This window comes from Typopeltis vanoorti, chromosome 15 (assembly GCF_054136105.1).
Source record: "Typopeltis vanoorti isolate ZY-2024b chromosome 15, IOZ_Tvanoo_1.0, whole genome shotgun sequence".
NCBI classification, from domain to species: Eukaryota; Metazoa; Arthropoda; class Arachnida; order Uropygi; family Thelyphonidae; genus Typopeltis; species Typopeltis vanoorti.
Genome location: NC_143563.1, coordinates 53,313,051 through 54,177,424, shown reverse-complemented (window position 1 = coordinate 54,177,424; position 864,374 = coordinate 53,313,051). Strand labels below are relative to the sequence as shown.

General features: G+C 35.3%; 2 protein-coding genes, 1 long non-coding RNA gene and 1 pseudogene across 19 annotated transcripts; 2 read left to right on the top strand and 2 right to left on the bottom strand.

Annotated features, from left to right (window-relative positions):
• Positions 1-36,335: 36,335 nt before the first annotated feature.
• Positions 36,336-55,454, bottom strand: LOC150098766 (ras-related protein Rab-7a pseudogene; annotated as a pseudogene).
• On the top strand, positions 37,625-546,289 carry LOC150098765 (lysine-specific histone demethylase 1B-like). Of its 6 annotated transcripts, none has more exons than XM_090404995.1 (22): positions 37,625-37,745; positions 57,121-57,320; positions 78,895-79,119; positions 128,201-128,290; positions 144,980-145,199; positions 170,844-170,879; positions 195,715-195,865; positions 223,763-223,858; positions 230,160-230,280; positions 276,669-276,732; positions 317,564-317,737; positions 331,460-331,534; positions 356,121-356,255; positions 372,624-372,789; positions 384,574-384,632; positions 415,685-415,885; positions 442,071-442,142; positions 474,081-474,197; positions 499,659-499,793; positions 503,955-504,077; positions 517,560-517,718; positions 545,893-546,289. In XM_090404995.1, the coding sequence occupies exons 2-22, from the start codon at positions 57,130-57,132 to the stop codon at positions 545,998-546,000; spliced, it is 2,718 nt and encodes a 905-aa protein (XP_090261121.1). In that variant the 5' UTR covers positions 37,625-37,745; positions 57,121-57,129; the 3' UTR covers positions 546,001-546,289. The 6 variants fall into 6 exon arrangements, with proteins under 6 accessions (XP_090261121.1, XP_090261125.1, XP_090261120.1 ...); XM_090404999.1 differs by lacking the exon at positions 37,625-37,745 and adding an exon at positions 37,805-37,940 and having other exon boundaries at positions 517,560-517,713; XM_090404994.1 differs by lacking the exon at positions 37,625-37,745 and adding an exon at positions 37,805-37,940.
• A 17,413-nt stretch (positions 546,290-563,702) lies between these two features.
• LOC150098764 (uncharacterized) lies at positions 563,703-584,358 on the bottom strand. The gene is made up of 7 exons (XR_016549542.1): positions 582,814-584,358; positions 577,270-577,303; positions 575,249-575,285; positions 574,590-574,624; positions 574,241-574,353; positions 573,364-573,421; positions 563,703-563,853 (listed from the first exon to the last, which is right to left on the bottom strand). It is a non-coding gene; the product is annotated as an uncharacterized LOC150098764 (long non-coding RNA).
• A 21,637-nt stretch (positions 584,359-605,995) lies between these two features.
• capt (adenylyl cyclase-associated protein 1) lies at positions 605,996-863,899 on the top strand. Of its 12 annotated transcripts, none has more exons than XM_090404789.1 (14): positions 605,996-606,104; positions 693,354-693,467; positions 728,500-728,600; positions 742,583-742,660; positions 755,151-755,204; positions 780,901-780,990; positions 796,665-796,750; positions 804,274-804,379; positions 816,208-816,379; positions 818,628-818,815; positions 833,217-833,340; positions 841,954-842,036; positions 857,569-857,712; positions 862,516-863,899. In XM_090404789.1, the coding sequence occupies exons 2-14, from the start codon at positions 693,356-693,358 to the stop codon at positions 862,594-862,596; spliced, it is 1,419 nt and encodes a 472-aa protein (XP_090260915.1). In that variant the 5' UTR covers positions 605,996-606,104; positions 693,354-693,355; the 3' UTR covers positions 862,597-863,899. The 12 variants fall into 12 exon arrangements, with proteins under 12 accessions (XP_090260915.1, XP_090260910.1, XP_090260914.1 ...); XM_090404784.1 differs by having other exon boundaries at positions 728,497-728,600; XM_090404788.1 differs by lacking the exon at positions 605,996-606,104 and adding an exon at positions 633,515-633,678.
• Positions 863,900-864,374: the final 475 nt, after the last annotated feature.

Here is an 864,374-nt window from a genome sequence, read left to right as displayed (position 1 = left end):
CAAACATGGAAAAAGAAACATTATAAGTAACTACCGACCCTTCGCGACATTGGCAGAAATTGATCAAATCATGTAGGGTGTTGTGTACCGCAAACTTTCCATATTCATAGAAAAATGCCAAAATCATTTAAAAAACACAGTAAAAAAATCAGCTAACGCCTTTTATTCCCTAATAGGGAGTAGGCGAGGCCTTTATACTCTATCTAGCATTTGGAGACTGAGTGGACAGGTCAATTTCCATCGGTAGCCAATCAGAGATAACTGGCCCATGTCTATCACTAATTATAGCAGCCACAGATGAAGGGGCTGGCAAACAAAAACACAGTATGGTTTTCAAAAAAATAAAGGAATAGCAACACTCCTGGAAGATTTCACAGATCTAATAAATACTGCATTTGATAAAAACAAAATAGTAGTAGTTGTTTACTTAAATATAAAGAGCCAATGGGCTATTATAGTTTATATTATTATTATTATTTGACACCTCCAGGGAGTCCAAAGACCCATCGACGGAAAGTGTGCCAACAGCATCGAACGATTGGTCCCATTCCAAATACTAGCCGCGCTCAAACTTACTTAACTGAGCCGTTAGTAGCAGAGGCTCTACCAATTGACCAACCTTTGCCGGCATATTATAGTTTATTATACTATATTCGGCATGAAACTCTCTGATTCCAATCTTTGAGTTTCTTATTCGGTTTTAAAACAATGTGGAATTTAATATCCCCTTAATTTAAATAGTAGTAGTTTTTTTTTTTTTTATAGTCCTAACAAAAGCGTTGTGTATCTCAGTGGATGTGGGGTTTGTTTGGTTTTCGAATCTAGTCGGCGACTAGAAGAAATTTTTGTAATCTTTTTACGACCGGTTCCCGAGTTAGTAGATCTCTGGCATGAGCAAGTGCGTTTTTTTCTCGGATACTCAAGTTTTTCATCCCTAAACTCAAGAAAATCGACCGTAGAACCCACACTATTTCATACATTGAATATATTGTGTTAGGGTTAGGGGGAACACGAGATGGCGGCACTTGTTAAGCCGTCTCATCACTACATGCCATTTAATTATTGATTGCCTTGGGCCAGCTACCTTTGATTGGGTACCAGTGGTGAATGAACTGCCCACTCAGTCTTCAAAAGCTAGATAGGGCTAAAACGGCCTCGACTACTCCCTATACGGAAATAAAAGGCGTTAGCCGATGTTTTTAAACAAAAGCATTTGACACACCTAAACACACAAAACTTTGTAGAACAAACAAAAACATATTGGAATCGGAGGACGCTTTCTCCAGTGGTTCAAACCATATACAGAAAAAAGGAAAACACGTCACACATACTCGTATAGGATCAGTGCACAACCAAGAACTGCCAGTAACTTGTACAGTATATCACAAGGAGCTGATCTTTCTCTATTCTGTTTAACCTATACACACACACACACAATATTAGCCATCTTCTCCTGAAAAGTAATATCTTCAATACGCAGACGACACGACCATAGTATCAATCTACAACAAGGAAGGCGTAGCTAGGGAAGGGAGAGAGCTCCGCCCAAGGCGGCACTTTGAAATTTTTTGAACTTTTTGTAGTTAATTCTAAAATAACTGCGAGGATTGAGGGAAAACTGAGGCTTTTTCCCACAACCACTCCCCTCTCTAAAAATCTGTTGCTGTTTTTCAACCCCTTTCACCCATTCCCACCCTATATAAAAAAACGCTCCGTCCATCCCTAATAATTATATATATATAATTATTAGGGATGGACGGAGGAATATATATATATATATATATATATATATATATATATATATATATATATATATTTGTACAATAAAAAAAAAAAAAAAACAGCTAACGCCTTTTTATTCCCGTATATACGGGAGTAGGCGAGGCCATTTAGCCCTATCTAACTTTTTGGAGACTGAGTGGGCAGTTCAATCTCCACTGGTACCCAATCAGAGACAGATGGCCCAAGGCTATCACTAATTAAGCGGTACGCAGTGAAGAGAGACGGCTCAAATGTGCCGCCATCTCGTGGTCTCTAACCCTAACACAATATATTTAATGTCTGAAATAATGTGGGTTCTACGGTCGATTTTCTTGAGTTTACAGGACGAAAAACCCGAGTTTCCGGGAGGAAAAACCTGCTTGCCCGTGCCAGAGATCGACTAACTCGGGAACCGGTCGAAAAAAGGCTTAGAAAAATTTCCTCTTGTCGCCGACTAGACTCGAAACCAAGACTTCCTTCGTGCGGCCTAGCGCGGTGGTGTGCAAACGCCACATCCACTGAGCTACACAGGCTCTGCTTATATTTGTACAATATATATATATATATATATTGTACAAAAAAACCTGTTTTTTTTTCCATTTTCTTTGCAGAAAGAAGAAAAGCCACAACACCCAGAAAAAGGTATGTGTAAATTTTTATTACTTTATGCTACATATATTTATTGGTAAATATACATCTACAATGCCTTAAGAATCCGTGAGTAAAAAGCCAATGACATTTAAACAGGGGCACTCCTAAACAGAAGCAGGCAAAATAGCCGTAAATATAATAGTGTTTTAATTTATTTCCCTATATGTCGATTTGTCTTTTTTGTAGTATTTTTGGTATGTATTGAAAGGGGTGGAAAACTTAGTGACCACCCAAGCCGCAAAAGCTCTAGCTACACCACTGACAAAAACGCAAACTCTCCTGAATCTAGGTATGCAGTCTGCCATTACTTCCCTCAAGCACTCCATTACCACTTCCAATACAATATCAACATCCAGCCCTTGCCATTTCAAATGCCATAGCAGTGATCCAAGAAATCTCGTAAGCTCGTCATACTTACCAGCCCTGTAATTTCACATATACCTCCCCCCCCCCCGATCTTAACCCAAAAGTCCACAGATTTAGCTATATTGCTGGTCAAGATCATACGATCACACGCACAAATTGGTAGCAACGTGCTTGTAATGGTTATAAACAAATTCTTAGATGCAATTGCTAGATCTAGGACTCTCAAACTCTAGTGTATTCCATCACACCCTGTCTCAGGTAATTATTCCTTAGTAATCGCATAAATTCCATTTCCTTCCTCCCACTCTATGCCTCATAGTTAAATTTCCGCAGAATAATTAGCCTGATTTTATTTCAATGAGCTTATTTACTATGCATACTGCCCGATAAACTTTTCTATCCCCTTGTCCATGGAAGCATCAACTGCATATTTTCTTCTGCTTTCCTCTATCTCACACCAGATCGCCTCAAATGTTTCAATATCACTGGCCTGCAGTTGAACTTCTACTCTCGTTGGTTGCAGTTCATCTACTATCATCAATAAAATTTCCCATTCTTTTCTCTTTATCCTACCTGAACACAGATAGTGGAACACATTCTGTTCCACTAACTGTATCATCATCCATCAGTCATATCTCACTAAGCTGATAACCTTTGTCTAGGATGAACTAACTAATAGCAAAAACTCCTCCCCTCCCCTTGTTACGAATGCTACTGGCATTAGTGTACATATGAAGTGCAAACGTCCCATAGGTGCACCTGTATCATGATGCGTTATACTAACTATGCAATTCTGGCTTGTTACCAGGGTAATAACTTAGGATTTTATGCATATTCTTACACTCAATTGCCTGAATGATATCTATATATCCATTAACAAATACCCCCCCTAAAAGCTCTCGTTTCCCTGATTTTGTGCATCGACTTTTATTTCATTCAACAACAGTTTTTCCAGACTCTGAAAAGCAAACCATTCAGATGCAAACCACCCTTCTTGTATAATTCTTTTCAGCCGTCCAACTCACTTAGTTACTATTATATTTATATTTATTTAGTTACTATTATACAGCTGGTCATAATTAAAGAGAAGGTGTTCAGATCCCTGTAGCGAATTTGAAAAAATTCAACCAAACGTTGTGTAAGCACACTCAGAAACATTTTGTTCTTATTTACAGAATATAACAAATTGAAAAAAATTCTTCCACCAGGGGACATTTTGTTCTTGAATAGCGTGATATTTGCTAAAGTGCAACAGTCCCACCAACTCGATCTACGGACGAATTGGTGAATATAAGGAAGACCGTTTCAGTCTACCTTATATTCACCATTCATTATATCGCGTCAATATGTAAAGACTGAAGTGCTATGAATTTCACCTTACCACAATATGCGTTGCTAGTCAGGTTATCAACAACGCTGTAACGCTAATATAGCGCTTCGAGAATTCCGTCGTTTTAAGGAGAGAAGAGGTCAAATGATAATAAAAATAAATCTTAGGAAAATGACTTGGCGATTTGAAAATAGCGGACCTTAATGGTGAGGCCAGAACGATGGCGCAAACGAATTATTCCTCAACAAGTTCACGAAATCGCAACAGCTGTCGTGGGACACGGGATGAATAACTTACAAAATTGTGCAGTAGTGCTCGAGCAATACCAAGGCTGGGTATGCCATACTCAACAGTGTGGAAAATCCTGCGTTAAATGCTGTTTTTCCACCACAACATCTCCTATACTAAAACTTTCCTTCTGCACCACCATACGGAAACTCGAGTGCGGTTTGTCCTGACGTTCTTGGTTCAACTGTTGGCGGATAATGCATAGGCGTGGAAGATCTTGTGGAGTGACCAGGCACATTTTTATCTGAGCGGTAGTATTATCTCACACAGTTGCCACATTTGGGCTGCAAATAACCCTCCTGTATTTCATCAGACCTCTTTACACTCACAAGAAGGCTCAGTGTGGTTTCATTGTATCATTCTTTATTGGTCCATACGTTTTCAAAGAACCTCGCCAGAGAGGTTCTTTGAAATATACGGGGCCAGTGACTCGTACCGTCTCTGCTGCTAGGTATCGAGAGATGCCGAGCAACTTTGTTTTTCCGGGAGGAAAAACCCGCTTGCCCGTGCCAGAGATCGACTAACTCGGAAACCGGTCGAGAAAAAAAAAGGCTTTGAAAATTTTCCTCTAGTCGCCGACTAGAATCGAAAGCAAGTCTTCCTTTGTGCGGTTAAGTGCCATGGTGTGCAAACGCCGCAGTTATTATTATTATTATCATTATTATTATTATTATTATTATTATGTAACACCTCCAGGGACTCCAAAGACTCATCGAGGGAGGAAGCATACCAACAGCATCGACCGATTGTTCTCCTTCCAATTACTAACCACGCTCAAACTTGCTTAACTTTTTTTTGCGTGAGCCATTATTAGTAGAGGCTATACCAGTCGACCAACCTTTGCTGGCTAATATACGAACAAGAAAATTGATTTGTTTTGTCTCTTCTAGCCATTACTGTTTACTTAATCCAAAAGACGCCTTCATAGCATCAAATGTCCCTGGTGGCAGACTTCTCTACTATTTCTATCTTCTGTAAATAAAAATCTCATGTTTCAGACTGTAATTACACTGAGTTTGGTCCAATACATTTTTCGCTACGTGGCTCTGAACACCTCCTCTTTAATTATGGCCACCCTGTATATATATCAACATCAAACCATCATGAATGAAACTACTCATCATGACAAACTCGCCATTAGAACACATGCTGTGTTCAGACAAAATATACTGTGTGTTGGTGGTGATGATAGGAGGTAGCTTGGGTTGTAGGCAGAAGTGTTCAGGAGTTCACCGTCTGGCCCTCAATACACTCTCAAACAATAAATTCCAGTCACCCACCATTCCCAATACAAAATGTCCTACTATCAATCCTCTGCTCACACCTTACTATGAACAGCTTTCAAGGATTTCTTCTTGTTTTCTCCAAATATCTACCGTATCATACAGAAACTGCTTCATATGAGGGGGGAAGTAATCTGATAATAAGCCTTTAATTTTGTAATAACCTTTAACCAATATACACGTGTCAATCATAATCAATTCCCCTTCTATCCACTTTGCTTCAATATTATGTTGTCAATTTAACATGCTCAGTATTTAAGAAAGAAGAAACATCTTTGTCAACCATCTCTGGACACTTTCCAATACCTAACCATCAGTTTGAAAGCAATATCAAAACATATTTTTATAGTAATCCATATGGGGACCTGATAAAGGCATTATGCAATTGAGATATAATCTTTATTTTCTGAATCGGTGTCATCCATTTTCATAATTCATTGCCATTTTCATAATACTGCCATAATTCATTGTGCAGTCCTCATAATTTTAGAAATGTATCCGCAAAATTTTAGCTCCTTATCAACAATCACTCTCCTCGCATCTCTCCTCCAAATCTAGCAGCAAAGTTCTTCACCAAGATAAACAATCATCCAAACTCACTGATCAAGCAAGCTTCAGACTACAATGAAACAGAATTCTACAAAAACCAAAGACGCTTATTTCCTCCACAAACTGTATATTCTGCATCCCAACTATGCATATTGTTGCAAAGCCACAGCATTTTCTCTAATCCTCATGCAAAGTCACAAGTGCAATAGTCCCAGCAGTGCTTTTCAACTTTAATTATTATTATTAGTAGTAGTATTATTACATCACACCTCCAGGGAGTCCAAAGACTCATTGAGGTAGAGCACCTGCTCTACAGCTCTCTGTCTCCACCACTTCACATCTCGAAACTACCTTCATCACCAGCGCCATCTACCGTTGACCACCAATCACAAACATCATTCCCATGGAGGGATTTGAACCTGCAGCCTTTTGGCTGGAGAGCGGATACGCTAACGACTCGGCCAACCAGGCCGGCAAGCCTGGTTTGCCATATCACCGTTCAAACCTTTCCAATTAATACAAATATTCAAATTTGAATACAAATGTTCAAAAACTGCAGAGGATATAGAATAGATGGCTGAGAATGATTCTGGATGCCCCATGGTTTATCAGAAACTCCCAGATTCACAGAAAAGTCAACATTCCCTACATCGCATCTCTCCTCCAAGATCTAGCAGCAAAGTTCTTCACCAAGATAAACAATCATCCAAAATCACTGATCAAGCAGGCTTCAGACTACAATGAAACAGAATTCTACAAAAACCAAAGACCCAAGTCAATTTTATGCTCAGCTGACTATAGCTTCACCCATCAAGTCAGCAACGTTCTACGTTCTACAAATATTAATAACATCTCTAAGAAAATAGCAGCAACCCCCCAAAAAAACAGATTCTACGTCATCCCTCGCTATCATACTATCATACTCTTTTTACCTCGCTTAAGCTCAATCTCTTGAATCATTATTATTATTATTCGTGACACCTCCAAGGAGTCCGAAGACTCATCGCTGGGGTACACCTACTATACAACTGTCCGTCTCCATCACTATACCGAACCTCTACTACCAATCATCCACATCAAAGCCATCTACCGCTCACCATCACAACAACTTGTATTTTTTGTCTGTAAATTGCGTGTATTCTGAAGGGCCGATTTGTCTGTATCATCAATCATCAGTTCTGCTTTCACGTCAACAATTGCATTCTTGGTGCCTCACTCATTGACTAGCAAGCATTCTACCTATCTCATTGCCATTAATTCCCTCTTTTTTTAGTTGTACACTTTTTGCGTATACACCAGACGCAATTGGTTTCGTAACTAAAACTGAAGATTTCTCCTTGCTTTTAGCCGATACAGATCACATGTGAAGAAGCCTCATAGTTAATAAGTTGTTACACTTTCTGCATAACCATACTAGCTCATTTCTTTTATGGGATTAGAGGAGGGGAATGAGACAAACAGGAGAGCCCAGAAGAGAGGGGATGAGAGAATCAAGAAGATTAAAGGTTACTTAGCGGTTTTGGATTGGTTTTGGATCTCCAGCAACTAAGGCAACTAAGATGTTTATAAACAATATGTCAAAAATGTTCTATTTTGTCACTTGATTTTTCTAGAAGATATTCAGCTTTTTTTTTTTAATTAGACTATGCGTTTGATTCTTCTCTTTTGAAGTATGTAGGAGTAATGCAGGAAAGGAGAAGCAACCAGAGGAGAGTTATGGACTTTAAAATACCAGCGAACGTTCTTACTGTTAATTCGAGTCGCTACATACGATTCTCTTTCCAAGAGAAAACTATATGGTGAGTTCAGCTTCATATTGAAGAGCAATACCCTGTCACTGAGAAGAATCCAGCAAGCCAAGGATTCCCTACTACCGTCAAAGCGTCACAACTCAAACTTATACTGTGAACTTCTTTTGGAAGATATCTTTAACTTGGTTTTCATTCAGATGCTATCAGTATGCAAAGGATCAGGCGTGCAATGAAGGTAACAATGATTAATTTCGTGGTTTAGATTCCTGTTACAGAAGTTTATAGCTACTTTTCTGTGGGAATCGTGTTCATTTAGATAGAAAGCAGACAGACGATAAATTTTCAGGGTTAGGAAATACTCCCATGTTTTGCCATATTTCTGCAGTGAGCTCAGATCTTTGCTCAGTATTCCTAGCCGAGTTGAAAGACATTGTCATCGGTGACTACTGCTATGTCCTCAGCTTAGATTAACCTCTACGGGCTGTTCAAATTATGCTAATACTATCCTAGATAAAGAGTCCTGGAGCTATGTAAGCTCCTTCTGGTCATGCATATGCTAGGATAAATGTTCTGCTTTTATGGAAATTCAAATAACACCTTTGTATTCCTATTGGAGACCATTTTTTCTAGTAGATTTAGATTGTTTATAGCCGTCTACCATTTTGGCTCCGTTGTATTTAATCCTTTCTTCCATACAGCATCATGGGCTGGTGTTAGATCTATTAAAGCAATACCTTCTTTCATACATGATTTAAATTTGCTCTCAGCAACTTTTGCAGAGTCTGCGCCAGACTGCTCATATGGTGAGATAGGTACTATTTTTGAAGAAAGCTAACAGAGAATAATATTTTCAAAAAGACTGAAAAAGAATACTTGAGCGGAAATTACGCTTTAATCCTCTTCACCAGGCCACCCCAAGAATAGACTTCATTTCAAGTCTAGTTGCAAACTGAAGGAAACTTTTCTAAGTTTGAACCTCGACCAGTTCCCGAGTTAGTCATTCTCTGGGAGATGGGTTCTTTCTCCCCAAAAGTAGGGTTTTTTCGTTCCATAAACCCCAAAAAATCGACCGTAGAACCCATATTACTTCAGACAGTAACATATCCAGTTAGGGTTAGGTACTAAGAGATGTCAGCACTTGTTTTCCGTTCTTCATCGGTTGCCGCTTATAATTAATGATAGTCCTAGGTCAGCTATCTCTGACTGGCTGCCAGTGGAGATTGCACTGCCTACCCAGTCTCCAAAAGCTAGACAGGATTAAGAGGCCTATCCTACTCCCTGTAAGGGAATAAAAGTGATTAACTTATTTATTTATTTTATTTTCAGAGCGTTAAAATCGCACCTTAGTTATTGGGGTATCCAGTACCCTGTTCGTATTTTGCAAGGCTGTTAAGTTTCATTCATTCCAACGTATTTGGACTAATTCATCATTAATGAGAAGCAATTAGATAGCAAAGTTTTTCTCTCGTGCCATGGGGAATAAGGAAATCACGAATGGTGACATCAATACCAGGAGTTTTACCTGTATTCATTAGATTAATTATTGCATTAATTTATGTAAATGTAAGAGATGAAATAATAACCTTAGCATAATGATGTTTGAGCTCTATTTTGGTATCTCTGAACATTGTGGGTTTAGTTGTTGACGTCTACTTGTTTTTTTTTTTTTTTTGGAAGCGCAAGGGACCCCATCTAATCGAGCTGTAACCAAGCTATTTAACTTGATTTGATATAATTGAATCTGTTGATTTCTTCTTGCTGGTGAGCTCGTCTGCCTTCATCCAAGTGACTTGAGAGGACAGAAACAGTATCTCAAAGGTTCTCTTGTTCATATTCTGTAGAAGTACACTACTCTCAGGTAATCAGCAGGATGCGTTGGTCATTATAAATCTACTGAAATTGTTTCATTTGCCAGACACTATGAGGAATTAGTTATGTGTATCGTTCATTGATAAAAACTGTCAACTTTTTTTAATGTTTTCAATAAATTCAGAGAGAGTTAAAGAGGTTGTTTACCTATAATTTCATCTTTTATGAGGAAGCTGTTTATTCTTGGGATCATAAATTCAATAGTATTTAGGGTATGGACTGAGGAGGTGTGGAGAAAAGAAGGCGCTATCAGTTTTTTTTTGAGGGGGGGGGGGGGTTGGAGTAAGAGAAGTAAGGCCTGTGTAGCTCAATGGAAGTGACACTTGCGTCCTCTGCCCTTGATCGCTCGAAGTTAGACTTTAGTTCAAGTCTAGTCGCCGACTGGAGGAATTTTTTTCTAAGCCTTTCTTCGACCAGTCCCGAGTTAGTCGATCTCTGGCACGGGCAAACGCGTTTTTCCGACCAGAAACTAGGGTTTTTTCATCCCATAAACTCACAAAAATCGACGTAGTATCCACATTGTTTCAGACAGTAGCATATCTTGTTTAATGGTTAGGTACCAAGAGATGGCAGCACTTGTTTTCCAGCCTCATCATTGGTGGCTGCTATAATTAGTGATAGACATCGGTCAGCTATCTCTGATTGGCTACCGGTGGCGATTGAACTTCCCACTCAGTCTCCAAAAGCTAGACAGGGTATAAAGGCCTCGTCAACTCCCTATAAGGGAATAAAAAGCGTTAGCTGAATTATTTTATTTTTTTACAGTGAGAGCAGTTCCTTACAAAGCAGTATAGAAAAACTAGATGACAGGGTTGTCACTGGCTTCCATCTTTAATATTTGCAGGAACAGGGATATCTGCCATTACAGTCAAAGAAGAAGTTGCCTGTTAACATCCTAACTGTTAGCAATTGTCATTTATGTTACATCGCTATATTGCACTTTGCGCATTAAATACCAAAGGTTGATGACAGAATGAGAAGTGCAAGGCTGGGTCACTCAAATAAAGAAAGAAAGAAAGAAAGAGAAGCTTATATACAATGCAGATTGAGCTGTCCCAAAGACGAAAACGTATTAAAAGTCACTATGAGAAGGTCAAAAGTTCAGAGATTCTTTGAAAGTTTCATTTTATATAAATCGCGAGGCGATGTCATTCTATCGATTTATCAGTGAGATGAATGTTGCAATACAATAATTCTTGTGAGATCTTGCAGACATATTGTAGAGAAAAACTATCTACGAAGTTCGTTTTAAGGTTGTTCACTGGAGGATACTAGAAAATCTGAGGCTTAGATGAAATAACCTCGTCATAGGCACTGCCAGTTCAATGACACATTCTTGTCGCACACGAGCTGACGTATTGTCCCGGCCTACTACTGTATTCACATTGATATTTTTCAATACCAAAGTATTTTTCTCAATTCTCATAACAGTTTTTGCCATGTAAAAAAATGGAAAGTCAATCTGGATTATAAAACAGTATTGCAAAGTGATCATTAGTAACTAAACTATTTCTTTTACTTCTGCTTTATATTACTACTCATCCGCTTATTCCCTACTCGGTTTTCCTAATGACTTTATATATGTAATCTGAGAGTTCCTCGTTCAGAGAATCCCTGACCGCTTCCCATGCACTAACATTCATTCCATGTAGTTCCTTATGCCATGACACTGATCCAAGTTTATCATAACTAGCTTTATAGTTCCACATATACTCTTTCTTGACTGAAAATTCCACAACCTCACAACCTCCCTGGACAAGACTGCTTAGTTATATTTGCCGGTTAGAGGTAGAGCTGCCACTTCAGTTATACACAATTATTGATGATGTTAGTAGATCCAACATTTTCACAACCTGGTGTCCTCTAGGTTGTGATAACGTCCTGTTTTAGGTATTAATCCCTTAGTAACACTGTGGAAATTCCATTTCAATTTTGTCATCTGCTTTTTCCTCATTCAAATCAACACTATGTTGATAAAAGTGTTTGGACACTTTATATGCCATTTAAATTTCAAATCCTAGTACATGCAAATATTAAGGGAATGTCTGCAACAGTGTGGCAATTCAAGGTGGGATATGCTGTATGTTTTTCACTGTTCTCGATGTTATCATGCCATGGTGAGCTGAGCTGAGAGGCGTCCATCGTGGGATGGCAGCTGGGTGTCACACCAATGGTTTTCTGTCCGTTAAACCAGTCTCAATATACCAAAATGCAATGTTGTTTATGTCAATCGAAGCTGCAAATTCGATGATGTAGCACAGCAGAAAAACTCCATGGGAGGCCACTGACATTAACATGCCGAGATCTATGAGCTCTATTTCAGAATGCTCGAGCATCCCGCACGTCATAATCTGTGGACATCACAGCCAACCTGGACAATGTTGTAATGACATCATCACTAGAATTGCCAACAGAGAGAAAGAGAGATGCACGGCTTAGTTTATCATAGTAGTGTTACTGCAAACAAGACACACATTACACCCCTCTGTGACAAACGATGCTTAGACTGGTGTCATTCACACCAATTTTGGATCAGAGAAGATTAGAATAGGTTTCTCGGGAGCGAAAAATCACATTTCCAAATGATTCCGTCTGATGGTTTTGTTTAGATCTGGAGAATATCTCAGAATGGTTCCTGCAGGACTCCATCAGTCCAACCGTCACATTTTATGGATCATAGAAAATAGCGTGGAGATATTTCAGTCGAAAGTGACTTATTCCATTCGTGAAGGTGCCTAAAACCATGAAATCCGATAGCTATCTGAACATACTGGACAATTTCACGTATATATATTTCAAGATTCCCATGAGTCTACAATTACTCTAATAGATACCACCTGCTTATTCCGATTCGTCATCTGGGGAAAACTGTATATAGTTCTTCACAATCACGCCTACACTCATACTGATGTATCAAACGGCTGGCTATTTCCTCAGAGTCATTCGTGCACTTAAACACATATGTCTCAGGAGTGGTTAGATGCATGGTTGATTGCTTCTTCATCCCAATCCATAACCTGCTACACCATCTTCTCATTGACTCATTGCCAATCATGACCATTCTTCTCAATTCTCTCCAATTATACAAAGCAGCAGACATGCAATCTTTACTTCCTTACAATTGATTTTGATTGTTCCAACAATTATTCATTTCATATCTCTCATTGCATATTCTAAACTTTCAAATTATTTGTGCTTCCTGAAAAGTTCATCTCATTAACCAAGTTCTACTTACATTTTCACTTACGTAATATAACTTCGCACCCATAAACATGCTTCTGTCACTTTCTCATTAAGAATAACCTCTTATCATCGAATCCCCTACATACGAGTACTTTCTCATTTTTCCCAATTTGTCCAAATTATATTTCTCCTCTAATTTTTTCTTACTTTCTTCCACGTGGCGTTCTACACATCAATTGTTTTTCTAGTCGCTGGAGCTGAAGTCAAGGAATCCGGTAGTGTGCAATTTTTTCCACACTGGCATTTCATCATCCACATTATTATCTACATTTACTGCTTCCGCTGCATAATCTAGAACACTTTCACTATCTCGTGCTATACCGTTAATATTAGTCACTTTATTCTTCCACTCCCGATTCGAACGCATTTTATAATTCAAGCACAAACATGCTCTCCGATCTTGCAGTACAAACCATTCAGTCTAGGCAATGAATACAATAAACAAACGGAATATGGCACTATATCTTTCATATTAATATCATTCATCATCGATGTTTTGGCCGTCATTTTTTAGTAAGCACAGGTGTCATAATGAGGAATGCTTTCATAATAACATAGAGTGATAATTGTCACCTTTAAATAACGTAATCAAATAATAGAAATTATATTTAACAATATTGCCAATATTTACTAAATGTGAGGACTTTTCTGATCAACATATGCCCTGCAGGAAAATGCTAGCGACCCTCCAAAGTTCACGATCAGTCTCATAAAGGAATACAACTTCAAAACAAAATCGTTCATCCAAGTATCGGAAATAATAATAATAATAATAATAATAATAATAATAATAATAATAATAATAATAATAATAATAATAATAATAATAATAATAATAATAATAATAATAATAATAATAATAATAATAATAATTTATTATTATTATTATTATTATTATTATTATTATTATTATTATTATTATTATTATTATTATTATTATTATTATTATTATTACGGGCAACTCCAAGGAGTCCTTAGACTCATCGAGGGAAGCCCTAAACATCATGTCAAGAACAATTATTTGGCATTCAACAGTATCTATCATACTTTGCTTTGAACTCATTTACAGTTATGGCACCCACAACAAACTCAGGCAGCTTATTCCACTCATTCACCACTCTTCAAGTAAAAAACCTAGTTCTAACACCCTCGTTAACTACACTCATGCTCAGTTTCCATGAATGGCCCCTAGATCTATCACTATCAGACATGTTCTGAAAAATATCTTCCGAATTAATCTTGTAAAAATGCTTCAGTAATTTGAATGTCGCAATTTCACCCCTTTTCCGCCTATCAACCAATTTCTGAAACCCATAGATCTTCAACATGTTCTCGTAAGTCTCATTCCATATACCAGCTATCATCTTGATCACTAGCCTCTGGATCCTCTCTACTTCCTCCCCATCTGATCCTCTGATCCTCTCTACCTCCTCCTCCCTGGGCACAGTAGTCAAGTTGGGGTCTCATCAAAGCTCGATAAACAGGAAAATAATCTACTTGTCTCAGCTCGTCAAAGTATTCTTCAGTAACGAACTGATCTGATGAGCTGATTTAACTACTTTTGCTATGTGAACACAAAACATCAAATCCCTATCCACCAACACACTAAAATCTCTGGCTTTGTGAACCTCCTGGAGTGGTTGTTCCACCAATGTGGTATACTGCTGCTAATCTTATCACCACAAAATGCATAACATTACACTTTGCTATATTAAACTGACATCAATTCTCCTGAGCCCATTCTTCCAATCTATACAAATCATCCTGCAAAATTTCGACATCATGTGCATTCACTATTGCTCTACCCAACTTTTCATTATCAGCAAATAAATGAACAGTTCCTCTCGGATCATTTCCTATATCGTTAATGAACAAATTAAATAGCAGTGGTCCAAGAACAGAACCCTGCAGCACACCACTAGTCACAGGCCTTCTTTTGGACTCTATCCCTGAATAAATTATTCTCTGATATCACACCATCAACCGCCCTCTCACCAACCCTATATCCATCCCCATATGCTGCAGTTTACTGATTATGATATCCTGTCAAAAGCCTTAACAAAGCCCAGTAGTATCATTATAAACCCATTACCCTTATCCAGTTCAGCCGTCACTGTGAGCAAGTTAGTGATCCATAATCTACTCTTCACAAAACCATGCGGTCCCCCAGAGAGTATCCCATTTTCATCTATCCATTCGTGTATTTTGCTGTTGATTACTTCTTCCAGAACTTTGACAATGACTGCTGATATGCTGATAGGTCGGTAATTTGCAACGGCAGTCTTGGAGCCTCCTTTATGCAATGGAACTATTTTCCACTCTTTAACATCTACGTGTATGACTTACTACATACCATCTCAAGCAAGTATATGTAGTATGCCAATGACCTAGGAATCCTTTATAAATCTACCTCCTTTGCCAACCCGGAATCAAACTTGTACACAGATCTGAACATGCTGGAAGAGTACTTGACGCCAAATCCAACAAAAACTGTGTCCACAGTATTTCACCTGAACAATGCAGAGGCAAATCGACACCTCAACCTTTCTCTCTATGGAAAAATAGTAAAACACGAGCCTCACCCAATATACCTTGGTGTGAGCCTGGACAGAAGCCTAACCTATAAACGGCACATCACCAACCTGACAAACAAAATTAAAAGGAGAAACAACATCAAGCTTGCTGGAACAAACTGTGGTTGTGGTGCAAAAGTCATAAACTCGTCTGTGCTAGCCCTCGCATTCTCTGCAGCAGAATACTGTGCCCATGTCTAGGAAAGAAGTGCACATGCTAACATTATAGACACCCAGCTAAATTCTACCATGTGCACAATTAGTGGGATAGTGAGAAGCACCCCTCTCTCCTGGCTGTATCTATTATATTTAACATTGCTCAACCCAACATACGGGAAGACAAGCATCGATTAAAGAATTTAATAAAGGGATGAGCGACTCACTCCTGCTCCTGCACCAGACCCTCATAAACCCACCTAGTCTTTGCCTAAAATCTAGAAAGCCTTTCTCGTCCATGGACGAACTCTCGTCAGCTGCCCTACCATAAACACCTGAGATGTAGAGAGAATACTGGTCTAACAATCTTCCAACAAACTACTTCATGGTAGAAGATTCCTGTGGACTGCGGCATGGTTTAACACTTCCTAGAAAGTTTTGGTCATCTATCAACAGGATCAGAACTAACCAGAGAAGATGTGGCTACCTACTACATAAATGGAGGCTGTTAGACCACCCTTATTGTGATTGTTCTCCCGTGTCCTAGACGAGTACTCATATTGTGAACGACTGCCAAAGAAGCCAATTTCATGGTGGTGGCCTTCAGGACATCCACAAAGTGGCTGAAGAGGCCCTGGATTGGCTTTCCAGATTGGGCATTGACTTGTAAATGTTTTGTATTCCTTTTGCCATAAGAATAAATAAATAAATAACAGCAGTCTTGGAGCCTCATTTATGCAATCGAACTATTATCCCCTCTTTCCCCCCCCCCTAGGGACTAACCCAAACCTGAGACTCAAATTAAACAAAATGGTCAAGGACACTAACAATTCTTTAGCCACTTCACGTAAGAGCAGTGCTGGTATACCATTCAATCCCACACATGTATTCACATTAAGATTCTGTAATATACTACTCACCTTCATTTCATTCACCACAATTCCTGTATAAGCCATCGGTTCCCTCATTCCTGCAATATCATCGCTTGAATGATATACTCATGCAAAGTGCTTGCTTAGTAATTCTACTATTTCAACTGATTCAGTTACCTCCCTACCATCGGCATTCCTTAAAATCATTCTGCTGTATACATTTTTTCTTTTACTTGCAGCATATCGAAAGAACTGTTTCGGATTCTCTTTAGCTTGAGTTGCTAATTTCCTTTCATTATCTGCTTTTGCTTTTCTTACCACACTAGTTACCCTTCTGGCCTGTGCTCTATACTGTTCGTGTGCCTGCAGGTCACCTTTCTCCTTAAATTCCCTCCATAATTGTTTCTTTTTTTGCAGATCAGCCTTAGTAGTGTTATTAATCCATTTCACCCCCCAATTGATTTACTCTCCAGACTCTAGGTATGCAGTCAGCCATTGCTTCCTTCAGACGCTACTTTACAACTTCCCATGCACTATCAACATCCAGCCCTTGCAGTTTTACATGTCTTTATCGAAAATCACACATATTTAGCCACCATTCTGGTCAAGACATTATGATCACTCTCACCAATTGGTGGCAAAGTGGTCATATTCATTACAGTCGAATTCTCAGATGCAATTACTAGGTCGAGCACTCTCGACACCCTAGTATTTTCCATTATATGTTGTTTCAGGTAGTTATCCCTTAGTAACTGCATAAAATCCATTTCCTTTCCCCCATGTGTCCTCTGCTCCTTCCAATCAATGTCACAACAATAGGTGAAATCTCTCCCATAATAATTACCTGTCCTCCACTCATTGAGTCTATTTGCCTATGCAGTCATCATTGCCTTCATATTTGCATATGCAGTCATGCATTCAGCCATCATCAATAACACTCCTCTCACCATTTGTTTCTCTCTGTGTTTCCTGAACACAGAGAGAAATGATATAGTTAGTGGGATAGAATGTGAAGAGTATATCATTTACTCTTAGCCATGTCTCGCCAATTCCTCAAATAACCTGTGGCCAGGAAGAGCCAATCAAGGCCAAAAATTCCTCCTTGTTCGTAATTCTCCTGGTATTAGTATACATAAAGTGCAGAAGCCCGTCAGCCCAATGCCTATCTTGGCGCCTTATACTAACTATCGAATTCTGGTTCGTTCTCCTTCGTACTAACTCAGGTATATTATACACATTCTTACACTCAACTGCCTCATTGATGTCTACATATCCACTAAACAGCTTCCTCACCTCCCCAAATAGCTCTGGTTTCCCTGATTCTGCACTTCCACTTTCATTTGATTCAGCAACACTTTTAAAAATTCATTTAGATGGAAACCGTTCTTCTTGTATAAGTCCTTTCGCCCGTCATTCACTCTACACATCCACAAATTCCACACCACTCCTCCTGCATAACCTACGTATAGAGTCTTTCGCAATTATGGCGCTTCTGAACTCTACTCTAGTAATTCCTTCAAGTCGTCTCTCATTCTATCACTACTGTCATTTCTTTCACCTTATGCTTTTGTGTTCTAATAGTCTCATTTATATCATTATTTTTTTGCCAGGAAAACACGATTTTTTCAACCTCATCTATTACGGAATCACTGTACAACACTCACTCCTTAAATCTTTCTTTCACTCCCGATCATGTTCTCATTTTTCTTATCACGTTTTTGCTTCATTTTGTTAGCTGATCTACTCGGTAGACATTTTTGTAATGCTCCAGCTGTCTCTACACCCTATGCATCACTCCGCGCAATCGAGCCATCTCCCTCATTGCAGGTAACACAATCACCTCACTCCAAAAGGCAACAATAATCACGAAATAGACCTCATACTTGCACAACGTGTAGGCGCAAACTTGACTTACATGTCTATCTTGATATATATATATATATATATATATATATATATATATATATATATATATATATGTACTGTATTAATCCAATATGTATCATATGATATAGTGCCAAAAATGTATATATACTTGTATATATGAAAGCAAACAATGTATATATGTAAATAGTAACTTCTCCCTAAGATATGTTAACAATATTGTAATAAAATAAAGAACTTTTATTATTAAAAGACCAGAAGATAAATGATAAAATATACAAAGAGCCAACAAGTTCACTAGCCGCTGTCTAGCATTTTCAAGGTCGAACTGGTGACACTTTAGTAACTGTTAGGCCATTACATTTTATCATTCGTGTTTGATGGCATGCATGTGTTCGAATGCTTGTCAGAATCCGGTACATGACCACGTGTTGTGTAGTTTTTTGCATATTGTAGTTCTGTTGAACTGAGAGAGATGATGAGATTTTTCCATATGTCTTTAAGAATAATACCTTGATTTCTATTTAATTTATTGCCTGTGCGTAGTATACCACAGCTGCTTCTTTTAAAGTTCTGTGTCTCTAGTCATTCTCGATGTAAGGCATAGAACTGTTTTTCTAATATATAACGTGATTTGATGTTGAGAAATGATGAGATAAACCAGATGTGATGATTCTATTATGATTGACATCCCCCACATGTTCCTTCTGTCTTATTTCAAAACTTCTAGAAGTCTGACCAATGTAAGAAAGGCCACACGTGCATGGAATTTCATATACTCCAGGACATTTGAAGAAAGTTACCTCATCTTTGGGTGATCTTAAGATTTGTCTGATCATGGTAGTCGGTTTAAAAACCACTCTGATGTTATGAGCTTTTAACATTCCCGCCTATTTTGTGGAAACTGAATTAATATATGGTATGACAGCTGTGGGCACATATTGCGGCACCATAACATGTTGTTGTTGGTTGTCTTTAAATAGCCATTTGTTTAAAATGTTAGAAGGGTATCCATCAAGAGATAGAGTGTTAGCTATTAGTGACAGTTCTCTCTGTACATCTGCTTCTTTTGAAATAGACCTTAAGGATCTATTACGGAGAATGTGAATGATGTTGTGTTTTTGTGATCTATGATGGTTGGACGAATAATGTAGATATCTACCTGTATCTGTGGGTTTCTTGTAAATGGACAGTTGGATATTGTTATCTTCTCTCCTCGCTAGGATGTCAAGAAAAGGAAGTTCTTTGTTCTTCTCTAGTTCTATAGTGAATTTGATCTTATTGTGTAGTGAGTTCATTTTGTTCAGAAACACGAGAAAGTTTTCCATAGTATCCTTCCAGATGATGAACACGTCATCGACATATCTCCACCAAATTGACGGTTTTGTTAAAATGGTGGAAAGAATATCCTTTTCAAGTTTTTCCATAAAAAGGTCTGCACATGATGGTGACAGGGGGCTACCCATGGCTAGACCTTCCGATTGTTTGTATACAGTGTTGTCAAATTTGAAGAAATTTGATTTCAGGCAATTGAAATGAAATAACTGTGTGATGTCTTGAGGGAAAGGATCTTTCAGAATGTTGACTACCTCTACGATCGGTACATTAGTGAATAAGGACACTACAACAAGACTAGCCATAAAGTCCGTTTCTGATATTTTAATACTCTTGATTTTTTCTACAAATTGTTGAGAGTTTTTAATATAGGTCTCTGTGTGTCTAATCGTTCCTTTCAGTAACTCAATGCATTTGTTTTCACACCAGTTCAGCCTTGAAAATGCTAGACAGTGGCTAGTGAAACTTGTTGGCTCTTTGTATATTTTATCATTTAGCTTCTGGTCTTTTAATAAAAAAAGTTCTTTATTTTAATACATCAAACCAAATATGTACAATTTAAGTTCACAAATGAAACATAAGGTTCGGTGCTTTGAGAAGAAAAAATGCAAAAAAGCCAAGTTACTAAACCACCTTACATTTCTGAAGAGATGTGGAGATTTCGCTATTATCCCGAAGTTCTTAGTAGTAAAAGGGCATATCCAATCTGCAAGAGCAAAAAGAATATACCACAAGACTTCGTTAGCGCTAATAAGAGAAAGGATACAACATACCAGGTATGAGCTTAACATTATTGACGCGAAGTGTAGAGATCAGTTTGATGACATATCTAACAGTTTGGACTACACGACTTGGAATAATATAGAGCACGTATTACATCGTAGCTACGAAAAAACTTTCACAACGAGTAAAATCAGACAAATTAAAAAATTCGAAGTTCTGTATAATAAAAAATTTCAGTTGCACCACAGTCTGCCTAACAACAAAGTGATTTTTAACTTTTCAGATTACAAGCTTTCTAATCATGAATCAGAAATCCTAAAAAAGGGTTTCAATGTTGCCATCTCCCCTAATTTTATCCCTAAAATGGATTTCACATGTGGGATAGAAAAAAGTCTTATTCCTCTTCCGGAGGCTACAGCAAATGCTAACAGGTTCAATAGTACGATTATTCTTGCTTCAGCAAAACCACCAATATCTAATATTACTCCTTATAATAAGAAAGCTATCTGCAACTTACGTAACAACAAAGACATTATAATAACAAAAGCCGTTATAATAAAAAATGGATTTCACATGTGGGATAGAAAAAAGTCTTTTTCCTCTTCCAGAGGCTACAGCAAATGCTATTAGGTTCAATAGTACGATTATTCTTGCTTCAGCAAAACCACCAAAACCTAATATTACTCATTATGATAAGAAAGCTATCTGCAACTTATGTAACAACAAATACTTTATAATAATAAAAGCAGGTAAAAGAAAATTCAATGGTCATTCTCAACTCGAAAGATTACTTTGATAAGATTAACTTGTTACTAGCAGACAGTGCCACTTACCAAGTAGATAAAAATCCCATCATGAGTAATCATCTGGAGACTAACGCTCTTATCCGCAATATGACCGGTTGGTCGGATGAACTTAAAAAAGAACTTAAATCATTACATCCTATTACTCCACGCCTTTATGGAGTTTCCAAGATTCATAAAGAAAACGTACCTCTTCGTCCAATAGTTGATGGATGATCATCACCTACATACCTACTAGCAAAGCATCTCGCAAAATTAATGAAAAGAACAATTAGACACACAGAGACCGACATTAAAAACTCTCAACAATTTGTAGAAAAAATCAAGAGTATTAAAATATCAGAAACGGACTTTATGGCTAGTCTTCATGTAGTGTCCTTATTCACTAATATACCGATTGTAGAGGTAGTCAACATTCTGAAAGATCTTTTCCCTCAAGACATCACCAGTTGTTTCATCATTGCCTGAAATCAAATTTCTTCAAATTTAACAACACTGTATACATACAATCGGAAGGTCTAGCCATGGGTAGACCCCTGTCACCACCATGTGCAGACCTTTTATGGAAAAACTTGAAAAGGATATTCTTTCCATCATTTTAGCAAACCGTCAATTTGGTGGAGATATGTCAATGACGTGTTCATCATATATAAGGATACCATGGAAAACCTTCTCGTGTTTCTGAACAAAATGAACTCACTACACAATAAGATCAAATTCACTATAGAACTAGAGAAGAACAAAGAACTTCCTTTTCTTGACATCCTAGTGAGGAGAGAAGATAACAATATCCAACTGTCCATTTACAAGAAACCCACAGATACAGGTAGATATCTACATTATTCGTCCAATCATCATAGATCACAAAAACACAACATCATTCACATGCTCCGTAATAGAGCCTTAAAGTCTATTTCAAAAGAAGCAGATGTACAGAGAGAACTGTCACTAATAGCTAACACTCTATCTCTTGATGGATACCCTTCTAACATTTTAAACAAATGGCTATTTAAAGACAACCACCAACAACATGTTATGGTGCCGCAATATATGTCCACAGCTGTCATACCATATATTAATTCAGTTTCCATGTTAAAAGCTCATAACATCAGAGTGGTTTTTAAACCAACTACCATGATCAGACAAATCTTAAGATCACTCAAAAATGAGGTATCTTTCTTCAAATGTCCTGAATGGCTAAATGGCCTCGTCTACTCCCCGTATACGGGAATAAAAAGGCGTTAGCTCATTTTTTTTTTATGTACATATTGTATGTATCTGTAAATAGGTACCCGAATGTGCATAGATACTATCACGAAAATAAAATATCTCAGTGGATGTGGCGTTCGCACACCACTGCGCTTGAACGCACGAAGGAAGAGTTGCTTTCAAATCTACTCGGCGACCAGAGGAAATTTTTCTAAGCCTTTTTTTCTACCGATTCCCGAGTTAGTCGACCTCTGGCACGGGCAAGCGGTTTTTATTCCTCCTGGTTTCATCTCTTAAACTCAAGAAAACCGACCGTAGAACTCACATTATTTCAGGCAGCAACATATCCTATTAGGGACAGCTACGAAGGGATGGCAGCACTTGTTTACTCGTCTCTTCATTGGTGTGCCTATAATAATAATAATAATTATTATTATCTGAGACCTCTAGGGAGTCAAGGACATATTGAGGGAAGCTAAAAATTACCCAACCCAGCTATCATACCTTCTCTTAAATTCATTTAAAATAGATGCACTCACTACCCCTATAGGCAAATTATCTCACTCACTCACTGATCTCTGGGAGAAAAACCTACCTCCTACTCCTTTCTTGAATGAGAACAACCTTAACTTCCGTGGATGCTGCTGTGTTCTTTCCCCGCCTTCCATATAACGAAAAATTTCATCATTTGACTCTAAGTAAAGGAATACCGTGAGTAGACATATAAATACAAAAATTAATAACGGAAAATCTCACGTAAAAAGATTTTTTTAATAGTATAATTTTCGCCTGTGTCACAGGCATCTTCAATACATTGCTATTATTACTATTACTATTATTACGGGCAACTCCAGGGAGTCATTAGACTCATCGAGGGAGGACCCAAATCATATTCATCACAAATATTTGACATTCATGCAGTATCTATCATACCTCGCCTTAAACTCATTCACTGTCACAGCATCCACTACAGACTCAGGGAGCGCATTCCACTCATTCACTACTCTAAAAGTAAAGAACCAAGCTCTAACACCTTTACTAACCACACTTTTTCCCAGTTTCCATGGATGTCCCCTAGTCCTCCCACAACCAGCCCTGTTCTCAAAAATATCTCCTGAATTAATTTTATAGAAACCCTTCAGTAATTTGAATGTCTCAATCATATCTCCCCTCCTCCGCCTATCAACCAATTTTTACAACCCACAAATCCTCAACCTGTTCTCATACGGTTCATTCCACAGACCTGCTATCATCTTGGTCACTCGCCTCTGGATCCTCTCCACATCCTCCCCATCAAGAAGAAACCTAGATGACCAAATCTGAGCACAGTAGTCTAGATGGGGTCTTATCAAGGCTCGATAGAGAGGAACAATAACCTGCTTGTCTCTGCTTGTCAACGTATTCTTCAGCAACCAAGTGATTTGATGAGCTGTTTTGGTCACTTTTGCAATGTGTCCCCTAAATTTCAATTCCTTATCCACCAACACTCCTAAATCTCGTGCCTCATCAATTTCCTGGAGCAGGGTTCCACCAATGCAGTAAACTGCTGCCAATCTTTCCACCCCAAAATGCGTAACCTTACATTTTGCCACATTAAACTGACATCCATTCTCCTTAGCTCAGACCTCCAATCTATCCAAATCATCCTGCACAATTTTGACGTCATCTGTATTCACTATTGCCCTACCCAACTTCGCATCATCCGCAAACAAATGAACTGTTCCTCTCAGATCATTTCCTATATCCTTTATGAACAAATTAAACAGCAGTGGTCCAAGAACAGATCCTTGTGGCACACCACTAGTCACAGGCCGTCTTGTGGACTCTACTCCCGAGTAAACCACTCTCTGATATCTCTCCGTCAACCACCCTCCTATCCATCTCACCAACCCTATGTCCATTCCCATATGCTGCAATTTAATGACTAGAATTCCATGTGGAATCCTGTCAAAGGCCTTGGCAAGGTCCAGTAGAATCACCGTAAACCCATTACCCTTATCCAGTTCAGCCGTCACTGTGTTATAATACGTGAGCAAGTTACTGAGGCATGACCTACCCTTCAGAAAACCATGCTGTCCCCGATACAGTATCCCATTTTCTTCAATCCAATCTTGTATTTTCCTTTTGACTATTTTCTCTAAGACCTTGACAATGATTCCTGATATGCTAATCGGTCGGTAATTTACAACAGCAGTCTTGGAACCACCTTTATGCAGTGGAACTATTTTCCCCTCTTTCCACCCGCTCGGGACTAACCCAGACCCGAGACTCAAATTAAACAAAATGGTCAAGGGTACTGACAATTCTTTAGCTGCTTCTCGTACAACACGAGCTGGTATACCATCCAATCCCACAGATGTATGGACATTGAGGTTATGCAATAGACTACTCACCTCCACTTCATTAACCACAATTCCCGTATAATCTACTGGTTTATTCGTTTCTGCAATGTCACCACCTGGATGATATACTTTTGCAAAGTGCTCACTCAGTAACTCAACTATCTCAACTGATTCAGTTACCTCCCTACCATCGGCATTCTTTAAAATCAATCTGCCATGTACATTTTTCCTTTTACTTGCTACATATCTAAAAAATTGTTTAGGGTTCTCTTTAGCCTGCTCGGCCAATGTTCTTTCGTAATCTTTTTTGCTTTTCTTACCACACTCGTCACCCTTCTGGCCTGCGCTTTATACCGTTCATGTGCCTGCCGGTCACCCTTCTCCTTAAATTCCCTCCATAGTTGTTTCTTTTTTTGCAACTCAAGCTTAATGGTGTTATTCATCCATTTAACCCCTACTTGATTTATTATTCGGACTCTAGGTATAGAGTCAGCCATTGCTTCATGCAAGCACTTCTTAACTACCTCCCATGCAATATCAACTTCTAGTCCTTGCAGTTGTACATGCCATGGCACTGAACCAATCAAACTCCTAAGCTTGTCATACTTTCCCGCCCGATAATTCCACATGTACCCTGTCTTAATTGAAAATTCTACACCTTTAGCCACCTCCCAAGTTAAGACCCTATGATCACTCTCACCGATTGGTGGCAATGTGGTCATATTTGTTACAGCCAAATCCTCAGATGTAATTACTAGGTCAAGCACTCTCTGACCCCTAGTATTTTCCATTACATGCTGTCGCAGATAGTTATCCCTTAATAACCGCATAAAATCCAGTTCCTTCCTTCCGTGTGTCCTCTCCTCACTCCAATCAATGCGACCATAGTTGAAATCTCCCATAATAATCACCCTCCTTCCACCCATTTCTTCTATTTGCTTGTGCATACTGTCACCACCATCTTTTCCATCACCTGGTCTATAGCAGCACCCAATTGTATATTTAGTTCTACTAGCCACAATCTCACACCAAATGGCCTCAAATGTGCTCTTTTCTCTATTCTGCAATTCAACTTCTATTCTCCTTGGCTGGATCTCATCAGCTATCATCAACAATACTCCTTCCCCCCATTTTATTCTCTCTGTCATTCCTGAACACACTATACCCATCACATTCAATCACACTAGTTATATCATCTACAGTCAGCCATGTTTCACTAATACCTATAACCTGTAGTCTGGAAGTGCCAACCATGGCCAAAAACTCTTCCTTCTTGTTCCTAATACTCCTAGTATTAGGGTACATGAATTTAAGACCCCCATTAGCCCCAACCCTACCATACATGAACAATAGCCGACAATTCCAAAAAGCGCCACATACGTAGCTAGTGAAATATAACTAAAAAGGTCAACAAATTTCCTAAAAAAAAAAAAAAAAACTTATATATATACAATAAAAAGTTAAGCTGATTAGCTGATTTGTTAATCAGCTAATTAACAAATTAGCTGATTAATTTGTTAATTAGTTAACAAATTAACAAATCAGTTAATTTGTTAACTAATTAACATAATAATAATAATGTTTGTATATTATTATTATACAAATAATTCTTTCAATTCTTTCACCCGCTGCTTTTGCATTCTAATTGACTCGCTGACATCATTATCGTTCGCACCAGGTTGGTACGATTTTGTTAAAGTCTCAACTAACACACCTCTTACTAAGGAATCTGCATACAACACTCGCTCTTTCATTTTGTTTACACTCACTATCACACTCTTATTTTTTCAATCATTCTTTTGCCGTTTATCAGTCGCTATGCTCTGTAAACATTTTTGCCAACGCTCCAGCTTTCGATTTGCCCTGTATCGCTCCGCGTAACAACCGAGCAATCTCATTCATTGCATCAGTCTCATCATTTTTATTCTCCGATAATTCATTTATTCGTTCTGTATGTTTACCTTCATTATCACTTTCAACGCCACTCCCACAGCTATCTGGTACTACCTCGCAAATATCGCTATTTTCTCGATTTTCACTTTCAACAACGATATCACTCTCAAGACCTGATACACTCTTTAAATCCTTACATTCTTTACATTTTATGTACATATTCACTTCACTATCGTTCTTTAACCAGACTCCAACCGCTCTCCTGAATGCATACATTTCGCAAACGGTACACTGAATCAAATCCTTTAAATTAAAATTTTTAGAAAAATATGGCGATCTGGACGCCATCTTTCTTGTATTCCTCTTTATGGGGGCCATGCGCACGAAAATGGTATCTATCAATTTTCTATTTAAAATACTCAGAAAACACCCAAAAATCACTCAGGCACGCTAAAATACGAAAAGGAAACAATACTATGTAAATACTAAGCAAATTCACGAATTATTACTCAAAATGACACTTATCTGTTCAGGAGTTCTCCACAAACACTGCACACCATGAAACCTTCCAGTGCCTATACTCAAAGCTCTTTTGATGAAGGAATTCTTGCATCCATTAGATAGAAAGGAAGAAGAAATATATTGCAGTTCTTTCTGTAAGAGATCGTCTGAAGAACAAAAGAAACGAAAGAGAAAAGAAAGAATCGCAATATATTACTTCTTCTTTTCTATCTAACGGATAACTTAGAAGAATTCCTTCATCAAAAGAGCTTTGAGTAGTTTTAATATGTCTTCCTCTTCAAATACAGAAGAAATAACACACATTCCTATCCTTTATGTACACGGCATTAGTGAACGTATAGCAAAAGTTTTAAAAGCAGTGAATATTTTTGTTGCCTTTCGACAGGTCAGGAAAATCTCCACCTTTCGTTCTTCTCCTAAGGCCATTTTCCACATCTTAATTTTCCAGGTGTCTACTAGATTCCTTGCTCTTGTGGATTATCTTATTTCGGGCAAACAGGAAGATCTGCCTGTATTTGACTAGAAGAACACCAGTCTTATATTCAGTACCTTAAACCTGAACAGTCTGCACTTGCAGAACATGGCATCCTAACCAGACATAGAGTCCATTGGAAAAGGACAAGAGTCCTTCACAAAAGTCGGTTCCTCATAGAATGGCTTTATAATGAAACATGAAACTTTACTCCACTCTCCTAAGTTACACAGATCTGGTGGTTTACTCCTATCCCCTTTATGGAAGACAGTACTTTAGAAATCAGCTAATCTTTCCTAACTGTTTATTGTAGATACTTATGGGGGATCCTCCCCCCCCTTGACGCCTATGGCGTCTAATCCCCCCCTCGAGTTTTCCGGACTGGTAAACCGGTTCTCCTTGAATTCTGATGACTCGAATTTTGAAAACTCGAAAGGGGGCGGTTCCTCCCCGTGGCACGTACTGCGACCAATCCCCCGAGTTCCGGACTGGTAGGCCAGTTCTCCTTGAATTCTGATGACTCGAATTTTGAAGACTCGAAACGGGGTTTCCGCGCATATGGCGCCCTACCCCCTGAGTTCCGGACTGGTAGGCCTGTTTTCCTTGAATTGTGATGACTCGAATTTTGAAGACTCGACACTCAGGGTAGCCCTGAGTTTCGAAACGTTGCAAATAACGTGACAAAAACCGTGACTCAAATAACTTGGCAAAAAAAGTGACACAAAAACGTTACAAAAAAGGCTTATCATTTTATATTATAGAGTAGATATATAGTTTTTTTTTTGTTGTTAGAAAATTTTATTGACCTTTTTAGTTATCTTACACTAGCTGCTTAGGTGGCGCTTTTTGGAATTGTCAGTTATTGTTTAATTTCAGCTTAACATGTAATGAAGATGCCTGTGACACAGGCGAAAATTATACCATTAAAAAATCCTTTTGCGTGAGATTTTTCGTCATTAATTTTTGTATTTTTCATCATTTGAAATGCCATAACACCCATTCAAGAGTTTATAGGCCTCAATCATATCACCCCTTTTTCTCCTGTTAACTAGAGTCTGCAATTCACATACTTACTCGCAATCTGTTCTCATAATCTAAATTCCATAATGGGTTCTTTACTTTTAGAGTAGTGAATGAGTGGAATGCGCTCCCTGAGTCTGTGGTGGATGCTGTGACAGTGAATGAGTTTAAGTCGAGGTATGATAGATACTGTATGAATGTCAAATAGTTGTGATGAATATGATTTGGGGCCTCCCTCGATGAGTCTAATGACTCCCCGGAGTTGCCCGTATTAATAGTAATAATAATAATAATAATAATTTGAATACAATCTTTGTAACTCTTCTTTGTACCGTCTCCACAGCTTCTTTATCCCCTTGGAACCCAGGACATCAAATCTGCATACAATAATCCAGGTGTGGTCGTATCAAAGCCTTATAAACTGGCAAAATTATTTCCTTATCCTTACATGTCAAGGTTAGCTTCAACATAGCAATTATCCTCTGAGTTTTATTTGCAACTTTTGTTATGTGACATTTAAACTTTAAATTCTTATCCACCAATACACCAGAATCCCTTGCCTCTTCAGTTTCTTGTAGCATAACCCCTCTAATATGTCGCTGGAACTCTAATCACGGGAAAGTGCATAACTTTACACTTACTAACATTAAACTGACAGACATTTTCGTTTGGCCAGATTTCCCGTCTATCCAAATCATTTTGTAATTGCTGAATATCAGCAGCATCCCTGATTGCCCTCCTTATCTTCGCATCATCATCAGCAAACAATTGTATATCTGAAGATACACCCTTCTTGATGTCATTAATGTATAGAATGAACACTAATAGCCCATGTACTGAACCCTAAGGTACACCACTGGTTACCTTAAATCTGGTAGGTTCACACCCACTGTATACCACTTTTTGATATCTGTCTATCAACCATCCCCGTTATCCAAGTCAATAGATTATATTCCAATCCCATATTCTCCTGTTTATGCAACAGCCTATCGTGCGGTATCCTATCAAATGCCTTAGAAAAATCCAACATTATCATAATGTACCAATTCCCTTTATCCATCTCGGCCGTAACATTGTTATAAAATATGAGCAAATTGCTAAAACATGACCTACCTTTAGTAAACCTATGCTGTTTTGCAGAGTATAGAATGCTCGTGTACCCATTTCTGTATACGAGTTCTTTTCAATTTCTCTAAATTCTTCACTACACCTCCAGAGATACTAATAGGTAGGTAGTTAGACACATCAGTTTTTGCACGACCCTTGTCCAACCTCGTACATTCCTTCCATTCCTGTGGTATCATTCCTGAGCTGAGACTCAAGTTATACAAATCTGTGAAAGGCCTAACCAATTCAACTGAACATTCCTTTAGCAAATGGGTGATACTCCATTTGTCCCTATTGACAAATTCTTATCCAGGTTATGCAAGAGCTCTTCAACCTCTTAACTGTTCATCCAATGTAGCAGTAGCACTGTGCAGCATGCTATGTACACCTGGTTGATATATCTTAGCAAAGTGAGCACTCATTAACTAAAAAATCTGCTTAGCTTCTGACACTCGTGTACCATCTGCATTCAATAAAGTTATTCTTCCACATTCTTTCTTTCGTTTGCTTGAGCATAACGATAAAATTCTTTTTGATTGCCTTTAGCTTGCATGGCCAACTTCTATTCATACTCCGTATTAGCTTTTCACACAATAATATATACTTTTCTGGCCTGAGCTTTATATATTTCATAACTCTTCACACTCTTATTCTCACGACATTCTTTCCACATCATCCTCTCGTGAATCTCTTGTTTAATAAGGCTGCACATCTATTTCGCTTCCAACCAATTGATTATTCAAACAGGGATACATTGAGATACCACCTTATTTAAGCACTTTTTCAACGATTCCAATTCATTGCTGACATTCTTTCCATTCTGTAACTGATACCATGGGACCAGATAGTATTCTTCTAAGTCGATCATAATTTCCACCTTTGTAGTTCAGCATGTAGCCTGTTTTAATCGGAACTTCAATTGAAGTAGATACTTTCCTAGAAAGAACAGCATGGTCACTGTCACCAATTGGTCTCAGTCTCCAAAAGCTAGATAGGGTTTAAAGGCCTCGTCTACTCCCTATACGGGAATAAAAAGAGTAGCTTATTTATATATTTTAACATCCGACCTCCATCGAGTCAGAGACTCATCATCGGAGGTACACACTAGTGCACAGAATGCTCTTCCAACTATGCCTTAAGCTGATTCAATGTTTACATTCACAACACATTCAGGCAATTCATTCCACTTATCAACCACTCTCCATGCATAGAAAATGTCCCTCACGCCTCTGCTCACACCCTCCTTATAAAATTTCCAGAGATGTCGTCTTGTTCTACATCCCTCTCCTATTCTAGAAAGAATCTTCTCTGTCAACCTGAGTAGCTTATATGTATATTAATCATAGCCCCATCCTCCTCCTTTTCACGGAGCGTCGCAAATTACAGTTTCTCAATCTCTCATCTCAATGAATAATGTCTTACTGCGCATTACAAAATTACTGACCAACCTTTTCAATCTTGTATGGTTTCTATCTGACATATACTAATCACCATGAAAACCCGGATTATTGTGACCAGACAAAATATGTGCAAAATAATCCATAAGAGGCCTGATCAAGTCCTTATACAATGGCATCATAATTTCCATGTTTCTGCATTCAGGGTCTTCTGCATCATTGTCATTATCCGATGTGTAGTCTTCAAAATTTGTGCAATGTGGACCCTGAATTTCAAATCATTGCCCAGACCACACCGAAATCTCTAATCTCCTCTACCTCCTTCAGAGTTCCCCCCTAAGTGAATACTTTGCATCCCATCGCTACTCACCAAATTTCAAACCCTTAAACTTTGTAACATTGCATTGTTCCACTTACCTGCCCATTAATGCAATCTATTCCAGTCCTAATGTAAGGCCATAACATCTGTTTGAGTCTACATTGCTCATCCTAATTTTGTATTATCTGCAAACAGCTATATATCAATAATGTCTTACTCACTAGCTAAACCCTTCCCAAAATCATTAACATACACATGAATAACAATGGTCTTGAAACTGGCCCATGCGGCATACCACTAGTGACCTACCTCTTTCGGAATACTGCACCACCATATACAACTTTCTAATACCTATCTGACAGCCAGTCTCTGATCCAGCTCAGATGTCTGTAATTCAATCTGATCTGTTTCAAGTTATTTAACAGTTTGTCGTGTGGCAGTCTGTCAAAAGCTTGTGGAAAATTTAAGTACACCACTGTATATGCATCTCCTGTCCAAGGTATTTGTCACCTTGTTATAGTACACAAGTAAGTTAGTAAAACACGATTTCGTTTTAACGAACCCATGTTAAAGGGAGATCATGCCGATAAGCACAGAAAATACTGCCGTTGTCAACCTATCTCTGTATCCTACTTCTCCCCAATCTCTCTAGTACCCTCACCACAACTCCAGATATAAAGTTTGGCCTATACTTAGTAGCCACAGCCAGAGGTGGACCAAGATAATTACGTGCCCCGGGCAGACTCCGTGTGTGATGCCCTTTTTTTTGAAGAAGTTTTTTTTTTTTTAATACTAAATACTTTCTAATTGTAAGCATAAGTAAAAAAAAAAAAAAAAAATCAGCTAACACCTTTTTATTCCCGTATATACGGGAGTAGGCGAGGCCATTTAGCCCTATTTAACTTTTGGAGACTGAGTGGGCAGTTCAATCTCCACTGGTACCCAATCAGAGACAGATGGCCCAAGGCTATCACTAATTAAGCGGTACGCAGTGAAGAGAGACGGCTCAAATGTGCCGCCATCTCGTGGTCTCTAACCCTAACACAATATATTTAATGTCTGAAATAATGTGGGTTCTACGGTCGATTTTCTTGAGTTTACAGGACGAAAAACCCGAGTTTCCGGGAGGAAAAACCTGCTTGCCCGTGCCAGAGATCGACTAACTCGGGAACCGGTCGAAAAAAGGCTTAGAAAAATTTCCTCTAGTCGCCGACTAGACTCGAAACCAAGACTTCCTTCGTGCGGCCTAGCGCGGTGGTGTACAAACGCCACATCCACTGAGCTACACAGGCTCTGTAAGCATAAGTATTTTTTTCAAATTATTAATAATTTCGTAACTTTATTATTTCTGCTTATCATTTTTATTAACTCAGAATACATCAAAAAGAAACAAATAAAAATCATTACAAACAAAAATTATCAATTTTACACTGTAATTTTAATTGAATCAATTATAATTTGGATATATTTTTTCTTGATTTTAAATCTGCGAAAGCTTTTATTCTTTCACTAATGTCTACTTTCTGAGCAACAGCATTTTCAATAGAAAACAAGGCTAAAGAATTTAATTTCAAATATGTTTTGATAAGTTTTAATTTGCTAAAACTTCTTTCAGCTGTTGCTACCGTGATAGGAATTGTCAGCAAAATTCTCAATGCGACCCACGTATTTGCAACTATATTCTGCATGTTGCTTGCTTTTAAAAATTGTAAAGTTTCTAATGGCGAATTGATGTTTTCTGGAAGTAAACTGTTTAGAGATTTAATTTCCTCATAGAGTTCGTTCCCGTCAATGCCACTACTGTTTTAGATAGACCCATTGGCCTTTGACAAAAACGAAGTATTTTGTCAAAGGCCAATGAGTCTATCTAAAATTGGTTTAGAATTGGTTTAGTTTAGATAACTAAAGAATGTTATATTTAATTGTTTTTATTTATATTTATTAGAAGCAGAGAATTGTTAAATTGTTAATAGTTGTTATTTATTTCCTTTTTCCTTATTTATACTTTTGTGGAATAATGTACAGTGTTTGATTTTTACACTTTATCCTATTTTTGCTTTATTATTGCTAATACATTCGCAACAGGTTACACTAGTACATATATAAAGAAAAGTCCGCGCGGTTAGCCTAGTGGCTTTGCGCTTCGCAACCATATGCCTGGGGAAGGAGTGTCCTAGCTTCGATTCCCGTCGGAGACGTGAGGAGCTTAAGGATCTTCCTCAGCCATAGCCAAGTTAGCCGGTCTTGGGCGCGGGAAGCAGGGTTTTTTCCGCCAGTTTATCTGGTGTTTTTCATCCCGCAAGCAGGCAAACTGGCCCCTTGAACACACAGGGATACAGCCAAGAATACCTTGAGGCATAGGAGTGACCATTCTATCCTCGTATTTCGGTTACGAAATCCAAGCATGCTTGGAAGGTTGTGGGCCTTAAAGGCCTGTTAAAGCCATTGGGATAGATATATAAAGAAAAAGTATATATAGACACGCATTCTTAAATATGTGACTGTTTGTTACTTGCTACGTAGACATTTCTATCAATAGAAGATAATGAATTATTGTTCTTTCAATATTTGCATCTTCTGGGAGCTGAAGAAAGTATAGCAATGCTTCAATTGCTAAGTAATTATTTTTGGAAGGAGCGCATGCACTAAGGCCCTAGTGACAGGCTTAGTTTAGGCTTCCCCTAAATTTGGCGCCCGGCAGGTGCCCAGACAGCCTACCCCTTAATTTGGCACCGGCCTTATCACCATCTTTATGCAGTGGAACAAATTTACCTTCTTTCTAAACCCTTGGAACCTGTGCTGTTGTAAGACATTATTAAACAGGCATGTCATTGCTACTGCCAATTCCCTGGAACATTCCCTCAAGGCCCATAGTGACATGTCTTCAATTCCAATCGGCTTATTGACATTAAAGTTATTTATTTTCTCAAATATCTCCTGCTAATCCACAATTAAACAATATTCTCCTATGTCCTCTACACTTAAGTAATCCTTATGAGGATGAAACAACCTTATAAATTGATCACTGAATACCTTAGCAATGTCTTCTGCAGCAGTTACCAGTTTATCATTCTTATCCATTATCGAGCCTGTTTAGATCAGTGATAGTGGTGTTCGCATTAATTCGATTGAAGAGAACTTAATTTCAAGCATATTCGCCGACTAGAGGAACTTTTTCTAAGCCTTTTTTGTTAATTGATATCTGACAAGGGCGAGTGGGTTTTTTCTCCTGGAAACTCAGATTTTCATTCCGTAAACTCTAGATAATCGACCGTCGAACCTTTAGTATTTCAGATATTAAAATATTCCACTAGAGTTTACGAGATGGGCCAGTTATTAGCCGTGTCTTCACTGTTTGGCGATTAAATTAGTGATAGCCTTGGGATTGCTTTTTCTGATTGGCTACCAGTGGAGATTGAGCTTCCCTCAGTCTCCAAAAGTTAGACAGGAAGAAAACAGCCTCGGCTATTCCCTATACAGGGATGAAAAACGTTAGCTGATTTTGAACATAATCTTACCATAATTATTCTTCCTTCTACTTGCCACACATCTCTCTCTCTCTCTCTCTCTCTCTCTAGGGTTTTTCTTCACCCGATATGCCAATTTCTGCTCAAACTCCAACTTTTGTTCTCCTTTCTCACTTATTCACTCTCATGGCTTGTTCTTTATACCTTAGTGTAACTGACTATTACCACTATTCTTCTTGTGCTACCTCCAAAGTACCTTCTTCCTCCAGGTTTCATGATTAATCCCCTCATCCATCCATTTTACACCTGCCTTATTCTGATTGGCTACCAGTGGAGATTGAGCTTCCCTCAATCTCCACTGGTAGGGAACTCAATTCTGAGTTGAGTTCCCTACCAGTGGAGATTTTCCTTTTTTTCACTAATCCAACTTGTTTGTGCATTTGTTCAACACCACTCTCACATTCCCTGTCCTATTGGACATCCAGCTAAACCATTGCCTTTTACCATTGCCTCATTATGATTGGCACTATTTTCCCCTTTGATGTCTACCTTATTTGGACATAATTCCCCTGCTATCAACAGCATCATTTCTCCTCTCTTCTTATCCTTTCTAACCCCGCGATAAATACTGTATCTTTCCGTTTCTCTTCCCTTTGAGATATTCATTCAACCTTGTGTCACTTATTCCAATGATTTTGGGGTGAATAAATTCAATCAGCGAACCATTTCATCTCATTTTTTTCTGATACTTCTGGTATTTGAAAACAAACACAATAGTTTATTTTTTGTGTATAACCAGTCTTATCCAAGCGTGACGTGATTTCCTTACTACACCTGCCTTTTGTCCAATCACTTTTTCACTTTTATCCCTGCTTACGATACACACACACACACACACACACACACACACACACACACACACACACACACACACACACACACACACACACACACACACACACACACATGTGTGTGTGTGTGTGTGTTCAGTCTCAACTCCCTCACCAACATTGCAACATACTTCATCTCCAAAAGCACATTCACTGTTGCTTTCAACATTCGCTCTCTCTCTATGCCATGTCTTCTTGTCCCGTTTCCCTCTTCCTCTTGCATTCCCGTTCTCTCTTCATCTCTCAAGATTAAACTTTTCTCACGCTATTACTCTTTCCACTGCGAGGCACTTCTGCCTCTTCAATCCCACTCTCCTGATCTTTCACTTCATCTCTTTCTCATGATCTGTTGCTTGTGTCACACACTGCACTTCCACTAGCAACACTTTCTCCAGATCACTAACTCGATAGCCATTTAAATGTAACCTATCACGCCTGTATAATTCCATTCTTCCCTCAAACACATGCCATACATCCACAAACTGGTCTTCCTTTTCCTCACACAGTTCCGCAATTATACCATTCATGATTTCAGCTCTCTGTCTCAACTCATCACTGTCATACCAGGGCAACGCACTGACATCCTGTCCCACTACACTGTTATCTTTCACTCTTCTCAGTAACCTCCTGATATTCGCCCTCACATGCTCCTTATGTCCACTTAGATAATTTGTGCCCACAACCGCCATTAATTCCCTTGCTCGTTTTTTCTTTATGAAATTACATTTTTCTAATTGTTGGCAGTATGTGTGTGTGTGTGTGTGTGTGTGTGTGTGTGTGTGTGTGTGTGTGTGTGTGTGTGTGTGTGTGTGTGTGTGTGTGTGTGTGTGTGTGTGTGTGTGTGTGTGTGTGTGAGTGAGAGAGAGAGAGAGAGAGAATTTAATGATGCAGCTAAAATTTCGGCAGAAGTCAAAGTACTCCAACCAGCCGTTAGCTTCTCGGGTGAATCCATTACTATTTTTTAGATAGTAAAGGATAGTATTTTGGTATTTCTTTAACACATATGTAGACCGAGATTGTATTCATTACTTATTCTTGATCCGTATAATTGAGGTAAGCTATCAAACAATACTCTTTGGAATCCTCATCTTCATGAATGAAACGGTAAAAAAGAAATGTGTTTCAGCTTGTCCATCAACTATCTAATAAATTCTTTCACCATATTGAATTTGGCTGGTAATGACACGATCCCTTTTCACCCATTCATCACTGATCATTCAATTCATTTTTGCTGAGGAATTTGCTACACTTATTTCCTATACTCACAATGTTGTGCCTTCTAAACCTTAATAAGTCGGTGTACAGTATTGGTTCAATAGGAACTGATTCTTGTTACCACATGCTTATTTTTTTGGGGGAAAAAAGATCAGAATGCTAGGTTTGTGCTAATAATTTGGTGAGGGGTCGTAATTTTTTGATCAGCGTGTATACAGAAAATTAATCATGTAGTATGTTCTTATCTTGCAAGAAATACATTGTAAATTGCTTTCGTGACTGATCGTGTGTATTTAAGTCATTATCAAGATTAAACGTGTCTTCTTTCTTCCCCCCCCCCCCTTCTTTTCTTGAAGAATTTATAGCTGCCAACCCAAATGAGGACCGGATTACGACACAGTTAGTTGTCCTTCTTATCGCAATGAAATAACGGCGTAGAAACACATTAAACCAAGGTATTAACCTTTAATAGTACCGAACCATCATATAAAGATGTAACATACATTAGGAAGTCGAACAACCTTTGTGATATTTCTAGTTCTTATCCACTCATCAGTTTTTTTTTCCCCTCAATTTAATTTTGTGTATGAAATAAAAATTAATGTATAGTACAGTAGCAGATTCTGAACTAGATTTGTTTAATTTTGTTGGTATGTTCTCAGCATATTCGTATACAATAAATGCATAAGATAATTTTAAAATAATTTAATTTATTAGAGCTTGCTTTTGTTAGTGATGCTAACTAATGGTTCACTTAGCCTTCACCATTGTTTATATTTAACTCACTACTTTCAGTATATATCTTTCATTAGATAATATCATTAACAAAGGAAGTACGGTTATCACATTTTTCGAGTTGTTCCTAAATTCGCATTAATTAGTTTTAATTCTTTCTGGTTAGAATAAGCTAGTTATTGTTTTCGAGATGTGTTTGTATTGCATATTTAAAAATAAATAAGTAAATAAATATGAGAAAAATAGGATAAAATAAAAATAAGTAACATTGATTTTTTTCTCCTCGTAATTTGGACGGAGTGATTGAAATAATATCAAGTTAAATATTAGTTTATGTGGAAGGCCTAGTTAAATTTTAAATGCTATATTTTATTTCCCAGTTTCTAACATGGTATTTCCATGTGTCATCCTTGAAGTTTTTCAATGTACATCGGGTTACCAAAGTGTTGGAGGCTGATCATTTTATAGCGCCCAGGTTGTCTTTATTTGTGAAGGATATTAGAGCATTTATAATTATTTATGATACCTTTTGTCTATTAAATAAACAAATTTTTTCTTTTTTCTTCACATGCCTAATGTTATTTAAAATGATAAATTGAAAATAAAGTAATAAATAAATTTCAATATCTCATAAAAAATCGTTAATTTTTTAAACTTTAATCGGTAACATTAAAAGTGATTGTTTTGTTAATGAAGTCATCCTTGACATAAAAAGCTAATACACCAATAATATTATTACCCTTATCCCCCCCCCCCTTTCCAAGGAGCATAGCATTTTTTATTATATGTTTTGCTGTGAAAATGAGTAGTAATAGGACCAGAGTAGGATAGGTATTCTGCCTCAGATGACATGCAGCAAATATTGCAATAAGCTATATAATGGATAACAAATAAACAGGCAAGGAACTCATTTCAGAGTAAAGTTAAAAATTAAATAAAAGCCCTAATTTATGAGGTATACTACTCTAGATGAGTTTCTGTGATGATCTTTGTGATTCCATATAAATCTGTGATGACAAAGTCCAGCAATAGCCCAACAGGAATCACTAGCTTTTACTGGTGTTCCTGAGTTAGTGACTTCTGTATTACAACTGTACTTTAAGGTATGCAATCTGGAAGAAGAGGGTATTATGGAAGAAACACAAAATGAGTATTTATAACAACCAGAAGCAGGCAGGGAAGGTGACTAGCTTGATAAGGATAGCAAAAATGCAGTATGAGCAGCAGTTAGTTAAAGCGGCCCAAAAAATCCTAAGGAGTTTTCTTGATATGTGGTCAGTAGAAGATAGAATGATTATGGTAGGATAGGATTGATTGATGAAAACAGAGGATATAGTTGAGATATTTAGTGAGCAATTTATAAAGGTATTTCATTCTTGTGAATGTGACATCATGCAGAACTTGAAAGCAGTGGGAAAGAAGGAGGAGGAACTGTTAGTAAGTGAACAGGAGATATATGAGGAATTCAATAGACTTGATGTAATAAATATTTCACCATGTGTTTTGAGGGAATGTGTCAAAGAGTTAATAACAGCTTTTGCATATCTTTTCAACATGAGTCTCTCAGTGGGGCAAGTTCCAAAAGAGTGGAAAGAGGGCAAAATTGATCCAATTCATAAGGGAGGTGATAAGAGTAAAGCTTTGAATTATAGACCAGTCTGTGTGTCTGGAATTGTGGTTAAGATATTAGAGAGGTTAGTTAGGACTAAGATTCAGAATTGGGTTGACAACAGAAAAATACTCTTTGGCGGCCAGCATGGATTTACTAAAGGAAGATCGTGCTTTAGCAATCTGCTTACTTTTTATAATAGTTTAGTGACAAATGCGTTGGATAAGGGTATTGCGTATAGAGAGTGGTATATTTAGATTTTGCAAATGCGTTTGATAAATTGCCACATGACCAGCTGGTAATTAAATTGGAACGGATGGGACTGAACAGTAGATTAGTTCGCTGAATAGCCGCCGTAGCGAAATTGGAAGAATAGCTAACATTGCACCCTTCGATTGAAAAAGACCTAGGTTTGATTCTTCTCATGATGAGGGGGATCTTTTTATGGGATTTTTCTGCTGGCCCGTTTGGTCGAGTGGTTAGTGTATCCCCTCTCCTTCCAAAAGGCTGCAGGTTCGAATCCTGCCATGGACGTTTGTGATTGTCTGTGGAAATACTAGTGGTTGTGGTGGGCAGTAGATGGCATTGGTAAAAGTTGATGGAGACAGTTGTAGAGTAGGTGGCCTCCCTTGATGAGTATTTGGACTCCCTGGAGGTGTCACGTAATAATAATAATATGGTCGGATTGGAGATTGGCTGTCTGATAGGTATCAGCAAGTTGTATATAGAGGAGCGATATCGCAGAAGAGGAAAGTTACTAGTGGTGTACCTCAAGGGTCTGTTTTGGGTTCATTGCTGTTTCATTTCTATGTAAATGATATTTGGAGAGGTCTGAATGGTGATATGGAGTTGTTTGCAGATTATGCAAAGTTGGGGAGATCTATCAGGAGTGGAGCAGATGCTGTAGCTTTGCAAGAGGAGTTGAATACACTGGCTGAATGGGTAATTAAGTGGGGATGTCAATTCAATGTTTCAAAGTGTAAGGTTTTGAAAGTTGGGAAGCAGAGATGGGATGTAAAGTACACAATCGGTGGAAATATCTTGGAAGTGGTAGAGGAGATGAGAGATCTGGGAGTGATTATAGACAAGGACCTAAAATTTTGGGGACATGTTACTAAAATTGTGAAGACAACACAACGGATAATGGGAATGATGCAGAGGATATTGACATGTAGAAGGCTTTGATCAGGCTACATATGGATTACTGTGCACAGATCTGGTCACCTGATTTTCAAAATGATGAAGATGCATTGGAAAAAGTTCAGAGGCAATTGACTAAGGTGGTTTCTGATCTCTGGAATGTAGAGTATGAAGACAGATTGACAAAATGCAATTTGCAGAAATTGGTGGATAGAAGGAGGAGGAGGGGAGGGGATATGATCGAGACATATAAGCTGTTGAGAGGTTATTACCAGATTAATGTTGGGGAGGTTTTGCACAGAATGGGTGAAGATAGCAGGAGAAAAGAGGTCATCCCTGGAAGCTGTATAAGGAGGGTGTGAGCAAGGGAGTGAGGAGCAGGTTTTTTCCATGGAGAGTGGTGAGTGATTGGAATGCATTACCTGAGAGTGTGGTGAGCACAGAGACAGTGAATATGTTTAAGCCGCGTTATGATAAACTGTGTGTATAACAGTGGATCTGATGGAGGTTTGACTCCATGGAGGTTTTTATAATAATAATAATAATAAACAGAATTGCACTGTTTTTAGCTAGAGCTGAAAATGGTGATACCCGAAGTACTATTTTGTCCATTTCTGAAAATCAGTAAATACTGGAAAGTAATCCAGATAGATATACTTTCAGCTAGCATAGCAAACAACATGCTGCACCCAGTGTGTAATCATTTTCTGAGTCCCTTGAAAAGACCTCAGGTGGCTTATTGTTTCAGCTTGTGGACAGTTATTTGAGTTATTATTCCCAGGGCATATATTTATAGTTGTTGATATGATTCAGAATATTAAGAAGGAGCTTTTACCATTGTTTGAGTACACACGCACATGAACATAAAAGATACTCATCATAGGTGAGATAAAATAAAAACGCACTTCTTCTACAAGTATTTATTCTTCATGTAGTTGAACAAAGAAAATAATTAAATATTTAGAAATCCTATCCTATCCTTCTCATAGGTTGAGCCCTCCTAATGAGGAGCTTATGACGAATTAATGCAGCTAGTTCGTCACTCCCCAGCTGCATCTCCTAAGGGATTCATGACTGTAATCTGTGTGTGTGTGTGTTCACGTGGCCAGTTTGCCTGTTCTGGGGGACAAAAAACCCAACTTTCCAGGTGAAAATAAAAACCCTACCTCTGTATGATACTGGCTAACTCATCTTCCATTGAGAGAGACCAGATAAAGGTTCCTCACATCACTGACATGAATTGAATCCAAATCTTTCCAACCAAGGGCTTCATATATTTCGACTGAGCTATTGAGGCTCTTTATTTAGAAATATTTAAAGAAAATATTTAGTTCTCTCTTAGTATATAAGTGTGACAAGAAGTTAGAAAATAACACATTTTGTAACAGTTCAGTATCCAAAAAGTGAGAGTATACAAGAAATTTTCATAATCCATCCTATCTTTCCAAAACTATAGGCAACCTTTGACATAAGACATAACAAGCATTATTGACTGTTAAACATTCAACTTTTTTTAACTTTTTACCTGAAGAAAGATTTGAAGGAAAACATGAAATGGCTCTACACTGAGCAAAAGCCTCTGTCAAATAAATATCCACAGCAGGGTCAGGGTTCAAAAAACAATGCCCATAATATCTTAGGTCAAAAGATAGGGAGATGAAATTTTACAATCTGTTTGCTTGAGCCCACTGTTCATCAGTGCAATAATTTCTATTCATTAGAAAGCTAAAGGATGTGATTGAAAAGTGATACTTGAACAGTGTGTTGCTGGTTGGGTGAGACACTCTGCAATGTCTGTTGACTCCATGGAGATTTATTTATAATAATAATAATTATTATTTTCATAACAAACTTCCATAGAGTCAACAGTAGGTGATCTCACTCAACCAACAGTATATCTGCCATGTTGAACTTTAAAAATCATTCAGAACAATCATGACATGTTCTGGCAGTATACTCCATCACTCCTCTTCCACTAACCATTCCCCCAAGTCCTGATGTATTAATTCAGTTCCTAATCTTTGGATCCTGTCCAGAATTTCCACATCACATCGCAAAAAATGAACATTATTTTTGGTCTGACACCAGCCTTGAGCTCTTAGTATAAACTGATCTGTTTGACAAGTCCACTTTGTTACCGATAACAACAAATGGGAAGTTTTCTGGATCTTTTCGTGAAGCCTGAATAAGAAATTCATCTCGCCAAGAATCTGGAGATTTAAAGTTGTTAGGAACTGTAATATTAAATAGTAATACACAGCAGTCTGCTCCTCTGTAGAATGCAATGCCAAGAGATTGAAATCTTTCTTGTCCAGCAGTAGTATTCCAAATCTGCACTGTGACTAATCTGTCATCCACCATCACTTCTTTTGTAAGAAAATCAGCTCCTACTGTAGCTTTATATTGATTACTAAACTTTTTGTTCACATACTGATTCATCAAGGATGTCTTTCCTACTCCACTATTACTAAGAATTATAACTTTTAGCAGCACCTTTTTTCTGGGGGGATCATCATTTGATTCAACAAATGTAGGTATTTTGAATTTCTTATCAGGATTTATTATTATTCTTAGAACAAACAACAATTACATAAACAATAGTACTTGAAATCAGTACACACAAAAAATATATAAAATGTATTGGAAAAATCGCAAAAGCTAGAATAAGCAATTGCAAATCGTATTACTGACTACATCAGTAATACGACATTTTGTAGCATTAAAATTTACTACACCACTTGAGATTTTTTAGGTGATCAGTGTTTATGGTATTGGCCATAGAAGATCTTGAGTCATCGAGTACTACAAGGTTTTGTGAATGATATGGTATTCAAGCTGTTAAGGATTCTTAAGATATCTTTCTGGGGAAGCAGCAAAGTGCATGAAGAGGGTTGTTATTGGTACACTGATAATTGGCTTGCATGCTTTGCCTTATGGATACCTAGAGCAGTTTGTAATGAAGTCAATTGTTTTCATTATGCATGCAGTTAGCTATTATGATATTTGTCACAGACTTTTGTTTGCATATGATAATATAAAGAATGGATGAAATGAAGAATGCAATTTCATGTCTTAAGTATTATATACAAGGGCCATTTCCAAAGTTTAACACATTCTCCTTTTGTTAAACCAAATATTTATTTAAAAATGCTTACAGGCCTTCAGTATAATCCCATTCTGCTGTCTAATATTTGAGTAAGTCTTCTTGTCAGCAGACAACCTTTTTTTGTTGATGTGTTTGCTAAGTTGGGTCACTTCATCAGAAACCTTGTTGGTGATAGAGAAGTATTCCTCATGGAGTGGTCCTTTTAACTTAGAGAACAGATTGAAGTCTATAGGATTTATGTAGGCAATCACCTTGCCCCTAGAGACTATCTAGGGGCAAGATGATTGGTCATCATTCTATAATGTTGCCTAGCATGGTTATACAAACTGAGAATATCTGACCTCATTCAGCTTCTTTTGTTTTTACTCAGAATCTGATGTATAGCTGTGAAGGTGGAAAAGTATTAAAACATCCTGCTGGCCACACGCACACACGTGCGTGCATGTGTGTGTGTGTGTGTGTGTGTGGTATGCAAAACTTTTGAAATGATACCTTGCTATCCAACCTAGTAAAAAAAAAACTTGCCATAACTCAGAAATATGGTAATACACTATTATTCTGCTTATATGAGAAATGACTTTTCCTATTAAGTTAGCTTCCAATGGTCAGTTTAATTCTCCAGTGATAAATGGTAATAAAGATTGAAACTTGTCTGTGGAGTGATTCCATTACGTTAGGTAATATAAATATCTGGGGATCTGTGCTTTGTATGATATGCAATTTGTCAAGTAGTTGGTTGAAAGATACTACAAGCACATACTTTTATTGCTTATACTTGGTAAAATATGAATAAAAACAAGAGTATAATTTCTTGTGAAGTATAGTGTATTATCCAATGCATCTTATAGTTTCTTTTTTTCTTTTTTTTTTTTTGAAAGGAAATCAGTAACTGGTATCGCACAGTATTAACTTTAGGACTTTATTGAGCCGATGGGCTCACTGGAGGAGGCCTCTCCATTCTGTATACAATGCTATCATACTTCACATTAAATTAATCTCCATACACCTACACTATTCAGGGGAAAAAAAAAAAGCTGTGCAGAACTGTTTAAGCCTCCATGGATGACCTTGTGTTCACCTTTCCTCATCCAAAATTTCCATATCATATATTTGATAACTTCCTCTCTTTAACTTAGGTTTTAGTCATATCGCATACAATTTTTTTTTATATGATTTTCAACTGAAGGTACGTTAGTTCATCTCTTGTAGAGTAACAGGGTTTGCCTTCCTATTAAATTAATCCTATAACATGTTTTTCATCCTGCATATAGACAATACACAAAATAATCAACATGCAAATACTATTAGTGGGCAGTAGGTGGAGTAGGATGGATGCTGGACTGTGTAAAGTGCTCTCCCATGATCCTTGGATTCCATTGAAGTTGTACATAATGAGAATGATAAAGATACAACTACTTTCTTAACTCAGCCTGTCATCTTCAGTATGGCATCAAACTTATAAGTAGTCTTTACAACTGTTATGTGCTCCCTAAATTTAAGCATCCTATCTGCCATCATTCCACAAACCCATGCTTTGTTCACCTCCTCAAATATATTTTTGCCATTATAGTAGAATGCACTTCATGCCTTCTGGCTGAATTTTACATTTGGTAATACTCAAATGGTATCCCCACACTTTTGCCCATATCACCAGCCTTTTGAAATCCTAAAGGAATCTCGCATCCAAATTGTTGGCTATTGCCTGTCTTGATTTGCATTATTATCCTAAAACTCCATGGAGTCAAATACTCATCTAGTGGGTCCCTTTGCCAAACATACAGCTCCTCATATTGTGCCTTAAACATATACAAATTCTTTGTAATACTGCACTCTCAAGCCAAAAAGACCTGCTTCTCACTCTCTTGCTCACACCCTCCTTATCCAGCTTCCAGGGATAACCTCTTGTTCTCCCCCGATCTCCCACCAGTTTACAAAAAATCTTCAATATTAATCCTATAACAATCCCTTACCAACTATGCTCTTTCTCCTATCCACTAGACACTGCAAATTATATCTGTTCAACCTTTCTTCATATTCACCATTCCAGAAACCAGAACCACCTTAATCATTTGCCTCTGGACCTTTTCCAGTAGTTTATCCTTTTGAAAACCAGGTTAATCAAATATGTGCACAGTAATCCTTACATTGTTCTGTTACATAGAATAGCAATCACAACCAGACATTCAATAGAATATAGAAAATTCAGACAACATAGAATAGCACCTGACATGAATAGACAACATAGATTAGCATTGATGAATAGACAACATAGAATAGCACCTGACAACCATACAAGAGGAGAGAATTCACTTTGGTGAATTCTCTCCTCTTGTATGGTTGTCAGGTCTGGACTTTATTGAGGGAAGATGAGAGGAGACTCCTGTCTTTTGAAATGAAAACTTCAGAAGACTTTTGAGAATTCCTTATACCGCTCACGAAACCAATGAAGATGTCCGAAACTGATTGATTCAGTAGAAGGGAAAATATCCTGACAGTCATCAGAAGAAGAAAGATGAAATGGTTCAGACATTTGGAGAGGGCTAATTGCATTCCAAAACAAGCACTAGAAGGAATTGTTCTGGGATCAAGGGTTAGGGGCCGACCTCAATTAAAATGGACAGATAACATCAAAAAATGGACAAATTCCTTCCTTTCTCAACTGACATCAAGAACAAGAGACCGAGATGATTGGAGGAGGCTAACAAAGAATATCACCACCTACCAGCCATGAGTGACCATGGCTGGTAGGCGATAGGACCATTTAGGACTATGGGAGAGAAGAAAAAGAATCCTTACATGCCCTATCCAAGGCCTTATATGTTGGCACCAGAATTTCCTTACTTCTACAAGTCAGTGTATAATGTCTCAACTTTGCATTACCTGCAAACAACTGTGTGAGGGGTGGGGGCTGAAAAGTTCTGATAAACACCTAGAACAAAAATTATATTAAAGAACAGATATATCCACAAGAAAGAACATATCTTAAAACCCTTTAACCCCCATGTTTCATCAAATTGTAATAATTTGTTATTTTTTTCTTTTAGTATATATAAGAAGACATCACAGGTTTTGAAGAAATCTGAAGACAGGAGTGTGGGCTGTCATCAAGATTTTTGTGCTGCAAGAAAAGTTCACAAGTGAGATTCACCAAACTTTGTGTGAGACTTTAGAGGACTGTGCACCAGCATATCTAGCAGTTGCCAGATGGGTTGCCAAGTTTAAAACTGTGTATCATGAGACAACAGATGCCCACCAGGTCAGGAAGATCTTCCACAGGGAACAAACCTGAAAACATTGATGCAGTGCAGTGCATGCTATGATCCTTGATGATAGATAAATATCAGCCAAAAACATTGCAGTGACTTGGGGAATATCACCTTCATGTCCAGATGTTGATGAATAATGGGTCATTATTCATTAACATCTGGACATGAAGGTGGATAATGACCCCAGTGACGGTCTCCAAATGTTTGAATGCTGACCAAAAGAGAGTATTGTGTTGTCATTTCAAGATTTTGGGTCATTTTGAGCAATCAGGTGCAAATTTTTTGGCTCTTATCATGACTGTTGATGAAACATGGCTTCATCACAATTACCCAGAGACTAAACAACAGTCAGTGGAGTGGAGACACAAAAATGTTCTCCATGGCCAGAGAAGTTTATTCAACAACTCTGAAGGGAATTGAAGGAGGTACTGAAGGAAAAATGCCATGGGGAAACAGCACAGCCGTGTTACTTTTGCAGGACAACATGCCTGCTCACAATGCTCAAGAAACCCAACAAACAATACACAACTCAGACTTTCAATATCTGTCTCACCCACCCTATTCAACAGACCTGTCTCCATCTAACTATTTCCTATTCCCAAATTTAAAGAAACACTTGAAAAAAAAAAAAAATTACAGATGATGAAGTCATATCTGCAGCTAAGGACTGGTTTGTGCAACAAGGGAAAAATTTTTTTTCTCAGAGCATTGCAAATGATGCAGCAGCATTGTAACAAGTGTATAATACTTGTGAGAAATATGTAGAATAATGTGTAAGTTACGTGGTTCTACCTCAATTCCTTGCTTCCTTCCTTCCTTCCTTCATGGTGATTATCTCAACTTTTCATCCATTCAAATCTTCCTCAATATCATTAACATACAGGTTAAACAGCAATGGCCTTAAAACAGACCCCTAAGTCACACTGCTAGTGACTTTCCTCTTCTGGGATATACACAATACACAACTTGCTGACATCTGTCAGATAGCCAATCTCCAATCCAATGCACTATTCTAATAATCAACCCCATCTGCTCTAATTTGACACACTTATCATGCAGTAATCTTTCAAAAGTGATTGCAAAATCTAGGTATAATACTTGTCCATTTTAGACAAATTATGGACTCTACAACCATGTTATAAATAATAATTTTTAATTTTCTGACATTTCGACCTTCATATTAAGGTCATCATCTGGAGTATGCACACACACACACACACACACACACACACACATATATATATATATATATATATATATATATATACACAGAGACAAGCAATATTACATTTCACACAGTATGCTAAAGAGACAATGATTTGATCAACAGTTATTCTATTGGCCTTACCTTTAGTGAAAATAAAATGAAAATAAATAAATGAAATGAAATAAAATAACTACATCAAAGCTATATTCTATTTAAGACAACATCAGAGAAATATTCTTTCATATAGATAGTTTTATTTCGGTAAAAATGATGTCCTAATTTAACATGACAATTGTTATATTAGATTTAAATCCTGGATTATCTATGGTCCTATTTATAATTAACTCTTAGGGAGGAAATATGTGCCTTTCATATTCTTGGAATTTTTAGACCCTCATTATTGTTAAGATTAGGGTGGTTGATAAGAATCTCACAGGTCTCCTTAAAATTACATTCATGCCATGATTTTGTGTGATGTAAACAACAGGTGCTTTTATTTCATTTCATTTATTTATTTTAATTTTATTTTCACTTTTATACCATATTCATTGTACCTGTAATTTGCCCTATATAGGGGAAACAATTCCTATCAGAAGAAAGGCACATAAACAACACATTAAATAAAATAACTATGGTCAAGCTGGCCTTTCTATATAAAGTGTTCAGGGCATGATCGGAAAGGCCAGCTTGACCATAGTTATTATATTTAATGTGTTGTTTATGCTCTTTTCTTCTGATAGGAATTGTGCATCCTGTTTCCCCTATATAGGGTAAATTACAGGTGCAATGAGTACGGTATACTCCAGGGTGGGCCAGCAGAGGGAGTAAATCCCTGGATGAGTTGAGTAAATTCTTTAATTTTGCTGGGGGTTTAAAGGTGGCTTTAAGGTTGTATTTCTGTAGTATTCTGCTTATCTGATATCCCTTTAATGTATGGAATGGTTGCAGTTTTATTGTCTAGTTTATTTTTGTTTTTAAGTGAGGTCTTATACAGAATTTTGTTGATAGTATTTTTGCTGTAACCATTTTTTACTAAGTTATTATTGATTACTTTAAATTCAGCTTTTATTCTAATTTTATTTTCACTAGCGGTCAGGTCAGTAGAATAACCGTTGATCAAATCATTGTCTCTTTAGCATACTGTGTGTAATTTAGCTTGTGTCTGTATATATATATGTGTATACTCCAGATGATGATCTTAATATGAAGGTTGAAACGATGAGAAATTAAAAATTATTATTTATAACACGGTTGTAGAGTCCATAATTTATTTAAAATGAATGCTGATCACCGTGTAACACTAAAGGAAAGGATAATACTGTGTCCATCTCCCTCATCCAATGCAGCTGTCACCTTATTGTAATAAGTAAATTACTAAACATGATCTCCCTTTAGAAAATCCATGCTGTCCATCACAGTTAATGACACTTTTGTCAACCCAGTTCTGGATCCTGGTTCTCACCAGCCTCTCCAACACTTTAACCACAACATCTAACAGTTGGCCTATAATTTGATGCTTAAGTTCTATCATCTCCCTTGTGAAGCAGCACAATCTTGCCTTCCTTTCATCCACTCCTTTGGAACTTCACCTAATGTAAGACTCATATTAAACAAATGTGTCAAGATAGATGTCAACTACTTGGCACATTCCTTCCAAATATGCAGTGATATATCATCAAGTCCTGCAGCCTTATTAATACCTCTTCTTCACTCACAGTCAGTCCATCCTGCTCATCGTCTACTGCTCTCAAATTCTCCATGATGTCATATTCATAAGGATGTAAGATCTTTATGAACTGCTTATTAAATATCTGAATAATATCCTCCTCCTCAGCCTTATACCATTCCCCTTATAAAATGACCTTATACCATTTTCTCCAATCAATGTCATCCTACAAACATCATTCTTTATTATTTAAATCAAGGGGATATTAAATCCCACATTGTTTTAAAACCATGTTGTCCGGTATTGTACTATGTACTAGGGTCACTTGCATTAGCTCACGCTAGTGGTCGCCGATACTTTATAGTTTACTATATTCAGCAAGAAACTCTCTGATTCCAATCTTTGAGTTTCTTTTTCAGTTTTAAAACATTGTGGGATTTAATATCCCCTTAATTTAAATAATGTTTATATCGCCGAAATGAAGCTTATTAGCTCTTTATATTTAAGTATCATTCTTTATTATTTTTTCTTTCTTTTTTTTTTTTTTTTTTTTTTTTGCTGGATACATATAGAAAGAACTCCCCAGGTTTTTTTTTGCTTCATTAGTTAACCGCTGCTCACTTTTTCTGCCCTTACCAATTAAGTTGCCATCTTTGCCCGTTCTTTGTACTCCTCATGGAATCGACTATTACCATTCTCTTATATTACCTTCATAATGCCTTCTTTCTCTGTATTGTATTCTTAATTTCTTCATTCATCCATTTTACACCTTTTTAACCATCTATGATCCTTGGAATACATTTAGATATTGCTTCTACTATAGTTTTTGATTCTCACCGAAGCAGTATTGATCTCTTTCCACTCTACTCCTCATTTCTGTAGTATTCTGCAATAAAAGGTAAAAAAAAGTTTGCATGTGAAGTAAAGGTGATACCCTTTTTGCTACTTGTATAAGGTATAGTATCTTATATCATAAGGTATGTTATACCTTATATCATTTTTATATCTTTTTACCTTATATTATAAGGTAAAAAGGTATTTCACTCCACATCCACCTCATTATTTATTAACAACTGGATATTTCGCTTCAAATATTGGATTGTATTATCATATTCATCAGTTTCCTGATATGTACCCTTAAGAGATGTTCAGGCTACTAAGACAGCATGATCAATTTTATATTATTATTAATCTCCTATCAATAATTTCCTCCATATTGGTCTATTACTTGTTAGCATGCCAATATTATTGTATCTAACAATTCATTCTGCTAAGACACTTGTTACTGAATCAAAGCACCTAGACCTCAGTCTTCCTCTAATCCCTTCTCTAATTCTGCCATTGATGCCATCTCTTCATTCCTCTAATTTTTTTTCAGAACTATCATATCTGTGGTCTACAAGTGCTTTATTTCTAAATGAACTCTCAGATCAATAACTTAAAACTGGTTTGAACACTGTCTTGTATACTGCTAGTTTGATGTTTCAGTTATTTTGTTTTGTTTCTTATTCATATAAATATATTCAACTGGCTTCCTACCATACCAGCTTTGCTTATTCTGTTATGTATTATTATTATTACCCCAAGATCTCGTGGAGTGAAAGACTCATCTGGGAGGTCCTTTTATCACACACACAGCTCATCATACTGTGTGCCTTGAACACATTCAAACTCCTTGAAGACACCACACTCTCAGGCAAGGCATTCCAATCATTTACAACTCTGCACGAAAAAAACCTGCCACTCACACCCTCTTTATACAGTTTCAAGGGATGACCTCTGGTTCTCACCCGATTTCTCACCCGATCTTCCACTATTTTCTGTAGACCTTCTCCAGCATTGATCCTATAACAACCCCTTACCAACTTGGTCCACCAGACTCTACAAATTACATCTTTTCAATCTTTCCTCATACTCGACATTCCAGAGGTCAGAAACTACCTTAGGCAATCGCCTTTGGACCCTTTCCAACATCTCTTCATCCTTCTGAAAACCCGGTGACCAAATCTGGGCACAATAGTCCATGTGTGGCCTAATCAAAGCCTTATACAATGGAACTAGAATTTCCCTACTTCTACACGTCAGTGTCCTCCGCATCATTCCCAGAAGTCGTTGTGTTGTCTTCACAATTTTGGCGATGTGTCCCCTAAATTTTAGATCCTTATCCATTATCACCCCCAGATTTCTTATTTCCTCTACCTCCAACAATATATTCTCACCAAGCATAAATTCTGCATCCCATCTTTGTTTTACAAATTTTAAAACCTTACATTTTGCAACATTGAACTCACATCCCCATTTGCTTGCCCAATTACTCAATTTATTCACGTCTTCTTGCAAGGCCACAACATCTTCACTGCTCATCATGGTTCGTCCCAACTTTGCATCATCTGCAAACAACTGAATATCTCCATCCAAATCTTCGCCAATATCATTAATATACAAGTTAAATAGTAATGGCCATAAAACAGACCTCCGAGGCACTCCACTAGTGACTTTCCTTTTCCTGGATATCACACACCCCCATACACAACTTGTTGATACCTATCAGATAGCTAGTCTCCAATCCAAAGCACTAATCTAATATCCAACCCCATCTGCTCTAGTTTGACTGTCAACTTATCATGAGGTACTCCATCAAAAGCCTTTGCAAAATCCAAATATATTACTGTGTATCCTTCTCCTCTGTCTAAGGAAGCAGTCACTTTATTGTAATAAGTAAGTAGATTACTAAAACATGACCTCCCTTTAGCAAATCCATGCTGTCCATCAAAGATTATACCATTTGTGTCAACGCAACTCTGGAGTTGTTGGAGTTCTCACAAGCTTCTCCAACAACTTAACCACAACACCTGACACACAGATAGGCCTATAGTTTGATGCTTGAGTTTGATCACCTCCTTTATGAAGTGGCACAAACTTGCCCTCCTTCCACTCCTTAGGGACTTGACTGAGTGCAATACTCGTATTAAAAAAAATATGACCAGTGTCAACTCCCTGGCACATTCCTTCAGAATACGTGGTGATATATTATCAAGTCCCACAGCCTTATTAACATCTAGTTTACTCAACTCCCCATACACCTCTTGCTCACTTACAGTCTGTCTCTCCTCCCCATCATCATCTACTGCTCTCAATCTCTCCATGAAGTCACATTCACAAGATTGAAAGACCTTTATGAATGCTCATTAAGTATCTCCACCACACATTCTGCAACAGCTGTCTTTATATCATTTTCTCCTATCAATGTCATCCTTCCATAATCATTCTTTCTTTCTTTTGCTGGCTACATATCGAAAGAACTCCTTAGGATTCTTTTTGGCTTCATTAGCTAACTGCTGTTCATACCTCTCTTTAGCTACCCTCACCAACCAAGTCACCCTCCTTGCCTGGTCTTTGTAGACCTCATGGAATTGGTTATTTCCACTTCTCTTATGCTGCCTCCACAATGCCCTCTTTCTCTGTATCGCATGCTTAATCTCTTTATTCATCCATCTCACACCTACCTTATTTAACCTTCTCACTCTTGGAATACACTTAGACATTGCATCTACTAGATAGTTTTTGAAAATCCCCCAAGCTGCATTGATCTCTTTTCCAGCTAACTCCTCATTCCATGCTACTCCTGCTAGCTGTCTCCTGAGCTCTTCATAATCCCCCCCCCCCCTTGTAGTTCCACATATACCCTTTTCTCACAGAGGTCCTCACACTGCTGGCAACCACCTAGGTAATCACCTCATATGAGGTCACTCTCACCAATTGGTGGATGATTTGACACCTCATTTATAATTACATCCTCTGATGAGATGACCAAATCCAATACCCTCAATCCTCACGTGCCCTCTGTTACATACAGTCTGAGGTAGTTATCCCTCAAAAACTCAAGAAACTAATTTTCTTTACTTCCAGTTGCTATCTCATCATTCCAATCTATATTGTCATAATTAAAATTGCCCATAATGATCACCCCTTTTCTTATTTGCTTGACTAATTTGATTATACATTTCATTATCACTACCATCCACATTACCTGGTCTATAACAACAACATCCAACCAAGTATTTGATTCCATTCACCTCTATCTTACACCATACTGCCTCAAATTTTCTCTATTTCTCTCTTGCATCTCTACTTTGTATGAACATAACTCTTTCTCTATCATCAATAGCACTCCCCCCCCTCCCTTTTTACCCCTTCTATCCTCATGAAACACATCATACCCTTCCATCTCTATTCCTGTCAGGATGTCGTCCTCTTCCAACTATGTCTCACTTATTCCAACAATCTTTGAGTGAACAGACGCAATTAATGCAACCATTTGATCTGCCTTGTTTCTTATACTTCTAGCATTTGTATCCAAAGACAACAGCTCATTTCTGGATCTACAGCTAGTTCCACTGATGCCACTCACTCGATGTGATCTCTAGATGCTTGACTGGGGCCATTTCCCTTTCTGTTTATTTATTTTAAAACCCTTTTCAATTCCAACTGTTTCCTCTTGATCCCAGGTCATCCCATTTCTTTCCTGTCTACACATGCTCTCACCCCCTCTCGGAGCATCCACCTTTCTCACGCTGTGTACCCCTGTCCACCATGAGCCTCCCCGTTTCCCTGCTCCTCTTGCACACCCATTCTCTCATTTTCTATACTCATACCACTCACTTCCTCATTCATAACCACTACTTCAATCTCTCTTCTACTCTTCCACATCACTTCCCGCTTGATCTGATTCATTCTCTCTCACTCTACTCACTTCTCTACCTTCCAGCAGCAGCAGTCTCTCCAAGCGACTCACACCATGACCACTCAAATGCAGTCCATTGCTCTTATACAGTTCACTTCTTCCTTCAAAATCATTCCACACATTAGTAAACTGTACTCCTGTCTCCTCACACATTTCAGCCAGTATATCATTCACCTTGCTCACCATCTCATCTCACCACAGTCATACCTAGGTGACATGCTGACTGCACTTCCTGTCACACTATTCTCTTTTATCCTTCTAAGCAGCCTCCTGATATCCATTCTAACTTACTCTTTGTACTCTGTCAAATCATTCGTGCCGATTAAAACCATCAACTTTGCTCGTTCCCTCCTCATATCCAATGCCTCAATCACTCTACTCATTTTACTGCCTGGAAAAACATACCTTGTGCATCCTATCATTCAGCACATCTTTAATAATGGAGTTGCCAAGTATTTCTGAATTTAATTTGCCATCTTTACTGAAACTGTGCCTAAACAGTTATTAGAATATAAATTAGATAACAGCACCTCAGAATCTATTAGTTAACCTCTCCTACCCTTGGAACACTGCTCTCTCATATGCAATATGCAGATATAAATCAGTCAACTATCCCTATATCCAAACCACTAACCTGTACTTACCTATTCTCATCAGTTTCTCTATAATGTGATAGTTTCACTAGTTTCATGTGGTAGTTTCAGTTTCACTATCATATGGTATTCCATCAGAAGCCTTTGAAAAATCTGGAAGTGTGTGTGTATATGCATCTCTTCTGTTTGATGTGGTTGTCATGTTATTATAAAGTATCCTGATTATTGAAATAAGATCATCCACTACTTTTATATAATTCAGGAAGTTTATTCACTTGGTAACACATTAAATTAACCTTGCCAAGAAATTGTATTCTTGTTTAATCCTTTATCCAAGTGTGAGCAAAGAAAGTGTGCACGTGAAGTAAAGGTTACTTGTATAAAGTATGATATAAGGTATAATATCAAGTTTATACCTTATATCATAAGATAAATGATATAAGGTATAAACTTTATATCATGAGATAAATGATATAAGGTAAAAATCTTATATCACAGGATACTTTGCAGTGGAGGTTTTTGATTTTGTCCTGGAATGTTGCACATTGCCCTGCAAGTACAAATGCAGTTTCATTAGCTGCTTCATAAGCTGTTCAACTCTGTAATGGTCATTTAGTTTGTTATTGGTTCTTCAGCAGTGCCTCTTTGGTCGCCCCCCACCCCCATCTGTGCAGTCTTTATGTTATGTGGTATTTTCCTAATTACTTAGCTTTGGCCTTCATACAGTTTTATTCAACTTTAATTAACAGTAATTACTAATTATTGCTAAGCATTTATTTGAATTTGCATATTATATATAAGTTTATTGCAAATTTTTTCACTTAGTTGTACTATAAATTAAAGATGCCAAGAAATTATATTCTTGGTCTCATCCTTTATTGAAATGTAAGCAAACAAAGTTTGCACATGAAGTAACCTCACAACTGGGCTACTTGTATACAGGGTGGTTCAAAATTCCACATACAAACTTGGAGGGGAGGTAGAGAACATCAAAATCAACTATATTTATATAGGAAAGCATGACCGGAAACGGCACCAGAAGGTACTAACAGGGACACAAAGATACAGAAATAACACAGGCAGTAAGTAGTGTAAAAAACTTTATTAGGTGTAACTGAACAGTTCAATAGTAGTTGGATACATAATGCAGTAAACGAGGTGCATGTCTGCCATCTCAGCGTTCGTAAAATGACGCATGTTCTTCATACGATGTCGAAAGCTTGAATGAGGAAGTCCCATTTGCTCACCTGGAGCGCTGGTGAACAGCGCCACCTATCACTTTCGGGTGGTGTTTCCGGTCATGCTTTCCTATGTGAATATGGTTGATTTTGATGTTCTCTACCTGTCCTCAAAGTGTATATGTGGAACTTTGAACCACCCTGTATAGAGGTTAATGACTTCACATCATTTGCTTCAATATTCCATAATGCAAATCACATATCCTTATGTGCATGTATAATACTATTCATTATGGAAAGGGCCCAACCTAGACATATGGGATACTGAGCAATCGATGTGAAGTCAGTAGCCTCGATATACAAATAGCCCAGTCATGAAGTTACTTTACATGCAAATATATCCAAGTGTAAACAAGTTTACACTTGGATAAAGGATAAAATCAAGAAAATAATTTCTTGTTTTATCCATCTTTAATTTATATATATAAGTTTCATTTCTTATAAAAAAAGGCATTTTTGCTGTCATCAAAAGAGAAAGCTACTGTAAACACAACTATCTTTTTCATTATTGTTTATTTTTGTTTAGATATCAAAAATGATTAAAAAAAGTAAGCATAAAGACAAAGTTTGCAATCCTGCAAATCTAACTAATGGAAGTAAAACTGATATGCAAAACAGGAGTACTGCAAAAAGACAGAAGTGTAATGAAACTCTTTTAAAAGGTCAGCCTGTTATTGAAGAGAGCATGACTAATTCAGCTCTTCCCATTTGTTATTCTGCAGAAACGTGAGTATGGTTTATTTTATTTTATTTTATTTTATTTTTTGAATACTATGCTTAAAATATTTTCACTTTTTAAAGACAAATATTTCTCTCTGGTATAGCAAATCTTCATTTAAATTTTGCTATTGAGACCAAAATATAAATGAAGATTGTTTTCTAAACATAAAACATAAATTGTTTAGAAACATGATCTCAATACCAGAAATAAAATGAAGATTTACTAAACCACAGAAATTTTTCTATTCATCCAGAAGCTCATGGTGAATGCTAATGGTCTAAAATTAAAAAGGTAGAGAAATTACACAAAGCAGGGTTTTTCTCTCGGAAACTCGGGTTTTTTTATCCTGCATACAACAAATCGGCCCTTCAGAACACACGCAATTTACAGACAAAAAATAGTAGTTGTGGGCAGTAGATGCCATTGATACAGATGATTGTAGTGGTGGAGATAGGGAGTTGTACAGTGGGTGTCCTCCCCCGATGAGTCTATGGATTCCTTGGAGGTGTCATGAATAATAATAATAATTATTATTATGTAACACCTCCAGGGAGTCCAAAGATTCATCGAGGGAAAGTGTGCCAACAGCGTCCCCTTCCAACTACTAACCATGCTCAAACTTGCTTAACTTTTTGCGAGACATTAGTAGCAGAGGCTCTTACCAATTGACCAACCTTTGCTGCCGTTTTTATTATTATTATAATTTTATTTTATAATAATAATAATAATAAACAAAAGAAGTCCATCAACAGATTAACATTTCTTCTGCAGTGTAGGTACTGCTGTATTATATTACAATGAAATTTGTCAGACTTGACCATACATTCCATTCAGCCAAAGCAAACTGGATCTACAGGAAAACAGAATTTGTAGTTTTAAAAGAAAGGATTTCAGCCACTATATTAAAGCTTTCAAAAATTGATCACAATGTGTTTGTCATACACACACTGAACTAGCAACATTACTACTGGCCGAACTGTGAGACATTGTAGATAGACTTACATTAACAAAGATTTATCTGTTTTCAATAGAAATAAATGTAATTTAAATAAAAAAATTTAATTGGTTTCAGCCAGAAAAACAAAAGACATCTGACCACTTGAAAGTCAAAATTGATCTGTCTTCTAAAATTTTATCTTGCACTGAAAAGAATCTTTTAGCAAGGAGGTTTTAATTTTGAATTATCTCCAGAGAATATCCCAAAAGTGGATATTATAACAAACATTGAAAAGAGAATACATCATCTTCCAGGACACTGCAGACCTTATTTGTATTAAAACTTCAGCTATATTACTCAAAATTAATTACTACCTAGAAATATCCATAAATTAGAAATAAGAGTTCTCAAAGAATTATGACACAATAAGAACATTGGCATAGTTAAGCAGACAAAGGAAATATAATAGCGGTGGTGAACAAAGACAAATATATAAGATAAATGAATACCTTACTAGAAGATTGCAACACGTATGCAGCCTTAGGCTAGGATCCCACATGACACACACATAATAAAATTAATGACTTTATCAAAAAATCACTTAATTGGCCAGAAGAATAAAAAAAATCTCTAAAATCAAAACATTCTTTAGTCCAAAGAATTTATGCAGCACCAAAAATCCAGAAACGGGATATTAAGTTTTTTTTTGTTCTAGATGAGATAGATTTTTCCAACCTAAAACTTGGCAAAGTATCTGTCAAAGTTGGTAGCTCCACACCTAGGAAAGATGGAATCATATGTGAAGAATAGCTGACATTTTGTTGAAAGGGGACATCATCATCAAATTCCTGATATCTTCCCTCAGGGGGGGGGTGTGTGTGCAGGATAATTATGAGAGTACTAAAAGACACAATTAGTACTAAGCTTTTGCTTAATTTAAATTAAAGATATGAAGAAATTATATACGTGGTTTAATTTTTATCCAAGTGTAAGCAAACAAGGTTTGCAACCAAAGTATTTTCAGGACTGGGGCAACTCGTATAAGGAGGCTAAAACTTCATGTCACTTGCCTTTTTGCTATAATTTAACTTTTAGTACTATACGATAGTGCTAAAAGTTACAACATTACTAACTTCCAATCAACAATTTTCCTTCAAATTAATCTGTTATTAATTAATCAAGATCCCAATATTATCTGATCTTATATTTCTGTCTTCTAAGCCACTTTTTACTATATACATCTTAGTCTTCCTCTGAGTCTTTTCCCTGCCAACTTGGCAAAGATCACTTGTTTTGCTAATCTTTCCTCTCCCATTCTGTTTAAGTGACCATACCATCTGAGATTAGCTCTGTTAACGCATTCCTGGATGCTGACAATGTCAAGTTCTTTCCTAATATCCTCATTTTTTAATGATATTGCCATCTGTTCGTGCCCTAATCTTTCTCAGGACTCTCATATCTGCGGTCTCTAGTCTTTGGTCAAGTGTTTTACTTCTGACCCAGCTCTCAAATCCATAGGTTAAAAGTGGTTTGAACACTGTCTTCTTTACAGCTAATTTAATGTTCTGACTAATTTCTCTCTTATTCCATATGAATTTATTAAACTGATATCCTACCATACCAGCTTTGTTGATTCTGTTGTCTATTTCCATATTTAATTTAACATTTTCTCTAAAAATCGTACCTAAGTAACTGATGCTCCTAATCTTTCTCAGGACTCTCATATCTATGGTCTCTAGTCTTTGGTCAAGTGTTTTATTTCTAACCCAGCTTACAGATCCATAAGTTAAAATTGGTTTTTAAACAGAGACTTGTATTGCAGCTAATTTAGTGTTTTGACTAATTTCTTTCTTATTCCATGTAAATTTATTCAGCTGACTTCCTACCATACCAGCTTTACTAATTCTTTTGTCTGTTTCTATATTTAATTTACCATCAACAAATTCCTGACATGTACCCTCAAGGGGTGTACAGGATATTATGATAGTACTGCATGAATAACTTACATCATTACTAACTTCTTATGAACAATTTTCCTCCAAATCAATGTGTTATATGTCACAACTCCAACAGTATCAGATCTTATATTTCTGTCTTCTAAGGAACTTTTTACTCTGTCACTCCACCTATATCTTGGTCTTTTTCTTGCCAACCTAGCAGAAAACACTTGTGTTGCTAATCTTTGCTCTCCCATTCTGTTTAGGTCACCATATCATCTGAAATTAACTCTGCTAACACATTCCTGGTAGCTAACAATGTCGAGTTCTTTCCTAGTCCTCATTTTTATTATGGTATTGCCGTTGATGCCATCTTTTCACCTCTAATCTTTCTCAGGACTATCATATCTGTGGTCTCTAGTCTTTGAGCCATAAGTTAAAATTGGTTTGAACACTGTCTTGTATACAGCTAATTTAGTGTTTTGACTATTTTTCTCTCTTATTCCATATAAATTTATTCAATCGACTTCCTACCATACAATTTTGTTGATTCTGTTGTCTATTTTCATATGTAATTTATCATTTTCACTAAAAATCGTGCCTAAGTAGCTGAAATGTTTTATTTGTTCTATAGGTTCTCCATTGACAATGCAGATGATATTTTCAATGCTTCTGCCTATTTTCATTGTCTTTGTCTTGTTATTGCTGACCTTCATACCATATCTATTACAACAGTTATTCAGTTTAGTCAGGGAATCTTGCAGACTTGTAGCAGATTTATTTAGAAGTATAACATCATCTGCATAAAGCAGAGAGCTGACATTAACATCTCCAATTTTGATATCAGGTTTAACACAACTTTCCTTCACAACGTGATCCATATAGATAATGAATAACAGAGGGGATAATGTACATCCTTGCCCGACACCAGATTTAACATTAAACCATCTTCCTGTACTTCCTTCAATTCTAATTGCTGACTTACAACTCAAATAAAGACTATATATTGCTTGATATAATGCCCCACTGACACCATACAACTATAGCATTTTGAATAGCTTCTCTCTTGGCACCTTGTCATAAGCCTTTTGTAGGTCTACAAAACTTAAATACAGATCTTTATTATATTTCCATTATTTCTCAATTATTTGTCGTAAAGTGAAAATCTAATCCTGACAGCATCTATTTGGCCTGAATCCAGTTTGTTCTTCACCAAGCTTCTCTTCCACAATCCTTCTCAACCATTTCTCTAGTATACTTGCATAAATCTTACTAGGAGCACACAGTAGAAAAACACCTCTGTAATTCTCACATTCAGTTTTATTTCCTTTGCATATGGGTACTATGAGAGTTTTACTGCAATCATCTGGAATTTGTTCCTCTGTCTAGGCCTTCTGAACTATGCACTGCTGCCACTGCAAGACTTTTATACCTCCATACTTGAGCATTTCTGGTTGAATATCATATACTTCCACTGCCTTTCCACATTTCAGACTTTTGATGGCTTTTTCTACGTTTCCAAGGATGGATGTGTATTCTTAATTACATGCCTGTTAATTGTTTTTTAGCACTGTGCTGTTACTGCTTGTTTCATTTAGCAATTTTTCGAAGTAATTAGTCCAATACATCAAGGATATCTTTTTCTCCTGTTTTCATTTCACCTTTATCATCTCTTATTCTTTTTGCAGTACTTTTTCCTCCAGTTCTGAGCTTTTTCAACAACCTCCAGAATATTTTGCTACCGTCTTGATATTTTTATTTATTTTTATTTATTTATTTTCTATGTTCTTACCAAAGTCTTCCAATGCTTTTGTTTAGCTAGTTTTACACAGTATTTTGCTTTCTTACATTTGTCTCTGTATTCTCTAAGAGCATAAGCTGACTTATTCACCAGAAAATTTTGATATTCTTTCTTCATTTCCTTCACTGTCTCTTTAACTTTCTATGTCCACCATTGGGTTATGATTTTTCTATCCTTGCAGACAACCTCACCACATACATCTCTGGCTGAATCAGTCAATGTTTTCTTCAGGGCTTTCCACCGAATCTCCAAGGTTTGGTTCCTGTTATCAAATTCTTTCATTTTCTTTTCAATAATATTTCTGTATTTTAGTCTACAGTTTACATCTGAGAGCTGCTCAACTTTTATTCGCTTTAAAACTTTGTTAGATATTCTTCTTTTCAATATGAAATTCAATTTTATCCAGCTGAAGAGTAAATTGTGATCACTTCCAATTTCAAATCCTCTGTATACCTAGTGGCCTGCACCAGTGAGAAAATATCACTATCTGCAATAACATAGTCAATGAGACTTTTCTTATCCATTGCCTCTTCTTTACATGTGAATTTATGCACATTTTTATGTTGGAACATTATGTTAGTAATAACCAGTCTATGTTCTGAGCAGAAATCCAGCAGGTATTTGCCATTATTTTACCATCATTTAATTTACCTCTCTTCTTCTTCTTGGCTTTCTGAATTAAGCAATTGTTTGCCTGTAATGTTTTCAAGGAGTTTAAAAAGTCTTCTGCCCATCTCCTCCTGGGTCTTCCTCTTGATCGGTGTCTGTTTTGTTGATATTTCCAAGCAATATTTGGCCATCACGCCTCATTCATTCTTTCTGTGTGGTTTTTCCAGAAAATGGTTTTTCTTTGTATAGTCTGTGATGTCTTCTGTTTATGTTAATTATGGATAACTGTTTTCTTATTTCTTCCTTTCTTATCTTATCTATTCTTTTATAGGCAGAGAGGAGTCTTAGGAACTTCATTTCTGCAGCTTACACTTGTTTTTTATCTCGTTCTCCCAAGTCGACTGCCATATTTCAGAATTGGTTTGGCTGTTATTTTATATAGTTTTATTTGGGTTGTTCTAGATATCTGTTTACTGAAATGTCTATTCAAAGTTCCAATGATTGCTAGGAATTTTTGCTTTTTTTATATGCAATGTCTATTTCTCCATTGGGGCTTATGTAATTTCCTAGATATTTAAATTTGTTCCCTTGTTGTATTACTTTGTTGTAAATGACTAGTTTGCATCTTTTAATTTCTTTACCTTGAAATGCTATTGATTTCGTTTTATTTATTGAGATTTCATGTCATACTGTTCTATTGTTTTGTTCAATACGTGTAGAATTTTCTGTAATTGTTTTTCATTTTCAGCAAAAATAACTTGATCATCAGCATACAAAAGCTGAAATGTTTTACTTGTTCCATATTTCTATAATGCATAGCATTATACATGTCCATAAGGATATGTGCTTTGCATTATGGGATACTAAGGTAAGTGATGTGAAGTCATCAGCTTCTATATACGAGTTGCCTAGTGGTGAAGTTACTTCACGTGCAAATTTTGTTCGCTTATATTTGGATAAAGGATTAAACCAAGAATATAATTTCTTGGCAACTTTAATTTACTTGTTCTATAGGTTCACTATTCAGGATACAGTTGATGTTTTCAATTTTTTTACCTGTTTTCATTGTGTTTGTATTTTTATTGCCGATTTTCATACCAAATTTATTACACCAGTTATTTAATTTAGTCAGGGAATCTTGCAGACTTGTTCTAGATTTATTCAGAAGAAGTATAACATCATCTGCATAAAGTAAAGAACTAAGATTAACATCACCAATTTTAATATCATATTCAGTATACTTTTCTTCATAATGTGATCGATATAGGTAATGAATAACAGTGGAGGTAGTGTGCACCCTTATTGCACAGCTGATTTTACTTTAAACCATCTTCCTTTATTATCTACAATTCTAACTGCTGACCTACAGCTTAAACAGAGACTGTATTAAGCCATTTTAAGTAATTTTACTGATTGTCTGACTATTCTCTAAGATTATGATCATTATGGGTCAGAGACAATTATTATATTTATGAATTTAAGTTAATCCATTTATCAGAGGAGGGGGATGGTGAACTAAAAGGTTTAAGTTTTTCAGTAATTTTAGTAGATCATATTGTAACCTTTTTTGAGCAATTCTTTTAATGTTTTAACAGTAGAACAGTCTCTGATCAAAGCATTCATTTTCTGTTTATATTCACTTTTAAGAGAGACTTCACACCTGATTATGTTGGCATTTGTTGAAGTTGAATCTTATATTGTTAGCACTATCTAGGACAAAGCTGTGGACACCATGTTCTATGTGAAACATAATTCTTTCGCTTGGTTGAACAGTGGGAAGGAGTGATGACAAGAGGCCATCCCTGGAAGTTATGAAAGGAAATTGTGAGCAAGAAGGTGAGGAGTTTTTTCTTTGCATGGAGGGTGGTTGAACCATGGAATGCATTGCCTGATGGAGTGGTGAGAGCGAGAACGGTCAATGAGTTCAAGGAGTGGTATGATAGACTTTGTTTCTTAGGAAGGACCTCCCACAATGAGTCTTTTTACTTCATGGAGGCCTGAATAATAATAATAAGGTCTAAAATGAGTACTTTTTGAGACACCATAGCAAAGTTGTGTGGCACAATTTAAGGATATTGACAGCTACTTCATTTAACCATTTTAAAGAAAGGTTGATGACAACACAGAGAGGCTGAATTCATTATTGGGATCTTGAAATTAGAAAGAATGTTTTTGACAGACTTTTTTTAGAATCTCTTTATGTGCAGAAGCATTAGAAGTGTTCAAAGGAATGGACCAAAACTTCAGGTTGAGGATTATTGAAAGCTCTGTAATTAGTTAATTGGATTCATTATTTGCAAGGCATCAGAACTCATATAAGTAGTGTCAATCTGTTTTCATAATAAATCAAAGCTGGTGCCTTGTAGATGTAGAGTTTTTTAAATAACAAGATTTAATTTTAAACTTATTGCAATTTGGTAACACAGTTGTATTTCTACATCTTCTAAATAAGGCTAGATTTAATTGTTTGTATAGTTGAAGCTTTCATTTTAACTTATTGTTTTGCTTTCTATACTGTGCTCTGACTTGTGAATAATCAAAAATTGTATATTTAGTAAGTACTGGTTAGAAAAAGAAAGCTGGTTGAGCAACGGGAGGGAGTGATGACGGGAGGCCATTCTTGGAGGTTGCGAGGGGAGACTGTGAGCAAGAGGGTGAGGAGTGGTTTCTTTGCATGGAGGGTGGTTGAACTGTGGAGTGCATTGCCTGATGGAGTGGTGACAGCGGGAGCGGTCAGTGAGTTTAGGGAGTGGTGTGACGGACTTTGTGTTTCTTAGGGGGGGGGAGGACCTCCCCTTGATGAGTCTTGACAGACTTTATGTTCTTAGGAAGGACTTCCCACGATGAGTCTTTTGACTCCATGGAGGCCTGAATAATAATAAGGAAATTTCTGTGAAATTTTCTTTTTTAAACTTTTTTTCTTTTCCATTTCTAAAGAGATTGTCTCTGTTCTATAAAGAAGATTTTTACTCTGAGTGTTTAGTATTTACACAAGGGTTCAATTTAGTATTTACACAACGGTTTAACTCACAAAATCTTGTTTTAGTTTTATTAAATGTGTATATTTTTTGTATTTGGTCTTGAGTCAGTGATTTTCCAGATTCTAAAAGAAACAGTTAAAAGTCATTGCACCAATCAGAATTGAATCCTTGTGTAAATACTAAACATTCTGAGTATAAAAACAATTGTTATAGAGACAATTTCTTAACAAATTCATATAAGATGTTTATTAGTATGAAAACATCCCTAGGGATGAATTAAACAATAGTTAAATGCTTCTAGTGTTTTGTCTTTATCATGGAGACATTTTCAGAGATGTAATATAATTGTACCCTCTCCCCTCTATATATAATTGTACCCACAACTGACACACAGATTATGTAAAATTCTCAAACCTGATATCCTTTCCTAACTCATAGTAGATGCTTCTGATTCCCTCCATTGGCCATACTTTTTCTTAAATGAAAACTTCTACCCATCTCTTCTGTTGAAAATTTACTTCTGAGCAATTCTGTTATGGATAATTTTGACATTACCTCTCTGTCTTCGCCAGCTTCTTCTGAACACCTTAACACTTATATAAAAAAAAATACTCTCACTCTCCCTCACTCAGTCACCAAAGATCTGTATCATCTACACAGAGTACTTTTCTTGCCAAACAAAATTTATAAATAGATAAAGAGCAATGCTATGGGTTCTTCCCCCCTTATCCTTCCTGGCCAATTTCATTGGAGAATTTTGAAAAGCATGATCTTTATATGCCCCTTCCTTAAGTTTCATATCTGTTTAAGGTATAGTGATGGCATGTTCTCAATTTTGCCTCTTGGTCCAGTCATATTAAACACCTTTCTTCTCCACCTCAACACCCAGGAATCCATCTCTCTATTTAAAAAGATATTAACCATACAATAACCTCTCTACATACCCTTTAGTAATGCATTTTCTAAAGGCCAACTTTTCTTTTATAACATATAGGAAACCTACTCACATATATATTCACATATTGGCTAGCTATATCGGCTCTCCAAAAGACCATCTCCATCCTCTTACAGTTCCAGATGTATATAAAATTCCTTGTTCCTACAAGTTAGCCTGTTATGGTCTAACTGGAAGATGGGACAACATCTGTTGGGAGAACTTAAAAAAAAACATCCACAACTATGATGAAGCAATTGTTAGAGAAGGAGGATGATAATAGCTAATGAATCAATATGCAGGTTGTGCAGAAGGAAAGAGAAATATGTAGAGTTTGTGGACCTATGGCCTGAGTTTCATGGATGTAAAGATTTGTAGTGCTGATGGACTGCACTTAAATGGATTCTGAGTTAAATGTGTAGAGAGGGCTTTGTTCACTGAGATTGTGGAAGTGCAAAGTCAGGAAAAACTAAAGAAATTAGGACAGATGCAGATGAGTATGAGTGAAGGCACCTATGAAGCAAAGCAGTGTGAGAATGACCAACAAATGCAGAATCTGATTTCTCAAGCAAAAATATTGAAAGGGTAGTCAGTTCAGGAAGTTGAGATGGTTGGGGCCTAAAGCGATGCTGCAGTTTCTGTATGCTAATGCTAGAAGTATCAGGAAGAAGAGAGAGGAGTTTTGGTAGGGATAGATTGTGAAGGGTTTAGTATTTTCAGGGAGGATAGAACAGACAGGACAGGCAGTGGTGTACTGCTTGGTGATAACAGATGAATTGAAGCCAACAAGAGTAGGAGGCAATCTCAAAGGAACTGCAGATGATAGTTCTTTTTAGTCAACGTAGTGTGAGATTGAGGCTAATAGGACAAAATATAAAATTGGTTGTTGCTATAGGCCAGGGGGTGCCAGTGATGATATGGAAGATATGCATCAGCAGATTAGTATAATGAGTGCAAGTTAAGTAATTATATTATAATGGCAGGAAGGAAATGGAATTTATACATTTACTGTGAGATAATTATTTGAAACAGAATGTGATGGAGGGGACTCAGGGTAAAAGAGTATTGGATCTTGTTATAGGATCAGAAGACCTATCCTTAACTCAGGTGGCTATATTGCCTTGACTTAGGGAAACCGATCATGTGGTCTTGACTTGGAAGGTACAGAAATGTATAAATTCCAGTTGTGGAGTATATGCGAAACTACAAGGCAGGTGATTATGATACACTTTGGAGGCAGCTTGACGCAGTACCATGGCATAAAGATTTGCAAGGGAAATGTGTTCACAATGCATGGGGATAGTCAAGGGATATCTGGAGGAAGCAATATCACACTGTATACCCAAGGTATCAGGAGGCTAAATTGGATAGGAGTTAAATGGACGAGTACTATCACTAAGCATGAGCTGCAAACAAAGAAAATGTTGAAGGGTATTTAAAGAGAGAGCCAACCAGTTACAGTAGTGAACAAATTAATTTGAACAAACCGAATTTTTGTGAAGCTTTTGGTTTTTGTATCAGTTTCGTAACAGATAAGCTTAGGTGTTGAAAGTTATCATGACTTATTTTTCACAGTATTAACAATGCCAAATGAACTATTTTATAAAAAAGATGTTTATTAACTTGTTTAACTAGTGGTTAACTAGTAAGTATTCCTTTTTTGCCTACATTTTCCTTTTCTGTCAGGAGAAAAGGTATCTTTTCTTTTACCTTTTTTTTTTTATCTTTATGTCAGGAGAAAAGATACCTTTAAAATCACATTACCCAAACCAACACCACACTCATTGGCAATTTGTCTTTGAGTCATGGATGTGTGCTGAGAAAGAGTACATATTTTTGAATGCTTTCTTGGAGATGTATTCATTTTATAGCTACACAGAATGAATAAACACTATAAATGTCAACTTGTTTACACTATTAAAAACTCACAACATTATTAATAAGAATCGTAGAGACACTCAAAACAGTTAAAACATGCAGCACTCAACCAAAATAGTGAACTAAAATGAAAACTATTGTGAACCGAAACCAAAACTATAACTTATTTTTAAATGGTATTAATAACACCAAACGAACGATTTTATAAAAAAAAAGTTGTTCATTAACTTACTCATAATTTCACTGAATTTCAAATCAGCATCATCAGAGCACAACACAGCACGTACACGTGACAGTAAGTGAAACAATACAAATTGTAATGGACAAATTGTAAAAATCTAAGGTCCTAATTTGGCACCCTCTGATGTGAAACCAAAAAAAAAAATTGCAGCTATGTGGGAGTTGCTCTTAAGATAACACTCTCTGGTGAATAATCCAACCATATCTGTTCAGGTTAGGAGAATTCTTCATGGCCATTGCTGACTCAGAAAATAATCTTTCTGATCTCAAATCAGCGGCTGAGAAGACTTCACCTGCCCACCTTCAACAAGCTCCTAAACACCCAGCTAAAAAGATGTTCTGGAGTTGCTTTCATCATGACAGTATGATGAAAAGTTACCATACATACAAATCTATTGGAGAAAAGAGTGATCCCACAGATCTTCCAACAGGATTTTGCTCCATGCCACACTTCAAAAAAAAAAAGTAAAAGAGTTCTTCAAAAATTACATCATCCAATTGCTTCAGTGACCAGATAACTCTCCTAACATTAACTCAATAGAAAATTTGTGGGCCATAGTGAAAAAGAGACTTGGAAAATGAAATTGTGATACAAAGGATAACTTAATGGGGGTGCTTAAAGGTCAAAACTGTATAATTTGAGAGGAGACCTCCACATAGCCTTTAAAGGAATGCGGAGAACAGACCAGGGCTTCTGAACTAATACCCAATCTTCACCTTCTCGTGGTGCACCCTGTTAGGTATCTACCTGGATAATGAACGAACGAGGATGGTAATAACGATGGTACAACATGACAGAATTTCATGCCGGCTGGGGCGTCGCCCGATTAAACAAAGCCCCGTTGTTTTCACCAGGGAACCAGGGCAAACAGCGAGAAGTCTGCTACTGGAACAAATCTGAAAATACACCCCCAACTCAACATCACCAGAGTTAAAGATCGGTACTGTCAATATAAGAAGCCTGAATGGCAAAGAAATGGAGCCAGCTGAGGAATTAGATAAGTACTAGATTGACATAATAGGGGTGACTGAAACAAAAAAGACAAAAACTGGTGAGATCTTTCTGAGCAATAAATACAAAATGTTATATTCAGGCAATGACAATCAAGGAAAAGAAGGAGTAGCCATAGTATTCAACACTAAATACAAGGCTAACCTTCTTGAATGTCAGGTCTCAAGTAGATTGATGTGGGCGAATATCAGAATAGGGAACTGGAAAATGAGACTTATTTGAGCCTATGGGCCCCACAGAAGGTTCTACTAAGGTAGAAGTGGAGGAATTTTTTGAGGCTTTAGAGAAAGCAACTGACACAATGAAAAAAGTTGGTCCTTGTTTGGGAATACAAAAATATTTTGGGAAAATTTGGAGAAAAGAGCAAAACTAATAATAATGGTAAATACCTTTTAGACTGTAGTCTAAAATACACAAAGATTATTGAAGAAAAAATGAAGGACTTTAAGAACAGCAACCAAACCTTGGAGATTCAGTGGCAAGCCTTGAAGAAAATTCTGATTGATTTTGCCAGAGAGGCATGTGGTGAGGTTGTCTACAATGATAGAAAAATCAGAACTGCATGGTGGACACAGGAAGTCAAAGAGGCAGTGAAGGAAAAGAAGAAAGTATATCAAAAGTTCTTGTCAAATAAGTCAGCTTGTGCTCTTAGAGAATACAGACACAAATGTAAGAAAGGTAAATACTGTGTAAAACTAGCTAAACAAAAGTCATGGAAAGACTTTGGTAAGAACATTGAAAATAAATATCAAGAAGGTGGCAAGATATTCTGAAGGTTGTTGAAGAAGCTCACAAATGGAGGAAAGAGTGCTGTAAAAAGAATCAGATGATAAAGGTGACATGAAAACTGGAGAAAAAGATATCCTTGAAGTATTGAGTAATTACTTCAAAAGATTGCAAAATGAAACAAGCAGTGATAGCACAGCGGTAAAAAACACTCAACAGGCATACAGTCAGGAATATATATCCATACTTGAAGTAGAAAAAGCCATCAAAGACTTGAAATATGGAAAGGCAGCAAGAGTAGATTATATTTGACCAGAAATGCTGAAGTATGGAGGTATAAAAGTCTTACAGTGGCTGCACTGCATAGTTCAGAAGGCTTGGACAGAGGGATGAATTCCCGATGATTGGAGTAGAGCTCTTATAGTACCCATATATAAAAAGGGAAATAAAACTGAATGTGAGACTTACAGAGGTATTTCCCTACTGAGTGTTCCTGGTAAGATTTATACAAGTATACTTGAGAAACAGTTGAGAAGAATTGTGGAAGAAAAGCTTGGTGATAAGCTGGATTCAGGCCAAATAGAGGCTGTCAGGATCAGATCTTTACTTTACGACAAATAGTTGAGAAATCATGGGAATATAACAAAGATCTATTTAAGTTTTGTAGATCTGGAAAAGGCATATGACAAGATGCTGAGAGAGAAGCTATTCAGAATGCTACAGTTATATGGTGTCAATGGGACAATATATCAAACAATACTTAGTCTTTATTTGAGCTGTAAGTCAGCAGTTAGAATTGAAGGACATACAGGAAGATGGTTTAATGTTAAATCTGCTGTCAGATATGGATTCATTATCCCCTCTGTTACTCATTATCTATATGGATCACATTATGAAGGAAAGTGGTATTAAACCGGATATCAAAATTGGAGATGTTAATCTTTGCTTTATGCGGACAATGTTATACTTGTAAATAAATCCACTACAAGTCTGCAAGATTCCCTGACTAAATTGAATAACTGTTGTAATAACCAGACAAAGACAATGAAAATAGGCAGAATCATTGAAAATGTCAACTGCATTGTGAATGGAGAACCTCTGGAACAAGTAAAACATTTCAGTTACTTAGGCACGATTTTTAGTGAAAATGGTGAATTACATATGGAAATAGACAACAGAATAAATCAACAAAGCTGGTATGGTAGGATGTCAGTTGAATAAATTTATATGAAATAAGAGAGAAATTAGTCAAAACACTAAATTAGCTGTATACAAGACAGTGTTCAAACTAGTTTTAACTTATGGAACTGAGAGCTGGGTCAGAAGTAAAATACTTGACTAAAGACTAGAGACTGCAGATATGAGAGTTATGAGAAAGATTAGGGGCATGAACAGATGGTATCAATGGCAATATCATATTAAAAATGAGGATATTAGGAAAGAACTTGACATTGTCTGCATCCAGGAATGCATTAGCAGAGCTAATCTCAGGTGGTATGGTCACTTAAACAGAATGGGAGAGGAAAGATTAGCTAAACAAGTGTTCTCTGAAAACGACCCAGAGGAAGAGACCAAGATATAGATGGATTGATACGGTAAAAAGTGCCTTAGACGATAGGAATATAAGATTGGTAATGTTAGGGTCTTGATAAGTAACAGACTGATTTGAAGGAAAATTGTATATATGAAGTTAGTAATGATGTAAATTTTTCATGTAGTATCATCATATCCTGTACACCCCTTGAGGGTACATGGCAGGAATTTGATGATGATAACTTAATATAATCCATTATAAAAGTATGGTTTGAGATGCAGAAATAATTAAAATGTGTTCTGTTTTGGTATAGTCCATGCCTAAATGAATTAATGAAGTTATTAGGCACAGAGGAACACATAAATTATTAGGTAAAGTTGGAGTTTAATTTTTGTACTTATTTTCTCATGAAATTAAAATTTTTCTTTAAAATTGAATGTTTGGATTAATTTGTTTGCTACTGTAACTCATGAACTTTACAAGGTTCAGGAAAGAAATGTAACTAGATAATAAGGAAGACAAAATCAGATTATGAGAAGAAATTAGCTGAACAGGCAAAAGGAAATCCCAGAGTCTTTTCGCTGTGTTGCAAGTAGGAATAAGAATGACTATGAAAGGATAACTATGACGAGTGCAGATGGTAGAGTGGTGACTGAGGTATACAAAATTGTTGAAATACTGAGTGATCATTTTGCAAGGGTATATGATCCAAGTGAAGATATTGTTATGACAGAATTGACAGGGACTGATGTGAGAACAAAGGTTGAAGAATTGGAGGTACTGTATACATACTTAGGAAGTAGTCACAGAATCTGAATACAAATACTGCTATTGGATTGGATGGGATATTGGCTTGCATTTTACGAGAAGGTGTAGGGAAACTTGTGATGTGTTTTACTAGGTGTCTGTTTAATTTTAGTCTCAGCTCTGGCAAAAGTTCCAACAGAATGGAAGGAGGGCAAAATAATTCCTTTGCATAAAGGAGAATCTTAGTCTGTGGTTACAAATTATAGACCTATCAGTATTTCAGTTGTGATGTAAAAATACTAGAAAAGTTGGTCAAAAAGAGAATTCAGGAATTGGTGAATAAGAATATGATGCTCTTTGAAGGGCAGCATGGCTCTGTGAAAGGTCGGTCATGCTTCAGTAAGCTGCTAACTTTTTATAATAGAGTGACAACTGAATTTGATAAAGGGAATGGCTACACAATGATACTGCTGGATTTTGCAAGGGTATTTGACAAGACACCAATATGGAACTCTGTTATGCAAACCTCAACAAATGGGGATGGATATGAAACTGGTGATATGGATAAAAGGATGGTTGATGTGCAGATACCAAAAAAGTAATATATGGAGGAGCAGAATCCAGGAGAAAAATCAGGTGATTAGTAGTGTACTGTAGGGGTCTGTGTTTGATGACTGCTGTTTAATTTGTACATAAATGATCAAAGGAAATGATTTGAAGGGAGATATTCAGTTGTTTGCTGATGATGCAAAGTTGGCTAGAGTAATAATTAATCAAGGTGATGTATAGTGCTTGCAGGATGATTTAAATAGGCTGAGACAGTATGGTAATAACATAATGGATGTCAATTTAATGAGGAAAAGTTATGCATTTTGGGATACAAAGATTACAAGCTCTTGTATCACATCGAGGGAACTCTACTCCAGGAAATTCAAGCCAGGAATTTGGAGATAGTAGTAGTAGTAGATGGAGTGTTGAAGTTTAGCTCACAGGATTACTTGGTTATTGACGAACATACTAACAAGCAGAGATCGGGGAGTTATCATTCCTCTTTGTAAAGCCTTGCCCATCTAGATTACTGTGTTCAAGTTGTTCACCTGGTTTTTTATCCAGAGGCTCCCTATTGAGGATAGTTTGAGGATTTGTGGATTGCAAAAGTTAGTTGATATGCAAAAAAGGGGAAGGGATATGATAGAAACATTTAAGCTGCTTAAAGGCTTTTATAGGATTCATGCAGAGGAAATGTTTCAGAACTTGGCTAAAAGGTGCAGAACAAGATGTCACTCCTGGAAGATGGGTAAGAGTGTGGTAAGCAAGGGCATGAGGATTCAAGAAGTATGATAGATGCTGTGTTGATAGTTGTCTCTCTGACGATGAGTCTTAGGACTCCATGGAGGTGTCTGTGCAATAATACTAATAATAACTACAGCTATGGATGGTGAAGTATAGCAAACTGTGCATTGGATACTATCCACAGAATCAAATGGGGGAACAAAAAAATCACTGTGGTTTCATTTGAGCAAGTTTACATGTGAAAGGCACTTTTTAAGAATCTTTTTAAGCTTTTCTACAGTTTTGAGCCTCTCCAAGATATGGGAATCTAATTCTTAAGCATCCTGTGTTGCAACCATTGTTTCCTATCAGTGCTTGTACAGGGCTTTACTTCTAGCTAAGATTACAGTTTAATCCTATTAAGTTTCACTTTTCTTTGCATCACTTGTGTGTTTGTTACAATTTATATTATATTCCTGAAGATGTTTCTGGATAGGGACAAAATACTGGAAGCATTAAGCTATTGCTTAATTATTCATTTATTCAAAAGACAAACTGTCACCTCTTATCTTTAGCTGGTGTTTACCAGATTCCTAGCAAATGCACTTTGACATACTTTGAGCAGACAGGTTGTTCTGTGGAAGAAAGAATTAATGAACATCGGTATTACATTGAATATGTGAAACCTGAAAAGTTTGGTTTGAAACAGCATAGTATTGACACTAAACACAGTATTCTGTGGGATGGTCAACTTCTTATCCACACATGTTTAACTGCAACACATGCTCTGTTTTGCTTTGCCTGAATTTTTTGAATTATAATAATTTTGAATTATTATAATAATCTTTGAATTATAATAAGAAGAATTATATGAATGATATTCTTATTTATTTATATAGGATGTTTCAGAATTTGAAATCTGGAGGATAAATAAGTACAGTCATCCCTCGACTTACGTCCGGGTTCCGTTCCATCCAGCAGGACGTAAGTCAAATTGGACGTAAGTCGATACATTAAATCAACAGAGTTATAGGGGTTAGGGACTTAACAGTAATAAGTATACTGTCATTTTAATTTTTTAAACCTTATTATAAAACTGTACTGTGTGTTACCGCTACTATAAAACAGGAGAATAATCACCCAGATCTTCCTCCACAATCACATCTTTATTACCTTCCCTGTGTGAACGATAAGGCTGTAGTTCTTCAGGTGTAACCTTTGTTTTTTTTTATGAAAATGTCCGATGTGCTTTGCTTATTCCTCTTCTTCTTTTCATCATAAATTTGTCCATAGCAAGCAAACGCATCATGTACTTTCGTTTCTATTATTAAGTAGCATTCATGTCTTGAGCCATTTTGAGAACATCACTAACTGCAAAGAACATTTCTGCAAGATCTCTCACTGTAAATTGTTTAATTACCTCTCCTGTTTCTCTTTTCCCTCTTCCTTTTCTCGTTTTTACTTTCTTCTGCAACACTTGTTCCTCCAGTTCGACCAATTCTTCGTTGGTCAACTCTTCAGGGAAACTTTCTATGAGTTGAATTATGTCGTCATCATTTACTTTGAGATTCAGATTGTTTGCTAGGCCCACTATTACAAACTTCCAAAATCATGCACAAACCTTTTTTAATGTCTTTTTCCATATGCCACCCATATGCCATTGAGAGGTCACTTCGTCCCAAGCCACAGCAATATTTTCAATAGCATGATAAATATTTAATATTTTCCAGAATTGCATGAGAGTCTGGTAATTTCCATCAGTAGCAGAAATGGCTTGTGAAAAAAGTTCTCCTTAGATAATAAGCCTTAAACACTGCAAGAACTCCCTGATTCATTGGTTGGTTCAGTGAAGTAGTGTTTGGTGGGAGAAACATGACCTTGAACTTGGTGAAGATCACCGGTATAAGATGGATGACCTGGAGCATTATCTAGAATTAATAAAATTTTAAATTCTACATTTTCTTTCACACAATAGCACACAAATTTTTATTTCGCTCTCATAACAGTTGACTAAGGCATCCTCAAACAATTTGAGTCATCCACGACTTCTTATTGTTCCAATAATGAACTGAGACTATGCTTCCTAATGTTTTTGAAGATTCGTGGATTCTCGCTCTGCCATATCACAAATGGTTTCAGTTTATATCCAGCCACATACCCGTAACAGAATCGTAACAAAGGCATTAAGAGTTTTGAAACTAGGTATAGATTTTAGCTTTTTTGTGGATGAATGTCCGCCCGAACATTTTTTTCCGAAACAAGGACGTCTCATCCATATTAAATGTTTGCAGTGGCAAATAATTTTCCTCCATAATAATTTTATCCAATTTTTTCACAAACTCCTTGGCAGCCTTCTCAGCACTTGCAGATTCCCATACATTTTCACATTATGCAGTGCAAAACGCTGCTTGAATCTCATGAACCAAATGGAAGAAGTGCTGAATTCGTAGTCATGATCGGGTTTTGCTTTTTCCTTCATCATGTTGAAGAGATTTAGTGTCTTAGCGGTTATGGTCACAGTACTAAGGGGGTATGCGCTTTTGGTTCAAGTTCTCTATCCATGATGCAAGTAGCTTTTCCATATCACCGATAGGACCTTGTCGTTGCTTCATCACTGTCATCGATTTAATGGGAGCAGATCCTTTCACAGACTCTACGATTTTATCCTTATTTTTCAAAATGGTCATCACTGTAGAATGAGACCATCCGAAGTCATGTGCAATCACATTGACGGGCTTACCGGCTTTATGTTGCTTTATAACTTGCAACTTCGTTTCAAGATCAATTGCTCACTTCTTTTTCTGTGATTCTTCACTAGGTTTTTTGATTGTGTGTGTAGGGGCCATGTTGCACAAAACATCATGAAATATTTAGCGCTAAATACACAAATAACCTATTATAATTACAGCTATTTTGCCTGCTTCAGTTTAGGAGTACCCCTGTTTAAATGTCATTGGCTATTTACTCATGGATTCTTAGGGCATTATGAGTGTAGATGTATTAAAAAGTATATGTAGCCTAAGGAATAGAAAATTGCACATACCTTTTTCTGGGTGTTGTGGCTTTTCCTCAGTCTGCGATGTCGAAAACTGCAGAGTGTGTGTGGGAGGGGGGGGGGTAGGCAGCTTGGTAGAATAAGTTAGAAAAACCCGGGTTTTTCTAACTTATTCTACCAAGCTGCCTACCCCCCCCCTCCCACACACACTCTGCAGTTTTCGACATCGCAGACTGAGGAAAAGCCACAACACCCAGAAAAAGGTATGTGCAATTTTCTATTCCTTAGGCTACATATACTTTTTAATACATCTACACTCATAATGCCCTAAGAATCCATGAGTAAATAGCCAATGACATTTAAACAGGGGTACTCCTAAACTGAAGCAGGCAAAATAGCTGTAATTATAATAGTTTATAAAGAGGAGTAACATGGGAGTTTTCCCAGAAATAATATACAAATAACCTATTTCTCAAATGCAAAATCAACAGAGGAACTGTTGAAGACACGTGCTGACTGCCAAGGGAGGTTGCCGCTGAAAGCGCTGTTGCCACAGTGCATGCTTTACCTTACGCTCGCTTGCATCTTGTTCGAAAGTATAGCCGAAAATGTTATTTATTCCCTTATTATGGGATCACGGATGTATCTTCGAAAGGTCGTAACTCGAACGGATGTAAGTCGAGGGATGACTGTACTCATAAATATTAAGTCTCCTAATGAATGATGGGAGTTTTTAACTGACAGTTCTGTCAGTTAAAACCTAATCTGTTACCTTCATATAACTTACCAATTGTATTCCCTGAAGATGCCGATAGCAAAAATCGGTGAAACATGTAGGACGATAAATTAAAATCCACTTGACTAACATTCAGAAAAAGTGTTTTAGTTCTTATACAAGTAGTCAAGGAAGAAAATCACTATTTTATGTAAAGTGTTTTTTGCATTGTAAATATCAGGTCTATCTACACAAACTTTTTCTTTGTTGTTTCATTTAATTCTACTAGTTTCACAAACTAGTAGAATTAAATGAAAGCAGACTTTTAATCCTGAAGCAGACCACAAGTCTGCTTCAGGATTAAATTCACACACACAAAAAAGAGACAAAAATTTCTCATTTACCAAGTGATTTTTACATTACTCAATAGAATAGAGCAGAAATTTAAAATATAAAATTTAAACATGCCAAGAAATTATATTCTTGTTGAATCCTTTATCCAAGTGTAAGCAAACAAAGCAAAGTATAAACTTTGTTTGCTACTCGAAAGGATTAGCAAGAATATAATTTTTCTTGGCATCTTGAATTTAATTTATAATGAAGTGAAAAAAAAAAAACTTTCTGCAACCATAAAATTTTATTTTCATATATCCTCTCAGAAGAGAAATTTTAAAATTACACATTCAGTTTATTTTCATATTTACAAGGCTTGTTGAGAGAGGAGTATGTTATTATTATATAATTGTCAATATACTATAATTTATATTACCTCTTCATTTACTTTGAAGTCATTCTTTTAGTAGTTAAGTTTTATTAGGTTTAATGTTAGCATGTATGCCCTTTTGTGAATAATTAATTAATATCATGGTGCTTTTACAAAATTATTCCTTTCTGAATGAGAAATATTTGGAATCTCTGCATTGAAGTATTGCTGTTTTTCACGATACTAGTCAATGCGAAGCATCAGTTAGTAGCACTGTTATTTTTACATTCTTTTTTAATTTTCTTTGATATATTATTTAGAAGTTTGATAATTTTTGATATACCAAGGAATCCTAAAAGGAGTATCCTCTTTTTATTATACTTTCATATATTTTTAGCTTATTAATTTCCTTTATGATACATTGCTTAGAATTATGATAATTTTTGAACCAAGAAACCTAACAGCTCCCTGCCAACTGTTCTTAAGTAGTAAGTGTATTATTAATGTCATTATTGTTTCTTTAATTATTTTTCATTGTTTATTAATAATCTTCTATAGGCCACAAAATAAAATGATGCTTCGAGTAAAACAAAATGTTGATATTCAGAATGGTAAAGCTGAAAATTCTGTAAATGAAATTACAAAACGGACTTCCAGCCGTAGGACTGTGAAAAGAAAGTCTTTTGATGAAGAAAATAATTCTACATCAAAAAACCAGCGTAGTTGTGAAAAAGCAGGATGCGATTCTACCATTCCTATATGCTTTGCTAATTCAGCTGAGAGGTAAGTTTTGTTATTTTATTTGTGGAAGCAAATTCAAATATATGAAAGTTTTTTTTGTTGTATAAATAGGTCAGTATTAAGTAATTTTTTTATAAACAGTATATAAGTCAGAAAATGATTTGATATAGTATTCTTTATATATACTGATATTTTCAAATTATTTCATTTTGTTTTCGTGAATAATATTTGTGCATTTGAGTCTACAGCTCACTTCTGAAAGCTGCTCAACTTTGATTCTTTTTAAAACTTTTTTATACACTTTTCATTTTAGTATGATACTCAATTTTATCCTACTCAAAACTAAATGGTGATCACTTTCTGTTTCAAATCCTCTATCCTCTTGTGTTCTGAACCAGTGTGTGAAGCTGTTGCTATCAACATTAACATAGCCAGTGAAACTTTTATTTCTCATATCTTTTCTCCATGTGAATTTATGCACATTTTTAATGTTAGAACATGGAACATGGTATTGTTAACAACTAGTTCATGTCCTGAAAACTAGCAAGTGGTTACCTTATTAATAGCCTGCTCTTTTCTCCAAAATTTTCCAAAATATATGCTTAGGAATTGTAAATAATCTCACATAATTGTTTTACTTATTATGTTTGTTTTTTATAGTATTATATATACTGAGTGAAAATTTCATAAATAAGTAATATGTTTTCATTATAACATAAAGTAATTAAAATACACACACACACACACACATTTGCATTTAGTAATGCAGTTGTATGCATTAATATTGCTAGACTGTCGTGTTTATGCAGTGGATAGATGCATGTAAGCAGTCAATTTGCTCTATATGTTATAACCATTAGGGATTTACATAGAAATAATGTTGCATGTATATTATTGTATGTTTGTTTATAGTAGTGTTCCCATGCCATATGATATTACAATATGCATGCACTGTAGTTATGGCAATATGTTGTCACTAGAGTTTTGCTTTGAATCTCAGTAATGGACATGCTCATTAGTATTGAGTTTTTTAGAACAGCTGTCGCTGGATAACAGAAATGCTAGCAAGTAAGGAGAATTGGAGAGGAGGAATCAACTACATTACCTAGTTAAGTTTTTGTTGATCTCAGAAAAAAAAAAAAAAATATATATATATATATATATATATATATATATCTTTATCTACTCTCCAAGGAGGAACTGTGAAGTTAATAGCAGAAGGACAGTATAATGTATCAAGCCTTCAAATATACTGAAAATCTTGTGCTTAATGAAAAGCAAGTGATATATGTTCCATGGAGGAAGATGGAATCTGCAGTAAAGTTCTTTTTATTGGAACTGCTCAATTAAACATGTTTCTGTTGTCTGAGCAATTATTCTTCATGCCTGCTTCAGCAAAATGAAGGAAAGATGCTTTAAAGAAACTTGCTTACTAGAGAGAAACAAGTAGGTATAATAATCAAGTGAGATCCTTAACTTCTTTTATTATGATTAAAGAATTTGAAAAGATAAGTTTAAATGAATGAGTAAAAATACTGAATAAAATAAAATAAAGAAGGATAAAGAAGTGACTGATGGAATAATTGTTGCATAAAATGTTTCTATATAGTCAAGAGAAACTACAGAACTTTTAACTGAATGCTGTTCATTTTTCATGCTGTCTGATGTTATCCTTCAGAATTGAATTTATTTAGCTGAGAGAGTTGCAGGGTGAGAGAATTTTCTTTGAGCTCATAGTATGAAATTCTGGAATGACCGTATAGCTGTCTTTAATGTTTTGAAAAATTTCTTCACTGCTTCCTTAGTAGAGCCTTTTGTGAGACTATAGGCAAAAATAAGTCTCATTGTTTAATTTCCCATTCTGATATTTGCTCACATTACATTACTCTACTTTATAGTGACCAGATTATCCAAGGACCAATGCTGAACATGTTCCACTGGTTGCGTAACTTTTGTTTCCTGCTTTGCAGGTTTGCCTTCCCTCCAGGCATATATTCTAAAATTGCTGTATTTCTTCTTATCCCAACAGAAACATAATCATACCTTTTCAATAAAATATTCTGCTCTTATTCTTGTTATTATTACTAATTAATAATATTGTTACTGCTAACTATCGAGAAATTTTTATTTAAATTCTCAATAAAGGATGAAAAATTAAATATCCCCAAAAAACTTATTTATTTTATTTATATAATGAATAGATATTTATTAAACGCAACTTTTATTTAAATTCTTAATAATATATGCAAAAGTAAATATCACACAAAACTTATTTATCTTATTCTTGTAGACAGGCTTATACGTTGGTTATGCATTACTAAATCACTAAAGGAATTGAACAACGTAGATACAAATATAAATTAAATTATACATTAATAAATATTTCCGATATTTCGGCAATGTCACGTTGCCATCTTCAAAAGGAACTTACAAAAAAGGCACATGCACGTAGGCACTACAAAACAGTAACTGAGAATGAAGTGATGAAGCTATTGTTCTCCTAAAAGTCCTGATAGAAAATCTTACACTCCAACATACTGACATAATGGTCAGCTTTGACGTCCTTATTCACAAATGTCCCACTGAAGGAAACTTAAGAGCTCATCCAAGCTAAATTTTCTCCCAGTATCTCAGTCCTATTTCTGTTCACAATGAACTCAGGCTATTTCATTTGTCAGGGAAAGTTCTACAAACAAATAGAGGGGACAGCCATGGGTTCACCACTCTCCTCACCCTTGGCCAATTTCTTTATGGAGACCTTTGAAGAAAAAGCCCTAGCCTCTGCCCCACAAAAACCAACCATATGGCTTCGCTATGTTGATGATGTGTTCGCTATTTGGCCACATGGTTCTGAAACACTTCTCTCCTTCTTAACACACTTAAACAACCAACACCCCAGAATCAAATTCACTCTAGAAAAAGAGGAAAACAACAGCCTCCCTTTCCTAGACACACTAGTCACCCGCCAGCCTGATGGAACCTTGGTTTTCTCAGTTTATAGAAAACCCACACATACAGGCAGGTACATTCACCAACAATTTCCCCCCTCCCAACAATATGGAGTGGTGAAAACATTATACAACAGGGCTAAACTAATCTGTTCTAATGACATGGCCCTAAACACTGAACTAAATCACATCCTCAAAAAAAAATCCAAAAAATATTAAAACATACAACCCACAACCCCCCCCCCCTCCACAACAAGGATTACTCTAAATCCATCACCATTCCCTACATCCAAGGCACCTCGGGAAAAAATTGCCAAAATCTTAAAAAAACATGACTTGACCTCCTTTACAGACCATACAGAAAATTGGCATCCCTTATCCGCTCTACCAAAGACCAACCACTTCCTCTAAACCTGCCTGGTGTATACCAGGTCCCTTGCAGCTGTAAACTGTCTTACTTTGTCCAAACAGGCAGGACAGCGAATATCAGGATTTCTAAACACAAGGACTACATCCGTTTTCATAAGTACAGCCATTCTGGTCTTGCAGACCATGCTCTGGATACACACCACAAAATACGGTGGAACAAAGCTACAGTAATACACCGTAGCAAATACAAATTCGAAAGACTATTTATGGAATCAGCCTCAGCCCTAAGAAACTCTCCAACCCTCAACAAATTTGGTTGTATCCGACTGCCCCAAATTTGGGAAGCTTACATCAGCAGATCTTCAGCCCAATGGCCAAGAACACCTACTTAGCCCGCTAGAGGGCACCATCAGGACTTTTAGGAGAACAATAGCTTCATCACTTCATTCTCAGTTACTGTTTTGTAGTGCCTATGTGCATGTGCCTTTTTTGTAAGTTACTTTTGAAGATGGCAACGTGACATTGCCGAAATATTGGAAATATTTATTAAAGTATAATTTAATTTATATTCGTATCTACTTTATTTATCATATACAATGAATATCTATTAAAACTCTCCAAATGAACAATTTAAACATATTTTTTGGAAGAATGAATTCTTTTTAATAATTCATCATCCTGTGATATTTCACTCATAAAATTTTCACAGGAATCAACCATATTATATTTCAAAATAAGAATGGGCTTTATTGTCTCAAGTTTTAATTGTGTTTTCTCTGCAGTCCATAATTTATTCACAACTGAAAATACCCTTTCTGTAACAGCATTTGTCCCAGGTAAGCAAAGGGCAAATTCCACTGTTTTTTTTATATTACTATAAGACACTTTTTGTTTCTCAAAAAACGCAAATATCTCAACCCATCTATCTCCTGTAGGAGTTTTTTTTCTCCTTCCATTCTTCAATTTTTGAATCAATTATATACTTCTTTAAACAAGAAACATCATCAAAAAGGTTATTTTCATATATTCCGTGATTTTTTCCAAAATTAGAATCTATATACTCCAACAATGCCTCAAGATCATGCCATGATATCCTACTTTTAAGGTTCACCCATTTAAATGTCTTAATTTCCAGGAACTGGGATGACCACATATCCAAATATTCCAAACAGTTACTGTAAAACGTTTTAACATGAGAAATAAACAATTTTTTTATGCTTCCCTCATTTTCTAAAATTCTTAAATCTCTTCTTGTGCCAATAGGAATGTCGTTTGATTCGAGACATTCTCTGTATTTTGCTTTTAACATATCAAGTTCCTCTGAGACTTCCGTTATTGTACAATCATTTCCTTCAATGTTTCTGACTACTGCCTCAAACACTGATGCCTGACTATGAAGAAATGTTAACCACAACTGAGAGGTATTATCATTGAAAAAGAGTTCAATTATTCTTGGACACTTATCAAGGGATAAGAAATATGACTTCAATTGGACTGTATAATTTCAGAATCCTCTCAATCACAGGCATTAAAGCTAGCCACTAGTTTTACTGTAGCCTAGTATTTTGTGATATTCAACTTCTGCTTTTCACAGAGTTCTTTCAAAGATTCTACTCTGACAGTGTAAATGTAAAAATGGCTATAAATTTTTGTTATAATAGACTCTATGTCTAGTGGTAAAAGATCAGCAGCAGTTTGAATGGCATTGTGAACTATATGAGCTGCACAACCTACTCCAATAATATATTGCTCAAAACTTCTGCTCAATATAGTGTTTATATTAAAGGGTATTATATTAATACCCTTTCTAGCTACACCACCAAAATTGGTATTTGCATTATCAGCACAATATGCAACAACCTTCTTAGATAAATTGTTTTTTTCATGAACAGTTAAGCTAGAATTGCTGATAAGTTCTGCAGTTTCCCCAAGTGGGGACACAAAATCAATAATCTTATTCTTCACAACACTTTTTGAATCAAAATAACGAATGATAGTAGGGAAAAGTTTTACATCTTTATGATTTGATGCATCAGAAAACACAGATTATTATTATTATTTGACACCTCCAGGGAGTCCAAAGACTCATCGAGGGAGTGTGCCAACAGCATCGAACGATTGTCCCCTTCCAACTACTAACTGCACTCAAACTTACTTAACTGAGCCATTAGTAGCAGAGGCTCTACCAATCGACCAATTTTTTTAATTCCTTACCAAGCTCTTTCAGTGCATGTGGTGATAATACATTCTTGACGATAGCTTCTGCTTCTGTTCTTGCACATGTGAATTTGCTGTCGAATAATTTGCAGATCAATTTGGATGTACAGTCCATACTCTAAATGTTTGATTGTGATATATGGTATGGAAAGAAAACAGCCTCTGCAATCGCTAATTCTTCTCTTTCTTTCATCCCGAATTCAGTTTGACAGAGAAAATTGGTCATCTTTACAGATGAAGAAGCTGCCTGTAGAGTTTTCTTATGCTTATCAGAAGCTAAATGCCTTGTGATATCGCGCTTTCCTCCAGAGGTCACAGAAAATTTTCCCAAACAGATTGTACATTAAACATATTCCTCCTGTTCATACTCCTTAATTACTATTATTACTATTATTACGGGCAACTCCAGGGAGTCATTAGACTCATCGAGGGAGGCCCCAAATCATATTCATCACAACTATTTGACATTCATACAGTATCTATCATACCTCGCCTTAAACTCATTCACTGTCACAGCATCCACCACAGACTCAGGGAGCGCATTCCACTCATTCACTACTCTAAAAGTAAAGAACCCAGCTCTAACACCTTTACTAACCACACTTTTGCCCAGTTTCCATGGATGTCCCCTAGTCCTCCCACAACCAGCCCTGTTCTCAAAAATATCTTCTGAATTAATTTTATAGAAACCCTTCAGTAATTTGAATGTCTCAATCATATCTCCCCTTCTCTGCCTATCAACCAATTTTTGCAACCCACAAATCCTCAACCTGTTCTCATACGGTTCATTCCACAGACCTGCTATCATCTTGGTCACTCGCCTCTGGATCCTCTCCACCTCCTCCACATCAAGAAGAAACCTAGGTGACCAAATCTGAGCACAGTAGTCTAGATGGGGTCTTATCAAGGCTCGATACAGAGGAACAATAACCTGCTTGTCTCTGCTTGTCAACGTATTCTTCAGCAACCAAGTGATTTGATGAGCTGTTTTGGTCACTTTTGCAATGTGTCCCCTAAATTTCAATTCCTTATCTACCAACACTCCCAAATCTCGTGCCTCATCAATTTCCTGGAGCACGGTTCCACCAATGCAGCAAACTGCCGCCAATCTTTTCACCCCAAAATGCATAACCTTACATTTTGCCACATTAAACTGACATCCATTCTCCTTAGCCCAGACCTCCAATCTATCCAAATCATCCTGCAAAATTTTGACGTCATCTGCATTCACTATTGCCCTACCCAACTTCGCATCATCCGCAAACAAATGAACTGTTCCTCTCAGATCATTTTCTATATCATTTATGAACAAATTAAACAGCAGTGGTCCAAGAACAGATCCTTGTGGCACACCACTAGTCACAGGCCGTCTTGTGGACTCTACTCCCGAGTAAACCACTCTCTGATATCTCTCCATCAACCACCCTCCTATCCATCTCACCAACCCTATGTCCATTCCCATATGCTGCAATTTACTGATTAGAATTCCATGTGGAATCCTGTCAAAGGCCTTGGCAAGGTCCAGTAGAATCACCGTAAACCCATTACCCTTATCCATTTCAGCCGTCACTGTGTTATAATACGTGAGCAAGTTACTGAGGCATGACCTACCCTTCACAAAACCATGCTGTCCCCGATACAGTATCCCATTTTCTTCTATCCAATCTTGTATTTTCCTCTTGACTATTTTCTCTAAGACCTTGACAATGATTCCTGATATGCTAATCGGTCGGTAATTTACAACAGCAGTCTTGGAACCACCTTTATGCAGTGGAACTATTTTCCCCTCTTTCCACCCGCTCGGGACTAACCCAGATCCATTAATAAATGGATACTCTTTTTTCAAATTATCTGTCAGTTTACAATCCCTTCATTTTCTTTTTACTGACATGGTTTAAACTGATTATTAAAAAATAATTAAATATTTTAAAATAATTATAAACTTTCCAATTTTTAAACATATAAAAAAAGATATAGCAAAGTATCACTAATGCGAATATCTGGGATCTATGATATCAAAAACAACAATTGTAATGCTATGTCTATAGGTAAAACTTTGATTTCGAAACATACAACAAAATATCATGCTTTAAATTACCATTACTATAACTATGGTCAATATATCGTTTCATGGTTTCCTTTGCTCCACAATCGATTTCGTGTCGACATAAGTGAAGTGCTGAAAGACCTCAAACTAACAATAACTTAATTACCTTTATTATTAAAAAAAGGGAAAATACAACTTTTGCTGTCATACGTAATTGTTTATTTTATGAATGAAATTTAAAAGCAACAGATATATCTAAACTTTGTTTTATGATAATAATAATAATAATAATAATAATGTTTATTATGGGCATTATACCGGTTACAATTTGTTGCAGATGGTTGTGAATTGCACAGTAAAAATAGGTAATAGTTTTACAAAACAGAATACAAATTACATGCATTAAACATACACTATGTAAATTATTAGTAGTAAAAACAAAACATAAAACGTTGGTATTACATAAATTTAGATTACATTGATTGATGATAATTTTGTCTAACTTTAAAAGTTTGACATATAATCAAAAAATAATTTTATATGAAAAAGTTCCTCAGAATAAACAACTAATGTATGTTCATAGTTTACTCTTTCTGTTAAGGTGAATAAAATATTTCAAATGCTGTATCGTTTTGCTGCACAGGACCGGTAAATGCCGTACAATACAGCATAATGCTGTACGTCTGGTCACATAACTCTACTTGATATTTTCTGCTATTCAAGAAGATTATCCTCATATTTAGTGTTGGATAATACAGTTACTCCTTTTCCCCGATCATTACTACCTGAACATGACATCTTGTATTTGTTGCTTTGTAACCATGTTTTTATCTTCTTTGTTTCATTAACACAAATTATATGAATCTGGTTGTTATCCAATACTTCTACTAGTTTCTTTTCTGTTGATCATTTTTATGTTGATGGTGTCAGTCTTGAACTCTGCTTGTGTTGAGTGGTATATTGATGTTGAGTAGCTACCATTTTACGTTTGTCCGTGTTCTCTGATGAATATGTTCGCAAAAGTCATATTTAACTGGGCACCTTCCCAGCCCACATGAAATTCCTTCATGTTTTATGTTATTTTGGTTTAAGCCAATAAGAATACAGTTTGGTAGGCTAAATCTCAAATTGTGAGCCCATCCTTGTTCAGTATCTAAGTAGATATCCCCTAATAGAGTGCACTACAAGTTGAGGATTGGGTGTTAAGTTTGAATCTCCAGTCAGTTCTCCACATTTGTTATTTGGATCAAAAATTATCATGTTCTTTATCACATTTTCACTTTAGTAATTTTTCTTAACGTTCCAGGTTGCTTGAATGTATCATTCCTGAAACATTCAGTAAGGAAATTATTCTGTAATTCTCATATTCACTTTATTTTCCTATTTATAAATTTATGTGATGTGAACTATATTTTAATCATTTGCAATTGCCTTTGTAACCAAGTATTCTGGAGTATGCAGTGTAGGTATTAAAAAATTCCTTACCACTAATCATCGGCATCAAATTTTTACTTTGTACGCTCTATTATTACTAATTCTTATCAACAATTTTTCTCCAAATTAATCTGTTATTTACAAACATCTTTAAGTGAAAAGCTGATTCTAACAATTCCTGTTTTCCTGAATCCAGCTTTTCTTCACCAAGTTTCTCTTTCACTATTTTGCTTAGTCTCTTCTCAACATAAGCTTGCATAAGCCTTACTTGGAACACTCATTAGGAAAGATCCTTTGTAATTCTCACATTGTTTTTATTGTTTTCAGAGCTCTGCTTCAGTCATCTGGAGTTTAACTATGTGACCAGTCTTTCTGAATTATTGAGTGTTGCCACAGTAAACAGTTATACCTTCATATTTGAACATTTCTGGGCAGGTATCATCTACTCCAGTTGTTTTTTGTTTTCCTCATTTCAGTTTCATGTGTATTCTTGATTATCTTCTTTCACTGTCCTTTAATAGTCTTTCAAATATCTTCCAGATGTATTAAATATATTCTTCTAGAATATCTTTAGTTTCAGTTCATGTCACATTTGTCATCCCAGATTCCTTTTACTGTTCTCTTTCCTCAATTTGTTATCCGTTTCAAAGCTCCAGGACATTTTGCCACCTTCTATAATTCTATGTTCTGTACTCCTATCAAATTTTTCCCATGACCTATCTTTAGCTACTTTTACATGCAATATTGCTTTCTTACATTTTTCTCTGTACTTTCTTTTCCAAACTGTTTCTTTAACTTCTTGAGTTAAAGAAACAGTTATTCATTATTTCTATGATCACATAATAAATAAAGTAACACTGTACCTAGTATAAAAATTGGATATTTTTAACTGTGTTCTTTACTTCATTCTGTAATAAATTTGGTATGAAAGTCACAAATAAAAAAAACAATATACTAAAATAAGCAAGAACATGGATAACATCAACTGTATTCTCAATGGAGAATGTATAGTACATTGCTAGCCTGGTTAACTGAGTGGTTAGTGTGTTCGCTCTCTTACCAACAGTCTGTGTGTTCAAATCCCACCAAGGATATGACTGTTTGTAATTGTCTTTAAGTGGGAGATGAATTTCATCGCCCAGTGTAAGACCATTGCTCCACTTATTGGAGGCCTGAAGTGGCTTCAAAATGTTCTATGCTTGGTCTCTTGAGTAGGGTTTCCAGTCCAGTTGAAAAAGAAAAAAAAAGAATAAAAAATACAAAAAAAAAAAATTAACAAAAAAAAAAAATAGAAAAATCCATAGCAACACTTTTGTGGATGGGAACCACATAATCAAAAATTTCATGCTGAAATCAAATGACAAGCACAACAGTTAGCAGAACATATGAAGTAGACCATTTTGCAACTTCTTATGCGGGTTGAAATTTATGTGTCGGATTCCCCTCCTCTTCTCCTGACCTTTCATAATAGATTGTCATGTCAAACAAATATGAAAAAAATAAGCATGTAATGCAGAAATATTAAATAGTAAACAAAAATGATAAACATCCTGTATTAAATACATAAAAGATCCTCAAGGGCTCACTTTAGTGAGTACGGGCATGGCAAACCCGAGGTACCTGATGCTGGACCATGCCTTACTTCATGTAATATATATCTGTTATATTATTCTGTAGACTGGTCCCTCCTCTTCTTTCTTTGCTTCTTCCTCCTCTCCTTGCTCCTTCCCCCGATGCTATTAGAGTATTCGAGGGCTAGGGATGAGTCTTTCCTATCTTGCTAAGTCATTTCGTCTTATGCAGCCACCGAAGGAGGCAAGCTAGCCTCAATAGGTGCCGGTCCCAAGCCCGGATAAATGCGAGGGTTGATGTCAGGAAGGCATCCGGTCGGAAAACTTCAGTGCCAACTCAAACTATGATTATGAGTCAAAGAGAAAATGATATAAGGGCTAGGGCGTACCCCTTAAGTGACGCGCAGCCACATCGCCCTACAGCTGCGAGAAGTGGACGAGGGCTATCAAGGGCGGGTGCGGTTAAAGAAGCAAGCCCAGCAGGTGGAGAAGATGTTGCGAGTGGGAACTCTGAATGTTGGAAGCATGACTGGAAGGGGAAGAGAGGTGGCAGACATGATGAAGAAGAGGAAGTTGGACATTTGATGTGTGCAGGAGACAAGGTGGAAAGAGGCAAAGTAACTGGGAGATGGATATAAATTGTTCTACTCTGGAGCGAATAACGAGGGAAGAAATGGTGTAGGAATTGTGGTGTGTTGCAGAACGAAGGGTGAAGTACTGGACATGGGTAAAAGGAATGACAGGATCATGCGAATGAAATTGGGTCTTGGAGAAGAGCGGGTGGTCGTATTATGTATATATGCCCCGCAAGTTGGTTGTACAGCAGAGGAAAAAGATGAGTTCTGGAACGTGTTAGATGAAGAAATGAGGGAATTGGAAGAAAATGAGATGGTGATTGTCGGAGGAGACTTGAACGGGCACATAGGAAGACAGAATAGGGACTGTGAAAGGGTGCATGGTGGCCACGGAGTGGGAATGATGAACCAGGAAGGAGAGAGGGTTGTGGACTTTGCTGTAGCGTTTGATCTGGCAATTGTGAACTCTTTTTTCTTCAAGAGGGAAGAACATTTGATAACATTTAGAAGTGGTAACAACAGCTCACAAATTGACTACATTTTGACTAGAAGAAAACATCTTAAGGTTGTGACAAATTGTAAAGTAATTCCAACAGATCAAGTAGCACAACAACACCGACTGCTGTGCGCAGACTTTAAAATAAGATCGAAGATAAGAACTTCTGGTTGCCATGGGATGAAGACAATTAAGTGGTTTCGCTTAAAAGAGGAGAGTGTGAGGAATCGTTTTAGGGAGAGAGTGTTAGAGAGGATTTCGGATGGACTGGATAGTGTACAGGATTGGTGGAAACATAATTCAAAAGTAATCCTGAGCTATGCAATCGAAGTGCTTGGTGAGACATCTGGAAAGTTTAGAGAGCAGAAGGAGGGTTGGTGGTGGAATAATGATGTACAAGTGGCAGTGACAGCTAAGAGGAAGGCAAAGCAGAAGTGGGATGAGTCAAGAGTGGAAGTGGACAGAGAGGTGTACAAAGAGAGAAAGCAAGAAGCCAAGAGAGTTGTGGCACAGGCGAAGGCCATGGCATATCAAGATCTGTATGATCAATTAGAAACAAAGGAAGGACAGAGAAAAATTTACCAACTAGCGAAATGTAGAAATAAAGCAGCAAAGGACATCTTACATGTGAGGCAGATCAAAGATGCTGAAGGAAGAGTATTATGGAGGGATGTGGACATAAGAAACAGATGGAAAATATACTTTGAGGGACTTTTGAATGAGGAAAATGCAAGGACTCACAGAGGAGATGGGCAGCCTTTTGAGGGGATGGTGCAGAACATCAGTAGAATGGAAGTGACGGAGGCCATGAAGAGGATGAGGAATGGAAAAGTGGTGGGCCCCGACAGAATTCCAGTGGAGGCATGGAAGGCACTGGGGGAAGAGGGAATTGACCTGCTGTGGGTCCTGTTCATGAAAGTTTGCCAACAGGAAAATATACCCGAAGAATGGAGGGAGAGTACTCTTGTTCCCATCTACAAGGGTAAAGGGGATGCACAAGACTAAAAATTACAGAGGAATAAAGTTGATGTCCCACACAATGAAGATCCTAGAAAGGGTTCTTGATGGTAGATTGAGGAAGGAGGTGGAGATTGCAAAGGAACAATTTGGCTTCATGCCTGGTAGATCAACAACAGATGCTATCTTTGGGTTACGACAGATGATGGAAAAATATCGAGAGAAACAAAGGGAACTACATCTGGTATTTATTGATCTTGAGAAAGCATACGATAGAGTGCCAAGGCAAGAAGTCTGGAGGTGTCTGAGGGAGAAGAAGGTGCCGGAGAAATATGTCAGGTTGGTGCGGGAAATGTACAGAAATGTGAAGACAAGTGTTCGGACCTGTTTGGGAAGTCTGGAAACTGTTACTTGAACTGTTACTTGAAAACAGAAAGTTTTCAAGTAACAGTTGGCTTGCATCAAGAGTCAGCATTAAGTCCGTTTCTGTTTAATATTGTGATGGAGGTGGTAACAGAGGAGGTGAGAGAAGATGCACCTTGGACAATGTTGTATGCAGATGACATCTTGCTGTGTGTAGATTCAAGAGAAGAAGCGGAAACTAAAGTGGAAAGATGGAGAAAAGTACTGGAAGAGAGAGGTATGAGACTGAGCAGAAGTAAGACAGAGTATATGTGTTGCGCAGTGGGCGGTGGCCAGGAGACAGATCTGGAGCTGGAAGGAAATGTCATCAGGAAGGAGAGACTTTAGATACTTAGGTTCAACAGTGGAAGAAGATGGAGGAGCTGAGAAGGAAGTGGGATGCAGGATACAAGTTGGTTGGAGGAACTGGAGGGAGATGGCTGGAGTGTTATGCGATAAGAGGGTGCCGATCAATCTGAAAGGCAAAATTTATAGGACAGTAGTGAGGCCAGCTATAACATATGCCAAAGAAACTGTGGCCCTGAGGAAAAATAACATCAGCAGGATGGAAGTAGCAGAGATGAGAATGCTTATGTGGATGTGCGGTGTGACCAGAAAGGATCATCTGAGAAATGACTGTCAGGGGAACAGTGAAAGTTACAAACTTAGGAGCGAAAATACAGGAGGCAAGGTTGAGATGGTTTGGTCATGTGATGAGGAGGGATGACGAATATGTGGGAAGAAGGGTGATGCCGATGGATGTGCAAGGAAGGCGGAAGTGTGGGCGGCCAAAGAAGAGATGGAGGGAGCTGGTAGAAGAGGACTTGAAGATGAAGAACTTGGATGTGGTGACAGCCCAAGACAGGAAGGTGTGGAGGAGACTCATTACAAACAGTGACCCCGCTTAAGTGGGAGAAGCTGCAGAAGAAGAAGAAGAAGATTAAATACATAAAAGATGCATATTTTACACCATATCCAGTTGGACAAATTTTAAAAACTTTAGTGCTGGCAACACAATATATTAGCAGGAAATCGTTACTGCAAATTATCTTTTAACCAGTGGCTTTCAATAATCGAAATTCATTCTATGGATAAAGGAAGCAAATCCAGAATAATCAACTAAAAATTAGAGTCCAAAATGTTCCACCAGCATTAAAATTACATTTAATTTAAAAAAATGGTACATATTATAATGAAGGTTTATTTTCTTGATCCTGAGAATTAGTAATAATATTTTTGGTTTACAGATCAAGTGTTGATCAATTTTATGAACTTAACCAACTAGTTTTGCCAAACTTTAACTGTTGGCGTCTTCAGGGCACTTACATATAGGCTGAAACAATCTCACAATTATGTGTAATTATAAAACTGACAAGAATAACTGTAAAAACTTGACTAGAATAATTACAAATAAAATAGTATCGAACGTGTGTGAAACACATATCGCGTGTACAAGATTAGCTAGCTGTTGCTAAGGAACTTTCTGTAGTTGGTATTAAAGTTCATTTCTTTTGTTTTTAAAAATTTGATTAGGTTTTCCATATCTCTGGGAGTATTAGGCCTTGATTTCTGTTAAGGTTGACAGTAAAACAGGCGACTGTGGCTGATTCTTGAATGGTAATCTTCCTCTAAGTAAGGAGAACAACTTTTGCCCCACTCGATGACATGGTTAGTTGTAGAGAAATGAGACGATAGGCCAGAAATGTCCTGTCTGTTGTTTTTGACATAGCCAATGTGCTCTTTTTGCCTGATTTCAAGGCTTCTCGAAGTCTGTCCGATGTAACTAGAGCCACACGAGCATGGGATATTATAAACTCCTGCATATTTATAGAAAGGGTGGTTGTCTTTTGGAGATCTTAGTAGTTTATGAATAAATTCTATTGGTTTAAATGTTACTCTTATTTTGTGTTGTTTTAGGAAGCTGGTGAGCTTGTAGGAGATATCACTTACAAACGGAATTGCAATAGTTTTTATATATTGAATATCTTGTTCTTTTTGTGGTGGTTCAGAGAAAAGGACTTTATTGACTAAGTCTTCTTAGATAGCCGTTCAAGTACAGATTGTTGGAAATTAATGTTAACTCATCTTGAAGGGTCTCGTTGTCTGTTGTGATGCGAATCGCTCTCTTCTTTAACATGTGTACAATGCTGAGTTTATGTGAGATGTGGTGAGAGGAGCTGAAATGTAGGTAGCAACCTGTATTGGTCGGTTTTCTGTACACTGATAGATTTATACTGCCATCAATTTGTTTTTTGATTAAGATGTCTAAAAACGGTAGTTGTTTTTCTCTTTCAAGTTCCAGAGCAAATTTAATAGAATGATGGAAGAAGTTGATCTTTTTGAGAAAATCATATAGGTCATCTTATATCTGAACCAAATTCTCCTACAAGCTCGCCAGCCTCCTCTCGCCATACCAATCATTGTGAACAACAGTATTTAGGAAAAACACCAAAAAAACATGAAAAGAAGTACACCATATACTTATTTGGTAATTATTTGCATGGTAAGAGACATGCAGGATCTGGGATGATGCAGCATGTGGAGCTGAGCACTGACTTGCACATACTATTTGCATGTAAGTGCTATTCATATTGTGTATCTCAGGAATTTCTTAATAAGTAGAAATTTACGTCTCGAATTTATGTATCTTCGGGGTCTGTTTGTGCATTCATGGGATTCACTCATAGATTTATTGTAATAATAAAGTTCTGCATGTTTTGCTGTTAATTGCTTCACTAAGAAGATAAATGTACCAGAGAATATACCAAAAAAATGTACGCCACTTTTGAAATGTAACATTAATAATAACATAGATTATTCATTTGAGGCTCTAGTTCCTGTTTCAGGTCCCATGCAATCATCTTAGATTGCATGGGACCTGAAGCATTGAGGCAAAAGAACAATCAAGTTCATGATGATGTTTGTAGAAAATGTGTTCAGTGGGATTACTTTTATCTTTCCTTTTATATATAACATCGCCCAGTGTTCTTATCTTTAAACTTCCTCCACTCTGTCTGACGTAAACTTGGCCACAAGTAATCTTGTAGTGTTTTTTAAAAGAAAGGGTTTCTTTTGGCAAATGTAAAAAATTGTGTAGAATGTGAACAGGTATAAAAGTACTGTATATGTCGGTGTATAAGACGACTCTCAAATACTACAGAAAACCCTTCGAAATCACGGGTCATCTTATACGGCGAGCATAAAAAGGAAAGCTTAATTTCTTAGATTAACATTTAGGTAGTTAATCATTATATAAGAAAATAGGTAGTATTTAAAACCAAATCAGATTAATTTTTAGTTACATAAATTTATTTAAAATATTACAATAGATGTAAGTCTTAAAAAACAAATAATAATTATTAACCCCAATTTTCATGTTAATTTTCTTCATCATCTGTTGAAAATAGTTCCTCAGATTCATTGTTTAAATCAGGGTTTCTCAAACTTTTTCTACGATGGAACACTTCACAAATTCTGAAATGTTCATGGAACACCTTGGTTATTTTATAATGTATTAATTAATAATTAATTGGTAATTTAGCTTATTCTATTGTTAATTAATAATTGATAATTATTTATAATTGATAATTATTGGTTGATTATTAATTAATAATTAATTAAACCATCATTAAATTAATTTGTGCTGATTTTCATTGACATATCCCATTCTGATCACCAAAAATTTATAATATTATTATAAGTACTTACGAGTGAATGTAGACTTTTTCTCCTGTGTGCTGGTTTTGTAGGTTAGGTAAATATAAATAAAATAAATGAGTAAATCTAAGCATTAAGAAAAAACAATCATTATTGTCAAATGTTAATTAGTAAAAACAAAACACATAAAAATAGTAAAACGTATATTGCAAATTAAGTTCTTAATGACTCCGATGTTTTTGTGTCTTTGAATTACAAATTCTTTTGATATCAAGCACAATATTAGAAAGTTGAATTCGCATATTTGGTGTAGCATCAAATCTGTTCCTGGACTTTGATTTGCTTGCAGCATAATATGAAAATCCTGCCTCGCATAAATATGTCGTTGTAAAAGGAAGTAAAACAAAAATAGCTAGTTTTGACACGCTTTTCCAGAAATCATTTATTGGCAGTTCCTTGTATTTTTGTTTTATATCAGAGTCACTAATTAAGTCAATTAGATTTTCATAGTCACTTGTGCTGAAGCCTGCCAGCTTAGTGTCACTGTAAATGGATTCAGAACCCAGGAATTGTCCTCACTGGATTTTGGAAAATATTGCAAAAGGGCTGATTGCAAGTCATTCAAATGTTCTAAAATTACATTAGATACTTCTTCATTTACTTTAGAATTTATTTCAGTCAAAAATTCATGCAAGGTGGGAAAACAATCAAAATTATTCTGTTCAACTGGAGAAATCCAGAATTGCAACTTCCTATCAAAAGATGCAATTTTATCTTTTGTATTAAAAATTGTAATATTCTTTCCTTGTAATGATAAGTTAATTTCATTGCACTTTGTAAAAATATCTGCCAGATACGCAAGACTCATCAACCATGAAGAATTTCTTAATAATTCAATAAAATTTTCTCCTAAATTATGTGACATCAAGAAGACCATTAACTCACTACGAAGTTCAAAAAGCCCCGCTAATGCATTTCCTCTGGATAGCCATCTCACTTCAGTATGTAATAAAAGTGTGTTATGTGCACTACCCGTTTCATCGCACAAAATTTTAAATAATCTGGATTGAATTGGTCGAGATTTTACATAGTTGATCATTATTTCAGCTTCATCCAAAATAGTTTTTAAATATGTATGAATGCTTTTTGTTACTAGTGCTTGTCTATGCAAAACACAATGACATTTGGTGGCTCTTGCAGGATACGTATTACAACTTCCTTCATCTTTCCTACCATTGCTTGAGCACCATCTGTACAAATATTAATACAGTTGAATATATCTTCTCCGGTAGTTTTTTCTTGTAGATATTCGCACATGAGTAAATCTTCTTCAATACTTTTATCAAATATTTAATGAACAAACACTAGTAATACAGTGAGTCCTGCGACATCTGTAGATTCATCCATTTGCAATGAATATTCACTGCAGTCTAAGTCGATGAATTAGCTCTTTTTCTATGTCAGCAGAAAGATCTTTAATGCGGCATGAAACAGTATCATTTGATAATTGTACTGCATCTATTTTTTTTAACCTGTTCGTTTAACATGCATGATACAATGTCTTTCACACAAGGCTTAATGAGCGTTTCACCAATTGTATGAGCTTCACCATGAAGTGCAATGCAGTAACTCACGCGAAAAGACGCCTCTGTTGCATTTTCAGTTATGGTAATTGCAGCCATTTGAAGTTTAGATTTTTCTAGCGAGTCACGTCGTCTCTTAAAAAAAATGTATATCTTTTCTTTTGTAATCGGTGTGTTTTGTTTTGAAGTGCCTATGAAATTTAGCTGGAGCCAAAGAACTGTTTACTAGTATTTTATTACATAAAACATCAGGAGCATGTGTATTGCCAATACACGTAAATCCATAATTTAAATAACTTTCACGGTACTTCCGTTTTGGTCTGTTCTTAGATGACTCTTGTTCTTTAATATTAGCTTTTGAAGAAACCACAGTTTGCAATTCCATAACTTCTCCAATCATACGAGTAGATGTGTCAGCAGAAGTAGTACTTGCGCCTCCTTGTGTTAAAGTTCCTGTCTTTAAACAAGAATCCATGGGTATTTTTTCAATAATATTCAACTTCCAATATTTGTCAGTGCCATAATAAAAACAAATAGAATTTTGTTGTAAAGGTAATTTTAGTATGAAAAACAATAAGATTATAAATAAGAAATGTCGAATAATATAAAAGTAAATGAATAATGCAAAATAGTAAAAAAAGACTGCAACACACAAAAGTAAATATGAATTGTAACAATACTTGTAAAAAAAAGTACTAAACCATATCAAATAATGTAAAAGCAGTTGTAATAAGAATGATTTGATAAAATGTTCAGTAACAAAAATTAAACAGTTCGAAATAAATCAGATATTAATTATAAAATGAGTTAAAAGAGTAAGAATTCTTTTTTTAAAAGTCGCTTCGCCTACTCCCTATGTACGGGAATAAAAAGGCGTTAGCTGATTTTTTTTTTTTTTCCCGAGGGCTCAGTCCCAACAAATTTACTCGTAAATACCTTTCCAAATTTTTTTAAAGTTCATACATTAACATAAGTATTAATAATTAATTATGGCATAATCATAAAGAGTATTAGTACACTTATGTATACAGTGTGGCATGTTGATAAATATAAATTACATTTAAATTAGTTATCAATCACTGGACTAATGAAATGTTGTAGCATGTCATAGTTTATTCAGGTAAACATCATTAAATTAATTTGTGCTGATTTTCATTTACATATCCCATTCTGATCACGAAATATATTTATAATATTATAAGTACTTACGAGTGAATGCAGACTTTTTCTCCTGTGTGCTGGTAGTTTTCCCATCCTTGTGCACATCCTGGAGATCTTTGTAGGCTTCAGGTGGATGACTCACTATCTGTTCCGTCACAAACACCTTCAATAAGAGATTTCTTAATACCAAAATTAAACAAAGTGCCTTGTCTCTTATTCATATCAGATTTTAACTCTGTATTCCTATTACTTTTAAAAAAAATCATGGCACTCTGGTTTCAGAACAAGCACTTACACGCTGCAATACGAACTTGCGAAGAAAGTATTCAGTAGTAATTGATTTGAGAACCGGATACAGACTACCTTGATCTTCAATTTCAGTGGAAAAATTTTCTTTATACTTCCTTGCTGATTGATCACTGACATTTGCAACGCAGATGTTATTTCATTCAGTTTTGAGAACATGCTGCCCATTCTTGTAATCGGCTTGCAGGCAATTTTTATGATCGGTCATAAACGGTGGTATTCTCTTTCCCGATTGTTGAAATTTCAATGTGTGAAAATTAACGATAATTCATGAATACTTCCATGTTTAAAAATATGCTGCTTGGTCACTGACATTTGCTACACAGATGTCATTTCCTTCAGTTTTGAGAACAGAAGATATGACACCAATTGTTGTAATGGGCTTACAGGCAATTTTTATGACCTGTCATAAACAGAAGTATTCCCTTTCCCAAATGTTGAAAGGTTTCGATGTGTGAAAATTAAGGATACACAGATGTTATTAGGTGTTCTGGGTCTGAGCTTTTCGACATATTCACGAATATTATTCTCCTCAATAATTTTACTATAAAATATTTATTCATGAAAAATGCTTAGAAAACTAAAATGACAAATTTCAGAACTTCTTGCAGAACACCTATTCACCTTCCACAGAACACAGTTTGAGAAACCCTGGTTTAAATGATTGTCATATGGATCCCAGTTCGAATCCGGTGAATTGATTTTGTTTTTATTGTCATCAGTGTCCCACAACAGATCATCTTCTGTAGAGATACCACACTTTTTAAATGATTTCATTACATCCCTACTTTTACTTTATTCCATGCTTTGATCACAAAATTGCACAACATATCAAGTGAACAGCGTACATAGATCCATCATTTGTAAATGATTTTTCACCAGTCAACATCCAGTTATTCTACTCCTCTCACATGTGATCTTTAAATGGTTTGTTCAAGCAGATGTCTAGTGGTTGCAATATAGAAGTTAAATCACTTGGTATAACAGTAATTTTTGTGTTATTTTTTTCTAGAAGACTTTTAGTATTCTCAGTTAAATGACTACGAAATATATCCCATACTAATAAACTGCGTTTCTTCATTATACCACCTGGTAGTATGTTCCGCACATTATTTATCCATAATTTCACACCATTTTCATCCATCCATCTTTTTTGTGAAAATGTACAAAAACACCTGAAGGAAATTTTATCTTAGGTTTAGTTTTACATTTGAAGATGATCATTGGTTTTAACTTGGTTCCATCAGTCAAACATGACAACACAACCATAAACCTTGTTTTTTCATGACCTGTACTTCAAACTAGCACACTCTTACTACCTTTAGACTCCACTGTTTTATTGCTTATCATATCAAAGCTCATAGGAGTTTCATCCATATTTCCAATATTTGACAATAGAAATTTATGTTCTTGTCTCAACTGAATAATAAATTTATGGAAACTGGTAAGTTTGTGGTCAAGATCTGCTTGTAGTTTTTGAGCAATTTTCGATTTTTGTCATATTACCAGATTTTGTCTGTTCATAAAATGATTTCATCATCCTGAAGTAGCTTGAAATTTTATACTTTCATCCAGATTCAATCTTGACCATTTTAGTGCATATGCTCTAATCATATTTCTTGTAACAAGATAACCATTCTGCCTTTGTTCAAATACCCATTCTGCAACGTGATTTTCCAGTTGCGGCCATCGGGTGATCCCCGTTCTCATTGCACATCTTTTCTTGGGCAATTTTTTTAAAAATATCTTCTTCCTCCATTCTCTTACCATCTTCTCGGTTATGTCAAACTTTCTTGCAGTAGCACAGTTGTTAGTTTGCTTTGCCATTTCAATTACTCTTATTTTAAATCAAGTTTCATACTTTCTTCGTTTTGCTGCTGGTTCCATGGTTTTAAATGATAACAATTTTAATAATCCTAAAATTTAAAAAAATTTCCAGATTAATAATTAATTAAAATTGGGGATAATCACTTTTAATTAGGGTAATTTGCTTAAATACTAAATCTATGCTATGCAAAAAAAATAACGGATATGCATAGATATAAAAATAATGGATATAAAAACAATACCTAAAGTTGCATTAATACAAGAAAGAAGAAACTGGGGGATTGTCTTATACAACCAACATAAGTTTAAAATCTAAAAATAGCCTAACATTTAGGCCTCGTCTTATGCGCTGGTCATCCTGTATGCCGATATATATATATATATATATATATATGGTAGTTCTAATGACTTATTTTAGAAATTGCAGTATATATCTTGAAACTCTGCCAGCATAAAGAAATTGTGCCTTTTATAATATATATTTTTTTATAATCATCTTTTTTTTTGTTTTGTTTGTTTCAACTTTAATTATTCTTTTAGTAAAGTTTTTTAATGTTGTGATAATTCCTCGCTTGTATTGATGATTATGAAAGGAGCTGGTGTGGAGATTTCTTTCCATGTGAGTTAGTTTCATCTAGAGTTCTAGCAATATTTCTCCACCTTCCATTTTTAGACATTCTAAAACAAAACAACAACAAAAAAAATGGATATCTTAACAGCAGTGTTGTCTTGTGTCCTGAATGATCAAAATTTGGATAAAAGATTAATTCATTCAGGATCTAACAATTCTTAAATTGAAGGTAGAGAAACTTGTACTTTGGCAAGGACATAAAAATGTATATTGTAACTTTAAAGCAGAACTGAAGAAATGTTTAATTTAGCAATATCAAACTTAACCTATTTTGCACAGAGTCAAAAGGGAAATTTATGTAAAATTATAGTTAAATTAGAGTATCCCATTCTATGTAGTATATGAGAGTAAGTTGAATGTAGGCTGAGGTTCAAAGGTCACGCTTTAGCCGTCCAGTATAACTTATGGCCTAAGGGAAGGAGAATTTATATGGAAAGCGAAGCTCGAACGCATTCTCGGAAGAACGCTACACACGATAGATGAGTGCTGTGCGGTAAAAACGTAGCGAGAAAGGGTGCCAAAGGAAGTGGTATAAAAGGGTTTTGTCCCCTCTCTCGAGGTCTTTTGGTTCCTGTTTCCTGCGCTCTTGGATGTTGGCTCTCCCTCCACCATCGGGGTGATTCCCAATCGGCCGTAGAAGTCATGAGTCGTCTACTGTAGCTTGCGAGTCAAGGCTAGCTAACTCTTCATAGCAGAGTAGCTAAGCAGTATTGAGTGATCGATAATACAGATGAATGCCAGTGGTACCAGAGAGAGAGACCAGAGCGGCACATTGCCTTATCGACTCGGGGAGACCAGGCTGTGCAGTCATCGCAAAAGTGACCTCATGGACGATAGCCTGCAAAATTGTTTTGATGTCTAGACAAGGCTGCTGATAGAACAGAAAGTCATTCCATGGGATGGTAATGTAGAATGTTTAAGTCTTATTTCCAGTTAGAGATATGAATGGATTCTATATGTTAATTTATGTGTGGGCATTTGATAGAGATTTTAGAGATTACCACATTTGGCAGTGACCTATCCCTATTTAAAGAAAGTTCCCAGGAAGGGATCTGTGTGTGAATTAACTGTAATATATTGTGAGATATGATCAATGACTTGAGAGTGATTGAAAATCTAGTGATTTAAGCCAGTAATTTGTACATTTAATGGATAACTCCACGGAACAAATTATTCATGTCCTATTGTGTTAGTAATGATATCTAAATTTTGCTAGGATAGTGATTAAGTTAACCATGTGTTTGATTTATTTCTCATGTATAACTCTTAGACCTCAATAAATATGTCTTATTTCATTTGCCTGAAATCAGCCTGTCATATGAATTTGAATTGCCTCTCATAAAAAGATTACAGAACCTAGCGGGAGGGACACAGGATTATAATTGGAATTTATGGGCCATGACTGCATGCAAAAGCAAAGTGAAGTAGGTGAATTGAATTAGTGTTAGAACATCCATTACTGTGTATTATTCTGAGAGAGCCACCTTGGATAAGAGTCTCATCTATCCTCTGTATTGGCTGGCGCAGCATAATATAAATTCGTCAATATTTAACAGGGAGTCTGTCTCAGAAGGTAAAATTAAGGGCCTTGTCCCAAATTTAGACAAAGCCTCTAATGAATGAAAGAAATACACGTGACTAAACTTAGGAACGGCCCGAATGTTAGCTTGTTTAAGGAAAAGAGAGTGATAGCTGAATTACTGATTTTGAGTGACAAAATATTATAGAAGCCAGAAGGGAAATAACTGTATGATTGAGTGTAGAATCAATTAAATTAATGAGGGAAAGTAACGATATAACAATGGTGCAGCCAACAGGATTTAATTAAGGCCCAAAATTTTAACTGAATAAATACTTAATCATCATAAGTGAACTCGAATCAGGTAATCAGACAAGTGTTAGAATTGAAAGATTTTGGAAAAGGGTTAAATTTGATAAATTGTAAGCTGATAGCAGGTATGTCTCACCCAACCAGTTCTAAAATGGATGATTCGGAATTCTTCCGAATGATAAATCCCCAGCAAGTAATTCCACAGTTCTCAGGGGAAGAGAGAGATGATGTAGTAATGTTTCTAGACTTTGTAGAAGAACTAAGAAGAATGGGCAGATGGTCTGACTTCCATCTTCTTGTGCTGTTATGCAGCAAGTTGGTAGGGAATGTCAAGACTTACTTCCAGTCATCACCAATCCTAAAAGAAACTCGTGACTATGGGAAATTTAAAGAGATATTAATCTCACAATTTTCCAGATTGAAAAACGTAGGGCCAAATCTTTGGAAGATGCAAAAGGTGGAGACAAGGGGATAGAGAGAAGGTATCTGAATTTTACAATAGACTACTCACTCTCTCAAATACCTTTGACGTCCCCAGTGAAGACAAATGCCACTTAGACTGGGCAGTCTTCCAACACTTCCGAATAGTCCTGAGACAAGAGTTGAGAGAAACAGCCTTTGGAAAAGGCATATCCAATTTAGCTGAATGCTATAAGGCCGTAACAGAACGAGAACAGTTGCTAGGAAACATTAGTCCCGCAACTGCTTCTGTGCATGTCAGGGTAATTAAGGAAGAAAAAGATAATGGTGGAGACATAAGCACTACAAAGGGAGATAAGGAAAAGGGTGAGAAACAGAAAGCACAAAAAACGGAGTGAGGAGAGTAGAACTAAGTCAGTTTGTGAGATCTCAACAGGAATCCCCGATCAAAGCGAAATCTATTCCATGATTAAGCAGGCGGTTGAGAGAATGCAACAGCCAGTAATGGAACGCCTTGATATGGTCCTTAACTGACTACAGTCAGGCTCCATGAACAACACAGAAAGCTCCCACTCCCAGGATGAAAGGACCACCATCCTGATTAAAAAGGAATTTGAAAAGATGCAAGAACCACTGCTTAAAAGAATGGACTCTATAATGGAAAGACTGTCGGAATTATCCACCAAGTGCAACAGCAAACCTTCTATGTCCTCGGACGGAGAGAATGCTAGAGGTTATCTTTTCTTTGTGAACCCCCAAGATGTTACAAATGCAGTAAACTGGGGCACATTGCCAGAAACTGTTTCAGCAGGCAAGGAATGAATAATGGAAACTTTGCTGAAGCTGAATCTCATGTTTGCAGTAAGCAAGGGGGGGGAGAAAGAAGGAGTCATAAACAACCTTGAAATGACGGTTGAAGGAAGAGTATGTGGAAGAAAACTTAGAGCACTAATTGATACCGGCTCACAGGCTCCAATCATTTCAGGAACTTAGAACCTTATATGGAACGGAGGATAAAAATTTTAAAGAAACCCATCAAACTACTGGGAATATCCTCCTCAGTCACTCGAGCTACGAGGTCTGTGAGACTAAAGATCAATTTACCAGCATTTGGCATGTGTGTCTGGCATAACTTTCTAATCTTGCTAAAATGTTCTTCCCTACACTTAGGATTAATCCTTGGAAATGACTTCCTGTCTAAATACAGTTTTTCCTGTAATTATGCTAGTAGGGAGGCTTGTTTCAGGATCTAATGCTTTTCAAAGGGAGAAGAAAGACTATAGAGGTTGAAAAGGGACCGATAGCACAGAAAAGGGAGGATGACAACTTGCATGGAAAACACCTGAGAGGGAGAAAGCACGGAACAACCAAAGGAAATAGTGTACATAGAGAGTTTTCAAATGCAGAACAGAGCAATGCCTTTTCTTCAACATTGGTTCTAGAAAACCCTGACAAATTAGACCATGCAGAAGAAAAGGGACACCCAGATGAAGATATTGTAGACAGAGATGTAAATGTAACAAGTGAGAGTATACTGCTTATTAATTATGTTCACATCAAGCAGAATGGAAAGGTCAAATCTCAGAGAACCGAGGAAAGCGAAGAAAATGAAAGGGGGACATCTGTTAGAAAAAAATTTTCTTAATAAAAAAAATTTTTTTTCATTAAAGAGGGGACCTTTGTTAGATACTGAATGGAGAACTTCTTGACAAGTTATTCATTCTGGATCTAACATGTAAGCTTTACAAAATTACAAAGAAATTTGCATAATACCTGCTTACCAGCAGGTGAAAAACACCTAAGTTGTTGTATATGAAAGTATGTATCAGTATGAGTAATATATTGGAATTTATTTATTGTAAAACGGAAAGCTAAAAATCAAGAATAATGTCAGATTAGCATTTCATGTAAAGGAATGATGGCTTAATTTATGTATTATCAAACTATCATAAAATCGTAAGTCGCTAGGTAAGAAATGGCTAATAGGATCAACAGTCACGTCTAAGCCGCAAGTACCTGTTGTAACGCCGAAGGCTGTAGCTTACAGGGAAGGCTGACGTAAGCGCTTTTCCTCGAAAACAACACCTAATAGTAAGGAGGGAAAGCAAGGGGATCAACCTAAGGGCGATGTAAGCTATGGATCGTGCAAAAAACAATACAGAAAAGAGCGTGCTGAGAAAAAGTATTTAAGGCAATACGTGCCAAGCTCGATGCTTTTTTCCTGTTTTCTTCGGGGATTTTGGAGATCGAGGACTCTCGACGAGTGATCGGAAATAGGACAAGCCAAGGGTGCTATGTCGACGACAGCCGGCCATATTCATGACCTGTGCTGAGAGGTATTCTGCGGAGATCCCTACGAGAATCAACAGCTCATGCAGAATGGTGCCAAACGCTGAACGACCCACCCGAGCGAGCAGAGAAAGCTCGTAGCAACAGCCATTTCTTGATTTGTGTCCGATAGCAGAGAACAGAACAACTCAGTCGCAAGACGAAGGATGACCCGAGCAACACGTGGCAGCTAATAAACCTTCGGAGGGACTTGGTAAAGTAAAGATTCTTTTGTTTTATATTATTATTATTATTATGTGATGCCTCCAGGGAGTCCAAAGACTCATCGAGGGAGAATGTGCCAGCACCATCGAATGATTGGGACCCTTCTAGCTACTAACCATGCTCAAACCTGCTTAACTTTTTGCGAGCCATTAGTAGCAGAGGCTCTACCAATCGACCAACCTTCGCTGGTCGATTGGTATTTACATATACTTGGCTTTATATATTGAGATTGTTTGAAGGTAGAATTTGTGTCTTGATAAAGCAAGACTGAGGACATTTTAGAGAACTTTGATAGGATAGAGTAATTAATACAGCTAATTCTATTAGATGAAGAATTGTATATCATAAATCTCTAACGTGTATATGATTGAAATAGTGAAAACCCTTTGTTAATTGAGTAAACTTAACTAAGAGAGAAATAATTGGAGAAATATCTATTTAAAGAAAATGTGAATGAAGGAACTTGACTTGAGTGTAACATTGTTTAAATTATCCATTGTATTACATGATTTTGCATGTCAGTTTATGTGGGAAAGTCAGATTAGTATTGAATAGTTTGTATAGATAAGCATAAGACATTAACTTAGCTAGAAATTCAGAAGTTTTGATTACTTGATACAAGATTTAATGTACCTGTCTTTTAGTATTAATAAACATGTTTTGTTATTTGAATCTGAGTCGTTCCTGAATTCGAGGTGTCAACCTACCACTTATAAAATTCGAACCAAATAGCAGGAAAGAGTTTAGAAAATTATATAATAGAGATTAGATCTTAGGTCACGACTGCAAGGAACTGAGATCTATATACTCGCGTGTGAATTTAGATTAACGTATATGCCTAAAACCTAATAATATTTCCCTGAGCCTGAATTATATTCTTGTTATAGGAAGCTGGCTGGCACAGTTAAAATATAAATTTGCCAGTTTCTGAAGAGGAAATATCCCTAGGGGTCAACCCGGGTTATATATTAAGGAGAAAGATATAAAATTTAGGTAGAAGGATATAGAGAAGACTGGATAAATTTGGATCATACTTAAATACATACTCTAATAAGGAAACGAAAATACAGAGACGTAACAGCAGCATATGAAATGAATTCCACCAGACAGATAGGAACATTTTTAGGAAAACTGGGAGAAAAGGGCAAAACAATAATAATGGTAAGTATCTGCTGGATTTCTGCTCAGGATATGGACTAGTTATTAATAATGCTATGTTCCAACATAAAGATGTGCATAAGTTCATGTGGAGAAAATTTGCAAGAAATAAGAAAAATCATATCGACTATGTATTGTTGATAGTGATATTTTCATGCTGGTTAGGATACAAGAGTATACAGAGAATTTGAAATTGAAAGTGACCATCATTAGTTTTAAGTAGGATAAAACTGAATAGCACATTGAAAAGAACAGTAGTATGTAAAAAAGTTTTAAAAAGAATTAAAGTTGAGCAGCTTTTACAGGTAAACTACACTCAGCTATACAAACATTACTGATGAAAAAAATGATAGTTTGAGATCATGAACAAACATTAATCTCAGTGGTAAACCCTGAAGAAAACATTAATTGATTTGGCTAGGGGGGTATGTGACAAAGTTGTCTTCAAGGATAGAAAAATAAGAACTATAGTGGACACGAGTAAAAAGCAATCCTGAACGAGAAGAAAGCATACCAAAAATTCTTAGTAAATCAGTCGGCAAATGCCTTAAAAATACAGAGAAAATTGTAAGAACTAAGCTATGTTTTAAAAGTACAATTATGAGAAGACTTCAGTAAGAATATGGAAAATAAACATAAAGCAGGTGACAAAATGTTCTGACAAAATCTATTGAAAAAACTTAGAAATGGAGGAAAGAGTTCTGTAAAAGCAATCATGGATGATAAAATACATGAAAATTGAAGATAAGAATATTCTAGATGTCTGGAGTTATTATTATTACATGACATCTCCAAGGAGTCCAAGGACTCATTGCAGAAGGGCACTCTACTTCATTAAATACATCTTGCCCTCTCCACTACTACTTATTTCTCCTACTATGACAATACTGCCATCTACTGTCCATCATCACTAACAACAGTATTTTTTGTCTGTAAATTGCGTGTTCTGAAGGCTAATTTGTTTGTACATGGGATGAAAAACCTGAGTTTCCAGGAGAAAAAACCTGCTACCTCCATTTGAGATCGGCTAATTAACCTTCAATTGAAAAATCCCATATAAGGATTCCCCTCATCATGACGAGAATCGAACCCAGGTCTTTTCCAATCGAAGGGTGCAATGTTCCGCTGTTCTTCTAATTGCACTACAGAAGTACAGGTAACCCTCGTATAACGCAGATGCTAAATTCCACAGAAATTCTGCGTTATATAAATCGCATTATGCGAGACTCAGATCGCATAGAAAAAGTAGAGTTATGTATCGAAATCGTTTTTTTTTTTTAATTATATAAACAACGACATATCCAACGAAAAATTTTTTTTATTTAATTCAGGTAATTCATGTAAGTTAAGAAAATATATAAACTATGAAACAAATACATTTTATTTTATTATACAATGAAACCTGTGGAGAATTCATGACTAAACAAACACATGTAATACAACAGTAATAAGTTTTAATAAGTAAATATTTCATTCTAAGTATCTTAGGACATTGTCAGTACAGTTAATTCAAACAATACTAGGAATAACATATAGTTAAGGCGCATGATTACAATGGATTCCCAATATGCAATAGCGTGTTATAGAATTAAATTAAAATATAACTGAAAAAAAAAAAAAAATTAAAATAAGATAACATATAAAAAAGTGCAGACGCGATAAACTCATTCCAACGTTTGCTAAACTAAAGAAAGTTATCAAATCACCAGGTGCTCATAAAATTATCAGAAAGCAAGCCATTCCTTTCTGCTTAATCAGCTACGAGTTTCTAAACATGAATTGGCAACAAATAATTTAAAAATTACAGAATTAGAAGTAGAATTGTCAAATACGTTAAATCAAGAATTTCTACAAGTGATTATTAGTGTCTCAAAAAATTCGGGGATCAAATCATTTGATAAAAGTAATATTAATCTACATAAAAAATATTATTAAAACACTTAAGGAATTGAACAACGTAGTTAAGGATATAAATTAAATTAAACTTTAATAAATATTTTCCGATATTTCGGCAACGTCACGTTGCCATCTTCTAAAGGAACTTACAAAAAAAGTTACGTGCACGTAGGCACTACAACACAGAAACTGGGAATGAAGAGATGAAGCTATTGTTCTCCTAACAGTCCTGATGGTGCCCTCTAGTGGGCTAAGTAGGTGTTCTTGGCCGTTGGGCTGAAGGTCTGCTGATGTAGGCCTCCCAGATTTGGGGCAGTCGCATACAACCAAATTTGTTGAGGTTTGGAGAATTTCTTAGGGCTGAGGCTGATTCCATAAAGAGTTTCAAATTTGTATTTGCTAATTCTGATATTCGAATTCTGAAATTCTGATATTTGCTGTCCTGCCTGTTTGGCCAAACAGGCAGGACAGCAAATATCAGAATTTCGGAACACAAGGACTACATCCGTTTTCACAAATACAGTCATTCTGGGCTTGCGGACCATGCTCTGGATACACGCCACAGAATACGGTGGAAGAAAGCTACAGTGATACACCTTAGCAAATACAAATTTGAAAGACTTTATGGAATCAGCCTCAGCCCTAAGAAACTCTCCAAACCTCAACAAATTTGGTTGTATGCGACTGCCCCAAATCTGGGAGGCCTACATCAGCAGACCTTCAGCCCAACGGCCAAGAACACCTACTTAGCCCGCTAGAGGGCACCATCAGGACTGTTAGGAGAACAATAGCTTCATCTCTTCATTCCCAGTTTCTGTGTTGTAGTGCCTATGCGCACGTAACTTTTTTTGTAAGTTCCTTTAGAAGATGGCAACGTGACGCCGAAATATCGGAAAATATTTATTAAAGTTTAATTTAATTTATATCCTTAACTACGTTGTTCAGTTCCTTAAGTGTTTTAATAATGCATAACCAACGTATAAGCCTGTCTACGAAAATCTACATAAAAAATACCTTAATTTATTAAATCAATCTAAGAAAAATACCAACAAATTACCGACCGAAAAATGGGTTGTCAACTTATGTAACCGTCCACTAACAGAAGATGAATTAAATGTTCTAGCAAGAGGTCATAAGTTGCCATTTCACCTAAATGCTTTCCATATTTGGATTTTATACTCAACATTGAAAGAAACATCGGCCATCTTTCCAGTATCGAAGTCCACACACTTCGTTTCTAAATAGCCAAAATAATCTACAATGCCAAACCTTCGGACTTAAATATCCTGCCATCAGAATTGAAAGCTCTTACCTCCTTAAAACATAATAAAAACATAGTCATCATCAGAGCTGACAAGGGAAATACCACTGTGGTTCTGGATACCAATTCATATGACCGAAAAATGAATTTACTACTCCGAGATCGAAATACTTACGCCAAACTTGATTATGATCCTACAAAAAGACAGCTCAAGAAACTGAACAAGTTACTTGATGAAACCACTTCCTTAGATGAAGAAATAATAAAAAAACTCAGGACATATCATGCCAGACCTCCTAGAATATATGGCTTACCTAAGCTTCATAAGAATAGCGTTCCACTCAGATTCTATTAGCAGCCCGACATATAAGTTATCAAGATTTTTATCTAACCTTCTCCATCCTCACATAGGCCACTCAGCCTCATCAATTAAAAATTCCACAGAGTTTCACGCAAAAATAAAAGACATTAAACTATTGGAAACTGACATGCTAATCAGCTTCGACATTGTCTCCCTCTTCACTAACATTCCCCATAAGGAAACGGTAGACTTGTTAATTCAAAAATTTCCGTCTGATATTGTTGAATTAATCAAATTTGTTATTATGTCCGGTTACTTTGCTTGGAAAGAAAAAAAAATTACAAGCAAGAGGAAGGGACAGCAATGGTGTCTCCCTTATCAGCAAGCGTAGCAAACCTGTTTCTAGAATACCTTGAAGAAAACATTTTCACGTTTAAACCCAAACCAAAAATTTGGCTACAATATGTTGATGACATCTTTGCTGTCTGGGGTCATTCTGAACAAGAATTACGCCTGTTTCTAGACAAAATAAACCTTCAACCTCGCATCAAATTTACGCTAGAAAAAGAATCTCCACAGGGTATCTCCTTTTTGGATTTACACATCCAAAGAAAAGAAGATGGTTCCATCTCCACTTCTGTCTATTGCAAGCCGGTATTTTCAGGTCACTGTATTTACAATTCTTCTGCTCATCATCCATCTCAAAAATTTGGCATCATTAAATCATTAGTGACCAGAGCACACGGATTCTGCTCCTCTGAAGAATCTCTAAACCAAGAATTGGAAATAATCAAAAATACAGCCATACTAAATGGATATAATCTTAAAACAATTCAAAAAATCATCAGTCACTTCCCCACACATCAACGTAGACAAGAACAAGCCCATAGGATTCCCATACCTTATGTCAAAGGCATCTCCGAACGTCTTTCAAAAATTATGAAGAAATACAAACTTGCTACTACCTACAAACCCTTCAACCAGATCCTAACTTGTTACCTTCTCCTAAAGACAAACTCTCACCTCTGATGCTACTCGGCATGTACGAGGTTCCATGCTCCTGTAAATTTTCTTATTATTGACAGACAGGTAGATCTGTTCAGAAATGTATTTTGGAACATCAAGACCATATCCGTCTTATCAAACCGCTGAAATCTGGCATTGCTCATTGAAAACCTAAACCACAGGATCCATTGGGAAAAGAACCAAACTTTTATATAGATCTTTATATAAACATGAGCATTTATATAAAGAAAGTGCTGAAGCCCTACTTCACAGACCAAATCTAAACCGTAATGACATTCTTGCTATTCCTAAAGTATGGGAAATTGTCATACAAAATTTGTTAAATAATTTCTTTATATATGTTATCATATTTTAATGTAATTTTTTTTCAGTTATATTTTAATTTAATTCTATAACACGTTACTGCACGCATATTGGGATTCCATTGTAATCATGTGCCCTAACTGTATGTTATTCCTAGTATTGTTTGAATTAATTGTACTGATAATGTCCTAAGATACTTAGGATGAAATATTTACTTATTAAAACTTATTACTGTTGTTATTATGTGTGTTTGTTCAGTCATAAATACATAGTATAAGCTTATAAAAATACAAATTGTACTTAAACTTCATTGCACATAATGCATAAATGTTTTAGCCAAAATAAAATAAAATGCATATCTTAATCGTCGTCATTGTCTTTAAAAATAATATATCGTAGATGGTCTTTATTTACTAGTGGCCAGATGTCATCATCACTTGAATCTCTTGTATATGACTTGTATAATTCTCATTGCATACTTCGGCTGGTTTAGTTATCAAAAAGTCAGTAATAAGACCTTGCTTACCACTATGCTGCAGTATTTTTTATTAAGTTCATAATATAGAGCTGAACAAATATCCAATTGTCTCGTGAATTTTCTGGAGCACTCCATGCAGGGATCATTATTGGGAAAATAACTTCCTAACTTTCTTCCTAAGTCCTATCCTTCTGCTAATTTCTTTAAACTGAATTCTTTAACAGATTCATCATAATAAGAATCTTCGGCAGAACTTTCCCTGCCATTTGGTTCGATGTCATCTATTAATTGTACCAGTTTCTCCTCACTTGAATCTATTTCCCATCAATTAATTCACTATTTTTGCTTTCGACCGTGTCGCAAAAGCCCTCTTTTGCGATATGGTTGAAAGTGACCATTACTATAATAATAAAATTTTTACATAAGAAAGCATATTGTATGTAATTCACCAGAAAATAAAGTGCTCAGCTTGAGATTAACACACTTATGATTTTTAATGTGCTTTCCTGGCCGAAAATGAAGACAATTTTCAACAATAAACACTTTATACGGTAAACAATTGACGTACATGCATGCTAAAGTGTATTTCCCCTAATATAAATTCGCTACTTATAACTACATGCGCGATACGGGCAAATTTAACGAAGATAAAATTTGATTATTTAAATTAAAGGGATAATTGTTTTAAAACTGACTAAGAAACTCAAAGATCGGAATCCATGAGTTTCATGCCGAATATAATTTGATTTGAACTTTAAATAAAATTTGATTTTTAAGTCACGTGGTGAAAAAATATATGAAAAGATAAAGGGTTACTAGAGTTTGTAGAATTTGGTATATCGAAACCGCGTTTTATAAGTATAGTTCGCCCACCATTTGTAGATCTCTGCTTGGCATTTTGCCAAAAATAGTCGATTCATGCTGAAGGGGAGAAAGAAATGAAGGATGTACGAATTGGTCGCCAACATGCAAAATCACGTGCTTTCTTGTCTGTCGCTGTACTAACTTGATTTTTGTTGTCGTATTTTTGCATTTTTTTTTATTATTAATTTGTTATGATGGATCCAGTACAGTCAACAAGTTCTGTTGTTGTTTAACAACAGAACTTGTTGACTGTAGTTTCAGTAGCTCTTGCAAAAGAATATTGAAAAATGTGCTGACCTTCTGCGAAAAAGAATCGTCTCCTTGTTCCCCTTTCTCAAGTCATAAAATGTGCAAGTGCAATTGCAGGCATATCGGAGTCGACTGTTAAAAGAATTCGTAGGGAATCAAAAGGTGAAGGTAAGCCAAAATTTCAATATCCTAAAAAAGCGCCAGAGTAAAGAAAACCATCGAAACCGTAGCTTTGAATGATTTTGATTTGACGTTATAAGAACTATTCACGAATTTTATGTGGTCGAGAAAAGGGTGCCAACGGTTCCGAAATTGATTCCTGTGCTTAAATAAAAAATTAATTTTCCTTGGAAAAGAGAAACTTTAAGGAAAATACTTTATGAAATCGGATTTTGTTTCAAAAAGTCCCAGAATAAAAGGAAACTTATCATGGAGCAAAGTGACATTGTTTTATCTAGAACGCAGTATTTGAGAGCAATAATATGTTTCAGGGAGGAAAAACCGATTGTGTATCTAGATGAAACTAGGATTGATAGTTATTTAACTTATGTCAAATGTTGGCAGTCTAAAGAAGAATGTGGAGTGCTACAAACTGGAAATGCCTCGCGGCGCATAATAATTTTGTGTGTGGGTGGAGAAATGGGTTTTTTTATCGAATTCAAACTTACTATACAAAGCCAATTACCATAGGCAAATGAATTCTACGGACTTCGAAAAGTGGGCAGAAGAAAAACTGATTCCAGACCTTCCTAAAAATGCTGTTATAATTGATAACACTTCATATCACTCTATTCGATTAAACAAAGTTCCAAATTGGTCAAATAAGAAGCAAGTTCTTATGGATTGGCTATCTGCAAATAACGTTTCTCATTTCCCAGATATGCAAAAAATTGAATTGCTTAATTTGGTAAAAAGAAACTCGCCCACTAAACTATTTAAATTTTAAACTCAAAGAGCATGGATTTCTAGCTTTGAGGCTACCACCATATTGCGATATTAATGCTATTGAGTATGTTTGGACAGAAGTGAAAAGTTTCATTTGCCATCGCAACGTAACTGGAGATATTGACATGTCGAAACTTTTTAAGCTTTCAGAACAGGTGACTGAAAGTATTCCAGTTCAAAACTGGGGAAAATATCTTTCATGTCACCTCATTGGAAAATATGTATTGGGACAGAGACGTGTGATCAGTTTAAGTGAAAGTGATGGCGATTCGGACACCGATTCAGATGACTATGAAGATTAAAAGGATTTGATAATGGTATTTTTTCCCAACCTTTTTTTTTTGCATGGGTTGTTAAAAGAATCGCAACAAGTCATAAATAATTAATCGGTTTAGGACATTAAAGTGTCTCAGTTCTCTTAACTGTAAGTTTAGAATATCTAAGTTCATTTGAAAAAAGTTCTGTTTTTCTGTATGATTATTTTTATTTTATAGAAAACTTTCTTAAAAATAAACTTAGTTAAATTTTTGTTTTATGCTATACCTTTTTTTAATTTTGTTAATACTCTATTGATCTGTTATACAAGCAAAATAGTTACACTTTAAAAACTACAATGTTCGTAAAAGAAAAGCTAAATTTTCTGACCTGTAATAATAAACAAACACATCCCAGAAGACAGATTGATTACTCTATTATTGGAATGGATTCTCCTTTTTCTGACATGCGCAGAAGTGTCGAAGGACCTCTAATCGGTGGGCGAACTATACCATGTTGAACAAGGGTTACTACAATTTGTAGACTGCATTTTATCGAAACTGCATTGTATAAGTACCCCCATTATACGAAGGTTATTACCTGTACTTAATTACTTTGAAAAACTACTATATGAAATAAGCAGTGACAGAACAATAGTAGAAAATATTCAAGAGGAGTACATATCAATTCTTGAGGTAGAAAAATTCATAAAAAACTTGAAATAGGGAAAGAAGCGTTTATATTTGACCAGAAATGCTTAAATATGGAGATATAAAAATTTTGCAGAGGACTGGTCAGAAGGTCAGAGCCTCCATAGCTCATGTTGGAGGTTTAATGGAATATTATCAGCACTGAGAACTAATTTTAATATTTCCAATATTTCGTCTCCATCACAGAGACATCTTCAGGGATTACAAAAAACTTTTTGTAACAACACACACACACACACACACACACACACACACACACACACACACACACACACACACACACACACACACACACACACACAAATATAATACAATAGTGAGTGAAACTAAAGTCCTATCTAGGTGGTGCACCGTCTATGGGCATTTGCAGGGTGGCCTAGGATGTAAAGAGTGATCTCTGATAATTAATGTTTCCCAAATTTTGGGAAGTTTAATGCAACCGTATTTGTTTAAATTCGGTTGCATTAAACCGAATTTAAACAAATTAAAAGGAGCATGGTGGTTTTTTAGCTGGAGATCCTGTGGGTTGTATCCAAAACATGGTCTGCAAGACCAGATTGATCATAATCGTGATTACAGATGTACACTTGTGTTCTTCTAACCGGATGGTTACTGATCTGCCTCTCTGTCCGAAGTAAACCAGTTTACAGGCACAAGGTACTCTATATACTCCAGGCACTGAGGGAGTAGGGAGCTGGTCTTTGGTGGAATGGATAAGGATAGCAAGTTTACAGTGGGACTTAAAAGCTGTATGGAGGTTGTACTTTTTTAATGATCTGGCTATTTTTTCTGATGTACCATGGATGTAAGGTATGGTGATGGCATTTCTGAAGTCCTTCTGAAGAAATGGTTGGGGAATGGGGAAGGACTTGATTATTTTTTTAAATTCTGTAGTCACTGTAGCCATTGGAAAGGAAGGTGTTCTGTATGTGTTTGAGTTCGGTTGAAAGGGCAGTTTCACTGGAAACAAAGATTATTATTATTATTACGGGTATTTCCATGGAGTCAGTAGACTCATTGTGGGAGACCCAAACTATTAAAACAATATCTATCATATCTCTTCTTGAATTCATTTACAGACGAAGAACTCGCAACTGAGTCAGGCAATGCATTCCACTCATTCACCACCCTCCAGGCAAAATAAACCTCGTTCTCACACCCTTGTTAACCACACTTTTCCTTAATTTCTAGGGATGACCTCTTGTTCTTCCATCACTATCACACAGCTGAAACATTTCCCAGGCATCAATCTTATAAAAACCTTTTAGTAATTTAAATGTTTCTATCATATCCCCTCTTCTCTGCCTATCAACCAACCTCTTCAATTCAGATGCTCTCAATCTATCAATGTAGGGAGCAATTTTTACATCACTCACCAACTTAGTCACTCTCCTCTGAACCTTTTCCACAACCTCCTCATCTCCATGGAATCCAGGTGACCAGACCTGAGCACAGTAATCCAAATGTGGAAGTATCAATGCTTTATAAAGGAGAATAATAATCTCTTTATCTCTGGTTGTTAGTGTGTTCCTCAATAACCAAGTAATCATATGTGCAATCTTGGACACCTTAGCAATGTGTCCCCTGAACTTCATCTCCCTATCCACCAACCCCTAAGTCCCTAGCCTCATCAATCTCTTGGAGTACCGTTCCTTCAATGTAGTACACAGCTGGTAATCTTTTAATCCCAAAATGCACAACTTTACACTTTTCCGCGTTGCCCATTTTTATTGCGTTACCCAACTTTGCATCATCAGCAAACAACTGAATATCTCCCTTGAAGCCATTTCCTATATCATGTACAAATTAAACAAAATGGCCCAAGATTGTGGGCTCTATTGGTAAAAGTTTTAATAATGCCATATTGCTGAGAGGAGTGGTAGTGGGAGAGTTTTGTGAGCGTTTGGTATAGACGAAGCCATTTGGTTGGAAAAACCTGGGTTCGATTCCCATCAGTGACGTGAGGAGCCCTTATCTGGTCTCTTTTGATGAAAGGTGAGTCAGCTGGTCTCATAAGGAGGTGGGGGGGAGTTCATCCCCCAGAACAGGCATACCAGCCCATGAACACATGCCAGACATAAGGCACACCAGGAGACACTGGGCTAACAACCTTATCCTCGAGTTATGGTTGCAGAGCCCAAGAATACTTAAAAAGGTCGTGGACACTTAAGTGCCTGTTAGGATCACTGATAGGATAGATCAGAAGGTCAAATTCTAGATGATTGGAGCAGACCTCTCATAGTGCCCATCTGAAAAAAAAAAAAAAAAAGGGAGTCAAGTTGAATCTGTGAATTACAAGGTCATTTCTCTACTAAACGTTTGAAGTAAGATTTATGTAAGTGTACTTGAAAAGAGGCTGAAAAAAATTGTGGAAGAGAAACTTGGAGAACAATTCAGGCCAACTAGAGATTGTCATGATCTGATTTTTACTTTACAACTGTTTGTTGTAAAGTAAAAATCACGTCCTGATTTTTACTTTACTTGTTCTATTCCCATGATTTCTCAATCATGGGAATATAACAAGCATCTGTACTTAAGTTTTTGTAGTTATTAATTTATTCAGCTGACATCCTACCATACCAGCTTTGTTGATTCTGTTGCCTATTTCCATATTTAATTTACCATCTTCAGTAAAAATCATGCCTATGTAGCTGAAATGTTTTACTTGTTTCACAGATTTCCCGTTCACAACACAGTTGACATTTTCAGTGCTTCTGCCTACTTTCATTGTCTTTGTCTTGTTATTGCTGACCTTCATACCATATCTATTACAACGATTTATTCAATTTAGTCAGGGAATCTTGTAGACTTGTAGTGGATTTATTTAGAAGTATAACATCATCTGCATAAAGCAAAGAACTGACATTAACATCTCCAATTTTGATATCAGGTTTAATACCACTTTCCTTCATAATGTGATCCATATAGATAATGAATAACAGAGGGGATAATGTGCATCCTTGTCTGACACCAGATTTAACATTAAACCACCTTCCTGTACTTCCTTCAATTCTAACTGCTGACTCATCAAATAAAGACTAAGTATTGCTTGATATTAAGTATTACTAAATATTGCTTGTCAATGTCCCATTCACACCATATAACTGTAGCGTTTTGAATAGCTTCTCTCTTGGCACCTTGTCATGTGCCTTTTCCAAATCTACAAAACTTAAATACTGATCTTTGTTATGTTCCCATGATTTCTCAACTATTTGTCGTAAAGTGAAGATCTGATCCTGACAGCCTCTATTTGGCCTGAATCCAGCTTGTTCTTCACCAAGCTTTTCTTCCACAATTCTTCTCAACCGTTTCTCAAGTATAGTGGCATAAATCTTACCAGAAACACTCAGTAGGGAAATACCTCTGTAATTTTCACATTCAGTTTTATTTCCCTTTTTATATATGGATACTATGAGAGCTCTACTCCAATCAACAGGAATTTGTCCCTCTTTTCAGGCCTTTTGAACTGTGCAGTGCAGCCACTGTAAGACTTTTGTACCTCCATACTTCAGCATTTCTGGTCGAATATCATCTACTCCTGCTGCCTTTCCAGATTTCAAGCCTTTGATGACTTTTTCTACTTCATGTATGGATATGTATTCCTGACTCTAGGCCTGTTGAGTGTTTTTTACCACTGTGCTATCACTACTTGTTTCATTTAGCAAATTTTCAGAGTAAATACTTCATACTTCGAGGATATCTTTTTCTCTAGTTTTCATGTCGCCTTTATCATTTCTAATTTCTTTTACAGCACTCTTTCCTCCATTTCTGAGCTTCTTCAACAGCCTCCTTGATATTTATTTTCTTTGTTCTTACCAAATTCTTCTCATGACTTTTGTTTAGCTAGTGTTACACGGTATTTAGCTTTCTTACATTTGTCTCTGTATTCTCTAAGAGCACAAGCTGACTTATTTGCCAGGAACTTTTGATATGCTTTCTTCTTTTCCTTCACTGCCTCGTTAACTTCCTATGTCAACCAAGGAGTTCTGATTTTTCTATCCTTGCAGACAGCCTCACCACATGCCCCATGTTGGATTAAGAGGTGGGCTGACCGGGCAACTGCCCGTGGTGCCAAATGTAGGGGGTGCCAAAACTACGGCCAAGCAATAGAACCTTATATCTATGCAACTTTGAAAAAGCGAAGTAGGGTCTTATTTCTTATTAAAAGTTCATAGGGAGACTTGGAGAGTGAAGAATATATTGATAGCAACAATAAATAGTAACAGTAAAATAAACCGCCACTAGATAGTTGGGACTTCAATTTATAACAGTCATCATCACTATTCATTATGCATGTTTTTTTTTTTTTTTAAATATTTAAGATGGGATGGATATCAAAAAAATTAAATTAAAAATACCATATACTATAAAGTTGTTTTAATTGAAGCTTGAATTATAAAAGTTTAGTAAACAAATCAAAAATATACATAATATTCAGTTGGTGAGTGAGGTGGAAGCGTGCACAAAAGGTTGAATATTAGTATGACACGACGCATTGGCTAAACCAATTAACTGATTTAAAACTCTCCCAGAAAAGTTGTCAAACAAAGGCTTTCTCCATATTGATTCTAATTTTAGGTGTTAGTTCATTAAATTGGAATTATGCAAAATCGTCTTTGTCCGTTCTGTGTTTTTGTATGTGTTATGTATTTTGGAATTATTAAGTATCTCTTTTTGTTTTATTTTGCCTATCCTTGAAATTTATAATAATACTGGTGATTTAGTGGTAAGTTTTACATTTTATTATTTTTACTATTAAATCCCCTTTTATTGTTAATTCAATTTTTTTTTTTTTTTAATCATAGAAATTTGGAATTTCTAACCCTTCAAAATGTCTTCTAAAAAATTATCCAGAACAGATAACCGTAAAAGAAATGTTTCTTAAAGTGCAAAATATTTAACTACCTAAAATCAACAAATTCATCTTCAACTGATTCTACTTCTTTTAACATATCAATAAAAGAAGATGTATCACGTGATGAAAATTCTAGAGAATTAAACTCTGATCATATAAGTCTAAATGAAAAAGATCAAAAATATAAAAATAATGATTTGCAAATTTCAAATTCATAAGTGACAAATTTCAAAGAAAACCTGGAGAATATTTCTGAAAATACTTTTCAGCATAACAATCCTGCTACATGGCCTTTCCCATTAAACTCTGCAGTTCGCGATTATATTTTATCTTCAGATTTATTAGAATGTACCAGAGATGAAAGCACTGATTTTGTTTATTCCAGAGACACAGAAAATCGATGTTTCTCAATATCAGTGTATTATAGAATAACTGCAAATGGTGAAAAATATTTACGAAAATGGCTTATTTATTCAATGAGTTCCAACAAAGTATTTTGTATTTGCTGCAAATTATTTTACTCTAATAAAGTAACTTCAGCCTTAGGATCAATTGGTCATTGTAAGTGGAAACATATAAATGATTACTTAAAGAGTCATGAATATCCACCAAAACATGTAAAAAATTATTTCAAACGGGTTGAAACAATACAAGATTTCAAAAAAAGTAAAACAATAGATGAAGAAATGCAGTCAGTCTTTGTTAAAGAACGAGAGCATTGGAAAAATGTATTGAAAAGGCTATGTGATATTATAGTATTTTTATCAACCCATAATTTGGCTTTCTGCGATTCATCAGATTGATTGTATACTCCAAATAATGGCAATTTTTTGAGTTTGATAGAATTATTGAGTAAATATGATGTCATTATGCATGAACATATACATCGCATTTTGTCGAAGGAAACCCATGTAACATATTGCAGCAAAACTATTCAAAACGAAATAATTTCTCTTTTGGCATCAGCTGTTTGTGATGATATTATTAACCATGCCAAAGAAGCAAAATACTTTTCAATTATTTTAGATCGCACCCCCAGATATTAGTCACAAAGAACAACTTTCTTTTACTTTACAATTCGTAGATTTAACAGAGACTATTTTAGTTATTCAAGAACATTTTGTTTCATTCTACGAAATCAATGAATCTACAGTCCGCGCAGTTAGCCTAGTGGCTGTGCACTTCGCAACCATATGACTGAGGAAGGAGTGTCCCAAGTTTGATTCCCGTCGAAGACATGAAGAATTTGAGGACCTTCCTCAGTCATAGCCAAGTTAGCCGGTCTTGGGCGCGGGCAGTAGGGTTTTCCCCCTCCAGTTTATCTGGTGTTTTTCATCCCTCAAGCAGGCAAACTGGCCACGTGAACACACACGGATCTACAGCCATAAATACTTAATCCCCCATGAGGGGGCTCAACTCGCCCCCAATAGGGACGGGGGAGAAAAAGGGAGGAAACTCCATAGTAATAAATAAATGAATCTACCGGAGAATCATTATATGATAAGATCATTAAGTTGCTTTTAGATTTAAAATTAAATATCAATGATATTAGAGGACAGGGCTATGACAATGGGTCCAATATGCGAGGGAAAAATAAAGGTACTCAAGCTCATTTATGGCAAGTAAATCCCCGAGCATTTTACATACCTTGTGGCTGCCCTTCTTTAAATTTGGTTATAGGAGATGTAGCAATGTCTTGCCCACAATCTGTTTCATTTTTTGGTGTTATTCAGTGGCTTTATACATTATTTTCAGCATCCGTTGCTAGATGGAAAATTTTAACTGATAATGTACCAAATTTCACTGTTAAAGCACTATATGAAACTCGTTGTGAGAGTCGTATTGAATGCATAAAGTCAGTTAGGCATCAGATTGTCAAAATTCATGATGCATTGATAATACTTAGTGAAAATTCAGCCGATGCAGCTACCAAATCTGAATCTTTAACACTAGCAGAAAAACTTTGAGATTATTCCTTTTTAGTTATGTTAGCGACATGGTATGACATACTTCATCAGATTAACATAGTTAGCAAATCAATGCAAACAAAAAGTAGGGATTTAAAAATGGTCATAAATTTATTAAAATCATGTACGGAATTTATTAGACAATATTGTACACTAGAATTGAAAATGCTTTGACTGAAGCTGAGGAATTAGCAAGGCTTTTAGGAATGGAGCCAATATTTACTAAAAAAGAATAATTTGTAGGAAGAATTATTTAGTTATGAATCTGAAGACAGTCTTGTTACTGTTGATAAGAGAACAAAGTTTAGAATAACGATATTCAACATCATTTTGGACATGATATTAACATCTCTTGAAGAAAGATTTGAACAAATAAAAATGTACGAGTGAATTTGGGGTTTTCTTTTTAATATAACTAAAATTGACTATTTAAATGAATTAAAAAAAGCAATGTGTGGATTTGCATTCAATTCTTCATCATGAAAATAATAGTGACATTGACGAGAACGAACTGTTTGAAGAAATTAAATCTCTAACCAGTTTACTTCTGGAAAACATCAGTTTGCCATTGGAAACTACAATTTTTAAAAGCAAATAATTTGCAGAATATAATTCCAAATACGTGGGTTGCATTGAGAATTCTGCTGACGATTCCTATTACAGTAGCAACAGCTGAGAGAAGTTTCAGCAAATTGAAACTTATCAAAACATATTTGCGATCAACAATGGCAAGTGAGAGATTAAATTCTTTATCCTTAATATCTATTTAAAATGCAGTAGTTCAGAAAATAGAATAAAGAATAAAAACTTTCCCAGATTTAAAATCAAGAAAAATATATATGTAAATTATAATTGATAAAATCAAAAGTGTAAAACCCATAATATTTTTAATAACCAATAATTTAGTAATTTTTTTTTGTATGTACTATTTTATTTTTTTGTTAGTGAATGGAAATGATAAGTAGAAATCTTGAAGTTATGAAATTATTAATCATTTGAGAAAACCTATACATACTTACAATCAGGAAGTATTAAATATTAAAAAAAAAAAAAAAAAAAAAAACCTTGGGGCACCAAAGAAGGACTTTACCCAGGGTGCAAAATTATCTTAGTCTGGCCATGCACATGCCTCTCTGGCTGAATCAATCAGGGTTTTCTTCAAGGCTTGCCACTGGATCTCCAATGTTTGGTTCCTGTTCTCAAACTCTTTTATTTTTTCTTCAAAAACCTTTGTGTATTTTAGTCTGCAGTTCACATATGAGAGCTGCTCAACTTTTTTTCCCTTTAAAACTTTCTTACATGTTTTTCTTTTCAAAATGAAATTCAATTTTAACCTGCTCAAGACTAAATAGTGATGACTCCCAATTTCAAATCCTCTGTACACTCTGATGTCCTGCACCATGGAGAAAACATCACTATCGACAATAATACTCAATGAGACTTTTCTTATTCCTTGCCTCTTCTCTCCATGTGAATTTGTGCACATTTTTATGTTGGAACATGGTGTTAGTAATAACCAGTCCATGTCCTGAGCAGAAATCCAACAAGTATTTGCCATTATTATTAGCTATACTCTTTTCTCCAAATTTTCCCAAAATATTTTTGTATGTCTGACAATCATTTCCTACTCTACTATTTAGATCCCCAACAAGGACCAGCTTTTCCTTTTTAATTGTGTCAGTTGCTTTCTCTAAAGCATCAAAAAATTCCTCCACTTCTACCTTATTAGAACCTTCTGTGGGACCATAGGCACAAAGTCTCATTGTCCAGTTCTCCATTCTGATATTTGTCCACATCAATCTACTTGAGACTGCCAGCCATTCAAGAAGATTAGCCTCATATTTAATGTTGAATACTATGGCTACTACTTCTTTTCCTTGATTGTGATTTCCTGAGTATAACATTTTGTATTTATTGCTCAGAAAGATCTCACCAGTTTTTTGTCTTTTTTGTTTCAGTCACCCCTGCCTATACAAAATAATTTTTAAAAAATTATTTTGTATAGGCAGCACCCCCACTTAAAACTTCACGGGCTGCCACTAGTTGATACATTCCAAGAGATACATTTTGTTTAAAAATTGTTTTAACTTTTTTTAGTTATTGAAAAATTAATTATAGAATAGCCTTGCACTTATCTGAGACATTGCAGCAGCAAAAATATAAAAGTATTTTATATTTTTCATGAAATATTTTATATAGGCTTCAGCCATCGGCTAAGAAAGATGTTGCGAAAGTCTTTGAGCTCAGTTTCAAGATCTGTGTGTCATTTGAACAAATAGCCTTGGTTCAGTGAGTAAATGTTTTGAGGATGGCATGCTGTTGGGACGAGTGTAGTGTGATTGTTTATGTAAATATTTCTCTCTCTATGAAGGGATTTTCTGTAAAATGGAGAAGAATAATGAGCCATTAGGAAGTTGTGTCACTAATCCACCTAAAAAAGATAAGACAGTTATTATTTTTAAAGTTAGATTTTCTATTAATGTTTTAAAGTGCGGAGAGTTTTTAATAGATTAGGGAGAGTTGCCTGTATGAGAGTAAGTGATTTGGATAAATGTTTGGCCAGTTTGTAGGTGGACTGTTTATGATGTCTACTATAGAATGAAGGGAGGTATTAGGTTTGTGAATTTTAGTGGCTCTATATATCTGGGATACATTCTTGCTCAGTTTCAGTGGATGTTCCCCCCCCCTTAGTTCTCAGTAATTTGAATGTCTCAATCATATCACCTCTCTTCCACCTATCAACCAATTTCTGTAACCCACAAATCTACAGCCTCTTCTCGTAAGGTTCACTCCATAGACCAGCTACCATCTCTGTCACTTGCCTCTGAATCCTCTCTACCTCCTCCTCATCACCAAGAAACCCTGGTGCCCAGATCTGTGCACAGTAGTCAAGATAGGGTATATGATATAATTGAGATTTATAAATTGTTAAGAAGAGCTTATTAGATTGATACTTGGGATATTTTTTAAAGGCTCAAAGAAAGAAAAAGAATAGGGATGAGATATTCTTGGAAATTGTATTAAGGTGTGTTGCTTAGCAGAGTGCAGCATGACTTTTTCATGCAGGGTGTTTGGCAAATGTAATGTATTGCCTAATGAAATAGTTAATGCACAGACATTGAATGAGTTTAAGGTGTACTATGATAATATTATTCCAGATGGATTGCTTCATACTGTTACCTCCTTCAATGAATCTTGATTGTTAATAATATTAATAGTAACATGCTCTCAATTTATATCATACAAATTCTATATGCCAATATCAACTTAAACATTTAAACTTAAAACTACTTAGAAAAAAGAAGAGAATTGAATTTGGAAACTCATCTTTTGTTTATAGATTATGAAAAAGCATTTGACAAAGTAAAAAGATATATACTGTTTGATATATTACAAAGAATAAATATACCTAATATTTTACTACATGCAATATTGAATATATATAAAGATAATGAAATAAAAATAAATGAAAAGTTGTCTGAAAAACAATCTATAAACCAAGGAGTAAGACAGAGATGCCCTCTGTCCCCAACACTTTTCAATATTTACATTAATGAAATATTAATACAGTGGAACACCTTAAACAATCAAGGTATAGAAATTTTCCAGAATAACAAAATAAATACGCTATTATTTGCAGATAAGGAAGACAATTTGCAAAGAGCAATTTATTATTTAAACATTATAGTTTGGAACAGTTTGGAATGAAAATTTCCATAGATAAAATTAAAACAATGGCATTTTGTGGACAAACTTCAGTTAGAATCAAAATAGTTATTAATAAAATAATAGAACAGATAAATACTTTCAGTTATCTTGGATGTGAAATATCATATGAAGGAGTAAAAAGACATAAAATTAAAAACCTCGATATTTTTACAGATTACAGGCCTGATAAATAGAACACTCAACCCAAATATAATACAAAAAGAAACACGCTTGAAAATATACAATACTTTAGCAGTGCCCACATTATTATATGGCAGTGAAATTTGGGCAATAAACAAACAAGCTAAACAAAGAATAAAAACAAGTGAAATTAGATTTATGAGAAGAACTGCAAAATACACATTATTAGATCAAAAAAGGAATGAAGACATTTTAAAAGAACTAAAAACATAATCAATAGAAGAAAAACGAAAAAATTATAAACAAAAATGGATTGAACATGTAAACCGAATGGCCAACACCCTACATCGTAAACAAATACTAAAATATAAGCCAATTGGAAAGAATAGGCATGGTAGACCTCAAAAAAGAATATTGGATGAATAATGAGATCGGAACAAGACCATATTGGTCTGTTCCAGTCTCATTATCCATAAATTCTCAGAAGAGAATTTAATTTGGAAACTCATCTTTTGTTTATAGATTATGAAAAAGCATTTGACAAAGTAAAAAGATATATACTGTTTGATATATTACAAAGAATAAATATACATTTTAAAAGAACTAAAAACAAAATCAATAGAAGAAAAAGTAAACAACTATAAACAAAAATGAATTGAACATGTAAACCGAATGGCCAACTCCCGACATCCTAAACAAATACTAAAATATAAGCCTTTTTTCACCAGTTTTCATGTCACCTTTATCATCTCTAATTCCTTTTACATCACTCTTTCCTCCATTTCTGAGCTTTTTCAACAGCCTCCTTGATATTTATTTTCTTTGTTCTTACCAAAGTCTACTCATGACTTTTGTTTAGCTAGTTTCACACATTGTTTAGCTTTCTTACATTTGTCTCTGTATTCTCTAAGAGCACAAGCTGACTTATTTGCCAAGAACTTTTGATTTGCTTTCTTCTTTTCTTTCACTGCCTCTTTAACTTCCTGTATCCACCATTGGGTTCTGATTTTTCTATTCTTGCAGACAACCTCACCACATGCTCTCTCTCTATCAGAATCAATCAATGTTTTCTTCAGGATTTGCCACTGACTCTCCAAGGTTTTGTTCCTGTTCTCAAACTGTTTTTCATTTTTTCTTGAATAATGTTTGTGTATTTTAGTCTACAGTTTACATCTGAGAGCTGCTCAACTTTGATTTGCTTTAAAACATTTCAGTTTTTGCCAACTTTCAAGCACTGTTTTAAATATTGTTTGTCTTTATTAATAAAATGTGGATGAGGTAAGAAAGATTGATCAGGTGTGAATAGACCTTTATATCAGATCCTCTGTAACTCAGTTGAGTTTGATAGTTTGATGGGGGTGTCAAAGGGCACCATCAAACCCAACTGAGGTTGGAAAGACCTGGGTTCGAATCCTGTCTAGGACATAAAGAACCTTTATTAGGATTTTTCAACTAAAGGTAAGTTAGCTGGTCTCATACAGAGGTGGCAGGGTTTTTCTTCTTGGAAATGCCAGTTTTTCATCCTTTAAGGCTTTTAAAACTTCCAGGAGAATACACATATAATTGATAGCCTTAATACACTATACAGATAGGATTACCCACCTTATGAGATCATCAGTTAGATTAAAATAAGTCAAATTACTTATCCACGACAGACTGTCAGACCTAACATACAAGGGAAGATGAGATGTAATGAGATACTGAATATCAGTAATCACATTATATTATTTTATTTTATTTAGTTATTTATTTTTATTATTATTAAAGTAAACTAGTTCACTAACAGTGTAAAGGAAAAGAAAGAAATGGTCAAATATATAATGCAAATCAGTATATTATTCATTTGTTATATCGTGGGGATGGAAAATTAATGCCAAGTACTTTTGGAGAAATTAAATTTTCTCTTTGTATATTTTAGTAAAAGTGATAATTCGTTATAGCAGCATGGTTGATACTGATCTCTTAATAATACTGTCTAATGAAATACTTTTATTATTTTTATTTTATTTTATTTTTTGCAGGTGTGCTGGTAATGGATACACTTCTCGTTGGTATCATATGTCACCTGGAGAGCATTACTGTAATGAATGTTTTGAATTTTTTTATCGCAGGTATAAATCCTCTTGTCTGTTTCGTTTATAAAATGTGAAATAATTTTCATTATTTCATTGTAAATTTTCAAATGACACTGAAAAATGTAATTTAAATTGTAAAATTACAAAATTTGAATTACATTGTGAAATGTAATTTCCATGTTGTTTCAGTAATTTCCATTGTAAATACTCATTATGATGAATGTTTATTTTAAAGGTCTCTAAAGCAGTTTTACTCAGTTAAAATGGATGCAAATTCCTTGTTCTTCCACATCACTCATATTAAAAACCACAGAACACAGTGAAACATTGAAAAATTAAACAGCATAAAACATTAAACACTGCAAGCAATACTAGTGACTCCAAATGATTATTGCAAATTATTACTGTTAAGCTTAATGACAGTTATTGTAAAAGATAAGTTGATGATTAAATATGCAGCCTGTTGTTATTTTTCTTAATTGTTAGTAATTGGTATAATTATATTGTTGATTGTTGAAATTTTTCATCAAGTTAGTGATTGTCAAGAGAATAGCTGAAATGATTGATTAATAGGTAATTAGAATTGATGAACATTTTGGTATCATTCTTGAATAGGTATAATCTCCATAATAACCACCATATATGTAAAAAATAAAAAAAAAATTGAGGAAAGTTTTTTTTTTTATCATTGTATGTGGTATGTTTAGTTTTTACAGAATCGCAAATAAAAATCTATGTATGCATTATGCTTGAATTTGTAAATTTGGTCTAAATTTAAGTTTTTTTTTCTTCAAGTTAGAATATATCTTTTTTTTTATATTTATTTATTCACATTTCCCAGTTTGATTATTTCTGTTATTAAACTTACCATATGCACTGATGAGATCTTGGTGTAAATTAAAATTATAATATTGTAATAACTAAAATTTGGCTTGATGATATAAACCTATAACAACTGTTCAGAAATGCTGAAACCATAAATTAATCTTACTGGTAGCTTTCTGTAGACCATCATTAGTTCACTGCATTTGCTATGAACTTTTGTAGTGCTTGAGTGTAAGTGGCCTTGAAATTTCTGTTGTCATATTTATTTCATCTCTCCAGTTAGCTTGTGTACAAGTCTTTTACATGTTAAAATGTGTAAAACATTATGCAGTAATCAAATTTTGACACGAACATGTGAGTGCTATTGAAATTCATCACCAATTATTAGAAAGTTTTCATGGTGAAGCAATTTTAGATATGTGCTGTTGTTAGGCATGAACAATAAGAAAGAGATAATGGAGTTGACATTTAATGACCAGTCATGAAGTTGAAAGGCAAAACAACTGTAAAAGATGATTTCCATTATCAAAAGGCCAAACTGTTAATCAGATGAAATTGTCAAATAAGGAAGTGATCACTAGTGCTGATATTCAACATAGTATAAAGCAAGTGAACCAGATCATTATAGAATTGAGCTACATGGGCTTGTCATAAATACTGTTACATCTTTTGCACACAGAATTGTGCAAGCCCAGTTCCATTAGTGACACTGTGCATGGCCAAAATTTTCATGTTTTCCTGTTAATTGCTGATAAATAGTTTTATTCCATAGGAAAAAGTTAGATGATAAACAATGATGAAATAAAGAAGTGATGTCTTTTGGCAAATCACAGTTGGCAAACTAGTTGGTATAATTTAGTTTTAAAATAAATTTGACCAAAAAAAACCCAAATAGTAGTCATTCATTCTCCTATAGTTCTTGTGGTCAAAAATAACCATTTTATCATAATTTTTAATGGCTTTTTACTTGGTTCCAGTATTTGGATTTCTTGTATTTCAGTTCCTTCTGCTACTATATCTATCTCAACAACTTTATATGACAAGTTTCAGATTAGTGTCAGAAGCCCTCCTCCAGTTTGGTCAGTAGGCCTATCTTGTCGTATGATATCATAGTTTTTAATGTTTAGTCTGCTGGTTTGTCGAAGTTTGGTTTCCTGGATGCAGATAATATTAGCATCATGTTTGTCAGCTAGTAGTAATAGTTCATTTAGGTTACTTAAGTATAAAGAGCTAATAAGCTTCATTTCGGCAATGAAAACATTACTTAAATTAAGGGGATATTAAATCCCGCATAGTTTTAAAACCGAATAAGAAACTCAAAGATCGGAATCGGAGAGTTTCTTGCCGAATATAGTAAACTATAAAGTATCGGCGACACTAGCGTTAGCCAATGCAAGTGATCCTAGTACGTAGTACAATACCGGGCAACTCGTTGCAAAGGTGGAGGAAGTTCAGATCGCTATTCTTAGGTATTTTCATTTAGGTTTTCTTTACTTGCTGGAGTAACCATACCATTTAAATTACACTGGATGATATTAATATTTTTGTAATGGGTGGAATGATTTGCTCATTTCTCAACTCTGACATCATTTCCAAATCAAGAGTCGCTTCGGCAGCCCCATACACAGTAGCATAGGTATAATCACTGAAATTTGCCTCCATGATGGGGAAAAAAGAAATGCATCTCTCATTGAATCATCTAGCGGGCACTACAAGGAGGTGACAATTTCAGAAAGGAGGTGACAGTCAGACCTTCTCCTCCTCTATATTAATATATATATATACTAAAAATGTACAGTGAATGACTCAGTGGGAGTTATCTACTAGCCTGTCTGTGATAGGATCTGAGGCAATTTTCTTCTGATATTCCTTTGCAGATCATTGGAACTGAAGAGTCATATATACTTTAAGCGCTTCTGTAGTGCAATTGGAAGAACGACGATACATTGCACCATTCGATTGGAAAAGGCCTAAGTTCAATTCTCGTCACGATGGGAGGAATCTTTATATATGAACTTTTTCAATCGAAGGTGGGTTAGCCAATCACATACAGAGGGAGCAGGGTTTTTTCTTCCGAAACTCTGGTTTTTCATCCCGCATACAGACAAATCGGCCCTTCAGAACACATGCAATTTACAGACAAAAAATACTAGCTGTGGTGGTGGGCAGTAGATGGCACTGATGTAGATGATTGGTAGTAGAGGATCGGTGTAGTGGTGGAGGGAAAGACTGTACAGTGGGTGCCCTCTGCAGTGAGTCTTCGGACTCCTTGGAGATGTCATGAATAATAATAATACTTATTTATATAGGGATCAAATCTCGTGTATAGTGGCTGATTGAAGATTAAGCCATATGCCCCTAATCTTCTTCATTATGTTTCATTACAATCATTTGCATTTCAGAAAACTTGTGCAAACTACATTGGAGATATGGTTTATATCTTGGTCTTCCTCTGGGTCGTTTTACTGCCATCCTGGCAGAGAACACTTGTTTTGCTAAATCTTTCCTTGCCCATTCTGTTTAAGTGACCATACCACCTGAGATTAGCTCTGCTAACGCATTCCTGGATGCTGCCAATATCAAGTTCTTTCTTAATATCCTCATTTTTAATATGATATTGCCATTGATGCCATCTGTTCATGCCTCTGATCTTTCTCAGGACTCTCATATCTGCTGTCTCTAGTCTTTGATCAAGTGTTTTACTTCTGATCCAGCTCTCAAATCCATAAGTTAAAATTGGTTTGAATACTGTCTTGTATACAGCTAATTTAGTGTACTGACTAATTTCTCTCTTATTCCATATGAATTTATTAATTTGACTTCCTACCATACCAGCTTTGTTGATTCTGTTGTCTATTTCCATATTTAATTTACCATCTTCACTAGAAATCATGCCTAAGTAGCTGAAATGTTTTACTTGTTCCACAGGTTCTCCGTTCACAATGCAGTTGACATTTTCAACGATTCTGCCTATTTTCATTGTCTTTATCTTTTAATTGCTGACCTTCATACCATATCTACTACAACAGTTATTCAATTTAGTCAGGGAATCTTGCAGACTTGTAGCGCATTTATTTAGAAGTATAACATTGTCTGCATAAAGCAAAGAGCTGACATTAACATCTCCAATTTTGATATCATGTTTAATACCACTTTCCTTCATAATGTGATCCTTACAGATAATGAATAACAGAGGGGACAATGTGCATCCTTGTCTCACACCAGATTTAACATTAAACCATCTTCCTGTACTTCCTTCAATTATAACTGCTGACTTACAACTCAAATAAAGACTAAGTATTGCTTGATAGAATGCCCCATTGACACAATATAACTGTAACATATTGAATAGCTTCTCTCTTGGCACCTTGTCATATGCCTTTTCCAGATCGACAAAACTTAAATACAGATCTTTGTTATATTCCCATGATTTCTCCACTATTTGTTGTAAAGTGAAGATCTGATCCTGAATGCCTGTATTTGGCCTGAATCCAGCTTGTTCTTCACCTAGCTTTTCTTCCACCATTCTTCTCAACCATTTCTCAAGTATACTTGCATAAATCTTACAAGGTAACACTCAGTAGGGAAATACCTCTGTAATTCTCACATTCAGTTTTATTTCCTTTTTATATATGGATACTATTAGAGCTCTACTCCAATCATCAGGAATTCGTTCCTCTATCCAGGCCTTCTGAACTATGCAGTGCAGCCGCTGTAAGACTTTTATACCACCATACTTCAGCATTTCTGGTCGAATATCATCTACTCCTGCTGCCTTTCCACATTTCAAGCCTTTGACGGCTTTTTCTACTTCAAGTATTTAAATTCGGTCAATGTAAAAAAGACCGAATTTAAATCGAAATGATTGCCTCTCTCTCTCTTGAAGATCTGGGAGACTTTTATTTTATGTAATCATTAAAAAACTAATTATCTTAAATATTAATTATTTATTAATTTCTTTCATTTCCTAGCTCACGACAACATTGTATTTTAATAGGTGATCCACCGAATATTCATTACTTGTATTCTATTCCTATCTATTTGTAACACTGAAGATGTACTATTATTTTTAGTACGAAATATCTACCTTATTTATTAATTAAAGTTATTACTGTGGACTTACGTGTTGTTTTTAATATAATTATACTATGCCACCACAGGTCCCTCTAAAAATAAATATTAGATCTAAAACTTCACACATTTCTTGTTTTTCGGCTAAACTTTTTGCCGAATTGCGAAGCAAATTGAAAAAATCATTTCAGTACTGTTCAATTTCATTTTTTAGAGCTCTTATCATTTTCACAGCATTTTCGACTGTGGTTTTTTTTTCTTATAAAAGTAAATTTACTTTATTTATCTTTCCTAATATTGTATCCCAAAATATTAATAGTGCAAGAAAATTAAATTTTATTAATAATTTTAGCAACATTCGAGCATTTGTTACAGAGTCTACTGTAATTTGTCTTTGTCCATCACACATTTCATTAAGAAGTTGTATTATTAAAGGCATTTGATTTCATAAGGCTTTTACCGCATTAGCTTTCACAGCCCACCTCATGTCACTTAAACCTTTAAGGCGAACAGATAATTTTTCCTTTAAAAGATTCCATCTACTAGTAGAATTTACAAAAGTTAAACAATTGTTGAATTGTTCCAAAACATGATTTCATTTGAACAGATGTTTGTGCAGCATGAATGCCTATTAAATTAAGGCTGTGAGCAGTGCATATAACAAACCTCGCCATATTGTTTAAACGTAATATCCTAGCTTGTACCCCCTTGTATTTACCTGCCATACTCATTCCGTTATCATATGATTGTCCTCTTATGTTTCTAATATTTCAATGCTACATTTATTCGTGTTAGGATCAATGTTAAATGAAACAAGCACAGATAGCACAGTGGTAAAAAACACTCAACAGGCATACAGTCAGGAATACATATCCATACTTGAAGTAGAAAAAGCCATCAAAGGCTTGAAATGTGATGCAGGAGTAGATGATGTTCGACCAGAAATGCTGAAGTATGGTGGTATAAAAGTCTTACAGTGGCTGCACTGCATAGTTCAGAAAGCCTGGACAGAGGGATGAATTCCCAATGATTGGAATAGCGCTCTCCTATGAGAGCGCTACTCCAATCATTGGGAATTCGTCCCATATATAAATTATATATATGGGACGAATATATTTACCCATATATAAAAAGTGAAATAAAACTGAATGTGAGAATTACAGAGGTATTTCCCTACTGACTGTTCCAGGCAAGATTTATGCCAGTATACTTGAGAAACGGTTGAGAAGAATAGAGGAAGAAAAGCTTAGTGAAGAACAAGCGCTGGATTCAGGCCATATAGAGGCTGTCAGGATCAGATCTTCAAACAAAAATAGTTGAGAAATCATGGGAATATAACAAACATCTGTATTTAAGTTTTGTCTATCTGGAAAAGGCATATCACAAGGTGCCAAGAGAGAGAAGCTATTCAATATGCCACAGTTATATGGTGTCAATGGGGCATTATATCAAACAATACTTAGTCTTTATTTGAGTTGCAATTCAGCAATTAAAATTGAAGGAAGTCCAGGAAGATGGTTTAATGTTGAATCAGGTGTGAGACAAGGATGTACATTCTGATTTTTAGTGGAACCTGTGACATAGTAATTAAATAATAAAGTAACACGTAAAAACCACAGTGAAAACTTTAATTAGTAAAAAGACAAATATTTCGTACTGAAATTAATAGTACATCTTCAGTGTCTGTAACAGTAATAGGAATGAAATGCAGCCAAACGTTCGGTGGATCACCTATTAAAATACAATTGTTACCGTGTGCTAGGAACTAATAGAAATAACAAATTTAATCTATTACGATAAATGGTTTTTTACATAAGATAAAAGTCTCCCAGATCTTTGAGAGAGACATACAGTCATTTCTATTTAAATTCGGCCGGTGTAAGTTAGTTTCACAACTTTCTTTGAATATGCTTTCATATTTGAATCTCATCTATGGAAGAGAACTGCTTTATCCCACTGGACACTATGAGTAGAGTCAATACTGTGCTGCACCAGAACAGACTTCAGAGGTTTGTTATAATCAATATAATATTGATATTCTTTTTTCCAAAGAACGGCCAGTTTGTCCAAAATAAGAGACATCACATTCGCAAGGTATTTGGTAAACGCCAGCCAAAGATAGAGAAGACAGTTTATCCTTTGTAGAAGGTAATAAAGAAGAAAATTTGTTGATAGAAATATATGTTGGAATCAGTTGATACTTTTTCAGAATTTTACCTATAGGTTCTGAGATTCCTGGAATGTACGGAATAGGAACTCTGCGGGCTGTTGAAGAAGCTGTAGGTATTGGAACATAAGAGTCAAGTATCTGTTGCATTTGATTGGAGTTATAATCGTTTGATTCCATTAACTTTTTAATGATGGAAAGATCTTGTAAGATTATTGGGGAAGAGCAAACTTTGTGTGCTCTATGAATTAGAGATTTAAGAATGCCAAATTTTTGAGACATGTGGTGTGCAGTTTTGTGAATGTATCTGCCATTACAAGTGGGTTTTTGAAAGACGCTTGTAGATAAAGTACCAGAAGACATTCTGGTAAGGAAGAAGTCCTAAACTGGTAAAATACCAGAGTTTTCTTTTTCCATAGTGAATTGGATGCTTGGGTGAAGGTTATTTATCCATTGTAGAAAAGTGAAAAGTTCATCTTCAGTGTGTGGCCAAACAGCAAAAACATCATCGACGTAACGGTACCAAAGAGATGGTTGAGGATGAATGAAAGAGAACATAGTATCTTTGAATTGTTTCAAATAGTAGTTTGCCAAAGGTGGAGACAGATGGCTACCCATGGCAGTACCTTCAATCTGGTGCAGCACAGTAATGACTCTACTCATAGTGTCCAGTGGGATAAAGCAGTTCTCCTCCATAGATGCAGATTCAAATACGAATGCTTATTCAAAGAAAGTTGTGAAACTATCTTACACCGACTGAATTTAAATAGAAATGTGACTGTATGTCTCTCTCAAAGATCTGAGAAACTTTTATCTTATGTAAAAAACCATTTATCTTAATAGATTAAATTTGTTATTTCTATTATTTCCTAGCATGCGGTAACAATTGTATTTTAATAGGTGATCCACGGAACGTTTGCCTGTATTCCATTCCTATTACTGTTACAGACACTGAAGATGTACTATTAATTTCAGTACGAAATGTCTTTTTACTAATTAAAGATTTCACTGTGGTTTTTACGTGTTACTTTATTATTTAAGGATGTATATTATCCCTTTTGTTATTCATTATCTATATGGATCACATTATGAAGGAAAGTGGTATTAAACATGATATCATAATTGGAGATGTTAATGTCAGCTCTTTGCTTTATGTGGACGATGTTATACTTCTAAATAAATCTGCTACAAGTCTGCAAGATTCCCTGACTAAATTGAATAACTGTTGTAATAGATATGGTATGAAGGTCAACAATAAAAAGCCAAAGACAATGAAAATAGGCAGAATCATTGAAAATGTCAACTGTGTTGTAAATGGAGAACCTGTGGAACAAGTAAAACATTTCAGCTACTTAGGCATGATTTCTAGTGAAGATGGTAAATTAAATATGGAAATAGACAACAGAATCAACAAAGCTGGTATGGTAGGAAGTCAAATGAATAAATTCATATGGAATAAGAGAGAAATTAGTCAGAACAGTAAATTTGCTGTGTACAAGACAGTGTTCAAACCGTTTTAACTTATGGATCTGAGAGCTGGGTCAGAAGTAAAATACTTGACCAAAGACTAGAGACTGCAGATGTGAGAGTCCTGAGAAAGATATAGGCATGAACAGATGGCATCAATGGCAATATCATATTAAAAACGAGGATATTAGGAAAGAACTAGACATTGTCAGCATCCAGGAATGCTTTAGTAGAGCTAATCTCAGGTGGTATGGTCACTTAAACAGAATGGACAAGGAAAGATTAGCAAAACAAGTGTTCTCTGCCAGATTGGCAGTAAAATGACCCAGAGGAAGACCAAGATATAGGTGGATTGATATGGTACAAAGTGCCTTAGACGATAGAAATATAAGATCTGATAATGTTGGAGTCTTTACAAGTAACAGACTGATTTGGAGGAAAATTGTAGATAGGAAGTTATCCTGTACACCCCTTGAGGGTACATGTCAGGAATTTGATGATGATGATGGATTGATGTTAACATAGTGCAAAATTTGGGTTATCTATTCCTGGTGAGAAGTGTCAGGTGTGCTATCTAATAAAATAGAAAAATATTTTGCTTTTTGAATATTTGAAATAATATGCTGTCTAATTTTAGAAGAATAATTAACTTGATTTTTCTTATGCCTTTCAATCTGTTGCGCAGTAATGGGATCGTAATTACTAATTAATTCTATCATGTTCAAAAATTTTCCACATTCGGGATGACCAATTTTTTAACAAGTTCCTCCCCAAGTGTCATTATTTTTTACGCAGTGCAGAATGGCATCCAAAATAACTTTTAAAATATGCCTCCACTGTTTCTTTTAAAATTGCTTCTTGTAATTGATCGTCTATAAAACCACCTTTCTTAATTTTGGATTCGAAAGTTTTCCATTCAACGTAATTTTTTTTATGATATAATGAATTTTCATGATGTGGTAACATTAGGATTCAAATGCTGCCAGTCTCGAAACTCTGCAGTGGTCCATACATTCTGAATTTTTCCAAAAAGAATACATGGAAAACAACAGTGCATCTTTTCGCTTGCAATATATCAACTAATTTCTGAGTACTTGTTCTCCGTTTAACATGGTTTTTACAAACCTTTTTTTTATCAAAATGCTGATTTTCTATATCAATATAAACACTTATATTATCGCACAACTCGGGTCCATGTTTTGGTATCATTAAAATTATTATTTTTGCATTATCAATATTTTCTAATTTAACATCCACCATATAATTATCATTATTACATTGCTTCTAGATTTCCTGGTTTTGATGTTCAATTGTACTTTTCCCTTCTGTTTCAATTTCACATGAAACATGACTACTTGTAGAAGGCAGATTTAATTCAGTTGTTAAGCTTGAATGAACTAGAAGTGGATCATCTGTTCATAATTCCTGTTTGTCACTATCATCGTTTACCTCATCATTTTTGGAATCACCGCAAATGGTTACATCAGCATCAATGGCTGATGCAGGGGAATCATTGATATTGGTGGATGAGGATGTAGAAGCTGCTCCAATGGCTGGTGCTGAAATTTTTAAAACTTTTGGTGCTGGTTCTGTTGAAAACTTGTTCTCTTTGGTGTCTTTCATTAAAATTCCAAATCTCTTTATATCGCTTGTTGCTTTCTTTACTTGCTCTTCCTTTTCTCTTTTCCTTTTGAGAAAAGCAGCTCCCGATAACTTTTTCTCTTTCAAATTACTGATCTAAATGACAATAAATTTCATATTGATAAATTATCCGTTTTCTATTAATTAATTTTGAATTCATTTATTATTTTTAAGAGTTTTAAAACAATAAAATCTTATTTTAAAAAAATCGATTTAAAACAGTTGCCTTCTACGGATTTTTACTATAAATAATTAATTTATACAATAATTTGAAAATTTGATAATTAAAGGTAAATTATAATTATTGAGAGCAATGTAAGATATAAAGTATGCTGTGCAATGAATGATTTTGGCATTTTAGCAAAATGCGCCTCTGATTAATATGTTTATAATTTATAAACTACTTATCTTTAAAATTTTATTTGTCTATCAAAAATCCAAAAATAAGTGCACAATTAAAATCAAAGTCAAAAATTGTCCAAAGTCACTTAAACACAGAATACACAATACACTCAATATGTTTCACATTCAACATTGAAATGACGCTGAAAAAAATGTAAGGAGTGCATATCACGCTGTTTCATCTATCCATATTCGAAGCGAATTTAAGAAAACGAACAGAGTAATATACACCTATGTTTCAGACTAAATATTTGGATAGATCAGTGTTTCTGAAACTTCAGATATCCATGTACGCATTCTTTAATTTTCATTATTACCAAGTACCTTATCAAAGTACCCTTATCAAAATAATAATAATAAATAAATAAAAATATATTTCTTTGTAAATGTCTGTTTAATTTGAATTTAGATGTACATTTAAACAAAAAAAATTTATTTTTAATACGACAAAATTTATAAAGATGCTATACACTATTTACTTAATATAAATAATTTTATCAATGAGAGGATGAAATTGCTTACTTCTGTATCTGCTATATAGCTCTCTTTTGTGCGGTTTATAAATCCAGTCTTTAACCTGTATCTATACTTAAGAATTTGAAAGCTAAAAAAATTACCATATTTACTCGAATATAACTCGCACTTTTTTCCCAAAATGAAAGCTAAAAAATTGTGGTGCAAGATATATGCAGGGATTTTCGGAAATTAAAGTTTTCAGAAAAAAAAAACTGAAAATGGGTATGACTTACCAAGAAGCTTCTATTCTCCATCACTTCTTCTGTCCTCGAGAGCGGTTTCCTTGTGTGCAATCAAAGTTATCTACCCAAATAGAGTCATCTTCTTTTCCATTATATCAAGCAAAAATTACCAGTAATTTAAGACTTGAGATATGTAATGAACAATCCTTGAGAAATTACTAATGAGAAGTGAAAGATGTGCGCACGATTGTAGGCCAGTAGAGAAAGAGCAACTATTAGAAAGTGCATATGATTGGTGCAGTATTAACAAAAGATCGTGCGACCCAAACAATACAAGCTGACAATTGAATTGAAATGCTAATTCTCTTAAACCGATTTCCATAATATCTGAAATACATTCACTATATATTTCTTAGTTTTAACACATTCATGACTGGGTATTGTCAAACAAAACTATATGTTGCACCTGCAACATGTGGTTTGCTTGAGTCTATGCAGCAGTTTCTGCTGTGATTCATTAGTTAGTGTTTATATTACAAGTTGTCTCTAATTGCACTATTTGTTGATTATTTATTATTCAGTGACATGATAAAACTAATTGTTTTTCGTGTTTCTGCAGTATATTTGCTGTTGTGGAGGGTGTATTCTTTACTGCAGGGAACTAGTTATTGCTCCGTCGGGGCAATAGTGACTCGCAATTTGAGTAGGAGAATTCATGCATAATATAATTTAATATATATATATATTGACTATAAAAGTTTATGAAATTCACATCGTATGATACTTTATGGGTTGTTTCCTTAAGTATCTAATAAGTGGGCTCTAAAATGTTTAGTTTTAGTACGTATGACTATAATTTTTTTATTAATAAAATATAATAAGCACATATATAACTGTCAATGGAAAATGGTACCTTTTTTATTTGGTAAATTAAACGCTGTATTTTTGTAAAATATCTTGTTGCCATAATACTGCAGAACGAGCGCCCTTATTAAGTAGCTCTGTGAGGCAGGCTGCCTCTATGCTACACCCTGTCGATGGTACTGATTACGACACAGCAACAACACAACTGATCTTATGAATGACAACAAGACTAATAATAATTACATGATTTTTGAAATTCTCTTATCTACAAAAAATAGAGACGAATGGAAATATTGAGGGTGGGAAGATTGTGATTTTCATTGGATCCTGGATTTGATGGGTGTAAAAAGGGCTGGCGAATAATTTTTGTGGGTGGGTCATGAAACGAGGGATTCAGGTAGATGGAATGACATCAAAGGTCATAAAGAGATTAAAATTATAATATGGAAGGTAATAAACTTGGGATGGGCAAATAGATACATTAGGAGGATAACAGAAGAATGTATTAGATTATCTATGCAAATGCTTAGGATTAGACGGGAATTTGGAGATGCAAAATTCTACAAAATCAGAAAATGCAAAAATACATTCATTAATAGTTAATGGTGAGACAGAACAATTTACTTGAGACAAAAACGAGAACAATTGCAAAGAAATGTTATGTTCAAGTCGTGATATTAGGCTCTGTTGTTGCCATCTAGCTCGAGACTAATTGGAACTCGCCGGTGTTGCCAAATATAGTGGAATTCCACTGTGTTGCAGAATTTGTGTCTCTAAAGCGGCATATTGCCAAAATTTAAAAATACAATAGAAAATAGCAGACTTTTATATCTATTTATTTATTTTTATTTTTTATGTTTTGTGCCCCCAAACCTAGTTGCGCCCATGGCTGACGCCGCTTTCGCCACGCCCTCGTTACGGCACTGCTTTTTTCATCATCATGCATATCAAGGATTTAGACCTAGCGTGGCCTGTTCCAGCCTTAGAAGTCATCGTTGAATCTTTTAAGAGGACATCATGGTTTTCTTTTTCCTAATGGCTTGCACTTCTAAGGCTTGTTTTGGTAATCTTTCTATTTTCATTCTTTGAACGTGTTCCATCCATTTATGTTTATATTTTTTAATTTTTGCTATTACTGATTCTTGGTTTAATTCTTTCATAATTTCTTCGTTTCTTTTGTGATCAAGTAGAGTATACTTTGCAGTCTTTCTCATAAACTTGATTTCTGCTGTTATCAATCTTCGTTTTTCTTTTTGTTTTATTGTCCAGATTTCACTTCCATACAATAAGACTGGTAGGGCTAATGTATTGTATCCTTTTAGTCTGGTTTGTTTTTGAACTAGGTTTGATTTAAATATAGAGTTAATTACACCTGTTATTTTTAAATATTTTACAATTTTTAGGTTTATATCTTTTTCAATTTCATATGTGATTATACATCCTAGGTAGTTAAATGAATTCACCTGTGCTAAGATCTTGTTATCTATTACTATTTTAGTTCTTACTGGATCTTGCCCTTTAAAGGCCATAGTTTTTGATTTTTCTGTTGATATTATCATACCATAATCTTTGGCTATCTCATTTAGATCTAAAATAGCTTTCTGTAAGTTATCTTCAGAATTTGTAATTATTATTTGGTCATCGGCAAAAAAGGAGAATGTTTAAGTTCACAGTAGGAGAAAGTTTAATACCTTGATGGAAATTTTTATTCCATTTTATTATTATTTCATTTAGGTAAATATTAAAGAGAGTTGCTGAGAGGGGACCCTTAGTTTATCTCTCTTGTATATGATAGCTCATGATTTAATCTTATTTATATTTGATTATTTTCATATATACTTATGATAGCTTTTAGGATATTTGGTATTTGTCTTTCTTTTAATATGTTAAATAAAATGCTTCTTTTAACTTTGTCAAATGCTTTTCAAAGTCAATAAGTACTTTTGTAAATCTGGCAATCTTTCCTAACTTTATTTTGTGTGTGTGTGTGTTCTTTTTTATTTTATTTTAATAAGTTTGGAAATTATTGACCTTATTTAGTTATCTTTCATTACAATACCTACTTAGAATTGTCTTTTATTGTTTAATTGACTTTCTGCAATCCTGTACTGATAATGCTTAGGCAAAAATTATATGTTAATAATTTTTTTTTACATGAGTCTTCCTTCATTTTTATATTTCTTTTGAATATTTTTACTTCAACTATCCATACAACAGCTGTTCATATTATGGTAGCTTTCTGTATGCAGTTGAAAGTAACTGAGATATAACTTAATTTCTTTTTTTGCAGTAAGTTAATTAGTTTTATTTTTATTAATCCATCTCACTAAATAATCTTGTCAGTAAGTCTTAACACAATTCTAGTTTATAAAATTATCCATCTTGTAATTTTGATTTGTAAATGTAATATTGCTTTTCTAGTTTTTATGGTATTTAAAGTGAATAATTATAGGAAATTAAGTGTTTTTTAGTAATCAATCTCTGAGCAATATATTTTAATTCAAAAAATCAAATAAGTAATTCTTACATGTGCAAAACTAAATGTTAAAAATTAAATATTTAATAGATTGTTTCAAAAAATAAAGTTATAAGTAGATTTGTTGATATTTAAAAATCATCATTAAAACTAATTTGAATCCAGTGCTTCAAAATTATTTTTTAAAAACAATTTAAAAAAGAATTTGGAAATAATCAGTTGCAGAAATTATTGTATATTATTAGTCAGCCAAGATTCAAATACGGTTATTATACATATCATAAAATCTAAAATATCTAATGTTTTGAGTTAATTTAGATGTATATCTAGATTATAACAAAGTAAATAAATTATTTTTTTATTATTGTTAATATAACAGCCCTCTATGAAGTCAACAGACCTGTTGTAGGAGGTCTCACTCATTGAATGACATATCTATTCCTCATATCCCTCACCATACCTTTACTCAGTTTCCAAGGGTGGCTTCTCATTCTTAAACATCTCTATCATATCACTTCTTTTTATCTATATGGTGGCTTCTCATTCTTAAATATCTCTATCATATCACTTCTTCCTGTCTGTATGCCAAACTGTGCAATTTACATTCTGTCATTATCTCCTGATAACCAACATCCTGGTATTGCCTTAGTCACTCATCTTGGAGCTCATTTCTGTTTCAAATGTGATCATTTATTTTCGTTGTTGAGTTTCAATACCATATTGGAAACTTATTTTTTAAAAAATCAAGATGTAAGAAGAAGAATGCATCATAAAATATTATTACCAGAATCACTTGCATTTAATTTAAATGTCTTTATTTGTAAAATGTTCGGCTAAGTTTCATAACCATTGTCAATACAATTATAGAAAAACACAAAAAAGAACAATAATTCAGTTGAAAGTGTGTGATATTATGTACATTATGCACTGCAGGAGAATAGCTCCATCTGTGTTAATAGATATCCAAAATAAATTACAGTAAAGCATTTTACTTAATAAATTATTTTTAAACATAAACAAAATTAATTATTAATTAAGAAACACATGAATGGTGAGTATTAGTCAGTATAACTTCCCAAAATTGAGAGAGTTTTAGTTTAGGCAATCGTTTTTGTTCAAATTTGGGTTCTGAATGTGTGCCTCAGAGCTTTCCTTGTACATTCATTCCAGAATAAAATAACTTTTGTTATTTTATTCTGGAATATTGTAGATAACCCAACAAATCCAGTTTAGCAAGCCACACATTATCCATAAAACACAGGATTTGTTGGAACAAAACCAAAGTGTTACACAAAAGTGAATTACTTATGCAAAGATTGTACAAGGAAAGCTGTGAAGCACACATCCATATCTGCATCACTCCTGATAACTCTCCCATTTGTGTATCATCAGCAAACAAATGATGCTCCTTCCTCAATTTCCCGAAATGCCATTAACAAAAGTCATGAATTAGGCTCAAGAATAGAACCCTCTGACACACCACTAGTTACTTTTCTTTTCTGGGACACTCAACAATTTGCAAATATCATTCAGAGAGTTGATCTCCACTCTGTTTCAAAATAGGTGAATTAGCTGTCATGTTTGTAGAAATTAAATACAGAAACTAAAATTTACATGAAATAATTTTAATAGATGTAGAATTTTTTCTTTAGTAGCTAAAGCATCTTAGGAATTAATTAGGAATTTGTTGACTATCTGCTGTCTTATGTATGCTGTAGTAACACTTTTTAAAAATACTTCTGTTATCTGCATTTTAATCATGTTCCATTATCAACATACTTGAAGGGGCCTTAGATACTAAGGAGAATTCTACATATTTAGAGTGATAACAAGTAAGTTTTTGTTTCCATATTCAATTTCTACAGCTCCACTCATTTAGGTTATTATCTCAAATCCATCAGTATTATTTCTCATTGTTCTGCAGTATATTGATGGACTAGAAGTTATATCCTGAATGAGTGGAGATTAATTGTAGAAATTAAATATGGAAACTAAGAATTAATTGAATTAATTAATATTCACTTTTTCTTATCTTAACTTTTTTGATTTTGCAGTTAAACTATTTTGTTCTTTGACTTCTAATTGCATAATTTTTTTCCTTCTTCTTTTTTTAGTAGCAAAAATGGTTATAGTAAATTTACACATTGGAAAAAACAGTGGACATCCAATAGTAAATCAGAACCTTCTCTTAAATTATTCATGGCTGATCAGTTAATGCCATATTGGGTGCAGTGTACCCAGCCCTCATGTGGTAAATGGAGACAGTTACCCAAGGATACAGAACTAGACAAACATTTCATTTCAACATTCCAGTGCAGTGTCATAAGTCAAAAGGTAAAGTAATTCTAAAAATAGTATTAGCAGCCCTTTTATAATTGATAAATAATAAAATTGCATGATTTTTTTCAGAAGTGCCTAAAAAGTAACAAATACAGGGTGTTCGGGATAAATTTGACAGTTTCGTAAGGAAAAAGAAAATCTTCTTTGTATCTATTAAATTTAATGAATTGACAAAAAAACATTACAGGCAGAGTTAATTACAACACTATCAACAAGATTTACTCAAAATAACCACCATTAGCATCGATCACAGCTTCAATTCTGCTTCGGAACCTCGAACAAGCTGATGCTACAGTCTCCCTGGGAAGGGCCGCAAAAACTGTTTTAATTTTATCCATTAACTGGGCTTTTGTATTACTGGAAGTGCGATTGGTGTCTTTTTCAACTGCGCCCCATACAAAATAATCCATGGGGTTAAGGTCTGGGGAGTTTGGAGGCCAAACATTTGGACTGGTGAAGTCGTAGAAATTTTCAGACAACCATTTTTGACTTTTCCCAGAGGTGTGGCAAGGGGCCGAATCCTGCTGCCATACATACGGCCTACCATTGGCTACCCTTGTTATCCAGGGCTTGACTACAGTTAGCAACTCCACGAACAAAGCCCGAATTCCAATGCCAGGGTTCTTCAACACCTGTTCCTGCAGATTTGTGAGGAATTCTGCTGTACGAACGCAATCAGATCGTCTGCTAGGGATCTTTCTTCTTGCTACATCCTCGTAGTCACCATTGCAAGTCTCTAGTTCATGCCTGATTGTTTTTACTGTATTCAGGGAGCATTGGGCAGCAGTCGTAATATCCTTATTTTGATGGCGGGCACGAATCATCATGATACAAGTTATTCTCTTCCATGATTCAGGTGGGTTCCAGCTATCCATCCTTTCTGACATCTTGTATATGAATGAAGAAGGGTCCAAACTTTTAAATGAAGAGAAGTGTGTGTTAATACATGTAACTTACGGAAAAATATAATTAATTATAAATATGTCAAATTTATCCCGAACACCCTGTATGTCACTTGATCCGTTTTAAGTATCTTGTAATTTTTGTTTATTTTTAATAAGATGTTCCTGATTTTTAAATTTTTATTTTTATTTTGAAATTTCCAAATTTCTGTCCTTATTTTTTTGTAATTTAATTAATTTCTTGTATAATGAGACCTGTGGAGTATCTATAACTATAGAATTACATGTACCATAGCAAAAATTAATTTATTATACAGATATTTTGGTTTCTGTCTTGTAAGACATTATCAGTATGAACAGTGAGCAACAATAAAGAATTTGAATAAGGAAACAGCAGAGCACATGCATTACATTGGAATCCCCTTTGTGTATACAGTTGTGTGTTCATAGGTTAAAAACTGTTGGGCTGAAAATCAAAATTAAAATTAAATTACTTAAATTTATAATCTCAATGTTCTTTTTTTATTATTATTTAATTCAGTTGAGGATGACAGTTTCTCACACTTAAGGAATAGTAAGGCATCATTACTTTTTGCTTCATTACATTCTTTGTGCTTGTCAGCTGGATTTTGTTAAATGGAGGTTGTGTTTTACCAACTTACTTATATATTATAACAAGGTAATGAATGTATTGGACAAGGGAGATGCATGTACAGTGGTATACTTAGATTTTTCAAAGGCTTTGATAGATTGCCACACCACAAGTTAGTAACTTAACTGTAGCACATGGGATTGGATGATAAAAGATTAGTGAGTTGGATAGGCAACCAGCTCTCAGATAGTTGTCAGCAAGTTGTGTATGGTGGTGCAGTATCCCCCAGAACAACAACAAGAAAGTAAATAGTGATGTGCCACTGGTGGGGGGGGGGGGGCTGTTTTGGGACCATTGTTGTTTAATTTGTATATTAATGATATTGGGATGGGTTTGTTTAATTTGTATATTAATGATATTTGGATGGGTTTAGCTGGTGATATTGTGACTTTACACGAAGACTTGAATAGATTGTGTGAGTGGACAACAGTATGGAACTGTCAGTTCAATGTTGAAAAGTGTAAGGTTCTGAAATTTGGTAGGAAATAGTAGGATGCAAAGGTATGTACTCTTGATGGGGAAATTTTGGAGGAAGTTGAGGACACCAACTTGTTTTACAAGATTTTGGAGTGGTAGTGGACAAGGATCTGAAATTCAGAGGTCACATATGCACAAGTTGTGAAGGCATCACATCAGATTATGGCAGTGATGTGGAAGACCTTAACATGCAGAAATGAAGATTCTGGTGCCATTGTATAAGGCCTTGATCAGGACTCATATATGAATTATTTTGCACAGATTTGGTTCACTGGTTTCCATAGTAATGAGGATATATTAGAAAGGATCCAGAGAAGACTGACTAAGGTGGTAAGTTGGGCTACTAAATGCTGTTGATGTGCAATATATAGCCTCTCACAGTCAAATCATCCCCACCTTCCAGCGGTATAGCCTGTTTCCACAAACAGGACTCTGGTGAGTATTGCGGCTGCAAAGGCATATCTTCCCTAGTTGGAGGAAATGGCAATTTAACCTCTAGGTGGTAAATGTCTTTCATCACCTGGCGAAATACCTCCACCTTGCTTATTAGAGACCTGAAGTGGCTGCAGCATGTTTGGTCACTAGAGCAAAAGTTCTGGTTTCTGTCCTGTTCACTCTTCCCACATGCAGTGAAAGTGATACCCCTCAAAGATAAACCAATTTCACTCTAGGGGTCCCTTACCATTCCTCATTCAAGGGTACAGCAGTAAAATGGTTCTGCATGCTGGCCACTGGTTAGTACACGGGACTGAACCACGTAGTAATGAACCTGCAAGCTTCTTGATCAGCTAGCAAAAAATCCTACAGCCACATATTTTGGCAGACTGGAGGGAGACCAAATACTCTGGCTGTAGGGGGAACTGTCGAGGCCACGTATGGACAGGAGACTGACTCTCCTCTGTGGACAGTATGTTTGCAAGTTTGTCACCTCTCACTGTATGTCCCCACTTCCTTTTTTATCTCTTCCTCACCAAACACAATTAACCACAACCGAAAGAAATGCATTTTTTACTGCATATCTCAAAAATCCTCCCACACAAAATAGTTAAAAAAACCCACAAAAAAAATCATAAAAGGTCACAGAAATCCAACCAAACAAACCCACCAACACTAAATCTTACCCCCCCCCCCAAAAAAAAAGTTTCCACATCCACTTCACCAACATTTGTGCCTAAAGCAGCAATATAAACGACGTGCATCACCACCACCTACAGACATCTAAATCAGAACTACTATTCTTTTCAGAACCTCAACTAGCAAACTAAACAGCTAACGTACACCTCAACTGTTCAAACTACACATTACACAGCTCTTTCTGACACAAGAGTGACACTTGTGCATTTGTGAGAACCCACATACCATGCCAGAGACTGCAAATCCTTGAATCCACACTATTTGATCTGCTACGCTCAAAATTTCTTTACCAAATCAACCTGCCTATTTCATATTCTCCCTCTATCTCTCTCCAAACTCCATCAACAATCTGACCTCTTCAACTTTCTCGCTCTCTAAAACTCGACTTTCTGCAGTCTAAGTGCTCCAATAGTGAGCTCATCCTTATTGAGGACTTTAATGTCCACAACTCATATTGTGGCTCCCTTCTCCAGTTTCACTGATCAAGCATGCAGAGATGCTGAGGTGTTTGCCATCAGCAAGGACCTATCTCATATCATCAATCTTCCTACCAGAATACCCTCCAATCTGCCAACATACTTCACTTCTTCCTAACAATTGTAAAAGATTCATCACCAAGTCCAAAGGGACAAATACTGCAAACTTGCCTCCTGCTCAAATGGCAATCACTCCTTCTGGTCCCTTGCCAAGGTGATTGGGTGCAACTTCTGCCCACCCAGGTTTCCACCCACTTTCACATCCAAATGGTACTATAGTCACCTCTCCAAAGGACAAGGCCAACTTACGTGATGACCTGGGCTAAGTTCACTCCACTCCACAAAGAATGGCTTCCATCATGTCTCCCATAGTCTTCCAACAAAAAGAAATCTAAAGCATCCTTAACAACCTAACACAAACAAGGCACACAAACACAATCTGGTCCTGATGGTATCCCACCTATTATGTTAAAAACATTGTGCTCCAGAACTATCACCTGTCCTGTATTGCCTCTTCTATCTGTCCTATTAAACTGCATCTACCCGACAATATGGAAACAGGTCCACATCCAGCCCATCCAAAAGAAAGGTGATAAAAGTAAAAAAAATGAACTACCATCCAGTTACTCTTAGTTCTGTTCTCTCAAAAATTATGGAGAAGGTCATCAACAACCAACTCTTGAACCATCTAGAGACATACCAAGTAATAGTGAACATTAGTATGAATTCTCCCACTACAGCTGATCTACAGCTGATTTTCCCACCTATGGACTCAACCATGGAGAAATTCATTGTTGCCATCAACATTTCAAAGGCATTTGATTGAGTTTGGCACAGGAGCCTACTCACCAAACTGCATCCTGTGGTCTGCCTTCCCCACTCTACAACTGAATTGCCAACTTTCTCACTAGTTGCTCACTACATGCCATGGTGGATGGCTTGCTCTCCTCAGATTTCCCCACCAATGCCAGAGTATCCCAGGGTTCGTTCTTTCACCCATTCTCTTCCTCTTGTATATAAATGACTTGCTCTCACACACTTCCATTCCTATCCATAGCTTTGCTGATGACAGTACTCTCCATTCCTTCTTTTCATTCGACAAACCTGTTAGTATTAGGAGCCACAAGATCTACCATGACTAGGGACCTAAACTCAGATCTTCTAGCTGTATCCCTGTTGGGCAAGGACAACCCTGTAAATTTCAATGCCACCAAAACATCCCATCTCTCGAACAGAAGGGATGAAAGAAAGAGCTTGCATCCCCCCCCCCTTACCTACAGTAATACTGAAATATCCAAATACAATCAGATTTCTCTTCTTGGACTGACTTGTACCTCTGATCTTTCATGGCACAACCATGTTTGAGCTATAGCTTCTACAGCCACCAAAAAACTTGATGTACTTTTTTACACAAGACACTACTTCACACCTTCACAGCTGCTAATTCTATACAAATCCCAAATCTATCCAGCCATGGAATATTGCTCCCATATTTGGGGTGGTGGTGGTGCACCAAACTCCTCTCTAAAATAGTTCGATTCTATCCAGAAGAGGGCAATCCAACTAATTAATGATCCTCCTCTTACAGACCCACTTTGACCCCTCTCTCATAGACATTCGGTTTCTGCCTTGTGCCTCTTCTACAGATACTTTCATTTACAGTGCCCTGCTGAATTGGCCACTATTATTACTCCATTCTTCTCCAAAAATCATTAAAACAAGAGCCACTGTGCTAACCATCACCCTTTTACATTCCATCTTGAAACTCACTGAACCAACTTCACTGCCTCTTTTATTCGATCTACAGGTAAATCTCATATAACGCAGTACTTATACAACGCAGTTTCGATATAACATGGTCTACAAATTGTAGTATCCCTTGTTCAATGTGGTGTCGATATAACGTGGTCTACAGTTTCTAGTAACCCTTTATTTTATTTTTATTTTTTTTCATATTTTTCAATGTGGGATTTAAAAATCAAATTTTATCTTCGTTAAATTTGTGTCCGCCCATATCGCGCAAGTAGTTATAAGTATCGAATTTAATTCTATTGTATCACTGAATAAGGTACTGTACAGAGGCTTTTGCAGTCTGTGTCATTCTCTACAAATAGTGCAATTAGAGACAGGTGGAATAAAAACGGTGGTAACTAATAAATCACATGTCCCCCTCTCAGAGAGACTATGCTGTATAGACTTAAGCAAAACCATATGTAGCACCAAAACACAGTATCTAATTAAAAACTATTGTCCAATTTTTCAATTATGAAATAAGTGTTTGTTTTATTGCATTTGAAATTCTCGATGTCATTATGTCAGATCACAAAGGCTAACTTAAAATAAAAGACTACCAAGAATTGAAACATGCCATATAATGAATGTGTGAGTTCGCCTGCCAAGAAGCCATAAAATTCAACCAAGGGTTGAAACGTTTGTTTGAGTTGAGCCAGTCAGTAATGAGAAGTTCCATCAGAACGATAAATGACACCCTGTTGTGAATGTGTTAAAACTAATAGTGAATGTTGTTATGACAGTTTCAGATGTTATGGAATTCGATTGAAGAGAATTAGCATTTCAACTCAACACTTGTCAGTTGCTTTTGTCTTTGGATCGTGCGATCTTTTGTTAATACCGCACCAATCACATGCACGTCTTTATAGCTGCTGTCTTGGATAAAACAAAATTCAGCTTGTACGTATTGTAACAATTAAAAAAAAAAAAAAAACTTTAATAATTTATAAGCGTATAAAAGGATATCACCTGTAAATCATTGACATGCCAGCAAAATTCTCAGATGTGCCTCCTCTGGCGCATCTGGCACATTTGTCTTCGTTTTCTGCCAGGAAAGTGCATTTAAAATCATAAGTGTGTTATTCTCAAGCTAAGCAGTTTATTTTTTGGTGAGTTACATACATATATAATGCTTTTTTTTATGTAAAAGTTTGTTTTTATTGTAATGGGCACTAAAACTGCAACGAAAGGGGAAAAAAGCCAACATTGAAGAGGAAATTCATTGCTCTCGAAGAAAAAATTAAAATCTTGGATCAGTTGAAAATATGGAAAAACCAGGAGTTGTTGCAAGGACTCTGAATTTAAATGAATCAACAATTCGAACAATCAAACAAAATGAACATAAAATCCGAGAAAGTGTTATTGCTGGGTCAATGGTAAGTGCAAAGCGCGTTGCTCATATTTTCAATATTCTAATAGAAAAAATGGAGAAATCTCTAATGATTTGTATAGAAGATTGCACTCAAACGAAAATTCCTTGATGGACACCTTATTAAGCAAAAAGCTCTCAAAGTTTATAAACATTTAAAAGAACTCGATCAAGATTCTTCAGAAGAAATCTCTCAGTATGGATTTTGTGCCAGTAAGGGTTGGTTTGAAAACTTTAAAAAGCGGGTTTTCTTTGTATAATCTTAAAATCCAGGGAGAATCAGCAGATGTTGAAGCTGCCCGAAAATACAAAGCAGAACTTTTAAAAATCATTAAAAAAGGTGGTTACAGTGCAGACCAGGTGTTCAATGCAGATGAATCTGGGTTATATTGGAAAAAAAATGCCAAAATGCACCTATATTTCGAAAAATGAAAGATCAGCTCCTAGATTCAAAGTTTCCAAAGATAGAATTACTCTACTATTTTGTAGTAATGCATCAGGTGATTACATGACAAAACCAATGTTTATTAACCGATCCGCAAATCCTCATGCAATGAAAGGGCTCGACAAGTCCACCCTACCTGTTTATTGGCAGGTAAACAAAAAGGCATGGGTTACAGCTATCATGTTTGAAAATTGGTTTTTCAAGTGTTTCATACCTGACGTAGAAAGTTACACAAAGAAAAAGAATATGGACTTCAAAATTCTACTAATTTTAGATAGCGCACCTGGCCACCCAACAAATTTAAGCCATCGGATATTAAAATGACTTTTTTGCCGCCTAACACTACTTCACTTATTCAACCACTCGACCAAGGAATAATATAAACATTTAAATCATGTTATATTCGGCGAACATTTCAATTAATTTTAGAAAAAATGGAATCTAATTCAAACATGACACTGCCTCAAGCGTGGAAAGAGTTTTCAATATTTAATTGTGTAAAAATTATTTCTCTGTCCATTAAGGAATTACAACCCTCTATGCTGAATGCTTGTGGAAAAAAATATGGCCTGAAGCCATTCTGGAACAAAATTTCGTACCTCCAGTGGATGCCGAGCTATGTCGTATAATAAACTTCGCACAGATTTTTGGTGGAGAGGGCTTTTGAGATATGGTTGAAAACGAAATTAGTGAATTAATTGATGGAGAAACAGATTTAAATGAGGAGGAACTGGTACAATTAATAGATGGCGTTGAACCAGATGGCGGGGGAAAGTTCTGCCGAAGATTCTGATTGTGATGAATACGTTAAAGAATTCAGTTTAAAGAAATTAGCAGAAGGATTGGACTTGGCAAGAAAGTCAGGAAGTTATTTTACGGATAATGATATGTAAATGGAGTGCTCGGAAAAATTCGCAAGACAATTGGATATTTGTTTAGCGCCATATTATGAACTTAATAAAAAAATTGCAGCATAGTGGAAAGCAAAGTCTTATTACTCAGTACTTGATGACTAAATCAGTCGAAGTATGCAATAAGAATTTTACAAATGATGTCCAAGAGATTTCAAGTGGTGACGACCTCCGGCCACTTGAAGAACATCTACGAAATGTTATTTCGGAAGATTGTGATGACGATTAAAATATGCGCTTTATTTTATTGTGTCTAAAACATTTATGCATTATGTGCAATGAAATTTATGTACAATTTGTAATTTTTATAATTTTATATTACGTATTTGTCTCATAGTTTATATTTTCTTAACTTACATGAATAATCTGAATTAAATACAAATATTGTTTTTGTTGGATATGTCATTGTTGTTTATATAATTTAAAAAAAAAAAAACGATTTTGGAGCCTAACCCTACTTTTTCTATGTGATCTAAGTCTCGTATAACGTGATTTATATAACGCAGCATTTCTATGGAACCTAACGTCCGCGTTATACGAGGGTTACCTGTACTTGTGTCCTTTGGAACAGCCTCTCCCACTCTGCTTTCCCCAAAGATTACAACCCTCAGCTGTTCAAGTAAAATGTGAACGGACTCCTCCTCCTTTCTTCTATTCCTCTTGCCCACACATGACACCATTGTGCTATAGGTCTTGTGGTCTTTTGTGTATGGATCAAATATTAAAAAAAATAAAAAATCCTGTGTTTCAGATGTGGGATATGAAGACAGTTGTTTTCTCTCCTGTTGTTCCAGACTCAATTTGTGATATTTCACAAGTTGGATGTGGTCTTGATGTTCAGAGATATGTTTATTGACTGATCTTTCTGTTTGTCTGTAGTTAAACAAGTTGTTGAATATGGTACTTTATATATGCCAGGTAGCATCAATGATGAGTTTGTCTTTTGGTGAAGGTTATGAATTTGGTTAATGGGTTTATAGGTAGTGATGAGTTCATATTTTTTCAGAATTTTTTCCACCCATTCTGAGATACCTTTAATTATATGGTATAGGAATCCACTAGACTTGTTCTTGTCTTGGTTGCTGTATAGAAGAGTTGTTAATTCTTTTCTAAGTTATTCTGGGATTATAACCATTTAGTATGGCTGTTTGTTTGATAGTTTCCAGTTATTGTGTAAGAGATTCTTCAGAGGAACAAATCTTATTTATGCTAGGCACTAGGGATTTTATGATGCCATATAAGTTGTGCAGATGGAATGATGTAGGATTTGGGGACCTATGATTTTGACAGAAAGGATTTGTATAATACTGATGGACTGATCTAAATGGTTTTAGTGTTAGCTGTCTAGGAGAGAGCTTTTGCTCACTGAGCATGCTAAAGTGCAAATTCAAGAAAATTTAAGCAATTTGGGTGAATGCAAGTGAGAGAGCTGGGAGGCACCCAAGAGGCGAGTGAGTGTGAGACTCTACGGACTAGAGACTAGATTCTGCACTTAATGGTGCAGAATCTAGTCTCTAGTCTATAGCAAAAACTATTGAATAGAGTAGTCAATTAAGGAATTAAAAGTGGGTGAGGGCCTAAAGAAATACTGCAGTTGTATACTTATGCCAAAAGTATCAGGGAAAAGAGAGAGGAGTTTTTGGCATTAGTGAGACTTAGCTAACAGCAGATGATGTAGTTACAGGGATAGAATGTGAAAGGTTTAGTATTTTCAGAGAAAATAGTATAGGGTAGGGGTATTTGCTAATGATAGCAGATGAATTGCAGCCAAAAAAGAATAGGAGGGAGGCGAGGGGGGGGTGTTCATTGGAAGCAGTCTGGTATGAGATCAAATCAATAAGACAAAATATACAGTTGGTTGCTGCTATAGGCCATGGGGGGGGGTCTAGGGATGATCTGGAAGACATGCATCAGCAAATTAGTACAATGAATGCAAGTCGTGATTATTACGAGGGACTTCGACTGTGGAGATATAGATTGGAAGGAAGAAAGATCACATGGCAGTATGGAAATGGAATTTATATACCAGTATATTTATACAACAGTAGGTTACTGAGAGATAATTACTTAGGCAACTTGTGATGAGGAGGACTCAGAGTGTGAGGGTATTGGACATAGTCAGAGGATCAGAAGAGCTATCCCTAAGTTGGCCACGTTGCCTCCAATTGTGAAAAGTAACCATGAGGTCTTGACTTGGGTGATTGCAAAGCATCAGGAATATTCTGTCAAGAAGAGATATATGTGGAACTACAAATCAGGTGATTATGACAAATTTAGGAGGAAGCATGAAGCTGTGCCATGGCATGAAACCCTGCAAGTGGTTGTTAGTAGTGCATGGAAGATAGTTAAGGGGCATATAGAGGAAGTGATATTAAATTGTATACCTAAGATAAGGAGGGTAAATCAGGTAGGAGTTATATGGATGAGTGGTATTATTAAGCATGAGCTGCAAAAAAAGAAATTGTTGTGGAGAGTATATAAGAAGTAAGGTGACTAGATGGTAAGGAAGGCAAAATCAGATTATGAGAAGTAACTAGCCGAGCAGGCCAGAAGAAATCCCAGAGTTCTTTCATTACTTGTCAAGTAATAGGAAGAATGACTATGGAAGAATTTCTTTAATGAATGATAATGGTAATGAGTAGACTGAAGCAAATCAAATAGTTGAATTACTGAGTATCACTTTGCAAGTATATCATCCAAGTGAAGTAAGACTGTGACACTGAGACTGATGTGGGAACAGAGATAGATGAATTGTAGATTCTTAGGATATTGCAGAATCTCAATGAAAAATACACCTGTAGGGTTAGATTTGATATCAGCTTGGGTTTTGTTAGAATGTGCATGGGAACTGTAAGTGCCTTTCACTAGGCTCTTTAGGTCTCAGTTCTGGTAGAATTCCAAGGGAGTGGAAAGAGGACAAAATAATTCCTTTGCATGGTTTTGTAAAGGGTAGTACATGGCTTAGTAATTTACTAACTTTTCATAATATGTTAACAGCTGAGTTAGATAAAGGAAATGACTACACAATAATTCTGCTAATCTTCGTGAATGGCAGTCAGTCTCAAGTAGAGTAATGTGGGCAAATATGAGAATGAGGAACTGGACAATGAGACTTATTTGTGCCTATGGTCCCACAGAAGGTTCTACTAAGGTAGAAGTGGAGGAATTTTTTGAGGCTTTAGAAAAATCAACTGACACAATGAAAAATGAAAAGTTGGTCCTTGTTGGGGATCTAAATAGCAGAGTAGGAAATGATTGTGAGACATACAAAAATATTTTGGGAAAATTTGGAGAAAAGAGCAAAACTAATAATAATGGCAAATATCTGTTGGATTTCTGCTCAGGACATGGACTGGTTATTACTAACACCATGTTCCAACATAAAAATGTGCACAAATTCACATGGAGAGAAGAGGCTAGGAATAAGAAAAGTGTCATTGACTATGTTATTGTTGATAGTGATGTTTTCTCCCTGGTGCAGGACACCAGAGTACAGAGGATTTGAAATTGGAAGTGATCACTATTTAGTCTTGAGCAGGATAAAATTGAATTTCATATTGAAAAGAATAACATGTAAGAAAGTTTTAAAGCGAATAAAAGTTGAGCAGCTCTCAGATGTGAACTGTAGGCTAAAATACACAAAGATTATTGAAGAAAAAATGAAAGAGTTTGAGAACAGGAATCAAATCTTGGAGATTCAGTGGCAAACTCTGAAGAAAACATTGATTGATTCTGCCAGAGAGGCATGTGGTGAGGTTATCTGTAAGGATAAAAAAATCAGAACTCCCTGGTGGACACAGGAAGTTAAAGAGGCAGTGAAGGAAAAGACGAAAGCATACCAAAAGTTCCTGTCAAATAAGTCAGCTTGTGCTCTTAGAGAATATAGAGACAAATGCAAGAATGCTAAACACTGTGTAAAACTAGTTAAACAAAAGTCATGGGAGGACTTTGGCAAGAATATAGAAAATAAATATCAAGAAGGTGGCAAAATATTCTGGAGGTTATTGAAGAAGCTTAAGAATGGAGGAAAGAGTGCTGTAAAAGGAATTAGAGATGATAAAGGTGACATGAAAACGGGAGAAAAAGATATCCTTGAAGTATGGAGTAATTACTTTGAAAAACTGCTAAATGAAACAAGCAGTGATGACAGCACAGTGGTAAAGAACACTGACCAGGCATGCAGTCAGGAATACATATCCATACTTGAAGTAGAAAAAGCCATCCAAGGCTTGAAATGCGGAAAGGCAGCAAGCGTAGATGATCTTCGACCAGAAATGCTCCAGTATGGAGGTATAAAAGTCTTACAGTGGCTGCACTGCATAGTTCAGAAAGCCTGGCCAGAGGGATGAATTCCCGATGATTGGAGTAAAGCTCTCATAGTACCCATATATAAAAAGGGAAATAAAACTGAATGTGAGAATTACAGAGGTATTTCCCTGCTGAGGGTTCCTGGCAAGATCTATGTGAGTATAATTGAGAAACGGTTGAGAAGAATTGTAGAAGAAAAGCTTGGTGAAGAACAAGCTGGATTCAGGCCAAATAGAGGCTGTCAGAATCAGATCTTCACTTTACGACAAATAGTCGAGAAAGCATGGGAATATAACAAAGATCTGTATTTAAGTTTTGTCGATCTGGAAAAAGCATATGACAAGGTGCCAAGAGAGAAGCTATTCAATACGCTGCAGTTATATGGTGTCAATGGGGCATCATATCAAGCAATACTTAGTCTTTATTTGAGTTGAAGCAGTTAGAATTGAAGGAAGCACAGGAAGATGGTTTAATGTTAAATCTGGTGTGAGACAAGGATGTACATTATCCCCTCTGTTATTCATTATCTATATGGATCACATTATGAAGGAAAGTGGTATTAAACATGATATCAAAATTGGAGATGTTAATGTCGGCTCTTGGCTTTATGCAGATGATGTTATACTTCTAAATAAATCTGCTACAAGTCTGCAAGATTCTCTGACTAAATTGAATAGCTGTTGTAATAGATATGGTATGAAGGTCAGCAATAAAAAGACAAAGACAATGAAAATAGGCAGAATCATTGAAAATGTCAACTGTGTTGTGAATGGAGAACCTGTGGAACAAGTAAAACATTTCAGCTATTTAGGCACGATTTTTACTGAAGATGGTAAATTAAATATAGAAATAGACAACAGAATCAGCAAAGCTGGTATGGTGGGAAGTCAATTGAATAAATTCATATGGAATAAGAGTGAAATTAGTCAGAACACTAAATTAGCTGTATACAAGACAGTGTTCAAACCAGTTTTAACTTATGGATCTGAGAGCTGGGGCAGAAGTAAAACACTTGACCAAAGACTAGAGACCACAAATATGAGAGTCCTGAGAAAGATTATAGGCATGAACAGATGGCATCAATGGCAATATCATATTAAAAACGAGGATATTAGGAAAAAACTTGACATTGTCAGCATCCAGGAATGCGTTAGCAGAGCTAATCTCAGGTGGTATGGTCACTTAAACAGAATGGGCAAGGAAAGATTAGCAAAACAAGTGTTCTCTGCCAGGTTGGCAGCAAAACAACCCAGAGGAAGACCAAGATATAGGTGGATTGATACGGTACAAAGTGCTTTAGATGATAGAAATATAAGATCCGATAATGTTGGAGTCTTGACAAGTTACAGACTGATTTGGAGGAAAATTGTAGATAGGAAATTAATAATGATGTAATTTTTTTCATGTAGTACTATCATATCTTGTACACCCCTTGAGGGTACGTGGCAGGAATTTGATGATGATGATAACCAGAAAGAAAATATTCAGTTGTTTGCTGATGTTTAGAAATTAGGTAGAGTAATAGTTAATCAAGGTAATGATTAACTATTATGGGAAGCCTGCAGGACAATTTAAATAAAATATCAGCATGGGCAAAAGGGTGTCTGTTCAATGTGGAGGAATGTAAAGTTATGCATTTTAGGATAAATAGATTATAACTGTGTATCACATTGATGAAACTGTGCTCCAGGAAATGGACAAAGTTAGGATTTAGGGGTATAGACAGAGTTGAAGTTTAGAGGGCATATTGCTAAGGTAGCTCATAAGAGTACTTGGCTATTGAAGAACACACAAGTAGAGATAAGTAAACTGTTATTCTTCTTTATATGTCCTTGATATGTTTGCATCTGGTTTACTATGCTCAGGTCTTCTCCAGGAGTTTCTTGGATATGAGGAAGTGGTAGAGAATATTCAGAGGCAAGCCACCTAGATGAGTTGTCTGTGGAATGTTCCCTGTGAGGATAGATTGAGGATATGTGAGTTGCAGAAGTTGGTTGTTAGGTGAAAAAGAGGGGATATGATAGAAACATTTAACTTACTTAAAGGGTTTTTATAGGATTAATGCAGGGGAAATGTTTCAGCAGGCTAGAAGCTGCAAAACGAGAGGTCATCCCTGGAAGTTGAGTAAAGGTTTGTTTGGTTGGAGCTGTGTGAACTATATTTTTTGCTTGAAGAGTTGTGAGTGGATGGAATGGGTTGCCCGTGTCGGTTGTGAGCACTTTGTCTGTTAATAGGTTCAAGGAGCGATGTGATAGATTATGTAGATTGTTTGGGTCTCCTGCAGTAAGTTTTTGGACTTCATGGAATTGCCTGTACAATAATAATAATAATATTTTGAGATCCATGGTGGGTCAATGAACTGTGGATATAGCAACCTGTGAAAGTTGGTCATTAGTAGACAAATGGAAATGAATCCATTTTGTTTGTTGATATGTACGTCTAGAAAGGAAATTCCTTTTCTAGTGTCAAATTAATACAAGAATGTAAGATGTTGAATTTTTTGTAGAAATGAATGAAGTTCTGGTTTTGTGCGACTCCAAACTGCAAAGACATTACATATTGCTTCCACATTGTTGGATTTTGGTTGAGAAAGAAGATTCTTTCTTTCTTCCAAGTGTTCATGATTAAAAGTCAGCTAAGTTGCTGTTCCTTCCTTGTTTGTATATCTTATTTTTCACATGAAGTAACCATATGTAATTGTATCTAAAAGCTAGCCATTTTCTGGTGTTTAATTATGTATGAGTTTCAAAAACTCAGTTTGTGTTAATTATTATTATTAAGAGAGACTTCCAGGGAGTCAGGAATGAGACCATATTATTTGCACTAGCTGCCATACTTGTTCTTGCACACATACAACATGTTGTGTGTCTACATGCACACACACAACGTGTGTGTGCAAGTAGCATGTCCATATGGAATGCATGTCCAGTGGCCATACATTCCAGTCACACACTGCTCTGAGAGAAAAATCTAACCCTAACCTACCATCTTGATGGCATTCTCAATTTCCATTTATGCCCTCATGTCCTTTCCCCACCCTCCATAAAATGAAAAATTCCATCTATCAAATTCTGTATAATCCTTTCAGAAGTTTGTAAGTCTCAATCATATCATGCCTCTTTCTCCTGTTTGCTAGTGTCTGCAGCCTACAAATGCTTAATATGTCTTCATTATCAATATTCCACATCCTAATATCATTTTTACACTTTCCTTTGCGCTCTCCCTCCACTGTATCAGAATCGCCACAGAAACCATACCAGACCTGTACCCAATAGTTCAAGTGAGTTCTTATCAAGGTCTTGTAAATAGGCAAAATGGTTTCCTTTTCTTTGCATATTAAGGTTCATTTCTGCATTTCCATTGTTCTCTGAGTTATATTTACAATTTTCGCTATATGACCCTTAAACTTCAATTTCTCTTCTACTAAAACTCCAAGATCCCTAATCTCATCAGTTTCTTCAAGCATAATCCCACCAATATAATATGACATTTAATATCTAATCACACCAAAGTGCATAACCTTGCATTTATTAACATTGAAATGACAACTATTTTTACATTCTCACAATTCCAGCCTATTCAAATCATTCTGCAAGTGCTGCAGCTATCAGCAACACTCTTTATTACCCTACCTATCTTTGCATCATCAGCAAATAGGCTGTATGTTATATGTCAAATCATTCCTAATGTCATTAATGTACAGACTGAATAACAGTGGACAAGGACTGATCCTTGAGGCACACCACTTGTTACCTTGAATCGTGCAGATTTACACTCCCATATACCTTTTTTTTTTTATCTGTCAGTCAGCCATCCTCTTATCCATGCTAATATTCTATAATCCAAACTCATATTCTCCAATTTATGCAACAGTCTGACATGCTGTATTTTGTCAAAAGTCTTAGCAAAATCCAAAAGTATCATGGTGTATCCGTTCCCCTCATCTTGTTCAATGGTAACATTGTTATAGAACGTAAGCAAGTTGCTAAAACATGATCTTCCCTTAGTTAAATCCATGCTGTTCATTGCAAAAAGTAGAGATTCTCTGTCAACCCATTTCTGAATGCGACTCCTTACCAACTTTTCCAAAATCTTGACCACCACTCTTTGAGATACTAATTGGTCGATAGTTGGATATATCGATCTTTGCACCACATTTGTGCAACGAGATTACCATACTTCTTTCCACTCCTATGGAATCTTCCCTGTTAACTTACTTGTTCTGAGACTCATATTATATATAACCAGGTCAAAGGAATAGCCAGTTCAGCTGAACACTTTTAGCATCCATGTTGATATCTTCTTAGTTCTTATTGCAGAATTCTTATTGTTTGTGCAACAGCTCCAGTACTTTATCTTCATCCACTTGAGTTTCCTCATACAGTGAAGAGGTAGCAGTGAGTTCAGTGTTGCATATTCCAGGTTGATAGCTTCTAGCAAAATGGTTGCTCATTAGCTGAACAATCATTTCTGCATTAGTCACCCACATACCATCTGCATTCAGTAGTTATTATTTCAGATTCATCCTTTCTTTGACTTGCAGCATAACTATAGAATTTTTTGGTTTGTCTTTAACTTGTAGAGCCATTTTCTTTTCATAATCTGACTCAGCTTTCCGTTCAGCACTTGTGACTCTTCTGGTCTGCTGCTTATAATTATCATAACTGACATCATCCTTATTCACATGATATTTCTTCCACATCATCTTTTTCTTACGAATCTCTTGCTAAATTAGATTACACATCCATTTCATTCCTATTCTGTTTATTCTTTGAACTCTAGGGACACATTCTGATATCGCATCATTTAAGTCTTTTTTAAACACTTCCCATGCATTATCAATATCCTTCCCATCCAGTAATTGATACTATGCCACAGAACCCAGCATATTCCTCAGTGGTCATAATCTCCTACTTTGCAGTTCAACATATAACCTTTTCTGAATTAAACATTCATAAACTTAGCCACTTCCCAAGTGAGTACTGTATGATCTGTCATCAACCAGAGGCAGAATAGCTTCATCTTTAAGTGAAATCTTCTCTGACACTTGAATCAGATCTGACAGTCTTTGACTACGAATTCCTTCTATCACAACCTGCTCAAGGAAGTTGTCTCGCAACAGCTCAATAAATTTGGTTTCATTCTTCTCATGCAATTTCATAGCTACCATCACCATTTGAATAATTAAAGTCCCCTGTTACGATTACTCTTTTCGCATCCATCATATTTATTTGGTGATGCCTTTCTTTGTCACTAGCAGTGGATCCTCCAGGTCTGTAACAACACCCCACTATGTATTTAATCTTGTTAGACTCCACCTCACACCATATGGCTTCAACCTCACTGCTACTAGTATTGCAGTCATAGGTCCCAGCTCTAACTGTATTCGAGTCATCTGATATCATTAGTAGCACATCCCCTCCTCTCCTATTGTGTCTATCCAACCTAAAAATACTTTACCCTTTGCACTCGATACCAGTTAGGTAGTACTTCTGTTAGACAGGTCTCACTAATGCCTACAATATGAGGTCTCAATATATTAACCAAGACAACAAACTCTACTCCTTTGTTTCGGATACATATAGTATTCATGTACAAACAAACATATAAATTACCTGCATGCTCTTTGTGTACACTTGTCTGTGGTCTGCATGACACAGTTCGACAACTTGCAGATCTCTATTCTTTCTAGTTCCTTACTTATGCAGACATCGTTACGCATGCTTGATAGGTCCGAACTGGATGAACACAGAATCGTTCTCTCTTCATAATCATTTCCATAATAATAACCATTCCCATCATTAACGTAGTTACCTAACATTGCTACTCCTACACACAGATTTCTTACAATTCCTCTCATCAGAATGTAGTTTCCCTGACTTTTTGTGTTAGGTCTTGTATCAGTTAATAATTTTTCAAGACTCCTGATGCCAAATGCATTCAGTTGTAGGCTGTCCCTCTTATACAAATCCAATCTTCCCTCAAACTCACTCTGCACATCCACACCCAAAAACTTGCATCCATTCCTTCTACACAGCCTACTCATTGAATTGTTTGCTATCATAGCCCTTCATAATTCATTTTCATCATATCCAGGTAATATGCTAGCGATTTTTATTTTCTCACTCTTCACTCTTGCTTCTTCCAACAGCCTTTTCATGTTCTCTCTCATACTGAATTTACTGGTAGTTAAGTTATTGGTACCTACCAGAGTTATGACCTCTTTTGCTTTGCTTTTCTGTTTTTCAATTGCTTGCATTATATTTATAATTTTTGCTCTGGAAAACTCGACATTATAACCCGCTCATCAATGGTATGTTTTTTGATAGAGTAACCATACCAAATAACATCTTTCTTTAATAATCAACTTTACTTACCAGATTTTTGTTATTACACACTAACTTACCTGATTCTGTACTTTATTTCTATTTTGCTGCTGAACTTTTTTATTCTTCCCGTGTTCCTCTAAATGCCACTTGACTTTCTGTAGCTCCCTCGTCATCTAATAATCTGCTTTAACCTAGCAATCTCGGAGGTTAAATTATTTTCAATATCATCTTTAGTGGACAAAACCTTTGTTGTTTACTACTTCGCTGTTCTTATTAGTATTCCATTTCTTCTGCATTTTTGGTGCCATTTTACAGCTGTATTTAATATTGCAGTATCAATAAAAATATCTTATAAGACACTAAATACTCTAAATACACTAAATACTCTAGAAACATGAAAATCTATTACTTAAATTAAGGGGATATTAAATCCCACATAGTTTTAAAACCGAATAAGAAACTCAAAGATTGGAATCAGAGAGTTTCTTGTGTCGCCGATACTTTATAGTTTACTATATTCAGCAAGAAACTCTCTGATTCCAATCTTTGAGTTTCTTATTCAGTTTTAAAACTATGTGGGATTTAATATCCCCTTAATTTGAGTAATGTTTTCATTGCCGAAATGAAGCTTATTAGCTCTTTATATTTATGTAACTTAATGGTTGCACCTGTTTGGATAACTCGTTCGCAGAGTATATAAGTTCTTTTCGCTATATACTTTGGTATTAGGTCTAGCTACTCACTGATGAAGCCTCAAAAAAGGCTGAAACCGGTCTGGGTAGTGACCTCCCTCCATAATGTAATAACAGCATGCATTTCCTAGGAAATGTGTTTTTACATTATGGAAAACACCTAAGAATAGTGATCTGAACTTCCCCCACCTTTGCAACGAGTCGTCCGGTATTGTACTACGTACTAGGATCACTTGCATTTGCTAACGCTAGTGTCGCCGATACTTTATATTTTACTATATTCGGCAAGAAACTCTCTGATTCCAATCTTTGAGTTTCTTATTCGGTTTTAAAACTATGTGGGATTTAATATCCCCTTAATTTAAGTAATGTTTTCATTGCCGAAATGAAGCTTATTAGCTCTTTATATTTAAGTAAAAATGAAAATCTATTCTAATCTACCCCCTATATATAAAATAATAAGCCTTTTTATGTCACGTTTTTTGAAACGTTTTGAAACTCAGGGGCTACCCTGAGTGTCGAGTCATCAAAATTCAAGGAGAACTGGCCTACCAGTCTGGAACTCAGGAGGGGGGGGTGCTGTAGGCGTCAGGGGGGCAGAACTTCCCCCCTTTCGATTGGAGTCATCAGAATTCAAGGAGAACCGGCCTACCAGTCCAGAACATGGGGGGTTTGGGCGCCATAGGTTCTGGGGGGGGGGGTTTGACCCCCTAGTATAGTATAAAACACTCATTTTCTAATGGAAAAACAATAAAACAGAAATCACCAAATATCATATCAATATCAAAGTTGGAAGCTGATCTCTCAAATACTTTACATCCTGACTTACTCAATATTGCCATTAATATATCAGAAAATGGTTGTACTCAAGTCCTTTAGAAAAGTATCACAAACCTCTGTATGAAATAGTCAACATTACTGGAATGATTGTGGAAAAATACAACCAAATTATCTATGGGCAAATGAGTTAACTTATTTAGTTGTTCCCTAACAGAAGATGAACCAAATGTACTACGATGTGGCCACAAACTCAGATTTTTTCACCCAGAAGAATTCCCTATTTAGATTTCATGCACAATGTTAGAAAAGAACATCAGTCATCTATCTAGTAATAAAGCTAACAAACTGCATTTTGAAGTAACCAAGGTGATCTATGATGCACAACAATTGGAACTGCACATTCCACTGTCAGAATTAGAAGCCCTGAAGTCCTTAAAATGCAATAATAACATGGTTTCATTTCATGTTATAAACGAAACTCTCTAAGCTGACAAAGCAATCACCACTGTAGTCTTTGATTCCAAATGTTATGATCATAAAATGAAATTACTTCTTTGCGATCAGAATGCATACTCCCAGCTTAATACAGATCTTTCCAAAAGGCAACTCAGTAAACTGGTTTTTACTGAATTGCCTGTGAAACTCAGTAAACTGGTCATAGACTTTGGCTGTGCTGGGCTGAGGTTCATCATATTGTTCCCTTGAAAAGCCAAATGATTCATGAGTCCCAGTCAAGAGCAGTAAGAGAGTGACCTTTTAGATCAGCAGTCGCCAATCTTTTCGACCTCACAGACCACTAAACTCACAATTTTGAATCCTGCGGACCATTAACATGAATTTTTTTAAAAAGGTACAAACATACATAAAATAATGAACATAAAAGTTGCATTTTATTAATATGAAATGCACTTGTTTAATTATAACAAAACTATTAGTGTGATATATGTTGCTGCTCGTTTGAAATAAGTTTATGGATTCTTGGTTCCAATGACGTCACTGCAACACAGAGAGCCATTTCTATTTCAAGCTGATAGCGGTACTTGTTTTTAATTGGCGTAACAGATGAGAATGTCTTTTCACACAAATAGGTTGTTGCAAATGGAATCAAAATTTTGATGGCTTTTTCACTCAGCACTGGGTATTCACTTTTTACGGAGAGCCAAAAACGATGTCTTGATGAGGATGAGTGGAATTTAGCTTTGAGACTGTCATCGAATGATAGATCGATTAGGCTTTCTTCTTCTTTCATGCTCAAATTGCTGTCTTCAATTTTTGCCGAAAATGGATCCATTATCCACATATTGCTATGTCTGGGGTCCTCTTCCTTAGGGTAATAACGGCCAAAAGATTCTGTGAGCGACCGTAAGTGCTGCAAATAATGGTTATTACCTGTCGGTTGACATCCTCTTCTTTCATATACTCATCAAGATTTGAGAACATTTGTAGATCTTCTTCAACCAACCTCATTTGCCACAGCAATATTTTCTTTTGAAATGCATCCATTTTAGTTCGCAGTGTGAACATGTCCATAAGCTGTCCTTGCAAAGATGTGTTTAGCTCGTTTAACAGTGAAAATATATCTGTCAGGTATACAAGCATGGCTAGCCAATCATCGTCGGACAAGAGATCTCGGATTTCGATTTATTTTGTTGCTGGAAAAATAATTTGACTTCTTAGCACAAGTCGAACAATCGGGTTAGTATTTTGCCTCTCGACAGCCATCTCACCTCAGTGTGAAGAAGGAGATGAATATATTGAAAGCCCATTTCTTCACAAAGTGCCTTAAATATTCGAGAATTGAGCACTTTGTGCTGAATTTCATTTACAATTTTAATTACATCAGAAAGTACTTTGTGCAGTTCTGGAGACATTCTTTTCACTTCAAATTGCTCACGATGTAAAATACAATGAGTAAACAAGATGTCTGGGTGTCCAACATCTTTCACTTTTGTAACAACCCTGAAAGATGCCCGGTCATGCTTGCGGCACCATCTGTGCATATACCAACACATTTCTTCCATTCAATACCGTGTCTCAGTAAATAACCATTAAGTGCATCGAAAATCTCGGAGCTGTTTGTTCTACCTGGCAAATTGAGCGAACAGAGGAGTTCTTCCTTTAGCTCTCCTTGACACTCGAACCTCACAAAACAAAGGAAAACTGCCTTTTTAGTTATGTCTGTTGATTCGTTGAGTTGAATTGAATAAAACATTGAATTTTTCACCATTTCTATCACTTGATTTTCAGTATCTTCGGCCATGTCTTCAATTCTGTGCTTCACAGTGTTAGCGGACATAGGAATTACTTTCAGTCTCTGGACAGCCTGTGTCCCCAAAACCTTGTCATAGGCTTGTAACAAGCAAGGCTTAATTAATTCTTCTCCAATCGTATACAGCTTTTTACTTTTCACAATTTGAAGTGCTATCAAATAAGAAGCCTTTACTAGGGACTTATCTTCAACAGTCATTTTTGCTAATGAACTTATTTGCTTTTACATACTTTCACGCATTGTTTAAAAATATTCAATGGCTTCTTAGCTAAATCTGAGTTTTGAAGGTTTCATGGCATCATTGCATAAACTCTTAGAGCACACGACACAAAACGGCTGTGGATCCAGCTCACTTCCAGGTTTTTGAATAAATCCAAACTTCAAGTAGTCCCAATCATATTTTCTTGAAACCTTGAACTTTTTCTTCTCTCTGCCTCCAGTTGTAATGTCCTTCCTGATGGTGCCTGGCAGGGGCTGTGGAGGCTCTGATTCATTGATCAACTCATGGTTACGCGAAATATTACCAAAGAAATGCAAAATGCACGGTTGCTTTTTCTCACTTATTGTGGGTTTATTTTATTCAAATCTTAAACCAAACAAGAATGACAGTTATCAAACTCAAGCTCTTCGATGCCATTAAACATTACACTGTGCACAGTTAAAATAAAAACATCACTGGTTGCTTACCTAAGAAGAGTATCGTGAAGAATAAACACTAGTATAATGTTGACAGATGACAATTCGCTTCACCAAAATAAAACAATCGGACGAGAATCGGTATTCACGGGGGGGTGGGGGTTGATTGTTGTGATGGTACCCATGCGCCACTGAAGCCTGCCTCATGCTTACTAGCATTCACAAGCTGCAGCGTCAGTGGTGGCCCGACAACAAAAGCGCCCTTAGATGAGAATTGTCAGTGATCCTGTGTTGGTGTCCAAATTTCTCTGCAGACCACAGATTGGTGACCTCTGTTTTAGATCACTCACTAGTTTTGATGTGCCAATCAATTTGAACTAATTTGTTTCTGCCTGGTATTACCTTATGATAACCAACAGTTGGAAACAGCTATCATGCCAGTGATTAAAACCACTAACAAAAGGTGAACTTATGGGCCCCTGGGCACAGGAGTCCATATCTTTTGAGGCTTAAAGGATTAAAACCAAGTTTATAAAATTTCTTGGTATCTTTTACATATAGTACACCCAAGGTAAAAAACTTTCTACATCTTTCTCTCATCCTGAGATTTTTATTTAATAAGGTCAAAGCATGTTGTGGCAACTCGTATAGGTAAATATAAGTTCTGCATTACTTCAACCTTGGTATCAGCAGCTCTGGGTCTGGCTCCCACTGACTAGACCTCAATAAAGGTTGAAACCAGTCTGGGTAGTGACCCTTCCCATAATACATACCATTATACATGTCTGTAAAGATATGTGCTTTGTATTATGGGAAACTTAGATAAGTGATCAGAGCTTATGCAACCTTTACCATGAGTTGCCTCAGACCTGAAAATGCTTCAGGCGCAAACTTGGCTTACTTGCTTGTTTGCTTACTTGGGAAAAAAAGATTAAAACCAAGTTTATAAAATTTCTTGGTGGTATCTTCAACGTATAGTACACCCAAGGTAAAAAACTTTCTACATATGTATTTATATATATAACTCTTGGGCAGAGTCCATGTGTTTAAGTAGAGCAAACTGAGGCAGTTTTGATACCAGAGGTTATATTCTCATGAACTCTCTGGAATTTTGAATTCCAGAAATCTTTTGAAATCTTTCTAGTTTCATTTCTGTCTGGTATAAAAATGATAAATTAATTATATCCTTCATATTGATGACTTGCAGATGACCTGTCACATGTGCCAGGCTCAATATTCTAATACTATATATATCTTAATTTTGTGAATAAAATCATGCCATGTCACATTTTTATCATTTCTAGTCACATTAATATGCTAAATCGCTGTGTGTGTTTGTGTGTGTGAATACACACACACACGCACGCACAGTAAACCCTCGATTTAACAGACTAATAGAGGCTAAGGGATGCCCATTAAATCTCGAATTTTTTAAAATCAAAATATCTGTAACATTATACTGCAATTTTATCAATATTAGCACTGTAATAACAAAAAAATTGTTTTACTCACAATTTTCACACTTTTAGATAAGTTAATGTTCAATGTTGAGGTGCGTGGTTTAGGTAATCCTGCTTTGAAAAAACTATCAATGTTTTTGAACTTTTGAATTCTGCTGTTTTTTTATAATTAACTCCCTAAAATTACAAAAATGTGTGTAATAAAACTGCCACAGAAAGTCACGCTATGCGACAAAAGAACCAATTATAGTGCGATTGGTGTGATCACGTCCTAATCATTTGCCAAACATGTCTTATGAGTGGTGACTCATTTATGTTAGCTAAATTACTACAGTGTTTTTCTAACATATGACGGCTTATTTGCCAAAATTTGTTAAAAAATAACAGGAAATTAATAACAAAAAGTAACCTGTTAATTTAATTATAAGCAAATCTTGGTTAAAAGCATTTTAAAATTAACAGGGTGTTAATTTTCACGTGACATACGGATCGGAAATTTTGTCTGTTAAATCGAGGGTTTACAGTATATATATATAATGTATAATAATATCTTTATAGATGAAATAATATAAATTGTGTAAACACCTTCCAGAGTGCAGTTGAAAGAACAATATAGGTTCTTTATCTGGAAATGTCTAGATTTGAATCCCATATAACGAACAAGGAAATGTGCATAAAGATATTCCTCATATGGCTTCTGTTTGAAAATTGAGACTTGTTGTTCCAGGCACTTGTTTTCTTCTTACAAAACAAACACACCAACTAGAGAAATCTTGTGCATTTGACAAATATATTGGACTCTGGAAATAAAATTTCAGGTTTGGAAACCCAAGTTATTAGATTTTAGCCTAATATACGAATAAAACATGAGATTTATATTATTTCATATATATTACCTAGCAGTAATTTCACAAGAAAAGTTTATTGATATATATTCTAGTTATTTTAAAAATATATGAATTGCATGTGTTTTTTTATATAGCATTCGAATGCTTTATACATTTCAGATCTCTGTTAGTTCTTGTTCTGTTCCTGAAGATGAAGTGAGTATTTTTATCATATGCATGCTAATTTTCAGAAATAAAATTAAGAAAATTATTTCATAATGAGTATCTTATTCTTACTTTACTTAGATTGTCATATTTTTGACTGCACAAACACTTGTTTCATCTATAAAATAAAAACTATTTCGAGTCTTAAATTGTAAAGAAAAGAACTTACTGATATACTTGACTTTAAGCTTACAGTTTCTTCCTCTTATACACATGGATTTTAAGTATTCAAAGAAAGCTCAAAATTACTGGTAAACTGTCCAGTAATTTTTGATCATTGAAAATCTTACTTGTTATTTATTAATAGCAAGTATTGTATCCACCATCCAATCATGTACATCTTAACACTTATCCATGGATCACAAACAGGCCAAACAATGGAAGCATGAAAGCTGGAAGGGTAAATAACATAAATAACACAAAAAATTTCATTACTGGTGATATAAAAATGAACACTGATATTAAATTTTAATTGAGCAGTGAGTTCATGGGTTAAAAAAAAAAATCAAAAGCCAAATGAAATTATATAAAATAAAGTAAGAAATATATAATTAAAACTAAATATACACAATACTTCCAGTTGAGTGCTCTTATATAACTTTGAATCTGTTGCAATGCCAAAATCCGTTCTTAACTCTTTGCCTGTTCTCTTTTGATGTAATTAAAGATAAGCTGTAATGCTGTAGACTGAACATGCATTAATGTTATTGGGATATCATCTGTTGCTCTGTACTTGGATACAAATAAACTTTGCACTACCATCCTCTTCTTGCTTTAGGAACATTCTTCATAGTAGGGGAACTTATGAGAGATAGCTTGTTTATACTTAAAATGTTAGAACTGATTCTATACATTGAACTAACCGTTTTGATTGTATCATGTACAATCAAAACATGATAAAACATCATGCTAAAAATTCACATAACCAATAGCTTAAATGAATAAATTGATTAATTAACTGCTAAATCAAGGAAATTATCAAATTGCATCAATAATAATCTTCATTCTTAGTAGCTTCTCTATAATAGAACTCTATTATAACATATGTGTTACTTGAAACACTGTGGGAATCTGAATATATATGTCCATCTTATTGCAAACTGTTTCCATTTTTTTATACTAGAAACAGGGGTGCTTAAGGGCTGTATAACTGAGTATAACTTAAGCTGTATAACTGAGAGGAGACCTCCACATAGCCTTTAAAGGAATGCAGAGAACCGACCAGCGCTTCTGACCTAATGTCCAGTCCTCACCTTCTCGTGGTGCACCCTGTTAGGTATCTACTTGGATACTGAACGAACGAGGATGGGCTGGCAATTTGGGATTTAGCCGACCAAATTGTATTCTTATTGGTTAAACCAAAATAAAAAAAATGATGGTACAACATGACAAAATTTCATGCTTGTTGGGGCATCGCCAGGTTAAACAAGGCCCCCGTTGTTTTCACCTGAGAACTAGGGTGAACAGCGAAAAGTCAGCTACTGGAACAAATCTGAAAACATACCCCAACTCAACATCACCAGAGTTAAAGATAGGTACTATCAACATAAGAAGCCTGAATAGCAAAGAAATGGAGCTAGCTGAGGAATTAGATAAGTACAAGATTGACATAATAGGGGTGACTGAAACAAAAAAGACAAAAACTGGTAAGATCTTTCTGAACAATAAATACAAAATGTTATATTCAGGCAATGACAATCAAGGAAAAGAAGGAGTAGCCATAGTATTCAACACAAAATATGAGGCTAATCTTCTTGAGTGGGCAAATATGAGAATGGGGAACTGGACAATGAGACTTCCCACAGAAGGTTCTACTAAGGTAGAAGTGGAGGAATTTTTTGAGGCTTTAGAAAAAGCAACTGACACAATGAAAAAGGAAAAGTTGGTCCTTGTTGGGGATCTAAATATCAGAGTAGGAAATGATTGTGAGACATACAAAAATATTTTGGGAAAATTTGGAGAAAAGAGCAAAACTAATAATAATGGCAAATATCTGTTGGATTTCTGCTCAGGACATGGACTGGTTATTACTAACACCATGTTCCAACATAAAAATGTGCACAAATTCACATGGAGAGAAGAGGCTAGGAATAAGAAAAGTGTCATTGACTATGTTATTGTTGATAGTGATGTTTTCTCCCTGGTGCAGGACACCAGAGTGTACAGAGGATTTGAAATTGGAAGTGATCACTATTTAGTCTTGAGCAGGATAAAATTGAATTTCATATTGAAAAGAATAACATGTAAGAAAGTTTTAAAGCGAATAAAAGTTGAGCAGCGCTCAGAAGTGAACCGTAGACTAAAATACACAAAGATTATTGAAGAAAAAATGAAAGCGTTTGAGAACAGGAATCAAACCTTGGAGATTCAGTGGCAAGCCTTGGAAAAAAAGCTCTCATTGATTCAGCTAGAGAGGCATGTGGTGAAGTTATCTGCAAGGATAGAAAAATTAGAACCCCATGGTGGACACAGGAAGTTAAAGAGGCAGTGAAGGAAAAGAAGAAAGCATATCAAAAGTTCCTGGCAAATAAGTCAGCTTTTACTCTTACAGAATACAGAGACAAATGTAAGAAAGTTAAACAGTGTGTAAAACTAGCTAAACAAAAGTCATGGGAGGACTTTGGCAAGAATATAGAAAATAAATATCAAGAAGGTGGCAAAATATTCTGGAGGTTGTTGAAGAAGCTAAGGAATGGAGGAAAGAGTGCTGTAAAAGGAGTTAGAGATGATAAAGGTGACATGAAAACAGGAGAAAAAGATATCCTTGAAGTATGGAGTAATTACTTTGAAAAACTGTTAAATGAAACAAGCAGTGATGACAGCACAATGGTAAAAAACACTGACCAGGCATGCAGTCAGGAATACATATCCATACTTGAAGTAGAAAAAGCCATCCAAGGCTTGTAATGTGGAAAGGCAGCAAGCGTAGATGATCTTCGACCAGAAATGCTCCAGTATGGAGGTATAAAAGTGGTGATCCATGGTGATCCAGTCCATATTGGGAGAGTGGACAATCACAAACATCCATGCCTACACACGATTCAAAATTGCAGCCTCTTGGCTGGAGAGCAGATATGCTAACCACTCGGCCATCTAGGCTGGTGTATACACACACATATATATATATAGAGAGAGAGATAAATAGATGAGTGAAATACATAATTAATTACTTCTCTTGTGAAGCGTTCAAAAATAAACTATAATCAGAAATATCGTGTCATTAACAACCGACTAGATGGCGTACCCTCTCCCACCAATGTGGATTTGAAACTCGCAATGGGCATGGATATTTGTAATTGTTTTTAGGTAAGAGATGAATTTCATTATCTGATGTGAGACCACAGCACTGCTTATTTGGAGGCGTGGCTTGAGTGGTTTCTATCTTTGGGCATGGAATTTGAGCAGGATTTCCGAACTACATTAAAATGAATAACAATTACGACAAAATGAAATTAGGAAACTCACCGATCAATAAATATATTACTTTCATTGTATAAGAATAAAAATATTATGAAAATCTAATTAAAATCTAAACAAATAATACATAAAAAAAAAACAATATTTTGTGAAATTTATCTTGCATGTGTTTACTTTTTATATTATCATCATCATATGCATATCAAGGATTTTGGCCTAGCATGGCCTGTTCTGGCCCTAGAAGTCATCGTTGAATCTTTTAAGAGGTTGTCCTGGTTTTCTTTTTCCTAATGGCTGTACTTTGTAAATGCTTTTGACAGGATACCACATGGAATTATAATCAGCAAATTACAGCATAGGGATGGATATAAAGTTGGTGAAGTGGATTTTCTAGCGAATAACGTTTTCAGCAAATTTTTTGCCCCCAGAGAATAGTTCCCGTGATGAATTTTCCCCATGATGAATTGTATGTTAACCTTGTTATTGCACCTGCAATGTGGATAAGCAGTGGCATAATGAAAGGGAACTTAAATGTATAAATAGTTAACTTGCTTACTATATTGTATTTCTTAAGTATTTACATAGAAATAACATTGCATTTGTATATATCATTGTATGTTTGTTTAGAGTAGTGTTCCTGTTCTATACACTATTACAGTGTGCAAGTGCTGTAGTAATGGCAGCCATTTTGTCTCTAGTTTTGCTTTGAATCTCAATAGTGTATAGAACAGGAACACTACTCTAAACAGACATACAATGATACAATGGAACAGCAGTCGCTGGGTAACAAGAACACTATCAAGAGTAGGCAATCAAGGACGCAGACCTGGAAAGGCAGAATACTCCCCCCCCCCCCCAGTTGAGTTCTGTGATCTTGTTAGAATTTTTATATGTATCTTTATCTACTCTCTAATGAGGATGAAGTTAATACTGAAGGACAGTATAATGCATCAAGCCTTTTTTATATTAGTGAGAATGTTTTTTGTGCTTAATGAAAAGCAAGTTTTCCATAGAGTAAGATGGAATCTACAGCAAATTTCTTTTTATTGGAAGTACATTTAAAACTGCTAAGTTAAATATAGCTTTATTGCCAGACCAATTGTTTTTTATGCCTACTTCAGCAAAATGAGGGAGGGATGCATTAAGGAAACCTGCTTATTAGAAAGCATATACAAGTATACTAGATAAGTAAATTCTTAAACTTTTATTGTATTTGAAAGGTAAGATAGGCTGAATGGAAGAGTAAACAGAAACAAAAAAAAAAAAATGAAGGAAGATAAAGAGCCCAGTGATAAAATAAATGCTTTGAAGGTCGAGTGAAATTACTGAACTTTTAGCTTAATAATATGTTCATTTTGTATGGTATTTGGTGTTATATGACAATTGAATTTAAACGTGAGAGTCAGAGAATGAAAGAATTTTCTTGAGTTCATATTATGTAAGTTTAGAATGGCCATATACTTATGTTTTGTATTTAATCAAAATTCAAAAATTAGATATACAGAATATTTGAATTTACTAATTGTAATTCCGTAGAAAATATCATTATTATTATTATTATTACGGGTATCTCCATGGAGTCAGTAGACTCATCGCGGAAGACCCAAACTATCAAAACAATATCTATCATATCTCTTCTTGAATTCATTTACAGACGAAGAACTCGCAACTGAGTCAGGCAATGCATTCCACTCATTCATCCAGGCGAAAACCTCATTCTCACACCCTTGTTAACCACAATTTTCCTTAATGTCCAGAGATGACCTCTTGTTCTTCCATCACTATCACAAAGTTGAAATATTTCCCCTGCATCAATCTTATAAAAACCTTTAAGTAATTTAAATGTCTCTATCATATCCCCTCTTCTCTGCCTATCAGCCAACCTCTGCAATTCACAAGCTCTCAATCTACCAATGTAGGGAGTATTTTATACATCACTCACCAACTTAGTCACTCTCCTCTGAACCCTCTCCACAACCTCCTCATCTCCAAGGAATCCAGGTGACCAGACTTGAGCACAGTAATCCAAATGTGGAAGTATCAACACCTTATAAAGGGGAATAATAACCTCTTTATCTCTGGATGTTAGTGTGTTCTTCAATAACCAAGTAATTCTATATGCAATCTTGGATACCTTAGCAATGTGCCCCTCCCTATCCACCAACACTCCCAAGTCCCTAGCCTCATCAATCTCTTGGAGTACCGTTCCATCAATGTAGTACACAGCTGGTAATATTTTAATCCCCAAATGTATAACTTTCCACTTTTCCACATTGAACTCACATCCATTACCTTTTGCGCACTTTGCCAGCTTATTTAAATCATCCTGCAAACTCTCAACATCAGCTTGATTTTTTATTGTGCTACCCAACTTTGCATCATCAGCAAACAATTGAATATCTTCCTTTATGCCCATTTCCTATATCATTTATGTACAAATTAAACAATAATGGCCCAAGCACAGAGCCCTGAGGCACACCACTGGTCACCTGCCTCATCCTGGACTCTGCTCCTCCATACACCACTTTCTGGTATCTCAGGGAGAGATATGCCTTATCCATATCACCAGTTTAGTATCCATCCCCATCTGCTCCAATTTGCACGACAGTATTCCATGGGGTATATCCTGTCAAAAGCCTTAGCAAAATCCAGAAGTATCACTGTGTAGCCATTTCCTTTGTCCAACTTGGATGTCATTCTATTATAAAAAGTTAATAAATTGCTAAGGCAGGATCGACCTTTAACAAAACCCTGTCGGCCCCTATAGAGTATCATATTCTGATCCACCCATTCTTGAATTCTGTCTTTAACCAACTTTTCCAATACTTTTACCACCACTCCCGAGATGGTGATTAGTCTGTAATTAATTACCGCAGTTTTAGAGCCACCTTTATGTAAAGGAACTACTTTGCCTTCCTTCCACTCCCTAGGGACCATACCAGAGTTCAAACGTAAGTTAAATAACCAAGTAAGAGGCGTTGACAATTCCTTTGCACATTCACGCAACACCTTAGCTGATATTCCATCTAAACCTATATCATTTATGTACAAATGATATAGGTTTAGTGTTTGCATTTAAATTCTGCAATATACTGAGTACTTCTGATTTCTTAACTTCAATTCTCACATTAGTTATTGCTACAGGTACAGAGATGTCCTCACTTGGGTGATAGACTTTTGAAAAGTGATCACTCAGTAACTCTACTATTACATCTGAATTGGTCACCTCAATACCATCAGCACCCACTAAAGTTATCTTTCCGAAGTCATTCTTCCTTTTACTTGTCACATAGCAGAAGAACTCTTTGGGGTTATTCTTGATCTCCTTGGATAAGGTCTTCTCATAATCTGATTTAGCTTTTCTTACTATGCTGGTAACCTTGCTAGCTTGAGCCTTGTACTGCTTATGGGTGTGCTAATTGCCTTTCTCCTTGTAAATTCTCCATAACATTTTCTTCTTTTTTTTTTTTTTTTTCAGATCAAGCTTGATGCTACTACTCATCCATCTAACGCCTACCTTGTTTGTCTTCCTGACCATGGGAATACATTCTGATATTGCCTTCCTCAGATACCCGCTGATTTTATCCCATTCGCTACTAACATCTTTCCTGTGAAATATGTTCTGCCATGAGACGACTTTAAGCTCACTCTGAAGCTTGTTATAATCACCTAACCTGTAGTTCTGTATATACCCCTTCTTAAGAGAGAAATCCACAAATTTTGCAACCTCCCAAGTCAATACCACATGATCGTTCTCACTAATTGGAGGTAACAAGGACACCTTACTTATGTCCTCTGAACCAATGACCAGGTCCAACACTTTCACACCAAAAGTCCCTTCCGTTATGTGCTGTTTCAAGTAATTATCTCTTAGAAGATGTATGAATTCCATTTCCATTCTGCCGTGTGATATTTCCTCCTTCCAGTCGAGATCACCATAATTAAAATCCCCCATAATAATCACTAACCCTGCACTCATTGCACTAATTTGCTGATGCATGAATTCTATATCACCCACTGTCCTATAGCAGCAACCAACTGTATATTTAGTTGCATTGGTCACTATTTCACACCAGACTGCCTCGAATGAATTATCATTCAGATGTCTATCCTCTTGATATACTACTTTCTTTGGCTGCAACTCATCAGCTATCATCAACAGTACTCCTCTCCCTTTTCTATCTTCTCTATCCTCCCTGAAAATACTGTACCCATCACATTCAATTCCAGTAACCACATCTTCTGCTGACAGCCAAGTTTCACTAATGCCTACAACTTTTGGTGTGATTGCACTGACTAATGCCAAAAATTCTTCTCTCTTATTTCGAATGCTTCTTGCATTAGTATACAAAACTTGCAGATTCTGTTTAGTTCTTGTACCAGCTTTAGAACTGATATACGTGTCACTAATTTCAGTAATCCCATGCTGATTTTTATTCGCTTTATTCTGCAATTTATTCTGTGAATAAGGATCAACAAATATACTATCACTGCATAAGTTTCTTCCTCTTACACTTAACCTTTTCAATTTTAGTTTCCCTTCCCAATTACTTCAACTTGTTCAGAAAACAGTAACTTTTCAATCGTTTATGACCTTCCATGTTCAGATGCAACCCATCTCTTGTATACAACTCTCTTTTGCCTTCAAACTCACTCCAGACATCAACAAATTCCAGACCTTTTTTTGCACATTCTTGCAATCATATCATTCATTATCATCACTTGTCTTCTTAACTTATAATTGGGAAAACAAGGTAGCACGCACACACACACACATAATCCTCCCTTTGACACTTTTCTTCTTCACGATATCTAACAATGTTCTTAAATCTTTTGCTACCCGATTAATACTATCACTCAGGTCATTTGTACCCACCATAACTATCATCTTTTCTGCATCATGCCCTCTCTTTATTACTAAAGTCACTCTCTCTATTGTTCCACCAGGCAAGCACTCCTCAGGCATACCGCTCTCCATACTCTTAATCATAGAATCACCATATATTGTACCACTCATAACTTCATTCAAATCCAAACAAGCATAACTCATGGCCTCATTTTCTACGTTATTCAGCATGACCCTCCCAGTTTCATTACTTTCCCTCAACGCTCTTATACTTACTCCCTCACTTTCACGACATCTCATTTCTTCTAGACCTCTTGTGCTTTCATTCTGTTGACCCCCAATTACTCCCATAGTATTTATTACTTCATCATTCACCAAAGACTCTCCCTTACTTAATCCTGTTCTAATTACTTCAGCTAAAGTAATCTCCATAGTATTAATTTCTCTATTCAACAAATTTTTAATTTCCAGACCCTCCTTACTGAGCACTTCCAATTCCTCTTGCAGAAGATGGTCACTTTTCATTTTGAAGAACTCCTGCCAAAGCTCTTCCACTATGGTCCTAACGTCTGTTTCCATTCCTAATCGATCCAGTCTATCCTGACACTTGCTCACATACGTCGACGTTTTCATTCTTCTCATTTAGCCATACAGTCCATAAATCATTCACATTCTTCGGCACATACATATAGCAGTTTTCGCAATGCATCCACTGCGAAAAATTCAAGGAAGAGCCAGACTTTTGTATAGAAGTCCTCTGAGCCGCTGACGTACATCTCTTGTTGGACACCATCTTTAGACACTGAAGTGAATATGAATGTCTAATATCTTGAGAGAGAGAGATGTCTGTATTTATGTCTCTATTTAGAGAGAAAATTACTTGATATATAGAATTTCTGTTGTATAGCTTTATATGTTTACAGTAAGTAGCTTAATTTTATATATAATTTGAGCTTCATTCTTTGGATAAACACAACGTGCTGATTTTGAAGTCAGTGTACCATCATGCATATGAATCACTCACTACTCCTAAATGCAAACTATTCCACTCACTCATTGCTCTGTGAGAGAAAAACCTAGCTCTTATGCCTTTCTTGACTGCAAACAATTTAACTTCCAGGGATACCCCCATGTTCTGTCCCCATCTTCTATATAATGAAAAATTTCATCAGACAATATCCTATAACACTCATTCAGATGTTTATATACCTCTATCATATCACCCCTCTTTTTCCTGTTAAGCAGAGTCTGTAATCCACATACATGTAATCTGTCCTCATAATCTAAATCCCATAATCCGGATATAATCTTCATCCCCTTGGAACCAGGGAGACCAAATCTGCACACAATAATCCAGGCATGGTCTTATCAAAGCCTTATAAAGAGGCAAAATAACTTCCTTATCCATACATGTCAAGGTTTGCTTCAACATTGCAATTATCCTCTGAGTTGTATTTGCAACTTTTGCTATGTGACCACTGAACTTCAAATTCCTATCCACCATTACGTCAAGATCCCTAGACTCATCATTTTCTTAGCATAACCCTGCTAATAGAATATGCCACTGGAAATTTCATCATGCCAAAGTGCATAACTTTACAGTTACTAATATTAAACTGATAGCCATTTTTTGCTTGCCTAAATTTCCAGCATATTCAAATCATTTTGTAAGTGCTTGATATCAGTAGCATCTCTGATTGCCATTCCTATCTTTGCATCATCAGCAAGCAATTGCACATCTACTGTTAGATCCTTCCTAATGTCATTAATGTACAGATTGAACAACAATGGCCCAAGGACTGAACCCTGAGGTGCACCAATGGTTACCTTAAATCTGGCAGAATCACACCCACTGTATACCACTTTTTGATATCTGTCTGTCAACTATCCCCTTATCGAAGTCAAGAGATTATATTCCAATTCCATATTCTCCAGTTTATTCAACAGCCTTTCGTGTGGTATCATATCAAATGCCTTAGCAAAATCCAGCATTATCATAGTGTATGCATTCCCTTTATCCAACTCGGCCACAACATTGTTATAAAATATGAGCAAATTGCTAAGACAGGACTTTCCTTTAGTAAACCCATACCGCTCCTTGCAGAGTATAGCTTGTTTGTCTACCCATGTCTATATGCAAGTTATTACCAACTTCTCTAAAATCTTCACTATTACACCCGACATACTGAGAGGTCGGTATTTAGAAACATCAGTTTTTGCAAGACCCTTGTACAATAGAACGTTCAGCCAATTTGGCTGAACATTCCTTTAGCAAAAATGCTGATATTCCATCTGTCCATATTGACAAATTCTTATCCAGGTTATACATCATCTCTTCAGTCTCATTTTCATGCACCTCTTACTCTTCATCCAATGTGGCAGTAGCACTGTGCAATATGTTATACACCTGGTTGGTATATCTTAGCAAAGTAAGTACTCATTACTTGAACAATCTCATTAGCTTCTGATACTAGAGTACCATCTGCAGTAAAGTTATTCCAAATTTATTCCTTGCGGCATAATGATAAAATTCTTTTGAATTGCCTTTAGCCTACATAGCCAATTTCTTTTCATATTCCGATTTAGCTTTCTTCACAATACTTGTTACTTTTCTGGCCTATGCTTTATATATTTCATAACTCCTCTCACTCTTTTTCTCATGATATTTCACATCTTCTTGTGGATCTCTTGCTTAATAAGGTTTCATACCCATTTCACTCCCAACGTATTTATTCTTCGAACACTAGGGATACTTTCAGTTACTGCTTCGTTTAAGCACTTTTTCAAAGATTCCCATGCATTGTTGACATTTTTCCCATTCAGTAACTGATGCAATGGGACCAAAGATAGTATTCTCCTAAGTTGATCATAATTTCCAGCTTTGTAGTTCAGCATGTAACTGTTCTAATGGGAGCATCAGTCATGTATTATCACTGTCACCAGCTGGTGGTAAAATAGTCATATTCTTAGCAGAGACATCTTCTGCCTGTGAACAAATCTAACATTCTTTGACCTCAAGTTCCTTCTTTCACATTTTGCTTGAGAAAGTTGTCTCGCAACAGTTGTCTCGCCGAGGGTTCCTCTTTATTCTTATCATAGGATTTCTCTTCTATCCATTCACTGTTTGGATAATTAAAGTCACCAATAATGATCACTCATTGGTACCCATAAAGCTATATGTGCAAACTTTGTTTGTTTGCACTTGGATAAAGGATGAAATCAAGAATATAATTTCTAGGCATCTTTAATTTATAGCATAACCAAGTGAAAAAACTTCCATCTATCTCTAATCCAGAGTAATTTAGTAATAAGTTTTACAAGTTTTGACTACTTGTTTATGGAAATATGAGTTCTGCATTATTTCAACCTTGGTACCTGGTAGTACTTCTGGGTCTGGCTCCCACTGATGCAGTTTTTTTTTTACTGTGGATGTGGAAAGTCTGCTGAAGTAGTATTCTGGCCACTTTGGTGAATGCTTTTCCCTGAAATATGAGTGGCTCTGCTCAGTGGCAGGGTGGTCCTGCTTCTAGTGGAGCCACTGCTGAGGGTTCTGCTCAGTGATAGCATGAGCTTTCTCTGAGTATAACTGCTGCTCAATATCGAGCTAAATGATCCTTCGAATCACTCATGGTTGGGTGATCTCAGGGATCACACTAGTTTTTGGGGAAGTATCCCTGCACATGGACATATCTCACTGAAGGTCGAAACTGGGTAGTGGCCTTTCCTGTAATGCATAGCATTATAAATGTCCCTAAGGATGTGTGCATTGCATTATGGGATACTAAGGCAATTGATGTGAAATCATTAGCATCTATATACAAGTAGCCTAGTTGTGAAGTTACTTCATGTGCAAACCTTGTTTGCTTACACTTGGATAAAGGACGAAACCAAGAATATAATTTCTTGGCATCTTTAATTTATAGTATACCAAGTGAAAAAACTTCCACGATGCATTTCTTCGTCCCCTGCAACTGAACCGCCAGGTCTGTAGCAACATCCCATCATATACAGTATAGTGCAAAAAAAAAAAAATTACTCTTGAATAACTACAATGATATATGTTATGAAGCAAAGTTCAGTACTGTTTTTTTTTTTGCACCATACCCTATTACAGTCTGTTAGCCTCGACTTCACACCAGATAGCCTCAGACTCCCTGCAACACGGGATATTGTTTTCTTGTGTTTCTTCCCTAACTGGACTTAAGTTGTCTGATATCATTAGTAGTACTTCCATCCCTCCTCTCTTATCTCTTCTGTTATTCCTAAAAATAGCATACTAATGATCTACAACAAAGTCAAATAGATTGCATATCTAATTCTGATAACCACTAATGCCAACAATCTTAAGCTGCATCATATTCAACAAAGCAACAAACTTAACTGCTTTTTTTCTGATGCTCCTGGCATTTCTGTATAGACATAACAAATTACCACCTACCCTCTTCTTATAATTAGATATGCAATCTATTTGACTTTGTTGTAGAACTTTCTTTTTTTCCTCTTAGACAAATTCAACAGGTCTGAACCCAAAGTGTATATTTCTACCCCTTTGCCAGATGCATAACCACATTTGAAGCTATTCATATCTTTGTCATATTTGTATACCATAGCTGAACTTTCACATGCATTTTTCCTGTTCTTCCCTTGATGATATAGTTTCTCTGACTCTCTGCATTAGGTCTCATCCCAATAAGTAATTTTTCCAGGCGGCTCCTGATATCAAATGAATTCAATTGCAGGCCATCCCTCTTATACAAGTCTTTTCTGCCTTTAAATATATTCTACACATCTAAAAACTTGCATCCATTTCTTCTACACGGCCTGCACATGGAATCATTTGCTATCATTGCCCTCCTTAACTTGATACTGTCATATATGGGTAGCAAACCTACAATTTTTACTCTCTCATATTTCTTTCTCATAGTGAAGAATTTATAGAGACACAGTTGGAGTAATTACTTATAATTAAGAAAGTAACCCTCAGCATTTCGACCTCTGTATTGAAGTCATCATCAGAAAAACATATATATGTACAGAACATAAGCTACATTACACTACACAAAAGTAAGATAAATCTAAATGCTTTGTTAATCATTTACGATGACCTGACCTCTGGTGGAAAAAAATTATAATTAAAAATAATAATAATAGATAAAATATATACAAAAATATAAATGAACAAAATAAAATAATTTTTTATACATATCTGTATACTAATATACAGATAATAAAAACATGCTCTTACATTAGGGTTTTCTTGTTGAGGTCATGTTCTGGATGCTATGTAGATTGCAGATGGGTCCTCCAGATTCTTGGAATGATTAATTCATTTTTATTAAGATTTGGATGATGTTTCAGAATCTCACAGGCTTTTTTGAACTTTCTTTCAAACCAGGTTTTGGTGTGATGTAAGGACTTGGTGCCTTTTCCAGTGGATTCTGTGACATGTTTGAGGTGTGTGGTCAAAGGCCTGTTTCACCATAGTGGAGGAATTTAATGCCATTTGTTCATCTTTTCTTATTGGGATGGTGTGCCCTGTTTCCCCTATGTAAGCTAGGTTGCAGCTGCACTGAATTTTGTAAACCCGTGTGGGCAAGGTAGGGAAGGGGATCTTTGTATGTGCTGAGTAGTCCATTCAGGGGTGAGCAAGGTACTCATTGAAAATAAATATCAGTAAAGTGACAAAATATTTCTGAGAGCTATTGAAAAAAAAGCTTAGAAATGGAGGAAAGAGTACTGTAAAATGAATCAGAAATGGTAAAGTTGATATGAAAAACTTAAGATATTCTTTGTCTGGAGTAATTACTTTTTAAGATTGTAGATGAAACAAGAAATGGTGATAGAAAATATTCAAGAAGAATTCAATCAGAATAATAATAATAATATTCTGATTTTAAGAGGAACCTGTGGTATAGTAAATTAATTAATAAAGAAACACATAAAAAACCACAGTTTGGTACCATTACGTCAATGATGTTTTTGCTGTTTGGCCACACACACACTGAAGATGAACTTTACACTTTTCTACAGCGGATAAATAACCTTCACCCACGCATCCAATTCACTATGGAAAAAGAAAACTCTGGTACTGTACCAGTTTTGGACATCCTCCTTACTAGAACGTCTTCTGGTACGTTATCTACAAGCGTCTTTCAAAAACCCACATTTACTGCAGATACATTCACAAAAAGTCTGCGCACCACACATCTCAAAAATTTGGCATTCTTAAATCTCTAATTCATAGAGCACATAAAGTTTGCTCTTCCCCAATAATCTTACAACAAGAACTTTTCATCATTAAAAAGTTAATGGGAGCAAATGATTACAACTCCAATCAAATCCAACAGATACTTGACTCTTATGTTCCAATACCTACAGTTTCTTCAACAGTCTGCAGAGTTCCTATTCCGTACATTCCAGGAATCTCAGAACCTATCGGTAGAATTCTAAAAAAGTTATCAATTGATTCCAACATATATTCCTATCAACAAAATTTCTTCTTTATTATCTTCTACAAAGGATAAACTGTCTTCTCTATCTTTGGCTGGAGTTTACCAAATACCTTGCGAATGCAATGTCTCTTATTTTGGACAAACTGGCCGTTCATTGGAAAAAAGAATAAAAGAACATCAATATTATATTGATTATAACAAACCTCTGAAGTCTGTTCTGGTGCAGCACAGTATTGACTCTACTCATAGTGTCCAGTGGGATAAAGCAGTTCTCCTCCATAGATGCAGATTCAAATATGAACACTTATTTAAAGAAAGTTGTGAAACTATCTTACACCGACCGAATTTAAATAGAAATGACTGTATGTCTCTCTCAAAGATCTGGGAGACTTTTATCTTATGTAAAAAATTTATCTCAATAGATTAAATTTGTTATTTCTATTATTTCCTAGCACGCGGTAACAATTGTATTTTAATAGGTGATCCACAGAACGTTTTGCCTGTATTCCATTCCTATTACTGTTACAGACACTGAAGATGTACCATTAATTTTAGTACGAAATATTTGTCCTTTTACTAATTAAAGATATCACTGTGGTTTTTTACGTGTTTCTTTATTAATTAATAATAATATGTAGAAAAAAGTCTCAATAAACCTGAAGTGTGTGGAAAGCAGCTGGAATAGGTGATATTTGACCAGAAATGCTCAAATATGGAACTTGAAAAATTTTACAGTGGCTGTACCACATAATTATGATGACATAGTCAGAAAGTCATATTTCAGATAATCAGAGTAACTCTCACAATACCCATATCCAATTAGAGGAATAAAACTGAATGTTAGAATTACATAGGAATTTTGCTATTATAGTATTGGGTAAGATTTATGTAAGATCTTGGTGGATTGATCAAGTGAGAAGGCCTTAAAACAAAATATAAAATCTGATAATATTGGAGCCCAAAGAATTTTCTCCAAATCTGACATTTTGAATGAAATTGTCAAATTTGGAAGTTAGTACTAATTAACTTTTCATGTAGTACTATAATTCTATTCTGCATCCCTTGATAGCTTGTACCAGACCTCTCTTACCTAAAAGTCAAAAGTACAGTAAAATCTTACTGTACTTTTTGCAGTACTTACTGTAAAAAGTACATTACATTAAAGTACTTTCAAAATTAAAATTTTGAAAGTACTTTTATTTTAATTCTTGTAGAGAAGCTTATATGTTGGTTAGACATACTTCTGATTTTTTAGGAAATGACAACATGAACTATAAAAACTTGAATCAATAACTACCTATATTTTGGCGATGTTATAATGCCATCTTCAGGGATCACAAAACAATGATATGTGCATGCAGGCAGGCAGGCAGGCACTCACACTAAGCAAAGAAGCTGAAGAAAGTTAAGTTTTTGGGGAGGTATCCCTGCACATGGACATACCTCACTAAAGGTCAAAACTGGATAGTGGCCCTTCCTATAATGCATAGCATTATAAATGTCCCTAAGGATGTGTGCACTGCATTATGGGATACTAAGGCAATTGATGTGAAGTCAGTCCTGGAGTCCTAAAAGGTACCTCCCTCCCCACCCCATAGCAGGCTAATTTAGGTTGTCTGGCTGTTGGACTGATGATCTTTGAATGTAAGCTTCCCAAATTCAGGGCAGTCTCATGTACCTAAATTTGTTGAGGTTTGGGAAGTTTTTCAGAGCTGAGACTGATTCAAGGAATAATCTTTTGTATTTGTACATAAAGTGGCCTTCTTCTTCCTGGTTGAACTGGATGAACTCCTTGTGTTCGGATATCCTGATATTGGCTATGCTGGCTGTTTGGCTGTAGTAGGACAGTTTACAACTGCAAAGGACCTGGTATACTCCAGGTAGGTCTAGGGGAAATGGCTGGTCTTTGGCAGAGCAGATAAGAGATGTCAATTTCTTATATAATCTTTGTACGTGAGTTTTTTCCGTTATTAATTTTGTATCGATATTTCTTATGTGGTTTGTAACTAGTTGTGAGGTCATATTTTCTTAGGATTTTTGTTAGTTTTTTGGATGTACTTCGTATATGTGGAATGGTGATAGACATGTTTGAAGATTTGGAATACAAAACTGCTGCAAGAGAAGAATGTTTGTAATGAGATAACTCCTTTTAGATCTTGCTTTGGTTAATGTAAATACTTTAAAATCGTTCCCCCCCTCCCCCACACACACAGTTTCACAAGAAATTGGGAAGATGGGGTATATTCTGAGCTGTAAACAACTGAGAGTCAATTTTGGTATAATTACCAAGCAACTATTTCCAGGAAATATTTTCATTATTCAATGCTGGTACTTTTCTTTAAGTTTCTGACAAGAAGTTGGATTTCCTCCATTCTAGAGCTATCTCAACACACATGCAGCTATTTTATTTTTAACCAGTTTGGTGTTTGGTTCATATTTTATATTCCTAAAATGCCTTGCACTTGATTGCTAGACAATTAAATAATAATTTTAAATTACTTTAACTGAAGTAAGTGCAGCTCAGATATCTTAAAAAGCATATTCTTTTGAGCCTGTCTTCTGAGTTTCTATTGCAGCTATTATGTTACTACTGTGGCAGGTGGCTCATTGATCAATTACAGCTCCACACCATGCTTTTTACTTATTATATGGTAGGGTGGAGTCTAGGAGAATGATGGTGATTAGTGGAGTATCACAGGGTTCGGTAATAGGGCCAATACTCTTTAATCTGTATATCAGTGACACGGAAAAATTTAAGAGGGGATATTCAGTTATTTGCTGATAATGCAAAGCTGGGAAGAGCAATAGTTGATAAAGGTGATATAGATGTTCTGCAGGATGATTTAAATAAATTTGGCATTGTTGGCAAAGGATAATGATTGTCAATTCAATGTTGCAAAATGTAGTGTAAGGTTATGCACTTTGGGTTGTAATGGTTGTATGGTGTATCATATTGATGGTATTAGTTTGCAGGAAATTAATGAGGCTAGGGACTTGTGGATAACGGTGGACAAAGAGTAAAAGTTCAGAGAACATATTGCAAATGTTGGTAAAATGGCTCAATGAATTACTTGGATGTTGAAAAACACATCAACAAGTAAAGATAAGGAAGTAAAGATAAGCACTAGACACCCTCTCACGTGGCCACAACTTCGCCATTGCACCCAGAAGAAAACCTGCAGAGGATATTATGATACAAGTTGAACGTGGGATACGACACCTTCCTAACCACGTCGCCGATGATATCAGACTGGATGTGGCTTGTGTTCTGACCAACGCACAACCACCTAAAAGCCAACATGCCCATTAAAGAAATTAAATCTCTACTGGAATTAAAGAAAAACAAGGAAATAATCACTAAAGCGGATAAAGGGAATGCCACAATATTGCTTAACCAAAAGGATTATACAGGTAAGCTAAAAGCTCTATTGTTAGATCGGGCTACTTACCTCCCTATCGAGTACAATCCCACCAACTCACAAATTAGAAAACTCCACAGGCTCCTTAAGAAGGTCAATTCTTGGCCTGTGGAAGTTACTAACAAATTAAAACCATTTAACTCCATACCCTCCCCCCGTATTTATGGACTCCCAAAAATACATAAGGAAAATGTGCCATTACGTCCCATAGTGGATGGCATTGATCCCCCCACATACAAACTAGCTAAACATTTGGCCAAAGCTCTCACACACTATACTGGCAACACACCTTCATACATAAAAAACTCAGCCCACTTCAAAGCCAGCATAGAAAACCTTACACTCAAACACACTGACGTAATGGTCAGCTTTGATGTCTCCTCCTTATTCACTCAAATCCCACTCAAAGAATCCTTAGAGCTAATCCAAGCTAAATTTCCTCCCGATATCACAGCCCTATTTCAGTTCACAATGAACTTGGGCTATTTTGTTTGGCAAGGAAAATTCTACAAACAAATAGAGGGGACAGCCATGGGTTCTCCACTCTCCCCACCCTTGGCCAACTTTTATATGGAGACTTTTGAAGAGAAAGCCTTAAACTCTGCCCCACAAATACCTACCATTTGGCTTCGATATGTTTGCTATTTGGCCACATGGCTCCGATGCACTCCTCTCCTTCCTAACACACTTAAACAACCAACACCCCAGAATCAAATTCACCTTGGAAGAAGAAAAAAAACAACTGCCTTCCTTTCTTAGACACACTAGTCACCCGCCAGCCTGATGGAACCTTGGTTTTCTCAGTCTATAGAAAACTCACCCATACAGGCAGATACATTCATCAACCATCCCACCACCCTTCCTCACAACAATATGGTGTCATTAAGACACTACACAACAGGGCTAAACTAATCTGTTCAAATGACGATGCCCTAACCACAGAACTAAACCACATTCTCAACACTTTCTCAGCCAATGGCTACCCTCCCAAAACAATCCAAAAATATTGAAACCAATAAACCACAACCCCCCCCCCCCCTTCACAACAAGGATTACTCTAAATCCATTACTATACCCTATATCAGAGGCACCTCTGAAAAAATTACAAAAATCCTTAAAAAAAACACGGCTTAACTTCTTGTTACTGACCATATAAGAAATTGGCATCCCTTATCCACTCCACTAAAGACCAACCTCCCCCCCCCTAGACCTACCTAGTGTATACCAGGTCCTTTGCAGCTGTAAGTTGTCCTACTTTGGTCAAACAGGCAGGACAACCAATATCAGAATTACAGAACACAAGGACTACATCCGGTTCCACCAATACAGCCACTCTGGTCTTGCAGACCATGCTCTGGATACCCACCATAGAATATGGTGGAAGAAAGCCACGATCATTCACCGTAGTAAATACAAGTACGAAAGGCTTTTCATGGAATCAGCCTCAGCCCTAAGAAACAATCCAAACCTCAACAAATTTGGCTGCATGAGACTGCCTCAAATTTGGGAAACCTACATCAGAAGACCTCAGCCCAGTAGCCCAAGAATACCAACATTGCCCGCTAGGGGGCACCAATAGGACTTTAGGAGAAAGAATAGCTTTTTGCTTCGTCCTCATTTACTGTTTGCTGTGCCTGCATGCACATGTCTTGCTCACAAGTTCCTGTTGAAAATGGCAACGTGACGTTGCCAAAGTATTGGATTTATATTAAAAAGTTATTTAATTGTATATCCTAGTCTACGTTGTTATTTCCCTAAACTATTTAGTAATAATGCATAACTAACGTCTAAGCCTTTCCACTAGAATTAAAGATAAGGAAGTTATTTTCCCTCTTTATAAGGCCTTGTTTCAGCCATATGTTGACTACTGTTCCAGATTTGGTTACCTGGGTTTCTTGAGAGCCAGGAGGTGATCGAAAAGAATCAGAGATGAGTGACCAAGTTGTGACATGTCTATGGAATACTCATTCCAAATATAGGTTGAAGGTTTGTGGGTTACACAGTTTAGTTGATAGGCAGAGAAGAGGGGACATGGTAGAAACTTTTAAAATATTAAAGGGATTTCATAAAATTGATGCAAGCGAAATTTTTCAATATATGACTAATAGTTAGAGAACTAGGGACCATCCATGGAAGTTGTATAAGAGTGTGGTTGGTAGGAGTGTGTGGGCCAGATTTTTTGTGTGGAGAGTGGTGAATAAGTGGAGTGAAATGGAATGGATTGCCAGAATTGGTTGTGAGTTCCCTGAAGGTGAATGGATTCAAGGAAAGGTATGATAGGATTTATGTGTATGATGGTTGATTTGGGTCTCCTGCAAAGAGTCTCTGAACTCCATGGAGATGCCATTAATAATAATAATTTTAATTTTCCTCGCTCTCAGAAATTCTATAGAATTTTTCTTCTTTGGTTATTTTTAAGGATATGTTCATGGAAGAAATTTCATTTGCTTTTATTGTGTATGTATCAATGGTACAACTGGATGAGTACGTGAAGCATTCTTCTGTTATGCATACCAAAATTTTTCACCTAAGATATTCCTTTATTTTCATTAAAAAAAAGAAATGAGAGTTATTGTATGATTATCAACAAAGAACAATGTGAAAATTTTTATTTTGGATAAAGAATTAACTTTCCATACACAAAATGAGTTACTTACCCACACAAACTTAATAACTATTAATTAAACTTTGAATTAAAGAAATACTGTATATTATATATTCCTTTAATCATCATCATCTTCAAATTCCTGACATGTACCCTCAAGAGGTATACAGAATCATTACTTACTTCCTATCTACAATTTTCCTCCAAATCAATCTGTTACCTGTCAAGACTCCAACATTATCAGATCTTATATTTCTATCTTCTAAGGTATTTTTTACTGTATCAATCCACCTGTATATTGGTCTTCCTCTGGGTTTTTAACTGCCAACCTGGCAGAGAACACTTGTTTTGTTAATCTTTCCTCTCCCATTCTGTTTAAGTGACCATATCACCTGAGATTAGCTCTCCTAACACATTCTTGGATGCTGACAATGTCAAGTTTTTTCCTAATATCCTCGTTTTTAATAAGATATTGCCATTGATGCCATCTGTTCATGCCCCTAATCTTTCTCAGGATTCTCATATCTGCAGTCTCTAGTCTTTGGTCAAGTGTTTTACTTCTGACCCAGCTCTCAGATCCATAAATTAAAATTAGTTTGAATGCTGTCTTGTATGCAGCTAATTTAGTGTTTTAACTGATTTCTCTCTTATTCCATATAAATTTATTCAGTTGACTTCTTACCATACCAGCTTTGTTGATGTCTGTTGTCTATTTCCATATTTAATTTTTCATCTTCACTAAAAATCGTGCCTAAGTAGCTGAAATGTTTTACTTGTTCTATAGGTCCTGTTCACAATGCAGCTGATATTTTCATTGCTTTTGCTTATTTTCATTGTCTTTGTCTTGTTATTGCTGACCCTCATACCATATCTGTTACAACAATTATTCACTTTAGTCAGGGAATCTTGCAGACTTGTAAGAGATTTGTTTAGAAATATAACATCATCCACATAAAGCAAAGAGCTGACATTAACATCTCCAATTTAATATCAGGTTTAATACCACTTTCATTTATAATGTGATCAATATACATAATGAATAACAGAGGAGATAATGTACTTCCTTGTCTGACACCAGATTTAACATAAAACCATCTTCCTGTAATTCCTTCAACTCTAACTACTGACTTACAACTCAAATGAAGACTAAGTATTGCTTGATATAATGCACCATGAACACCATATTAGTGTCTTGAATATGGTGTTCATATAACAAAAAAAAAAGGCATATGACATCTTGTCATATGCCTTTTTTTTGTCATATTCTCACTGTTTCTCAACTATTTGTCGTCAAGTGAAAATCTGATCCTGACAGCCTCTATTTGGCCCGAATCCAGCTTGTTCTTCACCAAGCTTCCCTTCTACAAGCCTTGTTAATTGTTTCTCAAGTATACCTGTGTAAATCTTACCAGGAACATTTATTAGGGAAATACATCTGTAATTCTCACATTCAGTTTTATTTCCCCTTTTATATACGGGAGTACTATGAGAGCTCTACTCCAGTCATCGGGAATTTATCCCTCTGTCCAAGCCTTCTGAACTATGCAGTGCAGCCACTGTAAGACTTTTATACCTCCATACTTGAGCATTTCTGGTCGAATATCATCTACTCTAGCTGCCTTTCACATTTCAAGCTCTTTCTACTTAACGTATGGATATGTATTCCTGACTGTATGCCTGTTGAGGTGTTTTTTTACCACTATGCTATCACTTCTTGTTTCATTTAGCAATTTTTCAAAAGTAATTACTCCATACTTCAAGGATATCTTTTTCTCCAGTTTTCATGTCACCTTTATCATCTCTAATTCCTTTTATAGCACTCTTTCCTCCATTTCTGAGCTTCTTCAACAACCTTCAGAATATCTTGCCACCTTCTTGATATTTATTTTCTATGTTCTTACTAAAGTCTTCCCATGACTTTTGATTTACTAGTTTTACACAGTGTTTAGCTTTCTTTTGTGTCTGTATTCTCTAAGAGCACAAGCTGACTTATTTGCTAGGAACTTTTGATGTGCTTTCTTCTTTTCCTTCACTGCCTTTTGACTTCCTGTGTCCACCATGGAGTTCTGATTTTTCTATTCTTGCAGACAACCTCACCGCATTCTTCTCTGGCTGAATTAATCAATGTTTTCTTCAGGGTTTGCCACTGAATCTCCAAGGTTATTTCAAGGATATTTCTTTAATTTACAGTTTTAAGAGAACAGTATCAACTTATGGAGCCCCCTATAGCTCAGCCAGTATATGATGCCCTTCTGTTGGAAACACGTAGGTTTGAGTCCCATTTAGGATGAAAAAAAAAGATGAAAAGTTAACTAGTTTTATATGGAGGTGACAAAATTTTACTCCTGGGAAACTCAGGGTTTTTATTAGTATTACTATGTGAATTTCCACTGTCCACATAACTTAATCTTCCATCTACACATATCCTCAGTGTACACCATAATGCACAATCTATCACCTGCAACACCTTCTGGTGCTACTAATAGTATATACACTCAATGAACAAAACATTAGAGATACCTACCTAATAGGATGTTGGTCCTCTTTTAGCGTGAATAACAGCCTGGTCTCTGAGGCATTGACTATGCTGAAATAATTCCGGACATGCCTGTTGCAGCATTGTCTGCAACTGCACCTTAAACCTCAGTAACAGTTACATGGATCTGATGTCTTGCTCTGCGGCATCCCAGTGAGATTCAATTGTATTTAAATCCAGGGACCTTGGGTGCCACTGGATGGTATCAAACTCAGGTGAGTGTTCTTGAGCCATGCCTGGGTGGTTGTGACCCAGTGGGGAAGTGCATTGTCCTGCTGAAATGGACCATCAGCTGCAGGATGCATGAAGGCCTTGAATGTGTAGGTGATCAGCAGCACATTCTAGTAGCTTGCATTTAAGGACCTCTCCAGACACACTAAGGGACTTAATCTGTCACATGAGAAGGCTCCCCAAACCATCACAGAGCCACCACATCCTTGAATAGAGCTGACCTGGCATGACAGGGCCATGGTCTTATGCTGTTGACACCACACCTGCACCCTCCTGTCAGCTTGGTACAACTGATAATGGGATTCATCAGACCTCATGATTCTAGTCCACTCTACAGAGGTTCAATTTTGATGGTCCCGACACCATGTGAGGCACAATGCCTGATGACGAGTTGTCAACAGTAGTACACAATTAGGGTGTCAGCTCCAGTAGCCCATGGTATGCAGGGTATGCCACACTGTTTGATCACTGATGCTTTTTGGATCCCAACATTGAAACTGGATGAGATTTGTGCTGCCGTTGTCCTTCAGTTGGTCTGTATAAGGACTGGTCATCAATGGTGTGTGTGTGTGTGTGTGTGTGTGTGTGGTTGGCCACTACTTGCTTGCTGGGTGCTGATATGTCCGTTGATGGTATACTTGCGGTAGACCTTGATACGGTTGCCCTTGAGAACCCTGATTCTTACCACTTGGGTGATAGAATGACTCATCTGTCTCATGCTGATAATATGTCCACAATCAAAGTTGCTAAGATATCCATGTTTGTTGATTGTGATACACTGTTTAGAAGTCCAATGTCTGCATATTTTCTGTCTGTGTTCAGTTTAGGTATGTTTCACTCTGTGCGAGGAATGCCAGTATCAATTTCTCTAATGTTTTGTCCATTGAGTGTATATTGTTTGCAAATTGCTTGTGTACTAGGACTGATTTATCTGTATTCTCATCCTGAAAGAAACACACTGGCCAGAAGAACATAGGGAATTTACAGACATGGCAGGAAATGCAGATAGGATTAACTGCCCTGTAATAAGCAGGTTTCTAAGAAACCAAGTTACTTCGCCATGACAGGCCATTAAGCTGACATGAAAGGGAAGACTGGATGAGATGGGAGTATCAAATGGGAGATGGGATCTGCAAACCATGAAAGCTCAAACACCTTCATGGTGTTGAGTTTTCATGCTTTGCAGCTGTGTGCTTAAAATAGCACTGGTTTCTATGGGACTTAAGCCAGTATTTTTCTGTAGTTTTTTAGAATGCATAATTTCATTGTAGTAGTTGGCTGTATTGCGTGTCTATGGTGATGGAATTTTTATTTTTCTAGAGAGTTGTGGCAGTAAAAGATCCATACTGGATTGCCTTTCTTACTCAGCCTTCTCTCCTTAAAAACTCTCCTGCTGCTCAGTTTTTAAGAGAGTACTATCCAGATGGTGTAGGTCTTAGTCCAACTTGTAGGAGCTGTACAGTGAATCAACGTAAGTATAGAGTGATTATATTATTACAGCAGTTATAAATTATTATAAACTTTTATTGTATTATATAATATAGTATATTATATTATTATATTTTATCTATTATATTATATGTTGAAAAATGTGCATTTGCTCAGAAAAAAAATTTATATATATATATATTTATAAAATTAATATTTAACTGACTAGAACCTGAGAAAGTATAACACAAACTTTAATAAATCACAAATAGTTTCTTCAGGTGAGTAAGAAATAACACAAAACTTATAAAACTAACAAGGTAAAAAACATGGACTTTCCAGCTTAATAAAAAGAAGAAGAATAGTAACAATCATATTTGAATAGGTGACCGCGTGCTATTGTTAGCATGAGTTGAATGTGTGTGACAGCTAATTTTAGAGCACCAGTACTGGATTACTGCACTATGGGAATCAGGCAAATTGTAGCTGAGATTGTTGTTCATGTGTGAAGGGTCCAGAACTATTTCTTTGGATTTTATCATTTGTCTTTCAAATTCATTCTTGCATATATATAAATTGGTTGTGTGGTCTCGATCAACTTGGTGTTGACGTTCTTCAAGGTTAGAGTTGGCGTAGAAAAGAACATGACTGGAAAGGGCGCTCACTCGTAGTGAGCGCCCTTTCCAGTCTTTCCAGAAGTGACATCTACTGTAGGAGATGTCACTTCTATGTTCCTCAAGATGTAATGAAATAGATTTATCTGTCTGACCAAAATAAGGTCGACCACAGTTGCACATAACTTTATAAACACCAGGAAAAGATAAATATATTCCACTACGTCTTGAGGAACATAGACGTGACATCTCCTACAGTAGAACACGAGCGAGTGCCCTTTCCAGTCATGTTCTTTTCTCTGCCAACTCTAACCTCAAAGAACGTCAACACCAAGTTGATTGGGACTGCACAACCAATTTATATATATGCAAGGATGAATTTGAAAGACAAATTATAGAATCCAAAGAAATAGTTCTGGATCCTTCACATGTGAACAACAATCTCAGCTACAATTTGCCTGATTCCCATAGTGCAGTAATCCAGTACTGGTGCTCTAAAATTAGCTGTCACACACATTCAACTCATGCTAACAATAGCACGCGGTCACCTATTCAAATATGATTGTTACTATTCTTCTTCTTTTTATTAAGCCGGAAAGTCCATGTTTTTTACCTGGTTAGTTTTATAAGTTTTGTGTTATTTCTTACTCACCTGAAGAAGTCGGGACACCGATGAAACTAGTTGTGATTTATTAAAGTTTGTGTTATACTTTCTCGGGTTCAGTCAGTTAAATATTAATTTTATAAATGCATACATCCCGAATCAATCCTAATAACAATATCTACCTATCTATCTATCTATCTATCTATCTCTCTCTCTCTCTATATATATATATATATATATAATATTTTCATTTGTATTCATGTACCCTAAGTTCATTTTTGTTTTGAGAGCTGATTACTGACAACTGTTTGTTGTCCAAGAATCCATGGGCTACAAACAGCTGTATTCAAATTCTGCCATGGATATTTGTGAATGTATTTAGTTGGTAGAACACTTTCATTACCCAATATGGGATCAGCTTTTGAAGGTCTGAATTAGCTTGAAAAAAAAAGCTCCATGTTTGGTCTCTGGTGAAGAATTTCTGGATTATGTAACACTTAACCCATCCATAATACTGACTTACTAAATATTATCCATATACACTATCTACCAATAATTGTCTGGACACTTTAAGCAATATACAATTTATACCAGCAGGCAAATCCTAATAATACCTTCTGCACCCTTTGAGGGAGACTTTCTGACAATATGTGGCAGACTGTGGCAGAATTTGTCTCCATTCCTCCATCAGAGCAGCATCAAGTTCAGTGACAGATTGAGGATGTGCTGCTCTGGACCTCAGTTGCTGCTCCAATTTGTCCGTTCGACAAATTGGAGTGGCGTTTGATGGGGATTGAGGTCAGGACTCTGCACTGGCCAGGGCAGCCATTTAACACCCATCTTCTCATACCATTCCTTAACAGCCACAGCTTTGTAGCATGAGGCATTGTTGTCTTGATAGTAACACAGGTCTGTTCCATAAAAACTTCACAGTGTAGGCAGCACCTTATTATCCAGAATATCAAGGTACTGAGCTGCCTTCATGGAACCACAGACAATGAGCAGTGGTCCCACTCTAAACTAGTTGAATACATCTTACACCATTTACTCCTCTACCACTAAACTTCACTGTGGGTAAAACACAGTGGTAACAAGCATTCACCAGACTGCCTCCACACTCACACCCTGCCATCAGATTGGAAACAGATGAGCCTTGATTCATTGCTCCAGAGTACCGTTTACCACTGGTCGATTGTCCAGTTCACTGCTCTTTGCACCAGGCTAGACGAGCCACCTTGTTCATTGTTGTGATGGCTTGCATGCTGCTGCTGCTCTTCCATGGAAACCCAGTAAATGGCATTCTTTCAAACAATATTAGTGCTCACACCATGGTGTTACTGGTGCTCTGGAACTCATCATGGATGGTCTGTGCCGATTGTAGTCAGTTTTTGCATGCCACTCATTTTAGCATCCTCCTGTCTCTGTCAGTCATTTTTGGCAGCTGCACTGAGTGTTTTCCTGCACTAGTGATGCCAGAACATCTCCTTTGTTGATCACATTGCCATCCGTTGATTTTGAATGCTGCAGTTGAGCAGCAGTGGTACGTATGGACATGCCACTAATGTGACAGCCCACGATAACACCTCTCTCAAAGTCACTGAGTTCACATCGTGTTGCCATACCACCTGCATTCAACTGATGTGATGAAATACTGATTCCTACTATCTGCACACTGGTTTTTATGTTATTAACCAACCTGGAATGTTCCATAACTTCAAATAAGACAGTTATTGGTAGATAAATGTATAACGCAGTTTTGTTAATTGAGTTGACTCACTATAGAAAACACCACTATTGCAGGGTAACTTATTACAACAACAAGCTACTAAAAAGTCCAAACCAAACCTCATAGGAGGAATGCTATATAATAAATGCACTATAACAAACTATTCTGAAAAATTTGTTTTTTCAAGCTAATTCAGACCTCCAATAGCTGGTCCCATATATGTTTAATAGCAAATAAGGCTCCTGATGACTAGAACTGCTGTGTTTCTGTGGTAAATGTGATAGCTTTTTCAGATTAGAGTTAAATATCAAATACCATATTTCAGCGATTTAGTAAACTGGATAAGGAGAGGTGGGATCACATGGCTGTGTGCATTGAAATCAAAGTGATTTTTTGTTTGAACGAATGCTTTATTCATTAAAGGGAAGCACTATTCTTGGACAATGAATCCTTTTCATACGATTGTTAAATTACAAGATATTATGGAAACTTTCAATTAGTTTCAGCAATTCGGAAAAAAAAACAAGTAGTAAATAATATTTTTGGTATAAAGGCTTTCTCACAAGCAAACAGAAGAAGGTAGTAATTTGAAGATTTTGAAGCAAGGTGAAAGAGTTAATCACAACAAACTCTGAACAAAAATGGTGGTTTTACTTGCTATATTCTTCACTTGGTCTTGCTATATTCTTCACTTCAGTCCTTGGCCCTCTGTTATTCAGTCTGTACATTAATGACATTGGGAAAGATTTAACAGGCAGCATACAGCTATTTGCCGATGATGCAAAGATAGGTAGGGGTAATCAGAAATGTGTGGCTGATATGCAATACTTACTGAATGATTTGAATAGGCTAGAATTGTGGGCATGGGAAAATGGATGTAAGTTCATTGTCAGTAAATGTAAAGTCAGGCACTTTTGCATGATTAGATATCCAATGTCGTATTATATTGGTGGGATTATGCTAGAAGAAACTGACCAGGCTAGGGATCTTGGAGTGTTAGTAGACAGGAAGTTGAAGTTCAGGGATCATGTAGCAAAGATTGTAAATTCAACTCAAAAGATAATTGCAATGCTGAAAAGAACTTTAACTTGTGAAGATAGGAATGTCGTTTTGCCTCTTTACAAGACCTTGATAAAACTTCACTTGGACTATTGTGTACAGATCTGGTCTCCTGGTTTTCGTTGATTTTGATACAGTGGAGTGAGTGCAAAGAGTGTTAAAAATGATATCAGGATTGTGGAATACTGATTAAGAAGACAGATTGAGAATTTGTAGACTGCAGACACTAGCAATCAGGAGAAAGAGTGGTGATATACAGTATTTCAGTTGATGAAATTTTTCATTTTATGGAGGATAGGGAAATGACAAGATAGCATTCTTGGAAGCTGAGAATGAATGCTGCTAAGAAAGAGGTGAGATCTAGATTTTTCTCACATAGATGGTGCACGACTGGAATGGATTGCCATTGGATGTGTGTGCAAGCAGTGTGAATGAATTTAAGAACAAGTGTGATAGCTGGTGCATGTAGTATGTGGCCTCTCTTGATGAGTCCCTGACTCTCTGGAGGTCTGCCTTAATAATAATAATATTTAGTTTGTTTCTAAGTCTGTTTAATGTTTCAATCTAATGGTGAATTGTAACTCCTCTCCCATCAAAAAAAAAAAAAAAAAAATTCTTGCTTTCTTTGTACTGCTCCAGAAGAAAAATACTGTAAGCAGATAATGACCTCCAATCTGCTATGAAAATTTTGCTAAACTCATCTGCTAGCTTCTAAAAAAAAAATAAAAAATAAAAAAACTAATAACTTTAAATGATGAAAGTACAATGACGAAAAAAATTATGATCAGTGAATTGCAGGAGTATTCTCAAGTTAAATAACTACCCAGCATCTGGTTCTTTATTTTTATGGGTTTTTCCCTCTGTCACATCAAGAAGTTATTTAACATTTTCTCCTCCTCCTCCAAGTTTGCCGTATAAACATGTTTTTATTTGTTGAGCATTCTGCTTTGATAAAAGCATGATGTCACATAAAATGGAAAAACCAAACTTCCTTCAAACTTGTTACTTATTTCATGTTACTTGTTTCATTGTAATGATGCATTCATCATACTGACTTAAAGCAGTGTTCTTTGCTGATTTCTTTAAGTGCCATTTTTACAATAATAATAATATTATTAATCTACAGTGCACAGTTTAACTGTATGTGTGCGTGCGTCCGTGCCTGCGCACGCTAAACTAAGTAACTGCAAACAAAAGTTACTTTGCACATAAATCCATGTTTATCCTTGTTAATAAAATATTTTGTTAACGTGTGTTATATCTCCTGTCATTATGATTTTGTTAAGTTCTTCAGTTGAGTTGATTTCACATTTATTTCTAATTGTTTGTACAATTTTGTACAATAAAATTGAGAGAAAGTATGTGAGAGTGATTAATTTTTGATTCTTGATATAAGGAATCGCCCTTATATGTTATGTATATGATAACCTGTAAGTAATATTTGATTTATTAAATGCTTTTTTTTTAATTACATTTGGAGTAATAACTGACTGCAGCTATAATAGACAATAATTAAGTTTTCTTTGAACTGAGTTAATATTCGACACCTGTACAGTCTGTAATACTGCATACTATTAAAAAGAAAAAATGCCACTACAGTTTTAAGTACCTTTAATTCTCTAGGTGACTGCTTAGCAGTGCTGAGTAGCACCAAGTAAACACAACCTTGCTGAATCTAGTAACCCATGGAGGAATGCACAAAACACATCTCGACTTCTATCTCCCCCCCCCATATACCCACTGTGTTGCCCTATGAGATTGTGCTGCATGCTTTGATTCATGATTTTATGTGTTTTTCTTGATAACTATTTAAATACAGCATCCCAAACACCAATAAGTATCCTGGTTATAAGAATCCAAGTAGTAAGATAGAGAGAAAACATATGATACTGCAAGAGCAACAGATGTAAAGGAATCCACATTGCACATCACTACTGGAGGAAATGCTGTGAAAATAAAAAAAAAAAAACTTTTAGCAGGAATTACCACAAGTGCCACAAAGTCTATTAGAACAAAGCCTAAAGAAATATAATATTCACTGTAGTACTAAGATTCACTGTAGTACTGTATTTATTTATTTATTTATTAGGAATTAAAGGTACTTAAAACTGTAGTGGCATTTTTTTCTTTTTTAATAGTATAGTGTATTACAGACTGTACAGGTGTCGAATATTAACTCAGTTCAAAGAAAACTTAATTATTGTCTATTATAGCAGCAGTCAGTTAATATTTTGCTAATATTTGTTAAAAATTTGATGACTAGCTTTTTTTTAAGACTATTGATTTGATGGTGATTAAAAAATAACTTTTGTACAGAAATTATTACAATGTACGAAATCATCTTCCCAAATTAATATTCATATTGGTTTGATTAAAATGCCAAAAGAACATTCTGTTGTTATCATTAATTTCTGGCAACTTTTTTTTTAACTGGATAATAATAAATAGAACCAATTTTTTACATTCTGTCTTTGAGATCTATTTGATCGGAAGTTCTTCAGTCCATCAGACAACTTAGTCACAGTATAGGCTGCTTTACATCCTGGAAATAATTGCACAAATTTTCAGTAATGCATGAGCATTATACTAGGATGTACAATAATACACCATTGATAATCACTAGTCATCAGCAAGTAGCTGCTTTCTGCCTCTTACTTTCTAGCAAGTGCTTTGATTTCTGAAAGTCTGAACTCTTGTCTAATAATGGTATTGCTTATAGTCCAATGTTTTCACTGCACTGTACACTACGAGTGTATAGTGGCTCTGCTCTAAACACACAGTGGATTTGAATTCCATGGATGTTCGAAAAAGTCTTTAGGTTGTTGAAGAATTTCCTCATCTGATGTGGAATTGGACTCCTGAGTCTCATATTTTTTAAAATTTTGATTATATTTTTATAAAGTCAAAGTACGCAATCACTCTTGCCTTTATTATTATTTTTTTCTTATTTTAAACTTTGTTCACTATGCTTGTGTTTAAAGCATATAAATAGCTGCATATTGTGAAATTGGAGCTCATTAACAACAAAATTATTTCTTGTTTATGAAAAAAAAAAGGCAACAGATAAAGATAAAGCACTGTTAATGTTTTATCATTTTATAAATTTCAAAATTTAATAATTTCATAAACTAAAAGGAAAAAAAGAATGCATATGCCAATTGTGTATATTATATTCTGTGTGAAACATCTCTGTAGTATTTGTGAAATAAAGAAAATAATTATTTTTTTAAATATAAGTTATTGTCTTTCAGTTTGTGGAATACGAGATATGATTGATTTATTATTATTATTATTATTATTATTCCTGATACCTCCAAGGAGTCCGAAGACTCATCGCAGGAGGACATCTTCAACTATCTCTACACCTTACCTCTACTACGAATCAACGCCATCTACCGCCCACCTCCAACACCACAACTCCAACATTTGTGGGAACTAAAATATGACACAAACCTGCGAAAATTATGGAATCTTTGTTGGAAAATGGAATCTGTACAAGTAATGCCTCGTGTTGTGTTTGTTGCTATAATAGGGTGTGTTTATAGTGAGGTCCAACTTCTCTTTTAGGAACTTGACAAGGACCTGCAAACTAAGATCAGATCTTAAATCAATGTTGAGGTGACTATTTAGAATCACTGATATTTGATAATTATCAAATACCAATGTACTAGTGTACTGTTGAAGAAGAAGAAAAATTATAATTTTTTTTCGACAGTACAGCACCATATAATGGTATAATGCAGTAGAACAAAATGAATGAAATCTATATCTTCAGCTGATTGACTTGAAGAATTTTATATGACCATGTTGGGAATAGTTTGTTTGTTAGGCAAAAGACATTCATCAGCACAAATATCTCCCACTGGCCTGATGCCTATAAACATTCCCATCATTTGTCAGTACATAATGTCAAGATGGGGAGTAATAATGTGTGCATTAATTGTTTTTGTTTTGGTGTACTGCAACTCCACCAAGCTGCTAACAGTCTCACTTCATTTGCATGACATTATTGAAGTTAAGCATGCTAACGTGCTTGTTGTTATTCAGCCAAGTTTCAAAGGGCATTAATATTCAGTAGTCCTGAGTGATTTTGTATGTGAGACCATTGGAATGAGCTGGAAAATTTTGACAATTAAAAGAAAGAGCTGATAAGTCTTTTCTGTAACAAACTCAAGTAAAGATTTGTACAGTTCTCAATGGGTTACTTGCTACCTTTCAAACTTCTTTTGGAGAGGCACCTTCAGTTGCACATTTCTCAGTTTGTGGTGAAAGATCTTGTCACCAGTAGGAGAAACAATGTAGAGTCCATTTATATCAGTTACTCTGGACAAGGCAGTGTAAACTACTGGCGGCTTGAGGTTTCTTTTCATATTCATACACAACCAAATCGAAAGTTCATCCTTGATTAATGGTTATGGCATAAGCCAGAATTAGGGGGAAGTGATTCTGTTTAGCTGACATTGTTTTATCATTATTCAAAAACATACTGGCTGTGCAGCAATCACCGATGTTATGCTGTTGGGCAACTGGGTACCTTGTTTCTTGGTTAGGGTCCCAACTTGTGGAGCATTTGGAAATTTGCTTCAAAGTCATTTTATGTTCAATGTGTTCTTCAAATTCAATTCTTGCCGTTTGACCCAAAACTCCATTCACTAATCCATCAGAAACATCTGCATTTGTAGTAATGAAATATAGTTTGCCAACAACCAAGGAAGGTTCATTGAAGGTTCATGCTCTGCATTTTTGCATCCAGTTAATGTCTGGAACAAATGAAACAGGGGTTGAATGGTTTTAAACCAAAATAAAATGTTCCTCTTGGAGTAATTCAGAAGGAACTTTTTTTTATCTAATCATGTGAATTAATAATCTCAGATGGAAAATTTTTTGTTATTGTGAATTTTTTATCTATCCAGATTAGAACAGTTTATTTGTTTCTCTGAAGATATATTTTTCCAGGTTGGATCAGAAAATAATGCTCCATCTAAAAAAAACACATGCATGCCTATATATATATACTGTGTGTATCAGTGGCATCATGTGCCCATTTAAGTTGGATGTGCTGTCATGTGGCTTATTCAACCATCACTACAAAATTCACGTCAATTTGACCATATGATTGCATTGTTATTGATGTATGAAAGTTTTAGAGTGCATAGTTCATCAACGCTTAATAATCTTAATCAGTGAATATAATTTTAAATATGGAAAGCATAAAGAACAAATGAACAATATCTATGCTTCATGCACGCTGTTTATGTGAGAAGCACAAAGGGTTTACGCTTTGTAGTGAAATTAGATTTTCATTGACAAATACTAGAGTGAGACAGGGATAATTTGAATTCTGATACGATTTTTGAATACAGCTATATAATATGCACAGAAATCAGAAAAAGTAATTATTTGGGAAATTATTATTTTTCCATATTGAACCAAAGATAGGCTGAAATAACTTGTTTACTTACTTATTTATACACAAGTTCCAACCTCCTTTGACTATTATCATACAATCCATGAAAGTTCTGGCAGAAAAAGGGACATTCTATAGATCACCAACACTGCTCACCATTGTAAATATGGGCAAAAAAGTTATAAATTATTTATAGAAAATTACTTGTCTATATTGGTGTCCTAAATACATCAATTCACACTTCACACATGCAAAACAGATGAAACTCAGAAAACAAAAACAGCAACTCATGACAAATGACAATGTTCAGTTGGATTGGTTGACAAAATAAGCATTCACAGCCAGTGATTTCTAAGTGCTGTTGTCTCAGCTCTCACCCTGCTTCACCTTCTGAGTGGTTTTAAACAACTACTGGAACGCTAAGAATTTGACCCCCTGTACCATCTATACATCTGGTCAAAGGGCTACTAACATGAATGTGATGCAATGTTTACACATCTTAAAGTGTCCTCTTCATGAAGCATTAGTATATTATGTTTAATTTTAGGAATCACGTCAAGCTAGAAACAATTAGGGGAATCTTTAACAGAATAAATGCAAAAATATAATATTGATGATATTGCTATTCCCTGGCTGTGCACTGCACACCACACCTAGCACACCCTGAGTATTTGTCCCCTGATATATATATATGTTTGTGTGTGTGTATGTGTTTGTGCGCACGTGTTTTTCAGATAGAGCAAGTGAAATTTCTTGCTCTGACCTGGAAATATATCTTCAGAAATAAATAAATACACACACACAACTTATATGCACACGTGTGTGTTTTTCAGATGGAGCATTATTTTCTGAGTGAAATTGTTTGCTCCAAACTGGAACGATTTACCCGAGCAGGGGAAAAAAAATCGCTCTTCTGGATTAAATCCTCAAAGATAGATATCCTAGATATTTTAAATGAGAACATTTAAAATGCAAGAGCATGTGATAATATATGCCACTAACTGCAGGAGGATAACTCCATCTACAACTATTAGAATTCAGTGAAATCAATTGAAATAAATACTAATTCATGAGACACAGGGATGAGGAGTGATATTTAGGATGACTTCCTGAAATTGAGAGCCTAAGACTGTTATTCTTATTGAAGTTTGGTCTGTATATGTGGACTTGACAACTTTCTTTATAAAATCTCTTAGTAAAAAATAACTTGTGTAACAAGACCTCAGTTTTATTCCAGTGAATTTGTAGGCCTTGTGAGTAAGGTGCGGCTGGCTAAACCAGGGAAAAGTTCCAGAAATATTAACTGTTTCTTCTGGAATCTTTTGGCTTGGATAAAATGGGAATATAACTTTTGTAGTCTTTGACTTTGAGGACTAAAGATGTATTTCTTACAAAAGCTATGAATTTTTCAAAATAGTTTTGTGTTGTTTCCCAGTCTTCTGCATCAGACATTGCTATTGGTGGCCAAATTCAACTCCAGGCATTGTTTAGTTTGGAGGCTGTTATTCTCTCTCATGAGCTAACTGTTACCTATATTGCCACTTTTAATATTTTAAGGTGGCAATTATTTAATATTTGGCATGAAATTCCTGGAGTATCCCTTCAAAATCAACAAGATTTCTTAAATAATTATTTTTATACAAATTTTTCAAGCTTCTGATTATTTCTTGACCCATTTGTTGAATAAAGTTACTACAATTGGGTAACAGAGAGAAATATTTCTGCTAGCAAGAGTTTGTTTCTGGATGTGCTTGACTATTGTCAGGTCACTGAGTAGCTACTGGAAATCCAAGTCTTTTGTTATGTCTGATTAGGGGAGAGATCCTTCTGCAAATGTTCATGGATAAGAGTTTTTTGAAATCACAAGGAGTTTACATTTGTGGGTTCAAGCAGCATTGGCACAATACAAAATAGTAACCCAATCTTTGCTTTGTTTATATCCAGCTGTTGAATCTTGTTTGCTGCCATGTGTCATAGTTGATATGGGCAACATTTGTCAAAAACAAGCTGGTCTCATCTGCATTATACACTTGTTCTGCAAATAATTTGTTATCATGAACAATTTCTTAGAAAGTGTTTATGTGCTTGATTTCGTAAAGCTACTTAAACCTGTAAACTGTCCATCACTGTCTTCAGTTTAAATGTATGGTTGAATACTTCTCATGAGAAATGTTTTGCGTTTTCTTTAATTAGTCCAATCCTCCTTTCTTATACTATTCCCACAGCACTTCATTAGCAATCTCTGTTCTTGGTTTTGCCATTGTCTTCTATTCATAACATATTTTCAACAGTATTACAACAGCAAAGAAACTATTATAAAAAGGACGTTTTATTAATGGACTTATATTTCTCTGGATTTCAAACTAGCATCTTCAGAGCACACTACATGTTACAGTTAGCATGCGGCAACGAGTAACTGAAACAATTCAAATTGTAACGGACAAAAGATCTAATATGGCACCCCTAATGTTGTAAAAAGATGTAGGAGTTGATCTTAAGATAAGTCTCTCAAATGTTTGGCAAATTAATGCAACCATACTTGTTCAGGATAGGAGAATGCTTCATAGCCATGGCTGACTCTAAAATTAAATTCTGACCTGTAACAACTTCTGTATAGCACATTGGTTTTCTTACATCTGATCCTGTGCGAAGAAGTGTCCAAAACATTGTCTGCCAGTTTAGACTTGCCATAATAAAGGTAGTGAATAAATTTTTTATGTTCTTCCAGGCTTCCACACCCCATTAACCCTCCCCCAGTTACCACAATAGTCTTTACCCTTCCTCCCCCCCCCCCCACAAAAATGCACCCTAATTCAAAATAATATATGTATACATTTATATATATATATTATTAATATTAACCCAGGTTATCTTATTTTCCCCGTGTCTAAACACACCCCCACGCTTTCCCCTCCCCTCTTCCCCCCCACTTGTAAACAACCCTCAGCGAGATCATGGAAGTGGAAGACATCATAGAATCATTAAAGGTATGTACCAAATTTTTCCACCTGTTTTATTCTACCTTAATTGCCTTCTATACTCACCAATAATGCCCTAAATATATATACCCCCTTGAGTATTGATAGCCAATGTATTTAAATAAGGGTCACTCCTAAACAATATCAGGCTATAATAGCCGTAATTATAATAATAGTGTTTAAGAGGAGTAACATGGGATTTTTCCCGGAGACTATACTTAAGATATTAACAGATTTTCCCATCTGTCCATAGTAAGCTAGGTCACAGTCACATGTAATAACTTCATACACTCCAGGATATGCTAGGGGATGGATTTACTTAATAGAGCAGATCAGAGTTGCTAATTTAACATGTGGTGTGAAGGTTATATTTTATTAGTACTTTGGCTATCTTTTTTGATGTACCTCAGACATACAGAATAGAAATAATGATGTTTTGTTCTTGTGTGTTGGAGGAAGGGGGGGGGGAAAGAAAGAGGACCATGTAGTATTTTATCTAGTTTGTAGAAGCTGTAGCCATTGGCCAAGGAAGTATGGCAAACATATTTAAGTTTGGTGAAAAGAGCTGCCTACAGATGTACCCACCTTGCTTCAGTCCTGAAGATATTTTCAGGCGCAAACTTTGTTTGCCTACACTTGGATAAAGGATTAAACTGAATTTATTATAGTCTAACCAAGTGCAAAATAAACTTCCAACATCTTTCTCTAAATCCAGAGCTGAATCATTAGAGCAAACAGTCCTAGATCTGTAAATGTTTTTAGAATGCCATACTGTTGGACTGGATGATGATGTAATTGTTTATGTTGACATCTTGTGTGTATTGGCTTTCAATAAGTGGAAAAAGATAATGAACCCATTGGAAAGCCAGATGGCTAATGTGTCAAGAAACGGCAAACAGTTATTAGATTCTTTGTTTACTGTGAAGTGAATTTTGGTGTGTTGGCTGTTTAGGTGGGTAAAAAAAAAGAATCCAAAGTATCTTGTCTATGGGACCATTGGCAAACACATGATTAACATAGCATAGCCATACTAAGGCCTTCTATGTAACTGTGGTAAGTATTTTCTTTTTTAACTGTTCCATGTAAAAGTTAACAATGTGGAAACCATAGCAGTACCATTAGTCTGTAGATTTTTCCTTGCAGTGTAAAGTAACCTGCACATGCATAAGAAATTCAAATAATTTGAATTTTTCAAGGAGAAAATTATCATCATCACCCGTTCATCAAGGGGTGTGTACAGGATATGATAGTACTACATGAAAAATTTACATCATTACTGACTTCCCATCTACAATTTTCCTCCAAATCAGTCTGTTACTTGTTAAGACTATAATATTATCATTATCAGATCTTATATTTCTATCATCTAAGGCACATTGTACCATGTCAATCCACCTATATCTTGGTCTTCCTCTGGGTCGTTTTCCTGCCAACCTGGCAGAGAACACTTGTTTTGCTAATCTTTCATTACCCATTCTGTTTAAGTGACCTTACCACCTGAGATTAGCTCTGCTAACGCATTCCTGGATGCCGACAATGTCAAGTTCTTTCCTAATATCCTCGTTTTTAATATGACATTGCCATTGATGCCATCTGTTCATTCCCCTAATCTTTCTCAGGACTCTCATATCTGCAGTCTCTAGTCTTTGGTCAAATGTTTTACTTCTTACCCAGCTCTTAGATCCATAAGTTAAAACTTGTTTGAACACTGTCTTGTATACAGCTAATTTAATGTTCTGACTAATTTCTCTCTTATTCCATATGAATTTATTCAATTGACTTCCTACCCTATCAGCTTTGTTAATTCTGTTGTCTATTTCCATATTTAATTTACCATCTTCAGTAAAAATTGTGACTAAGTAGCTGAAATGTTTTACTTGTTCCCCGTTCACAACACATTTGACATTTTCAACAATTCTACCTATTTTCATTGTCTTTGTCTTTTTAATGCTGACCTTCATACCATATCTATTACAACAGTTATTCAGTTTAGTCAGGGAATCTTGCAAACTTCTAGTGGATTTATTTAGAAATATAACATCATCCGCATAAAGCAAAGAGCTGACATTAACTTCTCCAATTCTGATATCATGTTTAATACCACTTTCCTTCATAATGTGATCCATATAGATAATATACATCCTTGTCTCACACCAGATTTCACATTAAACCATCTTCCTGTACTTCCTTCAATTCTAACTGCCGACTTACAACTCAAATACAGAATAAGTATTACTTGATATAATGTCCCATTGACACCATACACCTGTAGCGTATTGAATAGCTTCTCTCTTGGCACCTTATCATATGCCTTTTCCAGATCAACAAAACTTAAATACAGATCTTTGTTATATTCCCATGCTTTCTCAACTATTTGTCGTAAAGTAAAGATCTGATCCTGACAGCTTCTATTTGGCCTGAATCCAGCTTGTTCTTCACCAAGCTTTTCTTCCACAATTCTTTGCAACCGTTTCTCAGGTATACTTGCATAGATCTTACCAAGAACACTCGGTAGGAAAATACCTCTGTAATTCTCACATTCAGTTTTATTTCCTTTTTATATATGGTTACTATTAGAGCTCTACTCCAATCATTGGGAATTCGTCCCTCTGTCCAGGCTTTCTGAACTATGCAGTGCAGCTACTGTAAGACTTTTATAACACCATACTTCAGCATTTCTGGTTGAATATCATCTACTCCTGTGCTTTTCCACATTTCAAGCTTTTGATGGCTTTTTCTACTTCAAGTATGGTTATGTATTCCTGACTGTATGCCTGTTGAGTGTTTTTTACCACTGTGCTGTCATCACTGCTTGTTTCATTTAGCAATTTTTCAAAGTAATTACTCGAGGAGAAAATTATACTTTATTAAATCAAGAAAGTGTAATAGTGGTACATTAGTAGATAAAGATATGACATTGAAACTAACTATTATGTATGAATTTTTAAGGATGTGATTTTTAGCTAGTGATTTGAAATTAGGCAGAATTTTTTATATAAGTAGAGAAGTTGTGTCAGTAAGGAAACCAAGCAACTCAGCTAATTGTTGAACAAGTTTATAAGTAGGACTGTCTATACTATATTTATTTTGTCTTACTTAGCATCTTAGAAGATTCCATGCAGATAAAAAAAAAAAAAAAAACTTAATTGCAAATCTGAGATAGTAGTTTTGCCAATATTATACTCACTGCCAGATCTGAGATCTGGAAACTCCTGCTTAAATCTTTTTTATAATTTCAATTTTCTGTTGAATGTTTAATATCGCTAATTTTGATCCTATCATGCTAGGTATTGAATTAGATGACATTCCTTTATTACCTTAATAAAACTAGAATTATAAGCAGGTACTTCTCTCTAACTGGTGCCTTGAGATATGCAAATGTTTCTTGTGAAATTATACTAGTCTCTATTGGAACTTTAAAGAGGAACTATTGGGAAATGCAATAGTTCCTATTAAATATATGCAATGAGTCCATTATATGGCTAATCATTAATCTCTAAAGTGCATCAATTGCATGAACCACTTTATATTTCAAGAGTAAATGTTGAGTGCTTAATATCACTAATTTTCATCCTATCCATGCTAGGTGATGAATTAGATTACATCCCTTACTTTAATAAAACTAGAAATTATAAGCAGGTACTTCTCTCCAAGTTGTTCTTTATATTTATTTAGTTGCACAAGCAATATATATAAAGCAGAATTTCATTGGTGAATTCAAGTAAATTACATTATTTTGAAATATCACATTAGGTCAATCTTAGCAATACATTTTTTTATTAATGGCCATTTTTACATCTTTTAATCTTTCAATCAGTGCAATGGAATAAAGTCATTCATTCAGGTTCTTTCATTTTACTAAAAATATCAGAAATTTTTTGTGCTATTTTCAAATACTTGCACTGAAAATAATAATTATTATTATTATTATCTGAGACCTCTGGGAAGTCAAGGACTCATCAAGGGAGGCTATAAATCACCCAAACCAGCTGTCATACCGTCCCTTAAATTCATTCACACAAGTTGCACTCCCTACCCCTAAAGGCAAACTATTCCACTCACTCACTGCTCTCTGGGAGAAAAACCTAAACCTAAGCTTTTACCCCTTTCTTGACTGCGAACAAACTGTAAACAAAAAATTCTATATAATGCAAAATTTCATCAGGCGCTATCCTATAATACCCATTCAAAAGTTTATAGACCTCTGTCATATCACCCCCCCTCTTTTTCCTGTTTACCAGCGTCTGTAATCCACATACTTGCAATCTGTCCTCATGATCTAAATCCCATAATCCAGATATAATCTTTGTAACTCTTTCCACAGCTTCTTTATCCCCTTGGAACTTAGGAGACCAAATCTGCACACAATAATCCAGGTGTGGTCTTATCAATGCTTTATAAAGAGGCGAAATGACTTCCTCATCATTACATGTCAAGGTTCACTTCACCATTGCAGTTATCTTCTGAGTTGTATTTGCAACTTTTGCTATGTGACCTTTGAACTTCAAATTCGTATCCATCAATACACCAAGATCCCTTGCCTCCTCAGATTCTTGTAGCATATTCCCACTAATATAATATGCCACTGGAAATCTAATCATGCCAAAGTGCATAACATTGCACCATTAAACTAATAGTCATTTTCATTTGCCCAAATTTCCAGCCTATTCAAATCATTTTGTAAGTGCTGATTATCAGTAGCATCCCTGGTTAACCTGCCTATCTTTGCATCATTGGCAAACAATTGTACATCGGATGTTAGACTCTGCCTGATGTCATTAATGTATAGATTGAACAATAATGCCCCAAGGACTGAACCCTGAGGTGCACACCTTGAACTTCATACCGAGAGTGCAGTATTACGCTTACAAATCTTACTAGGCCGAAGACTTTACAAGAGATCACCCGATTCTGGCACGAGGCATCCTCACGGCCATATGCTGATGGCAGTGCCAAGCCACCAGTGTGCCCTGCAGAGAGAATTTTAAAGTCTCCATATGACAGTTCTAATAAAGAGAGGTCTTTATAACTAGCAGAGCACCAAACCCCACAAAAAGAAATAGTAGCAATGATAGGTGGCCATTATCATTGCTAAAGTGAGTAGTTTCTAAATTTTTTTTTATCTATTCATCATTTTTTATCTGATATATGACACATGTATTATTTTAGTTTAGCTTATTTCTACATGGAGTGATAGTCAATATTTGAAAAAAATGGTAATGAGTAACGAGCATTTGACATAAGATTTTTAAAATTATTTTTTTTTTTTATATTGCTCACTCCCATACCCATGAATAGTATGTTTGCACTGTGGACAGGTTATGGATTTTTTCCCCCACAGTGCAAACATAGCACTGTGTACTCTGCAAATATACTCTAGAGCACAGCTCTAGGGTACATTTGCACACTGTGGATGGACTGTGGATTTTTTTGTTTTTATTAATTTTTTGTATTTTTTTCATAGTCCAGAAACCTTGCTCTAGAGACCAAATCTGGAACTTTTTCAAGCCACTTCAGTTCTCTAATAAGTGGGGCAGCGGCAGTGATCTTGCACTGACATACTTGCCCATCGCAGGATTCAAACCTGCAGCCTACTGGTTGAAAAGGATATATTAACTGGGCTGGTATATGTAGAATAATAAAGGAATTCTTGTACCTGACCTCTTCTGCATAGAAACATTTTATCTTCACATGAGCAATTTGTGTATCAGACCAATTTTTTTCGGCTAATTCCCGAGAAAATTTCCAAGCTATTTTGTGTCTTTTATTAAATTAAAATAAAAAAAAGTGATGGCTTTTAAATATTAATTAATTTAAGTGCAGTTTTTCCTTAAGCCGAAACAACACCAATAAAACAATACATATTCATAGGTATTATGTTTTAAAAGAACATTAGTTCAAACAGCATATTAACTTTTTTTTTCCAAGTTTTTGAAATACCTTAATTAAATTAAATGACTCCATTAACAGATATGTATTTAGTTGGTGTTACCTTCTGATAAATTGCCACTAAAGAAACATTTATTATTATTATTATTATAATACTGAAACGTATGACTCCCATGTTTTATTCTTGTTTCTTATGTATTACAGTAATTTCACATTTTTATTATATAAAATCAGTGCTCATTCTAACATATTAATGCATAAAACATTCTACATGAATATTTTTATTAATGAAATGAAAGCATTTGGCTGTTAAATAGCAACCCGAAGACTTTAAATTATTTTATGTCTATATAATTTGTAATCGGTGTTGAAGCTAATGCTTGCTGTTGTTTTTCAGACATAAACAAGAGTGCAGGGTGGTGAACAAATATTAACAAAATAACCTGAGTTCATTTCTTATGTTTAAAGTTATCGACAATAAACGATTTACTTTCCATCATTTATGCAGTCATCCCTCGGCTTACGTCGAGGTTCCGTTCCATCAGGTAGGACGTAAGTCGATACATTAAATCAACAGAGTTATAGTTAGGGACTTAACTATAATAAGTATATTATCATTTTAATTTTTAAATCTTATTATAAAACTGTACTGTGCATTACTGCCACTATAAAATAGCAGAATAATCACCCAAATCTTCCTCCACAATCACCTCTTCATTATCTTCCCTATGTGAAGGACAAACTGCTGCTCTTCTTGTGTAACCTTTGTTTTTTTTTTTTTTTGATGAAAATGTCCAATGTGCTTTGCTTATTCCTCTTCTTATTTTCATCATAAATTTGTTTATAGCAAGCAAACACATCATGTACTTTCCTTTCCTAATAAGTAGTGTTCAACATTGGAGTCTTCATGTCTTCATCATTTTGAGAACATCGCTATCTGCAGAGAACATTTCTGCAAGAACTTCACTGTGAATTGTTAACCACCTCTCCTTGTTTCTCTTTTTCCTCTTCGTTTACTCATTCTTCCTCTTCTGCAACACATTGTTCCTCCAGTTCAACCAATTCTTCGTTGGTCAACTTTTCAGAGGCAATTTCTATGAGTTGAACTATGTCATCATCATTCACTTCGAGATTCAGGTTGTTTGCTAGGCCCACTATTTCTTCACTCAATTTACAAAGGTCTTCATTTTTTTCAAAACTTCCAAAATCTTGCACAAACCGTTTTAATGTCTTTTTCCATATGCCCCTCATACATTGAGAGATCACTTCATCCCAAACTACAGCAATATTTTTAATCTTATCTCATCTTCCTTTTACTCTCTTTTACCTTGCGTTGTTGAGGGTTTATTAATCATTGGAACTCAAACCGTTCGCAGGATAAGGTGGTCAGCCCTATGCCCCGGTGTATCCTATGTCCATAGTGGTGTTGAGTTCTCAAGGCCAGTTTGCCTGCTTTGCAGGATGAAAAACCCCAGGATTAACTGGGGGAAAAACCTACTATCCACGTCCAAGACCGGCTAACTTGGCTAAGGCTGAGGAAGATCCTTCAGCTCCTCACGTCACTGACATGAATCGAACCTAGGACACTCCTTCCCCAGGCATATGGTTGTGAAGCGCACAGTGACTAGACTAACCATGCAGACTCTCCTCTTTGCATTTATACATGTGAAATGTTGAGCTAAATGATAGATTAATTGGTAGAATTAATTTGTGTTTATTCCTGAACAGTGAATAGGATATGAGAAGGAATTGTTAAGTTCTTTAATGTTAAATTTATGATTGGTTATATAAAATTTTTATGATTAATTACTTCTTGTGCATATGTTTATAGTTAAATTAAATATTGTGAAATTTTTAATGAGCTTCATTAATTTGTGCAAGAACATAGTAATACAGAACGTCAGTGCACTAATCCCGCCCCCCCCAAAAAAAATGAACCTGGAATTATCTAACCAACAAAAGGGTAAAGAATTAAATCATTGTTAATTTGTTAATTTAAGCCACAACTAACATAAGATTGGTTAGAAATAAAGGGGAATAACATACATTTATTATAGTAAACGAATCCTACAAACTTGCACTCATTAACATAAATGGTGCAGTCGTAGGTAAATTATAAATTAAAGGGGTGTGTGAACGTGAGAAAATAAAATACTTAAAAATTTTATAACAAAATTGCAGTCGATATGAAAATATAAATAAAAGGATGTGAGCATGTGTGAGAATAACAATGTGAACAGAACTATTATAAAAGTATAAATGTTAACAGAAATAATAATAAAGAAAGTTAACAAAATGGTGCAGTCGACAGGATAAAATCCAGTAGGGTATGAAAGAAATTTAAATAAGATTGGATTAGAATAGGATTAGTTTTGACTTGAGTATGTTGTATTAAAGTTTGTCCATTTATAAAATAGAAAATGATACTGAAAGTGACTATGAAGCTCTTGTTAATACAAGTAGATTAAATGCAAATGTGTTTGAAGACAGCGAATTCTTGAAGCAGTTAATCCTAATCTTGTTATTCCTACATTTTCAAGAGAGAGTAATGAAAATGTTGAATCATATTTTAAATATGCAGTAAAACTTAAAGCGATAAGGAAATGGTCTCTGAATTTTATTTATTAATTATTCTGAGGAATAAGTTAGTAGGAAAGCAAAAACTTGAAGACTTCACCTGTATTAGAAGTTACCATAGATTATGGTACATTTAAGAGTTATTAATCTCAGAATATTTAAAGATTAGGGATGTAAGTCCAAACTTATGGAAATTGCATCAATGCATTTTAGGAGTAAGGAAACAGTTTCTAAGTATTATAATAGATTGTTAAGTATAGTTCATAAATTAAGTATCTCAGCAGATGAGAAATCACACTTTGAATGGTCAATATTTCATCAATTTAGAGTAGTCTAAAGATAAATTAAAGGAAATAGCTTATAAGAAAAGGATTAAAATTTTAGAATATTATAAAATTGTTGGGGAAAGAGAGGAAAGGCTTAGAGATATATACCAATCCTGAAACCCCAAGCAAGTACATTCTTATGAAAAAGAAGTTCTCTCGCAAGTAATATGGCATGTAATAACCAAAATGGAAGTCAAAATTCTAAGTTAAATAAAAAGGAAAGAAATTTTAATAAAAACTTGACAGACTCCAATCAAACTGCAGATGGTAATGCAGATATAGTTCACCCACCGATTTGAGGTCCCTCGACACTTCTGCGCATGTCAGAAAAAGGAGAATCCATTCCGATAATAGGGTAATCAGTCTGTCTCTTCTGGGATGTAATAATAAACAAACTGAGTTTGTTTATTATTACAGGTCGGAAAATTTAGTTTTTCTTTTACAAACATTGCTGTTTTTAAAGTGTAACTATTTTGCTTGTATAACAGTTGGAAAAAATGTACGTAGAGTGTTAATACGTGTAAATACTGCGTTCTACATAAAACAATGTCACTTCGCTCCATGATAAGTTTCCTTTTGTTCTGGGACTTTTTAAAACAAAATCCGATTTCATGAAGTATTTTCCTTAAAGTTTATCTTTTCCCAGGAAAATTAATTTTTTTTTAAGCACAGGAATCAATTTCGGAACAGTTGGCACTCTTTTCTCGACCACGTAAAATTCGTGAATAGTTCTTCTTATAACGTCTACATCAAAATCACTCAGAGCTACGGTTTCGATGGTTTTCTTTCTCTGGCGCTTTTTTTTTTTTAGAAGATTTAAATTTTGGCTTACCTTCACCTTTTGACTCCCTATGAATTCTTTTAACAGTCAACCCCGATACGCCCGCAATTGCACTTGCACGTTTTATGACTTGAGAAAGGGGAACAAGAAGACGGCCTTCTGACGATTCTTTTTCGCAGAATGTCAGCACATTATTCAATATTCTTTTGCAAGAGCTACTGAAACGTGTAACAATAGAACTTGTTGACTGTACTGGATCCATCATACAAATTAATAATAAAAAAATAATGCAAAAAGAGAACAACAAAAATCAAGCTAGTACTAGTACAGCGACAGACAAGAAAGCACGTGATTTCGCATGTTGGCGACCAATTCGTACATCCTTAATTTCTTTCTCCCCTTCATCATGAATCGACTATTCTTGGCACAAAGCCAAGAAGGGATCTAGAAATGGTGGGCGAACTATAATAATTCTGAAGTTAAATCTATAGATTCTCTAGAATTATAACACTTAAAGCCTTCATTAACACGTTCGCTGCCAACTACGAGTATACTCGTAGTGGGTAAACCTGCTTCACAAGCCAGCTACGAGTATACTCGTATGACGCTTACCGCCGGGAATGAGATTATTGTAGTGACCTTGAAGAAGTGAAAATGCTTGGCTTGTGGGGCTAGCATCAAAACTGTGTATTCTCATAGACCGTATATGCTCTGTACAAGCCAACTACGAGTATACTCGTAGGACGCTTACCTCCGGTAACGAGATTATCGTACTGACCTTGAAGAAGTGAAATTGCTCGGCGTAGGGGAACAGACCATGCCGAAGTAGCGTGGCAGCGAACGTGTTAAAAAGAAAGATAGCAAAAACCTATATTAGAAAGTCAAAAAAGGCTAATTAAAATATTAACAGAAATTAAGATAGGTAGTAATTTTCCTAGAATATCAGACAAATTGCCTAATGATGTTAAATCTGAACAAGTAGTGAAAGAAAAACTTATTCTGAAGTGTTATAATTGTAACAAGTTAGGGCATATATATATATATATATATATATATAGAAATTGTTTTAGTAGGAGAAAATTTAATCCTAGAGGAAATAAATATAAGTATAGGATAATAAATTCAAATGTTGGAATGAAATATGATTCAAATATAGTGCTAGTAAAAACAAACTTACCTACAGTTCAAAATAATGAGATAGTTTCTAATTCAAATCATCAAGCTGATATTGCTACAATGTCACATATCAGTAGTGATAAACCTTTAACAGTCTTACAAGATTTTATTGAATATGTACCGTTTGAATTTCTGCTAGATACATGAGCACATATTTCTATTATTTCTTGGTCACTCTTTAATAAAATTAAGAACTTAATTTTATTAGTTCTTGATGATATTTTAAGATGGAATCACCCAATTCAATTAACAGGTATCTTTGAAACTAAAATTTCTACTTCTAAAAATATAGATGTATTACTTCATATTCCATGTTTTTCTCTGAATGTTTCTCATAAATTAATTGTTCTTCCAGGGTTCCTCGTATACTGGTTATTCTTGGTCTTGATTTCTTAAGGAGATATCAATTTGCCTGAAATTTCTTGGATGGCACTATTTTGCTTTGTGGATTGAAATATAATCCTAATAAGCAATCTATTCACAAGACTTAAGTGTATGTTCTAAAGTTGAACAAAATGAATTGCTTGACATCGAAGCAATAAACGTGGATGAAAAGGGAGATTTCATTAGAATAAAAGTTCTAGTAGATAATACAATGAAATTGGCAATTACAGTCAATGAAAAGAAGGTAATTAATACATTCTTTGAGTCTGCTTTTCAGTTGTTTCCTAATGTCTTCACTGAAGATATTGCGACTATGTCTTGTACTAATGCAGTTGAGCATTCTGTACAACTTACTACTCAGACACCTATCTATGTAAAACAATACCAAACTCCAATGAAATACATGGAGCAATTTCAATTGTTACTGCAGAAATATGAAAAGGCAGGAATTATAAAAAGTCTAACTCAAAAATATCACTGACAGATATTTTTGGAAAAATATGAGAAATGATATCAATTCATATGTAAAGTCCTATAATTTATAAAAAGTCATTTAAAAGTATAATAGAAAAACCTAATGGAAGTTTGATATTTGTCTTAGATCTGAGAGAGATAAATAAGGTTACTAAACCCATTGGTTTTCCTCTATGTAAGATTGAAGAATTATTAATTGGTTTAGATGAGCAGAGTATTTCACTAAATTTTCACTAATATTTAAAGGAATCTGGAAATAGCCAGAGTTCTTTAATATATCTAGGTCATAAGATTAGTAAAGCAGGAATAATTCCCACTGAATCTCAAAGGAGTTTCAAATTAACAACATACATGAATTGAATAAGATTAAAACTAAATCACCAACTATCAAAACTGAGAAAAATCTCTTATAGTTGAAGCTCAGAAAAGAGACCCTATTTTGAAAAACATATATGAAAAAGTTCAAAATGGTAAATCTATTCCTGAAGAATTTTCTTCTCTTCAAATGCTCCATATAGATGAAGATGTTTGCTTCTATCTAGGCAAATGGATGAGGGTAAATTAAAAAAAAAATTTAGCTCCAGTTATCACGAAACCTTGGATTCTTGATACTTTTCATGATTCTGATCTAGCTGATCAAGGATTTGAGAGAACTTGGTATAGAATCACTGACAGATATTTTTGGAAAAATATGAGAAATGATATCAATTCATATGTAAAGTCCTATAATTTATAAAAAGTCATTTAAAAGTATAAGTGTTAATAAAAATAATAAATAATAAAAAGGGAAAGTTAACACCATATCCATTGCACCTGTAACTAACCTAATATTGGTGAAACCAGATGCACAATTTCTATCCATAAAAAAGAACACAGACGACACATTAAATTTCACAAATTTTGTGAAGCAGGCCTCACAGATCACGCTCTTAATACCTATACCAAAATGATTGGAAAAGTATTTGTTCCTTACACCATACAAAAACCTGGTATGAATGCAAATTTAAAGAAGCCTGTGAAATTTTGACTTACAATAATGTGGCATTAAAATCCTGAATTTGGATGGCACACATTCAGCCTACTTACGTTCAAGTTTTCCAGCAAGCCCTTACTTTAGGGCTCTAAGCAATGATTTCAACAGTGATTGGCCACCATCTATACTGTTTTGTTCCAATTTATATGAGTAATTATTTGAGAGCATTTTGCTTTCTAGCTTAATATATCTCTTAATGATTTGTAACCAAACTCTCTCTTTATTAATTACTTTTATGCACTGACCAAAAGTTCACTTATGAAAAATATAAATTAAATATGCCAAGAAATTATATTCTTAGTTTCATCCTTTATCCAAGTGTAAGCAAACAAAGTTTGCACATGAAGTCATTTCACAACTGGGCTATTTGTATATAGAGGCTAATGACACATATATCCTTATGGTATATGTGCCACTTCCCATAATGCTCTATGGAAAGTGGCACTTCCCATATAGCATTATGGGAAGTGCCACTACCCATACTGGTTTCATCCAAGGAAGTCATTAGTCTCTATATACAAGTAGCCTATTCATGAAGTGACTTCACATTTGCTTACACTTGGATAAAGGATGAAACCAAGAATATGTTTCTTGGTATATTTAATTTGTAGTATAATCAGGTGGAAGAACTTTCAATATCTATCTCTAATCCAGAGTATTTTGGTAATAAGGTGTGACACCTTTTGGCTACTTATATATCGAAATATGACTTCTGCATTACTTCAAACTTGGTATCACTTCTGGATCTAGCTCCCACTGATGAGACTTCAATAAAGGTTTAAACTGGTCTGGGTAGTTGCTCTTCCCATAATGCATAGCATTATTCATGCCTAAAATTAAAATACATTTATCTGATATTGGATTTCTTTAGCACTGAATGGGAGATTTTGCTTTCTTAAGGTTTTGCGAAGAGATACTAACCAGTTTCAACAGCTGTTAGGTCAGTGAAACCTTATCAAATGCACTAATAAAAAGTGAATATATGGACACATTAGCAACAGTCGTATTCTTTTAAATGGTGTAAGTAAGGCAACTGTAATGCTGAGAATTGTATTCTAATGAGCTTTCAGTTCAAATTTATGAAAAGTTCATAGTTTCTACAAACATTCAGTATTGAAATAATGTTGGATGATCTTTAATATCTGCCATTTCTATGTAACTTTTTTTTTTTTCCTTTCTTGTTTCTGAATAGTAAGGCATAATAGTAAGAAGTATGAATATAATTCATATTTCTGTCTCCATCATCATCAAATTCTTCATATCTATCCAAAAGGGGGATGTACAGGATACTATGATAGTGCTACATTTAAGGTTTACAGTATCACTAACTTCCTATTGACAATTTTTCTACAAATTAGTCTGTTATCTGTCAGAATTCCAGTAGTGTCGTATTTTATATTTTGCTCTTTTTGCATAGATTCACTCTATCCACCTAGATCTTGGTCTTCCTGTGGATCGTTTCCTGGCATTAAATACATGTTTTGCTAACCTTTCCTTATCCAGATTACATGACCATACCATGTGATATTAGCTATGCTCACACATCCCTGAATGCTAAAAATTTCTAGTTCCTCCCTAATATCTTCATTTTTTCATATCATTCTGCCATTGATGTCATCTGTTCACTTCCCTAAATCTCAGAACTTTCATATCTGTGGTCTTTAATTTTGATCAATTTTTTTTTATTTCTATCCCAACTTTCAAGATCCATAAGTTGAACATGTCTTGTACTAATTAAGTGTTTTGATTAATTTCTTATTGCATATAAATTTATTTATTTGACTCCCTACCATGTCAGCCTTGTTGGCCTGTAATTTGTTTCCATATTTAATTTTCCATTCTCATTCTCACTAAAAATTATGCCTAAACAGCTGAAATGTTTTACTTATTATTATTAACATCTGCTCTCCATGGAGTCGGAGACTCATCGTGGGAGGTACACACACTTTGCACACAATGTTCATCCAACTGTGTTTTAAACAGATTCAATGTGTCTACACCCACATGCAATGTATTCCACTCTCCATGCAAAGAACCTACTCCTCATTCCTCTGCTCACACCTTCCTTATAGTTTCCAGAGTTGGCTTCTTGTTCTAACTCCCCCCTCTCCCATTCTGTGAAAAACCTCTTCCATGTTGACCTGATAACAACCCCTGACTAGCTCAGATGAGTACCATGTAAACTGTATTCCCAGTTACTTGGAATTTGATCTTCTGACCAGGCCTTCTGAAAATCAGTGCAGCCATTGTGAAACTGTTATTCCTCTATATATGAGCATTTCTAGTCACATTATGTACTCCAGCTGCCTTTTCACATTTTAGGTTTTTGATAGATTGTCTGCTTCAAATATTGATATGTACTCCTGATTGAATTCTGTTTTTTTTTGCTCTACCATTTTGTCTCATGTTTCCTTAAGCAGTCTTTCTAAGTAATTATTCCAGACATTTAGAATATATTTATCTTCAGTTTTCATTTCTTCTTTATCACCTCTGATTCCTTTTACATTACTCTTTCTTCCATTTCTAAGTTGTTGTTTTTCAGTAGCCTCCAGAACATTTTTCTTCCATTATGATATTTATCTTCGGTATTCTTGTTTTGATTGATAATTATTCACATACTTAGCAGTCCGTGAAAAGAAAATTCTACAGTATGCTTACACGAAGCACAAGGTGATAACAAGAATAAAAGCATATGCTATACAAATTTTTCTGGAATAAGACATGCTAAAAAATCTAATAAATTGGAATACAGATGCTGTTAGTTTAAACAAAAAAAGTAAAAATATTTGAAAATATAAAATATATTTTAGCTTTTAATATATAAAAAAACTTTTGAGAATGTATATCATATTATTCATATTTAATTTCCTTCCTGACAGTGAACTATTGTATGATATATTGATATTTTCTAGATTATACCTTAAATGGTGAATTAATAACAGGAACATCTGATGATTGCAATAAACTTACACATCATTCAACTGATACTCACAGGATGAGCAAAGCAAGTAGGCATCTGTTATAAACTCTTCCACAATTTAAAAATTATCACTATTATTGTTCTTTTTTGGAATTTTATACATCACTGTAGTAATGTATATATTGAAAAAATTGATTACATTCTGCAAAAAGGAATTGACAAAGTGAAAAATAAGTCATTTTTATGAATGCCAGGGTTTAAAAAGAAAAACGAAAAATCTTTTGAACATATATAATATCCGCAAAATTAAAATATTATAGAAGGGCATGAGTGTCTTTGCTAATTAAAAAAAATGTATTGTATATTTTATTAAAATAAAGTTTGTTCATCCAATAATTCATGTTGGATTTCATCATCAATCATCAAATTCCTGCCATGCACCCTCAAGGGGTGTACAGGATATGACAGTACTACATGTTGGTCTTAATTTTATTTTAATGTCTTAATTCCGTTTGAGGAAAAGAGTGCAGGCAACAGAATAAAAAAAATGAAAAAGAAGTCAGTGAAATTAGTAACAGGAAATGAAAGATTGTGTTGCAAGAACTACAGGAGTGGAAGATGAATTGTTGTAGATAAACATCCGAAAAGTAATTTGTTTTCTTGGGAAATAAGAAATTATATTATAAGTGGTAGGGAATTATATTCTTGCTTACAGCTTTAATTTAACCAATGCAGTATGGGATGTGTTATAAGCCACAATCATATTAGCATTTTGGAGTGAAGCCAATGCAAGAAGAAAGTGGTAGGGTTGCAGAGGTCCTTTCCACATAAGATGAGATGAAATAGCAAAATAGGAAAGATTCATCCCCAGCCCTCGAATACTCTAATAACATTGGGAGGGGGGGAGCAAGAAGAAAAGAAAGAAAGAAGGAAAAAAAGGGGGAGGGACCAGGCTACAGATAATATAACAGATGCATATTACATGAAGTAAGGCATGGTCCAGCATCAGGTACCTCAGGTTTATCATGTCTGTACTCACTAAAGTGAGCCCTTGAGGACACCACACTCCAGTCACCCATCACTCTCCATGCAAAAATTATACAAAATTATACTCCTCACCCCACCCCACCTTATACAGGTTCGAGGGATGGCCTCTCGTTCTCTTTGTCTCCAGATATTCTATGAAAAATCTCATCAACGTTAAAATGTGGGAAGAGTGTGGTAAGTAGTTTGGTCTGACAGATGATTAAACTGTATGGCAGAAGAAGTAAATTTAGATAAAGAAACAGTGAGGAAAATTTTGATGGACAATTTGAGAATGAGAAAAATTTCTGTAAAGATGATTCTGTGAATTTGAGTGTATATCAAAAGCAGCAGTGTCTTGATGTTTGTTCTGATCAGTCTTCACCATTGGCTGTTTTTGAAAAAAATTATTAATTTGGTACTTTCAGTACAACCCTGAAACAAAATGCCAAAGCTTGCAATGGAAAGCATCATCTTCATCAAAGCATCACCCCCTCCCATGCCAAAAAAAAAAAAGTTGCAAATGCCATCATCATTTGCATCATTTACGGATTAAGACAGTACTTTTTTTGTATTTTCACTTGTAAAGGCATAGTCATTTTGAACCTCACTAAACAAAGACAAACAGTGAAAAGAGTTAAATACTGGCAAAGTTACTTGAGGCTATTCATGAGAAGTGGCCTGAACTTTTGACAAACAGTTGGATCATCCATAAAATATTGTCCCCACATATGATGTAATAGCTTCTGCAAGTTTCTGGCTATTATGAACATTCACAAAATTGGATCATCTGTGGTATTCACTAGACTTTGACTCCCATCGACACTTTTGACTGTTCCCAAAAACTGAAGAATGACTTGATAGGACCCAGATTTTCTGCCATCCAGCATCATGTGGTGACAATGGTAATAAAAAGCATTCTAGAATGTGTTCCAGAATATTTTTTAGCAAACACGGCATTGTCTAAATACATTGCTGCACAAGAGGACTACTCTGGTGATAGTAGCAACTAGATAAGCAAATATAGTTTTTATGTGTGCATTCCATCAGAGCTGGACCAAGATAATTTCGGGTGGCCTCAGGCAGACTCCCTGTGTGTTGCCCCTAAGTTTTTTTTTTTATATACTTAAGTACTTTCTAATTATAAGTATTTTTTCAAATTATTAATAATTTTATAACTTCATTCTTTCTATTTATTATTTTTATTCATTTAGATATATACATAAAAAGCAACAAATAAAATTATTACAAACAAAAATTATTGATTTTACAGTGTAATTTTAATTGAATCAATTATAATTTGGATCTTTTTATTTTTCTTGATTTTAAATTTGCAGAAGCTTTTATTCTTTCACTAATGCCTATTTTATGAGCAACAGCATTTTCAGTAGATAACAAGGCTAAAGAATTTAATCTCTCACTCCCCATTATCGATCGCAAATATGTTTTGATAAGTTTTAATTTGCTAAAACTTCTTTCAGCTATTGCTACCATTATGGGAATTGTCAGCAAAATTCTCAGTGCTATCCACGCATTTGGAACTATATTCTGCATATTGCTTGTTTTTAAAAATTGTAAAGTGTGTAATGGCAAATTGATGTTTTCCAGAAGAAAACTGTATAGAGATGTAATTTTTTCAAAGAGTTCATTCCTATCAATGTCACTACTGTTTTCATCATTAAGAATTGAATACAAATCCATACAATATTTTCTTAATTCGTTTAAATTGCCTATTTTAGTCAAATTAAAGAGAAACCCCAATTTTGTTCATAAGTTTTTGTTTACTCAAATCTTTCTTCAAGAGATGTTAATATTGCATCTAAAATGATATTGAACATTATTCTTCTAAACTTGGTTTTCTCATCAACAGCAACAATGGTGTCTTCAGTTTTGTAATTAAATAATTTCTTTTTATGAACTATTATTTTTTCTGCAAATATTGGCTCCATTTCTAAAAGCTTTGCTAATTCTTCAGCTTGAGTAAAAGTATTTTCAAATCCTTTGTGTAGTATTGACTAATGTATTCTGTACATGATTTTAATAAATTTATAACAGTTTTTAAATCCATATTTTTTGCTTGCATAGATTTGCTTACTATGTTTATCCGATGAAGTTTGTCATACCACGTCACTAACATAACTAAAAAGGAATAGTCACAAAGTTTTTCTGGTAGTATTAAAGATTTAGATTTGGTGGCTGCATCATGAATTGCGACAATCTGGTACCTAACTGATTTTATGCATTCAATGTGCTCTCCCAACGAGTTTTACATACTGCTTTAATAGTGAAATTTGGTATGTTGTCAGATAAAATTTTCCATCTAGCTATAGATGCTGAAAATAACGTATAAAGGCGTTGAGTAACACTAAAAAATGAAATAGATTGTAGGCAAGACATTGCTGCATCTCCTATAACCAAATTTAAAGAATGCCAACAACAAGGTATGTAAAATGCTTGTGGATTTTCTTGCTACAAGCGAGCTTAAACACCTTTACTCTTTCCTCGCATATTGGACCCATTGTCATAGCCCTGTCCTCTAATGTCACTAATATTTAATTTTAAATTTAAAAGTAATTGAATGATCTTATCAAATAATGATTCTCTCATAGATTTGTTGATTTTGTAGAATGAAACAAAATGGAACAAAATTTAAAACAGACTCAGTTAAATTTACAAATTGCAGAGTAACAGAAAGTTTTTCTTTGTGACTAATGTCAGGGGTGCAATCTAAAATAATAGAAAACTATTTTGCCTCTTTGGCATGCTTAACAATATCTTCGTGAAAAGCTGATGCCAAAAAAGAAATTATTTTGCTTTGAATTGTTTTTCTACAATATGTTACATGGGTTTTCTTAGATAAAATGTGACGTACATGTCGTGCATGACATCATATTTACTTAATTCTATCAAACCCAAAAAATTTCCGTTATTTGGAGTATACAGCTGATCTGAAGAGCCACGGAATGCCAAGTTATGGGTTGATAAATATAATATAATATCACACAGCCTATTCAATACATTTTTCCAATGTTCTCGTTCTTTAACAATGACTCTTCATCTATTGTTTTACATTTTTGAAATCTTGCACTTGTTTCAACCCACTTGAAATAATTTTTTACATGTTCAGATGAATTTTCGTGACTCTTTAAATAATCATTTATATGTTTCCACTTAGAATGACTGACTGATCCTAAGGCTGAAGTCACTTTATGGGAATAAAATAGTTTGCAGCAAATACAAAATATTTTATTGGCACTCGTCGGATAACATCGATTTTTTGAATCTCTAGGATAAATGAAATCAGTGTTGTCACCTCTGGTACGTTCTAATAAATTTGACAATAAAATATGATCGCAGAATGTAATGGGAAAAATTCTGAAAGTACTTTCAGAAACAAGAATAATATTCTGAGTTTTCTTCGACATTTTTGAATTTGAAATTTGCGAATCATTATTTTCATTTGTCTGATCTTTTTCATTTAGATTTATATCATCAGCGTTTAATTCTAGAATTTTCATCATGTGGTGTATCTTCTTCTATTGAAATGTTAATTGAAGTAGAACCAGATGAATTTGTTGGTTTTAGAAAGTTAGATAAATATTTTGCACTTTTAGAAATATATTTTTCTCTTTCTAATTTCCTTTTACAGTTTTCTGCTTCAGATAATTTTTAGAAGACATTTTGAAGGGTCAAAAATTCCAAATTTCTACAACAAAAAAAAATTGAATTACTAATTACATAGTAAAAAGGATTAAATAATTAATTTGAAGGGTCAAAAATTCCAAATTTCCACTATAAAAAAAAATTGAATTACTAATTACATAGTAAAAAGGATTAAATAATAAAATGTAAAACTTATTAATATTAATAAGTTTTACATTTTATTAATATTAATATAAATTTTGCAATACATAACACATCCAAACAGAAAGAAGGTCTAGTATGACTGACTAATCAATGCACTGACAATGAGAAAAGTGGTCATTTAATGCCTTAAATGCAAAATGAGCAGTTTTACTTTTATATAAACATGAGTCATTATACATAATAAAATTTGTGTTCAGCTGATGTTCGGATTTAACTTCAATACTCCAGTAAGGTCTGTGTTCAGCTGATATTCGAATTTAACAGAACTACTTCGGCAACATTCATGTCACATCTTATTCAACTTTCTATTTTGCCTTTACAAATACATTTAACAGTCAATATTAAATAATGTAATATTATATTTATAATGTGAAAGCTAGGTTACATTTATTTAAATGACATATACACATGATCAATGGAAATTTTTGGATTTCAGCACTATTGTAGGATAATAAAAATTATTTTGGTACAAAAAATGTTTCTCACAATGTTAAAAAATTTTTCTATGAATTTTTGAGTTACTTATTACTTTACATGGATAGGAGATAAGAACTATTGGCCTTTGACAAAAAAGAAGATAATTAGTTTAGTTTAGATAAATGTAATGGGGTTTGTATTTAAATGTTTTTATTTATATTGGTTTATGTTTATTACAAGTAGAGAATAGTTAAATTTTTGACAGTTTTTATTTCTTTCCTTTTTCCTTATTTATACTTTTGTGGAATAATGTACAGTTTTGATTTTTACACTTTATTCTATTTTTGCTTTATTATTGCAAATACATTCACAACAGGTTATACTAGTGCATAATATTATATAAAAAGTACATAGACAGCATTCTTAAATATGTGACGCTTTCGTACTTGCTAACTAGTCATTTCTATCAATAGAACATAATGAATTATTTTGTTCTTTCAATATTTGCATCTTCTCACAGTGGAAGAAAGTGTAGCAATGCTTCTATTGCCAGGTAATTATTTTTGGAAGGAGCGCAGGCTCTATAACCCTAGTGCCAGGCTAAGTTTTGGCACCGTGGGCAGGTGCCTGATCATCCCGCCCCTTAATTTGTCACTGCATTTCAGAAATTTAATTGTCACATCTTGTATGTTATTGGCTGATAGCAATATCTTTAAAGAGTTGCTTCAAGACACAGAGGATTTTAATTTGAAAATGATTGCCATAAGTGCTTTGTGTTTTACCACAGTTGTGATTCATGCTCTAATGATGCTGGTTTGAAATCCAGGCAAATCTTACTTAATAAATTATTCATTTTGCACATCTGATATTGTTTATGGTAGAAACAACACCAGAAGATGAATAACCTTTTAGGAATAATCACCAGCACTTAAGCCTGTCATTACTAGATGAAAGATAGTCCATCACATATTTTATAATATGTAGTAGTCGTAGTATATTAAGCTCATTGATGTAACTTTTTTTTTATTATTAATGAATTTCTTATCTAAGTACATGTGTTTTATATTGATTACTTGCTTAAGTTTCAGAATCAAATACATGGTTAGAACCTTTCTATCAACCAGCACAGCAGAGAAGAGCCTTTTGTATGAGGCCAGATATTATGGAACCTGATGAAGTGAAAGAATTTGTAGAATATAGCAGGTTTGTAATTTGTACAACTTTTCCCCATCTCTTTTCACTCAGAAATAAGTGTACAGGTAACCCTCGTATAATGTGGTACTTATACAATGCGGTTTCAATATAACGCGGTCTACAAATTGTAGTAACTATTGTTGAACGTGGTTTCGATATACGACGGTCTACAAATTGTAGTAACCCTTAACTTTTCATATATTTTTCACCACACGACTTAAAAATTAAATTTTATCTTCGTTAAATTTGCATCTGCCATTATCGCTTATGTGGTTATACGTAGCAAATTTATATTAAGGGAAATCCCCTTTAGCATGCATGTACGTCAATTGTTTACCGTATAAACTGTTTAATGTTGAAAATTGTCTTCGCTTTCTGCCAGGAAAGCACATTAAAATCATAGGTGTGTTAATCTCAAGCTGAGCACTTTATTTTTTTGTTGAGTTATGCACAATATGTAATGCATTTTTTTTTTATGTAAAAAAATTATTTTTATAAAAAGGCCACTTAGAGCGCTTTTGCGACATATGCATTTGCTAATGGGGATAAACACACCCACTGTAAAGTGCCACGGTAACAATTGAACAAGACTGAAGATACATTCGGTTTCGATTAGCACATGAGACTCAACCTTCACGAACTTCTTCATAAGTGCTCCAATCTCTTCAATTGTGAATTAATTGATGGAGAAATAGATTTAAATGAGGAGGAACTGGTACAGTTAATAGATGACGTCGAACCAAATGCCAGGGAAAGTTCTGCTGAAGATTCTGATTGTGATGAATCAGTTAAAGAATTCAGTTTAAAGAAATTAGCAGAAGGATTTGACTTGGCAAGAAAGTTATTTTATGGATAATGATCTCTCAATGGAGCACTCCGGAAATTTCACGAGACAATTGGATATTTGTTTAGCTCTGTATTATGAACTTAATAAAAAATGGCAGCATAGTGGTAAGCAAGTTTTATTACCGACTTCTTGATAACTAAACCAGCCGAAGTATGCAATGAGAATTATACTAATGATGTCTAAGAGATTTCAAGTGATGACGACGTCTGGCCACTCGTAAATAAAGAAGTAAAGAACACCTATGAAATGTTAGTTTTGAAGTGAGTGATGCCGATTAAAATATACACTTTATTTTATTTTGCCTAAAACATTTATGCATTTAGTGTAATGAAGTTTACATACAATTTATAATTTTTTATAATTTTATACTATGTATTTGTTTCATAGTTTATATGTTTTCTTAACTTACACGAATAACCTGAAATAAATTAAAATATATTTTTGTTGGACATGTCGTTGTTTATATAATCTTTAAAAAAAAAAAAAGAACGATTTCGGAACCTAACCCTACTTTTTCTATGTGATCTGAGTCTCGCATAACGCGATTTATATAATGCAGCATTTTTGTGGAACCTAACATCCGCGTTATACGAGGGTTGCCTGTATTTCTTTATTCAATGATTAGATTTATAAGCTATTAGTCATCTTTCACTATATCAAATGCTATCATAGTAAGCCTACACTCGAATTAAACTGTTAAAAATTTCACCAAGTTCCTTTGAGTCACTTGTAAAGAAAATTACAGTATCAAAAATATTCCTTTGCACTTCATGAGTTTGCTGTAGTGAAAGCTGACTGTATTTTTGTCATTTTATCTACCTTTCATGAATTGTTTATATTATCATAATTAAATTTCTAATAAGTACCCTTATCGGTATAAAGGATACTATTATTAGCATCTGCAAACCTATTGTATACATCTGTACCATAGGTGGACTAAGAATTTTTTCTGTTTTTATTAATTTTATATATTTTTTCTATCATCAAATTCCTGACATGTACCCTCAAGGGGGTGTACAGGATATTTATGATAGTACCACATGAAAAACTTACATCATTACTAACTTCCTATCAACAATTTTCCTCCAAATCAATCTATTATCTGTCAAGACGCCAACATTATCAGATCTTATATTTCTATCTTCTAAGACACTTTTTACCGTATGAATCCACCTATATCTTATTCTTCCTCTGGGTCTTTTTCCTGCTAGCCTGGCAGAGAACGCTTGTTTTGCTAATCTTTTCTCTCCCATTCTGTTTAAGTGACCATACCACCTGAGATTAGCTCTGCTAACACATTCCTGGATGCTAAGAATGTCAGGTTCTTTCCTGATATCCTTGTGTTTAATATGATGTTGCCATTGATGCCATCTGTTCATGCCCCTAATCTTTCTCAGGACTCTCATATCTGCAGTCTCTAGTCTTTGGTCAAGTGTTTTACTTCTGACCCAGCTCTCAGATCCATAAGTTAAAACTGGTTTGAACACTGTCTTGTATATAGCTAATTTAGTGTTTTGACTAATTTCTCTCTTATTCCATATACATTTATTCAGTTGACTTCCTACCATACCAGCTTTGTTAATTCTGTTGTCTATTTCCATATTTCATTTACATCTTCACTAAAAATTGTGCCTAGGTAGTTGAAAGGTTTTACTTGTTCTGTAGTTTCTCCATTCACAGTGCAGTTGATATTTTCAATGCTTCTGCCTATTTTCATTGTCTTCGTCTTGCTATTGCTAATTTTCATACCAAATTTATTCCAACAATTATTCAATTTATTCAGGGAATCCTACATCAGACTTGTAGTGGATTTATTTAAAAGTATAGCATCATCTCCATAAAGTAAAGAGCTAAGATTAACATCTCCAATTTTGATATCAGGTTTGATACCACTTTCCTTCATAACGTGATCCATATAGATCGGGGTGGGGGAGAGCTTTTTTCTGTCAAGGGCTATTTTAGATATTTATAACATCATCCATGGCCCATACAAAATTATCAACTTAAAAATTAGCCTACTATATTTGGTCAAACATTTAATTAAATCACCTATGATGTGATGGCTGGAACTGTTTCTCTTTGGTGAGACGTGTGATGTTAGCTGGTATTGATGATGTTGCTACTCGCAACTGCTTTTCCAGGTTTGTGTCAATCAGTCTGGAACACAGTCAACTCTTTGCGATGGTAAGTTTTGAAAAGAATTGCTTGCAGCAGTAAGTTGTTCTGAACACAGATGCATATTTCAATTCATGTCTCCTCTTAAAGTGGGAAAATAAATTCATCATTGCTATGTAACATTTATAGAATTCAAGCAGTGGAAAGTTGTTGTACCTAGCTTTCAGCTCATCATTGCTTTGCAGCTGAATGAGTTCATGTTGTAGGTTATCAGGCACATCAGTTGGTTCCACATTGAAATTGAAAATGGTGTAGCAAAGATGTTCAATTCCATATGTTTACTTTTCACGTCCTTGAATCTTTCATTAAATGCCTCAATTAGTTTCACACATTCACCAGCATATTCAGGTGTTTAGAATGCTTTTTTCCTTCCAGAGTGGGAAAATGCACCGTGTTATTCCTTTCGAGTTGCACTTTCCACAGCCTTAATTTAGCTTTAAATGATTTCACTTTTGAAAGCAGGTAGCTGAGAAGCTGATTGGGGTCCTGCAGCTTGACGTTCAGCTCTGAGAGGTCCAACAAAATGTCCACCATGAACGCTAGATCACACAGCCACTTGCTATCATTGAGTTCCCTGACAGGTTTTCCCCTCATCTGCATGAACTGCTTGACTTCATCCCGCAGTTCATAAAACCTCATGAGCATGTTCCTGCGACTCACCCACCGCACTTCACAGTGATAAACAAGATCATCACCATATTCAGACTCAAGATCATTTAGTAACTCCTTAAACTGGTGGCTATTAAACCCTCTGCTTTTGATAAAATTTATGCATGACACTACTGTTGACATCACATTGTTGAGCTGCAATGACTGTGCACAGAGACTTTCTTGGTGTATGATGCAGTGGCATATAATTAAATCACTTGGATCAAGACTGAGACGATTCAGTTCTTTCTTGACAAATGCAATTAACCCTTTTTGCAAGCCAACCATGGCTGGAGTTCCATCTGTAGTAAGGCCACTTAGCTTTTCAAATGTTAGCTCAAGTTTTGTTCATTGATAAAACAAGTCTCTCGAACAAGTTCTCACCTCCCATGCATGGCTTCCAGTGACAGCAGTTCCTGTCACGTGTCAAACTCTGCAGTTATCCAACAGACGAAAATGGCCAGTTGAGCAGTATTTGTTATGTCCATTATCTCATCACAAGCCAGAGAGAAAAATTGGAAATCTCCTGCAGAATCCTTCAATGTTTTTTCAGTATCTTGTGCTAGGTCAGTAATCTGATCTGAGTTAGTTCTCCAAGACAAACTAACACTCTGAAACAATTTTACTTTGTCTGGTGCTAACAACTCCAGAGCAACCACCATGCACTCTTTCACAAACTCTCCCTCCACACGAGGCCTCAGTTTCTTTGCGATTAGCTTGCTCACTACATAACTCGTCTGAATAACATTGTCTCTGTCACAATGAGGCTTAGTGAAAGCAGCTTGTTGTGATTCCAAACTCTACTGAAGAGCATTGATTTTATCCAGATGCATTTGGCCTCCCAATTCATTGAGTTTAGTATGTTTTGAGCTGTATCGCCACAAACTAGGCACACAGGTTTCCATTTGACTTCAACAAAAAAAATAATCATTTGTCCATTTCTCTTGGAAAGATCGACAACTTTTCTTTTCTTTTTAGTCGCCATTTGTAGGATGTCACACCACTTAAGTTTTAATAACTATCCAGTGTGTGTGTGTCGCCAGTGACGTAATTATCTTGCTTTGATCGCTGTTCTAATCCTGCAACTTCGATTTGGAACATATCCAATTCGTACCATCGACTCTCGAGGTATTCTTGTCTGCTGCTGCGGCAGCCAATGAGAAGCATACATGTCTGTCATGTCATGCACTTGTATATGTCCTATCTATCCCTTAATGGACGTTCCTTGTTTGTCCCTCAAAATTTACATAATTATTATGATTCACTTAATGTAAATTTATGTTGCTGTGAAAAAAGCTCCTAGATTTATTGAATTTCGAGTCCCGCCTGCAGTTGCCTTGGCATGGCAAGACCAAATGATTTTGCAGGCTGTATAAGGCCTGTTGGCCGGACATTACCCAACCCTGATATAGATAATTAATAACAGAGGGGATAATGTACATCCTTGTCTGACACCAGATTTAACATAAAACCATCTTCCTGTACCTCCTTCAATTCTAGCTACTGACTTACAACTCAAATAAAGACTAAGTATTGCTTGATATAATGCCCCACTGACACCATATAACTGTAGTATTTTGAATAGCTTTTCTCTTGGAACCTTGTCATATGCCTTTTGCAGGTCTACAAAATTTAAATCATCATCATCATCATATTCCTGCCATGTACCCTCAAGGGGTGTACAGGATATGACAGTACTACATGAAAAAATTACATCATTACTAACTTCCTATCTACAATTTTCCTCCAAATCAGTCTGTTACTTGTCAAGACTCCAACATTATCAGATCTTATATTTCTATCTTCAAAGGCACTTTGTACCGTATCAATCCACCTATATCTTGGTTTTCCTCTGGGTCGTTTTCCTGCCAACCTGGCAGAGAACACTTGTTTTGCTAATCTTTCCTCTCCCATTCTATTTAACTGACCATACCACCTGAGATTAGCTCTGCTAACGCATTCCTGGATGTTGACAATGTCAAGTTCTTTCCTAATATCCTCATTTTTAATATGATATTGCCATTGATGCCATCTGTTCATGCATCTAATACTTTCTCAGGACTCTCATATCTGCGGTCTCTAGTCTTTGGTCAAGTGTTTTACTTCTGACCCAGCTCTCAGATCCATAAGTTAAAATTGGTTTGAACACAGTCTTGTATACAGCTAATTTAGTGTTCCGACTGATTTCTCTCTTATTCCATATGAATTTATTCAATTGACTTCCCACGATACCAGCTTTGCTGATTCTGTTGTCTATTTCTATATTTAGTTTACCATCTTCAGTAAAAATTGTGCCTAAGTAGCTGAAATGTTTTACTTGTTCCACAGGTTCTCCATTCACAACACAGTTGACATTTTCAATGATTCTGCCTATTTTCATTGTCTTTGTCTTTTTATTGCTGACCTTCATACCATATCTATTACAACAGCTATTCAATTTAGTCAGAGAATCTTGCAGACTTGTAGCGGATTTATTTAGAAGTATAACACCATCTGCATAAAGCCAAGAGCCGACATTAACATCTCCAATTTTGATATCAGGTTTAATACCACATTCCTTCATAATGTGATCCATATAGATAATGAATAACAGAGAGGATAATGTACATCCTTGTCTCACACCAGATTTAACATTAAACCATCTTCCTGTACTTCCTTCAATTCTAACTGCTGACTCACAACTCAAATAAAGACTAAGTATTGCTTGATATAATGCCCCATTGACACCATATAACTGCAGCGTATTGAATAGCTTCTCTCTTGGCACCTTGTCATATGCCTTTTCCAAATCGACGAAACTTAAATACAGATCTTTGTTATATTCCCATGCTTTCTCGACTATTTGTCGTAAAGTGAAGATCTGATCCTGACAGCCTCTATTTGGCCTGAATCCAGCTTGTTCTTCACCAAGCTTTTCTTCCACAATTCTTCTCAACCGTTTCTCAAGTATACTTGCATAGATCTTGCCAGGAACACTCAGTAGGGAAATACCTCTGTAATTCTCACATTCAGTTTTATTTCCCTTTTTATATATGGGTACTATGAGAGCTCTACTCCAATCATCGGGAATTCGTCCCTCTGTCCAGGCTTTCTGAACTATGCAGTGCAGCCACTGTAAGACTCTTATACCACCATACTTCAGCATTTCTGGTCGAATATCATCTACTCCTGCTGCCTTTCCACATTTCAAGCCTTTGATGGCTTTTTCTACTTCAAGTATGGATATGTATTCCTGACTGCATGCCTGGTCAGTGTTTTTTATCACTGTGCTGTCATCACTGCTTGTTTCATTTAGCAGTTTTTCAAAGTAATTACTCCATACTTCAAGGATATCTTTTTCTCCTGTTTTCATTTCACCTTTATCATCTCTAATTCCTTTTACAGCACTCTTTCCTCCATTCCTAAGCTTCTTCAACAACCTCCAGAATATTTTGCCACCTTCTTGATATTTATTTTCTATATTCTTGCCAAAGTCCTCCCATGACTTTTGTTTAGCTAGTTTTACACACTGTTTAGCTTTCTTACATTTGTCTCTGTATTCTGTAAGAGTAAAAGCTGACTTATTTGCCAGGAACTTTTGATATGCTTTCTTCTTTTCCTTCACTGCCTCTTTAACTTCCTGTGTCCACCAGGGAGTTCTGATTTTTTTATCTTTGCACACAACCTCACCACATGCCTCTCTGGCAGAATCAATCAATGTTTCCTTCATAGTTTGCCACTGGATCTCCAAGGTTTGATTCCTGTTCTCAAACTCTTTCATTTTCTTTTCAATAATATTTCTGTATTTTAGTCTACAGTTTACATCTGAGAGCTGCTCAACTTTTATTCGCTTTAAAACTTTCTTACATGTTATTCTTTTCAATATGAAATTCAGTTTTATCCTGCTCAAGACTAAATAGTGATCACTTCCAATTTCAAATCCTCTGTACACTCTGGTATCCTGCACCAGGGAGAAAACATCACTATCAACAATAACATAGTCAATGAGACTTTTCTTATTCCTAGCCTCTTCTCTCCATGTGAATTTGTGCACATTTTTATGTTGGAACATGGTGTTAGTAATAACCAGTCCATGTCCTGAGCAGAAATCCAACAGATATTTGCCATTATTATTAGCTTTGCTCTTTTCTCCAAATTTTCCCAAAATATTTTTGTATGTCTCACAATCATTTCCTACTCTACTATTTAGATCCCCAACAAGGACCAACTTTTCCTTTTTCATTGTGTCAGTTGCTTTTTCTAAAGCCTCAAAAAATTCCTCCACTTCTACCTTAGTAGAACCTTCTGTGGGATCATAGGCACAAATAAGTCTCATTGTCCAGTTCCCCATTCTCATATTTGCCCACATTACTCTACTCGAGACTGACTGCCATTCAAGAAGATTAGCCTCGTATTTTATGTTGAATACTATGGCTACTCCTTCTTTTCCTTGATTGTTATTGCCTGAATATAACATTTTGTATTTATTGCTCAGAAAGATCTCACCAGTTTTGGTCTTTTTTGTTTCAGTCACCCCTATTATGTCGATCTGGTACTTATCTAATTCCTCAGCTAGCTCCATTTCTTTGCCATTCAGGCTTCTTACATTGATAGTACCGATCTTTAACTCTGGTGATGTTGAGTTGGGGTTTGTTTTCAGATTTGTTCCTGTAGCTGACTTTTCGCTGTTCGCCCTGGTTCCCTGGCGAAAACAACGGGGGCCTTGTTAAACCGGGCGACGCCCCAGCCGGCATGAAATTTTGTCATTTTTTATTTTGGTTTAACCAATAAGAATACAATTTGGTCGGCTAAATCCCAAATTGCCAGCCCATCCTCGTTCGTTCAGTATCAAAGTAGATACCCAACAGGGTGCACCACGAGAAGGTGAGGATTGGACATTAGTTCAGAAGCCCTGGTTGGTTCTCTGCATTCCTTTAAAGGCTATGTGGAGGTCTCCTCTCCTCTCCTCTCCTCTCCTCTCTTAAACAAAATTTAAATATAGATCTTTGTTATATTCCCACTATTTCTCAACTGTTTGATGTAAGATGAAAATCTGATCCTGACAGACTCTATTTGACCTGAATCCATCTTGTTCTTCACCAAGCTTCCCTTCCACAATCCTTCTCAAAACATTTCTCAAATATACTTGCATAAATCTTGCCAGGAACACTCAGCAGGGAAATACCTCTCTAAGTCTCACATTCAGTTTTTATTTCCCTTTTTATATATGGGTACTATAAGAGCTCTGCTTCAACCATGGGAAATTCGTTTGTCTGTCCAGGCCTTTTCAACTATGCAGTGCAGCCACTGCAAGACTTTAATACATCCATACTTGAGCATTTCTGGTCGAATATCATCTACTCCAGCTACCTTTCCACATTTCAGGCTTTTGATGGCTTTTTCTTCAAGTATGGATGTGTATTCCTGATTGCATGCCTGTTGAATATTTTTTTACTACTGTGCTGTCACTGATTGTTTCATTTAGCAATTTTTCAAAATAATTATTCCGTATATCAAGGATATCTTTTTCTCCAGTTTTTATGTCACATTTATCATCTTTAATTCTTTTTACAGCACATTTTCCTCCATTTCTGACCTTTTTTAACAGCCTCCAGAATATTTTGCCACCTTCCTGATATTTATTTTCTATGTTCTTACCAAAGTCTTTCCATGACTTTTGTTTAGCTTGTTTTACACAGTGTTTAGCTTTCTTACATTTGTCTCTGTATTCTCTAAGAACAGAAGCTGACTTATTCACCAGGAACTTTTGATATGCTTTCTTCTTCTTTTCCTTCACTGCCTCTTTAACCTCCTGTGTCCACCATGGAGTTCTGATTTTTCTATCCAATCTATCTACCAATTTCTATCTGTCTGATTATTCTTGAAACAAGTAGTGATAAAAAGAAAATATTCAAGATGATTGTAGTCAAGTATATATAAATCCTTGAAGTAGAAAAGAGCAAGCAAAACCTGAAATGCGAAAAGGCAGATGGAATAAATCATATTTCAATGGAAATGCTCAAATATGGTAGTATAAAAGTATACTTTATACTATAAGTATACATATAATTCAGAAGGTCAAATAATGGATAATTGGAGTAGGGCTCATAGTACCTGTGTATAAAAATAGGAATAAAACAGAATGTAAGAATATGGAATAAGCAAGAAATGACAAACACTAGCTGTCTGTATGATAGTTTTCAATCTAGTTTTAACTATTTTTAACTTATTAATTTCAGTGTTTGGGATTATAAGTGAAACAGTTGATCAAAGACTAGAAATCACTAACATAAAGGGTCTGAGAAAAATTAGAGTGGGGGGGGGGTATAGATGTTATCAGTGGCAGAATTCTACTGAAAATGAAATTGTTAGCAAAATGTCATGCAGGCTATAAAGATAGCGACACTCACAATAGAAGTAGTACAACATTTAATTGTGAGCAGTCAAAGAAAGTTCCGAAGAAAAAAAAAGAGAAAAGAGAGAAATTTTCATTGAAGATTTCACTTCAATGAAAATCTACAATGCCGTTCATTCAATCATTTCACCTCTCTTTAAAAACATCTCTTTGTCAGGCCCCTAGCAACATTTATCTCCCTCCTGCTCCTTATTTCATGCTATAGCTCGAGGCTGTTTCCTAAGTTTCCCATAATAGCTAGCCTTATGGTTCCACATATATCCTTTCTTTACCAAGTCTTCATATGGCTGGCCACCACCCAAGTTCAATTCTTGATCGCTTGCATCACCTGGAAAGAATGAGACACTGCTCACAATCACATCCTTTGATGAAGTGATCGGATCAAAGACTTGATCCTCATGTGCTCTACACTGCCTAAGATAGTTTCTCTGAAGAAATTTAATTTTCCTTATATCCAAAAGCTTTCTTCATTCTAGTCTTTATTACCATAATTAAAATAACCCATAATGATTGCCCTTCTCTTGATCACTAACTCAAGTTGCTTAGACTTTTTTCTATCACCACCCTCCACATTTCCCAGCTTATAGCAACATCTGACTAAATACCTATGCCTGTCAGTCTCCACCTCACACCATACTGACTCAAAACCATTGCCACTATTTTCCTCTTGCATCTCCATTTTGTGTAGACATAATTATCATTATTTTGAGCAGCACCCCCCCCCCTTTCTTCTTGCCCTTTCTGTTTTCATGAAAAGCATTGTATCTTCTGTTTATTTTTTTTTTACCAAATGAGAAATATATACATTCAATACAACTAAAACATTATCAAAAAAAAAAAAAATCAGCTAACTGTTTTGTTCCCGTATAGGAAGCAGGCGAGGCCGTTTTAGCCCTGTCTAACTTTTGGAGACTGAGTGGGCAGTTCAATCTCCACTGGCAGCCAGTCAGAGATAGTTGGCCCAAGGCTATCACTAATTAAGCAGCACACAGTAAAAAGGTGTCCCTAACACAATACAGTCACACTGCAACTTATGCTACCCCAACTTACGTGAATCCGGAGTTACGTGGTTTCTTATATGTACGAATTCCCGTTCTACTTCACACCACACCACTAGTTGTATCTTTCAGGCGCCGGCCGCATTTGGCAGTGTCGCACAAGCTGTGAACAAACACTGACGTGTTTCGCGTGGTCTCCATTCATACACGATTTTTATTGTCTACAAAACTTTCGATTGTTTAATGTTATGTTCTTGATAAAAGTTTTATCACATAAAAAGTAATAACGTCATCCAAAAGAAGCAAGTCTGATTCTTCTACAACTAGCAAGAAAAGAAAAGCATTGACTTTGAAAACAAAACTCAACATTATTAAGCATTTTGAAGGTGGAATGAAAATTTGTGAGCTAGCAAAGAAGTTCGATCTACAGGAATCCACAGTAAGAACAATCATAAAAGAAAAGTTTACAGATTTTGGAGGACATAGATTCTAATGAGGAATGAATTGTAGACACAAGGCAAGGCATAAAAAAATCATTAGTTTGCTATGAAGAAATTTTACGTGACAAGAAAAAGACATTATGCCGTCAGACGAATCTATTAGATTTTATGAAACCATTGACATTGAAATTACTTTCTTTTTTTTTATGTACGAAAAACTACAATTATGATTATATTTCTTAAAAAATATAGGTTTTTTTGTAAACCTTTGGTCCCAATTCTATGTTTGTATATATAAATTACATGCAAAATTATACCCCGAGTTACGCGAATTCGACTTACGCGCTTTTTGTTGGTCCCACCTGCTGCGTAACTTTGGGGTTTTACTGTATATTTAAGGTCTGAAATAGTGTGGATTCTACAGTCTATTTTCTTGAGTTTACGGGATGAAACACCCAAGTTTCCAGGAGAAAAACCTGCTTTCCTGTGCCAGAGATCGACTAACATGGAAACCAGTCAAAAAAAAGGGCTTAGAAAAATTTCCTCTAGTTGCTGACTAGATGTGAAACCAAATCTTCAATCATGCGGTCAAGCGCAGTGGTGTGTAAACCCCATATCCACAGCGCTATACAGGCTCAATTAATATACATTTTAAATAAAATTACATAAGTACAAAATTAATTGGATTCAAGAACTTCTAAATAAGTCTACACTTTAGAGATTTTGTTATCCTAAAAAAAATAAAATCATTCATTCCCTGACTCATTCTATTACTGGGTGTTTAACATATACTTAATCATGTCTACCAGACTAAACACCTTGTTTTCACAACAACAATGTTGATCAGAGTCAGTTTCTTTGTTAGGCCTTTCTAAAAATATAAAATTTACTTCTTCTTTTCTATGGGATCCTTTTTTTTTTTCCAATCTCGCTGTTTAGCATACACCTGCTCCAATCATCCTCTCTGTTTCACTGGAGAGTACAAATATTCTTACCTCTCACAATTTAATATGATGCAAAATCACCAATTCTTTACCAGAGAAAAACAGTTTCTTCTACTATTAATATAATTAATGGCTATTTTAGCCTGTTTTTGTTTAGGAGTGTCCCTTATATTTAATACATTGGCTAACATAACTCAAAAGGGGTATATATATATATAATTTAGGACATTACGGGCAAGTGTAGAAGGCAATTATGGCAGAATAAAAAATGTTGAAAAATTATGTACATACCTTGATTTTGGTTTAAAGATGCCTTCTAAATCCAAGCTCTTGTGGAAGGGGGGAGGAAGAGAGGGAAAGAACCTGGGGATGTACTTGGGACACGGGAAATAAGTTTGGGAACCCGGGTTACTATTAATAATATATATATAAATATATATATATATTATTTTGTTGTGGGGAGAGGGGGGGAAAGAAGGGGAAGGGTATCTTTATGTGGAAACTGGGGCAAGGGTTTACAGAGTGTGGACCGTTTTGGTCATCGTCTGACCATCGTCGGAACTTTGTGGGAATGACTGTAGGGCTATGTCAAGGCTGCAAGATGTATCTGCCAAATTTGGGCATTTGTTGTCGCTAAATGGCCGGAGGCATGGCTTAATTTGTAAGTTTTGGAACGTCCAACATTCGGAAATTAGGTAGGGGCAGTGGACGTTGATAGAATTACCATCACATTTTATGGCAATAGTTTCGGATATTCTAAGCATCGTTTCGTTTTCTTGTTTGTCAATGATTATGGCTTTGTCAATTTGGGGAATGTGTTTTAGTTCAAGGGCGTGAGCTGCAATTTCAGTCTTCCCTGTATTCTGTGGTTTGTTTATCTTTTTGATGTTGCGATGTTTTTTCGTGTTCAGATATTCTGGAATGGGAATGTTGCAGTCCTTGAAGTGCTCTTGTAGTCTAGTCCATAACGACCTAATTGTAGAGCCTGTGTAGGTGACGTCACAGTCTTTTTGACAAGGAAATTTGTAGACTACGTTGTGGTGTTCGAATAATTCTTTATGAGTGAGAGATTTATGGGTTTTAGGAGAGTTCCTAATTTATGGTTTGTGGTGAATACTAGCTTATAGTTCGTGTTTTTGAAAATGTATTTGTAAGCCTTGTATGTGTTTTGGATATATGGCAATTTGATGACCATGCGTGTCGGGAAGTCTGTTTTTGTTGTATTATTGTTAAGACGGCATTTTGCCGTAAAGTTCGCATAATTTATTAGATGCGTGGGGTAGTTTCGATTTTTGAAAATCTGTGTTAAATACTTGAGTTCAGTGTTAAGAAAATTGCTGTTGGTGGAGAATTTGTAAACATTGATAAATTGTGATAGGATGACTGGTTTTTTAACGGAATATGGGTGGTATGAATTGAAATGGAGGTAGTTTCCTACATGTGTGGGCTTGTGAAATATCTTCGTGGCAATTCTGTTATGGCTTCTGATTAATGTAAGATTTAAGAAATTGATGGATTTGTTCTGTTTCCATGGTGAATTGTAGTCTGTTGCTAAAATCGTTGAGGGATGTTTGTAAGGCGGAGATGTGTGAGGGTTTGCCAATGCATAGAATATCGTCTACGTATCTGCCATAGAAGGTGATGCCAGGGGGGAGGGAAGGGTGGAGTAGAAGTGATTCAATGTGCGCCAGGAATAACTCCGCTAATTGTCCACTGATGTTTTGGCCCATTGGGAGACCGAAAATTTGAACATATAAGGAGTTGTTGAATTTAAAGAAGTTGGCGAATATTGTGAGTTTAATCAAACTAATGTCATTTGGTGTTAATTTTGTGCGTGTGTGTGTAGGGTGTGGTCCTCGGAGAGTAGTGTGTGTACGATGTCTAAAGTTTTGGGAACATCCATGTTGGTGTATAATGAAGTTGCATCTAGTGAGGAGAGGATGTCATCCCGGGATGGAGTAGTGTTGCTTAATTTCCAGAATAGGTCATCTGTATTTTTGATCATACAGATAGACATTGTTAGTAGTGGTTTGATGAGTTTGGCAACAAATTTGGATAAAGGAGCTGTGGTGGTGTTCTTGTAGGAGACTATGGGTCGTATCGGATAACCGTCTTTGTGGGTTTTGTTGTTCCCGAACATATAGGGGGTGCGAGTAGTGCGGGGGGTTGTGTGTCTCATTGTGGTTTTATCTATTTTGTTTTGACTTTTTAAGGTGTGTAAGGTGCTGTTTATCTGTTTTATGAGGTCGGGAGTAGGATCATTGTGGATTATTTGGTAGGTGTGTTGGTCGTTTAAGACGGCCATTATTTTGTTGTGGTAATCCGTTTTATTGATGATGACAATGGTGTCACCTTTGTCAGCTTTTGTGATATGGGAATTTCCCAGAAATTATACTTAAGTTTCTTCTACTATTTCATAAATAACATATCTAAAGTAAAATTGTTCATGTTAAGGCACTTTATAGTTTCTGATTTCACACATTCCATCGTCTTTTCCTATAGAAAAATGAATAGATCCAATGGGCTTAAAACAGAAGATGAAACTTTTCATTCAGCATTTCCTCGAACATTGAATTAGAAACATCAGCTCCAGTATCTTCTTTTATTTACTAAACACTTGTTGACAGTCTCAACTCTTCCACTTTAAAAATTCACAGTGCTACAATTCCTTTTCAGAATCTTCTGTTGATATTCTCCTGACTCACATTTTCTTAAACCTTCCTAAGAACAAAATTCTCTGGTTGTCGTTCTCAAATTTCCATTCACTCTCTACTTGTTTTTCTCATTATGATTTTTATTAACATCAGCTCCAATATCTTCTTTTATTTACTAAACACTTGTTGACAGTCTCAACTCTTCCACTTTAAAAATTCACAATGCTACAATTCCTTTTCAGAATCTTCTGTTGATATTCTCCTGACTCACATTTTCTTAAAACTTCCTAAGAACAAAATTCTCTGGTTGTCGTTCTCAAATTTCCATTCACTCTCTACTTGTTTTTCTCATTACTCCAATACCTCTCTCTCTCTCTCTCTCTCTGACAGCTGTCAATCACCCATCAATCTCCTTGGTGAGCATGCGCACTTCATGTAAATTGCAAGCAAGAAGTTAGGTATTAATGGTTGACACGTCTTCGTTAGCATAAAAGAGAATGTCTTTACAGAACACAAATATCTCAAAGCTTAATAATTATGAAATACAATAAAGAAGACTGAATTTATCACAAACTATCAGAATCTAGTAAGTAGTACATCAAATCTCAATTGGTTTGCATTTCATTTTAATATTAATAATTACAATAACTGGCACATCACAAGTGTTGATCATACATGTTACAAAACCAAAACTAATAATATACTAACAGAGAAACAATTATAAAAGATTCATAATTTTAAATTATGATTATTTTTACACTTCTATTTCTATTCATGTCAGAATCCCTATTATTAGACCTCCAGAGAGGCAACACGACATGACATCCATGCTAGCTGTCATACTTTCTTTTAAATCCATTCACACTAGATTCACTACTTCAACAGGCACACTATTGTGTTGCACCCATTCACAGTTCTGAGTGAAAAATACCCCTTTCTTGACTGCACACAAACTTAACATCCACAGATGCCCCCTCCCCTTGTCATTTCCCCACCTTCTCAAAAGTTTATAGACCTCTATCATATCACCCCTCTTTTCTTGTCTACTAGTGCCTACATTCCACATACTCTCAATCTCTAATCTCATAATCTACATTCCATAATCATGTTATCTTTATAACTCTTCTTTGCAACTTTTCCACATCTTGTTTATCCCTTCCAAACCCAGAAGACCAAATCTGCACAGAGTAGTCCAGGTGCAGTATCAAGGCCTTGTGGAGAGGCAAAATGACTTTCACATCCTTACATGTCAATGCTGTTTCAACATTGTAATTATTCTCGGATATGCAACAGTTTTTAATATGGTATCCTGCCAGGTGCATTAGCAAAGTCCAACAGTATCATAGTTTATCCACTCCCTTTATCAAACTCAGGGGTAACATTATTATAAAATATGAGCAAATTGCTCAGAGATGACCTCCATGTAGTAAACCCCATGCTGTTCCTTGCAAAGTATAGCTTGAACTCGCATGTAGAAATGGGTTGACAAAACCCATTTCTGCATCAATAGCTAGACACATCAGTTTTTGCACCGCCCTTGTGTAATGGGATTATCATGCATTCTTTTCATTCCTGTGGGTTTTTTCCCAAGCTAAGACTCATATTATATAAACAAGTCACCTGAACATTCCTTTAGCATATATGCTGATATCTCATCTGTCCCTATTGCCAAATTCTTATGCAGGTTATGAAACATCCCTAGAATCTCCTCATTCACCAATATCTCTTCATCCATTGTAGTGGTGCTACCATGCATTATGTTACATATACTAGGTTCATAGATCTTGGCAAAGTGAGCAGTCATTATCTTCTTCTGCATTCATTCTTTCTTTTACTTGCATTACAATGATAAACTGCTTTTGAGTTGCTTTTGGCCTATGCAGCTAATTTCTTTTCATACTTCAACTTAGCTTTCCATGCAATATACCTGTAACCAACTAACCATTGAATAAAGGAGGCTCCAAGAGTGATGTAGCAAATTACCACCTGACCAGCATGTCAAGAGGTTGTCAAAATATTGGAGAAGTTGGTCAAGAGCAAAATACAGGAATGGATAGGTGGAAATGGGGGGAGGGGTAGCATAGTTTTGTGAAGGGTAGGTCATGCCTCAGTAACCTGTTCATGTTTTATAATGCAGTGACAGCTGAGTTGGATAAAAGTAATTTGTTTACAGGGATAATACTACTGGACTCTGCAAAAGCCTTTGACAGGATACCACATGGAATTCTAATCAGTAAACTGCAGCACATGGGATGGATATAGGGTTGGTGAGATGAATAGGAGGGTGGTTGATTGAGAGATATCAGAGAGGAGAGTTCAAAAGAAGGCCTGTGGCTAGTGGTGTGCTGCAGAGTTCTGTTCTTGTTCTGCTACTGCTTAATTTATTCCTTAACATTATAGGAAAGGTTCTGAAAGGAACTGTTCAATTATTTGCCATTGATGCAAAGCTGGGTAGAGCAATAGTTAATACAGATATTAAAATTTTGCATGATTGATTTGGAAAGATTGGCACACTGGGCAAAAGAGAATGGATGTCAGTTTAATGTGTCAAAGTGTAAGGTTATGCATTTTGGGGTGAAAAGATTACCATTTGTATACCACATTGGTGGAACTGTACTCCAGGAAATCGACCAAGCCAGAGTCTCTCTTTAACTCCCTATCCACTAACACTCCCACTTGGGAGTGTTAATGGATAGGGAGTCAAAGTTTAGGGGGCACATAGCAAAAGTGGTTGAAGCAGCTTATCAGATCACTTGGTTACTGAAGAATACTTTGATGAGCAGAGACGAGCAGGTTATTGTTCCTCTTTATTGCGCTTTGATAAGACTCCCATCTTGACTACTGCATGCAGATCTGAGCACCAGGGTTTCTTAGTGATGAAGAGTAGGTGGAAAGGATATTCAGAGGCAAATGACCAATACGATAGCAAGTCTATTGAATGAACCTTACAAGAACAGATTGAAGATTTATGGATTACAGAGACTAGTTGATAAGTGGAAAAGGGTTGATATGAATGAGACATACAAATTACTGAAGGGTTTTTACAGGATTAATTCAGAGGAAAATTTTCAGAATAGCTCGTGGTGGGAAAACTAAGGCCATCCATGGAAACTGAGTAAGAATGTAGTTAGCAAGGGTGTTAGGACTAGGTTTTTAGCTTGGAGAGTGGTGAATGAGTGGAATAGGTTGCTGTGGGTGCCATGACTATGGATGAGTTCAAAGCAAAGTATGGTAGATATTGCACAAATGTTGGATAGTTCTTGACATGATGGTTTAAGATTTCCCTGGAGTTGCCTGTAATAATAATAATAACTTTTCTGGCCTGAGCTTTATATATTTCATAACTCCTCTCATTCTTCTCACAATATTCCTTCCACATGATCTTCTTGTTACCAATCTCTTATTTCTTGTTTAATGAGATTGCACATTCATTTCTCTTCCTGCAATAACACTCAGTAAATTCACCCGTATTTATCCAGTGTTAGTGCCTGCATGCACATATCGTTGTTCTGTGTTCCCTGATGATTACAGTTTGACTTTGCTAAAATGTTGGAAGTAGTAATTAATATTCAGCATACAGTATGTATGTTGTAATTTCCTCAAAAAATAATAGTTATTTTTCTCTGTACTCTCCCACTACATCTGCCAATTTAATTGCTAAGAACTTTTAATGTACTTTCTTCTTTTCTACACTTCCTATTTAACTTCTTGTCTGCCATGGACTTTCCTAAATATGCAAACAACTTTACCACATGCCTTTACACCTCCCTAGCTAAATGAGTCATCATTTTCTTCAGAGGTTGCCACTGAGAATCCAAAGTTTGGTTTTTGGTTTTAAACTGTCGCTTTTTTCTTGAGTATTATTTGTATAGTTGGCTACACTACAGTTCATTCTAAAAGCTGCTGAACTAATATTTGTAAAATTTCTTATATATATATATATATATATATATTTTTTTTTTTTTTGGTATAATACCTATTTTTATCCTGCTGAAAAGTAAGTAATGATCACGTTTAATTCCCATGTATATTTTTATATCCCAAGCCAGTCTGAAGATATCACTATCAATGAGAGCATAGTCAATAAGGCTTTTCTTTTTTTTCTGTGTCCTCTCTCCATGTGAATTTGCACCCATCTTTATGCTGAAGCATGGTGTTAGTAATGACTAGTCCATGTCCTGAACAGCATATTCATGTCCATTTAGCAGCATATACCATTATTATTAATTAGCTTTGCCTTTTTCTCCAAATTGTCCCAAAATATTTCTATATGTTTGGGATTCATTTCCTAGCCTACTGCTTAATTTTCCAATAAGGATGCCTTTATCATTTTCTTTGTCAGTTGTTTTCTCTAATGATTCCAAAAATTCTTTCTCTTTGTCCTTAGTAACACCCTCTGTGGGACCATTGGCATAAATATTTTGTTGTCCAGTTCACCATTTTAAAATTTTCACTGCATAACTACTTGAAATTTATCTTCATATCAAGATGTTTATCTTCATATTTGGTGTTAAATGCTACACTTCACCTTCTTTTCCTTGATTACTGTTGCCTGAATATAAGCCCATGTACTTAGCAGGATCTCACCTATTTTAGTCTTCTTTGTCTCAGTAACACCAGTTTTGCCCCCCCCCCCCACACACACACTCTGGTAATGCTTCTGCCAGTTTGATTTCTTTCTTTTCTGTTGATACTCCTCATGTTGATGGTGCTCTCTTCAGTTCTTCTGATGTGTTTGTTCCAGTAGCTGACTTTTCAACATATACCTAGGTTCCCTGACAAAAAGAGCAAAGGTCTTGTTTAACAGGGTGATGCCCTAGCTAACACGAAATTTGATCATATTTGTTTCTGGTTTAAGCCAGTACAGAATACAGTTTGGTTGGCTAAGTCCCAAATTGTTAGTGACTTAGCTTCACTTCTTTCAGTTCTCTGCATTAAGAGTATGTGGAAGTCTCCTCCCATTTATCAGGCTTTGACCTGTAAGTGAACCAAACATTTTTATATGTCTAAAATTCATTTCCTACTATGGTGTTTAGATCTCCAACAAGAACTCTATAACTTTTTTTTTTTTGTTAGTTACTGTTATGACTCAGAAATATCCTCTACCTCTTTCCTTTATCCTTTTGGTATCATAGGCACCAAAAAGTTCCAATTTCCAATTACCCACTTTTTAAGTTTCTCATCACTCTATTTGAAATTGACTGCTATTCTGAAAGTATGAACTATGTACTACATGAACTATACTCTATGTATAGTGCATAGTTCATATAGCGCTACATAATCATATGCAGTATAGTGTTGAATAACTGCACAGTTTTTTTATTCACTTTCATCCTAAATATAATTTAGTAGGATCTTTGTTTCATTGACACCAGTTTTATGTAAATGCAGTGCATCTCTTCTGCTTCTGCTATTTCTCTTCTTTTTTCTCAAAACTTGTTTATGTTATTAATGCCCTTCAAATTCTGCTGAGGTTGATTTGTTCTAGCGATCTTTTCACTGATCACTTTGGTTAATTGGAAAAACAGCAAGTAGGTTAATTGAAAAAATATCGCTTAACCGAGCAATGCTCCATCTTGCTTGACATTTCATCATGTATCAGCATTTATGATTTGGTTTACGTCCTTAGCAAAAATTCTGATTGCCATTTAAGCTCCAAGTTGTCAGCCCATTCTGGTTCATTCAGCATTCAGATGAATACCTAATAACAGGATGCATCAAAAAAACTTAAGGATGGGACATTTACTCTGGAGCCCTGGTTGGTTCTATGCATTCTTTATGCTCTTTTTCAAGGTTTACAGACTACAGATTGCCTCCTCATTATAGCAACTATTATATGAAGACGATGATGAGAAAAGCAGGAAATTATTTTTACTGTCAGGAATACCAAACACACTGGAACATTGCTAACCTATTCTTCTGTTATGCCTTCAGTCTTCACATCAAGGGAGTGTGGAGAGGAAATAGTTTTGCTTAGCTCTTATCTTACATATTATTTTCTACTTAGGGCCAAAGATCCTACAAACATCAAAGATCTGTTTACTATCAACAATAATTAATTCATGTAAAAAAAGCTAATGAAGAACATAACAAATGTATGTGATTATTATCATGGGAGGTCTTGCTCTGACATGCACAGCTCATAATTAAAAAAAAAATTAGCTGTGCATGTCAGCGCGAGACCTCCTGCAATGAGTCTAAGGCTGATGATAATAGTCATTACTTTTTTTTTTTTTCCTCAGCCTATATAATTTCCCACTGTTGGGTAAAGGCCTCTCCCATTGTGGGAGGGTTGGGTCTGCTTCTCCCATGGTGACCTATTCCATCTTGGGAGAGTGTTTATACACTTGTATGAAGGTGAAAGAGAATCACAAACGTCCATACCCATGGCAAGATTCAAGCTGTCAGCATTTTGGCTGGAGAGCGGATACACTAATCAATCACTCAGCCAACCAGGCCAGCACAGCTCATAATACCTTGACTTAAATGCATTCCGGACTCACTATACTTTCACACAGTGCATTCCAATCACCCACTGCTATCTTCATGCATAAAACTTGCTCCTCATCCTATTGCTCACACACCCTCCTTATACAGCTTCCATGGATGGCCTCTTCTTCCCCTCTCTGTCTTCAGCCATTCCATGAAAAATATTATGCACATTAATCTGGTAATTACACCTTACTAACATATATGTCTTAATCATGTCCCCTTTTATCCATTAGACTGCAGTTTTCTTTAATCTCTCAATCTGTTCTCATACTCCACATTCCAGAGACTTGAAACTGACTTAGTCTGTCATCACTGACTAAGTCAGTTTCAAAGCCTTGTACAGACGAATCATAATATCATTACTTCTGCTTTCCAGTGTTCTCCACATCGTTGCCATAATCCTCTGTCTCTCCTCACAATTTTAGCAAATTGTTCTCAAAATTTCTAACAACAGTCCCAGATCTCTCATCTCCTCCACCTACTCTAAGATATCTCCACCAGTCTTATACTCTGCATCCCTCTTTGCTTCCCAAATTTTAAAACCTTATACTTTATACTACATTGAACCAATATCCTCACTTACTTGCCCATTCATCCAGTCTATTTAAGTCTTCTTGCAAGGCCATGTCCATTCTACTCCTCATAGAACTCCCTACTTTGCATCATCTGGAAACAACTGTACATTATCAACCAAGCTCTTTCCATTGTCATTTACATACAAATTAAACAGCAATGGTCTCAAAAACAGATGTCAGGATACACCACTAGTAACTTTCCTCTTTTGAGTTATTGCTCTTTCATACACAATCTGCTGATACCTGCCAGATAGCCAATCTCAAATCCAGTATACTAATCTACCATCCAGTCCTAACTGTTCCAATTTAATTACCAGCTTGTCATGTGGCAATCTATCAAAGGCCTTTACAAAATCTAAATATACTATTGTGTATGCATCCCCCTTGTTCAATGCATTCCTCACTTTGCTATAATAAGTAAGCAGATTTCTAAAACACGATCTTCCTTTAGCAAATCCATGCTGTCCATCAAATAGTATTCTGTCAGAACTATTCAGAACTATCAACCTAGTTCTGAATCCTCATCTTCATTAGTCTCTAATACCTTGACCACAACTCCAGACAAGCAGATTGGCCTATAATTTGAAGCCTTAGTTTTATCACACCCTTTATGAAGTGTAACAATTTTGACATATCTTTCCACTCCTTTGGAACTTGGGCCAATCTACAACTCATGTTTAAAAGGTAAGTTAAAGATGTTGTTAACTCACAGGAATGCTGTCTCAAGACATATGGTAATATATTATCAAGTTCCATGGCCCTATTTCCCCTTTCCCATTGCTCTCAAAGCTCTGCATTATGTTTCATTCACAAGGATGGAATGCTATAATGAATTGCTTGTTTAACACCTCTACTATATCCTCCTCAGTGATTATCATTCCACCATTATTACTGACCAACATCTTCCCGTAATCATTCTTCCTTCTACTGGTAATAGATCACAAAACTCCTTAGGATTTCTTTTACCCTCATTTGCTAGCTGCTGTTAACTCACTCTTACAAAGTGAGTCACTTTCCTTGCTTGCTCTTTGTACTTCTCATGTAACTGATTATATATACTCAGTCATTGCCTCTGCCAGATAGTTCCTAAGTATTGACCAAACAGCATTGATTTCTTTCCCATCCAATTCCTCATTCCATGATGTAGTTGCAAGCTGCCTGCTGAGTTTTTCATAATTACCTGCCTTCTACACTGCTTGGAAAGAAGCCAACAGACATCATAGTGTGAGAAACAAACAGCCATGGCACCCACCTTAATAAGATATAGGACCTCCTTTCTCTGCAATGACTGCAGCAGTCCTACGGAGCATACATTCGAGTGTATGATAGTGATTGGTGGGAATTTTGGACCATTCTTCCTTTAGGCATATAATGAGGTCCTGGACTGTTGTGTTGTGGGCATCTCAATCCTACTGAACACAGATGTTCAGCAGGATCGAGATCAAGGCTCTGCAGAGAATAGTCAAGTGTGTATCGTGTAACAATGCACTGTATCATAAGGCTGTTGCCTTATGATACAGTGCATTGTCTTGCTGAAAGAGACAATGGTCAGCCATTCAAACACCACAAAGTAGGAAGCATTGCATTGTCCAGAATGTTCAGATACTTCTCAGAGGTCAGTGTTTGTGGCACCACAAACATAGGTTCAATGCCAAACCAGAAAAACAGGACCATATATAATACCGGCACTTCTGAATTTCATAGTTAGGGTTATGCACTTTGGTAAGAGATGGTCACTGGGCATCTGCCACACCCATTTATCTGTTTGGTAGAGGGGTGTAGCACAATTCTCACTTCATAACATAGCTTTCCAAGCTCCCATCTCCTACTGTACATGCTCTTTGCACTACAGAAGACGATGCTACATGTTGGTTCGAGCAATGTGAGCTTGCACATTGCTGTTCTACCATGGAAACCCATGTTGTGAGCTCTTTCGTAGCACCCTATGGTCACATTCAGGGAGTGGGGTAGGTTGTCCACTGTGGGTAGCTCTTACAGTTGACTCCCTGCACTTCCATCTCAGTACGGTATCCCTGATTGTCAACCTGGGATGGTCTAATTTGTCACCAATTTGCTGAACAGATAGGCCTGCAACCTGGCATTCTATCACAACATCTTTTTCAAACTCTTTCAGTTCCCTTCTTACAGTCATCTCACCTGGACACAGTTACACTGACTTGGGAGCATAGTATTCTTCCAGTTTTTACTAGCTACAAACATGTGACTCATTACATGGCATGATGCATCTTGCCCTGTGGGGGCAATGTCTGTTGACTTCTTTCCAAGCAGTGTAGTTTCATGTATAATCCTTTCTTACAAGTCCTGATATGGTTGGCCACCACCCAAGTGATCACTTCATGGTCACTTTCACCAAATGGAAGAAGACTTGACACCTCATGATGTAATCAATCCTTGATTCTCATATACTGTCTATTACATACTGCCTAAGCTAGTTAGTTGTCCCTCTAAAACTCAAGAAATTCATTGGCTTTAGTTCCAGATATGTCTCTTCATTTCAGTCTGTATTACTATAATTGAAATCACAAATAATGATCACCCTTTTCTTATCAGATAGACCAATTTACATATACGTTTCCTTCTTACTGCTTTCTGTATTACCAATCTAATGCAACACCCTATTAAACATTTCATGCTGTCCACCTCCACACCATGCTTTTGCTCCTTGTAGCTCCACCTTAGATGGGCACAACTCCTCCTCCTCTTTTCTGTCCCATCTGTCTTCATTAAAAAGTACATATCCCTCTATCTCTATTCCTGTCAGAATGTCATCGTCATCCAACCACATCTCACTTATTTAAATAATTTTTGAATTAATGAACTCTATCAATACTTCAATTTCATTCCCCATTGTTTTGAATACTTCTAGCATTTGTAAACATGCACACTAGTTCGTTTCTGTTTCTATAATAAGTCCCACTGACCCCACTTCTCAGATATGACTCCTCACCCCCCCCCCCCCGGCACTGTTATAGTTTTTTAGATTGCTGCAGTAAGTGAGGACATTTATTAGCAATGATTTTTAGCAGTGGATTACATTGTAGAAAACGTTTTTTAAATTTCTGATATATAGCTGTTCTCGATAACTTAATGTTGTATTCTGGATTTTTTGGTTATGTGATAGCTTTAATGAGAAAAATTTTGATAATTTTGCTTTTTTTATATATCTGCCTTTTGATGAAATATTTTTAATTATGAAAATTCAATGCCATTTTTCATAATATATATTCAACATACTATTGTGCTATAATACACCATTTGTGTATTATGCTATGTTAATTAAATATAGAAGTATACTGCTGCCAAATATAAAGCTTCTGATTTTGTTAACAAAAGAAAAAAGTTTTTCATATATAAACAAGCGATCAGTTATTTTGAGAGCATTCATATTAACCCTGAACTTGGATATGAAATAAACACTGTTGCACTGATAGACTGAAAGAGAAGCTGCCACTTCCCTGCTTGTTTGTTTGTGCTAGCTGACTCATGTACAGGATTTGATATCATCTGATAACTAATTAAGAGCAGAAATCATTGAAGATACCAGGACTTCACTGCTTCTGGAAACATTGTCATACTTCAGCTGATGTGTCACTGAGAACTGATTTTTGGAGTTAAACTGAAGGAAGTTAGAAGATAAGTTATTATCCCATGCCTTTGATTAGGGGACTGTGTTTTGTGAACTCTGAAACAAACAAAGAAATCTTTCTTTCATAGACCTAATAAAACTTTTCTTTCCATGGGGACTTGATACATGAACAGTGGCGGCTCTTGCATAGGTACTGTGGAACTGCAGCACCCCCAATTTTTCTCGATATACAAATATATTTATTAATTTATTTATATTTGCTTGTAATATTTAACATCAACAATCCTATACAATTCTCTTATTTTGTATAAAAAATAATAAAAATCCATCTTGTAGCATTTAGGAGGGCGAAGGATGCTAGTAGCATCGTGTTTACCACAGTGTCATATTGCTATGCACGCAAGAATATGCATGTCATAGTGAGATGCGAGCTATTAGCATAATGCGGCACTGTCTGTCATGCAGTTCCACTGTTGTTTATATGCAGTTTGCGCCAGTAGTAGAGTGTTCGTAGTACTTATCGTGTTTACTTTGTCTGTTTAAATATTTGGACATTACAATTAAAGACAACATTTGTTATAGTTTTTATTTTAGAACATTATTGGGGTTATGATAAGATTTTATTTTTAAGTAATTTTGATTTATACCAAACTATAATTTTATCGATAACAAACATTTTTTTTTGTTTAAATTTTTACCATAATTTTGATATTTTATCCAAACACGTATACACCGTACTTACAGTGTGTATGTATATTTCAAAAGTTGCAGCACCCCCACGATTTCAAGCCACAAGCCGCCACTGCATATGAATGCTGAACCAAGATTTTGCTGTCCTCATTGAAGAATTTTACAGATACAAGTTGGTGATTCTTGCTTTATAGGAAGCAAGCTGGATAGGAAAAGGTGACATTCAGTAATATAGCACTATTCGCGTACTCTGTACGTTGGGATGGCAAATATCAGCAAGGTGTAGGATTAATAGAAAGGTTTAACAGCAAAGGGTTAATAGAAATGCTAGTAATGTTTTTCTTGGATATGACTATATTAATGCAAGACGCTTAACTGCAAAATTTAAAATCAGGATTAAATCCCTGAATGATGTTGCTATGGTCCTACTTAGGATTTGGAAAATGGAGAAAAGAGTGCTTCTTTAGCAAGCATCAAGACCTAGTAGGAAGTTTTAAGATAAACAGGATAAATGAATGCCAAAATTATACTGATTCTAATTACTAGCTGAAGTAACTGGACCATTTGGCACTGGTAATTGCAGTGACAGTGCCAGGAGATTCCTTTGGTATATAAGCTTTATGCTTATATACCAAAGCTTAAATGGACTGAGAATAACCAACATCTATTTCCAGCATAAAGATATTTATAAGCACACTTGAATCTCATCTGATGGTATCCATAAGAACATGATTATGATTTAATTAATAGTAAATAATTATTGTACATCCTAGTGTACTGAGATCAGTACACTAGGATATACTGAGATAGGATCTGTCTATTATCCTTTTACACAGAAGCATTGAGTAATATTAATACTGCTGGAATTTACCAGGATGAGATGTTATGAAAGAGTTGCAATAAGATGCATAAGATGGCTTCACGGAAGCTGTGCATGAAACTAGTCAGTCTGTTAGAGAGAAACAAAAAACAGAATTATTTTAATGGTGAGGCAGTGAAATTAATAAACAAGTAAAAGCACAATTTAAAATAGTTTAAAAAAAAAACATAAATAGGTTTTTTTTTTAAACAGCATGGCAGAGAATACAGCTAAGAAAATAATCACAAAGGTCTATATGAAGTTATAAGTTTCACAGGAAAAGAAAGAATGGATTGAAGTCAGTAACCAGCATTCTGGCCTTGATGTATTTGTTTATCTTTACACATCAATAATTACATATAATAATTACATGTTAGTGATCATATGGATGTCAAGTATCCAACATAAATTAAAATAATGTTTGTTTCCTGTTGAAATAACACAGGTACAAGCATAAATTATTTGATATTTTCACCCATTTGGTTGTTTGGGTGGTTAAAAAAATAAAAATATTTGTAGAAATTTAAGACTAAAACTTACGTGGAATAATTTGAATAGATTTTTGTCGTAGTATCTAAGGTATCTTCAGTATGTTGACAATGGAACACCATTAAAATGCAAATAACTGAATTATTTTAAAAAGTGCATGGTCAGCCAATTCCTAATTAAAAAAACAAACAAACAAATAAATAATAATACTAATAACCTTGGTTTTAATCCTTTTTCTCAAGTAAGCAAACAGACAAGTTTGCACCTGAACGTAGTTCAAGTTTCATGGCAGTGCAACATCAAGGCAACTCGTGGTAAAGGTGGAGCAAGCTCAGATCACTATCCTTGATATTTCCCATAATGTAAAACACATCTTCTAGGAGATGTATGATGTTATACATTATGGGTAGGGGTCACTACCCAGACCGGTTTTGACCTTTTTTGAGGTCTCATCAGTGAGTAGGCAGACCCTGAAATTCCAAGGTTTTAGTAATACAGAGCTTATCAATTTTACCTATGCAAGTTGACACAAGGTGCTTTGACCTTATTAAGTAAGAATCTCTGGATGAGAGAAAGATGTGGCAAGTTTTTTACCTTGGGTATGATATATGTTAAAGATACCAAGTAATTTTATAACCTTGGTTTTAATCCCTTTTCCCTATTAAGCAAACAGACAAGTTTGCGCCTGACCGTAGTTCAAGTCTCATGGTAGTGCAACACCAAGGCATCTCATGGTAAAGGTGGAGCAAGCTCTGATCACTATCCTTAATATTTCCCATAATGTAAAACACATCTCCTAGGAGATGTATGATGTTATACATGATGGGTGGGGATCACTACCCAGGCTGGTTTTGACCTTTTTTGAGGTCTCATCAGTGAGTAGGCAGACCCTGAAATGCCAAGGTTGTAGTAATACAGAGCTTATCAATTTTACCTATGCAAGTTGCCACAAGCTGCTTTGACCTTATTAAGTAAGAATTTCCGGATGAGAGAAAGATGTGGCAAGTTTTTTACCTTGGGTATGATATATGTATAGATTAAAGTCAAGGTTATAAAATTACTTGGTATCTTTAACATATATCATACCCAAGATAAAAAACTTGCCACATCTTTCTCTCATCTGGAGATTCTTACTTAATAAGGTCAAAGCACCTTATGGCAACTTGCATAGTTAAAATTGATAAGCTCTGTATTACTAAAACATTGGCATTTCAGGGTCTGCCTACTCACTGATGAGACCTCAGAAAAGGTCGAAACCAGTCTGGGTAGTGACCCCCACCCATCATGTATAACATCATACATCTCCTAGGAGATGTGTTTTACATTATGGGAAATATCAAGGATAGTGATCAGAACTTGCTCCACCTTTACCACGAGTTGCCTTGGTGTTGCACTGCCATGAAACTTGAACTACGTTCAGGCGCAAACTTGTCTATTTGCTTACTTGGGAAAAAGGATTAAAACCAAGGTTATAAAATTGCTTGGTATCTTTAACATATATATATATATGATTATATATGATTAATACCCACACAAATATAATAAGACAATAATTAGGAATTTACAGAAAATTGATACAGCAATATTTCTTATAAACAGGATAACCGAAGGCCATCAGATCTGTTTAAATGTGAGTGAGTATTTATTTATTTATTATTTTTTTTAAATTAGGAATTTGTTGACCACGTATGCCTTATTTATGCTATAGTGGTACTCTTTTAAAATAATTGTTATTTGCATTTTAATTTTATTCCATTGTTAATGTACTGAAGATACCTTAGATTCCATGATGTACCCATGTTCTCAGTGTTAATATTTCCATGACTACATGTCACAATGATGCCAACTTTCTCCGTCCAGAGCCAATTTTCTCTATTTCTCTTCTATTGACTTTAATATAGGATCCTGCCATTTCCATGGTGCTCTACATGCTACTATGCCATATCTACCTTTTTTTTTTATCTATCTATCTATATTATATATATATATATATATATTATCAGCTATCTATAACAAAAAGTTGTTATAGATAGCTTTTACCACATGCTTAAATCCAGATATTTTTCTTATGTCAGTGTGCTTTATATGATCTTTCTGGTTTATATCACAAAATCTTCTTTTTTCTAGTGCCCTTTAAGTTGTTATTAGACTTTGTTCTTCCTTTTATGTTGTGCTCCATGTCTCACTGCTATATGTCATTGCTGGTAAGATTAGAATGATACAATTAAAAATATTAAAACGATTCAATCTTAATTTGATATCTGTTGTTTGGTTTGTGGTAGGTTTGCATCTTTTATGCTTTCCAAGAAGCCTTTTTGCATCTCTTTCATCTGATATATCATTGTCCATTTTCATTGCTTGTCCTAAATAAAAGCTCTCCATAAATGTAACTCTCTGTGTATGACTTCTTGTAATTTGATTTGGTGGTCATACAGTATTTGTTTTTCATCCACTTTTTCAGGGTGTATTTCTAATCCTGCCTTTCAGATTTCAGATTTGCAGTGCAATCTGTTTCATTCAGCATTATTTTTAGTTCTTATGGCTGATGAGATATCAGAACCACATCATCAACAAACAGGAGTATTTTGAGATTTTCTCATTCTGCTAAACCTCTTCATGCAGGTTTGTGTTTTTATTATTATTATTATTATTATTATTATTCAGGCCTCCATGGAGTCAAAAGACTCATCGTGGGAGGTCCTTCCTAAGAAACAAAGTCTATCAAGACTCATCGAGGGGAGGTTCCCCCCCCCCCTGAGAAACACAAAGTCTATCATACCACTCCTTAAACTCATTGACTGTTCTCGTTCTCGCCACTCCATCAGGCAATGCATTCCATGGTTCAACCACCCTCCATGCAAAGAAACCACTCCTCACCCTCTTTCTCAAGTTTCCTTTCGTAACTTCCAGGGATGGCCTCGTGTCATCACTCCTTCCCGCTGTTCAACTAAGTGAAAGAACTCCCCAGTGTCAATCCTGTAACCACCTCTCAACAGTTTAAAAGTCTCAATCATATCACCTCTCCTTCTTCTATCCACCAAACTCCGCTGTCCACATTTCCTCAGCCGATCCTCATAACTAACATGGTACAGTCCTGAAAGCATCTTTGTTATTCGCGTTTGTACCCTTTCCACAGTTTAATTTATCCCCTTCAAATCCTGGGGACCAAATCTGAGAACAATAGTTTAAGTTTGGTCTGATCAGAGACTTACACAACGGAATGATAACCCTTTTATCTCTGCAGGTCAGTGTCCTTCTCATTATTGCAGCAATCCTCTGTGTTACCTTCACCACCGTTGCAATATGTCCCCTAAATTTCAGGTTTCTATCAATCATCAACCCCAGATCTCTTGTCTCCCCTACTTCCTCCAGTATAACTCCTCCCATAGATTATGCAGCGTCCCATTGATGTTTCCTAAACCTCAACACTTTACATTTTGCTTCATTAAATCGACATCCCCATTCATTTGCCCATCTATCTAGCTTATTCAAATCCTCTTGCAGGGCTACCACATCTGCATTATTACTAATAATCCTTCCCAGCTTCACATCATCTGCAAACAACTGAATATCCCCTTGCAGCCCACTGACAATGTCATTGATATAAAGGTTAAACAATATAGGTCCCAGTACTGAGCCCTGTGGGACCCCCACTTGTAACCCTCTGCCTCCTTGAAACTGTCCCACCATACACAACTCTCTAATACCTATCGAACAGCCAATCCTGAATCCAGTTGACCAATCTGACATCCAGATCCCATGTGCTGCAACTTAAATATCAGCTTATCATGTGGCACCCTGTCAAATGCTTTCACTAAGTATAAGAAAATAGCAGTATATGCTTTTCCCTCATCTAATGCTCTTGTAACTTTATTATAAAAGGCTAGCATATTGCTAAAACAAGAGCGTCCCTTCACAAATCCATTTTGACTCTCACAGATAACATTACCCTCATCTGCCCAATGCTGTATACGATCCCTCACTACTTTCTCCAAGATCTTAACAACTACTGATGATACGCAAACTGGCCTATAATTTGACAATTCCAGTCTGCTACCACCCTTATGCAATGGCACTATTTTACCTTCCTTCCATTCCATGGGTACCTTTCCCGCAGCCAGACTTTCATTGAAAAGCCAGGTCAAAGGCACTGTCAGTTCCCTAGCACATTCTCTCAAAACTCATGGTGAAATAAATACCATCCAGTCACACAGCTTTACTGACATCCAGAGTTCTCAGTATTTGAAACGCACTCTCCTTCTGCACCTCTAAACCTCGAACCTGCCCTATCCCTCTAGTATTAAAACTGACTCCTCCAGGATGAAATACTCCAATAAAGTGTTCATTGAACAATTCCACTATGTCCTCTGCATCAGTCACTCTATTCCCATTTTTATCCCACAATATCATTCTTCCACAGTCATTTCTCCTCCTACTGGCCACATGGCTAAAAAATTTCCTAGGATTTTCTTTGGATCTTAGGGCCAATCTCCTCTCATATTCCAGTTTTGCCTTCCTTATCATACTTGTCATTCTTCTGGCCTGTGTCTTATATTCTTCATGCATCTTCTCTTCACCTGTCTCCATATATCTCTTTCATTGCCTCTTTTTCGCATGCAATTCCTGCTTAATATTGTTTGTCATCCACTTTACTCCAAATTGTGTCCTCTTCTTCACTTGTGGTATACAACTTATCATTGCTGCTAACAAATATTCTTTCACAATTTCCCGTGCACTAATGATATCCCAGCCTTCCAATTCTCCTCCCTCCATGAAGCTTCCCCAATGCTATAACCAAATCTCAAACTCTTGAACCTCTTGTTCCCTCTATTACATGTTGCCTAAGACATTTGTCCCTCAAGAATTCTAGAAATCCCATTCCCTTTTGAGAGTGCTTTCTAGAGTTATTGTAAAGAGATTGGGAAAATGACATCTCTTTGTCTTACTCCTCTCCCTAGAGCTTTTTTTTTTTTTTTTCAAAGAATAATGTTGGTTTTGTTACCTGTAGAAATATTTTGTATTAACCAGATATGTAGTTGTTCATTGCCTTGATCTTTTAGTGCTTGGAAGCTATGTTAAATGCATTTTTAAGTCAATAAATAGCAGACAAAGCAGAAAATTATATTCTCCACATTTTTCAAGTTTAGTGTGTGTGTGTGTGGGAAGAATACTTTCTTAAATCCTGCTTGCTTTTTGCTTTTATTTTCATTTAGGTGTTTTTGATTCTATTTAGTACTTGTGAATATTTTATGGAAGTGGGATAGGAGACATATTATTCTATAGTTATCAAGTTCTCCTTTTTTATGGATGAGAATCATTTAGATTATTTCCATTCCTCAAATCCACTTATTACACAGAGATTATGGAATGATAATAGCAACTGAAAAATCAAAAATGATGGCCTTTAAAGGACAAGATCCAGTAAGAACTAAAATAGTAATAGATAACAAGATTTTAGAACAGGCGAATTCATTTAACTACCTAGGATGTATGATTACATATGAAAATGAAAAAAGATATAAACCTAAAAATTGCAAAATATTTAAAATTAACAGATGTGATTAACTCTATATTTAAACCAAACCTAGTACAAAAACAAACCAGACTAAAAGTATACAATACATTAGCCCTACCAGTCCTATTGTATGAAAGTGAAATCTTGACAATAAAACAAAAAGATAAACAGAGATTAATAACAAATAGATCACAATAAATTTTGTGATCTATTTGATCACAAAAGAAATTGAAGAAATTATGAAAGAATTAAACCAGGAATCAGTAATAGAAATAAATTTAAAAATATAAACAGAAATGGATAGAACACATTGAAAGAATGAAAACAAAAAGATTACCAAAACAAACCTTAAATTACAAACCATTAGGAAAAAGAAAATCAGGACGTTATGCCGTTACTTTTCCTAAAATAATTTACTTCTTTTATGAATTTACCACTCTACAATAACACCAAGACTTACAAATTTTCCCTTACTCTAATATCTGTATAGAATATTTAGAATGAATATTCTAAATATTCATTCCTTATTAGAAGTGTTCATTCCTTATAGAATGAACACTTCTTACATGTTCATTCTATAAGGAAAGCAAATTCTATATCTCTAGCCGATTCCTAATTTTACTCACGTGCTTACCCTGACTATTAAAGGTTATTCCTTGCTAAAAGAAACGAATCCTCTAATTTCTTTCTGGGTCCGTCTCCTCTTCAGATATTGACAAATTTATTTTTTAAAGCTGTGCCAACCAATATCTTAGAATAGAGGGGACTCTTATTCAGGGAGACTTTTCCAGACTTTTGGTGCACATAGGTGAATAAATTTAGTGCTTAAACTCATAAATTAAATGCTTCACTGTGGCTAAGTAAATTCTGGTTTGCAGTCGTAATCTCTATAACAACATGTTGTACCTTTCTTTCCCCCTCCCCCTGCTATGGTTCAGATTAATGAGTGGTAGTTTTGGTTCATATCACAGGCAAAACTCAGATGTGGAAGAAAAAACATATTTGTTGGAATCAAAAGGCATAATATACACTTAGACTAATCTCACTTTCAATTAGTTCAATGACATGCTAAATCAAACTGATTAATTCTAATGCATGAACAATAAATCCTTCTAAGTTAGAGATTAAACACACATAATATACACATTATACACTTCTAATCAATATTCTACCTGCTATGTTCGTCTTGCATATTAAACTAGTCACAATCATCTATAATCATTCCAGACAATTTGTCTTATGGGCATTAGCCACTGCTAAATAATCACTTAAAGTTCTTAAATACTGTCCATACTCGATTATTACACTATAATGATCTTTCCCTTTTACCGACTGGGTAATTATACAACAAAATCTGTACTTTACCATTTCTTGGGGCAGGATCTCCAGGTCCGTCTGAACTGTCCTTCTTTTTTCACACTTGTAAACAATTACGGGAGTCTTTAACAATAATAAATGCAAAAATATAATGTTCTGTGGATGTGCGCTGCACACCTAACACACCCTGAATATTTGCCCCTGGTAACTAATATTGGTGAGGTGAAGAATAAAGTGGTTAGAAGATTAGGAATGGCTTCTGGCAGTTCAAAAACTTTTGGAAAGTTTGGAAAGAAAACAATACAATACTAGTAAGAACAAAACTTAAAATTTACAGTAGTCTGGTTCTCTCTCTTTCTGTTCTGCATTATGGAGCCAAGACATGGACATTGTGTAAGAGTGATAATTAGAGACTTTATGATTTTTATCATTATTTAAGGAGTATTTTGGGGATAAGATAATTTGATTTCTTGAATAATGAGTTATATCAGAGGAGTGGTTCATCACCTCTTTGCACTACCCTGTGTAAGGAAAGACTATGATGGTTCAGCCATGTTGTCAGAATGCAGGATATTTGCTTAGTCAACAGGATTATGTTAAGTGATCCAGAAGGTGTTAGGGAAAGAGTAGGTCTTAAATGAGATGATTCAATGTTATCAAAAAATGTCTTAAGAGAATTAACATACAATGGCATGCAGCAGTGTATGCTCAAGACAAACATAATAGCCTACTTAGCAAACTGCCATTCTGTGGTCTGCATTCCACTATCTACAACTGGATCACCAACTTTCTTACTATTCATTCACTCACTACAAGTCACAGTGAATGATTTCCTCTCCTCAGATTTCCCTACCTGTGCTGGAGTATCCCAGAGGGCTGTACTTTAACACATTCTCTTCCTCCTCTGTGTAAATGACTTGCTCTCATAGATTTCAAATCCTATCTCTAGTTATGCAGATGACATTGCACTTCATTCCTCCTTTTTATTTGACAAACTTCATAGTGCCCGGTTGTTAGAACCCTCAAGATTCATCATGATCAATGTTATGAACTCTAATCTCCTATCTAGACTTCAATCAGATTTCACTTCTTGGACTGACTCACAACTCCAACCTTTTCCTAGCACAAACACATCTCAACCATAGTATCTGCAGCTACCTAAAAGCTTCATTGTTTTCTCCTCAAGACACTACTTCAGTCCTTTACAATTGCTATCTCTACACAAATCCCAAATCTTCCCAGCCATGGAATATTGCTCACATATTTGTGCTAGGTCACCAAATATGTGAGCAATATTCCATGGCTGAGAATATCGCTCATATCAATATTCACATATTTGGGGTAGGTCACCAGCATTCCTCTCTAAGTTTGCTCTAGGTTTGATTATCAGTACCGAGGAAACAAAGGCAATGCAAACAAATCCACTTCAGTCCCTCTCCCATTTCAGTTCTGCTCAGTTCAGTTCAATTTCTACCTTATGCCTGTTCAGATTTTATTTATTTTATTTTTTTTATATCTGATTCACATATGAAAAGCCACAAGACCTATAGCACAATAGTGTCATGTGTGGGCAAGAGGAATAGAAGAAAGGAGGAGTCCGCTCATATTTTGCTTGCAAAGTTGAGAGTTGTAATCTTTGGGGAAGGCAGAGTGGGGAGATTGTTCCAAAGGACAGAAGTAGATGGAATAAAAGAGGAGGCAGTGAAGTTGCTTCAGTGAGTTTCAAGATAGACTGTAAAAGGGTGTTGGTTAGCAGTGGCTCTGGTTTTAATGATTTTGGAGGAGAGTGGGAGAATAATAGTGTCCAATTCAGCAGAGCACTATCCATGAAAGTATCTGTAGAAGAGGCACAAGGCAGAAACTGAACATCTGTGAGAGAGTGATCATTAATTATCTGGATTGCCCTCTTCTGGAATGAATCTAGCAATTTTGAGAGGATTTTGATGCACCATCCCAAATATGGGAGCATTATTCCATGGCTGGGTAGATTTGGGCTTTGTATAGAGTAAGCAGCTGTGAAGGTGTGCAATAGTTGAAATATGATTGTGCCAGGAAAGATCGGAGTTGCAAGTCAGTCCAAGAAGAAAAATCTAATTGTGTTTGAATTTCTCAGTATTACTGAAGGTAAGGAGAGGGATGCGAGCTCTTTCTTGCAAGAGATTGGACAGAACTGGGTTTTGATGGCACTGAAGTTTACAAGGTTGTCCTTGTCCCACTGGGATATAGCTAGGAGATCATCTGAGTTCAGATTCTTGGTTGTTGTAGATGTTGAGGATTCTAATACTTGAGCACTAACATGTTTGTCGAATGAATAGGAGAAATGGAATGTACTGTTATCGGCAAAGCTATGGCTAGGATTGGAAGTCTGTGAGAGCAGGTCGTTCATATACAAGAGGAAGAGAGTGGGTGAAAGAACAGAACCCTGGGATACTCCTGCATTGGTTGGGAAATTTGAGGAGAGTAAGCCGTCCACCATGACACGTTGTGAGTGACTAGTGAGAAAGTTAGCAATCTAGTTGCAGAGTGAGGAAGGCTATAGGATGGCAGTTTGGTGAGTAGGCCCCTATGCCAAACCCGATCAAGTGCCTTTGATTTGTTGAGGACACCCATGTGAGTTTCTCCAAATTTCTCCATGGCTTGAGTCCATAGGTGGGTGGTGAAAGCAAGAAGATCAGCTGTAGATTGTGAGTGGCAGAATCTGTATTGCTGGTCACTGCTACTTAGTATATCTCTTGATGGTTCAATAGTTGGTTGTTGATAACCTTCTCCATAATTTTTGAGAGAACAGAAGTGAGAGCATTTGGATGGTAGTTCATTGGTTGACTTATGACCTTTCTTTTGGATGGGTTGGATGTGGACCTGTTTCCATGTTGTTGTGTAGATGGAGTTAAATAGGATAGATTGAAAAGGTGATACAGGATAGGTGTCAGTTCTGGTGGTCACAATTTTTTAACACAATAGGTGGGATACCATCAGGACCAGATGCCTTGTTTGTGTTTAGGTTGTTAAGGATTCTTCGGATTTCTTTTTGTCGGAAGACTATGGGAGACATGATGGAAGCTGTTCTTTGTGCAGTGGGGGAACTTTGCCCAGGTGATCAAGTAAGTTTGCCTTGTCTTTTGGTGAGGTGAACTACAGTACCATGTGGATGTTAGAGTGGTAGAAACCTGGTTGGGCAGAAGTTGGGCAGAAGGCAAGTTTGCAGCATTTGTCCCTTCCAAAGTCTGACTTGGACTTGGTGATGAATCTTTTACAACTGTTGCAGGCTGCAGTATAGACAGAGAGGTCAGCTGGAATTTTGGTCTTTAGCCAAATGTGGTAATGAGAGATTTTTTTCTTTTACAGTGTTGGCACACTTTTTTGAGAACCATGGCATGGATGGTGGCCAATAGTTTAGTTTGTACTGGAATAGAGGATGAAAGCCTTTATTCCTGTGAGAATAATTTCTGTTATTCAGTCTGAGCAGGTGTTTTACATCAGAAGAACTGAAGCAGTAGTCAGACCAATGGGGAGGAGGAATAGAAGTCACAGAGGTCCTCCCAGTTGGCACTCTTGTAGTGCCAAAGAACACAAGACTGAACTGGTGGGTGTAGGTAGTTTTGTAGCAGAAGAGACTTGTATGAGGTTCTGGTCCAAGTTTCCAAGAAGATAACCAACAACCACAAGTATACCTGGAGGGGGGGGCTTGTTAGGAAGAGGTGAAATGTGTTGGCAAATTGGAAAGTGGGGGGAGGGGGTTTGTATTCTGGTGGGGGGGGGGGTTGATGATCTGAGATAGGTTATTGCTGATGACGAACACCTCAGCATTCCTGCCTGTTTGATCGGTAAACTGGAGATACTTTCACAGAAAACGTTCTGCTGAATTGGCCACTCTCATTTCTCCACTTTTTTTTCCAAAATCATAAGAACAAGAGCTGTTGCTAATGAACATCCATTTACAATCCAGCATGTAACTTGCCAAACCAACTTTTTCATTCTGTTGTTCTATTCTATGGAACATTCTGCTTTCCCCAAAGAATACACCCTTCAGCTGCTCAAAAAAAAAAATATATATATACAGTACTGCCCCGACTTACGCGAATCTGGAGTTACGCAGTTTCATATATGTACGTATTCCTGTCCTGCTTCACGCCTCACCACTAGTCGTATCCTTCGGTGCTAGCCGCATTCGCCAGTGTCGCACATGCTGTGAACAAGCACTGATGTGTTTCGCGTGGTCTCCATTCATACACGATTTTTATAGTCTACAAAACTTGCGATTGTTTAATGTTATGTTCTTGATAAAAGTTTTATCACATAAAAAGTAATAACGTCATCCAAAAGAAGCAAGTCCAATTCTTCTACAACTAGCAAGAAAAGAAAAACATCGACTTTGAAAACAAAACTCAACATTATTAAGCATTTTGAAGGTGGAATGAAAATTTGTGAGCTAGCAAAGAAGTTCGATCTACAGGAATCCAGAGTAAGAACAATCATAAAAGAAAGGTTTACAGATTTTGGAGGACATAGATTTTAACGAGGAACGAATTGTAGACACAAGGCAAGGAATAAAAAAAATCATTAGTTTGCTATGAAGAAATTTTGCATGACAAGAAAAAGACATTAAGCCGTCAGATGAATCTATTAGGTTTTATGAAACCATTGACATCGAAATAACTTTCTTTTTTTTTATGTACAAAAAACTACAATTATGATTATATTTCTTAAAAAATATAGGAGTTTTTGTAAACCTTTGGTCCCAATTAACTAATATTTTGTATGTTTGTATGCAAAATTATACCCGAGTTACGCGAATTCGACTTACGCACTTTTTGTTGGTCCCATCTACTGCGTAACTTCGGGGTATGTCTGTATATATACAGTGGTATCTCGCTAATCCAAACTAATAATAACCGTGCTCTTTCGGATTAGGAAAAAGTTCGGATTAGCGAATTTCCCTCCAAGATATGATAACAACTAGCGTTTAAGACCAAAATAATCAGATTCTAATGGTACATCCATTTAATTCTGTAAATAAATGCTACTGTACTGTAATATAAAACTTAAAACATAATACTGTACACAAGTTTTTTTTAGTAAAAAATTTAGTTTGTATGTACCTGTATTGTTGAGGATTCTGATTTAATAAAATTGCATAGTTCAGTACATAACTTAATTTATTTTTTTAAATACCACTTTCTTGTACACAACACAAAAAGTTTCACAAAAAATAATACAAAACAAGTTTTTTATTTCTTTGTAAAAAAGTCATTGATTTTCTTTTGCTTCTTGGAAGCTAAACTTTTTTCAAATGTTTCTTCTCGGAGCTGCATTAGCAATAAAATAATTTAAGCATCTGATTTGATTTCAAATTCACTTTCGGTTCTACCTGTAATCCATTCTGTAACATCTGTTTGTAAAATTTCAACATTCGGATTTATATTTTTAACCAAATTATGCACGATTTGAATTTCCTCTTTTTGTGTATCACCATAGTTATACTGTACTGTAATAATAATAAAATAAATAATGATAGTTAAAATAATAATTATTAAATAAAAATAATAGTACACAAAATAAATAATACGTAATAAATAAAACTTTTTTTTCTTTCAAACCGCAATTCGGATTACTGGAGGGTTTGGACTAAAGAGGTTCGGATTAGCGAGATACCACTGTATATATATATATTTATTGTAACTGGTATTTACTTTGATTGTAGACATTTTAAATCATAATTTTACTGACTAGGAACACCAAGATAAGGTAAAATAAAAACTTTAATTAAAACACAACTAGTTTTGTCGGAAAGCCGACTTCTTCAGGTATACAAATTATCACAAACTGGAAAATAGCAAGATAAAACAAGGACTTCTCATATAAACAAATTAGGAATAACAACAGTCAAATTTGAACCGGCGTCCACGTGGCAGGACTAGCATGAGGCGTTAGTGAGTGGGAACTATCTCGAAAGCACCAGAACTGAATTACTGTGCTGTGTGAGTCAGGTAAGCTATAACTTAAATTGCTGTTCATGTGTGAGGGGTCCAGAATTATTTCCTTTGATTCTAAGATGCTCTTTTCTAGTTCATCAGTGCATTTATGTATATTAGTAGTAAGCTTCCAGTCTATCTGATGTTGATGCTCTTCTAAATTAGAGTTGGCAGAGAAAAGAACATGACTGGAGAGGGCACTTGCACGGGTTCTGTTGTAAGAGATATCATGTTGATGCTCTTCGAGACCTAGTGAGACCGACTTATCGGTTTGCCCATAATATGGTTTTCCGCAATTGCAGATGATTTTATAAACTCCTGGGAACTGAAGTTGGTTATGTTTTGGCTTGGGTTGACTTAGGAAAGAACGAAGTTTTGGAAGGGTAGTGAAGTGTTAAATTTCTTCATAATTTTCACCAATTTTGGTGATAGAGAACTTACATATGGTAATTGAATATGTGCAATAGGATTGGAGTTACCTTCTTGCTGAGTTGGCATATGTGGGTCTAGACGGTTTGCAATGCTTTGAGGTGCGTATTCGTTCTTTAGGAATGTGCTTTTGAGGTCCACTCTTGCCCATCGAGTGAGATCTCTAATTTCAGAAAAAGAAGATCTTCAAATAGAACTTAACCACCTCAAAAGCACCTTCCTAAAGAACAGATACCCACCTCAAAGCATTGCAAATCGTCTAGACCCACACATGCCAACTCGGCAAGAAGATAACTCCAATCCTTTTGCACGCATTCAATTACCACACGTAAGTTCTCTATCACTAAAATTGGTGAAAATGATGAAGAAATTTAATATTAGAACCTACTTCACTACCCTTCCAAAACTTTGTTCTTTCCTAAGTCAACTCAAGCCAAAACATAACCAACTTCAGTTCCCAGGAGTTTATAAAATCATCTACAGTTGCAGAAAATCATATTATGGGCAAACTGATAAGTTGGTCTCACTACGTCTCGAAGAGCATCGATGTGATATCTCTTACAACAGAACCCGTGCAAGCATCAACACCAGATGGACTGGAAGCTTACTACTAATATCCATAAATGCACTGATGGACTAGAAAGGCACATCTTAGAATCAAAAGAAATAGTTCTTGACCCCCTCACACATGGACAGCAATTTAAGTTATAGCTTACCTGACTCGCACAGCGCAGTAATTCAGTTCTGGCACTCTCGAGATAGTTCCCACTCACTAACGCATCATGCTAGACCTGCCACGCGGACGCCAGTTCAAATTTGACTGTTGCTATTCCTAACCTTTTATGAGAAGTACATATTTTATCTTCTATTTTTCCAGTTTGTGATAATTTGTACACCTGAAGAAGTCTGTTTTCCGACGAAACTAGTTGTGTTTTTAATTAAAGTTTTTATTTTACCTTATCTCGGTGTTCCTAGTCGGTAAAATAATGATTTAAAAAAATATATATATATATATGTATGTGAACAGAATCTTCCTTTCTAACTATCTTGCAACATGCACACATACACACTTCACTGATATGCTATAGACCTTGCAACCTTTCATTGCAAGACCAGTAGCATCTGCTAGATATTAAAAAAAAAAAAATGGCATAAGAATCTGTTCAGTCTGGTTAGACTTCGTGTTGGTTACTTGAGGAACTACTGCACATGAATGTGTTGCCTGTAGAGGAAATGTTTATTTAAATAGTTATGTTTTACATTTTGAAAACAAAATATTCACTTTTGGTAACAAAGTTATCTATTTTATTTTGTATTGCATAATAATTTTAATCTACACAGTTTTTCAGAATTTCCACAGTTAATTAGCAGTTACCACACTTTATTTCTTTATTCTTCTTCTTATTATTATGGCTCTACAGCCCAAATTGAGCTTTGGCCTCCTGGATTGTTGTCTCCAGTCCTGTCTGTCCAAAACTTTTGCAGTGAGCAAAAACATGTCTTCCTCACTGCAACTTTTTGAAATTGATTACACTGGATATTGTGGGTCTTTATAAAGTTGATATAACTCATGGTTGTATCTGATTTTTCAGTGACCATTATAATTCATTGGTCCAGATATTTTTCTAAGGATTTTCCTTTCAAAAGCTGAAATCAAATTCTCCATTCTTGCTGTAAATATCCAGGTTTCATATCAATAGGTAATAACAACTGGATAAACTGTTGATCTATATATATTTTTATTTTAGTCTTCCAATGAATACCTTTTGAACATAGCACACATGAGAGAGAATAGAAAGTCTGATTTCTTCTCTTTATTTTATTCTGCACTTCCACCATCTCATTCTGATCATTACTCCTAAATATTAAAATTTGTTTCACTTTTTCAATTTCAAGATTTCCAATTTTTACACTTGTATCAGTTAATTGATCTGCCTGGTATTAATCATTATTTTGGTATTTTTATTGGTTAATTTTTAGTCCAATGCTGATATTTCTAGTTTAAAATACGAGGGTGGTCTGAAAAGTTTTCAGCCTCGACCATAGATGGCAATGCTATTGGCAAGATTTTTTTTTTTCTAAGTTGGTACATCTGTCATAAGTATCATTGTGAAATTGCAATTCATTCTATCAAGTAGTTTGTTTTATACAGCTGTCTGAAGCAAAAGTGTTGTCTGTATCCCTTGAAATGGATAAAATTGAGTATCGTGCAGTTATAAAATTCTTTGTAAAAGAAGGTTTAACGGCAAAAGAAATTCATTCGAAGTTCATAAAAGTTTATGGGCACTCTTCTCCTTTGTTTTCAACAATTAAGAAATGGGCTGCCGAGTTTAAACATGGCCGTACCAGCCTTGAAGATGATCCACGTGAAGAACGTCCAAAAAATGTAACAGCACCAGAAATCATTGATCAAGTGCATGATATGGTATTGGATGACTGGTGAGTCAAAGGACATGAAATTGCTGAGACCATAGGCATTTCAGAAGAACATGCAGGATATATTTTTGCAAATTGCAAATGAAAAAGCTTTGTGCAAGATGGGTGCCGCATTTCTCACAGCAGATCAAAAACGCATTTGCACAAAAATCTCTGAATAGTGCTTGGAGCGTTTTAACAAGAATAAAACTGATTTTGTGCATCGATTTTATTACTATGGATGAGACTTGGATGCACCATTACACACCAGAATCCAAACGGCAGTCAAAACAGTGGACAGAAGCCGGTTGTTCAGTGCCAAAGAAGACAGGGTCATGGCATCGGTGTTTTGGGATGCTAAAGCATTTTGTTTATTAATTATCTTGAAAAGGGTAAAACAATAACCAGGATGAGAGCTTGGTCCACCTTTACCACGAATTGCCTCAGTCCTGAAGATACTTCAGGCACAAACTTTGTTTGCTTACACTTGGATAAACGATTAAACTAAATTTATTATAGTCTAACTTCCAACAGCTTTCTCTAAATCCAGAGTAATTTAATAATAAGGTGGTGACCTTTTGGCAACTCATATAGGTAAATATAACTTCTCCATTGCTTCTGCATTAGTATCACCACTTCTGGATCTGGTTCCCACTGATGAGACCTCAATAAAGGTCGAAACCAGTCTGGGTAGTGGCCCTTCCCGTAATGCATAGCATTATACGTCTTCAAGGAGATTGCTTTGCATTATGGGAGATACTGAGACAAGGAGTGATGAGAACTTGGTCCACCTTTACCACGAGTTGTCTCAGTCCTGAAGATACTTCAGGAGCAAACTTTGTTTGCTTACACTTGGATAAAGGATTAAACTAAATTTATTATGGAATATTATTCCTATCTTTTAACTGGACTAGACGAAAAAATTCGTGAGGAAAGACCTGGTTCGCAGAAGGAAAAAATCATCTTTCATTGGGTCAATGCACCTGCCCACAAAGGTGTTTTGGCAATGGGAAAATTAAGAGATCTGCACAATGAATTGTCTGAACATCCACCCTATTCCCCAGATTTGGCTCCCTCTGACTTCTATCTCTTCCCAAAACTAAAAATCTTCCTTGCTGACCAGCAAGGAAGATTTTTCCCCTCTTGCAATCACCTCTTGATTTTCTTCGAATCAAGAGGCGATTGCAGCTGTAGAGAGGTATTTTGCAGATCCTATTGAGAACCACTACATGAATAATGACACTGGAGCATCGCTGGAATAAATGTATTAGTCTTAAGGGAGATTATGTTAAAAAATAAAAATAATTTTGAAATTAAAAATTCATGTTTCATTGTTAGGCTGAGAACTTTTCAGACCACCCTCGTATGTTTCTTCTGTTTTTTTTATTTTGTTCTTGATATGATGTTAATGTCATCTGCATATGCTACAGTGTGCACTGATTTGTTTATTAGAGTGTAGTTAGTATCCATTGGCAACGATCGGATAGCATTTCCAAAGATAAATTAAAAAGTATTGGAACTAGACCCTCATCTTATTTTAGTCTTTCAGTGATTGGAAAGCAATCTGTTAAATCATTTTGCATTTTAACCTATGGTTAAATGCAAAATGGTTCCAAGTTTTTCATTGTTAATCTTGTAAGCCTTACTAGTTTATCTTATATATCAAAGTATATTATATGAATCTCATGTAATTTTCCTATTATTTCTTTATTACTATACTGTATTTAACAGTTTGTTTTTGGTTATTTATACATATAAATAACTAAAAATAACTATCGCATATTATTTAATCTTTTCAGAAATATACAAATATATTTTAATAAGTGGATAAACTTCCAGATCAAATAAATACAGCAATCTGTAAAGAGTATTATTTGGCTTGGAAGCTTATCAATTTGTTATAACTATTGAATGAAAGGTAAGTTAGAAGTAAAAAAAAAAGTAGAAAGGTATAAAAAGTTAATCCTTATAAATGATTATTTTGATTCTTTATAGATGTCTCTGATCTGATCTGAATACATCAGATCAGGGTGTTCAACCTGCAGGTCTCTTGTGACCCTGGACTGTTAGTAATGTGGCCCCATGAGATCTTAAACTTTGACATTATTATGCGATGCAAAAGATATACTGTCTTTCTTTCCATTTTGATGCAGAAATTTGAGAATAGGATTCAAGATTTCAGAAAAAATTATCAATTTTGGTATTTTTTTAGTATATTTTTTGGTATATTTGTGACTCCATTTTCAGTCGACATAAATAAATTACCTTTGAATTTTCAAATGGAATGTATAAAGTTGCAATCAGATATTCAGCTCAAAGAAAAATTTGATCATATCTCTTTGCTAAATTTTTATAAGACCTATCTTCCCAGCGAAAAATATCCTTCTCTTTACAATCACGCTTTATTTATGTCATCGCTTTTTGGTAGTTTGCACATTTGTGAACAACTATTTTCAAGAATGAAGCATACGAAGAGTAAAGTTAGATCAAAAATTTCTGACAAAAACCTTAAGAGCTCACTACGAATTGCAACCACTTCCATCGAACCAGACATTGATGCATTGGTTTTGCGTAAACATGGCCAAATATCTCACTAGTTGTGTGTTTATGCTGTCCTTTTTTTTTAGTGTTATAATAAAAATTAAAAAAAAATAAAGGAAGTTTTGTTACTTATATTCATTAACTATATTATACATTTTATATGCAGCCCAAGACAATTCCTCTTCACTCAATGTGGCCCAGGCAAGCCAAAAAGTTGGACACCCATGCACTAGATCATTAGGATATGTTATTATTTTGCATTTAGTATAGTGTATGTTAGAATATATTGCCATCCATTTCAGTATTATTGGGGGAAAAAAAAAAAACTTTTTATATGATTTGCTTATTTGTCAATAAACTGTTGGAATATTTAGGCTTATACATGTTTGTTTACAGGGCACAAATAATGTATCTGGGAATTAGAAATCTTGTTTTGGCATTATGGTGCATAAATCCAAAGGTGAGAACTATATTTTATTTATAAATCACACTTCATGTTTTAAAGTGTTTCTTATAGTTTAAAATTTACTTGTTTTATAGTTGGCCATAACATATTATTTTGTTTGTTAACATCCAAAGAGTGGAATTTATAAAGATACATTTGTAATTTAATAGGAGCTACATCAAATTGAAATTTCAGAATATTCAAAATAGTGGAATTTGTATTTTCTCAAAGTAGCACAATTACATTAAAAAAAAGTAATATCTTTTGATATCTCTATGGTCATGATGTGTTTTGTTGCTTAATGTTTAATTCAGTGTTTCCAAAATGTGTGGATCCTGAGTAATAACTTTATCAGGGAACTTTACCTCAGATTCAGCAAAAGAGTGGCATAAAATAAGCTTTTATACAGTTTTAAAACATATATGTAATAATAATAATAAGTAAAGGAGTTGGGGATATTTTTAGGTATTAATGTTTATTAATGCTCATTTCTTTTGAAGAAAAAAATCTCACATATCAGAAAATTAAAAATTTAGAAGTATTCTTTATTTAACAAAGTAGGGTAATATTAGTATTTTGTACTGATTTGCAGTATAAAATACTAAAGGTTGTTGAGAAACTCGAAGATGAAAAATCAAGATCTTTTCAAATGAATGCTAGTCATAGATAAAAATATGAATAACATTCATCATCATAAATCTAATCTTTAAAGGTACGCATAACTGTAAATAATAAATGACACGATAACCACAGTAATTAACTTTAAGGAAATAAAGATACAAATATTTCGTACTGAAATTAACGGTACGTCATCAGTGTAGAACAAACAGTTCATGGGTAGCCCTCTGTCTCCACCTTTCGCAAACTATTTTTTTGAACCATCTGGAAGACACCTTGTTCTCATCCAGTCATTCCCAACCCTCTCTTTGGTTTCATTATGTTGATGATGTCTTTGCTGTTTGGCTGCATGCTGAAGAGGAGCTTACTACATTCCTACAACAGATCAATAGCCTTCACCCACGCATTCAGTTCACCATGGATAAAGAAAAGACTGGTAGTTTACCATTCTTGGACATCCTTCTTACATGCACAGCCTCTGGTAATTTATCAACCAGATAAATCGAAAACCTACCTTTACTGGCAGATACATTCATCGAAAGTCTGCTCATTACACCTCTCAAAAAATTGGTGTTATCAAGTCTTTAATTAACAGAGCACATAAAGTGTGCTCCTCTCCCTCAAGCTTACAACAAGAAATTTTCACTATCAAAAAGTTAATACAATTTAATGGTTACAACCCTAATCAAATCCAGCAGCTAATTGACTCCTATATTGCAACACCTCAGGATTCTTCAACAGACCGCAGGGTTCCAATCTCTTATATTTCTTGCATCTCAGAACCGATTGGCAGAATTTTGAAGAAGTATCATCTCATTCCCACATATTTTCCTATCAACAAAATTTCTCACTCGTTGCCATTTACAAAAGACAAACTGGCACCTCTATTGTTAGCTGGCATTTACCAGATACCGTGTGAATGTAATTTAACATACTTTGGACAAACAGGCCATTCTGTGAAAAAAAAAAATGAATGAACATCAGCATTATATCGAATACATGAAACCTCAAAAGTCTGATCTGGCACAACATAGTTTTGACACCAAACACAATATCATTATTATTATTATTTCGGGTAACTCCAAGGAGTCGACAGACTCATCGAGGGAGGCCCTAACATCACGTCAAGAACAACTATTCGACATTCGCACAGTATCTATCATACCTCGCCTTGAACTCATTCACAGTCATAGCACCCACAACAGACTCTGGCAGCTTATTCCACTCATTCACCACTCTCCAAGTAAAAAACCTAGCTCTAACACCCCTGCTAACCACATTCTTGCCCAGCTTCCATGTATGGCCCCTAGTCCTCCCACTACCAGTCCTATTCTCAAAAATATCTTCTCGATTAATCTTATAGAAACCCTTCAGTAATATGAATGTCTCAATCATATTACCCCTTTTCTGCCTATCAACCAATTTTTGCAACCCACAAATCTTCAATCTGTTCTCATAAGGTTCATTCCACAGACCTGCCTCCATCTTGGTCACTCGTCTCTGGATTGTCTCCACTTTCTCCCCATCAAGAAGAAACCCTGGCACCCATATCTGGGCACAGTAGTCCAGATTGGGTCTTATCAGGGCTCGATATAGAGGAACAATAACTTGTTTGTCTCTGCTTGTTAAAGTATTTTTCAGTAACCAAGTGATTTGATGAACTGATTTAGCCACTTTTGCAATGTGCCCCTAAACTTCAACTTCCTATCTACCAACACTCCCAAATCCCTGGCCTCGTCAATCTCCTGGAGTATGGTTCCACCAATGTGATATAATGTTGCTAATCTTTTCATCCCAAAATGTATAATCTTACAATTCTCCACATTAAATTGGCATCCATTCTCCTTAGCCCAGTCCTCCAAACTATCCAAATCATCCTGCAAAATTTTGACATCCTGTGCACTCACAATTGCTCTACCCAACTTTGCATCATCAGCAAACAAGTGAACACTTCCTCTCAGATCCTTTCCTATATAGTTAATGAACAAATTGAAAAGTAGTAGTCCAAGAACAGACTCCGGCACACCACTAGTCACAGGCTGTCTTTTGGACTCCACTCCTGAATAAACCACTCTCTGGTAGCTATCCATCAAAAACTCTCCTATCCATCTCACCAACCCTATATCCATCCCCATATGCTGCATTTCACTGACCCAGACCCGAGACTCAGATTAAACAAAATACTGACAGTTCTTTAGCCACTTCACGTACGACACGAGCTGGTATACCATCCAATCCCACAGATGTATTGACATTGAGGTTTTGCAATAGACTACTCACCTCCACCTCATTCACCACAATTCCCGTATAATCTATTGGTTCATTCATTTCTGCAATGTCACCACCTGGATGATATACTCTTGCAAAGTGCTCGCTCAGTAATTCAACTATATCAACTGATTCAGTCACTTCCCTACCATCGGCATTCTTTAAAATCATTCTGCCATATACATTTTTTCTTTTACTTGCAACGTATCGAAAAAACTGTTTAGGATTCTCTTTAGCCTGCATGGCCAATGTTCTTTCGTAATCCTTTTTTGCTTTTCTTACCACACTCATTACCCTTCTGGATATCCAGTGGGATAAAGTTCGTCTTCTCCATAGCTGCAAATTTAAATATTTGTTCAAAGAAAGTTGCAAAGTCCTTTTACATTGGCCAAATTTGAATCGAAATGATTGTCTCTCTCTCTCTCTCTCTCCCAAAAGTTTGGGTGATTCTTATCTTATTTAACCATCAAAGAAATAGTTTTTAAGAATTATTTCATAATTTTTATTAATATTAATTTCTTGCACTCAGCAACAATTTTTAATCCACCGACTGTTATTTACTTTGTATTCCATTCCTTTGAACTGTTTGTTCTACACTGATGATATACTGTTAATTTCAGTACGAAATATTTGCACCTTTATTTCATTAAAGTTAATTACTGTGGTTATCATGTAATTTATTATTTATCATCATCATAAAATTTTGTGAGGTGTGACAGATGTAATAATGTAGAGCTATGACAGCACTACATTATTACATTTACATTATTACTGATCTCCTTGTCAATATTTTTCTCCAAATTAGTTTATCACTTATTAACACTCCAATATTGATACTTATATTTCTGACTGCATCAGTCTACCTACACTTGGGCATCTTTCAGATCATTTTCATGCTGTGTTGGCATTGAATCCACACAGTCTTTAACTCTCTGTCTATCCTGCAAGCCACACAGCCTCAATCAATCCTCATAAGGAACATTCCACACATCACTCGTTCCAGAGACAAGCAACCATCTTGGTTACTTGCCTCTGAATCTTCTGTGCTGCTTCCTCATCTCAAAACTAGACCTGAGCACAATAATCCAGATGTGGACGTTTCAAGGCCTTATAAAGAGGAATAACAACTTCCTTATCTCTACTTGTTAATGTGTTTTTCAATAGCCAAGTAATCTTATGGACTACCTTAGCAATATGTCTTCTAAACTTTAACTCTCTGTCTACCACCGCCACCACCCCTTAAATCTCTAGCTTCATCTATTTCCTGGAGTACACTTCCATCAATGTGGTACATAGCTTGTAATTAATTTATCGCAAAATGTATAACTTTACATATCTCACATTGAACTGATACCCATTTTCTTTTGCCCATACTGACAGCTTATTTAAATCATCTTGCAAGCTGTCCGCATTGCCTTGATTCTTATTTTTAGAGGTAACTGTGGCATAGTATAATTATTAAAAGAACACGTAAGACCACAGTAATAACTTTTAATTAATAAAGGTACAGATATTTCATACTAAAACTAATAGTACATCTTCAGTGTCACGCAAACAGTTATAGGAATGGAATACAAGTAACGAACATTCGGTGGATCACCTATTAAAATACAATTGTTGCTATGTGCTAGGAAATGATAGAAAATAATAATTAATCTTTAAGATAATTGGTTTTTTATTGATTACATAAAATAAAAGTCTCCCAGATCTTCGAGAGAGAGGCAATCATTTCGATTTAAATTCAGTTCCCGTAAAATAGCTTCACAACTTTCTTTAAAAAGGCGTTCATATTTGAACCTGCATCTGTGGAGGAGAATAGCTTTATCCCACTGGATATTATGAGTAGTGTTAATACTGTGTTGTGCTAGACCAGACTTCAAGGTTTGTTGTATTCAATATAATATTGATGTTCCTTAATTCTTTTTTCCACAGAATGGCCAGTTTGTCCAAAATAAGAAACATCGCATTTACATGGTATTTGGTAAATGCCAGCCAAAGATAGAGATGACAGTTTATCCTTTGTAAGAGGAAATTTTGTTGATAGGAACATACGTGAGAATCAATTGGTACTTTTTCAAAATTCTACCTATAGGTTCTGAGATTCCTGGAATGTAAGGGATTGGAACTCTGCTGACTGTTGAAGAAACCTTAGGTATTGGAACATAAGATTCAATTATCTGTTGGATTTGATTTTGGTTGTAATTATTCGATTCCATTAGCTTTATTAACAATGGAAAGTTCTTGTTGTAAGATTACTGGAGAAGAGCAAACTTTATGTGCTCTATTAATTAGAGATTTAAGAATGCCAAATTTTTGAGATGTGTGGTGAACAGACTTTTTATGAATGTATCTGCCCGTAAATGTGAGCTTTCGAAAGACGTTTGTAGATAAGGTACCAGAAGAAGTTCGAGTAAGGAGGATGTCCAAGAATGGTAAAGTACCAGAATTTTCTTTTACCATGGTGAATTGAATACGTGGGTGAAGGCTATTTATCTGTTGTAGAAATGTGGAAAGCTCATCTTCAGTATGTGACCAAATAGCAAAAACGTCATCAACATAATCTGGGAAGACCTGGGAGACCTTTATTTTATGTAATCAATCTCTTCTTTGGTGCATCAATCCAAAAATTGGTAAATATAGCAGCACATCACAACATCCTGTCTTGTGACTTCCTTTTTATCTCTTCATAACGCTTAGCACCAGTTAGCATCATTATGTTATTTATATATGAAATTCTTGGTCTGCCTCGTGGCCTCTTTCCTTCTACAGTCCCCCCATGCCTCAAATGGTGTCCAATTAGGCTTTTTCTTCTCTTATTGATGTGTTTCATTAATGACCGCTCTTCATGAACTATATTCAGAACTTCGTCATTACTTTTCTTTTCTGTCCAACTAATTTTCATCATCTTTCTCCAGCACCAAATTTCAAATGCCTTCAACTTTTTCATGTCTTGTTTTGTTAGCGTCCAGGCCTCACAACCATATAATGTAATGCTCCATATGTATATTTTCACTAGCCTTTTTTTGAGCTGGATGCTAAGTCCTTTACTGGTAAAAATGTTTCTTCTGTTATAGAATGCTTTTTTGGCTAGGAAAATACAAAACCTCCTTTAGGGAGGTTTTGTATTTTCTTCTTTCATCTATTAGATCTAGAATGTCCTGGGTGATCCATGGTTTTTTTATTTGCTTCTTCCTTAATCCTATGCAGTCATTGGCAGCCTTGATGATTGTATCCTTCAAATGAGTCCATTTTTCCTCTATGTTTTTATTTTCCCTCTCTCCAGTTTTAATGCTTTCATCAGTTTGCTGTTTATAGTTTCTATGGTTTTCTTCTGTTTTCAGGTTACTTATGTTCCATTTGGGCCTTTTCCTTGGTTGTGACAACTTTTTAAATTTCAGATTACATTTCAATAAAACCAAATTGTGGTCACTATCAACATCAGCTCCCGGGTAACTTTTGTATGATTTTACTTGATTTTTAAATCTATTTCTTGTCATAATATAATCTATTTGGTGCCCTCCTATATCCCCTGGCATTTTCCAAGTATACCTTCTTCTTTTTGGTACCTCATACCAGGTATTATTAATGATCTGATTGAATTGGTGGCAGAACTCCAAAAGTCTATCTCCTCTTTCATTTCGGCATCCAAGTCCATACTTTCCCACCTCTCTACCATCTTTGCCTTCACCAATGACTGCATTCCAATCCCCCATGACAATAAGATTATCTTCCTTCTTGGTCAGTTTGATTAGATTCTCAATATCTACATATACTTTCTCAACTTCATCATCACTGTGGTCGCTAGTAGGCATGTAAGCTTGTATTATTATAATACTTGTTGGTTTTGCTTCTAGTTTTACTATTATCAATCTGCTACTACATTTTACTGAGTTGATTACTCTTCTTCCCCATTCCTTATTGAGAACCACTGTGACTCCATTTTTTGCTGCCTCATCACCTGAATAAATGATTCTGTAATCACTACTCCAAAAGTCTCCAGTTCCAGTCCATCTCATTTCACTAATTCCCAATATGGCTATTTTTAATCTATCCATTTCTCGCTTCAAATTTTCCAATTTGTAGGAGGGTTCTCACATTCCACGTCCCAATAAATGTACAAGGATTTCGCTGGTTTACGATCTGGGAAGCCTTGCTTCTTCTCCTGCTGTGCACAAGTATTGAGCCATTGTGCGCTTTACTGTCTTTTAGAATGTCCGTCCATACTGTTATCTTACTAGGGAAAAATAGAACAAGGTGCTATCCCCTTGCCTTCCTTGTCCAGCAATAGCTAGACAAGGAAAGCAAGAGAGGTTCAGTGTTCTAGAGAGGTTCGGTGTGCTAGCCATTTCTCATTCTTCATGATTATCCCTAACTTCCAGCGGGCTGTAACTTATTTAATGGCAGTTACATCTCGCCATGTCGCATCCCCATCAGTGGAAATGTGTGGCTTTTTATAGAGATAACTATGCCACTGTCTATCTCACCACTTCCTGTTGGCAGATGCCGTCCCATTGTCCATGACTGCTTATTCACAGGTTTCTCTGTTTATTCGCAGCTAATAACCTCTGTATCCAGAGGCCATTCCCCTATCCGCAATCTGGGGATGCGGTTGGTAGCATTGGACCCATACCCCAAGATGTAATCTATAAAAAACCAATTATCTTAAAGATTAATTATTATTTTCTATCATTTCCTAGCACGTGGCAACAATTGTATTTTAATAGGTGATCCACCGAATGTTCGTTACTTGTATTCCATTCCTATAACTATTTGTGTGACACTGAAGATGTACTATTAGTTTTAGTATGAAATATCTGTACCTTTATTAATTAAAAGTTATTACTGTGGTCTTACGTGTTCTTTTAATAACCATTGCCTTGATTAACTGTTACTCTACCTAATTTTGCATCATCAGCAAACAACTGAATATTTCCTTTCAGGTTATTTCCTATATCATTTATGTACAAATTGAACTACAATGGCCCCAGCACTGAACCTTGCAGCACACCACTAGTCACCTGTTTTCACCTCGATTCTTCCCCCTCCATATGCCACTTTTTGATATCTGTCCAGCAGTCACCCTCTTATACACTTAACCAGTTACATTCCCATCTCCATTTGATCTAATTTGTTTAACAGAGTTTCATGTGATATTCTGTCAAATGCCTTTGCAAAATCCAACAGAATTATCATGTAGCCATTTCCTTTATCCAGCTCAGCTATTACTCTAATATGAAAAATTAGTAAGCACAATATATTTTTATCCACCCTTCCATTAATTCTCTTTTTTTAATGAGCCACCCCTTAGATACTGATTGGTCTGTAATTTGCTACTGCAGTCTTAGAACCTCCCTTATGCAAGGGAATTATTTTGCCCTCTTTCCACTCCCTTGGAACTCTACCAGAGCTGAGTCTTAAAGAGCCTAGTCAAAGGCATTGCCGGTTCCCTTACACATTCTTGTAAGACACAAACTGATATCTCATGTAAACCCATAGCTATATTTACATTGAAATTCTGCAATATCCTAAGAACCTCCAATTCATCCACCTCTGTTCTCACATTAGTGTCTGTCACATATATTACAGCAGTAACCTCCCTTGGATGATATACCCTTGCAAAGTGGTCACTCAGTAACTCGACTGTTTTATCTGCTTTATAGATTTAATTTTGTTAAACAAACTATAAGAAATGAGTGAGATATGTGCGCCTGTGTCAAGTAACATTTCACAAGGCACATCTTCAATAAATCCTTGTAGAACTGTCAAAAGATTACTTCCATTAGCATAAGGAACTAATGATACATCAAACTCTCTTTTAGTGTTGGAGCTGTCTTTAGCTTTACCCATGTCTAATGAGTAGTTTGACATTTCTGTCCTTGCCAGTATGATATTGGAATGATAACTAATTCTAGATTTACTTTTATCCTCAGATTTCTTATGTTGAAAACAAGATTTATCCCTAACATAACAGTCTTTAGCAAAATGACCCGGTTTATTGCATCTAAAGCATTTTGGAACATATCTCCTATGAGATGCTTTATTCCTGTCAATACCATCATATTTACAAGAGAAAGATTGATTATCTGTAAGATTATTGGATATTATTAAATCCGATATCATCTTAAACAGAAGTTCCTGTCCTTGTACTACTGGTCTCTGTTGTCTTTCTATTTCTTCACTAAGAAATGTTTTCAGTTCTTCTAATTTTACCAAATCATGTGATTGTACCTTGGAATCAGATTCTGGAACATTTTCAGTGAAATTCACAGAAGTTTCCTTAAACTGTTTCTTTTTCTTAGCTCCCTTTATTTATGAAACTTTCCTTCTCTCACTTTATCTGCAGCCACAATGCTAGGAGAATGAGTTTCATTATACTGAAAAAAGTTCACCTGTTTATTGTTTGAGGAGTGAAATATATCTCTAAGTCTCTCTTCCTTTTCTTTAACAAGTTCAAAACACTGTTCAAGATTTTTAACCCTTTTTTTGTATGCTGTTTCTTTCAAATTATCTTTAAGGCCAAGCCTAAATTGATTAAACAGGAACCATTCTAAAGACAATTTCTCTTCAGATGAAACATTAAATTTATGAGCAATGCTCCTAAGTCTATGATAATATTCTGAAACAGACTCCTACTACCTTGAATGCACTTGAATTTTCCAAATGTTAGGCCCTAATTCTCTTACACTTGAAAATTCTGATATTAGCAGACCTTTAAATGATGCATAACTGTCAGTGTCTCTCAGTAAAGGAGATGTGTTTAAGAATGTTTTGGCTTTGCCCAACAATTTATTACGAAGTATAATCAACAAATGAAAATCTGACCATTTTCCTAAATCTCTATTTTTTTCTGCATATCTGAAAAATGTTTCTACACTTTCACTACTATCACCTGAGAAAGAAGGTATTACTAAAGTTGGATTAATTAACCTAAAAAATTCCTCATCTTTAACTAAAGAAACTTCACTACTAATATTGCTATCTCCTGTAGCCATTTTACTTGAGTCAAGATTTACTTTCTGGATTCTAAAAATAAGTTAAGTCATAACCAATCCTGTCGGCTGCGCCATTGTTAATAATTGGTGGGGATTTTTATATTCCAGGATATTCATAGATATTATCTTAATATTAATCCTGCCACAGAGATGATCTCTGTTTCTAACAATTATTTTTTTTATTTCCGAGTGTACCTATATATTATTATATGCACAAGGGTTCACTCCAATTGGTGCAATGATCTTAACTCTTTCTTTCAGAATCCAAATAATCACTGACTCAAGACCAAATACAAAATAAACACATTTAATAAAACAAAAACAATATATATACACTTCAAACAATATTACATAACTAACTACAAATTAATTGGATCCAAGGCCTTTTAAAAATAAACTTACACTTAAGACTAGACTAAACACTTTGTTTGCACAATCACAAAATGTTCATAGCCAGTTTCTTTCTCTGTCAAGGCCCTTTTCAGAAGTTATATGACTCTATTCTTCATTTTCACAGGATCCTTTCTCATTACTCATGTAGCACACATTAATTTTTCCTGACTTAATTCTGTCTCTTTTTAGTAGAAATAAAAAAAAACTTACAGTTCTACGATTCCCTTTTCGGAATGTACTATAAATCTTCCAATTAGTGTTTCCTCCAATATTCCTTTTAAAACGATCTATAGCAATATTTCCCTTTTATTTATCAATACTTATTTCACATTAAAACTTAATAGTTCCATGATTCCTTTTTCAGAATATACTATTAATTTTCCTCCGACTGTCGCATCAAAAAAACTTAAGTTCCTCCGAACCTAAATATCTGCCCGCCTGTGTTCTAAATTCCTTCCAAACGCAATCCTCGTTTACTCTCCCGTTGCTTCGATACGGAACTTAGCTGTCAATCATACATCAAACTTCTCGGCGAGCATGCGCACTCCTTGAAAATGGCAAACGAGAAACTAAATACTGTATAATGGCTAACACGGTTGTTTTCATTAGCGACAACAGAGAATATCTTCATAAAAACACAAAACTTAATATTTTAAATTACAATAAAATTCTTTTAAGTAATACAAATATCAAATCTGGTAAGTGCATCAATTTTTTGACTTCTTTACCTATCACTTTTGACAAAACAATTTCCATAATGGGCACATCGCAAGTGCCGACAATGCGTGTTATGAAAACAAAACTAATAAACGTTTTAACATAAACAATTCGTAAAAATATTTAGAATTTTAATTATGATTATTTTTACAATACCCTTGCAAAGTGGTCACTCAGTAACTCGACTATTTTATCTGCTTCTGTCACCTCAAGACTATCATCATCACTCATTAAGGTTAATCTTCCATAATCATTTTTCATCTTACTTGCCACATAACAAAAGAACTCTTTGGGTTTTCCTATGGCCTGCTTGACTAGATTCTTCATATATTCTGATTTTGCCTTCCTTGCCATGCTGGTCACTTTTTTTGTCTGAGTCTTATACTCTTCATGAATTTCTTGCTCATCTTTCTCCTTATGTATCCTTCACAGCATTTTCTCTTCTTCTGCGGCTCTTGCACTCAGCCATCTAACTCTTACCAGATTAATCCTCCTTACCTTAGGTATACAATTTAATATTGCTACCTCTGGATACCTTCTCTTGCAGTGATTTATTCCATGGCACAGGTTCAAGCTTCCTCTTAAGCTTGTTATAATCACCTGCCTTGTAGTTCCACATATACTCTCTCTTGATGGAATATTCATCATGTTTTACAATCTCCCAAGTCAAAACCATATGGTCACTTTTGTCAATTCGACACAATGTGGCCACCTTAGTTATGGATAGCTCTTCTGATGCTATGACCAGGTCCAATACTCTCTTACCTCTAGCCCCCTCCATCATATTCTTCCTCAAATAATTATCTCTTAGTAGGCATATAAATTCCATTTCCCTCCTACCATGTGATCTTCCTTCCTTTCAGTCTATATCTCCATATCCGAAGTCCCCCATAATAATCACCTGACCGTTACTCATTGTACTCATTTGCCAATGAATTCCTTGTTAAGTTTATTTTGATTTCTAACCAAGTGAAAAAAAAGTGCATCATTCGCCATCTTCACTAAAAATGGTGCCTAAATAGTTGAAAAATTTAACTTGAAGTGTTCTGCATTCCTTCTTGCTTCATATCTTTATTCTTTTTATTATTTATTTTCATGCTAAATTTTTTACAACAGTTATTCAATTTAGTTAAAGAATCTTGGAGACTTACACTGGATTTGTCATCTGCATGGAGCAGTGAGAGAGAGAGAGAGAACTATGTTTAATACCTCCAATTCTGATGTTAGGTTTAATGCCACTTTCTTTCAGAATGTAGTTCATGTAGCCTTCATGCTGCCTTACAGCTTAAATATGGACTATATATTGCTCTGTAATATTCCATTTACTCGTATAATTATACTGTTTTGAAAAATTTTTCTCTTGGCACCTTCTCATATGCATTTGTCAGATCTACAAAATTTAAACACCATCATCATCATCATCAAATTCCTGACATGTACCCTCAAGGAATGTACAGGATATGATAGTACTACATAAAAAATTTGCATCATTACTAACTTCCTATCTACAATTTTACTCCAAATCAGTCTGTTACTTGTCAAGATTCCAACATTATCAGATCTTATATTTCTATTGTCTAAAGATCTTTGTACTGTATCAATCCACCTATATCTTGGTCTTGCTCTGGGTCATTTTCCTGCCAACCTGGCAGAGAACACTTGTTTTGCTAATCTTTCCTCGCCCATTCTGTTTTAAGTGACCATACCACCTGAGATTAGCTCTGCTAATGCATTCGTGGATGCTGACAATGTCAAGTTCTTTCCTAATACCCTCGTTTTTAATATGATATTGCCATCTTTCATGCCTCTAATCTTTCCCAGGAATCTCATATCTGCGGTTTCTAGTCTTTGGTCAAGTATTTTACTTCTGACCCAGCTCTCAGATCCATAAGTTAAAACTGGTTTGAACACCGTCTTGTATAGCTAACTTAGTGTTCTGACTAATTTCTCTCTTATTCTATATGAATTTATTCAAATGACTTCCTATCATACCAGCTTTGTTGATTCTGTTGTCTATTTCCATATTTAATTTACCATCTTCACTAAAAATCCTGCTTGAGTAGCTGAAAAGTTTTATTTGTTCCACAGGTTCTCTGTTCAAAACACAGTTGACATTTTCAATGATTCTACCTATTTTCATTGTCTTTGTCTTTTTATTGCTGACCTTCATACCATATCTATTACAACAGTTATTCAATTTAGTCAGGGAATCTTGCAAACTTGTAGCAGATTTATTTAGAAGGATAGCATCGTCCGCATAAAGCAAAGAGCTGACATTAAGTAATTCTGATATCATGTTTAATACCACTTTCCTTCATAATGTGATCCATATAGATAATGAATAACAGAGGGGGATAATGTACATCCTTGTCTCACACCAGATTTAACATTAAACCACTTCCTGTACTTCCTTCAATTCTAACTGCTGCCTTGCAGCTCAAATAAAGACTAAGTATTGCTTGGTATAATGCCCCATTGACACCATATAACTGTAGCGTATTGAATAGCTTCTCTCTTGGCACCTTGCCATATGCCTTTTCCAGATCGACAAAACTTAAATACAGATCTTTGTTATATTCCCATGCTTTCTCAACTGTTTGTCATAAAGTGAAGATCTGATCCTGACAGCCTCTATTTGGCCTGAATCCATTTTGTTCTTCACCAAGCTTTTCTTCCACAATTCTTCTCAACCGTTTCTCAAGTATAGTGGCATAAATCTTGCCCAGAACACTCAGTAGGGAAATACCTCTGTAATTCTCACATTCAGTTTTATTTCCCTTTTTATATATGGATACTATTAGCGCTCTACTCCAATCATCAGGAATTCGTTCCTCTATCCAGGCCTTCTGAACTATGCAGTGTAGCCAATATAAGACTTTTATACCACCATACTTCAGCATTTTTAGTTGAATATCATCTACTCCTGCTGCCTTTCCACATTTCAAGCCTTTGATGGCTTTTTCTACTTCAAGTATGGATATATATTCCTGACTGTATGCCTGTTGAGTGTTTTCTGCCACTGTGCTATCACTGCTTGTTTAAAAAGCCATTCCAGGATATCTTTTTCTCCCGTTTTCATGTCACCTTTATCATCTCTAACTCCTTTTACAGCACTCTTTCCTCCATTTCTAATCTTCTTCAACAACCTCCAGATTATCTTACAACCTTCTTGATATTTATTTTCTATGTTCTTGCCAACGTCCTCCCATGACTTTTGTTTAGCTAGTTTTACAGTGTTTAGCTTTCTTACATTTGTCTTTGTATTCTCTAAGAGCACAAGCTGACTTATTTGCCAGGAACTTTTGATATGCTTTCTTCTTTAACTTCCTGTGTCCACTATGGAATTCTGATTTTTCTATCCTTGCAGACAACCTCACCAGATGCCTCTCTGGCTGAATCAATCAGAGTTTTCTCCAAAGTTTGGTTCTTGTTCTCAAACTCTTTCATTTTTTCTTCAATAATCTTTGTGTATTTTAGTCTACAGTTCACATCTGAGAGCTTCTCAACTTTTATTCTCTTTAAAACTTTCTTACATGTCAGTCTTTTCAATATGAAATTCAATTTTATCCTGCTCAAGACTAAATAGTGATCACTTCCAATTTCAAATCCTCTGTACACTCTGGTGTCCTGCACCATCACTATCGACAATAACATAGTCAATGAGACTTTTCTTATTCCTCGCCTCTTCTCTCCATGTGAATTTGTGCAGATTTTTATGTTGGAACATGATGTTAGTAATAACCAGTCAGTCCATGTTCTGAGCAGAAATCCAACAGGTATTTGCCATTATTATTAGCTTTGCTCTTTTCTCCAAATTTTCCCAAAATATTTTTGTATGTCTCACAATCACTTCCTACTCTGCTATTTAGATCCCCAACAAGGACCAACTTTTCCTTTTTCATTGTGTCAGTAGCTTTCTATAGAGCAGGGTTCTCCAAACTACGTCCCGTGGGTCAGATGTGGCCTGCGATATGATTTTATCTGGCCGGCCACTTGGACTAATTTTTCAATAAGAATCCGCAAAAAAAAAAACACGGGGTGTTGATAGATTTCAAATGCATTAATTAAAATTGTGTTAGAAATATTTTCCCAAATAGCAAAAAACTTTTTTATCAACCAAAAAAATTTGTCGCACCAAATAAGAACACTTAAAAAAGTTGGTAAAAACATGCTTAAAATGAACTAACGAGCCAAAAACGAAATAAAAACAAGATTTCCAGATCTGTATTCATTGACAAAAAACTCAAAGTTAAATTGTCGGTGTATATTCGGTTGAAAAACTAATGACTAGCAAAAATTTGCTGATAGTGTTCATTGTCATTATACGATAATTTAATCTCACATACTCTGTAATTAGTTTTTATCTGCTTTCAATGAAACTCATATATCTAGTTCTAGAGTTTTTTATTACTATGGCCTGTTGAACAGTGCTGAAGTACCCGATGTGGCCCTCATGGCAAAATGTTTGGAGACCACTGCTCTAGAGTCTCAAAAAATTCCTCCACTTCTACTTTAGTAGAGCCTTCTGTGGGACCATAGGCACAAATAAGTCACATTGTCCAGTTCCCCATTCTGATATTTGCCCACATCACTCGACTTGAGACTGCCTACCATTCAAGAAGATTAGCCTCGTATTTAGTATTGAATACTATGGCTACTCCTTCTTTTCCTTGATTTTCATTGCCTGAATGTAACATTTTGTATTTATTGCTCAGAAAGATCTCACCAGTTTTTGTCTTTTTTGTTTCAATCATCCCTATTATGTTGATCTGGTACTTATCTTATTCCTCAGCTAGCTCCATTTCTTTGCCATTCAGGCTTCTTATGTAGATAGTACCAATCTTTAACTCTGGTGATGTTGAGTTGGGGTGTGATTTCAGATTCGTTCCAGTAGATGACTTTTCACTGCTCGCCCTGGTTTCCCTGGTGAAAACAATGGGGACCTTGTTTAACCGGACGATGCTCCAGCCGGCATGAAATTTTGTCATGTTGTACCATAATTTTTTATATTGGTTTAAGCTAATAAGGATACAATTTGGTTGGCTAAATCTTAAATTGCCAGCCCATCCTTGTTCGTTCAGTATCTAGGTAGATACCCAACAAGGTGCACCACGAGAAGGTGAGGATTGTGTATTAGGTATGAAGCCCTGGTCGGTTCTTGGCATTCCTTTAAAGGCTATGTGGAGGTCTTCTCTCAGTTATACAGCTTTGACCCTTAAGTAATCCACTTAAATACCATCCTTGTTATATTCTCACAAACATAATAAGACCATTGTTATTCAGTTTGTTAAAGGTTTTCTTAGAAAGATCAGCTGATTCACGGGGTGGGAGGAGAAGGAAACAGTACAAAATTAATCCCATATCTTGGAAATCAGTTAGCCTAGTTGCCTGAATGGATAGCTTACCAAATAGTTGCTACACTTTTGCTCTGAACATTAGGGTATTGTTACCAGCTGTGCATAAATTGATCTGAGATAATAAATATGATAATAGATTTGAAATAAGGGATCACCATCTGGTTTTTGCTTAAATCTGTATCAGAAAACTACAAACTGCAGTTTTCTAATGAATCTGTAGACTCAGACACAAAATATTATTATAGAAAGAGAAAACATTTTAAATGAAAGCCAAACTTTATTGAAGTAAATGGAAAAATCTCAGGAAATGTATTCATAGACTCTGCCAAATAAGCATATGGTATGCTGAAGTTGTTTGCAATGTTAAAAAAATAAGAACTCCATCCATTGCATAATCAAGAAAGTAAAGGAATCTCCAGGAAAATCAAAAATACTCTGGAAAGTTTTAGCCAAAAAACAGTCACGATGCCCTTCAAAAATACAGATTGGGAAGTATGGAGGAATGTATAAAAAAATATACATTGCACTTGTGGAGAACATAGGAGATAGATATCATAAAGGTGGTAAAAGTTTGGCAGGCTATTAAACAAACCTTAGAACTTCCATAGCTCAGCTGGTATAGATAAACCTTTTGCTTTGAAAGACCCTTGTTTGAATCCTGTCTGTGATGTGAGTAACCTGTATCAGGTCTTTTCATTCAGATAGTGAGTTAGCCCTCATATGGAGGCAGATGGGTATTTTAACCTTACTGGAACCTGTGATTTTTTTTTTGTCTCTCAAATCACACAAACCAGTCACATGAACACATAGATTGGCAAGCATAAATACTTACCTTTTGGGGACCCTTGTTTGAATCCTGTCTGTGATGTGAGTAACCTGTATCAGGTCTTTTCATTCAGATAGTGAGTTAGCCCTCATATGAAGGCAGATGGGTATTTTAACCTTACTGGAACCTGTGATTTTTTTTTTGTCTCTCAAATCACACAAACCAGTCACATGAACACATAGATTGGCAAGCATAAATACTTACCTTTTGGGGATGCAGCAGAGGAGTGCATGCAGGCTGTATTAATTTGCTGTGACCTCTAATCAGGAGACCCATCCTATCCTAAAGAAGAAGAAGCACGCTTAAAAATCCCCCCCCCCTAAAAAAAAAAGTACTCGACAAGAAAAATATGAGAATCATATAAAGAATTCATGGTAAGGATATTTTGGATATTTATAGTAATTTCATCAAAAATTATTAAATGAACTAACTGCTGATAAAATAATGATAGATAATATCTGAGAGAAATGAAGTCAGAAGTATTTTTTAGTTCACAAAAAGTATTAATTGAAGATGCTACACTTCAGTATATTATTATTATTATTATTATTATTATTTTTATTTCCTTCGTTTCCTCACCTCATTGCAAGAAGCCTGTACTAACCATTATTCACACAGTACCTATTATACTTTTCCTTCAATGTATTCACTAACAAAACACTGACAACCAATTCACCAGTCTCTCTCTCTTAGTAAAAAATCTAACATCCTTATTCTGATTTCTAATTCTGCTAATCAGAATTAGAAATTCAGAACAGGGGATTTCCTGGAAAATCCCCTGTTCTCCCTCTTCCTGCCCTTTATTGAAAAAGTCTTTTATGTCAGTTTTGCAAAATTCTTTTAATAACTTATGTTTCTATTTTTCCCTTCTTTTGCAACTATTAACTAGTTTTTGTGACCTAGAGACCTGTCACAATCTTAGTCAATCACTTCTAGAGCCTCTCCTGCAATACCTAACCCCCTAGTTAACTCCCTGTGCACAGCATATCCATATTTCTGGTCTCATCAATTTCCTGAAATCCAGTTTCATTATTGTAGTGATCTGTTCATCCCAAAGAGATTATATGTTGTTCTACAATGATTTTGCACTTGTCCATGTTGAACTGATGGTTATCCTTTGCCCATACAACCAGTCTATTTAAGTTATTCTCTAGGATCTTTGTATTGTTTTCTCTGGCTGTCACTTTTCCTAGCTTTGAATCATTGGCAAACAAATATTTTCCCTTAAATCATCATTGATGTACAAATTAAACAGCATCAGCTCAAATGCAGAGCTCTTGATACGTCACCTACTTTCTTGGTTAACTAACATATCTGATGTCGTTGATGTCTGTTTGTCAACCATTCTATTATCCAAATCACTAGCTTCACATCTATCTCCATTTGCTCTAATATACAGGGTGAGTCAAATGACATCAGTCATTAGAAACATTTATTGAACAAAGAATATGAAACTTGCATTAGTTGAAATAGTAACTGAAGCAGTTTTTGTATCTGATTTATAAAAATTCAATATGCCCGCACAACACACGTCAAAAATGATGCATAACTTCTTGTCGCACAGAAACCAGCATCTGATGATCAGTCGTTTCTAAAGCTCTGTGTATGCGATCCTTTAGATCAACCAAGTTTTGTGGCAAAGGTGACGTATAAACTTTATCCTTTACATATCTCCAGAGGGAAAAAAAAAATCTAGGGAATAAGTCCAATGACCATGCAGGCCAGACTGTAGGATCCATCTGCCAGGAAGTTGGATGTTCAAAAGGGACTGGACTTAGTGATGGATGTGTGGTGGTACTCCATCTTGCTGAAAGATGATAATCTCGCATAATCTGAAACTCTTTGAGTTTCTTTTTCAATTACTGCATGTTGCATTTTCCTACCACTAATTATTTCTTTGTAAAAATAGGCAGAAATCGCTCACATTATTTTGACTCACCCTGAATGTAACAAAGTTTTATTATTATTATGAGCAACTCGAAGGAGTCCTTGGACTCATTGAGGGAGCCGTAAACAGCATGTCAAGAACTATCCAATATTTGCGCAGTATCTATTATACTTTGCTTTGAACTCATTCACAGTCATGGCACCTGCAACAGACTCTGACAACCTATTCCCTTCATTCATTACTCTCCAAGCAAAAAACCTAGTTCTAACATCCTTGCTAACTACACTCGTACTCAGTGTCCATGGATGACAGCTAGTTCTCCCACCAACACACCTGTTCTGAAAAATTTTCTCTGAATTAATCTTGTACAAACCCTTCAGTAATTTGTATGTCTCAATCATATCATCCCTTTTCTGCTATCAACCAGTTTCTGTAATGCACAAATTTTCAACCTTTCTTGTAAGGTTTATTCTATAGACCTGCTACCATCTTGGGCACTTGCCTCTGGATCCTCTCCACCTACTCCTCATCTAAGAAACCCTAGTGCCCAGACTGCATGCATAGTCAAGATGGGATCTTATCAAGGCTTGATAAAGAGGACCAATAACCTGTTTGTCTCTGCTCATCAAAGTATTCTTCAGTTACCAAGTGATCTGATGAGCTGGTTTAGCCACTTGTGCTATGTGCCACCTGAACTTTAAATCTCTATCCACTAACACTCACAAGTCTCTGGCTTTGTCATTTTCCTGGAGTACAGTTTCACCAATGTGGTATATAGCTGGTAGTCTTTTCACCTCAAAATGCAAAACACTTTGCCACATTAAACTGACATCTATTCTCCTTTGCCCGGTCTGCCAGTCTATCCAAATCATCCTGCAAAATTTTGACATCATCTAGATTGAGCACTACTATTGCTCTATCCAACTTTGTATCATTGGCAAATAACTGAACAGTTCTCTCAGATCCTTTCCTATATCGTTAATGAACAAATTAAACAGTAGTGGTCCAAGAACAGAACCCTCTGGCACACCACTAGTCACAGGCCTTTTTTTGGACTCTACTCTTGAATAAACTACTCTCTGATATCTCTGCATCCACCACCCTCGTATTCATCCCACCAATCTTATATCCATTCCCACGTGCTGCAGTTTATGGATTAGAATTCAATGTAGTATCTTGTCAAAGGCCTTAGCCAAGTCTAGCAATATCACTGTAAACCCATTACCTTTATCCAGCTCAGCTGTCACTGTATTATAAAACATGAGCAAGTTACTGAGGCATGACCTACCCTTGACAAAACAATGCTGCCCACTCCCCCATACAGCATCCCATTTCCATCTATCCATTGCTATATTTTGCTCTTGACCAATTTCTCCAATACTTTGACAACAATTCCTGCTGTGCTAATCGGTGAGTAATTTGCTAGATCAGCCTTGGAGCCTCCTTTATGCAATGGAACTCTTTTCCCCTCTTTCCATCCCCTCAGGACTAATCCAGAAGTCAGACTTAGATTAAATAATGTGGTCAAGGGCACTGACCCTCCATCCAATCCCAGCTGTATTCACATTAAGGTTCTGTAATATGCTATGCATCTCCATTTTATTTACCTCAGTTCCCTTATAAGCCTTTGGCTCTCTCATTCCTGCAATATCATCACCTGGATGATCTACTCTTTCAAAGTGTTCACTTAGTAATTTACTATTTCGACTGATTCAGATACCTCCCTACCATCGGCATTCCTTGAAATCATTCTGCCATACAATTTTTTTCTTTTACTTGCAGAATATCAAAAGAACTGTTTGGGATTCTCTTTAGCTTGCATTGCTAACTTTCTTTCGTAATCTGCTTTTGCCTTTCTTACCACACTAGTTACCCTTGTGGCCTGTGCCATGTACTGTTCGTGTGCTTGCAGGTCACCTTTCTCCTTAAATTCCCTCCACAATTGTTTCTTTTTTTTGCAGCTCCAGCTTGATGATGGAGCTGCAAAATATTTAAAATATTTAAATATTTAAATATTTAAAATATTTAACTCCCACTTGATTTACTCTCCTGACCTCTAGGTATGCAGTCTGCCATTACCTCCCCCTAACACTCCTTTATCACTTCCCATGCACTATCAATATCCAACCCTTGCAGTTTTACATGAATCAGCACCGATCTAAGGAATTTCCTATGCTTGTCATATTTATCAGCCCTGTAATTCCATATGTTTCCCATCTTAACTGAAAATCCCACGTCTATAACGAATATGACCACGTTGCCACCAATTGGTGGCAACGTGGTCATATTCGTTATAGACAAATTCTCAGATGAAGTTACTAGATTGAGCACTTTCGAACCTTAGCATATTACATGCTATCTCAGTTAATTATTATTATTATTATTATTATTATGTGATACCTCCAGGGAGTCCAAAGACTCATTGAGGGAAAGTGTGCAAACAGCATCGAACAATTGATCCCTTCAAACTAATAACTGTGCTCAAACTTGCTTAACTTTTTGCTTGAGCTACTAAAGCAGAGTAGAATTATCCCTTAGTAACTGCATAAAATCCATTTCCTTCTTTCCTCCTATGTGTCCTCTCCTTCCAATCTGTGTTTCCATAGGTGAAATCCCCCATAATCGACCCCATAAGATCAACACCTACCGATCAGGAAAACCTCCTGATCAGTAGGTGTCGCACTGATATGATCGTCGGCTTGTCGAGAGCTCCTGAAAAGATCAGTAGTATTTTATGTTATCATTGGCAATTTTACTGGAATTTTACGTAGTATTGTTTGCTTTTCGTTTCTTAGTGTGTCTGTACGATTTTTGTGTGTTTTCTGTGTTATTTTAATTATTATTTTTAAGATAAGATAGCGTCCATATGGCACCAATTAAAAATAAAATGGCAGCCAGATTGCCATGTTTGTTTAAGAGTTTTGATATAAAAGAGTTTATGCAATGTGCTGTCTGTGAGATGTATGCTTTGCGAAGAGCGGTTGGAGTCTGGTTAGATGGTGATAGTGGAGTTAATATGGGTAGAAAGTGTAAGGAGAATGAGGATCTAAAGCATGTTTCGGGTGGCGAGAGTGATATCATTAAAGAAAGTCAGAATATAGAAAATAGTGATGTGATAAGGAATTGCAAGGTAGTACCAGATAGGTGTGAGAGCGTTGTTGAAAGTGTAAATGAAGGTAGAAATACAGAACGAATGGATGATTTAAATGATAATGAAAATGATGAGATAGATGCAAGTAGTGAAATCGCACGTTTGAGTGGAGCAATACACAGAGCAAAGCGGCAACTGGAGACTATGGAAAAATATGTACTGACTAATAAATGGCGAAAGTCTGATACGAAAAATAAGAGAATGTTTGAAAACATAAATAAAATGAAGAAGCGAGTGCTGTCCGGAGATTCGTTATTAAGAGGTGTGATAGTTGAGAGTTTGACGAAATCGTACCAACTGGGTGCAAACATAAAGGACTTCAGCGAATCTATTCGACTGCAAAAACAGAGGGTGAAAGAAATGATAGTCGTGGCAGGAACAAATGATGTGAAAGAAGACAAAATGGAAATGATAGAGGATGTGAGGGAATTACTTGAGGTAGCAAAAGAGAACAGTGAGAGAGTTAGGATGGTGAGTATTTTGCCACGGTATGACAGTGAAGTGTTTAGAAGGAGAGCCATATTTGCCAATGACTTTATGCATGGGTTATGCTGGGAGAATGGTGTGGAATTTGTGGATGTGTGGAATGAGTTCAATGGGTGAAAGGATTTATATAAGATGGATGGGTTACATTTGAATGGATTTGGAGTACGGAGACTTGAAAAAGTGTTGATCAATGAAGTGGAAGTGGATGTACAGACTCGGGGAAACTAGATTTATTAAGGTGGAGGGAATAGATATGCAAACTTTAGGGAGGCAGTTGAGTGTATGAATGAGTATAATATGCTTGAGCGAGCACGAAGGACAACATATCAGAATGGGATAGTTAGTATAAGGCATCAAAGTAGGGATGGGACTAACGGGCTACTTCAATTCATGTATACTAATGCCAGGAGTGTTAGGAACAAGAAGGAAGAGTTTTTGGCCTTGGTTGGCACTTCCAGGCCACAGGTTGTTGGTATTAGTGAAACATGACTGACAGAAGATGATAAAGCTAGTGGGATTGAATGCGACGGGTATAGCATGTTCAGGAGTGACAGGGAGAATAAAAAGGGGGGAGGAGTGTTATTGATGATTGCTGATGAGTTGCAGCCAAGGAGTATAGAAGTTGAACTGCAGGATAGAGAAAAGAGCACATTTGAGGCTATTTGGGTGCTGCTATAGACCAGGTGATGGAATAGATGGTGGGGATAGTATGCATAGGCAAATAGAAGAAATGAGTGGAAGGAGGGTAATTATTATGGGTGATTTCAATTATAGTAATATTGACTGGAAGGAGGAGAGGGCACATGGGAGGAAGGAATTGGATTTTATGCGGTTATTAAGGGACAACTATCTGCGATAGCATGTAGTGGAAAATACTAGGGGACAGAGAGTGCTTGACCTAGTAATTGCATCTGAGAATGTGGCTGTAATGAACATGACCATGTTGCCACCAATTGGTGAGGGTGATCATAAGGTCATGACTTGGGGGGTGACTAAAGGAGTGGAATTTACAATTAAGACAGGGTACGTGTGGAATTACTAGGCTGGTAAGTATGACAAGCTTAGGAGTGTGCTTGGCTCAGTGCCATGGCATGTAAAACTGCAAGGGCTGGATGTTGATAGTGCATGGGAGGTGGTTAAGAAGTGTTTGCAGGAGGCAATGGTTGACTGTATACCAAGAGTCCGAATAATAAATCAAGTAGGAGTTAAATGGATGAATAACACTATTAAGCTTGAGCTGCAAAAAAATAAACAATTGTGGAGGGAATTTAAGGAGAAAGGTGACCATCAGGCACAGGAACAGTATAAAGCTCAGGCCAGGATGGTAACAAGGGTGGTAAGAAAAGCAAAAGCAGATTACGAAAGAAAAGTGACCATGCAGGCTAAAGAGAATCCCAAACAGTTTTTTCAATATGTTGCAAGTAAAAGGAAAAATGCTCATGGTAGAATGATCTTAAAAAATGCTGAAGGTAGGGAGGTAACCGAATCAGTCGATATTGTGGAATTACTGAGCGAGCACTTTGCAAGAGTATATCATCCAGGTGGTGACTTTGCAGGAATAGAAGAACCAACAGCTTATACTGGAATTGTGATGAATGAAGTAGAGGTAACTGGTATATTACAGAACCTCAATGTCAATACATCTGTGGGATTGGATGGTATACCAGCTCGTGTTGTACGTGAAGCGGCTAAAGAATTGTCAGTGCCCTTGACCATTTTGTTTAATTTGAGCCTCGGGTCTGGGTCAGTCCCAAGGGGGTAGAAAGAGGGGAAAATAGTTCCGCTGCATAAAGGTGGTTCCAAGGCTGCTGTTGAAAATTACCAGCCAATCAGCATAACAGGAATCATTATCAAGGTCTTGGAGAAAATAGTCAAGAGGAAAATACAAGATTGGATAGAAGAAAATGGGATACTGTATTGGGGACAGCATGGTTTTGTGAAGGGCAGGTCATGCCTCAGTAACTTGCTCACGTTTTTTAACACAGTGACGGCTGAACTGGATAAGGGTAATGGGTTTACAGTGATTCCACTGGACCTTGCTAAGGCCTTTGACAAGATACCACATGGAATTCTAAGCAGTGAAATGCAGCATATGGGGATGGATATAGGGTTTATTGAGATGGATAGGAGGGTGGTTGACGGAGAGATATCAGAGAGTGATTTATTCAGGAGTAGAGTCCATAAGACAGCCTGTGACTAGTGGTGTGCCACAAGGATCTGTTCTTGGACCACTGCTGTTTAATTTGTTCATTAATGATATAGGAAAGGATCTGAGAGGAACAGTTCATTTGTTTGCAGATGATGCAAAGTTGGGTAGGGCAATAGTGAATGCAGATGATGTCAAAATTTTGCAGGATGATTTGGATAGATTGGAGGTCTGGGCTAAGGAGAATGGATGTCAATTTAATGTGGCAAAATGTAAGGTTATATATTTTGTGGTGAAAAGATTAACAGCAGTTTACTACATTGGTGGAACTGTACTCCAGGAAATTGATGAGGCATGAGATTTAGGAGTGTTGGTGGATATGGAGTTGAAGTATACGGGGCACATTCCAAAAGTGGCCAAATCAGCTCATCAAATCACTTGGTTGCTGAAGAATACGTTGACAAGCAGATACAAGCATGTTATTGTTCCTCTGTATCGAGTCTTGATAAGACCCCATCTCGACTACTGTGCCCAGATTTGGTCACCTAGGTTTCTTCTTGATGGGGAGGAGGTTGAGAGGATCCCGAGGCGAGTGACCAAGATGATAGCAGGTCTGTGGAATGAACCTTATGAGAACAGGTTGAGGATTTGTGGGTTGCAAAAATTGGTTGATAGGCAGAGGAGGGGAGATATAATTGAGACATTCAAATTACTGAAGGGTTTCTATAAAATTAATTCAGAAGATATTTTTGAGAACAGGGCTGGTTGTGGGAGGACTAGGGGGACATCCATGGAAACTGGGCAAAAGTGTGGTTAGTAAGGGTGTTAGAGCTGGGTTCTTTACTTTTAGAGTGGTGAATGAGTGGAATGGGATGCCAGAGTCTGTGGTGGATGCTGTAACAGCGAATGAGTTTAAGGCAAGGTATGATAGATAGTGTATGAATGTCGAATAGTTGTGATGAACATGATTTGGGGCCTCCCTCAATGAGTTTAAGGACTCTCTGGAATTGCCCGTAATAATAATAATTACCTATCCTCCACTCATTGCGTCTATTTACTGATGTACTATCTCTATCATCTTTTCCAACCCCTGGTCTGTAGCAGCATCCAAATGTATATTTTGTTCTGCTGGCCTCAATCTCACACCAGATAGCCTCAAATGTGCTATTTTCACTGGCCTGTAGTTGAAGTTTTACTCTCTTTGGTTGCAGTTCATCAGTTATCATCATTAACACTCCTCCCCCCATTCTTTTCTCTCTGTCTTCTCCGAACACACTATGCCCTTCACATTCTATCACACTAACTATATCATTTTCTGTTAGCCATGTCCCACTAATGCCAATAACCTTTGGCCAGGATGAGCCAACCAATGCCAAAAATTCCTTTTGCATGTTCCGAATGCTCCTGGCATTAGTGTACATGAAATGCAGTCCCACTGCTATCCTGATTCGTTATACTAATTATTCCATTCGGGTTTGTTACCAGCAGTACTAAGTTAGGCATATATTAGACATTCTTACATGCATCTGCCTCACTGATGTTTGCATATCTGCTCAATAGTTCACCCCCCCCCCCCCGAAGTTCTAATTTTCTTGATTCTGCACATCCACTTTCACTTCATTCAACAACACTTTTTCCAGTCTCCAAAACATCAATTTAGATGCAAACCATCCTTCTTGTATAAGTCCTTTCGCCCATCAAGCTTACTCCACACCACTCAGCCTGCATAACTTACGCATTGAGTCATTCGCTATTTTAGCCCTCCTTCTCAGCTCTACTCTGTTATATCAAGGCAACAGACTCACTATCTTAACTCTCTCTCTCTCTCTCTTTTCTTTTGCTACTGCCAGTAATTCTTTCATGTCCTCTCTCATGCCATAATTTTCTCCTTTTCACTATTTCACTATATTCTCTGGCCAGTTTGTCTGTTTTGTATAATGCAAAATCTGAGTTTCTGGGATAAAAAAAAATTTAAAAAAATCATCACCTCAGTATGAGACCATCTAATTCACATTCAGTCAGAAAGCTTTACAAAGGCTCTTTCTTCACTTCCCAGGCAGGAAGTTAGATATAGTCCACAGTTATAGACTTTCCATGATGGTGAAATTTTGTATAGGCCAATCTAATTTCTACAAAATGGCAAACTTTTAGACATTCATTACAGTCTCATAAAATTAGTTTCATCTAAAAAATTAATACAGGTACACCACTGATTTTCTGATACTCTTGGTCCCATAGCCTTGCCTGATTAGCTGTTTTGCCAGACCAACAGATGTCTTACAATAATAATTCATCTGTACACCTCTGCCACAGTCATTATATCTCTCCCATATCTCTAAACGACCACAGACTACTAGAAACATATATTCAATGTAAATTAAATGTGAACTAAGGGATTAAATAAAATGCATTAGTATAATGGAGATGGTATGCATAAACAAATTGATGAAATGAGTGGAAGGAGGGTAATTATTATGGGGGATTTCAACTATGGTAACATTGATTGGAAGGAGGAGAGGACACATGTGAGGAAGGAAATGTATTTTATTCAATTATTAAGGGATAACTATCTGAAACAGCATGTAATTGAAAATACTAGGAGTGTGAGAGTGCTTGACCTGGTAATTGCATCTCAAAATTTGACTGTAATGAATATGACCATGCTGCCACCTATTGGTGAGAGTGATCATAAGGTCTTGACCTGGGAGGTGGCTAAAGGTACGCAATTTGTGATTAAGACAGGGTATATGTGGAATTACCGTGCTGGCAAGTATGACAAGCTTAGGAGATTGCTTGAATCAGTGCCATGGCATGTACAACTGCAAGGGCTGAACGTCGATAGAGCATGGGAAGTGGTCAAAGAGCATTTACAGGAGGTTATGGCTGATTGTATACCTAAGGTCCGAATAGTGAAACAAGTAGGGGTTAAATGGATGAATAACACCATTAAGCTTGAGCTGCGAAAAAAGAAACAACTATGGAGGGAATTTAAAGAAAGGGGGTGACCTGCAGGCACACGAACGGTATAAAGTGCAGGCCAGAAGGGTAATGAGTGTGGTAAAAACAGCAAAAGCCGATTATGAAAGGAAACTAGCTATGCAAGCAAAAGAGAATCCCAAACAGTTCTTTCAATATGCTGCAAGCAAGAAAAAAACTGTACATGGCAAAATGATTTTAAGGAATGACGATGGTAAAGAGTTCACTGAACCAGTCGATATAGTGGAGTTACTGAGCGCGCACTTTGCAAAAGTATATCATCCAAGTGGGGACGTTGAAAAAATGAAGGAACCATTAGTTTATACGGGAATTGTGATGAATGAAGTGGAGGTGAATAGTCTATTACAGAACCTTAATGTGAATACATCTGTGGGATTGGATGGTATACCGGCACGGGTCTTGCATGAAGCGGCTAAGGAATTATCAGTGCCTTTGACCATGTTGTTTAATCTGAGTCTCGGGTCTGGCTTAGTCCCGAAGGCGTGGAAAGAGGGGAAAATAGTTTCACTGCATAAAGGAGGATCCAAGACTATGGTTGCAAATTACCGACCGATCAGCATATCAGGAGTCGTTGTCAAAGTCTTGGAGAAAGTAGTCAAGGGAAAAATACAGGAATGGATTGATGAAAATGAGATACTGTACAGAGGGCAGCATGGCTTTGTGAAGGGTAGATCATGCCTCAGTAACTTGCTCAAGTTTTATAACAAGGTGATGGCTGAACTGGATAAGGGAAATGGGTTTACAGTGATACTGCTGGACCTGGCAAAGGCGTTTGACAGGATACCACATGAAATTCTAATCCGTAAACTACAACATATGGGAATAGATATAGGGTTGGTGAGATGGATAGCTGGGTGGTTGATGGAGAGATATCAAAAAGTAGTTTATTCAGGAGTAGAGTCCAAAAGACGGCCTGTGACTAGTGGTGTGCCACAGGGTTCTGTTCTTGGACCACTGCTGTTTAATCTGTTCATTAATGATATAGGGAAGGGTCTAAGTGGGACAGTTCATTTGTTCGCTGATGATGCAAAGTTGGGTAGGGTGATAGTGAATGCAGAAGATGTCAAAGTCTTGCAAGATGACTTAGTTCGATTGGAGTTCTGGACTAAGGAGAATGGATGTCAATTTAATGTGACAAAATGTAAGGTTATGCATTTCGGAGTGAAAAGATTAGCAGCAGTATACCACATTGGTGGAACTGTACTCCAAGAGATTGATGAGGCCAGGGACTTGGGAGTGTTGGTGGATAGGGAGATGAAGTTTAGGGGGCACATTGCGAAAGTAGCTAAATCAGCTCATCAACTCACTTGGTTGTTGAAAAATACCTTGACGAGCAGAGACAAGCAAGTTATTGTACCTCTGTACCGAGCCCTGATAAGACCTCATCTCGACTACTGTGCCCAGATTTGGTCACCTCGGTTCCTTCTTGATGGGGAGGAGGTGGAGAGGATCCAGAGGCGAGTGACTAAGATGATTGCAGGTCTATGGAATGAACCATATGAGAACAGGTTGAAGATTTGTGGGTTGCAGAAACTAGTTGATAGGCAAAAAGGGGAGATATGATTGAGACATTCAAATTGCTAAAAGGATTCTATAGGATTAATTCAGAGGATATTTTTGAGATCAGGACTGATGGTGGGAGAACTAGGGGAGACTCATGGGAGCTGGGCAAGAGCGTGGTTAGCAGGGGTGTTAGAGCTGGGTTCTTTACTTTCAGAGTGGTAAATGAGTGGAATAAGCTGCCAAAGTCTGTTGTGGGTGCCATGACAGTGAGCGAGTTCAAGGCAAGGTATGATAGATACTGTGAGAATGTTGAACAGTTGTGTGAACATGATGTTTAGGGCCTTCCTCGATGAGTCTAAGGACTCCCTGGAGTAGCCCGTAGTAATAATAATAATATAAATGATACGAGGCAAGTGAATATTGTCTTGTGCTTACACTTGACACCACTGTAAACTGGCCCTTGCTTGAAAACCTTAACTAGGATTAAATATAAGCAAAATAAACTATGAATCACTCAAAACAAAGAGATCACCATCAAGTGGATGTAAATAATTAAGAATTATTAAGCAAGCATTTGCAGATGCTATGTGATCTGTGTTGGCCCAGTGAATTAGTTGGGTAGGCTTGGGAATTTCAAATGCACTATTGTAATTGTTTTCTAGACTAAAGGAGGTGCTGGATCGCCCATTACTGGAAAATCGGTAATGTACCTGTAAAAAGAAAAAACTATTTTATACAAGGGTGGTCTGAAAAGTTCTCGGCCTCAACCATAGATGGCAACACTATCAGCAAGATTTTTTTTTTCTAAGTTGGTACATCTGTCATAAGCATCTGTGTGTTATTGCAAGTCATTCTATCAAGTAGAGTGTTTTATACGGCTGTAAAGCAAAAGTGTTGTCTGTATCCCTTGAAATGGATAAAATTGAGTATCGTGCAGTTATAAAATTCTTTGTAAAAGAAGGTTTAATGCTAAAAGAAATTCATTTGAAGTTCATAAAAGTTTATGGGCACTCTTCTCCTTCGTTTTCAACAATTAATAAATGGGCTGCCGAGTTTAAATGGTCATCCCAGCCTTGAAGATGAGCCACGTGAAGGATGTCCAAAAAAGTGTAACAACACCAGAAATCATTGATCAAGTGCACGATATGGTATTGGATGACCAGCGAGCCAAAGTGTATGAAATTGCTGAGAATATAGGCATTTCTAAAGAACATGTAGGATATATTTTGCATGAAGAGTTGCATATGAAAGAAATTTGAACAAGATGAGTGCTGTGCTTGTTCACAGCAGATCAAAACCTCACTCGCATGAAAATCTCTAAACAGTGCTTGGAGCATTTTAATAAGAATAAAACTGATTTTGTATGTCGATTTATTACTATGGATGAGACTTGGATTCACCATTACACACCAGAATCCAAACAACAGTCAAAATAGTAGACAGAAGCCGGTTGTTTAGCACCAAAGAAGACAAAGTCTGTTCCATTAGCAGGAAAGGTCATGCCACTGGTGTTTATGGATGCTAAAGGCATTTTATTTATTAATTATCTTGAAAAGGGTAAAACAATAATTGGGGAATATTATTCCGATCTTTTAACCAGACTAGACAAAAAAATTCATGAAAAACGACCTGGTTTGCAGAAGAAAAAATCTTCTTTCATCAGGACAGTACGCCTGCCCACAAAGGTCTTTTGGAAATGGGAAAATTAAGGGATCTGCACTATGAATTGTTGGAACATCCACCCTATTACCCAGATTTGGCTCCCTCTGATTTCTGTCTTTTCCCAAAACTAAAACTCTTTCCTGGTCAGCATTTTTCTTCGAATCAAGAGGTGATTGCAGCTGTAGAGGGGTATTTTGCAGATCTTACTGAGAACCACTACAAGGACAGGATAATGGTGCTGGATCATTGCTGGAATAAATGTATTAGTCTTAAGGGAGATTATGTTGAAAAATAAAAATAATTTTGAAATTATAAATTCGTTTTTTCATTGTTTGGCCAAGAACTTTTCAGACCACCCTCATAGGTGCCACCCTACTTCTGCCGTGTGACTGCCTCCTGCAATGAGGCACACCCATTCGTGGTGGAGGAGGACCTCCCGGTGATGGTATTGGTCCTTTTTATTCTTTCTCTTTCTTCTCTTTACTTCTCTTTTATTTTTTTTTTGTATTCTTTACTCTACTTCTTCTGAGTCTTTCTTACTATTCTGTTTTCCATACCATCACTATGTTTGCTATGTGGTGCAACCCAGTCTTGCATTACTTTGTATCCTGCTTTGGCAAGATGGATGGTCAGGGATCATTTGGTTAGTGGGCTTGCCAGCAGCGGTAAACAGTGTTACAGTAAATCTCTTATCCCATGGTCTGGGCACAAATAGAATAAAAATTTGGCATTATCGGGTGATGGGATATCAGCATGGATATTAAGAGTGTTCAGCTAAACTGGCTGTTTCTTTGACGAGGTTATATAAATTGAGCCTCAAAGGAATATTCCACAAGAGTAGAAACAATATATGATAATCCCATTCCACAAGAGTAGTGCAGAAACTGATGTGTCTGACTATCGATCTATCAGTATCTCTGGAGTTGTGGTGAAAATTTTGGTCAAGTTATTAAGTTGTATACAGAAATGTGTTGACAGAGAATCTATATTTTGCAATGAACAGTGTGGCTTTACTCAGGGAAGGTTATGTTTGAGCAATTTACTCACATTCTATAATAATATTACCATTGAGTTAGACAGGGGGAATTGGTACAACATGATACTTTTGGACTTTGTTAATGCTTTTGACAGAATATAGCATGGAAAACGGTTGCATAAATTGGAGAATATGGGATTGGGTTATAAAATATTAGCATGGATAAGAGGATGGCTGACTGACAGATATCAAAAAGTGGTATATGGGGGATGTAAGTCTGCAAGATTTAGTGTAACTAGTGGTGTACCACAAGAATCAGGCCTTGGTCTATTATTATTCAATCTTTATATTAATGACAATAGGAAGATACAGCTATTTGATGATGCAAATTGACAAAGGTAATCAGGAATGCAGCTGGTATGTGATACTTGCATAAAAATTTCAATAGTCTTTAATTGTGGGCATGTGAAAATGACTGTCAGTTCAATGCTAGTAAATGTCAGGTTATCCACCTTGGTGTAATGAGATATCCAATCATATTATATTGGTGAGATTATGTTAGAAGAAACTGATCAGACTAGAGATCTTGGAGTTTTAGTAGATAGGAAGTTCAAGAGCCATAAATCAAAATTGCAAATATAACTTAACTCAGAGGATAATTGCAATGTTGAAATGAACCTTAACATGTAAGCATGAGAAGTCATATTCCTATTTACAAGGCCATGATACGATCTCACTTGGACTGTTGCTTGTCTTGTTTCTGTGGTGATGCTGATACTGTGGAGATAGTGCAAGAGAGAGAGAGAGTATTAAAAATGATAGCAGGACAGGGAATGTAGAGGAGAGATTGAAAATTTGTGGACTGCTGAAACTGGTAGGCTGGATAATGAGTGGTCAAACTTTCAAAGTTCTGAAGGTGATTGAAGTTATCAGCAGATGGAATTTTTTAATTTTATGGAGGGTGTGGAGAGGATAAGGCATCCATGGAAGTTAAGAATGAATGCAATAAAGAAGGGGCGAGAGCTAGATTTTTCTCTCATAGAGAGTGGTATGTGATTGGAATGGATTTGTAAAAATAATCATATTAAAAATTCTGAATATTTTTACGTATTAATTTTGCTTGTTAGTTTTTGTTTTCATACACGCAGTGTCTGCACTTGTGATGTGCTCGTTATGAAAATATTATGTTAGGAGTAATATGTAAGGAAGTAAAAATATTGAAGTACTTACTTAATTGATTATTTGTATTATTTATAAGAAAGTTTGTTGTATTTTTTAAATGTTGAATTTTGTGTTTATGAAAGACTTTCTTCAGTGCTGGTGGATACAGCGAGTCAGCTATATTTTTACAATGCGTAGTTTCTGACGTTGTTGAAGTGCGCATGCTCCCGGAGTGAACTTGATGTTTGATTGACAGCTGACAAGAAAGCGTTGCGTATCCAAGTTACAGTGGTAAACAAGAGAGCGTTCGGAAAGTTTTTTTAGAACACTGGCCGAGGAATATTCAAGTTGGGAGGAACTTGATTTTTTGTGTGCGGCAGTTAAAAGGAAATTTCATATTGTATTCCGAAAAAGGAATAGTGGAAATAATATGTTTCAAGAAGGAATAAGTACAGAAGAAAAAGGAAATCTTGAAACTAAGTTTTTATAAACTGGCCGAGGAATATTCAAGTTGGAAGGAACTTGAATTTTTTGTGTGCGGCAGTCAAAAGGAAATTTCATATTGTATTCCGAAAAAGGAATAGTGGAAATAATATGTTTCAAGAAGGAATAAGTACAGAAGAAAAAGGAAATCTTGAAACTAAGTTTTTATAAACTGGCCAAGATATATTCAAGTAGGAAGGAACTTGATTTTGTTTTGTGTGAGGCAGTAAAAAAGAATTTTTAAAGGGATCTTGAAAAGAGCCTTAACAGGAAGAGAATAAGACTATGAACATTTTTTTTGTGATTGTAAAGAAAAAGTGTTTTGTCTTAAGAGTAAGTTTGTATTTTTTTAATAAGGCCTTGGATCCATATAATCTGTATTTGTAGTTATGTATTTTACTAGAAGTGTATATATATTGTTTTAAGTTTTATTAAATGTGTTTATTTTGTACTTGGTATTGAGTCAATGATTAGTTGGATTCTGAAAGAGTGAGTTAAAGTCATTGCACCAATTGGAGTGAACTCTTTGTGCAAATATAATAACATATAGGGACACTCGGAGTCAAAAATAAAAATAATTGTTAGTAAATGAAATATTAATTATAATACACATTAAAAATAACTAATGGCGCAGCCTATACAGGATAAATAAATTCATTAAATATTAACAGATTGCCTTTGGAGAGGTAGTAAGTGCAGATAATGAAAAAAGTTGGCAACTGTGGCTTATTTTGAATCCTTGACTCCCTAGAGGTCTCTCTCTTAATAGTAATAAACATGCTAAATGGGTGAATGGCAGTCTGATGTTGGAAAGTTCAGTATTACTCACATTAGACTGCCATTTGTCCATTTACATGCATGTGAAAGAGATTTTTGAAGCTGTTGGCAAGATTGTTAACATTGCCTTCATTGAACATGATACCATTCCTCTATGTCAGGATTTCACTTCATCTTGTAAATGTTTGATGTGTCAGCTAAAGAAATGTTCGCACTTCATAATTTATACAGACTCACTTAATTCTTTACATTCTTTATCCTCTCTTATGTACAATCCACATCCCATGCTTTATGATTTCTACAACTGCTTTATAAAACGAAAGTATACAACACTAGCCTGCATTCCAGTAGCACAGATGTAACTAAACCACGTGACAATAGGCAATGCATTAATACTGTCAACAGAACTGACATCACCCTAACAATCAACATACCACCAAGCAGATGAACAGGAAGCCAACGCACTTCCATATGGAAGAATAGAAACAATTATGTGGATAATTTTTTTACTGAAGTTGCTTCAAGTTACTTTTTTTTTACATGCATTTTCTCAGAAGAGATTCTTGAAGTAGATTTGTTCTAATATTATTTTGATTATTTCTTGTTTTGTTGTATATTTATCTTTTTTCTACAGTTTGTGTGTGCATGTTGTATTAGGAAAGGGAGTTTATTTTTTATGATGAATATGGTGTTGTAAATTATATTTTATGAGGTTAGATTAAAGATGTATGGATATTTGGGGTAGGGAAGGGTATTTTTTTTGAGGAGGAAGGAAAGTGTGGGAGTATTTTGTGGAGGTAGGTACATATGGTAGTGTGCTTTTTGAGGTGAGGTCAGATGTGTGGGTGTGTTTTTTGAAATGGTGAAGATGGATGTAACATTAGAGTAGTTGTTGAGGGCTGCAGGCCAGTAGTGTTTAGTTCCTGGTGCCGCATTTCTGATATTGTGTTTTGAGTGTTTTTTTGTTTGTGTTGGGGTGGTGATTTGTTCATTTTATTGACTTTAAATGGTTAGGTTAACTCTCTTAAGGCCTGGTTGTCCTCAGAGAGCTAACCTTAAAACATGAAAAAATTCAATACCAGAATTGTTGGCACAGCTAACCTACTGCACACCTACTTTCCCTGTCTCAGAGAAATACACCCACCCATTCAGAAACATCTGCCCATCCATTTTGCCTGCTACCCCTCTCTCTCTCTCTCACACACACTTTTTCCTACCTCAAAATCCACCCATCTGATCCCACTTCAAAAAAACACACTACCATATACACCTGCTCCACAAAACATCCTTCGCATGTGTTACTACTGTGCATAAGAAAATCTTGATGTCTTGCAGATCATCTGCTTTCTTGCTTTTATAATTAAGTGTGGAATTTTTTCTATTTTATGAGGTTTATTTTTGTTGTGTGCATTTTAAAATAATGTTGGGTTATTTTTATTGTTGGTTTAAGTAGATCGTGTGGCATTTTTTGGTTATTTTTACTTGGCTTATTTCTGTTGCTGAAATTCAATATTTTCAAAATTTGCTGTGCAATGGTTACTAATTTGTGCATGGGGATGCATTGGTTTCTAGTCTTCCATGTGGCAGCACTTTGATCACTCTTGTGATCAAAGTGCTGCCATGTGGAAGACTAGAAACCAATGCATGATCCAAGTGCTACCACGTGAAAGACTAGAAACCAATGCATCCCCCATGCACAAATTTTGACATCACTTCCAATGCATTAGCAACATAACTACCACTGGGTCACATAGTTTTGTTTAATGCTGAATTTCCACCATGTTGAGATTTAGGGAAATGAGACTGCATTTACCAGGTCAGCATATACATTTGCCATTTGTCAGTGCTGTGTACAGACTACAGACAGAATGGCACAATGGCAGTCATCCTGGCAGGAAGCACTGAAAAACTTTAGGCATTGATGGGCTAGTCAATGGAGAAAGAGAAGAGAGGAAGCTGTTCTTGCTACTAAGCTCTGCATAGTCAGTTATTTTATACATTCTTATCTACCGAGTGCTGATAGGTGTTGAGTAATAGGCACATTGTGTAAACAATGCAACACTCATCTTACTATTTGCTATATTTTGGTGGAGTGAAAGCACTTCACTTGAGAAAGTAATAAATTTAGTTTAATCCTTTATCCAAGTGTGAGCAAACAAAGTTTGTGCCTGAAAGTATCTTCAGGACTGGGGTAAGGTGGTACAACACCAGGGTGACTCCTTGCAAAAGTGGAGCAAGCTACCAACACTCCTATCTCAGTATCTCCCATAATGCAAAACACATCTCCTTGGAGATATGTCTAATGTTATGCATTAAGGGAAGGGCCACTACCCAGACTAGTTTCGACTTTTATTGAGGTCTCTTCAGTGGTAGCCAGGCCCAAGTAGAGATACCAGTCAGAAGCATTAGCAAGGTCATCTCTACCTATAGGAGTTGCCAATTGGTGTGCCACATTTTTAATAAATCACTCTTTTAATAAATTGCTCCACCTTTGCAAGGAGTTGTCCTGGTGTTGTACCACCTTACCCCCAGTCCTGAAGATACTTTCAGGCATAAACTTTGTTTGCTCCCGCTTGGATAAAGGATTAAACTAAGTTTATTATATTCTAACCAAGTGAAAAATAAACTTTCAACATCTTCCTCTAAATCCAGAGTAATTTATTAAAAAGGTGGCACACCAATTGGCAACTCCTATAGGTAGAGATGACCTTGCTAATGCTTCTGACTGGTATCTCCACTTGGGCCTGGCTCCCACTGAAGAGACCTCAATAAAGGTCGAAACTAGTCTGGGTAGTGGCCCTTCCCTTAATGCATAATATTAAACATATCCGCAAGGAGATGTGTTTTGCATTATGGGAGATACTGAGATAGGAGTGTTGGTAGCTTGCTCCACCTTTGCAATGAGTTGCCCTGGTGTTGTACCACCTTAACCCAGTCCTGAAGATACTTTCAAGTGCAAACTTTGTTTGCTCACACTTGGATAAAGGATTAAACTAAATTTATTATATTCTAACCAAGTGAAAAATAAACTTTCAACTTGAGAAAGGAATGAATTTTTTACTAATCTAGCTGCACCATATATATATATATATATATACACATATACATATATACATATATATATATATACTCAGGCCAGATCTTGTCATACTTGGACAAATTGCATGAGGTTTTGTTTACAAAGAATTTCTTTATTCAAAAAAACACATTCATTATAAATGCTATTTATCTGTAGATATGGAATTGCCTAATTTTTTAATTTTTTGTACCATATTAATTTACTAATTTATATATTAGTTTTTATGATTTATTACCTTGTGTACTGCTGTAACCATTGGAATGGTACAGTATGACTTTTACTGTCCTTGTGCTATTAAACCACAAACAACAACCCACTTGCGAGAACAGTATTTTTTTAATGTTTGGATAGCTTCATGATTTGTACAGAATTCATAGTTATTCGGTGAATGCTTGTATGGAAAAAGAAAACTTAGACTCTTGGATGCTGAAAAGAAATATTAATTTATGCCATTCATGGCTTAAACATTGGCATTCAGACATTAGCTTCAAGTTGAGGTTACCCAAAAAAGAGAAATTGCACATCTTGTCTAGAGCTTTGCTAGCATTGAATTCAGAAGGTTATTACAGTCGACTCTCACTATAGCAATTATCACTGTAATAAACTACCAAAAAAATCCAAGCAAAGGTGAAAGAATGATAAATATCCTGTAGTACCCTGCATTATTTGTATTGTTTGAGCATAAAGCTCTATTCTCCCGTGACACATGTTCTTTAACTGGAACGAAAAGAGTGGCAACTCAATTGCAACAGTTTACAAAAATTAAAGTTCAAATTAACAGATTTTTTTTTTTTTTCAGAATTGTCTTTCAAAAAAATAAATAAATAACAGTAAATTAAGAATATATATAATATTAAATTAATGAAAAAAATCTTGGAAAAGTGAATGGTGTATCACATTAAAAAAAAAAAAAAAGTCAATACCTATTATAATCTTTAACGTGATTGCTAGTCTGCTAAAATAAAGAAGGAAGGGCTTGAACTATTGAAGAAATCAGTGAAATTTTCCCTTGCACTACTGAGCTCAGTCAGCACACTCAGTCTACATCAACCAAAAGAATTCAGTTTTGAAAGGAGAGAAAACATGACTCCTGCTTTTGGTCCCTTGCCAAGCTTCACAACCTTAGTTGCTTCAGCTATAATTAAGAACAACCCAGCCCAACCCAAGCTGTTTGGCCTTAGTAAGGGACTCCTGTGCATTCACCTCTTTCACACATCCAGTTGGGGCATCATTCTTATCCTCTAACTCTTGCAAAAAGACCAGAGGAACCATCTGTAGGGCTTTTCTTGGTATAGCAGTTGGAACTAATTTTTGCCTAGTTCATTTGTCAGAAAAATCTTTAGTATCCAATCTTCTTGTACAAAATGGTACTCCCAACAGTTCTCAAAACAAGCATTCCAGATTCTTTCATGCTCATTCCATGTTGTCTCTACAATTTTTATGGTCGTCCATATATTTCTACAGTATGAAAGTAAGCTGATGTTCAGTCCTATAAAGGGAGATAAAGTCAGTCATCAAACTGTCATCCCATCACCTTATCTCAGTAATGAAGAAACTGTCTGGAAGCCCACCAATTAATCAGCAAGATGAATTCTTGCTCTCGGTGCACTGCTGATCATTGCCCACCTGGAGAAACAAACCACAAAACTGTTTGAAGAAACTTGTTGTTGCTTTTGTATTTTTAAGACATTTGATTGGATTGCAGTATGTAGACCCTTGTCAAACTACTGCCTTATAGTCCACCTTCCATCTTTTGTAATTGGGGGAAGATGATTTCCTTCTTGTTGTATAGATTTCCCCACAAATGCTGGAGTACCTCAAGGCCTGTAGTTTCTGTCCTCCTTTCTTCATCTTGCTTAGTCATTCCTTTTCACTTCCCAAATGGAATAACTGACACTGTCTGGCCCTATTTTTTTTAGAAATCAATAATTCTCCACATCTTGATGGCCCAGGTGGCTGAGTGGATAACTTCTTTGCTTTCCAACCAGCAGGCTGTGTGTTTGAATCCCAAGGTGAGAATGGATGTGTTTCTGAATGTCTTGACATAAATGAATTTCATAGCTTGTCATGAGACCATGACCCTGCTTATTGGAGGGTTGAAATAGAAAGTTTAGGACAAATATCTAACTTTTAGCCAGCCGTGCTAAAGTTTTGTGGCTAGCAGTCACACGGGGAAAATAAAATAAATAAATAAAAAATAAGATCCCATTGCAAGTAAATAAGAGGCAATGTTTCCTAATCCTAACTAATATTTATTTGTATGAACTCGTGTGTTTGATAATTGATTTTACTGAGATGTACAATTAAAAACATTAACTTCCTTCTAAAGGGGAAAAAGCCAATCTTTGATATGGCTGAAAACAGGCCTAGAAAAAAATTTCTAAGCCTATTTCTTAGTTGAATGAAACAGAATGCAACCCATGAATGACCTTTTTTCACTGGATATTTGCTGCTGCTAGGGTAACTTCTGCACATTGCTGATGTGCAGAAGTTACTACAGACCTTGTGGTAGTAAACAATTCCAAGCTCCATGCCCAATGCCTTAAGCACTGAGCTTGTCATTCTCCAATAGCATGACACAACATAGTCTTGCCTTATTTCTGTTAAGAAATGTCACCTCATCTCTCCTTACTTTTGATATACCCATAATTCCAGATTTTCTTTCTGGAGATTAGATTTCTCCAGTGAGAAGTTTCCCTTCTTTGGCTGACTTATACTTCTTATCTTTTCCTGGCACAAACATAATATCACCCATAGCTCAAATTCAAAAAAAAAAAAAAAACTTGGGTTTCTTTTCCTCTTAAACAACTGCTTCTCACATATGGTGCTGCTAATGTTGTATGACTAGCCTTAGAACACTGCTGTATATTCTCGCATTTAGAATGGTATACCAAAAGCATCCAAGAAAATTCTTACATCATCCAGTAGAGGGCACTTAATCCAGAAAAGGGGGCTCTGTCTCACACATGCACACAAAATCACAGACTCACTCCACTTACTTCTCAGTCATTCTTTTTCTGTCTTATGCATTTTTCCATGACTATTTCCTGGGTTCTTTTCCACTGAACTATCGTCAGTAATTCTTCCCTCTCTTCTGAGTTGCATGTTAGCAATTAAAGTTAAAAGAAAAGCAAGATGATGGTTTGAAGTTAAATGAAACACGTGATCTTTCCAACAGAGAACACCAGATAGTAAAAAAAAAAAAAAAAAAACAGGAGAAATTTATTCTGCAAACCTTGTTCAGCCATGTTAAATGTAAATTAAAATTCATCAGTTTTGTTGATCTATTAATACTATTATTTAAATTGATTTCCATGAAACTAAATATATATTTTTTTATATTCAGAGTTGTATTTATTTAAACAGGAATGGATAACTGTAAAGAAAGTTAATCATCACCTTATTTGTCGTGGTTTGGTTCGAGTACGTTGCATGTATGAAGCGGAACGAATTATAAGATTTTTCACTCAGAAAGGAATAATTAATTTTGGATATATAAAACCACCTTCAGAGTTTCGCTTTATTTCTAAGAATTGTCAGGTAAGTCACCATACCATGTATTTCTGTCTTATTTTAATTGAAATAGGCCTGATTAAACATTGCTTAATATACAGTAATCCTTAAATTATATTTAAATATGTTGCATGGTGCTGTACTAGAAGTCATCTGACATGCTAACCTGTTCAAGGATCAGACAATTGAAGATCCATTCTTCTGGAGATCACTATACATTAATTCCATGTGCTCTTCTTTATTTATTTTTACTTTTTGGAAGATCTCCATATATTAAACAATTAATGGAGTCTTTAGTAGCTCACTCTGAATAGCTCAAGTTTTTGGATTAAAAGATCATTTATTTTTCAACCCTCCGTTAATATTTTTCTGTAACCTACTTCCTACAGAGATGCATTATTCAATTCTCCTTGTCTTTTCTTGTGGTATTTTGTCTTAATTTCCAGGACATTTCATCAAGTAGCATAAAGAAAAACTAGCCACTTGTTAGAGTAGCTAGTTTTCATACAGCACATTTCCTGTATAGTAGCATTATGTGTATGGATTCATTGTGAAGAATTTATGGAGACAAAAACATGTTGTTGGAGTAATTACTTTACTTTTAATTATGAAAATAACACTCAACGTTTCAATCTCTATATTGAGGTCATCATCAGGAAAACATACATATATATATACAGGACACAAGTGACATGATACTACACACAAGTAAGATAAATCTAACTGAAATTAATCTAAATAAATCTAATAAATCTAAAAGAAAAAACAAAACAATAATAATATATAAACAAATATAAATTAATGGGATGCTTAAGGATCAAAGCTGTATAACAGAGAGGAAACCTTCATATAGCCTTTAAAGGAATGCACAGAGAACCAACCAGGACTTCTGAGCTAACGTCCAATCCTCACCTTCTCATGGTGTATCCTATTAGGTATCTACCTAGATACTGAACAAAATAAGTAAGGGATAGTAATTTGGGATTCAACCAAAATATAAAATAATGGTACAACATGACAGAATTTCATGCCAGCTGGGGCGTCGCTCAGTTAAGCAAGGCCACGTTGTTTTCACCAGGGAACCAGGGCGAACAGCAAAAAGTCAGCTACTGGAACAAATCCTGAACACACCATAACTCAAAATCACCAGAGTTCAAGATTGGTACTATCAACATAAGAAGTGGCCTGAATGGCAAAGAAATGGAGCTAGCTGAGGAATTGGATAAGTACCAGATAACATAATAGGGATGATTGAAACAAAAAAGAAAAAATCTGGTGAGATTTTTCTGAAAAATAAATACAAAATGTTATATTCAGACAATCACAATCAGGAAAAAGAAGGTGCAGCTATAGTATTCAACACAATAATAAGATTAACTCATTATTAAATAAGTTAATCTTATTTAATGACAAGCATTATAAAGTAGAGTGATGTGGGCAAATATCAGAATGGGGACCTGGACGATGAGACTTATTTGTACCTATGGTCTCACAGAAGGTTCTACTAAGGTAGAAGTGGAGAAATGTTTTGAGAATTTAGAGAAAGAAAAACAGATCCTTCTCTGGGATCTAAATAGCAGAGTAGGAAGTGATTGTGAGACATACAAAAATATTTTGGGAAAATTTGGAGAAAAGAGCAAAGCTAATAATAATGGCAAATACCTGTTAGATTTCTGCTCAGAACATGGACTGACTGGTTATTACTAACACCATGTTCCAACATAAAAATCTGCACAAATTCACATGGAGAGAAGAGGCGAGGAATAAGAAAAGTCTCATTGACTATGTTATTGTCGATAGTGATGGTGCAGGACACCAGAGTTTACAGAGGATTTGAAATTGGAAGTGATCACCATTTAGTCTTGAGCAGAATAAAATTGAATTTCATATTGAAAAGAAGAACATATAAGAAAGTTTTAAAGCAAATAAAAGTTGAGCAGCTCTCAGATGTAAACTGTAGTCTAAAATACACAATGATTATTCAAGAAATTCATTTTAGAAATTATGGACTTTAAAACCGTGTTATAAATAACTCTTTTAATTTCCCGACGTTTCTATCTTTATATTAAGATCATCATCTGGAGCATATATACACATACAGGACAAGCTGAGTTACATTACATACTGTAAGCTAAAGAAACAATGATTTGATCACAGGTTATTCTACTGGCATGACCTCTAAGTGAAAAAAAAATACAAATTAATTAATTATTTAGAAACTGCATCAAGCTAAATTCTATTTATGATAACATGAGCAAACATTTTTGCTTATAGATAGTTTTCTTTCAGTAACAATGATGTCCTATTTTTAGCATTATAATTGTTATTTTTGATTTAGGATCCTGGATTACCTGCAGTCCTGTTTATAGTTACTCTTAGAAAGGAAGGTTCCGTGGGTCGAATATGTGCCTTCCAGATGTTTGGGATTTTTAGACCATCGTTATTGTTCAGATTGGGGTGGTTGATAATAATCTCACAGGCTTCCTTAAATTTGCGTTCATACCATGTTTTGGTGTGATGTAAACAACTGGTGCTTTTCCAGTCAATTCTATGTAAGGTGTTCCGGGCATGATCAGGAAGGCCAGCTTCACCATAGTTATTATATTTAATGTGTCATTTATGTTCTTTTTGTCTGATAGGAATTGTGCACAGATGCAATAAATACGGTATACTCCAGGGTTGGCCAGCGGAGGTAGTGGATCTTTGGATGAGTTGAGTAAGCTTTTTAATTTTGCAGGAGGTTTAAAGGTGGCTTTGAGGTTGTATTTTTGTAGTATTCTGTTTATTTTATCTGATGTCCCTTTAATGTAAGGAATGGTTATTGTTTTATTGTAGTCTGGTTTATCTTTTTTTTTTGTTGAGGTCTTGTAGAGAATTTTGTTATAGTGTTTTGGCTGTAACCATTTTTTAGAAAAGTATTGCTGATAACTTTAAATTCGTCTTTCAGTGCATGTTCATTGGAGCAGATCTTCAAAGCTCTGTTTTTTAGAGTATTAATGACACCTAGTTTTTGTGTTGGGTGGTGGTAGGAGTTTATATGTAAATATTGGCCAGTATGTGTCGGTTTCCAGTATACAGTGAAGGAAAGATTGCCAGAAGGAAGGTGTGTGACAAGTTATCTAGAAACAGAAGTGTGTTCTATTTTTCAATCTCAATTGTGAACTGTATGCATTTGTGTTGTTTATTTAGGTGGCTAATTAAAGTGTCAAGTGTCTGGCGGCCATGGGACCAGATCGCGAAAACATCGTCAACATATCTAAGCCAAACTTTGGGTTTTAGAGGAGTGGAATCTAGAGCATGTTTCTCAAAATGTTCCATATAAAAGTTAGTAATGGGGGGGGGGGGGGAAATAATGGTGAGCCCATTGCTGTGTCTTCTTTTTATAGGTAGAAAGCGTTTTGCCATACAAAATAACCAGAACGTAATACATATGCAAAGAGTGCCGTGATATCTGGAGGGAATTTGTTCTGTAAAAGAAGGATTGTGTCATTGATGGGACATTCGTAAAGAGGGCAGAGACGTCAAAACTAACTAATAAATCATCTTTTTCTAATGTAATGTCTTCGATTGTGTTTATGAAGTGTTGTGTGTTTCTGATATAGGAGGGAGAATGATCTACCAACTCCTTGAGTGTTGCCACTAATTTCTTGGCTAGGTTATCACCTAGGCTATCATCTATTTCAAAACTAGCCATGTCAATATCAAAATTTTAATTCCTTCACATTGGCATTAAGAGGATTTGTAATAAAATCTAGAGTTGCTTTATTATTTCTGAATTCCTGAAACCTTTGAAGAAAAGATTCTCTCATGTTTAAAACTGCTGTTCTTGAAATAATCTTTGTTAATGAGGGCATTGTTTTCTCAGCGATATTGAGACAAGTTTGGGAAATGAACTAAAGTTCCCCTCTCTAAATCTTCAGTGAACAGAATCAATTTCTTTTCAAATGAAATAACTTCCTCTAGCATTGAAAAAGCAGTATTTCCTTTAACTTGTATACGGTTGAGCTGATTCAGTTGTGATGTAACGTCCACCATAAAGTACAATTTTTGCAACCACTGATCTTCTGTTAATTCTGAATATTGAACATCCTTGTTGTCGAGGAATAGCTTGATTTCATTTATGCAAGATGCAAAATGCTTTAACATGTTGCCTCTGGAAAGCCATCGAACCTTGTATGGAGAAGATCTGAATACTCGCTCTCCATTTCACTTAGCAACTCTTTAAATGGTTAAGTCCCCTTGCTATAATGGTGTTGGTAATCTTAATTACCAATTCCATAATTTTACCAATTTCTTCTGTAATTGTTTGTGCACAAAGTGCTTCCTGGAGGAGTATACAATGGAAAGTAATCACTTCATGATTAATTTTTTCTTTTAAAATTGAAACAAAGCCCTTTTTCACTCCCATCATACTTTTTGCACCATCAGTTGCAATTGACACAAATTTTATTGAGTGGGATATGATTTTTTCCCATGCATTCAAGGACAGTATTTGCTATGTCCTCTCCATGCGTTTGGCCCTTGAGTGGCAATAATCCCAGAAGTTCTTCTCTCGGACCCTCAGATGATACATACCCCACAAAAAGGGAAACTTGGGCTGTGTCCTCGATGTTGTAAGACTCATCTACCGCAATTGATAAAGCTAATTTAATGTCTTCGACTTGTTGGTTGGTCACATTTGAGGACATTGTAACTGTCCTATCTGCTACTACTGTTTTGACAGATAATGGTATGCTTTTAATTTTATTTAAAATCTCTGCTTTGTTTTTGAAATCCCAAAAAAGTTCTTCAGATGCATTAACAAAACAACATTTTATGTATTCACCATCTGTGAATGGTTTTCCTCTCTTAGCGATCTCCTGACTCACTACGAAGCTTGCAGTATTAACATCATTGGCAGACTCTCTCCAATAATGTTAATATAGAACTTGATTTTTCAACATTTTTCTGAAGTTTTCTTCAACTGCTCTCTTTCTCGTGTCACCAACAGGATATTTTCTGGCAAATGTGGCATGTTTTGTCTCTCCAAATTTGAATTTTTGTAGTGTGCCAGTTTTTCTTGGCAAATAAGACAGGTTGGAAGGCCATCTGAGTTCGAGATAAACGCGAAAGATTCAGTCCATTCAGTTTTAAAGTCACAATGCTCATCTGTTGTTTTTCTTAGTTTTTTCTTCGTAGCCATGTTGAAAAGCACCCTAAACAATATATTTTATTTAACACGTTATATAAATACATTATATAAAAAGAAAATAAAAAGAACTAAATGATTATTCAAAATAATAAATGACAATAATTCGAAAATATAATAAAAATAAATCTCACCAGTAACATGTTTTATTGTAACAGTTGCATGTGAAATAAAACACAACGTGGTAAATCATGACCGTCAACGTATCTAAATATAATAAAATCAATATTATTTATATATATATATATATATATATATATATATATATATATATATTTAAAATAATTTATAATATATAATATATATTTATAAATATATATATATTTAAAATAATTTATAATATATAATATATATTTATAAATATATATATATTTAAAATAATTGCCTTTATCACCTTAATGCAGTTTCTGGATGCACCCAGCCAAAAGACAGTGCTAAGTTGGAAACAGCAAAGTGACATGGACTCTGCTTTCACATTTCGCCATTGCCAACGTTGCCTTGCCCAGTAGAGGGCGCCCGTACGCTCAGTTATTAGTCACTTTGTTGCTCTGCAAATCACCTCAGATGTCGAAGCACCCTAAAACCTAATTCTAATTAGTCACTTTGTTTGGCTGCCCTGCCTACCATGTGCTCAACCATCTCCTTCACGCTCTCTTTCCCCTCCCTGACATCGTGCATCTTAGTGCCACGAAATTTTGCAAGACCTATAAAACAAATGAAATCACCATTATGTGAATAAAATCCTTTAAAAATTTTATAAATGAAACTATGATAGTTTTATTTTCATTTTCAATTTTACTTCAGAGCCACGTACGTACCCAAAGAGCTGCATGTGGCTCGCGAGCCACAGTTTGCAGATCCCTGGTCTAGATACAAACAACACCAACATTACCAAACTTTTGATATATCATACAAAATTGTGATTAATAAACTGTAATATATAACTCTAATTTATTTTATATCTAAGCAATATTTCAGTAGTTAAAAATAATAACATTGCAAACATTGCAAAATGTCTTGCTCACGGCATTTAAAAAAAAACATGTTTGAATAACCACTTTTATAAAAAGCTTTATTACTAACTTCTTATCTTTAATTCAGATTTAGATTTTTAATTTGTGGGATATCTGAATTATATTGCAGATAACCTGACAATTTCTTCTAATAGAATTTGTGGCACTTCAGTTATTTATCCGAGCTTCAGACCTAGCTTTCTTCTCGCTCTGGTACCAATTCTGGCACTAAAGTCATGTGTCAATTTTGAAATGATGTTTTGCTTTGTTGTGAAGTTGTGGTACATCATGATAGAAGTCTCCAGTTTCTTTATCAGTATGACTTATTGTTGGTGTATAGACGGTTGACCTCGAGAGTATAATGATACTTATTCTTTTATCAGATATATGCTGTTAAATTCTGTGATACTGTTGTCAGTTTTTTGCTGATCATGAACCCATCTCCACTGATAGCATTTATGTATATTTTTACATTAAAGAATTTCTTCATTATGTCTAACTTCATATAATCCAAGAATATTCAATATTAGGCACTTTAACTCTTCTATTAATACAGTTAGGAATTCATTTGGTTAGTGACATGAGTATCATATCTCCATCAATTTGCAGATGAGCAAATTGATGGAGACATGTAAAACTACCAAGAGCTTTTTCTCCTTGTTGAATTAAATAGCAGAATTGGCAAAGAATTGGGGATTTTACAGTTGGACCTTTTGTAAGTTATAGAAAATTATAACAGTAAAATACATTGTGTGAAACACAAGAGCGCCAGTTCATGAAGCATACTTCCATCATAAAGATATTCACAGATTTACTTGAATATACAAGAGGTTTAGGATCCATTATTCATAATTTATGAGAATCTATTTATAATCTATTTAGAAATTTATATAGTTCCCCATTCATATATAAATAAATGATGATTTCTAATCTGATTACGAAAGGACAAAGAAACTGCATTATAAGGAATGTGCAAATGTTGAGCGGTGCAGAATGTGGAATGGACCACTACCAGTTGCTTGCACAAATAATTATACTTGTAACAATTAAAAGGAGAAATGTACAGGATGGCAACATCAGATTAGATGAACAGTGATGTATTGTTAGCCTTCTTCAATGCAAGAGTGTTAGAGATTAGTATAAAAGTGGATATATTAAGCTGATTCCACATGAGGACTGGAGTTTTAGTGAATACTGAAATCATATTAAACAGGTTGTTCATGAGGCAGCTAAAGAAGAACTTGGTTTTGAAAGGAATTTTAATCACAGTAAGGAGTGGATGACAGAAGCTGTTGAAACTACTGTTATAAAATGTTCTGTATATCTATTATGTATTTCTCAACCCTGCTTTGTCTTTGTTGTTCTTTACTTAAACTTCATGTAAATGTCATAAATGGTTGACTGCCACCATTTATTTATATCTACTATATCTTATGTTCTCACACTCTATAGTCTAACAAATTTATTTGTTTTACGACTGCACCAATTAGACTCAGTATCGATTGCAAGATTATAAGATTTTAAACGAAAGACAAAGCAGATATTGTTGGCATTCCCTGCCTATGCTAATTTTTATCTTTAACTAGTCACGGCTGGATTACGTAAACTTTATCTTATGCAGGTTCGAAAATTTCAGGATAGTGCATTGACAGAACCAGTCCACTGTATTGTTCACAAAACATTTAATTAAATCAGAAAGGAATTTGCAGTTTGATTCACATTAACATATATATATATATATATATATATATATATATATATATATATATATACAATTGCATTACAATTCTTTTGTTATTTCAATTCTTCCTAATTCAAACTTAGTTCTAATTTTCTTCCTTTAAACTAAATCACAGTCTAGAATGTCCTGCTAGTCATATATACACAAACTGACAATAAAGCATACCTTGAGTAACCTTAATTAAATATCAATTTACATTATCTTATTGTATCCCTAAACAGACACACTTGATGTACATTCTTGTTCAGCACTACCTTTTACATGAATCCTTTGTTCACACACAAGTGCTCTTTCTTGTCTTTCTTTCCTTCTGCTGGCTCATTCTTGATTTCCTGCCAACATTTCTTCTTTGTCTGAGTCATCAATTATTCCATGCCTTAAAGGACCCTTAACATGGCTGCAATGTGCAGCTCTTTTCTTTCGATTCCCGACAGTGGACCTCGCATGGTAAGGACCTTGGTAAGGGAAAGTGAAAACCCTAAGACAAATGATGCTTCTCTTTTGATTAACGACAATGGACCTAACATGGCAGTGGACCCAGGTAAGAGAAGGTGAAACCCTAATACAGAGTCATTCTTGAGGATTTGGCAATTCTTAGAAGTAGACTTACTAATTAGACATGAGTTAGCAGCGTTACCTGATGACGTCATTTTAACAAGGCTCATAGTTAATTTATTACAGACAAAATTTGACATTTCTTTAAGTGCAATTTCCTTAGAAAAATATGTAAAAGCAAACATGATAAGTTACATATCATAAGAGATTTTACACTACCACTGAGAAGAAGGAAGTATTTGATGCTTGGCTTAGTTTTGGAAGACAAGGACTAGGAAAAGTATCAAGATATTAAGAGATAAGTGAAAAAAGTGTATGAAAATATAAGGAAGAATGTTGGAATAGTGTTTGTTCTGAGATTAACCACCCAACCGGCCACACAGATCAAATATATCAAAAATATATGCTTTGTATCCATATTATTTTTTCTATAATATCCAAAGGTTATAATGACTTCAATGGACACTTTGCATCCATGTAATTATAGACATATATACATGTCAGGCTGGTACAATAGTTAATCTTTATTAGGATCTAATAATTCAACTTAGTCATGAAGGACCATCAAACACATGAGAACAGCAAACTGTAGATTACATCTGGTGATAATACCTATAACAGCCTAGTTGAAACATTTTTAAAAAAATTTTGGCAGAGGTTAGGAAAGAATTTATGTAGACAAGTGGTGATTTTAGGTTATACGAGCTAGTAGATCCTTTTTTAGAAGATGCCTTGATAAGGTCTTGGAATGAAAGGCAGCTCTTATGGAAGTGTAGAGATGACCAGCTGCTACAAATAACAAGAATGTTAAATCAATTTCTAGAAAGTGATGCGTCATCTAATGATGAGTCATTATGATATATAACTCATATCTTTAAAAAGACTAATAACAATGATCCTTCAAATTACAGAAACATTAGTGTGATTGCCTCCATGGGTAGATTATTTGAAAAAAATTATAACTAGAGTTATCATTTGAATCTAATAAAAGAGTAGAGAAGTTTTGTCTTTTGTCTTTCAGAAGAACAGATTAGTTTTACTACTGGAAAGTTCTGATCCAAAGGCACAGACAATGGTGTAGAATGTCACTGGCCCTATTTAAGATCTACCTTGATGCAGTGCTGGCATGTTGGAATGCTTCATATTGAACTATGGGAGTCCAGATAAGGGACAGCGTCATTGATTCACTAGTGTTTACTGATAATCGTGATAATTGTCCAACATCAGGATGATTGATTTTAAAATGAGAAAATTGGTTGATGTTGACAGTATGGAGGCTTGAAAGTTAATTTTATAAAGACAGAATATTTGGTGGTTGATGGAAAAGGCAGATTTAGACCTCCTAATCAGTAAAATGAAGGCAGTACATAATTTCAGATAATTGGGATATGTTATTCATATATTCATATAGAACTGCTGTTATGTGTAGGCAGGAACATGTGAGAAAGATCAATATGATTCTCTCACCTAAGCCTATAATACTGTTAAATAATTGAATGGTCTGTGGAGCTGAGACATTTGACATGAAAACAAGAAGATAATAATGGAGAATGTTCTGATGTGGGGGGAGGAGCATGGACTATGAATCCGAGCCTGAAGAGTTGTATAATGGTTGTGAAAATGGATAGGTTATGTTGGAGTGTGTATATCTTTCCTTTAAAGAGTTGGGATGCAGTGGACTGATTTGAGTGTGAATCTTTACACTGGCATGGACATGTACAACAGATGCTCCAGGTGATAAATTGGTCACCACCAGGAAGACAGAAGAGAATATGGCCTCAGTTCACATGGAGAAGAGGAGTTATGGAGGCATTGCGATTCAGGGATTTTAAGAAGGATACTGGGAAGATTGTTCATGATGGAGAGATGCCTTTAATTATAATTTTGGATGGGCTGCTTAAAAAACTAGGATTAGTAAATTAAATATTTTCTAGAAAAATGAATCATTTATTTAATGGTTAGTAAATTTTAAGATTCAAAAGACAGATTTCAGCCATGTACATGAGTTTTTTTCTCTGCAACACTTCCATGCATAAACTTATTTATAGCCTGACTATAAATAGAGTGGTATGGGAGAGACAGAGAAAGCAAGGTGACAGTATTTATTGATGTTTAATAACAGCAGATATATCATGACTTCTCCAAAATGAAGCTCAGCACTAATCAAGTCTGCATAAATAAACTTCACTGTTTTTTTTTTTTTTTTTTTTTTTTTTCCAGTACAACCAAACATGTTTCTTGAAAGATTATTTTACGTGGGTGGTCTGAAAAGTTCTCAGCCTCAGCCATAAATGGCAACACTAGCGGCAAGATTTTTGTTTCTAAGTTGATACATCTGCCATAAGCATCAGTGTGAAATTGTAAGTCATTCTATCAAGTAATTCGTTTAATACAGCTGTCTGAAGCAAAAGTGTTGCCCTATATCCCCTGAAATGGATAAAATTGAGTATCATCTGGTTATAAAATTCTTTGTTAAAGAAGGTTTAGCGGCAAAAAAAATTCATTCAAAATTCATAAAAGTTTACGGGCACACTTCTCTTTCATTTTCAACAATTAAGAAATGGGCTGCCGAGTTTAAATGTAGCCGTACCAGCCTTGAAGATGATCCACATGAAGAACATCCAAAAAAAGTAACACCACCAGAAATCATTGATCAAGTGCATGACATGGTATTGGATGACTGGCGAGTCAAAGTGCATGAAATTACTGAGACTATAGGCATTTCAAAAGAACATGTAGGATACATTTTGCATGAAGAATTGCAAATGAAAAAGCTTTGCGCAAGATGGGTGCTGCACATATCAAAAATGCACTTGCATGAAAATCTCTGAACAGAGTGCTTGGAGTACTTTAACAAGAATAAAACTGATTTTGTATGTCGATTTATTATTATGGATGAGACTTGGATTGACCATTACACCCAGAATCCAAACAGCAGCCAAAACGGTGGACAGAAGCTGGTTGTTCAGCACCAAAGAAGACAAGGTCATGCATCGGTGTTTTGGGATGCTAAAGGCATTTTGTTTATTAATTATCTTGAAAAGGGTAAAACAATAACCGGGGAATATTATTCCAATCTTTTAACCAGACTAGACGAAAAAATTTGTGAGAAAAGACCTGGTTTGCAGAAGAAAACAATCACCTTTCATCAGGACAATGCACCTGCCCACAAAGGTGTTTTGGCAATGGGAAAATTAAGGGATCTGCACTATAAATTGTTGGAACATCCACTCTATTCTCCAGATTTGGATCCCTCTGACTTCTATCTCTTCTCAAAACTAAAACTCTTCCTCACTGGTCAGCGTTTTTCTTCGAATCAAGAGGTGATTGCAGCTGTAGAGAGGTATTTTGCAGATGTTACTGAGAACTACTACAGGGATAGGATAATGGCACTGAAGCATCGCTGGAATAAATGTATTAGTTTTAAGGGAGATTATGTTGAGAAATAAAAAACAATTCTGAAATTATAAATTCGTTTTTTCATTGTTTGGCTGAAAACCTTTCAGACCACCCACGTATATAAACAACATAGTATTGATAAATAAATGCCAATTTTATTTTTTAGGGTTTTCAGCCTAAAAAAGTGTAATATTTTAGGCTCAAAAATCTAAAAATATTTAGGAAAGTCATGATGTTTGTTTGGAGAGGAGCAGTGGAAATGATAATAATAGTGCAGCAATTTACTTGTACTAACCTTTTTTTCCTCTTAAAACTATAAATAGCCATGAAGTAATCTATTTATCATCATCATCATCCAATTCCTGCCATGTGCCCTCAAAGGGTGTACAGGATATGATAGTACTACATGAAAAAATTACACCATTACTAACTTCCCATCTATAATTTTCCTCCAAATCAGTCTGTTACTTGTCAAGACTCCAACATTATCAGATCTTATATTTCTATCGTCTAAGGCACTTTGTACTGTATCAATCCACCTATATCTTGGTCTTCCTCTGGGTCATTTTCCTGCCAACCTGGCAGAGAACACTTGTTTTGCTAATCTTTCCTCTCCCATTCTATTTAAGTGACCATACCACCTGAGATTAGCTCTGCTAATGCATTCCTGGATGCTGACAATGTCAAGTTCTTTCCTAATATCCTCATTTTTTAATATGATATTGCCATTGATGCCATCTGTTCACACCTATAATCTTTCTCAGGACTCTCATATCTGTGGTCTCTAGTCTTTGTTCAAGTGTTTTACTTCTGACCCAGCTCTCAGATCCATAAGTTAAAACTGGTTTGAACACTGTCTTGTATACAGCTAATTTAGTGTTCCGACTAATTTCTCTCTTATTCCATATGAATTTATTCAATTGACTTCCCACCATACCAGGTTTGCTGATTCTGTTGTCTATTTCTATATTGAATGTACCATCTTCACTAAAAATTGTGCCTAAGTAGCTGAAATGTTTTACTTGTTCCACAGGTTCTCCATTCACAACACAGCTGACATTTTCAATGATTCTGCCTATTTTCATTGTCTTTGTCTTTTTATTGCTGACCTTCATACCATTTCTAGTTTAAATTTAAACTTTACAAAATAAATATAAATAAAAATGAATTGTGTTGGAACGTATGTACACTTTCAATTATTAATTTTTTTAAATAGAAACTAAACACTCATGATAATCATAACTCGCACTTGACAGTATAGGTTGAAAACTATGTAAATATAGATTTGGGTTGGTAGAAGATCAGACGTTGTGTCACTAATTGATTATGCAATAGGGATAAAAGGTTATAACAGCAATAACAAGTAGTGAAGAAGTTTTATATTAATTTGTGTGATAAATTGGCTTCTTTTATGCTTATTTCACATTAACTTCACTTTGCTGTTGTTGAGATTTCAACTCACATACATATTTGGAGGTTTAATCAATATGGAGAAAACACCAGTAACCTAAAATCACCAGATTTTTGAAAAATTTTTTTATCATGAAATTGAGAGATTGTCTAGAGTTAGGATAACTGGTCACATTATCTGATGCATTTATGTTTTGTATAATTATACAATCAACACTAGATCCAGTAGAGAATAGATAAATGGTAAATTATTGTGAAATGTACTGAAATGATCCACCACCTTACCCCAGTCCTGAAGATACTTTCAGGCGCAAACTTTTTGCTCACACTTGGATAAAGGATTAAACTAAATTTGTTATATTCTAACCAAGTGAAAAATAAACTTTCAAGATTCTCTTTGAGATCCTTATCTAATTTGGGGTTCTTTCCATAATCTATTTTAGGAAAATGTGATTGTAGTTGGAGCTGGAATGGCAGGACTTGCTGCAGCCAGGCATTTGAAAAATTTAGGAATAAAGGTAAATCTTTTAATGAAACTAGTTGCTACTTGAACATTTGTAGTACTGCCGGACTTGATGATTATTTTTTTACTTTTACTTTTATGATAAGTCATTCAAGTTTACTCCCTTGGGCTATGAAGAACTTAATTTTATCTAGAGTATTTTTTATTGCTATTTAAGATTTATACTGTTTTTATTATTTATTTGTTAATTTATATATAACTAACAAATCAAAGGATTTTCATTTATAGCTCACTAAAAATTCAAACTGTATTGCTTTTTCAAATGTTATGTACTTGACATCTATATACCTCTTAGTTCTCCTTATTCCTTACTCAGCTATGGTACTCCTTCCTATTTCTTTAATTTAGCAACCCCACTTATGAAAGTTTGAAACTTATAATGCATTAATATAGTTTGAATTTTTAGTGAGATATAAATGATTCCTCCAGTACAGCTGGAAGAACTAATGTATCCATTGGTTAGTCTAGGAAGCACAGAATTTTTAAGCGCTCGTCAACTTTTTCAAGATGATTTTGCAAATCTTATGCAAGTGGAAGAGTTTTCTGTCACAGAAACTCAGTTTTTTCACCCACCCCTTTCTATCTATGGAAATCAACTAAAACAAGTCTGTAGTTGTCTTTTATATTTATTTTTGATTATGGGTTTCACTAGTTTTATGTCTGTTTTGTACTGTTGATTTTTGTCAGTGATCAAGCAGAAACCCATTAAATATTAAATTTTATAGGTTACTCCCCAATAAGTACTGCTTCAATTCACTGGAGCAGTACTTATTGGGGAGTAACCTATAAAAAAACATATTGCATTAAAATAGGATTTATGAGAAAACAGTCAGAGGGAGTTTGTAGGAGAGTGATCAGGTCATCTTTTAAGCAGATTGTTCTCTTCTGGTTAGCATCTTGGAGAAATTTTTGGTTCATCACGCCAGTTGTGAGAAAAGTATTCTAAGGTATAGCAGAGTTGCAGTTTATAATCTTATTAACTTTTTATAAACAGGTTATAAACTTTAGTTTATAACCTGTGAGAAGTAGTGTTTTGTATGATATCTTTGAAGGCTGAAGAAACTATGGATGTGATAAGTTTATGACATGAATGATTAGTTGTTTAAGTTAAAATTCTTTCTTATGAGAAATAGGGCAGGACTGTGTTTTTGCAGATTCATTTATCTTCATCCCACTGAAGAATGGTAAAGCGATCAGTATTTTAAGAAATGATTATAAAAGATTCTAAAGCTGAATCATTTGAGCACTTCAAAGTTTTATTTCTATGCAATGAATAGGATTTCAGTTTACTGAGAGAAATTGATTAATGTATAGAAGGAAGAGTGTGGACAAATCACAGTCATGAAGTACATTGACACTAATAGAAAAATCTGAAGCCATCCACCATAATGTGCATTTTATCTCTTAAAACATAAATGACCAGAAAGGGAACTGGCAACCTAATTGCAAAGGGCAGAAGGCTGATCACATGATCTATGCCACTTGAGTTTGTCCAAACCTTTCCATGACTTCTGTCCAAATCTATTCTAGAACATGATGGTGGAATCCAAATTGGTTGTTATTAATTAGTTTGGTGGGCCTTCAGATAGTGAAGAAGTTGGTTGTTGATGGCCAGCTGGACTAGGAGACCTTCTCCATGTTTTTAAGAATATTGAGGTAAGACAAGAAAATAGATTGATGACTAACTTTTACCTCCATCTTTTTGGAACAGAGTTGTCTATTGGCTTGCTTCCATGTTTTTGGATAAATGCCAGGTGAGTGCGACATCTTTTTTTATTTTATTTCTGTGGGACCCCCCCCCCAATTCCTCAATCGCCCCTTAGAACTGGTTGAGCCCTCCTATTGAAGGATTAAGCATGTATTTTTTTACTGTATTTACGGGGCTGGTTTGCCTGTTCTGAGAGACGAAAAATCTGAGTTTCCAGGAGAAAAAAACCTCTACCTCCATATGAAACTGGCTAACTCACTAATCAAAAAAGACCATATAAAGGTTCCTCACATGATAGATTGGAATCAAACCCAGGTCTTTCTGACCAAAGGGCTTCGAGTGTGACATCTTGAATAGTCAAGATAGATGTTAATTCTCAAATGCCAATTTCAAGCACATTTGGGGTGGAGGAAGGTACCAGTGGACTAGGAGACTTATTGGTATCCAAACTAGTGAGGATTTTTCTGATATATTTCTGACAAAAGATCAGAGATGGATTGTTTTGGACTGTTAATAGTATAACAGGAAATGATTTCCCTTGGTGTCTGTATGAAAGCTGAAAGAGAAAATCACTAAGAGTTGCAATATTTTTGGATGGTATTGTTGGAAGTATGACACTACAGACATTATACCCATTAGGTTTAATGAGAGACTAGAAGGCTTGACTCAACCCATTTAAACAGCAGGCAAGTTTTTTGTCATTTCAGAATTCTTCAGAATCCTGATTTGGATTTATTGATGATCTTTTACTAGGTGTTGTAAGCTGTATTTTGTGCTTGCAAAATTTGGGGTTTTGACTTTTTTTTCAGGAGATCAAGAAGGATAGATGAGTATAGAAGATAGATGCGTCATCCTAGTTAGTACTGTTTTGGCACCACTTAGAGCAGTGAGATTTAGTGGGTTGACCTGTAGAAAATGAAGAAAGTTTATGGCTGGAGTTACAAAGAGGAAAATTGGTATCTTTGGTATATTTGAAGAGAAAGTTGGTTAAGACAAGGTCTGGGATCATTAGGAAAGTGAAGAGAATTATTCATTGTTCTTGATGGTGAGTGAAAATTCTGTGTTAGATCATTGCCAACAACAAATATTGTGGCTTCTATTTTTGAGTTTGATCTGTGAAGTTAGAAAAACGAATGCCAGTTTGTATGTATTATGAGTATTGAATTCTTCAGGGTAATTAGAAAATTCACCTTCAGAGACATACTCTCAATCAGTGTATTAAGAATAATATGCAAGTCATTTGATGATCAAGACTTGTTTTATATTTAAATATGTTTCTTCACTTCCCCATTGAAACTATACATTCTGAAGTAATTTATCATGAGGATAGATCATGTACCAAGAATACTATTGTTAATGCTATTTTATTTTAAGCACTGAGCAAGAACACTGGGATGCTTGTCATTTATCTGGCAACATGGTGAATATGAACAGTAAATAGAAATTATGCTGCAAGTGTAAAAATTTCTAATTTCTATTGTGTTCCTGCTCAGACTCATTTAAAATATGGTTGTTATTTTAAACACATAACTATTCACCGCTGAAATTTAAAAAAGGTTTCACTTGCCAATTAAACTCATATCTTAAGATGTAATGCTAACTTGGTCATTCAGATTTTTCAAGATTAAGGCATGTTTACAATCTTCAGAGGCAAAAAGAGCAAATTTTGTCCTATTTGTCCTATTGTATGTTATACAATAATGTGGTAAATTCACCAGATTTTATAACTTAGTAAATAACCAGATTGATAGGATGCTTTTAAGTAAAAATTCATCAGTAGGAAAATGCTATAAAGGATTTAGCTATAAAAAAAAATTGTTTAAATCTGTAGTTATCAATTTGCATTGCTAGACACAAACATATTTTTGAACATCATTCTCCCAATAAAGGTAATATAACAGATAAAGGGAATGCATCTATAATCATAAACACTGTGAAGACTGGACACTATGAATGCTAGACTATGAAACCAAAACTGTTAGATCTCTTCAGGTATTTAAAAGTAAATAGTGATACTACTTGTCCATACATGAGAAGACAAATTAACTTATCAACATCTTCCAATTGTCAGATTGCTTAAAACATCTGAAATCCTAACACCTGCTTGATGCCCGGTCATTTTGTATTCTGGCGTAAGCCAATAAGAATACAATTTGTTCGGCTAAATCCCAAATTGCCAGCCCATTCGCATTTGATTCAGTATCCAGGTAGATACCTAACAGGGTGCATCATGAGAAGGTGAGGATTGGACATTAGGTTAGAAGCCCTGGGAAGACTTTGTAAGAACATAGAAAATAAATATCAAGACGGTCGCAAGATATTCTGGAGGTTGTTGAAAAAGCTCAGAAATGGAGGGAAGAGTGCTGTAAAAAGAATTAGAGATGATGGAGGTGACATGAAAACTGGAGAAAAAGATATCCTTGATGTATGGAGTAATTACTTTGAAAAATTGCTAAATGAAACAATCAGTGACAGCACAGTAGTAAAAAAAAACACTCAACAGGCATGCAGTCAGGAATACATATCCATACTTGAAGTAGAAAGACCATCAAAAGCCAGAAATGTGGAAAGGCAGCTGGAATAGATGATATTTGATCAGAAATGCTCAAGTATGGAGGTATAAAAGTCTTGCAGTGGCTGCACTGCATAGTTCAGAAGGCCTGGACAGAGGAACGAATTGCAGATGGTTGGTGCCGAGCTCTCATCGTACCTAGTACCCATATATAAAAAAGGGAAATAAAACTGAATGTGAGAATTACAGAGGTATTTCATTACTGAATGTTCCTATTAAGATTTATGCAAGTATATTTGAGAAACTGTTGAGAAGGATTGTGGAAGGGAAGCTTGGTGAAGAACAAGCTGGATTCAGACCAGATAGAGGCTGTCAGGATCAGATTTTCACTTTATGATAAATAGTTGAGAAATAGTGGGAATATAACAGAGTTCTGTATTTAAGTTTTATAGATCTGGAAAAGGCATATGACAAGGTGTCAAGAGAAAAGCTAGTCAAAACGCTTCAGTTTTATGGTGTTAATGGAGCATTATATCAAACAATACTCAGTCATTATTTGAGTTGTAAGTCAGCAGTTAGAATAGAAGGAAGTACAGGAAGATGTTGAAAGTTTATTTTTCACTTGGTTAGAGTATAATAAATTTAGTTTAATCCTTTATCCAAGTGTGAGCAAACAAAGTTTGCGCCTGAAAGTATCTTCAGGACTGAGGTAAGGTGGTACACACCAGGGCAACTCGTTGCAAAGGTGGAGCAAGCTACCAATACTCCTGTCTCAGTATCTCCTATAATGCAAAACACATCTCCTTACGGATATGTCTAATGTTCTGCATTAAGGGAAGGGCCACTACCCAGACTAGTTTCGACCTTTACTGAGGTCTCTTCAGTGGGAGCCAGGCCCAAGCTGAGATACCAGGCAGAAGCATTCGCAGGTCATCTCTACCTATAGGAGTTGCCAAATGGTGTGCCACCCATTTTTAATAAATTACTCTGGATTTAGAGAAAGATGTTGAAAGTTTATTTTTCACTTGGTTAGAGTATAATAAATTTAGTTTAATCCTTTATCCAAGTGTGAGCAAACAAAGTTTGCGCCTGAAAGTATCTTCAGGACTGAGGTAAGGTGGTACACACCAGGGCAACTCGTTGCAAAGGTGGAGCAAGCTACCAATACTCCTGTCTCAGTATCTCCTATAAAGGAGTATTGGTGGAGCAAGCTACCAATACTCCTGTCTCAGTATCTCCTATAAAGGAGTATTGGTAGCTTGCTCCACCTTTGCAACGAGTTGCCCTGGTGTGTACCACCTTACCTCAGTCCTGAAGATACTTTCAGGCGCAAACTTTGTTTGCTCACACTTGGATAAAGGATTAAACTAAATTTATTATACTCTAACCAAGTGAAAAATAAACTTTCAACATCTTTCTCTAAATCCAGAGTAATTTATTAAAAATGGGTGGCACACCATTTGGCAACTCCTATAGGTAGAGATGACCTGCGAATGCTTCTGCCTGGTATCTCAGCTTGGGCCTGGCTCCCACTGAAGAGACGCCTAGCTCCCACTGACGAGACCTTATTTGCCAAGACGTGAAAGACAGCTCCAGTTCGAAGAAGAAAGCACCTGTGCCTACCAGTCCAAAAGAGGATCCAGTTCCCGCGGCCCGAAGAGAGAGCTCCATGCTCATATTCTGCAGAAGTACCTCAGTGTTGGTAAGACCTTTTTTCTTATTATTGGCTCTTTTACCCATTCCTTCTGGTATCTCTTCGCTTGTTGTGAGGGACACCGGGCGTTCCCCGACTTCGCCCTCCTTTACCCCCCCCCTTCTACAGCCAATAGTTAGGTCTTCCCCCAACAATGCCTTTATTCTTACCCAGAACTAGAACACTTGGCATCGAAGTCAAGCGGCTCCCAGATGAGCGGACGTTAGTGAAAGCTCTGATTGATACAGTAGGGGCAGAAAACATATACGGTTTCACACCGTACTCAAAAGAAAGATTCCAAATTGTAGTAAAAAATGACCAAACTAGAAGCAAATTATTAGAGGGTTTCCCCTGTGCGGGACAAACGATCACACCTTATTTAATAGGGAGTTTACGGAAAACCTTAAGAATAACTAGATTTCCCTTGGAATACCTGGAGAATGAAGACAACGTCAAGAAATTTTTTAGCCAATGGGGCGATATTATTAGTATCAAAGCTTTTGAACATCCAGATTACAAAGGCTGGAAAACAGGCGATGTTGAAATACAAATGGATATGAAAAAGGAAGTTCCCAACTTCATTTTAGTGGGCCAAACAAGGGTCATGGTTAACTACCTGGGTGTTAAAAGATTGTGTTTCCGATGTAACTCTGAGGGTCACCTAGGGGCAGAATGCCCAAAACTACAGTGCAGAAATTGCAAATCAACAGAGCACAAAATAGTAAACTGCACAGAAGCTTGTCTTAAATGTGGGGACTTGACCCATAAAGTGGACATGTGCTCGCACAGAACAACCTCAGAAGTAGCCGGAGGAACCATAATACCGATCAGGGCTATACCCCTCGGTACACCAGAGGTATCATCAGGGAGCGATTTTCCAGAGCTCCGGCAACAGACCGAAAAAGCAGAAAACACAACCTCCATGAAACCCGTAACGGGTAAGACACCCAGGGCAACCCGCCACATCAAGGAAATAACAGCCAACTTCGAAACCCGCAGCAAAGAGGAAGAAGTTGTAACAACCAGCGCCCCAATAAAGCGCACAAGAGAGGCAGAAACAGAAGAGGCAAAAAAGGCTAAACAAAGCAGCCTACTCTCGTCAGAAGATGAAATGGACAACATACAAACTACAAGCCAACGCGAAGGCACCCAACCCCTTGAGGAGGCGGTAACCAAGACAGGAAACCTATCCCCAGTAGCGGACCAACATGCAGAACCCCATTCACATATCCGCAGCACGGACATTTATAGCATCACAGAAATGGAATTTCAAAACGACCTCGTTATGGATATTCCAAACAGCTCCGATGATGAATCACAGGTGGAACATGTAGAGCAACAAACAGACAACACCCCCCCTTCCTCCAAATACCAACATGGATTTTAAAATTGCCACTTTAAACACCAACGGTTTACGCAACCCCTTTGCACAAAGCACTGTCTGGAAGCTAATGTTAAGGTACAAAATTAATATCCTCCTGATTCAAGAAACCCATTTTTATAAGCATTGGGACGTGGAGAACTTCTCGAGAAGCTACCCAGTCACTAGCTACTGGTGCTTTGGGGATGCTCACTCGCGAGGGGTGGGGATACTAATTCGCCCCCCAATCGCGGGGGGGTTCTTCAACGTCCAGAAGGACGCCATGGGACGTCTAATAACGGTAGACTGGAAGTACGGTGGCCGTACCATCCGGCTTGTTGCAGTATACGCCCCGAACAGCCCATACCACAGAAGCGGTTTCTTCTCTGCCCTTGAAAACTACCTCTTGGGAGCAGAACACCTAATAGTAGCCGGGGACTGGAATTGTGTGGAAGACACACGTTTGGACAAAGTAGGCGGGAACGCAAACTCCGGAACCGGTGGAACCGCCGCTCTAAAAAGATGCTGTGTAAATTTTGATCTCGTCGATGTCTGGAGGAGGAATAACCCATCGAAGGTAGAAACAACGTGGTGCCGCGGCCAGATATCGACGAGACTAGATAGGGTGTACGTGTCCCAAAACTTGGAACAGTATGTTCAAAGGACACGTCACACCACAGCACACAACATGTCAACAGACCACAAATTGGTCATTTTAAAAATTACACTCCCAGAGGTTATGGAAACAGCCAGAGGTCCCTGGAGGCTTCCTCCTACCTTTCCCAGTCTTTTTAGCGACCAGCTACAGAAACTCTGTAATGAATGGACAAACATCAACTGGGACTGGGAAAACTGGCTGCACTTTAAGTGGCAGGCTAAGGAACTGTTTCAAAAATGTGGGCGCGAAAGGTTCTACCAACAACGTAAACAGCTGAGGGATCTCTACAGGGAACTCGGCTGGTACCGGTCAAGCGAACGGAGCGGAGTTCCCTGCGGACATCTTATCAGACAGGTAGAAATAGAGCTGCAGCAAGAGCGGCAGAGTAGAGTCGATGACCTCGACTTTCGCACGAGACTCTATCTCAGAAATTTGGAAACACCCTCCGCCGCATTCTACAATCAACAACGGGTGGCAGCAAACAATGAAAGAACGATTTACCAGATCGAGGAGAAAGGCCAGATTCTAAATTCAACCCGTGAAATACTCCGTCACTTTCACCAGCAGTATCTCGGCATCTTCGCTGACCAGCAGGGCACGGATGACTTCAGTGAGTGGGACGTCCAACGTTTTCCCGAGCATCTTAGCGCCCTGCATGACAGGCCGATAACTGCAGCTGAAATAAAAGCCACGTGCAAAACGATGAAGACAAAAAAGACCCCAGGGCCAGACGGACTGGGGATAGAATTCTATAGATCTATCTGGGACCTTGTACTGCCAGCACTAGTAAAGATCTTTAACGAATTCCTCACTTCGGGAAACATCCCCGAGGAATTCGCTAAGAGCTATACAATCTTTATCCCCAAAAAAGACCGAGATCGGACCTTGTCAAATAACTGGCGTCCCATCTCCTTAACTAACTTAGACTATAAACTTTTCGCAAAAATTATCTGTACACGCATTAAGGGCGGAATAGAAAACATAATAACAAGTTCACAGGTCTATGGAATCCCAGGTAGATCTATGGAATTTAATCTCTTCCTGCTAAGAGACCTAATCAGACTGGCCAAGGAAAAAAATACCCCTTGGCACTTCTCTCCACCGACCTGGAAAAAGCGTTCGACAGCGTCAGCCACACGTACTTACAGGACACCCTAAAAAAAGTAGGCATAGGCACGAGACTTCGGCGTACAATTAAACATATGTACGCGGAGGCCTCGACACAACTGTCTATTAATGGGTTTCTGACAGAACCAATCCGTATAAAGAGAGGGGTTAGGCAAGGCTGCCCACTAAGCCCCCTTCTCTTTTCCCTAGCATTAGAACCCCTCATCAAAAGAATAGAGAACACCCCTGCAATTAATGGTATTCCACTGCCCCAAGTTTCCAAACAGTGCAAAATAGTAGCATATGCAGATGATGTAGTGGCCACACTCAGAGACTCTGAGTCTATCTGCATCTATCTTGATATACTGCAAAACTTCAGCATAGTCAGTGGTCTCCGAGTTAATGCACAAAAAACCAAAATCAAAAATTTTGGAAATTTCCATAACACCGGACTTCCCTACGGTTTAGCGCTGCATACGCAGCCGCTAACAATACTAGGAGTTCCCTTTTCTGAGTCGCTAGCTTTACCAGTTAAAAAATTACAGGAAATAAGTACGGAAAAGATAAGTCTATTCAAACCGACTTTTTTCTCCTTTTATGGCAGAGCCACAGTGATAAAAACAATCATTACCCCAATGCTGATGCACACAGTCAATATCACAGGCATCACACTGCTACAAGAAAACCAATTATCCCAAAAACTCATAGATTTCTTCTGGAATGAAAAAAAACATGAGGTTAAAAAACAATACCTGCAACTAAAACATGAAGAAGGGGGGTACGCTCTGCCTGATCTCAAAAGCTTGCTTTATGCAAATACATTCAAAACCGTACGGAAGGCCTTAAACTCAAACCATATTTCAGGCCTCCTAATTAGATATTTTATAGGACTTTTCCTCCCCCTCTTTGGAACCACAGACTATGCTGGACCCCGTGCAAGGGTTGTGCCCAAGTGGTACCGCACACTAGTAAAATCACTCACAGTACTTAGAGACAAAGGAACAGAAATCCTCACACACAAACCGAAAGCAGTATACTGGGATTTCTTCCAACTCTCCAGGCGTGATACACCAAACCTCGGGACAAACAATGAAATTCTCTTTAAAAACATCAAGAATAGCTGGGGACAGCCTTTTCATCGGGATCTGGCCTGGCGAATAGCTTATGGGCGGCTCCCGGTGAAACAGGTTAAATCTAGGTATGTACCCAGTCCGTGCGATCCCTTTTGTGATGTCTGCCGGGGCATAGAAACGGTGGAGCATTTCTTTTATTTCTGCCCACCAGCCCAACGCGTCTGGCAAAGACTGAGCACAGCACTGGGAATCCCGATGCTATCACTAGAAGAGGTCATACACCTGCAATTCCCGCCACCAGTCAACAAGACCCAAAAATTCGCCATTTTTTTAATTAATGTCTTAAAGTATCACATCTGGAAGGTACGGAAAAAATCCCAGGTACGGGACGCAAATTTAATGTACGCAGGAATAAGTAAAGGTTTCTTTTTTTACCTTCCTAAATTTCTTGCGCAAGAGAGACATCTACTAGGCGACTTTAAATTTGTGAACAAATACTGCAAACCACCGAAAATATGCTTTCTTATACAGGGACGCATCAAGCCCTGTATATTTCTTTAGTATCTCCAAAACTCCACCTAACTCTCCCTAGGAAAAGTAACAACCACTCTGTTCTTCCTCGCCACAAAGCTTTCGCTGGCACGGTTTCTTTACTCCAAATAAGGGGGGTAGATCTGAGAACCCGGGCTGCGAAGGCTTACTGCGAGGCGGTGCTGCTCCTTGTGAGCGGCATCTCCCGGGCCAGTCTTCTACCCCATTCTAAGTCCCAGTGGTACCAGGTCTGTAAGTTCCTTATTTTGTTCCCTTTCAGTTCAACTGACCGGACCTTAAGTCCTTTGATTTTTATGTATTTAAAAAAAAAAAAAAAAAAAAAGGTTCTAACTGAAAATACTGTTTTCAAAACAGGTCAATGGATCTCCTTCATAGATAACTGACGAAATTATTAAGGATTAATTTATAAGTGAACTTTTAGTCAAAATTTTTATGGTTAAATTTTCTTTTTTTTTAACAGATAAATTGAGAATATGTGTCACAGACCAATTAGCCATATAAGGCTAAACAGGTTGACTGAGGCCTCTTTTACCTCCTACTATCCTACTCTATCTTTCATTATTCTCCTCTCTTACTGTTTGCTGACCCTCAGCATGCTTTATTCTCCAAAGGCCGATGATGAGAGACATGAACTCCCATTCGACCTCAGTAAAAGTCGAAACTAGTCTGGGTAGTGGCCCTTCCCTTAATGCAGAACATTAGACATATCCGTAAGGAGATGTGTTTTGCATTATAGGAGATACTGAGACAGGAGTATTGGTAGCTTGCTCCACCTTTGCAACGAGTTGCCCTGGTGTGTACCACCTTACCTCAGTCCTGAAGATACTTTCAGGCGCAAACTTTGTTTGCTCACACTTGGATAAAGGATTAAACTAAATTTATTATACAGGAAGATGGTTTTATGTTAAATCTGGTGTCAGATAAGAATGTACACTATTCCCTCTGTTATTCATTATCTATATGGATCACATTATGAAGGAAAGTGGTATTAAACATGATATCAAAATTGGAGATGTTAATCTTTACTTTATGCAAATGATGTTATACTTCTAAATAAATTTGCTTTTTTTTTTATAGCGTATGATGATATAATGGCTGTGAGGCCCCTTTTATGGTGAAGTACAGCACCATCTCAATCGCCCCAAATTTTATCCGGGCTCATGTCTGGCATAGCTGACGAATCAAGGTCTATGGCTGGGTCTTAAGTATTCCTGACTGTAATCCATGTGTGTTCACTGGGCCAGTTTGCCTGCTTGTGGAAGAAAAAACTCCAGATAAACTGGGGAGAAAAACCCTGCTATCCACACCCAAGACCAGCTAAGTTGGTTAAGTCTGAGAAAGATCCTTAAGCTTCTCACGTCGGCAATATGAATCGAACCCAGGACACTCCTTTCCCACGCATGTGGTTGTAAAGCGCATATCCACTCGGCTAACCGTGCGGACAATAAATCTGCTATAAGTCTGAAAGATTCCCTGACTAAATTGAATAACTTCTAATAGATATGGTGTGAAGGTCAGCAATAACATGACAAAGACAATGAAAATAGGCAGAAGCATTGAAAATAACAACTGCATTGTGAACGAAGAACCTATAGAACAAGTAAAGCATTATATAGAACCTATAGAACAACTAAAAATTGACTAAATAGCTGAAATGTTTTACTTGTTCTATAGATTCTCCATTCATGATGCAGGTGATGTTTTCAATGTTTCTGCCTGTTTTCATTGTCTTTATCTTTTTAATGTGATTTTCATACCAAATTTATTATAGTAGTTATTCAGTTTGGTCAGGACATCCTGCAGATTTTTCCATATTCATTTAAGAGTATAACATCATCTGCATAAAGTGAAGAGCTGAGATTATCATCTCCAATTTTGATATCAGGTTTAATACCGCTGTACTTCATAATGTAATCCATATAGATAACAGCAGAGATAATGTGTACCATTGTCACACACCTGACTTAACACCAAACCATCTTCCCGTACCGCTTTCAATTCTAACTGCTGATTTACAACTTAAATGGAGACTATGTATTCATTGATATAATGTCTCATTTAACACCATATAACTGGAGCATTTTGAACAGCTTTCCTTTTAGCATCTTGTCATATGCCTTTTCCAGATCAGCAAAACTTAAATACAGATCCTTGTTATATGCCCATGATTTCTCAACTGTTTGTCTGAAAATGAAAATCTGATCCTTACAACCTCTGTTTGGCCTGAACCCAGCTTGTTCTTCTCCAAGCTTCTCTTCTACAATTTTTCTTAACTGTTTCTCAAGAATACTTGCATAAATCTTCCCAGGAACTGATAAGATTACAGAAAGATTCCTCTACTCAGTAGAGGAATTCTGTGATTTTTACATTCAGCTTTTGCAACTTGTAGTTTAAATTGCATATAAGGCAAGCTTTACAATTAACAATATGGATCAATTATGAATTCTGTGGTGTTACTACCCATTCACTAGTCAGAAAGAATCACACACAACAAACTTTGATTTCTAATTTCTACATATGTTAATCATTAAAAATGTAGCAGGCAGTGTATCAGTTGATGTTCATAGATAGACCACTTATGCAAGTTGACATCTCCATGTTAGCTCATTTCACCACTCTTCAGAAAAGTTCCTCATTACTACCATAATAATAAATAATACTATACGTGTGTTTGGAGAAGATGAAAAGAAGAAAAACATAGCTTAATCCCCTCTTGCCCGAAACCAGACATCTACAATCATTTCACATCTAACTAGTCCCTACAAAGAACTACTGTAAATTGTTATATACAGGAAAAAAAGTATATTTGTCTCCACAGACTTCTATTTACAGTACTCTGTTTTTTTTAATACTTAAGTGTGACTTCAAAATTCATACCTTTATTATATGATATATCATCAGCATCCCTTGTAAACTAGTTCAGACATTTCAAAGCTTTTTTTTACAATATCCTAGACAATATTCCTTTCAAAAATCACTTGTATCTATAAAATCTACTTTACTCATTCTGTGATAAGACTTACTTAGGTCAGATTGGGAGATGTTAAAAATTTGGGAAGATGAACAAGTAGCAGTACTGCTCAAATTGAAGAGAATCAAATATTTCTGCTTGCATTGGAATCTATGAAGTGGATCAGTCTTTGATTCCAATGCCTTATTGTGAAAATAACTTTTTGTCTTATCTCTTCAAGGAGTCTAGCAAAGTTATTCACACATGCAGTATAATAGGAGATAAATTAATCTTGGCTATTTAATAATGTTAGCTATGATGGTAGACTGATAAACAATGATAAACTGAGGATGTGTGGACTGCAGAGTTTAGTAGATAGAAAAAAGGAGAGGTGATATAATTGAGACATTTCAACTGTCAGAGGTGGTTACAGGGTTGACACTGGAATGTTCTTTCATATGGTAGAACAAAAAGGGCTGATGACAAGGGATCGTTCGTGGAGTTATGAATAGAAGTGATAAGTAAGAGGAGGAGGAGTGACTTTTTTGCATGAAGGATGGTTTGACTGTGGAATGCATTGCCTGATAGGATAGTGAGAGCATGATCAGTGAATGATTTTAAGGAATGGTATGATAAACTTGGTGTTGCTTAAGATGGTCTTCCATGATGATCTTAAAGCTCCGTGGAGGTCCTGAATAATAATAATAATAATAATAATAATAATAATAGTCTAAACAGGAACCAGGGCATCATTTTGTATATTCAGAAATCATTCCTTCAGTCTTGCAGTATGATTTCTACTATGCTAACAACCATCTATAATCTGTAAATCAATGAAATGCATGTACTGAAAATTTGTTATATGTGTCACACAGTAAGTTGTTCTCAGCACTAAATTGTTATTATAAAAAAACATAACTGTTTTTAGGGAGTATTAGTAGTTATCATAAGCTTATCATAACATTATTTTAAGTTATTATACATTTTCATCATTATGATACTGCAGGATTAATGACATTGAAACATGTTTGTGTTCTAGTTTATAATGAAATACTAATGCCAGTATTCTCAGTATCTCATTGTTATGTGATCTTATCTTGTGATGAATTACTTAAAACTTCAGCACAGCATTGTGGCTGTGGGGATTTGGCTAGAACACTTTTTGGTAGTTATAGTTGGTGAGTTTGTTATAAAAGTGAGTTGCTATAGTGAGAGTCAGCGTTATTTCTGTGTGTAATTTGCCTTCACTAAAAATTGTGCTTAAATTGCTGAAGTGTTTCATTCATTCTCTAAGGCTCTCCATTAAGATTTATGTTGAAATTTTCACCTATTTTCTTAGTTATTTTCTTTTTATTGCTAATTTTATACCAAATTTTTTACAGTATTCAGTTTAGTTAAAATAAATAAATTCATAAGTCTTGAAGATTTCTACCATATTTATTTAGAAGTGTGTGTGCAAAGAATTTAAAGAGCTGAGTTGAATATCTCTGATTTTGATATCATGTTTAATACTACTTTCTTTCATAATGTGATCCTTATAGATGATGAATAATAGTGGATATAGTATTAAATTTGATTTTACATTAGACCATCTTCCTGTGTTTTCTTTAATTCTAACTGTTAACTTACAACTTGAGTCTCTTAAGGATCAAAGCTAAATAACTGGAAGAAGACTCAATATATCCAGAGAATCCATCAATGCTTGTAATTCAATGTCCAGCCTTTATCCTCTAGTGGTGTATCCCATTATTAAATCTTCACCTGGCTACTGAACACCACTGTAGATGAGCTGGCAGTTGAATTTAGTTAATCAAGTTATATTCTTTGCTGGCTTAAGCTATAATGAAAAATAATGGTATTATGATGAAATGTCATGCCAGCAATGCATTCCCCAGTTGAAACAAGGGCTCTCTTCCACCTCCTATTTTTTGTTAGGAACCAGGGTAAACAATAAAAAGTTAATTACTGGAATAAACTTATCCTCAGCAGTGAACTTTAGCTCTATCAAGAAGTATAACTAGTAGAAGAATTAGAGAAGCATCATGTTGACATGCTCGATAATACCATGGATGAGCTAAGCATTTTTTCCCTAATTTTTAGCAATTTTATATATATATATATATATATGTATTTTTTTTTCTTTTGTATTTTTATTTATTATTTTCATAGTCCAGAACCCTGCTTTAGCTATCTGGTGCAGAACTTTTTCAAGCCAGTTCATTTCTCCAATAAGCAGGGTAGTGGTCTCACACTGAGCTTTGAAAGTCATCTCCCACCTAGACAATCCCAAACATCCACGCCCATAATGGGATTTGAACCCACAGCCTTGTGGAGAGTGGATATGCTTATCAGTTGGCCAATCAAGCAGTCATTAGGGAGCTTCTCTTCCTAATGACTTGAAAAAAAAAGAAAAAAAAGGGGGATAGTGTACAAGGGGCCTAAAGGAAAAGTTAGTTCTTACTGATGACTAAACAGCAAGAATAGGAAATGAATGTCAAACATATAGAAATAATTTAGGAAAATTTGATACAAGAACATAACTAATAATAATGTAAGTATCTGGATTTCTCTTCCAGATATAGGCTAGTCATAAATAAAGGTTAGCATAGATTCACATGGAGAGTACACATAAGAAATGTAAAAAAAAAAAAAGTACAGTTGACCCTTGAATAACACAGGGGTTAGGGGTGCTGATCATCCCCCCCCCACACACACACACACATTGTTTGAAAATCCGCATATAACTTTTGACTCCCCCAAAACGTAATTACTAATGGCCTACTGTTGACCGGGAAGCCTTACTTATAACATAAACAGTCAATTAACACATATTTTTATGTTATATGTGGTATATACTGTATTCTTACAATAAAGTAAGCTAGAGAAAAGAAAATGTTATTAAGAAAATAATAAGGAAGTGAAAATACATATATGGTACTGTGTAAAAATTCGATGTAGCTTAATAATGCCAGAAAGCTTTACATCAATTTTTACAGAGGTCAAGCCCTGTAAGGATGTTATAAAAATAACCTGTATATCTGTATATAGTTAAAACAATTTGTTAATGTAAATAATCCCATAGGGACTCTGTGCTTACTGCCCTAAAAAGGAAAATTCTAGAATGTATTATACAAAGGCAATACCTTGCCACCAGAAAACTTTGTATGTTAGCTCCTTATAAGGATATATAAAAGTTGTTTGTGAATTTCACTTGTAAACACTCAAGGTCAGTGTCAGACAGACCGACAAACTTCAGACAAGCTTCTGCTGCCCGAACAAATAGGATTAAAGGAGTGTAATAAAAGAACAAAGAAAGAGTCAGTGTCAAGGAAAGAACAAGCGATCGCACTGAAATATTCAGAGTCCCATATCTTTGTGCAGGGATCCGAAAGAAGGTGAATAAAAGGCGTTGGCTGGAAGATCGAGTATCGGTTACCCGTCGGTTATCCGTAGGTCGTCATCGGTACCCCAGCGGTTGTCCATCGGATGTAAGCCATCAAGGACGCGACTTCAGGAGAAATCATGCCAGAGGTCTGAAGGAAAGATGACAAGAGATGGTCTGCCAGACAAAGCATTGATCTGATGACAAACCTTTGAGGGGAGCTATCGTCCAAAGAGAGGAATTTTTGAGTGGGAAAGAATTGAATTGCTCCATTAGTTTAACTTGCATGCAAGTACTCCTCAAGCCGAAAATCTTCGCCCGAGTGCCAGGAGGACAGCGTTCCAGAAGCCGTCAGTAAATCTATTGCTGGCATAAGAAGGAAGAGAAAACCTGATACGGGAGGAAAAGATCTGGACTCCAATTCGAAGCCAGGGGAATAAGTATATGCAGTGGGTAGCAGCCCTAAAGTGAGTATGATCTTTTTTTCTTCAATTTTGTGAATTATAGGAGAACTTTAATAGTGTTAAGATTAGGCTACTGAATTTGGGTAGATTTAATGGTTGGATTTAAATGTTTAATAAGTAATAGAAGATTGTGTGTAACAGTCAGAGAGTAACAGTTTGTTAATGGTGCATTTTGCCTAGAGTATTATCTTAGTATTAGAAGGATCGAACTTTTATGTGTAATGATATTCTTATGTGTATAACAGTTAAGGAGTAGCAATTTGTTGATAGTATAAGTTGCTTAGGATAGAAACTTGATATTAGAAAGGAGTGGATATTTATGTGACATGATTATCATGAATTGAAAGGGCATCTTAACATAATTGTGTTATTTACAGTTGAACTAAGCATTTTTTTCTTTAACAGAATAATAGTGTAAATTGTTTTATTGCAAATAAATGTGTTGTTTAAATGTTAATAGAGTGTCGCCTGATATTTAATTTTTCAATGCACTGTTCCGAAAAATATTAGAGCCTATTAGCAGGAACCCAGGAGAAAGGATAGAAAGGATAGATAGTAGACCACGATTGCAAATATTAAATAATCAGGGGTAATTTGAATATAAAGGGAGGACTACTGGATGCACTTACCACTTCTTATTACTAGAAAACATACATCAGTGGTGCAGCTTATCAAATAAATTTTCTGGTGTTAGGGGAATAAGAAGGCAAGTGCAGAAGGCAGTATAGCTTAAAGAGATAAATAGAGATATAAGGAAAATTATAAGGTATACAAAAAGAGATACTCCCCCCTTTTTTTTACAACTGTACTGTATTTACTGATATACCATAAGTTTACATCGTCTGTCTGTCAATACCTACATCAATATTTTCTTATATGATACAAAACACTGTAGATGTTATACGTATTACTAACACTAGACATCAAAAATAAAAAGATAGTGTGAAAAAGAAATTCATATTTATTTACAGGTATAACAATTCATGCATTGATATCTGTCTTTCAATTTTTCAGTAACTGACAATGTGTACTAAAATATTAATTAAAAAACTTTAATCAATACATTCCAATATTTCAGCCATGTTACATTGCCATCTTCTGGGAACATAAAACTATGATATGTGCACGTAGGCAATATCAACGAGCAAATGAGGCTGAAGAAGGCAACTGGCATTGGTCCTAGAGTCCTAAAGGCCCCCCCCCCAGCAGGCTAAATTGGGTTGTCTTGGCTGTTGGGCTAATGTTCTTAGAATGCACGCTTCCCAAATTTGGGGCAGTCTCATGCACCCAAATTTTTTGAGGTTTGGGAAGTTTTTTAGGCTGATTCCAAGAATAATCTTTCATAAATGACAATTCAGTATTTAAAGGAGAATCAGTAGAACATAGGTATGTACGGTGAACTAAAGTTTTAGTCTCACATAATGTGAAGTGGCATTAATATATTTACCAGTATAATTTGGTTTTCTGTATACTGAAAATTTAGACTGCCATTAGATTGATGTAGAATGAAAACATCCAGAAAAGGGAGACAGTTGCTACCTTCTACTTCAAGGGTAAATTGAATCAAATCATTCCATAAAATAATTTGCTAGAATAGAGGAAATACGAGACCCCACTGCATTTCTATCTGTTTATGAAGTTTGTTTTACCAAGAAAAGTAGCTTGAGAGATAGGTTTCAGTATTGAAGACCACCTGTTTATTAAATACGAACAGGATGCGTGAAAACCCGACAAGTTTCGTAAGTCATATGACTTGCATCATCAGGGGCATTGGTGTATAAAAAAAGCTAAACACAACTAACAAAGATTAAATTCATAGTCCATTAGACAGAGCATATAATATATCCAGCACGGAAAAAAAGCGAAATGAGGAATTACACTACTTAACACAAAACCTCACACTTAATGGATTTGAGCCATTAAGTGTGAGGACAATCAAGAAAATCCTGAACACAGCTCCCACAACCAACGTAGAAAAACAACATTTCAAGAACGCAATCTCACTACCATACGTCAAAAATGTCACAGACAGATTAGTGACATTGCGCCGCAAGTTCAACTTAAAAGTAGCTTTTCTCTCATTAGAAAAAATATCAAGATTCCTACATCCACTGAAGACTTTGCACCATCCCATAAAAAAACCAGGGGTCTATCAAACCTATTGTTCTTGTGGCATTTGTTACTTAGGCCAGACGGGAAGGGCAGAAGAAATCTGTATGGCAGAACATAAAAAAGAAGAGAACAATCAGGCCTAGCTTTCCACACAACTTCCTCTGGCAATAAAGTACTTTTGGGAAAAAACAATCTTGTCATATATTGATAAAAACTGTTTCACAAGGAAATTCAAGGAAGTGGCAAAAATGCTTAGAATTCCTAGACAGTGCACCCAAAACCAAGGTTTGATATGACACCAAGTGTGGTTGGCATTCATAAAAAATCTAACCTCCTCAGATCTTGGACATAACACATGTGAAGCACAGAACTTGACAACAAATAACAATGTTCCAAAAAACATTCAGTAATGAATGTTTCAATTTTTTTCAATATTACAGTTAGAAACATCTAATGGACTGTGCATTTAATCTTTGTTAGTTGTGTTTAACTTTCTTTATACACCAATGTCCCTAATGATGTAAGTTATACGACTTACGAAACTTATCGGGTTTTTATGTATCCTGTTCGTATTTAATAAACGTGTGGTCTCAATACCAGAATCTATCTCTCGAACTACTGAACCACAGAAACTTTCGCACACAAAAGTAGCTTGAATTTATCACAAATTTGAATGATTTGACAATATCCAGAAGAAGATCATTCCATAGTAATTCTGCTATATCATTCAGCAGGATGTTTGTGAAGAGTGAAACTGCATCAAAATTGATTAAAAGATCTGTGCATTGTAAAGATAATCCTGATATTTTATTCTTGAAATCTTCCAAATTTTTAATGAAAGAAGAATTTCCTGTAAATGTAGAGAGAAGATAAAATTTTTCTGACAACAAAAAAGTGAAAAATTTATATATATATACTGTGTGACCACAGATGCGAGACCCCTCGACACTTCTGTGCATGTTCAGAAGGAGGTGAATCCATTCCGATAATAGGGTAATCAATGCTTTTCATGGGATGAGTGTTTATTATTATACATTGGAAAATTAGCTTTGCTTTTATGAAAATTCTAGTTGTTTTAAAGCAGCAACTTATTTTGCTTGTACAACAGTTGAAAACTTTTATGTATAAAGCACTCGATTTCGCATGTTGGTAACGAATTCATACATTGCGTTATTTCTTTCTTTCTCCCTTTCAACATGAATCGACTCTTCCTGGTACATTGCCAGTCAAGGGTCTCAGATCTATGGTTGGACAGTGTATATATATATTTATTTATTTACAGAGTAATATACAGGGTGTTCGGGATAAATTTGACATATTTATAATTAATTATATTTTTCCGTAAGTTACATGTATTAACACACACTTCTCTTCATTTAAAAGTTTGGACCCTTCTTCATTCACATACAAGATGTCAGAAAGGATGGATAGCTGGAACCCACCTGAATCATGGAAGAGAATAACTTGTATCATGATGATTCGTGCCCGCCATCAAAATAAGGATATTACGACTGCTGCCCAATGCTCCCTGAATACAGTAAAAACAATCAGGCATGAACTAGAGACTTGCAATAGTGACTACGAGGATGTAGCAAGAAGAAAGATCCCTAGCAGACGATCTGATTGCGTTCGTACAGCAGAATTCCTCGCAAATCTGCAGGAACAGGTGTTGAAGAACCCTGGCATTGGAATTCGGGCTTTGTTCGTGGAGTTGCTAACTGTAGTCAAGCCCTGGATAACAAGGGTAGCCAATGGTAGGCCGTATGTATGGCAGCAGGATTCGGCCCCTTGCCACACCTCTGGGAAAAGTCAAAAATGGTTGTCTGAAAATTTCTACGACTTCACCAGTCCAAATGTTTGGCCTCCAAACTCCCCAGACCTTAACCCCATGGATTATTTTGTATGGGGCGCAGTTGAAAAAGACACCAATCGCACTTCCAGTAATACAAAAGCCCAGTTAATGGATAAAATTAAAACAGTTTTTGCGGCCCTTCCCAGGGAGACTGTAGCATCAGCTTGTTCGAGGTTCCGAAGCAGAATTGAAGCTGTGATCGATGCTAATGGTGGTTATTTTGAGTAAATCTTGTTGATAGTATTGTAATTAACTCTGCCTGTAATGTTTTTTTGTCAATTCATTAAATTTAATAGATACAAAGAAGATTTTCTTTTTCCTTACGAAACTGTCAAATTTATCCCGAACACCCTGTATATATATATATATATCACAATGTCAATCTGCACTTTATGTGGTATAATTATTAAAGTCACAAAATAATTATGGAAGATAGTAAAATAATTATTTTATACTTACATACTTGTAAATATTTAAAAACAATATTTATTGACTGAGTGGATTTTTTTCTTTCTTTCAAAAATTCTTCATTTGACTCAGTTACCTTCTTGAAATCTTCAGATGAATTTGCAAAGTTGCATTTTGTAATTATCGCACCTTTAAAATTTTAAGGTTCAGTTGTGATTTCTCAGCATTCAAGTTGTTGATTATTGAAAATACATATTCTGTTGCCTGCACATTCATTTCCAGCAAATAATATTTAATGTAATCCATCTGTTCCAAATATGACATGATTAGTGTAGAAGTTCATGAATTGTTCGACAAATCATTCCTTTTGTATGCCTCCATTGTTTAAGCTTTATTTATCAAAGAATTTAAGGTTGGTGGAACAAATTGAGAAGAAATTTGTTCCTTAAATTTAAAGATTAAATCTCTGTTTAGATTTCTTCTATTGACAACACGAATAGAAGAAAAACATTAAGAATCACCATGTGTAACACTTTTTGTCTTTTGAAATGATATTGCTGCCAATAAGTGATGACAACTTAATTCAAAGGATGAATTATATGTGTATATGAAAAACACCATAAACACTGCTTTAGGTGCATATTGGTGAACTGACAAGCGTATTTCCGTGTGTTGCAATTTTGTGCATGATTTAAGAAGGGAGGAAAATAAAATATACCATAACTACCATCCTAAAAATGGACTATTTTCAAATAAGCAGGAATTTGTTAATGCAAGGTAATGTATCAGAATCTGGGACCATTCCAGAAAATCCAGGATGATTAGTCACCTAAGTATAGAGGATGCGTAAATGACAGTGAAGAGATTAGAATCTGCACAAATAAAGTTTGTGTTTACAGCAAAGGTCATACTGCACAACAGCAAAGATTACAGCAGTACACAAGGTCAAAGGCTACAGCAGTACATAAATAGTCAGACAACTGACATGTATTAATCCCACTACCACATTATGAGTTTCATATCTTGACTATACCTAGTCTAGCCATAAATACTGTTATGACTTGAACAGCACATAAACCTTTAATCTATTAGTAAATTTACAGCTTTCAGCACATACAACCACATGTATAACGTGCATATATAGCAGCACTCAATGTTCGAAATGTCCCCTTTTGCCATCACTCATTCCCAAAATCTATAAGGCCACATATCGATGATGGCACACACAACATCCAACTGAAATGCTGCCACTGCTTGCTCCAAAACTACTTTCGGACTGGCAATGCTGGGGTGTCATTTCTTGTAGGCTACTCTCTCAAGCTTTCACCAAAATTTGAATTCCAGTAGATTCAGATTGAGACTATCAGACAGCCAATCAGATGATGATGATGATATGTGGTTGGGCACATTTGCCTCCAACCACTGTTGTGTGGTCCTAGCCTTGTGCACAGGGGCAAAGTCCTGTTGGAAGGTCCACTGCCTGCCATGAAACAAGGTGTAATTCAAGGGCCATACCACAGGTTCCAACATGGCATCTTGATGCACTTTGACAGAGGTTTTGACCCCTTTCTTGCAGAAATACATAAAATAAACCATCACTGGTGTAGAGTGATGACTGCTCTGAATCCTGGGTGCTATGCAACCATCCAGAGCATAAACCCAATTGTTTTGGTGATTAAACAACTCTTCCATAATGAAAATCTCATCTGTGAAGAGGATATCTGTGTCTGTTGTTCACATATCACCAAAGAAGTGCCTTTGATTTTATCACCTTCTGCCACATAAGTTGTGGTGTTAGGGAAGTGTCCAATACAACAACGATAGGCTCTCATCCCCAGATCATCAGTTAGCATACATGATATCATTCTCTGTGAAACGTTTATCTCTCACATCATCGCTTTCTGCATTCTCACAGAATTACAGAGGAGGCGTGCCTTCACAGCCCTGACAAGGTTTTGCATCCTGTTCTTTGATGGTCAGATATCTTCTATAACAGTTAATAGTCCAATACACAAACATCCTAGTGATCCCAAGTGTTTTAGCATGTTAAAAATAATGGGTAGTTGCGTTCCAACCTTGTGAAGTGCTGTTACCAGCTACACAGTTCTCATAATCTCCCTGCTGCATATTAACTTGTACAGCTAGAAATCTCTCTCTCTACTGATAAGCCTGTTAATGTTGGCTACACACAACAACACTAATGAACCAGGCTTGTGCAATTCTGTGGACAGTGCAGGAATGTGCATAAGTTGTAACAATATTTATGGGAAGATGGTGTTAGATGGGCATTCTTCACTTCACAGCACAACACACACACACTACTGTGTTATGCACGTATGTAGAAATATATTTTTCTAATTTTTTTTTGATTTTATAATATATATTATGAAGTTTTAAAAATGAAAGCTTTTATGTGAAGTAAAGAAGTAAACCTAGCATCCCGTGTGGTATGAAGTGAAAAGCTTCTTTAGATGCCAAAGAAAATTGAGATATAAACTACAGAAAAGATGGAAATTTATAAATTATTAAAATACTTGTTTTTTCATATCGTCAATACAGGTAGCTGCAAATCTGAAAGCATGCATATAATATCTGGTTACTAATATTATTATTGCGGATCATAAATTATATTAGTGACTGCTATGCATCACACTGCATTCTCAGTTTTGAATAACTGCATACCATTTAAAAAAAATAACTTTTTTGACATATAAAAATGTTGTTATATAAATTCTTCATTTTCCCTTCAGATACAAGTATTAGAAGCTAGGAATAGAATAGGAGGAAGAATATGGGATGATACAAGCTTGGGAACGTGCGTAGGTAAAGGTGCTCAAATAGTGACTGGTGTAATTAATAATCCTATTACCGTTATATGTGAGCAGGTAAGACACTTGTCAGTAATGTATTTTAGATGCACAATTAATTCTCTCTCTTTTTTTTTTTTTTTTTTTTTTTTTTTTGAACATTCATTTTATTATTATTATTATTATTTATGGCATCTCAATGGAATCTGGAGACTCATTGTGGGAGACCCAAATCAACCATCATACATGCAAATCCTATCATACCTCTTCTCAAATCCATTCACCATCAGGGAACTCACAACTAATTCTGGCAATCCATTCCACTCATTCTCCACTCTCCATGCGAAAAACTCTGGTCCACACACCCTTACTAACCACACTCTTACACAACTTCCACAGATGGCCCCTAGTTCTCTTACTATTTTTCATATTTGAAAATTTTCACTTGCATCAATTATATAAAATCTCTTTAATATCTTAAAAGTTTCTATCATGTCCCTTCTTTTCCACCTATCAACTAAATTTTTTAACCCAAAAAACCTATTCTCGTAGGGGGTATTCCAAAGAACTGTGGGATCTTGATCACTCATCTCTGAATCTTTTCAACTTGCATTCATTTGCTATCTCTAGCCACTCTGACCTCTTCAACTATATATATCCCAAATCTCAATTTTCTGCAGTCGAAATACCCTAATAATTAGATAATCCTTCTGGGAGACTTTTGCATCCACAACTCCAGTTCACTTCCCTTCTCAGGCTCCACTGATCAAACCAATAGGGTTGTCAGGGTATTTGCCATTAGTGATGACTTAACAGAGTGTCACTCTTCTTACCAGAGGATGCCCACCAACCAGCCAACACATTTGACCTTTTCTTAACAACCCTCTTCCCTTCATATATATTGTGGTTAGTTCTCCTGATAACGCAGACCACAACCTCATAATAGTCTCCTTTGCAATAGAACATTCTTCATTCAATAATTCTCTCTCGTGTCCTTGGGCACTACAAGAGTGTTGAATGGGATGTGTCCATTTATGATTATTATTCTATCTAGTGAAATTCTGCTTATCTATGTTCAACTATTATCTATGCACGAGATATCACCCCAAAATACAAATATTTAAGCTATTTCTTCCCTTAGTGTCCCTAATATTTATATTATACTGCGCCTTTTGAGACATTTAGTTCATCATCATCAAATTCCTGCCATGTACCCTCAAGGGGTGTACAGGATATGACAGTACTACATGAAAAATTTACATCATTACTCACTTCCTATCTACAATTTTCCTCCAAATCAGTCTGCTACTTGTCAAGACTCCAACATTATCAGATCTTATATTTCTATCGTCTAACGTACTTTGTACCGTATCGATCCACCTATATCTTGGTCTTCCTCTGGGTCGTTTTCCTGCCAACCTGGCAGAGAACACTTGTTTTGCTAATCTTATCTCTCCCATTCTATTTAAGTGGCCATACCACCTGAGATTAGCTCTGCTAACACATTCCTGGATGCTGACAATGTCAAGTTCTTTCCTAATATCCTAATTTTTAATATGATATTGCCATTGATACCATCTGTTCACGCCTCTAATCTTTCTCAGGACTCTCATATCTGCGGTCTCTAGTCTTTGGTCAAGTGTTTTACTTCTGACCCAGCTCTCAGATCCATAAGTTAAAACTGGTTTGAACACTGTCTTGTATACAGCTAATTTAGTGTTCCGAATAATTTCTCTCTTATTCCATATGAATTTATTCAATTGACTTCCCACCATACCAGCTTTGCTGATTCTGTTGTCTATTTCTATATTTAATTTACCATCTTCAGTAAAAATCGTGCCTAAGTAACTGAAATGTTTTACTTGTTCCACAGGTTCTCCATTCACAACACAGTTGATATTTTCAATGATTCTGCCTATTTTTATTGTCTTTGTCTTTTTATTGCTGACCTTCATACCATATCTATTACAACAGCTATTCAATTTAGTCAGAGAATCTTGCAGACTTGTAGCGGATTTATTTAGAAGTATAACATCATCCGCATAAAGCAAAGAGCTAACATTAACATCTCCAATTTTGATATCAGGTTTAATATCACTTTCCTTCATAATGTGATCAATATAGATAATGAATAACAGAGGGGATAATGTACATCCTTGTCTCACACCAGATTTAACATTAAACCATCTTCCTGTACTTCCTTCAATTCTAACTGCTGACTTACAACTCAAATAAAGACTAAGTATTGCTTGATATAATGCCCCATTGACACCATATAACTGCAGCGTATTGAATAGCTTCTCTCTTGGCACCTTGTCATATGCCTTTTCCAAATCGACAAAACTTAAATACAGATCTTTGTTATATTCCCATGCTTTCTCAACTATTTGTCGTAAAGTGAAGATCTGATCCTGACAGCCTCTATTTGGCCTGAATCCAGCTTGTTCATCACCAAGCTTTTCTTCCACAATTCTTCTCAACCGTTTCTCAAGTATACTTGCATAGATCTTGCCAGGAACACTCAGTAGGGAAATACCTCTGTAATTCTCACATTCAGTTTTATTTCCCTTTTTTATATATGGGTACTATGAGAGCTCTACTCCAATCATCGGTAATTCGTCCCTCAGTCCAGGCTTTCTGAACTATGCAGTGCAGCCACTGTAAGACTTTTATACCACCATACTTCAGCATTTCTGGTCGAATATCATCTACTCCTGTGGCCTTTCCACATTTCAAGCCTTTGATGGCTTTTTCTATTTCAAGTATGGATATGTATTCCTGACTAGCATGCCTGGTCAGTGTTTTTTATCACTGTGCTGTCATCACTGCTTGTTTCATTTAGCAGTTTTTCAAAGTAATTACTCCATACTTCAAGGATATCTTTTTCTCCTGTTTTCATTTCACCTTTATCATCTCTAATTCCTTTTACAGCACTCTTTCCTCCATTCCTAAGCTTCTTCAACAACCTCCAGAATATCTTGCCACCTTCTTGATATTTATTTTCTATATTCTTGCCAAAGTCCTCCCATGACTTTTGTTTAGCTAGTTTTACACACTGTTTAGCTTTCTTACATTTGTCTCTGTATTCTGTAAGAGTAAAAGCTGACTTATTTGCCAGGAACTTTTGATATGCTTTCTTCTTTTCCTTCACTGTCTCTTTAACTTCCTGTGTCCACCAGGGAGTTCTGATTTTTTTATCCTTGCACACAACCTCACCACATTCCTCTCTGGCAGAATCAATCAATGTTTTCTTCAAAGTTTGCCACTGAATCTCCAAGGTTTGATTCCTGTTCTCAAACTCTTTCATTTTCTTTTCAATAATCTTCCTATATTTCAGTCTACAGTTCACATCTGAGAGCTGCTCAACTTTTATTCGCTTTAAAACTTTCATACATGTTATTCTTTTCAATATGAAATTCAATTTTATCCTGCTCAAGACTAAATAGCGATCGCTTCCAATTTCAAATCCTCTGTACACTCTGGTGTCCTGCACCCGGGAGAAAACATCACTATCAACAATAACATAGTCAATGAGACTTTTCTTATTCCTAGCCTCTTTTCTCCATGTGAATTTGTGCACATTTTTATGTTGGAACATGGTGTTAGTAATAACCAGTCCATGTCCTGAGCAGAAATCCAACAGATATTTGCCATTATTATTAGCTTTGCTCTTTTCTCCAAATTTTCCCAAAATATTTTTATATGTCTCACAATCATTTCCTACTCTGTTATTTAGATCCCCAACAAGGACCAACTTTTCCTTTTTCATTGTGTCAGTTGCTTTTTCTAAAGCCTCAAAAAATTCCTCCACTTCTACCTTAGTAGAACCTTCTGTGGGACCATAGGTACAAATAAGTCTCATTGTCCAGTTCCCCATTCTCGTATTTGCCCACATCACTATACTTGAGACTGACTGCCATTCAAGAAGATTAGCCTCATATTTTGTGTTGAATACTATGGCTACTCCTTCTTTTCCTGGACATTTAGTTTGAGATGTTAAATACAAAAACAAGTAGCAATTACTAAAATATGTCTGAATGTGAAACAATATTGCAGTCTTGACACTTTATCTTGTTTTTTAACACATTAATTTCCCGCATGATTAGGTTCGTACGTTTTTCAAGTGGTGCATTGGGCAACAATTTCAGACAACTGTTTTATCAATGAACAAAGGTTTATTAAACTCATTAGTATGGTACAATTCAATTTCTAATATAATTCAATTCAATACTAAGAAAGCACTTACAAAATAACATTAGCTTATCACAAGTAATTTGGCTATGATCCTATGGGTATTGCGATCATGCCACCATAACAAATTCAACTCATACAATCATATGTATAATCCCAGATCTAATTAACACATTAGTTAACCCTATATTAGTCAGAATACACTATATGCTGTAGCACCTGGACATATGAGTTCAACTCACTCTATTTAACTGTCTAAAACTATGTAGATTAAATTATCCTTTCACTGTGTTAACACGTAACTTTGACATTTAAAACTTTCCTATAAGTTACAATACACATGCATAAATTTCAGGACACATAATTACTTATATAATATTAATATTAACAAGCATAGTTTCATTATGATCAGTCATGTACTAAAGTCCTAGTATAAATTTCCTTAGTCTCCTCAACAGTTCAGTAATAGAATAATGATTACAATTACAGACGATTTTCAGTTAACACGAGATTTTTACAGTACCTTTTTCTCTTGAGTTTTTTATATTGGCCTCTATTTTTTTCCAATTGAACTATCCTAGTATGATCTCTCCTATAATCGGTCACTCCTAAGTTCTTTTTTGCATTAAACTGAGCTTATGCGATCTTTACGTTTCGTACTTGAATTAAGAACACACTTTAGAATCATCTATACCATGGCTGTGAAACTCACCACATGGACACCGACTTCTTTACAGATTTCCTTTTTTCATAGTTCTCACTGGATGATGAAACACATAGATAATACCTTCTTTCCTTTAGCTAAATGGCATTCCTCATTTCTTACCATAGGAAATACGGAATCGAAATCCCGCTCACTTTTGTTTCCTTGTTGTGATGACGGAGATAACTCCAATCCTGCCACTCAGGAAAACCTTGTGAAACCCTATACGAAGGAGCTCGTGAAGAAACTATCCGGGAAAAAAGCCTCGCTGGGGGGGGTTTCTCTCCCTTTTATACCTCGACCCCTAACGGCACCTTCTTTAATTTCTTTTTTCCACCCCTTACTTGATTCAACTTCACTGACCAATTAGGGTGGCGTTTTTCAGCCAAACATCCTTTGGTTGGCGAGCCCCGTGACGATGTCTCAAATCCGGGAATTGACCCTGAGCAATAGTCTATTGTTTTTTTATTTTTGCTAGCCTCTAAATTAATCCCCCTTCCAAATTTTTAAGAATTTACTTAATATTTTAATCTCTAGCCTCTCACATACAATTTCTTATGACTAATCCTTTCTGTCTTACTTAGCTAATTTTTTTTTTATATCACAACACTAATATATTCCTTCTTTTATTAGTTAGTTCAACAAACACTTTTTTTTTGTTATATATTTTACTTGGATGCAAGAATATTTTTCTTTCTTTTAAATAATTCATCTATTAGCTTTTATACAGGGGTTTTATTTTATTTTATCTTCATGTTACACCATGATAACTGAAAATTCCACATAGTGAAGGTATCAGGGTGTAACACTGTGGTCTGACTGCTGCTTTTTTTTTTCTTCTGATTCAACCACCTTCTTAGACTACATAACAGAAATCATTTTGATAGGAATGAAGACCTTCCTCCCCCATTCTGTCCAAAATTACTTACCAGTAGCCTAGTCTTGGTTCTCAAACAAATGTGGCAATGCGTTTCAAGAAAAAATAAATTCAGCACACCTTGAATAGCTCAAAACCAAAACTTCAGTGGCATGCTCAGCCTATGTTGCAGCTTGTAACAGATGTAAAAAAAACCATCAACAAATCCAAATCAGATTTTGATAGTGCTATATGCCACAAACTCTCCTCCTCAATGGAGTCATGCCTTCTGGTCACTTGCCTAGGCCATTGGGTGGAACGTTTGCTCATTTATGTTTCCTGCGCTGTTACTTCCACCCAATGGCCTAGGCAAATGTATGGTAAGCAATCCTCTGTATGGTAACAATACCCAAAGTTTCCTGCCACACACAAGAACTGGTTTACATCCAACCCATTTCAAAGAAAGATGACAAAAGTCAGGCAACAAACTACCATTCAGTTGCTCTCACTTCTCTTCTCTCAAAAACTATGGAGAAGGTCATCAATAGCCAACTTGTGCACTACCTGGAGATTCACCAGCTAATTAGTGATCATCAGTATGGATTCTGCAACTCGAGATCCACAGTTGATCCTCTGGCAGGGGCGAATGCTGGTGTTGAAATTCACACTTGCTCTTGTTATCATTCAGGGAGTGAGAGGTGTGATTGAAGTCTGATTAGCAGAATAATGAATTACTGACCATTTAAAACTATATATTTAGAAATTTATGCACATTTAATCATACAAATACAACATTTATTTTACAAATGATATTCTGTCTTTTTCAATTTAGCTACTTGAATACAAATTCTACCCTACAGTTCTTCTTTATGAACTGGTCAATAACATCATCATAAAAAGTTGTTTGTAACTTAATTTTCCCAAGCAACATGCACACTTGTAAAGGCTGGCTGAAGCTCATTGGCTAGAGCTACGTTGACTGCGTATGGTCTGTGGTTAAGCAACAGAGTGAGATGACGTGAAATGGCCATGCACGCGCATGAAATCACACTGCTGCTGCGAGGACCTGGAACTCTTACAACCGAGCAAGCCAAGGTAGCTTTGACTAAACGAGCAAGCATCGGCCTTCGATACACAACGCAAAGCTCAATTATTGCCGTGTAAACTTTTTGTAGACAGAAGAATTAAGAAGTCTTCTGTCTACAGAAATAAAAGCCTAAATGCAATGCTTATAAATGCATGCATTTATTAAAAAATAAATATTATTTCTATCTCGATTAATGAGCTTGCATAGCAAGCTTAGAGAATTCGCCCCTGTCCTCTGGTCCTTTTCTGTGGCTTGATCCTCTGGACTCAAGCCATGGAAAAGTTGAGAGAAACTCACTGATCAGATTTGGTACAGAAGTCTAATGAGCTAACCATTCTGTGGTCTGCTTTCCACCCCTCTGCAACTGAATCACCAGCTTTCTCACTGATCTCGCTCATTCTGAATCATGGTGGATGATTTCTTCTCCTCAAATTTCTCCACCATTGCAGGGCTGTCCAACTCTCTTCCTGCTGTATATAAATGACTTGATCTCACTGATTTCAAATCCTAATGACAGTATACTTCACTCCTTTTCATTTGACAAACTCTGTAGCACTCAGTTATTAGAAACCTCAAGATCCACCATGAACAATGTCCTAAACTCTGATCTCCTTGCCATATCTCAATTGGGGTGAGGATAACCTTAGAGACTTTAATGCTACCAAAACCTAGTCCTGTGTAATCTCTCTCTTGCTAGAAAGATCCCACATCCCTTCCCCTAACTTTTGATAATACTCAGATATTCAAACACAATCAGATTTCCTTTCTTGGGGTGACCTATACCTCCAGCCTTACTCATCAACACTTTTTGATTCCAGCCATCAAAAAGTCAGTCTATGATTTTTTTGGTGATAATCAATTGAGCAAAGTAATCTCAGAAAGGATTTAGGTGCATCACCCAAAATGTGAGAACAGTATTCCATGGTTGGGCAGATTTGGGATATGTACAGAATTAGCAGCTGTACAGGTGAGAGGCTTGAGCAGAAAAGTTGCTAACTGTATACAAATCCCTAACACATTTTGGGTGGTGCACCTAAATCCTCTTTAAGATTAATTGATTGATGCCATCCATAAGAGGATAATCACTTAATTGATGATCTCTCGCTCACAGATCCACTCCAATCTCTCTCTCTCTCTCTTTTTCATAACATTGTTTCCTCCCTATGCCTATTCTACAGATGCTTTCATGGACATTGCTCTGCTGAACTGGTCACTATCATTCTTTTACTTTCCTCCAAAACACTAAGAACAGGAGTACTAGCTTCCAGTCAGTACCATTTACAGTCCATTACTGAACTAACTTCATTGCCTCTTTCATTTCATCTACCTCTGTTCTTTGGAACAGCATCCTCACTCTGTCTTCCCCAAAGACTATGAATTCAGGTGTCAAAAAATTTCCTTCTTTCTTCTCACCGTCTTGCATGGCCTTTGATGTGTGATTCATATACATATATATGTGTGTGTGTGTGTGTGTGTTACAGTTAAAGTGATAAATCCAGTTATTATTAATAATTACCGGTTGAAGTGAATAATTAGAATTAATCACTTTAACCGGTTAAAGTGAATAATTCCTAGAGGAGTCTAGTAAATGTAATAAAAACATGTTTATAGGTTTTATATATAGGTTTTCATTCTCAATAGAAATTATAACAGGTTAGTTTATAATGAAAAAAGTAAGGAAAGTACTTCTTTTGCACTCAATGAAATAAAAAATCATTATAAACTAACCTAAACTAACTTAACCTAACCTTTATCAGTTGGAAATCATTATAAACTAACCTAACCTAACTTAACCTTTATTGGTTAGGTTAGTTTATAATGAAAAAAGTAAGGAAAGTACTTCTTTTGCACTCAATGAAATCAGAAATCATTATAAACTAACCTAACCTAAACTAACCTGGATGTCACATGTCAAACCAGAGTGTAGTCATAGTTTGTCGTGAGCAGATTAATGGGGATGAAAGATAAACGTTGTTGTGGGCCGAGCTTAATGATTGCGGGCAGATAAATGGGTCTAACAAACAAAAGTTGTTGTGGGTAGATGAATGGGGATAATAGATAAATCAGAGAGGAACTGATCAGTGTTTTTCTCCATTGATGAGGAAAGAGGTACAGCAACGACGTTTATCTATTATCTCCATTCTTTTGCCCACAGCAACTTTTATTTGTTAGACTCATTTATCTGCTTGCAATCATTAAGCTTGGCCCACAACAATGTTTACCTTTCATCCCCATTAATCTGCCCACGACAAACTACGACTATACTCTGGTTCGACATGTGACATCCAGGTTAGTTTATAATGATTTATGATTTCATTGAGTGCAAAAGTAGTACTTTCCTTACTTTTTTCATTATAAACCAACCTAACCTAAACTAGGTTAGGTTAGTTTGGTTTATAATGATTTAAAATCATTATAAACTAAACTTAGGTTAGTTTAGTTTATAATGATTTCCAACTGATAAAGGTTAGGTTAGGTTAGTTTATAATGATTTCTGATTTCACTGAGTACAAAAGAAGTACTTTCCTTACTTTTTTCATTATAAAACTAACCTAACCTAAGCGGTTATAATTTCTATTGAGAATGAAAATCTATATATAAAACCTATAAACATGTTTTTATTACATTACCAGACTCCTCTAGGAATTATTCACTTTAACCGGTTAAAGTGATTAATTCTCGTAAATTATTAATAACAACCAGATTTATCACATTAACCGTAACACATATATATTATGAAAGTTAAACTTTTGAGTAACAGAACTTTTGACCTATCATTGAAACTTATAACTTATCAATGACCTTTGAGCCTGAAAGAAGACATTGTACTCAAGATAACCAAGATAGAGTGCATAATTGTGCTGTCCAGGACTAAACTACAGAAGTCTAAAATTGAATCAGACATCCATTTTGAAATGATAAAACATCTGTCATCTACTGCCAAGAATTGTCTATTGCAACTATCCAGTAAACTTTTCTCATGATTCTATAGAAACATAGCAGAAAGCAATTGTTGTGTCTTTCTGTATAGCTCAGTGGAAGTGACGTGTTTGCATCCTCTTTGCTAGGCCACCAAAAGAAAGACTTAAATTCTAGTCTAGTCGCCAACTAGAGGAATTTTTTCCTAAACCTTCTTTGACCAGTTTTTGAGTTAGTCAATCTCTAGCATGAGCAAGCAGGTTTTTCTTCCTGTGAACTCAATAAATTGACCGTAGAACCCACACTATTTAAGATGATAACATACTATGTTAGGGATCATGAGATGGCAACACATGTCAGTAGTCTCTTCATCGAATGCTGCTTATAATGAGTGATAGTCTTGAACTAGCTATCTCTGATTGGCTACCAGTGGAGATTGAACTGCCCATTCAGTCTCCAAAAAAGTTAGATAGGACTAAAACAGCCTTACTCACTCCCTAATACAGGAATAAAAGGCATTAGTTAATAGCTGAATTTTTTCTTAAATCACGGAAGGACCTAAAATCATCAATAAACTATCGACTAATTGCACTGACCAGCTTCTTTTGCAAGATTCTGAAAAAATGCTGTCATCTTTTATGTTTACTAGAGAGAAACAACCTTTTTCCAAGAACATAAATTGTCTTCCAAAAATATCATTCAACAAATGATTCATCTAGTCAAATTGGAAGCATCCATGAGAGATGCCTTCCTAAAATGCAAGGACTAAGTATTGTTTTTTTTTTATATGCAAAACGCTTACAGCTTCTGTTTGAAGATTTAAAGTACTAAAAGGCCCGGTGAGGAATAAATACAAAATTTATGAACAATAAATACAAAATGTTATATTCAGGCAATGACAATCAAGGAAAATAAGGAATAGCCATAGCATTCAACACTAAATACGAGGCTAATCTTCTTGAATGGTCGGCTGTCTCAAGGGGAGTGATGTGGGCAAATATCAGAATGGAGAACTGGACAATGAGACTTATTTGTGCCTATGGTCCCACAGAAGGTTCTACTAAGGTAGAAGTGGAGGAATTTTTTGATGCTTTAGAGAAAGCAACTGACACAATGAAAAAGGAAAGGTTGGTCCTTGTTAGGGATCTAAATAGCAGAGTAGGAAATGATTGTCAGACATACAAAAATATTTTGAGAAAATTTGGAGAAAAGAGCAACGCTAATAATAATGGCAAGTACCTGTTGGATTTCTGCTCAGGACATGGACTGGTTATTACTAACACAATGTTCCAACATAAAAATCTGCACAAATTCACTTTGAGAGAAGAAGCAAATAATAAGAAAAGCCTCATTGACTATGTTATTAATAATAGTGATGTTTTTCCACTGGTGCAGGACATCAGAGTGTACAGAGGATTCGAAATTGGAAGTGATCACCATCTAGTCTTTAGCAGGATAAAATTGAATTTCATATCGAAAAGAAGAACATATAAAAAAGTTTCTTATTCAGTTTTAAAACAATGTGGGATTTAATATCCCCTTAATTTATATAATGTTTATATCGCCGAAATGAAGCCTATTGGCTCTTTATATTTAAGTAATATAAACAAGTTTTAAAGCGAAAAAAAGTTGAACAGCTCTCAGATATGAACTGTAGACTAATACACAAACATTACTCAAGAAAAAATGAAAGAGAACAGGAACCAAACCTTAGAGATTCAGTGGCAAGCCCTGAAGAAAATATTGATTGATTCGGCCAGAGAGGCATGTGATGAGGTTGTCTGCAAGGATAGAAAAATCAGAACTCCATGGTGGACACAGGAAGTTAAAGAGGCTGTGAAGGAAAAGAAGAAAGCATATTAAAAGTTCCAGGCAAATAAGCCAGCTTGTGCTCTTAGAAAATACAGAGACAAATGTAAGAAAGCTAAACACTGTGTAAAACTAGCTAAACAAAAGTCATGGGAAGAGCATAGTAATGGTAAGCACATAGAAAATAAATATCAAGAAGGTGGCAAGATAATCTGGAGGTTGTTGAAGAAGCTCAGAAATGGAGGAAAGAATGCTGTAAAAGGAATTAGAGATGATAAAAGTGACATGAAAACTGTAGAAAAAAGATCTTGAAGTATTGAGTAATTACTTCGAAAAATTGTTAAATGAAACAAGCAGTGATTGCACAGTGGTAAAATACACTCAGCCGGAATTCAATCAGAATACATATCCATACTTGAAGTAGAAAAAGCCACCAAAGGCCTGAAATGTGGAAAGGCAGCCTAGAATAGATGATATTTGACCAGAAATGCTGAAGTATGGAGGTATAAAAGTCTTGCAGTGGCTGCACTGCATAGTTCAGAAAGCCTATACAGAGGATAACTGCTGTAATAGATATGGTATGAAGGTCAGTAATAACAAGACAAAGACAATGAAAATAGGCAGAAGCATTGAAAATATGAACTGCATTGTGAATGAAGAACCTATAGAACAAGTAAAACATTCCAGCTACTTAGGCACCATTTTTAGTGAAGATGGTAAATTAAATATGGAAATAGACAACAGAGTCAACAAAGCTAGTATAGTAGGAAGTCAACTGAATAAATTTATTTGGAATAAGAGAGAAATTAGTCAAAACACTAAATTAGCTGTATACAAGACAGTTTTCAAACCAATTTTAACTTATGGATCTGAGAGCTGGGTCAGAAGTAAAACACTTGACCAAAGACTAGAAACTGCAGATATGAGAGTCCTGAGAAGGATTAGGGACATGAACAGATGGTATAAATGGCATATCATATTAAAAACGAGGATATTAGGAAAGAACTTGACAGTGTCGGTATCCAGAAATTTGTTAGCACAGGTAATCTCAGGTGGTATGTTCACTTAATCAGAATGGGAGAGGAAAGATTAGCAAAACAAGTATTCTCTGCAAGGTTGGTAGGAAAAAGACCCATAGGAAGACAAAGATATAGGTGGATTGATACGGCAAAAAGTGCCTTAGACAATAGATATATAAGATGTGATAATGTTGAAGTCAGGTAACAGGCTGATTTGGAGGAAAATTGTAGATAGGAAGTTAGCAATGATGTAAATTTTTCTTGTAGTACTATCATATCCTACACACCTCTTGAGGGTACATGGCAGGAATTTGATGATGATGATGAAAGGCCAAGTATACACAGTTTTGGTCTCAGATGGAATGTCCATTTTTATTATTATTTTTTTTTTTTAATCAAGAACTTTTTATATGACCAAAGCTTCCAAGTCCGAGAGGGAACCTCTCTTTTCAGACCAGTATACCTAAGAGGAGGGAGCTCCGCAAGGTACAATTTTAAGCATCACACTTTTGCAATTAAGATTTAATTCAATAAGTGAACATCTTCCTCTCTCTGTGTGTGGATGACTTTACCATCTTCGTTCATTCGTGTAATATTCGTGTCATAGAATAGAACAAAGAACATGTCATGGAATAGCTGCAACAAGCTATTGATCATATTTCAAAATGATTACTTGAGAAAAAATTATAACTAATATGTTGAACTTAAAATATTTTGCTGGTTTTCTAACCAGCATCATCAGAGAACAAATTACAACTGTGGCAAGCATAGCACTCAACTTGATAGTTGTGGATATAGTTCAAATATTAACAGAATAAGAACTAATGTCCTAACAAGTTACCCTCTGGAGGCAGGATAATCATAAAATTAATGTGGAGAGGTCAGGCTGTATTTGGTCTCAGAAAAACTGGTTAATTAATGCAGTCATACTAGTTGAATTTGTGTGCATCATATCTAACTAGCAAGATCTTGGTTCTTATACAATTTGAATTGTTTCTACAACCATGTGATTGAGTGCTGTATACTTGCCACAGTTGTAATTTGTGCTCTGATTATGCTGGTTAAAAAAACCTGCAAAATATAGTAAGTTCATTTATTAAATGAACTTACTATATTTTGCAGGTTTTTTTAACCTGTTATATATCATGTCATATATCCTGTTATATAACAGGATATCATGACATGATATCCTGTTATATATCATGTCAAAGCTATTGACCATAACATTTTCTAGTTCCACTTTCATATCCTTTGCACTCAGTTCTGTTGTATCATTATCCATTAAAAAACTAATCTCCTGACTCCCCCCTCTTGTTTTTTCTTCTGTTCTTTTATCTGTAGTCTTGATAAATATCCTCTGATTCCATAGATGCAACATTGCGCCCCCAAAGAAAGATCAGAATTTTCTTCATTCATGGTTTCAGAGTTGACTTATTCTATGAAGCCACTCTCTGTTGCTCAGTGTCACTCTGTAATACTGAGTATTCCTAACTGTTATACATATCTATTGCACATTTAAACAATCAATGTCAAATGTGACATGGAGAGTGGCTGAGTGACAGGTATCAGAAAGTGAGAAAGAGGATATTGTGAAGGGTCTTGAATTTGGTATTGAGTTATTTGCAGATGATAAGATATAGTGAGTGATAAGGAACATAGCTGATATGGAATCCCTTCTATCTGAGATGAAAAGATTTATTATGTAAGCAAATGATAGTGAATAAGTCATTCCATTGTTAATGGAAAGTTATGCATTTTCAAGCAAAGTGTTATACTGATGAGAATTTGTTCAGATAGTCAATGCAGCTGAAGACTTGGAAGTTATTCTGGATTGCGAATTAAAGTTTAGGAGTTGTACTGATAAGATAGTTAAGCCATTGCATCAAATAACAGCACTGTTAAAAAGAATGCTAACTTATAGGAATAAGACAGTTCTCCCATTTTACAAAGCTTTGATAAGACCATACCTCGGTTACTGTGCCCTGAATATGGTCACCTGGATTCCAAGAAGATGAGTGACATTTGAAAAGATTCAGAGGAAAGGGCCCAAGATGATAACTGGCCTATGAAATTGTGCAGATTGAGGAATTGTGATCTCCAAAGTTTGAGAAAGAGACAGAGAAGAGATGTGATTGAAACATACAGTTAATAAAGGGATCTTGCAGTATAGACACAAGTAAGATGTGATTGAAACATACAGTTAATAAAGGGATCTTGCAGTATAGACACAAGTAAGATTTTGTACCGTATTGATGGCTGAGGTAGAATTCAGAGTCATCCCTGGAAGCTAGCTAGGGGATTGTTAATACATTCACTCTTAGGATGCTAGTCATACTGTACTAATGCAACATAAGGCATGACACACAGCCCAAAGTTAATTAAGAAACATGTGAGATACAAAGTCTTTTCATGGGGTGTGTAGTGAGTATGTGGAATGGGCTATCATTAGAGATTATGAGTGCATCTTCAGTAAATATATATGCTCATGGAGAGATATGATAGGTATTTAAGTATGAGTGTCTAAATGCACCTTTCCTGAATGAGTTTTTCTACTTCTTGGAGACAGATTCATAATAATATAAAGAATCCACTGCCATGTCAGTATTAGAATTTTCTGTCTACTAAAATTACATAAAGGTGAATTGGTTTTCCAGCTTTTAAACTAATTTTCTTGATATTATAACTTTATATTATATTAATATTCAGTATTTCATATATTCCCTTAGAAAAAGGTGTGTTCAATATGACCTTTTTAAGAAATCATGGAGCTGCTAAATTTTGCATCTTTATGATCTTAAGTAAGAAAATGGTATTATATTCACCCTCCACGTGGAATAGCTTTACTCTATTTTTGTACTGTTATGGCTGTTGTTAAACAACAGAGTTGATTGGTTGTTAAACCACAAAATTATCAAACACTATATACATAAATAAGTTTAATAGAAATTTTAGTGGCATATATGTCATTCTATAGTTATGGATACTCCACAGTTTTCATTATACAAGAAAGGTTTAAAAGTTCTATTAAACCTTTCTGTTAAGTTCTATTTCCAGTGAGAGCTGAATAGCTTGGAAAATGAATTAATGTAAAGGTTATCTGAAAAAAAAAAATGATCTTATCCTAAGCAAATTCACCCTTTCAGTTCTTCTTTCTATTCAGAAATTAGATTCTTATTCTACCAAAGATAAAGTATGTCCCTGATTTCTTCTGTTGTATACAGAATCCCTTGCTTCTGTGTTTAACTTACTATGATCAAACTGGTTAGTCTTCTGAAGTGAGAAATGAAGAATATCTGGCTTACATCTGTGTTTGAAAACATGGAATATCAGTATTAGGGAATTATGGCATAAACACAAATCACCTTATTAAATGAGAAATGACACTTTATCATAGTTCCCTTAAATTTGCAAGAATATATTCATAGAATCTAGTAATTCGTTGAATAATTTTAGGTGTGATTTTTATGCCTATCAAACCTGAATTATATCATATCAATTTATCTCATTTATGAGATAGTTATCCAATAGATGAACATTAGAAAAGTGTACATGTACAATATTCCATATATATTAATTCATTTATACTTTTTTTTTCCATGAGAGGAAGAGGCTACTTTGTATTTTCAGTTAAAAATGAAATTTTTTTTTTTAAAAATAAAGATTACATCTATTATTTTTTTAAATAAAACCCAGTATCATCATAGCTAATCACTTTTATTAAAGATAATCATCAAAGATGCTGTTATCTTTAATGAATATAAAATTCTTAAATAATCCATTTCATTACATTAATTTTATGGTCATACATGAACTTATAAATAAATTTCATTTAATATTTTATACAAGTATATTTGAATTTTAGGTTAATGTTCAAATGAGAGTCATTAGAGAACATTGTGACCTATATACTGAAAAAGGTGACGTGACTCCTATGAACACAGACCAGAGAATGGATTTTCATTTTAATGCTGTTCTAGATAATTTAGCAGAATGGAGAAAAGGAGATGTGCAGGACGATAATCTTCTAAGTATTGTTATTATTTTTTATTATTGTTATTATTTAGTGCCGTGAGAATAATCATGGTTTAAAATTCTTAGACATGAAATGTAATTAAAGCCTTATCGTTTACTTTTTGTTTTTAATAAATTTAGTTTAATCCTTTATTCCAGTGAGAGCAAACAAAGTTTGCGCCTGAAAATATCTTCAGGACTGAATATAGTGTTGTACTATCTTACCTGGGTAAGTAGTACAACACCAGGCAACTCATAGCAAGCTACCAACACACCTAACCCAGTATCTCCCAAAATGGAAAACACATCTCCTTGCGGATATGTATACTGTTATGCATTAAGGGATTGGCCACTACCCAGACTAGTTTTGACTTTTATTGAGGTCTCTTCAGTGGGAGCCAGGCCCAGAGTTAGAGATACCAGGCAGAAGCAGTAGCAAGGTCATCTTTACCTATAGGAGTTTTTGGCGACTCCTATAGGTAAAGATGATTTCAATACTTTTTGCTTTGTTTTCAAATGATGACATATATTTCTGGGTTCTCTTTTCTATTTTTGCATTTCCTTTTTATTTATTTTCTTCAGTTTTTGTTCTTCCCTTATGTTTAAGTACAAGAGATTCTTCAGTAATAATATTTAACTCATTAGTTGTTTTGCACTCATTCTTTTCATTTAGTTTTTATTTTCTTACCATGTCATTTTTTTTTCTAAGGTTTCCATCTTTATTGTCTTTACTCTCATTATTTTTTTTTATGTTCTTATTTAGAATTCTGCAATATCAGGCTTATTATTCTTAGAACTACTCCTTCCTGTTATTTTCTTATGTATTGTTATAATTTCTAAGGCTTTGATATGACTACATCTGGAAACTTAGGTGACTAAATCTGCAGATGACTGCAGATTTAGTCACCTAAGTTTCTTTAGGATGTGGAAGGGTGGAGAGAATTCAAAAGTGAGTGACGAAAATAGTGACTGGTTTGCAGAATGCTCCCTGATAGACTACAAATTTGATCACCTAGGTTTCTTTAGCATGTGGAAGATTGGAAAGGATTCAAAAATGGAGTAACAAAATGGTGACTGGTTTGCAGAATGCTCCCTATGAGGACAGACTGAGGATTTGTTGCTTAAAAAGTTTAGGGAGAGTACAAGAGTTACCTTAACTGTAAGTTATGTAAGAATGCAGTTAGTTAGGAATGTTGTAAAGCAGTGCTTCCCAAACTGTGTGCCGCAGCCCCCTTGGGAGGCCATCAGTTTTGTTGAGGGGGGCCCGAGAAATAATGAAAATAAATTTAAAATGTTTTAAGACTAAGTAGATATTTTTTATCTTAAAAGAAACATATTTAATTTTTATTATTTATTATTCCTTTTTTGTTATTTTTTTTATATTTTAATGGAAAAAAATCACACATTGGTATTGGTTCAGAAATTTTGCTTCCTGCGTATTTCGGAGCTTAATGAATATTAGTAAATATATGCTGATTTATATAAGTTTCATTTCAAAGGTATTGATAAAAAGCACAAAAAAAGCTTACAAATGCAAAATCTTGAGCTCATTTAAAATTGCCAAGTTTTTTGCACTTTAAATGAATGTTTCATTGCTATTGTATGCAGGTGCGGGCAATGCGCAGGAAAGAAATAAGCTTGGTTTGATTGTTTTGTATTGAATATAAATACAATAAATATTATAATAATATATGTCTGTGTTTGGATTTTTTTCCCAATGGGGAGGGGGGCGTGAAATCTTTTAATTTTTCTAAAGGGGACCTTGACATACATAAGTTTGGGAAGCACTGGTGTAAAGGACCCAGATGTTTTTTTTTTTCTTGGAGAGTAGTAAATGAGTGGCATGGGTTGCCAGAGGTGGGCATAAGTTCTTTGTCATTGAACTTCAATGAGAGGCAAAAGCAATTGGTCAAATTAATGTGCCTGAATTTCATTATCCTGTTTACACACCACCATCCATTTATTGGAGGCCTAAAGTGTATGAAAAGTGTTCTATGTTTGGTCTCTAGAGCAGAATTTCTTGATCATGTAAAAAGAAAACATTAAAAAAAAACATGCAAAAAACCTTACTCCATCATGATAAATGTTTTACGTTACAATCTTTTGTGGATGAAAATCATATATTTAAAAAAAAGTATAAGTCACCCCCTCTGTTTCTGACTGGTTTTATCAGATTTCTTGTTATGATTGTTTTCTTTATTATTTTGGACGAACTGACTATTCTGTAGAGAAGAATTATTGAGCATCAAAACTACATCAAGCATAGAGAGTTGTTCCTGTCCAGTCTAGCAGAACATGGGATTAACATGGACACATGAGATCTTTTGGAGAAATGTATGCTTGTCTGCCGAAGTCATTTTAAGCATGAACATGTTTAAGGAAAACTCTGACTCCTGTTACATCATCCTAATCGAGATCATAATGATGTTTATTATGGGAATAGTTTGGGAGATCCTTAATCTAAGCAATGCAATTAGAAATTTTTTTTAATCTCTGTTAATTTATTATTACGTGATATCTGTATGGTGTGTGAGGACTTATTGTGAGGGGCTGCTCCACGCAGTAACCTAGAGCATGATCCACCATCTGTGCTACACACATCCATTGCTGATTTTGCACAATACATCATCTGTCTAATTTTTTGACAGTATTTTTGTCTAATTTCTTGTGTTCTCTGGCCCATTAGCTTTGTTTGCAGGACAAAAAATTGTTCAAAAACTCTGCTACCTCCAACTAAAGCTACTCACCTTTAGTTGAAAAAAAAAACCTATAAAGATTCCTCTCATAATGATCCAGGTTTTTTCCAGTGGAAGGGCTCATGTCCTGTCATTTATATTTTTTAAATGTTGGTTTTCTCTAAAATATAAATAGATAGCTGAATGTTAAATGTTCTTCTTTCTTTGAATTGCTTACTTTTACATGGAAAAATGGACTGTAAGATTCAGTTCAAAATATTTATATGATCCTTAATGTATACTTAAGTAATTTGTTCTCTTGATCTTCAGATTTCCTATTACACTTCTTTTATTTCTGAAGGTGTAGCTTTCTATTTAGTTTTTCTTTTTTAATCCAAAAGGATATCTGCACCACAAGCTACTCTTTCATTCTGATTACTGTTCATCATTACTTTCCATTATTGATTGTTAGTGATCTCATTAATGTTTATGATACATTGTTAGTTCTGCTTTCTTAATTGTTAATCATCTAATGTTAATAAATCAGCATGTGTGGTCTCTCGAGCAGGGTTTCCAGATAACATCTATCACATATATAGGCTAATGATTTTTGTTGGTGGAATTCACATAAACAACATTACTTATCAAGTAGTAATTGTATATTGTAATGATTATTTGCCAGTGTTATTTTGTTGATCTATGAATACATAACTTTGATGGATCAAATCCATTTCAACATAATGCCATCTATATCCTTCAAGGCATATCAGTTGTATCTATTTCTGTCATCTGCCTCTATATTAACAGTCACTGTTTCTCAGATATTTCTTGTTGATTTATTCATGCAGATCATCCTAGTTGCAGACACATGATCAAAGCACATGATGGTACATTGAATGACAAATGCTTTGCATCTGCTGAGTACAGTATTAATATGTAGCTGTTCTACTAGACTAAGATATATTGGTGTATGGCATTGCTATTTTAAAGAGATAATACTGAGCATACAATATGCTTAATTAAACCCCTGTTTGTATGATGACACACTTAATTAGAGGATATTTGGAAAGAGTATTGAAATATTCAGTTCTTATGTATTGCTATAGCAAAACATAATCATTTCTGTGGTATGACAGATTATTGTGATGCTTGTTGTGTTAATTTTTACAGAATAATTAAAGTTGCATGACTTTATGATCATCCTGTATAATAGAGAGAAAAATCTAATTTGTAGTTCTGAAAAAAAAATATTTTTTTTTTCCTGTGCTACTTTAAAAATAATGTTCTGTTCTATAAATTGTTCTAGTTTACTGGTCATATCAAAGATGTTTTCTGTCGAATAGACCTCAAAACAATAATAGCAATATGCTCTTTTGATATTCTTCAACAGTTTCAAAATACCCATTACACAGTCCAACACAATTTTTGCTGACTTTTATATGAGACTTGTTTTTTACTAATTTGGGTGCACTGATTTCAAATATCAAACCCATTTTTCTCTATCACATTAGGTTTTTCCTCTATGGCATTTTCTTTTTGCTAATTTGTAAGTTTTTGATAGTTTTAAGGAGGCAGTACTATTTAGAGGATCAAAAAAATCGATTTTATAATATTATTTTCTGAAAGTATGTACTTTTAAAAATCTGTTCCTAACTTTTTATCAAGAAATTCGAAAAATTCCCGAAGATATAGTCTATTATTCAAAGCGGTGCGCAAATCAGAATCGGAGCACTCACCGCTCTCGCTTGTTAGTAAACGAATAAATGCGTAAGAACCTGCAACGGTACATACTGGCACTTTGAATGCGAGAGAGGCTGATAATTAGATACATAACTACTTAACAATATGCATTAAAAATTACAAGAATATTTATAAAAAAATAACAATTTTACTTACACATGAGTTTCAGGGAATAAATTTTTGTTTGTAGCAATTTCTGCTGTGTGTTCTGTTTTGGCAATCCCTTTGAATACTCCAACAGTAGTCGGCCATCATGTGAGAATCCCATCTTCCTTGGTACCGATCTTCCATAGTTTTTAAGTCTTGATAAAATCTTTCGCCTTGTTCATCGCTTACAGCACCTAAATTCTCAGGAAATCTATCAAAATTTCCTGAGAATTAGAAGATTTCCTGAGTATAGGAAATGAAGCTTTATGCTTATGTTGCAACCTAGGTGCTGGAAATTTTCAAGCATTGTTTCCACTAGATCTTTGTAATTGCAACCTTTTTTGTTTCCAAGAAAATTATTCGCAACCATCGTAAATGAAGTCCAGGCCTCTTTCTCAATTTCGTTCATAGAGTTGATGAAATTTGGGTCTCTCATTAAAGTTCTAATTTGCGGTCCATCAAATACACCGGCTTTAATTTTTTCATAACTAAGTCGTGCAAATTTTTCACATATGTATTGGAAACAGTCACCTTGTAAATCTAAAGCTTTAACATACTGCTTCATAAGACCTAGTTTGATGTGTAGAGGTGGAAAAATGATTTTTTTCTCTGTCGATTAAAGGTTGATTTATAACATTCTGTTCTCCAACATTTAAGGGTATTCTAAGAGGCCAATGTTTCTGACTCCAGTGTTGGTTTCTAGCTCAACTATCCCAGAAGCATAGAAAACACAGAAACTTTGTATATCCTCTTTGAAAGCCAAGTAAAAAGTTCACCATTTTAAGATCCACACAGATGATCCAGTTATGGTCTGTATATTTTAATAACTTCAGAACCTTTTTAATGTCCTCATATGTTTCCTTTAAGTGGACTGAATAGCCAATAGGAATTGAGCCATATACATTCCCATTGTGTAGTAAGACACACTTGAGACTTCTGCTTGAACTGTCGATAAATAAACGGCACTCATTTGGATGATATTGTACAACACTCATTTCAGTTAGTAAACCTGACACATTGTTACAGTAAACAAACCCACACTCGTGTTTAAAATATTGTACAAGATTACTTTCCCTGCTACGATAAAAAGTTATCTTCGTATCTTGCTCCAGTAAGTTTTTTTCATTTAATCTTGAAGCTAACAATTCCGATGATTCCTTTGATAGGCCCAAATCTCTTACTAAGTCATTCAATTCCGCTCGAGTAAAACGTTGCAGTCCAGAACTAGAAATTAAATTTTCATTGTCTAAATCAACATCTGGGTCTTGCTCCTCAAGAACATCTGGCATATCCCGATCATGCTCGTTCTCAAGTAAAGGAAGTCCTTTATAAATTGACACGGCTATTTCATTGGAATGAGCAACTGGCCGAATTGCTGAGTCGAGACTTGGATACTCAATTTTTTCTTATTCTTCTTATTATAACCAGAAGTCTGAACTAAACAAAAATAGCAATCATCTACATGATTTTTCGGTTCACACCAAATCATTGGAATGGCAAAAGCTAATTTTTGGCATTTTCCCTTGCTCCACTGTCATAAATTTTCTACACATGACTTACACACTTTATTTGGAGCCCATGACTTGTCCTGATCTGCAATTTTTACGTCAAAGTATGCAAAGTACACTTTCTTAACGAAATCAGTGATATTTGTCCTTTGACTGGGAACAGTAAAGCTGCCACAAATGTAGCAGAAGGAATCTACACTATTGACACAATTTCGAGTAGTAGACATGATGTATTTTCTTCACTGCTGACTAACATGCAATTAACAAGACGAAAAAGAACCAGAGACTTTATTGAAACGTTATAAGCGCTCATCTTACTTTCACGATCGATTAACAATTGACTGATTTCGATTGTTCTTTGTCTGCAATGACGCATATAGCATTCATTTGTTTTAGGCAGTTGTCATCGCCTACTTTTCATCACCTAAATATATTAGGTTGGTTATCGGCCTCTCTCGCATTCAAAGCGCCAGTATGTGCCGTTGCAGGTTCTTACGCATTTATTCATTTACTAACAAGCGAGAGCGGTGAGTGCTCCAATTCTGATCTGCACACTGCTTTGAATAATAGGCTATATCTTTGGGAATTTTTTGAATTTCTTGATAAAAAGTTAGGAACAGATTTTTAAGATACTGAATATTACCTAGGAACTTTTATTATGATTTCTCCTTTCCAAGACTGTCTCTTTTAACTTCTTAAGTCCACTGTGAAGTTCTTATTTTTCTCTTTCTGCAGACAACTTTACCATACCTCCCTAGTTGAATTACTCAATGTTTTCATCATCTTTTGCCATCCACTCTCCAAGAATTGGTTCTCATTTTTAAACTCTCATATTTTCTCGAATAATATATGAATTTTTGATTCTGCAGTTCACATGTAAAAGCTGCCTTTGTTTTGATTCTTTTTAAAACTTTTTTTAAACAATTTCTCAGCTCCAGACTCACTGAACCAGCTTCTCATACTCTTCCTTCATTTTGTGTATATCTCCATTCTTTGGAACAGCCAGTACCATTTTCTCCAGTGCAGACCATCTCCAACTCTTCAAGATACATGTTAACAGATTCCTTTCTTCTCACTCTCTGGTTACTTGCCTACAGATGGCACTATTGTGTTATATGTTTTGAGGCTTCTTGTGTGTAGGATAGATCTTTAAAAAAACTTTCAATATGATATTTATTTTTATACTGCTCAAAACTAAATGTTGGCACTACCTAGTTCATATCCCCTTTATAACCTTCATCCTAAACCAGTGTGAAGATGTCATTTAACACCATTAACAACATATTCCATAAGATTTCTTCCTCTTATTATTATTTTTATTGTTATTTTATTTTTTTGTATCATCTCTTCATGTGAATTTATGCACTTTTTTTTTTATGTTGGAACATTGCATTAGTAATGATTAATGCATGTCCTGAACAAAATTCCAGCTGGTACTTACCATTATATTCATCTTTGCTCATTTCTTCTTCAGCATTTCTGTATGTTTTGTATTCATGTCCTCTCTTGCTATTTAGATCTCTATCCAACAAGAACCAGCTTTTCTTTTCTTCATGTCAGCTGTGACTGAAAAAATCTTTCTACTTCTCTACTAGAATTTTCTATGGGACCATAGGCACAAATAAGTATTTTGTTCATTTCTATATTTTGAAACTTGCTCACATCACTCTGTTTGCAACTGTCTGCCATTTTTGAGTTTAGCATGGAATGCTGTAGCTGCTTCTTCCTTTCCCTTCTCTGATTATTGCTGTTGTCTGAATATAACATATTCTTTTTGCTTTAAGTTTAGGCTTGTTGCACTTAAAATATTTCAGTGGACAATTTGTCCTTTTTTTGTCTGTCTGTTGTGTTTCCAGTTTCTTATATATTTAACTATTCTCTTTGAGTCCATTCTGTTAATATGTTCATTCTATTCTGATATATTCATTTTTTTTTTCATTTTTATTATCTTTTCATCTTTTATTCTTTCAAATTTTGTTTTATGTGCTATTTTTCTTAATATCGCTTCATATGCTTCTGTGTAGAGAAGAGGACATGCTAGGAATGTTTCTGCCGGTATTATTCGATAATTAAAGATCAGATGAGATAGTAAACTAATTATATTGATTACTGAATTGTTTCATGAAAATCTTTCATACCATCAGGGGAATTCTGTGAATAAACTAAAAAACGGGTAATAACAGTTAATATATGTAATGAAAATATTTGAACATGAATAACAATGGAAAGCATACATTTGCTAGATTGTTTGCTGGTTTTCTCACGAATAATAGTACGGGTAACCCTCGTATAACTCTGTACTTGTACAACGCGGTTTCGATATAACGCAGTCTAGAAATTGTAGTAACCCTTGTTGCATGCAGTACTTATACAACTCGGTTTCGATATAAGAAGGTCTACAAACTGTAGTAACCCTTTATCTTTCCATATATTTTTCAACGTGTGACATAGAAATCAAATTTTATCTTCGTTAAATTTGCGTCTGCCCGTGTCGTGCATGTAGTTATAAGTAGTGAATTTATATTAGAGGAAATACCCCTTAGCATGCATGTATGTCAATTGTTTTCCATATAAAGTATTTATTCTTGAAAATTGTCTTCGTTTCTGCCAGGAAAGCGCATTAAAAAATCATAAGTGTGTTAATCTCAAGCTGAGCAGTTTATTTTTTGGTGAGTTACATACAATAGGTAATGCTTGTTTTATGTAAAAAAAAATATTTTTATAGTAATGGCCATTTAGAGCACTTTGCGATATGGTTGAAAACGAAATTAGTGAATTATTTGATGGAGAAATAGATTTAAATGAGGAGGAACTGGTACAATTAATGACGTCAAACCAAATGGCATGGAAAGTTCTACCAAAGATTCTGATTGTGATGATGAATCCATTAAAGAATTCAGTTTAAAGAAATTAGCAGAAGGATTGGACTTGGCAAGAAAGTTATTTTATGGATAATGATCTTCCAATGGAGCACTCTGGAATATTCATGAGACAATTGGATATTTGTTTAGCTCCGTAGTATGAACTTAATAAAAAATTGCAGCATAGTAGTAAGCAAGATCTTTTTACCGACTTCTTGATAACTAAACCAACCGAAGTATGCAATGAGAATTATACAAATGATGTCCAAGAGATTTCAAGTGATGACGATGCCACTTGTAAATAAAGAACATCTATGAAATGTTAGTTTTGAATAGAGTAATGACGATTAAAATATACACTTTATTTTATTTTGCCTAAAATATTTATGTATCAAGTGCAATGAAGTTTACGTACAATTTATAATTTTTTATAATTTTATACTATGTATTGTTTCATAGTTTATTTGTTTTCTTAACTTACATGAATTACCTGAATTAAATAAAAATATTTTTTGTTGGATATATCATCATCGTCATCATACGTATCAAGGATTTAGGCCTAGCATGGCCTGTTCCGGCCTTAGAAGTCATCGTTGAATCGTTTAAGAGGACGTCCTGGTTTTCTTTTCCCTAATGGCTTGTACTTTAAGGCTTGTTATGGTAATCTTTCTGTTTTCATTCTTTGAACGTGTTCCATCCATTTATGTTTATATTTTTTAATTTTTTCTATTACTGGTTCTTGGTTTAATTCTTTCATAATATCTTCGTTTCTTTTGTGATCAAATAGGGTATACTTTGCAGTTTTTCTCATAAACTTCATTTCTGCTGTTGTTAATCTTTGTTTGTCTTTTTGTTTTATTGTCCAGATTTCGCTTCCATACATTAAGACCGGTAAGGCTAATGTATTGTATACTTTTAGCCTGGTTTGTTTTTGAACTAGGTTTGGTTTAAATATAGAGTTAATTACACCCGTTATTTTTAAATATTTTGCAATTTTTACGTTTATATCTTTTTCATTTTCATATGTGATCATACATCCTAGGTAGTTAAATGAATTCACCTGTTGTAAGATCTTGTTATCTATTACTATTTTAGTTCTTGCTGGATCTTGTCCTTTAAAGGCCATAGTTTTTGATTTTTCTGTTGATATTATCATACCATAATCTTTGGATATCTCATTTAGATTTAAAATAGCTTTCTGTAAGTTATCTTCAGAATTTGTAATTATTATTTGGTCGTCTGCAAAGAGGAGAGTGTTTAAGTTAACTGTAGGTGAAAGTTTAATTCCTTGATGTAAATTTTTACTCCATTTTATTATTATTTCATTTAAGTAGATATTAAAAAGAGTTGCTGAGAGGGGACATCCCTGTCGGAGCCCTTGGTTTATCTCTCTCGTATATGATAGCTCGTGATTTAATCTTATTTGTATTTGATTATTTTCATATATACTTGTGATAGCTTTTAGAATATTATTTGGTATTTGTCTTTCTTTTAATATGTTAAATAATATGTTTCTCTTAACTTTGTCAAATGCTTTTTCAAAGTCAATAAATGTAATATGTGTTTCCAAATTATATTCTCTTCTTTTCTCTACTATTAATTTTAGGCAAAAGGCTGGGTCTATGATCGTCCTTTTCTAAATCCATTCTGTACCTCTAGAATAAAGTTTTCGGAATATTTCATTAGTTTGTTATTTAAGATTCTGCTATATATTTTGTAACAGGAATTTAGTATACTGATACCTCTATAGTTTTTAGGGTCATCTCTATTACCTTTCTTAAAGATAGGAATCACAATTGCTTTTTTCCATTCTGTTGGGGGGGGGGGATACCAGTTGAGTAAATTTTATTTAAAAATAGTAAGAGTCTTTTTTTGAATCTTGTTCCTGCGTATTTATATAGTTCTGAACCTAGCTTATCTTCTCCAGGTGATTTTCCGTTTCTTGTTTCTTTCAGGCTGATTTCTAATTCTTCTTCAGTTATTTCCTTTTCATTTTCGTTAATTGTTTGCCAGTTGTCTTTTTTAAAATATTTGTCTGTCCACATCTCTTCATTGGATATGTCATTGTTTATATAATCTTTAAAAAAAACGATTTCGGAAGCTAACCTACTTTTACTATGTGATCTGAGTCTCGCATAATGCAATTTATATAACACAGCATTTTTGTGAACCCTAACATCCGCGTTATACGAGGGTTACCTGTACTTCGTTATCATGATGAATATGTAAATTTGGGGGAGAGGTAATAATAGTGTTATTTCTAAAATAGAAATAACACTTTTACTTTAAGTTATGACTCCTGGAAGAATAAAATGCTACTGACTCAGTATAAAGAGTACTAATATACGAGGGTGACCTGTATATGGTTGTCTACTCAGACATTTGATATTTTTTAAAAAAAATTATGGCTTTGTCATTGTGGTAATAAACAAGATATATCACAATACATTTTTACTTAACAGTGTGATTGCATGAAATATAGTAGACAATGATGATCCAGATGTAATAGCTTTTAAAATGCTGTTTTCCTGAACACAAACTTTTGTATCCATTACTGTTTTACTTTTTGAGTTGTATATTTCTACACGTTCTTTTATACTTGATATCTTTAGTTTGCTGTGTTGCTTTCCGATGAAAGTAGCTAAACTTGACAACTGAAACATTAGAAAATAATTTTTTAAAAAAATATTTTGGTTTGTTCTTATATAATGGATCACATGATAATATCTGTATCCTCTGTAATAGATCATGGAAACTTTTAACTTAGATAATGATGGAATATCAGCAAAGCATTTTTGACTTCATTCTAATTATGCTAAAGGCATATGATTTCATTGCATCTCAATATATGTATATTATGATTATTTTAGATAAACTAACAGAAATGCAAGGAGCTTTCATTAAGGAAACTGAGTTAAACTTTTCTCAGGTAAGTAGTATGTTCCTTTGGTAAGAAGAAATCAGAGTCTGAGCAGATAGTACTATAAGATTATTTTCTGATATAATACTAAATGTTTTCTCGTTGTATTTTTGAAAATATATGATGTTAAAAATATGAGATTGAGTTCAATAAAAACAGACTAATTCAAGAATCTTGATGCTTTATTCATACTCAAATGAAATAGCAAATCTTTGTGCCAAAATACACATTTCATTGTGTTCACTGACATTTAAATCCATAGTGCTATGCCACCTTGAAAAAAAGGGCATTGTACATTGGATTCTAGTCATCAACTAGAGGAATTTTTTCTGCACTTGGTTTCCAAGTTAGTCGATCTCTGGCAGAGGCAAATAGAGTTGTTTTCTCCTGGAAACTGGGGTTTTTCCTCCCATAAACTCAAAAAAAAAAACGACCATAAACTTCACACTATTTCAGACAATGATATATAGGGTGGGTGTAAAGGATCACAAGATGATAGCAATTGCCTGGATATGCTCTCTTCCCTGATGTTAGTTAAAGAAAACAACTTAATTTTGGACTAGCTTTCTGGCAGAAATTTTGAGATAGAGCTGTAGAAAGCTCCTATTATCGTAGAGTGTAACTCGCTTGCTGGGTTTTGTGCATCCTGTTTCTGGATTCTCCATAAATGGTACTTGAATTCTATAATTAGAAAGATGATCTTAATTTTGCTAGTAATTGGTGGAGGAAACTGCAGAAATACAACTTCCTCTACTCTCAACATGGGAACATGCAGGGCCATAATAATATGAAACCAAATACCTCTTATTAGAGGACAATAATAAAAGAAGTAACTAATCATTTCAAGTTCTCCACATATGAAACAAGTTAGGCTTTTAGGTCTGCAATTTACAGTATTTTATCTACTTCACTGAAAGGTTCCCATGTGCTACCCTCCAGGACAGGTCTTGCCTGGAATGGTAACAACGAAGTTTGTGGAGTCTACTTGAAAAAAAATTCTATGTCCATATTCAAGTTTGGTACTAAGTTGTTATGAAATTGGAAGATTTTTGAATACAACTGTTTGGATTCTAGAAATAATAGATTTATTCCTTTGGCTGATGTTTGTCTAATGAGATGACATATAATTCAATAGTATTTGGAGATAATTATTATAATAATTATCTCCAAATACTGATGACACCTTCAGGGAGTCCAAAGGCTCATCGAGGAAGGGCACCTACTCTACAACTCTGTCTCCACTACTCAGTCCACTAACTACACTTCGACTACACCAATGCCATCTACCACCCACCATTAGTATTTTCACAGACATCCATGCCCATGACGGGATTTGAACCTGCAGCCTTTTGGTGGGAGAGCGGATACATTAACCACTTGGTCAACCAGGCTGGCATAATTAGACCACAGGTAACCACAAAGGAGGCCATTTGCACAGCTTTCTTTGTGATTACTTATATTGAAGTGGGATGTTGTGAGTGAGGTAGAAGATGTTGAAGCACCACCTCTTGGTTTGATAGTTCTAAAAGAACTGAAGTAAGAGTGTTTGTACAGATCAGCTTCTGTATTTTCCCTGATATCTGTAAGATAAATGACATGTAGTGCAGGGATGACCATAGTTTTGAAGATAGTGGCTCTTGCTGAAAAGGAGTAAAGACTGATGTCCCATTCACATAAAGTGGTTGTGCTCTTGCTGGTCAAGTCTTCTACTGTCAGTGTTGGAGGTTCCAGGAAAGTCACTCCTAGAATATTTACAGGATCTGTCCTTGGAATTAAACCTAGTGGTAAGTTGGTGGTTATCCACTGTCCAATGATTAATAACTTCATTTTATTAGGGTTGGCCTCAGGTCTGTTACTTTCTCCAAACTGATGGAGTATGTTAAAGAACGTGCTGATAGAACTATTATTTCTGGAAGTACAAATTAAATCATCCACATAAACAGTGGTTTTGCACTCTTAGGGGATTGATCTCAGAAACAGTTCTAATACTAGAGAGACAAGTAGTGGACTCAAAGGACAACCATGATGTACTCCTTTGCAAAATGAAATAGCATCTGATATGTAATCATTTACTATCAAACTGGTTTTGGCTTCAGCATAAATTCCTCTGATGACTCAGCATAAACTTTCACCAAACCCTGCAAGATATAAAATGTGAAAGAGAAATTAGACTTGGTCAAATGCTTTTTCTAAGTCTGTACCGAGTCCTGCCAAGGGGCACTGTTTATTGTTGGAAAGCTGTTTAATATCTCTTAGCAGGAAGAGGTGAGTCCCATCTCCCATCCTGGGATGCTATAGATCTGTGTATGCTGGTAAAAATACTTGAGCCCTATTAGTATGAGTAAGAAAGTATTCCACATTGCTCTATAAAATTCTATTCCCAGGCCATGTAGCCCTGGAACTTTTCCTGGCTTGCTCTGCTTAGCTGCTAGTTTGACTTCACCTGGTGTTATAGGGCTGTTGTAGATCACCTGAACATCATGCATCAAACTTGGTATGTGTCCAAGAAAGCTTTTTTGTAGTAGTTAGTAAAAGCCTGCAGAATTTCCTAAGTGTAGCATTACTGTATTTATTTTTCAGTAGCTTGATTTTCTTGCAGCAAACTTCTTGAATCGCATCCTTTCATCAAAGTTTTCTTCTTCTCTAGATCTGTGTCAGTATACTTTGTATCATTCTATGGTATGGTATGCCTGATTTCTTGTTTTTGTTATACCATCTTAGCTTTTTGTATAGCCGATGAATCCTTCTGACATTGGTGCATTCACCATTCTCCTTTCCAAGACTTGAATTTACTTTGTGTGACAGTCTTGAATTGGGACCATGCTGTCCAGTCCCATTCAGTCTGTGCCCATTCCTGACATATTTTTTCAATTTTGTCTTGAAACAGCATAAGATAGTTGGGGTTGAGCCACCAATGTCTGGAACATGTGTCTATGTTTTTAACTAAGTTAAGCTTTAAGAGCACCATTTTGTGATCTGAAGTTTGCTATTGGTTGGGGATGCCCAGATGTCTTATGTCAGTTACCTGATGTATTCTAGGTGGGTGAATACATAGAAATGGCTAATCCAGGTACTACTCTGGTTATGGAACCATGTTCAGCCCTAGAAACCCTGGATTTGGACCCTTCAATGGTCTATTAAATCAAAGTTTTTACAAAAAGTCTGTAACACACAGCCACTCCACCACCACTACTTGTGTTGTGTGTGCAGTTTATTTTGCTTGTGTTTTTGTCCTCCACATAGTTCCAGTTAGTCACCAGCTACTGTGATTTGGTTTGCTCCTTAGCAGTAGTTCCCTTGAATGTTGAACAGGATCATCAGATTGCTCTTCCTTTTGAAAGCATATATGTTCAGAAATCTAATTTTGTGTCCATCTAAACTTCAATCAACAGCTAAAATTCTTCCATTAATGTGTTGAAGAAAGAACTAGTAATTGGTTCTTTCTTCCAGATCATATTAATGTTCTGACTTCACAGCTCCTCAAAGCCTCAGTATGATAATAACAGTAGGTGGTGGCTTGAAAAGTTTTGATTTAAAAAGTGAGTTTCTTGTAAAAAAAGAGCATCTTGCTTGCTTTTTTTTTAAGAAAAACCTCTTGTGTTAAGTGATGCGATGAAAAAGGTCACACTTATAATTGTTCTGTAAAAGTGGTTCCAATGTTCACAAGGGGTTGTATTGCCTCTAGCACATAGGTTCCCAAAGTAGGCAGTACTGCCCCCGCCCAGCGGGTGCTGAAGCCTTCTAGGGGAGGCTATAGTGGAATCAGAAGCATTTGGGGGCGGTCTAGGGGTCAGTGGCTCTTTATAGAAGAAATTTATAATATATATTTAAAAATTAATTATTTTTGTGATTTTGCGATTAGATAATCATTTAAAATTTAATATTGCATTTTAATTCATCGTATGCTTGTCTTACACGATCAAGTTTTTTATCAATTTTCTATTTCAATTATTTAATCATTTGAAAATTTACCATGTCAGATAGAAATAGATCAATTTTCTATGTCAATGAGAAAATAGAGTATGTATATATGTGTGTATAATAGGGGGGGGGGGGGTTACAAAATTTATGTCTTGCAAAGTGGGCGGTGGCCCAAAAAAGTTTGGAAACCTATGCTCTAGCATAATAAATTGTTCTATAAGGAGGGGACAGTTAGCATTGGGATATTATCACACACCAATTCACCCCATTCAAATCTTGTTAGGGCCTTCTGATCATCTTGCATACTAAATTTAAGCTTTGGCTGGCCAAGTTTGTTAACTTCTGCTTGCCATCTTTTTTGGGTCTCTGTCAGCTCAGTGTCTTTCTCTCAGATAAGGAAAACCTGGAAGTTTAGTTGTATCCAGGAAGCCAACATTCTTCTCGGTGTGAGCAGTTGGCTATTGCTTGCCTCTGGAGTAGATGCTGTTGAATTTTCTTCTGCTGCCTCTGTTTTCTCCTGTTTTGAGGGGATTTTCCCTAGTACTGTTAACTGATCGTTTAGAGGTGGAAAGTCCTTAACCGACATAGATGCTTCTACCAATGGTAGGATGGTACCACCAAGCCTTTCAGCTGCAGTTCTGTGCTGACAGTTTATGACAGTTTACTTTATGTAATGTGCTTTGACATTTTTTGCAGGGCATGGTGCACTGTCACAATTAAAACATTTCGCCTTTTCATAATTTATGCCAATATGGTTAGTTGATCCACAATGCAAGCACTGCCTCTTCACGCTGGGGTAGTTCAGCATAACTCTGATCTCTCCCATGTTAAGTAGATGAGGAACTGGTTTTTCAGATCCATGAGGATAGTTATCTCTCCTGATTTCCACTTTAAATCCTTGAATCTTCCTCTTTGCATCTCTTTAATTGTACCATATGTAGAGAGTGCTTTAACAATGACATCATCTGAAAACTCCATTGGAAATCTTTATGGTACGCATTGAATTTCCAATAAGGAAGAGCTTAATTAATTGGTTCTTAAAATGGAAAACTCTCTAATAGTTCATTTCTAGTATTAGTATCACTAGTTACGACTTGGAATCTACTTCCCTTAAAGGGATATAGTCATAAATCCTATTGATGTTGTCTGCTTTGTCCATAAGGACTTTAGTCACCTGCCTAGGTTCACATTCTCTCTCTGTTTTGAAACCAATAGTTCACTCCCTTGGAATGAACAAGTGCATTTTAAAAACTATAAACTCTGCATTGCAGAGATACCTTTACAGTAGCATTTTTTTCCCAGACATTAGAAATCCTGTGATAAAAGATCACCAGCAGTCCTACAGTTATGAAACTGCTAGCAACAAATGGTAGAAAATGATAAGCAATAATCCCCTACAAACAGTTAAAACTACACCATCGTCAACAGCAAGTTTAGATTAGTATTAAAGTTAAATAATATGTTAGTAAATGCAAACAGAAAGAAAGTGCTTATCTATATGGATGTGCACACCTCAATGCCAATCACCCTGCATAGAAATCCATGCTTGTTTCTCCTCCGAGACTAGGCGAAAACCTTAAGAGAGCAAAAAAAAACTCATTCAGTACTAAGTAGTCTGATGCCATTGAGTTGTATTTTTCATAAGTGAACTCTTGGTTAATGCATAATAATAATTATCAGCGAAAGAGCCATACATCTTCATTTTGGCAATCTAAATTATACAGAAATAGTGGATATTACGGCTCCAACATGATTTCAAAGCCGAATATATATATATATATATATATATATATATATATATATATATATATATATATATATATATGTGTGTGTGTGTGTGTGTAGAACTAAAAAAAGAACTACAACATCTTAAATGGACCTTTAAAAACAATGGCTACTCTTTAAAAAGTATTAACAACCAATTATCTCACCGTCAACGTAGCAACGTAGAGACACAGGACGACTCCAAAGGTCATATCGTCTTGCCATATATCAGCACACTATCCAAAAAGCTGAGTAGAATCCTAAAGAAGTTTAACATACAAACGTGCTTCTCGACTCTGCCAAAAATAAGATCACGTTTCAACAACTATAAACAGTCTCACAACCTTCTACAATTCCCAGGTGTATACAAGGTCACATGTGAGTGCGGAAAGCCTTACTATGGGCAAACGGAGAAATCTATCCTACTACGTCTCGAGGAGCACCAGAGAGACATCGCTTATAAGAGAACCAGAGCAACTGCTCTGTTGGGCCATGTCCTGTTTTCAATAAACACGAACAACGAAAGCCGCCAACATGAAGTAAATTGGACAATAACTTCAAACCTACACATTTGCCATGATGAGGTGGAACATGATGAGGTGGAACGGAATAAGATCACGTTTCAACAACTATAAACAGTCTCACAACCTTCTACAATTCCCAGGTGTATACAAGGTCACATGTGAGTGCGGAAAGCCTTACTATGGGCAAACGGAGAAATCTATCCTACTACGTCTCGAGGAGCACCAGAGAGACATCGCTTATAAGAGAACCAGAGCAACTGCTCTGTTGGGCCATGTCCTGTTTTCAATAAACACGAACAACGAAAGCCGCCAACATGAAGTAAATTGGACAATAACTTCAAACCTACACATTTGCCATGATGAGGTGGAACGCCGCATTGTGGAGTCAAAAGAAATCACCTGGGACCCACTTCATATGAACAATAATCTCAGCTATAATTTGCCTGACTCTTTCAGCTCTACCATCAGATACTGGAGATCGCATGGTTCCACACACGCACAGGTGTACAACAATAGAATTTTAACACGGACTATAGCTCAAGTTCATAATAACTGTAATTCACAGTCGAATATTATAACTTTATAATTGTATAGCTTTTGAGTGTCTCAATGTTATTTTCAGTGTCTTTTAATATCTTTCTATGTTTTTAACGCCTGATGAAGTCAATCTCGACGAAACATGTTGCGTTTTCAAATAAATCTCATTTTGTTATAATTCTCGGGTTTTACGTCAGTTAATATTAAAAATGAATATATATATGTGTGTGTGTGTATATATATATGTGTATATATATATATATATATATATATATATATATATGTGTGTGTGTGTGTGTGTATGAAACTTTGAAAATTTTGATCAGAAAGCCTATGAGAATACAATCCTCAGTATCCCATTTACCTTATTTTGCACTACTTAAAAGACATGAATGCTGCCCAGGCATCCATATATTCACCTTTTATTAGACATAGGGTTGCTTTAGTATTATGAAGCCATAAATAAATAAAGCTGTATGGCTCTTTCTTCGATAATTATTATTATACACCGACCGAGAGTTCACTTATGAAAAATACAACTCTCTGACATAGGATTGCTTTAGTACTGAATGAGTGGTTTTGCTCTCTTATGGTTTCTGCTTGGTCTGAAGAGAACCAACTAGTTTGAAATAGCTGTTAGGTCAGTGAAACAAATGCCCTAATAAAAGGCGAATACAGATTCCTGGGCAATGCTTGTGTGTTTTAAGTAGTTCAAGTTAACTCTGGTGACAAGGATCATATTCTCATAAGTTCTCCGGTCAAAGTTTCTATATTTATTTGGCTTTGAAATAATGTATCTTTAATATCCACCATTTCTATATCAGTTTGAGAAATATGTCCAGCTAAGTTGATAATTTTGGATTTTATTTAACTTCATCCTGTTTCCATTTGACTAAACCTCATAATTTGGAAGAGTTTAAAGAGAACTAATATAGAGTGTATTTTCCAAAATCTGTTATTTTGCTGAAATGTATGATTACTTATAATTTTCTACCCTGTGTATGTATGTTATTAATATTTAAAAAAGTCTGTGTTGGTATTACTCTTGATACGAACTATTCAAGACTAAAATATTGCTGTTCTTCTAATATGACTGTGTCATCAAAATGTTTTTTTTTTTTTTAAACTTATATAAACAAATTATGATCATATGTCATTTAACATAATTACTTGTCTCATTTTAATTTTGCTTTGAGAGATAGCCATGTGGAGGTTCTAAACTTGTGTTAAATTGTAATGGAAATGACGGCATACATGTAAAAACTGTTAACAGTAAGCATCTTAAGTAATCTAGTTATTTAATTCATTCAGTGTCTTCCTGAGAAAAGACACAGGTAGCAGATAGAGCACTATTTCTCATATGGCATGTAGTGATCTCCACCTTCTGCACATTTATGCAGAAGGTGGAGGTAAAGAATAAGACGAAATTTTGAGCTTTCAATGGTGCCATTGCGATGAAAAAGAGGTAGAAGCATAGTTGAGCAGAAGATGCACCTGGTGGCCTTTGCAGAAATTAGAAAGTATGAATACCGTTTGTAATAAATTTTTCATTCTAGGACAAATCATGGAAATACAACAGAGATCTGTATTTAAGTTTTGTAGATCTGGAAAAAGCATATGACAAGATGCCAAGAAGAAAGCTGTTCAAAACACTACAATGGTATTAAGTAAAATATAGTCTATATTTGAGTTGTAAGTCAGCAGTTAGAATTGAAGGAGATAAGGGAAGATTTTAATATTAAAACAGGTGTGAGATAGGTATATCAATTATCTCCACTGGTATTCATCATTTATATGATCTATATAGATGATGAGTTTGAGAGTATATCTCCAGATTGATGTCTGGTTTTAAATCAAACATAAAAATTTGAGATGTACATCTTAGCTATTTAATTTATACAGATGATGTTATACTTCTAAATAAATTCCAGTATAAGTCTGTAGTATTTCTTAAGATTTTATACCATATGTTTATTCAGAATGAACTTCAAGCAGTGTATGCATATACTCAGATCATCATCAAATTATATACTCATTGGAAGAATTTTTAAAAATATATCATTTCAAGCATGGAAATGAGTACATAACAGATTAAGTTGCAAATAATACATGATATTTTATTTTCTATAAACTGTAGAATAAGTGCTATTATAAATTTCATATGAAAATCAGCAATAAAAAGAAAGACAGTGAAAATAGTCAGAAACATCAAAAATATCAATTGCATCCTGAATGAAAAACCTGTGGAGCAAGTAAAACATTTCAGCTATTTAGGCATAATTTTTAGTGAAGATAACAAATTAAATATGGTAATAGACAACTGAATTAGCAAAATCGATATGGTAGGAAGTCAACTGATTAAATTTATATGGAATAAGAGAAAAATTCCACAGAATGCCAAACTAGCTACCTAGCCATAAATACTGTTACAACTTGAACAGCATAAACCTTTAATCTATCAGTAAATTATTTACAGCTTTCAGCACATACAAACCAAATGTATAACATACATATAGCAGCACTCAATGTTACGAAATGTCCCTCTTTTTGTCTTCCACCATGCCCGCAGTCTGTGAGGCCACATATCAATATTGGCACGAATAACATCCATCGGAAATGTTGGCGATGCTGGGGTGTCATTAATTGCAGGCTATTCCCGCAAGCTCCATCTACAATTTGAATTCCAATAGAATCAGATTGGGACTTCCAGAAGGCCAATCAAATGGTGATATGTGTTCTGGTACATTTGCCTCCAACCACGGTTGTGTGGTCCTCACCTTGTGTGCAAGGGCTGAGTCCTGTTGGAAGGTCCACTGCCTACCATGAAACAAGGTGTAGTTCAAGGGCCATACTACAGGTTCCAGCACGGTGTCTTGATATACTTTGGCAGAGGTTTTGACCCCTTTCTTGCAGAAATGCAATGTATACTCCCTGATACATCACCCCACCACCACCACCCTACCCCCCCCCACACACACAAAACCATCACTGGTGCAGGGTGATGACCCAATTGTGTTGGTGGTTAAATGACTCTTCAGTTGTGAAAATCTTCTAATCTGTGAAGAGGATATCTCTGTGTTCATTGTTCACATACCACCAGAGAAGTTCCTTTGATTTTATCACCCTCTGTTGTATAAGTTGTGGTGTTAGGAAGTGTCCAGAAGAACAATGATAGGCTCTCGTCCCAATGTCATTAGTTAGTATACATGACATTGTTCTCTGCGAAATATTCATCTCTTGTGACATCACACTTTCTCTGTTCTCACAGTGTTATGGAGAGGCATACCTTCACAAGCTGTTGCATCCTAATATAGTGTGGTCGACCTGTTCTTTGGCAGTCAGATATGTCTTCTGCATCGTTATAACAGTTAATAGTCTGGTACACAAATATTCTACTGATCTTGAGGATTTTCACTATGTTGAAAATAACAAGGTGGCTACGTTCCAACCTTGTGAAGTGTTATCATAGCTACACAGTTCTCATAATCTCCCCACTGCATGTTAACCAGTACAGCTAGACAACTCTGTGTCTACTGAAAACATGCAAATGTTGGCTCTGCCCAGCACCACCCCAGAAGAACAACAATAGGCTCTCACCCCAAGGTCATCAGTTGGTATATGTGATGACAGCATTTTCTGCAAAATGTTTGTATCCTGAGGCATCAATTCAAATGTTGACTGTGGACAGCACCACTATCAGAACTGGGCTCACACAATGCTGTGGGCAGTGCAGGGGTGTGCAGAAGTTGTAATAGTATTTATGGCAAGATTGTGTATATTCACGATAGCCTTCACACCAATTTTAACTTATAAATCTGGAAGTTGACACAAGCTTTGACAAACTATGTAATTCTCAACCCCTAGCATTACCATCATCTGCAACCACTGCCTTAGATGCTGATCTCCATACCATCCTTCTGTGGGGCAAGGATAATCTAGTCATCTACGATACTGCCAAAATGCAGTCCTACCTTTTCTCTTGCAAGAGCAATCTCTGCTCACCTCCCTTGCCCTTAGTAATACACACACACATCAATACATAGGATCAGATCTCTCACTTTGGATTGACATTTACCTCCAGCCTCTACTGGCAGAAACACATCACATCAATAGCTTCCTCAGCCTCTATAAAAATATAGATTCTTTTCTGCTCAAGAAGGTATTTTACACCCACCCAGCTACTAATCCTGTATAAATCCATCCATCTTTAGAACACTCTTCACACATTTGGTGGGTGTACCTAAAACCTCCCTAAAAATTCTTGATGTTGTCCAGAAGAGAGCAATTCAGCTCATAGATAACCCTTACAGGGTCACTTCAACCTCTGTCTCACAGATGAAATGTTTCAGTTCTGTGTGTCTTTTTTAGGTACCTCCATGGTCCCTGCTCCAGTGAATTGGCAAACATCATTCCTTCACTTACTGTTGGGCCTGTTAAAGAGTAGCAGCTTCCCAGCATCACTTTTTGGTACAACTGCAAACACGTGAAATCTGCTTCTCCTCTTCCTCTTCTATTCCATCTACCTTTGGAACCGCTTTCCTCATAATGTGTTTCCCAGTGATTTCAACCTCCAGCTCTTTAAGAAAAATGTCCATAGATTTAGTTCTTCTTTCTCAATACTTATCTGCTCCTTGTACACAGTACTTGGCATGGTTTAGGTTCTTGCGTTTCTCATGCATGGAATAAATATAAAGAAAATATTATTATTATTTATATGGGCACTCCATGGAACTAAAAGACCCATTGCAAGAGACCCACTCTGTCCATTAACACATTTCCTATATTACATCTCCTTAAACCTATTCACTGTTGGGGTGCTCACAACCACTTCTGGCAATCCATTCCACTCATTCACCACACTCTTAGACAACTTCCAAGTGTGATCCCCCCTACTTTCCATGCATTGAATAATTTCTTTTGTGTCAGTCTTATAATATCCCTTTAGTAACTTTCTATCATATCCCCTCTACTCTGTCAGCTAAACTCTGCATCCCACACACACACACCCTCAATTTATCCTCATAGGGAGCATTCCACAGACCTGTCACCAACTTGGTCACTCATCTCTGAATCCTCTCCACCACCCTCCTGATCTCCAAGAAATGCAGGTGACGAAATCTGTGCTTAGTAGTACATGTGGCCAAATCATAGCCTTATAAAGAGAGATATTAACAACCTCCTTATCTTTACTTGTCAATGTGTGCTCCAGCATCCAAGTAATCCTCTGGGCTATTTTGCCAACTCTTACAATATGCCCTCTAAATTTCAAATCTCTATCCCCCATCAAATCCCATATCCCTAGCCTCAGCGATTTCCTGTAAACCAGTACCATCAGTATAATACATGGTGTGTAATCTTTTCATCCTGAAGTGCATTACCTTACATTTTATAACATTGAATTGACAGCCATTGTCCCTTACTCACACTGCCAATTTATTTGAATCATCTTGTAAGATATCTACATCACCTTTATCAACTATTACCCTCCTTAGTTTTGCATCATCAGCAAATAACTGAATGCCCCCCCCCACCCTTCAAATCATCTGCTATATCATTAATATACAAATTAAAGAGTAGTGATCTTGGTACACAGTCCTGGGGCACTCCACTAGTCACCCTCATTCATCTTGATTCCACTTCACGATACACCACCCTCTGATGTCTATCAGCCACACACGCGCACACTCCCATCCATGCCACCAACCTCATCTTCATTTCCATTTGCTTCAACTTATGTAATAACTTTCCATGCAGTATTCTGTCAAATGCCTTTGCAAAGTCCAGCAGAATCATGCTGTAGCCATTTCCAATTCTGCTGTCACTTTATAAAATGTGATTAAATTACTGTGGCAGGACTTACCTTTTAACAGCATTTATGCATTTAAAGTAAGGGCAACCTCTTACTTTAAATGCACATATTCATGCTTTCTTGTAGCCACCCAGACACATCTAGTTTCCCTGACTACTCACATTCACGCTTTCACTAAATTCTAAACTCAAGGATAATCCATCCTGCAAGTACCAATCCATGCAACTGAGTGTAGTGACATAGAGAATCAAGGACAAAAAGTATGTTGGAGATGGCCACAATAAGTGTAGGACTAGTTTTGTCAAGAAAGAAAATTCGGAATTATTGAAATATGTTAGTGGATTTGGTTTGAGATTCGATGCTAGCTTCCTGTTTGAAGTATCATGTTTTATGAGTTGTGAACACTCATCAGCTCTGTGATCAACTGTTCATTTATACACTAATGTGAGAAACGTCAAGAAAAAAAGGCAAGGAGTTTTGGCATTAGTAATGAAACTGAAAATTATAAACATTAGGAGACCTGGTTGACTTGAAGAAATTGTTACAGATATAGAATGTGATGGGTTCAATTTATTCAGGGAAGATAGACAAAATGAGAACAGAGGAGGGGAGCACTCCAATGATTGTAGGGAAATTAAATCCAACCAATGTAGAATTTTCCAGGAATGGTGGTGGCAGTATGAGTAATACAGGAAATGGATATTTCAGCCTGGTTTGTGTGAGATAGAGGCTAATAGGACAAAATTCATAATTGCATGCTGCTGCTGCTATAGTGGGATCATTTGAAGAGGTTGTAAACTGCATATGTCTAATAGGAATATAGACTAGAGCAGTGTTTCTCAAAGTGTGGTACGTGGGGTATGTGAAAGGTCTTCAGGGGATATGATTGGCAATTTTCAGCTATGCATCATTAACACATGGAATCATTATTAAGAAAAAAAGAATGATTTTAAACGTATATTTTTCTCAATAAATTATATATTATGTATGAATTCTCCTACTCAAATTGCGAGTTACTATCTCCACGACATTCATGTCCTGGCAGTAGTAACTCACTCTCTGTGATAACACACCCTCCCCAACAGCGTCACTATACTCAAGATGCAAGAAAAACAAGTAGTTTTATTGTATCACTGAATAAGGTACAGAGACATTTGCAGTCTGTGTAATATATTTCTCAACAAATAGTGCAATTAGAGACAACTGGGATAAAAACGGCACTAACTAATGAATCACATCTCCCCTCCAACAGAAACTGCTGTATAGAATCAAGCAAAATCATATTGACACAACCCTGTCATGAACGTGTTAAAACTAGGAAATATATAGTGAATGTGTTTCAGATATTATGGAATTCAGTTGAAGAGAGTTAGTATTTCAACTCAACTGTTGGCTTGCCTTTGTCTTTGGTTGGTGCGATCTTTTGTTAATACCGCACCAATCATATGCACTTCTTCATAGCTGCTCTATCTCTACTGGCCTACTATTGCTGTCTGTTTCGCACTCTGCTTTTACTTCGCATTAGTCATTTGTGAAGGATTGTTCATTACGTATCTCTTATGTAAATTACTGGTAATTTTTGCTTGAAATAATGGGAAAGAAGATGAAGCTATTTGGGTAGATGACTTTGATGATCTACACAAGGAAACTATTCTGGATGCCAAAAATAGCAATAGCAAATAGGAGCTTCTTGGTAAGTCACACCATTTTCAGTTTTTTTCTGAAAACTTTAATTTCCAAAAATCCCCTCATATATCTTGCACTATGATATTTTAGCTTTAATTTTGGGGAAAAAGTGCGAGTTATATTCGAGGAAATACGGTAATTTTTTTAGCTTTCAAATTCTTAAGTATGAATCATTGGTTAAATACTGGATTTATAAAACGCACAAAAGAGAACAATATAGCAAATACAAGTAGCTGTAAGCAATAAGAAAACATTGATATTGTATCTATAATCAAATGAAATTGCTAAGGGTGTGTCGTTTGACATCTCTAGAGAAGCAACTAGGAAGAAGATGAAAAATCTTTGTAAGTATGATATAAATTACTTGAAATGTAGATTTTCATGGACGGGAAATGAAGAGCAACCTATTCTAAATTTCGTTCTATTAAAAAAAAATCATATTTTTTGTTTACATGAACATATAAATTCAAATAAAATAGACATTTACAATGAAATATACTTTATTTATTTATTATTATTTTGTTAAGGGAGTACTTGGTAATAATGAAAATTTAAGAAGGGATACGCTGATATCTGAAGTTTGAGAAACACTGGAGGAAGAAAAAAGCATGCATCATTAAGGGAAAGTAAATTTAGAGAATTATTCAGGGATAATTATCTTAAAGAGCATGCGATAGAAGTAAGGTTACCATCCCTTCAAAAATGGCTGGGAGTCTCCCATGAATTATTATGAGTCATCAAATTTTATTTTCCAAAACTATTTTCTAAGAAAGCTGGCAATCAAACTGAGCAAATATTCTATTTTATAATCATTTCTATGTACTTTCACATGCCTGTCTGCTACTGGCATGCTAATATTCTGCATGCATTTCAGACTGTGACAGTTTGATAATGTTGCTCCATCTTCTTTAGTGTGTGTGCCATGTATGTGTATGTATTTTAAAAATTTTCAATTTAATAACCATTATGGATACATATACAGGGTGTTCGGGATAAATTTGACATATTTATAATTAATTATATTTTTCCGTAAGTTACATGTATTAACACACACTTCTCTTCATTTAAAAGTTTGGACCCTTCTTCATTCATATACAAGATGTCAGAAAGGATGGATAGCTGGAACCAACCTGAATCATGGAAGAGAATAACTTGTATCATGATGATTCGTGCCTGCCATCAAAATAAGGATATTACGACTGCTGCCCAATGCTCCCTGAATACAGTAAAAACAATCAGGCATGAACTAGAGACTTGCAATGGTGACTACGAGGATGTAGCAAGAAGAAAGATCCCTAGCAGACGATCTGATTGCGTTCGTACAGCAGAATTCCTCGGAAATCTGCAGGAACAGGTGTTGAAGAACCCTGGCATTGGAATTCGGGCTTTGTTCGTGGAGTTGCTAACTGTAGTCAAGCCCTGGATAACAAGGGTAGCCAATGGTAGGCTGTATGTATGGCAGCAGGATTCGGCCCCTTGCCACACCTCTGGGAAAAGTCAAAAATGGTTGTCTGAAAATTTCTACGACTTCACCAGTCCAAATGTTTGGCCTCCAAACTCCCCAGACCTTAACCCCATGGATTATTTTGTATGGGGCGCAGTTGAAAAAGACACCAATCGCACTTCCAGTAATACAAAAGCCCAGTTAATGGATAAAATTAAAACAGTTTTTGCGGCCCTTCCCAGGGAGACTGTAGCATCAGCTTGTTCGAGGTTCCGAAGCAGAATTGAAGCTCTGATCGATGCTAATGGTGGTTATTTTGAGTAAATCTTGTTGATAGTATTGTAATTAACTCTGCCTGTAATGTTTTTTTGTCAATTCATTAAATTTAATAGATACAAAGAAGATTTTCTTTTTCCTTACGAAACTGTCAAATTTATCCCGAACACCCTGTATAATGCCAAAGAAAAAATACTACTTTCATTTATCTGAATGAATCTCCAATTGTTAAATTAATAAGTCCGCTGCCACGCTCCTCGGGCATAGTTTGTTCCCGCACGGCAAGCGCTTTCGCGTCTTCAAGGTCACTACGAGGAATCTTGTAGCCGGCTTATCGGACAGAATTTTGTTTCATACGCCAACTACGAGTAATCTCGTATCACCCCCACCCATATATTACATGTGCTGACGAATGTGTTTATTGTGTCTAGTCTCTAAAAACCTTGAGTTTCGCCATGACCAGTAAAAGAAAACTTACTGATAAAGAATTAGAAGTTTACACTAATATGAGCGATGATGAATTTAATGAATTCATCATCGCAAATGGAAGGATAAGAGGGAAGTTCTTTCCATTTGAAATATGCACAAATTTTAAATGGTTGAAGTAAAAAATCGGAATGGTAAAATTCAATTAAAACCAAATATCATTAGGGACTATAATTTGGGTATGTCAGGCATCTATCTTTCTGATCAAATGCTTTCTTACTATTCCCCCTTACGAAAGACAATTAGATGGCCAAAGAAATTGGCAATACACATTCTTGATATATACATTCAGAATGCACATAAATTTTATAATATAATTACTGGAAACACAATGACTGCATTAAAATTTAGAGATCAATTTATCTCAGTTTTTGTTGGAATGGATAAACTTACAGCATCACAGATTATCAGCAGGATTTGGGATCTTCATTATTTGGAAATTTTACCACCTAGAGAAAAAAATATTCGCCGACAAAGCCATGCCGAGTATGTACACGAAACAAACAATGACAAGAAACTTGTTGTTATTATCCTGTTTGCCAGGAAAAACCACCATTGTGCATGGAAAATTGTTTTAAAGTGTATCATTTGTAATTTGAATAAATTGGTTTTTATTTTATTGATTTCATTTTATTATTTTTATTGATTTTTATCAGTTTTAAATTGATTTACAAATTACGTGTTATACTACGGATTAGCTCGCGCTTGGCATAGGAGGTTGGTAATCGACATACGAGTATATTTGTAATTGGCTTCTGAGGCACATACATAATATACTATATTTTAGTTGAAATTATTTCCCTTCTATCAAGCCCTCAGACATGCTCTCCACTTTATTCAGAATCCAAGGGTCTAAATTAAGGTAATTATACTAAGGGTTAACTCGTGTTTGGCATAGGAGGTCGGTAAATCGACATACGAGTATACTCGTAGTTGGCAGCGAACATATTAAAAAATGAATTTGACATCAAATGTAAAATTTGTTTCCTAAAGTTTTTTTTACAAAATTTGGGGGAGAATAGCAGCCATTTCATCACATTGAAATTCAAATAAACATAAAGTTCATAAAAAATAAAATACAAATTTAAGAAACTATTTTTTGTTTAATTTTTATTTTTTCTAATTGTTTAAAACTTTTTATCTTGGTTTCATCGTTTATCTAAGTGTAAGCAAACAAAGTTGTGCATGAAGTCACTTCACAACTGGACTACTTGAATATAGAGACTAATGACTTCACATCATTTGCCTTAGTATTCCATAATGCAAAAGCACATATCCTGTGTATAATGGTAAGCATTATGGGAAGGGCCACTACCCAGACCGGTTTCGAACTTTATTGAGGTGAAAAAGTAAAAGTGCTCATCACAGTCCTAGAGTAGTTAGTATAGGGATTCAAGAGAGCCTGATATTATTAGGAGAAAGTAAAGAGAGATGACAGATAGACAGTATGAGAGACAGAGAAAAGGCCTCAGCTCTTTTATATCATCATATAGCCAAAAGCTATCAGTTCTCCTTTTTCACCAATCTCATTTAGACAAACGACCAAAAGACCAATTGAAACACTAAAGTGCAGAGATGACTGATACCGAAATATCAGTTTGGTTAATCTGGGATTATAATCCCAGGCCTACTCTGCCTGGGATTGCTCTCCAGTCATCCCTGCAGTTGACCATAAGACCACATTGAATTTAGAGGATGGAATCATTTAAAAACCACTCATAGCAAAAATAGACAGAATTTTATCTTTCCCTGGTGAATATTGCATAATGGGGTAATCTACACTAACTAGCCAAAAATTTGATATCTCCTAGAATGCTTATTTCTAAATACAAAAATCATCTGGCTGAACAATAAAATTTCCACAATACAATATTATAAAGCATTTGGATGTTATGTTGTCTTGGTTTTCAAATCCATGTTTCTTTCTGACCTTCCATAAGTGGTATTTTAATTCCTTAATTATAAAAATCAAAATTCTCTTCCATTTCTGACAAATGGTGGGTACCATTTAAAATAATGTGTTCTTTTGTAAGTAATGGGATGCCCAACACATTACCAAATACGCAGAGCAAGAAGGCAGATGTAGAATGCATGTTCTACTGTTTCCAATTGGTAACAGATCTCACAGATTGAATCTCCGATGTTCAAGTATCTTCATTTCATGGTATTGACTGAAAGGTGACCATATGCAATTCTCCAAGCAGCATCCCTCCTGTTAGGGTATCTTGGAACTTCAATAACTTATGAAAGAAAGTGTTCTTGTCAGTACCCAACTTCAGAAGTTTGCAGCAAAAGAGATTAAATATTTCTTTACACCAAATTTTACTTCTTTTTTTTTTTTTTTAAATGGAAAGAATGTCATTGCCAGAGTGTTGTAGAGTTAAGCATAGAATGTTGTAGTATTCAGAAACAATCTCAGCTTATGGACCTTTATAATTATTTTTTCAAACAGGAGAAGACGAAAATCCAAGATATAATTGCTTTTCTTCAGCTTCTGTGATATCTGTAATATTTATTATGTACAACTGAGCAGGGAAGATTATGGTTTTTAGTACTGTGGCTTTAGAAGAAAAAGGAAAGTGGCTCTATTTCCCAGTCTTCTAAGGTTTCAAAGTTCTTGATTTAGTAATATTGGGTAAGTGGAGAAACAAATTGCAAGTATGATGAGGGGGTTCTCTCTTAGGGATTAGTCTAAAAGGAATGCTTCCAAGATCCAACTTTCCAAAAACTTTTAATTTTGTCTTGTCTGCATTAGTAGTTAATCCAGTGGTCTTGCTGAATTTTTCCAAAATACTAAAAAGATGTATATGGAATCATTATCCTTCAAATTGCCCACTGCATCATTGGCATATTAATGTTCCAAGAGTTATAATTTCCCACAGTACTATTTTCTTCAAACAGATTTTAGTGTTTTTGAAAGGAGTCAAGGATGTCTTCAGTGGTGGGCGTGTCTTCACCATCAATGCAGATTTGAAAGATAGTCCTTTCTTTGAAGTATTCAGTGAATTTTCTATTGAAGAATGCAGCTGAAGGGATACCTGCTAAGTGCTGCTGTATTCTTATCTTAAAACTTCTTTCTTCTACTTCTTTCTGCCTTTCCACTTCTATCTCTATGTTAATGTTTCTAATGATGTTGCTACATTCTATACCATTGCATTGGTTTGCTACGAACCAGCTTCTCTCTTTATACAGATCATTCAACTTTTTTCTTTTGAGGAAAACATGTTCCTTTCCGCATTCAGTCATATTCTGTTGTACTGCTTGTTTGAATTATAAACACATATCCCATTTCCAAGTAACATTATTCCAATTTGAACAGAGGATCTGGAGGATCTGGAATTTTATTGAAAAGATCAATGAAAAATTTGGTGAAAGTCTCCATGGTCCAGAACTGATCTCTACTTATTCCATGCAGTGGAATTTAAGTAGAAGTGATTCTTTAGAGAAACTTGTGACATTAAGATTAGAATATATAGACACGTTTACACAAGAATATTATATTTTAATTTGCCAAATATTTCAGTCTGAAAATAACAGACTATCTTCAGTGGCTACATAGGAACAGTTTTTTAACAAGGTGTATTACCGACAACTGATCATTCAAAAGTAGAACAAGCCACGTGATGTTATATCGCTAAGTATTAAAGAGAGGAAAACATTTTTTATCAGAGTAATGATTAAATTAAAGATATTAATTCACAAATTCATATAATAATCTTAATTTATAAATAACATTAGATTAATGTAAGAATTAAAGTCTAAATTAAAAAAAAAAAATTATATATATATTAATGTGTTATCCTGATTAAACTTTCCCATATTTTTGATAAAGATATACAGTCATTTCGATTCAAGTTATGACGTTGAAGTAAGGCCTCGGCACTTTCTTTAAATAAATGTTCAAATTTATAGCGATATCTGTGCAAGAGGTGAGTCTTGGACCAGAGGATGTTGTGGCTTGTCTCTATTCCGTGCTGAGCTAATCCAGACTTATCGGATTTGTTGTGCTGAATGTATGATTGATGTTCCTGAATTCTTTTTTCTATAGAGTGTTTGTCCTGCTTTGGACAAACAGGACACTCTATAGAATAAAGAATTCAGGAACATCAATCATACATTCAGCAAAACAAGTCCGATAAGTCTGGATTGGCTCAGCACGGAATAGAGACAAGCCCCAACATCCTCTGGTCCAGGACTCGCCTCCTACACAGATGTATTTGAAGAAAGTGCCGAGGCCTTACTTCAACACCCTAAGTTGAATCGAAATGACTATATATCTTTATCGAAAATATGGGAAAGTTTAATCAGGATAACACATTAATATATACAGGGTGTTCGGGATAAATTTGACAGTTTCGTAAGGAAAAAGAAAATCTTCTTTGTATCTATTAAATTTAATGAATTGACAAAAAAACATTACAGGCAGAGTTAATTACAATACTATCAACAAGATTTACTCAAAATAACCACCATTAGCATCGATCACAGCTTCAATTCTGCTTCGGAACCTCGAACAAGCTGATGCTACAGTCTCCCTGGGAAGGGCCGCAAAAACTGTTTTAATTTTATCCATTAACTGGGCTTTTGTATTACTGGAAGTGCGATTGGTGTCTTTTTCAACTGCGCCCCATACAAAATAATCCATGGGGTTAAGGTCTGGGGAGTTTGGAGGCCAAACATTTGGACTGGTGAAGTCGTAGAAATTTTCAGACAACCATTTTTGACTTTTCCCAGAGGTGTGGCAAGGGGCCGAATCCTGCTGCCATACATACAGCCTACCATTGGCTACCCTTGTTATCCAGGGCTTGACTACAGTTAGCAACTCCACGAACAAAGCCCGAATTCCAATGCCAGGGTTCTTCAACACCTGTTCCTGCAGATTTCCGAGGAATTCTGCTGTACGAACGCAATCAGATCGTCTGCTAGGGATCTTTCTTCTTGCTACATCCTCGTAGTCACCATTGCAAGTCTCTAGTTCATGCCTGATTGTTTTTACTGTATTCAGGGAGCATTGGGCAGCAGTCGTAATATCCTTATTTTGATGGCAGGCACGAATCATCATGATACAAGTTATTCTCTTCCATGATTCAGGTTGGTTCCAGCTATCCATCCTTTCTGACATCTTGTATATGAATGAAGAAGGGTCCAAACTTTTAAATGAAGAGAAGTGTGTGTTAATACATGTAACTTACGGAAAAATATAATTAATTATAAATATGTCAAATTTATCCCGAACACCCTGTATATATATATATATATATATATATATATACACATACACATACACTAGGGGGACTCCCCCCCCGACGCCTACGGCACCCAACCCCCGAGTTCCGGACTGGTAGGCCGGTTCTCCTTGAATTCTGATGACACGAATTTTGAAGACTCGAAAGGGGTCCCCCCCAGCACCCAACCCTCCCGAGTTCCAGACTGGTAGGCTGGTTTTCCTTGAATTTTGAAGACGTGAAAGGGGGATTCCTGCCCCCACAGCACCCAACCCCACGAGTTCCGGACTGGTAAGCCGGTTCTCCTGGAATTCTGATGACTCGAATTTTGAAGACTCGACAGTCAGGGTAGCCTCTGAGTTTCAAAAAGTTTCAAATAACTTGAAAAAACATGTGACACAAAAATGTTACAAAAAAAGGCTTATCATTTTATATTACAGAGTAGATATATATATATATATATTTATTTTTTTTTTCGGGGGTGCTTAAGGGTCAAAGCTATATAACTCAGAGGAGACCTCCACATAGCCTTTGAAGGAATGCGGAGAACCAACCAGAGTTTCTGACCTAATGTCCAATCATCACCTTCTCGTGGTGCACCCTGTTGGGTATCTACCTGGATACTGAACGAACGAGGATGGGCTGGCAATTTGGGATTTAGCCGACCAAATTGTATTCTTATTGGCTTAAATCAAAATACAAAATGCTGGTACAACACGACAAAAATTTCATGCCAGCTGGGTCGTCGCCTGGTTAAACAAGGCCACCGTTGTTTTTGCCAGGGAACCAGGGTGAACAGCGAAAAGTCAGCTACTAGAACAAATCTGAAAACACACCCCAACTCAACATCACCAGAATTAAAGATCGGTACTATCAACATAAGAAGCCTGAATGGCAAAGAAATGAAGCTAGCTGAGGAATTAGATAAGTATTAGATCGATATAATAGGGGTGACCGAAACAAAAAAGACAAAACTGGTGATATCTTTCTGAGCAATAACTACAAAATGGTATATTCAGGCAATAACAATCAAGGAAAAGAAGGAGTAGCCATGATATTCAACACTAAATACGAGGCTAATCTTCTTGAATGGCAGGCAGTCTCAAGTATAGTGATGTGGGCAAATATGAGAATGGGGAAATGGACAATGAGACTTATTTGTGCCTATGGTCCCACAGAAGGTTCTACTAAGGTAGAAGTGGAGGAATTTTTTGAGGCTTTAGAAAAAGCAACTGACACAATGAAAAAGGAAAAGTTGGTCATTGTTGGGGATCTAAATAGCAGAGTAGGAAATGATTGTGAGACATACAAAAATATTTTGGGAAAATTTGGAGAAAAGAGCAAAGCTAATAATAATGGCAAATACCTGTTGGATTTCTGCTCAGGACATGGACTGATTATTACTAACACCATGTTCCAACATAAAAATGTGAACAAATTCACAGGAGAGAAGAGGCAAATAATAAGAAAAGTCTCATTGACTGTGTTATTGTCGATAGTGATGTTTTCTCTCTGGTGCAAGACACCAGAGTGTACAGATGATTTGAATTGGAAGTGATCACTATTTAGTCTTGAACAGGATAAAATTGAATTTCATATCGAAAAGAATAACATTTGAGAAAGTTTTAAAGCGAATAAAAGTTGAGCAGTTCTGAGATGTGAACTGTAGATTAAAATATACAAACATGAGTGAAGAAAAAATGAAAGAGTTTGAGAACAGGAACCAAACCTTGGAGATTCAGTGGCAAGCCCTGAAGAAAATCCTGATTGATTCAGCCAGAGAGGCATGTGGTGGGGTTGTCTGCAAGGATAGAAAAATCAAAACGACATGGTGGACACAAGAAGTTAAAGAGGCAGTGAAGGAAAAGAAGAGAGCATATCAAAAGTTCCTGGCAAATAAGTCAGCTTGTGCTCTTAGAGAATACAGAGACAAATGTAAGAAAGCTAAACACTGTGTGCTAAATAAAAGTCATGGGAGGACTTTGGCAAGAACATAGAAAATAAATATCAAGAAGGTAGCAAAATATTCTGGAGGTTGTTGAAGAAGATTAGAAATGGAGGAAAGAGTGCTGTAAAAGATGTTAGCGATGATAAAGGTGACATGAAAACGGGAGAAAAAGATATCCTTTAAGAATGGAGTAATTGCTTCAAAAAATTGCTAAATGAAACAATCAGTGATAGTGCAGTGGAAATCAGGAATACATATCCATACTTGAAGTAGAAAAAGCCATCAATGACATGATATGTGGAAAGGCAGCAGGAATAGATTATATTTGACCACAAATGCTGAAGTATGGTGGTATAAAAGTCTTACAGTGGCTGCACTTCATAGTTCTGAAAGCCAGGACAGAGGGACCAATTCCCAATGATTGGAGTAGAGCTCTCATAGTACCCATATATAAAAAGGGAAATAACACTGAATGTGAGAATTACAGAGGTCTTTCCCTACTGAGTGTTCCTGGCAAGATCTGTGCTCGTATACTTGAGAAACGGTTGAGAAGAATTGTGGAAGAAAAGCTTGGTGAAGAACAAGCTGGATTCAGGCCAAATAGAGGCTGTCAGGATCACATCTTCACTTGGGTCAGAAGTAAAACACTTGACCAAAGACTAGAGACCACAGATATGAGAGTCCTGAGAAAGATTAGAGGCTTGAACAGATGGCATCAATGGCAATATCATATTAAAAACGAGTATATTAGGAAAGAACTTTACATTGTCAGCATTCAGGAATGTGTTAGCTGAGCTAATCTCAGGTGGTATGGTCACTTAAATAGAATGGGCGAGGGAAGATTAGCAAAACAAGTGTTCTCTGCCAGGTTGACAGGAAAACGACCCAGAGGAAGACCAAGATATAGGTGGATTGATAGTGTGCAACATTCCTTAGACGATAGAAATATAAGATCTGATAATGTTGGAGTCTTGACAAGTAACAGACTGATTTTGAGGAAAATTGTAGATAGGAAGTTAGTAATGATGTAAATTTTTCATGTAGTACTATCATATCCTGTATACCCCTTTAAGGTACATGGCAGGAATTTGATGATCTTTTTTTTTCTTAATTTAGACTTTAATTCTTACATTAGTCTAATGTTATTTATAAATTAAGATTGTTATATGAATTTGTGAATCTTTAATTTTATTATTACTCTGATAAAAAAAAATGTTTTCCTCTCTTTAATACTTAGTGATATAACATCATGCGGCTCGTTCTACTTTTGAATGATCAATTGTTGGTATTCCACCTTGTTTAAAAACTGTTCCTATGTAACCACTGAAGATAGAGTCTGTTATTTTCAGATTGAAATATTTGGCAAATTAAAATATAATATTCTTGTGTAAGCGTGTGTATATATCATAATTAAGTAGAAGTGAATTATGATCTGACATGTTGATGTCAGAATGTTTTATATGAATAATCCTATTTATAAGGGAAGAAGAGCTATAAATTCAATCAAGATTGGTACCAATACTTTGATTCATGTAGGTGTATGCCTGGAGATTAGGATTTCAAATCCTCCATGTGTCTACTAGTTACGCATTGTCGAGAAATGATTTTAACTGTGCATATCCCACTTTTCTGTTCTGTTATGTCCTCCTGTTTTGTCTAATGTGAGGTTTTCAATACAATTCCAGTCTCCAGCTGCTATGATGCAGTTGGCCCTGTATAAATATGGCTCCAATTCCTGATAGAATTTTCATCTAACTGGAGAGAGCATAAATGTTTATAAACCTTATTACACATCCACAGTATTTCCAGTCTATTGTCAAGATTCTCCCTTCTACATCCCTTTGGATATTGCAGAATGACCCAAGGAAGAGAGTAAGAATAAGATCTCCTATTCTAGCCCTGTTAAATCTTCTATAACTCCAATAACAAAGAAATAGATATCTATCTGTTCAAGTTTTTATATCTGCAGAAGTATGTTTCTTGGATAAACAAATACCTGATATTATGACATAGTTTCCATATAGTTTCATGTTTAGTTTGCCTGTGGAATCCTCGTATATTTAATAAGGCAATGCAGAAAGGAGATGCTATGATTATTAGTGAAGAGTCACTGGTAAGTCTTAAACTTCTAGATTTTGGATGAACCTCATGAGGTCTTCAGTCTGTAAAAGAACAATTCCGTAGCCTCTTCTTGTAAACTGTTGTACAGTTTTTTCTGGTTGCTTTCCATTATTTCAATTTCATGCCTGTCGTACATGATGTGGAAGCTAGTTATTTTCTTTTTATGTAGATGATAATTTTACTGAGAGAACTTTGAATCAGTAAACTTTGTTTTTTTTCTTTAATTGTATCATAGTCCATAAACTCTTCTGAATTTGAAGAGTTTTCATTTAATGAGCCACAGCCTTCTCCATCTTTACATTTTTTATTCCTTTTCTTTTAGATATAGTTTCTTTTTTTTTTATTTTTTGATTATCCTCAATTTTTTTATTAATTCGGCTTTCCTTTTTGATGATTTTGTTTGCATTTTAAGTTCTTTCAGTTGTCTTACTTGCTTGTCTGTTTCTTCTTAAGTTTCTCCTTGTAGAACAGTTGCAGTGTTTGCATTTCAACTTGTATCTGTTCAGTTATACTAGGTTCATTATTGGTAATTTCAACTAATGGTGTTCCATTCATATTTGACTGGGAAAGTGGCTCCTGCAGTTCTGGAAATTTGGGCTGATTTGGTCATGCACTTTTTATGATTTTACCAAGTGGGTTGTTTAAAAGCACCATCTTTACTAGACTGAATTGGAATATCCAGGAAATCTTCTTTATGCTTCTCTGATATCTATGGTGTTCTAATTGGCTTTATCCGTGCTCCCACTCTTTCAGCAAAAGTTCTGAAAGGACTGGTATTAATGTGGTGTTCAGAACTTTTGCATTTCTGATAGTATATGGTATAGGATTTGAGATACTGATTAGCGATATGTCCAATCTCCATGCATTTGAAACAATCAGAGTCTGTTGCCACCCAAATGATTATATGAACCACAATGCAGGCACTTCCTCTGTATTCAGGAATAGTTTACCATTACTGAGATTGTATCATTTGACACAATTTGGTATGAGCATCTTCATATCCGTTGTGAAGGTTACCTCACCAGTAAACCAGTTTGGATTTTCACATGATAAACCCATTCATATGTAATTAATTTTACTCTATTTTGACAATGTCTATAAGAATTTCAGTACTGTTCTCTATTTATTCCATTGGAAATGTTTCAGTTTTTACCTTTTTTAATGTGGCTTTCCAAAACCATTACAGGAATTACTGTTTTGCCTTTGAAATTAAAAACCCTGTATTAGTTTATCCCTTGTTTCCACATCTTTAACTACAATTAAATATTTTATTTCCCCTTCACCATATGGAGTGAAAGAATAAAGCTTATTAGCACCATCTCTTTTAAAACCTTAGTCACCTGTCTCACTTTTTCACATCCTAGAATTTCAATTCCTAGAGTTCTCCCCTGGGAGGAATTGGTACCATTATCTCAGGTGGGGAAAAAGACTAAAATTTCTGTGTTTGATAAGAGGAGAAAAAACTTTCAATTGTAAGACTTAGAATTTTAATAATCCCGTGATATAGAAATAATTCTACACCACCAGCAAATGCTCTGTTTGAGTTACTATATATGGCAGCTGTGATATTGCCAAAAGTAATCTTGTGATGCAGATATTAACTACAATATCAGCAATCTTAATATTTACTTTAAAAAACCAGTGCTAGTGAGGGCAAAACCACCACTAGCACCAGTAAAATAAATTACAGTGAAAAACAAATGGAAAAAAAAACAAAAAAAAAAAACTAAAGTACTTTCCAAAATCCAAGATATCCCTGGATTAGAGATAGATGTTGAAAGTTTTTTTTTTCACTTGGTTATACTCTAAATTAAAGATGCCAAGAAATTATGTTCTTGGTTTCATCCTTTATCAAAGTGTAAGCAAACAAAGTTTGCACATGAAGTAACTTCACAACTAGGCTACTTGTATATAGATGCTAATGATTTCACATCAATTGCCTTAGTATCCCATAATTCACAGCACATATTCTTATAGACATGTAAGGATTAATTTATAGTATAACTAAGTTGAAACTCCTCCAACATCTATCTCTAATCCAGAATATTTTAGTAATAAGGTGTGGCACCTTTGGCTACTCGTGTATGGAAATATGACCTCTGCATTACTTGAACCTTGGTATCACTTCTGGGTCTGGCTCTCACTGATGAGACCTCAGTAAAGGTCGAAACTGGTCTAGGTAGTGGCCCGTCCCATAATGCTTAGCATTATACACATCGATAAGGATATGTGCTTTGCATTATGGGATACTAAGGCAATTGACGTGAAGTCATTAGCCACTATATACAAGTAGCCCAGTCGTGAAGTGACTTCACATGCAAACTTTGTTTGCTTACACTTAGATAAAGGATGAAACCAAGAGTATAATTTCTTTGCATGTTTAATTTTTTTGTAATTTTTTATCATATAGTTCTTTTTTATTATTTTTATTATTACTGCATGTATTATGATTTAAATAAAAATGTTCAAACATTTTATAAAAATTAAGCGGAAAAAAAATCTTCAAATCACTGTTTTGGCAAAAGATAATCTTATATAGAAGCGACTTAAGATTGAAGAACATTGGTTCTAGTAATAGTGTCTAAGTATCATCTGATAATATCATCTTTAAATGAGTTGAACTTTGTACAACTGGCTGGTGAGAGTGATTAGTCATGCCATTTTCACTTTGGAGGTGACAATTTATGGAAGTGGTTTGAATTCTTAAGGACATTTGTGAAACTATAAAGCTGATTATAATAAATGGAGAAGGCACTTGGAGAAAATCTTGCCTATGAGGAACTGCATGGCAGCATAATCAACAGTGCCTGGGAATTAGTCAAAGGGTGCTTGAAGGAAGCTATATGTGATTGCATTACCAGAGTTAGAAGTATTAATCACATAGGAGTTAAATGGATGAATAACACTAAAGAGAGAGCTGCGTAAAAATAGATTACTGTGGAGATAGTGTCATGAGAAGAGTAATGACAAGACTCAGAAGCACTATAAAGTCCATGTGATGGCCATGGTGAGGAAGGACTAATTAGATTATGAAAAGAAGTTAACCAAACATTCCAAGGAAGATCAAAATATTTTATCACTGTGTAGCAAAGAGAAGGAACAATGACCATAGTGGATTTCAGATGATAGAAAAGTGTCATATTAGCTCTTTGAATGCTAAGGAAGAATTAATGAAGGATAGAGGTAGAAGCATTGAAGTTATTACATGAGCTTGAATAAGTTGGATTGGATGAGATATTTTCACAGATGCTGAAGGAATATATAAAAGAGCTATATCTGGTTGCTCAACCAAGGTGTTGGAATGAGAGCAAGATAATTCAATTATACAAAGATAGGGTTAAGACCGATGCAGCAAATTATAGATCAGTTAGTATCTGTTGTGGTCAAGTATATTGGAAAGGCAGATTAGGAATCGCATCCAAAGGTGAGTAGACAACATCGGGATCCTCTACAATCTGCTCATCTTCTATAACAGACACAGCAGAATTGGATAACGGGAAATACCACATTTCTTTTGGATTTTGCCAAAGTATTTGATGATTTCACATTGGAGATTCTTATACAGACTCAAGGTTCTGCACTTGGACCATTGTTGTTTAACTTGTATATCAGTAATGTTGGAGAGGTTCTCGAGTGCATTATCGAGTTATTTGTTGAAAATTCTGAATTTGGAAAAATTCAGAATTTTCAACAAATATTCAGATAAAGAGTCTGAAAACAAATTCAGATAAAGAATCCCTATAGGCTGATTTAAACTGATTAGAAGACAGTTTAAACTTTTTTCAGTTAATATGCAAAATATGATGAGAGGAATAAGATGTGTAACCAAAGGAAAATCTCTGATGAAATTGCACTTCATTACTGAGTGGATGGCTGGCATCCTCCATCTGCCAGCTAGAGGCCTGAATCCAGTTGTGGTCATGGGGATATTTGTGAATGTTTTGGGTGTATTGTTTAGTCTAAGACCACCACCTCACTTATTGGATATCAAAATCATCTTGGAAAAAAAAAAAAAAGCAAATTCCATGTTTGGTTTCTAGAGTAGGTTTCCAGACAATGTAAAAATAATAAAAAGTATTAAAAAATATATAGATATAATAAAACTTAAAAAAAAAAACTTATCTCACCCACAGTACTATAGGTTAACATTTTGTAGGTGGGAGTCATAAAAAATGGATAGGCATCTTTTCTTATTTATCTTTTTAGTAAATATGCAGTGCTGCTGTTTTTAAAGAAACGATTATTAAATTCTTATGATTACCAACGGTAGCATTGGTTTCTACAAAGAAAAACCGGTTTATTCTTGTGCTAAATACAAACATTTTTATGTAATAGCTGTGAAGGTACTTTGTATCCTTGTTCTTCTAGTGGCTGCTTGGAATGAGACTATCAAATGCTAAAATATGAAATTATTTGTATTTCATACAACAATAATTAAAACAACAACAAAAAAAAGAATAAAAATTAAAATGCATTTAAAAAGGAAAGTGTATGTGGTGTTTATACTTTTTTTGTTAAATAACCATCAACAAAATTTTAACTAACTGAACATCATCACTTATCTGGCACTGCATTCCAGATCAAGGAACTAAGAACTAACAGTTCAGCCTAAGATCAAAGCCAGAACTAAGCCCAGTGAGATGGTCAGAAATTGGAAAAATGAGTTGGACAGGATGTTAAATGCTGTATAAATCACTGTGCTTTAATCATAAAACCCTGTAGTCGCAATATAACATTAACATCCTTACTCTTTACATGAGCTGTCATAATGGTTTCATGCAACTTTTAAAATGTATTATTGTCCTTGCAACATGATTTTATAACTTAAATCGGGGCTGTCCAACCTTGGGTAATCTGAGGGCTGCATTAAAAAAAAAAAAAGATTTATCCGAGGGCCTCATCACAATGCATATCTAGTAATTTAGTGAGCAGCAGCAGCGATACAACCTCAAAAGCTGAACAAACGAACAACACTAATCGCATGCTCATGTTCCTTGTGACTGCCCAGAGCATGCGCATTGGAACAAAACAGTGTAAGAACGCTTCTTTGACACGTAATATATGAAAAACACATGGATATATATATTGATGTAAAAACGACAAAAAAAATTATCAACATCTAGATTATTGATTAGTGATAGAATTAAAATATCTAATATGCATTCGATTCAAATTGTTATTTTATTTTTTTGCTCGTGAAATCAAAACCTACAGGCAGGCTGCACAAAATCACACTGCGGGCAGTGCTTTTGGACAGCCCTGACTTAAATTATTCTTGAACCTTTAAATTTCTCAGATTCATTTTTTTTTTTTTTTTTAGGAAGAAAAAAATCTCATTCAGTTTCACATTAGCAATCTGGAGTATGCTTGTGGCAGTAATCTTAGTAAGGTATCAGCCCTTCATTGGGACCAAAATGAAATATTTCCCCAGTTTGCAGGACCTCACTCAATTATTCCATGTGGATATTCCACACTGTTGCATTCCTTAGCTGAAGATCTAGACATTATATTTAATTGCCAGGTAATGTTCTCTTCATTGATAACAAATATACTTGGATTTAAACTAGTGTATAATTCATCTCTTTTACAGTACATATTTTAATTTAAAAGCTGAATCTTATTATCTTCATATTTCTATATTGTCTTTAAATTTAAATAATTTAAAGACAATATTTTAATCTCAGAGATTAAAAACTATGACAGTTTTTTTTTTATCTCTAAGAGATTTAAAAAAAAAAAAAACAGGCTCTCCTTCACTCATTTGGGGAAGGGGTCATGATCCACATGAAACAATGGACTTCACACAGCCAACAGATATTCTAGGTGGTTCATATATTATTTTGTTTTTGCGCCCATCCTTGGATTTTTTTTTTTTAAAGTAACTGTGTTCCTCATTTATTTTTTTCTAGTGCAGTTTCCTGATGCACTCAAATGTTAGCAAAATATGTAGACATACCCTCTTTATTGTTATTGAGCATACATATTTTTTAGCAAGTTTTAGTTTTATTACCAACATTTCACAAATTCATAATATCACAAAATTATAAATATTAGAGCTGGTCATCTGCTTCTTCACACTCTAACAAGTAGATGGTGTGCATGAGTAGATGACTTTCATCACCCAGTATGCAACTACACCCTACACACATTTGGTCTTAAAAGCAAAGAACCAGGGATAAGCATTATCTAATACTTATCCAAATCATAGTAATAAATATAATGTATTTGCAACTTTTTGTAGGTGAGATTTACATTTAAAAAAATATTTTAAGCTTACAGCTTTATTTAAATAAAATTTCTATGAACATTAAAATATAATGGATTTATATAGCATGATAGCAAAGAAGTAAAACACTTTAATAAATATTTTGTTTCCAATTATTAAGACATTCTCAAAGTAGAATAATCAAAATGGTACACAGTAAAGAATTTATTGTGTGCTATTGTGATTATTTTACCTGAGTAAAAAGGTAAAATAATCAAACTCTGTCTAGTTCCCTGACTTGTCTTTTGGTTGCAACCAACTGATTTTGTTGCTCTTTCTGGGTAGAAGAAAAACCATATCACCCATCCTTGATGATAGTTTCTTGTATAAATTAATTCAGATTGAGGGTGTTATGTAATGTCTAGGCTGATTCTTAGAAAAGGCTTTCAGTACTTCTGAACTGAATAAAAATAAATTTCACAAATAGATTATCCTTATCCATAGTTAAGTATTATAGACAACATGTATGGTGTATTTTGATGTATAGCTTTAAAGTTCGTAATGAACTTTTATTTGGTGAAACAACGGTCCAGTGAGCTGAGAAAAAATATAAACCCCTTTAAAGAATTCAGTGGTAAGAAGTCTGCTCTTTAAATTTAATTGAAAGTCTTATGTTTCTAATTGAAAGTGTCATTTTTTTGTTTGTTTATCTTTTCCAGTAGTAATGTCAGTTTATTTTGACATGTGATTATCATTTAGCAAAGGCTATTTTTCTGTTGAAAGAAACATAACATCTGGGATACTTTTGCAGATATTGACAATAAGTGAATTGTTAATCTTTTCAGCTTTCTACTTACTGATGACAAGAATAAGTAAGTAGAAAGCTAAAAAGATTAACAATTCACTTATTGTTAATCTTTTTAGTCTTGCAGAACTAGCAGAAGGTATGGAATACTCAATAACTCCTAAACATATTCAGTTTGCCAGTTTTGTGATTAGTATAGGAAGATGATATAGAAATGTTTTACCTACCCTCATTTCAAATGCAAGTGAACTCTGTAAAATATTAATGAATCAAAAAGCGAGAGACTTGAAAACCAAACCTTACAAATCCATTCAGAAATTCTGAAAAAAAAATCATTGAATTTGTAAAGATAGAAAAAATCATAACTTCATGGTGGATTCAAGAAATTAAAGTAGTTCCTGAAAAACAAGAAATCATGGTGAAAATTCCTGCCAAGTAAGTTAGCAAGTTCTTTAACAGAATATGGAGAAAAATATAAAAAAAAAGCTAAGCATTGTGTAAATGTAGCTAAATACAAGTCATGGTTTTGGTAAGAATATAGAAGATGAATATCATGAAAGTGGTAAAATGTTCTGCAGGATATTGAAAAGCTTAGAAATTTATGGAAGAGGTTTGAAGCTGATTATAATAAATTGTTTACCTCAGGTTAGGAGGGTTAATCAGGTAGGAGTTAGATGGATGAGCAGTATCATTAAGTAACAGAAGAAGAAAATGCACTGGAGGGTATATAAAGAGAACGGTGACCAGCAAACTCATGAAGAGTATAAGGCTCAGGGAAGCAAGATGACCAGCATGGCAAGGAAGGCAAAATCAGATTATGAGAAGAATCTAACCAAGTAGGCCAGAGGAAATCCCAAAGAGCTCTTTCATTATGTGACAATTAAGAGAAATAGTCACTATGGAAGATTAACCTTAATGAGTGGTGATGGTCACAAAGTGACAGAAGCAAATAAAATAGTTGGGTTATTGAGTGACCACTTTGCAAGAGTATATCATTATAATGAGGTTAGTGTTTTAACCTATGTGACAGACTAATGTGGGAACAGAGGTAGATGAATTGGAGGTCCTTAGGATATTTCAGAATCTCAGTGTAAATACAGCTATGGGATTAGATAGGATATCAACTTGGGTTTTGTGAGAATATGCAAGGGAACTGGCAATGCCTCTGACTAGGCTCTTTAATTTAAGTCTCAGCTCTGGTAAAGTTCCAAGGGAGTGGAAAGAGGGCAAAATAATTCCCTTGCATAAGGAAGGTTCAAAGACTGCAGTAGCAAATTATAGACCAAACAGTATCTCAGGAGTGGTGGTAAAAGTACTGGAAAAGTTGGTCAAAAAGAGAGTTCGGGAATGGGTGGATAAAAATATGATACTGTATGATGGACAACATGGCTTTGTGAAGGGACGGTCATGCCGTGGTAATTTATTAACTTTCTGTAATAGAGTAACAGCAGAGTTGGATAAAGGAAATGGCTACAGATGATTCTGCTGGATTTTGCAAAAACATTTGACAGAATACCACATGAAATTCTGTTATGCAAATTAGAATAAATGGGGATGGATAAGAGGGTGGCTGCTGGACAGATATCAAAAAACTGGCATATGGAGAGGCAGAAACAAAGCAAAAACAGGTGACTAGTGGTGTGCTACAAGGTTCAGTGCTTGGACCATTGCAGTTTAATTTATACATAATTGATATAGCAAATAACCTGAAAGGAAATATTCAGTTTGTTATGTTGAATTTTTTCTTGACAATTATTCATAAGACTATTACACTTTTTTTTATATAATCTTTGTCAAGTAGCTTTATTTTATCCTCCTACATGTTACGCCAACTTTTATCAGATCATTAAACATCAAAGAAATGAACTTTCGTAACAATTATGTCATGAACCATAACGAATAAATCACGTTAACGAGACACGCACGTTGTCACGCACAATACCAATTTTTTGTATGAATTAGAACCATCAGTTATAACCTAGTCTGTAACCTTCATTTTAGCTTACTAGTTTGTATTCCCTGAGGATGCCAATAGAAAAATTGGCAAAACATGTAGGAGGATAAAATAAAGCTACTTGACAAAGATTATATAAAAAAAAGTGTAATAGTCTTAGAAATATTCAGTTTGTTGATTATGTGAAATTAGGTAGAGTAATAGTTAATCAAGGTGATGTGGAGAGCTTGCAGGATGATTTTTAAATAGGCTTTCGGTATGGGCAAAAGATAATATATTCCAGGAAGTAGATGAAGCTAGAGATTTAAGGGTGGTGATAGACAGAGAGTTAAAGTTTAGAGTACATATTGCTAAGGTAGCCCATAAGATTACTTGGCTATTGAAACGCACATTAAAAAGTAGAGATAAGGAAGTTGTTAATCCTCTTCATATGACATTGATATGTCCACATCTGGATTACCATTCTTAAATCTGCTCTTCTGGTTTTCTTAGGATTGAGGAAGTGGTGAAGAAGATTCAGAGATGAGCGACCAAGATGGTCTGTGGAATGTTCCCTATATAGTGCAGAAGTTGGTTGATAGGAGAAAGAGAGAAGATATGATAGAAACATATATGCTGCTTAAAGGTTTTGTAGGATTGATGCAAGGGAAATGTTTCAGTATTTGGCTGGAGGGGCCAGAATAAGGGGTCATCCATTGAAGTTGAATAAAAGTATGGTTAGTAGTGGTGTGAGGACTATATTTTTTGCTTAGAGAGTTGTGAATGAGTGTCATGGGTTTCCAGAGTCAGTTGTGAGAGTGTTTTGTCTGTTAATGGATTCAAGAAGAGGTATGATAGATTATGTGGGTCTCCCATGATTAGTCTTCAGACTCCATGGGGGTGCCTGAACAATAATAATAATATTAAATATACTATTATGCTGATTTCATCCATGCACCAAATAGCTTTAAAAGGCATCACATGTTCTGTATTTTCCACCTCTACTTTTAACAGATACAGTTCTGCAATCATTAATAGTGCTCACTTTCTCCTCATTAGATATACTATTATGCTAATCAGGCACCTCACATTGCCTCACAGGTACCACATGCTCTGCTGTTTTCCACTTCCACTTGTAGCAGATTACAATTCTGCAGGCATTAATAATGCTCACTTTCCCCTTATCTTCTCTCTTTACTATCCTCATAGATTCTGTATTCCTCCATTTCTGTTTTTGCCTTGAACCTCAGTTATCCAACCTTCTCTGCCAGTGATACTAGAACACACTGAGTTGCTCAATGCCACAAACGTGGTACCCTTATTTTTGATTCTTCTTGCATTAGTATGAAAACATAACATCTGTATGAAATTCCCTAAGTTGTATCCCTGCACTGTTCTGTTTCACCAGTTCATGACTTCACCATCCTTCCCGTCTGATCATTAACATCCCTACTTCTCTCCTGATATGGCCAGTCCTAATCTTCAAGGTCGTTTTATCAATACCATCTCTCCTCACTCTGGTTAGAGAAAGAGAAACAACTAGAATATATGCTTGTTCCGCTTTCATTTTCCTAATTCTTATCTTATCCAGTTCCTTACTTTAATGCATGCCATCACTCTGTCCTTCCATAATCACTCTCATCCTTTAATCCAACTTCTCTATGTGTGTCTCTCTCATCCTTAGCCATGCTCACTTTAGTTCACTTCTGTGCACTCTTGTTAAACAGTAGTTGCTGCAAATGTTCATCACCAAACCCATTCAGATGTGGCCCACTTACTTTCATGTATTCTACCCTCACTTCAAATTTACTTGATATATTCACAAATTGCATATCTTTTGCCTAACACTCAGTGATCATGTTATTTATTATTTCTGCTCTCCTTGTCATATGTAGACAACACATTCATCACTCTCCTGACCATGCTTTTGTCCTTCACCTGTTATGACAACCTCCTCATATCTCTTTCAACATTTTTTTTTCTTGTTTTCCAAGTCATTTGCTCCTATTTATAAGCAACTTGGACATCTGATTATTTTATCCATGAAAAGCCTCAGTTATTTGTTCTTAAGTGATACCTGTGCCATAAGATTTCTTCAATTCACACAATAACACAAAGAAAGAAATTAATAATATTTATTAAGAGACCATATATTTCAGTCCGAAAATTACAGGATATCATCAGTGGCAACATTAGTTAATTAAAAGTAGAACACAAACAGTGGATTGATTTGAAACAGTGAGCGCTGTGTTGTTGTTATAAAATGACACAAAGGTATAACTGAGGAAACACTGTATCATTATTAGTTATTAATTAACTATTATTAATTTAAAAGAAAACTAATGATGTGTGATTAGAATAATACTCTTTCATATCTTAGGTAGTGAGATGCAGCTGTCCCGATTCAATTTCGGATGGTGTAATAAGTCTTCAGCATTTTCTTTAAATAAATGTTCACACTCATAGCAATGCAGATGGAGTAAGTGCCTTTCAGCCCACATGATATTGTGGTCAGCATCTTTTCCATGTTGTGCAAGGCCAGATTTCTCAGATATCTTGTTGATGATATAAGACTGATGTTCTTGTACTATTCATTTTAGAAATTATGCACTTTACAACCATGTTATAAATAACTCTTTTAATTTCCTGACATTTCAATCTTCATATTAAGATCATCATTCTGCAGCATATACAAATATACAGGACAAGCTGAGTTACATTATATACAGTAAGCTAGGGAAACAATGATTTGATCACAGGTTATTCTACTGGCATGACCTCTAGCGAAAAAAAAAAAAAAATTACAAATTAATTATTTAGAAACTACATCAAGTTAAATTCTCTTTATGATAATATGAGCAAACATTTTGTCTTATAGATAGTTTTTTCCAGTAACATTGATGTCCTATTTTTAGCATTACAATTGTTATTTTTGATTTAGGATCCTGGATTATCTACAGTCCTGTTTATAGTTACTCTTAGAGAGGAAGGTTCCATGGGTTGAATATGTGCCTTCCATATGTTTGGGATTTTTAGACCATCATTATTATTCAGATTGTGTGGTTGATAATAATCTCACAGGCTTCCTTAAATTTGAGTTCATACCAGGTTTTGGTGTGATGTAAACAACTGGTGCTTTTCCAGTCTATGTAAGGTGTTCAGGGCATGATCAGAAAGGCCAGCTTGCCATAGTTATTATATTTAATGTGTCATTTATGTTCTTTTTGTCTGATAGGAATTGTGCGTCCTGTTTCCTATAGATAAGTTTATGTTACAGGTGCAATAAATGCGGTATACTCTAGGGTGAGCCAGCGGAGGGAGTGGTCTTTGGATGAGTTGAGTAAGCGTTTTAATTTTGCAGGAGGTTTAAAGGTGGCTTTAGGTTGTATTTTTGTAGTAGTCTGTTTATTTTATCTGATGTCCCTTTAATGTAAGGAATGGTTATAGTTTTATAGTAGTCTGGTTTATCTTTGTTTTTTATTGAGGTCTTGTAGACAATTTTGTTAATAGTGATTTGGCTGTAACCATTTTTTAGAAAAGTATTGCTGATAACTTTAAATTTGTCTTTCAGTGCATGTTCGGAGCAGATCTTCAAAGTCCTGTTTTTTAGAGTACTCGAAAAACAGGACTTTGAAGATCTGCTCCAATGAACATGCACTAAAAGACGAATTTAAAGTTATCAGCAATGCTTTTCTAAAAAATGGTTACAGCTAAAACACTTAACAAAATTCTCTACAAGACCTCAATAAAAAACAAGGATAAACCAGAGTACAATAAAACTATAACCATTCCTTACATTAAAGGGACATCAGACAAAATAAACAGAGTACTACAAAAATACAACCTCAAAGCCACCTTTAAACCTCCTGCAAAATTAAAACGCTTACTCAACTCATCCAAAGACCCACTCCCTCTGCTGGCCCACCCTGAAGTATACTGTATTTATTGCACCTGTAATATACCATATATAGGGGGGAACAGGACGCACAATTCCTATCAGACAAAAAGAACATAAATGACACATTAAATATAATAACTATGGTAAGCTGGCCTTTCTGATCATGCCCTGAACACCTTACATAGAACTGACTGGAAAAGCACCAGTTGTTTACATCACCCCAATTTGAACAATAATGATAGTCTAAAAATCCCAAACATATGGAAGGCACATATTTGACCCACGAAACCTTCCTCTCTAAGAGTAACTATAAACAGGACTGTAGATAATCCTGAATCCTAAATCAAAAATAACAATTGTAATGCTAAAAATAGGACATCAATGTTACTGAAGAAAACTATCTATAAGACAGAATGTTTGCTCATGTTATCATAAAGAGAATTTAGCTTGATGTAGTTTCTAAATAATTAATTAATTTGTATTTTTTTTTTTCACTAGAGGTCATGCCAGTAGAATAACCTCTGATCAAATCATTGTTTCTCTAGCTTACTGTATGTAATGCAACTCAGCTTGTCCTGTATATTTATATGCTCCAGATGATGATCTTAATATGAAGATCGAAACGTCAGGAAATTAGAAGAGTTATTTATAACACAGTTGTAAAGTCCATAATTTCTAAAATGAATGCTGATCACCGTGCAACACTAAAAGAAAGGTTCTTGTTCTATCTTTTCCACTGAACATCCAGTTTGTCTGAAGTAAGAAAGGCGATAGTCATGAGGACTAGGTAGGTGCCAGGAAGAGCAAGAGGGGAACATTTATCTTTAGAAGATGTACCATGATGATAGTTTGTTGGCAGGAATAAATGTAGCCACTAGATCATACTTAAGAATTCTAGAAATTGGTTGTGTGATGCCTGAAACTTATGGAATAGAGACTCTACGCACTATTTCCTTGTATTTCCTTGAGTTTCATATATTGTTTGATGTTTAAAAGTTCTTGCTGTAGTTGTTATAACTTAGAACATGTAGTGTGAGCATGTCATAATAGAATTTTGATAATTCCAATCTTCTCTGAGAGTTGTTGAGCAGATTGCTGTTGAATGTAGCATCTAGCAAAACTAGGCTTTCTATAAACAAAAGTAGGTAGTTCACCTGATGATGAGCGGAAGAGTAGGATATCTAAGAAGGATAATTTGTTTTCTTTTTCTGTTTCCATAGTAAAATTAATTTGCAGATTAGATTATTTATATTAGATAAAAAGGTATGTAATATTTGCATTTTTAAAAATTATGGAGACAACTACCGTGTTTGAATAAAAACTTTAGTTTAATATAACTAAAATCTACATTCGATGTTTCGACCTTTATGTCAAGGTCATCTCCTAGAGCATACAACTATACGCAGAAAACAAGCTACACTATAATCAAACTGGTTTGTTAAAGACACTGATCAACCGCTACAACAATTGTTGGCCTGACCTCTGGTAGAAAAAAAAAAAAAAAAAAAAAATTATACCTCAACGCTAGAGTCCTATTATTAGTGTTATCTGTTGGTTGTAGAAATACATTGGGCACAACAACAAGTATCTATCTATATACATATATTAACATCATGTACATTCCAGCCAGTTGGTATGGAATGGTTTCTAATACTAGCTGAAGATTGGCTAGAGTCCTGACTTATGCTGGATCTTATATATTAGGTAGGCTGAATGTGTGCCATCCAGATACTTGGAATTTTCATGCCATCTTTGTTGTTGTTATTTGGGTGGTTTATCAGGATTTCGCAGGGTTCCTTAAATTTCCTTTTGTACCAGGTTTTTGTGCGGTGTAAATAGCGGGTGCTTTTCCAGTTGATTTGATGTAAGGTGTTGGGTGCGTGGTCTGAGAGGCCTGCTTCACCATAATGGTTATACTTAATGTGTCTGATGTGTTCTTTCTTGCGTATAGGGATTGTCCGTCCTGTTTCACCAATGTACTGTAAGTTACAGGTGCAGCGGATGCAATAGACTCCAGGATGTTCTAATGGGAGGAGAAGATCCTTAGAGGAGTTGAATATGGTTTTAAGTTTAGTGGGTGGTTTAAAGGTGGCATTGAGGTTATAATGTTGTAGGATTCTGTTGATTTTTTTCTGATAATCCTTTAATGTATGGGATGGCTATGGTTTTACTGTAATCTAGATTCGTTTTTGTTGTTGTTTTATGGAGTATTTTATTAATAGTATTTTTGTTATAGCCATTATTTATGAATGTGTCGCTGATGATTTTTAGTTCTTGTTTCAGGGCTTGCTGGTTAGAGCAAATTGTTGTAGCTCTGTTTTTAAGGGTGTTAATGACTCCATATTTTTGTGATGGGTGGTGGTATGAATTAGCATGTATGTATTGGCCAGTGTGTGTCAGTTTTCAGTAGACTGCCTGAAGGAAGACATGTGACTAGTGTGTCTAGGAACGGGAGCAAATTTTGGTTTTCGATTTCGATGGTAAATTGTATGCATTCGTGTTGTTTGTTCAGGTGGCTAAGGAATGCGTTTAGCGTTTGTGGCCCATGCGGCCAGATCGCGAACACGTCATCAACATATCTAAGCCAGACTGTGGGTCTTAGTGTGGCGGAATCAAGAGCCCTTTGCCCAAAGGTTTCCATGTAGAAGTTAGCGATTTGGGAGAGGGGGATAGTGGTGAGCCCATGGCTGTACCTTCTTTTTGTAGGTAAAATTTGTTTTGCCACACGAAGTAACCGGATTGTAGTACGTGGGCAAAGAGGGCTGTAATGTCGGGCGTAAATTTGTTCTGTAGTAGGAGAATTGTGTCATTGATGGGGACATTAGTGAAAAGGGTAGAAACTTATTAGTCAAAACTGGCTAATAAGTCGTCTTTGTCGAGTGTTATGTTTTTGATTTTGTTTATAAAGTGTTGTGTGTTTTTTATGTAGGAGGGGGAATGACCTACCAACTCCTTGAGTGTTGCCGCTAATTTCTTGGCTAAGTGGTAATTGGGACTGTCTGTTCCTTCCACGATTGGTCGAAGGGACACATTTTGTTTGTGTATTTTCGGGACCCCATATATTCGGGGGGGGGGGCATAGTGGGGTTTAAGTTTTTTAACCGTGTCTGGTGGCCAAGAAGTGACGGACTTGAGTAGTTTCTCTGTTTTATCCTTTTTGTTGGGTTATAATTTACCATTTTATATGTGTTGTTATCGGCTACTAGTTGATTCATTTGAAATATGTATGTTGACCTGTCAAGGACAACAGTGGCATTGCCTTTATCTGCTTTCATTATTATTATGTTTTGTGTGGCTTTTAATGACTTAATTGCTGCTAATTCTGTTTTTGTGAGATTGTTCTGTATGGTTTTCTTAGTGTTCAGGACATTACTAGTTTCTAGTCGTATTTTATCTGCTATATTGTTAGGTAGGGACCTGATGCCTCTTTCAATGTGGTAGATAAAATCCAATTTGTTTACCTTTTTAGGTGCTATTGCATGGTTAAGTCCTTTATTCAGTAGCGTAAGTTTGCCATTGTTCAGGGTGTGGCTTGATAGGTTGATCACATGGTTCTTGCTTGCCGGTGGTTGGTCACTCCTTGTCTCCCTTGTTTGTTGTTCATTGTTGGTGTTTATCAGGGAGGAAGTCTTCTGATTGGATAGATTCCTGTGATTGGCCACCATATTTTGCCGTTGTTTCAAACTGTGGAATTTGGTCGAGTTTTTCTTTATTCTTTTCCAAGGTATATTTGGCCGAATTGTCAGTAATTCTTTCAAGTACTTGTAGAATGTCTGGATTAATATAGTTCGATAGTTCGGATTGTAATTTTGAAACCAGATTTTGTGTTGTAGCTAGGTTTTGGCGGGCTGTTTGAATCTGTTCTCTAAGCATTGCTTTTTCTATGCGGTCATAAATACGGAGTGGAGTGCCTTAGCAGACGTAAATTTCTTTTTAGCCTGATGCAGATAGGAATAAGGTTATTGTTTCTGCATCTCTTTAAAAAGGCCAGCCGATTGATCAAGAGGGAAATATGAATCTTTAACTTACCATAGCTATTGCAGCTATTAAACTAAACTAAATTAATTAAATTAAACTAAAGTTTTTATTCAAACACGGTAGTTGTCTCCATAATTTTCAAAAATGCATTCAGATCACCGTGTAAGCTTAAAAGAAAGTATGTAATGTTTCTTCATTGTAAGGCCAGATTGCAAAAACACCATCTACATAAGAAACTCAAAATGAAGGCTGTGGTTTTATGGATGAGAAAAGGATGTCTTGTAAATGTTACAAATAGAAGTCAGTGAGAGAGTAGACGTCTCATGGCATTTCCTTCAACTTGACTGTAAAACTTGTTTTGACAAAGAAAATATCCAGAGTGAATAATAAAGTCAAATAATTTCAATTCTTGGGATTTTTAGATCACCATTATTGTTACGATTAGGATGGTTGATAAGAATTTCACAGCCCTCCTTAAATTTACACTCATACCACGTTTTGGTGTGATGTAATAACAGGTGCCTTTACTTTCCAGTCAGTTTTATGTAGAGTATTCAGGGCATAATCAGAAAGGCCAGATTTACCATAGTTATTAAATTTAATACGCCATTTATGTTCCTTTTTTTCGAAGAGGAATTGTGCATCCTGTTTCACCTATATAGGACAAATTACAGGTGCAGTGAATATGGTATACTCCAGGGTAAGCCAGCAGAGGAACCTCATCCTTGAAGGAGATTAATAAGTTTTTTAATTTTGCAGGAGGTTTAAAGGTGGCACTATGGTTATATTTCTGTAGTATTCTGTTTATTTTATCTGATATATCTTTAATGTATGGAATGGCTAGAGTTTTATTGTAATCTAGTTTATTTTTGTCTTTAAGTGGATTCTTGTGAAGAATTTTGTTGATAGTATTTTGGCTGTAGCCATTATTCAGGAAGGCATTGCTGATAACTTTTAATTCATGTTTAAGTGCCTATTCACTGGAGCAAATCTTCAAAATCCTGTTTTTTTAGTGTGTTAATGACACCTAGTTTTTGTGTTGGTTGGTGGTAGGAGTTTATGTGTATATGGCCAGTATGTGTAGATTACGGTAAACTGTGAAGGAAAGACCCCTGGAAGGAAGATGTGTGGCAAGAGTATCTAGAAAGGGAAGTGAGTTCTGACTTTCAATTTCAATTGTGAATTGTGTATGCATTTGTGTTGTTTGTTTAAGTGGCTGAGGAACGTGTGTAATGTCTGGCAGCCATGGGACCAGATAAAAAATATCATCAATGTATCTAAGCCAGACTTTGGATTTTAAAATAGAGGAATCTAGAGTATGTTGCTCAAACGCTTCCATATAAAAGTTAACAATTGGGAGAAATAGTGGTGAGCCCATGGCCATGCCTTCTTTTTGTAGGTAAAAAGTATTTTTACAAACACAAAATAGCAAGAACATAGTACATGGGCAAAGAGCACTATCAGGTGGGAATTTGTCCTATAAAAGAAGAATTATATCATTGATTGGGACATTCTTGAAAAGGGCAGACGTCAAACAGACTAATAAATCACTTTTTTCTAGTGTGATGTCTTTAATTTTGTTTACAGAGTTGTTGTGTGTTTTTAATAAAGGAGGGAGAATGACCTACCAACTCGAGAGTTGACGCTAGTTTCTTAGCTAGATGATAATTGGGGCTGTCAATACCTTCAGCTATCAGTTAAAGTGATACGTTCTGCTTGTGAATCTTTGGTAAACCATAAATTCTCAGGGAACGAGTGTAGTGCAGAAGTAACTTTTTAAGTAAGGCTTTTTAACTCTATCTGCAGGCCAGGATGTGACTGATTTAAGCAATTTTTCTGTTTTCTTTTTAATCCAATTAGTTGAGTTATAGTTTACAAGTTGATAGGTGCTGTTGTCTGAGACTAATTGATTCATTTTTTCTAGGTAAGTTGTTTGCTCTAAAATAACAGTAGCACCGCCTTTGTCAGCTCTAGTGATTAAGATGCCCTGATTTGCTTTTATAGATTTCACAGCTGCCAATTCAGATTTGGTTAGGTTTCTATTTATCGATTTAGTATTATTTAAAATGTTCGAGGTTTCTAATCGTATTATATCTGATATGGTGGTTGTGAGAAATTTTATGCTTCTTTCAATATAGTATATAAAATCCAATTTGTTAACAGACCTGGGTGCCACAGCAAAGTTTAAGCCTTTACTAAGTAGCAAGAGTTCATTATTGTTCAGGGCGTGGCTAGAAAAAATTGACTGGAAAGGTGCCTGTTGTTTACACCACATCAAAATGTAAATATGAGTGTAAAAAGGCTTGTGAAATTCTTATCAACCACCCTAATCTTAACAATGATGGTGGTCTAAAAATCTCAAGAACATGGTTCGCACATTTTCTATCCACTAACCTTTTGGTCTAAGAGTTAATTATAATTAGGACTGTAAGCAATCTAGGATCATAAACTGTATAACACTCTTTTTAAATTATGGATTAGGCCACCACTTTGCTGTATTAAAACTATCTATATGAACTTGTTCTCTGATGATGCTATAAATAGAATATAGCTGTGATTTAGTTGTTGTTGTTGTTTTTTTCTACTAGAGGTGAGGCTAATAGAATAATGACCAAATCATTGTCACTTTGGCTTACTGGGTTGGGAAAGCAGAATCAGCATAAATAAATGACATACAATCCATCATAATATGATATATACCATCACTTACAGACCTAGACCAGACATTTCTCTTGACAGAAACCCAAACTGCAAATACAGTCCACCTTGAATGTTCAAATTACACATTTCATGATTCTTTTTGCCACATAGGTAGCACCTCTGCCTTTGGGCAATCTGTCATTGCTGGCCAGAGACAGCCTAATTTAGAATTTCTTACTTTTAAAAGACCTCCTCACCCCATCCAGTAACATTCATCTTTTGTATTTGTTACTCTTCATGTTCTGTAAACCACTCTGACGTCTTCACCTTCCTATTAGTGAAACTTGATCTTCTACAACCGAACTGTCCAAATAGCAAAGTCATCTTCCTAAGTGACTTGTTTCCCACAGCTGCAATTTTTACAGCTTCTTTTAGGCTCTTCTTTTACCAATACCACTGACCAAGTTGGACATGATGTGGAAGTTTTTGCTATAAGCAGTGACCTAACCAAATTCCTGATAACCCTCTCTGCTCTCTTATCACTCTTAGTCCTTTTTTAATCAGTTCTTTTTCCAGTTATGTCATACAGGTCATCTGCCCTCTCCTTCAGATCATAATCTTGTACAAGTTTCCTCTCACACAAAATGCCCCTCTTTCAACAACTCCCAACTTTGGCACTACAAAAGTACTAAGTGGGATGACCTTTGGAACGTCTACTCTTCTTCCTTCCCATGATCTGATTATTTGCTTCTGCTCTTTTACCCACATACCTGTTATGAGCAAGTTACAAAAAAATTTCCTCACTTCTTTGAAGGCCTTCATTCCTCATTCTACCCAAAATTCTCATTAACTTTCAAATCCCTGGTTCAACAGAAGATGTACATAGTAGCTGACGAAACAAAACTTAGCTTTCCACTGCTGGCTTGCAATGAGAATCATAGCTTCATATTCAGTTTATATTGAAGCACGCTGGTATCACTCTTCTCCAACTCCTACATAGATGACTAAAGCAAATTGCCTCGTACTACATCAGAAATGGAGCAACATATACATCTTCTGGTTTTTCAGCAAAAAAGTATTAGACTCAGTGGCCTGTCATGGGTAACTTGGCTTCTTTGAAGCCTGATTCCTGCTTATGATAGGGAGGTTAATCCTATCTGCTATGTCTGGAAATTGTGTGTGTGTGCACTGTTCTTGGCCTATTTGCCTTTTATGGGATGAAAAACCTCACTTTCCAAAAGGAAAAATTCTGCCATCTCCTTATGAGACTAGCTAACTCACCTTCAATTGTAAAGCCCTGATCATGATACTTCACATCTCAGATTCCCATCTTTCCAGGGTGTCTCATGCACTGCTAACATTCTTCCCCTGCAAATTTTTATACCATGGAATGGCTGCAAGCTGCCTCCGAAGCTTGTTATAATCACCTGCCCTGTGGTTCCGCATATATCCCTTCTTAAGTGAAAAATTCACAAATTTTGCAACCTCCCAAGTCAAGACCACATGATCACTTCCCTTTCAGAGATAACATCACTATCTTACTTAAGGACAGATCTTCTGATAGAACCATAACTAACAAACACTTACACACCATGAGTCCCTTCTTGCATGTGATCTTTCTTCTTTCCAGTTTATGTCTCTGAGTTAAAATCCTCCCTCTCCATAATAGCTGCTTGATCTGCACTCATTGCACTAATTTGCTGGTGCATGTCTTTCACATTACTCCTTGCCACCTGGCCTATAATAGCAACCAACTATATATTTTGTCCTTTGCTGCCATTTCACACCAGATTGCTTCAAATGAACTACCATTCACATGCCTGTCTTCATAATATCCTACTTTTTTTTGGCTGTACTTCTTCAGTAATGCTTCTCCCCCACCACCACCACCCCACCCATCCTGTCTTCTATATCCTCCCTGAAAATACTATACCCATCACATTCTATTCTAGTTACTACATCTGCTGTCAGTCAAGTTTCACTAGTGCCTATAACTTTTGCCTATTCTCAACAACTTCCCTCTTATTTTTAATATTTCTTGCATTATTACTTGCATACAAAAATGGTAGATTCCGTTTAGTTCCCCAACCACCTTTAAATCTTGTATACATTCCAGCACCAGCCTTGTTAGCCTATCTGTTCTCTGGCTAAATAGCTGTAGGTTTGAATCCTGCCATGGGCTTGAATGTTTTTGATTGTCTTTCACTTTCATACATTCATTCATACAAGTGTATAAACATTCTTCCAAGATGGAATGGGTCACCATGGGAGAAGTTGACCCAACCCTCCCACAATGGGAGAGGCTTTTATCCAACAGTGGGGAATTATATAGGCTGAGGAAGAAAAAAAAAATTATTCCAGCAGTTTTAGTATTCTCAATACTAAATACCAATTTTTATCTGCTCTATTTTCCAATTTATTCCATGATAGACAATTACCTGAACACATTCCCTACATAAGTCTCTCTCTCTCCTACTCTCACTCAGCCTTATCAATTCCATTTTCCTTGCGCAAATACTTCAACTTGTTCAGAGAACAGTAACCTCTTCAAACACATATGACCTTCTATGTTCAGATGCAACCCATCTCTTGCATACAGCTCTTTTGCCCTGGCAGTTGTGTAAGTAGGATGTGAGCAAAGGGGGTGAGGAGTAGGTTTTTTGTGGAGAGTTGTGGGTGGTTGGAATGCAATGCCTGGAAGCATAGCAAGTGTGGAGACAGTGAATGCATTCATGTCACAGTATGATGAGCTGAGTGTATGATGGAGGACCTCCCACGATGAATCATTGACTCCTTGGAGGTCTAATAATAATAATATCACTAACCTCTTTTTCTTTCACATTCTTGCAATCATATCATTCATCATTACTGTTCTTCTACTTAACTCATTGTTATCAAAATGAGGCTGTACACTCACTATCTTTCCTTCAACACTTTTCTGCCTACCATCATGATCATCTCTTCTGCATTATGTCCTTTCTTTATCACCATAGTCACCGTCTCTGTTGTTCAACCAGACAAAGCACTCTTCATGCATTCTACTTTCCATACCCTGAATCATTGAATCACCATATATTATGCCACTCATAACTTCATTCCCACTGACACCAACATCTCTTAATCTCTCCTTTTATATACTTTTCTGCATCTCATCATTTTCTACCAATTCATGACTTTCCCTTATCTCTCTTTTTCTTACTCCCTCACTCTTACAACGCCTCATTTCCTCTTGATCTCTTGTCCTTTCATTCTTTTGACTTTTTGTCATGTCCACTCTCTTCGTTGCTCTCTCATTCACCAAATTCTCTCTCCCAACTAATCCTGTTCTAATTACATCAGGTAAAGTAATCTCAAGGGTCCAATCTCTGTTCATTGCACTCAGTTCAGTCCTCATTCCCTCCACCTCCATTTCTCTGTGTAGGATTCGAAGATCAAATGTTATACTGCCAAAAATGAATGGCAAGCTATTCTTACAGGATTTTAGATCTTCAGTAAAAGTTTGAGAATCAACATTATTGGTAATTGACGGACAGTTAATTATTGAGAGCCCTGGTTCAACAAAAGATTTACATAGTAGTTGAAGAAACAAAACTTAGCTTTCCACTCGTGTCTTGCAACGAGAATCATAGCTTCATATTCAGCTTATGCTGAAGCATGCCTGCACCTTTCAGCCTGACAGAAGAACAGGTTTGCGATCAAGTATCAATGATTCTTCCTTCACTACACCAACATTAAACTTGTTCCAGATGCCCTTTAATGGCACTTGTGACTGAAAATAAAATCCAACAACTATTTCTAATCCAGAGTATTTTAAATAATAAGGTGTGACACCTTTTGGCAATTCGTATATGAAAACATTACTTCTGCATTAATTCAACCTTAGCATCACCTCTGGGTCTGGCTCCCACTGATGAGACTTCAATAAAGGTCGAAACTGGTCTGGGTAGTGACCTTTCTCATAATGCATAGCATTATACATGTCTGTAAGGATATGGTCTTTGCATTATGGGATACTAAGGCAGGTGATGTGAAATCATTAGTTTCTATATATATTATATGTATAAGTTGCCCAGTTCTGAAAATACTTCAGGAGCAAACTTTGTTTGCTTACATTTGGAAAGGTTGGTCGATTGGTAGAGCCTCTGCTACTAATGGCTCAGTTAAGTAAGTTTGAGTGTGGTTAGTAGTTGGAAGGGGACCAATCATTTGATGCTGTTGGCACACTCTCCCTTGATGAGTCTTTGGACTCCCTGGAGGTGTCAAATAATAATAATAATAAAGGTTAAACCAAGAATATCATTTCTTGGTATCTTTAATTTATTCCAACACCTGTGACTGAAGTTGCTGCATATCAAACTAATGATTATTGGAACCAGGAACGGTAGGTAGTGCATTTATCCTTTATCATAGAAGTGATTCTATGATAAAGGTTATGATTCTATAAAGGAAATGATTCTATGATAAGTCTAGTGATTCTGATACTCTGAGGATAAATTAAGTGTTGAATAATTCAGTATTAGTATGAAAAGATAAGCAACTGGTGACTGGAGTTAACATACTACCATGACAATCACTCATTACGTTAGGCCTATAAACCTTACAGAGTTGTCATTGAATTTCTGTAGCATTATTGTTTACTGATTATAAATTATTTGTGGAAGACAACAAACAATAATATGATGAAAGTAAAATGGTTAACAGCTAGATAATGAGTCACTCTATGCTGTCTTGGTATCTTGGCACATGTGCGATCCCTCCCTTCTCCCATATCTTATTTGCATTAAATTCTGAATGGACCTTACTTTCTGGATTAACCTCATATATTTTTTGCTATTTTAATTCTCATCTTGTACTTTATATTTTAACTAAACCTTCAAACATATCTCAATTCCAGACAGAACCATTAAAATTTAATTTACAAGGATTTTCTGTTTCCAGAAGAGTTAATACCACAAAGATAGGCTGATGATGTTATGCTGTTGTTCTCAATGTCTTTTTTTTTTGCTCCAGTATTTTTAATTTAAAGCAACTGTAGCCAAAATAGTTGTAAAACATTATTGTAGATCCCCATATTGATAAAAGCTTTACTTATCATTTTATATTTAAGCCTTGAAGGAGCTACATGAACAACCTCAGAATGGGGCATGTTTAAATGAATGGATGACAGACATACACCAAAAGGTTATTATTAGATTGGTTTGCCTCCCTCCAAATACAAAGATGCATGCACACCTGTTATCATGGTTTGAAGAAAGTTAGGAGGAAACGGAAAAAAACAGAAAAGCTGTTATGGTTTGAAGATAGTTGAGAGGAGACTGGAAAGAACAGAGAGAGAGAGAGAAATAGAAAAGAAGATGCCTTCATAATTCATTTGGGGAAAAACTACAGAGAAATGAAAAATTTCTGAAAATTCCAGAAATAGTTAGTACTATAATACTCTGAATCTGCTCAGAAGGCTAGTAATACATTGCCAGATGGGCTAAGGATTACATAATCTAGAAACACTTCTTTAGCAATTAAGCATGGAACTTTTCAAGTTACTTCAAGCTTCCAATAAATAGTGAAATTCAACTTCCACCTAAAATCTTCAGCAGATATAAATAAACTAACCCTTTTATTATTACTCAAGTGCTGTTTATGAAGCATAGCACATTGGCCTCCAGTTATAATATGGATATAAGGAAAACTTCAGACACTTGCAATATAATAATGCTTACTAGCCTTGTGATAGAATGTGAATTAAAGAATAAATTAACATGTAAATACTTGAAATTTTGTTATATACTGTACATACTGGAACTATGTATTGAATACAAATAAGAATACATGACATTACAGTGACATCGTGAAACAAATATTATGAAACCCATGAAATATTCTACAAATGTAGAAGCTTAGTTATTGGTATAATTGATGTGTTATAATGGTTAATAGGACATTCTGACATTAGCATTATAACACAGGTATGGCTGTGATTATCAAATTCTCCTAGTAAGCAAGCCAGTATCATCTTCGTGAGTTCACGTTGATATCAGACAGGCCTATATAGTTTTGTTTACATAGGATAGGATAACAATGAACACAAAAATGACAGTCATTTTTTGCATATAATATCACTTATTCTTTTATATATTTGAAAAAATCTCCGTGTTGGGACAGGTAGTAGAATACCCCAACCTCATTGCTGCATATCGTAAGAGGCGATTAATGGAGACCCAGTCCCTGGAAGGGGGGTATAGTCGGGTCCCCTTCGGAGGGTTGGGGGAAGGGCTAATCACCCTCCCTATAAAAATGATCTGATTATGGAAACTGCAAATCTGGATGAACAAATGCTCCTGGCCACAGACATGACTTGCGAGACCCCAGAAGACGGTTATCTAGCCTGGTCTGATGTGGATAATGTGTATATGACACACCAAGGGGAAAGCCTTTCGGAACCCTTGTTGTTGAAAGAGTCACTTATGAAGCTGCAAAAAATTTTAAAGATTGGATCATGGAATGTCAGAACACTGTACCAGATTAAAAAACTAGGTTGGTAACAAATGAAATGGTCAATTACAAGTTAGACATTTTAGGCATCAGTGAACTCAGATGGACTGGTTTTGGTAGACTTATAACTAAGACAACAAGACAATATTGTACTCCGGATCAGTGAAGCATGAAAAAGGAGTTGCACTAATATTGAACCCAAAAGTAACCAAAAGCCGATGGAATGGGAACCAGTAAACGAGAGAATTATAAAAGCCAGGTTCTGTTCCAAATTTATCAAACTTTCTATTGTGCAGGTTTACACACCTACTAATGATGCAGATGAAGAAATAAAAGATTATTTTTATGAACAACTCCAAAAGGTAATACATTCTATTCCAAAACACGATACGATAATACTCATTGGCGATCTTAATGTAAAAGTGGGTAAAAGGTCATGTGCAGAAGAAAACTCCTTAGGTTTCAAGGCTTGTGGAGACCGAAATGAAAATGGCATGATGTTTGTATCCTTTTGTGAAATTTGTTATTAGAGGAAGTAAATTCAAGCATAAAGAAATATATAAATTGATTTGGATCGTGCCGGGCAACAGTACAAGAAACCAAATTGATCATGTTACTGTGAATAGCAAATTCGTAAGATCCGTGCTTGATGTGAGAGTCGAATGTGGTGCCAATGTTGGTTCTGACCACCTCTTGTTAGTGATGAAGTTGAAATTAAAACTTCAAAGTGTATTAAGAAAGAAAAGAAGTTCAAGAACTGTATTTGATAATTGAAAAATTAAAAATTAAAGAAACAAGAGAAAAGTTCGCCTTGCAGATAAAGAACAAATTCAGTTTATTAGAAATAGAAGAAAATCAAGATGTAACAGTAGAAAACAAAGTAGAAGAATATTCGAAAAGCTTCAAGAATACCTATAATGAAGTTGCTGAAGATGTAATTGGTAAATGAAGAAAAAAGAAAAATAAAGAATGGCTAACTGCAGAACCTTGGAAGATCATTGAAGAGAGAAAAAAGATTAAATCATTAATGAACAATACAAATTCAGAACGATTATATAAGGTACATAGCAATTGCTATAATGAACTAAATAAAAACGAAGAGAACTGCAAGAGCCAACAAGAAAATATATTGATGAATTAGGAAAAGAAGCACATGCTGCAGAAAATGGACAAATTAGACAACTTTATCAGATTATAAAATGAATCAATGGTAAAAAAAAAGCAATCCCTTCCTCCATTAGAGACAAACAAGGAAAGTTATTGATGATTGACTCCAAAATCGAAGCAAGATGGAGAGAATATTTTGATGAAACTTTGAATGTAAAGGTAGATACAGGATCTCAACAGGCGCAAAATATTACAACTAGTGTAATACCCACTTTGAACATTTCCGAAGATGAGATTTCGTTGAACGAAGTCAAAGATGCCCTGAAAGCACTAAAATCTAACAAAACATGTGGAAATGGTAATATCAATGCCGAAATGTTAAAAGCTGATCTTAACACAACTACTACCAAATTACAAAGGTTATACAATGAAATATGAAGACAGGAAAAATTCCTCAACAATGAAAAGAAGCAGTAATTATAAAAATCCCCAAAAAAAGGAGATTTGACTGAGTGTGAAAATTGGAGAGGAATAATTTTGCTTTCAATTCCCACAAAAGTTTTTACAAAAGTTTTAATTAATAGACTAAAAAAGGAAATGGAAAATTTATTAAGAGAACAGGCAGGTTTCCGAACTGGTTGCAGAACCATCCAACAAATATTCACTCTTAGAAATATAATCGAACGATGTATAGAATTTCGAGCTCCACTTTACCTAAACTTCATCGATTTTAGTAAAGCGTTCAACTCAGTAGATAGTGAGAAACTTTGGAAAATATTTGAAGAATACGGAATACCTAATAATTCCGCAACATTATTAAGAATATGCATAATGGCAGCAAGTCTTGTGTGGAAGTAGATGGAAAACTTAGACTTCTTTATCACTGAAACTGGAGTTAGACGGGTTTGTGTTCTACCTGGTCTATTATTTTAACATTTTAATTATTGGATTATGAAAAACTCAATTTATCATCAAAAGAGATGAATACGTTGAGACTTTACATCCACACTGGAAGACCTTGATTTTGCTGATGACATAGTACTCCTGTCCTCCAAGTTAAATGACTTACAGCTAAAAACTGATGACTTTGCTTGCTGTGCAGAAACTGTGGGTCTTCATATAAACAAGAAGAAAACTAAGGTCATGCGAATAAATGAAAAATCAAATAAAGAAATTAAGTTAAAAAATTAAACAATTGAAGATGTTGATACTTTTGCATACCTTGGATCAGTAATAAATAAACAAGGCAGCACACTGACGAAGACGCTTTACAAAGAATTGCTAAAGCACAAAATTGTTTCAAGTCATTAAATAAATTATGGAAGGCATCAAATATTACAGTTAAAGTGAAAATTAATATCTATAAATCTATTGTGTGAGCAGTACTGCTATATGGCTCTGAAACTTGGAAACTTACCAAGGTGCAAAGTAATAAATTGGACATTTTCCAAAACAAATGTTCAAGAAGTATTTTAAAAATCTTCTGGCCAAATACAATCACTAATGAGGAATTTTAAAGAAAACTTTCTCCATGTCAATAGATGAAGAGATTCGCCTAAGAAGATGGAAATGGACCAGACATGTTCTTCTCAGGAGAAAAACAGAATTCCCCAAGTAGCACCGAGTTGGACTCCAGAAGGGAGATACTCTAGAGGTTGCCCAAAATTAACTTTGAGAAGAATGATGGAATCCAAAATGAAGGAGGCAAGATGGGTGAGTTGTGCAGAAGCAAGAGCAGCTGCGAGGGACAGGGGAAGATGGAAAACCAGCATTGCAGCCTTATGTGTCAGTAGCCACGGAAAGACTTGATGATGATGATATTTGAATAAAATCTTTTTATATATATATGTGTGTGTAGACTTTGCCAGTTCATGAGTATGTGACTAAAGTTTATAAGGCAGAATACTGGAATATGATGATAACATTCATTTTAATTGACAATATGATGTTTCGTTCTACTTGCACAGGATTTCTTCAGGTGTAAACATGCAAACTAGTAGACAAAAGTAGAATTTTTATCTTTACACCTGAAGAAATCCTGTGCAATTAGTAAGAAACATTGTGTTGTCAATTAAAATAAATGTTATCTTATTCTGGTGTTCTGCCTTATAAACTTTAGTCTCTCGCACATACACACACACGCGTGCACGCGGTGATAAAGATAACAGTTTTGAAAATAATTTCTTGTCAGGTATAATTTATATTCTTACCAAGCAAAAACATCTTGTAAGCTGCTGGGCTACCTTACAATTATTAATAACCGAGTTGTTTGTTCGGTCCGCACGGTTAGCCTAGTGGCTATGCACTTCGCAACCATATGCCTGGGGAAGGAGTGTCCTAGGTTCGATTCCCGTCGGTGACGTGAGGAGCTGAAGGATCTTCCTCAGCCATAGCCAAGTTAGCCAGTCTTGGGCGTGGACAGCAGGGTTTTTTCCCCAGTTTATTCTGGGGTTTTTCATCCCGCAAAGCAGGCAAACTGGCCTTGAGAACTCAACACTACAGGCCATAGGATATACAGGGCATAAGGCTGACCACCTTATCCTGTAAACGGAGTGAGGTCCGATGATCAATGGACCCTCGACACTGCAAGGTAAAAGAGGGTATAAGGAAGATGAGGTGATGAGTTCTTTGTTCCAATGATCTTAATGGTACACTATGCTGGCAAAAGAGAGCAGCAGAACAGAAGAATTTTGATGATGTGACGAGATATTCATCACAAAATATAACTCATTTTGTAAAACAATAGGTGCTCGTACTCTTTGTTTGATATACTAGATAGATGTGTAAAAAATTACATATTTATGTGTATGTCAAAATATCACTGTCAGTATTTAAGTTCTAATATGCCATACTGTTATGTAATCTCAATAAAACACTAGTAAGTTATATATCTTCTTTATTCCATTATGCAATTTATCATGTGTAGTCAGTTAATTAGCAATAAAGTGAAGGTTTGTGGGTTACAAAATTTATCTAATAGACAGAAAAGAGAGTGGGATATGATAGAAACACAAACTAGATTTTTTACTTTGGGAGTGATAAATGAGTGGAATAGGTTGCCCGAGACAGTGGTGTGTACTTTATTTGTGGGCGACTTTAAGGAGAGATATCATCATGAACCATGAGTGGGTTCACTGCCCATTGGTATCCACTCTCTCCTTCATGATCTTCTTCCACCTTTTTTTGTCCAGTGCACAGTGTCGCAGTTTCTGTAAACCCATTCCACACCATTCCTTAAGTCACCTATAAGTAAAGATGACTTGCTACTGCTTCTGCCTGGTATCTCCATCTCTGGGCCCGGCTCCCACTGAAGAGACCTCAATAAAGGTCAAAACTAGTCTGGATAGTGGCCAATCCCTTAATGCATAACAGTATACATATCCACAAGGAAATGTGTTTTGCATTATGGGAGATACTGGGTTAGGAGTGTTGGTAGCTTGCTCCACCTTTGCTACGAATTGCCTTGGTGTTGCACTACTTACCCAGGTAAGTTAGTACAACACTATATTCAGTCCTGAAGATATTTTCAGGCACAAACTTTGTTTGCTCTCACTGGGATAAAGGATTAAACTAAATTCATTATAGTCTAACCTAGTGATAAATAAACTTTCACCATTCCTTTATGTTGTCTATCCATTCTCTGTATGGTCTACCTCTTCTGTTTACATCATCCATAATACCAAACATGAATGTCTTTATCTTCCAGTCCTCACTCATTCTGCAGATGTGTCCAAATAATTGCAGCTTCCATTGTATAATCTTCTGCAATAGATTCTCCTGGTTAGTGCAGGCCTCCCATGATGAGCCATTGGACTCCATGGAGATGTATGTGTAATAATAATAATTTTATAATAATAATAATAACAGTAATTTTTCACAATAAAACAATGTAGACCTGAACAAAAAGTAAAGCGTAAGGTGATGTGATGTGAGTACATAAGTAGACAAATTGTCTGTAGTATGTGTGTGGAAGTAATTAGATAGAAGAAAGAATTATCAATCAGATCAATTTGGAAAAAAAATGATATAGTAAGCTTGCGAGTAATGATGTAAACTTAATTGTATGGTACTATCATTGTATCCTGTATATCTCTTTAAGTACATTTTACAAAATGATGATAATCATAAAGTAATTCTTATTTGTTAAATTAAAATAAATAAAATTGATTAAGTAAAGAACCACCTGCTATGTATTTTCCTGGTTTGTAAAAAACTCCTTACATGACCTCAGAAAAATGGATATTATTTTTGAAGTCTGCATAGCAAACTTAAGTGCAAACCCATTCAACATTTAGATTTTTGGCTTGTGTTATTTGCTGCAGACTATTCATGGAGTTCATTTTAATGTTTTGTTTTGAAATTAAATTATGTTTTTAGTAATCCTATTATTGTATAAAGTTGCATATAGAATATTCTTGCTATAGTGATTACCATTATAGCAAATTCATTTGCTACATCAAACTGCTGCAAGTCCTAACCAAAGTTCCTCAGCAATAGTGAAAATATTATTTTAAAAGAAATTTGCTGAAGCAAACTCTCCACTATGATGAGCTATTTCTGTAGTATCTATAATTTGTTATGGTGAGAATCAAATGTATATGCATAAAGTACATATAACTAATCTCCTAATGGTATCACTACATTATGTACAGGTTCAAAGGATAAACTACTCATCTAGCAATGTCATACTAACTACAAATAAAGGAGAATTGCAAGCATCCAAGGTTAGTTTTTAAATACTATCATTTGATTAATTTTAAAAAACAGTGTCAGAGGAGGGAATATATATATAAAATGGTTATTGACGATTTTTCCAAATTAAAAAAAAAAAAAAAATTACTGTGCAAGTAATATATATATATAGAATAAATTGAAACTGCTTTTCATTTCTTTTAAAAAACAAATTTACTTTGTGACAGTTATATGTGCTAATTTTTGCAGTGCTACGGCTGCCATTCTTGTGAAATGGAATTGAGAAGGGGGGGGGTCCATTTTGTTGTATCTTGAGACAGTATCAGTGATAACTTTCATCAATTGTGAAAATTTAAGAAACAAGGGGGGGGGGGGGGGAACATTACTAAGTCTAATCCTAAATGATGGGATATAGAAGGAATGTATCTGTAATTACAAAAGCTCTGTGAGAAAACAGTAGAAAAATATTTTGCAAGCATTTTCAGAGAAATTGATTGTATTAGTCATTATATAAGTTCTTTACAACCTAATATATGGAATGGCATAGTATTTTACTAGTTTTGCTAATGGGTTTTAACAGAAAAGTTGATGAAACTATGATAAATAAAAATGTAACAGCATATAAACATGAAGTAATGAAAATTCTTAGGGTATATATTAACACATTTGTGACTTTTCTAAACCAAATGCATTTTATTTCATATACAACAAAGTGTATGAATCACTCTTAAAAAAAAAAAAAAAAAAAAACTACACAGGCTGGCATTAATAACCTAAATGTGATGCATTTATGACTAACTTTTAGATATTCCAGATAGATTTTCTCATGCAAGATAATGTCCTACCATACTTCAATAAGAGTTTGAAGATAATATTTCAGAAGAATCAGGAACACAACAATCTTACTTGATTGTTGAATGTCAATAATCACAATCATCTGATTTAATCCTTGTATATTTTTTACTGTGCTTGTGTATAAAAGAGAAAGTTTACATTACTTCTTTTTTATTATGTGAATCACACCCACTAATAGTTATACACCTGTAGTATGTCAGAATAATCAAGGATGAAGAAACCAGCCATCTCTCTAGCCACCAAACATGGCACTTTTCCAAGCCACTTCAAGTCTCCAATAAACAGAGTAGTAGTTCTCACACACATCAGGCAATGAAATTTATCTACCATTTAAAGTCTTTTACAAACATTCATCCTCGCAGTGGGATTTAAACGCAGCCTGTTTGTTAAAGAGAGAGAGAGATATAGATGTTATCCATTCAATCAAATCATTTTGAAATTTGATTGTCAATCTTAAAAAAAAAAATCACTATTAGCTTTTATGTTGACTTCCGTTTGAACTAAAATTTACTTATTACATGTAAATTTCCTCCCAAAATTTTAAAAGGGCATTTATGAAATACTAATCACTCTGTGTGATAAGTATTTTACACGCACAATGTTTCAGATTCTGTGAATGTTCAGGACTTGATTCCTTGAGCGATGCTTAGTGTGTTAAAATTAACATCAGCATTGGTCTAATTCTGGACAGGTTGGAAGATAGGGGCATTTCCTGATTTAGCCACTAGTAACTGCATTGCCCTAACTGTAATGTATCATGGTCTAGTTGTGTAGTCAACCTCTTGCAGGTGTTTGTGGAGCTTGTAAACAATGTTCCATCACGTGTTATTGGATTGACCACTTTAATGATGTTCTTCTTCATCAAATTCCTGACGTGTACCCCCAAGAGGTGTACAGGATATGATAGTACTACAGGGAAAACATCATTACTAACTTCCTATCTACAATTTTCCTCCAAATCAGTCTAGTCTATTCTTCTCAAGACTCCAACATTATCAGATCTTATATTTCTATCATTTAAGGCACTTTGTACCGTATCAATCTACTTATATCTTGGTCTTCCTCTGGGTTGTTTTCCTGCCAACCTGGCAGAGAACACTTGTTTTGCTAATCTTTCCTTGCCCATTCTATTTATTACTATTACTATTATTACGGGCAACTCCAGGGAGTCATTAGACTCATCGAGGGAGGCCCCAAATCATATTCATCACAACTATTCAACATTCATACAGTATCTATCATACCTCGCCTTAAACTCATTCACTGTCACAGCATCCACCACAGACTCAGGGAGCGCATTCCACTCATTCACTACTCTAAAAGTAAAGAACCCAGCTCTAACACCTTTACTAACCACACTTTTGCCCAGTTTCCATGGATGTCCCCTAGTCCTCCCACAACCAGCCCTGTTCTCAAAAATATCTTCTGAATTAATTTTATAGAAACTCTTCAGCAATTGTAATGTCTCAATCATATCTCCCCCTCCTCTGCCTATCAACCAATTTTTGCAACCCACAAATCCTCAACCTGTTCTCATAAGGTTCATTCCACAGACTTGCTATCATCTTGGTCACTCGCCTCTGAATCCTCAACACCTCCTCCCCATCAAGAAGAAGAAACCTAGGTGACCAAATCTGGGCACAGTAGTCAAGATGGGGTCTTATCAAGGCTCGATACAGAGGAACAATAACCTGCTTGTCTCTGCATATTCTTCAGCAACCAAGTAATTTGATGAGCTGATTTGGCCACGTTTGCAATGTGTCCCCTAAATTTCAATTCCTTATCCACCAACACTCCTAAATCTCGTGCCTCATCAATTTCCTGGAGCACAGTTCCACCAATGCAGTAAACTGCCACCAATCTTTTTACCCCAAAATGCATAACCTTACATTTTGCCACATTAAATTCACATCCATTCTCCTTAGCCCAGACCTCCAATCTATCCAAATCATCCTGCAAAATTTTGACATCATCTGCATTCACTGTTGCCCTACCCAACTTTGCATCATCTGCAAACAAATGAACTGTTCCTCTCAGATCCTTTCCTATATCATTAATGAACAAATTAAACAGCAGTGGTCCAAGAACAGATCCTTGTGGCACACCACTAGTCACAGGCCGTCTTGTGGACTCTACTCCTGAGTAAACCACTCTCTGATATCTCTCCGTCAACCACCCTCCTATCCATCTCACCAACCCTATGTCCATCCCCATATGCTGCAATTTACTGATTAGAATTCCATGTGGTATCCTGTCAAAGGCCTTAGCAAGGTCCAGTAGAATCACTGTAAACCCATTACCCTTATCCAGTTCAGCAGTCACTGTGTTATAATATATGAGCAAGTTACTGAGGCATGACCTACCCTTCACAAAACCATGCTGTCCCCCATACAGTATCCCATTTTCTTCTATCCAATCTTGTATTTTTCTCTTGACTATTTTCTCTAAGACCTTGATAATGATTCCTGTTATGCTGATTGGCTGGTAATTTTCAACAGCAGCCTTGGAACCACCTTTGTGCAGCGGAACTATTTTCCCCTCCTTCCACCCCCTTGGGACTGACCCAGACCCGAGGCTCAAATTAAACAAAATGGTCAAGGGCACTGACAATTCTTTAACCGCTTCACGTACGACACGAGCTGGTATACCATCCAATCCCACAGATGTATTGACATTGAGGTTCTGTAATAGACTAGTTACCTCTACTTCATTCATCACAATTCCAGTATAAGCTGTTGGTTCTTCCATTCCTGCAAAGTCACCACCTGGACGATATACTCTTGCAAAGTGCTCGCTCAGTAATTCCACAATATCGACTGAATCGGTTACCTCCCTACCTTCAGCATTTTTTAAGATCATTCTACCATGAGCATTTTTCCTTTTACTTGCAACATATTGAAAAAACTGTTTGGGATTCTCTTTAGCCTGCATGGTCAATTTTCTTTCGTAATCTGCTTTTGCTTTTCTTACCACCCTTGTTACCATCCTGGCCTGAGCTTTATACTGTTCCTGTGCCTGATGGTCACCTTTCTCCTTAAATTCCCTCCACAATTGTTCCTTTTTTTGCAGCTCAAGCCTAATAGTGTTATTCATCCATTTAACCCCTACTTGATTTATTATTCGTACTCTTGGTATACAGTCAACCATTGCCTCCTGCAAACAGTTCTTAACCACCTCCCATGCACTATCAATCCAGCCCTTGCAGTTTTACATGCCATGGCACTGAGCCCAGCACACACCTAAGCTTGTCATACTTACCAGCCCGGTAATTCCACATGTACCCTGTCTTAATTGTAAATTCCACTCCTTTAGCCACCTCCCAAGTCATGACCTTATGGTCACTCTCACCAATTGGTGGCAGCATGGTCATGTTCGTTACAGCCACATTCTCAGTTGCAATTACAAGGTCCAGCACTCTCTGCCCCCTGGTATTTTCCACTACATGTTGCCGTAGATAGTTGTCCCTTAATAACCGCATAAAATCCAATTCCTTCCTCCCATATGCCCTCTCCTCTTTCCAGTCAATGTTACCATAATAATTACCCTCCTTCCACTCATTTCTTCTATTTGCCTATGCATACTATCCCCACCATCTATTCCATCACCTGGTCTATAGCAGCACCCAATTTTTTTATTTTGTTCTGCTAGATTCTATCTCACACCAAACAGCCTCAAATGCGCTCTTTTCTCTATCCTGCAGTTCAACTTCTATACTCCTTGGCTCAGCTCATCGGCTATCATCAATAACACTCCTTCCCCCTTTTTATTCACCCTGTCACTCCTGAACACGCTATACCCGTCGCATTCCATCCCACTAGCTTTATCATCTTCTGTCAGCCATGTTTCACTAATACCAACAACCTGTGGCCTGGAAGTGCCAACCATGGCCAAAAACTCTTCCTTCTTGTTCCTAATACTCCTGGCATTAGTGTACATGAATTGCAGAAGCCCATTTGTCCTATCCCTACTTTGATGCCATATACTAACTATCCCATTCTGATTTGTTGTCCTTCGTGCTCGCTCAGGCATATTATACTCATTCATACACTCAACTGCCTCCCTAAAGTCTGCATATCTACTCCCCACCCTTCTTAATAAATCTAGTTTCCCTGAGTCTGTACATCCACTTCCACATCATTCATCAACGCTTTTTCAAGTCTCTGTACACCAACTCCATTCAAATGTAACCCATCCATCTTATATAAGTCCTTTCGCCCATCGAACTCATTCCACACATCCACAAATTCTACACCACTCTCCATGCATAACCCACGCATAAAGTCATTAGCAATTATGGCCCTCCTTCTAAACACTTCGCTGTCATACCGTGGTAAGATACTCACCATCCTAACTCTTTCACTCTTCTCTTTTGCTACCTCAAATAATTCCCTCACATCCTCTATCATTTCCATTTTGTCCTCTTTCAAATCATTTGTTTCTGCCATGATTATCATCTCTTTCACCATCTGTTTTTGCAGTCGAATAGATTCGCTGACGTCCTTTATGTTCACACCCGGCTGGTACGACTTCGTTAAACTCTCAACTATTACACCTCTTAATAGCGAATCCCCATACAGCATTCGCTCCTTCATTTTATTGACGTTTACGAACATTCTATTATTTGCCGTCACAGACTTTCGCCGGTTATTTGTCGGTACGTTCAGCACACATTTTTCCATACGCTCCAGTTGCCTTTTAGCTCTGTGTATCGCACCGTTCAAATGGGCAATTTCACTACTCGCATTTATCTCACCGTTTTCATTATCAATCAAATCATCCATTCATTCTGTATTTCTACCCTCATTTACACTTTCAACGACGCTCTCACACCTATCTGGCACTACCACGTAATTCTCTAGCACACCGCCATTTTCTACATTCTGACTATTGTTAACGATATCACTCTCGCCACATAAAACACTCTTGAAATCCTCATTCTCTTTACACTTTCTGCACATATTACTCACTATCACTTTCTAACCAGACTCCCACCGTTCTTCGCAAGGCATACATCTCACAGACAGTGCATTGCATAAATTCATTTACATCAAAACTCTTAAACAAACATGGCGACCTGGCCGCCATTTTTTTCTTTATCGGTGCCATATGTACGCTATCTTATCTTAAAATTAATAATTAAAATTTCAGAAAACATGCAAAAATTGCACAGACACACCAAGAAACAAAAAGCAAACAATGCTACTTAAAATTCTAGTAAAATTTCTAATGTTAACACAAAATACTACTAATCTTTTCAGGAGCTCTCGACAAGCCGATGATCTAATCAGTGCGACACCGAGTATTTAAGTGACCATACCACCTGGGATTAGCTCTGCTAATGCATTCCTGGATGCTGACAATGTCAAGTTCTTTCCTAATATCCTCGTTTTTAATATGATATTGCCACTGATGCCATCTGTTCATGCCTCTAATCTTTCTCAGGACTCTCATATCTGCGGTGTCTAGTCTTTGATCAAGTGTTTTACTTGTGACCCAGCTCTCAGATCCATAAGTTAAAACTGGTTTGAAAACTGTCTTGTATACAGCTAATTTGGTGTTCTGACTAATTTCTCTCTTATTCCATATGAATTTATTCAAATGAATTCCATACCAGCTCTGTTGATTCTGTTGTCTGTTTCCATATTTAATTTACCATCTTCACTAAAAATCGTGCCTAAGTAGCTGAAATGTTTTACTTGTTCCATTTCTCCATTCACAAGACAGTTGACATTTTCAACGATTCTACCTATTTTCATTGTCTTTGTCTTTCTATTGCTGACCTTCATACCATATCTATTACAACAGTTATTCAATTTAGTCAGGGAATCTTGCAAACTTGTAGTGAATTTATTTAGAAGTATAACATCGTCCTCATAAAGCAAAGAGCTGAAATTAACATCTCCAATTCTGATATCATGTTTAATACCACTTTCCTTCATAATGTGATCCATATAGATAATGAATAACAGAGGGGATAATGTACATCCTTGTCTCGTGCCAGATTTAACATTAAACCATCTTCCTGTACTTCAATTCTAACTGCTGACTTACAACTCAAATAAAGACTAAGTATTGCTTGATATAATGCCCCATTGACACCATATAACTGTAGCGTATTGAATAGCTTCTCTCTTGGCACCTTGTCATATGTCTTTTCCAAATCGACAAAACTTAAATACAAATCTCTGTTATATACCCATGCTTTCTCGACTATTTAAAAAATCTGATCTGATCTGATCCTGACAGCATCTATTTGGCCTGAATCCAGCTTGTTCTTCACCAAGCTTTTCTTCCACAATTCTTCTCAACCGTTTCTCAAGTATACTGGCATAAATCTTGCCAGGAACACTCAGTAGGGAAATGCCTATGTAATTCTCACATTCAGTTTTATTTCCCTTTTTATATATGGGTACTATGAGTGCTCTACTCCAATCATTGGGAATTAGTCCCTCTGTCCAGGCTTTCTGAACTATGCAGTGCAGCCACTGTAAGTCTCTTATACCACCATACTTCAGCATTTCTGGTCGAATATCATCTACTCCTGCTGCCTTTGATGGTTTTTCTACTTCAAGTATGGATATGTATTCCTGATTGTATGCCTGTTGAGTGTTTTTTACTACTGTGATATTACTGCTTGTTTCATTTAGCAATTTTTCGAAGTAATTACTCCATACTTCAAGGATATCTTTTTCTCCCATTTTCATGTCACCTTCAACATCTCTAATTCCTTTTACAGCACTCTTTCCTCCATTTCTAAGCTTCTTCAACAACCTCCAGGATATTTTGCCACCTTCTTGATATTTATTTTCTATGTTCTTGCCAAAGTCCTCCCATGACTTTTGTTTAGCTAGTTTTACACAATGTTTAGCTTTCTTACATTTGTCTCTATTCTCTAAGAACACAAGCCGACTTATTTGCCAGGAACTTTTGATATGCTTTCTTCTTTTCCTTCACTGCCTCTTTAACTTCCTGTGTCCACCATGGAGTTCTGATTTTTCTATCCTTGCACACAACTTCATCACATGCCTCTCTGGCTAAATCAATCAGGGTTTTCTTCAAGGCTTGCCACTGAATCTCCAAGGTTTGGTTTCTGTTCTCAAACTCTTTCATTTTTTCTTTAATAAGCTTTGTGTATTTTTGTCTACAGTTCACATCTGAGAGCTGCTCAACTTTTATTCGCTTAAACTTTCTTACAAGTTCTTTTCAATATGAAATTCAATTTTATCCTGCTCAGTACTAAATAGTGATCACTTCCAATTTCAAATCCTCTGTACACTCTGCTGACCTGCACCAGAGAAAAAACATCACTATCAACAATAACATAGTCAATGAGACTTTTTTTATTCCTTGCCTCTTCTCTCCATGTGAATATGTGCACATTTTTATGTTGGAACATAGCATTAGTAATAACCAGTCCATGTCCTGAGCAGAAATCCAACAGATATTTGCCATTATTATTAGCTTTGCTCTTTTCTCCAAATTTTCCCACAATATTTTTGTATGTCTGATTATCATTTCCTACTCTGCTATTTAGATCCCCAACAAGGACCAACTTTTCCTTTTTCATTGTGTCAGTTGCTTTCTCTAACGCAGGGGGTCTCCAAACTTTTCGCCGTGAAGGCCACATTGGGTACTTCAGCACTGTTCAGCAGGCCGTAGTAATAAAAAACTCTAGAACTAGATATATGAGTTTTATTGAAAGCAGATAAAAACTGATTACAGAGTATGAGAGATTAAATTATCGTATATTAATGACAACGAACACTATCAGCAAATTTTTGCTAGTCGTTAGCTTTTCAACCAAATATACACCGACAATTTACAATGTAACTTTTTTTTTTAATTTCGTATAACGTCAAGGTTTTTGTCAATGAATACAGATCGGGAAATTTTGATTTTATTTCATTTTTTGCTCGTTAGTTCATTTTAACCGTTTTTACCAACTTTTTTAAGTGTTCTTATTTCGTGCGACAAAATTTTTTTTTATTTGATAAAAATGTTTATTCGGATATAACTTTTTTATTTCGTTTTGAATTCTTTTAAATTTTTTTTCTTCATTAGTCCATTTTAACCAACCTTTTACAGCCAAAAAGACCGTAACTTGGATTATGGTTACTTTTTGCTATTCAGGAATATATTTTGAACACAATTTGAATTTAATGCATTTGAAATCTATCAACACCCCGTGTTTTTTTTTTTTTTTTTTTTTTTTTGCAGATTCTTATTGAAAAATTAGTTCAATTGGCAGGCCAGATAAAATCATATTGTGGGCCGTAGTTTGGAAACCCCTGCTCTAAAGCATAAAAAAATTCATCCAATTCTACCTTAGTAGAATCTTCTGTGGGCGAACTATATCTTCTGATATAGTTCGCCCACAGATTAGAGAGCCTTCGACACTTCTGCGCATGTCCCAAAAAGGAGAATCCATTCCAATAATAGGGTAATCAATCTGTCTTCTGGGATGAGTTTGTTTATTATTACAGGTCGGAAAATTTAGCTTTTTATTTACGAACATTGTAGTTTTTAAAGTGCAACTATTTTGCTTGTATAACAGTTGGAAAAATGTACGTAGAGTATTAACAAAATTAAAAAAAGGTATAGCATAAAACAAAAATTTAATGAAATTTATTTTTAAGAAAGTTTTCTATAAAATGAAAATAATTTTACAGAAAAACAAATTTTTTTCAAATGAACTTAGATATTCTAAACTTACAGTTGAGAGAACTGAGACACTTTAATGTCCTAAACTGATTAATTATTTATGGCTTGTGACTCTTTTAACAAACCCATGCAAAAAAAAGGTTGGAAAAAAATACCATTATCAAATCCTTTTAATCTTCATAGTCATATGAATCAGTGTCCGAATTGCCATCACTTTTACTTAAACTGATCACCAAAGGTTCACATAATTCTTTGATAATTCCGTCTCTGTCCCAATACATATTTTCCAATGAGGTGACATGAAAGCAATATTTTCCCCAGTTATGAACTGTAATACTGGTAACCCGCATATAACGCGGTTTCGATATAACGCGGTCTTCAAATTGTAGCAACCCTTGTTGAACATGGTATAAAGTGTTTATTGTTGAAAATTGTCTTCGTTTTCTGCCAGGAAAGCGCATTAAAATCATAAGTGTGTTAATCTCAAGCTGAGCACTTTATTTTTTGGTGAGTTACATACAATATGTAATGCCTTTTTTTATGTAAAAAATTTATTTTTATAGTAATGCGATATGGTTGAAAACAAAATTAGTGAACTAATTGATGGGGAAGTAGATTTAAATGATGAAGAACTGGTATAATTAATAGATGACATCGAACTAAATGGTGGGGAAAATTCTGCCGAAGATTCTGATTGTGGTGAATCAGTTAAAGAATTCAGTTTAAAGAAATTAGCAGAAGGATTTGACTTGGCAAGAAAGTTATTTTATGGATAATGATCTCTCAATGGAGTGCTCCGGAAAATTCATGAGACAATTGGATATATATTTTGCTCCGTATTATGAACTTAATAAAAAATTGCAGCATAGTGGTAAGCAAGTTTTATTACTGACTTCTTGATAACTAAACCAGTCTAAGTATGCAATGAGAATTATACTAATGATGTCCAAGGGATTTCAAGTGATGACGACATGTGGCCACTCGTAAATAAAGAAGTAAAGAACATCTATGAAATGTTAGTTTTGAAGAGAGTGATGACGATTAAAATATACACTTTATTTTGCCTAAAACGTTTATGCATTATGTGTAATGAAGTTTAAGCACAATTTATAATTTTTTATAATTTTATACTATGTATTTGTTTCATAGTTTATGTTTTCTTAACTTACAAGAATTACCTGAAATAAATAAAAATATATTTTTGTTGGAAATGTCACTGTTTATATAATCTTTAAAAAAGAAAAACGATTTCGGAACCTAACCCTTCTTTTTCTATGTGATCTGAGTCTCGCATAACACGATTTATATAACGCGACATTTCTATGGAATCTAACATCTGTGTTATACAAGGGTTACCTGTACTTTCAATCACCTGTTCTGAAAGCTTAAAAGGTTTCGACATGTCAAGATCCCCAGTTATGTTGCGATGGCGAATGTAACTTTTCACTTCTGCCAAAACATACTCATTAGTGTTAAAACTACTCAATAGCATTAAAACAAAATCCGATTTCATGAAGTATTTTCCTTGAAGTTTCTCTTTTCCAAAGAAAATTAATTTTTTCTTTAAGCAGGAATCAATTTTGGAACAGTTGGCACTCTTTTCTCAACCACATAAAATTCATGAATCGTTCTTATAATGTCTACATCAAAATCATTCAAAGTTAAGGTTTCGATGGTTTTCTTTCTCTGGCGCTTTTTTTTATTAGCGATTTAAATTTTGGCTTGCCTTCACCTTTTGATTCCCTATGAATTCTTTAAACAGTTGACCCTGATATTCCTGCCATTGCACTTGCACGTTTTATGACTTGAGGAAGGGAAACAAGGAGACTGCCTTTTAACAGTTCTTTTTCGCAGAATGTTAGCACATTATTCAATATTCTTTTGCAAGAGCTACTGAAACGTTTAACAACAGAACTTGTTGACTGTACTGGATCCATCATACAAATTAATAATAAAAAAAAATTCAAAAAAGCAACAACAAAAATCAAGCTACTACTAGTACAGAGACAGACAAGAAAGCATATGATTTCGCATGTTGGTAACCAATTCGTACATCCTTCATTTCTTTCTCCCCTTCAACATGAATCGACTATACTTGGCAAAATGCCAAGCACAGATCTGCAAATGGTGGGCATACTGTAATTGCCCATATCACTCTACCTGAGACTGCCTGCCATTCAAGAAGATTAGCTTCGTATTTTGTGTTGAATACTATGGCTACTCCTTCTTTTCCTTGATTGTCATTGCCTGAATATAACATTTTGTATTTATTGCTTAGAAAGATCTCGCCAGTTTTTGTCTTTTTTGTTTCAGTCACCCCTATTATGTTGATCTGGTACTTATCTAATTCCTCAGATAGCTAAATTTCTTTGCCATTCTGGCTTCTTATGTTGATACTACCAATCTTTAACTCTGGTGATATTGAGTTGGGGTGTGCTTTCAGATTTGTTCCAGTAGCTGACTTTTCGCTGTTCACCCTGGTTCTTCCCTGGCGAAAACAACAGGGGCCTTGTTTAACTGGGCAATGCCCCAGCCAGCATGAAATTTTGTCACATTGTACCATCATTTTGTATATTGGTTTAAGCCAATAAGGATACAATTTGGTCGACTAAATCCCAAATTGCCAGCCCATCCTCGTTCGTTCAGTATCCAAGTAGATACCTAACAGGGTGCACCACGAGAAGGTGAGGATTAGACATTAGGTCAGAAGCCCTGGTCGGTTCTCCGCATTCCTTTAAAGGCTATGTGGAGGTCTCCTTTCAGTTATACAGCTTTGACCTTTAAGCATCCCATGATGTTCTATTAATTAAGAAATATGATAAATTTTCAAACAAGGAACATGCTGACAGTCACTTCATTATGGTTGTATAATGGCAGTGTAACAGCTGTTGTTGAGGTATACAGATGGCAGTTTGCTGAGTACATCATCCCTAATCAGCAAATTTTTATTGATGTTCACTGATGTCTGCCGGAAACTGGATTCATTTCTGTTGCATCTGAAAGAAGTTAAATCATCACATGATAGCATTCTTTAGGCAGTATAATGTAGCCCAAATAGAGTCTAGATATCTTGAGCAGCTACTCAAATTATAAGATCTTAGTCAATGTTCAGTTTTAAGATGATATTAAAGGATTTTACTCGAGGGCCATAGGGTCTTTTCATTTCTGGCCATACAACTATGCCCTCTCTATAAACCTTACTATATTTCTTCTATAATCTACTCTTTCCCCTTCAATATACCCTATTCCTCCTATGGATTTCAATTCGGAAGAAGGCTAGTTCAGAAGCCTTAAGGTAGCAGCCCTACCACTGAACTATTCCATCATCAGGCTAGTCCCCTGACATGGAGAACATAATCCTACTTGTAAGTTGACAGAAAAAGATAATCGGATTGAATCTATGGGAAACGACCCTGGAATGGAAAAGGTAAAATGAAAATGGAAACGACAAAATATAATACACATAGCAAACTGGAATGTAAGAGGAATAGCATATAAAGAAATAGAATTAGACCAGTTATTAAATGAAAGAAATTTTAAAATAGCAGTAATCACTGAAAATTTTAATGTGATATGCAGTGGAGTCGACAGAGACCAAAGAGCACAAGCAGGAGTCATGATTTGGATTCATAACTCCCTTTCAAAACAGTTAAAACATTATAAATTATGGAATGAAAGAATAATAGAAGCTAGAATAAAAATAGATAGAGGCTATTTAACAATAATTGGTTTATATGCCCCAGAAGAAGGAAGAGAACAGGATAATATTGATTTTTATAATCAGCTACAAAACATATATAATAAAATAAATAAAAATGATTACATAATTTTAGCAGGAGACTTAAATGCAAGAATTGGAAACACGAAAATTAATAATAATATAGGAATACATGGAGAACACACTCTAAACAGAAATGGTAAAAAATTGATTGACTTTGTAGTTTATAATAACCTAAAAATAATGAATTCCTTCTATAAACATAAAGACATACATAAATATACTTGGGCAGCAAGAGGATGGAAATCAATATTAGATTACTTCATATTAAATGAAAAGACATCAAAATTTTCACTAGATGTTAGAGTTCACAGAGGATATGAAATAAGCAGTGACTACTTCCTTGTTAAAATAAAATTAAGATTACCACCTAAATGGCTACAAGTAACAAGAACAGAAAGAAAAATTGAAACATTTGTTTATAAAACTAGACTATTGAATGACACAAATGTACAATGGCTATATGAACAAAGAATTAACCAATATCTAGATAAAATAAAACAAAATGAAGAAATAGAAATAGAATGGCTTAATATAAAAACGATACTAAGTGCAGCAGCAAATGAAAGCTTAGGAAAGACCAAAAAATTCAATAAAAGAAAAAAACTGAAGATCTGGGATGATACAATCAAAGAAATAATCAAAAAGAAAAAAGAAGCCTATCACAAATGGTTAAGCAGTAAAAGATTAGAAGATGAAATAGAATATAAAAGAATAAGAGTCATAGCTAAAAGAGAAGTCAGAAAAAGACATAGAGAATCATGGAATAAATTTGTTTCTAATTTAGAACATGATTTATATAAAATAAGACCCAATGTATATAAGATTTTGAAACACTTAAATGCAGATACCAAAGAAAACATAAAATTAAACACTGAATTGAAATTAGAAGAATTTCTAAATTACTACACAGAACTGTGGACAGACAAAGATTTTAAAAAAGACAACTGGCAAACAATTAACGAAAATGAAAAGAAAATAACCGAAGAAGAATTAGAAATCAGCCTGAAAGAAACAAGAAACGGAAAATCACCTGGAGAAGATAAGCTAGGTTCAGAACTATATAAATACGCAGGAACAAGATTCAAAGAAAGACTCTTATTATTTTTAAATAAAATCTACTCAACTGGTATCCCCCCCCCCCAATAGAATGGAAAAAAGCAATTGTGATTCCTATCTTTAAGAAAGGTAATAGAGAGGACCCTAAAAACTATAGAGGTATCAGTATACTAAATTCCTGTTACAAAATATATAGCAGAATCTTAAATAACAAACTAATGAAATATTCCAAAAACTTTATTCTAGAAGTACAGAATGGATTTAGAAAAGGATGATCATGTATAGACCCAGCCTTTTGCCTAAAATTAATAATAGAGAAAAGAAGAGAATATAATTTAGAAACACATATTGCATTTATTGACTTTGAAAAAGCATTTGACAAAGTTAAAAGAAAACATATTATTTAACATATTAAAAGAAAGACAAATACCAAATAATATCCTAAAAGCTGTCACAAGTATATATGAAAATAATCAAATACAAATAAGATTAAATCACGAGCTATCATATACAAGAGAGATAAACCAAGGGGTCCTACAGGGATGTCCCCTCTCAGCAACTCTTTTTAATATCTTTGCCGACGACCAAATAATTACAAATTCTGAAGATAACTTACAGAAAGCTATTTTAAATCTAAATGAGATATCCAAAGATTATGGTATGATAATATCAACAGAAAAATCAAAAACTATGGCCTCTAAAGGACAAGATCCAGCAACAACTAAAATAGTAATAGATAACAAGATCTTACAACAGGTGAATTCATTTAACTACCTAGGATGTATGATCACATATGAAAATGAAAAAGATGTAAATGTAAAAATTGCAAAATATTTAAAAATGACAGGTGTAATTAACTCTATATTTAAACCAAACCTAGTTCAAAAACAAACCAGACTAAAAGTATACAATACATTAGCCCTACCGGTCTTAATGTATGGAAGCGAAATCTGGACAATAAAACAAAAAGACAAACAAAGATTAACAACAGCAGAAATGAAGTTTATGAGAAAAACTGCAAAGTATACCCTATTTGATCACAAAAGAAACGAAGATATTATGAAAGAATTAAACCAAGAACCAGTAATGGAAAAAATTAAAAAATAAAATATAAACATAAATGGATGGAACACGTTCAAAGAATGAAAACAGAAAGATTACCAAAACATGCCTTAAAGTACAAGCCATTAGGAAAAAGAAAACCAGGACATTCTCTTAAACGATTCAACGATGACTTCTAAGGCCGGAACAGGCCATGCTAGGCCTAAATCCTTGATACGTATGATGATGATGATTAAAGGATTTTATAGCTTTAAATCTTAGAATAAATGTTTAACATGGTGTTCTAGTTTTTCTCAATATCCCCAATTAGAAATTGGAATTTATGTAAACTTTTTTTCTTTTTTTTTTTAAATTTAAAATCACTTAAGGAATCAATCCTGAAGTTTAGCAGAGTCCCCCTCACAGGAAATTTATATATATATAAAGGTCATTTATTTTGTTAGTGTGTTAGTTGAATTGGGTTTGAGTGTTTTTAATTTTAAGTAAATATGAAAATAATTTTAAGTATTTATTTTTATAGATAATTATTTATATATATTGCTACATGATGTGTATAATATAATAATAATGGAGATAGCTACAAGTCCTTTGTTTAAATAAAAGTTCAAATTTGTTTCATTTTGACATAAGTAATTTTATACAATGTAGCATGTGCATAATGTAATCATTGATGAAAGACCTTTGCTAGATTCCACATGACATGAAGTTAGTAATTAAATTGAGGTTGCAGCTGTTATCAGATGGTACAAAAGATGCAGAGGAGTGGAGTAGATGTTGGGAAATCGAAGTTCAGTTCTTCAACAGAATTTAAGTTTGGTAGGATAGGATGCAAAGTCCAGTAGATTTTCACTGCAGTGAACAGCACTATAAAAAAATAATGCTCTATAATGAAGTGTGGAAAAGTACCCACCCCAAGTCCCATAGAACCAATGCTTTTTGAGCTCATTGTTACAAATAAAATTTCTTAGTAAATTACGTCATAATCAAGAGACAAAGGAAATAGTGGGAAATCTTATGTTGATGGCAGAAGAACATTGATGTATGGTAGAACCATATACACTGGTATCCAAATGCTAAGGATGAACTACATTTTTACCTTTATAAGAAACATGACTACAGTTAAATGTGGATATAAATTTTTGCCAGCATGCTAATAAATTATATTACACAAAAAATATGTTTTAATTTTCTTACAAATTAAATTGCAATATGTTTTTGGCAAAAGTTACAAATTTCCTAAGGACATAGTTAAGGAATTTGTGCAGTGCTTACCGAAAAACTATGCAGAGAGACATTTCAGTGTTGAATATGTCCATCCCAAACTTCAGTACAGTTCTCATAACAGCTTACCGTGCATAGCACTAAGCAGTTCAAGAGTTCTTGAGGCAAACTGGCTCCTTCTCCAGAGCAAGGATAAAGCAATTTTGTTTTCCCAAATGTGTTCTAGTTGAGATCTAGGGAGCATGTTGGCCACTCAATTCGATTAATATCCTCTAGCCTCCAGAAGCATCTCCACTGCTTGTGTACAATTTAGTGTGGCATTGTCATCCATAAAAATGAATTCTTCACCTACAGCAGCACCGCAGAACAATTGAACATGATGTTGAAGAACTTTATTGCAATATTGTTCACCAGTCATAGTCCCTTTTTCCAGCACTTGTAGCGGCATCCATTAAACATAATGTCTCCTCATACCATGACCCCAGCACCATACTGACGATACAGAGGTCATCACCACTGTATCTCTCTCTTTCAAGAACATTCTCATGATGGTAAGTAGTACCACTTTCATGCTAGATCAGGTGTAATCTAGAATCGGAGGAAAGACTAAAACAACTCTCATCTGTAAAGAGTACGTTAGCTGATTATCAGTATCTTGTCCAATTTTTATGGATACAACACCATTGTAAAGGTGCTCTTCGATGGGCTGTGGATAAAGGCGCAGACTACAGGCCTTCTGGCATATAGTCCTACTTGTCACAGATGTCTTGCCACAATTTGTGAAGATATCTGCGTACATGTGCTTGAATGGAGCTGACTTGCAAGCTGATCTTTTTATGCACTGTTGCAGAGCGAGGGCAACCTCTTAGTAAACATCTAGAACACATTCCATTGGTTTGAAATGCTATACGAGATTCTAAACTCTCTGACAATATCAGTAATTCTGCGGCCTTCTTCAAGCTTTCCAATAACTCTCCCCTGCATGAAATCATCTAGTTGAAATCTTTGAGACATTGCAAGACATCCAAGTTTGCAACTTTGTTACTTCATGAAAAGAGCTTCCTTCAAACACAATTCGTGTAGTGCAGCCTTTTATCCAATTGAGTGCTACTAAGTGACCCCTTTGCACTCGATTTTCAGTTATGCAAATTGTCACAAGCTGATTCATCCGAATTTGTGGTATTATAATCATCAGAAATAGTGTTTGTCCTTAAGTTTTAGACACCAGTGTATAAACAAAAGAAATGGCAGTAGTCAATGTTCAGTTGACTACTGCCAGGGGAAATCATTAGTTTATTTTGGATACTGCTAAACATGGAAATCATGGTTATCAGTAGACAGAGAATTGTCTAGCTGTACCACATACAGTGGGGAGGTTACGAGAACCATGTAGCTGTAATAGCACTTCACAAGATTGGAATGCAGCCACCTGCTATTTTCAACATGCTAAGGACACTCTGGATCAGTAAGATGTTTGTTTATCAAACTATTAACCGTTATAATGACATAGAAGACATATCTGACTGCCAAAGAACAGGACAGGTTGACCACGTTGTCATAGGATGCAGCAGCTTGTGAAGGCATGCCTCTACTATAATCTTGTGAGAATGCTGAAAGTGATGTCACGAGAAATGAATATTTTACAGAGAACAATATCACATGTACTAACTGATGACAGTGGGTGAGAGCCTATCATCGTTCTACTGGACACTTCTTAACACCACAACTTATGCAACAGAAGGTGATAAAATCAAAGGCACTCCTCTAGTGGTATGTGAACAACAGACACAGTGATATCCTCTTGACAGATGAGAAGAGTTTCACCATTGAAGAGTCATTTAACTGCCAAAACGATTGGATATATTCTCTGTATGGTCACACAGCATATGGCATATTATCCAGGATTCAGAGAGGTCATCACCCTGCATCAGTGATGATTTGATGAGGGGGGGGGGATGACATATAAGACAGTATCCAAGTTCCATTTCTACGAGAAAGGGATCAAACCTCCACCAAAGTGTATCAAGACACCGTGCTTGTGGTATGACCCCAGAACAACACCTTGTTTCACGGCAGGCCTGTTGAACCTTCCAACAGGCACATAAAGTGAGGACATAAATACACATAAAATGAAGACAACAGTGGTTGGAGGCTAATGTGCCCAACCACATATCACCATCTGATTGGCCATCTGGAAGTCGTAATCTGAATCCGTTGGACTTAAAATTATGATCGGAGCTATAGAGTAACCTGTAAGAAATGAAACCCCAGTATTGCCAGCCTGTGAAGGTGGATTTGGAGTGAGTAGTGGGAGTGTTTCCATCGGATGCTGTGCATACTACCATTGATATGTGGTCTCACATACTTCGAACATGCATGAAGGCAAAAGGGGAACGTTTCAAACATTGAGTGCTGCTATGAGTATGTTATACATGTAGTTTGCATGTGCTGAAATGGCATTATGGTAATAGATAAGTTTTAGACCAGAATATTCTGATCACAGAATCTGCAGGTTTAAAACTGCCAATCCTTTGTGTTCTGTCTTCAGTGTATGTTTTCCTTTGTATTTCTTGTGATTTATTTTGCTCTATTCCACCATTTCCTTTTCTGTTGATTATGATGTCATTTGTTGAGGAATACAGTCTTCTGTCTTGAAGGTTTGTGCTTTTATTTTTGTAATAGTACACTTAAAATAACATTAGTTCTGTGGGCCTTGGTCAGTGTCATCTCCATGCTGCTAGCTTTATTATGGATGCTAAAAGATGATTATTGCTTTAGTCTTTTCTCAAAAGAATGCCCTGTTTGTTGAAAGTAAAAGAGATAATAATCACAAGAAACTTGGTGAGAGATAATAATAAAGGAGAGAGTCTGTTGACAGGAAAAAAAAACATGCAACTAAGTTTTGATCTGAATTATAACAGATCATTGTCAGTTGCTTCAAAATTGGTTCAGAGATTCCAACATAAGGTATTTCCATGAGAAGTCCTCTTTATTATTAATGTTAGACTTTATGGAGTTCTAATGTTAATAATAATATCATCTGCATAAAGTAAAGAACTGACTTGAACATCTACATTTTGATATCAGATTAAATGCCGCTTTCTTTTATAATGTGATCCATATTGATGATGAATAGTAGAAATGTGTACCATTCTTATACTTGATATAACCAGTATCTCTTCCAGTTCTAACTGCTGACTTATATCTGAAAAATAGACTATATGTTGTGTGATATGATGCCCTGTTTATACTGACTAAATGTGTATATATAGAATGTCTTATTTGCACTATGTGTGTAAACAAGACATTCTATAGGATTTCATTCTTGAAGGAGAAATAATCTCAGACATTGCATTCCACTCACCACCCACTCTCCAAGCAAAGAACCTGCTTCTCGCTCCTATGCTTATGCTCTCCTTATACAGCTTCCTGGGATGACCTTTTGTTGTCCCAGCCGCTGTCCTCCATTCTTTTTTCTCACTTTACCTTATGTTTATCAGATCTGTGAAATGTCAATCCTTCATATCCTTGTTCAATTCCCATGATATCTCAACTATTTGTCTTAAAATGAAAATCTGACAATTCCCTGTTTGCCATGGATCCAACTATTTTCCCTATAAATTAAAGATGCAAGAAATTATATTCTTGGTTTAATCCTTTATCCAAGTGTAAGCAAATAAAGTTTGTGCGTGAAGTATTTTCAGGACAGAGCAACTCGTATATAGAGGCTAATGACTTCACTTATCTTAGTATCCCATAATGCTAAGCACATATCCTTATGGATATGTATATTGCTATGCATTGTGGGAAGGATCACTACCCAGACCAGTTTCAAGACCTTTATTGATATCTTATCAGTGGGAACCAGACCGAGAGGTAATACCCATATTGAAGTAATGCAGAAGTCATATTTCCATATACGAGTAGCCAAAAGGTATCACAACTTATTATTAAATTCCTCTGGATTAGAGATGGTTGTTGGAAGCTTTTCCACTTGGTTATACTATAAATTAAAGATGCTAAGAAATTAGAATTTCTAATTTCTTTTCATTTCTTGTCTTTCTCCATGTGAATTTGCATGTCTTTATTTTAGAACATGTTATTAATAATTACTGTCCATGTCCTGAACAGAAATCCAGTGAGCATTTGCCATCATTATTGGCTCTTGTTTTTTTTTTCTCTTTCCGGTGGACGTATAGAAGTTTTTATCCCAAAAATTTCCATATGTCTGGTATTCATTTTTATATTTCTATATGTCTGGTATTCATCTCTTAGATCAGTGGTTCTTAGCCTTTTTTTTGCCTGGCATCCCCCTTTCAGCTATTTGTATAGCCTAGTGCCCCCTACTCAATTTTACACTAGGTTAATGACTCAATAAGATTTTAATTTAATATTATAATATATTATTAGGCAAACTTAAATTACCATCAACATATTTGAACTGATAGTCAATTAAAAATTAATGACTTTGATACAAATAAATTTTTACTCAAAAAAGATGTAAACTTACTGTATTTAATAAGTCAATCATTAATGGCTACCCTGAGCCTCATGAGATCCTGCTAATTTTTCAATATCAGGTTCAATATTTGACAAATAAAGTCTCAAGTCTTCTCTTTCACTTGGACCCTATTGAAAGCCTTTGGAGATATCGAGTGCAACCACCTGAGATTCTCCAAACTTTTCCATGGTACTTATCCATCTCTGGATAAGCACCAGAGATGGATCTTAGTCCGGACATGAGATACCATTAAAAATATCTGATATTTTTACTGGTATTGTATATATACTTATTTAATTCTGCACTCTAGTATGCATACGAGAGAGTGGTTTAAAAAGTTCTTGGCCTCAACCATAGATGACAACACTATCGCAAGTTTTTTTTTTCTAAGTTGGTACATCTGTCATAAGCATCCATGCGAAATTACAAGTCATTCTATCTAGTAGTTTGTTTTATACAGCTGTCTGAAGCAAAAGTGTTGTCTATATCCCTCGAAATGGATAAAATTGAGTATCGTGTAGTTATAAAATTTTTTGTAAAAGAAGGTTTGACAGCAAAAAAAATTCATTCAAAGTTTATAAAAGTTTATGGCACTCTTCTTCTTCGTTTTTGACAATTAAGAATGGGCTGCCGAGTTTAAATGGTCATACTAGCCTTGAAGATGATCCACGTGAAGGATGTCCAAAAAGTGTAACAACACCAGAAATCATTGATCAAGTGCATGATATGGTATTGGATGACCGGCGAGTCAAAGTGCGTGAAATTGCCGAGACTATAAACATTTCAAAAGAATGTGTAGGATATATTTTGCATGAAGAATTGCAAGTGAAAAAGCTTTGCACAAGATGAGTGCTATGCTTGCTCACAGCAGATCAAAAACGCACTCGCATGAAAATCTCTGAACAGTGCTTGGAATGTTTTAACAAGAATAAAACTGATTTTGTGTGTCAATTTATTACTATGGATGAGACTTGGATTCACCATTACACACCAGAATCCAAACAGCAGTTAAAACGGACAAAAGCCGGTTATTCAGTGCCATGAAGATAAAGTCGGTTCCATCAGCAGGTAAGGTCATGGCATCGGTGTTTTGGGATGCTAAAGGCGTTTTGTTTATTAATTATCTTGAAAAGGGTAAAACAATAATCGGGGAATATTATTCCAATCTTTTAACCAGACTAGATGAAAAAATTCGTGAAAAAAGACCTGGTTTGCAGGAAAAAAAAATCATCTTTCATCAGGACAATGCACCTGCCCACAAAGGTGTTTTGGCAATGGGAAAATTAAGGGATCTGTACTATGAATTGTTGGAACATCCGCCCTATTCCCTAGATTTGGCTCCCTCTGACTTCTATCTCTTCCCAAAACTAAAACTCTTCCTTGCTGGGCAGCATTTTGCTTCAAATCAAAGCAGCTGTAGAGGGGTATTTTGCAGATCTTACTGAGAACCACTACAGGGACAGGATAATGGCACTGGAGCATCTCTGGAATAAATTTATTAGTCTTAAGGAAGATTATGTTGAAAAATAAAAATAATTTTGAAATTATAAATTGTTTTTTTCATTGTTAGGCTGAGAACTTTTCTGACTAACTTCGTGCATGAAGGTATATGTGATGGACTGAAAAAAACTACAACTCCCTTTCCTTGGTATGCATGAACCCTGCCATGCTATTGTTGTTGCAACTACACAGGAATTTCTCAGTTTACACCACTTCAATTCACACATGCTTTACTTTTGCACCTCTCATTGATCGTGATTAGAAGGGGTGATGAATCATGACTGCCCGACTTCCTAGACACATATGGTCTCGATATTATAATAAAACAAAAAGTATTAGAGAGTAAATAATAATATAATTACATACCTATATATTATTTGTATTAATATGCTTGTATAAACCACAATATATGTTTAATGTAATATGCTTATACAATATAATATGCTTAATATTAAACACAGTTTGTTAATTTAAAATTAAAAAACGATATTAATTAATTAATAAACAAGATATTTCAGTGTCTTTAAATCAATCCAGCGAACTGTTGTTGCATACATTTGCTCCCACTGATAAGATAGAAGGCTAGTAAGATGCGAATTAAATTTACATTACTTGCCTCTTATCAATTTTCTTCCAGATCTGTTATTTGTGTAATATTCAATATTGTTAGTGCTTTCATTGAAATACATTTAGTATTACCTTAGAAGACTTTCTTCTAAGGTAATATTAAATACCTCAGTGTATCTAGCTCTTCATCTTTGGTCTCTTCATCTTTCCTCTACCTTTCTGTTTGTGATCATCCACTTTAGATTAGTTCTTATCACACATCCTTGAATACCAATGATCAGCTAAATCAGCTATCAGCTAACGCCTTTTTATTCCCGTATATACGGGAGTAGGCGAGGCCATTTAGCCCTATCTAACTTTTGGAGACTGAGTGGGCAGTTCAATCTCCACTGGTACCCAATCAGAGACAGATGGCCCAAGGCTATCACTAATTAAGCGGTACGCAGTGAAGAGAGACGGCTCAAATGTGCCGCCATCTCGTGGTCTCTAACCCTAACACAATATATTTAATGTCTGAAATAATGTGGGTTCTACGGTCGATTTTCTTGAGTTTACAGGACGAAAAACCCGAGTTTCCGGGAGGAAAAACCTGCTTGCCCGTGCCAGAGATCGACTAACTCGGGTAATACCAATGATATCAAGTTTTTTTTTTTCTAATATTTTTATTTTTTTTAATATGATTCACTCAGTGGTGCTATCTGTTCACTCCTCATTTTCATCATATCCATGATCTCTGTTCTTCAGTTATTATTCCCAACCTTGCTTTCATATCCTTAAATTAAAATTAATTTGAACATTGTCTTGTTACAACTTTAATGTTTTGATTAATTTTTCCCTTATTCATGTAACCTTTTTGAATGAAAAATGAGTGACAAAAATGTGGGTTGGAAGAAAGATAACACAAATTCCTGATGGATGAGTGAAGTTGTTTTAATGAGAAAAATAGCATATTTAGCATTAACAGGTAAAAAAAAAAAAAAAGGGGGATTAAGGAGATACTATCGTATGGCGATGCCATGATGTAAATATTGTATTGATGTGTGTATATATATTTTTTTTATATATACACACATCAATGAGCGATTGCAAGACATAGGATGTCAGTGCTGCATTTGGCTAAGTGGTCAAGTAGAAAGAAGCAACCTGTTGATATGTTTTTTAATAACAGAAGGTTTTAATCCTTAGAAAAAAACTGGAGGAAAGTGTGCTCCAGAGTGTAGAAATAGGTGTGAAAAAAGGAGAAAGAGAAGTTGATTTAATGTATTTGGAGCTGGACAGTGAATGAATGTTGACCAGCAGCTGCTCTTGTTTTTATGGGTTTGAAGGAGAGTTGAAGAATGTTGTCAATCAATTCATTGGAAGAGTGCACCTATGAAGATACTTGTAGAAGAGTCAAGAGCAAAAACATGGCATCTGTGAGATAGTGACTGGAGTGAGTCTGCAAGAAAATGGTCACCAATTAGCTGATTCACCATCTCCTATATAGAATCAAGCATATTATTATACCCTCTATGGAATCGACAGACTCATTGTGGGAGGTTCATTCAACTGACAACCTATTTATCGTATAGAATCTTAAAATCCTTAACACTCCCATTAACAACACATTCTGGTAATGCATTCCATTCACTGACATATTTAGAGAGGCTTTTGTGCACCATCCCATATGTGAGAACAGTATTCTAGGGTTAGGCAGATTTGAGATTTTGGACAGTGTTAGGAGTTGCACATGTAAGAAATAATGTATTGAATGGAAAAAAACACAGTTTTTTGGATGAAGAGGAGATGATGGCTATGATGTGCTTATGCCAGGAGAGGCTAGAGATGTAAGTCGGTCCAAAAAGAAATGTCAAATCTTGTGTGGAGAGCTGAGTTTGGAAAGTCTTAGGGGGAAAGGTAAGAATATGTTTTGGTGGCATTGAACTGATAAGGTTATCCCCACTGAAATATAGCAATGAGATCAGTGTTTAGGGAACTGATTATGGAGGATCTTCTAGCTTGATATATGGTAAGGTTTGTCAAATGAAAAGATGAATGGAATGTATATTGTCAAGAAAACTGTGGATAGGATTTGCAGTTGGTGATAGAAGGTCATTTATGAACAGGAGAAAAAGCATGGGCAAAAGTACAGAGACCTGGGGCACTCCAGTATGAGTAGAGAAATCTGAAGAAAGAAAGACATCTGCAATAACATGCAGCAGACAACTAGAGAGGAATTAGCAGTCCAGTTTCCTAGGGCAGAAGGTAGTCCATACGATGATAATTCAGTAAGTAAGCCTTTGTACTTTTAAGCCTTAGAAATATCTAGAGCAGCTACACGAGTTTTACCAAACCTTTCCAAAGTTGATTAGGAGTGCTTGTGAGTGCATCAGGAAGTTGTATTGTATGAAGATTGGGATAGTAAAAGAGTTAATAATTTTGGTTGGAATGAATGAATGATTTAAAAGGTGAAGTCTGAAATGAAAGGAAATATGAATGAGTTACTGGAAGAAGCAATACTAGCAAGAGAGTGAAGTTAAATATTTTGCAGGGTAATAGGGGTGAACTGGGAAGGGCCATGATTGCAATCCATAGGTTTTATAGGTGAAATGGTGCAGATTTTAGATGTATAGAGTGAATTTCATGGATGAATGAACTTATATATGACTTATAGATTTCATCAAAATGGATTTATAGTTAGATATCTGGAGAAAGTTTTGTTTATTGAAAAAAAAAGACAGTAAAAATCAGAAAAACTATTGGGATTGGGAGGACAGGCATACTTAAGGTAAATGTGCATCAGAATGAGAAAGATAAAAGAATGCTGAATGCAGTTTTTCACATCCCAGACTTGAATATTACACTCATTAAAAGATGTAGTTGTACTTACCCATGAGACAATTGCAGCTTTTAATGCAACTGCAACATGCAATGCACATATACTAATGCCAGCAGCAGTCAGTAACAAGAATCCTTGGTCACTGATCAGCATTCATTTCAGACAAATTATGAAAGTAATTTAAATTTAATTTAATTTAAGTATTTTAAATTATTTAAAGTAATTATTTCTAACACAGTTGTAGTCTCCACAATTTTTCTGAAATGAATTTAGTAACAATAATAAGTTTTTGGTATTGGTTAGCTTAACTCTGCTAAAAATTAAGCATTATGAGACATGGTTAATGGAAGAAGGTATTGTTACTGGAATAGAATGTAAGGGATACTGTATTTTCAGGGAAGACAGAGAAACAAGACTGAAGGTGGGATGCTAATGTTAATAGAAGAATTGTACCTAGTCAGACTAGATTTTGAGCAGAAAGGTAAAGTTGCTGGAGGTAGTTAATTTGAAGCTCTCTAATGCGAGATAAAAGTCAATAGGACAAAATACGTAGTTGGTTGCTGCTCTATGGCAGAGGATGCAAAGGGTATGATGATAACATGCATCATCAATTTATCTCACTAAGCATAGAATGAATAATTGTTATGGGGGGGGGGCATTAACTATGGGCATAGAATGGAAGGAAGAAAATGGAATTTACACAATTGCTGAGAAATACTTAACATAACATGTGATAGAAGGGACCCAGTGTTTGAGAGTATTGGGCTGCTGATAGCATCAAAGAATTTGTCCATAACTAAGATAACCAGTTTGTTCCTAAATGGGGAGAGTATCAAGCAGTCTTCACCTATGAGAAGGTTGAGCAGGAAATTTTCATTGAAGAAGTGGTATATGTGGAACTACAAAGCTTGACAACTTCAGAAGACACTTGGAGCCTTGGTTTAGAAACCTGTAAATATACAGTCTGACTCAAATCACTGAACTAATTTCTCTTCATCACCCATCTACATCTGTCCTCTAGTACAACTCGACAATCTCAGTTGGTTACAATGGTTCTAATGTGCTAAAGATTCTACAACCACTGTGTAGGTTGATTGTAAAACACCATTCTGATGTACATGGAAATTACTGGTAAATGCACCTGAAAATTACTACTGAGAAGGTATATCTTTTTGTTTTTTTTTCTAAATCTATAATTTTTATTTCAAGTATTTATCTAAAAACTGGAATTGTTATTAATTTTCACCAAAAGGGCTCTGATGCTATCAGTGAAAGTGAGAAGTCCCACTGTCAAAGGAATACCTTTCTACATGGAGGAAATGTGATAGTAAGAACAGGTGTTGGATTAATTGATTGGCTTCAGGTTGGCAAGGGAGTTAGGCAAGGATGCTTACTTTCTTCTGTCTAGTATTTGTGCTGAGGACATTATGTATTGGATGAGTTTAACTCAGGAATTAGAATAGGTAGCAGATTGATCAGTAATCTGAGATACACTGATGATACAGTGTAAAATAATGTCGGCTGTGGCATTGTAAGAATTATATATATTAATATTTATATATAATTTATTTTGTTAGTTTGTCATTGTCTTTGACGTTGTACTAACCTACATTTTACTGTACCTTAACTTCTATCAACACTACACAGATAACACATTAATCTGCCTACCAGTAAATTCTTCCAGGTCTAATTTATGTTCCCCTCCCCCCACTGTTAAACAGACTTAAAGTTGTCAGCCTATTTAATATATGCAGTTCACCAACTCTCGCACACATCAACCAGAAAAAATTATTTTTTTTTTATCAACTGCATCATTCTGATCAAATTAATATAGTTTGAGAGTTAAGGTGAGGAAAACAGGAAATTTTAACTATTCGTAATTTTACCTTAATGCAAGTCATGTCTAACTCAAAATTTAATATGCACACAGGTTCGTTAATTTTTTTGACGATAGTGCATTGGCTAGAGAACAGGCAAGGTAGTTACAACACACATACAAATAAGAGAAGTAATCTCTCTAAACCCTATCACTTACTAGGAAGACAATATTTACATTCAAGCTCACAATACACTCATTGCTTAGTAAACTCAATTTACAATATCAACTAACTTAAACAAATAGTAGTTCCCTATTACTAAGCATATATTCATTCGTTAAACTAGCAAGTTAACATTTAAACTTCCCTTAAAGACAGTGACATAATTACCACTTAGTTACATACAATTCCCTTTAAGCATACACATATGATATCGACTTCTAAGCCCTTGACATTAACAAAAGCAGTGCTTACTTTCATAAACCCTTGGATGACGTCATTCTTGTTCCATCCATTCTTGGCACCTTTTTATAGGCTGAACATCGCATGACCTTGCGACCTCGTGATGTTGCTTCATCATTGCGATAATCTGGGTTAATCCCTTACTTATCTCTTTACATACAGGTTAGTTTACATTGATATTTTATGCACTTTTACAGCAGAATTAGACAGTCCAATCAATACAACCTTTAGTTGGATTGATTCGACATTGCATCCTGTTCCTGGGTGATTCTAGCTGCTTGGACGATTCTAGTGGTCCTAAAGAAGGACCGCTACAGAAGTTTTCTGAAAAAGCTCTTGTTAGAATCTCTGTCGGCAACTTGCTCGGGGAATTGCCATGGTCACTATGGAGTCTTCAGCTACCTATGCTCTCATAGCGTATCCTTGCTTCTTCCTCGGAATCCTTGTCAGGAAATTCGGCCTCTATTATGCCTGCGACGAAAGCATATCCTTGGGACCGGACAGCATTGGGAACCTACTATTTTGAGATGAAAAGAATCTGAAAGCGAGCCCAAGCAAAAAGCAGAAAAGCCAAAAGGTGAAAATCCCCTCTAGCTTGTCTCGGTCCTCTTTTATACAATTCCCAGTCCTTTGTTCTTTACCTAGTAGTTTATGGGATTAGCTGCTAGCGTGATGACATCATTCTTGTGCCATCTGTTCTTGGCGCCTTTTTGTAGGTTTAACATCGCATGACCTCAACCTCGTGATGTTGCTTCATCATTGTGATTATCTGGGCTAATCCCTTACTTATCTTTTTACATACAGATCAGTTTACATTGATATTTTATGCACTTTTACAGCAGAATTATATACTTCTTTTACTACAATATATTTTCTAAATTTCAAAATATTCAAAAAACCCTGTAAAATCGAACACAAAAATTTTTACAAAAAAAATTAATTATGCCAGAGATTTTACAACAGTACTTCTTTGTGATGACAAAGAAGAACTAGAATGAATCATTAATAAAGTTAGTGAGATTACTAAGAACAAAAGACTGCAACTCTATTGTAGCAAGACAAAGATTATGGTTCTCAAAAAACATAGTGACAGAGAAGCTCCTGAGAAATGTGGCTTGTCTTGTGAGATGTCATCTCCATCCAGGAGGTTGACTACCATGTACGGTTTTGTGCTTCTCTTTTGCATTCTTCATAGGACAAAAAGGTCTAGTCCTTAATATTTCTCATCCAATCTGTTCTTTGTCTTCCTCTTCTTTTTCCTTGTATCATTCCTTCTAGAAGTGTTTTTTGTAGGGATTCATGCCTTAGTATGTGACCAAGGTAGGTGGTTTTCCTTTTCTTAATGGTTTTCAACAGATTCCTATCTTCTCCAATCATCTCTAATATTGCTAAGTTAGTTTTTTTTGGCAGTCCATGGGACTCTAAGAATTCTTCTGAGGATCCACATCTCAAAGGCTTTTAGTTTATTTTCACAATACATTTTGATATTGTCCAGGTTTCTGTTCCATATAACAGCATTGACCATACGTAGCATTTGGACAGCCTAATTCTTGTTTTTGTGTAAATTTCCCTTGAGGTCAGAATATTTTTCATGCCAATGAAGGTTGATCTAGCAATTTCTATTCTTCTTAGTATTTTCTTATCACATTTTCCATTTTCTGTAATTAGTTGACCCAAATATATATCTCTCTACTTGATCTAAAGTATTTCCTCTGATCTTAATATTTATATCAGGTATTTTCCCTTTTTCTCTTGTTACCAGCATGGTTTTAGTTTTTTTGAAGGTTAAATTAAGTCCATATTTTTCACTTAGCTTCAGCGTCTCTTCTAGTAGATTTTGATGATCTTTTTTTATTTTCATTTAGCAGTACTGTATTATCTGCATATCTTAAGTTGTTTATATTCCTGCCTCCTATGCTGACTCCATTAAATTCTTCTAATTGCTGGAAGATATTTTCAGTATAGTGGTTAAACAATATAGGAGAAAGAACACAGCCTTGTCTGACACCCTTCGTTACTGGGAATTCCTCCGAGGTTTCTCCTGATATTTTTATTGAGGCAGTTTGCTCCCAATATAGATTTCTCAGTAATCTGGTATCTTTACTATCTACTCCTAAATTTCTTATGCATTTGATTAGTTGTTCATGTTGTGTATTGTCAAAGGCCTTTGTGTAGTCAATAAAACATAAGTAGACTTCTTTCTGCTTCTCCAGATATCTTTCTATAATAGTTCTAATGTTGAAGATACCTTCTCTAATTCCTTTATTTTCTTGAAAACCAGATTGTGTTTCATTAATTTTCATTTTGATTTTATGTTTATTTCTTTCTAGGATGATAAATAACATAAATTTTGCTATCCGACTGATCAGACTGATTGTTCTGCACTCTTCATATTTGATTGTCTTCGATTTTGTATGTATCAGTAGGAACATTGAGTGCTTAAAATCTTTTGGCAGGTGTCCAGTTTTGTATATTCTGTATAATTTTGTATATTCATCTAAAGCCTTTAGATATTCTGTCATAATTCCATCCATTCCTAGAGCTTTTCGTTTTCTGTTTCCTAATGGCATTTGTTACTTCCCAAGTAAGAATAGTAGGCTTTAATGTGTAATTAATAGAGAAAGAATTGAGGAAATCAGCAAGTTCTAGTACTTAGGATCCATTAATAATGTGAAGAATTGCTGTCCAGAAGACATCAGAAGAAAATTAGAAATGGCTAAAATAGCATTTAGAGACCTGTCTAAAATCTGGAAGAATGGATCCATTTCCACAAGAACAAAATTGGGGATTCTGGATGCAACAGCAACTTATGGATGTGAGACTTTGAACCTAAAGAAGTCTGATAGAAAAAAAAATATAGCTGCTTTCGAGATAGGTGATCAAATGGAGGAGTGCCAGAAAAGATAGGCAGAACTTTAAGGCTTCTTAAAGATATTGACAAAAGAAAGCTGAAATACTTTGTCATGTTGAAAGGATGAAAGGAGGACTTCTCAGAACAGTAATAGAAGGTAAAGTTTCTGGAAAAAGAGGAAAGAGTAGACCCTCAATGTGATGGATGGATTGTGTGTCTGGAGTGACTGATCTTCAGAGAGTTGAAGCCTCCAGAAAAGCATACAACAGGACCACCTGGAAAGGATTGTGAGGAACACCATGAAAGAATGGAGTGACCATACAGAATCTGATGTCGAGTGAGTAGATAGATGGATTGACTCATAATTGCATATAAAACGATGTTTGTATGTAACAAAAAGAAGAAAAAAATTGTAGAGCAACCACAACTTTGCTGCACCAAAATTGAAATAATACTAAAGCAGGCATCGATATAGTTGTTACTGCAGTATGCTAAATCACTACAGTACTATTTCAGTAGAGTCAGAATGTAGGTAATGCAGTACAATACCATTATTAAAAAATAAGCTGTGCTATAGCAAAACCCAAGCTGTTCAAAATTTTGCTATGCAAGGCATTGCTGCATATATATATATTATAAGTTTTGAGTAACAGATTTTGGCCTTAATAGACAAAAATGCTCTACCAACATAAACTTGCTATTCTTACTTGTAATGATTTAAACATCACTCTCACCACTGCCACACTTATATTCCATAATTTAATAGAAATTATAAATATGCAACCCTAAAACATTATTTATCTTTCTGTGTATTTCAGGTAATAGTTACTGTTCCGCTGTCAATTCTACAAAACAGAACAATAAAATTTGTGCCAGAATTATCTATTAACAAACAAAAGGCCATGGACAATTTGGGAGCAGGAATCATTGAAAAGGTACTTTTGAAATTAATATGTAAATTCAGTTTTTTTCAGTTCAAGAATTGTTCAGACTAGGCATATAACATCTTCAAGAGTGCAAGCCAGGTAGTCAGTATTAAACACTATAAAGAGATAATACTTTAAATATACCCACTACGATATTGTTTAATGAATGAAGGTGATTCACAGTTTTGATAATAGAATATTAGTAAATTATTTCATGTGTATATCAACTCTGCAGAATAGCCACTTGTAAAGTTATATAAATATATATTTTATATTAATATATACAGGTATCCCTCGATTAATGCGATTAATTGATCCCTCGATGTTACCGCGCATATCAAATTCGCGTTAATCAAATCTAATAATCAATGGTAAAAATTACAATTCGTCCATGATCGATTACTGTATTAATAATTCGTTTTATATGGTACTCTTGTAGGAAAGATAAAAAATGAGTGCAAAGTAAATGTTTAATAAATACTTATACCTACATTATTTACTGCAAATTTTTTTATCAAAAGAAGTTATCAAGAGTCGTTTGAACAGTTTTAGTTTTTTTTCTTATCGGCATAAATTCTACAATAACAAGCAAAATGACTCTCCAGCCCTCAGCAAACAAGCAATAAAACATAAAGAAAAAACACTGCAAATATCATACATGATGGTACAAATTAAGTGGATATTGAATCCAACATTATTTCATAGCCGAATATAGAAACTACAAGAGTTTTGTACCGAATATATAGAAACTAAACGTTGCGGAGGTTGCAAGCATAAGCAATCTTATGGGCAACTTGTAGTAAAGGTGGAGTAAGCCCCAGATCACTTTCCTTAGTATTTTCCATAATGTAAAGCACATCTCCTAGAGAACATGTATGATAAATAAGCCTTTAGCTCTCTATTTCAGTGACACATGATGGTTTATTTATTTTCAGTTACAATCTGGAAATTATTGAACAAAGAGTAAAAAAAAAAAAAAAACTAAACCATATTATACTGACATCGGAGGTCGCGGTATATCGTTCAGATATAATTTACTGTCAAATATCACAAATCTTTACATAACATGTGGTAAACCAAACTGACAGCAAAAAATAGTGCTGAATATCACTCGTAACATATGAATGCACAGCTACTCATGACGTCCAAGCTATACACTGAATTGTGTAAGAATATTTATATTAAACATCTTGCATGTATCTGTCTGATCAGCTGCGAGCTCCTCAGGGTTAAAAGCACGTTAATCAAAACTCTTGCCACGTATATCAAGGGATTGCCGCACTTTGTTTTGCCTCGTTAATCAAATGCCGCATTAAGCCAAAGCACGTTAAGCAAGGGATACTTGTATAATGTGATAATTATTAGGTTTTTTTTTTTTTTTTTTTTTTTTTTTCATAAGTATATTTTCCTTGACCTACCACTTTATGTTGCTGGACAAGCTGTTTATGGAAAAAGTAACTACTGTTGACTTTCACTATAGTAAACACTATTATAACAACCCTGCACCATAGCAAACTATCAAAAATGCCCTGACCAAGCCCCCCCTTTAGGCATAATGCTATCCTAATAGAAATGCACTATAGCCAGCTTTCAACTATAACACCTTTTCTGTAGTTTGTACAAATGTGCAATAGTAGGAGTTGACTGTACAGATATAAGCAGCTGCTTGTGGAAAAAGTAATTTTATTTACTGCATAGTATAGCTACTTCAAAAGAAATGTACTTTTGCATTTATAATAACTAATCAGTATACTGAATGAATTACACTTTTCCATAAAACATTTTGAGTTTGACTTTGTAACCTTTGCTGTGAGAGGATGAATTGTATGTGTTGCGTTGTTATTAATGCTGCCAAAAGATAAGTATTTTTTCATGTTTTGGTAAATAATATTAGGTTAACTCATTGTATTTTTTGTTTTATATGGGTGTGTGTGATTGACTGAGTTGTTTAGTATGTATATGTAAACATTGTATTTTTTGTTTAAGCACAATGTTGTTAATATGGTGCCAGTGTGTGTGTGGTAGAACAATGATGGCAGAGAAGTCATTGCTGGATGATTTGAATTTACGTGATTTTGTATGGTGCATTGTGTGTGTGTGTGGGAGAGAGAGAGAGAGAGATGTATTTGTCATGAAAATTAAAGGATTAATGGAAGGAGAGTGAAACAAGTGAGGAGTGTTTCAACAGTGAGCACCGGTCGGGTAGCAAGAATGAAGCAAATGTTAGTAGAGCAGATAGTATCGATGGTAAAATGGAAAACAATAACGTCAGAATTAATATTGAAACATGTGTCTCTTGAAATACAGGAGAATGAAATTGGTGTAAATAAGAAAATAGCATGCTTGAATATTATCCTTCACAGGACAAAGTGCAAAATTGAAAAGTTGCAGAAGCAGCAAGAGATTAGCAGGGCTGAGAACAAATGAGTAGCAGATGGTTCAAGGTAAAAATTGAGATCGGGTCAACAAATGAGAAAAACATAGTGAGGAAAAATTATGTATGATAGACTCAATGATCAGAGGAGTACTTAACAAAAATATTACAAAATCAAGTTTCCCTGGCCAAAATTTTAATGATATTAGTCATGATGGCATCTGGATGCAAAATGGTAAGGTGAAAGAACTAACTGTTGGCACTAATAATTTGAAAGATGAGAAGTATTCTATAAAGGAGCAGAAATGAAGAGTGAAAGCTAAGAATTGTAAATCTCCCTCCACACTATGATAGAGGCAAATTAAGGCGAGATGCATTAAAAAGCACATGTGCTAAAAGAGTGTTCAGCTGAACTGGCCATTCCTTTGACCAGGATGTTTAATATGAGTCTCAGAATAGGGAAGATTCTGCAGGAATGGAAGGAATGTATGGTAATTCCATTGCACAAGGGTGGTGCCAAGACAGATGTATCCAACTATCAACCAATTAGTATGTCAAGAGTGGTGGTTGTGAAGATTTGGAAAAATTAGTTAGGGCCTGCATTCAGAAATGGGTGGACAGTGAATCTCTACTTTGCAATGAGCAACATGGGTTTACTAAGGGGAAGATCATGTTTTAGCAACTTTCTCACATTCTATAACAATGTTACCATTGAACTAGACCAGGGGAATGGATACACCATGATACTTTTGGATTTTGCTAAAGCTTTTGACAGAATGCAGCATGGCAGACTGCTGCATAAATTTGAGAAAATGGGTTTGGGTTATACAATATTAGCATGGATAAGAGGATAGCTGAATGACAGATATTAAAAAGTGGTATATATATATATATATATATACGGGGGATCTGAGTCTGCAAGGTTTAATCTGAAGCGTTGTTGTCTTGGCTTGCACATCCCCTGAGACACTTCACAAGTGTGGCAGTAGGCGGCCTCCTAGGGGCGATTCCTGGATACCTTCGGGTGACTGACTGGCCTACTATGTTACTTCTCCCTTCCACGGTTAGCAGCCCTGGTAGTGTTAAGTTTCCTCGCTTGCAATAACTCGTCAGATGAAGGCTCCGACCCTTATAGGTTGGAGCCAAGAAACTCGTTGAGTGTGATTCCAAATGTCTGTTTCTTGTTTGGAGGTGATCCTGCCACTCCCAGTGGCATCCTCAGGAAGAAAGGACTGTCATCAACCCATTTCTTCAAGTTCTCATGATCCTTGTTCCAGTGGTCAAGGAGTTCCAAATCTCAGACACTTCGTATGTCAAGTCTGCGATCGTACATTCTCCACTGCAGTCGGCCTTGGCATGCATCGTACCTCGAAACATCCAGCCAAAGCCAACGCTGCACTAAGAACTGAGCAAAGCACGTTGGACTGCAGAAGAAGGAAAGATCCTTGCTGCTCATGAGATCCATTTGACAGCTCGAGGGATAAAGAAAATCAATGAGGCTTTGTTTAAGGTGTTGCCGTTAAGATCTTTGGATGCCATCAAGTGTCATAGACGGAAAGCCAGTTACAAAGCCTTACTTCAAGAATTGGCAGCCTATCCGCCTATCTGCCTCTCCATCTTCCAGCCGCCATCCTGCTGTTGAAGAAGAGGCTTTGATTCTCAGACTGACATCATCTCTAGATGATCCTCCTCTTCCGGAATATAACCATCAAATTCTTAAATCTCTCATCCACACTCACCTTCTGGGAATGGATATCACAGATCAGTTAAATGACTACCTCCATGCTGAATTCTCTGAACACTTGATACCTCGTCAACACATCAGCTTATTCTCATTCTACAATAACTTTTTCAAATAGGAAGCAGAGGAAGAGGGCCTATGGAGCTCTGCAGGCCCTCTATAAAAAGAATAGAGGGCAATGTGCCAAAACCATCCTTGACGGTGCTTCCCCTCTGCCTCTAGCATACTTACATGATGATTTTGTTAGATTTGGGAGTACAGTCTTTTCTGATCCACCTCCACACTTCCCTGATGATGACCAACCTACGTTATTGAAGTCCATTCTTGCCCTTCAAATATACCAGCCTGTCTCCATCCAGGAGATCAAAGCAGCTCTTCCATCCAATTTTCTGCCTCCAAACCTGATGGCTTTCCTGCATCTAGGCTTCGGAAGGTGCCATTGAAGTTTCTTCAAGACTTATTGGACATTCTCCTTTCCAGTAAAGCAATACTATACCTATGTGCTTCAAGAACTATCTTCATTCCAAAGAAAGAAACTTCAAGCTGTGCATCAGACTTTAGACCTATTACCACTTATACTTAGTGATACTTAGTGATTGTGATACTTAGACTCTATCATAAAATCTTAGTTAAACGACTTCAGCAACACATACAGCATGACTATAGACAGAGAACTTTTGTCCATTCGGACAACTGTGCCGAGAATATATATTTTCCTTCTTCTCTTCTCTCTGATTCCCACCACCGCCTTAAGCCTCTATATATGGTGTCGCTGGACCTCTAAAAGGCCTTTGATAGTGTCTCCCTTCTTGCTCTCCTTCGAGCGCTGTCTATTGCTGGATGTCCAGAACCCTTTCTTTCCCATGTTATGGAGCTATACTTGGGGAGCTCCATCACTATCACTACAGGATCTTGTGCAACTTCTATTCCCGCAGTGCAGGGTGTTCGCTAGGGTGATCCTCTATCTCCCCTTTTCTTTAACTGCGTCATATATGAGTTTCTTCAGTCTCTTCCTAGCCATATAGGCTACTCTCTAGACGCTTCTTCCTTTAATGCTATGGCCTTTGCAGATGATCTTATTCTCATAGCCTCTTCTAAGGTAGGCTTGCAGGAACTCCTTGACCTGGCAGATGACTTTTTCTCTATTCAAGGCCTTTCTATTAATTTAGAGAAGTCCTGCTCTTTAGCTCTTGTCCCCTTTGGTCGTGACAAGAAGCGTAATGTCAAGAGTTTTCCCTGCATGGGAGGCCGTTGCATGTTTTGACCCTCGTGGAAGAGATACCTCAGTATCATGTTTATCCCCAAAGGAAAGGTCTTCAGTCCCTTCTATCCTAGAAGCTGGGATTGCTTCCTTGAGGATAACTCTTCTCAAGCCCCAGCAAAGACTGTTGTTTCTCCTTTCCTACTATCTCCTACCTCGCTTTTACCACAAGTTGGTGCTTGGTAGGACATATATCTCGGTACTGTCCCGAATTGACAGGGCTATCCATTCAGTTGTGAGATCATGGCTCCGACTGCCGCCCGACACCCTACTGCATATTTCCATGCGAGGGTGAAGGACAGTGGGCTCAGGGTTCCATCATGGGGTTCCAGAATCATGAAATTAGAACTATCTTCTTCCCCTATCTGCAGAGAGGCTTTCTATAGCCCATTAATACAAGAAGACTTTAGGCAGTCTAAAGGCTGGTCCCATTATCAAGGTACTTTAATTGAGTCAGCACCTGCGGAACACAAGAGATGGTCATCTCTGCTACACTCTTCTGTACATGGTGCTCCTTTAAAAGAGTCATATCTGGTGCCTCCCCAGCATGATTGGGTAAGGGATGGCACTAGACTCCTCCCTGGGTTCAAGTATATTGACCTTATCAGGACGAGGGCAATGCCCTACCCACTCGACCCTGCACAGCTCGATGGGGTAATGATGACTCAAACTGTAAGGCTGGCTGCCACTACAGTGAGACATTGTCTCATATAGCCCAGTGTTGCTTTCGAACCCATGGGGTCTGTGTGTAGAGACATGACACCGTGGTCTCCATTCCGAACAACCGCTTTAAGAACAAAGGTTGGGAGATAGTGGTGGAAACACATTATAGGACCTCTTCAGGTTTGCATAAGCCAGACTTAGGGATTAAAAGAGATGGTGATGTTTGGATAGTTGATGAACAGGTGGTGGGAACAGGGTGCCCACTAGCCTATAGCCATAATAATAAGGTAAACTATTATAAGAATAACCAAGATCTAGTTAGTAAGGAACGGGAGGAGCATGGGGCAACTCCAAGGTTTACCAGTGCCACCATCTCTTTACATGGCATATGGAGCGCTGATAGTTATAAAGACTTAAAACAGTATCTCCTGCCATGCAAAGCACATGTCCTTGCAGACATGTATAATGTTATACATTGAGGGAAGGACTACTACCCAGACTGGTTTCGACCTTTATTGAAGTCTCGTCAGTGGGAGGCAGACCGAGAGGTGGTGACACTAAGGCAGAAGCAATAGAGAGGTCATATTTACATACCTGAGTTGCCACCTTATTATTAAATTACTCTGGATTTAGAGAAAGATGTTGGAAGTTTATTTTGCACTTGGTTAGACTATAATAAATTTAGTTTAATCCTTTATCCAAGTGTGAGCAAACAAAGTTTGCACCTGATAATATCTTCAGGACTATAGCATGGTGGTGCAACTGTTGGCAACTCGGAGCAAGGTGGACCAAGCTCTCATCACTCCTTACCTCAGTATCTCCACCTCTCTATTGCTTCTGCCTTAGTATCACCACCTGTGGGTCTGCTTCCCACTGACGAGAAGACCTCAATGAAGGTCGAAACTGGTCTGGGTAGTGGCCCTTCCCTCAATGCATAGCATTATACATGTCCGCAAGGACATGTGCTTTGCATGGTGGGAGATACTGAGACATGGAGTGATGAGAGCTTGGCCCACCTTGCTCCGAGTTGCCAACAGTTGCACCACCTTGCTACAGTCCTGAAGATATTTTCAGGTGCAAACTTTGTTTACTCACACTTGGATAAAGGATTAAGCTAAATTTATTATAGTCTAACCAAGTGCAAAATAAACTTCCAAGACTTAAAACATCTTGGGCTTATGCAGAAGGATATAAAAGTTCTTTCCTTGAGGGCTTTACAGGGCAAATTGGTGGCATGGCGTTGCCACCAGAGAATGACTACAATTATGACTAGAACAGGCATTGGGTAAAACTCTTGTAAAGGCTTAGGCCTATATCAAGTCTGGACATGATGTAAGGGTAGTACTGTGCATAACCAGTACAAAGATTAATAAAACAAAAACAAACAAAAAAAAAAAAGTGGTGTACCATAAGGATCAGTGCTTGGTCCACTGTTATGCAATCTGCACATTAATGACATTGGGAAAGATTTCACAAGAAACATGCAGTTATTTGCTGATGATGCAAAGACAGGTAGGGTAATCAGGAATGCTGCTGATATGTAGTATTTGCAGAACGATTTGAATACACTGGAATTGTGGGCTTGGGAAAATGGGTATCAGTTTAATGTCAATAAATGTAAAGTCATTCACCTCTCATGATTAGATATCCAATGTCGTATTATATTGGTGGGATTAGACTAGAAGAAACTGATATAGGAAGTTGAAGTTTAGTGGCCATGTGGCAAAGATTGAAAATACAACTCAAAAGATAATTGCAATGCTGAAACGAACGTTCGCATGTAAAGATAAGGATGTCATTTTGCCTCTTTACAAGGCCTTGATAAGACCTCACTTTTACTATTGTGCGCAGGTCTGGTCTCCTGGTTTCCGTTGTGATTCTGATATATTGGAGAGCGTACAAAGGAGAGTGTTAAAAATGATATCAGGATTGTGATATCAATCAGACAGATTGAGAATTTGTAGACTGCAGACACTAGCAAACAGGAGAAAGAGGAGTGATATGATTCAGACTTACAAACTTCTGAAAGGGTCATACAGGATTTCAATGTATGGAGTGTGGGGAAAGGACGAGAGGGCATCCTTGGAAGCTGAGAATGAAGGTCACCAAGAAGGGTGTGAGGGCTAGATTTTTCTCTCAGAGGGTAGTGCATGATTGGAATGGATTGCCATTGGATGTTGTGAGTACAAGCAATGTGAATGAATTCAAGAATAAGTATGATAGCTGATGTGTATGTGGCCTCTCTCAATGGGTCTTTGACTCCCTGGAGGTCTCTCTTAATAATAATAATAATAATTAATAACAAATGGATCAATATACAGTTGTGCAGAAGGAATGATGCAGAGTTTGTGGACCTGTGTTTGACAGAAAGAAGGATTTGTGTAAAGCTGATGGACTATATCTAAATGATTTTGGTGTTAGTTGTCTAGGGAGAGCTTTGTTCACACAGCCAAGCATACTGAAGTACAAATTTAGGAAAACTTAAGCAATTAGGGTAGATGCAGGTGAATGTGTGTGTGTGTGTGTGTGTGTGTGTGTGTGTGTGTGTGTGTGTGTGTGTGTGTGTGTGTGTGTGTGTGTGTGTGTGTGTGTGAAGGCACATATGAGGCGAGTGAACGTGAGAATGATCAAGTGCAGAATATAGTCTTTCAAGCCAAAATATTATTAAAAATAGGATAGTCAGTTCAGAATATAAAAGTGGTTGGTGGCCTAAAGGGATGCTGCAGAAGTGCAACCTCACCAAAGATTATAGGCATTAGACTTCGCTAACAGCAGATGATGTCATTACAGGAATAGAATATGAAGGAGTTAGTATTTTCAGAGAAGATAGGATTGGGGGAGAGGTGCTGATGATAGCAGATGGATTGCAGCCAAAAAGAATAGGAGATAGGGGTATAGTGGCTGTTCATTTGAAACCATCTGGTGGGCAATCAAGGCCAATAAGACAAAATATACGGTTGATTGCTACTATAGGCCAGTGGATTCCAGGGATGATCTGGAAGACATGCATCAGCAGATTAGTGCAATGAGTGAAAATCAAGTGATTATTAAGGGGAACTTCAACTATGGATATATAGATTGAAAAGAAGGAAGATCACGTGGCAGGAAGGAAAAGGAATTTATACACCTACTAAGAGGTAATTACTTGAGGCAGCATGTGATGGAGGAGACTCATAGTGTTGAGAGTATTGGACCTGGTTATAGTATCACAAGAGCTATTAATAACCTTTAAATAATATTCTTTAACAATATTCTTTAAATAATAGATATATGTGAATTACATGGAATATGATCATGACAATCTTAGGAGAAAGCTTGAAGCTGTGCCATGTCATAAAACTCTGCAAAAGAAAGGATGTTAGTAGTGCAAGGGAGATAGTTGAGGAGCATCTAGAGAAAGCTATATTAAATTAGGAGGGTATATAAGGAGAAAGGTGACCAGCTAGCTCTTGAACAGTACAAGGCTCAGGCAAGAAGGATGACCAGTATGGCAAGGAAGGCAAAATCAGATTACGAGAGGGAACTAGCCAAGCAGGCGAGGAGAAATCACAAAATGTTATTTTGCTATGTGACATGTAAGAGGAAGAATGACTGTGAGGCTTAATGAGTGCTGATGGTCACGAGGAGACAGAAGCAGATAAAATAGTTAAGTTACTGAGTGACTACTTTGCAAGGGTATATCATACAAGTGAGGTTAATGCTGTGACATATGTGACAGAGACTTAGGTGGGAACAGAGATAGATAAATAAAGTTTTAGCTCTGGAGTTCTGAGGGAGTGAGTAGAAAGAGGACAAAATAATTCACTTGAATAAGGGAAGTTCTAAGACTGCAGCAGCAAATTATAGACCAGTCAGTTCTCAGGAGAGGAAAGTACTGGTCTAAAAGTACTGGAAAGATTGGTCAAAAAGAGAATTCGGGAATGGGTGGATGTGGATATGATACTCTATGATGGGCAACATGGCTTTGTAAAGGTTTTGTCATGCTTAAGTAATTTACTAACTTTTTAAATTGAGTTAGATAAGGGAAATGGCTACATGGCAGTTCTGTTGGATTTTGTAAAAGCATTTGACCGAATACTACATGGAACTCTGTTATGCAAATTAGAACAAATGGGGATAAGAGGTGGCTGCTGGACAGATATATGAAAAGTGGTGTTCGGAGGAATAAAATCCGTGCAAAAGCTGGTGACTGGCGGTGTGTCATAAGGTTCATTGCTAGGACCACTACTGTTTAATTTATACATAAATGATATACGTAACCTGAATGAAAATAATCAGTTATTTGCTGATGATGCAAAATGGTCGAGTAACAGTGAATCAAGGTGATTAGGAGAGGTTGTAGGATGATTTAAATAGGCTGTCAGTATGGCCAAAAGATAATGGATGTCGGTTAGTGCAGAAAAGTATAAAGTTATGCATTTTGGGATAAATATGTTCCAAACTGTGTACCACACTGATGGAACTGTACTCCAGGAAATAGATGAAGCCAGGGATTTAAGGGTGGTGGTAGACAGAGAATTGAAGTTTATATGTCATATTGCTAAGGTTGCTCATAAGATTACTTGGCTATTGAAGAATACACTAACAAGTAGAGATAAGGAAGTTGTTATTCCTCTTTATAAGGCTTTAACATGTCCACATCGATTGCTGTGTTGAGTGAGGTCTCCTAAGTTTCTTGGGAATGAGGAAGTGGTTGAGAGGATTCAGAGATAAGTGATCTCTATAAGAATGTTCCGTATGAGAATAGATTGAGGATATGTGGACTGCAGAAGTTAGTTGATGGGTGAAGAAAAGAGAATATAATTGAAGCATTTAAGTTACTTAAAAGGTTTTATAGGATTGATAAAGGGGAAAATGACTTAGCAAGAGGTGTTTCCTGGAAGTTCAGTAAAAGTATGATTCTTAGGGGCATGCGGACTCCATTTTTCACTTGCCGAGTTGTGAATGAATGGGATGGGTGTGGATTTATTAAGTCTCGTATGATGAGTCTTTAGACTCCATGGAGGTTCCTGTACACTAATAATAATGATATTGGAAGTTTTTCCACTTGGTTATACTATAAATAAAAGATGCCAAGAAATTATATTCTTGGTTTAATCCTTTATCCAAGTGTAAGCAAACAAAGTTTGCGACTGAAGTAAGAAAGTACATATCCTTACAGACATGTATAATGTTATGCATTATGGGAAGGGTCACTACCCAGACCAATTTTGACCTTTATTGCTGTAAAAAAAAAAAAAAGGGAGGGGATTGCTCATCATAGGCTAGGGTAGTTAGTATAGGGGTACAAGAGAGCCTGATAATATTAGGAAAAAGATAACACAGATGAATACTATGAGATAGAGAAAAGGCCTCAGTTCTTTTATATCATCATATAGCCAAAGGCTATCAGTTTTCCTTTTTCACCAATCTCATATAGATGAATGACCAGTAGATCAATTGAAACCAAAGCTCAAAGATGACAAAGCTCTTCTAAATTTAAATTATAAGGCTATGTCTGCCTCTATCAATATAGTTGCTAGACCATCCAGTCTTTCTTGGGTCATTGTTGTTCATTAGTTTAAGCTTGGAAAAACTTCTTTCCGTACTTGCTACGTTAACAGGAATTGTTAGCCATATTGCCTACTGCAATATGGCTGAACGAGCACCTTTATTAAGCTAGTCCGTGAGGCAGGCTGCCTCTATACTACACTCTGTCGATGGTACTGGATACTCAGGTGGTTAGCCTTATCTGTGTTTACCACCTTGAGTTGGCCTTCTCTGCTTGGGATTGCTCTCCAGTCAACCTTGCAATTGACTATGAGACAACATTGAATTAAGAGGATGGAACTATTTAAATAACCTCTCATACCAAGAATAGACCGAGTTTTATCTCCCCTTGATGAATACTGCATAATGTGGGTGGTTTACACCATCTATTAAAAAATTTCATATCTCCTAGAATGCTTCTTTCTAAATACAAAAATCATCTGACTGAACAATAAAATTTCCACAATACAATATTATAAAGCATTTGGATGTCATATTGCTGATTTTCAAATCCATGTTTCTTTCTAACCTTCCATAAATGGTATTTTAATTCATTAAAAAAAAAAGTCAAAATTCTCTTCCCATTGCTGACAGGTAGTGGGTACTGCAAAAAAAAAAAAAAATGTGTTCTGTTGTAAGTAATGGAATGCCAAATGCATTACACAATCTGTTCCAAATATGCAGAAGAGGGGAAGCTGTAGAATGCATGTTCTACTGTTTCCAATCGGTAACAGATATCACAGATTGGATCTCCAATGTTAATGCATTTGATGACAATTGACTGGAAGTTGGCGATATGCAGTTCTCCAAGCAAGATCCTTCCTGTTAGGGTATCGTTGGAAGTTCAATGAGTTAATAAGACAAAGTATTGTTTTTAGTACCCAACTGTGGAAGTTTCAGGCAAAAGAGATTAAAGATTTCTTTATACTTTTACTTTTTTTAATGGAAAGAATGTCAATGCCAGAATGTTATAGCAGTCTTAGATCCAAGCACAGAGTATTGTAGTATCCAGGAACAATCTAAGCTTTTGGACTTTTATAATCATTTTCTCCAAACAGGGGAAAATGAAAACCCAGGTAGTACAGGAGAAGATCTGTACATGTGTGATTGGTCTGCAATATTTTATGGATTTTTGAAACTGTATTGCTTAAATAGCAGAATTTTAAGACTGGAAGCCCAAATCCTCCATGCTTATTTGATAGTTGAAGAAATTCCTTTTTAACTTCTTGGTATCGACTGGACCAAAAAAATTGCACAAACTGAGCAGGAAAGATTATGGATTTGAATACTATGGCTTTAGAAGAAAAGGAAAGTGGCCCTATTTTCCAGTCTTCTGAGGTGTCAATGTTCTTGTATATTCTGGTAATATTGGATAAGTGTAGAAGGGAATTGCAAGCATAATGAGAGATTCTCTCTCAGGAGGTTAGTCTAAAATGCCTCCAAAACCTTTTAATTTTGCCTTATATGTATTAGTATTTAATCCACTGAACTTGCTTTAATTTTTCCAAAATAACAAAAAAAAATATGTATATGGAATCATTATCCTTCAAAGTGCACACTACATCATCGTCATATGCCTTATTTTCCTTCATAGTTGAAGAAACTGTTATTCCTCTCACAGCATGTGTGTTGTCGACTTCCTGTAAGAAAGGTTCAAGAAAAAATGCAATTAAAAAATTGACTAAGAAGACAACCTTGCTTGACTCCTTCTTGAATTTTGACTGGGTCTGACAGGAACCCATTAATTAGAAGGCAGGTAGTTGAATTAGCATAGGCTCCTTTGATAATGGATAGCAGTTTTTACCTAGACCAATTTGCTGGAGGATGTGAAACAGAAAGGGATGCCAGACATTGTCAAATGCTTGAGTAAGTCTGCTGATAGCACTGCCATTGAATGCATTTTCATATTAACTAAGAGGATTAGATTACGTAGCAGAAATAGATTAAATTCTGCTGCTCAGCCTGGAACTCCACACACCTGTATACTTTTAATTATGTATCTCATTCCAACCTTGAGCCTGTTATTGATAATGCAGAAAAATATCTTGTAGGCAGTATTAGATAGAGAAATAGATCTTCAGCTGGTGATTAAGGTATGATCTCTATTAGGTTTTGGAATGAAGATGGTATGGCTCGCTACAAAATCACTTGGTATGTGTCCTGACAAGAGAAAAGAATTAAATAGTATAACTAGAATGGGAAGAATAAAATCCCAGGCCTCGTAGTAAAGTTCTATCACTGGACCATCAGGTCCTGGAGATTTTCTTGGCTGTCATTCTTTATAGGCTGTGATGTAATGGGTCTGTCAAGCCCATCTTGGATATGAACAGGAAAGCCATTAATGTTCCAAGAGTTATCATTTCCAACAGTGCTATTATCTTCAAACAGATTTTTGTAATGTTTTTGAAAGGAGTCAAGGATGTCTTGAGTGGTGGTCATGTCTTCATCATCAATGCAGATTTGAGTGATAGTTTTTTCCTTTGCGGAATTTAGCGAATTGTCTATTGAAGAATGCAGCTGAAGGGCTATATGCTAAGTGCTGCTGTATTTTTATCTTAAAATTTCTTTCTTCTACTTGTTTATGCCTTTACACTTCTATCTCTGTGTTAATGTTTCTAATGATATTGCTACATTCTATATCATTACTTTGGTTTGCCACGAACCAGCTTCTCTCTTTATACGGGTCTTTCAACTTTTTTCTTTTGAGGAAAGCCTGTTCTTTTCCCATTCCATCATATTTTGTTTTACTGCTTGTTTGAATTTTAACATATATCCCAATTCCAGGTAACATTATTCCTATTTGAACAGAGGGTCTGGAATTTGGTTGAAAAGATCAATGGAAAGTTTGGTGAAAGTCTCCATGGTCCAGAACTGATCTCTACTTCTTCCATGCAGTGGAACTTCAGTAGAACTGGATTATGATCTGACATGTTAATGTCAAGATGTTTTATCTGAATTATCCTATTTATAAGGGGAGAAGAGATATAAATTAGATCAAGACATTTAATGAGACAATGCAGAAAGGAGATGAAGTGTCACTGGTAAGTCTTTAACTTCTAAATTTTGGATGAACCTGATGAGATCTTCAATCTGTGAAGGAGCATTTGTGTAGCCTGCTTTTTGTGAACTTTTTTCCAGTTGCTTTCCATTATTTCAATTTCATGCCTGTCGTACTTGATTTGGAAGCTAGTTATTTTCTTTTCATGTAGATGATAATCATTCTGAGAAAACTTTGAATCGATGAACTTTATTATTTTTTCTTTAATTGTATCTCTTGCCTTCCCTTTATTAGCATGCGATGGTTCTTCATAGTCCATAAATTCTTCTGAGTCTGAAGAGTTTTCATTTCATGATCCACAACCTTCTTCATCTTGACATTTTTTATTACTTCTTTTTCTTTTAGATGTAGTACCTTTTTTTAATTTTTTTTGATTATCCTCATTTTTTTTATTAATTCATCTTTCTTTTATGATGATCTTGTCTGCATATTAAGTTCTTTCAGTTGTTTTACTTGCTTTTTTGTTTCCACTCCAAGTTTCTTTATCAGACAAAAGTTGTCAGATAAAGTAACTAAGCCACTTATATAAAGAGCAGTTGATTCCTCATTGTATTTCATAATGCACAGCATACTTCCTTCAAAAACTCAAAAAAAAAAAAAAAAAAAATTGATACAACCTTCAATCGCAGAGTATATTAAAAATATTGTGGTACATCAGCTTGCTGCTTATATACAGGAAATATGACTTTACTATTAACATATTACTTTGTATTTCCATGAGTCACTTTCTAAACCAGATTCTCACCAGTGAATCTGATTTTGAAAGTGACTCTAACCATATAGTATAGCTATGGGACATGAAAGGCAGCTAGATGGGAAATCAGATAAAATATGCTGATCATCACTGTTTATAAAGTATAGATAAACTGTAAGTGTGTCTTAGATTGAAAATTTAATCAGTTTTGTGATTATTTACAAAATCTTATTTAATAAAATTTGTGTGATATATTTATTAGAAGAAAATGTCTTTATAATTGGTATTTAAAATTATTGGTAAGAGGAGGTCACATGTAAGAATATAGAAGCTAGTACAAGCAAGAAACTTTTTCAGTAGACTGAGTTGCAAGTGTAGTTTATGCATAATAGAATTATCCTATACTTAAACCATTGGTATTATCTATTTCTCTTATTGCATAGAAGCTCTGATGCCATTTGTCCAGATTGATTAAATTAAGTTTATGGATTCCACTACCATTTTGAGATTTAAAAAAAAAAAATTTCAGTTTTTAATACAAAGCAGCATAAGTACAGGTAGCATAAATTAGATTTTTAAGAACTCATGTAGAATAATCTTGGTATTTAATTCTAAACGTTTTGCCTAATAACAGAAACATTCTAAAAAGTGCCATCATAGTAGCAACAGTAAGGTAGCAAAAATGGTCACTGCTTTCCTAGCTAAAATATACATATATAATTAAACAAATTTGGAAAGATTAGCAGTTTAAAAAAACACTATTTCCTATAAAAGGAGATAAATGTAAATCATCAGATATTTTTAAGTTTAGGCAATAGAGTAATGTTTGACAAGTTTGCTTAGAAAGGCATTCCATAAGAAATATGCTGTTATGAAGAATTTTGGTCTTATTTCAGAGAACTTTGTGTTTGTTTCAACAAACCTCAGTTGTTCTGGTTCCATGGTGCTTGATATAAGACTTACATTCTTCATGATGCATAAAAGCAGATCTTCCAGATTGTCCATAATCAGATAAATCACAGGAATCTAGTAAATATCATGAAAACCAAGTGGAGGAAGCTTGTCTTTCTCCTGATATCCAATGTCTTATTATATTGGTGGAATTATGCTTGAAGAAACCGATGAGGCTAGGGATCTTAGAGCATTAGTAGATACCAAGTTGAAGTTCAGGGGCCATGTAGCAAAGATTACAAATACAACTCAAAAGATAATTGTAATGTTGAAACGAATATTCACATGTGAAGATAAGGATGTCATTTTGCCTCTTTACAAGGCCTTGATAAGACCTCACTTGGACTATTGTACGCAGGTCTGGTCTCCTGGTTTCTGTTGTGATTCTGATATATTGGAGAGAGAGTGCAAAAGAAGAGTGTTAAAAATGATATCAGGATTATGGAATACTGATTATGAAGACAGATTGAAAATTTGTAGACTGCAGACACTAGCAAACAGAAGAAAGTGGGGTGACATGATTGAGACTTACAAACTTCTGAAAGGGTCATACAGGATTTCATATGATTGAATTTTTCAATTTATGGAAAGTGGGGAAAGGACAAGAGGACATCCTTGGAAACTGAGAATGAATGCCGCTAAGAAGGGAGTGAGGGCTAGATTTTTCTCTCATAAGGTAGTGATTGGAATGGATTGCCATTGTGAGTGCAAGCAGTGTGGATGAATTTAAGAATAACTATATCTGATGCGTGTAGTATGTGGCCTCCCCTCAATGAGTCCCTGACTCCCTGGAGGTCTGTCTTAATAATAATAATAAATATATAGTGACTGATTTAACTTGATATATGCAACTTTTTGCACATGATGCAAAACTGTGGCCTTATAAGAGGATTTGAATAGTTCTATAAGTGAGCAAGCGAGGTGACCTCTTTTCACTGTTGCAAAATTTAAGGTTTTGAATGGTTGGCAAGGATGGGCTGCCCCTGCCTGGTTGGTTGAGTGGTTAGCATATCTGCTCTTTAGCCAAGAGGCTGTGGGTTCGAATCCTGCAACCTACTTCTTCTAGCAAAACGCTTCACTCCCAAAACCCTATTTTTCAGTGACATCAAGCATTCGGTGACATCAAGTGTGAATAACTAAATAGGATGGGTTATAAAGTATATACTTGGTTGGAAAATTTTGAAACAGGCAGAGGAAATGAGAGATCTGCAAATAGTGGCAGACAGGTTTAGGAATCACATCTCACAAGTTGTAAAGTCAATGATGTGGAGGACTTTAATGTGCAGAAATAAAGATACTATGCTTCCATTTATTTTGTCATGTTGTACCATCATTTTTTATTTTGGTTTAACCAATAAGAATACAATTTGGTCAGCTAAATCCCAAAGCTGTCTACAAGTCTGCAAGATTCTCTGACTAAATTGAATAGCTGTTGTAATAGATATGGTATGAAGGTCAGCAATAAAAAGACAAAGACAATGAAAATAGGCAGAATCATTGAAAATGTCAACTGTGTTGTGAATGGAGAACCTGTGGAACAAGTAAAACATTTCAGCTACTTAGGCACGATTTTTACTGAAGATGGTAAATTAAATATAGAAATAGACAACAGAATCAGCAAAGCTGGTATGGTGGGAAGTCAATTGAATAAATTCATATGGAATAAGAGTGAAATTAGTCAGAACACTAAATTAGCTGTATTCAAGACAGTGTTCAAACCAGTTTTAACTCATGGATCTGAGAGCTGGGTCAGAAGTAAAACACTTGACCAAAGACTAGAGACCGCAGATATGAGAGTCCTGAGAAACATTAGAGGCGTGAACAGATGGCATCAATGGCAATATCATATTAAAAATGAGGATATTAGGAAAGAACTTGACATTGTCAGCATCCAGGAATGCGTTAGCAGAGCTAATCTCAGGTGGTACGGTCGCTTAAATAGAATGGGAGAGGAAAGATTAGCAAAACAAGTGTTCTCTGCCAGGTTGGCAGGAAAACGACCCAGAGGAACACCAAGATATAGGTGGATTGATACGGTACAAAGTGCCTTAGACGATAGAAATATAAGATCTGATAATGTTGGAGTCTTGACAAGTAACAGACTGATTTGGGGGAAAATTGTAGATAGGAAGTTAGTAATGATGTAATTTTTTCATGTAGTACTGTCATATCCTGTACACCCCTTGAGGGTACATGGCAGGAATTTGATGATGATGATGCTTCCATTTACAAGACATTGACCAGCCCTCATCTAGATTGTTGTGCACAGATTTGGTCACCTGGTTTTCATGGGGGTGAGGTTATATTAAAAAGGATCCACAGAAGTTTGACAAAAGGATATCTGCTCTTTTAAATGTGGAGTATGAAGATAGAGTGAGGAATGCAATTTGCCGAGCCTCATGAATAAGACGAGAGGGGATGTGATTGAGATATCTAAGTTTGTAAGGAGATGTTACTGGGTTAATGTGGAAGAAATTTTTTTATTGAATGGGAAACATAAGGCCAATCTCTGGAAACTATACAAGGAAAGTGTAAACAAGAGAGTAAGGAGAAGGCTCATGCTTAGAGATTGATCGGTGAGTAAAATAATGGATTGTCTAAGAGTGTGGTAAACTTCGAAACAAGAATGAGTTTAAAGCACCATTGATTTGCTTTGTGTGTGATGACATCATGTACCTCCCATGATTTCATGGGGGTTTGGGGTTAATAATAATAAGTACAGACAATCATCATTAAATTGTATATGCCTTCAAGAGGAGGAGGAGTACAGGATACAATGGTGCATGATTAAGTTCACATTATTACTTTCTCAATTAATTTTCATCCAAATTTAGTCTGGTTATTTGTCAAGACTACAATGTTGTCAAATTTTATATTTTGGTCTTCTAGGGCAGAGCTTTCCTACCAATTCCTACAAATCAGCACACCAGTGTGCTGATTTGTAGGAATTGGTAGGAAACTCTTTGAAATATTGATGCTTTTTTTTACAACCATTCAGAAATTTACAATGCTTCCCATTGTAAATTCCTGAATTCACTAATTATTTTGGCATGTAGGATTTATATGCAACACCCACTGCCAGAGTGCTTTTACATCATTTTACATCAGACCATCTTTCTGTACTTCTGTCAATTCTAACTGCTGACTCACAACTCAGATGTAGACTATGTATTGTTTGATATAATATCTCATTTACACCATATAAATGTAGCATCTTGAACAGTTTTTCGCTTGGCACCTCATCACATACCTTTTCAAGAAATACAAAAAACTTAAATATAGATCCTTGTTATGTTACCATTGTTTTTAACTATTTGTCTTTAAAGTTAAAATCTGATCCTAACAGTTCCTACTTGCTATACAGAGGAACACAAAACTTGATTAGGAAGACAGAAATTACATCTTTAATCATCTGTATGGCATGCCTCACAGACCATGCTCTGGATTCTCCTTCACATAGGTTTAAATGGAAGAAAACATCAGTATTACACAGAAGTCACTATACATTGAGAGACTATTTTTAGAATTAGCATCGACTATGAAGCACACTTTCCCAATCTCAACAAATAGAGCTGCATTAACTTGCCAAAAATTTGGGAAACAGTCATTCTGAAGACAGCTTGATTTCTTCAAATTAACTTTGATTATCCATGAGGGTGCCATGTTAGGACATAAGCTTGTTTCCAGTTACAATTTGAATTGTTTCTTCTGTGATTTAGTTGAGTAATGCTTGTCATAGTTATACTGCATGCTCTGTGAAATATTAGTGAGTTCAGTAAATTTTTTTTTTCTTCTCTTAATGTTGTTTATTCTGTGGAGTTCAGTTATGAATTACATAATCAGTGAGACCTTATTTCTTGTGTTTTCTCTCCATGTGAATTTGTTCATATCTATTATTATGAAACATAGAAACATAAGAGGAAGCATATTGTAAGTAAATAAATTATGAAATTCGTTTAGTTAAAAATTGATATTAAGAGCAAAATTTTCAATCTAGTTTTAAGACCATTCTCAATGTTGAACAGATGAGGCAAATTATGATAGGATAACAATTGAAAATCATAACATGTGAAGTAATAAAAATTAGCTCCTGTGTAAAACTTCAGTCTTATCCATTGAATTCTGTGTCAAGTAGATATGGTAGTACTGGCAAGTTCTGACTTGCCAGTACCACCAGTAACTTATCAAAATCATGGAGCTGGATGTATTCCTATTGTTCTTCTATTCATATTTGAGCAAACCAATGTGTCTACTCAAATATACCAGTTTTTATTAGAAAAATCATATAAAGCTGTGAAGCCCACATTCATCATCCAAATCTGAACCGAAATTTACTCTCTGAAACGTTTCCAGTTTGGAAAAGTTATCTTATTCAATTGTGTTAAATAATTTATCAATTGATAATAATTCCATTTTCCTTTCCTTGAATCCTGACAGTTACAGATTGAGCTCTTCTCTTGCAATGAATACTACATCACACACACACACACCATAATTTTCAATTGTTATTCTATTGTATTTTATCTTTTTAACTGTTCATATTGAGAAAGGTCTTAAAACTAGACTGAAAGTTTTGTTCTTAAATATTTATTTCCAACATAAGTGATTTATGTAATTTATTTACTTAGAATATTGTGCACATCTTCATGTTGAAAAGTGGTGTTAGTGGTGACTATGTCATATTACAAATATAAATCTATCAAGTATTACCATTATCATTAGCTTTGCTCTTTTCTCCTAATTTTCCCAACACATTTCTGTATTTTTGGACTTCATTTTTTTCTGTTGAGATCTTCAACACGGACCAACTTTTCTTAATGGTAGCCACCTTCTCCAGTGACTTGAAAAATTCCTTCTCTTCTTCTTTAATAACACCTTCTGTGGGACCACAGGCAAAAATAAGTCTCATTGTCCAATTTTCTATTTTGATGTTTTCCCACATCATTCCACTTGAAATTGCTTACTATTCAAGATTCTCCTCATGTTTAGGATTGATAGCCACTAATTCCTTAATCTGATCAACATCATTGCCTGAATGCAACATCTTTTGTATTTGTTATTTAAAAGAATCTCACCTGTTTTTGCTTTTTAAAGGAATGCGAAGAACCGACCAGGGCTTCTGACCTAATGTCCGATCCTCACCTTCTCGTGGTGACCCTGTTGGGTATCTATATGGATACTGAATGAACGAAGATGGGCTGGCAATTTGAGATTTAGCCGACCAAATTGTATCCTTGTTGGCTTAAACCAGTATACAAAATTATGGTACAACATGACAAAATTCCATGCCGGCTGGGACGTCGCCTGGTTAAACAAGGTTAAACAAGGCCTCCAGAGAACCATGGCGAACAGCAAAAAGTCAGCTACTGGAACAAATCTGAAAACACAACTCAACATCACCAGAGTTAAAGATCACTACTATCAACATATGAAGCCTGAATGGCAAAGAAATGGAGCTAGCTGAGGAATTAGATAAGTACCAGATCGACATAATAGGGGTGACTGAAACAAAAAAAGACAAAACTGGTGAGATCTTTCTGAGCAATAAATACAAAATGTTATATTCAGCCAATGACAATCAAGGAAACGAAGGAGAAGCCATCATATTCAACACTAAATACTAAGGCTAATCTTCTTGAATGGCAGGCAGTCTCAAGTAGAGTGATGTGGGCAAATATGAGAATGGGGAACTGGACAATGTGACTTATTTGTGCCTATGGTCCCACAGAAGGTTCTATTAAGGTAGAAGTGGAGAAATTTTTGAGGATCTAGAGAAAGCTATTGACACAATGAAAAAGGAAAAGTTGGTCCTTGTTGGGGATCTAAATAGCAGAATAGGAAATGTTTGTCAGACATACAAAAATATTTTGGGAAAATTTGAAGGAAAGAGCAAAGCTAATAATAATGTCAAATACCTGTTGGATTTCTGCTCAGGACATGGACTGGTTATTACTAAACCATGTTCCAACATAAAAATGTGCACAAATTCACATGGAGAGAAGAAGCAAGGAATAAGAAAAGTCTCATTGACTATGTTATTGTTGATAGTGATGTTTTCTCCCTGGTGCAGGACACCAGAGTGTACAGAGGATTTGAAATTGGAAGTGATCACTATTTAGTCTTGAGCAGAATAAAATTGAATTTCATATTGAACAGAATAACATGTGAGAAAGTTTTAAAGTGAATAAAAGTTGTGCAGCTCTCAGATGCAAACTGTAGACTAAAATACACAAGGATTATTGAAGAAAAAATGAAAGAGTTTGAGAACAGGAACCAAACCTTGGAGATTCAGTGGCAAGCCTTGAAGAAAACCCTGATTGATTCAGCCAGAGAGGCAGGTGGTGGGGTTGTCTGCAAGGATAGAAAAATCAGAACTACATGGTGGACACAAGAAGTTCAAGAGGCAGCGAAGGAAAAGAAGAAAGCATATCAAAAGTTCCTGGCAAAACACTGTGTAAAAGTAGCTGAACAAAAGTCATGGGAGGACTTTGGCAAGAACTTAGAAAATAAATATCAAGAAAGCGGCAAAATATTCTGGAGGGTGTTGAAGAAGCTTAGAAATAGAGGAAATAAAAGGAGTTAGAGATGTTAAAGGTGACATGAAAACGGGAGAAAAAGATATCCTTGAAGTATGGAGTAATTACTTCGAAAAATTGCTAAATGAAACAAGCAGTGATAGCACAGTGGTAAAAAGCACTTACCAGGCATGCAGTCAGGAATACATATCCATACTTGAAGTAGAAAAAGCCACCAAAAGCTATCTGAAATGTGGAAAAGCAGCAGGAGTAGATGATATTCGACCAGAAATGCTGAAGTATGGTGATATAAAAGTCTTATAGTGGTGGCATTGCATAGTTCAGAAGGCCTGGACAGATGGACGAATTCCTGATGATTGGAGTAGAGCTCTCATAGTACCCATGTATAAAAAGGGAAATAAAACCGAATGTGAGAATTACCAAGGTATTTTCCTACTGAGTGTTCCTGTTAAGATTTATGCAAGTATACTTGAGAAGTGGTGGAGTGGAATTTGGGGAAGAAAGCTTTGTGAAGAACTAGCTGGATTCAGGTCAATAGAGGCTGTGAGGATCAGATCTTCACTTTACGACAAATAGTTGAGAAATCATGGGAATATAACAAAGATCTGTATTTAAGTTTTGTTGATCTGGAAACGGCATATGACAAGGTGCCAAGAGAGAAGCTATTCAATACACTACAGTTATATGGTGTCAATTTGGCATTATATCAAGCAATACTTAGTCTTTATTTAGTTGTAAAAGGCAGGAGTTAGAATTGAAGGAAGTACAGGAAGATGGTTTAATGTTAAATTTGGTGTGAGACAAGGATGTACATTATCCCCTCTGTTATTCATTATCTATATGGATATGAATGAAAGTGGTATTAAACATGATATCAAAATTGGAGATGTTAATGTCAGCTCTTTGCTTTATGCAGACGATGCTATACATCTATATAAATCCATTACAAGTCTGCAAGATTCCCTGACTAAATTAAATAACTGTTGTAATAGATACGATATGAAGGTCAGCAATAAAAAGACAAAGACATTGAAAATATCAACTGCATTATGAATGGAGAACCTATAGAACAAGTAAAACATTTCCGCTACTTAGTCACGATTTTTAGTGAAGATGGTAAATTAAATATGGAAACAGACAACAGAATCAACAAAAGCTAGTATGGTAGGAAGTCAATTAAATAAATTCATATGGAATAAGAGAGAGATTAGTCAGAACACTAAATTAGCTGTATACAAGACAGTGTTCAAACCAGTTTTAACTTATGGATCTGAGAGCTGGGTCAGAAGTAAAACACTTGACCAACGACTAGAGACCGCAGATATGAGAGTCCTGAGAAAGATTAGAGGCATGAACAGATGGCAATATCATATTAAAAATGAGGATATTAGGAAATAATTAGACATTGTCAGCATCCAGGAATGCGTTTGCAGAGCTAATCTCAAGTGGTGTGGTCACTTAAACAGAATGGACAAGGAAAGATTAGCAAAACAAGTTTTCTCTCCAGGTTGGCAGGAAAACGACCCAGAGGAAGACCAGGATATAGGTGGATTGATACGGTACAAAGTGCCTTAGACCAGTGCTTCCCAAACTTATGGATGCCAAGGACCCCTTTGGAAAAATTAAAATATTTCACTTGCTCCCATCGAAAAAAAAATCGTAATTAAATAAACATATATTATTATAATATTTATTGTATTTATATTCAAGATTTTGTGTTTGTAATCTTTTATATGTTTCTTTTCAATACCTTTGAAATGAAACTTATATGAATAAGCATATATTTACTAATATTCATTGATCGCCAAAATACGCAAGAAGCAGAATTTGTGAACCAACACCAATGTGTGATTTTTTCCATTAAAATATAAAAAAGAACAAAAAAGAAATAATAAAAATTAAATAAGTTTCTTTTAAGATTAAAAAAAAATCTACTTAGTCTTAAGACATTTTAAATTTGTTTCCATTATTTCACGGCCCCCCTCAACAAAACTTATGCCCCCCCCCCCCCAAGGGGGATGCTGCCCACGGTTTGGGAAGCACTGCCTTAGACGATAGAAATATAAGATCTAATAATGTTGGAGTCCTGAGAGGTAACAGACTGATTTGGAGGAAAATTGTAGATAGGAAGTTAGTAATGATGTAAATTTTTCATGTAGTACTATCATATCCTGTATACCCCTTGAGAGTACATGGCAGGAATTTGATGATGATGACCCTTGTTACCTGACAAAAAACCACACCCTGCCTGATTGAATTGGATGATACCCTTGCCAGCATGAAATTCCATCATGTTCTACCATCATTTTGTTTTAGTGTAAGTCAATAAAAATAAAACTTTGCTAGTTGAAATCCAGAATTGCTAGCCCATGCTTGTTCATTCATTATCCAAGTATTCAAAGCCCCTGGTAAGTTCTTCACTTTCTTTAAAAAAAAACTATTATGTAGATTTCCTTCCAGTTACCCAGTTTTGACCTTTAAGCATACCCTGTTAAAATGAGAATTAAAAGAAAATCATGCTTTTTTTACATGGATTGAGAAACTAGTTCATATTTAATATTTGATTCAATTTAATAATATTAGAAATTATCCGTTGAACTGTTTGGCAAATACCATAAGTGGAATTGCACACCATTTCTGAATTATCACTTTTTATATTCTAGGTAGCACTTCAATTTAAATATAAATTCTGGGACTATAAAATTAAAGGAGCAGATTTTTTTGGACATGTTCCACCATCAGCAGACAAACGTGGGTACTTTAGCATTTTTTATGATCTTACTAATGAAAATGAAGAGGTAAGTAAATTAAGATAATGTATTAATAATAAATTCATTGAAAACTTTGGAGACTAATTTCTTTTTATGGTGATGTTTCTGCCCCATAAATTTATTTTGTGTTATACAAAATTTAACATAATTGGAACACTGTTTGCAAGTTTAGTTGTATTTTTATAACTGATCTGATTTAAATTTGTTTCACATGATTCCATAAATCTCAACTCTTTTGTTTTATGTGGGAGATTCCTAATTTTGACTAATACTTTATCTCCCAATGAGTGCATTTTTCTTTCATTAGATTGTCTCTTCTGTTCAAAGTCCTTGCCCAAGTTTCACCAATAGCTACAATACAATTCAGAAATGTATCCCTCTTCATTTTTGTATCATTCCAGATGGAGGCAAGCAAACACATACCGGTGCCATTTTTGCATTTCAGTCAAATGATGTGGAACCAACATGCCGAAATTTTGCACTACTGAGCCTCTCTTTTAGGATGTGCCAAACACTTTAGTGGTTCCTAGTTTCATGGGCCAACTAGTGTACAGACTATCACCAATCAACCACAAGGAGTCCCTGATGAAGCTCAAGATATTCATCTGAAATGGTTGGTCGCCCTGCATGGCGATTATCATCTGAGTGATCTCGCCCATCATGAAATGCACTGACCCATCTTGCGACAGTCCAATATGGTAAGCACTGTCACCACAGGCTTCCCTAAGGCCATGATAACAGTCGCTTGCAGCTTTACCTCGTGCAACCTGGACTGTGATGCAGGATCGCTGTTCTGATCTTGTGAACATACCTTAGAGCAGTGTTTCTCGAACTTTTTTCGACTATGGAACACTTCACAAATCTGAAATTTTCATGGAACACCTTGGTTATTTTGTAATGTATAAATTAATAATTAATTGGTAATTTAGCTGATTTTTTATTATTGATCAATAATTGATAATTAATACTTAATTAAACATCAATTAAACAATCATTAATGGTTTAATTGAAGAAGATGGTAAATTAATTTGTGCTGACAAATTAATTTAAAAATGACAAATTCCAGAACTTTTCGTGGAACACTGGTTAAGAACTACTGCCTTAGAGCATTGCACACTGAGACATTCAGTTTAATCACTTCTCCACACAAAGACACTTGTTAGATTGAGCTGTGTGGCTGGTGCACATGTACGGTACATACAACTAGCACCTCTATCTGTCAAGAGTAACATATGAGTTACCAACTACCAATAACAGCTACCAATTACAACCCTCACAATTTGTTCTTATAGTATGTTCAAAAATTATTGATGGTAAATTACGAGGGTTGTTTGAAAAGTTTCGTAAAATAATAAGTTAAACATTTTTATGGAAAAAATCACCTTTATTTCTCAACATAGTCTCCATCAAGGGTCTACACATTTGGTCCAGCGAGTTTCCAATTTTTTCATCCCATGTAAAAAAGTAGGATTTGTCGAATTGTGCAAAATAGTCATTGACAGCCTTAATGACATCCTCATTTGAAGAAAATTTTTTCCCACCATTAGCAAGCCAAATTTTTAAGTTTGAGAACAAGTCACATGGGGCCAACTCCAGAGAATACAGTGGATGTGGAACCAATTCGAACCTCAATTCATGCAATTTTGCCATTGTCCAATGTGTGGCACGGTGCATTGTTATGATGCCGCACTTTTTTGTTCGCCAATCTTGGCCTTTTTTACTTCAGTTATTCTTTTAAACAGTCCAACAATGACTCATAAAAGACTCCTGTTATTGTCTTACCCTTTTCCAAATAGTCTATCATGGTAATTTATTCATTATTTCTATGGATCATGTTATGAAGGAAAATGGTATTAAACCTGATATCAAAATTGGAGATGTTAATCTTTGCTTTATGCGGATGATGTTATACTTCTACATAAATCTGCTACAAGTCTGCAAGATTCCCACTAAATTGAATAACTGTTGTAATAGATATGGTATGAAGGTGAGCAATAACAAGACAAAGACAATGAAAACAGGCAGAAGCATTGAAAATATTAACTGCATTGTGAATGGAGAACCTGTGGAACAAGTAAAACATTTCAGCTGCTTAGGCACAATTTTTAGTGAAGATGATAAATTAAATATGGAAATATACAACACAATCAACAAAGCTGGTATGGTAGGAAGTTAAATGAATAAATTTATATAGAATAAGAGAGAAATTAGTGAAAACACTAAATTTAGTTGTATACAAGACAGTGTTCAAACCGATTTTAACTTATGCATCTGAGAGCTGGGTCAGATGTAAAACACTTGACCAAAGACTAGAGACCACAGATATGAGAGTCCTGAAAAAGATTAGGGGCATGAACAGATGGCATCAATAGCAATATCATATTAAAAACGAGGCTATTAGGAAAGAACTTGACATTGTCAGCATCCAGGAATGTGTTAGCAGAGCTAATCTCATGTGGTATGGTCACTTAAAACAGAATGGGCAAGGAAAGATTAGCAAAACAAGTGTTCTCTGCCAGGTTGGTAAGAAAAATACCCAGAGGAAGACCAAGATATAAGTGGATTGGTACGATAAAAAGTGCCTTAGAAGATAGGAATATAAAATCTGATAATGTTGGAGTCTTGACAAGTAACAGACTGATTTGGAGGAAAATTGTAGATAGGAAGTTAGTAATGATGTAAATTTTTCATGTAGTACTATGATATCCTGTGCACCCCTTGAGGGTACATGTCTGGAATTTGATGATGATGATGATGATGGAGGACTCAGGTGTTTAGTGGTGGATCCAAGTTTCGTCTACAGTCAGAATCGATGCAAAAAGTCCTGTGAATTGTGATTAAATATTGCTAAACACTGTGTTAAAGTGTCTTTTTGTATGCATTTTTGATCAACAGTCAACAATCGTGGCACCCATCGTGCACATAACTTTTTCATGTGCAATTTTTTATGTGGGATTTTTTTATTTTTTATTTTTAATCTGATATTTGTATATGTGCATTACTTGTATCATTTTTATTGTCTGCACAAATATGTATTTATATATTCTGATGTCATGTGCCTTTATTATGCCATACGCTAAATAAATAAATTGTGCAGGATATTATACACCCATTTAGTTGAGATGCCTACAATCTCAGCAATCTTGCACACTTTCAAATGGAGAACACATCATCTATATAGTGTAGCCAGACAGCGGGACAGAGTGTAAGGCTTTTTCTTCAAAAAGTTCATGAAGAAGTTGGCCAGAGGTGGAAAAAGTGGAGAACCCATTGCTGAGGGCATCCTCAGCCTTTCCAACCATATTATTGTCAACAACATCAGACTGGATGTAACCAGTGTACTCACTCATGCCAAAAACCAACCTCTCAAGGAAAGAATTTGAAGCTGTGAAGAATTTAAAAAGATCAGAATAGTAATTACCAAAGCAGATAATGGAAATGCCACTGTGGTTTTAAACTTATTAAATTACACAAGTAAGTTTGTTTCCTTATTTCTAGATTGTTCTACCTATCTCCCTATAGACTATGATCCCTCCAGCACGCAGATCAGGACACTCTATTGGCTCCTTAAAAAAGATTATCTCTTGGCCTGTGGAAGTTACAAAGAGACTAAAACCTATTTAACTTTAGACACCCCTCCCCCACACACATATATGGACTACCAAAAATCTATAAATAAAATGTGCCATTACATCCCATTGTGGATAGCATTGATTCACCCACATACAAATTAGTCAAACATTTACCAAAGTCTCACACAATATACTGGCCACACGCTTTCACACATAAAAAAAACTCAGCCCACTTTAAAGCCAGTATAGAAAACCTCACACTCCAACACACTGACATAATGGTCAATTTTGATTTCTCCTCCTTATTCACCAATCTCCCAATCAAAGATACCTTAGACCTCACCCAAGCCATATTTCCTCCCAATATCTCAGCCCTATTTCAGTTCACCAAGAACTCAGGCTATTTCATTTGGCAAGGAAAATTCTTCAAACAGATAGAGAAGATTGTCATGGGTTTCCCCACTCTTTCCACCACTTCTTTATGGAGGCCTTTGAAGGAAAAAGCCTTAAATTCTGCCCAACATGATATACTGTATCGAAATGAATGAATGAATCATGTGTATATATTAAGCATCTCAACACATTATTTTACAATGTTTGTGTTATATTTTTGTAGGATGGACAAAATGTTCTGATGACATATCTGAGTGGTGATGCAGTATTGGCACTGGATTCTAAAAGTGATAAAGAGATTGTTGATATGTGCATGGATGTATTAAGAGGAATGTTTTCTACTCAGGTATGTTGATTTGCACTGCCATTATTGAATTGTTACAGTAAAATTATTCTGTATCCAAAGTTCTGTGTGTAATGTATCTTGCTCTGACATGACCATGATTGATTCATATATGGAATCAGTTTTTTTAATAATCAGAAATGGTTTAGTGGCATTGGAATCCATTTAAATACTGATGGATCCATTTTAAAATAAGATCATAAAATCTGTAAAAGAAAATATTTTAAAAGCTTATGCAGAATCTTTATATGTTGAGAGCAGGAATGTTATTTTAATGGCAAAAGTAGTAATATTATTGTAAGAAGGCAATTTGTAAGAAGATTCTTTGGGTTTGGCTGTGTGGGGGAGTGTATTTTGTTTTATAAATGGCACTGTGTAATTTATGTTAGATTTAGTTTATAAGATTGTTTTAACTGACATTATTTGTTTAATTGACTTGTAGCACTTGAAGCTTTATTGTTATATTATTATAGTGCTGCAACTAATGATACTAAAGCATAATAGGACATTGGCAGCTAATACATCATTGTTCAGGGAATTTAACATAAAGGACTTTGTGTGATTCACTGTGTGCGTGCACGTTTGTGTGTATTACCAAAGGTGAAGGAATTGTGGACAGAAAGCAAGAAGGTGAAAGAGCATATCAAAAGCAAGATATTGTCATAGTGAATAGCTTTGATGCTTTATTGTTATACAGGGTGTCCACAAATGTTTACCTGATTATAATATATTATAACTCTTCAGTGGATACTTGAAATGGAACACAAAGTTAGACTTCAATGCATAACATATAGGAAAAAAAGGCAATGAACAACTTCAACCTGTGCACTGCCAGTAACACGTCTAGGGGTGTAATGTCCGGTGACCTTGGGGGCATGGAATTGGACCATCTCTCCCAATCCAGCGATTTGGGAATTCTCGATTAAGATGATTGCAAACATCATGAGATCAATGGGGGGGGGGGGCTCCATCCTGTTGAAAGATAACATTTGGTTGCATCTCCTGTAGCTGGGGAATGGCATAATTATTGAGCATGTCTAAGTACACATTTCCATTAATTTCTTTTTCAAGAAAGAAAAAAGGGACAATCACTCGATCATGCATTAGTCCACACCACACATTGAGTTTTGGACTAGCTCGAATGTGTTCTCTTATGGCATGTGAGTTTTCAGATCCCATAGATCCTTACATTGTGTCTGTTGACTACTCCACTCATGTGAAATATTGCCTCATCAGAGAAACAAACATGCTGCAAAAAAATCATTATCCTCATTGATGCAGTTCAAAATGTGGTTAGCAAATTCTTCACGCCTTGGACAATCATCTGGCTTTATCTCCTGGACGATTTGGACTTTGTATGCAAACAATTCTGCTTTGCTTGTTTGCTAGCCACAGAACACATTGGGTTTTTTCCTGTACTGAAGCCATTTTTAAAGAAAATCTGCAGCAGCTCTCCTGGTGGCAAAAGCAGTATACTGAAGATACCAGTATGGAAACTTTATTGAGTGCCCAAGTTTACCTGCAACAAAATTTATTCAGTTAGTTTCATTGTTAAAGTATTATAGCCAGTTGAAATCAGAATAAACATTTGTGGATACCCTGTATTACTATAATGCAGATAATGGCAACAAAAGCAATAACAGGATGGAAATCAGGATGTTATTGTTTAGGAAATATATAAGGGGTACTTAGTGGGCTGCAGTGTTTGTATATTTGTTATCACAAGTGATACAAAAGTGAGTAAGAGAAGTATTATTTTTCATGGCAAGAGTAAATCAGGATGAAAGGAATAAAGTACTGGTGAAAGATAAGGAGAATGTTGAGATGAATAATGTGCTTATGTAAAATGGAGGGTTAAAAAAAATCATGAACCTGAACAACTGATGGAAACATCTGATGAGTGATAGAGTAAAGAAGAAAAAGAAAGGAGAAGAAGAATAGGAAACAGCAAGAGAAGGAAGAATAAGGAGATAATATATCTGGGATTCAGTTGTTGGCTTCCAGTTCAATACAGCCACTCTCAAACCAACACTTTGGCTACGCTATGTTGATGATGTGCTTGCTATTTGGCCATATGGCCCTGAGACATTGAAAACATTCTTAGCACATTTAAATAGCCAACATCCAAAAATCCACTTTACTATGGAACTGGAAGTCAACAACTGTCTGCCCTTCCTGGATACACTCATCACACGTCTCCCAGATGGTTCCTTATCATTTTCAGTTTTCAGAAAACCCACACATACAGGCAGATACCTACACAAACAATCACACCATCATCGTTCTCAACAATATGGCATATTAAAAACGCTAACCCATAGAGCGAGAGCAATCTGTTCAAATGACAAGGCTCTGACTGCTGAACTGACTCACTTACGCCACACCTTCTTGGCCAACGGCTACAATCCACAAAAATTAAACAAAATACTAAACACTCCTAAGAAACCCCTCCCACCATCTACCACAGAGAACTACAACAAAACAGTCACCATCCCCTACATTAAAGGCACATCCGAAAAGATCTCAAGAATCCTCAATAAACATAAACTACGCACCACATTCAGACCATGTAGCAAATTAGCCACCCTCATCCGCTCACCCAAGGACAGCATTCCTCCTTTATCACATCCAGGAGTCTACCAAGTACCCTGCTCATGCAATCAAGCCTACTACGGTCAAACAGGAAGAACTGTGAATATCCGCATCAGCGAACATAAACGATACGTCCGGAAATATCATTATGGGAAGTCGGGCCTAGCAGACCATGCTCTGGATACCCCTGCACACAGGATCAACTGGAAAAACACAAAAGTACTACACAGAAACCCATATAAATCAGAGAGATTGTTCTTAGAGGCGACAGAAGCCCTAAAACACACTCCAAATCTCAACAAATATGGCTGTATTAACTTGCCGAAGATCTGGGAGACAGTCATATTAAGAAAAAACTAGCACTTTTCTAGGACTCTAGTAATATATGATAGCGTTTTTTTTTTTTTTTTTTTTTTTTTTTTTTTTTTTTTTTCCCAGATAGAGGGTGCCAAAATCAGGACTCTAGTCTTTGTGTTGCTGCTACAATTTTGGTTAAGTACACCATGTTGTTTTAGTCTCGCGTATTGTGACAAACAGTGTTTTTGTGCTCTGAAGATGCTGGTTTATAATACCAGCGAAATATCAGCATCAAGTCAATAAATTAATTATTTACTTAGTTTCTGTGTTCTATTATACCGTTAAAATAATAAACAACATGTTCGACGAACACATAAGTCTGTCCACATGTTTGATATAAACATTATTCAAATTAAGGGGATATTAAATCCCACATTGTTTTAAAACCTAATAAGAAACTCAAATATTGGAATCAGAGAGTTTCATGCCGAACATAGTAAACTATAAAAGTATCGGCAGTTACTAGCGTGAGCTAATGCAAGTAGTCCTAGTACATAGTACAATCTCAGGCAACTCGTTGCAAAGGTGGGAAAGTTCTGATTGCTAATCTTGGTATTTTCCATAATGTAAAAACACATTTCCTAGGAAATGCATGCTGTTATTACATTATGGTGGGAGGTCACTACCCAGACCGGTTTCAGCCTTTTTTGAGGCTTCATCAGTGAGTAGCCAGACCAAATAGATACCAAAGGGTATAGCGAAAAGAATTTATATACTCTGCTATACGAGTTGTCAAGCAGGTGCAACCATTAAGTCATTACTTAAATATAAAGAGCCAATAGGCTTCATTTCGGCGTTATAACGCTAGTAACCGCCGATATTTTTATAGTTTACTATATTCGGCATGAAACTCTCCGATTCGAATCTTTGAGTTTCTTATTCGGTTTTAAAACAATGTGGGATTTAATATCCCCTTAATTTGACTAATGTTTATATCGCCGAAATGAAGCCTATTGGCTCTTTATATTTAAGTAACTTAATGGTTGCACCTGTTTGACAACTCATATAGCAGAGTATATAAGTTCTTTTCGCTATACCCTTTGGTATCTATTTAGTCTAAGCTACTCACTGATGAAGCCTCAAAAAAGGCTGAAACCGGTCTGGATAGTGACCTCCCACCATAATGTAATAACAGCATACATTTCCTAGGAAGAAAGATCTTCCCTTTTTGCTTTAGTTACTTAGTTCTTCTGCTTTTATCTTTGAATAATGCTCAGCTTACTAGTGAAGACCATATCTCATTATCTTGGACTGATAATTATTCTAGCCTTTCCTGGCATAACCGTCACTTCTATAACATCCTCTGCTTCAAAAATTGCTTGTTATCTCTATTTTTGCTAAAGATGTTACTTTTCATCAATCCTACTACTAACTATATTATTATTATTATTATTAAGAGATACCTCTAGGGAGTTAGAGACTCATTGAGGGAGGCCATAATATTCACATTACTTGCACACACCACATCCATTGCAATCACACACCATTCATTCTATGGAAAAATCTATCTCTTACCCCCTTTCTTGGTGGCATTCATTCTTGACTTTCAAGGATGCCCCTCTCGTCTTTTCCCCACTATCCATGAAATGAAACATTCCATCTACTGAAATTCTGTATGAGTCTTTCAGAAGTTTGTAAGTCTCAATCATGTCACCCCCTTCTTTCTCTTGTTTGCCAGTATCTGCAGCCTACAAATTCTCAGTTGTCTTCATAATCAGTATTCTGCAATTCTGATATCATTTTTAACAGATATCAGAAGATACCCCTCTCCTTTGCACTCTCTCCACCAGACCTGCAAACAGTAGTCCGAGTGAGAGCTTATAAAGATCTCACTCGGACTTGTAAAGAGACAAAATAACTTCTCTTTACATGTCAAGGTTTGTTTCAGCATTCCAGTTATCCTCTGAGTTATATTTGCAATCTTTGCTATATGGCTCTTGAATTTCCTGTCTACTAAAACTCCAAGATCCCTTGCCTGATCAGTTTCTTTTAACATAATCCCACCAATATAATACAACATTGGATATCTAATCACACCAGACTGCATAACTCTACATTTACTAACATTGAACTGACAGTCATTTTTACATACCCAGAATTCCAGCCTATTCAAATCATTCTGCAAGTATCTGGAACATTTCACTACTTTCTGCTATTTATCTGTTCATTCTTACCAAAAGCTTCACCTGATTGTTATGTAGCAACTTTTACACATAGGTTTCTTACATTTTTCTCTGTCTTCTCTCAGAGCATCTGAACTCCTTCCTAGGTACTGTTCAATATTATTATCAGAAACCTCCAGGTAGTCAAAGACTCATCGAGAGAGACCATAGATCACCGAAACAGGATGTCATACCTTCTCTTAAAGTCAGTCACTGCTCTGTGAGAGAAAAATCTAGCTCTTACCCCTTTCTTAACCACACAAACATAACTTTCATGGATGGACCCTTGTTTTCTTCTCACCTTCCATATTACGAAAAATTTCATCAGTCCACATACTATCAATCTGTCCTCATAATCTACATTCCATAATCATGATATAATCTTTCTTTGCATCCCCTTTCCTTTATCCCAGACCTCAATTTCTTGTAATACAATTCAATTCCACCAATATAATATGCCATTGAAAATCTCATCACTCCAAAATGCATAGTTTTATACTTACTAACATCGAATTAATCCTCTCATGCATGAATTTCTGAAATGGTGATTAAAAAACCAATAGTAGCCGTCCACCACAGTGGACATGTGCATGATAGGGTTAATAGCCCACTGTTTCAGTTTATTCAAATCATTCTGTAAGTGCTACATATCAGTAGCATCCTGATTGCTCTGCCTATCTTGGCATCATCAGAAAACAGTTGAACAATAATGGTCCAAGGACTGATCATTGGACAACACCACTGGTCACTTTAAATCTGGTAGTTACACTCCCCATATATCTCTTTCTAATACCTATCATTCAGCCACCCACTTATGCAAGTCAGTAGTTTATATTCCAGTTCCATCTTCAGTTAATGCAACAGCCTTTCATTTGGTATTCTATCAAATATCTTAGCAAAATCCAACAGTTGTCATGGTGTACCAATTCCCTTTAGTAAACTCATACTGTTCTTTGTAAAGTCTTTAAAATCTTTACTACCACTCTACAAGATGCTGATAGGTCGATAGCACTGGCCAGTGCACAATTTACCTTTGAAATGAAAATAACAATTTATTAATTTTGATGTGCTGAACACAAAAATGACAATAAAATATGTCGATTGGCTCTTGGTTAGGAAAGACTCAGTCCTCATTGCATACATAGATATCATTTGGCAATGCTGTATATCAATCTCCTGATTTCAACATATTGCATCAGTCAATTGGCCGATGCAATGCAGTTGAGTCATGACATTGCTGTCGTAAGATTATGCGATTCATTAGTATAAAGTGAAATCTCATAGGGTGAGCAAGTGTTTATGCAACTTCCTGAACTACACTGTCATTTACTCCTGCTTCATAAAATACTATACAAGTGATCTCTGCAGTGTAAATCCAGCAGTAGTGATGCCTTATACTTGTGTTAATAGTGCAACTAACTTTTGTTACATTTGCAGGGAAGTGACATTTGCAAGCCAGAAAAAGGCATATCAGCTTTATTTTGGATGTGAGATCGGGGACCAGGACAAGGTCTGAGCCCCACACATATGCTGCGGTACATGTGCTAGAAATCTTCTGAAGTGGCTGAAAGGCAGTAAAGTGTGGATGCCATTTGCTGTTCCTGTGGTTTGAAGGGAGCCAAGCAATCATGCAAATGACTGCTACAAATCAGTGTGTCTGACTATAGTCAGATACGTCGATTTTTGCACCCTTGTAAAATGGAACTGTCGTGCATTGTTTCCATTCCTGTGGGATCTTTTCTGAGCTGAGACTCAAGTTATACGAACATGTCAAGAGCTAAGCTATTTCAGTTGAATATTATGTTAGTACATGTGCTGATATCTCTTCTGGCCAAGTTGCTAAATTGATATCCAGGTTGTGCAACAGCTCTTGAACCTCATACTTATGTACTCTATCTTCATCCAGTAGTGGTAGCATTTTGCACCATATTGCATAATGCACATGATTAATAGATCGTAGTCAAGTGAGCACTCATTATTTGAACAATTTCATTTCCTTCTGACCCAATCTGCATTCAATATTATTGAATTTTACTTGCAGCATATTGATAAAATTCTTTCAGGTTGCCTTTAGCCTGCATAATCAATTTCTTTTCATACTCTGGTTTAGCTTTCTGTTCAATACTTGTAACTTCTCTGGCCTGTACTTTAAGAGAAGTATCTCCACATTTATAAATTTATTATAGCCTAACCAAGTGAAAAATAAACTTTAGAATAACCAAAGCTGGTATGGTGGGGAGCCAGTTGAATAAATGTATATATATATGGAATAAGAGAGACATTAGCCGAAACACTAAACCAGCAGTATACAAGACAGTGTTCAACTCAATTTTATGTTATGGACCTGAGAGTTGGGTTAGGAATAGAGCACTTTACAAAGACCACAGATATAAAAGTTACAAGAAAAATTAAGGAGCATACAGATTGCATCAATGTCAAAATCATATTAAAAATGAAGATATTAGAAACAAACTTGATATTGTTAGCATTCAAGAATATATGAGCAGAGTTAAGGTGGTATGGTAAATAGAATGAGTGAGAATAGGTTAGCAAAGCAAGTGTTTGATGGCAAATTGCAGGAAAGAGACCCAGAAGGAGGAGTAGACCATGATCTAGGTGTATTGATTCAGTCAGACGTAGAAGCACAAAATGTTAGATACAACAAGGATTGTTGTAGGATTGCAAAAGAACTACGACTCAACAACAAATGCAAGGAAATTGAACTTCTGGATAAAAGCACAAAACCAGAGAACTTCATGAAAAAGTTAGGGAGCTAACTAACAAATCTTGCAAAAGGGTAGGCTCTCATTGCATTGAAGATACCAGTGGAAACATCCTAATGGAGAAAGACAAAATAAGGCATTAATGGGTAGAGTATTCAAAGGAACTCTACAATCATGATAGAATAGATAGGCCAATGCAAGAAGATTTGGAGGGGGCCTACTATTCTTACCTGGAAGTAACAAATGCCATTAGGAAACTGAAAACAGGAAAAGCTCCAGGAATGGATGGATGGAATTATGGCAGAATATCTAAAGACTATAAGATCACTGACTGACATATGTAACAAAATATACAAAACTGGACCTGCCAGAAGATTTTAAGCACTCAATGTTCCTACCAATACCTAAAACATTGAAGACAATCAAATGTCAAGAATGTAGAACAATCAGTGTGATCAGTCAGATAGTAAAAGTTATGTTATATATCATCTTAGAAAGAAATAAACATAAAATCAAAATGGAAATTAATGAAACACATTCTGGTTTCCAGAAAAATAAAGGAACTAGAGAAGGTCTCTTCAATATTAGAATTATTATAAAAAGATATCTGGAGAAGCAGAAAGAAGTCTATTTATGTTTTATTGACTACACAAATGCCTTTGACATATACAACATGAACAACTAATCAAATGCATCAGAAATCTAGGAGTAGATGGTAAAGATACCAGATTACTGATAAATCTATATTGGGAGCAAACTGCCTCAATAAAAATATCAGGAGAAATCGCGGAGGAATTCTCAGTAAAGAAGGGTGTCAGACAAGGCTGTGTTCTTTCTTTCTCCTGTATTGTTTAACCTCTATACTAAAAATATCTTCTAGCAATTAGAAGAATTTAAAGGAGGCAGGAATATAAACAACTTAAGATATGCAGATGATACAGTTTTGTTAACTGAAAATAAAAAAGATCTTCAAAACCTACCAGAAGAGACGCTGAAGCTAAGTGAAAAATATGGACTTAATTTCAACTTCAAAAAAACCAAAACCAGAGAAAAAGGGAAAAATACCCGATATAAATATTAAGATCAGAGCAAATACCTTAGATCAAGTAGAGAGTTATATATATTTGGGTCAGCTAATTACAGAGAATGGAACGTGTGATAAGGAAATATTAAGAAGAATAGAAATTGCTAGATCAACCTTCATTAGCTTGAAAAACACTCTGACCTCAAGGGAAATTCACACAAAAACAAGAATTATGATGTCCAAATGCTACGTATGATCAACACTGCTATATGGAGCAGAAAACTGGACGATATCAAAATATTGTGAAAATAAACTAAAAGCCTTTGAGATGTGAATCCTCAGAAGAATTCTTAGAGTCCCATGGACTGCCAAAAAAATTAACTTAGCAATATTAGAGATGATTGGAGAAGATAGAAATCTGTTGAAAACCATTAAGAAAAGAAAAACCACTTACCTTGACTGAATACTTCTAGGCATGAATCCCTACAAAAAACACTTCTAGAAGGAATGATACAAGGAAAAAGAAGAAGAGGAAGACAAAGAACAGATTGGATGGAAAATATTAAGGACTGGACCTTTTTGTCCTATGAAGAATGCAAAAGAGAAGCTCAAAACTGTACATGGTGGAAGTTGATGGTAGTCAACCTCCTGGAAGGAGATGACATCTGACAAGACAAGACTCTCATAGTGTCCTGAACACCTCTTGATAACACGTATCAGGAAATTGATGATGATGAACTTTATCCTGTTATACTCTCTCAATTAATATAAATATGTTCTCTCCTAATTTAACTAGTGTTGCACACATGCTGCATTATGCTATCTTTAAGAGCTGGCAAGTGATCGTTATGATCCTGATAAACCCTGTCTTTGAGAAATTCCCTGAGCCAGAAGTCACAGGGGGGGGTCAGATCAGGTGAATGGAGCAGCCATGCATTAGGAAATGTATGGCTGATCATCTGGCTTCTGTGAAATGTTCTTGAAGAACCTCCTGTACAGATCAGCCAGTGTGTGGAAGGGCCCCCATCCTTAATGAAAATAGTTGAATCCATGCACAGGTGTAACTGTACATGGTTGTTTATCATATCAACCTACCTGTCTACAGTAACTGAGCAGGTCACAGGACCCGACTGGTGAATGTCCTTAAATAAGAATGGTCCAATGATAAATAAAGCTGTAAACTGGCACCAGATAGTAACTTTGGGTGAATGCAAAGGAGTTTGTTGGATTGCATGCAGGTTTTGTGTAGCCCATACCTGGCAGTTGTGGGTGTTCACAGCTCCGTTCAGGTGAAAGTGAGCTTCATCTCCCCACAAAATCATTTACAGCTATGCAGCATCCAACTCTGCTTTCTAACCTAACTAACATTCACTTTAGCAAACATATGCTAAAGTGAATGTCAGTAAACTTTGAAAGTCCTGCAGGCATAACTCCTGTGTCAGAGTCATCTTAAATGGATAGAAATGAAAAAACTGCAAGAAACAACACCATTATTCATAACCTTCTCATGCTTGTGAACTGATTGGTTGTAAACTCTGCCATGTCTAACTCCCAACAATCCTGTTTCTTCAAAATGGCTAATTATTCACCACAGATCACACGGAGATAGGGCGTATCATCAATATTTGTTCAGGCAATGAAATTTGCAGAGTGTAGCAACAGCATTGCAGTTGTTTAGGTAGACAGTTTCACAAACAAAATACATTGGAGCAAGGTTAGTGCTATCATGGACAGTATTAACAACCCGAATGAAGGGAAAAATCCCATGTCCATCTTTTTAAACCCTCCTGGCACCTGCCAAGTTGCATGATATGCAAATTCCATCCATTTGATTTTTTACAATACCCATATTGGTAAGTTTAGATATTGTTTCTGCATGATGTACAATGTATTTCTTCAAAGTTTTGCAGCATTTGAATCACTGGATGCTCCACAAGGCCTTAAACAGTTGTACTTTTATTTTGATCACTCTGTATATAGTTCTTGCTAAGCTTTATCTATATGGCAATGAAATAGAACATGATTATTTTGGAATGTTCCTGTGTTTTTGATTTTCAGCTGTCAGTTCCATAAACAGAGAGCATGGATTTCTTTCCAGTCTTCAGTCACAAACAAAATTCACAACAGTGAAAAACTTCTGAACAGGATCTTAAATAATAAGAAATCTGCTATAAATCAACACTAGCTGTTTTTCTCGTGACCAACAGCTGTTCACTTCATATCATAGTAATACAGCATATGCTATACTCTCTGTAACTTGCAACTGTGTGAGATCAAACCTTACTGAATATCATGAGAGAAATAGACCAAAAAAGAAATAATAATTTTGAATGATCTAGCCAGAATTGCAGAAGAATTTAATAAATTTGCAAATATACATGTGAATGCATGTAAACACTGGTTAATTATAGATTGAGAGAAGGATGATAAACATTTCTACCTCCACCTTTTGGTGGTAAGTAGATGTATGTCAAGGTTAATCAGTCTTCATTTGATTATATTTAATAAAACACTAAGATTTGAAATATTATCTTTCTTTTGAAAATTTACAAGGGTTATCCAGATTTATTAAGGTAGTTCATTGCATTAGAGTGGAGAATTATAGGTCAGTTAGTCTTATTAGTATTTATGGACACAGTAATAGGAAAATTAATTAGTAATCAAATTCTTTACAGGGAGCATCACTTGTTGAGCAGGGTACCGTATAGTGTGACTTACTTACTAAAGAGGTCATGAGCGAAAGAGGTTGAGATAATGGCCATAATATATCTATATATGTATATATACCCACAGAAGAAGTATTAGTTCTTTTACAAAATAAATTATCTAAAAAAATTTTGATACTCTTAATTAAGATTTTATAAATTCAGGCTATTTCCATTTTTGGAAACACGATCTATGAGCAGTATTACAGATTAGCCACAAGCAACCCTTTATCACCTGTACTAGCAAATATATTCCTATAGGTTGAAAGTTTTTTTTTTCACTTGGTTAGACTATAATAAATTTAGTTTAATCCTTTATCCAAGTGTGAGCAAACAAAGTTTGCACCTGAAAATATCTTCAGGACTGAATATGGTGTTGCTACCTTACTGGGGTAAGGTAGTACAACACCATATTCAGTCCTGAAGATATTTTCAGGTTGTACTACCTTATCCCAGTAAGGTAGTACAACATCATATTCAGTCCTGAAGATATTTTTGGTGCAAACTTTGTTTGCTCGCACTTGGATAAAGGATTAAACTAAATTTATTATATTCCTATAGGCTTTCAAAGAAAAAGCAATGAACTCCTTTCTGTTGAAATCAAGATTGTGGAAAAGATATATAGATGCCGTTTTCTTGATTTGGAGCAATGGTCCAGATTCATTTCAAGAGTTTTTGAATCATCTTAAGAACTAACATCCTGGGATAAAATTTCAAGACAGAACTAGAAGTTAACAGTTCACTTCCTTTTCTTGATGTAAAACTTACTCATTCATTTGAGAAACTAAATATCTCCATCTACAGAAAGCCTACACATACCAACAGATATCTTCATACTCAGTTCCATCATTGACCACCTCAAAATTTTGGTATTATTTCTACTTTAGGAACCTGTGCACATACTCTCATCTGCAATGAAGAAGAGATCACCAAAGAATTAAAGCTGCTTTTATCAATTTTTCAGAAGAATGGTTATCGTAAACAGTTGATTTCTAAACTCTTGTTTAATCCTCCTACACACTGTGCCAAAGAGAGTGATGATTATATTCGTATACAGCTCTATTTCTAACAATCTTCAAGAAATATAAGATTCGCACTCTATTCACACCCCCCCCCTTAAGAAAGCTTTGATCCTACCTTCGACAAGTAAAACCTAAACATAAAAATTTGAAGCATTCAGTATGGTGTCTTCCATCTTTGGTGTAGCTGTAACTTCCCATACTATGGACAAACAGAGAAATCAATCTAGCTTTGTATTTAAAAACATCTCAGAGATAGCACCTATGGTAGAACCAGGACCATGGCCTTATCCAGTCGTGTGCTTAATTCTTCTGACCCCAATGACCATCAGTCCACTATACACTCAGGGATAGATCCAAAATTATTTACAAATGCTATGATAAACTTGAAAGAAAACCCTAGAATCAACAGAAATTGTACTAAATCCTGTTCACCTTAATGTCACCCTCAGCCACAACCTTTCTGATTGTTACTCCTCTGCTATTCAGATTCAGATAGCAGTCATGCACTTACCTCATGCACAAGATCAACACAGCTAGTCAGCGAATTCATTCTAATGTGAGCAATCAGTTAATAATTTAAAACTTCTTTTTTCTTCTATGTATTTTGCACCCAGTGAAGTCTTTAGAAAGCCAAAACCAGTTGTGATTTTGTAAATAAATTTATTTTCCTTAAAAAATGTGCAATTTGTAGCTTTATGCATGCTTCTCATTCATGCTTTTGACGAGTTCCATATATTCCTTTTTTTTTCTTTTTTTTTTATCCTTGGAAGGATAAAGAAAGTAATATGAAAGGAGCACATATTATTGTTACATAGGAAAGTAGCACAAATTTCAAAGAATTTTTTGCTACTTTTATCTGATTTATGGAAAGTAGAATATGACATCTCCTGATTTTTGTAGAATATGACAGTTCCTGACCCTACAGGATGGCTAGTTACAAGGTGGAAGAATGATCCATATTCAGGAATGGCATATAGTTTTGTACCAACAGGAAGTAGTGGGGAAGCATATGATATACTTGCAGAAAGTGTGGATAATAAACTATTCTTTGCTGGTGAGGTAATGTGTGATGAAGTCAGTTTCTCCTTTATAACAAATTAACATTTTTGTATCAAATTTTGAGTAAGTTCCATTAAAAGTAGATAATATTGCTATTTACTGTTACTTTAATATTATTTTATTTACATAATTGATTCACAGTCAAAACAAGATATAATTTAAATAACAATTTGACTGGTGATACAGAGCAATTTAGATTCTACCCAGGAATCTAAGAATAGTCTGTCTGTCGCGTCATGAAATATGACCTGTTCCAGGTAATGCTGTTTTTTTTGTAGATCATATGGGATCATTTTGTTGATGTTTAATTGCTGTAAATAGTTGAATAGCTTCTTTGAAATTGCACCCAGTGCACCAATAACTATTGGGATGACTTTGGTGTGTTTAAGCCACAGCTGGCCAACTTCGATTGCCAGATCTCAATATTTAGTAATTTTTTTCCAGTTCTTTGTTGTTAGTGTTGTTATCGCTGGGTACTGTGATATTAATAATCCAAACCTGTCGATGTTCAATAATTGTGATGTCAGGTTTGTGTTCCAAATGCCGATCAGTTTGTATTCTAAAGTTCCAGAGAATTTTTGTTGTTTTGTTTTTCAATACTGTCTCTATTCTATGCTGCCACCAGTTATCAGAAGTAGTAGAAAAGCCATATTTTTTTGCATGCATGCTAATGAATTATTTTGGCCACTTGATCATGGCGGTATTTATAATCAGTTTGAGCTATCTTGCTGCAGGCACTGATCAGATATTCTACAGTCTCATCTTTCTGATTGCATAATTGCTGTTATTATTGATGTTCAAAATTTTGCTTTGATTGCATTAGTTTTTAATGCCTGTTCTTGTGCTGCTAGAATAAATCCTTCCGTTTCTTTTTTAATATATCACTATTGTAGTCAGTCATTGCCATGTCTGGTTCACATTAATTTTTTACTCAGTATCTTGGAGAAATTGGCCATGCAACAGTTTCTTTTTCCAGCACACAGATCGTGAGCAAAGAGTTTTTCTAATTCCATTAGATTTTACTTTACACATGGTTTTTTTTTTTTTTTGAAAACTTTCAAACCATTATAAAATTAGACAGAGTAGTAATTTATAATTCAGTTCCTGAAACTAACAGTTTGTAGTTGCACTGGAGATGCAGTTAGAAATTTTCAAAATAAGCGTAAATTTTGAATCATTCTGACTTTATCTCCCCACTGAGTTCCAGGAACTGGATTATAATTTACTACTGTCTAATTTTCTAATCATTTCAAAGTTTTCAAAAAAAAAAAAAAATGCAAAATAAAATCAGGTGAAATTGGATAAGTCCTTCTACTCAAAAACAAATGATGTTAAATTGCATTACTAACTTTCAGATTATTCTTTAATGTATGTTTCATATGTTTTCACCACATCCTATATACACCAGTTAAGTATTGGATATTATTGAAATAAGCATTTTGCAAATAGTGCAAAAAAAAAATTGTTGCAATTTTAAGCAAAAGTTGAAAGCAACTTGAGATACCAATGAAATATTATTGGATATAAATTTTTGATATTAAAATGAATCTCATAATCTGAGAGTTAGTAATGCAATTTAACATCATTTGTTCATAATGAACAAATGTTGTTAAGCATGATGATCCGTGCAATAGTATTTTGCAAAAAGTTCAGATATATAGCCAGCCTGGCTGGCCGAGTGGTTAGCATATCCACTCTCCCACCAAAAGGCTGCGCGCTCGAATCCCGCCGTGGGCATGGATGTTTGTGATTGTTTTTGGAAATATTAGTGATGGTGGGCAGCGGTAGATGGCGTTGGTTTAGTTGCAGTTAGTTGGTGGATTCAGTGGCTGAGACAGTAGGTGCCCTCCCTCGATGAGTCCTTGGACTCCAGGGAGTCCAAAGACTCATTATTATTATTAATAATTTATTACATAATCATCATCATCACATTCCTGATATGTACCCTGAGGGATCATCATTAAATTCCTGATATATATAAACTCAAGGGGGTGTACAGAATATGATAGTACTACATGAAAAATTATATTATTACTAACTTCCTATCTACAATTTTCCTCCAAATCAGTCTGTTACCTGTCAAGATTCGAACATTATCAGATCTTATATTTTTATCTTCTAAGGCACTTTTTACTGTATCACCCCACCTATATCTAGGTCTTCCTCTGGGTCTTTTTCCTGCCAACCTGGCAGAGAACATTTGTTTTGCTAATCTTTCCTCTCCCATTCTGTTTAAGTGACCATACCACCTGAGATTAGCTCTGCTAACGCATTCTTGGATGCTGACAATGTCAATAATAAAGTTAGTTTAATCCTTTATCCAAGTGTCAGCAAATAAAGTTTGCACCTGAAAATATCTTCAGGACTGGGGTAAGGTAGTACAACACTGGGAAACTTGTAGCAAAGGTGGAGCAAGTTCACATCACTCCTGTCTCAGTGTTTCCCATAATGCAAAACACATCTCCTTGCTGATATGTATAATGTTATGCATTTAGGGAAGGACCACTACCCAGACTAGTTTCAACCTTTATTGAGGTCTCTTCAGTGGGAGCCAGGCTCAGAGGTGGAAATACCAGGCAGGAGCAATAGCGAGGTCATCTTTACCTATAGGAGTTGCCAAAAGGTGTGCCACCATTTTATTAAATTACTCTGGATTTAGAGAAAGATGTAGAAAGTTTATTTTTCACTTGGTTAGACTATAATAAATTTAGTTTAATCCTTTATCCAAGTGTGAGCAAACAAATTTTGTGCCTGAAAATATCTTCAGGACTGGGGTAAGGTAGTACAACACCGGGAAACTCATTGCAAAGGTGGAGCAAGCTAACATTACTCCTATCTCAGTATCTCCCGTAATGCAAAACACATCCTTCCTTACAGACAACCTCACCACATGCCTCTCTGGCTGAATCAATCAATGTTTCCTTCAGGGCTTGTTTCCTTCAGCACTGAATCTCCAAGGTTTGGTTCCTGTTCTCAAACTCTTTAATTTTTTCTTCAATCATGTTTGTGTATTTTAGTCTGCCGTTCACATCTGATAGCTGCTCAACTTTTATTCACTTTAAAACTTTCTTACATGTTATTCTTTTCGATATGAAATTCAATTTTATCCTGCTCAAGACTAAATGATGATCACTTCCAATTTCAAATCCTCTGTACACTCTGGTGTCTTGCACCAGGGAGAAAACCACTATCAACAATAACATTGTCAATGAGACTTTTCTTATTCCTTGTCTCTTCTCTCCATGTGAATTTGTGCACATTTTTATGTTGGAACATTGTGTTAGTAGCTCAGTCCATGTCCTGAGCAGAAATCCAACAGGTATTTGTCATTATTATTAGCTTTGCACTTTTCTCCAAATTTTCCCAATATATTTTTGTATGTCTGACAATCATTTCCTACACTGCTATTTAGCTCCCCAACAAAGACCAACTTTTCCTTTTTCATTGTGTCAGCTGCTTTCTCAGCCTCAAAAAATTCCTGCACTTCTACCTTAGTAGAACCTTTTATATGACCATAGGCACAAATAAGTTTCATTGTCCAGTTCCCAGTTCTCATATTTGCTCACATCACTCTACTTGAGACTGCCTGCCATTCAAGAATATATGAAGCTTTAGTATTTAGTGTTGAATACTATGTCTACTCCTTCTTTTCCTTGATTGCCATTGCCTGAGTATAACATTTTGTATTTAGTGCTCAGAAAGATTTCACTAATTTTTGTTTCGGTCACCGCTATTATGTCGATCTGGTAGTTATCCAATTCCTCAGCTAGCTCCATTTCTTTGCCATTCAGGCTTCTTATGTTGATAGTACTGATCTTGAACGATGGTGATGTTGTGTTGGGATGGGTTTTAGGATTTGTTCCAGTAGCTTACTTTTTGCTGGTTACCTGGTGAAAACAACGAGGGCCTTGTTTAACCGGGCGACATCCTAGCCGGCATGAAATTCTGTCGTGTTGTACCATCATTTTTTATGGACAGATGCAGGGGAAATGTTGTACCAACATTTCCCCTGCATCTGTCCTTTAAGCAACTTAAATGTTTCTATTATATCCCTCTTTTTTTCCTATCAATCAACTTTTGCATTCCACAGGCCACTCATCACCTAAGTCACTCACCTCTGAATCCCCCTCTACCACTTCCTTATCCCCAGGAAACCTTGGGATCCGACTTGAGCAGAGTAATCTAGATGTGGGCATATCAAGGCCTTATTAAGAGGAATAAGAGCAGTACAAGGCTCAAGCTAGGAAGGTTACCAGCATAGTGTTACACCTGATATCTTAAGAATGTAGAATTCTCAGCTATCATGGTGTAACATGAAGAATAAATAAATTAAAAACCCTGCATAAAAGATAATAGATGAATTATTTAAGAGACAAGGAAATATTCTTGCATCCAATAAAATATAAAGGTGTTTGTTTGTTGAACTAACTAACAAATAGAAAGAAAGAAAGAATATATTAATGTTGTAATATGATATAAAAGAGAAAATTTATCAAAGTAAGACAGAAAAGGATTAGTCATAAGAAATGGTATGTGAGAGGCTAGAGATTAAATTCATAGAAAAATTTTGGAAAGGGGATTAAGTTAGAGGCTAGCACAAGAAAAACAACAGAAAATCGCTTAGGGTCAATTCCCGGATTGAGACTTCATTACAGGCTCGCCGATCAAATGACGTTTGTCAGAAAAATGCCATCCTAATTGGTCGGTAAAGTCAAGTCAAAAGGGGGGGGGCGGAGAAAAGAAGTTAGAGAAGGTGCCATTAGGAAAGAGGGTATAAAAAGGTTAGAACCCTCCCCAAAAGGGGAGACTCTTTTTGTCTTTTGGTTTTGGTTCTGTTCAGGAGAGTTCTTCGCGAGCTCTTTCGTGGGGATTTCACGGTGTTTTCCTGAGTGGCGAGATAGGGGTTATATCTCCGTCGTCACAACATGGAAACGAAAATGAGCGGGATTTCGATTCTGTACTTCCTATGTAAGAAGTGAGGAATGTTATATAGTCAAAGAAAAGAAAGCATATTCTTTGTGTTTCAACTCCAGTGTCAACTACGAGAAAGGGAAAGAAGTAAAGAAATTGATGTCCACGTCGCGAATTGTACAGCCGTTATATAGATGATTCGAACTGTGTCCTAAGTTACGAGAGGTTAAGACCGCGTAAGCATAATTCAATTCCAAAAGGAACGTAGGAGAAACAGATTATCAGAGAGGTTATACCAAGATAGTTCGATCAGAAAAAGGTAGAGGCCCATATGGAAAATTCAAGAAAGAAAGGTACTGTAAAATATATCTCGTGTTAACTAAGGTTTGTCTGTATTAGTTATCATTATTCTAATACTGAACTGTTGAAGTGACCAAGAAAACAATACTAGGACTTTAGTATATGACAGAATATTATGAAAGTAAAATAATAATAAATTTAGTTTAACCCTTTATCCAAGTGTGAGCAAACAAAGTTTGCGCCTGAAAGTATCTTCAGGACTGGGGTAAGGTGGTACAACACCAGGGCAACTCGATGCAAAGGTGGAGCAACACTCCTGTCTCAGTATCTCCTATAATGAAAACACATCTCCTTGTGGATATGTCTAATGTTATGCATTAAGGGAAGGGCCACTACCCAGACTAGTTTCAACCTTTATTGAGGTCTCTTCAGTGGGAGCCAGGCCCAAGCTGAGATACCAGGCAGAAGCATTCGCAGGTCATCTCTACCTATAGGAGTTGCTAAGTGGTGTGCCACCCTTTTTTAATAAATTACTCTGGATTTAGAGAAAGATGTTGAAAGTTTATTTTTCACTTGGTTAGAGTATAATAAATTTAGTTTAATCCTTTATCCAAGTGTGAGCAAACAAAGTTTGCACCTGAAAGTATCTTCAGGACTGGGGTAAGGTGGTACAACACCAGGACAACTCGATGCAAAGGTGGAGCAAGCTACCAACTAGTCTGAGTAGTGTCCCTTCCCTTAATGCATAACATTAGACATATCCACAAGGAGATGTGTTTTGCATTATAGGAGATACTGAGACAGGAGTGTTGGTGGCTTGCTCCACCTTTGCATCGAGTTGCCCTGTGTTGTACCACCTTACCCCAGTCCTGAAGATACTTTCAGGTGCAAACTTTGTTTGCTCACACTTGGATAAAGGATTAAACTAAATTTATTATACTCTAACCAAGTGAAAAATAAACTTTCAACATCTTTCTCTAAATCCAGAGTAATTTATTAAAAAAGGGTGGCACACCACTTAGCAACTCCTATAGGTAGAGATGACCTGCGAATGCTTCTGCCTGGTATCTCAGCTTGGGCCTGGCTCCCACTGAAGAGACCTCAATAAAGGTTGAAACTAGTCTGGGTAGTGGCCTTTCCCTTAATGCATAACATTAGACATATCCACAAGGAGATGTGTTTTGCATTATAGGAGATACTGAGACAGGAGTGTTGGTAGTTTGCTCCACCTTTGCATTGAGTTTCCCTGGTGTTGTACCACCTTACCCCAGTCCTGAAGATACTTTCAGGCGCAAACCTTGTTTGCTCACACTTGGATAAAGGATTAAACTAAATTTATTATACTCTAACCAAGTGAAAAAATAAACTTTCAATTTCAATAATGAAAGTAAGCTTACTAATGTTAATATTATATGAGTAATTAAGTGTCCTGAGAATTTTGCATGTCTAATATATTGTATAAGAAAGTTTAAATGTCATAGTTATGTGTCAGTGCAGTAAATGGTTTAGTTAATCTACTTAAGTTTGGATAGTTAAATAGTGTGAATTAATCTTATATGTCCGTGTCAAATGAATTTATGTGTTGAATGTGTATGCCGGCATGATCGTAATACCCATTATAGGATCATAGTTTAATCATTTATGATAAGCTAATGTCAGTTTGTAAATATTTAGTATAGCATTGAATTGAGTAATAACTAATATTTGAATTGTACCATGTTAAGGAATTTAATAAACCTTTTGTCCAATGATAAAACAGTTGTCTGAAATTGCTGTCCAATGCACCACTTGAAAAATTACGAACCTAATCACGCGGAATGTTAAGAAACGAGATAAAGTGTCACGACTGCAACATAGTTTCACTTTCAGACATATTTTAGTTCTTTCTCCTTGTTTTTGTATATAATATCTTAAACTAAATGTCCCAAAAGGCGCAGCATAATACAGATATTAGGGATACTAAGGGGAGAATTAACTTAAGTATTAGTAAAAATTTTGGTGATATCTCGTGCGTAGATAATAGTTGAACATAGATAAAGGGGAAATAACTAGATAGAATAAAAATCATAAATTGGGACACAACAATAGTAAGAAAAGCTCTCAGATTATGAGAAGACCTTAGCCAAAGAGATCAAGGGTAATCCCAAAGAGTTCTTCCACTATGTGGCAAGTAAAAGGAAGAATGACTTCGGAAGGATAACTTTAGTGGGTGCTGATGGTATTGAGGTGACAAAATCAGATGTAATAGTCGAGTTACTGAATGATCCCTTTACAAAAGTCTGTCACCCAAGTGAAGATATCTCTGTACCTGTAGCAATAACTAATGTCAGAATTGAAGCTAAGAAATCAGAGGTATTTAATATATTGCAAAATTTAAATGCAAACACTGCTGTAGGTTTAGATGGAATATCAGCTCGGGTGTTGTGTGAATGTGCAAAGGAATTGTCAACCCCCTCTTACTTGGATATTTAACTTAAGTTTGAACTCTGGTATGGTCCCTAGGGAGTGGAAGTTAGGCAAAGTGGTTCCTTTGCATAAGGACCCAGACCAATCACCATCTCAGGAGTAGTGGTAAAAGTATTGGAAAAGTTGGTTAAAGACAAAATTCAAGAATGGGTGGATCAGGATATGATACTCTATAGAGACCAACACGGTTTTGTTAAAGGTAGATCCTGCCTTAGCAATCTATTAACTTTTCATAATAGAATGACATCTGAGTTGGACAAAGGAACTGGCTACACAGTGGTACTTCTGGATTTTGCTAAGGCTTTTGACAGGATACCCCATGGAACACTGTTATGCAAATTGGAGCAGATAGGAATGGATACTAAATGGGTGATATGGATAGGAGAATGGCTCAGGGAGAGATACCAGAAGGTGGTGTATGGAGGAGCCGAGTCCAGGATGAGGCAGGTGACCCGTGGTGTGCCTCAGGGCTTTGTGCTTGGGCCATTGTTGTTTAATTTGTATATAAATGATATAGGAAATGGCTTAAAGGGAGATATTCAGTTGTTTGCTGATGATGCAAAGTTGGGTAGCGCAATAAAAAATCAAGCTGATGTTGAAAGTTTGCAGGATGATTTAAATAAGCTGGTAGAATGGGCAAAAGGTAATGGATGTCAGTTCAATATGGAAAAGTGTAAAGTCATTCATTTTGGGATTAAAAGATTACCGGCTGTGTACTACATTGATGGAGCAGTACTCCAAGAAATATGGAAAAGTGTAAAGTCATTCATTTTGGGATTAAAAGATTACCGGCTGTGTACTACATTGATGGAGCAGTACTCCAAGAAATTGATGAGGCTAGGGACTTAGGGGTGTTGGTAGATATGGAGATGAAGTTCAGAGCACACATTGCTAAGGTGTCCAAGATTGCACATAGGATTACTTGGTTGTTGAGGAACACACTGACATCCAGAGATAAAGAGGTTATTATTCCCCTTTATAAAGCGTTGATACTTCCACATTTGGATTACTGTGCTCAGGTCTGGTCACCTGGATTCCTTGGAGATGAGGAGGCTGTTGAGAGGGTTCAGAGAAGCAGTGACTAAGTTGGTGAGTGATGTAAAAAATGCTCCCTACATTGATAGATTGAGAGCTTGTGGATTGCAGAGGTTGGTTGATAGATGGAGAAGAGGGGATATGATAGAAACATTTAAATTACTGAAAGGTTTTTGTAGGATTGATGCAGGGGAAATGTTTCAGCTGTGTGATAGTGATGGAAGAACCAAGAGGTCATCCCTGGAAATTAAAGAAGAGTGTGGTTAACAAGGGTGTGAGAACAAGGTTTTTTTCCTGGAGGGTGGTGAATGAGTGGAATTCATTGCCTGACTTAGTTGTGAGCTCTTCATCTGTAAATGAATTCAAGAAGAGATATGACAGATATTGTTTTGCTAGTTTGGGTCTCCCGCGATGAGTCTACTGACTCCATGGAGATACCCGTAATAATAATAAAATAAAAACTTTCTTATCTCTACTTGTTAATGCATTCTTCAATAGCCAAGTAATCTCATGGGTTACCTTATCAATATGTCCTCTAAACTTCAACTCTCTGTCTACCACCACTCCTAAATCTCTAGTTTCATCTATTTTCTGGAGTACAGTGCCATCAATGTAATACACAGCCTGTAATCTGTTTATTCCAAAATGCATACCTTTACATTTCTGGACATTAAACTGACACCCATTAACTTTTGTCCATACTGACAGCCTATTTAAATCTTCCTGCAAGCTCTCTACATCGCCTTGATTAACTATTGCTCCACCTAATTTCGCATCATCAACAAACAACTGAATATTTCCTTTCAGGTCATTTCCTATATCATTTATGTACAAATTAAACAGCAATGATGCCAACACTTAACCTTGTAGCACACCACTTGTCACCTGTTTTCTCCTTGATTCTGCATCTCCATATACCTCTTTTTGATATCTGCATAGCAGCCACCCTCTTATCCACTTAACCAATGCCATATTCATCCCCATTTGTTCTAATTTGTGTAACAGTGTTCCATGTGGTATTCTGTCAAATGCCTTTGCAAAATCATTATGTAGCCATCTCCTTTATCCAACTTAGCTGTTACTCTATTATAAAGTTAGGCAATTACTAAAGCATGACCAGCCCTTCACAAAGCCATGTTGACCCTCATGCAGTATCATATTTTTATCTACCAATTCTTGAATTCTCTTTTTTTACCAATTTTTCTAGTACTTTTACCACCATGCCTGAGATACTGATTGGTCTATAATTTGCTACTGTAGTCTTAGAACCTCCCTTATGCAAAGGAATAATTTTGCTCTCTTTCCACTCCCTCGGAACTCTACCAGAGTTGAAACGACTTGGTCAAAGGCATTGCCAGTTCTCTTGCACATTCTAGCAAAAGCCTAACTGATATCCCATCTAATCCCACAGCTGTATTTACATTGAGATTCTGCAATATTGTAAAGACCTCAAATTCATCCACCTATGTTCCCACATTAGTGTCTGTCACATAGGTTAAAGCAGTAACCTCTCTAAGAAGATATATGCTTGCAGAGTGGTTACTCAGTAACTGAACTATTTTATCTGCTTATTCTCCTCTTGATAATCATCACTCATTAAGATTCATGAGGATCACTCATAATTATTCTTCCTCTTACTTGCCACATAACAAAAGAACTCTTTGGGATTTCTTTTGGCCTGCTTGGCTAAATTCTTCTTATAATCTGATTTTGCCTTCCTTGCCATGCTGGTCACCTTTCTTGCTTGAGCCTTGTACTGTTCATGAGTTTGCTGGTCACCTTTCTCTTTATATACCCTCCACAGCATATTCTTCCTCTGCAGCTTGTGCTTAATGATATTACTCATCCATCTACCTCCTATCCGATTAACCCTCCTTACCTTAGGCATACAATTTAATACTGCTTCCTGTATATGACTCTAACTATATCCCACTACTAGCATCCTTACTATGCAGTGTTTTATGCAATGGTACAGATTTAAGATTCTTCCTAAGCATGTCATAATCACCTGCCTTGTAGTTCCACAAATACCCCTTCTTGATAGAATATTCTTCATGTTTTACAATCTCCCGAGTGAAGACCATATGGTCACGTTCACCAATTGGAGGCAATGTTGTCACCTTGGTTATGGATAGCTCTTCTGATCCTATTTCCAGGTCCAATACTCTCCCAACCCTAGTCTCCTCCATCACATGCTGCCTTAAGTAATTATCCCTCAGCAGGTATATGATTCTGTTTCCTTTCTACCATTCAATCTTTCTTCCTTCCAGTCTCTATCTCCATAGTTGAAGTCCCCCATAATAGTCGCTCGACTTTTACTCATTGTACTAATGTCTTCCAGATCATCTGTAGAACTCCCTGGCCTATTGAACTTAATCTGACACCAGATTGTTTCAAATGAACAGCCATCCTCCCACCTTTCTCCTATTCCTTTTGGTTACAGTTCATCTGTTATCATCAGCAGCAGTACTCCTTTCCCCCTCATCTTGTCTTATAAATCATGTCTTTAAGTCAAATGAATAAAGGTTGCTCCATCACAGTTCATCCTTTAATGGCTCTACAATTGCTGTTAAGGCATTAATGGCAAAGTAAGTTAATTACATGATAAAAAGCAGTAAGCTGCTCATGTTTTGAACCTTGAAAATCCTAAGGTGGTTTCTATATTTCACCCACTTTAACCAGTAAGGTGGTTAAATGATAGAAAAGATAATTATCATTCTCCAAATCTTATCTTGAACAAAAGGACTTTTCTAATTTCATTTGACTTTTTTTGTGCATTTTTGTAAACAGACCCATTAGTTCTAGGGAAGCTGAGTTGCAAGAGATGGATCGGGAGAATTTAAGAGGTAGAGGTGTTGAACATATTACACGAACTTGATGCTAACACAGCATTGGTTAGATGAGATGCTAGCATGCATGTTAAAGGAGAATTAGCTATGCTCCTAAGTTTGAGTCCCAACACAAATTCAGTTCTTAATGAGTGGAAGGAGGGGTAAAATTTCAGTATATAGGGCTTGAGCTAGAGCTGATGCTGACACTTATAGATCAGTCTATATCTCTGGAGTAATCATTAAAATATGAGATAAAGTGTTAATAATTTCATCCAGAGGTGGGCAGATAACACTTTGATCTTTTTTAGAGGACAGCATGGCTTTGTTAAAGGTAGGTCTTGTTTTACCAATCCACATACATTACATTAGAGTGACAACAGAGTTTGACAAGGTGGAATGGATATACAATGATTTTATTTAAATTTTGCTGAGGCATTTGACATAATTCTACACAGGTTATTAGACCAACTCAAAAGGGATAGGTTTGCATAATAAGCTTGTGCATGGATTCGTTGAAGTGTGGTCTGACAAGTATCAAAGAAATGTATGGAGAATCTGAAACTATGAAGATGAGAGGGTGCCACAGGGTTCTCTCCTTAAACTCTCCTGTTTAACTTGCATATTAATGACATTGGAAATGGTCTAGGGAGAAAAACATTCAATTATGTACAGATAATACTATGTTGTGTGAGATGATAAATACTTCTGATTCAGAATTCTTTCAAGCTCTTTTTAATGACAGTTTAATGTTGCTAAGTTCAAGGTTATGCATTTTGGGCTGAAGATATTGCAGGTGGTGTATATATTCCCATTATATTAATGGGAATATGCTGCAAGTGATCAGTGAATCTAGAGATTTAGAAATAATGGTGGACAGTGAGTTTTAAAGTTTAGAAGCCATATTACCAAGATGTTAAGACATCACATCAGATAACTGTAATGTTGAAGAGAACACTAGCTTGGAATAAGGAAGTTGTTCTCTCACTTTACAAAGCTATATCTGGTCTACTGTGCTCAGGTATGCTGTTACATGAAGATGACATATCTGTGAAAAAGGTCCAGCACCAGCTAAGCAAAATCACATCTGGCTTGCAAAACCTTGCAAAATCTGAAGATAGTGTGAAGGAGTGTGGCTTCAAAAATCAAAGTTTTGAGTAATTGAAGAAGGAGAGGATATATGATATAAATATGCAAGCTGCTTATGGGTTCTTATAATATAGATATTGTTAAAACACATAAATCTTGGAAAATTTCAACTTGTGACAGGTGCAGGATCATTCCTGGAACTGAGTAAGGGTATGTTAGGAAGAATGAGAAATCTAGTTTCTTAAATGGCTTGTGAATGAATGGAATAAGCTGCCAGTGGACATTGAGAGTGCATCTTTTGGTGAATATTTTTAAAGAGAGAGAGAGAGAGAGAGAGATTATTATTTATTGCACAGGTATTTCCATGGAATCCAAAGATTCATCACGGAAAACCCAAACTACCCACATAGTATCTATAATTTCTCTCCTTGAAATCACCAACTTAATGAAGAATTAGGATAGGTTGTAGATTGATCAGTAATCTGAGGTATGCTGATGATACTGCACACCTCTGTAATGACAAAAAAGAACTAGGACAAATTCTTGATAAAATTAACAAGATCAGTAATAACAGAGGATTTCAACTCAGTCCTAGCAAGACAAAGATTATGGTTCTCAAAGGAAATACAAACAGGGAAGCTCTTGAAAAACAAGTGTACCTTAATGAAGAAAGAACTGAGGAAGTCAGGAAGTTTGAGTACCTGGGATCCATTATTAATATGAAGAATTGCATCATCAGAAGATTAGGAATGGCTAAAACAACAGTCAGAGACTTGTCTGAAATCTGGAATGCTGGATCTATCTCAATGGGAACAAAGTTGAGGATTTTGGATGCAGTTGTTTTTCCAACAGCGACTTATGGATGTCAGACATGGAACCTAATGAAGTCAGATAAGTAAAGCATAGCTGCTTTTGAGATGTGGTGTTACAGAAGGCTGTTGAGGATATCATATACTGAAAGACACACAAATGAATGGGTGTTAGAAAAAATCAGTAGAACTTTAAGGCTCCTTAAGGATATTGACAGAAGGAAGTTAAAATATTTTGGACGCATAGAAAGGATGGAAGGAGGACTTCTCAGAACAGTAATAGAAGGTAAAGTTCCTAGAAAAAGAAGAAGTGGGGGCAGGCCATCGATGAGATGGATGGAGAGTGTGTGTGTGGAGTGACTGATCTTCAGAGAGTTGAAGCCTCCAAAAAAGCATACAACAGGAGCGCATGGTGAGGCCATCACTGAGCATTGGAGCGACCATACAGCATTTGTGGATGTCCAGTGAACATATGAGATGAGAAACCATCAACAGACAAAGCACTCCCTGGAAGTGTAATTCCAGGGAGGAATCCTTCTGGAAATGTTCCTTTCTGGGGCTCTCCCTGGAGGTGCTTAAATATAATAATAATAATTATTATTATTTAGATTTCTGTATAATAATTAAAAAAGTGATCTTTATATAGATGTTGTTGTTATCTTGTGCAGATGGTCAGAAATTGAGGTATTTTGCAAATATTATTAGTAATATTACCAATCATCCAATTAAGATGGATGATTAGTAATATTAAGCATGAGCTGCAGACAAAGAAAATGTTGTGGAGGGTGTATAAGAAGAAAGGTGACCAGCATGGTAGGGAAGACAAAATCAGGTTATGAGAAAAAAAAATTAACTGAACAAGTGAAAGGAAATCCCAGAGAGTTTTTTCATTATGTAGCAAGTAGGAAGAAGATGAATATAGAAAGATAACTTGAATGAGTGCAGATAGTACAGAGGTAACAGAGGGAGATGAAATTGTGGTTCCATAAGTTTCGCCTGACTAACTTTTAGAGGTAATAAAAAGGAAACAACTGAGTCACTTTTTGCATCTGAATTTACATTTCTATGCCCTTGAAAAAATAGTCTATACTTTTGTCTGCAAAATGGCCTAAAACTGCATTTTTCACCTCATTGTCATTTGTAAATTTTCTTCCTCGAAGATATTTCTTCAGTTTCAAGAAGAGGTAATAGTCACTGTGTGCTAGATCTGGGTTGTAGGATGGATGTTCAGTCTTCTGGAAGCCACAGTCCTTCACTGCAGCTTTCAATAATAGCTATATGAACTGGAGAATTGTTCTGAAGCAGGCGAACACCATGACTTGGCATTCCTCATCTCTTCTCCTTTATGGCGTCGCATAGTTTGTGCAGGAATGAAGCATAATATTCTGCATTCATGGTGGTATTCCTTTCCTTGAAGTCAATCAAGAGAATTTCCCCAGCAATCCCAAAAAGATTATTGCCATGATCTTGGTGCACTGAGTGACCTTGGCTTTTGTTGGAAGTGCTTCGCCTGGTTTGCACCACTCCATGGATTCCCTTTTTAAGTTTTACGATCATGGTTTCATCCCCGGTGACAGTGGATTCCAGCACTTCTCTTTGATTCACTTGGCAAAGCTCTAAAAACTTACAGGAACAGGTCACACGATGCTCCTTCTGAATTGAAGAGAGAAGTCAGACATCCACCTCACACTGACCTTCGTCATATGAAACTTCTCATGAATAATGTGAAAAGTGGTCGTTATAGAAATCCCCAACCTTGCTGACATTTCTTTGATCTTCATCCGTCTGTCATTGAGCAGTTCCTCCTCAACAAGAGAGAAACATTTTCCTCAGTCATCACTTCCACAGGCCATCTGTCACAAGGTTCATCTTTAGTGCTCTTTCTTAGGCAAAACTGTTTAGTCCATTCCTTCATGGCAGAATATGAAGGAGAAGATTCCCCCATAAACACCATCCAGTCGCTATTTGATATCACTTGGAGAAGCCCTTCATTGGTGAAAAACACTTTATCACAATGCAATACTCAATTTTTAACATTATTGCCACTTAGCATGCCACGTGTTAGTCAAATGAGTGCCTCCAACTGAATAACGCAGGTAGAGAGTTAAAACTAGTACTCTAAGCTCCCCCCATAGATGGTGCTATCTGTCATGCATGGTGTTTTAAAATTGGCACGAATTTTGTATGTCAGGGTGGAAACTTTTGGAACTTACCTCGTATTGTTATGACAGAGTTACAGGGACTGGTGTGAAAATAGAAGTGGAAATACTTAACATATTACAGAATCTGAATGAAAATACAGCTGTGGGATTGGATGGGATATTGGCTCACGTTTAAGAGAGGATTTGTTTCACAACTTACACATGTAACAAAAATTATATATTATTTGAAAATTCCGATATATTTTATCCAATGAGTTGACATTGTCGGGGAGATAGACCGTTAATTACATATTAATGGTCTATTTCCCTGACAATCCACTCATGTTGGATGAAACATATTGGAATTTTTGAATACTATATAATTTTGTTACACGTGAAAGCTGTGAAACTTACTAAGAAGATGAATCAAAATAATGAGTCATAAATCATGCATATATTAGCTTGTGTCATGGTCCCAGCTGAAGTATATGATATTACACTATTAAAGTTCAAAGGAACAATTCTTGTATGTTACATAAATTAAAAAATAAATAATAAATATTAGTTTTAAAAAAAAAACTTATAAACAGTTAATAGCGATCGTGTCCCAAAACTTGGATATTGGCATATATAGTCTGAACTTTCATGTTCGGACAATTTCTTAGTATTTCACATGTTTCAAGGAAAAGATGATCAAATTTTAATTTGCTGAAGTAAAAAAAGTTTTGTTTAGAACCAAAACAGGGCCAGATTTGTCAGATTCCAAAAATGTAATATAGTCTTGATGTTCTTCATTTCTAATCAAGGCAGAACAGCTAGTCTGTCCAAAATAGAAAAGATGATATGAGCAAGGTATTTGATAGACAGTAAGGAAAGAGGTGGTAATGTATCCTTTGTTGATGGTAGGAAAGAAGAAAGATAGATTTCAGGCTAGTTTGAAGGAAGCATATACGTTAAATTTACAAAGAATCCTTGCTATTTGTTTTGAGGTTCCTTGAGATAGGGTATTGAAATTCTTTTTACATCAGATTGTACTATGGTAGAAGGATGATAACTATCAATAATTTTTCAAATGGTAGTTTTGTTGTATCCATTACAAAATAATTTACCTACAAAGGATACATTACTACCTCTTTCCTATTTTGGACAGACTGACTGCTCTGCCTTCATTAGAATTGAAGAACATCAAGACTATATTACATTTTTGGAATCTGACAAGTCTGGCCTTGTTTCTGATGCTATTGACACTAGGCATAGAGTTCTTTGAAACCAAACAAAACTTCTTCACTCCTGCAGGTTCAAATTTGATCATCTTTTCCTTGAAACATGTGAAATGTTAAGAAATCATCCAAACCTGAACTGATCAGACTGTATGCCAATATCCAAGTTTTGGGAAGCGATCACTATTAACTGTTCATAATTTTTTATTTTAATTAATAATATTTATTTTGATTCATCTTTTGAATGTAGTTAATGGCCTATCCCTCTGACAATGTTCATGTAACATTGGATGAAATATGTTGGAGTTTTTGAATAAATTCTATATAATTTTTGTTACGTGTGTAAGCCACGAAACTTACTTTAATATGTCTAGTGCACATGTTCGATTAAAGTTATTAATATGGTACTTTATGATGAGCAGCATGATTTTTTATGAAGGGTCAGTCGTGCCTTAGTAATCTACTAACTTTTTATATTAGTTTTATATTAAAGTTTGACAGGATACTATGCGGAACTCTGTTACACAAACTGCAATAAATAGGAATGGATAGGAAACTGCTGATATGGATAAAAGGGGTAACCAAGGGGTGATCTAATCAATATCCACTTAATTTTGAATAATATAAAACTATATTAGTTTTATATTAAAGTTTGATGGGTTACCACGTGGAACTCTGTTACATGAACTGCAACAAATGGGAATGGATAGGAAACTGCTGATATGGATAAAAGGGATGACCAATACATAGATAACAAAAAGTAGTATATGAAGGAGCAGAATCCAGGAGAAGCCAGGTAACTAGTGGTGTCCTGCCAGGCTCTGTAGTTGGACCACTCCTGTTTAATTTGTACATAAATGTTATAGAAAATAATTTGAAAGGAGATATTCAGTTGTTTACCGATGATGAAAGTTAGATAGGGTAATAGTTAATCAGGGTGATGTAGAGAGTTTGCAGGATGATTTAAATAGGCTGACAGTATGGGCAAAACATAATGGTTCTCAATTTAATGTAGAAGAGTGTAAAGTTATGCATTTTGGGATACAAAGATTACATGCTGTGTATTACATTGAGGGAACCGTACTCCAGGAAATCGATGAAGCCAGGGATTTGGAAATAGTAGTAGTAGATAGTTAAAGTTTAGAGGGCATATTGCTAAAGTAGCCAAGGTTGCTCAAAGAATTACTTGGCTGTTGTAGAATATACTAAAGTAGACATTAGGGGAATTATCATTCCACTTTATAAGCCTTAATACGACAGCTGAATTACTGTGCTTAGGTCTGGTCACTTGAGTTTCTTCGGGATGAGGAAGTCATAGAGAGGATCCAGAGGCAAGTGACCAAGATGGTGAGTGGGCTGTGGAAATCTTCCTATGAAGATAGGTTGAGAGTTTGCAAATTGCAGAAGTTAGTTGATAGGCAAAAAAAAAAAGTGGGGGGGGGGGGGGGGGATATGATAGAAACATTTAAGTTACTTAAAGACTTTTATAGGATTGATGCAGGAGAAATGTTTCAGCACTTGGCTAGAACAGAACAAGAGATGATCCCTGGAAGTTGAGTAAGAGTGTGGTTAGCAAGGGCATGAGGACTATTTTTCATTTGGAGAGCAGTGAATGAATGAAATGGGTTGTCTGAGTCAGTTGTGAATGCTTTGTCCATTAATGATTTCAAGGAAGTGCATGATAAATATTGTGTTGATAATTTTAATCTCCACGATGAGTCTTAGGACTCCATGGAGATGACCCTGCAATAATAATAATTTAAAAAAGATTGCTTTAAATATATTTTGAAATTCTTCACCAGCTCAGGAAGGAAAAATATATATACAGTGGTGCGTGCCTTGGTTAACAACGGCCTCAGATAACAACGTACTTGGTTAACAATGAGTGGCTTTAAGAAAAAAATCTCTTGGTTAACGACTCTCGATTATATGAACCTCTCTCTGATCTAAAAAAAACTGGAATTTTCCGATCGCACTCAGCCATGCACGGGAAGACATTGTCGAATAGAGAACAGCCACGCGGCATAGCTGTGAAGCTCAGATATGTTAGATCCATCATAGCCAGCTGTTTACATTTATTGTTTCTTTTCTTGTAGTGTACTGTGCTTTATTTTAAAATTTGTGGTTATAAATGCGTTTTATGATGAAAATGGGTATTTAAGCATTTATTTTTCGTGTTGGTTGATATAGACAATAAATCAGCGGGTGCATGTCACTGTTCGTTCGCCATCAAAAGGCAAAATCAAATCTCATCTGTATAATAATCGTTGTATCTATAAGCTCCTAATCAGTGTATGTTACGGTAAGTGCTGTATCTAATATCATCACCTTACAAGCAAAATGCACTAAGTCAAAAATTGCAGGTTTCGAATTTAACTGTTAACTTTTATTTCAAAAAGTTTTTTTTTTTTTGAACTTTTACTTTTATTTTCAGGTGACGACATGTTCTTTGTATCCCTTGTCTTAATGTTGTACAATTTGTAATAATACAGTATTTTGCATATCTTTTTTTTATAGAGTGAATTTTTTTACCCTGTGACAAAATGGGTCCCAAAAAGAAAGCTAGTGAGGGGAAAAAAAACAGAAAAATTTTCTCTATTGAAGAGAAGAAAGAAATAATAGCAAAACATCATGAAGGTGTGAAAGTTATGCAGCTAGCTGGAATATATGAAACCAGTCATTTACAATATCAACCATTTTGGCTAAGAAAGAAGAACTTATGGTAGCTAAGGTTGCTAAGGGAACTTCAAGGTTGAATGTCAGAGGGCTTCTTTTTGAGCAAATGGAAAATCTATTACTAATTTGGATCAAAGAAAGAGAAATGGCAGGCGATACTACATCTCAAAATGCAATCTGTCAGAAAGCTAAACAGATTTATCAAGATTTGAAAAAGAAGACTTTGGGATCAAGCTCTGAGATGGATGATGATGATTTCAAAGGTAGCAGAGGTTGGTTTGACAACTTTAAAAAAAGAACAGGAATTCATAGTGTGGTCAGACACGGAGAGACAGCTAGTGCTGACAAAGCAGTAGCAGATAAATTTGTCAATAGCTTTACACGAATTATAGAAGAAGGAGAATACCTACCTCAACAAGTCTTCAATTGTGATGAGACTGGGTTATTTTGGAAGAAATTGCCCAACAGGACATTTATCCCAAAAGATGAAAAAACACTTCCTTGGCATAAACCAATGAATGATAGGTTAACATTGCTTTTAGCAGCAAATGCAAGTGGAGACTGCAAGGTAAAACCAATGTTAATCTACCACTCAAAGAATCCACGAGCATTCAAAAAGTTCAATGTGTCTAAATCCAAATCTTGGTGTTTTGTCAAAGGTCACAAGAATAGAATTTAGAGACTGGGTTCGCGAAGTGTTTAGACCAACTGTCAAAGCCTATCTTGAGAAAAACAATCTGTCTCTAAAAGCCATTTTAACCTTGGATAACGCACCTGGCCATCCAATGGGCATACAAGAAGAGCTACCAGAGGAATTAGATTTTATCAAGGTTTTTTTCTTCCTCCCAAGACTACATCTCTGATTCAACCTATGGATCAGCTGATAATTGCAAATTTTAAAAAACTTTACACAAGGGCACTTTTTACCAGGTGCTTTGAAATGTGTGAGGCTACCAACATAACCCTAAGAAAATTTTGGAAGGAAGAATTCAACATTGTCATAGCAATTAGGTTAATTGTAAAGGCTTGGCAAGAAGTAACAATGAAATCTCTCAAAGCAGCATGGAGGAAACTGTGTCCTTACTTTGGTAATGAAGAAACTTCAGATGAAAGACACAAATTGGTAAAGGATATTGTGGCAACTGCTCATGATCTTAACTTGGAAGTAGAGGAAGAAGATGTTGAAGAATTATTGGAGATGCATGACCTAGAACTGACTACTGACGAGCTAAAAGAACTTTTCAAGCAGCAATGTGAAGAAAAGGAAATCGAAATTTCATCTGAAGATGAGGATCGAGAGAAAGAACAAATTACGACTGCTGAAATCAAAAATGTTTTGGCAAAGTGCAAGGAAGTTCAAAATGTTGCTATGAAATGGAATCCAAACAAATCTGAGGTTATCAGAACTGCAGATCTATTTAATGAAAAGTCCATGCAGTTTTTCAGAAACATTTTAAAAAAAAGAGGCAGAAGCAAACAACCCTAGACATGTTTTTTACAGGTATATTTGTCAAAAAACTCCGAAGTGAGCCCAATTGTCCTTCTGGTGAAGATTGATCATTAAAAACTGTTTCATGAACAATTAATTTTATTAATGTTAATTTTTTTGTAGCAAATACATATACAGTACTGTATAATAAATAAGTGATATTTACCATATTTTTATGGCATTTTAAATGAGTTTTATCTGCATTTTTAATATGTACTATGGTTGTGGGGAGGAGCCGGAACAAATTAATCGATTTTCAATTAAATCTTATGAGGAATCGCGCCTTGGATAACAACTGTTTTGGTTAACGACGGTAATCCTGGAATGGATTACTGTTATTAACCGAGGCACCACTGTATTTATTTTATTTTATTTTATTTATTTTTTTCAAAATATTCTAATACTGAAAATAAATTTTCAAAAAAACTTTCAACAATGTTCTAATATTGAAGCCTGAAATGCGCCAATAACACGTACTTTATGCAGTCATCTTCTCTGGTCACTAGTAAAAGGAGTAACTAGGATGATTCACTTTGAAAGTTTATTTTTCACTTGGTTAGACTATAATAAATTTAGTTTAATCTTTTATCCAAGTGTGAGCAAACAAAGTTTGCGCCTGAAAGTATCTTCGGGACAGGGGTAAGGTGGCACAACACCGGGCAACTCGCTGCAAAGGTGGAGCAAGCTAACACTCCTATCTCAGTATCTCCCATAATGCAAAACACATCTCCTTGCGGATATGTATATAATGTTATGCATTAAGGGAAGGGCCACTACCCAGACTAGATTCGACCTCTTTATTGAGGTTCTCTTCAGTGGGATACAGGCCCAAGTGGAGATAACAGGCAAAAGCATTAGCAAGGTCATCTCTACCTATAGGAGTTGCCAAACGGTGTGCCACCTTTTTATTAAATTACTCTGGATTTAGAGAAAGACGTTGAAAGTTTATTTTTCACTTGGTTAGATTATAATAAATTTAATTTAATCCTTTATCCAAGTGTTGAGCAAACAAAGCTTGTGCTTGAAAGTATTATACATATTCGCAAGATGTGTTTTGCATTATGGGAGACACTGAGATAGGAGTGATGTTAGCTTGCTCCACCTTTGCAACGAGTTGCCTGGTGTTGTACCAATTTACCTCAGTCCTGAAAATTCTTTCAGGCGCAAACTTTGTTTGCTCACACTTATATAAAGGATTAAACTAAATTTATTATAGTCTAACCAAGTGAAAAATAAACTTTCAGTGTCTTTCTCTAAATCCAGAGTAATTTAATAAAAAGGTGGCACACCGTTTGGCAACTCCTATAGGTAGAGGTGACCTTGCTAATGCTTCTGCCTGGTATCTCCACTTGGGCCTGGCTCCCACTGAAGAGACTTCAATAAAGGTCAGCTAGTCTGGGTGGAGGCCCTTCCCTTAATGCATAACATTATACATATCTGCAAGGAGATGTGTTTTGCATTATGGGAGATACTGAGATAAGAGTGTTAGCTTGCTCCACCTTTGCAACGAGTTGCCCGGTGTTGTACCACCTTACCGCAGTCCTGAAGATACTTTCGGGCGCAAACTTTGTTTGCTCACACTTGGATCAAGGATTAAACTAAATTTATTATAAGATGATTCACTGTTTTCCCATAAATGGCACTGATTGTACTTACAATACTATCATTCAATATCTGATGATGCATGACACTTGTCATACCAGTACAACAGAAACTTAACACCACTTTTATAGTGGTATCTTAGGTAGCTGCTTATATACTATGTTGTGAATATTTGACCTGCAAGAAAATGAATTACAATACATACTGGTGACAAGACAGACAAACTGCAACACCGTTGACCTTTGCAGGCAAGCCTACTAGCCAGTTGATCCTGGCCAGGCCATCCTAGTTTACTAGGATCCTCATCTTCCCATTTCCAGATGTCCAAGGGTCACACCACACAGCAAACATGGTGGTGGCAGGTGTTGAATCCCAGGGATGATGGTCTTATAAAAGAATAGAGCAAAGAATATGAGAACAAAAGCAGAGAAAAAGTGAAAGAATGAAAATGATCAATACCATCACTTGGAGGTTGTCTCTACACCTCAAGCAGATGCTCTGTCTCTGTATGGGATCACCACCTACAGTTGGAAGCCTGAATTGGCTTGAAAAAGTTTCAATCTCTAGAGCTGGATTTTTCAGATCCTTAACCATCCTCAGTATACTAATGTATAACATTACTAATGTGTAGCAGGGTTACAACCTTTTGAGTGTGGGATTAACATTAAAAAAAAATAATAAATAATAGTGAAAGACCAGAATGAGAAGTTTGAAGCTAAACATGTTTATGGATGTTGACAAGCAGCTGCGTATGTTTTTTACAGACTTGAGAGTTAAAACAAAGAATGATGGTGGCCAGTGCAAGTCAAAATACCTATAGAGAAGTCATAAGGCATTAAATAATGCCTATGAGAAAGTGAATGCAGTTGATCAAATAAGAGAGGGGGGGGGCATCTATTATCCATTATCCTCTTCTTCTCAAATAGTGCATCATCCCAGATGTGACATCAATATTCTAAAGTTGGATGGATTTGAGATTTATACAGTGATAGCAGACATATATAGCGATATACAGATGAGAAGTCCTATCCTAAACAGGAAAGGACACCAAACTTTTTTTGGTGCATAAAGAGGCAGTGGATATGATCTGTTTATGCCAGAAACAGCTAGAAATGTAAGAAGGAACTTTTTTTTTCACTCAGAAACTAAATTATACTTAAACCATTAACATACAAAGATGTCTGTGACAAGTATTTTGTTTATTGCACCAAAATTGATTTTGACGTATCGCAGACATTACGAAGTTCGCATCAATTTCAAACGAATTTAGAGCCAACTTTAAAAATAATTTATATGTCAAAGGGTTAAGAAATTATATTCTTTTTTCTTAGCTCACACTGGCAGAACATCAGTAAAGAACTTCAAAACCAGTCTGCATAGTAACCGCATAATACATGGCAATATACGCATCTGAAAGGAGATATGCTTACATTATGGGACACTGATGCAATCTGATGTGGATGCATAGAAATAGCCGAATAATGATGATACATTATACAGTAATACCCCCTTTAAAACACTTCTCTTTACAATGATCTGCTCATGTGACATTTTTCAGTTATGACCAATGCCTATTTTTACAATGATGCATTTGTTCATACAATGGTTTTGTATGAACAAATATGCATGACAGTCCACAGAATCATCCGATGTGCAGTTTTTGTGAACTGTTTGTTTGCCATGTCATTCTCACTTCATTTCGCTGTGAATTATAAACTGTTTGTAACTATTATTTTATTTTACAGAAATTCAATGTAAAGATGTTGCTCTGGTGAAAAGATGTGTACACCTATTACATTACATGCTAAGATTAAAATTATTAAATTTAGTGATGTTGATGTATTGAACATAGAGATAGGTCACAGGCTAAACTTACCTCATACTACTGTTGTTACAGTTGTTAAAAACAATGATAAAGTTCTTAGTGATGTAAAACATGCTATACTAATTAATACGATAGTTATTCATAAACATGACAATTGCCAAAATGTAAAAACTTTTAATGGTGTAGATCTCTAACCAAACTGGTTGGCATGTTCCCTTAAGCCAAGCTATTGAGAATTTTTCATTTTATTATTATTATTATTCAGGCCTCCATGGAGTCAAAAGACTCATCGTGGGAGGTCCTTTCTAAGAAACACAAGTCTATCAAGACTCATTGAGGGAGGTCCCTCCTAGGAAACACAAAGTCCATCATATAAAAAAAATTATATCTTATTAAACTATTATATGCGTCTACAAGTGAAAAAATGTGGGGGGGCAGTAATTCAGTATATGATATGACTACATGTCATATGATCGGTTTTTTCTTTTTTTTTTTATTATTATTATTATTTTTTTAATATATGTTGGGCCCATACACAGGAGGTTGATTGGTCAACTTATAGTACATTAGTACTGTGTATGGGTGGTGGGTTGGGAAAGGAGGAATTTGTTTACATTTGATTTGAATGACTTTAAATTGTATTCATTGGGAAACACAGCAGGTGGGAGACTGTTCCACAGTGCAGCAGTTGCAGGGATGAAGGAAGAGGAAAAGAAATTTGTTCTGTTTGTTTCTAGGTGTACTGTGAAGGGATGTTGTGCAGCAGCATGTGTTCCAATGAGCTTAGTACTGAGCCGGGGAATTATTGATGTTATTTTGGATGAGCATTTTCCATGGAAATATTTGTAGAATATACTTACTGCAGAGACTAAGGGATGGATCATTGACAAGTCTAATTGCCCTCCTCTGTATTGAGTCGAGCATTTTGAGAGAGCTTTTAGGGGCCCCCTAAAAGCTCTCTCAAAAATATACCCCCCCCCCCCCCCCGAAAATACTATGGATGGGAAATTTATGAGGTTATCCGAATCCGAAATGTGGGAGCAGTATTCAATAGTTGGGCAGATTTGTGACTTCTATAATGTTAGTAGCTGTTCACCCCTGAACAGCTACTAACATTATAGAAGTTAGTAGCTACTAACAGCTACTAACTTCTATAATGTTAGTAGCTGTTCAGGGGTGAAGTAACATCTTGAGCAGAAGAGAAATCCTAGTTTTTTTGAGGCTGAGGATGCAATGTTTGAGATATGTTTGTGTCAGGAGAGGTTTGATGTGAGGGTGATTCTGAGGAGCAAGATCTCAGGCTGTCTGGAAATTTGGGTATCATCGAAAAGGATACGGGGAAAAGTTGTTCTTTTTTATGGGAAATAGTACAGAACTGGGTTTTGTTGGCGTTGAAATTTATGAGGGTATCCGAACTTCATTGTAGGATGGCTTGGAGATCAGAATTAAGGGTGGTGGTTGATGTTCTGTATGATGAGGTAAGTTGTGTAGGGTAAGGCTTATCAAACGGTATACCTGTACTTGATTCATGCATGAGCAAACATCTGTTGGCTCATTTGCAAGTCATGTGAAAAGATTTAAAAAATGATCTCACTTCATTAGGTGAGATCTTTTTTATGTGACTCCCACCTACAAAAATTTGTAAAGGCTATAGTATATTAATACCATGGATGGGAAAATAATTTTTTTAAATTAATTTTATATATTTTGTTATATTTTTAGTTATTTTTTCCTGTAGTCCAGGTACCTTACTCTAGAGACCCAACATGGAACTTTTTGAAGCCATTTCAGACCTCCAATAAGCAAGCAATGGTTTAATACTAGACAACGAAATTCATCTCCCACAAAGACAATCATAAATATTCATGTCCACAATAGGATTCAAACCTTCAGCTTGTTGGTTAGAGTGGAGATACGCTAATCAACCAACCAGATCAGCATATGAGAATGTCAAGGAGATCAGTGTTTAAGAATATCAGTTATGAAGGATCATGAAGCTGGGTATGTTTAATCACTGCAAGATTGTCAAATGAAGAAGAGGAATGGATTGCAGTCATAAGTAATACTCATGCTAAGATTTGAAAGCTGTAAAAGAGAGTCATTTGTGTATAGAAGGAAAGATGTTATGAGTAAAAGTATACATTTCTGGTGTACTGTGGCATTTTTGAGGAAATCATCAGTCATGGCCATAGTGAATGACCAGAAAGGAAAGTGACAACCTAGTTGCAAAGAGTGGAAACAGACCTTAACGTGAAAGTTTAATAATAGTACCATATTTCATTTATAGAGCAGGGTTATCAGATAATCTAATCCTTAGTTCACTCATAGTACTAATGTGTTATTGCTCTATAACTTTGTGTACAGGATTGTCATTAAAAAAAAAAAAAAAATCTACGAATTGCATGTTGCAGTTTTTATATATTTCACATAATTTCCATAAAATTTTTAGTAGCTATTAAGGGCACTATTAACATATTAGTAATATGGTAAACAACAATTAAGATTGTTTGAACACATCTAAAGAATGTCTTCTGAAAGATTACCAAACATAGCCTTGAACATTGGAAGAAGAAGAAGACAATCAAGAGGGAGAGCAAAAATAACTTGGCTACAGTCCTTGAAGGAAAGGTCACAATTACTGAGCTTCAGAGAGATGACAGATGTGTCCCAAGATATAACCGGATGGCAAAGATTTGTTTATAGGAAAACTCATCCCATCATCTGATGGATGAGAAAGAAGAAGAGAGAATAATGAATCATTTTAGTTCGAGTATGAAATAAGAATTTAATTTCATATTTTATGGAAATACCTATTATTGGTAATCTTAAGTTAAGATTACCAATAAATTATATTCGGGATGCTTAAGGGTCAAAGTTGTATAACTGAGAGGAGACCTCCACATAGCCTTTAAAGGAATGTGGCCTTCTGACATAATGTCCAATCCTCATCTTCTTGTTAGGTATCTACCTGGATACTGAATGAATGAGGATGAGCTGGCAATTTGGGATTTAAACTTAAACTCTTATTGGTTTAAACTACAATGTAAAATGATGGTACAACATGACAGAATTTTCTTAATATTTTAGTTTTAAACTTTTTTCCCATCATCAAATATTAGTTTCTGTGTACATTATTATTGAACACATTAAATAATTTTCTTATTAATTTATTTAACCATATCTAGACAATATCAAATAATCAACAAGGCTCAACAATGGCAGTGTGCAAATGTAACAAGAAACTATTAGAGATTATTATATAATATAATAGTTATATTAGAGATATAACTATAATATTATTTATTATTATCAAAAGAAACTCTTGCATACATAAATTTTAGTTACAAAATGTTTTATATACTCTGTTTAGTAACAATATAATATAATATAATATAACATTTATATTAGAGTTATAACTATAATATTATTTATTATTATGGAAAGAAACTCTTGCACATCCATTATCTTACCACATACCTGAGAGTAAATTTTGGTTACAAAATATTTTATATACTCTGTTTAGTAACTATATAATATATATAAAAAAAAAAAAAAAAAAAATCAGCTAACGCCTTTTTAATTCCCGTATATACGGGAGTAGGCGAGGCCATTTTATATATATTATTATATATATATTATATATTATATAATATAAATATATATATTATAATATATAATATAATGAAATTTTAAAGTTGTTTAAAAATTGTTTTATTTTGCATCTATATTATATATTGAATGAACAAAATAAATTTAATATGAATTTTTGTTGTAACATTTTAGGCAACCCATAGGCACTTCCCACAGACGGTTACTGGAGCTTATCTAAGTGGCATAAGAGAAGCATTTAGAATTGTGGAAAAATTATCAGAATACAAACTTTCATCATGACATTTAAGTTCAACTTATTTGGTTGGATTAATTGTGATATCTCACCCATTTCTAAAACACTAGACAGTTGCCATTTCCCTTGTTTTTTAATTGTATTTATGTTTATGTGGCATTCCTAATGCTCTGTTTTTCTTGTTAGGTGTGATTTCATTCTTAAGTGAGTGATACGTATACGGTATTAGTTGTAAACTAAACATCATGCTATCAACATAATCCAGTGTAAATTTTGCTCAATTGTGTGTGATTGATAGCAGAATAGTACTTGTAAAATAAATCCTCTCTCCTTAAATCGAGCTTTGTTTTATCATCATAAACAAACAATTAGTACTTAATTTAGAAAGAAAAAAATTTTGGTTATGTTCAGTTTGTAAAGGTATAATATATCTGTTGTGATGAAAATAATACCAGCATTTGAAAATGAATGTAGCATTCTTTTTCTTTTTTATTTCTAAAAATTAACAGATTTTATAGGTAATGAATAATTGTAGAAATATGCAAAATTGTGAAATTATTGATTGTAGCTGCTCTCCACTATCTTATATTTTTCTGATTTTTGATTGTGCTGATTATACATATTAGTAAAAATTAGTTACATTACACAGTTTACTTCACAAAAAAACAAAATAATTATGCTGTTCCTTATACCACTTCCCAAAAGCATAATTCATGTTAGAGATTTTTTAAATTATTCTGGCCAATTGAGTAACTTTTAAATTCTTTGTTTTATTATGTGTATGCCACATAGGAACCCAGTCTAAGGCATTGATCGCACATAGCTTAAGCATGATGCATGTTTTGGCTTGAAATAAAGTGCTGCAAAGGAGCATCTTGGTGGAAAATCAGAACCTGGGAATTGAAGAGTGAATTCTTAAGTATAAAAATAAAAATTAAAAAACAAAAGTGGGGGATGGGAGTAATTTCGACAAAATATTGTTCTTGATGAAGAAACATTTTAGATACAAATTCTGGCAGGGAAATAGTGAAAATCATACCCAGAAAAGCATAATGCTTTTCTGGGTATGAATTTTGTAAAAACTGAAGAATGCAGGATTTTTGTTCCTATTTGATAAAATATCTAGATTAAAAAAAAATCTAAATCAACTAAGCCATTTCAGCCCTATCTAACTTCTGGAGACTGAGTGGGCAGCTCCATTTCCACCAGTAGCCAATCAGATATAGCTGACCTACAACTATCACCTAATTATAAATGGCATCTGATGAAGAGATGACTGACATGTGTTGCCATCTCATGGTGCCTAACCCTGATATGTTAATTGTCTGAAATTGTGTGGGTTCTACAGTCAATTTTCTTGAGTTTACGGGAGAAAAAACCTGCTTGCCCATGCCAGATTGACTAACTTGGAACTGATTGAAGGAAGACTTGGAAAATGTTCCTCTGGTTTACAACTAGGCTAAAACTTAAGTCTTTCTTTGGGCAGCATAGAACAGAGGATGCAAATACCACTTCGACTGGGCGACACAGGCCTTGATAAAAGAGAAATTTAGTAAATACCAAAATGAACTAGATGTAATCACTATAGTTGTGATTACTGTAAAAAACTTCATTTCAAGATTGCTACCTCAATCTCTTCTGCAATGACATCAATATCATAAATGTTTCTCTTTTAACAGGTGTGTTGTTTGGTAGTCAGTAAAAATTATTCATTTCTAAACTAAAAATACCTTCATACAAAGCAAAGGTGGGGGGGTTGACTTTTTGTCCACATTCACACCCATATATATTTACGACCTGTCAGAAATCATTTTCACAAGACAAATTTAGTGATTTTAGTGTATTTAGTATTTAATAACATTATTATTAAGATATTTCAACAATAAGTATAAGTTTAAAATGGCACCAAAAACCACAAGAAAAGTAATGCTAAAAAGAGCACCATAGGTGATAATAAGAAGCTAGCCCTGCTAACAAGGTTACTGGCATTGTGGAGGAGGTTAATGAAAATGAATTAACCTCATCAGAGAAATGATGCAGGAATTACAAAAACAAAAAATCGAGAGGCGTTTAAATAACTATAGGGAAAAAATGAAAATTATGCAACAAAATAAGAAACAACAAACCGTGGAAACAGGTAAATCAGGTAAGTGACGTTAGTAAAAGGAAAGATGTTATTTGTTATGACTATAATAAAACATGCTATTGATGAGCAAGTTATAACTTCGAGTTTTCCTGGAGCAAAAATTAAGAATATAAAGGAAGCAATTCAAAAACAGAAAACAAAAGTAAATGAAATCACAATTGTAGTAGGTACTAACGACTTAACTAGCGATAAGTTCAGTGTGAAAGAGGACATGAAAGGGTTGTTAGAAGAGGCAAGAGTGACAGGTGAGAAAATGAAAATCGTCAGTATTTTAACTCTATGTGATAAAAATGAATTAAGAAGGGTTATGATGGCAAATGATTGGCTGTGTAGAAGGAACGGATGCGAGTTTTTGGATGTGTGGAGGGAAGATTGGGGATTTGTATAAGAGGGACACCTGACTATTTGGTATCAGGAGTCTAGAAAAATTAATAACTGGTATGAGACCTAACATAGAGTCAGGGAAACTAAATTATAAAGGGAGGAATGGTGAGAATGTGAGTGTAAGAGCGACAATGTTATACAATTGTGTTAATGATGAGAATGTGCTTTGTCATGGTTTCAACTTTGTATTTGTCCAGTTCGAACCCATCAAACGTGTGCAAAGATCAATTACGTAGTGGGGCATTGTTACAGACCTGGTGGATCAGTTGCTAATGATGACGAATTGCGTCACCAAATAGACAAGATGAACACAAAAAGAGTAATCATGATGAGAGACTTTAATTATCCAAATATTGATTGGGCAGCAATAGAATCTCAATGAGAAGAATGAAAAGGCATTTATTGAGCTCTTGCAAGACAACTTCCTTAAGCAGCATCTGACAGATGGAACTTGAGGTCAAAGGGTGTTAGATTTGATTATAGTGTCAGAGCACATTTCAGTTAAAGATGTAACTATTCTGTCTCCAGATGGTGGCAGTGATCATGCTGTACTCACTTGGGAAGTAACTAAGTTTATGAATGTTCCACTCAGAAAAGGTTACATGCTAAACTACGAAACAGGAAATGACGACCTACTGAGGAGTACTGACTTCAGTGGAATGGGATCGGTTGATGGATGGGAAGAATATCGACAATGCATGGGAAGCATTTAAACAATATACTTAAAATGATGCAATATCAGAGCGTGTCCCAAGAGTTCGAAGAATAAATAGGATAGAAGTCAAATGGATGTGTAATCTTATTAAGCAAAAGATTCGTAAGAAAAGGATGATGTGTAAGGAATACCATGGGCATAAGGATGATGTGTATTATGAAAATTATAAGCGCTAGGCTCAAGGCTGGATTAACCATTAAGCAAAATAAGCACTTGCTTAGGACATCATGGAAAGGGGGCACCACAGAATTTCTGCTTTAGTTAGATGACGAATTTAATTTAAATTAACTTTTAATTAGTTTTTCATTGTTTTTATCTTTTCTTATTGTTACCTACTTTGTTTCAATAAATAATGACGTGTAGAAGGCCTAATAAAACTCTAACCACGTGCATGACGGTTCGTTTACACTGTATTATCTCTCACAATGCTTTCTGGAACTACTATTGCTGCGTCAAATGAGGTAATTTTTTATAATTAACATAATCATTTTATTTTTTTATTTTCCTTTCTGTTTTAGGTCTTGTTTTAATTAAATTATGTCTAATAAAAGGCTCCAGAAACAAATATAAAACAAATAACATGGTTGTCTCAGAAATGCGCCTCCAGTAAAAGACCTAGCTGTCGCAGAAGTGCGACCCCGGTAAAATAAGAGTTAATTAAAGCACAAGATTCAGCTGTAAGCCGAAAATTAAATTGTTCGCATGATTTTGCCTGTGATATGTGTAACTGTGTTGATTGCCACCTAATATTCAACAAAATAATCTTTTTATTTCTGTATTTAACAGATCCCAAGAACCAAGATGAAACGTGTTCAGTTAAGTGATGCACAAAAGTGAAAACTATCAAAAAAGAAACAAGAAGAGACTTTGGAATTAGATTCCAAGACTGCAAAGCAAACTGATTTCTTGCTGACTGATTTCTTCATACAAGTTCGATAACATTATATACCAATTCCTGATCAGAACCAATCTCCGTCATCAGAAGTGGACACAAATACCACTTTGATCAGAACCAATCACTTCAAAATCAAAATATGATGATGTTGGAATCATCAAGGTGTCACAAGCAGGTTCATCTAGCACATGTCTCACTACTGACCTCACTTTGTCTGTAAATTCTCTTGATATCTCTACTGCAAATGTTGATGCAAGTTGCTTTACAAAACATTCTGAGGTTGAAATAATTCCTGAAAATGAAAGTTTAGTGGGCCATGGTGATGGTGGTGAAATGATTCAGTCTGCAAAAGATGAAGTAAATATATATATAGCAAAAGATCCAGGGTTGTGGCTTGATTTCTCTGCTGATGACATGGCTTATTGGACTGCTTGTGGACCCAGTGACTGTCAACACCACAATGGGCCATTTGACAAATCTTACCGACATTTCAGTAGTGGCAAACCAGTAAGATACTGTTTGCAGAAACTTTTTTTTTTGTTGGGACAAAAGCCAATGGTGAGGAATACAAGAGAGAGTGGTTATTGTATTCACCATCAACAGGACAGTTTGTAAACTGTTTGCTCCTAAAAATTTCTTACATTTTGTTACAAGAGAAGGATTCAGTGACTGGCGAAATACTATTGTAATTGATCAACATGAAAAAGCACTACTCACCGAGGCACTATGCTAACATACTTAACTTGCAGACAAGGTGTAGGGTTGGGACAACAGTTGGAAAAACAAATTCAGGAAGAGTGTGATTACTGGGAACATGTCCTGAGGCATGTGATAGCTGTTATTCATACATTAGCTAAACGTGGCTTGGCTTTTTGAGGAACAGAAGAAAGATTCGGATCATTGCAAAATGGGAACTTTTTTTAGGGCTGCTTGAGCTCATAAGTCAGTTTGATCCATTTTTAGCAGGTCACATTGTGAAATATGGAAATTGTGGCAAAGGAAATCCTTATCTGTCCAAAGCCAGCTGTGAGGAACTCGTTCAACTGATGGCTCAAAAGGTCCACATGCTTATTGTTGATGAAGTAAAATCTTCTGGTTATTTTAGTTTGTCAGTTGATTCAATACCAGATCTGTCACATATCGACCAGTTGAGTGTTGTACTTAGGTACTTAAAAGATGGACAGCCTATTGAACGCTTTTTAACCTTTCTGGAAATGAAAAGCCATACCGGTGAAGAAATGGTAAATCAGGTGTTGCAGTACTTACATAAAGTTTGTCAGCTAAACTTTTCAAAATGTAGGGGGTCAGTCCTATGATAACGCTGCTAACATGTCTGGGTGTTATAAGGGGATGCAGCAAAAAATTTTAGAAACAAACAAGTTTGCTATATATGTGCCTTGTGCAGCTCATTCACTAAATTTGGTAGGCCGAAGTGCTGTTGACTGCTGTCAAGAGGCAGTTAATTTCTTCTCTACAGTGCAGTTGCTCCATACCTTTTTTCAGCAGCCAGTGGACAATTCTTAAAGGTTGTATTGGAAATGAAAGTGTCTTCCCTCTCTGATACCAGATGGGAGGCACGTGCTATGGCAACAGCAATTTTGAAATCTTTTCTTCAAATTTTAGAAGCATTAGACTGTATAGCCGACGACCAGTGACAAAAGAGGGACACTAGAGGAGAAGCAGATAATATTGCAAATAAGATGCAAGAGCTAGAATTCGTTTTTATGTTGAATTTTTGGGATGAGATTTTGCAAAATTTTCATAGAATAAGTCAAGTTGTACAGAATGAGGATGTCAACTTAAAAACATGTGCAGATCTGTATGGATCATTAGCTGACCAATTGTGCACTTCACAAAATGAATTTGAAAGATATGAAGCAGCTACAAAGGAAGTGCTACCAGATGTTGATTACAAGGCAGCTCAAACTCGCAAACTTATCAGAAAGAAGGTATCCAATGACGGAGATGCTCGAGAAGTATATCTGAATGCCAGAGATAAATTTCGTATCACCACCTTTTACACAATTGTTGACAAACTTGAAACTAAGATGAGAAGAAGACGAGAGATATACAAAGAAATATCAGAGAGATTTTCTTTTCTAAGTGATGTGCCACATAATGCTACTTCAGTGACTTCATCATCTACTGAAATTGAAAGGTATTCTCAGTGTTGTCAAAAGCTGATTGATACTTACCCAGAGGACTTGAACGCTAATTTCTCAGCTGAGTTTTAGCAGTTTCACTCGTGTGCACCATAAGTTCAGTGCAACAAAAAATGTAAAAACAAGATTCAGTCATGCTGAACTTTATAAAATAATTGTAGAAGACAATATTGAGTGTGCCTTTCCAAATGTAGACATTGCCTTACGTATATTTTTAACATTAATGGTCACAAATTGCTCAGCTGAACGTTCATTTTCTCAGTTGATGTATATTAAAAATCCCATTAGAACAATTATGCAACAAGGCAGGTTGAATGCCTTATCTCTACTAAGTATAGAAGCAGATGTGTTACATAAGATTAATTTTGAGGATCTGATCAAAGACTTCGCAATTAAAAAAAGTAGGAGAAAACTTTTCAAATCTAAATAAAGTTGAAATATATAAAAATAAACATTATTTTTCATCTTACTATCAGTTTTGTTTCATTTTGAAAAATAAAAATTTATTTTATGGTTTATTATTTTATATTTTGAATGGGGCACCAAAATCTTAAGTGTTTAGGGCCTCTGTGGGTCTTAATCTGGCCCTGCCTAGGCTAGAATAGTCACAACTGTTGTACAGAAAGCAACGTCTGAGTATGAAAAGAAACTGGCTCTGCATGCTAAAGACAACCCACAAGAATTGCTGCAAGTAAAAATCGATATGCTGCAAGTAAAAGAAAGATTGAATATAAAAGATAATAGAATAACTATTCTAAATACAGATGCCAAAGAGGTTGTTCGGCATCTGTATTTAGAATAGGATGTTGTGAGTGCAAGCAGTGTGAATGAATTCAAGAATAAGTATGATAGCTGGTGCGTGTAGTATGTGGCCTCCCTGAAGGCCTCTCTTAATAATATTAAATTTAAATGGGTGTAGGGAGAATGTACTTCTGAAATTCCAACTGCATTTTTAAATCAAGGAATTTTCTCTTAACAGTTTAATTGAAGATCATTTATAAAACGTTTCATTAAAAGAAAAAAAAATCCCGAAAAACAAATTTTAAAGTAGTTAATACATGTATAGCAACAAAACTATTTTAAAATAGTTTGAAAGAAAACATCATAAATCTTTTGAAAAAATCTGCCCTTCTATTCAAAGAAGTTAGGGGAAAAAGTGAGAGTAAAGATTGTTTGATACTGAGATATGACAGTACCAAATAAAGAGAGCTATGATAGCAAATGATTCAGTGTGCATGCTGTGTAGAAATGGATGTAAGTATTTAGATGTGTGAAGTGCATTTGATGGTAGAAAAAACTTCCATAAGAGAAAAGTTCATTCCATCCTGATGCCAGTTCATTCAGCCTGCACCTGAATGAACTGGCATCAGGATGGAAAAATTACCTATTGGTGTAAGACCTAATGCAGAGTCAGGGAAGTAAAATCATAATAGGAGGAATGGTAAGAAGTGTGAAAGTTCAAGTATGGCATGTAAACATGATAAAGATATGAATGGCATTAAGCCTGGTTATGCATTTAACAAAGGGGGGTAGCAATTTACACCTTGGGTTTGTACCTTTCAAATGTATCTGGAGAGCGAAAAGAGAAAATGGTCCAACAATGCAACAACATTGAATATCTAAGTATAAGAAAAAGCCATGTTGTAATTTGTTATGTGTACACACAAATGCCGGGAGCATCAGGAACAAAGGGATTGAGTTAATTGCTTTACTGAATACACTATGGCCTTTGGCATTTGATAAACCTGGTTATCAGAAACAGATGCAACTGGGATCGAGTGTGAAGGGTATAGTATTTTTAGGAATGACAGAAGGTTCTGACACTAATTTTGATTAGTGTCAGAAGGTGTATCCAGTTATGGATGTGACTGTTTTGCCACCATTTGATGAGTAATCATGCCATACTTTCCTGGGAAGTAACTAATTATATATATATATAAACATTATTAAATTGAAGGTTTACTTGGTTTGATGAATATTAAAATTATTTAATGATTGAGAACCGAGGTTTTTAGTGAAACTTTATTAATACAACTAGTTTCATCTGAGAACAGACTTCGTCAGGTGCAAGCGAAAAGGACATAAAAATATCAGAACCATATCAAATTTTATACGTTCTACATAGCAGAACGTATAAAACAACAGGTTAACATGTTAATGGAAGAAAGAACTCTGGCTGTAGCATCATGGGATGTGTGCATGTAAGGTCTCGCGATCGCCAATATTGAATGGCAGAGCTGTGAGAGTAGCAAACTATAGCTTAGGTTGCTATTAATATGGACGTAGGCAAGAATGATTTCCTTAGATTCTAGAATCTGTCATAACATCTGTGAACGTTGTTAGTTAAATCCCAGCGTATTTGATGTGGGAGGCTTTCTTCATTAGAGTTTGCCGAAAATAATACGTGGCTGGACAAGGCACTGGCTCGAGTTCTGTTGTAGGAGATGTCTCTTTGATGCTCTTCTAGGCAGAGTTCGATGGATTTTTCCGTTTGACGGTTTTCCGCAATCGCAGAGAACTCTGTAGACACAAGGATATTAAAGATTATTATGTCTATCTTTTGGATTGCTTAAGATTGAGCAAAGTTTGGGTAAGGTAGTGAAAAAGTCATGATATTGTATTTCCTTAAAATTTTTGCTAAAACTGATGATTGGGAGCTAATATAAGGTAAGGAAATGCAGCCTTTGGAATTAGTTGTATCCTCATTATGTTGTTGATGGTGACTGTTAAACAGTGTTCTATTTATAGTTCTAGAGTATCCATTGTTTTTGAAGTCATTCGAGTTCATTGTGAAGTTCTTGTTCGTCTGACAACAAAGAAAAAAAAATCTATGTAACGGAGACATATCTTCGGTTTTAAAGGAGAGGAAGAAATTGCTTTTTCCTTCGAAGTCTTCAAGAGAGATGTTTGCAAGCAGGGCCGAGCCGTGCGATTGTGTACTGCACAAGGGCGTTTGGAGATAGGGGCGTCATTTCACGACGGGAAATAATAAAAAAATATGCATGTGTATATTTTTTTATTATTTCCCATATTTTATTTTATTATTTATATATATATATATATATATATATATATATATATATATAAATTTTCGTATTCTTTAATATATCGTACTATATAAATATCACGATTACAAATTATAGTTAATGCAATAAAAATGAAATTTAAAATCAGTCAAATTATTATGAATTCTTAATAATCTAACAACATTTTTAACTTAATACATCACCAGTTTTTTATAATTTGTTTGAAGTGAAACGTTATCAATTTACCACAGATTTTATTTCACAGAGTAAGCATCGACTCAGTGAAAATCATATAAATATTGTCGATTGTTTATTATATTTTTAGTGGAAATTGTTAGTTTAAGACAGACCGTGAATTCATACCATCGACAGGGTGTAGCATAGAGGCAGCCTGCCTAATGGCGCTGCTTAATAAGGGTGCTCGTTCAGCCGTATTACGGCAACAAGATATTTTACAAAAATACAGCGTTTAGTTTAGCAAATAAAAAAGGCGCCATTTCCCATTGACAGTTAAATATGTACTTATTATATTTTATTAATAAAAAAAATTATAGTCATACATACTAAAACTAAACATTTTAGAACCCACTTATTAGATACTTAAGAAACCCATAAAGTATCATACGATGTGAATTTCATAAATTTTTATAGTCTATATATATATATATATATATTAAATTATATTATGCATGAATTCTCCTACTCAAATTGCGAATCACTATCGCCCTCGACTTTCACATTTTACTCCCTGCAGTAAACAATAGGCCCTCCACAACAGCAACTATACTGAAAAAACACGAAAAGCAATTAGTTTTATCATGTCACTGAATAAGGTTCACAGATATTTGCAGACTGTGTAATATATTTCTCAACAAATAGTGCAATTAGAGACAACTGGGAATATAAACACTAACTAATAATCACATCTCCCCTCCAACAGAAACTGCCGTATAGACTGGAGCAAACAACATGTTGCAGATGCAACATATGGTTTTGCTTGACACTACCACGTCTTGAACGTGTTAAAACTAAGAAATATATAGTGAATGCATTTCAGATATTATGGAAATCGGTTTAAGAGAATTAGCATTTCAATTCAATTGTCAGCTTGTTTTGTTTGGGTAGCGTGATCTTTTGTTAATACCGCACCAATTATATGCACTTCTTAATATTTGCTTTTTCTCTACTGACCTACAATCGCGCACATCTTTCATTTCTCATTAGTAATTTTTCAAGGATTGTTCATTACGTATCTCAAATCTTAAATTACTGGTAATTTTTGCTTGATATAATGGGAAAGAAGATGACTCTATTTGGTTAATATCTTTGATTGCACACAAGGAAACTGCTCTTGAGGACAGAAGTGATGGAGAATAGAAGCTTCTTGGTAAGTCATATCCATTTTCAGTTGTTTTTTTTTTATGAAAACGTTTCCGAAAATCCCCACATATATCTCGCACCACGATTTTTTAGCTTTAATTTTGGGATAAAAGTGCGAGTTATAGTCAAATAAATACGGCAATTTTTTTAGCTTTTAAATTATGAAATATGGATCATTGGTTAAAGACTGGATTTATAAAACGCACAAAAGAGAGCAATATAGCAGATATAGAAATAGGCAATTTCACTTGTCTCGTTGATGATAAATTATTTATAATAGGTAAAAATGTATAGTATCTTTCTAAATTTTGTTCTATTAAAAATAAACCATATTTTATTTAAAATAAAGAGCCAATAGGCTTCATTTCGGCGATGTAAACATTATTTAAATTAAGGAGATATTAAATCCCACATTGTTTTAAAACCGAATAAGAAACTCAGATCGGAATTAAAGAGTTTCATGCCGAATATAGTAACTATAAAAGTATTGGCGACTACTAGCGTAAGCTAAAGCACGTAGTTCAAACTAGGGCAACTCGTAGCAAAGTTGGATAAAGCTCTGATCGCTATTCTTAGTATTTCTCATAATGTAAAACATACCTCCTAGGAGATATATGATGTTATACATTATGGAGAGAGGTCACTACCCAGACAGGTTTCGATCTTCATTGAGATCTCATCAGTGAGTAGCTAGACCAAGCATAATACTAAGGGTATAGCGAAAAGAACTTATATACTCTGCTATACGACTTGTCAAAAAGGTGCACCCATAAATTATTTATAATAAAGGGCCAATAGGCTTCATTTCGGCGATGTAAACATTATTTAAATTAAGGGAATATATCTCCTAGGAGATGCGTTTTACATTATGAGAAATACTAAGAATAGCGATCAGAGCTTTACCCACCTTTGCTACGAGTTGCCCTAGTTTGAACTACGTGCTTTCGCCGATACTTTTATAGTTACTATATTCGGCATGAAACTCTTTGATTCCGATCTTTCAGTTTCTTATTCGGTTTTAAAAAAATGTTAGATTTAATATCCCCTTAATTTAAATTATATTTTTTTGTTTAAATGTACATCTAAATTCAAATAAAACAGACATTTACAATGAAATATATTTTTATTTATTATTATTATTATTATTTTTGATATGGTATTTTGAAATGGTACTTGCTTATAATGAAAATTAAAGAAGGGGGCACACAGATATCTGAAGTTTCAGAAACGCTGATCTATCCAAATATTTAGTCTGAAACATAGGTGTATAGTACTATGTTCGTTTTCTTAAATTCAACTTCGAATATGTATAGACGAAATAGCGTCTATCCAAATATGCACTTCTTACATTTTTTTTTTTCCCCCAGCGTTATTTCAATTCTGAATGTGAAACATATTGAGTGTATTTTGTGTTTAAGTGACTTTGGACAATTTTTAACTTGTTTTTGTGAATTTGGATTATTATTCACGTAAAGTAAGTATGTCTATTATATTTTTGCTAAGTTTGAAAATCAGTCAAATTGTTTCATTTTAGTTAATTATCTTATTTTGAAAACAAAAGATTTTTATCTTATGTTGGGTAGATGTCTAGAAAATAAATGATTTTCAATAAGAGATTTATTTATATATTTGTGCTTGTTCTGTTTGGAAGATATTGGGGTTGGGGTCCTTTTACTAATCTTTTTAATAAATAATTTTAATATTCTAGAAATTTTTTAATTATTAAGCAATTACCAAAATGTAAAAAATATTAAATAAATATCACTGAGGAGTTAATCAGTGCCTAATATCTCTGCATGTTAATTTTCAAAAAAAAAAAAAAAAAAGAATACCTAAGCTGTAAGCATATTTATTATTCAAAACATCTAAAAAATCAAATTCTGTAGTAAACAAAAAATAATCAGTTTTGGGCCATTCACCTTAAAAATAATAGGGGTTAAAAAATAAGTTGAAGGGAAAATTCCAGCAATTATTATTTATTTTGGTGGACAACTTTTAATGCTCTTCTTATTTTAAAGTCTAACCAAATGTGTTAACCCCCAGATGTTAGAAAAAAAGCGAAAGAAGTTATCTGGTGCAAAAAAACAGGAAAAGTCAACTGCAACGAGTACAACTGGAACGTAAATTGGCTGGATCGCTGAATAAATTTTTAACTTCAGGACCACATAAAAAACGAAGAACAGAAAGTTCTGACGAAGCGAGTACTCTATGTAGCTTTACTACAGAAAAAGAGAGGACATGAGATAACTATGAAGAAACAAATGTTACATGCGAAAACTGGCCTGACTAGACTGTCCACAGAAGTTGCAGCAGAAGAAATATTGGATTCCGATTCAACGAAACACGAAACTTCAAATTTTACTTTAAATTTTAATGTTAATGATCCAGATACTTGGCCGAATCATTCAATTACCAAAGTTAGAGATTGTTTAGTTAAGCATTGCCTGCGTCAAGTAGTTAATAAAGAATTTCCCAAAGATGAATCTGGTCGCAAGTTTTCCGATTCATTCTATTATCGAACTTTAACAAATGGAGAAAAACTTTACGAAGTTATTTAGTTTATTCAGAATCGCGAAATTCAGTTTTTTGTTATTATTGCAAAATATTTGGTAGTCAAAATTCCCAACTTACTAAAGAATACGGTTGTAACGATTGGCAACATGAGTCATATACTAAAAATACACGAGACAAGTTCCGCACACATTAAAAACTGTTCAAAATACAGTGAAATTAAAACGTCGTTGATTAAGAAATTCATTATTAATTGCACACAACAAAGATTATACGAAACTGAGAAAAAATATTGGCAATCTGTTATAGAACGGTTAATCTACATAATACAATATTTATCAAGACAGTGTATAGTTTTTAGAGGTTCTTCACAAAAACTTTTTGAAAATGATAACGGCAAAATTTTAAAGTTAGTAGAAACTGTCGCTAAATTTGATTCGATAATGGCAGAACATTTGCATCGCATCCAAACATCATAAAAAATGAACATTGCTTATTATTTAGGTGATAAAATACAAAATGAAATCATTCGTATAATTTCTGAAGCTATAAAACAAAAAAGTTTAGAAATGGTTAAAATGATAACGGCAAAATTTTAAAGTTAGTAGAAACTGTCGCTAAATTTGATTCGATAATGGCAGAACACTTGCATCGCATCCAAACATCATAAAAAACGAACATTGCTTATTATTTAGGTGATAAAATACAAAATGAAATCATTCGTATAATTTCTGAAGCTATAAAACAAAAAAGTTTAGAAATGGTTAAAGATGCGAAATATTATTCTTTAATTATTGATACTACTCCGGATATGAGCCACACAGAACAATTATCTATTGTTATTAGATTTGTTAATCAAAATAAAAGATACAAATATAGCAGAAATTCGTGAACTTTTTTGGGTTTTCAATCTGTAGAAGATACCACTGGGCAAGGACTATTTCAATTTATAAAAAATTATTTAAAATTATTGAATATTAACATTTCGGATTTACGCGGCCAAGTTTATGATAACTGTTCAAATATGCGAGGTAAACATAATGGACTGCAGAAAAAAATTCTTGAAATAAATTCAAAGGCTTTTTTTTTATTCCGTATGCTACTCATTCATTAAATTTGGTAGTTAATGATGCAGCTAAGATATCCTGTGAAACTAAATTTTTTGGGGATAATACAGGAATTATATCATTATTTTTCAATATCTGAGAAGCGTTGGGCTATATTATAAAAACATATTCGTGTTTTAAATTTGAAACCACTTTCTGCTACTAGGTGGGAAAGTAGAGTAGAAGCAATAAAGTCACTTAAAAATAATAGCAAGGAAATTTACCAGGCTCTTTTTGGTATTACGGGAGATGAAACTGAAGATATCGATTCTAGAGTTCAGGTAGACAACTTAATTTCAAAGATTTATTCGTTTAAATTTATTTGCTCTGTTCATGTTTGGTACGAAATCTTAAGTCTCGTAAATGTTCAAGCAAAATAATGCAGAATCCAACATTTGATGTAATCAAGATTTTCTGTAATTTTTCTTATGTTCTACAAGAATTAAATACTCGCCGAACAGACCAATATTTTGAAAATATTATTAGAACTGCAAAAGTAGCAGCAAACGATCTTAATATTGATCCTATTTTTCCAGACATTCGCAAAAAAACAAAAACAAAAATGTTTGGTTACGAAGCATCAGATGAGACAACACATAATCCTAAACAAAATTTTAAAATAAATTTTTTCTTCGCGATTTTCGACACGACAATAACTTCAGTCACGGAAAGATTCATACGCTTAAAACAACATAGCGAGGATGTTGAGAGTTTATTTTTCACTTGGTTAGACTATAATTAGTTTAGTTTAATCCTTTATACAAGTGTGAGCAAACAAAGTTTGCGCCTGAAAGTATCTTCAGGACTGGGGTAAGGTAGTGCAACACCAGGCAACTCGTTGCAAAGGTGGAGAAAGCTCTCTCTCATCACTCCTCTCTCAGTATCTTCCATAATGCAAAGCACATCTTCTTGCGGATATGTGTAATGCTATGCATTAAGGCAAGGGCCACTACCCATACCGGTTTCGACCTTTATTGAGGTCTCGTCAGTGGGAGCCAGGCCCAGTAGTGGAGATACAAAAGGCAGAAGGAATGAGAGGTCATCCTAACCTATAGGAGTTGCCAAAGGGTGTGCCACCTTATTATTAAATTACTCTGGATTCAGAGAAAGATGTTGAGAGTTTATTTTTCACTTGGTTAGACTATAATAAGTTTAGTTTAATCCTTTATCCAAGTGTGAGCAAAGTTTGCGCCTGAAAGTATCTTCAGGACTGGGGTAAGGTAGTGCAACACCAGGAAACTCGTTGCAAAGGTGGAGAAAGCTCTCTCATCACTCCTATCTCAGTATCTCCCATAATGCAAAATGCTTCTGCCTGGTGTCTCTACTTGGGCTCTGGCTTCCACTGAAGAGACCTCAATAATGGGGGGGTGGGGGGGGGGGGGGGTGGGGGGGGGGGGGGGTGGGGGGGGGGGGGGGTGGGGGGGGGGGGGGGTGGGGGGGGGGGGGGGTGGGGGGGGGGGGGGGTGGGGGGGGGGGGGGGTGGGGGGGGGGGGGGGTGGGGGGGGGGGGGGGTGGGGGGGGGGGGGGGTGGGGGGGGGGGGGGGTGGGGGGGGGGGGGGGTGGGGGGGGGGGGGGGTGGGGGGGGGGGGGGGTGGGGGGGGGGGGGGGTGGGGGGGGGGGGGGGTGGGGGGGGGGGGGGGTGGGGGGGGGGGGGGGTGGGGGGGGGGGGGGGTGGGGGGGGGGGGGGGTGGGGGGGGGGGGGGGTGGGGGGGGGGGGGGGTGGGGGGGGGGGGGGGTGGGGGGGGGGGGGGGTGGGGGGGGGGGGGGGTGGGGGGGGGGGGGGGTGGGGGGGGGGGGGGGTGGGGGGGGGGGGGGGTGGGGGGGGGGGGGGGTGGGGGGGGGGGGGGGTGGGGGGGGGGGAATCATGTTATAAATGTTCTTCCACATTTATGTTCTTATGTTATCATGTTAAAATATAACTCTTAATGTCATGTTAAAATAACTCTTAATGGCTTTAATTTATTTTTAAAAAAAATGTAATTATTAGCCTTATATATTAGCCTTATATAAGTGACTTCGATATAAATAACATACCTCAACAATATGAGCATGTAACCTCTCTGTCTGACTGCAGAGAACCAAAAACCGGTTAATCCTGTATATATATATATATATATATATATATATATATATAAGATAAGATTGTTATGTTTACAATAAAAAAAAAATATTTATCTATAGATATATAGATATAGAGACCTTCATGCTTCTTCCCATCACTACCCTCCACAAAAGTGTTTGGTATCATTTCATCTTTCATCATTTCATTTCATCATTTCAACCCTGGCACATCGAGCCAGATCGTTACTTACAGATGAAACAGAAATTTTACGAACTGAATTTTCTCAAAAGGTCTTTTGTTAACAATGGATTCTTCCTTAAGAAGATTAATATAAATTTCTCTGTCTGCCGCTCAACTGCTGCTGAAGATTCTTCTCCACCAAGAGCTTTTATTTCGTTACCATACATTTCGTTACCATACATCAGCTCTCTCTCTCTCTCTTCCCAAAACTTGCTTCACTACTTTTCCTAAACTTTGTTCCATACTCAGTATACCTAAAATGAAACATCTCCCTACGCAGTATCCAGGAGTCTACATCTCCCTACGCAGTATCCAGGAGTCTACAAGATTTCCAGGAGTCTACAAGATTCTGTGTGATTGTGACAGACCATATACTACGGCCAGACAGCTAAATCGATCCTTTTACGCATGGAAGAACACCAAAGAGAGATTTCAGAGAACAGAACCAGGGCCAGCGCTCTCCCTAGCCGCGTTCTCTTCTCTATCAACTCGGATGAGGGCCGCCAACTTCTAATATCCATGTATGTATGCTATGATGAACTTGAAAGAATATTATTTTTCTTGATTCATCTCATATTAACAAGTCTTAGCTATATATTAATTAACAAGTCTTAGCTATATGTATGTATGCTATGATGAACTTGAAAGAATATTATTTTTCTTGATTCATCTCATATTAACAAGTCTTAGCTATATATTAATTAACAAGTCTTAGCTATATATTATTTTTCTTGATTCATCTCATATTAACAAGTCTTAGCTATAATATAATATCTCTGACGCACACGTTGCCACTGTCCAATATTGGCGCACTCACGCCAGCTCAAACTTCGTTTGAACTCAAGCACGCATTCCTCTTTTAAATGTACTTGTGTTTTGTACTATACTATACTAGTACTAGATCTGTTATTTTTTATTTAATTCTTTACCTGTGATATTTTATTTAATTCTTTACCTGTGATACCTGAAGTTGATATATTCAACGAAACTAGTTTTATCTTAACATTATTGTCATTCTCGGTAATTTCCTTTTATATATATATATATATATATATATATAGTTTTACAAGTAAATAATGAACATGTATATTTTTCTCTAGTTCGTCACTGCAACGGAAGATGTTAGATTTTTCCCAGCAGACTTTGTGACTTGTTTTCATCATTAGGATTAGCCGAGAAAAGGATGACTTGATAATGTAATGCACTCGCTCCCTGTCTCTTGTAAGTATAATGTCCCTCATGTGTTCTTCCATACGCAATTCGACAGATTTGCCTGTCTGCCAAAAATAAGGAATATTACATTACTTATCACATTAATTGTGGAATCTAGAAGTCATCTTCAATCCTGTTCATGTAAATATAACTTGTAACTTGAGCTACAACCTCCCAGATAGTCATTCAGCTGTAATCATATATACTGGCGTTCACGTGAGGCTGCAAGCACGCAATCTCAACAAACGAAAGAACAGCTTCAAATACACCTACGTTTTCATGCTAATTATGTATATATATAGATATAGAGACTGTCTATGTTGTTCAGTCTTTTAACCTTCAATGTTTAGTGTTTTTTCTTTCTTTTATAATGTCACCTGAATAATGTCACCTGAAGAAGGCTGTTACAGGCCGAAACTAGTAGTGTTTTTATATGAAATATAAAAATATATTAATACTAAAAACACTAGTTTTTAATATAAAAACATCGGCTCTAGTAGTCATTCAATTCTTAATAAAACTATAAATATATATAAACTTGGTTATTTTTCTCCTAATCCCAAGTAGGAAAAGTTAAGTTTGCGCCTAAAACGTAGTTCAAGTCTAAAGATGGTACAACACCAGGGCAACTCATTGTAAATGTGAGTAAAGTTCTGATCACTATTCTTAGTATTTTTCCATAATGTAAAGCACATCTCACTAGAAGATATCATTAGACTTGAACTTTGTTTCAGGCGCAAACTTAATCATTTGCATACTTGGAATTAGGAGTTAAAATAACCAAGTTTATAAAATAACTTGGTTATCCTAATATACACAGGGCAGAGCTTACTACCGGATGCGTCCCCAGGTGGCGGATCGGGGAACAGCCCTCAGATATGGAGGTTAGCTGCGATATAAGCAGAGCAATCTGGCGAATAAGCAGCCGTGGACCAACAGCGACTGAGCTATCAGGGCGTGGGGGAGCAGAAGTGGCAACTCTGTCTCACTTAAAACCTCACAAAGCCCAATGACAAGTCGGTGACGTGGCGAGTAGTGCCGCCATTAAGTACCTGCTGGGGTCACCGCCCCTGACATTGGGAAGCAGCATTGTCAGTACTGACACAAGGTTGAAGCCAAATGACGGAAAAGCTTGTGATCAGAGATTTGCAGATGGCAATATGATTATATTGTGTACGTCTGTAATACTGCGGAGCAGAAAGCAAACGGAGAAACTACTGCTCTACCTTATCTCCAGAACAACCACCATGGCGAGCAAACCCTTAAATGGGACAGGGGTGCGAAGAATCTCCGGGCTCAAAATGGTGTCCACTTTTAAAATTGCAACTTGGAATGTCAGAACTCTGTATGAAGCTGGCAAATTAAGAAATGCCACAAGAGAAATGAAGAGGCTGGGCATCCGGATTTTGGGAATTTGCGAGACAAGATGGCCAGGATCTGGAAAGTGTCAAGATAATATGACAATGTATTACTCTGGGAATGATGAGAACAAACATCGACATGGTGTAACTGTAATAGTAGATGAAGAAATCAGTAATAAATTGGATTCCATTTTCTGAAAGGATAATGCTGTTATGCTGTTACAACTTAAGGGAAACCCCGTTAACATAAATATCATCCAAGCTTATGCACCCACAGCTGACAAAAGTGAAGATGGTGAAGAGTTTTATGAACACCTAAAAGAGATTAAAAACCTAACAAAGAAACATGATATAAACAGTGATGGGTGACTTCAATGCAAAAGTGGGAAGAGGGGGTGATGGAGAAATTGTTGGCGAACATGGCTTAGGCACCAGAAATGACAGAGGAGATCGCCTAGTCCAATTATGTCAGGAAGATCTAACAATAGCAAATACCTGGTTTAAACTTCCACCAAGAAGACTGTACACTTGGAAACCATAGCACCAGAAACTCAGAAATATTTGATTTCTGACAACATAATATTGTCAGAAATCAAATTGATTATATACTGATAAATAAAAGATTCCACAGTAGTATAAAGAGTGCAAAGACTTATCCTGGAGCAGATCTCATCAGACCACAATCCCATAGTTGCAGAAGTACGTCTTAGATTAAAATCTGCTAAAAAATCACAAAAGAAGAAAAAGAAAATTGATGTAGAAAAACTGAAAGACCCAAACATAAATAAAAGTGCCAAGACACAGCTTAACCTGCGATTACAACAGATTAACAGAAGAAAATAAAAGTGTGGAATCTCTTTGGAATAGCTTAGAGAATGCCATCGTAACAACAAGTATTGAAGAAGTAGGTTATGTGAATATAAAAACAGATGAGTTTCTCTTATTGATACAAGAAGAATGTATAAAAACAAAGACCTTAGCCAGGTATACAGAAACACATAACATCATCAAGAAAAAAAATAAAAGAAGCCAAGGAAAATTGGATGAAAAATTTATGTACTGAAATTGAACTGCTTCAGAAACAACAATTTCAATCTGTATAAGAAAATCAACGAAATTTCCAGAAAACTGAGGAAAAAGCAAAGTGTCTCTAAGAGACGAAAATGGAAAAATAGTTCTAGAAGAGCACAGATTTGGATAAAATATGTAACAGAACTTTTCAATGATACTAGACAGAAGCCTATAAATATAAAAGATAACATTCAAGGACCAGCAATCGTGAAATGCGAAATAGAGAATGCTATACAAACAAGTAAAACAGGAAAAGCCAGTGGACCAGATGGTGTGCAAACAGAATTTTTAAGAATTAACAGAATTAATCGAACCAGATAACATCAAACTTCTTGAAAAACTATTTAATAAAATATATGAAAGTGATGAATTTCCATCAGATTGGCTCAAATCTACATTTATCACTATCCCAAAGAAACCCAAAGCGAATTCCTGTGGTGACTTCAGACTTATTAGTCTAATGAGCCAAACATTAAAAATATTTTTGAAAGTAATTCAGAATCGCATTTATATAGAAAAAGTGAAGAAACTAAGTGAAACACAATTCAGCTTTCGGAATGGTTTTGGTACTAGAGCGGCCCTTTTCTGTACCCAAATATTGATACAAAAATGCATAGAAAAACAGAAATCTGTTTTTCATAGATTTTGAAAAAGCATTCAACAGTCAGACATACCAACTTAATAGAAATCCTTCACCAAATAAGGCTAGACGAACAAGACATAAGACTAATAACAAATCTGTATTGGAATCAGTCAGCTACCATTCAATTAGACAACATTACCACCAGTGATATTTATTTACATCAAAAGAGGAGTGAGACAAGGATGTGTGCTCTCACCACTCCTGTTGGTGAGATTGCAAACATATATATGCAGAGGTAATCTTTAAAAAAGCATTGGAAGAATGTCCAGAGGGAATCACAATAAATGGAAAGATTGTTAACAACCTACAATATGCAGATGACACCGTGCTAATTGCAGATAACATTATGGATCTTCAAAAACTCGTTGACAGAGTATACATAGAAAGCCAAAGAATGGGAATAAATATAAACATCAACAAGACAAAATACATGATCATCAGTAAAGATCCAGCCTCAATGAAACTGACACTCAATGGGAAAAATATTGATCAAGTGTCAAGATATAAATATCTTGACACTTGCTGGCTTAATGAACGGTGGGATCCAGAAATAGATAAAGACAAGGATTGAAGTTGCACGGCAGTCCTTCATGAAAATGAGAACACTATTCTGCAATAAAGACCTAAACATGGAAGTCAGATGCCGAATGCTGAAATGTTACGTGTGGTCTATTCTGCTCTATGGAGTTGAAACATGGACATTGAAGGTGACAACCATCAAGAAAATCGAAGCCTTTGAGATGTGGCTATACAGAAGAATGCTAAAGATATCATGGACAGAAAAAATTACCAATGAAGATCCTTAAAATGAAGATCTTAAAATCCATTGGCAAAGCTAAATATCTTGTACAAATAATCAAGAAACAAAAAACATCTTGGACACAACATGAGAAACAGCAAATACCAACTTCTACAAACTATTTTGGTAGGAAGAATTGATGGTAAAGGAACTAGAGGAAGAAAAAGAATATCATGGTTTGACAACATCAAGACGTGGACAGGAAAGAGCAGTGCACAACTGCTCAGATTAGCAGAGCGCAGTTTGTTCGCCAAGATCGTCGCTGACCTTCGATAGAAGATAGCACAATAAGATCCTAATATATACAATATCCCCAAGTTAAAAAATTTATTACATATATATATATAAAATATTAATTTATTATATTAATTATATTAACCAGGCGAACGTAACATGGTGCTACTACACTAGATAATAAAGAGATAGAAGTGCATCAGAATGAGATTGAAAAACTGTTGCCTGGATAAGTATTTTAGCTACTGACTTTTCAGTATCCCTTAATATGGAAGTGAAGATTTTAAATAAAGTAGTTCATACAGACAAAAGGGCTGTATGTTTCAACAAGTAGCTATAAATTTTATATTTTATATATTTTATAACACAACAATGTTACAGCAGAGTTGGATAAAGGGAATGGATACACAATGATATTGAGATTGATAAATTTTGCTGGAGTATTTCATAGGATACCCCATGAAAGGCTGTTGCATAAATATAATTGCATCCATTTATTCAAGTAAATCAATATATATAAATATACATGGCCTTGGCTTGGATAAGTGGATGGTTGACAAACAGGTATCAAAATGTTGGATACATTGAGTATGAATGTTAGTTTTAAGTTTAAGGTGACCAGTGGTGTGTGTGTGTATATACATACATCTCCTGATCCTAAGGGTTTTCCTTGACCTATTGTTGTTCAATGTTTACATTATTAATGTTAATGATATTCATTAATGACATTGGCAAGGACTTGACACATTCAATATTTGTCGATGATGCAAAGATAGGCAATATAGGCAAGACCTGGAACAGTGCAGAAATGATAATGGCTGTCTATTCAATTCAATGCATAAAGATTTGATCGATGAGGTTTTCAATGCTATTATATTTGTGAAATTGTTACAAGAAATTGACAAGGATAAGGATCGTGTATGCTGGACAGAAATTTGAAGTTCAAAGGTCACACCAAAAATTGCAAGCAACTCAGTATGGTTGCAATTCTGAAATGAACATTAACATAATATTTAATATATATTATGTTTAATATAATATAATATAATATATTTTTATATATGTTTAACAAGGTCATTTTGATTCTACAAAGATATGTCCATCCACACCTGTTGTGTGCAGGTTTGGAGAGGCTATGCAAAGCTGTTACAAATGTCATATTGTGATGAGGACAGTATGTGAACTAGACTGGTTAACAGAAGAAAGGGGTTTCACAACAGGTCTATAAATAAATGTCTGATGGAAGGGTAGGAAGAGAATCCAGGGACATCCATGGAAGTTTGTTTGCAGTGAAGAAAGGAATAAGAGCTAGTCTCCTACTAATCAGTGAAATAGTTTGCCTCTTGAAGTGATGAGTCTAGTATATGAATTACTAAGTTAAGTATGACAGCTGGATTGGGTGATATCCATATCTATCATCTCACCCAATCCAGCTGTCACGACATACAAGGTTGGTCTGAAAGGTTCTCAGCCTAACAATGAAAAAACGAATAAGGATGGGAAAATGGTACTGGAATAAACATATTAGTCTTAAGGGAGATTATGTTGAAAAAATTTTAAATTATTTATTTTTCAACATAATCTCCCTTAAGACAAAATGTTTATTCCAGCACCATTTTCTCATCCTTGTAGTGGTTCTCAGTAAGATCTGCAAAATACCTATCCCTAAAACCGTGTCTTTGGTACCTGCAATGCAATTTCTATCTAAGCGCCCCGTAATGATCCAGGCGTGTGGTTCTTTCACGATAATAAAAATTAAAATCATCTTTAGCCATGCAATAATAGGTGGTGGACCTGCAGGCCGTGTTTTGCCAACCTGTGCTTAGAATGAAACCAGGTGTATTTATTTTATACTTCCATCCTATTAATTAGGGTGATTTTTTTTAGTGGATCTTTCAGAATTTGGGATTTAAAATTGATTACAGCTTAAGATTGTCTTAATTTTTTTAACTGCTAATTTTAATGCCTAAGGTGTACTTTTTGATTTATTTGCATTTTCAGACAAAGTGTTATGCAGAGTGCTCTTTTTTTTTTTTTGCCTATTTTTTTTAGTCTATCCACTGCAGGCCTTATATTAAATTCATAAGTCTGATTTTTTGTCTTTATACATGTCTACCCTAAACATAGGTGGCCAGCAGCAGACCCACGGCAGGATAAAAAATATTAAATTATGTGTATTATTAATTGTGAGTTATTAGTTTCAACTGCAGTTTTTCTGATTGATATACTAGTTATATTCATTATTTCTGATGACGGAAACAACAATTTATATTCTCAACAAGGAATCGTTTTCTCAACAAGGAATCAACAAGGAATTGTTTTAAAAAATTACTCAATTGAAATTTCTTAATTTTGACAGAACAGCCACACGTTGGTTCGCTAAACGTAACGAACCAGGGATGTTTACTAGGCAGGATAATCGATAAAAACCCGAATATTCAAAAAATTCTTAAAAGTTAATGCAAATTTTGAAAGCCAATTCACTTTAATCGTTGAATATGATACATATATAATGATACAGGGATTATATTTGGGCCTTCTCACCGATCCAAATCGCTAACAAAATTAAAATGAATTTTAATTAAAGTTAAAATTTATTTGAACTAAAGTTTAAAATATTCATTTTACAAGTTAGTAAATTCTTAGTAACTTATATAAAAATTTTTTACAAGTGGAACTATCTTTTCTTTTAAGAAAATAAAAGAAACTCAAGATAGATGAGAAAATAAGAAAAGAATTCAGAAATAATTAGAACATTTACTATATATATATATATATATATATATATATATATATATATCAGTTATCATTTTCAATAGCTCTGAACTCCAAACTAACAAGCCTTTTACGTGACATACTTGTTCTTAAGTAGGTTTTAATCAATTTCAACTTGGAAAAGGAACGTTCACCACTCGCTGATGCTCGTAGTCAAATTATCGTGTCTTTTGTCGGACTTCCGTACCAGTTTTAAATTCTTGTTCTCGATCCACCTCTTTTAAGAATGTAAGAATTTTATAAGTTTTTGACAGATTGTAAAGCAAGAGTAATGTTCATATTTTTGCCTTGAAGCATTTTACTCACAGGTTATGCTGTTAAGTAAATCATTCCAAGTTGTACAAGCAAATAAATTTGGTCCTTTATTTTAGCACATGTTTGTGCTTCAATACAGAGTTTCTTTATCAAAATTTTCATGATTTAAAATTTTAATCAGTGCATCGTAAATTTCTCCTAACTGATATCATAGAGGGCGGATTGCATTAATTATACTTTCCCATCGCGTTTCTAATGAAAATTTCTAATGTTAAATTTTTTACAAACTTTAAATGGTTTCCCAATGTTTGTAACAGAATGAAGAAATTGTATATTTCTTGAATAATTGCAAAGAAACTAATTGTATCTGCATCGTTAATGATTAAATTTAGAGTATGTTTCTCTTTGGGATCTATATATCTATCTATATCTTTGGATATATATATCCCAGCCTGTTCAAAAGAAATATATATTATATATATTTCTTTTGAACAGGCCTCATTTCAATTAAAACTCTGAATTTTTCATCAATATTTCCTTTCACCTGCTTCTATCTTCTAAATTTACAGACTAACAATGTGTTAGTTTCATGGTCGACTACAACTTTTTCACTTAAATCATGATGTTATCTAATTCAGTTGCAATAGTACTTTCATGAAAACTGGATATGCAGTTCAACTCTTTTCTAATCCCTCAACTGATTTTTGATGTGTCGAGTTGGTTACAATCTGCATCAGTATTTTAAAAAATTTAATTTATTAATAAATAATTAATCCAGTTTTTCTTAATAACTGCTTCTATCGCAGCATGTATAAGTTGTTAGTTGGGTTGGTTTCTAATTCAAATATAGAGAAAATTTATATTTAAAGACTGCCACTCATCTGAATTAGTTCAAGAATGAAGAAAAATTAACCTTCAACTATTTCTCCTTAAAATATATACTGGCGAGTATATTTAACTTAATTTACCTGCTTTGGTTCGAATATTTTCTGAATGGTGCAGTAAAAGAGAATCAAGCAAAATACATCCTTTGATTAACAAAAACAAACATTTAATTTAGAATCACATATTTTACATTTAAATTCAAATCAGTAATTAAGATCAAACATTTTAACTCCTCAGATAAATTCAATCATTCAACTCATACAATGGTAAATCTGTTATCTCTATAATAGTCTTCTCACAGTTCCTTAAGACTGATGTTACAAATAATTGCAGTAATACCTTTCACAAACAAACACTTAAATTTACACTTTAGCTAACTTCCTTCTTAGGAAGTTAGCTAAAGTTAGTATAAGGAAATTCTAGGAGAAATTCACACTTCTCTATATAGGAATAATCTTACCGACAATCTTCTTTCTTCGACTTATACCCACACTTTTAACTGTAAACACCTTAAACGGTACTCATTAAATACATTCTAAGCAATAACTGAATTAATCATTGGTCACAATACACATAAACAAACGTTGCATAAAGTACTGATTACTCATGAAATAAGGCAACACAATAATTCTTAACTTGAGGTTTTATATACAGTTGTTCATTCCTCCTGCATTCAAATAATTCTTTAGGCACTATAATTCTAAACACAGCCAACAGTACACTTCCAACTTTACAGCCTCTACTACTCTCTAGTAACTTCGTGCTTTGCTTCAAGGTTCCGCATGTCCTTGAAAGGTCGACCCTGAAATTAAATCAACAATTGCTAGTCTATTTAGTAGTCACTCAGCTGTCTTCCATAGCTATAATTGTTATTGTACAACTTATTAGCTAACTGCCTCTCGACTAGTAGACTTTATTAGCTGGTTGAGTGACTTGCTATTATCAGCGATTCCCAAATGCTTAGATTTCCAACCTAATGCCAATCCTCTCCTTTCTCTCTTAATTCATCTAATCTCCCTATATTTTCAGCGTTCTTCCCTTTTTATATCAATTCTTCCTGCCTAAATTATTCTCGTGATTTCTTTCTAACTCTTTTCAATAAACCTACTCCTCATGTGGTGTTCCAAAACTCACTCGCTTACTTACATGGATCTCCATGACAACAAAACAAAACATAATAAAATTGAGCTATTGCATAACGTTAAACTTGTACAAATAGGAATAAAGAGATTTACATTTCAATTAATGCGCAGTTAAATTATCAAATACAAGTTTTTATAATATTAAGATAGTAATAAATAAAATAGCTTAATATTTAAGTCTTTTCATTATTAATACATATATCTTTGATTAATTAATTAAATATTAGATAAAAATAAGGTAGTTATACGATTATTAAATTGTAAAATAAGTTGTTTACATTAAATAATATTTACAAGTCTAGCCTTTGTGATGGAAGATCATGTTGGATTCTGAAGCAAATATTAATTATTCAAATTACTACATATTCAGAATCCAACAATACCCATACAAAGGAACAATACTTACACCACCATGCTTGATATTCCAGTTTCTATATGGCTCTTCAAATTCTCCAATTGACTACCTAAAGTAAATTATAATTAATATAGCATATAAACATGTATGTTATAAAAATATAGTAATATAGTCTCAGTCTTTATCTGACAACTTCATTAAAAATCAGATGACACGCACTTTCATCACAGACGAATTAATTTTCCAAATTGTTGCAATGTAGCACATTAGTTTATTTCACTATAGAAAAGCTTACACTAAGTTTGCTCTGAAAATAATTGAATTATTCTATAGCAGTTTCTTTTCTGACCAAACCCACAAAACGTTTTTCATCTTGACATATACCTAACAAAGTTAAAATCAACTTTTAACAGTTACCATTTAAACATTTTTGCAGTATTTATTCTCAAGACAAATAAAAAATGTCCCTATAGTGTTCCCTCAAATTTTCCCAGCGATACAAGCAAGCTTTAATATAGCACCAAAGAGTAACTCAATAAAATTATCCTAATAATCAATTTCAACTATGGTTACAGAACTTTACAAATTTGGTTTTATAACTTAAATCCACTCAATGTAGAATGGACATATACTATCAAGTAAAACAATGGCATGTGATGCAGATATGGCCAGGAATTTTTTTTATAGGATACAGAAATTATGAAATAAAATATAAGTGACCTAGTCATGAGTCAAGTCCAAACTGCTTTATACTTGGATAAAGGATTAAAAAAAAAAATAGTACAAGATTAAGTACAACATTTAAAGAACATTTCTTAAGTGTTTGTATAATTATTTTTTGTAAAAATTTTTGCAGTATTTATTCAAGACAAATGAAAATGCCCCTGAATAGAAAAGCATTGCTAAAATAAAATTTCTGAGGTAGTACCTGTGATAACTTGCATACATAGGCACTACTGGCCTATCTGTAGGACATCAAGTAGCAGTGACTGAAGACCAATATCCCTCTCTTGTACAGTTAGAACCAGAGGCATTATTCAACTGAAATAAATGAATACTTAATTCACTACAAATTAAAACAGGAGTAATGTTTTGCAAATTAACATGTTCATTCCTACTTTGTTACAAAGCCTCAGTCCGCCGGTGAAGTAAATTATCATCAATATCTAAACTTCTAACGTCATCACTGGCTGATATTCAACATTAATTTAAAGTAACACTTAATTTTAGAAAACACATATCTTAATAGTATTTGCAATTCAAATGAGTCAACTTACCAAATACTTGAGTATGCTCCAATCTTGTTAAAACCCTATCAAGCAAAGAAGGGACATTGTTACAATATCAAACAGGACCGCACAAGAACAATGGCAAAAATTAAGCAGTACATCAGAATCAAATTTAACATCATTACTTCAGTCCCGAAAGATGGTTAAAATTGAATTCATCACTTATACATTTCTTTGGTGTTGAAATCTGGTTTCACACAGCTAACTTAAATTAAACATTGATATTAAGTGATTGATGCTCAGCTTCAATATGAAGACAGCTACCCCAAACATCAATACTGAAAAATTCAGAGTACATGTCATGTTTGATGTACTTCAAATATCAAAAGTAGCAAGGATTACTTAGTGACAATGTAATCGAAATTTTAAATTTGGAAACAAATTAAAAATTTCATTTTACAATGAAGAGTTAACTTCTCATGCTCACAGCATCTCGCATTTAATTTTCCCTCAATGCCAGATATTTCAGGAACTAAAATATTTAGCAATGGAATGATCTAGCAGTAATACTGAACCAATATCCAAAATCCAACTTAGGTATTTAAAAAAATGTAAGATGTACATCTTGTAAAAACTTGAAGCTAAACCAATTCAATGAACTATTATGAAATCTGAAATTTTAAGAACTTTACACAAATGAAAATTACCTATTTGCTTCATGTCTCTTCAAACTTGACAAACCACCTGCAAGATTACAAAACCTTTGTAAATACACAACTTAGTAAGCTTAACTATATGTTAATATTCATAACAAAAATGATCAGAACCCAGTGCTGTGACAGCATTATTGTCTCAGCATTAAATTACAAAGAACTCATCACATCAAAAATATAAATTTTCATGCTTTTATCTGATCCACTAGCACCATGTGTGGGCAACAGCTTAGCACTTCCCCTTTTTGGAGGAACCGATGAGCAGAAGCTGAGCTTGTTTGGAAGAATAATAGCCAGTTCAGGGCACAATGGATGAGAAAAAAACAAACTTCTGTCCTCAAATCTTACAGGATTTATAAGCAGAATGCCATGCTTAGGCAGATATGGGACTGTTGTACAGGTAACGTAAAGTTTGTTTTTCTTCTTTTTAGCAGTATAGCTGAGATGTGCCAGATTTAAAATCACATTAAAAATCTAATATGATATCAATTTTAAATTTTTTCAGACAGGAAAAGGTTTGTGGCAATGAAAATGATACTTGGTTCATTTAAGATATTGGCTATGGTAGACCTTTATATTTCTGATAGTTCAAATGCTATTAAACTATTAAAAAATAACGTAATTTAGACTTCCTTTTATTCCTTATTAAAATTACAGGCAACTCCAAGGAGTCCTTAGACTCGAGGGAGGCCAACTATTCAGCATTTGCACAGATACTTATCATACTTTGAACTCAGTCATGGCACCCAGACTCTGGCAGCTTATTCCACTCATTCATCATGTAAAAAACCTAGTTCTAACCCCCACCTTGCTAACTACTCTTGCTCAATTTCCATGGACGGCCCCTAGTTCTCCCAGACCTCTTCTGGAAAATTTCCTCTGAATTAATCTTATAGAAACCCTTCAGTAATCTATTCTCATAAGGTTCATTTCATAGACCAACCTGTCATCTTGGTCACTCGCCTCTGGTTCATCTCCACCTCCTCCCCCTCACCAAGAAACCCCAGTGCCCTGTAGTCAAGATTGAGGGGGGGGGTCTTATCAAGGTTCAATAACCTGCTTGTCTCTGCTCAAATTATTCAGCAACCAAGTGATCCAATGACCTGATTTAGCAACTTTTATGTACCCCTAAATTCCCTATCCACTAACACTCCAAGTCTCTGGCTTTGTGAATTTTCTGGAGTACAGTTCCAATGCAGTATACAGCTAGTAGTCTTTTCACCCAAAAATGCATAACCTTACACTTTCCCACATTAAACTGGCATCCAGCCCCTGGCCCAGTCTGCCAATCTATCCTACAAAAAAATAACTGAACAGTTCCTCTCAGATCTTTTCCTAAATCATTAATGAAAAAATTAAAATGCAAAAGTCTGGGCATAACCCTGCAGCACAGCACTAGTCACAGGCAATTAACTACTCTGATATATATCAACCACCATCCTATCCATTCCCCATGTGCTGCAGTTTACTGATTAGAATTCCATGTGGTGTCAAAGGCCTTTGCAATATTATTTAATATAACAATATTCCTTTTATTAATTGGTCAATTCTAGGTCACTAGTCTAGACAACCAGCATTTTAAAATGCTTCAATCAAATGGCAAGAACCATGACAATGAAAAAAAATTACCAAACAATAGCTTAACTATCACACTAGATGCTTATTAGATACCAAACAGAAGTGCAACTTAATTCAGATTACCTTAGAAACTACCTACTTTTAATCAGCACTTAAAATTAACAGGCTATAAAAAAAGAACATCTTTATTTCAAATTGAAATTATGCTTTCATTCTATTTCAGTCCTTTAAAGACCCCACTCTGCCTTCCCCAAAGATTACAACCCTCAGCTGTAAGATCCCTTTCTTCTATTCCTCTTGCCCAAACATAGCACTAATGTCAAGTGGCCCAGATGTGTGGATCAGACTGACATACTATTTTGTTCAGTTATATTAACAAATAATTAAACAAGTATAATTGTTAAAAGGATTAGAATGAACAAAAGTAAAATACTTGCCTTTGCTTATCTTTTGCTGTTATCTGCAAATCACCTAAACAGAAAGGAATATTTAATTAATTTCTATTATAAATTAATTTAATCTTAATAATCTGGTACAAAAAAAAAATGCCTCAGACAAAACAGTGTCTATCAGTAAAGTCTTCTGAAGGAAGGCAGACAGTATGAGTATGCATCACAGGCAAGGACTAAATATAACATTTGAAGTATTAATGAATTGTTTTCCACCCATAGATCAGTTTCTGCAAGTCTCTTCTACAGAACTAGGATCCAGATCTTTGCTGTAGATCTTACAGGTCTACAGTAACTCAGTTTAACAATAGCTGTATCTGCACCCACCTCACACAGGTGTTGTCTCATACATGTGTGATAAACAGCTGCAAAGCTATTTGTTTCATTCTTCCACCTTAATTCTATTAAGTCTGCAAACCAACATTTCAAGAATATCAAATTACTCTACTCCTGACCTTAACCACACATACATTTGAATGCTATTGTATTTCTGCCTTTCATGAAGGAGAAAAAAAAAAGCTTGTTTTTACCTATTCTCCTTTTCAAATAATGCAAAATTACAATTTGATATCCTGTACTGACAGTTCGCCCATTTAATATCTGATAGCATATGCATTGAGAGGCACAGGCATACCATGCACCATCCATCCAAGCAGAACCTACTGTTGAAATAGCTGAATAAATCACATTCATCACATTTAGTTACCACCTGCAGCAAGTGTACTTCCCACCCAATCATGCTAGTGCTGATTTGAGGTAATCAATACTTCAACAGCAGCAGGACCAAGAACTTTTAAAAAATTAAACCTCCTACTCAGTCTAAAAAACTGTTAGTGAACCTTGCTTTCATTATTATAATTACTATATTTTGGTTTAGTGTCTGTCCATTTCAGCATTTCAACTATTTTCAGGAAATACCAATTGACTGAAATGAGCCTACAGGAAATTAGACTTCATTTACAGGTGCTAGCTTACAAGAACCAATTATGTCAGGGCACAATGGATGAGAAAAAAAAAAACTTCTGTCCTCAAATCTTACAGGATTTATAAGCAGAATGCCTTTTCTTGACACCATTCCCTATATCGGTTACAGAATGTTTATGAAAGCAAGTCAGCCCTGTATACAAGCCAAGTGAGGAAGATACTTCAATGTAGTTTGCTTATGCCTGGGTAAAGGATCAACTTGGTTTTAAGACCCATGCTTTCATTCATCCTGTTAGAGCAACAGGCATAATTGTCTTGTTAAGTTTGTCCTTACAACAGGACAATTATGGCTCAATGACTCAACCAATGGAAACACCCATCTTCTTATGGACTATTGCAAATCTCAGAACTTGATCTCTTCAAAATTCCCAAATAATTAAAAAGAAAATGGACCTGGCAACATCCCAATGGAACTAAGGCTCAAATGAATCTTATCTTAATAAATGGCAAATGGATAAAGTCAGCCAAAAACTAGAGCATACAATTAAACTGATCACAGAATTGTAAGAGCATGATTAAAGCTACAACTAAGAATCTAAATCACAGAAAAAACATCAAATACAATTGGGAAGAATTAAATGACTAACAAGGCAAATCAATTCCAGCAACTCAGTACAACCACTCACAAGTATCAAATTATTGCATCATTTATCAAGCACCCTCCCAAACATTTCTTCAATCAAACACAAAGTGTAGATAAAGACTGAGTAACCAAAGAAACAAAACTCACTGACTGACAAGTGCAATAACATAAAATGCAAAGTAAAAACTGAAGATTCCTTCAGTATAAAAATGAACTAAAGCAATTAAACACAGATATATGAAGCTTCCTCAAAAGATAAGTCTATATCCAGAACATGTCAAATTGCACAAAACAAGAGAAACTTGCAACACCAACCCCAAACATTGATTTCATCTCGAAAACCATAGTACCAGAAACTCTTAGCATCAACTGCAACAATTTCACCATGCAAGAGTTCACAGTGGTCCTTTGAACAAAAAGCAGGAAAATCACCAGGAGCAGATGGCACAGTTGAGGCTTTAAAGCACTACTCTACAGATATCAAAGAAAAACTAACAACTTTGCACTTTACTCTGGGAAAGTTCTTACAGTGGAAGGATGGTCTAATAATACCAATTCCAAAAAAGGGTAACCTGAACAAATCTGAAAACTACAGAGGAATCACACTCCTCTCTACTCCACTAAAAATCTACAATAGAATATTAAATAAAGCTGCATATACTGAACCACTTATAACTCCGTACAAACCAGGCAATTCCTCAAAAAACATGGTACTCTAAAGTACATTCACTGCATCAGAAGACTAATAGAAGGTTCAAAGGACAAGAATCTACCACAACTTTTGAACTTTAAGCATTTGATTCTGTTGACAGGGAACGACTATGGGAAATGTTCAAACTTAATGGCATTCCACCTAAACTTATCAGAGCAATCAATGCACCCTACCAGGGATAAAGCCACAGTACTAGTTAACAGACAAAACCGACAGTTTTCCCATCACCACAGGAGTCCTACAGAGAGATACTCTGGCCCCATCTCACAGTGAATGACTATTTTAATCCAAGATAAATCTGGAATCCTTAATTCCAAAAAACAGAAATAATTGGATTAAAAGAAACTCCCAATCTCTGGGCACATCAAAATGATCACCTTGAAGGACTTTGTATACCTTGGATCACACATCTCAGATTCCTTAGACGTTAAAACAAGAAGCACTGCAGTTCCACAGAAGTATGGAAGTCGAGCATCATCTCAAAGGAGACATCTTTATCAAGTGCAACAGCCAGTCTTTTTGTACAGCTCCCAGATCTGGAACAAAAAAACCAATATTATAAATAGCTTCTGCAACTACTTGTCTAAGAAATATCCTGGATTACTCATAGGAAGACCACATTCCCACTATATATTACATGAAACCCAGCAAGATGCTCTAGTCAGCACTGTTTAAAGAAACCAAATAAAATGGCTCAGCCACCAAATCAGACATCCACCCTCTGTATCCTTTGATGCTCTGGTCCCTACAGATGGAAAAAGAAGCAGACCAGACCACATATTGGAAATACATCAGCAACATTCTCCGTTTCCCCAGGCTTCACCATCAATTAGCATGACAGAGAAGCCTGGTTTTCCTTCACATCATAACCTCCAAGTATTATCTTAGTGTACACAAACTGCTGATTTGTTGATTGGGTTCCCTATTTATAATTGTAAAATTATAAATAAATGATGATTACCTTCATGTGTAGTATAATTTAAACCAATAAGTTTTTGTAACTCACTGAGTGACCGATACATTTCACCCCCCCAAAAAAAATAACTTCCCTCCTCCGAGAACAGGCACATCAGAACACGTTGGGATTAATAGCATCACTTGCTCTCAGACGAAAGATGGTGAAGTTGTGTCATCATGTATGCCTTTAATATTGTATAAATACAATATTCAGTAATAAAATAGTGGAATTCCAAAGATAAAACTGAACTTCTGGTTTGCATGTTTTAAACATGCAAACCAGAACTTCATACAAAACCAGCGCTTTTATATAAATTACAGATATGTAAAGGATAGTGTACAGAATGCATGTAAACAGCTAAAAACTTCTCTGCTGGTTCATCCTTAATGAATATTCCAGTATCACCCAAAGACCAAGTCCAACCCTAAGTTTTAATATAGAACTTGTTTCCATTGCATCTCTCCATCAGGCAGAATACTCCACATGCAAAAACGTTTGCACTATGAAGGAATTATTATTCAACCACCTCCTGGAGTAAAGACCCATACTGTACTGGTTTAGAAATTAAACTCATGTTGATAATTTATTTTAACATTTACAAAGCTAGGCAGAATGAGATTTGTCCCAAAACTTTCTAATAGTATATCAGGCATATCAGATTAGAAATAATGGCATCACTTGCTTTCAGACGAAAGATGGTGATATTACATCATATATGCCTTCAATATACCAAGATGTTTAGTAATAAGGTCTAGTTTTAGCACAAGTTTTTTCTGATAAGCTATGCCTAATTTTGGGGATAGCAATGAGAAGGATAAAAAAATCCCTTTCCATCAAGACCTGACCCTACTATGAAACTTATCTATGCTTTTTCTAGCCTACAAACTCCCAGACAGCAATCCATTCTCCCTTCTACAGACAACAGGACATTTCAATCATCTTATCTTCCTTATAGGCCAAAGATTTGAAATAAGGAACAATACAGACATGAAATACCTGGACTCTGGAAATAGCCATTAAGTCCTAAGACAACTTCCTTTTACATTGAAACATTGAATTGGTGATCTCCCTCAACAGAAACTAGTAATCTAAAATGACAGGTCAATATAGGAACTTTTCCAATTTCCAAATTTTAACTATATAAAGAAAAAGTTGATGCACACTACACATCACTAGTACTAGTTTTGAGTGTTATTCCAATGGTTGATTTGCAATTGTTTCACTTAGTCTAAAAAACTGAAAATTCTGTACGAGGCACTAGAAAACAAAGCTAAAATATATATTTTAATAACATACTGCTCTTATTTCCCATTACATAATATTCCAGAATACTAAAGTGCAGAAAACTAAGGAATTAGTGCATAATCTATTCAGTATATTCCTGGACATACTGAAATGCATATTATTCCTAACTAGTGCATGCTGAACCCAGTAAGTTAAAAATATTTCACTTCCATTTGTCTTAGATACACAGAAAGCTTTGCGTATCAGACTAATAGTAAATTTACCTTTACACAAGTCTGTGTAATAGTAAATTTAATATAATCGTATTTACTATAGTGTAAGAATTCTTTCCCAAAGGCTATTCCAAAGAGAAATTACAGAATTTAAAGCTGAATAGTAAAATAGATTGCTGCCCATGTCCTTAAGTGAAGGAATGACCAGTTGAGAACACTGTGACATGGAAAAATCAGAAATGATCTGATTGAAACTAGTGACCAATTACTAATTCCAAAGGATAAAGTTCCTGGTCAGGCCTTTATACAAGATCCAACTGAATACTCAGCAATTAAAGCAATCATGAGTATCTTCAAACATTTCTATGGATGTGAAGTAAAAAAGGTAACTGGTAATAGCCAAATCCATATTGCCTGATGCAACTTTAAACCTTTTTCCATTCAAAGTGGCAGGCAGTAAGCATCACTTTCGATAGTTTTTATTAGCAAAATTTAAACTGTTTATTATTTTAGCTTACCAAAAAGGCCAGCAATATGAAGTGTATTTTACATGTAGTATTCTAGTGTTAAAATAAGCTTTTCAAATTCACCGTTTAACAAGTACTTCAAAGTTGAAAACAAACCACCTGTAAGTAACCATTACTCCACAGGTACTATTCATAAGAAATACTGCCTCAGGTGACGAAAAATTAAGAATCAGTTATGTTCATTGGTAAATACTGGTCATCACTGGCATTGATTTAAATTTCCTACTCAAGCTAAACTTTTTAAATTAATTAATTTTAAATACAAAATTTTTTTCATTTTTTATTCTGAGGTGTATTTAATATCTTATTACCTGACTGCATTTGCAAGAGGAGCATTATTAGGGGTACTTAAGGGTCAAAACTGTCTGTAACTGAGGGCCAAAACTGTAACTGAGGAGACCTTCACATAGCCTATAAAGGAATGCGGAGAACCAACCAGGGCTTCTGACCTAATGTGAACGGAGAACCTGTGGAACAAGTAAAACATTTCAGCTACTTTTTTTTTCAACTACAGGCACGATTTTTAGTGTAGATGGTAAATTAAATATGGAAATAGTCAACACAATCAAAGCTGGTATGGCAGGAAGTCAACTGAATAAATTTATATGGAATAAGAGAAATTAGCCAAAACGCTAAATTAGCTGTATACAAGACAATGTTCAGACCAATTTTAACTTATGGATCTGAGAGCTGGGTCAGAAGTAAAACACTCGACCAAAGACTAGAGACCGCAGATGAATCCCGAGAAAGATTAGTGGCATGAACAGATGGCATCAATGGCAACATCATATTAAAAACGAGGATATTAGGAAAGAACTTGACATTGTCAGCTTCCAGGAATGTGTTAGCAGAGCTAATCTCAGGTGGTATGGTCACAGAATGGGCAAAGAAAGATTAGCAAAACAAGTGTTCTCTACTAGATTTACAGCAAAAAAACAACCCAGAGGTAGACCAAGATATAGGTGGATTGATACGGTACAAAGTGCCTTAAACGATAGAAATATAAGATCTGATAATGAGTCTTGACAAGCAACAGACTGATTTGGAGGAAAATTGTAGATGGGAAGTTAGTAATGATGTAAATTTTTACTGTGTACAGGATATGATAGTACTATCATATCCTGTACACCCCTTGAGGGTACATGTTAGGAATTTGATGATGATGCATTAACTTTAAATGCAACTAATGTAAAAAGTTACAATTAAAAGACAATGGTGCGTGTGTGTGTGGGGGGGGGGGGGGGGGAATTGTCCGCTGATTCCGATAGTTAGCTATGTTGAAAACCTTTTCTGTGAAATTCACTACAGGTAAGTCATCAGATCATGAATTTTCTTTGGACCTGTTAATGCACTTTCAAATGCTACTCGTGCTTTAGATTGTGTAGGTCAGTAGCATCTACATCAAAGCTTTTACAAATACATTAATGTATATATTGAGCAATGATAGTCATTAATGTTTGGCAAAGTTGTTTGAAAAGCTGGTTTAAGATAAGTCGCAAGGGATGAAGTTTAAATCCATTGGGATATTCGAGCACAGCTACGAATCCTCGTCTGCCTAATGAACCGTTGCCTGAGAAGCATTTATAATAATACCCGAAAATGTGCTGTATCTGATCGAACTACTATAGAAATAATTTTAAAACTACTTTCTTACTAGTATCAACAGAGCTCGACATGAAATGAATCTTTCAACTTCATGATTTATCTAATGGACACTACACAAATTAAGCTCCGAAAAAGTATTCTCAGGAGTTCGAAGAAGCAAATTTCAGTCAGCAGCCACGATTTTATCAACTTGCTTTTCATTCCTGCTATATCATGGAACTTCAAAAAGCTTAATAAATTTTCAGTATATGCGCCAAATTCATTATATATATATATATATTATATGCTCACACACACACACACACAGTATATCATATATTGTATATTTGTTTTTTTTTGGGGTGGGGGGGGGCTATTTGAAATGGCACATCAGCAACGAAGGCTCCACATTCTGAGCAGTACACTTTGCCGTCAGAAGGATCTATTTGTTGGTCATCACATGGGCCATTATTCCATTACATTTTGAATTTATATTATATTAAGAGATTTTTTCATGGTGTCACCGCCATGTTCCCATCGAATAACACCAAAATCCTTGCATTCACTTTCAATTATAAATTGCCACCCAAAGGGTAGAGATGTCGGGAGAAAAAAAAATTATAAATATCAGCAACTTTTCATAGAATTATGAATTAACTGCCACTTAAAGAAATCGCAAGATCTGGAAGTTTCCATATTTTCCCAGTCAGTTGCAGAAAAATTACGAAAAATGTACAATTTGTAAATCTTTTCATAACGTTGGTACAAAAGGGGGAGGAATTACAAGTCGAACATGTACATACATATATCCTTGCATTCACTTTCAATTATAAATTGCCACCCAAAGGGTAGAGATGTCGGGAGAAAAAAAAAATTATAAATATCAGCAACTTTTCATAGTATTATGAATTAACTGCCACTTAAAGAAATCGCAAGATCTGGAAGTTTCCATATTTTCCCAGTCAGTTGCAGAAAAATTACGAAAAATGTACAATTTGTAAATCTTTTCATAACGTTAAGGGGGAGGAATTACAAGTCGAACATGTACATATATATTTCATAGTATTATGAATTAACTGCCACTTAAAGAAATCGCAAGATCTGGAAGTTTCCATATTTTCCCAGTCAGTTGCAGAAAAATTACGAAAAATGTACAATTTGTAAATCTTTTCATAACGTTGGTACAAAAGGGGGAGGAATTACAAGTCGAACATGTACATGTACATATATATATATATATATATATATATATATATATATATATATATATGTATATATATATATATATATATATATATATATATACAAATATACAAAGAAATATAATGAACTAAACTAAACTTACCACACCCAACTCACTACTCAGCACGACCAACACACGTAAAAGGAACATGAATCCTCACACAAAGCATTATAAGAGATACTATAGTGCTGCCCTCTAGAACATATGTATATTATAATAGTAGCTAATTTTAAATTAGTTAAAGCTCAAGAATTAAACAATTTCAAAACAAATTTACCTTCTTTAGTCCTATCTCAACGCAGTGCTCTGATCAATTGTTATTATTACTATTATGGAACACCAAACGCTCATCTCGGAAACACTCGACCATACAACTCATCGAATGTATTACGAATTATATACTTGTAAGGCAAATAGATTACTTGCATGCCATGCACGTATACAACAACCGACGAAGTACTTTCAATTTCGCTCTTCATTTCCCAAAATAGAAGCAACCTGACTTGGAGTTCTAATTACAAATTGGTAAAAACACATAGTTTCGGTTACCTTCAAAAAACAAACGGAACATAAAAGAACTTCAACTAAAAGTGATATAATCGATACTATAAGGAGGTGATTCCCCCCCCCCCCTTTAAGTAACTTGACTTTTCATTCTATTGCTGTTATTATTGCATGACACCTCCAAGGAGTCCAAAGACTTATCTATAATAAATAATCTCTCCCAATAAAATAAACTTCTTAGAATTATAGTCTGATCGGATCTGATATTTCTAAGGCAGAGGGTTTCTTTCTTTCTTTCCCTTTTTATTAACTTAAAAGCCCTTTATCGAAAGTGCAATAACAATTTCTAAATTAACATATTATACTCAATTTCCTCCTGACTTCTTGCTATACTCTTACCCTCCAAGGATAAAATTTGGTTCAGATATCAGAAATTTTGCATTATCAGAATGCACTAAACTCTGCATTCTACATTTCCCTTCACCAAAACTTATATTCATCATTTTATAAGTTTGATATTACCCTAGCTAATGGAAGAGAAACCTGCACATTTAATCCAATCAGATCATAACAGCCAGCAATCCACTAACCATGCCACAAACGTATTATATGCATTAAACCCTATCGGCTATATAATAATGTCGGGGGCATTCGGCTCTATACTTTGTCTACATAAAATTTTGAGGAACTTACTGCAAGAGAATGACAGATAAGTATCACGATATCGTGTTCATAAACATCAACTGGTATTAATATGGATTATTAAATAATGCTGAAATAATGAATCGTGTAGATTTTTCTGAAGTGCATTGCCCCATCAAGACCTCAGCACTCGAGTTTCTGGAAGAAAAAAATCCTATTTACCTCCACTCTTCTACCAGAAATTAACCAGTTTAAGAATCAACTGAAAAAAACATATCAAAATTGCTTAAGTCTGCGACTAAACTAGAACCAATAAATGGCGAACCTTTCAGAAAAGCTAGATGCCACGAGAATACAGGGACGATTTGTGGCAATAATCTGGCATAATTTTCGATCTTAAGTAAAATCTTTCTCTCTCTCTCTCTCTCTCTCTATATATATATATATTTTTTTTTTGAAGAATAAATTTTAAATAACTTTAAACCGAGAAAAAATATTAAATTTTAATGATAATGATACAACTAGTTTCAGCCTTTTACAACCTTCTTCAGGTATCCACTAAAGGTAGAACACAGTAATAAAAAATTGAAGATACAAAAAATTGAGAATTACAGGCAAAAAATGCAATACATAATTGACACAAAGACGTTGTATTTTTCAAGTCATTGTATCTAACGTGCTATTGTTTGTTGCATGTGTGCTTGCAGGTTCTCGTGAGCGCCAATATTGAACAACTGCAATATGGCTATCAGGGATATTATAACTCAAATTGATCTTCAAATGTTCAAGATTAAGGAGGATTTCTCTGGACTCCACGATTTTCCTTTCAAACTCATCACTACAGCGAAAAATGTTTTCGGATTTATCCCAGCAAACTGAGTGACTTTGTAGATCGTCATGAGGGTTATTAGAGAAAAGAACATGACTAGATAGCGCAGATGCATGTGATCTTTTATAGGAGATGTCTCCCTTATGCTCCTCAATACGCAGTACAACAGATTTGTTAGTCTGTTCAAAATAAGGAATATTACAGTCGCGCCATAACTTGTAAACACCTGGATATTTCAGGTTATGATGAATAGGCTTCGGATGGCTTATAATAGAACGGACATTAGGGAGTGTAGTGAAAAACCTCCTGATGTTGTATTTTTTTAAGGACTTTATTCAATTTATTGGAGACAGAACTAATGTAAGGTATTGAGATGCTACCTTCAAAATCAGCAGAATAAAATTGGTCGTGTTTGTGGATAGCTCCTGAACAGATAATTGATATTTTGAGTAACAATTGATGAATTTGCATAGTATTTACATAGTATTGTTTACTTTTACTATTTTAGCGAGTCGGGGTGATTTTTGTATGTTTTTTGAGTATTTTAATAGCTAATTGATAGATACGATTAACTGTGCACATGGCTCCCAAAAAGAGGAAAACAAAGATGGCGTCCAGGTTTGCCTAACAATCTTAACTTAAAGGATTTGATTCAGTATACCGTTTGCGAAATGTATGCATTGAGGAGAGCTGTTGGAGTCTGGTTAAACAACGATAGTGGAGTGAATGTGTGCAAAAAAGTGTAAAGAATGTGAGGATTTAAAGAGTGTTTCAGGTCGTGTAAGTGATATCGTTGATGAAAGTGAGAATCTAGATAATAGTGATATTTGCGAGGTAGTACCTGATAGCTGTGAGAGTGGAGTTGAAAGTGAGAATGAAGGTAAACACACAGAACGATTGAAGGAATCATCGAAGAATGAAAATAATGACACTGACACAATGAGTGAGATCGCTTTATTAAGCGGAGCGATCCATAGGGCAAATCGGTAGCTAGAGCGTTGGCAGAAATGTTTACCAAGAGTACAGACTAAAAACAGGCAAACGTATGATAGAAAAAATAAGGGTATGATAGTGAGTGTAAACAAAATGAAACAGCGTGTTTGGCGATTCCTCAGTAAGAGGTGTGTTAGTTGAGAGTTTAACAAAATCGTACCAAGTGCGAACGTTAAGAATGTAAGCGAGTCAATTAGAATGCAAAAGCAGCGAGTGAAAGAATTGATAGTGATAGCAGGTACAAATGATTTGTAAGGAAACAAAAAGGCTATGAGTGAGGATGTGAAGGAATTGCTTGAGGTAGCAAAAGAGAAGAGTGAGAGAGTTAGAATGGTGAGTCTCTTTCCGCGGTATGACAGTGAAGAGTATAGAAGGAGGACTATAACTGCTAATGACTTTATGCGTGAATTATGTTTGATAAGTGGTGTGGTATTTGTGGATGTGTGGAATGAGTTCGATGGGCGAAAGGATTTATATAAAATGGATGGTTTACATTTGAATGGATTTCGTGTACGGAGCCTTGAAAAGGGGTTGTCGAATGTAGTGGAAGTGAATGTGCAGAATCAGGGAAACTAGAGTTATTAAGGGGGAAAGTAGATATGAAGATTTTAGGAAGACAGTTGAGTATGTGATTGTGTGTAATATGCCCAAGCGAGTAGGAAAGACCACGAAACAGAATGAGATAGTTAGTGTAAGGCATTAAATTAGGGATGGGACAAATCGGCATCTGCAATTCATGTATACAAATGCCGGAAGTATTAGGAACAAGACGGAAGAATTTTTGGCATTGGTTGGCACTTCCAGACCACAGGTTATTGGCATTAGTGAAACATGGCTGACAAAAGATGAGACAGCTAGTGGGGTTGAATGTGAGGGGTATGGTGTGTGTTGAAGAGTAACAGGGAGAATAAAATGGTGGGAGGAGTGTTATTGCTAATGATTTACAGCCAAGAAGAATAGAAATCGAACTGCAGGATAGAGAAAAGAGCACATTTGAGGCTATTTGGTGTGAGATTGAAACTAGCAGAACAAAATATACATTTGGGTGCTGCTATAGACCAGGTGATGGAATAGATGGTGGAGATAGTATGCATAAGCAAATAGAAGAAATGAGTGGAAGGAGGGTAATTATTATGGGAGATTTCAACTAGGGTAACACTGATTGGAAGAAGGAATTGGATTTTATGCGGTTATTAAGGGATAACTGTCTGCGACAGCATGTAATGGAAAATACTAGGGGTCAGAGAGTGCTTGACCTGGTAATTGCATCTGAGAATTTGACCGTAATGAATATGACCACGTTGCCACCAATTGGTGAGAAGGATCATAGGGTTTTCACTTGGGAGGTGGCTAAAGGCGTGGAATTTACAATTAAGACACGGTACATGTGGAATTATCAGGAAGTATGACAAGCTTAGGAGATTGATTGGTTTAGTGCCATGGCATGTATAACTGCAAGGGCTAGAAGTTGATAGTGCATGGGAGGCAGTTAAGAAGTGATGGCATGAAGCAATGGAAATTTTTCTCTTTCCACTCCGAGGGAGTGGAAAGAGGGAAAATTAATTACCCTGCATAGAGGAGGTTCCAAGACTGCTGTTGAAAATTACCGACCGATTAGCATATCAGGAATCGTTTCCAGGTCTTGTAGAAATTAGTCAAGAGAAGAATACAGGATTGGATTGATGGAAATGGGATACTGTATGGGGGACAACATGGTTTTGTGAAGGGTAGATCATGCCTCAGTAACCTGATCACGTTTTATAAGACATTGACGGCTGAACTGGATAAGGGTAATGGGTTTACAGTGACTCTACTGGACCTTGCCAAGGCGTTTGACAGGATACCACTTGGAACTTTAATCATTAAACTGGAGCAGATGAGGATAGATATTGGATTGGTGAGATGGATAGGAGGGTGGTTGATGGAGAGATACCAGAGAGTGGTTTATTCAGGAGTGGAGTCCAAAAAGACAGCTTGTGACTACTGGTGTGCCACAGGGTTCTGTTCTTGGACCACTACTTTTCAATTTATTCATGTGCACAGGATGTCGAAAATTAGCAGGATGATTTGGATAGTTTTGAGGACTAAGCTAGAGAAAATGGATGTCAAATTAATATGGCAAAGTGTAAGGTTATGCATTTTGGAGTGAAACGATTAGTAACAGTATATCACATTGGTGGAACTGTACTCCAGGAGATTGATGAGGCCAGGGAATTGGGAGTGTTGGTGGATAGGGAGTTGAAGTTTAGGGATCACGTTGCAAAAGTGGCTAAATCAGCTCATCAAATAACTTGGTTGCTGAAAAATACTTTAATAAGCAGAGACAAACAAGTTATTGTTCCTCTATATCGAGCCTTGATAAGACCCCATCTAGACTACTGTGCCCAGATATGGGTGCCAGGGTTTCTTCTTGATGGGGAGGAGGTGGAGAGGATCCAGAGATAAGTGACCAAGATGATAGCAAGTCTGTGGAATGAACCTTATGAGAACAGGTTGAAGATTTGTGGGTTGCAGAAATTGGTTGATAGGTGGAAAATGGGTGATATGATTGAGACATTCAAATTAGTGAAGGGTTTCTATAAGATTAATTCAGAAGATATTTTTGAGAATAGGACTGGTAGCGGGAGGACTAGGGGGCCATTCATGGAAGCTGGGCAAGAATGTGGATAGCAAGGGTGTTAGAGGTAGGTTTTTTACTTGGAGAGTGGTGAATGAGTGAAATAAGCTGCCAGAGTCTGATGTGGGTGCTATGACCATGAATGAGTTCAAGGCGAGGTATGATATACACTGTGTGAATATCGAATTGTTGCTCTTGACATGATGTTATGGCCTCCCTCGATGAGTCTGTCGACTCCTTGGAGTTGCCCGAAACAATAATAATAATAATAATATATATATATATATTCTGCAAATATTTCACATGCACTCTTGACCTGCTCTTGCACCTCCTATTAAGATGTAATTTCTGGCTGCTATCCATAATAACCATTAACTTTTGTATTTATTGCGTTAATATTATTTGGTATTCTTCTACAAGAAATTCCAAAAACTGCCATTCCTCTCTACATTTCAACTGTGCAATAATGATTGATATGGTAGCTACTGAAGTCGTTTGCTTATAAGTTTACATTTGTCATCTTTACCTCAAATGTGTAAAAGCACTAAGTATTTTTGTCATATTAGCTTCTACAATATACCACATAGTCTCAAAGCCACTACGTTTCCTTGAATGATCTGATTTCTTTCAGTGATTTTATGGCCTTCCTAGTGGCTTCTTGCAATAATAATAAATAGACCTACTTTTGGGTGCAATGATCTTTATTCTTTAGCAAATCATACAAAAGTATCTAATATCAAGATAGTAAAGCACGGCAAGTAATGGAGCCTCTCTTTATCTCAACTAGAAGCTAAATTAAAAGACAAATATAAAATTTTTATTAATACTGAAGACTAATTTTATACGACATACCTGGTAGTACATTTTTGGAAGGCAAGGGTGACAAAATATTCACAGCCAAGTTTGATTTAAAGAACATAAGGTAATAGAATGGTGTCAGCAATGGTGCACAAATAATACCAATAACAAGAAGAATGTTAAAACAAGTGGACTACATATTTTGAAAAATTAAAAAAAGCCTGTATGTATGTATGTATATATATATATATACAGGCTTTATATGCTGACAGCAATTGTGATTAGTTCTTATCACTAGCGATTCGCATTAACGTAATTTGGTTTTCATTATCTTTGAATTAAAAGATGGTAGGTTTATTAATTTCAGCAATGTGTTTTGAGTGAATTGTGTGCAATGACATTTCAGTGGTATGATTTTTGGGTAATATCATTGAGATATCATATAAGTAAAGTAGATATCTACTTTATTTCGAAACCGATCCAACGTTATTTCAAGCCGAATGTCGTAAAAATAAGTCGACCGGAGAGCTTACGACACTCACTGGCATTCACGAGTTCAGTCAGCGCCGATTACTTAGAAAAAATAGGCACCGCCCAAGCATCTATATATTCGTTCTATTAGACCATTTTGATAAGGATCCACTGGCCTGACAGCTGTTTCGAAGTGGTTGGTTCTCTTCAAAAACCAGAAATGATGCACATCCTTTACTTAAACAGGCACTGTTTAAGCAAAGGGCCTTTCTAAATATTAGGCGATTCCCGAGACCACTCTAAACGAGTGACCGAAGGATCATTCAACTCAGCGTTGCTTCTACTCAGTGACAGTCTCACTCTACCACTGAGCAAAACCGTTCATATTCAAGGGGAAAAGCACTCATCCACACGGCCCCGATAATGGCCACGCCGGAAAACACAAACTCCCGGAGACTCACATTGCTCTTCAATGCAACACTCCCGAAATCTCAAGTCCCCTTTGCTCTCTTAAGAAACCTTAAGAGAGCAAAAACTCTCATTCAATACTAAGGAACTTGAAATGTCGGAGAGGTGTATTTTTAGTAAGCGAACTCTCGGTCGGTTCGCAAGTGTTCACTAAAATAAAGAGCCGAGGCTTTCAGTTCGGCGATGCAAAATTATATAAGTAAAGTGGAAATTAGATCTAGCATTATTTCAAAGTCGAATGTATAAACTATGAAAGTTTCGTAAAAATAAGTTGGCCGGAGAGCTTAGGGGAATACACTTTATGCACCGACCGAGAGTTCACTTATGAAAAATTCTTCACCTCTCCGACATTTCAAGTTCCTTTAAGGAACTTGAAATGTCGGGGGAAACGATAAACATAATTAAGAAATAAAATTAGGAGTAAATATGAAAAAATAAAACAACAATTTAGGGATAATGATTCAAAACAGCTCAAACACAATTTTTAAAGTATACTAAGCAAATACAGTATTGAGATTAATTAGAACCAACGAACTAATATGAGATAAATATATAGACATATCTTTAATTGAACCGAAATGCTGGGGAAAACCTTTCACTAATGTTTATGAATATAAAAGATGATTATCTATCACCATCCGGAAAAATTCAGAATTAGTAAAAATATGGAAGAACAGAAATCACATTACACTTAACCATTAAAAAAGTGCTCCCTAAAAATAGATATTCATGAAGAAAATATTATTTTATTGATAGATCTCCATCAAGGAGGACGATAGTAATCATACCAGCTGTCGTGCCTGTTCTGGAACTCAATAACACTACCTGCACTCACCACATCCAATAGCAATCCATTCCAATCAAGCACCACTCTATGAGAATAAACGTGGGTTGCCAACCCATTCTTGATGGCATTCACTTTTAACTTCCAAGGATACCCTATCGTTCTTTCCACAACCTACATAAGATGAAAAATTCCATATACTGCCGACCTCTATCATCCTTGCAGAAGTTTGTGTCTAAATCAGAGAACCCCTATTTCATCTATCTGGTAGTATCTAAAATTCTCAATCTCTCTTCATAATTTATATTCTAGAATTCTGATAATATTTTAAATTCTCCTTCGTATTTTCTCCACTGTTCCAGAATCAAGATGGAAATCTACACACAATAATCTAAGTGAGGTCTTATCAAGGCTTTATAAACAGGCAAATTTAGTAATATAAGTAAAATGTAGTGTAAGAATGTGCACAAAATGCCTAAGTTAGTACTACTGGTAACATTGGAAGAGTTTTGGACATTGCTTCGTTCATCCTGGACAAGGATTATTGGCATTGGTGAGACATGGCTGACAGTGAGACATACCCCCCCACAAGAAAAAATCAATTGGGGTAAGATCCGAAAATCCTGGTATGCCAGTGTGGTGGGGCATCATCCTATTGAAAAAGAATGTGCGGCTACGTCTTCGAGTCGTGGAAAGACGAAATTTTCCAGCATGTAGAGGTAAATCATTCGATATTGCTCACCACAAAAAAAAAGCCAATAATAGCGTTTCGCATTACACTCACTAGACTTTTTGACGCACGTGTTCCATGACAATGAGGATTTTCACTCCCCTATATCCTGACATTGTACCTGTTCACTTTTCCGCTGACATAAAAAGTGGCTTCGTTCGAAAAGCAATTCTGGATTCTCGTCAACACGTTCCAGAATTTCAGCTGGAAACATTAGCCGTTGTCGCTTACCATTTTGCTTGATTTCCTGCAACACCTGCACTTTGTACGAGTGTAGACGCAATTTATGATGGTCGACCTTGTGAACAGTGGAGTGGAGTATTTGCAGCTCATATGATGCTCTCCTAGCGGATTATGAGGCTTTGTGCAAAGCTGTCACTATCCTCTCTTGTGACATTGGCTGCTTCTCTCCTCCATCTTATTTTGAAACACTTTCTGTCGTTAGGAAATTTTCTTTCCGCAAATGCAACTCTTGCGGTCGGGAGCTGCCTTTTTTGTACCCCTCAGGGAACTTACTCTACTCTGCTTTGATTGATTTCAGCTCAGCTAACGACCAAACAATTTGCGCTTTCTCAGCCTCTGACGCCATATTTAAATCTGCGACAGCCTTGTCCAGTAGTATCCTGGATAAAATTTTGGGTGAAACTTGTAGATTGTCTGAAACGTTTCAACAACCCAGTCCTTACATATTTTGGCATTCCAATTTTTTGCTGTTTTTTCAAACCAGGGAGGTTCTGTATACCACATTGATGAAAGAACAGGAAATAATGAAGCCAGAGATTTGGAAGTATTGGTGAATAGGGAGATAGAGTTTAGAATTCACATAGCAAAGTGGCTAAAACAGCTCATCAGATTACTTGAATACTGAAGAATACTTTGACTAGCAGGGACAAGCATGTTATTGTTCCTCTTTATCAACCTTTGATAAACCCCAACTTGACTATTGCACACAGATCTGGTCGCCTGGGTTTCTTGGCCTTACGAGAACAGGTTGAAGATTTGTGGGTTATAGAAATTGGTTGATATGATTGAAACTGAAGAGTTTTTACAAGATTAATACAGAGGAAATTTCAGAACAGGTCTGGTGGTGGGAGTGTTGGGGGCATCCTTGGAAACTGAGCAAATGTGTTAGAACTAGATTTCTTTGCTTGGAGAGTGCTGAATGAGTGAAATAGGTTAACAGTGTGTTATGGGCTATGAAGTGAATGAGTTCAGGACAAGTATGATAGACACTGTGCAAATATTGGATAGTGCTTGGCATGATGTTGAGAGCCTCCCTTGCTGAGTCTAAGGACTCCATGGTGTAGCCCATAATAATAATGGCTTCCTTATCTTTACTTGTCAAAGTTCGTTTCAGTATTCTAATTATCCCCTGAATTGTACTCTCAATCTTTGCTATATACCTCAACTCCCTATTTACTAAAACTGCAAATCCCTAGATCGATCAGTAACTTGTGGAATAATCCCACCAGTATATGACATTGGATACATAATCACACCAAAGTAACATCCCCTTTACTAACCCTGAACTGATAGCCGTTTTCCCATGTCCACAATTCCAGCCTATTCAAATTATTCTGCAAGTACTGCATATCTCTGCATCATCAGCAAATAGCTTTGTCTTCTGCCATATCTTTCCTAACCGTTTATAATTGGTAATAATCTTGGACTCGTTATTTTTGCAAGATGAGTATGCATATGATGCTCATCTTGTAGACGCACATCCCTGTCCCTGTCATCCATCCTCTTGTCCAGACTAATATTTTATAATTCAATCCCATGTTCTCCAATTTATGCAACAAATGGAGATGTCTAAATAGTCTACTGAATTTAGTCATTATTTATCACAGTTTCGCTCGAATCATGTTTTTAGGAGAAACTAACCATTACTTTATCGGTTCCCGAGTTAGTCAATCTCTGACATCATCATCAAGCAGAGTTTGTTCCTCATGGAAATTGGGGTTTTTCTTCCCATAAACTCAAGAAAATAGAACTGCACTATTTCGGACAATAAAAATATTCGGTTAAGTTAAAATAACACTAGATAGCATCTCTTACCTGTCATCTCTTCACTGGAAGCCGTTTATAATTGGTAATAGTCTTGGACCAGTTATCTCTGATTGGCTACTAGTGAATGAAGATTGAATTCTTCCTCAGTCTCCAAAAAAGTTAGACAAGGCTAGACAGGCTTGCTTTCTTGTTATAGCGGAAAAAAGGCATCAGAGGATTTATTTTGTGTTTATCTTTTATGCTACCATATTTTATGTGTAATTCATGTCTCTGGTATAGTAGTTAGCTCCTGCAAATGCTGTGATCCCCCCCCCCCCGATATTTGTCAGATCTATCAAGATCTTATTGCCATGACTTCTTTTTTCACAGCTGTTTCCACAATTTATGTTTTTGCAATCTGGTAGCATATTTTGTGGATTCTGAAGTAATTCTCTTGTTTAACTTATGTATTCAGTTTTACTCTTAGCACTCCCTCTGGATTGTCATTTAATTTTGATTAATCAATGATATCACTTCATTATGCAAAGTTTCTATTTACTTGTGAAACCCTTTTTTTTTTTTTTTGGTCTTAAATATGAACCATTTTTTCAGGCAATGGTTGTTTTATAACTGTTTATCTCTCAAAAATGATATTAATTTTTTTAGTGGAAGTCCCAGTTTAGCCCTATAGAAGTGACGTTTGCATTCTTAGCACAGGCTTTTCCAAGAAAACCGCCGTTCGCAGTTTGAATCTGGTCTCCGATCAGAACTTTCTCTGACCGTTCCCGAATTACTCGATCTCTTGCACGATCAAGTGCTCTTTCTAGTAGTAGAAACTTAGGGGTGTTGTCCCATAAATTCAGAATATCGACCTTAGCGAGCCCGCACTATTTCTGAATAAAAACAATAGGGTACGTGAAATGTATAAACGACTGCCTCTCTTCACTAAATGCCGTTTATAATTAGTTATAGTCTTGGGCCCGCTACTTCTGTATAATTAGTTAGAGTTGGGCTGACCATACGTACTGTTTTGAATGGGACAGTACCTTTTTTTTTCATATTTCCCGGCCGTCCAGTAGTTTTAATAAAAATGTCAGTTTTTGTCCAGTGTTTAATAAAAACTTAATATTGGTCAACAATAATAAATAATTATTCATAACCTATAATCGTATATCAATATAATGGATACCAGTAATTTGTATAACCATGGAGTGGCATTGTTCGATATTAAATATCGATATCTGCAGTGATTTATTTAAAGAAATTAAGAAATACATGTTGACAACATTTGCTCGTCTCACACTCAGCCTCTGTTCTGCTGTAGCGTTAGTTTTTGTTTTGCCTGTATGCTAACCGGTGGCTATGTTATTTCAATGCCGGTGGTTTTAAATTTCACATTTTTTAAAGTTTTAAATATTTAAAAGCGTCAAGTGTCACCTCGCAATGTCAGAGGCGAAACCACAGTTTTAATGAAGATCTCCAGAAAGAATTCAAATTTATTAAACTGGACAAGCTGTGTAGTGATGGAACAAAAGTGGTATGCAAACATTGTATTGTCCATTTTTCCGTCTGCTCATGGAGGCAGAAGCGACATCAACCAACATCTACGTAGCCAGAAACATAAGGATGCTGAAAAGACTTTGGCTTCAGTTAAAAACATCAGCTCATTTATGGTGAGACGTGTTGGTTAGGGATCCCAGATACATTGGAAAAAAATACGGGACACTTATGACTGAGGGTGAAAGTTTAGTATGCACATCCATCACATATGCCAGTCTTACAAAATGATTCTAACTTTCCAAGTGTGTGCGTGGTAAGGTTCACTATGCACACACTTTCTTTACTGAGTATAAGTAAACAAATACTAAATCAAATTGTTAGGCTGCATATTTTCATTAAGCCACTTTAAGTTGCCTTCAAATAGTTTTTTACTTACTACTATTTTACTTACTATTAATCTATTTTATGCAAAATAGATTAATACAGTAATGCCCTTCTCACCTGACAATATTCTTATTAATCAATCAGTCTTGCTCACTCTTGCAATATGTTTCTGAAGAATGAATTTCACTTAACAATTGTTTGTTTTTAAGAATCATGTCATGAAAAGCTACACAATCCTCACTGAAGAATGATTTTACAGACAATTTGTTCTAACGAACTTATCATTGTTGCAGTGTTATTACCATCACTCGCCTTGAGAAAATAACAACGCGTCTACAGTTCCTTGTAACGACAGAGAGCGATGTTTGTAATAGAATAGAAATTGTAATTAGATCTAGAAAGAAACTCATCGATTTTGTTATTCAGTCTTGAACTCTACAGGACAAAAAAAAGCTGTCCCGAAGAGCTTTCTCGGGACAATCTCGTATTTTACGGAAAGTCTGGGATTCCTAGTGATGGTGATAGTGAAAGCGATAAAATTGCAGCAAGTGAAGCTCTTGTTGCTTATCCATAGTTAGGGCCATAGTTTTCGCGCAAATGACTGCTTGTCGATATTGATAAATAAAATTTATGAACCAAAATTTCTTCTGAACGTGCCATATCAGAAGCAGTAATTAGCAACCTTTTACCACCATACATATTGGGCAAAGTAATAGAGGATTTGAATAAAACAAAAAGCATTATAGTCAGTTTAGATATATTAAACAAAAAAAGACATTAAACTCTTTCCAATCGTTGTGCAGTACTTTTTTTGCCAAAATGCTGATGTTCAAGAAAATTATAGACTTTATTTCCTTACCTGAAATACAACCCCCCCCCCCTTCTCTACGTCTACCTAAATTTTTTGTATCGGTTCTGTCACTGAAGAATAATGGTAAGCTCAATATCTTTATGTAATAACTTTTTTTTATCGTCTTACATTTGCATGAATACAGAATATTACATAACTCCCGTCCCGTTTTTGCCTCAAGGAAATATGGTCAGGCTGGTTGGAGGTGGAGACTGAACTATTCCTCATCTCAGTTTTCATTAGTTAGATGGAACTAAAACGGCATCGCCTGCTTCCTAGTGTGAGCATATTTTTGTATGGTTTGGTTAAAATCATAAAATTTTCGTCTCGAGGTTATGTAGTCGCTGCATGAATTTGAGCCATGACCACATTCTGATGGCTGTCATCACATGCTCCTGGAAAGGAGCATGTGATGATTTAATTTGGTTCTGGAATCTTTGCTATTATGTAGTCAGTTTGGTATCTTGTTGAATCTCTGCATTTTGTATGCATATCTTCTTTTGTAAATTTGAATGAAGGTGTTATTAATGGCTAAATTTCTTGTGTGCAAAAATGGACTAATTTTTCACCTTTCATTTTTTGTTGCATTGTCTAAATTTCTTTTTTTTTCTTGATTTACGGTATTACAATATTCCATAATAATTAGAACTTGATGCTAATTAAATTCTCACTGTGGTCTTTATATGAGATAATACTTTCTCTATTATTTCATATACTTCCGTTTGTGTAATCTTCGCATATAGTTTAAAATATAATAGTATTTACTAGTCACTATTAACCAGTTATTGTCCTAATATGTAAAAATTTTTATCGACGGCTTATTTCTTCTTTCATTTCTTCTCCAGAATATATATCAAAAATTCATCACTCCAAAAATTTCTGTACCCTTTTCTTCTTTACTTAAGTTACACTCATCCATATTTATTTTCTTAGCTCGTTTTCCAGTTCCTACGATATTCCTGTTCTTGATAATGTCTTGCATTCCAAATTCAAGCCTCTGGAGTATTTCAGCACATACACTACTTGGAAATAAATCAACAGACACCCTCTCCCATGGGTAGGGTACATTGTACCCATATAACTGGTATGAACTGGAGGAATATGTTCCAAGTCAGTGCAACTGTGTCTGGGTGAAACAGTTGTGAGAAGGAAACTGACGGAGTTGGAAAGAGACGTTATGACAGAATGCTATGTTGCAGGCCTATCTGTTCAACAAATTATTGACAAACTAGGCAATCCCAGGTCAACAATCAGTGATACTAAGAAGTTCAGCAAGTCAACTGCAAGTGCACAGTGGATGAATTACCACACTCATCGAACGTAACTGTAGGGTGCTATGAAGGATAATATGTAAACACCGCCATTTGTCAGACTATACATTGAAAGCAGTCCCAGGCATCGACTGAAACACGAATGTGCACAAAAACATTCACCAACCGAGGTTCAAAACACGGTTTCCATGTTAGGACTGTAATATGCAAGTCCCACATTAGCTGAATCAACATGCAGCATTTTCTTCAGTGGTGCATGTTCAGTGGGACATGGAAGCTTGGAAATTTGTGTTATGGAACGAAGAATCACGCTACATCCTCCACCAAGCAGATGGATGTCTGGTGATCGTCCCTTATCAGAGTGTGTAACCGTAATTAAAATCGCAGGGGGCAGAGTGATGGTATGATCCTATTTTCCAGTTTGGCCTCGGACCTCTGGGTCCACGAACACTGAACTATGGGATGTATCTTAGCGTTGTGGACAATGCAATATTTCCTACTTTGTGGCGTTTCTACGGAACTGACCATTGTCTCTATCAGCAAGATAATGCACCATGTCACACGGCTCCTGTTGTGTGTGGTTTGTGGACATGAACGTCACCACTTGACTGGCCTCCACAGAACCCTGATCTCAACCCTATTAAACATCTGTAGGATAAATTGATTCAAGGATGTCTACCGCACAACAATCCAGAACCTCGTTACATGCATATGAAAAAAAAAAAAAAAATCCAAAATTCTCATTAATCGCTATCGTACGCTTATGGAAAGATGTCCCGTACGATTGCTGCAGTCATCGCAGCGAAAGGTTTTACATCTTATTAAAGTAAGCGCCATGGCTGTTTGTTCTGCACGTTATGGTGTGTGCTGAAATACTCCAGAGTTTTGAGCTGTTACTCACGCTCCTCATTCTTTAGATCCATAATCTTTTCTAAAAACTTTATTCATACTTTTGCTGATGACAGTACTCGCTATTCTTCCTCATATTTCTATAATACTCAAATGATTGAAGCATCAAGTTCTTTCATTACCTAAGACAAATACTGATTTCCTTACTGCTCTCTCAAATGGGATGTACACAACTTGGTGAATCTGAAAGCTATTAAACTTCAGACCTATTCTATTAAGTGCAAGAAAGATCATACTTCATCCCCACTTATTTTGATAATGTTCCAAAATATCTTCAAGCTCTTTTCTCTGGATGACAGTCGCATCCAATTTATCGCGGCATAGGCATATTACATCAATAGTGCCAGCCTCTGAAAAACTATCCTTCATAATTCAAACCATTACATCTCGTCTTAATAGTTTCCTAACACTTCATAAATCTCAGATATCCAACTAACTTTAGAATATTTTTCTCACATTCGGGATGGTTCACTCAAACCTGCCATAAAATTTCTGGATGATATGAAGAGGACAGTCTGCTTAATAAGTATCCTGTCCCTCTCACATACTCCCTTCAGTTCTATTTCCCATAGGCACTCTCTGCACTATACATATTCTACAGGTACTTTCATGGATACTACTCCACTGAAAGGGCCAGTACCAATTCTCTACTTTCTTCTAATCATGTAAGAACTAGCGCATCCATACACTATCCAACTCCAAACATACCGAACTTCTTTCATTCCATCCACCTCTGTTCTTTTCAGTAATCTCCCTAAGACTGTTTTTCCCACTGAGTACAATCCCTGATGATAAGAAACATGAATAGATTACTTCTTTCTCATTAAGTGGTTAATAGGTCTTGTGACCTTTTATATTTGGGTCATTATTATTTTACTATTATTATGAGATTTTACTATTTTACTACTTATATAGGGAGGCTAGAAAACGCGCTCTTTTTCGAGGATATGTTTTTGCATTGGACTTTTGATGAGAACAGACGTATTATTTTATATTATGCCTGATTACAAGGTTTTTCAGGAATCTTACACTGCACTGGTGCTGACAGTATGATTCTTTAATTGCCTCAGTAGCACAATTGGAAGAACGATGGTACATTGCGCCCTTCGATTGGAAAAGACCCGAGTTCGATTCCCATCGTAACGGGAGGAATCTTTATATGGACTTTTTCAATTGAAGGTGAGTTAGCCAATCTCATACGGAGGTAGCAGGGTTTTTTCTCCCGAAATCTCGGGTTTTTCATCCCGCATACAGACAAACCGGCCCTTCAGAATAAACACAATTTTCAGACAAAAAATACTTGTGGTTGTGGGCGGTAGATGGCGCTGATTGGTAGTAGCGGTTCAGTAGTGGTGGAGATGGAGTTGTACAGTGGGTGTCCTCCCGCGATGAGTCTTCTGACTCCTTGGAGGTGTCACGAATAATAATAATAATATATGGCAAATATAGCGCCTCCATAACTCAGAGTATAGACGAAGCTCTTTGGTTGGAAAGACCTGGGTTCGATTCACGTCAGTGACGTGAGGAACATTTATCAGGTCTCTTTCGACGAAAGGTGAGTTAGCCGGTCTCATTATGGAGGTGGGGGGTTCAACTAGAAACTCGGGTTTTTCGTCCCCGAGAACAGGCAAACTGGCTCCATAAACACACACAGATTACAATCATGAATACGTCCCAGCCAATATGCTGGTCCCAAGCCCAGATAAAATTGGGGGAAGGGGTTGGGGAAAGGAATGGTGAAATACCCTATAAAAATCTCACCTGGAACACTGTGGGCAATGCGTAAAGTCACCTAGAGTCGGAAACGATGAACCCCCACCAACATAGGAGAAATATACGAATTCTGCACTAATTTAATCAAAGTACCTTCTTGGGGTCTAAGCTCCAACTGATGAGACCTGCATCCAAGAAGGTTGAAACCAGTAGTGATTCGTTTAATGCATAGCAAAGTATGCCAGAAAGGAAATGTGCCTTGCATTATGGGATACTAAAACAACTGTAGTGAAGTCGACAGCATCTATATACAGGTAGACTAGTTTGAAGATGGTACTACACCCAAACTTTGTTTGCTTACACTTGAGTAAACGGATTACACAAGAATATAATTTCTTGTTAAGTATAATAGTCAACTTGCAATTTTCTTATTTTATTTTATTTTTAAATTTACAAGCAAAACAAGCAAGAACAGTTTTTCGTTCACTTCTATGCATATAGTATCCAAGTAATCTTCATACTGCATGTTTTCATGTTACTTCTTAGATTTTGGTGAATGCCACTAGCTATACAATGGTATATATAATGGTACTTTATGCCCACCACTTAAATTAAGAGGTAATAGAATCAAGATTCACGTTATCAACTGAATAATGAAACTCCGGTTCGCCGACATAATGAGTTACCCGGGTAATAACTGAAATTTGTATTAAATTTCAATATTAAAATAGCCGAGGCGAAAATATTTATAGCACTTCACTTTGAAAGACAATATGTAAAATCCGATCAAAACCAACAACACATTTACAATTATAAATAATAAATTACATGATAACCATAGTAATTAACTTCAATGAAATAAAAGTACAGATATTTCGTACCGAAATTAACAGTACATTATCAGTGTAGACAAGAAGCAATTCAAAGGAATGGAATGCAAAGATTAGACATTTACAATTAGCCAAAAAAAAAAAAAAAAAAAAAAAAAAAAAAAAAAACACTCTTTCAATAACGTGTGCACAAGTTATTATGACGAGACACCTCCAAGGAGTCATCAAGAAGGGCATTCTACACAACTCCCTCCCGCGACACACTACGCCATCTACCGCGTACTACAACTATTATTATTATTTTATCTGTAAACTGCGTGTTCTCATGGTCGATTTGCCTGTATGCGGGAAGAAAAACTCAAGTTTCTTGTAAAAAACAACAAAACCCTACTACCTCCGTGTGAGATTGGATAACTCACCTTCAATTGAAAATGTCCACACAGATTCCTGTCGTCACAACGTGAATTGAACCTAATCTTTTCCAATCAAAGCACAATGATCCATTGACTTTCCAATTGCGCTATGGATTTATCTTAATTATTTTCTTTCGATAACTGTTGGAAAATCACAATAAAAAAGTCATTGTTATCATTTGAAATTAGATAAAAGGAACTAAAGCAAAGAAGCCGCATATATTTAAACTGCACGTGCAGTTTAAATATATTTAAATACTCTAGCCAGTTTGTGTTTTGTGGTATGAAAAACCCTATGTTCCGGAAGGAAACGACTTCCACCACTGTATGAGATCGGCTAACTTACTTTCAATTAAAAAGCGCTTATAAAGATTATTCGCATCTTACACGAATTATTATTAAACGGGTATTTCCATGCAGCCAGAAGACTTCATCGCAGGAGACCCTATACTGACACACTAGCCATTATTCACACAATACTATCACACCTCTCCTTAAACTCATTCTCACAGTCACCTCTGGTAAACCTATTCCACCCTCCAAGCAAAAAATCTAGTCCTAACAATCTCCACACTCTTGCACAGTTTCCAGGATTAACCCTCGTTCTTTCCCATCCTGCACTGTACCAAAAAAGTCTGTGTCAATCCTATAAAACCCCTTTAATAACTTATATGCTATTGGCCTAAGATTTTCTTTAGGTGTGAGATAAATTTCATCACCCGGTGTGAAACCACCTTCCCGCTTATTAGAAGCCCGTGGCTTGAAAAAATTCCATTCTATGTTGGTCTCCAAAGTAAGGTTTATAAAATATATATAAAATTGCTAAAAATAGTGGACGAAATGCTTATCCCACTCACGATACAAAATTGCAAATAACCGTTCGTGGGTGTGCAACAAAAAAAAAAAAAAAAATCCACTATTTTTCGACAGTTTTTGAAGCTCACAGATCTTCAATCTATGATAGGGAGCATTCTATAGACGTGCCACAATCTTTGTCACTCAAATCTGAATCCTCTTCACCAAGGAACCCAGGCGAAATCTGAGCGCAGTAGTCCTGATGAGACTTCTTTATCAGTCTTATAAAGAGAAACAACTTCCCTCTCACTGCTTGTCAATGTTTTCTTCACTGTTTTATTTCAACAGCCACGAAATCTGATATGCTGTGTTGGTCACTTTTACAATATGTCCTCTAAACTTCTACTCACTATCCACAAGCACCCCCCCCCCCTCCATGTCCCTGGTCTCATCAAATTCCTGCCGTTCAGTTATCACTTTACACTTAGCCAAGTTAAATTGGTAGCCATTTATTTTTGCCCACATCGCCAGCTTATTTAAGTCAGCCTGCATGATCGCCTTCATTGACTATGCACAGAACTTGATAGTTCCTATATTTCCAATTGATTATAACTAAACTCAGGCAGAGGGACTACTATACTGTACTTGGAAATTATATGCACTGACTGCTAGCCTGACGAATCCGCTGATTTCCAAGTATAACCTGATCCTATATCAATAATTATTTCGTGTTTTATTTTTTTAAAATTTTATTTATATTTTATTTTATTTATTATTTATTTTTTGCAAACAAATGTTTATTCCCCGCCCCCATTCCTGATGAATACACACTGAAAATAATGAACACAAACACTGAAGGCAAATTTAAAAAAAAAAAAAAAAAACGCCGAAAATCCGTATGTTTATTTCTCCCATAATCAACGAAAATAAGACATTTTTGAGTATACAGTACTGTACGACTAATACTGGGAAACTGAAAACCAATAACTATTTATATTAAAAAAATACAAAAAACAAATGAGCCGGTAAATTTAAAAAAAAAAAAAAAAAAACGCCGAAAATCCGTATGTTTATTTCTCCCATAATCAACGAAAATAAGAAATTTTTGAGTATACAATACTGTACGACTAATACTGGGAAACTGAAAACCAACAACTATTTATATTAAAAAAATACAAAAAACAAATGAGCCGGCGTGTTTGATCACGTGCATTGCAAGACAGTAATATTGACAGGTGGGAGAATTTGAGATTTGGAACTTAGGAAGTAATATTGCTAACTCTCAGTAAGTATATTCAGAATGTGATATTAGGTTATACACTTAAGTATATAAGCTAACAAAATAAATACAGTCTACGTACGCATATATTACGATAATAAAATATAAAGGGTGGAAACAGTCATGAAGTATTGAAACAGTTCGAGTGCAGTGGGAGTGGCAAATGCTTAACGAATGGTTCAACGAAGTTGTTTATCAGACGATTAAGAACCTGTCATAAACATTTTAAGCACATATGCACATTAACGAAATTAGTGTGCTTGTTTGTTATAAATAATTCTTTGGCATGAATAATATGAATACCGTAAATCAATGGTAGAACGGAGGTGTACTTTTAAAATGTGAAGCATTAATAATATCTCTTTACCAGGCGGGAACAGTCCATTTCATAAATTTAAATGGAAAGTGAAATAAAGTAGATTATTTTTTCAGTAAAAGGTTCTGCTTCCCCTTCCCTCCAATGGAAAATTTTAACAGACATGTTCAAGATTGATTATTAAAAAAAAAAAAAATAAAAATAAAAAAAAACATTATTATTATTATCTGATCTTCTATTAACGTTAGAGAAAAGAAGAAGAAATCTGAACTATTACATTTTTGGCGGCAATTGCTGTTACTAAATCCACATGTAACCTAAAGGCATACAAATAATGAAGTACTATTGAAAGTTTCTTCACTCGGTTATAAATTAAATTAAAGATGCCAAGAAATTATATTCTCGTTTAATCCTTTATTCAAGTGTAAGCAAAGTTTGCGCATGAAATATCTCCAAAACTGGCTGCATACTGGTTTCGCCCAATAAATGTCGAAACCGGTCTGGGTAGCGGCTCAATCCCATAATGTATAGCATTATACACACCCAAAAAAGATGTGTGATTTGCATTATGGGATATAAACCAAATACAAGCAGCCTAGTCGTGAAGATATTTTATGTGCATGTTTGCTTACACTTGGATAAAGGATTAAACAAGAATATAATTATGGGCATCTTTAATTTAAATGAGGTGCTATCCTTAAAATGAAATATATATATATATATATATATATATATAAATTGAAGTATTGTCTTAAGTTCTGTTTTGATGAGAATGGATTATACCTTTAAGTTACTGCCTATGGGAGAGAAAAAATGCTCTTAGTCATCCTGGATGGTTAGGATGATCAAACTAAACTATTTTCTTACTCATTTATCTTAATGATTAAACACATTTTCCATAGATATATACTCTATATTTAAGTTGTAAATCAGCAATTAGAGTGGAAGGAAAATACAGAAAAATGATTTGATGTAAAATCAGGAGTAAAGCACGGATGTACATTATAAAAGAAAGTGAAATTAGGTCTGATATTAGAATTATAGATGTCCAGCATAACTCTTTGCTGATGATGTTATGCTCCTAAACACATCTAGTGCAAATCTCCAGGATTCTCTAACTAAATTGAATAACAGCTGTAATAAATTTGGCATGAAAATCAGCAATAAAAAGACCAAATCTATGAAAATAAGTAAAAACATTGAGCATATCAACTGCATTCTGAATGGAGAACCTGAAAACAAGTAAAATATTTCAGTTTATAGTGAAGATGGCAAATTAAATCTGGAAATAGACAACAGAATAAAGAGCTGGTATGGTGGGTAGTTCAGCTGAATACATTTATATGAAATAAGAGAGAAATTAGCCAAACACCAAACTAGGTTTCCTAGGTACTAAGGGGATAAAGAAGTGGAAAGCAGCATGTGTTGAAGCAGTGAGTACATCTAGTGTGAATGAGTTTAAGAGAAGATATGACAGCTGGTGTCGCTGATGTGTGGCCTTCCTTGACTCCCTAGAGATGTGATGATGATAATAATAACCTCATCCACAGAGCTTCTGTAGCTCAGTTGTTTTTGACAATGTACTTTACATGAAAAAACCTGAGGTCAAATCCTACCCATGATGCAAAGAATCTTTATCTAGGGCTTTTCAGTTGAAAGAGATCACTAATCTGGTTTAGATACTTACCCATTGTTTATCACTCATGCTGAAGTTTAATGAAGAAAATAGACATCATCATCATTAAATTCCTGACATGTACCCTCAAAGGGTGTACAGGATATGATAGTACTACATGAAAAATTTACATCATTACTAACTTCCCATCTACAATTTTCCTCCAAATCAATCTGTTACTTGTCAAGACTCCAACATTATCAGATCTTATATTTCTATCGTCTAAGGCACTTTGTATACCGTATCAATCCACCTATATCTTGGTCTTCCTCTGGGCCGTTTTCCTCCCAACCTGGCAGAGAACACTTGTTTTGCTAATCTTTTCTCGCCCATTCTGTCTAAGTGACCATACCACCTGAGATTATCTCTCCTAACGCATTCCTGGATGCTGACAATGTTAAGTTCTTTCCTAATATCCTCATTTTTAATATGATATTGCCATTGATGCCATTTGTTCACACCTCTAATCTTTCTCAGGGCTCTCATATCTGCAGTCTCTAGTCTTTGGCCAAGTGTTTTACTTCTGACCCAGCTCTCAGATCCATAAGTTAAAACTGGTTTGAAGACTGTCTTGTATACAGCTAATTTAGTGTTCTGACTAATTTCTCTCTTATTCCATATGAATTTATTCAGTTGACTTCCTACAATACAGGCTTTGTTGATTCTGTTGTCTATTTCCATATTTAATTTACCATCTCAACTAAAAATCGTGCCTAAGTAGCTGATATGTTTTAGTTGTTCCACAGGTTCTCCGTTCAAAACACAGTTGACATTTTCAACGATTCTACCTATTTTCATTGTCTTTGTCTTTTTATTGCTCACCTTCATACCATATCTATTACAATAGCTATTGAATATAGTCGGAGAATCTTGCAAACTTGTAGCAGATTTATTTAGAAGTATAACATCATCTGCATAAAGCAAAGAGTTGACATTAACATCTCCAATTCTGCTATCATGTTTAATACCACTTTCCTTTATAATGTGATCCATATAGATAATGAATAACAGAGGGGATAATGTACATCCTTGTCTCACACTAGTTTTAACATTAAACCATCTTCCTGTACTTCCTTCAGTTCTAACTGCTGACTTGCAACTGAAATAAAGACTAAGTACTGTTTGATATAATGCCCCATTGACACCATATAACTGTAGCGTATTGAATAGCTTCTCTCTCTTGGCACCTTGTCATATGCCTTTTCCAGATCGACAAAACTTAAATACAGATCCATGTTATATTCCCATTCATTCTCAACTATTTGTTGTAAAGTGAAGATCTGATCCTGACTGCCTCTATTTGGCCTGAATCCTGCTTGTTCTTCACCAAGCTTTTCTTCCACAATTCTTCTTAACTGTTTATCAAGTATACTTTTGCATAAATCTTGCCCAGAACACTCAGTAGGGAAATACCTCTGTAATTCTCACATGCAGTTTTATTTCCCTTTTTATATATGGGTACTATGAGAGCTCTACTCCAATCATCGGGAATTCGTCCCTCTGTCCAGGCTTTCTGAACTATGCAGTGCAGCCACTGTAAGACTTTTATACCACCATACTTCAGCATTTCTGGTCGAATATCATCTACTCCTGCTGCCTTTGCACATTTCAAGCCTTTGATGGCTTTTTCTACTTCAAGTATGGATATGTATTCCTGACTGTAGGCCTGTTGAGTGTTTTTTACCACTCTGCTATCATTGCTTGTTTCATTTAGCAATTTTTTGAAGTAATTACTCCATACTTCAAGGAAATCTTTCTCTCCCGTTTTCATGTCATGTTTATCATCTCTAACTCCTTTTACAGCAGTCTTTCCTCCAGAATATTTTGCCACCTTCTTGATATTTATTTTCAATGTTCTTGCCAAAGTCCTCCCATGACTTTTGTTTAGCTAGTTTTACACACTGTTTAGCTTTCTTACATTTGTTTCTGTATTCTCTAAGAGCACAAGCTGACTTATTTGCCAGGAACTTTTGATATGCGTTCTTCTTTTCCTTCACTGCCTCTTTAACTTCCTGTTTCCACCATGGAGTCCTGATTTTTCTATCCTAGCAGACAACCTCACCTCATGCCTCTCTGGCTGAATCAATCAGGGTTTTCTTTAAGGTTTGCCACTGAATCTCCAAGCTATGGTTCTTGTTTTCAAACTCTTTCATATTTTCTTCAATAATCTTTGTGTATTTTAGTCTACAGTTCACATCTGAGAGCTGCTCAACTTTTATTCGCTTTAAGACTTTCTTACATGTCATTCTATTCAATATGAAATTCAATTTTATCCTGCTCAAGACTAAATAGTGATCACTTCCAATTTCAAATCCTCCAGAGAGAAAACACCACCATCAACAATAACATAGTCAATGGGACTTTTCTTATTCCTTGCCTCTTCTCTCCATGTGAATTTGTGCACATTTTTATGTTGGAACATGGTGTTAGTAATAACCAGTCCATGTCCTGAGCAGAAATCCAACAGGTATTTGCCATTATTATTAGCTTTACTCTTTTCTCCAAATTTTCCCCAAATATTTTTGTATGTCTGATAATCATTTCCTACTCTGCTATTTAGATCCCCAACAAGGACCAACTTTTCTTTTTTCATTGTGTCAGTAGCTTTCTCTAGAGCCTCAAAAAATTCCTCCACTTCTACCTTAGTAGAGTCTTCTGTAGGACCATAGGCACAAATAAGTCTCATTGTCCAGTTCCCATTCTGATATTTGCCCACATCACTTGAGATTGCGTGCCATTCAAGAAAATTAGCCTCGTATTTAGTGTTGAATACTATGGCTACTCCTTCTTTTCCTTGATTGTCATTGCCTGAATATAACATTTTGTATTTATTGCTCAGAAAGATCTCGCTAGTTTTTGTCTTTTTTGTTTCACTCACCCCTATTATGTCGATCTGATACTTATCTAATTCCTCAGCTAGCTCCATTTCTTTGCCATTCAGGCTTCTTATGTTGACACTACTGATCTTTAACTCTGATGATGTTGAGTTGGGGTGTGCTTTCAGATTTGTTTCAGTAGCTGACTTTTCGCTGTTTGCCCTGGTTCCCTAACGAAAACAACGGGGACCTTGTTTAACCGGGCGATGCCGCATCTGTAATGAAATTTTGTCATGTTGTACCATCATTTTATATATTGGTTTAAGCCAATAGGAATACAATTTGGTCGGATAAATCCCAAATTTCTGGCCCATCCTCGTTCATTCATATTCCAGATAGATATCCAACAGGATGCACCACGAGAAGGTGAGGATTGGACATTAGGTCAGAAGCCCTGGTTGGTTCTCCGCATTCCTTTAAAGGCCATGTTGAGGTCTCCTCTCAGTTATACAGTTTTGACCCTTAAGCACCCCTCTGAAGATAATTATTAAATTTATTTAGCTAATAAATTATTATGCCAATATTTTGCATTGGTCACCTAGGTCACAAAGTGTGTATGCACATTATCAAATTTATTTAGATATGGCGAATGTTCTAATACACTGGCAGACTCTAGAAATCATCTCTCCAATTTGTATTTGCACCTATAAAAGAGAACTGCTGTTCGAATGGATCCAGTGAGTTGTATCTATGAAGTGGTGCAGGTAATGGATAGTTTTTGTGTTCCTCCATACGAATATTATTGGTTCTTCCTCTTCATCAAAAATAGGAAAGTTTGCAGAAGCAAAAGATGCTGTATATCCTAGAATTGTCTAAACGATGAAGAGGTTCTTTTAGTGAACAGATAACTGTTGGTATGGCTTGAAGGCAGTCTGTATGTTGATTAAAAAAAATCACAGAGGCTGCAGAGGTTTCTTTCTTTTAACCTCACAACTAATTCACTCACTTTCTTCCTCTGACATAGCAGATTAATTCAGGTTTAGCAAGAATTTAGGCTATTTTGTGGGCAAGGAAATACGTATTTATAAATACAAATATTTTAAACTAATACTTAAATTATAAATGATACTATATTTAAACCATCAAACGACAATGTTGGTTTGAATGTGGTTTTTCTATAAAACTCCACACTATTTTGTATGATTGTTAAAGAATTGGCTGTTTTTACCAACTAACCTAAACTTAACTGGGCTGATGGATATACTTACATGTGTAATAATAATCTTTTTTTCTATCTAGATAGAAAATCTCTAAGACAAATCTGTAATACTGCAGCATTCATTGTTGTTGTTGTTATTTCCTCATCTAATACTACATATACTGGCTACTGAATTAGAAACTTATTCATCAGTGATTTCTGTACATTCATGCATCTGCCAGTACCAATCATCTTCAATTCCCTGTGCACAGTACGGTGAGATATGGGTCAGGAACAGCCATCATTAAATGCTTCGGTCAATTGCTGCACACAGGAAGCTCTGTTTGTCTATAAACCTTTTGAAATGACAGCGATCTTGTTCGTGAACAAGACTTCTTAGGACCACAGTTATGCCTCTTGGACAGGCCATATAGGTTATTTTTCCACTGATTAAACACCCAGAAGATTGAAAGAGTTGCAATTATTCCTCCAAGATATAAACTGTGTTACTGGTTTTTGATTGAAGAAAATAGAAAATTCAAACCAGATTTAGACTTCCTCCTTGCTTTGATCAACACGATGCAAAGGATTTTGCGACAGTTCAACAAGATGACCAGAATCTGAAATACTGTATGGGCCTTGCATATATTCCAAGTAGATGGGAACAGCTTCTATCTCTTAAATGACATAGCACATCTGAACGAACGTTACACACATTGCTACTAAACTATAATAAAAAAACAAATGGCACATAAGAAACAATCATATATATGTATACATAAATGTATTTTATAGTCATAGTTCCAATATGAAACAATAATTCTGCTCTATAAATTCTTCATATGGGATGGGATGGGATAAATCATTTCCCTTCACATGACACTTTTCTATGCTCCCCAGTCTTTGGACATGCAACTAAACTAATGGTAGCTCTGTTGCTAGAAAACAAAATACCTGTGATAAAGGTGCTACTGTTATGAAGACAAGATTTATCTTGGCTACAGACTGCATAGCCTTAATGTTACAAAGCAACTGTGAGTCAAGCTGTAGCACTTTAACACCTTAAATCAAAATAATTTGCAGAGAATATCATCCCAATAATACTTCTCTGATGCATCATTGCCAATCCCTTTGCTGAAAGCTATCCCGCATGCAGTTTTTCAAGTTATAATGATGTGCTTCTGTCACTGCACACTTTACATCTCTGGTGGCCTCCACATGTTCATTATCCTTGCTACATCACCTTTCGATTTAGCTTATAAATGTAACTGGAGTAATTAGATGCAGTTTGATTCGCTTTCTGATCTCTCTCTTTGTTCTTATAATACATAACTATTATTGGAAGATGAGTTGGACATGAACTATCCACCTCTGGGCAAACTCTTGACCTAATAGTTAAATGTGGTTGGCTGTTCAAAAAATTCATACATCACTAAGAATAAAGCTTCAGATCAGCTATCTTACTTGCTAATAGAGAACTGACCATGGAGAGATTGTTTCTAGAATCTGCTACATCATTACAGCATTCACCAAATCTGAATAATTTGGGCCATCTCACTTTATCCCAAAATATGCAAGATCATTATTTGAGCCCTTCGGCAAGTTTCCATCACTGCACCCATGGAGAGACCAGTTAGGACTGTAAGATGCTGCTTTTTCTAGTCTACCTGTGTTTGCCTTCCTGCTAGTGCACTTGCATGCCTGCCTATGCTTAGTTGTATTTCTTTGTTCTCATGAAAGATGCTTTGGTGATGAAGGCAAAATACTGTATAGTAATTTATTAGAAAAATAAATCGTTATTAAATTATCCCTACACGAGTTTTCTCTCATAAAACTTTCTCTATTTAAATAGGAGTTTTCTCTGTTAAACTTCACCATGAATTGAAAATGAGTTAGCTAGTCTCATACGGAAGTGCAGGTTTTCGCTCCTGAAAATTCTGGTTTATTTCGGATGAAATCAGCAAACCAAGGCTGGAAGAACAGATACAATTGATAGTAATAATACACTATGCAGATATGATTAAACACATTATTAGAGCATCAATTAAATTTTGTAAAGATGCCAAGTCAGCCATAACTGGACACTGAGCCTAAAACACCAGGGAAAACGGGAATCCCATGAATGAGAGGTTATTCAACCTCTCATTGTTATTATTTTACAGCATCTCCATGGAGTCCGGAGATTCATCGCAGGAGAATCCTATCATAACTTTCCTAGAATCCATTCACTGTCAGAGAACTTGCAACCAATTCCGGCAATTCATTTCACTCACTCACCACTCTCCATGCAAAAAATCTGGTCCTCACACCTCTATTAACCACACTTTTACACAACTTCTATGGATGGCCCCTAGTTCTCTATTTGTCATATATTGAAAAAAAATTTCACTTGCATCAATTTTATAAAGCCCCTTTAATATCTTAAAAGTTTCTATCATGTCTCCTCTTTTTTGCCTGTTGACTAAATTTTGTAACCCACAAACCTCAACCTGTCCTCGTAGGGAGTATTTCACAGACCTGCCACCAACTTGGTCACTCATCTCTGAATCCTCTCGACCACCTTCTGGTCCCCAAGAAACTCAGGTGACCAAATCTGTGTGCAGTAGTCAAGATGTGACCTTATAAAGAGGGATAATAACTTCCTTATCTTTTCTTGTTAGGGTGTTTTTCAACATCCAAGTAATCCTATTTTACCAACTTTTGTAATATGCCCTCTGAACTTCAACTCTTTGTCCACCATTATCCCCAAGTCCCTAGCCTCATCAATTTCCTGTGATTCAATAACATTAATATGATACTCCATATGCAACCTTTTAAACCTATAGTGCATAATCTTACATTTTGCTACATTAAATTGACAATCATTATCCTTTGCCTACAATGCCAATTTATTTAAATCATCCTGCAGGATTTCTACACCTTTATCAACTATTGCTCTCCCCAGTTTTGCATCATCAGCAGCAGACAACTGAATATCCCCTCTTAAATCTTTCCCTATGTCATTGATATACAAATTAAAGAGCAGTGGCTCCTAGTACCAAACCCTGAGGTACTCCATTAGCCACCACCATTCTCCTAGATTCCACTCCACCATATACTACTCTCTGGTGTCTGTCAGCCATCCAGCTACTAGCCTCATATCCATTCCCAGTCTCTCCAGTTTTTTGTAATAGTTTTTTCTGTGGTATTCTGTCGCATGCCTTGGCAAAGTCGAGCAGTATCATGGTGTAGCCATTATCCAATTATGCTGTTACTTTATTATAAGATGTGAATAAGTTACTACTCTTTACAAAGCCATGTTGCCCAGTATAGAGTATCACATCCCTATCCACCCACTGTTGTATTTTACCTTTCACCAACTTCTCAAATACTTTAACAACCACTCCTGATATATTAATTGGTCTGTACTTTGCTACTTCTGTCTTGGAGCCACATATGCAATGGTACTATTTTACCCTCTCGCCACTCTCTTGGAACCCTGCCAGAGCTGACTTAGATTCAACAACTTCGTCAGAGGCAATGCCAGTTCTCTTCACATATATTTTTTAATATTCTGAACATATTATGCATTTTACATACATATTACACATATTTTACATATATTTACATATTATGCATTAAATAGGCTGAACATAGTATGTCAGTATTGTATAGGCATAAAGGTGAGGAGGAAGAAACTTGTTAATGGATTTAAAAACCTTAGATTGTACACTTTCGGAAATACTTAACAGGGAAGATTGTTCCAAAAGACAGCACTAGAAAGAAAGAGTGACATGAAAAATTTCTTCCAAGTTTTTAGCAAATTTAGATGAAGTGTCCATGGAAATATTTGTAGAAAATGCAAACAGCAGAAACCTAACATCTCTGTAAAAGATGGAGTGAACTAGTGAGAGATGGTCATTAATCAATCTAACTGCTCTTTTCTGTACTGAGTCAAGTATTTTTGCGAGCAGCACCACAAATGTGAGAATGGTATTACATAGTTGGATAGACTTCTGATATGTGCAGAGTTAAGAATTCAGAGAGGTTATTTCTAGAATCTGCCACAGCATTCACCAAACCTGAAACTTAAAAGTAGTGCATTGAAAGAGAAAACCTAATTTTTTTGGTGTAAGAGGTAATGTTTGTGGTATGTTATGCCAAGAAAGATTTTTGATGTTAGAGTAAGAGAAATCTCGTTTTTTCTAGAGCAGGGGCGGCAACATTCAACTTTTATTTTTAATAATCGGGCCGCAAGCGTTTAATTAAGCAAAAATAGTGAGTGAAAAAAATACTTAAGTTATCAATTTTTATATCGATTTTAAAAAACACAGTTGACTCTGTGTTTTCTGTGTTTTCACTGCGTTACATTTCAAACCGTAAAAAAATACTTAAGTTATCAATTTTTATATCAATTTTAAAAAACACAGTTGACTGTGTTTTTTAAAATTGATCACAAAGTATAGGTATAAAATTATTTTTCATTTATTATTCATATTATAAAATGTATTATTTAAATAATTCAACATACGGGCCACATGCCAGGTAAGTATGGTCAATGTTTTATGGGCTGCCAAAAATGCACGTTTGACTCCTGATCTAGAGATTTAGATATTGCAGAAAGTTAAGACTGGAAGAAAATGGTTCATTTTTAGAAAAAACAAAACAGGATTGTGTTTTACTAGTGTCATAACTGACACTAGTAAAACACAATCCTGTGTTTAAATAGGAGTTTTCAGATCACAAGGTTATCAGAGCTCCATTGAAGAAAAGCTTCAAGATCAGAATTATGATAGTAGAAGTTGATATTCTGGAAGTTTTGCTGATATATACATTGAGGACTTGTCAAATGATTTTTCTCAGACTTGTAACAGTATTTGCTTTGAAGTGGCTAAGTTTTTTTTTTTTTTTTCAAAATAAAAGCACCTCCACCTAAACCTTACCTTACATTTCTTGAACTAAAAGTTGCTTTTAAGTCCTTAAAATGTAACAAAAATCTTATTCCCAAGCCAAGACTGTTGTAATACAGAATAGATGAGAATACTGTATGAAGATATCCTTATTGCTTATTGACTACTTTACTTCTTGACTCCTTTCTTCTTATCCCACTGTTAATCATATTAATAAATTCAGTAATTTTACTGATTAATTTTTGAAATTATGGATTCTACAACCGTGTTAGAATAACTCTTTTTATTATCCTGACATTTCGATCTTCATATCAAGGTCATCATCTGGAGCATACATAAATATACAAGACAAGCTGCGTTACATTTCAAACCGTAAGCTAGAGAAACAATGATTTGATCACATGCTACTCACTGGCATGACCTCTAGTGAAAAAAAAAAAAAATTACATCAAACTAATTTAATTTTTGATTACATGAATAAATATTCTTGCTTACAGCTGGTTTACCTTCCAGTAACGGTGATGTCCTATTTCTGTTATTACAATTGTTATTTTTGATTTAAAAAATAAATAAATAAATAAATAAAAAATTATTTATATATTACAACATGAATAAACTTTCTTATAGATTTTTTTTTTTTCTCCATAACAGTGATCTCCTATTTCTCAGTATTAAAGTTATTATGGATTTAGGATCCTGGATTTTCTTGAGTCCTGTTTATAGTTGTTCTTAGAGAGGAAAGATTCATGGGACGAATATATGCCTTCCATATATATGGGATTTTTAGACCATCATTATTGTTTAGATTGGGGTGGTTGATAATGATCTCACAAGCTTCCTTAAATTTGCATTCATACCATGTTTTGGTGTGATGTAGACAACTAGTGCTTTTCCAGTCAATTCTATGTAAGGTGTTCAGAGCATGATCAGAAAGGCCAGTTTCACCATAATTATTATATTTGATGTGTCGTTTATGTTCTTTTTGTCTGATTGGAATTGTGCGTCCTGTTTCTCCTATGTATGGTATGTTGCAGGTGCTGTAAATATGGCATACTCCAGGGTGGGCCAACGGAGGGAGAGGGTCTTTGGATGAGTTGAGTAAGCTTTTTAATTTTGCAGGAGGTTTAAAGGTGGCTTTGAGGTTGTATTTTTGTAGTACTCTGTTTATTTTGTCTGATGTTCCTTTAATGTAGGGAATAGTTTTACTGTAGTCTGGTTTGTCATTGTGTTTTATTGAGGTCTTGTAGTACTGATCACTTTAAATTCGTTTTTCAGTGCCTGTTCACTGGAGCAGATCTTCAGAGCCCTGTTTTTTTAGGGTATTGATGATACCTAGTTTTTGTGTTGGGTGGTGGAGTTTATGTGTATATATTGGATGTATGTGTCGGGTTCCGGTAAACAGTGAAGGAAAGATTGTCCGAGGGAAGACATATGACAAGTGTATCTCGAAACGGCAGTGTGTTATGTTTTTCAATCTCAATTGTGAACTGTATACGTTTGTGTTGCTTGTTTAGGTGGCTAAGGAAAGTGTCTAGCGGCCATGAGACCAAATCACGAAAACATCGTCAGTGTATCTGAGCCAAACTTTGGGTTTTAAAGGGGAGGAACCTAGAGCAAGTTGTTCAAAATGTTCCATATAAAAGTTAGCAATCGGGGGGGATAATGGCGAGCCCACGGCTGTGCCTTCTTTTTGTAGGTAGAAAGCGTTTTGCCATACAAAATAACCAGAATGTAATACATGCGCAAAGAGTGCCATGATATCTGGAGGAAATTTGTTCTGTGAAAGAAGAATTGTGTCGTTGATTGGAACATTCGTAAAGAGGGCAGAGATGTCAAAACTAACTAATAGATCATCTTTTTTCTAATGTAATGTCTTTGATGATGTTTATGAAGTGTTGTGTGTATTTTTGATATAGGAGGGGGAATGACCTACCTACTCCTTGAGTGTTGCCGCTAATTTTTTGGCTAAGTGATAAGTTGGGCTATCAATCCCTTCGACTATAGGCCTTAACGGTGTGTTTTCTTTTTGAATTCTATATTTGAAATGTAACGCAGCTTGTCTTGTATATTTATGTATGCTCCAGATGATGATCTTGATATGAAGATCGAAACGTCGGGATAATAAAAAGAGTTATTCTAACACGGTTGTAGAATCCATAATTTCAAAAATGAATGCTGATCACCGTGTAACACTAAAAGAAAGGATAAAACATCATTCCAACTGATGTTTCTAGTTGGAATGATGATGATTTAAATTAAAAACACATCCATCTAGGTTATATGGTCTTCCCAAGCTTTATACTCTTGATTATGTTGGTTGTCATCATCATATAAATTATTCAAGTATCTTTCAATTTTGTTCCCTATATTCACAGAGAATGTCCACCTCATTAAGAATACTCTGGACATAACAAAATTTACAATTTTTCTGCGCTTATCTCATATTATGATCAGTTTAGATATTGTCTTGCATTTCACAAACATACCTTTAAAAGATATCACCAAATTACTTAAGTAAGATTTTCTCATCCAAGACCAGTAAATTTTCTGATTTTTTAATTTATTATGGATGCTTGTCAGAAAAAATTGTATCAACAAACTGAAGGTTTGTTGATACAATTAGAAATCATTCATACCAGTTAAAATGTTTTGTTCTCAGTTGTACACTGTGGTTTCAAGTCAATCAGGCACTTGCTATTGAATACACATCCAACCACCTTGCTTCTGTTTCCTGGCATTTCAGACAGTCATAATGGAAAATTTTTACTGCTTGTAAAAGCAGGGGCATAAAATTCTCAAGCTATTCAACATCTATGTAGCATTTCATTCTATCCAGAAAATCTCTATTTTTCTTTCCTCACCTAAAATAAGCTTCCTCCCCTAAATGGGAGGAAGATTCAGGCATTTACCAAATTTCTTGCTCTTATGACTATTTTATTTTGGATAATTTGGAAGATCTGACTCCGTTCATCATGAGAAATATAAAACATATATCAAGTATCGTGAACCTGAACAATCTTGCCTTGTGGAACTTGCCACCTCTACTAAGCATAGGGCATTATGAAAACACAAAAATTCAACATAAGAGTACATTCTAAATGAAACATCTTTGTAAAAAAAAAGCTGCGATTCATTATTACATTATCCTAACTTCCCCCCATTAAATCTAGGAATTTAATGATTGTTTATTACTTTACTTAAGCTGTTTTTTGTGTACTGAGGATGCCTCTGATATATGAACAAAAATTCTACATTCAAATGCTTAATTTTAATATAAATCTTTCATTGTTTATAGTAGATACGATGATTGATATATAAAGAAGGAACAAAGTGAATGAAAAAAAGTGCTTTAGGGAACACCAGCATTACTTACATAGGTTGAGACCACCATTATATGACAAAAAAAAGCTGGTACCCAATTGCTTAATTCAGAAAATAAACTAGATGGGAGTTTACCTAGGCCAATATGCTATATCAAACAACAAAATAGTCAAACCATTGAGGACCTTTTCGTGGCAGAAGAGGAAATAATAACCATGTAGGCAGGCTCAGTTGTTGGACATCATCACTTTTTCACAGTATTTCACATCAAATTCATGATATGCACCCTCAGGGAGTGTACAGGATAATCATGATAGTACTACATGAAAAAAAGTTACCATTGCTAACTTTCAATGAACAATTTTCCTCCACATTAATCTGTTATCTGTCAAGACCCCAACATTGTCAAATGTTATATTTCTCTTGTTTAAGGCACTTTTTACTGTATCAATCCATTTACATCTTGATCTTCCTCTGGGTCTTTTTCCTGCCAACCTGGCAAAGAACACTAATTTTGCTAATTTTTCCTCTCCCATTCTATTTAAGTGACCATACCACCTGAGATTAGCTCTACTAGCACATTCCTGAATGATAACAATTGGCAAGTCTTTCCTAATATCCTAAATTTTAATGTGATACTGCCACTGATGCAATCTTTTCACTCTACTGATCTTTCTCAGAACTCGCATATTAGAGGTCTCCAGTCTTTGATCAAGTGTTTTATTTCTAACCCAGCTCTCAGATCCATAAATGAACATTGTATATAGCTTCTTGTATACAGCTTCTTGTATACAGCTAATTTAGTGTTTTGACTAATTTTTTTCTTATTCCATATAAATTTATTCAGCTACCTTCCTATCATACCAGATTTAATAATTTTGTTGTCCATTTCCATATATTATTATTATTGCATCCTCCATGAAGTCAGCAGAGTTGTGGGAGGTTCATTCAACTAACAACATATTTATCATACCGAATCTTAAAATCCTTAACACTCCTTGCATTAACGACACATTCTGGTAATGTGTTCCATTCACTGACAATTCTCCATGTAAAAAATCTACTCCTCGCACCCTTCTTCACCACACTGTTACATAACTTCCAGAGACGGCCTCTGGTTTTTCACCTCTCACCTTCTACTCTTTTATAATCCCATACGGATTAATTGGATAAAATTCTCTCACTAACTTAAATGTCTCTATCATATCACATCTTTTCCTCCTATCCACCAAACTCTGCAATACACATTTTTCAACCTCTCTCCATAGCCAGCATTCCAAAGTCCTGATATTGTCATAGTTACTCATCTTTGGACCCTCTAGAATGTTTCCATATCACACTGAAAACCAGGCACAATCAAATTTGAGCACAATAGTTCAAGTGTGGTCTGACCAGTGCTTTATATAGTGGCACAACCACTTCCTTATCTTTTCATGTTACAGTACTTCTTATCATAGCAGAACTATGATGTGCAGCATTTGCAACATGCTCTCTAAACTTCAGTCTACTGTCAACAGTACAGCACCATCAGTATAGTACACAGCCTTATATTTCTGCACTCCAAAATGCAACACCTTGCACTTATTAATATTAAAACTAACACCCCACTCCTCTGTCCATGTCAAAAATCTATTCACATCTTCCTGAAAGGAATTAAAAGTATCACTGCTACTTTTAATTCTCCCCAACTTTGCATCATCAGCAAACAACTGAAAATCTCCTTTCTTTACCAGTCAGTTCCATATGATATATCATTTACAAACAAGTTAAACAGCAAGGGCACAAGAACAGAACCCTGGGCCATCCCCAGGGTTATGTTCTTGTGCCCTTGTTCTGTTACATACTATCCATTCCCATCCTCTGCAGCTTGTATACCAACTTATCATATGGTAATCTGTCAAATGCTTTTGACAAGTCCAAGAATATTACCGTATGATTCTCACTCCTTACCCTATCTTAAAATGTAAGTAAATTGCTAAAAAAAGACCTACTCTTTACAAATCTATGCTCATCATCATAAAGAATGTTATGTCCATCAAGCCAATCTGTATTCTATTCCTAATCAATCTCTTCAACACCTAAACCATAACTACAGCTACACAGACCAGTCTATAATTTTGGTAACTTCTGTCCTAGAACCATGCTTGTGGATTGGTACTGTTTTGCCTTCTTTCCACTCCTTACACACATTGCCCACTGCAAGACTTTTATTAAATAACCCAGGTCAAGGGCCCAGCCAACTGTTGTGTATATTCCTTAAGTGGCGATATGTCATTCAATTCCACAGCCTTATTAACATCTAACCCAATCAACACCAGATACATCTCAAATTCTTTCACTTCCAATTCTCCTAACACTTGCCTCCCATCTTCATATTGCACTGGATCATTTACATCGGTGTAATATACATTGATAAAGTGCTTGTTCAATAATTCCAGTATATTCATTGCAACTGTTATTCTGCTGCTATGACTATCCAGTAGTCAATCTGCTATAATTATTCTTTCTCTTGCTTGCCATACAGCAGAAAAATTCCCTTGAGTTACCTTGGCCTGACTAGCCAATCTCCTCTCATACCTTTTCTTTCTTTACCATGCTCATCACCTTCCTAGCCTGCACTTTGTACTCTTCATAGATCTGATCACTACACACTATCTTGTACCTCCTTTAGCATTTTCTTTTCCAATACATCATCATCATCAAATTCCTGCCATGTACCCTCAAGGGGTGCACAGGATATGATAGTACCACATGAAAAAAATTTTGCTGTCATTTTGCTGCCAACCTGGCAGAGAACACTTGTTTTGCTAATCTTTCTTCGCCCATTCTGTTTAAGTTAGCATACCACCTGAGATTATCTCTGCTAACGCATTCCTGGATGGTGACAATGTCAAGTTCTTTCTTAATATCCTCGTTTTTAATATGATATTGCCATTGATGCCATCTGTTCATGCCTATAATCTTTCTCAGGACTCTCATATCTGCCATCTCTAGTCTTTGGTCAAGCATTTTACTTCTGACCCAGCTCTCAGATCCATGAGTTAAAAGTGGTTTGAACACTGTCATGTATACAGCTAATTTAGTGTTCCGACTAATTTCTCTCTTATTCCATATGAATTTTTTCAATTGATTTCCTACCATACCAACTTTGTTGATTCTATTGTCTATTTCTATATTTAATTTACCATCTTCACTAAAAACCGTGCCTAAGTAGCTGAAATGTTTTACTTGTTCCACATGTTCTCCATTCACAACACAGTTGACATTTTCGATGATTCTGCCTATTTTCTTCGTCTTTATCTTTTTATTGCTGACCTTCATACCATATCTATTACAACAGCTATTCAATTTAGTCAGAGAATCTTGCAGACTCGTAGTGGATTTATTTAGAAGTATAACATCATCCACATAAAGCAAAGAGCTGACATTAACATCTCCAATTTTGATATCATGTTTAATACCACTTTCCTTCATAATGTGATCCATATAGATAATGAATAACAGAGGGGATAATGTACATCCCTGTCTCACACCAGATTTAACATTAAACCATCTTGCTGTACTTCCTTCAATTCTAACTCCTGACTTATAACTAAAAAAAGACTAAGTATTGCTTGATATAATGCCCCATTGACACCATATAACTGTAACGTATTGAATAGCTTTTCTCTTGGCACCTTGTTATATGCCTTTTCCAGATCGACAAAACTTAAATACAGATCTCTGTTATATTCCCACGCTTTCTCAACTATTTGTCGTAAAGTGAAGATCTGATCCTGACAGCTTCTATTTGGAGTGAATCCAGCTTGTTCTTCACCAAGCTTTTCTTCCACAGTTCTTCTCGACCGTTTCTCAAGTATACTTACATAGATCTTGCCAGGAACACTCAGTAGGGAAATACCTCTATAATTCTCACATGCAGTTTTATTTCCCTTTTTATATATGGGTACTATGAGAGCTCTACTCCAATCATCGGGAATTCGTCCCTCTGTCCAGTCTTTCTGAACTATGCAGTGCAGCCACTGTAAGACTTTTATAAAACCATACTTCTGCATTTCTGGTCGAATATCAGCTACTCCTGCTGCCTTTCCACATTTCAAGCCTTTGATGGCTTTTTCTACTTCAAGTATGGATATGTATTCCTGACTGCATGCCTGGTCGGTGTTTTTTACCACTGTGCTGTCATCACTGCTTGTTTCATTTAGCAGTTTTTCAAAGTAGTTACTCCATACTTCAAGGATATCCTTTTCTCTCATTTTCATGTCACCTTTAACATCTCTAATTCCTTTTACAGCACTCTTTCCTCCATTCCTAAGCTTCTTCAACAACCTCCAGAATATTTTGCCACCTTCTTGATATTTATTTTCTATATTCTTGAAAAAGTCCTCCCATGATTTTTGTTTAGCTAGTTTTACACAGTGTTTAGCATTCTTGCATTTGTCTCTGTATTCTCTAAGAGCACAAGCTGACTTATTTGACAGGAACTTTTGATATGCTTTCTTCTTTTCCTTCACTGCCTCTTTAACTTCCTGTGTCCACCAGGGAGTTCTGATTTTTTTTATCCTTGCAGACAACCTCACCACATGCCTCTCTGGCAGAATCAATCAATGTTTTCTTCAGAGTTTGCCACTGAATCTCCAAGGTTTGATTCCTGATCTCAAACCCTTTCATTTTTTCTTCAATAATCTTTGTGTATTTTACTCTACAGTTCACATCTGAGAGTTGCTCAAATTTTATTCGCTTTAAAACTTTCTTACATGTTATTCTTTTCAATATGAAATTCAATTTTATCCTGCTCAAGACTAAATAATGATCACTTCCAATTTCAAATCCTCTGTACACTCTGGTGTCCTGCACCAGGAAGAAAACATCACTATCAACAATAACATAGTCAATGATACTTTTCTTATTCCTCGCCTCTTCTCTCCATGTGAATTTGTGCACATTTTTATGTTGGAACATGGTGTTAGTAATAACCAGTCCATGTCCTGAGCAGAAATCCAACAGATATTTGCCATTATGATTAGCTTTGCTCTTGTCTCCAAATTTTACCAAAATATTTTTGTATGTCTCACAATCACTTCCTACTCTGCTATTTAGATCCCCAACAAGGACCAACTTTTCCTTTTTCATTGTGTCAGTTGCTTTCTCTAAAGCCTCAAAAAATTCCTCCACTTTTACCTTAGTAGAACCTTCTGTGGGACCATAGGCACAAATAAGTCTCATTGTCCAGTTACCCATTGTCATATTTGCCCACATTACTCTACTTGAGACTGACTGCCATTCAAGATTAGCCTCATATTTTGTGTTGAATACTATAGCTACTCCTTCTTTTCCTTGATTGTCATTGCCTGAATATAACATTTTGTATTTATTGCTCAGAAAGATCTCACCAGTTTTTATCTTTTTTGTTTCGGTCACCCCTATTATGTCGATCTGGTACTTATCTAATTCCTCAGCTAGCTCCATTTCTTTGCCATTCAGGCTTCTTATGTTGATAGTACCGATCTTTAACTCTGGTGATGTTGAGTTGGGGTTTGTTTTCAAATTCGTTCCAGTAGCTGACTTTTTGCTGTTCGCCCTGGTTCCCTGGCGAAAACAACGGGGGCCTTGTTTAACCGGGCGATGCCCCAGCTGGCATGAAATTTTGTCATGTCGTACCATCATTTTTTATTTTGGTTTAACCAATAAGAATACAATTTGGTCGGCTAAATCCCAAATTGCCAGCCCATCCTTGTTCATTCAGTATCCAAGTAGATACCCAACAGGGTGCACCACGAGAAGGTGAGGATTGGACATTAGGTCAGAAGCCCTGGTCGGTTCTCCGCATTCCTTTAAAGGCTATGTGGAGGTCTCCTCTCAGTTATACAGCTTTGACCCTTAAGCACCCCTATACGGCTTGCTTAATTGCGTGGTTCATCCATTTCTCTTCTACTCTATTTATTCGCTTAACCCTTGGTATGTAGTTATACTTTGCTTGTGTGAGATACTGCCTTGTGAATTTCCATGCACTGTCAACATCTTTTCTGCTCAGTTCATCTACCCAACATGCCGATTCTGACTGACTACAGAGCTTCCTATAATCACCTTCTTTATACTTCCAGATATATCCATTTTTGTCAGTAACCTTTTCTTGTTTCACCACTTCCTAAACAAGCACCTCATGATCACTCTCACCAACCAGCAGCAATGTCAACATCACATTAACATCTATATCTTGTGAAGTTATCACCAAATCCAAAACATTAAAGCCTCTAGTTGCTTCAGTCACATGCTGTTTAGGATATTTATCTCGCAGAAACTCAACAAATTCACTCTCCTTGTTCCCATACATACACTATTTCCTCCTTCCATTATGTGTTTCTGTAATTAAAGCCACCCATCAGAATCACCTTTTTACATGCCCAATCAGTATTCTCTACATTCCCTGGCCTATATCAGCATCCTATCAGATATTATCATCCGAAGACTACACTCAAATTCTCTGCAGGCACCACACTCTCAGGCAAGGCATTCCAATCCTTCACAACTTCATGCAAAAAACCTGCTTCTCACTCCCCTGCTCACACCCTCTTTATACAGTTTCCAGGGATGACCTCTGGTTCTCCCCTGATCTCCCACTGTTTTCTGTAGAACCTCTCCAACATCGATCCTATAACAACCCCTTACTAGCTTGTATGTCTCTATCATATCTCCCCTCTTCCTCCTATCCACTAGACTCTGTAAACTGCATCTTTCCTCATATTCGACATTCCAGAGGTCAGAAACTACCTTAGTCAGTTGCCTCTAGACCCTTTCCAAAATCTCTTCATCCTTTTGAAAACCAGGTGACCAAATCTGGGCACAGTAGTCCATGTGTGGCCTAATGAAAGCCGTATACAATGGAACAAGAATCTCCCTACTTCTACAAGTCAGTGTAATCCTCTGCATCATTCCCAGAAGTCTTTGTGTTGTCTTCACAATTTTGGCAATGTGTCCCCTAAATTCAGATCTTTATCCACTATCACCAAGATCTCTTATTTCCTCCACCTCCGACAATATATCCCCACCAAGCATAAATTCTACATCCCATCTTTGTTTGCCAAATTTTAAAGCCTTACATTTTGCAACATTGAACTTGCATCCCCATTCCCGTGCCCAGTCACTCAACATCTTTTCTACTCATAGTTCATCCCAACTTTGCATCATCTGCAAACAACTCAATATCTCCATCCAAATCTTCGCTAATATCATTAACATACAAGTTAAACAGTAATGGCCCTAAAACAGATCCCCTGAGGTACACCACTAGTGACTTTCCTTTTCTGGGATATTGCTTCTCCCATACACAACTTGCTGATACCTATCAGATAGCCAGTCTCTGATCTAATGCACTAATCTAACATCCAACCCCATCTGCTCCAGTTTGACCATCAACTTATCATGTGGTAATCTATCAAAAGCCTTTGCAAAATCTAAGTATACTACTGTGTATTCCTCTTCTCTGTCCAAGACAGCAGTCATCTTATTGTAATAAGTAGATTATTACTAAAACATGACCTCCCTTTAGCAAATCCATGCTGTTAATCAAAGATAACACCATTGTCGTCAACCAATTCTCGATCCTAGTTCTCACAAGCTTTTCCAACAACTTATCCACAACACCTTACACACAGATAGGCCTATAATTTGATGCTCAAGATCTATCACCTCCCTTATGAAGCAGCACAGTCTTGCCCTCCTACCACTCCTTAGGAACTTGACCCAGTGCAAGACTCATTAAAAAAAAATGTCAAGGCAGATGTCAACCTCCCTGGCACATTCCTTCAGAATACATGGTGATATATTATCAAATCCCACATATACTAGCCTGTTAATTTCAACATCACACCAAACAAATTAAAAATTTGTGCATGCACTATCAACTTCCATACTTTGTGAACACAATTCCTCTTCTATCATTAAGCATTCTCCTCCTCCTGTTTTCACATTTCTGTCCTTCCGGAATATAAAAGGAGAAATAAAATTCAATGTGATAATTACACAGGTATTTCTCTATGGAGTGTTCCTGGTAAGATTTATGCAGGCATCTAAGAGCAGTTGTGGAAAGGAAGCTTAGTGAAGAACAAGCTGGATTCAGGCCAAATAGAGGTTGTTAGTTTGCCATCTTCACTAAAAATTGTGCTTAAATAGCTGAAATATTTTACTTGTTCTATAGGTAACTGTATCCATTCAGGATACAGTTGAGGTTTTCAACGTTTCTGCCTATTTTCATTGTCTTTGTCTTTTTATTGCTGATTTTTCATACCAGATTTATTACAAGTTATTCGGTTTAGTCAGACAATCTTGCAGACGTGCTGGGTTTATTCAGAAGTATAACATCATTTGCATAAAGTAAAGAACTAAGATTAGCATCCTTTGCCTCTATACCTTTTCTAGATCAACAAAATTTAAATACAAATCCTTATATTCCCAAGATTTCTCAACTATTTGTCTTCAAGAGAAAATCGAATCTTAACAACCACAACCTCTATTTGGCCTGAATCCAGATTGTTCTTCACCAAGCTTCCATTCCACAACTGTTCTTGGCCATCAAGTATACTTGCATAAATTTTACCAGTAATATTTAGTAGGGAAATACCTCTGTAATTCTCACATTGTTTTATTTCCCTTTTTATAGATGGGTACTATGAGAGCTGTGCTCCAATCATCCAGAATTTGACCCTCTGACCAGGCTTCTGAATTATGCAGTGCAGCCACTGTAAAACTTTTATACCTCCTATTTGAATATTTCTGGTCAAATTTCATCTACTCCTGCTGCCTTTCCACATTTCAGTTTTTGATTACTTTTTTTTTTACTTCAAGAATGGATATGTATTCCTGACTGCATTCTTGTTTGGAGTTTTATACCACCCTTCTTGTTTCATTTAGCAGTCTTTCAAAGCAATTACTCCAGACATCTAGAATATCTTTATCTTTGGTTTTCATGTCACCTTTGAGCCTCCGTAGCTCAGTCAGTATAGATGAATCCCTTTGGTCAAAAACACCTGGGTTCGATTCCCGTCCATGACGCGAGGAATCTTTATCTGGTCTCTTTCGACGAAAGGTGAGTTAGATTCATACAGAGGGTTTTTTTCACCTGGAAACTTGGGTTTTTCATCCCCCAGAACAGGCAAACCGGCCTGTGAATACACACACAGATTTACAGTCACAAAATACATACTTAATCCCTCACTAGGAGGGCTCAACCAGTCCAAAGTTGAGGAACGGGGGGGGGGGGGGAACCCCCACGTGTATAAATAAATAAATGTCACCTTTATCATCTCTGATTCCTTTTATGGTACTCTTTCCTCCATTTCTAAGCTCTTCAGTAGCCTCTAGAACATTTTGCCACCTTCCTGATATTTATTATTCATACTCTTACCAAAGTCTTTCCATAACTTTTGAGAAAATAGCTCTCCTACATTTTTCTCTGTGTTCTTTTAGGGCATCTGTCGACTTATTTGCTAAGAACTTCTAGTATGTTTCTTCTTTTCCAGGACTGCCTCTAACTTCCTAAGTCCACATTGAAGTTTTGATTTTTCTATTCTTACAGACAACCTCACCGCATGACTCTTTGGCTGAATTGATCCATATTTTCTTCAGGGTTTGCCACTGAATCTCTCAATTTAAAACTTTCTTACACACTCTTCTGTTCAATATAAAATTCAATTTTATCCTACTCAAAACTAAATAATGATCATTTCCTATTTCCAATCCTCTGTATAATCTTGTGCATAATAACATATCTAAAAGATAAAGATGAAAAAATAAAGAAATTTCAGAAAATCTGTAGAACAATTTAAAGGAATGAAAAAAAAAAAAACACAAGACGAGAAACTCAGCTAAAATTTTATAAAGTAATTACCACTCCTATTCGGTTATATGGTTCAGAAACATGGACAGTTAAAAAGAAAGATGAAAGTTAAGTACAAGTTGCAGAGATGAGATTTTTAAGAACAATTAAAGGATGCACAAAATTGGACCATATAAGTAATGAAGACAATCAGGAAAGAACTAGATATTTATAGCATAAATGAGAAGATCAAGGAATATAGAGAAATGGAAAGAACATTATCTAGGGTGGAAAGATGTCAGCTACCAAAAGAGATGGATAGATATAGGGAAAGAGAGAGAAAGACCAGCAACAAGACGGAAAGATGAGTGGAGCTAGAAGAGGCAAATGCATAATTCTTGAAGAGAAGAAGAATCTTGTGTCCTGAACCAGTGGGAAAATATCACTATCGATTATAACATCATCAATGAGACTTTTCTTACTTCTTGCATCTTCTCTCCATGTGACTTAGTGCATATTTTTATGTTGGAACATGGTGTTAGTAATAACCAATCCATTTATATATTTGGTTTAATCCTTTATCCAAGTATAAGCAAACAAAGTTTGTGCCTGAAGTATTTTCAGAACTGGGGAAACTCATGGCAAAGGTGGTATAAGTTCTCATCACTTGCCTTAGTATCCCATAATGCAAAGCCAAAGCTCCACATCTCCTTGTGGAGATGTATAATGCTATGCATTAAGGGAAGGGTCATTACCCAGACCAGTTTCGACCTTTATTGAGATCTCATCAGTAGGAGCTGGACCCAGAGGTGGTGATACTAAGGTAGGGATCCCAGACGTCCCATAAAATACGAGATCGTCCCATATTTGGCTAATGTGTCCCGTTGTCCCGAGAAAGCTGTTCAGGACAGCTTTTTGTCCTGTAGAGTTCAAGACTGAATAACAAAATCGACGAGTTACAATTTCTATTCTATTACAAACACCGCTCTCCATCATTACAGGGAACTGTAGACGCATTGTTATTTTCTCAAGGCGAGTGATGGCAACACTGCAACAATGATAAGTTCATTAGAACAAATTGTCTGTAAAAACTGTAAAATCATTCTTCAGAGATGGTGTAGCTTTTCATGACATGATTCTTAAAAACAAACAATTGTTAAGCAAAATTCATTCTTCAGAAACATATTGCAAGAGTGAGCGAAACTGATTGATTAATAAGAATATTGTCAGGTGAGAAGGGCATTACTGTATTAACAATCTATTTTGTATCTATAATAGTAAGTAAAAAAACCATTTGAAGGCAACTTAAAGTGGCTTAATGAAAATATGCAGCCTAACAATTTGATTTAGTTATATTCAGTAAAGAAAGTGTGTGCATAGTAAACCTTACCACGCACACACTTGGAGAGTTAGAATCATTTTGTAAGACTGGCATATGTGATGGATGCATATACTAAACTTTCACCCTCAGTCATAAATGTCCCGTATTTTTTTCCAATGTATCTAGGATTCCTATACTAAGGTGGAAGTAATGTATCACCCACCTCTGGGTCTGGCTCCCGCTGATGATACCTCAATAAAGGTCGAAACCAGTCTGGGTAATGACCCTTCCCTTAATGCATAGCATTATACATGTCCGCAAGGAGATGTGCTTTGCATTATGGGATACTAAGGCAAGTGATGAGAACTTATACCACCTTTGGTATGAGTTGCCCCAGTCCTGAAAATACTTCAGGCACAAACTTTGTTTGCTTACACTTGGAAAAAGGATTAAACCAAATATATAATTGGTAGCATAGCCAAGTGAACAAACTTCCAATAACTAATCCATGTCCTGAACAGAAATCCAGCTGGCATTTACCATGATTATTAGCTCTGCGCTTTTCTTCAAATGTTCTCAAAACATTTCTATATGTCTGGTAATCATTTCTTACTCTGCTGTTTAGCTCTCGAACAAGGACCAACTTTTCCCTTTTCTCTGTGCCAGTTGCCTTCTCTGATTCCACCCTTTCTTTCTTGGTAGAATTTCTGTGGGAGCATTATTATTATTACACTTTGACACCTCCAGGGAGTCCAAAGACTCATCGAGGGAGGGCACCTACTCTGTAGCTCTCTGTCTCCAACTACACCAACGCCATCTACCACCCTTCACCACTAGAATTTCCACAAACATTCATGCCCACGGCAGGATTTGAACCCACAGCCTTTTGGCTGGAGAGCAGATATGCTAACCACTCGGCCAACCAGTCCAGCACAAATAAGTCTTATTGTCCAATTCCTCATTCTGATATTTGCCTACATGATATTGCTTGCCATTCAAGAAGATTATCTTCATATTTAGTGTTTAATATTACAGCTACTTCTTTTCTCTGATTGTTATTTACTGTATACAACATTTTGTATTTGTTGCTATCTAACCTGTTTTTGTCTAATTTCTTTTTCCATTTCTTTACAGTACCTCACAAAATAAATTAATTCAGTAGTTAGGCCATTTGTTGACAGTGTGAACAGCCTACTGATTGTGAAAGTCGCGGCGAAGACGAGAGCAACCAAACTTTTTTCTTAATGTTTTCCATTACATTCTCCACACCTCACTGCCCCCCCCCCAAAAATTAAAACTTTCGGGTTTCTATGCGTTTATCAGTTTGTGTTTTACTGTCTGCATATCTGGATAGTATTGCAAGCGCATATCCCTTTGTTTCACATTAGCATTAAACAGCTGACCTAAAACAATGATAATGCACGTTATTTGTTAACAGACTTAACGAGACGAGTCTACCCGGATAAACAAGTTCTTCGGGCTCCTTGGCCTAGAAACTTCTTAACTGGTTCGCCGCTTTATGATATAAACTTTTTAATACTGCCATGTATAAGAAATAGCTTTCAGACAAATACACATTTCCTCTCTCACACTGTTGAGGTTTCGCTGAAGAATGTGAAAAATTTTACAGCTTAAAACTTGAATGCTTTTAAATTTGTTACATTTTAATTCCAAAAACAGATGATATGATCACATTCGCTTAAAATTAATTGAGAATCGTTAAAAGGACAAAATTAGAGCAAACAACAATTGTTTGGTGTATATTAGGGAAATTTCTAATGAACTATTATGATAAATAAAACTTCCACCTTACATCTAGGTTCTCAACTTGACTTTGTTGTTTAGGTCTTTTCTGCGGAGTGTGATCTGCTTCGGTTGTTTTGTCTTCCCGCGTGTTGTAGTCATAAACCGTGACTGCAGTTTCTAGCATAGTCAGTTGCCACACATGCCAGTACATTCTCTACGGTGGAACTTTGAAACTTGATTTTTTTTTTTTTTTTTTGTTCTTCAGATGAGTCATCCACTGTTCACTTGGATAGATGACGTCATAGTTAACTCTCACCCGGTCGCTTTACTCACTGCTATCATTAGTCCTGGCAGCGAACTTAGCCAGGATGCATTCAAAAGGAATATATTCTCACTCCTTCCGGTAGTCAGTGCCGGCGTTTATGGGGGAGGAAATATAATCGACTTCGTGGAAAAAGTTTTCAGATCTGCGCGTTCGCTCATTGTAAGTCGAATTCTCTTGTTTTAATGATTAATATTTCGCAGAAACGCTAGAATTTATTTGTAATTGACTATTTGTATTTCAATTAAATTTTATGGAAATACTCGTAGATAAAATTTAATATCAAAGACACATAGCCGCTAGTAGCACGATGCACTCTTTTTTCTAATAAAAAAAAATAATACTCGGTTAATTGACATAATAAAGATTGATTTTGTGTCATCTGTTTGGTTTGTATATAGTTATGTATTCTGTTTTCATATTGTTGAAACAAGTAGATAATGGTGGACTAGATAATGCAATATTTAACTGTTTAAAAATGTTAGCTTAAAAAATCAAGCACCTCAAAATATAAACATTAAAGTATTAGTATTTATTCAGTGTGCTTGTAATAACTTTCTTTGGATAAAATATCTGGCAGAGTTTAGTTGTTATTCTTTTTCATTGTCATTCCAAGCTTATATATCGAATTTGAATTTCCTAATATAAAGATATATCGACAGTTGGATTAAGACATTCACTTGGCAAGAGTGGAGAGCAGTACTTAGCTTCTATAAAGGTGAAACACCGAAAATTATTTTTCCAGCTCTGGGAAAAATAAACTTTCTTTCTAAACGTAATTGTGACATATGCTGTGTGTTTGGAGGAAGGGGGGTAGCCATATGCCAATTTCTCTCCGATATTATTGTATGATCTGAAAATGCATATCTGCCATTTGGCCATAATGATCTTCTAGTATTAAGAAATACTTCATTAGTTTTTAGTGGCGTACTGTAATTATATGCATATTTCTTGTTCAACTATTTGCTTTTCCTGTATTCTGCACTTTTGTTTTTTAAGATTATAGTGTTTTTTAGTTGTCTCCATACCCTTGTGAACTTGCTAGACCTCCCAAAGAAAGACCGTTGTCAGAGGACCTAATCACTGGTCCTCGAGTTGGTCGACCGTTGGCCCACGAATATAAAGTTGTTTTCCTCTTGGAAATTTGAGGGTTTTTAATGCTGCAAAACGATTGCCAGTAATATGTGTTGGGCACCTCTTCTGTTACTGCTCCTGCAAATTCACAAATCAACAAAATGTCATCAGTAGTTTATTATCTGATTGATGCCATTCACGGAAGGGCCATCAATTATTTGACACTGTACTGTGAAGATAAGAAACCAGTATGAAGCTTCAAAAGGAAAAAAAAAAGTGAACGCAATATGACACACAACCATGACAAAAAAAAAAAAATAATAATTTTTAACAAAATAGACAACAATAAATAAAATATAACACAAAGTAAATATGTATAACTTCCTTATGCATATATAAAATAAATGACAACTACTGTATCAAGCACTTCAAAGTGTCTATTTTGTGCTGAGACAGGCAATACGTCTAAGAGAATGCAGAGTACAAACAGAATAGAAACAGCTTTTATTTAAAAAAAACAACTAAAGAAATTCCAATAATAATCCCAATAGATATATTAAGAAAAGAAGCCAGAAACAAACACTGACAACAGAAAACAGCTGCCAGCGACATTAACAATAGGTTATTTGCTTACACTTGGATTAAACCAAGAATATAATTTCTTGGCATCTTTAATTTACAATTAAACGGAGACACCGTTATTATAATAATTATGATGTGGTACCAGTGCCGGCTTAAGGGTATGTGGTGCCCCTATGCCAGTTTTATCAACTCATTTTAAGACAAGACAGGCATCATAAAATTCTTTATTGTTAAAAGCAGTTTATAGTTATTGCCAAAAAAGTGTGTATAGAGCATATTTTTTTGGGGGGGGGTACTGCTCATACCACCAATGCTTCAACTATTACTGTTTTTTTATGATGTTGGTGCTCCAAAGCCATTGCACCCCTAGGCTGGTGCCTCTTGTCCCTAAGCCTGGAGCCAGCACTGTGTGGTACTTATGTCATTCTTCTGCCAGTTTGATTTCTTTATGCTGATGGTGTGTATCTTAAATTTTGCTGGTGGTAAGTTGGTTTGTGTGCCAGTAGCTGACTTTTTTTTTTTTTTTTTTTTTTACTGTTTGCCACTGTTCACTGACAATAACACGGTGGGGAAACCTTGTTTAACTGGACGATGTCCCATCCGACATGACATTTCATCTTACTGCACTATCATTATCTTTTGTCTTTTTACAGAATACAATCTGGTCAGATAAATCCCAAATTGCAAGCCCATCAACATTTGTTCAGTATCCAGGGAGATGCCTACTAATAAAGAGAACCACAAGAAGGTGAGGACTGGATATTATGTCAGAAGTCTTGGTCAGTTCTCTGGATTCCTTAAAAGGCTATGTGGAAGTGTCCTTCCTGTAATTCAGCTTTGACCTTTATGCAATCCCAGTCATTAACAAAACTCAGTATACAATAACTGGCTTACCATCTTTAAGTAGGATAGCAAATCATTTTCACACACAATTTGAGACTACACTCCTGGTTACTCACTAGAAACTAAAGTGGTCTGAAGTAGTACTATGATTTTTAGGGAAGGAGAACCAGGAGTTCTCCTTCCCTAAAAATTTGTTGATTGATTGGTAGAACCAGAGGCTCTACCAATCAATCAACAAAGGTTGGTTGATTGGTAGAGCCTCTGCTACTAATGGCTTAAGCAAGTTTGAGTGCAGTTAGTAGTTGGATGGGATTCAATCGTTCGATACTGTTGGCACACTCTCCCTCGATGAGTCTTTGGACTCCTTGGAGGTGTCACATAATAATAATAATAATATGTTGTCATTACCAACTGAGCCACTCTTTTATCATCATTCTGTTTAAGGGATCATGCTATCTTAGATTGCTTTTGTTCATATTCTTGAATATTAAAATTGCCCAGTTTTTTTTTATATTTCATTTTTATATGATTCTACCACCTGTGATCACTGTTTTATTTCTGTGCCTGGATCCATATTTTGAAATTGTTTTGAATACAAATTGGCCTTTTGGCTGATTTTCTGTTTGTTCCTTATAAATTTATCCACTTTGTTTCCCATTGTACAAGCCTCATTTATTCTACTATGTTTCCTTATTTACCTCTCTATAAAAATTATACCTAAATAACTAAAATGTGTTATTCATATTTTATGGTTTAATGAAATGATAACACACATGAAATGTTAAATGACTCAGATATTTGATATTTGACAGACATCGCATTGCAGTTAAAAAAAAAAATAATAATAATAATAAAAATAAATAAAAGAAATCTGCAAGGGATTTATTCAACTGCTGGGACAGTCAGTTCCCAGCAGTCATTAACCAACAATCTAATACTTACATCGATGCCAGCTGGAGTGTTAAATGGAAGAAAATACTCAGCATTTTTTTTTTTTTCCGTTAATCGTCATCTGCTCTTTAAAACCAATTTCTAAATGAAACACGTTATGTGAAAATCCCTATGATATAGGAAATATTTATTCTTAAATCTCCTACTCCACCACTAAGGTTTTCTACTAGCACCTGTCAAAGGCTTCCTGCATAGGCCTTTAGATATGTCTAATTATTTCAATTTGTTTGGGGTGGCCTGTGCTGTGCACATGTTATAATGTTTTATATCAAACCACCGATGATATTTCTGTGACTGTAAAATATTGAGATCATTAAACTGTCATTTAATTCATTCCTGTGTACTATCTTCATTCTGTTAAACCATAAAACATGCTTCAACAAACATTAAAGCCTCAATACATGCTAAAATGTTTACCTGTTCTATAGATTACTGCAAAAAATACAGTTGTTGATTCAGGTTTTTTGGTTTTATATTGTTTATTTTCATACTAAATTTGTCAGGAATTATTTAAATTACTTTTGAGTTTTGTAGTATATTTATTTAAGATAAATTCATCTGCATAAAGTAAAGAACTTGCTTAATACACATGAATGGCATATTATTAATACCTGACCTTCATGTAGTCACTCATTGCAGGAGGTCTATACTCTCATGCCAAAAGATCATTGAGATATTCCTTGAACCATTCAGTTTCTGCACTCACCACACTTTCAGGCACTTCATTCCATTCACCAATCACTCTCCATGCAAATTCACCAGTACAGCTTCCATGGATGGTTTCTAGTTCTACCCTTGCTTCTCTCTACTCCACGTTAATCTGGTAACAACCCCTCACCAATTTATGTCTCAGTCATTACCCCTCTTCTATTCACAAGACTCTGTAAGTTGCATTCCCTCAATCTCTCTTCGTTCATGAATTCCATAGGCTTGACAGTAAACTTTCTCTGGATATTCTCTGATACATCCTCATCCCCCTCCCTCCTGAAAACCAGGTGGCTAAATCTGTACATAGTAGTCCATATGTGGCCTGATCAAAGCCTTATACAGGAGAACCATAACCTCTTTGCTCTGCATATCAATGTCCTCCTCATTATTGCCATAATCCATTGGAATGTTCTTACAATTTTAACAGTGTGACACCTAAACTTCAAGTCTCTGTCCACAATCACTCCCAGATCTCTCATCTTTTCCACCTCCTTCAAAATTTCTCCAGTAATTGTATACTCTTCATCCCAACCTTGCCTACCAAATTTCAAGACCTTGTACTTTACAGCATTAAAGTGATAGCACCAATCATTTTCTCACTCACATAGTCTATTTAGATTCTGCTGTAAAGCCACATCTGCTGCATTTCTTATATTTCCCAACTTTGCATCATTGGCAAACAGCTGCATATCTGCAGCTGGTCCCAATGTCATTAACATGCAGATTAAACAATAATGGTCTCAAAACAGATCCCTGTGGCACTTCACTAGTGACCTTCCTCTTTTTAGGACATCACTCTTCCATATATAACCTGCTGATACCTGTCTGACAGGCAGTCAGCTATTCAAGTTACTAGTTGAATCTAATCCCATATTTCAGTTTAGCTACTAGCTTGTCATGTGGCAATCTATCAAAGTCCTTTGAAAAATCCAAGTACACCACTGTATGAAAAGCCAAACGGCTATTTTTTTCTGGCGAGGTTGATATAAGTTAAGGGGATAAAACTTTGCTACGAGTTGCCGTGGTGTGGCACTACCAAGTGGTCACTTACGCTTGGATACGTTGACAGTTCGTCGGCATGAAACGTTACAGATCGTAGTTTTCGATCTTAGTTTCGCTTACTGGCTGAAAAACAATAAGGGATTTTTATCCCCTTAACTTACACCACTGTATGTTCATCTCCTTTATTGAGTGAATTTCACCTTGTAATATGTAAATAGATTGCTGAAACATGACCTCACCTAACAAACGCATGCTGACCATCATAAAGAATACTGCTATTATCAACCCATTTCTAAATCCTAGTCACACAGATTGGCCTATAATTTCTTGCCTTAGTCTTATCCCCCCCCCCCTCCCTTTTTTTTCAAGTGGAACAATTTTCCCCACCTTCTATTCTTTTGGGACTTGCCCTGTTGTAAGACTTACGTTGAATAATCATTCCAAAGGTGCCATTAATTTCATAGAGCATTCCCTCCAGACACATGGCGATATACTGTCAAATCTTGTTACCTTATTAACATGAAGTTTATTTAATTCCTCATAGACTTTCTATTCATTCATGATCAGTCCCTTCTTCGTCACATCCTTTACACTTTACACTCCAGTTTCTCCTGATGTTGCCTTCATGACGATGAAGTACGCTGATGAACTGATCAAATAATTCAACTATATTCTCTGCATTGATTATCAATCTGCCAGTGTCATCAGCTAGCATCGTCCTGCCATAGTCATTCTTCCTTCTACTTGCCACATATCAAAAGAACTCACTAGGATTTTCTTATCTTGAAACTAATTTCTTTTCTTACTGCACTTCTGCTGCCTTTACCAACTCAGTTATGTGCTTGGCCTGCTTTTTGTATTCTTCATTCAACTGATCATTACCAACATTCATCTTTTGTTGCCTCCACAGTGCCTTCTTGCAGATTTCATGCTTAATCTCTTCATTTATCCATTTTACTCCTTTCTTGTTTAGTCTTTTCACCTTTGGAATATATTCACACTTGATCAATGCCCGCACAGCATCTGTATTCTTCTCACTTAACTCCTCTTTCCATGCTATAGTACCCAGTTGTAGTTCCATACATATCCTTTATTTATAGAAATTCTCATGTGACTGGCTGTCACCCAGGTGATTCACTTCATGGTCATTCTCTTCAATTGGGAGAAGATCAGACACTCCATTCACAATCGCATCCTCTGAATGATATAGCCAGATCTAAGACTGAACCCCCACGTTCCTTCCATTATGTATTGCATATGGATTGTTGCCCCTTCAGAACTCGGAAAAATTCTATTCTTTTATATTAGGGAATAGAAAAGAATAGAATATGCTACCATACTAGGGAAATGATTATGAGCAAGGTGGTTTCCCCATTGCCTTTCTTGTCATAGTATATTTTATGACTGTAGCTGTGTGTGTTCATAAGACCGGTTCCCTGTTTTGAGGGATGAAAAACCCGAGTTACCAGGAGGGGAAAACCCTCCACCTCCGTATGAGACCGGTTAACTCACCTTTAGTCGAAAGAGACCAGATAAAAGTTCCTTATGTCACTGATGGGAATTGAGCCCCCAGGTCTTTCTGACCAAAGGGCTTTGTCTATACTGACTTATCTATGGAGGCTCCTTGAAAAATTCATTCTCCTTATTTTCTGATGCTATCTCTACTTTCCAGTTAATATTGCCCTAGTTAACATCATCCTTTGCTTGCTCACTAAGCCAAGTTGCCTATATATTTGTCTCCACATTCCCTGGCCTGTACGGCACCCCACCAAATATCTCAGTCTATCATCTTCCACTTCACACCATACTGATTCAAAACCACTGCCACTTTTTTCTCCTTGTATATCAACCTTGCATGGGCATAATTCCCCTCTCATCGTCAGTAGCACTGCCCCCTCCCCTCTAGCCTTTCCTGTCTTCATGAAAAAATTATATCCCATCAAGACATCATTCTCATCCAACTATTATTACACTTATTACAAACTATTTTTGGGCACAAACTCAATCAATGCAACAATTTCATCTCCATTATTTCTGACACTCCTGACATTTGTATATAAACATAATTCATTTCTTGGTCTATAGCCATTCCTACTCATACTGTTCCCTGTCTATCACTTCTCGCCTGCTCCTGTCTGCCCCACATAGCCTCACAGATTCAAACCCCCCCCCATGTATTCCTGGCCATTCCACTCCTGCACTGACCATCCACATACATGCTTTCATTACCACTTTCGGAATCCAGGGAGGTCTGAATCCCTCTGACCTCCCTGGCTCACCCCCATTTCCCTGTTCAACTTGCTTTCTTATTCTCACATTCTCTTCTCCATTCACAACTACATCAGTCTCACCAAGTCCACTTTCCTGCTCATTCACATAATCTTTAACTTCCACTCATACCTTCATTTGTTTGTTTGCATCACTCATTACACTTCCTCTAGCAGCAACCTTAATCACTCACTTTCAAATCATTCAGATGTAGTCCATTGCTCTTATGCAGTTCTTCCATTCACCCCTCAAATTCGTCTCACACATTCACAACTCTCTGCCACAACTTATCATTGTCATACCTGGGAAACACACAAAGTACCTTTTGTACCACACTGTTGTCTTTCATTCTCCTCAATAACTGCTTATATCCAATCTCGCATTCTTTCTCTGCCCAACCAAATCATTCTTCACAAGAACTTACTCTCTTGCATGCTTACAATAATAATTCACATGTCTAGTGCCTCAATAATCCTCTTCATTCTCCCTCTCATCTATCACACCTTTTATGGTAGAATCTCCATATATATATATATATATATATATATATATATTGCTGGTTCATGAATATTTGACTGAAGTTTATAAAGCAGAACACTAGAATAAATTTAACTTTTATTTAATTGATTGATTTCATCTTGGTATCTTTATTGGAACACTAGAAATTTCTTCATTTTTTTCAATTTTTATAAACAGTCTAAGTGCTTCACTCCAGTTCTGTGATTTGAGCTACGTACTAAACCTCCTGGATTATATATTATAGCCATTATGAGACTTATACTGTCATATTTGTGTTGACTATATCTATTTCATCCACTTTACCAAGGTTTTGGGATGGATTTTTCTGTTTGTATTTTCAGTACTATCATTATCCCATTTAATTTTTACAAAATATTCACTTTTCACACCTAGAACTTCCTTATCATATTCTATATATTTTGGAAAGTATATAGATTTAGGGAGTGTGTGGAACACATTCTTGCCCAGCTTCCATGTATGGAAGCTGGGCAAGAATGTGGTTACCAGGGGTGTTAGAGCTAGGTTTTTTACTTGGAGAGTGGTGAATGAATGGAATAAGCTGCCAGATCTGTTGTGGGTGCCATGACTGTGAATGAGTTCAAGGTGAGGTATGATAGATACTGTGTGAATGTCGAATAGTTCTTGACATGATGTTAGGGCCTCCCTCGATGAGTCTGTCGACTCCTTGGAGTTGCCCGGAATAATAATAATAATAATAATATATTCTATATACTCCCTAAATATTCATAGTAATTTACTGCTAGGAATTTTTCTATATGATTTCTTTTTATAGACTGCTCTTTAAGTGTTCACCACAATTTTTTTTTCTATCTTTCAGACATCTTCATCACATTTTCCTGAGTGAGCTACTCAGCATTTCTTTCTGATTTGCCATAGTGTCTAAGGTTTTTTCCTACTAGTGATTGTAAATGAGTCTACAGTTCACATCTGAAAGCCTTTTTTTTTATTAACCCTACATCCACCAGAGGTCATAAAACCTATAACACAACAGCCATGTATGGGCAATTTGTTAAGATGAAAGAAGAAAAAGCTTGGGGGGGGGGGATTCAGTAGGGAAAACGATATTTGGATTCCCCCCCTCCCAACTCTTAAATATTTTCTTTTGAATATGATGCTTATCTTTTTATCCTGCTCAAAACAAGATATTATCAATAATAACAGCCTTTAATCTTTCTGTTTCTTGTGTGTTCTTTCTTTGTGAACTTATACACATTATGTTGGAATATGGTGTTAGTTATGACCTGCCAGAAATTTAGTAAGTAGGTTCTTGCTATTATTTAGCTCTGTTTTTCTCCAATTTTGGCCAAAATATTTATGTATCTGGGATTAATTTCCTACTTTGAGTTTCCATAGGAGCTAAAGCTTTTTCTGTTTCTGCATAACTTGAAAAATTCTTCTTACTAGAATCTTCCTTGGAACCATAGAAATAAATGTCTTGCTCAAAATTTCCATACTGAAAATTTCCACATCATTCTACTTGAAATTGGCTCTCATTCACAAAGTTTATCCTCATGTTTTGTGTTGAATACTATAGTGACTCCCTCCTTTCTGTGATCCCTGAATACATCATCTTATAGTTAATATTTAAAGTATCCCACTTGTTGTTCTTCTTCTTAGTCTTAAACACCAATCTTATCATCCTGCTGTTTCTGCAATTTTTCTGTTAGTTGTGTTTCTAGTCCATTGAGGCATATGAACGTGGGTGGCAGGTTTTATTATTATCCAGGCCTCCATGGAGTCAAAAGACTCATCGTGGGAGGTCGTTTTTAGGAAATACAAAGTCTATCATACCACTCCTTGAATCTATTAACCGTTCCCGCTCCAACCACTCTCTCAGGCAATGCATTTCAAGGTTCAACAACCCTCCACGCAAAGAAACCACTCCTCACCCTCTTGTGCACAGCCTGCTTTCGTAACTTCCAGGGATGGCCCCTTGTCATCGCTCCTTCCTGCTGTTCCACCAAGTTTTCCTCCCAGAAACTTGTGTATTTCATTCTTCAAACAGACAAACCATGTAGTAGAACATGAAATTAACAGTCATGATATACTGGTCTTGGAGGCTAAGTTACTTCAGCCATAACTTCAAATAGTTCATCAGTCACTCTGAACTGCATTTGAACTATATTTGTGATATTGCTGATGAACTTCCCATTTCATATGAAATTATCTGCAGTGAAATCTATGACTGCCTAAATTATGAGACAGTTGTTCTCCTGACTTTGGAACAGGAGAGACATGTTTGGAATGCCATGACAGCCACTGCAGCATTGCTTGGAAAAAATGTGAAAAATGCATGAATCGCTAACTGCAGAAAGGGGACATGTCCATTTTTTTCGAAAATGGCTTTGAGATCTTGCCACTGATTTAAATTTGAATAGTACCACAGATGTGATGGATTATAAAAATATTAGGCAACAATTCTAGAAAATTGTTGGAGTTCAAAAATGAAAAATTTGCAGCAAATCAACTTATGTACAGCTTTTGGTTGTTCCTGTAAAATTTGTAAAAATGGATATGTCTCCCTTTTCTGCAGTTAGTGATTCATATTAAGGATTCATCTTTCATTCGTATATATTCTGAAAATTTCATAACTTTACAAAATGGAATTTTAGTCTTCTATTTATCCTTACATTGTCATTTTCTGTTATGTTTTTGCATGCATTTTTCTATCCCTTTTTCTATCTAATGTGTAATTCCCATTTTGACATAGCATTCAGGGAGTTAACAAGTTTCTCTTGATAAACTTGTTAATCATGAAATTTCACCTATTGCAAAATTTTAATAATTAATTTGTACTTTTTGATATAATGAGAAACTTGCCCAAAAGTATCTGTTGCTGCAATAGTCGAGGCCTTCATAGTCACCATATAATCATAGGAAATCCATTTTATCCTTTACAATACCTATCATAGTTCTCCACAGAACTATTTGAACTCTTTTAATACCCAGTACATTCATTCATTATTTATTTTACATTATTATCTACTCAAGAATGTTTCTCACAACACCCTCTGTTTAAAACTTCTCTTGCTAAATACTTATGTCACAATTGTATTACTTTTCCCTTTTCATATTTGCAAATTGCAGTCTTTTAATCTATCCTTAACATCTGATAGTTCATAGTTTTAAGTTATTACTTCTCTCTGGACCCTTTCCGGTATCTCTGAGTAGATATTCATATTTAGGAAACTAGATATGTGCACAATAGTTTAGATTGCATTATGCATTGGCACAATCACATTCTTATCTTGACTTCTCAGTATGTGTTAATTCTTTAGAAAAAAATTGATCCAACTTACAGTGGTCTCTAAATTCTTTCCTTAACCTCTACAGGACTGGTACAAATGCATTCTGGCCAAAGTGCCAAACTTTACATTAGGCAACACTAAATTGAGGCTCACATTTATCTGTCCACTGCAATAATTTATTCAGATTTACATAAAGGGAAATCAAAATTCTGTGTGTGCTGCCCCTCCCCCAATTTGCATTATATGCAGACAGATATCACTCTTTGAACTGTGAGCTGTATTGTCATTTAAATTACTAACTAAACAACAGTTCCTAAACCCCTCCACCCTTTTTCCCCCTTGACAGTGCTTCTCCTTTACACTATTCATTGAAATCCATTCTCATGTGCAAATCACTTATCCAGTCCTATGTTTCATTACCAATTTATCCTGTATGTGCTGTTAAATCCCTTTTCAAAGTAAAAAATAAAAATAAATACTACTGTATATGTGATTCTGATCAGTCCAGTACATTGTGTCATCCTATTTATAAAAGTTAATCAGAATTTGATGTGAATCTTGCCCATGAAAGGTTGTGAGCCTATAATATTTGATATTATCAGTAGGTTTTTCTGATTCCATACACAAGAGGTTGAAGGACCTACAAGCACATCACTGATGTGTGTGGGGGTTGCAGGTGAGAATCAAGCTTTTTTTTTTTTTTTTTTTAAGTTACAAGTTTAGTTGTTTGGGAATACTTCATGAAGACGGCTGTTCCAGAGGACAGAGGTAGGTGGAATAAAAGTAGATGAGAAGCAGGCTCAGTGCATTGGCAGTTGCTGCTCTGGTTATTAACAGATGCAACAGAAAGTGGAGGAATGATATTGCCAATTTAGTGGAGTACCTGTAGAAAAGATGGTGCCAAAACATTTCATCTGTGTGCTAGAGGTTGAAGTGAATCTGTAAGAGAGGAATTATCTATGAGCTGAATTGCTTTCTTCTGGACAGCATCAAGAATTTTTAGGAAGTTTTAGATGCACCATCCTATTAACATCTTGAAAGAGAATGCCTAGTTTTTTGGCAGAGTAAGCTACTAATGTGATGTGTTTATGCCAAGAGAGACTGGAGTTAAATGTTAGTCCAAGCAGAGAGAGATCTAATCCTGTCTGGTGACTTGTGAGTAATTGAGGGTAAGGATGGAGCTGAGATTTGCTTTTGTGTAAGAAAAGGCAAGACTGCATTTTGGTGATATTGAAGGTGACGAGATTGTTCTCACCCCATAGAAGGATGTATGTAAATCAATGTTTAAAGCACTAGTTGTAGATGATCTTGAAGCTTGGGATGGCTGAGCACTGCATGATTTGTCAAATGAATAGGATGGATGAAGAGAGAGTTGTGAACAGTGATTGTGTGAGTGGGTCATTTATGTACAGGAGAGAGAGTGTAGGTTATAGGACAGAGCCTGCCAGGCACTTCTGCATTGGTGGTGAAGCTTGAAGAGAGAGAGACCATCTGACATGACAGTGAAGTGAATGACAAGAGAAAGCTGGCTGTCCATTTACAAAGCTTGGCAGATTGACCAAAGCATGGCAGTTTATCAGGCCTTTATGCCAGACACTATCAAAAAAACATTGTATATTGTTCTTTTGACATCTCAGGTATATCTTCCATGGTGGTTACATTACTGAGCTACCTTCCTGGCCTCCTTTTTTATATTCCTTGTGCAACTGATTATCATCCACTTCATGCTGCCCTCAAACTGTCTTCTTGCAGATTGCGTTCTTAATCTCTTTATTCATGCATCTTACACCTACCTATTTTGCCTTTTGATATTTGGAATACATTCAGACATTACTGCTATTAAATAGTTCTTAACTATAGAGTGTGCATGCAGAAGTGTAGGAATGCAAAGCCATTGAAGCAGCTGTGAAGGATGCCAGTGACAGGATATTTTACCAGTTATCAAAATTGTCACACCAAAAAAGGGAAAAAAGTGCATACCTGTGAATTTGCCAAAGGCACCAAAAACCTTTAGTACGCTACTGACTTCTCCGTAGTTGTCTCCATAATCATGGGCCTGAGAGTAAAATATATATCCTTTATTCATTAGTCCTCATATGATTAGCCACTACCTATGCAATCACTGCATGGTCAATTATATAACTGAAAGAATTTTATTATTATTATTACGGGCAACTCCAAGGAGTCTTTAGACTCATCAAGAGAGGCCCTAACATCATGTCAAGAACAACTATTCAACATTCACACAGTATCTATCATACTTTGCCTTGAACTCATTCACAGTCATGGCACCCACAACAGACTCTGGCAGCTTATTCCACTCATTCACCACTCTGCAAGTAAAAAACCTAGATCTAACACCTTTGCTAACCACACTCTTGCCCAGTTTCCATGGATGGCTCTAGTACTCCCACCACCAGTCCTGTTCTCAAAAATATGTTCTGAATTAATCCTATAAAATCCCTTCAGTAATTTGAATGTCTCAATCATATCACCCCTCTTCCATCTATCAACCAATTTCTGCAACCCACAAATCTTCAACCTGTTCTCATAAGGTTCATTCCATAGACCTGCTATCATCTTTGTCACTTATCTCTGGATCTTCTCCATCAACAAGAAATCCTGGTGCCCAAATCTGGGCACAGTAGTCTAGATGGGGTCTTATCAAGGCTTGATGTAGAGGAACAATAACTTGCTTGTCTCTCCTCGTCAAAATATTCTTCAGTAACCAAGTGATTTGATGAGCTGATATAGCCACTTTTGCTATGTACCCCCCTAAACTTCAACTCCCTATCCACCAACACTCCCAAATCCCTGGCCTCGTCAATCTCCTGGAGTACAGTTCCACCAATGTGATATACTGCTGCTAATCGTTTCACTCCAAAATGCATAACCTTACATTTTGCCACATTAAATTGACATCCATTTTCCTTAGCCCAGTCCTCCAAACCTTCCAAATCATCTTGCAAAATTTTAACATCCTGTGCATTCACTATTGCTCTACCCAACTTTGCATCATCAGCAAACAAATGAATAGTTCCTCTCAGATCCTTTCCCATATCGTTAATGAACAAATTAAACAGTAGTGGTCCAAGAACAGAACCCTGTGGCACACCACTAGTCACAGGCCGTCTTTTGGACTCTACTCCTGAATAAACTACTCTCTATCTCTCCATCAACCACCCTCCTATCCATCTCACCAACCCTATATCCATCCCCCATATGCTGCAGTTTACTGATTAGAATTCTGTGTGGTATCCTGTCAAAGGCCTTAGCAAGGTCCAGCAGAATCACTGTAAGCCCATTACCCTTATCCAGTTCAGCTATCACTGTGTTATAAAATGTGAGCAAGTTACTGAGGCATGGTCTACCCTTCACAAAACCATGCTGTTCCCCATACTGTATCCCATTTTCATCTATCCATTCCTGTATTTTCCTCTTGACTACTTTCTCTAAGATTTTGATGACGACTCCTGATATGCTGATTGGTCGATAATTTTCAACAGCAGTCTTGGAACCTCCTTTATGCAGTGTAACTATTTTTCCCTCTTTCCACCCCCTCGGGACTAACCCAAACCCGAGACTCAAATTAAACAAAATGGTCAAGGGCACTGACAATTCTTTAGCCGCTTCACGTATGACACGAGCTGGTATACCATCCAATCCCACAGATGTATTCACATTGAGCTTTTGTAATAGACTATTCACCTCCACTTCATTCACCACAATTCCCATATAAGCTGTTGGTTCCTTCATTCCTGTAATATCACCACCTGGATGGTATGCTCTTGCAAAGTGCTCACTCAGTAATTCCACTATATCAACTGATTTGGTTACCTACCTACAGTGGCGTAGCTAGGGGGGGGGGGGGCAGTCCGTCCCGGGTGGCACTTTGAACCTTTTTGAACTTTTGCAGTTAATTCAAAAATACAGTCTTGCGAACTCATTTCCAAATATTGTAATACTACTGCAAATTTTCCTCACAATTGCTGTAAGTTTTGCTAGTTGTGAGAGGAGTTTTTCTAAATAAAATTGATTAAGAATTACCTACATTACTATGAAATAGAATTTGCCAATATCATCGACTTTGCTAACAGAAAAGCAAATAAAATAACATTTTAGAATGTTGAAATTAAAGTTTTACTTCAAAAATAAACATAGTGATTTAATTTATTTCCCTATACTTCGTTTTGACTTTTTATAGCATTTTTGGTGTGTATTGAGAGGGGCGGCAAACTCCGGAATCGCCCCGGTCCACAATGGCTCTAACTACACCACTGCCTACCTACCATTGGCATTCTTTAAAATCATTCTGCCATGTACATTTTTTCTTTTACTTGCAACATATTGAAAAAACTGTTTGGGATTCTCTTTAGCCTGCATGTCTAATTTTCTTTCATAATCCGTTTTTGCTTTTCTTGCCACACTCGTTACCCTTCTGGCCTGCGCTTTATACCGTTCATGTGCCTGCCGGTCACCTTTCTCCTTAAATTCCCTCCATTATTGTTTCTGTTTTTGCAGCTCAAGCTTAATGGTGTTATTCATCCATTTAACCCCTACTTGATTTATTATTCGCACGCTAGGTATACAGTCAACCATTGCTTCATGCAAACACTTCCTAACCACCTCCCATGCACTATCAACATCTAGCCCTTGCAGTTTTACATGCCATGGAACTGATCCAATCAAACTCCTAAGCTTGTCATACTTACTGGCTCGATAATTCCACATGTACTGTGTCTTAATTGTAAATTCCACACCTTTAGCCACCTCCCAAGTGAAAACACTATGATCCTTCTCACTAATTGGTGGCAACGTGGTCATATTCGTTACAGCCAAATTTTCAGATGCAATTACTAGGTCAAGCACTCTCTGACCCCTAGTATTTTCCATTACATGCTGTCACAGATAGTTATTCCTTAATAATTGCATAAAATCCAATTCCTTCCTCCCATGTGTCCTCTCCTCCTTCCAATCAATGTTACCATAGTTGAAATCCCCCATAATAATCACCCTCCTTCCACTCATTGCTTCTATTTGCTTATAAGAAAGGAAGTTTTTTTTTTTGTGGATATCACCACAATCATTACAAATAAACTCATAGCACATTTGTGCCATGAGTGGACTGAGGATTTTTTCTATTTTTGATTTTATGTATTTTTTTAATTTGTGTGTGTGTGTGTGTGTGTGTGTGTGTGTGTGTGTGTGTGTGTGTGTGTGTGTGTGTGTGTGTGTGTGTGTACAGATCACATTAAACAAGATGTTTCTCATTTGACACATTATCATTTAATAGAAAAGTATAGTATTTTAACCCTATTCTTGAGACCAAATATGGAACGTTTTTTATTTTTAATGTTTTTTTTATTTTCAAATAAGCACAGTATCAGTTTCACCGGCCTACAAAATTATATTAGCCTTCTTTATGCTGCTTACATTTGTGTTTGCAGCTGTGCTAAAAGGTTTCTGATTTAACCATTCAGTCATATCAAACCTTTGGTAACTTTTTTTTAGGCAAGTGTTTCTTGTCACAAAGTATTCTGGTAATGTTCTTTTTTAATGTTCACCATTGCTTTCTCCAACCCTCCCTATTTTTATCCAGACTTGGGACTGGCATATGGCTGGGGTCATGAATATCCATGGCTGTGATCGGCATGTGTTCATGGGGCTGGCTTGTCTGTTCTGAGGGACGAAAAACCAGAGTTTCCAGGTGGGGGGGAACCCTTCTACCTCCATATGAGACTGGCTAACTCACCTTTAGTTGAAAGAGACCAGATAAAGGTTCCTCACGTCAGCGGTGGGAATTGAACCCAGGTCTTTCTGACCAAAGGGCTTTGTCTATACTGATTGAGCTATGGAGGCTCTAAAAGGTTCTCTACAGTGACAAAATGTCAGTGTCCAAGATTCATTTTGCCTGCCTGAGCTCTCCTGAATCATTAAGTGTGGTATTTCCATCAGGATTATTGAGGAACAAGATATGCAATATCAACTGATTTTTAAAATACTGAAATTTAAGTATTTGGAAGTTGACCATAAACATATATAAAAAATGCAATTTGTAGTTGTTTGAAGTGTGATTTCTGGTATCTATAAACCACCTGCAACTGCTTGGCCAAATGATGTTTTACAGATATACCCCCATCCAACGGTGTACTCTGGAGACTTTAACAGTCACCATATGTATGATTGGAATGATCAAAATGGGGAAACATTAGCAGAATGGGCAGATCTACAGTCTCCACTTGGTTTTGGATGCCAGGGAAAAAGGCACCGTTAGATCAAGAGTTTGAAATAAGGAATATAATCCTGATTTTACATTTGTCTGCACTGATAGTGAAACGCAACCTTTATAGGTCTCCAGATGTATTCTCGGGGTTTCTCCAAATAGTCAATACCGTCCCATCTTAATGGAATTAGGCACCCAAATTCCAATGATAACATTTCCTAGACCAAGATGGAATTTCCAAAAAGCTGACTGGGAAAATTTTACTGTGGACCTAGATGCACGTCTTAGAAGAATTCCCCCAACCCATAAAAATTATACACGGTTCAGTGGAGTAGTCATAGTGGTGACAAAAAGATACATCCCTAGAGGCTACCGAAAAGAATATGTGCCCGGATGGACTAACGAAAGCGAATCCCTGTCTCAGGAATTCCTTGATAGTAAGGATCCTGAGATAGAAGAAGTAATGCTTCATAGTCTTAATGCTGCTCGAAGGAAAAAGTGAATCCATTTAACTGAGAACATAGACTTTAAACACTCTACCAGAAAAGCCTGGTCGCTACTCAAGAAGCTCGGCCCAAGCACCTTTATACCAAAGAAAATCTTCACCTGTCTACTCAAATCAGATAGCTGCTCGAATTGTTTTGCTTTCTAAAATCCATATAGACAAAGAACATACATAAGAAGTAAAACGTCAATTAAAGGCTATGTAGGCTGTAATTCAAAAGAACTTACAATTCTCCTTGCCTTTTTCTTGTGAGGAAATATCTTTGGCGCTTCAAAACATCAAAACAAGGAAAGCTTCTGGATTCGATAATATTCATAATGAATTCCTGATGCATTGTGGACCTTATGCTAGATTGTGGTTGGCCAAATTCTTTAGCGACATACTTGAAAGTGGTTGCGTCCCCAGGGAATTTAAAAGGACAAAAATCATCGCTGTGCTAAAACCTGGTAAGCCAGCAGACAGAAGTGAAAGCTATCGCCCCATATCCCTTTTAAGTGCAACCTACAGTCTGCTGGAGAGACTGATTCTGAATAGGATTAGTGGCAAAATTCTGGAATGTGTTCCAGTAGAACAAGCGGGGTTCAGAAGAGATCGTAGTTCTACAGATCGGGTCTCCTTAGCTTTACAACTTACATTGAAGCAAGGTTTCAAAGATGCTTAAAGACTACTGCAGTCTTTGTTGATTTGACAGCTTCCTACGATACTGTCTGGAGAGAGGGACTCATACAAATTCCTTAAGATCATCCCATGTAAAACACTGGGGCACCTCATAAACAAATTATGAGGTGATCGATATTTCAGAGTGGTGAATGGGGGAAGTATCTGTAAACAGAGAGTGCTTAAAATTGAGCTAACACCACTGCTTTACAGCGCAGACATCCCTGAAACAGTTAGTAGAAAGTTTGCTTATGCGGATGATTTAGCTTTGGTAATCAGTGATAAATCTATAGAAAGAACTGACGAAATATTGATAAATGATATGTCGGCCTTATGGCAGTTCTATAAAAATTGAGATTAACACCAAATCCTGGTAAAACTGAATGTTCTTGTTTTCACCTTAATAACAGACTTGCAAATCAGAAACTAGAGATATGTTGATGGGACATTAATCTTGTTTAATCCGACACCTAAATACTTGGGGATAACCTTGGATAGAACTTTGTCATATAAACAACATATGATTAATATCGCCGCTAAAGTACGTACTAGAAATAATATGCAGTAATCCCTCGATTAGTGCGCCTATATACGTCTTAAAAATAAATGTTACAGATTTTAAAAATTCTCTATCTATGCATTTTTATGACTAACTATTTTAAAAATTCACTCACCAGAATGAAATAATTTAGTTACCGATTTAAAACATTTTACAAAGTTATTTTTAATGGCATACAAGATTACAGGTATCCCATGCTTAACGCGGCGAAATTAATTACGGCAATCCCTTGATATACGCAGCAAGAGTTTTGATCAACGCGCCTTTAACCTTGCGGAGCTCACAGCTGATCTGACAGATACATGCAAAATGTTTAATATAAATATTTTCACACATTATTAATTTAAACATATTTATATTTAATATAAATATAAATATGTTTAAATTAAACATATGTTACGAGTGGTATTCCGCATTTTTTTTTTTTTTTTTTTCTGTCAGATGGTTTAACACATGTTAAAAGGTTTGTGATATTTGACAGTAAATTGTATCTGAGAGATATACCACGACCTCCGATGTCAGTATAGTGTGGTTTAGTTTTTTTTTTTTTTTTTTTTTTATTCTTTGTTCAATAATTTCTAGATTGTAACTGAAAATAAATAAACCATCATGTGTTACTGAAATGGAGAATCAAAGGCTTATTTATCATACATCTCCTCTAGGAGATGTGCTTTACATTAGGAAAATACTAAAGAAAGAAGGATGTATTGAAAAGCAGGGAGGGTTATTTTGAAAAGTGTATGAAAATATTCTTGAAGTTACCTTTTTTTTCCCCACTGACATCTCTTTAGGGTGAGAAGCCATCACAGATAATGCAGGCATTGCTGCCCCGACTCACCTTGTATTTCTGAGGTGAATTGTAATTTTTTTTTTTTTTTTTTTCCCCACTGACATATCGCTTTATTGGCTGGGAAGACACCACAGTGGAGGCATTGCTCTCCCAATGCACCTCGTATTGTATGATGAATTGTCACGGGGTGGAATCCTTCCACGACGAAGTCCTCACAACCCATGTAATCACAAAACAGAGTAAGTGACATCCTTACGATCACAAGAAGCCGTACTTGGTCATCTTGATTTAACTTTTGTTTTTATGCAGTTTTTAAATCCGGTCTGTCCTGTTGGTCGAGTGATTAGCGTATTCGCTTTTAAGCCAACAGGTTGTGTGTTCGAATCCCACCGTATGCATTGGATCTCGTGTAGTAGATGAATTTCATCGCCCGATGTGAGACGGCTAATTATTTGGAGACCTGAAATTGTCTGGGGAAAAAAAAAAAACGTTCCATGTTTGGTTTCTGCATCAGATCCCACTCACTGTGCTGAACCTTAGTCCGTCCTTTCATGTGGGAAATCACATAACAGAAACGTTAACTGGAAGTGTATCTTGCTAAGGCAGTTTTTTTACTACGCATTTAGCCAGTGGGAACTATTAGCAGAAACTATACCTTTATATATATATATATATTATATCAACAGAATTTTTCATCTAGTTGTATGCACTGTCCTCTGGTAATTAAGAACTGATAACATGAATATATTGCATTTTGTGTGTGACTGAATGTCAGAAAGTAATTTTACACGTCATGTCCTTCCTAGTGATCTAAATAAGAACAACTTGACAGTTATAGACGATACCAGAACGAAGCGTTTCCATAACTCAAAAGAAAGTGTTTGTTTAGAAAGACCTTAATTCAAATCCGGTCTGGAACGAGACTTTTGAATTACGAGTAGTCTCTCTCTCCTCGAGGAAAAGTTTCCCCGAGTCGTAAATTAAACGTACTCTCGTCATAACCTTATTTGTGATTCTACACAGAAATTTCAGTGAATTGTATAAAATGCTTGCTTATGACAGCTAAACCAGCGCTTCCCAATCTGGGAGCCGTAAGTTTTGTTGGGGGAGGGGGGGGTCGTGAAATAATGAAAACCAAATGTAAAATGTTTTAAGACTAAGTAGTTCTTATGTTTCTTTTCAGATTTTAAAAAAAAAAATTTAATTTTTATTGTTTATTATTTCGTTTTTTTATTTTTTCATATTTTAATGGGAAAAAAAATCACATTGGTGTTGGTTCACAAATTTTGCTTCCTGCGTATTTCGGCGCTTATGAATATTAGTAAATATATGCTTATTCATATAAGTTTCATTTCAAAGGTATTGATAAGAAGCACAAAAAAGCTTACAAACGCAGAATCTTGAATATAAATACAATAAATATTATAATAATATGTCTGTATTACGATTTTTTTTCCAATTGGGGGGGGGACTATGAAATATTTTAATTTTTACAAAGGGGGTCTTTACATCCATAAGTTTGGGAAGCACTGTTCTAAACCATTCACTTCCGAAAAACGACCTTATCGCATGGATTATTAACCAGACTGCAGTAGCTCTCTCTCGCTTGTATGGGTAAAGGGAAGTAATGAACGGAAAGTGTATATAAACTTCTTCAGCTTCGTTCCCACTCAAATATGGTCGCTGCAGCGGATCAACTCCTCCACTCGGTTTTATCAAGGCCATTTGCTCATCTAGAAAGTGTATAAACATTTATAATAAATCGACATTATCCCCTAAACCCGTTAAATAATCCCAAATCACTGCTCTATAGCCCAATAATCATTAGCCGTGGGCTGTCTAAGGAATGTTATTATTATTATTATTGATATGTTTTTTTTTTTTTAATCTTTTTTTTTTTTTTTTACAAAATCCGGAAACCCTGTTTTGGGGACGAAACATGGAATTTTCAAGCCACTTCAGGCCTCCAATAAGGGGGAGATGGTGTCACGCTTGGCAATGAAATTCATCTCTAATCCAAAGATAATCACAATTATCTATGCCTATAGCGGTATTCAAACCCATAGCCTGTTGGTTGGAGAGTGGATACGCTAACCACTCTTCGTCCAAGCCAGCTAGGGTTACTAGAAAGAGATTTGGTAATATAACTTTAGTATAACATACATCAGATAATTTGGACTGAATCTAATGATCCCATCATTGATATAGTAGGAATATTTAAAAGGAGGAATACACCAGTGGGTTTCACTGGCATCCAACTAGCGTAGACCTGAGTGTGCAATGCTTTAAAAAAAAAAAAAAAGGACTTAACAGTTACTAAGAATTAAAATATCCTAAATTTTTGGTAATGAGAGCATTCCCATTTAGGCTGTGTCCGATTTAGATTCCAGTAAGGCATCGGAAGTATTTTAAATGACTTCTATGGATTAAGCGAATTACATAATTCATAATAAAGGTCCAGTAGGAGAGTAGAATCCATTTATATCAGTTACTCTGGACATGGCCACTTAAGCCAATGAACTGCTCCTGTTTCCCCCTCCCCACGCACAACCAACGCGTTAGTGACTGAAGAAAATGCGATATAGTTCTCATTCTGACACCACTTTAAGGTTCTAGTTTTTGTGCAGAATTAATTATGTTAATATTCAGTTTTGTACTGCCCACCTTAACCAGATTTTGAAGCCTGGTCATACTGGGCGAAATGTCGTAAATCTCTGAGTCATGTATATCCCCGAGAAAAAAAAAAACATCTGTTGTACGAAAATGTGGTTCTAATTATTTGCAAACTTCAGTAATGGTGGCGTGGTTGGTGGGCGGGAGAGAAGTACTCATAACACCGGCAAAATTTGGTTTGAAATTCAGCCTAAATATAAAGTTTAAGCAAGTTAATAAATGCATATTTTTATAAAATAGTGCATTTGGTGTTGTTATAGCATTAAAAATAACTCATGAATTGTTATTGTTAATACAGGGTGGGCAAGACTTAGACAATGGGAAGAATATACTGCATGTGAAAGAGGTTAATTTTTTCTCTTTATAATGAAATTAGTTTTAGGATTTAAAAGTAGTTTAAAAAATTACACTCATCCAAACTATTATGAAATTTATTTTTAACATTTCTTAGCACTACTGAAGCATTTGCTTAACGTTATTATTTGTCATTATTATAAAGTAATGACAGCTACTTTTGAAGAAATGGAAGAAAGGGCACCACCTGAATAGCTTTATAGTCCGTTTGTTTTAGTAACCTCCTTAAGAAATTAAAAAAGATAAAGTGCAATACATATCTATCCTTGAAACTTAACTTTAAGCTTCTTTTTTTTTAATCTTTAATAGTCGACGATGATATTCTGGATAACATGAATTATAATATTTAATGATTCGCGAATTTCAGCAGCATTATTAATTGTAGAAAATTTCTGAAATTTCAAGTTTAAAAATATGCATTTATGAAATAAGGCAGCTTCTATATACATTTGAGTTTATTTTAAAAGCTGAAATCTGGTATCCAGTGTTTTGAAATGTTGGCTATTGAGGGGGGGGGATGAATGAATCATATGAACTGTGAAAGCTCTATATGAACGGGCAAGAGATAAGCAGGATTATCACGCATCAGTGGTCAAGAGTTCTTACAACCTATGTGATCCTCGTAATATCTCTCAGAACGAGTACGTAAGATGCATTTATCAGATCTCATTGACTAGCTGATGGCATTTTAAACGGACCAGTCATGTGCTCTGTGTTACACAGACGCAGTGTGGACGCTGCATGCTGTAGTTCCAGTCATCTGTAAGGGAGATATTTTTAGCCGTAACGCTCACGATGAAGGGATTCTACTTAGACTGCCCGTTGCTTCGAAATGTTTGAAGCCGTAGAGAAGAATGGATGTTGCTCCTTCTCTGTGATGGGATAGTTTGGTATAACACAGTCACGCGACAATGTCCTGTTGTTGGTGTGCGAGTGCGAAGTCAGAAGCGGAGTTTGTTGAAGGCGAGCACGTTGCGGAACTGACAGATGTTCAAAAGTTAACCCCCGAAGGTGGCCGATCTGGCCTAATTATGTCTCAGAAAGAATACGAAAAAGATATAAGAGAGGAAAAACTACAAGAAAAACTGCTTCAGGAGAGGCAGGTATTGCATCAACAAAGAAAAAGTTCTGGTGAGCTGAAAGGCGAAATTTTACTTGCAACAAATGTGTGTGATTCTGAGAGTGTTACACCCCAAAAGGATTTACCTCGTAATTCTTCAGACATTCCTCAAAATGGGACTAGGACGTCGCTTCAGAAGCAGGAATTATACACTACAGGTATTTCAACAAGCAATTCTATGAAAAGTGACTAGGTTAAGTTTCCAGTGTTTTTGAAGTCAGAATTTGTCGTAATATTGGTAAGATGACGTGTTCTTGTATACTCTAAGTTGGTGAACGATAAGTGTTTCCTTTCTTTTCTGCCTATTTTAATAGCGACCATTTTAAAGTCATAGCTTTTATTGAACTTACAGGCCTGATTTTTTATAAAACTAAATTTCATGGCACTTAGTGACCAATGATATAAACTACCATGCAGAAAAAGACTATTTTCAAATTATTAAAAATTGATAAGGTGAACCGCTATGAAATATGTTCAACTTCCATATCTCTTCGTTGATATTATTTATTCTCTTCTTTTAATAAGACGAATATAACATTCAGAAATTCGAATTTTAAAAAAATGTCCATTCCTGACCGTTCCTTTAATATAGCTGTAAGATAGTAAACAGCAAAGCAATATACCAGTTTTAAGTTATCGATACACCTGCTTTGTTTATACAATTATTTCCATAAATGAAACGTACGCTTTTTTTGGGGGGGGGGGGGGGAGTATGCGTTTTCGCCCATGAAAATTCGGAAACTGTCACAAAATGGTACTGTAGATAGGCCAACTATTAGGCAAAGGGATCTGTACTCTGAAGCAAGCAAGTTTTATTTATGCCGCTCTCATACGGAAGTGGTAGTAGTGTTTTCCTAGCCTGAAAACTGATTGTTACTACTGCGAAATAAACTTGTCTGAGAATATATACTTCAACAACATAATGTACTGATCTCATGGCCTGAGTTGACTTTTTCGTAATTCCATCCAAACTAATGCCACTTGAGGGCTTCAATAGGTAGTGGTGCCGCACTAGAATGAAAATCAATCACCAACGATCTCTGCAGGCGTCTATTCCACACTGATTCTGACCCACAGCTATCGGAAAAGATATATACAATTTGCAAATTTAGTGTGAAATAAAAACGGATGGAAACATCTTATATATATATTATATATATATATATATATATATATATACAGGGTGTTCGGGATAAATTTGACAGTTTCGTAAGGAAAAAGAAAATCTTCTTTGTATCTATTAAATTTAATGAATTGACAAAAAAACATTACAGGCAGAGTTAATTACAATACTATCAACAAGATTTACTCAAAATAACCACCATTAGCATCGATCACAGCTTCAATTCTGCTTCGGAACCTCGAACAAGCTGATGCTACAGTCTCCCTGGGAAGGGCCGCAAAAACTGTTTTAATTTTATCCATTAACTGGGCTTTTGTATTACTGGAAGTGCGATTGGTGTCTTTTTCAACTGCGCCCCATACAAAATAATCCATGGGGTTAAGGTCTGGGGAGTTTGGAGGCCAAACATTTGGACTGGTGAAGTCGTAGAAATTTTCAGACAACCATTTTTGACTTTTCCCAGAGGTGTGGCAAGGGGCCGAATCCTGCTGCCATACATACGGCCTACCATTGGCTACCCTTGTTATCCAGGGCTTGACTACAGTTAGCAACTCCACGAACAAAGCCCGAATTCCAATGCCAGGGTTCTTCAACACCTGTTCCTGCAGATTTGCGAGGAATTCTGCTGTACGGACGCAATCAGATCGTCTGCTAGGGATCTTTCTTCTTGCTACATCCTCGTAGTCACCATTGCAAGTCTCTAGTTCATGCCTGATTGTTTTTACTGTATTCAGGGAGCATTGGGCAGCAGTCGTAATATCCTTATTTTGATGGCGGGCACGAATCATCATGATACAAGTTATTCTCTTCCATGATTCAGGTGGGTTCCAGCTATCCATCCTTTCTGACATCTTGTATATGAATGAAGAAGGGTCCAAACTTTTAAATGAAGAGAAGTGTGTGTTAATACATGTAACTTACGGAAAAATATAATTAATTATAAATATGTCAAATTTATCCCGAACACCCTGTATATATATATATATATTTGTATATACTATAATATATATTTACATATACAAATATACACGGTTTGTAAGGCGCTTCGTTTGCAGAACTTCAAGTAAATGCACACCTTAGTAAAATATACCATATGGATCTTCGAAATGCGTTATATACTTCGCGCTTTAGGTTATTATTTAGTTATTAAGTGATTGTAATAAATTAATCTTCTAACTCCTTTTCATTCCCTAACAGGAATAGGCAAACTTTTGCCTCCCCCCCCCCAACTTTTGAAAATAGTGGGTAGCTGTATCCACCCTTAGTTGTCATCATTAGTTATTTTCTTTTAAATTTGTAGACTTAGGGATGAATGACAGTACGGCAAACAACCGCCGTCATCTCGTGTTTCTCATCCTAATTCTTATTATTGTACGAATTTTGTGGTGATTAAAAACGGTCTTTCTGCTGCCTATCTAGTTCAGATGACCACGAGGAAATACAGGTTCCTCGTTTTAGGAATTAATTCAAATTTCAAATATGTATAATATTAACACTATGCCCTGACATGTCTCTTGGTGCAAAAGAAAGATGGTATTTCACTTCTCCCAAAAGATTTAATGAATAAAGTTGAAATTGAAACCGATAGTAATACGGTTTCAGCATGTGAACGTTTTTCATCTTGCTACAGAATGACTAAAGATTTGATAATCTTAACTCTTAACTGAAATTTCTAACAATTTGCAGCATGCCTGAACGTTTTTTTTTATATTGTCTTATTATCATCAGAAAAGTTAATTTAGCCGAATCAAAATGCGTTTTCCCTTGTGGTTTGAAAACGTCTGAATCTTCCTTAAATTTATCAACGAATGTTATAACGCAAATTCAGTTTTTTTTTTTTTATTGTTATTATTATTGCACTCTTTGAATCTCTTGTTCTTCTTAAGCTTTCACGAACCATTAAGGTCCTTAGCTGTGGACTTCACAGCCGCGACCGTCTCGAGGATAAGATGGTTTGCCCTATGCCTCTCTAGATGCATGTGTTCACAGGGCCGGTTTGAGATGAGACCGGCTGACTCACCTTTAGTCGAAAGAGACCAGATAAAGGTTCCTCACGTCTTGGACGGGAATCGAACCCAGGTCTTTTCGACCAAAGGACTTCGTCTATACCGACTGAGCTACGGTGGCTCTTGAATCCCTTGGTTTAATTTATTGTTATGTCTTAAGTGAAAACTGTAAAACAAGCACAGACTGCTTTTATCGGCAAACCTGCCAGAACATAAAATAATGGACACAATCTTAGTTGTTTCGGCTATAATTCAAATAAAAAAAGCGCGTGTGCGCGTTTATTTATTTCATACAGATGGTAAGTAATTATATACACATTGCTCGTGCCATATCAGGGTGTGAAATGGGAGTAAGTAAAAATGTTGCGCGTCTTTTTAAGTTAATTTGACTCATTGGATTCACGTAAAAAAACCATAAATTTTGGAGGTTCCAGTGATTTGGAGAGAACCTAAAGTTAAATAACTGATAGTTACTCTTGTTTAACTAATGTATCTGGATTGTCTATGAACAAATATTCTATATCGCATCTAAACTTAAAATGTATCTTAAGAACTAGAGCTCTTCGGATCTTCAAGAACATTCTCCGCAATTACCACATCATATTGTGGTGCTCTGTGGAACATTCTTCTTCCAGAGCGGATAGGAAGTCGTTTCTATCCGATACTATAATTTGTGAAATTGTCAACAAGCTCAGTTCAATCCCGTATGTTCAATCAAATTATCTTATTAGAAATTAGAATTTTTCTGGAAAAAAAATTAAATTAAAATAAAAATAGTATGAAGTGCTAGGATCTTATTTTCGACAATAGAACTTGTTAGCTCCAGAAACGAAAATTTATAGTTTTATAAAATCGTCCTATTCTTTGTCTCAAAATATAAAGCAAGGATTTTGTTACATTTTCACCTTAATGTGTCAGGCTCAGTGGCAGGAAACTTAATTTCATATAAACTTCATTAATGTCACGAATGACTAATCCTGGCAACATAATTTACATTAATGACATCGGGAAGGATTTGACAGTCGACATACAGCTATTTGCTGATGATGCAAAGATAGGCATGGTAATCAGGAATCCTGCTGATACGCAGCACTTGAAGAATGATTTCAATAGGCTGTGAGCATGTGAAAATGGCTGTCACTTGAATGTTAGTAAATGTAAAGTCATGCACTTCGGTGTGCTTAGATATCCAATGCCATATCATATTAGTGGGATTATGCTAAAAGAAACTGATTGGGCTTAGGGATTTTGGAGTTTTAGTGGATATGAAGTTGAAGTTCAACTGCTATATAGCCATTGAAATAAACGGCTGAAACGAACTTTGGTAAAGTTCTTTTCAGCCGTTTCTTATCTCTTCTTATGTAAAGATAAGAAAGTCATTTTGCCTCTTTACAAGGCTTTGATGTGGTCTCCTGGTTTCCATGGTGATTCTGATACAGCTTACAGTGTTAAAATGATATCAGGATTGTGGAATACTGATTATGAAAACAGATTGAGAATTTGTAGACTGCAGAGATACTAGCAAACAGGACAGAGTGGGATGGTGTGATTGAGACTTACAAACTTCTGAAAGGCTTATACAGGATTTCATTAGATGGAAATTTTCATTTTATTGAGGGCATCCTTGGAAGTTGAGAATGGATGCTGCCAAGAAGAGGCGGGGGGGGATGAACGCTTGCTTTTTCTCTCATACAGTGGTGCGCGCTTGCAATAGATTTCCATTGGATGTTTTATCAAAAACGTATTTTCTCAGCTGGTTGCTATTTTGCAGCATAAGTTTTCGGTAGGGATAATTTCTGCCACCCTTTAAATATGAGCCTGGCTAACTCGTCCTTCATTAAAAAACTGTTATAATGGCTATTTTGTCTTAAAAGGAATTCAAACAGAGACCTTTTCAGCCAGAGGATACTGTTGATATCAACTGAGCTTTAGGAGACTTGCTAAGAGTTTTTTCCCTTGAAATTGGCACTTTCTTTCCTAGCTAATAAGTTCCATTTGTTGATGACAGGTGCTTCCAAAACGAGCCTAAAGTTACTGCACAATAGCAATTGAAAAAATCTTCCATACTATATTACAAACGCGAAAATCCTCTTGTACGCTCCATTTTCAAATGTCTGTTGATTGTAGTAACCAGATAAAATATTAGAATAGTAATATTTGTGCTGATTTCAAAGTAATTGCATTACTCAAAGAAGATTTAGCAAACGTTGCTGTTCATGGGATGGCAAGAAAATATGGCCTTTCTGACACACACACACACAGGGTGTTGCCATAATTAAAGAGGAGGTAAGTTCTTGGTGTAAGTACACTCTGGAACATGGGATTTTTATTTACAGAAGGTAAAAAGTAGTACGGACAACAATAAAGCTGATAATTATGAAGGTTGGGCGATTGACTTATATCCTCTCCGTCTTGTGGTATTTCGTTATCACCGAAGATTCGCCTCTACAGCCACTCAGGACTTGCTGACCATGCCACCTTACCCCACAGGAACAAATTTAAATATGAAATACTTTTCTTAGAATCTGCTTAAGAAGCCTTTAGGAACTATCCAAAAGTAAATTTGGATAGTTCCTAAAGGCTTCTTATATGAAACTTTCAAACTTGGGAAGCACTCATCCTTGGAACTTTTACCCAACAGGAAGTCTTTGTTTGCAGCAATTATGTTGTTTATCCTGCCTGTTTGGCCGTAGTAAGACAGCTTACAGCTGTATTGGCATCTCGCAGACATTTAGCAGGTCTAGGTATTGTTGCTGGTCTTTGTGACAACGGATAAGGGATGCCGATTTTTGTATAATCTGAGTTGTTACAAGGTCGTATTTCTTTAGATTTTTTTTTTTTTCCCTTTCTGAAATGCCCCGGATAGGGGGAAGAAATGTATGGTTTTAGGATTTTAATGTTTTATGGATTTGGTGAGGAGATTGTATCATTGGCTAAGAAGATGTGAATGTGTTCAAGCGCAGCGGTGAGGATATTATTATTGGAGCCAATCATTTTTACCCTGTTGTACAGGATTTTAATAAACCCCTACTCTTTGAGACAATGTTTGAGAGGGAGGAAGTGACTGGTGAATATATGCCTGTGTGTGCGGGTGGGGAAGGTTCTGTAAACTGAGAATGCCAACGATCTGGTTAGGAAAGGGGTTGTTTTTGAAATACTTGGTTTGTGGTGGGAAAATGCATTGAAATGGTAGGCAGGAGATTATGTCGACAAATAGTTCGAAATTCTATTTTTATACAGTTTCATTTTTTTTTAATTTTTATTTTACTGACATTGGCTTTGAGTGTATGTGTGTGTGGGGGGGCTATCATTACTGTTGTTACTTTTCGATGTCTCTCCTAAATATGCTAATCCTAAAAGCAATTGACAGTCGTAAATATTTAACAAGTTATTTTAAATATGATTACTTCCATTGTTTTCGGTGTGTATTATTATATAGTCATAAATGAGGCACTGTGCGACCTTCCCGGTACAAGGTTTCTTAATCGTAGAAATAGTGGGACCTTAAATCAGGCTCTCCCCAATATTTGTGGCGCCCGGAGCTAGAGTACAAACGGAGATCCACACACCATATGCCTAAATATACAAGTTGTAAATCACGCTAACAAACATTTAAACAAGTCTTATCCTCGCTTGACAAATATACCTGCATAATGATAAAAATTGAAAAGTATGTGTAAAGCTATGGTTTTTATGACTGAAAGTCGTCAAAATATCAAAGATGGCTGAATTTAATCATAATTGCGCATGTCTGGATGTTCTGTTGATGGCCCGCGATGTTTGGATAAATGATAAAATAGACATTATTTATGAACTATTATATATTTATTTCTCCATTAGATTGATTCTGAATATTTTATTTTTTACCTCTTATTTAATAAATGTATTATTTTGTATTTGTGACATTCAGGCCTTCTAAAGCGCGGGGCCAGGGGAAGGTTTCCCTCTTGGTCGGGTGCAAGGGCGACACTGCCGAAAATAATTGAAGAGTATTCATCAAGAATTATTCCTTATTCTGTTTCGCTTCCGTAGAATCCGCTTTCAAACACTGTCGTCACTGGGTCGTTCTTCTATCATGGATTTAGGCCAAGTGTCTTGTTCCGGTCTCATGCCATCACTTTATAGGTCTTCCAACTGTTTTTTTCCAATTTATATTATGTAAGTACTAATGTTTGTGGTCTGTTGTCGTCATTGGATAGCTTCCAAAAATAATAATAATAATAATCTTCGTAAATTTTGACTTTACGACAGAATTTATTCTTCTTTGGTTGCTTAATATCTGTGCTAGTTTCACATCACTGGAAACAAATGTTTTATTTTGTTATTAAATAAAATCATTGTTAGATTTTCGGCTTTTCTTAGAAGTAAAGCAGTTTGTGTAGAAAATATTTTACATGGTTAGCATTTTTAACTCCGAAACTCGTGCTGTCAAATAATTATGCAACAATTCGATTTCATTAGTGCTTTATTCTTTCCTTGCATCCTAGTTTTTTTGCAACTCCTTTCGCTTGTATACTCTGCTCATCCAATATTTCAGATCAACCTTGAATAAATCAAGCATAGATAAACAGGGTAGCTACAGTTTTTTTTTGCAATTTGAATTTTTATAACTTCGTATAAGATATAAACAAAACGCAACAGGGATGGAATTTATTCAAGATATTAATAAAATTGTAAATGATTCATTTGTTCTACTTCCTTTTGCTTCCAAGTAAATAAACCCTATACTGTACTGTGAATGGCTTCAGTTGACGAAAAAGTTATGTTCTTTGGCTGGCTGGCTGAGCTGAAGTCTGACCCCGTAAGAAAACTTAGGACTCACTCATCATAGCAAGAAAACTCTCTACATAAATTCATTTACAAACTAGTTGGAAATAAAATTGTATCCAGTTATTAATAAGCTACGAATAGTAAGACCGAAGAAAATAAGACGTTTGTAGAGTTAAGCTTTCACATATAGTCAACGAAAGTCAGTAAGACTGATTCCATTCGGAATAGGTATTTATTCCTACAGCAATAGCTCACAAAATTCAGAACGAAATAACGTAATCGAGAATACATGATTAAAATCCACCAAATGTTGAAAGTAGATTTCCATGCAAGATTAGTTTCAGGCGATAATTTGAATAATTTTTTTACACTTCAATGAAGCAATATTTCAAATCATCAGCAAGGTTAACCGTTAGAATTGCCATATTTGGGGGTAGAATTCGTCTGAAGTTTGGGAAGATGAAATTCTAGTAAAATCCCCGAGGGTTTTGAAGGAACAGATGTGAAAAGTGAGGCTGAGGCTTATCGACCGTACATATTTTAAGAAGATGGGACCTTGCCACTTCGCAAGGTGACCCATCTAGCTAATAGATTGCCAACCTCTTCCGATGGGGGGGGGGGATTAGAAGAGGTAAGCCAACACATTCGCCATCTCACTCCCGAGGCTTGTCTCCATTAGATTTTTTTCCCTTGTGGTGGGGAAACATGTTAAAAGAAGTTGACTCAATACGCCTCGCTCTCTACACGATCTTTGTGCTAAGTTAACAAATGTGATAAGTGCTATAACTCATATACAATTGCAGAACCTGTTCGGGACACTTCAAATCGTGCATTTGTCCAATGTCCAACACAATGATGAATAGTTAACTTTTCCTAATTAAATATGCTAAATAAATTCTTTGTTGCATTTTATAGCAGAGCCGGGACAAAGTTGAGGCAAACGAGGCACTTGCCTCAGGTGAACAATGGGAAAGGGCGGCAAATTGGTGAAAAATGAAAATAACTTGCAAAGAAAAATAAATAAAATAAAATGACAAATGTATCTTGCAATGTTCGTCAAATACTTGAAGCAAACTAACGATTTGCGCCGGACGCTCTCGCTCGATACACTCGTTTCCTCGTATGATATCGCCCTAGTAAGCGGTACGGTACGCGAGTTTGGACATGTTCGTTGTGCATTATTTGTTCAGTGTGCTAGTATGACAGCGAGCAGAAGGTATTATTTTAAATACGTTAAACTTAAGGTAAGTTTTCTATTATATAAATTTATAAAATTGTTTCATTGTATGTTACATTATATTACGACTGCAATATTATTTTTATTTGTAATGTAATCAAAAGTGATTACATTTCAAATATTTGGCTTAAGAAATGGAATTGTCTACAGATTTTGAAAACAAACGAAGCCAAATGATTAAATTAGATGATCGATCTCAGCAATCAGTTCCTTATAATGATAAATATTTATTTACAGTAGAAATGAAAGGAGTAATAGATATTTTAATAACACAACTTAGATGGAGATATGAAAAACTATATGAGATTTCGTCTGACTTCGACTTTTTAACAGGTAAAAAATTAAAGTCGATGGTTACAGAAAATTTAAAAAAAAAACAGCTTGTGATTTATCCCTTAAATATCCAAACGATATAAATTCTGTAGAATTATTATCAGAAATAATCAGCTTCAAAAATTAGGCAATGACATGAATTCCAGACCTTAAAGCAGCTACAAGTTTAGATCTTTTAAAGACGATTCATGAATATAGTTTAGTTCAATCATATCCAAATTTAGAAGTTGCATTGAGAATAGTCCTAACACTACCTATTACTGTAGCTTCTGGTGAAAGAGGCTTCAGTAAACTAAAAATTATCAAAACATATTTAAGATCGTCACTTGTTCAGGAAGAATTGCCAAATATGGCAATTTCATCAATCGAACAGGAATTTACAAAACAAATTAATTTTGATGAAATAATTGATGAATTGGCTTCGCTAAAAGCAAGAAAAGTAAAAAAAAAATTAAAAAATTTTATATTGGGCATTTATATAAGTATTATTAATATTATTTTGTCTCTATTATTAAATTACTGAAAAATTTGTAATATTCTAATTCATCTCATGTGTAATACTTATTTTGTTTTTCTTTTGTTAAGGTTGGTGTGATTTTATTTTTAATATGCGTAATTTTATGTTCCTACTACTATTGTACTATTACTGCGTTCTGTGACTTTTTGATTTAATAATTAATAAATTTATTTTGTTCCCAAAATTATTTATTTATTTTTATTTAATACTTATTAGAAATAAAAAAAAAAATATATATATATATACACACACACGCGCACACACATACATAGGGGCGAAAATACCTCTGTTTTATAGATTTATTATATCTTATTTAGAAGTGAAGTTCTTCAAAATTTTAACCGCACAATGACTATCATAGACAAAGAAAGAAAAAAAAATCACACACACGCACACTAGGGGGGGCTACGGCGCCCAATCCCCGAGTTCGGGATTGGTAGGCCGGTTTTCCTTGAATTCTGATGACTCGAATTTTGAAGACTCGACACTCAGGATAGCCCGAGTTTCAAAACGTGACATAAAAAGGCTTATCATTTTATATATATATATATATATATATATAAAGATAAATCGAAATTTGAAACGTTTTTATGTCAAGTTTTTTGTCTTGCCGGCTTACCACCCACGGGGGGGGGCACTAGTATATATATAATATGCAGAAAGCTTTTGGAAAATGGAGTCAAGTCAAAATCTGGCATTAGCCTGAATTTTTTATTCGGGGAAATAAATGTAATTTGACTAAATGGAACCAGCTGCATGAATGACGCTATCATTTTTTTTAATCAGTGCTCTCTCGCAGACCGTTTGAGAAAGTCTCTTCTTGCTTCATTTTTATACTCCATCCCCATATAGAAATCCCATGTGTGTGTGTGTGTGTGTGTGTGTGTGTATTTCCTCGTTCCTTACATATCGTATAGTCGACATAAAACATGGCTGCGGAGGTAATTTCTGACCTCCACTGACACGACACAAATCAGACATTAAAATAACCAAATTTTAACAAAGTGCCGTATGTATTTTTCACTACTGCCATTAATTAGGTGATTGCATTTTTGCTTTAATACGAAGGATGAAAGCAATATAATTTCTTATCAAGTGGAATCTACTTATGCTGCAGTGCCGTCATTAAAACTATTTGTAAGTTTTTATTGTTGGTTCTCTTTCCCTTAAGACTTTTTTTTTTCGCGTGAGCTAATTTCATAAGTGTTTTTAACATGTGCAAACGTAATTCCATTTTCATTAAATATACACTATATGAAAATAAAATATTTACTCAACTGACAGTTAAAAAATGCAAGGAAAGACGTATTCCATTGCAAATCTAATATGGTGAACTTAAAATTAGTTGTACACGATTCGTGCACGTGACTAGGCTTGTACACGCAGTCTGAAATCATTGTTAGTTATAATGAACAATTCAGCTATGTTCTTCAAAGTCAGACGCTGCGCAAGTACCTGAAACAATCATGTGTTCTGTACTAGAATTCTGAAAATAGAATTGCGCCTCTATGTGCATAGTTAGTTTCACGGAGGTTCGGTAGGGAAGGTTTTGTGACTGCGAAGGCGTAACTGTTGAACATTCCTAAACTTGTGAAGACTGTGTCATAGAGAAGTCTGCATATCTATTGAATTTTTTTTTTAATTTTTTTCCCCTGTTCACTGGTAAATTTCCTGTTCATATCATCCCGAATACCTTCTCCCATCCTCAAATCCACTTTATAAGATATAATTAAATTTTTTTTCTTCAAATATGATCTCATTTTTTCAGGTTATCTTATTAATATTGTAACTGCAAGTAGCACCAGGAAGCAAATCTGGAACTTTTTTTTTTTCAAACAAACTAAAACTTCAATGACAGTGTTCTGCAGGTTAAGGTAGATAAATTTTCTCCTACCGGTTTAAAAAGAAAACATTCTTATTATAATGCTAAATTTTACAGATTTTTTTTTTAAATATAAATATTAAAATTTACAAAGCTAAAATTTCATTTTTGCTGACGGTTTTCTTGCGGTTAACAAATAAAGTGCATGCAGCATTCCCAATTTGTCCGACAATCATCTCCCAGCATAGTCTGATTTCATTTTTCAATTTTGTACGCTTAATGTATCCTGATGGCGCAGAAAAATATTTCCATTGTGTCACTGCTTTTAAATGTTTCGAGGAGTTAGTGACAGTTCATTAAAATTGTATTCTTCCAGGAGGCATCTAACAGTATCACTGCAATACCAGTCATGGCTAATAGAGGTTTAAATCAGTTAATTCTTACGGCTTGGAAATTATCGTACGTTTACAATGTGTTTCAGTGATGCTTCTAACGGGAACTCAAGTTTGTAATGCTTCTCGGACTGTGAGAGGCAAAGGACTTGAATTCCATATATAAACCTAATTAACGCTTTGTAGAACAGCTGCTCATGAGCCATGCATGCTAAATGAGTGTTTCGTGGAACGAACGACAAACACCGCATTTCCCGGAGGCAAATACCTTAACATCCGTACGAGACCGACTAACTTGTCTTCCGTGAAAAACTCTTAGAAAGGATCTTGCGTGTTAGGCAGAATTTAGTTTACGGTCCTTTTGAATGTAATTTTAATTTTACTATTCATAATGAATAGTAAAAAAAGCATAATAATATTTTAATTTCATTAAAAAAAATTTCAGTTTAAGTAAATTTTATAGAAATTAGTTGGTCAGTGAATGGTGTAGAAAGGGTAGGAATTTTTTTTTTTTTTTTTTGCTAGGAAGAACTGATTTTTGCTTTCCCTGGCATTGGATTGAATCAATTCTTTTCTTTACTCAATAGAAAGATAGCCCTACCTAGAGGTGACCAAATAGAGCGGTATGCGGGCCATTTTCGATCTAATACTAACAAGACACTGATTGCTGTTGGTATAGGTTGACATGTTCAGGAATCTTTTATCCACACTGCATACCCCTGTTCTGTAAAATGTTTTACCATCACATATCATGCAGAACATAATAAATAAAATAATACTGCGGGTCATAAAAATTTTACAATAACAATAAAAAAAAAAAACCCAAAATCCACACACAAAAAAAAGTATTTCCGTTCCATTTCACTTACAAACTAGGTGCACACCACTTATAGACATCCAAATCAGGTATATCCAGATCTTACAAATTCACAAGGTGGCACTTGTGAATTTGTAAGATCTGCTCATCTTAGAGATAGCCAAACATTTTGCTTTTTATGATCTAGTTCGGCTTCAAATTTATTTTCTTGCTTCTTTATTACATTCATTTGCAGCCTTTATTCCTCTCAAAATTCTGATTTATTTATTTAGCATATGGGTTAAAAAAAAATGTGAGCAAAACTGTATATATAGATCGACAGTTCAATTAACCAATCGATTAGCACTATTTGGGAGGAAGTGCAAGTTCCTGGGGCATTCATTGTATGGCGGTCGTCAGTGATGTGATGCGTAGTCTGTGCAATGCTAAGCGCGCGCAAAAGGGTAACTAAATTCTTCCCCGCAGATGAAGTAAATGCCCTTCCTTACCCGGTCCTAAATCTGTTTAGCAGACTCCAGAAATCAGAAATAACGTCAACCTTCGTATACATTAATCAATTTCTTTTAGATTGAATCTGAAAGAAATTGATTAATGCATAGGAAGATTGATGTTATTTCTGATTACATTTATTTCTGTAATGGTAGCTTCTTCTCTTCTGAAGCTTCAAGGAATGATATGAGAGAAGACAGAGACCTTGAGAGATTAGTAGACGGTAAGGTACGAGAGATAGTTCTCCGTTCTCTCACTGTTTTCATGGTGTGGGCTCATTTCTTGAAGTATCCAGGATACAGTTGTTGGCATTTGGATCCTGAGGCCAGAAGTTTCTATTTTCTAGCAGGGGGACCAGTGCAGGCTACCACCATTCCCCAAAATAGAGGCCGCTTGTAGCTGCTTGGTGGACAGCCGCAGCACTTGTTTTTCGGATACCTCCCGAGGTATGCTTATTTAATGTCGGCATGGGGTGCCATATCACATTGTCGTCTTAGGGTTCTGTGGCGTTTGGATTTGAAACCTTGCCAAGGGCTGCTCTACCACCTCAAATGGCACTGCTGCTGTTGGTCTGGGACTGCATATTTGTCAGGTTGTCCTTATCTGAGGTAGGAGGAGTGATCCACTGTGTGTCACTTATGGACCGTTCTGTTGCTGTCAGTTCTGCGACTCGGACGAATTCTGATAATTCCTCCTTTTTGATTAATTATTTCTGAAACTGGATTTTCTGCAAGCAGATTACTTAGACAATGAGTTGTCCTCCTTGGGGACTTCAATATTCACATCTCAGACTGGCTCATCTCTCTCTCTTGCTCCACTGATCAACTCGGAGTATTGCAGAACTATCTCCTAAAAAAAAAAGTAACACAAACGATCCAGGTAACCCTCACCATTATCGCAACTTGGTGGGCATTTACTTAACCAGCGCTCCTTTTGTGAGCTTTGTTTTCTGTGGACCTTTATGCACTGTTGTTTCGTGTATTTTGTCTACTAAAAGCCATGATCCAAGACATTTCATTGGAATTGGCATAGACATCTACTTATCAAGCCATGTTATGATATGTCTTCCACCTTTTGTAGTTGGGTTACCAGTTTTCTCCATGGTCGTTCACTGTATCATGATGAATGATATCTCATTAGATATCTCGACTTCTGCATAGACTCCTGTACTTTTAGTTTCTCTCTCCCTTTTAATGAAAGAATGTTATTAATGATTAACTTCAAATTCTGTCTATAGGTTTCTAATGACAGTATTCATCATCTGGTAATACCAGACACGCTCTCGGCTTTCAATATGCTTACTAACATTTCTACTGAGAACCTATTTATCTGTTCGACTTCTTAAACTGTATAAAATCTAAGTTCACCCACTATTAGAATACTGTTCTCACGTTTGAAATGGTTCACAAAAAACTTCTTCCTTTCATCTTATTTCTGTCATTTGGAATAACTTTCTTTATGTTTCCTTTCCAACGCCTACCACCTCCCAACTGTCCAATAACATAAATTAACTCTTTAATCATTTACTTCCACAAGTCCATTAACTCCTTAACCATTTGCCTCTACAAGGCACTAAAAAAAAAATCTCGAATTTGTTTTAATCTAACAGTAATCCAGATGTACAAGATACACACATACACAATATTAAAACCTATTATTTATTTGTTCTCTATCGCTCCCCAAATTCTATTAATCACAATCGCCTCTTCGCATATTCATCTCTCATGCTTGATTTTATGCACTCAGCATTCCTAAATTACTAACGAATCGTCGTCCTTTTTTGGAGATTTCAACGTCCACAACTTAAATTGGGTTTCCCTTCTGGAGTTCTCTGCGTGCGCGCGCGCACACACACACACACACACACACACACACACACACACAATATTAAGACCTATTCCATTCAACTTCCGTTTTCTACCAGAACTGAGACGAATCCGGAATAACTTGGACATGAACAAGTCATCTGGACCAGAAGGGCCATATAAATAAATAAATTTATAAAATTTATAAATAAATAAATAAAAAAATAAATTTGTACTGCGGAATTAACAACTATCCTATATCGCGTCTTCAATCTTTCGTACTCGGCTCGCATCTATCCTAAGATGGAAACAAGCCTACATTCAACCCATTGCAGAGAGGTTATAAAAGTCAGTCAACAAACTATTAATCCAATTGCTCTCATGTCCGTTCTCAAAAAACTATGGAAAAGATCAAATTCTAACTACCAACTATTTAGTGACTTGCAATGCTTTCGATCCACAGATGACCTAGCATTTACCACCCACCTCTGGACTCAAGCCATGAAAATGTTTGGAACTCCATGTCGTCGCTCTCGACATTTTTAAAGCATTTGATCAGGTTTGACACTGAGGTCTGTATGCTCGGCAATCTATCATCCTATTCTGCCTTCAAGTAAGTTGTGCACTATCTGTCATGAGAGATGGTTTCCTCTCTCCTCAGATTTCCCCACTAATGTAGGAATATCTCCGGCCTCCGTATTTTGACTCACTTATTCCTGTTGTACATAAATGCCCTGTTTCTCACTGATTTCAAATCTTACCCATAGCTATGCTTATGAAAGTACATCCCCCCCTTTTTTTTTTCTTCTCATTTAACAAAGTTTGTAGCGCCCAAGCATTAGAAGTCAAGATCCTTCATCTCTTAAATTCTAATCTCTTCACTTTTTCAGTCAGGTGAGAATAATCTTGTGGATTTCAACGTTACCACAACACAATCCTGAATAATCTGGCATTACTTCCCCGAATTTCGGATAATACTGAGATATCCAAACATGATCGGATTTCTCTGTTTGGACTGACCTGCAGATTTTTCTACCACGTACACATCTCAGCCATATCTTCGGCGGCCACCAAAAAAGGTACACCAAGCTTGTGCGGAAAAAGTATGCGGAGCATGTGCGAAAGCACTTTTCACCTATGCAACTATTTACTTTGTATAAATCTCATATCCACCCAAACATGGAATATACTTAGGGTGGTGTACTAAAGCCTCAATAGATTTCTAGATGCTAATCAGAAGAGTAGAGATAGATAGATTTCCCCACCCCATTTCAGAATCATTCCTGTTTCTTTCTCACAGACGTTTATTTTCTGTCTTTCTTGTACCGTGCAGTGCAAATTCAATATTCTGCGGAAATGGCCACTATCATTCCTTTTCTTTAAGAACAAGAGCAACTGCTGGTTAACATCCATTTACCATCCAACCAACGTCTATTTCTTTTATGTTTGTTCTTTGGAACAGCTGCCTTTACTCGGTCTAACTCCAAACACTGCAACATTCAGCTTTTCAAGACGTCAACAAACTTGCTTTTTTTTATTATCACACTCAGCACTGATGTGCTTTGAAATGTTGAAAGTGTTTTAAACACTTGCAACATTTCGTCTGTGAGTCAGATTTTTTTTTAAAAAAAAAAACTTTCTCGCTGATCACGCTTCTCTAAACTATTCCCGCATTTTGAGGATAGAGGACTTAGTCTTTGACGAAGTCCTCTATTTGACTGTTAATAATTTTCTTGTCCTGTGGGTGATTTTTGCGTGGAAGTGATATTCTTTATTAGCGTTGGTAAAGAATTAGACTTGAAGAATATAAAATCCTTTTTGGACAAGTTTCGCGTTTTCTGATTCGCCTCTTAATACATAAGAGAATTATTTGGTACCATTAAATATTTTTATAAGGCATTTTCGACTAGCAAATAGGCTAAACAGAAGATCACTTTTAGTTCAGTTTCCATAGTAGAAAGATGCATTTTTAGGCTCGGTTGGCACGTGTTTGAAGTAGAATCACGAATAAAAACCGTTTGTTCTGTTTATGAGGTTCTAGATAAGGACTTGGAGATATATAATACAAATGTTTTTTTGATTATCTGCGCATTTTCGCAGTACGTGTTCGTATGTGGACGAAGTCCAAAAAATAGTGGTTTGCTGTAAGAAAGGATTAAATGGAAATCAAGACTGATTGTTAACGTCAAGAATTGCAATCTGCTTTTAAGAAGGCAAAAAAAAAAGGTGGGTGGGTATACTTTTATAAAGTGATCGAGTAAATTTCTTTAATGCGTTGTTTATGAATCGGTTAGACACAAGCAAAAAAAAAAAGTTTGTTTTAGTGTGTGTTTGTAATGGTAAAATAAAATATTGCTACCCACATGTTTTTTTAGAAGATAAGCAACCGTGTTCAACGTTTTAAACACATTTATCATGGCAAAATGCCATAATTATAAGAATTTGGTTAAAATAATGGCTGACAAAAATAATTTAAAAAAAATAGGTCTAATAATTACCGAACAATTATTAATCTAATGAAAATGCATTTACTTATCAGTTTACTAAAGCTGTCGAGTCGCATAGTTATGCTGGACACGATCCTGTAAAGTATCGTGATACAAACTTGATAGAATAGAATATGCCAAGGTTTCCAGCCAAAGCAGTAGCTGTGAAATTTCTAGTTTCATTTCGCAGAACAAGATGCGTAAGCACCTCATTCGTTTTGTCCATTCACATGCAAGTCTTTCCAGGGAACTTGCTTAAACGGATTGTATTAAAATGTGGTTCCCACCCACGAAAGGTTATTAGTAAACGTACATTTGTACCGCTGGTGCGCTAAGGATTTTTTTTTTTTTTTTCATTTTTATCAATTTTGTATCTTTTTGTGTAATTTTTTATTTATTTTACATAGTCCGGAAACCCTGATCTAAGACCAAACAAACTTTTTCAAGCCACTTTAGGCCTCCAATAAGCGGGGCAGTGGTTTCGCACCGGGCGATGAAATTTATCTCCAACCTAAAGACAATCAGAAACACCCAGTTCGAAACACCATTGCCCCGCTTATTGGAGGCCTAAAGTGGCTTGAAAAAGTTTGTTTGGTCTTAGATCAGGGTTTCCGGACTATGTAAAAATCTGAAAAAGTAATGGAGGTTGTCCTTCATGGGGGGGGGCGACTGTTCCACAGAAGTGAGATAGGTGCAATGAAAGATGACATGGAATTCGGTGAGTCTGCAGTTCAACCGTAAAAGAATGTTGGATAGTTGTTGCTCGTGTTATTGTAGGCTTAACAGAGATGGGGGTAATAATGCATCTATATCTGCTGAACAACGCCCGTAGAAGCGACAATAATAAAATAACCGTGTGGGCTGAATGGAGAGAATCTGTGAAAGAGATGCTTTATTCGGTATATTATCTCTCGGTCATCCAAGAAACTGCTGTAAGTGTTGTACCCTCGAAGATGGGAGAGGTTTAGATGCTGTTCAGAAGAGTGCTGTCTTTTCTGAACAGCATTAAAAATAAAATGTTTCAGGTTTTAGGTGCACTACTCCAAATGTGAGACTATATTCCAAGGTTGTGCGGATTGGGGAATTTGTACAAAAAAAAAAAAAAAAATTATTGAAGTTTAACATTTTTGTCTTTTATCTCACTAAGCATAGTCATAATATGAATATTTGAAGTAAATGTTACTGCCGATAAAATAATTACTGTATCATATACGTATAGCATGAATAATGAATTCGAAGATTTTACGGAGTAAATCTTGCATATGTTAATGCTTTCTTGCTCCTTCGTGTATCAACACCGTGGGAAAATTACATATCCCAAACTAAACTTGACCATCCTTTCTCTGTTCTTTTGCCTACACTGTTTAAAGTTCATCATAGTTGACGACTGTATGCTCTGCCCTTACAAGGCGATTTAAAAAAATAATAATAAACTTCTGACATTTCTCCCTAGTTGAAGTGTAACTTTAACTAGGGAGATTCTTCCACCTGCTAATTGAATCTTCAGCTTATAAATTTACGTTCATATTTCACATGGGCATGTTTTGTGAACACCTTTAGGTAAATAGATGATTGCCATCGCCTGACTTCAGACCACCAGCACTCCGTTTATTGAAATGGCTTGAAAAAGTTGCATAGAGCTTTGCAGTTTATCTAATCCTTAACTCATAGGCTTACAGACTTTCCTGGTTGAGATTCACATATATAAACAAGAAAATATAATTCCTTGTTGGAACAAAAGATAGTGTTAACGACCTACGAAATTTTGTTTTTATGCATTCAGTATCATATTTTACGATATGATACTAAATATTAATCCTTTATCCTGCTGTACGTTTCTCCCATTTGGTTCCTCAAGTAACTCCATGAGAACTAGTTGTGGGAATCTTTTTTCCTCTCTTCTACAGCATTAAATAGCGTTAAAGGATTTTTCATGCTGATTTCAAAAATGTTTTTTGTCCTGAGGAACTTCTTGCGCTGATAGCTAAATATTAATACCTATAATTGTCTCAAAGCAGTTTTCACCTTAGCTCAAGTTTCATAATTATTTACGTAGAGAGCAGGAAACATGCATGCTTACTGATTGAAAGTGGTTATTTCATTTTGATCTATATTCGCTAGAGGTACAATTTTAATACGGTATTTGAAAATAGTGGCGTTTCTTATGAGTTCTATTCATTGTTAACAAAGAAGAAAACCTACAAATAATCCGCCCATATTTTCGTTTTTTTTTTTTTTTTTTTTTTTTTTTTAGTTTTTTTTTTCCTCTTAAGTTTGCGTTCGAAAATTGAGAGCTACAAAAAGCCACTGCTGTGTTTATCTGAGGGTGCAGGATGTTTGGTTTATAGATATATTATCTAGAATTTGAGATATAAAGTGCGAAAAAACAATTCAAGAACTGCAGAATGGGGGGGGGGGGAGTAATTGAGTAAGGAATCCAAAGTTTTGCATATACAAAAAAAAAAAAAAATATTCCTGGCCCTCATTCAGTTTTATTATCGGAAGCTTTCTTATGAATCAACCATTGGCAGGTTATAATTAACTTAACTAGAGTGATAACGCTGTTTCGCGAAATCGTGAAAAAAGAAAACAAGCGCAAATATTACCCCTCTGAATGGTAATATTGATGCAAGTGTTAGCCATAAGTTGTTGAATCGAAATCATAACCATATTTTCTGGGTTCTTCAGACTTTTCAAATGTCTGAAGAACGAGCAGCCGAAGGGGAGGATCCTAAGTATTCATTGGTGGTGTATTGGTAATATAACGTTTACATATACCCCTCCCCCTTCTCTTTGATCATTTCCCTTACTGTTATCCTTCGGAAGAACTTTCCTGACTTCTTATTTAAAGATTCAAATATGTATATCTTCAAATATGTAGCAGTCACACGAACAATCGAAGATATGCATATTTGAATATAACCTGCCAAAGTCTGTATGTTACAGCGCTTTTTTTTTGTGACCTTCGAATTACAGATCACATCGTTTTGCACCTTATCATATTGGGGAAAGGGGCGCTGTGCTTTTTCAAGTGTTTTCCAAACCAAAAGAACGAGAAACATATCGTCTAGTATTTTTATTTATTATTATTTTTAATGATCTCTAACGTTAAGCTTCAACTTTTGATAAACTTGTTGCTTGTCAAATGTGATTTTTCGCATTTATACATAAACTTTGCACTGTAACTGTAAGTAATAATGCAGTCACGCCTACGAGACAATGAACAAAAATGAAAACGGGAGAGGAGGATCCTTGTAATGTGAATCGCGTTAGGACAGTTTTTAGGTGTTTTCCTAACCTAATTTTTATACGTTTTCCTGAGGGCGGTAGCTGACTTGTTAACAAGCGACCGAAACGTAGAAAATAGAGTAGCTTTGTTGAGGTCAGTGAACACGATTTCAATTGCAAATCTTTTATGTAAAAATTAATTGTTTTCAGAGTAATCGTTGAAGAATGTTTCTGACGTCACTTGTTTCATTTGCTTATTTCCGATGAGAAGTTGGAAGCTACTCGTTAACCAAAGATTTGATATTCACATTGCTGTTTTCACATATAGCAGAATCCTAATTAAAAAAAAAAAAAAATTAGGATTGTTTACACAAATGTTAAACTGTGGACGAAAGATTTGCACATAACAAGTATAAGCGCAAGTTTAGATACTGATGTGGGCGGCACTTCCTTAGAAACGTAGGTAATGCCACCCCCATCGTAACCCCCATTTTAGTGCTGTAACAATAATCAGTACTGAAAAGTATCGGGAATTTTTTTACCGAAATGCTATTTCGTAGCCTATTAAGTATACAATAGTCCGCGCGGTGAGCCTAGTGGCTGTGCGCTTCGCAAACATATGCCTGGGGGAAGGAGTGTCCTATGTTCGTTTCCTATCGGTGACGTGAGGAGCTTAAGGATCTTTCTCAGCCATAGCCAAGTTAGCCGGTCTTGGGCATAGACAGTAGGGTTTTTCCCCGGTTCATCCTGGGCTTGCTTCAGGATGCATTCGAGGCAACTGGTAATATCCTATTTAACATAGCAGAAATGTTTTTAAAAAAATTAAACTTTTATAAATCATTGTCCTGTTTTTGGATTTGTCAGATTGCTGTTGAAGGAATCGATTCCGATTCTAGGAAATGAGAGTCACGGATAAACGTACATTCCAGATGGATTTAAATTATTACTAAATTTGATTAGTTAAATCTTAGCACATTCGTAGTGTCTTGTCATTGGAATTCTATACATATGCAGAGACTCCTTTGAAATAAAACATACATACATATTCCATCATGCATACTAATTCTATCATTTTCATAACACTATCTCAAAGCTTAGTTATTTCTTAGTATTTTAAGTTCAAATTTGTATGCTCAGTACTTGTTTCTCACGAAAACATAAATTTTGTCCGCCTTAGTCAAGACATATAGATAAAACGTGTGTGTGTGTGTACATACATACATACAGGGTGTTCGGGATAAATTTGACAGTTTCGTAAGGAAACAGAAAATCTTATTTGTATCTATTAAATTTAATGAATTGACAAAAAAACATTACAGGCAGAGTTAATTACAATACTATCAACAAGATTTACTCAAAATAACCACCATTAGCATCGATCACAGCTTCAATTCTGCTTCGGAACCTCGAACAAGCTGATGCTACAGTCTCCCTGGGAAGGGCCGCAAAAACTGTTTTAATTTTATCCATTAACTGGGCTTTTGTATTACTGGAAGTGCGATTGGTGTCTTTTTCAACTGCGCCCCATACAAAATAATCCATGGGGTTAAGGTCTGGGGAGTTTGGAGGCCAAACATTTGGACTGGTGAAGTCGTAGAAATTTTCAGACAACCATTTTTGACTTTTCCCAGAGGTGTGGCAAGGGGCCGAATCCTGCTGCCATACATACGGCCTACCATTGGCTACCCTTGTTATCCAGGGCTTGACTACAGTTAGCAACTCCACGAACAAAGCCCGAATTCCAATGCCAGGGTTCTTCAACACCTGTTCCTGCAGATTTGCGAGGAATTCTGCTGTACGAACGCAATCAGATCGTCTTCTAGGGATCTTTCTTCTTGCTACATCCTCGTAGTCACCATTGCAAGTCTCTAGTTCATGCCTGATTGTTTTTACTGTATTCAGGGAGCATTGGGCAGCAGTCGTAATATCCTTATTTTGATGGCGGGCACGAATCATCATGATACAAGTTATTCTCTTCCATGATTCAGGTGGGTTCCAGCTATCCATCCTTTCTGACATCTTGTATATGAATGAAGAAGGGTCCAAACTTTTAAATGAAGAGAAGTGTGTGTTAATACATGTAACTTACGGAAAAATATAATTAATTATAAATATGTCAAATTTATCCCGAACACCCTGTACATATATATATATATATATATATATAATTAACTTACAACATGCGTTGAAAAACAGCATGGCAACTACGTACTGATTCTTATGATATGTAGCAGTCACATATTGTGATGAGGAAAATGAAAATACCCAATTGAATGAACAGAATAGTTCCAAATGAACAATGACAAATACTTTTTTTTTATTTTTCCCCTCATTTTAACACATTCCAGAATTTCAGAATATTTATAGTATTTTAGATCCTGCTTTAAATGAACTTTTTTCGGTTAATAAAGAATGAGTATTCTAATATTCAGCAGCAATTTGAAACAATTTTCTTGTTTTACATTTAAAATTCATTTTTCCGTATTCTTTGAAAGTTAGAATGTCGTTAATTGGATGGAATTTGTTGTGGATATAGGAAGAACAGTAAAGTCTGACACGAAGCCATTTTATAGAAGTTGGTGGGGCAGGTAGGCTTGAACTGATGATTCTTTCAGGTATGGGCTTTCACGCGCATGCCCATTACTGATATTATTATCTTAGCCAAATTGGCCCATGTTCAAACGGATTTTTTTTTTGTATAACCTAAAATCAGGATGATGATTTTCTGCTTAGAAATTTTCATTTGAGGATACGACAGTTTCCCACTCTTCCTTAAAAAAAAATAAAATAAAATAAATAAATAAAATTAAAAAAACTGACATTTAAAGATGCTTTTATTATTTTTGTTAAGTTCAATGTTTCTAGGCTTCTTGATTTCAGTTTTTAGTTTTAGTGCTAATCTCCGAAGTCGGATTTCTCTTTCCGGAAACAAGCCATTCTTAGAACATAAAATTTACATAATACTTAGAAATACAGTAATTAAGAAATAAAGAAACAAACTGGAGAGGCCCTTGAACGATCAACGCACATGTAAATTTTGCTGACACAGCCGTGTGATTAGTCGCCACCTCATATCATATTAATGGTAATAAAACAAAACGATAAATATAAATTTTGTTCGGATTATTATTGTCATTCTTCACATTTGCTGTTTACAACCATATATATTTATGTATTCCAGAAATTAAAAGTGGATAAGAATTTCACATTAAGCGTAAATTTTTTTTTTTTTCTTTTTCATTATGCGAAATTCTTATCCTCAATACCAAGAGTAATGATTCTCCATTGCTCACTCGGTAATACCCTCTGATTGAAAAACCATATGTTTGAATTTTTTTTGAGACTTTAAAAACCTTCATAAGTGCTTTTTTTCAAATTAAAGTTTAGTTATCCAATCTTATACAGTGGTAGCAGGTTATTGCATCCCTCAAAACTAAAGATATCATATACTTTATAGATATAGCCTTGGATGGATTTTCCTGCTGGATTTGCGGACTTTTTATCCCGACCTATCCAACCATGTTAAATTAGATAATTAAATTATAACAGTTTGGTCTAGCGAGAGTCTTCACCATTATTATTATTTTGCCCTCGTGCAGTTGCCTAACATATTTCCTCTCTCATACGTATGGTTGGAACTAACTTAATCTTCAGTGTAATCTTTTCTCCTATTAGCTAAAGGCAACAAATTGTGCTTAATAACAGATTCTCGTGACTTTCGTGGTATTTTCCTTCAATGAACTTAATGATTTTTTCTGAATAACTTCTATTCTTTTGACATCCATGCAAACATGGTGAGTGAAGTAACGAGTCGTATTTCAATATTAGCCTCACTATAGATTTGTGTGCTCTCCTAAAAGTGAATGAAACCACAATGTACTGAGCTCTACTAGTTGGCTTACCAATATGAAACCCCGTCAATTAAAATTACTCAATTCTTGTATTCATTAACTCTTTCTAAAGCTTCTCCATTCAACAGCATCCATCTATCAGACAGTAGCTTGATTGCAGATACAGACATTTCTTAGCGTTAAAATTTTCCTTCGTTTAAGATCGTCCTTTCAAGAACTGATGTCATCCACCCTGCGCAGCTTCAGAGAAATTTTATTATTAATATTCGAACCTACATTATGAATATATTAAACAGGGCTCCTCGCCAAATCCCAACTAACTCTGAAGATTCCTCTATAAACACTACTTCCTGTGGCCAGCCAGTACTGGGTAATCATTAAAACTCATTTGGTGCACTTTAATCAGTAATTTCTTTTGGCATTCTTTGTGGACAAGTGGATAGCGTCTTTATTCTCCAGCCAGCAGTCTGACGATTCTAATTCTACTGTGGACATGAATGTTTGTAAATTACCCTTGGGTGTTAGATACGCATTATCTAACACCTATAGTCCTTTACAAGGATTCACCTCACTGTGATGCCACCATCTTATTTATTGAATTAGGTTGAAAAAGTTCCCGAAATTGAGTGGGAGTGACCCACTCACGGTATTAATGCATTATAAATATACAAGTTTTTGTGGATGGGATTAAGAAAAAATCAAGAATATCATGAATATGATTCCTTATTAAATTTTCCATTGTTCTGTCTATAACACTAACTGCTCTATAATTCTCCAATTCTTGCGATGAACAACTTTGCCAGCATGAATTGGAAATCTTATAAATTGCCAAAGGATATGAGATTTAACAGCTTCCTCCTCCTGTACTGTTGCATCATTAGGTGACTCTTTCTCTCTTGCAAAATGCTTAAATTCTTCGCAACACCAGCTGATTATGTCAAACTATTCTCGAGTTATGTTCTCGTTTACTTATTTTACTCCTTACTGCTAATTAGCAGTTATTAAAGTTTGCTTTATGATCTTTAATTAATAATTTAAAATTATTAAGAATATACTGCACTGTTCCAGTCTTATTTGGTACTCTCTACAGTATTTGATTTAACCATTTCTAACCCCATGCTTACGAATTTTTCATTTCAAATGATCAACACAGTGACAATTATCACATGCAACCAGACTTTCTCGACCAAATTCTAATTCTTTAGTTTTCTCCTAGTGACGAATATAAATATTCAACTTATTCTAATATCTCTCAATACATTATTTGCGATTTAAACTTTTTTCCCTCTAATATCTTCTTAATGCAGCATTTCTGCAAAGTTGAACGAAATCGTTTAAAAATTTTGGGAGCTTTAGAATACTTTCTCTTTCTTTCGCACATACATTTTATAAAGAATAGAATGTGTTATCTCGAATTCTGATGCACTTGGAAATACGAAATATAAGTTCGTATTTTAGCTTTTTAACTTCGCTTTTTAGGTCAAATAGCAAAGCAATTTGCTTTTGAAACTAAAAGTTTCAGTTTCGAGAGTTACAAAAGATGTACGAGAATAAAACCTTAGGCATGAGATTTGCCTTGATATTGCGCCTGCTTTAGTGTTTGTCGTTTCTTATTAGTGCTTTTGATTAATGTTAAACTGGTCTGACAGCTCTTTTCAACCATTGGTTCTCGTCAGAGGACCTGACGGAAACCTTATGAAAGCAAAACTCCAGTTGTCAACAAAAGCCACATCTCCCAACTCCTGGATACTTGTAGTGGTATTGACAACAAAATATTTGAATAGAAGTATTGACAAACTCTAATTGAACGAAATTTGAAATGTGTGTTTTATAACAATGTTGAAGTTCCCTTATGAATGTCAGTTGTAAGGTTATTTATAAATTACTCAAAATAAATAAAATTGAATTTGTTCCTCTTAGAATATTGTAGAAAACAAATAGATTAATGCCACTTTGTTACATCTTACTGCTTTAAGCTGCCAAAGCATTTAAGGTCCTAAGTAACGCCACGGCAGTGATGAAATAGGCAGTGTTTACCAAACTTTCAGTATTGGTGTTGTCCCTTTTTAAAATTTTAGTAACACCTGCGTATCATTCCCTCAGGTAAAGGCAGTCTGCGAGAAGTAATAATATTTCATTCAAATACGAATAATCATAAAGATATTCATTTTTTAAACATTTTTGGCATAAGTTACAATGTGAAACATATTTTCAATTATTAAATACATTTTAGTTATACGAATCCAATATACAGTAAAAACAAAAATTGATTCTGAAACTTTGGGTTCACACTTTGAGAGTGGGGGATAAGCTTACTTATACATTTTCAAATTATGAAATTTAAATTTTCAATAATAAAAAAAATGAAATTGGGTTTTATTTTTAGAAAAAAAAATGAGACCAAAAAAAAATGTCTCATAATACCTAAAGTCTTCTCGTGTACGTTTCTGTGGATTGATCGATTTTTACAAAACAATGTATTCAAGGTTTTCATGATCGGAACCGGCGATAAATGATTAACCTCTTCCTCTTTCCTGTATATTAAACAATAAGATATTTGAAAATTTTTATTTCCGTTGCAGGTTTTATTACGTGGCTTATTGCTACTGAAAATAAGCAAGTAATAAAATTTCATTTTGTGAGTAACAGCTCAACATTTTTGTCTTAATTTCACAATAGTTTAATTACGTGCACGTTTAGAAGTTACTTTTCAAGACTGCGAACAGTCATTTCAATAAACTTCTACTCGCATTGTCTCTACAACTGATGTAAGTCGAAGCCGTCCTCTCTTCCTGGTGGTGACCATCACTCTCTTGGGCCATCTCTCCTGTGGCATTCGTTGAACATGTCCATACCACTGTAAATATTGCTCCATCACATTTTCTTGCAAATTCAATCTCTTCATGATGGTATCATTCCGAGTCCCCTCATCATAAAGTTAATGTAATTAATCCTGATTTTGAGCAATTATCACTTGATCTTCAGCAAACAATAGTCAATGAATGAATGACATAGTTACCAATCTCAATTCCCACATTCCAACGTGCCAGCACTGCATCAAGTTAAATCTTAAACAGTGTTGGTTACATCCCACCCTGCTCGAACCTTTAGATGTTACAAAATAAGCTGATACCAGTTCCCCACACTCTTATCATGCAGTTTTTGAGTTATCGTGGTTTTTTCCTCTTTGTTGAATATTTTCATAATTTATGGAAACCCAATGTACTTGGCAAAATCTAGAAAAATCATATGTGCAATTTCTTCACAACTGCTCTTATTATTATTATATTAGAAAATCTCACTAGTTAATAAAATAACGCCCCCTTTAAACGAATCCTGTTGGCTTCATAAATACACATCTATCTAAATCTTAATCTCTACTGAAGACATGCAGATTAGTATATAGCTTAACACTACCCTTATATAACCACTGTTTAACCCTCTTTCTACTCCTCAGGACTTTGTCACAAGACAGCCAGGTTACTGCTATATTCCTTCCAAACGCGCAGCCAAATCCTGACTGGATTTAGTGCTTTGTTTATATCCAGATCGCTAAATCTTCTATATACGTACATTTCATTTACTTTAAATCCTTGATCCCTCTTTCTTACTCGAGAATAAAAACCTGTTTTTTTTTTTTGTTTTTTTTTTTTTCAGGATTAATTACACTGAAAAAGTGACCATTAAACAGTTTCATTGTTTTATCACTTACCTTCAGCCAATAAGTCTTTTAAATCTTTTGTTTTCCGACTGGTCACATAACTTGGAATTCTCCTTGGATGACAATGCTTGTCTTCTTGTGTTTCACTTTACCTCGATGATCACTTTCCTAACTTGAACATTTATACTTGTGCAGCTGTTGTCATTTCCTTCTTTATACCTCTCTCATAACTTCTTGATTTGTAATTCCCGATTCTCCTCTCCCCAACTCGGCTAATTCACTCCCAATCTTGAAACGCCATTCTCTCTTCAAGTTCATCCATTCTGTAGCCCTATTTGTCTCTTAAACCTGTCATAGCTTACCAGCTGCTTGACGGTTCCTAAGGTACTTTTCATAGCAACTCATCTAATGTCATAATAGCAATTGCCACTCTTTTCGTGAAATAGGCTGTATTTAACTTCTATTGCTGCTTCGATGACAGGACGTCTGTCGACCATATTGACTTAAGGTTAATAGTATAGTTCTCTACTGTTAAGTCATGCTCCCTTATTCTTCATAATACTATCCTCGTGTATAGAAGGGGAAAAATAGCAACATTCTGCAATATTCTTATTAATTCCATATCCATTATTACTCTTAACAGTCTCTACTCTGTTCCATGACATACTACATAACCTCCCTCACATTTCTCATGCAATGGTTCCACACAAGCTTATCCTTGCTATCTTCCGTCATAGCAACTCTAGTTTCCGTGACTTAGACTCTGGCTCACAGAACATACTTTCTGAATGTCTATACGCCTTCTGTTCAAATGCTCACTTGCATAGAGCTCTTCTGTCATTGAATGCACTCCCGTTATCTAAACATTTTCGTTATATCATTCATTATCACCGCGCATATTCTCGACTCTAGTATCATACCTACACAGCATGATTGCCGTCTTCTCCCCCCCCCATGCACGTGCTCTCTTCTCTCTCTCTCTTTTAAACTTGGAGGTGACTTAGCTGGTCTCCATAGAAAAGCAATAGGGTTATTTTTCCCGGAAACTCATTTTTTCACATTGCAAAACAGGCATACTAGCTTAATATGATTCTGTTGTAATTCTTTAACCAGGACACGTAATCCTCTTCACACTACTCTCTCACAAAGTGTAGCATAGCTCTCCGACACTTCTCCACCTGATTTACACATCGTGTCAGGTCATTCGTACATTCATTCTTATCTACATTTTGATTTTTCCTCAATATGATCTCTTTTGTTTCCCCACACTAGCAGTCGTAGTCGTGCAACGCTCTGTCCTTGGGTTCCCTAGAATCATCGAAGCTCCATATATTCGGTTGGTCATTCCTCCAACTGTGACATCCCTCTTTCCTCAACAGTCTCGCCTTGCAGTTAATACTCATTTCCTGGCCTTTCCATTTCCCCATCTTAAATAAACATCTTGAAATCTTAATATGCTTTATGTTAAAACATCTATTCTTTCTTTACATTTCATAACCACATTTTTTCAATACCAGTGGTAAACATAGAAAATTTAACCTAGTCTTTAGAAATTATATATTTTTTTATATTTTTCCAGAAAATTTACAGTATATCTTTTTACATCCGTAAGTCCAGATGTGGGCAGTACACCCAGTTTCCAAAAGTTAGATAGGACTAAAACGGTCTCGTTTCCCTATTTAAGGGAATAAAAGGGGTGAGCATATTATTATTTAAGTACAGATTTGAGCTGAACATTGTATTCTAAAATTGCACTACTTGTTATTTCTGTAATACTGTACCGTCGATGGGTTTAGCTCAATCACTTGAGTTTGTGGTTCTTGATTTGGACCACTGCTCCTTCATATTGGATTTTTTCTTTTTTCTTACTCCCCAGGACTGTTATTACAGTACTTTTAGACAATATGAGTAGCTTGAATGGTATAAAATCATTTTCATACCTTCACAGCATAGTCATTTGTAATAACATTTGATATCATTTCTCCATTTGTCACTGAAAATGGATCAACTAAACCAGAATTGAAATGACAATTTTCAATAAAGATATTTGCCATCCAACTATTGACCTTGCCTCTCATTTCGGCGTTCTCGAAACCAATGGAGGTCATCAGCATTCATCATCTGGAGAATGGAAAGCTAATCATTGACCACCAGTACAGCTTATTATCTACGACTGTTCCACTACTGAAAATCTACAGCATGTTTTGCTTACACACACCTTCCTACCTCTGGACATGTTCCATGTTGTGTAAACTTCTCAAACTCAAGCAGTTTTCAAATATTCTTTCCTAGGTACCTCGATTTATCGAAGCTTAGCAAATTGCATCTTATGGTCTGCCTTCAACCCTGTGTAATTGGGTCGTCAGTTTCCTCTATGGTTGTCCGCTGCTTGGAATTGTGAATCTTTCTGAGACTGAGTTAACAATCACTAGTCTATTCCTTATATTCATACGTTTCCTTCACTAATTTCAAACCTGAAGACTATAAGGCTTGTTGAAAACACTCCCCATTCTTCCAACAAGCCTTATAGTCTTCAGACATGCCAAGCTTTAATATTTAGTGTCATAACCACTGATCTTCATTTCATCCTTCAATCGCCAATAGTGGTCTTCCAAAACACAGTTCAACAGCTGAGATGCCTATTTTCTTGGACTGACACGTCTAGCCTTTCCTGGCAGAAGTATAACTTTTGTTGCATTTGCAGTTTAATTTTTTTTTTTTTTTCGCTCAAGGTGTTACTTTTTTACTTGTCCAGCTACTAACTCTGTACAAATTCACCCAACCTCAGAATAGCGCTCTGGCGTTTTTTACATGGTGCACAAAAATACTTCTCTAAAACTTGACACTATCTAAATGAGGGCAGTTCAGCAATTGACAATCCCTCTATGCAGCCAATCTCTCACAGACGGTTGGTTTCCATAATGTCTCTCTACATATAATTTTATGGAGGACGCTATTCAGAAGAGCTGGCATCCTTTTTTTTCCCCCCCTATGCCTGTAAAACAGCTGCCGAACATTCAGTTACGATTCAACTGTAAGTGAATAATGCAGTCTTCCATGCAACGTAATAACCCATCGATTTTGCCATCTCCATTCGTCTTTCGTTCCATCTACCGCCGTTCCGTGAAATGGTATTCCTGAGAACTGTCCTCCAGCTTTTCAAAAAGAATACTAATATGTTCTGTTCCTTTTCTCTTAATCTCTGCCCACACACGGTATTAGTAATGTATATGAATAAATATATGCATGTTAGCCGTTTAATTTTTATTAAAGTGTCCTTAATATGGCTACATGTATTCTTTTTTTTTAAACGAATTTTCCTATCTTTGCATCAGCAAACAGCCGATGACGCAAAAATGGGAAAAATCCCGTCATATCCTTCCCAATGCCATTATTGTGAAGATTGACTAATAATGGACCAAGAAATGAGTCCCTAGTATACATCATTGGTCACTTTAATTGTAGCAGACTCACAACCTTCCACACCACATTTTTTTTTTTACACCTGTCAACAGCCATCGTCTTATTAGTAACTAATAGTTCATAATCAGGTTCCATATCCTCCAATTTCTGGAAAACAACAACAACAAAAAAAATACTTGAAGCACTTTTGACCAAGAAAGGAAACAGTTTCCTTTGTTGGTTGGAAATTGACTATTTAATTTCATTTCTTCTTTCATTTACATGTTAACTATTTTTAATGTCACTATCAGTTTAAGGGAAGATTCCATAAAAATATTATCAGAAGAGCTCTGCGATAGTAATAAACAAAAGATCGTGAATTACTGTATTTTTTCTTCTATGTTTATTTTTGATGCCTAAATGTCAATTTTTATTAAAAAAATGTCGCTTTATATTATAAAGGTATAATTCCTTTTATAATCTAAAATATGATGGTAAAATTCCTTTGAAATTTTACCAGCATGTTTATCGAGAATGATGTTTTTGACATTTTTAAAAATGACTAAAAATATCTCATTGCAGTTCATTTTGATACGATTTATACAGATGTGGTGTAGCTTTATTTCACAAAGGGTGTTGTTAGTCTGATTCATCCTTGCACGTACCTTTCCCGTTAGCAAGCTATGTTATCGCTACGGGAAGGGATAGTACGTTAGGTGGGATCCTACCTTCCTGTAGAACTGGTACCGAGGCTATGTGGCTTGTTTCCGGTATCAAACCGGCAGCGGTTATTTAACGAGGTTAAAACACGTCTATCTTTCAAGAGTTGACAGAAGACTACGTTTATAGGAAAGGGGATAATATTTCCATGTTGATAAGAGTTGGCGGAGATAAATATAGTAGATGCTATTTCTGCCACAGTGCACTTTTAGAGCACTTCACTGTTTTCTCATTAAATTTGGAGTTGGCAGGAACCTTTAAACCGGTGTGTATTTTAAAATGCATACAATGCAGCTGTTTTTATAAAAGTTCAAGCATCACTTTTTAGGATTCACATTAGTTTAATTTTTACTTACGAGATAAAAAAAGATGATCCAATAAAGCTTAAGTTTAGTTAATTGCACTAAAATCTTTATTTAATGAATGAGAATTTGAGATAGTTTGTCTACTGGTTTAAATGCTTTGTTCAAGATGTGGCCATTATGTATACGGCGATTAAGTTTCAATAGATCAGGAGCGAAGTGTAATAAATGAATCATTGCAGCTTGAATTATCAGGCTGTGCGAAATACGATATCCTGTTATACACTCGGGTTCCTTAAAACAGTAATATAGGTAAATAACAATTAATTCTAGATAATAGGTGATTTGAAAGTGTTTCGTTAATGGTTTAATTTTTTTTTAATGTAGAAATCGAAAAATATTTGTATTCCATGGTAACGTTGCAAATACGTTTTGTGTGGTTTTCATTATTTCTTACATTAATATCACTCATTTCTAATTTAAATGAAGCCGTGTGGCGCTCTTTCTGTGATAATTTGTTACATTATTTTTTAAACAAATACCAACATGCCGTTTACGACTGATATATTTTCGTAGTGCAGTGTAATGTCAAATTACCAGTCTCTCAAGTCAAAGGTATACTGCAAATATCAATTACGAAATTTTACCAACTGCATTTAAAATGTTCATGCAGAAAAATTTAACCCGATTTTAATAAACTTCCTAGTTTTCAGTGCTGAAATGGTTAATTCCTGCTTTATCACTACTGATAAAGAACCTGTAAGAGGCAGATTTCTCTTCCATATTGCTTCTATATCTGATCCTGGTTATACTGAGAAGATTATAACATTAGTGATTAGATTTCTGTTGTTACATTGCTAACAGTTCTTATATCGTACTTGCACTACTGTGAGTAAGGTATAAGGTACTATTGTAAAAATAAAAATTATATACACACAAGATGCTACTGCAACATCATAATTGGGAATTGCACTATATTAGGTATGTAATTTCTTGGGAGAGACAGGTCAGATAAATAAATTTTAAACTTGCTTGCAGGATATACTGCAGATTCTTCAGCATCCCCCCCCCCCCAAAAAAAAAAAAAAAAAAAAACATAAGTATTATTGAGATGAGTGGCATTAAATAAAAACCTTATTCAACTTTTTAAAAAATATATAAATTTCCAAATCATAGTGGAAGTTCATAGCATCTTTATTGCAATATGTAACATTACAAAACTCATTGTTTAGTGAAATTAGGCAACATATAAAAAAGAACTGTAAAACATAAATTCCTGTCCAGCATTTATCTAGAACTGAAAATAATCAGTGAATTCTTGGTGTGTGAGTAATATTTCTTTATAAAAATCATTTTGCAGAAAACGTTTTTTTTTTCCCCCATTTCAGTTTTTGTGCAGTCAGTCAGCTTCATCTATACATGTAATAAACTTGTGTAGAGATTTGTTTATAGATCTTTCATGAATCCCATGCTTGGCAATAATTTCAGTAAAGGCAAACCGAGTTCTATTTCACAAATAGACTAAAACTCTTAATTCAAATATATTTTGAATATCTTGAGAATGTCAGTGATGTTAGAAAAAACTGTATTAAAAAACTATTAAAAATGTCTTTTTTAAAAAAAATGTAAAAAAAAAAAATCTCCTAGAAGACATTTTATTTTCTTGCATATTCTTCTGGATTTCTAGGCAGTAGGATTTTCTAATTCCAAGATCAGCTAACTGGACCAGAAGAGAAATTTTTGAAAAATGCCTTGCTTATATAAGAAATGTTATCAATTTTTTTTTTTTTAATCTCCTGAGAGTTGACTCATAAAATTAGTTTGAATATTTTTTGGAAAAAAAAAAAACGTTTATATGTTAATTCTCATTACTTCTAAATTTATATAGCCACTACATAAATTTTATTTAGCCTTTACATAATTTCATAGTGAAAAAAAGAATTAAGATTATAAAATTAGTACTAAGAAATAGGTAAGATTGGTCCTTTTCTACCCAGTCACTTCAGATCATTCAAACATTGCCATTTTTTGTAAATTAATACAACTGTTTTGTACGTTCATCATCAAAGGATTAGCCTGATAGATCTGCCTTCTCATATAAATTACTGACTCAAATTGTGCATACCTTTTTAAAGTTAGCTGCTGCAATGTTGACAGGTAATAACTATTTTGGGAAGTTAAGCAACTGTCAGTCATTTGATTTAAAAATATATTTACATTTAAAAGAGCTACATTCTTCTTTGGAAACCCAGTAGAGTTGCCACCTTTGTTATATGTGCTGTAGGTTCACCATCATATTTATATGTATAATTACATTTTATATGTATTATTACATAAGTATAAGGTTTAATGGTGATAGATGCTTTTAATAGTTACTCTTACATAAAATGTTGTTACAAGGTTCATTTAAAATAAAATAAAAAAATCATCAAAAGGATCACAAATTCTCAGACATAGATCATCAAAGAAGAGGAAAAATTTTATACTTCTGTATACTTAACTACAGATAGCAATGAGATCTTTACAGAATTTGAAACATTAAGAAATTATATGTGCATACTCTGCATAATTTGTACCGAGAATGTTCCTTTTTAATATTTGTAATATATAGCATCAAAAGGATATTTGACTTGGTTCTTCTAGTTGATTTTATTACTTTATGGACTTATATTATAAATCCAGAAAATATTTAAAGTAATTTTGTTATATATTTTATATCTTTTTAAAGTTATATTTACTAGAGATAGAATTATTTTTGCAATAATATACCACCTTTCAGATATGTCTGCTCCTGAATTGGCTTCTTTAGTTAATCGACTAGAAACAGTAGCCACCAGATTAGAAAACGTAGCAACGCTTCAGAACGGAAAAGGGTCAGCTCTCTCACCACTAGGTTAGTAAGAAGGTCCTTAATACAAGTGAGCATAGTTTTTGTTGTATTTATTCATACACTCATGTTGAATTGGAAATTGAGATTAATATTGGTTGCATTCTCAGTTTCTTTTAAAAATTTGAGATGCAATTTTAAAAATTATATCTAACTCTTAGAGAAGTATTTCATAAATTGGTATATAGTAAACCCTGTTCCTTGTCCAATTTTTTACTGAATTTCTCTTTATTTCATATAACTTCTGAGTGCAAGAAAATGCTCTCATTGCTTGCAAACCCAAATGCTGTTAGTTGAATATGTTTACTTACATTAGTAGGTAACTATGTATATGCATTTAACAGATACGATCATCTGTTTATGATATACTCTGTTCAAAATTCATTGCATTCATTTTTTATTTTTCTTGCTTTCCAGATTCTGTTAATCTTGGATTAATTTATTTCTGAAGTTTCATTCCTATTCAAATAGTATACAAATCCTCAAATTCCTTCAGGATGATTTACATACACAACTCAGATTGGCTTGCCTTCTTTTTAACATCATGGTCAATCCCATCTTGCTCCTTTCCATAATGGATTTCCTTAAAAACATAAATGTAGATGTCTGTTCTCCTCTTGGTACTTCAGTCATAACCATGTCCACATTTTCTTTCTATGATATGTATTTCAATAATCCACTATTAGATATGTCTACAGGGTCACTTAAAGGTCAAAGCCAAATAGGGAGGAGACCTGTACGTCACCTTTTTGAGCAATGTGGAGAACCGACTGGGGCTTCTGACCTAATGTCCAGTCCTCATTCATATGGTGTGTCCCATTAGTAGTTACCTGCTTGGTACTGAAGGAATGAGATGGGCTGGCAATTTAAGACTTAGCCGATCAAACTCTATTCCTTATTATCTTAAACCACAAATGCACATAATGGCACAACATGATGATGATGAGATTTCATACTGGCTGTGGTGTCACCTGGTTAAATAGGGTGAACAGTGAAATGTCAGCAGCTGTAACAGCTGATGAAATGGACAAAGAATACAAGCTCCCACTTAACATCTCAAAGAAGAAGAATAAACCCAACATCAGAACTGAAAATAGTAACCATCAATATAAGGAGTATTAATGGAAAGGAAATTGAACTTTTAGAAGAATTAGAAAAGTGCCACATGGATTGGCAGTACTGAAACAAACAAAAAAAACAGGTGTGATCTTACTAAATAAATATGGGATGTTATTTTCAGGCAATAAATGATCGAGGAAAAGGGATATCAATAACATTCAACACCAAACATGAAGTTAAGCTTCTTGATTGGAAGGCAGTTTCAAGTAGAGTTATGTGGGAAAACTTCAAAATGGGGAAATCGTCACTGAAACTTATTTCTCCCTGTGGTCTCAAAGGATCTTCTAAGAAGAAGTTTTTGTTATTAGAACAGGCAGCTGACATAAAGAAAATGGAAAAAGTGGTCCTTGTAAATTGAGCAGCAGAGTAGCAATGAATGCTACCAGGCATATAGGAATATTTGGAGAACAGGACAAAACTAGTGATAGAAATTTATTGGAATTCTGCTCAGGACACAGACTAGTCATACTAACAAAATGTTACAACATAACTATGTTCACAAGGAGAGAAGACAAGAAATAAGAAAAGTCTCATTGACTGTGTCATTGTTGATAGTGATATCATGGTGGTTCAGGATATGAGTACACAGAGGATTTGAAATTGGATGTAACCATTACTTAATACTAAGCAGGATAAAAATGGATATCACATTGAAAAGAACAATGTGTAAGAAAGCATTAAAAAAAAGTAGAGTTGAGCTGCTTTTACAGGTAAATTTTAGACTCAACTGTACAAACATTATTGAAGAAAAAATGAAACAAATTGAAAACAAGAACCATGGCTTGGAGTCTCATTGGCAAACTCTGAAGATGATATTGATTCATTGTAGTCATTTATAAAGAAAAGTAACACCATGGTGGAAACAAGAAGTTGAAGAAGCAGTCCTGAAAAAGAAGAAGAAAGCATACCAAAAGTTACTAGCAAATAATTCAGCAGGTGCCCTAAAAGCTGTGTGTAAAAGTAGCTAAAGAAAATTCATGGGAAGACTTTGGTAAAAGTATGGCAAATACATATCAGGAAGGTGGCAAAATGTTCTGGAGACTTGAAGTTTAGAAATGGAGGAAAGAGTACTATAAAAGGAATCAAAGATGATAAAGGTGTAATGAAAACTGGAGATAAGGATGTCTGGAGTAATTACTTTGAAAGATAGTTAAACTAACCAAGCAGTGACAGAACCGTACTAAAAATTTTCAAGAGGAATACATATCAATACGTGAGGTAAAAAAAGCCATCAAAAACTTGAAATGTGTCAACGCAGCTGGAGTAGATGATATTTGACCAGAAATGCTTTAGTATGGAGAGATATAAAAGTTCTGCAGTGGCTACACTACATTCAGAGGACCTGATCAGAAGGTCAATTTCCTGATTATTGGAGTAGAGATCTCATTTCTTTTCCTCCATGGATGGGAATCATCTATAGAGGAAAAGAAAACCAGAATAAAGCTGAATGTAAGAATTACAGAGGAATTTCTTTACTAAATGTTCCAGCTAAGATTTATGTAAGCATACTTGAAAAGAGGTTAAGAAAGATTGTGGAAGAGAAATTTGAAGAACAACAAGCTGGGTTCAGGACAAATAGAGGTCTCAAGATGTGATTTTCACTTTAAGATAATTTAAAAATCATGAGCATATGACAAAGATCTACTTAAGTTTTGTAGATCTGGAAAAGGCATATGAAGGTGCCCAGAGAAAAGTTTTTCAAAATACTACATTTATACAGGATAAATGGAACATTATACAGGTAGCTGACATACATCTCAAATATAGACAGTCTATATTTGAGTTGCATGTCAGCGGTTAGAATTGAAGGAAATACAGGAGATAGTTTGTAAAATCAGATGTAAGACAAGGGCACACATTGTATCCACTCTTATTCGTCATCTCTATGGATTACATTATGAAAGAAAGTGGCATTGGGTCTGATATTAGAATTGGAGATGTTCCAGCTTTTCTCTTTGCTTTATACAGATGGTTGTACTCCTAAACACATCTAGTGCAAGTCTCCAGGATTCTCGTAACTAAATTGAATAACAGCTGTAATAAACTTGGCATGAAAATCGGCAATAAAAAAGCGTTTTGGAGTAGTTTTCCATTTTGTGTCTACAGTGATATGACATTTCTTGATAGTAAAATTCACGAGTATGGCTGCAAGACCATCATTTAACCAATGAATTCAGGTGACAAGTCATGCAAGACTAGAGGCTCGCCAAAGTCCAGGGAGGCAGCCAGATGGTTGCATTTCGGTGGGAAATGAATTTTATTGCTCAGTGTGAAACCACCAGTTATTTGGAGGCCTGGAGTGGCTTAAAAAAAATTCCATGTTTGGTCTTTAGAGCAGGGTTTATGTAAAAAAAAAAATACAAAAATGCTTAAAAATGCAAAGAAAAAAAATTGACGAAAGCAAAAAAATCATTAGCCTGCCCACAGTACCAAATGTAATATAGGTGTGCAAATTACCTTTCTTAGGTGACTGTTCTCTGATTCATAGATTGTGAAACCAATTCCAACAGTCACAATCAGCAAGATGAAGGATGGCTACAATTGCAGTTGGTGACTGATGTTTCTGAATATCTGCTTGCCAAAACCTATCTTCTTCTCCTATGTACAGAAAGCTCCATGAAAATGATTTGTTTGCTAGGTGACTGATAGTCTGCCCATATCTTCATGCCACAGGAGAGAATGTTTGAACTGGCGAGGCTGCATATCAGTTGGACTCGAGATCAATGGGGTTAGTGTTGTTGATAGACAAGTTCTGATTTTAAATGTAGGTTTCTCTGGGAATTTTTTGTTATTGAGACCACATTATAATATAAATAAGGAGTTTAATAAAAATAAGCAATTAAAACCTGACAAGTTTTGTATGTCGCAAGACTTACATCATCAGGGATAGTGGTACATAAGTTTTTGCATAACAATAGACTCTTAACAATTAACTACACATATTAGATGTTTTTGATAACTCACAACTGTAAATATTGATAAACCAGAATACAAATGGTAAAATTCGTTACTGTATGTGTGTGTTGGAACATTGCTTGATGTAAAATTAAGCCTTGATTTTTATTGCATTATGTAGGCATCCTGAGCATTTGCAAACTTCTTTAAATTTTCTTGTAAAACAGTCACGATCAATATATGACATTTTTGTTTGTTGCCACTGATGGCAGTAATGAACGTGTGGAATGCCAGGCCTGATTTATGCTCTCTTCTTTCTTCATTGTCTTTTGTGTGTTCAGACATGGATCTCTTCCAACCTTCTTGTGTGACCTACATAGCAAATGTCACAAGAGCAATGAATCTCATAGATGCCTGGTTTTTTTCATGGGGTGATGTGGAGATTTTGGTGGATGTGGGAATCTTGATATTTTTTTTTTGTAAAGGTAAAAAAGATACTTATGTTGTACTCACAGACCAGCACAACCACTTTGTGACATTCTTCATGTAAGGCAGCATGATTGCATTCTTGAAATCTTGTTTAAGGGAGTTGTAAGAGATTAAGAATTTTTCTGATTGTCTTGGATTCAAAACCATTAAGTGTGAGGTTTTGTTTCAGGTAGTGCAGTTCACCACGGGAGACCAACACTAACTATTATATAGGCAATACTTAAACTCTTTCACTTTCAGGCGTTCATGACTATCTGACAATTCATTCGCCACTCTCCAAGCAACAGATCTAATCTACATACCCTTACTAGTCAAGTACTACCAATCATTACTAATATTTTCTAAAATGAAAAGACTTATCTGTATGATGCGCAGCACCTCTAGTACTTCTATGTACTAGACTAGCACCACCAAACTTCTAGCTAGTTTCCACCTTTCTCTAGGCCATGGTATAAATTCTTTTATTGAAAATTGCATCTTTCACAGCCATATTGTATTGTGCAGCCATATCTTGAGATAGGATATGGCTGCACAATACAGCAGCATACCTACCATTTTAGTTTATGCCACTTCTTTAAAAGCTAAGGTTGATCTAATAAAGAATAAATAAATAAAATAATCATAAATAAATTAAAAAAAAAAAATAGGGAGTAGGTGAGGACTTTTAACCCTGTCCAGCTTTTGGAGATTGAGTGGTTAGCCACTCAGAAAAAGCTGGTCTTTGACTATCACTAATTATAAGTGACCACCAATGAAGAGATGGACAAACAAGTGCTGCCATCTCTTGGTACCTAACCCTCGCAGGATATGTCACTGTCTGAAATAATGTGGGTTCTATGGTCGATTTTCTTGAGTCTATGGGACAAAAACCCCAAGTTTCCAGGAGAGAAAACCTGCTTGCCCATGCCAGAGATCAACTAACAGTTTGACCGAGGAATCGGTCAAAGAAAGGGTTAGAAAAAGTCCCACCAGTCAGCAACTAGACTTGAACTTAATTCTATCTTTGCGTGGCCTAGTACAGAGGATGCGAGTGCCACTCCACTGAGCTGCACAAGCCTCTAAAGTTGATCTAAAAAAGAGTGCACTTAAATGCTATGTTGATTGTGTCCATTCACCTTTTTAAAATAGTTATAATTCCACTTTAGGTGAATTCAAATGCTCCATGTGGTCTCAAAAACTTACATCTTTGGATGAACTTCAATATTTTTGCAACATGTAGAAGCAAACAATAGTCACTAGATATCTAACTGTTAATATAGTAGTAAACTTTTAACTTTGCTTAGAAAGTATTTTGTGTGCTATACTTTTATCGTAAAATATTCCAGCTGAGAATTCATTTTAAAATTGGTTCAGTTGATTTCTCTACTAGCCACAAATGTAACCAGTTTGGAAACACTGACTGTATTCGCAAAAAAGAAATGTTTATTCCTACCAGGTAGTAGTAACAGTCAAATAATATTCAGTAGTCTTCTCTGTATTTTCCATGGAAATCAGTGTTGAGCTATGCATGAACTACATTGCATCTGTCCCAATATATGGAAGATTTTTAGAAACTTGAACTATTACAGAACACTATGCTAAATGATGGTATGTTAACTTTTGAATTTTGTTATAAAATTAATGGATATCTAAATGCAGATGAACCTTATTTAAAATTTAGCGATAAGGCAATATTTCTTCTCAGCAGGATTATGAGTAGGGATGGTATGGCAAATTATTATTATTATTATTATTTTTTTTGACACCTCCAGGGAGTCCAAAGACTCATCGAGGGAGAGTGTGCCGACAGCATCGAACGATTGGCCCCCTTCCAACTACTAACCGCGCTCAAACTTACTTAACTGAGCCATTAGTAGCAGAGGCTCTACCAATCGACCAACCTTTGCCGGCAAATGAAAACCCTCACGGCCCATTCCTCACAGCTTTAATTATTTTGGTTATAATTTCAACCAGAGATCAAATATGAAGAAATTGAACATGTTAGGGATAAGATAGCATGAAGATAAAGATTCATTCTTTTATAAACTATGATACATAACTATTAATTTTCAGGAAATAACATACTAAAATATTAATTATAACAATTCTAATTAATAGTTTCCTATATTTTGGGGAATGTTACATTGCCATCATCGGGAATCGCAAAGAAAATGATGTGCAGTGTTCACTAACACTAAGCAAATGAGGCTGAAGAAAGGCAGTTGAGCCATCATCATCATCAAATTCCTGCCATGTACCTTCAAGGGGTGTACAGGATATGATAGTACTACATGAAAAAATTACATCATTACTAACTTCCTATCTACAATTTTCCTCCAAATCAGTCTGTTACTTGTCAAGACTCCAACATTATCAGATCTTATATTTCTATCGTCTAAGGCACTTTGTACCGTATCAATCCATCTATATCTTGGTCTTCCTCTGGGTCGTTTTCCTGCTAACCTGGCAGAGAACACTTGTTTTACTAATCTTTCTTCACCCATTCTGTTTAAGTGACCATACCACCTGAGATTAGCACTGCTAACGCATTCCTGGATGCTGACAATGTCAAGTTCTTTCCTAATATCCTCGTTTTTAATATGATATCGCCATTGATGCCATCTGTTCACGCCTATAATCTTTCTCAGGACTCTCATATCTGCGGTCTCTAGTCTTTGGTCAAGTGTTTTACTTCTGACCCAGCTCTCAGATCCATAAGTTAAAACTGGTTTGAACACTGTCTTGTATATAGCTAATTTAGTGTTCTGACTAATTTCTCTCTTATTCCATATGAATTTATTCAATTGACTTCCCACCATACCAGCTTTGCTGATTCTGTTGTCTATTTCTGTATTGAATTTACCATCTTCAGTAAAAATTGTGCCTAAGTAGCTGAAATGTTTTACTTGTTCCACAGGTTCTCCATTCACAACGCAGTTGACATTTTCAATGATTCTGCCTATTTTCATTGTCTTTGTCTTTTTATTGCTGACCTTCATACCATATCTATTACAACAGTTATTCAGTTTAGTCAGAGAATCTTGCAGGCTTGTAGCAGATTTATTTAGAAGTATAACATCATCCACATAAAGCAAAGAGCTGACATTAACATGTCCAATTTTGATATCGTGTTTAATACCACTTTCCTTCATAATGTGATCCATATAGATAATGAATAACAGAGGGGATAATGTACATGTTTGTCTCACACCAGATTTAACATTAAACCATCTTCCTGTACTTCAATTCTAACTGCTGACTTATAACTCAAATAAAGACTAAGTATTGCTTAATATAATGTCCCATTGACACCATATAACTGTAGTGTACTGAATAGCTTCTCTCTTGGCACCTTGTCATATGCCTTTTCCAAATCGACAAAACTTAAATACAGATCTTTATTATATTCCCATGCTTTCTCGACTATTTGTCGTAAAGTGAAGATTTGATCCTGACAGCCTATATTTGGCCTGAATCCAGCAAGTTCTTCACCCAGCTTTTCTTCCACAATTCTACTCAATCGTTCCTCAAGTATACTTGCATAGATCTTGCCAGGAACACTTAGTAGGGAAATACCTCTGTAATTCTCACATTCAGTTTTATTTCCCTTTTTATATATGGATACTATGAGAGCTCTACTCCAATCATTGGGAATTCGTCCCTCTGTCTAGGCTTTCTGAACTATGCAGTGCAGCCACTAAGACTTTTATACCACCATATTTCAGCATTTCTGGTTTAATATCATCTACTCCTGCTGCCTTTCCACATTTTAAGCCTTTGATGGCTTTTTCTACTTCAAGTATGGATATGTATTCCTGACTGCATGCCTGATCAGTGTTTTTTACCACTGTGCTGTCATCACTGATGTGGTGAAGATTTTTAGAGAGGTTGGTAACTGGGTACAGAAATGGGTAGACCGACAAGCTTTACTCTGTACGGAAAAGTATGGGTTGACTAAAAAAGCTCATGTTTTAGTAATTTGCTCATATTTTATAACAATGTTATGGCCAAGTTGGATAAAGGAAATGGGTAGCACACTATGATATATATATGACTGTTGGATTTTGCTAAGACATTTGATAGGATACCACATGATAAGCTGTTGTATAAACTGGATAAGTGGGATGGTTGATAGGCAAAAATAAGTGGTATACAGTAGTTGTGAATCTGCCAGATTTAAGGTGACCAGCAGCATGTGAATGAACCCCCAGAGTTCATTCATTGGACCATTGTTGTTCAATTGTTGGCTGATGACAAAGATAATCAAGACAATCATGGATATCGCTTATATCCTTGATATCCATCATTTAGAATATTGAGAAATTTGGGCAAATAAAAATGGTTGTTAGTTTAATGTTAGTAAACGTAAAGTTACGCACTTTGGCAGGATGAGATTTCCAATGGCATATTGGAAAGATCCATAGCCTCATCAGATTCTTGTGACTTATGTCACAAGAAACTGATGATTTTCATTTGCTAGGGATCTTGGCATAATAGTGGATAAGAATTTGAAGTTCAAAGGTTGCATAACAAAAATTGTAAATACGACTCATTTTACAGATAAATGTATGGATAAAGAAGTCATTTTGCCTCTTGAGAAGGCCTTGATAAGACTACACCTGGATTACCGTTTGCAGATTTGATCTCCTTTGTTCCAAGAGTATAAAGAAGCTGTGGAAAGAATGTGCAAAGAAGAGTTACAAAGATTATATAGGAATTATGGAATTTAAATTGATGACAGATGGCAAGTATGCAGACTACAGACTGGTGCAGGAGAAAGTGGGATAGAGGTTTGTAAACTTCTAAATGTGTATTACAGGATATTGTCTGAAATTTTTTGCTATATGGAAGGTGGGGAGAGAACACAGGAGCATCCATGGAAGATAAGTTTGTTCATAGTTAAGAAAGGGGTAAAAGCTAGAATTTTTTTATCACAGAGCAGTGAGTGAGGGGAACAGTTTACCTGTTGAAGTAGTAAGTAGTATGAATAGGTTTAAGAGAAGGTATAACAGGCGGTTTGTGTGAAGTATAACTTCTCTTGACCCAATGTGTCCTTGACACCCTGGAGGTCTCAGATAATAATAATCTAATAATGCTTATTATAACACAATGAGCCTTGGTGACACTTGGAACTGGAAGCTCTGTATTTACATCTTTTTGTTGAGCACTTTTGATTGCATCTGTTCAGTGTGCAATTTTGTCCACCTCTGACTGAGTTACAGGATATGTTGCTTCTAAGAAATCTTCTCTGCACGCTGACTCCAGCTTTATAAACTTTTCACTGATGAAAGAAAATTCACTTCTAGTGATTTTTTTTTTTTTTCAAGCATCCTGTGCAATGTCCCCAGCTTGACATTTATAACCATGGCAACGACACTTCTTGGATTACCATTGCTTTTGTTGACATCAGATATGAATATTGTCTTACACATTAGCTGGTAGCCACATGACATAAAATTTAAGCATTTTTGTAGCTTGAGTATGCAAAGCAGTGTCAGCTAATGTTACTTTTCTGTCAATTATTTCTTTGGTATTTCCAAAGAAACAAAATTGTAGCATGAGTATTAGACTTTTGCCAATGTGCAAAGTTGTCATTTTGCAAACCAGCAGATTTTGCTCTCCCTATCTCTCTCTCTATCTCTCTCACACACACACAGCTATGAAATATGGATGATCTGTTTAGTTTACAGTGCCGAAAAGAGAACTTTTAGGCTCTTCTTTGATAATTTCTCTTATACACAAATCGCTGTTCATCTATGAAAAATTACTGTCATGTGGAATTCCTTTGGTATCGAATGAAGGCTCTTGTCATCTTAAATTTCTGCCTGATTAGTGCTAAGAACCAACAGTTCGAATTGTCAGTCCAGTGAAATCTAACTGAAAAGGATTAATAAAAAGCAAATATACTGATGCCTGGGCAGCACACATCTTAAGTAGTGCAGCCTATGGCAACTCTGTCAAAGATTGTATTCTCATAAGCTCTGGTCAATTTTTGAAACTTTCAAAGTTTCTCTCTCTCTCTGTGTGTGTTATGCTGAAATAAGGTTTTGATTTTATGTTTAGGTTGAAGTATTATTACACAATTTTTTTACCTTCATTGTGCAATTTGGCTGAAGCATACAGAATTAAATTTTACAAACAAATGTTTTGAACAAAAAAAAATCATTGAAAATTTTTGATTTGTTTGTTTTCAAAACATTTGTTTATAAAATTAATTCATTATCCTGAGGCCATATCATTATTTGGCACATCTGAGTTTATTCTTTGGTCTGTTGCTCTTAAGATGAAAAACCCCATTTTTTTGAAGAAAATCTTAATACCTACATATGATACTGGCTGCTCGCTTTCATATAATAAATCTTTTACCTCTTAGCTGGGAATTCAAGCACAGGTCTTTTAATCAAACTGCATTGTTTATACTGACCAAGTTATGGAGATTCCCAAAATTTTACTTTGGAGAGGAATGATTATGGTAATTTTAATGGCTACTGGTGGTTGGGTAGATTACATCAGAAGGAATGAAAAGTTGCAAGAGAAGAGTTGGTGCTTCTTTCCAGTCTGTTTGTCTCAGCACTGGAAGGATCCCAAGTATGTTGAAAGAGGGCAAGATAGTAGCCATTATGTAAAGGAGACTCCAAGACAGGAAGCAAATTAGAGGCCAATTACTATCTCAGATGTGGTGGTTAAAGTATTGAAAAAGTTTATTAGGAAGAAATTCATTGTTGTGGTCTGGTAGCATCCTCTAGCAAGAGGGTTGCAGCAGATGAGCAGCTCTTCTCCATTTCTCTCTGTCTGTCACTTCCGTCATTCTTAAACCAGTCCATTCCACGATGTCATTAAACCACTCTCTAGTTGGTCTTCCATGTCTTCTCTTCCCCTCAACTTTCCCTTGTAATATAGTTCTTGTCAGGTGTCCCGAAGAACCTCTCAGAAGATGTCCTGCAAATCTGATCTTTCTTTGGATAATATTCTTGAGCAGTGTTCTTTCCATCCCAACTCATCTTAAAACTTCTTGATTTGATATTCTCTCTGTATAGCTTAATCTTTTCCATCCTTCTCTAACACCACATTTCCAATGCATTAATTCTTTCCATATCTCTCTTTCTGAGTGTCCATGACTGACTTCCATAACTTGTAATACTCCAAACTGTTGCTTTAACTATTCCAATTCTAACATCTATTTTAGTATTCTTGTTTATTAAAATTCTTTTCATTTCCATAAATGCCGATTTAGCTTTGCCTATTCTATTTCTAATGTCCAACTCTGAAGTTCCTTTCTCTGAGATCCAGCTACCTAAATACTGAAAGCTTTCCACTTCTAAAATCTTTCCTCCACATCTTATATTTACATTTTCTCCTATTTTTGTACCCATTATCATTATCTTGGTCTTCTTTGTGTTAATTCTTAGTCCGTATTCTTTACAAGAGTTTTCAATTCTTTGAACAATTTGTTGTAATCCATTTTCACTTTCTGCCATCACCACTACATCATCCACATATCTTGAGTTATTAATGATTCTTCCATTTATTTTTATTCCTCCTACATCCTCAAGTGCCTCTCTAAGCATTTTTTCACTATAAAGGTTAAACAATAATGGTGATAACTTGCATCCTTGTCTAACTCCTCTCTCCACTGGGAATTCTCCTGTTTCCTCTCCATTTACACATACTGACGCTGTTTGTGACCAATATAATCTCTTTAAAATTTCCAAGTCATAGCAATCAATATCAATATTTTCTAGAATGTCAAAAAGCCTTTTATGTTTTCACTGTATCAAATGCCTTTTCAAAATCTAGAAATCCCAAAAACAACTTTCCACCATGGTTTAATGTTTTCTCCCCAATAATTCTTAGACAAGTTATAGCCTCTCTAGTTCCTCTGTTGGTTCGGAATCCAAACTGTTTCTCATTCATTTCCTTTTCTATTTTATTCCTAATTCTATCTAAAATTATTTGCACCAGGATTTTTGCTGTGTGAGTTATAAGACTTATCGTTCTAAAATTGTTACAGTCTAAAACTCTCATCTTTTTTGGAGTGGGGATAAAAATTGATCTTCTAAACTCCTCTGGTAATTCTTGTCCTGCATAAATTCCGTTAATAATTTGCCATAACACTTCCATACCTTTTTTCACCTATCTTCCCTATAAATTCTATGTGTACCATCTATTCCAGGTGATTTTCCTTCTTTCATCTTTTGAATTGCTAGATTCAATTCCTCCCTCATGATGTACAGCCTCTGCCCACTATGTTCTTTCATTTGATTTTCTCCTCTTTCTCTGTCTTCATAAAGTTTACTTACATATTCTTCCCATCTCTGTAATATCTTCTCTTTTTCTATCAGAATTTCACCTCTTTCATTCTTGATTGCTCCAGTCTTTTGCATCTTTCTCCTTCCTGTCATCATATTAATGTTTTTATAAACACCTTTTATGTCATTTCTTTCTGCCTTTGCTGTTGTATCTTTACTTATTTCATCTAACCATTCTTCCTTTTTCCTTCTTATCTCTCTACTCAAGTCTGTATACTGCTTTTTTTTCCCTCCTCTGTTTTACTGTTAACTAACTTTCTTCTTTGTGTTATTTTCCTCAAAATATTGTCCGTCATCCATGGTTTCTTTCTTTTCTCTCTTTCCTCTTCTTTTTTGACTAAATGTAATTCTGTAGCAGTAATTATGCTTTCCTTCAGAATCTTCCATTTTTCACTTACATCACCACTTTCTTGTATATTTCTCTCATTCATTTCTTCTTCTACTTTCTTTGCAAATTCATTTGCCGTACTTGGTATCTTCAGCCGCTCCATGTTTCATGCTTTGTTCCATTTCCCTGCAGTTACCTTTTTTAGATTAATCCTCATCTTAGTTGACAACAATATATGATCTGTATCACAGTCTACTCCTGGATATTGTCACATCTTTTATAATGTTTCTATATCTTTTTTTTTTATCAAAACATAATCTAATTTCGTCTACTATTTATATCCTCCCCTGGGGCTTTCCACGTATACAATCTTCTTGGATGTTTCTTAAACCAAGTGTTCATAATTGCTAAATCATGTTTTCTACAGAAATCCAACAATATATCTCCTCTTTCATTTCTCACTCTCAATCTACATAGCCCAACAATATCTTCCTCCCTTCCTCTTTCAATTTTTGCATTCATATAGCCCTGTATTATAATTATATTTTTTGTTTCTTTACATTTCAAACCCTGTTCTATATTGCCATAAATTCTCTCTACCTGCTCATTCTCATAATCACAAGTAGGTAAATATATCTGGATAAGTAGAATATTTCTTGGTTTTGCTTTCATCTTTACCACCAAAATGCTGTCTGAGATTTGCCAGTAGCCTTCCACACATCCTGCCACTCGTTTATTCATTATTATACCAACATCTTCTTGATGTTGCCCTTCCCCTCCTGAATAAATTATTCTCATTCCATTCTCTGTTCTAAAATCACCTTTTCCTTTCCATCTCACCTCAGCCATTCCCAGAACATCTAATTTCAATCTTATCATCTCCATCTTTACAATCTCCAATCTTCCAGTTTGAAGTAAGGTATTTGCATTCCAAGATCCAATTCGAAAATTACTTTGAGCCCTTTTTCTAAATGAATACATTCCATCTTCCACTTCTCCACCTCCCGCAGACTTTGTAAAGAAGATTCATATGACTGACATGCAATCTGGTCCATATCCATACTGGAACAAGTAGCCAATTGCGCAGTTCCAGACCCAGAGGTCCCATCCTGAACTGTGCATCGCTCGTCATTTTGAACTTTGCTGCTCATCCAAACTAGGGAAAAGTAGAAGCATAGTGGTTTCCCATTGCCTTCTATGCATGAAGAAATGAAAAAAGTAGAAGCATTGAAAGATTCACCCCTAGCCCTCGATTACTTTAATAGCATTGGGGGGAAGGAACAAGAAAGAAGGAAAGAAAGAAATAAGAGTAGAGACCATCCTATAGATAATATTACAAATGTATATTACATGAAATAAGGTATGGTTCGCCATTCCTGTACTCGCTAAAGTGAGCCCTTGAGGAAAGGAAGAAATTAGTGAATAGAAATATGATATTCTTTTGGTGGAGGCAGCATGACTGGGAATGGCAAGTTTTGCCTTAATAATTTACTCAGTTTTTATAATAGTAACATTAGAGTTGGATAAAGGAAATTGTTATACTGCTGGATTTTGCAAGTACATTTGCCATGCTGCATGAAATTTTTATGAAATTGGTAATATGGACAAAAAGACAGACAGTAGTGTATGACAGAGTAGAATACAAGACCAGTAGTGTGACTCAGAGGTCTGTACTTTGGCTGTTGCAGTTTAATATGTATGTTAATGATAGATAATAATTTGACTTGAAATATCTAGTTGTTTGCTGATGATGCAAAACTGGAGGAGAAATGTAATAAAGCCAATGTAGCAATCATTCAGGATGATGTAAAAGATGAACATGTGCACAAAGGATAATTGTTACAAGTTTTATGTGTGAAGTATATAACCCAGTGTAGGGTTATATACTTCAGGATGATTCAAGATTAGAAGCCATGTATTACGTTGGAAATGTAATACAGGATTTCTACTCTGAACTACAGGAAGAGACTGGATTTTGGGTTAATGATTGACAGGGAGTTTGTTCAGAGGACATTACAAATTTAAAAAAAAAAAAAAAAAAAAAAGCTGATACTTTCATGTTCAGGGATGTGAAGATAAAATTCTTCTTCTTTATAAGGCTATAATATGACACTATCTGAATTATTGTGCATAGATTAAGTTGCCTAAGTTCAGGGAGATGTAGTGGAGAGAACCCAGGAGGTGAATAACTAAGATAGCAATGTATGTGAAATTCTCCCTAGAAGCAGAGCTGTACTTTCACAGGTGCATGAGACTCTAGCTGGGGACCCCGAAAAATTAGTGCCAATTTCAGAGCGCCAGAGTACTCTAGTGCCTTGGGCCCCACCCATCTTGGTAAAAGTGTAAGTATGGCCCTGCCTATAAGAATACATTGAAGATTTATGGCTTATAATAATTAGTTCATTATTGTTCCACTAGTACTAGGCCTAATGGCCTCTTATGTTCTCAGCCCATCTTTTGGCTAGTTTTTCTGGTATCATATCTATTATAGGTATCATATTTAGTTTGTTCATTATATCTTCATAACATATATCCTGCATTTCTCAAAATTTGATTTCAATCTAAAATGTTATTCATCTTAGTTTTCTGATAGTCCAAGCTTCACTCTCACAGGCAACTGTTGGTCTTATCTTTTTTGTATGCTTTAATTCTGGTTTACTTTATTTTTTTTTATGATTTCTTTCCACAAAAAGTTTCAAACCTATAGGACATTAGTACTGTGGGAGAGATAGGGATTTTTTGTGATTGTTGATGTGATCTGGAAATAGTGCTCTAAAAAAAAAAAATAGAACTTTTCCCATTTTTCACTTGTACTATAAGTCATTTTGGACCTCTAGTAAGCAAGGCAGTGATTTCACACCAGACAGTGAAATTCAACTATCATCTTAAGGCAATAATATACATCCACGTCCACAGCAATATTCAAACCCGTAGCCTATTGGTTGGAGAGCAGATATGGTAACCAACCACGCTGACAGCACCTCTGGAATTTTATTAATGGCAGTTTCTTTGTAAGTTAGTCTATAACCAAGATAATTAAAGCAATTTATATATATATATATATATATATATATATATATATATATATATATATATATAATGTGTATATATATATATATATATATATATATATACACATACATACAGGGTGTTCGGGATAAATTTGACAGTTTCGTAAGGAAAAAGAAAATCTTCTTTGTATCTATTAAATTTAATGAATTGACAAAAAAACATTACAGGCAGAGTTGATTACAATACTATCAACAAGATTTACTCAAAATAACCACCATTAGCATCGATCACAGCTTCAATTCTGCTTCGGAACCTCGAACAAGCTGATGCTACAGTCTCCCTGGGAAGGGCCGCAAAAACTGTTTTAATTTTATCCATTAACTGGGCTTTTGTATTACTGGAAGTGCGATTGGTGTCTTTTTCAACTGCGCCCCATACAAAATAATCCATGGGGTTAAGGTCTGGGGAGTTTGGAGGCCAAACATTTGGACTGGTGAAGTCGTAGAAATTTTCAGACAACCATTTTTGACTTTTCCCAGAGGTGTGGCAAGGGGCCGAATCCTGCTGCCATACATACGGCCTACCATTGGCTACCCTTGTTATCCAGGGCTTGATTACAGTTAGCAACTCCACGAACAAAGCCCGAATTCCAATGCCAGGGTTCTTCAACACCTGTTCCTGCAGATTTGCGAGGAATTCTGCTGTACGAACGCAATCAGATCGTCTTCTAGGGATCTTTCTTCTTGCTACATCCTCGTAGTCACCATTGCAAGTCTCTAGTTCATGCCTGATTGTTTTTACTGTATTCAGGGAGCATTGGGCAGCAGTCGTAATATCCTTATTTTGATGGCGGGCACGAATCATCATGATACAAGTTATTCTCTTCCATGATTCAGGTGGGTTCCAGCTATCCATCCTTTCTGACATCTTGTATATGAATGAAGAAGGGTCCAAACTTTTAAATGAAGAGAAGTGTGTGTTAATACATGTAACTTACGGAAAAATATAATTAATTATAAATATGTCAAATTTATCCCGAACACCCTGTACCTTACTTTGGCCAAACAGAGAAAGAAATCGATCGAGTTAGACATTGAAGAACATAAGAGATACATTGGTTACAGGAGAATGCGAGCCAGTGCTTTGTCTAGTCATGTTCTGTTCTCGGCCAATTCTAATGAAGAAAACCTTAGCCATACAGTCCTATGGAACAAGTCAAATAACATTTTCCGTTGCCACAATGAATTAGGAAGGAAGATAATAGAATCAAAACAAATCATTCTCAACCCCCTACATCTCAACAACAACTTGAGTTACAATCTTTCAGACTGTCATTGTGCTACGATCAAATACTAGTGTTAGTGAGATGCTACACACATGCATACACCCAACAATTAAGCCTGTTTTGAATGAAGATTTTTTTTTTTTCCTATATCAACTTAATTTTTATATATATTGTATTTTTTATTTATTACATAATCTGGAAACCCTGCTCTAGTGACCAAAACATGGAACTTTTTCAAGTTCCATATTTGGTCTTTAAAGTAGGGCAAAGAAGTTCATCTTTATCCATGCCCACAGCATAAATTAAAGATTCCAAGAAATTATATTCTTTTTTTAATCCTTGATCCAAGTGTAAGCAAAGAAAGTTTGCACCTGAAATCTTTTCAGGACTGGACAACTCGTATATAGAAGCTAATGACTTCACATCATTTACCTTAGTATCCCATAATGCAAAGCACAGATCCTTATGGACATGTATGATGCTATGCCTTGAAAAGGGGAGATATGATTGAGACATTCAAATTGCTAAAGGGTTTCTATAGGATTAATTCAGAGGATATTTTTGAGATCAGGACTGGTGGTGGGAGAACTAGGGGACACTTATGGAAGCTGGGCAAGAATGTGGTTAGCAAGGGTGTTAGAGCTGGGTTCTTTACTTTTAGAGTGGAATAAGCTGCCAGAGTCTGTTGTGGGTGCTATGATGGTGAGTGAGTTCAAGGCAAGGTATGATAGATAATGTGAGAATATCATATAGTTGTGTGGACATGATGTTTAGGGCCTTCCTCGATGAGTCTCCCTGGAGTCGCCTGTAATAATAATAGGAAGGGATCACTACCCAGATCGGTTTTGATCTTTATTTGAGGTCTCATCAGTGAGAGCCAGAACCAGAGATACCATGATTGAAGTGATACAGAAGTCATATTTCCGAGTAGCTGATATACACGAGTAGCCAAAAGGTGTCACACCTTATTAAAATACTCTGGATTAGAGATAGTTGTTGGAAGTTTTTCCATGGTATCTAATAAATTAGATACCAAGAAATTATATTCTTGGTTTAATCCTTTATCCAAGTGTAAGCAAACAGAGTTTGCACCTGAAATATTTTCAGGATTGGGATGAGACTTGAATAAAGGTCAAAACTGGTCTGGGTAGTGACCACTTCCCATAATCCATAGCATTATACATGTCCATAATGATATGTGCTTTGCATTATGGGATGCTAAGGCAAGTGATGTGAGGTCATTAGCTTCTGTATACGAGTTATCCAGTCCTGAAAAGATTTCAGGTGGAAACTATGTTTGCTTACACTTGGATAAAGGATTAAACCAAGAATATAATTTCTTGGCATGTTTAATTTATAGTATAACCAAATGGAAAAACTTCCTACATTCGCACAGCAGCATTCAAACTTGCATCCTCGTAGTTAGAGGGTAGATGTGTTAACTGCTTGGCCAAAAGTATGTCTAAGAATTGTGTTTCCAATAGATGTTCTCATTCAGATTGGTTCTCTTCCTTGGAAAGCAGTAATTTTGGTTTTAAAGTTGATATTTCCATATTAAATTTCAATAGTAAGGTGTACAAAATTGTAATTCATTATTGCCAGGAGGGTTTGCCTGATCATCTGCAGGTAACAGTATGTTTGTTTTGTAATGGGATATTGCCATGAACTGCTAGTCTTGAATGCTGACAGTGGCTTTGATATACAGTCATCCCTTGACTTACATTGGGGGTTCCGTTCCATCCAGCAGGGCATAAGTCGATATATTAAATCAACAGAGTTATAGGGGTTAGGGACTTAACAGTAATGTATACTGTCATTTTAATTTTTAAAACTTATAAAACTGTACTATGCATTACTGCCACTATAAAACAGGAGAATAATCATCCAAATCTCCTCCACAATCACATCTTTGTTACCTTCCCTATTGGAAATCAGACTGTGGCTCTTCTGGTGTGACCTTTGTTATTTTGATGAAAATGTCCAATGTGCTTTGCTTATTCCTCTTCTTTTCATCATAAATTTATTTGTAGCAAGCAAACACATCATCTACTTTTTACTAATAAGTAGTGTTCAACATTGGGGTCCATGTCTTCAACCATTTTGAGAACATCGTTAACTGCAGAGAATATTTCTGCAAGTCCCTTCACTGTGAATTGTTTAACTACCTCTGCTTGTTTCACTTTCCCCCCTCTTCCTTTTCTCATTCTTTCTCTTCTGCAACACATTGTTGCTCCAGTTCGACAATTCTTCGTTGGTCAACTCTTCAGGGACACTTTCTATGAGTTGAATTATGTCTCCCTCATTCACTTTGAGATTTAGATCTTTTGCTAAGTCCACTATTTCATTCAGTTTACAAAGGTCTTCATCTTTTTCAAAACTTCCAAAATCGTACACCAACCTTTTTAATATCTTTTTCCATATGCCACTCATACATTGAGATATCACTTTGTCTCAAACTACAGCAATATTTTAATAGCATGATAAATATTGAATGCTTTCCAGAATTGCATGAGAGTCTGGTCGTTTCCTTCAGTAGCAGAAATGGCTTGTGAAAAAGTTCTCAGTAGATAAGCCTTAAACACTACAAGAAGTACCTGATCCATCGGTTGGATCAGTTAAGTAGTGTTTGGAGGGAGAAACATGAACTTGAAAATCACAGATATAAGACTAATGACCTGGGATATTATCTAGAATTAATAAAATCTTAAATTTTACGTTTTCTTTCACACAATATCTTTCCATTTCACTCGCATAACAGTTGCTTAAGGCATCAGAGAACAATTTTTGAGTCATCCATGACATATCTCTGCTAAAGAACTGGAAGAGTATATGCTTCCTAATATTTTTGAAGGCTCGTTGATTCTCACTGTGCTATATCACAAATGGTTTCAGTTACATTACTTCCTAATAGAATCGTAACACGGTCTTTAAGAGCTTTGAAAGCAGGCATGGATTTTAGCTTTTTGTGGATGAAATATCTGTTCGGGCATTTTTTTCCAAAACAAGGAGGCCTCATCCATATTAAATATTTGCTGTGCCAAATAATTTTCCTCCATAATAATTTTATCGAATTTTTCCACAAACTCCTTGGCAGCCTTCTCATTGGAACTTGCAAATTCGCCATACATTTTCAAATTATGCAGCACAAAATGCTGTTTAAATCTCATGAACCAACTGGAAGAATCATTTGAATTCGTTGTCTTAATCAGGTCTTGCTTTCTCCTTCAACATGTTGAAGAGACCTAGTGCCTTAGCTGTTATGGTCATAGTGCTAAAAAGTATGCGCTTTTGGTTCAGGTCCTCTATGCATGATGGAAGTAGCTTTTCCAATCACTGATAGGATGTTGTTGTTGTTGCTTCGTCACTATCGTTGAACTTACAACTTCTCTTCAAGATCAATTGCTCTCCTCTTCTGTGATTCTTCACTAGGTTTTTTAATGCGGCATGTATGGGCCATATTGCACAAAATATCGTGAAATATTCAACGATAACACAAACTATTTTTCAAACACCATCAACAGAGGAAATGTTGAAGCCACATGCTGATGCTGAGGGAGGTTGCCATTGAATGGGACTGTTGCCACTGCATTGTTACTAAATAAAAACCCTTTTATTTTACGCTCACTTGCGTCTTGTTCGAAAGTATAGTTGAAAATGTTATTTATTCCATTATGGGATCACGTATGTATCTTCGAACGGACGTAAGTTGAGGGACAGCCTTTTCAAATGCCATAGTACATTGGTTTCAATGCGATACTGCAGTTCTCAATTTGAGTGTGATACCTATAAAGATTATAGATTTTGGTTTGAGATTTCATCAACAGCGAGTATACCTAAAAGTTCATTTCTGTTCACACAGTCAAATATCTTCTGTAGTCAATAAATGCTATTTCTTTGTTTATTAAATTCTTTGTGCTTTTCCATTTGTAATTTCAAAGAAAAGTAACCATCTTCATAGGATTTACCCATGCAGAATCTGTTTTGTTCCTCACCCTTACTATTATAATGACTGTTTTTTTTTTTTTCCCTGTATATTTTAGTGTAATTGAACAGTGAACAGCACATGCACTCACTGCTGTTTGTGTGTAAACTTTATTATATTTTTAGAACTATTTTATTTTATTTAAAAAAAATTTTTTTTTTCAATATAAAACCACAAAGATGTCAAATAGAAACTGTTTTTATTTCAACTAGTTACATGAAATAATTTGTTTCACTTCATCAGGAAATAACACGAATAAACTAAACTAGAAATCAAGTAATAAACAGTTAACATCTTACCTGGTATAAAATCTTTCCACTGATTCTTTGAATGCTCTTAAGTAAAAACAGTAATCTATGTTGAGCATTTCAGTTTGTTGCCATTCTACTTGATGTTTTATTTCCATTGTATGTGCTTCCAGTCTTGATTTGTACTTTCTTTCATTCTCAATGTCCTTGAAGTGTTCTGATCGGCATATCTGCCAGTCTGTCCTATGTTGTGTTCTGCCAGAATTGCAATTGATCTTGTAGACACTTGGATTTTTGAGTGGCAGAGGTAGAGGTTTCAGATGTTCAGCAATTTTGTTGATTGGTTAGAAGACGACTTAAGTTTTGTTGGCGAAGCAGTCTTGCTGTTTCGTTTGCAATTAATTTTATAATTGTATAAGATTTTATTTGTATTTTATTTAATTGTATAAGAATCACTGTTCCTTTCAATTCTTGTTTTTCTGATTTTTTTGGCGGTTCACATAGAATTTTTTTGACTTATGTTCTGTTATAGCTTTTTTTTTTTTTTTTGAAGGATAGAAGGTGGAAATTCAATAGGCTTTTGCACTGGGTGATGAGAATTTGCATGCAGGTAACATCCTGTGTTGGTTGGTTTCCGGTAGACTGAGAAATTGAGTGTTTTGTTCTGATATCTCAACTAGTAGTCCAAAAATGGTAAAATTCGGGAATATATTTTGAACACAAGGATAAATGTTGTTCAGGAAGGTGGCAAAATCTTCTACTTGTGCAATAGTACTGGGCCAGATGATAAAAATATTGTCAGCATATCTTTGCCAAATTTTTGGTTATGTTCCTTGATGTTGAAGACAATTTTTTCAAACCAATCCATGAATAGGTCAGCTAACAATAGGATAAAGGGGAGCATTCATTGCTACTCCTTTCTGGTCAAAAAAAACTTCGCATTAAAAAAAAAGTACTATTGATACAGCAGGGCCGTCACCAGATTAGATCGTGCCCTGAGGCAAATAATTAAATATCTCCCCTGATGGATTGTAAGACAAAAATATAAGAAAATCTCCAATTGCTATTTTGTTTTTATTACAAGAGAAACATTAATGCAAAACAATTACAAAATAATGTGAATTAAATGTTTGCTCTATGGGGATATCGCACAATAAAACTGTTTATAAGCTCTTTTAAATTTAAATTATAAGGTATGTTTGCCTCTATCGATATAGTTGCTAGACCAACCGTTAGCGTAGCGACGGCGCCTACCGCAATATGGCTGAACGAGTACCCTTATTAAGCCGCGCTGTGAGGCAGGCTGCCTCTATGCTACACCCTGTCGATGGTACTGTGATACAGTGTTTAAAGAGGTCCATGGTCTGGTGAAGTGGTCTCCAAACTTTTTGCCGTTAGGGCCACATTGGATACTTCAGCACTGCTCAGCAGGCCTTAGTAAAAAAAAAAAAAAAAAAAAACTCTAGAACTAGATATGAGTTTTATTGAAAGCAGATAAAAACTGATTACAGAGTATGCGAGATTAAATTATTGTATATTAATGACGATGAACACTATCAGCAAATTCTCATATTTTTATCACAAATTATAATAAAACCATTAATGTGAATGATGTAACTGTGTTTGTATTTTTAAAATCTTATTAAACTCAGGTTCAAATTTTGAAGTGCTAATTACAAGTAACGATTTCAAATGTTCATCAGGCCCTGTATTTTGACTTGATATATTTCATTCGGGAAAAGGTTTGTTCACAAAGATACGTTGTCCCAAAAATAGAGATAAATTTACAAGCAAATGTCTTCAAATTTGCTTGTAAAATTTTGTAAAATTCAAATTTTTTATTTCTTAGTTAGTCCATTTTAACTGACCTTGTACAGTCAGAAAAACCATAACTTGGATTACGGTTACTTTTTGCTATTTGGGAATATATTTTGAACACAATTTTAATTAATGCATTTGAAATTCTATCAACACCCTGTTTTTTTTGCGGATTCTTATTGAAAAATTAGTCCAATTGGTTGGCCGGATAAAATCATATTGTGGCTGCATCTGACCCGCAGGCTGTAGTATGGAGACCCCTGGTCTGGTATGAAGATGTCTTGAAGTAATTTATGCATTCTGTTCTTGTAATATTCATAAAATGATTTACTATGTGCAGGCTTGCAATTATTATATCAGTAGGAGCCAATGTAATGTCTTTTATATTTTTTATGAATTGTTTGGTCTTTTTTTACATAAGAGGATGTTTGCCTGATATAAGGTTTCAGTAGTTTTATAACTACTGAAACATCGTTCGTGTGGATTAAACTATATTGGTCAGACCTCTAGAAGTTTGGAAATCAAAAAGAGAACACATAGGAGACGTAAACAATAACAGAGAAGACAATTCTGGGTTAGCACTTCATTTCTCCAGGACAAAAGCTCCATGCCCTACTTAGAGGAAGATTTCTGCTCCCATATCATAAAAGAAGCCATAACAGTTATCCGTTCTAAACAAATCCTAAATAGAAACCAAGAATTAATTCTGCCTGATATTTGGAAGACCCTCATAAGATCTTTAAGCATGCCAGAGTTAAATCTTGCTGCTAATTACAGAACGTTCCTGCATAACAACAGTTGACATCATGCACGCTCCATGCGTGTGATTTACGCGTTCTTCTGTGTTTTGTAAAAAATACAATTATATTCGGTTCTTTCTTTCATGAACAGTTTTGGTGTTTAAGTTGTTCTGTATCTATTATTATTTTATTTTTTTATCCTGAAGAAGCCCAAACAGCTAAGTTTGCGAAACTTGTTGGTATTTCTTACTTAGTTTCAAATAAATTTGACCTATATAAACCCAATTGAAGTCTATCTTTTCCAAAGGTTTCAGTAGGTTTACTAGATCTTTAGATAGTAAAGTAGTTGCAGAATATCTTGCATCTACAATTGGTCTGTGGCAAGGCTTGTTTATGCAGTTTAGGGGCTCCACATATTCTAGGAATAAGAGGACGTCTAGACTCTAAGTGTTTTTTTTTTTTATTATTAAGTTATTCATTTTATTATGGAAATATCTCATGGAATCTCATTCCAATTTTAGAGCCTCTGTAGCTCAGTTGGCATAGATGAAGCCCTTTGGGCAGAAGACCTGGGTTCGATTCCCATCCATGATGTGAGGGACCTTTATCTGGTCTCTTTCAATTAAAGGTGAGTTAGCCAGTCTCCTACGGCAGTGCTTCCCAAACTTTTGGATGTCAGGGCCCCATTTGGAAAAATTAAAATATTTCACAGTCCCCCCTCGGAAAAAAATTGTAATATAACATATTATTATAATATTTATTGTATTTATATTCAATAGAAAACATGCACAGCGAATATTGCAAAAATCAAATGCAAATATTACATTTTTAGCATCTTACATACACATTTGACACATTATCTCATATTTTTATTTAGATAGATATATTGTTATTGTACATTTGCAGTACAAGCACATGAAACGTAAAACGATTTGTAATAAAGAAAGAATTAAAAACATAAAAGAAGTTTAATAACAATTTAATGTGATGGATGTGTTTCAATACTGTTACACTAGTATCAGGAAATATTTGAAACTGTAATTCTTAGATTTCTACTTTGAAATGAAACTTATATGAATAAGCATATATTTACTAATATTCATTAAGCGCTGTAATATGCAGGAAGCAAAATTTGTGAACCCGCACCAATGTGCGATTTTTTCCATTAAAATATAAAAAATAACAAAAAAGAAATAATAAATAATAAAAATTAAATATGTTTCTTTTAAGATAAAAAAAATACTTAGTCTTAAAAGATTTTAAATTTGTTTTCATTATTTCTTGCCCCCCCCCCCCCCCCCAATAAAACCTACGGCCCACAGTTTGGGAAGCACTGTCCTACGGAGTTAGAGGGTTTTTCGTCCCTCAGAACAGACAAACTGGCCCCGTGAACACATGCTGCTACAGTCAAAAATACATACTTAATCACTCCTTCGAGGTGCTCAACCAGTCCTAAGGGGCAGTCGAGGAATGGTGGGGGGGTACCCCACAATAGTTTTTTCTACATATTCTGTAAAGTTCAAAACAACTGAGTTGCCTTTGTCAGATTTCAATATTACAATGTTTCTGTCCTTTTTTTTTTTTTATAAGCAAAACCTCTTATAAATAATATCACAAAAATAGAATTAAAGGTCCTTAAAAATCATTAATTTTTTTTTTAGTTTCCACATTATGTGTCTCCTACAGATATTTTCATAGGCATTCCACAGAATTAGCACTCCCCATCTTTTTATTCCATCTTCCTTGGTTCTGTGGAACAACCTTTCCCTATAAAGTATTCATCATGGACTAATTCTTCCAGCTCTTCAAGAACATCAGTGGTTTACTTTGCTGACCCCAGCCTGCATGAGACATTTATTTGCTTATAGGCCTTGTAGCTTCTCATGTATAGGAGTGATTTTTAAAAAAAAATATATTTTTTTAAAAGGACATGAAGTGCTTAATGTCTGCCTTCAAAAACATAAGAATTCACAACGTGTCATGATTTATCACTATAACAACTCTGGCAGACCATGATTTGGATACCTCTTGGTATAATTTCTTCTCTCCATCCAATATATCTGCAGCCAAGTTATTAAAATTTCTGTAAGAGTCAATATCACTTGTGCTTTTAATGTTTTCTATTATGCATTTCATTCTAGGTCATCATGGTATTATTTTTTTATCCTACTCTTCTGTTTTGGAGAATTTGACAAAACCTTTTAATAGGACATTCTGTGCCCATGTCCATACCACTGTAACTTATTAAAATATGGTATGAAATGCTCATATGGTATGAAATCTCCTGACTGGTCTTCATTTCAGTCCATGTTGTTTTATTTGTTTTCCTCAGACACTTGTTTTTAAAGCCAGTCAATATTTGTTGTTCCTTAGGTTTGATAACCTACGTCTCTGCACCATAAACAATAATGGGAAGTACCACTGAAAGCTGTGTATTTTTTCATAAATGTTTAAATTTGTTGACATTAGATGATGATCAAACTTAAAATTTCTGCCAGATCTACATCCATTCTTGTGCTACAGCTACTCAACATCCTTTTACAATCTAACTGCATATTCACCAAACTCGTTATTCCGTCATCTTTCATAAATTTTACCTCAGTTCTATTGAACAAGTCTCCCTCGTGAATAGGTTTGCTAGAATACGGGACAATTTTGGTGAGTTGGTGTTACAAAATAAAAAATAAATCTGGTATTTGGTTGTACAAAATAAGAATAAATACTTTTGGAACTGGAACTTGAAATGCTCAATTTGTGTTTCTGAGGGTTTGTTGTGTATCCGATTGTCCCCCATGTGCAATACTAAACATTTGTCTACAGATTTTGCATTCAACTTCATTGTTATGTTTACCTTTTGCAATAAAATTTCATTCTTTTGAATAATCATTGTTAAAAATGCACTTTTATTTTGGCATTGTTAAGGGCTTAAGGAAAGAAACAAAATTTAATTTAGCTTTAATTATATATTTTATGTATTAACCAAATATCACACATTCAAAAAAGCGAGATATTATTTTTAATAATTATTGAAATAACGTCCATGTACTGTACCGACACTGCACCGCACAATGTCCAAATAAGAACTGTTTGAAAATAAGCATATGCAATATATCTGTACAGAATTATAAATAAAAAGCTTATACTAAATAAAAAGTGACCAATGAAAGGGACCGTCGCCATAAACTATAAAGACAATTTCCTTGAATTGTCAGTTTTTATGGCTTACAAATCAATTCAAGTTGGATTATTCAAAAAGAATATTGAAAATTATAATTGTAATTGCTTAACATGATATTTATAATTTTATCTTTTCATTAAAATATGGGACATTAGGCTGTGGTTTTACAATATAACTATGAATACTTTTGGAACTGGAACTCGAAATGCTCAATTTGTGTTTCTGAATGTTATTGCCTATAAGTACAATATGGGATAGCAAAATTCAATGTAAAATACGGGATGTCTGGCAGTACTACTCATGAAACATTTCTAGACTACAGTCTTCAACAGTTCAAGAAGAATATCAACAGATTACTATACTCCTGCCCTTCCTCTCATGTGGCATCTGTTTGCTGTAAGTTCTTCTGCCTTTCTTGTGGGGGATAAATATAAACAATTTATATATTTTGTGTTTGATAGTTTCTTCATAATTTAACCTGCCTGTTATTAATGTGCCCAAGTAATTGAATTTTTTTTTAAGTGGTTCCAGTTTATTTCTTTCTACATTTAAGTTAAGTTTTTCTCCATTTTTACTTATTGCTGGTGTTTTGGTTTTACTAAAATTTATCTGCATTGCACAGTCCTTGCTTTTTATTTTATGTGGGTTTTCAATCACATACATCGCTTTCTTTATCTGTGAATAATACTTTATCATCTGTACATTTTGTATATGATGTAAATTTACATCAAAGTTAAGAAATATGGGGAAGTAAGCATCCCCGCATGACATCTCTCTAATCTTCGACTGTTCCAAATTTTAAAATTTGGAACAGTCGAAGTTTCGACTGTTCCAAATTTTATTTTTGCTATAGTATTTTTTGTAGTATTGGAGGATGATAATGAGTATTGTTTCCTTCTTATTTTTTGTTCTAAATAAGTAAAATTTCATACAGTTTATTTCTACTTATTGAGTTCAAATGTTTGAAATCTATAAAGCAGCATTAAAGGATATCAAACGTTGATCCCCTTCTCATAAATCCCAATTGGTCTTCTTCTAAATGTTACTCATTTAATTCTGTTTTGTATTTCTTGTAAATAATAAGACTTTAATAAATAATAATAACACTGTAAGACTTTTATACCTCCATACTTTAGCATTTTTGCTCAAATATCTACTCCAGCTGCCTTTCCACATTTCAGGCTTTTGATGCCTTTTTCTACTTCAAGTACGGATATGTATTCCTGATTGCATGCTCGTCAGTGTTGTTTATCACTGTGCTGTCACTGATTGTTTCATTTAGCAATTTTTCGAAGTTATTACTTCGAAATCTATAAAATATCCATACTTCAAGGATATTTTTCTCCAGTTTTTATGTCACCTTTATCATCCTCAATTCCTTTTACAGCACTTTTTCCTTTATTTCTGATCCTCTTCAACAAACTCCAGAATATCTTGCCACCTTCTTGATATTTATTTTCTATGTTCTTACCAAAGTCTTCCCATGACTTCTGTTTAGCTAGTTTTACTCAGTGTTTAGCTTTTTTACCTTTGTCTCTGTATTCTCTAAGAGCACAAGCTGACTTATTTACCAAGAAATTTTGGTATGCTTTCTTCTTTTCCTTTACTGCCTCTTTAACTTCCTGTTTGTTTCCTCTTGGAGTTCTGATTTTTCTATCCTTGCAGACAACCTCACAACATGCCTCTCTGGCTGAATCAACATTTTCTTCAGGGTTTGCTACTAAATTTCCAAGGTTTGGTTCCTGTTTCCCAAACTCTTTCATTTTTTCTTGAATAATATTTGTGTATTTTAGTCTACAGTTAACATCTGACAGCTGCTCAACTTTTATTCACTTTAAAACTTTCTTACATTTTCTTCTTTTCAATATGAAATTCAATTTTATCCTGCTCAAGACTGAATGGTGATCACTTGCAATTTCAAATCCTCTGTACACTCTGATGTCCTGCACCAGGGAGAAAACATCATTTTCAACAATAACATAGTCAATGAGACCTTTCTTATTCCTTGCCTCTTCTCTCCATGTGAATTTGTGCACATTTTTATGTTGGAACGTTGTGTTAGCAATAACCAGTCCATGTTCTGAGCAGAAATCCAATAGGTATTTCCCATTATTATTAGCTTTACTCTTTTCTCCAAATTTTCCCAAAACATTTTTGTATGTCTGACAATCATTTCCTATTCTGCTATTTAGATCCCCAACAAGGACTAACTTTTCATTGTCATTTTTTGAGGCTTTCTCTAAAGCCTCAAAAAATTCCTCCACTTCTACCTTAGTAGGTCCCTATGTGGGACCATATACAAATAAGTCTCACAAATATACAAATACAATACAGATTGTCCAGTTCCCCATTCTTATATTTGCCCACGTCACTCTACTTGAAATCGCCTGCCATTCAAGAAGATTAGCCTCGTATTTACTGTTGAATACTATGGCTACTCCTTCTTTTCCTTGATTGTCATTGCCGGAATGTAACGTTTTGTGTTTATTGCTCAAAGTTCTCACCAGTTTTGTCTTTTTTTTTTTTTTTGTTTTAGTCACTCATATTATGTCGATTATGCTTATCCAATTCCTCAGCTAGCTCCATTTCTTTGCCATTCAGGAGACTTCTTATGATGATAGTACCAATCAGGAACTCTGATGTTAAGTTGGGATGTGTTTCATGATTTGTGTATTTTTGTTCTATTTGGCCTTTTTTATACATGTGACTAACATTTTCAATTTCTAGTCATTAGGAATTTTTCTAGAACTTAGACTGACTTGAACTAAATGCTTTGCTGTTTTTCTCTGTACTTCTTGAATGCTATCAGTATTTTGCCTCTATCTGGAGATTTATCTGTTTTCATTTTTTGATTGCAGCATCTATTTCCATCTTTAATTATTTGGTGTGTGTGGGGGGGAGTCTCCTCACTTTTACCAAACTTTTTCATAATTTTTAGTGTTATCTTTTGTAGAAATTTATTTTAAATAGTCCATCCAAATGTTAAAGATTTTTTTTTTTTAACTTCACCAGTCAAATTGCCTCTCATCTTTCATTTTTTAGTAGTATTGGTTGTTGTTGACGATTCTTTTGTGTTCAATTCTCATTTTTACTACTAAGTTTTTTGTTTGATCTTTTAGTCAGACTGGACAGTTGTACTCCTAGGATTGACATGCCAACTTTACATAGATGTGTAAAGTTGGCATGTCAATCCTAGGATATTGTTGATATTGTCTAATCACAAAATGTTCTCTTGGATACTTATCAACTGAATGGCTAATTGAGCTGGGTTCAGTTTTTGTTGTGCCTGTCATAAATTAAGAGAATTAAGTAGTACTCATGTATGTTTGACTGGTTTATGTATATTGCTACATTCTGATACTTGCTCATGTGATAGTCGAGGGTGCGCTACAAATATTTCAAATGTTGGTTAACAGATGGTGCACTTGTAATATATGATAATATCACATGTATGATAATATATGTGATACAATATTAGTCTCAAAACTTTCAAGTTGCACTTTGTAAGTCATAGTATTCATTAAATTGGATATAGTGATTATTTGAGTGGCTGGCATTTCTTCAGCTTCATTCTTTTTTGCATGTATGAGGGTGGATTTTGTAAGTTCTGATAAGCACCTAGAACAAAAATTAATTTTTTTGTTCTAGGTGTTATTATTGTTGTTGCTAAATCTATATTAAATTATGCAGTTTGTTATATACATTACTTATCATGGTTCAGCATATACATGCATTCACAAATGCAGTAGTTTAGCTTTCTTAAATATCATTTTCAATTACATGGCACTAAAGAGGAACAAAAATATGTCGGCATAAGTTGGCTTTACTGACCCCCCCCCCCCTCTATCTTTCGTGCATATCCCAGCATAGAAACTGACCATTTTTCAATAGGAAAGTAGTTTTAATAAACAATTGGATTATGGTAAGCACTGGCAATATCTAGTGCATAGACTTTTTTCATTAAAAACTACTAATTAGGGATTTGCTAATATATTTCCATCAGTAGATTTTGACATTTGGGATTTAGCCGACCAAATTGTATTCTTATTGGTTAAACCAAAATATAGAATGATGGTACAACATGACAAAATTTCATGCCGGCTGGGGCGTCGCCCGGTTAAACAAGGCCCCCGTTGTTTTTGCCAGGGAACCAGGGCGAACAGCGAAAAGTCAGCTACTGGAACAAATCTGAAAATAAACCCCAACTCAACATCACCAGAGTTAAAGATCGGTACTATCAACGTAAGAAGCCTGAATGGCAAAGAAATGGAGCTAGCTGAGGAATTAGATAAGTACCAGATCGACGTAATAGGGGTGACTGAAACAAAAACGACCAAAACTGGTGAGATCTTTCTGAGCAATAAATACAAAATGTTATATTCAGGCAATGACAATCACGGAAAAGAAGGAGTAGCCATAGTATTCAACACAAAATATGAGGCTAATCTTCTTGAATGGCAGTCAGTCTCAAGTAGAGTAATGTGGGCAAATATGAGAATGGGGAACTGGACAATGAGACTTATTTGTGCCTATGGTCCCACAGAAGATTCTACTAAGGTAGAAGTGGAGGAATTTTTTGATGCTTTAGAAAAAGCAACTGACACAATGAAAAATGATAAGTTGGTCCTTGTTGGGGATCTAAATAGCAGAGTAGGAAATGATTGTGAGACATACAAAAATATTTTGGGAAAATTTGGAGAAAAGAGCAAAGCTAATAGCTAATAATAATGGCAAATATCTGTTGGATTTCTGCTCAGGACATGGACTGGTTATTACTAACACCATGTTCCAACATAAAAATGTGCACAAATTCACATGGAGAGAAGAGGCTAGGAATAAGAAAGGTCTCATTGACTATGTTATTGTTGATAGTGATGTTTTCTCCCTGGTGCAGGACACCAGAGTGTACAGAGGATTTGAAATTGGAAGTGATCACTATTTAGTCTTGAGCAGGATAAAATTGAGTTTCATATTGAAAAGAATAACATGTAGGAGGGTTTTGAAGCGATTAAAAGTTGAGCGGCTCTCAGATGTGAGCTGTAGACTGAAATACACAAAGATTATTGAAGGAAAAATGAAAGAGTTTGAGAACAGGAATCAAACCTTGGAGATTCATTGGCAAACTCTGAAGAAAACATTGATTGATTCTGCCAGAGAGGCATGTGGTGAGGTTGTTTGTAAGGATAAAAAAATCAGAACTCCCTGGTGGACACAGGAGGTTAAAGAGGCAGTGAAGGAAAAGAAGAAAACATACCAAAAGTTCCTGTCAAATAAGTCAGCTTGTGCTCTTAGAGAATATGGAGACAAATGAAAGAATGCTAAACACTATGTAAAACTAGCTAAACAAAAGTCATGGGAGGACTTTGGCAAGAATATAGAAAATAAATATCAAGAAGGTGGCAAAATATTCTGGAGGTTCTTGAAGAAGCTTAAGAATGGAGGAAAGAGTGCTATAAAAGGAATTAGAGATGTTAAAGGTGACATGAAAACGGGAGAAAAAGATATCCTTGAAGTATGGAGTAATTACTTTGAAAAACTGTTAAATGAAACAAGCAGTGATGACAGCTCAGTGGTAAAAAAACACTGACCAGGCATGCAGTCAGGAATACATATCCATACTTGAAGTAGAAAAAGCCATCAAAGGCTTGAAATGTGGAAAGGCAGCAGGAGTAGATGATATTCGACCAGAAATGCTGAAGTATGGTGGTATAAAAGTCTTACAGTGGCTGCACTGCATAGTTCAGAAAGCCTGGACAGAGGGACAAATTCCCGATGATTAGAGTAGAGCTCTCATAGTACCCATATATAAAAAGGGAAATAAAACTGCATGTGAGAATTACAGAGGTATTTCCCTGCTGAGTGTTCCTGGCAAGATATATGCAAGTATACTTGAGAAACGGTTGAGAAGAATTGTGGAAGAAAAGCTTGGTGAAGAACAAGCTGGATTCAGGCCAAATAGAGGCTGTCAGGATCAGATCTTCACTTTACGACAAATAGTCGAGAAAGCATGGGAATATAACAAAGATCTGTATTTAAGTTTTGTCGATTTGGAAAAGGCATATGACAAGGTGCCAAGAGAGAAGCTATTCAATACGCTGCAGTTATATGGTGTCAATGGGACGTTATATCAAGCAATACTTAGTCTTTATTTGAGTTGTAAGTCAGCAGTTAGAATTGAAGGAAGTACAGGAAGATGGTTTAATGTTAAATCTGGTGTGAGACAAGGATGTACATTATCCCCTCTGTTATTCATTATCTATATGGATCACATTATGAAGGAAAGTGGTATTAAACATGATATCGAAATTGGAGATGTTAATGTCAGCTCTTTGCTCTATGCGGATGATGTTATACTTCTAAATAAATCCGCTAGAAGTCTGCAAGATTCTCTGACTAAATTGAATAGCTCTTGTAATAGATATGGCATGGAGGTCAGCAATAAAAAGACAAAGACAATGAAAATAGGCAGAATCATTGTCTTTGTTGTGAATTCCATAGGTTCTCCATTCACAACTGTGTTGTGAATGGAGAACCTATGGAACAAGTAAAACATTTCAGCTATTTAGGCACGATTTTTCCTGAAGATGGTAAATTAAATATAGAAATAGACAACAGAATCAGCAAAGCTGGTATGGTGGGAAGTCAATTGAATAAATTCATATGGAATAAGAGAGATTAGTCGCAACACTAAATTAGCTGTATACAAGACCGTGTTCAAACCAGTTTTAACTTATGGATCTGAGAGCTGTGTCAGAAGTAGAACACTTGACCAAAGACTAGAGACTTCAGATATGAGAGTCCTGAGAAAGATTATAGGCGTGAGCAGGTGGCATCAATGGCAGTATCATATTAAAAACGAGGATATTAGGAAAGAACTTGACATTGTCAGCATCCAGGAATGCGTTAGCAGAGCTAATCTCAGGTGATATGGTCACTTAAACAGAATGGGCGAGGAAAGATTAGCAAAAGAAGTGTTCTCTGTCAGGTTGGCAGGAAAACGACCGAGAGGAAGACCAAGATATAGGTGGATTGATACGGTACAAAGTGCTTTAGACGATAGAAATATAAGAGCTGATAATATTGGAGTGTTGACAAGTAACAGACTGATTTGGAGGAAAATTGTAGATAGGAAATTAATAATGATGTAATTTTTTTCATGTAGTACTATCATATCCTGTACACCCCTTGAGGGTACATGGCAGGAATTTGATGATGATGATGATTTTGACATTAAACTAGCACTAGCTATCAAGATATCAACTTAGTGTAAGCTTTATGAGACAAATTATCAAAAGTAAAAAAAACTTTCATGTCATATTAGGTTAAATAGTATCTTAGCCATATAACTTTGGTTTCTAATTTTTATTACAATAGGATGCTTAATTCTATTTCCATAATACTGCTGTATATAAATATTGTTATTTTACATAAATTTTAGCTTACGGATAAAGCTCTTCCCTCTCATTCACAGTAGAAGATTGGTTGAGACTTGATTCCATTGCTTCTGATTTGTAGTACATTATGTTTCAAGTCATGCTTTGTGATGTTACTCAGTGTACTACATTTTTATAATAAAAATTTAAACTTTTTGCTTTATCATATTCTTAAGTTATTTATTAGTCTGAACTTCAAAATACAATTAATTTATTTTAGCAGCTATGTCTCCTTTTGTTATGGCTTATGACCAGCTCATTCAAGGGCCTCTACAGAATTTCTTATTGCTTAGCCGAGATATTGGAGCAGAAGTGAAAGCACAGGTAAGTTAACAAATTTCATATCTGTTGTAAATAGTGATAATGTAACTTATAATCATGATAATTACATGTTCTGATCTATAATGTTTTTTTTTTTTCAGATGCTCCATCCAGAGCATCTGAAGCTGTGAAAACAAGTTTACTCTCTTCAAAGTAAAACTGCTGTTCAATTTTTTTTTCTGACTATTTCTTTATCACATATTTATTAATTATATCTAATGGAAGACTACAAAATATTTTTTGGAATGTTAAAATCCCTGGTGTGGATAGATAACTGATTTTACATTAACTAAAATATAAGTGATCAGCATCTGAATATTCATGCCAGGTTAACATTTTAACAAAAAATGTATCTTTTTAAGCATTAACTTTCTTTTATTCAGAAGTATTTTGAAGTTTGTATCAGAATGTTTTGGTGAACCATTAACATTTTGTAATAAGCTGACAGAAGAATTCGATGAAGGAAATGGCTACACCGTGATACTGCTGGACTTTGACATTGACATTTGACAGAATACTGCATGGAAAACTATTAAGTTGGATCGAATGGAAATGGATATGAGGCTGGTGGCTGGTAGACATCAGAAGGTTGTATGGTGGAGTGAAATCAAGATGAATGAGGGTGACTAGTGGTAGTGCTCCAGGTCTCTGTACTAGGGCTACTACTCTTCAGTTTGCACATTAATGATATCAGAAGATTTAAAGGAGACTATTCAGTTGTTTGCTGACAGTGCCAAACTTGGGATGGCATTAGTTGATAAAGGTGATGTAGATATCCTACAGGATGATTTAAATAAATTGGCAGTGTGGTCAAAAGACAAAGGTTGTCAATTTAATGTTATAGAATGTAAGGTAATGCACATTGAGATAAAAATATTACATGCTTTGTATCATATTGATGGTATTGGATTACTGGAAATTGATGCTTAGGAATCTGGGGTTATGGTGGATAGAGATTTGAAACTCAAAGGACATTGCAAGGATTGGCAATATCCTCAGAGGATTACTTGGAGGTTGAAGAGCACATTGACAAGTAAAGATAGGGAGGTTATTATTCCTCTGTATAAGATGTGATTCAGCCACATGTTGACTGTGTGCACAGATTTGCCTGGGTTTCTTGGGGATCCGAAAGTGGCAGAGAGGATGAGATGAGTGAGGGGTCTGTGGAATGATCCCTGTGAAGATAGATTGAAAGTGTGTAGGTTGTAGAGTTTGGTTGGCAGAAATAGGATAGGGGACTTGATAGAAACTTAATGTACTAAGGGGATTTTATAAGATAAACACATAAGAAATTTTTCAATCCATGAGGAATAGGGAAATAACAAACTCTACAACCTACACACTTCAAAATCCACCCTTACTAACTCAGATAGTTAGTAAGGGTGGATTTTTAACTTAGAGAGTGGTGAATGAGTAGATTGACAAAGGTGGTTGTGAGTGCCCCAATATTGAGTACGTTTAAGGAGAAGTATGATAGTTCTTTTGACTTCATGGAGATGAAGCATGTATAGAAAGGTAATAACCAGACTGAGTACTAAAATGACATAATTCTAAAATACTGACACAAGCTCTCAGAAGTTTTTCAGTGTGTAAAGGAGACTATATTTATTTAGGTCATTCAGATGTTGCAGAGCCATGGAAGATTCCAAAACCAATCTACAATCTTCAAAGCTACATCTGTATATTGAAGAGATTTTTTTACTTAATATAGTGATCTGAATAATTTGCATGGTTTGTAGTTTAGATATTAGTCATATGTTCATGATGATAATTCATGTAGGTAAGCTTATACGTTGGTTAGACATACTTCTAATTTTTTAGGAAATGACAATGTAAACTAAATTGTTAATTATAAAATATCATTATTGTAAATGTCAATATATCATAACATATTGTTTTGTGATCCCTGAAAATGGCAATGTAACATTCCCAATATAATGTTTTTCTTCTTGGCTTCCCGTATTAGGCAATTGTTTGCCTGTAACGTTTCAAGGGTTTAAAAGTCTTCTGTTCATCTCCTCCTGGGACTTCCTCTTGATCAGTGTCCCTTTGGTTTATATTTCCAGGCAACACTTGGCCATCTGTCCTCATTCATTCTTTCTACATGGTTTTTCAAGTTCTTTCTGTAGTTGGTGATGTCTTCTGTTATGTTAATTATGGATAATTGTTTACTTATTTCTTCATTTCTTATCTTGTCTATTCTTTTATATCCTGTGGCAGTCTTAGGAACTTCATTTCTGCAGCTTCCACTTGTCTTTCATCTCGTTCTCCCCAAGTTCATGTTTCACTGCCATATTTAAGAATTGGTTTGGCTATTGTTTTATTTGGGTTGCTGTAGACATCTGTTTTCTGAAGTGTCTGTTCAAAGTTCAAATAAATGCTAGGAATTTTTGCTTTTTATATGCAGTGTCAATTTTTCTGTTGGGGCTTATGTAATTTCCTAGATATTTAAATTTGTTCACTTGTTCTATTACTTTGTTATGGATGACTAGTTTGCATCTTTTAATTTCTTTACCTTGAAATGCTATTGATTTTTTATTTATTTATTGAGATTTTCATGTCATACTGTTCGATTGTTTTGTTCAATATGTGTAGATTTTTCTGTAATTAGTCTTCATTTTCAGCAAAAATAACTTGATCATCAGCATACAAAAGGCTGGTTAATTCTTTATTTCCTATTTTAATTCCTATAATTTTGTTTTTCCTCCACTCTTGCAATTTTTTCCATATATATATATATATATATATATATCGAAGAGTATTGGTGATAATTCCATTCCTTGAATGAGACCTCTATTGGTTTTAATTTTTTTTTGGTTATTTCATTATTAATTTTAATTTTAATATAGCTTTCTTCCATTATATTTGCTATTGCTTTGGTGGTTTGCAGTGGAGCTTTCAATTCACTTAATATATTAATTTTCTTCTATTAATTTGATCGTATGCTTTCTCATAATCCAGGAAGGCCACATATGTTGGCAGGTTAAATTCTATTCTTTTTCTATAATTTGTTTGAGTGTAAATGTGGGATTTGTGCAAGATCTTCCTTTCCTATAGCCATATTGTTCTTCTCCAATAACTTCCTTTCGGCACATTGTGTTAATTTACTTTTAATTATATCTAGATATATTTTATATTTTCATGTAATATACATCTGTTATATTATCTGTAGACTGGTCCCTCCTCTTCCTTCCTTGCTTCTTTCTTCTCTTCTTGCTCCTTACCCCCAATGCTATTAGAGTATTCGAGGGCTAGGGGTGAATCTTTCCTATTTTGCTGTGTCATTTCATCTTATGCACTATTGTGTGGCACCAACCCGTCTGACCAGCATGGTGCTATAAGGCTGTTATAGCACCACTATTGTTATGTCTATTTTATGGTCAAATTATGTCTCTTTCTTCCCTCATTTCACTTCTTTTATATGCTCTAATCTTTGCTCTTAACTTGGAGCCGTATTTTACTATAAGGATATTGTTCATGGGTTGAAAGCAAAGAAATTCCCACCAGACAATGGCAATTCCTTTATTTTCGAGCTAATGCTGGTTCTTTCTTTGAACTCGGAGAAAATTTCTATTTTTGCTGAACCCTAAGTTCTAGATTTTCAAACAGTGAAGAATCAAAGAACCAGTACCGAGCTCTGAACTGTATTCTTCTTCTTCTTCCTAACATGGAATTTAGGCCATGTGGCCTGTTCCGGTCTCATGCCATCTCTTTTTTGGTCTTCCGATTCTTCTTTTTCCACTTATTTCGTATCTGTATAATATTTTTGGTAGTCTGCTGTTGTCCATTCGATTTAAATGTTCTAGCCATTTTTGTTTATACTGTCTTATATAGTAATTAATTGGTTTTATTTTCAGAGATTGTAAGATTTCTTCATTTGTTTTGTGGTCCCACTTGGTATATCTAGCTGTTTTCCTGAGGAACTTCATTTCTGCTGTTTGAATTCGTTTTTCATCTTTCCTTTTCATGGTCCATGTTTCGCTTCCGTATAGGAGAGTTGGTTTTGACAAGACATTATATAGTCTGATTCTAGTGTGTTTTTGTACCAGGGATGGCTTAAATATATTATTTATTATGCCGTTTACTTTGACAAAGTTTGATATTTTAGTGTCTGTCTTTATCTTCTTCGTATGATAGATCACATCCCAAGTATCTGAAAGTGTTTACTTGTTCTAGTATTTTATTATCTATCACTATTTTACTTCTTATTGGGTTTTCTCCTTTGAATGCCATTATTTTTGTTTTTTCTTTGGATATTGTCATATTATATTGCTTTGAGATATCATTTAATGATTTTAATGATCTTTGTAAGTCATCTTCTGATGTAGCTAATACCATTTGATCATCTGCAAATAGTAGTGTATCTATTTTCATTTGTGGGGTCATTTGTATACCAAATGGGTTATGCTGTTTCCAGATTGTTAATATTTCATTTATATATATATTGAAAAGCAGAGGTGAGAGGGTACATCCTTGTCGTACTCCTCTTGATATATCTTTCCATTCTGAGGTGTGTTCTAATTTAACTGCTATTTTATTTCCTGTATATATTTCTTGAATAGATTGTAAAAGTTGGTTGGGTATGTTTAAATCGGTTAATATTTTAAACAATTTTTGTCTACTAATTTTGTCAAAGGCTTTTTCATAATCAATAAAGGCCACGTGTGTTTCTCTTTGAAATTCTCTTCTCTTTTCTATTAAAAAAAATTTTTTTTTTAAAAATCAACTACCGCCTTTTATTCCCTAATAGGGAGTAGGCGAGGCCTTTATACCCTATCTAGCTTTTGGAGACTGAGTGGGCAGTTCAATCTCCACCGGTAGCCAATCAGAGATAGCTGGCCCATGTCTATCACTAATTATAGCAGCTGCCGATGAAGAGGCTGGCAAACAAGTGCCGCCATCTCTTGGTACCTAACCCTAACAAGATATGTCACTGTCTGAAATAATGTGGGTACTATGGTCGATTTTCTTGAGTTTACGGGAGGAAAAACCCACTTGCCTGTGCCAGAGATCGACTAACTCGGGAACCGGTCGAAGATAGGCTTAGAAAAAGTTCCTCCAGTCAGCGACTAGACTAGAACCTAGGTCTAACTTCAAGCGGCCAAGCGCAGAGGACGCAAGCGCCACTTCCACTGAGCTACACAGGCCTTTCTCTTTTCTATTAATAATTTTAAAGTAAAAATTGGATCTATGCAGGATCGGCCTTTTCGGAAACCATTTTGTTCTTCTAGTAATTTGTTTTCTACAATGCTGCTTAGTTTCTCTTTTAATATTCCTGCATATATTTTATATCCTGTATTCAGCAGGCTAATTCCCCTATAATTATTGCAATTTTCTTTATTTCCTTTTTTATAGATTGGGATAACCAGTGCTTTTTTCCAAGAGTTAGGGGTTTTTCCAGACATCCAAACCATATTAAAAAATTTCATAAGTCTTTCATTAAATTTTTCACCTGCATTTTTGTATAGTTCTATATTTATATTGTCTTCTCCTGGCGTTTTCCTATTTTTCATCTTCTTTATTATATTTTTCAGTTCTAACATTGTGATATTTTCTATTAGGTCATTCTTTGTCTTATAAAATTTTAATTCATTGTTCTCATCTGTCCAGAGATTTTGGAAATAGGTCACCCATTTTTCTAAATCTATTGTTTGTATTTTTATATTTTTTTTTATTTCTTTATTCATGTATTTTATTACTTTATAGGCTTTGGTTTGTAGCTTAAATAAATCCTTTTCTAGTTCTGTTACGAAATTGTTCCATCTTTCTCTATGTTTTTTCCTTACTTCTCGTTTTGCAGTTGCACTATTTCTTTTATACTCTATTTCTGCTTTTGTTGTTTTGGAATTTAGCCATTTCTGGTAACTGTCCTTTTTGGTTTTTATTATATTTTCTATTTCTTTGTTCCAGTCTCGTAGTCCTCTTTTTCTAATCCATTTGTGCTTTATTCCTAAGGTTTCTGTTGCTGCTGTTGTGAGAATTTGTTTCAAATTTTCCTATTCATCTTCTATGTCACTTGATTCATGTGTGGTTTCTGTTTTTAAGTTTGTGCATTTTTGATATTGTCGTCTAACTTGAGGATCCTGTAATGAAGAAATTTTGTAGCTTGGCTGGTAAGAAGTTTCAATTCTATGTGTTTTTAGCCACTTTGGTTTAAAACGAATTTTTGCTGATACCATATAGTGATCAGAGTTTAATTCAAAGCCTCGATATGCTCTTACGTCTAAAATTAACTCCGCTGATTTAAAATTTGTGATAACATAGTCGATTACTGATTTGTATCCAGTTGCTGACTAAGTATATTTATGTATTTCTTTGTGTTTAAACATTGAATTCATTATTCTCATATTATTATATATGACAAAATCGCGCAATCTGCGACCATTTTGATTACATGTATCTTTGCCAAATTTACCTATGTTTGTTTTGTATTTTTTGTTTCCTATTCTGGCATTTAAATCTCCTGCTAGCAGTAAATAGTTGGTTTTGTTTGTTTTATCTATGGCATTCTGTAATTCTTTATAAAATATATTACTGTTTTCTTCTTTTCTCTCTTCTGGTGCATATGCACCAATTATTGTTATGTGGCCTCTTAATGTTTAGTCTAATTTCTATTAGTCTTTCATTCAAATAGTTGTAATATACAATATTGTTCTTTAGGGATTTATGTACCATAATCATTATACCTGCTTTTGCTCTTTCTTCCTTTTTTACCCCACTGTAGATTTGTATATAGTTGTTTGTTTCTTTTGCACCTTTTTGTTTTTTCTTTGTTTCTATTACTATACATATCTTTATGTTAGCTTGGTTTAGTTGTTTATCAAGTTCTTCTTCTTTGTGTGCAATGCTTCTCACATTCCATGTTGCAATCTTCATTATGTGTTCCTTTTTCCAATTTCGTTTACCGTTTCCTGGGTTGTGGTCTTTTCCCTGACAGTCCGTCCGGCTTTTCTTTGCATGAAACTTGAAAGTATTTTGAATTTCCCCAGCGCAGGTTACTAACATGTCGCTGGGTAAGTCCAGTGGTAGGGCTGCTACCTAACGCCTCTGGACAGGCAGATCTAACAGCATTTACTCTGTTAGAGTGTTAAGGTTATACCGCCCATACTCGGTCGCCAGTGCCTCATTAGTACTTTTAGAACAGGATGGACCACGGGAAGGTGAGGTTGACATTTGAGTGGGAGAGACTATGTATTGCGCTTCACCACCCCTTCCACCCCACTGTATCCTTAATTTCTGAATTTTATATAAAATAACTCAAGTCTCAAATTTATCCCTATCTCAGTCTACAGTTGTGACCTCCCTTCCAAAATACCTCCTGCTGTGGTTCATTTTTTTTATGGGGGGGGGGGGGGTGTGCAGTAGAAAATGATTTCAGGCAAGGCAATTGTTAAATCAAAAGAAAACATTTAATTATGCACTAAACAAATTACAAGTCATGGATAACTCAGACATACATTTACTTCAATATCAATTTCAGATAAATCATACGTACTCAATTTCTCTAATTCTATCGTAACAAGCACAGGTATCAAATCCACATAACACTCAAACAAAAGTAATACAAAGATTAATGACACAATTCTACTAAGCTTATGCACTTCACAGACATTCATGTCTTGGAATTTAGTCTGTCTTTCTAAACTAGGTTTTTTAGAGTACTTACGTGAAATCACAATATTCTAGACTTAAATGTTCTATTAAAAGTTACAATCACTCTTTCTGCACACTTTCATTGAACAAAGAAAAGGTTTCTACGTTACCATCCAGTTGGGAACTGCTGCAAAATCATACACATCTCGATACAGCTTCACCTTCAGATTTGTTCCTGGTTCCGTTCGACCTGCTGTTTTCTTCTCGTCAGATTCAGGCTAGATGAATCTCGGACACTGAAGACACGTGCTTGCCGTTCACTGATTGCCATGTTTAAGTAAAGCCCGGCTGTCTATACTGCATACTGGACCTCAGCTCCACCTGGCGAACTGTCTATCGGCAGATTCTCAAGGACTGCTCAGCATTCTTTCTTCACTTGGGGCTCGATGCTTCGCCCAAGAAACCGGGACGAACATAGGGGCATGGAGAGTATGACTCCCATGAGCAGACGACTGACCGGCAAGGGACTCTGGCAGAGGATCCGATGAACAAGAGAAAAAGCCCGGTCTGGCGCTGCGTTGCCTTTTTAAATTACGCACCTTGTGCAAAATCATACACATCTCGATACAGCTTCACCTTCAGATTTGTTCCTGGTTCCGTTCGACCTGCTGTTTTCTTCTCGTCAGATTCAGGCTAGATGAATCTCGGACACTGAAGACACGTGCTTGCCGTTCACTGATTGCCATGTTTAAGTAAAGCCCGGCTGTCTATACTGCATACTGGACCTCAGCTCCACTGGGCGAACTGTCTATCGGCAGATTCTCAAGGACTGCTCGGCATTCTTTCTTCACTTGGGGCTCGATGCTTCGCCCAAGAAACCGGGACGAACATAGGGGCATGGAGAGTATGACTCCCATGAGCAGACGACTGACCGGCAAGGGACTCTGGCAGAGGATCCGATGAACAAGAGAAAAAGCCCGGTCTGGCGCTGCGTTGCCTTTTTAAATTACGCACCCCTACACTTCTGTATTACGTCATATCCTTTTCCTTCCTTGCTCGCTTCAAAGTACAACTCCTTCACCAGTGCCACATTCTCCCCTAGTAATCTCTTTAGTGGTGGTGGTGGGGGGGGGGGGGTTAGCCACCTGCCTTCCCTTCACGCTCGACGCATACTCTGGCGCACGTGCATTGCCTCTGGCAATCGATCTTTGATCCGTTAGACCTTCACTCAGTAGTGCACAAACACTCATGCTATTTTTAGCAAAGCTTAGGCAGTGGATTTAATCGCAACAAAATACATTATATTATTAAGGGATAAATAACAGAATTCTAAAATTACTAATTTGTCTGGCACCTTTACATTTAATTTTTCCTGCTTGACATATCAGTATGTGCAAAGTTTTAAAATGCATGTTAAGCTCTGAAGAAATTATAAGTTAACCACTTTTAGCTTTATTCAGAACTTAACAAGGCCAAATACCTTCCCATGAAGACAATGCAAATGATGAATAAAATAGGAAAATTACATACTTGCTCATCCGTCGCCCAGCATAAAAAGGGATGCATTCTGGACTTAGGCAGAGGGTCTAGGTCAAAAAATATGCTACAGTCTCCACTAGCTACAATGAGTCCACCTACAGTGTACAATGATAGAAGGATATTAGTAGGAACATATAACTGCAGATCTCTACAGATGATGATGGATTGGGATGATGCTAGATTGGAAGAACCGATGAAGGAATTGACCATATAAAATGGGACATTGTGGGCCTTTCAGAGATAAGAAGGGAAGAAGAAACTCTCATGCGATTAAAAGATGGACATCTACTCTACCACTGTGAATGTGACAGAAACTTAACTGGTGGTGTAGGATTCCTAATAAATAAAATAATCAAGGACAATGTCCTGTTTGTAAATGAAATAACATCAAGAATAGCTGAACTAAGTCTCTTCATAAATAAAAGATACCAACTGAAAATTATACAAGTATATGCCCCAACTATGGACCATCCAGATGAAGAGATAAAAGATTTCTATGAAACATTAGAATCCATATTAAATAATTCTAAAGAATTCTACATAATTATAATGGGTGACTTTAATGCCAAAATTGGAAGCAGAGATGACCATCTAAACTCCATCGGTAAATTTGGATTTGGACAGATGAATGAAAGAGGAGAAAGACTTACTGAATTTGCAAAAGAAAATAACCTCTTTATTATGAACATCTTTTTCAAGAAGGAAATCAACCGAAAATGGACTTGAAGAAGCCCAAATGGACAAACTTACAATGAAATAGACTTCATCCTTTCCAACAGAAGATATATAATAAATAATACCAAAGTGCTTAATAGATTTAACACAGGAAGTGACCACAGACTAGTAAGGGCAAAAGTATGGATCAACAAAAAAATGGGAACGGAATAAGCTCATAAGAAAAAAGTCCAATTTAGTGAATCTACAAAACCTCTACCACAATAAAAGCTGTTATAGAGAATCACTCAAAAATGAACTAAAAAAGTTAAACACAGCTACTACCATCGATGATGCTAATGAAATATTAACAAAATCTATCTTGAATTGTGCACTAGAAATAGGAGGTGTAAAAAGGCACCAAGGAGAGGAAAAACTAAGACAGGAAACCTTAGATCTGATGAAGAAAAGAAGAGATTTGAATGACACCAATAAAATAGAATATGCGGAAATTTGTAAAACTATACGTAAAAGGATGAAACATGAACTTAGATCGTATAATATTAGGAAAATTAAACAAACAATAGAAAACAATAGTAATATGAAGGTCCTAAGATTATCAGTGGGAACAAAAGAAATAGCTGCTGTATGAGAAAAAATGGTGAACTTATAAAAAAAATAGAGATGCAAAAATCAAAATAATTCAGGAATTTTGAACTGTATGAAGACAAAGACTGGGACATCCAAGAATCATCTGTGGATAACTCAAGTGAGGAAGAACATGATGCCCCTGAGATGTTACAGGGTGAAGTGGAAATGGCATTGTGGGAAATGAAGAATGGAAATGCCCCAGGAGAAGATGGAATTATGGTAGACTTCTTAAAACTGGGAGGAAGCCCTGTCATCAAACAGCTGACTAAACTCTTTAATAAATGCCTAAAACAGAGAAAAATTTCGAAAAATTGGAACAATTCACTTCTAATATTAATTTTTAAAAAGGGCAATAAGGAAGAAATTAAAAACTACAGATCTATAAGCCTACTCCCCACCATATATAAAGTTTTCACAAAAAGTATAAATAATAGAATAAAATCTAAACTAGAGGGAATGCAATCCTGTGAACAAGCTGGATTTAGAAAGAATTACAATACTTTGGACCATATTCACACATTAAGATAGCTCATTGAAAAATCAATTGAATACAATAAACCCATTATGTCTGGACTATGTAGACTATGAAAAAGCATTTGATTCAGTTAAAACACTGAAAGCACTTGAAACCCCCAGGAAACTGAGAAACCATATATTGAAACACTAAAACATATTTACAATAATGCAACTTCTGTTAATTAAATTATATATAAAAACAGTGAAATGTTCCCAATACAAAAAGGCATCTGGCAAGGCGATAAATATCTCCCAAATTATTTACAGCTGCACTAGAGGAAGTCTTTAGAAGCCTTGATTGGGAAACAAAAGTAATAAACATAAATGGAGAAAGGCTGCATCATCTGAAATTTGCAGATAATATTGTCCTGATAGCAGATTATCTTGAAGATCTCGAAGAAAGGCTAAATCAGCTAAATGAAGCCTCCAGAGAAATTGGATTAAAAATAGAGAAAAAAACAAAAATAATGATGAATAAATACATAAACCATAGAACTATCAAAGTTGAAAACCATGAAATAGAACAAGTTACTTCATATGTATATTTGGGCCAATTGTTATCCTTTGAGGAGTGCCAAAGAAAAGAGATTGAATGAAGAATTCACCTTGTATGGATGGCTTATGGGAAAATGAGAGACATATTCAGAAGTAACATCCCCATGAGTCTAAAAAGGAAAGCTTTCGACCAGTGCATACTTCCTGTCCTAACATATGGAGGAGAAACATGGACTTTAACAAAAAGCTGAGAACAACACAACATCACATGGAAAGAAGTATGCTAAAAAATAACATTAAGAGATAGGAAGACAAATATCTGGATAAGATCTCAAACAGGTGTCATGGATATTATAAAATACATTAAACAGGCTAAGTCGAGATGGGCTGGCCATATTGCCAGATGCAGTGACGGGAGATGGACTAGAAAAACAACAGAGTGGACACCAGTGGAAAAAGTGGAGATCAACAGAGTGGAGACAATGGATGGGGGAAGACCGAGAAGAAGGTGGAGAGATGAACCAGAACAAATTGCTGGAGTGAGATGGATGGGAGAGGCAGAATATGCATGCCAGGCCAGCAGTGAATAGATAAGGATAGTTAAATTTTGCTAAGTGTTGAATAAGGTTTGAATGTTATCTTTTAAGCACTTGGACTAATATGAGAATAGAACAACAGGATAGCAATGGATTTTTTTGTGAACTTGATTTTTCTGTTTTTTTTTGGGGGGGTGATGATGTTCTGAACAGATATTTTTCAATCTCCTTATTAATGTTTTAAGAACGTCATACTGAGGAGGAGGAGGAGGAAATGAAAAATCGCAGATCTATCATTTCCTCCTCCTATGCATATTCCAAGCTGAAAATAATCATTATAATTGTTATTACTTTCCAAACTGTAACAACATTACCAACTCATAATGAACAAAAGTGACACATCTGAAAAAAATTACAAAATGTTCCATGTTATAATTTCAGAGTAATTTTCTTTGAAACTTAGAGCATAAGTATGTATTCTAGCAGAGTGAGTAGGTTTCTTAATAGAGTGAATAAATAATGAAATATTATTATTTATAGTAATTATATACAAAGTCCTTTGTAAACATACATTTAGAACTGTAATTAATGTAACTAAATTGATAATTGTTGCACACTTTCTTTCATTCAAATTATAATCTGTAAAAAAGAAATTAGTTGAACTCAACTAATATAATTACTCATGAGAAAAATAGGCCAAGAACAACATTACACTTGATCCATCGCAAAAATTACATTCCAAGAAAAATTCTAGTAATAACACTGTGTTCTTTATGAATAGAGTTAAGCAGTATGTTTTGTCTCCAGTACATTCCCTGCACTAAATTATCAGTTTCAAGTTTTTCATGGTAATCCTTTCTCTTGCTCTCTCTCTAGCAAGAAAGAGTTTAACTGAAGAAACATAATGGATCCACCTTCCAGTAATAGAAAACATTCATTAACAGATAGATCTATGTTGCTAAAAAAATTAAGCTTGTTGTACTTATGTAATACTTGCATGTAGGGCTAGACAAATATGCTCACCCATGGAAAATAGATTTTGCCAGCTGATGAGTAACTGCAGAATGAACAAAAGAAATATTTTTTTTATTTAATAAAAAAAAAGTAACTTCTGACCACAATGTAGCACTTGACCGAAGACTAGAGACCGAAGATATGAGAGTCCTGAGAAAGATTAGGGGCATGAACAGATGTCGACAATGGCAATATCATATTAATATTGAGGATATTAGGAAAGAACTTGACATTGTCAACATCCATGAATGCGTTAGCAGAGCTAATCTCAGGTGGTATGGTCACTTAAAATAGAATGGGCAAGGAAATGTTAGCAAAACAAGTGTGCCAGGTTGGTAGGAAAAATATCCAGAGGAAAACCAAGATATAGACGAATTGATACGGTAAAAAGTACCTTAGAAGATAGAAATATAAGATCAGATAACGTTGGAGTTTTGACAGGTAATAGACTGATTTGGAGGAAAATTGTAAATAAGAAGTTAGTAATGGTGTAAATTTTCTATGTAGTACTATCATATCCTGTGCACCCCTTGAGGATACATGGCAGGAAAGCCATAAGTGATAATTACAATAAATTTATTATATGAACTTTCTGCTTTCTGAATGAAGCATGCATTTTCTCCTGATGTGAGTAATATATTGTGATTATGACTGTTTGTCCCATGAATAATACATGCCTGTTATGCTCTAAGTTTCAAAGAAAATTACTTTGATATTATAACATGGAACATTTTGCAATTCTTTTTTTTTTTCCAGATGTGTCACTTTTGATCATTACGAGTTGGTAATGTTGTTGCAGTTTGGAAAGTAATAACAATTATAATAATTATTTTCAGCTTGGAGTATGCATATTCAAGTGAAAAGTTATGGGAATTTTTTATTTTATTTATTATTTTTTTTATTGAATGGTGCATATTTACTGAGTCATGAGAAATCAGTACCCAAATATAACTACCAATATATTAATCTTTCTTTTCTTTTCTTCAGGCTGATATGGTAGAAGCAGCATTTAAGGCTCAACGAAATTTCCTTGATATAGCATCCAGATCTAAAGAACCTGCCCAGGTATTTATTTTGGTTGTCTTCTTTAGGATTAGCATACTTTACCTCAGTTGTAGGAAATAAATAAAAAAAAACAAGTTTCAGATAAATTTTACAGTTGACTCTTAGTATAGCAAACCCATCTATAACAAACTATCATTTATAATCAACTGAAAATGAAATGCATGATTACTAGAATTATTCACTCCCATACTGCTGCTATGGTATATGATATGATACACTGAATATATCAGTGTTTTTTATTTTTACCATAGAATTCAATGAAGTTCTCTTTTATGGTAAATCCAGCATAATAAGAGTTTGTTCACACTATAACATTAAACGGATATGCCAAACACTTTCATAAACTGTTTGTGTGGTTTCTATGAATTTTTTATAGTGAGAGTCATCTGCATTTTGGGTGAAAAATATTACTTCAATATACTGACTCCTTGATACAGCCAAAACTAAAATTTGAAATCCATGTCATTCTACTATATGTTACTGTGAAGAGAAATCCTACTGCAACATACATTTTAATGACACAGTTACCTCTAAACTATAAATGTTATCAGGCGTGAATAATCTTGAGAAATTATATTTGCTGCATTGCATTTCCTATTCATTCCCACACTGCTGCTATGGTATATGACACATGCTTGTTATTTATGATACACTGAATATATCAGTGTTCTTTATTTTTACCATAGAATACAATAAAGTTCTCTTTTATGGTAATTCCAGCATTAGAGTTTGTTCACACTATAACATTAAATGGATATGCCAAAAGTTGAGAACAAAGAAGGTTTATTTACATTACATTTGAAGACCTGCACATTATATGCTTTGGATAGGAAATGCATATGAGTGTTCAGTCCACACCTCAAAGTAGTATCCGTTATTCCCTCACTAATGGACAAACTCAATCCTCCGACATCCAAGAATGTGTGAAGTGAACCATGTCTAACATGGCCTACTATGGACACATAGCAAGATCTTTAACATCTGTCTTGGAGAACACATGTATTGCCATCATTGTCAAGTCAGAAATGTCATCTTTGGTGATCCTTTCACAAAAGATCACATGGAAGACATATGAAAGTCATTACAAGTCAGAGACTATTTTTGAAGTCAGCATCAGCAATGCAACACTTCTAAAAATTTGGGAGGTGATTGTTTCAAGATCAACTCTAGTTCAACAGTTGCAAACTTCTTTTAATCTAACATAGAGAGTGCCAGGTTAAAAGTTTAGTTATTTTGTCCGTTGCAATTTGAGTTGTTTCCAACACTAATTGGTAATGCCTGTGTATTGTGACTAATTGTTTCTGCTACAAAGATGCTGGTTTTAAATCCAGCATCTTTGTAGCATTTACCAAACCTGCATTAGAGCATCTGTGGAATAAGATGGAATGAGCTACTGCAATATATATATATATATATATTACAAATTCATTCTGACGTGACTATGGGATATATCTCTATGGGTCATCATCCCAGTAGAGCATTTTCAGCACTCTTCCATGTTCTATCAGGTTGAGACTGTTTTGAGGACTAGGGGTATTGCTGCTTGCTGTGAATGCCTCATAAACTAAACTAACCACTCAACATAAACATATAGAGAAAATTAAGCAAAATATTTCCATGTGGTTGCATGTATCAGTCATTTCTTCAAAAAAAAAAAAAAATGCTGGCAATTTTCTTTGATTAAAATTGAGAAACAAAGGGCATGGTCACGTCTGGGATTGAATGAAAAAAGATTTTCAGGAAATGTAGATGCAAAATTTATAGAAATAACTTTTGATGTATTCATTTTATGTAATTGTAACCAGTGCATTTCACACTGATATAGTTCGCCCACCGATTTGAGGTCCCTCAACACTTCTGCGCATGTCAGAAAAAGGAGAATCCATTCCGATAATAGGGTAATCAGTCTGTCTTCTGGGATGTAATAATAAACAAACTGAGTTTGTTTATTATTACAGATCAGAAAATTTAGCTTTTCTTTTATGAACATTGCTGTTTTTAAAGTGTAACTATTTTGCTTGTATAACAGTTGGAAAAATGTACGTAGAGTGTTAGTACGTGCAAATACTGCGTTCTACATAAAACAGTGTCACTTCATTCCATGATAAGTTTCCTTTTATTCTGGGACTTTTTTAAAACAAAATCCGATTTCATTAAGTATTTTCCTTAAAGTTTCTCTTTTCCAAAGAAAATTAATTTTTTCTTTAAGCACAGGAATCAATTTCGGAACAGTTGGCACTCTTTTCTCGACCACGTAAAAATCGTGAATAGTTCTTCTTATAACGTGTACATCAAAATCATTCAAAGCTACGGTTTCGATGGTTTTCTTTCTCTGGCGCTTTTTTTTAGGCGATTTAAATTTTGGCTTACCTTCACCTTTTGATTCCCTATGAATTCTTTTAACAGTCGACCCCGATACGCCCGCAATTGCACGTTTTATGACTTAAGTGGAACAAGAAGATGGCCTTCTGACGATTCTTTTTCACAGAATGTCAGCACATTATTCAATATTCTTTTGCAAGAGCTACTGAAACATGTAACAGTAGAACTTGTTGACTGTACTGGATCCATCATACAAATTAATAATAAAAAAATAATGCAAAAAGAGAACAACAAAAATCAAGCTTGTACCAGTACAGTGACAGACAAGAAAGCACATGATTTCGCATGTTGGCGACCAATTCGTACATCCTTCATTTCTTTCTCCCCTTCAGCATGAATTGACTATTCTTGGCACCAAGCCAAGAAGGGATCTAGAAATGGTGGGCGAACTATACCTATCCTCTAAGAATCTCTTTTAACAATTTCTAGTTTCTTAGTTATAACATGCAATTGGTTATCGTGGATATAATTGACAGGATGAATAACTTTTGCTGGTGGTGTTAATATTTTTTTTTAAGGAAGTGGTGGAAAGTTGCAAATATTATTTAATTGGTGTATTATAATGTTATTATAATAAGGCTAATGACTTATTTGAATTATACATCAATTATATGATTATGAGATGTTAGTTTATATTATTTTATGTATGCACATAGGCAATTTACAATGTCAGTTTATTGCAGTAATTTAAACTATCTATCACTTTATCTGCTTCAGACCACAAACCAGTCATCTCTGCTGACTTGTCACTTACTCGCTGAAAGGCCACTAGACTATTCTAGTGGTAGAGGAATTTTTTTTTTCTGTCCTTCCAGCTAGTTAGTCAGGTACTCTCTTGCAGACAAATACACCCTCTGTCCAAAAGGAAACCAAACTTTTGATAGAAAATAAAACACAGGCCAATTATAATTATTCAAATCATTTATTTCAATCAATATACTCTCCCTCAGCTTCGATACAGAGTTTGGCACAGTCAATTAATTCGTTAGATGAGTTTTTTATATCGGTTTTTGGGATACTGTTGAGGGTCGTGGTTACTGCCGCTTGAACGTTTTCAGTGGTGTCATATCGCTTTCCTTTCATCGGCAAATGAAATTGGGGGAAGAGAAAGAAGTCATAGGGTGCTAAATCAGGTGGATACGGCAAGTGATCCAACACACAAACTTGGTTTTTGCTCAAAAAGTGTCTCGCAATGTTCGAACGATAAGATGGCGCATTATCATGCAAAAGTAACCAGTTGCCTGCATCATGATATTCATGCCATATGCGACGAATTCTCACTATCAATCACTTCAAAACTTTGAGATAAAACTCGCCATTAACCGTTTGGCCAGGCAAAAAGAATTCTTTGTGGATAATGCCCTTGGAATCGTAGAAACAAATCAGCATTGTTTTGACTTCTCCAAGCGACTTTTTTTTCAGATGCCCTTTTTCTGGTGGTCTCCACTCAGCATTTTGTCACTTTGTTTCAGGCCTGTATTCAAAACACCACGTTTTGTCACCTGTAACGATCGTTTCAAGGAAGTTTGAGTCCTTACAAGCGGTCTTAATAAGGTCCTTGCAGTGTTCAATTCGATACATTTTCTGGTCGTCTGTCAACTTTTGGGGAACAAATCGCGAATTCAATTTACTAAGGCCCAAACTCTCGGTCAAAATGTCGTGAACCTTTGATGAAATCACCCACTTTTTGGATGTCAACTTCGTTCAGTCCAGTTTTTGGACGGCCCGACTTTTCATTGTCCTCATGCTTCTCATGACCGCTTTGAAATCACTTAAACCACTCGTAAACTTGAGTACAGAATAAGCATTCATCACCGTATGCTTTTTGAAGCATTTGATGCATTTTGGTAAAACTTTTACCTAGTTTAACACAAAAGTCAATCGCAGCTCTCTGTTTGAAACTCATTTTCTGACCATTTGTCAAAACACACTGTCACTCTTGGCACTATAACTCAGCTTCTAATGAAACAAATGTCATAAACAGTTGACACAACACTAATGAAGGTTGCCGCTTTTGACAACAAAAAGATACAACAGGTAGCGCCACTAGTTTCTTCTATTTTCGAAGAGTTCAGTTTCTTTTTGGACAGAGTGTAGAATTCCTCTTTGGGAAACTCATTTTTTTTTTATTCCCACAATTCAAAAAAATTGACCTTAGGATTTTGGGTATGGGATGAGATGCAGCATTGGTCACTGCTGCACTTTTACCCAGATGCATCAAAATGATTGATTGCCACGTGTTCAGCTATCAGTGATGCTAAGAATGGAGACCATCTTCCTGCCGATTTCAAAAAAGTTAAGACTATAAGAGTTCTGCCTGCCTTCTCTTTGGTCAATAGAGGATTTTATCTAAAGAACTGTTAAAGTGTTTCTCATTAACTGTACATTACCAATGATTGAGTTATGTGAAACTGGGTATATATGAGGGTGATCTGAAAAGTTCTCAGCCTAATAATGAAAAAACGGATTTATAATTTGAAAATTATTTTTATTTTTTAACATAATCTTTCTTAAGACTAATACATTTATTCCAGCAATGCTCCAGTGCCATTATCCCATCCCTGCAGTGGTTCTCAATAAGATCTGCAAAATACTTCTCTACAGCTGCAATCACCTCTTGATTCGAAGAAAAACACTGACCAGTGAGGAAAAGTTTTAGTTTTGGGAAGAGAGAGAAGTCAGAGGGAGCCAGATCTGGGGAATAGGTTGGATGTTCCAACAATTCATAGTGCAGATCCCTTAATTTTCCCATTGCCAAAACCATTTTGTGGGCAGGTGAATTGTCCTGATGAAAGATGATTTTTTTCTTCTTCTGCAAACTGGGTCTTTTCTAACGAATTTTTTCATCTAGTCTGGTTAAAAGATCGGAATAATATTCCCCAGTTATTGTTTTACCCTTTTCAAGATAATTAATAAACAAAATGCCTTTAACATCCCAAAACACCGATGCTATGACCTTTCCTGCTGATGGAACTGACTTTATCTTCATGGCGCTGAATAACCAGCTTCTGTCTGCTGTTTGGATTCTGGTGTGTAATGGTGAATCCAAATGTCATCCATAGTAATAAATCAATGCACAAAATCAGTTTCATTCTTGTTAAAATGTTCCAAGCACTGTTCAGAGATTTTCATGCAAGTGCGTTTTTGATCTGCTGTGAGCAAGCACGGCACCCATCTTGCGCAAAGCTTTTTCATTTGCAATTCTTCATGCAAAATATATCCTGCATGTTTTTTTGAAATGCCTATGGTCTCAGCAATTTCACACACCTTGACGCACTAGTCATCAAATTCCATATCGTGCACTTGATTAATGATCTCTGGTGGTGTCACACTTTTTGGACGTCCTTCACGTGGATCATCTTCAAGGCTGATATGGCCACCTTTAAACTTGGTATTTCTTAATTGTTGAAAACAAAGGAGAAGAGTGCCCATAAACTTTTATGAACTTCGAATGAATTTCGTTTGGCATTAAACCAACTTTTACAAAGAATTTTATAACCGCATGTTACTCAATTTTATACATTTCAAGGGAGACAACATTTTTGCTTCGGACAGCTGTATAAAACAAACTACTTGATAGAATGACTTGCAATTTCACATGGATGCTTATGACAGATGTATCAACTTAAAAAAAGAAAAAAAATCTTGCCGATAGTGTTGCCATCTATGGTTGAGGCCGATAACTTTTCAGACCAACCTCATATAGTTATCAAACTCCAGGGCTCACATCTGGTGAACACAGAACTTGACAATCCAAAGTACCTGAGCTGGATTCAATCATACTTCCTGCTTATCTGATGGTCAAATCCCTTTCCTGTTGTCTTGTTACTTTCTAACTTCTCTGATTCTTACACTTTTTTCAAATTCTTCTTTTTTCGCATTGCATATGAAAAAAAAGAAGAATTTGAAGTGAATTTAGAAAAAGATGTTAAAACAATGAATCCAATTTTGAACATTAAAAATCTCAACAGTATCATAACAAAAAGTAGAATAAAGAATACTGAAAATTTATCTGGAAATTCAAGGAAAAACAAAAATAGACAAAAAAGGAAACTGAATGAAGCAAGATGCACATTATGTAACAAACTACTGAATCTACTAGAATCTACAGAACTTCACAAAACAATAAGGAAAAAGATAGAGGATATAAGACATTTCAATACAAAATGATAAAAACTGCAATAGAAAATAACAATATGAAAAAATGGGTATGACTTACCAAAAATCTCCTATTCACTATCACTACTTCTGGCCTCTAGAGCAGTTTCCTTGTGTGCATTGTCAGAATCATCTACCCAAATAGCAGCAACTTCTTTCTTATTATTTCAAGTAAAAATTACCAGTAATTTACTAGACGAGATATGCAATAAACAATCCTTCATGAATGACTAATGAGAAGTGAAAACAGCATGCAAAACATACAGCAGTGATAGGCCAGTAGAAAGAGCAGCTATGAAGATGTACATACGATTGGTGTGGTATAAAAAAAGATCATCTAATTCCATAATATCTGAAACTGTCATAACATTCACTATATATTTCTTAGTTTTAACATTCACAACAGGGTGGTGTTTTGCCCATTTGACAGAACTTCTCATTACCATTTGTGTACCGTGTCATGCAGGCTGGCTCAACTCATACAAAATTTCACCCTTCGGTTGAATTTTATTGCTGCCTCTGCTGTGTTTAGCTGAATCATTTGGGTAGATTCGCACACACACACACACACATTATATGGCATGTTAGTTTCAATTGGCTGTAGACTTATTTCAGGTTAGCCTTCGTGATCTGTTTTAATGACATTGAAAATTTCAGATGCAATCAATCAAACAGTTATTTCATGTAATTGTAAAATTGGACAATAGTTTTTAGTTAGATACTGTGTTTGCCAGTGCAACACATGGTTTTTGCTTGAGTCTGTACATCATAGTTTCTGTGGGAGGAGACATGTGATTCATTAGTTAGTGCTGTTTTTATCCCAGTTGGTTCTAATTTCACTATTTGTTGAGAAATATATTACACAGACTGCAAATATTTCTGTATCTTATTCAGTGATACAATAAAACTAGTTTTTCTTGCGTCTGCAGTATAGTGGGCTGTTGGGGAGGGCATATTGTTTACTGCAGGGAGCGAGTTACTATCGCACCTGACGTGAGCAGTGTTAAACATCCTTCTCAACTTTAGATCATTTGGAAGCCTTAATTCAAGTAATGGAAAAAACAAGAGAATAAAATATACTATACCAATTTCTTTGGCTATCATAATTATGAAAAAGCCTTTGTCTCGATAGACCTATGTAGAATTCTTTAAGGTTTAAAACATACAGGTATAGATAATATTCATATAAACATATATATATATATATTAGTTTAAATGACTGATACCGAGAGATAAAGAGGTGATGATTTATTTTAAAAAAAGATACTACTAGTTTCGTTGAATGGATCAACTTCTTCAGGTATCACAATCAAAGAAATATACAAAAAAATAACAGAGACTTAAAAATTACGTTAACAGTACTAGTACAAAAGACAGTAGTGCATTTTGAAAACAGTAATGCGAGCTTGAGTTCCAAACAAAAGTTGACTACGTGCTATCACGAGTGCGCCAGTATTGAACAGAGCCAATGTGTGCATCAGAGAGATTGAAACTTAGGCTGTTGTTGATATGGGAAGAATCTAAGCTAATTTCTCTAGATTCAACAATTTTTCTTTCAAGTTCATCATAGCACACATTGATATTAGAAGTTTGTGTCCAGTCCACACAAACACATTTGACGTGCACATTGCCTCTGTTCCACACTGGCGCACTCGTGACAGCACGTAGTCAATTTTTGTTTGGAACTCAAGCTCGCATTACTGTTTATAAAATGTACTACTGTCTTTTGTACTAGTACTGTTAATGTAATTTTTAAGTCTGTTATTTTTTGTATATTTCTTTGATTGTGATACCTGAAGAAGTTGATCCATTCAACGAAACTAGTAAACTAGTAGAATCTTTTTTAAATAAACCATGTCACCTCTTTATCTCTCGGTATCAGTCATTTAAACTTTTTATAATATTTTTTACTGAGTAAAAATGAACAATCACAATATATATATATATATATATATATATATATATTATATGAGAGAGGTGCAATAGTAATAAATTTAAATGGAAAAGAAAGAAGAATAAAAGGAGGGGTCAGACAGGGAGACTATCTCACCAAAATTATTTTCTACAGCCCTTGAATATTCTATGAGAACTTGGAGAAAAGGGGTCTGAATATTGGTGGAGAATACTTAAGAACTAGAAGTAATGAAGTAAGTCTGCAGTTAGGCCTACAAATAAATGGATAAATCAAAAATAATGTATAATGAAATACTCCAGAACAAAAACAAATCTAAATAAATATGACAGATTTAAATAGTGAGTTCATGCAAATATCCAGGACAAATCATTACAAACAACCATGAACTTGATAATGAAATTTCAGCTAGAATAACAGCAGGATGGAAAGTTTTAACCATTATAGAGAGATATTTAAAAGCAATTTACCATACTTCCTAGAAAGAAATTGATCTTCAATCAGTGTGTATTCACATCAATAACTTATGGTAGTGAAACCTGAAGTCCAACTAAAAACACTTAGTGATTACTTCAGAGATTTCAAATCCTCTATATTAGGGGTCTTCAACCTTTCAGGCAGTGTGGACTGCATTAAAAATTTCAATGAAGCCTGCAGAGTATTCTTGAGATGTTGGTCCGTAATCTGAGTTCTTGTCTTGGACTTCACATGCTTCATTCTGGAGAAGAACTGCTCACATAAGTATGTGCTTCCTAACAAAGTGCACATCTTCAAAGCATGCCGACGAAGATTAGGGAATACGTCTTCAGAAATGTAGTCTTTGTAAAATGTAAGCAAGGGCACACTGAATAATTTTTCTCTCAAAGAAGAGTTGTTTTGGAGTTCAAGCAGCTTCATTTGTACTGAGCCTGGCATTTCGGCAGCATTGACACTGAATGGCATTGAAAATAAATCTAAAGAAGACTGTTGTTACTAAAATCACTAAATCTCGCTTCGCAACACGGCTAATTTTGTAGCGTATTCATCAGGAGACGAACAGTTGGACTCAGCGAGAAGCTGAAAATGAGTTAAGTCTTTTTTTGCAAGTTGTGCCTCCCAAAGTTTGAGCTTGGTCACAAAAGTTTTGATGTGATCAAACAGAGTGTGTGCACCAGTTGATCTTTGGATTGTAGCCACATATTTAGGTCATTCATATGCAACGAGATGTCGGTCACAAAGGCAAAGTGTCATCCACTTTGGATTGTTGAATTCCGCAATCGGCTTTCCCTTGATTTGAATAAACTGCTGTATTTCGCTTCTTAAGAACCTTCCCTCTGCCCAACCAATGCACATCACTATAATAAACCATATTGCTGTGATCTGCTTCGCACTCTTGGGTTAAAAACTCTTGGAATTGACAATGATTCAATCCTCTTGCCCTAATGATGATGATGACAGTCACATTAATTTTCATGACATTCTCAAATCCAATAGTTTTTGCACACAAATTCTCCTAGTGGATTAAACAGTGGTAATGGACAAAATGTTTTCTTTCTAGTTCCGGTTCTTTCCGTTGCAGCACAACAAACCCTTTGTTCTTTCCTGATGATGACCTTGATACAGAGGTTGAAATGTCGAGTGTTATTTTTAATTACAATTAAAGTAATTACTCCAACATGTGTGTCTCCATAAATTCCTCATTACAAGATCAGAAGATCGGTAGTGTGAAAAATCCAAGCACACAGAGAAACATTTTGGAAGATATAATCAGAAAGAAAAGAAACCTATCATCGAACTTTGTATTTAGAATGCTACATGTAAAACATTCAGCAAAATGCTGAAACAGTTAATAGCTGTAGATCTTTGAATTAATGGCTAAAATCCCTTCTCCATCATTATCAAATAGCAGTTTAATTGACTGTTCAGCTGTCAACCATATATGCTTCTCTAAATTGTGGAAAAAAGAAAGCATTGCTTATATTTCTATTTTGAATTAGGAAAAGAATAATTAAAATTACTTTTAATATCACTAAGATATTAAAAGTGTTTTTTGTCAGAGCACTGGAAAATGAGAAGCTTCTATAAGAATAATGAAATATTTAGATGTATTTTGGATGCAGAACACTGAAATAGTTTGTATCAAAAGGGAATGATATTATTTCTTGTAAATTTTGAGACCATATATCAAGTAATGTTTTATAGTGCAAGAAAGTAATGAATTGCTATTATATAAAATTTGCAGTTATTTCCACTGAATCTCAGTTATTTTAAGACTACTTGTTCTAGAGTGCAGAGGGGATTGGGATTTCCCTAAAATTCAAATGTTTTTGGTCCTTTCAATTTACTGTAGTATATTCTTGATCTGGACTGTGTTTTAAAAAATTTTGTGCCCTTCTGAAAATGATACATAGAATTATGTATAAAAAAGAACATCCTATAGAGCAACATGTCTCATGTTTTTCATGAGACATGTTGTTCATGTTTTTCATTAAATTAGCTTGTGTACTCAGAAACCCTGGATATATTATTTTCATGTTTTCTACAAAATTTGCATTGCATTTCTTTTATACTTTTCACCTTTCATGAGTCTGGTAATTTTCATGTTTTTCCCCTTCTTTTCAGTGCCTTAAAAATATGAAATAGAAATGATTCAGTTCTCATTTAGAATTTATTTAAGTACATGTAATAAGAGTATTTTCATGGTCTTCTCTGCTACTGCTAATTATTTTTCATTTTTAATGACAGTTCTTTCCTTTTCATCTTATAATTCTGCATTTAAAACACTTAAATAACTTTAAAAAAAATTACACCAGGATATGTGAATGCCAACATGTATAAAAAAATAGGCCTATTAAGTCACATCTTCAGTTATGGAATGCATAGTTTACTTTCCTCTTTACTTTATAAACTTTGAACTTGGATTAAATTGAGTTTTATGAAGTGAGTTTTTAATAATGGAGATAAAAGAAGGGGAAAATAACAAGCAAATGTTATACAAACAGTACAATTCTACTTTTGTATTTTGTTTTGTTCGTTCATTATTTTGCATTAAAAAGTCAGTTTATAAACCAGATGTCATTGCCAAGCAGGAAATAATTTTTAACGACATGGTATATTTTTTGCCATCTGCTTAGAAATGTACCAGTTTGCACTGGCATTGTACAGTTGAAAATCTAATTAAAATTCAAACCCGGGAATCTAATTGAAAAAAAAAAAAAATCAGTATATCAAAATACATTGAAAACTAAGTATAAATAATCAATGGTTGTTTATCTTTAGTATGAAGCTCTGTTGTACAATTGTTCTCATTAACACGTTCGCTGCCAACTACGAGTATACTCGTAGTTCGTATATGAGCTACACAAGCCAGCTACGAGTATACTCGTATGATGCTTACCGCCGGCAACGAGATTACCGTACTGACCTCGAAGAAGTAAAAATGCTTGGCTTGTGGAGCTAGCAGCAAAACTGTCTGTACTCATAGATAGTATGTACTCTGCACTAGCCAACTATGAGTATTCTCATATGACACTTACCGCTGGCAACGAGATTATCGTACTGACCTTGAAGAAGTGAAATTGCTCAGCGTACAGGAACAGACTATGCTGAAGTAGCGTGGCAGGCGAACGTGTTAACTAAGACTGTCTTATTGCTTGTGTACTCAGAAATTTTAGTGACATGGATCGTCATCCATGTTTGGACAGCGTGCCAGAAGAGTTTGTAAAAATCCAAATTGTTAATTGGGAAATTTAAATATATATAAATATTTTTATTAAAAAAAATTATTCTGCTTTTGTGTGTGTGTATGAGAGAGAGAGAACCATATTTGTGTTGTCAAATTTCCTTTATCTTAATTGATAATTTGAAGTTCTGAGACATTTAATTATGAAGTTGAGCTGCTATTTTTCAGGTTTGTATGACAGTTATATAAACAGTGCAAATAAGTGAATATGGTAATTTCTAATAACTTTTGTTCAGTGATTAGATTTATAAAAATGCTTATAATAAAATGTTTTTATAGAATTATTCATATAATATATAACTGAAATGTTTTTATAGAATGCTTTAATTACTCTTCTGAAGCCCACATCAGACCAAATTCAAGCTATACAAGTAGGTGGAATTTGTTTTGTGTGTGTGTGTGTGTGTATATATATACACACTCCTTTATAATCCTTTTACTAATTTTTGTAAAAGATTAAAGGATAATAAAATTTATTGGAGATTTATTTATTGTCAGGTTAAATAATAAGACTATAACAGATTTTCAAAATGTCTATCTTCATTGTTATGAGAGGTGTCTGTTAAGTTTAGCTCAAAATAAAAAAAACAAAAAAAAAGTACACCTAAACCTCATTTTACGTGATAGATACGTTCCTAAAAATTACGCGTAAAAAGAACTACTGACTCCATAGAAAAAGTGAAGATTGGTTCCAAACTTGAAATATTAGCAGAATAATGAAAAAAAGAAACATTAAATGCATTAGGATCATAAGATTTTTATTTACATTTCATGGAGAACACACATACATATAATGAATTTTAATAACTTTAAAAAAAAAAAAATTCATTTCACTTAAATATAAAGAGCTAATAAGCTTCATTTCGGCGATATAAACATTATTTATAAGAGGATATTAAATCCCACATTGTTTTAAAACCGAATAAGAAACGCAAAGATTGGAATCGGAGAGTTTCTTGCCGAATATATTAAACTATAAAGTATTGGCGACCACTAGCGTGAACTAATGCAAGTGACCCTAGTACGTAGTACAATACCGGAGAACTCACAGCAAAGACGGTAAAGTTCTGATCGCTATTCTTAGGTATTTTCCATAATGTAAAAACACATTTCCTAGGAATTGTATGCTGTTATTACATTATGGTGGGAGGTCACTATCCAGACTGGTTTCAGCCTTTTTTGAGGCTTCATCAGTGAGTAGCTAGACCAAATTAATACCAAAGTGTATAGCAAAAAGAACTTGTATACTCTGCTATACGAGTTTCCAAACAGGTGCAACCATTAAGTTACTTAAATATAACGAGCTTATAAGCTTCATTTTGGCGATATAAACATTATTTAAATTAAGGGGATATTGAATCCCACATTGTTTTAAAACCGAATAAGAAACTCAAAGATTGGAATCAGAGAGTTTCTTGCCGAATATAGTAAACTATAAAGTATTGTACTACATACTAGGGTCACTTGCATTAGCTCACGCTAGTGATCGTCGATACTTTATAGTTTACTATATTCGGCAAGAAACTCTCTGATTCCATTCTTTGAGTTTCTTATTCGGTTTTAAAACAATGTGGGATTTAATATCCCCTTAATTTAAATAATATTCATTTCAGTTGTTTGCTAAGGATTCTATAAAAAAATTATGTTATTCGCTATCAGTTTCTGACAATAAACACGACAGTTTTCGTGAGACTGTAATATCACTAGAACTACTAGATATGGTATTATCGTCATCAACTTCCGCCTCAACTTGTGGATTCTTCTTGTTATGTCTTGAACATAAGTACCACTGGTTGTTTCAGTAGTTTTAGGCATGAACTTAGTTATTAATCGCTGTGTTGATGCTTTAGGTAAGTCGCGATATAATTCTCTGTATGAAGACATTAGGAACTTATGCTTACGTGAAAACTTCCCAGCACGTTCCTCATTTGGATCATGTCGGGCAAAATAATTGTCTAAATTACTGGCCCGTTTAAGACCTTATTAGTAATATCAGCAGTAAAAGTAGGATCATCTTGATCATTATCATTAACTTCTTCTCGTTCAGAAGTCTCAGAAACAATCTCCACTATTTCGTCTTCGCTAAGAGGTTTATCAATTAACAATTCTTCGATATCTGCCAACGTAAGATTATCGAATTCTTCTCTGCCAATTTCACATGCTAAACTTATTATATTGGGGAATTCTGCAGTATGATTGAAGGGAACAGGAGCATTCTCTTTAACAGATGTGGGCCAAATAGCTTTCCACCATGCATTCATAGTTTCTGATCTCAATTCAGATAATGATAATCGAACCTGATCAATACAATCCATAATGGAAAATTTTTTCAACACATCCATAACTGACAATGTTTCATCATCATTTAGCTTGTTCAAAACGTACCGAAATGTTCGTCTGACATAATATGTTTTAAAAGTCGCAATTATACCCTGATCTAGAAGTTGTAGCAATAATGTGGTGTTGGGCGGCAGAAAAAAAAATTGCACATTTAGGTGTTCTTTGGCAGGATGACCGGGTGCATTATCAAGAATCAAAAGCACTTTAAATTAGAGACCCTTGTCATTCAAATAGCATCTGACTTCTGGCACAAAATGTTTGTGGAACCACTCAGTGAAAAAAATATCAATGGTCACCCAAGCTTTTTTTGTTGGCCATCCAATGAACTGGCAATTTTTGAAAATCTATGCCTTTCATTGGCCGTGGTCTTAATGATAGATTTATGAGCAGTGGTTTTAACATGCAATCTCCTAAAGCGTTCGAACAAAATAGGAGTGTTATGCGATCCTTTGCTGCTTTGAACCCACCAACAGGTTTTTGCATTTTTGATACGTAAGTTCTGTTTGGCATTTTTTTCCAGAAAAGGCCGGTTTCATCCATATTTCAAACTTGTTCATGAGTGTAACCTCCATCTTCAATTATTTTAGCAAGTTTTTGTGGAAATGCTTTAGCAGCTGTTTCATCAGCAGAAACCATTTCACCTTTAATTTTTATATTATGAAGAGCATGTCTTTTAATAAACTTTGCCAGTCAACCATTGCTTTCATGAAATTCATATTTTTTCCTTGATTGAGATGAAGTATCTGGCTGCAGTTTTTTAATCTGTTCATAAAATCTCAATGCTGATTGCTTGATGGAATTTCCATCAACTGGCATTCTTTTTTGTATATTATCTTCTATCCACATCACTAAAGCTTTTTCGACCTTTTCTAGAATAACATCTCTTGTGTATGATGATAATTTCGCACTTGATTTTGTACCAGAACATACCACTTTTCTAATAACCTCTTCATTTTTCTTTATAGATCTGACAGTTGATTCACAGACTCCAAAATGCTTACCCACAGCCGTCGCACCTTCCCCAGTTTGAAGACGATTTAAAATTTGAATTTTTATATCCAAGGAAACTGCTTTCCTTTTTTTTTTTTTTTTTTTTTGTTATCAGCAACATCATGTGAAGGCTGGATTAAAATCTTCGGTTAATGAAATGAAAGTTTGAAAATTACATATAGCTTACCATTTATTATTTCTTGGCAAAATTATTAATTTTATAACGCGATTTTTATTTTGATTTCAATTAAAAAATGTGATAACTGTGTTGTCTACTCAAACACCAAATTCAAACTGCTAAGAACTGCTTTTTTTATGCACAGTCAGTTATGTAATTTGGGGAATTCCCAATAAATGAAATTCATAAGTATTTAGAATTTTCTTAATTGAAATGAGAATGCAAAAAAAAAAAAAAAAAAATCTCAGCATTTTCTAGAATTTAGAATTTTCTTAATTGAAATGAGAATGCAATTCTACAAAATTCTCAGAATTTTCTTGAATTATGGATTTTTTCCTAACTTGGACTTTAGGTTGGTCGGGTAAAAGTGAATAAAAATCGCATAAAAAGAGGTTTAGGTGTATTGATTTTTTTTTTCTTCTATTTCTTTGTCATATGATTTAAGAATGACTACTCTATGTAATTCATTCCACTAGGTATACATTTAAATTACAATTCAAATTTCCAAGCATTTAAAGCATTATTAACAATTTCCAGGCATTATTATGACAAAATCAAGATATTCCTTTCACAACTTCATTATTTGAATGTATATATATTATATGAATAATATTAATCGTATAATATTAAAAATAATCTACTCGTGTACTCTTTCTAACTCAAAACTATTAATAATAGAATAAATAAATAATAATAAAATACTTGAATAATTAATCAAATTCTTTCTAAGATTGCCTTTCATTTCTCTGGAATAATATTGTGATTCAAAACAGTAGGTCTATAAAAATGTTAAAATTAATTCTTCATATTGAAAGTTTTTCCACTTGGTTATATTATAAAGATACCAAGAAATTATATTCTTGGTTTCATCCTTTAACCAAGTGTAAGCAGTTTTTAGTTGTCCTGTCATGAAGTAACTTCATGACAGGGCAACTCGTATATAGAGGTTAATGACTTCACATCAGTTGCCTTAATATCCCAGAATGCAAAGCACATATCTTTACAGACATGTATAATGCTTTATTGAGGTCTCATCAGTGGAGCCAGACTCAGAAGTGTTACCATTGTTGAAGTAATGCAGAAGTCATGTTTCCATATACAGGTAGCCAAAAGGTGTCACACCTTATTATTAAAATACTCTGGATTAGAGATGAATGTTGAAATACTTCTGCATGACTTCAAAAACCTTGGTATCACTTCTGTGTCTGGCTTCCACTAATGAGACCTCAATAAAGGTTGAAACCGTCCTTTGCATTATGTGAAACTAAGCAATTGGTGTGAAGTCATTAGTCTCTGTATACAAGTTGCCCTGTCATGAAGTTATTTCATGCGCAAACTTTGTTTGCTTACACTTGGATAAAGAATAAAATCAAGAATATAATTTCTTGGCATCTTTCATTTATAATTCTTCATCATTTAATGATATATGTATTTAATGGTATGACATGACACTAAAACAATAAATACAAAGACATTCATTAATTTGTTTATGGAGTTCTAAGACTCATTTTGCAATATATGTCGTACCCTCTCCATGAAACCGTTAACAACAAAGCATTCACAGCTGAACTCAGGCAATCCATTCAGTTCATTTACTACTTTCCAAGCAAAAAATCTAATCTTCACACCCTTGCTAACCACACTCTTATCCAACTTCTGGGGATGACCGCTTGTTCTGCTCCCTCTGGCCAAATGCTGAAATATTTCCTTTGTATTAATCCTATAATACCTTTTAGTAACTTAGATGTTTCCAAGGCTTTATTTCTAAATATAAGTTTACCGGAACTCTACCATCTTATAACACAAGAAAATCGAAACATACCAGGCCTTTGAAGCTCTCGTTCTTTTACTTTTGATAAATGGACATTATATATATCAAATGGAAATAAAATGTTAAAGCAAAGGTGAAAAAAAGTTTAAAAAATACCTTAATTTTCATAATAGCTTCCAAATTGGGCTCATCACACTGGTGTTGCTATCTTCACGAGTTCGTTCCTTACTCTTAGTGTCTGTTGTTGGATCTCTGCCTTTCAGGAACCAGGAATTGATGTATGGTAAGGGTTGAAAAACGGGGGCAGAAGAGGTCCAACCAGCTTGGTGAACATCAGAGTACTCGCGGTTCTTCGTTTGTAGAGAAGCTCTTGTCGGTATGATAATCAGGTTAATTTGGGAAAAGCCACGCTCACATCAGCAGTAGAATTGGGGTTGCTGTTGATAGTGTTTATTAACTGCAATAGTGCAGCAGGCATTTTCTTCTCTGTCAGGAATTCATGAAAACCTCTAACAATCTGTCATTCTGGAATTCTTAGCCTCATACACAAACTCACCACTTCAGTCTCACCGAAAGGAACATTCGTTTCAGCACTGTCTGGCCAACATTCTGGATACAACACTTTTGTCCATTCTGGAATTTGCATCTTTTCTGCATATAAAAGGCGATTTTCCATTCATTGTTTAAAGCAGTCATAAAATTGTGTAGGATCAAGAGACTGATTCACATTGATTACCCTCTTCTCCAAAGTCACTCCTTTAAAGTTCAGATTTTCAACTGCTGGAACTGCTTCACGATAAAAAGGCCTGTCATTAACTTTCCTGTCTTCAAATAGCTGAATCTGCCTTGATATACTGCAATGAGCTTTGTAGAGTGTAATATCCCTTGCTTGCAGTTCAACACTAAGCTCTGACAATTCTTGGAGAGCATTGCACATCAATCCAAGATCCAAAACAAAATCAACACTTATTATTTTCTTCAAAAGGTTTTCAGACTTGTCTCTGTTTTCATCTTGTTTTGCTGCTGTAAAATGAGCCACAAGTGCTTCATAATCTTTCCACACTGCAGAAACACTTCTGAAACTAGAAGCCACCCAACATGTACTTAAAATCTTCCAATTTTGTAGATTTCCTTGTCAAGATCTTTAGCTACTTTGCCTGGTTCTCTGACATGATATTTTTTGGGTTACTGGTGATAGAGACAGTAAAATTTGTCAAGAAATGACTTGAAGTGGTTGATTTGTTCTGGGAAGTCTTTTTACATCACCAACAGAGAGCTCGAGTCTATGGTTGGCACACTGCCAAACCAAAATGTGAGGAACGTCCCTTAATCAAAGCCACTACTCCTTTTTCATAGCCAACATCACAGCTGCTCCATCACAGACAGTGGCAACAATTCTATGGAAAATACTTTGTGCGGATACATTTTCTAACTACAATGTCAATAAAAATATTTGTGTGTTGCTCCATATCAAGTAGCATTGTGCGTACATATATTATTAATGATAACTGGCTAATAGTGGTGTTTTCATCAATCAAAAGGGAAGTCTCACAGTTTGACTCTATTTTTTTTTAAAAAAGGATTTTTTTCATTTCAGTTCCAATACGATTTGTTATATTCATACAAGCATTTGTAGAATGTAGAATTAGACCCATGTCGCTGCCATTCAATTCTTGGAGGTCAATTTCTGATTCCAAGCCATTGAAAGCCTTGGTTTTCTTTGCAACTTTATATGCGGTTCTGAAGATTCTACAAGTGACTTCTTTCTCATGTTCAAATGCTTTTGAATAAGCCCTCCAGTTTTTGTTCTTTTGCAGATTCTATAATTTTAGCGGCAGCAGTGTGAGATGAACTGTTCTTATGATCGTGAATTCTTTTATGTAGTGAAGCCATTTGCTCTTTTTTTATTCCTACCATAATGAGGAATTTGAATATTTGCCCATGACTTTGAAATATTCATACCTTGCTTATTCCTTTCTACTTAAAAACTTGCGATTTCCTTACATATTTTATAGCCAATGTTTTTATTCTCCACCAACAACCATTCATTTTTGTTGCAAAAATCAGCTTTTTGGTCTAGAGTTGAACAGTCAGGCAGATCTTCTTGTGCGTCTTTACTCGTCGTTGTAGCAGCCACGTGTTTTATCCTTCCAGTTTTTGTGTCACTGTCCATTGGGTCTATTTTTGCCCCATCTATCACTGCACTTACTGTTCTTGAACTTTAACTTTTTAGTTGCGGGAGCGGAAGAAAAAAAATTGTGTTATTTTACTATTCATCACGTAAATGGTGAGACTTTCATGAAACAAGTTGACCTCACTCACCCACATTGTAAAAGTGCAATTTACTTGCGTAGAGAACGTCTGTTTGTATGCTTGTTCACATAGAAGTTTCACTTTCAGTAACTACTGTAACTTCCGGCTGACTATCGATTCTTATCGAAAACTTCGATCTTCGAGTTTCAGTGTCAACAACACAAGATGGCAGCACTAGATTGGATGAACCAAAGATGACCCTTGATTTACGTTGTCAACGACCATAACTGAGAATTTAAAATGGAGGCAGTCCTAGTTTTGAAATACTTATAAAATTTGTGTTTAGGGACCATTAAAGTCCTAAAAGTTTACTGGAACGCATTCTGGACCGTTCCTGCTGGGAAAAAAGTCCTGGATGTTTCTATCATATCCCCTCTTTTGCACATATTAACCAACTTTTGCAATCCACAAACCCTCAACCTATCATTATAGGAAGCATTCCACAGATCATTTGCCTCTCGCCTCTCCACCACCACTTACTCATCCCCAAGTAACCCAGGTAGCCAGACCTGAGCACAGTAAGTAATCCAGATATGATTGTATCAAGGCTTTATAAAGAGGAATGATAACTCCCTTATCACTGCTTGTTAGTATGAACTTCAATAACCAAGTAATCCTGTGAGCTATCCTGACTACTTTAGTGATATGTCCCCTAAACTTATCTACTACTACTTCCAAATCCATGGCTTCATCAATTTCCTGGAGTAAGTTCCATCGTTATGGTACACAGCTTCCAATCTTTGTATCCCAAAATTCATAACTTTAACTTTTCCACAATAAATTGACATCCATTATGTTTTGTCCATACTGTCATCCTATTTAAATCATCCTGCAAGCACTCTTCATCACCTTAACTATTACCCTACCAACTTTGCATCATCAGCAAACAACTGAATATCTCCCTTCAAATTATCTTATATCATTTATGTGTAAATTAAACGTCAGTGGTCTAAGCACAGAGCCCTGTGGTATACTACCAGTCACCTGAATTCTGCACCTCCATATATAACTTTTTTTTTTATCCATCCATCAGCCAGCCACCTTTTTATCCATATCTCCAGTTTCATATCCACCTACATTTGTTGTAGTTTTCATAACAGAGTTCCACTTAATATCCTATCAAATGCTTTTGCAAAATCCATCGTGTAGCCACTCCCTTTATCCAGCTCAGCTGTCACTATTATAAAATGTTAGTAGATTACTAAGGTATGACTGAGCCTTCACAAAGCTGTGCTGGCTCTCATAGATAATCATATTCTTATCCACCCATTCCTGAATTCTCTTTTTGACTAGCTTTTCTGGTACTTTTATCACCACTCCTGAGATACTGATTGGTCTGTAATTTGCTGCCACAGACTTACTTTTTCCTCCTTTGTGCAATGGAATTATTTTGCCCTCTTTCCACTTTCTTGGGACTTTGCTGGAGCTGAGACTTAAACAGCCTAATCAGAGGCATTGCCAGTTACCCTGCATGTTATCTTAAAATGCAAACAGATATCGCATCCAATCCCATGGCTGTATTTGCCTTTGGATTCTGAAGGCTCCAGTTCACCTACATCTGTTCTCACATCAGTCCTTATCACCACTATCATAAATATACCATAAGTATCTTCACTTGGATGACATACCCTTACAAAATGGTCACTGAGTAGCTCAAAAATTTTGTATGTTACCTCTCTACTATCTGCACTCATTAGGTATCCTTCCTTCCTAATGTTGTTCTTCCTCCTACTTGCCACTTGGGATTTCCTTTCATCTATTTGGCTAATTTCTGCTTATAATCTGATTTTGCCTTCCTTACCATGCTTGTCAATTTTCTTGCCTATTCCTGATACTGTTGATGAGTTAGCTGGCTGTCTTTCTCCTTATATACCATCCACATCTTTTTTTGCAGCTGGTTGCCATCTAGCTCCTACCAGATTTACCCTCCTGACCTTGGGTAAAACATTGTGATTTTGCTTCCTGCAGATACTCCTTGACTATCCCCTATGCACTGTGAACATCCTTCCGCTGCAGATCTTTATGCTGTTAGCCAAGTGTCTCACTAATGCCTTTAACAATTTGCAAGGTTGCACTAACCAATACCAAAAACTTTTCTCTCTTTTTTCCTGATCCTTCTAGCATTAGTATATAGAACCAGCTTTACATCTTGAACTGACTACTGCATTTGATATTACTGCTTGAGAGACCAGATTCTGCATTTTGTTTTGTTCATTCACTTTCATTTGCTTCAAGGGTGACTCCAAATCCATTTAAGTGCAGTCCATCAACACTGTACAAATCTTTCCATCCATCAAACTCTGGAGGTGGTGTGTGTGTGTTGGTGTTCTGTGCATAGATAAGATAGAATCATTTTAATTCTGTGATGAGGACATTCACTATTTGATTCTTTTTTGTGAAGTTTATTTTAGTTGTTTAGACTTAAAAGAATCTAAAGTGTCTTGTTCAAAGGGCTGTATGGCAAACACTTAATATCACTTAGCAGTTCCACTAATTTGAATGTAAATCCACCCCCTTCCCTCTAAAGTAACTGCATGTGCCATAAATCTGAATAATTAAAATATGTCCAGTGGGAAATGTGACTTTATTAAATCAAGGGTTTATCTAGGTGCCAAATTTGAGTAAATGGAGAAATGATATCAGAAATAACCATGATCCACAAAGTTGATGTTAAAAGTAATAAAACAATAAGAAATCCTATAAATTATGAACCTTCACTGCAAAATGGATTTTTCAAAGTGCATACAAGACAAGAAAAACAGAAAGCAAATTGGTTCATTTGAATTATGGGTGGAGGAGACTATTAAGAATCCCATGGAACTGCAACTTGCTAAACAGAATTTGATGTATTTTGGTCATATTATTCGAGGTGATGAATCATTTGGAAAAGGCAGTCATGTTGGGGAAGAATGAGAAGAAGAGGAAGCCCACAAAAGAGTTGGATGGACAACATAAAAGAACTCACCAACTTGAACTTACAATTACCAAAAGAATGGACAAGAGGCTGAGTGGGATGGAGAGCCTTTGTGTTCACAGGATTACCAAGAGTCAAAAATGACTGGGTGACACATAACAACAATATAAGGCAGGATTTCAACAAGAAGAAAAAAGCTCTTTTTAGTCTCCATTCACCTTGAGTAAGTCAGAATTCTTTTGAGAGAAGAAAGGCAGCAGTAGTTTTTTTATCTTATGCTTAATCAGATAAACAGGACTAAAAATTCCCTACCTGACATGTAGATTATCGCAGAATAGAATTTGAGGCTCAGTTTTAAAAGAACTTACAGCATAGTTTTATTAGAGAAAATCAGTTTCAATGTTAGTTTAGCAGCAGAAGTCTTTTTCACTGTAATCGGAATAAATCTTCATTATAATGATATATTCAATCTCAGTTTATTCATTTTATAAATATGTGGCTGCTCTTCTAAGCACAACACCCAGACTAGTATCTAGGTTATCTATGCATCATTTAGTGCACCATTTCACACTTGAATGGTGCAGTAATGGCTGACTGATGCTTGCATTGTAGTATCCTCATTGCCAGAGTGATCACACCATGAGAGTGTGAAAGCAACTCCAGCTAGCACCACCATTGAACTCTTTAGGTACACATGGTTCGTTGATATGGCTGGATGGAATTCTGACTTAGAGTTGTTCAGTCATCATCCCACATTAAGAGCCTAAAGACATTCAGCTCCCAGTGCATGTGAAGCATAACATGACTATGCACCTAACCAAAGTGTGACCTCAATAACTTCAACTATATGTGTGTAGCAGTTGAGTCCACTATTTGCTAATGGGAAGTCAAGGCTGCCTCAGATTCAGCCAGTTGAATGCTTACCTTTATATAACCAATGTGACCAAACATATATTCATTGATTCCCTGCTTAACCTGGCATATTCTAACTTAACTATCTTATTTCTAAAAACTGATCCCAGACCATCCCTATTTGGGATCTTATTTGCAACATATCATTTGTAGTCTGTTATTTTTGGTCATACCATTGAGTCCACCAATTCATTGCAACAAGTACATCAATAGAGAGTCAAAATAAATCTGATTGCATTGCATAGAGGCACAGTGAGAGCCTGTATGGGCACTCCCACCTCTTACCAACTACAATGATATCAACACGGGTATTAGTTGCCTGTAGTGGGCATGCAGGTATGCTAGGATGGGAAACCAACTTCACATTTCTTAGAGAAGCACTCAGTATTTTCTCTCTCTCTCTAAAATAGAGGTATGTCACACCTACCTTTTTAACAGGAGTTTTCAAACACAGGCTTTATTTAACTAGCAGAACCAGATCTGCATCCAACATTTAGTATTGTCTGCCTTGATGAGAATCGTATTCACCCACAGTCTTGATTGATATTCTTTCACTTAAACATTCACAACAATGGGCAGGGATCACATTGCACAAAGCCTCAGTGGATATTGCAAAGCTTTGTTTTAATTAGACAGTTGGGTTTCCCCTGCTCCATGCCAGTTTTGAGCCTGCTGTTAGTTGCTGGCTGAAATGGTCACTCCAGACAAGCCATCTGGCATGTCATGCAGCTGAGACATCCAACAAGAAGGTTGCAATGCTGGTCTAGGCTTTACCAGTTCCATTACTGGACAGTTTCGCACAGTCCCAGTACATTGCCATACCTGCTTCCCGCACAGTCCCAGTATATTGCCATACCTACCCCAGCCCAATTGACTCAGTCCACAGAGTAATCCTTGTCCCAAAGTTATAGATTCTCATCTTGCCAACTTCCCTTACCTACATTACTTCATCGACTAGGAGCCGTTCACCTTGTAGACCTGCTACGGGTAACATTTATCAATTTTAATTTTAACTTCTCATCAATAAGCTGGTATTAGTTGCCATTTTTTGAATGTTTATTCTTTTCGACAGCTGTCAGACAAAAATAAAATTGCCATGATTTTTCTTTAAGGTTTCTAAATTTTTCTTCCTCTTTAATTTCACTTTTGTATCATCACTATGCTATATATGTTATTGAGATTGTGCAGCCTAGCCTGATGATGCTAGCTGGTGGATGATATTTGTCATCTGACCTCATGAACAAGATACATTAGATTCTTTAAACTCATCTAAACAACCACATCTTAAAATACATTTCCCAATGGTAGAGGAAAAAAAAAAAAAAACGTGTAATCAAGAAATCTAGCTATGCTTTCTTGTTACTGTAGTCAGGCAACTAGTTATCGGAAGTTTATTTGTATTGGTAAAATGTAACCCTTGTAACACAATAGGAACAGTTTCATAATAACTTAATGATTTGATTGCACTGCAAGAGAGTCTATAACTATTTCAGGTTCCTACACTATGCTGATATTTTAAACTTTATATAAGAAAATAAAATTTATTTTCTGACTCTGGTGTTTAGTCAGTGCTAGGTTTTTGATGTCCTTAATTTCTGTGAATTACAGAAATAAACTGTGCAATATCCAAAAATTGAACCACAGTAAAATATAATTGAATTAAACATTAAGATATATTGTCCCACAGAACACCAACATGTAAAAAAAAAAAAAAAAAATTAATCTATTGCAACTATGTGCTGTAACAATTGTTAACTCCAATAGAATCCTAATAGTGTTATTATGTCCAAAAAATTATTTCTCAGACAAATTTGTTAATGTTTAATTAAATTATCTTTTACCATGAATAGAATATTTTTCTTCAAATTCCACTAATTTGTTGCTGATAATCAAGCACAACTAAATCACTTGTTTGCTTTTATCATATAAAAATTTATATTTAAATTTTATTATTATTATTATTATTACACTCTCCATGGCATCGGCAGACTCATTATGGGAGGTTCATTCAGCTGACAACAAATCTATCATGCTGAATCTTAAAATCCTTAAGCACCTCCCTAGTGAAATTGGAAGAACGACAGTACATTGCGCCCTTTGATTAGAAAAGGCCTAAGTTTGATTCTTGTCATGATGGGGACGAGAGAATCTTTATATGGGTTTTATCAATTAAAGGTGAGTTAGCTAATCTCATACAAAGGTAGCAAGGTTTTTCCTCCCAGAAACGTGGGTTTTTCATCTTACATGCAGAAAAATTGGCCTTCAGAACACATTCAGTTTACAGACAAAAAGTACTAGTGATAGTGGGCAGTAGATGGCATTGGTGTAGATGAAGGTAGTGACAGTTTTGCTGTAGTTGGTAGAGATTTGTAGAGTAGGTTCCTTGGAGGTATCATAAAATAATTATTATTATAATTCTGTATTCCAGTAATGCATTCCATTCACTGACAATTCTCCATGTAAAAAATCTACTCCTGACACCCCTCTTCATAACACTCTTGCACAACTTCCAGGAATGGCTTCTTGGTTCTTTCTCTCTAACCTTCTACTCTTTTTTATATTCTCTTATGGATTAATCCGATAAAATCCTTAGCATTTAAGTAACTTAAATGTCTGTTATATCATGTCTTATCCATCAAACCTATGAAATGCTGATGATAGACCCTCTGCAAGTTTGTAGATCACATTGAAAACTGGGTGACTAAATCTGAGCACAATAGTTCAAGTGTGGTCTAACCAGTGCTTTATGCAGTGCAGTCTTTGCAACACTTGCTGTATGCCCTTTAAATTTTAGTCTGCTGTCAATCTCGATTCTCATCCACTTCCAGTAGTACAGCACAGTCAATATAGTACACAGCCTTATATTTCTGCACTGCAAAGTTCAGAAATATAAGGCTGTGTACTGTATTCAACCTTTTGTACAACACCTTGCACTTATGAATATTAAAACTACAACCCCACTGCTTTGTCCAAGCCAAAAGTCTATTAAAATCTTACTGAAGGGAATTAATATCAGTGGTGCTACTTATAATTCTCCCCAACTTTGCATCATCAGTTGAAGATTCCCAATCAGTATGATTTTAATAGACTTTTGGCTTGGACAAAGCAGTGGGGTTGTAGTTGGGTCCAAGAACAGAACCCTGGGGAATGGCACTGGTTACTCTTTTTTGAAACACTGCTCCATCATATGCAACTTGCTGGTATCATTCAAAGAGCCAGTCTGTAATCCATCTAATCAATATACTATCTATTCCCATCGTCTGCAGCTTGTACATGAACTTATCTTGTAGTTGTTGTAGTGGTATCAAATACTTTTGCAAAGTTCAAGAATATCACTGTACATGATTCTCCCTTATCTAACACTCTCATCACTTTGTCATAAAATGCAAGTAAATTGCCAAAATACGACCTGCTCTTTACATATCCACCATAAAGAATATTGTGTCCATCATTACAATCACCTTCTGCTTATATTCTATTCCTAATCAATCTCTCTAACACCTTGACTAAAATTGCAGTTATACACACTGGTGTATATTTGGACACGTGTATCCTAGAATCACAATTGTGGCATGGTACTAATTTGCCCTCTTTTCGCTCCTTAGGAACCCTAACCATTGGAAGCCTTTCGTTAAATAACCAGTCAAGGGCATAGCTAACTGTAGTGCACATTCCCACAGCCTTATATCTAACCCAATCAAAACATGATACACCTGATTCTTTCACTTTCAGTTCTCCTAATACTTTCCTCTCTTCTATATATTGCATGGCATGATTTACACCAGTATGGTATATGCTTATAAAGTGCTCATTCAATAATTCCACTATATCCTTTGCAACAGTCACTCTGCTGACATGACTGTCTACCAATGTCAATGCTATAATTATTCTTTCTCTTGCTTGCCATTTAGTGAAAGAATTTCATGGCATTAACCTTGGGCTGACCAGCCAATCTCCTCTCATGCTGCACCTTTTCTTTCTTTACCATACTCGTCACCTTCTTAGCCTGCACTTTATACTCTTCAATCTGATTGCCACGAACTGTCTTATACCTCCTACATAGCATTTTCTTTTCCAACATAGCTTGCTTAATTTCACGGTTCGTCCATTTCACTCCTACCCTATTTACTCGCTTAAACCTTTTTATGCAATTATACATTGTTTGTGTCAGATACTGCCTTTATGAATTTCCATGCACTGTCAACATCTTTTTCTGCACAGCTCATTGATGCTAGTTGACTACACAGCTTTCCATAGTCATCCACATTATACTTCTTTTCTTGTTTCACGACTTCCTAAACAAGTACCTCATGATTACTCTCACCAACTGGCAGCAGTGTCAGTAGCTCATTAACAACTACATCTTGTGAAGTTATCACCAAATTCAAAATACTAACGCCTCTAGTTGTTTAAGATATTTATCCCTCAGAAATTCAAGAAAATCACTCTCCTTGTTCCCATATACTACCTCCTTTCATTCTATATTCTGTAATTAAAGTCTCACATCAAGATTACCTTCTTTTTACATGCCCAACTAATTTGCCTAAACATTTCACAGTCAGTATTCTCTACATTCCCTGGCCTTATAACAGCATCCTGTCAGATATACTAGTCTGTTAATTTCAACTTCACACCACACAGATTCACAAGCTTTGCATATACTACCAATTTCCACACTTTGTGGACAATTCCTCTGTAGTCATTAATAGCACCTCCCCCTTTCACACACACACACACATACACACACTCCTCTTTTCACCTTCCTATCATTCCAGAAAATTGTATATCCTTCCATTTTTATTCCTGACATCCTCAGACAACCAAGTTTCACCTATACCAATTATCTCTAGACATACCAACTCAGCCAATGCAACAATCTCGGCTCTGTTATTTTGAATGCTCTTTACATTTGTATGCAAACATAATAATACCACACTTCTTTCTTTGGTCTGACTACTCCTGTTTCCTGATCCTGACTCTGATTGTCATTCATACCTGTCTCATCCTTACCTTTATTCATTCCATCACTTTATGCTACCAGAACCACATCTTCAACCCATATCTGTCTTTCTCTGGTCTAGATTGTTGAATTCACAAGAATTCTACATTCAGATAAAGATTTTATCCTCAAGGAATGCACAGAATATTAGTAGCACTGAATAGTTAAGTTTATAGTAAACTGAACAAAAATTTGATTCTTTAGACCCATTTTTGTTTTTAGACAAGCAGAATATGATGTAGCAATTCAATTCCATGATCAGGGGAATACTGAAAAGTGAGCAATAAAATTGTGTTCTCCATGCATAAAGATTTGCGATATGACTAAAGCAACATGTAAGCAAGTAGTATTGAGCATATATGATTTGCATTGTTCCAAACAAATGATTTGTAAAGAGAAATGTACAGTATGAGAGAAGATGTGAATGCTGATCCATTTTAAAAGAATAAAAGAGAAAATATCAAGTTCATTGCCATATGTTAAGTAGATAGGATAGGAGAAATGGTGTGCAGTACATAGATTTGTGTGTGTGTGTGTGTGTGTGTGTGTGTGTGTGTGTGTGTGTGTGTGACTGATGGGAAAGGATTTTTACTTGCAAAATGGATTGCATTTGAATTGTTTTGGTATCTAGTGCTTAGAGAAATTGTTCACTGAAGGAGTGAATGTGAATTGTCAGGAAAACTAGGTATGTTATAGGTGGGTGCATTGTTGAAAGTGTGGATGTGGAATTAAATTAAGTAGAAATTGTGAAATGACATGGAGAGAAAATGAAGAAATACACGCTAAATTTGTTGAGAAAGAAAGAAAGGTGTTAGGTATTGAAATAGTGAGGGAGATTTGGTTCAAGATTCATCTCATCGGCCTAGTAGTTAGCTGATGATTACATGTACACTAATTCCAGAAGCATCTGGAATAAATGCTAGGAGTTCTTACCACTGGTAGATGTGGTAAAATCAAAATTATAGGCAGTAGTAGTAGTAGTGAGACCTGGCCAAAAGAAGAGTATATTGTTACAGAAATAGAATGTGAAGGGTTCAGTTTATTCAGGAAGGACAGACGTTATTGCACAAGAATTAAAGTTAACTAGAATAGAAGGCTTCAATGGTTGAAGGAGTAATACAGGTTATTAGTTTTGAGGTTGTTGGGTGTGAGATAAAAATTATCAGGACAAAATATATAATTGAATGCTGCTACAAACCACAATCATATAAAGACTGTTGTGAACTGAATAAATAAACATATCTTATGGCATAAAAGTAGGGTATTGTTATATAGACTGGAGGGAGGAGAAAGGATGCAAAAGACGAGAAAAAGTGGGACTTGCAGTACAACATTTTATATAGTAACAGCATCTGAGAAACAGTATAAATGAATTGACGATTATGCCTCTAATTGGAGAGTGATCATGTAGTTTTGACTTGGCAGGTGACATTGTATGTAAGAGCTTTGACTAAGAAGGGTCATGTGAAAATATTAGGTAGGTGATTTATAATAACCTGAAGACAGCCTGAGGCAGTGCCTTGGCATATGAAACTGTGTGGTAGAGGAATCAACACTGCATGGAAGCTGATCTGAGTGCATTCCCAGAGTAAGGAGAATTAACTGCATGCAAGTTAAATAGATGAATAACACCTAAATGCATGAAAAAAGTGTGGAGTACTATATACCACGGGCTAGGGATTGTGACCATGGTGAGGTAGGCAAAATCAGATTATGAAAAGAAGAAAAGTCTGCAACTAAGATTCACTAAACTTTATGTGAGACTTTTAGGGGACTATGCCCCAGCATATCCAACAGTTACCTGATGATTGGCCAAGTTTAAAACTGGGCATCCTGAGACAATAGATGCCCCCAGTTCAGGAAGACCTTCCACAGTGATCACACCTGAAAACATTGATGCAGTGCATGCCATGATCCTTGATGACAGATAAATTTCAGCCAAAAACATTGCAACAATTCCGGGAATATTCAGGGAACTAGTTTGGGTCATTATCCACCATATCTGGACATTCAGAAGCTTTGAGAAATCATGTGCAAATTTTTGGCCCATATTATAACTGTTGATGAAATATGGTTTCATCACTCTGACCCAGAGACCAAACAGCAGTCGATGGAGTGGAGACACAAAGGTTCTCCACAGTCAAAGAAGTTCTGAACCCAAAAGTCACAGGGAAGGTTCTTGCCATTGTCTTTTGGGATATGTATGGTGTAATCCTTGCCAAGTATTTCAAAAAAGGTGAAACTGTTACAGCAGCAGTTTATTAAACATCTTAAGGAATTGAACGACATGCTGAAGTAAAAACACTGTGGGGAAACTGAGCAGAGGCATGTTGCTTTTGTAGCGTCACACCTGCTCACACTGCTTATTGAAACCCAATAGACAATATACTCGTACAACTTGGGCTTTCAGTTTCTGTCTTACCTACCCTATTTGCCATACCTGTTCCCATCTGACTTTCTTATTCCCAAATTTAAAGAAACGCTTGAAAGGAACAAAATTTAAAGATAAAGTCATATCTGATGAATTGGTTTGTGCAACAAAGGAAAGACTTTTTCTCAGAGGATTGCAAATGATGCAGCAGTGTCTAACAGGTGTATAACACTTCGTGGAGAATGTGTAGAATAATATGTAAGTTACGTGGTTCTACCTCAATTCCTTCATGGTGTGAGAAAAGTTCTCGGCCTAACAATGAAAAAACGGATTTATAATTTCAAAATTATTTTTATTTTTCAACATAATCTCCTTTAAGACTAATACATTTATTCCAGCGATGCTCCAGCACCATTGTCTCGTCCCTAAAGTGGTTCTCAGTAAGATCTGCAAAATACTTCTCTACAACTGCAATCATCTCTTGATTCGAAGAAAAACACTGATCAGTGAGGAAAAGTTTTAGTTTTGGGAAGAGATAGAAGTCAGACGGAGCCAAATCTGGAGAATAGGGTTGATGTTCCAACAATTCATAGTGTACATTCCTTAATTTTCCCATTGCCAAAAACACCTTTCTGGTTAGGTGCATTGTCCTGATGAAAGATGATTTTTTTTTTCTTCTGCAAACTGGTTCTTTTCTCACAAATTTTTTCATCTAGTCTGATTAAAAGACCGGTTATTGTGACAAGAATTCTACTTTGTCGCAACTTTTCAGCCTTTTTCAAGATAATTAATAAACAAAATGCCTTTAGCATCCCAAAATACCAATGAAATGACCTTTCCTGCTGATGGAACTGACTTTGTCTTCTTTGGTGCTGAACAACTGGCTTCTGTCCACTGTTTTGACTGTTGTTTCGATTCTGGTGTGTAATGGTGAATCCAAGTCTCATCCATAGTAATAAATGAAGTCACAAAATCAGTTTTATTCTTGTTAAAATGCTCCAAGCACTGTTCAGAGATTTTCATGCAATTGCATTTTTGATCTGCTGTGAGCAAGCATGGCACCCATCTTGCGCAAAGCTTTTTCATTTGCAATTCTTCATGCAAAACATATCCTACACATTCTTTGGAAATGCTTATAGTCTCAGCAATTTCGTGCAATTTGACTCCCTGGTCATCCAATAACATATTGTGCACTTGATCAATGTAACTGGTGTTGTTACATTTTTTGGACGTCCTTCACGTGAAGCCCATTTCTTAATTGTCAAAAATGAAGGAGAAGAGTGCCCATAAACTTTTATGAACTTTGATGAATTTCTTTTGGCGTTAAACCTTTCACAAAGAATTTTATAACCACACGATACTCAATTTTATCCATTTCAAGGGAGACAACATTTTTGCTTCGGACAGCTGTATAAAACAAACTACTTGATAGAATGACTTGCAATTTCACGTGGATGCTTATGACAGACGTACCAACTTAGAGGAAAAAAATCTTGCCAGTAGTGTTGCCATCTATGGTCGAGGCCGAGAACTTTTCAGACCACCCTCATAGAATGATGTGTAATGCCCTATTTCAGTGTGGCCCTATCTCATTTCCTTCATAATGATTATCGCAACTTTTCAACACACCCTTGTATATGCTTAAAAAGAAAACTCTTTATATGTATTATTCCAGTGTTTACCTATAGACATGAAGTATGGGCAACAACTAAAAATCGAGGAAGACAGGTTGATTGTAGCTCAGAGAGCCTTGGGAAGAAGAATGCAATGCTCCACATGACAAAAGGGATAGAATAAGAAATACTAGAATTAGAGAGATACCTGGAGTAGAAGATATTGTGAAGTGTTCTAAAGTTTGTAAATTGGGATGGGCTGGCTATATTATTAGATTGCCAGATAAAAGGTGAACAAAATTAAGCACTGGGCATATACCAAGAGAAAGAAAGGTGGACATTGGCTAAAGACAGACCGAAAGTTAAAGAGAAGGCCTGTATCCTTCAGTGAATGGAAAAAGACTAAAAGAGAAAGAGGAGGCACATTCCTGAAACAAAAACATTTGGTTTCAGTGTTCTTTGACATGGAAAAAGCTTATGACACTGCACTGGAGATCTTCCTCCTTGAGTATTCTGCAATTGAGCAGGTTCTTCTCTTAGTAGCACTTCTACTCTTTTTAAGACCTCTTCATTAGTTATTTTATCTGTCCATTTGATTTTTTCCATCCTTCTCCAAATCCATATCTCAAAGCTTTCCAAAATCTTAATTTCTTCTTTCTTTGATGTCCAAATTTCAGCTCCATAACTGAAAATTATAAAAGTTATAAATTAAATTTATTATTTTGTTATTTCTTCAGTTCTTTTCTTCTGAAGTTGTTTCAGGAATTCTGCATAGAGGGCAACACTCCACACATAACATTTTATTAGTCTTTTCTTTAGGTTTCTATCCATTTTACTTCTGAATAAATTCCATTTTCTATTAAAGGCATTTCTTCCCATCGCTATTCTTGCTTTTGTCACTTTTACATCTTCCATCACTGCTAATAACACTTCCTAGATATTTAAATGTCTTTACTTGATTCAATTTTTCCCCATTTATTCTGATATCCATATTTTCCTCTTTCCTTGCTATTTTCATTACCTTTGATTTTCTGATGTTCATTTTTATTCCATAATTGGTACAGGATTCCAGTAATCTGTTCAACAGATGTTATAGTCCTATTTCAGTATTTGATAATAATGCCTTGTCATCTGCATATCTTATTGCAAATATCTGTCCACCTCCAATCTTTATTCATTCTTCAATATTCTCCAGTGCTTCTTTTAACATTGCTTCAGAATACATGTTAAGCAAAACTGGTGACAGAGAACAGCCTTGTCTTACTCCTCATCCAATGATACCTGGTTCTGTTGTGCCATATGTCTTTCACCATAGCAGTTTGTCCCATATATAATGAAATAATTAGCCTTCTGTCTTTCCAATCTATACTAATCTTTTCCATTCCTTCCTCCATCTTATCCCATTTTACAAAGTCCAAAGCTTTTTCAAAATCTATATAACAGATATTGACTTCTTTATTCACTTCCAGACTTCTTTCACTTATTATTCTTAACAGTCCAATTGCATCTCTTGTTCTCCTACCCATCCTGAAACCAAACTGATCTTCTCCAAGAAATTTTTCCACCTTAGATGCAATTCTTCATGTTAAGATTCTCATAAGTATTTTTGATGTATGGGAAATGAGGCTTATTGTTCTAAAATCCTTGCAGTTCACTGCATTACTTTTTTTGGTATAGGTATAAATATTAAGGTCATAAAATCTTTTAGTAATTCTCCTTTGTTATAAATTAAATTTATTATTTTGGTTATTTCTTCAGTTATTTTCTTCTGAAGTTGTTTCAGGAATTCTGCAGGTATTTCATCTATTCCTTCTGCCTTTCCACATTTTAGTTCTTTAATGGCAATTTCTACTTCTGTTTTCAAAATCTCTGGGCCTAGATTATCTTCATTTACCTTCTTTATATCTTCTAATGACAACTCTTTGGTCTATTTTCCTTGTCATATAGATCTTCAACGTATTCCTTCCATCTCATTAGGATTTTATCTTCTTCAGTTATGATATCTCCATTCTTCTTTTCTATGCCTTTAGCTTGAATTCCATTTCTCTTTATATTCCATTTTAATATGCCATATCTCCAAACCTGGAGATATAGCATATTAAAAGACCTCTATAACCTAGATGTCAAATGACATCTTCCTGTATTTATTGAAAACTTTGTCTAGCTGAGTCTTCAAAGCCACAGTGGAGAAGTACACTATTATCAGAAGATACAAAGGTAAACTTTGGTGTTCCCCAAGGTCTTAAGTGTGATACTATTTGCTATCAAAGTTAATCACACAACAGCTTCATCCCACTGTAGGCAATGCTCTATATGTCGATGTCACAGTTTATTGTCACTCTAGTAACACAAGGGTAAATGAAAGACAACTTCAGTAAGCAATTGATTGTCTCTCTCTCCGTGGGCTTCTTAGTAATGGGTTCAGGTTTTCATCAAATAAAAAAAAAGTGCCTGTGTATGCTTGTGCCAAAAATGCGCTTCATGTCACTTCACCCAGATCCTGAATTAAGAATGGGACAAACTGTTATTGTATCAACAGAAGCCAAGTTCTTGTGATTTATCTTGCATTCCTCGCACACGTTCAACTAAGAGAAAAGAGCACTGAATTTTCTTCACACATAATCATTTACTATGAGGTGCAGATTGATCTTCATTACTAAGTCTTTATCTTGTGCTTATACATTTAAAGCTAATTATGTGTTTCAAGTGTATGCTTCTGCAAGGCAGAGTAACGTGTGATAGTTGGATCCCATCCATCATCAACATATGGATAGCTACTGGTGCCTTTAGCACATCACCCACTCAGTCTTTATGTTGACGCAAATGAACTGGCTCTGTCACTTAGATGGAAACAGTTGTCTCTTAACTGTGCCCTAAAAGTAGTCTCTTCAAGCACATCCCACATGGACTAGTCTCTTTTCTCTATGTTGGGAGGCTCAGTATCACACACTGCCATATGACTTTTAGGTATGCATGTTAAAGATATTATAGGAGCTGTTGGTATGTATGTTGATAGCATTTCCTTACCAAACATAACATTCCTCCATGGCAGATTTGCACTGCCTCCTGCAACTTCTCACTTTGTCAACTACAGAAGTCTCATACTCCATTGGTCTATCTGCAATCGTTGGGAGTTAGACCTCTGAAGTGATCCCATTTCTTCAAAATGACTAATCATTCATTGCAGAGCACATGGAGATAGTGGACCTCTTCGACATTTGTTCAGGTGACAAAATTTGTGGAGTGTGGCAACAGCATTGCAGTTGTTTAGGTAGCATAGCTTTGCAAGCAAAGCATGTTGGGCAAGTTAGTGGCATCACTGTGGACGGTGTTAACAATTAGAATGAAGGGGAAAATTCTATGTCCATATATTTAAACCTTCCTGGCACCTGCCAAGTTGCATGATATGCAAATTCCATATATTCAGTATTTTCAATGTCTCCTGGTGGTGATTTTTTTTCAGATATTGCTTCCACATGATGCACAATGTATTCCTGCAAAGTTTCATAGCATTTGGATCACTGAATGGCATTCCACAAGTCCTTAAACAGGGATACTTTAATTTTCATCACTGTACTTAATGACTATCACAGAGCTGGCAAATAATGAAATAATGATGGTCGTTGGCTTTGTTAAAGAGCCAGAAACTATTACTGCCTTTTTTCACATTTCTTTAATGTTTCTCTAATAAAAAAATAAAAAAAAAAAAAGACCATATAGTTTTCTGTTATGTCACTTATGGCATCTGTTAATAGAGCCCTGTAATGTGGTGTCATCCTGGGCAATGGACACAATCTATCAGCACTAGTGAAACCTACAATAAATTTCAAGACTATAGAGTTTTACATGTGGTGGTGGAAATTGAATCCATGGTCTCTTAATCATAATGATAAAGCTGTAGGTTTTTCTCACTTGTTTAATATCACTCCTGCATATGAGAAGGTGAAGACATATAGCAAATAAATGCCATGCATGAGTTTGGGGTCATGATTAAAGTTATCTGCTGATATTCTTTTTTAACAGTTGAAGGTTGTGGTCTTTGAGCAATACTTTATAGGGATAGGCTGTTCCACAGAAATGAGGCAGATTGAATGAAAGATGAATGGGACTATCAGATTCAGTAAACCAGCTGTTCAACTGTAAAAGGATGCTAGGTAGCTGTTACTTACACAACTGTATATTAAGCAGAAATGGGGACATGATAGATGCTAGTTCTGCTGAACAGCACCCCTGGAAATATCTGTAGAAGAAACAATGCAAAAACTGACAGTTTCTGTAATGGTAGCTGAAGTCTGTGTGAGAGGTCATCAGTCAGTTACCCTCTTCTGGAGAGAATCGCAAATTTTTAGAGTGGTTTTAGGTGCATCATCCTAAAAGTAAGAGCAGTGTTTCAAGGGTGGGTGGATTTGGGATTTGTACAGAGTAAGTATCTGGACAGATGAGAAGTAACGTCTAGTGAAAAAAAGATGCAAGAATTTTGGATGATATTGGAGTGCTGTGATTATGTAATATAATTCCAGCACTAAGTTGAACATTGTTAAAAGTAAGGAGAGAACAAGTGAGGTTTTTTCAAGAAAAAAAGAGAAAACTGTGAAACATTGAAAGTGAGTAGTTGTCATTGCTCCATTGAATAATAGTATGTGGAGATTAGTGTTTAGAACACTTATTATAGATCTTGAAGCTTGGGTTGATTGAATATTGCATAGTTTGTCATATAAGTTAGAGGATGCTGTCATTAGCAAAACTGGATTGGAATTGAGGTTAGTGAAAAGTCATTTATGTATAAAAGAAAGAGGATAGGTGAAAAGAAGGTCCCGAGGAACAGCTACATTAATTGGAAAATCAGAAGAGAGGGAGAACATCCTTCACCATTACACAGAGTGAACAATTTGAGAGAAACTGGCAATACAATTATAGAGAAAGGAGGAGGACAGACCATAAGATTGCAATTTGCTGAGAAGCCCTCAATACCAAACCCTATCAAATGCCTTGGAAATATTAAGTGTAACGGCACAGGTTTCTCCAAACATTTCTATGGTACTTATGTAAGCAAAGGAAATGTACATCTTGATTGGTGGAATCCATATTGGTGTGGTGCTGAGGTGAGAACAATAGATTGATGGACATATCACTTTTTTGGAATTAACTGTATATAGGCTTTCTTCCATGTTGTAGAATGGATGCCAGCTGAGTATAATGTAGCGATGATAATAAACTGGGACATTTTTAACATTTGAATTTGGTAATGATATGCCACAGTGTAGAATGTGTGGTTGTACTTTGATGATTTCTCACTACAGCTCATGTTTTGTTTTCAAGATCTGTATATCACTCCTCATGGTGGGAAATGTTTAGATTATGTTTACCTTTAACCAGCTTTGCAATTAAAATACTTAACATAGCAAACATAAATTGCTCTTGTTATATCTGGTTTTTTGAATTTTAAAAAAATTGCTCAGCAATATATAGAAAACTTGAGGATTACAAAAAAAAAAAAAATTAAACTTTTGTAGATTTCTGGTCCTCTACAGTACTTTACTAGATAGCATGTTATAAAATGCTATTTTATAATAGCATTTTTAAAAAATTATTTGCAGCAATATTGTCTTTGATAGTTTGAATTTGTTTTCGGTTATTTGCACTTAAGGCTTTTTTTTCCTACACAGGATTTTCGACAAAGGAATCGTGCAAATGTTCTTTTTAATCATCTTTCTGGTATTAGTGAATCCATTCCAGCATTGGGTTGGGTAACTGTTGTAAGTATCAAATTTTTATGATTATTTATTTCAAATTGCTAAATTATGCTTATGCAGTTTTCTGAAAGATTAAAGTATAATTATCAATGAATGAATGTAGTTTTATGAATATAGTTTATACAGCCATGATGTTTATTTAATAGACTGATATCCATATTATATTCATCATAGTTTATTCACAATTTGATACAATGTGAAAAGGGAAATGAGATTTACACCAAAAATTAAAGATTGCAAATTATGCTCTTCCAAGTCTCTATCTTGAGCTGACTGGTAGATGTCAGATCGATCTTTACAGTTCAGTCTATTAATGGTTTCAGATGTATTGCCAAAATTGTTTACATGGTCTTCCTTCTATGGCGGTTGCCATCTTCTGGTTTGTACAGGATGAGAGATTCTAAAAAAGGGTGAGACTTCAGGATGTCTGAGTTGTAATTTTTTGGTGTATTGACAAGTGGTTCTTGCTTAGCCAGATTTAGCACAGCAGAGTTAGTGACATGGTCTATCCAAGTGTATCCAAGGATCAGTCTGAGACATGTAGTTCCAGAAGAGTTAAAATATTTTCTGTATTGCTGATGCATGCTCCAAGATATTGAAAGTCCTTTACTCTTTCTAAGGATTTATTGTTGATATGAAGTATAAGGTTTTCATAACCTGTTGAGAATACTTTGGATTTTTGGATGTTGATCTGCAGACCAATAAGTTTAGCCTGTGCCTCTAGCAGAATGAGATGTTTTTGCGCCTTTGTTGGTTCTGTATCAATAAGTAAAACATTGTCGGCAAAGCTAAGATCAGTTATTTGCATGGTGTGGGTGGATGTTCTAATGGTAAAACCAAGATCTTCTGTGTTGATGGTCCAGAAGATGTAGTCCAAGCATACCAAGAACAAATGAAGTGCTAGTACATCACCTTGCAGGACTCCTGTTATCACTGGAAAGGATTTAGATGTTACATATCCATATTACGTTAAAAGTGTAAAATATAATAAGTCTTTCACTTTACTTCAAAACAGCATCTATACAAAATCACCAACTCAAATCAGTGAACAGAACTTTGTTGATATGAAGTATAAGGCCACCTGTGGTAAGTATCAGCTTATTTCAAGATCTTCAACTTCATACTAAGTCTACATTGAAGCACAAACAAATGCAAACCATTTCTTAAAACTCACATGATAACATAGAAATTAATGAATAAATAATTATAATAATAATAATAAAAAGCCATATATTTCAATCTGAAAATCACAGATAATCTTCACTGGCATCAGGTAATAGAACGCAAGGTAAAACTAGAAAAATGGGCAAATTTAAAACAGTGATAGCCACATGATGTTATACATAAAACAATGCAAAGCAAAAACTGAGGAAAATAATTATCTGATATTTTCCCATATTTTTGAAAGTGAGAGACTGTCGTTCTAATTCAAGTTTGGATGATGAAGCAAAGCTTCGGTACTTACTTTAAATGAACTTTCGAATTTGTGGAACACCAATGGATTAATCATGTTTCAGGCCATAAGATATTGTGGTTGGCATTTATTCAATGATGTGCAAGGTCAGATTTCTCAGGTTTCTCCATTGATGATGTAGGACTGGTGTTCTTGTATTCTTTTCTTCCCTGAATGTCCAGTTTGGCCAAAATAAGCAGTGATAATTACATGGAACTTAGTAGATGCCAAGAAGAGCTAGAGGAGAGTGTGTATCTTTGAAGATGTGCCATCACTAGATTATATTTATTAGGAATTCTTGAAATTGATTCTGAAATGGCTGCAATGTATGGAAATAAGAATTCTACATACTGTTTCCTTATTGAGCTAGGGTTATAGGTATCAAAAATACATCGTGCGATCTGCTCTGAAAAGCTGTTTCACATATTGTTTGATGTCTAAAAGTTCTTGCTGTAGTTGTTGCAGTGTAAACATATAGTGTGAGCATGATGTAATAAATTTTTAATAATTCCAGTCTTCTAACAGGGATGGTGAACCAATTGTTATTGAATATAACATCCTGTGAAGGTAGGTGTTCGATAAATAAAAGTAAGGGGGGGGGGGTTTGAAAAGTTCTGATGATGCACAAACATGGTTCTATCTCAACTCCTTCATGCAAAGTAATTTTTCCTAATTGTCCTATGGGAATAGGGGGGAAAAATTATCCTTCCTAGACATCTTACTCTCCTGCTAGTCTCCAGGTATACTAATTATAAGGGTGTGATTGAATATAGATTATTTATGTTAATTAAAAAAGGTGGGTAATGTTTCTTCATTGTGGGACTAGATTGCAAATATGTCATCTATATAACAAGGCCAAAATGAAGGCTACAGGTGTATAGATGAGAGAAGAATGTCTTCTAAATATTCCAAAAACAAGTTGGTGAAAGCAGGAGAAAGTGGACTTTCCATGGCAGCCCACTTCAACTTGACTGTAAAACTTGTTTTGACAAAGAAATATAACCAGAGTGAATGACAAAGTTGAATAATTTCACTATATTCTGTGAAAGCAGGTGTAGTATATCTTCTAGAAATATACATTAGTGAAAAGTGATTATGTCAAAACTGAAGATTAAATCAGTAGGTTGGAGGAAAGATTTTTCACTTTATCTAGAAAATCAGATCAATTTTTTTAATAAATATGCTAAAAATTTGACTATGCAGTAAGTAGGAGAATCTATACAGTAAACAATGGGATGAAGAGGAATTCCTTATGAATCCTAGATAGACCATAGAACTGAGGGGTTCTAGCAAAATAAGTAAAATTTGTCTATGTGTCTTCATGGTTTCCAGCATTTAAAGATAAACATAATTTGGCACCTTCCAAATTCCATGTATGTTTCAATAAGGAAATACCATGAGTAGGCATATTTAAATAAATTATAATACCAGAATTAACTCACATAAAATATTAATTATCCATAATATTTTCTCCCTTTGTGGGAGATAGTTTTTAACTCAGCTAATCTTTCCTAAGTTTTTTAATGACTTTTTTAGTTATCTTGCATTAACTCTTAGGTGGCACCTTTTGGAATTGTCAGTTATTGTTCAACTTTGTACTTAAGATGCCTGTGATACTCAGACGAAAATTATACTAATAAATAATATTTTACGAGTTAATTCCGGGATTATAATTTATTTAAATTCCACTTCCAAACTAGACATTTAGTGGAGAAAAGAATACAAGAACACCAGTCCTATATCACCAGTAGGAAATCTGAACTGACCACAATATCTTATGGTCTGAAACATGATTGATCTATTGTGTGAACTTGAATCGCAACAGGTACCTCTTACTTTAAAAAATATGGGAAAATCTTATTCTAATCACATGGAATTAAATGTTTTTTTAATAATATAATTAAGAAATAGCCAATAATACTATGTTTCCTCAGTTTTTGCTTTGCACTATTTTATGTATAACATCATGTTGCTCTCAGTGTTTTAAATTTGTTCATTGTTCTAGTTCTACCTTGTATTCTATTACCTAATGTCAGTGAAGATGATCTGTAATATTTCAGATTGAAATATATGGCTTTTTATTAAATTTTATTTATTCTTTTGTGTTTTGTTTGAATTTTAAGAAACGTTATGGCACAAGTATCCTTAAACAACAATGCAAAACAGCCATCAACAAATCCAAAATTTGATTTAGAGGTTCAATTGCATTGCAGCTTTACTCACCTATGCTTCCACTTCTCTCTCCCCTCATCCAAGTGGCACAACCATTATTCTTCTCCAACTCCTTCATAGATGACCAAAGCAATCACTTCCTGCAATACTAGAAACAGTGTGCCACATCCCTCTGTGGTCTTTCAGTTATTTAAAAAAAAAACAGCAGAATCTGAAGTAACCTATATAAAAGTTTTGCTAAATAATACCTGTTCTGTGTTATCTCTACACTCTTTTACACTTAACTGGCATCTATCCTGATATATTGAAAGCCTGTGAACAATTCATAAAAATCATTTATTCCTCCTCAGTCACCCCTAAAATGATGGACAAAGTCATTAAAATTTCACTTCTCTGCCACCTGGGGATATACCAGATAACATCCACCAGAATAAATTCTGCCAGTTTAGATCCACAGCATTATCTCTTGGTCTACATTGTCCATCTCTGGACACTTATATCGATAGGTTAAGAGAAAACTATGCTGTTGCTCTTGATATTTCCAATTTCCAGTGTATTCAATCTGCCTTCTGGTCTCTACGTGGGTGGCTGGCTCTCTCTCTGGTCAATCACAATGTCATTCTTTCATTTTTTTTTATTGAATAATATTTGTGTATTTGAGTCTGTAGTCCACCTCTGAAAGGTGCAACTTTGATTTGTTTTAAAACTTTCTGACACATATTTCATTTTAATATGATATTCAGGTTTATCCTGCTGAAAACTAAATGATCGCTTCCAATTTCAAATTCTCTGTACACCTAGTGTCTTGTACCATTGAGAAAACATTACTATCAACAATAACATAATCAATGAGACTTTTGTTATTCCTTGCCTCTTCTCTCCATGTGAATTTATGCACATCTTTATGTTGAACATGAGGTTAGTAATAACTAGTCCATGTCCTCAACAGAAATCCAGCAGCTGCTTTTTATATATACATGAGAGGCAGAAGGATGTATAGCCATGTGTGGGCTTACCATTATTATTAGCTTTGCTCTCTTCTCTAAATTTTCCCAAAACATTTCTATATGTTGGTAATCATTTTTTACCTTGCTGTTTAGATCTCCAACAAGTACTAACGTTTCCTTTTCGTTGTGTTAGCTGTCTTCTCTAATACTTCAAAAAATTCCTCTGCTTTTTCCTTATTAGACCTTGCTGTGGGACCATGGGCACAAATAAATCATTTTTCATTTTCCCATTCTGATAATTCTGGTATTTGTATATATCATTCTACATTCTACTTGATATTGCCTGCCATTCAAGATTATTCTTGGATTGAATATTATAGCTACTCCTTCTTTTACCTGATCATTATTGCCAAAATATAATATCTTGTATTTCTTGCTTATCATTCAGGAGTCATCATGATTATAGTTTTTAGAACTTTTTTTTATTGGAAAACCTCTGCTATATTAATATCACAGCTTGAATTTGTTTCTATATAAACTGCAGCTGCTATCTTACTGTTCCAAAGAATCCTAACTTTTTTTGCCAATAGTCTCCTATCTCTCTCTCTCTAAGACATTAATCCATGAACTGGAACACAATGCAAATCTCTTCTGACTAGAAAGTAACTTTTACAATTCAGAAATAAACATAAAATTTTTAATTTATAATATAACCACGTATAATATAACAACATGACAAAATTTCATGCCGGCTTGGGCGTCGCATGGTTAAACAAGGCTCCCGTTGTTTTCGCCAGGGAACCAGGGCGAACAGCGAAAAGTCAGCTACTGGAACAAATCTGAAAACACACCTCAACTCAACATCACCAGAGTTAAAGATCAGTACTATCTACATAAGAAACCTGAATGGCAAAGAAATGGAGCTAGCTGAGGAATTAGATAAGTACCAGATCAACATAATAGGGGTGACTGAAACAAAAACGACCAAAACTGGTGAGATCTTTCTGAGCAATAAATACAAAATGTTATATTCAGGCAATGATAATCAAGGAAAAGAAGGAGTAGCCATAGTATTCAAAACAAAATACGAGGCTAATCTTCTTGAATGGCAGTCAGTCTCAAGTAGTGTAATGTGGGCAAATATGAGAATAGGGAACTGGACAATGAGACTTATTTGTGCCTATGGTCCCACAGAAGGTTCTACTAAGTAGAAGTGGAGGAATTTTTTGAGACTTTAGAAAAAGCACATGACACAATGAAAAAGGAAAAGTTGGTCATTGTTGGGGATCTAAATAGCAGAGTAGGAAATGATTGTGAGACATACAAAAATATTTTGGGAAAATTTAGAGAAAAGAGCAAAGCTAATAATAATGGCAAATATCTGTTGGATTTCTGCTCAGGACATGGACTAGTTATTACTAACACCATGTTCCAACATAAAAATGTGCACAAATTCACATGAAGAGAAGAGGCAAGGAATAAGAAAAGTCTCATTGACTATGTTATTGTTGATAGTGATATTTTCTTCCTGGTGCAGGACACCAGAGTGTACAGAGGATTTGAAATTGGAAGTGATCACTATTTAGTCTTGAGCAGGATAAAATTGAATTTCACATTGAAAAGAATAACATGTAAGAAAGTTTTAAAGCGAATAAAAGTTGAGCAGCTCTCAGATGTGAACTGTACACAAAGATTATTGAAGAAAAAATGAAAGAATTTGAGAACAGAAACCAAACCTTGGAGATTCAGTGGCAAGCCTTATAGAAAGCCCTGATTGATTCAGCTAGAGAGGCATGTGGTGAAGTTGTCTGCAAGGATATAAAAATTAGAACTCCATGGTGGACAGAAAGTTAAATTGGCAGTGAGAGAAAAGAAGAAAGCATATCAAAAGTTCCTGGCAAATAAGTCAGCTTTTGCTCTTAGAGAATACAGAGACAAATACAAGAATGCTAAACACTGTGTAAAACTATAAACAAAAGTCATGGGAGGACTTTGGCAAGAATATAGAAAATAAATATGAAGAAGGTGACAAAATATTCTGGAGGTTGGTGAAAAGCTTAGGAATTGAGGAAAGAGTGCTGTAAAAGGAATTAGAGATGATAAAGATGATATGAAAATGGGAGAAAAAGATATCCTTGAAGTATGGAGTAATTACTTTGAGAAATTGCTAAATGAAACAAGCAGTGATAGCACAGAGGTAAAAAAAACACTTACCAGGCATGCAGTCAGGAATACATATCCATACTTGAAGTAGAAAAAGCCATCAAAGGTTTGAAATGTGGAAAGGCAGCAGGAGTAGATGATATTAGACCTGAAATGCTGAAGTATGGTGGTATAAGAGTCTTACAGTGGCTGCACTGCATAGTTCAGAAAGCCTGGAGAGAGGGACAAATTCCCAATGATTGAAGTAGATTTCTCATAGTACCTATATATAAAAAGGGAAATAAAACTGAATGTGAGAATTACAGAGGTATTTCCCTACTGAGTGTTCCTGACAAGATCTATACAAGTATACTTGAGAAACCATTGAGAAGAATTGCGGAAGAAAAGCTGGGCGAAGAACAAGCTGGATTCAGGCCAAATAGAAGCTGTCAGGATCAGATCTTCACTTGATGACAAATAGTCGAGAAAGCATGGGAATATAATAAAGATCTGTATTTAAGTTTTGTCGATTTGGAAAAGGCATATGACAAGGTGCCAAGAGAGAAGCTATTCAATACGCTACAGTTATATAGTGTCAATGGGGCATTATATCAAGCAATACTTAGTCTTTATTTGAGTTGTAAGTCAGCAGTTAGAATTGAAGGAAGTACATGAAGATGGTTTAATATTAAATCTGGTATGAGACAAGGATGTACATTATCCCCTCTGTTATTTATTATCTATATGGATCGCATTATGAAGGAAAGTGGTATTAAACCTGATATCAAAATTGGAGATGTTAATGTCAGCTCCTTGCTTTATGCAGACGATGTTATACTTCTATATAAATCCACTACAAGTCTGCAAGATTCCCTGACTAAATTGAATAACTGTTGTAATAGATATGATATGAAGGTCAGCAATAAAAAGACAAAGACAATGAAAATAGGCAGAATCATTGAAAATGTCAACTGTGTTGTGAATGGAGAACCTGTGGAACAAGTAAAACATTTCAGCTATTTAGGCACAATTTTTCCTGAAGATGGTAAATTAAATATAGAAATAGACAACAGAATCAGCAAAGCTGGTATGGTGGGACGTCAATTGAATAAATTCATATGGAATAAGAGAGAAATCAGTCGGAACACTAAATTAGCTGTATGCAAGACAGTGTTCAAACCAGTTTTAACTTATGAATCTGAGAGCTGGGTCAGAAGTAAACACTTCACCAAAGACTAGAGACCGCAGGTATGAGAGTCCTGAGAAAGATTATAGGCGTGAACAGATGGCATCAATGGCAATATCATATTAAAAACGAGGATATTAGGAAAGAACTTGACATTGTCAGCATCCAGGAATGCGTTAGCAGAGCTAATCTCAGGTGGTATGGTCACTTAAACAGAATGGGCATAGAAAGATTAGCAAAACAAGTGTCCTCTGCCAGGTTGGCAGCAAAACGACCCAGAGGAAGACCATGATATAGGTGGATTGATATGGTACAAAGTGCCTTAGACGACAGAAATATAAGATCTGATAATGTTGGAGTCTTGACAAGTAACAGACTGATTTGGTGGAAAATTGTAGATAGGAGGTGAGTAATGATGTAATTTTTTTCATGTAGTACTATCATATCCTGTACACCCCTTGAGGGTACATGGCAGGAATTTAATGATGATATAACCACGTTGAGAAACTTACAACTTTTCACGCTAACTGTTTCATATCAAGAAACAATTAGTATGAAAAGTCTTCTTTCATATCAAGAAGACTTTTGATAGACTACTCCAATGAAATTTTTATAGCAGAATGGTAGAGAATTATTCTTACTTGTTGAGAGACAACTCAATCAAGTGCGTGTGCAACTCATCCCATTGCTTTGGAAACTGAGATTTTACATGCCTTAACGAGTTTCTTTATCTTAGGTGTTACAAAAAGAAGACATGAATGTGGGGGTTATGTATTTTGTTGAAATTTAGTAGATATGCAGTAGTAGGTCCTGATCATTACCAACCACTGGTGGATTGGGATGAGTTTGTGAGAATCACATTTAAGATTTAATATCAAACCTGATGAGTATGCAGAACCTTCGACCAAAAAACAAGTGTGATGTACAATAAAATAACTGCCATTGGGTTTTATTAGGCCATAATGATGTAGATAATTATACTGACTACTTTTGCCACATATGCTAATAGACTTTTCCTAACCCAGAAGAACAAAAAAAAAAACACAAAGTAAATTGTATCATTACATAATTAAAACACAGTGCATATAGGAAACCATTACACAAAAGTAGAAAACAGAAACATGGAAGCTGGCATGGGTCAGTCGCATTGTTCAGTAAGTGTACGCAATAGTTGGTAGAAAAGTTAGTCTGACATGTGGAAAGATCTAATAAGTGACTTTCAAATATCACATAGAATCATTTTTACAAATGAATTAATATGGGATAAAGATATTTATCACTGAAAAAAAAAAAAAAAAAAAAATATATATATATATAGACACGTATATTGCATTCATATTAAACACATTTGTAATGAAGTATTTAAAGAAAATTCCTGTAAGAATCTACAAAAAATAATGATAAAGGCTTTAAAGGAAATTGCATAAATAATTATCCAAGAGAATGTTCAGATCTCTTTTATATAATTTAAAAAAATTCTCAAAGTTAATGGCCAATGTTTGGTGTTTGAAGGAGAATGTTCGATTTATTAAGTACATATTTGTTGAATTCATCATCATCAAAATCTTATATTTCTGTCTTTTAAGACAGATATATAAGATCTGATAATGTTGGTTTCAATGTTACTATATCTTGGTCTTCATCTGGGTCTTTTTCCTGCCAACCTGGCAGAAAACACTTGTTTTGCTAATCTTTCCTCTCCCATTCTGTTTAAGTGACTATACCTCTGCTAACATTCCTGGATACTAACAATGTCAAGTTCTTTCCTAATATCCTCACTTTTAATATAATATTGCCATTGATGCCATCTGTTCATGCTGTTAATCTTTTTCAGGACTCTCATATCTGTGGTCTCTAGTCTTTGGTCAATTGTTTCATTTCTAACACAGCTCTCAGATCCATAGTTTAAAATTAGTTTGAACCCTGTCTCGTATACAGCTAATTTAGTGTTTTCATTAATTTCTCTATTATTCCATATAAATTTATTCAGTTGACTTCCTACCATACCAGCTTTGTTGATTCTGTTGTCTATTTCCATATTTAATTTACCATCTTCACTAAAAATCGTGCCTAAGTAGCTGAAATGTTTTACTTGTTCCACAGGTTCTCCATTCACAACACAGTTGACATTTTCAATGATTCTGCCTATTTTCATTGTCTTTGTCTTTTTATTGCTGACCTTCATATCATATCTATTACAACAGTTATTCAATTTAGTCAGGGAATCTTGCAGACTTGTACTGGATTTATTTAAAAATATAACATCTGCATAAAGTAAAGAGCTGAGATTAAAATCTCCAATTTTGATATCAGGTTTAATACCACTTTCCTTCATAATATGATCCATATAGATAATGAATAACAGAGGGGATAATGTACATCCTTGACTCTGACACCAGATTTAACATTAAACCACCTTCCTGTACTTCCTTCAATTCTAACTGCTGACTTACAACTCAAATAAAGACTAAGTATTGCTTGATATAATGCCCCATTGACACCATGTAACTAGTTTTGAATAGCTTTTCTCTTGAAACCTTGTCATATGCCTTTGCATGTTTACAAAACTCAAATACTGATCTTTGTTATATTCTCAGCTGTTTGTCGTAAAGTGAAAATCTGATCCTGACAGCCTATATTTGGCCTGAATCCAGCTTGTTCTTCACCAAGCTTCCCTTCCACAATGCTTCTCAACCGTTTCTCAAGTATACTTGCATAAATCTTACCAGGAACACTCATGAGGGAAATACCTCTGTTATTCTAATATTCAGTTTTATTTCCCTTTTTGTATATGGGTGCTATGAGAGCTCTACTCCAATCATCTGGAATTCATCCCTCTGTCTAGAACTTCTGAACTATGCACTGCAACCACTACAAGACTTTCATACCTCCATACTTTATCATTTCTGGTCAAATACTCTTGCTGCATTTCCATATTTCAGGCTTTTGATATCTTTTTCAAGTATGGATTTCAAGGATGTATTCCTGATTGCATGCCTGTTGAGTGTTTTTTTATCACTGCACTGTCATTGCTTGTTTCATTTAGCAATTTTTCAAAGTAATTACTCCATACATCAAGAATATCTTTTTCTCCAGTTTTCATGTCACCTTTTTATCTCTAATTACTTTTACAGCACTCTTTCCTCCATTTCTGAGCTTTTTCAACAGCCTCCAGAATATTTTGCACCTTCCTGGTATTTATTTTCTGTGCTCTTACCAGAATTTTCCCATGACCTTTGTTTATCCAGTTTTACACAGTGTTTAGTTTTCTTACATTTGTCTCTGTATTCTGACTTATTTGCCAGGGACTTTCAATATACTTTCTTCTTTTCCTTCATTGCCACAAATTAAGTGATTGTACTACATGACAGAATCGTTGAATTTAATTTTCTAATTATTGTGTACAGATTTTGTTCAAAAAGAACATATAGTCATAAGAATTACTATTATCGATCAGTTTATTGTTTTTCTATGTTTATCAAATATGGAGTAAATTGTAACTGCCAGTCTTCAATACATCAGGTATATTTGTGCAGATTGTAATAAACATATAGAAGTTGAGGATCTGGAAATGAATCCCTTAAATCTCTCCACATTTACTCTACACTTATGGAAATTCTTTGCATGTCTCCTAGAGATTTGAATACTTCTGCATTAGAAGATCAAAAAATAAAAACTGTTTAAATTGGAGACCTGACAAATAACAGTTTGGAAGAAAAGTTGTCAGTTGGAAACCAGTGATGCACACCACTCATGGTTATGCACAGTAACCACAAGTTATGGTGCTGTGATATAGTTTGCCCACCATTTATAGATCCCTTCTTGGCTTGGTGCCAAGAATAGTTGATTCATGCTGAAGGGGAGAAAGAAATGAAGGATGTACGAATTGGTCGGCAACATGCGAAATCACGTGCTTTCTTGTCTGTCGCTGTACTAGTACTAGCTTGATTTTTGGTGTTCCTTTTTTACCTTTTGTTTTATTATTAATTTGTATGATGGATCCAGTACAGTCAACAAGTTCTATTGTTACACGTTTCAGTAGCTCTTGCAAAAGAATATTGAATAATGTGCTGACATTCTGCGAAAAAGAATCGTCAGAAGGCCGTCTTCTTGTTCCCCTTTCTCAAGTTGTAAAACGTGCAAGTGCAATTGCGGGCGTATCGGGGTCGACTGTTAAAAGAATTCATAGGGAGTCAAAAGGTGAAGGTGAACCAAAATTTAAATCTCCTAAAAAAAAAAAGCGCCAGAGAAAGAAAACCATCGAAACCGTAGCTTTGAATGATTTTGATGTAGACGTTATAAGAAGAACTATTCACGATTTTTACGTGGTCGAGAAAAGAGTGCCAACTGTTCCAAAATTGATTCCTGTGCTTAAAGAAAAAATTAATTTTCTTTGGAAAAGAGAAACTTTAAGGAAAATACTTCCTGAAATCGGATTTTGTTTTAAAAAAGTCCCAGAATAAAAGGAAACTTATCATGGAGCAAAGTGACATTGTTTTATGTAGAGAGCAATAAGACGTTTCGGGGAGGAGAAAACACCGATTGTGTATCTAGATGAAACTTGGATTGATAGTAATTTAACTTATGGAAAATGTTGGCAGTCCAAAGAAGAATGTGGAGTGCTACAAACGGGAAATGCCTCGCGGCGCATAATAATTTTGTGTGCGGGTGGAGAAATGAGTTTTTTAGCGACAGAAAAAAAACTGATTGGGCAGAAGAAAAACTGATTCCAAACCTTCTTAAAAATGCTGTTGTTATAATTGATAACGCTTCATATCACTCTATTCGATTAAACAAAGTTCCAAATTGGTCTAATAAGAAGCAAGTTCTTATGGATTGGCTCTCTGCAAATAACATTTCTCATTCCCCAGATATGCGAAAAATTGAATTTGTTGGGCAGAAGTGAAAAGTTTCATTCGCCATCGCAACGTAACCAGGGATATTTACGTGTCAACTTTTTAAGCTTTCAGAACAGGCCATCGAAATTATTACAGTTGAAAAGTGGCAAAAATATTGCTCTCATGTCACCTCATTGGAAAATATATATTAGGATAGAGACGGAATTATCGAAGAATTGTGCAAACCTTTGGTGATCAGTTTAAGTGAAAGTGATGGCGATTCGGACACCGATTCAGATGACTCTGAAGATTAAAAGAATTTGACAATGGTATTTTTTCCAACATTTTTTTTGCATGCTATTGAGAGTCACAACAAGTCATAAATAATTAATCAGTTTAGGACATTAAAGTGTCTCAGTTCTCTCAACTGTAAGTTTAGAATATCTAAGTTCATTTGAAATAATTTGTTTTTCCCGTATAATTATTTTTATTTTATAGAAAACTTTCTTAAAAATAAACTTAGTTACATTTTTGTTTTATGCTATACCTTTTTTTAATTTTATTAACACTCCACGTACATTTTTCCAACTGTTATACAAGCAAAATAGTTACACTTTAAAAACAGCAATGTTCGTAAAAGAAAGCTAAATTTTCTGACCTGTAATAATAAACAAACTCAGTTTGTTTATTATTACATCCCAGAAGACAGACTGATTACCCTATTATCGGAATGGATTCTCCTTTTTCTGACATGCGCAGAAGTGTCGAGGGACCTCTAATTGGTGGGCTAACTATACTATGTGACAAATGCTTTTCTGGTTTGAAATTCAGCAAAATATTAACAGCATAACAAATTATTTTATTTATGGTTGTGAGCTAATATTGTTCATGTTACTTATACTTGAATTTTTAAAGATCCTCAATACCAAATTTGATTGGATTCTGTTCAGTTAGTGGATTTTGGTTCTTGTCAAATCATGTTGGATAAAAACATTTGAGATGACTTCAAATTCCAAATAACGTTGATCCTCCAAGCTGTTGAGTGTTATTCCAACATGACATTTTCTTGTAGAAGGAGACCTGAGGAGCTTCCATAATTATAAAATCACACATAAGTCATATGGTGGTATGTGTGTAATTTTATAATTATAAATAACTCATACCAACAGTGCTATTTTGTGTTCATTATTTAAAACGAAAATTCAAAACATTCATTACAGCAAACTAAAGTGGGCATAATCCATGTTCTGAAGTTAATTTGCTGAACATGGATATTTTTAATGTAATCTACACAGCAGAACAGTGATATCTATGAGATATGTTGCCATGAGAGATATGCAAGAGTTTACCATGCCTTAGGGTTACTTCTAATGTTTGCAGTGACTGGCTGGTGAAAAACGACTGCTTAGAATACTGTCTTTACAAGTATCTGTACCATTTTATTTAGTGAAGTTTTGACTCTAGAAATATGTGGTTGATTATCACACAAGTGATTTTAATAGGTGCCAGAAATAAAGCACCTCCCTCTTACACTTAGATAAAATTCACAAGAGTTTAATTAGGATATCTTAGAGGTAGGAAAGATCACCTAACACTTATTGTTTTAATAATAAAACATCTTTAATGCACTGTAATAATTATAAAATGAATATAAACAAACACAATTTATAATGTCAGCATAAAAATATTATATAATCTGATAACTACAAGGTAAATGCACTTTGCAAAAGCAGGTATACATCCTAAAAACAGATTGAATGCTATCTTAGTCTTATGCCATTAGAATCACTTGTGTGATAATCAACCACATATTTCTAAAGTCAAAACTTCACTAAATAAAATGGTACAGATACTTGTAAAGACAGTATTCTAAGCAGTCGTCATCAAATGTAAACTTTTATTAATAGTAAAAGCTTCCATTGTTTGTTTCCTGAGCAAATTACGCATGTAAAAATTATGTTTTGGCTTGGGATATACTTGTTATGTTAGCATTGCAACTAATAGACTAAGGGTGAAATGAAAGAATATGGCATTTTGTTCTTGGTGCTATGTTGGCTTGAATAGCATGGCACAAAATAACTGGTAATGTGTCATTGCTTATGTTTCAGACAAGTTATATTTAAAGCCAGTCAGGAAGTTGAATGGACTGATACATGAAATATCCTTGGCAAAATGCTCCTCCCTAAGAAATTTAGTTTCTTCTCTCCTTGCAAAATAGACCAACTAACCTGAAAACGTGCTAGTTTATGGACACATTCTCCTCCTAGCCATTATTGTTTAGTGTAATTTAAACATCGTCACCTAGAGCTTTCTCAGCAGAAAACTAGTAGAAAACTAGGGGTTTTACTTTACTTTTGCTGTATCAATAAAAATTTGTCATTCCATTTTTAACTTACTGAAAAATGCAAAATTAAAGCATTTTCTTGAAGAATATAACATGTATATGTTATAGTTTTCTCACAAATTTTTGAAAATAATTGAGTAGGAGTGTTTACAAATGGCATTTATATGTTTATTCCTTCTTCCTAAAAAGAGAAAGTATATCATTATCATCATCATCATTTGAGATTATTACTGATTGAAAGGAATAACTGTGGTTAACTCTCAGTTATTCCTTTCAATCAGTAATCTGAAATGATGATGATGATACATCATTATAACATGCTCATTATTAAAAATTATAAAAAAGTCCCTTGCATGACAAAAATGCTACTCTTAAAGTAACATTTTTGTAGGAAATATACCAAAATATTCAGAACTAGCTTTTCCTGCATGACTTATAAGTTTGCTGTAGTGAGAGCCAACTATATCTCTTTAATTGAATGTTTAAGTGCTTTGGTACTAGAATTGGTTAGAGCTCTAGCTTGAGAATAGAATTAAACATCTTTTATTTGTAAAACTTAACTGTTATTACAAGAATATTCTTTTCTTGTAACTAGTCTCCTGCTCCTGCACCTTTTATCAAAGAAATGCTAGATGCTGGACAGTTTTACACCAACAGGGTGCTGGTAGACTATAAAGATAAGTATGTATTTTTTGTTTTACATTAGTTATTTGTTTACAGTTAATGTAAAACATTAATTGTAAAGTGGTAGCTGTGATAAATAATTGCATATATGATCTAACATATATTATTTAACAGTATACTTAAGCATAAAATGAAAAAAAAAATTTATTGACTAAAAAACTTATCTGTTCTGCACATTTTCAAGCCACTTCAACCTCTAGTAAGTACAGTAGTGACTTTGCGCTAGGTGATAAAAATTTATCTACATTCAAATATAGTCCCACATCTGTAGGATTTGAATCCACAGACTTGATTGGACAGCAAAAGTGCTGTCTATTTCTATATGTTAGTCATTAGTAATATTGTTATTCAAGTAATATGCTGGCATGCACAAAGTAAACAATGGGAATTATGAGGTTCTTGCCATTGCACGGTTCACATTTAACATTTCATATTCTAGTGAACTTACAGAGAACTGTGGGAATAGTTTGTTATAGTAGGTCATTGGTTATAATGAATTAATTACCTGTAGACTACCATTATGCCTATGGGACTTTAGTCAGGACATTTTTTTAAATATTTCACTATAGTGAGTGAATTGATTATGATGGTTTTTTGCTGTAATCAGTTTACTGCACTTCTTAAGCATCTACACCAAGTTTTCAAACTTGGTGTAGATGTTATAGAATTTGCATTGTGAGAGAAATTGCAATGGATTTCCTACTGAGTGTTTGAAGGAAGATTTGTGAAAGCATATGAGAAGCAGAAAAAATTGGGGAAAGAACAAGCTGAACTGAAGCCATATAGCATTGTCTGATCCAAATTTTTATTTTAAGGCAGGTAGTTAAGAAATCATGGGAATAATGACATGGGTCAGTATTTTTGTAGATTTGGGAAATGCACATAAGTTGTCAAGAGGAAAGCTGCTCAAAATATTACAATTATATATAATGGCAATATTTTGAGCAGCTTTTCTCTTGACAACTTTTGTGCATTTTTTTTCTAAAATGGAACAGTATCTCATCTCATCTCCCTTCCCCCCCTCTTTTACCCTGCAGTGTCGAAGGTTTATTGATCATCGGACCTCAAGCCGTTCACAGGATAAGGTGGTCAGCCCTACGACCCGGTGTATCCTATGTCCATAGTGTTGAGTTCTCAAGGCCGGTTTGCCTGTTTTGTGGGATGAAAAACCCCAGAATAAACTGGGGGGAAAAACCCTATTGTCCATGACCAAGACTGGCTAACTTGGCTATGGCTGAGGAAGATCCTTCAGCTACTCATGTCACCGATGGGAATTGAATCTAGGACACTTCTTCTCTGAGCATATGGTTGCAAAGCGCACAGCCACAGGCTAACCGCTCAGACATGGAACAGTATACCAAGCAATATTTGGCTTCTAAGTTAAGTCAGTTAGAAATTAGTCGCATGTAAAGTGACCTTAAATCTGATATCAGAATCAAGGATATTAAATTTAGTTTTTTTGCAAAGGATGCTAACTTATCTAGGTATCCTTAGATAATGCATGTGTCTCTGGGAATCTGGATTGAATAACTTCTGTAAAAAAAAAAAAAAAAAAAAAAATTTAGGTATTAAAATCAACAATAAAAATACTACTGTGAATATAAGCAGCAACATGAAAAACATCAAGTACATTCTCATTGGAAACTTAACATAGTTATCATCTTAGTAGGTACAATTTTTAGTGAAGGTGGTAAATTAAATATGGAAATATATAATAGAACAAGCAAAGCTGGTATATTGGAGAGCCAGTTGAATAAATATATATGAAATAAGAGAGAAATTGACCAAAATGCAAAGCTGCATATGTTAAAATCAATTTTAATTTGTGGATCTGAGAGTTCAGTTAGAAACAAAAGTTGATTAAAGAAAGATATTGAAAAGAAAGATAAATTACTCTGGATTTAGAGAAAGATGTTAGAAGTTTTTTCCCACTTGGTTAGATTATAATAAATTTAGTTTAATCCTTTATCCAAGTATAAGCAAACAAAGTTTGTGCCTGAAGTATTTTCAGGACTGAGGCAACTATGTAACTAAACAGAGTAATTTAATAATAAGGTGGTACACTTTTTGGCAACTCGTATAGGTAAATATGACTTCTTCATTGCTTCTGCCTTAGTATCACCACTTCTGGGTCTGGCTCCCACTGATGAGACCTCGGTATAGATCGAAATCAGTCTGGGTAGTGGCCCTTCCCTTAATGCATAGCATTATACATGTCTGCAAGGAGATGTGCTTTGCATTATGGGAAATACTGAGACAAGGAGTGATGAGAGCTTGGTCCACCTTTACCACGTAGTTGCCTCAGTCCTGAAGATACTTCAGGTGCAAACTTTGTTTGCTTACACTTGGATAAAGGATTAAACTAAATTTATTGTAGTCTAATCAAGTGGAAAAAAAAACTTCCAACCTCTTTTCTTCTGTTTCTTGCCCAATGGTTTGGTTAGGAGGATCTTTTAGGATGTTCTCTACATTTTTTTGATTCTTTAGCAAACATTCTCCTTGTGATAAATATACCAGGTATTAACTTCAACAGAAATAGGTGTTTGATGCCTGTATGTCAGAAAAAGCCCAGAGAATAATAGAGAATGTGATCTAGTTGGGTTTGTAATTAGCAGTGCCTAAGGGGGACTGAAATGTAAGATTTGGAAGGAAATCATTGATAGGAAGTTAATAACTAGGCAGTACTATCATGTTATCTTGTTTAATCCCCCCCCTTCCCTTCCTGGGGGGGTGGAAGTATATATATCAAGAAAGGATGATAAGAACTAGAATGCTTAATTCCATTAGCAAATAATCATTTTGAAGATTTAGTTCTCTGTTGTAGATCTGAAACTTCATAAAGTTTTTGATTTGCTTTCAGTGGTCAGAGTTTTGTATTTATTTAGCAAAGACACAATACTGATAAAGCACTACTCTCAGTTGCAATCAAACCATCTTCCATGTTTTCTATTATCACCTGTAATAAAAACATTAGGTTGGGTTTTGTTATCTTCCCATCAGGGCAGAATGACTTTTCTGTTCTATGTTGTAGCAACATAGCTCTTTCCAGTATGGCTGCTGTGTTGGATATTAAGTAAAAAGTAAATGCATCTGCATTCAGTTTGCTATATGGAATTCATAAAACTTTACATCTGGGATTTTTATATTTGCTGTGAATTTTTAAACCTTCTATTGTTTACAGTATTTGTGAAAAAATTTTAAATATATGAAAGTACACTGATAAGCTCTTTTGATTATTTCCTTAATCATAATTTAAATAATGAGAATAACCATGTAATGTAATGTTCTTAATTTTAAATTGCAATCAGTTAGTCATTTATTCAGATATTTTGGGGATTAGAGATTCCCAAAATTGTGCTATTATTTGATATACTGCAAAACCTGCCTGTGAAGTTCACAAAAGCCACTTCTGCTACCCACAAGATTTGTAGCATCATCTTAGTTAGCTGCTAGCAAATAATTTTTTTTCGGACAAATTTAAATCTCTAAACAATATTAAGTATATTTTATTTTATGGTAGAGCTACTTCTGAGGAGCAAATTTTATGTACTCTAGATACTAAGGATTCTATCATGTTGTACCATCATTTTACATTGTGGGTTGCCAGCCCATCCTTGTTCATTCAGTATCCTGGTAGATACCTAACAGGGCACGCCATGAGATGGTGAGGATTGGACATTAGGTCAGAAGCCCTGGTTGGTTCTCTGCATTCCTTTTAAAGGCTATGTGGAGGTTTCCTCTCAGTTACACAGCTTACATGTCAGGACTTTGATGATGATACTGAGGATTTTGTAATTCCATATTTTTGAGATGGATGGTGTACGTACATATGAACTAGGAATATAGCAACCTCATAAAAGTTGGTTTATAGTAGAAGTTGATAACCACCCATCACATTCTTGATATGTATATCTAAAAAAAAAAAGATATTCCTACTGAAAATTCTTTCTCTAAGAATTTTCAGTAGGAATATCTTTAATATTCCTACTGTAAGAATTTGTGTAATAGATAGACTGTTATTAGTTCAAGAGTTTACTAAACTATTAATATGAAATTATACATATTTTATTCATCAAAAAAGGCCTTGTATCCAAATAGTTTTTTATATTTATTAATTTGAAAGTTTACCATGTATATAATATTTTTTAAATTTATTTATATTTATATAAATTAAGTGGATATTAAATCCAACATCATTTCAAAGCCGAATACAGAAAACTATAGAAGTTTCATGCGAAAATTGACCAGAGAGCTTGCGGGAATACACTGCCATCATACTACGAGTTGCACTAGCCGAACCTCATAGGAAGTGACAAATGCTCAAAGTGCCCATATATTCGCCTCCTATTGGAGGTGAATATAAACCTTATCAAAATGAACCAATAGAAGGCGAATATATGGGCGCTTTGAGCGTTCATCACTTCCTATAAGGTTCGGCTAGGGCAACCTGTAGTATGGCAGTGGTGTATTCCCGCAAGCTCTCTGGTCATTTTTCGCATGAAACTTTTATAGTTTCTGTATTTGGCTTTGAAATGATGTTGGGTTTAATATCTGCAAAATTATATAATTTTGCATTGCTGAAATGAAGCCTTTTGGCTCTTTATTTTAGTAAATTATTTATATTTGTTTTTGAGTCGATTATTTCCTGCTAAAAGAAAGAATTAGTCTATCATCAAAGAACTTTGCATTGTCTGGGTTTGAGTTTCATGAGATCTGTCCTGTTAGTTTTGTGTTAGCAATGAGAAGTTTGTTAAGAGGTCAGCTGTTCGCCTGTTAATATAATCAGTACTGGCAGTGGGAAGCTATTAAACCATTAACAGTGACAACACTTTTTGTGGGGAGGAAAAAAAAATGATTAGACTCCTGAATGGGTGTTGCTTGTGGTCTCTGAAAGAAGGTTTTTGCATTATTGAATTGTTTGTCCATCTAATGTACTAATTGTGCTATAAGATTTCACTTTTTTGTGAATGAGGTTATCATATTTAAAATGTGTGTTTATCACTGCTACTAATCATGATAGTGCAGTATGGCATCAGTGTTAGCCAAAAAATTTTAAATTAGAAAGTTATATTTTCTGCCTTTACATAAACAGAGAAAATATCACTGAATAACTGAGTATAATAAGGAATAGAGCCTAGTACGTAATTCATAAAAATAAAAAGTGACAGTTTATTGAAATAAAAAGCTGTAGTAAATTGTTGAGCATCTTTTAAAAGCTTGTATATGTGTAATGTATTTACACAAGATATTCCCATTGGTCTTCAGAGTTTTAAGACTGTAATTTATTAACAGATTAAAAAATAAAATAGAAAGACAAAACATTTGATGCAAAAAATGAAGTTTATCTCAGAGTTTGATCATTTTTTTCCCCACATAATTTCTTAGTTATATAGCAGTTACCCAGCCAAAATTTGATTTAGCCCTTATGTAGCAAAAGTCAACAGCTGTAGTTTTCAGTATTTGAACACTGTAGCTATTGACCTTAGCCTACCCATGGTACTAATGTACTGAAGGTTTAAACCTTTCACAGGTGAAACACACTCATTAATAAAATGAATTAAAAACTGAGATTAATCCTCATTTTCTATCAGATGCTGTTGTGTATTTCTGTTGGTTAATAAAACACTGCATTTTAGAATTCTAAAATTCTATATTTATATGCTTTACATAATTTCAGTCATGACACACATAAGACCTTCAAGAAATGTTGGGCATGTGCATATGCATTTCTAAGATAAATTTCTAGATCTTATTTATTATTAATAATAAACTAACCTTTGGAGAATCCTTGTTATTGGAATGTGTGACACAATTTTTATTAATTTGTTATTAATGAACTTTTCTGATACTTCCATGATACGTTGTAACTGAATTTGGAGATGTCTCCAGATGAGAATAATTCAGGAATCTGCAATCTTTGAAATAACATTATTGTGAATGTATATTCAAGATTGTCTCACCCTGCTTATAATAAATAGTTTATGGTTGCTACTAGGTGAATTGGTTGTTAAAAGCACAGTAAAAGCAGCATCACAAACATGGGAAACAATTCTTTTTAACTTATGAAATTTAAATTTTCAACAATAATAAAAATTTAATGGATTGAATGAAATTTAGCAGTGAGTTAACCATGCAATTGGAACAAGATCATCCTGTCAGTCAGATGCAGCCCTAACAGGTTAGTCAATACATGCCAAGAAGCACATTTTGTTTAAAACTTTTAGATTTTTTTAGCTATTGAAAATTTAATTATAGAATAGACCTGCACTTATCTGCAACAATGCAGTAACAATATAAAATTAAGTATATAAAATATCTTCTTGACTTCATGTTAGGCAATTGTTTGCCTGTAATGTTTTCAAGGGTTTAAAAAGTCTTCTGTCCATCTCCTCCTGGGTCTTCCTCTTGAAGTATATAAAAGGTGAAAATAAAAATAAGAAAGAATTCCTTTAATTGGCCTTTTGCACATCCCTAGGGGTATGCATACCACACTTTTGGAAATACTGTTCTCATGTCCATTTTACTCACATTCTATGCAAGCAGTCGTGGACATAATATGCCTATGTTTTCTCTTGATACAACTATCTCTTTCTAGCAGTGAAACCATCACACTCTAAATATGTTTAAGATTTATTTGAATATGTAGTAAACAATTAAGCTGTTATTGTTAATTGGCTATAATGATTGTCTTGAATACATGCCTGTAACATATTCATTACAGTAGCACAAAACACATACCCATATTCAGGGTTTCCACAAATGGAATACCAGTATTTTAAAGTGCAGTATTCAAATCAAATTCTTGATAGTTGCTTCACAGGGTTTTGTATGTATTCACATCCATCCCATTCTGATCAGTAGGTGTCAAGATGCTGACAGTTCAACAAAAGGAAAAAAAAAAACAACTTATGGTATACAAAATGAAGTCAGTGATTTGTGTGCAGAAAAAATGTAGATAAAATCTGAAAGGTAATTTTTCTGAGAATAAATTTTTCAAGTGATGTATAATTAATTTCAGGAAATAGGCAATGTTGAGAAATGAATCTATAGGATCCAAAAAATTTTGAATACCCTTTTCCTACTCAGGCAGTTGGACTGCAATGAGTGTTTCCTAGCCACTCGATATTGTTATGACACTTTATCTGTTAAAAAGAATGAGATATATACATTGAGTATAAAATAAAAAATAAAAAAAATACATTCCAAACTACCATTTATAATATTTGTTACTAATGTCATATTTCAAAATATAACAAAATTAAGGCATGCATTTAAATTGCCAGTCTTTTCTGGAAATTCTTTGCAATAACTTGTACAATATCTGGCTAAATATTTTGTGGTTCTTATTACTACCTCTCTCTCAATAATTACATGGCTGTCAGCTAGTAGTTGTTATAACTGGCTTGCAGCATGAACTGGAAAATGTGAGAGTCAATATGGTGAGTTACCATATTTCAAAACATTTTTTTTTTCTCTTTGAGGGATATAATATATTAACTGCAAATTAATTTCTAATCTAGAAATGCAAAGCACTTAGAATGGGTGAGAGCATGGCTACAAGTTCTTAATAATCTCCAGGCTTATGTGAAACATTTCCATACCACAGGACTGATATGGAATGCTCAGGTTAGCATGAAATATAATTATTCATAGTTCAGTTTTTGTACAGAACTAATTAGATGTTTATACTATGTTTATATTAATTTTAAAAAATGACTAAAATGTGGGATGAACTTCACTTAAATTTAATATAAATTTAGTATCTACCAAAAAATAGAATAAAAAAAAAATCTTCTAATCATTTACACTTGCTTTTTAGCACTTATTTTCCATTCATTATATATTATATATCCATAAGTTAAAATATGATATATTTTAACTTATGGAAATATTCCTTTTTATTACAAAATGAAAAGGAATATTTTTATATTTTGGTACCGTCGTAACAAGTAAAACATTTCAGCTAGGCATGGTTTTTAGTGGAGATGGTAAGTTAAATGTGGAAATAGACAACAGAATCAACAAAGCTGATATGGTAGAAAGTTAATTGAATAAATTTAGATGGAATAAGAGAGAAATTAGTCAAAACAGTAAATTAGCTGTATACAAGACAGTGTTCAAACCAATTTTAACTTATGGATCTAAGCGCTGGGTCAGAAGTTAAACACTTGACCAAAGACTAGAGACAGCAGACGTGAGAGTCCTGAGAAAGATTAGGGGCATGAACAGGTGGCATCAATGGCAATATCATATTAAAAACACGGATATTAGGAAAGAACTTGACATTGTCAGCATCCAGGAATGCATTAGCAGAGCTAATCTCAGGTGGTATGGTCACTTAAACAGAATGGGAAAAGAAAGATTAACAAAACAAGTGTTCTCTGCCAGGTTGGCAGGAAAAAGACCCAGAGGAAGACTAAGATATAGGTGGATTGATACGGTAAAAAGTACCTTAGAAGATAGAAATATAAGATCTGGTAATGTTGTAGTCTTGACAGGTAACAGACTGATTTGGAGGAAAATTGTAGATAGGAAGTTAGCAATGATATAAATTTTAATGTAGTACTATCATATCCTGTACACCCCCCCCCCGGAGGGTACATGGCAGGAATTTGATGGTGAGAAAAGAAAAAAAAAAAGAATAAAATTTCAGGAAGATCAGTCCACTTGATTTTCGTTATTCCCCATACCATATCTTGTTATATATATTTCATCAATTTACATTTATTGTGATCTATGAGGACCCATCCATAAGAGGTGGATGGGTTCTTCATAACAGTACCAAGAGTATACTAGTACTGTGGATGGATAAGAAAGAACTTCTTCACATTAAGAGTTGTGTATTCCTTGGGAAATATATAAGAAGGCAAACTGTTCTAGAGGACAACAGTGGAAGGAATGAAGAGAAGAAATTTGTTCTGCGAGTTTGGAGACACAGTGTGAAGGAGTGTTGATTAGTTTCTGCATGCATTTGAATGGATTTGACAGTGGGAATATTATGAGGCAAATTCTGATGAACAGTGGCCATAAAAGTATTTTTAGAAGAGAGACAGTGCCTATGTGAAAGTGTATTAGTGAGAGAGGGAGGAGGGTCATTAATCAGTCTGACTGTCCTTTGCTGTACAGAGTGAAATGTCTTTAGAGAGCTCGTAGGAGAATCCTCCCCCCTCCAGATGTAAGTCGGATGGATTTGTGTAAAGGTAGTTTGGATTAAAGTAACCTTGAATGAAAAAGAAAACCTAACACTGCAGTCTTCATCAGGTGGATTTAACCAGTTGTTTAAAAATTGATATAGGGGTATTCTTATTGTAACTGCTAATGGCTATATCTCATGCACATTTCACATAGAATATATTCCTGGCTGGATCCCTCAGAGAGTAAAGGATTATATGAACCATATGAAAGAAATTTAGATCTAGAAATTGCTGAACTGTTACTCTCACTTCATACAACACACACACATCATGAAATGAAAAGATGTTAACAGAAAATGAAACCTATTGAGAAAGTTAGGTGGGGGAGGGGAAATATATTGGCATTAAAAATTGCATAATCACAGATGTGATTGCTAATCATATTGTGAACCTATCAAGATTCATATAGAAATCAACAGTCATTAAGTAGCCCAAAGATAGTCCATAACTCAATCTCAGAATGTATCATTTTGTGGAAGCCGAAAAAAAACTGAATTGAGTTATGGACTGTTAAATCAGCAGGTTTCACTTATATAATCCAGAGTACCTCAGAAACTGTGTATAAAACTCAAAAAAATTGCTTGCACAACAGTTTCGCAAACATTTTAGGCACTTAGCAACTACCGAAGTCATTTCAAAGAAGAAAAATTGCCTTACTAAATCTAAGGAAGCCGTGCAATTAACTTGAAAGTTACAAATCACTTGCGTTAAGTATCTGCTTTAAACTATTAAGCATATTTACAACAGATGGTAGAACTGATAAAAGGAGTATTACCAGTTGAACAAGCTTTTGTTGTGGATGCAACTGCAACAAGGTGCTTCATCTGACAATTATGTTGAAACAGGCTTCCAGCATAACTTTATCATTGACTTTTATAGTCTTCTCAGCAGCCTGTGATACATGCGAAGACATGGACTTATTGAAAAAAAAAAAAAAACTGTTGGGAATAAGTCCTTGCCAGAAAACAGTTTGAATCATAAATGAAAAATGATAACAAACACTATTTCAAGTGCGTTTTGAGAATTATTCATAATGCAGGTATTCTTATCTCCTGGTTGCTGGTTGGCATGGGCTGTTGGTAGTGGTCTTCTGTTTTATGCTGTTAGTTTGACTGTTCGGTAATTTCGTCCATTATTGATGCCACTCATGCATTAGGTTCTTGGTTTCCCACTACAATGTCTTCCCTCAATCAAATTTGTAGTCCAATCTGAGTGTTTTAGTATGTGGTTTATCATGTTATTTCTTCTCTTTTTCTTAATGTGTGCTGTATTTCTCTTTTTTCTTCTATCTTTCTTAATACTTCTTCATATGTAGCTCTTTCTGTCTATACAGTCTTTAGCATTTAGTGCCAACACCACCTCAAATGCTAGAAGTCTTGATTCATCTCTTTGTTTGAAGAGTCATCTTCATAGAGGGATTGCACTCCAGACAAAGCTTTAATAAAGTACTTCTTTATTCTCATTGACATACTCTTTGATGTTAATCTAGCTAAATGCCTTTTTTTGCTTCTGCCATTCTTATTCTCACTTCACTTCTGCTTTTCTTGTCTAATGATATTAAGGCTCCTATGTAGGTAAATTCTTTTAATTGCATTAATGTTTTCCTTTAAGAGATTTATTTGCTGTCCATCCCTGGTACATTTCATTACTTTTATTTTCTCATTGATTTTCATCCTTCATTTAGGGGTTCATTCATTTCAAGTGATTCTTGTAGTAGCACCTCCTTAGCTCAGTCAGTATAGATAAAGCTCTTTGGTCAGAAAGACCTGGGTTCGATTCCCATCAGTGATGTGTGGAACCTTTATCTGGTCTCTTTAGACGAAATGTGAGTTAGCCAGTCTCACATGAAGGGTAGGGGGACAAAAACCCCGGAAACTTGGGTTTTTTTGTCCCCCAGGATAGGCAAACTGGCCCCACGAACACACTCATCTACAGACAGGACACACCAGGAGGCATAGGACTAACCACCTTATCCTCAAGTTACAGTGCGAAGTCCAAGAATGCTTGGAAAGGTCATGGGCGCTTAAGTGCCTGTTAGGACCACTCACAGGATAGGGTTCTTGTAGTTCTTTTTCATTTTCTGCTATTAAGGCTATTTCATCTGCAAATCTTATTGTATTATAACAGCTACCATTAATCTTCATTCCACTGTTGACTTTATTTTATTTTTTAAGTTCCTTCATAGCCTCTTCAATGTCAATATTAAAAAGTAGTAGTGGGAGCTCACACTCTTGTCTAATGCCGTTTCTTATTTCATCTCCTTTTCCTTGTTTTCCTTTGACTGCAGTCTGATTTTTATATAGTTGATAGATTATAATGAGAGACTAATTTGTCTTCTGATTTTTGAGGACTTTGAATATGATATTCCAGTTAGTGTTGTCAAAAGCTCTTTTAACAACACTAACAGTTCTTTTCTATGATCATTCAGAGTTATAGCTTCTCTTGTCCCTCTATCTCTTCTGAAGCCAAATTGGTCTTCAGGTAGGTGGTCTTCTATTTTCCTTTTGATATGGCAATAGATAATTCTAATTAAGATTTTAAGACTGCAGTGCAAATTCATTGTGGGAGATCCATTATTCACACAATACCTGTCATACTTCTCCTTAAACTCACAAATATAGCACTGACAAGCTACTATTCAACCCATTCACCATCCTCAAAGCAAAAAATCTATTAACACCCTTGCTGATCACACAATTTGTACTGGTTACCTCTTGTTCTCTCCCTTCCTACCATGTGCTGGATAAAGTCTTCAGTGTAAATCCTATAAATCCCTTTAATAACTTATTAAAGAGATTTATAGATTATAAATCTATAAAGCCATAAAGTTTTTGAAGCCCATAGAAATCAGTCTATTCTCATAGGGAGCATTTCTTAGACCTGCCACAATCCTTGTCACTCACCTCTGGATTCTCTCCACCACTCCCTCATCCCCACGGAATCCAGGTGTCCATATCTGTGCACAGTGGTACAGACGTGGCCTTATTAAAGCTTTATATAGGAGTAGCTTCTCTTTCACTGCTTGTTAGGTATTCTTTAAGAATCACATATTTGATGTGCTGTTTTGTCTCCCTTTGCAATATGCCCTCTAAACTTCAGCTCCCTGTCCACAAACGCCCCCAATTTCCTGCAGTTCCTAAAACTCCTTGTCCTTATTTCAAATGCTTCCAGCATTTAGTATACTGAAATACTCCCTTCATCCCTTGTGTTGCTTAACCCACTAAAGTTAAGAACCTGGAGTGCTACATTTGGTCATGTGATCATTCTCCCAATTACTAATGTCTAGGTTAGTAATTGGGAGAATTGCTATATTTATATAAGACAATATAGCAATTACTATGTTAGTAATTGCTATATTGTCAGATATAGTATCATGTCAAAATAACTATTAATGGTATGAAAAGTGTAATATCTTATAACAGCTGTTATTCCTATGTAATTTATATCAACAATCAAAGACCATGTAACCTCTGACTGTCTGTAGAGAACCAAAATTGTTAATCGTGTAGATTTTTTTATTATTTAAGAATAACAATCTATCCCTCATCTTCTTACACATCCTATTATTTTATACAAAAATTGCACTTGGCTGCTGTTAAACGGTAACTTATTCGTTGGCCTTTTTTTATTGTCCATATTTCACTTCTATATTTAATAGATTTAGCCAAAACATAGACTATTTTTAATCTTATTTCTTTGTATTAAATTTATGTTCTGTCAGTGTAACTTATATTACAACCAAGATAATTAAATATTAATTTGTTCTACCAGTTTTTTATTTAAAACTGCTTTCATTTTTGTCAAACATTTTTTTTTTAAGTTTGTCACAAAGTTAAATTATACTTAACAAGAAATTATATTCTTGTTTAATGCTTTACTCAAGTGTAAGTAAGCAAACAAAGCTTGTGCTTGAAGTATCTTCAAACTAGGCTGTTTATATATAGAGGCTGTTGACTATACATCAAATCCCTCAGTATTCTATAATGCAAAGCACCCTTCCTCATGGATGTATATATTGCTATGCATTATGGAAAGGAGCACTATCCAGACTAGTTTCAACCTTTATGGATTTCACTGATTTAACATCCTGAAGTTTCCAACAACCGAAACTGTATATGTGCTTGCTGCTGGATAGGCCTTGCCCTATGCAGTATCAGGCAAAAACCCCATTATATACTAAGCATCAGCTCCATTAGGTAACAGACTAGCTTGTGGCATGCAAGGCCATACTACTCTTTCAGAAAAATAGGGGGATTCTATCCCTCCCTCTCCCACCAGAAGAACATCCACACATGTCCTTAGTGGAAGCTCAGGAAGATACCAATGTTCAATTAATGTAGGTGTCATATATTTACATATATGACATCTGCATATGAAAAACGGATCTTATGAAAAAAAACAAAGGATCAGATTTCGTTATATGGAAGGCGAGGAGAGAACACGGGGGCATCCATGGAAGTTAAGGTTGTTCTCAGGCAAGAAAGGGATTAGAGCTAGGTTTTTCTCTCAGAGAGCAGTGAGTGAGTGGAATAATTTGCCCTTAGGAGTAGTGAGTGCATCTAGTGTAAATGAATTTAAGGGAAGATATGATAGCTGGGTTGGGTAATTTACAGCCTCCCTCAATGAGTCCTTGACTCCCTGGAAGTCTCAGATAATAATATAGGTGTGGCAAGCTTTTTCACTTGGTTACAAAGTAAATTAGACTTGCCAAGATATTATATTCTTGTGTAATCTTTTACCCAAGTGTAGTGTGAAGTTGTGAAGATATAATTCATGTGCAGATGTACATGTTTAAATCATTTATCAAAAATTCGTCAAACTCTGAATTTTTGACACATTAACAAGAATTTCCAATATGTGGATTTTAAGAGTGTGGTTAAACTTTTGGATATATGATAAGTTGGTGAATTTTGATTTCTGCTGATGTCGAGTTTGAGTTTGTTCCAGTAAGTTGAGTTTCTGACTTTTCACTGTTTTGCCCTGGTTTTGCTGATGAAAACAGTGGCTTTGTTTAACCAGTCAACACCCAACCCAGCTTGACTTTTCATTTTGTTGTATATCATCTTTTCGTTTAAGCCAATAAAAAATACAGTTTGGCTGTCAAAATCCCAAATTGTCAACCCATCCTTGTTCAGTTAGTATCCAGGTAGAGGGTGAACCTCAAGAAGATAAGGATTGGACATTAAGTCAGAAGTCTATAAGTTCTCTGCATTCCTTGAAAGCCTATGTGGATGTCTTTTTCCAGTTATCTAGCTTTGATCCTTAAGCAACCTCATATTGTTTTCATATATCACTAATTACTTTGAACTGTAAACTTAATTTTAACTGATATTTCACATAAAAATAAATGATTACCTGATATAATAGTTTAATAACTGCCTATTGATTATATTTTTTCATTTGTTATCCCATTATTGGGATAACAAATGAAACTTTGTTATCCCAATAATGGTCCCAACTGAAACCTAATAGATACAATTCTGTGGCAAAGAAATTCACTTTTGCAAACTATTCTTATGGTCCCTAGAAGTTTGTGGTAGTGAAAGGCAACTATATTGTAGCCTGGTTTTCATTAATGGCATTTCTCCTCTCCAGCTAAAAGGCTATTAATCCAAATCTAACCGAGGTAGGGATTTTTGTGAATATCTTTTATTGATCATTAAATTTCGTTGATTGCTGTGTGGCCATATCCAGCTTATTTGGAAACCATGGTTTAGAAGGTTCCAAGTTTGGTCTCTAGAGCAAGCATATTCTAAATTAATGCTCAATCTATTCATGATAATATTGTCATTTCACTAAATTTCATAGGATGGAGTCATCTAAAAATAATACCATAATTAGACATTCAGATAATGCTACATTGAACATTGGAATTGAAACAGGATTCATCTCTCTTACTCAAATTCTGAATCAGTTACCATCCCATAAAAGCACCTTACATAATGGTGAAACAATGGCAGCTGACAGCAGCATAACTTTTTTTTTTCTCTTGCACTTTTTTTTTTTTTATCTTAAACATGCCAGTTTACCTCAGACATACTATGGTGTAATACAAATATGGATAAGCCAGAAGGCATCCACAATATTTATTAAAATTAGCATAACAATATAAAATGCACGAGTGCTTTCAATCCAGGTGTATAAGTTTTTGCAACATACCAATATATGTGCTTTCTCTTTCATTCTTGATCATTAGTTAAAAAAAAAAAAAAATAGCTTTTTGAAATACTTAAGGCATAACTAGGCAACATTCCATGTTTTGTTACCTTTGACAGTGTGTCTTATGAAGACATCAGTTTACTTGTGATATCATTTCAGCACTTTTTATTTTCATTATTACATTCATTATTTCATTTTTAGATATAGGTTTTGATGTAATATTTAAATCTATGCTTATGGGAGGTTCTTCCATATTGAACTTCTAATTATGTCAGTTATATTCTTTCTACATTGAAAATCTCATCCAAGTGTCATTTCCATCTTCTGTTAGAAGATGGAAATGACAACTGCTGACTGGTTCAAACCAAGATGAAAAGCCAAACGGCTATTTTTTCTGGCAATGTTGATAAGTAAAGGGAATAAAACTCCCTTATTGTTTTTCAGCCAGTATGCGAAACTCTAAGATCGAAAACTACGATCTAAATGTTTCATGCCGACGAACTGTCGGCAGATCCAAGCGTAAGTGACCACTTGGTAGTGCCACCCCAAGGCAACTCGAGGCAAAGGTGGAGCAAGCTCCCTCACTATTCTTGATATTTTCTCATAATGTAAAAACACACAGCTCCTAGGAGATGTAGCACTGCTTTACATTATGTAGAAAGCCCAGAAGACATGATTTGAAAGCAATGGAAAAAATTTTAAATGGTATATAATGAGATTGTAAAAGAATGGGCACTGAGAAAGGGAAATAGAAGAAAGACATAAAGCTAAAATGTTTGAAAATGCAAATCCCAGATCTAAAGAAATTCATTTCAGCAATTATAAAAAGAAAAGTTAAAAGATCTGCAAGAGAAGATAAAAGGAATTATGTGGACAGTTTGGTAGGAGCACAAAAGGCTGCAACATTAGGATAATTAGAAGACTGTATGAGATGACAACAGGCACTTACAGATATATAAATTTACCTTTGCTCATCCATGAGTTGTTTGAGAGCCCATCTTGCACAAATTTTATGCATGCATAACCACACCTAATTAACAGTTGCTGGTTCCACTTTGTTGATAGCCCTTCCTGTTGTTGAGAATAAGTGGATAGGCTTTTTCAGTACTCTCATCAAGTGATATGGATCCATTGAATCATTTTTCATTAGCAACACTTGTCCAGCCATTTTTAAAACCAGAAACCTACTCATATACACACATTACTGTGATTAAAATAAAATGTCATATTTTACTCTTCTGAGAAAATGGAATCATTGCATTCATGCTTTGCTTCGATGCACTGTTTAGTGAAGTAGCGATGCTCTTGGAAATAATCTAAAATAAGATATTCATCTAATTCATTCATGGGTAAATATTTAATTAAATAAAAAAATTGTGTTTCTGGTTGCTGGTGTTCCATAGCTGGAACTAATGGAATGAAAATGATTGTGATACTTTGATTCAGCTATAATTATATTGTATATGAAGCAGTGCAGATTAAAGTAAATCCACATTACATTATTGTAACATGAGATTATTTCACATAAAGATGTATATGGCTACATGCTTGCTGCAATTCATCTTCTTTGTATGAGACTGGTTTTTCACAAACTATTGCAGAAATGACATCAAAGTTCAACACCTTTAACAACTGAACTATTAAAGGTGTTTAATATTTAACAGTTCAGATACTAGCAATTAAATACGTAAAATTTGAAAAATTGGTGTTACTCTGCCAAGAAAGTATAAAGATGGCTGCAATTGGAAAGAAAATTAAGATTCCTAGTAGATGTTATGATGTTAAAGAAGCATTCCAGGAAAAGAAGTCATATAGAAAGTTCTGTCAACTAAAGCAGTTATATTATAAAATATATACACATTTACACAAGAATATTATTTAATTTGCCAAATATTTCAGTCTGAATATTAGACCATCTTCAGTGGCTACATAGGAATAGTTTTAAAAAAAGGTGGAATACGAACACTTGATCATTTACAAATAGAACGAGCTACGTGATGTCATATCGCTAAGCATTAAAAGAGTAAAATTTTTTATCAGAGTAGTCATGATTAAATTAAAGATATTAATTCAGAAATTAATGTAATAATCTTAAATAACTTTAGACTAATATAGGAAATTTAAAAAAAAAAAAAAAAAATTAATGTGTTATCCTGATTAAACTCTCCCAAATTTTTGATACAGATATACAGTCATTACGATTCAAGTTAGGACGTTGAAGTAAGGCCTCTGCACTTTCTTTAAATAAACGTTCAAATTTATAGCGACATCTATGTAGGAGGCAAGTCTTGGACCAAAGGATGTTGTGGCTTGTTTCTGTTCCGTGCTGAGCTATTCCAGATTTCTCGGGTTTGTTGTGTTGAATAGATGATTGATGCTCTTGAATTCTTTTTTCTATAGAGCGTCCAGTTTGTCCGAAGTAGTAAAGATTACAGTTACAAGGAACTTGATACACACCGGGTAGAGACATAGTTGAGCATTTATCTTTAGAAGGAAAATGGGTGGATAATTTGTTAATAGGTGTATAAGTGGCTGTTAAATCATATTTCTTCAGAATTCTTGAAATTGGTTCTGAAATCCTGGAAATGTAAGGAATTGGAACTCGACGTATTGAATCTTTGCTGTTTTGTGTTGGTTTGCAAGAATCGAAAAGATGTTGTGTACTCTTTTCGGAGAAGCCATTTAGTTTCATGTGATGTTTGATAGTCGAAAGTTCTTTCTATAATAAATGAGAAGTTGAACAATTAGTTTTGGCTCGTCGGATTAAACATTTTATGATTCCTGTTTTTGACAATGATGATTGGCAGATTCTTTGAGAATATAACGACCTGTGAAAGTTGGTTTTCTGTAAACTATTGGTGTAAGAATACCTGAAGGTGAACGGATGAGGAGGACGTCTAAAAATTATAACTCGTTGTCTTTTTCAATCTCCATGGTAAACTTTATACGAGGATGTAAGGAATTGATACTGCTTAAAAAGGAAGGTAAGGAGTCTCTGTTATGAGGCCATACAAATTGGATGCTCTATAGAAAAAAGAATTCAAGAGCATCAATCATCCATTCAACACAACAAACCCGAGAAATCTGCTCAGCACGGAATAGAAACAAGCCACAACATCCTTTGGTCCAAGACTCGCCTCCTACACAGATGTCGCTGTAAATTTGATCGTTTATTTAAAGAAAGTGTGGAGGCCTTACTTCAACGTCCTAACTTGAATAGTAATGACTGTATATCTATATTTTTTTTTATTTCCTATATTAGTCTAATGTTATTTAAGATTATTACATGAATTTCTGAATTAATATCTTTAATTTAATCATGACTGATAAAAAAAAAAAAAAAAATGTGTACTCTTTTAATACTTAGCAATATGACATCACCCGGCTTGTTCTATTTGTAAATGATCAATTTTTCGTATTCCACCTTGTTTTTTAAAACTATTCCTATGTAGCCACTGAAGATGGTCTGTAATATTCAGATTGAAATATTTGGCAAATTAAATAATATTCTTGTGTAAACATGTATATATTTTATAATCCTAATGTCACAGGTATCTTTAAAGAATCGAGCAGTATATATGTTCATAAAAATATATATAAGAAAAAAAGAGACGAAAAAAAAAAAAGACAGAGCCGATATAGGATTGATAATGGATTCCACCACTTCCGTTGGAAACTGCTACTAAAGTCACATAGAACAATCCCAACCTGAAACTGTCTAAAAGAATTTAAATGATTTATGAAATTATGTTAGGCATATTTTCTGTACTGCACCAAACATCCAAATTTATTTCTGTATCAAATGGAATTTTCATTACTTAATTAGAAAACAATTGTATTAATAACAGGCAAAATTAGAAAGATCAGTTTATCAGAATAACTAGGTCATACATACACATAATTGCTGTAATACAGAGTTCCAGGCAGCTTTCTGTTTCATTAAGAGCAAAATTTTAATATTAGTTTGTGGGTAAGGAGGGGAAAAAAAGCATTGACTTATATTTCCTTAATAATGAACATTCAGAGTTGTTGCTAAAAGATCTGATATTTTAAAAACAAATGTTTGCTTTTCTGTACTAATATACTTTTGTTTTATTGCAGGGTGGTGATGCTAGCAGCTCACCTTCAGCTCCTCCATTGTCTGGCATGTTCCCACCACCACCACCGCCGCCACCTCCTGCAGATTTCTTCACAGGTGGAGGCGACACCACCCAGGATGATGCAAGAGCAGCTTTGTTTAAAGAAATTAATCAGGGAGAAGATATATCTAGAGGTTGGAAAGTTATTTAGTATGACAATTTGAACATAACTAAAACGTTAGGTATGAGTTACATCATAAACATTGCATGACATTCCTCCTTACATGTACATTATTAACACAAATAAAATATAACCTATTTTACTTGGTCTGTGGATTTTCCATTGAAGTTGATATTTCCACATTCCACTTTTTTCATGCCAAATTTGTTACATCAGTTATTCAGTTTAGTTAAAGAATCCTGAAGACCTGGATTTATTTGGGATATAACTTCATGTAAATAAAGCAGATAGGTAGCTGTGGTAAACATCTTCAGTTTTAATATCACATTTAATGTCACTTTCCCTCTCAATTTCCTTCAGAACTTGACATTGTTAGCATTCAGGAATGTGTGAGCTAATTTCATGTCATATATGGTTACTTAAACAAGAATCTTTACTTCCCTAAGAAAGTTTGCAAAGCACTTGTTTCATGCAAGGATCATAGGAAAATAATGGAGAGAAAGGCTAAGATTTAGGTGGTTGATGCAGTTAGAAGTGCATTAGATCTGACAATATCTGAATTAGATCTGAAAATATAAGATCTGACAATATTGGAGTTCTGACAGAGTAATTTTGACAAATTGTCAATAGGAAGAAGGTAGTAATAATGAAACTTTTCATCATTATCATCCAATGACTAATATACCCACATGTGGTAGACAGGGTACTCTGATTGCACAACATGAAAAGTTTATATTATTACCAACTTCCTGTTGATAATTTCCTTTAAATTAGCTGTTATCTGTCAGGTCTTCTAAGTTGCATTTAACTGCATCAATCCGGATCTTGGCCTTCCTCTGAGATTTTTTATTGGCATCATACACCTGTTTTTCTAATCTTTACTTCCCCATTCTATTTAAGTGACTGTACTACATTAATTCTGATCACATATTACTGAATTTTAACAATGTCTAGTTCCTTCCTTGTATGTTAATTTTCAATATAATTCCACGAGGGATGCCATCTGTTGTCTCCAGTCTTCGATCAAGTGTTTTATTTCTAACCCAGTTTCCAGATCTCTCATCTCATCTTCCTTTTCCCTCTTTTACCTTGCAGTGTCGAGGGTTTATTAATCATCAGACCTCAAACCGTTCACAGGATAAGGTGGTCAGCCCTATGTCCGTAGTGTTGAGTTCTCAAGGCCGGTTTGCCTGCTTTGTGGGATGAAAAACCCCAGGATAAACTTGAGAGAAAAACCCTACTGTCCAGCCCAAGACCAGCTAACTTGGCTATGGCTGAGGAAGATCCTTCAGCTCCTCACGTCACCGACAGGAATCGAACCTAGGACACTCCTTCCCCAGGCATATGGTTGCGAAGCGCACAGCCACTAGGCTAACCATGTGGATTAGTTAAAATTGGTTTGAACACTATCTTGTGTGCTATATCAGTTTCATATTTTGACTAATTGTCTATTACCATATTTAATTTACAATCTTAACTGATAATTGGGCTCAATACTATCATAATATCCTGTACACCATTCCTTGAGAATACATATCAGGAATATGATAATTCTTTCGTAATGTTAATGTGATCCACACAGATGAATTAGTGGCGATAAAGTGCACGCTTTTTTTTTTTTTTTTACACCTGAATTTACATGAAACCATATTTGTATACCTCCTTCAATTCTTACTGCTGACCTAAATATAGACTGTATATTACTCTGTAATCACAAAACAATATAAAGCCTCTATTGAACAGCTGTAAAAAGCATATAAGGTGTAAAAAGAATAGATTTCTTTTTATACCTTAATGTCATACTGCATATTCCAATCTGTAAAACAAATTTTTGTTTTAATCCTTGTAATACAAATCCTTGTTAAATTCACTTGGCTTCTCAACTATTTGTCTTAAAGTGAAAATCTTGTCCTGACAATTCCTATTTAGTCTAAATTCAACTTGTTCTACAGGTTTCTCTTCTGCAGTTTTCCTTTGCTTCTTTAAGTATGCCTGCATAAATCTTATGGATCTTCTTCTACTTCCATTCCAAGTATATTTATTTTATTTATTTATTTTTTTTTTTGAAAAAAGTATTGGTTATTTTAATATTATATAAGATAATACAAGATAATTATGATAGATTTCTAACTTCCTATCAATAATTTTCCTCTAAATTAATTTGTTATCTGTCAATGCAACATGGATGATTTTTATTTGTAATAATTTGAATTTACTGGATTATGCCAAAATCCTTAATTCGGTATATTTTGAATATACAGGGCTGAAAAAGGTCACAGCAGAGCAGCAAACTCATAAGAATCCTACTCTTCGTATTCAGTCAGCCATGCCATATAAAACTCCACCAACAACAGCAAGACCTTTCAAACCATATACAAATGTGTCTGCACCCCAAGCAAAACCAGCCAAACCCCCAAGATTTGAATTGGAAGGTAAAAAGTGGTGTGTGGTGAGTTTATTCATATTCTTTTATGTATAGCAATATGTTTTGTATGATCAGAATTTTTTGTCAACCTCTTTAACAATACAATCTGCCTAATTGATACATTTTCCAGTTCCCATACATATAAATCTGTCAGTCCTGCAAAAAATACCAGTGAACAGATAGATTTTAAATATCTTAAAACAATTCAGCAGCATAATAAAAATGAAAAACTGATTGAATGTGTTATAAGGGTGTGCTGAAAAGTTGTGATAATCACTATGAAGGAATTGAGATAGAACCATAAATTTGTAGCATTTATAATGCGGAATTAAAGTTTGTCATAATTATTTATCTTATCTCATGATTAGAATTAATAATTATGTATAATGAAAAAAGATGTACAGAGATCTTTTTTCAACCATAGAGTCAGTGTCCTTTGCCTCAGTCACAGCTTTGCAGTCAAGTTTAAGCATTACACCTCACATTGCATATAGAGTGCAGCATCTACAACTTGTCTCCAAATATTGCTGACATCAGGCTTCACATAATTGAAACCCTTACACATTGCTTTGCTACCTAAAAGAAATCTTTCCCATCTGCCACCACAACTATGGTTATTTAAGTTTAGCTGACCTGATTGACCTTGGGTACATGCTCTTGATATTGCCATTCTCATATCTTTTATCTGGATAAGATGCATTAATGATGTGTTCTCCATTTCCACATGGCTCAAACATGAGACTTCTTTTTCATCCAAGAATTCCAGTTCACTCTAGAAAAAGAAAATATCAGTAGTCTGTCTTTAGACATTCCAGTCATGTTTCCAATGGCATTCTTTCTTTCTTCGGTATACAAAAAAACGTGCTCATGCAAGTAGATAAATATATCTTCTCATCTCCATCCACTTTCCTTCTCCTCAACAGTTTGGTATCATTAAAATCCTTGTTAACAGAGCCGCCAGCCTTCCCTCACAGCTGAACCCTCCTTTATTTGTCATACCTACCTATGGTAGAATCATGATAATCTTTTTTGGCACTGTACTGGACAGTACGGTGCCAAAAAAATTAACAAATAGCTGATTCTCCCATCACCTTGCGTATATTTATTTTATATCTTCTATGTCTTATATTTTCTTATGTTTCTTTCTTTTCCTATGGTTCTGTTTGTGTTCCCTCCTCAATTAATTTTATCTTTATTCTAATTCACTCCTTACTTCTCATTCCCTTAGTTACAGCTATCTATCAAAGTTCCCTAATTTTACTGTGGCCACACTCTTAGATGAACTCGTGTGCAAATCCTTCAGACAAAGAGATTGCCCCAAGGTAGAGCCAAATTTCTCCCTGGCTGAAAATCTTAAGTCAACTCCTTTTCAGAATTAAGAAAATTTATTTTTTAATGCTGCGCCATCTTAATTCCTTTACAATAGAATTAATATTGTCAGCCTGCAGACTACTACACGATTTACTTAATCTAACACAAACTTGACAATATTTTATCTTCTACTGCAGTCGTAACCAGTTCCCACGCTTTTACTTAAACAGGTTCTACTTTTAGCAAGAGATGCATTGGCTTGAATAGTCAGAACTTGATTTTTGTAAAGAAATCATGAAGGTTTATTCACTCTAAGTCAGGGGTGGCCAACCTATGGTGCATGTGCCAAAAGTGGCGCACTGAATCCCAGAGAAAAATTTTATATGATTTATATATATATATAAACACAATTAACCTACTACTGAATTCTAGAGTGCACACTTATTATACTTGTTTGATCTTGAAGCAACAGGCACCGGCAAATGCTGACATGCATCACCAGTTACTCGATCAGTTTACAGCTGACTCTCATGTCATAACGTTCGATGAACTTCTGATTCGATGTGAGTGAACAACTGTGTTTTCGAACTTATGTTTTTATTAACAGTTCTTTAAATTTAAGATAAGATTTCTGTTTTCATAAAGGCTTAATATAATTCTGTAAATTTAAAAATAAATTTTTTCGATTTGAACGCATATGTCAAGTTCTTGCCTGCTCCCCTAATTTGCTGATTACTGAAATCTGCAATTATTCTTTGTATTTTTATGTGTGTGTTTTTATGTTTTTTTAATACAATATCTTTCCTTTTTATTTTTAGGAATAAACCTACGTATAGTAGGTTTATTCCTAAAATTTAACTGATTATCAGCAAAGCTTTCGTAATGAGGATGTTTGGGTTGTGTGTGGGATTGCCAGCTGATCGACCTTTTTATGGCAGGAAGCGATCTTGTATTTCATTGGACATAATATATTACGAGAGAGAGACGAAACTCTCCATGAAAAAAAAATATATATATGATTTTTAAACTTATAGAACTGTATTAGGCCTTCATGAAAACAGCAATCTTATCTTAAACGTGTAGAACTGTTTTTGAATGTTCATAATGTTTAAAATGATAAAATAATTTAAATAAATTATTTAATAATAAGCTGTACTTTTTGAAATAATTTTTTTTTATAGTCAGTTACCCATTACTTTGCAAAAGAAAATGAGCAGAAGGTGGTAGCAAGCGCCAGTTTAATGAACTGCGGGAAAATGAGTTCTTATTTGTTGAGGGTCCTTCAGGAAAACCTTGTACATTGTTTGTGAAAGCACTCTCTCAGATAATAGAAAACCTGATCTTAACAGACACTATAGAAAACATCAAGCTGAATTAGAAGAAAAACTGAAGAGACAAAATATATTTCTGAAACGAAGTTGTGAAAGTGCGGCAATGCTGGAGGCGTCTTATGAAAAATTGCCTTTGTGTTGGCTATAAAACACAAGCCTTTCTCTGATGGAGAGGAAGTTGTTAAGCCCTGTCTCAAAAAATTTGCAAAATGTCTTGATGATAAGAATGTTGAAAGAAAAGTAAATCAAATTGCTCTGTCCAAGCAAACAATTAGAAGACGCATCAAAGAACTTTCCCACGAGGTACTGAGCAATTGAAAGACCATGTTCATGCTTGTTCTTTCTTTTCTTTTGCCTTGGACGAATCCGCTGACATATGTGATCTAGCCCAATTAAGCATTTTTATAAGAGGAATTGATGGTAATTTTAACATCTTTGAAGAACCTATCTGTCTTGAGTCACTTCATGGAAAATCCAGAGGGTCAGACATATTTGACAAAGTAAAGTCATGTCTCGAAAATCAACAACTAGATTCTAGTAAGCTCATCATTGTTTGCACTGATGGAGCACCGTCAATGGTAGGTGAAGTTTCTGGGACTGTAACTTTACTTGAAAGGTTTTTAGGTCGTTCTTCACTAAAGTATCACTGTATTATACATGAAGATGCTCTATGTGGAAAAACTCTAAATTTGAAACATGGTATGATACCAGTTGTGAATAAAATTAGAGCAAGAGGGCTAAACAGAAGAGAATTCAGAGAATATTGTGAACTGCTGGATATGGAATATGGTGATCTCATCCTTCATTGTGAGGTGCGCTGGCTTTCTAAAGGACAAGTTCTCAGTAGATTTTGGAAGCTGAAAGAAAGTGTTCGTAATTTTCTGGAAGAGAAGGATGAGCTGCATGAGGAAAAAGCCCTGTTGTGTGATGAGAAATGACTATTTGATGTAGCATTTTTAGTTGATGTTACCAGCCACCTCAATGATCTAAATTTGAAACTGCAGAGCAAGAACAAATTGTTTCCTAGATTAGTAAATGACATCAGTGCATTCAAAATGAAATTAAAACTGTTCCTCCCCCAGTTAGAAAACGGGGGTTTAAGTCAATTTCCACATTTAAAAGAACATAGTGAATCTGTTGAAGATAATGGCAACTTTACAGAATATACTGAGAAACTCAGATTATTGCAAGAGTCCTTTAACAGTCGTTTTAGCAATTTTGCCGAAAAATACTGCATACTTGCATTTATAAATCCCTTTTAGCTTACTGAACAAAAAATCTTGACTATGCCTAGTAATATACAAATGGAATTTATTGATCTCAAAACCAATTCATTATTGAAAATGAAATATAATGAACTTCCATCACTCCCAGATGCTTCTGATATAATTAATTTCTGGCAATCGTTGCCCTGTGAACATTTTCCAGAACTGAGAAAATTTGCTCAGATTTAGATCTGTTGTTTTGGAACTATACAGATGCGAACAAGCATTTTCATCAATGAAAGTGATTAAGAACAAACTACAGTCGGGACTAACTGACTGATTCAAATTTGAAAAACTGTTTGATGCTTTCTGTAACTGATTTAACTCCAAACATTACAAGCTTAGCAAAAGCAAAGCATTTCAAAAGTCAATAAAATAATTAATGTTTATCTTGTCTTTATATGAAATCCTTTTATTTAAAACTGCTAAAAGTGTCTATATTACCATATATATATATATAATCATTTTATGCAGAACTGTTAAATATATCCATATACCATTTTTTAAAAGGCCTGAAAAGTAGTATAAGTTTGTATGGCGCATCTTAACTAAAAAATGAAAAATTGACGCATGACCTATAAAAGGTTGGCCACCCCTGCTCTAAGTTATGATACATATCATTCAAAGAAACTAAATTAAATGAGGAATTTCTAAGGGTTAATGTTACACTATAGTTTGCCCACCGATTAGAGATCCTTCGACACTTCTGTGCATCTCAGAAAAAGGAGAATCCATTCCAATAATAGGGTAATCAATTTGTATTGTGGGACGAGTTGTTTATTATTACCAGTTGGAAAATTAACTTGTCTTTTATGATTATTGTAGTTAACTATGTTGCTTGTGTAACAGTTGGAAAATTTTACCTATAAAGCACGTGATTTCGCGTGTTGGCAACCAATTCGGACGTCCTTCATTTCTTTCTCCCCCTTCAGCATGAATCGACTATTCTTGGAAAGACGCGAAGCAGGGACCTAAAAACGGTGGGCGAACTATAACAGACAAGATCTATATAATACTCGACATCTCGCATTAAGGTACACAAACTGAGTCAAGCTGTCTCAATCCCGCTCACTTATTACAGTTGTGCTCATAAGTATCTTACTCTCCCACAAATATTAAGACAAAACCATATTAATTTAATTCAATAACATTCCTAAAACAGTATACTTCTAGAGCTACAAGATTCTCGCTAGAAGATTAGGTACTAGAGTCTGGAACATTTTTAATCACAAGAAATTTAACACTTTCGTTCACCCTGGCCTTAAATTACAATACTATGGACACAGGCTTACTTTGGGTGTTTTCTAGTTCCGGGGTCTGTTGTTCCTCGTCTCAACCATTCACTGATTTTGGTCACGAATCACTTCTTTTCCGGATACTCTAACTTCTCTGACGGAAAGGTACGGCTGGAGCTGCACAATATTTCAGCGTTCACTGGACATTTCGTTGCATCGATGAGAATGCTCGAACTCTGCTGCTACTTAACTGTATTGTCATCGCTTGACCATGCTGCCTTCATCTGAATAACTTCACTTCAGCTCCCGTCACAGGATAAGGACTACAAAAATTTTGAGAGAGAGCGAGAGGCTCACGCCGCCAAACCTTTTATATTCCTCCGCGTCTGCTCTTCCTACTACGTCATCGGTTGCACCCGCTACACGAGCCTCTTTGCACACTGTACCTTCCTTCTCCATCACATCTCCATGTGGGCATTGCACGCGCCTCGGACATCGTATTATTGCCTGGGGTCACACTTATAATCCGATTATACAAAATTCTTCATTTTTCCATGACTTTCCTGCTACAATATTACCTTTTTTTATATCTTTATTCTTGTCTGTTATTTACAGTGCCATTTATAAAACAATACATAGAAAGATTATAGGAAGGAATCATTGCTACTATATTTACAAAATTCAAATTTATACCTATTTATAAGTATTTCCTTTGGGTAATTATGCATTCCAGTTAAATCCTGAATGAAATGCTTGAGGATAAATTAAGCATTTCATTCCAGATTTAACCCTTCCCCTTTATTCAAGGTACATCAAAAAAATAGCCAGAACTTTAAAGAAATATGATCTCTGCACGGCTTCAAACCTCATATGAAGCTGGCTGCCGTTATTCCTCTACTAAGATCAACTCCCTCTTCTCTCTGATCCAGGTGCATACAAGGTTCATTGTTCTTGCAAGTTGTCAATTATGGACAAACTTGCAGATCTGCCAACATCACCTTGAAGAACATCTGAAATATAACTGCCACCACAACATGGTTAGTTCAATCAGGTCTAGCTGACCTTGCACAGAATAATAATAATAATAAAATAAAAAAAACTATGCTTCACCACAGCAAATACAAGGTTAACTTTTTTTTTTGGAATCAGCAGCATATTTAAAAACCATCCTAATCTTAATAATGTCATCAAATTCCTGAAGTGTACCCTCGGGGTGTACAGAATATTATGATCGTACTATCTGAAAAAGTTAAATCATCACTAACTTCCGATCAACAATTTTCCTCCAAATTAATCTGTTATCTGTCAAGCTCCAACATTATCAGATCTTATATTTCTGTCTTTTAAGACACTTTTTACTGTATCAATCCATCTACACCTTTGTCTTTCTCTGGGTCTTTTTTCCTGTCAACCTGGCAAAGAATGCTTGTTTTGCTAATCTTTTCTCTCCCATTCTGTTTAAGTTACCATACCATCTGAGATTAGCTCTGCTAACACATTTCTGAATGCTAACAATGGCAGGTTCTTTCCTAATATCATCATTTTTAATATGATACTGCCATTGATGCCATCTGTTTCACTCTACTAAACTGTAATCTTTCATAGAACTCTCATACCTTTATTCTCCAGTCTTTGATCCAGTTACTTCGTGTGTTTTATTTCTAACCCAGGCTCTCAGAACCATAAATTAAAACTGGTTTGAACACTGTCTTTATATAGCTAATTTAGTGTTTTGACTAATTTCTTTCTTATTCCATGTAAATCTATTCAGCTGATTTCCCATTGTACCAGCTTTACTAATTCTGTTTGTCTATTTCCATATTGATTTTGCCATATTCACTAAAAATTGTGCCTAAGTAACTGAAATGTTTTACTTGTGCTATGGGTTGGTTCACCATTCAGGATACAGTTCATGTTTTCAATATTTCTGCTTATTTTCATCATCTATCTTTTTATTGCTGATTTTCATACCAAATTTATTATGGCAGTTATTCAGTTTAGTCAGGGAATCTTGCAAAATTGTACTGGATTTATTCAGAAGTATAACATCATCTGCATAAAGTAAACGCTAAGATTAACCAATTTTGATATCAGATTTAATACCATTTTCCTTCATAATATGATCCATATAAATACTGAATAACAGTGGAGATAATATGCACTCTTATCAGAAATCTGATTTGACATTAAAACATCTTCCTATACCTCCTCTGCTTCTAACTGCTGACTTCCAGTTTAAATAGAGACTATGTATTACTCGATATAATGTCCCCTTTACACCATATAACTGTAGCATTTTGAAGAGCATTCTTCTTTGTGCCTTGTTATATTCCCAAGATTTCTCAACTGTTTGTCTTAAAGTAAAAATCTGATGCTGACAAGCTTTATTTTGCCTTAATCCATCTTATTCTTCACCACTAAGCTTCTCTTCCACATTTTTTTCTTAGCCTTTTCTCAATTATACTTGCATAAATCTATGATAAATCTTGCATAAATATATGATACTGCCATTGATGTAGCAAAATACCTCTGTAATTCTCACATTGTTTTATTTTCCTTTTTATAAATGGTTGTAGGGTGTTGAGTGTGATCTTGAGACCTGCTTCACCAAAATTGTTAAATTTAATGTGCCATTTGTGTTCATTTTTATGGATAGGAATTGTGTATCCAGTTTCACCAATAGAGGAAGAGGATCTTTAGATGAGTTAAATATGTGTTTTAATTTTATAGGTGGTTTAAAAGTAGCATTAATATTTTAATGGTGTAGAATTCTATTTATTTTATCTGATAGCCACGTACTACATTCCGGTTACTTCATGTGGCAAAATAATTTTTACCTACAAAAAGAAGGTATGGGCTTGTCACTATCCTGTCCCGTTGCTAACTTTTACATGGAAACTTTTGATTCTGTGTAAAAGCTAGATAACGAAAACAATATTTTCGTTATCTGGCCACATGCCTGTCAAACTTTAAACACATTCCTCGGCCATCTGAATAAACAACATGAGCATATACAACTTACTGTTGAAATTGAAAATCAAAACTCGCTTCATTTCCTGGTTACACTGGTCACGCATCTTTCCTCAGGCAGTCTATCCTTCACTGTCCACTGAAAGCCTACACATACTGGCCAATATAAACATGTTAACTCTTATCACCCTTCTCATAAACTTGGAGTCATTAACACCTTCAACAGAGCTAAAACAATTTTTTGTAATGAACAAGCTCTTAAACAAGTTTCAGATTATTAGCAATACATTTATAAATAACGGCTATAGCAAAACTACCATTAATCAAGTTCTTCATAAATTGCATATAATATAATTACAGTAAAACCATAGCTATCCCATACATTAAAGGATTATCAGATAAAATAAATAAAATTCTACACCACCATTGCAATCTTAATGCTACTTTTAAACCACCTATAAAATGAATAAACATATTCAACTCCTCTAAGGATCCTATCTATTTAAAAACATTAAATTTAACAATTTTGGTGAAGTAGGCTTCTCAGATCATGTTCTTAACACCCTACAATAAATTGATTGGAAAAGACCTGTTCTTTACATCATACAAAAAACCTGGTATGAATGCAAATTAAAAGAAGCCTGTGAAATTTTGATCAACCATCTTAATCTTAATAATAATGGTGGCATAAAAATCCCAAGAATTTAGGTGGAACACTTTCAGCCCACTTAAGTCTTTGAGTTTTCCAGAACTGTTACTTTAGGACTCTAAGCAATAATTTCAGTTCTTATTGGCCATCTATATTATTTTGTTCTAATTTATGTGAGAGCATGTTGCTCTCTAGCTTAATGTCTCTTATTGATTTGTAACCAAATAGAAAATAATAGAACTCTAGCTTTGATGTGGTAAGGTTTTTTTCCCCCATCAGAAGTCAGGTCAGTAGTTTTAACGGTTGACCAAATTACTGTGACTTTAGCATACTATGTAAATTATAATGTAGCTTGTTTCTTTGTGTATACTCGAAATTATGACTTTGATCTGAAGGTTGAAATGTCGAGTGATTGTTTTGGTTTATATTAAAATGAAAGGAAGTATTACTGTAACATGGTAGTTGTTTCTGTAATTTTGAATAATGAATGGAGTTCTGTTTTTCTCTCTTTTGACAGACAACTTCACATGTTTCTCTGAATAAATCAATTTTTGTTTAGGGCCGTTGAATCTCCAAGTTTTGGTTATTGTTTTCAAATTCTTTCAATTTTTCTTGAATGATATTTGTGTATTTGAGTACAGTTCATCCCTGAAAGCTACTCAACTTTGATTATTTTAAAACTTTCTTACATGCACTCTTGTTTTCAGTAGGAAATTCAATTTTATCCTACTCAAAACTAAATAATGATCACGTCCTATTTCAAATCTTCGGTATCCTCTTGTGTCCTGAATCAGTGGGAAAACATTGCTATCAAGTATAGCATAATCTTTTCTTATTTCTTGCATCTTCTCTCCATGTGAATTTGTGCACATTTTTATGTTGGAACATGGTGTTAGTAATAACTAGTCCATGTCTTGAACAGAAATCCAGCAGGCACTTATTATTAGCTTTGCTGTTTTCTCCAACTTTTACCAAAACATTTTTATATGTCTGGTAATCATTTCCTGCTCTGCTGTTTAGATCTCTAATGAGGACGAACAATGACTTTTCCTTTGTCATTGTTTCAGCTGCCTTCTCTGATGCCTCAAAAAATTTCTCCACTTTTTCCTAGAGCCTTCTGTGGTACCACAGGCACAAATAAGTCTCACTGTCCGGTTCCTCATTCTGATATTTGTCTACATCACTCTACTTAATATTTTGCTCCCATTCAAGAAGATTATCTTCATATTTAGTGTTGAATTCTATAGCTACTCTGATTGTTATTGCCTGAATATAACATTTAGTATTTGTCACTTAGAAAGATCTCACCTGTTTTTGACTTCTTTTGTTTCAGTCACACCTATTATGTTGATCTAGTACTTATCTAATTCTTCTGCTAGTTCCATTTCTTTTCCATTGATGCTTCTTACGTTGACAGTACCAATCTTGAATGCTGCTGATGTTGAGTTGGGATGTGTTCTGGGATTTATTTCAGTAGCAGAGTGTACTGTTCGACCTGGTTCCCTAATGAAAACAATAGTGAGCCTTGTTTAACTGGGCAATGAAATTCTGTCATATTGTACCATCATTTTACATTGTGATTTTTTTAATCTAAAAAAAAGGTTGGCTCAGTCCCAAATTGTAGCCCATCCTCTTTTGTTCATTATCCAGATAAATACCTAACAAGGTGCACCACAAGAAGTGAAGATTGGATATTAAGTCAGAAGCCCTGGTTGGTTCTCTGCATTCCTTAAAAGGCTATATGGAGGTCTCTTCCCAGTTATACAGCTTTGACCCTTAAGCAAACCCTAAATAAATGTAGTTGTGTTAAACTTCCTAAGATTTGCAAAACATTAATTCTCAGCTTTAGTTTGAGTGTTAATTAATACTCATGAATCCTCCTGCCCAATAGTCAAAACTAGCTACCAGCATACCCAATATGAATCTCTGACATATTCCACTTATTTTATGTTTAAATCTAATTAGGAACTTAAATAATCACACTTTATTTAAGTATGATTATTTAATATATGAATATATATTAAATAATCATATAAAATCATATATAATATCATATAAAATATATGAATATTTTAATAATATACCTTTATTAAAGCTAAACATTAATTCTTAGCTTTAGTTTGAGTGTTAATTAATACTCATGAATCCTCCTGCCCAACAGGTCAAAACTAGCTACCAGTATACCCAATGTGAACCTCTGACATATTCCACTTTTTTTGTGATTAAATCTAATTAGGAACTTAAATAATCATACTTTATCCCTAATATATCTTTATTTTATCCCTTTCCTAATAAAGTTTTGAGTAAAATTCTGTAATTTGGTCTACAATAAATGCAACAGATTTCATCAACTTTGTGTTCATAAAGTGATGTACAAGATATAATGATAGTATAAAATATTTCATGACCTAGTTTCTAATCGGAAGTTTTCTTCCATATGGTTCTCTTATTTGTCAGATCTTTGATTTGACTAGCTCTTACATTTTGATCTAAGCCACTCCTTAATTCATCATCCCACTATATCTTGTCCTTCCTTTCCAAGAAAAGTGTGACCTCACTAAACTTGTCTTTGTTGATAATTTCACAATACATCGGCTAAGAATATTCAGCACAATTGAAAAACCATGCTGAATGTTTCTAATTCAAAACCAGTGATAGTATAAAAGAAAATTATCATTAAACAGATAACACTAACTACTTGCATTAACTAGTGTATATGTATCTGTTGCATGTCAAGAAGTCTAGCTCAGTAACAGTACTGACCATTGGCTTGACTTTGATTGGATGTTGATTTTGAAATTCCTTACCAGGTAAAGAATGAGGATTTGAAGCGATGATGGAAGAGACGTGTAATTGTCAGGAGGAAATGGCCTCAAGGATAGCTATTGATTCCTCTACAGACATTTGTAATCAACGAACCTACATCTGAACTAATATATCTGATGGAGAAATTTGCATATCTGAAAGGGGTTCTCTACAAAATGGGTTGAGTTAAAAGAGTTTGAATGTTTGATATGAGGCTTGAGAAGTTTTGATAGGTGTTTAGAAAGAAAATATGTAGGAGAGCTATACCATCCAGTATCAGATGGAGGAAGATGTCTGCTTTATGTACATTAGGCAATCCATACAATCTGGGAGTGATTGGATGTCTTGACTTAAGTTGTATTTTAAGATCTGTAAATTCAATAAATAAATAAAAAAAAACTTAAGACATCTGGTCACTCCCAGGTTGTATGGCTTTTGCCACTTTCAAGATTGGTTTTGGATGTGGTAATAATTTGCTTGCACCTGTTTCAGCTTTATCATAAATAGGAAAACAAAATGATGATTTCCATATCAATGAGAATTGCATCAGTGATAAGTTCTTTGCTGCCGTTTGCAGGGAACTCATCATTGATACAAATGGCTGGGGCAGAAAACAATAATAAGAAAATAAAGCATAGAGATATGAAGATTGTCCAGCTTGGCATAATACAAAATAACATAGATGAGAGTATTTGTGCAAGTGTTTCTCTATTAGAGAAGAAATCAACTCTAGATTATGGTCTGAATTGCCTACAGGGCAAACATTATCCATGGTACTAAGGAGCACATGAGTGGGGGGGGGGTAAAGTTATTAGATATACGTATTCACAAGAATAAATAATTTTTAGTATTGTAAATATTCTAAGCTAACTGGTCATCAAGAGTATCAGCAAAATCACAAGGTGAAGCCAGAACAAAGAACATTAATCCTATTTACAGAGCTTAGGAACATGCTGGAATGCCACCATGTTGTGTAGCTACAAAATAAAAAGAGATTACAATTAAAACCAAAATTAAAATTATTTGAAATAAAAATTAACAAGATTTAGATAAATAAATCCTGATGTGGTCATGTGTATGTGTGGCTAATATTGTTTGAAATAATCTATTGTTGACATTCTACTTTGTACAACTTCCTACAATGACAATAGCTTGATAGCTGAAATATTTATAAATAAAATGTTATATCATTATTTGTGTTTTATATTAAAAGTAAATTCATTATTATGGCACAAGTTCCTCTGAAAATGAAAATGTATTGAATCATCTTGAAATTTTCATTGCATATAATATTACACTATATGTAATATTACATGGCATTACACATTTAGGTAGTGGGAAGCTCCTTTTCTTTCAAGTTTTCAGATGATCAAAGAATACTGTGAAGAAAGGTCTGTGATGATTAACAAACCACCTGGTCATTCTCATTATACATCTGAGAACATGGCTCTTGATCTATCTCTAATCCAGAGTATTTTAGTAATAAGGTGTAACACCTTTTTGCTACTTGTATATGGAAATATGACTTCTCATTACTTCAACCTTGGTATCACTCCCACTGATGGAACCTCAATAAAGGTTGAAACTGGTCTGGGTAGTGACCCTTTCCATAATGCATAGCAATATACATGTCCATAAGGATATATGTTTTGCATTATGGGATACTAAGGTAATTGATGTGAAGTCATTAGCCTCTATATACAAGTAACCCACTCCTGAAGAGACTTCACGCATAAAGTTTGTTTGCATACGCTTGGATAAAGGATGAAACTGAGAATATAATTTCTTGGCATCTTTAATTTTTAGAGAACATAGCTCATTTGTTGGAATCTGTGGAACACAGTACTAGGAGATCTGCATACAATACAGACATTCTGTATTTTACACATGCCTGAGAGAAGTTGGCAGATCTTAGATGTTGACTAATTTTTCTATATTTGAAATTCATATTTTGCAACAGTTCACTACTCAGTGTTGTAATCAGCTTACTGTAAAAGACAATGAATCACATTTCCACTTAACTGTTAATATCAAGATTTTAGATACTGGACCACATGAAAATCCTCTTTGTGACTCAGCTGATGCAACACTAAATGTTACATTAGCTGTAGACCTTGTCGGTTTGAAAGTCAAGATGGGCAAGTTTTTGCATTTTTTAGGCTACAATTACATATTCAACTAGAGCTTGAAAATCTGTAGTTGCATCAAGATGGCATTTCAGTTCACTTATGACATAAAAATTTTCATCTTGTGTGAATGAGTGAGTGAGTGGTTTCTTGTTATGGTGATATGCACTGGTCTCTTTACTAACCTATCCTCTCTGCTCTTCTCTACTTTGAGGATACATGAAGTTCAGTGTGTGTGTGGCAGCCAGCCACAAACTTGAATGAACTGAAAATGTGAATCAAACAAAAATGGCAACAATTATGGAAGAAATTTTCAGGTCACAAATTTCTCCATTCAAGTGAAAATGATGTGTTTTAAACAAAATAATTTTTTAAGAAAGCTATTTCATTTAAAATTGCTTTATTCTTTCTGCTATGCCTTTTATAAATGCACTATTAAGAATACAGTTGATCTTTTATTTTAATTTTCTCTATGGCAGAAAACTTAAGAAAGACTCTTGGTATAAAAATCCTTATGCTTTCAAATTGTTCAATTTGGGTTCTGAATTTTCTTTTGAAATCTGAACAGACTTGCTGCTAGGGAGGGGTTGGTTCTATTATATTTTTTGAAAAATTTTACTTAAGAGTAGTTATGTTATTTTTGCTTATTGTGAATGTGCATTATAAGATATTTGAAATGATTTTCAAAAACTTTCTCTTGAATGCTTAATTTTTGGCTTTTTTTTTTGCTTAGGATTACCAAGTCAGTAACAAGAATATCATCATTTCGGAAACTGAAATGAATCAATCTGTTCATTTATATCAGTGTACTAATAGCATAGTCATGGTTAAGGGCAAGATCAATTCCATTACCTTAGGTAACTGGTATTAAATATTTAATCCAAATTTCAGTTTGTTCACAGTATTTCTTTTCTAGTTCTGTAAAATATGTGCATAGCATGAATTGTCAGATTAGATTTGGGAAAAAAAAAAAAAAATTCTTATCTGACAGTTTAAATTTTTTTTTATTAGTTTAATGAGTAATATTATTACAGAAGACATTCTCTACATTTGTACTCAATAAATAGTTTTAGGTTTTAACTGATATCATTCATGCACAAGTTAACAAAAAAACTGTTCAAGTTAAATTTAATGACTTATATTATGTAGCATGACTGTTGTCAGAAAAGGTTAAAAAAATAAATAAATACAAATTTAGCATTACAATAGCTTCCCCCCCCCTTATCTGTGAGGGAGATACATTCAAGACCCACCCTGCAGATAGTACTGAACCCTATATATACTATGTTTATTTCTATACATGCATACCTATGATAAAGTTTAATTTATAAATTAGTACAGTAAGAGATTAGCAACAGTAACTAATAATAAAATAGAACAATTATAACAATATATGTAATAAAAGTTATGTAAATAGAAACTTAGCAACCTCAGCATAAGATGTTTTTTCTTTCCTTATGAAGTCACGAACTTGTACCTTTTCACTTAAAGGTAGTGTTTTACAGTTGGTATCAAAATTACCAGTCACTTCTCTTGCATTTGAGCCATTAAGTAAAATAAGGGTTACTTGAATACAAGCACTGTGATAACATGACATTCGATCTGATAACCAAGACAGCTACTAAGTGACTAACGGGCAGGTAGCATATACAGTACAGCATGGATATGCTGGACAAAAGGATAATTCACGTCCTGGGTGTGACGGTGCAAGATTTTATCACACTACTCTAAAACTTAATTTAAAACTTATGAATTGTTTCTTTCTGGAATTTTCCATTTAATATTTTTGGACTGTGGTTGACTGCAAGTAACAAACTGCAGATAGCAAACCTGTGCATAAGGTAGGTTTGCTGTATAGACACTAGAAGGAAGAGATCCTGCCAAAATTTTCTGTTTAATTCAAATAACATAATCATTATTGATTTATCACAAGTGATGCCATTTCTTGCTTTAATTCTTAAACTGCAGTGGACTGTTTACATGATTTCTGTAGTCATTGTTTTTAAAGAAAGAATCCCATGAAAGTAATATGAATTTAGGTCTGAGATTTATTCTTATTAGATATTTACAAAAACTAATTTTTTTTTTTGTTTTTACTGTCAGTTGTCCAAACTGCACTTGAATGTCCCAATTTATGAATAAAATATGAATGAGTTTTAACTAAATAAAGAACATTTACTTAGTACTAATTAATTACTTTAATTTGGCAATATTTCATATCTGAATATATGGTTAGAAAAATAAAATGTAGTAAAGTTTGACATACTCAAATCCTTACTAGTTGACATGCTGGCCTGCATGGACGAGTGGTTAGTGTATCTGCTCTCGGGCCAAAAGGCTGCAGGTTCGAATCCCGCCATGGGCATGGATGTTTATGATTGTCTGTGAAAATACTAGTTGTGGTAATGGGTGGTAGATGGCGTTGGTGTAGATCAGGGTTTCCCAAACTGTGTTCCACAGAACACTGGTGTTCCGTGGAAAGTGAATAAGTGTTCAGTGAAAAATTATCAAAATTAATATGAGCCTGGAATTGATTTAAATGCTGCAACAAGTTCAAACAGTGGAGATTGAACTGCCCACTCAGTCTCCAAAAGTTAGATAGGGCTAAATGGCCTCGCCTACTCCCATTTACGGGAATAAAAAGGCGTTAGTTGATTTTTTTTTTTTAACAAGTTCAAACATGTTTGAAAATCAGGTGCTACTCATTTTGCATGTAGATTGTGCGATTAAGGCCAATGCACACTGAGCTTGACTCAGCCATTCACAGCGGTCAACACCCCCAAGCACAAGTGAAGTACAGGGTATCTAGTCTAGGAAACATGTGGTCGCAAGCAAGGTTGATGCGATGCGATACAGCCTGCTTCGGCGATAGTGTGTGCTTAACTTTACATTGAATACGAGACTGATGATACTTGACTCTAACTAAGGTGTTCAGTTAAAATTTCAGGATTTGTGAAGTGTTCCATCTTAGGAAAAATTTGGGAAACGCTGGTGTAGATGATGATGGTAATTGTGGTTTGTTGTGGTTGGTGGATTGAGTGGTGGAGATGGAGAGTTGTAGAGCAAGTGCCTTCCCTTGATGAGTCTTTGGACTCTGTGGAGGTGTCATGTAATAATAATAATAAAAAAAATTTCTGTGATTTCTGTCTGTTCTATCATGGCAGACCTGCATAATAAGAGGTATTGTTCACTATGTTCTAATGTTATGGGAGAGGGAAGCAAAATGGTGTATCAAATACAGAGGACTCTCACTTTAAAAAAAAAAAAAAAAACTGAAAATTCTCAGTTGAAGCCCCCATAGGCACAATGCTATTCTAAAGAAAATTCATACTACCACTATAGTGAGAATTGACTGTATCCTCTTCTTAATGAGTTTCTCATATCCTTGATATTGAAAGGTAGTTAAAATATAATAAGTGAGATGTTTAAGAGTCAAAGCTGTATAACTGAGAGGAGACCTCCACATAGCCTTTAAAGGAATGCAGAGAACCAATCAAGGCTTCTGACCTAATGTTCATTCCTCACCTTCTGAACAGTGAAAAGTCAGCTACTGGAACAAATCCTGAAACACACCCCAACTCAACATCACCAGAGTTCAAGATCAGTCCTATCAACATAAGAAGCCTGAATGGCAAAGAAATGGAGCTGGCTGAGGAATTGGATAAGTATCAGATCAGTGTAATAGGGGTGGCTGAAACAAAAAAGACAAAAACTATTCAGATCTTTCTTAGCAATAAATACAAAATGTTATATTCAGACAATAACAATCATGGAAAAGGAGTAGCTATAGTATTCAACACTACGAGCTAATCTTCTTGAATGACAGACAATATCAAGTAGAGTGATGTGGGCAAATATCAGAATGGGGAACTGGACAATGAGATTTAATTGTGCCTATGGTTCTACTAAGGTAGAAGTGGAGGAATTTTTAAAGGCTTTAGAGAAAGCAACTACACAATGAAAAAATAAAAGTTGGTCCTTTGTTGGAGATCTAAATAGCAGAGTAGGAAACGATTGTCAGACATACAGAAATGTTATTATCTGAGACTTCCAGGGAATCAAGCACTCATCAAGTGAGGCTATAAATCACCCAAACCAGCTATCATACCTTCCCTTAAATTCATTCACATTAGATGCACTCACTACCCTTAATGACAAATTTTTTCCAATCACTCACTGCTCTCTGGGAGAAAAACTTAGCTCTTACCCCCTTTTTAACTGTGAACAAACTTAACTTTCATGGATTCCCCTGTGTTCTCTCACCACCTTCCATGTAACGAAAAATTTCATCAGTTGATATCCTATAATACCCATTCAAAAGTTTATAGACCTCTATCATATAACACTCTTTCTCCTGTTAATCAGAGTCTGCAATCCACATACTCTCAATCTGTCCTCATAATCTAAATCCCATAATCCGGATGTAATTTTTAAACTCTTCTTTGTACCCTTTCTACAGCTTCTTTATCTCTTTGGAACCTGGCAGACCAAATCTATGCACATATTTTGGGGAAATTTGGAGAAAAGAGCAATGCTATATTCATATAATAAAAATTCATGGAGATAGTTTATTGAATAAAAGTGAACTGAGTTCTCTTTTGTGCCAAATAATAAATGTCAGATAGTTCATGAACTTCAAAAAGAAGTTTGCTTATGTATTGCCCGAACTGTTTCCTTGGTCTTCTTTTTCCTCTCTGTCCATTAGTTGACCTGTAGAGAGCAAGAGTAGTGAATATAGGTGAAAGTGGATATCTAAGTTGATGTCCCAAAAATGTAAAATTAATTTAAAAAAAAAAAAAAAGAGAGAGAGAAAAAAAATCCTTGTACTATAGTTTTACAACCTTTCATGGGTATGAGACTGCCACCTAGTCTGTAAGGAATATGGGTAACTGACTGGGGAGTTTTTGACTAGGCAACCAGGTCTGCTTTTACACAGACCTTAACATTTTTCTGATGACTTGTTTCTAGGAATTTTTTTATGTGATATTGACTTTTCCAGTATCTTCTCAAGTCCAACATGAAGTTCTGATTTTACTCTCCTTGCAAACAACTTTATCCCATTCTTCTTGTGCTCAATTAGTTTTCTTCAGATTTTGCCACCAAGTGTCCAAAGTTTCATTCTTATTTTGAAAATTTTTTTTCCAGTAATATCTGTATATTGCAGTCTACATTTTATCGTATGGAACTGCTGGCCTTTGATTCTTTTTAAAACTTTTATACGTATTTTTCTTTTTTAGTATGATATTCCTTTTTATCCTGCTCAAAACAAAATGATCACTTCCTCTTTCAAATTCTCTATATGCTTCTGCTGAATCAGCATAATGTATCACTATCAGCAATAACATAGTCAATATGAGTTTTCCTAATTTCTTGTGTTTATCTGTCTCAATCAAATTTGTGCACATCTTTATGCTCAAACACTGTTATTAATAACTAATCAGTGTCCTGAACAGAAATCTAGTAAGTACTGACCATTATTGTTAGCGTTGCTAAAATTTTCCCAAAACATTTTGTCTGAGATTCATTTCATGTTAAGATCTCCAGCAGGAACCAACTTTTTGTCATCCATCTCTCCTCTCTCTCTCTCTGTCTCTCTCTCTAATAATTAAAAAAAACTAGTAAAATCTTTTGTGGAACGATAGGCACAAATATTGTCCAATTTCTCATTTTGAAGTTTGTCCCCCTCACTGCAAATTGCCTGCCATTTAAGAAGTTTATCTTTGTGATGTTTTAATCTTTGTCTCTCAAGGATTAGTCACTAATTATCTTGCCATAGTACTTCTTTTATTCAACTACTAGTTTCACTTCTTTTCTGTAAGTACTTATGTTGATAGTACCTGCTTTCAATTCTTCTGTGATTGGGTTTAGTCCAGTAGCTGACTTTTCACTGCTTGCTTTGGTTTTCTGGCAAAAGGAGTGGAAATGTCTTGTTTTACTCCCATTTTTTTTGTGATTTCAGCTAATGCAGAATACAGTTTGGTCTTAATGCAAAATTTGCCAGCTAATCCTCATATTTTGTGTCTGGTGATCATACCTAATACTGGATGCATCACAAGATGAGGACAACATAGGATCCAGAAGCATTTGTCTGTTCACATTTTCTGCTTATTTTCATAGTCTGTCTTTTTTTTATTGCTGATTTTCATACTAGATTTTTTACAACAGTTATTTAATTTAGTCAGGGAATCCTACAGATTTGTATTGTATCTATATAGAAATATAACATTTGTGTAAAGTGAAGAGTTGAAATTAACAACTTCAGTTTTGATATCAGGTTTAATACTACTTCATAATGTGATCCATATAGATGATGAATAACAGTGCAGATAATGTGCACCCTTGTCTCATCCCTGATTTTACATTAAATTATCTTTATTTACCTCTTTCAATTCTAACTACTGACTTCACAATTCAAATATTGTCTATTGCTTGATATAATGTTCCATTTACACCATATAATTGTAGTGTTTTGAACAGCTTTTCTCTTATCACCTTGTCATGTGCCTTTTCCATATCTACAGAACCTACATACAGATTATTTTTACATTTCCATGGTTTCTCAACTATTTGTCTTAAAGTGAAAATGCAATCATAAACAATTTCTGTTTGGCCAGAACCCAGCTTGTAGATCTCAAAGTTCCCATCCATAAATTTTCTTAATCTTTTCTCAAATATGCTTGCATAAATTTACCAGGAACACTCAATACAAAGAAATTCTTCCGTAATTCTCACATTGTTTTATTTCCTCTTTTATATATAAATAAATATATAGATAGGTACTGAGAGCTTTACTCCAATCATCTGGAATTTAACCATCTGAACCCTCTATCTAGGCCTGAATTATTCAGTGTAGCCATTGTGAAATTTTTATTTTTTAAAACCTTCTTACACACTTTCTGTTCACTATAATATTCAGTTTTATCCTACTCAGAACAGCCATCTTATTAAATTAAATTTAAATTAAATTCCAATCATCTGGAATTTAACCATCTGAACCCTCTATCTAGGCCTTCTGAATTATTCAGTGTTGCCATTGTGAAATTTTTATTTTTTAAAACCTTCTTACACACTTTCTGTTCACTATAATATTCAGTTTTATCCTACTCAGAACAGCTAGTGATCACTTCCTATTTCAAATTCTCTGTGTACTCTTATGTCCTGAACCAGCATAAAGATATTGATATCCACAATAACATACTCAGTACTGCTTATTTCTTGCGTCTTTTCTTCATGTGAAGTTGTGCTTATCTCTATATTGGAACTTGGTGTTAGCAAGGACTAGTCCATGTCCTGAAAAGAAATTCAGCAGGTACTTAACATTATTATTTTAGCTTTGCTCTTTTGTCCAAATTTTCCCAGATATCTTTTTTATATGACTGGTAATCATTTCCCTACCCTACTTTTTAAATCCCCAACAAGGACCAACTTTATAACTGCTTTTCCTTGATCATTACTGCCTGAATATAATATCGTTTGTTGCTTAGAAGAATCTCACCCCTTTTTTGTCTTCTACTAGTTCCATTCCTTTTCCATTGATGCTTGTTATAATGATTGTACCAACAATCTTGAACTCTGCTGATATGTTGAGTTGGAGTTTGTTCCATTAGTTGACTTTTTGTTGTTTGTCTTTGTTCCCTAATAAAAACAGCAGGGACTTAGTTAAATTGAACCCTAGTCAGAGGGTTCAATTTAACCAGGCAGCATCCTAGCCAGCATCATATTCTTTCAGGTTGTACCATTTTATTTTGATTTTAAGCCAGTAAGAATACAGTTGGTCGGCTAAATCCCAGATTGCCAGCTCATCATCATTTGTTCATTCAGTATCCAGATAGATACCTATTAATGGGATGCGCCACAAGAAGGTGAGAATTGAACATTAGGTCAGAAACTCTGTTCGGTTCTCTGGATTCCTTATGGCAGTCTACTACCCGTTTATCTTCCTTTGATCTTAAGCAAACTCCAAAATAGGTATATGATGTAGAAATGTTAGAAAGAAGAAGCAAAAAGCAAAAGATCAGCTAATACCTTTTTATTCCCTTATAGGGAGTAGGCTAGGCCGTTGTAGTCCTATCTAACGTTTGGGGACCAAGTGGGCCAATCTCCACTGGAGCAAATCAGAGATAGCTGGCCCAAGCTTATCACTAATTAAGCAGCCTGCAGTGAAGATATGGCACAATAAGTGCCACCGTCTTGTTCTCCCTAACACAATATTTTTAATGTCTGAAATAGTATGGCTTCTGCAGTAGATTTTCTTGAGTTTCTGGGAGACAAAAAACCTCTTGCCTGTGCCAGAGATTGACTAACTCAGAAACCAGTCATAAAAAGGCTTAGTTAAAAGTTCCTCTATTCGGCGACTAGACTTGAACTCGAAGTCTATCTTCGAGCGATTTAGCATGGTGGAGTGCAAACACCACTTCCACTGAGCTACACAGGCTCTAGAAGCAAAAGATAAATATATATATAAATTACTGCAGTTAGTAGTGCTTTAATAAAGTAAGAGCTGACTATGAGATATGACAGACCAGAGTGGAAGAAACATCCTATAAAATGAGTAATGAAATAATGGTTGTTGGACGATCATTGAATCTACTGTTGGTTTAATAAATTTACTCATATATACTTATCATGAGATTTGTTAGTTTATAATGCATTTCAGGGGGAAAAAAATCTTTTTATATATTTTATAAAGTACTTGTAAAATAAATAAATTTTTTTGAAGGGCTTCTCTAAGTCATTTTTAATTTATATATAATTTTTAGTAGATAATACTTTGGTTGGCTTGTCAAAGAAGTTATTTGACATCTTGTTATTTTAAAGTGAAAGCTGCACAATTCTGCTTTGAATAATAGGAATGGTTTCACAGTCTTAAAAATACAATATATAAGTTCTTTTCGCTATACCCTTGGTATTAATAATTTGGTCTACCTACTCGCTGATGAGACCTCAATAAAGGTCAAAACCAGTCTGGGTAGTGACCTCCCACCATAATGTATAACATCATCCATCTCCTAGGAGATGGATTTTACATTATGGGAAATACTAAGAATAGTGATCAGAGCTTTATCCACGAGTTGCCCTAGTTTGTACTACTTGCTTTAGCTTACGCTAGTAGTCGCCAATACTTTTATAGTTACTATATTCGGCATGAAACTCTTTGATTCCGATCTTTGAGTTTCTTATATTCGGTTTTGAAACAATGCGGGATTTAATATCCCCTTAATTTAAATAATTAAAAATACAATTACTTAAGAAAAGTAGATATTAAAGATCAATGCAATATCAAGATAAATATAATAGTATTGAAATTTTAATACTACATAACAGTATTACATAGTATACTTTTTTCACATATATTAGCATTATATGAAATGTAATGAGTTGAATTATTTTTATTTCACTATTGTAAAATAAGGAAATTTGAGGATAATTTAGAGGGCTGTTTTATATAATTAATATTTCTTATTTTTTAGATTCCTGTAAAAAAACCTCAATAGTATTTGATGATATAGTTTCTTTTGTGGAATTTATCAATTGTCAGAGTGTTCAAGCTCAGGTATGTATAATTTTTCTAACAGTAACTGATAGAAAAGAGTCTTAAAGAAGCAAATATGAAAGTAATTTTATGGATTTTTTTTATTTTTTTTTCAATTTAAAAACACAATTCTGTTTTTCATGGATTTGTTCTGATGCAAAAAAAATTGTCTGTGGTCAGCACACTTCTACCATCAGTTAGGTAGTCTGAGTCCATGACTATTGAACTGAGCGTCTTGTTTATAGAACAATACCTTCTCAAATGTACTTTATAACAAAAGGTTTAACAATTCAAAAATGTTGAAGGGGAAAAAAAATTACTGTATTACAAAACTTCACAGCTTATATTTCTCTCATATAATACTAGCATTCTCAAAGCAACAGAGACTGAAAGTAACCAGTGTAAAAAAAAATCATATTTTAAGTGATTATGATATCTGTTGTTAAATAAGTGTGGTAGGATATTAAACTTTGATGTTCATTTTTTGAATAAATGAACTATTTCTCAAATGCAAGAGAGATTGATAGAATCAGTTTTATTGAAATTTTAGTTGATGTAGAAAATTTTCACAGAATCCTTTGAATAATCTTGCAAATTTACAAAAACTTCAGTGGATTTTTTGTTTAGTCATTTAATGCATTAATATTAATGCCAGCATACCAAGATGACAGAAATGGAATAACCTGATGTAATTCTTATGTTCTTTATGTTTAAACTCAGCTAAATACACAGTTTGACCATAGTCGTTGATGCCATGCGAACAAGGAAGGCAATATACATCAGGAAGAGACCAAGGATGTACTTTGTCTTTTGAGGTAGTAAAAAGGAGCGAAAACAAGATATAGAAAATTGAGAATTTTTTTTAAAAAATTGCTGACACATTTTCAGAAATGTTTATAATGTATGAAACAATTCTTATATGTACACTGCTTGGAAAGAAGTCAACAGACACCCCCATGTGCAATGTGCATTGTGCCATGCAACAAGTCATGTTTGTAGCTGGTATAAATTGGAAGAATGTGATGCTCCTTAGTCAGTACAACTGCGTCCAGGTGAGGTGACTGCTAGAAGGGGAACTGACAGTTTGAAAGAGGTGTTATGATAGGATACCATGTCAGGCCTATCTGTTTGGCAAATTATTGACAAATTGGGCCATTCCAAGTCAACATTCAGTGATACCATTCTGAGATGGAAGCTGAAAGAGTCAACTGTAAGTGCTACCTGCAGTGGATGAACCTACGAAGCATACAATAGCAATCAATGGGAATTTTGGACCATTTTCCTGTAGGCATTACATGCTTACAGAAAAAATTGTCCACAATTTATCAAAAACCACACTCATTGAATGTAACCATAGTGTGCTATGAAGGATAATATGTAAAACTACCAGTCATTGGCCAACACATTGAATGCAGAATTCTGGGCTTCAACCAGAACAAATCTGCACAAAAACATTCAGAACCAATGCTCACAACAGATTTCCATGGTAGAATCACAATATGCAAGTCCCATATTACCCAAACCAACATGCAGCGTCGCCTTCATTGGTGCAAAGAGCAAGTACAGTGGGATGTGGAAACTTGGCGATGATTCCTACTTTGTAGTGTTTCTAGGGAACTGACCATTATCTCTTTTAGCAAGACAGTGCACCATATCATAAGGTTGCTGTTTTAACTGCATGGTTGGTGGTCATTGATGTCACCATACTTGACTGGTCTCCACAAAGTCCTGATCTCAACCCTATTGAACATCTGTAGGATGAACTGGAACATTGGGTGAGGTCAAGGGATGTCTGGTTTGCAACAGTCCAGGACCTCATTACATGCCTACAGGAAGAATATTCCAAAATTCCCATTGATCGCTATTGTATGCGTGTGGAAATTATGCATAGGATTGTTGCAGTTATTGCAGCAAAAGGAGGACCTATATCTTATTAAGGTAAGTGCCATTGCTGTTTGTTCCTCTCATTATGGTGTGTTGATATCTTTCCAAGCTGTGTATATCAGATTACTGCTTAGACAGAAAACTGCTTAATACAATAGACAATTGCTAGCAAAACTTTATGGACACCAGAGACATTGTTTATAACTCAAGATTTACTGTAAATTATCAGTAAAAATACTAACCCTCCTGCACTCCATTCTCAACAGAACAAAAGAGTTCACAAGAAATAAAAGAAATCGTCAAAAACAGAAGAATTAAAAAGAGAAAAGCAACAGCAATAATGAATTCATTGTGCATTAGTCAACCTGATGGCAGGAGAAAAGTAACAGACAGCTGGCATACTGATATTGTTCAGTTAGAACTGTAAATTGAGGAACTACTGCAAAATATACAGTATTTGTTTAATTTGAAGTTTAAAACTTATGAGATTAGTTTGGATAGCAACTCATTCTGTGTTTCAAAGACTATCTGTAAAATAATAACTATATTTCTGAATTAGAATTGACCTAAATGTTTGATTTTAATAGTAAAAACCTAAATTTTTACAGACACATTTTCAGTAGTTCATTATGAAAATTTCAGGTAAATGACATTAATTGTAGATTTTTATAATTTCATACTCTTCTGGTTCATATGCCTCCTATTAGTGTTTGTTCTTATGTTCCTTTGCATTCTCTTGTTAGATATTTATCCAGATTGTAATCAGTTACTAGGAAATTCAGTTCACTATAGTGAAAGTTTTCAGCTTTTATTGTTTGTAATAGTGAGCTTAAAATAGCATTGGTACTTAGGCAAGGATTTTCTGTAGTTCGTTATAGTACATCATTTTGTTATAGTGGTATTCACTATAATGTGCATTGTTGATTAATGATAGATATTTTATACCCATTTAAATAATCATTCCATATCAGATTAAATATATGTATTATATGTTCTCATGAACAGATAAACACAGATTTGATTTGCAAACAAAATAATTTTGCATTATCTTCTTTCAGAGTTACAAATTTTAATTAATAAATAATTCATTAATCTTAAGCCTTGTGGTTGATTAAAAGGAATAGCTCCATTACCATAAAACTTAGCTTTATGATAATAGAGCTATCGCTTTTTATTCCAATATTGATATCAGTTGTTTTTATTACTGTGTGAACTTTTGAACTTTAGTTAAAGACAACAGCATGAAAAAGGCATAAATTCTTTGTCTGTAGGAAAGAAGAAAAGAGAGAAAATTGTCATCAGAGAGAAGAGCTTATGAAAGAAAGAGTAAAAGTGGTTCTTGTTAGCAGCCTAAGCTACATATAGGAAAACTATCCTAGACATAGAGAAATTTTAGAAAAATTTGGAAAAAAGCATTAATAATAATGGAAATTATTAATATTCATTTTATAAATTATGGATTTTACAACCGTGTTATAAATAACTTTATTATCTCGATGTTTCGATCTTCATATCAAGAGCATCATCTGGAGCATTCACAATTATACTATACAAGCTGCATTACATTACAAACTGTAAGCTAGAGAAACAAATATTTGATCACATGTTATTCTACTGGCATGACCTTTAGTGGAGAAAAAAAAATTACATCAAGCTAGAATTTAAATAAACATTCTTTCTTACAGATAGTTTTCTTTCAGTAACAGTGATGTCCTATTTTTAGTATTACAATTGTTATTTTTGATTTTAAAAAAATTATAAATTACAACATGAATAAACATTCTTTCTTACAGATTTCTTCCTTAACAGTGATGTCCTATTTTTAGTATTACAATTGTTATTTTTGATTTAGGATCCTGGATTTTCTACAGTCCTGTTTATAGTTGTTCTTAGAGAGGAAGGATTCGTGGGACGAATATATGCTTTCCATATGTATGGGATTTTTAGACCATCATTATTGTTCAGATTGGGGTGGTTGATAACGATCTCACAGGATTCCTTAAATTTGCGTTGATACCATGTTTTGGTGTGATGTAGACAACTAGTGCTTTTCCAGTCAATTCTATGTAGGGTGTTCAGGGCATGATCAGAAAGGCCAGCTTCACCATAATTATTATATTTAATGTGTCGTTTATGTTCTTTTTGTCTGATGGGAATTGTGCATCCTGTTTCTCCTATATATGGTATGTTACAGGTGCAATAGATACGGTATACTCCAGGGTGGGCCTGCGGAGGGAGTGGGTCTTTGGATGAGTTGAGTAAGCTTTTTAATTTTGCAGGAGGTTTAAAGGTGACTTTGAGGTTATATTTTTGTAGTACTCTGTTTATTTTGTCTGATGTTCCTTTAATGTAGGGAATGGTTATAGTTTTATTGTAATCTGGTTTGTCTTTTTTATTGAGGTCAAACCATAGATGGCAGTAACATTCTGGAGAAAAACCAATTGATAGACTCAGCTATGATGTATGATGAAGTTGCCTGCAAAAATAGAAAAGTAAGATCCTTGTACACTGTGTGTGAGAGGGGCTTATTCTTTTTTTTTTTTTTTTTCTGGTAAGTTTCTCCAGATCAGATTTAATCAGGAATACCTAAGAGGCTAAGGAAAATTGTGAATTATTTTTTTCACTAGAGGTCATGCCAGTAGAATAACGTGATCATATCTTTGTTTCTCTAACTTACAGTTTGTAATGTAACGCAGCTGGTATAGTATAATTGTGTATGCTTAAGATGATGATCTTGATATGAAGATTGAAACGTCGAGATAATAAAGTTATTTATAACACAGTTGTAAAATCCATAATTTATAAAATGAATGCTGATCACTGTGTAACACTAAAAGAAAAGAAATCATTAATAGTTAAGAGTTAATAATAGAAATTATCTCCTAGATTTCTATTCAAAATAAAAGTTGGTATCTCATTCAAAAGAACCATTCAGATACAGGAACTTGCCTACTCAAATTATTAGGAATGAAAAAGTGAGTTTGAAAACTAAGGCCAAACCATAGATGGCAGTAACATCTGGAGAAAAACCAATTGATAGACTCAGCTATGATGTATGATGAAGTTGCCTGCAAAAATAGAAAAGTAAGATCCTTGTTCATTGTGTGTGGGAGGGGCTTATTCTTTTTTTTTTTTTTTCTGGTAAGTTTCTCCAGATCAGATTTAAGCAAGAATACCTAAGAGGCTAAGGAAAATTGTGAAAGATAAACTTTATAACATGTTGGGTTCTGACCAGATGGGGAGTGAAGTTTAGAAACAGATTTTATTTCATCATCATATTCCTGCCATGTACCCTCAAGGATACGATAGTACTACATAAAAAAAAATTACATCATTACTAACTTCCTATCTAAAATTATCCTCCAAATCAGTCTGTTACTTGTCAAGACTCCAACATTATCAGATCTTATATTTCTGTCGTCTAAGGCACTTTGTACCATAGCAATCCACCTATATCACGGTCTTCCTCTGCCAACCTGGCAGAGAACACTTGTTTTGCTAATCTTTCTACGCCCATTCTGTTTAAGTGACCATACCACCTGAGATTAGCTCTGCTAACGCATTCCTGGATGCTGACAATGTCAAGTTCTTTCCTAATATCCTCATTTTTAATATGATATTGCCATTGATGCCATCTGTTCACGCCTCTAATCTTTCTCAGGACTCTCATACCTGCGGTCTCTAGTCTTTGAAGTGTTTTACTTCTGACCCAGCTCTCAGATCCATAAGTTAAAACTGGTTTGAACACTGTCTTGCATACAGCTAATTTAGTGTTCCGACTGATTTCTCTCTTATTCCATATGAATTTATTCAACTGACTTCCCACCATACCAGCTTTGCTGATTCTGTTGTCTATTTCTATATTTAATTTACCATCTTCACTAAAAATTGTGCCTAAGTAGCTGAAATGTTTTACTTGTTCCACAGGTTCTCCATTCACAACTTAGTTGACATTTTCAATGATTCTGCCTATTTTCATTGTCTTTGTCTTTTTATTGCTGACCTTCATACCATATCTATTACAACAGTTATTCAATTTAGTCAGAGAATCTTGCAGACATGTAGTGGATTTATTTAGAAGTATAACATCATCTGCATAGAGCAAAGAGCTGACATTAACATCTCCAATTTTGATATCATTTTTAATACCACTTTCCTTCATAATGTGATCCATATAGATAATGAATAACGGGGGGGGATAATGTACATCCTTGTCTCACACCAGATTTAACATTAAACCATCTTCCTGTACTTCCTTCAATTTTAACTACTGACTTACAACTCAAATAAAGACTAAGTATTGCTTGATATAATGCCCCATTGACACTATATAACTGTAACGTATTGAATAGCTTCTCTCTTGGCAGCTTGTCACATGCCTTTTCCAAATCGACAAAACTTAAATACAGATCTTTGTTATATTCCCATGCTTTCTCGACTATTTGTCGTAAAGTGAAGATCTGATCCTGACCGCCTCTATTTGGTCTGAATCCAGCTTGTTCTTCACCAAGCTTTTCTTTCACAATTCTTCTCAACCGTTTCTCAAGTATACTTGCATAGATCTTGCCAGGAACACTCAGTAGGGAAATACCTCTGTAATTCTCACATTCAGTTTTATTTCCCTTTTTATATATGGGTACTATGAGAGATCTACTTCAATCATCGGGAATTTGTCCCTCTGTCCAGGCTTTCTGAACTGCAGTGCAGCCACTGTAAGACTTTTATACCACCATACTTCAGCATTTCTGGTCGAATATCATCTACTCCTGCTGCCTTTCCACATTTCAAGCCTGTGATAACTTTTTCAACTTCAAGTATGGATATGTATTCCTGACTGCATGCCTGGTCAGTGTTTTTTTATTTTAAGACAAATAATTGAAAAATCACAGGAATATAACAATGGTCTGTATTGTAGATCAAGAAAAGTATATGAAGCTGTAGAAACTGAAAAGCTGCTTAAAATACTACAGTTATATGGTGTAATTGGGATTTATCAAGCAGTACATAGTCTTTTGAGTTGTAAATCATCAGTTAGAATTGAAGGAGATACGTGAAGATGTTTTGATGTAAAATAGAGTTCAAGTGAAGGATGCACACTTCTCTGCTGTCTGCAAGGATAGAAATATAAGAAAATCATGGTGACACAAATCAGTCAGTAGGTGTGTGTGTGTGTGTGTCTGTCAAAGTAGCTAAATAAAAGTCATGGGAAGATGTTAGTAAGAATATGGAAGATAAATATCAGGAATGGGGAAAAATATTCTGGAGGCTATTGAAGAAGCTTCAAAATGAATGAAAGAGCACTACCGAACAAATTGGAGATGAGGAAGGTTGCATAAAAACTGAAGATGAGGATATTCTGAATGTCTGGAATTCAGAAAATGCTGAAAGAGGAATGCAAGAAAGGGTGCATAGTCTTTTGCTTGAGGTAGAAAAAATTATCAAAAGCCTGAATTGTGGGAAGCAGCTGAAGTAGATGATATTTGATCAGAAGTACTCAAAGATAGAAGTATAAAAAGTTTTGCAGTAGCTACACTGAATAATTCAGGTCTGATCAGAAGGTTCAATTCCAGATGATTGGAGTAGAACTCTCTCATAGGGACTATAAAAAAAGGAAATAAAGCCAAATGTGAGGATTAGAGGAATTTCTCTACTAAGTGGTTCTGGGTAAGCATACTTGATAGGTGTGAGAAATATTGTGGAAGAGAAACTGTGAGAAGAACAAGCTTGGTTTAGGCCAAATAGAGGTTGTCAAGATCACATTTTCACTTTATAACAAATGTTGAGAAATCATAGGAATATAACAAGGATCTGTACTTAAGTTTTCCAGATTGGAAAAGGCATACAACAGGTGCCCAACAAAAGCTTTCCAAAGCAGTGCAATTATATGGAGTAAATGGAAAATGATACAGAGCAATACAGTTTACTATTTAAGTTGTAAATCATGGTAGAATTGTAGGATGTACAAGAAGATAGTTTGATGTTAAATTAGGTGTGAGACAAAAGTGCACATTATCACTTGTTATTTAACATTTATGTGGATCATGTTATGAAGGAAAGTGGCATTAAAACCCCATAAAACCACAAAATTATACAATATCCCAATAATAAACTTTTATTCCTGTTCTTTGATTTGCTTGTTGTTTCAGTCAGTCAATGCAACAGTCAGTTTACCAATTAAAAATGGTTGTCACTTGCTAGAAATTAATATTAATAAATGAAACTATTTTTGATGTTTGCATAGAATGAGAATCTCCCCAACTTTTGGGATAGAGAGACGCTTGTTTCAATTCAGATTTCTTTAAATGTGTATTTGAAAATGAACTTGCCCTTCTAAAAATGGCAGTTCATTTTCAGAATGAGGTCAAACAGCAAAAAAATTGATATAATGAAACCAAAGAGAGTATTGGGGATAAATGAAGGAGACAGAGGACTATCCGTGGCAATGGATGTGTAACTCATACCAAGTATTTTGATCTCAGCTAACAACTTCACCAGGATCTTATTGAATTGAATAATCTGTTTTTGTAGGATTATAACTAATTTCTTGATAGGTGGAGGTATCCTGTAAAAGGCAGTCTATCTTTTTCTCATAGTCTGGCCTATCCATTAATATTACTACTTTTCATTTATCCGCTTTTGAAATAGATATGATTCTTTTTGTTTTAATGAAAGTAGTGCATGAAATTCAGTGGTAGATAAATTACATGCTTCTAAAGAGTGAAGCAGCAAGTTTAAAGTGTAGTTTATTAGCATGTTTGCTTGAAAGTCCTGATAGATTGCATTTGATAATGCAAAAAAATCAAAATATGGAATGTATTTAGACACGACAGCAAAATCATGGCCTTTAACTACCACACACTAGTCTCAACATTAGATACTGGGCATCCAGAAATGTTAATAATCCATTTATTAGTAAGTAGAGTTGTCAACAGTAAATTTTTGCTTTTGATATAATGCTTCATATTTTTATATTAGTCTGTGTGAATGTCTTTCATAAAAGCTGATTAGTGATTGTTTAGAAGTATGTAGAATAATATCTAGTAATTGTCATCTAGAGTAGCTGACATCTCTGTTTCAAGATCTGAAAATAGTTATTTCAGATATTTTTATTTGAAATATGTTAGATGTTAAATCCTATAGCTGCTCAAGTTGGTTCCATATCAAGGAAAAACTTGCAGTAGTATAAATTATCTCTCATTCTCACTATAACAAACTTGTTTATTATCACAAACCACTTAAATCCTGGCTATGCTCTATAACAGTGGTGTTCAACCTTTTTTACTACGTGAGTTACTTTTGTATAAAAAGTTATTTGGCGATCTACTCTCTTATATAGATCACGCCCCCCCCCACCTGATATCTGATTACGCACAAATAAACAACTTAAAAAAAATACACAACTAAAAACTTTATTTGTGTATTTAAAAATATATTTATCACTTTTAATTATTTTAATGCAACAAAAAAAAATTATTATTCCAATATATATATATATATTGGAATAAAATATTTATTTCTCTATTTTGGAAAAACCAAAGTTAGGAAAAACAACAGATTGATTACAAACTCACAAGTTACAGGAAATGCTGGTTGATTAAAAAAAAAATTAATGTGAAATTTGGCATTGTTTGGACCTCGCAATATTTTCATAGTCAAGTTGACAATGAAATCGCAGACAATGATCCAAGTGATCATTTGTAATTTGGTTTCTTAATTGATTTTTTATGATGGTCATATTTGAAAAAGCAGATTCTGACAAGTATGTCGTTCCAAAACATGACAGAATTTTTCGCGCAATATCAGTTAATATTCGGAATTTTTCATGTGCATACTTCCAAATGACTTCATTGTTTATTGATTTTAAATGTAAACTATTCTGAATGTTTATTATCTCAAGTTCTACTTCAGTTCGGTTTATATCAAACAGCCCACTAATTTTATTTGAAATTTCTGTGATGTTCACAGAAATTTCAAATAAAGTTTTCTTGAAATGGATTATTGATAAAAGATACAATCATTTCAGTTTTATTAAAATCTTTAAATCTTGAATTTATTTCTTCCTCAACTAATTCTATTTCACGAATAAATTCTTTTAAATCATAGCGAAGCACTTCTTGATTTTGTTCAAAAAATTTTAATAAATATGGGAGATGTCTAAACTCGCAGTCATTTATATTTTTCTTTAATAAAAGTAAATATTGTTGGAAAGTTTTTATTGAACTTAACATGTCAATTAAATTTTTATCTCTACCTTGTAACTCTAAATTTAAATTGCTTAATTTCGTACAGAAATCTACTAAAAATGATAAGTGTAACAACCTCTTTTATCACTCAATTGTGGATAAATATCTCCTTTTTCATCAAGAAAATTTTTTATATCGTTAATTGATATAAGAAATCTTTCTAAAAATTGACTTCTGCTGAGCCAGTGAACATTATTGTACAACAGAAGTTCCCTATCATCATCTGCCTGTAATTTAAATAATCCGTTGCAGGACTTTTCCTCGAACAGAATTTACGATTTTAAATGTAATATCCAAAATATCTATTATGTTTAATCTTTTACTACACAGTACTTGTTGGTGAATAATACAGTGGTACGTTAAAAAATCTGGATATTTTTCATCATTTTTACATAATGAAATGAAACCTGCTTTATTACCTATCATTGCAGGGGCACCATCAGTAGTAATAGACACAAGTTTAAAAAGCAGAAGTTTGTGTTGTTTCACAAATTCATCAAATGCCAAAAAAATGTCTTCTCCCCTAGTCCTTCCCAATAATGGTATAATTTTCATGCGAATAAATGCCATTAACTGAGCAATATCAATGAAGTCTTTTGATTCATCAAATTGTAATGAAAACGCAACACACTGATGAATGTCTGACATTAATCTAGCCTGGGAACTCTTTTGTCAATTTGAAACCTTGTCTGCGGCCTAGAGGTAGTCTCTCTCTAGCGACGTCTCGAACCGAGAAGCTCCTTTCTGGAAGCAGGAAACTCCTCTCTCAAGCAACGTGGATCTGGGCAGTCTCTCTGGCGCAACTCTAGACCAGGCGACCTCCTCTCTGACAGCAATTCTGAAACCGGGACCCCTTCTGCTTGCTTCAGTTCCTTTTTATTAGGCCTCCTCTGAGACTTCACATGAAGTTTGGCAACCCCCAAAGAATCGGTATGAGTCTCTCATCTTAAGTTTCAAGTTAAGATGAGAGACTCATACCGATTCTTTGGGGGTTGCCAAACTTCATGTGAAGTCTCAGAGGAGGCCTAATAAAAAGGAACTGAAGCAAGCAGAAGGGGTCCCGGTTTCAGAATTGCTGTCAGAGAGGAGGTCACCTGGTCTAGAGTTGCGCCAGAGAGACTGCCCAGATCCACGTTGCTTGAGAGAGGAGTTTCCTGCTTCCAGAAAGGAGCTTCTCGGTTCGAGACGTCGCTAGAGAGAGACTACCTCTAGGCCGCAGACAAGGTTTCAAATTGACAAAAGGAAGAGTTCCCAGGCTAGATTAATGTCAGACATTCATCAGTGTGTTGCGTTTTCATTACAATTTGATGAATCAAACGACTTCACTGATATTGCTCAGTTAATGGCATTTATTTGCATGAAAATTATACCATTATTGGGAAGGACTAGGGGAGAAGACATTTTTTTGGCATTTGATGAATTTGTTCTCCTCTGCTTTCTTTTGATTGTAAGTTGCCAGCCATCGAAAAGTTGTTTGAACTCTTTCTGACTGACTTCGGACATGTTTATGCTTAGAGCCTGAAAGCCTTTCTCATACATACAAGTTTCAATAACAATCTTTCTAATGCCGCCATGTACAGCTTCGGCGAAAAAAACATTGCCTTTGTTTTTAACACTATACCATTCTTATTAAAGCAGTATATACAGTTAGCTTCAAAAGAGTTATTTACAAAAACATCTAATACAAACTATACCGAGACAAACAAAGTTTATTTTTTCAATATTCACATGGGACTTAACCTAAGTAAAAAATGATGTAATGTGCTTGGGAATATTTAATATTTAAGCTACAATCGAGTTTTTACACTTTGCTTATAATCGTATTCACTTGGCTCGCTGTTTGACTTCCACTGATCCAGATTAATTCATTTACCCGGACTTATAAGAAAATTACTAATTTGACAATTTTAACGAAAAATAAATAAACAATAGCAATACACTTAAAGCGAATTAAAAATGATACAAAATAATGATAAATAAAATATTATGTTTTCAGTTTTAATTAAATTTGTAAGTAAGGAGGAATACACAAGAGATCGATCAAAAATCGCTCCGCGATCGATGGGTTGAACACCCCTGCCCTATAGATATGATATGATATACTAGAAGAAATTTGCTATAGCAGACTATCCAATATAATGAACTATTCCTCTTGTCCTAAATTTGCTATTACTCTGATTTGACTTTTCAGACAATAATGATAAAGGAAAGGAATTAATAGCAATAGCACTCAACACCAAACATGAAGATAAACTTTGAGTATTAGAACAGGCAGCTGACATAAAGAAAATGGAAAAAGTAGTCCTTATTGGAGATCTAAACTGCGGAGGAAGGAGATGAATCACACCTGTCATATAGGAACCTTTGGGAAAAATTTAAAAAAAAAGGACGAAACTAATAATAATACTAAATGTTTGCTAGATTTCTTCTCAAGACATTGACTAGACATTACTAACACCATGTTTCAACATAAAGATGTGCACAAGTTCACATGGAGAGAAGACACAAGAAATATGAAAAGCATCCGTGGCTACTTCCTTGTTGATAGTGATAATATCTTCATGCTGGTTCAAGATACAAGAGTGTACAGGGAATATGAAATTGTAAGTGACCATTACTTAGTGCCAAACAGGATAAAAATAGACATTACATTGAAAAGAACAATACATAAAAAGAAAGTTTTAAAAAGAATTGAGCAGCTTTTACAGATAAACTGTAGACTTGATTATACAAACATTATTGAAGGAAATTTGAAGCAGTTTGAAAACAAGAACCAGACCCTACAGTCTCAGTGGCAAACTCTTAAGAAGCCATTGATTGATTCAGCTAGGGAGATATCTGGTGAAGTTGTCTGTAAGGATAGAAAAATAAGAACTTCGTGTGTACACAAGAAGTTAGAGAAGCAGTTTTAGAAAAAAAAAATGTACCAAAACTTCCTAGCAAAAAAGTCTTAAAAGATTACAGAGAAAAATGTAAGAGAGCTAAGCCATGTGTAAAAGTAGCTAAACGAAAGTCATGGAAAGACTATTAAGAATATAGAAAATAAATATCAGGAAGGTGAACAAAATGTTTTGGAGGCTATTAAAAAAGCTTAGAAATGTAGGAAAGAGTACTGTAAAAGGAATCAAAGATGATAAAGGTGACATGAAAACTGAAGATTAGGATATCCTAGAAGTCTAGAATAATTACTCTGAATGACTGTTAAATGAAGCACTGAGAGAACTGCATTTTAGACTGTATTGAAAACAAAATTTTCAAGAGAAATGCATACAATGGTGGATATCAATACTTCAAGTAGAAAAAGCTGTCAAAAACTTGAAATGTGGAAGGGCATCTATAGTAGATGATATTTGACCAGAAATGCTCAAATACGGAAGTATAAAAGTTTTGCACAGGGCTACACTGCATAATTCAGAGGGCTGGTCAAAATGTCAAATTCCAGATGATTGGAGTTGGGCTCTCATAGTACCCATCTCTAAAAAATATATATATAAAAAAAAGGGGGGGGGGGGAGCTGAATGTGAGGATTAGAGGAATTTCTCTACTAAGTGTTCCAGATAAGATTATGCAAGCATACTTAAAAAGAAACTGGATTCAGGCCAAATACAGGTTATCAGGATCAAATTTTCATTTTAAGATAAATAGTTGAGAAATCATGGGATTTTGACAAGGATATGTACTTAAATTTTGTAGATCTGGAAAAGGCATGACAAGGTGCCCAGGGAAAAGCTTTTCAAAACACTACAGTTATGAGATAAATGTGGCATTATATCAAGCAATACATACTTCTTTATTTGAGTTGTAAGTCAGCAGTTAGAATTGAAAGAAATACAGGAGATGGTTTGATGTAAAATCAGGTGTAAAACAAGGGTGCACATTATCTCCACTCTTATTCACCATCTCTGTGGATTACATTATGAAAGAGAGCATGGCATTAGATCTGATATTAGAATTGGAGATGTCCAGCTTAGCTCTTTGCTTTGTGCATATGATGATGTACTCCTAAACACATTTGGTGCAAGTCTTAAGGATCTCTAACTAAATTGAATAACAGTTATAACAAATTTGGCATGAAAATCAGCAATAAAAAAAAAAAACTGTGAAAATAAGCAGGAGTATATAAAACTTCAGCTGCATTATAAATGGAGATCCTGTAGAGCAAGTAAAATATTTCAGCTGTTTAGGCACAGTTTTTAGTGAAGCAGGTTAAATCTAGAAGTAGACAACCGATTAAGCAAAGCTTGGCATGGTTGGTGAGCAGCTGAGGAAACTTATATGGAATGAGAAAGAAATTAGCACAAAACACCAAACTAGCAATATACAATACTGCTAGTTTGGTGTTTTGTTCAAACCAGTTTTAAGTTATGGATCTAAGAGTTGGGTTAGAAATAAAGCACTTGATCAAAGACTAGAGACCACAGATATGATGGTTCTCAGAAAACTTAGAGGTTTGACTGATGGCATGAATGGCAGAATATTAAAAATGAATATATTAGAAAGGAACTTGACATTGTTAGCATTCAAGAAGGTGTCAGCAGAGCTAATCTAAGGTGGTATGACCATTTAAATAGAGTGGATGAGGAAAGGTTAGCAAAACAGTTGTTTAATGCCAGGTACAGGAAAGAGACCCAAAGGAAGACCAAGGTTTAGTTGGATTGATTCAGTCAGAAGTGCCATAGAAGCACGAAATGTTAGATATGATAATATTGGAGTGTTCACAAGTAATAGATTGATTTGGAGGAAAATTGTGGATAGGAGATTTAATAATAATAATGCAAACTTAATTCATGTAGTGCATAGTGGCCTGAACACTTCTTGAGGATACATATTAGGAAATTGAGGATGATGATATTTCACTGTACCTGTTATTACTTTAGCATTAATTCTAAGCACACCATTTATATGTAGATATTTTTTTAAAAAATGAATACATTAATCATTTTGGGATGTTAGGAAATGGAAAAATACTTCTCCAACTTGTCTAGGTGGTTTGTTGTTCACCCTTCAAAGGGTCAACATTATGATATATACAATCAATTCTCAGTGTGGTGAACTTGTATGAACCAAAAGAATATATATTAGAAGATTTGCTATAACCAATAATCAAAGCTCCATAATATATGTGGATTTTGGCTGGGATTTTTTAATAATTTTTTTTATAGTATGTTTGCCATAATGATAGTTGCAATAGTGAGAGTTGACTGTACCTAAGAAATATGATCTGGGAAAAGTGATTGTAAAAGATTTAATATTTTTTGAAATTACAGTTTGTGGCAATTTCTTTTGCTAGCAGTTAAGTCACTTCAATAAATGTCAAAATAAATGTCATTAAATATCAAATGATCATTAGTTTAATAAATTATTTAGTAGCATTCTATGAAATGCTGGAATTAAAAAAAAACTTATCAAGACTTTTTCCTCTCCAGAGCATGGGCAAAGTGCCAACAATTACTATTGACAAAACAGATGGTGTTCAGATGTTCCTGAGTGAGCATTCCTTAGATGTAGAGATAGTCTCTTCGAAGTCCTCAGAACTTAATGTTTCAATACCACAATCTAATGGAGATTATGTAAGTATTACTGAATATAATTACTTTGCTTTTATCTTACATTTTGTGGGGGGGGGTTTGTCATGCCAAACTTTTAAAATAATAAGCAATATCAAATAATTCCCACCCATATTTTTTATGAAATCCTATTTCACTGAGATGAATGCAGCAAAATGAAACTTGATGATTCTGCAAAGCATAATTTAATTAGTTTATTCAAATTTTGAATATCATAGAAATTCGGTAATTTTCTATGCAAAGGAATTAAAACGAAGTCAGAAATTTATTTTTTTAATTTTTGATTTTGTTATGCGTTTAACTGAGGATTGTAGCAGCATTTAAATGCTAGTCTATAAGTTCTTTAATCCATTTCCCAATCGATACTTCAAGCTTGGTGATGAACAAGCTAGATCCTGACAGCCATACAGAGGCTGTCAGGATCAAATTTTCACTTTGACAAATAGTTGAGAAGTCGTGGGAATATAACAAGGATCTGTATTTAAGTTTTGTAGATCTGGAGAAGGCATATGACAAGGTGCCAAGAGAAAAGCTATTCAAAACACTACAGTTGTATGGTGTCAGTGGGGCATTATATCAAGCAACACTTAGTCTTTATTTGAGTTGTAAGTCGGCAATTAGAATTGAATGAAGTACAGGAAGATGATTTAATGTTAAATCTGGTGTCGGACAAGGATGTACATCATCCCCTCTGTTATTCATTATCTATAATCCTCACATTATGCAAAGGGAGATATTAATGTCATCTCTTTGCTTTATGTGGATGATGTTATACTTCTAAATAAATCTGCTACAAGATTCGCTGACTAAAATTGAATAACTGTTGTAATAGATAAGGCATGAAGGTTAGCAATAACAAGACAAAGACAATGGAAATAGGCATTGTGAATGGAGAACCTATAGAACAAGTAAAACATTTCAGCTACTTAGGCACGATTTTTAGTGAAGATGGTAAATTAAATATGGAAATTGACAACAGGGTCAACAAAGCTGATATGCTAGGAAGTCAACTGAATAAATTTATATGGAATAAGAGAGAAATTAGTTGTATACAAGACAGTGTTCAAACCAGTTTTAACTTATGGATCTGAGAGCTGGTTTAGAAGTAAAACACTTGACCAAAGACTAGAGACTGCAGATATGAGAGTCCTGAGAAAGATTAGGGGTGTGAACAGATGGTATCAATGGCAATATCATATTAAAAATGAGGATATTAGAAAGAACTTACCATTGTTAGCATTCAGGAATGTGTTAGTAGAAATAATTTATAGATACCAAGAAATTATATACTTGACTTAATCCTTTATCCAAGTGTAAGCAAACAAAGGTTGCACCTGAACTCTTTTCAGGACTGGGACAACTCGTATATAGAAGCTAATTACTTCTCATCACGTCCCTCGGTATCTCCCATAATGCAAAGCACATATCCTTACGAGTATGTATAATGGTATGCATTATGGGAAGGGTCGCTACCCAGACCAGTTTCAACCTTTATTAAAGTCTCATCAGTGGGAGCCAATCCCAGAGGTGATACCAAGGTTGAAGTAATGCAGAAGTCATATTTTCATATGTGAGTTGCCAAAAAGGTATCAATCCTTATTATTAAAATACTCTGGATTAGAGATAGTTGTTGGAAGTTTTTACCACTTAGTTATACTATAAATTATATACTTGGCTTAATCTTTTATCCATGTGTAAGCAAACAAAGTTTGCACCTGAACTATTTTCAGGAACTATTATCAGATTTCTCAAGTGTTTCTTTCATTAAATTTTTACAGAACATCAGTTATTGTGTATTTATCATGTTAATTTTATTTATAAAATGTAATTATTATATATAGGCTTTTAATACCTAGTTGGTTTTATCTGTTTTGTATCAATTTCTTTACAGTTGTTATACTATTTTATACACTCATTTCTATACCTGTTCCTTTATTTATTATTATTTTGTGCACTGTTACAGCCTTTATTGGTGCAGTATGACCTTAGCTGTCCTTTACACCACCAAACTCTTAACAAAAACTACATGCACACAGTTACATTTGAATTTGTCTGTTCCATAATGTATCTGGATTATTGTAAATGCTCTCAATTCTTTTAAGTTTCCACTTAGGATGTGATAATTATTTCCAAATGCAAGAACATTTTGCCTTCCTTTACGAGAAAATTCACGAAGGAAGAATTTAGATTTTCTAAATGTCTCAAGTTAATCTCCTAAGTTAAACTACAGATAATAAATTATTCTTGAAAGCAAAGGTCTTCTACAGTTTCAATTATCCATTCGTTCCTCAATTGATAATTTACCAGTTGGGGATTCTTTTGAGGCTTAGAATTTTCAATGTTCTGTGAAGTGATAATCTCATTTCTATTTTATTGATTCTATGGGATTCATGTTCGGAGTCCCATTTGATATGCTAGTTTCTTCTTACATTGTATTGTTTGGCAGGTATTTTTTTCTTGTCAAAAAAGCAGCAAACATTCTGGTCATTTTTCAACTGAAAAGTCTCTTCAAGGTTTTCTCCTTGCATACACAAAACACACATGCATGACACATTTGGTGTCCTTATTGTCAATTCTAAATAAGTCAATAATTCTCTTGTTTCATCCTTTTTGGTGAAGAGTAACTAGATGGATGTTTTTGGTTCTTCATTGGCATCTTGCCTCCTCGCTCTGTTCTGTTTTGTTTATTTCCCCTAATCTCAAATCTTAAAAGGATTGAAGAAATAAACAGTTTGTATAAAATTTAGATTATTAATTTACGAGAATACAAATACGAAAATTTTAATTATCGTATTTGCCGGCATATAAGACGCACCCCCTTTTTTGTACACATTTTTTAGGAAAAAAACTTTATCACTGAATATTATAATGAATTTACAGTATTTCAAATATAAAGTAATAAGTAGGTCTACTTTCAACAAATACCTAATCTAACTAGGAAAGAGTACCCAGCTTTGAATCTTCTTCGTCAAAACCCAGAAATTCATCTCCAGAGCTAAACAAGAGACACTTGAAACCTTTTCTAAATCAGAATCTGAGTCATCATGCAACAAATTGTCCTCTGTACCATCCAGTGCATTACTAATGCCACACTTCTTAAATGATTTAACCACTGTGTCAATTTTCACAGTATCCCATGAAACTTTGACCCACTCACAAACTTGCGAAATGCTAGGCTTCTTCCTGATGCCGTGACCTCAAAATCTGAAGACTGCGTCCAGCTGTTCTACTTCCCCTTCATAAATCCCTTAAATGGTTTATTAATACAGACATCTAAAGGTTGAAGCTGACTAGTTAGACCTCCTGGAATTACAGCTAACTGAGTTTTTAATATCTTCTGTTCTATGAGAAAGAAACTGATCCCATACTAACAGGGGCAGGCTTCTTCAACAGTCCTACAGGGCACCTAGACCAAATTTTATCTATCCATAACTTTATTCCTCCTCCATCCATCCAGCCTTTTGCACGAACATGTACAAACACTCCTTTAAGCAGTTTTTTCTTTGGGTAGCGTCTTCCTTTTAAAAAATCAATAGTGGTGGCAATTTTATGCCATCAACACAGCAGGATAAAACAACCGTGTAGTGAGTTTTTTCGTGCCCCTAAGTTTTAATACAAAACTGTAGATTCCAAGGGCACACTTTTTGTGCCCTTGGAATCTACAGTTTTGTTTGAGGGCATATCAAAAGTCAGCAGAAGCTCGTCCATGTTTCGTATTTGCGCAAGCTCAAAATTTTCTCGTTTCCTTGTGTTAATGACAAATCGATGAAATTCAATTTACAGACACTGAACAGTCCCGTTTTTCTGTGGTCTAAAATCCAAGTATTCAGTTCTGTCTCAAGTTCTGGCCATTTTTTAGTTCCATTTCGTAGATTGTTTATTGTGAGTTGCTTTTTTTAGATCCTCTTCCTGATTCCGTGAAGTTCTTATCATTTTCTCGGTTGGGGGTAGCCCGAAATGTTTCTCTGCAGTCCTGTTTCTTTAGCATACACAATCACATGTAGCTTGTATGCAATATTGTAGCAATGCTGACGTTTTTCAGCCATAATTTGCCAAGAAATTTAGAGAAAATTTAACTGCAGAAATTTAACACCATTCACAACAACCGCAACAACAATTGGAAAGTTTAAACGAACAGGAACACAGCTGTGATAGTCTATGACAGCGCATCGGCATCCACTGAACTCTACGTAACTGGAATATTGCAATATGCAATATTGTAGCAATGCTGACGTTTTTCAGCCATAATTTGCCAAGAAATTTAGAGAAAATTTAACTGCAGAAATTTAACACCATTCACAACAACCGCAACAACAATTGGAAAGTTTAAACGAACAGGAACACAGCTGTGATAGTCTATGACAGCGCATCGGCATCCACTGAACTCTACGTAACTGGAATGCTCTCACACACCGAAAGGAAGCAAGAAAGAAATCGTGTAACTCGGAACAGAGAAAATTTCCAGAAATGAAAGTAATAAAAAACTGAATATCGACATATAAGACGCACCCTGTTTTTCAGACCTATTTTCAAAGGAAAAAAAGTGCGTCTTATACACGCCGGTAAGTACGGTACTTTATTCCAATAGAGAAATTTTTAAGATTTTTTTTTGGGGGGGGGGGTTGAACAGCCAGGGATGGATTTCTTCTTCCTTCATACATTAAGAATCTTATTTCTAAATGTTTTGTGTAGCATAGACATGCTTTTTTTTTTAAAAACAAACACTAAATTTTTGATTAATGGCATTTTGTTGATGCATTTTAAAAAAATATTGTAGCATTACTTGAATTTCACTTTTTCTTTTAGGTGGAGCTTCCTGTTCCCGAACAATTTAAAACAACAGTTGTAGGCAAGACTTTGAAGACTGCAGTTGTTGAGAAGAATTAAGTATGCAAAACTGCCATAGTTAAGAAATATATAATAGGAAGTGAATGACAAAAGGAAGCTGCTTATGTGAACTGAATATTGCCTTGTAACATTCTACTTTTATAATTTATGCCATCTCTTAATAATTTTAAAAACATTGATTGGGTAGGGATATTTAAAATTTAATACTGATTGTTGGTTCAACAACACACTGTTGCTTACGTATCAACAGTTTGTTGTACTAGACTAGATGCATAAACTTTCATATATGTTCACTGAAATGTCTTAACAGATTCATTTTTTATACATATTGCTGCCTATGTGCTTTAGAGTTTTTAAAGGCATTCAGATAAAAGATATAATGATGTAGATAGTTGTCAGGTGCGAATTATTTTGCATTACTTCAGGAAGCCTGGTTGTCTAAATGCTTCTACACATGAGCTTGATACAATGTGTGTATATGGAACTGAGTGTTAAAAAAAAAACAATTCCTTTTGAATAGCACTTGGTAACAGACTAATACAAGCACTGTGGCCTGTCTTTTTGGCCTCTGAGAGGCCTTGATTTTCATTATCATCTTTGATCAGGAAAATAGCTATGTCTTCAGCAATTTAAATTTATATGAACTATATTGTATACATTTTGTTTATGGTTAAAGTTGTATACATAAACTATTGTATTGATAGATAAAAAAAAAAAAAATAGCTTTTAGGTGAACTTTATAAACTTCCCAGTGATAATATGCAAAATACTTTTTTTTATCATTATTTACAGATACCTGCATTTTGTACATAATGCAAAAAAAAAAAAAAAAATGGAATGAATGTTGCTAGTTTCAACTTAAGCTGATAGCCTGATTAAAATTCATACATTCAAGAAGGTTAAAATAAAGATTGTTTGCATTGAAGTTGAAGCAAAATCTTAAATATCTGTAATATATATATATGTGTGTGTATGTGTACATATATAACAGATTGGGAAGCTGGAAGAGTTTCATTTTCATGACATCTATACATATTTCTATATGAAATATGCCTTTGTTATTACTCCTTATGCCTGCTGGACAGCATTTATTTTCTAATGTTTGACTGTTTTATAGCATTCATTAAGTACTCCTCTAGAAAAAAAATAAATCTGCATTAGTTTCAGCAGATAAGCTAAAATAATGCTTATGATACCTGAAGAACATGAAATGGAAGGCGGTAAAATCTTAAGATTGTTTTCTGTACTTATTATCATACACTTATAAATTCTCCAGCCTAACTAATAATTTTAATTTTACCTCTTGCAATGTTGCATATAAATAAAAATAATTTTTTAATTATCTCTGTTATCAACATTTTTTTTTGTTTCATTCAAGAAAATTTGTTATACAGATATCCCTCACCCCCCCCCCCACCCAAAAAGAAAAAAAAAACTTAATTTTTTATGTAAGCATGGGGAACAATATTAAACATCAGTTTGGAATAGCAGTAAAAGTTCAAGTGGGGGCAATTCCACAAATTAATGCTACAATATTATGTGTATATTACATATGGGGATTACACATAACTTGAATAAAACAACTGAAAAAAAAAGTGTAAAAATAATAATAATAATAATAATAATAGTGAATGGAAGTCATTGATGCTACAAGATATATTTTGCTATATGTTACAAAATACGAAAACAACTTGCATTCTGTAACTAGAAAATAAAACATTTGCAGGTACATTAAGAAATGAGAATCGTTTTTTGATCTTCATAGTTAAAACATACAATCACACTCCCCATTGCACAAGGCTGGCAATGAACCTCTT

Coding starts and splice junctions, on each gene's coding strand:
- LOC150098765 (XM_090404995.1), top strand. CDS start 57,130: ATGATTAAAAAAAGTAAGCATAAAGACAAAGTTTGCAATCCTGCAAAT. Junction 170,880..195,714: donor GTTCTGTTCCTGAAGATGAA/GTGAGTATTTTT, acceptor TTATTTTTCTAG/AGAGTTGTGGCAGTAAAAGA. Junction 384,633..415,684: donor CTGAGTTAAACTTTTCTCAG/GTAAGTAGTATG, acceptor TTTTTTTTTTAG/GAAGAAAAAAATCTCATTCA.
- capt (XM_090404781.1), top strand. CDS start 657,405: ATGTCCTGTTGTTGGTGTGCGAGTGCGAAGTCAGAAGCGGAGTTTGTT. Junction 657,772..693,353: donor GCAGGAATTATACACTACAG/GTATTTCAACAA, acceptor ACCACCTTTCAG/ATATGTCTGCTCCTGAATTG. Junction 780,991..796,664: donor CATTGGGTTGGGTAACTGTT/GTAAGTATCAAA, acceptor TCTTGTAACTAG/TCTCCTGCTCCTGCACCTTT.